Source organism: Neovison vison, chromosome 4, assembly GCF_020171115.1.
Source record: "Neovison vison isolate M4711 chromosome 4, ASM_NN_V1, whole genome shotgun sequence".
In the NCBI taxonomy this organism is placed as follows: domain Eukaryota; kingdom Metazoa; phylum Chordata; class Mammalia; order Carnivora; family Mustelidae; genus Neogale; species Neogale vison.
The window spans coordinates 227,448,698-228,597,433 of NC_058094.1; the positions used below are offsets into that span (position 1 = coordinate 227,448,698).

Genomic DNA, 1,148,736 nt, shown 5'->3' on the forward strand with positions numbered 1-1,148,736 from the left:
GGTAAGATGAGTATAATAATACACGGAGTTGGTACAATGGTGGGTAGATATTCAATATGGAATTCCTTTAATTTTATTGTGTTTGATGTTTTTATAATAAAATATTGGAGGCAAGGATGGAGAACGCCAATGGCTTAGGTGCCCTGATGCACAGCTTTGTAAGACTTTCTCTGGGTCAAATGACCCAGTACCATTCTTTAATAATCCGGTGGGATCACGATACCCAGCACCCCTGAATGCCCTCGAGGTACGGGGTTTCTGCCAGGTGCATGGTGTGTGCAATTATGGGATGAAGACGTTACAGTCTAGTTGTCAGTCAGGACCATTCCCTGCCATTGCATCTCGGACAGAGGGGTGACAGGTACTATGGTAACAGAGCATGGCACTGGGGCCAAACTCACGAGTTTTACTTTTGGGCTGAGGTGTGAAAAAGAAAGAAAGAATTCAACTGGATAGGGAAGCAGACAGGAGATGATTAGGAAAGAAGATTCACTCCAGAGGAATAGCATGTCGGGAAGCAAGTATCATGTAAACGTGCAACAGTGGAATGTGCTGGAATGTAAGATGACTTGGGATGAGTGCTGAGAATGGGATGGGAAGGGTCGGGAATGACCCTGTGGTTAAACGCCTCACAGAAAGACAACGACGTTTGTGTTTCCGGAAGACATTGTTTGGTAGATGTCTGGAAAGATCTCATGGGAACCACCCGTAGCTTGAAGCTTGCCAATATTCGGCATGGTAAGGTGACTGACCTCTTTCTTTGACACACAGGTAAGGAAAAACCTTCGCAATGGGGAGAGAAAAGTTTTTAAAAAGCGTGTGAATCCTTCCCAAACATGAACTTTATTTTCATGAATTTCAAAGAAATGGGTTCATTGTACCACAGGAGTAAGTATGAATCCTTGTTTCAAAGAAAAGAAACATCGGCCTGCAAAATATGAGCAAAGTGAAGCTGTACGTGTGAAGTCTCACAGATTCAAAACTCCCGTTGGAAGGAGACGTATGTGTTGTGTTAGCTCTCCAATCAAGATGTGCTGAGTTGATGGCATGAGGGAAATACAAACCAAATCAAAACCACAGTGAGATCCTACCTCACACCAGTCAGAATGGCTAAGATTTAACAAGTCAGGAAACGACCGGGGTTGGCAAGGATGTGGAGAAAGGGGAGCCTCCTACACTGTTGATGGGAATGCAAGCCGGAGCAGCCACTCTGGAAAACAGCGTGGAGGTTCCTCAAGAAGTTGAAAACAGAGCTGCCCTATGACCCAGCAATTGCACTACTGGGTATTTACCCTAAAGATACAGACGTAGTGATCCGAAGGGGCACGTGCACCCGAATGTTTATAGCAGCAGTGTCCACAATAGCCAAACTATGGAAAGAACCCAGATGTCCATCAACAGACGAATGGATAAAGAAGATGTGATACACACACACACACACACACACACACAGAGACACCACAAACACACAATGGACTACTATGCAGCCATCAAAAGAAATAAAATTTTGTCATTTGCAATGATGTGGTTGGAACTGGAGGGTATTAAGTTAAGTGGAATAAGTCAATCAGAGAAAGACAATGATCATATGATCTCTCTGATGTGAGGAATTTGAGAAACGAGACAGAGGATCGTAGGGAAAAGGAGGGAAAAATGAAACAAGATGAAAACAGAGAGGGAGACAAACCATGAGACTTCATCTCAGGAAACAAACTGAGGGCTGCTGGAGGGGTGGGGGCTGGGAGGGATGGGGTGGCTGGATGGTGGACACTGGGCATGGTGTGTGCTATGTGAGTGCTGTGAATTGTGTACGACTGATGGTTAACAGACCTGTACCCCGAAACAAAATACATTATATGTTAATTAAAAAAAAGAGATCTGCCGAGTTGAGCAATCCAATGCTTTATTTGAATAAACATTCTAAGAATGCAGAGATGATCCATTTTAGAAGCATCAGAGATGAAGGGAAAACATTTACTACTAAGACTATAGGGAAACTTTTTTCCTCCACACATTCTAGTTATGAACATCAAGTTTCATAACCAGGCAAGCTGTGAAATCATGTTTTATTTTTGTTTTGTTTTTGTTGTTGGTACTATGAAGCACTAAACCACAGTAAATAGGCTTCCCTTTGATAGATTGCCCCATAAACTAGAGTTTACTTTATTTGGAAAATATGAATAAAATCACTACAAGTAAGTTTTATGTTGTAGAATTTAAATATCTTTTTAATGCTTCTGAGAAAGAATGAAGTAATTTTAGATACATTCCTCCCCTCCCATTTTACTTCCATAATGCAAGCACAGAAAACATTCTGAAAAATATATGAGCAGTTATGGTTTTCTGCATATTTAAAAGGAAACTGCTCAATCCATCAAGGTAATCGCCTGAAAGGGACAACTCATGTCCTTTGCTTTTGAGAGACAACAGCCTGGTCACATCAGCTCGGTTTGTCACATGAGGAAGCCTCCTGATTCATACTTGTCAACTGATTTTTTTGAAATTAAGTGCAAAATTTTTAATCAGCCCTTATTTTTAAAGTCACTGATGGGTTGAGTCTGCTTTTTTAACCAAGGCATCTCCTTTTAAGTTCTGAGTTTCTCATCCACTATATTATTACTTCAAACACATAAAATTATGGAAACTTCAACTTACACTGGATTTTTGTCTCATAAATATTACACACACATATATTATTCACTATGATATAGTATGCTATATTATAATATTATATGCACATTTTATTATAAACATCACATCCAGATTTTAAAACCAGTTTTGTGGTTGGTTGGAGAAGGCAAGACGGACGCTTACCTTGTCTGCCATTATGTTCATGACGCATGCCGTGACTGACAGCGTTTCCACACACGCGGAGTCATTCGGTACACAACTATGATACTGTGAGAGAAGCATGATAGAATGAGGATGCACTTCGTAGCTGTGTTGGTCTGATACCTGATGGGCCACCTAGGATGTCTCCTGGATAAGGTCCTATATTTGTGCCCACGACAGCGCTAAGACACACGCTGCCCCGGGAGGAACTGCACTCCTGATTGCATAAGAAAGAGCAAACCCCTAACGATGAAAACACCATACTATAGACCAGGTATCTGGAAGGGGCCATGAGGTGGGATCCAAGTTCTCACAGAGGAGAGACAAAAAAATCAAAGTGTAGGGTGGCTAAGGAGCAGTCACTTCTGTCAACATTCCCCCAAGGACAGCTCTCCGCTCCCTAAGATGGTCCAGTTCCTGTCAGTATCACCCGCTGGTTTTCATTTTCCGTTCTGGAGCTCTATTGTGTGTTTAATTCCCATTCCATGTTCAACCTTTAAAGAGAGGAAAACAGGTGGTATTTCGCCCTTTATTTCCTTCTATTTCTTTTCTAGAGGGAGTATCTCCAGATTCTTCAACTCTATCCTATCTGATATGGTTTCTAGACTTTTTTTTTAAAGATTTTATTTATTTATTTGACAGACAGACAGACAGAGATCACAAGTAGGCAGAGAGGCAGGCAGAGAGAGAGGGGGAAGCAGGCTCCCCACCAAGCAGAGAGCCCAAAGTGGGGCTCGATTCCAGGACCCTGAGATCATGACCTGAGCCGAAGGCAGAGGCTTAATCCACTGAGCCACCCAGGTGCCCCTGGTTTCTAGACTTTTAAACTAAACCACTTCACCTCTCAAAACCCTCCAGACACATGCAAAGCTTCTTTTCAAAATGTGGCAGCTGGAAACAAATCTCAAAATTCTGTTTGTATTCTTATGCATAATGTAGTTTCCCAGGACTGAAATATATTTGTATTTCCAGTAATCCTGTCCCACTACTGGGTCAGGTTGAGCTTGTAATCAACCTTCTCTCCATGATCTTTTTCACAGGAATCAAGTCTTCCTCCCCCTTCTTGACTCATGCACTTGAACCTATGAGTTAAAAATTTATCCCTACAAACTGGATTCAGTTGGATCAGTTCTCTATGGGTGTATGACAAATCGTCCCCAAACCTGGTGGCTTAAAACAATAATAAACACTTATTATTATAGCTTCTGTGACACAGAAATCTGGAAGTGGGGGCACCTGGGTGGCTCAGTGGGTTAAAATCTCTGCCTTCGGCTCTGGTCATGATCCCAGGGTCCTGGGGTCGAGCCCCGCATCGGGCTCTCTGCTCAGCAGGGAGCCTGCTTCCTCCTCTCTCTCTCTCTCTCTGCCTACTTGTGATCTCTGTCTGTCAAATAAATAAATAAATAAAATCTTAAAAGACAAAAGAAATTTGGAAGTGACCCAGCTAGTTAGTTACGGCTTAGCATCTTTCATGAAGTCGTGGTTAAGACGTTGCCGGGGGCTGAGGGATCTGAAGTGTGGCTGGGACTGGAGGGTGGGCGTCCACGAGGGTGCCCTCCCACGTCTGGCCAGCTGGGGCGGTCTCCTGGTAGGAGGTGTCCCCTCAGCTCCCCTGTGATGCTTGAGTGTCTGCACGATATGGAAACTAGATTGCTCCAGAGAAAACGTTCTGAGGGAATGAAGGAAAGCCTGCCTGGCCTTGGGAGTCCCGCACTGTTATCGTCGCCGCAGATCCGCCCTGACAGAGGAGCCTGCGCCACAGTGGGAATGAAAGGGAGCAAGGACCGTTGGGGCCATCTTGGAAGATGGCTCCCACGGTAACCAGCTGGGGTCTTGAGTCTATATGCAGCATGACATACACGTGTCACCTTTCGTAGAAGACTGTCCGTCAGTTTGCAAGTAACACAAAATTATATACAACCTCAACCAGTGTCCTCCACATTGTTTACAACGTGCGTCAGAGGCTCTCCACAGGTATCTCTAGAGGGACTTCTGTCCACCATCAGGGAGAGACGCACCCAGGACACAAGCCCCAAACACTAGAGCTTCAACTGAAGTTCTGGCGCCTCTATTCCGCTCATCTCTGAAAGTGTCGTATAAAACCATGTCCCCTGCAAACAGAGACAATGGGACTTCTTTCTCTCTGATCCGGATGCCCAGTACTTCTTCTCTTGCTGAACTATCCCGGCTGGGACGTTCAGTGCTACGTAGACTAGACGTGGCCAGAGGGAGCGTCCTTGTCCTGTTCCTGGTCTCACAGGAAAAGCTTCCGGTTTGTCATCAGTACGGGCTTCTCAGTGTGTTCCGGGGGGGTATTCCTTCTACACATATTTTGTTGAGTGTTTTATCATGAGAAGGTGTTACTTAATTTCCAGCTCTGTTGCTTTTCTGTCTTCACCAATCTCACTCAGTGCAGGCCGAGGGCTGGAACGAGGAGGGTGAGGGCGGGAAGGGCTCAGGGCTGGGCGTGACCGCTTTCTCTTAGGACAGACACCCGTGGCCCTGGACTAGCTCACAGGGCTCCGCCTTGCAGCTTTGTGACTTCGTGGGCAAGAAAACTTGAGAAAAAGAGACTGTCGATGCAAAACACAAAAAAGCCCAACAAACAACAACAACGACGAAACCAAAAAGCCAAAACCAAAAACAAAAAAACAAAACCCCAAACCTTAGTATTTTGCTTCACATATACAGAGTCCAAATCCCCCAGAACCAGCGTCCGCACATGGTTACATGCAATGGCAAATAGACTGTGAAACCCCCACTTCCCTAGTTTTAAAATCGCCCTGAGCCCCAACACTCTGAAAATCCCCACAGGTTTATCTGGCCGGGGGGCTCCTGAGTCTCTCGGCACACACCTGCTGTGCGCTCATCTCCCAGCATCTCTGTGACCAGCGCCATGACTCAGCTGCTCCTGCGGACGGCCCAGCCAGGCGGCTGGAGGTTTCTGTGCCCGAAAGACATCTCAGGAGGCCCCAGAGTCCTTGCGTCTAAGCAGGCAGAGTTCAGCCTGGTTCCTGGTCAAACTAGAAGATTCCTCCTTCCCAACCTGGCCCACAGCTCTCCTGAGCAGTGCTCCCTGGGGACCCGGGTCACTGAGTCTCCTGCACAGGTGCTGGTTCTGTTCCTTTCTCCCACGGAAGGCTGGAAAGTTGGAAGGCCCTGCCGTTCGTTTCCCTTGGGTACACTGTTTCCAGGGCCCTTGTCTCCGGCCTGTCAGCTCTGCCCTGTCCTTCCTCTTACCTTTGCAGAGCATCTGCCGAAGACTCTTCCCCTACCCAAACTGCACCAATCCGCAAACACGCACAAAGCCTCACGCATACCACTTCATGCAGGTGAGTATCTAGAAGGTTCACCTACTCACAGCTGACAAGTGACCTACTTCTGGACCCCAGCACAGACTGAGACATGGGCTTCCCAGAATGTCCCAGCGGGATTTCTGGTTCTCTCCTCTATATGCAAAGCCTGCCTTTTCCCAGCCTAGCTGAAATAGGATGCCTGAAATGCAGTCGTTTGAAGGTCTGAAGGGCCAGCTCAGCCCGAATTCTATGAGAGCCTCAGTGACCAAGAAAAGGAGCTGAAATCCCACCAGAAAATGAAATATCAAGTTAACATTGTTGCTTTTGAAAGCTTCTGATTCACAGTGGCTTTGCTGAGCCCTGGGCACGCCCACACTCTCACCATCCTCGATGCGCACGCCTGGACATCTACTGTGCTTTCCTGAGCTTTTACACTCTTGATTTCAGCTCAGGTCATGATCTTAGGTTTGTAAGACGAAGCCCCGAATCTGCTTGAGGTTCTCTCTCTCCCTCTGCCCCTCCCCCTGCTCTCCGTGTGCACACACACACTCTTTCTTTTTCTCTTTCAAATATATAAATACACCTTTTAAAAAATTTCCTAGTACTCTCAGGAATCCCAAGGAACTGGAGGAGAAAGGGTGAGAAGGTGTGGGTAGTCGCCACTTGCTGTTTTCTGTCTCGTGTTGTCCTGGGCACCAGAGGTTTGAGACTGTTCCTTCTCCCGGCTTCTTCCCACAGCTGTTTTCCGGGGCGGGAGTTAATTGGTAACTAAGATGTAATTCGTTCCAATGGAGGTGCTAATGGCTGGTTAATTGATGCATTACCCTTTCTGGAAAACTGCTGCCTTCACCTGTGACGTTCATGTCTTACATCCAAGAAGGGACTGCTGTCCATTTTAGCGGCTGACACACAGCCTGACCTTTAATTTTCCACTCCCCAGGCATTTGAGAAAGGAACTCTGGTGTCAAGAGATCTTAAAGACGGCCTCCGGTCCACGCCAGGGAGAGCTGGGTTTCATTAAATCAAACCTCATCAATTATTTGTACGGCAGACTGGGCTTTATGCGTTGGTGACATTTCCGTACTTGTGACAGTGTCTCGACAAGTCATGCATTTAAAAGGCAAGTGGTCGGTGTAGGGGATGTTTCTAGGAAGAGCCTCAGAACATGGTTGAGATCAAGTGTGGGATTTTGACAGATGAGCAGAGAAAGAGAAACAGAAAGGATTTAGTTCCGTATCACTTGGAATCGTGGAGCTCGGGGACCCCTCCCTGCCTGCTGGCAGTCACTGCCCTGGAGAGACTACGCCCCCACCAGAGCTCCTTGGGGGTGTGGACACAGGTTTCCAGGCACTGGCTGGGAGGCATTTCAGTGTTCCTCAAACCACGCTATGTCCCCACTTGAACCCAGGGCTGGAAGTTGTTGGAAAGCAAGTGGGCAGGTCAAGAGAGATACCCGTGTCTGACATGTTCGCCCTGTTTAAAGAGCCCCCGAAGAAAGTGAAGGGGAATCTGAAAACCGTGTACAAGATCTACCTCTAGGCCCCGATCCAAACCGGGGGAATGAGGAACTCGATCAAATTCTTACCCAGAAACTTCCCTCCCTATCCCCCAGTGCAGCCGAACTCACAGGCCCATCTTCCGTCAGGAATCTGCTCTGTTCCAGCCCTAAGATGACACGTTAATCCTGTCCCTGAAATGTTAGAATGATCATGGCTTGACGTGTTTATCCTTCCTGCTAGCATTTTTTAAATGTTGTATTTATTTATATTTTAATCCAGTGGTTTCCGTGATTGAGGTCGGGGCTCTCAAACATCAGCTCCAAGATCGCCTGCAAGCCTCACTTACCACGCCACCCCCAGAGTTTCTGGTCCTGGGACGGGTCCAAAAATTTGCATTCCGGCACGTTTTCAGGGGATGCTGGGGCTGTCCGGCCAGCGCCACACTTTTTAAAAATACAACATTTCTTTAAGTCGCGTGAGATCTACAGGCCACGGAAGAACGCAGCATGTGATTATTTTAAGGGGAAATAAGCAAATGTGAGGACTGGGTTCGATCCCTTCATAAAACAACACAACGCTAATTACTGGGCACTTGCTGTCAATTTTCATGCTAAGTGCTGGGCAGCTGACCAAAACCAACACACACACACACACACACACACGGCTTTCCCATAAAAACATCCAGGCGGGAAGCCAGCGACCCTGGCTCCTGCGCTTTCTCCGGATGAGAAAACCGGGGGGCCAAAGGGGCCGTCACCATATTGTGACCCACGCATTCAAGATCTAAGATAAAGATAAAGACTAGAGCAGTGTAGACCGATGAGGTCTTCCTCGACCCGGGAGGAGGTCTTAGAGTGTGTGTGTGAGTGTGTGTGGACGTGTTCATGCGTGTGTGTTCACACGCGGGGCCATCCGCCTGGGCGTGTGCCGGCGTGGTCCTGCTGTACTTGTGAGCTGTGAGGTCTGAGCATCCGGCCCAGACCCTGAACTTGGGGGGCTGGGCTGAAGAGCGCGGGGGTGGTGTTACCAGAGCGCAGAGGATCCACGGGCCTGGGCAGGCCGGGGCCCTCCCACCGGGGCCTCGGGGCTCTGACTGCATTTCCCGCGCTCTGGGCTGATACGTTTGCCGGAGGAGAGTCCCGCTCCCGCCCGTATCTTCATCTTTTTAAAAGCTGATCTTGGCGTCGGGCAGCGGTTCTCGGAGAGGTGGAACCCCTGGGGCCCTCAGGAGGTCTGCGGGACCTACACGGTTTCACAGAAACACTGTGAGGTCAGGAGTCCTGCCCCCCCCCCCGGTCTGGAGAGGACACTGATGAGGGCCCGTTCACAGGACTTCACGCAGCGAACTGCGGCTCACCTCTAAGGGGTTAGCACCTGTCCCTTTTTGGGGTAACATCAAGGGGAAAATATGAACCATTTTCTTAGCGGCTCAGTCCCCTCCTTCCCTCATTTCACATCTGTGCGTGGCCAGGCTTTCTGCAGATTCCTCACCCGAATCAGCGGCTGCAGGAGACTGAACGCCGAAGCAGAATGGGAATCTGGCCATCGCTACGAAGCGGGCTGCTCGAAAATATTTGTAAAAATGTAAAACAATACGGCCCCTTCTCACTATTTTGTTCCGGGAAATAGAATTATTTTCCATAAAATGATTTTTCCTTAAAATGATTTTTATCATTATTAAGTATTTTTACTTATTTTTTTTTCTGAGGTGGGGGAGGGGCAGAGGGCGAGAATCTGTCCCGCTGAGCAGGGAGCTGGACTCCGGGCTCCATCTCATGACCCTGAGATCATGACCTGAGCCGAAATCCGAAGTTGGATGTCCAACCGACTGACCACCCAGGCGTCCCTCTAATGTACATTCTCCTCTATCATACGGCCGTGAGCGGAACCTCTTTATCCCTCGCTCATCTGCATCCTCACAGAGGTGAGAACGACTTCTCCTGCTGGAATTCACAATCACGCAAGGTCGGGGACGATCTTCCTCAGCCCTCTTCGTTTTTGCTTCCGGCAGGACGTGTGAGTGTATGGACCCCCCCCACCACCACCAAACGCACACTAGCCATGAGTCCCTCTTTCTGGCAACACAAAGAGAGGATGCGGTGGTGTCTCCACCACCACGGAGGGCGGGCGGGGTCCCGAGAGCTCTCCTGTCTCATGGCCAAGTACCGGATGCCCGGTTAGATCTGAATCTCACAAACACCAAACACGCTACCTGTTGTCTGTTTAGACATTGCGTGGCCCATACTTACATGGAAGCGTGGTTTGTCATTTTTTCTGAAACACCTTTTCAACTGGTTGTCCTGTATTTCTACTTGCTAAACCTGAAACCCTAGCTGCCTGAGAATAGACATTTCACGACTCAACAAGCAATGTTTGCTTCATTGTTTTCCAAAGTACCGCTTCCATTTAGCCCTTCATGCCTTGTAAGAAAATAGAGAAAACAGCTTAATTTTAAGAGACTGTGAAAAGCAATGCTTTGATAAGCATGTCAAGGAGGAAATTTCTGGAATCTTTTTATTTATCCTAGTACTATTTCTTGTCAGGTGATACGTCCCATATTTTAGTTGTTCTGCCTTTAAATATATGGTTCACATTCTTGCTCACCCTTCTCTCACTTTTATTTTTTGTGAAGTTTCTGCATCCCTTTGGCTTCTATTACGTGAATAGAGAGCACGCATTTTATAACCCATGCATTCATTCAAATCGATTCAACTGGCCTGGAACAGTGTCAAGTCTGCGCCTGGCACTCGGCTGGGGGCCGGAAATGTCGGCGTCCAACTAATGTACAAAACTCTCTCTGAGCGGACGTAACATCCCGGGGTGGGGAGACAGACTGCAGAAATCTCACAGATCAGGTGATGTAAATGCTGCCGAGAAACGTCACGTTGGCTTCGGTCCTTGGCGAGGCAGGGCGTGCACAGAGTTGGTAACTCAAGATATGGTAACTGGGAAGCAGCCCTGCAGGGAGAGGGAACAGCAGGTGCGAGGGCCTCACCCGTGGGCTTGAGAAAGGGCCAGGAGGGTGGCTGGGACGCAGTGAGTAAGGAGGAGGATGGTAGGAAATGCTGGGAGTCGACAGAGAAGGAAGAATGCGGTGTCGGCAGAATTAGCGGTGTCTCTCAGACCAGAGTAAGGACTTGGACATTTGCCGTGAGCCAGACAGGAAACTGAGTGGTCCTGACTTACGCTGCTGGGCGACCACTCTGCGGCCGGGTGGGGGGCGTGCTGTGGCCCTGAGAACCAGGGCAGGGAGGCCAGACCAGCTGGTTTCAACAGGAAACCACCCAGGAGATGAGGAAGTGTGGTCTGGGAGGAAGCAGGGGACGGAGGCGCGGTGCCCCACTGTGGATGGCGCCTGGAATGTGGAGTTGGGTGTGGGAGAAAGGGGGCATCCAACGGGGCTCTGGGGTTTTGGGGTCCGTATCTGAAAGGGTAGAGCTGCTTTTCCCGAGATGGGGAAGCCAAGAGGAGGAGGCTGCTTGGTTTGGGAGTGGAGGGGGTCACGGGCGCAGGTTTATGCATAACGAATCAGAGATGTTGGAGACGCTGGGCCCGGGTGGGGGGACACAAGTCAGGAAAGCAAAGGAGTGTGAGGTTGGAGAGAATGAGGAGGGGCGGCTACAGAAGGAGGAATGACACCAGAAGAAAGGCTGTGTGAGAACCAAGCCCAGAAAGGGTTTCAAGGAAGAGCGAACGAGCACACAACTGCTACGTCGCCGGCTGATGTCCGGCTCAGTAGAAGGAGAACCGAATTAACCACTGGACGAGGCAATGGGAGACCTGGCGTCCTTGACCAGGGCCGTGCTGCGGGGATGGCGGACAGATGGGGGCAAATTCGGGAGAGGATGGAAGGGGAGCAGGCGGGAACCGGGCCTCCAGACGGGTGCTTCGGAATTCCGCTGCCACGGGAGCCCCGGGGCGTTGGGGCCACTGCCCGCATGACCATCAGGCTTCCGTCCTCCTTCTGCCCTCGGGGTCTGTCGGCTCTGCGTGGAGGCCCTCGCCTCTCCTAGCCTCTCTGGCTCCCTCCCTGTTTTTGTATCACGGGGGTCTCCTTGGATAAAATATCAGCACGTTTATTCACATGCCTGCCTCAAGAGGACCCAGACCAGTGGAACCGCTTCTGGTCCGAGGAGGTGAGACCAGATCCGGGATGGGCGCCCCTCCTCGAGGCCGGCGAGCCAGAGGCCGTCCTGGTGTGTGGCTGGGACACGGAGAGCCTCAAGTCAGGGCTGCAAACTGCGTCCTCACTGTGCAGTTGATGGTGACTCAGGAAAAGGCAAAGGCTGCGACAGACACAACCGTGCGGCATCTGAAAACCGTGGGTGGGAGATGGTGCCTACAAAGACAGAGGAGTTGGCTGATTTCCGGTCCTTGTGTTGACCCGCTGTAGAGGGGTTCTTTGGAGACCTGGAGCTGCTACCAAGCAGGTAATGTCCCCATGTAAAGCCAGAGGGCCCCGGGGGGGACTCACCCAGCTGGGATTAGAAGGGGCTGGAAGAGATGGGCTGGGACCACAGTCAAGGCAGGCCTGGCCCTAAAGGGGAAAAGCCAGAATCCAGAGACAAAAGCTTGCTCTGCCAACTAACTAACTAACTAAATAAATAAATAAATAAAATCTTTTAAAAAAATGCTTTAAGGGGCACCTGGGTAGCTCAGTGGGTGAAACTTCTGCCTTCAGCTCAGGTCATGATCCCAAGGTCCTGGGATCGGGCTCTCTGCTCAGCCTGCTACCCCCCTCTCTGTCTGCCTCTCTGCCTACTTGTGATCTCTCTCTCTGTCAAATAAATAAATAAAATCTTAAAAAAAAATGCTTTAAAAGGCCCTGTCTCCAAGCATAACCACATTCTGAAAAACCAGGGGGTTAAGACTGTAACATAGGAACTAGGGGTGAACACAGTTCAGCCCATAACATGATTAGAGCTTGTTTGCCACTGGGCTTTAGAACAAACTAGTAGAATTTGTTTGATTTCATGTGTAAGTATATAACAAAAATGTAATTTTTGAAAACTTTACGATCTGTGCCGTTCTGTCAAGACAGAAGACACTCAGTATTTCCCACGCCGGTGCCGTGCAAGGGCTTGTGATTCATCTGAGCCTAGAAGAGACAGCCACGGACGGCCAGAGTTTGTCAGGAGCCAAGAGTGACTGCAGATCGGGCTCGGAGGGCGGCGTTTCCTGCTGAATCTCACACGAAGGAGCAGCTCCTTGAGAAAGGCCACTTACGAGGAGGACAGGGGACCGGACAGATCCCTCCCATCACATCCCCCAAAGGTGCCGGACTCTTCCTCCGCACGCCCCTCCGTTCCTGGGCCATCGTCTTCAATGTCACAACTACCCTCGTTCCTACGAAAACTTTGATATCCTTAGTTACTAAATCACAAAAACAAACCAAGCAACTACATGTCTTGAGCAACATGGGCCAGTTTTTCCAGAAGGCAGGCCCCCAGCTGAGCATCTCCTCCATTTTCCCCTGCTTGGTGTTTGGCTAAATTCTCTGGAGAGTTCTTCTACCCTCGGACTGTAAGTAGCAGATCTTGTCTCCCAGGGAGGGAAAGCAGGTCCCGATGTCATCAAAGCAGACTTTCCAAGGACAGCTGGGAGGTTGGCTCAGGTCTCTGAGACCACTGCGGCTACGTGCAGGGCTGGCCAGCACCCACTGGCCTGGGCTGTTCCTCATCACGAGGGCGGGCGATCGGGAAAAGCTAAAACACGGCTAAGAGGGTTTCAGAGGCAAACAGGTCAGAAGTCGTTCCAGCCTCCAATGAGGACAATTAAAGCTTGAAATTGTAGCCATTTTTCCTCAAGGGCAAATCCAATTAAACAACAACAACAACAAAAACCCAAACAAATAAAAACCAGCTCTCCAGGCCATTATCAAGGGATTTCTACAAAATGCTGGGTCCATATTGTCTATCATACCATTCAGTATTAGCTGAGCTTCTGACGAGGTATAAACCCAGGGAATCTGCAAAATTCAGGTAATTCCGAGTCTGGCAGAATAAACTAGGTTAAAATGTTGAGCTTCTTTAGATCACAAACGAACGTTACTTTAGATGTAAGATGGGTGTTCAGTATTGAGAGAATTAATTTTTTTCCATGTATCTTCAAGCAATTAAGAGTGGGTTTCAGGCATATAACCTAAATATTACCGTAACATTTGTCACATGTATATGAAAACTGAGAGATGAGTGTGTTCGAGGAACCACAGCTGCAGGGAGGGGGACTGCCCTGGACTATGGACAGCTGCGTACTCGGACTCTGTTCGGTACTTTCCGCAACGCCCCCGCAGGTGCCATACGCAGGTACAAAATTCCTGTCGTTATGACCATTTTAGCTCTGATTTGGGAACACACACACACACACACACACACACAAACAGACACAGACACACATAAAATACAGACACACAGAAACACACCCAGACCCACAGACACAGAGACACCCGTACATCCTATTCTGTATGATAATCTATTTCTAGAACACTCCAGCTAGTAAGTCAATAATGCAAGTGCTTTAGGAGTTCCCGAGGATCTAGGCTGTAGCAAGGGGGTCCTAAAAAGGAGCCTGTTCTCTCCGGATGAGGAGCTGTGACTCTCTGGAATGCCACTGCAGCCAGAATGCTTCTCCGTAGGAAGGTTTGATGGGCCCCGTGCAGATACGGAATCTCCCAGCAGGGAACTGGCTCCCAGCTCCGGTCTCACTGGCTGGTCTGGTCTACTTCATTTAACCTCCATCAGAAAACAGTTAATTGGACAGTCCATAGAGGTCAAGATAAGTTAACATGCGCTGATGGTTTTCGGGTGAGAATCCTCCGGAAAGAAAATCGGAATCCTTTTCATTCGCCCTTGGCCAAAGCCTGAATACAGTGGTTTGGGTTCTGTGATCTGGAAGCAAGTGGGGAGAAGGTCAGACTGGAGAAGTGGAGGAAGAAGGCGGGAGGAGCAGAAACAGAACAAAGAGGATCTTCTTCGCAAGCTGCGCCACGGTCTGCGTCTCCTGAGTGGTAACGAGGGCCTCGGACGACTCCCCAAACCAGACCCCAGTGACGGCCTGTGGTCGGTTCACTTACTTTCCAGTCCGCACAGGTCGCAGAGGGTCAGGAAGGTTTCCGTGAATTAATGCATATCACAGAAGACGATAAAGCCCGCCCCACGAGACCAGACCTAGGTATCCTCTTGGATGAGAGTACGGAGAGTGATAGGAAGACACGCAATCATCTCGCTTGTGTCTAGAAACTTGGGTATTTTCAAAAATACTTTATTTATGTACTTGAGAGAGAGAGCAAGCTAGAGAAAGAGCCTAAGCTGGGGAGGGGGTCGGGGGGGAGCGCAGAGGGAGAGGGAGAAGTGGACTCCGGCTGAATAGGGAGCCCGATGGGGGTCTGGGTCTCAGCACCCCAGGATCATGACCTGAGCTGAAGGCAGACGCTTAGCCAACGGAGCCACCCAGGCGCCCCACAGAAACCTAGGTGTTAACTTCCTTCTCATTTATGAAGGGAACCGTTAATGACATTGGCTTGTGACTTAGGGAGATGCCTGGCTTCTTCGCTTTACTGCTGTACTTCTTGGGCTCCTGGGATTTGTGCGTTCTTACCGAGATGTCCAGGGGCCTCACTATGGAGGGGACTCGGTTTCTCTTGCCCCATGCCCCTCCCACATTAAATCTCCGAGAAACCCTAAGACAACCCTTGTCGAGATGCCAGCAGGAAGGCACTGGACGGCGGGAAGTAGAGTCACCGGTCATTAACACGTGATGGTCCAGTGGCAACCGGACTGTGACGGCAGTAATGGGTCGTTGCGAGGTTCTGCTCCAAGCCAACACTGGGCTGGCCACTTTTCATCCTTCCCATTATGTAGCACTCATGAAAGCCGGCTCGAGGTAGGTCCCATTTTTCTCTGTTTCATGGAGGCGCCTGAGACATAACCAGACACGGAAATAGGAGTTCTCAGTCACACGCTTCAAACCTGCTTCACCAGGGCAATAGCTCTTCATGACAGAGACTTGCCGTCAAGAGCTAAATGAAGGGCGCCTGGGTGGCTCAGTGGGTTAAGCCGCTGCCTTCGGCTCAGGTCATGATCTCAGGGTCCTGGGATCGAGTCCCGCATCGGGCTTTCTGCTCAGCAGGGAGCCTGCTTCCTCCTCTCTCTCTCTGCCTGCTTCTCTGCCTACTTGTGATCTCTCTCTGTCAAATAAATGAATAAAATCTTAAAAAAAAAAAAAGAGCTAAATGAAGCAAATGAATACATTAATGCAACGTCCTTGTCCCACTCAGGACTTCCCTGCTAGAAAACGCACGGTGGGAGCAATGAGCACAGAGACTCACCAGTTCAGAATTCACAGGCAACTAGTATCCGGGAATAATGGATACAGAGTCGACAAATCAGTAGTTCAGTGTTTAGCTATTGGTGTGGATTCTAGAGCTTGGACAGACTTTGTTCTTAATATGCGTTTGGATCCTACCCCAGATCTCTTCCCACACAGCACCAGCCCTGACGCGGAGAGAGCTCAGTGGGAGGAAAAAGCACAACAGAATTTTCCTATAAAACCTGAAACACGGTCCCGCTCCACTGCTCACCCGCCCACTCGGCAAACCGAAGGGAGCTTTTCTGAAATCTCTGCTGGAACAATATTTCTCTCCCCTTTCATTAGAATTGAAAAAGGGAAAGCCAATTTGCAAAGGGAGGTCAGCTCGTCTGATACGGAGGTATAATGCAGGCTTCAGAATAACATGATGACTTTAAGAAGGTCGTGGGAGAGCCGGGCCCTGGACGAGGGTGGTCTGAGAAGTAGGAAGCTTCCACAAATAATTAATCGCATCATTTGCCTACCTTAGGTATGACGAAGTCAAATGACAAAAGAATAACAAATACCAGTGGGGTTCGGCAGTTGCCAGGAGAGGGACCTGAGAATCAGCGGGAATTTAATAGCTATCTGCAAATCTGCATCAGGGACCTGAGAAAATGACTTTGCTTTCCCTCTGGAGCAACAGTCTAGAAACATCACTGATGGCACAGCCCCTCGGTTAGAAACGTTTGAGTCTGCAACCTCCATTCATGTGTGTGCCCTTACTGAAAGAGAGGTGCCCCCTTTATGAGGTGTTATAACATAGATCCCCCCGGAAGAAGGATCCATGTCTGGGTTTCGGTACCAGCTCTGCCACCTATTTGCCATCGACTGTAGTAGTTCATTAATCCCATTGTTGCCTACCCTGTGACACCTATGAGAATGACAATAATAATGGCACTAATATTACATCAGCTGATGCACAGACCTCTCCTTGAGCAGTGCCTGGCACAAAGTGAATGACACAGAATTTTAGCAATTATTATAACTGCATTATATAACTATAACTCTATATTTATATCTATAATAATACAGGCATGTTCCAGTAGAACTTTCCACACGCAGGTATCTACCCAGGTTTGGCCCAAGGGCCACCGTTTTCCCATCCGTGCTGGAGAGGAAAGAACCAAGACAAATGTAGAAGATCACAGGGAATCACATTTCAGCTTGTCGTGAGCAAGAATAAGCCAGCAGTGTCATCTCTCTGGTTAATAAACTTCCCAGTCCTGCAATTATTTAAGTAGAAGCTGGAGGAGCATCTCCGTGGGTCATTTTGTAGGGATTCTGAGTTATACGGGCGAAGCTAGACACAGAGACATTTATAGGCCCTTTGAAAGCCGAGACTAATTGTTTTTATTCGAAGTAATGGTTGCCTTTTCATAGATTCCAAGCATTTAGAGTCAATAATTTTCGGCAAGGGCCCCAAGAATACACAAAGGGTAAAAAGATATTTTTTTCAATAAATGATGCTGGGAAAACTGGGTAATCCACGTGTCAAAGAATAAAGTCGGACCTTATCTGCACAATGCACAAAAATCAACTCAAAGATTAAAGACTTAAATGTAACCTGACACTGTAAGACTCCTAGAAAAAAAAAATAGGGAAAAACCTTCTTGATTTTGGCTGTGGCAATGATATTTTTGAGAAGACACCAAAAGCTCAGGCAACAAAAGCAGAAATAAGCAGGTGGGTCCACCTCACAGGAGAGTGCTTCCGTGCAGGAAAGGACATCAACAATGGTGACTCTTTAGTCGGCGCTCGCTTCTCTGTCTTCCTCGGTGGCCATCTGAGATGAGCAGATATTCACACACTCTATGCAGCCTCAGATTTTTGCTTTTCTTATTAGGAAAAAAAAAAAACCATTATGTTTTCTGGGGCTTCAAAAGCTAGCCTCTTCCTCTTTCTGTGTCCTAAAAACCAGCCTGGAGACTCTGTCCCTTGTGTCAACTTGGGTTCTCTTGCTTTTCCCTTTTCCCTGAGCAGTCCACCCTGGGGACAGGACCTGGGGTTTATCTCGGAAGATGTGACCGTGCTGATGGGACTGGGAGATTCACGCCCCATATCCTCGAGAAGAGATCTGTCCTTTCTCCGTGTCTCAAGGTCTGGGAGTCCGTCCGAGTGGGCTGAAGACACCTGACGCTATCACAGTGCTCTTTGTGACAACGTTTTCTCAACCGTCGATGCTGGTCGATGCTGCGTCCCTTTCAGGCTCCACAGGTCTCCTCTACCCCAGCCTCCACCGCAAATACAACTATTGAGAAATACTGTGTTTAGTTCCCTTGTAGTTTCTAGGTGATGTCTGTGTTATGCACCTTATGTAGGCGAACGCTTCCCTTCTGATGATAACCTTTCTATTACAGAGGCAAAGTAAGAAGACAACATGATGTCCTTTGATAAGTATTAACCACCCCAATTCCCTTTCACCTCCCATGGAAAACATTGGCCATTGATTAATTGTCCAGTGATGGCCAGACATTATTATTTGTCTGCCCCATAATATTTTTTTAAATGTGTTTCAGTCCCTGATTTACTGATGAGGAAGTGGAGGTATAGGAGATGAAGTGATTTCTCCAAGGTGACATGGCCGATAAAGGGCAGAGTGGTGATTTTTACTTTTATGCCTAAAGCGTTAGCATAAAATCTTCAATCCAGAGAGAAGGAAGAAAGAGAAGGCAGGCAGGCGGAGGAAAGCCATCATCTGTGACATAGGCGTAAAGGCATTGTGCTGGGATGTGAGAAAGTCTCTTTCCTCCCTTCTTCACCTAATCCTTTATGTCAAGAGTTGAACGTGATCCCTTACCATGGTAAGCAAATGACAGTATTAGGATCTACTATGTAATGTAAGTCTGACAATTTCAGTCCCAATTTTACCCTTAAGGAAATGGGTTTCTAAAGAGATTAGGCAACTGTTTCAAACTCACCATCCTTGTAAATTACAGAGCCGGGTTAGAAACTGCGTCTATAATCCAGACAGTGGGTTTCAACTCGCTTCATTTGTAACAGTTCTTTAAAGGATTTTATCTGAGTTTGCAGACCTTAAACCCTAAGAAGATTACGACATGTCATCCCGCACCCATGCTAACTCAGATTCAAACACTGCTGAAACAGAGAACCCGATAAAGTTCTGATTTGGCCTTCATTTTCTTGAAACATCAAATATTGAATTATTTTAAATGCTTTTTTCTCCCTTTTTCTGTTTTGCCAGTTCCTTCCATTTCTGTGCAGTCAGCCTCGTCAGAAGCCCACATCTGCCCCGTAGCCCCCAACCTCAGTGCATGATTGCCCCGTGGGGAGATTTGTATATCTCAGGGGCAGGAGAGTGAAACCCACTGCGGGGTGGACTGGAGTCACGCTGACATCTGTTGGTGCGACCACGAGCCACCGCGAGACGCTTCCTGCTCACACCCATCATCCAGTATACGGTGCAAGATCTCGGGAGTAGAGGGCTGCTTTGCTGACTTGTCCTTGTGGTCTTTGCTCCCCTGCCTTTGACCTCTGTCTTCTTTGACTTGTTTGCCCGTTTCTTCTGCCATACCACTATGGGAACTTTAATTCAGGGGGCTGACTCTCCCTACCACTCAGTTTACTTAATTAGCATCTCACCATTTACCATCGACATAACACGGTCCTTCATTTGTCCTCCAGTCTCTTCCGTCACCGCTCCCATTTCGGGAGTGGCTGGTTCCATCCGGGTCTGCCATCCCAGGGCAGCCTCATGGGGCATCCCAGGAAGTTACAGACCTATCAGCTCTGCCCTTCTGCTTCCACAGGGCTGAGCCAAACTTTGATGACCTTTTCCAACACTGGCATTCAGGATCCCAGATCAAACACATTTTTGACTTGTAGGTTTATTTTGTTTCATCGTTTAGAGATCACTCATTATTGACTATGTTTTGGTAGTGGTTGTGGCCCATGGTGTCTATTTGCTGCCACAGGCTGCCCGGCCAGGGAAGCAAATCAGGAACAAAGAGCAGAGAGTTAACGAATTGTCAACGCTGGGAGAAAGTTTAGATGGTTTTATCGAGTTCCCTGTTTTTATAGCTGAGAAAAATGGGATGACTTGTCCAGATGGATAAAACTAAATTTTAGGAAGCTTAACGCCAACACTGACATCCTGAATTTCAGTCTAGCAGAGTTTATGCTAAATAACACAGTCTGTATTTCCTTCGGCAAGATGGTGACACGCGTGTTGTTTGTAGTTGGTGTCCGTCCTTCTTTCTACTTTTGGAAACCCTGACATATTTTTAGCAGCCCGCAGACCCCACTTCTGCCTCTGCAAACAGATATGTTGCCTTTCACACCCCTTTTTCCAACCCTCTCCCTCTGCTAAGACAGAATTAAAATACAGTAATACCGCAGCTTGGATGTGCTTTCAAGGAAAAACTTTGGCCAGCTCCTTTGTTCTCCATTCCAGGAACTCTAGTCTTGACTCTGCTTCGTGGTAGAAACCTCAGTGTGGCCAATCTGTGAAGATGAACTCTTTGTCAGAGAAGCCTTCCAATCACAATCTACAATTGACCATGCCATTAGCATACCCTCATTAACATAGTTAGAACCCATGTGCACAGAGCCCCCATCAGCATCCGGTAACAGCAAATATGCCACATGGACCAATTTAGGGGCAACTGGATGAAACACTCCCCAAACTTCCGTTGTGCCGTCTGGGCACAATCTCACCCTACCGGGAAAGGGAGGGAAAATGTCGTCTCAGTAAGAAAACACAGAACTCCTGTCTTCCCTGTTGCTCCCGCCACAATGACCCCAACATGTGCGTAAAGCTCAGTTTGTAAGTATATCTGATTCCAAGTGACACCAGGGCAATTAGCAGGAAGACCTTGAGAGAAGACTAATTTGCTCTTTATTCAGACTTTTTTTTTTTAAACCCTTTCTTTGAGTTGGACATGATAAAGAGATGAGCAGGGAGGTGTCAGCCTCCATATCTTCTCAGTTTTTACATTAAAATAGAGGGATCTGGGGACCAGTTATTAAATCAGTCTTTGGAGAAAAAGACCATGAATTCTAGAAGCCTCATCTCAGCAACTGGTGTGATTTCACAAAGAAAGGGTTATGCTTCACTAGCTTGTTAAGAATTCTTGAATTTCATTGTCACTTAATCAAAGCAACTGTAATGAAATCACATACGATACAGCACTGGGGCGACCATACTGCTTTCTAACAAGTTTCTCTGTGTCAAATTAAACTTCATTCAAAGGACAGAAGCTTGCGATATTAGCCAACTGCAAGAAATTTTGGATAATGCTGCAAACGGTATGGAATTACAAGACCTAGAAACTCAACTTCCCAAATCTGGAAACACTCTTCAAGATTGGGTCTCTGGGCTTCATGGCTTATAGTCGAAAATTCCAGAAAGTTTCATTCACAGCCTTAGGACACACAGCCAGGACTAGAAATGAAACACTGCCTCGAAGAACTTTTCCTGCCCCTCCCGGATGTGTCTTCCGGCTTCTAAATAAGAGCCCGTTTCCCCAGGTTCTCTAGGAGTCTCAGGCCCCAACGACACTCTGTTGTTTGTATTAATGAGGTGAATAATGATACTGAAAACATTCTTCTTTGGTTGGTCGATTACACTAAGTCGTGTGACCTCAGCAAAGAATGATAACAAGAATGGAAGGGACCCCAGAAGGAGTAACTTCAGGGTAGTAGATGCGATTAGTAAAATTGTGTTTGGAACAATTTGCTACTGAACAAAGAACAAAAATAAAACACAGAAAAAAGAAACTAAGTTGCAGCATACCCAGAAAAAATACTTGCACTAAGAGCTGTCACCCACCTAACCTGTTCTTACCGTAGCATCGAGCAGTTCTGGGAACTGATAATTCTGGACGGTAATTTTACATATGTATTTTATATGTATATATGTAAAACATATACACATCCATTTCATACACATCCATGTACATATATATATATAAAATAGATATTATAAATATCTATTTTATATATAACCTATAAAATATATATTATACATACAAGTTTGTTTTTTTTTTCCCCCAGCCAAGCATTGACTGTTTTCTTCGCCGAGGGTTCTCTGTTAGCGACACCACCACTGAGAGGTCATTTCAAACCCTTTCTGCCTTTGGTTTTCAATCACATTATCTGAGTAAAGACTCTGTGATCAAAGCCCTTACCTGATGGCTGACCACAAAGGCCTCAGCTGGCTGCGACTCGTGCAAGGTGTCCAGGGTGGCTGAGGTGACACGTTCACATGTGACGATGACACGGGTGAACGGACAGGGTAGACTTCTCCGAGAATCACCTGTTGGTCGAGGGCTGGGCTTCTACAAGCAGCTGAGATAAATCCCAGGCTGGCCTCTGGTGGGGAATGCCAGTTACACCAGCAGCGGACCCCTCTGTCCAGCCTTCAATGCCCCCACGCCCGTCCCCGGTCCCTGAAACGCCCAGGGCTAACCGTTACCGTGCCAAACCAAGACCCTCCCGGAGGCGCAGGACATCTCTTCTGAGACCCAGCACAGGGCCCTTCCTACCCCGATGAGCTCTCTTGTACCCCAAACCCCCAGCTGACGGCACTGATTCCCCAGGGCTGCCTCGACCAGTGCCCACACATGGGGGTCTGCTGAGGAAGCTGGACCTTATGGCCTCCCTCTCAGTTCTGGCGGCCGGGAATTAGCAATTAAGGTGCCTCCAGCCTCCTGCTCCCCTGAAGCCTGGAGGGGACGGTCCGCCCGCGTCTTGCTCACATCCGGTGTTTGCCAGCAGTCCCTGGGCCTCCGCCCCTCGCCGGCCGCTGTCTCCGCCATGGGCGCTCGCTGTCTGTCCCTCCTGAGCACCCTGGTCTTTCCAAATCAGGCCACGTTCTGGGGCTCTGGAGGCAAGGACTCGGCCGTGTCTGAGGGGGTGCGGCGGGGTGCGGCTCGGCCACAAAGCTCCATCCCCGTGCACCCTGTGTGTTCACAAAGCGCCCTGCGTACTGGCTCGGCCGGCCCTTCCCCTCCCTCCTGACCGCCCTTTGGCCTTGAGAAGTCCCTCCATGCGCGAAGTGCCGCCTCACGAGGGCAGCGCAGAGAAGGACTGGCCCAGTTTGGGAACCCGAAGTGTGCAAACCCGCAGCTTCTCCAGTGGCTGCCCTTCTGAGAAATTGCTCCGGTCTGCGGCAGTCACGTGACGCAGGCCGCAGGGCAGAAGCTTCTCCGGAGCTACAGTTCTCCCTGCCCATCGTCTGTGCCCTCTGAGCAGCGCGCCCGCCCCGAGCTCCTCTCCCGCGGGCTGCGGGCACCACAGCTCACACTGGCCGGCCACGTGGGCCAGGGCTTGCTGGGGCCGGCACTGAGCAGTGGTCTGACTCTGCCGTTGCCACCAGGGAGCCCTCAGTCTAGAAGAGAACTCACATAAGGGTCTGGAATGGGATACATTGACACGTGCATGCCTATAGCTTCTATAAATAAAGTACTATGGGGCCCCAAACACTGAAAGAGTAATTCTGCATTCAGAATAAGAAAGAAAACTAGGGAAATGCTCAGAGGCAGCAGACGATAGCAGAGGAACGCCCTTTTTGGCCATGATGGGCAAGCCAGTATGTGACCGGACAGAGTAGGTCAAACAGCTCTTTCAGGATGTGGGGCATCCCCCATATGGGCACCAATCCTGATGAGAAAGGAAGCACGGGAAGGGAGCCCCACATTCACTCCAGCTTCCCAGTGTGGAGGAAGAGGGCCTGGCAAGGAAACTGCAGCATCACTGGGTGGAGGAAAATCCATGTCGAGATGATACGGTGGCTGGTTGTGGTGGCAGGGCGCTGGAGAGGGAGTAGGGAAGAGGGAGCGCTAGATGTCTGCAGACGTATCCCACAGGGTCCTTGGTGAGTCCCAAGCTAGGCGCAGATCTGAATAGCAAGGACAGTTACATGGAACCTAAGGGCTGGGCAGAAAGTAAAGGCCACACGAGTGAGGAGAAGTTGGAATTGGTGCCTAGCACAAGAGTAGTGATGTTGGCGAGTTATCAGTGGTGACCCTAAAAAAGCCAATCTATTGTAGAAAGAGAAAAAAAAGCCAAACAAACAGAATTGAACACTCTTTAACTCAGTCTAAAACCAAGCCTTAACAAGAGAAAAGTGTTCTACTTTTAAGGAATTTAACTGCCTTCCCGCATAAAACTCACACTCTTCAGAGGAAGATAACATCATACAGATATGCTACAATATATAACCCACAATCTCCAGCTGACTGCAAAAAAACTCATTTGATGTTACAATACGTCAGAAAAAGTGACTCATGATAAAGATATGAGTTTCTAGAAATAGATCAAGATTTGATAGCTTGCATAGTTTTTATTGATTTGTTAATCTTTCCTTCCATTATTAAGCCCATCCATAAGTCTTTACTTCCAGTATTTTGAAATTTGATTCTAGGTTTTTAAATGTGGTAGTGTTTCCATTTTCTTTTCTTTTATTCTCCCTCCCTGTTCTCCTTTCTTCCTTCCTTCCCTTCTTTTTTTTTTCTTCTTGAAATGTTCCATCTTTTTTGCCTAATTTGACCATTCTTCCATTAAGTTCTTCAACATATTTTAAAAGCTATTACCAGTCCTTGCCTATTAATTCCAAAATCTGAGTGGTTTCTGACTCTCCTTTTATTGCCAAATTTTTATTTTGATTATGGGTCGCATTTTTCTACTTCTTCATGCCACACAATTATTTTTTTCTCTGAGTGCTGGATATTGTGCAAAAAGACAGTAGAAATTGAGGTAGAGAACATTCTCCCCTAGTAAAGCTCACTGTTTGCTCTGTCAGGCAATGGGGGTGAGGCTCTGTTTTCTTCAAGCCAATGAGGAGATGATCTGGGTTGGAGCAAGGTGGTCTCTAATGATTTTTGCTCATCTCTGACATCTTGATAAGGGGCTCAGACATCACACTCCCTCCATAAGCACTTCTCTATGACCACATCATGTGGCCAGGAGTTCTTTCTCAAAGTTCTAATCTAGCTTCCTGCTTCCTGTATTAAGGTTCATTCAGTAAAAATCCTGAGGTGCAGAGTTTTCAGGTCATTGTACTGGCTCTGTGTTGTGGATCCTTCTCCTGCAGGGTCATTAGGAATTCAGCTATTTTCTCCTGAGCCTGCATTACCCCACTGCCTACTTATGCTCCCCCTTGGCTGTGTTTCCAACCTTGGCAAATAGGCCACAGGGATAAAGTGACTACTTAACCGGGGAAGGCTTTGTTCCCATCTGGAAGATAGTTTATTCTGTCTCTTTATATCTGATGCTCTTTTATCTGAAATTTGAAAATTTAACCTATGTTTCTTCAATGTTACAGCAAGACCTGTGACCTTTGCTGAGTGTCTATGTCCTCGCTAGATGCAGTCCTCACTAGATCCCCAAATTCGCCTTCAACTGTCCCCCAGTAGATACAAGGATCATATATGGAAGATGAGCTAAAATTGTATTTTCAGAAATTTTATCCCTCTGTCCTCATACATATGATGAGCAGATTGGCTGAAAACAAGACTAGAAGACATCAGATTTTCTCAGTTCCACATCTGGGCCCTCTGCTGCTTGCTTTACCAGTTAACCGTGGGCCACCGCTGTGTCAAAATCCTTCCCCACCTGCTCATCTTCTAGCGACTGCTCCTAGGGCAGGTTAGTGGCCAGCAAGACCACTTTCTCCTATCACCTCTGGTCCGCTCCCCATGGGCCAGGTGGTTCTGGCACATAAGGTCAGCCCCAGCATGTCTCAAGATGCAGGGTGTCGGTATGGACTTTCTCAGTAGTGCTCAAGTAGAGAGTTATACAGCCTCGAAGCACTTGACAGTGATGGGGAACAAGTAGACACACACCCTCCTGCTCCATCCAAGGACTCTTCCAAAACTGGGTTTTCTGTGAAGCCTTTGACAGACATGCTGGACTGTGGTGTGAAGACACCTGTGAAGTTCCTGGCAGTGACTCTGGGGGCACCTGTCGGCAGGGAGCGGTGGTGTGTCCATGCCTTATTTACATCTCTTCCACTCTTTCTTCCTCACATTCCTTTTCTCTCTCTGGGATCAATTCTCCAAAACAAAGCTTTTCCTGCTAATTATTCCCTTTAGCTCTGGTTTCCAGAGAAGCTAGATTGAGACAACCTGAATCTTACATCTTCAACTCATGGTGGGGAGGGAAGGGAGTAGAAAAACATATCGTGCTCCTTCTGAGGTTGCGGCAAACATCTTGCACAAGTGAGACGCAGTTACCTGCCAAGAATTGTTCCAACCCATTCACGTGGCCAGAGCTCCCCCTGTCTCTAGGGCGGTAAGGAAAACATTCCATCTAGAGACATCGGTATGTTTAAGGTTTAGAATTACAACACATGTGGAAATCCAAACCTGGCATTTGTCAGGAAGTGGAATTTGCTTCTCTTCCTAATTTTTTCTGATCCATTGGTTTTCTGCATGTCTACTTCCATTCATTGAAAAGGTAGCCAAAAAAAGTGGGAGGACACTATCTTAACGACTGACCCCAGAAGAAAGGCTTTTGGTCATGAAACCGCCAAGGAGTGGCTGGATTACTGGGTGGGCACCATACCGGAGCTTTCTGCGCCTCAATTTCCTCATCAGATTCAATCAGGATCGGATGGAACGAGCATGCGGACACACCTACCAGCGCATAGTAGGTACTTAGCAACATCAACCTAATCTGAATCCCTGCGTTTATTTCAAACAAATTACTTTGCTTTATGTAGCTTTCAGAAGGATGTCCTGTTCCACCTCTGAGTACTAATTGCCTTTTCAGATTACGTATCTCATTAAGCTTTGCGCATCTTCGTTTCTAGCGCCGGCAGTAATGGAGTGCTCAGTCATTGTTACATTCACTGTCCTGACAACATTTATTAAAATGAAGCAATTAAGTATTGTCTTAAATGGAGTTTAGAGGTAGGGTTCATTAGACTCAAGCTCATTACAATTAACTTAAATGATAAATGCAAAATTATTTCATCCCGGCTCAACCCTGAAAATTGGTTCAACTGTATTTCTCTGGAGCTGGCTTTCCTTCCTCACGTAAGAGCACAACTAGTCTGAAACATTTCAGTGAAACACAGTATTCATTAGAAGGATATTATTAAAAATGTACAGCTCCAAATTGGCTCACAGGGGTCCCTGCACTGTTAACATCTGAACTCTGGAGTACCTTACTTCGCCGCCTGCCACATAATTGGGCTCGGGGGCTCCCTTGAGTGGTGGTGAAGAAGGAAGCAGGCCTGGCTTTCAACGGCCCCGGTGTTCATTTGCATGTGGCTGCAGAGGCGATGGGTCCCCTTTGCACAGGTAAGGATGACGGGGCAGAAGGACGTCCCTCCTCCTGTCGATGTGCTTCAGGGGTCGGGGCTCCCCACCTTAATCGGGCATCGTAGAGAACTGCTCCCTTGCCAGAGTGCAGGCATTAGGCTGAGGACTTAGACTGTTTTATTCTGTTCAGTTTATTCTGATCAGTTCTTGTGAAAGGAGGTAGTAGAGAAGGCTCCCATCCAAACTCTGTTCCCGAAACTTCTGGAAAGATGTCGTTCCAGGGTGATAGAGTGTGGACTCTAGGGTCAGACAGAACTGTGTGTCATTCCTGGAGGTGCCAGTGTTTTCCTGGGTGACCTTCCAGACATTCACAGCTGCACAAAGCCCCACTTCTGTGGTCTGAAAACACAAATAATGGGCAATCTTTCCAGCTATGGGAACAGATGAGATAATGAGTGAAAACCTTCAGCCCAGTTGGAAGCATATACTACAGCGTGGACAAATGTTACTCTGCCCCTGACTTATATGCATTATACCAACCATTCATTGTGGATTGGAAGATATAATATGAATGTTGTGCATATAGGATGCCATGTGCACTGGATGCCAGACCGTGTGCACTGGCTGCTGTAATGTGTGTCCTGGTTTCTGAACTGTGTGTACTCGATGTTGTATTGTGTGTACTCGATGTTGTACCGTGTGCACTGGATGCCATCGTGTGTGCATTGGGCTCTGTATGTACGTGGTGGCTGCACCAGAGAGCCTGGTCCATGAGTCTTGTGTGTAATATTTTACTGCTGCCCCTCTCGTCCAGATGACTATGTGCCTGGGTTTTTATTCAGATGATAAAGCCTCCCCAGTAAGGTCCCTGAATCTCTCTAATAATCAGATGGCAAATTAAAATATTTTTGCCTCTCAGGGACCATGATTTGATGGTGACCTAAGAAAAAAGAAAAAAACATCAAAGAGAATCTTGCTCGCCAACAACAAAGCTGAGCAGGAGCCAGGCTGAGTGGCCCTGGGGCCCGGGGTGAATGTATCGCCCAACAGGAAACCAACTACGCCACCATTTGAAACCATCAGGCGCGGTGTTTTCTCTCACGTTCAAACCGTCCACCATTTAATAGTACAGGGTTTTGAATGAAGTGGATCAATAAGGCTGTTAGGGTCTTGGGGTCTTTGCAACTTTCTTCTCTGCTGTCATTAACTGTTGTCTTTTATCCTGACGTTTGCTGCCTCATTGTTACAGTGATTGCTGGAGCCCAGGGAATAAGCCTGTGCTTGTCAGACAGGACGGGAAGGTAAGAATAAAACCTTTCTAGCTCCCTGTTTCCTCCACCAAGACTCATGAAGTGGACACTCCCTAAACATCAGAGACAGGGGGCTATTTGGCCATGTGCATGAGACACATGCCCACACTGTGGGACTGTGTAGATCTGGGGATTGGTGGCTCCTGCGCGGTGGCAGGGGCATGTAGCAGGCTTTGCTCAGAGGCCACAGCCCACGGTCACCCAGCCGTGCTCTTTACCTTGCACACTTCATGTCTTTTGCGTTTTGCAACGTGGAGGATCTAGCTGAGGAGAGAACCCGGCTCGGGGAATGGCAGTGAGCAGCCTGGGTTAAATGTCTGCGAGCAGCTGTGATTCAGCGGAGAAAGAGATGAAATGGCTTCCACAAGTGCCTTTGGACGATGGCCCCGAACCCATCAACACCCAACCGAGGGCACCAGGAAAACAAGCCGCTCCTGTAAAGAGAGGGAATATGTCGTCAGAACTGAGGCCCTGGAAGAGAAAGCGCATCCAGAATGCTGGAAAAAGGATCCCTGAGAACCCACGGGCCCATCGAAGAAACAAGAACAGCAGCATAAATTGTCCAAAGAAACATTTGTGAAGCTCTGGACCACCCAAGCTGTGTTCCTCCAAGAGCAATGATGGGCCATCACTCCGTAAGAAGAGTGAGCCCGTGGGTTTAACTTGCACGCTCCCATCCCCTCAGCCAACAGTGAGAAACAGCGCTAAGTGTGGAAAACCAGGAGCCCGGCAAGGAGTCCTTCTCAGAGAAGTGCCGTCCCGTGACCTGACGGGCGGCGCCCTGAGTGTGGCCCCCAAGGACCGGTCTTATCGGACCTGGCTCAGAACCCACTCACTGCCAATGGTGGCGACCTCTGCTGAAATCATTCCAGCGATGTTGACGTTCCCGCTGCTTGTGGCCGTGATCACGGTTAGGACACACACACGGCTGGCTGAAGAACTAAAGGAAGGGCGGGGGGGCAGGACACACAGGCTTTGAAAAGGTCCGACTTGCTCCTGGGGATTGGGAAGGCCCCCCGCACGCCCAAAAAAGGTCTGAGACACTCTGACTTGCAGGGTCTGAGCCAGGAGGAGGCGAGAGCTAAGGCAGGGCTATAGGTGCTGAGTGCGGAAGGCGCTGGAGGCAAAGGTGGAGACACAGGTTGGTTCAGGGCATTCAAGGACATTCTAGCATCGAAGGAAATCTCTGTCCAGTCGTCAGGCCACCACTTCATCAGCCGCACAGACCTTCAGGCCCACACAGGACAAAGAATTCTGATGTCACTGAATTGGTTCAAAAAGTCCCCAAACAATGATGACAAACCCTAGGATGAGGGACATGTGATTTCCAGAGCTAGCACGTCACAGTATGCAAACTGGCTGGCATTGAATAAGAAATCAGGAGAGCAGCGGTGCAGGAGGCACGAGAAGGTATGGCGCACACATAGGACAAGAAGGGGTCATGGAGGGGCTCAACAGTCTGCCCTGTTGGTGGCCATGCAGCTGCTTTAGAAATCTATGTGGCAGCGCCTCCAAATGTCAAAGTCAGAGTCACCATTACCAGGGACGCACCTGTCTTGGCCGCTGTAATGAATGGGCACGTGCTCAGTCACCCCAAGAAATACAGACCTGCTCTCTGTCGGGGCTGGAAGCTGGAAGCCCAGCCCAGGGCCCCGCAGGCTCCCGTCCAATCAGGCTGCCATCAGGGCTGTGCTCTTTCAGGAGGCTCCAGGTAACAGTCTGCGTCCTTGCCTGTTTCCTCCACGTTCCCCGACTCGGGGTGCCTTTCCTTCCCCTTCAGGGCCGGACACAGCAGGTGGTGTCCTTCTCACGTCCTCTCCCTCTGACCTCCTGTTGTCCCTCCCTCTTCCACGGGAAAGGACCTCTGTGGTTATAGTGCCCCTGCGTGGGCCGCCCTGGGCCATTGCTCCGTTTTATAACCAGCTGACGGCAACGTTCATAGCCCTTTACCACGTAGCAAAACAACAGTCCTAGGTCCCAGGGATTAGAATGTGCATGGCTTGGGTGGGAGGCATGGTTCTACCCACCACAACAAGATGATAGAAAACGTATATTCACACAAAAATCTGTTCAAGAATGCTCATAGCAGAATTTTTCATTATGGCCCAAAAGTTGGAAACAACCCAAATGTCCATCAACAACAAATGGGTAAACATGCCTTTGCCTCAGGTCACGATCACAGGGTCCTGGGATCGAGCCCCGTATCAGGCTCCCTGCTCAGCAGGAAGCCTGCTTCTCCCTCTCCCGCTCCCCCTGCTTGTGTTCCCTCTTTTGCTATCAAATAAATAAAATCCTTAAAAAACAAAACAAAACAGATAAACAGAACAGGGACTTCTATCCACGGAAAGGAAGATGCGATAGCACGGACATAATTGGGAATATTACCTAATTAAGGGAGCCAATGACAAAAAGCCACATACTGTATAATTCACTTACACGAGCTGCTCGGCACAGACAAGTCCTCTGGAGGAGAGAGTGTGGTAGGGACGGCCAGGTGACCAGGGGAAAGGCAGCACAGCCGACGAGCATGGGGTTTCTCTCTGGGCTGATGAAATGTTCTGAGATTAGATAGTGGTGATGTTTGCATAACTCAGCAAACACACTAAACACACTAAACGATGCTGAGTACCCGTTACAAGCGTGAGATTTACGGTATGTTACCTGTATCTCAATAAACTCTTATGAAACATATGAAATCTTTGCGAGGACTTGCAGACCAGATGAAACGCCGAGTCCCCCAGACAGATTTTCCCTGAATAACGGGAAACACTCGCTAAGGGTTTGCTTTGCTCGCGTCCGCTGGGACTTGTCACTTGTGACTTGCTTCTGGTGCCCGAGGGGGAGCCACTCTGTCTAGAGTTCACGAGCAAAGGTTCTGTTGTTGCTGTTGCAGTTCTGTGTTTTGTTTGAAGCCGGGCGGGCTGAAGTTCAGATGCCAGCTCAGCGGCTCCTGTCACTAACTCGGGACCTCTGACGAGTCATTTTACTTTGTGTCTTGTCCTCGCTGTGAGACTGAAGTCACGGGAGACCTCCCTCACGAAGCTGCGGTGCGCATTGAGAGAAAGGCCTACGTTCCCAAAGGAGGCGCCGTGTCCCCCAGGGAGGGAAAAGCAGCTCTTGAAAGGACAGAAAATCTCAGCTGTTACGATGGCGCGAGTCCCTCTGAAGCTTAGCCCCCCTGACGAAATCGGGGTCCTCAGCGCCGTCGTAAAGCTGGAAAGGGCGATTCGGGAAATAAATCTCTAAAATGGCTTCGTTGGGGGGAGATTTTATTGGCTCAGCGGAAGCCCTCAGAAATTGTGCCCAATTTCCATCCTAGTGCAGTCTCCCTCCCCACTCTTAGGCTAAAACAAACCATTTCATCCAAGTTATAGGTCAAGAGGCCATCAGGAGAATGCAGAGGCTTCTGCCAGCAGCCCACATGCTGTATTTCCAGGAGCGTGCCATGGGACTTGAAATGCAGAAAAAGAAACAAAGAGAAGAAATCTGTCCAAGGAGTACGCCCCTCCTTCCATTCATTGCATCAGTGAGCCAGTGGTGTCTTCTACTAAAAGGGGGACTCTGTGTGTGTGTTTATTACCCCTAAAGCATGGTGCCCTGACTTCTCCGAGAGCAGACAGGTGCTGGATGATGACATCCTGCTCCTCTTTTCAGCCACATAGGCTGAGCTGCAGTAGGGGCGAGCCTGTGCAGCACCCCTACCCCTGATGCCCTCAGAGGACCGACCCTCTACTACCTTCAGGGTCCTCTCTCCATTCAGGTTCCCTAGGGCTGCCTCTCACACCCCACTCCGCCAGGTTGATCCCGAAGGTTGTAAACTCTAAAGATGGAATGTATGCATCAGACAGAAAGCAAGTTAAAGACTTTCATAGGCGTTGGGTTGCCACACTTAGTAGGCATTCCCTGGTGTAAACCAAAATCTCCCTGGAGATCTTTAGAGTCAAAATCTTCACTACCCATTGGTTCATTCATGTATTTAACAACTTACCTTCAAGAGCACCAGAGATTTGGGTAAAAAACGAATGCAGTGCAAGAAAATGCATCCTTTGATGATGTCACGTTTCCTTTAACAAATGAGTATTGAGTCTTTGCTGCTTGTGGGCGTTGTCCTAGGTGCTGGGGCTACAGAGGTGAGCAGGACAAACATGTCCTTGACTTCATGAGACTTACACTCCTGTGGGGGTGTCACAAATGAGTCACACAAATAACTATCACTAATCATGATGTAGGGATAAACACTGTGAAGAAAATGGAAACTGGTTAAGGAGACAGAAGGACAGAAGACAGCGCGGAGGAAGGGGCATGTTTAAGGAAACGGGGCTCCAAGAAGAGGGAAGTAGGTTTAAAGCCCTGAGATGGGGATATGTGGCTGGTGGGTCAGAAGGGCCTCCTGGAGGTCAGCGTGGGCTCGAGCTCAATGTGTGCACAAAACCTACTCCCCCGCCCCCAAGGACACAGTCATGCCCCCCACGTACTTCCATTCGGCTAAGGTGAAATTATAGTTGACAGCGTTTTGTTTCATGGAATGGAGTCTATTATTTGGATTCTTTTCCACTCTCCAATTCCTTTTTTTTTTTTTTCTCTTTTTTTTTAAGAGAGAGGGAGGGCGGGGGCAGAGGGAGAGGGAGAATCTGAAGCAGGATCCACGCCCATCACAGAGCCTGGTGTGGGGCTTGATCTCATGACCCTGAGATCATGACCTGAGCCGAGATCAAGAGTCGGCCGCTTCAGTGACTGAGCCATCCAGGCTCCCCTCTCTCCGATTCCTTTTCAATGTCCCAGAATAGGGGTTCTCCAGACTGCCGTAGGAACCCTTTTCCCACGTTGGAGACTCTGTGAGGATTCAGTGCACATGACCTCTTTAGCTACCCACTTACAACATCCATACTTACCTACGTTTGAAAATCCTGACTTCGTTTTGGGAAGGAAGCCTCTTTCCCCTTGTTCAATGAGTTGGCCATACAATTTATGATTTCCCCCTAAGTCCCTGAATTCCCCCACCTCATAAAAGATAATCTGGTGTGTAATATGTATTCTCAGCTATGCCCTAGTGACTCTTATCCTTTCAATCAAAGGACGGAATGTTTTCTGGGACAGTAACAACCAGATGTGTCATTTATACTGTATATCAAGTAGCCTTCTGTGAGTTGCTTTAAAATCTGGCCTTTCAGTAATTATCCTAACAACTCAAATCCTATGTATATTTAAACATTATTATTTACATGTTACCATTGCCAAAGGGTTAACTAACTTACCAAGGTCAAGAACCAAGTGGGTGACTGAAATGCCCTGCGTGTTTGGGCATCCTGGGCTTGTGCACTGTCTGAACGTCGGCGTGAAGCCTCTATGGGGGAGGCAGGACGGGAAATGATGATGACCCCATCACAGTGCCACGCGCTTCCCCCACACCAGAGGCTGCACAACCAGAGGCTGCAGGTTCTATCCTGGGCATTTTCTCAACAGTGGAGCAGGACCTGAATCTTTCCAGAAGGAGGGAGCCGAGGCGGGTGTGCTGCGGAGCCCAGGCCCGGGAAGGCCAGATGGTCCTCGCCGCACACTCTCCACTCATCCAGCTACAGAAATAAATTTTCTCCAGCTTTAATTGTACCAGACAGACGGGGACAAATACATTGGCTGTGCGTAGCTGGAGCGCGTCTGAACACAGCGGGAGAAAGGGTTCTCCACCAGGCTGCTGTGAGAGGGAAGTCGGCTTCCCCGCCTCGGTTCCTCTGAGTCTCTGTCTCTCTCTGTCCCGTCTCTCTTTCTATGCGTGTGTATCTTTATATCCTTCATCATCGCTGAGATTAGTCACTTTTTATCATCTTTCCTGTGGTGTAATTAAAATACAACGGGTACTAATTAAATCCAAGATTCCCATGTTCTTTGTCACTGTTTCTGGTCAGTCTCTCTCAGCTCCTGGTAATGACCACTGTCTGCCATCACCATGACTAGTTTCAGCTGGGTCTTAGGCGTCGATGTAAATAGAATCACGCGATTTTGTGTCTGGATTCCTTGGCTCAGTACAACGTTTCTGAGATTCACCCCACTGTTGCCTATGCCAGTGGTTTACTCCTCTTAGTGGCCATGATGCATTTTATTACATAAAGATTCGATGTTAAAAAGATTCAATTTTCCTGTTAATGGACAATTGAGTTGTTTCTGATTTGGGGCTCTTTTGACAAAAACTGCTCTGGGTATTCTACAAGTGGTATTTGAGGACACGTCTTTAACTGATTTATCTAGAAATAATTGCTATAGTAAAAATGCAGTATTTAAGGTGTATAATTAGATCATTTTGGCAAAGAAAACCACCCTCACCACAATCAAAACCATGAACATATCCAACCCCTCAAAACTCCCAATGGCCTTGGTCATCCCAGCTCCCCGCTGTCCCCTTGCCATCCACAGGGAATCACTGAATGACCTTCTGCCATTCTAGATTGGTTTGGACTTCTAGATTATAAAAAGGGAATCACCGATTATCATTTTGTAATTTTCATTAAAGGCGTTTTTGTCAATAACCTTTATAATTATCCATAAGGGTCAAGGCTCTGCCTGCTTCATTCCACATCTGATCATTCTAGAGTGTTAGAATTCTCAAGTAACCTCAGACAGTGGACTTCTTGCCATCAGCTCATGGGTTTCGCTGGGTGCAGACATTGAGATGTTCAATGTTCCATTACAGACTTGTCTCGGAGAGAAAACAAGGAAAGAACACAAATGTTTGTTCTGGCTCTCTTGGTACTTCCTGCCCAGACATTAAGAATGTAAAATGAAATTGCTATTGTCACATTAGTCCCTTGCACGTTACTTACTAAATAGCTTGTAGAAGGAGACAACATTAAGCATTTATCTCCTGGCAACTGATGGAAAATGCTTCCTCTGTCCCCGCTCCGTCCCCTTTCTAGACAAAGGGCCTCTGTCTTTCCACACCACAGAGGTTATGGATCATCCCACAGATACTTCCCAGAGTACAACACGTGTCTTGCCACCACAGGTGGAGGCCAGAGCATGAAGACAGGGACACAGTGCAGAAGGAGGCCACCTCGGATCCCCGAGGTGCTGCTATGTGCTGTGAAAGGGCCCATCTGTCCTCTAGTCTCCCCGTCAATGAGCCTGTGGTCCCCTCCTGATTGTTCAGTTCCCACAAGTTTGTGCACGCTGGAGAGACACAGCAATGGAACTGAAACAAGAGATAATAATTCTCCAGTGGCTTATTGTCAGGCTTCCTGAAGGGGGGCGGACCCACAGGGTCCAGCAGCGGACAGGAACAGGTCCCATCGTGGGAGAGAGAAGTAAAGAGGACACAATGGCAAGATCGTGGTCCTGCATTAAATTGCATGAAATACTAAGAGATCGTAGACCTGCAGGAGACGGACCGACATTAAACAAATCAGAAAGGCGGATGGAGAAAAGTCAGTAACAACTTAGGAGGTCACCATGTGTCACGCACAGATCAGGTTTTGTACTTGGTCAGCCAGTCTGCGTGCGGGACCAGCAGGAACCGCCTTCTGGGCGAGCTGAAGGGAATGGCCCAGGCGGAGACCAACGCTCTGAAGGTTCCAGAGGAGGGTGAGGCTGTCGGCCCTTCGTGTGTGAGCCAGGCGCTCTCTGTCCCGGGCGGCGTGTGGACGGACCCCTGAGTGGCTGCCTTGGGACACGACTTTCTCAAGACTTGCATGACTGATTCCCACATGAATCCAGTTACGAACTTAAGAAACGAATGTCCGTTACAACAGTAACTGCGACAACTGAGAGACTGTATTTCCTGAACATTGATCAATCGGATACTGTTCTAAGTGCTCTGTGTATATTAACTTATTAACTCTCCTAACAATGTAATTCTCCTAACAACCTCGTGGGGAGACTGAGGCACAGAGAAGCACGGTTTCCCCAGTCTGCACAGAGGCTGGGGCTGATCCCCGCACACTGGGTGGCCAGAGCCGAGCCCACGCTCACCCCATATCAAGCTGACTCCAGTTCTGATCTCGGTCTGGAAGCCTCTTCAGGTAACACTGCATTTTCGTAATTGATTGTAAATTGATTTTCTAGATTAGCTCCCAGGAGTGCTTCCCAGCTGCACAGAAGGTGTTTACAGTTGCCTCATAGCGTCCCAGAGCCTGCATGCGGTTTCCATAAAGGGATTCATCTTAAATTCCCTCTAGTGTTATTATGTAACAGACTGTAGCCTTTGGTCCTTCCCCGCTTTTCCAGTTCGCTTCCAGTCTTCTTCTACGGAACAACCAAGGATGTCACTCGTAGATGTCCTCCGCCTGCACAAGATCCCAGGAATATTTCATGAAGGTTCTGAGCCATTGCTGGTCTAAGAAAGCTGGCCTCCCGCAGGACCCAGGAGCGAGGTCAAGTCCACAGAAATGCCGTGCAGAAGGATGACCGATTTTCAGGGAACTAAAAGTCTGTGTGTCTTTGAGGATGATTTTTTTCAGACCCAAACCACTGCCTCGAGAAGTCTGGGAACTTCGCTGGTAGAAAACTGTGCAAGGGTCCAGGCTTATTTTTGAAGGCTGAAAAGTAACTGCAAAAAATCTCATTTAGTTAGGCCTGTCTGCTTTTCAGGGCAGCCCCACTGTTCACGGGGTAAGTCAGTATACAGGGTGGGTGGCCAGATGCGGACGATGGAGGGCGGTGGTGGTAAGATCAGGTCGGGAGAGCAGGGTGGTGCTGTAAAGTTCTGAAAGCCGGAAGGAACAGTCTGGAAGAGCTGGGGCAGCAGCCGAGGCTGCTCCCTCAAGCACCATTTTGTACCATTCCCGCTTCCTGCCTGGGCCCATCACAGCCCGTGGCCAGGGCGACACTCAGCATCTTCAGGAACGACTGGCTCATTTGGGAAGAAAGTGGTTCCCTGTGAAGTGAGCAGGCACATTGTGGCTCAGCTCCGAACTCAGCAGAAATCGGCAGGGCTGCTGGGGAGGGGTCTGAGCTCGGGGGTCCAGTCTCCCCTCCCGGGGCTGGGCACTGTCAGAAAAGAGCGCTCTCCCAAGGAAACTGCTGGATTTTCCATTTTTCACTGGAATCGTGCCCTGGAAATTACTTTTTCCCGTGGACTCCAAATTCCACTACGAGTTTGGTTGCAGCATGTTTAATTAATTGGAATGAACAAACTGTTAATAAGGCTTAGAGCCATATGGTTTTGAATTGAATTAGTGTTGGAGGTTTTTAAAATATAAAAGAATATGAGATACAAAACATAAAAAGCCCATGCATAAAGCACTGAACCCAAGGAAAAGATCTGATTAACAATTAACAATTAACTCCCGGGTCTCTCCCATTGCCCCTCTTTCTCCTTTAAAATTCACCATTACTGTGAATTTTTACAATTTCCTTATTTTTCTTTGCAATTTTACTAAATATGTACGTTTGTTCTCAAAACACATCAGCTTTGTTTGCTTTGGAACTTTTAAAATGATTTCATGCTATATGATGAAATCATATCACTTGCTTTTTAAAAATGTCTCTTAGGTTTCATTTTTCTAAGTAGGCTTCATGCCCAACGTAAGGCTTGGACCCTCGACCCTGAGATCAAAGATAGCAGGCTCTACCGACTGAGCCAGGCAGGCTCCCCACTTGCTTTTGTAAAAAAAAGTTTTTTATTTCAATCCCACCTAGTTAACCTACAGTGTTTCAGACGCAGGATTTAGGGACTCGTCGGTTACGTGTAACGCCCAGTGCTCACTGCATCACGTGCCGTCCTTCACGCCCGTCACCCAGTCACCCCACCCCCCACCCGCCTCCTTGGATTATTCGCCACAACCAAGTGGGTTTTTCCCCTGGGCTGCAGGGGTTCAAGACCCAGAAATCAATCAACACGATACATCACACTAATAAAAGGACAAGAACCATATGATCCTTTCCAAAGATGCAGAGAAAGCATCTGATGAAATACAATATCCTTTCCACCCTGGAGGAACAGAGGGGATTTCCCTCAGCTTTCATAAAAGCCATATACGAAAGACCCACAGAGAATATCATCCTCAATAGGGGAAAAACTGAGCTTTTCCCCTAAGGTCAGGAACACGACGGGGATGCCCACTCTCACCACTGTTGTTCAACATAGCACTGGGAGTCCTCGCCTCAGCAATCAGACAACAGGAAAAGGTAAAAGCCATCCAAATTGGCAAAGAAGCAGATGACATGATATTCCATGTAGAAAGCCCAAAAGACTCCACCACACTAGAACTGATATGGGAATATATAAAATCAATGCACAGAGGTCAGTTGCATTTTTATACACTAACAATGTAGCAGCAGAAAGAGAAATCAAGAAGCCAATCCCATTTACAATTGCACCAAAAGCCATAATATACCTGGGAATAAACCTAACCAGAGAGGTAACACATCTGTGTTTTTTTCCCCAAGAAGAACTTATATGTAAAGGAATCAATCACTCATGTGGATACATGTTGCTCAAACTTACTAATCTTTACTGTTCCATATTATCCTTCTATGTGAATATTAATACACTGTCGTATACTTATTCATTTGATGATTGATGGACACCTAGATTTTTCCAGTTATAGGGTTTCCCCGTTGTGCTTGATTTGTCATTACAACCCATGCTGCTTGTCTCCTGGGTAATGGGAGTGTCCTTCTAGGGCCATAAAACTAAGAACCTCACTGCTCAGGAGAGAACTTGTCGATTCTGTCTTCTCCAGAGAACAGTCTCTTGGGTCTCAGTGTCTGTGGGGAAACTCTGAGAGAAATCACTGAAGACATCCAGCACAAACCATTAAAAACATACTGTAAAAGGTAAAGTATGAGAGTACTGGGATGATGTCATTTGGGAGGTAGCAGGCTGGGGATATGCCCTATCTCACTGGAGTTTTACTCTTACAGATTCATTCCTTTGGATCAAACAGCGCCTTCTCCATTGCTTTTCCTTAAGCCCATCTGAACGGGGACCTCTCCCCAGGAGAGATGTGAGGGCAGGGGGGAGGGAGGAAGAGAAGCACAGGGGAAACCTGCTTCAGCTGGACTTCAAGGAGGAGAAATCTGACACGAAGAGCCTTATCACAGACAGAACCTCGCCCACATACAGACATGAGCCCATTTGAGGCCAGAGAACAAGGGATAGGAAGAGACTCAGTCCTTCCCCAACTGTGACGTGGCTGACGTGGCCTGGGGTCGGGAGGACACGCGGCAGAAAGCACGGCTCTGGGAGGCTGGCAGGCAGGGGACCCGGAGGAGGGGTAAGGAAGGCTGTGGTCTGTGTCACCGTTCACTCGGCATTTCCGACTCTGCAAACTGAAGTCAGATGACCGTCCGTTATGTGTCAAGGCTTCCCTTGTTCTGAGTAAGAACCAAGTACTGTAGATTTCCTGCTCACTCCATGTCTCAGGAACGTCGTTACATTGAGGGACTGTCCCTCTAACCTCTTCCTCTCCAGGTCTGCGTGCGTGTCTCCTTCGCAGCCTTTATGTCACCTCTCCCTGGGGTGTGTCCTCTGAGGGCCCTGTCCCCTGCCCCCTCACTGCCCTGCCCTCCACCCCGCTTGCTCCCTGTGTTGGGTCTGGAATTGCCTTGTTCCGTCACTCGGACTTTGCCCGCGGTCTCTCTCCCGCAAGCGCCCGTCTCTGGCTGTAGGAACGCTACTAGGCTGCTGCCTGTCCTACCTTCAGTCCCTTGCATGTGTTATGTATTCGAGAAAGATGTGCTGAATAAATAAATGTTAGCATTCTTGCTCTTGGGAGACGCACAGATAACAGACCTCAATTTTTAGATGATTGTTGTACCATGTCCTGAGGCAGCAGGCTGTGCCTACTGAATCCAAATTGACCCGTGCGGTTTTGCACAAACATGGAAATTGGATTGCTGAAAACTGGTAGAAAGCGGGTGGCTCCTGTTTTCTGGAGAATGGTACAACTCGTGCTGCGTTTGTATTATTTTTAGCCGAAACTTGACAACATGTAGATAAAGTTGGCCTTGCATCAAAAAAAGAGAACGCTATTCTCTTGCAGTTACTTGGAAAGGATTTCGATACTAATGGGAACGAAAGTCGCTAGCTGGTCCACCAAGCATTCTGCCAAGAGAAGCCCATGCCTCCGACCATTAGCAGCATCATTAAGAAACCTGCTTAAATATTTATGTAGTTTCTTATTTTTAACAGAGGCGAAAGGACTCACAGTAATCCAGACTACTCTCCTTTCTCAATGTAGACAAATTTGTGGGGCTTGTATATTAGAATAACATGCAAAAGCTTTGATATTTATTTCATTCATGCAACTCCTCTGTTCATCCATACTTGTCCTGCTTCTACAAATTATGCTATTGTGTGTGTGATTGAGAAGAGTTGGTTTGGAGAATGCCATTAGCTCTGATTTGGCCCCAACGTACACACAGGGACGGATCTTTCCTGGGGCCTGTCCTACGAGGACACCAAGCAGGCGACTGCCTGTGTTGTCCTCCATGGCCCATGACCCCAGACACCCTTCCGTCAAAAGCGTGTCTTCCTTTAGGTCTTTGAGTTTCCAGCCTGTGACATACGGCAGGTGACATCGTGATAAAATACTTGTATATTTGTTTACAGGGGTGAAGCCAGGGAGGAAGACTGGGACAATACCGGCCGAAACTCGCAAGGTACCTGCTTGTGCAAATGCATCTGAGCCACACTTTGATGGAAACAGAAGTGGTTCCCACACATTGAGCCGAGAACCCTAAGTCTGACCCATCTGTGGGCTGCACCCACCTGCGCTACCACGAAAACAGGGAAAGCATCACCCCGCTGAGATCATTTCCCTTCCCAAAAGCATGGCTGGAGTTCAGAAACTGTGGGAGTTTCTGAACTCTGGCTCTGAGAATAAACTCGGGTAAATGATTTGTTTTTTAGCGTCTTCCCTCTGTATCTTCCTTTGAAGAACTCGACGTGTGGGGACGTGTTGTGTTGTTGTTTTTTATGTGTCAAGGCAGAAGAGGTTTCCTTTCATCTGTCCTACTTGTCTTTAGTGCAGAGTCAGGCTAATTCAAGGCAGAAGGAGAGAATATGGAAATGCGCAGCGATCGTGTAACATCTAGACGCGCCCTTGCCCTTGCGGGGTACTGTTTCTCAGCCCCCACCCCCGGGGCTGTGTGAGGGAATCCGGTGGGCATCACACATCTCAAGCAGCTGGAAAGTTTCTCTTTGTAGGTTTGTAATGCGAGTTGCCCTGTTTTTCCGAGATGGTGAGGTTTTGTGGGTCAAATGGGAAACGATTAGCAAAGTCCTTAGGACAGTGTTGTTTCCTGAAAGTGTGAGATCAAGTAGTCACCGTGGAAGGAGGGGCCTTAATTTAAAGGTTGATGAGAGGAAGGTCCTGGGGCAAATTCACATTAGACCACCTGCCCGCTGTTCACTCAGAGCGGCTGGGCGTTCTCTGGGGGATTCTGCCAGGCAGGACCCCTTTCTGTCATGAAGAGGAGGGAGGCCATGTTAGACCTCTGTCAGGCATTCCGAGAATCCCATGGTGTCTAAACAAACATCCGAACATCGTGTCTGATACACGGACAGAATCTAAACAGGACAAAATTTCCTGGAAGGCTTGTTAAAATAAACACTGCCGGGTCCTACCCCCAGAGTTTTTTGATTCAGTCTGAAATGGCTTCAAGAATTGGGATTTATGACAAGTTCCGAGGTACCACGGACACTGTCTGTCCCAGGCCCACTTGGAAAACCTCTGCTGTGACGTTCATGAGAGAAGAGATCTTTGCCCACAAGCATCGTTCCTAATGTGAGAGGCTGAAGGCTTTCAAGGTTGGAAACAGACAAGGATGTCCCCCGTCCCCATGTGACAGAGAGAGAGAGAGAGAGACAGAAGGGGAGAGGGAGAGAGAGAGAAGGAAAGAGAGAAAGAGAGACAATCTACTCAGAGAATCCCAAGGAATCCACAGGTTATCAGCTGTCGACAATTGGTGCCTTCAACACAGCTTAAGGACACAGGGTACTTCTGCCCATTACCGACAAGCAACTGGAAATTGAAATTTAAAGATAACACCGCTCAAATATTATTTTGATAAAATTACCAACATATGTGCATTTCCTGTACACTAAAAGCTACAGAATGTTGCTGAAATCATAGACAGCCTAAGTAAATTAGACTTACCACATTCATGAAATGAAAACCTCACTATTGTTTAAGATGTTCTTTCTCCCCACGCAGATATATTTATAATCCCAATCAAAACCTCCTCGGGCTTCGCTGAGAAATGGAAACAGTCGAACTGATTACAGAGTGGAAATGAGAATGCAAAGGAACCAGAATGGTCAGAACAATTTTGAAAAAGAGGGAGACGGGGTTGGAGGACTTCTGTTTGTCGATTTTAAGACTTACTGTGTAGTCACAATAAACCCAACGAGGTCGTATTTCCATAACGACAGCCATGTATGTCACGGAACAGAATCAACAGTCCAAAATGTCTTATTCCCATATAATCAATGGATTTTGGGGCAGAAATCCCCAGAGTCATTCAAAGGGGAACGGACTGTCTTTTCAAAAGATTCTGCTGCCAAAAAACGGATACGCTCATATGAATGAAAATGACCCTCCCTATTTATTTGACACCATTCACAAGAATTACCTTGAAATGGATCATAGACCTAAATGTAGGCACTAAAACACAAAACTTCAAAGAGAAATCGGAAACAGATGTCTTACTGAACTTGCATTAGACAGCGACTCTTCAAATAAGATAGAAAAAATCATAGCCATACACCAAGGAAAGGGAAAGGAGGTCTTGCCTGAATGCCGGATACTGGTCCGTCCGGCCTTGGCGCCCACTGAGAGCCCAGCACCCGTCTCAGTCAGTGACGGGGCTTCTGAAGCTGGGGGGTCGTTCTGAAGCTTCCGGAACACTCGTTTGGTGGTGTGCAGAGAGGACAAAGCAGCACCAGGAGCAGAGCATAAGGGCAGGTCGGGGCCAGGCGGGCGGGTCTGTAAGTTCCACGAATTAGTTCTCTGCTCTGGACTTCCGTGCCCCTTGAGTCATTGCAAATCTTTGCTGCTGTTGAGTCCGGGGGAAACTGCTCACAGTCCTGACACAGGGGACACCCTGTGGAACGTCCTCTTTGCACAGAGCCCCAGGGACAGTACCAAGTCCTTGCAGTGCGCGTGTGGCTGTCAGGTTCACGGACTTTTGTCATCGACTTCACGCTGGTGAAAATGGGCTTGTCCCTCACGGGGAGTGTCCGAAGGCCCAGCAGTTTTTAAGCAGCTGTGCCAGGAGAACTGCAGAGGAGAAGGGAGCATTGGAAGTCCGTCCGCACACAAAACCCCCATCGACTGATGTGCAACGCGGAGGCAAAGATACTCCGATGCGGAAGGAAGAGTCGCTAAAAGATGGTGCAGAGACAACTAGATAAGCAACGAAACAGATGAATGTGGGGAAGGAAGAGAGAGAGAAACCAGGAAACTCTTCACTCTAGAGAACACTCTGACGGCGACCAGAGGGGAGAGGTCGGGGATGGATTAAAGGGGTGCCGGGGCTCAAGGAGTGTGCCGGGGAGGAGCACTGGGTATTGCAGGAAGCCACAAATCATTAAATCCTACACCTGGCTGGAATTTAAATAAAAACTTGGGAGGAAAAAAAAAAAGGAATGCAACGATAGAAAACAGAAAGCTGCCAACATTTGGCTAGCGTGCGTGCTGTACAAGAAAACCACACTCCTCCCCTCTGTCCCCCCTGTCTGCCGCAGGATTACCAGCCTCACAGGTTTTTAAAACGACCAGAGTAATTTGGGAAGATTGGTAAAGCGCGTGAAGATGTCATCAATCCCAGCCCTTCGAAGGCAGACTCGCAAGGTCCAAGGTCATGAACCCCGCGTCCAGTCAGAAGGCACTCGGGGAGCCACATAGCGTGTCGGCGAGGAGGCAGAGGCTGGCAGGACCCCGCAAACATCTCCGGTGCCGGTAACTCCCGCATTAACCCCGAGAGAGGATGCAGCCTCCCAAGCCTGACCCCAAGGGCCCACGTGAACTGGGGACGAGGCAGCCGACTTCACAGAAGAGGAGATGCAGGTGGGGAAGCACCGAGGCTATGAACGAAGCTACTTCTGAATTAAATAACTTAAACCTCGGTCGTCTTCGGCTACACCTGGGATCCGTGGGTAAGAGTGAGAACCAGTGACCCCGCGGCAGAGGTGCGAGCCCCACCCCAGCGAAGCTCAGGTGCTCCCAGGATCGGGAAAGCTGGGAGTTTCTGGCGAGGTCTGCTGTCATGCACCTTCCCCACCGCCTGGTTTGTCCAAACCCCATGTGGCCGTCCCTAGCGGCTCATTAGGGCGCGGGCGCCTTCTGCAAGGGCCCCGACTGGGTCACAGTCATCGTTCTGATGACTTCGCGCTGTCCCAGCCCTTCCCAAGCGGGCTCCCTCCTCTCCCCGGCTCCGTACTGTCCAGGTGACCGGAAGCAATCCCAGTGCCATCCTCCACACTGGCGAGCTGCGTGTGGCTTCACTTCTCCTAAACAACCGACGTGGGTTTTGACCCCTTTGGTATCACTTGAAAAGCCTTTGCAGACCTGGCTGACGAGGAGGTGTTAGCCCAACACCAGCCTTCCCTTTGGCCTCCACCTCTTGCCATGCTGACACCATGGTCAGGCTCTGGGTCCCATGGTGGCAGTGGGACTGTCCCATCACTCTTGCCACAGAGGTTCCCACAACACCCACAGCAGGAATTACGTCGACACCCCAAAGAGCCCCTACGGATGTTCCTCGAGCCTCCAACGAAGATGGTAGCTCACCGTGCCTCAAGTATTTCTTCATTAGACCCGCAACACGCTGCGTCCGCATATAATAATTTTGGCATTGTTTCTCAGGAGCGATGTTATTTTTAACTCACAAAATTAAACTTGTAGTGCTGATTAAGATCCCAGGTGAGATTAGCCAGAATTGTTCTTATTTTGGCTCTCTTACTGAAAATGTGCAAAGGTCATGGTAGACCCTTGTTTTCTCATTTGTGAAAAAAAAATGGTAGTATATTTCCATGAAAAAACTTGAAAATTAAGATGATTATGTCTCCTCCATTCTTTGAATACTTGAGAAGAAGGAACACATATAGAACAAAATTGGTGATGTTGCATTTAATGCCCAGAGGGTCAGCAATATTTTTTTGTTGTGTGGATTAATATCCTGCATTAAGCATCACACACTTAGAAACTGCTTTTGTTGTCTCTTATTTGCATGTGTGCACTGTCTTTTGAGTGGTTTTTAATTATATAGAAAAGGTTCGAAGATAATTATCATCAACCAGATGCAATATCTCTTTTCAAATGTTCTCCCTGAATATTAGGAGATGCCTTAAAAACAGAATTCCAACTCACGGTTGACCTATGAGGAAGTTGAATGTAGTGTCACATTTGTATGGAACAAACGGTTGTTCTGTGGGATGTCTGTTTGGAAACGTCATTGTTTAGTAACTTAAATGTGATAATAAAACGATATGACAGGTACTCATCCGGAAGGAGACTGGGCTGGAGAAGGGATTGGGAATCCCTTAAATCAGACCACGGAAGTTCTCACCGGTAATCGTAGCTAATCACCGAGGGGAGAGGGGTACTTTACAGGCACATAATGTGAAGAGATGCTTTTGGATAATATGCAATTTCTTGAAATAGTTTTTAAACTGATCATGAAATAAAATAAACTGGAATCAATTCTGAGCAGTGGACAAAATCTGGTCCAGAACACACGATGGTGTTTTGTCTAAATCAAGCATCTGGGGAGAAAGGGGCAAGTCAGATCTCCTCTAGAGATTTCCTTTCTTCCTTTCATTCTTTCTTTATGATTTTATTTTTTATTTGACACAGAGAGAGAAAGAGATAGTGACGGAGGGAACACACGCAGGCAGAGGGAGAAGGAGCAGCAGGCTCTCCGCTGAGCAGGGAGCCTGATGTGGGGCTCGATCCCAGGACCCTGGGATCATGACCTGAGCCAAAGGCAGATCCTTAACCACTGAACCACCCAGGAGGCCCTCTTCTAGAGATCTTCAAAAAACAACTGTAATAAAAGATACAACTTAATTTGTTTAAAATATGAAGATAACTTGAATACCAAAAAAGAGAGCCCAGAGATTTAAAATAACAACACTAATTTAAAATGCCTTATTAGGAGAGAATACGTAATAGTGTGTTTGAGTTTTCAAGGTTCTTTCACCATCTGAAGTCTGGTACCTTTCTATTAGATATAATATACAGACTAAAAGGCTTTATTCTGAGATATAGTGCATAAACTAAAATTCATTCCTAGATATCCTTCGATCTGGTTAACTGAGGGTATAGAAAGTTACCTAGCCATTTATATTATTTGTGTAAAATTCTGCATCAATCACAATTTATAATTTCTGTTTGGAGTGATTTTAGGATAGTATCACAAGAAATTTGAAAAACATAAACAAAAAATGGTAGACTTGATGAAAAAGACAGACCAGATTTCCTCAAAATTTCACACTATTATTTTTCAAGAGACGATATAACAAAGCTGGAGGGGTGAGCCACAGACTTGGAAAATATTTGCCAAACATGTAACCGATAAAGGACTTGCATCCACAATACATATACACACTTGCAACTCGATAACAAGAAAACAAACAATTTGATTTTTTAAATAGGCAAAAAAAAACTTTGAATAGACACTTTATTTTTTTTTATTTTTTTTTCCAATTTATTTATTTTCAGAAAAACAGTATTCATTATTTTTTTCACCACATCCAGTGCTCCATGCAAGCCGTGCCCTCTATAATACCCACCACCTGGTACCCCAACCTCCCACCCCTCCGCCACTTCAAACCCCTCAGACTGTTTTTCAGAGTCCATAGTCTCTCATGGTTCACCTCACTTTATTAAAAATGTTAAGACTGCCAAAACCACAGGGTGCTCGATATCTTTAGTGGTGAAGGAAAGTTTTGAACTCCAAAGACATACTATCATATAATTACCAGAAAGGCTAAAATTTAGAAAAATAACAAGTTTTGGCGAAGATGCGGAGTAACGAGAACTCTCAGGTACACAGCTGTTTCTGTTCCCGAGGAACACGTTTGGAATACAAAATGATGCAAACCTTTTGATGGTTTCTCAGAAACTTAAACATATACTTATCTTACACCTCAGGAATCCCAATCTTAGGCACTTTCCCCAAAGAAAAGAAAATACATCTACACAAATATTCATACTCAAATGTTCATAACATTTTTATTCATCTTAGCCCCACACTGAACGCAACCCCAAAGACATTAAGCAGTAGAGTAGATAAGATGGTATGATCCTAAAGGGAGATACTACTTGTCCATACAATTAAGCCCACTATTGAGACGTGCAACAATGTGGTTGGATACCTAAAGCACCATAAGAAGCCAGAAACATCCATATATATGAACTGCGTGATGTCATTTATATGAAGTAACAGAAAAGGCAGAACTCTAGGAAAAATGGCCGATCACCGATTACCAAGTGTTAAGGAAAGACTTTTCTGGGGTGACGGGAATGTTCTTGATCAGGATTGTGGTGATGGTCACACGTCTCCATGCATTTATCAAAACTCATCCAACTGAACCCTTAAAATTGCCAAATTGTATTTTATATCTATTTTAACTCAGGAAGTCTGAGTTTAAAAAGTAACGACACGGGTTTGGTTATGCGGTTGATTAAGAAAAACTAATTGTCGATGAGTTTCAGCTCATATGTTACAAGGCCCTTCGCATGTCCCTACAAGGGAAGGAAGGAAGAAATGGGTTCCCAACATGCCTCACAACCCCAGCCCGTGAATCTAGTCAGTCTACAAATTCTAAGCTCCCTGCGGTTTGCTGCCTTCCATCGCCAAGTCATCGTCTGTGGGGTAGTGTGCCAGTGAGGCAGCGCTGCAGGGGTCAGACCTCCTCCCAGAAGAACCTGCCTTTTGGCCCCCAGGTGGTGGCAGCATCTCCAATAGCACCTTCCACAGCAGGTAAACCAGCAGCGCGCACGCCCGGGGCCGGGCAGGGGCTCCAGGGCTGGGCTGTTCCTGCCTTCTCCTTCATGCCTCATCTATGCTCTGAGTCTCCCCATCCAGCTTCTCTGAGACTTTCCAGACCTTTATTATCGTCCGCGTGCCCCGTCGTCCAGTCCTGCTCCCTCACTCCGAGTTCTCACAGCATCACTCCCCAGGTACCCTCCGGCACGCCGCATCCCGGCACCAGTCTGCTTCAGAGCGCCTGACCAGGCGCACTTACAGGATAACACCGCTGCTTTTATTAGGAGGCATTTGGCCTCGTGTGAGCCAGGCTTGGTCCAGAGACTATCCCCGGATATCCGATGTGCTCGTGTTGACGTGGTACCATGCGTGTGTGCGGGTGTGTGCGGGTGTGCGCTCACACCTGTTCACAGGCTGTTGGCCACGTGTGCATCTGGGTCAGAGGACCCCTCCTGGGTTCGTAGATGATACTATATGTCTGGCGCTCAAATGCCTCTCCAGTCAAAGAAGTTCATCATGAGCCATGACCAGGTAGACGCAGAGAACTCCACTGAAGAGAGCAAGAATCAAGGATTCAAGGATTCTGCCCAGAGTCAAGAACCTGCTCCCCAAATCAGCTGCTTCTGAACCAGAAGCAGACCGCACCTGTGCCATGCCGTAGCGAGGGGTGCTGTCGGGCTGTGCTCCCCTCCAGCCGTCGTCTCTCCTGTCAATTAGGTGCTTACGCCCTGGGATGAACCAAGATCCTCTCTCTCCAGCCCAGCCACTTCCTCGTCTCTATCTGGAGAGAAATGGGGGTGAGAAGGGATCCCCAAAGGGCTACAGAGATCCAGCACCAGTTTATGTGGGGGTGCGCGGACATGCAGAAAGGGTGACACACGTGTCAAACCCTTCCTCGGCGCCATGCTGCAAGGCTAACGGCCCCCGAGATTTGCTGAAATCCCGATTCTCCATCTCATGAGACAGGATGGGATTTCTCTGGAAGAAAACTCGTGCTTGATACAAAACGTATGCTTCTGGCAAACCCAATGATATGATCTTAACAGTTTTCTTCAAGTGGGAGGATCCAGCTGGAGCCTGGAGCCATTCCTGGAAGAAAGAAGGAACCAGAAGCAGAAACCTGAATCATGGGAAGTGCCTTCCTTCTCTGCTTGGGAGGCAGTGGGAGCCCGATGGAACGGAGGAGAAAGAACGCAGGGGTTTCCCTTGGAGACCCTGTCATGTGCAGCCCCACGCTGCACCCCAGTCTGCCCTCTGTAGAACGCAGGGGGGCGCTAACGAGAGCCCAAACGCTCATTCCTGTCATGACTGAGGAATTTCCATGGAAGGTGATATAATGCCCAACGCAAGCCAGTTTCCAAAAGTAAGATTTTCTTTTTTTTTTTCTAGAAAACAAGTGAGCGCGACAGTTTCTTAACCTTGAAAGCAAGTGACCTTCACCAATATTGGCGAGGAGTCCTCATTGTCATTTCAGAAAGAGGCAACTTCATCCAAAACCCAGTCCCACGATCGTCCACCCCACGACTCCTTCCCTACACCTTGTCCTCGTGGGTCCGAGAACGACAAGCACCGGGATGTACATAAAGGGTATTTTGCGCCCAAGATGCTTATCACAACATGTAGGGCTATCGTTAATCGCAAACCAGCTAGATCTGTATTTTAAAAGGTTTATACTGTTTGTCATCGATTTCACGGTGCCACTGATTTTTAAGCACTGTTGGAAACTTCTGGGTAGTATTTTATCTGGTTGCACGGTTGATGTGACAAGAACTCTCTAGAATATCCCACTGTTCTTGGCAATAAAAGAAGAGCAAAAACCCAGTTCAGAGTTCCTAACGTGATGGGGCAGGAAAGACAGAAGCTGGTGAGCCGGGGAGGGAGAGCTGGGCTCTGCGCGAGACGGGGCTCCGGTGGGGTGGGGTCCCAGGGGTCCCAGGAGATGGGGCTCCGAGTCAGCGCAGGACTCCCCAGGTGTGGAGCCAGGCCCGGCCCCGGGCTCTCATCCAGCTCTCATCCTCTGCTGAGCAGAGATGAGCGCCCATCCCCGCACACGGGGAAGCAGCTGCGGTCTATCTGGGCTGCAGGGCCGTCACTAACACCGACATCCGTCGCGACCATTAGTGAGAATGGGAATCAACACCCTCCCCATGTACAAGACAACTTGTGGTTTCCCGATGACAAAGCTGTTAGGAATGAATTAATACATCTTTGACCCTAGAGAACAAAAAAATGATTTCTTGGAGGGGGGTGGGGGAGGATGGCTTTCAGGACTGAAGGCCTTTCTGGCACTTCTGGCTTTCCCCTGAGTGATGATGTTAGCATCCTCCATTCAACAGCCTTCGTCTGACTCTGTGTCTCTCTCTCTGCTGTGTGTATGTGCACAACGTAAAGAGACTGCCTCTGACCTCTCCAGGGATGCCATTTGCCCCGCCTCCCCCACACCATACACCCCCCCCACAACACGTGCACACCCCCGCCACCTTCTTGATCCTAGCACCCAAGGTCAGTTGTCCCCACTGCATTCACATGGGGCTGTGACCCCCAGATGGGCCTGTGGTCCCCTCTAAGAGGTTCCTTGTGGGCACCCGGCTCCCAGGTGTGGCAATTTCAGGGATCTCTGGTCGCAAGTTGTCCCCTGTTCTCTCATGGACATGGTGGCCCAGTTACAGAGAATCCAGCCCCTCTGCAAACTACCAGGGTTTCAGCTTTGAGCTGGGAATTTCCACCTTGCAGAGATGATTCAGAAAATGGGTATAATGAGCAAATGGAAAGAGTAGGAGGACCAGGAGCCGGGGGAGCCTGGGATCCTACAGGACATCAGACACACACCTCAGTATCTTCTGTAAAGTTTATTTTCTGCGGTAAAATCAATATATGCTCACCGTGGACAAGCTAGGAAGTCCGGAAAGACAGAGTGAAGAATAAAAGCAAATGCTGATTCCATCCCTGAGAGGCAATTACGATTAATAATATATTTAAAAGACGATTATGATTAATAATACATTTATTTCCTTCTGGTTCTTATCCTGTGCAAAGGTGAGATCGCATCACCCAAAAAACAGGATATGAAGGCGTACGTTTAGTGTATTGCAAGTGATAGGATTCATTCAGAGAGAAAAAGGTATGTTTCCCTCGTTCTGAAGGTGGAGACCTTTCTAGCTCAGTAGCGCCGTGACCTCCTACATAGAAACACAGTATCAGACACTCAACGACTTTCTAGAAGGGCCTGTGCTCTCGGTTTATTACTCCCTACATAAGCCAAAATACGCACAAATGTACTAAAAAACTGCTTCTTTTAAAATACAATGTAGCCCAGGATAATTACCAAGGAAGTGATTCATTTTGAATTTGCAAACCTGGGGATAAAAGGAAAAATTAAACACGAGCTTCTACTGCACTAAGTATTTACATGGTGAAGAGTTCCCGAAGAACCGTGAGAACTTTCTCCTGGGGGCATCTTGGTGACAATCCTTTCAAAAATGGGAATTCCCCGCCGCTCCTTCGTCCATGCCTGACCCGATTCTTCAAAGCGCCTTTCGCCTCACTTTCACAGTCCTCCGTCTCCCGGCGTGTAGGTAACGGCCTGCTCTCTGGCTCCTCGACTAGGAGCATCTCGATTCTTTGCCGATCCTCATCTGTAATCCCAGCACCTGGAAAGGGTCTGGCACACACAAAAAACCCTCAATAAATATTTTGTTGAATGTTGATTGTTAAGATGATTTAACCTCCTTCAAGGTATTGCAGGGGGAACAGGAGAGGAAGATCCTGCTAGATTAGACCTAAGTCAATCTCGTCAAATCTAGTAGTTTGTTGGACCCACTACTCATGGTTGGACCCATGAGTGACTCCTCATGGAAAACACTCCCTCTCTAGATGAGTCAGTCTTTCGGATGGCTCCCCCCACTGTCCCTGGTCTTCCTTGAAACGGCATCTAGATGGATGGCGGGTGTGGGCTGTTCTCTTGCGTTCCCTACCCAGATCCAGTCTTCATTTCTTCCTCAGGTCAGTGTCCCAGGGAGGAGGACCCCACAAACCCCATACTTGGGCCCCCTTGTGCTCTGGCTTCTGGTCAGTTCTGGCCAGTGGAAGGAAATTGGCAGGACTTAACAGGAGGATGATGTGTCTGAATATCTTTCTCCCATCTCTTCCTTGCTTGGCCAACATGGTTCCTCTGGCGGTTCCTTTGTTGGGCAGCCTCTCTTCATGGCTCCAACTCCATCGGTTGGATTGAACAGCAGTTTCCTCCCCTCATCCCGCTGGTCTAGGCTTGGCAACCATTTCCTGCTCTCACTGCCAGGAAAGTGATTCAACGTCTTTTGTTGGATGCCTTAACCCGTCCCATCTTTAAATTCTCTTCAAATCCTGAGCTGTAGCATCTGTTTCCTCCTGGACTCCCTCCTGGACACACGAGGAGCCTATATGTCCTCATGACACAAAGGGGAAGGTGTCCCCAGCCTCCTGTGGTCTCAGAGTGCAAGCACTGTCTGCGGAGTCCTGGGACAGACTGACTGCTGTGCTGATACCTCGGCTGAGGCTGTGGTTGCTGTAGGTCATGGTCTCTAGTTGTGTTAATGAGCCCGGCCCATGGTGGTCTTTCCCGCTGCTCACATAGCCTGGCCCTTCCTCTGAGTGAGGCTGCTTTCCATGCAACCCCATGTGGAGTCAAGCCATCAACCCAGCCCCTCTGAAGGTCACCAAAATCCTTAAGGTCCCCCCACATCAGGCAGAGTCCTATTTTGTTTTGCTTTGTCCCCTCCCTATACCTAAATCCCACAAGTCTGTCTTCTCTTAGGTTCTCAAATGGGGAATGGAGCAAAGGCTCTTGTGCTTTCAAATATTTTTCAACCACTTGAGCACAGCATAAACTTCCAAGTCTTTGGCCTGATCAGTGAAATCTTGCAAACTTTCAGAACTTGCCTTCCTTTTCCTCTCAGGCCTGAAGAGACAGGAGGGATGCTTCCCACTCCTGTCTTGGCAGGGGGGCTCAGTTTTCTGTGCTCCATTCTTTACTCTCTTCCATGTCCAATCAATCTCACCCTCTTTGCTTCAAGGAATTTTCTCACACAATTATGGGAACTGGCATGTTGCCAATCTGTGGGGGCAGGCTGGAGATCTCGGCAAGAGTTGGTGTTGCACTCTGGAGTCTGAAAACCCCAGGGCAGCAGGCTGGAAACTTGGGCAAAGCTTCTTTGATGAAGTCCTGAAGATAATTCCTTTTTAAGGAAAACCTCAATCCTTGCTCTCAAGTCATCTACTGATTGGACATGGCCCACCTTGCAACTGGAGGTAATTGCCTTTCATCAAAATCTGTTGATTTAAATGTTAATCTTTATTCAAAGTTTATTAAAATTTTATTCAAAGTTATACAGCGTTAATTAAAAAAAAATGCCTTCACAGCAACATGTAGACCAAGGTTTGACCACACAACCGAATACCACGTCCAGCCAAGTTGACATTAGCTATCATGCTGGTATGTTAATTTAATGGCTTTAAAAGGAGGCTGTTACCTTCTGTATTAGTTCAAGCGAGCTGAGGAGCAGATACAAAGATGATGTTAGACGTGCAAGAGGCTTCTGGGTGGAAGGTTGCAGGAGGAGGTGAGAACAGGTCCCCTGGGTAAGGGGACAGTGAGGCAGGACGTTTGAGCTCTGGGTCTCTAACGTGGTGAAACTCTGAGAAAAGTCTGGCTAGGCTGAAGAGGCCCCCTCAAGACAAAGACATTTTTGCAAAATGCATCTGTCTTTTTACCCTTCTTACCGATGTTGCCCAGTAATTGTCTGGGAGTGGCCTGTGGGAATCACGGTGTCAGAGCTTCTGTGGGGGAGTTCCTGGGGTAACAGCCTGTGCCATCACTCCACTGTGCCCACACAGCAGGAAAGGATGTGTTTTCAGGACTGTCTCACCTCCGCATCAATACAGTTAACTCCCAAGGATACAGTTGTATCCATGCACCTTCTCAAGACACACACATTCCTGACAGAGGCCTTTGCTCAGTCACCTCACAAAGATCCTGCACCACCTGTCAGCATGAGGCTTCTTTTATTTTTATTTTTTTTAAGATTTTACTTTTTATTTAAAAATTATTTATTTTAGAGAAGGGGGAGGAGTCAAGGGAGAGGGAGGGAGAGAATCTGGGACAGACTCCCTGCTGAGCGTGGAGCCCAACACGGGGCTCGATTCCGTGACCTTGAAATCATGTCCTGAGCTGAAACTGAGAGTTGGACGCTCAACCGACTGAGCTTCCTAGGTACCCCTCAATTTTACTTTTTGAAAATAATCTCTACACCCAATGTGGGCCTTGGACTCCCAACTCTGAGACGAAGAGTCACACGTTCTACCAACTGAGCCAACCAAGCACCCCCAGGAAATGTGCATTTAGAGGAATTCCCTACATAGAAATAGAGGCTGTGGGGCACCTGGGTGGCTCAGTGGGTTAAGCCTCTGCCTTCAGCTCAGGTCATGATCTCGGGGTCCTGGGATCGAGCCCCACATCGGGCTCTCTGCTCAGCAGGGAGCCTGCTTCCCTTCCTCTCTCTGCCTGCCTCTCTGCCTACTTGTGATCTCTCTCTGTCAAATAAATAAATAAAATCTTTAAAAATAAAAGAAATAGAGGACATTTCAGTAGGACTAGAAAAGAGTGACCACATTGGGGCTCCACAGAGACTATCTTGGTTGGGGAGCTGTTTTTTAAATGCTAAAAGAAGAAGAAAAAAATAACTTTCAAATTGATGTTTGTAGATATGGAATTCCTAGCTGTGAAAAGAGATCACAGGGCAAACCAAAAAAGAGATTTTGTACAGTTGGGCTTTATTCTGCATTTTCTTGCTGGTTAGAGTGACGATCCTGAGATACGAAAAGGAGATGAACACGTTCTTTCTCGTGTATGGGCGTGGGTGCCGTCGAAATGCACAGACGAAACGAGATGGAGCTTATTATCACTGAAGAGTGGAAGGATGTGTGTTGATAGACCTCTGGGCTCTGATTTTTCCTTGTAGTTATTGGATCAATATAAGGAAACTGTGCAGCTCGGGTAATGAAATGAATTCATCAGAAAGTATGTTGGGTTTCGGTAAGAAGTAAGTAAATATTCACCAAGAACATGACAGACTTCAGTTTGGTTCCCTGCTGCATCCATTCATTTGTCCACGCTTTCTGGAACATTTATAAAGGCTGTGAAATGATATAAAATATTATTTTGATAAAATTTCTGATGAGCGTTGGAAATGAAAACATAAAACCTGGAGAAGATATTCAAATACTCAGATTCTGACAATCTTACCGAAAGGTAAGAGCCATGTCTTCTGGAGTCGATCCCTCTTTTATCTCTGAACCCTCTGGAGAGATACTCATTCTCAGGGACTGCTGAAGGCCAAACTGTCATATGATGTGTATCAATATTGTGTGTGTGTGTGTGTGTGTGTGTGTGTGCACACGCGTGTGTGTGCCATGGCAGGGATGAGACAGCGAGGGAGGAGCGCAGGAAGGACACACATGACATAGGGCTGGGTATCAGTTCCAATGTAGTCTTCATCAGCACTTTGCTCATTCTTTCGTGGGGACAGCGGATACACTCTCAATCTTAAGTGAAGTCCCAATTATATGGATACATCCAACCTGGGACATTCTAAGGTGACACTGAAGCCAATTCTTTAGAAGAGATCCACCAACCAGCTAGATCTGTGAGATGTGCCCTTGAGATCATGTCACAGCTGAGAGAAGTGTGATCACTGAGCTCAACTTCCCCATCCTCAGTAAAGCATCCGTGCACCAGCCCAGCCAGTCAGCACGGACATGAGCTTGTCACAACGTCACGGTCACAGCGAAAGGCGAACCACCCTGGAGTTGTATGACAACCACGGAAGCAAAGGGGGGAAATGTCCTATCTATGTTGTGCAAGAAATGAATGACCTCGAGGAGCGAACCCCACTTCTCACTTACTTAGTTTCGCTATTTCCGCTGGGAAAATTTATGACCCTACAGCCAAGGGGGCCTCACATGTCCTCATTATGTTTAGATGCACTTCTCCCTCTTCTAGGTGAAAATGTGATTTTCACATAAAATAGAAAAACAGGGAGGATATTAAGTTGTACGCACTCTGTAAGTACAACCAGTATCTCTGGGAAGTGCTTATGGTGCAGTTACATGCCCGTTACCGCAGTGACAGCCCGTGTTTTACTGAATAGATGTGCTACTGTCAGTTTAGGTATTGGAGAAAATCTAAACTGATTTTTAATGAGTTCAGCTGACATTGTAAATTTCCTCTATTAAATAAATAGTTATCATATCCATTTATGCCGCATTGAAGCATGTCTATATTTACGCTGTATTTCCATGCACGCACCTACAGTTTTTCATTAATACTAAAGTTAGCAACAATTTAATGCTAACACTGAATTCTCAAACAATTTGTTTTTCCAGTACTGTTCATGTCAACTCCTTTCCATTCCATATTCCTTCATACTTCCACAGTCCTTACTGCTCTGCCAAAAAAAAATTGAAGTGAGTCACATTTGTCTTGACTTCAAAGTCCATTCTTTTTTTGAACCACTTGAATTCTTTTCCATCCTCCCCAACACCCACCGGAGGCTCCCAGCATCCATTGGCCCCATCTTTCCCGTTCATGATTAAAAATGCTAGTTAACTTCTAGGCTACCTGGTTAACTTACAGGCTACCTCTCCCAGTAACCACCTGTATTCCAAAAGACTGTCAGTCAACAAAAACTGAGCTTGTTATTATTTGATTAAAAGACACTTATTATCAAAAGATACTAAACTCATCTGGGAGACCCTGAGAGGAAGAAATACACAGAGCCCCGTGTAGCATTCTCTCTTTCTGTATTAGATGCAACACAAACAGCTGCTTCTGCAACTCTGCAGGGAAAGGAAAAGAAAGAGCTTTCCAGAGGTGAGAGAGAATGTGGGACCAGCGTATCATTCAAGGAGACCCCCACCCTCAGGACGGTGGCCCATAGCACTGTCCCCGGTATTCCCACACTGCCCAGACCAGTGACTGCTGTGACCCCCTCCTCCACGCACACCCACTCCAGAACCATGAAGAATGCCTGAAGGAGGCAATATTTAACTCAAAATAAAGAATCTGAACATTTCCGACCCTCGGTGACCTGTGCAGAGAGCATCACATTCTGTAATCTCATAACCAGATACTTCACATGAGGCTGGTCGGTACCTCGTGACATTGCCCACGCATCTCCCAAAGAACAGCAAAGGACTTGGAAACTGTCCACAACAGAGTCCCGGAAGGACACTGCTGGGTCAAGAACCTCCCTGAGTAAAGCACAAGTTGTTTGAACAACGAAGGACAGTCACCGTAAGAGATGCCAAAATGAACAAGAGAAGATATGGGGATTGACCCCTGGCGTCGTACTGTTCCTTCTCCCACTGCGCCCCTCCTCCCAGGAGAGAAAGCTGGGTCTCTAACCCAGTGCCCCTTTCTCTTGCATGGTATTGAATAGTTGTGTGTGTGATACCATCCCAGGAAAATCAGGTGAGGTTTTGCATTTCTGGGTTGTTAGTAATTTGTTTTAAGATCCTTCCATATAAGCATGAATACGCATGGGCACAAGTTAGTCCCATTCTACACCCAGAAGGGGTTACTGGGCACCTGACACATGTTCATTTGGGATCAGCTGTGCGGGACTGTGTTCCTCCCAGGGGCTGAGACTGGCTTCGGTGTGCAGTGAGCTCAGCGATCGGATTGTCAGGCTGCCCCTTGAACGTGAAGACACAGAGCTTTGTGACTGCGAATTATTTTCTCTCTCTGCAAAATCTGGCTTTCAAAACAATTTTCTCGCCGTGGACGAAACAAATCGGCTTTGAGACTCCAAAGTCCCATCCTGGATGTCAAAAGCCACACACTATATTTTTCTTTCTCTTTGCATTTTGGCTGTAACAATCCTAAATCTCCATGAGGCAAATGGGTTCCTCTGGCCCAGCAGGGGAGGTCACAAATAAGGAAACACCAAAGAGAAAGCATGCGAAGTGTTTCAAGAAATATTATTCCCACCGCACAGCTGGGGCGTGATCCTTCTTTCCCTTCATAGCCGAGCTTCCTGAGTTCGCTTTTCTGATTTATTGGCACACGGTTATGTCCTTGCCGTTACTCGGAAATGGCTACCGCCACATGTCACTGACAGATTGCTTGCTGCTAAAGCCAGCGGGCACTGCAGGGGTCAGGCTGTGCCCACTTCCGTACAGAAAGTCCTCGCCCTTCCGTGGCTTCAGGCAGCTGAAGGTCTGTCGGCCCAGCGTGGGGTGGGGGTTCCGCTGCACAGTCAGGGACCAGGCACCTCCTAGCTCATGAAGCCACCAGGCTCGCCTTCCAAGGTCACTGCAGCTTGGGGCACAGAGAGTAGGTATGACACCTGGGACAATGACAGGGGTCAGGGGTCTAAGTGGAAAGCATCGCTCCCGCTCAAGGGACATCAGCCGGATGGTCACAGGGCTCCCGTCCACCGCAGTGAGCTGGGAAATGCAGTTTGGCGAGCCCGGGTGGAAGAGCAGCCGTGCACATGTCCGTGAGCAGCCACGGTCACGGCCGGGATCGTCTCAGGTCCTCACACTCCTGGACTTCGTGGCAGATTTTTTTTATTCTGTTGACCTTCTGTTTCTCTTGAAATGTTCACTTCTCTTCGAAGAGACTTGAAGGCTCCATCCAGTCTTGTCTCTCCGGTCTTTGCTGGGTTTACTTCAGCTTCCTCCTGGGGGACCCCTGGCTTGTGGTCTTCTTTCCCCGTCTTGTTCCCTACAGTGCAGACAGGTCCCATCAACCCCTTCGCCCTGAGGATGAAATCCCGCCCACCGATGAGGTCTGTCTGTAGGCTCTGATTCCAACCCTCTGCAGCGGTCTCCTTGTAACCTCCAAGTACACTTGGACCGCAAGATTCTCCTCCAGACCGGGTTGTTCCTGAGGCTGGTGTGCCCAGTGGTCACCTTCCTTCTGCTTTCATTTTCTTTCATTGGTTCCTGTTCATACTTGGGGAGGCTGTCCCTGATCTTCCGGGGATGGTCACGTGCCTCCCCTCCCACCCCGGGTCCTCACAGAGCTTTCCCATCCTCCGGGACATCTCTAAAGACCAGAGTCCTTACAGCTGGTGTGCAGGAGTGCTCAGGAACATTTAGCCGAGTAAATGAACAAACAGTAGCAAGAAAAGAAGGGAGGAAGGGGAGAAGGTAGGAAAGAAAAAGAAGTCAGGTGTCCAATAATCTGGGACACACACAGGTGTAGCAAATCCTCTTTATACTAAAAACCAACATAATACTGAACCACAAATCCTCCAGTAAGTAAACTTACAAATAAATTATGTGTAATTAGCATTAAAGAGCTTTGTAGTATGGTCCTGGGAATGTTCTTAAAGTGTATCTAAGCTCTAAATTCATTATTTCTGGATTATGGGTAAATGAAGAGACCCTCAAAATCCAGGAATAAAGTCCTCTAATAAGAGCTGTACCAAATTGGTATTTAACTCTCCCACTGAAAGCTGTTTTCCTAACACACGATCATCTATTTCATTAGTATTTGAACAGTACCCTTTTTTTAATCACAAGGGTGACTACAGTAAGCAAATGTTATTCTTTTTAGTCCTAAGAAATGATCTAGAATAAAAACAAATTAAAAAGCTCATTTTCTTTTTTTTTTTTTTTTATCAAATGAGCTCAGTAGTGACAATCTTTCTATTGGTATGCCTGCATTACTAAAGAAACACCAACAAAACAGACGGCATTTTAATCACCAACTAACTTCATGAGGGACGGCAGACGGCTTTGAGAATGCTCCATTTTTCCTTCATCGTCAGTGCGTAACTCAGATGGTTTCTGCTGAGTAAAATGCACAGTAGCACCAAATGATGGGGACCGGTTCTTGCTCACAGTCAAGGCGGTGCTGAAACTTGCCCGAGGCGTAGCTAGTATTCGGTGTGCAAAGAGCGGGGGTCCCACAGCAAACCACCTAGGCTGGGATGGGGCCCCCAGGGGAGGCCGGAGGCAAAGACTTGGGATCTGGAGAAGTATACACTATGAGACACATGAGGGAAATATGGAGTCTGGGGTCATGGTGTTGGGTAACAGGATACAGGAGTGTGTGTGTGTGTGTGTGTGTGTGTGTGCTGAAAACAGAGAGGAGAGGGTCAGTTCCTGGAAGTGTGTGCTCCTGTCTTACAACCCACCTGCTGGCTACAAAGGCTCTCCCCCAGCGTGTACGTGTCCCATGCTTCACAGGTGCAAGGCCTTGTCTCATGGAGAATTCGGTTTGACACGATAGTCCTGTCAGTTAAGGACGGTCCTGACTGTCAGCCCATTTCACAGATGAAAACACTTAGAACTAGGAAAGGTAAACGTGACTTACTAACTCGATGAGGTTCACAGTGAAGACAAGACCCCGGAGATTCGAGCGTCTTGCCTGCGGCTTTTTCCGATGTCCCCCACAGAGAATGCTCTCTTCCGTACACGCGCATGAGGTTTCCGCCCAGAGAGACCCAGCGGTCATCTCCGTGGTATACTTTGACAGAGAAAAAAGAACGACTCCAGCACCCACCCGGTAACACCTCCGTCATTTAAGAAACATTGTATCAAGTCCGAAGAAGACCACGGGGTACAGGGGCCAGACTTGTCTTGTGTGTCTCATTAGCCCCTTGTTCCTCTCCAGATTTGAGAATGGAGAAGACAGAAGCCATAAAAGGCTTTTTTATCTTTATCCTTACCCCGAACACAATGACAGGGTAGCCCATGTTCATAAATATACATGCCAAGATGCTATCATCAGATAGGTTAGATAGATAGCCAGATAGAAGACAGACAGACAGACAGGTGTAGATGATGATTTTTCTGGTTCTGTGGTGGGCTGGGTTCTGACCCAGTTGTGTGTGGCTCACCAAGAGGTCACAGGTAGAAGTATGGATGCTTGACTAACAGGTGGCCGGGCATGCGGCGGGACAAGGGCTACATCAGCCATCAGCCACCAGGAACACTGAAAAGATGGTAAGTGGGTATTGAAATGAGTTTACCATATTTATACAGAGCTCCTTCTGTGAAGTTAAAGAGGCTGAATTATCCCTAGATTCTTTTCCTCCAGGAGTCTTCACTTTTTTAAAAAAGATTGTTCATTTATTTATTTGAGAGAGAGAGAGAACATGACCAGAGGGAAGGGGTAGAGGAAGAGGGAGAAGTATAGACTCCCTGCTGAGCAAGGAGTCTGATGTGGGGCTCGATCCCAGGACCCTGAGATCATGGCCTGAGCCAGATGCCGAGGCAGATGCTTCACTGACTGAGCCACCCAGGTGCTCCCAGGAGACTTCATTTTAAACAAGATCTCAAGGTAGCCGGGATGTTATTCTTGTCCACTTGTGGACGGCTCCTGACGAGTTCATGCTCGTTTCCCTACAGTGACATCTGGGAAGCTCGCATTCTGCAGCTCAAAGACATTTTTCTTACTGTTTGTTCCTTCCGATCATCTCATCGGCACACAGCATTTGTTCTGTGTTATGATTCAGTGCTTGATGGCAAAACGTCCGCCTTTCTCATCTAGTTATACCAAGGTGTTTCTTGGGAGCAAAGGCAAAGATAATGACCCTTTTTTTGAGAGGGGGGGCAGTGCCACGAGTCTTTCCAAATCTGTGCTTACGTCAACATGCCAGGATCACTGGACAGTTAATTGTGATGATCACCTAGAAAACTAAGCAAGAAGCTTGGAGAATTGGGAATAAACCTACCCTTGTGAAGTCAGTAGTGGATCTTACCTGGTAAAAGAATAAATAGACTATTTTCACGAATACTAAAATTCTACATAGCTCAGAAGGTATACTAGAGTTTAAGAGATAGCTAGAGAATTCAATGGTTTCAAAATAAATTTCAAAATTCACCTTTTTGGAATTCAGATGCTTCATTATAAAATAATCTAATTTCCAGGCTGCTAAGAATCCAAGATATGCTCTAACTCCTTTTGGTATCTCCATAAATCCAACAGTGAATCAGTCAATGAGCATTTTCCCCTCTGGATGCCATAATGAAAGTATTAAACATGAATCCTGCCGTGAAACGTGGCCCCAGGACAAAAGACTGGGAACCCAGGAGGAGGGAAGGCATAACACAGCACGTGAACATACTGAGGACTGTGAACCGTATGTGGATTCAGCGAACGGAGAAGTTTTTGGGCCTAGAGGCTGCATCGATGGAACCTGACGTGGACTTTGGAAGTTGCACAACATTTGGAAAGGCAGAAAGAAACTGGTGAGGATTTGAGGCATTGTGACCTGCTGGAGTGAGTCACCAAGCAAGAACAAGCAAAGTCAATGGCCAGGGGGCGTCAATGGTGACCCCACATGGGAGGGAGTTCACTCCATAGCTGTCCGGCACACGATCATAATAACTTTTAATCTGAACAGTCAAGTATTGGCGAAAGTATTGATTACTTTAAGACAGGTTCTAAGAGAAGAAGAAGTCCTCGTCTAAATGAATTATGAATGAAATATGAGGGACACCCCTCTGGCCATGAATGGCTTCCCGATTTCAAAGAGCTGCATGTGCTTGGGTTTTTTCCTGTCCTTTCCTTTTATCCTACCCTACGTGCATCTCCCTCTCCAGCCTTACTCAGATGCCACTCTGTTGATACTTGATAATTTCTTGATCCTCAACCATTCCCAGTAGTAGCTGAAATGAAAGATGGGTTGGCATCCTGGAAATTCAGGTGCAGGTCAGAAGATAAAGGGCATGAAAGCTACTTCCCCAGTGTCCGCTGTGCATAGGGAAGTGACAACCTTTCTCAGAGATGACACCCAAGGAAGACAGCCTGAAGCTGCTCTCTCCACACCTCAAATCCTGCCTCCTTTTCTGAACTGGGACGAGCAGCTGCTCCCGCTTTCTTCATGGTGGCCGTCTGCTTCCTGGTGTTCTTTTCCCCGTGAAGACCTTGTATGCTTTTGGTGCGCATGCGTGCTTAACCCGTAAGTGTGGAGACCGGCCTTGCTCTCTCCATCACCGGCCACTAGGAGAGCGTGGGTGAATGAATGGTGGACTGTCACCAACCTCTTGTTGTGCTGAAACTCCGTATCTGTATGTCGTTACATTTTCTGTGTTTTGAAGTTATACAACTAGGTGGACACACATTTTAAGTAGCTGTATCTTCTTAGGGAAGAGGTTCAGCAACATGTAATTAATATCTTTACTTTTAAAATGCCCTTTCCCCCTTAAAGTATATATTCTGTATTAGTAGAGCTTCCCCAATTGTATGTATTATTATTGTATTAGCTTTTCCTAAATAAAAATAAATTAGTGTTTGTCTGACATCTCTCTTCCTATCCTTTGGTTTCAGGTTTTCTGAGTTCTTATGTTTTGTCTCTTTAACTAGAGAGTTTGGGTCAATGCTGTGATCACTGGTACGTGTGAATTCATTTCCTCCACATTGCTTTTTCTTCTCCTTTGTGCTACTTTTTTTTTTTTTTTTAAATCTTTCCTTTTCTCTCCCAATTTTCCTCCTGGGAATGACTGAAGTCTGTTTTTGTTGTTTGTATTTCTTTATTCGATTTCTTCTCTACCAGTTTGGATGTTATTCTTTCTAGATCTTTTGGAAGCCCAAAGAATTTTAGTACGCATATTTACCTTGAAGAAGTTTGAAGGGCAACCAATATATTTGCAAATGAACCCACTTAAGATTCTTTAACTCTGCTTGCCCATAACTTCAACAATCAGCTTCAAAATGCACTGATTGTTCTTTTTAGATTGATGTCTTTGTCTGCCATTTTCTTTCCTCAATTAGTTTTACTTGCCAGACCTTTTCTGAAGGACATTCTTTTCCTTTTAAAGATTGTTTTAATTCATTTGACAGAGAGTAAGAGACAGAAGGGCAGTGGGAGAGGAAGAAGCAGACTCCTGCCAAGCAGGAAGCCCAAGGCGGGGCTTGATCCCAGGACCCTGGAATCATGACCTGAGCAGAAGGCAGACGCTTAATGCCTGAGCCTCCCCAGGCGCCCCTGAAGCACGGTCTTTTCGAACACTGCCGTTCAACGTGTGGTCTGCATGTTAGCACTGGTCTGCAAACGGTCACTTACTGGTCACATCCTGAGAAGGTGCTTGATCCAGAATGCAACCCACTGTGCCATTAGAACTCTGGTTACTGCAGCCGACACGTTCATGCCCCCGGCCAGACTCTTGATGGACGATGCTGGCTGTTGGGCTCCTCCCGTGGCCCTGGACCCACTGGCACTCTGGGTGGCACAGTTCTGGGAGTTCTGTCCGAAAGGGTCTGTTAAGTGTTAAAGTCCTTCAGTTTTCTGTTTATTGTCTGTTACTATGTTACTGTTACAAAGAGTTATGTTTAGAGTTCATTTTGTTTTGGTCTTAAAGAATCATACCAACTAGAATACTCAAGCCCCATGTCCCCTTCGTACCAGGGAATGGGACATGGTTAAGTGCCTAAAAACTCATTTCTAGGGAGGAAAGAGAGAAGGGTATCAGCCAGCAAGAAAGAGATGGGAGGGAAGTAGCAACTGAGTAAGTGAAACACAGGTTTGTCATTCTGCTGTCCCCAAAATGGCTCAGTCAGAAGAAGGACAACCGGACAGACACTTCTTTCCTCCTGTGGCTTCCACAGCTTCCATCGCGGAGCTCCCCAAGCTCCAGGCTGACAGAGCGGCGGCTGCAGCTCCCTCACTCAAGTGCGCTGCGCTTTGCATAGTCTCATGACCTGTTGCTGTGGCTCATTGATAATTCTAAGCCCGTCTCTTCCTGCTGATTTTGACTGCAGAGGTGGAAAAGCACTAAACGGCCATTTGTTCCTTTAATTTTCCTGTGCAAACAAAGCCAGGGAGCAAAGAAAGATGCACAGTGACTGCAAAATATCATTATTATTTTATCAACAATAACAATACAGTACTCCATTAGAACAACCTCTTAGTGACAAATGCACCTAAAAGCAAGATAGTGAAGCAGCGCAGAAGGTAAATTTCCATAAGGCTACATGAATTATTTTGCAAAGGGCCAACGGAGGCCTCCTGCTGCCTAACAGATTCATTGCAAATCTGGCAGTTCTACATCTATCTCCCTGGCCTTAGAATGTGCACCAGCTAGGACCCAACGGAGCGATGTGAACGCAGACCAATTACGGGTGTAAGTAGAATTCCTAGGACACTAGGAATGGCACTAACTATGGCTGGAAATCTCCTGAAAAGGAAGACACGATCTCTCTTACAATTGAGTGGCAGAGTTTAATTTTAATTGTTTTTTCATTTTATTTTACTTCTTGTCAGTGTTTATGGTTTAAAGGGTATCTCTTCTTGATAAAAGTCATGAGCTTAAATTCACTGTAAGGCTAAGGTGACGGAAAGTGAGGTCAACTTTCAGAAAGAAGGAACAGAATGGAGTGTGCTCAAGGAAACTTCACGCTTGAATTTTAAAAGGGCAGAGAGTCCATGAAGGAAGAAGGATGAAAAGTTACACCTCGACCGCCTATAAGCACCACGTGAAATTTAGTTGCTCTTTCCACGGTGAATCTAGGCAGCATCAGTCAACATCCCAACAGCAACACCTCTGGCTCCTTCGCCCCTTGCTGGTGTTTCGTATCACGTTGCAGTTACAGATACCTCCAGGTGTTGTTCAATCTCAGCATGACTTTGACATTACGAGCCACAGCATTTTAATAAAAAAATCATAAGGTACTATGAGAAATTGATTTTTTTTAAGTTTTAATAACAGAAATTTCAATAAAATTCATTGCTTTTGCAACCCTGTGGTTTTCTTTCTTATCCTTTGTCTTTTGCACTTAAAAACTTCCTTCTTAGAATGGTGTACAGACTTCAGCAGATGGCCAGCAGGTCCAAATCTCAAAAAAACAAAAAACAAACAACAAAACAACCCCCCAAATGGTAAGGATCTTGCCTTTAAGGTCAAAGAAGAAGGGAAAAGGCAGAGATTCTGTTGATAAAGTTTCCCAACTTCACAATTTTGCTCTTGGCAAAAAAAGCAGATGTTCCCTTATGAATACACTAATGTACAATTTAAAAATCAATTTCAGGGTAATGAGGGCGAGCACAACTTCCGAACAGAGCCCCTTCTGTGTGGCTGGCCAACGATCAGCCGGACCCTACACCTTAGCGGATGCCAGAGACCTGAAGCCTGGTGCCGGGAAAATCACTTCTCAAAAAGTGATAGAAGAAGCCCATTTCCTAAGCGGGGATGATTATTTTGATTGGTATTGAGGATGCGAAGCAAGCACAAGAATGAAGTGCTGACAAATGAAGACAAGGACACCTCCCCTTACAACCCTTCCTCTTTCCTCCCCAACGAACAAAAGAAGGTAAAGACACCATCTGCTCCTTCCTACCAGCAATCGAAGGGAATCACACTTAGCCCCTGGACGAATGCTGTGCGTTATGAGTTTCTAGGGGTTTCTTTCCGTTTGGGCCAAACTCATGCGTAAACAAACCCAATATGACATTTATCATTTCTGAGCACTCATTTTGTGGCAGACGCAGTGCTGAATACATGAATGAATGTTTATTGAGCATATACTCTGTGCCAGGAGCTTTTCTATCCCGAAGGTCTGCATGCAAGCTTTTTCTCTAAAGGGCTAGAGAGAAAACAGGTTCGATTGTGCAGGCCGTCCTAGTCTCTGTCACAAATGAGTATGGTGAAAACGTGGTCACAGACAATACAGAAACAGAAGACTATGTTCCAGTGAAACCATATTTACAAAAATTGGTGTTGGGCTATATTTGGCCTATGGGCTGTAGTTGGCTGAATTCTGTTCCAGAAATTACAGCAGTGAACAGAAGATACTAGTCCCTCTTTCATGGGCTCTTGTTCTGGCAGAGGGAAATGTACAATAGGCAAGTGAGTGAGTGAGAATATATCTATATATCTCTAGATATAGATATAGATATATATGTATACACACACACACACACACACACACACATATATAAAATATCTATATGCCCTACTGAGGGAGGCCAGCAGAGACAGGACACGGGTGTCAAGAGGGAGACAGCAACAGTCCTCAGGGGTCAGAAAAGGCCTCTTCAAGAAGGCAAGATGATTCCAGCTTCTTGGATCATTGCAACAACCAGGCAGCATATACAATGGTGTCTCTTTGAGGCTTATTTGGAGAAGGTAATTTACTCACCAAATTCAGAGGTCCAGGCCCCTCCAGACCCAGACTCAGCCTCCCTGGGAGCCCCAGAGGCCTTGCTACTTGGCCACACTCTCTAGCTCATTGCAACAGCCGGTCACGAAGGCCAGCGTGCAGGCGGCCAGAATGACCTCTCAGTCACTACATCTCTTTTAAAGAAAACAGACTAAAAAAACAACTATTTTTACATGAAAGACAATAAGAAGCATCAGACATTCTGGTATCTTCTAAAACGTTTATTATTTTAGTCAAGATATTCTGAAAAGCAGGTAACAAGGTGCGTTTGAACATGCAAGAAATCTATCGAGGGAACTCTTTGATGGGCAGGGGTGGGGCCTGGGCAAGGCTGGGCTGGGGGAACCATCAGGCCACAGTGCCCAGGTTGGGGAACGAACAGCCCTAAGATCAAACACGAATGAGTATTACTGCCCATCCCAGGGGGCCCTAAGCGCTTTCTGATGCCTCTGCCCATTGGAACGAGAGCAGGTCCAGACCATGGCTGTGGGCAATGGACGTGAAGACACGCTAACCTGCTTCAGCAATCATTCCACGTCTGCCTGCCACGTCGGCTTATTTACTGGTGTGTGTAAGCCGGCGCTCTTTCCAGGCCCCGGCTGGATCTGGCGGGGCCACACGGCTGAGTGAAGAGGGTACCAGGTAGGGTCCCTTTCCTCGTCCTCTTCACCCCTCTAACGGCGGCACAAATCCTCGCCTCCGTGAAACACAACCCGCAGGGAGTTCAGCCGTGTCCTCGGACTATGACTTTTCTCGAATTTCCACTTCTTTTTTTTTCTAGTTATTCAAAATGTTCCTGAGAAGATGATGAGCTGAAACTCAGGAACTTAAGCACATACTCTCGAATGATGGGATTTTTCTTTCGAGAATCCTGTGGGCTCTGTGGCTCCCACATTTATTTGAATGTCATATAAGCTAGCTCATGAAGGTTGAAGGGCCACTTTCCAGCACGATGCCTGGTTACCAAGAGGTAGAAAGGGAACGGAGTAATCCTACATCCTCTGGGAGATAGCTCTATCTCAAAGGACTACAAACATTGCATTAAGCACTTAGAAATTGATTTTGGACTCCTTGTCATGTGTTTGTGTTTCGGATTATCCCGGTGGATCAGGGTTGCAATGTAAAACTAGAGCTGTCCCCGGCAACACCCACTGGTCATGGAAGCCAGTCCTGAGGACTGTCACTCTCGTCATGATGGGGCATCCCCAGGGAACGGGGACTCCTTCCTTGCTCCCCGACACCTGACTTTCAACAGGTGTTCTCGTGTCTGGGGAAGGAGACAGCTAGCACTTCACCGCGAAAAGCCTGCTCACCTGTAGTTTAACTGTGACATTTCTGGTGTAAATGGTACGGCGGGGACGTGAAGTGGGGGGTCATCAAAGGAGCAGGGAAATTAATTCTCAGGTTTTCAAGCTCAGACTTGGATGGACCCTACTGGCTCTGAATCTGTAGCCACAAATACTCATGAAAATGCCAAGAAAGAAGAACTAGCCAGCGACCCTGCAACGGCAAGTCAAGGTACTTCGTAGCCTGCCTTCCGTCCGGCAGCTGCACGCGTCACTACGCTGGACAGTGAGTGATAATGCACGGTATATCGTCCCAATTATCAGTAACAGCTAATACTACTTGGTGGTTTGCCTCTAAAAAGCATCGACATGTAATTTAGAAAAATAACATAAACCAGAAGTAAAACTTTATCCTATGTATTATCGCCCCACATTACTGATTTCTGCTTAGAACGTTATCATTTTAATATTTGGAACCTTCAGGTTACTTGGCGCCGTGGACTGCCTTGTGTCCCCCCCTCCCCCAGCTTCCTATGTTGAAGCCCTCGCCCCCACAGCCTCGCACTTGTGGACAGGGCCTTGGGGAGGGAGTGCGGGTTAGAGGAGATTCGATGGGATTAGCACGCTCCTAAGGAGCACTGGGTGTGGTGCTAAAATAATGAATACAGTTATGCTGAAAATAAAAAATAAAGTAAAAAAAAGAAGAAGAAGAAGAGACCCCAGAGGGCCGGCTTCCCCTCACCCGCCGCCCCAGATGCGGAGGCAGCGAGAAGGTGCTGGGCAGTAGTCAGCAAGAGGGTCATGGCCAGGGAACTGACTCGGTCAGCACCTTGATCTCGGCCCCCCCGGCCTCCAGAACTCTTGGTGTTGACGCCGCTGACCTCTGGTGTTTTGCTCCAGCAACCCTAGCTGGCTTTACACTTGGAATAAGGAATATCACCCGAGAGTTAGACTATAAAATCCATCTAGAAAGGACCAAAAATACATGAGGAAAGTTGCTGCGGAGAGAGACGAGATCTCAGGTCAGCTCAGGACTGGACGGCCGTCAGGTGAAAGGCGTCAGTGCAGGGCAGGACGGCACAAGCCGGACCTGGGTCCAGACTGCAGAGGGTAACTATGGAACAAGGGACACAAATGCTCTTGCAGGCACCAGGGGACCAGAAGGCCAGCCTTGCCGCTGCATGTACAACGCTAAGCGCGCTGAGCAAGGCACGTGGACGTCAACTGTAGAGCTCAGAGGCTGTAACACAGTCTGTTCCATCCCCGCTGTCCTGCGGTATTTCCATGCTTCGGGAGTCTGAGAACAACCACAGGCACCGCGGGACCTTCGTGTGCAGAGTTCGGGGCCCTGAGCTGTCACCTCTGCTGTCACCTCTGGGCGTGTGGCCCATTCACAAGCTCGCCGGCCCCCATGTCCCCTGAGCACACGCCGCCCAGCGGTGTGACAGCCCACGTCCAGCCGGCTTGCCCACCCACGATGGGCCGAGCGGTGTCGGGGCGCCCTGCCCCCCCCAGGAGCTACAGAACTGTCTTGGGTTTTCCTTTCTATGACGACCGGCGACCGCTCTCAGGTGAGACCGCTGCGGGCCCGGCTCTCACACGATACGGCGCTTCAGTAACTGGAAAACACGCAGGCGTCATTTTACCAAAACACAATTTAAAACAGGTTAAGGCTCTAGCACACCTCGCTCCCACAATTTGCTTTGTTATGATACTACTGCACATCCATAGCGGTTTTTGTTTGTTTGTTTGTTTGTTTGACTATTTTATCTATTTGAGAGGGAGAGAGGGGAACTGAGTGAGAGCACAGGAGCCGGGGGAGGGGGGAGCAGAGGGAGAGGGAGGAGCAGCCCCGGCTGAGCCGGAGGAGGCTGATGCGGGACTCGATCCCAGGAACCCGAGATTGTGACGTGAGCTGATCTTTAACCGACTCAGCCACCCAGACGCCCAAACAGTTGTTTTAATATAAAGGTATTTCAACTTGACTATTAGCTCAGAAGATCCCAGATACTGTTTTATGCAAAGCCTTGCAACCCCAGTGAAACAGGACTGGCAACAACGTAGCAGTCTGGCCTGCACCCCATCAATCAAAAATCTCTACAGTGTGAGGCTCTTCTCGCCTTCCTTCCTCCCCAGGTGCTCAAGCGCATCCGTTGTCGCCGTTCCTCCTGCCGTACCCCGTCTGCCCCAGCACCTGTGCAGACCCTGGCCGGCCCGGCTCCCACACCCTGCAAGCAGCCCGTTTGGCCCCACTGTGTCCGCGTGTGCACACACACCTGCGTGCGCGCACACACACACACACACACACAGGGAATGATGTATTTAAGCCAAACCCCAAATGCAGACTTCAATGTACACAAGGGAGGCCTGGTCAGTTCTTGTCATTCGGTAGAGTCTCCACAAACACGGAATTAGGGGACACTGGGCTGTATTTTTAAGGAAAATACAGACTTAGATTCCCAACGCCTTTGGTCACCACATTTTTCACCAATAAATCAATATATAATCTTGTGTTATGTGAGTTTCTGTTTAGAAACCTTAGTTAATATCTATCATGACTTTGTTAACACCGAACAGCCCTGTCTCAGCCTGAACGAAGCCCCTCCAACACTCGTGTTTTCCCCATAAGGCACATTCCAGCCTTCTCGCATTTAGGAACGCAAGAAAGCACTTCAGCACAACAATTAGGGTCTATTTTAAATGACAAAATCAGCACCAACACGCACAGAAATGCAGAAAACAGGTCACTAAACAGACTGGTGAAAAAAACCATTTGTTTGCAGCCCGAAAGCTGAAGTGGACCTCGGTGGGAAATCACCCTGCCGGCCGCTCGGTGTTCGTGGCTCTCTGCATGTCTGCAAAGGACCGCAAAGGCACAGGCACGCTGACTGGGGAGTTACAGACCCATTCTCACGAGTGGGCGATGTCGCATATAGGGAATCCGTGAATGACCGAGGTCGGCTCTGTGCGAATGTCCTTGTTGGAGATGGCGTGCAGGGCCTGAGAAGTGTGCAGAAGGAAAACCCCATCCACACCTGCTCAAGGGCGTCCTAGGGTAGAGGCAGGGGAACCCCCATCATGAGGCTTCAGTTTTGGCCCGAGCTCTACCGATAATGTGATAATGTTCACTGTGGATCTAGGTCTTCACTTATAAAATACACCTGGACAGGACAGGACAGAACAACTTCTTTCATTTTTTTTTTTTTTTTTTGTCTTAAATGAGACACGCGCTTGTGATGCGCATTCATTTGGGCTTAAGAAAGTGTGGTTCCGGGGCATCTGGGTGGCTCAGTGGGCTAAAGCCTCTGCCTTCAGCTCAGGTCATGTTCCCGGGTTCCTGGGATCGAGCCCCACATCGGGCTCTCTGCTCAGCAGGGAGCCTGCTTCCTCCTCTCTCTCTCTGCCTGCCTCTCCATCTACTTGTGATCTCTATCTGTCAAATAAATAAATAAAATTAAAAAAAAAAAAAAGAAAGAAAGTGTGGTTCCTCCCCCCGTTTGTCAATTTGTGCGATCCCTCAAGTGTGATTTTCCTACAAACGCGGAGCCCCTGGGGGGACCGGATGTGCACAGCAGAAGTGTGGAAACCCGCAGGGAGGGTGGAATGCCCCCAGCCCCCAGCCAGGAGTGGCCTCTTCACGACCAGGAAGTAAACACAGAGCCTGGAGGGAGGGGTCTCTGGGAGGGAAAACTCCAGAAAAACAAAGCAAAAGCGATGTTGATGAGGTCGATGATAAACAAGAGCAGAGAGTTGTTGTTTTGAAAAGTAAGAACAAGAAAACAAAGGAAGGGAAACTCGAAGGTCTGTGTGAGCAAGTCAGTAATGTACGGTGGCATTTCCAGGATGTCATCTCGTCCGCTGGACCCCGGCCGTGAGCAGCTCAGGCCACGACAGCCCAGCAAAGAGATGGACATCGATTCTTGGTACGGACATCTTTTTTTCCTTTTATTTTTTATTTTCTTTGACATGGTTTGAATGATCCTTGCCTACTAATGAATGATCTACTTTTATTTCTATAAGTATGTAGGCACATATTTCTTTATTTTAAAGATTTTATCTATTTATCTGAGAGAAAGAGAGAGCATGAGCAGGGGGAGGAGCCGCAGGAGAGGGAGAAGCAGACTCCCCACCGAGCAGAGAGCCGGACATGAGGCTCCACCCCAGGACCCTGAGATCGTGACCTGAGTCGGAGGCAGACACTTTGCCGACGGAACCATCCAGCTGCCCCTAATTACCTATTTTTTAAATGAAAAGCTGTTTGGCCCGTCATTGTAAAGTGCAGTCACCCAGGCTGCTTCTTTCCACTTTCGAACATGTTATCCTCAAACAGTTGCCTATTATGAGGCCCAGGAAAAGCATCACCAATTGTTAGATGCTAAAGACCAGTGATGTCGTAACTCCGAGGACGAAACGAGCAACTTGCAGACATTCCTTGGCCTTTCCAGTCAGGATGGGAACATCATGGGGTCAGAAGACCCAAATACTGGGTTGTGAACATTAAATGAGCAACACTTTGACGAAGTTTTGTGCTGCGGCATTGGAAGGTGCTCACGGGGCTGAGGAGGGCTCAGAGCAGGCGGCATTTCACACCCTCGCAGATTTCCGACCCCCTGACAGGTGCCTGCGGTCCAGGGAGTCAGGCTCTGTGCGGTCAGAAAAGTGGGATTCTCAAGGCCGCTGCCGGACGCCCCTCCACATGTCCTCGGCTGGACTAAGGACCCCAGTCCTCCCCGGTCCGTTCCGAGGCAGGTAATGAGTTGGGCAAACAATCATTTGCCGAACGTGAGGAATGTGCCAGACGTTCCGCCATGTGCTCCTTGTAGGCTGTCACGTGATAAGTGACACGTGCGCTTCTCGGTTTGGGGAGCTGGTCTGAAACACCCGAACTGTCCTCACAAATACTGGCTGTCGGATGTCGTCTCTAGCACTCCTCCCCCCGAGCTGCTTCACGGCTCCCTGGGAGCCCCCCTTTTCCGCCCACTGCCAGGAGAGTGGGTGACACTTCTTTTCCGTGTTACTTTGTTTCTATATTTTCTATTTGAGAAATGAAATCTGTGATGTCCTTGGAGGTGCAGGCATCATCATAATGGGATATCCTTCCTGGAGAAATGGAAAAAATGTTGCTTTAGATTTTGTCATCTTTCCGATTGCAAAGGAAGACATCTCTAATGGGGAACCAGCAGGCAGAGAGAGAGAGGGAGAGAGAGAGAGGCTCACAGGCAGAGCCCCCCGCCTCCCATCTTCCCTTCTTGGAAGTTTCTGGCACTATCTGCTCACAGTCCTGTATTCTGCTTCATTCAGACCCTGGGGCACTTCCTGCTTCCCACAGATGCCCAGTTCTGGGGCTCCCTGGACCCATCACACGAAAACTCACTGTGCTGGTATCTTAGGTCAGTGAGGGAGAAAATTTATGGACCTGTAATGCTTGATACATGCCTACATTCACCAAGGCTAGTGTTGGCACAACAGCAAGGCTCTTGTGGAAGGAAGAAGGAAGAAGCGCCCATCTTTGCAGGCTATCCTTCTCTCAAAAAAGGGAGAAAGTAGTGGAGATTCCAGGGTCACTAGGACAAGGATGAGGGATAGGGAGGTGAGGTAGTCAATTCTCACACCCCTGGAGGAAAGCCAGAATGAGGACAATAAGACAAAACTTATGGCTTTTATGTGTTCACCATATTGATTCTACACAGTCAATCACCCAAAAGGGAGAAAAGTATTCCTCTAGGTCAATGCTGATAAAAACATTCATTTGGAACGAATCTAATCCTTAATTTAATTTAACCTATATTTAGCAGAACATGTATTATATTATCAATGCATTCCCTATAGCTATTATTCCTTTTCATTATAAAATTTATCTGACACAAATCATGATAGATCTTTCTGTTTGCAAGGTTTTTAAACATCTAATATAGCATGTAATCTCTTATAATGTAAAGAGGATCTATACTAACCTGATTAAAAAGGGTTGACTATTGTTGTAATTCAATGAATTAGGTAAAAAGCATTTTTATTAAATTAAAAAAATTTAGTCTCACTTTTTAAATTCAGATTCACCACCAGAATTATTCCATGTCTTCATTTTCTCTTAAAGCGAAAAAAAAATGCAAGTGATTTTCGTTTCAAAGGCAATGTAAATTTAAGAAAAAATTATGAAACAGAACTCAGTCAAACTGCAATTTAATAAAGGTGTTAGAAAAGAAGTGTCAAGGGCATCCTTGTTTATCATGAAATAATGAGAATGGAACTGGGTGTTGGGGGGCTAGGGCCTAAAGAAGACTATGACCAGAAATTATATGTTTCAGTTCTCACCGTTGGTTTAACATTGCCTAGGTCACAGCAGAAACTCTTCTAGACCTCCGCTCTTCAGTTAGTGCTACTGGGCACCTGCTATATGCCGGGAAATGTGTGAAGAGGGTGCATCCATGACAAACAGTGAGGGGAGCCCACAGCTCTTGCCTTAGCGCTCCTGGTCCCAGATTCCCGGCTCCCTCGTTCTAAAGCACAGCTTGGACGCACTCCCTTGGTCATCTCCCGTCTCACACTTCAAAGCGCTACCCGCGCAAACTACTTCCCATCTCGTATCTCCAGGTGAGTCGCCACCGCCCCCCCCCCCCCGAATCTGGATCTATAAATCCCACTGCTTGGATGGTTCGTGGGCATCTCAGACGTAACCAGACGCCCGATCTTGTAGCCCTAACCGGTTCCTCCCACAAACACCTGGGAGCCCGGCTCCAGGGTTTCCGACAGGACATCCTTCAGCTCAGTGTTAGAAACGCTGTGCCCTTGGGGCGCCTCCGTAGGTTGGGCCTCCAACTCTTGATTTTGGTTCAGGTCCTGGTCTCAGGGTTGTGAGATCGAGGCCTGTGTGGGTCTCTATGTTCTGTGGGGTCGGCTCGAGATTCTTGCTTCCCCTCTGTTCCTCCACATGTGTTCACTCTTTCTTTCTTTCTTAAATAAATAAATAAATAAATAAGTACAATCTTAAAAAGGTCGTATGCCCTCAGAAGCCACTGATTTCTACCCCCCTCCACCACTGTCACCTCAAGGTTTTTCCTGGATTCCTGCAACAGCCTCCTGATAGGTTATAACTCAATGGCCTAAATCTTGGTATAGTTGTATATTATGTTCACATAATGTGTGTGTGTGACAAAAGAGAGACAGAAAAAGAGACACATGGGAAAGCTTAGACTTGCACAAGATTCTAGACACTACATAGTCAACATGAATTTTGAGAACTTGATTTGTACCAGAAAATTTCAGATACTCCGATGATAGAAACAATTACCATTCCAACAGGAGAAATAATTGAACATATCTGTAGCATTCCGTAAGCCTGTTCCTGGGGGGCTGGGACGTCTTATCTCATCTGGAAATGCGTTACTAGGATAGAGTAACGGATGATTATGCCTGTAGGACTCCCCCCGTGCTGGGAACCGAGAGATAACCTGTCTGAATGACCTTGGGCTGGACTTGGCCATTTCAAGTGTTCATTTGGCCACTTGGTCAACAAATACGCCCGACCCTGCTGTGTACTAGACATTCTGACAGGTGTCGAGTATAAAATAACCCCCTCCCTCTGCAAGCTCATCGGGTTAACTCTTGTTAAGGGAAGAAATGGACTGCTGCACGGTGCATGGTGGGTGGGGATGAACCCGTCTATTTGGGCTGGTCAGAGAAGGCCTTTTTCAGGAAGCATCCTTGATGCTTGGACTCAAGTTGAGGAAGGAGCCAACCATGGGGAGGGCATAGAGACATGCCCAAAATAGTGAAAAATTTTAAGCTGTCATCATGCGTGTTAGCAGGTGAGGTCAAGCAAGGCCATGCTCTGCCTCCTCGTTTGAGCTCATGCTGCAACCAGAGCCCTTCCGCACTCCATGTAGTGCATGTGTTTCAAAGTTTTTTGCTTTTTGTTGGAGATTTCACTGCCGAAAACAGCCCCCAGTTGTTGCACGTAGGTACTGTCCAACGTTCTTGCGCTTAGGTGCAAGCAGGATGTTTGTGCCTTCTGGAAAGTCGTGTCAGGCAAGCGTGGCTGAGGCTGAGCTGTGGTGTTGTTGGCCTTAAACTCAAAGCCAGTGAATCAACAATATGCATACTCAATATGGTGTCTTTACACAGAAGTGCACGTAAAAGAAGGTTCTTGATCAGTTAATGAAAATGTTGTGACCAGAGTCTCATAGGAAACTCAGCCTGTAATTGTTCCAGGAGAAGTGGTTCCATGCTCCCTTAACTCAGAGTCTAGAGATGTTATGGACCATCCTACTGTGGGTTATAAGAATCAACTGTAGAAGACTTCGCTTCACTTTATGTCCCCAAGAAGAAGACTATGAGTAGCAGGTGGTGAGGAACAAAGCCACAGAGACAGGAAAAGGCACACATTGAAATACCTTGATACTTACATTTCTGTATCATTTTCCCATATTTCCCAATCATTTGAAATAATCCCTAGATGTGTAGATAAGGCAAAGTTAGAGTCAATGTCTTTTCAGTGGGTTGATGCACGATCACAGTTCTCTGTACACATGTCCTATCCAGCTGCTACATTTTAAGCTAAAATAGGACCTTCTTCAGCAACCAAGCTCATTGAAGAACAGAAAGTAAAAGAGGAACCTCCCCTAGACTTAGGAACGACTGACTCTCCACGGGGCTGATGTGGAAGATTTGAGAGCTCCCACTTTGAATATAATGGTAAGCTTATAGTTTTCTGTGCAGTTGCTTCAAAATATAATTTCTTAGCTAAGACTAGGACCTACTGTATACCTGAAGCCATATTACCACCCTGCCCATTCAACTATATTTACATAAATCAAAACTTCTAATAATGGGCTATAAGACCTGTGATTTAATCACTGCCTTACAACTCTTAATCATAAATTATTTCAAACAAATGGAAGAGTTCAGATGATAGTAGGCATCCTACCAGATATTGATCCAATGTTAATCACATTTTGTCATATTCACTTCAGAGTCTTCTAAGGAGATAACATGGTACAGTAAAACCTGAGCCCATTCTCTTCCTCCATTTGCCCTGCTCCCCCTTCCCACGGACAGGAGCCTCACGCTGGTATGTACACCCTTGACCTAGTTCCATACCCGTACTACTTCTACATGAGATCGCCAAGAATTTGTAGCATCGTTTTGGCATTGATGTCTTTATATACATGGTACATACGGATGTAAATGTTAGCACTTTTGCTGTTTTCCCGCAGGGAAAACCAGCTCTGTTCTTTCTGTTTCCATTTCTGTCTGTTGTGCAGATGGGGTAAAGTCTACTGATGTTTCATCAGGTTCTCGGAGTCTATCCTCTGCCATCTCTGGTCTGTTACTGAGTCCATCCAGGGAGGGTGCAGGGTTTTTTTGGGGGGGGGAGTAATTATATTTTTCAGTTATATATTTTTTATTTTAAAAAATTCTAATGTCTATCTCTTCGCTGAGACTTCAGATCAGCGTTTTGGATGTTGCCTTCAGAGACTGAATCCTATTTCATGTTCCGTTTTGTGAGCAAGCAGTTCCTCAGTTGGGGTGCGTGCGGCACAAGGGCCGAGTGGGTGGGTGTGTTCACTTTCCCTCTGGGCTGGTGATGGGGGGCAAGCAGAGAGTCCATGACCCGTCCCCACCACTTCCTTCCTCCCACTGAAGCAGGTGCAGGCCCAGGGACCGGCTGATGTACTCAGCTGGGCCTCTCTGACTGGGACTCCACGTCTGATGCCCATCTCCTGGGTGGGGTGTGGGACGGAATAGCAGCTTCCTGAGTGGCCCAGCTGAAACCACGGTAAGGGCTGGCTCTGCTGTCTCTTCCACTGGATCCACACAGGCATTGCTACAGAAGATTTATTGCTGGGCCACCTTTCTTCCAGCACCTTTGGCCAGGTGGCCAGGATTTCCTGGGTGCTCTGTTTGTGCTGTTTGGCCACTGCAGGCTGCCGGGGGCGCAGTACCCTGTGTGGAGCCTATGAGGAGGGGGACAAGAACCCAGGGATCGCACAGTCCTGTCCATCCTTCCTCGGTCCCTGGACAGGCCACTTTCTTTGTCCCACCTTTCGGTCCCTGTGCTTGTGTGCTGTGCGTTAGCACTGGGAGCTCTGGGGCAGCTCCATCCTGACGGAACCGTCAACGACATTCCCCGAGATGGGTGTGCACGTCACACAGGCAGCCCGAGTTCTTTCAGTTCAACAATCAGTGATCGTCTGTTCTACGGACACAGGGCTTTTTGTTTGTTTGTTTTTTGGTCTTTTCCCTACTGGTGGATGTTTGCCTCTCATCCCCCCCAATTACTTCCTCTTATGAACACTGACAGAAGCACATGCTAGGAACAGGTGTCCTAAATCCACCCACGGCCTTCTGGGAGTGGCCCAGGGAGAAGAATGACTGATCTGTCTTTTCCCCTTTTACTCTGTCCATCTCTTTACTTGCTGGTCTTGTGACTGCCTCTACTCAGTCCCTGCGGCCCCGAATCCAAGGAAGTTTTATAGCGATGCCCCAATTCCTGCTCTGGGAGGGGGTGTCAGGGATCTTATGTGCCCAGTCACTGGGCCAGGGGGCTGCTGGTCCCAGTTCTGACTTGCAGGCGATGCCAAATCCCGCCGGCTCCCTGCACATGTAAGGAAGCCATGGCAACTTTTTAAAACTCACTCGGTCACTGGAAGGGACGGCCGCCACCGTAGTCCTTGGTGTAAAGCCCTGAGCCTGTGAAGCCCCCACTTGTGACCACACTTCACACAAAGTGAGCTTCCAGCTGCCTTTGCTTCAAGGCCAGCACGATCATACCTTTGGCCTTATTTAAAGCCCGTGTCTCTCGTTTGCTTGGGGTCCACAAAGAGGTGTATTCTGCCTGAAAGTAGCTAGGTCTTTTACAGTTTCTCCATTTATGTTTGATCTATTGTTGCTGTGTAGGAAGGAGAGGGTGGGTTTGAGAACGGAGACTCAAAGCCTGAAGCTCTCCTTCCCCCAAACACCTTCCCCACCCCTCTTGCACGTGATTCTTTTGCTCACGGCATGCTCACAACTCTGTCTACCGGTCAATTCCTGACTGTGCCAAACTTGCATACCCTGAGGTCCTTATCCATACAGTTCCCGGTCTCAGCCTCAATATTAAGTCAGAGATCTTCTCTGAATACCAGTCAGATGAGGGACCTCCCCCTTAGGTTCAGTGTGCGGTCCTTGTTTCTTTCACATCCTCTGTGATACATTGTATCATTTAATCTGTTTACTCGTTGCTGCTCAAATGTCTCTATCCACTATGCCAGGAGCTTCACGGTGGCAGGGGACGTGACTTGCTAGAGCCTTGCGTGCACCTGGCACACAATATGCACTCAAAACATTTTTGTTGCACAAATGCTGAGTGGGCGATAATGGGCCTTTACAAATCCATCACAATATTTCCCTTTAGTCATCATTACTAGTAATTTTGATTGAAATGTGCTCCCCATACCGTGTTATTTATAAATTTGTTCACATGCAAAGTAAAGGCGGAAACGCTAAGAATTAATGCCCCAAACCTGAGAACTTTAGATTGTGAAGACACGAAATTTTATAGAATCTGTTTCTATTCCTTTCCTGTTTTAGGTCTTTCAGATTCTCAATGCCATCAAGGTTCTCTTCCTCTCCCTTTTCCTTCAACAACAACAACAAAATCCATGCTAAAGCTCTCTCAGTTTTCTACACTTGCTTGTGACAGACAGTAAGAGAACTTCTCCCTGGCGGGCGGGCTGGGGGCTGATACTGCTTCTCGGACCACGCGGTGGGACAGGACGCGCAGGCGGGACCACACATGTTCCTAGAAGGGGTGACTCTGGTTCCTGCACCTGGTGAACATGTTTGCCATACCTTGCGGCTCCCACCCGAGCAACTGGACTGCAGACAGGGACAAAGGGACACCGAGGTCCCCCAAATGATAATTATTTTTTTTTCTTTTCTTTAGGACTAGCCAGGGGGGCAAGAAAATAATTGCTTGCTCTCTTAAGACTTCATGATGACCTTAGCAGGTTACTAACAACGCCAGCGTCGAACAGCAAATATTGTATGATGTCACCATCCAACAGACATGCTCTCATTTAGCCCCTTATAAGTTCCAGGAGCTTCTTTTCCACCTGAAGTAAGCACAGGATAATTTAACCGTGATCACTGCCGTCCTCTTCACGTACTTGCGTTAAGATACATGCCTGTTGTCCTGAAAGATGAAGTTCCCTCACATACACTGTATTTAGTGAAGTTGCAACATTATTTTGCAGATCGTCAGGGGCGGTGCTGCTGGAGACCAGGGCCCAGCCCTGCCCCTCAGAGGGACGGCTCTGAGTCTGTCATGGCACAGAGAAAGAGCCTGAGTAGCTTAGAGGACAGGCACCCCCGGCCCTGTTCCATCCATAACGCTTTCTGTCCTGACCAGGGGCTGCAGCCCTGACATCACTCACGGGGACCGTCGTTGCCCTGCCGGCTTTCCCGTGTCCTCCACAGTGAGGGCGCCATCACCCAGGGTATTAGGAAATCACCAGGCGGTTGGTCTCAGAAAACCCAAGGCACAGATGCACAGCCAACCGTCTCCGAGTGCCTGCTGTTGGACTTACAGAACGGGAGAAGATGGTATAGACGCTGACTCTGCAAGTACAAACGGAGAGTGAAATGGGTTCTCCAGAGTCCCAACGGCATGCTCTCCCTCCTGCTATGGACCAATGGCTACGGAACCATTCCTGCCTATTCACTGTGAGATAAAGTCGAGCCGTCCGCCATCCACCCTGCCTTTTCTCCATGTAGTCATTTTTCTAGAATGAGACTGACCTGCCTGGTTGACCAAGACAGGCTGAGAGACGTCTCCAGCCGCCCCCGCCTTCACTCACGGGATGCCCAGGGCTTTAATAACCAGAACCTCTCTCCTTACTCTCAAAATTCTCCTCAATCCTCGAGGGAAAGCCCAAGAGCGCTCCGCCGAGTGACCTTCCCCGGCCCCTACAGCAGGTGCTCAGCTCCCGGTCCCCTGCGTGGACAGCTCAGGGGGTCTGCACGACAACATGACCACAAACACACACACTGATACGTACCCAAAGGGGCAGGACAAAGCAGGAAGAGCCCCAGACGCGCATTTAAGACTCCTGTTCTGGGCGCTCTCACTCATGTCACCGAGACGTGGTTGTTTCCTTCCTGCGCACACAGAAATTACCGTTCCCGACCCTCTGCGATCCGTGAGAGCCACAGGACTCCTTGGGGTCCGTGAACTCCGAGCGGAGTGGAAGAGGCCCCTCTCCCACCCCCTGAGAGGCAGAGCAGCCGAGTGCGGCCCGAGTCTAATGAAGACTCGGAAGGGATTGAAACATCTGTTAGGCTAAACCACTTTCATAGAAAGAATTTGCAACCATGGCCTCAGGTTCTAGTCCCACATGAACCGTTAACAGATACCTTGGACCAGCCTCAGATGGAGAAGTCCCAAATCCCTACAGATGTGAAGCACTGTTTCCTTCTTGCGCAGTATTTCCCATGCCCCCCAAGACGTGCCTTCCCTCCCCTCCCAGGAAAGAGCACACAGATGGCTCCCAGCTTCCCAGCATTACAAGCAAGGCTGTCCCGGGCATCCCTTTGGGCTTGCAAATAACCGTCTTTACCATAAGAAGGACGCGATTTCCCACCAGCGCGATCCCTTCTGGAATGTTTGCTCCATGTTGTGAATGCGAAACACGCCACTGAACAGTACACTTCTAGGTTTTAAAATGGTATATTTTGTATTCTATGTGAGATGACTGATACGCTAAGTTGCTTGACAACAATTTTTTTTCTCTTGAGGAGTTCAGTTTTGTTTGTACTATTGATTTTCTAGGTCAACCCCTTCCTTGCAAAGAACCCAAAGCAAACCCACCCAGGTTTTGCCAAATTAGTAAGGTTCCAACTAATGAAGCTTTAGGATATAATTTGAGAGTCAAGAACTGAACTCAGAGTATAACCAGATTCCACCAATCTCAAAAGAAAGGACCTCACTGACTTTTTAAAAATGAAATAATTCATTTATTTTTCTGAAAAGTATATGTGACGTAGAGCAGCTTTTTAAGCCTCTGCCCTGAACTATCTCAGTTCTTCTAGTGAGTGTGGTGACAATCACCTTTAGATTCTTTAAACCTGAAGTCATGCTTGACCTACATGTATTGACCATCAATATCCTATTTTGGTATAAATTTCTGGAGAATTAACATATTGGAGGCAATGGAACCATCTGTCCTGAGGTCTTGCTGAGGAACAGGGTGTGCATCTGGGTTTTCAAAAACAGGGGGCAGAGGGTGATTGCGAGAATAGATGAAGGAAGCCGGGCCAGATGTGAGAACCAGGATGATGCCTGAGACACAGGGTCGGGGAAAGGGAAGGTGCGTGGAGCAGTCGGGAAGAGCATCGGAGTTGGCATCTGTAAGAGGCAGAGAAAGATGGCAGAGGAAGAAAAATCAGTACAAAGAGATCGACACTACTCAACGTCACTCAGCTGAACTCCACCGGCACGGTTTTGACAGCTCACGAAAACAGTAAGACCTAGTGAATGGACTTTGTCATGTGAATAGTTTATTGGATTTTACAAATAGTAATTTGGTGCACTGAATTAACTATGGACGATCAATTAAAAAGGCACCCATATACTTTCAGGAGTGCCACATAATCGGACCAATACGACTGATCTATGCTGGGGATTTTATTAGTCATGGAAAAAGGCAGTAGGGAGGTACTCACTTAATCACTGCTGCAGGGTTTATGTAAGGCAGGGAAATGGAACGGATCATCGCTTTTCAAAATTTCCTATCATGGCCCCGGTGCAAACGTGAGGACGACTCACACGTGAGCAGCAGCTTCTGAACACAGTTGTGCACAGGTGAGAACACTCTTTCCCCCCATACAGACTCCAGACCCAGGACCCGCACGGGGGGGACTGTCCCCTGCAGCCCTGCCTGCTTGGGATTCGCTTCTGGCTTTGCCAAGATCTGTCCCTGCTGATGTAAGACAGCAGCCGATTCAAAATGTTTTTTTTTTTTTTTAAATCAGTTGTTTGGAATGATTTGGAATGATCCCTTTCACACACACAGCATCAACCCATCCTACTTACGCTACCAACAGTCACCCGAAACCATCTTCCCCTCCCGGCTGTGTGTCGACTGAGAGGAGAACCGGCCGCTCTTCTCCGTCCTGCACCCCTCGGAGGCCTCTCCTACTGGGGTGTGCTGTGATTTTATAATACGATAAATGTAAACTAAGGCCGTGGTTCTCAGGTCATACATCTTGATGAGTCTTGGTCCAAGGCTCCCCATAGAAAAAGACTCATGCTGGAAGAGGATGCTGGGACCACCACGAGGACGTGTCAGTCCCATTTCCGCAGGAAACGGACCCCACGTTGGTGATACACATGAGAGGAAAATACCGCGTGAGGTAAAAATGCAGAAGATGCTTTGGAAGCTACCAGACCACCAGGCAAGTCTGACCCGGGTGACAGAGTGAGGGAGAGAAACTTGGGACCTCAGTGAGGTCCTGTGTCTCTACGAGCAGGCCTTTTATCACCATCCCCGTGGCAGTCCTTACTGGCTGGGAGGCGGAGCGTGAACGGCCACCCAAGGACAAGGTTAGATTCCAAAGCCTGGCTCAGGGGTCAGATAGTGCGGCTCCCTGTAGCCGGAGGTCAACCAGGACTTTCTCACAGCTGCGGCATGAGATATGGAAGAGAAGGATGCGCTCAGCCCGGTCGCCAGTGTGGGCGTGGGGAACTTGCAGACAGGGAAGCCCATGCCCTTCAAAGCTCTCTAATCCTCTGTTGAAGGCTGGGCTATTTACCTGCAGTCCCACTGGTCAGCTGTTTAAGATCCCAGCAGGGGCATGGATTCCACGGCCTATCCACACCACCACACACCCAGTCCCAGCACCGTCCACACGGGAGCTTGCAGGTGGATGGGAGGGCCTGAAATGGCCAACAGGATATGGACAGGGCCCCAACAGAGCCTGCTGCCCTCGCTGCATAGACGTGCCGTTGGAGATCTACCTGGCCTCACTCTGGATCCCTCCCGCAGCATCAAGGCCACTTAGAAGGACCTTCTAAAGACAGAGCACAGTCAGGATTGCTCCGTGCGGCAGTTTTAACAAAGTGAAGATACTGTGCATGTCACACACCCCTAGCCGCTGACTTTTTCAACAAGATACAGACACCTTAGGATAACCCCCTCTCTCAGCAGCGAAGGAGTTGTATTTATCCCGATCAGGGCCCATCATGAGATTTTAATAGCCCTTTTCCCAATTTCTTTATGAAATGCATTGACTGAGAAGACTATTTAAAAGTTAAGATAACAGGGCTAGCCAGCTGGGACATTCAAATCAAAACCATGTTGAGATACCACCTTAAAGCAGTCAGAATGGCCAAAATAACAAGACAGGAAACAACGTGTGTTGGAGAAGATGTGGAGAAAGGGGAAGCCTCTTACGCTGTTGGTGGGAATGCAAGTTGGTGTAGCCACTTTGGAAAATAATGTGGCGATTCCTTAAGAGATTAAAAATAGAGCTTCCCTATGACCCTGCCATTGCACTCCTGGGTATTTACCCCAAAGATACAGATGTCATGAAAAGAAGGGCCATCTGTACCCCAATGTTCATAATAGCAATGTCCACAATAGCCAAACTGGAAAGAGTAGGATGCCCTTCAACAGATGAATGGATAAAGAAGATGTGGTCCATATATACAATGGAGTATGATGCCTCCATCAGAAAGGATGAATCCCCAACTTTTGCATCAACGTAGACGGAAGAGGTTACACGGAATAAGATAAGTCAAGCAGAGAGAATCAATTATCATATAGTTTCACTTACTTGTGGAGTATAAGGAGTAACATGGAGGACATTAAGAGAAGGAAAGGAAAAGTGAATTGTGAGAAATTTGAAGTGGGGGGGATGAACTATGAGAGACTGGGGACTCTGAGAAACAAAATGAGGGTTTTGGGGGGTGGGGGGATGGGTGTGCCCTGTGGTGGGTATTCAGGAGGGCACGGATTGCATGGAGCCCTGGGTGTTGTACCTAAACAGTGAATCTTGGAACACTGCATCAAAACCTAATGATGTATTTTATGGTGACTGACACAAGACAATAAAAATTTTAAAAAAGAAACTTAAAATAAGTAACAGTGCCATCAGTTGGGAAGATCCAACACACCTGGAGTGAGAAAACAAGGTCAGGACAGCTAAGGCTTAAAGAGGAGCAGAGCCAGCATCACAGGAAGCCCAGGGAGCCCCAAGAGCCAGTGTGGGACACACTCCAGGCACGCGTCACGGGATGATGGCAGGAGTCTCCCCCTCAAGAACAGATTCTGGACAGCGGGGTGTTTACAACAGCTTCGAACTGGTAGGCACTGTTTGCCAAAAGCAACTGTGGACGCTTCACAGCTGGCCCAGGGTTATACAATCAGCTGGTTTTTAAGAGATGGCGGATGGCGCCAAAGTGACCAAACAACAGGTGTGGCTGGACGGACCTCCAGGGAGGACGCGGCGTCCATGCAAATGTCTGAGCAGCACACACGGTTCCTAGGGGCACAGAACTTTCAGATGTACCTAGAGGGGCTAGAGATGGTCTTACGACATTATGGAATTTAGGAGTGTTCCAGAACTGCCCTTGATGCGAGGGACAAATGTGCTTGGTAGGAGCGATCTGCAGAAACATCATCTCCACAGAATGCCCACGGATAAGGTCAGCAGGTAAATACTAATGAATGTTAAAACTAAATTAATCATGAAACGGGGGCTGTTCACCATAGGAAATCCTTCAGTACCCTGAATGCATTTCCTTCAGTCCTGCTTCCAGACTGAAGAGAAAGAATGATCTACAGTAAGTTCACTTCACTCTTCCCTCAGACCCAGGGCTGAAGGTGAGATGCTCAGCATTTTAGTCACACATTAAAAATGTCCCTGGCTGGTGTTCCTGCCTTCCTCTGCTATAAAGTCTGTATTGGCATCACATGTGGTTAAACGCAAACTACCCCATTTTTCTGAAAAAGATTATTATAGATATGAATTTTAGTCAATAGAAATACAAGGCACAAAATGTAACTTTTTTGTTGTTCTGTAGCCTTCTTAGTAGGGTGTGAAGAGGGGACAGCTGAAAGACACTGGGCCATCAGGGAACTTTCCATCTTACTATCAGAAATGAGGAATCGCCATTCTCACCTGATAGACCAACTCACAGTGTTGGTCACCCAACAGTGACATTAGAACTTCTTTGGAGCAAGTTAGCAGAAATCGGAGTCTGACTTCCAGATATCCCTTCCTCCCTTAGATACCAACTATCAGCACTTGTATTTTTTTTAAGATTTTTTATTTATTTATTGGACAGAGAGAGAGAGAGAGATCACAAGTAGGCAGAGCAGCAGGCAGAGAGAGAGGGGGAAGCAGGCTCCCCGCTGAGCACCCAGGACCCCGAGATCATGACCTGAGCTGAAGGCAGATGCTTACCCCACTGAGCCACCCAGGTGCCCCAACACCCGTGAGTTTCTATATTTGTAATTGAAGTTATAGAAAGAGCAAAATATACCATTGCTAAGCCACGAAACAGCTGAATGGAGCCCATAATGTGCCGCTGAGTTTAGCTTGGCAAAACCTAGATCATATTTGACTTGCCGATTTCCTCATTCCTGGTAGGAAGGGAGTGGGGAAATATGGCCGAATTGTTCAGCATTTGCTTTGGAGAACTCCTCTATCACACTAATCTGGGTGGTCAGTGGTTGCTGACTTGAGGGCCATTAAGAGACAAGAAGACACTCAGGGCGTGGGGAAGGCAGCTACCACCTGCAGAGCAGCAAGTGCACAGCCAGCAGGGGGGAAGGGAAGAATCAGGAAGCTTCCTCTCGTCTTCCTCTTACTTGCTTCTTGGAGCCTGACACTGTGGGATCTAATGCACAGCATTGTTTGTCCAGGACTGAAAGACGGAGCGCTCAGAAATACTGCCAGATCTGTAAGTTCGGAATTCTGGTGCCAAAAAACGATGCCATATTGGTAAAGCTGACCACGCTACCTTGCATCTCTAGCCTTGATATTAATGATTCAAAAATCATGCTGTGGATTACAGTCGGCTGCTTCTGGAATGCTCCCGAGGATCCCACTGGAAGTGCGATGTGCATTACAAAGTGGCAGAACCCCTTGCGAGAGCACAGGCTGCAGTTAAGCCTGAACAGGAGAGGTTTTCTAATGTTAGCTAATAAGCTCGGTTATTTAGCTAAAGGGATTTCTGAGCCGTGTGGAAGGTGCCACCAGGGTTTTCTTGCTACTCACAGTAAACAGGAGAGAAGAGAGAGAAATTGGGGGAGTGATTATTAAGCAAGAAGGAAACTGGAAAACGTAGACGAAAGAGAAACACACTTTGGGTTTCAGCAGCAGTAAGTAAAGAGCTTCGTAGCCACCGTTCCCAGCCTCCCTGCTTCCCAGCCTCCCCAAAAGAAACACCTGAACACACTGAAAGTCAGTGACGTTTCTTGGAAACACAAAACAGCTGAGGCCCCAGCGCACAGCGCCCTGGGAATCTGTAGAGAAGGATGGCCGCGCGGGCCTGGGGCAGAAGCCCTGCGGTCACTAACAGGGAGGAACAGGTCAGTGGTGGCTTTGATGAACGGCTGGAGGCGGAGAGTGGAGTTGCCTGCAGACGAGAAACGCCCTGGGCCAGGCTCTCAGGATGGCCACACTTTTTTCTACTTGCAGAGAAGATGGAGTGAACAACAGTGTCTGTGAGTTAGTAAGACGACTTTGCGATCTCAGTGTCTTCACCTGGAGTTTGGCCCTACTATGCCTGCCTCAGAGATTTAAAATACATTTAAAATGAATCTTTCCAAAGAATTAGGCCAGGGAGTGCCAAGCCACGATTCGGGCGGCATCTGCTTCACTTCCAGGCTCTGTTCACGGGTCTTCCCATTCCTAGGACAGAAATCCTCAGACGCTCTTGAACTTCTTGGCGGGGGGCAAAAATCATCAAAGAGGATAATGCATTTTACAAAATGTACGTTATTCCTAGTAGGATGTGGGGGTCCAGAAGAAATAGGGCACCATCAGCCTGAGAGTGAAATCTTTTTTCTCTCAAAGGGGGCTTCTGTTAGGAACCCAGCAGGGCGGGAGGAGTAAGGCTCTCACCGGGACCGGGTGGGGGACGCCAACTCCTACCCTCACTTAGTGGATGATGAAACCGAGGCTGTGGGGCGGACAAACACTGAATCGTGCGGCTCGATTTTCCATCCAGACTATTCAAACTGAAACAGCTCTCTCTGGACACATCCAGAAAACAACAACAGAAAAAAGCCAGCAAGATTTGGCTAAATAAGACAGTTGCGTTCTAATGGGCTCCTGGTCCACTATTCAGACTGGAGAGTCTAGAATGTTGCATTGCGGTCTTCATGGAGCAATTGCTCTTCCCTGATTTGTTTTCCTTGGTTCCCAAGGGTCAGTTTTCCACCTCTATCCCAATGCTGCCTAATTAGATCATGACTTCACAGGCGCCAAAGGAAGAGAGAGCGAGAGAGAGACAGGAGACGGAGACGGAGAGAGGACCTTGGCGCGCTGCAAAGACCCGGGCTGCAGAGAGGCGTGCGCGCCCCGGGGCGCCCGCCCCCGACCCGGCCCAGGTGCAGCCGCCCGGGCGGCGCCCGCCGCGCCCGCCCAGGGAGGCTCCGGAGCCGGCGGGGACCGAGCCAGGCGGCCGGGTGCCCGCCCCCTCCGCTCCCGGCCTCCGCCTGAGCAGTGGCGCCTGGCAGAGCCTCGCGTGCCACCTCCCGACCAGCCCGGGAAGACTTGGCGACGGGCGCGGGCGCAGGAGCGCGGGCGGGAGCGGGCGACGGCCCTCGGAGGGGCCGGGCGCGCGGGGCGGGCGGCTGCGGCCGGAGCGCGAAGGCCGCGCGGACGCCAACCCGAGTGGCCCGTTGCCGAGGCTCCGCCCGGGGGGCGTCAGGGCGTGCGACAGCCACGCTCCCGCGGTCCCCCCCCCCTCGCCGGACACGTACCTCCGCACCCCTGCTCAGAGCGCCGTGGGTCCGCTCGGCCTCCTGATCCGGGGTCCTGGACTGCTGCCCGGGGAAAGCTACGCCGGGCGGAGCGCCCCGCAGCCCCCAGCTCCCTCCCGGCTCCCCGCCGCTGCCTCTCCTGTGAGGCTCGGGGCCGCGGGCGTCGGCGTCCCGCGCGCGCATCTCCGAGGACACCTGCGGCCGGAGGACTAGCCGCCTGCGCCCGACGCGGCTGGAGGGCAGGACCCCCGCGCCGCCCGAAGACGCGCCCCGCGCCGCCCTCCGCGCCAGGGAAGTTTTGAAGGTGGAGCTGCGGACCCCCAACTTCCCCCGGACATGAATCAAACAGCGGGAGCCTCCAATAACGTCAGGTGCCCCCCGGGGAAGGGCCACAAGGTAAGGGACCGCGACGGAGGCGCTCCGGAGGGATGGGGAGCGCAGAGCGCGGGCGAGCAGGACCCTCGCGGGTTTTGCGGATTGCGGGCTTGGGGTCCCTCCGCATTCCGGCCGCTGGGGGGAGGGAGAAATGGTCCTTGAGTCCAGGCGGCCGGCGAGGGCTGCGAGAACAGGTGCAGCGTCCTAGACTGGAGTCCACAGTCCGGCTGGCCAGTGCACCTGCCTGGGCTCCCTGGGGCCCGGAGAGCCTTGGGCGCCGGCCCGGGGCTCCGTGGGCTCGCTGGCACATGCGAGATTCCCCCCAGATTGCCGAGTTTTGAGGGGCAGGAAAGCTCAGCGGCGGGGGGCAGGGTCCTGGGAATCAGAGTGGGGACCCTTGGGCTAGAGCTTGCTGAAGAGCCCTTCCCAGGCAGAGCTTTGGGCTCTGCAGGGCGCGCGCTCTCCTAGGTGTCACCGGCACGTGCTTAATTAACTTTAATGGGCCACGCGTGCCTGGAATGATTTCCAGGAAATTACTGATGGTCTGAGAAGGGAGCCCAGGCAGCGGTGAGGGACTGCTGCTGAACCTCCAGGCTAGCCCGGAGTGCGTAGGGACAAGACTTGGGAGACGTGTGCTTGCACAGGCAGACAAACAGACGGTCCCAGAGGGCCCCTGTACCACACGGGTCATATGTGCAGCACAGCCGGCTTGGCCATGGCCAATAGGACCCTTCTTCTCTTCTTCTTCTCCCCCTGGTTGCAGTCAGTTTGCAAGGAAATTCCGTAGGAAAGCCGTGCAGCCGTCCATGGGTTAGTGGACAGCACTTGTAAAATATTTTTGAGTATTTCGAAATAAAACAAACAAACAAAAAACAGCCAAAAGAAGCAAGCACTTTGGATCTTAGATATGATCCTGGGCATCTATGCTCTGGTCTTTTGCGGACACACGTGATTGCCAGCACGTTCGTAGAAGACGGTTGCATTTGTCCAACGTTTTGTGTAGGTGGAGTTGGATTTAGGGATGATACTGGATTCATCTGGTGGAAGGAACCATTGGTCTGTTGAGTTATGTGAGATGAGGCTTTGGACTGAGGCCTTTGTATCAGCTGAGGGATAGTCAGCGCGCTCCCCTCCAGTCAGGTCTGGGTGAAATATTTTCTATTTTTCAATCAGCAGGCTGTATCTCTGATCTCTGCGCTCATTAACTGTGATTCGAGCACTTACACTTTTCACATTTACTTTATTTAATATCCGTAGGAAATGTCTTTTTAATATGTAGTTGCTGATATTATAAGATTTTAAATTAAAAATAATAAAGTTTCACGCATCCGTGAGTATGTGGTAGAAACATCTGTGGAGTTCAGAAGATCATTCAATAATTTCTTTTAGAAAGTGCCTTGGGTTCCAGTGTTAAAGTGGCTTCTTGGCAGAATTGGCCTGCAGGGTATTGACACCAGTAAAACTTTCTGGGAAGTGTTCAACACTGGGAAGGGGGCAACAGTCCAGAAGGTACTAGGGAACCTGTTCGTCGTGAGGATGGACCTAGCAGGTGTTCAACGAATGCATCGTCCATTTAATTACACTGATTCGGTGAAGTCACTCTGTAAACAAACACTGTACATTCTGATTAAATTCCAAGAGCTGAGAACCCAAATATAAACTCAAGAGATTGCCTTCATTCTCTACAACAAGCTCTGTCATACCCACCTCGTGCTTTAACATTTTTGATGGTCTCCGTTGCCTACAGTGAGATAATTACTGTCCCTCGGCTGGAAGGAAGACGTTCCAATCCCCTTCCTTGAAGAAGAGTCCACCGGTGCTGTAGAAAGCCCTGGGAGTCGTCGATGTGTGTGCCTCCTGGTGTGCAGGAGTCGGTGTGGGGGTGTGGGGGTGCCGGAGAGGGAATCCTGGGAGGCGAGCGAGCGAGCGAGCGTGGGGTGAACGAGGCACACACAGCACAGGAGGGCGTGGGCAGCCGACACCGGAAAGTACGACACAACGCGTGAGGCTTAGGTAATGGTGGTTTCTGATGCAACATAGAACTCAGTAATACCGGTTTATTTTATCAGGAGTTTGGAATAAGCCTGTTTCCATTTTACATGGGGGGTTCCCTGTGGGAGACGTTCGGGGAAGAAGGGCCTCCCCCTCTGAGGAGAAGGGTCACTGGCCCCACCTGCATGGTGTCTCTCCCGCTGGGCGACCACGGGGACCGCCGTTGGTATCTGACACATTATGATGATACGTTCTTGGGAAGCATCGACTGTCTTTGTGATTTCCGGTGGCTCCTGGGTGGTTGGGTTTAGCCATCACTGCTGGTGGAGGGGGTGGTCAGGGGCCCACTGGTATGGCTGCCAAGGATCACAGCCGTAGCCACGCCCCAGGGGGCCCCGAGACGGGCAGGAGCAGGTGCTCCCAGAAGGTCATTCCTGAAGCTATGGTCACGTGGGCTTGGGAGAGAAAACCGTCCCTGTGCGATGACGCACTCGTGTCTGCCACGTTGCTCTGGCTTTGGGCGCAGTGACTGCTGTTCCCCAAGGGCTAGTCAAGCTCTGGCCAACGCCTCGGGCTGTTCTGGAAATACCTGAGACCTCGCAGTTGGAATTCACCCGCAGGCCGACGGCGCAGCCCACGTGGAGTAGTTCCCCAGTGGCAGGCTCTGTGTCCAGAGGGCCTTGCTGGCTTTTGCCGATGTTCAGAGTATGATACTTTCTAGAAATGTATGAATTGTCTCCCTTTCTCCCTCCTTCCCCCCTCCCTCCCTTCCCCCCTCCCTTCCTTCCCCCCTCCCTTCCTTCCTGATACAAACTGGCATACAGTTTGTGAAACTAATTATGTAGAAATACGTATCTGAAGGAAAAAGATAGCAAGGAAATCTACCAAACTATTCAATGTGATTAGCTTGGAATAAGGAGAAAGAAAGACTCTCATTTTTACTGTATTTTCCACTGAAGTTTTCTACAGTCGTGGCGTTTTGTGGGTTTTGGTGTTTTTTTTTTTTTTTTTTTTGAGTGCTTAATGGATATATTTTGTGATAATATCACTAAACAAGATGAGTATTTCAAATTCTGGTTTTGAAAAGTTATGTACCATTGTACAGCGATTTATCCAAATCCAATATAACCTTTGTAAAAAGAAGGGCGGCCATTTTATTATTTACACAAAATGTTTGCCTTTCTCTTTTCATATTCTAAAAGATACTAAAGTCTTCCATGGTGAAAAGGTGTTGGTTACTCAGGATTGCAGAATAGACCGTTTAAACTTCAATATGCGGTGGTTCACGTATTCCAGAATTATTCTTGAATCTGTTGTTTTCAAAACACGTTACCATGAAATCTCTTCCTGAGCTGGTAACTTACTGCTTCACCAGCGGGAATACTTTTCTTCATCCCCTTTTGAAGTGTAAAAGTGAGGTGCATAAAAGCCATTGCTACTGCCACAGGGTAAATTACAGCTTTAAGGTCATGCATATTTGGAGGAAAATACACTTTCATATTTAAAACATGTATTTACTGATAAACTATTCCCCATGGTGCGTTTGGGGCTTTCACTTTGATTGTTTCCCTGGAGGCAGGTGAGGGAGGGAGGACGTGACCCCGGGCTGACCCAGAGGCGGCCCCCTCCCCCTAAGCCTGGAATGTTCTTGCTGATTCCTAGGACTAGGTCTTGAGAGAGGATGGTGTCCTTGAGACCCTCAGAGGTCATAGGTGATGCTGCCACCTGGGGGGTTCCGGCGGGAGGGTGTGAGCTGTGGTCTGTGGTGTGAGCCCCCTTGCTCACCTCCCCTGCTCCCCTCACCGGCCACCCTCTGGACTGGCCTTTCTTCCCTCTAGTCTGTTCCCTGTCCTGGGGGCGGGGGGAGGAGGATGGTTTCTGATGACACCCAGGAAGCTCCTAAGATTTCCAACTAACAATAATCAATTATTTTATGTTCTTTTTGATGAATTTGATTTTCCACCCCCACTTACTTCTGCCTCCTCCTGCTAGTGTTTCACTCACTGTGGGGCCGGGGATAGCAGACATTTGGCCTGTGGGCTCGGTTTGGCTTGGGTCTCTGTCATTGTTCCTTTAGGATGTTAAAAAAAAAAAAAAAAAGATTATTACCTGAACCATTTCAGTTCAATAGGAATGCATTTTTTGGTGAAGTCATCCTGGCCAGACCCTCCTGCATTTTCACTCTGCCTTCGTGCTTAAAGGTATGTTTTTCTGGTTCTAGAACGAGTTGATCAGACTTCGGTTTCTTTCTCAGTACCTTCAAGATGGGGTCTCACTGAAGTCCGGTGTTGATTTCTTATCCCCCCCTCCGCGGAGAAGTGAGCTGTCATTTGAGTCATCAGTCCTTGAACGACCCGGGCCACGAGATTTTCCCTTTCTCTTTGGTTTCTGGCGTCGGGGGTTTGGCTGCCTTGACGTGCTGTTCTCCGTGTCAGTCTTGCTGAGGCTTCGTAGACCGTCTTGGATCATTAGATGCACCGCGTTTGGTGACATCAGGTGTCTCTTCTGTCCTGCTCGTAAGCTGTTGGGGAGACAGTGCTGCGCAGTCAGACGCGTTGGTCCTGCGGGTCTGAGACGCTTTTGCTTTCACACTTGTCTTCCCCTGTCTTCCTCGCGCGTCTCATCGCCGTCTCCGTCTCCTCGCGCTCGGCGTCCCTTCCCCTGGCTTCTCCGTCCGACTTCGGGCACAGCCAGATGTTTATTTCCAATGTTGTGTTTTTAATGCTAGAAACTTTACTTTGTCTTTTCTTTTTTTTTTTTTTTTTTAAAGATTTTACTTATTTATTTGACAGAGACAGATCACAGTAGGCAGAGAGGCAGGCAGAGAGAGAAAGAGGAGGAAGCAGGCTCCCTGCTCAGCAGAGAGCCCGATGCGGGACTCGATCCCAGGACCCTGAGATCATGACCCGAGCCGAAGGCAGCGGCTTAACCCACTGAGCCACCCAGGTGCCCTACTTTGTCTTTTCTTAATACTTTCCGTTTTCCCCACTGGGATTATGGTCTTTCCCTTTATTAGAAACACATTTTCCCTGTACGTAACTGGTCTCATGACAATAAATAATTTTTTTAAGATTTTATTTATTTATTTGAGGGAGAATGAATACAATCACAGAGGCAGAGGGGGAAGCAGACTCCCCGCTGAGCAGGGCGCCCAACCTGGAGCTCGATCCCGGGACCCTGGGATCATGACCTGAGCCGAAGGCACTTGCTTCACCCACGGAGCCCCCCAGGCGCGCTGACAGTAGCAGCTTTGAAATCTGTGTCCTCTTGTTCTGGCGTCTGGGTCATCTCCGGACTGGTCTGGGTTGGTTGTGCCTCTTTCTTGAGAGTGGGTCACATTTTTGTCTTTCTTTGTATGTCGACCGATCGTGAATTTTTTTTTTTAAAGATTTTATTTATTTATTTGACAGAGAGAGATCACAAGTAGGCAGAGAGGCAGGCAGAGAGAGAGAGAGAGGAGGAAGCAGGCTCCCTGCTGAGCAGAGAGCCCGATGTGGGACTCGATCCCAGGATCCCGAGATCATGACCTGAGCTGAAGGCAGCGGCTTAACCCACTGAGCCACCCAGGTGCCCCCCGATCGTGAATTTTATCATGGGCATTGCACCTGTTGAATGCAGGGGTTCTGCTGTGTTTCTCTCAAGATTGTTTATTGATGTTGTGTGAGCCGGTGAGGGAGAGGGGCGATTTGCATGTGAGTTTTGTTCTCTTATCCTCGTCTAGGCCTCCTGGAATCTCCCCACACCTTGGGTAACTCAGGAGGGCCCCAGAGACGTGGGCACTGTTTGTACACAGAACGTCAGGCTCTCTTACTGATGTCCTGCTTTCCAAATTCCAGAGTTTGGGGTGGTTGCCTCAAACTCCGTCCTCTCCAGAATCTGCTCGTGCGGGCTGTTCTCCGGTTGTCGGATCGTTCTGTATTCCGCGCAGACATCGACGGGCAGTAGCGCCTCTGGCTCGACCCATCTTCTTCCTCCGTCAGTTCAGTTGCAGCTTCAGATTCGGTGGTTCGGTGTTTCACTCCCTTCGGCCTTAGAACGAAGGACCTCAAGTTCCTAGGATAACACAACAGTCGCTAGACTTACTCCTCACTTCATTTTACTAACTCTTTAGTTCAAAATGTAATGTCCCTCTGTGTTTCGAGACTGACTACATCCAGGAAGCCATGGTCAGCCCAGGTGGGACCTCCCGACCTTGCTTTGACCTTCAACCTCCTTCTCACCAGGACTCTGTGACATCGGTGCGCCTCTCTTTCCCACGATTCCCAGTCTTCCCTTCCCCTGGTGAGCTGTTCTCCCTTCCCCCGGGTGGCACAGTCTCTAAACTTCTGGGTGGCTCAGTGGGTTAAGCCGCTGCCTTCGGCTCAGGTCATGATCTCAGGGTCCTGGGATCGAGCCCCACATCGGGCTCTCTGCTCAGCGGGGAGCCTGCTTCCTCCCCTCTCTCTCTGCCTGCCTCTCTGCCTGCTTGTGATCTCTGTCAAATAAATAAATAAAAAAAAAAAAAACAAAAAACTTCTCCCGTTGTTAAAGCGGTCTGTGAGCTCGGCAGGTTCTCTTCCTTCCGAGGCCTTTTCCATCCCTGCTCCGGGCTGCCTCCCCGTCTTTCCCACACTGCCCTGTCCTCCTGACTGGGACAGCCGAGGCAGTTCCTCCCCTCCCACACTCTTCCTCGGTCGGATCCTCTCTGGAATTAAGCAGCCGCCTCCTCATTTTCACGGGTTAAGGGATTCTCCTCTGGATTTTGGGACGCAGCTTAGTCACCGGCTCCCCTTCTGTGGGAAGCCTTCCCTGGGCGATGAGTTCAGCCACGGCCCCACAAGCTGCTGAGGACATAAGGGTCATGCCTGGTGTGTCCTTCCACGTCCTCCCTCACCCATCAGCGTAGACCCCGCAGACCCCGCAGACCCCCAGCCCCCCGCCGCCAGCCAGGCCGTCACAACTTAAGATTCCGCTCCAGTGGATTTCCATCTTGATTCATGGTTGTCTGACTCACTCCTCAGTTTGTCTTTTTGGGTTGAACCAGCGTCAGACCTTTCCACCCGCTTTCATCCCCGTACCTCCCTGTTCTGAGCCTCTGGCCCTAAACGAATCCCCAACTGCCCTAATCCCGACCATGGACACCTGTGCTCTCCCGTGGCAGCGCCCGGCTCCTGGGACACGTGGTCCTCCGGGCCTCATACGTAATATTTTAAAACAGGATCTAGCTTCAGAGGTTGTTTTGTTCTATCCTTTCATTTCCTGAAAACTGAGCTCCAGCGGAATACGCGAGTTAACGAGACAGCCGGGACACGGACTCTCCTTCCCTGGGTCCCGGTCCTCGGCGTCTCCCTGGGCTCTTTCATGCTCCGACTCCGTCGGACCACAGATTGGGGGTCCCGTCTGCTGTACACGTGCACATCACGCAGGCCAGCGCCTCAGCCGAGAGGGCCCTTCACTAGTATTTAACGTCACTAAGAGCACGTCCTGGTCGCAGCTTGTCTCACTCACCTGGGCCCTTCATGCTCAACAGGGGCTTACTTGTTTGGTTGTCATTTCGGAAAGAAATAGGAAAGGGAACCCATATGAATTTAAAAAAATGTAGATTCTTTTTACTACCCAGAACCTAAATCATTCCAAAGAACTTGAGAATATTTAATGTAATGCGTAAAACACAAATTGCTTTAATGACTTCCAGGATATTAGTGAAAACCTATTTATGTTATTTTGGTTTTACATTCTATTGATTTAAAAAAATATAATTGTCTTCGTTTTTTTCTCAGTAAAATACATAAAACGAATATAAGCTCATGCGTCAGTTAAATTTCCAGGAATAGAGGGCAGTAAATGAGTAAGTAATTGCTTTTCCGGTTTAACTTGCTGGATTACTTCTTTTGAAGTCAAAAGCTGTTCCTCAAATGCTGTGTTTTAATTATCTCACATCTTGTACCTTGTGAAGGAAATAGACAGATTGGAATTTCATAGATCCCCACCCTGATCTTATTTTTAAGTGCCCAGATTATCTGCGTGTGGTCAGCAGAGATGGACAGAAACTCCCCAGCTCCATGTTGGTCCTGTCCCCGCATCCGTAGGGTCTGAGGGGGTCGGCACTGGCTTCATTCCACATGTAATGTGCATGTCCTTTCAGTGTCTCTGTCTGTTTTAGGAACATTGCAAATGCGGTATTAAGAGATCATAAGATGTTTAGGCATTGCTGTCTAATTACAAATTGTATCTGGCATAATGTGGACACAGCAGAACAAGTTCCCATCTTTTATAAAGTAAAAAAGAGGAAGATGTGCTGGGCCTGTGTTAAAATAGTTTAAATATGTGAGTTAAAATGTGGGAAAGCCCATCTGGTGGAGAATTGTTTATTGAGGTAGCAATAGTGTAAGGTCTCAGTAGAGAGGATCTGAGAATTAGCTGAACTGTGCCTTCTGTTTGGGTTGAGTCTCTGGGCCTGCCCCTGCCCCCAACACCCTCCATCCCTCTCTGAAAACTAAGCCTTCAAACCCCCGTCTGCCTCTTCCCTGCTGATGTTCCAACCTGAGAATGAGCCATAGGCAGAGTGAGTGCCATTATGAAGGCGTTCCAGGGCATAGATATCACAACCAATTCTGTAATAAAATGTGCTTAATGTAAACCCTAAGCCAAGGGAGTCCTTCACACTTTAGTATGAAACGGACACATACTGTGCTTATCTGGCATAAACTTTCAACCTGAAGATGGAGGTACTATATGAAATCAGGGGACAATCATCAATTTGTATGCCATTCTCCCCTACTTGCCGTCACTTTTTCATGAATATTATCGTATCTCATGACAGCTGCTGAAGTAGATGGGCATGTTTTTAGTCCTCTTTTTATTTTTTAACTGAAGAAACGGGGCTACGCAACTACATGCAAGTCACTTCCAGTCACTGGGCTAGTAAAACAGAAAAGGTTTTTGAACTGAAAATGTGTCAATAATGAATAGTATTGAATCTTTTATTCAGTAAGCTGCAACCCATGCTGCTTTCAGCCTATCTATTAATTTCCTCAATGCTAAGTGTTATTTATGTATTTTGTAAGCATTGGACTTCTTCCTATGAAGACTTGGATAGACGGGGTCATCACAGATGGGACAGGAAGCCACAGAATGAAACACCCAGGGTGTTAAAGCAGGAATAAAGCCAGATTTGGGACCGTGGTCAGAGAAAAGAGTGGTCAGTTCAGGTTCACTGGGGACTACTTCCCATAGACTCATTCCCTCCTGTTCTCGTTATGTCTCTAAGGTCTAGAAATAGCCTACAAACTAACGGCTTCATGCAACGGAATTTTTCTGCTGCCTCAAGTGATAACCATGATCCTTGCTAACCCAGCAACCCATTGACCTACCATGTAGCATTTGCTATATTTACTTCTGGTGATTTTTTTTTTTAAGATTTTATTCATTTACTTGACAGCGCAAGAGAGGGAACACAAGCAGGGGCAGTGGGAGAGAGAGAAGCAGGCTTCCTGCTGGGCAGGGAGCCTGATGCGGGGCTCCATCCCAGGACCCTGGGATCATGACCTGAGCTGAAGACAGATGTTTAAGGACGGAGCCACCCAGGCATCCCCCACTCCCGGTGACCTCTATTTGTGACCACTGAGAGTAGATTCTAGTGTCTTCCAGTATACGGCCCCTGCAGCTTAGCATGTGTAAGAGAAGCCTGAGAAATCACAAAGATGGACACGACCCGAAAGCAACAGAAATAAAGCAATGCTTGTCTTCTTCCACTCCGGTCCGGCTTTTGGAGTCTGCAACGTTTCTTCCTTAGTTCATTCCTCGGCTGCCAGTTGCACGTCCCTGGAATGGAGATGGTGTTCATTGCCTCACGGGCCATTTCTCTTCTACAAGAAAGGCCCTGCCCACAGCCTTGCCTCTCCTGCTTGGACGCCGGACTCTGCCTCTCCCGGATCCAGCCCATCGGACCAGGGTTAGCCTCGGGCCCGGCGGGAGGAAATCCACAGGCTGAGCTGAGCCAGCCCAACAGTGTCTTTGGAAATTTGAACCAAGAGATGCAGAGATAGTGGTCAGAGGACGGAGGGCACGCTGGCCGCCCTGGATGGTCACAGGAAGCCAGGGTGACCGCGGAGAGAAAGCGAGGGCTGGGAGCAAGCGTGGGTCAGAAATGAGGGGCCCTGAGCACGCTGACTCCCACCTAGACTCTGGGGTTCACTCCACCCCAAGCCCATCTCTGCTTCCTTTTACTTCCTTGCAGCTCCTCCCTGTTCTGAGATGCGCCGTTATGGATAATCGACAGGAAATGAAGAGACGTCCTTAATGACTAGCAAGGTTTCCTGTGTTCCTTCTCGTTTCCCATTTCCACCATAGAAAGCCTTTTCTTTTTCTTTCTTTTTTCTTTTTTGTTTTTTTTTTTTGTTGAACAAACTTTCTGGTAAGCTTCTTTGCATTTGAACTTCATATCCCAAAAGGAATAAGTGAGAATTAAAAAAAAATAAATTAAAAAAAAAATAAAAGTCCCTGAATTGCTTTCTGAGCAGGAGTGGGAGTGATGGCTCCCTTCCAGGTTATTACTGGACAGAGTTCGCCAGAGCTGAATTTATCAGAAAAATGGAGGGTATCTGTGAGGCTTTGTGGCAAGAGATAAAAGGGAACAAGACAAAAAAGATGATGTTGCTGGCGGCCAGGAGATATACTTTGGGGAACAGAATAGAAATGTTGCCGGGTTGTATCTGGCCTTTCAGAGAAGTGTCAATAAAATCTTTTTGGGTTCACTAGTATGTTATTTGGCTGCATCTGGGGTTTTGTGGCCACTGGAATTGGGTAGCGGGATGGAACATTAACTACAGGTTCAAGAGAGGGGCGGGGCAAAACTCCCCCACTCCAGGGGAGCTCCAAAATTCTTACATGCATAATGCCTTTGTTTGTGGTTGTTTTGTTTTGTTAATTTGAGCTACTTTTCTATGGGTTTCCACTCTTCTCCTGCAACCAAATGAGCTCCAAGAAATGTGCTGTATAATATTAAAGCACCTGGAGGTTTCCGTAAGCCTTAGGCGTGAACCCCACTTTCTCCCCAATGAGTTTCTCAGTGTTAGACCAAATACGGTAGACTCACAGGGCCATTGTGAAACACCCTTGTTTTTTCTCCTCCATCTGGGCCTTGGAAAGGAATCTTCAGCTGGGTCGGTTTGTACCCAGATTGTGAGGACATTGTAGCCCATCCCATTCCATTCCGTTACAGACAGTGTGATTTCAGAAGTCAAATGCCGATTGTGGCCTAATCTATTATCGACTCCAAAACCGACTCTCAGACAGGCTTCCCCTCTCTGCCAGCCAGAGCGTGCTTTGGGTCCAGCCCCTGCCTGGGGTTCCCCTCCGTCCTTCTCTGACCCCAGTTCCCCATTTCTCTCTGATCCAAGGTTGGGTTCAGGAGGAGGAGAAATGAGGGTAAAGGCAGAGTACAGCATGGTGGGTGCCCTTGGGATCTGGTGGTAATAGGTCTCCGGGTGTGACCCTTACCCAAGGCTGGTCTGTGCTCACGGGGGGCGTTGAGGGAGTGTCTTCAGACGCCAGCGCACAGGATCTTGAAAGATGACTGTGGCTTTTTCTCCAGCTGTGATGCTGTCCCTCGTCCTCGGGCTTCTTGTGTCACCCTCTGCTCCTAACCTTGCTCTGTCGGGTGGTTGCCTTTCTAACTGGCTCTTGGCTTTTTCATTCCCGTGGTCCGTTTCTGCCACGAGAAACCCGCCTGTTTTCCATCCGCACCATCTGGGACATAGGGGGCTCCTGGGACCACACCACTCTTCACCGTTGACTGCTCCAGAGAAAGTTCTGGTTTCAGCTTCTCCGTGGAAAGTTTGTCCAGGTGGGGTCTTAGTAGATACTGCTTCTGCTTCCAAGACACCCATGTCGAGCCCCCTGAAGAGTTCTGTGAAGTTCTGTGAAGTTCTCATTTGACATGTGCTAAGAGACAACATGGCTCTGCTCGAATTTTCCCTCCTCCCCCACCCAAAAGATGAAGGTGCTGGAGAATCCCACCAGCTTCTGTCCTGGAGGCCTCCTCTCTGGTGAGCGACGGCCACTGTGCAGGAGTGATTTCACACCCTCCGTGGTTTCCCTTACTCATAGTCTAGACACCGCTTTCCGCTGTAGGGGCGCTTGGCTGCCATTTTGGCACATCCAAGTTGGGTGCCTGGGTCGGAACTGATGGGAGGGAGAGACTGTTAGACTTGGTTCTGTCTGCTTGTAGTTATCCGTGTCTCTGAGAAGACTGGCCAGTTGGTGAGGCATGGGAAGAGTGAGCGCCATCTGAGCTCAGTGTCTGGGTGAGAAAAATGTGCTTTGGCTAATGTGATTTGTTTTTATTTAAATTTGGTGAGCCGACATACGGTATATCATTAGCTCCAGATGTAGTGTTCCGTGATTCATCGATGCGTGTAACACCCAGCGCTCACCACACCACGTGCCCTCCTTCCAGCCCATCCCCCCACCCCTACGCCCCACCCCTCCAGCAACGTTCAGTTTGTTTCCTAGAGTTAGGAGTCTCTCGTGGTTCCTCTCCTTCTCTGATGGCTTCCCATTCAGTTTTCTCTCCCTTCCCCTGTGGTCCTCGGCGCTGTTTCATATGTTTCTTATGTTTCATATGAGTCAAAGCATGACTTTCTCTACTTGACTCATTTCACTCAGCACAACCCCCTCCGGTCCCATCCATGTCTATGTAAATGGTGGATGTTCATCGCTTCTGATGGCTGAGTTGTATTCCATTGGCTTATGTGATTTGAAAAGGATCCAGGGCAGAGGTGAGGTTTTAGCGAGGCTGCGGGGGTCACAGTGTTTTACACAAGACTGTGTTTTACCTCGAGAACATGTGTGGTCTCACCAAAGTGGAATGGTTTCGTTTCCTTTACACCTAAAGTATGTTGCGATTGCTTTTGTGATTCATGTGCATCCAAGGAAAGAGGGGACTCCTGGGTAAAGCGTCCCCCTTCTCACTAAGATTCTCCCATTGGGGTGCTTCTCCAATGTTCCCGGGCACACGGGTCACCTGAGAATTCTCGTTAACATGGGGGCTGTGATTCAGTAGCTGTGGCATGGAGCCCGAGATTTGGCAAATCCTAAAAAACTCCCCAAATGCTGCTACTACTTTTCTTCTCACACCACACTTCACACGGAAGGCTCCATTGTTTCATCTGAGTAATACCTACCTTACAACATAATCTGCATTATTATGGAATTGTCACACATCATTGCAAGTCTTTCATTTTGGGAAAATGGTCTAAGTTGTAGTTTGCACCGAATGGTCTCACATGTCTTGGAATTGTGATTAGAAACCTCGGTGCCATTTACTTGAGAAGGGAGGCTTGAAATAGGAAGAAAGGCAGTGGGGCTCCCATTGCCAGCTACAACCTCCACTGGCTTTGGGCCATTACCAAGCAGCTCACATGTCCAGAGTTAGCCATTCTGCTTAAACTTGGTGGTGTTAGGTGGTCTCCAAGGGTCCAGCAAAGACTATAATTATATTTCTAAACACGTTTTATGTTTAGTCAATCTATGTAGCTATATTATTTTTAAAAACCTGGGATCTAAGTCTATATTATTACCTGTATTTTTGTGCACAGAACAGAAGACGGAATCTTGCCGCTAGCCCATGCTCGGTAAATATGCGTGATGATGGTACAGAATTCTGACGGAGGAGGTATGAGAGCAGATCCACAGGGTGAGGAACCCATGAGTTGTTTAAAAGTCTCTTGAGCAAATCTTTGATGCTGGATGATGCTGACTTCCTAAAGTGGGAATAATTAACTTCACAGCAGTCGTGCCTGTTGAGTGGCTCGACCCTGACACGGTCGAGGGCTAGCAGACCCAAGCCTTGCAAGCTCCGACGGGATCCGTGGAGTAAAGGAGTTTAAAGCATTCTCATTATAAGTACAAGAAAGGTTTTTGAAGAAACAGGCAAAGGAAACCTCTGTTTCTTTACCCATGCACTTTACTGATTGTTTATCAATAAAACCTCCTGTTCTCTTTAAGTTAGAGTTCACTAAGATAGTATCTTGTCACTTAATCTTTCTAGATAGGTGCTATATTCTCACGTCATGAAGTATCTATTGGATTCTTCCCACAGTGGAATCCACTTAATAATTTGAAAAATCATAGGAGTTCTCACATTGTAGACTCTACTGGGTTGTGGAGCCATAGTTGCGAGAGTCAAGAAAAAGCTTGACAGAAAAGGCAAAATGACCCAGTCGTAGTTTTCAAATGATGTGTTATTGCAAACAGGGAAATGTCACTGTGACATTTAACTAGCTAGAAAGAAGACAGGGGAGGGCTGGGGAGGGTGACCTCTAGGAAGTCCAGAAATTCCCACTCGATGCAACAGAGCGACACAGTCAGCTGAGTGTTCCCATTTCTCGAGGAGGGCAGATAGATGTTCATTTTCCTCCACCTGGGAAATTATAGCTCTTACCTTAAGGGGTAGATTGAGTAAATTGCTGCACTAAATGTATCTTTGCAGACGGAACTTTCAAGTGTAAGCCTACATCTTATCCAACTTTGAAAATAGCGTGAAAGCTCTCTATCTCTGTATTAGATATTATGGGAAACTCTGAAGGCTTATTCTGGATGAATCTGTCAGCCACTACACAACTTTGGGTTTCCATCACTCTGCATGGCTGTTCCCTTTGCAGCCTTGTTGCCTCGATGGCCCAACAGGCCCTCATTTCTGTAGTGTTTTTATGAAATAGATACCCGGAACAGATGTGTTGCTGAGGTTTGTGAAGGCAGCACCCAGATGGCAAAAAACGTGGGAAGGAGTCAAAATCGAGGCCAAAGTGAACCCCTTGATCATCCCCTAAATGTATTTCAGTGTCGGAAGCAGAAGACTTCAAATTAGGAAACTTGGACATGGGATTCAGGCTGTAGGAGGAAAGAAACTGTGTGCGTCTGGTGTGGTGTCGCAAGAAAGTTGATAGAAGCTCGATAAGGCAATGTCTAGACAACAGCGGCAATGGAGTTAGAAATAAGTAATGCACATTCGCTGTGGGACAGAGTTCTGAACTTCCTTGGGGAAGTGCTGGGAACTGCAGAATGAAAACTTATTCCTTGGAAGGTTTTGGGGAAGAAAGTGATTCCGGGAGAAGGTTTATCTGTGGGTTAATGGGGAGCACTGTGACCAGGACAGTATTTTGTTTTACTTAGCCATAGCTGTGGTCCTAGGAGGTGGTTTTGCAACGAGGACCAGAGATAGTAAGTAAGACAGTAAGGTCCAACATCCTTTGAGAGGCAGATCTGGGCTTCAGACCTGGACTCTGAGCTCACGCTTCATTCCAGCACCACAATGGATAGTAAATGGTGGGAAAGCAATTAGACGGTCAAAACGGTCATTTAGAAATTTGGTCATTAGTTGAGTTGGCCTTTGTCTAAATAAAGTTCTTCTATATTACAGGAAGAGTATCTGTCATGTAGTAGCAGATACCTTTTAGAAATGGTGGCTTTGGTTGATTTGCTGAAAGATCATTTACTTTCAGAAATTAACCTTGTGTCCATTGATCGCAAAACTCTCATTAGTTCTAATAATAGGTTTTGCTGATTCTGTGTGTTTGATCATAGCATGCACAAATAATGACAACTGTGTCTCTTACTTTCCAGACCTGATAATTCCTATTTATTTATCTACTCTTGTGTTCTTGATCGGCTCTCCTGCCCCATTAAGAGTAGGATTCCCACTGAGAACTGCTCAGTATTCCAGCATGATTGGGGTACATAATGGTGTCACTACCGAGGGGGACGTGGGGTCACACATTGTCTTCCCAGTGACTTGCACATGTCTATATAAACACCTCATGCTCTGGGACGAGGTAATTTGAGATTTGGATGTGGGAATCATCAGCTTGGGGGTGTTCATTTGAATTGTGAGATCACCCTCCAGTGTCTGCTCAGGGATGTCAAGGGTAGGAAAGAGTGTCATACCAATCCTTGCAAGAACAGTCAGTCAACATGCAAGTTCATGACTCTTTGCTCCATGAGAGAGATGAAGTTTCAGGACCACCAACTTGACCCAACTGTAGGGAGAGATAGGGGACCACAGGCAAGTTGGAGTGTGAACCCTTGCTTGCCTGAGTCAGGCATTGTCGGACAACAGTAGGAAGAATTCAGCTGGAATAGTTGGTGATTGGTAGAGGTCAAGTGTGGGCTGGTGGGAGGGCACAAAGCCCTGGGAGGCTGCTTCTGTGGGAGGGGAGAGAAGGTTCACATTCTGATGAGTGAGACTCATTTGTATCATGAATAACTCAATGCAGTATGGGATTTGAGCTTGGATCCTGGAGCAGAAAAAGGACAGTAGTGGAAAGCTGGGGAATACAAACACGTTCTTCAGTTAAGAGTCCTGGAGCAACATTAATTTCGTAGCTTTGCTGCTAGTACTATCCTTGTACAGGAGGGAGGATGTAGGAAGCGTGTGTGGGATTCTCCCCTATGTTTGTAGCTATTTTTTAAGTCTGAAACTATTTCAGAATAAAGCCTTTTAAAAACAGGAGCTTGGGTGCCTGGGTGGTTCAGTTGGTTAAGCATCTGCCTTCGGCTCAGGTCTGGATCCCGGGGTCCTGGGATCAAGCCCCTCATTGGGTTCTGTGCTCAGCGGGGTATCTGCCTCTCCCTCTCCCCTCCCCCATGCTTGTGGGCGCTCTCTCTCTCTCTCTCTCTCTCTCTCAAAAATAAATAAATAAATAATGGAACCACCCCACCCTCAAAAAAACAGGAGCTTAAGAATTAAAGGGATGTCCAAAAGAAAGGGTGATACTGGTCATTATTTCAAAAGAGTGCAAGCAGGAAGGAACATTCACAGAAACTGGGAATGAATGTTTAGAGAAGTGGAGCAGTGAATCCAAAGGAAATCATGTCTTGCAAACCCAAACCCCAGCATTTTCAAGACCTGTGGAATCCTCCCATAACATAACTTGATAAAAGCAGGAGCGAGGTCTACCTGGTGCCATCTTTACAAATGCACAGCACATAATACCATGCATTCCTAAGTCCTTATCACACACCTGCCACTGCCCCTTAGATCTTGGGTTCTGAGGACGACACTGGGCAAAGCTTGAATGGACACAATAATGACAAGAGGGAAGTGACTTTGGGGCCAGTGAGAGTGAATAACCCAGAGCGTATGGGGGTCGTCTCTCTACACTGCTAATAGGATGGATGAAGAGAGAGTCTAGATTGGGAGTGAGTCCAAAAAGGTGTATGGTGTGTCCAGAATATGATTTTTTAGGTTGATTAATTCTACCAACTGGTCCTCTGGGTTTCCATTTGGATTTTGATGGAAAGATGTTGACTTTCAAGAAAGATGCTTCCCCCATGGGTTGGATCATAACCTGAGGTCTCCTCATAACCTTGGATTTGGAGGAAAAGAAATAAATACAATTTCTAACTGCTACAATAGGAATAAAAAGGAAAAGAAAATGAAAAGTGATTGCCGTGATGAATTTCCCTGACATATTTATTACGATTCTTTCTTGAAACATTTGTGAGGGAGACATTGATGAAGCTGGGACCATTTTATATACTTCGGCATATTCTCGGAATTGTTTTAGAAGAGAGAGTTTTTAGTGCACACGAATGAATTATCTGTGCAAGTCAGGATAATGAAGCATTATGATTACATCTGGGTCCATTTCTCATCCTGCCTGTGCCGACCGAAGTCTTCCACGGGCCCTGGATTGGCTACCCATCGCATTAGATTCCTGAAGTTTCCATCCGAGATAAGAAATAGCCCAACGACTTACCTAGATCCCTCATTAACTGGGGATCAAAATTCCGGGGCCTCAAGGGACGTGGTTCCTGCAGTGCAGAGGCAGGTGTGGGCAGTAAACCGTTGGGCAGAAAACCGTGAGGACGAGGCTCACGTGCTCTTGGGCTGGGCTGCCTAGAGGAGGGACATGGAGTGCAGCTGCCCTAGGACCTGGCATAGGTCAGTGCACATTGCTCACAAACACTCTGTCCCCTTGAAATAAGTCAGTCCATTTGAGAAAAACCAGACATTGGAGGCTCATTTGCCTCCATGAAGACTTTTCTCCTCTTCCAGAGGTCTCTTAGGGACCAGAGACGGTCAGTGTCTCCCCACATTCTGTGGTCCTCCTGGAAAAGTCACCGTGTGTCCGTCTGTGAGATGTGTGGAGGCAGGCTATGGCTGGAGGGGACAGGAGAGGGTCGTGGGAGGATTCAGGTGACATTCCCCGTGATCTGCCTCAGAGTCCCGCTGGGTCATTCCTCTGCAAAGAAATAGACAACACTTGTCGGCAATACCTTAAACTCGGCCATCTTGAGGATATTTGAATTTTAGCCTAATTTACCAGGTGTTACCAATGTCCTTTCTCGAATGTCGAGATGCCCCATCAGGTGATAAAGCAGTAATTATTAACTACTTGAAAGTCACAAGCTACCGGTAATAATCTGAGGAAAGACATGGGCCGCCCTCTTCCCAGGGGAGTGTATCCATCTCCTGACTCACCCCCGTTTCCCATCGAATACCGACTCTGCAACCTAGAAGGAACAATCAGGATGATTGTGGACATGGGTTTTCTCCTTGAAGTCTCGACCACCTTCTCTTCTTCTTGGGCACTGTGATGTTTGGAGTTTAGTCCCAACCCCCATTTGGAGGTGTTCCATGATTCATCTAAACCGATAAGAATAATATGACCCCTTAACTGCCCCGAAGTGACCAGGTCCTGTGCAGCCCTTAGTGTGTGACGATGGTGGGCATGGCCCGAGATCCGGAATGGCTTGAATCAAAGGCCCAGCTGCTCCCTCCTTTTTGTTCACCGTGGAGGGTGGGTGGGACCCTGAGGATAACCTAGAGTAAGGGGTTCACTTTGTGAGCGCAAAGAAGCTAGCCGCGGCCCCTTGATAATGCAGCTGTCCACCAGGGGTCAAGGCAGACACAACTAAGGACACTACAGGGAAATAAAACCACAGCTTTGAGCAAAACATGAAGACATTGGGCGGTAGGCTGAGATTTCAGTGGTTGCTTATGTGAGCTCAAACTACCTTTAGTGATCAACCGTTGTAAGTTGTGTTCACTGCAGAACCCAAGGGCTGGCATGCCTTCTTCTCACGCTGTCCTGCTTTCAGAGGGTGGCGCTCTCCGCAGGTGGCATGCCGCACACTGCAGACCCACGGAGCGCCAAGCACACGTTCTGGTGTGTCTGACTGATGTGCTTATTTTTCATCCAGTCTATACTGGATGTAAAGATGCGGGGGGTGACGATGCAGGCTGAGCCCCTTTCGCTCCCCAAAGCCTATTAAAGAGTTAAAATGGCATTAGCAACGTACACACTCTGACGCTAGGACTGTAAACCAGAACAGCTGTTATCGGAAACAACCATATTGGAAAGCTGGGCATGACCCTTCCCCCCTCCCATCTGGTAATTTCACACACGTGCACTGAAAGACAGGTGTACAAGAACATTCTTAACAGTGTTGTGAAAAGAGCACCACATTAGAAACAATTTTTATGCTCATCAGAATAGACTGGATAGATACACTGTGGGTTTTTTTTTTAAAGATTTTATTTATTTGAGAGAGAGAGACCGAGAGAGCATGAGTGGGGGTGCAGAGGCAGAGGGGGGAAGCAGGCTCCCCGATAAGCAGAGAGCCCAATGCGGGGCTTGATCCCAGGACCCTGGGATCATGACCTGAGCTGAAGGCAGATGCTTAACCGACTGAGCCACCCAGTTGGCCCCAAATTTAGCTTTTGTCATGCAATAGAATAGTATAAAAAATGTAAAAGAATCAACCACAACTACATGAAGCAATATATATGCATCTCAATGATCATATGGTCATATGTTTCTAAGGAAAAAAAACCATAATTTTTGTGTATGCATGTAGTACAGGGCCTGGAAGACAGTAGTTATTCTATAAATGTTATTTTGTCGTTTCTCTTGAAATTGAAAAGAATATGAGAAGGTGGAATAATGCTTAGTAAGTAAATTCAACAGGTTGTCCTAGTTTTGTCTGTATAGCCAGTGTGGCATATGTAATTAAAGCAAAGCAGCAAACTTAACAAATGTATAATTGGTATTTTGCAAGGAAAATTGGCATCATATAATCTAGCCTGTTTTGCAAATCCTAATTCATCAATCTCAATCTGGAAACAAAAATACGCATTCCCTTTATTTAGTATAAATTTAATTATAGAAGTTGGGGATTCTGAATATAGAATTACATGATAGTAAAAATGACAAAAGATAGTATTTTTTAATTCCCAGGGTTGGCTCTACCTTGTTCATTAATATTTAGCTAGCATTCAGCCTATAATCTTTTATATCATTGAGAAGAATCAAATTGTTTGGAAGGTAGATATTTGATAAACCTGAGTGCTTTAGTTCTTCTTGTTTTTGAGGAGAATTAGTTTGAAATGATATATTGTGATAAAAATGACTTAATTTCACATGAAGATATGCCTTATGACTTCCAGTTTAAATCTTAAACACCCACAGAGTTAAACTGCAGTGAAGCTCATAAAAATCACTGTCTATAATTGATGGGACACTGGAGTTCTAATGATATGCTTTAGGAGTCTGGAAAAATCTAGTGGCCCATTATTAATAGGCCACCCAAAAAAGGTCCGTGGGGTTTTTTTCCTCCCAGAAATGCTCAATTTCATAGGGAACAGGCAGGTAGAGAATGGTGTGGGGTGGGGGGAGTAGAAATAAATTTTATTTGTATTCTCTAGATTTTAATAAAGTAACATCAAGTCAACCCTTGAAATATCAGATCAAAATGGAAGACTGAATAACCATCTTTAATTAGTGAAATATGTTACTGAAAGATAACGTGTTTCGTAGCATGTAACTAATTCGCGGTTATGAGAGTGCTGGGATGAGAAAGAAGTTACAGCCTCCTCTAATCCACAGATGATCCAGAAATCCAAATAACAGATCCACACTCATCAGAAATAGACCTTTCACCACGGTTGCTCTTGTCTTTTGCTCTTTACTCTGTGGGAAATGCCCAGCTGGGAACTGGAGTGACCTTAGATCCTCAGCAGGATGGGAGGGATCTTGGTAAAGAGGAGAGAGCTGGTTCTCGTGGGTCATCACAGACCCAAATCTCTCTACACGTGGGTCTGTCTCTGTTCCTTCTCCGTCCACTAAGCCATTCTAAGGTAATCGGCATTCCGTCTGTCCTTCTCTTCCGTCCGTCCTTCTCTTCCTGGACTCGAATACCCATGAGGGCTGGGCTCACTGCTCATGGGAACATCCTCATTGCCTGGAACAGGTCGGGATTCAATATGTATTTGTTGATTGAGTTAATCATACACAGTTTTAGTACTTTTCCCGTACATTAATCTCATTCAAATGTTTAGACGTGTCTTCTCAGGTTTTTTAAATTTTTTTAAAGATTTTTTTATTCATTCACTTATTTGACAGAGATCACAAGCAGGCAGAGAGGCAGGTAGGGGTGGGGGAAAGCAACCTCCCCACTGAGCAGAGAGCCTGATGCGGGGCTCGATCCCAGGACACTGAGATCATGACCTGAGCTGAAGGCAGAGGCTTAACCCACTGAGCCACCCAGGCACCCAGTTTTATTTATTTATTTATTTATTTATAATTACTGTGCTCTATATTTTTTAATTTTGGAAAAGTTAGTGTCATAGTGATAGTGCCCAGCAAACCAATCTGTAACTTTAATGCAATTCTAATTTTGAGTTCTCTCATTGAGAAATGGGGCTGTATCTCTTCATTTTTAAAAGTGTTTCCTCTGGGGGGAAAAAAAAAGTATTTCTTCTGTCTTTACTGGAACGTAGTTGTTTTCTTCATATAGGAGTAAACCAATATATAGGATTGGTATTGAAGTCTTTGTTGCTATTTCTAGTACAAACTCAAATCTGTGTCATATTCTAACTGAATATATTTGCTAAGACAACATTGACTTTTATACATTTATTTTGTAAATGACCATATTCTGCACTGACTTAGACCATGACGAATCTATTTTCAGTTGGTTTTCTTAATGTTCTAGCTGGATGCTTAATCATTTTTACTTCTTTTTTGCAAAATTTATACTTCACTCTTTTTACATGAACCCATTCTTTAGTAGTAGTAATGGTATATGGCTAGAAATACGAGTTAAAAGTATTAGTCCAGGCATATGAGCAATTATATATCAATACAATATGAGCAGGGAAAGGGTGTAAACAGTGTGAACCAATTCACAAAATAACATTTCTGATGACAAAAACACTATAAAAATGTTCACATCCCTTGTACTTAAAATACATATGAATTCAAATGAGATGACTATTTTGGCCCAACAGCTGGGCAGATGGTTGTTTTCATCCATACCAATGCTCTTCTCAGCAGAGGAAACAAAATGTCACCACCGCTTAGAGAAGTAAAATGTGCAGGAACAGCCTAGATAGGCGTTTGGTACTATCTGCAAAAAAAACTCTGGTGGGGGGAGACATCTTGCCTTTTAGAATGTGTCTTGAAAAAACATTCGGATCAATATAAAAATATGTTTATAAAAAGATGTTCATTATAATAGGCAAAACAGCAAACAATATCCAATTAGCCATAATCCAGAATGTTCTTCATATCTTCTACATGGTCAAATGAGAAAAACATACATTTTCATTGTAAAAATCATACATTAATATGTAAACATTTCATCAGAGAAAGTTGTTTTACCATGGTCGTATTTACCTGTTGAGTTTACGAATAATTTATACTTTTTCTTTTCTTGTGTGTTTATTTGTTCTCATTTTCTGTGTATGATGATGGTCTGAATTCAAAATGTGTTCTTAGGGGACCCTCTCATGTACCCTGGGAGCTAGAGCTGGGCAGGAAGAAATATACTCTTGACATTAAGGGCTCAACACTGGTCTTCCTCAGGCTGGGGTGATTCAAGGGAGCCAGCCCTTCTCTACCCTCATCAGAGTTTCTTCTATGGCAGGAAAAAGATCTTCTAAATGCTTCAAGACTTGGAGAATAATTTCATATTTTCTAGATATTAAATCTGAAAACTCCAAAGGTATAATGCCACATTACAGTTTATGAGTGTGGTTTAAGGGATTTTTTTCCCCCTCTTCTTTCTTATAGTTTGGAACACCCAGCCACTTCTCCGAAAAGCTTGCAACCAAATTCTTTGAAATCCCCTTTAGAATTCTTTTCAACTCTTGAAGCATGGATGCATGGATCCTCTGTCCTTTTTCTACCGTGAACTATACTCTGTAGTTGCCAATTGGATGACCTGTTCAAGATAGCACATAGAGACTTTTCACCCTCCATGGTGGTCTGTGGACTTCCTGGACTGAATTATTTTAAGATCAAAAGTTTTCCTAGAGAAAGAGCCAGGTGAGAATTCCATTAGCTTAGTGGTTTCTCAGCTCCACTGCTCTGTGTATGTGATACCCCATTTCATCGTTTCACATGCTAACATGTCTGAAATCACAAGCACTTTACAGTGATGGCCTCTCATGATCAACGCCGGCCCAACACAGGGGTTATTGCCTGTGCCTCCACGCCCCTTATCGGGGATTCCTGCTGTCATGACTCAGTGCGATGGTCGTTGTAGCTGTTTGTGTTGGATTCAGTTCAGATGGAAAATGCCTTCATGTTTGTTGAATGATAATCTTCAAAGGATACCTTGGGTAAGACCAAGAAAGCATCCGTGTCATTCCTGGTGCTTGGAATAAAATCTGGTTGTCCATCATGGGGCAGCCTTTTAAGGAATACTGTGTCACCAGTGTCGTGATGGTACAGAAGGTGATGCTTTGTTAAAAATCACAAGGAAGGCATTGTGTGATACCTTAGTTGCCATGGTTTTGTTTAGTGTTTTTGTAAATGTCAACATAAAATGATGGTGTGTCTTAGAGTCAGTGCTGTCTTAGATTCAGTCCAATAAGGAACATACTTTGTAACAACCCTTTTACTATCCTGAAATAAAATTCACACATAATAAAGCTATGTACATACATAGTTTTAAAAAAAATCAATATCGGGGCACCTGGGTGGCTCAGTCATTAAGTGTCCGCCTTCAGTTCAGGTCATGATCTCAGGGTCTTGGGATCGAGTCCCGTGTCAGGCTCCCTGCTTGGTGGGAAGCCTGCTTCTCCCTCTCTTCCCCACTCATGCTTTCTCTTGCTATCTCTGTCTATCTTAAATAAGTAAATAAAATCTTAAAAAATCAATATAAGCACCTATGTCCAATATGATAGACAAACAAAAGGATATTAATATGTATTCTCAGTGGAAACAATTTGGCACAACCTTACCTGAATACATAATGAAGTAGTCAGGTGCGTTTTGTCTACCTGTGGTGAATAACACTGGACTTAGGAGAAAGGAGATAATCAGAAACTATTCTTCATAGGAAGTACATGAAAATAAAAGGCACAGGTACAGGGGGATGCTGGAGTAAACAGTGATGCTAGGATGAACAGTAACAAGTGCGGATTATTTGTATCAATAAGACAAAGAAGAAAATTACCTTAATTGAGTGGGTGATTGCACACTTTGGAAAATTATAAACTGTTGAAGTGGAAATAATGCAGAAGCATTTTCACGGATGAGCCGGGACTTCTTTATGATTACAATGTCAACATGATTGCCTTTGTTATGACATGAGGTGGCTAGTGACGATTGTCATTGAAAATATATTCTAGAAGTACAGGTGTGCACTTAGTTCTCGAGACCTTAAAAAGATCTCGGAGACAGTGTACAACAGTTTTTAAAGACTAGCTGGGAAGAAATGGTACTATAGGAGCCTACGGAGGATTTGTGTCTAGACCCCTGTGGCTCTTATCTGAGTGGGATGGGAAAAATAACAGTGAACCCCAAAACAAATAAATAATTTCAGTAGCTAATTTTCAAAAAATAAATTTCTATCACTGTGCCATATCATTTTAAGATGTGTAAGTTGGCAATAATATGAATTATTTTAAAAATGCATTATTAACAAAATTTAATGAGATCCCTGCTTTTCATGTGATTTCATCAATATAATCCTACTTGGCTGTAAGTCCCGCAAAGGGAGTCTCTGATCTTGATTACATCATTGCAGTGGGGTCCGTACGCTTTTGTCCAGCCTTTCCTATTGTACTTTTCTACTAATTATGACATGGGAATTTTGCAATATGCTGAGGTTAGATGTATGGGGTGAATAAATCATTCCACTGCTCAAGACAGTAGCTTTAATCTGTTTAATGACCTCTGTCTGCAGTAGTGTTCCCTCAAATATTTGTACTTCGATGCGACTCCATGTAACAATTCCAAGGTAATTGTGTAGTCGTCTGAGTGTATTCAGGCCGCTGTAACAAGAAGTACCATGGACCGGGGGGTGACTTGTAAACAACAGAAACTTATTTCTCACAATTCTGGAAGCTGGGAAGTTGAAGATCAAGGTACTGGGGGATTTGGTGTCTGGCGAGGGACCACATCTTCGTTCCCAGAAGGTTGTCACTGTGTCCTTGCATGTCAGGGAGAGGGCACCCTGTAGGCTCTCATTTATAGTGGTACTCATCCCATGCGCAGGGCCTCTACCCTCATGACCTAATTGCCTCCTAAAGCCTCCCCCTCCCAACACCATCGCCTTGGAGATTAGGTTTCAATATGTGAATCTGGGGGTACATGATCAATTCAGTCCATAGAAATACTGAAGTATTGACAACATATTATCCGCAGGTAGCTCTTACCTACTGAGGCGTTGGAAATTCACAGGGGGTGTGGGACAATTTCGTTTTGTAGGGTAAGCCCACCAGTTGTAGGCTCGCTAGCATGATTCTCACCCATGTATTGGAAGCTGGTAGCATCCCTAATCAGAAGCATTCTTACAGGTTCTCAGAGCACTCTGATCAGACAGCCAGTGGGGTTGCTAGTCCCGGGGAGCACAGAGTAGGAGGAGAGTAGGAAGTACACTCCCTGAGACCCCAGCCCCCCTCCCCACAGGGTACTGGCTAGAGAAAAGTGGTTTTCCTGGTTGTGACCTCAGCGTATTTCCGTGGGCGAGGGGATTGTGACCCAGATTGTACCTTCCAATTAAATAAGTAACGAAGCTTAGCAGTTTGGAAAACGAAACAAAACTTTCACCTAGGACACTCCTCACTAAAAGTTAGGACCCACTGCTCAGTCGGAGACACAAGACGACCCCAAAGGGCAAGCTGCTGTTCTTAAAAAGTTTGGACAGAAATATTAAGGGACCCATTCCACAACCTTCTCCTTCTATACCCTGAGGAATGTCCCTTGGGACCAGCGGATGAAAGTGACATCTCATTATTCTCATTACATACTTTAACACTTTAATCTGACCTGGACTGCCCAGGAAGACTTTCATGATTTGTTGTGGACAGCAGCACAGCCCAGTATCTGCTAATTCTAATGGGAAATCATGAGCGGGATGGACCCAGGGATAGCCAGTGTCTCCTTAGATAATGTAAGGGGAAAGTATTGTGGAAAGTGTATGGAAACACCCCCACGCACCCATACTCCCCCCACAGGGTGCCCTAAAGATCTACTTTAATCTGTCCAGAAAGAATATAAGTCAAATTAGAAACCTGTGGTAGACAGACATATGCCGGAAAGATGGTAGAGGGCTTGCTTTTTTAAATTCTTATTTTTATTATTTTATGTTAGTCACCATACAGCACGTCATTAGTTTTTTTTTTAATTTTATTTATTTATCTGACAGAGATCACAAGTAGGCAGAGAGGCAGGCAGAGAGAGGGGGGAAGCAGGCTCCCCGCTGAGCAGAGAGCCCAATGTGGGGCTCGATCCCATGATCCTGAGATCATGACCTGAGCCGAAGGCAGAGGCTTCACCCACTGAGCCACCCAGGTGCCCCATGTCATTAGTTTTTGATGCAGTGTTCCATGATTCATTGTTTATGCACCACACCCAGTGCTCCATGCAATCCGTGCCCTCCCTAATACCCACCACCTGGCCCTCCCCTCCCCTCACCCCCTCTGCCCTCTAAAACCCTGTTTGTTTCTCAGCATCCAGAGTCTCTCATGGTTCATCTCCCCCTCCGATTTCCCCCAACTCCCTTCTCCTCTCCATCTCCCCATGTCCTCCGTGTTATTCCTTATGCTCCGCAAGTAACTGAAACCATATGATAACTGACTCTCTCTGCTTGACTTATTTCACTCAGCATAATCTCTTCCAGTCCCGTCCATGTTGATACAAAAGTTGGGTATTCATCCTTTCTGGTGGTTGAGTAACATTCCATTGTATATATGGACCACATCTTCCTTATCCATTCATCTGTTGAGGGGCATCTTGGTTCTTTCCCCAGTTTGGCGACCGTGGCCATTGCTGCTATAAACATTGGGGTACAGATGGCCCTTCTTTTCACGACATCTGTATCTTTGGGGTAAATACCCAGTAGTGCTATTGCAGGGTCATAGGAAAGCTGTATTTTTAATTCTTTGAGGAACTTCCACACTATTTTCCTAAGTTAGAAGCCTTGTTTTTAAGTCATTTTTTATTGGTCTTACCGATCTAACACAGAAATGATTTATTACCAATGTTAAGGCAAAAGCACTGTGTTAAAGCTCCATTTTTTTTTTTAAAACTGAGATAAATTTGAAACACTAGAATTATTAGTACAAAAAACTATAAAATGATGTACACATTTAACTTACCTAATTTAGCTTTGTCGTGTTTAGGAATGCTTCATTTGCTTTAAGCAGAGAAAGCAAGCATTATTCAGCAAGTGAGGCTGGGACAATTAGCTCTCTGGAAGAAAATCCATTTAAAAGCTGTGTACCATATACACAGAATATTAGGTTCCACAGATAACAGGAAAACGTCACACAGAATTATAATAATAATAGTGAATGAAAAATATATCCTAGGCTCGAAAGTCAAGAAAAATGTCTCAAAGAGCACTGAGACCTTTCAATTTATAATTTTTTTTAAATCCACAAAACAGAACCAAAAACAGAGCATGAAAAATACGTAGAGAAATACATCAGAAATTTCCTCAAACTGATGACTAAAGAAATGAGGTTTTAATTGATGCCAGTTTGACCACAATTACTGAAATGAGGACAGTCAGTGCTGGTGGCATTGAGTCTCTGTCTGGCTACAGGAGTATATATACAAGCATAATATTTACTATAAATACTTTACAGCATTTACCTGTATACATATGTACGACAAAATACACAAGTTTGTAAGTGAATGTATATTAGGTGAGCAAAAGTTTGAAATATTATTTATTGTGAGAGATACATAATGCACGTGCCATTTATACACACAACAAAAATTATAAGGAGTATTTTCTCCAACTCTCTTTTCATTCTTCTTGAGGTGTGAAAGACACACAGTACCATCCGCACTCAGCCAGTGGGGGACCGTGTCCCTTGGAGAATGCTGCGGCAGAATTAGCAAGATACACGGACGACCTTTTGCAAAGACATTAGGAATTGCTGCCTCCCTGAGGATGGTCATAAGGACCTTCTTCTGTGTGCGTGTACCTACATCCCTCTGTACAGATCTAGAACCTACGTCCCTTTGTACAGATCTAGAACCTACATCCCTCTGTACAGATCTAGAACCTACGTCCCTCTCCCTCTGTACAGGTCTAGAACCTACATCCCCTCTGTACAGATCTAGAACCTACGTCCCTTTGTACAGATCTAGAACCTACATCCCTCTGTACAGATCTAGAACCTATATCCCTCTGTACAGATCTAGAAATAGACACAGATGTGGACCTATCTTTCTAGTGATTAGAACATCATAAAATCTCTGAAACATTTATCATTATTTCTGAACTTCATTTGATGTCATTTGCTGTATTTGTGCCCAGATCTGATTTTATTTGAGATCTTTTATTAGTTAATGTTTTGAAATCGATTTTTGTATTTTTTATCACTGTAACTCTCCTCAAAGTCCAGAGTCGTGATGTCCATCAAATTATGCTGTGTTCATTCATCATAGCTTTTGGGAGATGACCTTTGCCGTTGCAATGATGGGAGATATTTTCTTACTTTTGCACTGTGTGGGATTCTGTCATGGTAAATTTAATATAGAGTTTTCCAAACTTGAGGTCTGTGGTCTAAGTCCATGGTCTCACGGTCACAAGAAGGTGAAGAGTGAATGATGTTAGGTGAAGGTTTCTGCACAAACACCTTGAGAACCTCAGTAAACCTTAGGCCAACAAGGAGCGCCTGTTAAGCATCCGATTCTTAGTTTTGGCTCAGGTCATGATCTCAGGGTCATGGGCTGGATCACTTCGGTCTGGCTCCCCTCTCAGTGGGAGTCTGCCTTCAAATTCTCTTTCCCTCTCACACTCTGCCCCTCCCCTAATTCGTGTGTGCATGGTCTCTCTCTCTCTCAAATACATAAATAAATCCTTAAAAAAAAAACCTTAGACCAAGAAATGCTTGATGCCTGTGTGCCTGGGCTGGTGTGTGCCAGGTCTGCCCGAGTGTGCGCTGGTGTGGTCTTGGGGAGATGGGCTATAGGGGCAGCAATGAGGGGTTCGCTCAGAAGAACGTGGACCAAGTAGATGCAGGGAGATAGAAAGCGTTACCTTTTCCATGAGTTTCTAGAAAAGGCAGGTACATGAACAAAAAAGTGTGCGTTGAAATTCAGAGGACGCTTGGGTCAGCTTCTGGTCTCAGGCTGCCATGGTTCGTCGAAGGTTCTCCCGACTCCTTTTCTCCAGTATTTTTTTCTCACTTTCTGAAGCTCTCACACATCTGGCGTGTCACCTTCTTTAAAAGAAAGAAAAATCTGTTAGGGGAAGGGCAGGTATTGAGCGCCTCGTCTGTAACGCAGGGGAAAGCCTGGAAAATTGAAGCCACCTGCTGAGGTCACGTAGTTTCGTGGCGGCAGTGCGGAGGTGCTGGCTCGCCCGGAGCCGGGGTTCCGAAGGCTTTGAGCTGTCGCAGGCAGCTTGCTGGGGCCGCCGGAGGCCGGGTTTTGGAGCGGGGCCCGCCAAACCCAAATGCCACCTCTGCACCCCAGCTCACCCACCGCACCTCTCCTTCCTCACCTATGACAGACGGGCGGCAGGAACCCCCACACAGAGGTCCCAGTGATGGGTTAGTGAGGCGAAAAGGAACAATCGGAAGCCCCAGGTCCAAGTTCAGGGCTCCCCAGGGCCTCCTGGCGGGGAATTCTTTGTGCAACGAGTCATCTTGGGCTTTATTGAATGGGTTTCATTGCTGAAATGTCCAACTGGTATTGAGCTCTGATACAGGTAATATTTCCAAGTCAGAATTCTAGTTGTAGTCCAGAAATTTGACAGGAAGGAAGAAAGGAAAGACAAGCAAACAAAAACACTGGCTTCGGGCTGATCTCTGAAATCAGCTCACATCCGGGCCTAGAGCATGACATCGGATTATCCCTCTTCCAGCTCAAGTTATTACAGTGCTTTACTCAATTATTGATGCTGGAAAATGTGCTCAAATGTGCTCTGACGTGTCCTTGCCCGTCCAGGGCACGCGCAGGGAGAGGAAATCCTCACCCCTGTTTCTGAAGATGAAACCAGGTTTTGAAGTCCAAAACTTGTGCTAATCGTTGAATGACTAAGTAATCTGGAAGGAGGTATCTCTACGCGGCAGGAAGCCCCACTGGCTCTCCGTCCGGGACGCTGCGGGTCTGACCTCTCTCATCACGATGATCACTCTTGTCCAGAGTAGAGCCACCAACTCCTGTCACCTTGATCGCGGCGATGGGGCCGTGACTGTCGTCCGCCTTTCTCCCTCTCCCTCTACCACGCTCAGCGTGGCAGGCAGAGCGGTCCTGGCAGAGCAGAGTTTGGGTCTGATTCCATGTCTGCTCCAGATCCTGCAAGGACAGAGGACCGGGTCTCCTGCTCAGGGGAACCCAGTCCCAGCAGCAGCCCATGAGCCTCCCGACCACTTGGCCTTCACCTCTGCCCTCGCCCCACTGGCTTCTTCATCCCAGACACATCAGCTCCGTGACGTTTGCCCTACGAAGCCAGCACACCCCAGCCTAGGATTTCCGTCTGCTCCGTCCCGCCAGAGGAAGGCTCTGGGTCCGGACGTCTGCGCGGTGTCCTGCCTTTGCTCAAAGGCTCCTTCTCAGGGAGGCCTTCTGTCTCTCTCTGTCCCCTTGGCTGGAAACCGCACTCGGAGTTCGCTGGCATTCCTGTCCCCTCTTGTCCAGCTCCCCTTGTCTTCTTTTTCATAATACTACATTTTTTCCCCCCAATTCTAATGCGGAGACTCTGTCCAGAACTGCCTGTCTCGGCAAGTGGAGTCCACCTGAGCCACTTCTGCTGTCAGGGAAATCGGGTGGCGGTGCCGTCATTGCTTTTCCATTGGCAACAAAATTCACAGCAAGGCGGGGAGCGAGAGGTCGGGGGACAGGCAGAATCGGGGGGAGGGGAGGCGCGGGCTTGCAGGGCTGGGCTGGCTGGGCTGCCGGGGCGAAAGGCACAGCCGAGGGGACGCAGTCAGCGGTGTGGTGCGGGCGCTGCGTGGCGGCGGACGGGAGTGTCACGGTGGGGAGCATCATGGGAGGTGGAGACTTGTGCCATCACTACGCCGTCCTCTTGAAGCCCGTGTCCACGTCCCGCACTGACTCTACCTTAACTCAAAATAAAACTTACCGCGAGGACATCAGAAGCTTTTGAGAACATTCCACGGACAATAACGAAACATTCCTGATGGCACCAAGGGTGGTAACTGGGTAGGGATTCAAGTGACATCAGTGCGGTTTGCACTGAAAAGTGACTTAGAAGCATCACTGTCCGATGGGAAGACATGTCAGGAATGCCTGAACCATTCATTTCACTGGCATTTTCCTTTTTGAATCACTGGCAAGAGCAGAAGATAATGTATAAATAAATCTGAAGTATTATTTTAAATACAATGAAGACACAGTGGAAATTCGTGTCTCAGACTCAGATGTCACAATGTGGTTCCTTTCTCAGTATTTTATAAAGTCCTGGTCTGACTCAGTGAGGTTTTAGATGTCATAGAAGGTAGACTTTGCTGATTTTCTTGATTATGATCTATCGGCTCGATCATCGTCCATCAAGAGCCTAGCGTACTAGTAAGCCTCAGGCAAGAAGGGCAGACGGCTACCGTTGCTGTCGGGACCCGGAGGGTGGATGTTCACATCAGACTTCCAGAGAAAGGGGATTCCTGCGTGGGGTTTTGTGAGAGCTGTAGGGTTTATTGGAACGTCCCCACCCCACCTTTCCTTTAGCTCAGGCGAGGGCACGTGTTTGATTCCTTGCAGACGTTTTGACGATGGGACCAAAGATATTCCTGGATGGGGGAGATGGCCCCTCCTTGCCTTTCCTGCTTCCAGTCCAACCCACTAGAATAGGGCGCTGTTCCCAGTGCCGTGCCCACCTGGTTTGCCCTTTGAAGGCCTGTGGACTCTGTGCCCCTCATGTCCAGTGCCACTTCTACCATCAGACTCTCCTAGAAGTGCCCTGGGGAGACCTACCTTCCCTGTCCTCTGAATTCCAGGCTCTTACCCCTGTAACGAAATGGAGATCATTCATTCACTCATTGGTGGTTATCTTCTTTGGCAAGTTATACATTGGGTGCGCTGTTTGGGTCAGGGACTGGTCCAGGTAGTGGGAGGGTAGGGCAAATGAGGCCGAGTGATTGTAGGACTCCCGTTCCAGCTGGGTTCTGGTTTCTCCAAGCTGGGGATGCAGCCTTACATATGCTTTTTTAAATTTTTACATGAATGCCCTCCATACAAGGGAGGCTTGTAAAGGGTGATGGCCTGTGTTTATTCATTACCTCTGTCATCATTTCCCAACTGTAGCGAACATAAAAATCAAAGTGCCTCTAAGTTCTTTTCCTTTTTAGGGTGTTTCGTTTTACTTATTTTTAGAATCCCTTGTACTATCACACATTTTTAAAAAGATTTTATTTGTTTTACTTGAGAGAAAGAGAGCATGCGTGAGTGACAGAGCACAAGCAGGGCAGCAACAGGGGGAAAGGACCCCCCCGAGCCGAGAGCCCGATGCGGGGCTCGATCCCACGACCCTGAGATCATGACCTGAGCCGAAGGCAGCTGCTTAACTGATTGAGCCACCCAGGCGCCCCTCACACGTTGTTTTTTATTACTGAGATGTAATTGACACATTATATCGTATTAGTTTCAGTTGTACAATGTAATGATTCGATATTTGTCCATATTACAAAATGATAATTACTATAAATCTAGCTAATTCTCATAACTACACCTCAATACAATTTTTTTTTTTCTTGTGATGAGGACTTTTAATATCTATTCTCAGCAATTTGCAAACACGCACTGTCCCTGTGCTGGGCGCGACATCCGCAGGACTCCTTGCTCCTACAACTGGGAGCTTGTACCCTCAGACCCCTGTACCCATTCCCCTGCCCCCCACAGCCCATGTCTGGCAACCACTGGTCTGTTCTCCATTTGTGAGCTTTCTTCTTTTTTTTCTGCTTAAATCCTCTTTTCCTCATAAAATCTGCTTTCTACTTCTGGTCGTTTTTGAACTGCCGTGAGTTTTGCTCTCAAGGCCTTTTAGGAATGAAATTGACTATTTTTCTTTATCACAGTGGTATAATGTGGGTGTCGAGTGCCCTAGTTTTGGGGCAGATGTGGGGGAAAGCAAGACTAAAAAATGGATAAAAATGGACAGAGATGAGAGCAAGTTTCCTTTGATTACGAATAAATACCACCATGGAAATATGATTTATCCCAATGTGCCGGGAATTAGACTTGTCCTGATTAAATGTGATTTAGCTGAGAATTCCTATGGGCTTTTTATTTCCATCTTTTATTTTTTTCTCCAAAATCTTCATCCAATTGTGCAATCTTCTTGCTCGTGCCTCAGTAAGTTAGAATTGATGTCACGTGTAACATTCAGGAAATTGAAAGTTCTGTTAGAGATTGGAATGTACCAATATTTCTTATCTTCACAGACAATAGAAGTACAGCTTCAAGGTCTAGAACATGCACGGATACAAGTCATCCCATAAAAAACAAAGTGCCCAACTTCAGTCCTAAATCAGCTTGTTCTCTGGAGACGTGCCACGTTTTCCTCAAAGTGTGAACGAGAGGAAATGTTCCTTATTTGAGGTTTTGGCTGTTTCAGGGCTACTGTCTGCGGTGAATGACTCCGTAAACGCTCCAGGCCAGGGCGGCTCGAGGAGCTGAGCCCCGCTGCTGTGTGCCTGAGCTCACCATTTTCAGCTTCTGGCCACTTTTCATTTCCAAATACCCTTATTGATTCCTTCCTTGACTCAGATCGATCCGGGGCTTGCAAGAAGCCTCTGCCTGGAAGCAGCGGGGGAAGGGGAAGGGCAAGGGAAACATCGGGTAACCAGGCCCGCAGGGAGGTGGCCTGACATGGGGGACAGACTAGCCACCACCTGCGAAACAGAAAAGGTCTTTTTAAGCCCCCCATCTGCCACCTTCTCCTCCCCTCTGAGTTTCAGTTCTCTGCTCTCTGGGGGCTCACGGTGCCCCTTGCCTACCCCACCCACCACCGCCACCACATTTTGGCCTTAAAGTAGCTCTCCCTGATGTCTGGACACCCTTCAGCCTCACGAATGCTGGCATGGGGCAGAGGTTCGCCAATGGATGGCGAGCGACTGGGGCCTACCCTGGAGCAGTGTGCAACCTTGTGAACGCTCAATGTGCTGCTCCTTCTGCTGTGTCCACTTCTGTGCATCTGCCATTGAATCCTGCTGAAGACGTGCAGGCTGTGGTTAGCTTTCCTGCTCGGGGAGTCGCGGCTCCTGAAGACAGAGTGATAAACCTACGTGTAAGGAAGGGCTGTGAGACAGTGAGGGGGCCGGGGGCGGGGGCAGCACCACTGACCTGTGTTCCAGGCTGGGATCTGGGGCCTCCTTGGAGGCCATGAACTTTGCTGAGCAGGGTCACCCCAGGGAGCCACACCTTCTCATCCCCGCCGGCCGCTCTGTGCTTGCTCCCCTCCCCCTAGTTCTCAGGGCTCTTGTAGGGATCAGATGAGTTCAGTGAGGTGAGAGCTTTGATATAAGGCATCTCGGATACAGGTGCTCTTCCCGGGCTGGGGTTTCATCCTGTGCGGGCCCTTCTGTCCCGAGGAACGTGTCTGTGTCTCCGTGGAAGCCTCCAGGGTCTGGGAGGAGCTACCTTAGAGGGCATCCCAGGAGGAGTAGTGGGAGCCGGACTGCTGTCCCCTGAGGGCCCAGGCTCACCCGTTCAGCCGCCTTGTGGCTGACTTGATGCACGACAGGCGCCGGATAGGTGCCACTCTTGGTCCCCTAGACTGTGAGACCCGGCCTGCCTGCTATGCGTCCGCCTAGGACGGACTGAAGTGCCGTCATTGCACACGACATGGGGGCCACCAGCCACACGTGACAGGGACGCCGGGGTGCTGGCGTTGCAAGACCATTCAGGGATGGCAAGACTGCGGCACAGGCAATGGACCAATGCCTCCATGAGCCCCACGAGGCTTAATAAATCACATCTAGACCTGGATGAGTCCATTTTCCTACACATACTTCTATCTCAGCCCCTGAGAATGAGGCCGATACAGGGTAGAGCAGGAGGGGACCAGCCGGGCCAGAGGGACTGTGATGCCGTTGGCGTGAGGGGTGACAGCGAGGAATGTGTGGAAAGTTCTTCGTGCAGGTCCCGGGTGGGGGACGAGCCGGTGGACCAGCGCCTCTTCCAGAAGCAGCGGAAGCGTAAAGGAGCAGTCTGACTTTCCTCACCAGCAGCCTTTCTCCTGTCCTCTCTGAGAATAATCCTGATGTCTCCGTCTCTCCGGGAGGCAGTAGGACGTCTGTCCTGGGCGCATTCTTGGTGTCTCTGACAGGGACAGAGAAGTACTCAGTCCTGATCAACCCTTGTTTTTATTCTATTGAGGGTTTAAATTTAATGTGTCACATCACTAGTGACCATCTAGAACAGTGGGAAGGTGGGCTCGTGGTCAGAGGACAGATCCTGCAAGTGAACGTGCCTGTCGTACCCAGGATGCCCCTCTTTGGAGGAACCGCCCCCCAGAATGTGGTGGGAGCACGGTGGGCCTGGCCCTCACTGGTACGCGCCATCAACACACGGCTCCAGACGGGGTCTCCTTCAACTTGCCCTCAGCTGGGACTCAGGGCCACTCTCTGTCCTCCAGCAAGGATAACCCGCCCGAATAAAAAGAACCCAGGGTGAGCTGCTCCTCCTGGGGAGTCGGGATGTCCAGTTGCGACTCGTCTAGAATGGTGCACAGTTACCCAGAGAAGAAGGCAGATTGCTGGGACCCGAGCTGACCCAGTGACCCTGTGCAAGGCTGAGGGAGAGGGGGGCGTCCACGGTTTTCCTCTCAACATGTGAGATTTCCTTACGAACCATGGCGCTCTGCCCCGCCCCACCCCCGAAGACACCCTGAAGACACCCTCCCAGAGTGAGGAGGGGGCGCGGGTTCCTCCTCCTCGGAAGTGGGGCCACGGGGGCCTGGGATGTCTGAAGTGAGCCCAGAGACACGAGATGAGCCGTTCAAGCCCCCATTTCCCAGGCATAGAGACTAGAGGTCTAGAAACTGCACATTTCAGGCTTTCTGCTGAGCTGGGTGACAGCCACGGCGGTGCCTGTGTCACTGTCCTGTTTGCTGGCTGGTTCTCCAGCCCCTCGGGGACTCCTGCCCCAGGTCCCCAGGGCCAGGTGCTTCGCAACGACTGTGGGGCCTGTGCCTCTTGCAGCCGGTGGTCTGCGGCGCGCGCCGACCGTGGACGTGGCCGGCTCCGGGAGCAGCGGGGGCGCGCAGACCTCCTCCAGCTCCTGGCACACCTGGGGCACCCCTGGGCCTTCCCTGTCCCCTCCTGTGCGCAGCCCCCGCCCAACACCCAGGCTCCTCCCTCTCCTCCTCTTCCTCCCGCTCTCCGCGGACACTGATTTCTCTCCTCTCTGCCCATCTCTTCTCGTCCTCAGCAAAACGCTCGTAAGAGATCAGCCGTGGGATTGATTCTATTTGTCTTCCAGAAGGAAACTGTTTGGTTTCTGCCATCTCCTCTCCTAATTCGATTTGCCTTTCCAGCCAGGTCGATTCTTCCTAGGGCTGGGTTCGCTTCTCAAAAATCGGGCCAGGGAGGGGAGAGGATCTTGAACATGAGCTCCCTGTTTTCGTGTCTGAGGAAGTTCACTCGGGTTTCTGTAGATTCTGTTAGGATGATCTCTGTCCCCGTCCCTGGCCAGCCAACTCAGGATACCCTTGACTTTCAGCAAGGTCGTGGGTGTGTGTGGGAGCCCAAGCGGACCGTAAGCTGACACCAGGTGGGGCTTCGTGACTCACGGGACAGGTCCCCTGGGTGAGTCTTTCCAGTGGGGATTTGGGAAACTGAGGTTTCCAGTCCCAAGCTCTGGAAAGAACCAGAAGAGCCCCTTGAAGATGAGTTTTTTGGATTGAGTGAGTCATGATGGGACTGGGGTTCTTGGCATCCGCACGGCCTCACTCAAAGGGGATGCGGGTTGCATCACCTCCTTCTAGACTGACCGCTCACCCCATGTTACCAGCCTGCGGTGCGTTTCGAGAAAGCCTCATACACGCAGAAATATATAGGATATTGCAAATAAAAGATGTTATAAAAATAGGGGAAAAAAGTCCTCATGTGAATCACTAATGGTAATGAAGGTGAATCGTCGGAGGTTTAAGACGCGAGGATCCTGGACCAGAGCCTAACAAAGGTCTATTTTGAATCAAAACTGTCATGGCTCCTGCTCCAGCCTTTTTGACATAAAAATCCCAGAACACCCCCGTGACACTCAGCAGAGGTGACAGGACATGACTCTCCAGTCAGAACAAGGAAAACATGAGGTCACTTGCAGAACATCCCCAAGGCAGAGGAGACCAGAGGCGAGTCCCAGCTCCCGTTTCGACATCAGCAGAAGGATCATGTGTGCATCGCGCGTGCCCTGTGGTCCACCTGCCGTAGAGCCCGTCACCACTCACGGGACTTCCACATTGTTACTTGTTGTTGGACGTGTTTTACCCAAAGGCATTTGTGGAGGGCAATTAATATATATTAAGAAAACATCACAGATTCTTAGAATAAGAAATGGCCCATTTTTTTTTTCACGGACCTACCTCATTTCTTCAGCATTACTTATTATATGAATTAATTCTCATTACATATCAACCCCCAACCTTCATTCTAGATAGATTTCAGTGGCTCAATGTAAAAATGGAAAATAAGATTATACCATGAAATTAAGAAAAACGGGATAAATAATGACCTGTTTTCTCAATAAAGAACGACATTCTCAGAATAAAAGCAATAAAATGATCATAAGAATAAATAGTCTTAGAATTTTATCTAATAAACATACATTTAAAATGTCTAACAGAAGGAAAACAAAAATCTGGTAAAATGCAAAAAATTCAATGTGATAATATACTTAAAATACAAAGAGATCAGCTACATTCATTAGTAAAGGAGTCAAGATGTTCAAAAATAGAAACAAGTTGGAAATCATTATCAGTTACTGTTGTGTTACTTGAAATACTGAAGAATTGGAAATAACCCTTTCTCCAAAGAATTAGTATTGACAACAGTATGGAAATTACAGCGCATTCACCAAGTATTTACGGTCCTGCTTCAAGAGGGTGGACACAGCTTACATAGTGAAATCCCTTGTCTGCCCCCACAGCTTGGAACAATAGTAAAGAAATACAAAAGGGACCACGTTTATAAGACACTGGGAAAACGAGAGGGGCCGGCAGACACAGATCTTTGAGAATTTCTATGAGATGAAGGAAGGTGGGATCGTATTAGCAAATGTACTTTAGTGAAGGGAGTCGTGGCCGGAGCAGGGGGAAGGAAGGCTTTCAGCAGGCCAGACCCGCTCCTGGGGGAACACGCACTTTTCCCTAACACCCCAATGGCACAGCAGCTGCAGAGAGAAACTGCGTGTGTGCTAAGTGACTGACTTGGATGGTCAACCCCCCTCCCTGGCACCCCCATCTCCCACCTGCAGGGCTGAGGATGTTGTCCCTCGGAGAAGGGAGGGGCAGGGATGGGCGAGCCCCTCAACAAGCGATTGTAAGTGGCCTGAACCAGCGGCTCCCACCAGGACGAGGTCGGCTGCGCGTGTTCCCTCCGTGCTCCTGCGTCCGTGGAGTCCAGGCAAAATTAAAGGGGCGAACACACAAGACAAAACTGAAAGGTTCTGAAAATACATAGACAATGTCTTTACTACCCCATGGGGGACGAGGGGGCTTCATAAGCAAGACACAGCATTACAAACCGCACACATCACAGAAGGTAGACGTCACTGCATTGCACCCAAAGACATCAGTGTGTCCTAAGAAATCATGTTTTTTTTTTAATGTGGGTGGGGCGCAAACTGTGGAAAGAACCAAGATGCCCTTCAACGGATGAATGGATAAGGAAGATGTGGTCCATATACACTATGGAGTATGATGCCTCCATCAGAAAGGACGAATACCCAACTTTTGTAGCAACATGGACGGGACTGGAAGAGATGATGCTGAGTGAAATAAGTCAAGCAGAGAGAATCAATTATCATATAGTTTCACTTATGTGTGGAGCATAACAAATAGCATAGAGGACATGGGGAGATAGAAGGGAGTTGGGGGAAATTGGAAGGGGAGATGAACCATGAGAGACTGTGGACTCTGAGAAACAAACAGGGTTTTAGAGGGGAGGGGGGTAGTGGGATGGGTGACCCTGGTGGTAGGTATTCAGGGGGGTATGGATTGCATGGAGCACTGGGTGCATAAACAATCTTGGAACAATGAAAAAATAAAGTTAAAAATGAAAAAAAAAAGTTGGTGGGGGAAACTGCACCCTGGAGAAGGTACTCAGCGTCCCGATGACAAGGTTTGCCTACCCAGGATATCTGAAATACTTCTGCAGACCAGTCAGTGAAAGATAAACAGCTGAGCATGAAAATGGACAGATGGCCTAAGGTAGCCGCTCAGAGAAAAGCTAAATGGCTAATAAATATATCTGAATGACCTCAAATTGTTTTCACCGTCAGGAAAATAAAAGTTAAATGGCCAACGTGACAGCTTCTGCTCTGGCATGTGACGTGCTGGAGAGAGTGGTGTGGCGGCAGTCACAGGCGACAGGTGCAGAGGGCCGAGCCCTGGCCAAGCCAGTGATGGGACGGCCCCAGAGCAGGTGTCCTGTGGTTCCAGGACCGGGGGATGCCAAAATGGAGATCTGCGGAACAATGTCTATGGCAGCGTTGTTTTGTAAAAGCAAATATTGGGGAGTAATTTGTAAATGCGTTAGTAAAGGAATGGATCCCAGAACTGTGGTAAAATCCGGGGGAAATCTTGAGCGAGAGAGAGAGCTTCATAGATCAATGTGGGGGAGCTCACCAGCACAATATGGGGGGAAAGTCACGTGGCAAGGCTCACACGGCCTGGGGCCCTTTGTAGAGTGAAACGTGAAACAGTGGCACGCACTGACCCAGCTAGATCTAGATTAAAGCTGCTAAAGCGTTTCTCCCCCAGTGTGTGGGTGAAGTAAGCAGGGAGTTTGAATTGTGCTGGGCTCTGCTTGGGGGACGAGCAGAACACTCAGGCGCCCTTGTATGTAATAACTTATTTTTTAATGTGGGTGATGGGCTCAAGGGTCATGTGATCTTTTCTGCTTCTCTGAAATCGTTCATACTTCAAAAAGAAAATGAGAACAGAAGATAAAAGAATAGTCAAAGAAATGAGAGTGTTTCCCGGAGCTAGAAATGACACCTGTTTTGACATTAGAAGGGTCAACGAAATACAAAGAATGAAATAAGATTCATACTGTCTATAATAGTCATATTTAATGTAAAATTATAGAAAAATATCAGGACGTGGTTTTAAAAGCCCAAGGAAGGAGGGAGGGGCGAGGGCCAGGTTGGGGAGAGAATGGGGAGGTGGGGGGGAGTCCTGAGGGGAGAGAAATGTTCCATGAGAAACCAGGTTCTCGCTACAGAAACTAAAAGGTGGTGTTTTGCTCATTAAAAGACTCCAACTAGAAGATAGTGGGTAGATGTGTTCAAGGTTGTGAGGGAAAATCCAGACTTCACAAGTTCAGAGTTAAAACCTAAGCCAACTTCCCATTCCTGGAAAGGGGACATGCACACATTTTCAGCTTTGATCTCACGCGAACGGATTCAAGAAAAAGCAGCTACGGCCCTGCTCTAGCAAAACAACACAGGAGCCTGAGAAGAGAGAGCAAGATTTGGAAAGAGAGTAAACCGGGGGAATACACTTAAAAAAAAAAAATCACCCAGGATGATAACCCAGAGAGACAGATGGGGACCCTAGAAAGGAAATCACAGCTTTTAACGAGACTTAACACGAAGAAACCGCACGCGCGATCTCGGGGCTGATGCCGACACCTATTCCTTCGGTTTCAAAGGATGAGAGGATGCGTTCACTTTGTCAGTTACGCAGCGTTGTGTCTCACTTTACTGTTCCCCAGACTCTGACACACGGTTGGCTGTAAGGCCCACCTTACATTCTGTGTCTGGAAAAACAAAAAAAAAGTGCTGCCAATTATAAGTACGCTTAAATTAATTTTAATTTTATATGTACTCAACGGGCTGATTTGGAATGATGAGTCTTAGAGAAAAAAATCGTAGCTCCGGAGGAGAAGCAGCATCAACAGGAGAATGGAGTGCCCTGGCTGGGTGCTCCAGACCCGTCACGCTCAGGTGACTTGTCATCCTAGAGGGGTTCGCGCTGGGGCTTTCTGCGCAGAGTCCTCTGTGCTGGGAGTAGGAGAGACCGTGCGGTATTAGGGAACGATGCTACATGACTGCCTGTTGGAGAATTTTCCGGATTCTCTCTTTGTCACCCAGAAAGTGTCTGTAGAAAAATTCCCAGGAACGTCCGGTAGCCTAATCCTTCCTGAGCCAGCCGTCTTATGACCTGGCTGAATTCTGGGGAGCTGGGGTTGCAGGGTCGATCCTCCCATTGGCCCAGGGCCTCGTATCAGGGATGTTACAATGTAAAAAAAAAAAGAAGAAGAAGAAGAAAATGCATCTTAAAAATCACCGAAATGAATGTAGTTGGATTCCTGTTGGCTTTGGGAATAATCAGCTTTTTGTTCACTTTTGCTTATTATTTTTGGCACTTCTGTTCTTCCTGTCCCCCCCCCCACTGTTTATATAAAAAGAGGATTCATTGGATCTTAAAGCTGGGAATGTTGTTCTTCGAGTGCTGGGAGTTTGATGATAAAATTCCATCTTCTCTGTGGTTTTAATTGTCCTGCTTGTTACCAGGGAATCAGTCCCATCATCCTAATACCTTAAATGTTTTTAATTGATTTTGAGATTCACGAGTATACCAGAAAAGGTCTATTTGTGATATCAGAGCAGGATGTCATCCGTGTGAGGAGATGCTGGGGGGGTGTGGGGCAGTGGGTTTCGTGCAGTAAATGGAAGCGGGCTCTGCTCCTGTCTCACAGGCGGGTAGTCAAGAGATGCTGCCTAGAATTGACAGGCACACAACATCAGGTGATTCCAGCTGCTGTAGCAAACAAACCCTGAAATCCTCGTCCTTTAACGAAGTACGGTTGCTTTTCCAGCCACTAAGTGTTGAATTATTTATTTAACACGAGGCCTTCGAGAGGAAAAGTCAAGGACCCAGGTCCTCCTGCCTTGTGGATTTGCCATCTCCTAATGTTTTAGAATATTTTAATTCTCACCTTAGAATGGGAAAGGACCAGAGAGTTCTGAGAATGTGCCCCAGGCTGCTCTCCTGGGCCAGGCCCAAGTGTGGCTTCGGCTTCTGCCCTCTTCCAGCTTGAACTGAGCCCCACAGGAAGGGAGGCTGAGAAAGGCCACGTGGCCTTGTGACCAGCAGGTAAAGGAAAATCAGTTTGGTGACTCAAATGTGAGTTTCCTGCAAGATGGATACAAAACCATGATTTGAATTTATTATTAAAATGATAATGATGATTAAAAATAATCGGAAAATATATGAGGGTTGGTGAGAAGAGGGGAAGAGAACCCCTGAGGAGAAGAGGAACTCTCCACCGTCTCCAGCTGGTGGGTGAGAGATTCCGTGTGTCGTGGATACATCTAGAAACGGAGGCACATGTCTGTCCCCAGGCTCAGGGAAGGGGTACTGGGGCACCAGTAGGCACAGGCTCGTCCCCTAGACTCAGGACGAGGACGCCGGGGGCACCATCAGTGATGCGATCAGCAGCAAGTCTCTGTGAGAGCTTGGATGGACGCTCGTGTTGATGCAGGCTTTGGTGGTGATTCTGGTCATGACAGATAGCTTGCCCTTTATTGTTAATTTTCAGTACTTCTTTGAATTTTTATTTGCAGGGACACAGATCACTTTTGTAGTTACATACTTAATCGTAGCAACAGTGGTAAAAATACAATCTAGAAACTTAAAGCCAAGGGCAGAAATCCACTTGAATTATAAGCAACTACAGACAAGGATTAAGAAAGAATTTTTTTTGGGCGCCTGGGTGGCTCAGTGGGTTAAGCCGCTGCCTTCGGCTCAGGTCATGATCTCAGGGTCCTGGGATCGAGTCCCGCATCGGGCTCTCTGCTCAGCGGGGAGCCTGCTTCCCTCTCTTTTTCTCTCTGCCCGCCTCTCTGTCTACTTGTGATCTCGGTCTGTCAAATAAACAAATAAAATCTTTAAAAAAAAAAAAAAAAAAAAAAAGAAAGAATTTTTTTTCATGTCTCTTATTACTACCTTAAGAAATCTTCATAATATTAAGATAGGGACATACAGGATACAAAATTATGGGTAGATATAATCTCTTTTACATAAGTAATATGCGTAGGAAAAACTAGAAGGAAACTGCCATTGTTTTCACGTGTTTATTTATGATAAATTAGCGTCTTGGCCTTTATCTCTATTTTGTCTGTATATCACACATAATTTCGTGTCTAGAAAATTAAAGTGGAGTCTATTTTGTTCTCAAAACATAGATGAGCCTTAAAAGAAACCACACTAATGGAAACGTGGAGCTCTCTGCAGGCTGCTTGGAACTCTAGCTGGCTCAGTCTAAAGACAGAACCATCGTTAGAAAGAGGGGCCCCGATGCAAGGCTAACTAAGTGTGTGACCCTGTGAGCCACTTGAACGGGACTGCAGCTCCCCATTTGGCAGATTGCATTGCCGACGACCTGCACATGTTCACGGAACCACAACACCAGGGCTGCTGGTCAGCGTCAATTGGTCTGAGGACCAGGAAGCCCTGGAAGGGGAAGCAAGCAGCTGTTTCCACCTGCAGTGACAAGGTGCCCACAAGAGGAGACAAGTCCTGCTCTAATGCAGCAGCGGTGGGCTTCCTGCGACTTTGATCCCTCGGTCACGGGTCTACAGCTGGTGGTCCCTGTGAAAGTCACCTCTGTAGGGGGACACTTTGCTGCCCTTGTAGTCTCCAGCTTAAGACCCCAACTCCTTGTCAGATGTCACCCACTTTCTCACCACTCCCCCCAGGCTGGTTTGCGGCCCCGTGAATATAGTCGCTCTATTCCGTATCATTTGTCCCCGGACCCCGTTCTGTGATTTGTGTAGGGAAAGATCATTTTTGTGGTGAAGACATCTCAGCTATAATGTAGTACTCTGTGAGGACTGAATGTGTCTCCCCACGATCCATGTGTTGAAATCCTAGCCCCCAAGGGGTCGGCCTTCGGGAGGGGCTTACTTAGTTCATGAGGCTGGAGGCTCCATGAATGGATTTTTGCTTATAAAAGGGGCCCCAGAGAGCTCATGCAGCCTTTTCCCACCACTTCAGGAAACAGTGAAGAGTGTGTCTCAGAGTCCTCGCTCACCGGGACCCCCCAGTGCTGGGGCCCTGATCTCAGATTCCCGCTCTCTAGAGCTGGGAAATCAACCTGTGTTGTTTTTTTTGTTTGTTTTGTTTTAAAGATTTTAGATTTTATTTACTTGTCAGAGAGAGAGAGAGAGAGAGATCAAAAGCAAGGGGAAAGGCAGGCAGAGGGAGAAACTGACGCCCCACTGAACAGGGAATGGGAACAGGATGTGGGGCTCAATTCCAGGACCCTGGGATCAGGACCTGAGCCCAAGGCAGACACTTAACTGACTGAGCCACCCGGACACCCCTTAACCTATATTGTTACAAGCTACTCCCGGTCTTCAGTATTCTGTCCTCCAGCCTTAATGGGCCACCCAGAACCTTCCCCAAACTGTAGAACTACATGCAGTTCTCCCCGTATTGCTGAGAAGCAGGTGGCACATTGCCTGTAGCCATAGGGCTGGTGTGATTCTTAAACAGTTCACAGTTAGGACGCATTCCAGAAATACAACAGGTATACAGATACCCACAGTGTGATGGGGGTGGTTCAGCCATCTACCGTGGAGGACAGAAAGGAAGATTATTCACTTGTTTGTATCTCTTTAGCCAGTATAACAAAAATAGGTTTGTAAGATCCCAGTCAGAAATATTGCGTAATAATAAAACATAAATTATAGCGTTCCTTTATGGATCACATATTTTTGCCCTCTTAACATTCAGAAAAATTACCTTTTATGTGTATCTTTAATACCAGGCTTTCTGAGGGGCTCCCCAGCATCTTAGCCGGACTGAGTTAAAATGTATGTTCAACACCATATTTTTTCTAGTCCTTAGGAAAGCTTCATTCAAGTGCTTTTTCAAAGGCTTTTGAAACTGAAATCTTCTGAGAGGGCTTCCTGCTTTGCTGTTGAATTTTGAGTAATTCTCAGCGGTAGCCCTGGAGCCCGTCCACTCTGATGCCAGGCTCCTGTCCCCCGTCTATGTCAGAGCTGAGATTGCTTCACGACAAAAGCCTACGCAGACGTGACAACTCAGATTTCAGGGATAGATTTAATTTGGAGACTCTGGGGTCTTTGCTGTGCTCTGTGCAATTCTTGATGAAGGTAAGAAGCCAGACTAGCGGCCTTAAGAAGTCTTGCCCGAAGACTGATTTGCTTCATTTCTCTTCTGCAACTTTCCGAGATTCCAGCTCCCCTAATGCTCCACGGGGGGCGGGGGTTTTCCTTCCAGGTTCCTGGTTGAGTTGAGCCAGTGGAAGGTGGACAGAGAGGTGCGGTCCTGTAGGTGGGGAGGGGGCAGGTCGGGGCACACGGCGGGTGAGGGAGGCAGCCTTCTGCTGCAGCTGGCGGAGGACAAGCCTACAACAGGGTCCCCCAGGCCCCGGCAACCACCGATCTACTTCCTGTTGCTGCAGCTTGTCTTTCGTAGAAGGTCATATGAATGGGATCTGGAGAAATAGAGCCATCGAGGGGTGGGGAAGAGGCTTGGCTGCGAGGGCGGCACACTCTGGGAGCGGTATCTTGAGCGGGGTGGTGCTGGGCGATCACGCACGATCGCGGACACCCCTGAAACCTTGCTCGGGCAGATCTTTCCGTACGTAAGGGACACTTCGACGAGGCCAACTCTGGCATGGTGAGAAGTGACTTAAGTAATAACCATGTGTGTTGTCACTGTAGTAAGTCCCCAGCACAGACAGAATGACTTTGAGGAGCTGCCTCCATGTCCCTGCTCTGTTGTGCAGGTTTGTGACCGTCATTAGCATTTAGAGGTCGAATAACTTCATGCTGTTATTTTTTTTAAAAAATATTTTATTTATTTATTTGATAGACAGAGATCACAAGTAGGCAGAGAGGCAGGCAGAGAGAGAGAGGAGGAAGCAGGCTCCCCGCTGAGCAGAGAGCCCGATGTGGGCTCGATCCCAGGACCCTGGGATCATGACCTAAGCTGAAAACAGAGGCTTTAACCCACTGAGCCACCCAGGCACCCCAATGCCGTTATTTTGATTATGCAAGGAGATAGCGAACAGAATGTGTTCAAGGAGGAGCTGCCACGCCCGTGTGTTCCACGGCATTGTCCAGGCTCCGCGTGGCTTTTCCTTCCTGAGTGTCGTCCTTGCTCGCGTCTGTAGCAGGTGCTGGGACGCACGCCAGCCGCAGGGCGCTCGGGACCACGTTCCTACCCAGGAAGTCTCTGTCCTGAGGCTCAGCCAGCTGAAGGCTTGCGACGTCCTTGGCAATACAGTTCCTCAAAAATACAGACGCCTGATGTCTTTGTTTCCCGTCAGTCCTGTACACTCGTCTCCATCCCCAAAGTTCTGTCTTTATCTTGCGCAGCCTGCCTTATTTCCTTACGTGGCCCTGGCTTTCCCTCGGTCTGTGGCATTTGGCTGAGGACGGTGTCGAACGTTAGTACCTGGAATGAGACCTTTGGTCCAAGTCATGTTAGCCGACAGGACGGCTTTATCAAGCCTTTGTTGTGTGATGCCTTTTGGAACCTCATCTGTCCCCACTGGGTTCAAGACCCAGGTGGCCTTTCCGAACCTCATGGTTTCAAACATCTTGATACTCTTACCTTCTCCTAATGGTATTTGCAAACTCTTTCCTGCACTCATCTACATCCTGTGTTAATTCACAGCGTTTTGCAGTAGAAAAGAGATCCTGCTTTCCCATATCAGAGGGAGCACGCATGTTAGGGTCGGCTCAGGAGCCATGTCAGAAAGCTCTCCTCTGGATGAATGAAGTACTGCCTCCCCCTCCCTTTGGACTCCGCATCCTCTGGGGTCTCCTCTGGCTTCTGCAGGGCCGCTCAGTGAGGCAGGCGGACAGGGTGATTCGCGCGGAATCTGTGCACAGATGCATCACGTCTGCTTGTGACAGGCGGGCTCCTACGATTCTGCCAGACGATGCCCTGAAGAACTCACACATTACCCTCCCCCCCCGCCTTTTGTAATCCCCTGTGACTCATTTGCAGCCGGGACTGTATCAAGCACATAGTCAATGTTTGTTGAATGAAATTGTCTTCATTTTTTTTTTTTAAATACAACTTTGCCTGTGGTGTAAATTGTTAAGCATGCATGGTTAGTATTGCAAAGAAACATGGAATAGCTTTCAAGAGTCTGTCCAAGAAGATGTGTGCACTGAAAGGCAGCAAAGAGAAGACCGTCATACGTCACGTGCTGCGGCATAGGCATTGACTGCCCAGATGAAAACGGTAACATCACTGGGAAAAGGCACTGCGGCGCACCTTCAAGGAAGAACAAAGCCTCAGAACGTGTGTGGGGAACTGGACTTCGAGCATTTCAAGCTAAAGGGGGGAAAAAAAACCAACAGAGAAAAATCAGATTTTCAAACGAGCCTGGCAGTCTGGGGGAGAGTAAAGCAGACTGCCCACCCAATGTGGACAGGCATTTGGGGACAGAATTTAGCTTACCAGAATGGCTCTCCATTTTTCTAGGTATGGAACATGAGGCTGTCCTTTCTATGATTCCTCCTGACCTCCTCACTCCAGCTGAAACTGTGTCTGTTGAGACATGGCCTCCCTATGACCTTGGGCTTCTTTTACTTGCTCAGTTTGGTCTCAGAGTTTTTTTTTTTTTTTTTAATATTTTTTATTTATTTATTTGACAGAGAGAGATCACAAATAGGCAGAGAGGCAGGCAGAGAGAGAGAGGAGGAAGCAGGCTCCCCGCTGAGCAGAGAGCCCGACGCGGGCCTCGATCCCAGGACCCCGAGATCATGACCCGAGCCGAAGGCAGCGGCCCAACCCACTGAGCCACCCAGGTCTCAGAGTTTTTTTAAGAAATTGCAATTTCTTGTTGCTTGTGTACAAATTCTGGAAAACTGCATTGCCATTAAAGATCAGATATAAAACGTTTCTGCTAATATATGTCACCTGCTGTGGAATTCATTTGTTTCTTGGGTTTGTCTAGAAACGGTCTAAGTATTATCACCTTCATTAAAAGTTTATCTAAAAGCTCCTGTGTATCTTTTCTGCATATAAAAACAATTTCCGTTTGCCACATAAAATAGAGAAAATAGGTTAAGAAAGCCAATATGTTAGCTACAGACATACGATTTATGGTTTCTGGTGAGCTTTGTTTAAAAAATTGGATTCAGCATGTATAAGCACATGCTTATAATATATGTACACAAATACTAATATAAAATAGGAATTTTGACATCTATTTGTATGTTAAAGGGAGAAGACAGCTCATCCATTTTTCAAGTGTATAGATTAGAGATATTTGGGAAAATAAATAGAATACTGAAAAAGAATTAAAATGAGCGACTTTTATGATGTTTACTGGGCAATTTGTGACCACCTGGTGCTGAAGGCCTAGTGTTGAGCAGAAACAAAGGAAAACATCATCAAATGACACAACACCATGAGGAAGTCTCTAAGGCAAGGGACAAAATGTAAGTGTGGTGACTTTCCTGTCTGACAGAGAAAAAACCCAGACTTTAAGGTCATGCAGATTTATAATTTTAACAATTCTGAAGAACCTCTAACAGTATGAACATATCCAAAGTCCCAGGAAGAAACACACACACACAACAAAAAGCATCTAAAATTGTGGGTCTCCCTTTTGACTTCTGCTTCTGGAAAGGCGTGGGCATACTTTTCTGGATTCTGCCATGAGGTCCAGCCAGGAATCCTGGACATTTGGGTAAAGCAAGCGTGGAGAGACTGCAAGGAGCAGAGGAGAAGGTGACCAGCTGAGGGCCTGGAGATTGGCGACCAGGAAACAGCAGTGGTTCAACCCAAAATGTCCCCAGCAAAAGCCTGCTGACCTGTTGTCTCTAGTGGAGCCGGCCCTAGAGACCCCAGGGAACAAGGGGCAGCCCAGCTGGGCAGAATACACGTGTGTGTGAGGGCTGCTGTGCTCCAGCGAACACCACACAGACCTGCACCCCACTCCCAACCCCACGAGTAAAGGCCAGGGGGGGGGCGCTTGGCCAGACTGCGGTGAGGCACCCCAAGTCTCACTGCAGGGGTGTCAGAGGAGGCCTGCAGGGGAAACGGGACTTCCCTGCTGCCATGGAGACCACTGCCACCTCTGCCTGGTGAAACGAGGTGCCTCTCGTGCTCCCCATGGGGAAAGGAGAGGCCTTGTGGGGGTGGGCAGGGCTCTCGTCCACGCGGGAATAGGAGGACCCCACCCAAAGTGTTGGGGTGACCATGTGAGGAGCTGGCGGGGTGTTTCAGGCAGGGGTGGTGGACAGCCTGATTCCTCCGTCCCTCCAGCAGCAGTAACACGGTGCCATGGGGCCACACACATGACCTGCGCTCTCCCTGCGGCCGCAGTGACGGGAGAGAGCCACAGCCTCTGCCTCCTAAGGCACAGCGTTGAGTAAGATGCGGAGTCTTGGAGCATCACACCCGGGGGCGAGGGACGGTAGGGAAGGGCCATGACCGTCAAGGCAGAGCGAGAGATGGAGTCGCCCCCATCTTGACCCTGTGGTGGTTACGGGGATCTGCAGGTGGGAGGAAGGGACACAGCCATCCACACACGCACGGTACCAATGTCCGGTCCCTGGGAGAAAGTGACCAAAGGGTACATAGGACCACTCTGGATGACCATTGCGATTTCCTGTGAATCTATAGTTATTTTAAAACAAAAGCTTTTAAGAAGTACTTGCTGTATATACATAGAAAATTTTATAAAACAGAGATGGCATATTTTTATTGTTATTATATCACTGTTGTGATCACACTGTTACTGTATCATTTAATGTGATTAGGGTAAGAATTTCCAGTTAGGAGAAGAATTATATCCAATTGGAGAATATCTTGTACAAAAATGGGATTATATATATATAAGCACATATGCATGCATTGGAAATTTCTAGAAGGATGCACAGAAACTCTGGATATTGGGGCTGATAATTGGGGAGAGGCTGGGAATCTGGGAATCTTTATTTCTGCCTTTCTTTACGAGTTGAAATTTTCCCATGTGAATTGATTACTTTCGTAATTGAAATGTATTACCTAAAGGCTATAAAAGAAGAAATGATCTTGAAAACGTATAATATTTAAAAGACCTGGTTGGAAATAATACTAAAACTAAATTGAATTGAAACCATAGAAATCTACAGTTGGGGATAATTCTAACACGGGTGTATGGAACACTTAAATATATTTATTCCAAAATTTACCCTTCCTTGGATTGTTTTTTTCAAATCCTCCCCAGTGCGTGGTGCACTGAAATAGTTACATTATGGTGTGCATTTACCTTTATCTTTGTTATTTCCATGACCGAGTGATTAGTTCAACAGACATGTGGGACTGTGGGCATGACTGTAAACTGTATTTCACACCTGGGGAGGCAGGAGAACCTCAAAGAAAACGTCGTAAGAACCCGAGCCTCTCCCCGGGCTGTGTTCTGGTGTTTCCATCCATGCAGGCACTTCTCCTGTTTCATTCTCTCTCCTGGATTTCCTCCTTTGATACTTGCTATCTCCAGGTTTCTGTCCCGGTTCATGCTACAACACATTCATTCCACAGAGCCTTTACTGAGTCTCTCCCATGGGATGGTAGTGTTCTGGGCATGGGAAGCATAGCCGTGGGACAAGAGGGTCTCTGTTGGAAGGGGGCGTCATGTCGGTGTGTGAGCTGGACTCTGAGGACCGCCACTCCTGTGTCGCTGTGGCTTCTTCCCACCACCGCAGCCTGGGGTGGAGGGGGAGCCGGAACTGGGCGGATCCAACGTGCTGACCGTTTGCTTGGGCCGTTGCTTCCAGGCAACCCGAAATATCAAGTGGAACCACTTTTTACAGCTTCCAAGAGCGCATAATTAGAATTCCAAGGGCATAAGCAAATCCTCTATCCGTGCAACAGTCCCCAAGAGGGGAGGCCGCGGTTTCACCAAAGAGGGTAATTTCAGCACAGAACTGGTTTGGAACTTGTGCTCCGTTTTATTGTGTGTTTATGGGGAGCTGATATAGAACCAGGGAAACAAGTTGGGGGCTCAGTGATCGCGCGCTTGTCCCCTGGTTACAGCTTTAATCATCTATTAAATTGTATGAATCCTTTTCAATTATATGAATTTAACTTGCCATCAATGGTGATGGATTGATGTCAGGAACTTTTTCAGTTTTAGCTGTTCGCCAAGAGCTCCCGGTGAAGTAAACGACTTAGAAAGAAATATCGGACTCTTCTCTGAGGCGAGCCTGGAAGGATTTCAAAGCTTCGTCGTTGGATTTTTGTTTTTTTACTTCAGCACAACCTGCTACCAGAGTCTCATGCCGCATCCTTCTTCTCTCTTAGGGATCAAATGTGTGGGCGCGACATTCTGTTTGTGACAAAACAGCGAGTGGCGTGAGCTAATCCTGGGCTTTGATGAATGCTCTTGAGAAGTTTACAAGAGCAGTTTGACTCATAAAAGTCCAACCTTTGGTACGCTCTCTGCCCGGCAAGTCTGCCACCGAATTCAGCGAGAGGGCAGCGAAGGTGCAGAAGGAGGACAGAAGTGCAGGGCCGGGGGCTGGCAGGAGCATCCGCTGTCCTCCTGCTGGTTTCCAAGTCGGGCACCATTTGGTGGTTCTTGTGCGTATGCCTGGGCATGGTGGTTTGGGAGATCCGGAATGCGTGGTGTTAAACGTGTCCATCATAGGTAGCATTTTATCTTAGTCCTAAGTTAGCATCCTTACGACTTAAGAGACTGTTTTGCACAAAGATAGAACAATAGCTTCGGATACATTTTGCATGTTTTGGCCAACAAGCTTTAGGCAAAAGAGAAAATATAAGTCATTTCATTAAATACTGACTGTTTTACTTCCTTGGAATGAAGAATTGATTAGCATTTTTTAAGTAAGCTCTTCTGCATTCATTTGATTCACTTAATGTCCATAAATTTAGCTGATGGAGATTTAACATTCTTTCTGCATTTTTGCAAACCCCATTCGAGTAACGGAAAATTTTTATGGAATGCATTAACTTAACCTGGAAATGATCTGGCCACAGAAACATTAACATTGAACAGAAATAAGCTGTGAATGAATGACCCAGAGTGAAGGATTGAATTTGACTAATAAGATGTGGCAGAAATACAGCGTATGTGGGACAAAACGGAGGCTGGAGTGTCCTATATTTAGCAGTGATTTTTTTCCTAATAGACGCATCATCGTTATTCCAAAGATAATATATACTTACATGCATAAATGACTTCATTTCATTCTCCAGTCTTTTTGAATAATTTTTATCTTCTGTTTCCAGGAGATACATATATTGGGGCAAAGGAGTGGGTCACCCTAGAATGGTCACAGTCCCAAAGCCCTTCCTCCGCACGCCCTGCAGCCTCATGGTAGATGTGGGGATGGCATCAGAGGGATGTGTTGGCTTAATTATCAACGGGTCACAGCTTAGGAGCATTTAATGTCCCCTTGCTTTGTATGGAAAGCTTAGAACTCCTCTTCCACCCTTGGCTAAGATATGGGCTATATGGGTTTTCTGGTTGAAGCTTGGCCTCTCTAAAGGAAATATTAAAAAATTGATTTTTTAAAGTATTCCTCTCTCACAAATGCTTTAGTGGAGGGCATCCATACTGCAAAATGGGGCTCACCTGAGTTCACCAGAGCTGTCCATGGCCGTGATCTCCTGATTGGATCCCTGCCTCCAGTCCCTCATCCCAGACCCTGGCATGTCCCACACTACCTAAAAGTTAGCATTCCTTTTGTAGAGGCGTGAGCACAATATTTATGTGTGCTTAAGATTAAACCTGGAATATATCCAAGAGGAAGAGAGGATTCCCACTCTCCAGTCTGGCATTGGAATCCGTACAACAGCCTGGGAGTTTTTTCTGTGCTGTTCGTCTGTCGTGTTAGTAAGTCTGCGGTAAGACCGAAACGCTCACTGACATTCCGCTCACCAGACGATGCCTGCCACAGCGCATCTGATGTCCGGACCCACATGTCTCCCACCGCCTGGACCGTGTCCTTCAAGACCCAGGGGACCTCCTCGGACTCCAGAGACTCCCAAGCCATAAGTTGTCTTTAGATGCCTCCTGTACTCTCACCTTGTGTTTTTAGCTCTGTTTGTTGGTTAGCAATGTATCTCCCATCTCCTCAGAAACAGGAGGAGGATATTGAAGAAGGCGATGGTCGGTTCATTTCCTTCTGGGAGGGCAATGTCAGCAGCGCTCCAGAAACCGAGTTCACAGTCCTGAGCCCGGGTTTCCTGATCACCGTCTCTTGGTACGTTAAATGGCAGTGAGAACACCGCTCTACTCGGTTATCCTGAAGATCAAGTGATTAAATAAAGAGAGTGGCAGCATGTCCCTTAGAGGAGATGTCATCGCCTTTTGGTTAACATAGCGTTTCACAAACCTCATCCTGTGGGATTCTGAAGACACTGTCACAAAGTGGCCAGAACAGGTGTATCCTGCCTGCCTCTGTCCATGGAGTAAACAGAAGGTCAGCAGTGTTAAGGGCTATCTTTAGAGTGACTTGTGAGCTACCGGTATTTACTAGAACTTCAGAAGTTCAGCCACACGCTGGAACCTTTGCCTCGAATAACTTGAATAATTAAACAATGCGGAGCACGGGCAAAAGTGCATCTTTTCTTACAGAGAGAAGATGTGGCAAATAAATCAGGAAACGAAGCGGCAGCATTTTATTGCTGAATTTCAGTTTTGATTATTCAGGTAGGAAAGGTAGAACATCTGTATGTTCATCCTACAAAACCTGTTAGAAATGCTCTACAGAATTCCCTAGCAATCCCATACAGTGCAGCGTCCCTGTTGGGTAACGACTTGGTGATCAAGAGCACTTGGTAAGGACGGGGACTTCCTTCCCTTGGCTAAAGTGAGGTGAAGGCACGCCCCCGCCATCCGTGTTACGTCTGCGGAAACCAGACGGCGAGCAGTTACGATGTTAATGAATCCAGAGGTGAACTCGTGGAAGGAAACCGAATTTATTTCTAACATACCGTTCCTTGTCAGTTTCCTTCCTTTGTAATATAATTTTTAACATAATGCCTGATGAGTAATTTAGTGGGGAGTATGGTTAATGGTGATATGGCTTTTAAGGAGTGGTGGGCAGCACAGGAAACATTGTTTTAAATGTAACAGCTGTCTTCCTGGTGTAATGCAGATACCTAGAAAACTACAAGACTAAGCTTGCCCTCTACTGGAATTCAGAATTACACCACTGGCAGTTTTTTGAGTGTGGGGGAAAGGACCTATATATTTTTGCCTTGCACATTTTGAGTGCAAGCCTCCTTTTACCAGCTTGGTTAATTCACTTTAATACGTATTCGATACATTGATCCAAATATATGAGCCAGACGCTTTCAAGGTAGCATTTCAGTTCCCATGGAAGCAGCCCTGGATAGCATGTGATCAGGTGGCCTGCGAAGTCATCACTGCAAAGGCTTCTGCCCCTTACGCGTTTTGCAAAATTGGAGTAGTCAGCTAACGCACAATTAGGAGTCCTAGTAGTTTTGGATTGGTGTGAGGTGCTTAATAGAACCCCAGGAATATAGTCACACCAGAAAACTCAAACAGCAGCAGACCGTTGCTGTGAGGGTAGCACTGACCATCCAGAAAGGGCGAGGAGTTGTGAGGGGGCAAGATGGTGGCCACTCGCCTTTGGGAGACGCTGCTCTCCCAGTTTGTTGGCTCTGAGCATCCCTGATACAGCCATTGGGAAGGTGGTATTTCCCCGGCACCTGAGGCTGGGCCCCTGCCAGTGAGGGCTGCCGGCTGGGAGACCCCAAGGAGGTAGAGGTCAGCGGTGTGGAGGGGCTCAAGGCGAGGTGCTGGCCCTTGACTGTGGGTGTGGGCCAGCACGCATCTTATACATCCTCTCCTTCCAGCTCAGCACCATCCTGCCCTCCCCTTTCCCTCCGGCAGCCACCAGCTGACGCCCACATTCTGTTGCCCTCTGATCATTTAAGTCTCTACCCTCAGCAGCACACAGATATCGGAAACTGCAAAACAGAGGTCTGCCATGCTGGTGGCTAATCCAAGTCAACAGATCAAAATTTGCATGTATGCTCCTGGCTCAAGGCTATTTCCTATGTATTGCATTTGGCCAAAGGTTTAGAGAGAAAATACGAGCAAGGTTATCAGAGCTTGAGTGTGCTTGGGGGGAGGGGGGTTGAGGAATAGCACCTCCCAGACCTGTACGGCAGCCTGCTGCTTAGACTTCAGGCTCTAAAATAGTAGTTTGCTCTGATTTTAAAGCAACAGAGCAAAGTGGGTTTCGAAGGTACACGCTCCTCCATAAAGGACATTATGTAACTGAGCCTTTTCTGGTTTTCTTTCATAGTAGAAATTGACTCCTAATCTTTATATCAAAGTGTTTTATTGCAAAAAAAAATAGAATAATGGCATCTTTCCCAGTTTCTAACAACACAGGGAATTAAATTCGATAAGTTTTTCAGTTTTTCTTTCAATTCTTTTCCTAAAACTTCAGTGCTCATCCCTACTTGGGTGCGTGTCGGGACTCCCCCCTACGAGAATGTCGCGTATCATAGTCGCAGTGAGGCTGAGTGCAAGCCTCGATCTAGATGTTCTAAGTTTATCAGTGTTTTTTATCCGGTCATGAAATGCCAGAGCTCTGCCGGCTGGACGCATCTTAGAGATCATCTGGATTCTAGTGTGAGTTATTCTCAGGGTTCTAATAGGATGAGAGAAGAAACAGCGTCTGGCTTTTCCTCTGTCTTGGTGCTGGTGGGTCATCTCCGATCCACCAAGAGGTCTAGCCCTGCCCTGCCTCGGTCATGGCCATGGGCAGGCCAGTGCAGCCAGCCAGAGAGCCGGCATGTGGGCCTCGTAGTTATTCCAGACCACCAGGAAAGACTGCTGATACACAGTGGGGTTGAAGACAGGGTTTCTTTTTAGAGCATAATCACTTCTAAACATTGGGAGATTAAACAGGATTCTACCTCACAGAAAATGAGAATGTTTGAGGTATTTTCTTTCCCCAAATATGGAAGCTGTCCATCATAAATAGATGGTGCATAATTTTATACTACAAAGAAGGCTTCTTTTAATCCAGGCATTCACAGTAACTATCAATTGTTGACTGTCAGCTCGGTGGCCTGTGTGTTACAAAGATTAATTTAGTATTGCTACAAACGTGCAAAGTAGATTATTACCTCAAGGTTTATTTTTTGAAAAAGGAGGCTCGGACTCCTTAAGGAGCTTGGCCACATTTACTTGGCCAAAAAAAAAAAAAAAAAAAAAAAAGGAAGATGTGGGATGTGGACTTATGTTTTTCTAATAGCCAGGCTCACATTTGTGCCCTGCTATACCTCCAAGAAATTGATTAATTAAGACCTTTTCTACCCAGAATAAATAAATTCCAACACCAATACAGAACCAGTTTTCTGCTGTCTTATTCAATGTGTAAAAAGCCAATGATAATGTTTCCAAGTAACACGCACCTTTACAGCTCTTTGAAATTCTCATCAGATTCCACTAGCTGCATTCCCGGTGGGTATTAAAGAAGCCAGCTTTGAAAGGGAGTTATGTGGGAGGAGAAAGGCAAGGGTAATCCCGCAGGGTGACACACATAGGATCAGTGTGTGGACCCACAAAAGACCCAGAACAACCAAAGCAGACTGGGAAAAGAACAACAGAACCGGAGGTATCCCCATCGCAGATGAATGAGGACCAGGCATCTCAGTGGGGTTCATCTACGAGACAGACAGACTGCTGAATCGAGCGTCCGAAATCAGAGCTCCCAATCACAGCAGCCAGACGCCAAAACAAGATGTTCGAAAGGGCTTTTCTCCTTTGAGCCCAGCCTGTGAAACCAGAGGCAAAGCTGTGCGCGAGGGCCGGTCCGCGCTGCGTGCTCCGATCCATTGGGGAAATGATGCCCGGGGAGGTTAAAAGCTCTTTTTCTCTAAGACAGGCGAGTCTTGCTCCAGCACCTGCTCGGTGGGCTGTGGCTAGAGCCACAAGGAAGGTAGAAGACGCCTTCAGTATCCGGAAATAAACTACCAGCCCCACCAACCATCAGATCACCGATAAAACCCAGCGTTGTCGTCGGTTTGAGTCCAGCGAGATGGCTTAGTGATGGAGATGACCGGCGCAAGGTGCAAGAGATTTTGGAGAGATGAATTCCCAGTCGTGAAACACTTTGTATGGCATTGCGTATACACGAAGATGCATTATTATTTTGAAAGTCAGGATATCACTTCATTTGTCACTTAATTACATGAGTAACCAGAAAGTTTCACCGTGAAAGCCTCGGTTCGCACGTGACGAAGGGTCTGAATAATTGAGGGGCTCTTCCCGCTTCGAACTCCGTGTCTTGTTGACTGCCCACTTCGCTCTCTCATCCCCGTTCAAAAGCCAAGTTCACGCTGCTCAAACTCATTTTTCTTGTGCCGAATGAGGCATTGAATTAAATTTCCTAAATACGAATTAAAGAGTGTCTCTGTATTACCAGGAAGATTTGTGTCTTGTTAGACCATGTAATGGTTTGAGTCCAGCCAGTTTGCCGGGGCTCCCCAACCCAGATTGGTTTTGCCCATATTTTAAAATCTTTTCACATTTTGCTTATACATTCCACCCAAATGCATAACTCTTAAAGCAACTAGAGTCAGCTGAAAAAAGAAATGTTCTAAGCATTTCCTGTGAATAAAAGATTCTCGAGAAAGTAGGTTGAGGAAGACGGGGGAGAAACTGAAATGACTCGCCGTAGCTGATGAGCTGATTTAACACACTTTGAGAAAGGAGTGGACTAGCAATCACTTGGCCCATGTTTTTTCCTTTCTAGGGAAAATACTTACCTTGCTAAAGAAACTTCCACGTACAAAGTAGCTGTCACTGTATGATTTAACTGTATCTGCTCATGTATGATTCACTGATTTCCTCTGTGCCCGTGTTCTTGCTGGCTTCCCATTGATGGCCCATTGGAGGTGCCCAACAAAGGATGCCGGGCAGAGGCAGTTAACGGGAGACGCAGCCAGGTGAAGACAAGAGCTTAGTGCGTAAGCAGGGGTGTCTGCCTAGTGCACGTCATACACACATCTAAGCCTTTTGGTCGCTACCGCAAATTTGTCCTCTCGAAAGGTTAGTCTGAGAAGCAGTATACAGAAATGCTACTAACCTTGACCCACAGCAAAACAAGTTAGTATGGCTTCAGGGAATATTTTATTAGTGGTTTAATCTGCATTATATTCGTTGTACAGTGTCTGGTTTATGTTTCTTCCTTCCAAATTACCATTCTTATTCTTTGCCAATCATTTTAGTTGAGCTATTTGATCATAATTAATATATCAGCTCTTACAATTTGGTATTTTTATGGTTAATCTTATTGTTTGCCTCTTTTTTTAGTTGAAATACAGAAGTATTTTGAAAAAAATTTGTATTTTCCATTCAGTCTTTTCCTTTGTGGCCTATAGCTTTTTATCATGTTTAGAACTATCTCCCTATTGTAAAATTCTATAAATTCTTACTCTTAATTTTCTTGCAGTCCTTTTATGAGTTCATATTTCACATTTAGATATTTAAATCATCTGGATTGTGCCTGTCGGTACAGAGGGAGGGTACCAGATGATTACCACTTGTCACAAAAGCTTTTGAAGTAATACTTTTCTTGTTTGATTGGAAATCCATGTTAATCATACAGTGAATTATTATTTATGTTTATAGGGCTGTCATTCAGAGATGAGTTTTGGTTCATAAAAAGAAATTTAGTTCCAGATACTGGAAGAAATTTTAGGACACATAGGGTACTCTTGTAGTATTCCAACCTCTCCTAAAATGCCTGACAGAATTTTTGAACCATTAGTTCAACTACTTTCAAGGTTTTCATAGAAAGGGCCTTTTCTTGCATCAAAATTGATGTCCCAACCCCTACAACCCTTCCTTCTCTAAATCAGGGGCCATCAAACTTCTTTTGTGAGTATTTTAGGCTTTGGAGCCACGTCGTCTCGGGGACAAGGACTTATTAACCACTGCTGCCACCAGCTGTGCCTGAATGAATGACACGGTTCTGCCCAACAACCTTTATTGATGGACACTGGAATCTGAAACGTGAATAATTTTCACAAAGGAGAACATATGCTTCTTCTAATTTTTTTTTGCAACAATTTAAAAATGTAAAAAACATTCTTAGCTCGTAAGTCCTACTAAAAAAGGGGGTGGACCAGCTTGGGTTCATGGGGTGTCATCTCCCGAGTTTCGATCTGTGCGAAGGCACCACACAACTTTGGGGACAGTTGTAACGGACTCTCTCCCATTTCTAGCTGACAATATCGTTTTTCAATATAATGCTTTGAATTGGCAGGGGTATCAGTTGGTTGAGGTGACTTACCACACAGCTACATAAGCAACTGAACTATAAATAAGAGCACCTGGGTGGCTCAGTGGGTTAAGGCCTCTGCCTTCAGCTCGGGTCATGATCCCAGGGTCCTGGGATCGAGTCCTGCATTGGGCTCTCTGCTCGGCAGCGAGCCTGCTTCCTCCTCTCTCTCTGCCTGCCTCTCTGTCTACCTGTGATCTCTGTCAAATAAATAAATAAAAATCTTAAAAAAAAAAAAGAATAGAAGTTCATGAGTATGGTAGAACTCAACAAACAATATGTTTGAGTATTTATGTGTAATGTATCATTCCATTCTGGCCCGAAGTTTTCTGTGGTCAAGGTATAAAGAGAAATAGAATAAGGTGTTCAACTCGGTTTTTTTTTTGTTTTTTTGTTTTTTTTTTAATTTAAGTAGGCAATTTATCAGAAGAAAGTTTAGTACCAGGAAAATTATAAGAATTTAGTTTTGACACATGGATTCTTCTGGGGGAGGATGCTTATCAATGTAATAGACAGTGTATTAGGAATTTGTTTATTACACAACTTGTTTTTTTCCTCAAAATATGCTATATTAGAGATCTTATATTAGGAGATCTTTTAGATTAGTCTTCTTTTTAGCTGAAATCCATACTTAAATACAGTATTTTTTCCATTCTTCTTTTGATGAACACATTTTACGTTATGTTATTAAGAGTAAAAGTGAATTCCTTTCACCGTATGTAACTCTCTGTATTGTTAAAAAGGCTCATTGTCTTGGGGTGCCTGGGTGGCTCAGTGGGTTGAAGCCTTTGTTTTCGGCCCAGGTCATGATCCCAGGGTCCTGGGATCGAACCCCGCATCGGGCTCTCTGCTCAGCAGGGAGCCTGCTTCCCTACCTCTCTCTCTGCCTGCTTGTGATCTGTCTGTCAAATGGATGGATGGAATCTTTAAAAAAGAAAAAAGCTTATTGTCTTAATAGCTGTTTTCTCAGTTACTTCACGTACCTACAGATTTCTGATGACCAATGTATTATATAGTGTTTTATTCTATACTTTCAGTCTTTCCATGTGGTTATATTTTAAATATGCCTCTCCTAAACAGAATGAATCAAGATTTTAGTTTTGCGTTTACTCTAACAATTGGTAGCTTTTAGTTTTTGATTCAACAATGGCTGTAATGACTAGTACATTGGAATTCTACTCTTTTCCTGCTTTCCATCTATTTGTCATAGTTGACTAAGCTTTCCTTCTCTTGGCTTGCTTTCTTCTGAATTCAATAAACCAATTTATTTTCTTTCCTCTACTGGTTTGAAAGTAAAATATTCTATTTCTGTTTGTTGGCGGTTATCACATTGTAACAAGTGCATTTAACATAGTAAGTCAAAATTTGATCAATTTCTCAATTCTTATCCCAGACAAACAAGGACTTTTGATTATTTTAACTCTAATCACTGGCACCCTGCCTTTGGTGACTGTACTGCTATTACTGCCCCAGTTTTAATTATATTTTGGCCATTTTAATCAACTTTAATAATTTCAATTAATTACATTATTATCCAATTATTTACTCTTTTCTTTCTCTTGGAGAAATAAGAGTAGAATCCTTGCTCACACAACAGATGCATGTATAACTTTATAATGGTCTATTTAAAAGTTTCCCGGGTGACCTGTCCTTGGGTCTTAACTCCTCCAGCTCAGGGATGTAGGAGAGTTTCAGATGCTTTACATCTTCATCAATGCTTGGCATTGTCAGTTTTGACTTTTGTCATTCCATTGGGTTTTAATTTTTACCCCCTGATAACTTATGTGGAACACCTTCTTTTTATCCTGTGCTTATAGATGTCTCAAAATAGTTCTTCTCTGAAATGTTTGTTAAAAGTCCTTTTACCATTTTACTGGAGTGGTTTATATTTTGCTCTTGATTTATAAGGATTCTTTATATATTCTGGATACTAGTCCTTTGTCAGGTATATGCAAATGTATTCTCTCAGTCAGCCTTTCGTTCTCTTTGTGGTATGTTTTGATGAACCAAAATGGTAAACTATGATGAATTTCAATATAGTCATATTTTTGTGCTTCTTTGTGCTTCTTTATGTGTCTTTTCTGAGAAGTGTATTTAGATCTGTTTTATGATGTAGCATATACCCTACTTCAGTGGAATTTCATGTGCCTCATTCTATCTCTTTTCTCCTTCGAGAACTCCAGTTATGCATGTGTTTTACCATTTGATGTGGTCCCAGAGTTCAACAAGGCTTTGGTCTTCTTTCTACATATTTTTTTCTCTCTCCTTCAGATTGGACAGTTGTTACTGATCTGTCTTCAAGTCCACAGACTATTCTTCCAGCCAATTCCACTCTGGTATGAAGAACGTTCGGCAATTTTTAAAAATCTCAGATTGGGGCGCCTGGGTGGCTCAGTGGGTTAAGCCTCTGCCTTCGGCTCAGGTCATGATCTCAGGGTCCTGGGATCGAGCCCCGCATTGGGCTCTCTGCTCTGTGGGGAGCCTGCTTCCCCCTCTCCCTCTGCCTGCCTCTCTGCCCACTTGTGATCTCTCTCTCTCTGTCAAATAAATAAAATCTTAAAAAAAACTCAGATATTTTTCAGTTTTTGACTTTTCATCTTTTTTTTTAATATACTGCATATTTCTCTCCTGAGATTATTCATCTCTTCACTCCTTAGAACTGTTTTTCCCTTTAAGCCCTTGACCATGTTTGAGACAGCTGGGTTTGATTCATTGCTCATTCTAAGATGTCAGTGACTTCAAGGCATGTTTCTGTTGACTCCTATTCTCTCTTTTTTTTAAAGATTTTATTTATTTATTTGAGAGAGAGAGACAGTGAGAGAGAGCACGAGCCAGGAGAAGGTCAGAGAGCGAAGCAGACTCCCCATGGAGCTGGGAGCCCGATGCGGGACTCGATCCCGGGACTCCAGGATCACGCCCTGAGCCGAAGGCAGTCGTCCAACCAACTGAGCCACCCAGGCGTCCCGACTCCTATTCTCTTGAATATGCGTGATATCTTACTATTGTGTTGTGTGTCTAGTAATTCTGTATTGTATACTAGACATCAGACATGATGCATTTGGATACTGTAGCTGGTCCTGATGATTATTGAATTTTGCTGTAGCAGGCAGTTGCATGCAGGGCTGATTACTTTGAACTTACAGGAGCTTGGTTTATACTTTATTAGGGCAGGACTCTAGGTGTGGACCTTTGGGGATTGCAGGAGATATCCTGAAATGTTTACCAAGCCTCTAATGGGGTAGGAGTGTAAATCTGAATTCTGTTTTCAGGGTGCCTGGGTGGCTCAGTCATTAACCATCTGCTTTCAGCTCAGGCCATGATCTCAGGGTCCTGGGATTGAGCCCTGCCTTGGTCTCCCTGCTCAGTGGGAAGCCTGCTTCTCCCTCTCCCACTCCCCCTGCTTGTGTTCCTTCTCTCGCTGTGTCTCTCTCTGTCAAATAAATAAATAAAATCTCTAAATAAATAAATAAATAAATATTCTGTTTTCCTTCTGGTGGACAATAATAGAAATCTAAATTTAGTTTTTTCAGCCTTCTTTTTTTTAAAATTTTATTTATTTGAGAGAGAGACAGTGAGAGAGAACATGAGTGAGGAGGAGGTCAGAGGAAGAAGCAGACTCCCCATGGAGCTGGGAGCCCGATGTGGGACTTGATCCTGGGACTCCAGGATCATGACCTGAGCTGAAGGCAGTCGTCCAACCAACTGAGCCACCCAGGCGCCCTTTTTCAGCCTTCTTAATGCTGCTTTCTACAGGGTTGTATGGCAGATTTTGCAGACCTCTGTAATTCACAATTCAGTTAATATTTGTGGAGTTTTATATGTAGACTTTTGCCTTTTCCCACGGTGGCTCTTTCATTTGTGACATTTTCCCACCTCAATTTTCAGCTACCCTGGCAGCATCAAACCCTCCACTCTGACACTTAAAGCCAGTAAGCCTGTTTTTCTTTGGTTAGTTGGTTTGTTTTCCTAGTCATGCTGTATCCCATGTATGGAAGAGCATTAGTAGGGGAAAGCTGTATGAACCTTGACTCTAACCTAGTGAAGTTCTTTCCTTCAAGGGTTATCAGCTTATCCCTACTTTTAAGAAGTCTTAAGAACCATGAAATTGTATTTTAAATTTTTCTCAGAGTTAACAAGGTTAGTCTGATATGTTACCTTACCATTATTGGAATCAGAATTACCCACTTTAGTATTTTAGTTCATGAACTCTCTCTTGAGCTGTGTTTCATAGTGTTGTAATATCTATCCTTTAAAGTTCTATTTTTGCTTCTTAAGTTTTTATTCCTATACCTTCTCTTTGGATATTTTTCTAACGTGGCTTTTCAGTTTTGACAGTCATCTTATTCTCTTGTCATGCTTTCAATTATCTATTAAAACACATTAAGCCTACTCATTTCATTTGCTAATTCCATTCTCTTCTATATCTTGGGATCTGATATATAAGGGGAGGGTTGTTTCTTTTTTATTTTAATTTATGGTGACTTATTTATTTATGCTTATTTGAGTTTTTAATCGTAAGTTTTTCCTCCCTTTGGAACTTTTATCTATAGGAATGTTTTGAGCATGGACATCAAAGTGCATTCCTGAAATGAGGAATTTGTTGTCATCTCTCAAAATAGGGGGGCACATCCAAAATTAGATTGCCCTAAGTTTGGGTCTGGCTTGATGTTTGTGGGACACACAGTTAATATGAGTGGAAGCTCTAAACCCGGCAATTGATAGGAATAATTAGTGGAGATACACATTTTTTTCTCTTTTGGAATGAATACTATGAGAGTAAAGATTCTTCCAGAGGTCTGTTCACCAATTTTGCTGGACGTGGGAGCTGTCCTATCAGCTTTCATTTCAAGCATTTGACTGTGATTTGGGGTATGTAAAGGCTCTGACTTCTTTTTCCAGGTGCTTGGAGAGCTGTTCTCATCACCAGTGTGGAACATGCTTCCTTGTGCCCTGTTCTGCTGCTCACTTTGTCTTCTGCTTCGTCTCCTGGCAAAATCGCCTCGCCCTCCTCTCCTTGTTTGCATCTGCTGGGGTCTTCTTCACAGACCTTTATTTTCATCTCTCCTGTACCTGTTAAACTGCCAATTATATTAAGTGAAAAATCAAAGTTAATTTGTTTTCTATTTACAGGAACTCCTCTGTTACTTGATGGGTGAATTTAGACCCATTAGTAATTAGTGGGATTATTAATATTTTGGATACATGCTCCCTCTATTGTTTTGTGTTTCCTCCTTTTAATGCTTTCCAGTTGCTTATTTTTTCCCTCTGTGTTATTATCTCCTGCTGTATAACCATAGAAGCATATTTGGTGGTTAAACAGCACACATTTATCTTCCCAGGTTTTGTGGCTCAGGGGTCCGCACATCTCACTGGTTCCTTTGCTCAGGCTCTCACAAGCCCTCAATGCAGTGGTCTACTGTGGCCGCCGGTCTCATCTGAGGCTCTGCGGGAGAAGGACCCACCCCCAAGCTCACATGGTTCACTGGCAACACTGAGTTCCTGGTGGGGTGTTGGACTGATGGGCCGTTTCTTGCTGGTGGTCAGCCAGAAACCACCTTCCTTCCTGGATGGGCCTCTGCATGTGACAGCCCACAACACGGCAGCTTGCTTCTTCAAAGCCAGAGGGGAGCATGTCTCCGAGGAGGCCTGGCGGTGCCACCTCATGTGATGTAGTCACAGACATGTAATCACATGCATCCCACTGCCTGTAACTCATCCGAGTGTTAGAAGAAAATCCCACTGTCCTCTGCACTCAAGGACAAGGAATCACACAAGGGTATGAACACCAGGAGCCGCCCATCATCATGACCACTGTAACATCTGTCCACCACATTCCCCGGGCCCTTTTTTGGATTGAGATCATTTTCTTTGTCTTTTTTTTTTTAGTACTTTGCATTATTTGTATTATGCATTCCTACTGAGACCCATACTTTCCCAACAGTATCTAGAGTTGATCAGATTATGTATTCTTGTCCCAAAGAAGTCAAGGTTAGTTAATGCATAATATTACATATGAAAAAAATATTAGCGCAGATCTGGGATATTAGGTGTGACCAAGAGATGCACCAGGCTTAACATAATTCTGGTTGAAGAAGAATGACTCTCTGTGGACCCACATCTGATCCTACCCTAGGAGCAACACACTGTACCTTTTATCACTTACTTCTGAGTCCATATATAAACCTACCTGCCCTATGTACCATTCTCAAAGGACCTCTGTTTGCTAATGATTGGAGTAATTGAGGTTCAAGTATTAATGACTAATAATGGCATTCTATATAATCATCCTAACCGCTTTTCAAAATGACTGAGGCCTCTGTGCCTTAAGCCAAGGGAGCAAGTGATGCGAGGCTTATTGACTTCTTGAGAGGATCGATCTGCCACACATAGAAGGTGTTGTGAGCAAGGTAACTGCCCCTAGACACGTCCTGATACATAGCGTTGGATCTTCTTTAGCCAAAAATGCCAATGCACAATTGTCTTCCAAACATCTAACCTATTTTGGACCTTCTATCATCTAAATCGTTGCCTCTTACCATTTACTTTGCAAGGATAGGAAATTGTGATGAAAATTATAACACACGCTCCAAATTAATTCCTTTTCCTTTGCAAGGAAGATTTGTAAAAATGGAAATGATTTGTCTTCTTACAAGATCACGTTTAGGTTACAAACTCCACTGAAGCCATTTTAATTGTTTCTCTTTTCAAACTGGTTAAGCAAAATCCTTAATGTGTAGTTTTTTTGGAAGACATTGTACATAATTCCAATTTATGCTTATTAGTATGTGTGTCCTTAGAACTTAGGAACTCCTTATTTCTTTGCTTGTGTGTGTGTGTGTGTATGTAAAATTGTTGGCACCAGTTGCTATAGTCAATATTTAAAGTGCTAAGCTCAACATAAAATCTAAAATTCTATCAGAAAGGAGCTATTTCTACCACTTGAAAAATGTCCTATCTGCCCAGCCCCTGCTCACAGCTTTCTAGCTGTGGCTTTGGAACAAAGCCATATTCTTCTACCGGAAAATGTTTGGGGATAGACTTTGAATGTTAAGTCATTTGGGATGATTTTTTTTTTCCCAGTGGATGCTAGCATCCACTGTTTGTGCAGTATGAAGACATCAGTTATACTAAAGCAAATGCAAAATAGATATTATATCTAGACTAATGCCGGGGCTTAGCGCATAAGCTCGTCTCTAGAATGCTTCCTTATAAGGTGTGGCTGTGAAGATTTTGCCCATGTTGGGTTTGCCTGCTCTGATTCCCGTCAGATCCGCAGGGGCCTAAAGCCTCCCAAGGACCATACCATGTATGTGCAACCTGGGATCATTTGGATGTGGTCAAGATAGATTGTCCTTTGTGCAAATGGCAACCCGGTTCATGAACTAAATTAATTGTATGAATGTATTCTAAATTGGTTCCCAGTTGAGTCTAGGGTTCTCTCCAGCTCTAAAATTGTGGTGACGTGAATTTTGTTCAAGTGCCTTTTACATACTGATGTGTGTGTCCCTCCTCATTCTAATTAGTCATTTACATACGTCTAGTAAGGACAGCGTGGGAGGTGCTCCACCAGCCTCGCCCCTGCCGTAGGCTTTCCCTTGTTGCCCCTTCTTCCCTTCCCCCTTCTGTCTTCAAAAGCACAAGATCTTTTTTCTCTGTGATCCGTTGTGAGAGAGACTCGTCCGAATCGGGGTGAACCCTTTGCCCGTAGACGTGTGGTCTGGGGGGCTTGGGAGGAAGACAGGGCCCAGGTGACCATCCAGCGACGCCATGCCCGGGAGGTGGTCCTGCCGCAGCCAGGGGTGGGGGACAGTCTGCGTGAGGGGGAGCACAGAGGTGCTGGTGACAGCAAGGATTTCTGCAGGGCAGGGTGGGGGGTGCCCAAGGCCTGACGTGTGCTCTCCGTCTCCTCCTTCCCGCCTTTCTTCTATGATTGCTCCCCCCCCTCCACCGCCTGCAGCTTGCACAAAAGGCTCCAAATGACAGGGTGAGTCATGCGTGGGTATTTCCAAGAACTGTGGGCGGCCCCGAGAGCCCTGTCCCTGAGGACCTTTCCAGCCTGCTGTGTTGAGGACACCAGCCCTCTGCTCCCATTCACAGTAATTCTGCACACGCTGCTTGGAGACCTGGGTCTCTTTCCTCCAGCTTTAAGCAGAGATGTGTACTGCAGACGCAGTTGCGCTCTCCCTTCCCGACGCGGGAGTCGCCGAACACGGGTGGGAAAGAACGTGGCTCGATTCGGTGGCGTTGCCGGGCAGCGTGTGTGATTATCCTCATGTGCGACGATCCAGGCGGCACCCGGCCGTGTGACGGCTCGCCGTGGGGTGCGGTGCTGCGGGGAAGCGATGCTTAAGCTCTGCCATTCGGAATGTCCTGGCTGTGTGTGCGCATTCGGGGTTCAGAGCGAAGGTGGTCAGTGTTTCCCGGGGAGGCTGCGTCTTCACACCGGGAGTGCGGCCCACGGAACGAGAATGAATCCATAGGCTGCATCAGAAGATGGAAAGCGGTGCGGCGGCGGGTGATGTCTCCCCGTGCCGCCGGGCTGGGTGGGAAGAGAGGGGGCAGGCACGCTCAGGAAGGGGACTCCGGCTCTCATGGGCCAAATGTCTGTCCGCTCAGAATTCATCGGTGGAAACCCTGCCCCCAAGGGTGCAGCATTTGGAGGCAAGTAGGGTCAGAGGAGGTCCCCAACGTGGGGACTGTTTGGGGGCTCTGGTGCCCTTCTAACAAGAGACCCGGAGAGCTCGCTGCCTGCCCTGGGAGACACAACAAGGCGGACAAGCCCCAGGTCTGCGGCTGGGAAGCTGGATCCGCGGGATCCTTCTTCTTGGACTTCAGCCTCCAGCGTGACCGTGTCTGTGGTACGGTCAAAGCAGCCCAAGAGGACCAAGACGTGACCTGACCCCTCATCCGGCTCAGACTCGGGACACATCTTCCAGCCTTGACTCCAAGAAGTCAGGGCGGCTACAGCGTCCACGGAAACCGGGTGAGGCCAGTCATCAGATGTCCGTGAACACGGTGAAGCACCAGAGGCTCCAGGACGGGTGGCCTTCTTGGGGGCAGCAGGCAGGAGAGCGAGAGACAGGAGGGCCGAAATTGGCGTCCTAAGCCGCACGGGGTAGAAATTCCAGGACACACATATGCCATGGGGGCTCCGGCTGTGCCATGGACAGGTGATGTCCTTCCAGTTCCCGTCCCCACCGGGGACACACCGGGACTGGCTGATGGGGCTGTTGCTAGGGCTGAGCTGGCTGGGCGAGCGAGCGCGCGGGCCTGTCTCTTCCATCGCTGCCGCGACGCGGGCTTGCCAATGCTGCTGTCATTTTCGTCGTCTGAATCAGCGTTGTGATCTCGCGATGACTGAGGAAGATCGCACCGTTTCCCAGCATATTGGGTCTTGGTCTAAAGGACTGACTCGCGAAAAGTCCAATTTCCAGTCCTTTGGCATTGGGGGGAATGTCCACCACATTGGGGGGATATGGGGCTCTCCAAGGACCCCTTCTTCTGCTCCTGGTGCCTCTTTGCTCTCCTCTGCCCCTCAGTGTCCCGGGAAGCTGACTTGCACGGATGGCATCCTTGCCCTGCAGCTCCTCCCGGGGTTGGGCTAAGGCAGGCGCTGGCAGGAGCAGGAGGGCAGGGGAGCAAGGGCAGAGCGCTTTTCCCGTACCTTCCCCCCACGCCCGGTTCCCTGAAGACCGCGGCTTCTGTTGGTCATCCTTGTCTCCCAGCCTCCCTTTCCGGGATCCGGCGGCCTCTGCTCCCCAGTTACGAGGCCCGGTACAGCACTGTGTTCGGTGGTTTCCCCAAGCTTACCTTCAGCTTTAAGAACCCTCTTTATTAGCCTTCCCTGCAGTCCCCCGTGTGGGTGCGCCTGCTACTCCACGGTAGGTGCTTCCGTGGTTCTTGAAACCACCTCCCGTCATTGTCTCGCTGGCTTCAGAGCCATTAAAGGAGTATTCCAACTCCTCGTCTTTCCTCACCACCTGAGACGGCTGACCATTTAACCTTCAGCATGTGGACACTCAGACACACCCCTAATAGGCAAAGCAGGGGGAGAGAAATTAATGCTCTCTGCCTACGTACCCCTGTTTAATTATGGAGAATATGTCAATGTTTAAAAGCATCACTGAGATGCTTAGTAAAGTAGCAGGTGTTACAGAATTGCATTTTTATTATCCTTCCCCGTATCAGACATGGAAATTATGGTCTCTCCTGCAATTTCACCGCTTGCTAAATGTTCCTCATCGGTTACCACAGATAAATGCTTCTTTTTAAATCATATGTAGACAATTAGAAACTTTTAGGTTAATTAATTTCCTCTATTAGAAGAAAAGACTTTATATAAATTAAAGGCAGTGGGCTTCATGTGATGCCGTGTGATAGGACTACTTTTTTTATTGAATTTTTCAATGTAGACAGATGGCATGACTCAAAGGAAAATTTGGTGGTAACAATTCTTTAGAGAAGAAACCCTAAAAGGAACCATTTTTTTTCCTACACACAGAATAGTTCTAACACCAAATGTAGAGGAGGGGGCATTACCCACAGCAACCGATTCTTCAAATGTCTGGATACCAGCAAGGTGCCCTCCACCTCAAATCAGTCCCGCTACTAACTAGCTGGACTTAGCCCAGACCCCACGCATGAAGGGCTCGGTCCCATGAGACCTTGCCCTCCCTGCAGTATACCAATTGCAAATCCCCAAGCTAGCACTATTTCTCTCCAACTTGACTACAGATTGAGCATCCATGACCCCCTTCTCAAGTTCGTGATTGAATATAATGCCTCAAAGAACTCAGTGTAATATTTTACTTAGATTTATTCATTCCTTATAAAGGATACAGATGGAGGGTTAGATGAAGAGGTACATAGGGCAGGGTATGGGGAAAGGACACCCAGGGTCCCTGCTCCCCCAGGCTGGTCGCTCTCCCTGGACTTCCGTGTGTTCATCAGTCTGGAGGCTCTCCAAACCCGTTTGCTTAGAGTTTTTTAAGGAGTCTAATTATAATGATGGTTATTTTTTAATTGTGGTGTAATTGACATACAGCGTTACGTTTCAGGTGTACAACGTAATGACAAATGTTTGTAGATATTGCGAAGTGATCACCACAGTAAGTTCAGTTAACATCCAGTGCCATATAGAGTTCCAGAATCCTTTTCTTACATTGAGAACTTTAAAGATTGATTCTCTAAGCAACTTCCAATTACACGATTTGGTATTATTAATTATAGCTGCCGTGCTTTGCATTACCTCTCTGGTGCTTAGTTATCACGTACCTGGAAGTTTGCACCTTTTGACTGCCTTCACCCCCTTTGTGCATCTCCGACCCCTGCCTTTGGCAACTCTCCGGTCTGTTCTCTGTATCCTTGATCTTATATTTTTATTTTTATCTTTTTACACTTCCACAGATTCGATCATACGGTATTTGTCTTTCTCTGTCTGGTTGATTTCCATTAGCGACGTCCTCTCAGAATGTCATTCTTTACCCGTTCAGCCGTCAGGGCACGTTGAGGTGTGTCTCTATCTTGGCTGTTGTGAATAACGTCTCAGTGAACATGGGGCTGCAGGTGTCCTTCCAAGTCAGCGTTTCCGCTTTCTTTGGGTGAGTATCCGGAAGCGGAACTGCTGGATCATACGGTAGTTCTGTCTTTAGATCTTTTCATACTATTCTCCGTAGCATCTGGCACCAATTTACATTCCCACCAACATGAGGGTCCCCTTTCCTCCACCTCCTCACAGCACTTGCTACTTCTTATCTTTTCGATAATGTCTTTGTAGCAGGTGTAAGGTAGTATCTCCTTGTGGTTTTGATTTGCATTTCCCTGGCCATTAGGCATGTTGAACATCTTTTCATGTAGCTGCGTACATCCATACGTCTTCTTGGGAACATGTCAATTCAGATCCGCTACCCACTTTTTAAATCAAATTGCTAATTTTTGCTGTTGAGTTGTATGAGTTCTTTACGTATTTTGGATCTACGCCTTAGTCGATATGATTTGCCAATACTGTCTCACATTTAGTCAATTGCCTTTTCCTTTTGTCGATGGTTCCCTTGGCTTTTTAATTTGATGTGCTCCCACCTGTTGTTATCTTTTCTTTTGGTGTCACATCCAAAGCCAGTGATCACCAAGACTGATGGTAAGGAGTTTAACACCTCTGTTTTCTTCTAAGAGCTTTATGGTTTCGGGTCTTTCATCAAGTCTTGAATCCATTTTGACTTAGTGTTTTGTATGGTGTAAGAAAGTGGCCCAGTTTCATTTTTCGCATGTTGCTGTCCAGTTTTCCCAGCATCGTTATTGAACAGACTGTCTTTATTCTATATTCTTGGTTCCTTGGCCGTAATTAATTGACCATATAATCATGGGTTTATTTCTGGGTTTTCTATTCTTCTCTGTTGGTCTGTGTGTCTGTTTTTATGCCCGTACCAAACTGTTCTAAATACTATAGTTTTGTAGTATAGTTTGAAATCAGGGTGTGTGATACCTCCACTTTTGTTTTTTCTCAAGACTGTTTTGGCTAGGACCTTCTGGATAGTTCAGTTTGTTAAACATCTTCCTTTGGCTCAGGTCATGATCCCAGGGTCCTGGGATCGATCCCGTGTCAGGCTCCCTGCTCAGCAGGAAGTCTGCTTCTCCCTCTCCTTCAGCACCCGCCTGCTTCTGCTCTCTCTCTCTCAAATAAATAAATAAGATTGTTTTAAAAAAAAAAGATTGCTTTGGCTATTTGGGTCTTTCGTGGTTCCACAGAAATTTAAAAATTCTTTGTTATCATTCTGTGGAAAAATACCATTGGGATTTTGATAGGGATTGCATGGTGCTTTGGGAAGTATAGACATTTTAAGAATATTAATTCTGTTAGTGGAATCCATGAGTATGGAATAGCTTTCCATTTCTTTGTGTCTTCTTCAATTTCTTCTATCATTGTCATAATTTTCAGTGTGTAACTTTTTTACCTCCTTGGTTAAATTTATTCCTGTTTTATTCTTTCTGATGTGATTATAAATGGGATTATATTTTTCATTTCTCTTTCTGTTAGTTCATTATTGATGTATAGAAATGCAGCAGATTTCTGTATATTAATTTTGCATTGTGCAAATTTAATGATTTAGTTTTTAGTGCTAACAGTTTTTTTGGTGGAATCATTAGGGTTTTATATATATATAGTATGATGTCATCTGCAAATAGAGAGGGTTTTACCTCCTCCTTTTCAATTTGGATGACTTTTATTTCTTTTTCCTGCCTAGTTGCTGAGGCTACAACTTTCAATACTATGCTGAGTAAAAGTGGCAAGAGTGGGCATCTTTGTCTCATTTCTGATCTTATAGGAAAGCTTTCAGTTTTTCACCATTGAGTATGATGTCAGCTCTGGGCTGTCATATATGGTCTTTACTGTGTTGAGGTCCCTCATCTCCATTACTACTTTGTTGAGTCTTCATTTGGACTTGAGAAATAAAGGGGAGGAGAAAGATGAAAAAGAGGGGAAGAAAAATTATTTTAAAAAACAGGAGGGATTTATTATAGATGCAGTTAGAAAATATGGAATAAGATTTTAAAAGACAAAAGAAAGAAGGAAGGAAGGTAGGTTGGTAGGTTGGTTGGTAGGAAGGGCCTTTCCTTTAATAACCCTTGCTGACCTACCAAAGCTGGGAGAACTGTGGTCATTTGCCCACAGCCATTGGCCCATCAACATCAAAGTCAGATCTGATACAGGCTCTACCCTGACATCTCAATTCTAAATTTCTGGTTGTATGTCTGTCATCTTTAACAACAGCTAATGCCATTTTTATTGTCAGCTTCACTTCACTCAGGGCTGACCTCACAAAAGAGACCTAGCTAATTCTCAACTTAGAGTCTGGGGTTTTGTCTTTTGTTTTGGTTTTAGGAGCTCTGCCTAAATAATGCCCAAAATATTTTCTCCTAGAATTTTTGTTTTCCTAAGTGAAATTACGGATATAAACTCAGGCTGTGTTTGCGCTTGCAAAGGGAAACAAGCTAGCTTTGGTGGTCTCAACATTGTTTTTTTATATTTTAGATTTCTTCAAATATCTTAGCAAGTCAAAAGTCAATCTTAATGCATTAAAACTATTTGGAACATATTCATAATACTTGTACAACTAAAGTAGTTTAAAACTAAACAACAAATGAATAACATGCTACTTAAAATACATGTCCTCAAGAGTCAAATTTCATGTGCTAAAAAATACAGCGGTGGGGGGGGATGAGCAAATATTATGAGTAAACAATTTATAGAAAAATACATGTATAAGAACATGGGTTTATCTTAAATGATGATAGTTAAATAAGATATTCTACCTTAAATGTTTTATTTCTACTTAATATAAGGCTTTGTTAGTCTTTTGACACAATTTGCATTTCATATTTTATTATATAGCTGTTCCCATATGCAGTAGCCTTTTATTTCCAATTTTAGTCTCTAAGTTAAAATTTTAAAACCTTTTAAGTGTGGGGCGCCTGGGTGGCTCAGTGGGTTAAAGCCTCTGCCTTCAGCTCAGGTCATGATCCCAGGGTCCTGGGATCGAGCCCCGCATCAGGCTCTCCACTTCTCGGGGAGCCTGCTTCCTCCTCTCTCTCTGCCTTCCTCTCTCTCTGCCTACTTGTGATCTCTGTCTGTCAAATAAATAAATAAAATTTTTTTTAAAAAAATAAAAAAAAAACCTTCTAAGTGCAAAATCCTCTTAGGCTTTTCCTTTTCTTCACTTGTAGTCTTTTTATTTATTTTTATTCATTTTTTTCCCTCATAGTCTTTTAAAAAATAGTTTCAATGAGATGACTTTTCACAAGGAAGCCCACCCTTTTAAAGTGTACAACTCAGTATTTTTTAGCATGTGTACAGAACTGAGCAGCTGTCAATCTTAGAGTGTTTCATCACCCCTAAAAGAATGTCTTTGTATCCTTTTGTGGTCACTTCAGATCTATGGACACCACAACTGCCCCTTCCTATCTTGTCCAGTAACTACCTCTTTCTCTGTGTAGATTTTCCTATTCTGGACATTTCACGTGAATGGAATCATACACTTTGTGGTCTTTTGTGACTGGCTTCTTTCATGTAACATAAAATGTTCATAAGATTCCTTTATGCTGTAGCATGAATCAGTACTTAATTCCTTTTATGTCTGAATAATATCATTGTATAGAAATATTCCATTTAACTTATTATTCATTAGTTGATGGACTTTCGGGGTTTTCCCCCCTTTTGCCTATTGTAAATAATGCTGCTCTAAACATTTGTGTTCTGCTCCATGCACGTCTCCGGACGAGTTTTGGTGATCATATGTTTTCACTTCTCTTGAGTATATACACCTGGGTTGGAACTGCGGGGTCAAATGGTAACTTTATGCCCGACCCTTTGAGGAATGGCCAGATGGTTCTGCACAGCAGTGGTACCATTTTATGCATCCACCAGTAACACACAGAGGTTCAAATTTTCTACATCCTCACCAACACTTATTATCTGACATTTTTATTATAGCAGCTTTAGTGGGTATGAAATGGCAGTTCATTGTGGCTTTGAGTTAATATTATTTTTGTTGAAAAATGAAACAGTCAACCTTCTTTCTAGATGATATGCCTGTGGCAGTTTTAGCAGGAAGGAAATAATTGGTGTTGTGTATATGCTGCAGCTACAGATTCTCAATGGGACTCAAAACTCCAGAACACGTAGGATGGGCTTTTCTTGATTACTGAGACAGGTGTCGGTTTACTGGGTTTTCATTTCTTTTTGGGCACGCATATTCTCGGGCTCAGTGAAAAGAATCCCAGCAGAAGTCAAGAGGTCTCCGTGTTTCCAGCTCTATAAGTGGCTGCAACATCTTACAAGTAAATTAAAATCCCTCTCTGCCTAAATACACTTTCTGTGTCCATTACTTTTGGTTCATAAGTGTTGGGTCATTTCTCTTCTATAAGAGATTCCACAGGAATCCTAAAATATATATATTCTGCTCTACTGGTTCCATGAAATAGATGTTATATAAAGGAATTTCACATCGCTTAAGGATAATGGGATTCTCCTACATTTAGCTGCTTTTATTTTCTAATAATTTGCTCATCTACAAAGCTGCTTTATACAGCTATTCTTAATGTATAAAAGAGCTATCAATAGTTTAAAACTTCTTACCCTTCATAAGGTATTTCATAGCAGCAAGATACCGCGCGGGTCAAGAGGTGTTAACGAACATTGAGTAAGGACTCAGGATTAGCTGAGTGGTTGAAATGGTCGGGATGGGGGGAACCTAGAATGTTGAGAAGTATAGCGTGACCACGGATAGGGAGCCCAGCTTCTCCATCCTCTGTGCTACCAGTCGTCCGTGGCGGGGTATGGGGTAGAGCACAAGCAGTATTGTTCAGAGACAAGTGTGGGGAGAAAAAGACTCTGAACTCAGTATTTTGCTCCATTCAAGTCTATGATCTGACATAGTGGACCACCACGCCTATCTCATGGAAAGGATTGGGTCGGAATTATTCTTTTTTCCCTGAGACGTTGGTGATTTCCATGGATCCAGTAAATTACCCTGCTGGATTAAGGAAGGCCAGAGATAGAGATCAACTCAGATAATTTCCTTGACTCTTGGTCTGTTTTGGCAAAGTGAAACATTGCCAGAGATAAAGGTCTTCTAATCAAATCTGGAGGGTTGTTTATATACATACTTGGGATTTCTCAGATAACTTTTCTGTCAATAGAGCAATATCACCAGGTTTAAAGAAAGAGAGATTTGGGGCACGTGGGTGGCTCAGTGAGTTAAAGCCTCTGCCTTCAGCTCAGGTCATGATCTCAGGGTCCTGGGACCGAGTCCTGCATCGGGCTCTCTGCTCAGCAGGGAGCCTGCTTTCCCCCTCTCTCTCTCTGCCTGCCTCTCTGCCTACTTGTGATCTCTGTCTGTCAGATAAATAAATAAAGTCTTAAAAATAAAATGAATTTTAAAAATGAGATTTATTTAAATATTGTGTGATGTCGGTTCTTCGTTGAGAGTGCCGTGGAAGAGAGACCGTGGTACAGATGTCCCTTCATTCCTCGGGCCATGTGTTCCAGAAACGTGTATTGAACACCTGCTTTTTTTTTCTTATAAGTTTTATTTATTTGAGAGAGAGAGAGAGAAAGTACTCACAAGCGACAGGGAGGGGCAGAGGGAGAGGGGAAGCTGACTCCCCTCCGAGTGGGGAGCTGTTGCGTGTGGGTCAAGGCAGGGCTCCATCTTGTGACCTTGAGATCATGACCTGAGCTGAGATCAAGAGTCAGATGCTCAACTGAGACACCCAGGCACCCCTTGGACAGCTGGTCTCCATCAGTCACAGTTTGAGAGCACAAGGAGGCAAAGAGAAGCGTGGCATTTGATACCCTGAATGTGGTACAGGCAGGCGGCCGTAGATACGAGTGTGTGATGCGTTCTAGGTGCTATTCTCGCTGTAAGCAAGGCCAGAGTTGAAGTGGCCCACATAGCAATTTCATATTCCGTCATCACTGAGCTGATACTAAATGTGGTTTCCACGTCTTGGTCACGTGCCGGTGCACCGCGTGAAGGAACAGGCGGGAGGTATGTCAGGTGCGGGATGCGGTGACCTCGGACTTGGGGTTTTACACGGATGATCCATTTTATAGCGGATGGATCCTCATCCAAACCGCTTGCCACAATGTCCACATCCCTGCTGTTCCTGCTCAAACTTCCTGCAGGATTTCTGCGTCGCCTTGCCACTTACCTTTGTAGGGGACATTTGAGGAGGTTCATGGTGGCTCCGACTCTGTTAGTCTCCAGCTCAGTGCCCGGACCTCGGCACTGCCTTTCCCATAAGTGGTGGCTTACGTGGCCCTCACTGCTGGGTCTCGAAGTGTCTCTCCGCCGCCACCCCCATTATCCACCCCTGCTCCCCTGTATTAGCTTTCCCAGCTACTCGTGGGGTTCGTCTGCCGGTTCTCCCTTCCTTGCCTCCAGGTCCCTGCTGTCTGCCTTTACATGATGACTTTGGGATATATTTCAGCCGTCCCCTCTTGTTTTAGTTTTCTCTGATATTTTCCCAAACATCCACAAGCCGTTATATTCTTGTATCCTCTATGTGTTCTTACTGTTGTTGTTGTCAGTATGGTTAATTTTGGTGTCTCCCACCAGATTCTGTGAAGATATTGAGGACAAGGACTTTTTTCCATAATAAAATCACTGTGCTTGGTATATCATTAGTGTTGCTACATGTCTTCAGTTAATTTAATTCCTAAATGCTTTCTCAAATTCATTGTGACACCTGTATATTTTGTAAAATTAATACTGACAGCTCTCATTTCTTTCCATAATATACCTTCCCGAATATTTAAGGGTAAATCAAGTTATATAGAATGAATAATATTTTTAATGCAGTAAGAAAGCTCATGTTTTAATGAACGTCGGCAATGACTTAATCTGCGAGAAAAAGATTAGCTTGTGATAGGAGTAATCACTCTGTTTCCCCCTGGACTGTGCTGGTTAATTTTTTAAGTCAACCTGACGGGGCCATGGGGTGTCGGGTTTATTGGTCATACGTGTTTCTGGATAAGAATACCATTGGAATCGTAGACTGAGTAAAAACCAATTACATTCCTTGATGTGGGTGGACCTCATCCAATCTGCTGAAGACTTCAGTAGAACAACAAAAGCTTATGAAGTGGGCAGTGCTTTTTCCTGACTGCTTTGAGCTGGGACCTCAGTTTTTTCCTGTCTTTGGACTAAAATGGAAAAGCTCTTCTTCAGTCTTGAGTCTGCTGACTTGTGGACTGGAACTTAAACCATTCCTTCTCCTGGACCTCCAGCTTGCTGACTGTGGATCTTGACATGGATCAATTCATGTGAGTCAGTTTCTTAAGCTAAATTGACATACATGCATGTACACATCCTATTGGTTCTCTTTCTTTCTGGAGAACTCAGACTAATAAAGCCACCACTTTCAGACACTGGGGGTTCACATGATGGGTTTCCTGATGGTAGAATTGACCCGGGTAAAGTCAAACCTCTTGTAAGAAGTAACAAGAAAGGAACACTGACCAAAGGACAGGGCGAATCTACTCTTCTTTTGTAAATCTTACCTGATGTCAGTTGCAAAACTGTGTATTTTGCAAAAGTCTCAGCATAAAGCTACTTTAATCAAAGCAGTCACTAATGAAAAGAAAATTAAGAATGAACCAGAAAGATCGCATAACCCTGTGGCCACACGTAGTGGGTTTGTAAAGAGCCTTCCAGAAGGAAGCAGAGGTCCGTGGATGAGCAGTTAGCCAAGCTGAATGGGATGTGGGCACCATGCAAGGCAGCAGGTCTGTGCGCCGTAACCTAACGGAAACAGACGAGGAAAATGGGATAAACATGCTCGTCTTGCAGACTGGAAAGGAAGCAGGAAATAAATGACAGAGACTGAACCCATGAGCCAATGTTGCGAGAGCGGTTCTGATCCAACAAGGCCATCTTCAGATATGCCTTCATCTAATTTTCTCATAAAATTATTATCTGAAACTAATATGACAGTGGTGAAGCTTCCTATTTTAAACATTTTTTCCCCCTTATACTCTTGGCTTCTTTCCTTCTTCCGGATCTTCTTCTTCTCTTTTTTTTTTTTTAAAGATTTTTATTTATTTATTTGAGACAGAGAGAGAGAGATCACAAGTAGACAGAGAGGCAGGCAGAGAGAGAGAGAGGGGGGAAGCAGGCTCCCTGCTGAGCTGAGAGCCCAGTGCGGGGCTTGATCCGAGGACCCTGAGATCATGACCTGAGCCGAAGGCAGAGGCTTAACCCACTGAACCACCCAGGCGCCCCTGGATCCTTCTTTATCTGTCCAGCTTTCCACCAATCAACAGCTAAAGGCAGAGGAGTTGCAAAGAGTAAAGGGTCCCTACCGGTTGCTCAGAGCTGCTCTTCTCTCAGTCCCAACAGCGTTCCCCCTTTACGCTTGCTTTCAGCGCTGTCATTTCTGTGGGCCTTTCTGCCGAGGCCCTGCGTGGACAGGACACAGATGCCCCACACAAGTGGTTTTGGCTGACAGTTTGGGGGGTTCGGGGAAGACATTCAGTCAGTTAACAGATTTATTATTGATTTAAAGTTTAATCCATGTTATTCTACTTCCCATTTGCAGAGATAATTTAAAGGGAGTTATGACAATGGCAGGTTAAAAATTTGGGGCCCGTCCTCTCGATTTTCCCTCCTTACTCCATCATGTGGTGATGGGAGGGGGGAAAGGCAGGTTCCACAGGGACAGTACCGACTGGCTTGTTCTTGCTGGGAAAGAGGGAAAGAAGTATCAAATGAATTAATACCACTTACATGAAGGGAGAGCACCAACTTAATATTGCTTAAAATCAATTTACATTGGTGATATTTCTTGTCTACAGTGGGCTGGGTTTAGTGTAAAGCTCAGTAGTACAGAGAGGATCTGTGCGGTTGTCATTTCTGGAGAAAGGCTGTCCCTGAGAACCCTAACACAGAAGGTGAGTGCTTATGAAACCCAAAGGCAGGAATGTTCTCCTGCCTTCCATGGTCCCGGCAAATACTAATCCATGTTCTCTAAAAGCTACTTTTCAAGCATTCAGCTTTGGTTCACTAATTTCTTTCACCTAATTCTTAAGCCAAATCATTAGTAACAGGTAGTTTTCACGTGTAAACCAACACTTGCGTGTGCTTATCTAGACATTATGTATAATGTCTAATAAGTGCATGTTTGAAGGCATTGTGGGTAATTTACATACAATTACTGTTGGAATTTCTCTGAATTTTCTGCTTCACTGCGGGTTCTTACTCATTCTTACATGCAATTTTTTTGTTAATGCAAAAAAAAAAAAAAAAAAAAGGAAAAGCTCAGACCCCTCCCAGCCTCTCACTGTTGCCACGGCCCCCCAGGCGAGGGCGCGCGCACGCGCGGGCACACGCGCGCACACACACACCACACACACACACACACACACACGTGTGAGTTCAAGCTTGATGCTTCCCTGTCCCTCGAGGCAGCTCCACATCCGGTTTTTGGAGCGCCCTGGTTGCCCGTGGAGGAATGCCGCGGCGCCGGGAGACATCCTCTGTGGGCTCCTGACAGCGGCCGGGCTTGGTCAGCACTTGAATTTGACCACCCTCTGCGTGCGCGCTCTCGGGAGCGCGCGTCCGCGTGTGTCCAGGGGCGAACCCGAGGCGGTGATTGATTAATCCGAGAAGCGCCCAGGGGTGGGGATCGCGGTACCCAGGGCGCGGTCCGGGTGCAACCTGCCCTTGGGGCGGAGGAATGGGAGCCGGGTTGGGCCCGGGCGAACGGCCCGCCCCAGTAGTTCCCGGGCCAGGCAGACCCAGGGACGCCGGGCCGGGCTGTAGGAAGCCGAGGGACCCGACGCGAAGACACAAAGGCGCCGGAGGGGCCGCGGCTGGGCGGAGGCCCGCGGGGAAGGGAGCGGGGGTGGCCAGGTGCGCCGCGGGAGGGCATCGGTGCCAGGAGCTGCCGCGGCGGCAGAGTCGGATGCAGACCCGGGGCGCAACCATGGCGACGCAACGTGTGTCCCCCAGTAGCTCGCAACAACATTATTTCTAAGCTCCCATCCCCGGCCTGCCCTCCACGTCCCCCTCCGCTCCGCCACACTGGCGGCCGACCGGCTCGGCGCGCCTGGCTCTGCCCGGCCGCTGCCTCCTTCCCGCGGGCGCAGCCGGAGGGAGGCGCAGGCGGCGGCAGCTGCGCCCGCGGACATCACCTTGGTGCACGTTCGTAGAACCGAGCGTGCCGGCGACGCGCGCACACACGCGGCCTCCCGGGGAGGGGGCGTCTCCCCAGGGCCAGTGTGGGTGGAGGGGCTCCCAGCTCTACCCAAATAGCGTGGGTTCGCGTCCTCCTGCTGCCTTCAGAGGCTTCCGGGTCCAGCCCAGTCCTGGCAGAGCCCCCGGTGCGAACGCGCGCGCACGCGCGCGCGCACACACACACACACACACACACACGCACACACATACACACACGCCCGCCCGCCCCTGGCGTCGCCGTCGCCCCGCTGGGCCCCCCGCCCTTAGGGACAAGTGCGGCCACCGGCGCGCCCCGCGCTGCCTGTCGGAGGAGCCCCAGGTCGCCGGCGCCGCCGGGGTCCCCGCGTGCGCCTCTTGGGTCCGCGCCGCTGTGGCTGGCTGAGCGCTGACGGCCACCGCCGGACACGCACGCGGTCGGAGCCGGCCCCCCGCCCGCGCCCGCTCCCGCTCGGCTCGCAGCCGGCCCTCCTCCTGGCCCCCGGCCGCCGGCTTCTGCGGAACGCGCGGCACCCCGCGCGCCCTCCCCTCTGGCTTTCCCTGCCTCTCTCGCGGCGGCCAAAAGAGTTGATCGCTATTGTGATCCGCCGGGCAGAGGCGAGGGCGGGCCGTGGTGGGGACACCGGAGACCGGCAGGAGCTGGGGTTCTTCCAAGCCAACTCCACCTCGCGGTCGCCGGCGCGGTCTCCGCTCGCCGCCGGGACAATGGATTAAGTTACTCTTCCCGGGGCCAGAAGTCGCTGCAGACTTAGGGAGAGATGAAGGAGAAGGCGATGATCAAGACCGCGAAAATGCAGGGCAACGTGATGGTGAGTCCGGCGGGCGAGGCGCGGGGTCCGGGCGCCCGCGGTGCGGAGCGGGGCGGGGTGTCTCCTGTCCCTGCGAGCCGCCGGGCTGACCGCGACCCGCGGCGGCGCGGTCCCCAGTTCCCACCCGAGCCCCGGGGCGGCCTCCAGGGTGCCGAGGGGCGGCCGCCTGTTTGCACATCGCAACTTCGCGGGGTCGCCGTGCCTGTCCTCCGCGCGTGGGGCTCGCGGCCCGGGGTGGGTGTGCGAGGCGAGGAAGGGGCGGCGGCCGCCGGGCGGCCCGAGTTCCAAGCCGACCCCCGGGGCGGCCCTGGGGGCCCCGCGGAGAGACGAGGTGGCGGCGGCGGGGGCAGGGCCCGGGGCCCTGATGCCCGCGCGTCCTCGGGGCTGCTCGTCCCCGGAGCCCGAGACCTGTTGGGGTGAGCGAGCCTCTGGCACACTCGGGGCGGCGCCGCTCGCTCTGCTCCGGCTGCTGCCACCTGGGCAGCTGCCTGTCCGGCGGGGCCCTGCTCCCCCAAAGCGCTGACTGTGCCAGCGAATGTGACAACGGCCAGGCGTCCCCCCAAAATCGCCGTGCGCCGGGAGACCCCCCTCTGGGTGGCGGGAGGCTCAGGGCTCCAGGGCCAGGGGCTGTCTTCCCAGGCACAACTTTGCTAACTCGGGGACCCCGGCGATCCGCCTCCCAGCGCGCCACCCCCTCGCCTGCGCCCTGCGACCCGCCTGGGGCGCTCTGGCCGCCTGGTCCCCGGCGCCCCGGGGTTGTGGGGTCGAGGGGTCAGGGTGCTGGAACCTCCTGGTGAGGACGAGGAGGTTGCCATCTTGTTCTGTGGAAATTGTGTGTGTGCCTGTGCGTGTTTATTTGGGTGGCGTTTAACCCTTTCGGTGTTGGTGCAGGACGATTAGGAGGTGGGTCCCTATTTTTATTTTTATTTATTTATTTATTTATTTATTTATTTATTTATTTATTTATTTTCATGAGATGGGGATTGGCATGCTGGTTTTCCGAGTACAACTGGAAATGCAGGGATGCTTTCAGGCTCTTGGTCTAGAGTTGTTTGGGAGGTGGGTTGGGTCCAGGTCCTGGGAGGAAGGGTCAGGTAGCTGGAGGTGTGTTTGGGATAACCCAGTTGGTGATCCATTTTGAGGTCTTGCTTTAAACAGAAAGAGGCAAGAAATGAAAAATGCATTCTAACTGAACACATATCGGGCTGGGTTAGCCACACCCACGGCAAGGCACCTGTTGCCTGGCTGAGGCCGGAGCTAGCTGCGTTCAGAGCTGGACTTCTGGCCCGAGGTTGTACCGCTCCATTCAGGATCGCTCTGGGAGAGCAGGAACTGCATCCAGGGGATTATTTTGTGGGACCCCTCCCCCAGTCCCCAAAGATAAGCCCCTCACTCAAGGAACTTCATCTGTTTGTGGGTTCTGCGGTTGACTGACCCAATTGCTTGTTTGTGAAAATACATGTTTCCCTAACTCTCCCACTCCCTTTTTAGTCATTGTGCTGTTCAGCTCTTTTTTTTTTTTTTTTTTTTTATAAACAGGGCAGAAACGTGTGTGGAGTAATGTTTTCCAATTAAATTCCCACCTGCGCCCATAATTTCCTTTTTATATTATGCCATCATGTGCTAGTAAAACCTGCATATTTAGGACTGAGGCAGAAGAAAGAATTTGAATTAACTCTATTGGTAATATAATGACACATTATTGATTCATTACCTAAATCTGTTGTCAGACAGGTGTTTCTTCTTATGACTTAGCTGGTACGTGGAGCTCTAGCAACATCTTTATGTTGTATCCAAAAAACTTGTGAAGTCCTCCCTCCCCCTACTCACTCTCTGGGTTTACTTCTGAAAATAAGCATGGAAGGGATTTTGCACTCATAGCCTGAAAAGAGATGTTTCCTCTGCTCCCTGCATCGCCTCCTTGCTGTCTGCTGTCCGTAGGTAGAATTAGGACAAGTTGCACTGTGTCTAGCAAATTCTACAGGAACCAGTCATGGTTTGAGGCTCATGACTGGCCTCAGAGAGAATGAGGTCCAGACTTCATCAGGGTTTCTTCTGTGTTTTGTCAGTCCATGTGTTGGTAATGCTGCCTCTGTGGTCCGGTTTGTACCTTATGTGACGCCAACGAAACCCACGCAGCTTTAATAGCGTGACCTTTTTTTTTTTTTCACTTACATTGTTGTTTGGGTGCTTTTGGATCCTTCGTTCCTCATCAGTCATCCTGGAAGCCTTGTTCAGCACCGCCTGTGTCGGATTGGATGACTGGCAAAGCCTTCCCTCTGGCAACCTGACTGGCGTTCAGGTGCTGGAATCTTCCCGAAGGCTTCATTCCTCCCACCTTCCTTTAGAAGTGTGTCCCCGTGACGGGGGACCAAGGGAAGGCACATGGCTTGGCATACTGCCTAATCCCATTTGGGGTTAATATGTGAGTAAAAGGACTCAGAAAGGTGGAACCAGTTCATAACTTCTGATGAAATTTTTGAGAGGGGTCTATTTCCTAAACTTAATTTCTAACATGGCAAAAAAAAAAAAAAAATCCCAGACTAAGCATGGCACTTTCTGTCTGCAGTTTAATACTCTCGAGAAAGAGATTGAGATTTTCCCTTTTTCCCAGAACAGAATTTAGGTTAAAAAATAACTGGATTTTCACAGAAGCTACATTTGAAAATCCGTGGGGAGGGGTGACTTGTGTGTTATTTTCAGCCCAGCCTCCGTGTTATGAGTATGTTGATACAGCACTTACTTAACCGCTGCTTAAATCGGACTGGGTCTTCTGGAGAACCATATCTTCTTGCGATAGGCTCTAAGAGCAAGAGAACATTTTATTCTCCGAAGGATATTATGTCAACGCTCAGTTCTTCTACTTCACTCACATGAGTTCTTCCCAGACACTGAGTGCTCAGCAGGGACCGAGTAAAGGTTCATTAAAAATAAAAGCCGTGGGGACCCGCCTTAAGCCCTGTGGGATGGTCTCCCCCTTCCTTGGCACGTTGGTGGCTCGTCATGTAGATGGCGGGTTAGGCGGACCCTTGGTGACCAGACTTGTGGAGAGCAGGTTCAGAGACCGGATGCAGAAGGTCGGGGGTCAACAAGCCTCAGGGACACTTTGAGAATCTCCTGGTTGCTTGGTTTGGGTTTTAAGTGCAATCTGCAGCCTGGGGATTGATTCCCTGTATAGGGAAAGCGGATGTTTTCCTGTGGTCCCTGGAACTGAATTTAGGGCTTTGGTCACTGATTGGAGATACCTGTGATATCATGAGCCGAGTACCATTTCCGATCTTGCCGTCCCCTTTTTACGTTGAGTAAAAACCCTGGACCAGAACCTCCTAAAGCAAGAGCTTTCTTTCAGGCCATTTGAATAGTTTGTGGATTGATTAGGTTAAACAGTATGACTGACTTCCCAATGCTGCTGCCCTACTTGTGATAATCCCCGGTGAACAGAGGAAACTATAAGGTTTTTAGATTAATTACAGGGGTTTGTGTGGGACCCCAGCCCCTATTGCTGAGTGCTTTTGGGCCCAGCGATGCACTGTGGTTTGTGATTTCCCAGGGTACAGCCTTTCCTGATGCATAGTTTCCCTCTGTCTCAGGGCGATGGGGAATACCACTCCTGCTTCCTTCTACGGGTTGACACCCTGGGGACATAAAGGCTGTGATCTTGGTTCTAAATGTGAGCACCCTAGTGTGTGTGTTGGGAGGAATTTGCCTTCCTGAAATGGATTCTGAAAATTCTTCAAAGGTCACAAGTTTTGGGGAATTCTCCCCGTGTGTCCCAATATGGCGGTGCCTCTGCCCACATTTCTCTCCTTCCTGGCTGTTGGGCTTCCCTTCACAAAACCGTCAAACCTATGACAGGACTCCTCTCGAAATCTCGGTGATTCCCTGGCGCAGGTAGAACGAGCAGAACGGGAATTCATCTCAAGTGCACCTCTTAGACAACTGAGAGGATTGGGAGGACTTGACACAGTTCAGCTGTCAAACAAAGGGAGCCAGAGTTGATGAAGTTTCCAGGGAGAAGTCTCCAAACCCAACGAGGCATGGTCAGCTCAGGGCGTCTTGGGAAGTACCTAGAGGAAAAGCTGGGAGAGAGGGCTGACCTCCTCTCCCTGCGCAGCTCCTTGCCCCATTGTGCCCTGGGTCTTGACGTTGGGACGTGCAGACACGCTAAGCGGCTGTTCCTCTACCCCAGTCATTTCTCTTTCCTCTGCCCTGGCCTCATGCTAATGACATGACTCAGAACTTGTCCATCCTTTGCCCTCTGATGTCCCTGTGGAATTATTGCCAAGAGGTGGTACATTCCCAAGCAATAGCATCTTCTGTTCGTCTCTGGTCAGTTGCTGTGCACCGTGAGACCCAAGTGGGTGCCTGTCTTCAGTGCACAGACGGGGGCTTGTTTCTATGCCTGGCACAGACTGCTTTTGTGAGAAAGGGCCCTGACTTTTGTCGTACTCTTTTTCTTCTTGGTTTAGGAACTCCTTCAAGTTCTAGTGCATCAGCTAACGCAAGAGAGAATTCCACGCGTGCAGTGTTTCCCCCATACAGCTACGGTAACATGGGAAGCCTGTGCTCTCTTTAGGGTTATTAGGTATGGTCTTTTCAATACCAAAGCTGGATGTCCTGTAATCCAGTTCTGTTCCAGCGCTGCTAGCTGGAGGCAGCGTCCCTTCCCACAGGCTGAGGACTCCGTCCCAGAACACTGAACACTGCCTCCATTTCAGACACCAACTGTAATTAGTTCAGGTCCTTCTGTGTTTCTGACAGATGGGTTCCCAGGACCCCCTCCTCGGCATCCATTACTTCGGTGGGGGTGGTTCATGGAACTCGGGACACCAGCTTATTTACTAGATCCCTGGTTTCTGACAAAGGGTGTGAAAGGCAATGAATGACCAGCCAGATGAAGACACACAGAAGCTGAGGTGTGGAAAGGTCTCAAACATAGGAGTTTCTGTCCCCACGTGGAGTATGGGGTCCCACCGCCTTGGCTGCGTTCTGGTTCCCCATCCTGGAAGTTCTCCATACCCTGGCCTTTGGGTTTTTAGGAACGCCCCATCACATAGGCGTGACTCGTTAGGTCTTTGGTGGTTGGTGTGGATTCCATCTCTAGCTTCTCTCCCCTGCCCAGAGGCTGGGGTTCCAACCCTCTTATCACATGGTTGGCTTCCCTGGCAACTAGTCCCCATCCTTAGGGGACTTCTAAAGACCAAAGCTCCCGTGTGGAACCCTGCCAGACCCTGCCCTCTGTATCTCTTCCCCCGGCTAAGCAGTGGCATCCTTCAGCATCCTTTGTGGGAAACGGGAACAGAAGCTCAGTTGTAGTTGAAAGGGGATGGTTATGAATCATAAGACCCCTGTTTCCCCGTGATGACGCTAAAGACGTACCGGGAGCTAAGGACAGAGGATCAAATACTATGACAAAAGGTGTTCCCCATTGCTCGTATCGCTCTGGACATTCCAGGGGTTTTGGCAGCTGTGAGTCCTGTGCACAGACCAACTCCAGCTGACCCTTGAGCAACTTGGCTTTGAGCTGCACGGTCCGTTTCATACATGGACTTTTTTCCAATAAACACAGCAGAATGCTATGAATCTATTTTCTCTTCCTTATGGTTTTCTTAATAACATATTCTTCAGCTTTCTTTATCATAAACATGCAGTGAATGACGCATATAACATGCAAAATACATGTTAATCAACCACGTCATCGGTAAGGCTCCTGGTTAAAAGTAGGCTCTTAGTAGGTGAGTTTTTGGGGAGTTTAAGGTCATATGTGGACTCTTGACAGTGCAGGCGGCAGGAGCTCGTAACCCCTGTGTTCTTCAAGGGTTAACTGCATAAATTTGTTATAAATCGCAACATCATAGTTAAGTCACTTCTTGGTATCCTTTTTGCGGGAAGGGAAATAAATTTACTCCAGACCTATTTTTTCTTTCTCCTTTCATTCCTTTAAGTACAGCAATGAGGAAGTTTTTGTGATCTCTTTTGGTTATAGAAGCCAATTTTCTTTGATTAATAGGACCGCATTTTAGATCTCAAGGCAGAACATGTCCCAGACTTCATAGGACATGTACATCCTGAGCCGAGAATGTGCACGTGGACGAAAGTGGTCAGCATTCCCATTATGGCTCCCCTGTGGATGGGAGAGGGTCCATTCGAGAGCTGGAAGGTCTGAAAATCCATCTGGGTCCATAGGTCTCAGCATGGGCTGGAGCGTCAGTCCTCAGGGAGGTTCTGAGAAATCCAAGGGCATCAGGCTGTGTCTTGGGTGGGCAGAGGTGAGGATGGTTGTTGGAAGATAGGGCTCTCCACCTTGCATGAGTACACCACCAGGGGAACCCTAGAACTCCTGGGGGGGAGCTTTGGGCTTCCCACACCCCCCACACACGTCTGTGCACGCGCACAGGACCGTCCAATGTCGCTACCGTGCATTGCATCTTGAGTGTTGATACCCTTGACAGTTTGGAGAGCCACTGGACGGGATGGGAAGTTTTAAGACCGACGGTGTCATCAACGTCTAAGGAAGTAATGCTCCCATTCGTAAGATGCCATTTGGGCTCGGGGAAGGGCACAGTAAGTCTGGTTTCTTGGGGAGTTTCATGGGGGGAGCAAAGTGAATGGGAAGACGGCGGAGACCACAAAATAAAGAGAAGATGGGGATGGAGAAGAAAAAACTAGTCACCAGGGGAAAGCCAAGGGAATGTGCTGTGTCTTTGTTTTGCATTTTCACCTGGGGATGGGAACAGCAAGAATACGGAAGACGCTCCCTTCATTTTCACGCGCGAGATAACAGTCCTTTTCCCTGCAAAATACTCTACGATGCGTCTGTGATCCACCTGGAGATGCCTTCCACACCAAACAGAGCAAGTAGAACAAGCAGGGTAGAAGAGAGAACGCAGCTCCTGGACCAGCAGGTGGAATTCTAGAATTTTCCATGAGCTCTCTAAGGGGCCTCTGCAGGTAGCTCCCTGGACCTCTGTGCCCTCCCGAGTAGGAACAGGGAACTGGAGGGGATTGATTATTGCTCAAGTCCCTTTCTACCCTCTCCCTCTGCCCAAGCCAGGGTAGCCTTGTCTGGGCACCACCGACCCGAGGTCGTGCTTGAGAAGTGACCGTCCACACCAGAACGGGTGTGCTGTTGACATCGTAATTTCTTCAGCACTGACTCCTCTGGCGCCTTCCAGCTCAGCTCACCCCGTCCCTCTCGCCGTGTGTCCCTGTTCACAGACGAACGAAATAGACGGCATAGATGTATACCAGCCATGAAACCCGGAATAGTGATCCGCACACCTTGCTCACTCAGGCAGAGCTGCGTGTGTGCCCGTGCGTTTCTTCTGTGCACACGCGCGTGCCCCGCACAGTTCTCAGCTGTGGAGGTCTCGCAGCATCCCAAGGCAGGGCTGCGCCCGTGTTGGATGAGATGCGCTAGGGGAAAGTTGCTTTGATTGCTTGACTCCCAGGCTATTCAGAGAACACGGGCGTCCCGTAATAGAACCGTGGGCCGAGGGTGTTCTGGTTTCCAGTTTTGTTTATTCGTCTGCAGAATGGGAAAGGGAATTGCTGACGAGCCAGGCTGGCCTCTGGACCTGGTTGGCAGGGCACCGGCTGGGGGGGGGGGGAATGGGGGGTCGGGTCTTGCCGTGGGAGGACACGAGGGCTGTTCACGCTTCGTGGAAAGGCATTTGGAAAGTAAGATTTCGCAGAGAGGGAGGTGAACCAGAACAGACCCTGAACACCGGGGAACAAACCGAGGGTCGCTGGAGGGGAGGCGGGGGGAGGACGGGGGCACGGGCGATGGGCACTGAGGAGGCCCCGTGATGTGCTGAGCGCTGGGTCTTCTATGCAACCGATGAGTCACTAAATACGGCCCCTAAAACTAAGAATACACTGTATGTTAGCTAACTCGAATTTAAATAAAAAGTCTTTAAAAAAAAAAAAGAAAAGTAAGATTTTCCCTTCTGTCCCTTTTTGCCCAGCCGACTAGACGGATGCCGCTCATGTTAGGGTGTTCGTTTTGTAACAGCATGTAGTAAAGCCCCTGCTGGTGGGAACCCAGCGATGAACGGGGGTGAATGAGACCAACAGTTGATGATTATAACAGTCGAAGCCTGCGTGGACTTTTTAGGGCACATCCTCAACTCCGTGCACATTCAGCTCCATTTCCTATACCTTCTTCTTCAGTATTCTGGGGAAATGAGAATTAGTGAGCTTCAAGCCAAAAATCTCTCATTTTCACAAAAAAGGATTCAGTTACAGACTCAGTTCTCCATGCTCAGGCACACACACACACACACACACACACAGAACATATTTTATAAAAACTGTAATTATTTATAACAGAAAACCAAGAATTTTTCTGTTTAATTACTAGTTTCCCAGAAATTTCTGTTTATTAGGCCAAATCATATCCTGAGCAAAGTTTTTATAAGAGGATTTTTTTTGCCATTCTTCTTTCTAGGACTCTAAATTGTGCATATGTTTTCAAAACCCCACCCTTCAATTTCAGAACTGATTATAAAGTCAGATTATAAAGTCACTTCACAGGCTCTATTATGTTAGAACAACCCATTGCGCTAGCAGGACAAATATGTCTGTTTCATGGTTGAAAGACCGAAGACAAGGTAAGGTTACTCAACAGAAGGGAACGGGGGCTCAGGGGCTGACCGCTCCCAGCCGTGTTCTTCCGTTCTTCAATACATTTTCCTTCAGAAACCTTCTTCCCCACCACAAATGGTCAGAAATACAGAGTCGGAAGGATGGAGGAGGGTCTGGAGACCACTGAGAACATCGTCTCCTCTCATGCTGTGTTTTGTGGGATTTCCAGCCCTTTCTGGAACACGGCCAGGGACTGGAAACTTCTTCTGCCTTTGTTGATGGGTTCTGTGTGTTTGAACGGTGTTTCTTATGGTCCCACAAAGCCTGCCTTCATGTGACTTCTCGTGGTCCCGGCACTGAGCCTGCGAACTACGTGAAGTAAGACCAGCCGTGCTTCACGCAACAGCCCAAGCTTTCTGAGAAGTTCGCGCGGCTGGCATGGGGTCCCTCCTGGTGTCTTTTCCAGGAAAAATTGCTCTGTTTCCTTCAACTCACTTAAAAGCTTAATTGAAGTCAATGTGCATTTAACAGTTAGAGACACCTTCTTTTTATGCAGCCATTGCTTTTTTTTTTTTTCAATTTTTCAGTTTCCATGTGTTTCTTCCTCTTTTTTATTGTTATTCATCTTTTCCTGTGCAAGAACCCACAAGCAAAGGTTAGAGATTAACTTGTAGAGCAAGTTAACTTATGAGTAAATCCGGGGTATATTCAACACACGCAGACTTCACAGAGTGAAGCGTGATCTGGTGGGAAAGTCTCCAGGGAGGGAAGGCCGAGGCTTCCCGGTGGAAAGCCAGCACGCTCGTGACCGGCTCCGATTTACTGACAGAAAAGGAAAAGATGCGAGCGTTTCCTGCAAAACTGTATAACAGCAGCAAGCCTTTTCATAAAGTGAGTATTCCGTCTGTCTGTCTGCCTGAAGATGTCACCTTCTAGAGACTGTCTCTTTCCGGAGTAGTTCAGCCCCATCTAGAAACAAGAAACTCCAACTCCTTATAATTAACCTTCTTGTGCCCTTGAGAAAAACAGGACAGGCTGAGAGAAGGTTACGTGTCCTGGAACCTTCTTGTGTGGAGGGGAAATGGAACGTGTCCTTTCACAGCAACATCAGGAGACAAAAGCCACCTACAGTTCTTCCCGCCACCCAAGCCACAGGGCAGCCGGGATCCAGCCCCCTGCAGAGCCGGTGCTTTCCCGAGAGCTGGAGAGGAGAGTGGCCCGGTCCTCACCCCAGCCCCAGCCCGATAGGCATCTCCGCTGCTGGGGGCCACGGGGATTGTACAAAAATCCGCCGAGCTCCTCAGATGTATTAGCAGAACCGGAGGAAGGCAAATGAAAAATCCCCATGAGAAAAGACTCCATGAAAAGCCCAACACTTTGTAGAGATTTGCAGCACTCAATTTTGGCAGAGATGTGAAACAGTGAGGGCCCTGTGTGCAGGCTGGGGGAGGGAGGCGCGAGGGAGAGAGATCTCTGCGCTTGCTGGAAAGATCGCAAGCGTTGGGAAACGTTGAGCAAATACAGCACACTATCATTAGGGCTGTGTACTTCGGACTTGCGAGGGCAGCTGGTCCAATTGGAAATCAAATAAAAATTTGTGAATATTAAATGGCCGAGAACTCCACCCCCAAAACCCAAAAACCTTGTAGCTGCTAACATTGTGGAGGGGCCTGTCCGGGGCCCTGTGATCGCACCACTGTGCCCCGAGAAGTAAGTGCTGGGCGGACTGGGGCTTCCGACTGGAGCCCGGTGCAGTCCCCGTCGGCAGTAGGACACGTGAGGACGTCAGCGTGTTTACACAGTGAGGTCCCAGATGGCGGCAGAAGGGGGGCACATCACACTCACGAGCACAGGGACTTTCTCAAACACGCCGCTGGCCCGAGCACAAGAAAGCAGTCCTGAGGGAGCACGGGCCGTATGCTTTACACAAGCTCTAGCTCAGGGCAAGAGGTCCTGGTGAGGGAAACCGAGGGAGGGTCCCTGCTGGACGTGACAACGTGTTTAGGAAAATGAAGGGAACTCTGACCACACAAATCATGGTACCACCATTGTGTGTGTGTGTGTGTGTGTGTGTGTGTGTGAGTGACGGGGGCCGTGATTCCTCCGACTCCTCCACATTTTCTGGAGACTGGGTCTCGGAGGGCAGTGCCTGGGCCAGCAGCGTCGGCGGCAGCAGCACCGGGAAGGGCCGTGCTCACTGCTGGGCGCCCCCCGACCTGCGGCCCTGGATGCCTGGAGGCTGGGACCCGCACGGGACTGTCGCCGGGGGATCTGGGGTGCGCTCACGCGTGGTTCTTGGTATCTCAGGCTGGTCTGGAGAAGGGACATTTGTTTTGTGCTTTTAAATTTCCGTTCCGTCCCAGATCAGCACCTTTGTAAAGTGCAGTGGGAGCGAAAACAATAGTGAACGAAACACAAACCCGAATCTTGCATCGCTGGACCCAGACATGTGAAACTTCTCTGTTCAGGTGGCTAGAAGCCTTCGGAGCCGGCCTCCCTCCGTTTCTGCGGTCACCCGGAGGGGACGGCGGCCCGCGGTCGGCCCACGGGCTCTGGCTGGCGGAGCAGCCTCGCTCCGAAGGCCCTTGGAAGACCTTCCCTCACCGCCCGCCCGGTCTGCTGTCTGGCAAAGCCCCTCGTGGGGAAGCTCGGGGAGAAACAAACTCCCGACCCAGAAAAGCTCACCACAGTCAGAAGAGAAAGAAAGGAGTTGTGTTAGTGAATGAACATTCGCGACGTCACCGCTGTGAGGTCCGGTTTGTGCCGGAGGCTGGATCAGGCCAGGCCCATGTCTCCTCAGGAGACGGGGAGGTGGGGCCTCGCTTCCTCCCTGACGGAGGCTCCTGGGTCCTCGAGGAACCATTTCTGAGAGGAAAGACTGGCCCGAGGCTTACTGAGCCATGAAGGAGATCTCCGTGAAGGAAATGTCCATGCAAACAAGATTTGAAAAGGACAGAAGGAAATTCTGAAGGAAGAGGAGGAAGAGTGTCTCTTGCCTCACGTCCCACGGGGACACTTAATTTGTGTTGTCCTCACACCGCTGCTCCCGTCTTATCTTTCCTTCTGGGCCTCATCCTTGGCTTCGTTTCTGGGAGCGAGCCGGGCTGTGAGTTATGACCACAGGTCATTTTCCTTCCGAGATTCATTCTGAGTTTTGACTCACGACTGAGCGCCCACATGGGTGGAATCAGGGTTAAAGAGCTGGCTTTCGTTGCTGACTTCTGTTATTAAGGAAAAATTGGGTATTTTCCCACTTTGTTCTAAAGTTTATTTTTAGCCATGATTACTTAAAATGATTCAATTTTTTGAGACATCTAGGAAATGTTAATTACTGCAGCTAAGACTGTTCTGAAGCCTACTACAAAGGCTTTTCCCCCCTTCTTCTGCAGTACATATAAAGGAGATAATGTTAAAATGCTCTTATGCAAATTTAAAAATTTGCCTGTTACATTAACAATGCTAATGACGGTTAATGCATTCCCACAGCTTCTGTGGGATCCGAAATATTAATGTGCTTAGAAATGTTTCGGGACCACCCTGCAAATATGTGAGATGTGGAGTTTTTCACGGAGCGTAGTTCCTTGACAGTGGATTCAGTTCGAATTCAAGGGATGAAGGAGAGCTGCAGAGCCAGCGTAGTGTCTTCTAGCGGGTTCTGCGGCAAGGGTTGAAGAGGCTGAAAACCCTCTTTCCCCACATCACAGTCATGGGGGAGCTACAGAATCGGAGACGAGTGGTCTCTGTAGTGAGTTGGGAGGGGAAATCGTCCATCATAAAGGAAAGCAGAGGCAGGCGAGGAAGGGGCTATCCCAGGATGTGAGGAAAGGGCTATCACGAGATGTGAGGAAAAGACGGTCACAGGCAGGCAAAGAAAGGGTTATCATGAATTGTGAGGAAGGGCTATCCCAGGAAGGTGAGGAAAGGGCTATCACTGGATATGAGGGAAAGGGTATCACAGGAAGGTGAAGAAAGGGCTATCCCAGGATGTGAAGAAAGGGCTGTCGCAGGATGTGAGGAAATGGCTCTCACGGGATGAGAGGAAAGGACCCTCACAAGCATAGGTCAGGGCATGACAATGAAGAGCCCTCCTCTTGATGAGATCACCCCACACTCGTGCTGGGATCAGCTGGAATGAGTCTGGGGACGGCATTGTTCTGCTGGGTGATGCTCTTCGACCAGTCGATGGAAGACACACCCTGTGTGTGGGGCCTGACGTAGGGATTCTCCCGCAATGCTGTGTAGAGCAAAGATTCGGACCGTTTGCAGATAGCCTTATGGAGGTTAATTCGGATTGCCACAGGGTCTTAACACAGTGCATCTTATTGTAGAAGCTCTTCTGACTCCTTCAACTAGAGGTCTTCCCTCTTGTCTGCCTCGAGCCCCTCAGCAATCCCCACAAACGAGGAGAGGCGTGCGGAACTTGTACAGCGTAGCCCTAGCCAGAATGCCATCCAGGTGACTTCACATGGGATGTGCTGAAGGAAATATCATTAAAAACAGAGTCTCCCAACCCAGAAATCTTGTCCACAGACACAGTAGAGTAAGAGACCACTTCTGTTACCTGAATAAAGCATCAGACCCGAGTGTGATGTCTGTCCCGGCCGTCTAAGATAGTGCAACGAGAAACCTCACAGCCCTCCCTGCCCAGCGGATACTGCCTGTGTCACACGTGTGTCCTCATCAACGGTAGCTTGTCCTCAAGCCAGACACCTTCACAGCACCGTGTGTCACATGCGGTTCACACTGACCTCGCCTGGTCGCTGGGGTGACCATTTCTGTCCGCTTGGTGGCCAGGCCTGGAGGAAAAGCAGTTTCCCCTCTGTGCCAGAGGTAACTCTGCCTAAAGGAAGGAGCCTTCCAGCAATTACCACGAGGCGCCTGCCCTCCCACAGGAACTGGGAGGCCCGGAGCGCTCTCCCTTGATGTTTGCATCTCAAAAAACTGGCTCCCAGGTTCCTTGGGAAGAGTGTCCTGGGTCATTAAGCAACAAAAGGCCTATCTAGTCCTCAAAAGGATACATTTCAGAGAGATGAAAAAGTGCTTCCAAGGACACGTTTTCCAAGGTGAATCCTGAGAAAAAGGAGAAGAGGCAAGACTTTCCCTTAGAGCTGACCCTCCGGCAGGGACGCAGGTTTGAGCAGCCCAGGCCCGCTTCCTGGCTGAGGGTTTTCTATAAATATCGTGCGGTACCATTGATGGATTCTCTTTCCCTTATGATTTTCTTAATAACGTTTTCTCTAGCTCTGTTGTAAGAATGTATCGTAGCACACGCGCCACACAGAAGATACGCGTTAGTCTACCTGTCCTTGTTACCGGCAAGGCCCCTGGCCAACGCCAGGCTCTGGAGAGTCAGAACTTACACACGGGGTTTCGGCCACGCGGGGCGTCAAGCCAGGGCCCCTCACCCCTGTGGTTCCGGGGTTCATTGTCTTTTCAACTGGGAGAAATAAGCCTCTTATTTTTAATTTGCTTTCGTCCTTAAAGCCAGAACATTGAAATGAGTAGCCTGTACCCCGGCCAGCAAAGCCACAGACACTCATTCAGAGGGACTGGAACCTGTCCCAGGCTCATGGAGGCTGAGTGCTTGAAATGTCAACACGATTTAGGCAAAACCGACGATCAGGAGACTGCCAAGGACACCAGCGCTTGATGGAAAGCTTCCTTCTTCCAAGAACGGAAGAGCAGGAGGTGCGCCCAACAGAATGACCGGCCTGGGGTCTGGAGGCACCGGGGTCCCGCACCCAGTGCGGGGGAGAAGCAGAGGCTGCCTGGGGCTGTGGGGGGGTGGCAAGGAAGCGATTGGTCCCAGCACCCCGTCATTCTGCCAGCAGTACTTCCAAGAGCTTAGCGTGTGGTGGATAATAAGGTAGGCACTTTGCATGGATCAAATGAGGCTCAAAGAAGTTCCATCGGAAAGCTGCCCTGGTCCCCGGGGTAGGAGGGAGAAAGCCACTTGGCATCCGGCTCAGATGTGTCCAGCGAACTCTGCCATCCAAAGAGAAAGGGTCAAGCTGCAGGCTTTCCACGTAAAGGGGACACGTCTCAATATATATAAAAAAGGAATCATTCAGTAAAATATTAATGTCGGGTCTACTGAGGCCACATGAAAGGCACTTGGAAGCTTAGCTAATAATTCAGTTCTGTTGCCTGTAGTGTGACCTTTACTTTCCACCTTATTATCTCAGCGTCTCAGCACACCATCTTTTGGTTACTGTTCGTTCAGGAAGGTTCCACGATGAAGGGATTGTGTTACTGTTGGGGCGTCCAGGAGTTTAAAGTCTCAATGTATCCCAGCACTTCCCCGACTGTGCCCCGGCTACTTCCGTGGGAGAGAACTTCGGGGAGTGGGGCTTTTTGCTGTTTTCAGAAGCTGTCCCAAGGCTGTATCCAGGACACGCACACGGTTTCCTGTGTGAAGAAGCAGGGGGCGCAGGTTTTGTTAAGCAGAGAGCCACATCGAGGTTGATCTTGGAGCCTGGTTCTTCTCCAGCTTTTCTCAGTTCCTCACCCCTGGGGTCATTTGTGTGTTCCTGGTGTTCTCATCAGCGGAGACCCCAGACCAAGGGAGGGGATGGAACTCAACTCCATGCTAGTGATGTCATTAGAAGGCTCGGTGGGTGTCGCAGTGGGACTCGGGGGTGATGGTGACGGTGAGGCTTTGGCTCTCCTGCACCCTGATCATTGCTTGAACGACCGAGGGAGCGAGGGGCACACGCTCACGATCTGCCGAGCGTCTCCTGTGCGGGTGTGGTGCCCAACAGGGGGATCCCTTGGTAAGGAAAATACAATCTGCCTTTCCCTCTTGGGGTTTCCATTCCAGTGGCAAAAAGGGCATAAAACTGATATTGTAATGAATTATTTAAGTACGAGTCCGATAAATCCTGCAAGAAAAAAGTAGATTGAGGTTGCCCGTGTTTGAGCACAGACGTTAGAGTCCCGTGTTGGATGATGGCGCAGGTAAGGGGCTCTGAAGCGAGTAGCGACACGAGCAGTTATGAGAGACGAGAAAGACGTTCTCCTTAATTGTTGATCCGAGGCTAAACGAAAATGTCACAATTAAGACTACGTCTGAACAGGGTTAAATCAGTGTTGGTAACTTGCTTTGACGGGGGAGGTTTGCAGAGCGAGATGTTGAAATGAAATGGGAGTGGGGCTTGCGTGGGTGTCGTCCGGGGGTCTCGGGAGAGCCGCGCGGCCGTTCCCTGGGGGGACGCTCCAGAACTCGCTGGACTTGGTGACCATGTGCCCTTGAGGGCTCGGGAATCAAGGAGCACAGGGGCAGCCGAGAGGGGAAAGGGGGGAGCAGGTTCAGCTCTGCAAAGTGTACACCGAAGCGTGATTTGGTCCTGGGACCAGGTATCGAAGAGCTTAGAAAGGCTAATAGGAGTGAAAGAATAGAAGGGAAAGCAGTAGCCAAGCTTGGGTGGCGGAACGTTATTCATAAAACTGAAAACAAACTAAGAAGATGAAAAGAAGGATAATGCGTGCACTTTTGTGTACAAATGGGATATATTTTAGGAGCACTAAAGCACCCTCCGACCCGACTTGTATGAGGAAATCTGTATCAAGGTACAAGAAAAATACTGTCGGCTTTTCTTAAATTAGTATCGAATCCCATTAGCTGCAACGGAAGCCTGTATCTAATAGCCCGGCATTCCGGCGCGTTTGTGCGAATCAGGTCATGGCTGGAACCTTAGTTTTGGGTCCTCTGGTAAAGAGGAACAGACGAACTGGCCCATGTCCAGAAGAGGGCATCCCCGTCATGAAACATGAGAAATTGTGTCGGCAAAGAAAATAGGAAGTAAATGATGTTTTAACCTGAGTGCAGTGGTTAATTGTGTGTGTCTACTTGACTGGGGTATGATACCCAGATATTTGGTTTCTGTGAAGGTTGTTTTGGATGACGTTAAGATTTAAAGTAGTGGGCCTTGAGTAGAGCATGTTCCTCTTCATAATGTGGGTGGGCCTGGCCTAATCAGTGGAATGCCTGGCTAGACCAGGAGACTCATCATCACCTCTGAGCAAGAGGAGTTTTGCCTCAGATGATCTTCAGGCTTGAATTACAACATTGGCTCCTTCCTGGGTCTTTATATGTACATCTGTATCTCTAGGCATATAGATATATATGTAAAGATACATTTATAGACACAAACATATATATCTATATAGACCTATATATAAAAGTATATTTATCTGATTGGTTCTGTTTCTCTGAAACCCCTGACTAATGCGCTAGGAGAATAGGTACCGAGTGGAGGGCAGGACAGGTGTTCATACATACCTGAAGGCTTTCATGGAAATAGATTCAGACTTATTTTTGTGTGATTTTTTTTTAAGAGGTTCCAATCCCTAGATTGAAATTATAGGCTGTCAGCATTTAGTCTAATAGAAAACAACAAATATGGAGACGTCAATATAAAGTATTTTTAAAAGCGTGAATGGACATGGGAGACAGCAAAATTGAGAACATTTTGCTGTCTCTGTGGCCAGCGGCTAATCAGTGACACAGGCTGCCACAGAACGGACTCCGTGTGTCCATTGGGCATCAGAATTATAAAGCCTTTTGGGAGTTTCTAGTCTATATTTCCCGTAGCATGCATTGTGAATGGCACAGGAGCATCTGTTTCCTGAATTCATAGAGGATGAATCTGCACACTTACCAAAAAGCTGAAGGTATAGTTATGGGCTTTAAATGGAAAAACTCAGACCACCTATATTGTGTGAAATCATTAAACACACAGAGAAGAACCAGACTGTGGGAACAGGGACAGATTCGGTGTCTGGTTGCCTTAATCCTACTTACTTGTGGACGTGGATAGAAAAATGCAGAGAGCAGAGCATCACTGAAGATCTACCTGAAGCACAAAGAAGGTGGTAACGGACACGATTTTTGTGTGACTTTGGTTGCTCAGGAAGGGGCCAGACCTTCTTACAGACCAATCATTTTATGCAGCTCTTTTTCTAAGAACATTGTATTTTTTAAAATAAATTCAGCATATTTCTGATGAACTCAAAATCTGCCCATCTTCAGGGATTTCAGTACAGGACTGCTTCCGAATATAGCCAGGAAATGAACGGATAAGTTGCCCGTGAATGCGGAGGAATGAAGATACCGGAAGAAGGTGGTGGGTGTGTTGGCAAAAAGCATGAAGAAATGCATTATACTTTGTTGTTGTTTTACTTCATTCGGGATGGTATTTGGTACGGATAGTACTTTATTTTTTTCCGCAAGTGTTCTACCTAGAGATCTTAGGTGGTCGTGGGTCTCTAACGGACACGGGGAATCCCTTCTCTGGGTAGGGGGACAAGCGCTCGGGAACCTCTCATAGCTCCTGCAAAAATCAGGCCAGAGGGGGGGCTCAGTGGGTTAAGCATCCGACTTCGGCCCAGGTCATGATCACAGGGTCCTGGAATCAAGCCCCGCACTGGGCTCCCTGCTCAGAGGGAAGCCTTCTCCCCTTCCTTCTGCCTCTGCTCACACTCCTGCTCATGTGCATACGCTCTCTCTCTCGAAATAAGTAAATAAAATCTTTAAAAAAATCAGGCCTGCGTTGGTGCTAGCCACCCCCCCCCCCGCCCCCCGCTCCATAACCGACAGGGGCTCCGCACTGTCCTGGGCAGAGGGCCACGGCGCCTCCCTTCAGGCTGGATTGTCCTCATGGAAGGGACAGATGTGCTCGGACATTTTTCTATCCCACAAAAGCAAACAAATCTAAAATCTCATAAACAACCGGATGCTATGTACCCCTGCAGCCACCAGCCCTTCTCTTGTGCGGCTTAATAGCAAAATGTAGCTATTTCCACTCCCATCCCCTCTTCCCATCTTCTCTGGTTGGGCTGTTGTTCTGGTCCCTCCAGGAAGCTCTTACCTATCAGTGTCAAAACCAGATGCAAAGGTCAGTTCTCACCGCACACAGGCTTTCTGTCCTTGGCTCCGGGGCCGTGGTTCTCTGTGTCTCCGGCTGCTCATTTTCTTATCCTGCTGGGCTTTGCCTCCGGCACAGGGCTCCGGGTCCCAGCTTCTGCCTTTTTGTAGGTGGTCTCGCGCCGTCCACGCGGCTTTAAGCAGAATCTGTGTGCCGCAGGCTCCCAAGTTCATACCCCAGCCTCAGAGCTCCAGACCCTTCTACCACACTCCGTCTTGCATGCCTACTGGGCTTATCAAAGGCGCCATCGCCGAAACCGAACTCTCAGTTCACCAACTTCAAACCTTTCTTACTTCCTGATCTCGGCGGAAGGATGCGGAAGGATGGAACCATCGTACAATCTGATGTTGTTGGAAAGTAGGAGTGAGCCTTGGTTCCCTACTGCCCTTCACACCTCACAGCCAGCACCCCCAGGCCACACACCCACCCCCGCCGGGCAGCCCCCCCAGCCAGGCACCACGGCCCCTGCCGCCAGGCAGCTCAGGCTTCGGGCCACCCCGCATCTGTCCTCCTCCTTGGGGACCTCCGCTTCAGGCTACGTCACCGGCCTCTCACCGGGGCCAAAACCAGTCCCCTCCTTGGTGTCCCTGTCTCCACTTGGGTCAGACACAGGTTATCGTCTTTATAGCCTCCAGAGAGATCTTTTAGACTAAGTCAGATGACATCACTCTCCCCGTACTAGGCTAAAGCCTGTCATCTTCTCCCGACACGCCAGTTTGCTGCAAAGCCCCGTGACCTCTCTTGCTTCCCCTACCCCTCCCCGATTCTGCTCTAACTCTGGCCTCGCCGGGGTCTCTGGAACAATCAGCCTAATTTGGCCTCACTTCCGTTCACCTGCTTCCCTCCTTCCATCCCCACTGAGACTCTCTCCCCCTACACGTTGGCTCCCTTTGTCTGGAATGTTCTTCCACACTAAAATCACCTCCACACTAAAATCGTTCTCACCCGTACTCCCTGGCCCCCATATCATGACTCCTCCCTAGATACTTGCTAACTAGGACCCAATATTTCTCTTAAAATCCTGTCCGTCATTTATCGGTTGGTTTTACATTCCAAAGCTAGAATACAAACTTGATGGGCTCCTGTCCCATTTGCCTTCTGTATTCCCAGGGCCAGCATATAGGAGGGACTCTAGCCAACCTAGAGGGAACAAATAAAGGTGGGCTGGCATTTGTTCAGAATATGGCATTTTTTAAAAGAGATTTTTATTTTTTTATTTGACAGAGAGAGAGACAGTAAGAGAGGGAACACAAGCAGGGAGAGTAGAAGAGGGAGAAGCAGGCTCCCCGCCGAGCAGGGAGCTCGACGCGGGGCTCGATCCCAAGACCCTGGGACCACGACCTGAGCCAAAGGCAGACACCCAACTGAGCCGCCCAGGCACCCCTAGAATATGACATTTTAAAAAAGTATTTGAGGTGTCTCTTTGCTTTTCCTAAATTTGGAATTCCAGGGCGAAGAAAGTAGACATTGGTAAAGCACTGAACTTGATCTTGAGAGCAGTGCTAAGTGTTCGTGAACAACTCCTGCACTGCCTGTCCGGTATGAGCAGAAGGCGGTCTGTGTCAGGCCCTGTTTTGCAGTGGCAACATTGTAACCTGCAGATTTATAAGCTGAGGCCGGAGGAGGTTCTCTCTGCCGGCACAGATCACAGGAAGAGAAATGCCAGGAGACCATCCCTCGTTCACTTTCAATGGTGGTGTGCTTTGACACCTATTTTTAAGTAATTTTGCTGTCATGTCCCCTGTTTGTATCAGGCAGCCCGAGTGTACTGGGTGCAATCAGATCCATTAAACACTGATTAAGGCGATAATGCCAAGCTGGTTGCCGTGAAGCCTATCCTGGGGCAGGGCCAGAAGCACTTATCTGAGAACCTTGGGTTCAATTAGGAAAGCAGAGCTTTCTGGGGTGTAAGAAACTAACTCTGTGCTTTTAGTTTGTATGACTAACACCCTTGAAGGTGTCTGTGGGGCAGCCCTGTAAGCAGACCATTACAGTTCCTGCCAAACAGACAGACAGACTCCGCTAAGCAGAATAAATACAATTACCAGTGGCTTCACATCAGTTCCCATAAGTTTTGCTCCCAACTGAGTTCAAGTCACATTAACATTTTGTTCTCAAATGAGTTTCAGAGAGCTTTATGGATTTTGAAATTGTGGCCTGTATATCCTGTGAACGCTGCAAAGGCAAGACCCGTACACGCTGGACCGGAAGGAATAGACCCCCAAAGCCGGGGGTTGGGGGGAAGTGGGGGGGGGTTGCGGCGTGGCCTCAGCCTTTGCGGGAGTCTGTGGGAACCCATGGAGCCGGCCCTCCTGGAACGAGATGCCCTTGGAGTTGCTCCTCCCTGGAGGACCCCTCTGCAAAAAGCCGAAGCCTCCCCAGCCTGCATGCAAACCCTCTTTCCCGTTACATTTCGGCTGCCAAAATAGCTCTTTGACTCTGGTGCTCAGAAGGATATAGAGACACTAAAAATTGCAGCATTTCCCGCAGAGCTATTTGTTAGAGGAGAGCGGTGGGTAGAGAAGTGGGTTGTTGAAAATAATAGGGTGAACTTGAAAAGGGGAAAAACACAAGGATTAAAATTAGGGCACTCTTCCTCGTATCGAAATTCCTCCCATCCCCAGTTCTCCGAGGCGTCTGACTCTCATTTTTCTTGAGGGGTAGAAAACGGCATTTGGCCGGTAAAATGTGCATGCCCATGTGTATGCGTGTGTGTGTGTGTGTCTGTGTGTGTGTGTGTGTGTGTGTTATTTTGCAGGGAGGAGTAGTGAGCCGGGAGCTCGCCTCCGCACGTGCTCTCAGTGGCCTCCCCATCAAGGCTGTAAGCAGCCCCTTTGCTCCTGTTGTACTGGAGGAAGAAGAGCCCGCCTGTGGAATAGCTTGAGAACGGATGAGGGTAAGCATCTGTAGTCCAGCCTTTTGAGGGTAGCCAGCGGCCAAGGCCTCTGCTCCGACAGGTGTCTGTTGACGGAGGTGTTGTGTATGTGTGCGCGCGCGCGTGTGTGTGCACAGCTGTGTGTGGGAGTCACCATCCAGCTGCTTAATCTCCGGATAACGGGTCTCCTTCAAACCCCGAGGTTCTTCCTAGCTCGTACCATACCAGTTCTTTGATGTGGTCCAGAGTAGATCACAGTCACTTAAAACGAAGATCCATTGCTGTCTCGTGTTTTTAGAAGCTACGCCGCAGAGCCACAGCCCCTCAGAGTGGGGACACGAGCTGGTTCAAGGTTATTTGAGGTTGCTGCCTGTCGATTGTAGAAATACTTTCATTGGCCTTAATTTCTGCGTCCCTGTATCTCCACTCACTGGCCATAGAGCTGGAGTGCGGACGACACACAGCCCGTCTTACATCCCATCACTGCGTATCCGTATTCGGTACCTGGGAAAATTTATCCCATCTCCCTTCAGCATTCTTTCCTCAAGGAAAAGACCAGAAATCCAGTGTTGGAGGGGCACTGTTACATTTTATTTTTTTAGATCTTAGACACATTTTGCAACTTCTCAGGGGAGCCCTTCATTACTGCCTGATTCGGCGGGTGCTGAGCTGCAGAACAGAGTGAATGTTCCACAGACGTCTCTGACTCACGGGGGCAAAGGGCTCCTTCTGCACATTCCTAGCTGCAGAGCCCGCATTTTCCCGTGGGAGAGTTAGGGTCCCGGAATATGGAGTTTCTCAGGAAAGCCAGGAACTGGTGTGTCGCTTATTATCTGAGTCGCCAGAGAGAAGGCCTGGATTTGCTCTTCGCTGAACACCAGCCTCCTTGGCTGAGCCGCCCTCTGAGCCTGGGGCCTCCCCACGGCCCTCCCCTCTGGGCTGCCGCCGGTGCAGGGGAGCCTTTCTGAAGGGGGCTTATCAGAAGGGCCTTCTCCCCACCGCAGGACTTTTTCTAACAGCTCTTCGGAGTTACAGCTTGCTGTGCGGCCCCGTGACTTTAGCATCGGTACAGACCTGTGCCTGCATCCACACAATCTCCTTTAGAACATTTTCCTCACCCTGAAAGGTGACCTCGTCCCCATTCACAGGCTCCTATTCATGTGGATCTTGGAGAAGTCACTCGTTCCCACTCTTTATAAAGGCATCAGGCTTCGGGGACCCCCTTCGTTCCTGCTTTTGCGGGGTCTGTGGGTGCCTCGGTTGAGGAAACGAGGGGCCGCGTCTTGTTCATTATCGCCCGTCCTACAAATGTTATGTCGGTCTCAGGTTATGTTTTCTTGCTGGGGCTCACCAGTGCTTGGGTCTGGGCTCTCGCCGCTGCTGATGAGCATATGTGTTAAATCGTGTTTGAGATCGTTTTGCTAAAATGGCTCATGCTCCGTTTTAGTTTGGTTTCGATGAATAAACAAAATCACTTTAATTCATTTATGAAATTAATTTAGTTATTGAACTGGCGAAGTGATTTAACCATTCAACGGGGGAACCGTGTCTGTCTTACCCACATGTTCTCTTGGAAGAGCAGCACTGGTGTTTATAAAGCCAACCGGTAAACGTGTCAAAAGGAAAGCAGAAAAAGTCAGGCTCAAAGCTCTAGCTGGGACCCCAGATTTTCGGTTCATATCATGCAGCCCCCCCCCCACTATAATAAGAACCTTCAGCGCCTACTAGAAGCGTGTCCTGAGTGACTGCCTGGTAGAAGGGCTGTGGGGGATCAAACTTTGGACCCATTTTCTGGCATCCTTACGGGGTGTCCCAGGCACCCGGGAATGACCCACAGCCCGCATGCCGGATGCTGAATGCAGCTCCCGCCTGTCCACCTGTGAGAGGTCAGGGAGCTCACCTGTCCTGGGGGCTGTTGGGCTCTGTGGGTCCTCGTCTTCAAATTACTGCTTGTTTTCACAAGACATCTTGTCAGAACGGTTTACCCCTTGGTAACACGGACGTTAGACTGGAGGAAACGGAGGGAGAAGCGTGGAGAGGAGACCACCCAGAGAGCGCTGCGGACGGTCCCTCTCGGGGGGTAAGACTCAGGTGTGGGGGGAGGGCAGGCAGAAGGGACCCCGGTACCAGCCTTGTTCTCTCCGGCCCCACCTGCTGATTTCTGCGCTGCGTGGACTGCAGCGTAGGAACACTGTCAGTACTTCCAACAATCAGACAATAGTAGAGTTAGGCATGTGCTTAAAGGATGAATCCTTTAAAATTGGGAAAGCAAAATTAATAAACACAAATAAATCCCTTACCTCAGCCAGCATCTGGAACTCTCAGATAAATGACATCTCTACGATGGTTCCATAGAACGTGTTCTTGGATCAGGAGGGGTCTGGACAGTCTCCCGTGTCTTCTCTTGTATGTTTTGAATACCCGTCAGGGTTAGGAGGCAGCCTTTGGCCCACACCGGCTCTTACTTTCAAAGCTCTAACCATCCTGAACAAATTTAACTTTTGTTTTATGACTGTTATTACTGTTATTTGTGACTGTTATTAAAAATTTAACTTTTGTTTTATGACTGTTATTACTGTGTGTTAAAGACAAAATTTCCGGTGAAATTTCTGTTCTTTAGACCTCTTTTGCTGACTGCGGTGACGTGACTTGACATGATTCTTATCCTTAAAGTAACCCGTGGATAGGACATCACTGGCCTTTGCTGTCACTGTTAAGTCAGAGCGGCTGTGGAATTGCTTTTCAAACTGGAACGCCCCTATGCGTCACCTGGAAATCTTGCAGAAATGTAGGATCTGTTGATTCAGTCCAGGTATAGCCTGGAATTCTGCAGAATCCAGGTGACAGGGAAGCTGCCTCGTAGTTCCCTACTCTAAGTAGCAAGGTCTCCCTGGGGGAAGGCAGACGGTGAGGGAGAAGTTGAGACACACCTGATTAAAGCAGGTTTCCCCAAGACTGCTTTCCTTCCCCTCTGTTGCTGAGGATTAGGGCACTTGGTCATAGAGTTGGAAGGGGGGGAATATATTCTCGGAAGAGAGGCCTGGTTGGAGAAAAGATGTTGTCTTTCCTGTATTTTACCCAATTTTTACATTGATTGAGGTTGCGATTGTAGGTAGAGTAAGAGATGTATGTGACCTTCAGGAAACCTTAAACCCCTGGGTGTTTCACTAATCAGGAGGCTGAGTCAGCCGTGTTGGTGGCCACAGAGCATCTCCTCACTGCTGTCCCGGGGGCACGGAGTGTGTGCACTCCAGTAAGTGTGGACACCGTCTCCCTTCTGGACGTCAGGGTTCTAGGAAGACAGAAATAAAGTACTAAAGTACTTCCGTTTAAAACAAACAAAACAAAACAAAACAAAACGAGTGTATGAAACCTGAAACCTAGCACAGATTCAAATTCCTCCCACGATTTGCAGGGGAAAGTCCTGGCCCGTGGGCCAGGCCTCCTGTTCAAAGGCGGAACTCTTGCTTCGACCTCGAATGTTACCGCCATCTCAAGTTGAATCAGGCTTCCGTCCCAGCAGAAGTTGAACTTACTTTTATCCTTCCATTGATGGGAGAATAAGAGAAAGATCTCGGCGAGCTTTCCGAAATGATTTGATGGCCTTGATTCTAGTACCCTTCATCACATGATTCTGAAAATTGCAGATTTCTACCCCAACAGCTCATCCGATCATTTATAATGTTTTCCGTTGTCCTGGAAGAGCTGTCGAAGCCTGGGTTGCTCGTGATTAAACACGAGAACGAGCTGCATCGGGTGCACTCGGCCTTCATGATCAGAGCAGCTCCGGCACTGCCGTGAAGGGCTTCATTCCCAGAGCTTTGTGGCAGACGTCATTGTCTGGAAATAACAGAATCCTGAACTGGTCTGCCTCAGCCGTCTCTACAGCATGATCCCGGGTGTTTCGGTTGCTGTGGAGACAGACGGGTGACATAGAGGGAAATATCATTTCTAATTGCCCGTTTGCAGCTTTTTTCATTATTTCCGGTTACAAGCTGTGGAAGGAAGTAATGTATCGGTGCAGACTGCTTTCAGCTGAATACCTTTTGCTGTCTTAAAATGATTGATCGTCATCGCTTTGGCCACGTCTGCTAAGGCAACAAGGAGAGGTGATTTAAGAAAGAACATTAGGAAGTGACGTCCCGGGTCACCCAGCAGCAGACACTACAGACCTTTGTCTTCTCCAGCAAGATCTGAGTGGTCGGAACCAGAGCTCCTGTGTGTCACTGGAAAGGTCTCATGCTGGGCCCCACGTGGGACAGCTGCCGAACTCGCAGATTTAAAAGTAACATCTAAACCTCAGACAGGTTTCCTTCATCTTACCACGGACTCTCTGGGGTGGACGAGGAAGCCGGAGGCCTGGCCGGGGAGTGGGTGCCGGGACAACACTGTCCTCCAGAGGCCAGGTGGCCTGGTGTCCCGTCCCTTCGCCGTCAGTGGAGCGATGGGGGAGCGGTTTCTCTTGCAGTCTTCGGGGGACCCCCGACTGTCACTTGCAGGACGCCTGGCTGGGACAAAATATGAGCCCCCGCCGGCTCCCTTGGGAACCCCCGCCTCCTTGTGGCCTCGTTCATGCACATTCTTTTTTTTTTTTTTTTTAAAGATTTTATTTATTTATTAGAGAGAAATCACAAGTAGATAGAGAGGCAGGCAGAGAGAGAGAGAGGGAAGCAGGCTCCCTGCTGAGCAGAGAGCCCGATGCGGGACTCGATCCCAGGACCCTGAGATCATGACCTGAGCCGAAGGCAGCGGCTTAACCACTGAGCCACCCAGGCGCCCCGTTCATGCACATTCTTACCCACCACTTCCTACACGCTGAATCCCTTACCTCTGCCTGAGCTGTATTGTTATCTACTTCGATCAAAAAATGAGCACGGATTGCGTGGAGCACTGGGTGTGGTGCAAAAATAATGAATACTGTTATGCTGAAAATAAATAAAAAATAAATTTAAAAAAATGTGCTTAATAGAAGGTTTCCTGATAGCAGATTTCAAGTGACAATTTTCGGAGGGTCAGAGCAATGAAAGGCACTTCGGTCAAAGAAATACAGTCTCAGGTCATGGTCAGAGGACGCCATCCGTCCACACCCTTCTGTTGGCAAAGGGAACTTCTCGTTCCCAGTGTGTGAGTCAGGGCTCTCCGGAGAAGCAGGACCAACAGCGAGTGTGAACCGGGGCACAGCCGTGTGCGTGAGAGTGAGAGCTATTGTCTCGCGGGTTGTAGGTCAGCGCGAGCAGGAGGAGCTGTCGGCGCTGTCATCGCCTTTCTCTGCGGCCGCCTCGTTGGCACGGGTCGCCCGAAGCCCGGCCGCGGCGTGGAGAGACTTTCCAAGCCCGGGGTACGCCTGTGCGGGTAACACTTCAGCTGACAGACGACCCTGTTCTTCACAGTCACGGTCTGTGGGGGTGACACGATCTCATTAATACATGTTTGCCTCCCGTCTGAGGCCAGAGTTCCTGTAAAGCATCCTGCAGGGGTCACGGCCGCACGTGTCTCCCCGAAGTCAGGGGTCGCGCGAAGAGGAGGAGACGGGCACCCCCGGCGGCCGCCGGCAGCCTTCCTGCTGTCGCTGGTAATTAGCTTCTCGGAAGGAGGTTCAGGAGGGTGAGGACCTGGTGTTCGTGTTTTTTTTTAAGGCTCCTGGAAGCATGTTTGTTCCCGACATGAGGTCTCCTGCGATCGGCCAGGAGAACCGGGGGGGCAGCCAGTGCGCGCCTGTGAGCCCAGGGACCATTCCGGGGCCGTTTGGGAATGTTCCCGTCGTATTTCAGTCGCTGGTAGAACCGACAGAAAAGGAAGAACGGAGGAAGGAGAGCGAGGGTCTGGGGGTCCGAGGGTCTGGGGGTCCGAGGGTCTGGGGGTCCGTGTCCTCTGAGGTGGGGGACAGCCGGCGCTGCGGGTCCTCACCTCGGGCTGCCTCGGCCGTGAGCTCTCGGGGTCGTCGTTAGAGGATGACAGATGGTGTCACCCACGTCGCTGGCACTTCAGAGACTAAGAACCCAAGACCTAGGGGGCTGCGGTGCCGGCGTTCGCCCCGGGGCCTTGGGGCGCCTGTGGTGGGTTGTGCTTGTCTTTCACCGGGACTCAGTTCCTTGCTCTGGGGACGGTGGATTTGGCCGATGCGTCTCGTACCGACCGAGGGAACGTCGGAGAAGGTGATGGGCTTCCCGTGCAGATGGACGTGCCGGGAGCCCGCGCACACCTCTCTGGGCCAGTTCTTCTGTCGGCAGCTCGGCAGGAGCTCTGGACAGTGTCGGCCCCGGGATCGTGGCGGCGCCGTCGCCGACCCAGGGCGGAGCCGACCGTCGCTCCTGTGAGCCTCTGGGATTCCGGAGCCGATGGTCACCACGGCCGAACCCCGCCGATCCTGACCGACAGCGGACCCCTCGGGCACCAACATTGTGGGACCCACACTTGGCGTTTATTTAAGTTTATATCGTCACGTTGTTCCAAACAACGATGAAATGCAACTTACAAAACATAACGCAACTCAGTGGAACGAAAACGTATAAGCCGCGTCACGCTCCCGCACACACACATGCACACACACATGCACACACACACACACACATGCACACACACATGCACACACACATGCACACACACATGCACACACACATGCACACACACGCACACACACGCACACACACATGCACACACACATGCACACACACATACATGCACACACACAGGCACACACACATGCACACACACACATGCACACACACATGCACACACACACAGGCACACACACACATGCACACACACACACAGGCACACACACGGACACTTGAGCAAAAGAAAGGAGGGCAGGAAAACGAGTCCTCACACGCGTGCTGCGTGCTGTCTCCCCACGGTGAGCAGCCTGGGGGCGGGGCTTTCCGGAAGCCACGGCAAAGAGGGGACCGTCGTTCAGGCTCCTGCGACCGATTGTTTCCAGCTCCAGCGAGCGGCTCACGCACCGATCAGAAGTCGGGAGAATGAAAACATTCCACGTGCTTTATTAGTAGCTGAGCCGCTCGTGAGAGCCCCTGGAGTCAAGGACGGGACACGGGCACACCCTTAGGTCTGCAGGCTCTGGAGAGCCTCCTCCCGCCCCCTGTTGCGTCGGAGCCCCTGCCTCTGCCTCTCCGTCCCAGCAGGCCCCCGCCTGCCGCAAGGGGAGGAGGAGAGCGGGGGCCGAGGAGAAGGCTCTGGCCGGGCTTACACACCCAGCTGTGTCTGTGGAGAGGAAACGTGGAAGAGCAAAGTCCCGATGGGCCTCCCCTCGTCTCTGGCTCCATGTGGCGGGAAGCAGGGAGCTCTAGAAGCTGGCGCTGACCGCGTCCTCTTGCAGGCCTGCGGCCCGTGCACTGTTCATCGGGCTCAGTCCATGCCTCGGTCTCCAGTGGGAATCTAGAGCCCTGGGCGATGGGGACAATGGGGACCGCCCCCCACCTCGCACGCCGCAGACCCCCATGGCTTCCGTTCCTGTTGTTGACGATAAAAGCAGCTCGCCCAGCTGCCCGCTGCGGACTTCACACTGTTTCCTCGGGTCTCGGATGCGCATGATTTACAGGTGTTTAGATCTTTCATATTCCTGGTGTATCTTGTAAATAACGGCCTGTCATATTTTAATTGGAAGTAATTTTTCTTTGTAAGGGTCCCATGCCATAACGTTCTCTATTGCGATCAACGATCCCTTAGATCTGGCGAAATAGGGTCAAAGGACCTTTGTCGTGGCAGAAACACCACACTGTGTCAGAGAAGAAAGGATGGTGCCGGGGTGTTGGAGGGGCTTCGTCAAGACCCTGGTGTGCCCCGTTGTGTCTGGCATCCAGCCTTTAGAGTACAACTAGCGATGGAAAGTCCACAGTGGCAACACCAGGAGGGAGGCGAGCCAGACATCTCCAGTCCCTGACCCAGTGATTCTAAATGGTTTCGGATTTTTTTATCATTTTGACCGAATTGGGAGGTCGCTGCTGCTCAGAATGGCCCAAGCCACTTAATTATAGAAGCTGGTGCTGCGGAAGGTCTTTGAGCCCTCAGCAAGCCAGGACAGAACGACTGAGCCAGAAGCTTCCCAGCCAGGGAAGCACGGGCATCCCAGGTGGCAGGGGGGCTTACAGGGATTGAAGACCACCAGGCACAGAGTGCTTAGGGGTCAGCCCGTGGAATCTAGTGTCTATGTTAGAAATCACAGCCTTTGAGAAGGACCAGCTTCCTGGATAAGGAGCAAGGGGAGCGCAACTTCCCATATGTTTTTCCTATCTGTGCGTGTACGTGTATGTGTCTCCCATACGTACACAGACACACACCCTTTTATTCCTCCTTGGAGATCTTACTCAAATGCTCAACTCTCTGGGCTCTTTCCAGGTCCTTTTTTCCTCTTTATAGATCACCACACTGGGCGTATGGCTCTGATTTGAGTCCAGACTTTGAGAAGAAAGAGAACGGCTAGGGCCATGGCTGGTTGGTCTCTGACGCTGATGAATGATGGGCCGAATGCCGGCTGTTTGGCGGTTGGTCTGAGTCACCAAGGGCCAGATCCAAAGAGCAGAGGGCTGCTGGGGCCAGGCGTCCCAAGATACAGCAGGTGCCCGTAGGCCAGGCATGTGGAGAAGGCAGAGCAGCAGGGAGGGCGCTCCAGCGGCTAAGGGAGCGCGCAGGACACCTGTGGAGAAGTCGGCATTCTGGCTGTCCGGGTTTGTGACGGTTGCCACAAGCTTGTGGTGTGGCGATCGAGGAAAAGTCTGGGCTGGAGGACAGTGCCATCATTTCTGCCTGCCGAGCGACACTCCGTTGGTCCCCGACAGTGTGTTTCCGGGGCTCGGATGAAACCTGCGCTGGCCAGGGCTGGTGCTGCAGCCTGGGGAGCCGTGCTGAGCGTGGATGAGAAGGAGTCCATTCCCCAGGACTCCGAGAGAGTGCAGGAGCCCTGAGACGACAAGTTTGAGACCCTGCCGACACCAGGTTCTGGTTTAGGGTGACCCTCCAGCATCCGGAAGCTCTCCCTGGCAGGTGTCTAACGCTTCTGGGTCTCCGTCCGTGCAGATCCTCAAACGCATCCTCATCGGGGGTAACCGAGCACTTACGGAATATTGACATTCACTGCATTGTGTGGGGGCCTGGTGTGTGTCCACCTGCATCGCAGCCGCTCCTTGTGTGATGTGATGCTGCAGGTGGTGGCCGTGGGTCCTTGGTCCACCACTGCCCACAGCAGGTGCCGTCACTGCTTTCCCAGCGCTCAGCCCCCCACGCCCATCGGACAACCCTTGGCTCCCGCACCTGCCGGCTCGCAGCCTCTCCAGGGTCCCCTGGCCACCCGTTCCTTCAGCAGAACGTTACAAGCCCCTGTGGAGCAGGGCCTTCTTCTGGTTTTGATATTCACACTCAGCCTTCACTGCCACGTGATTCCTGCCTAATCTGTTACCTGTCACCGGTCACGGCCGTGTTTCCATCTGCGAGCCTCTTGTGCTTGTTTGTGTGAGCAAATCTCATCGCAACAGAAACTGCGTAATTCATGTGTGAGGTTCTCTTACCAATTGCTTGAAATCACATGTGCATCCTAATAGGAGAGTCAAGAGAGTAAAACCACCTGAAACCCCACTTCTGGGTAAGAAATTGGGTGCGTGAGAGAGACGCCTCCGGCCGGGGGAGGGCGCTGTCCACCCCCCATCTCCCAGTGGGCTGGGGTTTCGGTAACTGAGTGTTCGTGCCGAGTGTTTTCGGTGATGGTGTGTTTTATTTAGGTGGTTCAGATGTCTGGAGAGGGAGGTAGATGGAAGTTGATAGGTAATTGTTTCTTAATCAAAGGTCAAATCAAGTGTGAAACTGTTAGCTACACGGATTTCCTCCTCTATCTTATTCTTAGCTATGATGCCAAAAAAGAAAAACAAAACCAGCAAACAAAAAAGCAACCACCCTGACAATATGTCTTTGTTACCGGAATTGGTTGTTATGTGGACAGGGTTTGGAGAAATAGTTTCTTGTTTAAAATTTCTCCTTGTATCGCATTTAATTCAGTCGACACATAGCTATTCCCGGGTCCGCTGGAAAAATGCAGATTTCAAAAAATAGTATTTGTTGCAAATATGTTTCCCACATGTTTTTATAGGAGAAAAATCATGTATTTTACTTACAGCTTTTGCTGCAAAAAATGAATGCATACACGCGCTCATTGTAGGAAATTCCAAAGTGAATGTGTGACCTTCTGTCCCGAGGGTCACCTTCAGTAAGTATCTCACTAGGCACCTTCTGGTTTGTCTCTGGTGCCGTATACTTGGATAGTATAGGGGTTTGCATATCATGAATGAGATCATAAATTCTACTTCAGTTTCATTCATTCTGACATCTGCTGGGAGGGATGCGTGCCCCAGAGACTGGCAACTAGGTCACCGAGTGTGTGAGCTAAAGCGCATCATGGTAACTTAACAGCGACTGCGCTCTGACACATGTTTATCGTGGACGGAACGGAAAGTACGGAGAAATGGAGGGCGCAGAGAGAAAACGTCAAACCCACCCCCAGGGAAGACTTACATGCACACCGTATTAAGCTTTGTCCCGGGCTTTCTCTCTTACATATAAGAGCCCCACGTAGAAGGTCATGGCTGGGACACCGGCCAGCCTGGTGGGTGAGTGCACAGAGATGGGGCGGCTGGAGAGCCTCGGGCAGTGGAGAGGACCCATCAGGAGGGTGCGATTGTCCTGTGAAGACTGGCTCTTCCTCGGGCGAGGGGGGTGATGAGAAGGTTTCAGTGGGGGTGCGGACACCTGACCTGGGTCTCACAGGATCACACTGTCTGTCGTGTTGGGAAGAGACCACAGGTGGGCCAGGGTGGGAGCCGGGAGGCATTTCAGGAGGCTCTTTCCGTCATTTGGCCAAGACATGATGGGTGGGGGCTCCGCGCAGGGAGAAGGTATTGGGTGTGGCAGCAGGACCTCCGCTCGGCTTGGGGAGGGGGCGGGGATTTGGAGAGGGCCAAGATGACATGGAGATTTGGGCCACAGCCTGGGGGGAGGTTGGGGTTGGGGGAGCTGTGGAGGAGGTGAGCGTGGCCTTGCGATGTTCCGTGAGGTACAGGCTGAGTTGGAGTGGCCGCCAGCCTTCGGGAAGGAGATGCGGCAAGCAGGTGGGGGCCGTCAGGAAGTAGAGGATGTGCACAGCCTTGTAGGAGAGAAGCCGGTGAAGGGAGTGGGTACGGACGGAGAGCAGCCGGGAGAAGACGGTAGGACGGCTGTTAACGATTTTTGCGGAGGGCTGTGGGGAAAGGAGCCACGGTGCTTTTCCGTGGCAACAAGTGGGAACCGTGATGGCCACACCACGCCCTCGTCTGCTGTCTTGATGACTAATTTTTTAAAATCACGGCCAACTGGAATTTTTTTTTTCTGAATTACTGTTTGAACTGTAATTAACTTGATGGTCAGACAATCTGTCATTAGGGGGATTTTTAGAAACATCCTAGCTGTTGGCGTCTACTAAAGTGAATTGTCTGTTCATTTTCCCGAGTTCTGCGTCTAAGAGTTGGTGTTTGATTCTAGCTCGGTGGAAACCGTCGGACGTTGGTAAAGAGCACGGCACGCTGGGGGTGGCTGTTTGGGGACAATGACAGAGTTCCTAGCCCTGCACCGTCTCTTGTAACTGCTCAGTGAGTGACTCAGACTCCAGACCCTCAGTTTCCGCAAGGTTTAGGGGTACTCGTGTGGTGGTTGTTAGTGAACTGTGAGTGAGCCGAGGGTTAACAGAAGGTGGCTCTTGTTGGCCCCAATATGGAGCAACTGGTTGGGGTCATTGGCCCGCCTTGAAGTCAGGACTCCGAGTGTCTGGACAGAGTTCCGTTTCCTTGTTGGCCTTTTCCCCTACAGCCGTCCCCCCTCTCCATTCCCTACCTGACCCCTGCATCTGTCATTCAACAAAGGGGACAGATCCTTCGTGTCCAGCTGATGCTGTATGTTGTGACCGTGGTCAGTCGTGGGTCATCATCTTCACGGAAGATGACGTGGCTTCCATGCTTCTCAACCCCTGCCCCTCCCACGAGGGCCTCCGTAGGATGTGGTCCCAGAAGACTTTTTAAAAGCATGAAGCATTCTGATTCACCTGCTGGCTCTTACTCAGTCCTCTAACACGATTGGCTCAAACCCACTCGGTAGACGGCCCAGGGAGGCCCACTTCAGTGTCTGGAAGTGCCTTCAGAGCCTGAGCCGGGCTCTGGTCTCAGCATGCATTCTCCGGAATGTCTTAGATCTGCAAATACAAAAACTCTGAAAGCCATTCACTGCCAGCAGCTGGGGGAGCTTGACTTGGGGACCTGTTTACTGAAGTCGGCTTCTAGGAAGCTGGCGACGGCTTCTAGGAAGCTGGCGACGGCGGCCATGTACCGCACGCACAGCCTTTCTGGAACAATGTGACTGATTTTCCTGTGTGGTTCAGAAAGCAGTTTTCATATTTTGAATGGTGGCGGCCTTATGAGGATTAGCTGTGTCATTGTGTGGTGACTCTTAGCAGGAAAGGACACTCACCCGGGTGTGCACCTTGGTGGCCTTTAGCCCGCTGCAAGACCAGAGTCACAGTTGTGTACTTAGGGCTTCCCCCCCAAATTAGAAACAACAACTACTTACGGACACTTGTTTTTAAAAATCACCATGGGTAAGGGCGCCTGGGTCGCTCAGTGGGTTAAGCCTCTGCCTTCAGCTCAGGTCATGATCCCAGGGTCCTGGGATCGAGCCCCGCATCGGGCTCTCTGCTCAGCGGGGAGCCTGCTTCCTCCTCTCTCTCTGCCTGCCTCTCTACCTACTTGTGATCTGTCTGTCAAATAAATAAATAAAACCTTAAAAAAAATCACCGTGTTAAGAGTCACATTGAGCGGTGAGATCATGTTACCCACTTTGTAAAAGAAAGTTGAATTCAGCAGTTTAATCAGAAGGGAGATGCTGAAAAGATTTGTCATTTTGAGTAAGAAAAAAGTCTCCCATTCATCAAAGCAGACGCCTAGCACCTCCCGGGCACCGTGACCGTCTTCCCCACGGTGACCGACACCTTGTAGGTGGCATTTTGGGCTCGTGGCTAGAAACGTAACCTTCCCTTCTTCAGGCCAATGTCCTGGGAAGGAAAATTCTATTCTTTGCCGAACAGACTAGTTAAACTATTTCCTGGGGAAAAATCAAAGCCTGATTCAGTTCCTTGTGCCGCTGGCTGTGCCAAGGCCCTCGGAGCCTGTCGGTTCTCCTGCCGCTGAGTCCACAAATTTCTTTTGCAAATGATTCTGCGCCAGGTGATAGTTGACTCTCAATATGTGTCTCTTGACCTGGTGCTGTATTTCCACATCGTGGTCCGTAGCAGGCGTGGGCAGCGAGGACGCCACGCGTCCCGTGGGCCTTGCTCTGCGGTGCCAGGCCAGCGCCATTGGTCGCCGTGTCTTCCCGGGCCACCGGCTGTGGCTCCGTGAGTGGTCCCTCTCACAACAGCTTGCAAGATGCCCTGCCTCCTCGTGCGCCTTCCGAGCAGAACCTTATAAGGAACTCTGGGTCCTTTAGAGGGGAGGTGAACGGGGGCTGGAGAGACCTGAGGAAATCCTCTCTTTTTGTCCATTTTTTTGCTACTTGCCTTGAACTGTTCATTTCGTGTATAGAAAGTACAGGCCACCGGTGTCCACAAAGGGGACATGCCTTCTGACTGATGGGGTTTTCTTTTCTTTCTCATGAGAAAGCTGAGAAAATGGCCATGCTGAAGGGCCACAGGCTGCTTTGCCTTCTCTCCTTGGGGTTGAGAACCTCCCAGATTGAGGATCTGAGATCCGTAATGAAGCATCGTTCGCTAGACTTGCTCTGGAGCTGAGGTAGAGAGGCCCATGTCCCTAAATATACAGCGAGCGGGAGACTGTCATGGTTTAAGGAACCTTGGACAGGATCCCCGAAGCCTGGTTTCTGAACCAAGATTCGCCGTCACTGTCTTTGTCCTGGGATGACTGTCTTCACCTGCGTCAGCTCTCAGCTCCCTCAACTGTGAATGAGATGATGATTATATTTTTGGGGGGCCTGGTGTCTGCAAAATCCCATTCTCTGATTCCAAGAGAACTGCTGCTGAATTTTCTTCCTGGCACGCACAGCTCCTGGCTGTGCTTCTGCCTGGAACAGAGGAGCACCGGGCAGGAACGTTCGCCCAGGAACGGGAGGGTGCTCACTTCTTGCCCTGGCCGGTTCGAATACACCTCCATCCGCGTTGAAAAATCTCATTAAGTTTCTAGTAAGTGGAAACAAAAGCAATACAAGAATATCCTTAGTGTCTTTATCCCCCTAGGAACACTTCGTCCATTTTCAATGAGTTCATATCTTCAGATGTTTCCGAGTTACCTGGCATTGAACCTGGCCTCTCTGTGCACGTTGCTCAGTGGAGAGGAAGTGAGAACGTGAGCCTCAGAGATCATGCGGGAAGCCTTTGTCTCCACCACCCCATGCCTGTCTTTGGCTAAAATATTTGTAATGTCCCACATTCCCATTCTGAGTCTAGAACACACACACACACACACACACACCCCTCCTTGCACACATGTACACACTCGCGGTGAGGGTCTTGAAGGAGAGAATTTCTAGGACCATGCGGATGGTGGTACAGACCCTGCGTGTTGACGAGGAAGTGGGGCACTTCCCTGGTGGCTTCCCGGAGCCGCGGAAGAGAAGCCATCCAGCGGACATCGGTCCTCGGATCAGTGGGGCAAACTCCAGCAGCCCAGGGTGGGACGTGTGGCGGCAGTCCCAGTGTGTCTGGACGCAAATGAAAGTTTTGCCGTCCTGGTGAAGGTGCAGGAGGCCTAGAGGAAGCACCCTGGGCTGTCGGCGGAGGGCAGAGACGGTGGATGGACGTCTGACCGGTGGCCAATCCCATGCTGGTGGGTTGGTGTGGAAAGTCTAAGAAGAGGCTGACTCTGGGGCCAACAGCAGCTGAGTAAACTCATCACTGGCTGGGCTCAGGGGATGAGGGGCAGGGGAGGTGATGGAGAGAAGTTGACGTTCCGGAGAGGAGAGCTGGTCGGGAACAGTGGACCCGGAATCCTCGGCCTGGGGAATGGTCCCACAGGGAAGAGTGGGTTTGCTTGGTAGGAGGAGGAGCAGCAAGAGGAAACCAGAGGTCCCCAGGGGGCAGGCCTGTTGCCATGGCAGGACACAGATCATGGCTGTAATCGTGTGATTCATCAGCCTGGAAGAGACCACAACTTCTGATGTCCATGTTGAGCATCCCGGTGTCACGGCCCTTCCCACAGCGGCCTGACCCCACACAGCCTGCTCTCCCGACTCATGGTTCTGTCCACTCTCACGAAGACCCTGTCCATTCCCAGACGCACATAGTCATGGTCAAGCATCCCGTCATCTTGTTGCATTTCCATGGCGACCCTAGAAGATGTGTGATAGCCGCCTCACTGTGCAAACATGGAAACACTGAGGCCCATGTGCCAAGCCCAGACCGGCCCGGGGACCGCACCTGGCCCGGGGACCGCTGTCCGGCTCCCCTGACCTCCGGCTTCCACTCCGAGGCTGGCCCTACGGAGTGTGTGGAGGACCTAGGCCACCAGCCCGTCCTGCACTGTGCTGGGGCCGGCCATCTGCAGTCGGTCTGGAGCGTGATTACACGGCAGCCTCTGCCGGGAAGGTCTGCTCGCTGCGTCACCCCACGCGGTCCCCTGAGGACCTGGCGCTAAGCTGCGTTCACGGTCACCGACCCACATGCGACAATTGCCTCATGCGTGAGCTGCAATGTTCCTTCGTTTGCATTTATGTCCACGGACTCCAGGCCACAGGAGTCCCTCAGGTGAGGGCTGGGCTCGGTGCAGGTGAGGGAGGGCAAAGCCGTCTGTCCATCCTGGCTTCCCGATTTTCCCAGAAAATACGTCCGTATCACAACTAAGAACAATAGGATACAAGTATCTTCAGAAGCTTCTGACCTACGGAGTGAAGACGACACCCACATACCCAGACGGGCCGGACTGCAAGCAGAGCAGAGGAGTCGCCCAGCCACGCAGGAGACGGTTTGGAGGAGGTCGGGTGACCCGGGTCACGACCGGAGCATCTGTAGGGAGCAGGGCTGGGAGCGGCGGTTGGCAGGCTCAGGGCGGACAACTGGGACCCAACGTTGTGGTGGGGACGGGCTCGTCGCCCGATTGCCTCCAGCCCCTCCCGGGAGCACGGTGGACGGCCGTCTCCCGCCGCAGGCATAGCCCTGGAGCTGAGGGTCTCTGAGGTGGGAGGGGACGTGACGTGAGGCTCTTCCTGCCTCTGGAGTCAGGAGAGGACGTGTTTCTGTCGTCCGGGCTGCCCGCCTGTGGTGCGTGCCCGTGGCCGCCCAGGCTCGTGGTCCGGCCAGAGACAGGGCGATTCCTCAGGAAGAAGGGGCGACCCAGAAACCTGGAGACGGTGGTTGACCTGAGGTTGGCTTTCAGGCTCAGGCCCAGGAGTCACGTGGCGGAGGCCCTCGGGAGTCTAGGTCAGTGAAATCAGCTGTGGGGAGCCATTTTCGTGGGGGAGACACCCCGAAGTCAAAGCATTTGCCTTGAATTCTGGAGCTACTGTCTTAGGGTAGACAGAGGGTCAAGAATGTCCCAAGGGTCCCACGCTACTGGCTACCAGATAGTGAGGAGATGGGGATGTGGGGCTCTCCTAGCTGATGGATGCCTCAAAAGATGGACTTACTACACTGGCACAGCCCTGTCCCCTGTGGAGTTACCACTGCAACGAGGGAGCTGTGCCATCAGCTCTCCTGGGACACCTGCTCCCTTCAGTCTCTCTCCCGTGGTTGCCCCTTTCACTGCTGCCCGGGATACGCGTTTTAGTATGATTTGACCCGGCAGGAGGGTTCCCCAGGAGGTGTGCCCCCGGAGTGGCCCGAGGAGGGTTCCTGAGCTGCTCCCCGGGGCACAGCGTCACGTGACACATGTGCCCCCGCTCCGGCTAGGACCCACGAAATGACACAAGCAAAGCCCCATTCGGCGAAGAGGAAGGGCGACTGGGTTCAAGGGTCATGTGCGGCCCGTCCTGGTTCTTGTGTTGGGACGAGGGGTGATCGGGAGGACGTTTCCAATCGGCTCCCTTCTCTCTGATCTCCCTGGCTGGAGTGGCGAGCGGCCCCCGAAGGCGGCGGTGTGTGCCTTGTGCCGGTGTCTGATCGACCTCCCCGTCTCCCTCCTCTCTTACCTTCATTCTGTTCATGAGTTGGGCTCACGTGAGCAGCTGAGCTTCTTAGATACGAGGCACGGGGACCGTCTGTCCTGTGCTGGGTTGGTCACTGGGTCGGCTAACAACATGCGGAAGGAATGGTGGGATTTATGCCTGGAGCTGAGAGCAGGCGTCCAAACCCTTCGAGGATAAACCAAGTTTCCAGGGTCGAGAACCAGGTCTGTAAGTGTTACCAGAGCAAAGCAAGGAAAAGGACATTCGGGCTCTCAGAAGACCCCAGGAATCGTGGCCTGTAGGTGAAGCATGCTGGAAGAAGCCTAGCAGATGAGTCGAGAAAGGGCAGCGTAAATCAGGATGGGTCATGAGTTCATCCGTGCGTGCACCTGCTTCGCTTTAAAGGGGTATTGATGTGCGAACCCGGGAGACCAATACCGTGACTGCTTAGCGTGGGTTCCCCCACACCCGTCTCTCCTCTGCTGCTGACTCACCCTTTAATGTCTTGTTTTCAAGTCCTGTCCCTTGAATAAGGAAAGCACAGAATGCTGGGAAAATACACACACACACACACACACACACACACACACACCCCAGGTGACTGTTCCCGAGGACGGGGAGTTCTGCGACACCTTCCGAGCTGTCGTGTTGCAGAGGACACAGAATTCCTAACTGAACCTCCTCTTGGTCATGGCAGCTGGACGTGCCCAATCCGCCCCACCAAATCCTTCGATTAAAAATTCTCAGTCCATACACACGAAAGCACTTTTTCTGCCCACATCAGGGCCAACACAAAAGTAGGTTTTAATTCGTTTGCATACTCCTTTATTTCAAAGGTTGTCCCCTCCCTGTTCTTAAATGAAATGCCTTTTTCTGGGCCATCGCTGTAATTCTCTACAATCAGAATAAATTGCTCGGTAAGAGGAACCAGTGACATCATTTTGGGTAAAACGATATTTTTATTTTTCATTGCCTCGGAGAAGGTACACTAAGATCATCGTCCATTAAATTAGAAATGGTACCATTACTCACACGCTTTATATATAGTACAAACTCATTATTATCGGCTAATATTGACTCAGTGCTCAGAATGTTCTAGGTACTACACAGAGTCTATAAAGTACAAGTATTACGTTTCCACTGCGTGTAATTCTCTTCTGACAGCCAAGAATTATTGTCTTATTTATTCAGCAAATATTTATTAAGTGCCGGTCTGTGCCAGAGCTGCGAGCCAAAGAGGTATGGCCCCAGGGCTCGTTGAGTATACAAGTTCACAGTCTAGCCATGAAGGCAGGTGTTCAACAGACGATCACTGGAATTAGGATGAAGTTTAATCGTCGTGGTGGGGACTCCAGGGTGCGTGTGTGGGGTGCTGGGGGGGCAGCAACGAGGGAGGTAGCCCAGGCTGTTGTTGGGGGATCTCCCGACGCGCTGGGTCCCTGAGTGGCTTCCTTCATTGAGTGTTTGTTTGAAAGTACGAAGCCCTGGGCTAGGTTTAGGAGTGAAGGGGATGAGCAGGACCACAGGTTTATTGTGTGGGAGCTCCGCGCCCCGGGAGAAAACTGCTATAAAAGCTCATAGACGCGTAGATGTCCGTGACACCACTTACCAGCCCGCCATGAGAGGTCATGGGCATGTGCTCCTTGTGGAAGGAAGGACAGATTTGGGGTCTCCAAGGACGGGATCTCCAAGGATGAGTCCGTGACAACATGAAGGTTCCTCTTACTACGCTAGAGGAAGGAAACATGACCATCATCCTGTGACAAGGAGCATCATCAGAGATCATCAGAGTAGAGAACTTGACTTACAGAGCTTGACAAAGTAGAAAAGGCTGGTTCGTATTTTGACCTGCTGGTCAGGTGGCCAGGACGAGAATGGCTTCTTCCCAGAAATAAGGTCATGCTAACTATGAGTAAGAACCTCCCTGGGTTCTTCCTACATTTTCGATTCTGCTTAGGAGGAGGAGGCTTAGCCAGTCACTGCCGGTGGAATGTGGGGTGCACACAGAAGGAAACAGGGGACATCCACCCAGCGGAGCCACTGAAAGCCAACAGGGACCCACCTTCCCCGCTAGAGGGTCAGCCTGTGTATTGTAGAGGGCAGGGGACGTGGATTTCCGTAGGCGAACCCTCAGTATTGACTTCAGTGGGATTGACGCAGACGATGTGAGCAGTGACTCCCCCTGTCTGGGTCAAGCAGACCCTTTCTCTGCAGTGACGTGGACTCAGCAGGAGACTAAGAACGTGGTGTGCGTGGCTGTGCACCGAGATAGCCCGTATGGGATTGCATTTGATGACCCAAGAGACACGAAGTGGCTTACTCCATGTTTGGTTACCCCATAATCAAAAGAGGAATGGGACCATGGTCTGCCCCGCCCCCAACTACAGAGTCCGTGTATCCATTTGCTCTTATGCTGCACAGAACGGCCCTTGTGTGCCAACATGGCATGGGTGGTCCCCAGCACTTGACCCTGGAGAAGCGCCTGCCTGGCAGTTGCCACCCGAGCTCCCCATGGAAGCCCACTTCACGTGTGCTGCTCCCCCCACACCTGGAAGACCTAAATAAAAGCCGTGTACTCACTGAGCATATGCTGCTCCAAGACCCATTTTCTAGTGTCTTCTTCCAACCCAGTCACTGCTCCCAAACCTCTCCCAGAGAGAAGTTCTAGAACTTCTGCCGTCCTTGTGGGTCAGGGTTTCTGCCTGTGGGAGAGAGACCCAGGGCTGCTGAGGACAGGTATGGTTTCTCTCCCATGAGTGACCACGTTGCCTGAAGAACTTTCCTATTGTAGACCAGGAAATTAGCCACAGGCAAAATAACCATGCTGCACGGATTTCACGCAGAAGGTTTCGTGCACACTTTGACGTGTGTCCCCTGACCTAGGTCTCTTAGGAGACGGAAGGGAGCTAGTGTGTATTGGGCACATCACACACAGCGGCGGCGGGCACAGGAACGAGTCCTTGAAGCATTAGGGCATGGTGTCCTCCTAAACCGGCTGCTACTCTTGGCACGGGGTCTGGTCCAGTCGCGGACATACCTGTGGCCCGCGGAGGCCGGGCGGACACACCTGGACAGAGTGGTGTTTCTCTAAAGCAAGCACGGAGCCCCATCAGCTCCCCGACTACCCCTGCCAGGCGTGGTCACGAGGGACGGTGGGTTCTGTAACGAAGCAGAGATCGGAGACCGGGTGGTTGAGGTTCTCTCCGTCACCCAGGCCAGAAGGAATCCCAGGCTGGACACGGCTGGGCAGAGAGAGTCCCAAGGAGCGCCGTCCCTTGAGTGACGTTGCCTGCGGGAGAGGGGGGCGGAGGGCACGGCAGCTGACCCGCTTCACCTGCAGTGGCTCCAGCGCGTCCTCGTGACTTGGCTGCCCGCGCACGCAGCCCTGGGCCTTCTCCAGAAACGTGCCTTCCAAGGATAGGGCTGGCAAACTCTGTGGACCGTACAAATGAAGACACATTAGGCGCACAGAACAAGATAAGAAATAAAAGCTTATTCGGAAAAGATACATTTTTGCCGCCGAAGCTTCTGAATGAATAATCCAAGGAGGTTCCAGAATATGTTAAATAAGAATCAGTCTCTTCCTCTCTCTCTGTCTCTCTTTCCTAGTTCTCCCTCACCAGCCTCCCTCCTGTTCTGAGCAAGTTCTGTTTCTTGACACCCAGTGTCTCGTACATGGTGGGGAAAGGAGGAAAGCGTGGCAAAGCCTCGAACCTCTGAAGACTATTTCCCTGGGGACTTACAGTCCTCTCGTGCGAGGACACGGATGCTGCCACAGGTCACGAGTCCATGAAAAGAAAGGGAAGTGTGGCCGGCGACCCATTCCTTCCGGCCTCCTGCTCCCTCTTTACTACATGCCTTTGTGCCGGACACCTCCCCGGGTCGGGGCCGCCCCAGACCTCCGTCCTTCCCAGGCTGGCCTGTGCGTCCTCTCGCTCTGCAGCTTACAAGGATCCTCCCTCAACCCGCACACCTCACCTGCCGGGCGATGCGGAAACCCTAAGAGGTCCTCGGTGTTTTCTTGACGCTGTGTGATGAGACAGAGGATGCCGGCTCCCGGGAGAGCCAGCGAGCATGGCCTCTGACCCTGGAGACCCGTGCCCTCACGGATTCTCTGCTGGGAGCCGCGTGTGCGGAGTGGGCAGAAGAGTGAGTGTAGGGGCGCAGCTGCCTGAGGCCCTGGGAGGGGGAGGGCGGTGGTGGGGCGCAGGGTGAGGCGAGGGATGCGCGTGTGGCCTCCGGAGTCAACGTGGGGGCCAGACCGGCCCTGCTGACAGGTGTGCCTCCTGGTGGGTGTCTGTGGCCTCTCCTGAGGCAGCGTCCCTGGGCTCTCTGGGCACTTGCCCCCGGCTTGGCTCAGGGGGGCCGGCTGCAGTGGCCTGTGAGGCTGCCTCTCCCCTCCCGCTCTCACAGACTCCATCTTTCTGGCCTGCCCAGTAATCCCTAACCCTAACCCTTATGAGCAGTGGGCAGGACTTCCTCAGAGGCAGGCCTGGCCTCCCGCTGGAGGGTGCACTAACCCGGCCAGACTTCAGTGAGGTTTCGCGGCTGGCCCCTCCCCTGCTTCCTCATACTGGCCTTCTGGTTCCCTTTGAGGCTATTCTGGTTTTGTAAGAGCCTGGTCCTTCACTCAACATAGACCTATCCTTAATAAAATTATAGTTAAAAAGGCCTAAAGGTAATTATTTTATGAGTTGTGGAACTGGATACAAAAGCCTGACACTCCAAAGAAATGAATCTCTAATGGCTAATTTGGGGCACTCTACCCGGCAGCGACGGAGATGTTTTGAGGGAAAGGGACCTTCCTTTGTCACTCCAATTCTGTAAACAGACGTCTGCTGATGTTCAAAGGACAACCCATCCAGAAGGAAGAGTGGTCATGGAGAGTTTGGACATTAGGTTGCTTTGGTACCGTGGATGTGTGCCAGGGAGCCCTCGGGGATCCGTGGGCCAGGGTCGCAGCACCTGACGCCGAGGCCCCGAGCGGAGGACAGGGCTGCCGAGCCTGGCGGGGACGGCCTCCCACGCCTCTGGTTTCGGATACTCATTTCCTTTCTAACGACTTCCTCTGTTTTCATTCCTTTCTGGTGTGGATCGGAATTGCAGACACCCCCTGGGAAGCCGTACACGCGTCTCCATTCAGCTCCCGCCGTGGTGTGAATGAGTGAGGAACTCAGAAGTGTTTTTTTGCAGATTATGGCCAGAAAAATGTGTCTGCCAGCCCCTGTGTTTATAAGAAACAATTTTGCTTCCCCATAAGCCAGGCATGTTTATGAAACACGTAATAGGGAGTGTATATTTAATATCTGAACCCCTACGCCCCGCATCTGAGTGATGCTGGGCTGCATTTTTTAAGAAAGGGAATTTAAGAGCGATGAGCTCCGGCGCGGGGCCCGAGACAAAGGCAGTTCCCGTCGAGACGGCAACGGCTCGCCCCTGCCTCTCTCCTCCTCCTCTCCGCAGATGCCAGCCCGTGCTTCTCCATGAGGCAAGTGAGCATCTGCTGTGTACATGGAACGCGGGCCAAGGGAAGTAATAGGAGACACCGCTCCTGGCCTGCGGAAGCGTCCCCCGAATTATCAGCTGAAAGAGCATGGCATAATAAAGCCCTATTCTAACGAGCCTAGCACGGCACTGAATCCAGGACACCCCAGGCTTGGCTGTCTGGCCGTCCGTTTGGGAGCCAGCAGGTGCCCCTGCCCACGGCCGGCCTCTGTGTGCCCGTGCGTGTGCCTGTGTGCGCGTGGGCCCATCAGTAGAGCGGTGGGCAAGGGGACCTGTCCCCTGCCCCCATTCACAGGAGGAGGCGGTGGAGTCCCGAGGGACAGGCAGCTCTGTGAAGGTAGGCAGAGGGAGGAGCCGTGGTGAGAAGGTGTGTGGCCATCTCGGAGGAGCGGAACAAAGGCCAGACTTGCTAGGGATAGGGGGGTCAGCAGTAGACACAGGATAAGGCAGAGGACAGGGGACAGTGGCAGTGTCGACTCAGGGTGGTAGGGATGGCCTGAAGAGGGAGATGTATTGGGGGGGCACCCGGAGGACGCTCCGGGTGGATTGTTGGCGTCCCTCCCAGATTCACGTGTTGAGCCCTCCCCCGCCGCAGTGATGCTCTGGAGACCCGATCTTTGGGAGGTGGTAGGTCATGAGGGTAGAGCCTCAGGCATGGGGTGATGCCTCCCCACGGGAGATCCTGGAGCACTCCCCGGCCCTGCATCGGGTGCGGAATCAGCCAGGAGACAGCGACCTTGCCCCAGGTCTGAGCCTTTGCAGGAACCATCCTCACCATGACCTTGACCTTGACCTTGACCTCCAGGGCCTTGAGAAATAAGTGTCTGCTGTTCATGAGCCGCCGTCTGTGGGGCTTCATGCCGGCAGCCTGCCCCAGCCGGCTCGCAAGCCTGGCTTGGGAGATTTTGGGCTTCTGGAAGCACAGCAATACACAGAAGGGTCTGGAGGTCCGTGTGAGAGCAGGGGGTGCGGGTGGGGGCCGAGGCCCTCGTGGGCATGACCTGGGAGCCCTCCTGGGCTGTCCTGACTTGGGATAACTGCCCGGAGAGGGGCTTTGAGGGTCTCATTGCCGATAAAATCGTCAGAGCAAAGCTGGTCTCTGGGGGTGGTTTGACCAGCCATGAGGGGGAAGGTCACATGCGCATGCTGGGGGGGACAGCTGTTGACGTGGGGCCGGGGGGTTCGGCCACCCGCGACCTCGTGTTGTCTGGGGCCCCTCCATCCTACATGCCCCGTTGACCAAGCACTGAATGTTTTTCAAATCCTTGTTTATCAATAGGTAGAAGTGTTGATTTTCTAGAAGTTCAGTCCCTTCCTAAACGGGGCGCATTAGGATTTGTGGTCTGTCTCCTCCCCAGGGCCCGTGAGCGAGGCCAGACTCCCCCCGCGTGAGCCTGCATCTTCACCAGAGAGATGCCAGACGGGGATGAAATTGCTCAGAGCTGTTGCTAGAACATTCCCAGGCTGCAGCTCAGGCGGGGAGCTGTCCTAAGGCCTCTCACCTGACCACTTTCTAGAAGAGGTAGGAAGTCGAGCCTGGTAGGGTTGGGCACTGCCAGGGAGCCGTGGAGAATTTGGGGCAGAAAAGGGGAGTGTTTGGGGCAAGTTGTAGATGGCAGAGGAGTCAAATTTTTCGGAGGAGAATGCTGATTTCCAGCCAGATGGCGAGCAGACAGCGAGGCCACCTGAGTCCAGCCCAGTCCAGGCTCCACCGTGTCCCTGCCCAAGGTGGGACACTCCGTCCTCGGTGGGGATAATCCACACGGTGTGCGGGAATCTCTTACAAACCAGCCTCTCTCCGCTTCCTGTCAGCCCGAGGGATCCATAAACAGCCGTCGACACGATCCGCTAGAAGTGGCCGTGTGCCCTTTGGCAGGTGACGCCGTTCAGACCGAGATGACCTAGTCTCGGGCTCCCGGGAGGGCTGCTCTAGAAAGTTCCACGAGCCGGGCGTCTTCAGTAACAGAAGCGCCACGTCTTGCAGTATCGGAGGCTGGAGTGGGGAGTGAAGCGGTCGGCGGGGGTGCGCTGGGCCCGACAGGGAGGCTCTGTGCCCGGCCGCCTCCGTGGCTCGGACAGTGGCTGTCTCCACGTTCCCACAGCCTCCTCCCTCCACGTCTGGCTGTGTCCCATCGCCCGGCTGTCTGAGGAGCCTGTCACGGTGGCAAATTGGTCACCCCTGTGAAGACGCCGTCTCCACACCAGGCCACCCTGTGAGCTGCCCCAGGACCTACGGCTGCAGCGTGCGGACGGTTAGGGACACAGATCAACCCACAGAGCTCGCCGTGTTTCTCAGATAAGCTGCTCCCGACCCAAGCGACAGCCGACTTCCGATCCTGGGCCACCCTGTCTTCTGTCACCAGAAGGTGGTCCCTCTGGCGGCCCGGGGTTGACTGAGGAAGTGGACCGAGGCCGTCACACTCTTTCCTCTTATTTGGAGACGGAAGCATCGCTGTGTCGATGTGTGGGCGCGTGTGACTGGGTTGATGGTGCGCAGAGACCGTGGCGCGGATTTTGGACGTGGTGCCAGAAGCCCGGCAAGCCTCCGGCAGTGGTCCTGGGTGAGTCCGGAATCACTGTGCGGGCCGGTTACTAGCTTCATAACTTTGAGAAAACCGCTTTGAACTATGGAGCTTGGTATTGGGGTGGAGAAATGTGGCCTAGAGAGAGCTTATACCCCGTCCCGCCCAGTCTCTCGAGGGGTAAAATACTCACCGTCACGACAGGATACGGAAAATGTGCTTCAAGGTGGAAGGCTCCCCTGGGCAGTCCTCTGTGATGCGGGCCCCTCCCCCGGGGATGGGAACCCCCCGTGGAGAGAGCAGGGGCTTCGTTGTACTCAAGCAGGACCCAAGGCGGTCCCGTGAGACATAAACGGGGCTTGAAGAAGTAGGTGCCGTTAAAGACAACGCGGGCCATGCACGCGGGTGTCTCGAGTCCCACGAGGGCATGTCACTCCATCAAGCAAAGCTGGGAGGGGCTCGGAGGAGGAAGCACGTGGTCTCTACCCTTAAAAAACTCTCCACTAATTTTCCGTGTTTTCAAAGATAACCTGAAAGAGAAGAATATGGGGACGAGTGAGTCCTAAAACAAAGCACGAGCCAAAACCCACGTATGACCTGCTGCAATTCTGACTCTTGGAGATGAGACGGCCTCTGGCGCTTGCTCGCCAGGCCCCTGGGGTGACCCGTGCCCAGCGCACCGGCACCTGGAGCGGGGCGTGCTCAGACCCCCGCGTGCCCCGCACACACACACAGGGATTCTTGGGGACGCAGCGGTTCGGCCCAGCAGCAGAGACAGTCCAACGGCACGGGATCCTTTAGTCCAAGGAGGGGTCCAGGGTGGGGGAGGCAGTGACGCCGCTGCCACCAGGTATAAGCTCTGCGCCCATTTCCCCTGATGCTCCTGCTGTCACAGACCTGAGGGGCCCCAGCCGTCCGTTCCTGGCAGCACAGGCCCACATTGTCCAGGCTCGGGGGGAAACTGTTCGTAGGACGCAGGGAGGGGCGTGTGCGGTCCGTGGTCTCTGTCCTGCCCGAGAAGGTATTTCCTAGGTCCTGCCCTGGTTTTTCCTCCCCCGTGTATAGACCACACCCATCTAGCCGTGTAGACGGCTGCAGGTATGGAGCGGGGAGGAGGGTAGGCTCTGTCAGAGGGAACCCCTGTGTTTCTTCAGGAGTACATGCTGATGCGTCACTCGAGGGAAGCTTAGAGACTCATTCTGTCACGCTGGCCCTAGACTTTGTCTCCCCAAACTGTTCCTTACGAGCCGTACTTTCCTCCAAGCATCTGGAAGAATTCAGTGGAGTCCGGCTCACCGGGGAGGGGGGGAACCAGCCGAGGGCCAAAGGCGGACAGTCCCTCCTGTGCTGGGCTGACACTGTCGCAGCCAGGACGGCGGCAAGGACACCGAGCGCCACGGAAGTGTCTCCATAACCCCCCGGGCTCCAGAGGCCGTGAGCTGGCTCTGAAGGGGGAATTCGGTGCCGGCGTGAGGCTCAGCCGGACCCCCGTCGGCCATCCAGAACCGTCCCTGGCCTACTGCTCCTGGGCCAGGACCGAGGAGCTACTGGTTGCTGAGCACAAAAGCAGACTTGTGGGCCAGCGGGGGCACCGATGGGGAAACGGTCCCAAGGACAAGTGTGTCGATGGCCGTGGGGTAGCAGCGGGGACAGGGCAGAAGGCGCGGGAGCCGTGGGCGGCCCTGGCTGCAGGTGAACATGTGGGATGAGTGGCGGGGCTGAGTCGGACCCGACGCCAGAGCCTGCTTGTGCAGACCGCGCAACGTCGTGCGAAGGAATCTGTGGGGCGCAGGGATCCACGGGGTTCCTCTGAGCGGGGCAGGACCGGGGCGCCGTCTGGTGGCCTGGATGTTGTTGTGGGTGTGGGGCCAGGCCATGGGACATAGAACCAGTGGGGTGGGGGGGAGACGGGGGAGAGATCAAAGGTTTGGGGGCCTGTGCTGCCTCAAGAGGGGCTGTGTGGGGGCAGGTGGGGGGGCAGAGGCCGCCTGGAGACTGTGATTAACTGCTGCAGGCAGAAGCTTGGGCAGGTCGGTCTCTCATTTCCCACTTTGACAGTTGTCTGGGTGCCAGCCGTGTGTCCTGGGCACAGTGAATGGAGACAGGGCAGGGAGCGCGGGGCGGGAAATCTGGACCCACACACGTGAGGCTGAGAAGGGAGGCTGGTGGGCTGGAGAGAGGTCACCCCTGAAGATGCAGCTGGTGCCTGGTGAGGCTGTGCACGTAGCTTTGTGGAGAGCAGCGGGGAGCGACCCGGGACACCCAGAGCCCAGCCAGCATCTGGCAGGTGAAGCAGCAGGGGGACAGGGCCATGGGTGTGACCCAAGTGAAAGTGGCCAAGGGGAAAGTCAGGAGGAAGGAAAGATCCTCAATGCCAGAGGGCGAGGCGGGCTGACGCAGGTACCCATCGTGGTGAGAGCATCCGAGGACAGGGGAGGCCTGAGTCGGCAGGTGGGGACACGCCAACAAACACGGGGAGCCACTCAGCAGGAATGTGGCTGGCCGCAGAAGCAGGGGAAGAACCATCGGGAAGGGGCTGTAAATGCCTGTGGTTGAAGGTGAGTTGCCGTTGGGCAGGAAGCGCTTGGCACGTGGTCGGGTGGGGGGAGGACACGGAGGACACGGAGGACACGGAGGGAGGAAGTGTCCTGATCTCAGGACAGTGGCTTTCTCCTCTACAGGATTTGCCGTCTCTTAGGTGTACCAAGAGGGCCAGCACTCCTAGTTCGGACCAGCCCAGGCTGTAGGGGACTGCCGTCCTCTGCCCACGTCCCTTCCCTTGGTGCTTGTCACCCAAGGACACGCGTGTCCCTTCCCTTGGTGCTCGTCCCCCAAGGATGCACTCTTTTTACTGGATGTGCGTGTCACCCGTCAGCCTTGCCATGAAGGACTTTGCGGTCGGGGTGGCCAGAGACTGATGTTGGCTGACACCCTTTACCCCTTCAGGCACCAAGTGTGAGAAATGTCCAATTGTAGCGCCCCACCCCCCACCCAGGAGCAACATAACAAGGGAAAATTTACCGAGTTTATCCCGCGACCCCCCGGAACAGCTCCACACAGGAGGGGTGTCTGTCTTTGGGATTGTGATGGCAACTTGTTCTCCTAAATGCAAGACCCGTTCACTGTCGTTCTTTGTGTGAGGAGTGATGTTTGAACACGTAGTGGGTGCGCCAACAACGCCAAATTACATTTTCTGCCCCTTGCGTTATTTCTACGGAGCTTCCGTTCACAAGAAACTGGCGTGCATGTTCTGAAATGGCTACGATCATGCCCGCTTTACAGAGCATTAAAGCAAGGCCCAGAAAGGTTAAGCAACTGACTCAAAGTCGTACGGGCAGCTGCCGGTATCCCCGGGTGAACCTTTGTGGGATTTGAATTCAGATTTTAATTTTCCATATTATATGGAAATCAAATCAAAGGTTTATTTTATTTTATTTTTTTCCCTGAGAAGGGCAATTTGTTTTTGCCAAATCCTGGCTTGGTTGTGGCTGGAATTTATTACACCTGCCCACCCCCCGGAAGGACTGGGATGTGGGGAACCAAGCGTCCGTGTGCGTCTCACGGGCATACTGACTCTTTCTAGTGAAGAAAGGACATCTTGAAAGGCATATTTATTCCCTTACTACACTCCATACTTATTTTATTAATAGTTTCTAAGTCAGCTAAATCTCTCCGGCATGATAAATCACATCCTTCACCATGAGAACTTGAAACGAAAATAAGCATTCGGTTATAACAATTTATGGCGAATGCTTAAAATTTGTATACCCTACAATCTTTCAAGGTCTTGTCAAGTACAGAAATCAGTCAGATACAATTTTAAAAGGCTTACCGTAGAAAGCTCTAAATCTTTGCATACTCAAGTATATCTTAATGCAGGAGAAAATTATTTTTGTGAATTTTTCCCTAGAAGAATGTTCATGTTCTCTTTTATACTCTTATAATGCGGCGAGGAGGGGAGAGATAAAAGCCCATGTTTATCTGCAGCCTGCAGCCCCAAAACGTGTTTGTTCAGAAAGCCATTTGTTGAAAAAAACCTCTAAAAAACCCCACGAATATTGCTGTCTTCTTTTTTTTTTTTTTAATTTGGCAGTCTCACCTACTGCTCAAAACATTGGTTCATCTTCCTTTAAATTTCCAGAGTGCTCTCAAATCTATATTTCATTTTATCCTCGAAACCACAAGAATTAAATAAGGGTTTCTGTTATCGCTGCCGCTTTACAGATAAGGAGACCAAAGACAGGAAATTTGGGGGAAGGTCACACAGCTACTGAGAGAGAGAACCAGGGCAATGACACCGATCTCCCCGTGTTTTTTCCCCTAAATAAATGAGGTCTGATCTCTCCCCTATTGATCCTCCAAACACCGTGTGTTTTCACCGAAGCTGGTGCAGGAATTGCTGTGGTTCAGAAGATAAATGAGATAAATGGTGTCTAGGGGATGGGTCTGGAGGAGGGTCCTCGCCGCGCCTCCTCTGCTAACTCACTACGCCATCCAGGCCAGTGGGAGTCCCAGTTCCCGCCCGCGTAAGACCACAGACCTGGGACGGGAGTGGCCACCCGATGGCCTGGATTGAACTCTGGGATTTGAGATTTGTTGTGGTTCTGTTATCAGTCGTGGTTTTCCCAGACAGAGCCGACAGGGGTGTGTGTGTGTGTGTGTGTGTGTGTGTGCGCATACATAGATGAGAAATTTAAATGTTGCTAGTTTTACAATTGATTTTCAAGAAAGGAAGTTCTTGCAAGGAAAGACTTCTTCCAAGGAGCTGGCCCCCACCGTGGTGGGTCTGGCCAGTCTGCTGTCCGCAGGGCAAGCCAGCAGGCTGGGAACTCAGCACTGACCTCTGCTTTAGGGGCTTGAGGCACAATTCTTTTTCTTTCTTTCTTTTTTTTTTTTTTTGGAAACACGAGGTTTTGCTGTTCAGGCCTTTGGTTTATCAGATGAGGCCCACCCACACGACTGAAGGTCATCTCCTTTACTTAAAATCAATCACATCTGCAAATTCCCTTCACAGTAACATCTAGGCAAGTGTTGGAAACACCAGACAGCTGCCGACCGTGGCCTGGACAGGCGGGCGTGCGCCGTTAACCAGCAGGGCTGAGATGCGCGTCTACAACATCTCACCATCACAGCTACGGTGTGTGTCTTTGGACAAAAGCTACATAACTTGCACAGCAAATGGTCCCCAAGGATGCTTGATCCTAAAGAATTTCCTTTCTTGACGAGTTGCAAAACTAACAAAATTTCGATTTCTGACAAATTCAGTGTGTGTCTCTCTTTGTCTGTTCATCCTCGTGTTTTGAACCTGACGGTATCCAAGCCCCTGCTTATAGCACAGAGTTTTCGAGACGGCTGAGCATGTGGACCTGTGGTGAAAATGAGGTCACTGAAAGCCTGGAAACTTGCCGCCTACCAGGGTCAGGCAGGGAAGAAACACAAGAACAGAAGTGGACAGTGACTGGCATTGGGGCGCAGCCTGGGGCCCCGGCGACCTGCAGATCACCAGCCTTCCGAGAAAATTCTAACCAAATGTCACAGAGTGGAGGCTGGGGGCCCCCCAGTGACCAGAACTCCTAATAGTTGAAGATAAGCTGCCATATGGATTATTATGTGAAATTTAAAATTTGTGTTGGCCGTTGATTTTTAAAAATTAAGCTTTATTTGAGCCGCATGCCTTCTGTAGCCTGCGACCCTGGAGGTGACGTCTCTGGGCTTCAGCAGGGCGCGACCCCTTGTTCTGGTGTCACTGCGGATGAGGTGGAAAGCAGCGGGCTGGGAAATAAGGCAGGGGGGTGTGGGTTAACGTAAGAGCCCGTCACAGACCCCCCGTTCTTCATCCTGCTCTAGTGAACGATGGTGTGGGCGGCTTTGGTGAGCAAATAAAATCTGGCCAGAAAAATCATCGCCACGATCGGCTGCACAGACACGGACGGGGACTCACTGCAGTCTGCTTAGTACTTAGCACGTGTTTTCTTATTTAAGGCCATGGCAGTCATTAGGGAAGTGTCATTGCTGTTGTTTAAGAGCAGAGAAAGTGAGGCCCAGACGATGTTAAGGGACTTGGCAAAGGGCACGCCAGCAGTAACTGGGCCAGCAGAATCTGCACCCAGGAAGTGTGATTTCAGATCCTACCCCCTTAACCAGGGTTCACTCTTGGACATGGTCATTAACGCTGAGCATAGCAGGGAAGGGGTGGTGATGGCGTGGATGACAGCGTCAGCCCTTCCTGTCCCCTCGGGATCCCTGTAGCTCAGGTGTGACCTGGTGTGGGAGCCGGGGCCCCGTGGAGGCTGGAGCTGCGTCTCTGGGGAGTAGGGGCAGCCCCGGGCAGGGGGTGCCCTGATGTCCTCCACGGCTCCGCCCTTGCTACAGCTGCTGGTGCAGAACCACTGTTCCGGGAGGCCGTGCTGCCCAGGAGAGACGGCTGCGGAGGGGACCACGGGACGGCAGACGGCAGCCGTGCTCTTGGAGGCAGGCCTGAGTCCCCGGAGCTGCTCGTCCCGACAGGAGAGAACGATCCTCAGGCCTGTCTCAGCTGCCGGGACCCAGACAGCCCCGGTGATGGTCGTCTCCTTCCACGGGCGACCCAAGTCCCAGACGGCTCTCCCCTGTGAACCAGCCGGGCCCAGCCTGGCATGCTGGTCAGCAGCACAGCAGGACGGGCCGACTCTGCCTCTGGGAAGAGCTCTGCACATTCGGCCTGCGGGAGCCCCGTTCCTTGCAAGCACCTCTGTTCCAGCCCAGCCTCCGCCCTGAGGCCCGTCGGTTCCCTCAGCTTCTAGAAGCAGCTGTGTCCTGCAGCACCACGGCTGTCCCTGTGCCCTCTCTCTGCGTCAGGCCCACCCCGTGCCTTGAAGCTGCCAGCGCCGTGAGAGCTTGTTGGGTTTTTATTGTGTTGAAAGGAAACTCAAAGTAAAATAGACGTGATCTGAGTTCTACGTTCTAACAAAGAACGTCCAAGAGAGCGGACTTTGCGCAAGTCTGCTCGCCGTTGGTGCTCAGGCTATTCCTAGGTGGAACAGAATAGCAGGAGGGAAGGGGCTCCAACACGAGCGGCATTTAATCCGAGACACAGTTGAACTGCGCTAGGCCAAGGGTGAGAGGGGAACACGGTAAACGGCACGGAAGCCGTGGCTCTGGTAGGTCAGAGGGTGAGGATCGGGTTGGAGGGCCTCGTGTGCCCCTTGCCCCCTGACTTCTCCCAGACCCCTGGGAAAGCAACAGACCGTCCTCCGGGGAGAGGCCAGCACCGTGGCGCCCTCGTGTGGATGAGCGAGCTCGGGCCTGCGGGGGAGGGAGAGCCTCCTGCAGCCTCCGGGGCCTTCAGCGCCAGTCGCTGCCCCTCAGAGCTGCTGGAAATCCCAAGTTCACCCAGTCCCCGCTTGACCACGCAGACGTGGACGAGATGGAGCGTGGACTCCTGCATTCCCCCCAGCCGACCCTGCAGTCTGCAGGGGAGAGAACGGGACCGAGTCACAGGGCAGGGAAATCCCCAGCTCTAGGGGTTTTCCTCCTACTCTCCGCTCTCTGTGTTTGGGATTTAGAGATAAAAACATTTAAACCACCTAATTTTATTCCCCATTCCTCTCTCACTGGGAGCCGTGTGTTAATTTGCTTTGTCCACACGTTCACATGCTCTTTGGTTAATAACTGTGGACAGGCTCCGTGCCTCCCTGTGCGCCAGGCAGGGGATGGCCGTAGGGCAGAGACCCCCAAATCAATAATGGTTCAAACACAGTAAGCGTCTCCTTCATGCCCTTCTGATAGGCCAGCGGGGAGGCGGGTTGCGGCCTCCACATGGCCTCTGCCTCGCTCATCGCGTTTCTTCTGACGCTGTCCTGACGTGTCGTTCATTCCAGCAGCAAGGGTGGCGCGCTCAGACGCTCCCCGTGGGAGAGTGAGAGGACCCAGGCACGCATCCCCTTGTGAGGGGCAGGATCGGTCCTGACCGTGCCTCGCTGCAAGGCAGGCTGGGAGCTGCCGTTGGGTGCGGAGCGAGGAGGGAGAGAGAGCTCGCCTGTGCCCAGCTCACCTGTGCCCTGGCCTGTGCCCAGGGCCGACCGCAGGCCTATGGCTTTGCAGAACGCTGGGGACATCTTTGTTCTTTGAGCGTAATTCCAGGTTTCTTTCTAAACCCTAGGATGATTGGATGAGGCTTGCCACAGTCTCCTGCCTCCTTCCCAGGCACACGCAGTTCTTCTCCGGCCCCCAGCCCCGTCCCCATCTCTGGGGGGTGGAGGGAGCGGGAGGTCGGCAGGAGCAGGTGCGATGACCAAAGTCAGCTCCCTTGGCCCTGTCCCTGGGAAGGCAGCTCTCCCTGTACATCTGGATTCTTTCCTGGGTGCGTAGGGAGACGCCCTCTGCCCCTTCAGGGCCTCAGCTCAGCATCTGTGCACACGGGCAAATAAAAAAACAAAAACAACAACAACAACAAAAACCCCAAAACAGAAACTGCCTCCCAAGCACTTGGAACGCAGTTTGCTGTGTGTGCACACTCCTGCTCCCGCGCGTGTCCTAACAACATTTACCTGCTTGGCAGAGAGAGCCGTGGAGGGGAGCCATGCGCTCACCCGCTGCAGTGAGTTCAGAGTCTCTAATGAAAGGCATTCGGTGGCAGAAATTAATTATGGCGTATTTCAAAGACAAGCCAAGAACTTGGCCTCCTTTCTGCTCTGCTTGGGGGCTGCTCTGATGCTGGTGGTCACTGAGGGTGAGGAGTGACAGGAACAATAAGTTATGGCTTTTCTTCCTGCTGTAGTATACATAGCGGCTCCTGACCTCAGCTCGACTGCATTTTATTGCGATGTCTTTGTTCCGCAGGCACCCGGCATGCGTGTCGTTACGAGTCCTGTGTGAAGCTGAGGGTCCTGGCGCTCAGTGAGCCGCAAACGCAAACCGCAGAAGCGAGTGTGGGACCGCCTGTTATTGGGGGAGGGGGCGGGATTGTTGCCTTTTTGACACCAGCATCCTGAGGAGACAGACGTGACTTGTCGAGACAGTGAAAGAAACACATCACCTCGGACGCTTCAGGTGGAAAGTCCAATGGTTACCTTTTTTCCTAATCTCTTCCCACTATGAAGGCCTTCTGTGGAGCTTTTCAGCTCTGTTTCCGCGTCAGGGGAGCTGATGGCAATGAGATCCGTGCCAACGTCCGTGACGAGTCACACTTTCTAGATATATATTTATTCCTTCCCTTTCTTTTTTGTTATTTTTTTACAATCCCCTGTTCGACTTCTTTCTCTCTCTTTATGCGTATGTTTAAGGCCTGAAGCTGTGCTCGGTCAACGACCTGGCACTGTGGGTGTTGAATGAGTTATGTAGGTTCCTGGCCCGTTACATAAGTGACGCTGTGGAGGGAATAGATTGGACAGCCCGCAGGGTGGTCTTCTGTCCCCAGGTCCAGTATGCTTGACCACGTGTGCCCTTGACTCTGGGTGTATGTGTGTGTTTTGAGGGGTAGATATGAACAGTGGGCAGATACAAGATATGTTAAATGTAAGTTAAATGTGCTTTAAATTGAAAATGGCAAATCACGTCTCCCAATTTAAAAATTATAATTATTCTTTTATCTTTTGACTCTATTTATTCTAGCTTTTTTTGAGTACCCTTTCCTAGGAGTACACATTAAATGGATGAAAACAAGACAATTATTTGTGTAATGTTATCCCAAGCTCCTCCTAGGTACCTATAATTTTAATTTAAGTATTTAAGAAATCCATGAATGCATTGCCCTAATAATATATTAACACATAAAACACAAGGTGTGAAGTGATTTTCATCATCCCGGTAGCCTTGGTCTCAGGAGTTCCTAGAAGAAATTGCAGCCATTATCTTGGTAGGCAAATTTCTAGCCCATATATATATATATATATATATAGAGAGAGAGAGAGAGAGGGAAAGAATATTAATATACTTAAGTACATATTAGTAAATTAAGTGATACTAACATTTATGTAAGTATTGATATAATAAAAATAATTTTTCTGCATATACATATATGCACATACACACGGGTGTATGCATGTATATGTACATTTGGATACATAGAAGATATATAGGTGTAACTTTGTATATATGTATGACATTTTTACATACATAATATTATACGCAAGTATTTTTTCTCCGCTAAAGTATCACCCAACAACGTGGTGTGGCAGCATCTGTTTGCTGACGTATATTTGAAGGTGCACACACACATCCCTCATTCTTTTTTTTTTTTTTTTTTTCCAATTTATTTATTTTCAGAAAAACACATCCCTCTTTCTTGCAAACTGCTCTGTGGTATTCTAGGATGTGGGGATAGGAGAGCCAGTAAAACCATTCCCTAACTGTTCGGCATGCAGCTGGTTCCTGGGTCTTTGCTTTGATCAGCAACGCCACGCTGATCATCTCTGTGTGTCCTTCCTGTGGATAATGTGTCGTGTTCCTCCTGCAGAGACACTGAGAAACATAGCAGCAGGATTGTAAGTTGCATATACTTGACATTTAAATGGATAATGATGTCCTATTCCAAAGTGGTGGCACCAGCGGATAGTCCCACCAGCGCAGTATGAATTCAGATGCACGTTTTCCCTCACCTTTGCTGGAGGATATTCTTTTTGAAGTCCCTGCTATGTGAAGGCAGAACCTGGGAACACAGATCAGCATTGGTGAAATTTTTTCAGCATTTTCTTTGAGCCCATGTGCATCCCTCTCTCAAGTGCACAGAAGTGAGAGGGTCCCGTAATGAAGCTGACTTTCTTCCTGTCACATTTGCTGTAAATAGTGATTCTCCTGAGAGCGTCTCTCCTTGCTGATGGCAGTCAGTGTATGAACAATATTGTACATGTTTGGAATTCTATGACAGATTCTTTGGAATCTTTTTGGAAAGGGGGGCAGCGGTTGATTCCTGGAAGATAGGTGTTGGGTTTTGAAAACCGTCAAAGCCATTTGGAGCCGAACCTGTCGAATGAGTCGTGTGACGGATGTCTAACCACCGAGGACCCAGTGTCCTGCAGTGATGAGGTTAGTTTCTAGGCCTGCGCACAGTCCGGCCGTGTGAAGACGTGGTTTCCGTGTGTCGAGTCAAGCTGGTCGTATTCTTTAGGGCCACGTGCTGTCTGAGTTGGGCACGGTTCTTTGGGGAAAAGCTGTAGGCATTTGCTTGTCACGTCACTGTAGAAGATCAGTGTTGGTTGGTATGTGGGGGAAAGTGGACACTGGAAAGTGTGAGCCAGACTGAACTTGACTTTGTCAAAGGGGAAAAATGCAGTCTCTTCTTCACTGGGGTGGGTAATAGTTGTTGGTACTTTCTGCAGATTCCCCCACCGTGGCTCACCCCTAGTGGCCCGTCTCCATCTCTAGGCAATGGCGTGCCTCAGCTCAATGGGTACCTCATAGCCAGTGGGGGTCACTGGGTTTATGACTACTTCCGGCGAGTCATGGGGTGATCTGAGAGCATGTCGTGGCCTGAGGACATAGCACTGTTCCCTTTGGTGTGCCTTCCGCAGAAAGACCTGTGTTCTCCCGAATGCCTTCCGAGGGGTGATCACGAAAGCCTCCTTGCTGGGCATGTGCCATATCAATGAGGTAGCGGAAACAGTGCCACGCTCTGAATTTCCGTAGGTGAGGCATCCCTGACATCCCTTTCAGGACGAGTCTTTGAATATCGCTCAGAGCTGTTTTTAACAAGTGTCACTCTAAAAAGAGATTCTCCAAAAAGGATAGGAGGAGACGCACCAGGACTGCTGAGGGCAGTGATGTTTGGGGCTCAGGCAGGCCCTTTGTCCCCACGTTCAGGTTACGAACCCAACCAGCGCGGCAAAATCTGCATCAGGAATCCCAAGGCTGAGTGGAGACCTTGGTCGTGGCTGCTGCTTGCTCCGCCGGGAGCTGGAGGAACCAGACTTTCCGCCTCTCCTCACCGCTCGCACGGAGGCAGAGAGGCTGGGGACACACATAACCTTCGAGCACCACGGAGAAGGCTCCCTTGGGGGACATCCCCTCACTACCGGCTGAGCATATCCATACCTGCCCTGGGCCTCTGGACAGCCCGTGCGTCACATCTCGTGGCTGATTTGCTCTCTGTAATGGTGCAAACCAAACAGAGGGGATGCACATAGCTGGGGAGAGAGAAGTCGGTGTTGGCGCGGCATCTCTAGAGAAGGCTGCGGCCTGGCCTTCTGGACGCAGTTTAGAAGCAGCTCAGATGGGTCTTCATGAAGCTTTCGTTAAAGGAGCCCGGATGGACGACTCTAGGTCTCAGGGGAGAGACCGAAGGGGCAGTGGGTGCGCTGAGGATGAGTGTCTGAAGATCCACATGATGCTAGTCTTGAAGACCAGCCCCGTGCAATGGTGTTTTTTTTTTTTTTAAGATTTTATTTATTTATTCGACAGAGAGAGAGAGAGAGGGAGGGAGAATAAGCAGGGGGAGAGGCAGAGGGAGAAGCAGACTCCCCACTGAGCAGGGAGCCCGATGTAGGACTCGGTCCCAGGACCCTGGGATCATGACCTGAGCCAAAGGCAGTCGCTTAAACAACTGAGCCACCCAAGTGTCCCCAAAGGTTTAAATCCTTGCTCTGCTGGTCTTTCCTGCAGAATCTGAAGCTAATGACCACGTGCTTTGGAGTGTGGCTCTCTCTCCCACCCACTTGACTTCTGCGTCTGGGCATCTCTCTTCCTCTGCCTGAACTTCAAATGCTGGTGTCGCTCCTGCCGGTGCCCCCAGCCTGTTCGTCATCCCACGTCCTCGTGATCTCTGTGGTTTGGCCCACTCCGGGGGTCTCATGGGCCCCGCCCAGCGCGCCGGACGTTCCCTCCAACCCCCCGTGTGACCTTGACGTTGGTGCTGGAACTTCCTAGCACACATTTCCAAGTGGGAGCCCCGGGCAGAGACCTCGCGCTCGGCCTGTCAGAAAGGAAGCCCGTTCTCGGCTCCCCCAGACTTTCTCATTTTCCTGTTTTCTGCCTCGGGGGTCAGTGGCACTCCCATACCCCTGAAAGGAACCATCCGGAAGGATTACCTTCTTTCATACTGAGCGGGCTCTAGTTGAGTTTTCTGGGTTTACACACTTGGCGAGGGCTCACTTCCCCACGGAGGAGAATCATTCCAGAAGGATTTATAATTTGCGGCCCTGGCAGGGACTTACAAGAAAGGGTTGATGTGAGAGGCGCCTCCTGACTCGGTGACAGATCCGAGGTGGAAGCCGTGGGAGAGAGGAACCGAAGAAGCGTCACAGAATCAGCTTCTCTGGTGGTGGCAGCAAGCCCCCCAGCTGCTTGGGGAAAACTTTGTGCCGTGGGGCGATGAGCTTGTAAAACACACACGGGAACAGGTTTCTGATGCAACTACACCCCGCTGTGTTGGTCTGATTCATAGTGGGTGTGTGTGCGGCATTTAGACACAGCACGTTTTCCTTCAGTATTTTTATTTTATTTTGTTTTGTTTTATTCTATTCTATTATTTTATTTATTTTTAAAATTTTATTTATTTTTAAAAGATTTCATTTATTTATTTGACAGACAGAGATCACAAGTAGGCAGAGAGGCAGGCAGAGAGAGGAAGAAGCAGGCTCCCTGCGGAGCAGAGAGCCCGATGCGGGGCTCGATCCCAGGACCCTGGAATCCTGAGCTGGAGGCAGACACCTAACGACTGAGCCACCCAGGTGACCCCCTCAATATTTTTTAGAGGAAACACCCGTCACCCCTGCACAGGACAGGAGGGGGACACAGTTGTGTTGGCTTCTCCGCTGCCTCTCCTGTTCCCTCCCTGTCTCCTTCAGCCTTGCATCTCCCCACACACCACGCTGGCCCTGGGGTCTCCCTGCCCTCCTGTCCCAGTGCAGGAAAGTGATAAAACAGAATATTCCCTCACTGACATCTTAAGGATGTGGGACTTTTGTAAAGTGCAGCGAGGGTCTCCTTTGTCCCCAAGTAAGCTGTCTCGGGGTGAGAAGTCGACCTGAGATATAGCCTTCAGAGGTGAGCGAGGAGAGAGCAAGCTCGGGGTTCCTTGTCCCTGCAGAACTTCAGCCTGTGGTCACCAGGGAGCCGATGGCTTAGGGTTTGTATGTAGCGTCCCAGACCCGAGACAATTCTCCATCCCCAGTAAGCATGACGTCTTGTGTCACTTGGCGCTGAGTTTCCCTTAGGGAGGTGTCAGGCATTTGGAACCTCAGTGGTTTTAGGGGCCTTTGAGGACACTGGGCTGGGGCTCTGACGAGGAGCGGGCGACCTCCGTTGGGCAGGCCAGCAGCCCACAGGGTGCCCCCAAAGTTACCCAGAGCTCCTCTCAGGGTTAGGGTGAGGGATGGGTGCCCCGTCTTCCCGGTGGCAAGGCCATCAGCTGCACCACATGCCCTGATTCCCTGGCTTGCCGAATGTGGCACCGTCCTTCAGCTACGGCCGGGCTCCGGGCAGATCCTTGCTAGGTGCCTCAGTTTCCCCCTGCAGACCATGGGTGCCATGACGTGCTATTGTGGGAGATCGGTGGCGCCGCCTGTGTGCACGTGTGGGGGACATGTGATTCTGTCTTAACAAATGGCCAGTAGACACGAGTCAGGGCTGTTAAAGGTTAGTCATGGAAATCAGGGAAGGAAAAGTTAATTCAGTGCTGGAAATAGAGGGTTGGTGAGAACTTTTCTGTTTGATTTTTAAACACCACATGCCGAGTTCTGACTTAACTCGCATTGATGTGGGGCAAGGCTCCCTTTGTGTCCACGTCACACATCCCCTCTCCGGTCCCCAATGCGATCATTCTCATGTTTTTAACGTGTGTCCTTTTAAGTTGGTTTGTATAAAATGCAGAATGTTATGGGTATACATTTGTTATTGAGATTTAATTCACAGACCATAAATTGTTACTTTTAAAGTCTTCAATTTCATGGGATTTTGGTATATTATGCAACCTGCCGCATGATCGAAGTTTAGAACATTGTCCTCTCAGGGAAGAAGCCTTGTCCCCATTATTGGCCAGTCACCAATCTCCTGCGCCTGGCCCCTGGCAACCATTCGTTTTCTTTTCGTTTCTATGCATTTGCATCTTCTGGACATCGTATATAATTGGAATCACCCATGGGTGGTCTTCTGTGACTGCTGTCTTCTTGGGTTCATCTGTGTTGTCGTAGGAGTCAGAACGTCATTACTTTGTGTGACTGAGGAACGTCCCCGTGTATAGAAATACCACATTTTGTTTATCCATTCATTCGTCGCGGGCACTGGAGTTCTGTCCCCATTGTGGCTATTATGACAAGTGCTTCTGGGGACGTTGTGTACCGGGTTTCGTGTGGACATATGCTTTCATGTCTCTTCGGTGTTCACCCAGCCTGTGGTTGGCCCACAGAGCCACAGGGGGAGGTGTGATAATGGGGCGAGTTCCAGCGACCCAAAGCTCTCCGTCCCTGCCAGCGTCCAGCCGTTGTCATGAATGAACACTGCGCGGATTGTTGCGAGCCTCTGGTTGATTTCCAGAGTTCTGAAACAGTAGATGTTGAGGGTTTCTGCTGGCATCCGTGGCGCCTCCCTCCCTCCCTGGCTCCCTCCGCTGGCTCCGTTCCATGAAGATGCTTGTATGTGGGGGGCAGTGACAGCTCCCAGGTTGTTCTTTGTGTTCATTTTTTTGCTTTTAAGCCCAATTAATTTTACTTCCAGAACTTCACTTCTAACTGGTGCCACTATTCCGGAGACCAATTGTTCAATTATCTCATACTCCCCAACCTGACAGAAAGACACCCTCATGGGGGCCCTTGTCATGATATGGGACTTTTCACTGAAATAGTTTTCCTTCCCCGACAAGCTCATACTCAACTTTTCTTCATTTTCCTTTGTCCGTTTGTTGGGACCTGTCTTTATTAAGGTAAAATTTGCATTCATTAAAATTTCCCAGTTTAAGCAGACAATTTGATGTTTTTGAATAATGTAGAACACAGTCCTGTAAGCACTATCACGATCATGATACAAAATATTTGATCACCAACACCAGTTTCCTCCTGCCCCATTACAGCCAACCTTCCCTCCCAGCCCAGCCCTGGGGAGTCACTGTTCTGCTTCCCATCACAGTCCTTCATTTGGTCTTGAACAGAATTCCATACAAATGGAATCAAGAAGTCCTTTTGCAGATAGCCCCTTTGTTTTAGTAGAACACCCTCGAGTTCCGTCAGTATTGTGTGTATCAGTAGCTCATTCCCTTTTACTATCATGTGGAATTCCACTGTGGCTCATAGAACGGTCTGTTTTTCCCCTCAACAGTAGAAGGGCTTTGGGGTTATTTCCCATTTTTGGCTATTTTTGAATAGAGCTGTGAACGTTCATGGGGAGGTAATTTTGTGGACGTGACTTTCATTTCTTTTGGGGAGATAATCATAGGGGCAGAGCACGTGTAGCTTTAAAAGAAGCTGTCACTCGCGGCTATGACGTTGTTTGGGTTTTGTGAATTCGTTTCCATCTGTAACTTCTCAGCCGAGAGACCTTGCAGATCCTGCTCGGCTGTTATTAGGCTCCTTGCCTTCCTGTTAGCGAATTACAAGATTTCTAAATATGTATTGTTAGTTATTTTCTGCCAATAGTTTTCTCCAGCACCTGGCCTGGCTGGTTTAATTCTCTTAATGGCCCGACGTCTTTTAATTTGGATGAAGCTACTTGATCCATTTTTGCCATTTGTGATTTTGCTTTTCATGCCCTATCGAAGACATCTGGGTTCCCCCAAGGTCACCAAGTGTTTTCCTGTGCTTGTTTCTAGAAATTTGGTAGTTTTCTTACACTTAGTTCTGTAGTGCATTTCACGTTAAATTTCATACATCGTGTGAAGTTCTGCAATCTGCAATAATTGGGAAATGTCCCCAAGTGTGTGCTGAGTGTGTTCAGGACTGTGGATCGGTGCCCTGGGGTCTTCTGCTGGAAGGTGAAGGAACTTGGTTGCTACTCTGTTAACTGGCTTGTTGTAGGAATTTTTTTAGGACTTGTGACATCTCCGATCAACAGTGTTGTAGTAGTCCCATGTGGAAAACGATCTCCTTCTGTTATCTTCCAAAATTTAGCGAAGCTCAAATAAAACTCACTATGTAAAAGCATTTATGAGGAGCGCCTGGGTGGCTCAGTGGGTTAAGCCTCTGCCTTCGGCCCAGGTCATGATCTCAGGGTCCTGGGATCGAGCCCCGCGTCGGGCTCTCTGCTCAGCGGGGAGCCTGCTTCCTCCTCTCTCTCTGCCTGCCTCTCTGCCTGCTTGTCATCTCTCTCTGTCAAATAAATAAATAAAATCTTTAAAAAAAAAAGATTTAAAAGCATTTATGAACTCATGAAAAGGAGGGAAACTATAAACTATAAATCTGTTGAGTGTATTTTGTGTTTTTAAATAAAATAGCGTTCAGTTGATTCTTGGACAACACAGCTTTGAACTGCGTGGGAGCACTTTACATGGAATTTTTCCAATAAATACATTGTGGTACAGAAAATATATTTCTTCTTCCTTAGGAGTTTCTTTTGTTCTTCCTTTTGTTTTTTTTTTTTTTTTTAAGTAGGCTTCATGCATAGTGTGGAGCCCAGTCTGGGGCTTGAACTCGCAACCCTGAGATCCAGATCTGAGCTGAGATCAAGACTCAGATGCCCAACCTACTGAGCCATCCGGTGTCCCTTCCTTAGGATTTTCTTAATACCATTTTCTTTCCACTAGCCTTTCTTGTAAGAATTCAGAATACAACACATATAAAATATGTGGTAATTGGACTGTTTATATTATGGGTATGACATCTACAGTAGGCCCTTTGCAGTTAAATTTTTGGGGAATCAGAAGTTATAGGTGTATTTTCAATTGTGAGGTGGGGTCAGGGCCCCAAGCTGCATGTTGTCCAAGGGTTCAACTGTAATTTATCCCCAAATTGGGCTAGATGTGTTGGTGTCTTCAGAAATTAGGGTGGGCACAGGTTCCAATTTTATTTTTTAAGATTTTATTTATTTGACAGACAGAGATCACAAGTAGACAGAGAGGCAGGCAGAGAAAGAGGAGGAAGCAGGCTCCCTGCTGAGCAGAGAGCCTGATGTGTGGCTTGATCCCAGGACCCTGGGATCATGACCTGGGCTGAAGGCAGAGGCTTAACCCACTGAGCAACCTATGTGCCCCAAGGTTCCAATTTTTTTAGTGAAAAAAACGTAGAGAAAAATAGTGAAAATGCAATGGATGTGTTTTCTGCTTTGCAGTTCCTGCATTTTACTAATGTAATCTTTCTATAGGGCTGGATCTCCCTGGCTTTCATCCCTCACTCCAGTCCACGGCCGTATTAGTCAAGTGCACAGTCAAGCTGTGCAGTGGGATTTTGTGGCGTGGCACGAGATATTTATAGCTCATGGAGATCTTAGAAAGATTAAGCCATTGCTCTGACCTGCAATCCTTTTAAACATTCAATAAAATTGAGCCAAGTAGACATAACTGCAGTGAACTATGTGGGAGTCCCATGGGCACGATTGGGAAGAAATCGGGTACAGCCTTGATGCATTTTCTGCTTCTCATTCTGTTACAGAGAACTGAAGTCAACCGAGAGGTTAAGTAGATCCTGTGACTGACTCCATCCCGAGCCGCGGATTGGGCAGTAAGGGTGGTGGTCTGCTGGGCCATCTGGCACTTGTCCCAATGTAATTATGGTAGCTCCAGGGTCGGGAACCAGAGGGGCCTCGGCAAGTGACATGGGTCACCCGGACGGGTCTCAGGGATGGCTGATGCGTGGTGATGCCTGTGTGTCGATGCATGCATGCACGGTGTGTGTGTGTGCGCACGCGTGTGTGTGTACGTGTGTGTGCACACGCGTGTGTGGCGGTAGGCGGTGTGTTCTCCCGTGTCATTGTACAGATGGACGTGTTGTTCATGTGCCCGGAGGATTCCTGCTGGTGGTTCGCTGACCGAGCAAGGACTGTGGAGCATTTACTGTCTCCGTGAAAAGGAGCAGCTTTAGTTTGGGGCAGTGTCCATTTTACTCTTACGCGCTTTGATGGGGTCACGGTCCGCATTTGGTTCTAGAGGCCAGGACTTTGTAGGCAAAGGCTGGTGTGTCTTCATTTGGGGGGCTTTGGCTGTTTTGCGTGATTAGGCCTTGTCTAGCCGTGAGGCCGGCCAGCGAAGGAGCCGCTGACCGAGAGCTGGAAAGTGATCACCGTTGCTGGTCCAGCGGTCTGGGAAGGATTGGCTCATTGGAGCCCGACTGGCCTGAGGAAGCTTCAGATTGCTGAGACAAGTCAGCTCCCCTCCAGCAAGGCCGTGGGCCGCTTCTGTTCTGGGCCAGGCAGGAGAGCGGAAGGTCAGAGTTTGGACTGGGCATGTCTAGGAAGCCACTTGTACCCGTCACAGGAGGCTTTGTCCTGACAGCGGGTTGATTCAAGGTGTGGCTGGTGCTGGGCGGGGGTCTGCCTTCCGCACTCCTCTGCTGGCCCCTGCCTTGGCTCGCATGGAGGCATGACCCTGGGGAGGACTTTCACACATGCCGTTCCCAGGGGAGGAAGTCGTGGGATCCGCTGGCTTCCTCCTTGGTGATCCCTCCCCACCCCAAAATGAAGGAGAGGGGTTTGGGCGGATGCTTCTAAGAGCCCCATCAGCTTTCAGATACATGTGCTGATTCAGAATCACGAGTGTGTGGGCACGTCTGCGTGTGTGAGAGAAAGGGGGGACCGGAACACACCCATGCACACACGTACACACGCACACACGTGCACACGCGCACACCGTACACCGAGCATTCAAACACACCAAAGCCAGAAAACAGCCCCCACTCCTTTCTCCGAACTGTCCCGCCGGTCGCTAGGGCTCGTCTGCTCCAACTCGCTGCCTGGGGATCAGTCACAAAAAGCCCGAACATCATGTCTTTTGTCTCGCATCCTGTCTCACTTTGGAGGCGTTGGGTGACCCTGAGGTCCAGGACCCCGTGATCAGAGACTCTGGTCTGAAGCTGCCACTGTTCACCGAGCACTCGCTCAGCTCACCGTCAGCAAGAGACGGGCGTGCTGGGGCAGCAGACCGGAGCCGAGCCCTCCCGGGGCTCGCTAACTCGTCCCTCCGGAGGGTTTTTGCTGCTGGAGACGAGGCTAATCCTTCCTAATGCACTGACCCTTCGAGCATGTCCGCACGAGGGGTGACATTTGGATTAATGCTTTCGAATCGTCTTTCAGGGAATTCAATCCAATTAATTCAACGTGCCTCTTTATTTAGCAAATCCTTAATGCCTCCTGTGTATCAGACGTAGAGGGGACCTGTTGGGGGGCACCACAGGGCTCATGATCTAGATCCACGGTGAGAGGCGCACGTCTGCAAGATGGGGACGATGCGGGTGACAGCCGAGTGGAGAGAACGTGGCAGGAGAAATCTCAGGTGGGAAAAAGCAAGGATTCTTAGTTTTACAGAAGAACTCTGTCTCTCATGCAAGGAGCCATCTAGGAGACGATCCTTAGGCACACACAGATCTAGAGAGCAGATCACTGAAAATAGGATCAAAAAAAAAAGAAAAGGGAAAAAAACCCACAGTGTGTCTGGGAACTTCAACCTATAAAGACTTTTCAGACTCTTTCTTAGAGAAATTTTACCAAAAGATTGTCTTTCAGGAAATGGGGGTCATTTTATCCTGAGGCCTTCCGAGTTTCAGAGAAAAGTGTCGTTGTTCTGAGTCTGCAGGGAATTCAGGCAGCTTGAATTAAAACAGAAAATACTTTACACGTTCAAAAAAATACTATGCGGACAGTTCTGTGTCTTTGCTTGGCAAAGTAAGCCGTACCTAACATTTTCCTGTAAGGCCTTGCTCAGAATAGGAGTTTTCTTACCCTTTGGCTCAACATCAAGATCGTAAAACATAAATAGAAGTCCAGATAATAATTTTCTTTAAGTCTTCATCGAATATCCTTTAAAAATGGAGAAAAGCAATCAAAGAGTGGAGGCTTTGGAGTCAAAATGCCTGAAACCCATCAGACGGGTCTCCCACTCAGCGGGTGTGTGACCTGCGGGGTTTACACAGCCTCCTGCCCCGTCCCTTGTCTGCACAGTGGGGAGGAGAAGAGGATCACCTCACGGAGAGGCTGTGCAAATGTGCGAGTTAACGCCTGCAAAGCTCTTGTACAAGGGACTGGGCCTATACAAATAGCATGGAGGACAAGGGGAGATGGAGAGGAGAAGGGAGTTGGGGGAAATTGGAAGGGGAGGTGAACCACGAGAGACTGTGGACTCTGAGAAACAATCTGAGGGGTTGGAAGGGGCGGGGAGTGGGAGGTTGGGGTACCAGGTGGTGGGTATTACAGAGGGCACGGATTGGGTGTGGTGAAAAAAACAAGGAATACTGTTATGCTGAAAATAAATTTTAAAAATAAAAAAATTAAAAAGGTTTTCAGTAAATTTCAGTGATGGTTATTCTTGTTTTTGTCTTGCTTATGAGCACAGCATGCAAGGTGTTGGGGGTTGCTTGGGCCTGGGAACGGGGCCCTGCGTAAGGCGTGACGGGAAGTCAGTGCTTCTGGAAGAAAGACAAGTCGAGGCCCCTGTGCGGGGGAGGACAGAGGAGACAGACGCAGAAGGACTCCGGAGCCTGCAGGGCCTTGGGGCCCCGCTGTGGGGACGTGTCTCTGAGGGACAGCGCTGAAGAGAACTGGCCTGACCCACAGCGTCGAGGACCGGGCCGTGCACTGTGTCCGCAGCCCCGCTCGGCCTCGGCGGGGCCCCAGCTCCCGGGATGCGGACGCACGGGGCTCGGGAAGAGCGCATGTGGCACCGATCACAACCACTAACCTGTTCTGTGAAAAACGGCATGAACCTCACCTTCAGTGGGAAAATATCTCAGGACCAATTTGATAGGAAAAGTGAAAGATCTGACATTTCCGCAGGTCGGGAGCACGAGAAACAATGTTCGTGGCAAATGAGGAAACACCGCGAGCGTTTTCAAAAGCCGAGCCGCTTGGAAGTCGTGATTGGACCTCAGGGACCACCCGCCGGAAGGGGGCGGGTAGCAGGGAGGGCGGTGTCCGGCGGGTGTGCTCTAAGTGTCCTAGGGGGCGGGAGGGACGTCGGGGCTGCCAGCTGGGTCTCCCCAGGCAGACCCTTCTTCGCCCCTACCTCCCAAGCCACTTACTGTCCTGCCCAGCTGCGTTGCTTCTAGTTCTTTCTCATGTCACTCGTGGGCCTTAGAGAAATCTGAGTTTCCTCTCCTTTTTCCTTTCTGTCCCCTGTTCTCCTTATGCCCGAAGCCTCACGGAGCAGCATAGGCTCAAGCGAAACCCTCGGGCCGTATCCCAGAGCGGACCATGGCCACACCTTCATGGGGTGGGGCGGTGAGGCAGGCCAGGGTAAGAGGAGGCGGGCACGGCGGGTGGCAGCCGGCCATCGGTGCCGCCGTGGGACCGCCGGCTCTCGGGTCGCGTGTGCGTCCCGGCTCCCGAGAGCTCGGTCCTGCAGTTATCGGCTCCTTGAGATAAGAGCTGTGACCTGTTTATCTGTGCTTCTCGGGAGCCAGCATCGTTTCTTACGCGAGTCCTTTGATACACGTGTAAGTTTCCAGATGAAATTTGGGGCAGGCATCAGATCTCTGAGTATTATTCACATGGCAAGTTGGCGGCTCGACCAGGAAGGGAAGCTGGGCCTCATAACTCTTAGGACGGAGCCTTTTCTCCTTGCGTCTGCGGTGACGATCTTTTGTGCACAGTAACTCAAGAATGCCAGCAGCCTTTATGATGAGGTGCCAAGGAGAAACTCCCCGTGGGACCACACATCCACGTGACACCAGCAGAAATCGAAGCCAGCGTTGGGACAGATGGGAGCACCGGAGGGGGAGCTGAGCCGGAGCCCTCGTCCTCGCCCTTCAGAGCCTGAGGTCCCGAGAAACCGTCCGATCCTTGAGCCTCATGCTTCCTCCTAACAGGGACACCTGTTGGGGTTGTTCTCATGGTTGTCTTGCAGCCAGACGAACGTTACGGGAATCCAGACTCCCGTCCCCGTGATCTTCACGTTTGCACACCTGGATTCGGAAAGGGCCGGAGAGGCTGAGTGCCACACTGATTCTGCTAGCTGAATCCCTTTCCTTCGTTCTTCCATGAATTCTCCCACAAAGGCTTTGTTTTTTGAAAACTCAAGCTCTCTTAGCAGAAACCTTTTCGATGTAGCTCTGAGTTCTGATCTCGTTTTCGGCTTCTAGACACCCTCCCCTTGAAAGCAAAGCTGTGATGTGTGGCGAGGAAGTCCGCATGGCTGGCCCTGGGGTCTTGGGAGGCGTGAACTCTGGCCCTGGGCACACGCAGTGACCTCGCCTCTTGTGAGGACACTGGAAACCCACATTCAGAGTGCTCTGCGCCTTCCCTCTGTCGTGTAGGTCTCCGGACAGGGAGGGGCTTTGAGAGGGCACAGAGTGGCCCTGAGGCAGGGGAACTGTGGAGCCAGGCCAGCTGTGTCTCTGCTGGAAGGTGGCTTCCTTCCGGCTCTGCCTCCCCTCCCTGACTTGTGAGTCACCTTATGGGGAATGCGGTAGCCGATGGTGTCTGCATGTCACCCTCTCCGTCTCCAGCTCCACACAAGGAGGGTTGCTCTGTCCCACGGGGACCAAAGCCACCGCTTCCTGGGGGCCCGGGCCCAGTGGCTTTGGGGACACCGGTGTCCCCGATCCCAGCTTCACAGCCCTCCACTCACACTCCAGGCCAGAGGGCAGCGATCTCCCCTTTACCGACAGGAGGGGCTGTGGTTTTGTCGCATCGTTTCTTTAGTTCACTTTCGCACTTGAGAGATGGTTTCAATTAGGCACCTGCTGCCTCCAGTGGGAAAGCGAACGTTCCCGATTCTAGTCAAGGTTTGAGCGGGTTAGCAGAGGAAGGAGAAAAGAGAAAACATATCCTCTTGGGGAATGAACAAAATGCCTTTGTCGTGGCATCTGGTGATTTGGGGTGGATGGAAGAATGAACTCATGTCAGTCTGAAGTTGGTATCCTGGGGTTCTTACTGCAAGTCCCGGAAGGAAAGTCCTTCATTTCGAGTCCATAACTGCCCTTCCAGGGAAAATCCTTGTTGGAGAAAAAAATGGAAGACGTTAGCAGGCTGCCTGTAGCTGCCTCCTCTGAGGGATCCCCGGTAAATGCTTGTTTTTCAAAGCGAAACACTCAGTACATTGTTCAGAAACTCTCCAAAGACGGAAAGGGGAGAAGTGCCCCAGCTCACCTGGCCACACAGGTGGTATCCAGCCACCTCCCCTGTTAGTTAATTGATAGATTGATTGATTAATTAATTGATTTTTCTTATGTTCAGTTAGCGAACATACATCATTACTTTCAGACGTGTCCAGCGATTCACTACTTGCAGCTAATGCCCCGTGCTCATCACATCCGGGCCTTCCTTAGTGCCCGTCACCCTGTTACCCGCTCCCTCCGCGCCGCTCCCCTCTGCTACCCTCATTTTGTTTCCTGGAGTCCAGAGTCTCTCGTGGTTCATCTCTTCCGCATTCGGTTTTCTCTCCCTTCCCCTGTGGTCCTCCGTGCTGTTCCTCATGTTCCACATATGGGTGAAACCACATGGTAACTGTCTTTCTCTGCTTGACTTACTTCACTCAGCACAATCCCCTCCAGTCCCGTCCATGTCGATGCAAATGGTGGGTATTCATCCTTTCTGATGGCTGAGTCATCTTCCATTATGTATATGGACCACATCTTCTTGATCCATTCGTCCGTTGAAGGGCATCTCAGCTCCTTCCACAGTTTGGCGACCGTGACCATTGCTGCTAGAACATTGGGGTACAGATGACCCTTCTTTTCACGACATCTGTATCTTTGGGGTAAATACCCAGGAGTGGAATTGCAGGGTCATAGGGAAGCTCTATTTTTAATTTCTTAAGGAATCTCCACACTGTTCTCCAAAGAGGCTGTACCAACTTGCATTCCCACCAACAGTGGAAGAGGGTTCCCCTTTCTCCACATTTCTCCAACACACACTGTTTCCTGTCTTGCTAATTTTGGCCATTCTAACTGGTGTAAGGTGGTATCTCAATGTGGTTTTGATTTGAATCTCCCTGATGGCTAGTGATGACGCACATGTTTTCACGAGTCTGTTGGCCATCTGGATGTCTTCATTGACCCCTTTCCATCCCAGTCCCCATTGGAAACAGAAAATAAACCCATTTGTCATTCTTTAAAGACGTCTTCGTATACAAACTGCTTTTAAACTCATCCCACACAATCATGTTTTCCGCAGCAATTCTCAGTGCCTCTGGTCGGTTTGTCTATCTGGAGAGACAAATTATCTTACAAATTTTTTTTTTTTTTTTTTACTGCTTCTTCCAACTCTTACCAGGATCCGTTCATCTTTCTTCTGTGGGCCCCAAATTGAACTTTGGTCTTTTTAATTAGAATGGGATCCAGCCAGGCATTTGCTTTCATCTTGCAGATCTGAAAATGTTTCCTGAAGAAAAGGTCGGGCAAAGAGAGAGCTTTGACCTCCTTGTGTCAGTCCAAACTTGAAAGGAACCAGACGGTCACCCAGAGCAAGGAGCCGAGAACCACAGTGGTCGCCCCGGGACTGAATGCCGTCTTGGTCAAGATCGAGGAGATGGTAGCAACATTAAATTCAGCTTTTAGCCAGAGTCACGGGGGAACTTTTCTCTCTAAAATCCTGCAAGTTCTTAATTTTTCATGCGTAGATGAACTTCTACTGAAACTTCCATAGCAGATTTAAATTTCAGCAAGAAATAGTTCTTACGAGGAACACCGACCAGGCAGTTCGTACGTTCTGGGGGCGGCTGGCGCTAACACCTCGTATTTCTTTTTATCCTCTAGAACACCCTGCACAGAGATGGGCTCACAGACCTGCTGTTCACAAGCTTTGTTGAATTGTTGAGTTTGAATGAAACTTCAGAAAAAAGAAAAAAAGAGACTGACTATGAGTAATAAATGCATTTCTAGTAAAGTCAGCTTATCCCAGGCTATGGTTTCTTTGGTTTGGATTGATTTGGTTTAATTTTTGGCAGGTCATTTGGAAAAGAAACCTAGGTCTTTTATTTGTTCAGATGTCATCAGACGTTCGGTAACAGTTGTAAGGTATGAAGCTGTCAGATTTCCTACCTTGGAGTTTCACGGCGTCTCCCCTGCTGACCTCGTTCATGATTAGAAATGAAAACTCTCAACGACAAGGGGTAGATTGTAATAAAAATTGTTGTTTTTAAAAGCTTCCCATGAATGCACTGCTCAACTCAAGAAGGCTCCTAGTATAGTCACTACAGCTTAAATGCCTTTTCATTACATTGAATTGCTAGCTATCAGTTCCCCCTTGTGCGCTGAGCAGGTTTAAAAAAGTCATCCCCGAGCAGAGATGTTTCATGGAGTCTTAGAACGAATCTCCTCCTCACCAGGAAGGAGGTGGAGGAAGGGCTCCAATCCCGTCCGCAGAGAAGTGTCTTCTTGGTGATTGCCACATGGAATCGGACAGGGGAAGGATGGAAGTCGGACCATCTTTTTTTTTTTTTCCTGCCCTTGGAGAACTTAACTAATTATCAACCATATTCCGTTTCTGCTGGACTTCCTTGCTTCATCTCCCAAGCCCAGGACCTTGACATGGGTCTGGGAGCAGCGGCGGGTGGAGTGGTACTGGGGTCTGCCCGCGGACCTTCCTTCCTGGGGCTGGGTTGTCCCCGGAATTGGCAGCGATTCCCAGTGCTCTGGGCCTGGGGAGGACAGAAAGGGCTTTCTGCCTCTGCCTCCCCTTGTACCATTGATTTGTTGTCTGATTCAGAGTCCAGTACGGAGGTGTGTGAGTGCAGTATAAATAAAACGGTGTCCTCCTCCAGAGCCAAGGGCCTCCGTCTGGGGAGCCACCGTAACTGATGGGGAGGGAGGCCGTGTGTGGGGTGCGGGCTGCTTTGTCACTGGCCAGTGTGGATCCGGTCAGAGGGTTGAGCCTGGGGGCAGCGGGGGAGGGAAGACAAGGAGGCACGATGGGACCACATTGGGCCACGGGGACCTGAACCTTGAAAGCCAATCCCAGAGCACATCAGGAGCTGCTCAGCCACTGCCCCCTAATTACCCTTTGTCCCTGGAGACCCCCGGAGCGAGGGTGGGATTTTCCCAGTGAACTTCACCTTCAGTGGGTGGCTTTTCCCTGTGGCGGAGGACGGGGAGGGCGTTGGGGGGGGAGCGATGCTTCAAACAGGGTGGCCAGAAGCTGGCAGCCAGGAGGGCGGGCGACACCGGAGCTCCCCGGGTGTCCTGCTGGTGCACTGTGCCGACGGGGATGGCCGCTGTGTCCCTCCTGAAGGCAGCCCATCCGACAGTGGCTAGCACTGTGTCCTGCAGCTTCCCCGGCCTGCCGGTAAGGGAGCAGCTGTGGCTGGGAGTGCTGGGGTGTGTGCCTGAAGGTGGGGGAGGGACAGAAGCCCCTTTATTCCTCTGGGATGAGGATGGAGGCTTGTCCTTGGTTTCAGGCGTTCTAATCTCTGATGTCAGCCAGCCTTTCCTGACTGGACTGTCCCCAGGATTGCTGGGGGAGCCAAGAGGAGAGAAGCCAGGGAGCAGGTCTTTGCCCTCCCCCCAGGCAGGGAGGGGCCCCGGGGTGCTCTCAGTGAGGGAGCCGGGGACCGGGGAGGAGGGTGGGCTGGGACCGCTGTCTGAATGGGCAGGTGCAGAGCGGAGGTGGGGGGACACATGCTTCCCAACATGGGCAGGATATTGGGAAATGAGGAGTTTGGGGACTCCAGCAGACAGGGGAATAGATGAATCCCAGAAATGCGGTCTCCATGAACTCCGAATTGCCTTGGAGACGGCAGGGCTCCCCCAAGCCCAGGGGTGAGGAGGCGGCGGGAGGTGCGGCGGGTGTGATGCACGGACGCGCGAGGCCGGCCGTGGGGTGGGGGGCGGGGGATGGGCAACCCACTCATTACATGGGGATTTCTTGGCCCAGAAAAGCTAAAAGAGCTGAAAATGCTGGGGGGAGAGTTGGGGTGTGTCCTGAGAGGAATCTCCCCTTCCCTTTCACAGAGGTCACCGGCTGGAGGGAAGCATCCCCGCGAGGTGGGGCTGGAAGCGGCCGGGGTGGGGTGAGGGGCTGCCCCACGCCGTGCAGGTGTGTGCCAAGAGCTGGCAAGCACGTCCGTGGGAAGGTGGGGGCGTTGGTGTGCGGGGCACTCCAGAGTGCGGTACGTGGGAGCAAGTGTGAGTAGGCAGGCAGGGGGCGCTCAGGGACAGGAGCCTTCCCCTTGTCTCCCTACGGTAACTGGTGGGAGATGGGGAATGGGGTCCCCTCTCGCCGGGACCGGCTCCAGGTGTGTCACCTGCAGAATGACAGGGCCGAGAGTCTCCGAGCAAAGCAGTCAATCTGAGTGCATTTAGCACATAATTTTATGTACTGATTTGGGGAAGGCTTAATTTTTTCGGCTTTTTTGAGATGTCATTGCCATAGGACATCATGTCAGTGTGGGTGCCCCACGATCATCTGATGTCCTTGCGTTTTCCCACAGGGAGGGTTCACTAAGCCCGCTGTCACCTCCCAGAGTCACTATTTGTTTCTTAACACATAATTTCAAAGCTCACTGACGAACACAGGAGGAAGGAACGATTTCCAAGTGTATTGCGCCTTGGAAAGAGAGTGTCGGAGTCCCATTTTAGGGTGTTTCATTATTTGCCGAAATTTGATTCAAATTTTATGTCTGTTCTGGGTTATTAAGCCCCTGAGGATGTTTTTGGGCACAAAATGTCAGGAAACAGAGCCCACAGAGAATGTGTGACAGTCCCTATCGCTATAGGTAGGGAAAACGCTTCCCTAAATGCTGGAGAAAGAAGGAAAGCCAGCGGCTGACCTGAAGGCAGGGACTGTGGTCAGGTCCGGCCCTGGAACAGATGGAGGCAGGGAGGGAGGCAGCCCACGCAGCGGCTGGAAAGGGAGAGAGCTCACTGCATTTTGAGGAGGGCGTTTTGATAACCCTTATCTGCTTCCTCCATTACAGAATCAGAGACTTAAAAATACTCATATATTTATTTTTGAGTGATCTTTTTGGTGGTGTTTTATTGAAAATAATAAAGAAACCCCCCCTCAAGTTCCTGCTTGTGTTTTTCTAAATTCAATAGTTTACATTCTTACAAGAAATGAAGCACTCAAAGCTATATAAATTCCCTGTCTGTCGTTATTGTTGTCATAAAAATAATTTATTTGTTATGCTCCACAAATAAGTGAAACCATATGATAGTTGACTCTCTCTGCTTGACTGATTTCACTCAGCATAATGAAGGGGTGAGGGGGTGGGAGGTTGGGGAACCAGGTGGTGGGTATTGGAGAGGGCACGGATTGCATGGAGCACTGGGTGTGGTGAAAAAATAATGAATACTGTTTTTCTGAAAATAAATAAATCATTTTAATAAATAAATAAATAACACCATAAAGAAAAAAATAATTTATTTGTAGTTCAAAAAAATGAATGCTAAGCATTTTTTTTAAAAGATCTGATTTTCTTCCATGCGGCTATTTAGTCTTCTTGCCTGCGGCAAACTCAGGTGCCTCTGCAGGGAGCCTGGGCTCCGCTGCACCTGTCCGAGCGCGTGTGTTTCGTCCAACCCCACAGGTGCTCATTCAGCACGGAGGGACCCTTTTAGAGGACATAACCCCCATGAGGTCATGCACGGCCCATGAGACAGAAGTCGGGGATGGACGTGCGGACTCCAGGAGCAGCTCACGCCTGAAAGCTCTCTTAAGTTGGCGGACCCTAGAGCTGCTTCTCCAGCATCCCGTCCTCAGTCCTTCCCCTGGCTTGTCCTCTCTCTCTCTCTCATTTCACGTATGTGTATGAATTCACATAGAAATCAGCGAGCACACATGCACACGCGCACACACACACACCTACAGTAGAAGTTTCCAGAGTGTCGACTCCGTGCGTAGGTGAGGGCATCGGCTGAAACCGTGGCTGTAGCGCCATGGTCGCCCCTGCCACCTTCCAAACACACTTTGAGGCTGCCCTCCTGTGGCGTCCCCTGTGGCGGACACTGAAGCAAACCGCAGGGCCCGTCCCATGGCCCTCGGAAGACCCGTGTGCATGCGCCCGTCTCAGCCCCACGCCCGCCCACAGCGTGTCACGTCTTCCGCAGCGTGTGACGGTCATCGGGCCCCGGAGGCTGAGAAAGCCTCGCGTGCATTGTTCCCGGACCCAGAGAGCCTTCGCAGCCTCATCCGTTCGTCCCTCCGCCGCACTGAACACAGACCACAGCTCACAGCCCGTCTTTCTGAGCCTCCCGGCCCTCGGGGCAGCACTCGGGCCCCAGGTCCAGGCGAGCTCTGCTAAGGCATTCACTGTAAATGTTCTAGGAGCTTCGGGGTAGACGCGACGTCCCATCGGTGTCTTCCGGTCGGGGATTCTCGAAGAGACCATCACAGCTGATGGGTCAGTGACCTGACGTCACAGAATCACGCTGCAGAACGCGAGACCTGAAAGGGGCCTTGGAGAGCCACAGTTCAGTTCTTTCCTCTTCTAGGTGGAGGGAACGAGCTCTTTGGGTTGTGTGATGCGAGTTCGAATCCAGACCCTCACTGACCCCAGCTCGCTGTTTCCTGCCGCCTTGTCCCCAAAGAGACTCAAAGGAACAAAGCTCTAAGGAGGGGATACGAAAGTGTGGTGGGTGTTTGTAGGAAGGCGCCTTCTCTCGAGCCATCCCATGTGCTCCATCCGTTTCAACCAAACGTCAGCTGTAACTGTAGCTGCTAAGGAATAGTGGGGGGGGGGTAGGCTCTGGATTGGAGTTACCTAGGGGCTATTTTTTTAAAAATTTAAAAGTATGATTTATTCAGGTTAATCATATGTGTGCTAACTTAATCTACTTTTCAGAGTCTTTTTAAAAATTTTAAAATTTTTTTATTGTGCTGTGTTAGTCACCATAAAATACGTCATTAGTTTTTGATGCAGCGTTCCAAGGTTCATTGTTTATGCACCACACCCAGTGCTCCGTGCAATCCGTGCCCTCCTTAATACCCACCACCAGGCTCACCCACCCCCCTCCCAGCCCCTCTAAAACCCTAAGTTTGTTTCTCAGAGTCCACAGTCTCTCATGGTTCACCTCCCCTTCCAATTTCCCCCAACTCCCTTCTCCTCTCCATCTCCCCATGTCCTCCATGTTATTCCTTATGCTCCACAAGTAAGTGAAACCATATGATAATTGACTCTCTCTGCTTGACCTATTTCACTCAGCATCATCTCCTCCAGTCCCGTCCATGTTGCTACAAAAGTTGGGTATTCATCCTTTCTGATGGAGGCGTCATACTCCATAGTGTATATGGACCACATCTTCCTTATCCATTCATCCGCTGAAGAGCATCTTGGCTCCTTCCACAGTTTGGCAACTGTAGCCATTGCTGCTATGAACACTGAGGTACAGATGGCCCTTCTTCTTCTACATCTGTATCTTTGGGGCAAATACCCAGTAGTGCAATTGCCCGGTGGTAGGGTAGCTCTATTCTTAATTTTTTGAGGAATCTCCACACTGTTCTCCAGAATGGCTGCACCAACTTGCATTCCCACCAACAGTGGAAGAGGGTTCCCCTTTCTCCACATCCTCTCCAACACTTGCTGTTTCCTGTCTCGTTAATCTTTGCCATTCTGACTGGTGTAAGGTGGCATCTCGATGTGGTTTTGATTTGAATTTTCCTGATGGCTATTGATGATGAGCATTTTTGTGTGTGTCTGTTAGCCATTTGTGGGTCTTCATGGAAGAAGTGTCTGATTTCTAAATCAGTTTTGTATCCAGCATTAACTTTATCGGGAGCTGTGTTAGGTATGTCTGAGATAATGCTTGTGCCCTGGTTGGTGGAGTCTAGGGAGAGCCGTCTCTGATGCAGACAGACAGTGGGTTTAGACCTGTAGGGAAGGCAGGATTGGAGTGATTCGGTTGTATCTGTGATGGTCACAGACATCTGCTAGAAGCCGCCCATAAGTCAGTGATTTAAACGGGTTTTTCTGGTGCTTTTTTCTTTTAATTAAAAGCTCTTCCCTAAAGATCAAGTTTCATGGGCATTCTGATTCGTTGTGGAGTAATTTTTTTTTTTTTTCTAAATGAAATCAAGTCAGAAGTCATATTGACTTCAGGTAGGAATTATGTTTCACTTGTGTAGCGCTTATGGAAGAATAAAATATCCCTGCTCACACTTCCCTTCCCTGTAGAGGCGTCCACTTCACTGATTTTAGAAGAGGCTTGGAGGCCTTGCATTTGCCCTAAGCAGCCTTTTTCACATTCCTCAGATGAATTGGGGTCCAGCATTAGAGGTGGTTACTCTGGGCCTGTGTTTTCCACCTGAGATTTCTAGAAGTTTAGGAAAACACATGGTCCTTTAAACATGTACGTAAATGATGGCAGGCATCAGCCCAAGGGGAGTCTGGGAATCGGAAGACCACAGCGTCAGGGTCGGCACAAGGAATGTGATGTTTCGTAAGCTGCCCCATAGAAGCGGCTGATAGAGCTCTTGGCTTCCTAACAGCCAAGGCTGCAGGGCGGGGCAGGGGGGCGCCTGGATGGGAGCAAGTCCTCGGCTCTCCAGGCACTTCCTGTTGGTGTGACCCAAGGCTGATGGCCCCATGGGGTTCTTTTATGAGGGACTGAAGGCAGAGGCAAGGGGACCCAGTGCTTTCGGGGATGACACACTGGAGTATCATCTCCCTCATAGAAAAGTTTCATACACTTTGCTTACAGCAAGCCTTCAGTCTGTCGCATCCAGCCGTTCACTGTAATTCAGAAAGGAAATAAAAGCACCAGATAAAAGGTGTAGATCCTTCCTGCCCACCTTGTCCCACCTCTCTTCAACACCGAGTTGAAGTGTTATTTCCTCCAGGAAGTCTTCCCGGAGTTCCTCAAGACTGGGAGAGGCTCCTGCTTGCTTTCATCATCTAAGGCATTGGTTTGAAGAGATACATTACATAGGAAGAAAACAATCATGTTCAGTGTTTGGATAGTTTTTTTTTTTTTTAATTATTGTTTCTTAAATGTTTTCATTAGCTCACCAATTCCTCTTGTCTCCGAAGTACATTAGAGGTACAGAAAATGTGAGAATTCCTCTTCATTCTTCAAGAACTGGTGTTTTTCTCAGGAAAGCCTTCCATGGCCATCCCAGTAGGGAAGGACCGGGCCGTCTCCCTCCCCCAGACCCCTCCTGGGCCTCTCTTTTGGATTCAACCACCTAGGATTAATTGGAACAAGCCATGTATCAGTGTGTACATAAATGTTTTATAGCTACAATGTATTATAAATGGTTTGTGGGGGAAAAACAGACTAGAAAAAAATACAAGGCAGAATGTGTATTTTTGCCCTAAGACTTGTTACTTTGGTATCATTTGGGTGATTTCCTTAGGACACTTTTGGATAACATCGAGGCTTTCAAGTATTATGTCCCTCCCAGTGGATAGTGTTTGCGAACAGTCTGCAAACAGCCAAAAGTCATTCAATGCCACAAATACTAAATAAAACATATTGAAAATAGACGGTGTAAGGATGTGAGATTTCGCTTCTCAAGCACAGTCGTGGACTCGGCTGCAGCATCGGCGTGTCCTCTTCATGGCAGTGTCCCTGAAAAACGAGGCCGTGGAACTTTGGGGAGAGTCGTCTTCTCTGAATTAAAGATGTTTAACCACCACCCCCCCACCGCGCTCACGCCTGTCATCACACTGGCGTGTCCCCTTGGCAACACTGGTGACCCTTCGGGACGTCCAAATGTTGCCCTTGTTACCGTAGTAAGTGGAAACACACATGGCGGTGAAGTCCGGCGGCTCCGCCTCCTCTGTCCACCGTTGAACCGAAGAAAAACATGGCAGCCGAGTGAAGTCACTGCACAGAGTGTGGAAACCGCCCCTCCCGAGCGTCACCTTCACCTTGGGACGCCCGCTGATCGCCCTGCCACACCGGGCTACATTTGGGATTGTCGTGTCCTCCTACGGCTCTCCTGCCCTGGGGTGGCTTCAGATGTCCTCACCTAACAGAGCTGAGACCGCGCTGGGAGCCCCGTTACTCTGATTCGTCTGTAAACATTCATGTCCCATCATCTCTGTTTACTGGATGAATGAGTGGACACTGTGCCTCTGTTGCCCAGCGTGGACCATGCCATGGGAGGAGCTCAGCCTGCCCTTGCCTGCAGCCCAGGGCCTGAGCTGCGCTGTCAAGTGTGTGCGGTGACCTTCTCCAGCAGCACCCACGCTTTCCGATCACGGGGGAGAGTGTCCCCTGGGCGTCAGCTCACCGAGCGCACAACTGGGCTACAGGCATTTACACACCTTTGAGGTGTGATCACCCCCTCGGTCTACCTGCCCCGTGTGCACACATGGCTCGGCCTGTGGTCAGTGCGGAACCTGTGACACAGGACAGTGCTCACGTCTCTGGAAACTTGTTTCTGGCATCATCTTCGCTCTTCCTGCCACAGCCTTCTTGTCCTTCTTGTCCTCCACGAAGCTCGTGGGCTTCCGGCTTCTCTAAATCCATGTGGCATTGGCTGTTCCAGCTTCTCAGCGCGTTAGGTATTTCTGGGTGCCTGCCGTGTTCCATGTCGTGGAAATAGCATCACAGTTAAGGGCCTTTTTTGTCACACTCTATCCTATTTAATATCACTCCTTAATTTCAGCTTGGTTAGAGAAACAAGATGAAAATGCATTTTTTGAAAAAACTTCTCAAAGACCGAAAACTTCTCTTCAAATAGTTGGAAGAGCTGTCGAAGGGGAAATCGATCGAAGTGACTTGGCCGTGGAATGTTTACAGATGCATTAGGCCGATGCGGGACTCGATCCCAGGACCTTGAGATCATGACCTGAGCTGAAGGCAGAGGCTTCACCCACTGAGCCACCCAGGTGTCCTATTTTGATATTTTCATTTCAAATCAAGATGTTGGAATCTGGTTCCCCCAAAGAGCTGTGGGACTGAGCGCGGACAACAGCGTGTCGATGTGACTTTGCTACTCGGTTCCTCTCCCGCTGTGAGAACACTGTAAGTCATGGGCATCCAGAGGCTTGAACTCCTGGTCTCCTGGTCTGAAGATGCGGTGACCGACCAAATGTCTTCTGTTCCTGGGACGCAGCACCGACGCAGAGACGGTCTGGGTGGTAGCCCGTGTGCTCGGGTGGGGGAAACGGCCTTCCTGTGTGCGCGGGGCCAGGCCGTGGCCTCTCACGGCACCAGGCAGGCGTGATACTGAGGTTCCGTCTTGCCATCAGAGAAGCGGAGTTTCCTGATCAGGGGAGCTAATTTGGCTTCAGCGTCTCCTTTACTGCGAAGGGTTCGCAGTAAGAGAGGGAAGAGCCCTGGGGCACCTGGATGGCTCAGTGGGTTAAGCCGCTGCCTTCGGCTCAGGTCATGATCTCAGGGTCCTGGGATCGAGCCCCGCATCAGGCTCTCTGCTCGGCAGGGAGTCTGCTTCCCTCTTTCTCTCTCTGCCTGCTTGTGATCTCTGTCTGTCAAATAAATAAATATAATCTTTAAAAAAAAAAAAAAAAGAGAGGGAAGAGCCCCAGGCGCTTCTGTTTCCTCAGCACAGCGACCCGCTTCCCGGGCTCTCCTACGTGTTTTAATTTACTCACTGCAAACGGACGGCTCTGGGACCAGGTACTACGACCTCCCCCTTGTAGATGGGCGCCTCCGTGACCCGTCGTGGTCATGCGGCCCGTGGGTAGGCCAGGCCGGGAGCTCGGGCCCCGGACCACGCAGCCACACTCCACCGGTGCTCTCGCGAGCTCGGCCAGACCCGGGAGCTGACCGAGGACAGGGCGAGAGGGACGGGGACAGGAAGATGACAGCTTGGCAGCCACCACAGTCCCCCCGGGATGCCCAAGAGCCCCGCCCTCCACCTCTCAGCCCTGCCCTACCCCCCACCCACGGCCCTTGCAGATCAGCGGGTCCCGGACGCAGCCCGGGGTCAGATAACCTGCACAGCAACGTGCAGAATCTGAAATCGCGCCGTCTTTACCTTAGAGGCTCCTGTCGGCCTGGATTTGGGGTGCTTGGTGACCTGCTTACAGCTGTCTCCCAGCACACCGGGCATGTAAGCATCTCAGGTCTTTGTAGGCATTGACTCATACGCTGTCACGGACGGTCAGAACTATAGCTCGCTGGCTTCCCGGGGACAGAGTGGGACACAGTGGTGTCAGCTATTAAGACATTTCCTCAGCAAAACCGTCAAAGAAGGTCTGTGGAGAAAAGTAGCCCTGAGACTCTGCCATGGCCGGTGGTGGTACAGACAGAGGTCTGGAACCCCGTCCTCCCTTGCCGCCCAGCCCAGGACATCCCCTGTGCCCCGAGGACCCAGCAGAAGACCACAGTTACAGAGTGTCTGTCAGTCCTTGAGCTGGATGCCCGCCAAGGCCTCTGCCACCTCTAATCGGCGCTACTTTTCTCTGATAACCAAGACTCAGTCACAAGTTGCTAGAGACTGGCCCCTACTTGGAATTCGGTCACAGACCATTCCACGGCCAATGCCTGTATTTGAGATTTTAAGATGCAACAGGGGAAGGGAATCCCTGTGATTTCTTTTACCTCCCCTGGAGTATTAAATGCAGGTGCCGAGGACGTCCCGGTCCCCAGGGGCTGCCTGGGAGGCTTGAAGCCGGCCCCAGCCTGCAGTGTCGCCCGTGGGCACCCACGTGTGTTTGAGCTGCAGGTTTTACGATCTGTACCGTCATCAGACTCTCGTCATTTCCAGATCTGTGTTCTAGAATGTTTCCGAGGTATACGTTTTCCAAGTGGCTTCTGTACCACCTTTTAAAATACCCTTCTAAGTGGATAAAACACTTGAAAAAAGTGCAGTTTAGATATTAAGTGTAGCCGTGCTGCAGAGCAGGGCCAGGCAGAAGGGTCTCATGGAGCCTGCATAGATAACCGGGTTTAGCTGTGGGTGTTCACCCTTCGAATGTCACGACCATTTACAAGTTCCGGGAGGACACGGCCTCAGTTGTGTCTGCCTCCAACGAGCTTTGCTCCTGAGTGTGATGAGGGGCTTCCTGTGTAAGAGAATTTGCAGAACCGTGAGAGCAAGCCTCGCTGCCAAGGATCTCCGTAGAGACCCGCAGCAGGGCTGGAAAGGTCGGCATCGCTCCGCTCTGTGCCTCAAGGCCAAACATTTTCTTCTTTTTCTTTAATATTTTGTTTATTTATTTGACAGAGATCACAAGTAGGCAAAGAGGCAGGCAGACAGAGGGGGAAGTAGGCTCCCCATTGAGCAGAGAACCCGATGCAGGGCTCGATCCCAGAACCCCGAGATCATGACCTGAGCTGAAGGCAGGGGCTTTAACCCACTGAGTCACCGAGGTGCCCCATGGCCAAACATATTCTAAAACGCAGCAATTCCTGGAGGTTTTGGCTGTGTCTTATTCACAATGACACGCCCATCTCTGGCGTGGTGCTGGGATATAACCGGTATCCCGCAGCGTGGATGGCCGCGGGGAGCTCAGTGCGGTGTTTTTTAGGGAGCTGAAATGGGGAGTAGGTATGGATGGATCTGGGTGACTAGAGTGGCTCCTGCAGGGAGGACAGTCACTGGGAGCGGTGTTGAGACGGATGCCGAGGACGGGTGCGCTGGTGTTGGGGGGGGTGGTTGCTGTCCTGGGTGGGTGAGGGGGAGTTCTTTGTCCTCCTGTGTGTGTCCGGCTGCCATCACTGGTTTAGAGTTGGGGGCATGAGCGGGCAGCAGAAGGCAGACGTAAGCCCAAAGAAAGGAGTAGAAGCGGGCGGGTTTGATGGGGGGATCTGGCCACGGACCTTCAATGGGAGAAGTCCTGACGATGAGAAACCTCCACACCCGCTCCTGCCCCAGTTCTGCCGATGTCACTGTCTTTCTGTTCTGCAAGTGTCAGGAGAGCTTTCCTGGTGACATTTCAGAGCCTTGAGTTCAGATTAAAACGGGTCATTTAGAGGGAAAAAAAGAATGAAATATGACTTTTTCTGACAGGTTTTTAAGAAAGAGAAAAGGGCTTTGGTTAATTTTTGAGATCTCCAAAAGGTTGGGTTATAACCAAAGGGAAGGGCGAGGTTGACGCTGACTTTACGGACAGCCCTGCTCTGCGCGTGGACATCTTCGGGGATGCAGGCAAGCCCCAGAACCCCTTGCTAAGCCATCTGACATCCGTGGAGCAGCATCCAAAACGGATCTTCCAGGTCTTCACTGATGTGTGTGTTCCAGATAACAAGATTGGAAGAAAAGAAATTAAATCCACATGGATAGTCTGGGGATAGAAGTTTTAAACAATGAAGAAGGGTTCAGGAGGGAAATCGGTATTGTATTTGTGTAGCCGCACTTGAAATCAGTCATCATTTGACAAAAGCTGGTCTGGTCTGGCACTCTCCTGGCACAAAATGCTTTCACTTTTTGGATTGCATTTGCTGGGTGTATCCATTAGATATTGCTATTTAAGCAACCCCCCCAAACTCCATGAGCTTGACATGCTAGCCATGGACTTAAGGAAAGTCACGTGTCCGGTCTTGGCTGATCTTGGCTGTGCTTTGTCATGTCAGCTTCTCGGCTGGCTTGTTCCTGCTGATGCTGGGGCCTCTGCCCTAGACCGTGTCCACCCAGCCTGTCTTAGCTGAGGCAGCTCTGTGCCACGCACCTCTCCTCTCCCTCCTGGGACCCGGACACATGGTCATTGTTTGGTTGAGGCAGAAATGCAGGAAAGCAAGGAATCCACACACAGGCTCTCTTGAGAAGAGGATCAGGACACACTCTGTTGCTGTCCCTCATGTCCTTGCTCTGAGCGAGTTACCTGGCTAAGGGATGGTTCCACCCCCTTTGCGGAAGGAAGTACAGTGTCCAGTGGACGATAGGGAAAGAAAGCATGAAGAATTGAGATGATCAGTGCGATTAGGCACACTTGGCTCGGTCTTGAGATCTCACTGATGCTATCAACAACCTGTCCAGACCTGGAGTACACCCAGGAAGCCATTAGGATGGTGGTTGTCACAAAGGCATGGGGGCATTGTCGTGACTGATTTGTATCCTCTTTCAGTGCTGTTTTTCGTAGACTTGTTGAGGTTTGGATTCTGGGACTAGTATAAAAATGGAGTTTGGGGACTTTTTTCCTACTAGCCATTAATACATCAACCAACATTTAGCAGGTTGCTGCTAGATGAGAAGCAGCTGTTATGTCTTGGCTCACGGAGATAAAGCAGGAGGAAGACTGACCTATATTGCAGGACCCCCTCAGGTCAGAAGCTGCTGTAGGAACTCTGTCATCTACAATTCAATGCCAGAGGCATTTTAACAGATAGATACTACAGACAGCCCCTGACTTATACAGTGCTTTGACTTACAAATTTTGGGCTTTATGGTCATGCAAAAGTGATGCCATTCAATAGAAACCCACATGGAGTTTTGAATTTGGGTCTCTGCCAGGCTAGTGATGAAAGGTACAGTCCTCCTCCATGATTCTGGGCAGTGGCCGCAGCTCCCAGTAGGCAGGCGATCACTTGGGTCCACCACTGATACACCAGCAACCGTCTGTACCCACACAGCAAGGCCTTACAGGAGATACTCAACACTTTATTATAAAACAGGCTTGTGTTAGATGGTTTTGCCCGGCCGCAGGCTACCGTGAGTGTTCTGAGCACATTCAAGGTGGGCTGGGCTATGCTGTGACGTTCAGTAGGATCGGTGTATGACATGCATTTTGGACTTAATGGTATTTTCAACCTTGGATGGCTTTATTGGGATATAACCCATTATACGTTGAAGGAGATCTGTCCATGCTTTCCTTTATGGTCAGTTCAGTCCTGTGTCCAAAGGATGAAGATTTCTTGGGGCCACTGATGCTGAAGAAAGAGGGCTTGGTTTCTAGGGTACAGGCTTGAATGAAGAATATAAAAATGTGCCCATGGGGGTTTCCTGTGACTCTAGTGGTGGCTACCATTTTAAGAATCAGAAAGCGATGCTAAATGGTAGTCCTCTAAACTCTGAATTGATTTTTAAACTGTTTTTGTGTGTGGGGTTTGATGCCACGAAGACTGCCTTTAGAAAAAGAAAGAGAAACCCTTCCCTCCTCCTCTATCTGAGATTATCTAGAATTTTCCCATCAGCTTTGGAGGGCTTAAGACCGTGGTTTATAGGGAGAACTTACTACGACTTTCTGTTGGTTCAGCCTGTCACAGTTTTGCTTCTTCCTGGGCACACGCACACACACAACTCAAGTGCGAGTAAGCGGCATTTCTCTGGACCTGTGTTCTGCGCATCTGTCCCCTGTGTCCGCACGTCTGTCCCCTATCGCAGCGGTTAATCGTTTTAAAGAGGGTCATTATGGTCTGTTTTGTCAAAAGATGTCATTTCCGTCTGCCTTTTTCCTTAGGATCATGGTTTTCAAAATGAGGGTCCAATCAGACCTGAAAACAAATGGAACTTTACTTCATGACCTACGAAAAGCACGGTTGACGTGATAAAATTCCAGTCTCCAGTATGTGTGTTGGCGAACAGCTGAAAGAAGTGGAGACGGTCTGAAAAGGACGGTTTTCCTGATTCCATCCTGGAGGTCTTTTATCATAGTTCTTACCCTAAGAACATAACTAATTTAATTTGGCTCTGGCGTAGCTCTACTCCGGTCTTGTGGGATAGTCTGTGATGTTGGCCAGTGCCATCTGAGAGGACCTGGCTCTGTCCAGGGGTCCCAGCACTTGGCGTAGGTGTGCACAGGGCCCAGACTAGCCACTGTTACTCTTCTACTGGGAGCGCAGTGGATGAAGGCAAAATATTTGGTGATAAGTCCATGTGGTTAGACCCTCGGATCTGACGACTTCTTCTTCTTCTTCTTCTTCTTTTAAGAGAGACGGAGAGAGGGAAGAGTGGAGGGGAGGGTCAGAGGGAGAGGCAATCCCAAGCAGACTCTTCTCTGAGCATAGAGCCCCACGTGGGGCTAGAACCCATGACCCTGAGATCACAACCTGAACCAAAACCAAGAGTTGGACGTTTAACCAACTGTGCCACCCAGGCGCCCCCTTGAGACCCGACTTCTGGTTCTCCTCAAATGAAAGAGAGTATGTGAAGTCGTTCGCGTTAGTTAATAGCTCACCAAGGGTTCAGTTTGGGGGTTGGGAGGCCCCCAGAGAATGGAAGGGAGGAGAGGAAGCTTAGGGGCCACAGCACGGGGCATCCGGACGGAGTGGCTGATGCCAGGGGGCCGGACCTGGTGGGTTGCTGTCCTGCCAGGCAAGGGTGGGTTCCCGCACCTGGGAAGAGTGGCGGGGACAGTGGGAGGTTTCCCTGGGCTCCCACTGCCCCTGCAGGCTGGCGGGCATTCTAGAGCTGCCCCCCACCCCCGGAACGGGGCAGCCTTCTGCGGTTTACTGCCTGCGTTCAGCCGGTGCTCTGTGGGCTCCGTGCTCCCCCAAGAGGCCGGCTGAGCAGGGAATGTGGCGCTCGGAAGTGGGCGTGTCTGCACTGTCCATGGTCCTGACATAAATAAAGGATTAGCAGCAGGTGTTTTCCCTCGATGCTGGGCAGGGCCCAGAATGTGGGAGTTCAAGGTGTTATTACATCTAGTCCGCCACAACCAGTCCCACCTGTGGGCCTCAGGAGGTTCTTTGTTGTACGGAAAGATGAAAGTAAGGGGCTGGAGGCAGAAATAGTTTCATTCCAGGTTCTGTTACCTGCGTTTCCTTCCAGGTCTTTTCTGAATGCCCACAGGTGTGCTCCAGGGCTAAATTCAGCTCCCTTTGAAATCACAAAAAAGGGCTCAACCAGGGCCGGTCTCTCCCACCGACAAAGCCGAAGATTACATAATTCTGTCTCGGGGGCAGGCTCTGCTCTGCAGCCGCGGGGCCGGAGCTAAAATGCAGTTCCATCAAGAACAGCAGTGGGATGTTGTCCAAGTTAATTAACCTCCCTGAGCTTCAGTCCCTCACCAGGAAACAGAGGCCATAGTGCACCTCGGGCCTCGCCCAACACAGGGTTACCGTGAAAAGGAAGCCCGTGGGGTGCCGAAGAGCGCACGTGGTACCTGGGAAGCCCGCCACAGCTGTTGGCTATGCTGTGTGTCAGGGCCGCCGCACACATGACCGGGTAGGTTGTCTTAGCCTGGTTGGCTTTTCGGGATAGCTGGTGCAGGGAACAGAAGCGTGGAGCGGCTTGGCTTTTCTGGACGGGCGAGGGTCCCCAAACGGGCCTGGGTTTTCATTCTCTCTGCCTCCATCCACCCGAGGAGACACTGGCTTCTTCCTAAGCTGCTGCACGTCAGGGGATGACTCCGGGCAGAGTCCTGTCGTCCCATGTGTCAGGGACTCGGGGCCATCCCCAGGGAACGTGCATGGTACCCAGGGGTGGTGAGGGGAGCCGTGGACGCCAGAGAGAGTTCCACTGGACACTCGTCTGTTCACTCTGCGCCCCTCCCACTGGCACATTTTCACTTGGTCTGCTTACAGGGTGATCCTGATTCACATCGGAGTGTAAGATCGTGTCTCCTCTGCTCCTTTCACTGTTTAGAGTGATTTCATACTTACAGTAGTGGCTTTGGCCACTCGCTGTGTTTCCGGGTTCCCCACAGAGCACTAAAAATGTGCACCTCGGGGACCCAACTTTGAGAAGTGCTCTCACGCATCTTCCAAGGAAATTCAGGCCTCAGATTGCGGCCGAGGATAATAAGCTCTTTTCTCTCCCAACAGTCTTGTGGGAGAGAATTGGACGACGTTGTTGTCCCCATTTTATGGGTGAGGGACCAGCACTCAGAGGAGAGGAGCTGTCTGAGGTCCCGCAGCTAGTGTGCTGCTCTGGGCCGGCGGGGCTCCATTCCGGAGACAGCGCTTCCTAGTCTCAAGGGCTCAGCCCCACGGGGATTTCTGGGGGCTCAGTCACCTGCCCGAGGGGGGCTCCCTGGATGCTCTCCCAGGAGGCTCTCAGTCCTCCTGTCTTCTGTTTGCACCTCCTCCCTCCCCGCTGTGGTCGCACATCTCTGGGTCCTTCACTCCCAGGAGCATGGACAGACGTAGGCTGCGTCGTGCTTCAGCCGTCCAGCGTGAGGGCTATTCTGTGGTCCACGCCCCCCGGTCCCTCGGGCGGGGGCCTCTGGGGTGTTCAGAAGAAAAACCCCAGTCTGGGGATTATGTGCTGTCGTTTCTACCACCACGAATGACCTCCAGGCAATGGAACCTCCTTTATGTGCAACCTCTGCCCTCACTGACATTTTATTTGATCGTGGCCTAGTACAAGTAGGTGGTCATTTCTCTTTACATTTTTTAAGGATGAAAAACTGACATTCAGAGAACTTAGGTGCCTTTCAAAAGGCCAGGGGTCCAAGAAAGGGGGGAGCCGGATGCCCCCACTGGCTTCCCAGCATGAAGTGCAGGGCTGTGGGGTGGATGGCACCTGCCGCCGGGGGACCTGGGGGTAGAGCCGAGCTGGCCCGAAGCCCAGCCTGCTGGCCTGCCTCTCCAGGGCACCGCCCCCCCTGCACGGTCAGAGTGTGCTGTGTGACCACACGGACAGTGGCTTTAGGATTAAGCAGGTCTTCACTGACTGGAGGGAGAAAAGGCAACTTCGTGAGAATTTCCCGGAGGTTTTGCCTTTGCCAAGTCCACATACAGAACTTTTTAACTTCCTTTAAATCTGCTGGTACCTTCCCTGAGGGTCTGTATGTAAAAGCCTCACAGAAGATTCCAGCTTGCCGAGATCAGCAGCTGCAGGGAGTCGGTAATCAGGTGTTTTCATGGTAATAAATGGAAGCTATGCACGAGGGGGCTTTGGCAAGTCAGCTCCCTCCCGGAGAAGACGGCTTCTGTGTCACCCACGTCGCGCTCTCTGCGGCATGTAGCAGGTGATCTCCAAACACCCTCTGTCCGCACTCTCTGTGAGCGGGGGCTATTCTGGAAACCAGTAGCCTGAGGAGGGTTTCTCCGATGAAGTCGCATTTCTCTTCCCTTGAGATGCCGCTCCCTGCGGGCTGTGCTTGTTCGGGTCAAGTCCAGCTGAAGTGGAGCCCAGGCGCCCACGCACACAGGCAGCCACCCCTGCCAGGAACATATGGTCCGAGAGCGGCTCAGCTGCCCAGCCTGCCCAGCCCGCGCAGGCAGGGCTCTGAACCGTGAGCTCATCCTCTGCGGAAGGCAAGCGGGGTTTAGCCAACACTCACCTTGGCCTGGTGACCTTCGAACACAGAGGCTCCGGGAGAAGGCCACAGGCTTCCAGGTGCCACCTGAGTCATCCTGACCCTTAGGTCTGGCTCCCCCGGAGGGTCCGGCCTGGCTCAGCTGGAAAGCGGGGACCCTGAGCCCTCCAGGAGGGTCCTGGGGTTCTTCCCTATTCCCCACCACAGTTCACTCTCCATAGTGACACACTTTCTCAGGAATCCCTTGTACCTTTACAGGTGGAAAAAGCGTGTCTCTGCTGCTCTGCTGGGCCCCGGGTCCACAGCGTGGGGCGGCTGTCCTGCCCCCCACAGAGGGCTGCTTCGCTCTCACCCCACGTGGCCTCTCAGCCATGGAAGGATCCAAGGCTGCGGCTCAGTGGTGTAAGTGACCATGAAAACACACCACGACACCACGCGACACTGGGTCCTCAGACGCTGGGGAAATCTAGAATATCATCGTCGGGCCGTTTTCAGCCGCTCCCCTTTCTTTCTTAAGGGAAGGGGCATCTCCCAGGCCTGAGGTCACGGGGGGAAGTAGAGGCGGACTCCCCCTGAGGCCGGGCGCCTACCCCGGGCTGCTGGGCACAGCGAGGAGGGGCGTGGTGGAGGAGAGAAGCCCTCTCCTTTCCTTCTGGGTGTATTGGGTGTTTGGTTTTTCCTGACCTGAGGCTGCTGGCCTCCGAGTGCCCAGTCCCACTCAGCTTCAGCAACGCTAGGTTTTTTTGTTTTTGGGGGGTGGGGGTTGGCCTTTGGTCTGAGCCTCTAAGTAAAGACGACGGATCAGCTTAACTTCTCCTCCAAGGTCTGGCTTTGCTTTGGACCCCTCTCAGAGACAGAAAGCAGCAAACCTGCCTCGGGGAAGCCTCGTGTGCTTCACCTGGCGCCCAGGAGGGCGTAGAGACCCACCCAGCTGCCGCTCAGAACACCCTGGCTCGCCGCAGCTCCGGAGTCCGGACAGCTCCCTGCCCCACCCCCCATCCCCCATCCCCTGCTCCCCGGATCACAGAGGAACGGAAGTCAGTGCTGAACTCAGCAATTAAACCAGAATCGTTAGTTTATCATAATATCTCCTGCCTGCTGCCTTCGGTGATTTCTCATGAATTAATGAGCCGGTGTACCTGCCTGTCAACATCTCATTTTGTTTCAAATAGAAGGAAAGACGGAGGAGCAGGCGTCCTTCCCCACGTCTGCTCTTCTGTTTCGTCGACGCAGGTAGCCGCGGACGATGGCGCCACCGGAGATTTAAGAATCTCTTAAATTCTTTTTTTAAAGCGGGCGTTAATTTTTCTTGCCGGTACAGGAAGGGCATGTGGCTCGGGGAGATTTAGATCGAGGTCCCTGACGTGGCCCAGAGTTTGGAGATTCCTACAGACCCGCTGTGCGACTGGATTGACACGGCGCCGAGCACGCGCTTCTGTGCCAGACTGGTGCCCGAGTCCATTTGGTCGCTGGCACACGCCCTGGAAGAGTGGTATTTGGTTTTGTTTACTTGGCATTTCAAATGCTGGTACAGCTAGCTGGCTCCCTTCCCGGCCAGAAACAGTCGGAACTAGAGGGAGCCGGAAGTGGTGGCTGGAAGAAGTGACAGAGCCGAGTCACAGGCCCAGCGGCACCTGGACCCCATCCCTGGAGAGCCACGGAGCATGCGTGCGGGGCCCCGCCAACTGTCCCATGGCCTTCTGGTTGGGACGGTGGTCTTCCCTCAGGCCCCAGTGGCCCCTCGCCCCCCCCAGAGCGCATCCCGGCAGTGCCCCTTGGCAGGCGGGGTAACGGCGCGGCTGGCGGCTGTCCCACTTGCCAGCGACGAGGACGGAGTGCCCGGAGCCTCACGTCGGTGCTGACGAGAGCTCCTCTCGTTGGCTGGTGTCTTCATCGGGGGCCCCACTGCTTGATTTGTAGTGTTTTGGACGGACATTCGGAGCGCTGTCTCTGGATCATTCCATTGCGCGGTGGGGGCGGAACTCTGAGCTCCTCTTAGTGGGCAGTGATGAATTGAGTCGTTTTCAAGTCAGCGGCGAGACCAGAAAAAAAAAAAAAAAAAAAAAAAAAAAACCAAAAACCACACACACACAAAAAAACCCTAAACCCAGTTCATGAACTTTAAAAACTCCAAAATGATAAGACTCGTATTTTTCTTTTCATGAAGAAAATTCTGTCTGAGGTAAAAGATGCCGATTTTATGGATTGTTATTTCCACCCGGAGTATTCCCTCTCACTTGAGGCCAATATCTATTTGGAAGCAGCGGTTGGTGTCGGTGGCCAAGCCCAGCCAACAAAAAAGCAGGTGTTTAAAGAAAACAGCATTCCCTGAGTGGGAATCGGAGCAGCTCGCCCAAGTGCGTTCTGAGATCATAACAGACGTCGTGGCGCGGTGATGTCACCATCCCCGCCTGTCATGGGCCAGGAGGTGGACGTTCAGAGGAGCACTCACGCCGGAGAGCCGGAGGGCTGGTGGCCGCACTCCTGGGTGTGACGTTCTCCTGCTAGTGCGTTCAGGCTCTGCCGGGCGATGGGAACAGACACCAACGGGGCAGATGGCGCTGAGCCCACGTTACAGGTGGTTAAACGTGGGCTCGGACACACCGAGTCACCTTCCCAGTGTCACGGAGAAGAGAGTGTGGCTCCCGGCTGTCGTGTGGTGCTTGTCCTATGGGAGACCCAGTGTCTTTGTTTCTTTTCTTCCCATTATATGAGCGTCCTTTCCACCATCTTTAAAACGACACAAAACAGAAACCTTCCTTCCAAATGAGGTGATGGTCTGAAACGTACATGTAAGAGCTAAATCTGTCCACCTCTTGGAAGAAAACAGGCCTGGCTCTCCTGTGAAACAGAGCCACAAGGAAATTCTAGAGCTGAAATGCGTAACAGCCGAAAAGAGGAACAGATCGTGACGGGTGGCATTGGTGTGGGCAACGCTGTCTTAGATGTGGCCCCAAAACACAAATGACAAGGGCGAAAATTATAACTTAACTTAATAAATTGTATAATTTATATTATAATTAACATTTAATAAACAGTTAAAAGCTAGGGCATCATCGTGTACCAACGAACACCATCAAGGAAGTGGAAAGACTGTGCAGAATGGGAGAAAATTCTGGCACATCCTCTATCTGACAAGAGATTTGTATGTAGAATATGTAAAAAAGACTATAATTCAATAATGAAAGATAAATAACCCAGGTACGAAGGGACATGTAGCTTGCAGCCTCTTTATGTAAATCATTGAACAGTTTATAGTCACTGTCAAGGTCTTGCCTAGCTCTTCCGTCCACCACCTGAGTCCCCCTCCTGCCTGCCGTCTTTCGGTCTGTTTTGGTGGAATCACGTTCTCTTGGTTACCGGTCCGGTTCCTGGTCCTCTGGATGTGTAATAACTTCTGACTGAATGCGGCATATGGTGAGTTCCCTGGGGTTGAGAATCTGAGTTTTGAGTCTTTTCTGGGCGACACTTAGTTCCTGCTGCTCAGTTCTGTCTTGTGGAGGTATGTTTTCTGGTGTGGTTGTGGGGGTCAAGGTCAAGAGGGCGGTCACCACAACAGGCCTTCTGGCTGCTGGAGCTGACTCTCCAGCTGCTCATCCCACGGTCTCTCTGTCCCTCTGCTGCGGATGGAACGGTGACCTCTGCAGGGCCTGCCTCGTGCTGCCCCTTCCCTTAAGGGGCCCGGTCTATAATCCAATAGTGGCCAGCTTCAGTTTTGTGTGTTTTGTCCAGTTTTATGATTCCTTCTTGGTGGGAGGCTGAGTCTCATGAGTCCTTTGTGTATGATGACCAGAGCCATTGGTCTCTCCTACCTTCTTCTTAATCGTTCTGTTTTTGATATATTTAAGTGTTGTGCGATGTTTATTTTCTTTTATGGGACGAATCAAGATAGATAATAAAAGTAATAAAACTTTTAGCAAAGAATGTTCCTCAGAGAAGCCTCAGATTTACTTAAATAAATTTAGATCTTTATTTTTTTTTAGAGATTAAAAATTAGGTGACACTAAAGACAGTTAAACAAGGAGATTTATTTGAGTTAAACTCACACCAGGCTACTACATCAGAGGGTGATATTCAAGAAAACTTTGTAAAGCTCATATTTTATAGGTGCAAATAGTTAGATAGACGTCAGCTTCTACTTGTCACAGGGTCGTGCAGAGAAATGACTTAGGGCACACGCCATCATTGTCTTCATCATCTCGTTTCGGGACTGCCACTCCAGATCTGCGTCGCAGTTTCCTGCCTTGATGGGCATGGAGTCCCTATGTTCCCTTGTGCTTTCTTTCTTTCCAAAAATTCACTCAGACCATACAAGGGGCAGAATATAAGTTCCTTCCCAATGCCTTTTCTTATAGCTCCATTGTCTTTGGCTTTTTTTCTTAAAGATTTATTTATTTGAGAGAGCGAGCGAGCGAGCAAGCATGACTGGGGGGGGTGGGTGGAGGGGGCAGAGGGAGAAGCAGGCTCCCCGCTGAGCAGGGAGCTCAGTGTGAGACTCCATCCCAGGATCCCAGGATCGTGACCGAAGACAGATGTCTAACCGACTGAGCCTCCCAGACGCCTGAGCTAAAGCTCATTCTGGTGAGGTGTTCGTGGCTGCAGGTGGTTTGGTGTGTTTTGAAAAGTATTGTGTATAAGGAGAACCTAATCCAGCAGGGGCGTTGGTCACTCTAGAGTCCTCAAATCGAAGAGAACTGTGGGAAGTTCTGAGCTAGTACAAAAGGACTGAGAGGGAGGAGCTCATCTTTTCCCGTGTGTCTCCCTTGCTGTTTATGACAATGTTTTAGTTTTGTGCTAGCTTAAGGACAGCCTGTCTGTGGCTCCCTCTCTGTGCCCTATTTCATGCCCTCATTGTTCTGGTCAAAATAATGCATGAGCTCACTATTCTGGTTCCATTTCCCAGTCTCCATTTCCTCATACTCTACAGCCATCCATGTCCTAAAGATGAAGCCTCCCTTCAAATTTCTCCTGTGTCCCAGTAGATAATGAAGCAACAGTTCTGGTCTTGAAAGAACCAGGATGAAGGGTCATAAATGATCCCATCAAAGGTCAAACCACCTCGTTCATGACCTTGTAACCCCCACATGCTAACGATGGATATTGTAATACTTATTCCATAAGGGGCTCAGAATATGCTTTTGGAATGACCCAGTTTTTTGTTTAGACACTTGAACTTTGATAACCAAAATTTTGGAGAAACTGGTTCCTCATTGACATACTTGCCTTAGTAGAGTGAGAAAGTAAGAGGTACCTGAATTTTGGCTATTCTACTCAAACCCAATGCAATGGGGGCTGCGGACATCACAGTCTTTCCTGTCCTCATCTTATTTTACTTTCTGGTAGAGTTTGACATGGCTGACCTCCATCTTGGAACATTCTCTTGTGATTTTTCTTCTTGCTGCTCTGGCTACTCCTCTTCTATGTCCTTGATTGGGTCCATCTCCTTTGCTTGACCTCTTAATGTTGGAATGCCTTGGAGTTCAAACTCCCCTCCTCTCTTCTGATGGATCTCATTCCTGAGGCGTTCACCCAAGGCCATGGTCGTATAGACTACGTGATGGTGAGTCCTAGTTGTATGTCTCCAGCTTCAGCCTCACATTGAACTCCAAACTCAATTTTCAAATTGCCCATCTGACCACTTGCCATCCTCACTCAGTCAAAGTGAAACTCTTCATCCACACGACTTACCCAAATTGTCCCTCTACCATAGTGTCCCATCTCCATGGCACCGCCAGCCACCAGTTGCTCAAATCAAACACCTTGGAGCTGTACTCATTCCTCTTTCCCCCATGCTCCGTCTAGACTGTTGGTTAAGTCTTGTCAGGCCTGTCTTCCTCAAGTGTCCTCAGTCACTCATACCCTCTTCCACTGCCACCATGCTAGTCCCAGCCACCATCGTCTCTTCCCTGGGTCACTGGATTCATTCCTAAAAGGTCCCCCTCCTTCCCTTCTTTCCTCCCAGAACCCATTTTTCATAAGGACCGGAGTGGTTCTGTTACAGTGTGAGTCTGATCAGACGACGTCCCTACCTTATTTTCCCTCAGCACAACATGAAGTGAGGTTCCCCACCAGGATCTAGAGATGTGCCCCCTACCCCACCCCCTGTTTCTCCGGGCTTGTAAGATCCCTCTTCCCAGCAACCCCCATGCTCCAGCCATATTGGCCCATTTTCTATTCCTCAATTGTCCCAAGTTCATTTCTGCATTTGACTCTTTATCTCTGCTCTTTCTTCTGCCTCAGTAAAGGTCTTCACGTGGCTGCCTCCTTTCTGTCATTCAGACCAACCCAATGTCACCTTCCAGAGAGTCTCACCCACCTCTCTGCATACAGCGTCCTTCACTACCCCTCACACTATGGCCTCGTTCTCTTTTATTTCCTTTCACATGTGTGTCAATAGTAAGACTTTAAACAAAGAAATAGTGAGAGAATCACATTTCACTCTCCCTGGTAGAGTAGGACAGGACCGTGTCCATTGTGTTTTCACTCTACCTCAATGGCTCAATCAATACTTTTGAAGTCCATATCATACAAATTGTAAAAATGTAAACGTTCTGTTTTATACGTGTGTGTTTATCTCAGCGATGCCAAGAAACTGGTGTACCTAGTAATAAAACATCTGGATTAAGAATCACAAGGCTTGAAAACTGGCCAAAGCTTCGACGGGACATCAGGTGACTCCAAACTTCCATTGGCTCCTCTGTGAGATACTCATGTTACCTCCGTTGTCTTCTTCATAGGGTGGGTGGGAAGGTCAGATCAAAGAAAGCATTGGCAAATACACAGCGAATTGTGAAGTATCCCCTAAATGTTAGATTTTTGTTTATTTTACGTGGGAAGAGCCATTTGAAACATTTTCTTTGGTGGTAGCGTAGAAAAAGCAGGGTGAAGTGCACAAGAATGAGATTGTTCAGGAAACACCAATATCTGTGGCCATGGTCTTGCTGTGCATGCCCATGGGGCCAACTGGGCACCTGCAGCTGCAGGTGGTGGCCAGGGGAGGGTGATTTGCAACCCCCATGCCTGTACCCATCAAGGGGTTCTGCCATCAGCATGTTCCCCACCCATCTGTCCCCTGTCCCCGTAGTGATTGCTTCCTGTCGGCGTGGATCGTGAACCTCTGGGTTGTCCAGTGGTCCCCACAGAGCCCAACACGGTGCCTGGCCCCTGCTAGAGGCCCAGTGACTGTGGGTTCAGTAAGGGGGGAACATGAGTGTGATGTAAGAGATGGCACGCAGGCCCTGGAAGGGGTTCAGAGTGGACCCCGGAGCCCCCTCCTCAAGTTGCGCATTGAGTGGTACTTCGCATGTTCTGCAGCTAGTCTCATAATTACAGGTTTATTTTCTTCATGTTTGAGTGAAAACCAGCTCTTTGTCTGGGAACAGGCACCTTCCCCGGTGGCAGGGAAGGAAAGCCCAGTTCACAGGCGTTTGGAGCTCACAGCCTGGCCTGTCTGGGCTTCTCCGGAGGGTGGTTGCCGTGACATTGTATCCTGTCCCTGGAGGAGGACTTTCCAGACAGTTCCCCTGGTGAAGGCACAGGGCGGGTGCGATATTAAAAGAAGTGTTTCTTGCTCATTTTCCTCCGAGGAAATCAAGGTGAACTTAAAGTCATTAAGGCCAGCCGAGCACATTTGCCTGAGGAAAACGTGGGGCCAGGCGGTGCCGCGCACATCGGCTTCTCCCCTGCAGGGGAGCCCCAGAGCCCTTCCTGCCCCACTTGTCCTCAATGAAGAGCGATCCCTTGGGGACAAGAAGGGGTTCCTAAGGGCACTGTGCCCCCGTCTCAGTGCTTCCTCCACGCCTTCCCCACGGAGCGTCCCTCGTGGCCCTTGAAGCAAGTCTGAAGGCGGAAGCCTGGCAAAATGCAAAACAAATACCAGGAAACAATTCCGGAAGATTCTAACACAGACGAGTAACGGCAGCCTCCGCCGTGTGCTTTACAGCGGGTACGAGGGTTTAATGTGAACGAGTCCCGTTTCTTAAGAGTTTGTCTTTTTTATTTTTATTTTTTTTAAAAGATTTTATTTATTTATTTGACAGACATCACAAGCAGGCAGAGACAGGGGGGGAAGCAGGCTCCCCGCCGAGCAGGGAGCCTGTTGCAGGACTAGGTCCCCGGACCCTGGGATCATGACCTGAGCCGAAGACAGAGGCTTTAACCCACTGAGCCACCCAGGCGCCCCAAGAGTATGTCTTTTTTAAATTGGATTTTGCGTATCAGGTGATGTTTAGAAGAGGACAGCGAGGGTCCTGTGTCAAGCTGGTCTTCCCGGTCCCTCCACCTCTGCCCAGTGCCGTCCTGCCTCCGCCATTCTCTGCTGGTCCTTCGTCCTCCTCCCCCTCCCCCGCCCCCTCCTCCCCCCACCCCTTCCCCCTTCTTTTCACTTAGCCGTCCGCCCGGAGACCTCCGCGCCGAGACCGTCTGCACCAAGAACACACGGGGTGACAGATTTCAGGAGCAAATCCTTTGCCTCCACGGAGGTCTTATCACAGGGCAAGGAGGCCGTGCCCAGCAGCCGCGGTGCTCCCGGCCCCTCCTCGGCGAGCGCCCCCCGCTGCAGCACCGCCTGGGGAGGACAGGCTCTCGGCAGAGCGCGGCCCCCGAGTTCCGACGCCGCTTCCTCCGGCCCCAGTGAGAGCGAACGAGTCACGACGCGAAGTCCGGTCTCCGGAGCTCCTGCTCCTTCCCTCATCGTAAAACCTCGACGGAGCAGCTGTTGCCGGTGAGGCGCGTCGGCGCCCGGCACGATCCGCCTCCCTGAGGGCAGTGGGTCTTCCCCGACGTCCCGGAGACTCTCCCGGCGACCTTCTGCAGGGGTCCGGGCGGCCTCCCCTTGCGCTCGCTTCTCCAGGAGCGACGTCCCCCGCGGAGTCTGGGGGCCCCACGGAATCCCACGGCAGCTCGTTCACCGACTCCCGCATCGTCCGTCCGCGTGTCCCTGCGGGTCCCACCGCGGCCGCCACGGGATCCGGATGTCACCGCGTGAGGCTCGCACAGGCTCAGGTGCGCCCGTCCTGCCCTTTCGGACCCCGACTTCGCGTTGTCTACCTTCCGGATTCTACGGGTACGTGGTTCTCGTTCTTCGTAGCGCGTCTAGAAGCACGGAGGGTTGATGAGGACACCGGGCCCGGGGCCAGGGTGCCGGGAGGAGGTGGGGACACAGGGGAGGGAAGCGACGGAGAAGCCGTTCGGGGATGGAGCCCTTATGGGTCTCAGACTCGAGCCCTCCCGGGCGCTCGCGGTTTCCGAGAACATGACAAGACTGGCCTGGAATCGCCGAGCGAGGGCAGAGGCCGAGCCGGGACCAGCTTCTCCGTCTTGACCGAGAGCTGCTCCGCCTCCGGGCCCTCGAGGTCGCGTCCAAGCGTTTCAGCGACGACTCCTTGGGGACCGGCTGTCGTCCGGCGCGGCGCCCGAGCCTCTGCAGGCTGCGGGGTTCCCAGCGTCTGTGGCCTCAGCGAGCCCGAATTCTCGCCATGGGGCTCACGTCCAGCCCATGGCCGGGTCAGAGAACCGCCAGCCGGCCCGCGGGGCAGAGCAGAAGCAGAGAGAGGCACGTGCGAGGGTCCGGCATGTCCGGGGAGGAGCAGGGGGTGCAGACAAGGCTGGAGACAGGGCGTGGCTTACGGGACTCCGTGGCCCAGTGGGACACAGGATGTCTGGAGGGGCTGCTCCTCTCTTCCTTCGGGTGGGCTGGGGAGAGCTCAGGGTGTGCCAGCCCCGTGGGCTCGCTCAGTCCTCTGCAGGGGCGCTTAATCTGCACCCTGACGTCTACAGGGCCGAGCACGGCTGGATTCAGCTCTCCCTGCTGACCCGGGTTAGGCACCTTGAGCCTCTTCCTTCCGTTGATCTCTGCATAAAAATGCAAGCCTTGTACAGTAGTGGTTTTACAGGACCCTTATACTTTTAAGGGAATAATTATAGGGGTGAGTATTTCAGGCAGGGCTTCTGTGGGCTGTTCTGCTCCATGGGTGACCTATAGGACCCCCATGTTCCCTCACCCACTCTGCTGCTTCTGCAGGGATGGCTGGAAGCCAGGCCCACGTGGTCCCCGCCACGCCGGAGCCCCGGGTCCTATGCGTGGAAGGCTCAGGCCCGCCCGTCCCCACCACCCGATGCTGTCTGCCCGTGGTCTCACGTGGGGGCCGCAAGACTTCTTCTGGTCCAGCCTTGGAGGTCCAGGGTGGCCCCGGCTGCATTCTGCTGGTCCAACAAATTGTGAAGCCGGCCCAGATTTCAGGGGAGGGGAAAGAGACCGCACCTACCAAAGGGAGGAATCCCAGAGCCACCAAGGTTTCCCGCCCGGGCTCTCACCACGTGGGGAAGGAGAGAACGAACTTGGAGCACGGTGGGGAAAGGCGGGGAGGTGTGTCGCAGGGGGCGCCGTGATGATGATAGTCCCACTTGTAGTTTTTTTGGTATGGAAACACAAATAATAAATTATTGTAACATTTGCCTCCAGAACTTTTCTTAGGAAGAGAATGTACTTTGTTTAGAAAATTAATGTACAAAGTTGCCTGAACATGGAACCCAAGTAAGACAGGGATGGTGAGGCCACGCTGGGTGGGGAGTGGGGGAGCACTTACGTCGCCTCCGAGAGGGATGGAGGGAGGAGTAGATGGAGGGCAGGGGTGGGCGGTGAGGGCAGCTCCGGCGAGGAACAAAATCCCAGGGACGCGGGGGGAGGGAAGAGCCTCCAGCACTGCCTAGCACGCAATAGGGCCACGTGTATCACATCTCCTGCCCTGAGCCCTCCCTCCTCCGGCGTGAAGCCCAGTCTAGCCGGCCAGCGGTTGCCACGTGAGTGTCGTCTGTGCATGTGCGGGAAGCGTAAGGCTGAGGAGGAAGCTGGACACCAAACCAGACCATGGGCCAGGAGACAGGAGTGGAAAGAGGAGCCACACTCTCCTGGATTCAGAGATGTCTCCGCAAGGATTTTTGGACTTCCACCTGAAAGACAGAGAGGGCAGAGCTGGTCTCCTTCAGACGTCACAGGGTGGGGAGAGCCCAGCCCTCGTTAGGTTTGTGTGTGGTTTGTGCTGGTAACAACTGTCTGCTGCTCAGCTCCGGGCCAGGAGTCAGTCTGGGACCAGTTCCCTTATGCACCCCCCACCCCCCGCCAGGGCAGGAGCATCTTACAGCCGGCATGCCGGAGAACAGTCCTGATTAGGACCCGGGAGTCCCTGTGGCTTCTCTGCACGATGCGCTCATCTGTTTACCCTATGGCTCAGGACCCGTGAGTGGAGCTGGAGAGATGCCAGGTGGTCTAGCGTGGATCTTACCAGTCCTGCCTCGGAGGCAGCAAAGACACACCCTTCCCCTTGGCATCTTCTGAACCTTCATTGGCGGGGCGCACGTGGAGCTGTGGCCCAGCCAGTGACGTGACCGAACGCAAGGAGGGATGATACCCCCCGGGGCAGGTCTGGACACACACGCACGCAGGTACTCTCATGTGCAGACACACACGTACACATGTGCCCGTGCACACGCACACAGGAACACACGTGCAGGTACACGCTGCGCATGTCCGCATCTCACAGACCTCCAGGAACGAGCATGTCATCTCGTTTGCATCACAAGAGCCTACAGGACTCCCCGTGTGGCTCACGGTGGGTGCATTGGACATATCGCCTTTGTGGATTTTTTTTTTAAATTATTAGTAAGTAGGTTCCACACCCAGAGTGGAGCCCAGTGCAGGGCTGAATTCCTGACCCTGCGATCGGGACCTGAGCTGAGATCAGGAGTCGGATGCTTAACGGGCTGAGCCACCCCGGCGGCCCGCCTTTGTATTTTTAAATAAGAAGTTGCGATTATTTCGAAGACTTACGCTCTTCTAACAGTATTTTATATTTTTTTCATCACTGAGAAATGGAGAAAATGATAATAAAAGGTTTGTCTGTCTCTGTTAAAAATATATCCGAACAGGGGCACCTGGCTGGCTCGGTCAGTTAAGTGTCCGACTTTCGGTTTCAGCTCAGGTCATGATCCCAGGGTCGTGGGATCATGGGATCCCAGGTCATCCAGCCCTGTGTGGCTCTGCACTCTGCAGGGAGTCGGCTCTGCATTCTCTCTCTGCCTCCCCCTGTCCCTCCCTTCCTCTGCCCCTCCCTCCCCCACATTCTCTTTCTCTCTCAAAAAAATATTAATAATACATCCAAACAGTTTTTAGAAGTCAGGGCTGTCCAAACATTTTATCTGCACTGATTTTAGGTAGTTCTGCTACTTTTAGTGTTTGCCTGTGACCTTTGACTTCCTGATTGTTCTGGGAGCTTCTTCTGCCTACCTTCCCTCCATCTGCCAAGTGAGGAAGTTATACCACCAGACTGCACAGTTTCCTTCTCAACCGTATGTTGTTTTTATAAAGATGTGGAGGAGAAGGTATAGGGAGAAAATACGGTATTTATCATTTGAATTAAAAGACCAAAGCTGGCAAAGAGTCCCGCTGTCAGTCCACGAATGGGATCTATGGTTGGGGGCCCAGTCCAGAGAATCGGACGGGCTGATGTATTTATATGTAAGCACGCCAAACACCAAAACCACTTTCCTGTGCATTATTTTTCTTGTCACCCACAAATCACGTTGCAAAAAGATGGATGGTAATTGAATAAATTGCCGCGTGCACTTGAAGACCGGGCTGGTTGGAGAGGGAGCAGATTTATTAGAGGATCAATTTCATTTCTTCTTTAATGCCAGGCGCTCGTCGGAACACTTCTTCCCCGACATAGGAAACTAGAAAAAAACAGGCCGAGGTTCCCAGGGATGCTCCGAGAGGTAGTGGGATGTTAGGGAAGACACCCGGCTGGAGATCCGGCTCCTGGTTGGGATTCCATGGTGGACACCTTTGGGTTTAGATAATTTCTAAAATCCCTCTTGGCACGTGCATTTTATGGCTTCATGGTGCAGTTCTAGTTTGGAGGTTTGGCTGACCCTTACTTGTGTCACTGCGCCGTCTTACACACCGAGTCCTGACAGGTGGGCTTCTGTCCCCGTCAGTCTGTGATCTTCTGGATGCTGCCCTTTTCACTCCATCGCTTGCCTGGCCGGACACTGAAGTCTGTACGATGTTCCGCGCTGATATTTGGTAACATCAAGGCTCCGGATTTGTAGTGCTACGGCATGAACTGGGGTCCTTCGGGCTACAGACATCCCTGTAGAGCTCTTTGTAGAGGAGGCCCCAAGCCAGGACTTGGGGATCCTTGCCTTCCCGTATGGTCAAAAACCCCATCACCCACAAGCTTTCCAGACTCCCAAAGTCATGATTTTGGGGAAGGGGTGAACAGTAAAGGAGCATTGGTTCTGGGAAGCCTCTGAAAACGTGGATCCCCTGAGCAGGGACCGTGGTGTTTTCCGTGACATTTTGCGCTAACCACCCGATATTTTCTTCCTTTGTGGTTTCCGTCTGAGAAGGGATATTAGCCAGTCAAAGTCTTGAAGTGAAGAATGAGTGTAGCTCAGAAGCCAAAAAATGGCCATGCTGAGTGTGTGGTCCGGGGGGCTGGGTAGAGGAGCGTGGAACAGGATGGGAGCCGAGGGGTAAGGAGGGCCTCGGGGGAGGAGTCGGGACGGTGCTGGAGCGCGGGGGCCGTCACTGAAACTCAGCCAGTGGGACTGAGCCAGAGTCCCCGTCCATCCTGTAACGCCATTTTGTCTGTCCTTGAGGCAACCCCCAACCCCGTCCCGTTGACTGTCACAGTCAGTGACCCGGCATCCCCACGGTTCCCAGCATGGCCACGCCTTCCTTTAACGCCTGAAACTCTTCAGTTCCCGTGCACTTTCATTTTCTTCATGTGCGCATCATGACACATGTGAAGGCCAGGAAACGTAGTGGGCCAAGACGAGCTCGAAACAATAAAATATAATACTTAGGTTTCCTGTGTTGCTATTTAAATAGATTTCAGTCCCACAAATTGGAGAACTTTCGAGCCTTTTTTTGACCGTGGGTGGAAGAGGGGGTGCCAAACCGCAAGGCCTGATGTGCTCAAACCCTGGCCCTTGGAGCAGTCTGCCCTGTAAGAGCGTTTCTGGGGCTGCCTGCTGCCAGTTGGATCAGAGAAGTTATCCTCACGGAGGGATTCATGGTGACAGCCTGGGTTTGCCCCTGGGGCGTCTTGGTGGCCGAGGTCTGTGGTGCTACCTAACCAACCCTGGACAGCACCGCTTGGGTCAGCTGCCTTAGCCGGCAGTCTGGTTTCTGGGAAAAGTCAGCGTGTCTGGGAGACTTTAGCAGCAAAGGACGCCTGGAAGCTTCCACCTGGTTTCTCCTGGACTCTGCCTCATGTACCTTTTATTTATTTATTTATTTTCTATTTTAATCGTATCCTTTTGCTGCCTTGGTTGTAATTAGGAGTCTCTGTGCTTGTCTGTGTCCTATGACTCCTAGTGAATAACCAGGACTTCGGGTGGCCTTCGGGACCATCTCCCTTCCCACACCTCCACCCCCGATGCAGAGATGGGAACTGAGACCTGGCAAAACTATAGAACTTGCTAGAACCAAGTCTGAGCCTGGAATATGACTAGACCATGGGACATCAGGCTGCAGGGAGGGTCCACGTCCAGTGACTCCTTTTGGGGGGAGGTGGTGGGAAGAAATGGCCCCTAGCCCACATGAATTCAAATCAATATAAAATTCGAATCTGAGGCATAAAAAGAAAGTTTAGCGGCTGCCTACCTCCATTCTCCACGTCGTTGTGGGGCTTGCTCTTCTCTTTCCTTGTTTTGTTTGGGAAAATAATACCAAGAGATTAGTAGTAACAGCTTTGAAATGTAATTATGATGAGGGAGTTCTAAAGGAAATTAAACATGGCGTGATTACTTTTACAAAATAAGAATGTAATGCCGTGTCTTTGCAAATAATCCTTTCCATCCCGCTGGCACTTTTCCCATCAGGAGGTAGAAAAGAATTTTTGAGACCTATTAGTAATAGTAGTGCCTGAATTTTTATGACGCTTCTGCTTTTCCTGCACGTTTTCATATGTCGTTAACTTCTTTTATTTGTCCAGGTCTTACGTGCCATCTCCATCAGTTTCCCGTGATAGTTGGTTTGAGAATTACCGTACCCTTCCCCCAACACACACGGGGTCTTCTGGGAGCCTGGGGTGTTTGTGGGGCTGAGGGGAGGCGAGGGAAGAGACCCCAAATGGCCATGATGTGCTCCCTCCCCCCCCGCGTGGACCCGAGTGGCCCAGATTTTCTGTAAGAACAGTTTGGGCGTCCACTGGTGGGCGAGGGATCCTGGGTTGGACTTCCCAGGACACTCCTGCTCCCAGAGAATCCGTCCTGCTCCTAAAGGCTTTGACTGGTCACCTTCTCGAGACCAGCAGGGACCTTCTTGTCTGCCGGCCATGCTGAGTCCCCTGGGCTTTGATCAGGTGATGTGGCCATTACTGGAGGCTAACTGAGGGAGCCAGGGCGCCCCCCACCATGGTTGTTCACCCGCTCTCTTCTTTCTTGACATAAAACTTGTCAACTCTGAGATTTCCTCCTTTAAATCTACACTCAACACATTTTGCTTTGAGTCTCAATGAGCGTCTCTCAGTCCTGCATTTTTATAGACCTGAATCTAAATATTTGGTCCCACGGGTCTCTTTTTAACCATTTCAGACCTTTTATGTTTTTCTGAAACCCAATGAAATCTCTTTCCCCACATCACCCTTATTGGAAAGGCTCTACTTCTGCGTGATTTTGTGCCTTTGTCATTTTTTCGGAGTACAAACGATTTTACCATATAATCTGTTACCCTCTCAGCCATGCGCCTTTGGATCGGAGGACAGATAAGTTCCGTGTTTCATCTCTTAAGCACAGATCTCTCCCTGGGGACAGTATTTTCCCCTCGCAAGTGTTGGGATCTCAACCCTTTGACCTGGACAGTCAGCATGCTTCCTTTGTCCTACCCCTCTTGCTTCTTGTCTCCAGGTGAAACCTGGTCTCTGTGTTCACTAGACTCCTGTGCAATGCTTCTTGAACCCTGCATTTTGGGGAGGGTCATGCCTGTATCTCAGGTTGAGTTGTACTCTCCCCTTTGCACGGTTATTTGGCCCTTCGAGGGCTGCGGGTGAGGTTGTCCGCTGACCTCTGTGGCTCTGCCTTCTCCTCCTGGGCTCCCAGCCCTCCTCTCCGGGCTTGCTCCCGTGTCCCCTGTATGTAGGCACACACCACATACACACTCACATGCGTGCCCACACCACATATATGGATACACAGGCACACACAGGACACACATGTATGCGGCACACTCATGTATACACACACGCCACCTCTGTCCTCAGCCCTGAGGCCTGAATCTGGGCAGAAATCCTGGGGGTGCACCATTGCGTCCATCCTGACCTAGGGGTTTCACTCTGAAAATCTTCCAAACTGCCATTTTCTAACTCAAATGGAAGTGTGAGACATGACTGTTTTGGTGCGATTCCAGGCCCCTTTCTTTCCTGGGATGGTGCTGTGGAAGGTTGGAAATGGTTTACATCAAAAAATAAGTTTTGTAGGGACGCCTGGGTGGCGCAGTTGGTTGGACGACTGCCTTCGGCTCAGGGCGTGATCCTGGAGTCCCGGGATCGAGTCCCACATCAGGCTCCCGGCTCCACGGGGAGTCTGCTTCGCTCTCTGACCTTCTCCTCGCTCATGCTCTCTCTCACTGTCTCTCTCTCTCAAATAAATAAATAAAATCTTTAAAAAAAAAAAATAAGTTTTGTTCCCAGGCTGATTCTCTGCGTGTGAGCCGTGTTTTTCTGAAATGTTATTGACATCTTCCCAACGGAATCGACCCAGATGTCGGAAAGCGCCGGCTTCCTTCGCTCCATGCACATGGCGCCCGGGGGACGGGGCTGCTGGGGCTGTGGGAACATGCCGTGGCGAGGTGGGACCAGGTCTCACCCACTAAGGTATTTTTGTAAAACGTTCTTCTGGTTTTTCTGAGCTGTCGCTGGCCTACAACACTCCGTAAGACACACAGCTTACTGATGAGACTCAGAAATATCACGAGACGATTCTCGTAGCGAGTTTGGTCAACCCCCCTCATCTCGTAGATACAGTCAGGAACAGGGAGAAGGTTTTGTTCCGTGTGAAAGAACCGCCAGGACCCTTCCCTTCACCCCTCGCCTCTGGACCGAACGGCGGCGTTCAGCACAGTCACCATGTCCCTGGTCCTCCGTCTCGTAACTGGACGTTTGTCCCTTCTAACCCCCTTCAGCTCTTCCCCCAACCAAAGTTTTGGAGAAATGCAGAAAAGCCTTCATGTCGAGTACAGGCTTCTCTGTTCCTAAAGGTCCCGGGTCTTCCTCACCGCGGGGAACCCTTCTCTCAGACATTACACCCAAACCTCTCCTGCCTATCTCAGACCCCACGGCAAGGCTTCTCAATGTGGGATTTCAGGGGATCTCAGATGAGAGAAAAAATTTTACTGGCGTCTAACGGAAACATAGTTTCCCTTCCATATGTCTGTAGGAAGAACACAAAGTGGTTTGTCAGCGACTGTGACCAGTAGAAATCACGGATATTTTCATATCACAAGGACAGTGGGAGATGTCCCGGAATATAGGTCACTCTCACCACTAACTCGGAACTGTGGTCGCCCCGAGTGCCGGGCCTCCTGCTTTGACCGTCTGCACCGGCTCAGATGCGTGGCCAGAGCTGCTCGCTCTCAGGCAATTCTGTTCTTTTTTATTATTATTATTATTATTATTTATTCTAGCATAGTCTATGTTTTCATCAGGAAGATTAATCCCAATGAATAGTAGTAGGTCAGTGACTCGCAGGCCATTCGATGCTCATTGGTCTTTCAACCACAAGAGTGCAGGTCACGTGTTCTCCTTTCAAGGTTAAGCCAAAACCTTTGGAGAATGTGGTGTTTTGGAGACCAGGATGTCTTCTCCTTATGAAGGGAGATATGAGAATGTTCCTTCTGCTTATAATTGTGTATCTTCTCGAAACTGGAGTTGCATTCTTCCCGTGGTCAAAATGAAAAAGTGGGATCTGGATATCCAGCTGGACGGGGAGCTTTCCTTGTCTGGGGCCACCACACCATTGAATGTTACTCATTCAGCTCAGCCAGAAAAGACATGGCACTAATAGAATTTAATAAAAACAACAGTGAGCTTTAACCTTCCATGCTTTTAATGTATTCTATTGTGGGTCACTGACTCATCCGTATAAATTTATTTTTGGTATAGTTACAGTTGTGTTTAAAAATAATGGGTTTTCTTTGTGATCTAGTGGATTTTATTTTCTATATTTCAGTATAAGATCCTGAGGGCAGAAACACAGGCTCTACCAGGTTGTTCTGGGTGTTCAGTTTCTAGAGGGATCCACCCTCTCCTCCACCAGCTGCCTTGTTACGCCGGACGGATTAGATGGTCTGGGCTTATGGGCCCTGCCCCTGTGTCTGAGGCCATCCAGCCAGTAACACGGCCCATCACAGCTAACCCCATGGGTCACCTGTATAGGGAGGCCCTTCCTTACCTGTGTCCTCTCACAAAGGCATTAAGGCGCTTGCCCAGAGCTCTACGAGTGAGGGAGAGAGAATCTGAACCCAGGGCTTCTAGCTCCGGGGCTCGAGGGTCTTACAGGCTGTAGACTCACTCATTGTCCTTCGAAATCAACACACATCTACCTGCCGTCTTTCTGCTTTGTCCCTGGAGTATGCACACGTCTGCAGTTAAAAAGAAAGAGAATGCGTGTTCTCTGTTGTTGTCTCTGTCGCTTTTCCTCTCTCTGTCTTTCTCTTTTTGTCCCTCTGGACGGGGATCTGACTGTGCAGAGAAGCCTCTCACGTCCCCAGCCTGTTCCCTTGTCTTCCTGCGAGGGAGGTCAGATGGAATCATCCCCGAGGCCTTGTCCAGTGCCCAGGTCCCGTTTGACTTCATCATGCGACGGTCTCCTGCCTCACTACCTGGTGTGGGGGGTCGTTCCTTCCACTGACCGCAGGGCTGCCCGTGTCCTGCAGGCTCTGAGTCTGCCCCACGAAGAGACAACCTTGTTCCTACAGCCTCTTCATCTCCACGTGTCTTTGGTGCAGTTATATCGTCACCGTGAGTGATTCTGTCAGCTAAACCCGTGGTTGCCCATATTTCTTGGTTGGTGAATTTTCTAGAAAACAAAGAACACATTCAGGATCATGGTTCTTTTGGAAACCAGCAGGATCTTAAAATGTATCCTATGGACTGGATCCAAGGGCCTCTGTTCACTGATGCCCATTCCTACACAAGTAAGAACAAGCAGTACTTACGACAAATGGCCTCTTTGGTTTATTCTAGTATGACATGGTTTCTAGAGCCTTCTGCCATTAGAATAAATTTGAGGAATTTGAGTTCATGCATGGGCATCAAATAGTACATCTTTATGGGGACACGGTGGCCTGTTTCTGCCGTGAAGAGGCGAGCAGAACGCTTACTGAGCGATCGCCATGGATGACGCGAGCCCCACAGTTGAGCTGTTCCTACTGATGTCTTAGTAAGTGTGGGACCAACCACTTAGGCCACATTTTTCTATGTAGGGGTTGTCGATCTAAGTTTGTTCCTTCCCAGAAACTGAAAATTCTTTATTTTTATCTGAAGACAGAGCTGTACCCGTTCACATCTTTACAGAGCAAGAAAGGGGTTTCTGCTGCTGTTACTCCTTTTCACAGAGCTCACAGCAGGAAGGAACATCAAGTGTCTCGCTGTTCCAACCCTTCAGGTTTGTAGCTGAGCAAACAGACATCCAGGGAAGATGTGAGACTTGTCTGAGGGGATACAGATGAGGGTTTGGGACGGGTTCCAGACCTCACTGTGCCTTTACGCCACCTCTGCCCAATATCGCTATTGTCCTGGGCCCCTTCTTTAGAGACAAGGTCCCCTGAAGCAAATGTAGGTGACTGTCTTCCTTCCTCCCTCCATCCTTCGTGTGTGTGTGTGTGTGTGTGTGTGTGTGTTGAGCTCACTAGTTCCTCTTTAACTTAAGACAGAATTTGTTTTGGGGCCCGACATGCTTAATTCAGCCGTGTAACACAACTCTTACCTTCTCAGTAGTGTGCGTTCTCACTCCATTCTTGCAACAGCCAGATATCTGTCGACAAAACGCCATCTTCCAATGTGTGAGATCGAGAAACCAACGCAGGACAAGCGAGTCCGCCTCACACACGTCTGGGTGTGTGTGAGCCTCCCTTGCCCCTCCTCCTAGCGCTGGACGGCCCCTCTACTTCCACTTTGTTTCCATTCTCCTTGTCCTTCTGTCCTCCACTTACGGAAGCTGCTTTTTGTGTCGTAAAGACTCAACTGATAGAAAACTGAGAGGATCAATCCATCGGTTTATCTGGTCAGTCCTCGTCATTGGTTGAATTCCGAGTCCATCCCCGTCCAATCCAACCTGGGAGAATTGACGTTTTCTGAAGCTAAGACAGATGCCAGTGGCCAACACCCACAGTTTCAGCCTGATCTGCTCCCAGACCTTGGTTTCCCACCCGACCCCTGTGTCTCTGAAGATTTTCAACACCAGGAGTTTTTCGTGGAGTCTGCGTTTTGGGGGTCAAGTCTTCACCGTTTTGGTTGGTTGGAAGGTTGTTTTTTTTTTGTTTGTTTCTCTCTCTCTCTCTCTGTGTGTGTGTGTGTGTGTGTGTAGAAATCCCTCACTGGCTAGTCATTAGCTGTGGTGAATGATGTATTCTCTTGTGCCTTCTCTGAATGAGAGAGTGAAAAGATTCCATTGGGAAAGAATGATGGTATGGTAGAGTACTGGCCTCTACTCAAGTCTCTACTTTGAGACTTGAAAATAAATAAGTGCAGTGAGTAAGATGCCCTCGAGAATTCATCAGCTCTCACATATAGCAATGATACAATAATTACTGAGGTTCTCCATGTGAAATTCCTGAATCGTTTCATTCATTACAGATAATGAACCAGTAACACCAGCCTGAGTGATGTCTCCCCGACACCCCTCATTTACTTTATTTCCTCTCTGCCCCCCCCACCATGAGAGCAAAAAAACCTCTTTCCTTTTTCCTTGCAGGAATCACTTGTGATGATGGTACTAAGATGAGGGACTGAGGTGTGCAGCTTCTGAGGGACAAATTCTGTCCATAAGTACCGATCTTCTGGCAAGATGCTTTTATCCAGAAAGCATTTATCAATTTAAACACACCCAGAAAGGCCATATGGAAGACTTGAAAGCACCAAGAAGCGCAGAATTATAGCAAAGGCACCGAATGAATGTTTTTTCATGTTTTCTCAACCATCAATACCCACAAAGGTGACTTCCATTGACCATCATGGCACCATTTGCCCTTCTCACACCTTCCATGCAATTTATTTGTAAGCCGTTTTGGTAAAAAGAGCAGAGCACCCCTCCTTGTTAGAGTCCTTGGCAAACACGACGTGTTTAAGACATGGAGAGACGGTCATATACATGTGAACCCATTGGCCAAAGGACACTGACGGTGTGGCACTGGGGAGACTGATGAAAAGCCAGTGTGAGTGTGTGTGTGTGTGTGTTAAAACAATCATAAATTTTTTAAGTGCTCTTAACAGTCCTCTGGAGTGAGTGTTAATCTCTAAGTATCCCCAACGAGAAGTGTATTTTGACCTGAGCTTTAGACGTCATGCCTACTGCAACGTTGAGGGCCTGAATTAGGGTTTGCGTTCTGCCACTTGCGAGGTCCTCCAGTTGTGGGCCCCCTTGTTCGTGGGCCCATGAGACATAGAAGGAGCCCCAGCTCGGGTGGTGCACATGCAGATCCTTCTCTGGGCGCTGTTCATACCCTTCTGTGGGAAGTAGGACAAGAAATGGAGAGCAGATGGCTTATCTGTGTCGCAAGGATTCTGCTCACTCAAGCAAGAGATATTTTCCACTAGGAAATAGGATTTTTGAACAGAATTGCCACCTTCGTCATCTCTCGCTGTACTGCAGTGTCCGTGGAAGATCTGTGGTGTGTAGTGAGACGGCATGGTGACGGGGACGTGCCCACCCCCCACCCCCGGGTCTGGTCCACGCACCTGGCTGTTGTCCTGATGCGTTGGTGACGTTCCTTGGCATCTTAGAGACCCAACAGGCACATCTTTGGTGTGTGTGCCTGGTCATCAGCAATGTCAGTACAAATTATATCCCAGGATAGAAGGAAATGATGACCCCGTGTGTTTGAGAATATTCCAAACTGTGTCATACTGTTACGTTGCCCCGTCTTAGCCTTTGCCAGCTCCAGGTTGAGTGAAACCCAAGTCTCGAGGGACGCATTTGGACGTCCCCAGGCTCGCACAGAATCATGTCAGTTGCAAACGCAGTGAGTGAGCTGCGTGGGGCCAGCTTCGAGCTGGCAGGAAGGCAGCCTTCCCAGGAACCCGCAGGGAGAGAGGTGATTGACCAGGACCAACTTTGACCCTGGCAGGTCCCTCGGCAGAAGGATCTCAGTCTGTTGGCCTTCTGTGAATTCATCTTCCCTGCTAGCATTCTCACATGTTCACCGGGACAGAATCAGCATCCAAGCCAACAGTGAATGTCCCCCGGGACCCCACAGCAGGCTTATCCAGGGGCTCTGGCCCCGAGCCACGTGGATTTTTCTGAGCTTCACAGGTGGCCCTTTGAGCAAATATTTACAGAGTTGTTTTGAAAGAATCAATGATGCTGTAATTAAAAACAAGGCTGAGTTTTAAAGCGGCGGCTTACGAGGTGAGTGGATAACTGACTAACCCGTCGAACACCGCTGGTGTGGTCGCTGGCCTCCAGGATCCCACGCAGGGGGACGGACGCTGCTTGGGAGCAGAGAGGCAGACCGCTGGAGGCCGTCCCTCCTTTTAAGGAGCTTGTGCCCTGGGGAGGACAGGCAGGGAGCCTCTCTGGGAAGGGTGTGGTGCCCCCATGGAAGAAAAACACAGTGTGTCCATGTTTTCAAACTTTTCTCGAAAGTCATATACCAGCTTCACAAATAGCATGACCCACTGCTGGATTGTGGCCCACGGTCTCTTTAAAGCTCGGAAGAGCATCGTCACTTCACTGGTGTCCGGCGGCTCCCGGTGGGATCTCCTCCCAGCAGACTCCCCTGCGCTGTCTTCCAGTCCCCACCTCTGACGACTGTTGGAGATAAGCCTGGGGCGAATGAACGTCCCCGTAATGTGAGCACCTACTCTGTCTGCCACGGGGTTCTTTGCCTCCACCTTAGTGAGATGCCTCTCGTGTCGCTAAGGAGCTTTCCACGGGAGAGATGAGACGTGAGCGGCCGCAGGGAATGCTCAGGAAGACGCGCCGCGTGGGTAGATGGGGGACGGCCCGGGCGTGGGGGAGGGGTGCGTGTTGTGGGAAGCTGGTGCTCACAGGTGCTACGAGGAGTCCACAGAAAATCACGGGAGGCGTCGTGGAGGACGTGGCTTGTGAGCCAGGCTTCGAAGGACGGCTATGGCGGTGCCGTCTGGAAATGCAACTGGACGGCTTCCCGGGACGCGCCGTAAGCGTGGGAGCCCCCGAGTGCCGGCAGCAAGTGGGCGGAAGACCGGTGAGCGTGTTCTCAGACGACGTAGCACGCGGCCGCGGGTTGGTGTCCCGGCTCCGGGGCGCCCACACCACAGACCTTCTAGAACCCCTGAGTGCGTGCTGTCCAGAAAACGTGACAAGAAAGCCCTGACCCCCTAAATCGAACCTGTTCTTACTCACCAACAAAACCCTTCATGGATCAAAGGCTGATGACTCAGTCCAGAGCTCACGTGGAGGTGTCCAAGGGACCCACAGACGTCCTCGCGCCCCACATCCTGGGTCCGTTTAGAGAAACACGTGCGTGTTTTAAAATATGACTGAAAATAAGTCGTAAAGCTGCTTTCTCCAAATTAGTGAATAGCTTTATGCAGGCCAGGAAGGCTCGTGCTGACCAGGCCGTCGCGAGGCCCCCGTCCGCCGTCCCTGATTCATTTCGTGCTCCTCAGAGAGGATGTCTGCTGTCAGGGCACAGCCTCTTCTCCCTGGGCTCCTCTTTCTCCTAGAAGGACGAGGGTGGGAGGAAGGGGAGGGTGAGGCGGAATAAGCCAGTCTAGGCCACATAAAGCTCGCTTTAGTCACATCCCCCCTCCCTTCCAGCGGCTCCCCTGCGGGTCCCCCTTTCCATGGCGGCCCGCTCCGTGTCCCGTCCCCGGGGGCGCATTGGGTCAACAAGGCTAACGCTGATCCAGGATCCCTCCTGAACCGCAAAATTCACGGTACACGGAGCCATCCACGGGTCGTGTCTGACCTTCACGGCGGGGAGGGACATTTGGCTCATGGCTGCCCCTCCCCCCGCCCCCAGGAATCGCTGAATCTTCCGTGAATGAGAAGCTACGGTTCATTTGCTGACTGACTGTTTCTGAGAGCAGCGGCCGGCCTTCCCGTGGGAAGCAGAAGTCCCCTAGAGGCCTGCCCCTTCCCGCGGTCGCCGCAGGCAGAGAGGGTGGGACCAGAGGAGGCCGAGCGGATGCTCCCAGGGCGCCCTCCGGGGGCCCCGCAGGCTGTCCGTGTGCGGTCAGCGCCTCCGCGAGGCTCCTCCGTGTCCTTGTGGCTCGCCTTTCTGTTGCTGGCTCTGCTGCTTGGGTGTTGCCCGGGGATTGGATTCATCAAAAGCTCATTGAGAGAAAAAGCTGTAAGTGGCTAGGATTCGCAGCTTGCGCGGAAAGGCCAGGGAGGCCGTCGCGGGGGCACCGTTGGGGTGGTCGGGGCACGGCAAGAAGCAACGAGAAGGACGAGAAGGGAAGAAATCCGGGAGACGGGGAGACACGTGTTAGCCCGTCTTCCTCGTGTTGTTTCCTGCCCCTGGATCAAAGCAAAGAGCAAACACACGCAGGGGCCGAGCGAATCCGCCGCTACAAGAGGTGGGGACAGGCTTCAGGAGCCTGGTTCCCTTCGTTCCTCTCCCAACGCCAAGTCCAGGACGACGCCGTCGGCGGCCTTGCTGGCGCTCGCATCCATCAACAGGCTGCTGACCACGGGGCCGGATTCCCGCTCACCCCGTTTTTGGGGAGCACCTGCCCCCGCCCGCCCCCCGGCGGCAGACACTCAGAGGCGCGGGCCAGCCGGGACATACACGCGTTCTGAGAATTATCCCCTTCCCAGACACTGCGGGTGCGGAGTTCTGTGTCCCTCCGAGACGGAGTGGGTTTGCTCTCGCTCCTACTGCGACGGCGGGGGCCCCGGCCCCGGCCCCCGGCTCCTCGTGTCCGTTCGCCGCCCTCCCCGTCCTCCCCCTGGACCGTGCGGCTCCCAGCGGCTCGCGGAGCGCTGACCCCAGGCCAGCAGCTCTGCCGCCGGGTCGCGGTCGGCTTCTCGGGAGGCAGCCGCGGGCCGCGGGCTCAAGGAGTGTAGGCCCTGAGGAGCGAGAGTTCTAACGTTTCCATGTGGTAAAGGCGTGAGGGTCCCCTCCCTCCCCCTCCTGTTTAAGGACCCAGGCCGCTCCCTGGGGGCGTCGGCGACCTCGCATGGAGCACGTTTCCTCAGGCCACACGGCGAGGCCTCTGAGAGCGGGAGCGGATTTTCCTGCAGACACTCTTGTCCGAGGAAAAGCGGAAAAGTTCATGGAAAGCCCGAGTATTGTCTCTCAGGATCCGGGTCGAGAGCCCGCAGGCGAACCCCGGGGGAAAGCCCAGGGAGGTGTTCTGCGCGCTGTCAGCCATAGGGAGCCACGGTTTTCCTGAAGGTTCGGCAGATGCGAGACGGTAACAGCTTGCTGGAACCCCTCGGGAACCCTGGATGCGCAGCCGATGCGACTGAGTCTCCCCCGCGGAGGGCCACGAGAGGAAGAGGAGGACGAAGAACCCCCGGGGACGCAGCAGCTCCTGACGGGAAGGGGTGAAATCGGGGGTTTCTGTCCGGGGTCGGTTCTGGTCGGCAACCGTGTGTCGTGAGGGTCCTGGTTTGCATCCCTGCGAGCCTTCATCCTTTCCGTCGTGGCCACGAGCCCTCAGGTGCTCCCACAACCGTGTTCGGAGGCAGCAGGCTGGAGGGGGCCGTGCTGGGGGGCGGCGAGGAGGGCCCCTCTTCCCGCCACTCTCCGCTACTCTGAGGAAAAAGTCTTGCCCGTCGCCACCCCGAAGCTGGTCACGTCTCTCTAGCCAAGCAGACACTTGTAGCTGGAAGACAGAAATCCTATATTTTGGGGCCAAAAGAAGGGGCCGAGGCAGAATTCTGGGGGACCAAGGAGGCTCGTTCTGAGTGCGGAATGCACGTGGGTATAGGCTTACAGGGAAAAGCCGTGCGATTCCCTCTGGGAAGGAAAAACGCTTTGGCTTCTTTCAGAACACAAAGTCAGTGAGTAACACCCGGGTCTTCCCCGGCGTACAGCGCGGTGCAGATCGGGGTTGTTGTTATTATTCTTACTTTTTAACTGACGTGTAGTTGACACACGATGGTACACTGGTTTCGGGTGTGCAACACAGAGGCTCCCGAGTGTGTCCAGCGTGCGGTGCTCCCCACGGGCGTAGCTCCCATCTGTCCCCACATGGCCCTGACACACCAGCACTGACCGTCCTCCCGCAGCTGTGCCTTTCATCCCCGTGACGCGTCCGTCCGTACCTGGAAGCCAGACTGTCGCACAACCCTTCACCCACTGCGCCCGTCCCTCCAACCCCTTCCCTCGGGCAGCCGCCGGTGTGTTCTCTGTACTTACGGGTCTGCGTCTGCTTTCTGTTCTTGGTTTTTAGATTCCACCTATGCGTGAGGTCATGTGAGGTCATTGCTCTGTCTGACGTATTGCACTAAGCCTGATACCCTCTGGGACCATTTGTGTTGTCACAAATGACAAGATCTCATTTTTTAGGGCTGAATAATATTCCATCGTAGACATGTATCACACACACAGTAAACACATCACTTCTTTATCTACTGACTCATCTACTGATGGACTCTTGGGCTGCGTCCATGTCTTGGCCGTTGTAAGTAACGCCGCAGTAAACATAGGGTGCATGTGCCTTTTTGAGTGAGTGTTGTCATTTTCTTTGCGTAAATACCCAGTAGTGTGAGCGCTGGGTCATAGAGTCGTGCTCTTTTTAACGTTCTGCGGACCCTCCCTGCTCTCTTCCACAGCGGCTGCCCCGTACGCATCCCCACCAGCGGCGCCCGAGGCTTCCTTGGTCTCCGTCCGCGTCTTTGCCACCCCCCATTGCTTCCTGTGATTTTGACTTTAGCCAGTACACATCTGGAGATCAAGGAGATGCCCTCTTTGTAGAACTCTTTCATCATGCCTTGAGTCGTTAGATCTGACTAGCAAGACGCAGCACAATGCCAAGAAGAGAGACGTCTCAGAAGCTGGGAGGGAGTACTTAGCGCTGGTGAACACGTGAGCTTCTCCAACATCCTTCCTGGCAAAGACTTTGGAAGAAAAAACCCCCACAAAACAGAATGCATTGGTCTTAGCAGTGATTCCCAGATCAGTGGGAGATGGAAGGGTCTGGGGCTCACCGGCTCTGATTCTCTTCCTGCCGCTGTGTCTCCTGACTCCAGGAGGGTACCGTCATTGCGCTCTCATCAGGAACAGAAGCCAAGCGCTGGGCGGGGCTGTTCTCCTGAGGTGCTCTGTGCTCGCTCTCCAGAGGCCATCGTATCAAGAGGCTGTTTTTCACCCGGAGGCTCCGTCTGGGCAGGCTGCCTTCCTGGGGTTCAGTAGCTGTCTGGTACCTCAGGGCCCGACATGCACAGTTGTAGATGGGAAGACTTAATAAAATGCAGATGTAATCAGTGGGTAAAATGCTAGACTAGTACGTACTCCAAGTTTCCGGTTAAGGTGCCCGTCGTGGTACACGTCCACCACTTGAGGGCCTGGGACGTAAGTGGGTCACTTGTTTGAAGCCTTCTATTTTATCTTAGCATACTCATGAGTTTTGTATTCTATCCCGTATTTGGATATAATGACTTTATATCATTTCTCTCTGGGCAAATTAAGTGCTGAAGAAAGGTATCGGAGACCTGGAATTCATTTAGATCTTGAGCAGCCGTTTACATCCCGCTCGGAGTTAAAACCCGACGCGCACAGTCTCAGAGCTCCGAAACTGAGAGAAATAAAGGCGTCCCGAAACACGGTGGACACAGAGCCTTTCCCCGCTGTAAGACGGCTCAGAAATCCTTCAGCCTCCTTTGAAAGCACTCATGTATCCGTCCTTCCTCGCAAAGATTGAAAAGGTTCTGTATAAATGATGTAATTTGGGTATTGTTGGGTTACAAGGGAATGAAATGGCAGTGATTATGGGAACAGTGCAGAGGATGGAGGTAATAGGACCCATCAGAGACTCCGTGCAATCGAGGGCGTAAATGCGGTCTACCTCGCCCTGTTGTAGCAGAGTCAATTTTATTTTTGCTGTGAGTGAGGGAAAAAAACCCGTTCAAATTGCAGGCTTATATGACTAATGGATTTATTTAACCAACGGGCAATTTCTGTTTACCTGTCAGGCAAAATATAAATATAAGTAATTGTTGGGGGAATTGCTTTTTTGAGTTCCAAATTACAATGATTTGAAATGCAATTAGTGGTATAGACAAACCTATTTCCCCCTCTATGAGAAGCAAGCGGTTCAGAAATGGGTAGAAGGCAGTTGATGGAGTTACAGCGCACAGTGGAGTGAATTACCCACACGAAGCAAATGAGTGGCTTCATTTAGGTTTTCTCGCTCCTAATGTAATATGTTTTCATTAATGAGAACCCACGGCTTCTCACGCGGGATACACCCACCCACATGTGGGTGAATCAGGGTTTTGCATCGCTGTCTCTCGCAATCGCCCAAGACAATGCCAACAGAGAGGACAGAGGCTTGGGCTTTGTTTTCTCTCCCACGGTCAAGGGTCACACGTCATAATCTATTTGCACACTGATAGGCATGCACAAACATTAAACTTGTACGTGTGGCTCAAAGAATGTGTTAAAATTCAAGAGACACTTTGAGCCACCTGAAGTAGCATTAGCCCATTTTTTAAATAGGTTTGTGTTCATAAAAATAGGGATGTTCCATGGAATTCTGGAAAAAAAATCTTAAGTGATGATGGGGGAAAAAATGGAGCTTATAACAGACGTTTTAATGTGCCTTAAAGGAGTAGATTTAGGAAATTTAAGTTAATAAAAGTCAGTTTCCAACTTAAATGTGTTTATTAACCTCATTGATTTTTTAATTCAAGACCAAGTTTTTTCTTATTGCATTAAAAAAGCAGTGAGTCTAAAATAGAGGCGCTGAGGACTTTTTAATGAAATCAATTTTTGAAAGTAATGCTCTTTTTTTTTCTTTCTTGCAATTCTGCCTGCTTGTCTGCTGAGTTGCATATATTCTGGCAAGGTGGGAGAGATATTTTGCAAATGTGCAAAATCCAAGCGTCTGTGAGATAAGCCCCAGGGAGGGTGGCACCTTGGCTTGGATTATATCTTCGGTTTCTGCCTTGTCAGTCCCCTCTCGGCCACTACCATCTTCCTGAGATGAGCCCTCAACGCCTCAGTTCAAGGGTGAAACAGCTGAAAATGTCCCGCAAAGGCCCACTCTCCTCCATTCTATTTTGATTTCCAACTGCTCAGATAACCTCTATTTAAATGAGGAAGACGGGCCTTGTGCATTCCCCAAAACTTCTTACCCTCTGGAAAACCCTTGGTGAGTATCTGAATCGGCAAGCCATTTCCCAGGAGAAAGCAGACCTTCAGGGGAGTCTTTGAGGCCACCTTGGTGCCATTTAGAATAAAGGACTCAGGTACATTGTTATTCCAGTCTGACTTTTCAGACTGGAGCGTGTATCAGTCACAGTGACCTGGGCGACTGATTAAAATACAGGTTGTGAGCCTGAGCCCCAGGTTCTTGATTTAGTTTGTTTGGGTTGGTGTACAGATTTCTTATTTTTAACAAATTCCTAGGTGATCCCTGTGCTGCCGGTCTAGAGATAGTTCTTCGAGTGGATTGAAAATGCCACTTAGCACTCGTCCAATAAATAACTAGGGCATTCTTATGAACACATTAGTGATCTAGTACTCTCCAAGAGTCTTTTTCTAATGAAACTAGCAGGACTATAAATGTACCAGAATGAGCAAGAAATTGAGAAAAATGCATTTATTCCCAAAAGGAAGTCATTTTCAATCTGGCCATGTAATTTATAACATGAGTCTTCATTCACTGTAAGGAGTATCGACTCTCATCTGTAGGAAAGCGGAGACTGTGTTCATTTTAGTCCATCACTTCGTCCCTAGCACACAGCACGGTGACTGGCACCTCGCCTGCGTTCGAATATTTACTGAGTAAGTCGGTGAATTGCTTTCAGTAAAGACTGACATTAGCTCTACCATTCTGCGTGCCTGGGTTTGGTTTTTGTTTTAGTGAGCTAATGAGACCTCCAGTGTATGCTGTAACAATTCATTCCGGTTTGACGCTCATGCAACAAGCGTTTGTTCCAAGATCCACGTTTGGCGGATGCACAGCTGGTCAGCTGTGATGGCGCTGATCCGCACGGGCTCGGCTCGGTGGCTCTGCTCTCTGCTCCCTGATTACCGGATGTGGCTTGAAACTGTGGGCTGGGTTCCGGTCTCTCCAAGGGCACTTGTTCTAGAGGCCACGCCAATGTGGCAGCTGCCACTCAGGACGTGTCCTCATATGATTGGGTCACCTGAGTGCAAGAGGTCGGGCAGTTGGGACAAGTGCCTTGAAGCCTCTGCCTGTATCACATCCATTCACAGTCCAGCGGCCAAGGGAAGTCACTCAGGAAGTCTGTGGGGCCGTTTCGGATGCCTTATTTGAAGGGTTAGGGAATAAAAAAATATTTGCCAAACAACATTCCAATCTGTTAGTTTTGAACATGGAAATAATGTTTTCCTTTTTTTTTTTTTTTAATAAAGATTTACTTATTCCTTGAGAGAGAGGGAGAGAGAGAGTGCACGTGCACATGGGCGAGCTGGGGGAGAGGCAGGGGAAGAGAATCTCGAGCAGATTCTGGGCTGAGAGCAGGGCCTGACACGGGCTCGATCCCACGACCCCAAGATCATGAGCTGAGCTGAAAACCAAGAGCTGGGTGCTTCACGGACTGAGTCACCAGGCGCTCCTGGAAATAATGACTTCTTCTCTAGAACCTCGTGGCTGGGAAATGCAGTCCTGCTCTCGGAAGAGGCCGCTTGTACTCAGGGCTGCGCCACCACACGCCTGAAGGAGCGGGTGGTCTTCTTGGTGCTGCCCCCTCTCGGCCACCGCGGACCCTTGTGTTTCTTTTCACTCAGGCCCTGGTTGTTTGCAAATGACTTTTGACGGATGCTTTTCCAGGCGGAGCCTCGACTCAAAGAATGGTCTTACATCTGGTAATTTGGGGCGCGGGGTTAGATGGTGAGGGACGTGATTCTGTGAGAGGTTTCCAGATTCCTGCCAGCGGGGGTCCAGGCGGCAGGTGGCACTTGTCTGGCCCTGGCCTGCCTCACCGGGGCTGCTGGCCTGGACCCTCCGAGGCACCCCACGGGGCCTCCGCGTCTCTCCTCTCGTCCCTCGTTGCATCTTGCCGCCAAACGTGACGCGTGGACCTGGAGGCCCGTTCACTGCTGGCCTGACTTCCTTTTGCCCTTGCTTGCGCACCAGCCCCGTCTTTCTAGGGGGGATTACATCAGGTCGGACTCAGCCTCCCTCAGCTTCAGTCCTCTTGTACGTTCTAGGAGCACCCTGGACCCCTTCCATTTTATAACTGGAACCATTGTTAGTGGAGTCCGATTGTCTTTATTTTTCTGTAACTATTTCCACTGGCCTGCGCGTGGGTATGATCTAAGAGGCAGGATTAAGTAACTCCGTCTCAGCTCTGTGTCCGCTCTCCAGAGAAGCCCCTGCATTGGAATGACCCTGTTTCTTTCTATCCTTTCCTAGTCCAGTTGTTGTTTTCAAGTGAAAGCCTAAAACCCTTCTTGGGTGACACGATGTGAAATAGTAGCAGTAACCATAATAATAAAATAAGTTCCAGAAGCCCCGTGTGAGGGTTGGGGCCCTGAACTTGCTTGCCCGTGTCACATGTCATTCTGAATTCCAGAGTTCGCCGTCGGTCACGCAAGAGCAGGGATAAGAGCTTTGTCTTCCAGAACAGTCATCACCTCTGTTGGCTAAAGCAGGAGGCACTGGATCGCAGGGGCTCGTGAATGTCACTTTACCATTAAAGGGAAACAGATTTAACTTAATTCGGGAGACCGGAGGGGTGCATGGCTGGAAACGGCGAGGAGCTCTGGGGGCATCTCAGAGCCAAAGTCACGTCCCTTTTGATCTAATATTACCTAATGTATGGAAGACATTTCAGATAACGGCATTGTTCTGTTCAAATGATCGCCGGGAACAAACAGAAACAACAGATTCTCTTCCAGATCGCATGCTCTGAAAATCTGAAGAGCCTTGGAAAATGCTTGCATAATGAGGACACGAGAAAAGACGGCGGTTGGTGCCTCCTCCAGGACGGAAAGAGATTGCTTGGATAATTTAGGAGGAGATGTTGGCATTAAAAGCGAGATTTTAGAAGTCCGCAGAGAGCAGCAAGGAATTTGTAGGGAAGAAAAGAACAGAGAGTGTTGACAGTGACCCAGAGCGAGGACAGGAATGAAGGACAAGAAGGGGAAGGAAAGAAAGGAGGAGGAGTGGGAGGAGGGGGTGGGCGGGGGGGCCGGTGTCAGAGGCAAGAGGAGGGGCAGCCCCCCCACCGGGCTGGAGCAGGTGCTTCCTCTAGGCTGACCCCAGCCTTTGAGTTAAGTCTGCGGCTGTTGCAGGGACCCCGCTTGGCCTCCTCTGCGGACTAACCGCCGGTGTGTGAGGCACAGGGAGAGGCAGCCTGGTCGTCCTTAGTAGGTGTGGCACCAAGTACCAACACACAGGTGAACAATGCCCATATTAAAATACAAATAAAAGTGCCACGGGGAGATTCACAGCACACTTTATTAATAAATTATAAAGTAAGACCTTTTGTTGGGTTAAAATAAATGTTTCTCTCTACAACAGTAATTGTTAAGTACCAACTTGAAAAGCTCAAAATGAACTCAACGCCTGCCTTCATTTTGTGTTTTTCAAAAGCCGGGACTAAGCAATCCCTTTTTCTTGTGCTGGACATTTCCTACCTGTAAAATTTGTAAAGAAGTCATGTTGCGCGGGCTTCCTGGTTCACAGGCATCTTGCAAAAAAATTTTTTTTCTTAAAGACAGATAAGTAGAATTCAGTTGGGAAGAGGCTCTGTCTGCATGCTGCTGAGATACTGTTTCATTTCTCCCCTTTGATATGAGTACACGGTGATAATACCCAGAAGACGCAGGCGTCTAGTGGCTTGGGGAAGTCCTTCCCTTAGCTCAGCGTGTGCTGCTGGTCACTTCCTTTCCCCCGTCACAGCATCCAGAAGGAAGCAAATCTCAGATCGGGCTCTGCTCTCCTCCTTTCCCTCACAGAGAAAGAAGACGTGAACTACGGGGTATAATTCTCTGCTAGAAATAAGAAAACCTCTTAGCTAATAAAAGCCATGCTTAGCCTGCGGAACTCGGTATACTTTTGGGTATTTTCACGAGGCTTAGCTTGCACGTGAACCACACAAAGGTCCTTTTATTGTCATTTAAAAAAAATGACTGTCCACCATATTTCGCAGCATTTGCCCAATTCCAAGGACTTGCCATATTTTTTGGTAAATTGGTGCCGGGGAAAATAAACACACGCCTGCACCTTTGTTTAATAAATAGGGGGGAACTGTCCTTTGCAACTCGGTGGAAAAATGGGTCCGTGGACACGGTGTTAAGCAGTATGGAGGGATCAATATCTTGACATGAAATAATCCATGAGATATTTTCAAAAAAAGGAGCTTCCCGTAAGCAGGAGTGGGGTCTGTTTTGATAGAGCGTCTTTACGGTGTTTGGTGATGGGTGAGCCGAGACGGTTATTGACCCGCATCCTGAAACGCACCTGTATTTAAGTGCTCATCCGGAAGTTCTGCTGCTCTTTGGAACCTCTCCCCTATTTAAGGAGGAGGGGAGGCTGAGAAAGCTATCGAAGGCAGTAAGTGAGCTAATCACGTATCATAAACACAAACTGCCGTCGTCACGATTCTCCGCAATTGCATCTCTTCATGCAGCCCAGAGCGCTGACTGGCTCAGCTGTATTTGTGGCTTCTGAGTCCTGGCACTAAAAATATTAAGTATTGGGACGCCTGGGGGGCTCAGTGGGTCAAAGCCTCTGCCTTTGGTTCAGGTCATGATCCCAGAGTCCTGGGATCGAGCCCTGCACCGGGCTCCCTGCTCAGCGGGGACCCTGCTTCCTCCTCTCTCTCTGCCTGCCTCTCTGCCTACTTGTGATCTCTCTCTGTCAAATAAATAAATAAAATCCTTAAAAACATATTAAATATTAGAAATACACTGGCCTTGGTAAAGAGATGCTTCAGACACACGTGAAATGTATGCCATCACGCATGTGTGTATTTGCATTCAGAGTCTAGGACGGTCTTGAGGGAGACTGGTGGAGGACAGTAGCAGACCTTGGGGAGGGAGGGAGCGGGCCCTCCGGCTGGAGGATGCCTGAACAGGGCCTGAAAAGGCTCAGTGCAGGCTGCCTTCCCGCCATGGTTCTGGCGGCCTTCCCACTTGCCTCCGGGCTCCACCTGCTCGGCCCGGAGCCCCTCCTCCCTCCATCCCTGTTTCTCCCGATTAAGCTTTAGGTTTGTTCTCTCTCAGCACAAACGTGCACCTCAGCTCTCGCTTCAGGGGTTCATGAGTCTTTGCGTTTCTTCACTTTACAAATAACTTTAAATAAAAATGGCTTATTATGTTGTCCAAATCATTTAGTTAAGATCCCTGACACTGACCAAATTGTAATTTGAATACCCACACGTTCACTTGAGAATGATTTTTTTTATGATTTTACTTATTTGAGAGAGAGAGAGAGAGAGAGAGCAAGCGTGAGAGGGGGGAAGGTGAGAGGGAGAAGCAGGCTCCCTGCTGACCAGAGAGCCCGGTGCAGGACTTGACCCCAGGACCCTGGGATTAGGACCTGAGCCGAAGGCAGAAGCTTAGCCACCTGAGCCCCCCAGGCGCCCTGAGAATGATTTTTAAAAGCAAGGGCCGCACTTCCATCTCTCCGTTTCAACCCATTATTATTGTGAATGTGCACAGTTCTCTAAAGCATTGGGTATGGTACGTAAGCTATTTCTGTATAAATACTCTATTTTGTATAAAATGTTCGTACAAGGAGTGTCTAATGCCATTTCTTACGCTTCCTGTGAAAACATACCTGCAAATGTCATATGTATGTTATGTAAGTAAGACCCCACCAGCATCTATATTTAGTGACGTGTCAGGGCCAGATGCCGCAGGGAGCAGCAGGAGCTTCCCTTTCAAGTCGGGCAGGGAAAGGCCGCTTCCTCCCATCAAAAGCACAGCTGGGGCAGGGGAGGAGGGATGCCAGCAAGGTTTCCTATTTATCTAAATGTGATGACTTTTAAAGTGTCATTTTGTGGCTCTTGTAATTGCTGCCTCTGTCTTCAAAGTAAAGAGGGGCTGGTGAAGCTCTGTGCACCCCCAGACCTGTAGGCGGGACATCTGCCTGTGCGGGAGGCCTTTTGCTGCTTCAGGGAGCCTCTTAGCTATTGGGAGATTGTTTTTCCTTGTTTTCGTGGTTGCCTAAATGTCTTTAAACCTCTTTAAAATCGCACTTTTCTTCATAGTGGAGGGAAGCCACCGTGCATTGAACAGAGGATGGGTGTGGCAATACATTTTAATTAAAACAAGACTACCTACTGGGCTGAGACTTGGGGAGAGTGTGGAAGGGACTGGAACTTAAGTCCTCCCAGGAGGCTTATGCACCAGCATCCAGTTTCTCCAAGTTAGGGACACTGGTGGGAAGAGGCAATTCTGGACCAGGCAGGGGCTTTCTTGGGGATATCCGGGCTTGGGCAGTGATGCCAGGAGATCGCCTTGGATTCAGACCCAGCAAAGGCTGGTGAGACCGCAGTATGGCCTTCCGAGTGGCCATGGCCTCGCCTTTTTATTTTTTTTAAACCTAAATCAAATAGTCATGGAAACCTAGATGGAGCAGGAGGGGTCCTCCCTGTGTCCGGGAAGAAGGTGAAGTTGAAGATGCCCGCTTTGACCCGGGGTGGGGAAGGAACAGCCTAGTGGGCAGATGCGAGCTTTCCACCTGTCCCCTCCCGGAGTTGCAGGTCCTAGTTTCTGCGGAGAGCAAGTCGGGACACATCTGTCCCGGCCGGAGGGTCCACGAACAAGAGGGAAGGGCTGTGGGTGGGATCCAGAGGAGAAGGAAGCGTCCCCAAGAGCCCTAAGGAAGTCGGAGGATCGGACTGGAGGTGGAGATCGAGGGAGAGGTTCCCGCAGGCCCGAAGGAGCGATGCACCCGGGGACAGGGCGGAGAGAAGGCCGCTTGCGCCGGAGTGGGTGCCGGGCGCCCAGGCATGCCGGTGACCCTCCACACAGGGGCGCTGGAGCACGTCTTACTGCAGCAAGATGCGCGAATGCGCCCCGAGCCCGGCGCCCTGTTTGCTGTGGCTTCTCCGCGCCCCATCCTCTCGGTCGGGGCCGAGGGGCGGAGCCAGCTTTGGAGAAGTTGCGGGCATCCCAGAGGCTCGGCCTCTGCCTCTGTTTACTGAAAACGAGCCGGGAGCCCGCGGCGGCCACAGAAGGGTTGGGATGGGCAGGGAGGAGCGCCGGCGAGGCCTCCGCCGGGCCTTGCCTGCTTGCCTTCCGCGACCTGTGCTTTCCCCTCGTTCTGAGCCCCGGGGAAGGAAAACGAAGCTGTTTTCGGAGCCGCGCTGGCCTGGGGAGCAGGGAGGGCTCCTCAGGAAGCGGGCATCCGAGCCATCTCCGCGCAGCCCGCGGCTGCTCTCCCTCGCCCCACTTAGCTCCCCGAGGCCCGAGGGGTCTTGGCTGTTGTTGCAAGTTAGGCAAGAAAAGCCGGAGGGGCCCGGGGGGGTGGGCGCGGGGAAGGGGGCGAGGCTGCCGCGGCGCGCGGGGCGAGCGTGTGGACGCGGCGCGCCGAGGATGGGCGCCCTCGGGGCTCTGCCCCGCCTCTAGGACCCCCCGAGCTCGCCGCGTGTTCGGCCTGTGCCGCGCTCCCTTCCCGCGCCGCGGGGGGTGCGACCTCCCGCGGGGCCCCGAGCACCCGCCCCCGCCCCGCGCCCCCCCCTCCCGCGCCGCCAGCCCCCCGCCGCCCCGGCGCCATTACCCGGCCGCGCCGAGGGGCCGGTGGGGAGGGGGAGGAGGCGCCGCGCGAGGGGCCGGGGCGGGGAGGGGAGCGCGGAGCGCCGCGCTGGCTCCTCGCCGGTCTCTAGGTGGTGCCAGTCCTGGGGCCTAGGCGTCTTCCCTCCCTTTATGTTTGCGGGGGGTTTCTCCTTCCTCCGGCGCCGTCGCCGAGGCCGTCCGCGGCCGCGCAGAGTTGAAAAGCGCGGAGGGCGCGAGGCGGCGCGCACAGCCCGACCCCCGCTCCGCGAGCGGCCGGGGGAGGGGGCGGAGGAGCCGAGCCCGGCAGCCGCCCGGCGGCGACTTGCGAGTGGCGCGCGCGAGCGGCGCGGCCGCCGGCTTCCCCTTCTCCTGCGGCTTCTTCCCTCTCCCCCGGAGGCGGCGGGGAGCGGGCGCCCGCGAGGGGCAGGCGGAGCCCAGGACGCCCCCCGAGGCGGCGGGCGAGGGCGCGGGCACCGATGGCTTCGCTGTACCAGAGGTTCACGGGCAAGATCAACACCTCGCGCTCCTTCCCGGCGCCCCCGGAGGCCAGCCGCCTGCTGGGCGGCCAGGGGCCGGAGGAGGACGGCGCGGGGCCCAAGCCCCTCGGAGCCCCGGCGCCCGCGGCGGCGGCCCGGGAGCGCGGCGGCGGCGGCGGCGGCGCGGGTGGCCGGCCCCGGGTCCAGTACCAGGCGCGGAGCGACGGTGACGACGAGGACGTAAGAGCATCTTGGTGGGTGGGGGGCGGCGCGGGGCACGGGGCCGAGCGCTCGGGAGACGCGCCCGCTCCGCATCTGAGGGTCGGGATCGCCCTCCCGGCTCCCCTCCCCTCCTCTGCCTCCCCGGAGCGCCGCGGACTCGCTGCTCAGCGCCGATCTCGGTCACCGCTGTCCCGGAGCCGGGCTCGGTCTGCGGGGCCGGGAGTTGGTGCTCCAGAGAGCAGCGTCTGTGGGGTTGCGCTGCTGGGATGTGGGATGGCTGGGGGGTGTCGCTGGGGGTGTGGATGTCTGTGGTTACTGGAAGGTGTGATGCATCCGGAGGGGAGAATTCAGTCTGTGCTTAAAACTTGATTTTCCTCCCTCCCTCCGTTCGTTCCTTCCTTCTTTCCCTCCTTCCTCCTTCTTTCCCTCCCTTCCATCCTTCCTTCATCGCCCCCCCCCAACCCCTCTTTAAGACTGAGGAAGATAAAGTCCCAGGCTTCCCACCTGTCACTGGAATCTAGGCACTGTGCCCTCCAGAACCTACCCTACCCTGTCCCTTTGCTCACATGGCCTGTACTTCTCACCTCTCAGGACACTTTCCCCTCCAGTGCTGATTTCCTTTGGGAAAGGGGTACAAAACACTCACCTTTGAGGCCCAGCTTCCTGTCCCAGGGCCCAGCACAATTTTTGCTGATGGGAGTCAGGCCCTGCCTGTCTCCCACGCCCAGCCGTGGACTAGCAGCTCAACCTTAGACCTGCGTTAGGAGAAAACTTCTTCGTGAGCATGTTTTCTACTCTCCTTGGGCTGGAAGCCTGGGTTTCAAAGGTTGAATTTGCATATCACCTTAGTAACTGATGACTCAGTTAGGACACTGAGATGGATGGGTCCAGCTTTCTCTCTTGATTCCTTCCAGCTATTACAAGGGCCAGGGAGGACCACAGGGAGAAGGAACTGCCTGATGAGCTATCCTCATCCCGAGAAAAGAGAAAAATGCCAGACAAGCTCTCAGACTGGCAGGCAGAGCTGGCCTGGCTGCTATATTGTCCCTAGAGATATGCAGGGTGTGTTGGCTTGTAGAACCCAGTGTGTGTGTGTACCTTTGAGGAGTTTCCTTTCTGGGGGCAGTGGGCACGGGGCCTCATACAAGCCTCTCAGACAGCCGACCTTGACATACCCGGGGGCTTTCCATGTTCCTGCACTGAGCAGGCAGTTGTGGTCATTCAAATATGTCTTGCCCTGGGTCACATTGTTTCACCATTTGGTTTTTCTTTAGTAGTCCAAGGTTGGGGTGGGGGTGTTGAGAGCTTTCACAGGGACGATTCTGGGGGGGAAAAGAAGTCACTGAGGTTTTGTTGTTGTTGCTGGTCATTTTTGTTTTATGAATGGAGGACGTGAAGACTGATGGGGATGACAAAAGTTTGTGTGTGTGCACACATACAGACACGCACACCACAGCCCGTGTCAGGTCTTGCGTGACATTTTCTTCTTTTCTTTTGGATCCTCTCCTGACTCCCCTGGTTACATAGACAGCGGAGAGATGTCCCTCCCTTCAGTGGGTCAGGTCCTGAGGGAAATGCATGCACTCTTCAGACGTTTGGTTCAAGAAACTGGAAGTCTTTGAGGAGGGGTTTTACTGGGGTTGGGGCAAATTCTGGAGGATTAAAATATTGAGAATCTTGGAGAAGACAATTGAACTGCAATGCAGACAGAAATGATGCACTTTTTCCTTAAGTCTGACTTAAAACTGTGGGATTGTGTTATGCTTGGAGAACAATGCAGTTTCCATGTCCTAGGCTCTAGGTGTCGCTAGGAGAAAGGAAAGGCGACTGTTTCTGAATTTTGTTTCTGTTGATCTCCACCCATCTCTCTCTTTTTATCCCCTTCCATCTTAGTTTGGAGCATATACTTCCAATTTCTTCTTTTCGGTTTGATATATGCCTAGAACTGTTTCTCAGATAAGCCGAGGGTTGAACTGAGGAACGAATTAGGGATCTGACATTTGCAAATGATTTCTGCTGATGTGACTCTGACATCAGTGTTTTTTCCTGAAAAAATACAGAACAGTGTGTGTGAGAGAAAGAGAGAGAAAGAGATGTAGGTGTGGGTATAAACATAGTGTACATGCATATGGTGTCCTTATGAAATGCATACAAATACGTATGTATTTAAAAGGTCCAGTGAAATCAATGATGGAGCTAAATGTGCATCAACTTCTTGAAAACTTTTGTGTGCTTTTCTCAGAAATGGCTGTTCAAAATTGGAAAAGTTATGTCTAAAATTTAGAAAAGATAGATGTACATATTAAATCACTTTTCCTTTGGGAACCCTAACTGCCTTCCGTCTAAGATAACGATTTAAAAAGATAGTAGATATAAAAGCTGCTTTTCTGATACCGGCTCTTATCAAGAATAGAGAATTTAGAGCCATCATTTTGCTCCCCAAATGTAAGCCAGAAGGTGTGCAGCTAATTAGAAGTGCATCGCTCATTATTCTTTGCGTGGTGACGCGACCTTTTAAAAAACACTGATCCAGAGTTTGGATTGGCAGGCGGGAGCTGTCCGAGGTGCTGAAACATTCTCCGTGCAGCTCCCCTCTGTCTGTGCATCCCCACCCTGGGGCTGGTGGCTTTACTGCCCTTCTGTGGTTTGTCAGTCCAGGAAAGCTGTTCCATGGTACAGAATCAGCTTTCCTGCCTTGGTCACTGAGACAGTGATAAACAGAATGCCTTTAAAATCCAGTGGGCTTTGTGCCTCCTTCCATCCAAAAAGGGGGGGAATGATACGTAGTTCTTGACCTCTTTATGTGTGAATGCACACATGCCTGAATATGATGGCAAAGAAGTAATTCCCACAAAAATAGAATTTAGTAGTCACGAGATCTAGCAGAGAGAAATAAAATGCTGAGGTTGTACAGTGGGTAATTAACTAGTATTGCATGGCACATCTGCACCAACTACACATGGAAGGGATCTTCCTTCCCCCTTCCCAAAACCCCAGAAAAGCTTGCTTTGGGTGTGTCAGTTCTATGAAGTTCAGCTCTGAAATAGAAATGAAGCTAGAATACCTTTTCTACTGGAGTTTCCTCATCAATCTTTTTTTTTTCCCTTCATCAATCTTAAATTTATTTAAATATAAAGTCAATTACTTGGGCAGCCCTTCTAATGAATCAATAGCTATTTTGATCTTAAACTCATGTGTCGGTTTAAAAATACATTGACTCTTAAAGGAACTATTGCTAGAAGTGACTTTTAATAGAATTTAGTAATTTCCAATGGGAATTAGCTGTGACTGATTTTAAAATACGGGACTTTGTGCCTCTTCTGCTTGAGTGGTTCTGTTTTATTTTTTAAAGGACTTCAGAGCCCTTGGGCAGTAGTCTTATTGAGGTTACATTAGCATGTGCCTGTAGTCCTCCTTTTTAGTGACACATGATTTCCTAACAATACAAATGCGACAAAAACAGGATTTTAAATCAGCAAATTGGCCAGAGCAGGCACTGAGCAATGAGCCCCTGCTTATGATGTCTGCCAGCCCTCCAGGGCCAGTTCCACCGCCCTGTATGGTCAGCATGATGGCTGTTCTCCAGCAGCAAGCCCGTCTTTCTCTCCACCTTGATTTTTCATTGGAATGATGTCAACATCCTGTGAATTTCTTCTTGGTATCTATCAACCTTAATGTTTTAAGTTGCTTGGCTCCACAGATAATTTTGTTTGCCTTATTACTTTCTTCTGCTCCAATTTTAATTTTTTTATATTTAATTTCCCAAATACATGAGAAAAATCCTGAAACTCTCAACTGTCTGCTTGGTCCCATTATTGTCATGACCAATTTGACAATCCTGCACGTCCTCCCCTACAGATATCACAGGGTCATTTGGGGCTTTAACTTGAGGAGAGAGGTGGAACTCCCATCTCATTCCTCATAATGATAGTGCCTATGAAGTAAGTGCTATTACATGCTGAGCAGTGAAATTCATTCAGTTTCAGGGAATATGTTGTTGCATGTACTAATCTATCCCTTAATCTTTCTTTCTCTACTGGTTCTCTCTCCTTCTTTGCCTACAAAGGGAAACAAAGACCATCTTCACTGCTCTGTATTACCAGCTCTGGCTACAGTCCTGTTTTATTTTCTTCTGTTACCATCCACCTTCTCAATCAAGTTGTCTACAACGGATTCCACTAACAAGTCAATTACAGGCCTCTCCTCCTGGTCTAGCTCGGTGGCTTGCTGCAGAAATGCATACAGAATGTCATCGCTATTCTCTATAAGTAACTTGACATAATGCCCTGTGTGATGTCTCTTTAGTCCTTGTTATTATACCTTTGGCTCTTGGGGACCACTACTCTACACTCCCAATGTTTGCATCACAAGTCTTTCATGGTGCTGCTGGAACTCATGCCCTCTTTCTTTCTCAAGTTGGCCTCTGAGGTCTCTGCGACATCACTTCCTCCTATGCTTAATGTGGGAGCCTGGGAGAACCTACACTCCCAAGGTTTGGGTTTCCACTATTCTATTTTTTACCTTTCATACTTTCTAAAGATAAGTTAGATCTCAGATAAATAAGAAAGAAGGTGAAGGGAGCCGAGTATATCTGACAGCATCTTTATTAGAAGGTGACTAACTAGCTTTCTTCTCTAATATGTATCCCCTAGCATTTCTTTTGAAGATATTTTGCTTTTCTCTTTTACAGAATTGTAGACTTGAAAGGACCTTGGTGAGCGCCATCTTGATCTCTCTTCCAGGCTTTTGTTCCACATATCAAACAACTAGATGCTAGACTGTTTTTGTGATGATGACAAGATGGATACATGGAATAAGTCCCTAATGCTTCCCCCCTTTATGTCTGCTTATTCCAAACATCTTTCCTCCTAATCATTTTATGTGTCGTGGTAGTATCGCCATTCCTTCCATCTCGAGCATGGCATACAGGGTGTGAAATCATGTCCAAATAACATTTGCTCAGTATTTGTATTTCTTTTTTGTTCCATTAAATATTTCAGTAGATAAGCTTTGAGGTCCCATTAGGAGTTTAATGCCCTATAAAACGATATCCTAGCACCCTGCTGGATATAGTACTCGTTCTCCTGAAAAGTTGAGTTTTTGCGCTTCGGAACATATTTTAAATGCATTGGAATCGTTGACCATGTAAAATAGTCTCTCTGAAGTGCTTTGGTGAAACCAATCATCACTGAAGTCTTGCAAATATAAGTCTATAAAGAACTCGCTGAAATTATCATACATCTCTAGCAAGATTGTATAAGATTTTGCTTACTCTCTCAGCACAGAGAACGTAGTCGTAATTAGGAGATTGTCTAGATTGAAGGAAGTCATCCTAGTGACATAAGCAAGGTCAGTGCTAGCTGAACGGTGGGTGAAGCCAAACACAGCGTTGTAAACACCGTCCCTCTGCATCCCACCTTGTATTTTTAAACGCCTGTGAGATATACCTTATTCTGTCTCTGTAGTTACCTTGGCTAGGGAAGAAAAGCCCAGCTACCAAAGAGCTCATCTGTTGGCTTGAAAAATTAATAAGCATAAAACTAATTACTTTTCAGCTGGATGAGTCAGGTGTCAACTGTGAATGATAGCAAACAAATATCAGTGTGTTAACAAGCCTTTGGTCTCTAGAGCCAGTCCCGAAAGTATGTGTTTGCTTAAAGCCCAAGTTGTTTGTGGAAAGTGAATATTATGCCTTCTCCATGGGTTTGAGTCCTGAGTAGCAGTAAAATATTTTGAGGTGGACACGGAAGCCTACCTTATATAGTATGCCTTTTTTTTCTCCAGTGTTGCCAGCACACACTTTTAAGTAATTTACTTGTATATGTTACCTGTGGATTTAAGGAGGTCTGAAGCATTAGAATAATACAATATTAATTTATATTTTTGACAATGGAACCAGCCCGTTTATCCCCATGAGATTAATACTCGAATGTCACCGTGTAGACAAGAATTTCTCTAGATGTTGGCTGTGGACGTTTTTTCTTCATAAAATAGAGCTTTTTAATTTTGTACCTAAAGCTCTTTCTTCTGTAGAGTCAGAATGATTAATGAGTTTAATTTTTGCAAGCAACTGGCAGGAGTTGCTGAGTAAGATGTACACGCTGATTGTATATAACCCCGTTCCTTTTAATTACTCTGACGATAACAATGCATTTATCAACCACATGCGGAATGCTTCTCGGCAATATACGATATTGATCCCTTTTGTGAAGTGTTGCCTATAAAATAATGGGTACAGTAATCCCCTCAAAATTAAATTCTGCTTAATAAATTTAGTGTTAAGGGCACTGACTGCCTATGTGCCATGGTATCCTTTGCTTTCCTTTCATGTTAAGCACGTGGGCTTGGTTTTTTGTGTACAAGTCAAAAGGGAAATAAAAGGGGGTTGGTTGGGAGAGAGAAAACCACTCAGACTTTCTGGTTAATGACTTTCGGGACATTTATCTTTAGAATGATTTAGCGTTGTGAAATCATCTGAAATAGAACGTTTTAAAATTTGATAACCTCTAATTTTACAAATGAGAAGACTACAAGTAATTATGTGACTAGTATTTGGCAAATCACTTGTGTTCTCTGGACCCCAGAGGAACTCAGCCTTCCATTCTCCCCTGTGTTCCTCTCAGTATACTCTGCAGCACCCTAATTGAGTGGAGGAATTAACTTAATTATATCACTGAGTTTAAAAAGTACGAACATTATGATATCTAACAGCCTCAATTAATTTGGTTCCAAATGGATGCACTAATTGCCACAGGGAAAAACAATTTGGCCACAGTAGTGTAAGACTTTGCTCTGACTTGGTTTCCCCAATAGTTGTATTTATTCTCCCCCCCCCCCCCGTGTCTTATTTGCTGCTTTTCCAGCAGCAGCCAGATCTATCTGGAGCATAGGACGTGTTTGGTTTTGCCCCATGAGCGAGGAAGAAAGAGATAGAGATGTAAGTCTACAGGAAGAGTAGAAGCCAGGAGGACCTATGAGATGCAGATGGCAGAATTCCAGGTGCTGAAAATGCTGTGTCCCGGAGTCAGAGCACCTTGGGGGGCGGTGATGCTCGCAGCAGGTACTGGGGACGGACGCCTTGCACCAGCACAGCACAGGGGTCAGAACTCCTAGGGATGCCAGGAAGAGGGGCTCCTGTAGCTATAGGTGTAATGTTCTCAGGGCCTAAAATGGGGCCGAACTTGAGAAACGACCAGCTTCCTTTCAGTCATGTCACATACGTACATAAACGGCTTGAAGGCATTAAGATCATTCCAGCAATATGTCACGTAGTAGGGAAACACACACTCACACACACACTTTTTTTTTTTTTAATTCAGAAGGAACTTGGATCTTCTGGGGCATCACAGTCATTGTAAAAACAAAACAAAACAAAACAAACAGTATGTAAACTTCCTAAACGGCTCTGATTTTACTTAATATCAACTTGTACCTTAGATAGTTTTGGGTCAACCTTAATGTGCTTCTGTTAAAAAAAAGGGGGGGAGGGTGGGGACAAGGGGATATATATAGGTGTCTTCCCCAATTTGGAGTTGAGAAGACCAAGTAATTTTTCCTCCCTCCTGTTGCAGGCTGTCTGGGAAGATTCATTTTACAGACAGAACCGCTGGGATTTACTCAGCTGCTTTCATGGAGCATGGGGAAATGCTCCATGTGGTGTGTGCTGTGTCCTTGTGGTGTGGTCCTTGATATGTTTCTATAATTGTGTGTCCACCGTGCTTTATACATTGTATCCCTGATGTACTTAAGTAAGTACACGGCGTTTGGGAGGAACCACAGATAAGGGGCCCCATATAAGGAGAGGAGGGGGTACAGCAGAAATTAAAGGAGGGAAACCTCCAGCGTCCAGTCTCCTTAATCATTTCCCTAGTGCACTCAATTTTCCAAACTTCACTCAAACCTTTCATATGCCTCATGTGAACCCCCCCCCCAAAAATAAAAACCAAAAAATATGAGAAACCGCGATAAAAGTCTTGAGGGGTGAAGTTATCTCATCTGTCTGTGAGACCTGTTAGAGTTGCAGGTGTTCATGGCCCCACAAGGGACCCCACCGCGGTGTGAAGGGCTCCAATGGCTAGAGATGCATTCCTTCCCTCATTGTTTTAATGTGATTCATAAAAAGATGCAGCAAAAGTTAAATGATACAGAAGTTCAAAGTGATACAAAGTATCAATTTCAAAACCACATCTGAGAGTACGTGTATGTATTCTTATGTATATTCCGCTCATAAGAGAGCAAGTGCGTAAGTGGAATTATTCGTGCTGAGGCAGATTGCTGTATGCACTGGCAGCGGAAAGGGTTGGTAAAGGAAAGCAGAGGAACTCTTAAGAATTAGAACCAATGGGTCCATAATCATCTGGCTTTGGCTCAATGTTGTATCTGTGGGAAGAAATGTGCATGATGGTTGGGGCACCTGGGCAGCTCAGTGGTTTAAGCCTCCACCTTCGGCTCAGATCATGGTCTCAAGGTCCTGGGATCAAGTCCTGCATCAGGCTCTCTGCTCAGCAGGGAGCCTGCTTCCCACAACTCCACCCCCGCCCGCCTCTCTGCCTGCTTGTGATCTCAATCTCTCTGTCAAATAAATAAAAAAAAAAGAAAGAAAGAAATGTACATGATGGGAACTCCAGGGATCTTCCAGATCCTTCATCTAAGGTCCTGGTCAACTGTGGCCACAGGTGACAGTCATCTGTATAGGCTCTTCTGTGCACAGTAATTGTTCAAATCTCAGATCTTTGGCAATCGTTAGAGCCTCTGGATCCTTTTGCCCTAATTTCTCAGCTTTAGCCATTACGCAGTCAGTGACAGGAGGGATACACTTGGCAATCAAACAGTCTGTCATCGACTGTCCTGAGGTTTGGGTCAATGGAACAGTTGATAAAGCTGGCATCGGCCAGGCTGTGGTGAGGTGGGCGCGGCTGTGTTATGTTGCAAGAATAAGCAGGAAGGGCATCGAGGGATTTCTCTTCCCTTGATTGCACTGGTAGCTTTCTTTCCTTGGTTTTTGGGTTTTCATCTAACCTTCTCTTTAAGTGTCTGGTCTGAGTCTCAGCATACGCGTTCGCGGTCGGATACTTCCGTGCTTTCCTTTGCTTTCCTGTCTTCACACGGCGCTCTTGTTTCTTCCGGAAATGCCTTTCCCAATCCGGGCTTCCCTGTAGCCTCTGCTCACTGGCCCGCATTACTGTAGCTTCTGAGAAAAGACAGAGCTGCCTTCACATCTCTGCAGTCGACAAAGCCATGTGGTCCCCTGTCCTCCCTTCTCCTTCTGTTCATGCCTCAGCGATGACTTTCCTTTCCACCCACCTTTCCCAGTCTTCCCGGGAATCTCTATGGGGGGATTGCTATAGTTTTCTAGGACGCTCCGGCTGCACTGTAGAACCTTGGGCTGCCTCCCCCGGTGAGCTCTTAGGTCCTCCTCATGCTCTTCCTAGCTTTTCCCATTTGCAAATGTCCCCTTTCCATGGCCAGGCGGGAGGGAAGTATGAACGGATGGATCCCAAGTGACTGTCCCCTGTTGGCCGCACCCCACGTGAGCCCCCTCCCACACCGGGCCATGCCGCCAACCATGACAGCCCCTCAGGAGTATGGGCTCAAACAAAGCTGCTGTGCCGGTAACGGTTTGGTGGAAGGAGGGATAGGAGATGCCCCTGGGCGGGAAGTGGAGGAACGGGGTGGAAAAGTCAGACCCGTGCAGACTTTCTCAAACGGGCCCTGAGGCTAGCTGTTGGAAGGGGGCTGGCTTCTCCCCTAGGTTGGGGGGGGGGTCTTAGGGCAGCTCTGCAGGTACTTCGGGTCTCGTGGCTCCCCTCCTCCCCCCGCCGGGGGGTCGTGCTCCCCTGTGTCCTTCCAGTGCTGTGGGGCTGTACGTGACTTGGGCTGATGAAACGGGAGTGACGGTGTGTGGGCGCTTGGAATCGGAGACCTTGAGAACCGGCCCAGGAGCTGCTGGTCTCTCCTTCCTTCTGCCACAGAGACAAGCAGGATTTCCGGGAGCATCTGTTCAGCAGGGAAGATAGAAACCGCGGTCTGTACAGCGCTGCGATGCTCTCCCTCCCGTGCCACCAAGCTGGAGCCCGCAAGGCCGGCGGGGCGTGTGTTAAAGCAGGTGGTCGCGCTGCGTCGTCTCTAGGCCTCGGTTCCGGCCCCAGCTGTGGCAGAGCCGACTCTTGCTAAACTGGTCTACGAAGTTTCACTCTGCCTTCGTGTTTCTCACCTATGACGTTTTCATCCTCCAAGACACCGAATTGGAAATTCCTTTGGGGCGGACAACAGATGTCGGGGGGCGTGAGTCTGACTTTATTCCGGGGGGGCAAGTGGGACCGGTTCCCTGAAAGACAGGTGCACGTGCTGCTGGTGGGGGGGCGCCGGGCGTGTGGGGCGGGGCCGTAGGAGGGGGCGCGTGTGTCTCTGGACAGCCGTGGCGGAAGCCAGCGTTGGCTTGTCCGATGTTGCTCAGGGCGAGAGTCTCTGAGTCGGGGCTCTGGCCTTCGGTGGGAAACCCTTCAAGTCAGAGAAGTGGCAGCTCGCGTGGGGAGGCTTTGACGGTTCCCGGTGCGGAGAGCAGTCTCGTCCCTGGGTCCGTCCTTGGTGTGTGCCGTGCCCTTGCATCTTCGTGATTCAGGACGAGGTTGTTTGCGAGGGAACTGAAGGGTCTTACCATTGGCATACGAGGAAATGTCAGCCAGAACATCTGGCTTTCGCCTGGTATCAGCATTTCCTCCCCGATCAGCCTCCTGCCGATGACCAGTCTCCGTTTTCTGTGTGGAAACATGTCATGGATTTCTCCTCTTCTTCTTCTTCTTCTTTCTTCTTCTTCTTCTATTTTTTTCTAGATCATTTAGTTCCTCTCAAATTCAGCCCCCAAAGGACAGGTTATCTCTTAAAGGGAGAAGGGGACGCCCTGAGAGACGGGGTGCTGTTTCCATGGAAACGGGAGCTGGCGGTGACAAGCAGGGACGTCTGGCTCCCTTGCTGGGCGGCTGGCCTTACTGGACACGCAGTCAGTGCTGCTCTCCCTCCTTGCTGTGCTGTGGCTCCCACGGGCTCCTGTTCCCGCAGGTGCAAGGACAGCACCGAGCACAGTCCCAGTGCTCCCGCGCCGCCTCCCCGTGCTCTTTCCAGCCAGGCCCCCTCTGCTCCGACAGGTCTGTTTCCCATGGCTGAGGAGGAAGCCGTCTTGGTCTTGAGGTCTTCTACTGCTCTTGGCGTTGACCACAGAGTCTCTAAAGCAGGCGGGGACTTTGCTTGGTCATTTCTGGCCCTCGGGGTCGACCACTTCCTCTCACAGACAGCATTTTCCTACTGTAATGGACCCCCAGGGAAGGCTTCCCATCATCACTGGAGCTCGGCTCCCTCTTGCCCATCCGTTTCGTGGTGGGCAAGCCAAGTCCATTGCCGTGTGCCCTGACCCTCCCTAGGACGGCCGCTCTCAGCATCCCCTGCCCCACGTGATGGCCACCGGCCACTGCTCTGCTGGGAAGCCTTCAAGGGCGCCTTGCTTCTCTCGCAGTACAAGCCACGGTTCCTACAAGGACTGAGGGGCCCACAGCAATGTGCCTCCCTGCTCCCACCCTGTGGCCTCCACGCTGGCCGCTCCGTCTGCTGGAACGTCCCCCCCAACATGTGTCCTTTGAGGCTTTGCCGTGGCATTGCTTTCTCAGTGCCGTCTCCACTGCCCACACTATTTAAACTTGCAGTCCACCCTCCCCTCACTCCTGGGGGTCCCCAGACCCTGCTCAAACAGAAAGTATCTATCACCTTCTGGCATATTGTAGAATTTTCCTTTCTATACCTGTTTTATTTTTGAACCCACCCCCCTGCCATCAGAATGTTGGCTGAACTCGTATAAGGATCTTCGGCTGATTTGTTCTTGATGTGTCCGGGCTCCAGGGGCAACGTCTGGCCCGGCCAGGGTTCTCAGTGACTGTTTTCCCAACAGTGAGTGAAATGAACGGGATCCTAACCTGAAAAGTCTCTCTTTGCTTCTGTCTGAATAATCAGGTTCCTTTGATCCTGCTCCCGGAACTCCTTTTGGAATTGAAAGGTTCTAAAATTAGGGCTCTGAACCTGTACGTGGCTGCATACAGCCAGCTGCAAAGAGGTTCTCCTTTTCAGGACTTCATTCGTTACTTGGCTTCTGACGACACTCTTCCTGGTGGTCCATCCAAGTCTACAGTCGAGAAGGTAAAACAGTTATTAGGGAAACAGGAGGCTTTACCTTGGAGAGACCTGCTCAAAATGTCAGTATTCAGCATTTGTACTATTTTGTCTGAATTTAAGAACAAGTGTGAGTCAAGTATACGTTCTCTATGTATGACTGTTTCTGCTGATTTTTGTTGTGGCTATCAGCAAGAGTAGTAGGACAGAAGGTCCTATTAGAGAAAATATGGATCTTTGAGAAGAGAGCCCTGTAAATATACGAATATGGTAAATTGTGTTTGGTTAGGAATTTGTATTCCCTGGGGTGCCTGGGGGGCTCAGTCAGTTAAATGTCTGCTCAGGTCATGATCCCAGAGTCCCGGGATCAAGCCCCACTTCGGGCTCCCTGCTCAGCTGGGAGCCTGCTTCTCCCTCTCCCGCTCGCCCTGCTCATGCTTCCTCTCTCACACTCTCTGTCAAATAAATAAATAAAAATCTTTAAACAACAAAAAAAGGAATTTGTATTACTGAATTCTCAATTTAAGTGAAAAAAACCCAAAAACATAACTCCACATTCAGAGATGTGACCATCTCTGTTTCTGGCAGCTAGAAAGTCCAATCGGGAGTATTTTGAACTGTGTGCCATTAGAGCGATGCTAAAGTTCCCAGACCAAAATGCTCAGTTTTTGCCAGAACAAGTATTCCTGGATTCTGTAATCTATTGGAAACTGCCTGGGGCTCTTCGCTGCCTACGTACCCATTTTTATGACAATATAATCAGGACTTATCAGGCAACCAGGAGGTGGCCGAGACAGGCGACCAGACCTGTTTGATCCTGACTTAGTGCTGCCCCCCTAGCTGAGTGGCCTGGCTGGGGACACCCCCCTCCAGCTGCCAACCCCAGGCCACAAGGAGACACGTGGATTTGAGTCTCTGTAAATAAACTGCAGGATGAAGATTGGCGATTTCGTGCCTGTCGCCACATGGGGTTGGTGTGCAAGTATGCCGGTGAGTGCTCGCGGATCCTCCCCAAACGGGGCTGAGCTGTTTGACGACAGCGAGGAAGGCACACTACACTGGCCATCCCCTCAGATATGGCCTGTGTCCTGGGCACACTTGGGAGGGGTCACCAGAGACCTGCAGGAGGGCCGCCTCCTTCATCCAAACACAGGCTAATGAGCATGCGTCGTTCTGGAAGCGTCGGGGGAGGCCAAAGTGCACGCAATTAGAGTGAGACGACGCAGCAGGTAATAAGGAGACGCTTGGCCATGCAGGGTCAGTTCTCTGACCGCAGCGTCCAAGTCGTCAAAGTGCCCCCCCAACACTTACGACCACCAGACTCAGAAAAGCCCGTTTTCTGCTATGAGTACTTTAGGAATGGGAGTTAATGCACCGAAGTTCCAAGTTCCACATCCAGTCTGAGTCCAAGGAGAGGGAAGGGTCTGTGCATGCCCCCACCCGGGTCTCCACCCCTGAGAGAGCCCAGTGAGCTCCAGATGCCCGCAGAGCAGCTGGCCACTGGAGAAGCAGCCAGGCCAGTGTTCCCCCCAGGAAGTCCCCCGCCGTCCCTCCCTTTGCGTCTCAGAGGAGTCCAGGTGTGTGATTTCAGGGGCGCTGGGCTGGTCCCGGTGCCACCACACTCAGCCTCTCATACGGGCGCGCCGTCACCTGCCTGCTGATCGTGGGGGACAGGAGAATGGCCCAGGGTGAGGAATAAGGTCACAGGGTCTTCAGCAGGAGTCCAGAGGGGGAACCTCTCAGATAAGACATAAGTCAGCTCGGTACGCAGAACAGGGTAGAGGCGAGCGTGGCGAGCAGAGGGTGTTCCTCTGGGAAGGTCAGGCCTGTCCCTCTAGTGCCGGCAAATTCCCACTGTGACTGGATCCTAGAAGCCAGACCCCGTCTTTGGTTTGGAGATGTGATCTTCCTGGAGTCCTAGGGTTCCTGATAAGGACCACCGGGGAAGGAAGAACAGGGGACAGAGCCAGTGGCCCTTCCTTAAAGCAACCTCCCTTCCGCAGTACGTACTTGTTTATGCAGGTTCACGAGTGCTGGCTAGAGTGACATGAGCTCTCGAGTGACAGCCGGGCGATCCCCGACGCATGGACAGCAGCGATCCCCGACGCACGGATCCCCGACGCACGGACAGCAGCGATCCCCGACGCACGGACAGCAGCTATCTCCCGCTGCACGGACGGCAGCTATCCCCCAACGCACGGACGGCAGCTATCCTCCGACGCACGGACAGCAGCTATCCCCGACGCACGGACAGCAGCTATCTCCCGATGCACGGACAGCAGCTATCTCCCGCTGCACGGACGGCAGCTATCCCCCAACGCACGGACGGCAGCTATCCTCCGACGCACGGACAGCAGCTATCCCCGACGCACGGACAGCAGCTATCTCCCGATGCACGGACAGCAGCAATCCCCAACGTACGGACGGCAGCTATCCCCGACGCACGGACGGCAGCTATCTCCCGATGCACGGACGGCAGCGATCCCCGATGCACGGACGGCTGCTATCCCCCGACGCACGGACAGCAGCTATCCCCGAGGCACGGACAGCAGCGATCCCCGAGGCACGGACAGCAGCGATCCCCGACGCACGGACGGCAGCGATCCCCGACGCACGGACAGCAGCAGGGCTGCGTGCGGAGCTGGTGTGGCCATTCACAAAAACGTTGTGCGTGGAATTCAGTGCAGCACGCGCCGCGCATCCCGTCACACCAGGAGGGCTGCCTGTCCTAGCTCGGTGGCCATGTGCCTAGCTTCCTGGCGGCGTCATCGCAGGCAGGGGACCAGGGCAGGTGGGGCCGCCGCTGGGGACTCCGACTGCCCGAGCCTCCATTCCGACTGTGCCCACCATTTACTCCTTGTTGAACCCCAGTAGGCGAATTCCCTGCTTTTGAACTTCCTTTAATTTATGAAATTGGGCCAAATAATTACAGTGTCTTTCTCACCAGTTTGTTGTGAGGTTCGAGTTCGTACGGGGGACGCACTCAGACGACCACGTGACGTGCCGTGAGTGACGGCAGCGGCACGAGGCTGGTCTTGTGGGACGTCATTGTTCTGGAAAGGGAGGGTGGCTGCTGGCGTGCCTGTAGGGCCAAGCGGAGCGGAGCTGGAGGTGTGGGGGGGACGCGGTGGCTCCCCCACCCAGGATCACACATGCCCTGTGATACTAAGCGTGTACTTGAACCTAACTGGAATCCTGATGGGGGGGTGAATTGAGGGCTCTGGTTACGGCAGCTGAACGGATGGGCCAGTGGAGCCCGAGCGAACCACCCTGTCCCTCTGCGTGGCTCTGCTCTCCCTCAGCCCCGTGCCGCATTCCCGGAGGAAACACGGGAGTTTGAACGAGACGACCTAAGTCAGGCTCCCCACCCAGGAGGACGGGAGATGGGCAAGCCCAGGGCGGCCCCGGGTGTAGCAGCACGGACTTTCGTCCCAACAGAGAACACAGACTCGCTCTCCAGGGCTGCTCACGGACCTCCTCCAGGGCCAGTAACTGCCTTCAGATTCCAGCGGGAAGGGGCACCGGGCTGGCTCAGTCATTAGGCATCCGCTTTCGGCTCAGGTCATGATCCCAGGATCCTGGGACGGAGAGCCGCGTCGGGCTCCCTGCTCAGCGGGTAGCCGGCTTCTCCTTCTGTCTGCCCCTCCCCCTGCTCGTGCTCTCTCTCTATCAAATAAACACATAAAAATCTTTAAAAATACAAGTAGGAAATGTTGAGAGACGTCACTTCCCTTGGAGGCCTTTTTATGAACTACGTTACCTGGTAAGTGCTCAGCACGGCGGCTGGGACGGGTCCGGTGGAAGACGCGGGAGAACCGTTGCTGAGCCAGCTGCAGGCGAAGGAGGTTCTTACGCCGGTGGCCCAGCCTGAGAATCTGTAGCAGGAATCCCTGGTGAGCGTGACTTGGGGACCAGAGTGGGAAAGTGTGGAAAACAGTGGAAAATGGCCAGATACGGATCTGACTACAGCGATCTCGGAAACAACCTTCTGTAAACTGCTTCTAATGGACTTTCTCAAATGCCTCAGTGGGACGCCTCACTTTCGGTGACCTCGCTTTAGCCGTCACGTCGGCCCCGTAATGGTATGAATGTGTTTGCTGAAAATGTTCCGCAAGTCTCCTGGCTCAGGCCGCTGCCCCGTCCCCCAACCCCCTGACGGCCGGCCCGCAGGTGTATCCGCCGCGCCCTCTCTCACAGTGGTGTCCGCAGCTCTCTGAGTTAGGGAAGCCTCTTGAGTTTTGGGAAGTGTCTCCCCAAAAGAGACAAACGGCGAGCATTGCATTCAGGAGTCTTCGGAGAGTTTTCTACAGTTTTCTCCAGACTCCGGGATCTTCAGGATCAAAGTAGCCTGGAACCGGATCATGGGGTCAGTGACATCCGTGGAAAGGTATCTCGTGCCATGATCAGCCCTGTTAGTCATGGTCAACCCTGTTGGCTGGCCCCCCGGGGGTGTTGGCTCGTGTGCACGAGCGCCCCCTGCTGGGCCAGCCGCCTGCGGGGTCACCATTCATGGAGCTGAGGACCCTGAGCGTTCTGGGCAGAGGGCACCTGTCTCAGTGTCTGGGGCCGTGTTCCTCGAGGCCGGTTGCCCTCCGAGCACTGGTGTTCCCAGAGAAGGGCGGCCGCAAGGAGGTGTGCATCGAAAGGCTTCAAGAACGGACGTGCACCTTGGGAAGGACTGCAGGAAACTCTCCGCTTGACCCCGCTCACCTGCAAGGCAAGAAAATTGCAAACTGGAGGGGAGCCCGGCGGCGACGAGAAGGGAAGAATCTGTGTCCGTCTTTGGAAGAGCTCCCAGGAGTTCTGACAGCCTTGATCTGAGGGATGAACGTCGCCCATGTTTCCTTTCATGGCACAAATCTAGCTCAACGTCGGAAGGTCTGAGCGCACCTGGTCGTTCTGAAGCATCGGCCCCTGGCTTGTCTCTGAGTCTCTATGACTCCAGGACTGGCTTCTGCTCACGCTCATGGAGCTCAGACAAACATCTGGTGACTGGTGGGATCTAAAATGTCACTTAAAAATACAATTATGAAGAACCTAATTTAATCTAATTCTTTTAACATCGGTAATATACGTCTGTATTTAACTGTCTACGTTACAGCTCCTTCGAAGTAAGACTGGGTCTTTGTTAACACAGAGCTTAGGGGAAACCATGCATGGGGACTTGCCAGGCTGTCCTTTCAAAAATCTCCTCTTGTGCAGAAACGTGTTTGTGGCTTTAAAAAGTTTGGGAAACACTGACTTTTTAAAGCTCACCTGATTTGTTTTAAAAAATAAGAATGTCACACGGAACAGCAGCACCGGAACTAGATGTGTTTATGGCAGGATTTCTCCCGTGTTTGTGTCTGTCGATGGCAGTGGCTGCATTGTGGGGACAGATCATGGGTCAGGAGGAGGAGCTCTCCATCCCTGGCTCCGGCAGACTCCTCCCCCTGGTGACCTCACCTCATCCCCAGGTTGAGAATTCAGCCTGTCTCCGGCCGTGGTGTGCACGTTCTGTGGCTGTTACAAAACACAGCGTTGTTCTGGGTGTCTCAGAACAACAGGCACACGCGGCCTCGCAGTTCTGGAGGTCCCAAGTCTGGAATCAAGGTGTCGCCTGCTGTGGCCGGTGGCTCGGTCCCTCCGGCCTCTCCCTCTGTCTCACACAACAGCTCTCCCTGTGTCTCTTCCCTTCTTGGAAGGACAGCGGCCCCGGATTTAGGGCCTAGCCTACACCCCTGTGACCTCACCTTAGCTAATCACATTTCCAAATAAGGTCACATTTTGAGATACCAGAGGTTGGGAGGGCGTGTCTTCTCCTTCTTGTCCCACCCCCCTTCTTCTTGCAGAAGGGGATGTTGCACAACTCAACTCGAAACACTGATTTACTGACGTTTGTCTCAAAGCATATAGCTCCTAGATTATTTAAAATATTTGGAGGATCACCACCCATCTTACAGGAATTTTACGGAGCCGTATCTTTGTCACTAAGTTGGACTCATCTGCTCTGAGCAGCGGATCCATTACGAAATCACTCCTGCCATTTTGCAGGTGCTCTCTGTGTTTTGGTGACTTTTCCTTGGGGAAAAGCAGTGGGGGAGAACTGATTTGGGTATAAATAATTAGGACAGCCCCATGGTGAGGTTGTGACGCACTGGGCTTTGGGGGACGTGCCGCCCCGCAGGGACACATGTCGGTTGGACTCAGTGAACAGGAGCGGGGCTGTCCCAGGTTCGTTAGTGCCCACCATGCTTAGGAAACGGCAGTGAGACATTCCAGACCCAGAGGAACCTAGACCATCCTCATTTCTGTGGATGGCTCACTTTGTTCCAACAGGCCCCGTTCTGAGATGCTGCTGTGTTGGTGGCGAACCAGAGCCACAGCTAATCGGGTGACAGCCAAACTCCCGGGCACGTGCACCTGCTTCTCCCGTCCTGCCGTTCAGAGCCCTGGGGCCTGTTGCCGGCAGGGTCCCTGCTGCCGGAGGAGGCGTGGCTTTATTTATATTTCTGATCCTGTCTTCCCACCCCAGAGAGATTGCAAACATGAACAATGGGGACATTTGGAATTAAAGAGGAGAAGGTTTCCAGACCGCAAACAGAAAACCTCCGTGTCTACACCATCATGGCGTGAAAGTGTCCAGGGTGTCATGCTTGAAGGTTTCCAAACAACACCACGTCCAGGCCTGGAACCGGGGCTGGCTCTCCTAGTGGGCAAAGGTGCTGGTCTCATTATTCCTCCCTGGTCCCTAAGGTGTGGGGCATGTGGGAGCCAGCGGGCAGGGCGGGTGCATACTAACCGCTCGCAGGAGGTCCTGGGAAGCCAGCCCTAACCTGCCTGTCCCAAACCTGTTCCCACAGGCGTGGCTGGGTGATGCCAGGTACTGTCCCTCATTTGAACCAGTGGGTGTGAAGCCCGGGAGAACCCCGGCAAGCAGCATGGGGTGGGAGTCCTGGGGCTGCAGGGACGGGCCAGTCCCCTCCCCCTCAGTACCCCCCACGCCTGTCTCCGTAGGCCTGGCCACGTGTTATTTCTGTCCCTGCACTCCCGATCCTGAGCGTCCTGTTGGACACTCGTTGCACGTGTGTGGTTATAGGACTTTCTTTGTTGAGTGACGCTTTGCCCTCTCCCCCTTGCAAATTGGGTTACAGCTTATCCTCTGCTATTCCACTGGGAACTTTTGGGGGAGGGGGCCTCACTTTATGCCGCCTCTTCCTGAAAGCCATCTTGGTCCCTTAATCTGGATTTAACGTCGCTGTGACAGGCTCCTAGAACACCCTGTGCGCACAGCTGTGGGACTGTCTACCACACCTCAAAGAAAATTGCCTGTTTTTTTCTTCCTTTTCCATTGGAATCTGAGCTTCTAGAGAACAAAGCATGGGGCGTGAGCTCTCTGGGGCCAGAGGAGGGCAAGATCGCTACGTGTCCTGTCCACCCCCTGCGCCTCCGGGATCCGGCGCCCTACCTCTTACGGGGTCGTGACTCAGAATTTGTGTCGTCTGCCTCTTCTTGCCATTCTGTTCATTTGTTATTTCCCCCAACGATCGGTCCAGGGTGGAAATGAGGACATAGATGATACAGTCCCAAGGCCAAACATGCCCCCCTCTGAGGGCACCCCCAGAATCACTGGCATTTCTGCATTATTCATTGTCTCCTTCTCAGACACCTCATTTCACGCTGTGACCAATTTAAAAGAAATGAGGTTATTTTTAAGATGTGTCCTTTCAGAAAGCAGCAGCCACCTGTCCCTCGGGGTCTCCGGTTCCTTCCCAGCAGTGGATGAAGTCCGTGTTGGGGCATGAGGAGTACGAGGGAAGAGTTTATCGGGGAAAGAAAGACAAATAAAATGTCACATGCCACAAAAACCAGTGTCGCCTTGCTCTGCCTTTCTTCAGTCAGGTGGACGAGTAACCCTACCGCTCGCTCGGGGGACGTTTCCTGCCACAGATCAGCTCTCCCAAGAGGACCCATTTAGGCTGACGGGTGGGAGTCGTGGCCTGGCTGGTGGGGCAGCCCCTCCATCAAAGCCTCCTTCTGTGGGCCTACATCTCAGCCGCCTGAGCCCCTGGCCACTCCTGCAGCATCCCGTGCTCGGCCTGGCCTCCGTGCCTTGAGACGCACGATTATCCGCTGTCCCCCCGTTCCTTTCCACGACTAGACGGTGCGTACTCTTCCCTGGTGATGGTTGAGCCGTGCAGGTGCCGAGGTCCCCGGGAGGTCAGTTCTGGAGGTCGGGGCTAGGACAGCTCAGCGGTTCCGTCCTCTTTGCTCCGGGCAGTAGGTGTTGGACACCGAGTGTCCTCAGGGGGGTGGTCTCTGCACACGTCTGTCTGCCGTCAGGTCAGAGCTCTTCGACTGCGAGGGCGTGTGGTCTGCGCTTTGGGACCCTTGTGCCTGAACGAGAGCCGTGCTTCGTGACTTGCCGGAGGAGGCACGTTTCTCTGGATCATGTATCAAACGTGTGCACCTCTCTGCTTCTTGAAATCAAAAATCATCAACACCAGGAGAGATGCAGCTAAAACTGACTTCCAGATCGTGGTCTGGCCCAGGAACTGGCAGACGGGTCTAGAAGAGCCAGGTCGTGAACGCGGCTGTTTCTGGGTGGTCTGGTCTGTCCCATCCCCGTCCCTGCGGGGGTGTCCTGGAGAGGCTGGGACAGTGAGCAGGTGTGGCTGCCTTCCAGCAAAGCTGTCGTTGTGAGGTCAGGGGGCGGGGTTAGCACGTGAGACGCGGTTTGCAGACTCTTGCCTGACCTTTGGGTCAACACTGGTGACCCCAACCGTGTAGAATGTCCTACAGGAGGTGTCACAGCCAGACGGTGCTCCGTCCCAGTCCTGGAGGCCCTCACCAGGGCAGCTGCAGAAAGCATGGGGTCAGATCCCGAGGAGGGCAGCACCAGATGCTCACAGGGGACGCTGCGGGCAGTCCTGCTGGGCGGTGCGAAGTGGCTGGTCCAGGGAAGACGCCGGGCTCAGCAGCTAGAGCCAGGGGTTCCCGAGAGAGAGGAAGCGGAGCGCACCGGCAGAGGAGCCTGCTGGGCTCACCCGGCTCTGGGCACAGCGCTGGGCTGTCGGTGCGGGAGGACACGGGGGGGGGGGGGGGGGGGGCGGGGCGACCGCAGTGACTACCGTCCTCCGTACCCCTGAGCTCCACTGGGGGGAAATCACATTTTTGTTCATTTCTGTCCCTGTCATTAGGCGTCACCTGGAAGGGATAGGACGTTTGTCATTTAGAGAAGATTTTTACGAGGACGTATAGATACAGTCTCATAAGGCAATTTTCAAGCCTCTTCAGTTAATGCACCAAAATGCCCTTGTTGGGCGTCCCTAAAAAGCTCCGTGAAGACGCGGAATCCAAGCTCCCCGTGCGTCTCCGGCTTTGGTGGCTCTTTCGCCCATCCTGGCAGCCGCACGCCTTTTCCACCTTCTCTGCTGGGGAGTCCCACCGCCTCTTCGGGGTCAGCCTGGGCCCTGACCCCTCTGGCATTCGGTGCTGGCGTCTGAGGTGCTCATGCGCACGGGGGCCCTGCCCCCCCTCGTCTGCACACCCGCAGCCGTGGCTGGAGGCCGCTGTCCCGTGGTGGCCGCTGTCCCGTGGTGGCCGCTGTCCCGTGGTGGCCGTCCTGTCCCGTGGTGGCCGCTGTCCCGTGGTGGCCGTCCTGTCCCGTGGTGGCCTGGCCCGGCCCAACGGGGCCCATCATCCAGGCTCAGGGACTCCCTCTGGGATCGTCTGAGACTGCTGCCGCCGCTGTCCCAGGTGCGGTCACGGGACGGCCGTCACGTGGTGTCCCGGCGTGGCCACCTCCGGCCCGCGTGGACACTCACTCTCCTTCCTCCCGTTACTGTCGTGCTGGCCTGGCTCCCTGCCTTCCGGTCGTGAGCGACGGACACCTGCCCGCGCCGTTTAGTCGACACAGTCCCAGACGAACAAGCCAGCAGCACGGCGGGGACAGGGCACGGGGGCACTTTTCGGAACTCGGGTCACGACCTCTGCCATACGCGGACTCAGGCGTTCCCAGAGCCGAGAAGCAGGCTCCTCCCCTCTTGGGCCTCGGAAGCCGGGCTGCGGGCGCCTACCGGGGCCGTGACACCGCAGGACCGTCTCCCTCTCCAGGCCGGTATGTGGGATGAGGTCGCGCTGGCAGCATGGCGGGAAAGGCCAGCGAGTAGGACCGAGCCAGCGGGGACGTGGGGGAGCCTGCCTGCCAGCACGGGGCCCCAGGTCCCCTCGGGGGCACATCAGACGGGCGGAGCCTGCGTGGGACCGTTTCTGCTCCGCCGGCAAGAGCCCAGCGGCTGGGGATTCTTTTGAGCCTCCTGCCTCGGAGCTTCTGAGTGGGAGCAGGTTTTGTCCCCAACACAGGCCATCCCCTGGACCCCACCTGCCCTGGGCACCCCACAGTGGCCGTGCTTTAAACGTTGGAAACCTCCGTCTCCCGCTAAGGCTCTTGTCTATCTGTCTGTAGTCACTGGGATAAGTGGGAGCCGTGAGCAGATTCCAGCTCGCTTGCGACCACGCCGGGGCGTGAGCTGGACGCATCCCTGCCGAGCGGAGCCCGCGGCCGGGCTGCTCCAGGGCCGGGCTGCCAGGACTCGGCTCCCGGCGGCGGCACGCGGGGCACACGGAGGGAGATAGAAGCTGGGCTCCCCTCCGGAGGCCTCACGAGAAGGCGTCCTGGAGCAGCGCCCCGGAGGCTGCGGGGTTCGGGCCTGGAGAGCAGGAGCAGCCGCAGAGGAAGGGAGAGATTTTCCGTGTTCTGTCCCCGCGTGATCAACTCGGACCGCCCACCACCTGTGGCCCCTCGGGGCTGATGTCATGGGACACAGAAGTGCTCAACGTGGGAGAGTCGGACGTGCGAGGGAGCCAGGGAGTCGGCCTGTTCTCGGAAGGTCTCAGGCCGCACCGTCCGGAGCTTTCTGTGCTGATAGAAAGATGGTACATCTGCGCTGCCCTTTCCAGCCGCCGGGAGCTACGTGCGGCTGTTGAGCCCTTGGGATGTGCCACTGAGCGTTCAATGGTGGGTAGTCGATAGGGATTTAAATTTCAGGGGCGACCGGTGGCTGGTGGCGACCCTGGGGGGCAGCGCCGGGCGACAGGGTCAGGATGGGAGTCTGTGTTCAAGGAGGGAGAGCCTTGCGGAGCCCTTCACGAGGGCCGGGACTCGGCGGGGCGCTCCGCGAGCACAGCCGCCCTCGGCTGGAGTTTCCTCGTCACCTTGGCTTCTTGTTAGCGGGTGGAGCGCGCAGAGGGCCCGCCGGGAACAGGAGGAGACGCTTACTTCTGTCTCGAGGGAGCGTTTCCTGGGAGACACGCGGACCTCTGAGGACTCTTGACGGATTAATAGATCATCGTGGGAAGGAGGAGAAGGATCATTCAGGCTGAGACAAGGGTCCCTTCAAAGGGACAGCGGGGAAAAGAGCTCAGCGCACTCGGGTGCTTGGGAGGCCTGATGGATGGCGTCTGTGGGGACCGGGCGCAGGGGGGCATCTCAGATTGGCGGGCTCTGGTTGGCCTCTTCCGTGGCATTGTGGCCTGAGACCGTCGTTCCGAGGAGAGGGAAGGTCATTGCCATTTGAAGCAGACATGTGGGCAGGTCTTTGGGTTTTTCAGAAAAAAATCATTCCAAATTCAGCCTGGAGGCCAGAGGACGACGTTGGTTGAGGGGGATGAATTTGGGGGTGGGTAGTCGGAAGGTCTTGTCGACAGGGCAGCAGCTGCGTCCTGACAGAAGTGCGGGGCGGCACGGCCATGGATGGGGTCTCTCTCTCCATACGGTGTCTCCTCTGCTTGTGGCGCTGGTACCTGTTGACTGTTTCCTTCCGGGGTCTTGCATGTGGAAAGGAGGGGAAGAAGGGGGCAAGCACAAGAGGTGTTTCAGAGGCTGAGTAGGACGGACAGGACTTGGAGATCATTTAGGAGAGACGAATGAGGTTGGTCGGTGTTATGGACTGAATTGTGCTGAATTTATGTACTGAAGTCACCTTAACCCCCAACGTGGTGGCAATTGGAGATGGGCCACTGGGAGGTCGTAGGGGTAGATGGGGCTTGGGTGTGGGGCCCTCGTGACGAGAGTAGTAGGGGACACCGTTCTCTCTCTCTCGACCATGTGAGGACACTTGGAGAAGGACGCCATCGGCGAGCCGGGAAGAGTGTCTTCACCAGAACCCAGCCGTGCTGGCAGCCTGATCTTACACGACTCGCTTCCAGGTCTGTGGCACAATAAGTCCAAGCCCCCGATTGCCCTATTTCATTAGAGCAGGCTAAGTAGTCTGGGAGGTCCGGGAAGCGGCGGCCTCGGGCGCCTTCAAGGGTTGACCAGTGATCTGAGTGCAGGGACCAGTGGGAAGAGCCTGCTGGGGGACACAGGAGAAGCCGGAGGGGACGGACCCGGGATGGAGGGGTGTGGGCTTCGGTGTCGTTCCTTTGTTGCTGATATTTGAGTTCCGGGAAGTGAGACACCCCCATGCCCACGTCCAGGAGAAGTGGGTCGTGCCACGGGAAAGGCCGGCTGGAGACAGACTCGGGATGCTGGCAGGTGTTGACCTGTATCGGCCGAGCAGAAGTCCGGGGAGTAGGACGCGGGTGTCACGGACTCCACGGGGAAAGTAGCTGTTTACGTAAGAAGGCGGCTCCACACGGGCAAGTGCCGGAGAGCCGCAGGGGCCCTGAGAGTCGTTGGAGACCCCGGGAGGGAGGAGTCCGGAGCGGAGGCCGCCCCAACGTGGAGGAGAAAGTCGATCCTTGAGCCTGGGGCACGGAGGAGGGCCCTGGGGGGCATGGTGAGCCTTGTCTGTTGACTTGGGTCCTCATTTCCTTCTTTACAGTCTCCGAATTGGGAATTAACCAAAGGGAATTGTCCAATTGCAAAGACTTTTGGTCTCCCCAGCATGGACATGTGCACATGCACAGATACACACACACACACACACACACACACACACCTCTTCTTAGAGACAGGAAAAAAATCAGCTGCAACAAACACGTCAACCCTAAGATCTCAGGGCCGGTCTGAGGCGAGCTGTGCCGTGCGGGCCTCGCGCTCGGGTCCGAAACCAGATCTCAGGATGCGGAAGGGCAAGTGTGTCCGAGCAGTGCTTCCCTATGATCCGGTTCGAGATTATTTCTGTCAGTGAAAATAAGCTCAACTTTTTTCTTTTCTTTTTTTTTTCTTTTTTTTGAATTAGCAGTAAAGCCCAAAGCAGAGAACTCTGAAGAGGACAGCTCACTTGGGGTTTGGTGTTGGGAGGCTTTATCAGGGTTAGTATCTGAGCCCAGTTTGAGAAGAAAGCACATCTTGAAACTGTGCAAATGATATTTATGAAAGCATTTGGCCCATTATCTGCTCATATTTTGGAATTTGTGGAATTCAGTGTTGTCACAGACCACTGGTCATTGTTCTCTTTTACTAATTTACTAATTCTGCATTTCATAATGAAGCCATGTCCCCATGTTCGACAGGATTTGATGGAACAGTAAGTCAGTGTTGACTCTGTTCCTCCTCAAAGAGGCGTTTTCCTTTTGTAGAAAATCAGCTTTGCAAAATGCCTCGTGCTATGGGGGACTCAAAAAGAAACCTGTTGGGGCACCTGGGTGGCTCAGTGGGTTAAAGCCTCTGCCTTTGGCTCAGGTCATGATCTCAGGGTCCTGGGATCGAGCCCCGCATCGGGCTCTCTGCTCAGCGGGGAGCCTGCTTCCTCCTCTCTCTGCCTGCCTCTCTCTCTGCCTACTTGTGATCTCTGTCTGTCAAATAAATAAATAAAATCTTAAAAAAAAAAAAAAAAAGAAACCTGTCTTTCCCGAATATCGTGCTCCTGGAGATTCCGATAGTACTTCAGCTGGGCCAACATGAGGAATTCAGAGGAGGCAGGGAAAAAGAAGGGAAAGTCCCTCCCTCCCCTGGGCCCCACGCTGGGGACAGGCGGTCGCTGTCTTGGTGTGTGTCACACTTAGCACAGGCTGGTGGGGCATGGTGAGGTGGACAGGGCCTCCTGGACAGCCCAGATCCTGGCTCCGCCACGGATTAATGGCAGGGAGGGAAATTGCAAAGCCACAGCTCACTTTCTCCCTTTGTGAAATGAGGCACATGAATCCATTTATCCCTCACGGGACCATAGTGACATGTCTACCCATGTGTGAGAAGCCCCAGGAGACGGGCAGGTGCTGCATGTGACCCCTTACGTGACGTGCTAGTAAGTGGGTGTCTTAGACCTAATGCTCTTGGGGGTCTTGGGGCTCAGTCATTAAGCGCCTGCCTTCGGCTTGGGTCATGGTCTCAGGGTCCTGGGATCAAGCCCCGCATAGGGCTCCCTGCTCTGTGGGGAGTCTGCTTGTCCCTCCTCTTCCTCGTCTTCTCCCCAACTCCGTGCTCTTTCTCTTTCTCTCTCATAAATAAATAAATAAAATCTTTAAAAAAAAAAAAAAAAGATCTGACGTGTTTATTTCCAAATTTCCCTTCAACTTCTGCATTTGCTTGGTTTCATTTTCCCGAATGCCACATGCCGGTCATGCAGAATTCTCACAGAAAATAACCAAGTCTGTTCTCTTTATTAAAATCCATTTGAAACCAGAATGGTTCTCTGTCGCCAGGAAATTAAAATGAGTAGCACAGAGCATTATTGAAATATTTTGGTTAAATCGAGGGTGTGGGGAACCGTATTTGTTCATTCAAACCGCGTCTAATGAAGTAGGTTATCCACGGACCAATCTGTTGAAAATTAGCTAGTGAACTATAGTATATAAAGATAATATCATGGTGTTAGCAGTAGAGAGTCTTTCTTAATGCCTTTAAACCACCCTTTGTGATGAAATGCAGCCTTCAGAAGGATACATGATAGGGAGCAGGAACGCTTTGATACGAAAGCCATCAAGAATAACATAGGACGGACTAGGACCGCGTTTTCCGTGTGCACACATGTGTATTCCACGGATACTGACTCCGTGACCTCATGACAAGTTTCAGTTTGAGAGGCCGAAACAGGGCAAATGGGTTGTGTCACGCGGGGCTCACGAGGGTCATCCCTAATGAGGGAGAGATTTCTCTGGTCGTATTCGCTGACTGGTGTGGGGTGGGCATTGGTCTGGGGTTTGCTAGAAAAGGAGAAAGAAAAGATTTGCCTTTTGCCCACTGTGTGCCAGGCGTTTTAATCCAGTCTGAATTTTTCCCCATAATAACCCAGCGGGATAGTTTGCTGATTCTCATCTTTTCGACGTGGAAAGTGTTGAGTGTCAGAGAGGTTCAGCGACCTGCCCAAGGCGTCCCGGCTGCCAGGAGGAGGCGCGCGATGGGAACACTGAACCCGTGTGTGCTCCGCTCCTGTGACTCCCGCCTCCGAACGTCACACCCTCGCCCTTGGCTCCCGCTGCTCCGTGTTCATCAAACTAAAATGGGGTGACAAGTTTACGGAAACTTCAAGCACACGCGAGAGTAGAGGGAATTACATACTGAACTCGCTCCCGTCCTTGTCCTGCTCTGTCACGCTCAGGCCTCGCTCCGTCCGTCATCCGTTGACTGCCACCGCGGTCCTGAAGCAAATCCCAGGCATCGTGTTGTCTTTTGTCCATGAAAAATATTGTGTCACAGGAATCGCCCCGGTCCTGTGTCTGCCCCCATTTTATGACAAGCCTTCACACAAACTCTGTTCTCCGACGTCTTCCAACGGAGCGCGTACCTCTCATTAACCAAAAAAACAGATTATTGTGGAAAAGGGGACAGGGTTTCCTTCTTTCTTTTGCTCCCTAAGTATTGCAGGGAGAAATCTAGCCAGTGAGATTAGTGTAAAAGTCTCAGTTTCTTGAAAACAGGAAAATCAGTTTGAAAGCAGCAAGTGTCCCCCCCGGGGTAGCTGCGTTCCGACCACAGGCCTGACGCACCTGCCGGCCAGGGGAGGGAAAGCCGGTCCTGCACTTTGCACGTGTGGACAGCAGAGGGCAGAGCGCACTGATCCGCGCTTGCTTCTGGGGTTCCTGCGGGTGCTGTGAGGCTTGAAGAGGAAAAGCCCAGCCTAGGAAGGAGGAGGCCTATGCCGGTGGACGGGAATCAGTATATAGGGGAGAACTGGCCGGACGCAAGGGCCCCATCAGCCTGACGGTCTCCTGCTTGCCCTTAAATTCTGCACATCATTTCAGGATTTTCTCGAGCGACTCCTCTGTGAAGGAGCAGAGGCTCCCTGGGGCGGGGATGTCTGATGTTTTCGGGGTCGACAGAGCCCTGCCCAGAGGCCTGGCCCTTCCGACGTGCTGACAGCAGGCCGAGGGGCGCTCCGCAGAAACCTCCGGGTTCGCTCACACCCAAAGGACAAATTCTGAGTGACAGGCAGGGTTTGATTCCGTCATGTCTGGGAACCATCCCGTAGTGTAGTGGCTTTGATGAAAACCCTCCGTAGTGCTCGAGTCTGCCGTCTGTCAGGCCCACACGGCAGGCTCCACGGGGTCTTTATCCGCAGTGTCCCCCTGTCCAGCAGGACAGGAGGCGTGGGAAGGAGGCGGGGCGCTGCCTGCCCTGCTGGGGTGCTTCCCCGTGGGCTGTTGTGGTTGCTGGTCGTGTACCGAGGGCCACTGCCCTGTCCTGAGGAGGGTGCAGGTAGGGTGGGCCTGTTCCCGCACTTGCTAACTTGGCGAGCTTGTCCACGGGCCGCACACCAGTGCTCCGGGCTGGGCTGCGCGCTCGGTGGGCCGATCGGTGCAGACGGAGGAACAGCCATCCGACGCCAGACCGGCTCCAACTCTGGGCTGCAGGTGACTGAGTGCTGTGCCCCTGGGGACTCCGGGCCTGGAGAGGGAGCTGGGGGACGCCCTGCCAGCGATAGAGGGGCCTGAGGGCAGCTGGGGGAGAGTCCCTTGGCCTCCAGGTCATCCTCCCGCCTCCAGCTGGCCGCCATTGCTGGCTTACATCGGCAGTGTAGACAGCTCTATGTGGCTGCCATCCCTTGGGTCCCTAAATTGGGACCCTTCAGATGTGGCATTGCTCTGTGTGGCAAGCACGTTCTCCCCAACCAGGGCCCTGCTCAACTCATGGGACCATTGCTTGTCAACCGTTCGGCCTCTTGGCCCCGTTCCGGTACCTTCCATGGCCTCCTGCCCCCTGCCTGTGTTTGCCCTCTTCCCTCTGACTGGACTGGCCTTTCTTTGGTGAACCCCTACTGGCCTGCTCCCCGAAATCTGGACCCGGAAGAAGGGATTCTCAGAGCCCCTGCCTCCTGTAACTGTCCATGGTCTCCAGGTTATTCCATAATAACACCTTTTATTTTCTGTGATCAATTATTTGCTTCCGTATCGGGCAAGCCCTTGAGAATCTCACGGGCAATGAGGACAGTTTCCTATTTATCTTTGTACAAAATACACACTCAATGTCAATTGCCAGGCATAATTAGGTTGATTTCAGGGAAGTTTCTAATATGTAAAGGCCGGTATTGGGAATAAGACCTTTAGTTTCTGGCTGCAGAGTTCCCAGCATTCATTAGGTCTCGTTCCTGGAGTTAGGTGAGGGTCTTAAGGAGCAACATGTGTTCCTGGATGGGAAAACCTGCTCTCATGTAATGAACTAAAAAATATGTTGTTATTATTATTATATTTTAAAGAATTTATTTATTTATTTGACAGAGATCACAAGCAGGCAGAGAGGCAGGCAGAGAGAGAGAGGGAAGCAGGCTCCCTGCTGAGCAGAGAGCCTGATGCGGGCCTTGATCCCAGGACCCTGGGATCATGACCTGAGCCTAAGGCAGAGGCTTAACCCACTGAGCCACCCAGGCGCCCCAATATGTTATTATTTTAAAAAGATGCCGGCTCTCTGCCAATTATTTGATAAGTCAAGTTGTCTTAATAAAATTGTTTGCTGGTTTTTTAAAGGAAGTATCAGGAAAATAGGGATTCCCTAGGGGAAGAGAGGCGTGTGTGCCTATAAACAGATAAAAATGCGTGGGTGGCAACCTGGAGACGCACGTAGCCAGCAACCACCAGAGCAAACGTTTGAGGAACCTGGGCAGGGAGAAGGGAGACAGCGTTTTCTGCGATCTGTGCTGTGTGCGTTGTGAATGTTTGCGCCTGCCAGTTCACGGATTAGGAAAGGTGGGGACAAGCAGTGTGGAAGCGTAGGAGTCTAAGACTGGCCGAGACAATCAAGAAGAGCATCTCTGTCCGCCTGGACGCCAACTTACCCTAAGTCCCCAGTGAACTAGTCACTGTAGGCAGAGTGGTGTGGGGCAGACCACGGGGACGGGACAGAAGGGGCCACAATCTCAGTGGGTTAAGCCTCTGCCTTCGGCTCGGGTCATGATTCCAGGGTCCTGGGATCGAGTCCCACGTCGGGCTCTCTGCTCAGCCGGGAGCCTGCTTCCCTCTCTCCCCCTCTCCCTGCCGCTCTGCTTACTTGGGCTCTCTCTAGCTCTCTGTCAAATAAACAAATAAAATATTTTAAAAAAAAAAAAAAAGAAGAAGAAGAAGGGGCCACAATAGCTCAGGGCTCCTACTTCGTGCCAGGTTCTATTTTAAACCATTTTCAGACATAAGCTCACTTAGTCCTTATAACCACGCATGAGTCAGAATTTCTAGCTCCCATTTAATGCTCTAGAAAACTGTGAAAAGAGAGGTAAAAGGCCGGCTGTGAATGACTTATTGGTGTAAGAGAGAAGTGGTGTCAAATTCGATGGGAAAAATATTATTTCATACATATAAATTGTTTATCGATATGGAAGGAAATAAAATTAGTTTCCTTCCTCATGCTATCCTAAAAAACAAGCCAGAGGGATTAAAGACTAAAATTTTTTAAACATTAGGAGAAAATACAGAATACTTTTGCAGAACTGGGCCATGGAAAGGTTTTTTTTTTTTTAAACAATCCTCAAAAAGTACAAATCGTAAAGGGAAAAAATAATGTTTTTCCACACAATAGAAGAGAGTGAAAACGCAAACCACAGAGCAGATGAAAATATAGCTGTACATAGAGTTGATTTAAAATTAGTACCAAGAATATATAAAATCTTTAGAAATCGGTAAATAATGAACAACCTAATAGGAAAACAGGAAAGGTTTCAGATTTGGAAAGCAGAGTGGCCAGTTAACTTAAGGAAAGAGCCCCAACCTCACTGGTAGTCAGGAAAATGGAAATAAAAAGAACAAGGCATAGATTATATTTAAACATGTTAAAGTATCTAAAAGAAAAACAAAGCTGGAGGTATCACAGTTCCAGATTTCAGATTGTATTGCACAACTGTAGTGATCAAACGGTATGATAAGGGCACACAAACAGACCTGTCCATCAGTGGAACAGGATGGAGACCCAGAACAAACCCACAATTACACGGTCAATTACTCTTAGACAAAGGAGACAAGAATGTGCAACGGGAAATAGAGATTCTCTACAACAAATGGTGCTGGGAAACGGCTGCATACCAGGGAATGAAACTGGACCACTTTCTTACACCACACACGCACACACACACATCCCAAATAGATGAAAAGACCTAAATGTGAGACCTGAAACCATAAAAATCCTAGAAGAGACACAGGCAGTAATTTCTCTGACATTGACTGTGGCAACGTTTCTCTAGTCATGTCTCTTAAGGAAAACAAAAGCAAATATAAAGTACTGAGACTACATGAAAACCAAACGCTCCTGCACAGCAAAGATAACAGTCAACAAAAGTAAGAGATAACTTATAGGGGCGCCTGGGGGGCTCAGTGGGTTAAAGCCTCTGCCTTCACTCAGGTCATGATCTCAGGGTCCTGGGATCGAGCCCCACATCGGGCTCCCTGCTCAGCGGGGAGTCTGCTTCTCCATCTCCCGTGCCCCTGCTCCTCTTCTCTCTCTCTCTCAAATCAAGAAATAAAATCTTAAAAACAAAGGAGATAACCTACAGAACTGGAGATGATATTTGCAAAGGACACTGGATAAAGGGTTACTATCCAAAATATATAAAGAACTTAACACCAAAAAATATATATATAATCCCATTAAAATTGTGCAGGAGACATGAACAGGCATTTCTGCAAAGACATCGTCCAGATGGCCACAGACACACGAGAAGATGCTCAATGCCACGGCTCATCAGGGAGATGCAGATCCGTACCACGATGAGATCCCACCTCACGCCTGTCCGATGGCTGGAGTAAAAAACACAAGAAACAATGGGTGTTGACCGGGATGCGGAGAAAGGGGAACCCTCGGGCACCGTGGGTGGGAATGCCAGCTGGTGCAGCCGTTGTGGGAGACAGGATGGAGGGCCCCCAAAAAGTTAGAAAATAGAGCTACCCTGTGACCCAGGAATTCCACTATTGGGTATTTACCCAAAGAAAAGAAAAACACTAATTTGCAAAGCCCCACGCACCCTTACATTAATTACAGCGTTATCTACAATAGCCACGTTATGGAAGCAGCCCGACTGTCCATGCACAGATGAACGGATAAGGAGGATGTGGTTCTCTCTCTCTCTGTCCCAGTGGAATACTACTCAGCCACAGAAAGAATGAAATGTTGCCATTTGCAACAACACGGATGGAGCTAGACAGTATGATTCTAAGTGAAATACGTCAGAGAAAGACAAATACAGTATGATCTCACTCACATGTGTTACATAAGAAACAAAACCAATGGGCAAAGGGAGAAAAGAGAGAGAGAGAGAGAGAGAGAGGCAAACCCAGAAAGCGACTCTTACCTCTAGAGAACACATTGGTGGTCACCGAGGAAGGGGGGGCTGGGGCAGGGGGAGGGGACGAAGAGCTCAGTTGTCACGATGAGCACTGGGTGATATTTGGAATTGCCGAATCACTGCATCGTAGACCTGGAACTACTGTATGCTGATGTTAACTACACTGGGATTGAATTTAAAAACAAAAGACAAATGAAGTACCGTATGCAGCTGTGGTATGTAGGGGTCTCGCCAACCTGACCTTTGAGAGACGCCAGTCACGGGACCCACATGGCGTAGGGTCCCATTTACATGAAATATGCAGATCAGGCCAACCCAAGGACAGAAAATGGACTAATAGTTGCCTAGAGCGGGACGGATGGCGGTGGTGGGGGGGAGTCCCCTAAAAGGCGCTGGGTTTCTTTTTGGGGTAATGGAAATGTCCTAGTATTGGTTGTCTGACAGGGGCACGACCGAGAATATACTAAAGACCACTGAGCTGTATACACTAAATGAATGAACGAATTTGAAGCGTCTAAAACTTTGATAACATGGACAAAAAGAGAGAGATTCACACACACCGTTAGCAGCACGAGAAGTTCGTACCGTTGCTCTTGGAAGCAATTCGCAGGTAGCTCCTGGCGTCGAAGTGGTCGGAGTACAACGGCCAGCAACTGTCCTTGAAGACCTGTTCCCCAGAGTGAACCGTCACGCCCCAGTGAGAAGTAATGCGCGGAAGTGTTCTCTGTAATGACAGGGAACGGAGCAACTTGACGTTTAAATCGACGAATGCTACGTCATGGTAACAGGTTTACAGAACGGCGTACTGGACAGCCGAGGCATGAACGAGCCGGGAGTTCTCGTTACTGAACCTCAAGGTTAATGAACCTCTTTGCGTTACCATAGACTTACGCAAATGGAATGAAACATCCAGCTCAGTCTTCAGTCGTACGAACCGATACTGTTTGTGAAGGTGCGGAGTAAAAACCCGACATGAGAAGATGCACTCGAGTCCCGGGCTGCAGGTTACTGGGGAGGGCGGGGGGCGAGTCCCGGGCTGCAGGTTTCTGGGGGGCGGGTTGGGGGGATGGTTTCAGGTCTGGAGGGGTATTTGGCTTCAATGGTTTTATAAAGTTTTAACTGAAAATATCTATTACTATAAATACAACCAAGGGTTAACACGGTAAATCGTGTGTTTTATATTCTGTGTGTAAAATATAATTTTCTGTTTCATAATTTTAAAAAAGTGAAAATGAGTTCTGAGAGAAATCTCGTGAATTTGGAAATACGGTTCCCGTCAAGCTCCGTGGGTGCCAGTGGGAGGAGGGGAGTGCCCGGCGGGCAGCACGGCGGGCAAGGTCAGGGGACGGGAGGTGACCCGAGGGGGACGCTCTTGGCCATCCGGGGGCCGTTCTGAAGCAGCGTTGGTCCTTGAGGCGCTGATGAGGGCCTGTCCGCTGCCGCCAGCCCTCGTGCGTCACGTCCCTTCTTCAGTCAGTAGGGACAGGCTCGCCGTGTGTCACAGGACCTGTAATGGCGTCTTGTTGGGACACGTCCCGCCGCGGATCCTGGGCAGGCGGGCGGGGAAGGCGGCAGGTATGAGGATGTCAGCAATGAATCGGGTCTCATTCTTCCGTGGGGTGTCACCCGAGGGTCCTCTGCGGTTGTGACACAGACGGGTGTGGGAGGCAGGCTCCCTGGGGTCCCTCCCCCCGCCAAGGTGCCCACCCCAGCTTTGGGGCAGAGAGAGCGGTAGAGACCGTGGGCCTTGCTGCTCAGCAGGGAGGACCCCCCAGACTGGAGAATAAACAGAGAAATTGGGTGATGAAACCCAAGGGCACCCTGTCAGAGAAAGTCTGGAAAACAACAGCCAACTTTCCCCCTTCCCCACCTGGGAATAATTTCGGTATCTAATTTTTCTACAGTAGATTTATCATAATTTTTAAACACAGAGGAAACACCATAAAATCTTTCTGAACAGCCCTTTAAATAAAATTTATGGAGACCTCTGCCTTTCATGATTTTCCATTAAAATAATGTTTGGCGCTAAGGTTGTGAGCGTGTAGCTGAGGCGATTTAGGATCCCTGAGGACTGTCTCTCTGGCGGCGTGGTGACCGGGCCCCCGTGTGGAAAGGGCCCAGTTTCAAGTTGGATATGCCACGATGCGCAAACCGGACAGCACGTCTCGAAAGAGGACCCCAGCTCCTGTCCCCACAGCCAGCTTGTTCGGTCCCCAGGCCCTCAGGTGTCGCCTTGTGCGAACTGTCCGTCCCTACTGAAGGCCACGACCCGTAATGCTGGGGTTCTAGTCCGGGCGCCTGCTGGAAGCTGGGGGAGCCATGCTGACCTCACACGGTGCAGGGCGGTCCACACCGCGGGCCTCACACGGCGCAGGGAGGTCCACACTGTGGGCCTCTCCCTCCACAGCCCGTGGAGCCCCCACTCCCGTGACGGCTGGAAAACACTGTTCTGAACTGCCGCTGCCTTCCTTGGGTATTTCGTTTCCCCCAAGTGTTGTTCTTATTTGTCAACTTTGAGAGGAAAGGCCACGTGGTGTATCTTTCTTAAAAGGAACTCCTGAGCGGGGTCGTGAAGGCGGTAGTTTGCCCATGTAGACGGCCCTAAGTAGACCACACATCTCGTCCCTGATGTTCTCTTATAAAAACCTGGACCCTGTCCACGTCCCCCCTTCGTAACCTCACTGTCTCCGTACCTTACCCCGAGTGCGTTCCCCACGTTACCGCAGACCTCGTCTCTGAATTTACTTTCCAAGCAGGTGTTAAGTGTGCCAAAGGCGGGTGGGGTCGCTTCTCTTGGAACCTTCCGGAATTCTGGCACCACGCGGAGACCGTGAGATGGGCTGGGAAGAAGAACGCGGACCCGAGAACGAACGCCTTCTCCTTGCTGCGTGCGGCGGCTCTCTCCAAGCTCCGCGTGCGTGCCGTGTGACCGCTCCCACGTGTGCACACACAGGACACATTTTAGGCTTCCATTAAACGGACGTGCATCCGACACCCCCAAGACGGAGCAAGACTCTACCATGTCAGAAAATTTTAAAATTCTCGTCGATGTTAGGGAATATGGGGGAAACATGTTAAGCTGCAGAATTCTTCCCCGAAGCCGTTTGGTGACAAAGCCGTGGGTTGGTCAGGCTCGTTCAAGCCGCCGTGCAGGGCTTATTAGCTAAGGGGTTGTAAAAATTAGAGACCTGTGTAGGATATAAATTAAGGCTATCTGGAGGCTAGGAAGATTTGGGGATTTTTGTTGTTGTTGTTGTTAAAATAGCCAGCCAACTCTGGAAAAATAATGAGTGGTTTCCATAGCAACCGTGCTTCCGGAAGACACAGGGAGACCATGAAGCGGATTGGAATCAAAGAAAGCCACCTGGTCGTAGACTTTAATTTGGGAGAAAGAAATTCACCCCCAGTGATTTATGAAACAAACCCTGTTTTATTTTCCTCCAGAATTATTACAGGAAGAAAAAAAGGTTTTCTTCCTTTCTTTCTTTTTCCTCCTTCCTTCCTTTCTTCCTTTCTTTTTAATTCAAAACACTGATGGGAATTCCAGAGGGAACGAAAACCGGGTCTGGACATCTGGACATGTGTCCTGCCACCACCACACACCCACGCGGGCCTGGGCAGCTGGTCACAGAGGCCGGCTTGGGGGGGCTCTCCTTAAATCCCAACCACCGATTTTCGTCGAGCGTCTGTTTTCTGGTCATGGTCCCTTTGAAAGGGCGCGCGTCCTGTGGCCTGGCTGTCAGGGAATTGCTGTCCAGTTGGCTAAAATAAGCAGGCATAGGAGCTCGTGGAGAAGATGTGACTACTCAGCCATGCAGATGGGGCAGGTCGCTGAAGGGAAGGGAGCGTGGCTTCGAGAAGAAGGTCAGAGTGAGGGCCGGGTGGGCCCCGAAGGTTCTGCCAGACGGATGATGGAGACAGTGGGAGGGTCGTTCAGCGGGGGCCCAGGGCAAGGCACGAGCTAGCCTGGGTGGCGTGGGGTCAGGGACGAGCTGGGACAGTGGACAGAGACGAGCAGGTGGGGGTGACTGTGGGAACGTGGTGGTGGCGTCAGGGTCTGGAGTCCGAGACAAAGATCCGCGACAGGAGTGGCCTCTCTGGTGGTGGGGTCAGGTGTCCCGACGCTGTCAACGGGCTCCAGCCGCCCTGGTGCTTCCTTGGGTGTTGCCACTGCGCCCCCCCCCGCTGTCCCTCCAGCCCCGTCCCGGTCTAGTCTTTTTGCTTACACACGTCCACACGCCCGTCACTCCCTGAAGCTTTGTCCCTGGGGACTTAACAGTGATGTGGCCAAAATAGGACTCAGAGGGGCTTCTGGTTGAAGAGAATAGTCCTTGGTGCAGTTCGTCTGTCGGGGACCCCGGGAAGGGCAGGGGGCACCCGGATGAGGATGGTTCCAGGAGAGTTTTAAACAGGTGCCAATTGCCAGGTGGGGAGCAAGGTGCAGAGAAGCCACGGGGCAAGACATGGGGCCCTGTTGCCACGGCAGATGGATGGGACAGGGAAGGACCTGCCGTCGGAAGCCGGAGAATGTTGTGTGGAGCACGGACACGGGGGGTGGGGGCGACCCCAGGACGAGGAAACAGCTTCACTGTGACCTCCTGCCCGCCCGCTGTGCGGCTGACGCACACAGAAGCTGACGCGTGTGCACAGACCGCGTGCCGGGGCGGGGAGCGGCACGGAGCGGGGACTCGCATCCAGGGAGGCCCACGTGGTGAGGACACAGGGCGCCTGCGAGCCCCGGAAAGTCCTTGTGACCGCCTCTCTTTCCCAAAGTCCTGCGGCCAGTGCACGAGAATCCAGGAAGGTGGGAGCCTTTGCAGCAACCCCAGAACAACGCCCAGGGGGAGGGACCCCAGCCGCCCAGGAAAACTAAGTAAATACCTGTCCTGTCTGGTCGATGCGCTAGTGGTCACTATGCCAGGACAACAGGCATACGCTAGTCTGGTCCTAGCAAAATGGGGACGTAGGGTCCCCTTATCCCTGCTCCCCTCCCCTGCAACCACGGTGTCCCTGCCGCGGACGCCAGGAGAGGCTGGAGGGCCCCGTGGTCCTGTGGCTTGGGATGGGCTGGCCAGCGAGGTCTTCTAGAAAAGCTGAGCCTTGGGCCTGATCGGCAGGGGATTCAGTCAGGCAGGAGTGAAAATCAGATTGTGTCAGGGACAAAGGGTTGGATCTAGAGCTCTGAAGAGAAGCAGATCTGCTCCGTACGCCGTTTGGAGACACACCGCATTCAGAAAGGGCCTGTCGGTGCCAAGTGCTAGTTACAGGAGGGAACATGTCTTCCTGCAGTTCCAGCTCTTGACGCTGGCGAACGAGGCTGCGGGGAGTAAACCCTGTAGTCATCTGGTGTGTGTAGTGGAAAATCGATGTTTACTTTGAAGGGCCTTATGGAAGGCCTCCTGGGGTCCCCCTTTCCCTGGACAGGTCTCCCCATTGCTCTGTGTTATAAATCAGCTGGAGGCCTGACCTTTCCCTGAAACGCCTGGAGGCCGCCCTGGACTCTGCGGTCCGCTTGGGCAACTCCGGCCCTTGGGGCACCTGTCCATGGAGCACAAACCTGAACTCTGGGCAGCACCGAAAAGTGTGTGTTTAATTGTCCAGGGCGATGGTGCTGGTCAGAGCTGGGACCGGGTCCCCCTGGAGAGCCGTGTAGCCTTTGAGCCCCAGCCGTCGCTGAACGAATGAACGAGAACGAAACACCGGCCGAGCCTCATGAGGTGCTCGGTCAGCCCCGCTTGGCTTGCGGAACACGGCAGGAGGTTCCTCTGCCTCCTCTCGGTTCACCTTCACTGCGATTTCCCTGCCGGCCTGGTTTTGACACTCACACTACTCGATGTACGGAGGGGAGCGGAATCCCGGGAGGTCTGGGAAGCGGCTCCAGGGTTGAGTCCTCCAGACTCGGAGTGTTGGAGAAAGGACCAGACTCGTGGGTCAGCACAGCCCTTTCAGGGAGGGGTGGGGGGAAGATCCCGGGACTCCAGCAGCCGCCCTCGGGGGCCACAGCTCGGATCCCACCCGGCGACGTTCGGGTGGGAGAGGAGAAGTAGGGGAAGCGCCGGCCCTGGAGGCCCTCCTTTCCGCAGCTGGCGTTCCCCCACCCCGCCCTTGACTGTCATCCACTGACACACACACCCCCAGACCACTGAGGGCTGGTCCAGTCAAGCTCGTGCCCTGTCCTGCCGCTCCCACCCCAGAACTTCCTTGACGAGGTCTGACGTCCACCAACCTTGGGAAGAAAAGCACCGAGACAAAGAACTCAGTTCGTTTTGGGGTTTGCTGTGCGCCTGTTTGCCTGAGGCTGACTGGTCTGGGCAGCTAGGGGTCGGTTGGATTTTGTGCATCTCCCAGGTGTACCTCTGTGCTGGCCTCTGTGCTCATCTGGTTTTGCTGCTCGCCCCACGGGTCAGGGCCAGGGAGGTCCTCCCTGGACAAGAAGTAGGCTGGCCTCTCGGGCGGACAAGTGCTGACAAAGTACACGCAGATTCCTCCCTCTGCCCGTCTCCCTTCAGGTGCCGGGAAATGCAGAGTAGCCTGGGTGAGGCTCTCGAAGGAGAGGCACTTCCCCTGCCCCCTCCCCTGCCCCCTCCCCAGGCTTTGGCTCCTAGAGGCCCTCGCCTCCCCCACCCAATTGGCGTCTCATCATCTTGGTTTTCTAATGGCCCAAACCACAGCTCAGAGTTCTGGGCTCTGCTCGGCTTCAGGGTTGCTAAGCTTTAGTGGGGGATGGCTATGGGGACAGTTATGGGGACGGCTGTGGGAACAGCTCAAGGGATTTAGCTTTGGGAGTTTGACGGGGAGGAGGAAGGACACAGACGCCGCACCTTGTCCCACGCGCCCTGCCAGCCCAAGGCATCTTTCCATCAGTGGCGAGCCAGGCCCCGTGCAGCCCTCCCGCCTTCCTCCCCCGGGCTGGGTGCGTCCTGTCGGCCGGCCAGCACCCACCGAGACCGCCGGGAGCATGTTCCTCCATCAAAGACTTAAGGGGTCGCGGGGCCGCGGCCGAGGTGCAGCCTAACGCACCGTGGGTCTTGGAGCGTGCGGCGTGTTCTCGGGGGTTGAAGTACGTCTTCATTCACACGGGGCTTCCGAGTCCATAATGTGCTTTCTTGGACCCCCGTTCCCTTCCCTGCGAGGCTGGGGAAATCGGGTCTCGCCGCAGAGCTGGAGATCATCCCTGCGGTTGAGATGTTCACTAACCTGGAGGCGCCATGTTGCACGGCTGGAACGTTCTGTGGGTGTTCGTGGAGTGCGCAGACCCGCTGGGACGGCGGGACCTCGCCTTGCGGTGTCTCCGGGTGTGCTGGCGAGGAAGGCGGAGTCCGGGTCCTTGGCTGGACTCGCGTTCTGGGCCAGCCTTGGGACCGCAGCTCTGGGACGGTGGGAAGCCTTTCCCGGCACCGAGCTCGTGCTGGGCCATGGCCCGAGGCGGCACCGGCCGTGCACTTAGCGGTCTCTAGTGACCGCTGTCGCGAGGCCTGTGCTCCCACCTACCAACACCCCCTCCCGCTCCAGGCTGCCTGGTGCCCGGCCGGGGGACCCATCCGACAGCGGCCCAGCCGTGGCTGAGACCCCTTCCCTGTTCCGAGACGGTTCTCGTAGCTGCTGCTTGGCCGACTCCGTCCCTTCCGGGTTGTGGGTTTCAAAGCAGTGTCGCGTGCGGAAGCCGCTTGCCGCTCGCTGCGGTGGCAAGAGAGCGAGGCCAGCCGGATTCGGGCAGCCCCCGTCTGCACACCTCCTCCTTCGTCTGAACCCTTGGGAGCCCCGAGGTTGCTGTCTGGAGAAATGGAGGACGAATGGGAGGGAGGTGACTTTATTGTAAGCACGTCTTGGTGGTTTTCACAGGCTCAGTGCAGGCTGGGTCACCTGGGTGACGAGGACACTGGGAAGCCAATGCGGCGTTGAGTCCGAACCGCTAGAAATGCAGCCGCTGCCGACCGAATCGGGAGCGCTGGGCTCGGGTCTGGGAGACACGTTTCAGAGAAATTTGTACTTTCCTGGGGAACTCTAGGGCTGTGCCGTCTCATATGACCGCCACCAATTTATGTGGACATTTACAGTTTAAGTGATTAAAATTGGATAAAATTTAAAACTCCGTTCCTCTGACAGCGGCCACATTTCCGTGCCCAGTGGCTAGAGAATCAGGTGTCCTAGGCCTTCCTTCTTCTCAGAAAGACCTACTGGGCAGCCCTGCTCTGGGGAACGACCCCGGGTGGCGCAGGGTCTTTAGCCCTTGTTGAGTGAGCGGTGGCTGAAGAAACTAAAGCTGTTTATTCTGGACAATCCAGGGCTGTGCCATGGGGCAGAGATCAGACTTCTCAAGAGTGGCTCAAGAACGTTAAAGGCGGGGCGCCTGGGTGGCTCAGTGGGTTAAGCCGCTGCCTTCGGCTCAGGTCGTGATCTCAGGGTCCTGGGATCGAGTCCCGCGTCGGGCTCTCTGCTCAGCAGGGAGCCTACTTCCCTTCCTCTCTCCGCCTGTCTCTCTGCCTACTTGTGATCTCTGTCTGTCAAATAAATAAATAAAATCTTAAAAAAAGAAAAAACAAAAAGTGGAGCATGCCTTCTCCAGGAACCGTGATTTTCTTTTGTAAGATGCTCCCATAGAGAACAACGCGTAATGATGGGAGACACCGGGGAAGGACACCTGTGCGTGGCGGCCGTGGTGACCTGTCACACAGACCGGGAATGGCAGAACCAGGCCAGTCGGGCCCCAATCCGGGCCTGTCGCTTTCCACCTTCCTGCTCAACTCACTCAACCCCTCAAGCTTCTCCAGGAGAACAACGACCGTTTCATCTCACGGTTCTGTGTGAACACACGTGCAGTGTCCCAGAGCGGGCCCACCGCACAGGGCGGACCCCACCCCGTCATGTGCAGCGTGTCCCTGGGGTCCCGCGCCCACGCCAGTGCCACTGCCTGCAGGAAGTCACATGGAAGAACACGGAAGTGAGAGCCTTGCTCCTGCAGGCATGACCCTTGGTCCCCTCGGATTTATTTTCTAGAGCACGTAGTGGCAGAGGAGACCTGAGTCATCCCTGGTGTGCATCCGTTTCATCCAGGTTGCTTAACTTATGGGCATGGAACCGTTGATAATAACTTCTGATGATTGTTTCTACTTCCTTGGTGTGAGTGGTGATCTCTCCCTTTTCATTCATAATTTTATGAATTTGGGTCCTCTCTCTTTTCTTTTGGATTAGTTTGACCAATGGTTTATCGATCTTACTGATTCTTTCAAAAAAACAGTTTCTACTTTCATTGAAACATTCTACTGTATCTCTGGTTTCTATCTCATTGATCTCTGCTCTAATCTTGATGATTTCCCTTCTTGTGTGTGGGGCTGACAATTTGTTGTTGATTCTCCAGTTCTTTAAGGTGTAGAGACAGCTGGTGTATTCTGGATTTTTCAGTTTTTTTGAGGGAGGCTTGGATTGCTATGTATTTCCCCCTTAGGACCGCCTTTGCCGTATCCCATAGGTTTTGGACCAAAGCGTCTTCATTCTCATTGCTTTCCATGAATTGTTTCAGTTCTTCCTTGATCTCCTGGTTGATCCCAGCATTCTTAAGCAAGGTGGCCTTTAGCTTCCAGGTGTCTGAGTTCCTTCTGAACTTTTCCTTATGGTTAAGCTCCAGTTTCAGAGCATTGTGGTCTGAGAACATGCAGGGAATCATCTCAGTCTTTTGGTGTTGGTTGAGTCCCGATTTGTGACCCAGTATGTGGTCTGTTCTGAGAAGGTTCCATGTGCCCTCGAGAAGAATGAGTATTCTGTTGTTTTAGGGTGGAATGTCCTGTATATATCTATGAGGTCCACTGAACGTGTCATTCAATGCTCTTGTTTCCTTATGGATTTTCTGCTTGGATGATCTGTTACTGAGAGTGGTGTGTTAAGATCTGGTAGCAGATGCCCTAGGGGGTCCCGCCTTGTCACCCAATGCTGTGACCCAGACATGGAGAGCTGCCGGGTCTTCTCCAGCTTGGAGGAACCACAACGCTCCTGGGAAGGGTCAAGTGCACACTTTTTATTGCAGGGACTATAAGGAGGCTGGAAAGTTTTGTTATAGATCTTCCAAGAAAGGCCGCTTCCTCCATTTTCTCCGTTTCCTCCCTTCTATGCCCATGATGAGTCAAGAAACCTTTTAAAGTGGTTCCTTCCTCAGATTCTTCTAGGCCTGGGGTCTTGAACGTGGGGAACGTAGGTGCTCTGTGGCTGGTGGCCACCGGAGAGAGCCCCCTGGGTGGCGTGCAGCTAGGTAGCCCCCCGCTGCCCCGGTTTTCCCTGCCAGCACCCTTGTTGTTGGGGGGAGGGTGTCTGCTCGAGGCTGTGCAATTCGATAGTGTTTATCAAGTCCCTGGGGTCCTGGGGAGCTGAGCCAGCTGGTGGGGGCGGAGTATAAGCAGACCAGAGCGCGTGATCAGCGAGAACGGGGCAGGGAGCCCCTCGCTGCCCTGCTGGGATCCTCCAGAAATGCCTGTGGCTGCGTGGGTAAGCCTCCGTCAGCCGTACCCATTCGACTCCAGGTTGATGCTTGCTTTGGGGCGTCGTCCTTATAACTGATGCCCGACGGTTTAGCTAAACGCACTGGCTGTCACTCTGGTGGAGGAAGACTTTCCGTCTGTCCTCCCTGCAGGAAGAGAGGCTGCTCCCCGACTGTAGGCGGCAGGGAGCCCACTGTGCAGACGGCGTCTGTCGGAGACAGTCCGGAAGCCCCTCCCGGCATCATGACTGGCGTTTTACTCAGAAGGACCATGAAGTGTGCCTCTGGGGGCGGCCCCACCCGGAGGAAGGGGACCTGCAGAGGGCAGGGGGGTGCCCTGAGAGACAGGTAGCGTGCCACCAGAGTGCCCCAACCACATCCCTCGCCGCCGTTCTCCTTCCTCGCTGCGTGGCCTTTGGAGACAGGTCCGAGGTCCTGCTCCGCTCCAGGGCGATCGTCCCTGCAGCAGGTGAATCTGCAAGAGGGGCTGTCGACGTCTGCCCCTCCGTGGTGCAGTTTTAGTGGTGGTCTGAAGCAGCCTTCAGAAACCTCAGGTCAAGTTCCAGCCAGGACACGGAGGCGCCGTGGCTCAGGGATGGAGGGGCTCACCCCTGCTGGTTCTAGGTGACTGTCAGGACACTGGGCTCCCTTCTCCGTGACACAATATCAAGGATAGGAGCCGTGTTTGCGGGGAAGGCTGCCCCCACACGTACAGACAACCACCGCACACACCCACCTTCGTGCGGTAGCTTTTTATTTTGAGAGCATTTCAAGTTTGTAGAACAATTGTGAAAATACTGCAGGGAGTTTTCCGAGGACACCCTTTACCGAAGTTACCAATCGCCTACCCTCGGCTTCACTGACTTTATCACTCTTGCCTGTGCGTGTGCGCGGCTGAAACCTTCTTCCTGAGGGACGTGAGGCTTAGGTGTAGAAAGCACGCCCTCTGACCGTGAGGACATCAGTGTGTATTTTCCGGCGCCAAGGCCACGTCATTAGGAAGGCACAGTCCGTTCCCCGGTCGGGATATTGTCACGGGACGCAGACTCGACGTCCTGATCTCAGCGGTCTCTGCTGTGCCTTTCACGGGCCGAGGGTGTCCCCCACCCCGGGGTGCAGTCCCCGGTTAATGCCGTACTTAGTTGTTACGTGGTCTCTGTCGTCTCCTCTCCGGGAGCATCTCTGTCTTTCCGCAACTTCGATGACCTTTGCAGCTTTGAGGAGTCCCGGCTGTTTCTCTGTACCGTGTCCGTCAGTGTGATTTGTCCGATGTCTCCTCACAATTACAAGTCGGCCAGAATCCCGCGGAAGCAATATCGTGTCCCCTCCGCCCGTCTTATCAGGAGGACACGATGCTGGTTTGTCCTGCGTTGGGGGACAGTTCAGCGGACCGTTCAAGGTCGCGCCTGTGAGGTTTTCTGCCCTGACAGTGCTATTTGTTCTTTGAAATTAAGAAGTTTCCATTTGTGTGGAAATTTTTGGAGACGATATTCACATCTTTTGCTTCATTTAAAGTTCACCTGTAGTTTTAGCATCTGTTGATGGTTCTGGCCCGAGTTGAATAGCATAGTGGTTGCCAAGCAGTCTTCTTCTTCTTCTTCTTCTTTTTTTTTTTTTGCTTCTCTTTTTCTCTTTTTTTTTCTTTTGTTTAATTTTTTCAGTGTTCCAAGATTCATTGTTTACACACCACACCCAGTGCTCTAGGCAATCCGTGCCCTCCTTAATACCCACCACCAGGCTCACCCAACCCCCCACTCCGCTCCCCTCCAAAACCCTAGTTTGTTTCTCAGAGTCCACAGTCTCTCGTGGTTCATCTCCCCCTCCGATTTCCCCAATTCCCTTTTCCCTTCCTTCTCCTAATGTCCTCCATGTTATTCCTTATGCTCCACAAGTAAGTGAAACCATATGATAATTGACTCTCTCTGCTTGACTTATTCACTCAGCATAATCTCTTCCAGTCCCGTCCATGTGGATACAAAAGTTGGGTATTCGTCCTTTCTGATGGAGGCATAATACTCCATAGTGTATATGGAGCACATCTTCCTTATCCATTCGTCCGCTGAAGAATATCTCGGCTCTTCCCCAGTTTGGCGACTGTGGCCATTGCTGCTATGAACACTGGGCTGCATATGGCCCTTCTTTACACTACGTCTGTGTCTTTGGGGTAAATACTGCAGGCATTTTCTGCCTTTTTTCCCTTTCTGTCTGTCATTGGCATTCTGGAAAACTACGGAGCACGTCTGATTTTGCATGTCAGCCTAGTGCAAGCCTTAATGAGCTTACGTTCTCCATGTCTTACCAGTTTTAGTAAATGTAATGTTGTGGCAAGTACCACTCTCGCGTTTGGGTCACACGCACCACACACACACACACATGCGTGCACACATGTGCACATACACTTGCACGCATGCACACCTGTACACGCAGTGCATACATGCACGGACCACACACACACGTGTGAGAATGTGTGCACGTGTACACACATACCCGTGCATGCACACATGTACACACGTGCACACAGATGCATTTGCACGTGTACACATGCACACACACACGAGTGTGCACACACACATGCGCACACCCTCTGCTGGGCCTCGGGCACATCACTGCCAGCCACTCTACGTCCCTGTCCCAACGGATTCCTTTCGTCTGTGCCCTGTAACGCTCTCTTTCAAAGTTAGTAAATGTCAAGTGAGACAGATAGAGAAACTTAGGCACAGACTGAAGTTTTGTCTCCTTATTTTAGTGAGGAAGAAATCATAGCCCAGGTCACTTTCCAGAGTTGACACGGCTGAGTCGTGCGGGACACACACTCCCACCCCCCTGCTAGCTCCTGGCTCAGGTGCCCCCCTGATCCAGAGGGAAGCATCCCTTCTGTCGCTGAAGGCTGTCGCTTTTTACCCCTGTTGGCAGAAAAGAGTAAGTTTTTCCTAGGCAGTTTCGAAGTCTGGAGAGGGAGATCGCAGGGGTGAGACTATGGAAGAAACAGAATGATTGCAAAGAATGTATGTGTGTATTTGTAATATCCTTTATGTGCAGAAGTGCGTGTGTGTTTAAAATCCCCTCTGAGGGTTCCTGCTTGAGGACCAGGCCGTTTGCATCACACCAGATGCCGACTCCTTCTCTGGGTCTGTTATCCTGGGGTGCTCTGGGTTGCAAATCCATGAAGGCTGACGTAAGGGGTGCAGCAGGGTGGTTAGCTGTGCTGGGAGATGTGTCTGCTCCCTGGAGTGTCCTGCTCCCCTGGGAGCCCTCCTGGTCTGCCTTAATAGGCATTTGGCGAGGCCCAGTCCGGTTCTTAGAAAAGCCGTGGTTTTTTGCTCCGTTGTCTGGGAGGGAGGGTTCGGGCTCTATATCATGAGGGATTTTTATGGTGATCACATGGTCGTGGAGCAGGGGGACGGCGGAGAGGAGTTGGAGCTGGAGAAGGTAAATTCTGTCTTTCCTTCTCTGGGAAGCAGCTGTTCCAGGGTCTCCCCTCAAGGTCATCTTCTGGGGCCGGTAGTGTTCCCAAGGGCCTGCCAAGGGGCCAAGGGATGTGTGTCTGCGTGTGACACACACATCCCCCATGCCCCGGGCAGGGAGGTGTCCTGTGAGCGTGATGCAGGCCAGGGAGCCTGGGGCCTTCTTGCTGGCGGCCTCCGTGTTGTGAGAACGTTGGTGGCAGGGACGCCTCTCACACACGCTTTTGGCGGCCCCCCTGCTTCCGTGGGGGGCCCCTTCTCCCTGAAAGAGGGCTCACTCACATGCTCTCACTGTCCTTTTCTGCCTTCACTCCTGCCCTGTCTGTGTCTTCCCGGACTTCAAGGCCAGCTCTCATCCGAATCTGTTCCGTGGGAGGCTCAGTGCTGGTGAGCGTGCGTGGGTGCCCGTGACCTCCCTGCTGGGACTGGTCTCCCAGACAGACTCACTCTGCGTGAGCGAGAGGATTGGCCTTTTTCGCACCAGGCATGGCACTAAACCCGGCGGTGCTCAGTCTCTACAAGTCCACGGGTGAGGAAACCGAGGCCCGGGGCTTAGATCCCACACCCCAGACCAGGATTAGGAATAGTGGGAGGGCTGTCTGGACCCCGGCTGCACGCCTGCAAGCATCTCAGGGGTATGGACGGGCCTCAGATCCTGAGCGTGTGGCAGGAATGCAAGGATGTGTCACCCACTACAAAGGCTTTCCAGTGACAGCTTGGTAGGAGGGACGGCCAAGTGTAGACGGAAGGAACATGTCCTGAGTGAGGGGATTCACCAGCCCGTTGATTTGGGGTTTTCTCCACTTGGAAACACCGGTACCTGTGTAGACCCAAATGATAGAACAACCTCTTTGTCCTTAAGCAGTAACTTCCCCCGACTCAGAATCAATCCTAATTAAGTAACAGAGGAGAAAAGCAGCAGAAAGGGAGCCTTCACCCCTGCGTGTTCACCTGCTCTCCCAAGAAGCCCTCAACTCCCTAAGAGATACTGCTTTGAAGGGAAATAAGACTTCTTCTCAAGGGCCTTTCTGGTTTCCCAACTTTTCCCAGTGGGTGGCCTTCGCATGTCCCCAAGACCCCTCTGAAGAGGCGCTCTCTGGCAACGCCATTTTCCTCGGCCCACGCGTGGGGCCGTCTGAAGGCCTGGCTGCAGGGACGGGCCTGGGTTCAGCAGCGGAGGGGGCTGGAGGGCAGGAGACGAGCTGTCGGAGCAGATCTCCAAGTAACATTGCAGTGCCGACCCAGAATTCACCCCGACCCCCCACGAGCGCATAGGATGAGACCCCAGGGAGTCAGTGAGGAGGGGGCTGACGGGAAGGCCACTTGTAGCTGTGCTCAGTGGCTGTGGCCATGGTTGGACAAACATCGCGGGTGATGGGTAAACCTCTTGAGTGACTTGGATGATGCCCATTAATGAGACAAGAAGGCAGGGAGGTGTGGAAAGAACGTGGGATTTGGGTCAGGCTTCATGGCGCCATTTTGTGTGCACAAACGTTCACGCACCACAACATCAATTCCTGTGTGTATTTTAGTGAAAAGTGGGAAGTAATTTCATATCCTCTTTTAGGGATAAAGAGCATTCGTCTGAGGCATGAGCGAGTTGATAAAGTTCTGCAGTTCTCCAGCCCACTAATTTCAGTTCCAGAAAATGAGAAAAATGGAATACTAACGTAGGCGATTCTGTAAGAACGATTGTGTATCAATTAAACGAGTCGGAAGAATGCAACTATTCATGTGGGCGAGCCTCTACGTGGCAACCCTCTTTGGCTTCTTGGATTATGAAGTAAAATATGGTAGCTTGTGGTACGGTGCTATGTCCATATACTGAAATACTGGGTCATCATTAAAATCATATTTTGGAAGAACTTTTTATTATATAAGAAAATTTCTGTATTACAACCCCAAGTGGAAATGGTGGGAAAATAAAATCTAAAAGTAGATATAAAGTCTAAATATTATAAAAAAATGAATAAAGAATATCAAGAAAAATTAATATAGTCACTGTCCTCTATCGATGGTCTCCGAGGGCCTCTGACTCCAGCATCACTTATAACACGACCACCAAGAACCCACGACAACATGCTTTGGTTGAAAAAGCACACAGGAATTCGTCGTCGTGGTTACGTAGCAAGACTGACATGGAAAAGAGGTCCAGTCGGAGGGCAGAGGGCGATGGCTTCCTTGTGTTTTCACAGGAAGCTGCCCTCCCTGGGTTGAGGCAATGGGATGGGCTGAGTTTATGTTCTGCCGACGCCTCTGGCCTCCGTATCGAATGGCTCACTGAAGGGAACACCCGGCCTTCCCCTGCTGGCTCCTTGGGGTCTTGTCAGTTTTCCTGGTGATGCCGCCCTCTCCTCCCTTCCCTGGGTTGACGCTGGGTCTGCTGGCCCACATGTGCCCACTTCACTTTAGCCTGGGTCCACCTGGGTCCATCCAGTCCTGGCCCTCTGCCGCCAGCTGCTTGGTCTCCTGACAGCCAACCCCCTTCAGCTGCACAGCCCCACATGAGAGAAGGGGTTTGGTTGACAACAACTAGTGCAGCATCAAGAACTACAGTCCCTCCCTGAGAATCTGTGCATGCGGGGCACGACTCTGCTTTCTTCTTGCACTGTCAGTGCACAGCAGGCACAGCCACGTCTCACTCAGCTGGGAAGCTCCAGGGTGCCTGGCGTGATGCTTCAGACATGGGGCACGTCCTCTGAACTTGGACTAATGTGTCAGTCAGTTCCTCTGTAGCCTGGGTGATTGTTAACAGAATCGTTATGCTTTTAAGAAGCACCATTAGTCCTACTTGAGGTTTGAATTGGGTGTCTGTTGGTGAGCACCAAACTACCTCTAAAACTTAGTGCTTTCAGACACCGAACATTCTTACCTCACAGTACTGGGGAGTAGGAATTTGGAAATGGTTTGACTTGGGGGCTCTGGCCCAGCTCTCTCAGGAGCGTAGAGCCGTGATGTTGGCTGGGCAGCATCATCTGAAGGCCCGACTGGGGCAGCAGGGTCCCCTTTTGGACTTAGCCTTGTGGCTGTTGGCGGGAGGCCTCACTTGGGGCCATGTAGGTCCTTTCTCTTCATGGGGCATCTGGCTTCTCCCAGAATAAGTAGACCCAGGAGGGAGACCAAGCAGGTCGGAAGTGTTGTGCTTTGTGCTGCAGAGGAAATGATCGCATTTCCAAAGGTGCGCTGGGTCTCTTCTCTTTATCCATTAAAGGCAAGTCACAGAATCCTGCCCCCACACAAGGTTCCCCCTCTCGAGGGAAGCATACCAGAGAATTAGTGGTCATGCCTAAGAAATAACCACAAAGTTTCTGGAGGTTGACCTAAGTGGACCTGAAGTTGAGGCAGGTAGTGGGAGCCTCTGGACCATGGTGGACAGGTGAGCAGCCTGGCGAGCATGCTGTGTCCTGGAGACAGTCCTTAGGCCCTCCACCTGCCCCTTGCCAGGGCCTCAGCTCCAGAGGGGAATGGCTTAGCTTGCCACAGTGTGAGTTGTCTTCCCTCTTTGTGACAGCTAGAGGGACAGTGGCTGTCTATCGTTCTGTTGTATTTTGTGGTCCAGCTCGAGAAGGAGAGGGACATACCTGTCGTGGGAACCACCGTCCCTGCTTCCTTCAGCAGTGATTCAAGTTCTCTCGCCTTCCCTCAGAGGGACTGTCATGCCACTTGCACTTGTAAACATCCACTTCTCAGCACTTGTGTAAATAGAGCACGCCTCCAGACCCATCCGTGCCCTGTCGAATTCCTGCAGTCTGGAAGTAAATCATGCAGGCCGTTGTGAAGATGGTAACTGCAAACAGCCTTTAGATTCGCTCTGCAAACAGTCACATAGCACTTGTTGTAATGTGCTGATCGTGTTGAAAGATTCCTGACGTGTACGGGAATGGCAAAAGAGAAGCACGTATTTTGCAGAGTGAAAAATGTGACTTCAATGATACAAAGTGGAAGTTCGCATCCCTTAAGCAAGGGGCTCATGTGACTCAGAAGAGAATGAGAGATAATCTCCATTAACCTGGCTTTCTATGAATTACAGTGATATCAATGCATGTCAGGAATAAAGCTGAAAAATAAAACTTCATAAGTAGCTATTGAGTTCCAAATCTGCGCCAGGCTCCTAACGCTGTGTTGACCACATTGGGTATAGCATTGAACAACTAAAATCCTTGCCTTCATTGGGCTTGCATTCTGATGAGTAGGAATAAAAAAATAAATCATCAAATGGTGTTGTGTTATCTGATGGCGAATTCCAAGGGGGGATAATATAGAGGATATTTTTGAGGGTGGAGGGAATATAGCTTAAAGGTATAAAAACGGTGGCCGGTGAGGTCACACTGAGATGTTGCTATCTGCCCGGATAGCTAAATGAAGCAAGAGAGTGAACCAGGGAGCAACTGAGAGAAGAGCATTCTGTGAATAGAGAACAAGTGCAAAGGTCCTGAGGCCATTGAGGCCTAGTCTGTGGAAGGGCATCAGGGAGGTCACTGTGGAACGAGGGAGGTCAGGAGCATGAGGTGGAACCTGATCTGGTCATCCCTTTTGGGGCCATTATTTAGGGAAATTGGCTTTAATCAGAGTGAATTGGGCAGCTGCTGGGGTGTGTGAGGGAAAATGCGTATAATCTGACTGATGTTCATCCTCGTACTGTGTGAGAAGGGGATTTGGTCAGGAAGCTAGTACAAGAGTCTTGGCAAGATGTGATGCTGACGTCAGCAGGGTCTGGCCGTGGACACGCTGCAGAGGAAGTGAGCTTGCCGAGGCTTGCTGACAGACTGGATGTGGGCTGTGAGGGAAGGCAAGAGTCAGGTTTTGGGCTGAGCCCCTGGATGTGTGGAATTGTCATTTTTTGAGATGGGGTCCCCTGTGGGAGGACCAGGCTTGGGGTTGGGTTTGGAATTGGGAAGCTTGAGACACTCCCGCCTATTCCAATGCCTGGCTGAGTCCACACTTCAGGGAGTTTAATTTAGACAAAACTTCCAGGGGTCACTCCAGATGGGTGGCAGAATCGGTGTCACCTTCCCTAGAGTGGTCCCGGTGTCCCTGACAGCCTCATTGCTCCCCACACCCAGCAGTTACCTCCAGAATCCCGAGAAGACAAGCCAGTGCCTCTGTTTCTTCGCTGGTGATCACCCGCTGCTTCTGGAATAGGCTCTCCCTCCCTCCCGTCTCCACTCCGTTTGACCAGATGCCTGCTGAGTCCTCACCACACACTACCGTGACACGGCTTTCATGACCGGCCCGCCTCGCACCCTACCCTCCGTGGACCCGCGAAGGGTCTCTCTAGTGCACCTGCCGCCTCAGAGCCGTCCTTCCTGGAGCTCATGTCGTCTTGCTGTGGCTCCCCATGTTCTTACCTCTTCTCCTGTGCTTGCTTCTACCAGAACACGGGGTCTGGCATGTCCGTGCAGTTTTCTGGGCCGCCGTGGCGGCTCCCCATGAGAATGGGCTGCTTAGTCCTGCGTCAGCCCCTTGCCAGCGCTCAGTGACGATTTTTGATTTTATTCTCTTGTCTTCTTCTCGCTCCTCTCCCCCCCATTGCTTCTTTCTTTCCACACACACACGTGTGTGATCCCAGACAGTAGAAGGGCAAGTGTGCAGCGGAGCAAGGATTTTGGAAGGGAGGTCGTAGGAGCAGAAGGAGGACAGTGTATTGAAGGAGAGAGTGACCAGCAACGGGGAGGGTGTCCGTCCCCAGCAGGGACAAGAAATGCACGGTCAGAAGATCTTGCCATTGTAAGGAGGACTTTGCCCGGGAAGCTGCATGTGGAGAATTAGAACATGCGTGTGCTCGGCTGTCTGGTCGCCCTCTCGTTCATGTCTCCGCTCATTCACTCAGGAGACATTTGCGTGAGGATGTAACTGGCCCTATGGGGGAAATGTTGAGCACGCCAGGGGGTTGAACAGCCTAGGCCTCTGAAAACCCTCCCTGGTCTTCCCCGTGCGGCCTGCCCAGCACCTTGGGCCTTTGGCTCTGCACTGGCACCCACACATCCACGTGGCTGTAGGGTCCAGGGTTGCCTTGCCGTCCTGGCCCCACGCTCCGCATGGAGGAATGGTGTTCCCAGCGGAAGGATGCCTGCCGGGAAAGGCACCCAGCTGGAGGGATGGGGGTGGGGTGCTTTCCTGATGTGTTTTTGGCCAGACCTTGAGAAATTTTGCTTCCTGGACAATTTAGTCATATTTTATGAAGATCATTTGTCAGTGGCTAGAAAATTGGACGCGCGTGATGTATGGCTGGGGAGGACTAATGAGCCCTTCCTTCTACACTCTGTCAAAGTCAGGTGCGGGGCCCAGAGTGGAGCTTGCTTCAGTAACGCTGGCGAATGTGTTCGGATGATTAAGAAGGCGCAGTATTCATATTTTAAATCTCCCATGGCTTCTCAGAACAGCCTGCTGCCATGACCGTCTCCAGCGTCTGGCCGTGGGCCCCTTTGGCTCTCACGTGCCTCTCTGGGTCGGACGGTCCCTGTGACTGCTTCTCTGTGTTGCTCCTACCCTGCGATGATTCCTTCAGACCAGAGGAGCGGGAATGGGGGGAGCAGACACAGTAAGACCTAGTGCTCGCCCATCCTCCCTGACGGATCATCTAGGACGTCAGGGGCACACACACACCAAAGGCCAGGGCAGGCGGGCGGGCGGGGGGAGGGCCGGTGCCGCTCGTCGCCCCCCCGTTGGGTGGCATTGCTGAGGCGGAGGGAGGGCTGGGCCACAAGTTCAAGACGAAAGGTGATCCAGTCCAAGGCGCATCTCACTGGCCAGGCCGTGCGTTGGGGCAGAAACAAGGGCGGGGCGGGGAGCAGCCCTCCACCCCTCTGTGCCTCCCTGGCAGACCCCTTGTCCTGGCCCAGTTTCGGGTCAGCAGAACCTGCCATATCCAGCAGCGAAATTCTTCAGGGCGAATCGGTGCTGCGCGTCACGCCTCAGCGGGCTCTTCCGTGTCTGGCCGCGACGTCCTTCCCGCTTCTACCCCTCCCACCTCCCCAAGTGCGCCTGAAAAACCCAACCATGACCGTTCAACTTGCACAACCCCCTCCCCAAACAAATGATGGAGACATAGAAGAAACAGGTGGAGTGTGTCCGTCGGGTGTGGGGCCTCAGCTGGGTGGCCAGGGAACGGCTCTTCTCTGAAACGGTGGCCCCTGAGCCAAGACCGCAAGGGGACATGGAGCCAGCCTGTCACCCAGGGAGAGGCGAGTGCCTCATCTGCAGGGAAGGGGCTGGGGGTGGGTGTGGCTGGTGGGGTGCGTGCAGGGAGCTGAGGTGGAGGTGGAAGGCTCAGGTCAGGGCCCACAGAGGGGAGAGCATAGCCACGCACAGAAGCAGGGATGCAGAGGTCGGGGCCCTATTAATGGCGCCTGGGGAAGGTGGCCAGTTGTGTCTGTGGCTTTTGGCCTGGCAGTACTGGGCACCGGAGGGAAGACACTCGGGCTCTCGGGCACTGGCTGGGGGCCTGGCACCTTCGGTGTCTGCCCACATCTGAGATGCAGGCCCAGAAGACCCACCGCTGGGCCCATCACGGAAGCGGGCTGAGTGTCCGAGCCCCCCAGAGCTCCTGGTGGGGATTTGATTTCCTCCAAACCTCAGCAGTTTTGAATTGCCTTTGAAATCTCATTCAGTTGAATTTAATAACAAATAAATAATTCATGAGGGCTGGGGAAGGAAAGGAAAATGAAAATAAAGAAATGCGCAGAAAGGGGCACCTTGATGTAGCTCTGCCTCTGTGCGCAGCAGGCCCGCTTGCTTCTGAGCAGATTCACGACGCCAGAGGAGGAGCGTTCCCTCCTTCGGGACACGCAAGCCCTCCCATCACCCGTCCTGCCTGACCCAGATGTCTGCGTCTACACCCCAAGGACGGGACACGCAGGCACTCTAGGGTGTGCTGGCTCAGGAGCCCAGCTTCGCCTGGGAAGACGTGTCGAAGCGTCTAATCTGAACCGAGTCAGACCCTTAGGTCCAGCTTTCAGCTCATAGGAAGTGCAGGACTGAGGTTCTAGTCCATGGGTGCCAGGCGGAGACCACCCAGAAGTCTGGAGCTGGGACATTGCCGGGGACGGCTTTCCCAGTCCTCCCAACAGACTGTGAGGTGGAGTGCGACTACGGGGCCGCTGGGGGTTCGTTGGGGTCGCTTCCTAAGTCGAAGCTCAGGTAACACGGGCAGCCCGTGAGCTCAGTACATCCTTGCAGACGCAGATCAGCACTGCGAGCCATTTCTGAATAACAAAGGGAGTCATCGTAGGACAGGGAGGTGATTCTGGGGGAAATTACATTCATTTGCTAAAAAGCATGAAATGTTTTTGATTTGTTACATAGGCAAATATTCAGAGCTTGCAATTTCTATTCTTTTTTTTTTTTAAGGTTTATTTATTTATTTGGGAGAGAAAGCATGAGCATGGCGGGAGGGACAGAGGGAGAGAGAATCCCAAGCAGACTCCCTGCTGAGCGTAGAGCCCGATGCGGGGCTCAATCCCAGGACCCCGAGGTCACGACCTGAGCTGAAATCAAGAGATGGACATTCAGCCGACTGCCTCACCTCGGCCCTTTCAGTGCTCCATGCCTGAGTTGCCTGGCATTCCAATTGTTTATGAAAGATGCATCCTAAATTGTTTACAGATAAAATGTCTTACTATTTGTATTAAATTGGAAAAGTGTTTAAAGAGGTCAAAAAATTTTTAAAGATTTTATTTATTTTTTTGACAGAGAGAGAGACAGCCAGAGAGGGAACACAAGCAGGGGGAATGGGTGAGGGAGAAGCAGGCTTCCTGCCGACGAGGGAGCCTGATGCGGGGCTCGATCCTAGGACCCTGGCGTCACTCGAGCCAAAGGCAGATGCTTAACAACTTAGCCAGGTGCCCCTAAAAGAGGTCAGATTTTAATGTGGAAAACAAGTAACAATTGTCAAAGTCTGGATGCCGGGTGTATGAAAATTCACCACGATCTACCCTGCTATCTACTCTTCTCAACATTTCAAAATAACATAGTTTGTTTTTTTTTTTTAAGTTGACCACAAAGATTTTATGGTTGATAAGTGCATTTTACCTCTGGTAGGCTATTATTCCTTTTCCTTGGGGAGAGGTGGTAAGAATTAGTTGATTTGATTAACAATCCATTGACCATCCATTGTGACCCTCAGAGGACACCGAGCCCCGGGAGGAACAGCAGCCTTGGAAAGGCATTAAAAAATTTGTTTTAAAAAGATCTTATTTATTTGACAGAGAGCATAAGCAGAGGGAGCTGCACAGGGAGAGGGAGAAGCAGTTTCCCCACCAAGCAGGGAACCCAACATGGGGCTCGATCCCAGGACCCCGGGATCATGACCTGAGCCCAAGGCAGATGCTTCACCGACTGAGCCGCCAGACGCCCTGGAAGGGCATGTTTTGGTGACAGAACAAGGAGAAGAGAGGCTTCCGAGGTCAGCGTCTTCATGAGGGAGGGAGGTCAAGGGTGCAGGGGCCTCGGGTGCTGGAGGACCCACACCGGGTCAGGTGACAGTGAGCTTCTGGAGCCCTGATGGGGAGAGAGGGGCCAGCAAGACACAGAAGTCTGCGCTGACCGGCTGTAGTTACCGATGGCTGTTTTGCTGGTCGCTGTCTGGAGGGTCTCCCATGGCTCTAGAGAGAAGCGTCGGTAGTCATTCGGGTCACGGCGACTTTTCTAGCTGGACACCAGGGTCAGACCGCTGGGGGTCGGGAGAGTGGAGCGGCCTTCAGCAGCCACTTGCCCCTGCCCTGTCTCCGCCTCCTCACGGGAACACAGGGCAGTAACCGTGCCCCTGCGAAGAAAGTCGGAGGCTCAAGTGAGAAAACGTACGTTGAGCTGTTCGGAAAGTGCCTGGCCCGCAAGAAGCCCTCGGCCGGCATTAGCTGTTCTATTGTCCCTGAGGTGTGTACTACGGAGACACCTGTCAGAGGGAAGCGTGATTAACGCCAGGGCCTAATGCAAAATATTTATTTCAGTGACTTTTCTAGTCTGGATCATGCCAGAGGGGATAATAGCAATAAAAACAAACAGGTATTTTTCCCCTTTGTTTGGAAGCATGATTTAGCTGATGAAATTAGATGTCTCTTCTGATCTGTGTTTTCCTTTGTCCCCAGAGTGGGCCGTAAGATCCCATCTAAATATAACCGAGAAAATCTACTTGCCGCGTCTCGACGGGGGAATACGAGTAACCCCCAGACTGCCATTCTGCTGGCGGGCAGGCAGCTTGTGTAATTCAGGATAATTTCTCCACATCCTTAAAATATCTTTAGGCATCAGGAGGGATCCTTTCCCTTGACAGAAAAATGGTGAAACAGACATCTTAAACTTTGAAAAGATGCTTTGTTTAAATCTCATTTCGCTGGGTACCTGGGTGGCTCCGTGGGTCAAGCGTCCGCCTTTGGCTCAGCTCATGATCCCCGGGTCCTGGGATCGAGCCCCACGTCAGGCTTCTCCCTTGGCGGGGAGTCTGCTTCTCTCTCTGCCTCCCTGCCTCCTGCTGTCTCTCTCTCTCTCTCTGACAAATAAATAAATAAAAACCTTTAAATTTCATTAGGCCGGCCTAGGCCGGCCGGCATGGCTCACAGAACCCGTGTTTCCCAGTTCACCGCCTCCTGCCATTCTAAAAACTCTCCGCACCAGCCGAGCTGCGTCGCGAAGCCTAGGGAGATGGACGTCACCCATCATCTCTGAAGCAAATGACTTCAGTGGGCAGTAGGTGTCCTACCAACCATGGTGACAGACCCGTCACCAACACTGACATCACCGTCCCTGTCAGACACCCAGGCAGCTTCCTGTCAGAGCGATCCAGTGCCTGATGAATTTAAACCAAGTGTCGCATCATCAGCACGGGGGCGGGGAGGATGGAGAACTGCAGGACTTTTGTTAAACAAAAAATGGATTCACAGGTGATGAATCGTCTAGATATTGGAAAATGTTGCCTCCAATGTTATCTCCACAGAATACTTCACAAGACTATTTTGCCAAGTTGGGCTCCTGACGGAGGAGCTCAGGTCATTTCTTTCTGTGGACAGTCACGAGGCGGTCTTAGCCCGAGTCCCGTCCAGCGCAGGCTCGGGCATGCCACGAGGCACTGAGCAGATGCCAGACGATGTCCAGGTCAGGGGCAGACGCTCTCTTATCCATGACAGAAGCGTCTTTTTGGGGTTTTCTTGGCCCTGTCATTCCCTAGCTGAATCACCTTGAGCTGGTTACTTAAACTCAGAAAAGTCCCAGCTTTGTTATCTGTAAAATGGGGATGGCATGTCTACACCTCAGGGATATTACAGAGTTCGCATGCGAGTGTGGAAAGCCCTGTAGCCAAGCTACCCGCCTTGAGCCTGACACAATTTAAAAAACAAACAAACAAACTTTCATTTGATTATTGAGGGGAAGGGACGAGGAGGAGCCAGGTCACAGCACAGACGTGATTTCCCCAAGTTCCCCACGAGTTCATCTTCCCAGAAGGAGGGCCTGGGCCGTCTCATGCCCTCATGCAGCGAATGGGCCCCCAAGCCCCCAGGCCCCCAGATTTGGAGAGTGGGGGATAGTGCACCCCTGTCTTTGCCGTAGTCAGTATTTCAGCTCCAGGAAACCACCCCATAGAACCCCACTTTTCTCAGTGTTTCCCCGGGGCCCATTCGCTGCCAGCATGTCTGCCCTGATGCACGCGGGCTTCCTGCAACAGCTTGGGGAGGATCTGAACACAGGCACGCCTGGAGCAGCGGGGGCTGAGCAGGCCTGGCTGCTGGAAAGAGGTGAGAAGTTATTCAGGAGTCGAGGTCCTGGCTGCGGGCGGTGCCCCCTGCCCCCCGCCCAGCTCACAGGCAGGCTGACTTACGTGGTAGGAGGCACAGGGAGATAGGAGGATTCAGGACTTGCCTTTTCCCCCAAGCTTCATGGAGCACAGAGGAGGAGCAGGGCCTGGCTCTCTGGGTCGGAAGGTTCTTGGCCTTGGAGCATGTCTGCTGGGGTCAGGTGTTACTGGAGACGGGGCAGCCAGCATCCCTAACAGCCAACACAGGCAGGAGGAGCCCCCCCACCCCCCGGCCGCCAGCATGTGGAGACAGCTTCCGTCCTCCGTGTGACACAGCCCGTGTAACTCAAGGCACATGCCTTTCTCAGTGCTCATTACGGGGACCCTCAGACGGCCAGTACAGGGACCCGCGGACGGCCAGTACATGGACCCGCGGACGGCCAGTACAGGGACCCGCAGACGGTCAGTGAGACCCTCCCAGCCGTTCGGTGACGAGCTTTGACAAAGCAGCCCCTGGCTTTAGCTGAGAGAATACATTGAATCAAAAACCTTAAAACTCTCCCAGGGTTTAAGCTCTTTATTCTAATGTCCCCATCCGTCGGGGGCGCGGGATGCCTGTGGCTGTCACTCCCGGAGGTGCCGCCGCATGGCGCACCTGCTGTTGTGTCTCGACCGTAGGTGGCGTCTGGGCCTGGGAACGTTCACGGGACCGTGCATTTGGCCATTTGCTCCCGAAGACACCTGCCGGAGTGTGTCGGTCCTGTGGGAAGAGCTGTGGTTTCGGGGTGTGTACAGCCTGGGGAGACGGAGTTCTGAAGGTTAGTTGACTTTGACTCAGCCTAGGCCTTGCCCTTGTAAAGCAAGGACAGTGCAAACCTGGGAGAGGTACTGTGCGTACACAGCCATTCACGCAGTCACATCTGGGTGGGGAGGCGGTTCACTTTCCGAGGGGTTGTAGGCTGCCACTGATGTCACCGTAGACTGATAATCAGAGTGTGACGTGACCCCACACGAGAGTCCAAATTCTGAGAAGAAGAAGAAGAAGAAGAAGGCTTAGGTGGGGAGTCAAATATAAAACCAAGTGTGCTTTGCTGTGACAAACGGTCAAATCCTTACCTTTTCCGGCACATCCCATGACCTTCACGGGACCGTGATGGTCTGGGCATATGTATGTTGGCTAAATAAGACCTGTATCCTTCCGTGAGTCGCGCGAACAGATCATAAGCTTCTTCAGTCTGACTGTCTTCTGCTTCGTGTACATTTTCTCCTTCAAAGAAGAATTAAATGAGAAATGGCTGAATGGATGGGTGGATGGATGGACGGACAGATGGATGGACAGACGGGTGGACGTTTCCCTTCTTTAAAGAAGAAGTCTTTATATCTGGCTTCATTTTGCTTGAGCATAAAGAGCTTCATTCTGATTGGCCTTTAGAAAGCAGGGCCCCCCCCTTTCCCCCTCGTTGAGGAGATAGGAAGCATTTAGCTCTGGCCTCCCCGACTTCGTGGAAGCCCCTCGGTAAATCCGTCCTCGAGCCATTCCGTTGTGGTTGGATTTCTGAATTCTTTCAGAAGTTCGTCGAGCAAGTACACACGCGGTTAACATGTCCTTTCTCCAATAAAACAAAACCGAGCCTTGTTCTTTCACAGAAAGCCCCAGGCTTTCCGTGTCTGCGTTCACACCTGCCCTCCCCTTCACCTCCCTTGAAATGGCCCCCGTCCCAACTTTATAAACCAGTCGTTTCTGCCCGGATGACTTCTGATCTGCCTCTCCTGACCTCTCTTTACGGACTAATCCAGCCCAGTTTTTGTTTATTCAGATACCACAGTTGTTCAAGGCCTGGGAGGGGAACGGAGAGACCAACCCTAAGAAAATAAGATAATACAAATTGAAAAACAAACTCTAAGCTCTGACTGGTTCCAGAGCAGGTAACAGTCTTCATTCATCTCTAGTCCACGTCGGCGTACGGCGTCCTCAGAGCGATGACCTCAAGGCTCCCCAGAGTTCTCGCATCCGAACACTCTCTCTCACCGGCCTCTGCCTTCCGTGGCAACGAGGGGAGCCCATGGGAGTAACACACGCTCACGCAAGGACATACATTGGAGGGACTGCTTGGTTGGACTCACAGACACTTAATCTAGATGCTCATTTCCCAAGCATTTCATGAACTAGACATAGGAAGCCATCCAGTCATTGCATAAAATGTAACAAACTGGTAAACGTGACAGTTTCACATAATGGTCCCAAACTAGCCACTCGAAGTGATTTATGGGAGAGGTATCTGTGTGCAAGATACCCTGCTTTGACCTTTGAGGCACATGTGTTTACCATTCAGGAAATACCTTTCTGCGTCTTCTTAATCAGAGATTGACTCTAAGGAGTGAGTACCACACCCCTTGTCTCTGTACTCTCATATTTAAGAGTGATGCACTCAGTACTCCAGTGGCTTTGTCTCTTCCTTGAGGATCAGGGCACTCTAGGTTTGGGATTTACCTCAATGCTGGTTTGTTTAAAGAATGTTCATTCCTGAAAAATGAGGACAAGTTTCTCCACTCCCTCTCCTCTGGCTTTCCTTGCAAACCTTCCTTTTTCACCATCCAGCATGCCTTGGGACCTACCAGCTCATGATTCTGCAATGTAATGATTTTTGCAAAATGAACATTAAATGCCTTGAGCTTCGGAGAGGTGTATATTAGAGACTGCTGGTTTAATGAACTTACGTTAACTGACATTTGCTGTATCTGCTCAGTGCACAGGGGTGGACGGGAGGAGGCTGGGTGGGAGGCAGGAGAGGCGGGTAGCAGAGTCATGTGCCGTGTTTCTAGGGCAAGAAGGCGGCATGGCCACGTCCTGGGTCTTGGGACCCGGTGTAGGGGTGCCACCCGTGTCTCCAATAGTCTGCTTTCGGGGATCCTGCCTGCTGAGAAGGACGGCAATCCGCATGGGATTGAACGTGCCACAGACAGTGGGACCAAAGAGGAGATGCTTGTGTCTGATGCAGGACTGTTGTATGGAAGCTGCGAGAAAAAACAAACAAACAAGGAAACCTGTGTGGGATTGTAAGACGCAGAGCTGGTGGCACGTGCCTTGCAGACGGACGCTCTGGCGAGTTTAGCCTGGTAACAAGGAGATACGGGTCGATTTCTCAGACAGCCGTAAACGTCTTCTCTCTTCACATCTGAGATGGCATATCACGTGAAATGCCTTCCGCTTCCCATCTGAGATGGCAGGACGGTGACAGCGCATGGACTTTTGGCAGAGAATGGAATGTCTCGAGAGATGCCTTGAGCTCTGGCTGCTGTGGTTCCCAGACGATCACTGGCATTTTTATGAAGAATGAAGCCCTTCCCGGAGGTCCACAGTCTGCAGATAACAGGAAGGGGCAGCAGCCTGTGGAGGTCATGAAGCTTTTTTGGCATTTTAATAAAAGTCATGTGGAAACACAGTGTCGCCTGCAGTGAGGCAGCGGTGAATGCCTGCTCTGGGTGAGCCCTGGCTCCTTGCGGCAGGGTCTATACAAACCAGACAAAACATGGGTGAGTTCGTGGGTGGGGAGTGGGGTCAACAGCCCTAGAGGGGCTTCTGTAAACTCGTAAAGGAGAAACTCTTCCAACCCATGTCCAAGACATGCTTCTCAGAGAAATCCCGTGTTAGGCTAGAAAGCTTTGATGTCACCCCTCCAAGCCAACCTGGGTCTCTGCTTCCGTCCCTCGTCTGACCTTGTAACATCCATCAAAACGTGCGCACACTGATTCTCTATTTCTGATTCCTCTAAAATAAAAACCACTGGTAAAAACTTAGTTTTATATTATCCCAGGGGACATAATATCATGCCCTTTTAACAGATGAAGAGAGGGAAACTCAGAAATATTAGGTAATTTACCTGTGAGAGATTGTTCCTACATTGACCCTTGTTGTTGGAATTTTCCAGAATCTTCTTCCCTTTCTATATGGTTCTGAGGTAGAGTTGGCCAAAAGGAAAGCAGAGAGGGATTTAGAAGGTGAAGTGAGGCAGTGACTTGAGGTGGTGAGAGAGCAGGGAGGCTACCAGAAGGCCCCACATCACCTTTGCCCTTCCCTGACCTGTGTCCAGTTCTCTTCATGGCTGCTGGTCCTGCTGACCACCAGGGGCCGGAGGCTGCAGCTCTCTGGTACAGACCTTTACATGCCCGTCTTTCCCCACAACTGGGGCAGGTCTAATTCCTTTAGCAGATTATTACTCTATCATAGTTGTGCCTTTACTCACCAACCTCAACTCTGGCTGGTGCCCTGCTCTGGCTCTCTAGGCTTTTAGGCTACATGAAGTTTTGCTTTTTACAATAATTACTGATTCTGTTGACTTAAGCGTTCTCTTTTCTTAACTATCCTTCCTATGTTTTATGTGCTCATTTTTTTAAAAGATTTTATTTATTTATTTGACAGACAGAGATCACAAGTAGGCAGAGAGGCAGGCAGAGAAAGAGGAAGGGAAGCAGGCTCCCCACTGAGCAGAGAGCCCGATGCAGGGCTCGATCCCAGGACCCTGAGACCATGACCTGAGCCAAAGGCAGAGGCTTTAACCCACTGAGCTACCCAGGTGCCCCTATGTGCTCATTTTTAAAGAGGTTTTCCTAAAACACAGTCTTGAACTAAAGATTGAAAAGTCAAATGTAATGGTGGAAAGTGGCCATGAGTAGAGAGCCCTGTACTTTATCAGAACAGCTGAAACAGCTACTTATAAGGTAGCTTCCTATGTCGATTAGAATCTGTGTGCATGAGAAACACTGATTTGGTGGGAACTGGAAGGAACCGGTCTTGGAGTGAAAAATTCACTGTGAATAATTTGCCATGGTTGGTCAAGGCACAGGTGTGTCACTTTTGTTGATTTTCAAAGAGCCAACTTTTGCCTTCATTAGTTAATTTACTGGTTTTCTGTTCTTTTTTCTATTTATTTCTGCTCTATTCTGTATGTCCTTCCTTGTGCTCACTTTGGGCTAAGTTTGCAGTTCTTCTGCTAGCTTCTTAAGGCGCAATGTTAGCATATTGACTTGCGATCTTTTTTCTTAATGTAAGTGTTTATAGCTAAGAACCGCCATTGCTGTGTCACCAAAGATTTGGTATATTATCTTTTCATTTTCATTCGGCTCAAAGGATTTTTTCAATTTATGTGGTTTCTTCCTTAATCCATTTGTTATTTATTAGTGCATTATTTAGTTTCTATATATTGGTTTAAATTTTTTCAATTTTCTGTATGTTACTGATTTCTAGATTCATTCCATTGTGATCAAAAAAGATATCTGTATGATTTTAACCTTTGAAATTTATTAAGAATTGTTTTGTGGCCTAACATATGGCCTGTCCTGGACAGAGTGTTCTGTGTGCATTGACGGGCCTGTGTGTTCAGTTCACTGCTCTTGGGTCGGCGCTCATGAAATTTTGTGATAACACGTAACAGACTTGGGTTTCTCACATGGACATCCAGCCAGAACATGTCAGTAGTGTATCAGCTCGGCAGTAGCACAAAAAACCAAATTCTTCTTTTTTTATCTGCAGATGTCAAATGAAACATAAAAATATATTATCTGGACTGCTTGCTATTTAAAAGGACTCATCATCCCAGAGACCATTCAACCAACAGTATTTCTCACAATTCTAGTAATTACTGAAAATCACCACTTACGGCCATTCTCTTCAACTGAAATACCATTTTATCTTATTTCCCATTTAATGCACTTTGAAAATTTGCACATACAGCTAAGGAAGGACACAGCTTCAGAAAATACTGGGCTCACTTATCTTAGGTGTCTGTGTGTGTTGGCTTGAAGTCATTACCTTCTGGGAGCCCAAAGGTATAAAATCATGATTAGAAATGATTATTCCCATCACAGAACCCTTTGCTGCCCCATCCCTGAAGTGCTGAGAGTGGCTCATACATTCTCATGTTTGCGTCCTGATCAGAGGTGGGGCGGCCCAAAGGAGTGTGCATCATGAGGCAACAACATAAGGCATTTCCCATCCTTAGGACCCAGAGCCATTAATGTGCAAATTGGAAAGGAAACTACGCATAATCAATGAAAGTAAGTCAAGAGGTGGCCAACACATGCATGATGTGATCTTGAAATAATTCTCTTAACAAACACCCCTTGCCATCTATTACATAAAATAAATGTAGGTTATTGGAAAGAGATGTAGATTATCTGTCCCTCACTGGCAGAATGACACTGGGCATGTTTCTAGACTCTGTGAGCCTTTGTGTCTCCAAGCGTACAATGAGAGTGATGATAAGACTTGAGCAATTCGCTGTAATCATTAGTAATAATACCTCCAAGTACAATTATGGCGCCTGATATGTGTAATGCGGCTTTAGCCCAAAGTTGTATTTTTACCACTGTTGAAAGTTTTTCTTTTAGGTTATGAGACTGACTCATGACCTTTAGGTCCCGATCATTATACCCTCCTCCCTCTAACCATCAGACTCTCTGCTTTCTGACGATTAGCCATGGAAGGGGTCTTAATGCAAGCAGCCGGGGGCAGTCAGGGACAGATCCTTGGGTGTTCTCTTTCCAAACCACCTGTGCCTGAAGCCTGGATAGACGAGACACACCAGGGTCATTTATAAGAAGGAACAAAGGTGTTTCAAGGGAAGCAAACTACAACATAATATAAATGATAACAGAATAACAAACATATAAAGAATACGAACCCCAGTTGACTGAATTGACTTCAATGATCCCCAAAACCTTCTGCATTTGACCCATGTCAAGTAATTGCGTCGGTGAATAACTGCCTGCCTCGTGTACTGCTGCTCTCCCTGGACCAGAATGGCTTCTTCCTTCAAAGTGAAGTCCAGGGCTTGCTTGGAGGCAGTCCTGTGACATGTCATCATCACCCTAAATTCGGTAGAAGCTCAATCTTTTATTATTTTTATTTATTTGGGAGAGAGAGAGAGAGAGAGAGGCAGGAGAAAGATTGACTCAGGGCTCAATCCCACAACCCTGAGATCATGACCTGAGCAGAAACCAAGAGTAGGATACTCTCCCTACTGAGCCGCCCCAGAGCCCCTCTGGAAACTCAGCCTTACAGTTCTTCCTTAAGCATTTGGGCAACATTTACATGGAAGCATTTGGTCTTAAAATTGTCAGGGATATAGCTCTTTTTTTTTTTTCCCCCAGCAAGAATGAGTGACATTTTGCAGACTAGGTGGTATGATCAGTGTCTTTATCTTCTAAGCGTTGTCTTCTCCCAGATGAGTTCTGTTCTTCCTTGATGGCCCATGGGGCTGGTGAGTGCAGGATGCGTTGGGATTATGTTGATGCACCATGAGGAAGACGTGTGTGTTCCCTGAGCAAACCCTGCTGGATGCCTGCTGTGTGCTGATCCCAGAGCCACCAGGGACCTGGCAGGTGGGCGTGGCGCCCGGCTCGTGGGGTTCACCCTCTCCCTCCTTTGCTTGTTACTTGTTGCTTATTTGTCTCTCTGACTCTTTTCAGGTTTTGGTGTCAGTATGAGGACACACACCCCGTGTTTCGATGGGGAGTGATGAGCTGGGAGAGGGAGTTATGGAAGTCCCCTTGTGGGCTGACACTTGAGTGAGATTGACAGGATGAGAAGGAGCTTGTTTCCTGCTCATGAAGAGGAGAGGAGGTGAGCAAGAACAAGAGGGTCGCACAGTCAAGAGGCGTCTCTGAAGGGTCTGGGAGGGAAGGTGCACGGCTCATTGTGAGACACGTGGGGACAGGGTGGATGCAAGAGAAGGGGTGACCGCGAACAGCGACATAGGAAAAGCAGGATAAGGAGTGAAGTTGTCATTCTCAGTGCTGTCACCGGCCCCTGAAGTATTTGATGCCAATGGCAGCAGTGCAGATAGGAAGGAGAAATGGCTCCACAGTATTCAGAATAAAATTAATATAGAATTTGCTGTTGGGTTTGATTTGCAGGCGAGGCGGTAGATTTGAGAATTCGTGATGGTGTCTGTGCTTCATCTTAAGCTGACTCTAATATTGACTCCATTCTCTGTAATTGAGAAGACTGAGGGAAGGGCAGGTTCCCAGGGGTGAGCGCTCTGCCTGCGGTCCCCTGGAGAGGTCCAGGTAGCAATGTCAAGGCCGTGTCTATGACAGCAGCAAGAGAAGAGGTCTGGGCTAAAAGAAGTCATGGGAGAAGTTGGCATACAGACTATATTCGGAGGCAAGTAATGACCCATCACACCTGGGAAGAAAAGGCTGATAAAAAGAGAGAAGGCCCTTAAGGTTCCCCCAAAGGAGATCCTGGAGGTGAGTCTGCTGGGGTTGGAGGACAGAGGCCAAGGTGAGGACAAAAATGTGCCCATTGGTTAAGCCGCATGGAGGGCTTTAGAGACGCCGAGAGGAACTATTTATTCACTAGGAGTAGTGGGACTCAAAGCCAGGTTAGTGTTCACTGAAGGACGAAAGGGGGCTGAGGAAGTAAGGACAATATTGGGAAGACTCTTAGAGACAGTGCTGTGGAGAGAAGCTAGGAAGGAGGCAGGAGTCTTCACAGGACCAGCCGGAGACCCAAGTTGAACTTTCTGGAGTCCTTTCAAAATTCGACTTGCTTTTCCTTATATACTGCTTCCATCTTAAAATTCTACTATGAAGCAAGAAGTGGGCCTTGAATTCTATCTTAGCTTGCCTTCTATGGAATAAGATATAGTCGTGTCAGAGAAAAACGTAACTGTAAGACTTAACGAGCTGATGTGTAGATGCCCAGGACAACCAGTAGAGAGCTGGGCGCCTTTGTGTAAATGTATTAAACCCTCACACTTGTAGACGCGGTGAGAAGACAGTAAACACCGATGGACAGTCAGTCCACACAGCATGACTTCTTTCAAGGAAGTTATCGTTCTTGGGACACCTGGCTGGTTCAGTCAGTTAAGCAACTCCACTCTTGGTTTCCACTCAGGTCACGATATCAGGGTCATGAGATCGAGCCCCACCATGGGCTCTGCACTCAGTGGGGTGTCTGTTTGAGATTCTTTCTTCCTTCCCTCTGCCCCTCCCCCATTCCCTCCCCCACCCCCCTAAGAAAAAAAAGTTATTCCGACCAGCCATCTATAGGGTTCACACATTGATTATTTTAGCAGTGGACAACAGTGGAACTGCACTGGTACTCACTGTCTTCGGCTGGGCTGGGTGTGATGACTCCCTGGGCTGAGGAATGGTGCCCTGGCTAGAGGCGAGAGTGAAGGCAGCAGGTTCGCGTCACAGAGGTTAAAACTGAAAAGATCTTTGTTTGGTGGGAGAGAGCCTAGAATTAATAGGTCACAAAAAGACCATGTTCTAGACATGCTAGTGCAGCTGTAAATGGTTTCCCTTCATCGTTCATCTCCACTTTTGCCTAAGCGCTCCCTGGTTTTGTGGGGTTTGGTTAGTAGACTCGTTACCACGTGGTTGCCCCAGGAATTCAATGAAACTTTCTGTCTTCAAGAACCAAAATGTGATTTTTATATGGATAGAACTCACACATTCCAATTTTTAATCTCTTCATTAAGTGTTCACTGTAGTACCTCCCTAGAAAACAAAACCAAGAATGTATTAGACAAAGGGTTATTTTTAATATAGATAAATCCTTGATAGGGGTCATTGAACTCAAAGATGAGGCATAAAGTCTATCAGCCAGAGGTTTGCAACTACTTTGAAATGCGTTTTGGTTCAAGGAGAGGTAGCAAAACTATCTAGAAATCGTCATAAGTGTAAACAGAATTTATGTTTGCTTTGGTCGATATGCCACAGGAAAATAGATCTCAGGGGAAATGATGTAAGGGATACTGACCTATAAGTAAGGTGACCATATAAATTAGCATCCAAACAGAGTACATGAAGAGGAGAAGGGGAAGCTATTAATATTCATGTCGCGACAACAGGCAAGAACACGGTTGCCCTGGGACAAGCCAGGATGTGTGTCACCTTGCAGAGGTTTCTCATTTGTCAGAGCATTTTGGTCGCGGTCCTCCCTGACAGGCAAAAGGGGGGGCCAGGAGACTGCTCTCTTGGTAGATCAGTTAAACATGTCCTCACGGGTTTGTCGCCAAGATCAACACGAGTATAAGTTTTCAGTAGCTTGCATCGTGGTCATATACCCAAATTTGAGATGTTCTGCTATTTTCATCTCTCCTGTGGCTGCACGCTCCAATCGCTGCTTGAATTTATACCTGGAGATGTGGTTGCAATGCAGTTGTTGCAGAACTACACCATTTCAAGCCTGGCTACAAAATTTGGAGATACAAAGAAACAATTTGTATGGCAGGAAGAAAGCCCCTTGCTCATGAGCCTAACTGCAGCTTGCCTTCTGAACCTCGTGACTTTGCCAACCGTGAAGACCTCATCATTTGCATTCTTCAAAGTCTCTATTTTGATTCTCTAGTCATACTGATTTTCTTCACTTGTCAACCCCAGACTGTCTTCAGTGACGTTTCCTGATGGGTTCTGTTCTTCTCATCCTTCTCCCACCTCCTTGGAAGATTCCAAGTCTGGGGTCAAGTTAGATTTAAAATAATTACCTTTAGTTGCTTGGATCTCCTGTTCTTATTTTCCTTTGGGATTTCACTACTATTTTTTGTAATGTTTTCTGGATTGCTGAAAAATTACATGTAAAGTTAATTTCAAAATCCTATCAACTAACAGTGATATGGTTTGGGCATTTGATAGGTACTGAGCTGTGCTGTTTAAAGCAATTACACTAATGTCTCAGAGCCAAAAACAAAGATAAAAAATAATCCCAGGGATTGTGGTAGACCCTTTAAGAAAACACTTCCCAAGAGTAAAGGGATATTAAATACAACACTTTATTTTTTTTTTACTGTGACAGAAACAAATCACATTTATTTCAGGTACTGATATAAAACATAATTATAGTCTTTGATGAGGAAGGTGAAGCATGGAAAGGGTTTTACTCATGTTGGAGGAGAAGAGCCGGCATGTTGTTCTTTGAGCCGCTTGCTGGGCATGAGGAGTGGACGCAGGTGACCTGTTTGCCCCTGCCTCCTCTCCTTCTGATTGTGCTGTGGGGTGGGATAGGGGTGAGGGAGGAGGGGGGACAGGGCAGCATCACACAATACAGCTCTTTCTGGGGTCAGGCAGAAATCCTTCCTTCCGTGGGCATAGTCCCCTGAGGGGGGCCAGGTGGGATCTCTTTCTGTCTAAGAACAAAGATAGGCGCGCCCTGGGAAGCTCTTCTTTTTGGTCCATCACTCTCTGAGCGGCTTTCCAGCTCCGACATCCGTGCGTCCTGAGCAGTAAGCTACGTTGTCCCAGTCTTAGGGAAGGGCACCAGTGCACCTCTTCGTAGGAGGAAGCTGAAAAGTCCTCGTCCTATTAACACAAAGATAAGGGGCTCAGAGTGCGCGTCAGAGAGTGAGGGCGGGTCAAGATAATCGGAGTAATGGCACAGAGAGTTCCTCCTCAGAGGGACGCATGGCAGCATGTGGTCAGGGGCCAACAAGATGCTGTGGTTTCCCAGTGGCTCAGCTGCTGTTGAAGCCCTACATGTGATTCTTTGTATCCCTGCCATTTACTTAAGTACATGAATTTTTCCTCCCAGAGGAGGTTCTGGAGCCACATTCTGAGTGATCTGTCCCCTGCATGTGCTGTAGACTGTGGCTCGTGGACTTGACAGTTACAAGTGAGTTGGCACTTCCAACAGCAGCCATGGCTCCAGACATTTAGCCAAAGGCAGCCTTAGTGGGGACCCACATCAGATATTTCTGGTTTGGTCTCCTGGAGCCTGGCAGGTTCAACTGCAGAATCCATCACACACTGTTAAGCAACGTGCCAGGTGATGGTTTTCCAGGCTTTCCTTGAGTAACCCAAGGTGCAGCATGTTCCTTTCTGGGCGGGAGAGCAGGAGGCAGGAGTGGCAGTTGAGCCTCGCTTCTTCTCTACCTCACTGAGGACATCGTATCTTCATCATGAATCCTTAAGATCTGTCATCCCAGTCTCCTTATCCCCCGAAACACCCAGAAGGCTCTTCCTTCCACTGTGTTGTCTTCAGAATTTTTCCCATCTTGGCGAGCGGTGGTCATCAAACTCTGAACACATCTGAGAGAGAGACCATGGATGCTGGAAGGGCTCTTAACCCAAATCTTCTCCACTCCATTCATGGGGATTGGTGTAACTGGGGGCACATTGGAGAAGGCAACCTCCCATGAGAGTGCCTCTGGCTAGCCAGAGCCATGCCACACCTTAGCTAGAGAGCTGTCTGTGCCAAACTACTGAGCTGGTCTAGATAGTGACTCCCTTAGAACCGGGGCTGGTTAGTATCAAGATCATAGACAGGCGTTTTGGTAGTTTTGGTTTGTTTTGATGCTAAAAACCAGGATCTGGAGTTCTTTTTGGAAAGCAAAGCTGTCAAGCCCAAAGTGACAGGTGGCCAAACATCAAACCTCCAGCCTTCCTTCCTTCTCCTTTGTACTTTGACCTGAAGACCTAGACTATTCGGAAAGGTCACCATTTGGATGTCCATTGTAAATAAAATTATAAATATAAGTGTACTCATGGCTTCCCAGTACAAATGGGATAAAGCAAGAATAGACACTATGAGAGGTGGCCAAGACAGCTCTGAACAAATGACCCTGGAAAATCCCTGGGATAGATGTTTTCAGATCTTTTTGGAACACACTGCCTATAGAGATATGACCTTCTTGTCAAGTGTAATGAGAGGCAATGCGAACAGTGGCAAGGCAGCATGCTTTAGTAAATAAATGAGTGATCTAGGAGCCAGTGGGGAGCAGATTCAAAATCAGGATCTAGGGGTCCCAACCCAGGAAAAACAACTCAACTTCCTGGCTCTAATGTTTATGATTCAGGGGGTGGGAGTTGCATGAGATCTTGATCTCCATCACTTCGGCAGGATGGTCAAAGGTGTTATGTGGCGGAAAGGATGACTGAATTAGCTTGAGGATTTCTGGATTCTGCACAGTTAAATTTACTTATTTATCCTAAGACGTAGAGCCCATTTTAATCCAGTGTGAAATACGAAGCTTCCAGAAGGGATTGTGACATGCCGTGTAACCCAAACTTACATGGCCATAATCTCTTCTTTTCAAGGAGTGTATGTTGTGAACGATGGTACCAGAACCCACGTGGTGGAAAACCGAATAAATGATCTCAGAGGCCTTTCTTCTTCTGACATTGCCTGGCTATGACCGCATAGAAAATTAGAGATTCAGGTCAGAGGTCCTCACTGCTAAATCAAGTAGAAACTCAGTATGATTAGTAAGGCCCATTTGGAAATAGGTCATCTCCTTCAGCTGCTTCCTATCTTTTGTTCTGTAATTATAATGTGCATCAGGAAAGTTATCAAAATCCTATTTGGAGAATATTGGATTAGCAGAATGTTTGATTAAATCAATAATTGGAATGGTAGGGGACTTTTCTCGTACTAATTACATCTAAAAGAACTAATGTTGTCTGTGGGGATAAAATGTGAAGCTTTGTTCATTATGTAAATTAAGATAATTTAAGGAAAAAAATATTTTGAGAAGGTGCCTTTTGGATTCTGGCTTAGATATGTGTCATGGAGAGATACTCAAGGAGAAAAGGCTAGAAAGTCTCATGAAACTTCATATAAATTCTGATTGTGATAGAAATGAGTTCAGTTCACTGCTCTGAAAAAAAAAAGTTAGCCTGAAAATATAAAAATAAATTGAAACTTCCATTTTTATACAGACACACTTCTTTGTTACCAGTAAATAAAACATAACATCAGTGAAGGAAAAACATGGCAAGTGAAGTGTCTGGCAAATTAGGATCAGGCCTCTTTTACCTCTTTCTAAATTTAACCTAGGTGGGAGAACTATTTTCATTTCCTATGTGTTGAATTCTAGGGCTTGACATTGTACCTGGTCACGACATTTCCTGAGACAGAAATCACTGAACTTGAACCTCCACCAACTCTCATCATCCAGGAATCTTGGGTCAGAGAGCTGATTTCTGGTTTTACTGCTAGCTCATCATCGATCTAAGTATTCCCCCTGGCTTGCTAAATATATTCTGTATATACCAGACAAGGCTTTCGATGTCCTAAAGGGACATGAGACTGTAGCTATTGTCTGAGAGCCAATTCTCAGCCCAATGCACTGGGGAGTTGTAGTCTCTGTCAATATGGTGGCCACGTCCTCACAGGGCCACAGTCCCCATCTTCCCCCTGCCGTATCTGTCTTCCTCTCACTTTCTCCTCAGCTCCCATGGCTACTCCTTCCATTTCAGCAGTCTCATAAGGGGCCCTCCTACTCCTTTTCTTCAGTGCATTTCATACCTTGTAGCCAAAAGGATGTTTCCTGTCTCGGTGGGTTTCCATCGCCTTAACAACAAAGTCTTCATCGTCACTCAGAAGCGTCCGTCATGTGGCCCCAGACATCTGGCCTCGTCCCTCACCAGGTCACCAGTATAGGCACACATTAACTGTCTGACACAGCTCACTACTCCCAGTAGAGAATGTGGATTTGCAGGTATTTGCACTGTGTTTGGTGGTATTCTCTTCTCCCAGGATGGCTTTCCCACACTTCTCTTCGAGCACCACTGCTAACCACTCAAGTCCTAGCTCATGTTAACTGCTCTGTAACTCTCCTTCTCTGTGTGAAACAATTGCTCCCTCCTCTCTGTCCCGTATCATCTTGTGAATAGCACTTCGTGTTGGACTCCGTCGTGTCTGTCTTCCCTGGTTTATGACCCCTGCACAGAGACAGAGAACATAACCATAGTAGTAATTATGCTCATCATTATATAATATACAAGAAAAGAGGCAGGTGCGGGCTAGGACTCTGCCCTCAAAAGGGCATCTTGTTTCATCTATAAAATACCTTATTTTGTCATGCCTCACAGATAAAAAAACGGGCTCAGGGAAATGAAATACAATGTCCAAGGCCACAGAGCCAGTCAGCTGTAGAGGTGGGATGGATCCCTTCGACTGCTTCTGCTGCCCTACCCTGTCTCATTGTGGGTGTTTTCCCAGAGACGAGTCAATGTACTTAGTGACTTCAGAAATGCTCTTGGGTAGAACTGGAGGGCTTTCTGTCAGGGACAGAGCCCATCGTGAGGTGACGTAAGGATAGTCCAAGGAAGGAGGAAATGGGCTGCCTGTCCCCAGGAGCTCACAAGCCGAAGACAGGAGGTAGGTGAGAACACAGCATGGCTTCAGTCAAGCATGAAGCCTAACAGTGCTGGGAAAACACAGAAACATTATTCTCCTTCAGCTCCCAACTTCATTGTTTTTATATGATTTGAAGTCAATCAAAGCATCGATAAAGCAAAAAAAAAAAAAAAAAAAAAGTGCAGGTCTTCAACAGGAAGATGACAGGGTGGGGCACGTCCGGATCTGAAGTGGCAGGTCTCCCGCTGTATCTGGGACAGAATACGTGATTCTCAGGAGTGGCTTTGAATCTACGGGGCACACTTGATCTCTCACTTCCATAATAAGCTCGGTGACTCATTCCCCCAGCATAGACTTGGCATTATCCCAGGGAGGCAGAGAACCAGCTCGGTGGTAGCCACAGAACCAAGCGAGTCCCCCACAGGCGCCACCGACCTCCCATCGCCTCAGCTAATTAGGTCCACACCTCTGCTCAGCAGCCTGCTAATGTGATGAGACACACCTCATGCTGGAAGAGCTTCCAGACCCAGAGTTTGTGGAAACTCGTGCCTGAAAGTTCAAAAAGCCCAATTCAGTTTCCCACTGGGCAGCATTGCAACTCAGTGCAATCTTTGTGTTTAGAGATATTTCCTCCCTCAGCAGGCAGTTCAGTGGCGAATCAGGGAGATGTGTAGTTTCTAGACATCCCCCAGGGGAAAACCAAGGATGCAACAATACAAGGCTAATTGTCCCTTTGCAGTTTGTCTGCTGGACAGTCTTCTTCTCGGGACTGAGAAGAGTCTTTCTATTGTAGATACCAGGGAGGAATCAGAATTTTAACACTAGAAGCCTCTGGAACTCTGATCTTGCGCTCACTCCCTTGACCCCTTTATGGTATGTTATTGGATTCACACACAGAGAGGTGGAGTGGGGAGAATGTCAGCATGTGGTGCAGAGTTGCTCAGGGAGAAGGAAGCAGATGCTGTGAGGAAATGTCTGATCTCCAGATTTGCTGTTCCTGCTGGCTTCCTTCCTCATGGTTTGATTCCGTTCAATTCCAGGTCACATCCTGGCCCCTCCCTGCTAACAATGTCACATGGTCAGATAGGCACAGAACCCCCGGTGGTGTGTGAATCTGGTGCCATTCCTCTTAACTAGTCTTAGACAATCTGGCCCTGCTGGTATCTCCAACCTCCACTTCCTATGAGCACACACTTTGCGGGTGGGCATCCATTTCCTGTGAGCGCACGCTTTGTGGGTAGACATCCACTTCCTATGAGTTCATGCTTCCTGTGTGGGCATCCACTTTCTGTGAGTACACACTTCTTCCGTGGGCATCCATTTCCTGTGAGCACACTCCTGCTTGGGCATCCACTTCCTGTGAGCACACTCCTGCTTGGGCATCCATTTTCTGTGAACACAACTTCCTGTGTTTGCATCAACTTCCTGTGAGCACACTCACTTCCTGCATGGGCATCCATTTTCTGTGAGCACACACTTCCTGTGTTTGCATCCACTTCCTGTGAGCTCACATTTCCTGCATGGGCATCCATTTCCTGCAAGTTCATGCTTCCTGTGTGGGCATCTATTTTCTGTGAGTGCACACTTCACTGTGGGCATTCATTTCCTGTGAGCGCACACTTCCTGTGTTTGCATCAACTTCCTGTGAGCACACACACTTCCTGCATGGGCATCCATTTCCTGTGAGCACACACTTCCTGTGTGGGCACTTCCTGTGTACATATACCTCCTGTGATTGCCCGCTGAGTACACTTCCCTTGTGCAGGCTTCCAGCGACTGCACACTTGGTGTGTATACCTTTTGTGCTACACACTTCCTGTTGCAGTCTATTAACCTTAAAAATAAAACCACCACTTACTTTGCTGGCAGAATGGGTTTATCTGGGGATAGCAGAGAGTTGCCATCCCACACCAGCAAGCTAAGGCAAAAGCATAGGCAAACCAGGAGAATCAAGGACAGGAGGCTCGTCACAGAAGAAAGGGAGGAATGGGGATGGCTGTTGTAAACTAAAAGTCCACTGGAGTCAACTGGAGTTCCAAGTCTAATGGCCTTCCATTGGCTGAGCTGTGATTGTCCCTCATTGGCTGGGGTGTTTCTGGGGGAGGAGGAAACTCTCCTTCCTCTGGCTGGGATAATAAAATTCAGTCCCCTAGAAGGTACCTGTTTTCCTATTGTGTCTGCAGTTGGCCTGGAGTGCTGGGCCTGAGCGCTCAGAGTTCCTTTTATCCATTTTCACAGCTCCTCCCTGCAGACTCCCTCCAGTGACACTGGTCCTTTTGTTCCCAGGACACACTGGACTCCTCACCACTGGGGACCATGCTGCATTCTTGCATGTGCACCCAGCTTAGTCTCTCCCCCCCACCAAGTTCATCCTCAGATCTCCTTAAATACTGTGGGTCTCCCCGTGTGCCTTCATTAAACCCCATGTGTTTTCCTTTGTGGCACTTATGTTAATGACAGTCCGTCTCCCCCAGCTAGATGACAGGTTCCAGGAGAGCAGAACCCGGCGCAAACATTATTCTTTGCCAGCCGTTCTGGTGCTCATCAAATGTTTCTTAACTGAGTGGATCTTTTACAGCTGGGGTTTCTCTCCTTAGGAGACATCATTAAATTTAAATGTGGGCTTGGGGTATTTTTAGTATGCATTTTTTACAAGTGGAATTTGTATAAACGTGTGCAATGTATCGATTTCTCTGTAGCTGACTTACTTCTGAGGATATTACAGAATCTTTACTCCAGCTTTTGGAAAGGTGGAGAAGAGGTTTCATTTAATTTCCTTTAGCACGTGTAGCAGTGCTTTGTATCCTTTTGTCAATACTTTTCCAGACACACATCACTTGTGAAACTCCTAAAATCCTTTCGAAATGCTCTCATAAGCCCTTAAACACATTGCTTCTCCCTTGTTACTCCCAACACTTCAGACCTGGAGGACTGCTTTTGGAAATCTCGATTCATAGTTCCTCAAAAACTGTTTTCTTGAGAAAGGTAAAGAACAGTAAAATATTATTACTAGGACCTTGGAAACTAGTGAAAGAAGATCCAAGTCAGGTCATTTAGGCAGAGATCTGGAAGACATCAATCTACTACTTATGCCTAATAATGGAAGATTAACAAAAAAGTTTCAAACATAATATTATGAGTGTGGCCCCCAAAAACCCACTCCCTAAAAATTAGAGCTCATTCTGGTTGCAGAACTGGTTGAAGAGCCCAGTGAAAATGCAATTTACCCTTGGACAGAGGTGTTAGAACTGTCCTATCTTATCACAGTATAAACCCACTTGACACACAGAAGGGACCTGGAAGAGAACCCCTGGGGATGTGCCTTTGAACCCCAAGTGCCTCCTTACACCTCTCTGATAGTGCCTTGTAGCCCTCTAAGCTGTCCGCTAGGGTAGAGAAGTGTCTGGAAAACTTCTCCGTTCCTGCTCCCCTGAGGATTGCATGTCCTGCTCCTTTTCACGGCAAACTTCTGAAGTCAGCTTCATCCGTCCGTGGCTCGCCCAGTGTGGGAGCTGCCTCTTCACGTCCCCCAAAGAGCCCTTCCCTGAGTGAAGTCCCTGTTGGAAATCAGCCCTCTTCCCAGTCATCAGCCATCTCTCTCCACGGCTCACTCACCCTTTCCTCTTCAAAATGTATTCGGGCCATCTGAGCTATCGCCCAAAAGCAGAATCATCCCCAAGGGGATAATCTTGGACTATGAAGCGGTCTTGGTGACACCCAACTCCCGTCAGTGCCTCCTCCCCAAACCCCACGCCAGTGAGGAAATACACCATCTGCATTCAGGACCGAATCCCCAGAAGGATGGCATGATGGACAGAAATACATCATCAAACAGGACTGAGCCAGGTGGCCGGTGTCAGGTTCTCTGCCAAGGGTCTGTGGTGCTTCTGACACAGGGAGAATGATGCTGGGGGCACATGAAGCATCTGGGGGAGGTAAGTGGGTAGAATGCAATTATCCTCTAGGAAAGAGCCCAAGCCCCTTGGATTAGCACAGCCCTTCCCTGCTGGAGAAAGTGCCCTGGGAACAATCTTGCCACCGGCTGCCGTGACCTCCATTTCTCCTCTCACAGGGCACTGAGCCAACATACATCACACAGAATGTCACTGGTGATTTACATCAGAAATGACTGTGGTCTGCAGGAGTGCGATCGATGTGGCTTCTTCCTCCAAAAGTAGTGGGCCGTTTTGGCTTCCCTGGCCCAGTGTAGAATGCACTATCGTTTTGGTGTTACCCCTGAGGTCTTCGCTGGGGCATTCTCTTAGCTGATGAGGGATTAGTCTACCCAAGCCCTGGATCTCTTGCAGAGAAAAAAAACAGACCAATATTCAGAAACCGTCAACCTAGCTTCTGCTCCCCTGTCTGTTTCCTCTGAATCCATACCTCTTCTTTGCAGACGAGGTGTTTTTATGAACAGAAAATCCGTGGACTTTACAGCTTCACTTACTCTCTCAGAAGTTCATTAAAAGCTTGCATACACACCAATCAAGGCTTTTTATGAGACACTGCCAAGATGTTTCATGCGTATGGTGCCAATAAACACACTTCTCCAGAAGGAACTGATACTATTTATGTAAAGAAGACACTTAATTCAAGTGAATGGAAATAGCGAATTAGGGACTGCTTGATTATGGCACTGAAGATGCTTTTTGGAATGAAGATGTCATCTGGAAAGCCTCCAGATGCTCGAATCCTGAGCAGAGCCTGGATCAGGCAGGTAAGCGCCTGTAATCGACTCAGATGGGGGCTCCCGTTCCGCACCAGCACGTCTCCCCTAGAGGGTTCCCAGCCACAGGGGGGAGGCCACGCTGACCCCTTCAACGCGTCAACCACTTGTCCACAGTTGTCACTGGAGCTCTTTGTGAGGACGGGCACAGCACATGGATCACCAGGAGACCGCTGTCGCCACGGGCTGGACCTACGGCTGCGTGGATTCAACAATAGCAACAACAACAACAACAAAAATAAAAACGAAAAAACAAAAGCAAAGGCTGGAAAGGAAAAAATGTCCCCGTGAGTTTTGGTAGGGGACGTCGGCTGCCAAATGAGAAGTTGGAGCAATTCGTTTTCTAAATCGATTGTTCAACACGAAGAACATTCAGATCCGTGGTCAAGTGACTGAAGTGAACGGGCAGCATCACATAGCAAACGCCTTATCAACCACTCAGGCCTGATGAGGAAACGTCAGTTATGAGAGATGCCTGAGCCCAAAACCCCTCCTGTCACAGCGGTGCCAGCATGAATGACCTTGGATTCCATTTACCCGATGCCCTCCCTGTGTCCCAGGGGGAGCCCCTCTCTGGGATGATCAGAGGAACGGGGCGTGGCCAGACTCAGGAGCTTTGGGCTGGGAGTTGGGGGAGAAAAGGTGGGAGGGAACCCTACCCTCGGTAGAGATTTCACGCTGAGGAGTTCAGTGGATTGGATGTGACCCACCAACTACCCATTGGCCTGCTGCTTCTCCACTTCATGCCCATCATTCCGAGCGCTGTTCATTCTGGGCCACAACCACGAAGAAGTCCTCTTTGCATCTTCTTATTCCCTTCCACGATACAAGACCTTCCATGCGGCATCCACAGCCTGTTGGCCTGAGGCGAGAAAAAATCTGGCCTTGCCCTTGGGCTAAGGAGAGACAGATAAAGAGGCCTCTTCGTCCTCCTATCTGTATGGCCTGTGAGCCATTGTCTTGTCTCAGTGTGCAAGCCGAACTCATACAAAATTTCCACACTGGTTTCATCCTGCTTCTGGTTCCGGGTGTGCTTACCTACAGATCCTTGATGATGCTCCTGAGCTCTGGGGCGAAGCCCTGGCAGAGCGCCCGGCAGAGCTGGAAGTCTCAAGGAAGAGGCCCTGGGTGGAGGGATACGTGGGTTAGACGTGCTGCGGGCAGCTTCCTACCTTGCCCTCCACACTACTCCTCTGTGATTTTCAACGTGTGCTTGGGGAGCCTGCTCAAAAGCCCACATTGAAGCCCACATTGATGCTTTGTCTGATCCAGTCAGAGATCTCTTCAGTTGTACGTGTTTTCCAGAAAAGGATCATCTCTGCGTAACCAGCCGTGATTCTGTCAGCACACGCCAACCCGCATAGAGTAGGAGAGCCCAGATGTCTCAAGGTAATTAAGCTTATTCACAACGTTTGCTCTGGAGGATGTGATAAGATAATCACATAAACACGGATGACCCTTCCCTATGGAATGCTGCTTCTTGCCCCTTGCCCTGGACGACTGCAAGGAGCTGATTTTAGGAATACTTTGAAGTAGAAGGAGGACACCACTCCTTGGTGTTTCTCCCCAAATCCCAGCCTATACCTAATCGCCTGAATTGTTTACCGAGCAGGAACTAAATCCATGGAGTTTTAGAAACAATGTTTTTCAAAGACTCACTTCTAATAATAGCACAGTGCTTAACCCCTGTGATTGGAGAATTGACTCAAAACCTTGTTGGAGGGGGACGCCTGGGTGGCTCAGTTGGTTGGACGACTGCCTTCGGCTCAGGGCGTGATGCTGGAGTCCCGGGATCGAGTCCCACATCGGGCTCCCAGCTCCATGGGGAGTCTGCTTCGCTCTCTGACCTTCTCCTCGCTCATGCTCTCTCTCACTGTCTCTCTCTCTCAAATAAATAAATAAAATCTTTAAAAAAAAAAAAAAACCTTGTTGGAGGTAGGCAGAGTATAAACAGACCTGCTGAATTGTAAACAAGATGCTTGAAGCTTTGCAGCTTTCTGTTTCTCAGGTTTTTTATATCAAATTAGAGATGAGCCCCACTAAGTTTTCTCTGAAGTCCCTTTGATAGAGAATTCTGCTTTTTCTGTGGACCCTGGGTTCAGCTGGAGGCCATTGGGCTGTTGACTTTGTGGATAATCTTTGGGCAAAGTAGAATCCACTTTGCTGCTGAGTTCGCATCTGGGCACTGGAGGGATGCGGGGTCATTCATAGACTAACGCTCCCATCAGGGAGTGTGGCTGCAGGGCGCGCCATACGGAGACAGTGAGAGGCAATTCTGGAAAGCCGTAATTCCGCCTTCCAGCAAGTAACAAGTCCAGTGACCCGTCCTGGGGAGAAAGTGCAGCTTGTCATAAAGCAGCAAGTGTGTTTCACGATGCTCCTTTCTTCTGTCCTCCAGCACGAGAGCCCTTCATTTCACAGAGAGGGACACTGTTGGGGGAGGGGGGCAGGGGATCTGCCTTGCTTATTTTGAATTTCTGGAAACATCAGACTTTGAACTGTCTTGTTTCGTGACCTCACACTGAGCCCTGGGTACTCCGTAGAGATATTTTCAGCTGATGAATGGATGTGTGGCCACATGCCTACCGTGCCTGCCGTGCCTGGTCCTGAGTTCCTCGGGAGCCGGTGTGTGTTTCCCAACACTTCCACTGCTTCTGCTTCTGCCAGAGGGAACCTCGATCAGCTTGCTGCTGGGGTCCCCCACACGGCCCACGTTGTCCGTGCCGCTGAGAAGCAGTCACATTGGCACCAAAGCAGTGTTTCTGTCTGGGCCCATGTAGAGCAGGTGGCTTGTCTTCGGGTCCAGAAAAGAAACCGTCAGTAAAATAGGCTCAGGGGTCCCAGTAAGAAGACCCACATTCAGGGCAATTGAAGACGGGTGGCTGGAGATCAGCGGGGACTAGAGAAGTTAGTATCGTTCAGCGTGTCAGTGGGCTTGTCTTTCGAAGGGGTTTGGGTATCATTCACTGTCCGGCAGCTAGTACCAATCGCTTGCTTTCAGCGGGGCTCAAAGAGCTAAGCCTGAAGCCGGAAAGGGACAGGGAAAGGCTCTCGCTGAAGTTTATGCAGTTAGGCCTCGACTACTCAGAATAGCCTTACCTGTGGCTTCGAGTTGAAAGATGCCGTACCCCCAAGAAGGGTACAGAGGTTACTGCAGGGTGAATGGATAATAACCTCATCCTGAGTCACCGCACACGTGCTCAGTTACGGCGTTCACGGAAGTGATGGAGCTTGCCATTCAGTTGGAACTGAAGCGAGACTAACACTATGTGCCCAACGCCAGAGGAGATGCCGGAGATGCCGTTGTCGGGTTGCCTTTCAACGACGTCTTTGGTTTGAGATTTGGGGTTTCTCGGCTCGGTATGCAAATCACGGGGCAGATCTGCAGTGAGGCCAATATCAATCAAGGCGGGCGGGGCCTGCTGTCGGAACACATTCCCCAAAATACGTATCCCACAAAATGTCCCACAAAAGGTGAAACGTGACAAGAATGATCGGTCCCTTCCTGTGTTCTGAGATGGGGAAGGGTGGTTCTGAGACCCACGAAGTCGTCAAAATTCTCTCCTTCCGTCTCATCTTGAAGATACAATATCCATCTGTGTATTGATAGTATTTTCACACTGCTGAGTTGGGTCCCTTTGCCCCTCGGAGGGTGCACAGCCGAGTGGCTTCCTGTGGGCTCTCACCGTGTTACATCTCGGCGCCAGGGCCCCTGCGTGTACCCAAGAGACGAGGGGAATTACGTGGGGTCATGCGCTCCTTCTCAGATCTTGAGAATTGCTACTTTCGTATTTGCATTTTTCTACTCATTTTTACAAAAAATATAAATAAGCCAAACATGAAAATAAAAATCATATCAACACTGGGTGGGGGAAAAAAGCCAGAGATGCTGGGAACACTGACCCACTGGAGGGCAGAGACCATCCCAGTGTGTTTGCGGTGAGGGACACAGCGTGGGGCCGGCCACACTTGCCCAGCCTCCCCTCTACTGGCACAGAAGGCTCCCGACAGGGGTTGTTGCAACATCACAGGAACCCTCCAAAACATCCTCATGCTAAGCAGTGGGAGGTCCTGAAGGGCGCGGGGAAGCTGCGGAACGTTGCCTGCGACTTAGCGGGCACCATGGGGGGAGGTCTGCGGGTTGTTAGCGGTCACAGGACGGTCTCGTGCCCACCTCCTGGGCGCTAGCTGTTCCAGGAGGAACAGATGCCAGCACAGTTGTGTCATAGGGTGCCACCCAAGTCTAACTCGACCGACTGATCCCAGTTCTTGGAGGTTCTAAACCGGACTCTCTGGCGTATGTCTTTGAGGGCCACAGAGCGCGATGATGTCATCCGAACTGGGATGCTGGCGGTCGGTGTCCGAGCCTTAGCACAGGCGTGCCTGGGGCATGGAGGCTGAGGTCTCTGGTGAGCTTCGGAGCAGCTTACCGTTTAATTTTTGAGGAAGTGGTCCATGTTCAAGGAAGATAAAACAGAAAAGACAGAGAAACAACCAAGGAAATTAAAAACAAGCCGGAAGAGAAATGCCGACGTGACCCATAATCTCATCCCCTAAAGATCATCACCGCAGTTACTGTGGCAGGATCTGTCCCGCGACCTTCTAGGTGTGTGGCTGTTCAGACCACCTGCGCTGTGCGTGGAAACATCTTCCCCTCACGGGCTGGGGTCCCTCTGTTCTGTCCCGTCCTTGTGCACAGAAATACATCACAGCACATTCTCGTGTCACTCACCCGCCGCCCCTTGTCCTTCTCAGGGGCTGCTTGGCACCGACTCCTCGGGCCACACCCCGATGGGATTCTCAGCGCTTGTGAACAGGTGCCCAGCCGTCTTGTGCACACTCGCTGCACTTTTGTTCAACGGATTTTTTTTGGGGGGGTGTGTGATTTTCAGAAACAGAATTGCTAGATCAGAGTTAGAAGTTTTTTAATCTATTTGATACCTGTTGGAACATTCTCTTTGATAAAAGTCCTATTGGGTGATGTTCTCACCAGCAGCAAATATAAACGTGAAGGAGTCTTATCTCAGGAGACCCCCCTCGACTCACATTCTCAGCGCTTCTGTGGGTGTTGCCCAAGCTGACAGGTGGTGAACCGTTGGCTTGCGCTGTGTTGATCAATCAGTAAGGCTGAATTTCTGCCGTATGTTGACTGCCCATCGTCTTCCCTTGCCTCTTCCGAAAGGTCGCCTTCTCTCCATGGCCTCCGTTGATGGAGAGAGGGAGCCTCGTGTCTTCGTCTTCTTGTAAGGATACTAATGCCATCACAGGGCTCCACACGCATGACCTCATGACCTCGTCTAAACCTGATCACCTCCCAATGGCCCTTCTCTCCAAACACTGTTGCTTGGGGGAGGGGACGAGGGCTTTAACATATGTATTTTGGGGGACATACACATGGAGTCATAACATCCTGCCCACAGTCCCGTCCTTTCGTGGCCACCAGCAGTGACCAAGAGGCCATTCCAGCTTACTGTCCATGTCAGGTGACCTGAGCTGGGGGAGTGGGGCGGGTGGGAAGGCAGCTGTGTCTGGAGGGGGCAGCACAGGAAGGGGGGGCGCCTGACGGAGCAGTGCGGGGGTGGAGCATGGGATTCGGGCCAGGCTCTTTGCCTGCATGGTTTATCCTAAGTCAGTCTTGCCTCACCTTGAAAATGGAGTACGAGGGGCGCCTGGGGGGCTCAGTCATTAAGCGTCTGCCTTCAGCTCAAGTCATGATCCCAGGGTCCTGGGATGGAGTCCTGCGTCGGGCTCCCTGCTCAGTGGGAGGCCTGCGTCTCCCTCTCCCTCTGCTTGCCACTCCCCCGGCTTGTGTGCTCTCTCTCACTCTGTCAGATAAATAAATAGACTCTTTAGGGAAAAAAAAAGGGAAAAAATGGAGTACTGATAGCAGCAAACATAGATGCTAGCAGAATTCAGCCAGGGAAGATGGTGACATCCAGAGCGTCAGGGCTTCCCTGTACCCGTCACGAGGACGGCGAATGCTCCCTCATCACTACAACCACTCTAAGTTTTTGAAGCAAAGGTTTTTAATTTATTTGGAAATTTCAAACGTCATTAAAGGAGACCTGCTATTTTTAGGGCATGGATTGAAACGGCTTCCAAAATACGTTGCCTTCTTCCTCCTTCTTTACAGCATGTCCTAACTGTTCTCGTGGCTTTTGGAAGCCCCCCCCCCCCAAAAACAGCCTCCCCAGCTGCCCCTGGGCGGTGGGCCGCGGACGGGCCTGGAGCCTCCGCCCGGGACCAGTTGCGGGAAGTCAGGGGTGGTTGTGTCTGTGATGCAGCCTGGGGCTGGCACAGTCCTCCCGGTTCTGCACGTACGTCCGTGCGTATCCCACTGCCGCAAGCACGGAGAACCCGAGCACAGGATGGGTGTAGGTAGAACTCAGGGGGCCTGCGGCACAAGTTTGGAAAGTCGTAACAGGAAGGTGGCGTATTCTCTAGCAGGACCCCCAGAGGCAGGTTAATGGCGTGGCTGTCCTCCCCGGCCTCCCCTGGCCGCCAGGCCCTCCCGTGACCATGGCCTGTAGCCTACACCCCCTCACCCTCAGGACAGCTGCTCTCTATCAGCGGAACATCTGCTGGGCCTTCGGTAACAGCAAAGCAACACCGACCTGCTGTCAGGTCTTTCCATAATACCCCCAACCCCGGGGCTGCTGGAGGACCCCGGCACAGGCCCTCCCCACAGCCCTAGGCCCTGCCCCAAGATGCTCTTGCAAGCTCTCCCCTGCCGCCTGGCTGCCAGGCCTGGCAGTGCAGGGAGACGCTCTCCTCCGACCTCATCTGGTGCAACATCTGGAGCTGCGCTTCCAGCCCCCGGTGGGGGGGGGGGATGTGCGTGGAGTAAGAATGAGGGCTCGGAACCGTCCTGTGGGGAAGGGCTGACCTGTTTACAGACACGATTGCAAATCCTGAATAGGTCCAGAGCCTCCAAACCGCTGCTGGTGGGGGGGGTCCCCGCAGAGGGCACAGGGCGTGCAGAGCAGGAAGGGGGGGAAAGGCTTACTGAAGTCTTGATCCCGCTGCAGGCGTTTGGAAAGAAACAGGCGGATGGAGAAACAGACAAGATGATAGAGAAATGGGAAGTGATTTGTTCTCGAGCCGCTGGTCTGGTCCTCCCGAGTATCACGGGGAGGGGAGGTGGAGGGATAGAGAGGAGCGGGCGGGTGACCCCTGCCTGCCGGGGACGTGTGGGGAGTGCAGTGGGGGGAACGGTCCCCACACGGCCCCCACAGCCACGCCAGCTCTGGCCCAGAACTTCCGGGAGCAGACATGCCTGCTTTCCCGGCGAGAACAAAGAACAGCACCTGTGATCGGGCTGTCATTATTAACTAAGCAAAATCGATAAACATTTGAAAAAAAAAGTGTGGGTTTTTTTCCTGGTATCTCCTGAGCCTGTGACAAAATCACCAGAAAGGTTTTGATCAAGGAGTTCTGATTCCTTATTACAACCCAAAGCCCCTGCTAAGGCTCCTGTGTCTGTTGGTGTTTGCTCTCCTGAGGGGGGAAAGGTGCCACCCGGATGTGTAGACCTGTCTTCAGTCTGGGACCTTGTGGAAATACTCAGTTCCTCTACCGAGTGTAGACAGAACTTTGGAGAGCGGCCGTTCTCACTCGACAAGACCCATTGTCCTGCCCCGGTGTGGGGGTGGGGGTGGGGTGGCACCACTCAGCTCAGGTGACGGGAAACGGAACCATGTGGGTGACAAAGGATGCCTGTCAACTGTCCCGGGGTGCACAGGGCTCATCTGCCCGTGGGCCAGCCCCGGGAGCCGATGCCGAGGGAGAGGTGACACAGGGCTTTTTCAGGGGTGGGGGCACCAGAGGAGACAGGAAGTGGGCCATGTGCGGCGTGTGGGTGCCCCCGGCCTGGGGGAGGAAGGCGGTGGGTGCAGAAGCCAGGAGGGTCAGTCAGAGCCCGGGGAACGGCCGCACTCTCTGCCCAGCGCATCCTGCAGTCTGGGCGCCGGGAACAAGACAGGGGTGGTCCCGTCTAACTCAGCACCGGGACTCAGAGCCGCGCCGCTGACATCACGCTGCTGACCTCAAACACGGGCACGTTTGGGCCTCACAGACACATGGAGCAGTCAGAACGTCCAGCCTTCTCCGACACCTCGGGTTTCCCTCCTCGTCAGTATATCCTCCTGCCCCAGGCTGCTCCTGGACCCCACAAAGTCCAAAGTCCCTGGAAAAAGAAGTCTCTCTCTGGTGTCAGGAATGAGCTAAGAGTTTCTTCCTCCGGGAGCCCCTGCATCGTCTGTGTCCTCCCTGTGCTCATGCCGCAGTCCTCCTCCTGATCCACTGGTCCGGGTCGGGTACCCCCAAGCCGCTCACTTTAGTATCTACCTACGTCTGTTCATGCAAAGAACAGAACTCGAGGGCACATTCAGAAACCTCGTGACTGGAACCGGGGGACTCAGCAACATGCTTTCCCTCCGGGTCACCGTCCTCCTTGCCCTCTCCTTGGAGTCGAGGAGAGAAACGAGGCAAGGCGCCCCTCTTCTGCCTTTGCAGCTGCTCTCCAGGTGGCGGCCTCTCTGCTAGGATCCAGCCCGACTAACCCAAACCCTCATTCCCAAGCGCTGACCGTCTCTGCCACCTGCAGCCCCTTCCATGACCCTCTCTCCCATCCGTCTCCAGACCCGATCGCTTTCCCACTGATGCAACATGCGCTAAGAGTCCATCCCGAGCGTCCGTGGAAAGTGCAGAACGCAGAGCAACGGGCTACCCGACAGTCAGCGGGGCGCATCCCATCCCGCGGTCTTACTTCTCCGTCTGGGTCAGATGACACTGTGGAATCATAGAAAGCAAAGTAATGATCTCAACTCCCCGTTGTGTCCACAAGAGGCGAGTTAAGCCCTTGGTCACAGCAGACATCTCACATCCATTGGTAAATACGGGCGACCTTTCAAGGTGGCCTCAGCCAGTGGCTAATGCTTCGCCAGCCCGAGGAGCCCCCCCTCCCTGCAGACCCAGCAGCTCAGAGGCCAAGTGCCTCCAGCTGGGGCCCTGGCCGCACGGACGATTCCTCGAACTCTAAGCTGTTTTCCCTCCGGTGCTGCATCCCCACCCTGGAGGAGGTAGTTCTGCATCTGGAGATGTAAACAGTAAGTGCTCTGGGGAGAGGATCTTTGGGAAGCGGGGACGAGGATCCTACGGCCTCGGCCAGGGGCACAGTCCCCGTGCGGACGCAGGTCAGTATTTTCCTCCGGAGACGTAGCACTCGCCGCAGGGACTGGAAGTGTCACAGTGTGGTCGGATCCCCCACATTTCAAATCGTGTAGGGTCCCGTGCTGCTGCCCCAGCATGGCTGGGCACGTCCGACGAACCCTGAATCGCAGAGTCTGCTCAGGGAACAGAGGCCGTGGCCTTAGACCTTCACACCGGTGCTAGCTAAGCACTGTGTTCATTGAGCATGTTCAGTGTTTGTCATAGAAATCCAGGGACACTGCCCGTCACCCTGGAACCCCACGTGGCCCCAGCTCTGGGCCCGCCCCGCAAGTCCCGCAAGCCCAGCCAGCACCCCACTGCCTGATGTCCCGTGTGGGGTGCACTCTAGCCGTCTGCCCGTGTGCCCGGTGCAGGGCTCAGCCAGATGCCCCAGGGAGCTCTGGGACGTCCACCTGCGGTGTCAGCCTAAGGCCCTCTGGCCATGCAGGCCCCGGTTCCAAGAGGGCAGGCTGCTGAGCTTATCGCTCCTACAGGCCGGCCTGATGTTTCTTTTGCAAGATCCAGAAGATCAGGCTGCCCAAAAAATACAGGCTAAATTTTGGGTGATTCCAATTGCTTATATAAGCATGGGCCCCACAGAAAGTCCTCGACCAGGCCCAGAACAGCACGGGGGTGGCTCCGATCAGGAAAGCATTGATAAACCACCCCCCCCCACCCCGAAACCTTCCTGTCTTTGAGACGGCCCTGGGCTGTCGTGACGAGTCATCCATATGCGGGTGCAGAGCGGGGAGCATGGACCCGGGGGGGCTGACCTCTGTGGGTGCAGCTGGTCATCTTTGGGGGCACCGGGTAAGGAGGGAAAGTGAGGCAGCAGCTGCGTAGTCCTTACGGAAAGTAAATGTCACCTATGCGAACACACGTGCAGTTCACAGGAGACGCACATCCTGTTTCTCCTTGGCTTAATCTCCTTCCTGATCAATGCCGCTTAGGAGGAAGCCGACGGACGACGGCATCATCCACTTTCTTGATCCAATTTAGACCTTGAATGCATAGGGCTGAGACATACAGACAACCCATCGTCTCTGAAAATTCCATCGGCACAAATTTAGCCAGAAGAGACCAGAGCGGTCTAATAACTTTGTTTTTATGAGGAAGAGCTTTTTAAAAACATGGTTGGCTTGTGGGTGGGGGTGTGTGTTGGGGGCGTGCTGCGGGGCGCTGGAGGCAAGAGCAAGTTCTCTCTGCCGTTCTGGGGGAGGATTTCAGGGGCCTGGCCTCACCAGATAATTGTCTTTGCCCGTGTGGCTCTGCGTATCCTTTGGGCAGAGCGAGACTGACGTTCGATTCAAATTGTGATTCTTCTGGACAGTTTTATTCAGTACAACAACGTGGCAATACTTGAGGACGTACGTATTTTCTCATATGTATGGAATGGCCTCATCTATACTTTCTGAGCCAGAAAAAGAAAGAAATTGGGTAACGCCAACTCAGTGAATTAGGTGGCCGCCCATGGCACCCGCCCCGTGTGTTGGAGGAACCCGGGAGGACCCGAAGCCGAGCGGCTCGGAGCACCAGCTCCCCCACCCACTTGCCGTTTCCAGAAAGCCCGAGACGCTGACACCGACCAGACAAGCTGTCTGCGAACGGGGCCTGAGGCTCGGATGGCGTCTGCTCTGCGGCTCGGATGGTGTGTGCTCTGGGCTTGCTCTTCTTTGAACACCATCCTCGGACTTCATCTCTTCCGTAGTAACAGACACAGTCGGTAACGTGGGTAGAAGGACAAACCTCCTGTGCCCGTTCCCCCCCCGCCCGGGTCGTGCTCTTTGGAGGCAAATGTTTTTCATTTTCCTGCTTCCTTTTTTCTTGGCATCTACTTTACGGTTTCTCAGTAATGTAGGTAAGTCTGTACACGTATTTCCTGGGAGGTTGTCTGTTACTTTCCTGAACGACTAGGTGGAGACGAGCTCCTAGGTTTTACTCTCACCCGGTGTCCCCTCCGCCCCAGGGAGGGATCTCACTGTTGGTGAAAGCGTCACGTGATGCGCACGTGGCTGCGGAGCGCAGGCGCTACATGGCCACGTGCCCTGTCTGTGCGCTGCTCCTTGGGGTGGCTAGTGTTCCCGCCGCTCACTGTCCACCTGCGGACCAGCCCCAGGAACCTTCCGTCCTCGGGGTTTGGAAGGACGGGCTCCGTGCGGGGCCGCGTATTTTCCAGCTGGAGACATCGCCCTCCCCACCGGCCGGTGCGGCTCTGCCTTTCTCCCGTGTCCGAAGTAAAATCCAGAATGTTTGTGCGGCAATCCTTGATCTCCCCTGCTTTTTCAGATCAAACAAATAAGGTGAATTAAATCAAAAGGTAATATTTATGAGAGACAAAGACCTGCCCTTTCCTCCAACAAAAGTAAAATCTCTGCTCCTCACTTTACCTCATCTGCTTGACGAACATGAACGTGGTCTGAGGCGCGGGGAGACACTGTGCCCATGAGTAGGGCTCCAGCAAGGGGAGGCGCAGCAGAGAACGGGTGAAACCCTACAAGCTCTGTTTCCTCCGGTCACTGACACTGGCCTCCCCGGCGCGGGGTCCCTCGCTCCTGTCTGGTGGTAAAAGCTATGCGTGGCGAGGCTACGTGGCACCTCGTCCAGAGTGCTCCGGGGACAAACTCTGACCCCAGCTCAGGACTTTCTCGTTCCGGCTCCGGCGTCCGAGCTCCTCCGTCCCGAATCAGCCCCTGAATGAGCGTCCGTGACTGAAGCCACAGTTCCCAAGGACACGTAGTAACTCCTTTTAGGCCATGATCTGTGCGTGTTTCAGGTTCACTGAATTTATTCATGACTTTCCTAGCGAACGTCACAAAATATCAGCATTTCAGAGAGCAGATTTTCAGTTTACTTTTATATTGGTATCAAACCCTTTTTAAAATATTTACCTTATATATGGTTTTTAATTTTTTAAATTTTTTAAAATATTTACTTATTTATTTAACAGAGATTGAGAGAGAGAGAGGCAGAGAGGCAGGCAGGGAGAGAGGAAGGGAAGCAGGCTCCCTGCTGAGCAGAGAGCCCGATGTGGGGCTCGATCCCAGGACCCTGAGCCGAAGGGAGAGGCTTAGCCCACTGAGCCACACAGGCGCCCCTGGTTTTTACTTTTTTAAATCTGAATATAGTGGACACACAGTATTACAGACCTGTAACAAATAATACTAACAATAGTAACGTCTGTATGGAGCCACAAAAGACCCCAAATGGCCATTGTGTGTTATTGAATGCATTATTTTATTGTGCGGAAAAAGGTAGCTCATTTCCGGCACACTTCCCTCTCCCAGGCTTTCTGAACTGAGAATGAAGACCCATTGATTTTTCCCTGACAAACCATCTTTGAAGGCGAGGAGTGCCTCCTAATCCGCGCCATGTACGCTGTCATGGGAAGACCAACAGAAGGGGTGTTCTGGGCCATCCGAGTTTGTCCTGTAGACGCTGCGTCCATTATCTGGTGGGTGGTCGCGGCGGACGGTGATGGAGACTGTGGGGAGATTGAAAAGCTCTTTTCCCAAATGCAGCGTGCACCAAACGGTGTCTACACCGAGCTTTGGCTTGGATGGGGGTGTCGGCGTTTCCAACACAGATGTGAGACTCGTTTCCAGAAGGCAGAGAGAGGACTTGGAGAACAGCTTGCAGGCAGATAATTAATCCTCAGCCTACCTCTCTCTGCCATCTTGGCAATGAAATCAGTATCCTACTACCGTTCTGTAGAGAACTTGCCAATACAGTGGTGGGTCGCAGGAGAGAAATGCCAACACTGACCTCAAGGAGTTGCACTCCTTTGGACAATGATCATATGTGGCGCCTACGATTCTCCGATTGAAGTGCTCATTGCTTTATTTATTTATTTATTTATTTGTTTATTATAGTTTAGAGGTTTTACTTTTTTTTTTCAATTTATTTATTTCCAGAAAAACAGTATTCATTATTTTTTCACCGCACCCAGTGCTCCATGCAAGCCGTGCCCTCTCTAATACCCACCACCTGGTACCCCAACCTCCCACCCCCCGCCACTTCAAACCCCTCAGATTGTTTTTCAGAGTCCATAGTCTCTCATGGTTCACCTCCCCTTCCAATTTACCCCAACTCCCTTCTCCTCTCTAACGCCCCTTGTCCTCCATGCTATTTGTTATGCTCCACAAATAAGTGAAACCATATGATAATTGACTGTCTCTGCTTGACTTATTTCACTCAGCATAATCTCTTCCAGTCCCGTCCATGTTGCTACAAAAGTAGCGATTTCTGATGGAGGCATCATACTCCATAGTGTATATGGACCACATTGCTTTAAACCTAGGGGAGGCATCTCTGTCGAGAACAGTCGGAGCTGCCTAAAAGCGCTGGAGCCCAGTACTGCTCTGACCTCCCTGTTTCCCTTTGTTTCTTCTGCTTTGCCTTTTGGAGACCAGAGCCCCTTGATGACACTTTGGCTCTAGTTTTCCTTTCTGTCCAGGTCTTGGTGTTTTTTGCTCTTCACCTAGTACATGGCCTACGTTTTCCTAGACTCTTGAACCCATGAACCTCACCTTCCCTTTCCGAGACTGTCCCAGATGCCTGGTAATCGGTGTGTCCTTCCTGGAGGAGGAGGCCATCCTGAGATTTACAGAATTTCCACTCCCAGTTCTGTCAGTGAGGATGCAGGGTTGGGTCACAGAGGGTAGGTTCTCAGGGTATGGGAGTCTGAGAAGGGAAACTGAGGTGGCCACGCCCCCCAGCAGAAGAGGAGGTCCCATCCCAGCAGGGCCTCCCTGGGGAGGAGCGGAGGTAATCTGGGCATCACTCAGAGAGTGGTACTTGCTCCCGGCCAGTCTCAGGCTCAGGATGGCTAGAATCTGCCAGCAGGGCTCCAGGGCCCATTTCTGTGATCTCTTTAAAAACAGATAAAACGGTGTAACTGCCCACAGGGAGCTTTCCTAAGAGCACCGAAGGGTGTGTTTGTATGAACCAGAAAGCAGGGCCCATCTGAGAGCGGCTCTGGAAAACCCCCTGCCCAGCCAACACAGGACCATGTGCTCTGAGCGGGAACCTGGTGTGCCGTCTGGACGTCCCCGTCAGCGGCTCCGCAGCGACGGGAACGAGGGTTTTGTGAGCCTCAGACGACGACATCGGTGACACCCGGGCCTGCACTAAGTGAACTTCTCGCCTTCTTTAGTTTTCCTCTGAACGAAATGTTTTTATTAGAACGACATGTTCTAGAAATGGAGAGGAGGGAAACAAAAGCAGGAGACGAAGCCCAGCCCTTGGGTTCATTCTTTGGCTTTGGCGTTGGTCACGAATGTGACACAGGAGTACCGCGCACCTGCAGGGTTCTCGCACCCGTTCAGGTGCATAGGCCCGGCTCTGTGAGTCCGGAAAGAGAACACCTGTCCTCTCGCGCGAGACCTTCAGGGAATGGAGGCTTAGAAGCGCCGAGTCACACATTCTGCTACAGGGAGAGGGAGAGGCTGACACCAGATCTTCAGGCTTCACACTACCTTGTCTGAGAGATGGACATTTTACTCAATTTTCTAGACCAAAGGGCAGAGCCCAAGTTGATATAAACCTTCCCAGAGAAGGCATGTGATGGGACAATGGTCTGTTCCTTCATCACCTCTGAAAACCCAAACAATAGAGCGTTAGAGGGTATTGGTTGGTCCAGGAGTAGAAAGAGAGAACCCAACAGATCTGTCTAGATTCCAGATGAGGTCATCTATCCAGTGACAACGTCTGGAAATGTAAGTTATATAATTTTATCTCTAAACATTTATCCTGGGCATTTGCAGATAGATTCTGGTTATGAATAGATTCTTCAGAAGGCTTCATTTAATGATAAATACATATTTTTTGTTGTTCTCTGCCTTTTCCGAAAATACGTAGGGGTTGTTAAGTCTGCAGGAAGCTCGAGGGTGATGCAGGGAAGGGCAGAGGGCCTGTCTGGGGGGTCAGAGCCCGGCGCTGGGGGGTAGGGCCTCCCTGGTGTAAAGCAGGGGGTTGGTGCAGAACTGAGGTCCTCACATAGGCTCTTTAGTCCGCTGTGGGGGGCAACAGGCTAATCCAAAGATGAACCCCCGCTCATTGGTTCTTTTGGGGCGAACGACCGGCGATCCCATAGATGCGTACTTGCACACACACGTACGGGTCGCCGAGCGAGTTACTGCAGGTGGTTGAGCTCTTGGGCCCACAGACTGCGATGAGCAAACTGCTGCCGTTTACCCAGGGTCCGTTACTGTTCCCGGGGCTGCCCTCCCCCCCCCTGCCACCACCGTGTCTGCGGCGGAACTGAAGCCGGCGGCTGGGAGCCTGTGTCCCCGGGCTGGAGCTGGTCGCGTCTTCTCTTGCACTGCTCCTGCTTCTCTCTTTGTCTCTTTTCCATTTCGATTGGCCTTTTAATGATCTTACCGTTGCCAGTTTCGTCCCCCGCCTGAGCCGAAGAGCCCGCAGGAGCGTGCTAGGGAACACACCTGTTCCAGAAGCTCTTCTCGCCTCAGGTCCTCCTGAAGCGATTTCGTCAGGTTTGTGCGCGTGTCGGATGGGGAGGGCGGGCGTGGCGGGAGCTCGGCGTGCCCTGCAGACGCGCGCTCTCATTCCAGTGGCTTCTTCCCGTGGGGCTGGGGCGGGCGGGCTGTGGACGGGTGCCGTGAGCACGGAGGGCCCCGTCCCGTCTCAGCCCGCACTCCCCCTCGGCCAGGCCTCGCCGTCTTGCTCGCTGTGCTGGGAGACAGGAGTCGTCTTCCCTCGGCTCTGCCAGTGGCTCTTGCTGGCGTCGCGACCCTTGTTCCTCTTGGACCTCCAAGCGGGAGTGCCCCCGAGGTTTCCCGTCACCTTCCCCGTCGCCCGGCCTGGCCTGGCTGCCTCCCGCCTCATATTCCGAGCGGCCGAGCCGAGCGTCTCGCCGGCACCTGTGGCCTGGCCCTGGTCACGGTCCCACCTGACCTGCCGGGGCCCGGAGCAGCCGAGGGGCTCGTTTCCCACTGCGGGTGGCAGCACCTCGCTTTCTGCGGCGTCCTCGGAGTCGAGGCCTTCCGGGGCCCCCTCCCTCCCTGCCTGTCCTGTGCCCTGCTGCTCCGGGGCGAAGCCAGCGGATGCTCCGTCCCCCACCCACGGTGCTTCGAACTGTGCCGGGAAACCAGCACCCGTGAGGGTCTCCCCCGTCCCGGGTAAAGCCTCCTCCTGGTCCCTCAGCGCAGAGCCTTACGTTTGTTTTATGGCTTCACCCTAAATCCACCCTTTTAAAGGGATAATCCAGTGGTTTTTGGCGTATTTACAGAAGGGCCCCGCAATGCCCCTCACCTCCGATTTGGGCCGCCTTCACCGCCCGGACGAGGAACCCTACAGCCACGCGCAGTCCCTTCCCTCCCTCCCTCCCAGCCCCGCAGGACTCCGATCATCTTTGTCGCTGTTTGCCTCTCCTGGCCGTGCCACTTAATGGGACCCTGTAACACGGGGTCTTGCGCAGGTCGCGTCCTCCCGCTGGAGTCCCGTCTCCAGGCCTCGCCCGCGTCGTGGCGTGGATCGGAACGTCACTGCCGCTGTGGCTGGGGAATCGGGGAGCCTCCGTTCTGGACGATGGGAACTGTTCCCGCTCCTGCCTGGGAAGGTTCGGCATCCATGGCTTTACACCTTGGCATGAGCCCCTCCCCCCGACCTGCTGCTGGAGGTCAAAGGTCAGGCCTTGCAGGAGGAGACTATTTCGGGGGTGAGTGCCTGCCCTCCCCCAGCGCATGGTCTTGCTGGGGGAGGGCACAGACCCACTGGACACAGGGCCGCCCGCCAGGCCCGTCAGGACAGCGAGGCCATCCGTGCTGCGGTGACTCGGGAGGGAAAGTGAATCCGGGGCCCCAGGGCTGGAGAGGTCTTGACTATGAGCTGACGCTTCCAGGCACGTCCTCCCAGGGAAGACCCCGGGAGCCACCGTGTGGCTGCGCTGCCCTCCTCCCCCACGGCCACTGCGGTCACTCGCTCACTCAGCAAGCGGCACACTCCGAGGGAGGCTGTGGCCGGACACCGTGTTCGGTCCCAGCCGTCCGCGATCCCTCGGGCGCTCCGCAGCCCGACAGGGACGCACGTGCCCGTGTCCTCACCTTCCTCGTGCCCCCAGCTGTCCTACCTGCCCTCGGCGGCCCAGCACGGAGCCGCGTGTGCATGGTGGGGGACGCGTCCCCCACGCTCGTAAGCACCAGTGTCCGCGGTTGACCTCGATGTCAGCCCCCCTCTGTGTTGGGTCATTAGTGACGACTAGTCATTCTTCCAGGGACCGGGAATGGGTGGGCAGATAAAAAGACGCAGACCTCATCCAAGAAACCGGCCCGCGTCCCAGAGCCTGGCCGCACGGGATCACTTTCGCTCAGCAAGTGGCGTTTTTTGGGACGCGACTCAAAGGAGCCCCAGGCTGGTGCGCGCGGAGACCCAGGGGGCCAGGGGCTCTAAGCTGATGTTGCCCTTTCTTGGCGTGCGCTCACCGGCCTAGATGACGCACTGTGCCCAAGGCGAGGGGTCCTGTGGAAGTGCGTCATCTTTTACACCCGATCCTGGGATTTCAGGAGCCACACTCTGCATGGAAGCATTTTGCCCCTTTCCAGAGCAGCGGTCGTGCTGAGGGTCTCGAGGGGCTGCTCACACCCCGTGTGGCGCAGGGCGGCCCCCCTGGTGGGGTGGGGCCGCCTGCTGCCTGGGAAATGCAGAGCCGGGGGGTAGCCATGTTCAAGGGCCCGAACGGGACCCTCCGACAAGCGCTCTGTGTTGACAGAGCAGGAAGAATCCAGATTTTTCGAGGACTGTCCTGATGTCCTTTTGCTAAACGGGAAGTGCTCAGCACACGCTGAGGTTCAAGTGCGGTAGAACGTTGCTCCCAAAATGCACTCAGAATCCGAAAGCCTGCAGCTAGGAGGGTGCAGACTCCCGCCCGCCGTGCCCGCTCCATCCGCGAAGCCCGCCAACTGGTCCCCCAGGGCACTGTCCCCCCCAGCAAAGGCTGCTGTGCCTCACCCAGGACAGCTGATGGGCTCACACCTGTCGGTCCGCTTTCCTCCCCTTCGCTGTTGGCCAGGCTCCCGTCCCATCTCATTTGGGGCCTGTATCAGCGACTCAATCTGTTTCTTCCCATTAGACTCAGTCAAGGACGAGACAGATGCTGCAGACAGACAGGCGACCTCAGGGAAGGCCAAGGGAGAGCCCCTCGGAGGGAGGGACGGAGCCACAGCAGGGGACGCCTTCACACGGGATCCAGAGATGCTGAGACCATGGCAACCCGGATGGAAGGAGAGCGGAGCGGCCCAGGAGGCCTCATTACTTCTGCTCTGGGTGGATACACGGATCAATACAGTAAATGAGCTGTTTCATCCGGGCTGGCCGACGGACCCGCGGACACAGAGACAGACACATAAACACATTGATCACGCATACAGCCAGCTGGCCGACCTGCCACAGAAAGTGGGGAAGAAGGTAAAGAAAAGGCAGTGTCTGACTTCTGGGTCACACTTCTCCTCCTTCAGCCTGAGGAAGGGCAGTCTGCACTGTGATCTGCCCTTTAAGACCCCAAGCGGAGGCAGCAATTGAAACCGAGGCTGAAGAGTCACCAGCAAACAGCCTATCCCCAGGCTAAGCGTGAGGCTCAAAATGGTTCGATGTGGCCTTTGTACAGGCCTTTAAAGCCAACAGTCTCCTTAAAAAGATTTTTCGATGGGGGCGCCTGGGCGGCTCCGTTGGTTAAGCGGCTGCCTTTGGCTCAGGTCATGGTCTCAGGGTCCTGGGACGGAGCCCCGCATCGGGCTCCCTGCTTCTCCTTCTCCCTCAACTGCTTCCCCCTGATCCCGTTCATGTTCTCTCTCTCTCTCTCTCAAATAAATAAAATGTTTAAAAATTATAAAAAAATAAGACTTTAAAATTTAAGTACAGTTGACGTACAGCATTGTATTATTTCCAGGTGTACGCATAGTAATTTGATAATTCTGTACTTTACTCAGTACTCCCCACAATGAATGTAGTCACGTCTGTCGCTGTGCAGTGTTATCCTGGGATCATCGGCTGTCTTCGCTCTGCTGTACTTTTCCTCCCTGTGATTTGTTTATTTTGTAACTGCAAGTTTGTACCTCTTCATCCCCAGACCTACGAGGGCTACAACAAGCCAGAAGAACAAAGCCTGTCCTTAGCTGAGCGTTCTGTGACAGCTGAGGTCCAAGTAGGGAGGGTTCTGGGACATGGTCAGCATCACTGTCTACCTTTATAATCCCCCAAAGAGTCCAAGACTTCTTGCCGAAACCTGTGCCATCTGAAAAGCCCTGACATTTCCTCATTATTGCCATCCTGCTCCAAGGGGGGGTGTGTGTGTGAGAAAATTGAAACTGTGTTCCCTGATGCCTTACAGGGCAGACCCTCAAGGATGATAGTTTCTGCCTTGAGCGTACCAGACCCTGGAGAACTATTTCCTGTTTACCTTATCAATATCATGAGTGAAACAGGACAAGCGCCATTATTCTCATTTTACCGATGCCCACAGGGGGTGCAGTTATGTGACCCCACGAGAGCCCAAGGTCAAGTCTTCTTTGGCTTCTGTTTCCCATTGGAAAGGAGCCTCTAACTGTGCCCCACCCCAGTGTTTGTAGAAAAACACAGACCTATTCTGTCCCTCCTTCCGATATTTCACAAACACCCGCTGTGTGCCCCGGGTCTGGAGTATTTTGGAAATAATGCAAGGAAAGAGTAAATTAACAAATATTTCAACAAGAAAATATCAAGGAGTGACAAGAGCCCTGAAGAGGTTTTGTAAAGTGAGTAGCAATGACATAGAGAGAGAAGGACTAGGCGAGCCAGTGTCATGTCAGTGTCTGCCCTGCAGAGGGCTGGGTCCGGAACAGTCCAGGCGGACAGCATGGTCCTGGCAGGATCTCGGGGTAGCCATGGGCAGCACAGATCTGCCCGTTGGAATATCTGGCCACCCCCTTCGTGCCTGACCTCCCGGCCTTGGGGAGAGTGTCCCTCTAACTCTTGGGCCACAGTGTTGGGAGTTTGGAAATTAGGACGGACCATGTGACTGGGTCTCCATCAGCCTGGAGACTCTTGTGGTTGGAAGCTTTCACAGAAGACGTTATTTACAAGTGTGTCTTCATCAGGAAATCTATTTTATTCGTTAAAAATCCATAACAGGAAAGGAACTGTAGCAAAGAGTAGGCTATTTTTGCACTGAAGAACACTCGTTAGATGTAAATGGATTTCCTGGTGGGTTGCGTGCAAACAAATCTTAGATCCTAGCCACATTAATTTCTTTCTAGAGGAATTTCGGCAAATGGAGTTTGTTTCTTGACTTCATTGGAGTTCTGGTTAATTTATCACAATAACAATAACGTCATCAGAGTTTTTGTTTATATAACAAAGATGGTTTCTGGGGTGCCTGAATGGTTCAGTGGGTTAAGCCTCTGCCTTTGGCTCAGGTCATGATCTCAGGGTCCTGGGATCGAGCCTCACATCGGGCTCTCTGCCCAGCGGGGAGCCTGCTTCCCCCACTTTCTCTCTGCCTGCCTCTGCCTACTTGTGATCGCTCTCTGTCAAATAAATTTTTAAAATCTTAAAAAAAAAAAAATTGTTTCTGACCGTGTAAGCATGGGTCAAATGAAAGGGCTCCTAACCTGTTTTCAGGAAAGAAGGTTCAGAAGAATGAGTCAGGCAGCTCTAAGCAAAAGAGAGGCACGGGGTTTTTGTTCTTTCTGGGTTTCTAAGAAGCCCCATGGAGGAAAGAGAGCAGTGGAAGGCAGCTCCTGCAACAGGGCATTTGGGCAATGAGGGTGACCCCAGGGATGAAGGGGACACTTTCATGGAAGGACCCTCCCCTCAGCTCGCATCCCTGGCCCCTTTCCCTCCGTTCTCTGCTTCCTGACACCCAGCCCTTCACTGGCCTCTCTGAGCTCACTCTCTCTTCCTTTGGTGGCCTCAGCCTCTCTCACCTTCTCCTCCGTCTCCCGCTACCCTCCCTGCCCACCCCCTTCTGTTGTCTTTGCCACTGACCAGCTAAGAGCTAACAGCTGGCTTCTCTATGCTTCGGTTTGTCTGTCTGTCCTACTGCAAGGGGCAGAAACGGGATCTGCATTTGAGTGAAGCCGGCTTCTCCTGGCCGTGGGGCTCACCAGGAAGGGCTTGGGGTGAGCTTCAGAGCAGCAGAGCTCCACCACCCAGGCTGGTCCCAAACCGCCGTTCCCTGTGCCCTGTGCAGATCTAAATGCCGAAACTCCCAGAGTAAATCCTTTCACGGGATGACCCGTGCTCACTTCTTTGGAGACGTGGGCTATGGCTTCAGCTTCCCAGTTTCCCACACATACCCTTCCCATCATCCTTCTGGTTGTAGATTATTTTTAAAATCTATTTATTTTCCTTTTCCTAGTTCTGGTTTTCCTCGGGTGAGAAAGAGTCATGACCGGGGGACTGGAATCACACTGTTTTGTTTTGAATGCCAGACTTACCACCCATTGGCTGCACTTTCCCCAAGTTTAGATTCCCACTGCAGAATGGGAATCCCATGTGTCCAACCATTCCTGGGTGGGGAGAGATGGATGCAGACCCACCTGCTGTGAGCGCCATAGTTCTTGGTTTGGGTGAAAAACACACAACGTGAAACTACCTTCTCTACCATTTTAAGTGCGCCGTTCAGTAGTGTTGGGTACAGTCTCGTGGTTGTGAAACACCTCCGGTGAGTGGTGCACGCCGTCAGTGAGTGGTGCACGCTTACTATAGAAGGACCCACGTTGGAGATCGGTCTTCAGGGTTGGTATGTGTTAGGAAAGAGTCTGCCATCGCTCGTCATGCAACCAAGACTAGTGCATGTTGGCATCTAAGAGTAAGTTGGCCTATGTTCACAGACCTGGCTGCAAACATTCTATTTTGTTTAGAATTTTCTTTTATCACCACGTCTTCGTTGCTGCCAACCTGGCTCTTTGCCGATAAACCAACATCCCTGAGGTTCCGTGACATATTTTAGTATATTTCACTGGAGATTGGGGGTCCCTGTAATAAAGGCACGTTGTTAATTTCCTACTTCTCAAGTTCTGTGGGTCTCTTCCTGTCTCATCCCCTTTCTCCTTCCCTCCCTTTCCTTCCCCTCCCCACTCCTCTCCTCTCCCTCCCACCGCTGTTGTTAACTCCTTACGACTTCTACCCAATTTCTTTTATGTATTTTTTCTTCTCTCAGGTCCCCTGTCCTCCCGCACCCCTCGAGCCCCTTCTTCATCCTGCTGCTTCTTCGGGTTTAATTCAGCAAGGTTGAAATTGGTGGTGATTTCGCCCATTGCTTAAAGCCTGGTTGTCAGATAGGACCGGTGCTGAGCCGGGGCAGAGCCAAGGGGAAAGCGCAGCGGTGGTAGTTGAAGAGACAGGGAGTTGGTCTTCGTGGTGAAGAGTGCTTTTGCCCACATCACTACATCTCTGAGCGTCCTTTTGGCAAAACTACCAATGGGAATAAATTATTCAAGAAAGTTTCAGAGGATTCTTGCTGGCTTCCAAGCTCTGGAAGTGTAACCCCACATTATGTTCAAGTCATTCATTTGCCTGTGGAAGGACTTCGGGATGAATTGATGTTCAATAGGGCAAAACCGCATTAATTTAATTTTTATTTATTTTTAATATCACATAATATGGAGTTATTTCCCTCTTAAAAGGCCTCATGCTTGAATTATTCTTACTATTGAATACTACCTTGCACACAGAACAGAATATTACGGACGCGCCCCAGCAGGCAGAGTTTTGGCTCCGATGACCTCTGACTCCTCACAGATACATGACAGCAGGTGGAAAAGGCATTTTGCAGTTGCAGTTAAGGTCACTAAGCAGTGGATCTTAAGATCAGGAGGTTGTCTTGGATTATCCGGGCAGGCGCCATGTAATTGCATGATCCCGCCGACCGAATGAGCTCGGGAGCAGGTTCTTTGCAGAAACTCTAAAATGAACGACAGTCCTGCCAACACTGACTGTGCCTGGTCCGGCCCGAACAGAGACTCTCGCTGTGCTGCCCCGGCCTTCAGCTCGTGGACCTGTGTGACGCTAAGTGACTGTGCTTTCAGCGTCTGGCTCGTGCCTGTCGTCAGAGCAGCAACGGCGAGCTCATACGTTCTGCGCTCACTGGCAGACCGGTCACTTTTGGTCAAGGCCGTTCTCTCTCGTGGCAGGTCAGGGTTGTGGTGCTCTCACCACAGATTCTGCCCCAGCCGCGTCCTGCCCACGGACAGGGTCACTCACTGAGGTAAATAGATAGTCTGAGTCCCTGGACTCTTTTGAGGTTAACTGACGTTTTAGAAATAAGTGGTGAGATGCCTTCTTTGAAAGATTTCCTATCCAAGTGAACTGAGGGAAAACCCAGGTTCCCATTCAGTGCTGCTACCCAGGGCCCATCTGGAAACCAAGAGCATTCCGTGGGGGGGTAAGTTAAATGTGGAGAAGTCTGTGGAGAACCCCACATTGACCCAGTCTGAATCCTGGCGGGCGAGGGGAGAGAAGGTGCTGTCCTGATGAACACTCAGCCAAGTCTCTGCCACCAAGATCTGAAAGTTCGTGCTGTGCCCCAGAGCTGTCTGAACGGCTGGGTGAGACCCAGCAGGTCGGGGAGTCAGGGGAGTGAAACCATCTTTAAATATGCAGAAGTGAATAGAAAAGAAAAGATCATGCCAGAATGCCCTGCACCGTGGTAAGGAAGAGATGCTTGGTGAAACTCATTTCTGTGTGCATGCATGTGTGCATGTGTGTGTGTGTGTGTGTGTGTGTGTGCGTGTGTGAGCACAGAGTCACCCTCTAACACAGCGACAGGTCTGAGAAACACTGCTGTCGTCAGATCCCGTGATTCCCAGTCGAGTCTTGGGCCCTCCAGTTGCCTGTGTCTTGTCTACAAATACGTCATGTCTGCTCCCCCCTCCTGCCTGTTAACGGGGCCGCGTTGGGAAGAACATTGCCGGGCGTGAGTGGGGCTTCGACACATCCAGTGGAGGCTCTGAGTCCTTTCACTCAGGAACCCACTAAACATACCCGTGGAAAACACTCCTGTGTTCAGGGGAGGATAAACTTCGTGCATTTTTCCAGAGACACGTACAGGTTAACTGCAGGGGCGCCTGCTGCCGTTGGAGAGACGCGGTTGTCCTCCTTATGGCGTTAGGCTCTCGGTGAATGCAGAACAGTCATGCTGCCTCCGTCACGAACCCTTTCCAAATTAGCTTTACGGTGAGATGGGATCAGAGAAGTGCATATAATGAAAAGGAAGGTGAGATGCTCCCTTCGGTGTAGGTTTCAGGGGAAGACAGCGTATAAACGGCGATGTCTGTGCAGGTAAACGGCGATGTCTGTGCAGGTTTACAGAAAGGAGGTGGTAATCAAATGCAGGAGGAAGGATGAGATGAAGCTGTGGACACGGTGGATCAGAGCTCAGACAGGGTAGAGAGGCTTGCGGCCCCTTTCCAAGGCACCTGCACTCAAGCAAGCGTGGTTTAGATTCACTGGAACATGTTAGGCTGTGCTTTTCTCCAGAAAAAGAACATTTTTGCATGAATCATCTCTGACACCAATACTTCTGATTGGTCTTGACGTGAAAAGCCCTCGCTATACCCAACTTTGCCGGACGTGCCAGGCCATGGTGGTAATAAGCGGGGTCCTCGAGTACCAGATACAATACTCAGAGACTCAGAGTACTTAGTGTTACCGACAGGCGATACCAAAAATACCGTCTTGGCCATTGGGCTGTGGACAAAGTGAGGCCCAGAGAGGCACGGTTGGCGCCCCTCACGTTACCTGTCAGAGCTGAAGCAGAAGCACGGGGGCCCTGCCTCTGGGCCTAGGGTCTCTCCAAGAAACCAAGGAGCCTGTCCCCACGCTGTCCCTCCTCTTCTACAAACCGCAGGTCTTCACAGAGCACCGAGGGGTAAATTCAACGCGGGCCTGGATCCTGAGAGTGAATTTTAAGTCTTGACGGCACTTAATCTCTGCAGAAGATGGAATTTCCACATTTCTGTTCAATGAGCATCGAAGAACAAAAAGTCGTTGCTAATTTGAAGATAGAACCTTTCTATAGACGGCACCTGCAATTACTTAGGGAGGTGAGTTAGCATCTCCCGCGTGATCAGGAAGCTGAGAAGTCTTTGTCGCGCAAGCTCTGAAAGACCCCCGGCCTCCTGGATCACCGTGCCTCTGCCAAAGTGCTTTCAGCGGACCATCCCTGTTACTATTGTTATCGTATTTATTTATTTATTTTGGCTTATGTCTTCAGTCCCTGACCACAAAGCCAAAAGCCACAGGAAGGCAGAAAAGTACAATAAATGGGCCTTCTCTACCCATCGCTGGCAGAAGTATCCTAGTTTTAATAAGCCATAGACATTTACAAAAAGGAACTCTCTGGAAAGCACATAGAGTGAGGTCTCTGCTTTAGTGCCCTGCCGGAGAGCGAGGAGTGGGGAGGCATTCCGTTGATCACAGAGCGCCAGACGCAGATGCCCGTACGCCCCACGTCACCAACCACGGCTTTACCCCAGTGCACACGGCGAATATTTACCTAGAGTTTCACTATTTAACAAGATCCCTGCTCACGGATGATCCCTTCCCATTCTGCAACAGCTCCTTTTAGTGTGCCCGGGGTTCTGGATGAGGAGGAAGAGGTTGGAGAACCTTTGAAAGCAGCGAGAGAGGACATTGTCCCAGACCAGGAAGAGAACAGAAGTTGACACAGCCCTCAGGAGCAGGGGTCCGAGTGCTGCTTTGAGATAAAACCCAAGACAAAAGGCAAGACCACCAGGGGAAGGCTGGATGGTGCCCTCGTGGAGGCTGTTCTGGTCTTCATGACCACCCGTCCCCAGCCCCACTGGATGGTTCTGTGTGTTTAGTCGGCTCAGAAGCACCTGGACTAGACACACCTAAAGGAATGAGGCAGAAGGAAACAGCATCCTGTAACCCTTGACGGGCAATCAGAAGGTCCCCCGTCGACCCCCCCAGGACCTTGGGACCTTCCGGGGGCACTCCCCAGGGCTGGCTGAGACAGAGCCGCCTGCCATCCTGTCAGACAGAACGTTGGAGGCAAATTCTAGTTGCTCGAAAGAAAAGAAGGAAATGGGGTATTTCTGCATGCCTGAATTTGTGGGTTGCATGCAGAACAGTGTGGGCAAAACGAGGGTGCGAGACAGTAGAGCAGGGGGTGAGGAGCGGAGAGCACGTACGCGGCCACAGGAGTCAGGAGCGGAGAGCACGTACGCGGCCACGGGAGTCAGATCAGGACGGGGAAGCTGGAGTCGCTTATTTGCACTGGAAGACCTTCCTATGAATACTGGTATTCTGCAGGCAAATTCTTGACCACCTGAATCTCAGCCCGTATACAGAGAAGTGATTGTGATTCACGAGGGCTGTCTGTGAAAATCAAGTGATAGATGATCTGTAATGTTCTATAACCCAGGGGAGCCTGGGGAGCTTTCGTTAATCCTGACTTCCCTGCTCCCCACCACTGGGGCAGCACCCCGCATGGTGCTACTTCCTTTCCCTTAACTCAAAACTTAAGTTTGGCTGCGAGGCTTATTTTAAGTGTGAGTCATGCTGGGAATCACTAAGGTGCTCTGGGAAGGTGGTTTGATTGGAGATGGCTGTCAACTGTTTGAAGTATAAAATCTAAATGCAGTCTACAGGGTAATTTTCTGTGTCTGTCCTGTGGCATTTTTTTCTACCTTGTGACCACTTTGCGTGTATTCACCTAATACGATTTTAGTAAGGCAGAAATTAAGTGATGTTAGGTTCTTTCATTTATTTAAAAGTCAAGAAATCAATATGCTATTTTTGATAAAACTTAAGCTGAAAATGACTTTCCAACTCTTGGTTTGCCAACAATATCATAAAGATTTGGGATCTCACATGAGGATTCTGACTTAAAACATTGAGAAAACCTTTTTATGTGGATACGTACGGAAGTACAAGGTGCATTTACAAATATGGCTTATCACCAAAGTAGTTGAGTTCATGTCAATTTTTCAAAAACGTGAACAGCTGTCCCTTTGACCCCAAATACCAAGGTCCCTGAATATCCTTATATTTTAGAAGCAGCAGGGACTACAAATGGCCTGGAAGAAATACGACAAGCATGACAGAATCTAATTTTTTAGAAAACATTGCATAATGAATTGTCAGAAACCTACATTTTCTTACCCATATTTTTCAGTGATTAAGAGTTTTTCGGATGCGAGGTTCTCAGAGTCTGTCTCCGGGGTGACAGATTCATCATGCCCACCTTTCCAAAATTACATAAATTCAAGTCCACATTATTTTTATCCACCATCAATTAATTATTAATCAGGTTTTCTTGGTTCTCAGCCCACGAGTCTCCCTCACAAGATTCTAAAGAGGAAACACTAGGAGCCCTGCCAGTTCGGACCCCTTGGCTTGGGATAGTTGTCCAACAGTTCCGATTCCTGTGGCTGCGTGTGTTGTCTAACTTGCGACTTCTCTTAAGTGGCGAGTTGGAGGGACGGAAGAGTATCAGCTTGCTCGTCGCCATATTGACGAGATCGATAGTCTACACAGAGATCTGATGCATTTCGAATCCCAAATACCGGAACACCTCCCTTGAAATCTGCTTCTGAGAGACCAAATTCCAGTAAACCTTTCAGCTCGGAAGATTGTGACCATTTCTTTGTCTTGGCTGTCCATGCAGATAAAATAATGCAGTGTCTTGCTGCATTATTATGTCAGGGAATGCCACTGACCAGACAGTCGGTGACGTGGCCCTACGGGGCTCCGCATGGCCTGGGCTGGTGCCAAGCACATCGTGGTGCTGGTTTCAAGTGAGGCGTCTGCGGGAGGAACGGCCAAGGGAGTGCTAACCTCTCAACAATAGCCTGAAATAAAGACTGGAAGTCTTCTGCCCTGTCCGTTTCTCAGTTGAGGAAGAGCCAAGCTCACCCAATCTAGACTTTGCCTTTACACTGATGGCAGAAAAGGTAAATCTTCCTTTGTGACTATATTTAGCATGTATTTCCTTTGTGCTATAGTACTGGTTTATAAAAACACCCATGTGGACCCCTATGGACTTAAACTGTGCTTTTGGCCATTCTAAAGACACTTTATAATGTTAAAAGTTCATGAACACACGCCTCTTTTTGTTCTTTTTTCCCACCATGACATCACCGATCCCCCACCCCATCTCCCCTCTGGGGACCAGCCGTGTGTTTTCCAGAGTTAAGGGTCTGTTTCTTGGTTTGTCTCTTTTGTTTGTTGGTTTAGTTTGTCTGTTAAATCCACGCAGGAGTAAAATCACATAGTATTTGTCTTTTCCTGGCTTATTTCACTCAGTATTATAGTCTCTAGTTTCATCCATGTTGTTGCAAGTGGCAAGATCTGTTTCTTTTTTTATGGCTGAGTAATAGTCCATCCACTGTAGATCTACACCACGTCTTCTTCATCCACTCATCCGTTGATGGACTCCTGGGCTCTTTCCATCATTTGCTATTGTAATTAATGCTGCAATAAACATAGGGACACATGTGTCCTTTTGAGTTTGTGTTTTTGTCTATTTCTGGTAAATACCCAGTAATGTGATTACTGGATCCTAGGGTAGTTCTAGTTTTCTCTTTTTCAGGAACCTCCATGCTGTCCTCCACAGGTCTGCCCTAGTTTGCATTCCCCCCAATAGCGCAAGAACATATCTTCCTTAACACTTGTCTCCAGCATTGTTGATTTTAGCCATTCCAACGGGTTTAAGGAGATATCTCATTGTGGTTTTGATTTGTATTTCCCTGATGATGAGTGACATTGAGCATCTTTTCATGTGTCTACTGGCCCTCTAGATGTCTTCTTTAGAAGAATGTCTGATCATGTCGTCTTCGATTTTTAATTGGATTATTTGGTTTGTGGATTTTGAGTTGTATCAGTTCTTTGTATTTTTTTGGATACTAACCCTTTACTGGATACGTCACTTGCAAATTTCTTCTCCCATTCAGTAGAGAGCCTTTTGGTTTTGTTGATTATCTCCGTCACTGTGCAAAAACCCAATATTTGGATGTGCCTCCTAATGGCCTCTGTGCTCAGCCACACAGAGGTTCAAGTACGATCCTGGCTAAGTTCAGAAACAGGAACGAACAGAACTGCTCACTGCAAAAGTGGCAAAGTGCCATCACACAACAAACCTTAGAAATGCACTTTGGACTAAGTGTCAACTGCTTCAGGAGAAGACAAACTAAGGAAATAAACTGACAAGTTGTAACAGCCAGGATAGGCTAGGTTATACTCCAGTAATACCTCCAAGAGCTCCGGGCTCGGAGAAGAAAGGGTGATTTCTCACTAATGCCATGTGCCCCTCACTGGGCTCCAGGGGGCTTTGGTGTGGACGGCCTCACCCCGCCCCCATGCCAGAGGGAGAGATCTTGGAGCATTTGCAGTGGTCGGTGCCGATGAGCACGTGAAAGCTGCTTCCTTCCAGAACTCATTGACCCAGAACTGTCCTGTGGCTTCTTCCCGCCACGACGGACCAGCAATGGCCCTGTACCATGGGTCCAGAGGCAGTGAGCCCATAATATTTGGCAATCGGCACTACTTCCAAACTGTGGATAACCATCTGATGGTCATTGGAAAGACAAGTCATTAGCTGCCTTGTAGGAACGCGGCGTCCCTCACGTTCTGGGAGTGCAGAGCGGCTCCGCACGGTGACTCTCAGTGAGCTCTGATTCAGCAGGTCTCCCCAGCCATCAGCACGATTCTGCCGGCCCGGAAAGAAAGCACCTGCAGCCGGCTGCTTAGCGACGACGATGAGAGCCCAGAGCGAGGGGTGGGTGGTCCTCGCGTGGGCTTGCCGTCTGGTCCCCCAGTGTGTGTCCCGCGCCGGCTCTCTGTGCTGCTCCCTCTCTCCCCAGGTCTTCGTGCTCCGCTTCTCTGCCCCACGAGCCCTAGAATGTTTTCCTTTCACTCCAAGATGCTGGTCTTCCTGGCAGTGGCTCTTTGGGAACTAAGAGGCTAGTACAACAGCTACTGAGTTCGTTTCCCGAGCACAGACCCGTACCGCTTGTGTCAGCTTTTTGCGCTCTGCCCACCTGAATCCCCGACCTCGGGAAGGCTCTCCTGGCCCTTACCGCTTTTCTCTTCCGTTCCTCCTTCCTTCCTCACCCCTTTTGGTTGAGTTCAGCTGCTTTTCTCAGCCTCTTCAGTTCCTCCATTTTACTTCTGCCTGTAAACCTCCTTTCATTACTTCGATGATACTAAACTAGCCTGACCAGAAGAACCCCTAAAAGTCCATTCACTGCTTCTGTCTGGCCTCCAGTAGTCCTCCCGGTGCTAACACAGCAGTAGCCCACTACAGCGACAGGCAGGAGGTGTGTCGGTGAGGGGAAGTAAGGCGTTACATAAGGCTCGTCTTGGAAATGGCGTCTGTGCGTTCTCTCAAAGCGCCCATCCTTCCTGCTCAGCCTCTGTCAGGGCAGAATCGTCTTGGAGGACTCCCTCTTCCAGGCTCGTGGTGGGAATACCACCCGTCAGCCTCCTCTGAGAGCTCGCAAGGCTTCCCACACTGAGCTGGGCACAGAGTCAGGCTCTGGGTGGTGAGTTGGTCTGTTCATGGGGAGAACAAAAGATCAGGAAATCACCACGACCACGGGCTGTCAATGTCCCAGGCAACGTGCGGCCTGTCCGGCTCCCACTTCTGTACCCAGAACCTACCACAGTGCCTGGCATAGAGCCGGGGCTCAAAAAAAAACAGGTTTAGGAAGAATCGGTGAACACCAGGGTTGTAGCAGGAGTGAATGTGAGGAACTCCAGGTCTGTCCATCTGCACGTTGCTTTTCTCTGGGAGGGCTCCTGAAGTGTTTCAGGAGGCAGCTGTCAGTGTTGCCCGTGGTGTGCTGAACACGGCTTCATTCTGCTCTGAGATATCTGCCCACCCTCCTAGCATGAGAGCCCGGGGGTAATGGCCAAATCTCTGTGCCTCCGAATAGAGGCCCCCAAACCTAGCCATCAGCATTTACCTTCCATCAGGAATCACATAGAGGATGCCCTGCCCCCAGTATTCCAGACCTGCCCATGCTCTGAATCCCAGACAAGAAGCAGGGGCCAGCTCAGGTCAATGGGGACACTCCGCGTTAGGCAGGCTGACCATTTGGAGCTGAGACAAATGTCGTCATCTGTCTCTCTCGGAGCCGACTGTGACCTTTGGTCTAGCCCATGGGAATAAGAGGCATACTCGGCTGCTTGGAAAAAAACACCCCGTTTTTCACCAGGGAAGCTGCTTGGGAGGCATTCCCCAGGCTGCCCTCGGCCCTATGTGGGTTTGCAGGGGACCCCTCTGCCCCCTTCTGATGCTCCGAGGCTGAGGATGTCTTGTGAAGTGATTGGTTGCTTTGTGCTCAGAGACGAACTCTGTGGTTGTTGGAAAGCGGCAGTAAAAGCTCGGGAGCATCTCAGATTGCAAGTAAGCCCGGACAGCGGCGGGCGGGCAGCCCAGCACCTCGGATCCGCCCGTGGGAGACGCACCGACGTCCTCAACGCGGCCCAGGGTACCCTCCCGACCCGCTGTGGGCAGGGATGAACACTTCCAGGCTGCCCGGAGTCAGCAGATTAAAACAGTTTTGGAGGGTGAGTAAAAGGCCACAAGTCAACTTACTGGGGGAGAAAAAAAAAAAGTTGAATTTCTTAAATAAGAAAAAAAGGGCCTAACTTGCCGTGGGAGGTGTGTGCCATGAGACGGTTGCATTATTTTTACAAAACTCCTGGTGGGAGATTCGACTGTGCATGTTCCCTCTCTTGACAAAGGTTTAGGATTTCATTTTAACTAACCCTCAGCAGATGGGATAAGCAGTTAGAGCACCTTTCGGTGTGGACTCAGAATACGAGTTTGGGGGAAAGCGATCTAGCATTCCAGCCACCGTACGATGGTTAATTATACTTACTGTCTCTCACATGTCAGCCGGTATCTTCTGATCATAGCCTCTGGGAACAGGGCTGAACGTGATAGCCGATAGATGCAATCCCGAAGATCGGGTCTGTGTATATTTGCTTGCAGACTGTGTAATCTGTCAGAAAGCCTCGGTGACCAGAAGCAGAAAAGATAGGAGAATCTCCTGCTTTGTGTGGGGCACTCTGATGGCATTAGAAGGCACTGGGGTGGTGGTAGTCACAAACCACGCAGACGTGGGGTACACACTGTCGACTGTTGGTCGCCATAATCCTCAGGAATGAGAGGATCAGCCCCCCAAGCCAGCCCTCCTAGTGGACGGCTTCTGGATTTTCAGCGTTTGCCTCTCCTCACAGAATGATCAATCATCTCTGGAAATCATTGATAATTTCCAGTTGTCGGAGTCTGGATTCAGAGCAACAAGTAAAGAATTCTTTTCTCAAGTTACATGGGATTCAGGGAGAGGTGTGTTTATGCCACATGTTAGGATCAGAGTCAAAACTTCGTGAGTGTTTAGGACCTAGAAAGGAACAAGTGACGCAGCAATTGATTTTCAATGTCTCCGTAAAATGCCATTCCACGCTGGGGTAAAAGTGTAGATGTGTTTCCGTCTAATGCTGCCGTGATTTGATATTTGTTTGTTTGGTTTTGGTGCTAGTATTAGCACCTGCTCGTTAGAAATGCCATCATTAGATGAATAAATAGCAACCTCTGGTGCATTTCCGACTCTAGGTAAACTGCTTTTCTGTCTGTCTGACGCTCCGAGTCATTTAAGAAGAGCCCGGGGTTAGAGATGTGCTGGGTCAGTTACTTAGTGAGTCATGAGATCTCTTTATTTGAACTTGTAAATGATCAGACAATGTGAGTTTGAAAATAATGTGAGTAATTTTGAAGTTACTTTGTAGGCAAAGTTTTACGTTCAACTGGGTAGAACCCAAAACACCTTCTTCCCAAACGAAAGCGTGTGTGGCGCATAGACATGGGCATGTCCTCTGAGTCAACAGGAACGAGTCAGAGACGCTGGACTGACAAAGCCCCAGGGAGCAGCACATGCGGCTCGCACAGCCCGGGGCTGAAGGTCCGGCCGACAGCAGTGTAGGTCCTGGGATCGGTCTCCCCACCCCCGGGCAGAGCTGCTGCCGCCCTTCCCTTCCCATGTGCAGCAGGAGCGGCTCCTTCTCTGAGATTTCATCTGGGCCCACAGGAAACAGATTACCCTGTGCTCCGGATTCAAATAATCTGTCTAGATGGTGTCTGAAAAAGTCAAACTACAAAAAATCCAAAAGATTGGATTCGATGACGGTCATGGTTTTTAGTTTTCGGAGCGCTCTTGGAACGTCTTCATGATGTCATCCCCATACCTGGCTTCCGGTCTGGGACAAGTTCTTGCTGAGGGACATCAGATGTACGGGTCAGAGTCACAGGTAGATACGTTGTGAACAGTAGGATACTTTGTATCTTCTTGCCACAGATGAAGCTTCACTTTAGCCCTTAACCTCACCACGGATCGGAATACCGGTTACCTACAGCACCCCAGAGCTTCAGATGAACCCCTCTGAGAGAGGAGGTTTTTTCCAAATGTGTGGGGCACACAGACCCCAAAATCACAGCACCCATGTAGGCCCCTTTCGCTGGAAGGAGTCCTCGGAACAAAATAAAAAGACACTGGAGATTTCACTGGCCAACCGCATGGTCCAGATAAGGGAGCACATTCTCAATAATCCAAGGGTTCCTTAATTATTTAGGGGTGAGGAATTTAAATGGGTGATGTAGTTACTCTGTAGTTTCGGCATTGAATTATTCATTGGGCTTTTTTATGGTGGTTTTATGCTAATCACTCCAGACTACTGTTAATAAAACTTTTAAAAATCCGAGATGGATGCAAAAATGGTTTCAAGAAAGGATTTAAAAGCCTCTTAGCAGAGGAGTGGTCTGGAGCCTCTCATGCAGGTGGCCCGGGCCTACGGTGGGGCTTGCTTACCTCCACTCCCTTCCCTCCTGGGGCCGGGCTGTGCGGCTCTGCCGGCAGCTCGAGATAATGGGCATAGAACCTCAAAATCTGGATTTGGAGCCTGGCGTGAGATAAAACTTGATCATACCACTGATTCGTGCTCATTTAAAATAGTGGCAGTCTTCCCATGGTTCTGGTAGCTTGTATTTATATTGTTTTATTGGTGGCAAGTAGAAATAAGAGAGGTTTGCTTTTCTTTTCTTTTCTCTTTTTTTCTTTCCTTCCTTCCTTCCTTTCTTTTTTTTTTTTTTTTTTTCCTTTTCTTCTTTCACAAGCCAGGACGGGTCCCTCTGCAGCGGTCAGCTGAGTTTTGGAATCCGTGCTTAGGGGGTAGCTGCGTCCGTCCAGTAGCCCAATGACTGCTTGGTTACAGCCCAGCCTCGGGACGCCGAGTGATGCCATTGGATTTAACAGATGTTTGACCACAGAAATTTATGGACTAGAGAAGCAGGTCCCAAGTTTACTGCAGGAGGCAAAACGGGTTTTTTTTTTCCACCCTCGGGACTTTGTTTTGTTGATTACAGTGACTTGAAACAACCCAAACCCGACAATTTTCGAACAACCGAGCCTGGAAAGGCAGCGAGAGGTAAGAGGCCTGAGAGCAGGAGGCACGGCGTGGCCCAGGGGTCGCCCGCCCTCCCTTCACGCCGCTGTTCGGCCCTGCTGCCCTGGGGAGACGTGGATCGATCACATCCACTGGCTTTTCTGTCTGGGTTGTATAGCCCCCTCTCGGGAAGCTCTGTTTAGCTGGCCTCGCCCAGCCCGGGGCCTGTCAAGTCAGAGTCGCACGGGGTGGGGCCCACGCGATCAGTACGCTGATGAGGAGCTCCCCAGATTATTCTAGCGGGCAGCTGGCATCACAAACACCTATTCCGTTCGGAGGTCCTTCCTGGCACGGACAGTCCACACACGAGGATTCCAGTGACGACTCCTTACGGGAAAAGCCCCGTGTCGTTTATATCATGGCTGTGATGGTTCTTCTTCCTATTCTGGTCATTTCAAGAGATGAGTCGTCGAAAGTGGTAGAACAAAGGAGACCAAGGACCTAACAACCCCCCTGCCCCGAAGTGGCTTTTCAAGGTAAAGACTTTGATTATCCCTGGTGTGGATGAGTGTCCAGTGGCCATCTGAATTTTTAATTCCCTAAGAATTAAACAGTGAACTCTAATTTCTAAGAACAGTGAACTCTAAGAACAGTGAACTCTAGTTTCAAGGGTATAAACCCAGCGAAAACAGTACTTTGCCCTCAATATAAGCTTGTCCTTGTTGCTGCTGACCTCTGAGCCGGTGTGAGGGACACAGAGATGAGCGAGACCCAATCCTTGCTTTCATCTGTTTACAGTCTAGAGGAGGTGAGAAAAAAAGACAGTGGCCGTGTGGCTTGGGGTTACCTTAATCAGATATTGCTTGGCCGTGCAATTTTCTAGTCTCAGAAGCTTTACTGATGCGTGCAGAACTAGAAAGAGGACTTTCCCCTCACCCCCAATCACTTTCCCATTGAAAGGTGGGTGAACGTTTCATTATGCCGTCCGTGTTTCCCTGGGGCACAGAGATGTCTGAGCAGCACACGCCCTCCTAGACCTACGGCCACGGATGCTCTGAGGGCACCAAGTGTTTATACTGATGTTTCTCTCTCTCTCTCTCTCTCACACACACACACACATCTGTTTCTAAATACACAAAGCTACCTTTACACATGCCAGACAAGAAAGAAATATGGTCGGTGATTTCATAAGTAAGGACGCAAGTTCAAATCCAAAATAAAACACTACTTAAACTTTGCTTCTTTTTTCTGAACCATCCAAGACAGCCTTCACTTCATGATATGGCATCTCTCTGTCCCAGGTTTGCTCAAAATCTAACCCTCAGTTGAGATTCCTGCAGGGCTCGGAGAGCAAATGGTCTGGATGGTTGGGTTCCTGTTGCGGCTTTGCCTCTCTGGAGCTGCACGAAATAGGCAAGCCATTTCCTTCCCGGGAACCTTTGTCTCTTACCTGGGACGGGATGCATTTAGATGGCTTTCCGTAGGCCCCCTCTGCGAGTCCTGTGATAGCACCTGACCATCTTCTCAGCTAGTCAGCAAACAGGAAAGACCTCCGTAAAGCTGTTGATCCCAAGAGGCAGTCGGACAGGGTACTGATTCATTCTTCTCTTTACGAAAAGGACCAGCCTACCAGTGTGGTCTAGTACAAAAGACCTTGGCATTGCAGACGAATGAGAATTTGAATTTGTATTCTCGCACAACCTGTCTGTATCATGTTAAGCCAATCCCAACCTGTCCGGACCCAAATTTCCTCCTCTGGAAGGTGAAGCAGGTGAAACTGCCTTACGGCGTTTTGGGGTGCAGATTCAACTTGAAAATATGCACACTAGAGCCTTGTGAAATATGAGCACACAGTAGGTTCTCTGTCACTGAAGTGCCAGGTTACTGCTCACTTCGAGGGAGGCTACGAGCAGCTCTCGGCAAGATGTTTGCTTCTCCAAGCTGGGCTCTCTGCTTAGTGGCTCTATGATGTAGGAGTGGCCCCAGGGTTGCAGTGGGGCGTTCTGAAGAAAGAAAATACTACAGATTGGCCTCCCAAGATAATGGAGCAAAGGACATCATTAAGTGGGTCGACATCAGCCGGCTAGCGTCCCTTCCCCCCTCCTCCCTGGGAGGCTGTCCTTGTGTTTGAGTCTCCGTCTGTGGTCTGCCTGTTATCTTAGTGCACGTCCTTTCACACAAACCAGGTCAACCACTTTTCAGCTCTTGGAGGGAAACAAAGGAACAAAATATAACGCGTTTGAACAATTGTGCTTTTTCTAAGTCTCTACCGTTCAGATAACCGGGGACATGTCAGGGAGAACCAGCCACGGCTCTTTTTTTGGCCTTGAATGCTGTCCCTTTGGAGAAAGTTTTTAGTTTCTTTTTAAGCAACACTCAAAAATTATTAATTTGGCTCTTTATTCATGAACATTAAAAGCTGGAAGTTAATAAATATTTTATGATCCTAAAGCTCAAATGCATATCAGATTGATGTTGAGGGTTGAAGAATTGAGGGCAGGGAAAAGGCCTCCTCTTTCCAGAATTTGCAAAATCGATGTAAAGTGGTCTTTCACTCACCTATGGAGAGTGTGACTAATGTTGGCTAGGGCAGGGTGGTGGAACAGAGCTTCCTGAAACACTGGCCTTGCCCTGCGAGGCCTCCAGGTCAGCTAGAGATCTTAGCTCTCCCTCAGGTCGAAGCTCACCTTCTCCGGTGAGCACGCCCGTGGGCCCCAGGGTAGGAGGCTAGAGCTGAGAATGGCACCAGCCGTCCACACAGGAGTGCCAAGGCTTCAAAGAAGCATGTAGCAGCTCTTCCTTCTCAGATGGCGACGCGTTCCTGGGCTGGAAGGGGCTTTTGAAAGTCCAATGTCAGTCTTGGAATAAGCAGGTGAGCCCTTCTGTTTTTTCTTCGCCCCAAACATTGACAGGGCTTAAGTACATGCTCACTTCACACTGTGTAATTTTTTCTGCAAATATGTTTAGGGACTGAGCCGCAGTGTTGGTTTTCTTTAAAGATTTTTTTCCCTACCCCTGGTGAAACGGAACAGAGTATTTGGGTTTGCTATCGATTAAACAGGTGGATGGACCTTTCTGATGCGGTGAAAAACCAGAACTAGGATAAATAGGGCCAGTTTTTTCTAAAGGTCTACAAAGTACATGAATTCACCTTGTGTGTTCGTGAGAACTGTTACTTCTTAAAGAAAAAAGAGCACCAAGGTTTTCCATTCGGGTGGTCTTCCAAAAAACTGTTCCTCGCTAACAAAATCTTGAAGAAGACTGCATTTTCTTGTCCTCATGTCGGAACCAAGAAAATTTCTATTAGCAGGAATTTTAAAAGAAAGCGCACTTGGGGTTATGGACATTGGGGAGGGTATGTGCTTTGGTGAGTGCTGTGAAGTGTGTAAACCTGGTGATTCACAGACCTGTACCCCTGGGGATAAAAATATATGTTTATAAAAAAAATTAAAAAAAAAAAGAAAGAAAGAAAGCGCACTGAATATTTTAAGGGGAAACATAAGTTGCAAACTCTCACATGGTAACCAAAGAGCAGCTGGTACGGCCCTAGAGAAGCCCAGTGAACAAACTTACAGCCTCGGGGTCGGCTGATACTTCAGCATGAGCGGAGTGATTGGAGATTCTGTGCTTTGATTGTGGATGCTGTTTCCTGCAAATGTTGCCTGGACCAGGCCCCTGACTTGGAAAAACAAGTATGTGAAATACAAACAGGCTCGTAAGACTTTTAAAACATCGCAAGTGACACATGGTCATTGGCATCTTTGTGAAGAAAAGGTAGATGATTATCCTTGACAGTGAGTATGTAGAGAGCCTCTTTTGCAGGCAGATGGACTTACTTGGGTAATTTGAGTGGCTCTTTAATCACCCTCTCTCAGAGGCCTTATCTGTAAAATAGTGATAAGATTATTATCCTGTGAGATTTTGTGAGAAACAAGTGAGATCACAAATACGATGTTTGCAGGCAGAGGCCTTTCACTCTGCTCTTTCCTTTTTCTGTGCACCCTCGCCCATAATTAATCTTCAGCTACAGCCTGTAGACGATGGGTGTGTGTGCTCAGTCAGTATCTGTTGAATGGAGGAATGGGTGGGTAGGTGGATGGGCAGGTGGATGGATGAGTGAGTGGATGGATGGATGGATGGGTGGGGGGGGTAGATGGGTCCGTGGCAAGTGGATGAATGGGTCGATGGATGAAGCTAGCTTAAATCCAGTTTATTGTACACATTCAAATTGATGACTGAATAGGAATCACTTAGGAATTCATCAAGTCTACTTTTAATCAGTTGCATGTACTTTAGCCTCATTGCTGATATTAACATTACCATATTATCTAAAAACATCCTCTGTTGTTTTTATTCTTGCCTGGCCCTCTTTGGAAATATACGTATTTTTTTTTTCCTTTTTAGGAATACTAACATCATCAGGTAGTTGGGCTGTTAGCTGTTACAGGTGGACATTATATACACACTGCTTGCTCTTCACCCGTGAATCCGAGATAGCCCTTGGATTCAGGAAGCTGAGTAGGTCTGCGCTACAATTTATCAGTAGGAAAAGAAGGCAGAAAAAAACAAAACAAAACAAAACAAGGACTTAACCTAAGCTTTTTAGGGAACAGATGCTGGTAGATTCCTGTCCCTTAATACTTGAGTATCTTCCTCCTGTCTTCAGCGGCAGGAGTGCTGAGAGGGAGGGAAAGAGGATTTCAAGGATCCCTGTGGATCACGAGGTCTTGTCTGCAAAGATTTTGAAAGCCAAGTCTCCAACTGAGTGGGAAGTTATCACTGAATTTCTTTTAAACATTGAATGTCCGCTCTTTTTTCCTGTCATAGAACTTGTTGATGGCATCAACCACTCCTCGCTAAAACTCTGATCTCCTACTTGATGAGCTCGCCAATGAGTAACAAGCTTCTCCCATCTCTAAAGTCCCCTAAATTTAGCCTCTCAAAAGCTAGCTCATACCTTCCTACTATTTAACCGATGTTTTGTTCGCCAGCTGTTTCTCAGTACCAGGCATCATGCAGGCCCTCCAGAACACTCAGACAGAGGCATGAAGAAGACCCTGACTAGACTTGCTCTTGGCACAGGAATGTAGCACAAGAAAGCGGGGTACCATGGGTAGGGTGCCAGATAGAAAGAAGGATAAAGTGCTCTTGAAATACCCAAACAGGACAATTCATATTGGGAGGAAGGCAGGGAGCTTGGAGGAAGATCACCAGGAGGAGATACATCAATCAGATGCTTAAAATAAGTTAAAAAAAAAAAAAATCCTCGTGTGGACCAAATGGAGTCCAAGTAGAAAAAAACGTTGTGATTCAAGGCACCAGAACATGAAATGTTATAGAGTCTTATGCAAACAAGCATATTGCACTCCAGCTAGTGGGGTAGGTGTCTAAGGTGGGGTTTGGGGGTGCCCGGAATGGCCTGAGGCCAGGCAGTGTGCCCGTCCATGTCAGCGAGCAGGAGGAAGCTGGAAGATATTGAGCACCTGAACCATTTCCACTTGTAAACTTGGAAGTTCCTACATATTCCCTGGAGCATTCAGTAAATCCTAACACTTGCAGATAATTATTCCTATATATACATATACTTAGGTGAATGGACTGGAGGTTCTTAAGCATTTTTACCTTCTGTTGCGGCGGAGGAGCTAACCGAAGGTGCCTATGGGCTGTGGGGAGCCCTTGCGCGTGGCTATTTACATGCAAATTTCAATACCAGATTGAAAATGCTGGAATGATTTTGCTATAAATAAAACATACATTATACATTCAGATTCTCTTCAGGGTCTGTCATTGAACGTTACCTGTGTATGTGCAGCCCTGCGTGAGAAATCTCAGGGGAGATGATAGAACCAGGAAAAATGGCATCAATATGTGCAATAAATAGACGCCCATTTTACACACCAGTTCCTATGTATTTCTCATTTGATATTTTATTCTCTTGTATTCTTCCTGGAGAAGCAAGGATTGGGTATTTGTTGGAGCAAAGCTGCTCTAGAGTGGCGAAGCTTGGATTAAAGCCTTAAATGGTGGGTAACATTTTGTTAAACAGAAATTTGGTTGACAGGATAGGAGGCATCAGGTCGAATGGAAGGACACAGCCCAGAGAGCGTATGTCCTGGGGTGGTGTGGCCAAAGCAGAGGCTGCGTGTGATGGACGTGTTGGCAAGATCGGTGACCAAGTGTGAAGTGTGGGGTTGCGAGGTGGCTTTGGGAGGTCTTAAACCCTGTGTCCTCGCTGCTGGTCTCACACATTGGATGTCTCTCACGGGAGACGATCCCCACGGGGGAGGAGTCGTCCATGAGCAGACAAACTGGGATCCGTGAAGGAAGGCGGAGAGAGACGTCACCAGAGTTAACACGCTAAGTTCAAGCAGATATACTAAAGTCAAAGGGAAGCAGACGCTCCACTTCTGCCTCCCAGGCAGGAGAGGACATCCCGGCATTCCAGGCTGCCCCTGCTCAGTGTGTGGGCTCCGCAGAGCTATGGCCGGGCCTCGAGGGCCAAAGAGAAGCTTCCTCAGTCTTCCTGCCTCTGAAGCACACTGGTGTAAATGTATAAAAGAGCAGCTTTCTTTTTTTCCCTGGAGGAAGACCTTGTGCCCAGTTTGAGTCCACTCTGATGTCGTTTGGAAAAAAGGATGCTCACCAGAGAAGCTGCTTCACCCCAGAGGGTATTGCTTATCTTGATAAGGTCTGATATTTTCTTCTTTTTTTTTTTTTAAGATTTTTTTTTTTTATTTATCTATTTGACAGAGAGAGATCACAAGTAGGCAGAGAGTCAGGCAGAGAGAGAGAGAGGAGGAAGCAGGCTCCCTGCCGAGCAGAGAGCCCCCTATGCGGGACTCGATCCCAGGACCCTGAGATCATGACCCGAGCCGAAGGCAGGGGCTTAACCCACTGAGCCACCCAGGCGCCCCTGATATTTTCTTCTTAAATGTTTGTCACTGTGGGACGTAGAAATCCGTCCCATCTTCAGGTGCCGTGGTGCTGGTGTCACATGAACACAAGTGTGCTGCGCAGAACTTTCTACCCTGATGAAGTCCCAGCAGTTCATTCTCGCTTTTGTTTCCCTTGTCTTCGGAGACGTGTCTGGCAAGAAGTTGCTGCAGCTGAGGTCAAAGAGGTTGCTGCCTATGTTCTCCTGTAGGATTTTGAAGGATTCCCGTCTCATATTGAGGTCTTTCATTCATTTAGAATCTATTTTTGTGTGTGGTGTAAGGAAATGGTCTAGTTTTGTTCTTCTGCTTGTGGCTTTCCAATTTTCCCAGCACCATTTGTTGAAGAGACTATCTTTTTTCCATTGGACATTCTTTCCTGCTTTGTAGAAGATTAGCTGACCATAGAGTTGAGGGTCCATTTCTGGGCTCTCTACTCTGTTCCATTGATCTATGTGTCTGTTTTTGTGCCAGAACCATGCTGTCTTGATGATTACAGCTTCATAAGAGCCTGAGGTCCAGAATTGTGATGCCTCCAGCTTTGGTTTTCTTTTCAACATTCCTTTGGCTATTCAGGGTCTTTTCTGGTTCCGTACAAATTTAAAAATTATTTTTTCCAGCTCTCTGAAAAATTCTGTTGGTATTTTGGTAGGGATTGCACTGGATGTGTCGACTGCTCTGGGTAGCATAGACATTTTAACAATATTTGTTCTTCCAAACCATGAGCATGGGATGCTTTCCCATTTCTTTTGTCAGTTTCTTTCTTGCTTTCTTTTTTTCTTTCTCAATTTCTCTCACAAGTGTTCTGTAGCTTTCAGAGGACAGGTTGTTTACCTCTTTGGTTAAATTTATTCCTTTGTATCTTATGGGTTTTGGTGCAATTGTAAGTGGAATCGATTCCTTGACTTCTCTTTCTGCTGCTTCATTATTAGTGTGGTTTGCTGCAATGCACACAGCACTGGTGTGCTGGTTTTATATTTTAAGGAAACAGTCAACAAAGCTAACAGGCAGCCTATGGAATGGGAGAAGATATTTGCAAACAACATGTCTGATAAAAGGCTAATATCCAAAATCTGTAAAGAACTTAAGAAACTTAATACCCAAAATCCAAAAAACATGGTAAAGAAATGGGTAGAAGACATGAGCAGACATTTTCCCAAAGAGGACATCCAGATGGCCAACAGACACATGAAAAAGTGCTCAACATCACTCAGCATCAGGGAAATACAACTCAAAACGACAATGAGATACCACCTCACACCAGTCAGAATGTCTAAAATCAACAAGTCAGGAAACGACAGGTGTTGGCAAGGATGTGGAGAAAGGGGAACCATCCTGCACTGTTGTTGGGAATGCAAGCTGGTGCAACCACTTTGGAAAACAGCATGGAGGTTCCTCAAAAAGTTGAAAATAGAGCTACCCTATGACCCAGCAATTGTACTCCTGGGTAGTTATCCAAAAGAAAGAAATGTAGTGATTCAAAGAGGTACATGTACCCCAATGTTTATAGCAGGAATGTCCACAATAGTCCAAATATGGAAAGAGCCCAGATGTTCATGGATGGATGAATGGATAAAGATATTATATATATATATATATATATATATATATATATATATATATATATGCATATAATATCTTTATATATATACACATACAAATGTGTGTGTGTGTGTGTGTGCGTGTGACTATCTCAAAATATTACTCCACCATCAGAAAAGAATGAAATTGTGCCATTTGCCACGATGTGGCTGGAACTAGAGGGTATTGCACTAAGCAAAATAGTAAGTCAGTCAGAGAAATACAAATACCACATGATTTTACTTACATGTGGAGTTTAAGAAACAAAACAGATGAATATAGGGAAAGGTAAGGAAAAATTAAAAAAAGATAAAAGAGACAAACCATAAGAGACTTAATTCTAGAGAGCAGGATTCCTGGAGGGAGGTGGGTGAGGGATGGGTCCCTGGGGGTGGTGTACAACTGATGAATCACCGAACTGTGCCCCTGAAACCAATGCACTGTATCCTAACTAACTTGAATTTAAATAAAATTTTTAGAAAGATCAGTTTGCTGTTTCCTCCTGATAAAGGCAACTGGTGTGTGTTTGTCAGTTCAGGGCACAGACACATGAAACCAGGGAGTCAGTATGGTACCCCCAGGGGGAGAAATTAAAGGGGAGATTATCAGAAAAATCAAGATTATAAGATATGGATCATATATATAGAATTCTAATTACCTTTGCGAGCAGCTAAATGATGTCTGAGCCAGATAAATGACTTACAGCAAAGTACCCATATTTAAAGTTTACAATTTGATAAGCTTGGGCATATGTTTATATCCCAAAACCAACCCCACAATCGAGACCCTGAATGCATCATGGCCCCTAAAAGTTTGCGCGTGCCCCGCGCTCTGGGCTGGTGATCCTGTCTCCGCCACCCGGGTCCGCGTGGCTCTCCCAGCACTGTGCACACGTGGAACCAGAGTGTGTGTGTTCTGTGACGACCAGAACACTCATTGTCCTCCTAATGAGTGTGTAGAGATACTACCTTACGGTTTTGTTTCCACTTCCCTAATGAAGAATGCAGTTGGAAATCTCGTCATGGACGTATTTGCCACCTGTGCATCTGCTTTGGAGAACTGTCTCTTGAGGTCTCTCGTCCATTCTGTAATTGAGGTTTGGTTTTGTTTTCTTATTACGGCATTTCAAGGATTTCCTTATATATTCTGGGTGCAGGCCTTTTGGCTGGTAGGGGATTGGCAAATATTTTCTCCCAAACCGTACCTTTCCTTTTCACTCCCTTCTGACACAAGGTTTTTATCTTGAAGTCGTCTAGTATACCAGGTACTTCTCTAAGGGATCTTGCTTTTGGTGACGTATCTAAGATGTCTTTGTCTAGTATAAAGTCTTTAAGATTTTCTCCTGTCTTCTAGAAGTCTTACAAGTTTAGGATTTATGTTTAGATTACAGTCATTTGGAGATAGTTTTTGTATGTCATATGAAGTAGGGATGAAAGATCTTTTTAAAAATTTTTTTTGCATATGGATACCCAATGTTCCAACACCATTTCTTAAAACCACTACCCTTTCTCCACAAAATATGGCTATGACGGCAGCCTCCTCGGTATTAAAAACCTCCAGGGTCACACCCCCAGCGTACACCAGGAGGGCTCAGTTACAAGTTCAGTAGTGCCGGGCGCCCGCCTGCTGGAGAGTGGAAACAGTCCCACTGCCAGGAACAACGTCAGAACACACGCCCAGACACTTCTCTGACGCCCTGGGTTTTACTCCTGACCTGGTGAGCCCCACGGTCTGCCTTGGGAAGGCCGTGAAAACATTCGAGTAAACGTAGATGAAGACGGCAATCCGAGATGTGACCACGTGGCATCCCCCCCACCCCCCGTCCCGTGCCGGCTACTTGGGGCTGCAGTGACCTCCCTGCCCCTAACTTCTGTAGCTCATGGTCTGCCCTAGCTGGCATTTCCAGAAAGTAAATTCTACTCTATAACTCCTTTTTTATTGATTAGAAACCTCCAAGTGGTCCCAGTCTTTGGAATTCTGGAGGCCGCCAGCACATCTCTGAGATTCCTACGGGTTTTCACTAGGACCCTGTGCCGCAACCCGGCTTCTCCTCGATGCCTCCAGGGGCCGTGTTCTCTGTGTGGAGCCCTCCCTTGCCTGTTTGGCGGCAGCTCCTCCCTTTCCAGGGCCGTTCCCAGCACTGTCCGTAGCTCTGTCCCGATGCTGTGCCGCCGGCCCGGTTTCCCTGTTGGTCACAGCAGACCCAGCCAGCTGGCCGCCGCTGCAGGGTCCTGACGGGGGCCGTGTACTCTGCCCCCCGCCGGAGCTGGGGGACCGTCCCTCAGAGTGGAACCTCACAGACGATCACGGAGTGAAGGTCGGAAGGGAGTGAGGGAATTGTGTTGCTTCTGCCCATCAGAACTTCTCGGAAGGCCTTTTTCTCTCTGCCGAGTGTTGGTTTTTGGAAGACGATTACTTTTCGTCTGGGGAAAACAGGTTCCTGCCTGTTTTCCAGGAACAGCTGGGCTCCATGGCCAAGAACCAAGTCCCCCCAAAGCCTTGACTTGGATTAATCTGAAAACACGGCTTCCCTCTGGAAGCTTCCGGATGCCTTCACTCTTTCTGGAGAAAGCCAGACTCCTCGGACAGTGCCCTCCCCCCCGTCTCCCTCCCACTTAATCCCCCCTTCCTTTCCGTGCAGTATTTCTCTTCATTAAAATCCAGCTCTCTCCTCAAATAGTCCTGCCGGTTTCTACCTCCATGACTTTTTTGCCTGAGAATTCCCTGGGATTCGAGTAAAATCTGCCTTTTCCTCTTCCATCTTGAAGAAATACGGAAATCCACAGGGAATAAGCAGACCGTAGCTCCCTTTTGGACCAGAAGCATGCGTGGAGCTTTGTGTGCCGCCTCTCCCCACCCCAGGCCCAGGCCCCCACCCCAACCCCAGCTCAGTCTGGAACAGCAGAGACAGGTACAGTGGGAACAAAGGAAGAAAGGGCCTCCTCCTCCCGACTGGTACTCAGGAGGAGCCCTGCCCCCGGAACTCCTGCAGCAGAAGACAGTCCTCACTGAGCTGGTGAAAGCAAGAAGTAGCCCAGCGGGGAGGAAACAAAGCATTCCCTGAAATCTGCCTCTTGCTCTCTACTTCCGGCTCTGTGACATCATGACAAAGGACGGCTGGAGGCAGGACCTGCTGACCCCATTCAATCAGCTTTATCTATGGGCACTGAGGTATTATAACGAAGCTCTTTGGACGTATCAATATTTCTATGCCAAGATGCCCATTTGTTCTGAATAAGAATCAATAATGTTTGATTGCTGTAGATTATGTCAACAAGAAGTTAATTTCGAATGTCACTGCTTTGCATTCACATCCTGACCTGGGCCTAAGAACACTCACATCGGTGCCCCCCGCCCCCAGCAGGACAGAGCAGGGCAGAGAACCTAGTGTCTCCACCTCTCAGACCTAGAACTTCCATCCAACAGAAGCAGCACATCGACGTACCCCCCCCCCCGTCCCCGGAGCACAAGAGAGACAAATCACTCTTCCAGATGACATCACTGGCACCCTGGGTGGGAAGCAAGGCCATTTTACTCAACCGATTCCTCCCACCATTGAGGGCTTGGCATTTGAACCAGACAGGACATCTGGAGGTGATTGAACTTTTGACCCTCTGAGAGCACGGAGCCCCTCTGTGACACTGTCACACTTGTGTGTCCGTAATGCAGGAACGTTCTTTCCAGCTCTTTCCTTTCCTTATACATGGTTGTTTTGTGCCTTAATGTCATCTTTTGCCTGTTCTCTCTCACTCATGAAGAGGATGGGAGAGTGGGTAAATGGGTCCTCAGTGTAATTTTCACTTCTTATATTTTAAAATTACTCCGGCGGTCTAAGCATCATACAGTGGATGGTCTGACATAGAGAAGCCTCCATCCAGATGGTCACAGACCTTACCTAGGTCATCTGCAGGTGTGCAAATGCCTGGTGTGCTCATGCACCGGGGATCTCCAGAGGAATAGCCCTAATACAGGATAGATCCACACAGAGACTGACTTACAGTAAGGATTTGGGTTGTCCTGTCACAGTCCCAAGATCTGATCGGCAGGTGAGTTGGAGGGCTGTGTTGTTCCAGTCCGAGGCTGAAAACCTGAGAACCAGCAGCACAGTGTAAATTCCAGTCCAAAGGTTTGTAGGCTGGAGACCAAGGAAGATCTGATGTTTCCATTCAAGTCCAAAGGTGGGAGGAGACCAATGTCACATCTCAAAGCAGTCAGGCAGGGAGAGTTCCCTCGTATTTGTGGGAGGATCACCCTTTCTGTTCTATGCAGACCTTCAACTGCTTGGGTGAGGCCCACCCACATTGGAACAATCTGATTTACTCAGTTCATTGATTCAAATGTTTATCTCATCCAAAGACACCTTCCAAGAAACCCAGAATAGCGTTTGGCCAAATGTCGGGGCACCTCCTAACATGGTTAAGTTGACACATGATCATCACAGTGCATATGGGCAGCAGAGGGATCTCAAGGCTGTTTTCCGTCACTTTGTTCTGTGACTTGAGCATCATCCTCCAAGCCCAGGAATGAGTCTCAGCATTAGACGTGGGCCTGATAAGCAAGCAAGGTGCTGGTAAGGCCTGATATTTATTTTGTTTTCCTGTCCTGAATCCACAGCATCCTTCCCCAAGTCTTCCTGATAAAGTCCCTGAGGACACAACCTCCTTTTCTACTGGTCATCGTGACGATCCCCCCAAATCCCTGTCGTGCTCCACCACTCCACTGCGCCATTGACTTATGGATGCAATTTGTGTGGGATTTGCCCAAATGTGAGGCGCCCTCTCTGGGAATGCCAGCTGGTCACCACCTGAGGTTTTTGGTGCTGCCGTCGCCTGAGTCAGGACCTCCCCTCCCCTCCCCCACTGAATCTGGAATCTCCTGCAGGAGTGCTTAGAGAGGGCTTGCTCTTTTCTTGTATTGTTTTGTTATTGTATGCGGTCCTTTTAGCCAAAAGGCTGTGCGGGAACAGGTGTGGGTTTATTCTCTCTGTATCTGTATCCCTGCTGTGTTACCCTTGTCTTCGGTCCGTAGGTTTCATCTACTAGGAAAATAGAGATGAATATCTATGTCATCTTGTTAATTTTTTCCCCCAAATACATTTCATTTACTTGTTAACTAGGCAGAGGCAGGACTCTTTTTTTTTTTTTTTTTTTTTATGAACAACTGATTTTAGACAAAGCTAACTGCTAGCAGACTTAGACTTAACATCTTTGCTCCACTTTATACACACCCATTCGCTATTTAGGAACAATTTGGAGGAGTCTAGCGCTGGGTTAAGGATAGAAAAACCGATCTGATGGCCTCTCTGCCCTCAGTGGCTTCTTTAGAGAAACTCCCTTGACTGAGTGGAGCCTCTTCTACAGACACAGGGCCGTCTGCAGGCTGGGGGGCTGGGCTCAGTCCCCTCTGACCCTGCACCCTGGGGCACCAGGCTGGGTCCTTTCACTTGCCTTACCACCCACACACTAGAGAGTCTGGTTTAATCATTCCAGGGTGTGGCCTTGGCTTTGAGAGTTTTGAAAGCCCCCAGTGGTACTGATGGGCAGCCAGAGGGAGAACCCTTGGAGAGGAGGTTGGGGGACACCTGGATTTTCAGTAACCACCTGGGCCACGCAGAGAAATGTCTGAGCGCCCTTTGCTAATACAGACACTAAAGGTCAGTAGCCAAGAGTAGTGAGGCCATTCCAGGGCACTGTTGTTCCAGAAGATTTCAGAAACAGGTACAACCATAGAGATTTCTGTCCAGGGAGAGCTCTTAAGAGAAAGCTATTAGCTCTCATGCATTAGGTTGTGTATATTATATATTCTTTTTCATGAGTTTTCTTGGGAGGAATGGTGAGAGGTTAAAAGAAAACCAAAATGGTGCTATTATTCTTTTAGTAATTGGAAAATGCTAGGTTGAAGTGTTTCACATGTGGAATGTTCTTGTCTTGACAGCCTCTGTGAAGGTCTGCATTTAAAAAATGCTGTCCAAGGAAGCAAAACTTCCTAATCTCATTTGGATGGTCCTCCGTATAAAATACTTGCAGCAATCTTTTTAGAATTGTCCTCCATTTTTTTAAAATGTGTGACTTTCCCTTCCCCCCAAAAAGGGGCACCCCGTTACATTAATGAAAGAAACATGGGGTATGGCTCCCTTGGTCTGGCTGGGTGCTCTGACCTTACTGGACTTTCATAATTGGCAGGAGAAAGAAAAACTTCATTTATAGCAGCCCATGGTAGGGGAAAGGATTTTTGTTTTAAAAATGGATTTTTCCAGGTACTCGGAGTTGGTCGAATCTGATCTAGGCCTCTGCCTACTTAAAACATAATTGCAGTTAGGACTCATCATAGCGTCCGAAGCCCTGCAGGCTCTTTTCTGGGACGCTCATAACTGGGAAGGCACCGAGACGGCAGAGTGAAATGGGGGAAGGCCGTGGCTGGCTCCGTGGAATGACTGTCAATCTTCCGAGTCCTCTCCAGACCGTGTGCAAGACAGGGCTTGAGAAGGACCAACAGGCGAGGAGGACTTCCAAAGAGAAACGAGTAAATCCATGTGCCACGATTCTGTCGAGCTGGAAAAGCATAACCTGCTACGGAACTGGGACCCTCCGCCCTTGAAAAGAGCTCTTGAGAAAAAAAGCTAAATTCACATCCCAGGGCCAGCTCTTAACTTGGGGGCTAAAGCTACTGACTGGCGTCCCCTGCGTCTGTTTTTGTTTCAGGGGTTCGCGTCCTGGTTACATCGTGGAGTTGCCGTGCAGATTAAAGGCAACCCTTTAAGGCAACCCTTTAAACCCTTTAAAGGCAACCCAGTTCAGACACCTGCTAGATAACTTTTTTGTTTGTTTTTTGTTTGTTTGTTTGGATTGGCACCTTGACTTTCGGTGTGTTCGGTATTGCCTGAAAGGGGAGGCCAGGACTAGGTCTCTCGGCCGGGGTTTGGGAGGACGGAACACGCTAAAGGTTGATGGGGTTTGGTGCCAGGTCCACGCACTGCACAGGCGCAGACACCCAGGGAGGGAGCGCGGGCCACAGACACCTGCCGCGCCAGCCCTCCAGAGTTTGCAATCCGTGCGGGGGTCATAATCGGAGATTGAACCAGAGCCCAAGCAAAGCTGATGTCGTGCCCTTGAAAGGTGCTGGGAGAGTAGGTCCTAAATGTCCTGGGGGCCACACAAAGATGAGGGGCCGGTGCTGGCGGGCCGGGGGCGCGCGTTCCGCGGCGTCTGCGCACATCACTCCGGCGCGCGGTGCACCTGCCGCTCACGCAGCGCCCCTGTGGGTCACATCTCAGGGATGCTGGGAAGAGCCTTTCAATGAAGACGTGCTGTGGGGTCGGGGGAAGGAAGGAACCACGTCTCAGTCTTTCCGTGAGCACATCCGCCTGTTTCCGTGGAAATGCAAGCATTTTCACTTGTTCCGGTCCGCCTGCGCTGCCCGACCCCCTCCGCAGGCCCCCTGCGAGCCCGAGCCCAGTGTCTCCGCAGAGCTGTGCTCTGGGTGGGTCCCTCCCAGCACCTCTGGGGCTGAGCCCTGGGACCTGGTCCCTTTCTGGGGGGACTCTCGGGATGCCCCCGCGCCCGCCACTCCCCCAACTGGACTCCCCACTACCACCCCTTCATGGAGCCCTCCTACAGAAGGGCAGGTTTTTTGTTTTGTTTTTAAATGTTGCTTGAAAGCAGGTAGTAGGTCTGATTTTATCCCCATGTCTCAGAGCTTAGCTCAGAACCTGGGCTCTATTAGGCTTTCGATTTTTTCACGAATACCAGCTACTATACACATGCGTGTGCGTGCACACACACACACACACACACACAGGGCAGTCTGTTCCTGCTGGGGACGCAGGTCGGTGTTTCTACTTTGTCAGTAGATCGTACAGACTAAGGATAAGGATATAAAAGGCAGACAAGCCTGGGACCGAGTTCTGATTGTACCATTCACTAGTTGATTGCCTGGACTATATTACTTCATTAAGATTTTTTTTTTCCTTCTTGAAAACAGCGGTACTAATATTTATAATCCTAATAAAACACTCACAGGAGGGCTACTGAGAGCATTAATTCTGGGAATGACGTGAGGTTAGTTCATCGGCAGCCCGTCACGTTTGCAGTTAGCATTTAGGGAGTGGGATTCTGCTGCTGTTTGGATATTAGAGTAGATAGTGGAGTACGGAGGTAATTGTGGGGACGTCACGCCCCAGATCCTGCCGCCGGAGGAGCGGTTTCCGCCACAGCCCATGGGCAGGACCACCATCCGAGGCTGGGGCCGTGTTCAGGTGGTCTGGTGTGGCCTGACCGTCAGGGGTCACTCTCTGGCTTCCTGACCCCTGGTCAGAAGCAAGTGGGGACGCGGGGACCGGGTTATGTGCAGCAGTCACATAGCCGTCCCTGTCCCCTGCTCCTGTCCCCAGCATCTGCAAAGACCACAGCTGGGATGGGGCATGACAAGGGCAGACGCAGCCAGGTGAGAAGCGCAGAGCTGCGGATCGCTCCAGGTAAGTGCGGGCACCGCGTCGCCGTGGGTGGGGGCGGAGCAGGGCCAGCAGGAAATCTCCGGCAGTGAGCGCTAAGGAACCACGAGGCTCTGCACACGGGCCCCTCGGCCCTGGTCTGCAAAGCCAGGTGCTTTGGAGGCAGCGCTGACTTCCTGGGCAGGTGGGCCAGCCTTGGCTCCTGGCCCGTGACCCCGTAGCCCCGTTCTACATCCGCTGTGCCCGGTTTCCCTGTATTAGGTGAAGGGAGGCCGTGGTCGCCGCTGGCAGGGGCGGGTCTCAGGAGGGCGCAATGTGGGCAAGAAGGCTTGGGAAGCCGCTCGGATTACGGTGAGTTCGTGGGTGTTGCAGGAGCTGTTGTTGTGTTCAGGGGACGTGGTCCCTGCCCTTCAGAAGCCTGCATCCCCCAGAATGAGTTCTGGGAGGACGCTCATTGCCCTGAATGACCCCATCTGTCTGTTAACTGTGGAGCGGGGGCTCCCCGTGGGCGCCTTCAGCCATCTGTTCGTGCCACGGGGGGGGGGGGTTGTGGCACCGGGAACCGCGATGGCATCATCAGCGTCTGCATGGGAATTCTTGGGTGCCATCACTCTCCGCAGCCCGATGTGTGGCTCAAGAGCCCCCGGCAAGTGGAACGGAGGTTGCTTTAAATGGGCAAATCGTATCCAGGAAGAAACTGATTCCACGGGGTGTGTGTGTCCTCGGTGGGGCTTGAGGGATGGAGGCCTGGGGCTTCTCACCCTGTTTCTCACCTGAGGGCCTTGCTTCTTTGCCCAGCCCACGACAGAATGGGGGGCATTCAACCCTGCCCAGAGCGACACCGGGAAGGATTGATGACTCAGGGACCTACGGGTGCTTTTAATATAAGGGGAGTTAATTATCCTCATTAGCCTCCCCTCCCTGATGCGAACATATGACAAGCCCTAATGAGTCTTACTGGAAGGAAAGCTGCTTGGCTGTGGGGGCGCTGATTTCCGCGGACAGACGGAAACCACATGGTATTGACCGTCTTGTGTCAGGTCATCATCAAGGTTAAGTGCGGGGAAGCTGTTTCTTTTCTGTGACATGATTTATTTTGTAAGAGGGCTTTGTCTGGGATGGTGACCCAGGATGGTACCGTTCCTTCTGTTGCTAGCTGGTTCGTGACCTTGTGCCTGTGTGCGTCCCTGTGGGCGTGTGCACATGTGTGTTTGTGTGCGTGTGGTGTGTGTACACCATACGCGTGTACGCAGTCATTCCCGGCGCTCTACACGCACACACACCGACTGTGTCGCAGTAACTCTCCTGTGCCGAACCAGTTTTGGGTCCAGCACCAGACAGGCGCTGGATTGGGGCTTCCGTCACATGCCTGTTGTCATAGTTATGTTTTCATAAATGTAGCATTTCGCAGCGTGACCTTGAGACGGCGCCGGGCCTGGAGTAATCCCCTGATACGCTACTCTTCATGTGTTTATTTCCCCCTTTGTTTCTTGTGGGGTCTTTTTGTTGTTGTTTTTTTTTAAGATTTTATTTATTTGACAGACAGAGATCACGAGTAGGCAGAGAGGCAGGCAGAGAGAGAGAGGAGGAAGCAGGCTCCTCAATGAGCAGAGAGCCCGATGTGGGGCTCAATCCCAGTACCCCAGGATCATGACCTGAGCCAAAGGCAGAGGCTTTAACCCACTGAGCCAACCAGATGCCCCTATTTCCCTCTTTGTAAAGAACAAGCTCGGTGTGGTTTTGTCCTCTTCAGGTAACTGAGCTTTGCAATTTGAGATCACTGTGGATCCACGTGCACTTGTACAGAATGAGGCAAAAAGGCTTTCCCATGCTCCCCAGTCCGTTTCCCTGGCGGCAGCATCTGGCAAACCCGTAGCGTCCTGTCAGGAGCAGGACACCTCCATCCCAGAAAGGCCGGCTCCCGCTGCCCCTTGGGAGCCCTGCCCCCCGATGACCCGCTCTCTGTGCTCTCCGACCTGGAGGTCCTCTACTGTATGCAACCCTTGGGGTCTTCTCCACGCAGCACCTTTCTCTGGAGACTATTGATGCGTGCTCACGTGGTTCCATGTTGGAAGACTCCCGAGTCTAGGTTTCCGGGACCTCAGAGCCGTGGGGCACCCCTTCCTGAGTGATGGAGGCACAGAGGTCTTTCGTTGCGGGGCCAGTCCTCACAGCTGAGTACCGGCCTCTTTAGTTTTGCCAAAATTAGAACCAGAGGTGGAGGCGTCGAGATGCCCTCTTAGTGCGCCTCCTGCAGGGCACTCTTGGCCACCCCAACCTTCACGGTCCCCAGAACAGCCGTGGCCTCTGTGCAGTGTCGGGGGGCCTCACCCGCACATCCTGGGACCCCTGCGAACCCTCCCTCGAGCCTCGGAAGCCCAGATGGTCAGGCTTCCCGCCACCCCGCGTCTCCCGCGCGCTCTCTGCGCTACCGCCGAGCTTCTTGTCATGCAAACCCACAGCCCCCGTGGCACGTCCCCCCTCCCCCACCTCTTGTCACTCCTGCCCCCTGCCCAGCAGCGCAGAGCCGTGTGGAGGAGTCGCCAGAGACTGGGAAAGGGAGGAGCCTTTCACGCGCGTCCCTGAACAAAGTCTTGTCCCAGATCCGTTGCTAATCTGGGGTCTTCACAGCTCATGGTGACCACCTCACTCCCTGGAGTGGGAGTTGGACCAGTGGGTTCACTGGAATGGAGGTTTTATAAAGTTGGCCAAGACCTCCGTTCCCTCTCGTCTCGGGCTGCGTTGGAACCCGTGGAAGTGCCCTAGTGGAATGCTCGGGACAGGGCTGGATTCGGAGAGACGGAAAAAGTCTTGTTAATCGATTGAGGTGGTGGTCACCCAACGTTGTGAATGAACTAAATGAGGCTGAGTCGTTCACATCAACCAACATGGTACGTGAATTTCACCTGAACAGATGATCCTTGTAACTGAAGAAGATGTTGTCCCGGAGGTGAGGCTCCGTGTGTCCTCGCAGGCGCGGGCGCGCGTAGAGCATCTTTGGACACATCCAAGCAAAGGCTCAGAAGAACCTTAGAGTGAGGAGGGAAGGGGCCTGGAGAGGCTTTCCTCCTTGTCAGCTCCATGAAATGGCATGCAATTAGAGTCTCAAAGAAGGGAGTTTTGTATACTCAGATTGGAGGAATTTTATGGGGGAAACATCCCGACGAAAATGTGAAGGATGTTGTTGGCAAAGCAACATTAACACACCCACAAGGCGCACATGTAGAAGCTCCCAGTGACTGTCTTGTGCTTCAAGATCCAGGGTGCAATCAAGCCACCCCAGTTAATCATTATAACCATGAAAACCTAATCAGATGCATTTCCTGACATTCTGAATTTGCAAGTGTAATGTCATTTGTTTCTATGGAGTCAGAGGGAGAAGCCTTTGGAGGAGGAACATTTTACTTTTAGATTGTATATAGTATATTTATCAATTTGCATGATTTTGAAAAGACAATACGGAGCATTCACATCAGCTACACGCAGCGGTCTTATTTAATGTCGGGGCTGCTAAATCAAACCTGGTTCCCTGCTTGGTTCTCTGTGGCCTCTTCACAGTTAAATCCAGAGCCCTGAGGATAAAAAGACACGGTCTATTAGGGCTGCATTTATTCTCCGGAGAGCAGGACCTCAAAACTCTGGGTCACGGTCCCTCGGAATTTGCCCCTGATCAGGTGTAGGAAGAACAAAGGTGACTTTCCCCCTAACTGCAAGTTTGTTTTCAAGCACACCTAGAGGCGCATACAGACCCAGAAGCGAACTCCTGGTACCTGTGCTCATCATACAAGTAAAGACACTGAACCCAGAGACTCTGCCTTTGCATGGGAATTGTGAAGAAGATATACTTTTGTAAAAGTAGTGTCTGTTTTTAAGAACGTTTGTGTCCTGATTTGAATTCTTCCAATTACAAATTATTTTTATTCTTTATTCCAGTGGCATGACACACAAAACAGACATGGGGAAGCATTCCTCATTATTTAAAAAAGAGAAACATAAATCATTAACACTCGTAAGTTGGTTACTGACACGTCAAACCAAGCCGCAGTTTTTAGCTTTCGTTTTTAGAGAGGCTTTTCGTACCTGTGGCCTCAGAACCTCAAAAACTTTGACCTCCGGAGCTCTTCATGGCATTTATAGGAAAAACGGGGGCAAAAAGCTTATTATTAGGTAAGAGCTGGCTAGAAAAAGTGAATCATTTTCCTGGGCAAAAATAGAGCTAACTCTCATTACAGTGGCCAACCTCACAGTGCCTTTTTTTTTTTTTTTTTTCCTGTCCATTATTTGAAAAGCCCCAGATATGGAAAGATACCCAGGGCTTTGCTGGATCTGGGCAGCCCAGCCAATCCCCCCACCCCGTCTGGAACCATTCTACCTCTATGCTGCCCAGTGTCATAAGTATGAAGCAAGTGCCGTGTCCTTACATAATTTGCAGAATTGATCGGCTGATTTAAAAGCTTGATTCCCCAACAACAGAAAATGGAGTGCTCTGTGCAAAGGTTAAATGCACAGTTTAATTGGCAATTGTGCGTGAGAAACCTTTTGCAAAATGATGACAGTTTGTGGGGATCCTTCAGAGAGCACACACAGTCAGGGAAGTCAGTTTTTGGTTTTGGCCATGAAAAAGATCAGGTCCTAGAATTAAGTGAAAAAAATGGGCCAGCTTCAGCCCGCAAGGTGATGTTCTTCTTGTACCCCATTTCCTAACTCAGAGTTTAGAGTATGTTAGATAGGCAGATGCTAAGGATTCTTGCCTTGCCTGAAAAATGTATCCAAATCTCCCAGACTGTTACATTTTAGGGAAATACACATGTGCGCTCACACACACGCGCGCGCGCACACACACGCGCGCGCGCACACACACGCGCACGCGCACACACACGCGCGCGCACACACACACACACACACACATAATCTTGATTATGTTGGGTTATTCACCATTTAAATGAAAGGAAATAGAAGTCTGGGGAAGTCTTGTGACGTTAATTTGGACTGAGTAAGAGCACTTTACAGCAGTGATTTCCCGAAACTGTTTAAGAGAATGGGCAGGAAATTACCCTGAGGCCTGTTACATCCCTTCCCTCGGAAGGTGAAGGAAGCATCCCACCCTGGGTTCAGATGAGGATGGTGGTAGGGGCTGATCGTCCTACATCTGCAGTGAGAAGAGGTTGTGGATGATCTTGTCCCCAAAGAGAACTGCAAAGTTTCACAGGCCTGCTCTGCTTCATATAGAATTTGTCCCCCTAGGGCACTTATTCCTCTCCCCGGGGACCGCCCACGAGAACTCGAACCCTCCTCCTCTTTTCACTGAGCATCCAGCATTCACGAAAGCCTGCCCCCGGGTCCTGTCCAAGCACTTCTGATCTGTGGGCTTTCACCTTGGTTGGTGTTCCCCTGTGGGTTTCCTTGGTGCCTCTGATAATCATCTCAGGGTTTATAAAATGGGTGGTGTTGTTTCTAGTGGGAGATTAAAATCCTCTAGTAATTCCAGTTATGTGCGAGCGAGCTGAAGTTGAGACCAGAAAACCGTCCTTCAGCTCTGGTTGAAGAGGATGGAGTGATATAAAGTGTACTTAATCTCCCGTCCTCATAAAACAATCTCATAAGTATAGAGAAGCCCAGCTGCAGCTTTCGTGAATTAGGATCATCATTTCTTACTGTGAGTTCAGAAAGAGCTTTTTGCTTCTTGCCTTCTGTAAAAGCCAGCTCAGGGGCCTGCAGTCCCCATCAGTCATCATTGTGATGCTAATGGTTGCAGTTAGTTCTGCAATGGAAATATTAAAGTTGCATTTCTCATTTCTCTCTTGCCAGAGGGAGGGACCAGACAGTCGGATGGCATTGACCTTTGGCCCTTGATGGAAAACGTTAGCATATGTGCCCTTTGACCTCAGTGCCCACGTCCCCGGTGTGTCAGGGCCCGAGGACGCTGTGGGGGTCCGTCCACAGCAACCTCCAGCTTCAGACTGGACTCTGGTTTAGTTGAAAAAACCTTGTAGCAAGAAATTTCATTCCCGATTTTGAGCCAAATGATGGTGTACAGGAGTTGACTTTTCCTGTAACTTTCTGTCTCCCCAGCTGGTGGAGGAAAGGTCCCTAATGGGGATAGACCTCTAGAAGGGGCGGGGGGACACTCAGGGATGCCTGATGGGCCCTGCCGTCCAGCACAGGTCCTGTGGGTCACGTGGGTGGAACGTGCTGAGCTTCAGGGGTCTTCCTGGGGCACACCTACCTTTGCCAGTGGCCTGCCGTGGCGCCTGAAAGTCTCTCAGCCGTCCCTCTGTTCGTGGAGACCTTGAACTCTGGGGCCTACTGCAGAGTTGGGTTCTGGCTTTACTTTTTAGTAACTAGCGACTTCGAGCCCCGTGCACTCTGATGGACATAAGTCAGCCCCCATCTCAATGGCTTCGGGAGGATGGTGTGAGTTAATGCCTCCGAAGAACGAGCGGTGTGCTGACGTGTCCCGACGTGCCGTAGAGCGTGTTCGTTTCCTGCGTGTCCTCGGCGGGCGCCTGGCCCCTGAGAGCAAGACCCAGCTGGCAGCAGCCAGTTCACTCGTTCCCTGCAGAGCCCGGACTAGCCCCGTGGCTGTGGGCAGGGTAGGGTAAGAGGCCTGAAGACTGGGGCTCCGTCCAGGGAGCCTGGGCTGGGCTGGGGGGGGGGTGACGGAACGGCCTGGAAAGAGCAAGATTGCCTGGGGAGAAGATCACAAGCGCTCAGTGGGAGCTGCCGGCCTGGGTGCCGGGGGCTTTGCCCAGAGCACTCTCCGAAGACCCGTGTTCATATTCGTGGATCTCCTTCCAGACCTCCGTCCAGCGCCGCCCAGCTCGCAGACTGGAGAAGGGATCTCACACAGGTGATCGTCTGAACTCAGCCCCACCTGCACCCACCTCTCAGCCAAGTGCTCCCAGCTGTCCTGGGCGATCGCAAGCACCTCTTCTGGGGGGGCCCCGTCCTGGGGGAAGCAGGGTCCCAGAGAAGCCAGCTGCTCCCTCTCCGCAGCGCCAGGCCCAGCGTCTTTCCCGGGAGGGGAGGACGCACCTGTTGCCGGAACGCCGGGGTCAGCCGACGCGTGAAAACCCTGCCCTTCAAGAACCGGTCATTGGCTTGTGGGACCTTGGCTGACTTCTCCAGAATCTGGGGGAAGAAACATGTCTGTGGTTTTCTCTTAGGCTCTAAGACGGGTAGCTGCGGGGCCTGACATTTGCCCCCATCCCCACCCTCCCAAGCTGGAGGCTTTGTTCCCCTGTAGCCAGGGGCTCCCTCCGTGACCACGGTCACCCAGTCCTCAGTAGCCACAGCCTCCCGTGTCCCCTGGTGTCTGGAGATGCCTGAACTCTGACCCCACCCGCCCGGCCCTCCTCAGGGCCTGCGCCCAGGGTGGAGGCGGCCTTGCCCTGGGGTCTTCATGCTGCAGCAACCGCCCCACTTATGAATCTCTGTGGGGCTCACGGGAAGGGATAAGCTGACTCCCCGTGGGGCCCCACGCTTCCTGTTAACGTAGCGTCCAGCAGGGGCATCTTGCAGACATCAAGACTGGACAGCCCGCCCCCCCCCCGCCCACTGGCTGGTACCGCCCCCCTCTGGTCTGAACAGTCTGGTGACATGGTGCGGTGGGCTGACGGGTGCTTAGGGACTCTGCAAAACAGCGCCATCAGCACCCGATAATGCGGGGTGAAGACAACGTGCACACGGGCAGGGAAAACCAGAGACAGAGGCGGAGGGAGGCATCGGCGCCCCAGGGGCTGGGCCGCATTTTCCGAGGGAAGCAGCCCCCGTCCTTCCTCACAGATAGCACCAGGAGGAGCGAACTGGAAGGTGGTCTCAGAGAGTTGGGGACTTCTTCCTTTCCCCAAAACTAAATCGTGCCTCTACGTGGCAGTTCTCGGCACAGGCAAAGCCCCCAAGGACAGGCGGCTGGAGACACTCAAAGCTTTGCTGGCACTAATGAGGAGCAAAGTCACTCTTTATTCGAAATGGTTGACACAGCCGCAGAAGCTATCAGCACACTTAACACATTTCAAATATGTGTTTAGGTTCTCAGTGACGGGGATTTCAAGACCAAAGGCTGAAAACTCCTGCAGCCCAATTTATCCTCCAAAGCATTAAGTCAGCATCTATTTAACATCAGGCTGTTTGAAATGGAGATTTGAGAAATGTGCTCTGGAAGCAGGACAACCAGAAAAAGACTCCCAGCGCTCGCCTGGGGTTTTCGTGACCCTATGGACTTCTCTGCAGAGGCACCTGGCCCGAGCCCCGTGCCTGGCACCCCACAGGTGCTCCCCGGAGTGCTCCCTGAGGGAAGCGTGAATAATTGAATGAACAAACGGCCCCTCTGATGTGTGGACCGGAGCACGGGCTCCGAGCCAGACACGCCCAGGTTCAGGTGCCGCAGGTCAGATCCTTAACCAATGGCTGAAACTTTGAGTCTCCCTCTCGCTATCTGGGGCCTGGGGATCAAATACGTATCTCACAGTGTTGCTGTAAGACTCACATGAGCCATTTCGTGGTATACAGAAGGAGCTAAATAAAGGCTGGGCCCATCAGTGACCTTTCCGTCTGATGGGGGCAGCATTGAGCAGATATGTAGAAATTAGAGTAGGAATGGGGGTAGAGGCTAGACCAGACAAAGAACACTCACACAGGGCCCCCTTCTCCGAAGCCAGCCGAGGTCCGTTCGTCATGTCAAGGTCTCATCTGCCCGATTGGCTGCTAACAGCTGGAGAGAAATGGCCCGTCCGGAGGCAGGCCTGCCACCCGCACCCTTGTGTCGTCTGAGAGCCTCTTCCCAAAGCAGCATCGCAGCTCCCACCCCAGGCAGGCTGAACCAGAAGCTACATTTTAACGAGATCCCTGATGATTCATTTGCACTTTGAAGGGAAGTGCTGGCCTCCAGCCCCTCAGCCATGGCTGGTTTACTGGGTTCATTGATTGATGAAGCCCCCACAGCTGAGCCAAGTGACGGGAGAGTTTTCCAATATTAGACTGGGGTCTTCAGCCAGCCACCAGACAGCAAAGCACATCCGTCTAATACTACATTCCTACTGCTTTTGGAAAGGGCAGCACGGGGACTAGTCATGGCCCCAGTAAACAGGTGCATTTCCTGGGTCCTCTTCCTATCTCTCCCCCTGGCAGAAACGATAACCGTTTTGAGGTCCTGTGAAGACCTATCCAATTCGTCCCGGACTATTTCTGAGTGTCTCATTGGCAGGAGGAGACAAGGCTGCTTGGCACCAGGGGCCCCCCAGGAGCCGTTCAGGGACCCAGCTAACACCCTAGGGAGGAGAACATGAAATACAAAAGCTCTCAGACGGAAGGGAAAGGGAGAGTCTCTTGGGATTCATCCTCATCAGCCACTAGATCCCGTCTGCCCACAGATCTGGCTGTAGAGTCCCTACAGGATCTCTCTCCAGAAGAGTCATGGCAATGACCCCCATCTGAAAACGAGCGAGGCGCGGAGACTCTTACAGATCCATTTTCACCCAGAAGAGGAAGGAAGGGTTTAAGATGACCCTTTGTTTTCAAATTATAGACCAGCCTGTAGCGGTTCTTTCTCGTCCCCCAGCAAGCCAGTGCCAGACACCCACAAGGTGCCAGCCCCCAGGGGAAGACAGCGTGTCCTCATTCTGGTCTAAGTGCTGCCGTGTCCCGGGCCGCATGGACTCGTGGTGCCTTTGTCGTTTTGACGCAGCTCAGGGGTTTGTGTTACCGCTGCCTCTGCCGCACTACGAGCTTCACGTACGTGCTAGGACTTCACGCTGCAGCTAAATCCAGTCTGACTCCGAGATTTCACCATGGAAGTGAAAATAGACCCAAAAGAGAAAAAAGAAGAAGGTCTAAGGAAACAGTGGAACGGATACAAGATCTCTACTAATTCTTGCTGGATGGCCCATACTCAGGCACTTTCCCTCCCCGCAAACCGGGAAGAAAAGCGCTTACCTGGTCAGGCTCCGTTGTTGGCCCTCAGTAAACGCAAGCCTCCACCTTAAGAAAATATAATTTTATAAAAACCCACAAAACAAAACTAACTCTGAAGTTACCATTTAGAAACTCCTCCACTTAGGTACCTTTGTTTAAAGCCCAGACCAAAAAGGGGGCAGAGGGTGTGGTTGTCTGCAGTACGGCCCCGGGTCTGAGGGTTCGCCCTTTGTAGTTCTTTGACTACATCAGGCTCATTCAGTGAAGACTTCGGGCTCTATAGCTGTGAGCAGCACACTGGAACTTTCCAAATGTTGATTTACATGGAATTGCCAATTATTTGATGGCACTCCTCATCTCCTCCACCCCCAACACACACATACAGAAAAGACGGGATAGGACAGAACAGAAACTCAGATTTAAAGCATTAAGAGATTTTGCCAACTGAAAATCATGTATCTCTGGGCTACTACTGTTTATGTGGGACAATAAGATTCAGTTCATGAGCACTAGAATAATATTCCATTTTTTAAGGAAATTACATAGAGAAAGATGCATTTTTCCTTTTTTTCTTAAAAAAGATTTTATTTTTAAGTAATATCTGCACCGAACATGGACTCATACTCACCACCCCAAGATCCAGAGTCACGTGTTCTGCCAACTGAGCCAGCCAGGTGTCCCCCAAAATTACTGAAATAAAATAAAAGCCCATAAACTGTATTTTTCTGAAATAAAATAAAAGCCCATAAACTGTAAACTGATCCTGTTCTTAGAGATGAGTGCACCTATAGCCAGCTTTTGCTCATCTAGGTTTGTGCAACGTCTGTTAAGGAAACACAAATGTAAGAAATGCTCAAAACTTCCAGGGGCCCGAGTTCCCCCTTTGTCCCTTCCTTCCTGAGATCAGGGTGCCAAGGAAACCTGGTCTTTCTGTTTCCATCTGCCCAGCCAGGGACAGAGAGGCTAAAAAGCACTGTTGTGACCACAAAGGAGGAAGCCAGGAGAGGGGCACAGATGGTCTCCACTCTGCCTCCTGGATCATTGGCCTCACTGTTTAGGGCTGATGGACAGAATTACAGGTGGGTTCAAAGAGAATCCGGAGAGGCGAGGTGGGCGGCAATGTGTTGTGATTCATTATACCCTCACTCTGCTGTAGTTCGCTAGGTAGTAAAGTTTATTTCTCTGGACACTCGGAATCTAACTGACATAAAGAAAGAAATAAAAGAAATCAAGGAATGATGAAGCGCGTCACAGTTAAAATCCATCCAACATGCGTGTTCCTCAAGTAGGAATTGTCTGGGTTCGTATGCGGAGGTTTTGCTTTTGTCCCACCTTTGGGCAGAGGCTGGGTTGGGATCCGGGGGAAGCCAGCCACTTGCTTATCAGAGGGAGAAGAGGAGAAGCAGAGGGTGCCATTATCACAAGGTCCCAGCCCCCTCACTCCCACGCTCTGCCTCTTCCCCACACGCCTCACCAGGCCCAATAGCCTTACCGCCATTACTGCCACCGGAAATTGCCCAGACTGGCACATTACCTTCAGAGGGGCTTGAGACAGCAACTTTGGCTTCCAAGGTAGCTGAAACAGTGTACTGATATTAAATCAGACCATTTGGCTAATTGATCAGTTTTCTTCAGAATTAAGGACACTGCCTACGTGTTCACCTTTGGGTGGCCTAATGCATGGAAATGTGAATTATTCATGGGCTTTCTTTGGGTTGCAGGAAACCCTAATATAGCCTTTGTTTCCTAATGTATTTGATAGGCTCTTTGTGTATGATCACATTATATGGGTATAGCTGGCAGTAAATTTTAAATTATATAGTCTGCAGTTTTGCACTAAGAGATGGTAAGGGGTGATTCATCATTTTCCTTGTCTTCCTGTTTACATGCGGACATATATTTCATGCTCAGAAACCATCTTTCAGCTCAACTGGAAGCGCTCCACTGCACCACCACGGAATCTGTCTCTGCCGATCTGGCATTATAAATCACTTTTCTATTAAACCGTGGGGCTAAAAATGCAAACATACGTACTTTAAATATATGTAGCCATCTCTAATTCCCGGCAGATGAGCCAAAATTAAAGGATTGTCAAAAAAAAAAAAAGTACTGGAATTTAATGAATGAATTTGTTGACTTTAGGGCATCAGAAATTTGCATCTCTATACTCATACAGAAGAGATGTACATATATAGATTTCCCAGATGGGTCTATATTTGAAGAGTGTGTATTTTGCAGAATGTGTGGTTCACTAAATCTTGATTATTCTGAAATTTTACTTACTAAGATGTTTTTCTCAGGCGTGTTATAAGACAGTTGAATGGCAGAAGGAAAAAATGTGAGGCCAACTATCCATCACTTCCTTGACCTTCATCACCAGGCCAGGATAAGGGTCCCCAGGTTTGCTAATGCCCTTCATCTCCAAACAAAGAGAAAACTCCATTCACCAAGTTCACCAAACCCACTTCTGGAAGCTGGTGTGTGATTTAGATATTCCAGAAAGATGTGCACCAGTAACTGTTGCTTGCCCAGCAAATAGATACAATCATGGGACTCTAGCCCCTCAATCTGTGGTACCAGCTAATCTAACTGAGATTGGGGGGAAACACACCTGCTCACATACATACATATACGCACATGAACACTCCATTTATCTGGCTTTCTTCAGGAAGGGGAGCTCCCCAGGTAACTGAAACCAGCTCACTTAAGAGGTATATTGTGCCCTAAATGCCCAGTTCCATTTCCCCACTGACCCTTCTCCACGAATCCACCATGGCACCTACAGTGCTCAGTCTTTTCTCAGACCTACATGCATCTAGACATATTTCCATCTTTAAGCCTTTGCTCCTGACCAATGACCCTTTACTCTCCCGTCCTGCCACAAATGAAGTTTTTTTACATTTCCAAATCACAACTCAAATTCCTGTGCCTCCATGTTCTCCAGCTTGGCATTCCCCTGTGCTTCTCCAGCCCTTAACAGTTGAGCTGGGAATAAAAGACCTGGGCAGTTTGAAACAAACTAAAACAATGTATCATGTCATAGAGATATGTCTTCAGGGAATTTCATTGAGACAGGAAGCTCATCTCTCATCTCTTTCATTTGCCTGAGGAGCACCTACCTCACTTACCTTCAGTCTTTGTATCAGTGCTTCAGGCTGAGGTTGAAGTCATGAGTGCTCAGTTGGGAACATTTTTCTGGTCTGATTGGCAAGAGCTGCAACAACTTAACCCTGTAGGTCACAGGAAGGGTTTGCTTTGTTGTTGTTGTTCATCAGCTAGGACCTTACTACCTCTTCCATAAATGCTGTGGTCTACAATCATTTTTCCAGGGGTAATCCTTGAGGAAACTGGAAACAACCCAGTGAGGCTGGGGAGCCCATGTCTGAAACTGTTTCAATAGGATAGGGTATTAATGAGGAGAGATGCTTGATTTTTGCCCCTACAGGTAAGACATAGTTGCATAAACAAAGTCTGCCCCACAATCTATTACAAATCCTTAGCCCCAGGAGATGCTTCCATTGGTCAACAGGATGAGTGCCTGTGAAGGTCAAGTGGAGGAAATGCAGAGGCACAGACTGGACTACCAGAGGCATAGACCACAAAGGCATGATTCACTGACTGCAGATGAGCAAATGTACTTCCTCCCCATCCGTCTGCTTAGTCATTCCCCATTCATACATTTTACAGGTATTTCCTGAGCATCTGTTGTGTGCTAAGTACCAAGGGGTCAATGGTGAGCATCAGTAGAGCTAATGATACCTGGCTAGAGAGACAGACAAGCAAATGTAGACACATGACTGCCCCCAGTGACTGAAACTGAACAGGTATGAACATGGATAAGGGCCTGTGATGGAGAATGTAAGCCAGACTTCCCTAGGGAGCACATGACAACAGAGATTGGGGGATGAGTGTAGTGGAGAGAGAGAACATTCCAGGCAGAAAGAAGTTGGAGGGGGGGTGTCAGGCTGAGTGTTGCCAGAGTAGAGAGAACAAAGGAGGGGCTGGGAGGTGCCCATGTTCCATGGGCCACACGGTAGAGTTTGATGTCATCCTGGGAGCAGTGGGACCCCATGACAAGGGCTCAGAGGTTGGGTAGGATGGGGATGCTGTCACACCTGCCCTTGAGAGCAGATGAGAGGGGAGTGAGCATGGAGGTGACAGAGTGGCTTGGAGGTCACAGCCATATCAGGACAGTCAAGCAGACTGTTGGACCCTGATGGTGATGGTTGAGATGGAGAGAAACAGAGGATGCCCAGAGACACTATGATATGACATTCATGTGACGAGGTGATGGGGACTTGGCAGAGGGGCATCCAGGATGAACTGCTAATTTCTCTAGCCCAGGTGGCAATATAGGCAAACCTCAACCAAACTGTTTAAATGTTTCTGATTGGTCCCCAGTGGCTCCAGTCAGCCACATGCTTATCTTTCCTAAGATCTGACATTAAATGAAGACATAACTTTTTACATTTGCCATGTACATTGAACAAAATAATGAATAATCTGAAAATGAATATTTCTGGATTCCTTGTTTAGCTGTGACAGCTTGAATAGTTCTTATTCTCAAAGTGGAAATCACAATAGAGTCAGAAAAAGACTTCAATTTACCAAAATTAAGCAACTCCTAGTAACATCCACAGGAAATCAATATCAGCAACACGATTTGATGGCATAGGAGGTCTTTGGCAATGTATGAGCAGTTCCTTATTTTTTAGTGTTTTTGAAAAGACTTTGATTTCATAATATGCATTTCATGAACAAGAAATGACTCAAATCTATCATCCTTTTTTGATTTTTAGAAAAAATGTGTTTTTATATTTAATTTTCTGAAAGTAGTCTACAAAACACTGAGAAAATGAGAGTTTAGGTTCGGAGAATATAGGTATAATGTGTATTACACATATGTATAATAATGGTGTTGTACATATGCAAGGGTATTAGGTGCACAATTCTGAGCAAATCCAATTACCTCTCTGGCCTCCCCTTCTTTCTTAATGGGGTACTTGGATTGTATGTTATCTGAATTCTCTGCAAAGACATGTTTGCACACCCATGATCACAGCAGCAATATTCATGATAACCAAGGTGTGGAAGCATCCAGGTGTCTGTCCGCAGATGAGTGGATAAGGAACAATGTGGTGCATATGAACACCAGGGTATTACTCAGACTTAAAAAAAAAAAAAGAAGAAGGAAAATCTGCCAGGCTAGAACACAGAGGAATCTGGAAGACCTTATGCTGAGTGAAATAAGCCAGTCACAGGACACCATTATTATACATTAGTGTAATACACATTATACTTATGCTGCATGATTCCACTAATATGAGCTATCTTAAATCATCCAGTTCATAGAATCAGGAGATAGAAATGTGGTTGCTGGGGGCTGGGTTGGGGAGGGAAATGGGCAGTTGCTGTTCAACTGGTGTAAAGTCTCAGTGACGCAAGATTAGTATGTTTTAGAAATCTGTACGCCATGGTGCCAACAGCTAAAGCCTGTGCTCTTCACCTAAAAATCTGTTAGGAGGGTAGATCTCGTATTATCTTATTGTAGCCCCATTGGGTGCCTGCACAAGTAGAAAGCACCACTCCAGACGTACCTGGAAGTTGGGCTTCCTGGCCAACCCCCCTTCATCATGCCCCTCTCCCCTGTTGTTCAGCGTCTTCCCCAGCCACACGAGGAGAGGACCGGTCTCAGGGCAGTGGGTCTGGGGATGGTGGTCTGCCCTTGGAACTGCTGAGTCCTCTGTGCCAGATACCATCACTGCCGTCAGAGGTTGGAAAACCCTGTCCTTTACCTCAGTGGACTAGCAAGTACTTGGAATTATTCTCTGTGTGCCTTTTATCCCATGTTTCCTGCTGGGTCTCCCTCACTCTAGTTCTGATGTATTTAACCTGCTTAAAAATTTCAGAAGGAAAATAAGTTTGGGGGGATCAATAATAATATACAGTCTCCCATCCGGAAATAATCATCAGGGATTAGTTTTCCTTATCCTCCTCGCGACGGCACATTCAAAAGATGATATCGTTACGAACTCAGTAGCCCGTGCTCCACAGAATTAATCAAATGGGATCTTCTGATCGATAGTTCTCAAATTGCTCTGTGTAGCCCATTAATTCCCAGTGAATACTTGAGGCTGAATCGGACACTCTATTTTAGAAACAATTCACAGCGACTTCTGGGCCCACGAGAGATGCCAAATTGTTAATTCGGGAGAAATCGACACTGGAGAGACAGTGTACCATCAGCCAATCTGTCCACTCTTTGCCATTCACAGGGGTTCTTGACTCTTAAAACCACCTTCCAGTGCCTATTTAATTTCCACTACAAAGTAGACATGTGAAAAGCAACTGGGTCCTTCACTTTAAGTCAGGAGTGAAACAAGTCGGCAGACTCTGGTTTCAAACAAGTCATTATTTGTTTTTCATAGGTAAATAACAGAGCTGCCTCCCTGGCTTACTCTGTGGGTGGGGAAGACAGGTGGTCTGGACGGCCAAAAAAGGGAAAGAAATGGAAACTGGAAAGGGATCTATTTCTCTCCATTTTCATTAAGACCCTCCAGATGTCAGGTTCACTAGGGACAGAAGGAGAATTTGAATCAACTATTAAAAGTGATTTTTTATTAAAAACAGTATGTATTACTTTTAAATACTGCTTTATGTTTTTTAAAACTAATTTTAGCATTTTAAAGAGATTGGAGAAAAGATCTTTCTGTTTTGGGAATTAAAAGTCATAAGGTCCCCTTTACCCCTCTTGTCTCCCTTTCCGCTCCTCTGCCTCGCTCCCTTTCCTTCCCCTTGCCCACTTGTTTCCCTCCCCTTCCTCTCCAGCTCTGAACCACACATACACACACACACACACACACACACACACACGGATATTAAGCTCATGTCACACACTAAGCACATGAAGAGCTCTGTCGGAAAGCAAGTGGAACAAGGCACAGCCCCCTCCTGAGTTACTGATGACGTTTTGCTTTACAAAGAATGCAAATCAGTGAACTACTTCTCACTGCTTACGAAGAACAGGTAAAATAGGGCATGATTGGATGCAGAGACCTGATCGTACAAGCGGTTTTCTCTGCCTCCCTCCTCTCCACCTGCTGTCCCCTCCTCGTGAGAAGGGATGCCTGCGGGTACTTCCCATTAGGACCTAGTCCTTCAGATTCCAGCAGAGAGTTCTTCCCAAGCTGTGACCTCGGGCCACCACCTGCCAGACTGGACTGTCTTCTGGTCCAGCTGCCTTATTTTACCTTGGAGGGCTGGAGGCACACACTAACTCCCAGTATCCCTCCCTTAGTGTAGGGACCGGGGAGATGGCAGATCCCCCTGGCTCTCCGTCCCTAGCCTCCTCCCTGAGACAAGGACCAGGGGCTGTGGGTTGCCCCAAGAAGGGGTAAGAGCTCCTATAGATTTCCTGATTTGTATCATTTTTGCTACTCAGTATCATTCGTGAGACTTCAGAGTGTGTATTGTTTGTCAAAGGAGCCTAAACTACTGGGTGGTTTCTCATTAAGATATGTGAATTTACTTGGCTTTAGCCAAGCTGTTTTGGCCACTTACAAGCAGTTTACATTCTGTTTAGGGAGTAAATTCAAGGTCTCTATGACTTAAGCTTTGCTTATTTCATATAAATAACAGCTATTTTAATTTATCTAAATAAAATATTTCCTTTTTCTACCCCAAAAAAGTGCCAGGCACGTTGCTCACTTGTAGGATATTATTAAAAAGTGCAGAACCAAAGTAAAACAAATCCGATCGTAACATAAAAATCGCTCTAAATCATTCTATCTGTGAGGGCTTAAAATGAGAATGTGTATATTTGCATTACTGTAAAGGAAAATACTTGATCTCACCTATTCAATTCAGAGCACAATAATTGGCTGTTACTGATTTTTGACATTTGGAAGACATCTTGAGAGGGAATTTGAATACCACATCCAGCCATAGATTTTTCTTGCACTTTTCAATATTTTCTATTCTGCTTCAAACTCGACAATAGACTGAAACCTCGTGACAGGGTCTTGTCACTGACAGGGACTTCTGCGCTCGGGGTCTTAAATCGGTGGGTTCGGTCTCTGATGCGAAGAGAGACAGCCAGTGTGGCCTTATCTGCTGCCTCTGTCCCTCATCCTGGCAACTGAGATTGCCAAGAAACCAGTGGCTGTGAGCTGGAGTCTGGACCGTTCCAGGCTCGGGCCGTGGGCCTGCCCAGCTCCAGCATGCTGGGCACTCCATCACGGTCGTGGCCGGAGGACAGCAGGGGCGCCGTGAAGACCACAGGCCCTCACTTGGGTGCATCAGGCTGGATGATTAAAGTCGAGATGCCAAGTGTCAGGGTAGAGTCAAGCCCAGAGTCAGAAAAAAACACCCCGGCTGGGTCTGTCCAGGCAAAACAGGACAAAGCAGGAGGCGGTCTTGGAGCAGAAGCGCTGGGGGAAAGCAGCATGAAGTCGTCGCCCGAGCTGGAGCTGAGTCCCACCTTCCTAACTAGGGAGCCGGAAGCCGGCGCTGCTGCAGACAGGCAGGCAGCCTGGGAGCTCGGCTGTGGCCCTGGGGAGAGGGAGGCCTGGACCCCTCAGAGCAGGTCCTCAGTCTCAGAAGGTTGGTCCCAGCCCCGTGGTCAGCACGGGGCTCTGACGGGGAGTGATTATCCGCGGAGGGCAAACCCGGTCACCGGTGAGGGTTTGGGGTCAGGGCCGCCATCCCAGGAATGAAGATGAGCGACCTCAGAACTGGCCTTGTGCCCACACGGGACCCGTATTTGGGGTGACTTGATAACCACCCGGGTTGCATTTGTTCTCTTCTGTATGCGCAGCCGGCTGTCTTCCCGCGGCACCCCTGCACCGCCGGGCTCGGGGCTCCGTGTGTTTCTCCGGCTCTGTCTGTGTTTGTGACTCAGTGCTGGCAGGCGGGAGGAAGGCCCTGGAAGCCAGAGTCGGCAGAACCTGGCCGAGGGGAACCACCTCTCGCACGGAGGCCTGCAGACGGACGCGGATAGCGGGAGAGCGTGGGGAAGCCGGGCCCCGCCGAGGGCAGGACTCGGAGAGGAGGCGCCCGGGCGCATCTTGCTATTGATTACCAAGCTTCCTGCTGGCATCGAAAATACATAATTGCTAATTTCTGAGCTCCGAAGAGAAAAACAATGAAAATCATGTCCCTCAGGAGCTCCAGGATGAAACTGTCGAGTACGGGGAGGGAATCTGCAGAGGGGAGGTCCCACCAGGTGCGACCCCGAGCCAGACTCTGTGAGAATCGAAGTCAGAGGCCTGGTTTGAGCAGAGCTGGGCAGGGGGGATGCCGTGTGGCCGGCAAATGCAGCAGGAGGCTACGTGGTGGCCAGTTCTGTGGAGTCGGGGAGGAGGAGACTCCTGCAAGGGTGTATTTGTTTGTTGATTCAGTAAATATTCATTCATCATGCGGGGATACAAATATTTAGATACCATCGCACCTGCGGCTGAGTGCATCTGTGCTAACGCACACTTCATCATGCTTGTTGCTGGCTGGAGGTATCAGCGAAACCCTGTATGTTGAGGTCCTAACCCCCAGAACCTCGGGAGGGGGCCTCATCTGGAAACAGGAGCGTGGCTGCTAGAATTAGCCAAACGAGGTTGTCCTGGAGTGGGGTGGGCCCTAGTCCATTATGACCGATGTCCTCGCACGAAGAGGACATTTGGACACCGACATACGGAGGGAGAAGGTTGTGTGATCACGATGACAGGTCAGTCAACCAAGGGACCCCAAGATGGCCAGCAACCACCAGGCGCTGGCAGAAAGGCCTGGAACAGAGTCTCCCTCTCGGAGGGAGCCAGCCCTGTCCACACCTCGCTTCAGGCCTCCCGGCTCCGGAAAAAGAAGGCAGCTTTCTGCTGGGCAAGGCTCTCTGCGTGGGGTACTTTGGTCTAGCGGGTCTAGTAAATTCATGCCATCCCGGAGAAAAACTCCGAACAGCGTGAAGCGGAACCCGGGGAGGGAAGAGTTATTAGGGTCATCCGAAGTAGAGCAGCGAGATAGTGCATTGGGTTCACTGTGGAAGAGCCTCGTGGAAACATGGAAACGCCGAGCTGCACTGTGCAGGGAGAGTGGGGTTGGCCTGGGAAGGGACGGGAAGGAAAGGGGATGCGTCCTCCGTGACAGCCTGCTGCAGCCGCGGGGACGCCATGGGAGAGGGACGAGCGGCGGGGTCAGACGAGGCAGGGGCTTGGCCTTTCTGGACAGAGGAGCTTTTCTCCTGGAAGCTGCAGAAACCAGGAACCCTCTGCAGGCTGTTCGGGGAAGGGGTCACGCTGGAGATTGGACGCTGGTCCGCTGGGGCTCTGGGGCGGCGTTGGCGGGCACCCGCGGAGGGTAACGGGGTTTCAGTAATGGCCAAACTCTGCCATCATGTAGAAGGGAACAAGCCCAGCTCTGAGCAGGGTGCATCATGGAGCCGCGGAAACCGTCCCCTGTAGGAATGTCTTTGTCTGTTTCCAACGTGCTCAGCACTTCCCCAGGACAGCAGGGATGACGTTCCTTCCGGAGCCCAGCAGCCAGGGCGGGACATTTCGTCCAAGCCTCCCGTTCTGGGTCCCGTTCCCCGCGTCAGGGCTTGCCCTTGACTGTCACCTTCGTTTCCCTATTTCCTAGAGGCTGGAATTATAAACAGTTTATTGAACTTCGGGGGTGGGTGCTGGCATGGCTCCGTCGGTGAAGCGTCCGTCTTCGGCCCAGAGCATGGTCCTGGGTCCTGGGATCGAGCCTCACATCGGGCTCCCTGCTCAGCGTGGAGTCTGCTTCCCCCTCTCCCTCTGCCCATCCCCCGACTCCTGCTCACTCACGCTCCTTAGCAAAAATAAATAAATCTTTTTTAAAAAAGAATTTCAGGGTCATTTCAGAAGCCAGATAGAATCCAATAAAATGATACAGAAAAGGCCTAGAGGAAGCGGTAATTTGGAGCTACAGAGCATTTTGGAGAATATCCAGAATATCTCTGTTGTACAGATGAGCAGTCTGAGGTCCCCACCAGCCAACTGGGGGGGTCATGGGGCCCCGTGGGACAACCAACCAGGCCTGGGTCAGGGAGGGATGTGAAAAAGCCATAGAGCAAAGTGGACAGATGACGACTTTATAAATTTAGAAAAGCCTTGCTTGGAATTCTGTTTCCCAGCTCACGGATGGGAAGATCTTACATACGTCATCGAACGTGTCTGAGCCTCAGTTTCCTGACTTGTGAAGTGAGCCTTGCCGAGTGGCCTTGAGGCCTGGAATCACGTTCTTGGCCGGGTCTGCCTCCAAGGCAGCAGGACGGCCGGGGTCCCCGCGCCAGCTCCCGCCGTGCTGGGGAGGAGGAAGTGGGTTTGTCCGTGGAAACTGCTCAGAGCATTTGCAGAGCTGAGTAGGAGCCGTCGTGTTCGTCAAGGGTCTGCGCTGTGAGTGAGACGCGGCCCGGCCGGGGGGCTCTCGGGCAGGAGCTCGAGGACGCACAAACCCGCATCAGCGCCGGGCACGGGGCGTTCACAGAGCTGTGCGGCCGGCTCCGGGAAAGTGCCAGAGCATTTCCTCGCCCCGCCGACCCAGGTCCCTGTCGTCCTGGCCGGGGCCTTCCTTCCCCAACCCCCCCACAGCCACACTTCTCAGCTTTCTGTTCCTCTGCATTTGCCTGTTCTGGATGCTTCCTCTGCATGGAGTCGCGCTGTCTGTGGCCTTTCTTCCGTGTGTGGCCTCTTACACGTGGCACAGTGCTTCCAGGGTCCGTCTGCGTGGGAGCCTGCGCCAGCATGCCATCCCTTTTTATGGCCAAGTAACCCCATTTTAAGTGTTTTTTTAAAAATTCCCTGACTCCGTGGGGTCAACCAGCAGCCCGCTTGCTCCTGTCCGCTGGGCCCAAAAGCCAGAGAATTCTTCCCTGCTCTCTTTCCCGTTTATTCCCCTAGCGGCCAAGACCAAGTGTGGGCCTGGGTCTGCCAGGCCCTGTGACCCCAGGAAGGTGTGACTCAGCCTCCCCCGTCTGCCCTGTCCCCTCAGCCTGAAGACGGCTGTAATGGAAATGCCAGATTCACGGGGTGAAACCTAAGCCGAGTGATTTAACGAACCATTAAATCACATGAGATGGTCTGGGCTACGTCATGAACACCCTTCATGGTTAAATATTACGTATCATGTTCTGTGTTTTTTTTTTAATATAAATATATTGCATTATGCATTATATCACCACGCAGATACGGACACAACATCTAACACTTCAATTGCCCTAGAAGCCAGGTGGCTAGACAGCTGAAGTAAACAGCTTTCCTTATAATTTTATGCAGCAAAAGTTTATATTTGTACCAAGGATCTTAAAGGAGTTTGAATTCTAGAGTCATTTCTTAGTCCTCAGTAAGATTTGCTTTCTTCTCTGAAACGACCTGCAGAATTCTGGGGGGAGATATAGCCTTTCTCCCTCTCAGGAAGCTGCTACTACGGTGGCAAGCAGGAGGCAAAGAGTGACCCTCGTGCACGGCTGGCCTTCCTTCATGATTCGCGGACGGCCTCCGCGTTACCTGAGAGAGAGAAACATGTGGCCATGGGTGTCCCTGACGTCCACACCAGTGGAGGGCACTGATGAAGCGGATGTCACTGATGCCTTGCTTTCTGTCCTGCGGCATTTTCTCGTGCTCCCACAGAGGCCCAGTGGCACAGAAGAAGTGACCTCAGGCTGGGAAGAAAGGACGGGAACAGGGCACCCCGTCCCCTGAGAGTCCCTGGCGCCTTTACCCGCTGTGGGTTCCCCATGCTCGTCTCCCGACACCGGCCTGGCCCCATCCACTTTCCTCGGCTTCCAACCTGTGCCTATAAATCATCAGACTCATTCCCACTGAGGTTCAAATGCTTAGTTACCACTTAAAATATTACCAGTGGGAAGGACGCGGGGACAGGGTTGTGGACCCTGACACAAGGCTTCCTCTGTGTCTGAAGCGGCGGCAGGAGTTTGGAAAGCAGCCAGGAGCTGGGAAGACAACCCTTCCGACCCAGCCCGTGCGTGGCTGGCTGTCCACGTCCACATCTGAGAGATTTCTAGAACATCTCAAGTGCTTCCTTACTATCCTAGTTGCCTGGAGCAAGCACAGCAGAAGGGAGAAAAGACAGGAGGACCGAGCGCACCACACTAAGGCGGGCCCTGTCAGCACCTCCTAGCGCTCGTTCAGCTCTTGATAGAAAAAGCCCTACACGGCACATTCCAACTGCGGGATCTGTGTCGTCACCGGCGTGGTCTGTCACTCACGAGGGGTTTCCATTCAGCTATAGGAGTGTCTCGGATCGGAAAAGGGCCATGTGAGGGACGGGCAGCTCTGCAGCCTGGGGCCAGGGCACCTCGATTTTATCTGGGACCCGTTGACCGGCCTGCTCTGGGCTCCATGTCTTCTGCTCGATCATGACCGGGGAGTCAGGTCATTTGTATCTGGAAACCCCCATCTTCGTTCTTCCTTTCTCCGCCCTCTTCTTGTGGTTTCATGCCCACGGACCAACCTCTCACTGTATACAGGGGTCAGTCCTGGCCGGTGGCCATCACAGGGCACTGGGTCCCCAGTAGAGAACCCCTCGGTCTGCACTGAAATAAGACTTTGTACAAGAGAAATGTCATCCACGAGTTTAGGATGGCCCTGGGAGCCCCAAGGTTTAGCAAGGGCAGGGAGGTCGACGGGACAAGGAGCCATGGGAGGCCAGTGCAGTGGGCAGGGGACAGAGTGAGGCCTCGCCGAGGGATCGTGGCTTGGGGGTGGGGTTGGGAGGGTCATCAGGAGCAGCCGCCACCCTTTGCAAACTCCCGTCTGAAAAAACCCCAGGGACGTTCCTGGTGGCCTTTGTCTTCCGAGTGGGAGGTAGGACTTCCTGGGGACGGTGCAGATGTCTGAAGGATCCTTTTCCTCAGCAAAGAATGTGTTATTTGGTATTTTTAATAGCACCATCTGTCAGTGAGGGAGAAGCTCCGAGTTGCAATATTGATCTTGTCACTTTTGGGCAGAGTTTGGTATTTAGGTTATAAATAACATTTTCATTTGCTCTGTGGTCGTGTTCAGGCGGTGCTTGACATCGGAGCGCAGGACTGTCGTTTCTTGTCGAATATGAAGACGTGTGCTTTTCCTGAGGTTTGAATCCAGAGTGCGAAGTCATATTGACACGTATGATTGACTCTGAAACCTTCGCCATCCAAAGGAGGTGTAAAATTTTTCTCTGTTTTAATGAAATGGAGGACAGCGTGAGTTGACGATAGCAATCCTGGCTAACATTTATTAAGCCCTGACTTTGGGTCAAGTTAAAGCATCTGATTTAAGGCTTGCCACATCCTAGTGAGGGAAAATCCCCGTTATTACCGTAACCCAGGTCCGCAAACCCAAACGGAGCAAGGTGCCCACTGCCCCCTGGCTATGGGGAGGCAGAGTTGGGATTTGAACCCGGGAAACCTGGCTCCAGAACCCACACTATGAGCCACAGGGGTTGGACTTTCATGGGTATAGACTCTCTTTTTATTATGCTTTCAATATCGGCAATATTTTATTTTATTTTTTTCCTCTCCCTGATCTTTACAAAAATCCTTTAAAGTGCGTGGGATGAAGATTATTACATACATCTTGTAAGTTAAAAACCTGAGGCCTGGAGATATTAAGGGATTTCCCCCCATCCCATATTGTAATTAATAGCACACTTGGACTCGAATATAGATCATCTCACTCAAATTCACTTATTGCTTTGATTTGAGTGACACTCAAATTACTGTTATTGTCGGTAAATTATTACCGCTATTGTCATTATTGAAAGCTAGTATGGTTACATTTAAAAGGTAAGATAGTGGTCTGTTTCCCTGGATAGTTCGGCTGATGAAGAGAGTATGTGCAGAAGTTTTAGCCAGGTCTTTGCTAACAAGTTCTGGAAGAATTTTGTAAATGACTTCTTCCTTCCTTCCTTCTTCTCTCTCCTTCTCTTTCCCTTCTTTTCTTTCTTCCTTCCTTCCTTCCTCCCTTTTTCTTTTCTTCTCTTTCTTTCTTTTGTTGTTTCATTTCCTATACTTATTTTTATCCTTGGATTTTTTAAATGTGAATTCCGTTAGCCAACATAGAGCACATCATTGGTCTCAGATGTACACTGCGCTAATTCATCAGTTGTGCGTGACCCAGGGCTCATCACATCACGCGCCGTCCTTCATGCCCATCACGCAGTCACCCCACCCCCCAGCTACCTCCGCTGCAGCAGCGCTCAGTGTGCTCCCTGGAGTTGAGTCACTCATGGTTTTTCTTCCTGTATGATTTCTTCCCATTCAGTTTTCCCTCCCTTCCCTATGATCCTCTGCCCTGTTTCTTATGTTCCAGAGATGAGTGAAATCTATGATAATTATCTTTCTCTGCTTGACTTATTTCACTCAGCACAATCCTCTCCAGTTCCATCCATGTCAATCCTTTCTGATGGCTGAGTCATCGTCCATTGTGTACATGGACCACATCCACTTGATCCGTTCGTCTGTTGAAGGGCATCTCAGCTCCTTCCACAGTTTGATTATTGTGGACATTGCTGCTCTGAACATTGGGGTACAGATGCCCCCTCAGATCACTACATTTGTATCTTTAGGGTAAATACCTAGTGGTACAATTGCTGGGTCGTAGGGTAGCTCTATTTTCAACTTTTTGAAGAACCTCCGTACTGTTTTCTAGAGTGGCTGTACCAGCTTTCATTCCCATCGACAGTGTAAAAGAGTCTGCCTTCCTTCCTTCCTTTCTTTCTTTCTTTCCACCAGGGTGGGCAATGGTGGACAAATGGAGTCCATTTCTCTATCTGTTTGCAAGAAGGATGCGCAAACTCATCCACTCATGGGATAGAGCTTGAGATAAGTTCCCATAGACCAGTTGTATTCTTCTAGAGGGTATCTGATTTCTGTATAGAATTGAGACCCTGTATTTCCAAGAGAAACAACAAAGCTACCCTCCATCCCCAAGCCTGCCTTCTAGTGCCATAGTTCTTAATTTCTTCTTTATATATGCATTTCGATGTGGCACAGAATATTCCAGAACTCCATTTACATTAGTTTAGTTCATATATTTTAAAAGGAAAAGGATCAACTCTTTGATATTTTCATCTCTGTATTTAACTAAGTTTGTGTCCAATGATGCAATTCTAGTAATATTTGAAGACACTCTCTGTGTAGGTTCTCATTGTTATCATTGACCACACTCTTTGGAAGGCAAGTATTTTGTACATCAGGCAATGGGAATGAAATAATCTACTCTTTCTTTCTTTTTAAAAGATTTTATTTATTTATTTGACAGACAGAGACCACAAGTAAGCAGAGAGGCAGGCAAAGAGAGAGGAGGAAGCAGGCTCCCCGCAGAGTGGAGAGCCCGATGCTGGGCTTGATCCCAGGACCCTGGGATCATGACCTGAGCTGAAGGCAGAGGCTTTAACCCACTGAGCCACCCAGGCGCCCATAATCTACTTTCTTTAATTGGCCCTCCCTGCCCAACTATGCATGATGATTTTATCTGAAAAATCCAGAAGCTTCTACGTCTACATTAAGAGCAAGAACATTCATTCATCATCATTAGCCCTCAAGGAGATTCAAATTAAAACCATATTGAGATACCACCTTACACCAGTTAGAATGGCCAAAAGTAACAAAACAGGAAACAACATGTGTTGGAGAGGATGTGGAGAAAGGGGAACCCTCTTACACTGTTGGTGGGAATGCAAGTTGGTGCAGCCCCCTCTTTGGAGAACAGTGTGGAGATTCCTCAAGAATTAAAAATAGAACTTCCCTATGACCCTGCAATTGCACTCCTAGGTATTTACCCCAAAGATACAGATGTCGTGAAAAGAAGGGCCATCTATACCCCAATGTTTATAGCAGTAATGGCCACGGTCGCCAAACTATGGAAAGAACCAAGATGCCCTTCAACAGATGAATGGATAAGGAAGATGTGGTCCATATACACTATGGAGTATGATGCCTCCATCAGAAAGGATGAATACCCAACATGGACAGGACTGGAAGAGATGATGCTGAGTGAAATAAGTCAAGCAGAGAGAGTCAATTATCATATGGTTTCACTTATTTGTGGAGCATAACAAATACCATGGAGGACAAGGGGTGTTAGAGAGGAGAAGGAGTTGGGGGAAATTGGAAGGGGAGGTGAACCATGAGAAACTATGGACTCTGAAAAAAGGTCTGAGGGGTTTGAAGTGGCGGGAGTGTGGGAGGTTGGGGTACCAGGTGGTGGGTATTATAGAGGGCACGGATTGCATGGAGCACTGGGTGTGGTAAAAAATAATGAATACTGTTTTTCTGAAAATAAATAAATTGAAAAAAAAGAAATGAACATCAGAGAAGGAATAAAAAGAAGGAATATAAAATTAAAAAAATATTTTTTAAAAAAAGAGCAAGAATAGAAAATGACCACTAAGACCTCCATCTCAGGAACCTCTAGCAAGGCAAGATGGCACAGAAGGAAATAATTGTTAGAAGGCTAGAAGCAGCTCTGTCCTGTGAAGTCATCGATGTTGTAGTGCGAATGAGAGATGTTCAGACCCTGTGTCCCTAAGGCTTATTGGTTGATGCTGTTTCCTGAGTAAGTCCCTCCATGTTCCAAGATTCAGGATATGTCTGCGTGAGCAAAGGATCTGAAGTGCTATCCAGACAGTTTTCCCTGAATTTTGGTAGGGACTAACTCAGTTTCATCGAGTCTTACTAGTTTGTATAATGATTATTCTAGTATTTTCTTGTTAGCGAATAAAAAGCAATGGTTGTTTAATTGCTGTCAGTGGGTTTTACGCACGATGGACATGGAGCCTTGACTATTTGATTCATTTGAAAGGGATGATACTTCCAACTTGAAAGGATGTCATGAAAAAAAAAGAAAAAAAAAGAAAGGATGTCATGTGTTTGGTATTTCCATGATGTCATGGGCCTAGAACAGTCCAGCTCTGGGTAAAAGGCTGTGACTTTAAAGAAGTCAACCTAGGGACAATGGGCCAACTCACTTTCAGGTTATCACTTTATTTGTTGTTAAGACACTGGGAAGCTTCACTGATAAAGATCTGAATTTAAACTTCTTACTTTATAAATTAAGCACATACTATTTTGCACCAAGTGTGGGTTGCAAAGAAAAGAGTAAAATTAGAAAGTAATTCAGTGAGCTTGTATATATACAGGTTATCTTTTTGTCCATGGGAGAAAGTAAATGTATTCATGATTATATTTTCTTTTAGGGGTATCTGGAGGGCTCAGGTGGTTGAGTGTCTTCCTTGGGCTCCAGTCATGACCCCAGGGTCCCAGAATCGAAGGACTGTTCCTCTGCCTCTCTCCCCATTCATGCTTTTTATCTTTCTCTCATTCTCTCAAATAAATACACAAGATCTTCAAAAAAAATTATGTTTTTCTTTAAAATGTAGGAGTGCCTTCCTACATTTCCCTATTTTATCCAAATCATTGATATTCCTTTTTTAAAAGACTTTATTTATTTATTTGAGAGAGAGAGATAGAGTGCCCGTGTGCGAGTGTGTTCCCATGCCGGGGAGGGAGGGGAGGGAGAGAGAATCCCCTGAGCGCACAGCCTGTCCTGGGGCTCGATCCCACAACTGCGAGATCATGACCTGAGCCAAAACCAAGAGTTGGACGTTTAACGAACTGAACCACCCAGGTGCCCCCAAATCATCAGTGTTCTAAAAGATCCCACCCCATTCCCATCTCCTCCAGAAAGTCTTCCTCATTCATTCTTATATCTGTTAATTCATTTATCTCCAACATTCTATTACATTTTGAATTAATATGGTACTACCTAGCACTTCATGATTACATATTCTATTTTATTTTACCCAGCAGGAAACGTGTGTTTAACCTGTCTCTCATGTTGGGTTTCTGCTGACTGAAAAGGTCTATCTCAAAACTCAAGAATAGAGTCACTGTTTCCATTTCTCTGTAATGTAACATGTACCCTGCCCCTGCCCCTGCCCCACACACACCCCATGCTATTCACCTTCCGGAATTTACAGAGGACTGAGTTCCTAATAGATGTTTATTAAATTCTTTGTGTGTGATTTAACTTGAAAAATGGAAAGCAATAAATTCAACAATGGAGGCTGTGTTCAGGGGTTCAGAAGTCACTCTTGACTCCTCCACATTTGTGTTTCAATCCTTTGAATCTGCTGCTGCTCTTTCCCTCTTTGGGAAGTTCTCTGAGCCAGCAAAAGGGCTTCTTGTTTCTGCATTTCCCAGACTCAGACTTGCCTAACATCATTGTGTAAGTGCCCGGAGCAGGCGACTTGACTTTCCATGGGCTTTGTGAAATTCCAGACACATCCATGGTGCTCCGGAAATAAGAGTGAAGCAGACAGCAAAGTGGCTACTGACTCTGTAGTTTCTAATCTCGGCTAACACTAGCTTTAAGCGGCAAGTGTGCATGTATCTGTCCACATGGGCCATTGCATAAAACCAACCAGTGAACTTTTCTTCTTTTTATGATAGAGTAACTAATACAAACAGCTATAAGACTGGTAACCTGTGTGAGGCAGCCTTGAGAGAAAGGAGGCTGAGGCGTTATGGCTTGTGACCACCCAGCTCTCTGCCTGTGGCACCTTCCAGAGGGACAGGAAGGGGGATCTCCTGCCAACTATGGCCTCAATGGCCTGAGGTGAAGGAGGAAGAGATTTTAATTCTTGCCTAAGGAGCAAAAAATGTGTAGACCACTAGAATGAGGCCTTGCCATGGGCTAAGTTCATGTCTAACAAAGGAAGTATCAAACCTGATATGATCAAAAAGATCTACTGGTAATTTTCCTGCTGCCAGAACAAAGCTCACTTATAAAAAATACAATACCTAGTGTCACTGAAATATTTTATCCACAGCATCCAGCATAAAAATTTTAAAATAATTTCTAGAGTTGAAGAAAAAAAACAAATATGTGACCCATAATCAAGGAAAATAGCATTTAGTTGAAACAAGCCTTGAGATGACTTTGATGTTGGAATTTTCAGGCAAGGACTTTAAAGAATTATTATGAGTATAGTCAAGGTAGGGCACCTCTCTGGCTCAGTAGGTAGAGCATGTGAATTAAGGGAAAACCTGGCCATAATGAGTGAAAAAAGGAACAATTTAACAGAGAAATTAAAAGCGTAAAAAATTTAGAATTGAAAATATAATATGTAAAATAAAAATTCAGTGGGTGGACTTGGACTTAAAATAGGTCAAGAATGATAGAAGAGAAGCAAGTTAATTTAAAGACAGTTCAATAGTATTATCCAACCTGAGGAACAGATATAAAAAGGGGAAAATATAATAAACTTTGTCTTCATGACCAGTGAGACAGTAGTCAAGTAGTCAAAAATACATGTAATTTGAGCCTCAAAAGGACATAAAAAAAAATTTCAAAATGACTTGTATTTTCAATATTTGGTAAAAAAATTAAAATAATGATTTAAGAAGTTTAAGAAATCCCAAGTAGTATAAAAACAAAGAGAGACATTCCTATACCCACGATGATCAAATTCCTGAAGATCAAAAATGGAGAAGTCTTCAAAGCAATTTGAGGGACAAGACACATTCTATATAGGGAAACAATGATTCAAGTAACAGTTGATTTCTTTCCAGAAGAAGGTAGGATAATATTTTAAGAGTGTGGGAAGAAAGAGAATCCTTAACATTGAATTCTGTCTCAAGCAAAAGTATCCTTCTACACTGAGGGTAAAACAGAGACACTGTCAGATAAGTGAAAATGGAGAGAATTACAAGACCACAGGTCTACACTACATGATAAATCATGGGACCTTTTCAGGTTCGAGGAAAATGAGATAAAAAAAATTATACTTGAAGGATGAAATGAGGAACACCAGAAATAGTAAACATGTGAGCAAATACTAACACTGTGTTTGCTTTGTCTATTGATTTCTTTGAAAGATAACTGATTGCCAAATGTTTGGCAATAATAGCATAAAGGATATGGAATTAAATGGAGTGAAATTGTTAATTTCTTATGTGAATGGCAGAATATTGACTTTATATATGTGATGGTAAGGTTAGGATGCATATGTGATCCACAGAGGATCAAACAAAAAATAACATCAAGAGGTATACCTAAAAAGGCCATAAAGACATTAAAAACAGAATGCTAAAGATATTTTATCACCTCTAAAGAAAGTAGAAAAGAAGAAATAGAGAAGCAAAGAGTAAGCAGGACACATGAATCTACCAGTAAGGTAAACAACAGTAATTACATTAACTACAAGTGGGCTAAACACCCCAATTAAAAGATAGATATTATCATACTGGATTTTAAAGTATCAGGACCAAAATATCCACAAGAGATTCACTTTATTTTTTTAAATTTTTTCAATTTATTTATTTTCAGAAAAACAGTATTCATTATTTTTTCACCACACCCAGTGCTCCATGCAATCCGTGCCCTCTATGATACCCACCACCTGGTTCCCCCAACCTCCCACACCCCCGCCACTTCAAACCCCTCAGATTGTTTTTCAGAGTCCATAGTCTCTCATGATTCACCTCCCCTTCCAATTTACCCCAACTCCCTTCTCCTCTCTAACACCCCTTGTCCTCCATGGTATTTGTTATGCTCCACAAATAAGTGAAACCATATGATAATTGACTCTCTCTGCTTGACTTATTTCACTCAGCATCATCTCTTCCAGTCCCGTCCATGTTGCTACAAAAGTTGGGTATTCGCCTTTCTGATGGAGGCATCATACTCCATAGTGTATATGGACCACATCTTCCTTATCCATTCATCTGTTGAAGGGCATCTTGGTTCTTTCCATAGTTTGGCGACCGTGGCCATTGCTGCTATAAACATTGGGGTACAGATGGCCCTTCTTTTCACGACATCTATATCTTTGGGGTAAATACCCAAGAGTGCAATTGCAGGGTCGATTCACTTTAAATACAAAGACACAAATGGTTGAACAGGAAAGAAAGGAAAAGATACACCATGAAAACATTTAACATAAAAAGTGGCTGTGTCTCTATTACTGTCAGACAAGGTAGACTTTAAGACAGGACATCTGTTGAAGACAAAGACAGATAAGTGATAATAACACAATTGTTAACTTGCTTAATACAAGCTCAGTAAAATTCCAACCAAGAAGTAGGAATTAACACGCTGATTCTAAAACATATGTAGGAATTCCAGGGTCCTAGAAAAGTTAAAATAAACTTGAGGAGGAACTACATATTTTAAGGACTTCCACCATCAGTGTTTAAGATTTACTATGAAGTACAGAAATTGAGTATGATATTAGCGTAAGTGAAGGCAGATAATCAGTGGAACCCATTTGTCCGGAAGCTATTTGTCCAGACACACACACTTAACAACAAGTCAATTCTGGGTGAGTTGGGAAGACCTGAATAAAATCATTGGGAAGCAATGAATTCTGGTACCCTGAAAAGAAATTTTAAAAATAAATTAAAGAAAGAACCGTGAACCCTCCCTCTTGTGTAGACACTAAAGCATTTTAGACAGATGATATTCCTAACTGCAAAAGCAAAAATGATGAAACATTCAGAAGAAAATAAGGGGAAATGCCATAACTTTGTTTTTGGAGAAGACTTCATAGACGGCAGTCAAAACACAGGTACCTGGGTGGCTCAGTGGGTTGAGCCGCTGCCTTCGGCTCGGGTCGTGGTCTCGGGGTCCTGGGATCGAGTCCCGCATCGGGCTCTCTGCTCGGCGGGGAGCCTGCTTCCCTCTCTCTCTGCCTGCCTCTCCGTCTGCTTGTGATTTCTCTCTCTCAGATAAATAAATAAAATCTTTAAAAAAAAAAAAAAAACACAGGTACCGGAAAAATCGATCAGTTAGACTTCCTCAAAGTAAAAATTCTGCTCTTCAAAAGACATTGTTTGAAAACGAATAGTTCAGTAACAGGTTGAAAAAATGGCACTCAGTTTCGTGTATCTGACAGAGAATTTGTACCCATTATGTAAAAATGCCTACAAATCAATCATTTAAAATGAGAAAGAGATTTGAATAGGCCTCTTACAAAAAGCGATATATGTATGAATGGCTGATATGCACATGAAGTGATGCTCAACATCCTCATTAGTCACTAGGAAATGCCAGTTAAAACCATGTTGAGATGCCATCTTCTAACTTGCTAGAATGGCTGTAATTAAAAAGATCGATGACACCACGCAGGTGGGGGATGGGAGAAATAGGTGAAGGAGATGAAGACGGCACTTACGTGATGAGCCTGAGTAATGCATAGAATTATTGAATCATGATGTTGGTACACCTGAAACTAATACAGCACTGGTGTGTTTGTTATACTTCAACTAAAAGAGTAAAATGGGAAGATAATTTTTTTCCTGCATCCTCTGAATCAAGATGGAACCTGGAGTTCATATTGTTTCTATATATATATATGTCTTTTTTTCTTTTAAAGGCTCATTTTTCTCTGGGTAATCTATAAAACACTTTCTTCAGTATTAAAAACTAAAGAAACTATTCTGTATATGTTAACATAGATCGATATCAATAGTTTTTACTGTTCCTGCAATTATGGATGATTAATGCCTTCATTTATTTCTAAAAGTTTACTTCTATAATCTGTTCAGATGCAAAAAATTCTGAAAATTTGTGAAAGGACACAGACGCTCACACATGCTCCGCGGGAGTGAGCAGTGGGTCCGACTTCTTCGGATGATCGCTTGCAAGTTTCTTACAAAGCTAAGTCTGTATTTCCCAACTACAATCGATTGTACTCCTAGGTTCTTACCCAAGAGCAGTGAAAACATAAATCCACAAAAAGACTTGTAGAGGAATGTTCACGGCAACCTGATCCATAATACCCCCAAACTGGGAAAACCCCAAATAACTTTCAACAAAACAATGGAAAAATAAATTGTGGTACATTCATACAGGGAACTCTTTGTGGGAAGTAAAGAAGATGGCACTTTAGTGCCCATGGCATGCAGCGAGAGGCCGTCTCAGACATGAATCTCACATCTGGATGGACGAAGCCAGACCAAAAAAATCCTTTCTCATAATTTAGTGGGTAAGAAGTTCAAGGCCAGTGAGAGAGATCAGAGCAGAGGCTGCCGGCGCTGAGTGGGGGTGCCGTTGGCCTGGAAGGGGAACCACATGAAATGCTGGGGCATGATGAAAGTGTCCTGTATCTTAATTGGGTTATCTGCATACATGCAAATAAGTGTATACAGTTGTCAAAACTCAGTTGTATGCTTAAGACCCATGCATCTTCTGTATCGAAATTAACCTCCCTGGGGGAGACGTGGGCCTGTGTCAATCTGTGCCCCCACTCTCCAGGTGCACCAGTGCCAAGCCGGCGTCCTGCGATCCCAGAGCATAGCTGGGGACAGGGTCGCCCTGCCAGGGGTCATCACCCGTTTTTGCTACTCTCTGAGTCTGACATACAGTGTTGGTGTTCATGCAGGAACGGGCATGAGTGAAGGGTGCGTAGCTGGACGAGAAATGGAGCTTTCTCTCTTGAGACGTGTTAGCAAGAGACCATTTTATGGTTTTGTGTGTCAAAGACAAAGATACCACTCATTTTTGGAAACTGAATCAACTTCTTTAGGGAAGCAGCTTTAATTTGGTGGAGAATGAAAAATATCAATTAACCTATTAATTAACCCAGGGAAACTATTAGCCGGGGAGATCATCAAATCGCTTTCTGAAAGATTACCTGACAACAGCGAACCCACACACATAATTGCCTCAGCAAGAATCCTGTGCTCTTCCTCTCTCTCTGAGATATTGGAAAACATTTAAATAGAAAGAATTCTTGATTCTTGCCTGAATGTTTTCTTCAGCTCGTATTAAGAGTTGTTTGTATTTTAAGGATTTTGTTTTGTAGTGTCTTCGCAGGGTGGGGAAGGGGCTTCTCCGCCATTCCAGGCGCTGGTCTCCTGCTCTAGATCCTTCTGTGGGTCGCTGTTCTTTGAGAACATGAGGACTCCACGGGGCTGTCCATGAGCCCCCTCATGTATGACCATACATGTACACATGGAATTTCGCATATGGTTTTAGAAGGCTTGTGGGACCCCAGAATTGTGACTCCTCTAGGGGACTCCCTGTCGTCTGGGCTGAGAACTTCTCATTTCTCCCGCAGTGACCTCTGGAGAAACACAGGGGTCTGCCTGTGTCGATGTGCGGTGGGGGGAGCGAGGCTGCTGCTGGGGGAGGGTGTGCGGGGCACCGGGCGGCCTCCTCTCGAAGGTCTTTGGAAAAGGCATCATTGGCTTCATTCTCGGCCTGTGAATTCAAGCAGGAGACGCAAGGATTTCTTCCCTCTTTCTGATCCCATGCGGGAACTGCGGAAAAATGGATATTTCTCCCGACTTAGAAAGAAATGCCTTTCCCAAAGATGAGAGCAGTCAGCTCTGTGGAATGGGAAACATGTCTTGTCTGTCTCTAAATGCCTTCTTCCCTGGTGGCTCCTTCCTGGCAGAAAGAAAGATGGGTCTCTTGGCTGAAAGGACTGTGTGTGCAGGCGAAGGAAGGGACACGACTTAACAGAGGTGAAGACAGGAAGAGGCACGGTGGGGGCACTGCAGGCAGGGTCTAAAGCTGGGGCCTTTATAACACCAGGCCTGGGGGCACCGAGGGGTGGTGTAGAACACGCCAGGATCCGGGAAAATCGAGGCTCATGAACTCGGAGGACCTATGGACACCATGTGACCAGCCTGAGCCTCAATTTCTCCACAACAGAGTCGAGCAGCAGAAAGCAGGGGCGCCTGGGTGGCTCCGTCGTTAAGCATCTGTCTTCGGCTCAGGTCATGATCCCAGGGTCCTGGGATCGAGCCCCGCATTGGGCTCCCTCCTTGGCCAAAATCCTGCTTCTCCCTCTCCCATTCCCTGTGCTTGTGTTCTTTCTCTCACTGTGTCTCTTTCTGTCAAATAAATAAAATTGAAGGAAGGAAGGAGGAAAAAAGAAAGAAAGAAAAAAGAAAAATAGAAAGCAGAAAGCATTCCTGGCAAGCAGCAGAAAGGCAGGACCCAGAAAGAGGTGGAAGGCACCTGCCTTACTGTTTATTTCACAGGGAAAGCTCTGGGTGCTTTGGATGCTCTGGGCCAGAAGGTGCTCTGGAAATGATGGGAGAGGGGGCCGTCAGGGAAAGAGCAGAGGTGTGCGCCCATGACAGAGCTGACCAGCTTTCAGGCTAAGGCAACAAGAAGGCTCTGCGGGTTTGGTAGGGATGGGCCATGAGGCAGCGGTCTTGTGGTTGGAGTCAGGTCAGGAATGCTCGTAGAGTGAAATTCCCAGAAGCAGAGGCTGGTGGTGCAGGGTCTCTGCAGAGATGTGTTCTCTGGTGAAAATGGGGATGTTCAGTTCGTGCCTTTGTTGGCTACGGGCTGTCCCAGGGCCAGTACATGTACCTACTTCAGTGAAATGGAAAATCAAGACCTTTGTGCTTGTGTGTTTGTGAGTGTGCTGGAAATGGAGGAAGAATGCTCCTGGTAAAGCGAATCCTTGGTAGAAATCTCTTCCTGTCAGTGGCCAAGGTGGGCTGGGAACAGACGTCAACACAGGCAGGGAGGGGCCCCGGCCCCGCACCTTGCTGAGAACTGTGGGTGTGGGTCCCCCACGAGGCCTGCCTGCGGACCTCCAGACAGAGCTGTCCTGCTTTAACTTCTCCATACGCTGCGCACCTTGTCATTTCCCACACCTGGGCAGGCTTCTCCCCCACGAGCCCCATCTACCTCCCACCGGCATGCAGGTCGCTGTTCCTACCGAGGGCATATGAACAAATTCCATGGAACCACCTCTGATCAATCATTGCTCTCTCCTCCAAGCGGGAGAATTCTTAGTGTCGAAGGGTTGTGGTAGATCAAAAAACCAAAAATCACATGAAGTCAAGACTTACGAGCCTGATGCCCAAGAATGCCCAGTTGGGTCGGTGGTAAGACAAGCCACCCAGAGCCAGGGGGAGTGATCTGGCCCTTGTCACCGTGTCTCATGCAGACCCAGTGGGAATTACTGTCTCAAGTGTCCCAGACCCCGCCTGCCCCCAGACATAATTATAAAAACCTTAATTCCTGGCAAAAGGCACCTGGTAGCTTATTTAGAAGCACCCCCTTTTGTTTAAGAGGATTTTAGTCTGCCGGTTCAAAATAAAATGGAAACAAAATAAAAATTTGGAGTATCTCTGGTAAGAAGCCAGGTTGAAAGGTGATGGAGGGGGACCTGGGGCAGGGTGCGCGGGGGAAGGGGCTGTGTGGGGTGATCAGTAAAATGATCTCCAACCCGCTGTGCGAATAAACCCATGCAGGCCAAGTAAATTTCCAGGAAGAGGGAAGTGAGTACCAAGGTGGTACCAGCATCATTTTCAGAGAGACTGTCTTCTACCAAGAGAAAAAAAAAAAAAAAATGGGCAGAGCCTGTCTTCTCTCTGCAGAGGAGTTGACTGAAGGGAATGGGAAGCAGCAGATCAGGGTCCCCCTGGGGGAGGGTTCCGGGGGGGTGATGTTCACGGCCACCCGCATCTTCAGCCCCACAAATAACCGGACTAGACGGAAATAGGCCAGAGCAGAGGGAGGCGATGGGGCCGAGCAGGAGGGCCGTCGAGAACGTCCGTGAAGGTCACGCAAACTGATTACATCCTGCTTGGTACGGCGCCCATCTGCGACCCTGGGTGTCAACATGTCTTTAAATCTTGCCTTGCACATTGTTTTAAAGGTAGAAATGATTTGATGTTTATCATTATTTGGGAAAATACTTGCAATTTTGTAGGAATATACATGTGTATTGTGTACATACTGTATCATATATAGAGAACTGCAGGCCATACGCCATTAATACAGATGACAATGACGTGGTGACATTGACTTGCTGCCTCCAAGGAATGCTGTTCCCGCTCGATGCATGGAGGGTCTCATCTACTCCGGACGGCAGCCCTTCCCAGCAGCTGTCCCCTGTCCTCCTGCTATAACTGAAGAAATGGGGGCTGGGGAGGTTGACCAGCTGGCCCCGGGTGACGGTGTTTGCCCTTCACCTGTGCCCAGTCTAACCCTTGTGCCCATCGAGCGACATCCGTGCCCCGACCTCTCTAGCTGAGCAAGACTCCTTTCCAGTGGTTGTTTCTTGCATTGTACTGTCGCAAAGCCCCATCTGAAGACTCTCTGCAACTCGGACTATTGTGGGTGTCATTTGAGGAGGGTTTACTTATCTATGGCTGAGATTACAATTTAAAATCTGGAAGTGATGGCAGATGTCACTGCCTGTCATGGATTTGGGTGGAGAGAATGGTGGCTTGTGCTGAGCTTCTAAGAAAAATCTAAACAGGAAGCCCGAGTCCCAAGATTGTGACCGCACAACCTTAATTACCCAAGATGCTTCCCTTGGCCATTTGGGGCAGGGAGGGGATCCAAGGAGAAACACAGGCTTGTGTTAGTCGTGTTAGCAGAAGGGCACAGTTAGAGGACCCAGGAGCACAGAGGACAGGGGAACGGTAATCACATCTCTATGGGTTGGGAATTAAATAGGAATAAGAGCTTCCATGAGGGGAAAAAAAAAACAACCATAAATCACATTTTATTGAGTGCAAGGGTTCGAGTGTGTCTGAGGCAAGGTTCTACAGGAAGATGCAGGATGGGAACAAGAGGGTGTTGAAAGCTAATGAGAGAGGAATTAGTGTAGGAGGAATTCATTATTAAGGAAAAGGAAACGGGTCATTGCAAATCTCAAGAAAAGGAGAGTGACTAAGAGAACCATATGGACCAAAAAATGCAAGGTGTATGAAAATTCCTGATGGTACCAACATGTGAGTAAATTCTCTGCTCACAGTTTGCTGAAGGCAGCCGGTCTGCCGAGGTGGGAGGGAGGATTGTCGGGGCACAGAGCAGGGGGGAGACCAGAGGAAGAGAGATGGGGGCTGCAGCGGGGCCCACGTGAGCTCCTTGGTCCCCCCACCCCCACATTAGAAAAGAAGAGCTGACACTCGTATTCTGGAAACTGAAATCTGTTTTTGTAGGGCCAGTGTGAAACACTCACGGGTTTTACGGTCATGCCAGAGCCCAGAGCAGGTAGTTCGGTAGTTCCAGAACTAGAACTATGTGGAGTTTGGCAAGGCTTAGAGGACTTCCACCCCAAACGTGGGGAGAGAAAGAGCCGGTGAAGGATGAGATTTGGAGAGATGGACACACGCCCCCAGGAGTGCGGGGGGCAGAGAAGGAACAACCCTGAGGGGCAGGCTGAGCGGGGGACCCTCACCTCACAGCCTCTGGCCCCAGGGAAGCACCCCACGCACCCCTTCCCCTGCTTCTTGTCTTCAGCCTCCCTCCCTACTCGTGCGTGGCTGCCTGGTCCCTTCATAGAACAGAAACTAGGTGTTTCCAGAATTTTTATCCCCCAATACCTGAAAATTCTTTGGTTTCATGACATTTTTACACTTAAGATACAACATGATACCATGGACGTTTACGATAATAGCAAAAAAACAGCTTTCGGGGGAATTCTGACACTTGGTTCCTGTTGCCCGTGAACGCTGACGGTGTCATTTTGTTCGCCGTCCTCACTCCGCCTCGTTTGTCCCCCCGCCCCGCCCCACCCCAGAAATCCAAACTGTGTTACCCGCTCTCTTTACCCGTCTTCCCAGGGACCCCTGAGACAAGTATACAAAAACATACCGGAAGAAGATCCCAGTGCTTTACAACCTACATGTTGTTTTGCTGAGGATCAAGAAAGACCGTAATTGTGTCTGACATGTTAAGAGTTGATAAAGCAAAGATCTATTCTGCCGTAGACTCTGACATGATACAATTAAAGTCTGACTACAAGGAGGGAAATCACTTCCTGATGAATTATGAGGCCCGATTTATGGAATAAATTATTGGACTAGTTTTTTAAAAGTCCAGGAGTGGTTATAATTTATCTTGATTAGCAGAAAGGTTTCATAAAGTGTAGCACGCAGCACATGGACCGGCTCAGTGCGCTGTGCGGGGCGCTGTGCGGGAGGCAGACGTCCCCTGCTCTGCGGAGGGGGCTCCGCAGCTTGGCGCATCCCGTCACGGCCGGGGGACCCAGCGAGAGCTGAATGTGATAACGGAAGAACAATCAGGACGGGTGCAGGGCAACAAAGTATTTTGTTGAAAACGCATTTCCTCCCAGGATCTTGAAAGATCTCCGCACTGGAGCTCACCCGCACATCTGTGTTCCCCAAATTATAGAGCAAGTCGTCCCAGATTTCGGGACACCACGAGACTGTTCCCTCATGGTAGCCCCTCTTAGAGGCATCGCTGTGGAAAGAAGAGAAAATCAGAATCTGGATCCTCACTCGGTCGCTCTGGATTAAGCCCCGCCCGCCCCCTGTCCGTCACTGGGTGCGGTCACTCGGCTGTCGGCCTCGGGCCGGGGGCAGCGGCTCGCAAGGGTCCCAGGCGGACCTGGCCTCACGTCAGGGAGGCCAAGTGTATTTCGCCGATGCTGGGCTTAAGGTGGAGGGGACAGAACAGTCCTCTGCTCCTGTAACAGAATAGACCTGAGGACTTTCTTGCCCCTTTTTCTGGCTGAGGTAATTCATTGTGACTTTATTTTATATTTTCTTTACCACAAGGGCAAACATGCACCTTCACACATAATGTTTTGGACATTTGGGGGGGTATATTCTTCCAGTGTTACTGAGGAGTAACTGGCGTAGATCACTGGGTACATTGAAGGCGTACGGCGTGGGGGTTGGATCTGTCGCATGTGAAGTGATTATCACCGTGGGTTCAGCTACCGTCCAACATCTTGCGTAGGTCCGATATACAGCAAAGAAAGAAGAATACAAAATTCTCCTGTGATGAGAACACTTAGAATCTACTCTCTTACCAACTGTCCCGTGTGCCGTCCAGCAGTGTCCGCGACGGTCCCCACGTACCTCGCATCCCTAGTACTCCTGTGTCTTCTCACTGGAAATGGTCACCTCTGCCCACCTTCCCATGCATGTTGGTAGGGGGGCAGTTATGGTGCCCACCTTGCCCTTTCTGATGACCCCTGTGTATTGATGCCTGGCCAGCCCCCCGTCAGCCCCACCCCCGTCCCGCCAGCGCCGTCTCACCTGCCCTGGGGTTCTGTGTCTGCTGGGACGTAGACTCTCTTGGTCCATCTCTGAAGGCTCAGCTCCCATTTACAATACTCAGATCCAACCCCCTGTGCAAATGGAGAAGAAGTCAAATAAGGGACAGGTGGCTATTTCCGGCATCCGCGTAAGACAGTCACACCTGGAGGAGTGGCTCGTATGTGTGAGTGGAGCAACGACACAGCGGTAGTGACCTCCTGTGGCTGCCGCTGGTTAGAAGAGGTCCTTGACGCCTGCCCAATCCATTGTTTTCATGAATTTTAGCTTTTCCTCGCCTTTGTTCCCAGGGACAAAGGGGAAAAGGCAAATCACGTGACGTAATTTCTAGGGGTCATTTCCTAGCGTCGTGGTCTTAAAGGCTGAGGATCCAAGGGTATCACTGACAGTTACACGGATTATTGGGCAGAAATGGTGGTAAGACCACGAACGGCTTGGAAAGGTGTGGAGAGGTGGGAGGACTTGGGATCCAGAGGTGCCCCACGTTGGGCTCCTGTCCGGACGGCTCCTCCACATTCTACGGGAAGGCAGCTCGTGTTTTGGTGAAATACGCTGAAACAGCACATTTGATACCCAGGGGCTTTAACACGGATCTTGTCTTATTCTCCTAACAGTGCGGTTTCTGTCTGTATCGTGCCTGTTTGAGAGGTGGGGAAATGGGGGCTCCGCGAGATCGATGCCACCCCCTTCCCCCAAATCACAGAGCTGTTCGTCGCCGCACTGGACTCGTACTCAAGATCCAGTAGAAAGAGAATATGCCAGGGAAGCAGACTTCATTATGGGACTGTGTGCCTTTCACCACTTTTTCAAGTTTTTTTTTTTTTTTTTTAATCGTGTTTTACAGGAAAGAGCAAAGGCTACAAATGCATCATACAGGACAATGCAAAACGGGCAACTCATAGTTCAGTGAGTTCCGAAGCTCAGTTAGTAAGTGTGCGGTAAAAAGTGATGGTGCCCGTTGCCTCCACGTACGTGAAATGGGGCCCAGAGTTAAGAAATATGCAGAGATGCTGCTGTAACAGAACCTGCGTACTCTTAAAAAGTCCCCACATAATGAAGAATCACACACTAAAAACTGCAGGGTTTATGGGAAAAATGGGGTTATGGACAAAAGACCTAAAGAAAACTCGGGCGCCTCATGGAAATGTTAGCCCAGTTTTATTCACGTTTGGGGGTTCAGAGCCACGTGCGAACTACGATGCGTGTGGCACTCTGCCTCGGACGAGCCCTGGAGTTTGTGTGGAGGTCGAGCGCAGGGAGGGCTGTCGCTTGTGAGGAATCCCGCAGACGCAGGGGGGATTGTCTGAAATCCGATGGGACGTTGACGGACGACGGGTGGGCGTGTCTCAAGATGTGTGTGAGGGTGAGTGTGTGTGTGCGTGTTCCTAAGGCTCCGCTTGGCTGCACACGTTAACATAGGCTCTCCAGCAGACGAGGGCACGCGGGAGCAGACACGGCATTGGTGGTGTCCTTGTATCGTTCCTTGATGTATTGACGGCATTGCAACAAAGTCACATTTTCAAAACAAGCATTTTTACAAAACTGATGGCACCCAGGTCCTCCCTCTGAGGAGTTCACGATCCTGCTCAGAATAAAATGTGCATAAACGAGAAATTAATAAATGCCAGACGGGATGCATGTGCGTCTTGGAAAGAGGGAACAGGGGGTGCGCCCGGGTGGCTCAGTCAGTTCAGCGCCCAACTTCAGCTCGGGTCATGATCCCAGGGTCCTGAGGTCCAGGCTCTGCTGGGGAGCCTGCTTCTCCCTGCCTCTCCCCCAGCTCATGCTAGGGTGTCCTCACGTTCTCTCTGTCTCAAATAAATTTTTAAAAATATTTTAAATAAAAGGAAAGGGAGGGCTCAGTGAGGCAATCAGGGAAGTGTTCTTACAGCAGGTGTGGAACAAGTGCTCTAAGGAGTGGGGGGAAATGTGGGAGGGACGGGGAGCTGGACCCCACAACAAATGGGAAATAAGGCCAAATAAGTGGTTTTGCACAGAAGCTATAGTGGCCTCAGTGACCGGGGAGGGACATCTCCGTATGACAGGTTTTTAGAAGTTTGGGTAGAGCTGCTCTCTTTAACAGGGACTGGGAATAAATATTTACAGAACTCAGGCCACTGTTCCGTCCCTTCCAGTCCACCGTCTTCATTCCTCATTCAGCTGCGTTCACAGAGCTCCTGGAAGCGTTGCTGCCACGACCTGAGGTCCTGCCTGTGACCTTGGGAGGCAAAGTATGGACCCTAAGGAGTTTATGTCCTAGTAGAGGAAGCAGCAACAGAGGAAGGAAATGACAGGATTCCAAGTAGAAATAGGGCTTGGAGTCAACGAAGCGGGGAAGGGGACAGGGAACGAGGGGTTTGTGTGAGAAGCTGGCTCGTCCCAGGAGGGGACGAGATCTCCCCTGTAGGGACTCAACATGTGACTACACATGTGGCTGGTGTTGGGTGGGGAGCAGGTCTAGAAAAGATGGTCCAGGCAGAGGAGCCAGCAAGCGTACAGATGGTGAGCCCTGGGGTGGCCACCCAGAGCGCTGGAGTGGAGCAGCGGGGGAGGGGAGCAGAGGGAGAGGATGTGGGACCAGCAGTGGCCACGCCCTGTAGGGGCCTCAGTCTCTGCTCCGGAGTCTCGGTTCTGCTCTAATTCCCCTGGGACACCCTGGATCCTTTTTTTTTTTTTCCCCCAATTTATTTATTTTTAGAAAAACAGTATTCATTATTTTTTCACCACACCCAGTGCTCCATGCAATCCGTGCCCTCTATAATACCCACCACCTGGTACCCCAACCTCCCACCCCCCCGCCACTTCAAACCCCTCAGATTGTTTTTCAGAGTCCATAGTCTCTCATGGTCCACCTCCCTATCCAATTTACCCCAACTCCCTTCTCCTCTCTAACGCCCCTTGTCCTCCATGCTATTTGTTATGCTCCACAAATAAGTGAAACCATATGATACTTTTGAGTAGAGTGGGTCATGATCTCATTCATCTTTTTTTTTCTTGTATGCAATATTGGCTTTTATTATATCTGACCAATTAGCATGAGCAATGGTATCTTGATTTAAGAAGTTTGGATGGATATCTTCTTCTTTTCATTTTTTTTTTCAATTTATTTATTTTCAGAAAAACATTATTCATTATTTTTTCACCACACCCAGTGCTCCATGCAAGCCGTGCCCTCTATAATACCCACCACCTGTTTTTTTATTTAAAAAGATCGTTTTGTTTGTGTGTGGAACATAGTCTTTATTGGTAAAAAATGGAATCCCAAAGACCAGGTAGGAGTGAGGGGATGGTGGGCTGGGCCAGGGTAGTAGATCAAACAACGGAGACTGGAGTGAGGATGAGAGGAAGGAAGGCAGGAAGGATGGAAGGAAGGAGAAGAGACAGTTGGATCTCACGTACGCTTTGATACTAGAGTCTTCAGACCAAAACCCGAGACTGGATGGGAACTACGACAGTAGAAAGTGAGGGTAACTGAAGGCCCCTCCCCTCCCAGCACCCAAGTCCTGCGATGGGGACTTCCGTGATAAGGGGAGTGTTAGGAGCTCAGTCATGTCCCCTCAGAACTGAACCCTAACCCCAGGACTTCAGGACATGACTTGATTTGGAGTTGGATCCAAGATTTCAAGAGATGATGTAGTTAGGCAAGACCATTTAGGGGCCCTGACCTGATCAGAATGGTGTGCTTATGAGAAGAAATTTGGACACACAATGGGCCAGCATGTCTGCACTCCAGCAGAGGCAAGACCCTGAGGACACAGTCTAGTCTGAGGACAGTGAGGACACATATCCAGGACCTACAGCATTGTTCACTGCACGGTACATCAGTTCTGCAAGATCTCTGTTCCCATTTGGGAAGGAGTTGAGCAAACAGAGACTAGTTTTAGGAAAATAATCACCATGTCAATAACCAACTGAACAGCAAGTCTAGAATAAGAAACATATCCCTTTGCCTTTCTAGCAGGTCCCATCTATTACAGGACAAAGTCACCTGGAAGAATAAAAATGACGGGAAGAACAAAAGGGCAAAGAAGCCACAAAAACTTTAGTGTGACACGCCGAGTCTAGCCGAGGGAGGGGAGGTCAGCTCATGAGTAGATCAATATACATTTCTCTTACCAGCATAAAGTCATCACCTTCAAGGTCAAGATTAGGAAGCTGGTCAGAACAGGTTCCGTTCTTTTTATATATCAGCAGTTTTTAACCCCATAGCTGTTTGGGGTGGGGAATCTGAGTGATCACCACCTCTATGAGAGAAGCTAGGTTAACTTCCCACAGGTTTGCACCTTGAGAAGATTGGATGGAAGGAAATACACATTGCCATGTGAGCTCACGTGGCATTTTGACAAATCGTCTTTCACTCCAAGTGGGCACGTCATTAATTCCTGTCCACACATCTGTTTCTGTACTTCCTCCTACAGAGCCTTCCCATGTCAAATTCAGACCCAGTACTTACAGCTTTCCAAACATACCCCCATTATGTTCTTTTTTTGAAGGTCTGTGGGGACTGGTACGAAGGGGGATACTATAAATACAAAGAAAATAACTCTCACGGCCAGCTAGAGCTCCCAGAAGGCCCTGCTCTTTGACATAATTAAGGCTCATTAAGGTTCTGTTGTGCTGAAAAGTGGCCTTCTCAAGGAGTGTGAGATGTGCATTTTATTTAAATATATTTACACTGAGTTCAACTATTCCCCAGTCTCATTATGCATAATGCATTTACTAATGAAGAAATCAAAACATGGCATGCATAAAATTCATAGCACGGTTTTCAATCTCTGCAATTTTACTTAGTGGTACAGAGACACACCCTTTAGGTCAGAATGCAGAGTTTGTGGGTGTCGCATGGTAGTTAAAAAGTTGTCTTCCAAGTCACAAAGATCTGGGTTTAATCCTCATTCAACTTCTAACTAGCTGTTACTTCAGAAAAGTTATCTCTCTTCCTAAGCCTATTTCCATTAAAAAAATAAGAAATAACAAAATGTATCTGGTAGGATTTTAACAAAGCTTCGCGTGCTGCCTGGCATAGAATGAGGAGGGCCTGGAGTGGTTGCTGTAATGGGGGTGGTGATGATGGGGAACAGGATGAAGAAGATGTTGGTGATGGTGATGATCATGGTGCTGGTAGTGCTGGTGATGATGATTGTCATAATGATGATGAAGATTATGGTGATGGTGGTGATGATGATGGTGGTGATGATGATGATGATGGTGTTGATGATGATGGTGATGATGATGGTGATGATGATGATGGTGATGATGATGATGATGATGGTGATGATGATGGTGTTGATGATGATTAGGTGTTGATGATGGTGATGATGATGGTGTTGATGATGATGATGGTGGTGGTGTTGATGATGATGGTGATGATAATGATAGTGTTGATGATGATAGTGATGATGATTAGGTGTTGATGATGTTGATGATGGCGATGATGATGATGGTAATGGTGATAATGGTGATGATGATGGAGTTGATGATGATGTTTAACTGAACAGATTTTCTCTAAAATGAAATACAGTGCTGTTTTTCAGATCATTAGTCAAAGAAGGCCCCATAGGACATGTCCTAGCTTTAGCCTATGTTACTCAAGTCCTTGGTATGCTTCCTAACAATAAAGGGAACTTACATGAATAGGTTTTTCAGAAATGTACCATTTAATTCTCCCTTACATATTCTAAGCCCAAATTGTCTACAGATGTAGACAATTGTGTTATAACTTCTAGTTAACTTTTTCAATCATAATATTCAGTATTACTATACTATTGATTGTTTGACAAGTATTAAAAATACTGTAAATGAGGGGCACCTGGGTGACTCAGTCAATTGAGCATCTGACTCTTCGTTTTCTCAGGGTCCTGGGGTTGAGCCTGCTCTGAGTGTGGAGCCTGCTTGAGATTCTCTCTCTCCCTCTCCCTCTCCTGCTGTCCCTTCTCCCAGTTATGCTCTCTCTCTCTCTTTCTAAAAAAAAAAATACAACCTGTAAATGATAATGTAACCAACTAACAGACAATAAGCTTAAAATTATTGTTGTGGTCAGGGCACTTTCTTGGATCAGAAAAGGGAGATTAGGAAAATAAAAAAATATTTTATTCTCTTATATTACTTAGGCTAGTTATTTTATTTTATTTTGGTCCTATGTTTAATAAGAGATAAGACAGGATAATGGAGAAAAACAGAGTTCTCTAAAAGTGCACTATTATCTGATGCCAGGTCAAGAGGTAAGCATCTGTAACAGCCAAACCATGAAGGGAAGTTACAGACTTCCCTTCCACACCATGCATGTGGGCAGCAGGCTATCTTTAGGTTATAGGAGAGAGAACACTCTCATTCCTCCCTGAGGTTCTGGCCTGATTTGCTGAATAAGACCTGACCAGGAGCCCCTCAGCAGTGCATGCGGGTTGAGTGAATGAATGTTTAAAAAAAAAAAAAAATGAAGGAATCTCAGGAATGCCTTCCATATGGGGAGATTCTTGAAATCCATCCATCCTTTTGAGGAGCTTGAAAGGTCAAGGTCTTATTCACCAAGGCTCAGGCTCTGGAAGAAGGAACAGGGAAGGTTATTTGTCTCTACTGAACATACTCCTGGTCAGATGTGTCTTCCCCTGAGTCCATGGGTTAACCAACAGCACTTGCTAGGTTTTCTGTTCAGGGCCACTCGCACTGGGAGTCTGGGCAAGTCATTCAGCATGGCGGTTCTCCAAGTTCTCGAAGGCTACCTGTGACATTTTAAGGAGGTCTAGAAAGTCAAAACTACCATCATATAAATCTAATATTTTATTTGCCTTTTTCACTTCTATTCTTTCATGAATGTGAAAAAAATCATTAATTTCAGGGTCTGCATTGCAACTGACCTTGTCAAGTATTGATGCAGTTTCAAAGAAGAGTGTCTGAAATTATCAAAAAGGCAATTAAAATATCCCCCTTTTCCAACTACATATGTGTGTGAGGTCTTATTTACTTCATATACTTAAACTGAAGGAACGTGTTGCAAAGAATTGAAGGCAGAGGTCAGAATCCAACATTCTTTTATTGTTTTAAAGATTTTATTTATTTATTTGGCAGAGAGAGACAGTGAGAGAGGGACTCAAGCAGGGGGAGTGGGAGAGGGAGAAGCAGGCTTCCCGCTGAGCAGGGAGCCTGATGCGGGGCTCAATCCCAGGACCCTGGGATCATGACCTGAGCCAAAGGCAGAGGCTTAACCCACTGAGCCACCCAGGCGCCCTTTAGCATTCTTTTATAAAGGCACATATTACTGAGGTATGCAAAAATTTAAAACAATGCCAATCTACTAACTTATTCTTTTGGAAGATGTAGTTACTTTTCATAAAATATGTTACTTATATTAATACATAACGGGTTCTTTTAAATAAACGAATGCATAGGTGTACTTAAAATGTCTTATTTAATGTTTTATTTATATATATTACATTATAATGTTTATATATACGTGTACACACACACACACACACACACACACATCCCACATAAACTAAAGCTCTTTGAAGTTCTCAGTAACTTCTCAAAGTTGTAAAGAGGTCCTAAGCAGAAATATCTGAAAGTCACTAGATTAGATTATCCACTCAAAAATCCTCTTCAGGCCCGAAACTTTTGGTTCTAAGACGAGCCCAGCCCTCACTACGTTCTGTGAGGACCAGCAGTGAGTGCCTTGCCCTCAGCACCGCCGGGCCCCTGTGGAGAGACGGCCGTCTCCGTGAAGGGTAAATCCAACAGCCCAGCTCCGAGGGCTCCTTGGCAGGGCTCGGAGGAGGGGACTGTGGGCAGTGGGGTTTGGAGAAGGCAGCTTCTCCTTTGACCTCGGTCCTTTTCTCTGCGATGACACACGTGCTCTCAGCAGGACATGTTCCACAAAATGTTTCTGGGCTCTATTAAGAAACTTTTTACTGAAACCAGTTATTTTCCCAATAACCAAATTTTAAACTCTGCGCTAGACCCAGTGATGCAAATTTTAAACTCTGCGCTGGACCCAGTGATGCATGAGAGCTTTTAAAATTGCCCTATTTGTTGATCGTTTTCACACAAGATTTGTCGTGTTGCTATCTGGGCACTCAGTCCGGGGGCAGCTGACTCAACCACTTCTATCTCATGAGAACCTGAGCAAATCCCTTATTATGTGAGTCTTAAAAAAAAAAACAAACCCGTAATATTGAAATGTTAACTGTCACTTTTAAGTCCCCTACCATGGGTCTTGTGCTCTAAAAGATACTCTGTAGGTTATTGATTGAATCCTCAAAGACACTCCCTATGGTGACAATTGCGATCCTCATCCTACAGACAGGGGACTAGGGGTTAGAGGACCAAGTGGTGACCAAACCATGCAGCTGCTACGTAGGGAGCCTGGTACACCCCCCGCTGTCTGAGTCTAAGCCCGTGACTTTTCCCTGAGCTGAATGTTTGGTGATTGGCTTGCAGAGTGTCTGGGATGATGGAAGAAGCAGTTTGCAAAGTGCACGCAGTAGGTACCAGGCACACAGTACGTGCTCAGCTGGTCTGAGTTCGCCCGCTCAGCCCAGCTCCTGGGTCCCGTACTTTGTAGAAACAGTGTGTCGTCAAAGCAGGGTCACCTATGTGGGGCCCAGGAGAGCAAGTCTGTCCTCTGAGGGCTCTTGCTCTTGGCCGTGTTCAGTGGAATTTGCCACTTGGTCTGCTGGTGTGGCATTGGAGTTAAGCATCCCTGTGTTCATGGACAAATCTGTCAGTTTTTCTGGACTTTGATTTTCTTTTCTCTGAAGGAAGGAATATGGACAAAGGTACCTCAAGACCTATACAGTTGTATTCGAATCTCCACGGTACTGTTGCTCGTTGTTTTTTAAACAAACTTAGTAGTTCCAAGAAATAGTTTACGATTTGAATGTTTACCCCAAATCCTGGAGGTTCCGATTGGAAACCTGCATCACAATTCAGGAAATGTGATGTTTAAGAAAAGCGGCACGATATATCTGCCCTTCGCCATAGTTCCTCAGCATCTGGTATAAAACTGATGCTATAAAAAGGACTTTCCTTCTTCCAGGGTTAAATCCTAAGTAATGAGAAATACTGCAAAGGAAATCGCTGTCCTCCTAGCAGGGAGAGAGAGGACTCTCCTCACTGCCGTGTTTGCAACCGGGAATGACCATGAAGACTGGCATTCCGTCTTCTTTTCACGATGAAGCAATTCCCATCTTCCCTTCGGACTAGATTCGGCGCGTTGAAGGAGGGACGGGGCTCTGTTCTCATGTCGTTAGCTTCCCTCATCAGCCGTGTTCTGTAACCCTATTAAGTGTGTTTATCTCGTTGTGAGCGTCAAAGACTGTGGCTCCTCACCCAGTTCTGAGCTACGTGTGTCCCTCCCACAGTGCCCGGGCCCTACGCCGGCATCTTGTCTTACTTACATCAACATAGGAAATCTGATCGTTGCTCTTTATGAAGCGATAATATAGGAAAAACCAATTTGAATAGGAAGAAGGAGACAAATCACTTTCCCTAAGGAAAGCAGAGCAGAGTGTATGTGGGCAATGGAGTAACCGCCGAGAAGCACAGAATCTAGAAGCTGGAGCGGGCGCGGGGTGGGGGGTAGAGCACTGTGCATGGCCGTCCTTCCAAGTACCTGCAGGGGACTGGCTTGTCAGTGGCCCAGCCCCCCAGAGGCACCCAAGCAGGGGCCCTTCGGTCCTTCTGCCCGTGCACGTCCTTGCACCCACAAGACCCCTGGCCCATGCAGACCAACTGTCCTTTTATTGAAAACCTCAGGTTCCAATGGAAAGGAGACTTAGGAAATCAAGTGGAAAAGATCTATTGCCGTGAACTCTGATTAAGGACTGGGTTTGTGTTCGACGCTGTCAGCTCTTTCACGGGGAGATTCCCGGGTCCAAGGGTCTCTGCCTCCGTCTCAGCACACTTCGTGTCCTCACCGAGCAGAGGAAGACAGCTGAGAAGCTGAAGCTCCAGAAACAATCTATGTAAATGGCCTATGCACTTGGTTTCTTTTGAGTTTAAGGATTCAGCAGCACCCCACTTACTTGTCAATCCAGACAGGAACTAGGGCTGCCTCTTTCTGGGGTACCAGCCTAGGAGGGGGCAAGGAGGTGGTTGCACCACTAGTGGGGGAGGGGCCAGCAGAAAAAAACATGTTGAAATTGGAACGAGTAGGTGTGGAATTCTAGCATGATCCAGAATTACTCCACCTACAGAACAAGAGAGAAGAACAAGAAGGGGGTGCAAGGCCCAGCGGTGATCGGGAAGGCTCCAGAGAAGCCCCCGTGGGGCCAGGCCTTGGAATTCAACAGCACACTCCCTCCATCTTTTCTTGGATGCTGGAGGTAAGCCAGACAGGTTTCCTAGTTACAAGAAGTGCACCTGTTCAGCAGGACGAGCAAGCGCCCTGCCCATCACTCAGACAACGTATCTTCCTTTGCAGTAGTAAGAGGTTCGCCGAGAAAGTCAGAGAGTCAGGACTGGGTGCAAGACATCAGGCTGCCTTCCCATAAGACAACACAAAATGTCTCAAACGTTGGGTCTGGGAGTCAAGTCAGCATAGCTGGAGGGAAGAGAAGCCCAGTGAAGCCGGCCAATATGGTTTAATGGGACCCGGGGGTATTTCTCTCTCCAGGATTTCCCACCATATTTTTATTGGCTCTTGAGAAGATGGACTTACTAGGGAGACACTTTGGACAAAGTCTATACCAAAGCCCTCAGGTTATATCAAAGGACTTGCCAGAGCGGGTTTCCTGGTTGAAGTTCAAAGTTCAAAATTCTCGAAATTCCCTTTCCCTCCAGTATCCTGATGTAACTTAACCTCTCCCTGCATAGTTGAGGAGCTCCTTGGGAACAGGACCCAGATCTCTTCACCCGCAAATCCCTGGCTGGCTGGCACCGTGTTTGAACAGAACAGAATGGGTCCGTAAGCGCCCCCTGTCCTCCGCCGAGAGAGGCCCGTGAAGTCCGTCCGTCTTTGCAGGGGCTTTCTCCTGGTATTTACTTTTAATTAAATGGAACGTTCATCAAAGTAAAAAACATGCTGCACTTAGTACATTACCTCAGACTACAGAGAACCCTCCTCTGCTACTTCTTATGGCCCTTTGGGGACAGCTGTGAATTTAGTTCCTTCTACTTTATTAGTGTAATTGAAAAGGACATTAATCCAAAGGGAGGCGTTTTGTACACTGCCTGGCTAAAAATCATACGAATATGGTTTTCTCTGAAGTACGCTGGCCACTTAAATTTCACCCAAGGATTCACCACTAAGCACACAGCCGGCATTATCTTTTCTTCCTTGGAATTTGATTCTAGAAGTTCTGGGATCCCCAGAATTTCACTGAAGTTCATTTCCAAAATCTCACTGTCGGAAAACAGGGCAGGGGGTAGCCAGTGAGAAGTTATTGAGTTGAGGTACACACAGGGGCTTAAAGTCCTTTGAAAGGGGCTTAGGAAAGAACCCCAGAGGGATGAGATGTGGTCATCATGGTGACCGCCCGTCCCCCCACTGATGGTAATGGACCGAGTCGCTGATGGGTGCTTCTCTGGTGTCCCCACACTGCATGCATCCAGCCCTGAAACCCAAACCTCAGGCCTTCGGAGGTTTCAGTGGCATGGGGCTCCCAGAAATCCTGCTGTGCAAGATGACTGTCTCTGAGCCAGGAGCCCAGTGAGAGTCCCTTGCTCTTAAGCAGAAACACCAATTTGTTTAGTTCCCAACAGAGGCTCTTTTACCATTATTCTCACAAAGGACTGAAAACATATTTAACCTAGAGAACCTAGAGGAGCTTCATTGATCTGTGGACACAGTGAGTCTTACATGCTGCTCATCTCACTCTCCCTTTGTCCCCGGGATCTTCGGATCTGTATCGATGTGGGTCTGACCAATTGGAGATTCCCATTACTGGAGGGTCCAGCCTCTGCTCGGCTCTGCTCCCCGCCACTAGCTGTGAGATGTCCAACACCAGAGTGGCAGGAACAGAACAGAGAAAGGGGAGCCCCTGGTGTGTGGGAAAGGGCTCCCCATGGAAGAACAGGGCCAGTGGAGCTGCCCCCCCAAAGGCAATAGAGGTCTGTGCTGGATGCCCAGGAGCTGTTCATTCAGAGGCATTTCTCTCCCCATTATGATGACCATTTGCTTTACAATTTTCAAGTGGCAATTACCCATGTTCGGAGGCAGTGCTTTTTTTAACAAACAAAATAGTCTTGTCCGTGGATAATTATCTCTGTAACAATACACCTTGTTATGTAAGATCACAAGAAGGAAGGAGAGCAGTTGTCTTGACATTCTGTGGACGTTTTGATTATGTCCACTTTTATGACTAAGCATATTTCAAACTCCAGTTCCAAAGTAAAAAAAGACACCTTGGTGTTTTGAGGTTTTTGTTTTTGTTTTTAATGAATGAGAGCTTGAGGGGGAAATGGTTTGTTCCTTGGAATGATTTTCCTTGAGATGTACCCAGGACGTTCCAGTCAGCCTGGCACAAGTAGAAAGACCTAGATCTAGCAGTGCGAACACGGAGGAGGAAAACTGCACCATGTGAAATAGTTCTGGGGTCTGCTGACTGTCCCTGCCGTTCCTGCCCCCCTCCAGAGAGCCAGGAAGCCAGACAGCAAGAGTGTCTGGTTAAGAGTTGGCTGTGCCATGGGGTTGTGGTCAGCGTGGGCTCAGGAGGTGGGGTGACCTCTGCACTTGCTCTCTCCCTGGTTTAGCGAGGACCTCGTCCTCAATGGAAAACACAGAGCTTGGTATTGGCTCATCTCGAGGGACTTTTCAACTGTCGAATTCTACAGCCCCTTCCCCTAGCCAAAACTTCTCAGTGTAAAACGGAAACCTTATTCCAAGTTTGTAAGTTCTAGTGATCATTTTGATGGAGCTCCATGGTTCCTGTCATGACACGATTCTCGGGGCGCCTGAGTGGCTCAGTCGGTTAAGCATCTGAGTCTTGGTTTTTGGCTCAGGTCATGATCTGGGGGCGGTGAGATCAAGCCCCGTGTTGGGCTCCATGCTCAGTACAGAGTCTACCTGTCCCTCCCCTTCTGGTCCTTCCCCCCCCTTTCTCTCTATGTCTCATAAATAAAATCTTAAAAAAATATAGTAACACTGTTCTCAGTTCCTAACATGCCAATAATGCTCTTTCCACCAGTTTCCCCACAGTGGAGTCCCCACGGGGTCCCTGGACTCCCGGCACCCACCAGTGTGACACCCTGAATGTTAGCACTTACTATGTTAGGGTTCTTTCATGCACAGAAGAAAAAGACTTAATTCTTCACTAAGTTAAATTCGGGCATGAAAACGAAGATTTTTTTTTCATGTCCTCAGGAACTAGTTATCAAAATCTGCAAATCTGTCTTGATTTGCACCTTACCTTCTCTAGTAAGCATTTTAGTGCCTACGTGTACATTAGGCACCAAATGGGGCTCTGGGAGATCATGGGAATAATTTTAAATCTGAGTTCTGAACTCACTGCTTTTCTTGTATTTCATCATAAAATTTAGGAATTTTTTTTAAATTAAAACTGAACCTTTTTTTAAAAACCCTCAACCCTCACCTCCATCAGTCCTGCTGCGTTCCAGTCCAACTGCAGGTCCTTGACCTGCATTCTAGCAAACACGGTTGTCCTAGAGCCAGGGTTGGAGACAGCTACAGATGACAGACTTGCTCTGCCCGTGTACCTCAGGGTCACTGGGCTGCCCCGACGCACCTCCCCAGGCAGACTTTCCTCCCAAGTATGGTAGCTGTGTCTCCAGAAATGGAGATCTTAGAGCACAGACTCTACTGTGGTCCTCACACAAATAAATTTCCTGCCTTTTTTTTTTTTTTGGTCTAGAAGGCATCTGATTTGGATCCTTCTGCCCCGAGCCATCTGTTTTAGGAATTGTTACAACTGTAACAAAGTTAATTGCTCACTCATAGTAAGTGTCAAAATTTCTCAAAGACAATCCAGCCAGTAAGGCAGCTCCCGTGTTCCTGCACGTGATTTGGTCCGTGATCGTGGCCACGCTTCCGTGATCGTGGCCACGCTTCCTCCCTCATCTTCCTGCCCTGGTCCAGCCTCTCCACACTTAACAGAGCAGAGTTTGGAATGCAGTTTAGAAACTCGGCTTCCAGGCCCTTTTCCTGTGGCTCTTGTGTTTGGGATTTCGAAGACCTTGCTAGTGCCCAGGAAGTACCTGCTGAACCTGAGAACGGGGTCAGGACGGGAGCGGAGGCCGAGGGTTATCTGGGCTGACCTGGGGGAGATGCTGCAGGTGGTGCCCGTGGTCTTGCCAGAATGGTAACCGCTTTTACTGGCGGCGGGCGGCGTTTCAAACGTATGGGCGCTATCTTGGAAAGACATACTAACATCTCGTCTGTAGTCATTATTCCCACTTTAGAAACAAGGCATCTTTGACTCGGGGATGCTAACTGATCTTTCTCCGGATCACTCGGATAAACGCGGCAAAGCCTGAATTCAGATGTGGCTCTACCTCTTCCTAATGGTCTGTGCGTCTCTCCACAACCAGTGTCCTCTCAAGTCCGAGTGGGGATGGAGTAGGTAGGGCTGAAGAAAGAAGGAAATCTCCCTTTGGATGGTTAGTGTAGTATCAATGAGGAAATCATACTAATGAGGTCAAGAGTGAAATTGGGCATGAGAATATTATTCTGACCTTAGGGGTAACGAAAAGTGGGTACAGTGCGGCCTATAGATAGCTTCACGTGAGGGGGGCCACAGAATAGGGCAGAGCCCTAGAGAGACAGTCATTCTTCCAATTGGGGTGTATTTGTTCTGTAAAGAGTGAGCAAATAATGACCATTGTTCCTAGTGGAAATGTAGGGATAGGCACCGACAGGCCTCTGGTCACAACGTTTTCATCAGCCGATCGATACATAGCCTTCTTTTGTGTTTCTGTTTACAGACGCATTACTGAATGTCCGTTGTACATTCGCTCATGCTGACCTCACTCGGGGTCAACAGCACTGTAAGCGCTGTAAGTCAACATGAACGAGGCTCCTCTAGCACACGTGCTTTCTCCTGAGAGTAGATTACTGCCTTCTTATGCTGGGGAACGCTGGACAGCACTTTGCACAGTGTTTTGGGGCCATTTTAAACAGTGAAATCATCACCACAAGGAAAGATGTGGCATTAACGGTGTCCGTCTTGCAAATTCTCAGAATTCGTGTGAACTGTTAAAAAAACTAGACTGCACATAATAACCATTCGCAGACAGATCCATGGAGTGATCCCTTCGTACAATCCCCTGTTTTTTTAGTTGAGCTAGTAAGAGAGAAAAGGTGGAAGAGCAGAAAGACATCGTCTCTGTCCTCATGCGGTTGTTCTAAATCGTCCTGGTCTGGCCTGTTGCTCTGCTCGCCTTTCCCTGCAGACGTGAAGCAGCGTGGCCGGCATGCGACGCAGCAGCAGACACGCGCTGCTGCTTTAATGAGCAGGAATTTCCTGCGGCTTTGCAGAATGGCAAGTGAGGGAGGGCAGGTGGCTCTCCCCGTTGTGCAGCTTGGGTGACCCTCCGTGTGACCGAAGGAGTGACCACTTGGTTTCACTAAATGGGAGATCCATAGGCAGTTCTCCAGGCAAGGAGTAGGGGGCAGGGACTGTGAGCCGCCTTGACCCGCACTGAAAATGGCAAGATTGGGAGGGGGTCCAGGACGCCATGCATGTGAAGCTCAAGCCCTAAGACATCGGCCTCTTCCCAACTCGCTGACTAAGGAGACAAAATGAGCAGGACACGTTGAGAAAGAGTTTTCACGCTCCAGAAGACGCTAGCTGACTTTCATGCGTGGATTAGATGCCCTCTCTGAAGGATTTGCTTACTGCCTTGTTTTCATCAGCAGCTTGAAGAAAACTCAGACGGGAACAATGGGCTCCATCAGCTCTTGTAACACTGCATCATCCTGATCCAAAGGTATCGTCACAGCCAGTCCTATTTGTCACGGATATAGCACCTGAACGTCTCCTCACATGACAGACACGGACAAGCACAAACACTGGGCTCTCGGGAGATGTGCCTTCTCAGCCGTTATTATAGAAATGACTCACCCAAATATGGGTTTTCACCTTCAGAGGGGTTGCCTATGAAGTAATATACTTTTCTACTAAGGGTCCTGTTGTTCCAAACATACTTGGAAATACTGGGATATCTTCCCATGTTTTAGTATCTTTAATGACATTAAATGACAGTCCTTTAAGGAAAACATGTGTGCCTCTGGGTGTGTGTGTCTGTGTGTATGAGTGTGTGTGTGTGTGTGTTTACATATGTCTGTGTGTATGAGGTATACACTGTGTGTACATGTGTGTACGTGTGTGTGTGTAAAGATCTAATCATTTGAAGGTGGGAATGGAGAATATCATTATTTATCAGATCTATCAATAGTTTTGTGTAGGGTAAAAAATGACATATGTAATTATAGAAATTTCAGTCCTGATTTTCATTTGTGCCCCAAAACGGGCTATGGTTGGGATGTCCTTGAGTTGCCTTCAGTGGCACCATGGTGGGGATAAGAGTCTGGCTTTCTGACGTGATGGTGTGAAGGCCAGCACTGAAGGGGTCGGACGTAATATGAAGGTAACAATATTTAGAATAGCCTGTGATGTGTGTGGATTGGGAAAAGTGTCGTGTTAGCATGGGACTTTCTTACTGTGGTACTGGCGGTGATCCTATTGAAATTACAGCATCTCACTAGTTTGACTTCTGAAATCCAAGATAAACTTTTAGAAAAAGATATTGATATAGGCAGTAAACTTTGAGAATGTGAGTTGTGGATACATAACTGTAAATTCCATTGAGAGTGGAACACATAGACAGTTTAAAGGACTGCTTATTGGCTAGCTTGCTGATAATTCCTACAACTTGGACTAACACTTAAATCATTTGTCCTCAGATAGATTTAGCTTTAAGTGAAGAACCCCACATGCTTAGGGGGTGATCTTGTAAGAAAAAAACAGTTCTAAAAACCTCTGGAGTAGATCATGTTTTTCCTATTGAGATAATAATCATATTAGGCCATTGTCTTGAATAATAATGCTTGTGTACTGTTGAAAGCTTAGAACATTTTATAATTTTAAATAAATGTTAAGAATAGTCAGTAGGATATTTTGAAGGAAGAGTTACACTTAGCGTAGATAAAAGAAAAATGATTGCTCGTCCCCCATAACCGTATTTGAATGGGCCAGCAGCAAGAGAATCGCTCAGAAACCCAGGAAAGTAGAGCAGGCTGTCATTACCATAAGCGACGTGTTTATCCCTCTTCCTGTAATGTTAGCATTAGTGGGTATCTTAAGCTCCCTGTCACAAAGCTCTTGAATACTAGACTAAACGCCAATGTAAATTGTAAACTTTTTCCTTTGAGCTTCACAAAGACTTAAGCCAAGGACTCAAGAAGTCAACCTTTCTGGAGAAGTTTTTCCTAAACACGCAGTCTGCCTCGGAGGCTGAAATCGAGGCCGGGTGGGGGCCGGGGGGTGGCGTGACTGCAGGGAGCCCATGTTTGGGGGATGGGGCCGCAGCTGGTGCTCTGTTCCGCACTTACTCTCTGGCCTTAGACAGGTCGTGTCCCCACCGAGTCTGAGCTCCCTCCTTCCGGGAACAGTGACCTTGGGGACTGGGCAAGATGTGGCCAGAAAAGAGCATGGGCTCAGGTAGCCACTTGGTAAACGGTGGTCATGATGATCCCTATGAATTAATTAGTTACCAACTCAGTTTACATTTGGATTTAATTAATGCTGATAATGAGTGCATTCATTATTACCAACATATTTGCAGGCTGAAAATCATTTCTAGGAAAATCCCGGCATTGGCCTTTTCCTGTACCCTTATTACCTCCTGGTCTTAATGCAGTGTGAAGGTCAATATTAACTGATGCTTTGCTCTGTGTCGAGCCTGTCCTGAGCTGCTTACACTGGAATATGTGATTCTCCCAGCCACCCCATGGAGTAAGCACTATTATATTCCCATTTTTATAGATGAAGAAACTGAGGCAGGTCACTTGGCTGAAGTCATGCAGCTAGGAAGTGGTAGACATGTAATCAGTAATTGACAAGAATATAGTCTTAAGTACCAGGATTTATACTTGTGAATAGGCCAGGCATGTGGTGGACTTTCTCTCTACGGGGACTGCTCCCCACTGTGAACTAGGTCTAAACCCATTCAGGAGTCACTCTTGGGTCTCTTATTTCCCTTGTCACAACTGGTCGATGGACACAACAATTGTTCCTTGTAAATGCACATGACGTGCGACTACTTGGTTAAAAACCAAAATGGCCCAAAGTCCAAAGGGTGATCCCCGCTGACTATCTGCGGAAATGTGCTAGAAGGTCTTATGACGTCATGCTGAGTGGAAATGCATTTTGCCTCTCAGTGTAAGATCTGTGGAATAAGATTGCAGTTTGGTGAGGGCCTGCCTTGCATTGGGCCAGACGGATAGCTTTTAGTCCCAGAACTGATCCGGGTCCATGACACCGTTTCTGTAGTCATACCACATACTGAGGAGTTGAACCTCTCTGGTGTGTGAGACTGCAACCTGCTACCTGAGAAAAATACAAACCTCCTTCCTTGGTTGAAAAAGCTTCTCCCAGATCTTCAGCAGAAAACAATACAGTCTGGGGTTTGGAGTCCCATGCGGGTCTCCGTGACTCTACCCTTCTATTCTTCCATTTCCCATCAGTCAAATGAAGAGTCACCTCACCTAAGAGAGCTTGCATGAGGGATCTCTACTGGGGGAGCCTGGTCCAAGGTCTGGCACATTCTAAACCCATATAATGCTCCTTCATTCCCTCAGAATTCTGTGTGCCCCTGGCTCCGTCCGGTAGGTGTGGACCTGTGGCTGGACTTTGATGGTGGTGCCCTTGCCAACTGATCTTCAGTCCATTGTCCAGCCCAGCAACTGGGCTGTCATTGGAGTTGTTCTCAAGGTTGGCCCCCAATCACATGTACCGTGTGCCCCAGCCATCCATGCAGAAGGCTCTCCCAAGCAGCAGGTGCCTGAGAAGGTGGCGTCAGGTGCCCCTCGGGGGTGGGTTTGCATCTTTTGTGTACATTTTACATCTTCTGGACTTTTCCTTCCCTCTGGGCTCCACACCCTTCAGGAGAGAAACTGCAGGGTCTGAAGAGTGTGCACCTCACCCCAGGCTCAGGTCTCCCTTCAGACTCAAAACTGGGAGTGGGGTGTGCAGCCCAGGGGCCTTGGTGAGGAAGGCTGCTGCTGGTGGTATTTTCTTAGGTGCTTTCCTTGGAGTCATCATCATGCCATGGGCTTATTTGAAAGAAACCACACATAGTGGTTCATTTATGGTAGTTAGGGATTGAAATAAAGGCCATTCTCCTTTCATAATTAAACAAAGCCAACAAACAGCTCTGTTGCTGGTAGGTACAGGGTGGCTTCTGGGGGTTAGAAGCAATTGTAAGTGGTCGACTTACACCAAGATGTTAAACGAGAGCCGGTGACTCTCTGGAGCGACATCTTGCTTGGACCAGCATCAGACTACACCTACATCTTGCTCCGGCCCAGGCGCAAACCCTTGACATACTTGTAGGGTCAGGATCCCTACATCCTCTCTTCAGTTCCCACCCTATGACGAAGCACACAGTGATGTTCAGAGCAGGCTTCTGAATTGGGACCAGGTTTATTCCCTGCACCCCACTGGCCCTACTGACATAACGTGCTCAATGTCTGGATGCTAGAATCCAGCTCACGGTGCCCTAGATCACCCATCTGAGAGGCACACTAGAGTGGATATTCCAAGCATAAACTGTGTGAGCACACGCCTGCTTTGAACCCTAAACTTGACACTGTTGTGTAATTGTGGGCCAGAGGGTTCAGCTGTTGCTTTGTTGATTTACTCCTCTGTAAAATGAGGATGATAATCTACTCCATAGGGTTATGTGAGGAATAATTGAGTTGATACGTAAGAACTACAAGAATGTCTGGGACTTGGTATTTGTTAGTAGAAGCTAGCCATCATCGCCATTGTCACCATTGTCACCATCACCACCATCACCATCATCACCATCATCACCACCATCACCATCATCACCATCATCACCACCATCACCATCATCACTACCATCACCATCATCACCATCATCACCATCATCACCATCATCATCATCATCACCATCATCACCACCATCACCATCATCACCACCATCACCATCATCACTACCATCACCATCATCACCATCATCACCATCATCACCATCATCACCATCATCACCACCATCACCACCATCACCATCATCACCACCATCACCATCATCACCACCATCACCACCATCACCATCATCACCATCATCACCATCATCACCATCATCACCATCATCACCACCATCACCATCATCACCATCATCACCATCATCACCACCATCACCATCATCACCACCATCACCATCATCACCATCATCACCACCATCACCACCATCACCATCATCACCACCATCACCACCATCACCATCATCACCACCATCACCACCATCACCACCATCACCATCATCACCATCATCACCACCATCACCACCATCACCATCATCACCACCATCACCATCATCGCCATCATCGCCATCGTCACCATCGTCATCATCACCATCATCATCATCATCATATCACCAGCAGGAAACCAGTGAGCACCTACCTATAAGGACAAAGCAACACACAAGGTTCTTTGGGATCCATGATGATAAGCAAGACATGGCTCCTTTCTTCAGGGTACTCACTCTCCATTCAAGGCAAAGAATAATATTAATAGACACATTCATAGCCGTTATGCTAGAGCTCATCTAGCACAGGGCACCATAGAAATTCCTTGAACAAGGAGCATCCTTGGGAGGCAGTCCTGTTGAGACAGAACTTGGTCATCCTGGGTGATCCTGGTATCTTGCCAAATAGAAGTTCCTATGGTCACTTAAGACTCAGACTGAGCTCCATGCAACCCCATGTATATGAGAGCATGATGAGCAGACATCCGCCTGCCATCCACATGTAAGGAACTGGATATGGCACTGTCTGGGGGACATGTGTTGCTCGTCGATTATCCTGACACCCTGAGGACAAGGAACCACTGCCTCTGGACCCAAATCATGGCAGTCCTCTTGCAGATGCATGGTACGAAAACAGCTATATTAGGATTCAAAATTAATGGATTAGGCAACGTAACGTGAAAAGCTGCTCATCTTCACTAATCATCAGGGAAATGCTAATCAAAGCCACAGTGAGATATCATCTCACACCAGCCAGAACAGCCAGTGTCAAAAAGGCAAGAAATAACAAGGGTTAGCAAGGATGCAGAAAAAAGGGAACCCTCATGCACTGTTGGTGGAGACGTAAATTGGTGCAACCACTATGGAAATAATATGAAGGTCCCTCAGAAAAAAAAAATGGAAATATCATATGATCTGGCAATTCCACTGTTGGGTATTTACCCAAGGGGAAAAAACCACCAATTCTAAAGATATGCACTGTTTATTGCAGCATTATTTACAGTAACTAAGATATGAAAGCAACTCATGTGTCCATTGATAGATGAATGAATAAATATGTGGTGTACACACACACACACACACACACACACCAGAATGCTACTAAGCCATAAAAAAATAGATTATGCTATGTAGAGCTTTTTTTGTTTCAAAGAGTTTTTCAAACATTGTGTCATTTGATTCTCATGACATGGATTTCAGATAAGCAAGCAAGAATTCTTTCCATGCTTGACAGTTGGGGAAGTTGGGTCACAGTCTCAAGAAGATGTCCCATCATGGTCACTAGAGAAGGACCTTCTGCCTTCTGGGCCAGCTTGTGCTCCATGGGACCATGAGGCATCTGTTGTAGGTAGATCTTTGCTGATTTATAGACCAGTGGAGGAGCTGTTACTCAATTCTACCAGGACACTGAGACTATTTGCAAAGCATAAATTAAGAGTCAAGCAAATTTCAGCCAATTAATTGTATTTCTGAAGTTAAAAACAGCTCAACTAGCCAAAAGAATTGAAAACAGGGACTCAGATACTTACACATCAGTGTTAGTTGCCACATTACTCATCGTAGCCAGAAGATGGAAACAACCCAACTGTCCATCAGCAGATGAATGGGTACCTACTTACGATGGAATATTGCTGAGCTGTAAAATAGGGATGGAGTTCTGTTACATTCTACAATATGGAGAAGCCTTGAAAAAGTTGTACTAAGTGAAATAAGGCAGACAGAAAGGACAAATACTGCATGATTCCACTCATATGAGACATCAAGGATGAGCGGATTCATAGAGAGACAGTTGGGGGGATCACCAGGGCTGGGAGAGGGGAAGTGGGACTTACCACTCAATGGTTGCAGGGTTTCTATCTGGGGGCAACAGTGTGGTGGGCACAGACCATGGTGACCACGGCATGTTCCTCAGCTGTACACCCAGCACTTGCTAAATGGGCTCATTTCATGATAATGAAACTCACATAACCACAATTGAAAAACACAGTTATAGTAACTCTGGTGAGAAAACGGTTTTAAAAAAGTGCGAAGACGGCAACATAAGAATATTATAAATTATGAGAAGGATGATCGGTTCTTACATTTTTCATGAGAAGTTCGGATATTGCAATGCAGAGGTGATCTTAGTTTAATTTTAAGACTGATTATTTATTCCTGCTGTCCTTTTGTGACATATATGTGGGGTGCTGGCATGCTTAGAATACAGAAAAGACTGAGTCTGGAGAGTGATAACAATTTAACTTTTTGCAAGAAGACTCTGGTGTGTTTTTCCTTCTGACGAAGTTGGTGATCACAAAGATGAGGGCTTCCTTTTGCCAACTCGTTCATCCGGATGTCCTCAGGCACCATTTGTCCCGTTTTCCCCATCCTACTGAAATATACCTCAGGGGACACATAGCTAATTCTTCCATACTGTCTTTAAAATACATACACTCTTGATCATGCGTTACATAGATTTATAGTTTCTATGCTGTACCTTGGACAAGAACAGATTCAGTTTTCCAAAGCTGTGGACCCAAGAAGAGCACTTAGGTTCTGCACAACGGGCAGGAAGACAGGGAGACGGGAGACAGTTGCGTCTAGCAACGAGGAGGAGGAAGTGAGCTGGAGGTCCTGGTCCCAGGTCAGCCTCCAGTCTTGTCAGCTTCCCGCTTCATCAGCAGCCTCGGGCAATGTCTCCGTCTTTGTGCACCGCGGTGCAGCCATGAGTAAAACGGTTTGCGATACCGAATCCCCAGGCTGCATGTTTGGGACAGACCCTGAGCCTTGGGGTGCTTGCTTGGAGCCATGCAGGACACAGGTGGTTTGGGCCATCGTGGAACGTTCAGACCAGACGGTACAACAGAATGCTCACTTAGCCAAGGCAGCAGGGTCATTGAGCCATGTGTTGGTCCTGCAAGGAGGTGGCCTTCATCTGTGACTTTTGGAAAGCACATTCCCCTCCAGGCGAGGGGATTACTGAGAAGAGGCTCCCCAGTGGCTGAGGGTTAGTGATAAGTTGGCCCAGACTTCACTGTGGCCTTGGGAACTGTCCAGCCAGTGTCCAGGAAGCAGCTGGTGTCCTGCCCTCCATGGCCTCGTCAAGCCAGTATCCCATTGGCCACACTCCTGCCAGCATTGCTCCTGGGGTTTCTGGGTTTGGGGAAGTGATCGCCATCAGCAAGACAGATCTTGCGAAGGTGGGAGGCCCTGAGGCTTATGCAGAAGGAGGGATGTGTGTTTGGTGAGCGCTGGGTCTCCCCAGCGGGTCCGTCTGTGAAAATGTTGAAAATGGCCGCAGAGGGAGGGAACAGACAATCAAACGTTGCTGCTGTCAGGTGTGGGAGCTCTCAGAACGGATGAGCTTGCACTGCAAGTACAGGGGAGAAGTTCAATCCTCACGGCTGGGGAGATTGTCTTAGACGCACACAAATCCGACTCGGTGCAAAAAAACATCCCTCCAGGTAATCGTCTGCGCCATCTCCTAGAGGCAGACGTCGTGTTGTCAGGCAGACGGACAAGGCTCGCGCGGGCCCATCCTCTGCTGTTTCAGCTCTTTTCCAAGAATTCCGTCCAAAGGAGAAGACGCAAGAAGGGAGGCCAGGAGCTGAGCGGCAGGGCGCCGGGAGCAGGACACGCTGCTTCCCACTGGCCCATCGGCTTGGCCGGCGGAGACGGGCAACGCGGCCACACTGGTGACATCCAGACTCCCCGATGCGCCAGCAGAAGGGCTCTTGTCACCTCCCATGTGCCCTAATGAAACAGCAGCGTTTGACAGAGTCGGGAAAGAGGATCCGCTGTAGCATGGGGAGGACGGTCGGGCGCGGCCTTCTGTGGGCAGGGCTGTCCGGACGCCCCCGCTGTTCATCTGACGGCGGAGCTCCTTGAGTTCCACAGTTTGAACCTTCTGCCTGGAGAGGAGGGAGGGCCAGGAGAGGTGCTGGTCCAGCGGAGACCTTGCAAGTCAACGCAGGGCGAGGGGAAGGGTTTGGAGCAGATGTGAGATCTGGGGATGCCTGCCGCCAGCCCACATGGCGGAGGAAGGCGTGTGGGAGCTGCACAGCGCCCATCAGAGCACCAGCCACCGCTTTCCACGGCGAGGGGAGAGCGCAGCGCCCGGAGGACTCAGGGGAGGACTCAGGGTCGGCCGGTGCCCTGCTGCCGGCTCACCGAGTGCGCTCAGACCGGGACTGCGTCCTGCCCGGCACCGGCCGTCTTCAAGGATTCCTCGCAGCCGGGGAGAGGACTGACGCCCCGACACCGCTCGGGGTGGACAGCAGTGACACCGCACGTAAGGACGTGGGACAGCTGTGTTCTCCGGGGGAGTCACGACATACAGAAGCAGTTCCAGCCCCAGGATGAAGCCCTCCACGGACGGGGTGAGGACTGCAGGCGAGGAAGACCACGCGCAGCGGAGACGCAGATGCGGGGGGAGGAAGGGATGCGTCTGCGGTCACGGTGCTGTCTCCGGGCTCCCCCTCCGAGGCGGACACACTACCCTTGCCGCTCTCCGCCGTTACTTCCGCGGCTACAATGTATCCGGAGCACCGGCCTGTTGGGGAGGGACAGCAGAGTCACGGGAAAGGGCACTTCAGGTGAGAAGGTCATGCTGACCAGAAGCAGGGTGGGGGACACCTGGGGGGGCCCAGTCGGTGCAGCGTCCACCGCGCGGTGTTGGCTCAGGTCGTGATCTCAGGGCTGTGGGATCAAGCCCCGCGTCAGGCGCTGTGCTGGGCATGGAACCTGCTTGAGACTCTTTCTCCCTCTGGGCTCTCTCCCCGCGCTGTCTAATGAATAAACAAAATCTGTCAAAAGAATAAACAGAAGCAGAGGCAAGAGAGCCCGTGGGCCCTGGTGAAGGAAGCCTCTTGCAGAGAGAGCTCGCAGCCAGGAGGCCTTAGGGGATGGGCAAGCACCGCCATCCTCTTCGGGGGGAAAACATCCCGGGGGCTCAAGAAACCGCCGCTCTCTGGCTCCCAGCGCCCCGCAGTAGCGTGAAGAGGCTCGGCGTGGGGCGCCCCGCAGGTGACAGCCACTGAGCCAGCCCAGAGTCCTTCCTATCTGAGCGACGCCTCCAGACCTGGGGCGTGCGGCCACCAGCCTAATTCAGATGGACAGCCGGGAACCTTGGGGCCCCTGAGGTAGTTCAGTCCTCTCGTTTCTTCACCGGCCACAGGCATTCAGGGAGCGCCTGCTGTATGCCGAGCACTAGGGAAGGGGCACGGTGTGGCCGTGAGCGGGGGTAACAGTGTCGCGCCGGGAGGCAGGGCTGACTTGTTCCCCATCGCGGTCCCTGTGCAGATCGGCACCAGCAGCCAAGGAGGTTGAACCTCTCTGTTCAACTCCAGGGACAACCGCCGTCCAAGTTTTAAGTACTTAATGTTTGCCCCACAACAGCCCCATTCCAGGGTCCTGGGAGCACTCACGGTCTCTCTTGTAAGGAAACCGATCCCAACCAGGGGGGATCCGCCCTCGTGCCCTCATCACCTCCCAAAGGCTCTACCTCCTACCACCTTCCCCCTGCAGTTAGAGTTTAACATAGGCCTCTGGAGCGGTACAGAGTCTCGATGTCCTGAACCCTGATCTAGGATTACCCCATGAGCCACACTGATGAGGTTCGTCCAAACAAGGAATCAAGGAGAGCCCTCGGGTTGAAATGTCATAGTTGGAGAAAATAATCAGGCTTGGTGGAATGACCAGATGGAGAGGATGTTGAAAAATAAATGAGGTGTGATCATTGTAATTTATCCCCCTCGTTACGGAGCCGCTCGTTAGGAAGTTCCACATGGGCTCGGTGCAGTGCCAGGGAGAAGTACGGGGGCAAGGTGAAGGTGAGCGCCAGGTGCGGGCGGTGTGGACAGTACCTCCACTACCTGTGGACAATCCCCAGGCCTTCCGGAGGATTCACTGCTGGGGCCGTCACCAGGTTTAGTCAAAGAAAACGGATCCCATCTTGGCTGGTCAACGTGTTCCTTCAAGTCTGCAATTTTAATTTTTGTTTTCTTTTTTACCCTCCCTATCATTTTACTGAGGCACTTGGGAGTTTTGCTTGACTACTCCAGAAACTTCCTAACCTGGTGTCTCCGTCCCCCTTCGGGGCCCACACTCTGAAAAGAAGCCGTGCTAGCCGCCGGTCTGCTCACGGGGTCTGCTGCGTAGTCTCCGCCGTCTGCAGGACGGTTTGTCCCCTTGACGAACAAGGCCTTTCTGCCCCTGCCATCACGCGCGCTCCGTGCCCAGAACCACGGATCCCGGCCCCCACTCAGCACCCTTGCCTCCACGTCCCCCTGGATGTTCTGTTTCTCTGTCTGGCTCCACGAGCCTTAGGTTCCTTCAAAGCCACGGGTTGTGCTGTTTGTTTCCCTGGTGTCTAAATGGGACCTAGGATGTAGTTGATGCTCAATAAATGGGAATTAAATGAGAGGCCACATGAAGAAAAAAGGGTCACCAACCAGGGATCTAGGGATAATCTCCTGCTTTTGAGTGGAGTCAAAACACAGCAAGTGGGGAACAGAGCTGGGCTTGAGAACCTGAACCCATTTGCAATCATCTTCCCAAAAGCCTCTTGGATGAATTCCGCTGCCCCCCAGAATGACCAGGTCACTGGGGTGGAGACTGACCTTGGGACGCTCAGGCCTGGGTGGGGACCCGCCCCTCACTGCCGCCACATGCTGGGTCGCAGACCAGCTAACGCTCCGGCGAAGAGGCCTCTGAGCTTAGAAAATTCCAGAACACAGTCCGGAGCTGCTTTGATGTGGTCCTTGTGACTGCAGAAAATAAAGTCACACTCAAGTCATCGCTGGATGAAATTAATTACTTAAGGATACACGCCTCCCGTGCCAGAAATGGGGTCTAGGGGGCGCCTGAGTGGCTCAGTGGGTTAAGCCTCTGCCTTTGGCTCCGGTCATGGTCTCAGGGTCCTGGGACCCTGCTCAGAGGGCCTGCTTCCTTCCTCTCTCTCTCTGCCTGCTTGTGATCTCTGTCTGTCAAATAAATAGATAGATAGATAGAAAGAAAGAAAGGGGAGCTGGGAGAGCGCCATGAGCCAGGGTCTCCCCAGGGTCCAGCGGCTCCCGCAGTAAGGCCCTGCGTCCTTCCTCCCTGCCTCCAGCCGTCCCCCGCACTCATTCTTCGTGCTCCCTACACGAGCTGGCCGTCCTCGCTGCTTCACGGCGGGTGCCCGGTTACAGCTGGGCCCACCCCTTACCCCCCTTGTCCTCCAGCGTCTTTCTGACCACTCGCCTGCAACAGACTCTGGCTTCTTCTGAGTTCAGGGTGCTGAAAGGGCGATCAGGTTGGCCTGACCCCCTCCCCCTTCTGTGGAAGTCAGTCAGAGATTGGCCGTCTGTTGATGAGGCCGCAGACGCTGGTCCCATCACCGTGATGCGGTGTCCTGCCTGACCCCAAGAGGGACACTCCCAGGGGCCTCCCGCCCAGAATAAACCTAGTGATGGACATTCAGGGGTTCTCACCTAGAACCTAAACTGTCTGCAGAAGGAAAACCTTCCCTGTCCTTACTGCTCCAGTACCAGTGAGCGCTGACCCCATTCGAGAACCCCATTCCTTTCTGGAATGGGGTCAGTAGAATTCCATACACGTCGGAAGACCATACTCCATCTGGAGGGTGAGGTTTCCGGAAGCTGCCAAGGAGGGTAAAGGAAAAGCTAGCCCTGAATCCATAAGTGCCTGTCCTGAATTTCTTCGAGTGAGTCCTTCTGAAGGGCAGGTGTGCTAACGGGATCCGCTGAGAGATTATCCACATGAAGTTCACGTAGTGACGGAGGTCATCTTACGTCAACTGCATCCGTTCCGGTTTTATGAATGATCCCAACCAAAGGATAAAAACACAATTGTGGGGCACCTGGGTGGCTCAGTTGGTTAAGCGACTGCCTTCGGCTCAGGTCATGATCCCGGAGTCCCAGGATCGAGTCCCGCATTGGGCTCCCTGCTCAGCGGGGAGTCTGCTTCTCCCGCTGACCTCTCTCCTCTCATGCTCTCTCTCTCTCAAATAAAAATCTTAAAACAAACAAAAACCATAATTGTGATTCTGAAGCCTTGATGAAGAAAATATATCAAAATTAGATCCTTTGTGGCCCCCACAAATCTTACTGAGTAAATTGTGTTCTTTTCTGTCCCTCCTCCTCCTCGGGTTGGGCTCCGAGACGTCCGCGGGCGTGTTGCAGGGTCAGTCTGGGCTGTGGCCCCAACCGGACGCCCGTCCTGGTGGACCGGGCTCCGTCCGAGGCCCGCCTCCCCTCGCCGGCGCTCATCCCAGCATCTTTGTAAGACACTTGCTCAGTCATAAAAGCGAATTCGTTCGGTGGGGGGGGGGGTTCTTTTATGTTGCGTAAAGATCCTTCGGTTGATTTGGGGTCGTGGCGAGTGGGCGTGTGGCAAACGGGAAATTCCTGAGAGTCGGATCCTGAGGCTGCTGGGAGCTGCTCTAGGGCCGGCCTGCAGAGGCTTCTGGAGCAGCGAGGGCGCCCGGCACCCGCAGAGAGGGAAGCACGTCGGGAGGGAAGGGAACCGCCGTGCGTACAGCCACAGTTTCCGTTTCGACTTTTCACAGAGCTCAGAGCAGCAGTTTCTTCTGTTTCGCAGCTGACCTCACTTGGCCAACGTCTCCTTACAAGAGTTCGCGCTACTTTTGTTTTGGTTTTTAATTTCATTCTACTCCCTAAATGCCGATGGACACAACTGACGATAGATCGAGTTAATTTTATGCTCTAAATCTTGCTTCTTTTCCCTGTGAGGCTGGTCCTTGTCTTCTTTTTGGTTGTTCCTGCTCACCAGCAAGTTTTCTTTCCCGTTTCTTGTGGGGGCTGGTGGCGGTCGGACTTCCATCCTGTCCCGCATCTATGATGCCACGGAGATCTCGTCATTGTTACGATTGCGTAGCCTTAGGAGGTGCGGAAAGGACAGTAAAGTGCCCCCAAACCAAGAAGGCTCTTGGGGACAGGGTAAGGAAGAGGCCATTCCGCAGAGATGACACAGTTCTGTTCAGGCTCAGGTCCTGACGGGGGGGGGGCCCCCGGCAGCTGCAGACCCGCTCCCTGCAGAGTCCAGACCTTAGTCCACAGGTTTACTGGGCGAGGGGACATGCAGAAGGGGGCGGTCGTGAGAGCAGAGGGTTCGCACGCCCCTGACTCCGCCTGTGCGTCAGGAAGGAGGGGAGGACCGCGTTCTCTCTGGCAGATTCCTGGGGGGCTCAAACAAGCCTGCCCCTTCCGGGCCTTCATGGGCATCTCTAAGGTGCGTGTGCTGCCCTCCGGGGGGGCTGGAACACGTGGTCCCAGGTGAGGTTGCCTCGCAGCCGGGAAGGAGATGGAGCCTGGGGGGGTTGTCCTGCCTGTGCTCCCTCCCAGAGGCCGGGCCCTGATTCTGAAGGCCTTTCACTTAGCTCTAATTTTTGGCCAAAGAGGCTCTTGCAACAGACATCTACAGCTCAGGGAACCTTTTGTGCCCACCTGATGAACAGGAGGAATCGACCTCCCTCACGGGTCTCCTCTTCCATTTCTGATGGTCGGGATTTCCTCTCTTCCGTGGTCACTGCTCTGCCTTGCGTCCTTCCTCCTTGAACGGTGGTCATCGGCCAGGTGGGACCCCATGGGCCCCGTGTGTGAAGCGTGGGGCCCTCCATCTGCTCTCACCCAGGAGATGGAGCTGGGGGCGCCTGGCCTGGTGCCAGAATGGGGAGGGGGACGGGCACGGAGCCCCGAGTTCTAGAAGGTTCTGCAGCTCGGGCATCTCAGCGGCACGTGGGAGGATTCCTCCGGCCAGTCCGTCCATCCTGTGTGCCTTCCACGGGTTTGGCCTGTGCACCCGGGGTGGCCCACATGCGTGTCTCCTGTCCCGTGTGTCCCCATGTCAGTCGTGCCCACGGGGCCACAGCACCCTGAGAGCACACTTCCGTGCGCGTCTGCGTCAGTAACGAGCGGCTGACATGAGTGACCAGGCTCTGACCTCTCTCTGGGCACCGTGTGGAGGGAGAGTCTTGTCCTCCTGATTTCAGTCACGCTGACTGGCACCGGGAACGCCAACGGGAGCGGACTTGCCCTTAAGGTGCTCCGGGTCTGGCGAGGAGAGGAAGCGTGTATTGAGGCCGCAGTCGGTGTCCACGGGTTTCAGAGTTGATCCGATTTCATTCAACAGCATTCTACCAGCCATCAACTGTTGTGTCCTTTGAACAGGCGGAATCTTGCACAAAGCCAGCAGATGAATAGACCTGGGGTTTGCAAACCCACGATTTTGCCCCCAAAGCCATTCCGTTAGCTGACGGCAGCACTTGCTCTTGGCCCCGCCCCTGGAGAGACTTGTGGTGGGTCAGGGATGCCGGGGAAGCGGGCAAGGTGTGAGGACAGGGGCGCCTCACGAACCTGGGGCGTCGAGTGTGTGATTGGGAGGACAGTTGGGCAGGGGACCGAGTCCCCGGGGAGGTGGGAGGCGGCATTCAAGCCTGGAGCGTAAGGATGGGATGGGGGGTGCTGCCGGTGCTAGGTTTGGGTCCTGGTTTTTCTGACTCTCCTTTGTTCATGCCCTTGCTTTGAGGATGCCTTCCCAGAGAAGCTACCGTCTGTCTTAGCTTGTCATTGTTCATATCTCTCCAGTTCTGTGTGGCCCTTTGAATGTCATTTACATGTATCCCCAAAGTCAACTCAGACGGGTTTCTGCAAAGCGGGATGATAAGGATTTCATTGACTGATCCTTCTCTGGAAACCATGGGCATGGATCGGCTGATTTATTCATTTGGAGTTGAAAATGAAGCTTGATGGGGTACCTGGGGGGCACAGTCACTTGGGTGACCGACTCTTGGTTTTGGACTCAGTCGTGGTCTCAGGGTCATGAGATTGAGCTCGAATCAGGCTCTGTGCTCAGCATGAAGTCAGTTTGAGATTCTTTCTCTCCCTCTCCCTCTCTCCCTCTGCCTCTGCCTCTACCCCTGTTCACACTTGCTCTCTCTCAAATAAATACATAAATAAACTTTGAAAGGAAGGAAGGAGGGAGGGAGGGAAGAAGCATGAGAACTAAAAGATTGGGTAGGGGTGGAGGACACTTTCCTCCCGACCTCAAATGACCAGCCCCGGGCCAGAAGGCGGGGAGGTGAGCCGAGGTCCAGGGAAAGCGGAGAGGATGTGATTATCCCGGGGCCTCGGCCGGGTGTCTCTGTCCTGAAATACCACTGAGGACAATGTTGCCTGTTCCCCAAACAACGTGAAAGTGTGCTCCTCCACTGGCTCCAGACTAGGGCTGCATTTCAACAGGGGTCATTAGAAACCATAAACAGGGCACCTGTCGAGACTCGGTTGACAAGGCCTTCCTGGTGCAGGAGGTACCCGGGGAGGAGCCAGCCGTGCTGAGCCGTGACCCGCTAGCACGTGGGGCCGACCTGCAGGCTGTGGGAGCACCCTTGCTCTGGGGCCATGTTCAAAGGTGGGTGATGGTTCAGGGCAGACGTGACAGGCAAGACAACCTGAATGAAATTAAGCTACACTGGGATGAAACGTGAAATGTTTAAAGCAAAGTTTCAAAACTGCGAGTTCTTTGTTGAGTTGGGGCTGGCTGCCACCTAAAAGTTGGGTGCAAAAGGAAAAAAGAAACTTGCCATCTTCGAGAAAAACGGAGCCTATGTGTTGAAGGTACTTAGAGAACAACATGATACATAATAAATAAATTATATGCATTTAAATATAAAAAAGGAAATAAACAAAAGCCAGGATGTGAGTATAAAGGGGAGTTGGTTTAAAAGCCCCTTTGCATTATATCCACAAATTTCATTACTAGCCTGGAAACATCTACCTGGACTCACAGTGTAGAACCTTCTGGCTGGCTCGGAACTTTGGGAATACCTCGTTTAGAGAGTGTGGGGCTCCCGCCTGGAGCAGAGGGTTGACTTTGGGGTAGGTTCACCTTCCTCAGACCACAGTCGACGTGACCTTGAACAAGTGGTCTTTCTCTCAGAGCCAGTTTCCTCCTCGGCCAATGAAGAACTAAGGCAGTGGTTCTCCAGCATCCGGGAGGTTTCTAGAAGATGGTACAAGCGGTTGTGTACTCCCATGCACGCTGCTTGGACCTTCTCCAGCTGATTCACAGGTGTGGAATGGAGCCGGGCAGAGCTGGACGTCACGGCACAGGCTCATCCACTGGTCAAGCAAAATCCCACCCCCCCTTCTTCTTCCTTCTTTTCCTTTTCCCTGTGCTTCCTCTCTGCCTTTCTCTCTCCCTTCTTCCCTTTCTTTTCCCTAACTGGGCTTGTCACTTACTCTCTTTTCCCACCCCGCCGTCAGCAAATAGCCTATTTTATTTGATGAATAGCTTTTTAGTTTGTATGTATTTTTGCAAAACACATATTTTGTAGGAATGCATTTTTTATTTGTTAAAGGTTTTTAGTTTCTTTATATATGCATGTATCTGTTTTGTAACATTTATGTAAATATATTCTTACATATATATGTATATATGTGTAAATATGGATATTTCTTATTTTTTTGCCTTAAGCACTGTATTTACCATCCATCCATGCTACCCTGGGTGCCCATTATCTCGCTTCTCATCACTGCTTACCATTGCCTGGCGTGCACCCAGTGCGCTCTGCTAAGCCTCGCGCAAAGTCAGACAACTCCACTCCCCCCGACACCTGTCTCCTTGTACTTCCTAAGGCAGGACCAAAAGACACTTATCTGTTATAAGTTTCCCTCTCCGATGAGACCATGAGACCATGAGAGCAGATGTCCTGATTTACATACAAAGCATCTAGCACATAGTAATTTCTCAGTAAACACAGCCTTTGACTTCCACGGCAGCTGGAGACAGTGACTCTGGCCAAGCATCCTGTGGCCTTAGTCCCCAGGAGGAGTGATGAGCATTACCTCATCTCATAAAGGTTTGTGATCAGCAAGGCAAACATCTTTCAGAGAAAAAAATTGAAAACCACTCAAATATGCTGCATATCTGAATTCCTTTGAATATTCCGCATCGTTAATTTATTCAAACACATGTTTTTGAATGCTTACCCTAAGTGATGGAGGTTGGGCTGTTTGAATGATCTCAGTATCCCCCAAATCCACAGTCAGTTCCTGCTTCTGGGACACTGTGCCCCATCCCGTGAAACTGTCGTGGATTTGGAAAGGATGCTGTAGGATGTGCTCACGGGTGTGGGGGGACAGTGTGCCTCTCCAGTATGGAAGAGGGACTCTGAAGGGCATGGCGGGAGGTGAGCTGAGGCTGATGGTGAATCAGGTTAGACTTCTCTATTATCTTTGGGTTTGGGGGGTTGGGCAGGTGCTCAACTTTGATTTTGGAAGGGTTTTTTTTTTTTTTTTTTCCCTATTGCATTTTGGATTCCGAATGAATGGACATACCTGTATTTGGCATGTAACAGGCACCTCCAGGCCAGGGAGCAGCAAACTGTTTCTGCAGAGGACCAGATAGTAAATATTATACCTACAGGCCACATGGTCACTGTCATGGTGTCGAGTCTGTCACCGTCATGCAGAGCACCTGTTAGATGGTATGTAAGTGAGTTGGGACAGCCGCATTCCAATAAAACTTTATTTAAAATCCAGGAAGTAGATCGGATTTGGCCCATGGGCCGGAGTGTGCGGGCCCTGATTTAGATGCTCACGTGTTTGCTACACCAAGAATGAACATGAATCCCGCAGGTGTAATGCAACAGACCAGCTCCTGCTCCTTCCGCCTTCTATCCGCTTTCGCTGTGGGGGGCGCTCCGTTCAACTCTCAGGAGTAATACAAAGACAAGACAGAAGTGGTTTCTCCACTGTGTTAATGTGAGTTCATAACACCTAACATCACAGTGACTTAGACAAGAGAGAAGTTTATTTTTCTTTCCCGTATATATACTTCAGAGGTAACGATCTGGGGGTACTACGCAAACTCCTCACAAGGTGCTCAGGTCTGAAGGGCCTTCCCAAGGCTGTGTCCCATGAATGGTTTTGGTCTCATGGCTGAAAACGGGGACAAGCATTCCAGGTAGAAAGATGGGGCAGGGAGGGAGGAGAAGGAGAAGAAATTAAGAACACTAAAATGCCACCACCAGTCACTTCTACTTAGAGCCTGTCATCATAATTTTACGTGCCAACTTGGCTGGGCCATTCGACCCAGTTTTTGACCGAACTAGACAGTGCTGTGGAAAGTTGTTGTGGTGGTGGTTTGGGTTTTAGTTTTGATTTCCTGAATGCGATTAACATTTAAAGCAGTAGACTTTGAATAAAGCAGATTACCCTCCTTGATATAGGTGGGGCTCACCCAATCAGTTGAAGTCATTAAGAAAAAGATCTTCCCAGAGAAAGAGGGAAATCTACCCTCAGTTGGCCTTTGAGCCAAGCTGCAACCTCAGCTGTTCCCTGAGTTTCTAGCCTCCTGGTCTGCTCTGCACACTTTAGATTTGCAAGCTCCTATATAATGGAGTGAGCCAAATCCTTAGTATATAAATAATATAGAAACCCAGTCTTCAGGAAACTTATCCACATTCTCCTCCCCCTTGGTAAGGTTCAGTGCTTTCTTTCTATTTATTTATCTTTAAATTGCTTCTTTGGATCTCCGCTTGCCTCTCCAGGCCGCGCCCATTTCTTATTTTCAGGGAGTTGTAAGTTAGTTCCTCTTGCAGGTGGTTGATGCTGAAAAACTCAGAATCTTCATAGATTCCACCAGAAAGACATTCCAGTCTCCCCCTTGCAGCAGCGGGACAGGCCGTGTGCCTGTTTCTGTGGGTGCTTTTGCTGTGCGCACGTGGTAAGGACTCGGTGAAGCCTTGCAGATCGGGTGGGTCTTGAGGCAAAGCTGTTTTAGCTGAAGGGCTTCTGGGGCAAGGCGAGCTGACCTCAGAGGAGTGGGAGACGGCATCGAGCTGCGCACGATGCAGGCCTGTGCCGGTGCCTAGTTGGATGCCTCTGGAGCAGGGAGTGGAGCAAGCGTCCATCAGCACGCCCGCAAGAAACTCATTCCAGATGCACCTGCAAAGGCCCGATCTGCCTCAGGTCCATTCAGTGTGGCTGACGGCAGAGCTGAGAGATTCTAACAGCACCGGCCACAGTGCGGGCGGGAATGGGAGGGAGTAACACGGCAGGACAAGCGGCTGCCCTCTGGCAGGCACACCTGCCTTGTGCTCTGTGAGGCTCCGGCTGCCTGGGCCCTAGTGCCGGGGAGGAACCGGCTTGGTCGGGAATCAGGGCCTGGCCTAGCCCTTGCTCCGAGCGTTTTGCTCCCAGAAGTACTCGGCTACAGAACGAAGGTGCGTCGGCTTGTAGATCCTCCTCTTCTGCCCCCTTGGCCCAGGAGCTCTCGCCTTCCAGAAGCTGGGACGCTGCTTGAACACACGTGTGCTCCATCAAGTGGGACCGTTCCTAGACACGAGAGGGAGGGAGTCACCGGAGTAAAGGCCTGAGCAAGGGCATCTTAGCTGCCAGCGGGGGCGGGGCTCTGCTGGGGTCGGCAAGAGCCTTACTCTCCTTCGGACGGTTTAGGGAGTAGGAGCCTGCCCAGGCCCTCGGCAGGTGTTCAGTGAGGCTCAGGCAGTGTGTGTGTCTGTGTGTGTGAGTGTGTGTGCACGCACGTGTGTGAGTGTGTGCGCGCCTGTGAGTGTGTGTGTGTGTAGCAGGGCTTTGATCACACCAGTGGATCTAAATGCCCACTCTGCCACTTACCACTGACTGTGATTTTGGAGGAACTTCTTCGCCATTTTAAGCCTGCTTTCTTCATAAGTACAAGGGGGCTGACAGTACACGGGAGAACCATGCGCCCCTGTCCGTCTGTTGACCCCTCCCAAATAGGCAGGAGCTCAGAACGGGACTGTATTTGCAGATGAGGTCTTTAAAGAGATGAGGTAAACTGGGGTCACTGGGGGAGGGGGCTTAAGCCAGTCTGGCCGGTGTCCTTAGAAGAGGAGGAGATTTGGACACCGACGCACGCAGAGGGCTGACGAGCGAGGACACGGGCCGAAGGGCCGTCCACAAGCCAAGGAGAGAGGCTTCAGGAGGAACCAGCACCTTGACCTTGGACGGAGCTGTGAGAACAGGTCTCAGCCATGGAGGTCCTCCGTCCGTGGAACCCTGTTGCTGCCTGAGCCAACCAACACCACCGGCATTGAGGAGATTTTAAGGGGGAAGATGATGTGTCTGAGATTCTCAGTGTGTGAAATTCCTGGCACGTGGACTGTGCAAATGCTTTCCGTATTCTACTCTCCAGGCATTCGGTGGCCTCGGGCCTGAATTGCCAGGCTGACATCCTGGTTTGGCTACCTAGTCTCTGGGTAGCCAAGGGGTTCAGATTTAAATTCTCTAAATACCAGTTTCCTTCTGTCACGGGAGGACTAGCGGTGGAGTCTCACGGAGCTGCTGGGGGTCGGGTGTGCAGCTCTTAGCACGACCCCAGGGAGCTGCTCTTCTTGTCATCGTTATGGGGGCAGGTAAGCACGTGCTAATAAATACGTGTGACATCGGGAAGGAATGGGGGGTGTGCCTTTAGGGCACTCCTGTTCCTGCTGGAGTCACCCTGGACTTTTCTGAGTTGTAGTTCCCACAGTCTCTGGAATTTGGAATTTGGAATTTGGAATTTGGAAACCATAGTATTTACAGATGATGCTTTCCAGACCTTTATCTGTAACTTTTTTTGTTTGTTTGTTTACACTGCCATGGGTTGGGGGGGTGGTGGAGAACCAAACCCTGTACCAGCTGGTTGTTGGTCTTTCCTCTGACCGCGGAGTTTGAGACGAGATTGCTGATGCAGGAAAATCGAGTCCTCCATTCCCTGGACATGGGCTCTGGGTTCCAAGGGACGCTCACCACATCGAGCCGGAGGATGACCATCAACACGCTGTTCGGCCTCTGGAGGACGATGATTCATTCTTAAATATTGACAAAAGGCAACCCTTGCTCTCCGTGTTTTTAAATGTTTTCTTGTGGTCAGAACATTTAACACGCAATCTACCCTGGGAACAGACGGAGTGGGCAGCCCGGTGCTGTTCTCTGCAGGTGCCGTGTGGGGAACGCTCCAGAACTTGGCCATGGTCTGGAACAGGCATTTTGTACACAGCACTTCCCTGCTTCCACCTCGGCGCAGGCCAAGCAACCACCGTCCTGCTCTCTGCTTCCAGCCGTTGGACTGTCCTCGGTTCCTCGTCTAAGCGGAACCATGCGGGGCTTCTTCTGTCCGCCGGCCTCACCGTGTTGTTGCGTTTGGCAGGAGAGCCCACCCTTTCTCGCCGAAGCGCTGTAAGGCAAGTACGCAGAAAAGTCAGCCGCCCAGGGACTTGGTGCCGGAAAATTGCACCGAAAGGTTCTGAATGGCATAGTCTGGCTTTGCCCTTGACCAGTGATGTTCCGACTTTTCCACCCCATGGCTCCCAAAACCAGAGGTGACGAATGGGGGTGTGCGGCTGGGAGGGAGCTGCTCAGGCAAGCACTCGGTGATCTCATAATGTGAGGCTAGTGGGAGCCTCCTTTGAAGTACCAGGTACCATCTTGCAGGTGCGGGAGAACTTTACTTACATCGTATTCATCATAGATGTGAAATAATAGGTGAAGTCTTTACTGAGAAATAAAAAAACAGAAGCACGGGGGTGGGGGGGTCCATGTCGTTCCCCAGCACACACCCGAGTACCCCCAGCCTATGACTCACTCTCCCTGGGTTAAACCCCCGGCCCCAGGAACAGAGAGGAGGAGGCAGCCCCTCGATCCCTTCCCTTCTCCTTCTCCTTCTGCAGTCCCTGTCCTTGGATGTCCATGCGGGGTGGTGCTCCTGGCCTCTGGGGTTAGCAGTGGATCCTTTCAGAGATGCTAACAGATGGTGGGTTAAGATTTGACCCCCCGCCCCCCGCCCCCTCTGGAGTTTCATTCAAGTGGAAACTCTGGAGAACAGGCTCTGAGATTCTCAGGAATGAGACTGAAATAGTAAAAAGGTATTTTGCAGCCAAGACCACTGGGTCCAGGTGTGGCCACTCACTTCACTTATCACCAGGTGCCTCCTGCCCCGCCCCCCCACCACTGGGGTCACTGTGGTCCAGGGACGGGTGGGGTGGGCCGGGAATGGCTGCTCAGCCCTTCTAGCTGAGTCTTTGCTGCTGGCATCTGTGGGCAGATTTGCTTGCCTGCCTTATGACACCGCAGTGGCCTCCTGAGGCCAGAGATGTGACCTGGGGTGAAGATCCCCTCCACATAGGAGGCTGTAGCTCTGTGAAGACCTCCCCTGAGAGTCTGCTTGGCTTGGCACACTCCTCGAAGCCAACACAGATGATAACTTGTGCGCAGACCCTGGGTCATGAGGCCACAAAGAGGAGTTAGACAAGGACTGGGAACACCCTGTCCTATAGGGAAGTTGAAACAAAAGCAACAAAACCCCAAGCAAATCCCCAAATCCTTACTGTGTGATCGGAGTTTACACGGGGTTTTCCTTTTTTTTTTTTTTTTCTTTTGGATTCTTAGGCAAACCTTGCACACTGGCAGGTGCCTGTCCTGGTGTCTTAGAATCTTAGACCAGAATCGGGTTCAGGCCGTGGCAGAGGGGACCAGGCAGCTCTGCCATGATCTGGGTTCATCAGTCGCCTCCAAAGAAGGATCTGATGCGGCGGCTTTTGGAAGTGCGTTTGTTTTTGGGAAATGACTGAGGGCCAGGGGTGCCGGGAAGGAACCCAACAAGAAGTCGGCTATTGGACAGCTTTTGCGTGGAAATGTATCTACTTCGTCTTTCCTGGTGGCCACTTTGTTACTGAGGATACTTCCTAGCGCTGAGTGCAGGGGCAGGGATGTTCCCCCAGGCCAGGGAATGCCTGTGGCCTGGGAGGCCTTTGGGAGACGGTAGAAGATCTAGACCAGGACGACTAAGAGGAGTGTTTGCAGAGGGCACTGTTCACGCACAGGGCCAGCAGAAGGCCTCTGGGCGCTGGGTTGGTCTGCCGATCTGTAAGGCCGCGAGACATTCCCACCTGTAATCTCGTGGCCACTTGTGTTTTACCCAGAGCCAGTCAGCCCGGCCCACACGGCATTTCTCCTCTACCAGCCAGCCGGTGTGCCCCCGGGGGTAGGGGCAGGGAGGCCCAGCAGGGCCCATGGGCAGTGCAAAGTGGCCAGGAGACCAGGCAGGGGCCAGGGGACTGGCCTCTCTGTCCTGCTGTCTCCTTGAGCTCCGGACTCCGCAGGGAGCCTGGCTCCTATAAGGTCAGCCCAGATGCTGTTTTCCTTTTTCCTTTTTTTTTTTTTTTCCCCTTTTAACCGACAGACACCCTTGAGGTTCTGGTTGATCTTTCAAAGAGGAACAGGCGATTCTTTGAGTAGAAAGAGGAAGCAGTAAGTTTTCGGAATTTTAAGGGGGAAAAATATGCCGAGAATTCCACATCTAGCATCCCTGCAAAACCCACCGGGCAGGCAGAAGAGATGCCCTTCCTGGGTGCCCCCGACCCGCTGCCCCGGCTGCCTTCGCACGGGGCACTTACTTGGCAGAAGGGAGAAACAAAGACCATCTGCGCGCGTCCCCTGAGCGCCCCCCTCCCGCGTCCGGGTGTGACCCGCGGGCGAGCGCGGCCACGGCTGGGGGCACCGGCTCGGGGCCCCCCAAGCTGGGCAGCCGGGGCGGCGACGGTCCCCCGGCCTGTGGCCGCGCGCCCCCGCCCGGGTCCCCGCCAGGTGCCCTCCGCCGTCCCCTCTCCCAGCCACCCCGGCCCAGCCGCCCCTCTCCGGCCTCCCCACGCCGCTCCTCCCCCGGCACCCCCTCTCCGGCCCCTCCCCCCAGCTCCCTCCTCGCCGCCCCCCCCCGCGCCCCCTCCTCAGCCGAGCCGGCCGGAGCATGCGCCGTGCGCCGCGGGAGGCGGGCGGCGGGCGGCGGGCGGCGGGCGGGAGCGGCGCGCATCGCTCGGGTCCCCTTCCTGCACCGCGCCGCCACTTGCCGGTTGCTAAGCAGTTACCATTGTTTCTGTGGCGATTGCGGAGGCTGTTGCTAATTGGAGAAGCCCCGCCAAGCCGCAGCCTCTCCCCTGTTCGGATCCGCTCTCCGCTCCTCGCATTTGGAGAGAAAACTAGGCTGGTCCACCCACGCTCCCTCCCCCACCCTCCCCGAAATAGCCGTGTGATTTCGGAAGTATGGACTGAATCACACCCCTCCCCGCCGATTGGACTCCGGTGGCTCGGAACTCACCGTCAGACCGCACCTGCCCCCGTGCCGCCGCGCGCCCGGGGCCGGGGACCATGACTACGGCCAAGGAGCCTAATGCTTCGGGGAAATCCGTGCAGCAGCAGGAGCAGGTAACGCTGCTTTCCGGGGGTGCGTGTGCGTGTGCGGGATTGGGGGATGTGTCTCCCGAGCGGTTTTGCATTGGCCGTGACTGCCCTCCCCTGAGCCCCGAAGCTGGAGGAGAACACAGGCGCTGGGCGAGCGCTGCTGGGGTCTGCCTGCCTCCCTCCTGACTTCTATTTCTGCAAGACGCCCCGGCCTCCCTGTCATGCAGGGGCGCGGGGGGGCAAGCATGCGGCGAGGGAAACTTGGTGCGAGGGGACCCTTCCACCAAGGCCTCTCTCCTCCGCACAGCTGTTGTGAAGGTTTCCAACTACTTTGTGATTTGGGGGGCTGGGTAGGGAGGGAGGGCTGGAAGAGGTGGGTAGCCCCGCCCCAAATTTCCCTGTACTTGACCCTCCAACAGGACTTTGATCTGGTTCTAACACAAGTCCAGAGAGGACATAGGAGCTGTGTTTAAAGGACTTTTCTTGTGATACCTGTGTCCCTTTTCCTCCTCTGCTCAAGTATTTCTGCAGGGTGGACAGATTGCTGTTCATCCTGGGCCTCTAGAGAGGGACGACTCTTGGTGCCAGGAAAACTGCACAGCTAGGACCCAGTGAGAGCCCCTTGCCCCAGCTGAGAAGTAGCAGGGCTTTCAGGGCTGGCCAAGGATGGCCAGGAGGGCTCCATCTCTGCTCACCCTGCCACTCAGGCCTGCCATCTGCAGAGGCTGGAAGCCTGAGTCTCAGAAATGAAGGGGAACCAGCAAGCCGGGTTTGAGCACTCCTGTAGATATCCTAATTCCCTTCTCAAAGATTGTGAGGGTTCTTATCTTTTAATCACTGCTTGCTTCTCCTAGAGCAGATCATTAAAATAGATCCTGGGAGACACCAGCAGATTCCCAGAGCAGTTAGTTCAGGCCTGGTAGACCAACAGCAGAAGCTGATTTCCCCGATTTATTTGAGGGGTGCTGTCAGGTCACGCTTGCTAGGATTGGGGCCAAGATTGGGGCCACTCGAGTTCAGGAAAACCAAGAGCCTCTTTGGGGACAGTGTGTGATAGTCTTGTCACCAACTCTGCGGAGACAGTATGAAGACAACTTTGGATCTGTATTTAGTGGGAGGTGCATTTTGGGGGTCATTCCCCCAAAGCCCATTTTTTGATTAAAAAAAGAGAGCCCAGCTTAATAGTAGTATCATTATCATTACCATCATCTGAGGAACTCATATACAATTTTCATTTCTTCTGGGAAGAAGATTTTATAAATAGAGAAGTCTAGAATCCCTCTTCTCGGTGGGAGAGCTCACTGTTGTGTGGACACCAAGAGGTTCACAGCAGGCCAAGTGACCCCTCCTCCTTTGAAAACAATTCTACATATTATTTGTTCAAGAAAGAAACATGTCCACCCTGAATTAGGGTCCTGTGACTAAGTGGGCTTCCTTTTATTACAGTTCTCTGCTCACTAGAAAGCGAATGTGCTCCGGGCTTGCAGGGACTCAGGGAGCATTTCTGACCATGGGACAGTGCTCATAATTACGGAGAAAGCACCTGCTGTTCATAGATCCGAGCCCAAAGGCGGGCACTGAGAAGCCTGATCTCTATTATGTGGAAGAAGGCCCAGGACTCCTGTGTAACTTTACTCTCGTTTCCCTCTGCATGTCAGGAGCATGGAAATAATTAGGGTGTGGGTTTTAGAAGACATGTAGGGTCTTGTTTGATTTTGTACCTTCTGGTCTTTGGAAACCCCCCATCCTTGCCCCTGGGGCCATTGTGACCGATGTGAACGGGCAGAGCGCTGAGGACAGAGGCGGCTGTGGGTGCAGGGAGGAGTCAGGAGGCTGTCTTCCCATTTTCAGGCATCTTCGTGACCCTGAGAAGGACATAGTGGCCCCCCTGTGAAGCAGAACACAGTGAGGGTCAACAGCAGGACCAGGGCAGGAGAAACAATGGGATGGAGCGCGGAGGTCTCATGTCTAAATTTCATGCACCTTTAGGGGACTATTGAAGACTATTTCCTTTTCCTTCGCTGCTTATCAATTTTTAAAGACATTTAAACTCAGCTCCGTGGGCTCAGACAGCAGAGCTCTGAATGAGCCCTCCCATTCTTGATCACATTTCGTCCTTGTTGCTAGTGGAGCTGTGAGCACAGTCCCATCCCCAACTGGGTGGGGGTTTATAGGGAGGCCAGGGCAGAGGGATATGCTCCAGCATTTTGTTTAAGACAGAGAGAGAAGGAGAAAGAGATGCTGGTTTGTGGTTTGGTTTGGTTTTTGGATTAGGGATCATTTCATTATACTGATGGAGTTTGCGACAGTGACACCTTATATCTTACATTGGGAGGTGTTAATCTGAGGATTTGGATTTTCTGTGGCTCAATACTTATGTCCAACACTCTTGAAAATTTACTTGGTTATTGCAATAGACTGACAGTTCTTAGCAAACTAACAGAGGCATGGTACAGTTTCTAACCTACCTTGGGAGTCAGAAGCTGGGTAGCAGCTGGAAATAACGTTTATATGCTGAGGATTACTGCAAATTAACAAAAAACAAATCTAGGAAAACTATAAAACCCAGTGATTTTACCTATTAGTCAGAGATTGCTGATTTTTCCCCATTTTTTTGGTTAAAATATGTACTAAAAATAGGAGAATATATGGATTTTTTAAGATGCTCTATAAACACATTGGACTAAAATGGAGAATGAACTGTTGGAAGACCATTTCCCTTTCCCTTCAGATATGCCAAAACTTATTTTTAAATGAAGTATGAACAGTCCAGGGATGTTTGGAAACAAAATATCCTTTAAGCTGAATGAAGTGAACTCATCCTTTGGCTCTGAGGCCAATCGGATGGTAGAGGCTCCCCACTAAAAAGCAGGTCCACGCTGGCCAAGCCCTTCGTCTCACCATTGTGTCCAGAGTGAAGCTTAGCAGGGGAAGTAGAAAAAGCTGAAGCTGATTTGGTTAAAATTTATTTTATTTTCTCAAATGAACTAAATCCTTCCTTAGAGAACCAAATTAAGGATTTTTTTCCCCTAAGTAAAAGCACAAATTTATTTTAAAATCTACCATCCTCATTTCAAATGACTTAAAATTGAAAAGCAGTGATCAGTAATACTGCTGCGAGTAAGACAAGACAGAAGGACTAATTCTCCATGCTTTCAGTGAGCCAGGATACATTTTTGCTCAAATAGTGTGCAAAATGAGTCTTCAGTGGTAGATTCTGGATCTGTAACGTGTGTGGATGTGTATGCACGAGCATGTGCATGTGTACACACAAGCTGGCCTCTTGCATCACAAAGTCAGACTTGGAAAAGACCTCACAAGTGCACCCCATGACCAGGTCCACCTGTTAGGCTTAGGAATCTCACAGATCATTGAGAACCTGACTTTCCTTCAAAGATCTCCAGAACATCTCCTTTTGTATGGAGATATTCTGTGTTATCTTGGGGAGCTTCTGGACCCTTCCCTGGAAGCTGGTTTTCTGATAGCGCTTTGTGTGTGACAGCTATTTATTGTTTTTCACTCTTCTCCGAGCTGCACAAACCCAGATATGTAGAGTGCTGATGTGTCTATTCTCCTATTAAATCAGGAACCCCAGGATCCAGTGTTGATTGAGAGGCCAAATTATTTATCTGGATCTTTGTGATTATAATGCCATTGCAAAGAGTTTTCTAAAGTGAATGAAAACTCTTATAAACAGCATATTTTGTAAAGTGGACATGAAAATGCAAGGAGCTTGGAATTCTGAGAGAGGACAGACCTTCCCAGGAACAGACAGATGATGATGGCCCAGGAGTGGGACTTCGGATATCTTTTGCCCAGTGCTCTTTGCATTAGATACTGTTGCTTCTCTCATAGTAAAATTAGATACTGAAACAGAGGAACTGGCTTTGACCATCAGGAGAGTTAAATTTTTTATGAAAGAACGTTACAGGGAAAGTCAAACGGTGAAGGTAAATGTGGTATTAAAAAAATAATAGTAGCCAAAGCCAAATAATAGTAGCCAAAGGAAACCAAGAAAAACAAGATTCAGTATTAAGAAGTGCAAACAGGACTTCTTTCTGAGGTGGTCCTTCCTCAACTCAAAAAAGTGACAATGGATGCAGTGTTCGAACCAGTGTATATTAAATTTTGTTCTGCTCATTGTCTAAGTTACTTAAGCCTCTCTGGATAAAAATGAGCCCTGAAGGAACAGGACAAGAGTCAGAACAATAGGTGTTTAAGATTGTGTAGAAGTACACCAAGGACTCTGAAGAAAGAGAAACATTCTGGCTGCCAAATGGGTCCACATATGAAAGGAAGAACTCAGAAGTCGGGCACCCTAGGGAGAGCATGAGCAGAACAAGGTGTGCATGCCTGGAATCTCCAGGTGGGTTCTGGTGAGGAGAGGAAGTGGCCAGGGAGAGGATGGGGGTGCAGGGGTGGGGAGCAGCTGCGTCTTTGTGCAGAAGGAAGAGGGTGGCTGGTGTGGTGCTCTTAGAGGAGGAACACTTAGTCTCATCGCCAGAGAGAACAACATGCAATGAAGCAAGCAGCTGGCTTGGAGCCATAATCTACTGTGCTCTGGTGTCTACAAGTAGTTAACACCTTCTGGGTGCAAGTTATGTGCTCGACTTAAAGAAGTCAATAAACAAGTGTCACTTGGAAGGCTAAGTGAAAACCCAAACAATCCCAGGTTGGCTGTATGCAACCCCCAAACTCAAAACAAATGGAAAGCAGCTGACTTTCCTTTCTGAAAAATGCTTTCTCTGATATAAACCACATTTTATTATGGTTTCCTGATGTTACACTGGACGTAATCCTGCCCCCTCACTTTCAGTACTGGAGCTACCCTGGAAAGCTTGCCCAAGACCTTCAAATGCTCCACAAAGAAAACCTGGGGGACTTTGAGGGTTGGAGGATGCTTCCCATTAACTTTCACCAGCACGCCTGTGGACCATGCAAAAATGCTCTTCATGTACAGTGACAAACAGCCACCATGTTTCTGCCTCATCTGGAATTACAGCATTATTATCCTTTATGGAAATGAGTCACGTCTGTGTTTGGCATTAATTGACTGGATTTTGCAGTGGACATTGTTCACCCACTCACATGGGAAAGGGCTGAACGAGTCTGCTCATCTAGAATTCTGAAAGTTGAGGAAAAGATTCTAATTCGGGGAGGAAGCAGGGCCCTGTAGATCGATGGTTGTTTGAATCCCTTGCTTTAAAAAGATATGGCACGGAGGTTGTGTACTCTCGTTTCAGTTATGGTTTGGAAAACCGAAACGAGCTAAAATGTTTTTATTTCAGGTTCCAGGTTCGGTTACCTGGGAGCCTCAAAGCGTAGGAGTGGGAACCACATCACCGGGATGGAGTAATGTAATTCTGCAAGAGGCTGACATTCTCGTGCCATAAAGTGATCTGATATAGAAAGTTGGTTCTCCGTCCTCCTTTTCCCTCCAGCTGTCGTTCACTTTTTAGGACTTCTTCACGCCTTGTCCGGGTGTGCCTCTTATCGCCGCAAGTCCCTGTAACCGTCCATTACTTAATCAGAATTGAGTCTGCCCAAACCTTCACGTGTACTCCTCTACCTTGACCCATGCTAAATGCCAGAGACTAGCCAAGCCCTACAATACGTTTAAGGTCATCGCTGTAATGCACTGCCCACCTTGAGATCAACCGTAACTTGACCCACAGCTGTTGGTGATGAAACCCAACAGAGCTGTCCATGGTTGGGATTTTGGGTTCAGAGTTATAGCACAGCCAAAAGAAGAAAAAAAATAAGGTATTTATTCAGTCATTAGTGACCAATTAATTGAGGTTATTGTGAAGACGGTCTCTGCACCCTAGAAATCCCCGATATCTTGTGCCTGTCCAGTGAGTACCTCTTATTTCTGCATTCATGGTAGACCCGGACTTGTATCACTCGACTCCCAAATAACAGATACTGTTGCTGCTTTTGGCTTCCAGTTCCGGGAGGATTTTGCAGTAATGGAGTAGAAATTTGCAGCAATCCCTTCTCAGGAAAAATGGCCATGAGCACAGATATTAAGTCAGTGCTGCGGGCCAACCTTGATAGGGAGTCCACTTATTTTTAACAGTGGTGGCTTGGATGGCGCAGGATCCGGAAGGCAGCCCCCCACCAGCGGCGTCACAAAACATGTTAGTGATATACTCAAGTCTTGATACTAGAATTTTCCATGACAGTTTATATATTATCCCCTTACTAGTTTCCGATCAATGTTTTAAGAGATATAACTTCCTCTGCCAGAACTCAGGAAAAACCGCTTTCCTCCATCTGAAAGTGCATGAGAACAGAGGCTTCTAAAAAATGTCCGTGGGCGCGCCTGTGAGTGTGGAGTGGGAGAAGCACCAAAAGACACCAGCATAATCTGCTGAATAAAATGGGGAAACTGGTGACGGGGGCAGAGCTCTTTCAAAACATTTTAAAAATCAAAGTCTGTGTTCTGACTGGCTCAGAGAATTCCTCTTGAATATCATGGGAATTTATGCTCTGGGAAGGGTAGATCTAACCTTTTAAATAGGTTACCCACGGCAAGAGGGACATCACCACCAAGAACTTGAAATGGAGTCCCTTGATTTTCTCTTGAGAAATTAACATGCAGCAGAGCTCCCCTTGAGTGGTGACGTGTGTTTTTAAAATTAACGAAAGAATTTGCTTCTCTATTTTGAAGAGGCGAGTTTTAGTCTCCATGTTAGAATATTTGGGATCGACACAGAGTTTACTCAAGGAATTTGAGAATTACGACCCTCACTACCTCTCCTAAACCTGGTCTCTAAATGGGAGAGGGGAGGAGATATATTTTTAAATGTTAATAGCCTGCCTGGTACCCCATCCGCTTATTAGACAGATGTTGGATCAGAGGAAGGTTTTTATTTTGATGCATACGAGACTCAGAAGAGGAGAAAGGCCGAGTGGGAGAGAAGGGGGCTGATCGGGGTGACACAAGGTTGGAAGAACAGAGCGATTCTGTGGCCTTGCGCCTGGGGGGCCGGCTCGTCTGTCTGCTGCAGGCAGGACTGCATGGGGCATGGAGATGGTTCTGGAAAGCCGGAGATGCTTCCTTGTGAGGGTTTCAGAACATGGTTGCCTGGAAAGTACCACAGTGGAAAACAGCAGAGGGTTAGTGGGATTCTGGAAGAAAGAAAAGAAATCTGAACTTATGACACATTTCTGCTTAAAAGAACAGGATTTGGGGGGAATAAAAGAAACTGGAAGAATGGCTCGGACATAAACACGACAGTTTTGTGAGGGCGATTACCTAATCTTGGCATGTCCTGTGGACTAGAAAGGGTCCTGGAAGCTTCTGGTTTTCAAAGAGCTTAAAAGGGCTTGTGATGCCCCAGATAAAAGTCAAGTTTACTTAGAACCGCAGGTACTTTATGGGACGAAAGTGCACACACATACACCTGTTACACCTGTTACATAGGTGTGCAGCATTTCTCCAAGTAGCTGAGAAATTTCTAAGAAGACTCGAGACAATTAGAACATCTGGCACTGATTTTTGAAAAGCAAAATAAGCACTCTGTCCCCCCAGTTCCACATCATAAGGCACACAGGTAGAGAATGAGCCTAGTAAGAGAACTTTGGTAGGCAAAAACTGATCTGTTGTTAAAAATCATAAGCCTTAATACATCAAACTCTCCTGCATTTTATGGACTTTTTCTGCTCCTTACAAGGATGGGGCAGGCACTTTCCTTTTTCCTGCCAAGAGCCCTCTTTTCTGGAAAGTGGGAAACACCCGCTCTGACCCCGCCTCTTCCCCTGCTAGCTGAGGGGCGCGCGGCAGATCCCCGCTGAGGCCCCAACTGGGGACAAGGCCCATCACACCGGTGCTTGGGAAAAAAACCTTTCAGCACAGAGCCCTGCTCTTAGCATGGAGATTTCAAGCCTCTGTTTAGTAAGTACTTAACAACGTGTTGACATAACAATGATATTTGAATGGGCCTTATTTTCAGCATTTGGTGAGGGCTTATTGGTTCTAAGGTGTGTCCATTCTAAGATGGGTTAGTCTAGAAGAGCAAAGAACATTCAACGTTGAAAGCATTTTATAGGCCATCCTGCCCAGTGATTTTTGGACTTTTGCTTTAGTAACAGAACCCTCTTCCCCAAAGGAAATAAGCCAAGTTCAACAAAATGAAAGCGCTTCCGTAATGGTGTCCAGACAGGCCAGCAGAACACCCCCCTCCAGCAGAGCACAGCTTATGATCTAGATATCTAATTCAGCAGTCTGATTTTACATCGGAAGAAATAAGACTCAGAGAGGTTGAGTAAATTAACCAAATCACACAGCTGGTAAGTTGCAGAAACAGAACACAGCCACTGCCTCTGTCCTCTGTTTTTTTTTTTTTTTTTTTCCTCTAAATCAAGGAACTCCAGGTGAGACATGGTCAAAATGACATATAAAGAAAATTAACACAAAAACTGATACTAACAGAAAACTGCAAAGGTAATAAAGTGAGCAAATTAAGTGCAAATTAAGAAATCCTTGACTGGAGATCAGTTGAGAAAAGGTGTATACTCAAGGCCGTTCTCTAGCTGTGTGCCTTATGGATAGGTATAGCTATTTCTTCTTTTTATTGCACCATCCCTGAAGGCATTAAGGCTTTTGTAGCAATTTTTCATATTTAATTAGTTATTTAATGAGTTCCTTTGGAAACAAGGGAAAAAATGAGGATATAACAAATGTCTTTCTCCTGATTTTAAAAAGTAAGCAGCAATTAATAAATTCTGTCTGCTTTGGAAGAATGCAGTAGGTAATTTCCAATCTCCTCTCACACTTGAATAACTTCAAAGGTAGTGGTTGTGCAACAGGTGTGGAAAGACAGCCTGGAAGAGAGAGGAGACCTAGCGTATCGCCTGTGCGGACCGGGGATGCGGCCCCGCAGGGTCCCGATGTTGGAACATCTGGAAATTGTCTGAGCTCATAAGCTCAAACTGAATCTTAAGTACGTTGATCATTACCCGTAGATTATAGATCCCTTTGGAGGATCTGATGAAAGCCAAGAACCTGCTCGCCAAATCTCATAACCTCTTGATTATGTAAGGCTCACAGACCACGTCTTACGTCTACAAATCCCTCCGTGCCACCTTCCGTTGACTAGCACGGTCTTAAGACACATCAGTAGAAATGTGCTCACCGCTCAACCCTCATACAGATATGAACCAAGTAGCTATCTCCTCAGGGTGCTATACTAGTTACTGTGGAGGCATGGCACCCAGGAAAGAGTGGGGATGAGGTTGGGGGTGAGTGGTCAGGAAGAAACAGGTACGCTGTCCCAACAACGGTGTCGGAGGGAGCTGTGAGCCATGTTGGGTGGTCAGAGTTTAAAGAATCCTGCTACGTGGCTGGGGAAGTAAAATGTGTCTTTAATGTTTAAGGAACTGTTACATATTATTAGAAGAAATGGTATTTTGATTTTTTTATTTCCTGGATTACTCTAAAAGGCAAAAGACCAGGGATGTGTGAATTTCAGTCCCTAGACAGCAGCTTTTGGTGATGTCACTACACCTTCTTCAAGCCGTTGTCAAGGACCTTCAGCCCGGGCTGTGTCCCTGAAAGGGCAGGGCTGGCTAAGGGCCCTTCTATTGGAAGGGGTCAAGGCTTGAATACCTTCCCTGTCACACGACTCTGTCCTGCGTGGGTCGCGCCAATGTCAAGTGCCGTGCCAGCCCTACCCATCTGGTTGCACGATGGGTCTGCCAACGGGTGAATCGCGACCTCCCCGTTGACCCCTCCCAGGGACCGACCCACAAAGTTTAAGAGTCTGTGGTTTCGTTCAGTCACCCAATGAATCAGGTTTTTGGAGCCCTCGAGGAAAATAGGATCCAACTCCTTGAGTGGCCCACGCACCTTGCCTTCCCTGACGACATCATTGCCTGGGACATCATTGCCCATTTCCTTCCCCCAAATCCTGCCCACACCTGCTTTATCTGAAGCTCTTTCTCCACCACAGAAGCCTCAGCCACGTGCCACAGTCCATGTGTCCACATTCAGCCCTGCGGGGACCCCCATCCATGAAGTCAGCAGATATCCTCTCGTTCACGAGGCCCGTGGGTAAGCAAGAAACCCACTGATAAAAAGAGGAGACCTGTCAGGAAGCCGGGCATGCTGCCTCCCCGACGCCCTCTCCCCGTGGCCGAAGCAGAAGCAGCGTGTTGTCCTCCTCCAGGGAAGACATCTGCCTAAATGAGAAGACAGTACGTGGTGCCGCCTTCTCCCAGATGTGGAGAAAGTCAGGGCGGACCCTTTCAAACTCGGGCGAGACAGGCTTTGGGGGAAGAAGGGACCAAGTGCATCAAGAGGAACAGAATGGAAAGATCTGGAACGTTGGCTCTGGTTGGCCTCTGCTGAGTCTGCATTGGCCACATTTGTTGAACTTCCTTATGAGGCAGTATAGGTTCAAGGGTGACTTCTGGGGTGACAGGAGAAAGGAGCCGTGATACGGCGACTTACAGAGCCCGGGCCCCGGGGGCTGCGGTGTGGGCGGAGGGGGACTAGCTCTGGGTTTCGGTGGTCAGCCCGGGCACTGACCAGTTAGGGAGCATCGCGCTGTCGGGGTAAGCTCGGCTCCGTAACGAGCAAGAGCTGCCTCATGGCCCCAGATGTCATCCGTGGATCATTCTGGTTTCATCCCCTGGGCAGAGGGGCGGGCCTGAGGACCTGCTCTGAGCCCGGTCAGCATCCTCACCCTCTCTCTGCCCCCACCCCCCAGTCTGGCTGCCGGAGAGACGCTGCCGAAGCGCCGGCAAGGTTTACTTCACGGAGGGTGTGCTTGCTGCGTTGACTGAAGAGGTTTACTTTTCCTTCACCACTGCCGTGCTTGAAATTGCATAGATAATAAGGCCACTCGAAGCCGTGAGTCTACAGCTCTTGACTCTATTAAGTTCACTTAAGTGCGTGGCTGGCAAGTTACGCGAAGGTGCTTGAGGCCCGGTTGTGGTTGATGAGTCGTCGGAAGTTTCATATTTGCGACGTGGATGGTTATCTAACTTAGCTGGGTGGTGACCTTGACATGAACCCGCAATCGTGGAGCGCCTAATGTGTACGACTTATCATGGGAAGCAGACCCCCTGTTTTAAGTTTATTAAGATCTTAACTGCAGGGCTGAGGTTGAAGATTACCAAGTTTGGTTTCTGAAGGATTTGATCCTGGTAATGAATGGATGTATTAATAGAATTTTTTATTGGTTTATTTCCGTGCTGTACTGTGTCTTTTGAAAATTTCATGTTTATGTAATTGTGTTTTCATGGCTCAGATGAGGAAATTATACTTAAAGTAACAGGCACTAATGGAATCCATGAAAAATGCTGAAGAAAATATAGATTCTTGTGCCCTGAGAGGGGCCTATGCCTTTTGTGATACTCATGGTGCCTTGTAGATGCTCTCATTGCATGAGTACCCAGGAAAAGAAGATCTGAGCTTGTGTGGTTTTTACTCAGATCTTAATTCCACGGAAGAAACTCAAAATATCTTTTAATTCTGCAGCAGCATCTGAATTCTACATTTAGGAATGTACAGAGAACTTAGAAAAACGTCCAATTTTCAATTTTCAAACAGTAAAATGTTATGACCCTTTCCCTGCGGGAGAATCGTCATGTCTAGACTTGCATCACTTTTCCATTAGCGTTGAAATTATTTACCGAGCTTGTGTATTCCACAGGTTTTTAGAAATGTGTGGGAGTTTTTCCCGCTACAGGACTCATTATCTGTCCCTCTTGGGCTCACTCTTCCCATGCTTAGGAAGGTCAATGATTTTTTTCTACGGTACCCGGCAAACAGGGGTAATGACCTCAGTGAGAGCCACCTTGTGGGAAACACTCACAGTCAAGCCACGGCCGTGACACCCCTGTCACCCCCATGATCCTGTACTCTCCCGCTGTCTTCCGCCCCACCCCACACACAAACTACCGGACCAAAAAGCTAGACAGAATCCTTTAACAGCGATTTGTACACTGGTCGAACTTTGTGGAAAGATAAACCCCTTGACGGTGTTTTGTTGAGCAGACCAAAGATTTCCCTACTGCAGCTGATGTGGAAATCCCTGACAGACACAGGTTACGCCAGCCGGGTGGGGATGGAGAGATGCATCCCTGCCCCTTTGTTCATGAGGATGTGTGATTTTCTTTCTTCCTGGGCTCAGTGGGTGGAGCGTAGTAACGATCCGATATTGTTTGTCCCCAGCCGTGTGCATGAGTGTATGTATTTGAGAAAAAAGAAACAGCTTGGGTGTCGTTGACCATTCCAGAGACCCATCGTCTCTTGGGCTCTTTGTTGGCTGTTGAGTCAGTGACGTGGAAGGTGTGTGCGTACACGCACGCACACCTACCCTTCCCACCGCCCTGTCCTCCCCGCCCCTCTGGATCAGGTGGATGTTCCTTTGGTCTGTGCACTGCTCTCCATCTGGCACCCCAGGCCAGCAGCTAAGCAAGAGCCTGTTGTGTCAGGAGAAAGCACTAAGGCATACACACCCGAGGACTGCCTGAATGAGTCTCTCTTGAGCACTTGTCATCATGAATTTCCTCAGCACTCTTCCTGATGCTTTTATTTATTTATTTATTTATTTTAAATCTTTTTTTTTTTTTAAAGATTTTTTATTTATTTATTTGAGAGAGAGAGAGAGACAGTGAGAGAGAGCATGAGCGAGGAGAAGGTCAGAGAGCGAAGCAGACTCCCCATGGAGCTGGGAGCCTGATGTGGGACTCGATCCCGGGACTCCAGGATCACGCCCTGAGCCAAAGGCAGTCGTCCAACCAACTGAGCCACCCAGGCGTCCCTTCCTGATGCTTTTAAAAGCAGAAATTACACTTGATGATTATCTGTGTCATGTAAAAATACAGAGAATGTTTTGATGTAAGGATGGAAATAAAACTATTTTTTGTTTTTATTTTGTTTTGTCCTCAAATCAGTTTTTCTCTAATGCAGGTGAAATTTTTGCTTCCAAAGACAAAGATAAAACTCCTAATATTTCTTTTTTTTATTATTAAATTGATTTATTTATTTTTAGCATAACACTATTCATTATTTTTTCACCACGCCCAGTGCTCCATGCAATCCGTGCCCTCTCTAATACCCACCACCTGGTTCCCCCTACCTCCCCCCACCCTGCCACTTCAGACCCCTCAGATTGTTTTGCAGAGTCCTTAGTCTCTCATGGTTTACCTCCCCTTCCAATTTCCCCCAACTCCCTTCTCCTCTCTAACTCCCCTTGTCCTCCATGCTATTTGTTATGCTCCACAAGTAAGTGAAACCATATAATTGACTCTCTCTGCTTGACTTATTTCACTCAGCATAATCTCCTCCAGTCCCATCCATGTTGATGCAAAAGTTGGGTATTCGTCCTTTCTGATGGAGGCATCATACTCCATAATGTATATGGACCACATCTTCCTTATCCATTCATCCGTTGAAGGGCATCTTGGTTCTTTCCATAGTTTGGCGACCATGGCCATTGCTGCTATAAACATTGGGGTACAGATGGCCCTTCTTTTCACGACATCTGTATCTTTGGAGTAAATACCCAGGAAAACTCCTAATATTTCTGTGTATAATTTTAGCATCTAGAAGAGGGTGATAATACTATTTTATATTTCTGTAACACTCAGCAGTGTTGCTAATAAAATTTTTTAAATTTATTTTTATTTTTTCAACGTAACAGTATTCATTGTTTTTTGCATCACACCCAGTGTTCCATGCAATCCGTGCTCTCCCCAATACCCACCACCTGGTACCCGGACCTCCCACCCCCCGCCCCTTCACCTCCCCTTCCAATTTCCCCCAACTCCCTTCTCCTCTCCATCTCCCCTTGTCCTCCATGCTATTTGTTATGCTCCACAAATAAGTGAAACCATATGATAATTGACTCTCTCTGCTTGACTTATTTCACTCAGTATAATCTCTTCCAGTCCCGTCCATGTTGCTATAAAGGTTGGGTGTTCATCCTAATAAAAATGTAATAATAAATAACATGGAGGACAAGGGGAGATGGGGGAAATTGGAAGGGGAGGTGAATCATGAGAGACTATGGATTCTGAAAAACAATCTGAGGGTTCTGAAGGGCCGGGGGGTGGGAGGTTGGGGGAACCAGGTGGTGGGTACTGGGGAGGGCATGGATTGTGTGGAGCACTGGGTGTGGTGCAAAAATAATGAATACTGTTATGCTGAAAAGAAATAAAAAATAAAAAAAAATACGTTTTGAAGATACATAACATATAAAAAATTTAACACAAGCTACATGTTTTATTTCAATTTTTTCAGTAGCTACATTAAAATGGAAAAGGAATGTATGGAATTAACCTGATAATGTATTTTATTTAACCCAGTCTACCGAAAATCTTATCATTTCAACATGAAACCGACATAAAAGGGTATTTAGGTGATGTAGTGCATTCTTCTTGTCCATACCAGGTCTTTGCAGTTGGGCGTGTGTCTTACTCACGCCCAGGAGCACCTCTCAGTTCGTACTCACTCCCTTTATAGTGCTGCATCTCTGTAGGTGCTTCACGTCTGGCCTTTTGGGTAGCAGTTCTGTGATGTGCTCGGTTTTCACACAAATTGCCTTACGTCCTCTAATATCTTCAGTTCTTTTTTTTTTTTTTTTTTAAATATCAGTTCTACAGTGAAAGGAAGGACTCATCTTCTGGTGAAAGGAATTGTGTCTAGGTCCATGTTTTGAATAGAAACATTTACTGCTCGTGCGTCTATTTGAATTCACGTTGGCAAATGTAGTTATTTCCTAAAGTTTCAGAAAAGGTGGTATTCTTTCGCACAGATACTGAGAACTGAGAAAAAGGTGGTATTCATTCAAAATAAATATTTATGGAGCACTTACTGGGCGTTAAGCATACTTCCTAGCTCAAGGATCCAGAAGGAATATAAAAATATTAAATTCAGCAAATTTTGATTATGTGCTAGGCATTGTTTTCTGCATTGATTGATAGAATTTACACTGGTAGCCTGGATTAGCTTTTACCAAAGGAAATATATTGCAATCTGGCAAAGCCCATTTTCTTATGTCTCTTTCTACTCGCCTTCAGCTGAATACTAGCTGTTACATGGGTAGAAGCCTTGAAAATTGTTCTCCCTTTCCCTGCAGCCATTGCCTGTGGACTTTGGTTTGAATGATACTGGGGTCGGTGGTACGGAATTGCAGAGGGCTGAGAGATCCAGTCTCGGGGAGAGCTACAGCTTCTTCCATAGGCCCTCTTTTCCTTCCTACAGAGAAGCCAGCTGCCAGCAGCTTCCACATCCATACCCCCTAGCTCAGTCCCCACCATCTCCAGCCAGGAAAAGCCCATAGAAGGACTGTGCCTGGCCCACCTGAATCACAAGTCCATCTGTAGACCAGTCGCCTGATTTGGGGAGAGTGGTACCAGGAGCCTACATTCCAAATTATAAAATGTAACCAGGAGGGCTTCAGATGTTCATCCTGTGTTATGACACTGTGCACATTTGTGTTTCTAGAACGAAAAACATTTGAATGAGGAGAAGCAGAACAGCTTGGTTTCCTGTGAGTTCTTTGGGCACCATAAGCACAATCTGACTAAACCTTCATTTCCAAACTTCACGCTCATCATGCTTTGATATTTAGCAGGCAAACTAGATGAGCAGAAGGGTCAGCAACAGAAGCAAGACAGTTTTCATTTGACCCAAAACTTTGTGCCTGGTGATATCCCTTGCCAGGAAGAGAACCATGCTTAATAATTCACTGTTCAGCTGTGTAAAGCAACACGGGGATTCCAAGCAGCATGCAGCTTCCACCTTCAGGGCTTACGTCAGAGCATCAGAGCAGATTCATGAAGCTGGAAGAGTCCAGAATAGAACAGAAAATTTCCTAGACTCTAACAAACTTCTTAATTCCGGGTGTACTTGGGAAGATGGCGGCATTTATTGGATTTCACCATGAAGAGAAAAGCATCAAATCTTGAGATGGGCTTTGTGGGCAGTAAACATTATAGCTCTAGTCTTTAAGATGTTTGAAACATAAAACACACGCACGTTAGCTAGCAGTGCCTACTTCAAATGCCTCTACTTGCGCCACGTGACTGTGAAGTTGTCCACCTGGTTTCAGAAGCCACGCCCCAAATCAGAACTGTTGATGTGTGTGAAAGTTCATCATAAACGGTAGTATGGTAGCAACTGAGATGTTCATACTGTGATCCTTCCTGGTTTATATTTGTTGCAGAACCTGGCCTACTTGCAGAGAAAAATGGGCCCATTAGCCCTGTTTGGGAAAAATGAAGAAATTCAAAACCGAATAAAGTGCCATTCTGTACACATCTCAAAAAAGTTTATAGAGTCACTGAAGTATAAAGGACCATCATAAGTATGACAGTCAACTGTAAGGATATTGTCTCCTTTCCACCAGTTTTCCAAGACAGCCCTAATGAGAAGGTCTTGTTTAGGGTTTAGGTGTCGTTCTTTTAAGTGGCACAGTTGGCCTAAAGCTAACATTCTGTAGGTTGTATTAAAAAGAAAAGAAAGGAAGGAAGTTATTTCGCACAAAAGGCTGCAGGAAATGAAGGCTGAATTGAAAGACCGTTTGCTCGGTTGATCACACGGGTACGGCATCCAGCTGCCATTTGGCATTTGGCCCGTGTTTGGGGCCAGCTCTGGTCTTGGTGACGGATGATTTTGTCAGACTCTACATAGAAGGTACGTGTCTATTTTCATCATCAACTAACTTCTATCAGGCACTTGCTGCTTTTGGTCCCCCAACCGTGAAGTTTTATTGACCCATTTGCCATCTCTTGTATAAGTGGATGGAATCATCTTTCTTGATGGGAGAACTCCAAGAATATTACACTTGTCTCTGACCAGTTTGAGCTTGCCGTGTTTCCAGATTGTAGTGTTAGCACTGTTCTTTTTCTCTGAGCGCTAGGCCATCGGGAGGAGGGTTGGGCATGCTGACATCAATTTCCATAATCGTTGTAAGTTTCCTTTTCAGGTGACATCCATGGATTTGTAATAATTTGATCGGAGCTGGTTAAAGTATTTAATAGATGATTTAATTATTCCAAAGATCTAAAGGGTTGGGTCTGAGTGACAGTTGAGAGGTACAAATGAGATAATTATAGGTGAAAACTTTACAAAACTCTAGTATAACAAGACACACACACTCTCACACACACACACACACACACACACACACACACACGTACACTCATATTTTCCATTCAGTTAGGAGGACTGAGGACATGAGCTGAGTACAATGTGCCATTTCTGCTATAGGGACATAACCTGGAAGGAGGCTCAAATAGGTGGGGTTCCATGGAAGAAAGGGAATATACTCTTTTCTATCTGGAAATATCCTACAGATTGGTTACATTCAGCTTACTATGATAACTCCTCCCTAATATTTCCCATTCATCACTACCTTCCATTTTTATAGTGAGTTTCTTGGGAATATATCTATTCCTAGCCTTAATGTTCCAATCCCCCATTGCTTGGTTTAACTATGTTTCAAATAACTTCTAAAAGTTGTGTTTGCTACTGAATTGTTTTTTTCTTTTTTGCCCCTTCTGTATAAGCATAGCTTAATACTAGCTGTATTTCTATTTGCATTTTGCTTTACTTCTCAATAGTCCGTATCAGAACTGAGATTTGGATAGCTCAGTGTATGCACGTCTCTTGTGGGTCCTAGCACACAAGCCCTTTGTCTCCCTCTGCTCTGCTCAGTCATACCCACTTCTTTGTACCCCTGGCCACCATACTCCTGATCAGTTTCCTGAGTATTTTTGGGCCCCGTGGGTACTTTTTTCATGCAGGTGGGAGTTTGTGCCTTTTATGAATATTCTGAACTTTAACAGGGTGTGAAGACATCATGCTAACTAGTGTTGCATGAAACATTATGGGTTGCTCAGTTCCCACAGGCAGATATTTACTTAATCCTCCAAACTCTGGGGGTGGGATTTCCCATCTCCATTTTCCAATGAGAAAATGAAAGCTCAGTGACAGAATGTGCCAGGACCACGGAGCTGGTAATCAGCAGGGTCCGGGATCAGATGGGTCTCCTCGCCCCAAGCCCACTGCCTCACCAGCCGTTTTGTTTAAAGAGGGACTTGGAGTTTATATATACATGATGTTTTCAGGAAACCTCTTTTTAGCAAAAAAATATTTTTCTTTCCAGAACATTCATGCTTGGCCTTGATAGTCTTGAGCCCCCACTGCTGAACATTGCCTCTAGGACCTGCTTCATATCTTTATTTCAGATACAAACATGGTTCTCATGATTCACTGTTACAGCTGATCTCTTTGTACACTGCCTTAGGAATCACTTTCAAAATCGACAGGAGTTTAGCTCAAGTCTCTCTTCTGGATGGAAATTTCATTTCCAAAGAGAGAGAGCAATATTCTTTAATTAGGTATTTACTCTGATGATCCAGAGAGTCAGTCTATCCTGTTTGCCTTATTTTTATTATAAATGAAATATTTGGATGATGTTTTCATGCACCAAGACTGTCCTTATTCAACAAATAGCATTAATAATCAGAAGAAAAACACTTATATTTTCTGTCATGCACACATCCCTGAATGTTTGGGCCAAGGGCACACTTTTAATGGACTGAAATAACAAATATAAATTGTCTCTCTCTGTTACCTGAATGTCTTACCTGTGTGGAGCTTTTATTGTCAGGAACTGCCAAATAACCAGCATGCATCATTTTAATTGAACCTTAAGCCTGACACTTTTATTGAAAAAAACGGATTTCAAGTTATTTTTCAGACATAAAGGCTGCTAAGTCTACGCTTCATTGGTGAAGGCTATCTCAGGTATGGATGACCTTACCTCCATGCTGCAAGGAAAAAATAAAACCTCACTGTCTCGTATCCTTGAGTTCTGGCAAAAATTGATCAATTAACTCTCCAAAGACATTCAATGAAATGAACACAAGGAATGAAACAAACTGAATTGTGCCCTGTCCAGCTCATCGAAATGTCTGTGACCCCGTGCCAGAGGCATCTGCATGGTCGAGCCTTGGGCCCTGTTCATCATGATGCCACCTTTGTGGGGCGCTAGTCCCTATCCAGAAGCATGATGTGGTCACATCTTCAGTGGTTCCTAATTCGTGTAAGTTAGTCTTCCACATTCTTAAGTCACCCTTGGAGGATAAAAGTCACAGCTCAAAATCTACGTTTTGACAAAGCAGGGATGGAGATATAATCATGATGAACTTGAACCTATGGCCCTAAAGACACGATTTAAAGGATTTGAGAACTCTACCGAACACCATGGATTAGTTGGTATCTCTTATCATCGGAAGAGACTTCATCCAGAAGGGTTCATGTTTGCTCTGTGTTACCTGGTTATAAAGAATGTGTAGTCTGACATCATATTTTATTGTTGACTTTGACCTGTACATGTAGAAACACTTGACGGCATTTTCCTTCTACTATAATCCTCATTGTAGGATGTGCGCAGTTGTCGTATGGAAATAATACTGATTTGTTTTCCCATCATGATTTTCTTTAGGCTCAGCTGCTCAGCACCGAGTCATATATTTCCTCCCAAGATATATGGCCAACAGAACACTCCCTTGATTTCCATAAGGAAGGGATAAAGAAGGGGAGGTATTTTGTGTCTTTGGTCTGCACATGGTATCCAGGGAGTCCTGAGAGGGTGGGCATGGCTAAGGGTACAGAAAAGCATGTGTGTCAGAGCCCCTTCTCCCAAGACTTTCACAGAACTTTCAGAGAGAGAAGAAATAAAGGGATCTAGGTTTCTTTGGTTCAGTATTACTGTGTTGCTTGAGGTCTGTTTACTGCAGGATATTTTTGGGCTCTGTATGATGATAGAGGTTTCTAGGGAAGAAAGTTTCAGGAATCTAGGCAACGTACAGAATTAAGAGCAGAAACTTGGGATGGATATCAGGAGAAAATAGAGAAATCAATTAGTGGGGCGCCTGGGTGGCTCAGTGGGTTAAGCCTCTGCCTTTGGCTCAGGTCATGATCTCAAGGTCCTGGGATCGAGCCCCACATTGGGCTCTCTGCTCAGCGGGGAGCCTGCTTTCCCCCCACCCCCGCCTGCCTCTCTGCCCACTTATGATCTTTCTCTCTCTGTCAAATAAATAAATAAATAATCATTTTTAAAAAGACCAGTGTTAGAATTATGAGGGTAAAAAGGAGTTTCTAGGTTTTTTTAAAAAGTGCTTTCTAGGTAGGTCGACTGCATATCCCCGTTTGCTCAGGATGAACTGTTCTGCTTCCTGCCAGTTGTCCTGGTTTCAGTTTGAATAGCATTTCCTTTTACTCTCACCAGTGTCCCGGTTTGGGCACCAAGCTGTAGGGTCAACACGTGTGTTGGTGATGAATTAGCATCTTAAAATAGCAAGAGACGATCAGTGAAGATTTTGGTGAAATTCAGTTCAAACTTCTCTTCTCCTAAAAACCACAATTTGATAACTGTGTCGATTGCTAGTTTTATTGGAGGAGTGGCATTTGACCTTCTTTCTTTTTTTTTTTCTTTTTATTTATTTATTTTTTTAATTTATTTTTTCAATTTATTTATTTTCTTAGAGGAACAATAACAAAACTTTACTTGAGTGTTGTGAAGTTTTATTTCCAAGGCAGAGCTAGAATTCAGAACTCAAACATATCATTGCATGTGCTAATCCCCAGCCTGTATAGTGGGGGACAAAAAAAGGGCAAAGAAATAATTAGGGATGAACTGTTTGCACCTTTTTCCTCCATGACGAGCGTGTCCCCTAACGATGGCCGTTTACACTGGATACATGATTTGTTTGCTAGGACAGCAAAGAAGGAACACAAATGTTATAAGCCTAGTGACGATTTGCAAAAGAAATCTCATTTGCCCAGACTATTCCATTTCTGTCCTGCCTTCATTGGAAATACCCATTCCTGTGAGTAATGGCCGACACTCTGATGCCTTGAAAATAGGAGTGCTGTTTGGGTTTGTTTCCTGGGGTCCCTCTGATGGAGGCGGTTATTATTCATGTTTGCTGGAACTCTCTTCATGAGGCCCATGAGCTCGGGGAGGTCACGGTCTCAGAACCGTAAAGCGCCAGTTGTCAGAGATTAAAAGGAAGGGGGGAAATTGTTTCCTCAGATATCCATGCCCCTCCGCTCTCCCTTGGAGTGTGATGTGAAGTCGGGGTTGGAAGGCGATCGGAGCTGTGAGACAGTCCCTGAGGGCCACCAAGTTCAAACAAGGGCATGAGAGGCAGGGACAGCACAGTAAGAGGCTCGTGAAGAAGGAGGCTTGGAGCCATCCTCATGTTACATCCCGAAGCGGGAGAAGTAAACTTTCGTGGCAGTGGAGGGCACAGGAGACGTGTCTGTTCCATCGGTGGAACATTCGAGATGAATCTGCCTGATCATGTGCATGTCCGGAGGGATGAGGGGAGAAACAGGGATCGGGGAACAACGAGACCGGCGTGGGTATGGCTTGAAGACGTCCCTGGTAGGTCTGCCTGTATGGTCTACAGTAGCAGGCAGGGGAACCTTGGGAATGCTTTCGATTTCCAGTTAGTACCAAGTATGAAGCAGAAGTCACCACTAATGCCTGAGTAACCATTAAGTTCACTTGAAATGGGAAAAAGTCAATGCATAGAGAGAAAAGGTTTACTTGACTTCCGAGCATATATGCTCATTGGTGGCAGAAACCAGGTTTCTCCCACACCCACCAACTCCTTGACACCTGCTGTTTCCTAGAGGGCCGAAGAGGACCCTGTCGTCACAGTGTGAGAGAGACCCAGTGTGGGCCAGGCCACATCCAGAAACTTGGGAAGGAGACTGTCACTTCAGGGACATTGATAAGGTCTGGATCATCATTAGATTGTTTCTTCCTAATCCTAATCAAAAAGTGTATCTAATCTAACCTTCTGGCTTGGCACAGCCAGCATCGTTGAGAAACACTGAATATAAATATTTTTCCATGTGGACAGCCCACTCATAAGCTCCTGCTTCTTTCTGACACATACGACAATTTCTTTCCTTTAAGAATTTTGAATGAGAAGTCCAAACCCCTGGATTGAATTTCAGGTGTGTCTTAGGAAAGTGTAGATGGTGGGACACGTGGTTTGTTTCTGGGTTTACACCAGTTGTCCCCATGCAGGACTTGGCGTACATACTTGTCTTATTCCTGACTTCAGCAGGACCATGCGTCAGATACAGTGTTTTCTCGATCTGCATGGTCTGGTGGACCTCTGTGTGGCAGTAGGATTCTTCAGGGCCTGGAGTGATCAGTATGGTAGCCGCAGTCCGGCTGTTCTTGGGTTCCCCCGTGTCACTGATGTGATTTTGTAATTTCAGAATTAGAATTCGTAATTTTATTTAGTTTGCTTTCATTGAAAGACTCCTATATGGCTCCTGGCTGTGGTATCATATGTCACAGTTCTAGACAGTGACACGGTGTGGGGGAAAAGATGAGTTATGACCCCTGACTTCCAGACCTTTAAAACCTAGAGTGGAGGGGAAGGGCAGGAGATGGGTGAACCCATCAGGACACTGGTGAGGGATTCGTGTTGCAAGTCAGAACAAGGGCCTGTGGGAGCCCAGAAAAGAGAGCACAGCTTTCCCTTGGGGCGGGTGGGGAGCACCAGGGAGATTTGGACAAAGAGCTGATACCTGAATCTTGGTGAATGAGCTGAGTCTATTCCACATATCAGAAACGAACAGACATCGGGGCTTCTGGGTGGCTCAGTCAGTTAAGCATCTGCCTTTGGCTCAGGTCATGATCCCAGAGTCCTGGAGCCTGAACAGATACAGGAAGGAATTTTCTGCAGTGATGGAATGTGTATAAATTCATAGTGCCATGAGAAAGTGGAGAGTTCTAGACTCTCTGCAATTCTGGGAGATAAATATGTATTTCACGGCACATATATATGGAGAAATCTGTCTATCTGTATAGGGAGATAGATACAGACATATCAGTACACACGCAGATACGTATGTATATGTGTATATGTTTTCCGCCCACGGGGAGGCGAGCTGGCAGATGGCTCAGGTAAAAAAACTACCCTGCACTATTCCCCTGTTATCTGTTGTTCTTCCTTAATGTGCTGTGTACCTTGGACAAATCCGTCTACCACTTAGGCTGTCAGTCTCCTTCCTGGACGTGAGAATTACGACCTGAAGCGTGAAGCAGGGATGGGACAGCTTCATGAGACCCCCCACCCCCGCCATCCTGTAGCCTTTTAGTAGTTATTAGCTTCAGTCCGATTGGCAGCTTCTGTGTACGCGGTGATGGCCTTCCTTCAAGACCGTGAAGACATTCTTGGTGGTGCGTTTGGCAGTGGGTAGTTTTACCCAAGGATTCTTAGAGATCCCCGAGAAGCTGAGCAGATTGCGTTAATGCTGATGGTGGCTCATGGCCTCCAGCTCATGTCACAACTTCGTGCTCTGAATGCCTGCATCATTCCCTTCTCTTTCAGGCCCCAAAGATAAATGGCTTTGTGTGGAGCCTGTATGAGGACTAAATGGTATTAGGAACTGGCAGACAGAGGTATGATTTTGGAGACCCATTCATCTATCATTACCTCAATTGGCAGCACTCGGCACACAGGGCCTATGTGGATTTTGTGAGAAGAATGCAAGGTTTGTTTTTTTCCAGGACCTACCTGCTGGCAAGCTACAAAAGGTCTCTGCCGAGCCCTGAGGGATCCCACTTGAGCTCCACTAATAGGCAGATGGATAACGGGTAGACCAGAAGAGGGTGTGTGTGTGTGTGTGTGTGTGTGTGTGTGTGTAGAGAGAGAAAGAATGAACTCACTTTTGTAAATGAACTTCTCAGGCTTTGACTTTGTGGCGCTTTGATTCTCTGCTCATCTGGGAGGGCCACACTCATCTGTAGGGAAGCTAATTTTAGAAGAAATGAAACGGGAGGGAGTTGGATGAGGAGGATCCAGCTTTGGAAGCTGTCCCCAGGGCGGGGGGTCCTCCACCTGTCGTCCTTGCGAGCTCTCCCAGTCCCAGCGCACTCGCGGCGCTTGGTACCTCTCATCCGTCACGTGGACAGAGTACCGCACTCGATTCGGGCATTCACTCAGCAGGCGTGGCTAAGTATGGAGATGGACGGTGAAATTAATAGCCTGCTGAAGAGCAGAGCCGCGCTCTGAGGGTCTGTGAAAACAACATACTCTGAGTTTTCCAAAATAGGGTTATTGCACATGTGCCTAGCAATATCCAGGATTTTTTTATTATGGTGTGCATATCTAAACACCCACGCTTGCCCAAGGGGTTACTGGGGAATGGGCTAGATATATTCTGCCTTTCATGTTTCCCGCATTTGTATCATGGGGTCTGTTTTCAAGGGTCCTGGGAAGTAACTGATGAGGGGATCAAAAATTGGTTCTTTTTTTTTTTTCAATTTATTTATTTTCAGAAAAACAGTATTCATTATTTTTTCACCACACCCAGTGCTCCATGCAAGCTGTGCCCTCTATAATACCCACCACCTGGTACCCCAACCTCCCACCCCCCCGCCACTTCAAACCCCTCAGACTGTTTTTCAGAGTCCATAGTCTCTCATGGTTCATCTCCCCTTCCAATTTACCCAAAAGCACATACCCTCCCCAATGTCCATAACCCTACCCCCCTCCCCCCAGCAACCCACAGTTTGTTTCGTTAAAATTGGTTCTTAAAAGGGTAACGGGCATTAGGGAGGGCACGTGCAATGGCACTGGGTGTTATGATGGAAGTGATGAGTCCCTAGAGTGTACTCCTATAAACCGCGCTGTACTAGGGACGCCTGGGTGGCTCCGTCGGTTAAGTGCTTGCTTTCAGCTCAGGTCATGATTCTAGGGTCCTGGGTTCGAGCCCCGCATCAGGCTCCCTGCTCCGTGGGGAGCCTGCTTCTCCCTGTGCCTACCATTCCCCCTGCTTGTGTGCTCTCTCTCTGACAAATCAAAACATCTTTAAAAAAAATATTATACTCTATGTTAACTAATTGAATTTAGATAAAATCTTAGAGAAAAACAAGAATAAAATAAATGCATTCTTTGTTATGTCTTGAGTTAGGGCTCTGCAAACTTTGGCACGGCAGGCAAATCACCAGGAGGTTTTTGTCAGAAGGCCAAGTTTGATTCAGCAGGTCCTGAGATTGCGGTGCCGGCCCAGCAGTGAGCTCCTGCCTGTGTGCCCGTACGCTGCGTGTGCCCGCACACTGTGTGCCCATATGCTGCGTGTGCCCGCACTGTGTGCCATGTAAGTGAGTTGTCCACACTCATAGAGGAGCCTCTGCTGTGGGACCAGCAGACTCGGAACCCTCCCGAGGTACCCCATGTCTTACTCCTGGGTGCAGGCTTAGAGAGCGTGCAGACATTTTGGGATTCTGGTTTTTCCAGAAAGATGCAAAAGGAACTGGGGTCAAGTCCTCTGAATCATTTGTTTCTGTCCAGTGCATTTTTGGGGAATGTGCGTTTGGCCTCTCCCCGCTCGCGTCTCCCTCCCGGTGTCTGCCGCAGCATGTTGGCAGCGCCGGCGTGGGGAAGAGTAGCCACCCTGGCCTTGGCCGTGAGATGCTTGTCTGGTCCGGGGTGCTGGCCCGGCACAGCGGTGGCCGGGGGCCGGCAGCACGTCTCGGGAGCAGCTGGCCGGTCCCCGCAGGAGGAGATGCCTGACTTCAGTGGCCCGATGATGGACGTGGTGCCGCCGAGCCCTGTCTCGTTAGAGGGGAGCATGTCACCCTCTGTGTAATCATTGCCAGTGTTCCCCGTTGGCTGTTCTAATAGTTCTGCTGTAAGTGTATTTGTTTTTCCTTATTTTCTAGCCTCTTTGAGGGAAATCTATCTTCTATTACATAATCCCATTTGGAGAGAGAGGACATGTCTGAGTCTGTGAAGAAATATACTTATTTCTCGGTATTTTTTTTTTCCTCTCTCAGTTGAGTGTTGTTGGGCTTTGGTGTTTGATTTGTAGGCAGTCTTTAATGTGTGAGACAAACACATTTATTTTCTATCAATTCCTGGAAAATACTGTCGACTTTGAAGACCCGTAGACTGGTGTTGTCGGTACAGCAACGCAGTGACGGTTTTCCTTCTAAAATTCGAGGGCTGAAATCCTGAGCCGCTGGAGGAGATTAGTGCTTCATCGAGTTTGGAAGCTGAGTCCCAGGCTGCATGGAGATGGTTTACAGCATTGGTTTTCTCTCTGACGAGTCTTCAGATACCGGCTGCCCCCAAATGGGAGAAAGTCAGTCTCCCTCGATAGCCTGTACATTGCTTGCTCTCGAGAATATTGGTGAAACGGAGAGTTTTCCTTTAAGATGTGCCGCAGATAGGAGGAGTGTTTTAAGTCGTGGTGAAATGGCCTCCTTAAACTCAAGAATTTGGGATCTGAAACAACACTCAATTTGACGTTTGTCCATTTATCCCACATCTGACTTACGTCATTGGAACGGCTGGTCCCTGGAACTACACCATATTTTGTAACGATTTCTCTGAAGCCTTTCTTCTGGGCTCACTCTGGCTGACAAACTGTTGCAAAACAGGAAAGGAAGGAAGGAAACTTTAGTATCAGCTGTTGGAGTTAGAAATCCCATTTCTGCAAGCCGTTTCCATAACATATTCCCAAATTGTTTTTATAACGTAACTGACAAGTACGAAGTACTTCTAGCGAGGAGCAGCAATTTCGGCTCTATCATTCCGGTATGCGCAGTGTTGGTTTAAAATACCCTGGTCGCGGGTATGTTTTCAACACCTCATCTTGGGAGAGAATCTTAAATACGGACCAGCTGAGTTTGCAGAGTGTGTGTTTTGTTACTCGTTTAAAAAAGGGAGGGGAGGGACGGAAAGAGAGGAAACCGTTATCGAAGATTCTGTATCGAGCGCTCGCTTTTTCTGGACCTTAGGTATTCTTGCGTGTCTTCCAGGGATGTCTCCCCCTGCCGTACTCCATGGGACGGGAAGTTCCAAGACGGGGAGTGGGAGGCACAGGCAAGAAGATAGGTGGTGTCCGCCCCCGTGATCGTAGCTGTCACCTGCTCCTGTCCGGGGACACTGGGGCAGACACCCCTGAATCCAGATGGCAGCACCACGCAGAGGAAAGGGAGGAGTACGGAGTTAAAGTGCAAGTGGGGTTTGAGGCAAGTCTGGGTTAATGGTGAATGGAAAATGGAGAAAGACCCATTAAAATCACTTATAGATAATTCAGAGTATGGTCAAAATAAGCCCAGACGCAGACCCAATACTGTGTTATTTCACAACAGCAACAAAATTGTGTCCCCACGATCTCACTCCATCTTTTTGCCCATAATTTGGAAGCCACAAAAACGCTGAATGATGGCTTGAGGTCTCTCGTCCTGAGCTTTATTTGTCAGGGGCCTCTGTCGTTTCATTTCTGCAGTTGCTAATAAACTAACCCATGATTTCCACCTCCCTCCTTAGAGCCTGGAGTGAAATATCCCTAGCCCGAGACATATCCTCCGAATCCGGGTCACCGCACCTGCTCTGTGCGTTAGCGGGGGCGTCGTGGGGGGCCGGGGGGGGGACTTTGTATCTTCAAAGGAAGTCCGGTGACATCGACCGGAAGCTGGCTGTGCCGAGAGAGACTTCTATTGACCAGGTGACCGCTGAGACACCGTTGACCAGAATTCTGTTTAGTTGTTGAAGCTGAAGGAATAATCAGGCGTGCGCCCCAAGGGTCACCACGGCGTCATTTCTGTGTGTGAAGAATGTGGGGAAAGGGGCAGCGTTGGGCCCTGTGTTTGAGGGCAGGAGACACGCCGGGTGGGAGGGATCCCGGGCACAGGGAGCCCTCAGCCCGAAGTGACCGTGACGAACCGTGGAACTAGTAGGGGGCGTGTCGGGCAGCTTCATTTTAAATCTTCGATGGGGAGGTGGCCTCGCCCCACGTTTAGGTAACTGAAGTCATGTGACACGCAGGACCTAGAGAAAAGGCCGGAGAGGTAGAGCCGTCTTTGCCAGGCTTGGTCGCTAAGCGTTAATATAAATGGTATTCGGTTTCTCCCGTTGTGTTTTTTACACCTTTGCAAATGCTTTCCGGTGACTCATTATTTGTGAAATGGGGGATGGGACAATCATGCACGAAATTATTTCACAGACTTGCAGAGACCCTCCACGAGATGCTGTTTGCAGGGAGGATTTTACACATTTGCAAACCCCTGTTTGTCGTTGCCGACGTCCACTCTGCCCCAAGGCACACTCGGACCCGCCTCGCCTTGTGCCACGATTCTGTGGGAAACGTGGAGCGGTGGGAATCCGGGAAGGCAGGGGCTGCGGCTGACGTTCCTTAGACGCTCTCCCTGGGCTCTCCCTGGAGCCTGGGATCAGGGACGTGTGCTCCGGTATTTTATAACCTCTATCATAGGCAGGTGGAATTAAGCCCTGCAATTTAGAGGCAAAGAGAACAGCCCCAAGGTCACTTGGCAACCTCCAGAGCAGAGCAGATATTTTCCTCATTTTAAAGACGGTACATCTAAGGAAGTTGACACCCTGAAGGAAAGAAACAAAAAAAGAATTTTCTTTTTTTTTTTTTTAAAGATTTTATTTATTTATTTGACAGAGAGAGATCACAAGTAGGCAGAGAGGCAGGCAGAGAGAGAGAGAGAGAGAGGAGGAAGCAGGCTCCCGGCTGAGCAGAGAGCCCGATGCGGGACTCGATCCCAGGACCCTGAGATCATGACCTGAGCCGAAGACAGCGGCTTAATCCACTGAGCCACCCAGGCACCTGCTGGTCCAGGTGTGTAGGTGGAGGACGCGGTCTGTCAGAACCCATGTCCAGCGTGGTTCAAGCCGTGTCTGAACCCGATGCCTGTGAACCATCCCCAGGGGCTGATCCCGGAGCCGCCCCTGTGCTCCCGGCCCGCGCCCTCCCGCCTGTAGCCGGCTCACCAGGCTGACGGCCCGGCCGGCCCCTGAGTGTGGTCACGGGAGAACCCTGCCAAGCCTGCCCCAGAGCCCGGGGAGCCATTCAGAAGAAAGCCGGTCCGGGCACGTGGGAGGAAGCTTGAATGATGATGTTGCATCAGTTAAACAACGGGGCGGAAACTGGGGAGCACGTGTGCGTTATGGGGAGAGGAAGGAGGGGAGCCTCGTGGAGACGGAGGCTTGGGTCATTCTCCGCTAGGACAGTGGGATCTAGGGGCTCCTATGAGGGTCCAGTGGATGTCAGGGGCACCTCGTTGCAGCTTTTTGGAAGGTGTGTGTTTTAGTCACTAGTGTAATTTGGGTCCCTGAGTCCCACACAGAAATCTTGTGTCTGCTGCCTCGGTATAGATGCCGGCTGGAATCTGGTTGTGGCTTTGGGCAGTGGGTCTGGAGGAACTGCCACAGGGACAGCTGCCATGGCCAGCCACGTTCCACGGAACCACAGACATCATGCTGCGGAGCCCTTCCCCTTGCTCCAAGCTTAGTTCTGCCTCAAAGTGTTTCTGCGAACTTGTATTTGTTACCTCGGCTTTCATACCCTGGTATGTCCTGTTCTTGAGATGGAAATGATTATTTCATTGTTTTCAGTGCTTCACCATAGAAAGTAGCCAAGAACCTGTGATGCAGAAAGGAAGGTAGAGAACTACATGAAGGAGAGGCTGGGGAGAGAAGCTGATGATTTTAGACGCTGGTCGTTTAAAATGGTCACATTTATCGCACTAGTGAGAATGGGTGTTCGTTGTGACACTTCTGCTGTGCCTTTTCCCAGGAAATGCAGGCTAGAAGGCAGACGCTTCTCTTACTTCCCTATACTGCTGATTCAGCAGAACGAGTGAAAGTATTTCTTTAAAAAGAAGAATTTCCCAGTGCCCCGCACCTGCACTGGGAGTACTTATCACTTCCCCGAACAAATATCAATACTTTGCCAATTACGGGTTGTGTAAGTGACCATTAAGATGATTTGTTGGACACCCGCACATTATTAACCTATAAACAATGTGCAGATACTGCCGTGAGCTGTGACACTCAGCATCTGAGCAGGGCCTGGGATGGGAAACGTTCCACGTCTTAACAAACAATTACTGTACTGGACCAAGAATGCAGAATCCGTCCAGGAGGCTAAGGAAATGGAAGTAGAGGCCATAATCCGCGTGCAGTTGACTGGCATTGCAACAGTCCAAGTGCTGTTTGCCGTGCGGCATTCCCGAGACTGTGGGCTGTGCCCCCGGAGTGCAGGTTTCCTGAAAAGCCTTTGTGTTTGGTGTTTTGAATTGGAATTTTACAGGTGTTTGCCAGAAAAGTACCCATCGATATGTTGATGACGTGTATTTAGTTGGCACTGGTGATGGTTTTCAGGAAGGTACCCCGTGGGATAGAAGGAAACGTAACGTGGCTCTGGGGTGTTCTCGGTCCAGACGGGTGTAGGTGCACAGCCATACCTGTGTGCCCTACAGCAGAGCCGGCATTGCGAGCCTCACTAGCAGCACAGGCTTACGGATCTGGAAGGCTCTCAAAATGCTGTCCTTGGTGCAAGTTGGGATTGCATCAGACGATGGGGAGTGTCTTGTCTGGGGTAACAGAATGACAGCACTGGGCTGGGCGCCTTTCCAGTTCTGCTGGGGGGGGGGGGGAGCTTAGCCATGTTGCTTCAGTGACAAGTGTGACATGAGTGGGAAAACAGCAGGTGCCACAGCCATGCTGAGGCAGGAGGGAGCGGCCACGGCTGCCACCACCGCTGCTGCTGTTGACCACAGGGGACCCTGTCGCGTCCCCTACCCCGGGCTGTGGACTGGCCGAGGTCTCCGAGAGCCATTGACCTTGGCGCCCCACTCTACACTTTGCGGAACGATTCTAGGTGGAGGGAGCGTCTGCGATTCACACCGCATGCCAGGATGTGTCCATGTTGTGGGGGGACAGCACCCTGTGGAGGCTGGGAGGGACGGGGGGGTGGGGACCGTGAGTAGAGACGCAGAAAGCAACAGGCGGGGAGGGCAGGGGCAGGCCACCAGCAGAAGGCCGACACCCTGCGCACTCGACCTGATGGGCGCTGAGAGGCCACCTCCACCAGGGAAGTCTCCACTGCAGGTGGCGTCCGAAGGCAGGGAAGACGGCTATTCGGCCCTGGGGGGACGTCCAGGGGGTGCAGAGTGGGATCCAAGTGGGCTCAGGTAGAAAAGAAGCCTTTACATATCAGAGCGCCTCAGATCTCCTTCCAGAATATTCCGGGCATAGAAAAGTGAATCACTCCTACTCCTTGATTCCTCAGGTCTCCTCATTTCAAAGGTGAACCTGATCTTAACTCCTGCAAGGGGCAGAGGAGGGAGAATCGGCTGTGAGCCGCGTCAAACCCCGCAGCCCCGTCACTGGTTCCTCTGTCTCCCGGAAATCGGACCCCGGTTTGCAGGGGTGGCCCAGGCTGGAGAGCCTGCGTTCCCATGCGTCTGCGCAGCATCTCCTTGGTCCTATTCTTTCTGCAAACGTAAAGGTCAGATAAACCCATGGAAGTTTGAGTTGCAAGCCACGGCGTAGTGTTCAGTATCGTAATGAAGTAGGAAGGAAGGAGGAAAGGGAGGGAGGGAGGGTGAGCCGGCTCCTTACTTCAGATGCCCAGGAAACGAGTTTTTAGAAAACGTCTCCTAAGAACTGGCCCTGCCAGCGTGTCGGTGCGGTGCTGTGCCCACGGCATGTGCCTGCCACCGGTTCCGTGGCTCGTCCTGAAGGAGGTCCCGTTGGCGCAGCAGCAGCCCATCGTGTCTGAGTCCTGATAGCTCTCGGGCACACGCCACGCACCTCCTCGGCCTGGCAGGTCTCACCAAGGCCGGTGCTTAGGGAAGGATCCTGTGAAACCTCCCCCAATGCCAGGCTTAAAGGCTGAGGAGGTCCCCCACATCGGCAGTGTTTGCATTTCAGTGGGGACAAAGGCGGATGCTCGGGGAGGAAGCAGATGGGGTAGAATTTTAAGCACCAGCTGTCTGGTGGGTGTGTTTGTTGCCCTGAAGGATTTGTTGTTTGGGGACCGTTGCTGGGTGCCCCTGAGACGGTCCGTCCTGACCGTCCACCTGTCCTGTCCTTGACCCGCAGCGTCTGCCTGGCCAGGGCAGGTGCATCTGGACGGCTGCTCCGGGGCCTCCGCGTCTGACGAGGTGCCCGTCCGTCTTGCCTCTGACGGACAGTTTCCATGCGGCACTGTGCTTATTTTTGTCCTGCCTCCAGGTCATCTCCTTCGGAAGGTGACATTCCTTGCCAAGACGCTACAGACAGAGGTGGGCGACAAATTCCAAGTTGCCCACATTTTCTGAAGGGCTGTAGACGCAGGGCTCTGCTTTGACCAACTCGCACTCCAGTGTGACCCTCCACCCGGCCCGACCGGCCGCCCTCGGGCCATCTCGCTGTCCCCAAGCCCCGTGACGGGACCAGAAGGCACCTCTCTCCAGCAGGTGAGGGCTGCTTTGTCTGAGGGACTTCTCCCTATCCCGAAGAGGTCTGTAGGGGAGTGACGCTTCCAGAAGAAAGAAGTGATCTCTGAAGATCTTAGAAGTCACCCACGATTCAGAGAAATTTAAAATCCACGTGTGCCCCAGGACGTGAACATGGCAGATGCAGGGTCTGAATGATTCCAGCGCAGGGAAGAAACGTAAAGGGGCGAGAAGCAGCCGTGAACTTGCCGGGGTCCGGCCAGCGCGAACGTCCATGCCCGTCCTTCCAGATACCCTTTGGCAGGGGGGATGCTCGGACTTGCTCTGTTGCTTCTTCCTTTACCACCTGAGAGTGGGACCATGGCATCCCCGCGCCATCAACCTCCTTGCGAATGTCGAGGTTCTTTGACAAACAGACCGTCCATTGAACCTAGCGGGTCGGCCACGTTGTGCGCACAATGTCCCCTTTGACACTTCCTCAGCGACGGTGCCTCTCCCCCCTCACACTCGCCTGTTTTTCCTCCTGAACATGACCTGAAAGCAAACACTGGGGGACTCTTGCCACGCCGGGATGGCCCGGCTTCCTCCGCCCACCATTCATCCGTCGCTTTCTCTTCCCGGGCCCGGCCTCACTGTTCTAGGGGGGACCGGTGCCAACCTGTCCCCCCCGCGGTGGTGGAGCATGCAAAGTCACTATTTAAATTCCCGATTTCTAAGCTCGCACCAGACTGGATGGGGACTGGCCTGATGATTTGTTACCTTTTACAAAAAAGTGCTTGGTGGTTGGGCTGTGGGGGGTCAGTCCCGGGTGGTCAGTGCCAAAGCAGTGAACACGCGTAGACTGTACTGAAACGTGATTTAATACAACACTCTGCGGCCTTTCCTTCTTTGAGATGCTGTTCAGAAGCACGTGTTGTGCATTGAAAATGCTGCTAATTCAGAAGCCCGGGGAAAGGAAGGAGCCCGTGAGGACAGGCGGCGTGGGCCGGACGGCAGAGCAGGGGTGCAGCCTGCTTTAGTTTTCATGCCGTCGTTGGGCTGGTGGGGATGCAGAGGGGGGAAGAGGTCACTGCTGGCAGCCTGTCCCAGCGGAGAGGGGGTTTCGAGGTCTCTCAGCACGTATGCAGGGTACCCAGTGGCCATTCATAAAGAGCCCACAGGATAGGTAAACCTCACTTCCCGCAAGTTCCCATTGTCACAGACACGTTCTGCAGAACAGTCCATTGGGATTCAGCAATCATTCCCCAGACAAGTAAACTGAATAAATGATCTCAACTCCAGTTCTCCTTTGATGTGTGCTTGTTTCGACCCAAGAGCTCCTGTTTTCATCTCCGTAGATTAGGAACATAACATGTGGCAAGCTGAAATAGAACCAGCCCGTGTTTTGTGCAAAAGAGGTGTGTTTCAACCTCCGTGGGATGGGCCTGTTACGATCGCCCCGCCGTGATGCCGTCCGCCGCTGAGCGCGGTGGGCCGTGCTGAACACAACGTTGGAGTCTCTTTGGAGCCAGCTTAGTTGTTCAAGATTGATCTGCACCGATCACAATCTGGATGTGGTGGTTCCAAAAGGACATTCTGTAGATTTTAATTTGTTTTAGATAGAGAGCTGCAACAACGTCCTAATGCCTTTAATGGGACAGAAATTAGAACCCTGGAATGGCTATGATGTGTCTTCTGTGAACTACTGTGATGTGTGACCCACTTAGCAACGGGATGAATCAAGAAACCCCAACCCCTGCCAGGCAGCTCAGCCCCAGAGGCCCGTCTGGGGCTGTTCGGTCCTGTCCCTTATTCAGCTTTTGATGGGCCGTCATCAGCTGTCTTGCCAAAACGTCCTTAATTTTCTTGACTTCCCTTCGGGTTGCCTGTTCACCAGCAATGGTGAATAATTTATCCCTCTGGTTTTAATGGGGTATATTTTCTTGTCTTTTTAACTAGTACTCAGACTGCTATCCTATGGCTTCTTGGTTTAAAACCATCTTTTTTTTTTTTAAGATTTTTTTTTTAAATTTATTTGACAGACAGAGATCACAAGTAGGCAGAGATGCAGGCAGAGAGAGAGGAGGAAGCAGGCTCCCTGCTGAGCAGAGAGCCCGATGCAGGGCTTGATCCCAGGACCTGGGATCATGACCTGAGCCGAAGGCAGAGGCTTTAACCCACTGAGCCACCCAGGCGCCCTTAAAACCATCTTTTAAATGACGTTTTCCTTTATTCCCTCGGTGTTGCATGTAGAGGTGTGGGTCACTGCTGACTTGCATTTACCGCGCGGGAGGCGTCGGGTAATTCACGAGGCCTTTTATCTCTCTTTATCTGTAGTATTTCTGTGAATTCGGCAGTCCTCTCTGTTACGGTTAGGGTACCCACCTCCCCACCGAGAGGCGAAGCTCGGCAGTCGGCTGTCTCGCCTGTGGTCTCGTAGGTAGGAAGTGGCAGACGTGGGTCTGAAATCCGGAGTTCAGCCTACGCCCCCTGCAGAAATGGCTTCTGCCCTTGGTGGCGGAGGGTACGTGCTCATGGTTTTTCAGGCAGCACTTTCCTTTCTTTATGGTGTTCGGACTTCTTTCCATTTCTTGTAGTAGAATCCTACAGATTGTATTCTCTAATGGATGAATTCATGGCTGTGAGCAGAGACACCTTTTTTAAGCTCTCTTGTCACTAGTAATAAATCACACTTAAATATTATTCCATTTATTTTTTTTAAGGATTTTATTTATTTACTTGACAGAGATCACAAGTACGCGGAGAGGCAGGCAGAGAGAGAGGGGGAAGCAGGCTCCGTGATGAGCAGAGAGCCTGATATGGGACTCGATCCCAGGACCCTGGGATCATGACCTGAGCTGAAGGCAGAGGCTTTAACCCACTGTGCCATCCAGGTGCCCCATATTATTCCATTTAAATTCTGATAACGCCTCTATCCTCTTCTTGGTATTTAGAAAACACCAAAAATGTGTTAAGTAACGTTTTGAAATAATGCGGTTAGGCAGCAGGAAGGTGTTACAAGGCAGACACGAGTCTGTGCGTGTTTCGCTTTGCGTCAGGTTGCCCACAGCCGCTCAGGGGGAGAATCTCTGGCTCTGGCGTCCTCTCCAAGTTTGGAGACTGAGCCAGAAGGAGGAGGTGGTGACGGAGGAGACCATGGAAATGAGTCACTGTGAGTACCCCATTCATTCAGGTTCCAGAAGTGAAACCCACAATCAGAGGTGCCTTTCTACAACTCTCTTTTCAAAGGCACGATGAAAAAAAGCCTGGGGAGAGTAGTACGGACAGACAGCATGGACCCAGATCACGACAGACTCGTTGTCTTCTCAGCTGCTACCAAACAAAGGGCAGACGTGACGCCTTTCTTTTTTCCTGGAAGCAACAGCATCACGTTGAAGCAGACGCCCCCGTTTCCTACTCAGTTTCCCGTTCCTTATGTTTCATCGTGAGATGCATGTGTCTCATTTTTTCCTCCTAATGGCATTTAATCGCAGTCATTTCCATATTCTAGTCATCTAGGCCTTGCCAAAGCGGCTGGCTCTCCCCGGAGCCTTCTGTGATAGAAATTCCCAAGAACCGTTGCGGAGTTAGAGAGGAAGTCACTTCACTTAAGGGGAACGTTTCGGTGTCGTTGTGGTGTTCGTGCCGCATGCTAGGGAGAAGAAAGGGACTCTGACCCCCCGCGATGGCCCCAGAGGAGGGTCTTTGGGAGCCGTGGGCAGATTCATTCCTTTGGGGACTCCCCTCCTGCAGGCAAACCAGTGGCGATCTGGGAGTTGGTAGGGCAGTCGGTGTTTCTTACCCAGAATCGGATGGGAGCCCTCAGCAGCTCCCGGACCTTCCAGTCTTCAGGAACCGCACGGTGATTGTTCTGATTTAAGGAGCCGTAAATGAGTCGGACCTTGTCTCCCCACCCACGCGTGAGGTGCCCGATGGCGGTACCGTTGCCGTCCGCGTCTCATAACTTGAAGGCAGCACCGCGGCCGGGCCGATGCTGGTGCCGAGAAGGCAGACAGCCCCCGTCGGGTGGGGGGGGTGAGCCAGGCGTTGGAGGGAGCCCCGGGCGGAAGGTGGGCGGAAGGTGGCCGGTCACTCGCCTCGCAGAGAAACTAACATGGGGCCAAGGGCATCAGGGGGCTGGCTTCGAGGTGCTTCAGAGCTCACCCGCGGTTAACGGGGCTGTGACCAGAGTGTCCAGCTTTGTTGAGAAAGACTAGGGTCTCTTTGCTTCAGAGCAGAGGGACCATGAATGGCTCACATGCAACAGCTTTGAACGGCCACGCCGAGCGGAAGGGCACGAGGGCTTCCCACTGCCTGAAGGCCCGATCTTTTGTGTCTCCTGGAGTGATGGTGACAGGGCCGTGCTCTGCTCCGTCCTCGGGCCCATCGCCCCTTCTCCCCGCGCCCCAGGCGTTTACATTAGAGTGACCCCCCCCAGCCCTCGCTGCCCCGCATGTCCCCCATCCCCCGCCCACCTCCCACCTCCTACCTTCCCCCAGTAACGCTTGGGGTTACTGAGATGCAAACGCCCTCAGTTACTTTCCTGCAAGTGGGAGGTGTGAAAATGAGTGCTGCCCCGCTGTCTAGCACGGGGCACAGGGAAAGGACTCAGCTGGGACCCCGGCCTCGTGGTGTAGGAGATGCCCAACCTCACACGGGTGATGCGGCTCCTCTGGGTCTCCCTTCTCTCATCTGGGAAAGATGAGTGATAGCCTCAAAGGGCTGTTGCAGGGATTAAATAAAAGAGGAGGTTTCCGGGGCTTCATCCGTGGCATCTGAAGAAACGTAGAGGAGAAGACTTCCCAGGCAGCCGCTGCGGTTCGGGTGATGCCCCGAGGGGCGCCGGCAGAGGCGGGTCTGGGTCTCCCTGTTCTTAGTGTTGGGAGTTGTCACCCTCGCCCGAGATGCTCGGGCTTCGCTCTTCCTCCTCCTGCCCCACCGACCCACCCGGGCTCGGCTTCCCGTGTCGTCGCCACAGTATGGGCCCGCAGGGGGCGGTGCCGGCGGGCGCTCCTCCATGAGCCCCTCAGGAGGCCCTTAGTCAGGGTCTCCGAGGGTCCTGCCCATGCTTTTCCTGCCGTTCCCAGCGGTTGGGGGAAGAAGGACATTCTGATCACTAGACCAATCCAGACTGTCCACTTTCTCTGTCCCTCATTTCTTTTCATGCAGAACATCTTCTCTTGTCATAGGAAATTTCCATGCATTGAGAGAGACATATTTTTTAAGAGATTTAAAAAAAATTTGATACAGAAAGAGAGAGAGAGTGCATGAACAGAGGGGGAAAGGCAGAGGGAGAGGGAGAAGCAGGCTCTCTGCTGAGCAGGGAGCCCATTGGGGGACTCCATCCCAGGACCCTGGGATCGTGACCTGAGCTGAAGGCAGAGGCTTAACTGACTGAGCCACCCAGGCGCCGCAAGAGACGTACTTTGAATTGCAACAGAAACACTTTGATCTGGGAGCGGGGAGGGCTGCTTCTCTGCATGACACATCTGTGTCACCAAGTTCTCTTCCCCGGGAGGTCAAAAACCTTCCTCCCCATGCCCCGACACATAGGTCAGTTTGCCGCAGATGAGAGTCAGAATTCCCCATACGTTTCCTATTTACCAATTGGTGAAACTAACTGCAAATAGAGTATATCTCACGCTTCCCCCAAGAGTGTCTGACGGTCTCAGGGTAAAGGCAAGACCAGTCGGGGCTTCACACCCTGAGGAGAGACAAAGTGGAGGACTCCCAGTGATGAAGTTCTAGAACCTAGGTGAGGTTCGGTGGGCTGAGGTCCGGAGCCGATGACCAAGAAAGAATTCTTGAGACATCTTTGGTGCAAAATGGTGGTTTATTAAAGCACGGGGACAGGACCCGTGGGCAGGAAGAGCTATTGCCCCGGGTTGTGAGGGTAGGCATGTTATATACCTTGTGGTTGGGGGAAGGTGAGGGGAAGGGAGGTTTCAACGGGAGTTTTCATATGCTAAAGAGGGCCTACAAGGTGCCAGGATATTGGAGGCCTACTGGAGGCCTTGCCCTTGCCGCTTGATCAATGTTGTCTTCAGACCAGCCATTAACATTAAGATAGTTGGGAGACTTTTTGGTGGGATGTCAGAATCCTGCTATCAGTTGTCTTTGTGAGTGAGATTTAGGACATTTGCAAGCCAAGGGAGACTCCTGTCTAGCAGGATTGTGAGCTCTGCAAGTTAACTATTTGCTTATTGTTCCTGGCAGTCAGGGCTGCCGGAGGGATGCTACACTTAGGACTGAGGGGAGGGATGGGGAGGGGGGTGTAAGGTGCCAGCTTTTGCTGTGTCTTCAGCCAGCCCCGTGCTCCCTCATCAGCAGCACTTAATACCTACCTGCAGATGTTCCCTCACTCGCTTCTAACCGGAAACGTCCTGTGTCCTGAGGGTCCCCGAGAGGCATCGCACCTGAGCCGTCCATGTTATCGGTCCTATCACTCAGAGCTCGGAGTTCCCGCCCAGCCATGCTGGAAGGTCACTGTGAAGCCTGCACCTGTGTCACCGTGCCTCATGAGTCATTTATTTTCATGCAAAAGAACAGATGTCTCTTGGGGATACAGGGAAGTGGTGCACCTTAAATGTCGACCCTGGGGTTTCAAGTAACTGAAAACCTGCCTGTCTCAGGGAGGACTGTCACGGTGTCATTTATCCACACCACACAAGCTGTCCTGGGAATGTTACTTGCTGTCGGATTGTTGCCTTTGACCAAACCCAGAGAATTTAAATCATTCTTCCTGTTCAAGCCTGAGTACAGAGGATGCTTTCTGGGGCTGGCGTTGTCCTCCTGGTCTTGGCTGGGGTCGAGTACTCACTCACGGGCTACAAACTTCTGATCTGGGGTTTTAAAAATCTGAATGGTTGTGTATTAAATGAAAAGGATCTGACAGATCATCCCTAGCCTTGGATAAAACTGTTTGTTTAAAGAGAGATGTTGTAGGCAGAAATTAGTTTTCAGAACATTAAAAGATTCCAGCACTCATATTTACAAATCCTTTCATATGCATGAAAAATTAGCAACTAAATCTGGCCATTAAAGCATAATCTTTATTTGACCAAAGCATGATATAAAAATGGAATAAACTGTAATTTATCTGAGCTGACAGCTAATTACCTGCAAGTCTGATTAAAGGGAAAACTAAGTTTACTTAATTAGTGTTTTGGTGTTTAGTCTGTACACACATAAATATGCCCATCTCTTCCTCATGAGCATTGCTGGAAATAAATTACCATTTTTATTTTGTCCTATTCAAATGTTGCCCAACTGAGAGCGACATCCGAAGAATGGTTATTTTACGAACAATGGTAACAGGTGTTTGCGGATTGTGAGCCCAAGAGAGGGGAGAGCCTGATAACACAAGGATGGGGTGTTCGTGGCCGAGCGGATTTCTCTTCCCCGGGGTGGGGGCGTCTTTCGTTCGTCAGCGGGACGAGCCGACTGGCAGAGTGAACCAGCCCACCAGCCGTCCTGGCGCCGTCATGGAAATCACGCGGTGTCTCAGCCCCGGGAGGGGAGGCAGATGGGCCGGAGCGGGCTCTGAGGCTCTTTTGAAAGCCTCTCCCCAGCGCTCGCTGTGGGTGAGGGCTGCGTTCGGGGCCCTTTCCAGCGTCAGGAGAGCTGGCAGTCAGCACAGCGGAAGGCACACCCGGTCCCCCGTCCTCACGCATGGGTTCTGACGCCTCCGCCTTCTCCTGGCAGATGTCATTTAAACAGCTCCCAAGGTCAGGTGGAAAAGTCGTCTTCCTTCTCAGGATGACAAAGGGAAAAGGAAAAGGTGCCTCATGATAAGTGATCTGAAAGGCATAGGACGCTCTTCTGGGCACAGGGAGGTTTTCCTTCCGTAAAACGGCAGGCCTACCAACAGCTCAGCGATACGGGTATACATAACTGGACTAAAATATTGTTTTTAGAAAGCGTCGCAGGTCTTTATCAAAATCCGTAAAGACACGAAAGTCTTAATTAAATCTGAAACTCTGCCCCCCCAGGCCTGAGCTTTGAATGTTATTTTTCATTCTCACTGAACGTCCCGTGTGGTTAAAGTAGAACGTACACCACGAAATAGCCAGTTATTTAAAGCAGAGTGTCGTCGAAACACACCCAAAGCAAATAGAAAATCACCTCGGACTCTGGGGATGTGGCAGACGAAAGAGACGCACGGCCGCGTTCTTCTCTTGAAGACGTGCGAGCCGATCGCCGCGGTTCGCGGGCCTCCCTCTTCTAATGACGCCAGAGAGTTCCGCAAAGGGAAAGGGTGAGGAACAGAACTGTCTGGTTTGTCTAAAAATGGCAGAGCGGAGATATTAAGGGACAGTGTTCTTAATGATGTTCAAGCTTCTGTAGCAGCTTCTGGAACATTCCTTTGCCCACTGCCCCATCATCTTCTGTCCCTCTGCTCCTGCAGCTGGAGCACTCCTGTCCTGCGCTCCGCTTCTTGGTTTATCCCCCCCACCCCACCCTTGACCGGATGGCACTAAGGTCACACAAGGAATGGGATTCTAGTGAGTTAACTTACGGGATCTATTCTTAGGATGCTATTGATGATACAGGGTACCTGCTCTCTGCCATATTTTTCCAGCATTGTAGACAAGTGCCACTGCCTAGTCAGTGACAGGTGACCATGTGCAGTGTGTTCTTTGTGTCAGGGACTCAGCTGGGGACGGAGAGCACACCCCATTAATACCGTGTTCTGAGCAGGCAGAGGATGGGAACATGCCATGTCCGAGCCATTGGTGGAGGCATCTTGGGAAACATACCCCGAGCCCGAGGCCAGCCAGGGAGGAGGACGACGTGGGGTGTGTTCCGGCTCCTACTCGGATGTCAAGTAGAGAGAAGTGGACGTTTCCAGTTCAGCCCCCAAATACTTGATTCACAGGCAAAATTGCCTTAATATGGGCCTGGGATGCTGGGCTGTGGGTTGTCATAACAAAGGTGGAATGTGTTTATGGGCTGTCTGCACAAGACGGATGTGAAAGATACGGTTTTCAGGAAATAATAAGCTCCTCGTAATCTGTTCAGCGTGTGTGACTTACAGCCGCGTCCCTCTGAGTCCGCGCGCTGCTCTCCAGGACGCCCTATGCGGCGTTCACACGAGCCCTCCGCGAGCCTTCCTTCCTCATGACAAGAGCTCAAAACACGCGGTGAAGGCAGAATTAGAGTCTGGGCCATGTATTCTGTCAGTGGAGTAAAAAAAAGTAAGTTTTAAGGCTTATTACGGACCGTCGGAGTCAGGAAGCCAGCGAGAGCTGCGTCCAGGTGCGCTCCGCAGTAGGTGTCGGATCCTGAACCCCAAGTCCTGTGTGGCTCCGAGGCCGCCTCCCTTCCCCACCTCCTTCCCTCGCCTGCTACCCTCACTCCCCTTTACTACCCCCTTCACTCCCCTTCCTTCTCTTTCCACTTCCCTCCCCTCCCTCCCCTTCCCTCCCTCCCCCCACGCTTCTCCCCCCACCCCTTTTCTCACCTCCACCGCCTTCTGGCTCTTACTCCCAGGACTGGGGATGTCTGCTCCAGGCTCTGATCCTGCCTTTTAGGTGGAGAATTAAAGTTATTAGCAAGTCTTGTCGTGGAGAAATGACTTGTCTCAGAGGGGCCTGGCCTTCAGAGTCCTGTTTATTAGTACCTGGGCATGAGGTTTCGTTAGCAGATCCCTGCTAATGGCAGGGTTGAAATAAGAAGGGATGCCTGTCCGCCCAGATGTCAGGCGGCAGCCTGGGGATCTGACCTAGGTGTGACTGCAGATCTGCGTCTGCTCGCTCGTGGGGGCCACAGTCTGTGCTGAAGCCGAGCCCCATTTTTCTCAAGAACAGAGGGTGCCACGGGGTGTCTCTCCGGGGCTCTGGTGGGGTGCCCTGGCGTGGGGCTCTCCAGGCTCTGCCTGCTGGATGTGGGGTTGGGAGTGACGGCACCAGCAGGCAGCCCGCCGACCCCCGCCGCTCTCTGGGCACCCCTGTGCACAGCCCTGGCCTCCGTCCGCACAGAGCCGCCGCCCCAATCTAACCTGCCCAGAGCCAAGTGGGGGAAATCGAACAGAGAGGAAGGCTACCATCTGCCTCCATGAGTTCCTTAAAAATTTGGTTGTCGGTGGGCTGATTTAGAAGGTTAACAGGAAGAGGTGCTTTTGTTTCTTTGTTCTTGTTTCCAGAACCAGAGGGTTCTCGCCTCCACTAATTTCTTCCTTAGAAGTCAAAGCTCCGAACAGTCGTCAGCAGCCCGAGTCCCCAGAGATGTAGAGTAGAGTTGAAGGAAACAGGCTGGATGTATCTCAGCACATGCAGCAAACCTTTTAGGATAGTTTCTTTTCCTTGTCCTGGAAGAGCATTTATTTCCTTATAACACGAGTTGGACCGGATGCGGGCTGAATTTTTGATTGATAGAGAAGGAGAGCTACGCCTGCGTTCCAGTCAACGTGGCCCGTGTGTCAGGAGATGCAGTAATGACCCTGTGGAAAGTGGAAGGGCAGGGGAGGATGAGCACGCCGGGTGTACCTCCGGCATCGAGGAGTCAGCCCATGGCTCTAGTCTGATCAGGACTTCTCCGTGACAGCTGAGTGACGGGAGGGGGAGTATAACATTTTTCCCATGTGTTTCTTCTGGCAAATGGACAGGCCTTTTGATCAGCCCCAGTCTGATTACAGGGTCTTTAATGCAGAAGACAAAATGCACCAGACATCTCACCTGCTCGAATTGAGCTCCAGCCAAATGAAGGATGCTTCCGTGCGGCCCATCCACAATGGGCCTCCTGCACACGGTGGACAGCTCTGTCGTTGATGCTGATTTAGGGGCAGGAAGCCTGCGGTAAAAATTAAGCTGGAGGACTGTGTGCTTTATATGAAAATGACAGGCAAACCTCTGGTTCCCAGAATAGACAGAATATGTTATTGTTGCAAGGCCTTTGCAAAGAAGAACCCATTTTTAGAAAAGAAGTTTCATTGTTAGGTTTTCTCGCCCATTCTGTTTCATCCTTTGGCGTCCAAGGGGAATTTCCATCGAAGCCCATGGGGGATGGGGGATTATTTCACTTACCATGTATTTATGAAGCCCTGGCCATGTGTGCAGCGCTGTGGGAAGCACGGGGAACTCAAGGTAATAGGTAAGCCACAGTCTGGGTCTCTGGACACCAATCCCGGCTCCGTGCGGTCAGTGGAGCAGGACGAAATAAACTGCGCCACGTTCATGCCCGTGGAGGGAGCATCCCCCAGCGACCCTGGCTGGCAGCCGCCGGAACCCTGCCACGTTCATGCCCGTGGAGGGAGCATCCCCCAGCGACCCTGGCTGGCAGCCGCCGGAACCCTGCTAGTGCACCATCCTCCGCGTCCGGGTGCTGACGAAGCTGGCATGTCTGACAAAACGTCTTCCTGCTTCCTTTCCTTGATGTTTGCCCAGTTCCCAGGCCAGTAATCGCCATGGCCAACATTTCTTGTATGTCACGTGACAGGCGCTGCTAGGGGGTTTATGAGCATTGCCGTTGACTTCAGAGCCCTGCGGGCAGGGCACGGTCCTCACCCCCAGACCTCGAGTCCAGCTGCTCATCGTCTGGCCCCGTCTGCTGCGACAGCGGGAGAGCTTTCCTGCCCGCTCCCCTGACCCCCTCCAGCACAGCCTGCACTGGGCCACCGGTGGATATTCCCAGCAGGGCCTTCGCTGCCTGTCCCTTCTTCCCAAAACAATCACCTCTCTGACCTCTCTCACCACACTTTTGTTTTTGCTTGCTTTCGAACTTGATAGAAATGATGTCGTGAGAAACATAGTCTTTGTGTCAAATTGAATTTGCTCAAAATCAGGTCGGAGAGAGTCCTTTCCCAGGTACCCGGAGTCCACTCTTGCATTTCTGTGGGGCATCTCATCCTGTGAACACGGCCCTGTTTATTCCTTCTTCTGTCACCAGATATCCCATGGGCAGATGTTCCTGTTGTTTGCAGACTTGGTTCTGCTGCCCCGTGCATGAACGTCCTTGTACAGTATGTCCATGCACAAACACGTTTGTTTATACTGAGTTTTGCTAGCTCTGGGTGTGAAGTTGCCAGGGATTTCCAAAGTCCTCTTGCTGATTTATACTCCCAACAGCAGGAACACTTTTCCTGACCTCCTCTCCTCTCCAGGGCTGCAGTGGTTCAGGCCGTGTGGTGGTTGTCTTTGACAATCTGGTGAGTGCATAATGGGACTATTATCATTTTGATTTCCATTTCTCTCATGGCTAAGATGCCCCAGAGCCTCTTTATGCACTTGTAGTCAGTTTTGGAGGCCGTCCTTCCTCGAGTGCCTGTGCACATTTTTGCCCATTTTTGTTGCATTGGACTGTCTGACTCTCCCTCCCACTCACTGATTTGTAAAAGCCATTTGTATATTCATGTTATTAGTCGTGTGGTTGTGGACCTCCTCTGCGTCTTCATAGCCTGCCTTCCCACAGAGTGCATTTCAGTGTCTTTTGAAGAACAGAATTTGGAAATTTTGAAGTCTGATTTCCTAAACTTTGCTTTTTTTGTTGAGTGTTTTCTTTCTGTTATTGTTTAAAGAAATACTTGCCTCCTAAAAGCTCAAGAAAATGCTTTCTTGGTTATTGCCTAGGAGTTTTATTATACTCTGTTCAATACCAAGATCCGTGAGGGATCCAGGATGTACTTTTTGAGTGTGCTGTGAGGGTGGGGTCATGGTTCCTGTTATTTCCGTGTAGGTGCTGAGATACTCCAGCACCATGACGTGAGAGCACCGTCATTTCCCTGACAGCAGCACCGTGACGCCATTCTTAAAGCTTAAGAAACACAAGGCTCTGTTTCTGAGATTTCTGTTCTACTGGTTTAAGTGTTTATCATCAGGCTGAAGTTACACTGATTAAATTCCTATACTTTTCACATAAATCTGATTAAATAGTACTTTCAGTGCTTCAGAAATTGTCTTCAAGATTGTATTTACTATTCTTTTCCCTTTACATTTTCATAAAAATTTTAGAATCAAAGTGTCAAATTACACACAGTTGTGCACATGTGTGCATACGCACGCCGTGGTTGGGACATTGGATTGAGATTGCATTCTTCCTATACAAGATGAAACTGATGAGAATTTACATATTTACAATATAAAATTTTCCAATTCATGAATGTGATGTACTTCTCCTCTTATTTATATCTTTAATTTCTCTGAATAACATTTTAAAGTTCTCTGTGTAGAGAATTTGCACATTTTTATGAGGTTGATCCCCAAGGGCTTAGGGGTTGTGACACCAGTATATATATTTTTATTCTTTTCTTTTGGTTTTCTATGTTTTTTCCATTCCATTTCTCTTCTGTTCACTTTCTATTCATTTATGTTAGTGAAATGGAAATACAATAGAGACTAATTTGTATTGACTTTCCATTTTCTTGGTCTGAATTTAAAACTTAATGTTTTGTATGGTTTTGTGATTTTATTTTTCCTGTTGGTAAAAGAACATTTTGGATTTGTTTCCTTATCCCCATAGTACTTAGCCATATAGCGACAAAGTAAATGCTTAACTAGTTGATTTGTCGACTGATGGTTTTTGTAAGAAACCTAAGTCTTTTCTGGTTACGTTAAAAATGAGAACTTACTAGGCCATTTCTTTCAATAGTCAGATCATTCCAGCTAAATCTAAGACATTAAATGTAACTAAATCCCAGGGACTTCTCATTCATTTTGTAAATTATAACTTTTAAAACTAGAAAATAGCCTTCTCTTGCAAAGATATGTGTATATTCCTGAAGGTTTTTGCACCACATCACATCTTGCTGAAGGTCATTTTGGTTGAATTAATGTAAAATTCAGTGTGCATAAATTAAAGAAAACAAATAATTAAAAACCAGAAAGAATGAAAACGGTGAATGCCGCTTAAAAAATTTTGTTGAAATTGGATGCTACACATTAGCACCTTGTATTTTGAGAGGTAAAAAAATAAATAAATAAAAGTTTATTGAGCAAAAGTTTCACTCAAACCTATTAGTTACTGGAGAAGTCATTGTTAAAATGGAAGCGTTCTAATGCGGCCTTCTGTCATCCACACTGTGTATTTTAAATGAACGACAAATAGTGAATGTCAGACCTTAAGGCAGGAGGTTAAAGTAGAAGAAAAAAAATTCATCTAGAATTAAAATTTGAAAGCTACATTCGTTCTCCTTGATCTTATACCAAACAGCGCCTCTTTCATTAATGCGTTATCTTTAGAAAGTGGTCCGGGTTTGTCGGAATTGAAATAAGATTCATTTAATCAGCTATCGTAGTTCATCTGTTAAATTACAGCACTTTGCTCTCCATTTGTAAAATAATTTTCAAACTAATGAAGTAAGGTCAATTGCATGCAGTTTTATTCCAGCCAAATTGCTGTTAATTGCATCAAAGGCTTTGGGAAGGTCAATAAATGTTGCCTTTTTATATCCTCTCTTGAAAATGGCAGAAAATAAACTTCTTTTCTCTGTAATGAATTCAGGCTTGGGGCAACCCATAGCAGTGGAGTATTGGATTTTCACTACCTGATCTGAAAGTGTCTCTCTGAGGAATGGTAGGAGCGACTGGAGTTTCCACGCGAGCTTACGAAGACACGTCCATCCGAGTTCTCTGTGCCAGTCTTTAGTAATGGCACTGTTGTCTCCCAGAGACAGGCTTCTACTGAACAGCTCAGGAACAGTTGTGGGCTTTGACTTCCTTGAACTTAACGGTAATCACTCTGGTCCGCTACAACCCTGCCCCTCCACTCTTTGGTCCGAACAGTAAGCACTTGCAGGTCAGCTCAACTCTACGGATGGCGTGAGGTGTGCAGGCTGGCTGACTCGGTGGGTCCAGAGTCCTGGGCCAGGGTAATGAAGGGCAGGGCACCCCATGGGGGATCCGGATCTTGCAGTGGCCTCATGAATTCTGCAGACTTGCCACAGTGCTTAGGACTTGATCAAATTTTCAGTAACTTTTATCCCACAATGCACCCATTTTTCTCACCGTCTCAGTTTGCAAGCTGTTAATGCCAGATGCGCACGTGTGTGTGCATATTGCTTCTCTAGGAGCCTTGCCTGACCCAGGATCACTATTGTGCCCTCCTCCTCCTCCCCCAGCTCTAGGACCCTCTACCCTGCCTCTTTCTCCAGAGCACTCATTGCCTCTATCTGACACTGTCTCCCCTCACTAGCCCCCTAGCTCCAGGAGGGCTGGTTTTGTCTTTCCTTGTTCCTTTGTTCCCCCAAGGTAGCCCAAGCCCGTGCAGCAACACCTGCCACAGGAAGCTTTCCAGACCGTTTGCTGAGGGAATGAACGAATTCATGAATAAACAAGTTCGTGAACTGTTGATACAGGGTAAGAACAGAACTCTGTGGACTAAAGTTTGACAGGCACCTCCGCTCACGCAGGGGTTGTTAGATGTTAGATGTTAGATTCAAGAGCAGTTTACTAACAATGGTCGTACCAAATCGTTACATACCCGGAATCATGAGAACAGGATGAACGATACTTTCCCTGCGTGGAATTAGTTACCGAGGACTTTGGTTACCTGCATAGTTACGTCCCACATTCTTACAACCCTGGAATAGGTCTTGAGCTCGGCAAACTGTTTTTTTCACATATAGACTCTACTCCTTGGGTTATTGGCTGTAATCGTGGCAGGTAACATTGACTGAGCAACTATTTTTAAGAAATTGTTTGACAAGAGGGTAAACCCAGAGACATTAACCAGTAACTAGTAAGCTGGAAGAGTCTGGACTGACCAGAGGGAAGCCGACTCCAGAGCTTGCGTCCCTAACCCTGACGAGTGACTATGCCTGGTGGACGTCAGGTGGACACACGCCCGTGGCAGCTAAATATGTTGATTAATCAAGGAAGCCTTCCCGGAGAATGTCAACGCTGGTCTTAAACCTAGAACATCCCAAAGCTGCCCGGCGGTGCAGAAGGTAGGCACGTCTGCCGGGGCAGGTGGAGAGGATGGACCGGTGGCTGCAGAAGGGCCGTGTGCAGGGGGACAATGTTCTGGATGCGGCTTGGCTTCAGGATGTAAGATTCAGACCCTGGACTCCTCCTGGTTCATTGTACTGTGCCGGCAGTGATGCTCTCTTCCGCACGTCTTTGAGAACTGAAGCTGGCACACATCTGTGGCAAGACGGCGTTTGAGCAGTCGGAGCGGTGGAGTGCGCTCCCTGGACGTGTTACTGAACTACGGTCTGGGTGCCGGGGAGGACTCTGCACAGCGAGCTCGCCAGGGCGCTTGTCGGCGGGATTCCTGGGGAAGCGGGGCCGTCTCCAGACGCCCGGGTCCAAACTGCTTCATCTCTCACGTCTCTAACTTTGATCCAAAGTCATAAATGACTCCCCTTAGTTTCTTCGTTTTACAGCATCAAATTCAGGCCCGGGTGTAACCCTGTTTCTGAGGCCATCTTGCTCTCAGCCAGGACAAGATGATCTTTTAGAAACCGAGATTCGTAAGAATTGAGAACCAAGAGAGGACGGACCTGAGTCGACGAGGTCACCTGATGCGCTGACCCCTCCGACAACACCTGCGTTTGCTCTTTTCCAGCCGGTTTTTACCTGCCCTGCCTGCGGGTGCAGCTCTAGATTCAGAAGCTGAAAGCCCCATGGACGATTCCTGCCCTGTTGAGAATGAGGGAGCCGCAGCAGGCCGTTGTTTTCTAAGTGACTAGCCTGTGTGACTTATGACTGTATTGCAGAAAAATTAAATGCTATGACATAAACAAGTGGAGTCGGTATGAGACGTGAAACTCACAGTAAGGAGGTAAGGAGCCGTATAATTATCTCGGCTTCCCCCGCTGGGAATCCATCACTGTCGGCCTGGGGTGGCTCTGCCTTCTGCCGTGCGCGGGATGTTCCTGTGTGTGATAGGAGACTCCGCCCGTATGAGATGCTGGACGCTGGGGGCCGAAGGGGTATGAGAACCTTTCGTTGTGCCTCTTGCACCAAGATATCTGGTGGGATGGCCGGGTGCCACCGCAGGATCTAACCCTGATCTGTGACCATGATAGCCAGGCCAGGCACAGGGCGCTGCCGTGCCGCATGCTCTCAGACGTTAAATGAAGTGTATTTTTCCCTGGTTGTTTCTGGAATGGAATGGACGCAAGTACTTTCCAGGTTTCTTCCCCTGTCTTTGCGAGGACATAACAAAACCTATAAAGTCCTGTTGCTTTGTTTGCATTATAATGTGCGTGTGGGGTGGATCTCAAAGTCAACAAGGCCAAACTTCAGCAAGGATGAATTAATCTTTCACGTAGATTTTTTTAAAAGATTTTATTTATTTACTTGACAGAGATCACAAGTAGGCAGAGAGGCAGGCAGAGAGAGAGGAGGAAGCAGGCTCCCCGCTGAGCAGAGAGCCCGATGCGGGGCTCGATCCCAGGACCTCGGTACCATGACCCGAGCTGAAGGCAGAGGCCCAACCTGCTGAGCCACCCAGGCACCCCTCATGTAGAATTTTAAAAAGAAAACTATTTGAAAAACCACCAAGTAGTGAGAGCCCAAGAGTGCGTGCTCATGAAACAGAGGAAGACCTGGGGTCATAGCTGACCTCATGCTTCAAACGTGCCAGTCCTGAGAGACAGCTGCAGAAACTGCCATAAATAGGTGTTTTTCCTGAATTACCTCAGATTAACTAATATGAGGGTAATATTTGCACAGTTTGCTATTATTGAAGTTCTGCTGATTTGTTGCCCATTCTGCACAGGCTCTCAGACGTACACTCACTTGAATTAACTCATTTACTCGACACACTGCACTGTAGGTGCTATTATTAACCTGACTAGTAGATGAGGAAACTGAGTAAAAGAGGGGTCTTGGGTAGCCTGCCCTGTCCTAGAGGTCGCAGTGCCGAGTTCTAAACCTGCTCAGTTCTTCTCCAGGGCTCGAAACCTCTGTGCCATGGTTTCCCACCTTGCTGCACTCTGCAGTGACGGTCCCACATCTGGAATGCTGGGTTTGGTGGGGACCGTTGGCAATCTAGAAGCTCTTGGTCTATGGGTGAGGAGCGTTAAGATTGTGACGGGGTAGGAGCAGCTGAGGGATAAAGAGATGGGTCATGGGACATGGTGGGAGGGTTTTCCAGCAGCGTGAGAACTCACTCAGCATCATCCTTGCCTGGTCCTTCAGGAGGAACAGACATAGATAGCCAGTCCCGGACAGGTGGGCATCCGTCTGAGAGCCAAGGGCTGCACAGACCTCAAAACAGAGTCAAGGTTTGATTCGGGAAGAAGCTAGACAGCGTTTCTCAGGAGCCCTGAGGATGGGCTTTCTGCACTCGCACCCATGCCAGGGGCCCGCAGGAGGGATTTCCGAATGATTTGGTGTAGTTTGGTAATTGATACAAGGAAGGTTCCACTGCCTTCGTGCTGGTCAAAGGGAAGGACAGGTGTGGCCTGAGCCAGCTTCACTCTCCCCTGCAGCAGGGGCTGTCCTGGTGAGACAGCTGGCCAGAGGGGCCTCAGTGGGTTACTCTCAGTGTGTGACCTCCCAACCAGCAGCGCCAGTGTTGGCTGGAGCCTGTTCAGAAGCAGATCAGAGCCCAGACCCCCGGCCCTGCATATTTGCAAGATGTACAAGATGGTTCCTATATACGTGACATTTGGGTACCCTGATCCTTGCAAGGTCATGGTTGTCAATCTTGGCTGCACATTAGCAACACCAGAGAAGCTGTCCAAGGACTGAGACCAGAATCCTTTCTCCTCCTGCACTGCTCTGGTGGGAGCTCAGGCATCAAGGGTTTTCTGAGCTCTCCAGGCGGTTCTAGTGTGCAGCCAAGGTTGAGGAGCTGCCCAGGAACCAGCCCTCTGGAGAGTTGGCTGTGAACTGAGTCTCTGGGCTCTGTTTAGCCTTTTGAACATATTTGAGATCAAGAAGAAGTGCATTTGTTACAGAAGAACTCAATATTAAATGGAAGCTCTGGGTTTCTGGATTAGAAGTTTTTTATGGCAATTATATTCCGGTTGGTGCCATATTCTCCAAGGGAGGGCTGGGTAAGGCGTTTTGTGTTTAGGAGAATTTCTGAAGCAAAAGGCCAATGACTGAACCCTTCACTTAAAAAGAGGTAAAAAAAAATGAGTGTTGGGGTTGGGAGAAACTTCAAGTTGAGGACCTTGGGTACGCTAAGTGGGAGGCTTGCTCATCTCGAGGAAGAGGATGGGGAGCCGTCCTTTTCTGTGGCCCCCTAGATCGATCATATGTTCTTACCATTGAGTTCCTACAAACTATCCTATTTATTCTCTTTATTACACATTTTACATTGTAGCTATCTTGTGCCTTCTTGTAACCATTTTGTTTTGCCTGATTTTAATATTTTTAAATGCTACTAATTTGGTGGTTATGTACTTGGTTTAAAATAGAACTCTGCTTTAACAGTGGGCGAGCAGGGAGGTTGTGCAGAAGAGGGTTGCTGCTGTATCTCCCGAGCCCCGCGCTTGGGAAATGAGCCATCTTTGGATTCCCTGGGCACCTAGTCCTGCTTCAAAGTCACCTTCTCACCTTAAAGACTGATCAGGAAATCTCAATATAACCAATAAACACAAACTCATAGGTGTACACTTTCAGCGAAGTTTATTGTCTTCAACGTTAAGAAACCTGAATGGCCAAAGCATTGTTTGAAGTGGACCACACTCCCATTGATGGTGCTCCCATATCCGCCTTCAGCCTCTTGCTGTGGGTCTCTGAGGGACAGGTGCACACATGCAGAGACACACTTGGGGCACAGGAACCACTGAATGCCCAACCACGGAAACAGTGGTTCAGCCCAAGCCACCTGGGTAGTGACCTACGGGCCCAGGATCATCTCTTTCTTCCTTAATTACGTGATTTATTTATGAGCCCAGGAAGAGCCAGATCTGGAGTCCATGGTCTATTCTCCATAGAACTGTTGGGCACTCACCAGCTGGGCCCACAAACTGAGGGAAAGCAGGATGCGCGTGGGGTGCCCTCCTGGATCTGCCTATCCCTTTCCTGAGCTTGGTCACAGAGGAAGGTCAGCTGTGTCCCCTGTTCTGACAGGATGAAAGAGGTCACAGGACAGGCTTCTTTCTATTATGTTTTCTCCTCAATGTGGTGTCCTCACTCAGAGGCCTCTCCCTGGGTCTACCTGTGTGAGCCCCCCACAAGGACAGAAACGGGGAAGTTCCATCAACGAATTACACTGGCTTTGAACAGCCAAGTAACCGGCTGAACCGGACAGCGTGAGTGACCTGTCATTTGGCCCAGTGTCGGGCTGAGAGAAACCACCTCGACTCGCTGTTGTCTCAGGAAGAGATTAATTTGGGGATTAGTTACACCACAGATTCCTGTCAAAGCACGTGGAATTAAAGGGCAAGCCCCAGGACCAGAGCATTCCAGCCAAGCCACGCACTGAGGCCCCCCCCAAAAGGGAAATAGGAACAAAACAGAAATCAACTATAGTACCCACACCGATGTAAGATAACAGAACCTCGGCACACGGATCTAGCCGAGCGTATAAAATTCGCAGGGCAAAGCAGTGATCTCCACATCCCTTTGATGGAAGCTAAGAAACAAAGAACCCCGAAGAGACCATTGCATTGTGTCTTCCTTTCTGGGGAGAGATGAATCACTTTTCATGTGCAACGAGCTCTAATAAAATGAGAGCACGTTCCTACAGGTTCAAATCAAATTGGAAAAGAGCTTGGCCCAGTTATGCTTGGAGACCGCTCTCTGCCTACTTGTGATCTCTGTCAAATAAATAAATAAAATCTTAAAAAAAAGAAAAGAAAACGCGGGTGCTGGTTCCCACCCAGATTCTTGTTTCATTGGTCTGGGGCAGGATTCGTGTCATTTAAAACCCACCCTTAGGGATTCTGCAGTCAAATGCTCTACCCCTGAGCTATACCCCCTTCCCTTAGGGATTCTGATGGGCAGCCTACGAGACCATGTCTTGGGAAGAATGGCCTCATCAGGCCTTTTTAGGTCAGTAGGTTTCTTGAATGGGAGGTTGAAGAATTGAGTGGGGTAGAACCTGCTAAAATAGTTACTGTGTGGGAAAAGTTAGAAAGTTGGAAGAACTAAAGGCAGATGTGACTTCACAATCAAAAGGATAACTCAGTCTTGCTTGAGTCTTTTTTTTTTTTAAGATTATATTTAGTTATTTGACAGACAGAGATCCCAAGTAGGCAGAGAGGCAGGCAGAGAGAGTGGGGGAAGCAGACTCCCCACTGAGCAGGATGCCCGATGCGGGGCTCGATCTTAGGACCCTGGGACCATGACCTGAGCCAAAGGCAGACACCCAACTGACTGAGCCACCCAGGTGTCACGCCTGAGTCTTAATATAATTCACTCCCAGGGAAGCCTTAAAAACGTCTAAGAACTGTTCTTAGGAACAGAGCAGGACGATGAGACTGTCAGATTATTTTACAGGGAGTTTGAATGTGCGTGGAGATCTTTCTGATGTTATTTTGCCCGAGCCCTCTTCCGTGTGGTAGACCCTCTTCTGTGTCATGTTACCAGAGGCTTCCTCTTTCCTCGATGAGAACATGGCACCTCAAAGCGTGAGGTTTCCCCGAGGTCCGTGGGAGGAATTGAGATCCAGAAAATGACATAATCAAGAACTGTATCACTGGGGCGCCTGGGTGGCTCAGTGGATTAAGCCGCTGCCTTCGGCTCAGGTCATGATCTCGGTGTCCTGGGATTGAGCCCCGCATCGGGCTCTTTGCTTGGCGGGAGCCTGCTTCTCTCTCTCTTTCTCTGCCTGACTCTCCGCCTGCTTGTGATCTCTCTCTCTGTCAAATAAATGAATAAAATCTTAAAAAAAAAAAAAAAAAGAACTGTATCACCCAGTGGACCCCATCTGTGGTTGCCCAGGGTTACTGCCAAGGTGACAGGCAGTGACAGGTGGGGACGCGGGCCTGGGAGCTCCTCCCCGAAAGGGCGCCAGCATCAGCCATGGGATCCACTGGTGGTCAGTCTTCATTGCCACTGAACCATGTTACAATGAAGAGAAAAATATGTTTTGTCCATAGAATTTGTCATTTTTGATGGCCTCATTTACCAGGTTGGAGAGATCCTTTCTGTTGTAAGTCTACTACTTGAGCTCTCTCAGGTGAGTCTGACAGATTCCTTCTGCGTTCACATTTCTGGCATCTCGAACTGCATTGCCTCTAACCAGGTGAAGAGCATGAATTTGTAAAAATAGCACTGGTTGTTGCATGCTTTATAAATATTAATTTCCTTTTGAATCCAAAAGCCACAAGTCTTTTTTTAAATAATATCATTTTGTTTTTTTTACTTTCCCCCAAATTACTGCTAGAATTCCATTCAAAAGGAAGTCAGAGAGGACGGCAATTGAGTAGAAGAGGGAAAAAATTGGAAAATATCGGAGTGCGTAGCAGGAGTATGGGTAGATACTGTGTCCTGAAACCCTGATTCTAATTTTGCACGTACGTAATTGGGCTGTCATGTAATGTTTCCTTTATATTGTAGAACAGGAACAGAAGTTTGAAAGCTCTTGCATGGTAGTGTTGGGTGTGTAATCTCACTGCCCAGACTGTAGGCATCAAGACAGTATGCGCGCTCATATCTGATAAACACAGGAATCGGGAGGCATGAAGAGCCACCTGACTCACTTGTCCCACTCCGTGCTGAGCAGCTAAGCTGTGGTCCTCAAAGTGTGGTCCGCGGCCCGCAGCAGCAGCAGCACTTGGGAACCTGTTGGAAAAGCAGATTCGCAGGGGTCCTATCCCAAATCCACTGAATTAGAAACTCACTAGGCGTGAGGCTCAGCTAACTGTCCTAACAAGTTGCCCAGGTGGTTCTTTCCTGATACGTGGCTGCAGTGGGGACATCTGGCCGGCTAGGTGTGCGGAGGGCCCTTAACCCTATACGGAGGACCCACGTCTACACAAGGCCCCTAAGTGCCATAGTGGTTTACGTCTACAAATTAATCTGTTGGTGGAGCGTTTGGAGTTTTCCTTCTTCTCATTTTTGTAGCTAAACTTGGTCATGTGTTTAGTGTCAACTGTTACTTGAATCCGCCCTCGACAGCATTTGGAGGTCGCAGCTGCTGCGGCAGCTACGACCTCCCATGTCCGCAGCAGCTCCCTGCCCTCGGCCCGGCTCTAGGCCACGAGTCCTGTCTTTTGGAGACACTCCCACCAGACTTTGTGGCCTGATTTCACAGTCCATCCTTCCTAGCTTCCTGGACTGCTCTGGAAAAGGTCCAGCATGTGCTCCTCCGGGTCCCTAACTGTTCTAACCCAGGGCTTCCTGCATTGTCAGATACTAGCGATGTAGCAGGTGTACGCCGTCCAGGAATCTTGAAGGGAAAAAAAATTATAATTTTTTTTTTCCCGGATGGGAAGCTGGTTAGGAGTGCAGAATGGTCTCATGCTTGTCCCAGCAATGCAGGGAGATAATTGCTTTCTCTGGTCCGTCTCAGGCCGGGTCAGATTTTGTGACAAGTTGAGCCCACAGTTGACTCTTGAGTGGTTGACAAATGACGTGCGGGCTCTTTGCTGAATTCCAAGTCTTTGTCCATCTAAATGTGCCTCTGTCTTCTTCCTATATCCCTCATCTCTTTTGGAAAATGTTAATTCAGCAACTTGAGCTGATTAATTAAAATTGGGTGATGGCCCACAAAAAAGCGTTTGACCTTTCTAATGGGACGTGCTTCGAGCTCTTCTGTTTCTCTCTGGAAGTTTTGGGTATAAATTCTGCGGATCCTCTTACGCATGTTCCTGCCGGTGTCTCATCGATGCGCAATGTCAGTCAACACACCCCGCTAGGCGTTGTTCTTTAAGAAATTGAGTGCGAAGATCGGATTACTTCAGCAGGACTGGTTTCTAGTCCCACCCACTGGGGGAACATCTTCTCTACCTGAATAGCGGAGCAGTCCACACACACTCACCTGCACGCTGACCCACTCCCGGAGCACTTCTGGAATGCTCTGCGTGGGGGAGTCCACGTGCTGCCCTGGCTCAGGAGAGGTTTCGACCGGCTGCCAGAGGAAGCCCTCTTTCAGCTGCGCATGAAATGCTGGGAGAAGAAGGGTCCCTTGACTCCTTGTTCTTCTGTCCCTCGGAGGTCATGCGGTGTGAGCATTTCCCTGGTGTCCTGGCTTGTCTCTCCTTCGTTGCTCTGTCCCTAAATCGCACTCCCTGGCTCCCTTCTCAGGGATCCCTGGAGGGACTGTCTCCACGGCCTCCTCTAACCCCCAGGCCTGCCCATCAGGACCGGGGTCAGCGTGCCCCGCCCGGCACAGGTGAGCCCCCCAAAATGTTCAACTGTTCCCACGTTCTCTCTCTGCAGAAGCTGAGCCTCTCCAAATGTGCGGGAACCCCCTCTGACGCTGGTCGACCCTGTTGGTTCACCTAATGCGACATTGGACCAAGATGCCAGGGGGGTCCAAAGGTGCTTTTTAATTAACTGCTTCTCGAGGTAGAAAAAGGAGAGGCCATTGATGCCTTAGAGGAGGTGATCCAACTTTAATTTACAAACAAAAGCCAAAGGAAGTGGATTAATCTAGAAAGGGAGTGGCTAGGACAGGAACAGAGGGCTCTGAATGGGAGATGATTTGCCGACTGGGTCTGTTCCTTAGAAGTGTTGCTGGAAGTCAGGGGCAGGAGAGGCCTGGCCAGCACCAGGGGACGCACCATTCAGAGACCTGTTTCCTGCGCAGTGAAGGCCGCCCTGCTTGCAGAGGTCAGGTGTGCTGGGATCTGTGTGAGGCGCCCTTCCCCCTTCCGCACTGCTCACCCCCAGGAGAGTGCCTGGCCCGGCCCTGTCTCCTGCATTCTGTCCCCTCTGCACGCTCCCAGGATGGCCACAGAGTGACTCCCGGGTGACTAATGACGTTAATGTGAAAGATCCCCCCGGGGCTCCAAGCACCCCGGAATGGACCCCTTCTCAGGAGGAGACCCCCGGACCCAAAAACCGAGCCGAGTCCACTGGTCAGATGCAAACAGCACGAGGTTTATTGAGTAGACACAGGTACCTGCGGGCGGTCAAGTCTTAGGAGGACTCGCGCGCCAGCCCTTTGTTTAGGGTCTTTTTATGGGGTTCGGGGGGAAGCGAGCGCATACGTACAGAAGCAGAAACATAGTTACAAGGTTCTTATTGGCTGGTTTGAATGTAAGGCATACTCGGTGTTTGTAGATTGGCTTTGAAGGACCCCGGCGCGCGAAGAGAAAGGTGGGGAGGGGGAGTGAGGAGGGGGAGTGGACCTTATTACTTAGCAGAGAAACATCCTGCCTACGTGACTAGGCCCACGTACCTAGGCGACCCCCCTTGCCTACATGACTATGCACATAAGGTATCCTGTTTAAACAGGAGACCAGTATCACCCCCTAAAAGCCAAGCGGTTACAGAAAGGCAAGAGAGCGGTTAAACAATTAACTGGGGGAAGGGTCTAACAGGGGAAGGGCGAAGCCAAACGATTACAGAAAAGCCAAGAAGCAGTTAGTTAATCAATGGCTGGGGGGGGGTGTCTATATGCGGAGTCTTTCAAATGACCGTGTTAGCTACACGCTTACAGTCAGGGTCGTTAGGAAACGAGGAGCCAGAACCGGAGGGTACATTGTCTGTGCTTCTTCCTCCCGGTCATTCTTGTAAAAATAACTATTTTGACTTTATGGTCTTCATTTTATCGCTAATTGCTGGTGTGGACCCCCATTTCTTCATACAAAGAGGAGGCCATCACGGCAGCTCCATGAGGCCGTTGTGGGGACCCGGCATGCGATGTGTGTCCCATGCACCCCGTCAACGGCTCCTCGTAGAAGGAGACAGTTGGTGCTGCATTTGGAGCTCTACATAGTTTGTAGGTAGAGCGTAAGTGTTTTCAACCATGTTTTGGTATGTGCTGATTTTTTAAAAATTATTGTAATAAAACATAGATAGCATAACATTTGCCATTTGGCCATGTTTACGTGTACGGGTCAGCAGCATTAAGAACAATCTTGTGCAGCCATCACTGCCATTGCCTCTGGAGCCTTTCCAGCCTATTGGACTGAAACCCCGCCCCCCCACCCAGCCCCTGGCATCCGGCCTTCTGTGTCTCCGGGCGCCTCCTGTGAGGGGAATCACGCAGTGACCGGCTGAACTCAGTGTAAGTCCTCAAGGTTCATCCATGTAGCAGGTTAACAGGATTTCTTTGCTTTTTAAGACTGCGTGTGCTGATTTTTAACTGAATGGCTTATAAATAAAATTCCTGGGAATTAGCCTCCTTTCATGCAGGACATTCTCTGAGCTTCCAGAGATATGACTCGCCCAGTCACGGTCCTCATGGGGGCATGTGAGCAGACCAGGGGTTTTGGAGTCGGATGGACTCTGGTTGGCATCCCGGCCGCACAGCTACCAGCTGCGTGACCTGGAAGAAGTTATTTTACACCTCTTGTCTCATGTTGATAAACTAGGATAAGCCTAAATGCCTGGTCTTACTGCCAGGTGGCCCCAGTGTGCTAAGGTTTGCAGAGCAACAGAGCGGGCAGGTGACAGAGGTTGGCTTACTAAGGACCGGATCTCCTTGTGGGGTGCAGGTGGCTTGGCCAGCTTAGCTCCTGAGTCACTTACAGAAAGAGGTGTGTCTTCCCTATGATTCGATGGCGGTCGCCTTACGAATTTGTTAGCATATGCAGATCACACGGGAGTTTCCCATTCCTTCCTCCAGCTCCTTTAGCTAGCCCTGGGTCTTCCTCCCTCATAATTTGAGAGAAGGGGCCACATTATAATTTTAATTAATTCTCAACAAAGTACTTACTACACACCAGAGACTTTGAAGGCCCCGCGGGCACAGCCGTAAGCTGTAGGGACCTGGCACTAAGTAAAGGTAGGAAGCAGATGGGCTGGTACAGAACAGACCCATCTTCTGGGAGCAGCAGCAGGGTGCTCTGAAGAAAACCAAAATGGGGTTACAGAATCAGGAAGAAGGGAGGGAGGGATTGCATGGGAGTGCAGCCTACACCACTGCCAGGAGGTGACATTTGAGGCCAGATTGGTACGAAAGGAGGGAGCTAATCATGAAGAGTGCAAGGAGGCATTCTGAGCAGAGGTCAGAGCAATTCCAGAAACCAGCCAGGGAGCCGAGCGCAACACAGGGCAGGAAACGGACCACAGGGTCAGCGATGATAAAGCTCTGGGCAGGGTGGAAGGAGTAGAGCCTCAGGCAGGAAGCAGGAAGACTGTAGGGCCACTGGTCTTTCTCAGTGGGCTTTCTTTGCCACACTTAGGGTGCCAGCCTTGGTGTGGACTGAATGTTTGTGTCCCCCCAAAATTCATGATGAAGCTGTAATGCCCAATGTGACGGTGTTTTGTCACAGACCCATGGGGAGGTGATTCGTCCTAGAGGAGGTCTTGAGGATGGGGCCCCATGATGGGATTCCTGTCCTTACAGGGAGAGGAAGAGAGACCAGAGCTGTCTCTCCCCAGGAGCCGTCTGCAAGCCAAGAGGAACTAAATCTGCCAGGGCCCTGTCCTTGGACTCCGGCCCTCCCAGACTGGGAGAGGTCACTGTCTCTTGGCTAAGCCCCCATCCGTGGTATTTGACTATGGCAACCTGAGCTGAGACCAGTCTGGTCTCTAGGCGACGCTGATCCCCTTCCAAGGCAGGCATCTTTTCCCACCCACTTCATCAAGAAATACCTGCCTTTCCGTAAACAAGCACTGTCCTGGAGTGAGGGGGTTTGATGCCCTCGTGCCCACGGTCAGGTACATTCACTGGCCTGCTGACCTTGAGGATTCCAGCCAGGTCAGCCCCGCTGGGGTGGCCCATTCCCTTGCCCTGACCAGAGCTGCCTCAGAACCCAACTTCCTCAGAAGCCACATGCAAGTACACTCAACCATAGAGTCCGTGTTGGACAGCTTTTTTGTTCATATGGTGCTTTTGAAAATCTGCCAGCATCAGGTTATTTGCTGGACACGTGGAAATTGCGGTGTGCGGTGAAGGGCTGGCAGGCCATGGACTTGAGCAGATGGTGGTCACGACTGGTGCCAGCAGGTGACCAGCGACAGCCATGCTCGAAGGCCGAGGCCGTTGGTGGTTCTGTACTTCATCCCTACTTATAAAGTTCTTTTAATGGGAAATAAATGTATGAGGCAACGCTAACATATAAAATGTCAGACTATCCATAAACACTGTTTCACCACCCTGGGTCTTAACAAGTATTTTTAATATTTTGAAATATATAATCTCTCATTAATCATTATGTGTTTAAAACTGAAATGAGTTCTCTTCCCTTTTTCCTGATGCCTCAACACGAAACATTACAGACCTTAAATTTTTGAATTTTAAGGACATTATGGACCTTAAAATTTGCATCTCTGCTAAAATCGCACGTAGCGATGACCATGAATACATAAAGCGTGTAGGAAATGCACTTGCGTCTTATAGAGGAGACTTCGGATTCAGCTCTCTGTGCATACAATGACACCTTGTGGTTAACTGACTTGCAGTGGGTGGTTTCAGATACCCATTTGGTGGCCCGGCGCCAGAGCTGGTCTGCCTGCCCACCGGCCCATAACGCTAATCTCTCCGGTTAATAACTTGCAACATGGGCCTCATTAATTCTAAGAATGTATGCCCGTACAGTAGGCTCTAATCCTCCATATTAGCATGTTGCAATTTGGCTCCTAACTGCAGGATTCCCTCCTCTTATTGTGTGGTACATTTGGAAAAGTGTTGTTTTCCAGCATTTTGCTTTTTGAGAAAGTCAGTAATTCTGCATTCCTCACTCTGGGAAGGACTCCTCAATGTTATGGGAGTCTTACTTTATCTCATGTTGAACACTTTAGGGGACAGAATAGTCAGATTAGTAACAATAGTCATACTCATCATCAAAACAAAACAATTAATAGTCAATGAATATGTATTATGTGCTAAGAAGAATTATAAGCCATTTTGTTACATTAACTGACAGTTCTCATAATAATCCTGTGAGATAGGGATTCTTATTCACATTTTGCATTGGAAGAACTGAGGCCCAGGGTGGTTAAGTTCCGTTCAGTTAGTGACCAAGTTGGGACCGAAATCCAACCAGCTGATTCAGAGTTCAGACTCTGAATCACTATTCTGTCCAACTTCTAGAACATACATTTGAATGAACTCATGGGTAGACCAGAACAATTGAGCACCTGGGAAACCTACATTGCATTTCCAGGTGATTCGGAACAGCTTTGCCCCCACACCCACCTCATTGCTGGTGGTTGTAGAAGGGAGAACATCATCCTAATCCTAGAGTGGAACTTAGGGACTGTACCTTCTGGACACAATAGAAGTGTCTTTTAATTTCATATAACTTCTTCATGTATAGAAATAGGGAATGGCCAAGGTCTTTCTGAGGGTTGAAGCTCTATCTTCTTTTCTCTGTCATCCCCAGGAGCCAGCAAAAGGATGAAGCCACTCAAATATTTTTGAGTGAATGCTAGCCAGTTTTTTCAAAGCTGCAAATTTTTATACATCATTTTCTACCTGTTGCCATTTTCTCTCTATATATTTTATTCAGCATGTTGAAGCAGCCAAGTAGAATAAGCTGTTGTATCATTTTAGAAGGAGAAGTAAGAGTTGGTTTTTAAAAATAGATGATCAGACTGCCAGCAGAAAGTGATAGATGGATTTAAGGTCTCTTGAAAAATGTGTCGTTGCAACACCCTGGCCCCCAGAAGTGCCCCACCAAAGGTCATGGAGACCCCAGAAAAAGAGTCACCTGGCTTGCAACAGTGGGATTTTTAGATCCTAAATTTTGCTTAAAGAATTTACCTAAAAAATATGTGAAGTTTTAAGGGAAAGGGAAGTTCTCTTTTTCAGAAGAATGTTTCCTTAAAAAGGTAGAAAGCATTGTGGATGTAGAAAATCCTGGTTTTTCATTTCCTAGTGTCATATTTGACACTGGCAAAAGTCACTAATGAATTCTAAAATCACTGGGACAGGTTAGTGGGGAATAAGATATTCACAAAATCTTTGAGTAGTATCCTATAGGTTCTTATTAATTAAAAACAAAAAAATTACCTTTCTTTTTTTTAAGATTTTATTTATTTACTTGACAGAGTGAGGGCCAGCAAGAGCAGGAACACAGCAGGGGGAGTGGGAGAGGGAAAGCAGACCCCCCGCCAAACAGGGAGCCTGATGTGGGGCTTGATTCCAGGACCCTAGGATTACGGCCTGAGCCAAAGGCAGCTGCTTAAAGACACCCAGGTGCCCCTAAAATTACCTTTCTAATGGAGAGATCTAATGAACATTGTCTAACCAAGTGGCCAGACTCAAGTTCTGCCAATGTTGGAACAAAATATGTGCTTCCTCATGGGATGTAATGAACAACGCACAGTATTCTTTATGTAATATTATTGCCGAGAAAGGTTAAAGTGAACCTAATCATGAGGAAACGATCAGATGCGTCCAGATTATGGGGTTTCCTAGAAGAAATGGCCTAGTTGATAAAAATAAACTAAAAACGAAAACCAATGTCAGCATGAAAAATGAAGCTATCTGAAGGATGGAAAGGGAGAGGGGGAGGATGTATTAAATTAAATAGATAAAGTAGAAATAACAGCAAATACAAAGCATTAACTGTGGTTGGTTCCTTGATAAGACAAAATAGATATAAAAGACATTTGGGGAAAATTAGAGAATTTCAATGGGGCTGTACGTTAACGTCACCTACTGTAGGTAGTGTAATGTAGGGAAGATGGTCCCGGTTACAGCAGTTGGAGAATGTCCTTACTAGGAAATGTATGCTGAGGTATTTGGAATATTGTTTGCAAGTGATTCTCAAGAGTTTGACAAAAAGAAGTGCGTGTGCATGTATGTGCATGCACATATGTACAGGTATGTGTACCTATATCTATAAAGAGAGAAAGCAAGGGCACTGATCTTTGCTGAAACAGCAGTGGAGGGTACACACTGAATGTGTGGCAAGACTGCAGACCAGCACAGAGGGGACTCCAAGCCGTGCGCAAAGGCAGCCTGTGGGGCGGTCACCAGAGCGCAGGTGTCAGGAGGCACCCTCTGGACCAGGGCGCGATGCTGACCGGCATCCAGGGAACACAACGGCTTCCCTGTGTTTCAAGTTTCTCACTTTTGAAATGAGGGTCACTGACTGGTGGTGGGCTGCGTTCAGCCGGCCCTGGTCGTTATGGAAGCAGCAGCCTCGTTTGGGCTTAACGGTGCGTTGAGGCCGCCTGATGGATTCACCAGTTTTATGGGGATTTTCATCCGCGGGGTTCAAAGATGCGTCCTGTATCTCTTCCAGTTGGTAGGAGGGCAGTGACTGTGGTCCTGATGGTGCTGATGCGGGGACAGCGAGCGCGTCCTCACTGGGAGTTGGCCCGGTGCTCCTGCAGGTTCCCCCTACTCGTGAGTAGGGGGTGCAGCTAGAACAGCTGCTTTCCCCGCATCCTCCCTTCCTGTCCCCCACGTGGTTGGTGACATCTGTTTCTGTGTTCCTCGTGAAAACCCCAAACCCGCCAGACCATAAGGAGGGAGAATTATTAGCTCATCAGATCCAGTATATCCGAATGAACCTGGTGACAGAGCAGAACATAATTCATCAACGACGGCTGTTATTAACATGTGACTGTTTCTGGCAAGGCCCAGAGTGAACAATCAGAAAACGATTAATCCATTCTCAGGCTGAAGTTGAAAAGGGAAATGAGCAAATACTTGGAATCCTTATGTGACTGCCTTGAACTCTTGCCTTGCCTTTGTGAACTGAATACTTAGACCCATAAAATACCCTCGTCTTCTGTCTCTCACTGCGTTTCCTTTGGATTCTCCAGTTAAGGGAAGCGCTCACACTGTAGTTTGTGTCTGTTTTTAAAACATCATTTGGTACTAAAATGTTTCCCGTGGATTGCTTTATAGAGTGTGCCGATCATTCTTAAGTGTCAGACATAATGACTTCTACTCAGTTTTAATATACAAAACTCATGTGCATTACCAATGATTGTATGAGAAGATACAATGGCACTTTCTTGTCTCCGCATGATTTAGGACTTGGCAGTTTAAAAAATGTTAATGGATTATTTAAAATAATACCCATTTCTTATATCTGTGAAAGGATTCTTCAAGCTCCCTGGTGAGAGCCCAGCAACCCCCACTATCAATGGGCGAGGGCTTTCCAGTCATAACCCATCGATGAGCGTTAAGCTGTCATTTCACACCAGACACTGGGCTCAGGACTTTATCCATGTATCTCATTTAATCTTTACGTGTATTGCATAATTGTTTTCATGTTACAGTTGAGGCCACCGAGCTGAATTAGAGCATTGCTATGTGATTCTGGGACTCAAGTTTACATTTTGTAAGGGCAAAGAGTGTGCCCTCCAATGATAGAGATCGTGGTATCCCCTGTCCTTTGGGAAGATCAGACTCTATGTTGGGAGACAAGGCACAAAGACCCGAACAGTCAAGGATAATTTAAAACCTTATAACATCAAATGGCCCAAGTGACAGTTTTGTCTTGGAGGAGGAGGCCACTGGGATCTAGAAGTATTCAGACAATATCTGTTGGAGGAGACTGGCCTTGGGCACACACCTCAGTGCTGGAGGGGATCTGGAAGAGTGGGCAGGAGCCGCCTTCGGAGGTCTGGAGAAAGGAAGGGCAGCGTCGGGAGGAGGCAGTAAGACCAGCCCACAAGGCCGATGAGAACAAGATGAAAAGTCTGCTCAGACTGTCTCACAGCAGCTCCCTCTCCTTCTCTGATGTGTCATCCCCCTCCAGGGAAAACCCCTGAGAATCAGAAGAGCGTGTTCATTGAATTTTGTTTCCGAGCACTGGAAAATGATGGTGACATTTCGAGTCATCGTAATGGCTCATCCCAAGCTGTTACTTTTCTAAGTAGGCACTGTCCATCCCACACTTAGCTCCATGCCTTCTACTTCGAAGACCCTCTCCCCCAACCCCTTCCCAGGGGATGTGTGTTCTAGAGCCACTCTTACAGCCCGTCGGCGTTCCTGAGATCCTGCGGGGGAGGAGGCAGAGCTGATGGGTGTGGACCCGAGACGGATTGTGCCTCCGACTGTGGGTTTGAGAATGTTGTCCAGTTTCTGGGACAGAAACTCTCATCTGTCCATTGTGATGCTCCATATTCAAGTGTGAAGTTTAGATGAGATCCTGGATGGCACAGGCCACCACACACCCAACATTATCATGCTCCCGGCAGGGCTCAGTCCGTAGAGATTAGCTCCCTATTGATGGCACCTGTGTCCGGGTGAGCTTGGTGGAACAGTAATAGAATTTTACATATACACTGCTATCAGTGAGCCTTTATAGAGAAAGCAAAAAGAAGTGGTGTTTGCTTACCCGGAAACCAGGGCCCTGAAGGGCAGGCAGGCAGAAGACGGGTCTCTTCAGCCTTTGAGCACCAGCAGCTTTTATGAGAAGGATGGATGCTTTCGAGTAGGAAGCAGGAAGCACCCCAGAACTACATCTTATATTGTTTTTTAAAGATTTTATTTATTTATTTGAGAGAGAGAGACAGTGAGAGAGAGCATGAGCGAGAAGGTCAGAGAGCGAAGCAGACTCCCCATGGAGCTGGGAGCCCGATGTGGGACTCGATCCCGGGACTCCAGGATCACGCCCTGAGCCGAAGGCAGTCGTCCAACCAACTGAGCCACCCAGGCTTATATTGTTTTCCCTGATAATGCGTTGGTCTTCACGAGATGTTTCTTCCAGAAAGGCCTTTCCTGTAGAGTGACACAGTACATCCAGGAAAGCTGTTGCAAGTTCCAAATTCTTTGTCCTGTTTCTGTGGCCCACCAAGTTATTTTTAAAGTAATGGGCTGGCCTGGCTCACTGAGTCTTGGTTCTTCTATTGATGTCTCTGCTCTGTCCTCCTGGGTGTGACAACCAGGATCACATTACTTAAATCCAAAAAGGGTATCTAGGGCCTTATCTGTATATATGTAGCTTTTCCTTCATTACAGTAACGTAGGATCCTCTGGTGTTTCCAGTGCCCCGTATTGACCAGGAATATCATCATTCAAGAACTTCACGTTCTACTGTCCTTCCCTGTCATGTCTGCGTCTTCTCCGTAGAAACACTTGCCTCTTGGCCCCAGCAGATCTCGATCTCATTGGACGTTGTGACATTACTTCAGCCTTCCTCAGTGAATGCAGAAGTTACATAAATCTCCCATACCAACAGACAACTCTTCTAAAATTCCAGATTTTCACCAGATATCATTCTGTTGCATGCACAGGGTAGGTTAACTCAGGATAAAAAAAATGTAAAAATGTCACCAAATTAGAGAAGGCATTGGAAGTAGAATTGGCTGAAAACATGTGGCATTTGTTGGAGCATCTGTGGAGCTCCTGCAGGACCAGTTGAACCCACCCCTTCTGGAAGAGCAGCAGCCCCTCCTCTGGGGGTGAGCCCTGGGTGCGAGCAGGCAACCAAATACACGAAGACTTCAGGATGGACATTTGGGCAAGCTGCGCAAGCACGTAGGATGGAGAAGCCACAGCGGGGAGGAATAGCCTTGTTAGGTGAGGGGCAGAGAGAGCAAATAAGACACGGGGTGCGATGTGGACCTGGAGGAGAATGCAGTCAGGTGAATGAAGAATGGGGGAGTAAAGAGAAAATGAAACTAAGAGACTTGGAATGCAGTGTCATAGCTCTCGACCTAGGTCATTATTGGTCTCTGAAGCCCCGAAAAATTCTGAAAATGACCTGCCTCTTTCAGGAAGAGACAGAAGAAGGTTGAGAATTGCCGGGTCTCCTGCTCACTCCAGGATCACAGTCTTCCACACACTCCGGGTCCTCAAGACGTTGAGAAACCAAAAGGGAGAGGAATTGTAAAACATCGCAAGATTTGTTGATGCAAGATGAGGGTGGGCTACTTCTAGAGGTTGCTTTCAGACCCAGTGTTGAGAGAGTTAGAGACCACTCCATAGAATTATAAATGTCTAAGCCAAAGTTAAAAGAGGACTGGCGAGTCAGGTGGGCAGGTCAAGGCCCAAGGTGACTCTCTTTGGCTGGTTCCTAGAGGCTGTGGAAACAGCATCCTGGGAGGCTACGTGGCCAACCCAACAGGCATTTCTTATAGTTTGCCTTCAGCATATAGGGTTCTATCACCTATTTTTTCATATGAGTGAGGACCGCTCCCTTGTCAGCCCCCACATTATCATGGCAGAAGGGAAGAGTGTGTTGCTTCCAGTCTTTTCCCTTTGTCCCCAGCACTCACAGAACCCACTGCTCATGGTACTACCTTTGGTATTAGCACACTAAAGGCCACATCAGTGAGCCCCAGGAGCTCATGACTAACAACATACAGCAGTTTTATTTTTGTGCATTGTACATTTCCTGTCTTTCTGTGATACTCATTGTTTCCACCACCCTTATCACCATGTGAAGTTAGGAGTCAATAAAATTGGGGCGCCTGGGTGATGCAGTCTGATTCTTGGTTTTGGCTCAGGTCATGATCTCAGGGTGGTTGGATCGAGCCCCACATAGGGCTCCATGGTCATCGGGGAATCTGCTTGACATCCTTTCTCTCTCCCTCTGCTCCTCTGCCCCACACTCACTTGTACACTCTTTCTCTTTGTCTCTAAAATAGGTAAATAAATCTTAAAAAAAAGAGATTAATAAAATTGAGATGATTTCATCTACCCAGGTTGTGTTATGATTCCTAGAAAATTTTAGTAAAATTCTCATTCGCTGCAGAGATCAGTGTTCCAGCACTTTTATGAAGTAGCCTTTGGTCATTTTGTTGTTTGCATGTGAAACTTAACCCTTTGTGTCTTCTGTCAAACGATAATATATTTGATTGTTTTTATATGATGATTCATTTCAGTGTCTAAACATTTAGGAAACTAGGAAAATGAGGGGTTTTGTTGTTTTCAAATTTATGAGTTAGGTAAGACCTTGACCATGTACGGCAGAGGACATCGATTTTCCTTGCGTTTTGGCATTCCCCAAAATATAATTGGCAAGTTTATTTTTAGACAAAATCCATTTAATTAAAATTCTCATGGTAACTTTCACATGTAGCAATTGAATGTTTCCTGAAAGGATTAAATATCTAAGCTTTGAAGTGGATGGGTGATTATTAACAAAAGCCAGATTAATAGAAGTTGACTTAATTTCTAAACACTAACATTGTAAGAACCTTGTAAGAATAGCTATTATTGCAAATACATATGTTGACAATGCATGATTATAAGATAGTCTGACTTTTTTTTACCTACATACCAGAGGTATACCCAATTGTGTGCCCTTCAAAAGACCTTTATCTAAAAGATTTATTTATTTGAGAGAGAAAGAAAGAGAGCGTGAGCAGTGGGGGAGGGGCAGAGGAAGAGGGAGAAAGAGAATCTCAAGCAGACTGCCGGCTGAGCATGGAGCCTGATGTAGGACTTGATCTCCTAACACTGACTTCATGACCTGAGCTGAAACCAAGAGTCTGACTCTTCACCGAGTGAGCCACCAAGGTACCCCTTCATGAAAGGTTTTGCTGGTAGTCCCATGATGTGACTATGGCAAGAATATAGTCTTTTGTTCATTTACTCATCTGTTTATTAGTTCAGCAGATAATCTATGAGCTTCTACCAGGTAGGTGCCAGGTGCCAGGTACCCTAGAGGCACTTAGATCCAATGTGAAGATGATAATAGACCATGGAATGTATAATGTATCAGGTAGAACTATGAAGTAGTTCTTCCTGAACTACTATAAAGTAGGGCGGTCAATGCATGACATGGTGTGGTGTCCACAATGAGGTTTGGGAATGCTTCTCACCTGCATGAGGGGAAGCTGGCCATGTGGTCACCTCAGGGAGCACCCGAGGCCAGCGTAGGAGTGAGGGCTTCTCTTGAGAGCAGCTGGAAGGCAGTGGAGAATTTCAAGCAGGGAGGCAACAAGATCTGCCTACACTTTAAGTACCGGTCTCCATCAATTGTAAAACTCTAGACAATGTAAGAGGGAATCATGTCCAGCACAGGACCAGGCCTAGGAAGTCATATGAGAAAATACCAGGGTGGGTATGGAACTTTGGAGAAGTATTAACCAAGGACCCTTCCTCTCTGGAAATGCCCACCCTCTCGGAGGCTTTCGTTTTTAGGAGAAACCTACCTCCACGCCTGCATACCTCCGGGTTTTACGTTGTGTGTTCATTACCCTGCAGTAAACCTGGCCTCTGACCCTGCCTCCTTCATTTGCCCTGCCTTGTACTCATTCCCCACAGGACCCAGAGTCTAGAACACACCATCTTGTGTCCCTGAATTACACATGGTCTCAACACCTCCTTACACTGTGGCCTTTAGCGGGTGAACGAACCCTCTTATCCTTGCCTGGAAAGTAGGGGAGATGGGCTTTCTCATCACCACAACCTCATCAGCTTAAATGAGAAGATGCCTTATGGCTTTACAGACCGCTGTTAGCAGGTGCTGACTGTGAAGGGAAGTGTGTTCTGGGAGCGGTGGCTGCTTCTGCTACTCTCCTGTTTTAGATCCTACCTCATGGGTGTGCTTTTGCTTCGTACACTTGGTTCTACCCCATCATAGCCTCCTCAAGAGAAGGAGCTGTGCCTTAGAATTCCCTGTGTTCCCTGCCACGTGGTGGGCAGTGTGGGCCTTCAGTTCCCACGGGATTGTCCACTGATTGTGTTTTGATCATCTCCACCGTGGTCACCACACATCACCACATGTCACCACCGGTCATCATGGCTTTGGGTGTCACCTTAGATTCATGCTTGCCCAACGTATGCCCCAGTTCCAGATGCTTCTAAGCTCAGACTGGGCGTTTCTCACTATCTGCAGACACTTCTCTGGGTGTGTGTCCTCCTAGAGGCACATTCTCTTAATGCTGATTTTTCCTGAAATTCATAGTTCAGGGGACGTGGCCTCCATCGATCTGTCGTTCAGGTGAGAAAGGTCTATAGTTCCACCCCTGCCCTCAGACTTTCACTAGCATTTCCTGCCAGCCCCCGTCTACGCTCCTGCCTCTAGGCACGCACCAGCCCCGTTCACATATCTCAGACAGATCATGTTTATAAGTAAAAATGTCTGTTCTTAAATACGGTGAGGGTGAGTGTGGGTCGTGCTGAAGGCAGGCTGGCGACCAGATGCACAAGACTTACCCTTGCCCTCCCGCACAGAGGCCGCCCGGGCGTGTGTGCCGAGGTCTCCTGACCAGGCTTCCAGAAGGGCCAGCCCTGTCCCTCTTGACAGCGGTCCGACTGCTACTGTTACATTAACAGAAGAGAGCTGACTGGCTGTTGGTTAAAGCCCTTGAGAGTCCCGTCTCAGAAAATAGACGTTCATAGATAGTCCACAGAGGCGTGGACGCATGTGAGTAATTTAACCAGGACAGAGCTGAGCCATAACCTCTGTCAGTCAACCTTTTCCTTCCTCGATTAACTACACTTCTGAGGGAAGCGAGTGACATAAAACAAGTCACGTGATGGGGGTCTCGAACGTTCTCGCCCCCTGTGCAGCTGGCCTTGTGTTGTGCGGGAGGCGGTCTTGGGCCTCGAGGTGGTGAGCTCTTCGGTCCTGTAGGGCAGGTCTTGTATTATTGACTTTACACTCAGGTAAAGGTTAGACCCGTTTGGCCTAAGATTTTCGTTGGAGGGTGAAACTAGGCAGGGTTTCTTGTTAGTCCTCAGTTAATGAGAAAATTAAATTAACCACAACCCTTGTTCCCAGAGCTTTCTGGTTAATTGATGTTTTACTGTATTTGGATTAGAGAAGACCCAGGAGGCACAGGTCGTGATTGTGCAGAACTGGAGAATTGAGGGAAGGAGGCGCAAAGCCACTGCTGGGCAGGAGCAAGGGTGGGCTGGGGCTCAGGAGACCCCGGCTGTGGGTCGGGAGTGTGTGCGCCAGTTCAGGAGATCAAAGTATCCTCTCCCAGTCTTGCTCCGAAGAAAGTAAATCTAAAGGTGAAACCCTACAATCAGAGTAGTTTGTTTCTTTTTTTTTTTTTTAAGATTTTATTCATTTATTTGACAGACAGAGATCACAAGTAGGCAGAGAGGCAGGCAGAGAGAGAAGGGGAAGCAGACTCCCCACTGAGCAGAGAGCCTAATGCGGGACTCGATCCCAGGACCCTGAGATCATGACCTGACCAGAAGGCAGAGGCTTTAACCCACTGAGCCACCCAGGCGCCCCAATCCAAGTCATTCTAATGCTTTTAATTTGCATCTAAAACTGAGACGTTTTTCTTCCCTCATTTTCTGTGATCTCGAAGTATGTGGACTGGACGTGATTACATTATACATTGGTTGCTTTTTGCAAGGTTCTTACAACTTTTGGGTGAAGATATGCTTTCTTGAGCAGTTTGTTTTTTGGGGGGGAGCGGTGTTGGTTGACCTGATTTACCTCTCCAAACAGTCTACATAAAATAATAATGGTTTCGGTGAGGGGCACTTGGGTCGCTCAGTGGGTTAAGCCTCTGCCTTCGGCTCAGGTCATGATCTCAGGGTCCTGAGATCGAGCCCCACATCGGACTCTCTGCTCAGCAGCGAGCCTGCTTCCTCCTCTCTCTCTGCCTGCCTCTGCCTATTTGCGAACCCCTTCTGAGAGGGGTTGTGAGTCCCCCCAACCCCAGCCCTGCGGAAGGGAGTGAGCCTCCCAGAGCTTTAGCGACACTCACGGCAGTGAGCCCGCCGGCCGCCAACCTGGGATTCACGCTCTGTATGTCTAACCCCCAGCCTGCACTTCTGACCGTGGCATTCCAGGGTGGAAAACACCCTTATTCCAGACCATCCAGGGCACTTCTGCTTCTGCGGGACAGAGGGTGGGAGGGAAGGAAAGAGAATGTTCCCCTTCCCTGTGACTTCAGGGAGAACACTTGCGGAGCTGGCACCTTGCTGGGCCTAGAGAAACGCCGTCTGATGCTCGTGTTCCAACAGGTTCGAATGCGGCTGTTTGTGGCGCGTGGTCCTAGCTCAAGGACACAGGTATACCAGAGAGCCGGAACACAGCCTTGCTCTCCTGCGTGTTCTGGGACCCACAGTTTCCATTTGCTGGTGGAGCACATACCAAAAATGCTCATTTGTGCGGAGGCGGGACGTCATAATAAACCAGTGAATGTGCAGAAGCAGGAATGAAAGAGGACCCGCTTTTGGAATCATCTACTTATTTTAGAAAAAAATGAAGCTACTTCATGAGTTTTTTTTCCCCAAGTCTCTCACAGCAAACATCAACCGAACGCTGGCAATTAGAGGGACCCGCCAGAATGATGGGAAATTTGCAGGAAGTTACATTTTAGCTGAAATGTTATGAAAATGGAGGGGACAGTCTCCTGAGGAAGGAATAAAAGAATCGCATTCCAGTTTTCGTTCCTCATCCGTAAGTGTCATCAGAAAAGGAGAGAGAATTCTAGAATCATCCTATTGATGGAAAATGGTCCCCCCCCCGCAAAAGGTAATGTCTTAGTTATGAAGTACCACCTGCATTATTGAGTAAAATATTACCCCTGTTGTGTGCAATGTGATTTCAGTGGAAGAAATTACGAGCGAATGACCCATAATAAATCATATGCCGCCAAGATTAATTCTCGTCTGCTGGGGAGTCTGCAGGGGAAGCTGCTCAAATTCTGATGGAAATGTTGGCATTCCCGGGTTTTGAGTGAGTTCTAATATACTTGTTTATTTTTAAGCACTCCTGAGATGCAGACGAAAAAGCCGGCCAGCAGGTGCATGACACATGGATTTGCCTTGTGCTGCGTGTGGGGTAGGGGAGAGGCAGAAACTCCAGGCTGTCTGGGGACTGGCAGGGGCATCATCTCTAATAAACAGCCCTCTTTCTTCTCAGGCCTGGTCTCCAAATACGTCCGGGTCTTGAAGCCTCTGGGCATCGTAGCCAGTCTTTGAGATAGAACAGATTCCGGGGGACGGTTTATTTCAATGTAGTCTTTCCCTGAACGTACAATTCTTGATTTAGATCCAGCAATTGTGATGCCATCAAGCACATGGTAATTCTGCGCAGAGATGTTAGTAAAAATCGGGGCACTCGCGTGGGTTCCCGTGGTGTGTCAGGTGTGTCCCCGAGGGTGGTAATGACAGCGTATTGGGACGTGTGTTGAACGCCAAGCATTCTGCGTGTGGAAGTTGCCCGTCTCCCCAGCACTGCCACGACATGCTCATTATTACCCTCGTCATTAAGGTTTTTACATTTTAATTCCAGTACAATCCGCATACAGTGTCATATTCGTCTCAGGTGTACAATACCATGAGTCAGCCCTTCTGTACATGACTCCGTGCTCATCACGGTTAAGTGCACCCTTCATTCCCGTCACCGGTTTCCCCCAGCCCCCCACCTGCCTCCCCTCCGGTCCCCACCAGTCTGTTCTCCAGAGTTAAGAGTCTGTTCTTGGTTGGTCTTTCTCTGTGGCTCTGTGTTCGTGTGTTGTAATCTTTTTGAATTCCACATAGGATGAAATCATTCGGTGTTTGTCTTATTCTGACTGACTGACTTCATTTCGCACCATGGTTTGTGGTCCCATCATGTTGTTGGGAACGTCAAGATTTCGTTCTTTGGTGGCGGAGTAAACTTCCACTGTAGACAGATCCGCATCTTTCCCCGTTTATCAGTTGACCCGCATCTGGGCTGCATCCGTATCTTGGCTACTGTGAATAATGCCGCAGCAAACGTGCAGAATGCCTGCGTCCCTTTGAGTTCGAGTTTTTTCATAATTAACCTCATCTTAAAAAGTGAGGAAACTGAGATGCAGATCATTTAAAGAGCTTGCCTGAGATCTTTCCGCTTGCTAGAAACGTAGCCTAGATTCCGTCCCAGGCAAAGCTAACTCCCTAACGGGCACGTGCCCCTTCCCACCCGGAGTTGATCTCATGGGTGCATTCCTAAGTCAGTGCAAGGGTATGATCCCCTTTTTCCATTTGCACTTCAAAGATTTCGTGACCCATCTGAACACCCTCATATTCCGGTATCAAAGTGATCATAGGAAGAAAAGCTTATCTATCATCATTGTGGGTTTTTTTTTCCTTTCTATTTTATGATTATAATTTTCTTTCCATTTCAAGTGAGCAAGGCAACCTTCATTTCTCTCATCCACTCCATGTTCTGGTTAGGCGGTTTTCATTTTGCACGAAGTACCCGCAGCAAGCGGAAAATCAGGTGCCGCAGTGCCTCCACATGGCACTCATCTCCCGGGGTGTCCAATCCTGGTGTCACAGAGGCCCGACTCCCTTGGGGAGAAAATTGTGTTTTGCAGAACGTGTTCTTTGATCACTCCTGTCTTGTAAGTTCCCTTCTTAAGCCCAGCAAGACTCAGGCATGCTGCAGGTCAGTTTTATGTGGCACACTTGATTGCTTTGGAAAACAAATTTTAAAAGCATTTTCTTTAGAAGGAAGGCTTTTGTTACTCCAGCATGAAATAGTTCAACCAAATCCTTGAGAGTTCTTGTCTCTGAACCACGTGCCTTAGTGGGAGCTGCTCTAAGAGGGCTTTGTTAATTGAATAGTATCTGCTTTAATATTTAATAGGGAATGGAAAGTTTAAAACTTCAAGCCAGTGTAGATCCTTCGAGAAGTCTTTTGGGTGAGAACAAAACAATGATCAGAACAAATCTTTGGATTCTGGAAATTCAAGAGAAAACAATACTAGTTATTATTTATCTACTCTCAGCGTCATTAGCCTTTCTCTTTTGGGAGAAGAGGAGGAGGAATCCCAAGGGAAGTTTCCTTCCCAGGCAGCCTGTCGTGGCTTTCCTGGGATCACTAATGTAGCTGAGATGCAGTGGTCACATGTAGAAACAATAGTGTGACAGAGTGTTCTAGAATCCGGGCATGGAGAGGATTTCTCTAATACTTTCCTTCAGTTTTTTGTAGTTATCCTGAAGAAGTCATATAGTTTTACAAGGACCCGTTATCATTTCTGTAAAATGGAGACAATCCTATCTTCTCTGTTAACTTCACAGAATTGTCAGAAAGATGAAAAGAAGCAGTGGGCGTATTAGAACTTGGAGAGACCCAAACTCAGGTGCCAGGTGTTACTTTGTTTATATTTTTGCTGCAGTCAATGAATCCGGATTAATTGAACATTTCTCCTCGGGGCTTACTGTGGGCAAAGAGCTGGGCCCCTCTTGTCGGAGAATCGTTTGCACGCAAGCCACCTGCTAGGATGTTGGGTGCTGCGGGAGGATTGATGCTCTAGGAGACCCCCAGGGACCCCAGCAAGGAAGCCCTCGGGGGCTGACTGCCTTTCGTCCTGCCAAGCTTTGGGGTGTGTGCTTTCAGTGGCTGAAGGAACGTTCTCTCTTCTCCCCAAGTGGAAGGTGGGGCTGCTTCCCAGAGAAGATTGAATTTTAACTTAGCCTTGAGTGAGAGGTATAATTTAATAAGTTATATAAGATATGTATTATGTATAATGATGTATATCTTGAAAAAGCCCTTCAGGGAAGAGAGAAGGCCAAGGGCAATCATGCAGGGAATCGTGGGCGTGTTTGGAGGCGGCTGAGTGGCTCAGCTTGGAGGGCGTGCGGGGCACGGTAGGAGAGCAGTGTCGGGTCTGGCTAGAAAAAGCCATCCAGGCAGAGCTTGCAGAGGGCTGAGGATGTTGTTGAAACTTGAAGGAGGCCAGGGAGTGGTGTGATTTTTGTTCAGGGAGCAGCCCAGGCTGTGCTGTATTGCCCTGGAAAGATCAAATGCCATGTGCCCTCATTGGGGTAAATGCCATCCCAGTCTCCCTGGCCGAGGCAGAGGGAGGTGAGTTTGAGGAAGAGAAGTATCAGATCACAGCCCTGATTGCTTGGAGTCTCCCTGGCGGTGAAGATGAGACCCCTTGGAACGAGTGCCTGGCTCCGGGGTTTTAAGCATAGCCCACGGCAGCCGCATGGGTGGACAGCCGGAGAGCAAATTCAAGCTTCTGGAAGAGTGTTCGGAATGAATGTGGAGTGTGTCTGAGCCAATGATTTTTGTCGTGTAATCACTGAAATTATGAGCCCGCATGAGATCATACTGGAAAAGAATTTTGAAAGAGGAGATGGTCAGGGCCAGCAAACGGGGAGAAAAAGGGAGAGCCAGCTCATTCCCGGGACAGGTGACCCTGTCAACCGTGAGAGGTGGGCACGGGTGAGTAAGAAGGGAAAAGCCTTCTCGAATTTCACAGATAGGAGATTGGGGCTTTGGTTTCACTGAGATGCATTTGCGATGAGATGTGACGTCCAAATTTTAGGTGCAATTTTGATCCATCCAATTTCTCGAGATTGATTTATATCCTCCTCTACGCTCCTGAGCATTTCTTCCTTGCAAAGAGCTCCCTGAACTCACCGCGGCTGCTACATATTGATAGAGCTCTGCTGGAAATAGTTGCCCTCTGAGGGCATGAGCCCCAGGGTCTCCTGCTTCAGAATGGGGGAGGGGATGAGGACTGGGGTCAGGCCGTCCCACCTCGGGCTGCAGCATCTCTGGGCTGCAGGGCAAGGAGCCGTGTCCTCCAGCGGGGCCCCAGCAGGCCCGGTGCAAGGGAAGTTAGTCCAGAGCTGGATAAGTGGTCGAAGCAATGGGGTTTTATATTTCGCGTTTATTGATTTATCTGAGAGGCTTCCATGAATATTCATCTTGTTTCCTGTTGAGTCTGTTTTACAAGAATCAAAGTCGAAAAAAGAAGCTTTTCTAAAGAACTTATTCAGTGCTGACTTGTCTGTGAGTCTTCCAAGAGCACATGACTAAGAGGCTTTCTTACCATAACCAAACTCCAGGGAAGGGCAGGAATGCCTTAATTACGAGTATCTGCAGAAAGCAGGTTTCATCGACTCCTGGGCTCTAGGAGCTGGAAGGGCTTTTAGAAACCATCTGGGGTGCTTGTCTAATTCCAAGATCAGGAAGCACAGCTCAGAGAGGGGAACTGACTGTCAGCTCTGCGTCTACCGTTCACTCAAGACGCAGATGAGGGTAAAATGCCACATGGGTGAAGGAAGGTGCTGAGGGACGGACTTCTCTTGTCTGCCTGAGCCTTAGAGCTCCCAGCTCCTAGCATGGTTGGAATCTTAATTTATGTTTGATAATAATTACCTGTCAACACCCCACGGATTCTATACAAGTAGCCTGTAGTCACTATTTCTGAGGAGCATGCACTGAAGGAATGCAGATTAAACAGGAACGCGGAAGTAATGCAGAACACAACATCAACCACTTACGAGAAAGAAAGAACAGGAGGGAGGGAGATAGAGAAGGTGGAAGGAAGGGAGGAAGCGAGGAAGAAAAGAAGAAGAAAAGAAAAAAGAAAGGAGGAAACCCTAATATTTTGAGACCAGAAATTGGGCTTGGGCCGTTTATGTCCAAATACAGTAAGACATTATCACAACTGGACCTAGTCAGTTTGGTTGAGCACAGCAGCCAGGTGAGTCTGGAGGTCTCCACAAGTCACTGAAACTGTAATTGCCCTTGACGGATGACTTGAAATCTAAAACCTACTCGGTCTTCTGGAGAAGACAGTTCTAAACTGCAAGTCTTTCGTGGGTCAGATTCTGAAAACATTTCCCCCTTGTGTGTGTTAGCTCTTGCTGCCTAACAAATTACCCCAAAGCTTAGTGCTCGGAATGGCAGGCATGTCGTGGTTGCCAGTTTCTGAGGGTCAGGAATTTGGAGACAGTCTGACATTCCCGTGAGGCTGCGGTAAACAGCAGAGTCTCATCGATGGGGTGGGGGCTGGAGGGTCTGCGTCCGGGCTCATTCACGAGGCAGGCTTCCCCCAGAGCAGGGGATCCAAGAGGCAGCACCCAGCTAAGACAGAAACTGCTGTGTCTTCTATGATTTGACCTTGAACTCAGTGTATCACCTCTTGTTGTATCCTGTTGGTCACACAGACTGGGTGCAGCAGGGGGAGACCAGCAAGGGTGTGCACACCAGGAAGTGGGGGAACTCGGACCATCGAGGGACTGCGCACCACACCCCACGTGTGACCACATTACTCTTTATCTTTGGAGCCATCCAAAGAATCATTTCATCCAACGTAAGTCTTCCCTCAGTATAGGATACGGGTTTGGTTTAGAATTAAAACACAACTATCAGCCAGATGGGCAAGCAAGGAATCACACCTACCTACGGAAAATATACCTTTAGCGAGAGATACACAGTTGCAGGTAATTGTTTTGAAATATGTGCATGTATGTTTGCATTCACATACATGTATACATACATGTTCTCACTTAGTTTTCAGAAGCAACCATGTAAACGAGGAACCATTGTTCCCCGTCTTTACAGATGAGGAAAAGGATGTGGAGGGTTTCTTAACGTCTGCAAGTTTGCACCCCCATTAAATTATGTACCTCTTACTCCAAATCCAATGAGAAAGTTCACAGTATTCAGAGGGAGCTTTGCTTTTGGATACATGTGTCCCAAACTCAGTAGACGTTTTCCGTTTTAAGCAACATCTTGTAAAATACATGTCATGTGTTTTTGCTTGTTTTTGTTTTTTCTGTAAATGAAGATAAAGATATTTTCTTTGTCAATATAAAAGTATTTTATATTCCTGTGGGAGATGCTTTTCTGCCTTGTTTACCATGTTTTAAGACATGGGAATGTTTTCTACAGTGCCTGAGAAAGGAATAAATTAAATGCAAATTACAGTTTTTGAGTAAGATGGAGCATGGGAGGTCCGCACTTGGGTTTTTCAGGCTCCGTTTAATCACTCGATGTCTGGGCTGAGCCGGGCAGTCCGAGGGCTCTGAGCAGCGGTGCTCACAGGGTGGTCGGAGAACGGAGCCTGAATAGGCGCAGGAGGCAGGACGAGGGGGACACACCTCGCGACCTTGGGATCTACAAGCTGGCTTTGTGTAACTCAGTCACCTTTCCTGCTTTTCAAAATGAAGATGAAAACATTTTCCCTTTAACTCCCAGATATTTCTGGAAAGTAACGTGAAGATTGATGTATTGTAAGTGGACCCCTGTTCTAGTACACAGAAGAACTCAGTGGTCTAAGAACTTGCGGAAAGGTTATCTGAAATGTGTATAATGTTGGTGACATTTCAGCTGAAGTTAACTTACCTACTGGTACGTTGAGTTTTCTGAGAAATAGGTGCAAATGTATCTTATATTAATACTGGCTAGAGAGAAACCAGGAGGTATGCTATGATGTCACAGCAGAGCCCTTTGAGAAAATTCTTGCTAAATGTCACACATTATTAATCTGGGTTTTCTCACTCTCCTGAAAACGGAAACCATATAAGTTTACCAATCAACCTTCACCTTCGCATTTTGAAAGGGTAGGTCTACAGTGTAGTTTCATGAGATTTTAAAAGCAGTTAAAAAATCTTCTTTTATGAACACCACTTTACACTTGTGTTGTGATTATGAGCCAACGTTTTCTTCCGTTATCTCTCAGTTTTGCAACTCCGAGAGCTGGCCGTCACAGCAGCCTGTGGGGAGTGGGCCCACTCACACTCACAGCTTGGCTTGCCATGGAACACCAGCCAGGCGACGAGATGGTCTTGTGGATCATGATAGATCAGGAGGAGACCTAGGCCGGTGGTTCTCAACGGTGCTCTTCAGCCCAGCACCGGTGGCTTAGTGGGTTGAGCCTCTGCCTTCAGCTCGGGTCATGGTCTCAGAGTCCTGGGATCGAGCCCTGCATCAGGCTCTCTGCTTGGCGGGGGCCTGCTTCCCCTCCCCCTCTGCCTGCCTCTCTGCCTACTTGTGATCTCTCTCTCTCTGTCAAATAAGTAAATAAAATTAAAAAAAAAAAGCGAATTCTCAGGTCTCATGCCAGACCTCTTGGGTCAGACGGGTCATTGTTACTCCTTGGTACCTTTTTGCAACACAGGTGTGTTTGAGCCTCAGCCATCAAAGAGAGAGCAAGACGGATGTAGGATAAGGTGCAGAGAGCACCTGATGTGGTTTCTTCGGGCCGTGAAGGCATGTCTTCCTGGGACGGAGAAAGCATGGGCAAACGTACGGCATCTGCGCCCTTGTCATCAGCCTCCGTGATTATCCACTAACAGCCTGGACAAGCATCACCTTTCTTGCCAGTGCCAAGTCAGTCATTATTCTCCCGGCCTCTCGTGTTTGAGATGAACTCAGATCCTGCATCTTTACCTGGAGTCCTATGTCCCATTAATTTTCTCTGCTCACTCCAGGCAGAGAGCAGACTCGGTACAGCAGGCACATTTCAGGTCTCTAATATTTATAGTCTGGCTGCCAACTCCTCCTCCCACTGGAATTCCTACCCACATTTCAATTTCCAATTTAAGTTAAGACCCCTTGAGAATATTCCTCCCAAGGTTTCCTTTTCTGAATGGCGTATAACTCTTTCTTTCGCTGGCGGCGACTTGGTCCCTCACACTTCATTTTTTGGAAAACCAGCCTGTGCATGATATGTCTTGCTTGCTGCATCCCAAATGGAAATGTTTTGAGAGGAAAACCCAACCCTCAGATTTCTTTGTACATTTTCTGTGTCCAGCCAACACTGAATAATAATAATTTTATGGTATTTATTTTGATGGCTTGGATGGAGATACAACTTTCTCGTACTGAGATTCTTCCAGAATGTGCTTAAATATATTCACTCCTGGTCCATGTCTGCCCTGTGCACCTCCTGGCCTTGCTTCTCCAACAAGATACCACGAGTGATTTTGGTTTGGTGGGTCCACATAGTTGTTTTTCTTCTGAACTCCAATATAAAAGTTGGGAAATTTCATGTACAAAGTAAAACTTATGGCTTTCTTGAAATAAAGATGTAGATCCCACATCTCCATTCCCATAGGAGCTGAGGGATGCAGGGATTCCGGGATGTGACGTTCCCCCTAATTTTCAGACTGTGTCCAGTCTGGACACTGAGCATTGGTAATCATCATGCACTGTTGACTTTCTTATTTTGGAGACAGTTCTCCATGAGGCTGCCCGGCTCCTAGTCTTGGCTCAGCAACTTACTAGGTGTACCTTTCAGTTGCCCTTCTGTGCCCTTGGGGTGGTAATGGTACATAAGTCATATGCTGTGACACGTGTCAAATGCTTCACCCTGGTACACTTTGGGTGTTCAAGAAGTATTTGCCCTTGGGGTTATTATTTTTCCTAGGACTAACCGTGATAGCAGTGGTATCTACCAATAATATCTACCAAGATTTCTTTTCTAAGTAGAAAAGGAAAAGGTAGATTAAGAAAGTCAGGTTCAAGAAAAATGGCACAAAGCAAATTGCTTTTAAAAAGTAGAGAATCTTGGGACATCTGGGTGGCCCTGTTGGTTGAGCATCTCACTCTTGGTTTTGGCTCAGGTCATGATCCCAGGGTTCTGAGATTGAGCCCTGAGTCAGGCTCTGTGCTCAGTGGGGGGTCTGCTTGAGACTCTCTCCCTTCTGCCCCTCCCCATTGTTCTGTCTCACCCTCTAAAATAAAATAAATAAATCTTTTTTTTTAAATAAAGAATTATTTCACTCAACATAATCTCCTCCAGTTCTATCCATGTTGGTACAAAAGTTGGGTATTCATCCTTTCTGATGGCTGAGGAATATTCCATTGTGTATATGGATCACATCTTCTTTATCCATTCATCTGTTGAAGGGCATCTTGGCTCCTTCCACTCTTTGGCTATAGTGGCCTTTGCTGCTATGAACATTGGGGTATTGGGGTGAATATGGTCATTCTTTTCACTACATCTGTATCTTTGGGGTAAATACCCAGTAGTGCAATTGCAGGGTCATAGGGTAGCTCTATTTTTAATTTTTTTGAAGAACCTCCATCCTGTTTTCCAAAGTGGCTGCACCAGCTTGCATTCCCACCAACAGTGTAAGAGAGTTCCCCTTTCTCCACAATCTCTCCGACATTTTGTTGTTTCTTGTCTTGTCAATTTTGGCCATTCTAACTGGTATATGGTAGTATCTCAGTGTGGCTTTGATTCGAATTTCCCTGATGGCTAATGATGATGAACATTTTTTCATGTGTCTGTTAGTCATTTGTATGACTAATATAATAAAATCATTAAAAAAAAATGAAAATAGGGCACCTGGGTGGCTCAGTTGGTTAAGTGACTGCCTTCAGCTCAGGTCATGATCCTGGAGTTCCAGGATTGAGTCCCGCATCGGGCTCCCAGCTCCATGGGGAGTCTGCTTCTCTCTGGCCTTCTCTCCTTTCATGCTTTCTCTCACTCTCTCTCTCAAATAAATAAAAATAAATCTTAAAAAAATAAACAATAAATTAAAAAGTAAAGGATTTTTCTATTCATCTAATGTGCAAACTGAGCATTTCCGTGTCAAAGGAACTATTGGCCAAATCCATCAGCTACTCATTTCGGTATTTGTTAGGTGGTATTTGGAAAACCAGGCTGGTTGTTCACTTCCTGTAGCCTAATCTTAGGTTTGTATGGTTTGGGGCTTGTTTGTTTAATCTTTTAAATCTTCTCTTGTTTTCCCCGAGGGGTGTGGGTGGATAACTGTAGATTCTGAGAAAAGTTGCAGAGACAGTACAGAGAATCCTGGCTACCCCACTCCCAATCTTCACACTCTTAACAGCTTACTTTTCGATGGCACATTAGCCAAAACTAAGACCCTGAGATTAGTAAATTACTGTTAACTAAATTCCGCACTTTACTTGGGTATCACCAGCTTTCCCAATAATGATTACTTCGTGCTCCAGGATCCAGTCCTGAAGACCACATTCGTTCCGTGTCTTCTGGTCCTGTCAATTTCTCAATCTTCCCTTGTTTTTCCAACCTGGAGTCATTTGTTTATATCAGTATTGTTATAGACGGATTCATTCTCCCCAATATGTCGGAGTCCTAACCCCTGCACCTCAGAATGTGACCCTAGTTGGAGGTAGGGTCTTTAAAGAAGTAACTAAATTAAAATGAGGTCATTCGTCCAATATGACTGGTTTCTTTGGAAGAAGAGATCGGGGCACAGACACAGAGGGAAGACCCCGTGAGCGCAGGCAGAAGGATGGCATGCTGAGGGGAGGTTTCAGAAGGTACGAGCCCTGCCCATTCCCCCATCTCCAATTTCTAGTCTATAAACTTGGAGGAAATACTTTTCTGCTCTTCAAGCCACTCAACCTATGGTATTGGTTATGGCAACAAACTCATACATGTCTGAATTTCTGTAAACTGATTTTATCGTTTTTATTAAAATTCAATTCTATGTTGTTTATATTGTTGCTCAGATGGTCCCCCTGGTCACTGGTTGCACTTTTGTGCCCCTCCTGTGTTCCTTTGGCATGTCCACATGCCTTCGGAATTTGAGCACTTCTTTTCTGAGACTACAAGGTCCTATGGGCTCCTTATGCATTTTCCTTACCCCGGCCCTAGAATCAGGCCTTTCTCCAAAGACCACAGTTTCCTTTCATTTGAAAATGACATTTAGAAACAAAGATCTGTAGTCCCAGTTTTAATCCTTTCCCTGGGGTTCTGTAACAATACCAGCCTGGAGGCCCCGCCCACGCCTGATCAACTTCTCTTTGATGGAACCATGGTCGCTCTCCAAGGTCCTGATCATGACAGGCTTTCTTGTGCCAGGGACCGGAGAGGAAACAAAAACTGGAAGAATGTCACGTTTCAGCACAGTTACAGTCATTCCCTATTCACATTCTTGATCCTAATAAAGGAAGAAAAATGTAGCACTTGGGTGAATAAATTCAGAAATCTTAGAATTTAATGACTAGTGCCTGTCTCTTTGCAAATCCATCCCTTGAAGAGGACAAGAGAGCCTCTTTAAAGAGAAACTATGATAAGGCGCTGTCCAGAATGTTATGTGTGAACAAAGATCACAGGATTTCAGATTTGCCTAACACCATGTCTTAGTGACGGCAGTTCAGGAGGAAATGTGTTAAAGCTCTGGCTTGAAGGGTTTAGTTTAGAAATGCGCATTTCGTGACAGGTAAGATTAGAGGAGGCTGTGGAAGCCTGTAATGAGGTTTACAGAACTTCATTCTAACTCTGCTAATAAACAAGAATAAGCTGGTTTAAATGTCTGTTTGGGTTAAGATAATTCAGATTCAATATCCCATTGGCTGTAAATGCTTTTTCATTGATGCAGACAAAATAACAACATTCTTCTGGGGCTTTACACACATGTCCGAGGGTATGTATCTGGGTAACAACTATTGGGATACACTGTACTTTTTTCCTCTATCTTCCTAATATTTTGATCTCTGATGATGCATTAGAAAGAAATGCCAGTTGTAATGAAATAACCAAACATTATCTTCCACGTAAGGACCTTTAATCAACAGATGTTAAGCACAGAGTGGATTCTGCATTTTTATTGTAGTGGATTTTTAATTTTGTGGCTAGTAAGCATCTAAGGCCCATAGCGTGATATATTTTGTTTCTTTCCTTTTAAAAAAAATAAGTTTTGTGTTTTCCCTTAGAGCTTGATTGATTTGCTAGATTAAAAAGCACTTAAAATCATTGTTTAACACATGGTAAAACATGCTGATTGTTGTAATTCTTTTTATGAAGAAATAAGCACACATTTGGTTTCTTGAGAAAATATGAACTCTTACAGTTGACTCTTAGGAATTAGGATGTTTCTTTCCTGAGTGATTTTGAGTTGAGAATGTCTTCTGCCCCAACCCTGTGAAAAATTCCCATAAAATCAGATACCTGCATACATTCCTGAGTGGTCACTGAAGACATCCCTCTCTACCGCCAGTTAAAGCCACTCCTGTATGACCTTTAGAAAGAGGACAGTCACTGAGGTATAGCAGAAATGTCCCAAAGATGAACATGTAAGATCCTTCAATGCACCGTCCAGTTTTTAAAAATTTTCATTGCCATCAGTCCTTCTCTTTAGTCTAAAAAGTATAGTGGAAATCTATACTGATTCACCCCAAGTATCGGTATCACTAATCTGGACCCGCATGAAAACTAGTCCTCCAGAAATTCGGTCACACAAGCCAAAGTCAGCTTTGCACATGGAGGCATTTATGAACTCTGTTTTCCTCCAGGCTGAATTAAACTTCTTATTATTTATGTTTGTTTTATAAGCCACCCTTAACTTTGGAGCATCCAGTTCTTTGCTTGTATAAAAAAATAGTATAAATCATCTGCATTTGAATAATTATAACTCTACAGTTCTGGGGTTAGTAACCCCATTAGCTTGAGTCTGGGAGCACGAGCATCCCTGAGTAGGCTGGCCTCAAGAACTCACCTGCTTCGTCTTTCCCACGTTCAGGAAGCAGGTGTGTTCATCACTTAGGCTGCTTCACAGAATGCTGGAGACTGGGTGGCTTCAACCAGAGGTCTGTTTCCCAGAGTTGTGGAGTCCAGACGTCTAGGATCCAAGTGTGGAGGGTTGGGTTCTGGCATGTCCTCCCTCTCTCCCAGGCTTGCTGATGGTGTCTTCATGCCATGTCCTCACATGGCCTTCTCTTTGTGCACCTGCTCCCTACTGTCTCTCCTCTCTTGTGAGGACACCAGTCAGACTGGATCAGGGTCCCACCCTCGTGACCTCCTCTAACCTTCACCACCTCCTACACGTAGACCTCCCTGTCTCCAAATACAGGCACGCTGGGGTTTGGGCTTCAACGTGGAAATGTGGGGGGACCAAGTCAGTCCACAGCCAGGGCCGTTCAGTCATGTCAGCCGAAGCTTCATCTCGCAATTTCCCACAGCTCCAGAGAAAGAGAATGACACATTTTCTAATTCTGTTTTTTAACATAAGAAATGTCTTGAAGTTTTGCATTTCTGTACTCGGTGCATCTACGGCAGCCCAATCAGCGTGCCTTCATTTACCCACTTGAGAGCTTGACGTCATTCCGTCCCAGCTCCTGTCCTGCCACAGGTGTTTCTCTGCGCAGGGGAGGGTGCCCACGAGGGCAGCCTACTCAGGGCCCCTGCCATGGTTCCTGTCCCTGAACCTTACATGACTTGGTTCGAGGTCTCATGCATCCTCCAAATTCTGAACTCCTTCCTCACTGAATTCTGCAGTTGCCTTTCTAGAATATTCCAAGTAGAGTCGGAGCAACATTGCCTGGGAGTTTATGAGAAAGGCAGACTCTCGGGCCCCATCCCGGGCTTCCCGGGAAAGAACCCATGTTTTCACAATATGCTCAGCTATGAACTGTGAATACGGAGGTTTGAAACACTCTAGACCCATCCTTGATAGAAAGTAAAAAGGGCCAGCCAGTCACTTGTGCTCTCGTGGAATTTTCTCTCGGTCTCTGCTGATTATTTTAAAAAATCTAAAATTATTTAAAATAATCCAACTCACACTGGCTTTTCCTCAAGAGGCTCATTCATGCTATTTTGATTTTTCTAGGGGGAAAAAATAGGGGCCTTATTTGCATCCAGTTACCTGAGGTCACATTTTAAGTATTTTTAGTGATAGACATTTATTTTCTATTCAGTACACACAAGGTTTTATAAATAAGGGCTTCAAATAGAGATCCCTCTTCTGTTCCAATTTTTTTCCTCACTGTTTTTCATTAGACTTTAAGGTGTATGTATAAGGTTAAGGGAGGCAAATGGTTTCTTTGCAATTGCTTTAAAAAATTCAGTAACCAATAATTTAAAATAATTGAAAACTAACCGACAATCAAAATGCGTATAAAGCAAATTTTCTCTTTTTCTCCACCAATAATGCATGCTGGTAAGTCAAACACAAATAATCTTTCTCATGAAAATTAATGCAGGGTTCTCCTAGCACCTACAGATGTCACGAGAACCTACTCTCTCAGCCTTACCATAGTTCAGAACTTTAAAAAGGAGATCAGTGAGAGATGAAGCACTGGTTGTAAGTTGCTTCTTTTTTTGAAGCCGTGGTGTCCATCATTTGGGAGAGGAGAGTGTTCTGCTCCTTCGATCTCTGGTTGCTGGACCGCATGGCGACGTGGCCAGGGAACCGTTTTAAGACTTCGAGCCATGATTTGCCACCAGCTGAATATTGGTTTATTGCTTTTCAAGTGGGCAAACGCAGGCTGTTACGCATGTAGCTTAGGAATGCTAACACTCAGACTAACAGAATTCAGAGGCACCGGGCAAAGGAGAAGGAAGAGCTCTCCTATCGGAAAGCAGCGATTCTCAACTCGAGTTTCCTCTCCCATTTCAGTTAATGTGTTATAATTTAATTAAAAATCAGGGATGCCTGGATATCTCAGTCAGTGAGGTGTCAGACTCTTGATTTCAGCCCAGGTCGTGATCTCAGGGTCATGAGATGGAGCCCCGAGTCGGGCTCGCTGGGTGTGGAGTCTGCTTGAGATTCTCTTTCTCCCTCGGTCTCTCCCTCCCTCCCCTCCCCTCCCCTTCATTGTTCACAGGCTCGCTCTCTCTGCCCCTCCCTCTCCATCCCTCTCAAGAAAAAGGAAACTCTTGCTTTCAAGATATGTATCAATTGTCCCAAAGTCTGTCTTTATTTAAGTTAAACACTGTTATAGACCCTTGAGTGTCTGTCGGTTTCCTTTAAGGTGAAATTGAAATTTCCGGTCTTGATGTTACAACACTTCAAGCGGAACCCCGCCCCCCAGCAGTGCTTCCCCCCCTACGCCCTTTACAAAGGCTCTCGTGCAAGTACCCGGCACCATATCCACCAAGTCTCAGCCTGTCCTTGGAGCCTGCGTTAGTTATCTATTGCTGTAAAACAATCACTTCTCACCCTGGTGGCTTACGAAGACATTAGCCCTGCATTATCTCTCAGTTTCTGGGGGTCAGGAAATTGGGAGTAGCTTGGCTCCTTGGCTCTGACTTGACCTTGACCCATTTCCTGCCCATTCCCTTGGTGGGCAGATCGGTGCCAGCTCTTGGCTGGAGGCCTCCGTTCCCAGAGTTCTTCCATAGGGAATGATTCCAAAGGCCAGAGCACAAGCTGCTATGGCCTTTACGATCAGCCTCAGAACTCAGTCTGTCGTTTCCACCATATTCCGCAGGCTGCACACAGCGCGATTTAAGAATGGGATTTGGGCTGGGAGGGGGAGTGGCACCTGGGTGGCTCCGTGTTTCAGCGTCTGCCTTCCGTGCCGGTCATGATCCCAGCGTCCTGGGATCAAGCCCTGCATTGGGCTCTCTGCTCAGCGGGGATCCTGCTTCCCCCTCTTTTTCTCTGCCTGCCTCTCTGCCTACTTGTGATTTCTGTCTGTCAAATAAATAAATAAAATCTTAAAAAAAAAAAAAGAATGGGATTTGGAAGGAGACCACGTGAAGGACGGAGTAGCAAGAGGCGTGGGTCACGAGGGCCACCATGGCTGCTCGCCGCCACAAAGCCTTTCTCACAGCCACGCTCACCCCGTGCCACTCTCCATTCTGCAAACCTTCCCGACCCACCCGGGATGAAAGGAAACCCCAGTTCCTGCTGTCCATACCGGCCAGGCAGCGTGTGCTGTCTTCGAATGTAGATTCGTCTCTTCAGATGAGTTACGCTCTAAATCACTCAAGGGCAAGGTTCTAGCTCTCAGAATGCCCTTCACGTGGTCGGTATTAATGAAGATTTCTTAATCTTCATTACCCAGAATTAAGAAGGTGAATCTGCTGTATATGATACATTCAAAACCTCCAACACTGTTTATTTTTGGCTAAAGTTAATTTGTATTCCTCATGTGTTCCTAAATTTGGTGTCAGTCATAACTGTGTTGCAACGGGGCCAAGTGTTCTGGGCATCTAGTCTGATGTTGCAGGTTATGTCCGTGGTGAGACCTCAGGCACGCATGTCCGTGGGAAGCCGGTGTCCCGTCAGTGTCCTCTCACAAGGTACAACGGGTCCTTGAGCAATGTCTGTTCCCTTCTGAATCAGTAGAAGATTGCATTAAACTCCATATGGTCTTACTGTTAGGTTTCAGTCTAGTAGTTGGACTCTATTAGAATTATAAATCCATTAGTGGTGCTGCTAGACAGCCCTCTGTCATCTAGAACATTCCCTTCCCCGGCGAGGCCAGAGACTCGTGTTTTCGGTATTGGAGATGCCAAGCGATTTTGCCCATTAGAGATTTTATCTTTTGGATTGAGTTTGACGTCTCCTGCAGAGCATCCAAAAACCACAGTGATTGTGGATTAAGCGAGGCCAAGAATATATTGATGGGCTTGAACGGGAACGTGTTGCTCTCTCCTGCCCTCCCCGCCTCCACTTGGGAGTTTTGAAAGAAACATCGCCATGGTTATTTTGCGGCTAAATTCTAGCCTGTCAACATAGTTAGCCTGTGTTTATAGTGACTAATTCGAGTAAAGAACAGTCAGAATGGAAGACAGAAAGACAGATTCTCTGCTTTCAAGCGCGAGCAGGGACTTGAACGGACCCCAGGAAGCGTTTCCAGATGGAGCCTCGGGGAAGTGTGGTTCTCGTGTGTCTTTCTGCTTGTGGACGGTTCATGCACAGAATGTCTTGAACAGCTCATTTCTCTCCTTAAAATCGTGTTTACGATGTCAGCTCACTTACCAGGGCCTTTCTGGTTTATCCAGATAGGAGCCATTTACGACCCAGGTCCTGTTCTGCTGCGGGACACACCCCTGGGGCCTGATCCCAGTGACCAGTTCCCATCTGTGTCTTCAGAACGTACGGCCTCTTGGAAGGATGTGAATAAACCAAGGCCACGCTGCCCACGCTAGCAGATTTCAGGATAATCTCCTGCCACTTGTCCTCAGTGACACCTAGAAGTCCGTAATTAAAAATTTCTTCTGTCTTTGTGGTTATAATCCTTTCCCAGCTTCCGTCTGCATAGAAGTCACCCAGGGATGCTTTAAAAGCAGAGACTCTGTGTCGGTCGATCTGGTCTGAAGGCCCCGTATGATGCTGGTCCACACCCCACCCAGGAAGGAACTAGAGGCTTCAGCCCCTACAAAACAAATCCTGAACGTCTGCTTGTTGAAAATCACGTCTGCAGCACCCCAACCCTCCCCCAGGGCCGACGCGGGTGAGGACAGCCTGCCCCCCCCACCTGCCCTGAGCTCTGCTTCTGTGGCATCTTCTTATTCTGTGAGCCTTTTCCTTTAGTCCTTCTCGCTGGGTTGTAAATGTTGGATGACAGAGACTATGGTTTATTAATCTCTGTGCCTCCTAATTCAGCCAGCATGGGACCCTGTTTACAGTTGGTGCATATTATGTGTTCAGTCACTTGCCAGGTGTATGAGTGGGTTTCTTGGAGTCTTCGCTCAGGAGCAGAGTTTGTGAAATTGGGCGGGGGAGGTGAAAGGCTGGAATCGTGAGATTGTGGCCAGACGGCTGCGGGGTTGGGGGGGCAGGACGGCTGGCGTCATGTGTGCCGGAGCCCGGCTCTATCCCAAGGGGTCCCGGGTTCCAGAGGGTGCTCGAGAGATAACCGTGACTTCGTAAGAAATCACACCCCTCCTCGCTCCTTGCTTCTCCTTTACCCCTTGGTTATAGGTCTTCCAGCTTTCTACCTCCTTGGGGAAATTTTACGTTAAATGTCATTTTTCTGTAATCTTTAATTACCTTTATACCTGAGCCACAACTCCCCTCAGAAGACGAAATTGAGAATCTGTAAGACAAGAGGCTCTAACTAACAAGACAGGCCCTCCTAGAACCGTGGGGTCTAACTTTGGAGGCCAGCTTCAAACACTTCCACGCAGTAAGGATGACCACGAGAGCCCGTGACCCTAGCCGCACGAAGTCTCCTGTGTCAGAACGTCTGCTGTGGTTCCGGCGTGTTGCTATTGGCCTTGGGAATGACAGCAGCAATGGCAACTGCTAGCAGCGGTGAGCCTTAGTGTAGCTGTGGCAGTGGTGGCCGGGGCGGGACGTGGGAGTTACTGTCTCACAGAATCCTGAGATCTTCCCTCAGGCTTACAGCACCTCCACAGGCTCCTGTCGGGACCATAGCTCAGGAAGGTGACGGAGGTGCGGTGCCCAGTGCGGACCTTGGGCTTGCACACAGCAGGCCCCCGGGAGCATAACCTTTGTAGAATCCCCACTTGTGATTTGTGGGAGAACCACCCAGCGTTGGTGAGGATGAGGAGTGACAGGGTCACGCACTTATTTACAGGGCGCGTATTTTCCTGGGAGCTGTTTCTCACCCGATTCGCCGTCGGTTGGAGTCAGAGCTGAGCTTGCTTCCGGGCGTGTGTGCTGACCCCAGCCACTCCGGCGGCTCCGTGGCAGGCTGACCTTGGGCAAGAGCAGGAGCTGGCAAAGAGCTCATCGAGTTCAGATTTGCACTAATGGCCTCAGCTGGGGGCGGGAGCTGCTGGGGGACCCCCCCAGGACCTCTCCCACCTCCGGTTCTGCTCTTTGCTTCTTCCTCTTGAAGTGGGGAGCGTCTGAAGGAGACGCCTGGGCAGATGCTGTGCTGGTGTCGAGGGAAGAGCCCTGGAATATTCTGGGCATGTTGCGTCGAGACATTTGCAGGCCTGGAGCTGCGCACACCCAGGCTGGACGTCTGGCTCTCCGGGTCTCTGGGCGTGTGACATCAGGCGCTCCCTCCGCAGCCCGCCTGCTCTGATCCCGTGGCGTGAAGGCAGCGCCGGCTGACCGTCAGCAGAGCCTTGGGAAGGGCAGACCCCCGGGCCCTGGCGGCGGCACATCTCCGAACCTCACCCCCATGGTCACATGGCTGCTGGGCTCACGCTGGCCCGCGTATGGACGCTGCGTGGCTTTCCACCAGTCATTTCACGTGCTTGAGCCGTGGTTTCTAGACCTGTAAGAAGAGGGATTTGGACTAAATCATCTTTTCATGGGGGGGGGGTGTCTAAAGCCTTTGCTGTGTACGGGTTGTACACAAATACATGAAACTTGGGTGCCCCAAGTTTGGGGCCCATCCAGCCAGTTCCTCCAAACAGATCATTAGAGGGGACCCGAAGCCAGCCCCGCCGTCACGGGACTGCTGAGCGCCGCGGTGACGGCAGAGGCCCTCGTGCCCAGCGTGTTGCAGGCACTCGGGAAATACTTTGTTTAATGTTTGAAGTAACTGGCTGTTTCGCTCACAGCCCCAGGAAATAGATGGCACTTTCTAATGGGTGTTTGGAGAGAGGTAATGGAGGGACAATTTAGCACGGGCAGGGCTAAGAGAAAGCCATCACAGCAAACGGTGGCGCGTTCTGGGGCTTGAACAGAGGGAGGGAACTAGCACCGCTTGGCCGGGCAGTACCTGACCAGGCCTCTGTGCCTGACTTTCTGGTCTCCTGCGAGAGCCTCCTGCTGGCCAAACCCAAATAAAACCGAGAGGACAAGAAAATAAGGTCGAGGCTGGCCACTGAGGTCAGCCCGAGGAGGGTGTGCCATCCCTGGGGCAAAGGAGAACGTGTGGCAGGCCAGAGAGGGAGCTGCACGGGTTTGTGGGGGCGGCGGGGAAGCTGGAATATTCTGTTTGCTTTAGGACATTTCTTTATAGGCATAAGGAATAAGTGTCTATTTTGATCTAAGAGGTTTATCTATTCCAGCAATGAAGTTGATGGGATTAGGTACTAAAGATAATGACCGGCTTCAAACTCATGTTCACTCATCACTGACGGGTCTTATCCTGATCGGCGGACCTGGGCCGGCTGGCTGGATTGGCTGATGGGGGTGGCGTCCAGGACCAAGGGGGCATGGGAGGTGGCGGGAATGGTTGGGGGTGGCTGCTGGGAGGGTGGGCTTGGGCTGAGCTAGGACCGCTAGCTTCCAGGGCTCAGCAAGACTAGAGAGTCATCGAGGCAGTAACGCTCAGCCCAGGAGGACGACCGGTCCAAGGCAGAATTCCCCACAATGGGCTTGCAGTGAGGAACCAGCTTCTTCACGGTTTGACCCCAAACATTCTGAGTGCTTTGGTTTTCAGTGGCGAAGAGACGTTTAGCTTCTCTGAGCCCAGCATGTCGCGGCGAGGCTCTGTCGGCTGCTGGCGGTCCGCCTGTTGAGAGATCGCCTCCCAAGACTGCAGAGCTGCCGTTAGTCTGTCTGTAGAAAACGTGTGTGCTCCTTGCTGACCGTGTGAAAGATCCACCAAGCCAGGCCCTAGCTCAAGCGGAAAGGGCAGATTTTCATCCATCACAGCCCCTGAGATAGGAGAACAAGGTCAGTGAGACCCACACTCAGCTTGGATCCGTGCAGAGGTGACTGGGAAGGGGAAGGTGGGGAGGGCAGGAGCTGGGCCCTAGCAGAGACAGGGAAGTGAGAGAATCCACGACGGTGGGTCAGTGCAGATGCCATGAGGCCAGCTGTCTGCGAGCCGGAAGCTATCCACACGACAGTCTGGCCCTCCACAGACACGGGGTTGGGGTGGGGGACAAAGGTCCTGCGGGCAGATGTTGGGAAGTACAACAGCATTTAGAGTCTGTGTAGACCAAGGTTGACACCTAGCACAGAAGGGGCGCAGGGGAGTCTGACTGGAGTTTGGGTAAGAAGAGGTATTTGTAGGGTCGCCAGGGGGCTCAGTCGTTAAGTGTTTGCCTTTGGCTCAGGTCATGATCTCAGGGTCCTGGGATCAAGCCCCGCATCGGGCTCGCTGCTCAGCGGGGAGCCTGCTTCCTCCCTCTCTCTCTCTGCCTGCCTCTCTGCCTACTCGTGATCTCTCTCTGTCAAACAGTATATGATGGTAAAATGCTTATCGGCGCACAGAAAACTCTATTAAGAATTAGAGCAGATTCTTGATCTTGTTGCCCCGTGACTACTGTGTGATGTTCAGCTAATCTGACACCTAAGAGCATGTTTTTGTTTGTTTGTTTACCATCCATCTGCTCATTTGTAAAATGAAGCTGAGATCCTCCCTCCTTCAAGAGTCCTCCAAGTCCGGAACGCCCCCTGGGCGAGGTGAAGGGCATGAGGGGCGTTTGCTTTGTCACGGTGGTTGTGTTCATATTGATTTATTATTATCTCGGAAGCCCATAAAGCTTTATGCACACTTAAAGTCAATTATTTCTGTATTGTGTAGTTAAATGTAGATGAATCTCATCTTAAATGATCAGATCGGTAACTTCTTTCTTAAGCTGGTAAACAGACTGACTTGGGAGCCACTTCCTGCTTCCTTTGTTCCTTCCCTCAAACCAGCCATTGTGGCGTCTTGGGGTGGACTCGTGGTCTTACCGAAGGACCAGGTGCAGAGTTTAACAGATTACAGTAGTGCATTGTGGGAGCCTTCCAGAAATGGCTTAAAAAATGTTATTTTTCACATTAACCCCCTTGGGGACAACAGCGAACAGAACTTGGGAAGTCGTCCTGTAGGTGTGAGCTGGTGAAGCGAGCTGGAAGGGCTGGGGCATAACCACGTCAGGGTTCGTGTCTTCTGGACGTAGCTGCTTGGTGCAGCCCTGAGCACCCTCCCTTTCGGGGGCTCAGCTTCTGCCTGCGTTTGGGCTCCGGCCCCATCTTTCATGAGTTGGGCCGCATCAGCTCTGTCCTGGGCTCGCTAGCGGTGGAGGGATCTGGGCGTGCGTTGACCGCAGGGGACTGGGACCTTTTCCTCCCCTTCAGTTGTAGGTCTGTTTGAAAAACCATCCTGCATACCCGTACGCACCAACTGACAGTAAGTTTGAGTGTTACAGAGCTAAAACCAAGAGTGAGATTTCACTCCAAAAACTTAGATGCTGCTTGAGGATTGGACTGAGCCCCGGGGCTTCTGCAAAGCCATGAAAGTGCTGAGCGTATCAGGCTAGAGTTCATGTCCTCTTCCCAAGACAGTGGCTGGGGTGACCCTCTGACTTCAGCTCCTCGTCTGGCACAAAGCCGACCAGCGGGAGAATATACAAGCTGGAAGCTTAGCGTTTTGTATTTCTTTTAGAGTATGGAGTAGAGGATGGAAAATCAACTGATTACAGGACTCCTGGGGCCTACATTCAAAAAAGAAATTTCACAATAAAAACTTGGTTATTTATTCAGTTGAAGGCCTGCGAAGTACAGTTTTGTGGGAATTTGGTGAACTATGGTGATGCCATGACGTGCGAGGACGGCGCCATTCTGCGATGGAGACAGGTAAATGTGGAAAATCCTGTTAGTCTCCCTCTGTGCTGGTCACTGTGCTTTCGACGGAGGCACGCCTCAGCCCTTTGGGAAGGTTGCCGTCAGGATTTATAGTTGGTGGGCTTCTGCGACACGTGGTCCCTGCACAGTCTTCGCTGTCATGGTCCAGAGACCCAGAAAGGAAGCATGTCATAGGGTCAAGGTCATAATGTCCTGGCTCCTCTGCTACAAGAAGAAGGTTTGGAGGGACATATGAGACCACTAAGAGATGACTCTGGAGAAACATCAAGTGGGTTATTTGAAAAGTGGAGCCTTAAATGCACAGAAACAAAGCTTGTGTGAGTAGATCATTGAGCCCAAAATTCCAAGAGAATCATTTCCTGTTCTAGGCAGATTGGTTAAGAGAGTAACGTGGGAGATTGACCAGAAAATCCCCACTTCCTCTAATGATACTCTTAATTCATGGTTCAACACTAGGAGGTTTCTTTTCTTTTCTTTTTTTTTTTTTTTAAAGATTTTATTTATTTATTTGAGAGAGAGAGACAGTGAGAGAGAGCATGAGCGAGGAGAAGGTCAGAGAGCGAAGCAGACTCCCCGTGGAGCTGGGAGCCCCATGTGGGACTCGATCCCGGGACTCCAGGATCACGCCCTGAGCCGAAGGCAGTCGTCCAACCAACTGAGCCACCCAGGCATCCCTAGGAGGTTTATTTTCATCTGAAATTATTTTGGTAAAAGCCTCTATGCACCTAAAGATGGCAACTAAGATCATTACTTTTATAAGAGTATAAAATACTTTGATTTTATAATCTCATTTTCCCTTTGTTTTTTCTTTTTCCCTCTGCCTCCCGCCCTTCAGTGAGTGGTTGCTGAGATACAATGTATCAGTGTCTGTATCATTCACTTTCTCGAGTGAGGGTTAAGGGCTTTCTGTATTTTAGATTTTAAACAATTTTGAAAAGCCTTGAAATTCACATGCTTTTGATAATAGTTTTTGTGTAATAAACTGAAACTTTGTGTCTCCTGTTTCATGGATAGTTGAGATCTTGATGAACACGCATTCTTTTTACTTGGTGGATTTCTTTCTTCCTTCTTCCCTCCCTCCATCCCTCTTTTCCTTCTCTTAGAAATAAAGTCCCTTCTAAGAGTTCAACAAGATCATGCTCAAAGATCCGGCACTCTGAAGGCAACCTCAGCCTTCAGAAGGGGCTAATATTGGGGGGAAAATGTCTAACATTCTAACTGATATTGCATATCAGTCTTGGCAAAAGTATTAGGAACATCTCATATAACGCAAACCTTAGCTGGTTTGTGAGTGGTATAGAAGCACTAAATCCGTTACAGTATCTTTTAGTCTAAATTATGAGCACTTTGTACTTCATGTTACTACTACAGCCGAATCAATTCACTTAAAAGAAACCTAGATAAATGTATAGCTCTGTGTTGCGAAGTTTGAATAAGAGTGAGTTGGCAAATGAAAGAGGCAGTTGAGAATTAGGTGTGACTTCTGTTGAGAGATTTTTGTCGAAAATTGGAGAGTATGAATTCTTCATAGACTTTGACAAAACACTTGCAGTGTTATTGCAGAGAAAATTTGAAGTCAGAAATCAGCTGTGACTCTTGGCCCCTAGAGATAGAAAAATCGGTCTACATTTTTATTTATTCCGAACGTCCCCTTTTGAGCCTGGCACTCCTCAAACAAATTAGACATTTCGCTAATAGAGAGCGAGTGATTGAGCATTCAGAGAAGGATTGCATGTCAAAGCTAGAAATAATTCTCAAGAATATCCAGTCTTATTTTTCTAGATGATGTAGTCAAAATCCGTCTGATTTAGGTCTCAAAGACTCGGTCTCCGTCCCCTTCTGCTGCCTCACATCTGTGTGACCTTAGGTAAGCCACTTAACCTCTCTGAGCTTCAGGGCCCCAGTTGGTAAGACAAGGATGATTTGTGTCACCCTTGTTTCCATCCAATGAAGTGAATTCTGTGAAATCCATTCGAGCTTGTCAGTGGAATTCAAGCATGAGCAGATTACAGCCTTTTTGGAAATTCTAGCAAAACAACTACAGAGCCACCCTGCTGGGCTCTTCAAGGCCCAGGGGCTCCCCACACCTGTACGTATGGAGAAGTTGCAGGGACCCCGGCGCTCAGATGTTTGGGGTTCCCACGGTAGGTGGTTCTGCTCTGGGGCAGCCTTGCCCAGGGACAGCCTGGTAACAGGACTTGCCTCTGTTAGCCGTGCAGGAGACTTTGTGCCACGAAGCAGTGACACACACAGTAGGTCCACCCGCGTGTGGTAACATGGGGACTGTGATGTGAGTTCAATCTTTTCCACTCAGGAAACAAGCACTGAGTGTGCAACAGGTGAAAATAGTGGGGCTCTGGTCCCACAGTGACGGGTCCTGGTGAGGTCACGAGGGGCTCTGGTCCCACAGTGACGGGTCCTGGTGAGGTCCCGTCCCCAACGTGCGTACTCTCCGGAGCCCTCTGGAGGAGAAGGGCCAGTCCTTCAAGATGAGTTGAATCTCCAGGGAAAGTGCGCATCAGCTCCTAGGAGATGTAACAGGGAAGAAAGAACGTGTCCGTCCAGCAGTGGGGATGAGTGGGGCGTGGAGGGGCGGGACAAGTGCCCTGGGCTGTGACGAGTTGGTGGGTTTGACCGTGTGGGGAGAGAAAGGAAGCTGGCCAAGGCTTTCGGGGGGGGGCACGAGCAAAGACCTACGCCCAGGGAAGGATAGTGCTGAGAGAACGGTGCCCAAGGGTGCCGCTGGGAGCCATGGGGCATCAGGTGAGAAATGCCCATATGGACCCCACAGATGCGGTGGTTCGATGGCCTGGGGGAGCGGGAGGGAGCCTGTGTTCCACCAGGGGCTGTTGCAACAAGCCTGGGACCCCCAGCTCCCTGGAGTCTGCAGGAGAAGCCCTGCCTTGCAGAGATCCTTCTAGAACTCTTCAAGGCCTGTGGCTCTGCATTCTCAGATGGTTCCTCTAGTCAACACATAACATCAGGCTCGGTTTTTCTAACTCCTATTACTATTACTACTACTGCTACTACTAGCGCTACTACTACTACTACCACTACTTTATTTATTTATCTATTGTTAAGAGAGAGAGGATGAGCGGGAGGGGCAGAGGCAGAGGGAGAAACTCAAGTCCACCCCGCACTGAGGACAGAGCCTGACACAGGGCTCGATCCCATGACCCTGAGATCACAGCCTGAGCCAAAACCGAGAGATGCTTAACCAACTGCGCCACCCAGACACCCCTAACTTTTTAAATTCAGTTCCTTGTGGTTGATATTTAGGATCTTCCATTTCTCCCAGAACCTGTCCCATGATCCAGGACAGGCTGGAGTTCCCCTTAGCTCTGTGTCCTGACCTCAGTCCCGGCCTAGAAACCAGATCTCCTCTGTTACAGACACTTGTCCTCTTCACCCTCCACTTCCTGGGGAAACGGGGTAATAACTGGCAAGTGTCTCCGTAACGTAGCTTCTGCCGTCAAAGTAATTCAAAGAACGAATCCCGGAAATAATAGTCAAAGTGGTCTCATCTTCTCGGGTTAATGTGCGATGATCGTTAACAAGGCTACTGTTAAGGAGTTAGGTTCTAGTGAGTTCCATGCACCGAGCTGGCTGGTTTTCGGTAACAGGGGCTGTCGGATGATCTCCCTGAAAGTTGCTTTCCCGATGCTGCTGTCGTACGAGAATGCAACATGGTCACAAATGTTCCTGCCTTCGCTCCCGACAGCCACTGCTTATTAGTACGGAGATTGCGGCTGAGTCACCGGCTTGTCGCGTCTCCCCACGCTCCGAGGGCAAAGTGACTCATGGGGGACGATGAGGTCCCCCCAATAAGGATACTCTTCTCTCTTGACATCAACGTAGGGGCTTTGAGAAGAAAATAATTCTGCCCTTTTCAGTCGGGAAGGAAAGGGCTTTTGCTGACGTGCTTTACCCTCTTCGGGTGGACAACCCTTTAGCCGCTACAACAGACTTTGTAACCCACTTGAGTTTTGTGTCGTGCGTTCGTTTCCTCGTCATCCGTCCGCCAGTAGGAGCCGACCTGCCTGACCCCTGTGTGCGCCGAGTGTGGTCTTCACCTTTCGTCCGCTAAACCACGCGAGACCCCGGGGAAGGCACGGGGCGCGGCGGGTTCTCTGGCGATGGCGTTGCTGGTCACGCCGGGGACTTCTGCCGAGGGGGACAGACGCGGAACGTGCGGGCGCTGCTGCTTACGATCCGTGCGCGGATACTGTGGATACATGAAGCCCGTCAAGAGGCAGGGTTTTGGCGCTGGTGCCACTAAGGGATCCAGCCAGAATTCCGTGCGGGCATGTCTCCAAGCCATCCTACAACACGCCAAGGAGTAGAATTTTGCATTTGGAAACCTGCCATCACAAACCCTGATTTTCACGCGATTGTCAAGTGTTGTGGAGAATGTGGATTTGGAACTGGGTTCTCAGTCATCCGTGGACAATCCCACTGATACTTTTAATAGGTAGAAACCATGTGTGCCTCTTAACACTCTCATCTGAGCAGGAAGATCGGCTTTCCTTCGGATCTCTGCAGCCAACAATAACCACCCGGAAAACTCAAGTTTTCCCATCTGCCGGAAGGAAAACTCCAGGCAGGAAGACAGAGTCTCTGAGGAGTTTCAAATAAACGAGCGTCCAGCTTTTAAAGAAGTCACTGAACCCTTGCAACAATGAACACAGACCCAGTGACAGTCTCGAGAAGCACCACATGGGTGACCTTGCATCCCGTGTCATAGACGTACTGTTCATTCTCATCATGCAAGACAGCTGCGGCATAAGCAAGCCTTTCTGGCTGAGCAGTTTAAGTGATCAAAGAAAAGTGCGTTGCAGTCAATCAGTAAAGCAGTTAGTCCTTTAGGATGCATACGAAACACTGTATGTGTCCCTATGGCATGAGGCTCCCCAGAGGGGCATCCTGCTTCCTTAGAAAGGGGCCAAGCTCTGCGGCGGGCGACCTGGGTGTCACCATCTGTAAATGCTGCATCGTCTCCTGTCACGTAGCAAACTTCCCGGATCGTCTGTCCGAGACGTGGCGAGAAACCCAATGCACCTTCAGAGTCAAGAGACACCAGCCCTGAGCTAGGACCCAAGGAGGGGAGCATTCTCTTCGGGTGATGCGGTGGAGGCTGCCGCCTCCAGGCAGACCGGGCAGAGCCAGAGAGTCCCGCGGAGGAACCCTGGGCCCGTGCTCCCCTCCCTCCCAGTGTCTCCTGTGTGCCTTCCATTGGCCAAGCAGAGGCCCGGCAAGGATGTGCAGGAATGGGCTCGTGGGGTCCAGGATGGGAGCCCAGCAGGGAAGAGGCAGGAGGAAGTACAAGGAGGTGCCCCTGACAGGAGACAAAGCGTAGGGGAGGGGCGGGGTGGTCTCCTGGAGACATGGCAGAGGCCTTGGTCGGGGATCCCAGTCGGCCCAGGAATCTGCGTGTTAACATTCCATTGCGTCATTTCAAGAAATACACAGTTAGGTCAAGTACCGTTCTCATCGAATCCCCGGCTTTCTGCTGCCCTAGAGACCAGACAGTTACTATCTCTTTCGTCCGAGAACCTCTGGGTCACTGGGTCACTGCCTGTGGAGACGCGAGCCACTTCCTGCCTGGGCCGCTCTGCTGTGACCAGACTCCTGCCCGTGGCATTCCTCCCTGGGCCCCGTGTTCCTGTCCGCCAGCTCCCACAAGGCCCCCGCCTCTGTCGTCTCACATCCCAAGTCAGACCACTGCCCCCGCTTTTCCTTTCCTGTCCCTGTGTCACGGCTCAGAGGCACGCCTCGGGGTCTGGTAAACTGTGGTCGTGTTTTCTCAGTAAACTTTGCCTGTAGCAATAAAGCTGTCCTTAAGCTCTCTCTGACTGCGGTATTTAAAGTCAGCGGGTCATGAAATCGTAATTTAAAGTGGCCTGGTAAAGGCGAAGTAAAGAACAAACCATCTGAATTTTGTTGGGAATCTGAACTCCCCCATCCCGTTCCTGACGCCTGCACCTGCCAAGTACGTGGGATGGGCCGGCGCCCCTGCGGAAGGGGGGTCGGCGGGACCTAGGTGATGGTGGGCCCCGCGAGCCCCGTAGAGAGGCTCCCGCAGCCTGCACTTCCCCTTTCTTCCTCGAGCAGAGCCGTGACTTCAAGCGTCATGTGGCCTCTCCCAGCGGGGTCCTCCCTCTGTGCCTTTGGGGTCAGGGTGACCTTCTCTCTGGGCCTCCCCTCAAGGCACCCAAGTTCCTTCCCTCCTGTTTCTACTCATCCCGCCTCTGCTCACCTGCGCCGTGCGGGGCCGCGGTTCCCATCGCGAGCATTTTTTAATCCAAGTGCTTTTACTGGTCTGCCGAGCGCGTCTGCAGGGAAACAGGGATTTCCCCCGAGATGGCTGCGTCTCTCCAGCGTTCTCCAGCAAGGCTGGTGCAGACCCTGAGTAGTAGTAGCTCTTGGCTACTCCCCAGAGGAGAGACTTTCATTCACGTCCTGGATTCGGGGCACATCGGGGGCTCAGTCGGTGGGGTGTCTGCTTTCAGCTCAGGTCATGATCCTGGGGTCCTGAGATCGAGTCCCACGGTGGACTGTCTGCTCCGCAGGGGTCTGCTCCTCCCTCTCCCTCTGCTGCTCCCCCTGCTTGTGCTCTCTCTCTCAAATAAATCTTAAATTATAGGTAAATCCTGGAATCCGGGGCTATTAAGAGCTCGTGAGAGAACGTGGTAGAGGGCACTGAGGGACAGAACCCGCTGTCTCTCTAGCGAGGACCGGCCTCGCTGCACCTTCCTCCCCACCCAGGAGAGGCAGGGGCCACGCGGAGTGGAGCTTTCCCCACGGGTCTGCTCTTAGCTTCCTGCGGCCAATTACTATCGTGCTGGTGCGTTTAGCACCTTTATGAAACACTAAGAGCCAGCAATAAGGAAGACTAAGTAAATGATCCAGTAAAACAGGAAGAGGGACGGGCGTCCGAAGGACTGACATGATGAATATCGGTGGCCGTGTGTCAGTTGCTAAATGTTATTTAAAACTTGTTCTTGCCGTCTTCAAGTCCTGTGTTGTCCTCCTGAATATGGAAATGCAATGATTAGAAAGCTGTTTTACCATCCTGAGATCTACGCACCATTGATTTTGTAATTTGTTGCTACCTTCTACTTATAGTAAATGGTCCATAACACATAAAAGAAATTAATGTCCGAGCTTTTCACGGGGAATAAATATTAGAGAGAAAACACATTTAGACAGTAGACTAGAGCAGAGGGATGGGAGATCCCACGCTCAGTTCTTGTAGCTCATTTTCTCCCAATAATTGTCGTACTTGGTATGGGAATATTTTACCTGTTGGGTATTTGATTCCACCTTGCCCTGATAACTGATACATTTTAAGGCTCGGTGGGCCACGGAACTCTTCCTGGTCTTTCTCAGTGCATTTTCCCCGATGTCTGTAAACAAATGAAAAGATTAACGCTTGCCTTCTTCTGGAAGTTATCGGGGGGCTTACGACATCCTTCAGTGACGTCTTGTTGCATCGAGGGCCAAACACAGAAGACACGGCACTGTCTCCGAGGCAGGTTTTAGGGGCGCCCCCCTCCGGGGACACTGCACCAGGTCTCACGCCGGCTTCTCTGTGCTCCCCCTACATGCAAACCGCCTCCCCCAACTATTCACCTGGCTAACTCCTGCACACCCTCCAACTCTCAAAGTAAATCCTGAGAGCCCTTGGTGCCGCTCCCATCGTGACGCCCCCCGGAGCCCCTGACTTGTGTCCTCAGCGCCCAGATATCTCACCATGGCATTGCAGTGGCCTGCCGCCTCTCTCCCTCTCTCTCTGACTGGAGGGAGCGCAGGCAGGTGTCCCTCTCCTTTGCCACTCCTGGCCAGAGCATATGCTGCACGATTGCTGTTCACTGCCCCCGTCAGCCTTTACCGCTGCCACACAGTACAGAACAAAAACTGGATTAACGTGTAAAAACCAGAACCATGAGCTCTCTCGGGGTGGAGAAAGAGTGATCACCAGCGCCTCCAAGCTCCTGCATAGTTTCCCCCTTTTCCCATCACTGCTGCCCTCTGCTTTGAGCTCTGGAATATCCTGGATATTATGGAAATTCCTTTCTTGCTTGTCTTCTTAGACCAAGTATGAAGCCCATCCTTAGAGTGTCGTCTTGCCCCTTGTTCGGTTTTATATAAATGAAGGTGGGTGCTCATCATAGATCCTTTATGTCCGGCCCAGGCCCCTTAAAGTCCTGTCTGTGAGATTCATTCATGTTGTGCTTGTGTGAGATTGGTATTTGTGTCGAGGTGTAGCATTCTGTTATACGGCGTAGAACACCGAGGTAGGCGAAACAATGACAATGGCCTCCCCAAAATGCCTGCATCCCTATCGCCAGAACCTGGGAACGTGTTAGGTCATCTGTCGAAGCGGGGTTCAAGCTGCAGATGGAATCCAGATTGCTAATCAGCTGTATTTCTGTGGCTAATAATTTCCCTGTTGCTACCAATCCTTCCGTTAGACTGAACTATATGAAAATGAGTATCAGTATTAGGCCGTTTTTTTTTTTATTATTATAAAAACAGCTGTCCAGTACGGATCTACTGAATAAATCCCATTCTAGGCCAGCTGTGGTTTAAAAATGCAAGAACTTTCTTTTTGAGTGACTTGGTACCTAAGAGAGTGAATACCTCAAGAAGACCCCATCCTCTTCAAGACTCAGAAATGCAGTTGTACCAACTGTCCTGGCCGGCATTTGCTTCAGCTTGAATTCTCCCCCTCCTGATACAGAGGGGGCCGCCCGCCCGTGCTGGTCTGTCATGGTGGGTGTGGACCACCGAGGGTCTCATGAGGTAACTGCTGTGTTTCACTCAGAGTTTTGCTGGAAGGAGAGCTACATACTGGTGGAAAAAAGGATCTTTTCAAATAAAATGATATGTCAAATCAGCAAGTTCATTATTGTAAAATCATAATCCTGTGAGTCGTTAGAGTTATCACCTGGGTTTTGAGTATAGGTTTGGCCAGAATATGCCACAAAAACTGGGGCATGTGACTTCCTTAGCGAGCGCCCAGTGCCATCTTCAAGATGAAATGCTCTAGGCAGTTTGCTTTGCTGGCCTGGTGTCTTCATGGCCCTGCGTTCAGCTGCTTTGTTCCCAAGCTTCAGAGATGCACTCAAACTAGCTTAAGTAAAATGGAAGATAAAAAATCTCATAAAGAAACAGGAATGTTCTGGGGCGCCTGCATGGCTCAGCGGGTTAAAGCCTCTGCCTTCAGCTCAGGTCATGATCTCAGGGTCCTGGGATCGAGCCCCACATCGGGCTCTCTGCTTAGCAGGGAGCCTGCTTCTCCCTCTCTCTCTGCCTGCCTCTCTGCCTACTTGTGATCTCTGTCTGTCAAATAAATAAATAAAATCTTTAAAAAAAAAAAAAAGAAATGGAAAACCAGGAGGAAGCCTTCTATCTGCCTCTTGTCTGGGTTCCTCTGTCTCTCTAGCTCCTTCTCCCCATTCTGTAAAGCTGCTCTATTTCCCCCTGAACCCACAAGCCATGTGGATATGGGCACTTCCCCTGCCCCTCTCCGTCCTCAGGTTTCAGGTCCGTCATCTCCAGTAAACAGCAGACTCTGATCCCACAGGGAAGCCTGGAGCGGGTTTCTGACCCAGGCCGGGCCATCCCTGTGGCTGCAGAGGGGAGGACCAGGCTCGTGGCGAAGAAATGTGGTGCCGGCACCCACGGGTCGGGGAGGACAGCCGTGGAGACATATTCCAGCCCAGCATTTAATCAAACAATCTGTCTCTCTCTCTCTTTTTTTTTTTAAGATTTTATTTATTCATTTGACAGAGAGAAACACAGCGAGAGAAGGAACACAAGCAGGGGGAGTGGGAGAGGGAGAAGCAGGCTCCCCACTGAGCAAGGAGCCCGATGCTGGGCTCTATCCCGGGACCCTGGGATCATGACCCAAGCCACCCGGGTGCCCCTTCCAACAGCTTCTACGCTGAGCTGGAAGATGGTGTCAGGGTGGCAAGCCCTTTTGAAAAACTGAGCTCAAATTATTTTTGTTGCTGCCGTGAAACTGCTGACAGTTAATGCCTTTTAGGCTTGTTGGTTAGTTACTTAATATTTATGGGGCGCCCAAGGGGGATTTTTGACATCGGGAAGTTGAGCTTGCCAAAATGCTGCCCAGGATAGAAAAATCGGTCTCGAAATTGCCTGTGGGGTTCAGCGCGTCTCTGCAAAGTGGCTGTTGGGAGATCAGAAGGCGGTGTTCTCACCGGCCGCAGTTTGGAAAACACAAATATGCTTGATTGCAAATCCGCGACTCACTTCTGTCGCCACATTCTCACTGAAAGGAATTTCTCTGGAGCCTGAAGTTTGTGAAACTTCTGACTCCGATCAGGACACAGCACCGTTGCTTTGGGTGAGTTATGCAGCACGACACCTTTAAAAGGTTCTGTCAAAACAGATCGGGGCCCACTGAGGTCTGAAGGTCAGAATCACTTCCGTCTGGATCAGTTTCGTAGAGACTCTGTGAGACACCATCGCTTCAACTCAAGAGTCTGCAATAATTTGAGCTCTGGTGTGGAGTCCGAAATAAAAAATAAGAAGTTGTAGGAGGCACATAATGACCATCAGGGGTTTGCCTGTTGGGTTTTGTTTGGAAGCCGCGGCAGGGCTGGTGGAGCAGGAGCTGGCTCTGGGGGAACCGCCCCGCTGGTCCGCGTGGGTTTCAAAGTGCCGTGCCCTCGGGCAGTCACGCCAAGTCCTGTTGTGTGCGATAGTCCGCTCCAGAAGTTTCCACGTTCATGGGAGAGGAGGCGAGTCGCTCTCAGATCCGTCCGTAATAGATGAGCAGAGACTGGTCCGCGGAGAGCCCCCGGGGGCCCGGGTCGTGCGGCAGCGGGGAGGGGGTGCGGGAGGAGACCGAGACAGCCAAGGGGAAGGGGCGGGCCTGAGCGTGGGGCTGACCCGGGGAATGCGCGCTCCCTTCCATGAAGATAACGAAGATAACGGCGACTCTTAACGAACTGACCCTCAGCAGGAGGGCCTGCCGGCCAGATGTAAGCTCCCGTGAGTGAAATCAGCGCAGGGTTTCCCAGGGCGAGACTCGGCTGCCCCCACCAGCGCCGCCCCCCGGCGCACCACAGTGGTGGCTCCCGCGTCTCCGAAATGGCCCCTCAGCCCGCCCACGTGCTGCTGCCCTCGCAGAGTCACCGCGGGGAGTCGGCCTCGGCTGTGTCTGGTGACCACAGGCCCCTCCATTCCTCACAGTCCCAAATAGCAAATGCGCGGCTCGCATCCAGGAGACCCACGACCCGCGGACGCGTCCCAGAGGAGGGGAGGGTCTCGGGACACAGAAGACCCTCCCCGGTGGGAACCCACGGGGCTTCATCGGGGGTGACCTCCGCCCTGCCCCCGCGCACGCTGGCTTGTGTCTCCAGGTCCAGCCGGACGCGTGAGGCCACGCGGGCTGCTGCTTCATGCGTGTCCTCTGGAAAGCTGGCACCAGCCATGAGCTAGACTTGGGTCTGGTGCTCGTCTCGAGAAGGCCTCTCCCAGTCCACGGAGCTGCCCAGCGTCTTCTCCTCTCAATACACTCCGCAAGCCTCCTGGGCGGGGGGCAAATTGACGGGCTCCAAGAAGGACTCGTGTAAGGAACAAAATCGAATTCACTTCCTTCCTCCCTAGGGAGTGGGCCATCTGGTCGACCCCTCTGCCTTTAGCACATGGAAATACAGTGGCCCCGTTGCCAGCTGTCCCCACCAAGGCCAGCACGGCTGGACCTTCGCCGTCCCCGCAGTCCCCGCTTTCCTGCTGCCACCCGATCGCCCCGGCTTCCGCAGCTTCCCGCCGCTGGTCTTCCTCCGTTAGGACGACCCCTCGGTGAGGCCCCTTCTCCCCTCACCCCCGCTGGAAGCGAGACCCCTTTGGTCTCGTTAGCTGTGCAGGACTACATGTACATTCACAGAAAACAAACACGCCATAACCTGTACCCGAAACATTCAGGGTGGGTATTTGCTGCCTGGGGGACGTGTGTGTCACCATGGAGTGAGTGACCTGGCTGTGGCCTCGGTCGTCCTGCTGCAGGGGCCTGACCGAGATGATGATACCCATTTCCCCTTGTGCGAGCTGGGAAGTGGCCAAAAGACATGCAATTCCCTGTGTTTTGGTTCTTTTTAATGTATCAGAAATCTGATGTGCTTTCACGTTCTTCCCATAGTGGTTACCAGATCGTACTGAAGCATTATTTGATAGCAACAGTGATCAATCGTGAAGCAATATCTTATGTTTCTACAAATGTTATCAACTTGATTGTGTTTCCAAGCACACTTGCACTGGGTCCGAACACGCAGGCACTGGGTTCCTTCTTTCCTCCTTCACTTTTTTTGTCCCATCCCTGCAGCCTTCCGTTTCTCTGATTTCTGAATAATCACTTCAGACGTTTCCTGAGAATCTCTACTCCTCATCATAAGGCACAAGGTGTGACGACGTTAGCGGGGCTTGTCTCGTGGGAGGGGGAAGCTCAGGACGGGATAAGGCAGGTTGGGTTTGAGCACGGACGGGAAGGGCCTGGCGGACACGCACGGTGACCCCCACTTAACCCGCTCCCGGGACGCCGCGGGCCTTTCCCTGTTACTGCCATCCGCGTCTTCCGTCTCGGCTGTACCACGGACACACTAACTATCAAGCTCTGTTCACAGATTCCTAAGATAATAACATTCTGAAAATGTGAATTTTATATTTTTAAAACTACCGAACAGCCTAGGAAAAGGGTGAGTTTGTTTCTCATTCGCTTGGTTGGGTTCGTTTTCTCTTTGCCTGAGTTAGGAATAAGTTGAGCAGCAACTGTGTCTCTAGGGACGAGGCAAGTGCCAACGACCGGTGTCACTTTGCATCCCATGTGCTGGGACCGGCTGCGGTCCGTGGCCTCGCCAGCGGAGCCCGGTGCGCGTCCCTGCTCTGCGTTCCGCGTCAATCCACGGTGCTTTTTCTGCCACACACGCCAGCGAGTGACAAAGTTCCTTCTTCTAGAGGCGTCCGTGTGTCCATCCTTCCGTCCTGGAGGACGGGGCCACGGCCCCGGAGCGCGGTGGAGTCTGCAGCTCTGTCTCAGGCTCCGGAACACCGGCACACCCGAGTGGCCCGCGGCCCGGTGGTGACGCAGACATTACATACATAATCTCGTAGTGCGGCCGTGTTCCAGAAAAGCATTTATGAAGTGCGATGGCTGCGTCCCGGTGCAGGGAGCTCAGCCTGTGAAACCAGGCACAGCGTCCCCGACGTGGGAGATGTGCGTCTGGGCCACGAGCTTTGTTTCCCACGGTCCTGGAGACCGGAACCCCCCAGTCACGGTGCCGGCTGCAGTGTCCCGGGCCCTTCCTCCTTAGGTTCCCGGCAGCGCCTTCTTGCTGTGACCTCTCTCCTGGTCTTTCCCGCGTGCGCGTGTGTAGACAGGAGGCAAGCTCTCTGCTGTTTCTTCTCATGAGGGCGCTGATCCCGTCCAAGGGCCCCACCCTCGTGACCTCGTGTAACCCTCATTCCCTCGCCGCGGCGCTCTGCCCACGTGTCATCACACTGTGGCTTCCAGCTTGCACTTGTGTGTGGGAGGGACACAGTTCAGTCCGGAGCAGCCTGACGTCCTTCCTCTCGGCTGTACTTGTTCTTCTAGCTTCTGTTCAAAGGTCATTTCAGTAGAAAGTCTCTGACCTCCTTATGTACAAACAGGCTGCAAGCCCCTCCGTGACCCCCTTGTCCTGCCTTTTTCTTCTCCTAGTGCGTCTATCACTTATTGTTCATGCCCCACCCCTGACCTAGAATACAAGGAAGGAAGTGTGGAAAAGTGAAAACCGTTCAGCTGGCTGAATCGACAGCCATGTGGTCCGTTTTGTTCCCTGCTACGCCCCAGGTTCTCGGGGCAGGACTGGTCATGGAGCCACTAGACAGACGAGTGTTGGACGGACCGGGGGGCGCGCGGGTGGATGGATGGACGGAGAGATGGACAGGTGGACGGATGGATGGCTGGACGGACTGATGGATGGGTGGAAGGTTTGATCACGTCGTCACAGCAAACACTCGGTGGAGACATGCGCTTCCATTTTTACTGGGTCTCCGAGATAAGCCCGTGGTACCAAACAGAGCAGGGAATGTCTTACAGTCTCATTTTCACTGTTGTAGGCAAAAATGTATAATTCTGCCAAGAAATGCACTACTGAAGCTTAGCGTTTCAGGGGATAATTTATTAACTTGTCTTGTCCTTCATGGGAAGCAGGGTCAGCGCTACTCAAATTTTCCATAAGTCAGCTCCTGCACGTTAAGATGAGGAAGTCATTCGAATCTGGGAGCCAAATGAGATGTTCAAGGAAGCACAAATTCATCTGCATTCTAACTCAAGAAGGGTCTCTCTGCTCCAGCTACACCCATGTAGAAATTAAATGTGCATATAGACCATGACTAGAAAGGAAAATGGGGAAAACGGAAAGTTCTGTTTCCTTGGATTAGCAAGATTATACATGATTTGTTTCTTCCCTAACGTGTTTCCTATTAGTATCGTTACAATAGTGTTTGTGTCGGTTAAAAAAGAAATTACCTGTGCTGTGAAAAGTGAAATTTGGCAAATGAAAATGGAATTTAATAAAGAAGATCTGCTTTCATGAGGGTAAAATTGCCTTCCTTCTGGAATGTGTGAGAATGCCACCTGGAGGGCAGTACGGTGCATTTGTCCTTATGAAATGGTGTCGTTGGGGCACCTAGGTGGGCTCAGTAGATTAATCACCTGACTCTCGGTTTCCGCTCCGGGCGTGATCTCGGGGTCGTGAGATGGAGCCCATATCAGGCTCTGTGCTGAGCATTGAGCCCACTCAGAAACCTCTCTCTCTGCCTCCGACCCTCCCCTGTTCCTGTTCTCTCCTGCACCACAAAAAACAGGAGGGGAAGAAGGGAAGGAGGGAGGGAGGGAAGGAGGGTGTCCCTGACCCAGAATAACTTTACTGGAGTGGGCTGTACTGTCATTTCCTGTCTGGCTATCTATCGTACATTCTCCAGCTCAATAATACAGACTGAACTGGTTGTCCGTGCAGAGTACTCTCTTAGTCTAGTGAACGGAGGAAGCAGAGTGGTGCTCCCCTCGCCAGAAGCCCTGGCCTCCTTTCCATTTCCTACCCTTGAGTAACAGCCTCGCAGCTTTGCATCTCTCTCTTCCATCCTCTATGTGTTCATAGAATTTTTACTCTATCGGTCATTATAAGGCATTTATCTCCACCTTCCTTTCTGGAAGGACAAGACTTCCAGGACCCCCATTGTGTGTTCACCAGCCCGTGCAGCTCCTGGCCAAGCAGCTCATTCTATCGTGAGGTGGTACTAATGTTGGGGAATTTTAAAGTTGTACCGAAGCACGATTCTACTTTCTGGAACTGTGCAGAGTAAGTCTCCTCTGTCTTTCACGTGATAGTTCAAGTGGATGAAGACTCTTAAGTATTCGGCTTTTGAGGCTAAACTCTTCCTTGACGTGACACGTTTTGCAAACATCTCCATCTTCCGGTCATCTTGGCAGACACTCTGCGACCATCCAGCCTGGACGTGGACATCACACTGGGGATGTCCTGGGGCTGGTGAGGGGCCCACTGAGTCTCACTGCACTTCTACACGTAAATCGGCTGCACTACTAGCTCGTCAAGAAATTGACACAAAGAGAAAGTCTTGGGCTTCCTCATAAACTCATACACTTTGACCAGTGTCTTTAATAGATGTGTTTGGAACAGATTTTAAAGTTCTAGTTTATTATTAACAGCAAGATTAAAAAGATATCAACTTTTGGAGCTGATGAAGACAGTCCATTCATTTTATTATTCTGGATCTTGAATAAGATTTGGTCTTGACTCTCAAAATATTCTAGTTTGATTGTTACCCTGGGATTTAATATGAGCGGTGTTTGTGAAATGTCCACTAGAGCAGTGACCGGGTGGCTCTGTCAGTTAAGCCTCTGATCCTTGATTTCAGTTTAGGTCACGATCTCAGGGTTGTGAGATTGAGTCCCGTGTCTCCTAGGGCTCCACACTGGGTGTGCAGCTGCTTAAGATTCTCTCTCTCCCTCTCCTTTGCCCCTCCCCTCTCTCATGCACTTGGACCCTCTCTCAAAGAAAGAAAGAAAGAGGAGGAGGGGAGAGGTCAGGAAGGGAGGGAGTGTGGAAGGAAGCAAAGAAGGAAGGAAGGAAGAAAAAGAAAGGAAAAAAAATGTCCACCGGGGTCTGTGAGACATTATGTGTCCTACCCTGTTCATATGAATACCGCTGTTTCAAGGTTTATGCTATTCACAAATTTGGTGAATTTTCGAATTTTTTTTATAAACTTGGGCAGAGTGAAAAGTTGCTGAATCAGCAAAATATGATTACTTCTCCTTGTTATTATAGGCCAGTGATTTTCTTGCCTCGGAAAAATCTATCCATTCAGGAATCAGATCAGTTCAGTATAACTTCTTGTCATTTTTAAGCTTTAAAAACTTAATAGATAAATTCTGCATAGCAAATAAGATTGATAGAAATTTCTAAACAACTATAAAATCCTTTCTTGCTAAGATGGCAGTGGACCTCAGAATTCTCTTAATTTGAAATCTAGATAACCAGTATTGAATATATGCATGTCAATTATTAATTATTTGCCATCCTCCATATAATAGTACCTTTATTTCAATTTGCAGAAATTTGCTGCATTCTAATGAACTTTGAGTTTTGGATGAAGCTGTATTTGGTTCTGGCATCATCTACTTTTTGAGGCCACCTCTATTCTGCTTAATCTTGACTTGGTGTTAATATGAGTTGTAATTATGTCTTGTGATCTGTTTACGGGCTGAAGGAGCAGTGGACTGTTTGCAGTAGGACCATATGTCTTTACTGGCCTTGGGGAGTTAGTTGCTCTTGTATAATTAATGATAATTTTTATCAATATAAACTATTATATTTATTAATTGTTACTTATGAATATTAACCCCTTTGTGTCTCAAAGAATCCCAGCTTGGAATGTAAATTGTATGAGCACCCTAATTTGAAAGGAGTTGAAAGTTGGTTTCAACAGCCAATATGTCTGATTAGCTTCCTAGATCTCTCCAGCTGTTAGCACACCTCAGCAATGTCTCCACATTCTTCACCCCATCCCTAACCCCTGTGACAATGCAAACACAGCTCCTGGGAGGGACTAACATCTAGAATAGGTATAAGTAAATCACCCAGTGAAGAGGTCTGGGCAATCTTGGAGCCTTTCTTGAGGTTCTACAGAAAGAAGGTGCTCAAGATTGTGAGCCGTGGGTCCAGGTTACTTCCACTTGGCACACAGGACGTGCTACAGAAATGGTCAAGTCTGGCACACTGAAATAGAAGTGAGCAGTGTGGATGTGAACGAGAAGGAAGATGAGGGAGGACTTGGAGCTGGCGGTGTTCGTCGTGGCTAGGTTTGACTCAGTGGGGTTGGGAGGCTGTCTGTCATGAAAAGAAAGGCCACAGTTGTCCTATGTTGTGGAACCCAGTGTCCCGAGTGGAGAGCGAGTCAGTTCTCAGCAAAGCTGTAAACATCATAGACTGTGACGTTTGTTCTTGACGTCGGGTTTTGCTGAGGTACGGGGACGAGCGCAGGGGGCAGAAGGGTGGACAGAGGAGCTACTCATAGCTTCAAGGATAAGAATGTGCCTCCTTCACTCTTCGGTGTGGTGGCTCTTGAATCCGAGTATCTTCGTTTGGTTTATCACATTTCTTTACTTCACTCACTGGGTTTCTCTTTCCTCTTGTTGTTTCTAGGAGCTGGTGGGGAGCAACCCCCCCCAAAGAAACTGGAAGGGAATAGCAATTGCTCTCCTCGTGATTCTGGTCATCTGCTCCTTGATCGTCACCTCGGTCATACTGCTGACCCCAGGTACTTACATTTATTCTTGGAAAAGCAGGATGGGAGAAAGTGCCGAGCTGTGCTTTGCAATTTTTTTCTAAGTAACTACCTGTTACATATTTTTCCCAGGTTCTAATTCTCGTTGGGTCATATTGTTAAATGGTTAATATGTTTCAATGAAAAAAATCCATTTTGTATGCTTTGAATTCATTCATATACTTGTTAGCTACATGGAAATGCTTGGCACATGTTAAAATTCGTAATTACTTATTCACACTTGAGCTTAAAGACAGTGGTATCATAAATATAACAAGCATATGGATCTCATGGAATTCATAGCTACTGGATCAAAGACGGATTTTTAAAAATTATTGAAACAACATACATTGAGTGTGAACTAAGAACAGAAGTACTTCATGAAATAACAGAATGTCAGAAAGAACCAGGAATCTCACAGGGAAGAAAAAACACACAAACACCTTCAGCAAAAACCTACAGCAAAAATGTGTACACACCTGTGTCATTGAATGTTTTGAAAATAAGTGCCGTGGGAGCTTGGAGGAGAGAGAGGCCCGTGGTGAGGAAGTTCAGAAGAAGGTGAGATGGGAAGCGGGTTGTGATGGGGTATGAGGTTAAGGAACGAAGGAAGAATTTTCCTGTAAGGTAACCACTGGCAATTACAGGAGACTACGGTGGCCACATTCTCACTGTCACATTACATTCCTAATTGTTTGAACAGAAAAACACAGTTCTAACCCTCAGTAAATGGACTGCACAGGTATAAGGCCTTAAGATGGAAAAAGAAGTAGATACATTGAAATGTATCAATAAGTAAATAAATACATACATACAAGCATACATACATAAATTTTATATTTTTACAAGAAGTACAAGTAAATGATGATGTACATTTAAAAGATCTAAAACTTCAATGGCAAAAAGAGAAATCCATACCTTGAAGCCAAGACTAGGTAGAGGTATCACAGGAAATGCAAACTATAACTGATATCCCTTATGAATATAGATGTCAAATCCTCAACAAAATTCTAGCAAACTGAATCCAGCAACAGATAAAAAGGATTGTACACCTTAACCAAATGTGATTTATCCCAGGAAAGAAAATTTGATTTAATGCATGAGAATCAATATAAAATATATACATATTAATAGAATAAAGGGATGGAAGGAACCCACAGAGCTGACATTTGCAAGGTCCAAAATCTTTTCATAACAAAACACTCAACAAGCTAGTAGAAACTTCCTCAACCTGATAAAGAGCATGTATGAAAAAAAAAACCCATAGCTAATATCACACTTATTGGTGAAAGATTGAAAGCATTTCCCCAAGATCAGGAATAGACCAGGACGCTTAATCTCCGCATTTCTATTTAACATTCTATTAGAGATTCTAGTCAAGGCAATACAAGGGGGAAAAACTACAGGTAAGAAAGAAGTAAACAATCTAATCTATTCATAGATGACATGAACTTGTATATAGAAAATCTTAAGGAACACACACACACATATACACACAAATGCAAGGCTGGATAGTATAACATCAGTATACAGAAGTCATTTATATTCCCATCCATTAACAATGAACAATCTACAAATTTAATTAAGAAATTGATTCTACCTATAACAGTTTTGAAAAGAATAAAGTACTTAGGAATAATTTAACTGAAGGTGTACAAGCGTGTGCACTGAAAAATCAAAAAACGTAATTGAAAGAAATTAAAGAAGATGTACATAAATGAAAGGATAGTCTATATTTATGGGTTAGAAGGTCTAATATTGGTATCATAGCAATACTTTCCAAATACATTTATAGATTCAATCCAATCTTTGTAAAAATCCCAGTTGCCTGCCTTATTGGAGAAATAGACAAGCTGATTCCAAAAGTCATATGAAAATACAAGGGACTCAGAGTAGCCAAAACAACCTTGAAAAAGAATGGTTAAAGTACTTATATTTCCTGATTTTAAAACTTACTCTAAGGTTACAGTAATGATGATACCAGCATAAGTATAGACATATAGTTTAATGGAATAGAACACAGAAATAAACCCATACATCTATGGCCAATTGATTTTTGACAAGGGCGCCAAGATCTTTGGATGGGGGAGGAATTGTCTTTTCAACAAATAGTGCTTGGCCAGCTGAATATCCGCATGCAGAAGAGAAAAGTTGGAGCCTTACCTCAAACCATGTACAAAATCAACTCAATGTGGACCAACAAGCCAATAAAAGAGCTGAAAGGATAAAATTCTTGAAGAAAACTTAGGGGCATATATTTATGACCTTGGGTTAGGCAACCGTTTCTTAGATATGACACCAGAAGCATAAGCAACCAAAGAAAAAATACATCAATTGGATTTCATCTAACTTAACAATGTTTGTGCATCAGTGGACACTATCAAGAGAGGGAAAAGAGAACCCACATAATGTGAGAAAATATTTGCAAGATATATGTTCAGTAAAGGTCTAATGTCCAGATTATATAAAGAATTACTATCACTCAAAACAAAGAGAGAAATAATTCAACTAAAAGCAACCAGAGGATTTTGAAAACATTTATCCAAAGAAATATAAATGGCCAAGAGGCATTAAAAAAAAAAAGATGTTCGCCATCATTCGTCACCGAAGCAATGCAAATCAAACTCACAGTATCCTACTTCATACTCACTAGGATGGCAATAAAAACAAACACAAACACACAAAAAGGAAAAGAACGAGTGTCGGTAAGGATGTGGAAAAATGGGAAGCCTCAGACATTATTAGTAGGAATATAAAGTTGTAGACTCTGTGGAAAACTGTTCAGGAGTTCCTCAAAACTAAACGTAGAATTCATGTATGACTGAGCGATTCCAATCCCATGTATATACCTGAAAAAACTGAAGGCATGTGTTCATACGGAAACTTGCATGTGGATGTCCATAGCACCATTATTCCTAAGAGCCAAAAAGGTAGAAACAGCCCAGTGTCCTTCACCTAGTGAACAGATGAACACAGGTTGGTATATCCGTACGGGGGAATATTATTCAGCTATACAAAAGAATGAATCTCTGATGTGTAATACAACATGGATGAAACTTGAAGATATTATGCTATGTGAAAGAAGTTAGACCCAGAAGGCCACATCCCGTATGATCCCAGAATGGGCAAATCCATAGAGATAGAGGTACATTCGTGGGTGCTAGGGGCTGCAGATGGGGATGGTAAGAAGTAACCGCTTGTAAGTATGAGATTTCTTTTTTTTTAAATTTTTTATTTGACAGAGAGAGGGGAAAGCAGGCTCCCCACCAAGCAGAGAGCCCGATGCAGGGCTCGATCCCGGGACCCTGAGATCATGACCTGAGCTGAAGGCAGAGGGTTTAACCCACTGAGCCACCCAGGCGCCCCTCTTTTTTTTTAAATGACATTATACTTTTAGAGAAACTTTAGATTCACAGAAAAATCGAGAGGAAGTCACAGAGACTTCCCATATGCCGTCTGTCCCCACACAACGTACAGCTTCCCTGGTTACCAACATCCCCACCTGATGGTACCTTTGATCCGGTGGACAAGCCTACATGGCACATCAGAATAAGATTTCTTTTGGCAGTGATGAAAAGATTCTGGAATTTGAGAGTGGTGATAGATTCACAGCTCGGTTAATACACCAAGAACTACTGAGTTGTACATATTAAAAAGTGGAACTTCATAGTACATGAACTTCATCTCACTTGAGCTGTTAGTTTACATGATAGTGGGAACATTATCAAAAACCTGGAGGAGGGGGACTCAGGATTCAATATGGCGCATCTGACTGATGGGGGGTGGGGTGGGGAATGGATTCAGCCATTGAAATCTGAGTAGGGGGAGGGTTAGTAAAGACAAGTACTTGTTCTATTTTGTGATTTGCTGACGATGATTCACCTTAGCTGGAGAGTTCAGCAACCACATACTTTTAAAGTGGAGGGAATCAGGTCTTCCTTGGGATTCATGGAGTACATGTTCCTACCTTTGCTTTTCCTTAAACAGAACGCTGTTTTATACAAGAAAATGATGACTGAACAGTGGATTCTGTGGCTGTCCAGCACTGAAGTGGGGACTTAGAAAGCAACAGTGTTTCAAGTAGTTTGCGGTGGCTGCCGTCCTTCCAAGGCACACAAGTGTCCATGTCACCCAGAGTCCTAGGGCTCCTGCAGTTGTTACTTGAAAGGGAAATAAAAGGGCACCCACCCTGAGCTCCTTTCTCCCCAACAGTCCAGCAGCGAGGCTCGTTGGTAAATGTTCTCTCTGAATAAGTTCCAAACCAGCCCTGGAAGCCTTTCTTCCTTGTGCCCATGCCAACACCCCACAGAGAGCGGTCCTTCAGTCTTCTCCACTGCATAGGGAAGCACATCCCAGCCTCCCAAATGCCGCCGCTAGCCCTGGGAATCATTGACATTCAGCTCCCGGGCAGCAGTGAGCCTTCTGCAAAGAGAATATTGTCTCTGTAACCATTCCCTCTTTGAATGCTGGCGGCCAGTTGTCAGGGGCAACAAGAATGGGCAGGAGGCATCTGCTGGCGACGGGGCTGGAGTGCATCCCTGAATTCCAGAAAAGGCTTTGAAGAGCAGAATTTCTTTCATGCTTCTGTTAAGAGACAAATGTGGCTGAGCCTGGCCTAACCCTTGGGCTCTGTTGGGCTTCAGTAGCTGGTATTTCATTTTACAGGTTGTGCTGCCCAGGGAGCGTGTGTCCTGGGGTTAGAATGATCAGCCACGCCTGTTCAGCAGAAAGGTCCTGCTGTCCCCTCCCACCATGGGCTTTTTGCCTCTGCCGTCCTGGGGTACAGCGCTGGCTTTTGGCAACCAAAATTCAGTCAGGCAGGAGAGAATGTCAAATTGCCCAACCTGCCCCTGGTTCCAGAACTTTCTCGGACCCACAGACCTGCAGAGCATCCTTGAGTCCACCATCAGATGGACAACGGATGTACCCGTTGGTCAAACATTAATGCTCACCTCTTGGGGGCTGAGAGCATCTAGCTTAGTGTTAGATGAAAGGTGAGAAAAAGAGATACAAACGCTCTTCCTGACAGCTTAGTGTCTGGTGATGGGTGTGATGCGTTGCCTGGAGAACTGGGTGTTGTAGGCAAATGATGCATGTGGGAACACTACGTCAAAATCTAATGACATATGGTATGGGGACTAACATAAGATAACAAAAAAAAATGAGTAAGACAAGGAACGTGCATGAGGAGAATTTCACAGACATGAGAAGTGGGAGGTTGGGGTACCAGGTGGTGGGTATTATAGAGGGCACGGATTGCATGGAGCACTGGGTGTGGTGAAAAAATAATGAATACTGTTTTTCTGAAAATAAATAAATTGGAAAAATATATATATAAATAAATAATATAAATAAATAAATAAGGAAAAAAAAAAAAGAAAACAAATGAGAAGTCTAGGCAGGGCTCGGGTAAGGCCGGTTGAGTGGTGCCCATCACTGAGTCACTGACCTAAGGACTGTGAGCCCTACTAAGGGCAGTTGTGGCTTCCACTGGGTGGGGGATGAACAAAGTGCAGCCTTAAGGAGAGGAGAGCCTCAGTGATGATAACACCCTGCAAATCTGTGTGCCACCCTGGGTGCCTTCCCACCTGGCTTTGCCTCCATTTTGGTAGACTTACTTAGAAAATATAGTAGGAGCTTCTTTAAAAATTTAAATTTAGTTAATTAGCATATAGTGTAACATTAGTTTCAGAGGTGGAGGTCAGTGACTCATCAGTCTTCCATAACACCCGGTGCTCATCAGATCACATGCCCTCCTTAATGCCCATCCGCCCAGCTGCCTCCCCTCCAGCAACCCTCAGCTTGTTTCCTATGATTAAGAGTCTTTTATCATTTGTCTCCCTCTCTGGTTTCATCTCACTTTAATTTTTTCTTCTCTTTCCTTATGATCCTCTGTCTTGTTTCTTAAATTCCACATGAGTTAGATCATGTGGTATTTGTCTTTCTCTGACTGATGTATTTGACTTAGCGTAATACCCTCTAGTTCCATCCATGTCATTGCAAATGGCAAGATTTTATTTTTGATGGCTGAGTAGTATTCCATTGTGCATCTTCTTCATCCATTCATCTGTCGTTGGATATCTAGGCTCTTTTTAGTTTGGCTATTGTATATTGGGGTGCACATGCCCGTTTAGATCACTACATTTGTATCTTTGGGGTCAATACCCAGGAGTGCAATTGCTGGATCATAGGGTAGTTCTATTTTCAACTTTTTGAGGAACCTCCACACTGTTTTCCAGAGTGGCTGCACCAGCTTGCATTCCCACTAACAGTGTAGGAGGGCTCCCCTTTCTTCACATCCTCGCCAGCATCTGTCATTTCCTGACTTGTTAATTGTAGCCATTCTGACTGGTGTGAGGTGGTATCTCATTGTGGTTTTGTATTTCCCTGATGTCAAGCGATGTGAGCATTTTTTCAAAATGTGTCTCTTGGATGCCTTCTTTGCAGAAATGTCTGTTTATGTCTTCTGCCCATTTCTTGATTGGATTATTCTTTGGATGTTGACTTTGTTAAGTAGGAGGTACTTTTAATAAAATAATCTTTTTCAAGGACTGCCAGTTTCTAGTCTTATATTCTGGTTTGTTGAAACTCAAATCACAGTACCTGCTTTTTACTTGCCCAGAAAATCCATTTTGAACTCAACTGGGTCTAGCCTTTTGGTAGAAATATTCCCACATTCGTGTGGGTGCCCTTTCCAGCTTGGTAGGAAGAATCACATGGAAGCCCTGTTGGTACCCAGGATCTTAAAGGGCCTTATGGTAACCGTTCTGAACGACAAGTACATTTTTCTGTCGTGCTGTCTAATTACCACCCGTTATGCACAATTTACATTTTAAAGATCAAATTAAAAGTGTTTAAGGCAATCTTACTTCCGAAGGGACTAGCCAAATGAGAATGTGTCCTTTTCAATTTTGTCATTCATTTCTCCCTTGCTAGTCTGTGCTCTTTTCGAAATTTCTCTTTGGCGCAATAGACCCAGAGTTACCTTTTTTAATTTTCAGATATTTAATATGTGCCTACATTAGGTCACATAGAGTCTGTGACTTTTTGGGCAGCTACAGTTCTTGCATTCTGATGAAAAGGACCATTGCCATTCTCCAGTGTCACAGTTAATGTCGTAGGAGCTGAAAAATCCAGCAAAGTCACATTTGCATTAAAACAGCCCGGACGGTTGGCCTTATGGATTTTCACATTAGAGAAGACGGACAATGGTTTCCAATGGAAAATGCCAGAACACGGTGAGGTGGCATGTAACTGTAAAGCCTTCGACATTTGAAGGTCCCAGTGACAGTAGACTCTGGGCTGAGGCCATGTGGAGGTTATGGGAATGTGAGACTCATGAGTCTTTTGGGTGGGGGGAGCACAGAGATGATTTTTATGGAGTTGAAATTTCATCCCTGATTTAGGTCCAATGTCTATAAGTGCTTTGCTAACTCTCAGCTTATCTTTTTTTAATTTTCAATTGGACCCGATAGGCTTTACGGAGAGGGAGTGAAATCCAGCAAATAAGCAGGCATGGCTCATAAATTGGATTCCCCTCCAGGAGAGAGTAGGTGCAAGCAAGTCAGACATTTAATCAAGTGTTCTGAATGTACACCAGACTCAAAATAAGACGAAATGGCTTTGTGTGGAAAAGAGCCATATTAAAATTACATTCGAGAGAATCCCTCCACTTCAGAGGTGTGACTGCTAGTTAACAAAGGAAGTTCTATAATAAACTTTCCATGTTTTTTTTTTAATAGACTATTTTTTTGGCAGGTTTTTTTAGGTAGTTGGATTCACAGCCAGACAGAGAGTCAGGTACAGTTTGCCCAGACACCCTCTGCCCCCAGGCACGCACAGCTTCCCCTGCCGCTTGTCAGTCCCCTCCGGAGTGGCACGTTTTTACAATGGATGAACCTTCACGGGCCTGTCATTATCACTTGAAGTTCATAGTTTCCATTAAGGTGCCCTCTTGGTGGGGTGTCTGTGTGGCTTAGTCACTTCAGCTTCTGACTTTATTTCGGATCAGGTCTGGATCGCAGGGTCGTGAGGTTGGGCCCTGTGTCAGGCTTCATGCTCAACATGGAGTCTGCTTAAGTTTTGCTCTCTCCCCGCCTCTCCCTCCCCTCACTCTCACTCTCTCTAAAATAGATGCCTGGGTTGCTCAGTTGGTTAAGCGGCTGCCTTCAGCTCAGGTCATGATCCCAGCATCCTGGGATCGAGTCCCACATCAGGCTCCTTGCTTGGCGGGGAGCCTGCTTCTCCCTCTGCCTCTAGCCTGCCACTCTGTCTGCCTGTGCTTGTGCTCTGTCTCTCTCTCTCTCTCTAACAAATAAATAAAATCTTAAAAAAATAAAATAAAATAAAATAACAAATCTTTTAAAACTTTTTTTATTTTTTATTATGTTACTCACCATACAGTACATCATTAGTTTTGATGCAGTGTTCCATGATTCATTGTTTGCGTGTAACACCCAGTGCTCCATCCAATCCGTGCCCTCCTTAATACCCAACACCAGGCTCACCCCATCCCCGACCCCCCCTCCAAAACCCTCAGTTTGTTTCTCAGAGTCCACAGTCTCTCATGGTTCATCCCCCCCTCTGATTTCCCCCAACTCCCTTCTCTCCATCTCCCCTTGTCCTCTGTGTTATTCCTTATGCTCCACAAGTAAGTGAAACCGTATAATAATTGACTCTGCTTGACTTATTTCGCTCAGCAGAATCTCCTCCAGTCCTGTCCATGTTGATACAAAAGCTGGGTGTTCATCCTTTCTGATGGCTGAGTAATATTCCATTGTATATACGGACCACGTCTTAAAAAAAAAAAAAGGTGCACTGTTGGTGTGGTGCGTGCCACAGGCTTGGACAAATGTGTGATGCACCCATCCACCATCACAGCGTTCTACAGAAGAGCTCTGCTGCTCCAAGAACCCTCTCTGGTCTGTCTGTTCACCCCTCCCTCCCCCATAACCCCTGGCAATGGTGTTTTTACTGTCCCTGCTGTTGTGCCTTTTCCAGAATGTTATGCAGTTGGAACCATACAATATGGAGACTTCTTTCATTTAAGCAATAGGCTTTTAAGGTTCTTCTATGCCTTTGCATGCTCCACAGCTCATCTCTTTTCAGTGCTGAGTACTATCCCATGGTCTGGGTGGACCACAGTTTGTTTATGCGTCCACCCACCGAGGGACATTTTGGTTGCTTCCAGGTGTTGGCAGTTATGAGCAAAGCTGCTCTAAACATTCACACGAGGGTGTTTATGTAAACGTAATTTTCAGCTTCTTTGGGTAAATACCAAAGAGTGTGTCTCCTGAAATACATGCTACAAGTGTATTTTGTTTTGTAAGAGACTGCCCAGCTGTCTTCCAAACTGGCTGCCCCATTCTGCATCCCCATCAGCAATGAACGAGACTTCCTGTGGCTTCACATCTTCGCCAGCATTTGGTGTTGGCAGTGTTCTGGGTTTGGGCCATTCTGATAGGTGTGTAGTGATACACCATTATTTGAAGCTCATCTTTGAAAAATTCTGGAACAATTGATTTGTGAGCATTTATTTAAAACACACAGATAATGTCATATTGTTAGTGAATTTTCAAAGTGAATAGACTCCTATAGCTGGGACCCACATCAAAACATGGAATTCAGCCAGCATCCCAGAAGCCTCCTATCCTTCTCTCTCATCGTTAATCTTCCCAAAGATCCCCTAATTTCTAATATCATAGAGCAGTTTTGCATGCTTTTAGACTTTCTACATTTACAGCATTAATACAATCATCTAGTATGTATTCTTTACAACTGGTTCTTTTGTTCAATATGTTTGTGATATTTATTTTAGTATTTCAAGTTGTGCTGATGCCCAGTTTTTAATCTCTCTATACTCTATGCATCATCTGTGACAATTGAAAAGTAGCTTAACAGTAATTTAATAACATGTGTATATCATAACAAGTAACATACACCTTACTGTTTTATGGTTTCTTGTAGAAATAGGTGATTTGGCTATGTCTCCCAAGCATTTTCTATGTTTTCTTCCTATATTAAACTCATCCCCCAAATCCGATCTCGTCAGAGTTGATCTGCTGTTTATGACTATGACAAGTGTCCTTTCACAGGACACATCAGGGACTTGATTGGTCTCTGGTGTTGCTCACTTTCCCTCGGACATCTGTAGTTGTGTTTCTAGACTCTTTTGTTCACACCACCTGCCAGCTGGCTGATTGGGTGAACAGTGGCTACTCCGGTCATGAAATAGAGACTTGTTGCTGCTGCCGTTGCTGCTGCCACTCTTGTCATTGTTGTTTCTGATGAAGTTAATCTGTTAATGCTGAGGGAACTAAGTGCTTTGTATAAAGGGTTGGTGCAGATAGTATTCATGGTGACAGACCATGATGTGGGCACGATCGGGGAGGACAGGAAGCATTGGTGGATGGTTTTATGGAAGATGAGGAAGTTGAAAGACAGATGCAGGAGAGATGAAGGAGATCCGAGAGGGCAGGTCACCACAGCCATCAGAATCCTGGCGCGCTAGCCGGACAGAAGCTGCCTGGCCGGGAAGTCACGGAGGGATGTAATTGGTGTCAGGAGTCAAGGCTGGAGGGACGGGGTGGTGACAGGTTGGGAGAGTGTGGAACGCCAGTCGCTGGATTCGAGGTGGCCCTAGTCTAAGGGTTCCGGTCCTTTTTTTTTTGTTTGTTTGTTTTGTTTTTTTCCATATCATTTTATTTATTTATTTATTTTTATTTTCAGAAAACCAGTATTCATTATTTTTGTATCACACCCAGTGCTCCATGCCATCCGTGCCCTCTATAATACCCACCACCTGGTACCCCGACCTCCCACCCCCCGCCCCTTCAAAACCTTCAGATTGTTTTTCAGAGTCCATAGTCTCTCATGATTCACCTCCCCTTCCAATTTCCCCCAACCCCCTTCTCCTCTCCATCTCCCCATGTCCTCCATGATATTTGTTATGCTCCACAAATAAGTGAAACCATATGATAATTGACTCTCTCTGCTTGACTTATTTCACTCAGCATCATCTCTTCCAGTCCCATCCATGTTGCTGCAAAAGTTGGGTATTCATCCTTTCTGATGGAGGCATCATACTCCATAGTATATATGGACCACATCTTCCTTATCCATTCATCCGTTGAACGGCATCTTGGTTCTTTCCATAGTTTGGCGACCATGGCCATTGCTGCTATAAACATTGGGGTACAGATGGCCCTTCTTTTCACGACATCTGTATCTTTGAGGTAAATACCCAGGAGTGCAATGGCAGGGTCATAGGGAAGTTCTATTTTTAATTTCTTGAGGAATCTCCACACTGTTCTCCAAAGAGGCTGCACCAACTTGCATTCCCACCAACAGTGGAAGAGGGTTCCCCTTTCTCCACATCCTCTCCAACACACGTTGTTTCCTGTCTTGCTAATTTTGGCCATTCTAACTGGTGTAAGGTGATATCTCAATGTGGTTTTAATTTGAATCTCCCTGAGGGCTAGTGATGATGAACATTCCTGTCCTTTGTAAAAATTTATAAGTTGTAACAGTTTTTAGAATCTGACAAAACAGTAAGTCATCCGATTATTGGAAAAGGGCACACATGTCCTCATAATCAGCTGGATTCACTTCAGGAGGCTCACACACCTGGTTAGCCTGTCCATGGACCAGGTTAGGGACCAGCTTGAGCATTTATCCAAAACCCAGATGTTATAATAACACAGTACTTCAGTCTCCAACAGAATACCTAACTAAATACCTAACTAAAATAATTCAAACCATAAGTGTTACATTGTTTCATAAGAGAAGTCCAGGGGTGTCTGGGTAGCTCGGTCTGTTAAGTGGGCCACTCTCGATTTCAGCTCAGGTCATGATCTCAGGGTTGTGAGAGCTCATGCTGGCTTCGCATTCAGCGGGGAGTCTGCTTGAGGATTTTCTCTCTCTCTCTCTCCTTTTCTCCTCCCCCACTGTCTACATCTCTCTCAAATAAATTTTTAAAAAATCACACAAAAAAGAGACCCTCTCTTTCCTTCTCTCTGCCCCTCCCCCTGCCTTTAAGGGAAAAAGAAAGAAAGAGAGGAAGAGAAGGAAGAAAAAAAAGAGAAGGAGAAGCCCGGTCATGGCCAGGCCCAGGATGGTTCAGTGGCTCAAAGATCTCTGCTCTTCTCGTCTACGTGCTGGCAAAGTGGCTGCCCTGGCTCCGCACATCACATTTCCTACCCTCACAGGAGAAAAGGGAAAAATCACAGAACTTGCCTGTGTAGTTCTGTCTTTTTCAGAGCCAGCCAGGAGAGAGCTTACTTGCCACAACTATATTATACGGCCTACTATATGTATTATATAATAATATAAGAGCTGGAAGGGGGAGTTGAGAAAGTCAGTATTTGTAAGTGTCAGCCTCTGCAGACTTGGAAGTGTACAGTGGCTCTCAGGGAGGCAAGACCCCCTTTTTATGAAATATTTTATGAAGGCAGTCTTCATTGCTTGAACTTGAACAATGAGTTTGCACCATTCCTTAAACTGAAACATATGTGCAAGGAGGGAGTTCTGACAGATTCTCATAAAAGAGAGAATGAATTTACACTGCTGCTAACCTTATAGTTAGTTGCAAACTTTCAAAGTTCTGAGAAGTGGGTCCCTAGGAGAATCTTAACAGTCTCTACTTTGACTTTCCATCATTAGTTCTAGGATTGCAAGGTGCATCTTGCTTACATATTGAATTCTTACACTAAAGATCCATTTATCTGAAGGATGGGGGTAGATGATCATTGGTGCCGGCTTTGGGAATCTAACCTAAGCAAATGTGCCTACATATTTATCCATAAAGGGCACTTTTCAAAGTATTGCTACATTCTGCATCCTGTTTTTAAGGCATGGTTACATATAAACCATGAAAAGGATAAATCTTCTCCTGGCACTCTGGTTTTCTTCAGTCGGTTGCCTGGTTGGGATGAAAGCCTCTGGGTCAAGTTCAAGTGGGTCTGGGGAGCCTTCAGGACCATCTATTACAAGGAGCTGGCCAGTGTAGTCGCTGATATTTTAGGAAGACTCTGGCCAGTCAGGGACCAAGGGCAGCCATTAGGGAGTCTTAAGTCGAGTTACCAGGTGTGGGTCAGGAACACAGACACAGATGGTCTGATAGGATCCGAGAAGTGGAGAGAAGTCGCCCACAATGAACCAGGTCAGAGCCCCAAGGAGCGTTCGGTTTCATGCTGCAACGGCCCCCACTCCCTACGCGGCAGGACTCTTACCTTGAACCCTGCCGGAACGACCTTTATCTTACCTTGAACCCTGCCGGAACGACCTTTATCACCGCGGCAAAACAGCCCATGTAGCTAGCCACTTGCTCAGGGGGCTGTCGCCTATTCCCCTGTTCTTTTTGTGTGAGGTCTGAAAATGAGCAGAAGCTGGGTTAAGAGAAAGTTTACCGAGCCTCGGATTTATTGATCTTTTTCTCCCTTCCTTTATCCTTACCCAGATTCTTTTCCATCTTTTTAAAAAATTCAGTAAACGTATGATTATCATGTTTTCAGAGGATGCCTTCTAAGGTGGTGGGTTAGTGGGGGATGGAGAAAAGGTCTTGAGGGATCTGCTGGGGGGGAGGATGACTCCCCCGAGGTCCATGTTCTAGTCCCTGGAACCTGGGAACATGGCCTGGGAGTGTCACCAGGGAAGGTCACCTTATGTGGCAAACGGGTCGTTACAGAGATGGAAGGAAGCCTCTGAGATGGGGCAGGGGTTCCCGCTTTATCCGTGAGTCCTAACGGCAGCCACGTGTATCTTTACAAGAGCGAGGCCGAGAGGGACCTGACACAGACGGAGGGGAGAAGGCAACGTGACCAGGGAGGCAGGGATGGTAGTGATGTGGCCCCGAGGCAAGGCGCACCCGGGGCTGCCGCAGAGGCGAAGAGTTGCTCCCCTGCAGCCCTCCCTCGGCTGTTTGCAGGCAGCACATTGGTGATGGATCGTGGCGGCTGCCACGGGAAAGGAAGACAAAGGGAAATCAATGCCTTGCCGGTCCTGCAGTGGCCGTAACTTACAGGCGGGCACTGTGGGCAGTAAGAGCGAGAGCGAGGGGGGTGGGTGCTGCACTCCCCCCCCCACCTGCTCACAGGAGAGGCCAGCCCGGCCTCCCCACCTCTCTGGAGGAGGACGCGCGGCTGCACCATCTGGTCCTTTGTCATCTCTGCCACCGGAGAAGGAACTGCCGGGTAGTCCCGTTAAGGTATCTATTGGGGTGTTTTTAGAATCTGAAGAGGAAAGAATAAGCCCCATCCCCTGCCTTGACAATTTGTTTTTATGATTTTACTTACATGCCTGAGACAGATATAAATGCCTCTTAAAATTCATAGAAAACAAACAGAAAGAGCCAAATCCAATGCAGATCAATCAACAGGGCCAATAAAATTCAAGTAAAAAATAAAAAGTACATTTTGTGTCACAGGCGATGACGATTCCTGAAATGGAATCTCCCTTAAAATGGGCCTGTGCTCCTTGCTACTAGGATGTGGACACTTGGGGCCTAACGAGCCACCCCAGCAGCCCCGCTTTCTCTGTCGGGGGCACCGCACACCTTTGTCCACGTAACAAACCGTGGCATCAGCTGGGAAGGTCAGATTAGCGGACCGTGGTGTTGGGCCTCCTGAAGACACACACCAGTGCAGACACCAGATTCGGGTGTGAGCTTGGGCTACGATCAGAATGTGACTTTACTAAGGATCTCCCAGGGAGTAGGTATAAACAGAAAGAAAAATAGTGAGAAAGCTATGAAATAAACCACCCAAATCCAAATAATAGTAGTACTTTTTTTTGAGGCTACCAGTTCTACAACCCGCCTCTGGGTATCATTCATTACCTCTCACGGATGCTGATGTTAGTTCTGCTGTTTCTTCCCGGGATTCTTGGAGCATGCTTACCTATCAGTATTCACAGACTATTCCCGTCAAACACTTCCTCCCACTTCCTTTCTTCACTCTGTTATGAAATCTTTGATGTTATTTTCAAGTCCTTTATAGATTCCTTTCATAACTTTAAGTGAAAATGTCTTTGTGTCTGTATTTCTGACCTTATGTGCTGCGTCTTGACCCTCCCCGGCTAATCTGGGGAGCACCCCCCCCCCAGACGGCCCAACACCTCCCGTCCTTCCTCACAGCTTTGGATAATATTTGCAGCCTCTTTTCTCACTTGAATAAAATCTCCCACCAAATAATAACAGGTTGATTGAAAAATGGAAAACTCATTTAAAACATTCGCGTTTGTCTTGAGGCACTCGGGCCAGGCGGACTTGCATTTCTTCAAATCCATTAGTAGCTACGATCTAGTTTATTGCTATTTGGACCTTGACTCAAACCTGTTTTCTTAGCAGTCTTAATGGATTATTTCTACTTGAAACGAACACATAACACCGTCCTTATTGAGAACAAAATGAATGCCAATGTAGAATGCGCTCATCAAACACAGGGGTAAGTTCAGAAAGGTTGCAGGACACCAGATCAATATGCAAATACCGTGTTTCATGGACTAGCAACAAAGAGTAGGAATTTGAAATTTTGAAAACACCAGTTGTGTTAGTGGGCTCGGGCGGGCATGATAAAATACCCACACTGAGTGGTTAAACAACAGAAATGTATTTTCTCATCGTTCTCGAGTCTTTACGCCCAAGATCAAATGCCAGCAGGATTGGTTTCCAGCGAGACCTCTTTTTCTGGATTGCAGACGGCTTTTCCTCGCTGTATCTCGCATTGCTTTTTTTCTGCATGCACAGAGAGAGAGTGTCTCTTCCTCTCACCTTACAAGGACACCGGTTCTGTTGCGATAGAGCCCCACCTTTATGATCCCATCTAACTTTAATTACCTCCTTTAGGGCCCTGTCTACAAGTATAGTTGCATTGAGGGTTGGGGCTTCCCCATATGAAAGGGAGAAGTGTGCAGTTCAGTCCACAACACCTGTCCTCAAGGTCACCGTTGGGGGGCGCTGTTCTGCCTACACAGTCTGACCCTCGGTCCTTAAAGGTTCACATGCATCCCACATACACCGTACAGTGTCTCCGTCCTGGTCCCCACAAGTCCTAAGCTATTGCAGCATTAACTCAGCATCCAAAATTTCATCAGCTCAGAAGTCCCAAATACCATCATCGACGCCACCAGAACGACTTGTGGTAAGACTCTGGGGGTGCTCCGTTTCATGACCTGTAAGCACGTTACCCAGCTTAAATTCCATTGTTCCTGAGTTGTTGGCCGTGAAGCAGGACTGACTATTCTTTCCTTATGACAAATAAGACTCTACAGAGGATATACGAGTCTCGTGTACAACAGAGAACGCTGATTGTACGTCTTTAAAAAACAACAGCAGCAGCTCTAACTGGGAAGTATTGATTCCAGCATCCACACAGAGGACTCAGGCCACTAACGTGCTCCGAGGGAAGGGAAACGCTTCCTGTGTTTTCACAGTTTTTTCCCTGGACTCAATGGCTGTCCGTGTTAGGTTCACCCGTAGTGGTTCAAACCGCTGTGATCTGAGGTTAAGCAAAAGCTGTATCACTGGAAGTCATGAATTAACGGTTCAGATTTTTGCAAAATGGACAGTTTCTGTGCTCCTGGGTGGCACAGTCTGTTGAGCGTCCGACTCTTGATTTCAGTCCAGGTCATGATCTCAGGGTTGTGAGATCAAGGCCACGTCAGGCTCCGTGCTCAGCGTGGAGTCTGCGTGAGTTTCTGTCTCCTTCCTCTGCCCTTCCTTCTCATGCTCGCTCTCTCTTCAATCAACCAATCTTTTAAAAAAACAGACAGTTTCTTTGATTTCCATACGTTCCTTTGTTTGCACGGAAGCGAACAAGTATTGCCCGCGTCTATGGAAACAACATACAAAGATGTTCCCCGTGACTTACTCTAAACACCAGAGTGTTTCTGCTCTGAACCTGGACTGGGATCAGCCTCGCTGTGAAACTCGATCCCACCGGCACACCACGTGGTGTCTCCTCGGAGTTTGAAAGTCCTTCTTCTTGACCCCGGCTCCATCACGCGCGGCCGGGTGAACACCGGCTGTGTGCCCCTGCTGTGTGTGTTCCTGGTCGATCTCAGAGGATAACTTTTTCTCATTACAGAAATGTGTCCATAAAAATGTTTTTGAAACCTTTTTTTTTTTGATTTACATAATTTTTTTTTTAACCTGGAGAGCACAGTGTTCTATCGGGACCCTTGTGAGCATTACAGACAGGATATCTTCAGTATTCTGGAATTAAACTAGCATCCCACTTTGGGGAGAGGTTGCACACAAGCTGATTCTGTGGACAGTGCCAATGGCCGATTTCCCTGCGAATGGGGCTAATGCCACCTTGACGGACATCCCACCTGTCTTAGGGAAGCCCTGCACCCCCGCAGTAGCTCAGGCTTGCCTTCCTCCTCGTTCTGATAGGATCGGACGGTAGAACGGTCCGCGTCCTCCAAGATGGCCTGGCATTTCTGGAGTTGTCGCTTCTGCCCGTGGCCAGCACAGGCAGAAGTGATCTGGGTAGGTTTCGTCGTTCCTGAGTGGGGTTTGTCGGGGGCTAACCTCCACCTGCAGGGACGGAAATCCTCGGGAGGTTCTGCTTCACATTAATCCGTCCTCGGGTGGTGGGATTTATTTCTCACTGTAAAAATCACCAGGGAACATTCCAGACCGTTCCCAGTCACTGCACTCCTTAATAACGTGCCTGTGGAACAAGCACCCCGGCAGGGGCGTGAGCAGTCTGCACCGCATCCCGACCTACTCGGGGGAGCCGCCTCGCTCGGGACCCGGACGTGCCTCTGCACGCCCGTGAGCAGACCAGGGTGCCGCGGTGGCGAGCGCTCTGTGCTTATCCCGGTGTCGGGCTGAAGGGCACGCGACCTCGCGGTCGTCTCCGGATTACCTTCAGGATGGAAGGCAAACTGGGAAAACCCCTGGGCACTTCCTGTCCTTCCGCGGGCGGGTTCCCTTCCGGTTCTGGTCGACTTCGGTTCAGGGTGACTTCTGGTTTAAGATGGGCCACGGAGCCCAGAAATCTTTCCCTTCTGATTTCAAGCACGTAGAAGTGAGAGAAAATAAAGAGGAAAAGCATAGCTGCGTTCAGAACCAAGCCGGAGTCTTCTATCTGCGTGGGACAGAATGCTGTCCATGGCAGAAGGGTCAGGTTGAAGCTGACAGCAACAAGTACAGCCAGACTCCTGCCCGCCTCCAGGAGCCCAGACGAGCCAGACCCAACAGGAAGGTCTAGGATCTTGGTGTCCATGAGGGACTGGCGACTGGACAGGTGCCCCCGGCTTTAAAATTGGGTTCATGTTCAGAGGATCTTGAATCCCATCACCGTGTCTGGCAAAAGGCAGCATGAGACCCCGCTTCCAAGTGCCCAGGACGTTGCTCCCGGCCACAGCACCAGGAGTCTCTCATGACCCAGGACACGTGCAGGGAAGACACTTACAGCTAGGAGTCACAAGAACCTGCAGGAACTGTCCCCTAAAAACGAGAACACCAGCTAAATACACATACGCACTTAACTCCAAAGAAATACAAATCAGTAGGGAAAGCAGAAAATGACATTTTAGGTTTTAAAAAATTATCAATGTGATAACGGAGCTTACAGCTATAGGAGTAGATTATCCTGAAAAGGAGTTAATTAGGAGTTTTAGAAATTAAAATATAATTACTTGATAATTTTAAATTCAGTAGCAGGATGAAAGAGCTATCTAGATAATGCTAAAAAATTGATAAAGTGGAAAATCAAACTGAAGAAATTATGCAAATGCCCCCCAAAGATACAAAAATGCGGAAACCATGAGAGGACAAGCCACCCCTGTGGAGCTTGGACCCAGCAGGTCCGCTTGCTCCCTGGAAGCGGGGAGCCAAGTGCAGGACAAGCGGTACTGAAGGAGATCGTTGCTGCAAATGTTCCTGAGATGGGGACTGACAGTGTTACTGGCTGGTAAGCATAATTTTTAAAGAAAAGCCAAACGTGGGCATTGTCTTTGTTTTCTCTTTTTAAAGCAGGCTCCACACCCAGCATGGAGCCCAACTCAGAGCTGGAGCTCACGACCCTGCGTTTAAGAGCTGAGCTGAGGTGGAGAGTCGGACACTGCCCTAAGCCAGCCAGACACCCCCAAGTGGATGTTTCTTAATGAAATTCCAGAACATCCAATATAATGAGAGGCTCTCCCCCATCTCTGGACCTTTCCAAGTCACAGTTTCTCCCACCCCAAAACCAATACTCACAATTTCCTGGGAATGCTGTGTCTGCGGACGCCTTCCTATTCCTGCATTCCTTCTAGCTGGAATGTTCTTCTTGTATCTCTTGTACCTTGGCTAGCAGGACCTTTCCTCGGGGAGTTCTTTCCACGATTCCCCCACTTCTTTCTTCCCAGTCACCACCCGCCCTGCTGCTCTAGGTCCGGACGGACGCTGTTGAACACAATCATGCTTTCCATTTGGCTTCCCCGCTCCCTGAAGACCCTCAAGGGTCTTCAGCTGGATTCTCAGGGCCCAGCACGGTTTCCGGAGCACAGCGGTCACGCATGCTTGTCACCATCTCAAAGGATTTGTGAAACGCATCGCAGTACAAATCAGTGATTTCATTAGATAGCAGTTTAATATGGGAACAAGTCACCGAGGCCCAGAGAGGCCAACGTGAGCATCTTGAGGAGACGGCTGATTATTGACAGCAAGTGTCCTGGCTTGAAGACAGCTCTTTGCAGCTTATAGCATAATGCCTCCACCACATACTGTCCGTACTTGAAAGTCATGTGTTTTTCTAAAATAGTTTTAAAAAACAATGTAATAGTTTTTTTTAAAGACATTTTTACATTACCAGAACAGTTGTTTGTAAAGAGATTTTCAGAAAGTGAATAAATTACCTTTTTCATCTTTTACCCAAAGTTTGTTTAAATGGCAGGTTTACACTCTTTTCTCATTATATGCATGGATACCTCAAGAAGTAAGCTAGAATCTTCCTTGAATAGTGAGGTTTACTCAGATAAAATTTATGTTTTAATAGAACTATTTATTTTCTGATCTTATGCTGCGGAGTGCTCAGAAATGTTTATACTCTGTTCTTGTTTTATTTTATTTACCTTATTTTTTATTGAAATATATTTGACACATGCCATTATGTAAGTTTGAAGTGTGCAACATGCTGATTTCATATATTTATATATATCAGGATCATTGCTTTTGGGGGGTTAGCTGATGCCTTTATCGGGTCACGTAATTCTCATTTCTTTTTTTAGTGGGAATAATTAAGATCTAATCTCTTAGCGAATTTGATGTCTATAATACCGCATTGTTGTCTGTGATCGTTATATTGTGCATTCGCTCTCTAGGACTTAGTTTTCAACTAGTTGCAGATAGATTTCTTAATTACTCGATCACAGTATAACTGCACTACATCGATGTCTAGTTATCTTTCAAATGTTCATTTACTGTGTGTTTTCCACACTGACATGCATCATGTCTGAACTCCATGTGCCTTTTCCTAGGGATGGAAAGCTGCAGGTGGAAAGGTCCCTCCGGGGGAATTGGTTTGGCTGGACAGGTTTTGTGTAGCACCTGGGAGAGCTCCCCCACAGTCAGGTCTAACAAGAAGGTCACTTTGAAAGGTATCATTCTGTAATTTTCAAAAGACTTTTCCACACGTTAATCCTTTTTGATATTCAAGAAGTCAGTCAATGCACACGGTAACACGTGACCCTTCTGACAACGTCAATAGTCGATAACATCCAGAGGGGCCAAAAGAAAGAAACCGTACGGGAGATGTAATCAAATCTGCGCACGGGAATCCTACAGGGAGCTCCCCGAGTGCTTATTTCTGTTATTGTGCCATCCAGCAAACATGCTCGTTGTCTTCCCCAGCTGCCATAGATTTTGAAACAGAAAATTAAAAGAGACAAAGGGTCCTGTGGAGGGCAAGTTCTCTGACAGTCCAAGAACTGGAAGCTCCACAGGCAGACACTGAAAAGAACGGCAGGCCTAACAACCAAACATCAAAATGTAAAAACAACACGGGTCTGAAACCCCGTCACATAGGCGGCACACAGACCTACGCACCTCGATTAGCACCGAGGAGAGCCCCGCCCAGCAGCCCAGCACAGAGCTGATGAAGCGAGGACCCAAGTCTTCAAGAGAGGTGCCCTGACAGCCACTGTCTTCTGTTCTAGAAAGACGACGTGTGTCAGAAATAGTGAATAATGTTATCAGTATATAGTAAAAGTGAGAGCCGTCTGACGTACCACCCTTGCGTGTTTCCTCCGTTAGCTAAAACCCCAGAAACTTCCACCTTGGGAAATAGAACAAACATGGTCAGGTTTCTATAGGCTCCTCCCCCCCCGGAGCCATTAACTAAACATCTCCTCTTCGGATGGTTGTGAGATTGGTACCTTCGAGGCTCACCCCAGGTGCTTACTCCCAGGGGGCTGAAGGAGATGATGCAAGGCGGGAATCTGGTCGTTGGCACACAGACACTTGAGGTGTGATTCTGTTTGAACAGGAACTGATTCCCAGCCTAGAGACAGCCAGGGACAAGTGAGGCATATGGAGAATCGGTACCTACAGGACCTCACTCGCCGTTGCATCCCCAGCATCCGACGTGCTGCGCAGAGCTGGCCTTGACTAAATGCGCCATGAGTGATTGATTACATCACACCACGGGGATCCGTTCTGGACAGCCACTGTGTTTGCTTTCTTGCCCATTTCCACCTTGTTGTTCATAAATCAGTCTTGAAATGTTTACCTCTGTTCCAAAGAAATACACTCATGTATGTGTTCAAGTAGAGGGGGAGAACGGATACCATTTTACTGCGCCATGATCCCTTTACCACCGTTTTTGATATTTTAATTAAAAGCAAAAATCATGGCTTTTGTTCAGCCTTATGTTATGTAGAGGAAGAGTGTACTTCACCATGGGTACCATTTCTGAATGGCGACCCCCGTGTTTTATGGTCCTCTCTTTTACCCCAAAAGAAAAGATTTAACTATTGACCGTGTTCTTTTCTAGCGGAAGATAACAGTCTGTCTCAAAAGAAGAAGGTCACAGTGGAAGATCTCTTCAGCGATGATTTCAAAATTCACGACCCCGAGGCTAAGTGGATAAGTGGTAAGTCCGGAGGCCTGCCTGCGCACGGGAAGCCACTCTTCCGCAGTCTGGGTTTGGCCTTTTGCCTCTCATGTTCTCTCTTCGGCTGTGGAAGTAGATGCCCAGAGCTCTTGCTGCGATCATCACCTTATTATCATTCTAAGAAAATGTGGATCTGGTAAAATGGGGCTGTTCCTTCGTGAGAAATGGGCTCTCAGTGTCTCCTCCCCAAATCATTATTTCTCAGACAGAGATGTGAGCCGTTGCTAAGCAACAGGACCCGGCAGAGACACAGCCGAGCTTCCCTCCCTCTCCCGGCTCTTTCTTCCCTTTTGTACGGCCCTGGCTTTCACTCCCCGCTGCAGAGAGGGGCCGAAAGGACCTCCAAGGCTTCTTCTCAAAAGCCAGCAAATGAATGAAGCTCAAGCCTGGTGCACATTTGAGGATAAAATTATTTTCCTCTTGCCCTTTAGTCTGGATATAATCTACTTTTCTGGTTTGGGGGGATTTTTAAAACAAAAAGCGGGGTTGAAGGCCAAAGGCAGTATGTTCATGATGCATTTTTTTTGGTCTAGGACATAATCCATTTCATCCACTTGTGGTTGAACTAATTCTCGAGTGTGGTCATGGGAGAAAAGGTGTGATTGAATGCATGCCCTCCTCTGCAGGCTTTGGTGCCTCTCCGTTAGGTCGTTCGGCCAGTGCACCTCTCCTGTTATCTCCAGGAATGTGGGATGCCCTTGAAAAGGAATCCCCAGGTCATAGAACCTTTATCGTGGAATGCTGGAGGTCTAGTTCAAATCCTGACTTTCATAATAAATGAGGCCCAGAGAGGTTACATGATTTTTTTTTTTGAGGCCACACGGCTTGCTGGTGGTGCACATGTAGTTGGAAGCCTGTCTGCTGACTTCCCATGTAGTGTCTTCCCACGACTGTCTTGTTGGGTGACTGTGTTTTTGTATTTTCTTGCTTCTGAAATGCTGATATCGAAGAGATTACTGCCTATGTTCTCCTCTAGGATTCTGATGGATTCCTGTCTCACGTTGAGGTCTTTTATCCATTTTGAGTTGATCTTTGTGTGCGGTGTAAGAGAATGGTCGAGTTTCATTCTTCTACATATAGCTGTCCAGTTTTCCCAGCACCATTTATTGAAGAGACTGTCTTTTTTCCACTGTATATTTTTTCCTGTTTTGTCGAAGATTAATTGACCATAGAGTAGAGGGTCCATATCTGGGCTCTCTACTCTGTTCCACTGGTCTATGTGTCTGTTTTTATGCCAGTACCATGCTGTCTTGGTGATCACAGCTTTGTAATAAAGCTTGAAATCAGGTAACGTGATGCCGCCAGCTTTATTTTTGTTTTTCAACATTTCCTTAGCGATTTGGGGTCTCTTCTGATTCCATACAAATTTTAGGACTATTTGCTCCAGCTCTTTGAAGAATGCCGGTGGAATTTTGATTGGAATGGCATTAAAAGTATAGATTGCTCTAGGCAGTATAGACATTTTAACAATGTTTATTCTTCCAATCCAAGAGCATGGAATGGTCTTCCATCTTTTTGTGTCTTCTTCAATTTCTTTCATGAGTGTTCTGTAGTTCCTTGAGTACAGATCCTTTACCTCTTTGGTTAGGTTTATTCCCAGGTATCTTATGGTTCTTGGTGCTATAATAAATGGAATCGATTCTCTAATTTCCCTTTCTATATTTTCATTGTTAGTGTATACGAAAGCCACTGATTTCTGCACATTGACTTTGTATCCTGCCACGTTGCTGAATTGCTGTATGAGTTCTAGTAGTTTGGGGGTGGAGTCTTTTGGGTTTTCCATATAAAGAATCATGTCATCTGCGAAGAGAGAGAGTTTGACTTCTTCATTACCAATTTGGATACCTTTTATTTCTCTCTGTTGTCTGATTGCTGTTGCTAGGACTTCTAATACTATGTTGAACAAGAGTGGTGAAAGTGGGCATCCTTGTCTTGTTCCTGATCTCAACGGGAAGGCTGCAAGCTTTTTCCCATTGAGGATGATATTTGCTGTGGGCCTTTCATAGATAGATTTGATGAGGTTCAGGAATGTTCCCTCTATCCCTATATTTTGAAGTGTTTTAATCAGGAACGGATGCTGGATTGCAGCTCATGCTTCACAAACTCTCAAAAACCAACTAGCAATGACGTTTTGCCATCCGTCTCCTACTAGGGCAGTGGCTTCTCTTTTGTGCTCAACTGCGGCCTCAGTTTTCATTTCTGGTTCTTAGATTCACTTATTTAAAAATGAGAGAAGATGGATCTCCGAGGGAATGTACTTTATACAAAGGAATTAGGGAGAAAAAGGATCCGTGTACTGGGGACAGCTGTTGGGGGGTGGGTGGTGCACAGAAATCCAGGACACGGAGAGAGCCAAGGTCTTTTGTTTGATGGATGAAGTGATGTTACCTTTCGTGTTGAGGGAGACTTAACACCTGCTCTCAGTTTGTGTTAACCCATTGCATAGGCAGGAGGAAAGTACCAGGAGCATACTCTGGGCTCAATCTTGGGAAGGAAAGGTGATTAGCCTCTTCTTAAAGATTGCAAAGTCATATTCTAGAAACAGAGCTAACCATGAGTGACCAGACATTTTGAAGATGCTGTATAAAGCCCAGTCTTTAAGAAGTGCTGGGTGGGGGTGCCTGGGTGGCTCAGTGGGTTAAGCCGCTGCCTTCGGCTCAGGTCATGATCTCGGAGTCCTGGGATCGAGTCCCACATCGGGCTCTCTGCTCAGCAGGGAGCCTGCTTCCCTCTCTCTCTCTCTGCCTGCCTCTCCATCTACTTGTGATTTCTCTCTGTCAAATAAAAAAAAAAAAAAAAAAAAAAAGAAGTGCTGGGTGTACTAAGTAGAGAAAGCAGAGAATAGACCCTTGGGGAATGTAAGGCTAGAATGTTAGTCTGTCTAAACCTTCGTGAAGAAAAGAAAGCAGAGAGAAAAAGAGAGGAGAGAAGGAAGGGGGAGGGGAGGAAACCTGGTCGAGTGGCAGAATCTAGGGATAAAGCAAATTGGAGACAAGGAACACTGAGCCATAGCTATGGGGGTCAGAGCCAGTCCAAGGAAGCCCTGAAAAGACTCCATGAAGTGCTAAAATAACATTTCTATGTCTGTTAGACTGTCCATAGTGGCAGACTGGGTCTAAGTCAGCATTCCATAAGCAAAAAATAAAATGTAAAAAATAGCAGAGATCTGGAGTCACAAAGCACTGGTAAGTTTCTGCCGGAACTGTGTTGGTCGTAAGGAGCTTGGATCTCATGATCGACTTCATGCCACAGAGGAGCGGAGCTGGCTCTCTGGCCGGGGAAACGAGCCCAAATTTCTTTATCCACAAAGCTGGGAGTTAATACGAGCAACTGAGAAATGGCCTCCTGCCCGGTAGAAAATGCCGCGCCTGCCTGTTCGGCAGGTTCATTCTACTCGGGAGGACAACCTGCAATTCTAAACGAAGTAAGGACCTTCGGGGTCGGTGCCCGGGAGCTTTCTAGAAGGACTCTCCCTTTGCAAATGTAGACATCCAGTGTTTGCTACAAAGTAACCCGGTAGTCTAGTCGAGTTTCTCGGAAGACTAGGCTCCACCCCCTGGGGAGGGACGCGGTTGTTTTTCTCCCGGCGCTCCTCGTAGCTGTCCTCTTACTGTTCTCTCCTGCCTTCTTCCTGATCAATCCCTTTCTCTCCCTCAAATGTAAAAGCTTAAAATGGGGGAAGTGGTTTTTCACTGGTTACCTGAGCGCTCGTAAGTGATTGTCCACAAATACCATAATGAGTTCATTCATTTCTTTAATGCCAGTAGTCTAAATGTGGAGATCCAGGGAGAGTTTCCACAGTCTCAGGATTATCGAATGATGGGAAGCTGGCTGTGCTTTAGAAGTTACCAGAGCGTTGCTTAGTGCTGGGCCCAGGGAGCTGTTTCTTACTGGTAGCCTTGGGAGTCACCTCCGTCATGACCATCTACCATCCCTACTATCACCATGACAGTCTCCTTTCTCCTCCTCTTCTTCCTTACTCCTCTGTCTGTTCCTACTCACTGCTTCATCATCATCGTCAATATCATGATCACCATCATGATCATTGCCACCACCATCATCATCTCCATCATCACCATCATCATCACCATCATTACCACCACCATCAACATCACATCACATCATTGTCACATCATATCACATCATCAGTACTGCCATCATCACGACCATCGTCATCATTTACCACCACCACCATCATCACCGTCATCACCACCATCATCACCGTCACCACCATCATCACCATCAATCCCCGTCATCACCGTCATCACCATTATCACCATCACCATCATGATCACCACCACCACCATCATCATCGCCATCACCACCATCATTGTAACCTGCTGGGGGTTTCCTATATCTCTAGGATAAGTCCTTTGTACTTATTAAATAATTTAATTCTCCCCACCACCATTATTCCCATTTTACAGATGAGGAAACTGAGACTTATGCTGTTCAAATAACTTGACCAATATCACAGTTAGTAAGTAGCAAAATTTGGACTTGAACCTACGTCCCTTTGGTCTTTATGAGCTGTGCTACCTTGGATAGAAGCCAGGATTCTGGTATCCAGCCAGTTTCTTTCACAACCTCACTAGCTACGTAGTGTGTTTTACCCAAAACTATAGGTTGTGAATATTTCAGAATTATTGTCATCCCTTAAATTCTCTATTTTAGCTTCCCTTATCCCCATGATGTCAAGCTAATGGAATAGCTAAGTGATAAAGAAAGTGGAGTAATTCCCCATGGAGAAAGAGACATGATTTGGTATCATTATTATTATTATTATTATTATATAATATTACTAATATAAATATTATTTTTAGTGCACATTAACCACTAAAGATACCAAGTGTATCTTCACTTTAATATCGGAGTTAATAGTCTAGAACATGATACACTGTATCAGGAGTAATCTATTGGGCTAAATTTCTCCTCACCCATTCATTCTAATCTAGAGACTTGTTCTAATCTACACTAATCTAATCTTTTCTGAAAATGATTGGTGTAGCAGCCTTCCTACTCTGCCCTCCCAGACTGGTTACAACCAGATGAGGTCTGTACCTTAGGACGATGGACACGCTGAGCACCCCCTACAGAGAAGGAGGTCCACACTCCCTCAAACTGGCCCCAGTGCCGCGTCTCCACACACTCGGTCGGTGGAAGGAATCCTTCCATCTTTCCGGTAACCACACTGCACTTCTCAGCCTCGTGGATCCCTTGAGGTGCTGTGCTGGGATTCCGTGATGTGAGGGGGTCAGGCTCTCACCCCAGTTTCACTGACACACCTCCATGTGGGCATCGCTGACCTCCAGGTAGCTGCCTCTCGCATGGTCACTTCTCCGACCTCGTCTTAATTTACCCGTCAACTGGTTACTCCCTTCACCAGGGTGAAACTTCCCCCTGACCTATAGGTCATTATACTCCCTGGGCTCTATTTCAACATCAGGCGGGAGGGGGGGGTTGTTCTTCTCAGGCTCTCCTACTACTGCTTCCTCTTCTCCTTGACCTTTCAGGGTGGTGGGTCCCAGGGCTCAGCCTCTGGTCCCTCCCACTGAATATCTACGCTTCCTCCCTCAGCGTTTCATTAAGTTTCATGATGTTAAGTATCCTCCATCTACAGACGACTCCTAAATTTGGGTTTCCACACTGCATTTTCCCAGAATTCTTAGCTGTCTCACAGACCTCACAACCTGAGCTTAAAAGCTCCAAATCTGAGCTCTTGATCAACACCCCCCCCCCAACACACACAAACCCAAAACCAAAAGAATAACACCTGCCCTCGCCACTGCTTCTCCCAGTCCCGTTCATGGACGTCCATTCTTCTGGCAGAACAGGCTAGAAAGCTTGGAGGCATCCTTTGCTCTGCTCAGTCTCTTGTCCCTTGTACCTGCTCCATCGCAGATGCCTACAGCCCCTCCCAGCATGCTCAGCGCCTGCCCACCCATCCACACTCGGCCAGACTTCCGGGTTCATGATGCCAGGCCATAGGCGGATGTGGCAGCTGTCCACTAGAAGGATCTGCACCAGAGACAGGCAGGACTGGGAGCAGGATTTTCCAGTGGCTCCTCTGATAAAGGCTCTGGTGCCAGGAGACACCTACGTGACCTGTGAGTCTCTCCAGCTTTCCCTTACTCTGAGCTGACTTGAGCTTCTTTTGATGGATTCAGGGTCCACGTTCTTTCTCTCCTGAGGTGGTTTGTACGTAGGAGGCTCCTTCTGCCCCACAGCCCCCTCCTCTCTGTGTCCCATCGCTCCCACCCCCACCTTAATTTGGCCCATCTTCAGACGCTAGAAGGTTAGTGTGTGAGTAGGAGAGGAGTGGCCCGTATAAAAAGCCGTCATGACTGATGGATGACAGGACGTGCAGCTGAGTAGAAATGGAAGGATGGGGGGAAGGGCAGCCAGGTGGGACATGGAGGCTTGAAGCCTGATTAAGTGGAATGGCCACTGCACTGACGGGGCCTTGGTTTCTATGGTTAGATGACGAGTTCAGAGTAGAAGCCGACTGGAGAAAACTAAGTGGAAATGCTCTTTACATATTGAGGACCCAGCAGGAAGCTGGGTGAGCGGTCAGAGCCGCTTGGAGAAATGTGGAAAGTGTGCATCACTGAGGAGCTGCTGAAATCTCCCAGTGGGTGGGGAGGGGAACCAAAGTCCAGAGGAGGTAGGAGGAGAGCCCAGAGGTGCAGTGTCAGGGAAGGCACAGGGGAAGTGACTTAGGAGAAGCAGCCTACCTGTCATGTGACGTCAGTAGAGAATGCATCAGTGAGAAATTGCCGAGTGGCCACGTACTCCCTCTGCCAGCAGATACCCTCTTACTCACCCTGTTTCGGACTCATGCCAGAGAAAGAGGGTGTACTACTGGCTAGAAGCAGCTTTTGCCCTTCTCTCCCTGCACAAGTAAACACCAGAAACGGTCTTCTCCAGATCCGGGGAGTCGTCCCTCCACACAAGTTGTCCGAGGCCGCACAGACTTGCCATACACAGATTTGCTTTTGCAGGTTTGCCTCTTAGGAAGGCAGTCCGGACGGAAGCTCGCAGATGGTCCGGTGAGCTCATGCCCTGTGCTGTGAGCAAAGCCAAGGCCACCTGCGCCCTTCAGGGAACCCGCTGTTCCCGGCCGCTCTCTTCGGGACACAAGCACGCCCGGGGCGGACGGGCTCCCGTGTCTGCCAGCAGCTCCAGGAGGGGCTGCTCAGCCCACTCTGTCCTCCTCCCTGGGGCCGTTCAGCTTCAGTCGGAATGTGCCAGAAGACCACCGTGGCTGGCCCCGGAGTCTCTGTTTGTTTACGCTCATTTCCATCCACCCAGCCGCGTGCGAGCAGAGAGCCCTCCGCGTCTCCGACGCCATGGTAGAGAGACTATAAAATTGAAGAAAATTGCTTCCTTTGAATGTAGGAAAATATCAGCTGGCTGGCTGATACCAGAAAAGTATATGTTTTAGAAGGTAAAATTTGAGGGAGAGCACAAGGCTCAAAGCAACTTGATTTCCATATTTGCTTTTTCCTTTTCTCCTTTGTTATTTGGAAAACACAGATGGATTTTTTTTTTTTTTTTTTTTTTTTTTTTTTTTTTTTTTTTTTGGGGAAAGCTCATGGGGTTGGATGGATAGAAGAGGAATTCAAGTATAAAATGGTTTGGGTATTTCTGCTTTGTGAAAGCCACTTTTTTTTTCAATCAAAACCAGGAAGTCATCGAATTGTGGGGAGGGAGAAAGGCCCCAAGAAGCCATCGATGTAGGCCGCCCCACCTGGCCAGGAGTAACTTCAGGGAAATGCCCAGGAAGGACAAGTCTCAGAGACCAGAGACGTTCTTCAGCGTCTAGGGGAGGTCGAGATAGCAGAGGCATCATTTGAAGTCATTGCATAAAACACTATCGAAGAACATCTTTCACTGTCTTCAAGTCCGTAAGAAATAGACGAGAGGAAATTCTAGTACGCTTTTCTGTAAGCAGCCAATTCCTTCTCTCTCTTTTGTAGTGGTTTTCAAGATTCCACTTTTCCTCAGGAGAAGAGAACCCCCGTGGTCTGGTATTACGAGGGCAGTTACGTCTCAGATCATTTAAAGGCAATAAAGCCCGTCCGTGCCGTGCCCCCCACAGGCTCTGGCTGAGGCTGTCGGACCCGCCACCTGTCTGGTTGGCTCCGTCCCCTTCTTAATGCGTCTTCCACATTTCTAGTATCGGAGCTGAAACCATTACCTGCTTAAGGTCCCTTGGGTGTTTCCTGTTGGAGTTTTCTGTGGAAAGACGGTAGCATTTAGTGGCAGTGGCCGGAGAAGAAAAGATTGCAGCAGGCTCTTCAGGCCCCTCCGTGTCGCTGGGCTCTGCAGTCCCCGCCCCTCAGTTCATGGCTGGGAGTCACATCCCTGCGGGCTCGGCTGGGCCGCAGCTGCGCCAGCAGAGAGAGGGCCCTCAGCTTGGGCACGTACACGCGTCTCCCAGGAAATTTAAGGACGCCCTTGCCTTTGTGGAACGTGGTGCCGACCCTTGCCAGAAGTGAAATCCATCTCAATTTGTATGTTTGCCTTATGAGAAGACAGGCTCCCCACCCCCATTTTGGGATCTAAGAAATAAGTATGTATTATACACATGTATGCTATATTTTGTTTTCCTGAGAAAGGGATCTCAGGCAAGAGTCACCTGTTTTTCCTCTGTACTGAGTGTGATGGACATTTTTTCTGGATGCCCAATGGTGGTTTCAGGGCTCCTAGGCTTTTAAGGACTTATCCTGAGGATACCCTCTGCCCTTTGCCCCTCTTTGCCTACACGGGGTGCAGAGAAGCAGGGTATGCCTTGAGACTCGGGCAGTGCTGGAGAGGTGTTCTTTCCAGTTTGGATCAAGTACAGGGCGACAGCACTGCCCAGGCGGGCAGCCACAGACCGGAGCCCAGAGTCTTGTTTGCTTTTACTTGAGTTCACGTTCAGGGAGCCTGGAAAGCTACCTCCGTCTCGGTTACTGCCTCTTTTGAGCCCATGGGTGCAAGTCCTCTGCAGGCTCTTTCTAGAACGTTCTTTTTAAAGCAAATCCAGAAGTTCTATTAATTAGAGACTCTGCATCCTTGAGTGCACGGCCCTCACACAGCCCCGACGTTATCATTTATTGTTTCAATTAAATTATCCCACAAAGTCCTTAACCATGTCAGCCTACCAGAGGCTAATTAATTATCATTGACATCTTCTCAAACATGGATCACCTTCTTAATTAATCCAAAATGATTCGCTCGCTCTCTTGCATAACCGAGTCTTGTCCCCGATGGCCCGTCTGTCCCGCGCTTCCGGAGCACCTAACTCTGCGCTCCGCTGTTTGTTTTCTTCTCTTGTCTTGCCCTTGACGGAAGCTTCTTAGGGCCTTCAGGGCACGCAGTGACTGTGCCGTTTCTCTCGTGGACCAGAGTGTCTGGCTTGTGATAAAGTCTCCAGAGATGTCACTCAGCCGAACCAATGACTCTCTGGTTGAGCAAACCGGCTATTTGGGGAAAAGCTCTCGGAGTAGCTGCTTTCCGGTTGACTGAAGACTCGCCAGGTTTATTCGTCATAAATCCTGGCATTTGAAGGAATTACACGTACATTTATAATGATAACGAGGTCTGACTCTGTTCTCCTGCTGTAATTGGGGAGAACCTACCAGATGCTGACAGGAGCCCCCGATTCCAGGCTTGCCCGTCCAGACATCGTGTTCGTACTCACCGTCTACTGCCTCTGTGCCAAGAGCACCAGCACGTCTCCGAGTTCTCCACACCGAGCGCTTCAGCTCATCGCTCAGAGCCACCCGCGGAGGACACGGACGGCGTCCTGTCCGCGTGGCCCAGCGATCCGCAAATCTTCAGTCACGTGGGGTCAACGAAGCCTAAGCACGAGCCCTGCTGTGGAAAGCCCGGGGCCCTCTTCTGTGTTTTGCCTTGTGCTTCTGGATCCCTTCCCGGGCTGACCCCTATCCTCTCGGGGTGGCCCGCCCCGTCCCCAGGTCACGGTTGCCTCTCATCCGCACGCTCTCTGTTCCCTGCGCAGACACGTCCGCTGCTCTGTTCTCCCAGATGCACAGACGCAAAGCTGCTCAATGCGGTCAGCGGCTCTTGTGAAGCGTGAGGGAAGAGAAGTGCAGTGCGCCCCAGAAGAAGAAGGACCTAGAAATGAGCAACACACCAGCTGCTTCTGAAGCTGTAAGAGTGAGGCAGGAGCCTCAGAGACTGTCTGATCAGCTTCCCTTTGTTTCTTGCCAAGGAAGGCTTCCCATGCCCACATGGCCTTGCTTTGCTGCTCTTACTTTGGTCACAGGATCTCTGAGTTCGCATCTACGGCCCCCGGGTGCTGACTGGCCTGGAGCTGAGGCAGAGGGATTGGAAACCAATCAGCATTGCCTTCAAACTTGGCATGCGTCTCCTGCTCACGTCTGAAAGGTTTCGGGGCATGGACACGCCGAGTAACCGGCGTCCTGTGCTCTTTGCGAGCTCAGCATCTTTCAGGAGGAGGCTGTTCCGGGTACTGGGGCAGAGCTTTCTACTGTCTGGTGCCTTACAGTGGTTGATATGAGTTGGTCTTCGTTTGAATCTCATCTCAGGTCTTAGGGAATGAACTAGGAGAAGTTCGTGGGAAAATTCATGTCGGAATCTAGGATTTTTGACCCCAAGCATGTTCTGGGCTTTCGGATCCAAGTCCCTCATAGAGGGGCAAAACTCACCTCTCCTGCTTGTGGCTGGGCGCAGGCTTTCTCTCTGCTGTGGACCCCTACACAGCCCGTCTTCTCTGTGTACTTGGGCCCCCACCCAGGCTCCTCCCTCTAGAGAAGACAGGCAAGAACCCTGCCTGCAGCTTTGTTCTGCAGACGGGCCTCCCTGTGCCCGCCGTCCTCGCTTCCATGCTCCGTCCCACGGGCTAGTTAGACTTTCACAAAAACAACCAAAGAGGCCAGAACTGTTTCCAAAATAAAGACGCATCTGGGGGACCTCTACCCTTTGCCAAGCAAGGAACCAACAATAGAGTTAGGTTTTTAACTTCTCCCCGGCCAAGTGCTTAGATGGGGCTTCCGTCCCCACCAAAAGGAAGGGGGAAATAGAGCAAACCTCGGAAAGTTTAAAAAGCTGAGTCCTTCCTGTGAATACCAGTTTTACCAGAGAAGGGTGGGATCAGAGAGGTTAAGTTATTTGCCTAACGAGTGGCAGAATCCGCTTCTTGAAGAGTTCTGTCTGACCTTCTTCAAAATTACCTTCTGGGGATTTTGAGAACTTACACAAAGTTCAGTGGAAAGTTTACGTTTACTAAATGCAAGGGCCCTGTGGGAGTCACTTGTGAGGTTGAATCCTTTTGGGCCCTGGAAGTCTGGGAGTGTCAGTGAAGGGGACAAGGCGGTGTCCCCTGGGCCGTTTCATCTCCTCTCGCATGCGCTGAGGACCAGCCTGGCTCCTTGTGGAACACGCAGCCCCTGCCCCTTGCTGCTGGTGTCCTACAGGCCTGCCGTCCCCGGGGTCACGGCAAAAATGCCAGGGGCCCGAGGGCGGGTCTGTTGGCAGACGCCGCGGCCTCCTGGGGCTTTGTGGGGCAGCCACCGGGAGCGTGAGCTCGGCTGCTTCTCCCACGTGTCATTTACTTGTTTTTGCCGTTAGCGTCTCAGCTGCGTCTCCGTTGTGAGGTGCAGAAGGCAATCCCGAGGACATAAGCAGTTGAGCCTGAGAAGACGGGTACCGTTATGAAAAGGACTGGGATGAGATTTGGGGCTTGTGTCCGATCTAACACTTTGCTGGTAGACTCACCCTAAACGCACGCTAGCTACCTGGGGGTCGTAAGCTCTAGGTCAGGTGTTCTCACGGGCAAATGCCCATCTGCCGTGCGGTTCTCAGCCTGGCAGCGCCGTGCGGTAGGCAGAGAGGAAGAGTGCTCAGAACTCATGTTCTCTCTCTGCTCTCATTCAGTTGTCTCGGACGCGAGACCCACCTCTGTCTGCAAACCCCTGGGCCGTCTGTGTGTGGACATGCAGGCGGGTCGCGGAGGACAGAGAGGGTGTCTGTGGTCAGGGCTGAGCGCGCATCTTTCTGGCTGAAGCCGGAGGTGTGAATGTGACAATGACATCAGACTTTCCTGGCAGGTTTTCTGTGCCAGCTCCCTGCTTGGTGACTTCTCACATTTAAATACGTTTCAAAAGGTTGATTGTTCATGCTTAAGGCAAATTGTTGGGTTTTTAAAACTTAATTGTGGGTTACAACCTCCAAATAAGTAAAGTTAAAGGGATCGCAAATAAAATCCGCACGCTCATTTGCCTGCTGAAGGGCGTCAGAAAGGATGGCCCTGTTAGCATGTCCCCGTTGTTCTGCTGAAGCTGTTGGAAGCTTCACTCCTCATGGTCCAGATCCCACCCGCAGCCCTCGAAGACGTCCTCTGTTCCCCGGGGAAAAGACCCACATAGCGACAGCTAAAAAGAGGTGTGCACTTCACCTTCCGTCCCAGACAGCCCCGTCTTCTCCTTTACTCCGCCGTGGCCTTCCTTGGCCTTACGGCGTCACGCTGGCCCAGACTCTCTGCCTCCTCCTTTTCTGAGCCAGCGGCACCGTGGGCAGAGTTTAAAAACACAAGAAGCCCTTCGTCTTACCTCATTCCCATCCACTTGCACATGTGCATGAGGAACAGGAGAGAGCGAGTTATACTGGGAAGGGACCTCATTCTCTTGTCTTCTTTGGGAGGTCAGGTTCGAAACTACAGCCACCAGCTGGGACAGCTCTAAGTTTCTGGACGGTTCCGTGGGAACACCCTGGCCAGAAGCCGGGGCTGTAACCTGGGGCCCCAGGGCGGAATGCAGCAAGCTCCTTTTCCCTGCTTACTCATGACCTTAGCACATCTTCTGCTAATGTGTCTTTCCAGGACTTTCCTTCTGGGGCAGGAAATTATCTCTTGAAGCTTTTTCTTTGCCACCGCAGTAGCTCAAGGATTCTATCACCACACGAAACAAGAGTCAGTTCTGCACGGACTGCAGAGCAGAAAACAATGTAAATGGGTAAAGCACGACCTTAGAACATCTTTGCTTTACCTCATGAATGTTATTAAGTGGGTGCCTGGGACTCTGGTTGGTTAGATTACGGTGTGGGGCCATAAGGACGTACAAGACGTGTTTGTAGCTTACATCCAGAACATAAGGCAGGTTGTCAGGGTTAACTTATAAAGCATCAGCGTAGTTTTGTTTGCTCGATTACATGGAGGGCTGTTTCCTTCACCTAGTACAGTGCCAGAAAGTGTTTGCTAAGTGAGTGCATAGAACAACATACATGAATTCACACCATTTTGTTCCAGAAAAGGATTTGGTGCAAGTCAAGGCAGACATTAGGCAGCAACAGAAGATGCTAGGACAGCAAATGGGAGACACACGCCCACAGTGCATGTTGGTTTCACGGGCGTTTTAAAGGAACGAAAATCCTCTGTGGACTGGGACATCCAAAGGAGGCCCCCCCTTGCCTCCACACCGCGGTCTGCCGCCCTCAGCCTCTTCTCTCCCCTCCCCTCCCCCCGTCTCTTCTTCTGCCTAGACACCTGACCTGGTGTTAATTTTACATGAGCGGTCATGGAAGTGCTTCGTGGCCGGTGGTGTTTCCATTTTCCGTGTGAGGAAACCGGCATGAGGCTTCATCTGGAGGTCCCGGTTAGTATCACAAAAGAGAAGTGGCTGTGAGTTTGTCTCTTTCCAAAACTTACGAGGCGGGTTCTTCCCTGTGGGTGGTCCTTTGAGCGGCGTGAAGCTCTTGTTCTCATTTCCCCTTGCCCTTCTGCATCGAGGCTTTGTTCTGAAGATAAGTCAGAAAATCTCACTTAGGGACTGAGACATATTCAAGAGTTGCCCAGCAATGGCCTTGCGCCAGTTAGTTAAAGACCCATGAAGTTTCCGTATCCATCATCTTCATGAAGGCCCAGTGTCCATGGTCTGCAGGCTAACCTGAGATTCCTTTAAGAGGCGGTGCTTCTTACATCACCAGGTTTCAGGGGAGCAGCCTGGAAGTCAGCACAGAGTTCTGTATGGGTCCTTCCGGAGAAGTCCTGGATGGAGGTCAGTGACCCCAAAGATGTTGCCAGGCCTGAGAGACCTCCTCATGTTCTTGAGGCTCAACTTCAGCGGTGTTTCCAAGACCCCTGGGTGTTTTCGGGTCAATTGTGACTTTAGTGAATAAACTGTAGGTTGAGCAAGGGTCACGTACAAGAGGACAGATTGTTGCCATGACTTCTCAGTCTGTGCTTGTGGTATCATGTGAAAACGTAGACCTGGAGCTGTCCATGGTCCTGTGAGCGGACGCCCATTGAAGGCCTCTGGGGGAACTTGTATTTAACTGGATCAAAACGGTTGCAGGATGATGGCCCATAGTTTCATTTCAAGGTGTAGAAGAACGAAAATGCTAAGATTTCTTTTGTTCTAAAATGGATGTCCTTTATCTTCTGAGTGCCTAGAGAGATTAAAATAGTTACAGTATGATGACAGCCGTCTTACGTAAGGAAAACACAATCCCGTGATTTGTAATCTTACTAGTTCTAAGAAGTAAAAATGCCAGAGTAGTCCATTTACACTAACTTTCCCTGCTTTTAGGTTTTTCTTAAACTATGTCATGATTTTTATTTTTTAAAAGCATTCAGAATGAAAAGTCTCATGTTGGATGCCTGGGTGGCTCATTCGGTCAAGTATCTGCCTTCAGCTCAGGTCACGATCAAGTCCTGCATTGGGCTCCTGCTCATCTGGGTGCCTGCTTCTTTCTCTGTCCCTCCCCTACTGCGCTCACTCGCTCGCTCTCTCTCTCTGTCTCAAAAATAAACAAATAAAAATACTTAAAAAAAAAAAAAAAGGCAATCCTAGATCTGGAGCTGCTCGTGGTCATATGTGGTTGACAAGCCTCGCATATAGACACAAGCAATGAGCCTGTTCACATATAAGCAAGATACATCCCCAGTTGGTAAGACCCACCCAGTTTCATAGGTTTTTTCCACCAGGCTAGACTTCCCCAAGGAATCTAGAATGAGAGAAGCCAAGAACCCTGAGCGCCAACCTAGAGAATTCAAATGTTACTCATGTGGAAAGAGGCAACCCACGGAGGCTGATTTACCCGTTTGTTCATCCGGCCTCAGGATTCCCAAGTCTGGGTTTTTCCTTACCATTCTGCCTCCTCCAGATCAGCTGATGTCACCCAATCCTTCATTTACTTATTCATTTGCTCAGTAATTGAAAAAACTCTGTGAAGAAAAATAAGACCTGGTCCTTGCCTCAGACACTTGCCGACTAGAGACAGGGGGAGAGCTTCAGTGGCGTGAGCTGTTGGGGGCACTTGGCCGAGACACAGAGCGGTGAGTGTGCATGGAACCTGCAGCTTAGAGGCAGAGCTCTGGCATCGCCAGAAGAGGACCCCAAAGTCTGTCGAAGTGGGGGACATTCAGACACTGGTAGGAAATGAGGCTGCGGGGTGAGTCGGCTCAGCTTGGGGACATTTCTGCAGCCTCCTTCTCCGAGCAGAGGGACCTGTGCTGTCCGCGGTGAGACCTGCGCTCTTCTGTGTCTCGGGTGACGAGAGCTGCTCCTCGACTAAGCTCGGAATCCAGCTGGAATGGCGAGTCCTATACACCGACAGCTGTATGAGTGCCTGCTTGCAGAAGGGGGAAGGAGGGAAAAACTCACCGAGCCCACAGTGGGCTGAGCAGGGGAGCAGCGGACCTGCTTTCCACACGACCATCTGACCGAGCCTGGACTAACACCCACCAGAGGAGACTGTACCTGCTTTACCATAGTTCAGCAGTAGGGAATTCCCAACCCGGCCCACATATTTGTAGCAGACAGTTTACTGGACAGAGCCTTAGATTTTCCTAAGGAAGATTCTCTTAAGGTTTGGAGACTTGACAGACATTGTATTTCTTAGTTTTTAATGATAGACCCATGATGTGTTTTAAGATTTCCTTCTCTCTGGAACAAACACTGGCAAACTTAATTTATTTCTGGAAAAATGCAAATGTAAGTGGACCTCTCAAATGCACTGAATATAATCCCTTTCTTAGTATCTGAGCCTGCAAATCTCCTACCCAGAAGGAATGAATTAATTTTCGAAAAGCAGAATGAAGATGTTATGAACATGAACACTACAAAAAGTCACTTAATACAATTAACTTGACCCCAAAGGGGGATATGGGAGCCCGGGGATTTAAGGTTTTTACTCTATGAGGAGATCCCATTACCAGGTATCAGGTGTTTATCCCCTAATTTTCAGCACTTTTACCAGAGGGCGGCTGTCAGCAGTCAGTGTCCCCTGAGCACGGAGAATGACTTGCACAATGGAGAGACCCAGCAGGAAAGCCAAGCTCACTTTAGCCCATGGGGTCATGGGCATTGCCTCCTGGAAGCTGGGAGGGAGGCTCCCACCCGTCCTTACCATCCAGGAGAGCTACTGAAGAGACGAGGCCCCACGTCGGCTCTTGTGGTCCTCGGAACGGGGAACGGGCCGGAAGCCTTCCTCAAGGTCACCTCAGAATCCAGAAATGTACACCTGACACCCAGTTTTCTTCACATGGACGGTGGACGTCAACCCTCCTTGGCTATCGCCCGTGACTCAGGCCGTGTTTCCGTCGTTCAGCCTGTACCACCTCAAGAGAGTAAGAAGGGAAACGCACGTCCTCAGAGAAGTCGTGTTCTAGGTCACACATTCGTTTACCCCTTCACTCCCTCAGGCTTGTGCGGGGCCGACTGCGGCCCGAGCTCTGCCGTAGGCCCTGGAGGTGGAGACGTGAAGGCGGACGTGCTCCCTCCGAAGCTTCTGCTGTGGCTCGGGTGAGGGTCTGCTGCAGAGCACGGAGCCTGGGAGGGCGAGGCCTGTGAGCCTGGAGTCCAGCCTCTCCTATCAGGGATATAAAAACGAAAACCTCGAGGGTAGCCTGTCTAGTGGGGGTGCCTCCCGATCTGAACTGTAGCGAGAGGCCTTTTTAAAATATTTTATTTATTTGAGAGAGAGAGAGAGAAAAAGAGCACGAGTCGGGAAGGGCAGAGGGAGAAGCAGGCTCCCCCCTGAGCAGGGAGCCTGATGTGGGACTGGATCACAGGACCCTGAGAACATGACCGGAGCCGAAGGCAGATGCTCAACCGACTGAGCCACCCAGGCGCCCCCCGAGAACCTTTCTAAGCCCAGAGCTGAGACAGAGAGTGAAGAATGGAAATGGACTCTCTTCGTGAGATGATCTCCCACAGAAGGTTCTGTGTTGAGTGACAAATTTTGAAAATAACATAATGTGCCCATTTTTCCTTTTTTAAAAGATTTCATTTATTTATTTATTCTATAGAGAGCGCGCGCATGAGTGAGGAGAGGGGCAGAGGGGGAGGGGGGAGGGAGAGAGGGAATGTGAAGCAGACCCCGCCCTGAGCACAGAGCCCGGCATGGGGCTCCTTCCCACCACCCTGAGGTCATGACCTGAGCCCAAACCAAGTCAGAGGCTCAACCTCCCGAGCCCCCCAGGCGCCCCAGTAGGCCCATTTTTCTTGAAAACAATCTGCATTTCCTATATATATGTAGACAGGAGAATCCGGAAGACGGTAAAATACAGGGAGAGCCGAGTGAATCTCTGGGGTTAGGAATATGCTCCCTCGCTTTCCCTTCGGTCATCCCCGACGGCCGGACTTGCCCGTCTTCCTCATGGCGGAAACCAGTAGTCTTCTCCGCAAGGTCGGGAGAGGTCTTCCCGCTCGGCAGGGTGACGGAGAGCACCCTGTGTGCTCCTGGGTAATAAGGACGGGGATGAGATACTTTCTGGGAGGAGCCGTGCTCAGGGACCGGTGCGAGACAGGCACGGCAGGGAGTAGCACCCGAGGCAAACGTCTGCTCTGGGCGCGTCCATAAAGCGTCCGAATCACATGCCACCTCGCCAAGACTCCTGGTTGCTACCGACCAAGCAGAACCTTCTGAAACTCTAAGGTCGGGAGGAGCCGGAACCCAAGGAAATGAAAGCAGGGGAACCTCCTGGACGGATTTCAGCTGCAGGTAACAGACACCCACGTGAGTGGCTGAACCAACAAGGAAATTAATTTTCCTCACGTATAAGACCCCAGAGATGGACGATTCGTGGCTAGTGTCCTTGGCCCCAAACTGTCCTCAGGAATCCAGGCTTCTTCTGGACCCGACAGTTCTGTGTAGGGGTCGCCCCATGACATCATTCCTGACCTCCACCCCCCAGATGCCAGCAGCAACCCATGGCCCACGTTGTGAAAACCAGAAGCGTCTCCAGACCCTGCCTACATTCCCCTTGGGCTCACGGTCACCCGCAGTGGAGAAGGACTGTTCTGGCTCCCTGCTCAGCCACTTGGAACGTGCAGCTTTTATCTTCAGAGGCTTCGAGAAGGAAAAGCAGGTAGTTCTGCTTGTTGCAAAGTGACTGCTTTGCCAAAGGCCCCGTCGCCTCCCGCTCTGGACTTGGCCGTGAGATGGCCTTGCAGTCTTGCGTGGAAGAGAGGGAGGCACAGCGAGGAAGGGAAGGATTTGTACTGGGACGTGATGAGTCCCTGGACAACGGGGGGTTCTGAGGGTGAAGAAGAGGAGGCAGAATGGACCCTGGGCGGGCAGCTGGCGGTGCCCTCCATGGGCGCCTAGAGGAGGGGCCAACGACGTGCCTCAGCGGTCTCCCTGACAGCGCGTCCCCTGGACACAGAGTGAGTCCTTGTTGTGTCAGACCCACTGGCTAGAGCACCATCTCCCTGCCTTTCGGGCCCGCAGGGCGTCTGTGAGCTGGTCTGCGTGTTTGCAGCGGGGGCAGCCGGAGCGCGTGAGGAACGCGTCGGGTCCGCCGTGCCCACCCCCGGCTGGAGCCCGGCTCTGTGTGGCCAGCGCGGCGGGATCTCCCATCACCCACGACGTCTCCGTTCACTTTTCATCTTACTGAGTTGCGATTTATTTCTAAAACGTCCCATCGGTCCTTTAGAACACCTCAACCTTTCATTTACGTTTACTCTTAATAAAACTTTGGTCCCGTGTGAGATCGGGAACAGGACGACGAAGCCCGAGGTCCCTGTAGCTTCCGCAGCTCACAGGCCGCGGACAGGCCTTGTTTAGGATATAACCTCCCTCCTCGCCAGCTTTGGGGAAAAACGCACTCACCGTATCACTGCAGCTGCAAAGGTCTTGGCACGTGTGCCTGGGGACCCCAAGACTCCGGGGCCTCAGCGCCGAGTGAGAGAGCTGTGACTTCTCACAGCTGAAGGATGGAAGCAAAAGCATCCCAGGGAAAGGCCCCCAGGATGAAAGCCAGTGGAAGGTGGGTGCCAGCCTCCGGAGCCCTCTCCCAGCGGGGTCACACGCCTGAGTCCCATGACGGGCTGTCACAGCCCGGCTGAACCCGTGTCTGTCTGGAATCTCACGAGAGACCGAGCGTCCCCCGCCTTCGGTCGGGGCCGGTCCCACGAGGCACGCAGGCTCGAGCCCTGCAGCAGCCAACATCCTGGGCTGCCTGGGAAGCAGGTGTTCGGCAGGACCCGAAGCTCTTAGACCAGCACAGCGCCATGCGAGAGCCTCCCCAGGGCAACCCTTGTGAACGCGATGTCTGCTTCCTTCTCCCAGGATCCCAGGTGAGGGCCGCCCAGCTGCATCCCGTCGGCCTTTCCAGTATTTTCCTGAGACGCTGACAGGCTTGTCACTCTGGGAACGCTCACCCTATGCCCCCCGCCCCATGCCGTGAAACCAGGCTTCGGAGAAGGGGCGGATTCGTGTGCCCTCGCCTCCCCCGGTTTCCATGCTCGGGTGGCAGCCACATGGGGCTCCGAGATGCTGCTTCCGTCCCCCCTGCACCCCCCCACCGGCCTGGGATTTTGGGGGATTTTTCTTCCAGTGATGAAAACGACACCTATAGCATCCTGAGACTTTTGGATCTCTAAGTTTGAAACGTCTGGAATATTGAAAACAATTTTTTTTTATAAGAAGCAAGCAGAAACTAGTGCCCAGTCCAGTCTGTCCGCATGACATTGCCGTAGGTCCCTTTTCTGGGAACATGTCACAGAGCTTTAATCACATCCCCCCAGGGATAGCTGTGAAACTCATTCTGAAAGTCGTATTTTTAGTTTTCCGAAAACTAAAAATAAACTCAAATGTATTTAAATGATCCAAGCTGCCTGGTAAAAAGCCATCGTCCTGACATGCACACAACTCACAGAGGACCTTCCGTGGGGGGCGCGTGCTTGGCGCGGCGTGGGCTGGTGTGAGCGTCCCGCCCCCCACGGAGCCCCCAGGCCCCCCACGCAGACAGCGAGAGGTAACGCGGGGCCGTGGGGAAGGCTCTCGGAGGGGGACACGTCGGGCTAAGGGACGTCGAGGGACGTTTCCACTCTGGGGGCTGGGGCTTCCCTGACGGGTGAGAGAAGAACGTCCCAGATCACAGGAAGATCTGGAGTGGGGGAGACGACGGTTCTGTCCCCGTGGCCCCCGTGGCCCTTCGGTCCTCTGTGACTCCGTGTGGCGCCGGGTGGAGAAAGGGCAGGGCAGGTGGCGGGCTTGACCCATCGGGGCAGGTTGTGCTCTGACCGTGGTTTTGTGCTCTGACCGTGGAAGCCTCGAGGGCTGCGCTCAGGCGTTTGGCCTTCAGCCTGCGAGCGTTGGCGGTGCTCGGGGCGGCTGAGCGTGGAGCCGCGGATGGAAACTGGGTTTGCGGACTACAGCTCTGCAGCAGGGGAGGAAAAAGGACAGCGCGCAGAGCCAGGGCCCCGGGCTTGCTGACGCGTCATTAGTGTCTCAGCAAGTTTGAGAGTCCTTCAGGCTTGAATGCTCCTAGTGGGGCGGGGGGGACGGGGGCGAGTTCTAAAGGCCTTTAAAGGCCTCTGTCTGGTCAGTAGGCTGTTGCCGTGGATTATTCTGCTCATGTTTGATTCTGGATCCTTGGAGAACGGTTCACTCCTGCTTCCTCTGATTCTTCTCTAAGGGGAGACAGAACCGGTGGCGGATGGTACGTGCTCCGGGGGTACAGCCTCTCACGGTAGCGTTGGCCTCTCTTGACCAAGCAGACCGTGATGCTCATCCTCTTGGGTTTGTTCACTTATCCAGCACACAGTCCCTGAGCACCTTCTGCAGGCGAGGCCGGGGGATGGAGAAGGAAACGGCCTAGAATGATCTGGAGCAAGTGCGCACACGGACGGCACCAGATGAGGTTCCAGGCCTGACCCTTCCACGCGTCAGCCTCTTTATTTCCAAACTGGATCTGGAGCCCTGCTTTTCCCAGGCCACTGTCTGAGGCAACAGGAGACCCCTGGTCTGAGACACACAGCCTGGGCCGTTGTAAAGGTGGTTCGGGAATACGGCTCCTGCTTTGGGACCCGATGTGACCGCTAGACCCCAGCAGCGGTGACTTCCCAGTAAAGGAGCGTTTCGAGCAAACTGTGAGAGCAATAGCCACGACACCGAAGATCAGAATCCTACAGTCTGTGAAGTTACGCCCAAGACATACTAAGGAGGCTGCACAGACGTCTAATTTGCTGGTAAGGAGACAGGCTTGCAGATTTCCAAGACTCGCTGACTTGGGTCCATCAGTCCCCAGGGACTGAAATGAAAACCCAGCACTCCTGAGTGAGGGATTAATAATATGAACAAGAAAACATTCATTTTTTCTGAATGATCTGTGCTTACCAACACGGATGAACTCCGAGAAACGTCTTCCGTCGGCCCACAAAGTACCATTCCTTTTCATTCGTTTTAAAAGCGTCGGTGGAGCCGAGAGCATTTAGGAAACAGTGCCCTCCAGTGGCTACGGGGACAGGTGACAGCTGTTTTGAGGCGAGCCGGAGCCCTGATCCTGAGGCCAGCGTGCAGAGACCGACGGTCCTTTTGCAGGTGGATACGGTCACATGCATGTGGCAAATAAGCTCCAAGACGGACACGGTGTGGCGTGGTGAGAGGGTCTTTGATGTCTGGATCCCTGACCTGTTCGCTCTGTCAAGATGGAACGTTCCCTTGAGCGTCCATCGAGCTGCACGTCCTGAGCAATAGTGTTAGCGCTGGGACGGGGGACTTTCTGAGCAGGAGCACTGCTGCCTGCCAAAGCCAGGAGCCTCAGCCCTTACGTCTTGTTAATGTGGTTGGGTGCGTTCTGGAGGACAGAGTCGTGCGGAAATAGAGGAGTCAGAAGATTCCCCTATGAGACCTCATTCGTAGGGGATCCCACACTTGTCTCCTCCGCCTTCTCTCGTCCGGCCCGTCATTACAACCCCACACTCGGCTAATACCATCCTTCTGAGAGTGAACATTAAAATTAAATACGACCTCGAAAAATATTCTTTTTCCATTGAAAATGTCCAAGTTTTTTTTCTTTTTAAAAATGGATGCAGATTGTGGTTAAGAAGATAAAGCAGTAAATGGAAAACAGACACTATCAAAAATTTTTAAAATATTTTAAAATTTATTTTATTTATTTATTTTTTGCTGGGGAACTCTATTAAAATTAGATGAGTGTTTGAAACTTGTGTCTCACGGTCTGACCTCCTCAGCCGCACGTTGCCTGGGACGTGGGACGTGGGACGTGCGGTCAGAGTTACTGCATTGAAAGAGAATTTGTGGTTTGGGAAACCAATGGCTAGAAGGACTTGGTGAATTGAATGGAGAGAAACTATGCCATTTTGTCACTGCAGAATTAGAACCAGAGCTGGGGCTCCGGGGTGGTGTGGTCCGTTAAGTGTCTGACTCTTGGTTTCAGCTCAGGTCATGATCTCAGGGCCATAAGGTTGAGCCCTCCTTAGGCTCTGTGCTCAGCGCAGTGTCTGCTTAACTTTCTCCTTCTTCCTCTGTCCTTCCCTCCCCCCTCAAATAAATAAATAAATCTAAATAAAATGAAGAAGAATTAGAACCAGAGGACTCTTTCTTACTGATCAGGAGCCTATCCTTTTCACTCCGTTCCGGATCCAAGCATCGGAAAAGTCTGAACGTGGACATGTGATGTGAGACTTCTAACTCAGAGTTCCTGTTACCATCTTCCATGAGGATGGTACATCTGTCACAATTAATCCACTCATACTGATACGTCATTATTAATTACCGTCCGTACTTAATTCAGGTGCCCTTAGCGGTTACCTGACGCCCTTACCTGCTTCCAGCCCCTCAGGTTATCACAGACATTCAAGAATTCTTCCTGTTTGCGCTCCTCTGACCATGGTCATTTCTCAGACATTTCTTGTTTTTCATGACCTTGACAGGGCTCAGAGGCAGGTATTTTGAGAATGTGGTCCGGTCTCTGGTAGATTATTCTTAAATTGCAATCTCTGTTGTGTTTTTCATCGTGAGCCTAGGCTTACAGGGTTTGGGGATGGAGTGAAGCGACCTTCTCATCGCATCGCGTGAAGGACACGTGTGGTCAAGGTGACTTACCATTGCTGATGTCCGCCTGGGTCCCCTGGCTGATGGGGTGCCCGCTGTTTTCTCTGCAGAGTCTCTCTTTCCCCCCACCTTTCTGTACTGTGCTTCCGGCAGGAAGTTACTATGCACGACCCACAGTTAAGGACTGGAAGGTCGTATATCCCCCTTATTGAGAGCAGAAAATCTGTATGAATCATTCAGAATTCTCTGGAGGGGAGATTTGTCTAGTTCCCACCATTTATTTCTTTACTGAATCTTTTATTGACATTAATATCAACTCATAGATTTTTTTTTTTTGTAGTTTGTATCACAATCCAATACTGCCTTTTTTTTCCTTCCTTCTTGAATGCTTCCAGCTTCGTCCCCTGCGTGCCGTGCAGCTGACTCCCCTACCGTTTGATGTGCCCTCATCATCATGGGTTTTCCCTGGGTCTTTTTGGGTTTTTCCCTCCCCACTTCCTTCTCTTTCCTGCCTTTTCCTTGTCCTCCTCCCTCATCCGTCTTTGTTTCATCACCATCTTACTTTTTTTTTTTAATTTTATATATTTATTTGACAGAAATCACAAGTAGGCATAGAGGCAGGCAGAGAGGGAGAGAGGAGGAAGCAGGCTCCCTGCTGAGCAGAGAGCCTGATGCGGGGCTCGATCCCAGGACCCTGAGATCATGACCTGAGCCGAAGGCAGAGGCTTAACCCGCTGAGCCACCCAGGCGCCCCATCATCTTACTTTTTGATGCTACAAGATGCTACAGGCTTATCTTATATTTTCTTTTCCCCAGCCCTAGAATTAGCTATTTCTCCAAGGAGCCTTGGCTCCTTCTATTAGATAATAGTATTAGAAACCAGATCTCATTAGCATTGGGATATCATGGCTTCTAGACCTTCACAGCTGACCAAGCAAGGAAATAGCTGTGTGTACCGACCTGTGTGCATACACATATCTCTGTGTCTACCACCTACCTTCTGTCTGCCTCTCCCTCTCTCTTTCTCTCTCCCTCTCTCCCTCTCTACTTACCTACCTATTATTTAGCTCCACCTGTGTCTTTATAAAGCTAAATGTGAGTTCTTATTGATGTCTCTACCTGGGACAGTCTAGCTGAATAATATGCCATTGTGTGTGTAGACCACATTTTGTTTATCCATTTCCTGTTGGTGGACACGTGGGTTGTTTCTACCTTTGACTTTCATGAATAATGCTGATGGGAGCACTGGTGTACAACTATGTTTGTCTTAGTACATTTTCAAGGAGATAAATCAGTGATTTTTAGTGTATTCATATCTTCTGCAATGAGAAATTCCTTCCCATCTGGCTGCTTTTTATTTCTTTTTCTTAGCTAATTGCCCTGACCTGTACCTCCAGGATAATGCCGAATAGCAGTAGTGAGAGTGACCGTCTCTGGCTCTTCCTTATCTCATGGAGAAAGCTACCAGTCATACACCATTACTTATGATGGGAACTGTGGGTTTTTCATAGGTCCCCTCTATGAGGTTGAGGAAGTTCCCTTTGGATCCAAGTATGTTCAGTGTTTTTATCATATAAAGATGGAGGGTTTTGTTTCCAATGCTACTTCTGCACCAGTTGAAATGATCATGAACTTTTGTCCTTTGTTCTACTAATGTGGTGTATTACATTGATTTTCTATGTTGAACCAACTGTGTATTTTGGGAATAAATTCCCCCTTTGTCTTGGTGTTTAATTCTCTTTATGTTGCTGGATTTGGTTTCCTGATACTTTGTTGAGGATTTTTGCCTCTATATTCATAAGAGGTATTGATCTGTAGTTTCCTTGTGATGATATCTTTGTTTTTTGGATCAAGGTAGTACTGGACTCAGAGAGTAAGCTAAAGAGTTCCCTTCTCTTCTATTTTTTGCTATTATCTCTTCAAATATGATTCCTGCCTTTTCTCTCTCACTTCTCCTTTTAGGCTCCCATTATGTGTATATTGATACACTTGATGATGTCCTGCAGGCCTCTGAAACTATTCATTATTCTTCATTCCTTTCTCTTTCTGTTCCTATTACTGTAGACTCTCAATTATCATCATGCTCACCATGTTCTCTCTTCTGCCAAATCTAATAATTATTTTTCATTTTTTCAGTGAATTTTTTCATTTCATTTCATTGTACTTTTTAACTGCAGAATTTCTATCTGGTTCATTTAAAGTAATTTCTCTTTAATGATATTTTCTATTTGGTGAGACATAGTTTTCATTTTTTGTAGACCTTTAGACATGGTTTCCTTTGGTTCTTTGAACATATCTATAATAACTAACTTAAAGGGTTATTTCTTCCCTAATTTGTCCAATGCCTTAGTTATTGACTGTTCTTCTTTCCTGTGTGTAGAACATACTGTATTGTTTCTTTGTATGTCTCAAGATGTTTGTTAAATACTGGATATTTTAAATAATAGGATATGGCAACACAAAACCAAATTGTCCTTCTCCACACGTCTCGTTATTGTTTCTTGTTGCTGTTAATGGCTTTCCTGAACTAATTCATTAAAGTCTGTATTTTTTCAGATGTGGCCACTGAAGTCTATGTTATGTTAGCTTAAAGGTCAAATAATGATTGGACAGAGATTTCTTTAAATATATCAAACTAGTAAATCTCCCAGGTTTTCCCAACAAGCACTGCGTGCATACATAAGGAAAAAACTTCAATACTCAACCAAGGAGTTTACAGCCTTGCCATAGTCTTCATTTCCTACTTTATCAGAGTCACAAGGTCAGCCAGAGTTGAAAGATTAAGGCATTCTTACATATTTCCTAGGCATGGGTACAGCCCTGCACATGAAAATAGCCTTCTCGATTCCCAGCAGTATGTTCAGATTTTTCAAAGTCCTCATGGAGATCTCATTGCATAGCTTTTCCTTTTAAGGATTTTAGTCAACTTTTCATTTTCCCCAACTGTTATCATCACCTTGGGTAGTGCTATTTTAAACAATTGTCCCTGATTGTTTTTGACAAGTGCCCCAGGGAAAAGGCTTTTTCAGTGAGCAAGCTTTGAGTCAGAACAAATAAAGACAAACTCTGTGAGTTCAGGTTTTTAGTAAACTTCCATACAAGTGAAATAATGGCAGTCCTCTAGGAATGGAGCTTTTGGAGAGCCATGAAGATGTTCCTTCTCCAATATCTTCTAAGCTGATTGTTTTAATAGTTGTCACAGTTGTGAGGTTGTTGGTTTTCAAGACTACCAGGGAACTGGGGGGAGGAAGAGGAGAATAGGGCAAGTTAAAAAGGCCACAATTCTGACCCAGATTGATGCGTTTTTCTTGAGTAAATGGACTTCAGATTATTAGGAGCCATTGGTTAGTTGCAAAAGTTTCCACAATTTTTACAATTTCATTGCATTTATGAAGGAGCAGATTTTCAGAGGTCTTCTCTCTGCCATTCTGAAAGTGGCTTTTTCCTCCATAGGATTTTACATGTAGTTATTTTCTCTCTTTTGTTCAAAATGACCTATTTCTCAACTCTGACACATGTGATATTGGATGATAATCAAAAGGATACTTGTTCTCTGTTAATGTTTTCCGGAATTTTCAGAGAAGACTTACAATGTTCACAATTTTCTGTGCTCCTAGGAGCAGTGTGTTTCTGTGGGGTGAGGGTTGAGAAGATTGAAACTCATGTTTCTGACATTTTTAGTGCTCAGCAGTACAATTATCTGAAAAAAAAATCACATTAACACAATCACTCTGCAGTGCTGAAGTGACTAATATTTTGAGAGGGACTATCCTTTCAATAATAAAATGCATGCTGTCTTGTTTTCTTATTTAATATATTGGAGTAACATGATACTCAGTACTTAGCTAAATTCCTCCAAATAACCTATTTGCAGACAATTTCTCTTTCATTATTTTCAGTATAGAATGCTAAAAGCATTTGGCAGATGATGACCCATAGTACCTGAAAGAGAAAAATATTTCTTGAAATTAAGATCTGTGTTTAGGTTAGAAGAAATAAGGTGCTATCCCCGACTGCTTTCCTCGAAGCTTCTTATTATGGTCATAGTATGATCATGGAGAAGCATTATCAAACATTTCTTTCTGAACTTTCAATTATAATTACTATGTACTCATACATTTTCCCTTTCTAATAGTAATTGATACAGAGACAGGGAGGATTTCTCTGGATTCCTCTAACAGCCCGGAAATTTTATAGTATACATTTCTATGCCTGGGTACTTTGGATTTGCCAAAGTCTCTAGCAGATACGGAAATTGACTTTCAAGTGAACAAAATACATTATCTAATCTCCTAAGGCATATATTTTCTTTGATGACTATTCAGTATATTAAGTACCAACTGTACATCCTTTATAATAAAAAACGATTTAGGTTGAGAGATTGAAAAAGCCCTTGGTACTTATGAAATGATGGGGAAGTTTTTAAAAAGTGATACATGTGTAACTGGAGAATATTTAGAAATTATAATCAAATTAAGAGTTTCAAAAAAAATAACATATTTAGATTCAAAGTGAATATGTCACATACAGAGACGTATTAGTCTTCAAAGCCTTTGTAGAGGAAGCACTTAAGTCAGATCTTAAGGGAAGTATGAGCATATACTAGCAGGGATCTTTAGACCTTCTGAACTAAGACTCTTCTCTGGACATTAGTGAACTGTGTGTGGGGACAGCAAGCAGAAGCAGGACCAGAAGCGGGTTTGATGCCATGTCATCAGCAACCCATCCAATAAAGAAATCTCTCTACAACCCCTGGTCGATATGCTCAAGAAATCAGTGTTGGAACATGTTTACTCCCTATAGTTCAGTACTCTCACTGAAGAAGCTAGCAGTGGTTGTTAGGTAGTTCTTTATAATATTACTCTATAATTTATCCCTAGAATTTTCTATCCATGGGTCTAATTATTTCTTTCGAGGCAACCTAGAATCAATTTCTTTTTTTTTTTTTTTGACAGTTCTTAAAATCTTAAAGAATGTAGTGATTATCTCCCTTCCCTATTCATTTTAATTGAAAGAGCCTCAGGTTAGAAATCTGAGAAGAGAGTTTCTAGCCACTCATCTGATATTTATTATCTTTTTAGGTGAAGGACAGCCAGCCTGTCCAAGCTGCTACTCATGTAGAGTGAGGGCTCATTTGTCTCTTCCCAGGGCTGCCAGGGACTCAGACCTATGAAAACCATCTCGACCTCTTCTTCCCAGTTTGGGACATTTCTCCACAATCACCCCTTTTGTGAATTTCCTGGCTCCTATTTCAGGAACCCAGCTACATCTGCCGTACCCCAATTGTCAGAGATTTCTGCCTAGGCACTTGGACAGATTGGATAGTTTTATTTCTTCCTCATATTGCAGTTAATGTGGATGGAGCTGGCCCTAAGGGTTGCTCCGTGTGGTTCTCCAGGGATTGAGATTCTGTTCTCTACAGGGTGTGTCATCTGTAAGAATTCAGTCTCCTCTGCCAGATACTCTGTGTCTTCTAACAGAGTCGGAAAAAGAATGGAGAGTTTCTCCCAGGAGGTTTTAGAGCTAGCCCTGAAAGAGGCTTGCATCTCTTCTATTGGCCCACAGTGGCATTTGCCATTGGTTTGGAGAGAGTCACATGACCCCATCTAACTGCCAAAAGGGCTGAGAAATTTAGTTGTGTGTCTAGGAGGAAAAAGCTCAAACCTAACAGTGGTGTATAACACTTCTGCCCTAATTTGTGCTAGGGTTCAGGCCCACAGGATCTAGGGAATAGAGCAGAGTTGAAGGCTTGAAGGAAAAGTCAGTAATTATACATTTCAAGCCTGTCAACCTAAGAGGGAGGTGATACTGTCAGTTGTCTGTTACAGGGTAAAATTGCACAAGTAAAATTGCTTAAAATGTGGTAAAGCAGCATAAAAATGAGTGTTAATATCTTTTTAACAAATGATAGTCATGTGCTAAAGAACAAAGTTGGACACTTACCTCCTACTACATATGAAAATTATCTCAAAATGGATCAAAGACCTAAATGTAAGCTCAAACTATTTGACTCAGAAGAAAACAGTGGGGTAGATTTTCATGATATTGGATTTGGCTAAGGACTCTTAAATATGCATGAGCGACAAAAAAAGAAAAATAGACAAATTGGATTTCATCAAACTTAAAAGCTTTTGTGCTTCAAAGGATGCCATCAAGAAGTTGAAAAGGCACCCCATCGAATGGGAGAAAATAGTCTCAATTCATGTATCTGATAAGGCACTTGTTTCCGGAATATATAAGAAGCCTTAAAATTCAGTACCGAAAAGACAGTTAGCCCAGTTTGCAAATGGACAAGGGTTATCAGCAGACATTTCTCTGAGGAAGATCCACAGGTGGCTAATGAACACATGACAAGATGTCATCAGGGGAACGCACACTGGAGGGACAGTGACATACCAGCCCACCCCCACTAGGTGGGCTGGGATTGGAAAGTCAGATCATGGCGAGTGTTGGTGAGAATGCAGAGAAGTCAGAGCTCTCCGTCACTGGTTGGAATGTAAAATGGTGCAACCACTTTGGAAACCAGTTTGGTAGCTTCCCAGACAAGGAAACACAGAGATACCGTTTCCCCAGCAATTCCGCTCCTAAGTGGAAACCCAAGAGAGGAAAGAGCAGTGGGAGAAGGCTAAGGAAGAATGGAGGAGCACCTCGCTACTCAAGGTGGGTTTCCTGAGCTCAGCCTAAAGTACACATATGCCAGGAAACTAAAAATGATCATATTTAAGGCACTGACATCAAATACTTAGCATGCATTGTCTCTTTTAATTATGATAGCCCAGTGGAGAAGGAAATATTATTGTCACCGACCTAGTAACTTATTCAAAGCCACACATTTAGTCAGGCCCAAAGCCATTTTGAGCACATGCCTGGCTCTGGTGGTGGAGCAAAAAGGCCATACTGTGTGTTTGAGACCTCAGAACAGGTGAAGGAGTCCCACGTCTGCATTATTACTATTTTGTGCAGAAGTCAAGTACACTCTTTCTAACCCACATAAATGGACTTGTCAAGGGAATCACAGAACCATTGCACATGGTCCATAAGGACATGTAGGCAATGAGGGAGATGCTGAGAGACTGGGCAAAAGAGAAATCATTATACTGATCGGCAGGGTCGGTTTTGACCAAATTCTTAACTTCCACTTTGGCTTTTATATTTTCAAATGAAATTGATGTATTCAAACAAGAGTGGGTTAAGTAATTTTCCTCATGCTGTAGGTAATCCTTATGGAGTTTGTCAAACCTTTAAATCATTGATACAACACAATCCTCTAGGTATGCTAGACAAATGTTTGCCATGAAGTGTCACACAGTCATTTCCATGACTCTCCAGGAAACTGGAATCCGTTTACCCCATTGGTCCAGTGACTGAGGAGAAGAGTTAAAAGTCATTGAGACTGACAGAAAGCTGGGTTTTCTTCTACAATCATTGCACCCAGTTCCTAAACATTATACGTTTTTCTTCTAAACTGTGTAAACTTTTAAACATAATTGTGTTCTAACTCTGATTGCCCAGTTAATGGGAAAAGCTTTAAGTCTGTGAGACTGATTCTTTATAATAGCATTGTGAAATGAGTGTTGGCTGTCAGCTAATCCTATCACAGAAATGGCTATTTTTTCTCCCTTCCTGGTGAACCAGAATGTTTCCACGTACTTCTATGTAAAATGTTATTTAAAGTACTTTAAAGGATGTTATTTTTCATAATAGAATCGCTGATATTTCTAACAGTAATTTTTCCTTCACACTTGGTAGCTTTCAGGCAGACGGCCGCATTACCAAGGCTTTGCAATGTAAAGTTCCTCACTCCCAGGTGAAGAAAAGACAACGAGAGGCTAAAAGTAAGAGCTTAGTCCTCGTTCCATTGCAATGAGCTATTCCTGTCTGTGGCAGAGGAACATGTTTGTGTAGACAACGGATAGTTCTTTCTGCAGACAGAACACCCCCAGACTTTGAGCGCCCAGTCACTGCCCTACAAGTAAATTACCTCACGTTACACCTTAAAAAACAGGAAGTGTGCGTGACAGGAAGAGAGCGAGATCGTCTTTTTCAATGACACGTTCTTGAGAAGGAATGACTCGGGGTCACAGACGGTTGGCTGAAGAGTCTCTGTGTTGACGGATGGAGTTCCCGAGGGTGCCGTCGGCCACAGGCTTTGGGATGTCGGTCCTCAATGCCGCACAAGGAGACAGACCTCAGGGTCAGTTGTGTGAGACCACAGACCACACGATGAATCCATGACAGGTCGTAACAGGAATGACCCCCCTATGTTCTGCAGCTTGGGGGCGACTGCATGCAAACAGTGAACACAGAATTACAGCATGTTTATTAAAAACGTTTTTGAGCATCCTTCCAGCACTGGGACCGGTGCTGACCCCCACGACTTCATTCACCACTGTCTTCGTCCTTCTCTTTTTTTTCTTCCTTCTCCTGAAGGTCCTAATCCATTCAGTTCTAGAAGTTCTTTGTTTCCTCTCCAGCCATTTGTGCCATAAACAGAATGATTTGCTATCTTCTCTTTGTGCGGTTGAACTTTTGTTAATTTCCCTCTACTGTTCTTTTTTTTTTTTTTTTAAAGATTGTGTTTATTTATTTGACAGACAGACGTTACATGTAGGCAGAGAGGCAGGCAGAGAGAGAGGAGGAAGCAGGCTCCCTACTGAGCAGAGAGCCCGATGCGGGACTTGATCCTAGAACCCTGAGATCATGACCCGAGCCGAAGGCAACGACTTATCCCACTGAACCACCCAGGTGCCCCCCACAGGTCTTTCTTAAATGAGTGTCTTTTCTTTTTGTTTTGTTTTGTTTTGTTTTTGTTTTGTGATCTCCAAAGTCATGAGGTTGGGTCCAAACGAAAGTAAGAAGAGATTAATTCTACAGTTATACACTTTCTCAGACCCTCTCTTTTTCCCTTAGGTTTCCCATCAAACCTGTTTCTGGTCCAGGAATTCGTTTTGCGATTGTAAAATATGTATAATACAAAATTTACCATCTTCATCTTTCTTCAGGGTACATAAAGTGGAGTAGCATTAAGCACAGTACGGTTCCGCAACCATCACCTCCGTCTCCAGAACATCTGCATCTTACAAAACTAAAACGCTGTCCCCATGAAACCCCGATCCCTGTCCCCCTCCCCCAGCCCCTGGCATGCACCCTTCTATTCTCTCTCTGTGGGTTCGACTATTATTTGACTAGAAATCAGAACCATGTGATATTTTTTCCTTTGCCTCTGGTTTATTTTATTTCACTTACATAATGTCCTCAAATTTCGCCCATGTTGTAGCAGGTGTCAGGATTCCTTTCCTTTTAAAAATTGATTAATATTTCGGGGCACCTGGGTGGCTCAGTGGGTTAAGCCGCTGCCTTCGGCTCAGGTCATGATCTCAGGGTCCTGGGATCGAGTCCCGCATTGGGCTCTCTGCTGAGCAGGGAGCCTGCTTCCCTCTCTCTCTCTGCCTGCCTCTCCATCTACTTGTGATTTCTCTCTGTCAAATAAATACATAAAAAAAAAACCTTAAAAAAAAGTTGATTAATATTTCAGTTTCTGTGTCCGTGTATGTGATATTTAGGTTACGCGTCCCTCTGTCAGCAGAAGCTTGGGTTGCTGCAGTGAACACCAGTGTACAGATACGTATGAGTCCCGTTCTCCCTCCTCCTGGGAACATGTCCCAAGGTGGGACCCAAGATCATGTGGCATCCAGTGTTTCCTGTCTTGAGGAATCATCATAGGTTTCTCGGGAGTTCTTAATACTTCCAGAAGTCACTCCAAATACTGGAGGGCCCCAAGAGACAATGTTGTTTCCATGCCATGTGATGCCCCCACCCAGGAAGTTAACCATAAAGAAAAAACTTTGTGTCCTAAAGAACAAAGGGTACATACATCTCTTTCTCCAATTCAGTTGTGGTTGCTTCTGTGGGTTAGTCTTTTACTACCTTGTGCAAAAGTGGCTGCAGAAATTATCTAGTTTCAAGCCTGTTGGGAATGGTTTGACCTAAGGTTTATGGCTGGGGACTCTGGGTGGGCCTTGGAGAGGCTGGCGGTCACCACCTGGAATGCTGGGTTACCAGAAGGTCTGTTCCGCTTCCTCACGGAGCAGCCCTGCCTTGTCTCCTTTCTCTGCTCTACTGACCCCGTCCCCCAGGGAGTGAGGGGCCACGCGGTGGGGCGGCCGGTGGGTCAGGTGTTCTTCCTTCGCCGCGAACAGGCAGCTGCTCTCTCGGTGTTTGAGTTTCTTAATTGAGAGAATACACCAGCGAGCATGGGAAACCGTGGGCACCGCTTCTTCGGGCCCCGGGGTACCCAGAGCCCGTCTCCCCCGACCCTCCCAGCGCCGTGGCCGCAGCCCAGCCAGGGTACCGGGGTGGTCCGAGGCGCCCACCAGGCCTGCTCACGCTTCCGTTTTCTGTCCTCTCCGGATTCAGCCTGGTGAGATTCCAGTGAACTTGGGACCCGTCGGGGGGTCGGGGGAGGGGTCGTTTCCTGATCTCTGTAGTGGCAACGGTTCTGTTTAATTTGACTTCATTAGACGATCGTCTCGTTTCTTTTTTTTTTTTCCCAATTTATTTATTTTCAGAAAAACAGTATTCATTATTTTTTTTCACCACACCCAGTGCTCCATGCAAGCCGTGCCCTCTATAATACCCACCACCTGGTACCCCAACCTCCCACCCCCCCGCCACTTCAAACCCCTCAGACTGTTTTTCAGAGTCCATAGTCTCTCATGGTTCACCTCCCCTTCCAATTTACCCAAATTCCCTACTCCTCTCTAACGCCCCATGTCCTCCATGCTATTTGTTATGCTCCACAAATAAGCGAAACCATATGATAATTTATTCTTTCTGCTTGACTGATTTCACTCAGCATAATCTCTTCCAGTCCCGTCCATGTTGCTACAAAAGTTGGGTATTCATCCTTTCTGATGGAGGCATCATACTCCATAGTGTATATGGACCACATCTTCCTTATCCATTTGTCTGTTGAAGGGCATCTTGGTTCTTGCCACAGTTTGGTGACTGTGGCCATTGCTGCTATAAACATTGGGGTACAGCTTGCACTCCTGGGTATTTACCCCAAAGATACAGATGTCGTGAAAAGATCGTCTCGTTTCTTAAAGAAGGTTTTCCTGCTTTTCTCAGTAGCCACACCTACGTCTTCAGCTCCCGCGGGGCTCGGCTGCGCCTCGTGTCAGAGACTCGCACACATTGCAGGACGCGGGAGCGGGAGAGTGCAGATGAGACGCGGCCCCCAGCCCGGGAAGCACTCGGGGGGCTGCGGCTCAAAGGAGGAAAATGAGCTCGGGCCGCGCCAGGGCAGCGTTCGTGGTCTCCCAGGAGGAGGGCGCTCCGGAAACCGGGCCAGGGAAGCGCGCTTCGGGGCACCGCCGGCCGAGGCGTGAACCCGGGGCTGAGTCCGAGCGGAAGGAGACCCAGCCCGCACGTCTCCGGGGGCCGGGGGGTCATTTATCCGCTTGTGAGGATCCTGGGCTTGGGTGTAGCACATGGAGCGATGCATACGGCCGGGGGCACTGTGAGGCGTGGGAGATGCGTGAAATGTAAAAATAAAAATAAAACTGAGACTTTGATCTGCTCATGCTTAACTGGAGAACGGAACAGAATAGAAACATCGGCCGACATCCGACTGTCAGACCCGCAAAGCTGGCTCTGCTCTGGCGCCGTGACGGGTGACGCTGCTGAGATGACACGGGGCTCTGATGTCCCTTTGCTGTCATTTGTTCTAGCGCGTCGGCGTCTGGGGTGTGACTGTCCGTCTTCGGCTGTTCCGTGGCACCAGAATGTCACACCCGATTTTCTGGTTTGACTCACACACCCCAGGCCATTCTCTATCACAATTTTATCTCTTTCTCTTTTGAAATATTTACCGTGTGTTGGTTGTATGAAAACACCATCAAATCGTCGGTTAACACGGTCTTTCCCCTCAAGGAGTGATGGCCCCGGCGGCAGGCATCACGGACGGAAAACCGTGAACCAGGGGCTCGCAGAGCCCACGTTGAGGTGGGACCCAGGCGATGGCGTTTGCCGTAGCTCCCGGCGCTGGGCGAGCGTGTGGGAGGCACCCGCCCACCCAGCCGTGAGCTATCCGAAGATTCCAGCTAGAATCACAGTGTGGTTCCGTTGAAGGGAGAGGGAACGGAATCAGATCCCACTCCTACAGCTCCGTGTTTCTGGAGTCTGGAGGGAGCGTGTCCCGCCCGGCCGCTGGGGCAGGGCTGAGCCCGTGGCAAGAGGCTCCCAGCGCCCGCGGTGTCGGGCCCAGAGGGGGCCTTGAAAGTCGTTTGTTAGTGGACCGAATTGGATGAGCAAACCCAGAACAGTTTGCTCATAGAATCAGGTACTTCGCACGGGTCAGGGGGTTGTGTGTGTGTGTGCATGTGTGTGTTCAAGCTCACGTGAGAGCTGCTAATGTGGGTCTAGTTGACAGGACTCGACTCTGTAGAATAAACTGGGTGTCACAATATTGTCCGAGGAGGAGCTGCTCCTTCGTAGTTCCGCGGTGTTGCAAGGACGGAGGAGAGCCTGTTTGTGCGAACCTCTCTGATCATCCTAACCATTCCAGAGGACGCGTGTGAATCGCAGCCGCCGTCTGGACTAAAGGCAAATGCGAATGAAACCGCGGAGAAGGAAGGCGAGGGAACTTGAGCATTAAAAAAAAAAATCCATTCTGTAATAGAATAAACACATATTCCACTGCAAGTTATAATTTTCAACATCACTTACCCCGTCCGTGCCTCCACGACTCAGAAAGGCAGCTCTAAGGAATGAGATGCAGTGATGACCTTTATCAGCTCAACTGGTGGTTTAACCTGAGCCGGACCTCCGCAGTCAGCGAGCAGGACAGAACTCACTGCTGACCAAAGCCACCGAAACGGACGCTAGCTCACTCATGAAGACAGTATCTCACCCCGGGAGACCAGAAACACCCTTCATCGATTTTGTGGATAACGACAATAACATCATCTAACGATGAGCTGAGCCTTATTGTGTGTGTTTGTGAAATTACAGTGCAGATCAATTTGTCCTTTTTTGAAAGACTTGATTTGTTGCTTTCTTAAATTACTGTCTTTATCAGCGACATACGCGGAATATAATTGTCAGGTTTGCAGTCCTGACGATTCAGGTTTATTGATCCTCTTGTCTCAAATACTTTAGAAACTTATATCTGTGAGACTAAGTCAAGATTTTTAATTTAAAAAATTTTTAATTTTAAAAATTCTAAAAATTTAATTTAAAAAATTTTTAATTTTAAAAATTTGCCTTATTTTTTAGCGATACCACCTGGGCTGTGCTCGATTGGGGAATAAATGGGGTTCATATATTGAAGCGATGTCCTTTGCTGTGGGATGATTAGTAAAGCACATGTTTCAGTTAGACGGTAATGACACAGTTTTATTAGGAATGTGTGAAACTGCAGCAATCCTTGATATTCAGGGTAGTTCGGTACGAAGCCACAGCCACTCTCCGCGACCGAGACTTGAGCGCTGCTGGCCGGGGCCCTGCTCTTCTGTTTTTGCCCACTTGTGGTTGGTCCTACTTGACCAGCCACCTGGTGTCTGGTGTCCCTTCTGGGACAGTGAAAACGAGGGGCTTTATTATGGAAAATGAAAGACTGAGAGAGAAAGTCACGTGACTCAGCAGAGCAGTGCAACGGGGTCAAACCTGATTCTCCCGACTCCAAATCCAGAGTCAGACTGTGATTGTTAGTCTCTCTTTATTCAGAGTAGAGTCAACTCTGAGCAAGAGGAAAATGAAAGTAATACTGGCTTCAACAGGATAGAAGTCTACTTGTCCAAATTATTTCTCCTTCACATGAGGGTCAGGAAGTAGGACCTCTGCTCTAATTTGCTTTTCTGTTTCATCTTCAGGCTTATGCAAGGGTCCAATATGGCTGCTATAGCTCCAACCATCATAAAGCATCCCTGCTAGCAGGTATGAAAAAGGAGAGGAGGACAGCGTGTTCTGGTCCTGTGAGGACAGGGTTTTCTAAATTTCACTGCCACCTCTGGCATATCCACTCCATGGTAGAGCCTGAAAGACAAGCCGGGTTCCCAGACTCCCAGACTGCACTTTTCCCAAAGGTCTGTAGACTACCACTGGCACTTTTTGCCCAAGTTTTTCTTAAAGGAGCATCCCTGTCAAATTTCTCTTGCTCTGCCCACTCATGAGTCTTTGTCAGCAGAAGGTGATTTTTCTCATGGAAGCATAAATAAAGTAAGGTGGTCACACTTCAGCTAGATCATTTGCTAATTTGTACCAGCATAATCATCAGAGGGAATAATATTGATATAAAAACTGAGTCTACTTTCCACAGTAATCTTCTGCCCTTGCATGATGCCTGCTGACAATCAGGTCATTCAGAAAAGTCTGTCTTCTGTATTTGTACTGGAAAACAGTGACTTCGTAGACCCTCCCCGCCCCCATGATGACGTGTGTCCCTAGTTCAGCATTGACTCAGCTCTTAGCGTTTTGATTAAAATCAAAGCCCAATGATTATGTGATACGGCTTTGTGGCGAGTTACTGATTTACTAAGCTCCGGTATTGGAACGACACACGTAACATCTGTCACTGACCGATGAATTACAGAATTCGCTGATGGTTCAGAAATTTTGAGGAAGAACTGATTTTGATAAAAGTTGGTGGCCTAAAAAACACCATGTTTAACCTTATGTGGCTTCATTTCTCGACAAACTGGTAGCCAACATCACCTTTTACACAGTTTGTGATTTTTTTTCATAGCTTACCCGTGGAATTTTTCCTGTATCTTGCATATGCTGAACTTGAGTTGAAGAAGAATTTTTTAAAAGTAGAAGTCAAGAGGCTCATGGTTTTAAGTTAATGTAAAATAGACATGTGCCAGAGATTTTATTTACTACAGGAATTGAGAGAACTAGGAAGAGATGAAGAGGAAAATTAAAGACCACATATATGTAGGCAATCAGAAATCCTGGAGTGAATTTGGTGTAAAGTTGACTTTTTCTGTGGAAATGCGGTGGGCAGAGGAACCCAAATGCATCTCCGGCAAGCAGGAATTCTTAGCAGCTGTCTGGCAAGAATCCTTTGCATGGCTATCAGTTCTCTCTAACCTCCAGTCCGAAAATAGCTCAAAAACAGTGGTAGTAGTGGACATCTAAAGCAGCAAAGAGCCTGGGGGGGCACCCTACATGATATATGATATTCTACCAGAGGATACTCCGTGGTCTTTTTGCCCATTTCAGTCTTTTAAGATTTTTTGATGCTTTTGATAATACTTGTGATTGATTTGCTCTAAGAGAATTTGACTAAATAAAAGAACCATCATAATATAATCACTTTACAGCCCTTCAAGGAGTGTTGTGTTTTTATAAAACAAATCATAAATATCCTTAAAAACGTGTCATTAGCACAGGACTTTGTAGCTGACCTTTCCTTGTTCCATACCCACCTAAATCTTTTTGTCTTGCAAAGCCTCCTTATCTCTGTATTTCCTTTTACGATAGATTCAGGTGAAAAAAATTGCAAAAAAAACCCCACATCTAATTCTACAAATAAAATTGTTTCTCCCCTTATCCGCATAAGTCTAGGGTTGTCAGTGATAAATACAGAAAGAAGTGCTTTGTTTTTGAGCAGGGTTTCAGTGTCTAAGCTGTTTAAAAGTCTAAACATGACTCTGTTGAAGCACATAAAAATTGTTCCCCATAAGAAGAACGGAAATTTAGAGGATTTTAAAAGCTATCTGGGCAGTCCATTAATCAAAGACAAAATTGGACAATCTCAGATCTTATCATGAAAACTAGTGAAATTCAAATCCCCTAAACATCATCTTTGAACTACAGCTGCTTTTCCAAGTCATTTGCAGGCTGGGATCAGGACGTGTTGGAAGCTACTTGTCCGTGTGATCACCCACGTTGTAAAAGCGGATATCGTCGTGTCATCTGTGATCATGATTCGAAGCCCACAAGTGTAGAACCCGCTGTCTTCCATCTGTGCACCCGCTGCAGCCACGGACAACCCTGCTCACGATCTTTGTGACATAAGCCAGAAAAAAAAAAAAAAGTATAGAACCTTAATTTTTTAATTTTTTAGAATGCTTTGGCTCCCTTGGCCTGAAACCCACATGTTCACTTAAGTGGTTGCAAAGCCTCCAGGCATCTGCCCGGGATCCCAGCGTCTCTGCATCTTGACCCATGTGTTGTGAGGGGCTGCGCGTGGGGCCTTCCGCGTGGGAGTCCGCCCCACTTTATTGTATGCTCCTCAGAATTAGGGGCTGTGCCATTTTATTTTCTGCTTCCATTTTATGAAAAATTTTAAGCTTACAGAAAAGGAGGAAGGACAGTGAAGTGAATGCCTGTACGGAGGAAGGACAGTGAAGTGAATGCCCGTACGGAGGAAGGACAGTGAAGTAAATGCCCATACAAGCACTGATCATTGTAACCCTTTTGCCATTTGGGGGCCTGCTATCAATTTTTCCGGCTGAAAATATTGACATATAAATTGTATCATTTTCTTTCTTCCCCAAATACTACACATGTATCTCCAAAAGTAGACCCTCAACAACCTTATCTTCTCCAACAAACATGGCTGTAATTTTATAAGAGCGGTGAATTCTCCAGTTGTACAAAGGGCTGATATCCAAGATTTATAAAGAACTCCTCAAACTCAACACTCAAAAAACAGATAATCATGTCAAAAAAATAGGCAGAAGACATGAGCAGACACTTCTCTAAAGAAGACACAAAAATGGCTAACAGACACGTGGGAAAACGTTCATTGTCATTAGCCATCTGGGAGATTCAAATCAAAGCCACACTGAGATATCACCTTAGTTAGAATGGCCAAAATTAGCAAGACAGGAAACAACCTGTGTGGACGGGATGTGGAGAAGGGGGAACCCTCTTACACTGTTGGTGGGAATGCAAGTTGGTGCAGCCTCTTTGGAGAACAGTGTGGAGATTCCTCAAGAAATTAAAAATAGAGCTTCCCCATGACCCTGCCATTGCACTACTGGGTATTTACCCCAAAGATACAGATGTAGTGAAAAGAAGGGCCATCTGTACCCCAATGTTCATAGCAGCAATGGCCACAACCACCAAACTGTGGAAGAAGCCAACATGCCCTTCAATGGACAAATGGATAAAGATGTGGTCCATATATACAGTGGAATATTACACCTCCATCAGAAAGGATCAATGCCCGACTTTTGTATCAACATGGACGGGACTAGAAGAGATGATGCTGAGTGAAATAAGTGAAATAAGTCAAGCAGAGAGAGTCAATTATCATATGGTTTCACTTACTTGTGGAGCATAAGGAATAACACGGAGGACATGGGGAGATGGAGAGGAGAAGTGAGCTGGGAGAAGTCTGAGGGGGAGATGAACCATGACAGACTGTGGACTCTGAGAAACAAACTGATGGTTTTGGAGGGGAGGGTGGGGGTTGGGTGAGCCTGGTGGTGGGTATCAAGGAGGGCCCGGATCGCACGGAGCACTGGGGATGGCGCATAAACAATGAATCTTGGAACACTGAAAAAATAAAATTAAATTAAACTAGAAAAAGAAAAAAATAAAAGAATTCCCAAGCCATATTCAGATTTCTTCCATCCTTCTCAAAGTATCTTCTATGGCTTTTTTTTTCCCCTCCCTGCTCAGATCAAATTAAGAATTATAATTATACTTGATTCCGTCTCTTGAGTTTCTGCTAACGTGGAACAGCTCCGAGTTGCTGCCCTGGTTAGTCCTGTCCTGCGGACTCCTCCGCACGCGGGGCTCAGACTGTTTCCTCACAGAATGAGGGAAACGTTGGTCTGCAGCATCTGGCTGTCCCACTGGTGAACCCTCTGAGGTGGATTTATGGGTGACACTGTGGCCCCGGATGCCCCACTGTGAACATGCGTGTTCCCATCGAGACTGGTGTGTTTTCTCTGAGGGAAATATCCCGTCGAGTTTCTTGGAATGAGTCTGGCCTCCGTCGAGGACCGTTCCCTGAATCCAGGGGTTTCGGCGAGAGCTGCGCGAGGTGATTGCCCGCGTCCATCCTGCCTCCCGCACTTAGGAGCCGGCAGTGTCCTGCGAGGAGGGCCGCCCCCTCCGGAGCGGGCTGCGTGTCGCCCCCCCGCACGACTCGAAACGGCAGGACGGCGCTGGAGGATTCGCTTTTATTTTCCTTCCTCCACATTTGTATATATTCCAGCTAGTTAACACACAGATGCTAGTTTCGGGCGTAGAGTTGAGCGACTCCTCGCTTCCGTGCGTCGCCCGCGCTTGCCCCGACAGGTGCCTCCTTCAGCCCCGCCGCCCTCCTCACCCAGCCCCCCGCCGCCCCTCTGGCGACCCTCAATTTGTTCTCAGTCGTGAAGCGTCTGTGTCTTGGTTTGCCTCTTTCCCACCCATATTCATTTCTTTGTTCCTTAAATTTCACCTATTTCGTGAGATCTTGCGGTACTTCTCTTTCTCTGACTTAGGTCACTTAGCATGACACTGTCCTTCCGTCCCGGTCCTTGCAAATGGCAAGATTTCCTTCTTTCTATGGCTGAGTCATGCTCCAGTGTGTGTGTGTGTGTGTGTGTGTGTGTGTGTCCCACGTCTTCTTTTTCCACGCATCAGCTGATGGACACTTGGGCTCTCTCCGTAATTTGGCTATTGTTGGTAACACTGCTGTGAGGACCAGGGCGCGTGTATCCCTTCGAAGCCGTATTCTTGCATCCTTTGGGTAAATACCCAGGAGTACATTTGCTTGATCATAAGGTAGTTCTATTTTTAATTTTTTGAGGAGCCTCCACACTGTTTTCCAGCGCGGCTGCAGGGGTTTGCCTTCCCACCAGCAGCGCACGTCTCTGCCGGCACCTGTTGTTTCCTGGGTTATTGATTTTAGCCATTCTGACAGGTGCGAAATGATCTCTCATTGTAGTTTTGGTTTGTATTTCCCTGACGATGAGTGATACTGAGCATCTTTTCATGTTTCTGTAGCTGTTCTTTGGGAAAATGTCTATTCACACCTCTTTCCCATTTTTTAACTGGATTATTTGGTTTGGGAGGAATTGAGTTTTATAAGCTCTTCATATATTTTGGATACTAGTCCTTTATCTGGTACGTCATTTGTGAATACATTCTCCCATTCCGTAGGTTGACTTTTAGTTTTATTGTTTCCTCTGCTGTGCAGAAGCTTTTTGTGTTGATGTAGCCCCAATAGTTCATTTTTACTTCTGTTCCGTGCCTGTGGAGACGCGTCTAGTAAGAAGCTGATACAGCTGTTGTCAAAGAAGTTGCTGCTTGTGTTTTCCTCCAGGATTTTGATGAATTCCTGTCTCACAATTAGGTCTTTCAACCATTTTGAGTTTATTTGTGTGTGTGGTGCAGGAAATGGTCCAGTTTCACTCTTCCCCATGTGACTGCCACAGTCTTCCCAATGCCGTTTGTTGAAGAGACCGTCTTTTTTTCCATCAGATGTTCTTTTCTGCTTTGTCGAAGATTCATTTACCCTAGGGTTGAGGGTCCATTTCTGGGCTCTCTGTTCTGTTCCGTTGATCTGTGTCTGTTTTTGTGCCGGGACCGTCCTGTCTTGACGATGACAGCTGTGTAATAGAGCTTTAGGTCCAGAATTGTGATGCCACCTGCTCTGGTTTTCTTTTTCAAGGTTGCTTTGGGCTATTCAGGGTCTTTTGTGATTCCACACGAGCTTTAGGATTATTTGTTCCAGCTCCATGAGAAATGCTGTTGGTATTTTATAGGGATTGCGCTGGATGCGTAGACGGCTTTGGGTAGCACAGATGTCTGTGATTACCAGTTTCATGGTAATGGCTCAGTTTCATAGTTACCTCCAACTGTGGAAAAGGAGTTGTTCTTTTTTTTTTTTTCATACTTTTGGGAGTTCCATTATGGATCCATAAACTGTTTGTTTTATAGATTCAGTGTGTTTTGATCACCTATAGCATTTTTCTTCGGATGTTCCAGTTTTATCCACTTGGACCCAAGAGCCCTCCCACTGGTTCTTCTCCGCCCGTCTGTAGCATCACCCGAGTCTTTTTTTACCAATCGACACCCTCAGCCGCACAGAATAAGTGTGTGTCTTTCACACAGCGGCGTGTCAGCCGCTGGTTGGCGAGGACACTCTGCTCACCGGCTGGCTGGTTTCCTCCCGGGGCTGGGTGACCAGCCGGTCCCTGGCTGATCTGGAATGGCCTCTTGGCGGTGACTCGTAACTCAGCTGTGCTCCACGTCTGTTTCTCTTCCTGGGGCCCAAAGCCTGGGCCAGACATGTTGGTCCCACAACCATGGCAGACAAGCCAGACTGTGCAGGTGCTCCCTGGGTGTCTGCTGGCTCCTCTTCCAGTGACCATTCAAGGCACGGATTGGAGCCACCTTCAAGGGGAGGAGCTGGCAAAGCTAGACCAAAGGCAGAGAGCTGGATGGGGTGAAGAATTAGGGCCATCCATAGCCTACCGTTGTCTTATGCTCCGGGTCCCCATCAGGCCCCGAACACTTCCTTGCTCCCTGGCCAAGGAGCTCTTCCAAGGAGCCAATGAGCTCTTTCCTATGTCCTTTGTGTGCCTTGGATCTAGAAATGCCCATTTCCTTAGTGTTCCTGTTCTTTTTCCTGAAGTGCCTAGAAATGGTGCCTAGAAACCCAAATCTGAGTATCTGAGATAATCACGCATGTAGACACCTTCTGTGGACAAAATGAGCACATGGTGGACAAAATAAGCAAACGTGAGTCCATGCTGATATTTCTGCCACTGATTTAACTATACAGGGTTTTCACTTTTAACCGAACATAATGATTTTAAACGTGGACCCATTTTCTCTTATAGATAAAAATCTCACTTTCTTGTAATATTAATAGAATTACTGATGTGCTTGGAATCGTGTCTTACAGCTCAGTGTTGTGGTTAATGTGGAACTTTACGGCAGCCAACATGCCCTAATCTCCGTCCGACCGGTGACTGTGACTGAGCATGTCCTTACATCAGGGCACGTGGCCAGTTCACGGTACTGATCTTGTTTAGTGGGAAATGGTATTTCTGGACGACAGTGTGGGTGTAGGAATCACAGACCAGTTTTCATATTTGATGGCCATGATGGGGACGATGACTTTCTTGGGAAACACGTTGCATGCTCTGTGTTGCCAGACTACATGAATACAAGTAATTTGTATCTGAGAAGAGAATTAAATAAGCAATAAATAGGACAGAACCGTGTTTCATAGAAGTTATTTAAAAGTAAAAGAAAATAAAAAGTCAGATTGACTCTGGTTATTGTGTGACTCTGTTTCTGAAATTAAAGTCCGTTCCCCTGAAGGAGTTCTTTGTGAGACTTACAGAATCAAGGATGCGCTCCGAGGCCAACCGGCACGTACGAGTCCCAGTTGGCAATGAGAATGACATATCTCGAATGACAAGGCATCTATAGCACCATAAAGCCACACATTTTACACTTTTTTCATCATGGAAAAGACCTTTGCTTTAAAGGTTTCTAAAAAATTCACTAGTCAGGCCAAAGCAAGCATCCCATAAAGTCAGCTGCTCTATGATACTCAGAGGAAGTGACTGGGATGTTATTTTTGGAAGAGCAGGAAAAAATCACATGTGACTTTGCTACATATTTTTCTACCACAGTCTGGGAGAAAAAAGAAAATGGAAAGCAATCATCTTTCTTGTGCTAGCCACCAAGGCTGTTTCTTTCCTTCTTTCCTCATTTAGCTTTGAAGAACGAAGTAACACAGAACAATTAGATTCATGATATATTTTGAATGCAGCTTCCTGAGTGCTCAACGTACGAAAAATAAGTCGCAGCAGGTGGTGTGATGCAGGCTTCCTTTGGGAGATCTTCTCCCCAGGACCTCGCCCTCGGTGTCTCTTAGAATCCCCCGTCGAGCCTGCCTTTCGGTTTCCCCTGCCTGTCCTCAGGCATCCACACCGCGGGGGCCTCTCACCGCACTGCAGCGAGGGGAGAAAGCAGCGATCCCAGCATCTCAGGAGGCGCAAAAGGTGTCATTTGTGAAGCCAGCCTCCCCTTGCCTCCCTCCTTTGACCTCGTTGGCCCGGAGCGGCCTCTCTCCTGCGGCGGGTCTGCAGACCGGGTCACGTGCGGCTTTCGTATTTCGGGACTCAGACACGGGATGGTGTTCATCCGGGGAACGCATCGTGCGTTTGGAGTGCCTGGTTTCCTGTCCGTCATTACACTGGGATTTGGAGGTAGAAGGATCAGGAAGCAGGAAGCCTTGCTTCAGGTTCTCTTTGTGGTGGAGACAGAGTTTGAACAGCCAACCAGAGCAGCGGCTGCATGAGCATGGGGTGGGGGCGGGGAGGGAGCGGAGAGGGGCTCATCCTGCCTGGCAGAGGCACGAGAATCTTGGCAAAGGAAGCACCTCTGTGCTAAGCCCACACAGATCTCCCCTGGCAGGAGCTGGAGGAGGGCATCGAGCATTGGCCGGTCAGTGGCTGGGGGCGTTGGGAGGCATGGAGGGCAGGACACAGTTTCAGATGCTTAACGGGGGGTGAAGCAAGTTAAAATAGAAAGAGAAGCCCAGGCCAGAATGTGAAGGGCCTTGAACATTCAGGCTAAGGACTTCAGCCAAAGCAGACTCTGCCAGAGGATGGGGGGGCAGTTTTAAGAGGAGGCATGTCCTCCTGTGCTCGGAGCAAGGAGCCACGGGAGCAGGTCCCATGAGGAGGCCACTGGAGGCGTCCACGGTGAAGGTGGTGGTGGTCAGACCGGGGCACAACACTGAAGGAGAGGGGACGAGGTGATTCGAGAAGCCTTCAAAGGGGGTGTGTGCAGGCGAGGGATGGAGTCATGAAGGCGAGAGACGAAAAGGAGGCTGAGATGGTCCCAAAGCTTCTACTGAGACAAGAGGAACTGCTGACCGTACAGAGAGCCTGCCCTGGGCCAGGTGGGGGCGAGCTCATGTCCAGTACCGTGCCTTATGGCACTGAACGTCCACACGTGCAGTTTAAGGCCTAGACTCTTACTTTGCCTGTTCTGCAAAAGAGAAACGCTTTCTAAAAGCATTACAGCATTATAACAAATCACAAGTCAATAACAAAAAGATGAGAATGTTTTGCATACATTTGCAAATTAGAAGTTCTAAATAACTCCTAGGCTGAAGAAGAAACCGTGACAGAAATGAAAAAGGCATAGAACAAAGCAATAATGAGAAAACTGCCCTTTAAAACTTGTGGACTCCAATAAAGACATAATTAAGGAAATTTATAGCACCCGTTGTGATTATATTAGAAAAATAGAAATGCTGAAATTAAGAAGCTAAGTGTCAGACTTAAAAGTTAAGAAGAGGGGATAATGAGGCAGGGTAGAACAGAGATCAATAAGATGGAAAGCAGAGGCACAGTGCTGTCTGTGACCCGTGAGCCATATTGCTGGGAAGAGAATCACGGGAGTTCAGCTGCGGTAAAATATCTGAATCCAGAGTAAAGCTGGTGTCTGAAGTTGGAGGCCCACACCCAGCAGAGAGAAGTACCTGGTGTAGCCCAGGAAACCACACTCATTAGAGGATATTAACAAAGCCCGGTGCATCCAGTAATTGATGTCCATAATGTCTAGGATATAATGCAAAATTACTCTACTTACAAAGAATAAAAAAAAAAAAAAAGGAACACTCTTTCATCATAAAAGAAAATTAATTGAGTCTGACCCCAAAAGGAAACAGACTTTGGAAGTGATAGATCTTAAAATATATGTTATAATTATGCTTAATGAATTCACGCAAGCGTGTTTCCAGTGAATGCAGATCCCAGCGGGGAAATGAGGGGTCTCCGCAGAAGAGCAGAAGCGTAGAAAGAACAAAATGGAAAATCCTCAACATGAGAACGCTGATGCCGGAATGCCGGAACGCACTGGGTGGCACTCACAGTCAAATAATCATGGCAGAGGAGAGGCCAAGTGGCTTTCATGACAGATCATTAGAAGTCATTCAAAGTGAACAGAGGAACAAAATTTTAATGAACAGATCACCAGAGACGCTTAGATAATATCGAGTTTCCTAGTATCTGTGCCATTGGAGTACTGGGACAGGAGGTTGATAAATAGGAAAAAATATTTGGCAGATGAACAGCAAACGATCTGATGAAGACGTAGATTTGCAGATACAAGAGGCTCATCACGCAGAGTAAACACAAAGAAGCCTGATTGAAAGTGCTTTATGGGGCGCCTGGGTGGCTCAGTGCGTTAAGCCTCTGCCTTCGGCTCAGGTTATGATCCCCGGGTCCTGGGATCAAGCCCGGCATCGGGCTCTCTGCTCATCGGGGAGCCGGCTTCTCCCTATGCCCCTCCCCACCTCATTCTCCCTCCTTCTCTCTCTCTGTCTCAAACAGATACATAAAAATCTGAAAAGAAAAAAAGAAGTAGTTTGTAGTTGAGCTGTTGGAAATCAAAGACCACAAGTCAGTCTTGAAAACAGCAAAAGAAAAAATGCGCAGGAATAGCATGCAGGGAAATAACAGTTCAGTTAATAGCTGACTTCTCCTTAGAAACCATGGTGGCATTAAAAGTATAGATTGCTCTAGGCAGAATAAACATTTTAACAATGTTTATTCTTCCGATCCAAGAGCATGGAATGGTCTTCCATCTTTTTGTGTCTTCTTCAATTTCTTTCATGAGTGTTCTGTAGTTCCTCAAGTACAGATCCTTTACCTCTTTAGTTAGGTTTATTCCCAGGTATCTTATGGTTCTTGGTGCTATAGTAAATAGAATCGATTCTCTAATTTCCCTTTCTGTATTTTCATTGTTAGTGTATAAGAAAGCCACTGATTTCTGCACATTGACTTTGTATCCTGCCACGTTGCTGAATTGCTGTATGAGTTCTAGTAGTTTGGGGGTGGAGTCTTTTGGGTTTTCCATATAAAGAATCATGTCATCTGCGAAGAGAGAGAGTTTGACTTCTTCATTACCAATTTGGATACCTTTTATTTCTCTCTGTTGTCTGATTGCTGTTGCTAGGACTTCTAATACTATGTTGAACAAGAGTGGTGAAAGTGGGCATCCTTGTCTTGTTCCTGATCTCAATGGGAAGGCTGCAAGCTTTTTCCCATTGAGGATGATATTTTCTGTGGGTCTTTCATAGATAGATTTGATGAGGTTCAGGAATGTTCCCTCTATCCCTATACTTTGAAGCGTTTTAATCAGGAACGGATGTTGGATTTTGTCAAATGCTTTTTCTGCATCAATTGAGAGGACCATGTGGTTCTTCTCTCTTCTCCTATTAATTTGTTGTACCACATTGATTGATTTGCGAATGTTGAACCATCCTTGTAGCCCAGGGATGAATCCCACCTGATCATGGTGGATAATCTTTTTAATGTGCTGTTGGATCCTGTTGGCTAGGATCTTGTTGAGAATCTTAGCATCCATATTCGTCAGTGATATTGGTCTGAAATTCTCCTTTTTGGTAGGGTCCTTGCCTGGTTTGGGTATCAGGGTAATGCTGGCTTCATAGAAAGAGTCTGGAAGTTTTCCTTCTGCTTCAATTTTTTGAAACAGCTTCAGGAGAATAGGTGTTATTTCTTCTTTGAAGGTTTGGTAGAATTCCCCAGGGAATCCGTCAGGTCCTGGGCTCTTGTTTTTTGGGAGGTTTTTGATCACTGATTCAATCTATACTTTTAATGCCATTCCGATCAAAATTCCACCGGCATTCTTCAAAGAGCTAGAGCAAATAATCCTAAAATTTGTATGGAATCAGAAGAGACCCCGAATCGCTAAGGAAATGTTGAAAAACAAAAATAAAGCTGGCGGCATCACCTTACCTGATTTCAAGCTTTATTACAAAGCTGTGATCACCAAGACAGCATGGTACTGGCATAAAAACAGACACATAGACCAGTGGAACAGAGTAGAGAGCCCAGATATGGACCCTCTACTCTATGGTCTATTAATCTTTGACAAAACAGGAAAAAATATACGGTGGAAAAAAGACAGTCTCTTCAATAAATGGTGCTGGGAAAACTGGACAGCTATATGTAGAAGAATGAAACTCGACCATTCTCTTACACCGTACACAAAGATCAACTCAAAATGGATAAAAGACCTCAACGTGAGACAGGAATCCATCAAAATCCTAGAGGAGAACATAGGCAGTAATCTCTTTGATATCAGCCACAGCAACTTCTTTCAAGATACGTCTCCAAAGGCAAAGGAAACAAAAGCGAAAATAAACTTCTGGGACTTCATCAAAATCAAAAGCTTCTGCACAGCAAAGGAAACAGTCAAAAAAAACAAAGAGGCAACCCACGGAATGGGAGAAGATATTTGCAAATGACAGTACAGACAAAAGGTTGATATCCAGGATCTATAATGAACTCCTCAAACTCAACCTACACGAAACAGACAAACACATCAAAAAATGGGCAGAAGATATGAACAGACACCTCTCCAATCAAGACATACAAATGGCTATCAGACACATGAAAAAATGCTCATCATCATTAGCCCTCAGGGAGATTCAAATTAAAACCACATTGAGATATCACCTTACACCAGTTAGAATGGCCAAAATTAACAAAACAGGAAACAACATGTGTCGGAGAGGATGTGGAGAAAGGGGGACCCTCTTACACTGTTGGTGGGAATGCGAGTTGGTGCAGCCTCTTTGGAGAACAGTGTGGAGATTCCTCAAGAAATTAAAAATAGAGCTTCCCTATGACCCTGCAATTGCACTCTTGGGTATTTACCCCAAAGACACAGATGTCGTGAAAAGAAGGGCCATCTGTACCCCAATGTTTATAGCAGCAATGGCCACAGTCGCCAAACTATGGAAAGAACCAAGATGCCCTTCAACGGATGAATGGATAAGGAAGATGTGGTCCATATACACTATGGAGTATGATGCCTCCATCAGAAAGGATGAATACCCAACTTTTGTAGCAACATGGACGGGACTGGAAGAGATTATGCTGAGTGAAATAAGTCAAGCAAAGAGAGTCAATTATCATATGGTTTCACTCATTTATGGAGCATAACCAATAGCATGGAGGACAAGGGGCGTTAGAGAGGAGTAGGGAATTTGGGTAAATTGGAAGGGGAGGTGAACCATGAGAGACTATGGACTCTGAAAAAAGGTCTGAGGGGTTTGAAGTGGCGGGGGGGGTGGGAGGTTGGGGTACCAGGTGGTGGGTATTATAGAGGGCACGGCTTGCATGGAGCACTGGGTGTGGTGAAAAAATAATGAATAATGTTTTTCTGAAAATAAATAAATTGGAAAAAAAAAAAAGAAACCATGGTGGCTGGAAGAAAGTGAAACAAAATCTCAAGAGAAAAAAATAACAACTATCAACCTAGACATCTGTATTAAGGGAAAATACCCTTCGGGGCCCCTGGGTGGCTCAGTCAGTTGAGTGACCGACTCAATCCCGGCTCATGTCTTGATGTCAGGGTCATGACTTCAAGCTCCGTGTCAGGCTGCGTGGTGGGTGTGAAGCCTGCTTAAATGGCTAACTGAACACAATAAAAAAATATATATATAATAATAATAATTTCAAATATTTAAATTTTTTTTATTTTAAAAATTTAAAAGGAGAGAAAATATCCTTCAGAAATGAAGGTTAACCAAGACATTTTCAGATAAAACCAAGTTCAAGGACTCGGTTACCAGCAGGTCCATACCACCAAACACCCAAAGCAAGTTCTCAAGGAGTTAGGAACATGATAATGCCCGTTATAAACTCAGGTCCTTGATGAAGCATAAAAACCATCATCAGAAATGCCAAATAATGAACAATTGCAAAAGACATTTTTTTTTCCTTTTTGACTTTTTCTCCTTAATCTCTGTACCAGTGATGCGCTGATACCAACAGTAGGTGTGGCACGTGGCAGAAGGTGGAAGGTATCTAGATGTAATCCACGTGGAAACGGTAGCAGCACAGGACTAGGCGTGGACTGAAAACTTGATAGACTTCTGGATTTCATGAGAAGTGCCACATTATGAAGTCATTGCAGTCTGAAAAGTAGAGTACACGTAGTCTGATCCGTAGGGCAGGCACTAGAAGAAATGCAAAGGAATACAGCTAAAATAGGGAAAGTAAACTTCTGAAAAGTATCTGACAGTGAAATGGAAGCCAGAAATAAGAAAGAGGGAAAGAAGTGGAAAAGTCACGTGGAAACAGGCCCCCCACACACACACACACACTGGACCGCAGCCATATCGATAATTGCATTAAATGGGCATACAGGACATTTACAAGGACAGGCCATATTATGGACCACAAAAATGTCTGAATGAGTTTTAAAAGACTCACATCATGTACAGCACATTCTGTGATCCTGTGAATTTGAATTAAAAACCGACAAAAATAAGAGGGCCAGGACAACTTTATATACCTGCCAATTAAACAACACGTTTCTAAATAATCATTGGGCCAAGCAGACATGCGGGGGGAAATTAGAAATAATTTGAACTGAAGAATAACGTAACTCGGCATATCAAAATTTGTGAGATGTAGGTAACCCCATCCACAGAGGGAAATTTTTAGCTTTGATAGTTTTATTAGAAAGGATGGAAAGTCAAAGCAGCGATCTATGCTTCCACCTTAAACTGGAGAAAGAAGAGAGAATTAAAACCAGAGCAAGTAGCAGAACAGAATAAGAAAGAAAATATGTAATTCCATGAAATAGAATAAAGGGTAGAAATGGTCATATCCTTTGAATTAATGCAGCCGCACCGTGTTCGTTCAGCGACGGACGACTGCATGAGGCGCCCAGACCGTCACACGGGCCCCGCATCACCGCCTTCACTCAGAAAGACAGTATTTCTTCTTCCCCATCGCGCGCCCGCCTCCCCACCGGCGACCCTGTCCTTCAGGAAGTGTCCTGTTCCGTTCCCAGTAGGCGCACACACGCCTCTGTGCCCGCACCCCGACCACCATACTGATCAGAGTGGGTCTTTTACTGACTCCCTAAGGGGCTATTTGAAATCTCGGTTGGTCATTACAGAGGACCACGGTCACCGTCGCTGAGGACGGGATGTACAGATACAAGGATGGGCATGACCAAGTCACGGCCCACTCCTCTGGGGGTCACGGGGAAGGTTGTGGACAAAGTGGAAACCGTTTCGCAGGATACGGATGTCGGTGTGCGCAGGTGCGTGTGTGTACAGATTTCCCCGGGCTCCAGGTACAGGAGATCATTCCCCTTCGTGCCAAGGGTTGCCTGTGGTCTCTGGTAGCAAGTTTCTTCATCCGCTCTGTGGGTCCGCTCGGTGTGTTCTCCTCGAGAAAGCTCGAGAATGTCCTAAAGATTTTATGGACATGTGCCGCGGTGCTTTATAGGTCACTGTGTAGAGTAAGAGAAGAGATTCAGAGAAAAGCTTCACATGAGGTTATGTGGAGAGCAGCTGCAAATACTTTTCCAGATTAGAAGGACCCTTTGATGAAACACAGGATCTATTTTTATCAGAAGTAGTTGATTTCCTTTGGCGAAAGTGTCCGTCAGAAGCCTACTGAGTTCCTTAATGTCTTCTGTTTCCTTTGTATTTCCTCTCTCGTAGATAAAGAATTCATCTACAGAGAACAGAAAGGAAATGTGATACTGCGGAATGTTGAAACAAATATTTCTACAGTGTTAATAGAAGGCAAAAAAATTGTAAGTACTCTCTCTAATGACCGGGATAATTTTAGTTTTCCCTCCTGCAAGTCAATAAAGCAGAAAATGACTTTGGGTTTCAACTTTTAGTAGGCGCCAAGCAGAAGCAATAAACTTGTAATACTACAGCCTGCGCAACTAAAGATAATGTGAAATTGAAACCACGCTAATTTAATAAGATGAAAGCAGCTTCTTCCAGTGCGCGGGACATTTCTCTGCAGGTGTTGGAAACAAGTGTTGCATACCATATATAATTGGAAGATAACGTCCTAAGGCTTTAGACATTTCCAGAACAATTGCAGTAATGCACAGAGACTACTTGAGGAGGCCTTGCTCAGTCTTTTTTATTTGTTTGTTTTTTTGCTTTAAACTCATCTCCGCATGCACAGGGAATGTTAATTTAGACACTGTGCCGCTCTGATGACATTAAGGGATTTTTATGCTTTAAAATGAGAACTGAGTCAATATGACCGCCACTGCTTTGGAATCTGGGAAAACATGGTTTCCCAAAGATTTAGGTGGCGATAAGATTCAGAGTTCATGTGCAGCTGAAGGTATTTATTAAAAACAGCCACTGAGGTTCTGCGCCAAAAATCAACTTCAAGAGAATTCACTTTTTTCTTTCACAGTATTTTTTTTTCATGCTCATTGTTAGAAAGAGTAAACCTACAGCTTCAGGGAATACATTGTTTTGTGGGTTTTTTTGTTTTGTTTTGTTTTTGTTTGTTTGTTTGTTTGTTTTTGTCCAGTACACACAGATTTGGATGCAGAACAATGATTACACACCTTTGGTGTGACTCAAGACACAGGTGTCCTGAAATCCCAGAATCCAGGCATTAGAGGAAAACCACTGGAAAGGTCAGGTGGCTCCCTGGCTTTACAGATGAGGGTCCAGAGCCCAGAGCTGGGGAGGGAGCTTTTCAGGGTCCCACAGTCGGGTGGTGACCCCACCTCCCAGCCCATAGAAATGCTGCTCTACCTCCTTCCCCTCTTTGAGAACATTCAACTTCCTGAATATCTTTATTTCATTTATTTTTGGTGTAAACATACTTTTTTCTTAAAAAAAAAAAAAAACGGTTATTGAGGTTTAGTTTTAAATGGATCCTTCCTTTACCTGACTGCTGGTGTAACGGAGGCCTAGCAAGGTTACGTCATGGTGTAGTTGCCAAAAATGAGAGCTTTATTGAATTAAATCATACTCTGCAAAGTAAGACCCCAAAAGAAGGAATGTGTATGCATTTCTGCATTAAGAAATCATCTTCGGTAGAATTACTCCCCTAAGAACATCTCATTCAACCCACTCAAAATGCCAAAATGGCAGAAACGGGTTTGTAATATTAATCGAGTGGAGAAAATGATCAGACAGTCGCTGAGGGTAAGTGCATTTTAACATCTGCACGTTATCCCGACCTCTGTGAGGACGTCAGCTTAGCCTAAGCCAGGTCCCTTGTGCGCACCTGCACTTGGAACAAAATGCAAGAACAGGAACTGTCTTCTCTTGCTCGGATCAATAGCTTGTGCAGATCACGTGTTTTAACTAAAATGACAAATACTGACCCGACTTCAGAGACCACCTTAGGTAGGGGAAAGGGAAGAGCCCCTCTGAGTGTTGCTAGGCTTATTCCGTACAGGGGAATCTTTTTTCTCTTAGAGATGTCCTTATTGAGTCGTGTCACAAGCACTGATGACGCACCAAACGTGCCAACCCCGACTGCCTAGGTTATTCTTGTCTTGAAGCTCCGTTAAATGCTCCTGTAAAGAAACCTCAAAAAAGGAGGATGAGGGGAGTCCGATCGGGGCCCGCACTATCGTCATCCAGGCTGCGGAAGTCCCGTGTTTGGGTTCTGGGGAGCCCGTCTTTAAAATTCTCGTCCTTCCGTTGTGCCGTCCTTTGTTCCTGCACCTAGAGCACAGGTCTGCCCGGGGATGCACCGTGGACTTTCTCCTCCGTTTCCTTGAGCGCGTACTGAGACAGCTCCGCCCGACGGGGTGAGGGCCAGCTGGCAGGACCGTCTGCACACGGAGGAAGGGAGTGGGCGGCTTCGAGTGGGGACATGGAGCCTCGGCTCTTGGGCGTCCTGTCCTCTTGCCTTTCTGATGACTAACCAGGGGGGTCTCTCTTTATTTGAAACTCAGAAGCGTGGAGATGGTTCACATGATAAACCGATTGGTTTTTGAGGTTGGGCTGAACCTGGTGGGGAAATGGATACGGAGCAGTGCATGGGGTGGTCAGCAGGGACGTGAAAGCGTCCCTGCGGCCTCGACCTCTAACCTCGCTCTTTCCTTCTCCCCCAGCAGACCCTCACACACAAGGTCACGTTAGCGGGTCCAGGCCCAGGGGCCGGCCGCCTCCTCCTGGTCCTTGGCTTCCCGTGACTGGCTCTTTCTCGGGATGGATCCATGGAAGGGGGTGCCGGTGAAGGCCGCCGCTGTGCCCATCCTGCAGAAAAGCTTTTGAGAGAGTTGATGATTACGGAGTGGTGCTCCGCACGCGGCTGTACCACGGGACCACCCCCGCCCCGTGCCCCCTATTGGGACTGCGCTTTGTTCAGTAGCGACAGGACCTCAGGCCAGTTGACTAAGCTCCCTGCACCTCCATGGAGCGTTGTAAGGACGGAGTGACAGGTTACGTGTCATAGGCCCGAATGTCGGCATGAGTCGCACATGGCTCCAGAGCGTTAGGCTGGACCGGAGAGCCGGGGCTCAGGGCTCACGGCTCAGGACTCACGCGGGGGGAGTGTCAGCAGCAGGGGTGGAACCTGCACCCCCTGATATTTTTAGCTCCTTCTCTGTAGGTGTTCAGGCGAGGCTGCTTCCCAGGCAGGGTCCTCGAAGCTACCACTGGTGGTAGGAATGATAGCAAGGGGCACGCTCAGATTTTCAAAACAGGAAATCAAACCTGAACTTTCGCTTGAATTACATATTTGATATCCCAGGAATTCCACAGCATTACACTTTACTCCTATTTTTAAACGTAATTTAAATACCAAATGATGTATTTTGTTTTTATGCTTCTAGAAGATTCTTTTGTCAATAAATCAACAAATTATATAAAGGTCTTTGTTATGATGTATATTCCATTTTCCCCTGAGAAATGAAACACAATGAATATGCCTGGTTCCTGAGGAATCTTAGGACTCTTTTTTCCTTCTTTCTCTTCCTTTGCTATCCATCTATCTGTCCATCCATCCATCTGTCTGTCTGTGTGTCTGTCCACCCATCCATCCATTTATCCATCTATCTGTCCATCCTTCTGTCTGTCCATCTATCTATTCATCTGTCCATCCATCCGTCTATCTGTCCATCTGTCCACCCTCCATCTGTCTGTCTGTGTATCCATCCATCCATCCATTAATCTATCCATCTGTCTATCCATCCATTTGTCTACCTATCCATCTACCTGTCCATCTGTCTGTCTATCTATCTACCTATGTATCCGTCTGTCCACCCATCCATCTCTCTATCCACCTGTCCAGCCATTCGTTGTGTCTGGAAGGCAACTTGACAATGCATTCAAGATGAGTAGAAATATTTAAGTATTTCTGCTCATCCCAGGGAATTTTTCATAAGTAAAGAATCTGAAGAGTGAAAATATTTGAAGCTGGAGAAGCAATTAAATACAAGTAGATGAAATATGTAGCCATGAAAAGAATAGTTACAAAGGTGATCGTACTATGGAAACATGTATGCTGTATGTACGCAAACACGGAAGAATACGATATTACACTAACACGTCAGCCAGCAGCCGTCAGCCTCCTCTGTGCACTGAGAAGGCTGGGAAGCACTCACTGCAGCGTGCAGATGGCTCAGCTGGTTGGGTGGGGAAAACTTAGTATGTTATTTTTCTTGGCGATGATTTCCATAGTTGCTGTTTCAAGGCCGTTTATTCAATAATTTTAATCAGATTTTTAAGAATTCAGCATCACGTTCCAAAGAGATTAGACTTCCTCCAGCAATGAATACGGAGGAACCGCAAACTGGTCTGGAGGTGCTTGGAAAGGGAAACCCGTGCTCCTGAGAAGCGTCCTGTTGCTCTGCTGTATGTCAGGTTTTCTGACTTTTTATATCTTTACTTGTTTAATTACGAATCTACTTGTTTTAATTACTTATTTAAATGACTAAATTAACATTTAAATAAAAAGTCCTTTTGTTCCCTTAATTTATGCTCCCCTTTGATTTTATATAATCACAAGACTGTGGAATTTGAATTTTTATTCGTCTCTAAAAATTAATGAATTCTGACTCCTCGCAGAGCGGGACCTAATTATAAGTATTACTAGACCCACAGCAGAAGCCAGAGGAATAATGGGTTCGTGGTGCTGGGGAGGAACTCCAGAATTTGTTAGAGATCGGAACTGGAGACCACTTGGTTTTTTGTTTTGGGTTTTTTTTTTTCCTTTTTTTCCTTCATCCAGTGGGCTTGACTTTCACAATTATTAGTTTTCACTTCATTCTGTCTCATCTAATTGCCATCAAGGGCTTCGTGTGCCTGTGGTCTCACGTTTGGAGAAGGCGGAAGCCCACCTGCCTGGCTTCTGTCCCCCTCACCCTCGTACAACCCTGCGGACGGCTCAGGACACAGTGCTGCCGCGGTGGGGAGGGGGCCCCAACCCCTGGCTGGTGGACCCACTGCCCCGCGTCACATGTCACCCTCCTGCTCTGGGTGACACCCGCCCCCGCAGCGGATCAGACCATGGCCAGCAGGCATTGCCAACCCAAGGCTGGCGGCTCTTCCCACCATGTCCAAACCAGGAAAGGGAAACAGCCTTGTTATTGTGTATAGTTGAGGAGGCCGAACTTGATGCCCTGAAAGCCCACCAAACTATTTTATTTGACCCACGGAGTGGTTTCGACAAAGTGAAAATCCAGGTTTCTGGCTTTTCTGGAAAAACGGGATTATCTGGCCGCAGCAGGCTTCCTGGTCTTGAAGTTAGCAGACACCGGCTGGTGCAGCAGGCTAGCAGCTGTCCATACCCCCAGACGCTACCCTCACTGCCTTCTAGCCAGACTGGCCTCTCAGTTGCAAACCCCCCGAGTCCCGGAGCAAAGGGATGGCATCCAAAGTCTCCGTCTTTCGCAGGAGCGCCGTCCTGAGCCGTGACGCACACTCTGTTGAGTATCTTCTCTGTGTCTGCTGGGTTCTGTCCATCCTCTGTCCTTCTGCATTTTTTTTTCTTTTTCTCTCTTGCTCTTTCTTTTTGCTCCTCATTTTTTTCTTTTCCCTCTTCCTTTTTTTTCTATTTCTCTTATTAAAAGAGCAGGAGACAAAAATATTTTTCATTATAAGTTTTCATTTTCATTTTAAGTTTTTATTTCTTTTTTTTTTCTTGAAGTGTGTTCTAATTTGCACATTGCTCCCCGTTGCTCATAAATTTGATACAGAATCTAATCTTGAAACTCAGCAAGAGAACATGGCTTTGTTTTTTTTTTATTATTTACTTGGCAGACAGAGATCACAAGTAGGCAGAGTGTGTGTGTTGGGGGTCGGGGGAAGCAGGCTCCCCGCTGAGCAGAGAGCCGGATGCAGGGCTGGATCCCAGGACCCCGGGATCATGACCTGAGCTGAAGGCAGAGGCTTTAACCCACTGAGCCACCCAGGCGCCCCTTAAGTTTTTATTTCATAGGCTACTCTGTTCTTACGTCAATCCATTTATTACGTGAGGAGAATATCTTACACCTGTGCCTTTAAAAGACCCGAAAAACAAAGTAGCAGCTTCATTTTTCTGGCTCCACATCTGCTGTCCTATGCAGGTTAAGGATGGCCTGATGTAGTGCTTCTGTCACTGTCTCTACTCCGTCGTCTGACCGTAAGCAGGTAATCCTTGTCCTCTGAGCAAGGTCCTGGGCTAGACAGGGCGGGCGGCTGGGCGGGGGCAAGGATTAGTGAAACAGGTTGACTCTTAGGGAATTTTCCACCCAGATCTAAAGAAGCACACATTTGCCTGACATCTGTTCAGTGGAGGTTCCTTGGGCGGGAGTCCCAGGTGGGGAGGGGGGAGCGGGGTGGCGGGTGGGAGCAGACACGGCTCGGAGAGGGACGTCCCGCAGCCCCTGGAAGGCAGGCACGACTAGAAGACGTGCGGGAGGTCACACTGTCGCTCAGCGGTGAGCAGGCTGAGCGCTGAGTCAGGGGCGCTAAGTTGCCACCCCGGCGCAGGTGGTCTGGGAGCGGTTGGAAGGCCAGGCGTGGCACGGGGACCCCGAAGAAGACAGGAAGCAGGCCATCGAGCCCCTGACTCAATGCTCCAGTCTTTGCTGCAAACAGAAAGGGATGGGGCTTCTGGGGACAGGCCTGTGTGCTCTGGGAAAATAAAGCTCGACCCACGTGAGGGGGATTGGGAGGAAGGAAGGCTGGCAGGCAGGGAGCCCCCCAGGACCGCTGCGGCCCCAGGAGAGCGGAAGGAGGTCCTGGCGATGGCGTGACGGGAAGACAGGAGGGATGACTCTAAGTCCCGCGACACAAGCACCATTGTGGAGTCCGGGCTGCATTTGTGTGCGGGCAGCTGAGGTCACCGCTACGGGGCTGTGCTGTCTGGGGCGCGGGTCTCACTCGCCCCCCCAGTCGGGAGGTGTGAGGGGCCCTGGAGCGGAAAGCCGGGGCTCCTTTGAGGAAGAGGGCGCAGCAGGTGCACGCGGGGCGCTGACGGTGCAAACCTGCGCTCGTCTTCATATTGCACTGAACTCCCTGAGCAGCTGTTACTTTGTATTCTTCTTACTTTACAGAGGGAAACCGGGTTTAGAGAGGCTAAAATATCTTTTTCTGAGTCACATAGCTAGCTGCCGAGACTCCAGGGCTGACCTTGGCTTTGTCAAGCTCCCAGCAACCTCATTTCTAGGCCGCATGCGGGGTCCGGCCACAGCCAGCGGCTCAGTACCCAGGAGGGTGCCCACAGCCTGGGGTATGTGGCTCCCACCAGGGACTGTGAGCCCACCTTTGCAGGTCCTGGGGGCCACCGCACATGACCACCACCGCACATCGCAAAATACGGAGTCGAGGCGAGAGACTCTGCTTGCCGGCCGGCCCTTCTGCTGTGTGCCAGCTGCATTTTCACTTCTCTGGCTCTTACAACCCATACGGGAGTGCGGCCTGCTCCTGTCTGACGCCACATGCAATGCTTTCGAGGTGCAGGAAGGGCGCGGATGCAGACGGTGGCTGCTGGGCCAAGGGGACTGCCAGGCCCAGCCACGTCCCCCCTTCCTCGTGGGCTGGGCAGGGTGGCTTCCAACCCTCATCTGTCTGAGTCCCGCCCCCCCGGGGTTGCATGCAGGCTCCTCGGGACTTGTTTAATCTTTTCAATATCTGGCTTTGGTTTTATCGTCACTAATCTTGTATATTTTGTCCCCGTTTTCCTTTATGAGGGGATTGGCACAAACTCCCGTGGATAGATTGATGCTCCCCGCTCTTCATTTCCTGCCCATTACGTGGCCATTCAGGGCGTTCTGTCATTCTCTAGCTCCTTCTTTCAGTAGTGGCCTCCTTTCCTTTCCTGCATTTATAATCACGTCCGTGTATCTCTACGACATGGAAACGAGACATCAGCCCTCTAGCTACGTGTCTCACCAGAAACATGCCGACGATTTTAGACACATGGGGGCTGCCCTGTATGTAGACCGATATTTTTAAAAGTCGGGATGATGCTATTAACAGCTGTGTTTGGGATTTGACTAAATAGTCCTAAATAATGCAAAAGGTAAACTATTCAGCAGCCTCCTCGGCGAGTGTAGACACCAACACCGTAGACACAGTATTAGCGGGTCAGGCTCACTCATGGATCAGAATCAGCATCTGCTCCGAGTCATGTACCCATCACAACAGCGTTTAAATATCCAGAATCAATCAACAAAACCCATTACAACCACCAAATAACAGAAAAATCCTTGTGATGAGATCGCAGGACCTTGAAAGCGTATCTGGTTAAAGCTTATGAGCAACGCCTAATAAAATTTCTGGGTGAGGTGAGAATGAAAACCTGCTACAATATGATAAAAAAAAAAATCCATCAGAGGCCAACTGGAAGCGAAACCCATTCTCAGTGGCGAACAGTGAAACCATTTCAGTTATGGTTGGGCCAGAATTCTCACCAGCACCGTTGGCATTTAACGTGTTCTTGAAGATGGCAGGAAGAGCAGTAGACAAGCAAACTTGGAGGTGGGGAGAGGAGTAGAAAATGGAAGAAAATGGACTCTCTTTTCCTGGTAACAGGATTGTATTTCGAAAACCTAAAAGATCTTGATTCTAGTAAGCTGTAATTAATAAGAAAAGATTTCCATATGGCTGGATACAAGAAATAGGTGAATAGATCACTAGCTCTGTCTTCACGAACATCAGTACCTAGAAGCCATAATAGTCCTTTCACTGCATGAACGAAACTATAGGGTCCTACTTTAAATCTAAGAACCACGTAAGACTTAAAGCAAACTCTAAGATCTTTTGGAATATTTCAAAAAAATGTAAGGGTGTAACGTAATCTTAGATAAGAAGACAATGTTAAGTATGTTAAAAGCTCTTAAAATTGATACCAGACTTGAGTCCAATCTTGTTTAGAACGATGGAAGAAGCCTAATGTCAGACACTGGGTGAAATGTCTTAATTGCCATACACGAGGATGAATACCTGAATGGACCCATAAAAATCGTTAAATGTATGGGAACGTGGACTTGCTTGTCTGATATCAAAACTCACGAGGGAGACTCGCTCTCAGCTCAGTAAATTAACACCTAATACATTCCAGTACTTTTAACGCACCAGGCACTGGAATGACTTGATTGAATTTTCACACTCACCACGGGGCCCAGATATTATCTCCATTTTATAGAGGAACAGAGAAGGTAAGAAATTTACTGAATTTCACATTGTAAGTGGTGTAGGCAGTGTGTGCGTCACAGGCTTTTTGAATCTGCGGCAAAAGCTTAAAACCCTCCACATCTGTCTGTGGAGGGCATGGTGAGAGGTATGAGACTACAGAATTCAGACAGACATTCTCGTGTCAGTGAGGATTTGATACACCAGGGGAATCGACGGCATAATTAGGAAACAGTGCCGGGACGCCTGGGTGGCTCAGTCGGTTAAGTATCTTCCTTCTGCTCAGGTTATGTTCCCAGGATCCTGGGATCCAGCCGCACATGGGATTATCTGCTCATCCGGGAGCCTGCTTCTCCCCCTGACCCTCTCCCTCTCATGATCTCTCTCTAGTAAATAAATAAAATCTTAAAAGAAAAGAAAAGAAAACAGCACCAGCATCCCTAATAGTATCTATAAGGAGGTAATGTTGGATTTCACAAATATACAACATTAAGTTCCACTTGGAGTAAAAGTTTAATGTCAGAAAGAAGACTCATTGCTTCGTTTAGCACAAAGGAGAGAAATTTTCCAAAATATGCATTCCAGAGGCTGTAAAAAAAAAAAAAGTGCCCTATTTAACTCCCACAGAAATGTCTTCAATTTAAAAAATTAAAAGGCAAAATCAATAGGCAAATAGCAACAGTATTTCAGTCCCAGGAACCAAGGAAAGGCTAGTGTCCACAGACCACAAAGACTGCTTCCAAACTGACCCAGGAAGGAGAGACAGTCTGGTAGGACGCAGACAGAAATATTGCAGGACTTGACCTCAGGCAGACCAGAAGCCACGGCTTGCTTGACTTGGGGATTCGTTCTGACTCAGACAGTCTGGGAGCAAATGTTCCGGAGCGGCGAGGTGGTTCTGCATCCATTATTCGCACCCGTGAAAGGGTGGACCCACGCCTACCATCCACGGTCGTCGGTAACCCTGGGACCTGGGGCAGTCGCAAGCGCTTGAAGCCACTCCTGGGAATGACCGTGGCGGACTTCTCGAGAGAGCACAGCAGAGTCCTCGCCGCCGCAGTGTGCCACTAGCCGCCGACCCTTCGCCGAGGGACGTGAGCCGCACCGATTTCCAAGCGCAGAAGGCCCTGCTCTTGGCTGGTTTCTGTTGGTGTTACTTTGTATCCGTGACGTCGTGGCCACTCTTATGACACACGTACGCGTGGAGACATCCATTCACATATTCAGTGAACATGTACGGAGCATCCGTTACGTGCCCGTCCCCATTAGGCACTGGGAAGGCAGCGACGACAAAACCAACCACCCTGCTCCACAGCTGGTCCGGCCAGGAGAATGTAAGACGACCCGAGTTCTCCTCCTAAAATAAGCAACTATAAAGCAGGTGTAGGAGAGGGAAACGACAGCTTTCATACTTGGGACCATTGGCAGCTCACAGCTCTGCTCCCTGAGAGAAGGAAAACAAACGAGATGAGCCCAGCCGTCACCTGAGCATTCTGCCTGCGCGTGTTTGCTGGACCTCCCAGGGACGGAAGACTCAAGCCTTCTTTCCTGCTGAGTCAAGCAGACAGGCCAGAGTTTGGGGGCGTAGAAAATGGCTACAGTTTATAGGACAGAGTCCCCGAGACGGGGACGCGAATTAGAGAGTGCTCAGAACACCTGCCCGGGGCCCCCAGTGAGACTTGGATTGATCCTTGTATGTAGAGAGTGAAACACCACAAGTCAGGGTAAGATCGAGTTTCAAGTGAAGAACAATTATCAGATCCTGTAAGACGAAAGAGTCCCAGAGCTCACGTCCTGCCAGCAATCAGTTCAGTCTTTCCCAGCCACGGGGTATGAAGTCCCAGGTAGAGCAAACCCTTAGAGGGAAGGGACAGTTAGCCCTAAAATGATAGCTATTCTAGAACAACCTTTAAGACATCTTAAAAATGAACTCTGAAAGAATGAATTTAATCCCTGCATGATTAACTGCCTGTCACAAAAAGCCCAGCGTTCTTTGAAGAAACACAAAAAATCCAAGACTCAACAAGAGAAAAGTCAAAATATCTCTTGTTCATTTTTTTTTAAAAATTTTATGTCTTTATTTGACAGACAGATCACAAGTAGGCAGAGATGCAGGCAGAGAGAGAGGAGGAGGCAGGCTCCCTGCTGAGCAGAGAGCCCGATACGGGGCTCGATCCCAGGACCCTGAGATCATGACCCGAGCTGAAAGCAGAGGCTTAACCCACTGAGCCACCCAGGCGCCCCTCTTGTTCATTTTTTTAATTACTGTATAAACAAAGAAGCAGGGAAATGTGACCTACAATAAGGAGAAAAAAATTAGTCGATAGAAACCCACAAATAACAGAGATAATAGAATTAGCAGAAAAGCATATTAAAACTGCCATGATCACTGTGTTCCAGATGCTCAAGGATATAAAGAAAACCAAGAGCATGATGGGAATAAAAATTAAAGATTATAGAACACCCTAATAAAATTTCTAATGATTAAAAATGAAGCATCAAAAATTTTTAAAAAATCTCTAGATTAACAACAGACCTGGGCACTATAGGGAAGTGAAAGGAGAAACCCTGAACTTTAACTGAGAGCAACAGAAGGTCTCCAAAAAGGGGGTCTGGATGGCTCAATCGTTAAGCATCTGCCTTCGGCTCAGGTCATGATCCCAGGGTCGTGGGATCGAGCCCCGCATTGGGCTCTCTGCTCAGCGGAGAGCCTGCTTCTCCCTCTGCCCTCACCTCACTTATGCTCTCTCTTTCTCTCTCAAATAAGTAAATAAAATATTTTAAAAAAGAGAAAAGTCTCCAAAGTGAGGAACTGATAGGAGAAAAAATCTTTACTGCACCTTAGTAATCTGGTAGACAACACGAAGTGGGCTAATAGAGATGTTATTAAAGGCCCAGAAAGAGAAGACAAAAGAAAGTTTTAAAGAAATAATGACTGAACTTCTTAAATTTGATATCAGAACTCAATAAATCTCAAGCATAATAAACCTAAATAAAGCACACCAAAGTACGCAATAATCAGGTCACTGAACACTAGTGAGAAGGAGGACATTTTCGTGGCGGCCACGGAAAGAGACCTACTATGTACAGAAAAATAAGGAACAGGACAACACACTCCTTACCAAACATTCTGCAAGTCAGAGCACAGTGGAATGGCAGCCTTAAAGCCCTGGGGAAAAAATAAAAGTGTCAATGTAGAATTCTACATGTAGCAAAAGTATCTTTCAGCTCTCAAGATAAAAGAAAGAAACGAGACCAAATGTGAGAGGTCTGCATGGCCACACAGGAGCACGACGGGAAGCCGGAAGGAAGACCTTTGGAGTAGGATACCAGCTGGAAACTTAGATCTGCATAATGGAAGGAGGAAGGCAGGAACGGTACAGATGGTCAACATGTAACTAAGCTTTTAGCGGAAACTTGAAGAAAATGAATTAACCAGTCCTGAAGACATACATCTGTCTTTTTATAAAAGGGTCCATTAAATTATGTGGTGAAAATGTCCAGCTTAATGTTAACTTATGAAGGCTTTTATGTTAACTTATATGTTAATATAAGGCTTCCGTCTAATTCTTTTCTCCAATCCTACACATTGACTAAAAGACACAAACATTACACATAAAATCTTTGGAATGTGTTAGGATTTTCCTGAGCCGGACACACAGGAACAGGAATCGGATACAATATGGGGTGGGAGGTAACTCCAGTAAAAAGGGCAGGTTTCCTCTATCCTCATGTCCATAGGCTCTGCTTAGTACTCCTAGAGGACTCAGAGGTGAGTTTTAAAAAGCAGGACCCAATTATAAGCCTTCTATGATATATACTTGCAATTCGAAGACATAGGTTAAAATTAAATGGATGTAAAAAGATAATTCTCTGCAAACACCAACCAAAGGAAAGCTGGAATGGTTATATTAATATCAAAGTAGACTACAGAATAGTCCTTATTACCAGAAATAAAAATAAATATTTTATAATGGTAAAGGAGTCGGGTCCTTAAGAAGGCATAAGAATCCTGAAGGCAGGGCACGTGATGTGGTGAGCACGTAACTGATGAATTATTGATGCTTCATCTGAAACTAATGATGCACGGGATGTTGGCTGATTGAATTTAAATTAAAAAATTTAAAAAATTGGAAACAAGAATCCTGAAGGTGTATGCCCCTAGCAATAGCTTAGTAGGTAGGATTTAAAGCAATAATCGGTTGAACCAAAACCCAAAATGGACAAATCCACAATTCGAGCTGGAGATTCCAACGATCCTCTCTGAGAACCTGATCAAATTTAGAAAGAAAGACCAGTACAGAGACCGGAAGCCTTGAAAACTCGGTTACCAACTGACCGGTCTGACGTTCACGCATCACACCACTCAGCAAAGCAAACGACACATTTGTTGTGTGGTACATGGAACACTCGCCAAAACTGACGAAAGTGTGGGCCATTGGACAAGTGTCCACCGATCGCAAATGCTGAAAATTATACAAAGGATCGTCTCTAACAAATACATAATTAAACTGGAAATCAACGGCAGAAAATATCTGGAATGTAGCCTGATGATTAAAAATTAAACAACCTGCTTATAAGTGATAAACCAGCCAAAGGAGAAACCAGATGGAAATTAGATAATATTCTGAAATGAAGGAAAATTAGGATGTATAACATCAAAATTTATGGTGTGCAAGTCGGAAGCACTCACAAGGCAATTTATGGCTTTAGGTGCTCATAGTTTTAGATTTGAGCTTTCACCTTAAGAAACTAGAAGAAAAACGAGAAATTAAATGCAATTACACAGAAGAAAAGCAGTAAGGAGAAGAAATCAATTGTTCGTGGAAGAAAAAACAGTTGGCTCAGGTCATGGTTCAGGGTCCTGGGATCGAGCCCCCCGCATCCGGCTCTCTGCTCAGCGGGGAGCCTGCTTCTCCCTCTCTCCGCTTCCTGCTGCTCTGCCTACTTGTTCTCTCTCTCTGTCAAATAAATAAATAAAATCTTTTTTAAAAATTGAATTAATAGACAAAAAACTCCATATATAGGAATCTCAAGGTGCAGATGGCTTCACTGGTGAATTTAGTGTTTAAGAAAAACATGTCATCAGTTTTGCACTAAGTTACAAAACAAACAGAAGAGGATGAAATACTTCCTAAGTCATTTATTAGGCTAGCACTGCCCCCCAAATAAACAGATGAGGTTATTAGCAGAAAAGAAAACCACAAATTTCCCTCATGAAACGGCACAAAAATCCTCCAAAGAGTAGCAGTTCCCGTCCAGCAATGTATAAAAGGCAAATTCATCGCAGCCAAATAGAGTTTATCCAAGGAATGCAAGTTTGCCTCAGCCTTTGAGCATCAATGAAATGTACCATTTTGACGGACTTAGGAAAAGCGGAACAACGTAATCATCTCAGTAAATACAGAAAAGGCACTTGAGTTAATTCAACACTCATTATAAAACTCAACATCCATTATTAAAATTCTGAGCAAACTGGAAATAGACAGGAAGGCCTTCATTTGATAACAGATGTCTGCTGAGCACCTGCCGCTAGTCCACCAAATAGTGGGGAGTGAATGCCTTCTCCCTAAGATCGGGGGAAAGGCGAGGTGCCCGCCCTCCTGACTTCTACTGGGCATTGTGTTAGCGGCTCTCCGGAGTGTAATTAGGCTATAAAAAGAAGCAAACACTCATCCAGTTAGGAAAGGAAGAAAAAGAACTCTTTAGTCACAGAAAATCTGATTACATAGGAAATTCTAAAGAATCTACCAAAAAACTGTTAGAGCAATTAATGAAATTAAGCAGGGTTGCAGAATAGAAGGTTTGGGGTACCAAAATTACTCTATTTCTGTCTGTTAGCAATAAACAATCGGATATTGAGACATGGATATGTTTTTATGTATATAAAACATCAGTAATACCGAATACTTTGGGGTACACTTAACAAAATATGGGCAAGATCTGTACCCTGGAAACTACAAAGCATTGCTGAGAGAAACTGAAGATTCCTTTTAAAAGTCCTCCTTTCAAGGAGCTTACATTTTAGTGAATGGGGACGGGCACTAGATAAGATAAATAAATTAAATGTACATTCTTGTAATAATGATGAAGCCTAGAAAAATCAGGGAAGAGGGGTAGGAAACATTACAGGTAGACTGTTGGGGTTTCTAGACGTCACGGCCACTCAAGAGAGGCAAGGCCTCACTTAGGAGATTTTCAAGAAGAAAGCTGACAGGTGACCATCCAGGGTGTTTTAGGCAGGAGCAACACCATGACAAGGACCACGAGGCCAGCCTGTGCCCGGCTTGTTCTGGGAACGCGTGGACGGTGGCGTGGGTGGGGGGAGGGGTTCAAGGGACCATACTTGGAGATGGGGACGGAGAGCTGATGGGACCAGGCAGTAGCCCCACTGTTCAGTGGGAACTTTGACTTTCAGTCCACGTGTCCTAGAAGCTGAAGGGGCTGTGAGTGGGGGGCGGGGTGATGATTTCTGTGGTAGAGACGGCTCTGACCCCTGGGGTTAGAATAGACAGCGGGGGGCAAAGTCAGAGCCTGACACGCAGCTGAAAGCTCACTGCAATGGCCCGAGAAGAAGGACCCATGCTTAGACCAGGGTGGGGGCCGGAGGGGGGGAGCTGCTCTGGATAGACTTTGATGGAAGACCCCCAACTGGATAGACTTTGACGGAAGACCCCCAACGGTTTCCACCAGGCTAGAGACAGAAGAGAAAGGAGAGCTGGGGGCCTGGCCAGAGCAGCTGAGTTGGGGGGGGGTGCCATGTCTGAGATGAAGGGGACTGTCCCCGGGGCTGGAGAGAGGGGCATGGGGTGTGAGAGGCTGTTTCATATCCGCTACATTGAGACACCCCCTTGACATTCTGTGGAGACCGGTGGGGGGCAGTGGGGTATACATGCCTGAAGCTCAAAGTCAGGTCCAGAGGGGTTCAGGGGGTCTTGGCCATGTGGCAATTCAAATCTTCAGCAGGTATCTGCTTTTCACAGCCACGAGGCTGGATGGAATCACCTGGGATGTGATTTCTGGTCAAAAAGCAAAGAAACCTGGTAATCAATGTTGGTTACTCCAACATTTAGAGGTGAGAGAAAAGAAGGGAACCGGCCATAGTGCACGAAGAGAAGCATTGAGGAGGAGCTAGCAGAAAGTCAGGGTGCATCCCGGACGCCACGTGGAGACGGGGTTTTGAGGAGGAGAAGGTGATCCGTGTGCCAAGAGGAGAACTGAGACGTCATCACGGCATGAAGCCGGTGGCGTCTGGGAACCTTGAGGAGTTTGTGTGGAATGCGGATGAAAACGTGGTAGGAGGCACGGCAGAGAAGACAGGAGGAAACGCAGAGCGCTAACTCCCCTCAAGGAGATAGGGATGCTCAGTTTTCTAAAGATAGAGTCCATACTTCCCAGAACGTACCCAGTGAGCATGGAAAGTGCCCGCAGCGGGGAAGGATTAACTCAGCTCTCTGTGAGGCCAACAGGGTCCGTGCAGCAGAGGTTCAGACCCAAGAATACAGATCACTGCTCCCTGCTGCCCGAGGAGGGGACGGATGCATTCGTTCATCAGCAGTGAGAGTGTCAATTCCAAAAACATTTCTGAAAACCAATTGTATCTTTTTGCATTTTTCAAAACAACTTGTAAATCACCGATCGCACCCTTAGGTATCTGTCCCATTAAAAAAAAAAAAAAACTGTTCAAAGCTCACACCCACCAGTAAAGAAAGATGAAGGATTTTATTACAGCGACACACAGGACAGCCCGGGCTCACCACTCAAAACTTCTGTGTTTGCAGGCTCGCCCGTGTGCTAAAATGTGTGTGTGACATCTAGCCCCACACTCCTGGAACTTTTGCGGACATTTCCAGGCGTGAGCATGGTGACAAAAACATCGGCGTTTCAGAGTTCACACTGAACGAGTGTGTTTTAGTGGGTGTGGCCTGGGCAGTGCCATGTTTTCCATGTTTTTGTACTTTTTCTTGGAGACCATGCTGTTTGGAATGGCCCCCGGGGAGAGTGCCAAAGCTCGGGGCAGTGATCCGAAATGCAAGAAGGCAGCGCTGTGTCTTGCAGAGAAAACCGTGTTAGATGAGCCGTGTCCAGGCCCGAGTCGCACGCTGTCCCTGTGAGTTCCGTGTTCATGCATCAAAGGCAGATATTAGAAAGACCCTGTAAACAGAAACACGCGTGAGGCGGGCTTCTGCGCCGCTTGGTCGACAAGAGGATTGTGACCAGAGCCGCGCCGAAACCTAGCCCTGCGTTTCCCGGAGGGGCAGTGTGCCTCCGTAGTCTGTGGACACTTTGCAGAACGTAACTACCACGAGTACCAAGAACCTTCTGGAACTACCTTTTAGGAAGGACTGAGCGCGTAAATCAAGGTGTATGCACGGCACAGAGTACCAGGCAGGCTCCGAAGATCGGCAATCCGGGCTGAACGGTTGTCGCAAGGAAAACCCCAGTGACGATGGGTGTGACGCCGTGTCACTTTCCACTGTGGCTACATCTGTATGTTTGCCCCTGGTCGTAGGCTTGTTGGCAGGGTGGCCCGCACCAGGCTGACGGAGAGGGCTCTTCCAAGTGGGCGCGGGGGTCTGCCCAGCAGGGGAGGGCAGCCAAGCGGGGAGGGGGATTAAAGGGAAGCGGCCTTTTTGATGAGGTCATGTATGTAAAAATGCTGGTGTGCCATGAAGACATTTGAAGGAAGAGGTCCGGTTCGTCGTCTGCACCCTGACCAAATTGTGGGTCGGTGTCCATGATGGCTTAAAAACCAGCTGCAAAGGAACGTGTACAGTGTGATTCTCTTTAATGAACCAGTCTGCTTCGTAAGCTTTTAACCTTACAAAGGAACAAGAGAAACCATGTTTAAAGATGCAGGGAGGATGGGAGTCTTGGTGGGGAAGGGATTCCTGGGTTTCATCTTTACTTCCATTGATTTGTTTCCATAGATACCGAAAGTATTGCATTGCTGCAACTGGGGGGGGGGGGGAATGTGAAAAGGTATCAACTCCCTGAATATGATTTCTCAAAGAAAGGATACTGCCTTCTTGCATATACTTTAGCGAGTCGGCTGCAAAGAGATTTTATTAGCAGGTTTTGAAAACGCCGCCAGCAAGCCCGGATTTGCTGCGAGATTCTGAGCTGCGTTATGTATATGTAACGCTGTAAAATCCTTTGTGTTTTTTTTTTTCTTTTAGGAATCATTAAGAGCCATCCGATATGAAATATCGCCAGATAAGGAGTACGCTCTGTTTTCATACAATGTGGAGCCTGTAAGTACCACTTCTGTCTATTAAAAAAAAAAAAATGTTTCTCTCTTTTGAGACCTTATTAAGTATTTTCCCTTGAACCTTCATTCTGAGTGATCTTGGAATCCTGAAAACTGTGGGTGAGTCTTCTTTTTATGCCACACTGCCACCTAGGAGAGGAAGAGAGGTATAAAAATCCCTTTGGCTGGGGAAGAAAAAAAATCACTCCTTTTAGGGGCAATTTCACAGGATTTTCCTGAGGGAGAGGGTGAGACGTTGTCTTTTTATAAAGATTTATCTTACCCTTTCGTGCAGTCATTTTTCTTCCCATTTTCTCAATCATACCATAAATTTTATCCTGAGAACAAAAAAGCAACTGCCAGGTTCTCCCTAAGCTAAAATAAAATGTTAATTATCGCCTAGCCATTGTAGTATTCTAGAGAAGACTTGAAATATCACTTTCATTATATAAATCCCTGTTTTTAGCACTTCATCTGTGAGTCTCCCATAAAACCGCACCAGGGTTTTCCATAAAAATCTCACCCTGGGCTTTAGCGGCAGCTTAAAACTCGCTCTTTTTTTTTTTTTCTTTTTGTCTTATAACAGGCTCATATTTTAAAATTCATCTTGGCTCTTTAATTTTAAATGAGCTAGAAGGTGAAATTTATTTGTGTAAGTGAAGCAGATGTTCAGCTTACAAGAGATTAGCAACTTTAGAAATGTGCATTTCTGGAACTTTAGTCTCCAGCAAGTAAGAGATAGACTTCTCCTGCCTTTCCAGTTCTTCTGAGACCATTCTGTCCAGAGTTTTGTCATGTGTCTGTGAGCTCTCAGGGGACCTGCATCGTCATCCCAGCCTGAATAGCGTCCTGGTGGGTTTGAGAGGCTCTTGTCCCGGCAAGAGGAGGGCAAGCTTGTGGCGTTATGCGCCACGGGGGCAGCCGGCCGGCTGGTTTACGTGGAGATGCGAGTTCAATCCTAGAATTTTTAGACTTTCTTTTAAGAGTTATTTGACGACTGGATTATTTATTGGGAACTTTCTCTCTTTTTTTTCCATTGAAATGTGGATCTTTAAAAGAAAAAAACTCTGCCTCCACTTTTCCATTTTCTAATTTTTTTTTCTTTTTTTTTTTTTCCCAATTTATTTATTTTCAGAAAAACAGTATTCATTATTTTTTCACCACACCCAGTGCTCCATGCAAGCTGTGCCCTCTATAATACCCACCACCTGGTACCCCAACCTCCCACCCCCCCGCCACTTCAAACCCCTCAGACTGTTTTTCAGAGTCCATAGTCTCTCATGGTTCACCTCCCCTTCCAATTTACCCAAATTCCCTACTACTCTCTAACGCCCCTTGTCCTCCATGCTATTGGTTATGCTCCACAAATGAGTGAAACCATATGATAATTGACTCTCTCTGCTTGACTGATTTCACTCAGCATAATCTCTTCCAGTCCCGTCCATGTTGCTACAAAAGTTGGATATTCGTCCTTTCTGATGGAGGCATAATACTCCATAGTGTATATGGACCACATCTTCCTTATCCATTCATCCGTTGAAGGGCATCTTGGTTCTTTCCATAGTTTGGCGACTGTGGCCATTGCTGCTATAAACATTGGGGTACAGATGGCCTTTCTAATTTTTTTTAATGTCCATTATGTAAAAGTTTTCATTGTCCCCACCCACATTCTGTGGAATCGCTGGTCACCTTTATCTGTTGGATGGGGGATGGTTAGTGGGGTGGATATGGTAAAAGGCAACTTTTAGCCTGTGATTCCGCATGTCCTACGCCCAGCCCTAGGACTCGCCTCTTTAAGCTTCAAGTACACGGATTTGTACGTGGATCACTGCGTGCTTCTGGCCCTTTCATGGAAACTACCAAAAATATAATCTCTACCCTTGAATAAGAGGAAAAAAATCAGCAGATCCTTGAAGGACTTTCATGGGGATGAGGTAATGGCTTTGTCCTGGGGTTCTCGGGAAGACACAGCCAACACCCAAGGGAGAAAAGCATAGAAAGACAGATTTCAGGTCCTCTTACTCCAGACCATCTTTTAACAATAGGAACACCCCTGCGATGGGAGCTTCCTGCTTCTGGAAGCCTTCGGAACAATGTTTAGTTATTTGTTCTCCCTGATCGTCCTCTCTACATGCTTCATGGAAGCGTGTGGGCTCATCCACGTTCTGTGGTTCTGCGCGTGGTGGACCTGGCCACTTCTCCTTGTCTTTCCCCCATGCTCCTTCTGCAAGAGCGCCCTGGGCTCCCCTTCCAAGTGCTGGCTGCTTCGGTGAAGAATTCTTTGCTGAATGTGAGCCTCCACCGTACAGAACACACATGGGAAACAAGAACCTTGGAAGAACCCTTTCTCTGCACGCAGCGTCTGTTTGCCTTCAGAGTAGGATTGCGTCATTTCTTTCCTCAACCGAGGAAAAACAAGACATTCAGAGTGGATTTAGTGAGCAACAAAAATAATTCGAGTGTGGAAAATGTGTGCACTACGTTAAAAAAAAAAAAATCTGTGAAAATGGGTACTTGACAGTTGAATCAAAGCAGCACCCTCCCTGGTTTCCACAGAGTGAGCAGTTCCCCTCGTACGATTCAGCCAGGGCTCCGCTCTGCGGGACGCGTTAGCCCTCTAGTAGGGTCTCCGCCAAGGAGACTGGGAGCTGGGTTTTAGGAATCACTTTCTAGCTGGGTAAACCGAGAGGCAGATACTTTTAGAAAAGGGCCCAGGTTTTAAGGGGAGAATCTCGGTCTCTAATAGTGGAGGAGGCAGAACAAAGCAGGACTTCCAACTTCATTTTCAGTGTCAATGTGATTATCCCCTGATGTCCTAAAAAAAAGAAAAGAAAAAAGTCTCATATTCAAATACAGTTAAGAACTCTAGTTTAAGTAAAATTAAATAAGTTTCTTTACTGCAGGATGTTTTGAAATTTTTTCATATTCTCAGGAGGGCTGTACAGTGTTCCCCAAGAGGGTATTACAACAAGGGATTCCCATCTAATGGTAAGGGAACTGGAGTTCTGTCTTTGGGACCGTGTTTATCACGATCTTATTTGTGTGTTTCAAAGGCAGCCAGGATACCTTCTTTCTAGGAACTCATTCAACTCTTCATTGCAAAGACAATCATAAAAAAAATATTTTTTGTAGGAACAAACTGTCTAATTACCAGGCATCTCTCCTTTGATAGAACAATGTTTCACGACAGAATAAGTGTTTCATGTGCAATAAAACATGTGCAGAACATGTGCAAAAATAGAATATTGGGTTACAGCTTCTCCCCCAAAATCCAATCCAATGCAATCCGAATTGCATTCGGAAAATGGTAACCCTCCCGAGCCTGCTTCTCTCTGCTGCCTGCCCACGGTGGACGTGCAGGTGGGGTGTCGCCAGGCTCAAGTGCATATCAGAGCAGACTGCTGCCTCTTTTGAGCCCGGCTTCTTGCCTTAAACGGGGGTCAGTGTGTATCTAGCCATGCTGCCGTGGGGATGGTTGTGATAGCACATGGGGGACACTTAGCTGGCAGACACGGGGGCCCTGACAACAGTGTCCCTCGCCAGGGCTTGGACATGGGGGACACTTAGCTGGCAGACACGGGGGCCCTGACAACAGTGTCCCTCGCCAGGGCTTGGACATGGGGTTCTTTCCTCAGGAAGATTCGAGCTTCTAGCCCATGGTGATGCTTCCAGTTACTTTTTTATCAAAAACAAAAACAGTCACTTAACGTGTGCAGAAAAGATACGTTATTTGCAGCACAGAGCTTGGACCGTAGTTATGGAAGCGTGCAAACCAGGCCACAGAGAACTGCTGAGTTTCCTGAGCATCAGACAAAAGGATTCGGCCTGGTTAGGTAGACCCAGAAAGGCTTCCAGGAGGCATCCAGTCCTCAGCTGGACACGGAGTCCTCGCGGCCTGAAGATGGGTGGTGGAGAAGAGGTACAGAGAACCCAGTGAGGCTAGAAGGAAGATGGGGTCCACCTGTCGGGTTTGGGGCTGCAGGGAGGGTTGCAGAATCTGGAGCTGTTCACGGGTTTGCTTTTGCTACTGAGTTTCAAGGGACTCTGGGATTTTCATAAGAGTTTACAATTTACAAGTTGGTAACCGGAAAGATGGGTGTGAATTTCCAAAGCAGTGTCTGAAATAGAGAAAATCCTCGAAGTAATTAACTTAAAGGCGGAAAATACAACCATGGGCATGACTGGCGTCGCCCACGGGGACCACGGTGGGGAGGGTATGGGAGTGAAGAAGGCTGGAGGCTAGGCCTTGCAGAAATTGGGTACGTTGTAAAGATTATCAAGGATGAATCTTCCAGCGAGTAAGAAGAGAGGCTGAGCGGCAGGAGGAAAAGCAACAAAGCATCTTATCCTGTGTGCAACAGAAAGGAAACGCTCCCAAGGGGAGGGAAAGGCCCTCACTGGGCCATCGGGAGGCTGTGGCAGCTCTGGGCTCAGCCCCCAGGCAGGGCTTCCTTCTCTGCAGGTGACCTCTCTCCTCCTTGCGGCCAGAGGTGCCATCCACAAGACGCCGAAGTCCTCTCGGCCGCAGGATGGGTCACCGTCGTGCTCCGGATGCCCTCGGACCTTCTGTGGAGCCTTGTGCACTTTAGAAGTCTCCTGGGGGCTGCAAGAGGGAGCGTGGTCCCTCAGCCTCTGTCCTCCGTCCCCGAAGGGTGGGCCAACGCAACGGGCGCCAGCAAGCTCGAGGGGACGGGCTGGGTAGGGCAGTCCGCACGCGAAGGGGGCTGGGAGAGAATGAGGAGCAAGGACGGATGGTCCAGAAGTTTGGATACAGGGAGGGAGGCCGTGTCTGGAGGACAAGAAGAGTTGAAGGGCGGATCGTTGAAGGTTAATTTTTCAGAGCAATTGTGTGTGTCTTCCTCTGGTTTTTTCAGACGAATGGCAATGTTGCCGTCATCTCCTACTTGTTTGACATTAACTGGCTTCATTTGCCCATTTTTTTTTTAAGATTCTATGTATTTATTTGACAGACAGAGATCACAAGTAGGCAGAGAGGCAGGCGGGTGGAGGGGGAGAAGCAGGCTCCCTGCTGAGCAGAGAGCCCGATGCGGGGCTCGATCCCGGGATCCTGGGATCATGACCTGAGCCGAAGGCAGCGGCTTAACCCACCGAGCCACCCAGGCGCCCTTATTTGCCCATTTTTGCATTGTCAGCTCCTCAGAGAAAGACAGTTTTTTTGTTTTGGGGTTTTTGGGTTTTTTTAATCTCCCATCTCCCCCCATCGCTGGCTCAAGATCATCTTCATGCGTTTCGTGCTCAGGCCGGCTCCCCACACGCAGGCTGGGGCGTTCAGAGTCATCAGAGCAGCCAACAGGCTGAGCCTGGGGCATCGGGGAGACAGCACGCCCAGCGCCTGTGTCCTGCTGTCCGCCAGGCCTTCCCGATGGCATTCTGTTTGTGAGAAAAATGTCCCTGGGCTCAGCCCTCTCGTGAGGCGAGGGGACTCCGCAGGGAGCGGGTGTGGGCAGTGGGCATCGTTGGGAGCCCTTCAGACGCTGCCTGGCACACCGTGTGTAGGGAAGTACGCTTCCCTTATCTATGGGGGCTCTAGAAGGTCCTGCATCGTGCTAAAGAATGCAGGACACCTGCGGAGAATAATCACCCGCTTTCTTCCCCAGCCCTGAGTGCCGAGAAGTTGGAGAAGCCTGGGGAGGGCTGGGCTGGGGACAGAAACACCAGGCAGTCCTCACTCCTCTGCCAGAGGCTTGCTGATGACTGAGGGGGACCAAACCACTTTAATTTTCATCAGAGAAGCGGGGGTACTGTGTCGCTCATTAGTGACTTGGGGTATTATGGGGACCGATGATGGACTAACCCTCCTGTCTGGGTCACCCTGCAATTAACTGAGTCATGTCAGAAGGCACTGAGCCCAGATCCTGATAGGAGTGGATTCTCCTCTGTGTAATCCCTTTTATTATTTTATTTTTATTCTACTTTCCAGCTCGGTGGCGTAAAGTCACTGCATAAATCCATGGGAACTCTGTGTTACACTGATCCTCTTAGGAACCCGAGTGAAAACTTACTCTTTTTTTATATATACTACCTCCAGAATCTCAAATTTAGCAATAAAATTAGAATGCAGGGAGAAATCATTAGGTCATTAAACATGCACATATTTCTCGTGGTTTCCTGGTACGTATCTTAAAGAGCTTTTACGGGTTTGTGCTGGAAAAGGAAAGCATACAAAGAAATACTGTTATGTTCTTTTGTTCTTCTACGGATTACATATTAGTCGTTAATGATGACACCACTTACTCGTTGGGGAAATTAATCAAGTAATTTGCTATTCTAAATGCAGATGGTGGGCCGTAGAGCCTTCCTGAGCCTCTGACACTGAAAACTTGCAAACCTTCTGCCATCTCTGATTTAACTCAAGAGAAGTGGTAAGAGCCCGTGTCCCAGCACGAAGCCCCCTGAGCTTCCCGGACCCCGTCCCCTGTCGGAGAGAGGGGTCATGTCCAGCTGCTAGCCCCTGCTTCCCTGCACCCAGGTTTATCCAGCTCTGACCTGAGAAAGGGGGAGGTGATGCTGGGCTTTTCAAGGCAGAAGTCTGAAGCAGCTTCCCATTTGATCATTTCGTGGGCTGCTCCTGCCCTTGGGGGGAGGTCCTGTCACCCGCGCCTGCTGCCTGAAGGACTGTGATCTTCTAATTCAGATAAAGCTTGGACTGTCTTGACCAAGCACGTTTGGTGGCGTGACTGTGCCCTGAATCGGCCGTGCACCTGTCAGGTGGGGTCACCCATCACCTACATCTGGGCAGTTTTATAAACACAAGGGATTAGCGGCAAATCGTTGTCCCATATTCAGGGGCTAACTCTGCTGCAGATGAATTTACGTCATTCCGGGAGATGACCTCCTACAGCGAACACAGCCATGGTTGTCACGCGGTCCCGTGGTTGTTAGCACACCCCTTCTCGCTGGGAAGAACCAGTGAAGTCTCTGTCCGGGGTGTCTAAGGGAGACGTGCTTCTTAATTCTCGGGCTTTTGGACTAGATCCTTCCACTTTATCTGAGAGCCTTTTCTGGGCCTGTCTCTGGGAACGCACAGTACGCCCAGCCCTTACCCTCTTTATTCCGTGATCAGATCCACTGTCTCCGTTCCAACCGTCTTTCCTTTAGCAGAATCTGAGCAGGAGATTGCGCACACCGCTGTGTGGGCACCCTGAGAGCGGGCTGGTGACTGCCCAAGGCCCGGTTATCTGCCGGCCGCGTCCTCTATTTGATGACTGAACAGTGTCATTCGGGTTTTGAGCACCTGTTTGCACACAGCACCTCTCGGAGTGCTCGGCACGCGGCTCTGCACACTCGTGGAAGTCCAGCAGAACCCCGTCCCTGCAGAACCAGGGCCAGGCCTCCGTGAGGCAGACAGTGTGGGTCTCCACCTCCCGGGAGCCACCTGTCTGGTGTCACCGACCAGGCATAAGTTCTTCCTCCCCTAGAAGTTCGGTTGTTTTTTTTACTGTTTTGAAATGATAGGCTTTTAGTGTCTTTTAGTTTATTATTTTTTTATAGTTGTAAGGTTTTAACACAAAGCTGGTTCAAAACATACGCACACAGTTTCGGTGTTTTGTCTACGTGCCTTTCTCTTCAGGTTTTGGAGCTAAATTTTTTTTGTAAGATTTTATTTATTTATTTGACACACAGAGATCACAAGTAGGCAGAGAGGCAGGCAGAGAGGGAGGAGGAAGCAGGCTCCCCGCTGAGCAGAGAGCCCAATGTGGGGCTCGATCCCAGGACTCTGAGATCATGACCTGAGCCAAAGGCAGAGGCTTTAACCCACTGAGCCACCCAGGTGCCCCTGGAGCTAAATTTAAAAACATAAAACAACATAGAAATCCGTGGCTCAAACAGCGGTGTTTTTCTCAACCAAATGCAAACATTGTTGAGGTCATTGTGTGTGTGTGTGTGTGTGTGTGTGTGTGTGTGTGAGATGCTCTGGGGGGGGGGGGGGGGGCGGGTCTAGGATCCTTGAAATAGCGCACGGATCAGAAAGTTTGAAGGCGCACACTTGGAGTACAGTCTCCGTGGGGTGCCTGACGTCCTGTTTCGTGGGGTGGAGCTGCAGAAAGAGGCTGCTGCCGCGTCCCCACGGTGGAAGGTCCGCCAGGAACCTGCGAGGAGGCGGGGCCTGCAGCACGGGTGGGTGTGGCCGCCCGTGGCCCGTGGGCTGCGCGTGCCAGGAAACCTCTCCCCTCTCGGCGTGGCAAGCTGACAGCTGCCTTGGTAGCCTCAGTCTCTCTGCCACTCCTCCTCCTCCCTCTCCGGGCTGGTTTCCACAGGCGGCAGATGCTCTTTCTGACTGAAATAAGGTCAGGTCGGTCCCCTGGGCCCGTGGCTTTCGGCACAGACTGGTGGGAGCCTGGTGTCTGCAGAGGCCTGGGGCCTGCGTGTCCTGCTCCACCTGCTCTGTCTGGCCGTAGCGGCCTTCTCTCTATGGCTGTAATGTGCCGGCCCCAGGGCCTTTGAACTCCCTGTGCCCTCTCCAGAACATCGGGCTTCTGGGAAAGGGCCCCTCCATGTGGTTCAGGAAGGAAGGAGGAGGCGACTGAAGACATCTTAGGGTGGTGAAGGATCACTGACTTTGTATTGAGGCATTTCCTTGTTTTCCCTGTAAGTTGTGAGGTAAGGTTACTTGTGACCGTGGCAACAGAGGCGTGGGAGGGTCTGAGGGAGTGTGGCTTGAAGGGAGCTGGGAGTCTCAGGCAGCAGGAAAGCCAGCCGCCCACCCGACCGCTGGTGGATCAACAGGCTCGTTGGGGTCCAGTGTTTGGTACCAGCTGCGGCTGGAAATCCGGCAGGTGAGGGAAGTCGGGAGTTAAACGGTGTTTTGGAAGACGTGATTTTCGGAAGGAACCATGGAGACTCACGGGGTGGGGGAGGGCAGTGGGGCCAGGTGGGGCCCGCGGGGGGCAGAGGGTCGGGAGTCTGCGGTAGTCGGGGGCCGTGAGCACAGGTGGCGGAAGGACAGGGGCAGCTGTGGCAAAACGGGGCCGCACTCCCGGCGGGGACGGAGGACACACGTGGCTGCGAACCGTAGGCAGGCGTTTCAGGGGATGCCACGGCGTGGAAGGTCGGAGAAGCGAGGCAGAGACTCAGACGGGATGGGGAGCAGCTTGGAGGAGATGGCGGTGGCCTCAGTTTCCCCAGGTGAGCAGCAGTCCCTCCTGGAGGCCACCGGCCTGAGCCGGTCTCTGAGTCCTCCCGAGGAATGAGGGAAGTCTGGGTCATTGGTAATAAAGGAAATGAGGAAATGTGCATGGAAATGAGGTTTGCTGAGTGACACGGCGAGCTATTAAATAGAGAATACTTAATTGCTTCTCTTATGAACAGCCATCATTGTAATGTAGTGAGGAGGAAAAATGACTCAAATTCTTGCTGAAAGATCCATTCCTCTGTTCCAGCTTAGCAGTCCATTATCGTGGGCGAGCTCGTTAGCGGCAATTACGCGCGGAGACGCAAAGCTGATTCATGTAGGACGGAGCTGCCAGGGCCTTCGCAACAACAATTAGGGCTCAGAGACATTCCCAGAGATCATCCTCTCTGCTCGGTGGTTGGAGCATTTTTTCTGTTACTAAAAACTGGAAGGAATTCATCATTGGCAGTTCGGGTCATTCTGTCTGTGATCCTGGGTTCCAACTGCTGTCCAGGAAAATGGTTTAGCAAAATGTTCCATGAAGTTGCCATCCAGAGTATTTGCAACGATAGCCTACCCACGGCCGCGTTAGTTCAGCCGTAAATGAGACAGCCCGTTTCGGAAACAGGTCAGGACACGTTTCTGCTTTTCTCAAAGGCAACTGAAGTTACTATGTTTATGAGAACAGACAGACTTCTCAGAATGTAATTTTTGGTTTATGATGTTCTCAGTTTTTTCCTAGTATTCTCCACAATGAGGAAGCCATATAATTTGAAAAACCCCAGGCTACGCTCTGTGATAGAAAGAGTGCCTTGTAGTATCGTATTCTGCTGAATAGTAGGTTTTAATTTCCCAGCGATCTTTTCCCGTTTTACGGGGTTGCTTTGCTCCTGCGCGCTCCTGTAGGACAAAGCCTGAAAATGGGAGAGGAAGTGTTCAGGGTTCACGGTCATGTGATAATGCACACGAACGTCAAGGCCTGGCAAGTTTTACTGACGCATCTGCTACGAGGGGACTTCCAGCCAAGTCCATAACCACAGTTTTTGAATCTGCACAAATTAATGAGCAGAAGTGATGAGTTGCTTGAATGAGCCTTAAATTGGGGGCTGCCCTGGGCCTTTCAGTGTCTCGCCTCTGCTGGACAGTGGAGCCAACGTAACAGACATCGGAGGGCTTGGTTTTGCAGGATTTCCCGTGTGTACTTGGGCATGCATGTGTGCACACGTGTGTGTGTGTGTGTGTGTGTGTGTGGCGCGTGTGAAGGGAGAGTCGATGTCTCCATCAGAGGCGGGGAACAGAGAGCAGGAGTGGGCGGTGTTATTCCTCCAACATCTCCGCAATCTGTTATATAATTAAGAAATTATCAACTGGAAAGATAGTCATCCTTAAGAGTGGAGGGAGCCCCAGCAGGCCTCATTCCAGAACCAAGAAATCCACCTAACCTACTCATTCTGGGCTTTCAGAATTTTTAAATTGTTTTTGGCTGCCACCACAGCTACCAGAGATGATTAATTATCAAAAGAAGGAAAACCTTTTATTTTCTTAACATGGACAGAAATTCGTGAGCGGGTTTGGCGGGCACTTTGATGACGGATGAGAAGAGAGGAGAGAGTCAGTGAAATCGTCCCACAATTTAATCTGCATGATGTCACAATAATCACTTCTTGATTTCCCTGCTCCGAATGAACCAGGAGTTTTGACATGCCCGAGACCACGGGGTGTTCTTAAAAGCCAGGTCAAGGGGTGTTGCTGGCAAACTGCCTTTGAGTCGCCTAGCTTGAGTGTCAGTGAGGCCTCTGCCGGGGGTCACCAGGTGGGGGAGGGAAGGTGGTGGGCCCGGCGTGCCACGAGGAGCAAAGGGGCAGGTGGAAAAGGAGGAGACCGGTCCTCCGTGCCAGTCCATTCCCTCATATGTAAGTGTGTGTTCCCCCTGGACCCCTGAAGAAAGAGGGTCATGGAGTAAAATCCAGGAAGGGTTAGGAGCGTGAGAGCCAGGAGCGAAGTCTGAACCCGGAGTGTCTCCCCGTGCAGGAGGGAGGGAGGGAGGGGGCTGGGAAGCCATGAGGACCAGGAGGAACCCTGCAGAGGTTGCACACCACTGCCAGCCCTGCCCGCCTCCCCAGTGTGTGCTCTATGCGCTCAGCAGCCTCGGGGACCAGGGAGGGAAAGTCAGGCTCCAGTGGACAAGAAGCGAGCGAGGACAGGGGTGCTGAAGGCGGGGTGAGCGCTGCCCAACGGAGTGATTGGGCTTGTTTGATGCCCTGTTATACGTGTCACCTTGTTTTAGTCTCCTGTCTCCCAGAATGTCCCAAGGTGACTGAGAAAGCCACCTGTGCCCTCCCTCTGCCTGCCTTTCGTGCTCTGTCCAGCATTTCTGGGTCTTGCCTTGGTGCCTGCAGGTTTCTGCCAAGAGGCAGGATCAGGAAAGTGAGCCCTGGTCCCCCACTGCTTTGCAGTCCTCAAGGACAGCTGCAGGCTTTGTGTCTTCCTGCTGTGAACAAATGCGGATTTGCAAACGTGTGCTGCTGCCTCCCAAAGACACCATCACCCCCGCTCTGTGCCTGGTCACAACAGCCTTGTCAAGTGCTTGCTTCCAGAAGCAGAGGAGTTGAGTGGGTGCGGGTGTCGCAATGCCTACCTGGCAGAGGGCATTACATGAAAAACCTAAAACCTGTGCTAGTTAGCAGGTCACAGCTGGACACACTTCTGCCGAGTACTGACAGGAACAGAGACAGGTGTACAAGGTTTCTCATGATGGCTCCGTTCATCTGATCCACGGTTTCTAGAATGTTCTGCTATAGTTGTCCCCACCGTAGTCGGGGGGAGACAGAGGGGCATCCCCAACCCTGCCTCACTGCCCCTCCCCCAGTGCTTTCCTCACCCCCTCTGCTGTGCTTCGACCTCTGGGTTCCTGGCCCTGGATCTTCACCGGCCGTCGCCACAGCCCCCACACATTACGTGTCTGCGTCTACTCAGATCTTCCCCATCTCCAAACAGCACAAAGCTGGAATTCTCTCTCTCCGTCCACATCAGCAGGAGCACTACCCAGACAGAGGCTCCCAGGCCACCCCTCTGCTTCATCCCTCCGCACTCACCCCTCCTGTGTGCCTCGCACGGAGCTCAGCTGTCCAGCTCAGCTGTCCCATGCCTTGGGGGCAGGTCCCGCTGGGCTCCCATTCTGCAGGTTGGGAGTGCGGGGGCCGGAGGAGGCTGCCCATTCCGTCTGGGGCTGTGGCTGCCTCGGGGTCTTCTTCTCTGGGAGGCACCTGCTCTGACCCTGCCCTGGTGCCCCCACCCCACGGCGAAGCCCTCCCTGACGGCCTTGGATGTCACAGGCCCTGCGCCAGCACATGCTCGGTTCAAGGCCGGGAGGGCAGCGGCTCTCCTGACCCCTCAGGCCTCACCCAGCCCCTGAGCACCTATGCGGGGGTGGGGGAACCCTGGCCTGTCTTGTCCACACAGCCTGGCGTGGCCACCATGATTTCAGCTTCATGAGTTAAGGTTCCGAAATGCACTTCGGTTAAGCCGAGCATGTGAGGCCTGTGTCCTCTGGAGCAGCTCTTAAAGGCCTTCATCCCGAGGAGGCTTGTAATGTCATCAGTGCTCAAGAAGGTCCTGCAGCTCATCCTTGTCATTAGCCCAGAAATGTCACCTCCGGTGGCCGAGAGAGATGCATGGTCAGCCTCAGCCCCCCTTAGGTGACTTCTCTGATTTTAGTGTAGGAGGATCTTCTATACAATGTGAGGAAAAATGGGATTTTTCTTTCTCTCTCTGTTTTAAATGTTTACAGGGTTTTTTGGCTTGGTCTTGATTTGGTTTTGGTTTTGGTGTACAGTTCTCTGATTTTAGGCCTGTTGTAGGCCTATGGAATTCTCAGCACCCCTCAGGATGCTGAGCTGTGCATTGCCCCAGAAAATCCCGTCCTGCGGCTCTCCACTCCGGCCCCTGGGCGGCCGCTGCTCTGCTCTGTGTCCTGGCAGGCTGGCCTTTTCTAGAATGTCAAATAAATGACAACAAACAGCGTGTGACCTTTTGAAAGATGCTCTAAAGAGGAGAATATTTTTATGACCTGATATGGAGAGAATCTTGGGCTTCTTGGGAACATTACTGCTTTCCCTGTGTGCACACTTAGAGCGTCTTGCTGCAAGAACTTACTTGTCGCTTCGTGGAAATGCAGGACGCCGAGGTAAGCTGTGGACGATGGGGCTGAGCTCTTGACAGTGACGCTGGGACGCCATCGGGCCTTTGCGGACCGTGCCCCTCTGTCTCCAGAAACTCCTGATGACCTTGAGACCGTGACTCTCAAAGAACGAAACAGCCAGGCTGGGTGGGGTAGGCGTCGTGGCCGGGCCTGGGCGTTGGGACCCCAAAGCGGGGACATTTGGGTGGGGTTCTGCGGGAAGCTGGAGTTTTCGGCTGTGGGCAGGAGGAGAGAGCGGACAGAGGAAGCGGTGATCCAGACAGGAGAGCGCTCCTGGGTGAAGGCCGGGAATGGGCGTAAGTCCAGGCACTGGACCTTTGTCACTTGTCATCCCCAGGAATGGCCAGGGTCAAGGAGAAGTGTGTAGGTGAGGTTTGCACGAAGCAGGGGACGGCGGGCTGCATGCTGTGGGGTCATGCCGCGTGCTGCATCTCAGGAAGCTGGGTAATGACCGAGCGGAGGATGCATGAGGAGTCACATGGAGCGTGGTGGAACCCAGCCCCCACCCTGGGGCGCAGGCCTTTTCTCAGAACGGCTGCGGCTCCTTCCCTGCTCGCTGGCATCTGCTTACACACACTTCCCCGGCTCACGTGGCGGCAGGATGCCCGAGTCACGGTGCTGGAGACACAGTGGGGACACCTGAGAAAGCTTGGCTGTCCCCAGTGAGAGCCAGAGTGGCCCTCCCTCTCCCACAGCCCTGACTTCAGCGAAGCTGTGGCACCAGGCATGTGGGCCAAGCATGGACCATGCCCGTGGCAGAGCGAGAGACAGCCCAGGCCCCAGATGGCACCATCAGGCCACGCTGCAGGCCACGTCCTCTGGGCGCCTCGTGCTGGAAAATTCAGGCCTGTCGAAGCCAGTGGCCAAGGGTTTTCTGTTCCTCACAGTTAAATGGGTCCCGGGCCACCGCGTGTGCTCTTCTCTCCGTCTGGATCTCCTTCCCAACCTTGCGCAGCTGGTCTCTTCCGTTGAGAAATGTAGCTTCTTCACGGTGGCTTCTGTGGATGCCCCAGACCTCGCATGGAACTCAGCCAACCCCGTGCCCATCTTCCCATCCCCGAGCACCAGCTCCTGCGGGCAGGAACGGCCAGTGCTTCTCGCCCCCCCAGCAGATCATAAACAAGCAGCAAATACTGGTTGAATGAGTGAAAGAACCTGTGAACGCCGTAGGATCAAGAAAGAGGAAAATGGGAGACAGTTCTCCGAGTTTCTGCTACGCCATGGCCTTATTGGGCCGCGAAGGGCCGTGCAGGAGGGCGAGGGTTGGCAGACCCCTCGCGCCGATGGTCTCCCCTGTGCCTGCTGACTCCCCTTCTGAGAGCGAACCTTCTCCGCCTGGATCCCCCAGTCCCCACATCTCATGCCCGCAGCCGACGGCGTCCCAGAACCACGGGGCTGCAGCGGACCTTCCCAAGATGCAAAGATGAGGAAGGTGATTCCAGACAGGGGAGGTTGACTGCCCACAGTCCTGTGACTCACCGGTGGTAAAGTCAAGGTCAAAACCATCATCGCATGAGCCCGGGGGGCTGTGTTTTGCACTGCGCTTGTGCGTCTCCCCTCCTCACTGTTTTGCGTGGGCCCATCTTGGTGGCCAGCAGATAGGACAGACGTTGCTGCTTGCGTGTGGGCGGGGCTCATCTGTTCGCAGTCCTCTGTGCGAGGAGCCGGCCAGCGGCCTGAAGCAGAGTCCCAGGAGGCGGGATTGCAGACGCCAGCAAGCTTTGCAAACACGCAGCTGCTTGCCCACCCGCTTTCATCCGTCGGCCGGAATGTGAATGCAGGAGGGTCCAGGCTCTGGTCCATGATTTTTTCCAGCCACATCTACGCCCCAAATGATACCGGAGAGCAGCTGCAGACAGATCCGGGCCCAGGGCCACAGAGCAGGAGCCCTTGCTGCCTTTGCTGCTGGCACAGTCCCCTCGTGAGGCGCTGGTGGAGATGTGACGTGCTCTCACCAGGCTCCGTGAGTCACGCCGCCTCGCTCCATCACTGGGTGGCCCCAGGGGTGTCCACAGAGGAGGGAGGGGGCTCCCACTGGCCAAAACGTCTTGCTCTAGAAGATACCGACTATGGGATTGCTGTGAAATCACGGAGAGAAGATTGGATCTCCCGGGTTCCTCTTGGTTTCTACACAGGCATGTGAAGCTGGTTTTAGGATGTCTCCCTTCCGAATATAATACCCGCCTTAGGTCTCCAGCGCCCGCACTCACTGAGACAGGAGAGGTGATGGGTATGCTAGCTGTCTCAGTCCCGAGACTTCCTGGCCGTCCTTAGTAGCTTGTGATGTGTTCTAGGACACCATCCAACAGGTCCTTCTTAACTGTCTACCTCAGAACCTGGACGTCTCTCCAACGCTGAGCTAAATAAAAGAGCGAGCTTTCCTCCTGAGCTCAGGTGTCCATGGGCCTCACCATGTTCATAACGTGTGCATTCCTAGAAACTGTTTTTACAAATGAAATCAGATTTTCTTGTAATTTTAAAATGACCACAAGAACTACATCTGTGTGTTTGCAGCTCATAATCGCCCCGTTTATTGCCGCATGGACACTGGCCCCCACTCAGATACCTGGTAACTCGGAGGACAAATTCCTTCTCCTTCATGAGCAGGAGGCTTGTTAAGCCCCGATGGGCCACTTACTTCTCACAAAGCCGTTGATCCACAGGAAACAGAATCTGGAGGTGTGAGGCTCTGCCTGCGAACCACTCTATCCAAATCTTTCCTTTAGCTGTCGCCAAAACGTGTTGGTTCCTAAGCGTACAGGTTACTTTGTTTAATTTCTGTTAAATTTTCCGTGGCTGGTGGGGTTGGGTGGGAGGTAGACCCCAGCTCTTGTTGTTGTCTATGGAATGTCCTTCAGGAATTTCGATGCATCCCAGCTGTCCTCCCACTTGGGTTATGAGTATTGGGTGAAGCAAGTGAAGCAGTTGTTTCCACCTCTTCCTTCCTCTCCCTTCCTCAACACGAATGCGTCCTTCTTCCCGTGCGACAGTGAACATATTCCATGGTGAGAAGGATCACAGAATTTTGAGACTGGAGAGACAGGGACAGGCATCTGAGTCTCTATGGCATGATTTCCTGGAGAGAACGTTCCCATCTCCTACGACTTAAGTCTATTTTTAGTTCTTTCATTACAAGGTTCTTTGCTTGTGTACCACCCTCTCCCAAGGCTGGATGCTTGTGATTTTTACAAAGTTCTCCGATAGACCGATTTCAGTCTATCTCCTAGACCTTGTGTCTGCTGAACCTTGATCCCCCGGTGATGCAGCAGGGCTGGAAACGTGCTGCGTCTGTGCTGTCCACGATGGTAGCCACTGTCCACACATGGCTACGAGCCTTTGAAACATGGCAGGTGTGATGGAGGAACTCAGTTTTTTATTTTATTTTTTATTTTCTTGTATTATGTTCAGTTAGCCAACACATAGTACATCAGTAGTTTCAGATGTTGTGGTCAGTGGTTCACTAGTTGCACATAACACCCAGCGGTGTGTGCCCTCCTTAATACACCCATCACCCAGTTACCCCATTCCCCCCTCCCTGCTCCCTTCTGTAACCCTCAGTTTGTTTCCTGGAGTCCACAGTCCCTCATGGTTCATCTCCTCCCCATTCAGTTTTCCCTCCCTTCCCCTGTGGTCGTCCATGCTGCTCCTTATGCTCTACATCTGAGTGAAACCATATGATAATTGTCTTTCTCTGCTTGACTTATTTAACTCAGCGTAACCCCCTCCAGTCCTGTCCATGTCGATGGAAATAGTGGGTGTTCATCCTTTCTGATGGCTGGGAATATTCCCTTGTCTCCATGGGACCACATCTTCTTTATCCATTTGTCTGTTGAAGGGCATCTCGTCTCCTTCCACAGTTGAGCTGTTGTGGACATGGCTGCTATGAACATGAATTTTACAGAATTGTAATTAACCTACGTTTAAATGGCCACATGTATCTACTGGCTACCGCGGTAGACAATCCAAACAATACAGTCTTTTCTCCACTGTCACTCAGTGACCCTCAAATATTTGGGGACAGCTCCCATGTATCCTTAACCGTTCCTTTCACAGCCAAACAAATGTTTTAAGATAAGTGTCCAGATTAGTAAGCTCTTGGCCACCGTTGGTTCAGCTGTCAAGTTTCTGAATTAATGAAGTAATTGAGGGACTTGGGGAACTAACAAGTGAATTTTCTTCCTTCATGGAAATCTCCTTCTGTCTAATCCTCTTCTTATATAAACTGAGGTTTGTGTTTTGTGGCCATGGGCAGGGAGGGGGGAGCAGAGGAGAAGACAAGACCAGAAGGGTCATGTTTTGTTCAGCTGTCCCTCCTGCTACCAACCCCAACCAGCAATTGGGAAAAACAGTCTTTTTAGCTCTGAGGGATCATTGACCTACAAAAATAAGACGGCGAAACACAGCAGATGGTCCTGCCGTGAAGGCTGAGAGGGTCACTTGTTTGGCAAACCAGGTGCCGTGGAACAGTGGACTGGCCCCAACCATTCCTCCTTCAAGAAAGTGGAGATGTAGCAAAGCCAGCTTGAAGCGAAACCATCCTGCAGCAAACAGAGTCCAAAGACCAGGAGCCTGGAAATTCTAGGTTTGGTTCTGGTTCTGTGGACCAAAAGTGGCATCCTTGTCACTTTCCAGAGCTTCTGTTTCTGTGCTTCCCCATCTCATGCCCGCTTGAACATCATTTTCTGGTGTCTTTTTAGAACCTGTTGGGATCTCGGCTTTCACATTTATTGTAAACAGAGAGTGTATTCCATGGTGTGTTTTCACTTGAAATGGAAGAGCCAAGCTTGGCAAATAGACTTCATTACTAATGGCGCAGGCCCTATTGTTTTACCCCAACCGAAGCACCCACCTGCTAACAAGTGCTCACTGACCACCTGCTCTGTCCCAGGCCATCGCGTGGCCTCCCCAAGGAGGAAGAGAAGCATGATCCGTGTCGCCCGTTATAGGCCACAGCGGTGGGACTGATGACCCAAGACATGTGCACGTGGAATGTGCTGGGCCTTGGGGACAGCAGTGAGACAGGCTGAGACTCAGAAGTGAGATTAACACGCGGTCAGTGGAGCCTCCGTGAGGCAGCTCGGCACTGGCTGGCATTACAGACCAGACATGACCCCGGCCACGAGAGCACCGGCAAGCGGGGAGCCGTGTCATGGCGGCCAGCCTCCCCTCTGATGCTGACGCACCACCACAGATGCCCGGGGGGTGGGGGACCATTTCAAGCTGCTGGAAGGTATTTGGTTTAGGGAAGGAGCCGCTGCTTGAGAGTACGAGTAAGAGTCGACTCTCCGGTACGGCTGTCGTGACGGCCGTCGTGGTGGTCCTGACTGTGCTGCTGCTGCTGGTGATGGCAACGGCAGCCGGGCTGGTGGTCGTATGATGGTGCTGAAGAAATCAGGAAAAGGACGATGTCGGGCAACGACTCTGCTCGTTGCGATGGTGCCAGGAGCCGAGATCATGGCAGTGGCAACGACGATCACACCAGAGGACTCCCATCGTTGTCTCTTGGTGGCCTCTCTTTGGGAAGAGAGTCAGAAAAAAGGGACCCTCTGGAAGAGGACAGACAAAGGAAAAGCCGTGGAGGGCACGTGCCCCTCACCTGCCGTGTCGTATGCTGGGAGCCAGGCCGTGAGGCCGGGGGCCGCAGTGTTTCAACAGTGTTTCCACTGCCAGCAGAGGATGCCCCAGCTGCCCAGGTCCCTCACCAGCTTCTGGCTCTCACTGGGCTTCTTTAGGGGGAAAAGGCAGGGTGCTGCAATGAACAGATTCCAAAAGGTGGGAGACTGGGCGTTGAATTCTGGTTTGAGGGGGGCTAGCCTTCGTTGTTCTGAGTCACGGAGTGCGTCGGCAGGGAGTCCATGAACATGTGGCTGGTCTTTGCTGGCACACGACAGTCTGGTGAGGGTCACCGACGGTGGAGACTTCATGCAAAGAAAGACTGACTTTCTAGCAGGGAGAGGCACGTGTCCGCTCTCATTCTGGAGGTGCTGAGCCCTGGGACCCCCGAGTTCCCCATGCAGATGGACTCAGAGGCCTGAGAACAGGATCTGCCCATTCACCTTCTGGATCTCTGGGGCCCCATCAGTGGTCCTACGGGAGGAGCCACAGTCAGTGGTGCTCCCCAAACAGCAGTGGCAGCATGGAGCCCCAGGACCCCCCGGCATGTCGGTGCTGTTGAAAACCATGGCTCGTTATGTGTTAGAGCAGGGGAGAATGGAAGGAGCAACGGAAAAAACATTGGTTTAACACACATCACCAAAAGTAGCACAGTGAAAAAGCAGAACAGCCCATTTGATCTACTCGGGGTCCACATCAGCACCCGTTTGCTCACCGAGCCCGATTTCGTTAAGCCTGGACTCTGTACCAGGCGCTTGGAGCACAGTGGACAAAACAGGCCAAGTCACTGCCGCAGTGGGTCTTGCTCTATTGGGAAGAGACCACGAGTCAGTGGGTATGCCAGGCTGTGGTCAGAGCTGGAGAGGAAAGTGCGGCGGGCAGGGCAGGGCACCCAGGGAGGCTCCCCGAGGGAGGAGGACCTGGCGCTTGAGGAAGCCACACAGAGGCAGAGACCAGAGGACGTGGCGATGGGGTTCTGAGGAGGGACGTCCGGACCGCTGCGGCCGGTGCCCAGGACCTGGGAGGGGCAGGAGGCATGTGGTCGCGGGGCTCACGCTCCAGATGGAGTGTCCCGAGGCAGTGCCTGAGCACTTCCCTGTTAAACACACACCCTGAGGCCACACCTGCCCTCCCCCAGCCCATCCGTGTGCCCACGCACCACCCTGCACGTGGACGGCTTCTCGATGCGGGCAGAAAGGAACGGAGGTCACCCGCACGCTGGGGAACGGGGCGTCCTAGTTTCCTAGCCAGTGTCCCCCGCGGCAGGCTGACCAGAGGGACTGAAGTAGGGGAAGAAGCACAGGTCTCTCCTGGCAGAGATGTAACTCAGCCTCCAGTGCTCGGTGGCTGGGGGAGGCCGGCCGAGGGTGGGGGTGAGCTCGGCGGGAGAGAAGAGCTAACGCGAGCCGCCCGGTCCCTGCGGTTAGCGCTGTGATGGGCCGTCAGCGAGGTGGGGTACAGGATCGGGCCACCTGGCGGGGGACGCCTCGTTCCTGTGCCAACAGCTGCACTCCGGTCAGGCACACGTGGGATTTGCCACACTCTGCAAGACCAGATATTAATAGCTCCAGTCCAGCTAGATTCTGACAGGATTGGCAGGAAGAAAGCAGAACGGCCCCATCTTGACTGAATAATGATGCCGTTTGCTTTGTTAATAATTCTTGGTGCACGGATGGTATGTTCCTACGATCACAGAGCATAATTTCTTTTCTATGAATCTTTGAAAAACCAAATATGTAGGATCTTGCTGTTAAACTCGATAGTGCTCATTCGCAGTGCTGTTCGGATTATGAATCGAGCTCACTTAGATGTCGGGCCAGGGACTGTTGCCTCCAGCAGGCCGTCTGTCAGGAATCACGGGGCTGTACTTTAAGGAAAATTGGGCATCCTCTCTAGGACCCTGCGTGCCACTGATGTGTAAAGGGAAAACTAAACACGGGCCCCATGTCCAGGAGAACAGGCTTCTGCCTCTGGGCCCCAGTCTTTTAGCCGGCAGTGGAGCCATGGGGCGCGCCTGGCTGTACCCAAGGACTTGGTCCACTGGAACACCTCGGTGTGTGTTACCCCATTCCGGGCCCCGGGGCAGGGAGTAGCTCAAACAGAGGAAAAGCAAGCCCTCCTGCTGCTTAATCATGGACCCGAGTCCTACACACACGTGACTTAGCTAGTGGGTTCAGCAGTGTTGTTCACAACTACAGCCCATGCCGGAATTGTACTGAGAGCAATTTCATGGTTAATTGTTAATAATCTAATTATACAATTTGGGTGATTGGCCCTGGTAAAGCAGACTCCTTGCGGGCAGAAGAACCAGGAGGGGCTCTGGACGAGAAAACATTTATTTAGGCGCCTAGTGGGACAAGGCAGAAGTGGTGTCCTGTCGCCCCTCCCCCCAAGCTTCCAAATCAGTGGGTTCTGATAGATTCTGAGTCTCTCTTTGGCCAAAGGATTACTCCAGCAGGTGCACAACTGCTGTGGGTTTCCTAGTCTAGGCGACGCTCTGTGGGGGAGATTGTGCATCAGAAGGGGCTCCTCAGTGGGTTATGGCTGTGAAAGCCTTCTACCCAAGCTCAGCCGTTCTGTGGGATGCGCAGCTATTGATGCTGGGGGGGTGTGTGTGTGTGTGTCCCTGTATCTCTTGCTAGATTCAGGCTTCTTGAAGGCAGGCACACACCTTACACATTGTTCCTTGTGCAGGCTCAGTCACGAATGAATGAGTGAAGAATGAATGAATGATGAAGTCATTTTCCCCTTAGGTAGCAGTAATTGACCTTCTCACTGGGTCATCTGTGGCCTATGGTGAGAAGCTGTTTGGGACATTGATTTCCTATCGTGTTTGTGGCCTCTGATTCCTTCGACATGTACACATACCTGCTCTTGTATTTTTAGTTGATGGCCTTGATGTACATATCTGATTCCCAACTCCAAGTATCCTAGAGAAATGTTATTTCTTATCTTGGCTATCCCCTCCCCCGTGCCCGGGGTACCTCCCACAGCACTGAGCATAGAGGAAATGATCTTCATGATAAGCTTCAGACCAATGAAACTGGATGAATGGTTCTGTGGGTTCCAGGTGCAGTTTGACAGCTGACCTAGACCAGGGCCACACTCTGCGTGGACGAGAGATGTCTCCCCATCTTCCTTATCCATTTGTCCGTTGAAGGGCATCTTGGTTCTTTCCACAGTTTGGCGACCATGGCCATTGCTGCTATAAACATTGGGGTACAGATGGCCCTTCTTCTGACTACATCTGTATCTTTGGGGTAAATACCCAGGAGTGCAATTGCAGGGTCATAGGGAAGCTCTATTTTTAATTTCTTGAGGAATCTCCACACTGTTCTCCAAAGAGGCTGCACCAACTTGCAACTCCCAGTGGAAGAGGGTTCCCCTTTCTCCACATCCTCTCCAACACATGTTGTTTCCTGTCTTGCTAATTTTGGCCATTCTAAGTGGTGTAAGGAAGAGATTATGCTGAGTGAAATAAGTCAAGCAGAGAAAGTCAATTATCATATGGTTTCACTTATTTGTGGAGCATAACAAATAGCATGGAGGACATGGGGAGTTAGAGAAGAGAAGGGAGTTGGGGGAAATTGGAAGGGGAGGTGAATCATGAGAGACTATGGACTCTGAAAAACAATCTGAGGGGTTTGAAGGGGTGGGGGGTGGGAGGTCGGGGTACCAGGCGGTGGGTATTATAGAGGGCACGGATTGCATGGAGCACTGGGTGTGGTGAAAAAATAATGAATACTGTTATGCTGAAAATTAAAAAAAAAATGTCTCCCCAGTCTCTGGCTAGGCAACATGAATAAAGACTCTGACCCCCGTTGATGACTTGGACTGGGCTCCCAGACCCAGGCGGAGGGCAGAACGGGCTTGGACGGGCATTGTATTTGTAATCTGATAGACTTTGTGTTTTTTCATCCCCCAGTCATAGAACTGATTTCTTGTGGTGTTGATGGTCAAGTCTTTATTTGATGTTGATGAGTTTTAAAATAGCCATGTAATTTGGAATGTTACCAAAACAGAAACAAAGGAAAGTTCCCTTTCACCCCGTTTGCTGTCGCCTCTCCTGGAAGCTCCCACCCTCCCAATCTTGGCTGTCTCTGTGCTTCCTTTCCCCAGACGCCACCCGTCACCTCCTGTCCTGTCACCTCCTTCCTGGCATCCCCAACCCACCTGTGCTGTAGGGAAATGGTTCTGGACCTCAAATCAGGCCTCCCCCTGCAGTGCCATTGCAGTAACTCTCCCATCAAGGGGGCTAATTCGGTCATTTCTTTGCCCCCCCCATTCTAGGATTATCAACTGTAAACAATGTGAGTATAAATCATGATAGTTGTGGCACTGGCTAAATGTCTTCTTTTCCACTGTTAGAGGGAGCTTACAAAATTCTCTAGCAGGGGGCACTCTCTGCAACATTGCGGAGGAGACGGAGGACAGCCCTGCTCATTCGGTGTGCGGAGCGCTCTGCATGTCCCCAGCGTTCGGTGCGGGGGAAGCAAGGCGGCGGTGGCGGGGCCGGCCACAGCTTCTCTTCCGTGTGACGGCGAACACGTCCTGACATCCGAGTGGAGCGCGCGCATCGGAACATTTTTCTTTGTATATAAAAACCGTCGCCTCACCCTTGGAACGACGCCTGTTCTCGGGATCAGGTATTCATTTGAGTCACGAGACGGGAAAAGGGTGTTGGACCCAAATTACAAAAGCCGCTGAAGCAGGACTGGCCCATTTTCCCTTCGTGCTGTCCGTGACCAATGCCTCGAGCAGCGCGTCCTCGCTGAGTGCCGCACCCGGCGCTCCCCCGAGTGGAGGAGGAGCGGCGCCCGCTCCCTCGTGCGGGGCCTGCCTCTGGCCGGTGGCGCGGAACATGGCCATCGGGGCTGCCACCACGACCACAGCAAAGCACGGCTTTGCGAGACCCTGAAGGTGTCCCCGGTGTCTCGGTAGCCACTGTGTGCGAAGGCATTAAGGACATGGAGAGCTAGGGAAGGCCTGGCGTGAGGTGGATTCATATGGAGGAAAGTTCTAGAAGGAAAGTAGACAGGGAGCAGGCCCAGAAGGGAGCGTGGCGGAGACCGAGCAACAGGGCCTCGTGGGGAATGCAGAGGAGACCACATCGGCGCTGAGCGCTGGCGGCTTTGCAGGGACCGCGGAACGGGGCCGGCCAGTCGGTCTGCCCAGACGGACACGTGAGGCGCAGCCGAACTACATCTGGAAAGCAACAGCATCTGGCTTGATTCAAGATGAAATTTATTTCTCCAGATTTTGGAAACACAAGAAATTATTCCTATGGTAGCCCTGTTTTATTTTGGGGTAATTTAAAACGCTGAGGTAGAAAACAAGGCTAAGGGTAGAGTGTCTGTGAGGCTGTTAGCTACTCACTGGCTAGCGCCGCCACAAGCTGACCAGCTAAGGAGCTGGTCACTCTCAGTACATTCTAGAAGGGGTGACGAGGCAGCCTGAACCTGTCAGGACGTCGAGGCAGAGGGGAGCGTTCGTGGAAGGGCCGGAGGCAGGCGTGCGGGCCTGTGGAAGGTGTGGAGTGCGCCGTCTCCTGAGGGGCCATGCACGCTGGCTGTGCCGGACTCACGGCTCCCACCCTGCGACGTCGGCCCGAGCGGTGCACGCGTGGGCTAGGGCTGCTCCCGAGGCACCACGGACCGGGTGTTGTCTCCCAGTTCAGGAGGCTGGCAGGCCAAGGTCAAGGTGTCCGCAGGGCTTCCCTGGGCAGCGTCTTCCTAGTCTCTGAGCTCTGCTTGCCCTCTTCGGTGTTTTCTGGCTTCTAGAAGCATCACCGTGATCTGCGCCTCCATCTACACAGAGCGATTTCTCTGCGTCCCAAGTTTCTGTGTCCAGATTTCTCCCTTTTTTAAGGACACGAGTCACAGGGGATCATGGCCACCCTAATGACCTCATCTTGATGACATCTGTAAGGTCCTTGTCTCCAGAGAAAGTCACATCATGAGGCACTGGGTTAGGCCCCGGACCTATGTTTTTTTGGAGGAGGGCAGGGGCCCAATTTAACTCATAACACATAAAGAAAAAATGGGAAATTGGGTGATTATGTACTGTTTACACTTCTACTAAAACAGTGAGATGTTTGTTTACCAAATCAGGACCAAATGACCTACATTGTCCATAAATACGTCAGACGCTGCCTTCGTTTCCTAAATACACTGAAGTTTCAAGTCCTGAATCTTATACCAAGAAACGTAAGTCAGTCAACGTTCCATAACTCAAAATCCATCGTATAAGGTTAAAAAAAAAAAAAATGTCCTGGTTGAGCCGTCTGACGTTGAGCTCCCGGATGGGAAACCGCAGAGCAAACGTTCCTGCAGGGGTGTGACCCGTTCTCACCGCCCCAGCCGCGGTGCAGATGCCGCTCACGGCGCGCCGGGCGCCCACGTCCTCGCCTGCTTCCCGCGGCCACCGCGCCCGACCGTCCCGCCGGCGGCCCTGATGTCCGGGGCGTCTCTCGCAGCGCTGGTGCGTGAAATGAAGAAGCGGGATGAGACGGTAGCGGCGCTGAAGACAGAGGCCTGGAGGCCGCCGAGGCCGTTCCGGTGAAGTCGTGCCGAGTCCCTGATTGTCACTCGGGGAAGGTCCCTGTGGCAGGTCGGACGGCCGCCGGCTGTCTTGTGTTCCGGAGCGCGACAGGGCCGTGCTGCCGCTGCGCTGGCATTCACGGGAGAAGGATGCGCGGAGAGCTCCGTGGGGCCTTCGTTGTGTCCCGTGTGTCACGTCCTCGTTAATCTTGATTCTGCCAAGCGTGGTTTGGCTTCTCCGTCGGTCGGAGCCTCACCCTGAAACCGCGGCCTTGGTGCTACGGTGAGTCTCACCGCGGACCCTGAGCAAGGAGCGCGGGGCGCGGCGGCTGTGGGAGCCGGCGGCCGCTGGGCTCCGGAGAGGGGTGCGGTGGTAGGTGTGCGCTCTGCAGGGGGAGGTGAAGGCGGGCACCGTGGGTGCGCAGTGTGGAGACGGCGGCTGACGTCTTCACGGAGCAACGTGTCCTCGCAAGCAGGAAAGACCGAAGTCGAGGGAGGCGCAGCGGGGCCCTGGCAGGGAAGTCCGCCTTCCGTCGAGTGACACCCGGGGCTGGGGTGCAAACATGTGGCGGCCCCATGGGCCGAGGAGCCGCCCTCTTGTCTGAAGGTAGGAAGTGCCGCCCTACCGTTGACCTCTGTTATGTCACGGAAGTCCCACGAGGGTGACAAGGGTGACGATGATGTTCTCACTTTGTGTGTGAGGGAAGTGCGGGTTCTTCTCGATGACGGAATATTGCTGAGCTCAAAAGACACGACTTTCCAGCCATGAAGAGACACAGGGGCCTGGATGTGTCGCTCTCAGAGAAAGCAGGTGCGGAAAGGCTGCCGTCCTGTGATCCCGGCGCTGTGGGGACGGTGGGAGGATCCGCAGATGTCAGAGGCGGGGAGAGGGAGGCGTGGGGGCGCTGTGAGACCACCCCGCGCGACCCTACAGATCCACGACACGGTGCACGCGTCCGAGCCCCCGAACCTTGGACAAGTGCGCCCTGCCAGGGGGCAGGGACCTCTCAGGTCGGCTATGAGCCCTGCCGTGCTGGAGGAAACGCAGGAAGGCGACGCAGAAGAGAGTGTGGCTCGTGGTTAAGTGAACACCAGTGCAGAGCCGAGGCCAGAGCCACCCCCCTCCAGCCAGTCCTACGGCAGGGGCGCCCTCCCGCCTCGGGGCACATGTGTGCATGCACACGCACACACACGTGCACACACATGCGCACGCACACTCACATGCATGTGCACCCACAGTCACAGAGCACGGGGCTCCTCTCTCTCCCTCCCGCTGGCCGGAGCTGCCCTGCCCTGCGGCCGCTCCGGCCCTGCTCCTCCCCGGGGGCCGGTCCTCGTCTTTCCCAACAGTCTCCCCACCCCGTGCTGGCGCCCTGCCCCCTTCCACCAGCTCCTCTGGGACACGGGAGTCGCTCTGAATCCTGGTCCCTCTTCATGAACCTTCCTATCCCGTCCCCAGGACGGTTCCATCAAACACGGAGAGTTGGCTCCGGAGCGCTTACTCTGTTCCAGGCCCCGCGCTGGGGCTGGACAGACATAACTGAACTCGCTCTTGCGAGAAACCCAAGTCGTGGCTCTTACGGTGTGTCCCCTTTGCCACTGGGGAAAACAGCCAGGAAAGCCCCTGAAATGTCCGGGCCACAGGGCTGCTAACTGGGGGAACCAAGCCAGAGTCGGGTCTATCCATTTTCAAAGCTTGTACCTTTGTGGTTTGTTTTTGGAAGGTGATCAAACATTCAGTCTGTTGTTACTGTTTCCTCACGAGATACTTCAGACGTACAGACAAGTACGGAGAGCATTCCTGACCAGCACCGACGTCCAGGACACTCGGGTTCAGCAGATAGGGCCCGTCTGTGCGGTTGTGCCTGACCTCTCGACAAAGATGTTTTCTGATGCAGTTGGTCACCTGCTCGAAGCATGTCAGGTTAAGCTAGTTGGTAGTGTGGTTTAAGTCTTTCACTTAATTACTGTGTTCTGTCTACTTTTCAGGTAATTCCTGAGTGAGGGTATTGAAATCTCCATCTGTACTTGTAGGATTGTCCCGTTCTCTTCTCAAGTATGTCAAGTTTTGCTTAATACATGTTGAAGCTCTCATGAGGCACACGCACATTAGGCTTGTTATGTCTTCGGGAGGAACTGACCCTTTCATCATTACCAAGTTTCCGCTGCCGTATTTCCTCATCTCTGCTAATACTCCTTGTTCTGCGGTCAGTTGTGTTTGATAGAGACATATGTATACGCCCAGTGATGCTTGCTTTTCATTAGTATTTGTGTGCTTTTTTGTCTAACCGCTCCATATCTTCATATGTAAAGCGTATTTTTTATAAATAATATGCAGGTAGGTCATGCTTTTCCGCTTTCTTTTGTTTCTTTGCTTACAATTTGACAGTCTCTGCCTTTTTTTTTTAAAAGATTTTATTTATTTATTTATTTGACAGAGAGAGATCACAAGCAGGCAGAGAGGCAGGCAGAGAGAGGAGGAAGCAGGCTCCCCGCTGAGCAGAGAGCCTGATGTGGGACTCGATCCCAGGACCCTGAGATCATGACCTGAGCCGAAGGCAGATGCTTAACCCGATGAGCCACCCAGGTGCCCTGGTCTCTGCCTTTTAAACAGAATGTTTAGACAAAGGATCACTGCCTGTTGTTGTAAATGAGGCTTTCTTGGAAAACAACCACAGACATTTATTTATGTATCGTCAAAGGCCTTTCTGCATGTCCAGAAGTAGTTTCAACAGAGATGTGCGGTCCCCAAAGCCTAAAGCATTTGATATCTGTCTCTTCAGAGAAAACATGTGTGGGTAGACCTTTCAGTGTGATATAATCATCCACATGAGTCGGTTGAAATCTACCATCTTACTATTTGGGTTTTTTGTTCCACGGTATGTGTTTGCTTATTTGTTTCACATCCTGTCTGATTTTTTGGCTCAATCTTTCCTGTGCACTTTGGGTTACTTGAGTTTATTATCCCATTCTTTCCCTCCATTATTGCATTATTAGCTAAAACGCTTTATCCCGCTTTTCATGGTTGCTGTGAACATCTTCCCCTTATCAGGCTTGTCTCTAGGCAACATGACATCACTTTACCTGCAATGTTTCTGCCTTACAACAGTGTCCTTTCATTCCTGTTAGACCAACCTTTCCAGTATTTTGCCATCCATCTTATTTGTACATCCGTTATAAACTCCACAATGCATTCTTGTTTTCAGTTTAAAGTGTTTTCCAAAATGATTAAGGAAAAATAATTTTAGGTTTACCCACTTTTTTTTTATTAATTCTTAATCTTTTTTATAGATACAGGTTTGCTCTGGCCTCATTTTTTTTTTTGCCCAAATAAGCTTCTTTTAACATTGTAATGCCATGAATTCCTTTAGCTTGAGTTTATCTGAAAAAGGCTTTATATTGCTTTCATTTTTTAAATCTATTTTTTGCTGAATAAAGAATTCCAGGTTGATAGTTTTCTTTTTTCTTTTGGGACGTCCAGCATTTCACAGTCCTCTGGATTGCTCAGGCTCTGGGAACTGTCCTGCCGTTCTTATCTTGTCCCTCTGTGTGCGCATGTTTCTTTTTGCTTTGGCTGTGTTCAAGACTGTATCATTGGCTTTGGCTTTCGGCAGCCTGTACGTGATGTGCATAGAGGGAATTCTCTTCCTATTTAGCCTGCTTGGGGTTCTTTGGGCTTTATGGGTCGAGGTCACTCATGTTTCTTTCACCTTCCCCTCTTTTCACATTTCTACCACCCATTCTATTCATCTTTCTGGGACAGCACTTCCATGTATGTTCGGCCATACGTATTCTTTTTTTTTTTTGAAAAGCACTTGTTAGCATTTAATGAACCTCTCCCCACGGGGCTTCAAGCTACTAGAACACAGGCGCCCCCGACACCCTTGATCTTCTCCTCTGCTCTTCTACTGAAGAATTTGGCCTTCACGATGACAGGCTGTTTTGGGAGTTTCCCCTTTCCCAAAACTTTGTAGTAGCCCGATCGCACCACATCAATGATAGGAGCAGCTCCAGTCTTGTTTTTGGCGGCATTTACTCGTGTCTGCTCACTGACTAAGGTCCACAGTTTATCAAGGTTGACAGTTGGGCAGAAGCTCTGGTTCCTCTTTAAGTGGTAATGTCTCATACCAACTTTTCCAAAGTAACCTGGGTGATATTTGTCGAAGTTGATCCTGTGGTGATGCATGCCACCAGCATTACCCCGGCCTCCTGGGTGCTTCCGGTGCTTGCCGATGCGGCCGTGGCCGTGGCTCACGTGGCCCCGAAGTTTCCGGGTCTTCCTCAGTCTGGAAGGCATGTCGGCAGCCCAGACGGAAAAAGCTTTTTTTTTTTTTTTTTAAGATTTTATTTATTTACTTGATGGAGAGAGATCACAGGTAGGCAGAGGGAGAGAGGAGGAAGCAGGCTCCCTGTGGAGCAGAAAGCCCAAGGCGGGACTCGATCCCAGGACCCTGGGATCATGACCTGAGCCGAAGGCAGAGGCTTTAACCCACTGAGCCACCCAGGCGCCCCTGGCCATACGTATTCTAATGGAGCTCTGGCGGCTCTGGTCTGCTTTTATTTTATCATTTCATGTTTCCTCACAAAAATAATGTTCAAGAGGAGAAGTCAAACACAAAAGAATACATTCCATTTCTGCAACGTTAAACCAAAACCTGCAAACTGATCTGTGGGGATACAAGTCAGGAGGGGAGAGTCATCTTGGGGTTGGACTGGAGTGGTTGGAAGGTGCCCCAGGGCTCATCGTGTCTAGGACAGGTCTGTTTCTCGATTTTTATGCTCATCACACCGAGTGGGTTCACTGCAGACATTCACTGAACTGCCTACGATGTGTGCACTTTCTCTGGATTAAAAATTTATTTTAAAATTAAACATGCCCATGTATCCTCCTTCTAAAAGTCGTAATTTTCATTTATGTGCACAATCTTCTCCAATGTGTCTTGTTTATATTGTGAAGAAAGGCTGTAACTTTATGTTTCTCCTACATGAAGAGTCCAGTTTTCATCACGATTCATTAAACTACTCCATCATTTCCTGGTAGTTTTTGCTTCAGTAATGGTCACCGACCAGCGGTGCGTATGACGGCTCGTCTTTTTGTCTCCGCGTGTCCTTACCACGCGAATCAAGGATCAGCTTTGAAATTGCACTAAAAACCCTATTGGTATGTTATTGAAATCATATTGAATTATTTTGAGACAATGGGTAACTTATAAAATTGAATTAGCCCATCCTGCTGCAGGATATAAAACACAAGTAGATGGGTCTGAGGTTTTTCCAGTACAGTTCTATGGTATTCACCATAAATATCATAAATATTTTAGAATAATTGTGTATAATTTTTAAAGAATATAAATTCTTTCTTTTTTTCTCACACTTTACATTGACTGTTACCAGTGAATAGGACTGCTAATAACTCTTTAATGTGAATCTTGCAATGAAGAATGTTACCGATGTCATTTTTAAGCTCAGCTTGATGGATTTGCTTGGAATCTTCTATAGACATCTGCAAACAATGACAGCGTTGTCTCCTCTTTGCCGTACCTGTTTTCTTTGTTGTTCCTTTGTTTTTTGCCTTCCTGCACTAGCTAGTACTTCCTGCCCAGTGGTAGTCTAGAAACTGCGAGATTCTGATCTCTAGTCCTCTTCCTTACATAAAGGGGATATTTCTGTTTTCTTCATCGGTGTGATTTTCTGTGTGCTTTGACAGCTGCTGTCTAGAAGATTAATAAAGATCCCTTCTAGTCCTAGCCTTAATTTCTTTATTTTTGAATTATTAATCGGTGTTGGATTTTCAAAGGATTTATGATTCTATACATACAAAGGTTATATTTTTCTTTTTGTTTAATCTGTAACTGAATAAAATTCCCAATGTTAAACGAACCATCATTGCATTGCCGAGATGCCTTACTTAGATGTGAAGTGTTTTTTAAATACTCTTTGCTGGTTATTTTGGGAAGCTTTTTTTTTTTTTCTTTTTCATTAGTTACACAAGCAAAAGGGTATTTATTCCATAAGGGCTTGATCCCACTGGGTCTCGACACTGCTATGTCTCATTAATTCCTCTTAAACAATCATTTCCGTTCCTTCGATGGTTACGGTTCTGTTTAGGAATTTTCCTCAGTCATTTCTGAAGTTTATTTAGAAAATAATCAATTACATCTGAATTTTCAAAATCATTACAAAGTTATTCATCTCTTTTCATCTGATACTTTTCTTTTTGTAGATCTATTTATTTTATTATTTTATCTTATTAATTCCAGGATAGTTAACATCCAGTGTCACGTTAGTTTCAGACGGACAATACAGTGATTCCGCAATTCCTTACTCATCCGGTGCTCTCTACAACACAGGCATTCCTTTTCCTAAGGTGGTTCTGTCTTGCGTTTCATTCTAAATATTGTTCGTCTCTTTTCTGTTTTGATTTTGATTGATTTTGACATAACTTTGCATGTTTGCTTTATGTTTAGAGAACTATGCTTTGGTTTTTATTTTTTCTTTCCTCTTTGGTTTTTCTCTCATTAATTTCTACTCTTTTGTGCTGCTTCCTTCTTTCCACTGTCTTTGCACCTACCCTATTTTTAAATTTTTGAGATGCAATCATAGCCCTAATTTTAGTCTTTCCTGAGGGAACGGGTATGAGTCTCCCTTGGTTCTTTTAGCTGCATCCACAAATCTCGAGATGGTGTGTTGGATTTTCATTTAATTCTAAATATTTTATTTTGGGGGACGCCTGGTGGCTCAGTCAGTTAGGTGTCTGCCTTTGGCTCAGGTCATGATCCCAGGGTCATTCTGGGATCGAGCCCATGTCGGGCTCCCTGCTCAGTGGGGAGCCTGCTTCTCCCTCTGCTGATCCTCCTTCCTGTGCTCTCCTGCTCCCTGTCAAATAAATAAATAGAATCTTTTTAAAAAAAAATAAGTATTTCACATTTATATTATAATTTGTTACTGGTGTATTATTTCATCTCCAAATTCATGCTTGCTTTTACCCATGGCTTTTTGTCATCAGTTCCTAATTCATCGCTCTGCGGGGAGGGGGCTCTGTTGGAGATTACAGCATCCGCACATACCGAAGACTCCGTAGGCCCACGGCTTGGTCACGTTCCAGAACAATGATGAGTTTCTAAGCATTGAAGTAGAGTTGCATTCACCAGCTTGATTTCTACAGTTCCTGATAAGTGTTGACTGTTCTAAGATCATATTTTGTTTTGCCTGCATGCCATGCTTTTTGCTTTTCTTGTTCCCTTTATTGAATTTTTTAGGATTGATCCAGTGTTCTCTGTGGCCATTCTGTCTCTGATCGTCCTGCACTCATTTCCTGTGTTCATTTCCGGTGTTTCCCTTCCATCCTCCTTAACCCCCTCCAGGTGGCCCGAGAGTCATTATCGCTTTACATCACCTGCATTCAGCCCTGTCTGTGTTCCCCGTGGGCGATGCCGCTCACTCTTTCCTGGGTTCCAGCCCCTCCGGCCGACATCTCCGTGCACCTCCGTGATGGGTGACCACGCGGTTATTTGCTCGGCCTAGACAAGACCGCAGCTAGAATTCTAGGTTTTCTTTCCCTTTGTGCACGTGATAATCTTTCCTTCTAGCCTCATGGCTGAGTGTGTAATTTTGCATATAATCTGACTTTTGTTCTTTAGTAGAAAATTTTTTTTCCTGGTTGCTTTTACCCAGGTCTTGGATTTTGACTGTGATTTATACACGTCGGGGTTCATTCTTACTTACACTGCTCCTGGCTGGTTGCACTACTTCATGGTCTAAGTCTAAAATCCTTACCAGATTCTCTTCATTCGAAGGAAATACCTTCTTGTGTCCTTTCCTTCTAGAATGGCTTCCAGACAAAAGTACCTTCTTATTTTGTCTTATGTAACCTTTAATGTTTATTTCTATCTCATTATCGCTCAGTGCTATATTGTGCACTCTGTGCTCTAATCTGCATTCCAGTTCATTAATTTCCTTTCAATTATGTTTAATCTGTTGCATAACGGTCCCATTAAGTTTTATTTCCATGGATATATGTTTTGTAATATCTAGGAATACTGTCTGGTTCTTTAAAGACTTTCTGAGCACAGGGTGCAGGTTCTCATCAACTCTGCTCCCCATCAGGGTACTTTAGTTTTTGCGATTGATTATTCCGTATCACGAGCTCATCTTACATGAACGTAGTTTGACTGCGTGGCCCTCCTCACCAAGGTGACCTTGTTAGGCGGTTTGCAGGAGACTTCACTGGTGCTGCAGGGTTTTAACTTGCCTGGGCACTGTTTATGTTCATTTCTCCCTGGAAATTCCCTGACCACCAGACAGTGCAAATGTAGACTCTGTAGATGCAGAAGGCAATGGCTTTTAGTTCCAAATTCTCATAGGAAAATACTCAATCCCACCCACCCCACACAGAGCCCTGGCTTTGCCTGTGTTCAGTGCTGGGAGAATTTTTTAGTCCCATTTTATCTTTTTCTTTTCCTTTTTTTTCTGTTTTCTGGAGGTGGGGGGTGGGACGGGGCAGGGGAAGAAAGAGAATCTCAAGCAGGCTCCATACCCAGCACAGAGCCCAACATGGGGCTCGATCCCCCAACCCCAAGATCATGACCTGAGCCAAAATCAGGAGTGAGACACTTAACCGACTGAGCCACCCAGGTGGCCCTAGTTCCATTTTAAAGGAAGGTTAACTTATGTGTGGGTAATAGCTTTTTTTAAAAAAAAGATCCATTTATTTGAGTGAGAGAAAAAGGGGGGGACGGCAAAGGGAGGATCTTAAGCTAATGCCACGCTGGGCGCGGAGACCGACTTGGGGCTCAATCCCATGACCCTGAGATTATGACCTGAGCCAAAACCAAGCCAGACGCTCAACCGGCTGCACCCCTAGGCACCCTTGCAGGTACCGGATTTTTTAAGGATCTGCAGTTTCAGCTCATGACCCCAGTGGGGCCCAGGGTGCCTGCTCTGCCCCTTTGAGAGCATTAAATCCTCACACCACAACTGTAAGCCAGTATTCAAATCTCACACCCCATTAGCTGCCCAGGGTTAAAATGGAACTTGATAGTCTCATAATGAAGTTTATCTTCGTTTCTGACATCTGGAGATTTGCCTTATTTCAAGCTTTATGTATTTTCGAGGCGTTCCATGATGTGGTGTCTGTGTGAATTCCCTGGGAGGTGCTCCCCGCCCACTTAATCTATCACACTGGGAAAGCCCAGCGGCATCTCTACACTTTGCACTGTCCCTGTAAGGGAACCCGCGTGTGCGACTCCCTGTCCCCTGGTGCCAGCTGACACATTTTGCACAGAGCATTTCCTCAAGAAAGGCATTGGATCTGGGATGCAAGTTTACAAGTCTGATCACCAAGAGAATTCCTTTGTAGCCATGTTTGTTTTGTTCTGAATTCAGGGTTCTTGTGTGTTTACACAAGCAGCTTGGTTTTCTCTCCTGTATGTTCTCCTGGGTTCCCAAGCAGGTCTGGTACACCTTCTGGTGTTCCTGGATCACTCGGCGTGCACACACATTGGCACAGACTCTCATGTGTGCACGCGTGCACACACACACACACACACACACACACACGTCCACACACAGCGCAGCAGGTTGTTCCCAGTCAACACACACCAGACGTCCTTGTCTTACTGACCCGTGCCCACCGCCGCTCCGCTGGTCTGACTCTCCTGCGCGTGTCCCCCCAGGTCCCTCCTGTGTTCCCTGCGGGGTCGGTGTTAGACGATCTGCATTCAGCATCTTGTAGCTTACACACGCCTGTACCGGAATCGGCCTTCACTTCCAGTGGACCCGTCGGTTTCCCGTCCACTCTGGTGTTTTCAGAAACTGCTACTCCTCTTCCCCTTGTCTTTGGAGCACGGAAGTGTCTGTCTTGACCTCTGTCTTCTGCATCACACATCGCCATACACAACTCGAGTCGGCCTGTCCCTTCCTATATTCCTTGGCTTAGCAGTAGGCAGTCACGGAACGGCCGTTCGGTGGCCGTGCTGTGTCAGAGGCTGGATGTGCACAGTGAGCATGACCGTCTCTGTCCCCAGAAGAGAAAGAAAGCAGGTCCCGTCCCTGCGATCACAGCCACACAGTCCAGCAGAATGAATGAGACTCGAGTTCATGCACTGCTGTGCGAGGCGTGTGCCAGCCGTCGCTCATGGGCAGCAGAAGGCGTGTGGTCCCCGTGTAATTCCGCAGGGCCTCCCCCAGCAGACACACTTGAAATTGGATCTTGACGAAAGGGAATGGGTCTGGTCCAAAATTGTAGATGGGAAGGCATTTCGGGGAAGGAGAAGGGAGTGAGCTGATCCTCTACCCAGGGTTCCATGGGGTACGAAGAGAAAGCAGCCTTCGGGGAGGAGGGAGTGTAGAAGCTGGGCCGGAACCCGGGCCCCTGTGACTTGGAGGGACCAGCTTTGGTCCACACATGTGTCATGTCCTGTAGCAGGTGTGTCTGTTCGACTGGAAACCTCTTCTTTGAGTCCTGTGGTGGCACAATGCTCTCTGGCCCGCATTGGAGCTTTGGCATTGACACTCAAGTTGTATAGGGAAGCCCAGATAGATGCTATACTAATTTATGTTGTTACATTGCTTGCCTCTGCGTGGTGTGCGTGTGGGTCCGCACCTCTCCTCCGGGATGTCTGCTAGGCCCTCTTGTCCCAGAGTGCACACTGATTTGTCACTCTTGCCCTCCATCTGAACGTCCTTTTGCACCCCAGCAGCTTGGGTGGAATCGGGCCCTTCTCACCGGGTTGTAACTTCTCACCCTGGTAAGAAATCGATGCGGAATCATCTTCTCTTCAGTTCTCACAAACCCGGATTCTAAATGGCCTTTTAAACCCACGCGGCTGCCAATTAAAGTCATTTACTGCGCGAGAGCCTGTCTACTCCCCTGCCTGAGACAAATTTGTACCCGTTATTACACATTATAGATGGTTTCGTGTGGTTAACTATGCAGAGGGCCTAAGGATACTGTGGTGGCCAAAACTGATTGTTACCTAATGACTTCGGACTCACGTGTGCCTTGTAAATGGTGTTACAGTTAATAGTTCTTCCTCCGCTGGGGCTGGGTAAGGGCGGATCTTGTTGATGATAGACATGGGTTAGCTCAGATACATGATATTGCTTTACACGCGCACACACGCACACACACATACACATACGCACACATCTCTTTTCCTTCCTGCTTGGGAGCTAGATAAAGACAAGAGTCTGGTTATTTCCCTTGTTGAGAGGATCACTTTACACAAATAGGGGCTCCATTGATCTTTGTAGTTCTGCTCCCCACGCCCCCAGAATTACCTCCTGGACCTTTTCAGGCACCCATGAGTGATGCTGTGTTGGTGGGTTCTACAAATCTTTTCTTGCCTCCTTATCTCACATAAGGTCCCAGAGAAGTTCTTTCTCCTTCCTACCACTCAGCTGGCCATTCCTCACAAACGCAAGGTGCCCTTGTTTCTAACAGTGTAGCATCTGCTGAGACCACGAACGCTTGACCTTGCGTGTAATTTTAATTTTTTTAAATCAAACTTCTTATTTGGGGGTAACTGTAGATTCACACGTGGTTATAAGAAACAAGAGAGATCCCGTACATGTTTTGCCCAGTTTTCCCGAATGGCGACATCTTGAAGAACGGTAGTACAGTATCACAGCCAAGACCCTGGACATCGGATGATCACAGATCTCACGCACATTTCCAGAGTGTGTGTGTGTGTGTGTGTGTGTGTGTGTGCGCGCGTGCGTGCATGTGTCTCTGTGCAGTCTTACTACACGTGTAGATTTATGTGATGTCGCCGCGGTGAAGATACAAAACACTTCCACCATGAGGACCCACCTCCCTTCCTCCAGCCTTCCCTGCCCTCTATCAGCTGTCTCTTGTCCATCTCTATAATTCTGTCATTTCCAGAATGTTCTGTAAACAGAAGGACAACGTATGTGATCTTTCAAGATTGATGTTTTCCACTTAATTTCCTGCAGCTCCATGCCTGTTATCACTGTTCGCAGACTGAGGGACCATCAGTGGCTTGTCCCGTCTGCTGAGTAGCTGTCCTTGGTATGGGTCTAGGGCTTTAATCATTTACCCATCAGTGGACGCCTGGCTTTCCAGTTTTGAGCTATTACAAATGAAACTGCTCTGAACATGGCCGTACCGGTTTTTCTGTGGACATAAATTGTCATTTCTCTGGCGTAGATACCCAAGAATTCAGTGACTGGATCCTATAACGATAGGATGTTTCATTTTTGAAAGAAACTGCCCCCGTTTTCCAGTGAGGCTGTACCACGTTAAATTCTCACCAACAATTCAAGAGGGACTCAATTTCTCCACATCCTCGCCAGCATTTGATGTTGTCATTATTTTATATTTTAGCCATTCCGCTAGGTATGTTGTGAAACGTTTTAAGTCGTACTCGAAGGTTTTGTTTTGTGCTGCCCGTAAGCCAGGGAGCGAGGACTGCGGGTGCCGTGGACTTTATGATAGAGGAAGTGAGGGGCTCAAGTGAGCAGACGCGTATTTCGGGCCACGAGGCTAACCAGCGGTCTGTCAAGAACCCTCTGTTCCCGACTCCTTGTTTTATGTGCTTCCCATTAGCCCAGCTTCTAACAGAGAGCGAACTCCGTTATTCCTAAAGTTGTGATGACGGGCAGCCCTGCCCCACACCTTCTATGCTGATGCTAGAACATCGCACACACGCGGAGGCTGCGCCGCTGCCCGTCCGTCGGCAGGAGAGGAGCACTGCCAGGCGCCTGCATCCCGGCTCCGCGTGCAGGGTGCACAGGGAAACCACGGCTGTTCTTTTCACGTCCTTGCCATTAACTGGGCTCTGCAAAGCCACTTCCAGCTGTAGATGCCCTCTCTGCCTCCCTCTTCCTCCTGCCTGGTGTCCCCCTGCCTCTCCCTCCTCTGGGCTCTGCTCCCTTTCTCACTGGCCTCTCCTTTCCGCTGCTCCCATCCCGATCCCCATGTGTCCTTTACTCCCTTCGAACCCCCCCCCTCACCTTTTCTCTTGAAAGATGTAGGGCTGGCAGGGCGCCTGGGGGGCTCCGTGGGTTCAGCCTCTGCCTTCGGCTCAGGTCATGATCCCAGGGTCCTGGGATCGAGTCCCAAGTCAGGCTCTCTGCTCCACTTCTCCTTCTCCCTCTGCTACGCCTCCTGTTCTCGCTCTCTCACTCTCTCTCTATGTCAAATAAATAAATAAAATCTTTAGAAGAAGTAGGGCTGCCACAAGTTAGGTGGGTCCCTTGGCTCCTTGAACTAGTCTTGTTCTCTTTGTTATAATTTTCCTTCTTTCAAGTCGGTTTAGTTACGGGAAGAGTTGGGGTCTGTCTGAACCCGATGGTGCTGGCGTGAACCTGCGGCGTTGGGAGGGAGACCGAGGAAGGTGGTGTCCGTTCGCTGTGGGTTCTTTCTCCTCCAGCAAACGCTGCTGCCGTTTTTCCCAGGCAGAACTCACATGTGAGGGAAACACGTTCACACTCAGTACAGACCCGTGGGCCTTGTTTTAAATGGTTTGTTGGGTTTATGGCTCTGCTCTCTTCTCTCTGCCAAAAATGTCTACCTTTCCTGGAAAAACATGTTATTCTGGACTGTCTGGGCATTCCTTTATTGCATGTGCTTAAAACAGCGTCAGGAGCAAAGCAGTAGAAACTTGAAGTGAAATTGCCCTGGGAGTGAATGCAAAGTGTTAAGATTTCCTTTAATTGAAGCGTTCTGAGATGTTAGCATTAACATCTAGGCCACGTTCATTAGCCAACCAAGCAGAGGGGAGATGAGGGAGGCCTTAGCAGCTCTGGGTCGTTTCTGTTAGATGTTCACTGAGGACCTGCTGCTGATCAAAAATTACAAAATGGGTGAAACGTGTCCGGTTCTGTCTCCCAGCCCCCATATCCACCTGCCGACTTTGCACAAGTCAAGCTCCTGAAGACCCTGTTTCCTCATCCACGACATGAAGACAAGAATTCACTTCTCTTGTGCTTGAGGTTTTCCTGCGCAAATACAGGGAGAGCTACAAGTAGAGGATTTCATGCACAGGGTCCGTCTCGGGCCCCACGGGCAGGCGGAGGTCCCATGTGGATGCAAAATCACTGGTCAGTGGCTGGAGTGTGCATTTTCATGGGGCGTGTTGACTTTTCTGTATAAGAAAATTTGCAGTGAGGCCTACGGGACTGGACATCTGGAGGAATCAGCTCTTGCCCATCTTGGTCATTAATAGATTTCTGGGACCAGACACCAGAGCCAAATAGCTTCCCATTTGTAAAATGAGAACAGTGGGCAGGGAACCCCCTTAACTCTACCATGTTAGCAATTTTACATACTTTGGGAATGATGGTAAGCGTGCCATCACTAACAGCAAAACCAAACAGTAACAACAAAAACTCAAAAAACAAAGAGCACTCTAAAGCTCACCAAAGCACAGTTCATATACCAACTCCTACATTCACAAATCCCCTTTCCTTAGGGTTATTAGTCATTCTGGATTGCATCTCAGTTTCTTTCTAAATGACAATTATTGATTACATAATGAATTTTCAAATATTTAAATCTGTTCTCTTCCTCCAGTTTTTCTTACTGTAGTAAATACATGTATTTATCATTTTACCCCTTTGTGTCAGTCCTGCGGCATTGAGAGCCCTCACAGGGCTGTGTGCCCATCGCTGCGATCTACACCCCAGACTGTTTTGTCGTCCCCCACAGAAACTCTGCACCCACTAAACCAAACCTGCTGTGCCCCACCCCATCCCTGCTAACCTTTTCCTGCTCTCAGCCTCTGTGAATCTGCTGCTTCTAGCGGCTTCGTAGAGACACAGTCATCAACTTCTTGTCCTTCTGCTCCTGGCTGATCTCACTCAGCACCATGTGTCCCCCTCCAGATTTCGGAGAATCTTCTCCCCAAGGAGATTTTGAAAAAGAGAAGTGGGCCACCCCATTCTTGGGTTGCTTTAGGTTCAGCCCTGCACAGCAGCCCTTGAACTGGGTTTCTTGGTGCTGGGCATCCTGTTGGAAAGCCCACCTGTCCCCGTGCCATGGGGAGCCGCCCGTTCCACGGGACGCCAGCTGTTCCTGTCACCGGAGGCCTCAGGGCCTCTCAACAAACCCCTCAGATACTCAGTCTGCCTTGGTATCCATTCAACCAGGAGCTTGTTTTTTCATTTTTATTTATTTTTTTTATAATTTTTTATTTTTTATAAACATATAATATATTTTTATCCCCCGGGGTACAGGTCTGTGAATCACCAGGTTTACACACTTCACAGCACTCACCATAGCACATACCCTCCCCAATGTCCATAACCCCACACCCCTTCCCCAAACCCCCCTCCCCCCAGCAACCCTCAGTTTGTTTTGTGAGATTAAGAGTCACTTATGGTTTGTCTCCCTCCCAATCGCATCTTGTTTCATTCATTCTTCTCCTACCCCCTTAGCCCCCCACGTTGCATCTCCACTTCCTCATATCAGGGAGATCATATGATAGTTGTCTTTCTCCGCTTGACTTATTTCGCTAAGCACGATACCCTCTAGTTCCATCCATGTCGTCGCAAATGGGAAGATTTCATTTCTTTTGATGGCTGCATAGTTTTCCATTGTGTATATATACCACCTCTTTATCCATTCATCTGTTGATGGACATCTAGGTTCTTTCCATAGTTTGGCTATTGTAGACATTGCTGCTATGAACATTCGGGTGCACGTGCCCCTTCGGATCACTACGTTTGTATCTTTAGGGTAAATACCCAGTAGTGCGATTGCTGGGTCATAGGGTAGTTCTATTTTCAACATTTTGAGGAACCTCCATGCTGTTTTCCAGAGTGGCTGCACCAGCTTGCATTCCCACCAACAGTGTAGGAGGGTTCCCCTCTCTCCGCATCCTCGCCAGCATCTGTCATTTCCTGACTTGTTAATTTTAGCCATTCTGACTGGTGTGAGTTATTATCTTTTTTTTATTTATTTTTTAAGATTTTATGTATTTATTTGTCAGAGAAAGAGAACACGCAAGCAGGGGGAGCAGCAGAGGGAGAAGCAGGCTCCCCGCTGAGCAGGGACCCCCCCACACACACCCCCGACATGGGGCCGATCCCAGGACCCTGGGATCATGACCTGAGCCAAAGGCAGAGGCTTACCGACTGAGCCACCCAGGCGCCCTGTCCATCAGGGGCTTTACATGTTTGTGAGCATGAACTACTTCCCAGGTGGTTGGTGTCTACGAAGCCAGTTCTCAGTCCCGCCCTTTAGAGAAGGATTCAGCAGGTCTGGGGTAAGACTTAGGAATCTGGATTTCTAATAACTGAATGGAATGCTCCCGTGTCTTTACACAGTTGAACACCGTCTGCTCCAAGCAGCTCACGGTTGTCCTTGAAACTGTGAGCTTCAGAAAGTTCCGAAACCCCCCTTCATTTTTTTAAAAAAATTCTTAAATGTTTAAAATTCTATTTATTTATTTACTTATTTACTTATTTATTACTGAAGTACAGTTGACATAGGGTCAGATTCGCTCCCGGGCAGGACACAGGGATTTGACAACTCTGCAGACGACGCGGTGCTCCCCGTCTGGCCTCACCGGGGGATTGCGGGATCCTGGCGGCGTTCCCTCCGCTGCCCTTTGCATCTCCGTGACTTAACCCCCTTGCCACCCGGAGTCTGTGCTGCTTAGTCCTCTCTCTCTGTTTGGCTCATCCCCCACCTCTCTTCCCGCTCACAACCACCAGTTTGCTCTCCGTGTTTAAGGCTCTGGGTTTTGTTTGTTCATTTGTTTTGTTTTGGAGACTCCACCTGTGAGTGAGATCTTGTGATATTTGCCTTCCTCTGTCTGACTTACTCAGTAATACTCTCTGGGTCCGTCCTTGTTGCTGGAAATGGCCAAGATACCTTTTTCATGGCTGAGTTGTATTCCCTTGTTCACTCACACACACACACACACACACACACACACACCATCTTTATCCTTTCATCTACGGACGGACACGAGCGTTGCTTCCGTATCTTGGCTACTGTAAATAAAGCTACAGTCAACACTGGGGTGCATGTATCTTTTAAAGTAGGGGTTTTGTTTTCTTTGGATAAATAGCCAATAGTGGAATTACTGGATCATATGGTATTTCTATTCTTAATTTTTTGAGCAACCTTCCTATTTTTAATTTTTTGAGGAAGTATTTCCAGAGCATCTGCACCTGTTTGCATTCCCACCAGCCGGACACAGGTTCCTTTTTCTCCACATCCTCGCCAACACCTGTTATTTCTTGTCTTTCTGATATTGGCCACGCGGACAGGTGTGAGCTGGTGTCTCGCGGTGCTTCTGATCTGCGTGTCCCTGGTGGTGAGTGATGTGGAGCATCTTTTCATGCATCTGCCGGCCAGCTGGGTGTCGTCTTTGGGAAAATGTCTGCTCAGGTCCTCTTCCCATTTTTAAATTCGATTGGGTTTTGGGTTTTTTTGTGGGTATGTGTTGAGTTGTATAAGTTCTTTCTATATTTTGGATACTAACCCTTCATAAGGTATGTCATTTGCAAATATCTTCTCCCATCCCGTAGGTGGCCTTTTTGTTTTGGTGACTGTTTCCTTCGCTGTGCAGAAGCTTTTTATTCCGGTTTAGCCCCAGTAGTTTGTTTTTGCTTTTGTTTCTCTTGCCTCGGGAGACAGACCCATAAATACGTTGCGATCGCCAATGTCCAAGAAATGATGGCCTATGTTTTCTTTTAAGAGTTTTATGGTCTCAGTTCTCAAATTCAGGTTCTTTCATCCATTTTGAGCTTATTTTTGTGTATGATGTATGAAAGCAGTCCAGTTTCATTCTTTTGCATGTTGCTGCCCAGTTTTCTCAACACCATTTGTTGAAGAGACTTTTTCTCATTGCATGTTCTTGCCTCCTTTGTCATGGATTAATTGACCATAAACACACAAGTTGACTTCTGGGCTCTCTGTTCTTTTCCATTGGTCCATATGTCTCTTTTTCTGCCAGTACCATTCTGTGTTGCTTTGTAGTATATCTTGAAATCTTGGATTATGGTATCTCCGGCTTTGCTCTTCTTTTCAAGATTGCTTTGGCCATTCAAGATCCTTTGGGGTTCTACACAAATTTGAGGTTTGTTTGCTCTAGTTCTATGATAAATGCTGTTGGCATTTTGATAGGGATTGCATTGTGTTTGCCAATTGTTTTTGCTGTGTAGATATTTTGAGAGTATTTGTTTTTCTAATCCTTGAGTATGGATTATCTTTCCATTTGTTTGTATCATCTTGTTTCTTTCCTCAGTGTTTTATAGTTTTCCGAATATGGGTCTTTCATGTCCTTGGTCAAATTTATCCCTAGGTATGGTCCATGAAATGGTGAGTTTAAGAAAGTTCCAAACTCCCCTTTATTTTTGAATTGAAAGAAGGGGGGACAAAACAGCCCTAGAGAGAGTCTGAATGCCAACACGCGGAGGTGGATGTTGGGGAGGGAAGGAGATGGTGGAGAGAATCTGCTTGTCTGTGACTCTTACACAAGAGTAAATCCCCCAGGGGACACCCAGAATCCCTCCTTCAAATATAAGTTGGTTCTTTTATCTAGAACCAGGCCCAACTAAGTAAACATAGTAAATATGAACAAAAGAAGAAATTAAGCTTAAACAGATGAAACTCAGTCTCTACCTACTTGAGGTGTGGCCCTGTTCCCCTCAAGATAAGCACACAGCAGAGAACATTCCGGAATGGACTCTAGACTACAAATTCCATCATATTCAAAAGAAGCAAACCCATAAATTCCTTAATTTTATATTCCTAAAAATAGTATTTCAAGTTAAAAATTTTTAATTTTTAGCAAAAAGAAAACACAGCTGCAAGTTGGAGTCCTTGGGACTCTTAGGAAAGTATCCCGTGTACTCGTACATAACCTGTTGTCGTTCCTCTGATAGATTGTGTTCAGTCTGATTTTTAAGGAGGCCACTGACTCAGCCCGTGGCATGAAGCACACCCGTCCCTCACCTGGGGACTTGCACAGAGGACCCAGCACTGTGGTTTTGGAGAGGACAGTCCAGCTGGGAGGGCAGAGGGGGCAGGAGGCAAGCTCTTCACCACCTCTGCATGGATCTTACTCCATCCCGTGGCCCATATCAGAAGTGGAGGCATTTTCTCTGGAAATCCAAAATGCATTCCTGGTGATTGTTGACTTGTGGGGTCAGGGAGCCTGGAACTGTGGTGTCGTTTTCTAATCACAGTACCATCTCCAACTTATGGATGGAAACGAACCTTTAGGCTCGCGCAGTCTGCTTGTGGAAATAACGTTGTATCGGACGGTCAGGAATGTCAGGCCCTCTAAGTCAGGACCTGCTGCCGGGCATGACATCAGCCCTGGGGCTCTGTTTTATTTGCCGGTGTCAGACAGTCCGCGGGCCCCACGCCCCACCACAACACCCGCCTGCTGGGGACTGCTCATGGACGTTGACTGGACGTTGACTGGACGGGTGGGCGGATGTATGTGTCAGCAGTGAGTGAGTCGGGAAGGCCGGTGCTGGTTACTTGAGAATCATTAGTGTGTCAAGTAATGAAGGCCCACAGAACGCGTGAATCGTTCTGGTCAGGAGAGTGAAGAAACAGCCCAGGGTCTGCGCTAGTGGAAGACGGTTTGTGGCAGAAAGAGGGTACGGGTGCTTGCAAATGAGGAAGACAGAAGCTCCTCCGGTGACTGACAAATGGGAGGGAAAATGCGGCCCCTGGGGGCTCATGTGAGGAGGGGCGGTTCAGCGTGAGTGAGCAGAGCTGCAGGCCGGGACTCGGTTTCTCTCTCCCTTTTCTGGGCCTGGGAGTTGCCTGCTTTCTCATGCTTTTTCCCTTGTACAGCTAGAGGGTGGCTGCTGGAAGCTTCCAGACGGCTACTAGAAGCTTCCAAAAGTTCCAGAAGCTTCTGGAACTATATCCCATGGGAAGGGGCACATTTATTTTCCTCACAAGCAAAAAGGCCCCCAGTGGTGTCTTACAGGGCCTTGTGCCCTTTGCCTTGGGGCACTGGGCGGGATTCTTTGGGATGAGAAAAGGCTTTGCTGAGGCTCAGTGGAGATCCTCCGGCGGGTCTCGGGGAGCCCAGCCCCCCTGCAGGGAGTGATCTGTGACTTCGGTGTACTCTGCCCATCTCATCCTTCCCTTTGCCTTACTGTTCCACTGATTCTTCTAGAATTTCGAAATGGTAGCACAGAGAAGAGCCTTGGGCACCATCTAGTTGGGCTCTCAGAATACTCTCGTATGACCCCTACCTACATTTTGCTGATGTGGAAACTGAACTCAGAGTGGCCCCGCAGTCCATCAGAGCAGGACCCTCAGACCCCTTGACGGGAGTTCCCATGGCCGCTCCTTGGGGCCTGAGGCCTGAGCACTCGCCTGCTCCCTAGCGAATGCTTTGTACGCACAATCACATTCTGACTGCACTCCAGTCCCCTCAGCTGAGTTCTCTAATGCTCCCCATTTCACGGATGAGGAAACTGAGACACGGAGCATGTTTGCACGCTGCCCTGGTCGCCCCACCAAGCCTGAGGCAACTGGCAGCTGACTCCTCTCAGCCGCATTCATCCTGACCCAGTTTCCTCACACCCGGGGCAGGTGCCCTCCAGGCTCCCATCCCCAGAGTGTGTCACCCAGCACCTGGTCGTTCGCACCTCGCGTGTCTTCAAGCCATCCTGAGTCTACCTCCGTCCCCTCCCACTGCTTTTTCCTAGGTAGTCACTTCAGTGACATTCAGGTTCGAGGTGCTCCTTCAGTCCCTTGATTACACACGAAAACAGTTCTGCTAGTGAAAAGGATGAAGACTGGGATGTGTGGTTGATGAGGGACCAGCAGAGCAGCTTAGCGTGGTGGATGAAAACTCCTGAACGGCCCCAGCAGCCTTCTGTGATGCCCTTGACAGCAAAGAGCCAACAGCAAGCGAGGTTCAGCCTTTTGGTGTGTGTGTGTGTGTGTGTGTGTGTAGATGTGTGGAGATGCGGCAGCATCCAACGTTGTACTCAGAGTGGGCAGCATGTCCCCGCTGCAAGTTAGAATCACTCACTCGGCAGCAGTCTCAAAAATTAGATTCTCTGGTGGTGGGACCTGAGCATCCGTACTTATTAGAAGGTCCCGCGTAATTCTAAGTGGAGCCGGGTTTGCAAACCTGGTACCTTGGACAGAGGCCCTCAGGTCCTGTGCTCTCCCCAACCCCCCAGCCCCGCCCAGCCCCACCCCGCCCCGTCCCAGAAGCAGGTTCATGTATCTGTGCAGCTTTGTCAAAGCGCAGATTCAAAGCCCCGAGGATTCCGATACGGGGAATCCGGGGAGGACCCAGCAATCTACATTTTTAACAAGCACGCTGGGTGATTCCAAGGCAAGTGCGTGGTCTGTGGACCACCCCTTCGAAAGCTCTATTACAGAGCTCGGCTCTCTGAAAGCCCTGCGTTGCCATCTGGTGAGTCCTCAAGAGTTGTACAGGCTAATCAGCTTCAGTATTTTTAGCTCCGGGAAATGCTATACAAAATTCAGCAACACCGTCCAAATAGGGAAGGATTCTTCCTTAAACGCTCATTAGAGGACCCGAAGCATATGGCAAATGCGTAGTCAGTGGTGACTGATCACTTTGCGATGTCAGCCGCGTCGTAATCACCCGGTGTCGGAGCCTCGTGCATCAAAGTGCCACCTCCCTCTTCTCAGCTCCAGTTTAAAATGTGTATGAAGGCAAAACAGACCGTGATTCCTCCAGTGTTTTTTTGGAATTGTTAAAAGCAGAAGATATATTTAGGACCCTTTTGTGTAGAACACAAGATTTCAGAACACCCAGAATTGCCAGTTGGGATGGGAGGCGCAGCCACAGTCTTAATGACGCAAACAGACTGCACTTTCCCCCCTGCGCCACAGGAATGATCTCAAGGATGCCTTCGCCCTGAACGACTTCTTCTCTTGGCACTGCCTGTAGAATCTTCTCTGGGTGCTGAAAGCAGTAACTATTGTCCGTCCTCAATCAGAGAGCGCACCCCTGTCCCCTTGCTCATACTGAACTCACACCTACGTTTGCAACAGTCCCTGCTGAGGCAGAGCCTGCGGGTAAACAGGGGCAGTCAGGGACCACCAGGGGACTCCCTACATTTCTAGGATGGCTAAATCTGCATACGTGATTTTCATCGCAATCAGTCTTTGTAACGTCTTCTTGATCTGGAATTACCAAATATAACGCCATTGTTACGATATAATCTGCCACCCAGGCAGGCACAGAGAAGGAGCGGTGGCCGATAATCATATCCGGAAAACAGGCACAGACCGTCTTCCCAGACAGAACTGAGCCATGCACCAGACCGTGACGTCCTGGGTGATTTTGGTGAATTCCTTCCCATCCATAATAACAGAGGATGCTTTATTTTTTATTTAAGTTTTAGTTAGCAAACATTCAGTGCAGTATTGGTATCTGGGTAGAATCCAGTGATTTGTCACTCACACACGACACCCAGTGCCTCCTTCGTGCCCATCCCCCCATCGGGCCCATCCCCCCCTCCCCTGCTTCCCTCCATCAGCCTGCAGCATGCTCTCAACCCTTCAGACGACTCTCACTAAATCAAATAAATATCTTGTTAAGATCACCTACACTTTTCCTTGGAACGTCCGAAACTTTGAAATCTTTTGAGACTGGGAAATATCAGGGCACTCATGGAAGAAAATAAAATCTGTTTGGAGAACTGACAAGTGAATGAAAGCCCATCTGTAACCCGCATGTATTAAAAGCCTCAGAGGCTGTTACGAGTCATCACCGTACCCATAACCAGTTGGCCACAGGGCCGTTTCAGTGTGTGCGTTCTAGACCCTGACTTACTTCTTCTGACTTGGTGAAAAATGGCCTCCCCAGCCCTGACGCTCGTATTTCCTCTTCCTGCCCTGTGCTCACCATTTCCTCTCACACCCGGGCCCTCCGCACTCACCTCGAGCAGTCACGGAGCACCTGCCAACAAGCTCTGGCCTGTGGCATCCCCCTGAGGCTTGGGAAGGAGGCGCGAGCCGTGAGGCAAGGACCTGCCTTGTGCAGAGAGGGTGTGTGTCCTCACCAATTCCCGGCTCTTGGATCCCTTCTCAGACTCCCTCCACACGTGGCTTGTTTTGTTTGGTCGTAGATTCATTTACCAGTTCCTTGTTGAATTTCTTCTGCAACAAGGGCCTGGGCTCCCCTAATTAGACCGAGAAAATAATTTATTATTCTGCCAGCCGGGGGGGAGCGCTCACAGAGCATGGTAACAGGGGAGACCGTAGTTCCTGGTGCATCTGGAACACATTGTTCCAGACGAAACCGATGCCTGTTTTCCCACTTAAACATCTCTCCACTTTCTTTGGCATCATATGTGCTAATTCCGGGTCAAGAAGACCTCACAGAGACCGCTTAGGATGATAGTCACATGTGCCAGATTTAGTCCTTCTGGGAATGCAGAGAGGCACCTGGTGGTCCCAGATTGCCCCTATTTCCTGGCATCATTCCCGGTGCTGATGATACGGGTCTTAGCTGATACTCACATGGATTCTTCGAGATAGACGTAGCCAAAGGGTTGAAACACAAAGCTGGAAGCGGAGCAGAAAGACTCCCCCAGACAACCCTTCTCTTCCTACCACGAACGCCCACGCCACTGGTCCGGAGGCTCGGAGAGCTGGTTCTGCTACTGCAATATTCAAGGCCTCTGACATACAAGCAACAGAGGAAGACTGGGAAGGGGGGTTCTTGAGAAACGGAATCCCTGAGGAGACACGCGCCATCTCCAAGGTGGACGATAGAGAGGAAGTGCAAATGTGACCTCCCATAAAACCCAGTGAGATGTGCGTGGGAACCCCAGTAACACGTATGAGAACAGAACCTTCAGGAATGGCCGAGACATTGAGAATATGAGCCTGGGGGAGTTAATAGTGAGGTTTAAGAAGCGTGATCCGAAGTGTGGTGCGTGCTCACAGCGGTTCCCACTAGGGCAGTGCCCCAAGAGGTCACGCCCAGCTGGTGTGTGCTCCTTGGATTCCAGAGTCTTCTCTGGTCACTTTTATCCCTTCTAACTAGTTGTCTGTCTTACAAAGGGATTGGCTGCAAGGGACTCTCGGGATTAAATGTGGAACTAAAATCACTTTGTGTCCAGAATCCTGGATTTCCGATGTAACCAGATGGATTTCAGCTGCTACAAAAAAGCCTCAGCCAGGTGGCCCCAGGAGAACACACTCCTGTGGACCAGTCAGGTTGGTCCCCTGATGCCCCCTCCAAAACCCTCAGTTAGTTCTTCAGAGTCCACAGTCTCTCATGGTTCATCTCCCCCTCCGATTCCCCCAACTCCCTTATCTGCTCCATCTCCCCATGTCCTCCGTGTTATTCCTTATGCTCCACAAGTAAGTGAAACCATATGATAATTGACTCTCTCTGCTTGACTTATTTCACTCAGCATAATCTCTTCCAGTCCCATCCATGTTGCTACAAAAGTTGTTTCTGATGGAGGCATAATACTCCATAGTGTATATGACCACATCTTCCTTGTCCATTCATCCATTGAAGGGCATCTTGGTTCTTTCCACAGTTTGACAACTGTGGTCATTGCCACTATGAACATTGGGGTACAGATGACCCTTCTTTTCACTACATCTGTATCTGGGGTAAATACCCAGGAGTGCAATGGCAGGGTCATAGGGAAGTTCTATTTTTAATTTCTTAAGGAATCTCAACACTGTTCTCCAAAGAGGCTGCACCAACTTGCATTCCCACCAACAGTGGAAGAGGGTTCCCCTTTCTCCACATCCTCTCCAACACACGTTGTTTCCTGTCTTGCTAATTTTGGCCATTCTAACTGGTGTAAGGTGATCTCTCAATGTGGTTTTAATTTGAATCTCCCTGAGGGCTAGTGATGATGAACATTTTTTCATGTGTCTGATAGCCATTTGTATGTCTTCACTGGAGAAGTGTCTGTTCATATCTTCTGCCCATTTTTTCATGTGGTTATCTGTTTTGTGTGTGTTGAGTTTGAGGAGTTCTTTATAGATCCTGGAGATCAGCCCTTTGTACTGTCATTTGCGACTATCTTCTCCCATTCTATGGGTTGCCTCTTTGTTTTGTTGACTGTTTCCTTGGCTGTGCAGAAGGTTTTGATCTTGATGAAGTCCCAAAAGTTCATTTTCACTTTTGTTTCCTTTCGTTTGGAGACGTGTCTTGAAAGAAGTTGTTGTGCCGATGTTGAAGAGGGTACTTCTATGTTCTCGTTTAGGATTCTGATGGATTCCTGCCTCACGTTGAGGTCTTTTATCCATTTTGAATTTATCATTGTGTACAGTGTAAGAGAATGATCAAGTTTCATTCTTCTACACACAGCTGTCCAATTTTCCCAGTACCATTCATTGAAGAGACTGTCTTTTTTCCACTGTATATTTTTTCCTGCTTTGTTGAAGATCATTTGACCATAGAGTTGCAGGTCCGTATCTGGGCTCTCTGCTCTCTTCCACTGGTCTATCTGTCTGTTTTTATGCCAGTGCCATGCTGTCTTGGTGATCACAACTTTGTAGTAAAGCTTGAAGTCAGGCAACATGATGCCCCCAGTTTTGTTATTCTTTTTCAACATTTCCCTACCAATTGGGGGCGTCTCTTCTGGTTCCATACAAATTTTAGGATTGTTTGCTCCAGCTCTTTGAAAAATACTGGTGGAATTTTGATCGGAATGGCATTGAAAGTATAGATGGCTCTAGGCAATAAAGACATTTTAACAATGTTTATTCTTCCAATCCATGAGATCGGAATGCTCTTCCATCTTTTTGTTTCTTTTTCCATTTCTTTCATGAGTATTCTGGAGGATAGAACACTCCTTGGATGTACAGATCCTTTACCTCTTTGGTTGGGTTTATTCCCAGGTATCCTAGGGTTCTTGGTGCTGTAGTAAATGGAGTCAGTTCTCTAGTTTCCCTTCCTGTATTTTCATTGTTAGTGTGTAAGAAAGCCACTGATTTCTGTACATTGATTTTGTATCCATCCACAGTACTGAATTGCTGTAGGTGATGGGACGCTTTCTTTGATTTTTTTTTTTTTGGTCTTTTCTCCCAGCTTTTTCTTTTTAGTAATTTAAAAAATTATTTTAGATTTTATTTATTTATTTGAGAGAGAACAACAACAACGAGAGAGAGAGAGAGTACAGAAGGAGAGAGAGAAGGAGACTAACCCTAGCCCTAATCCTAACTATAATCACTATTATGTACATTAAACCCCCAGAATTTATTCACCTTATAACTGGAGGTTTATACTTTTTGGCCTTAATGTGGTACTTTATATAACAAAAATGTGTGTGTCACCTCGGATCTATCCAGAAGAAGGAGGTATGTTTTGCACACATATATGCGCATGTGCACACATGTCATTCAGGAAAAACAACAACATAAAGCAATTTGGGAAATTCTTTGAGCCCTGATTATATAAATAGCAAATTTTGCCTACCACTTTATTGTTAAGACTATGTGCAGCACTTTATTGAGGTAAAATACAAAGCATAAAATTTACTTATGGCAATTACCTGTTTTAAACTTCATTTAGAAATAACACCCCCCCCCAAAAAAAAAAAGTTTACTTCAAAAAAGATGGACAGAAGAAAGTACTTAGGAGCAGGGCTGGAGAGAAGAGCTGTCAGAATTCGGCTCCCAGCAGTGCCCAGGGTCGCGGGGTCACTCTGGACACTGCTCAGACATGTTACCCCGCTGCTCTGTTCATGGGTGGGAAGGGTGACTGGAGCCCTGGGTAGGAACCCAGATTCCTTGGTCCCGTGACGTTATGTATCAGGGAACCCCAAGCAGAAACCCCAAGCACCCCGTGGGACTCTCCCCATCAGTGCTGTGGTGGGGACACTGGAGAATCTGACAGAAGCAGGCACACGTGTCCAGGCTGAATGTGTCACCAATATTTGACCTTTTAGAGACCGAGTCCACCTCAGTGAATGCAGAAATGGGGCCACCACAGTGAACAGTGAAATCACCAGCCACAGATACCAGGGACACTTGTGTGGACCCATGGCTAGTGGAGAAATAGATAGCAGGACCCAGGAGCAGGTCAGTAGCTTAAAGGTGAAGAGAAGAAGGTAAGTCAGAAGCTGAGCAAGCCGCCTTCAGAGTATCCGTGAATATCACGATCAGGGCAAGAGAAGCAGGAGGAAGGCGGGCATCGGTGCCGCAGAAACCATGATGAACATTTTGTCCTGGACGTGAGCAGGTGTGTGGCCATTGGACCGTAGAGGAAGGCGGTGGGTGGTTGAAGCAGGAGACGGGCTGTGGTGAGCAACGAGGTCATCCGGAGCCACAGGCTCAGAGGAAACAGGGCCACGCCGACCTGTGCAGGTCCTGGGGAGCTCCGGGCTTTCCCTCCCCTCCTGGAGCTCTCGTCCCTGGCCCTGGAAGAGCTTCAGGCAGGAGTGGTGGGAGGGAAAGGGGCTGAGGGGAACGGAGGGATTTCCATGGGAATTGGCAGGCCGATAATTAGGAAACAACAGGACATGTCTGTCATGCGGCTGACCTACAGAAGAAACCAGGTTTTATTTCTACAGTTTTTAGGAAGCTGGATGCTTGGCTTCATATTCTTACCAGTGATGTCCAGAAGGAAAACCATCGCCCAGCTCAGGGCTGATTGCCACTGGAACGGATGCCAGCGGGTCCCTCTCTGGTGCAGACGACGTAGGAAAGGTTTGGTTACTGACAGACCCTCCTACCTAAATGAGAAAATGGAAGGAGGGGAGATTGCATTGCAAGCCTCTGTGGGGGTTGATGAGAGCCCTGGATACGGTTGTGATCCTGCCGCCCATGATGGCACCGCCGTCCACCTGCGGGTGCTTCCGGAGAGAACCGAGAACACGCGGAAGAGCACACCTTCTCCATTCTGTATTTATTTCCTCAAATACAAAAACAAAAAACAAAACAAACAAACAAACAAACACCACAGTTTTTTTAGTAAAAGATCAATGACTAAAAAATGTGGGTTTATCCCATCTGGGACCTGATGTTCGAAGTGCGTTAAGTAGCCCGTGTGGGTGGGCGGCATTAGCGTGACCTCCTCGTACGTAACGGTGTGGCTAGACAGTGTGGCTTTTCGTTAGTTGCTGCTGACCACCACGCATAACATCTCAGAGGCCGTGACTATGTTTTCATGCATCGAGGGAACTGTGTGCAAGGAGCGATGAGCGCGTATAAGCTCTTGGCCTTGAAAGGGAGGTTCTCTGGCATTAGAAGCAGCACAGCCACGCAGAGCACTTGTGGGAACGTAGATTTGGGGTCTGCTCCACGTTCTGCGGTTCAGTAGGAAGATTTGTGTTTCTAACAAGGCCCCGGGCCCTGTCGGTGTGGACGGGGAATCACACCTGGGGTAGAAGGCCCGAGGATGGCGGCGATGTAGAGGAAAAAAACAGACGTCTTCAAACCACAGAGAGTTCTCCCAGCTCTGGCAGCCAGAAGTCTGAAATCAGGTGCGTGCAGGGCCCGGACCCTCTGACACCTGCAAAGGGAAGGCTTCCTCGCTTCTTCCTGCTGCCGGTGGCGGCGGGCAATCCTGCCCCGTATGTGCTGATAAGACTTGTGCAAACATAGGGGCGCCCGGGTGGCTCAGTGGGTTAAGCCTCTGCCTTTGGTTCAGGTCATGGTATCAGGGTCCTGGGATGGAGCCCTGCATCGGGCTCTCTGCTCGGCGGGGAGTCTGCTTCTCCCTCTCCCTGCGTGTGCTCTCCTTCTCTCTCTCTCTCTGTCTCTCAATTGGTTAAATAAAATCTTAAAAACAAAAGACTGTGCAAACAGAATTATAGTAGCAAATGTGGTAAGGAGATGAGAACACTGCAGAATGCGGCTAAGAGAAGCAGGAGAAGGAAAGGAATCTACGATGACGAACGCTTCTCATTTCTGTTGTTGGAAGGAGTCGGTGCACTTGACCTTCAGTGTTGGGAGAGGCCAGGGGTCAGGGTCATGACATGGCTAGGAGAGGCTCTGAAGAGGCCCACGAGTTGCTGTGGGCAGGAGCCTGCCCAGCGCCCAGCAGGGACGGCTCAGCCTGGGTTTGCCGGACGCAAGCATACTTGGTTTGCCCCCATCACCTCATTTTGGTTCTCCCTTCTTCCCATTTTCTCCCCATCCCCAGAACCTACTTAGGATTCTGGGCTCTTCTCTGAGGCCTTGATTTCGATGGCTGACTGCTGGTCCCCTCAGCAGGTTGGCGAAGGCGGCCCTGGGGTTAAACTTCTCGGTCCTTCCTGTCCTGCTACTGTTCTCTTCAGGGTCCATCCCTCAGGAGAACCTTCTGGCTAGTGAAGACACGATGCTCTGCGGTGGGAGACGCTTCCTGAACAGCCTCTTTGAGTGGAAACAACTTTAAGCTAAATGTGAAAAGACACTAGTTTCCCAGTTCTCTTCTTTGGCAGCATGTGACCTGGGACAAATCAGCTTGTCTCTTGGAACCTTTCTTCATCGGAAAGGTGAAGAGAAGCCGCTTTATCCCCAGGAGCAGTTGTTGGGTCCAATGAAAGGGTCTCCAAGAACCTTGTCGATCTCTAAAGACTTCCACAACATAAATTGGATTTCTTTATTTTTGACCTTGGAGAGCCACAAGTCTGGTCCCACAGGCAGTGTGTCTGAGGGGAAAGGGGAGACAGTAGGCAGAGAAAGAAGTAAAGGAGATGTTGTGTTTTCAAGCAAAATCAGTAGTGAGTCAGCGGAAAGGCCTGTCAGAAGACAAAACAGAAAACGGGGTGAAGGAGGACACGGGCTGCCAGGCCCGGGAGGGGGTCAAGCCCCTGTTTCTTGGTGAGTGACCCCAGAGAAGATGCGGGTGTCAGAGGTCGGAAGGACCCCGTGCACGCCGGTGTGCGCCCTGAGAACCAGCGGGGAAGGAGGTTCTCACGCATCGCTTCCTCGGACTCTCGCGGACGGACCAGGACAGGCTTCATTTGTTTCCGGAAGACGAGACTCAGATGCTCCTTGAGTGGAAATGTCTACGAGAGACGGAAGGAAACGATTTTTAGAAAGAAGAATCGTACAGCTCTTTCCGCATGTCGGCGTTGCTCTCGAGATGGGTCTTTGGAAACGTAATTAGACTCACGGCTGGGGTTTCGGCTGTTTGTCTGCGTCTGACGTAGGAGATGCGTGTGTAGATGGAGCGCCCTTTTAACCAGATTCTTTTACACTCGCGTTCTTGCCGTCACTCTCGGCTGCAGAGCGTCCTGTACCGGGAGCACGGGGTGGCAGAAACATCGTCCGTTCATAAGTTAGGTGATGGGGACCAGTCACGACAGAATGACTTAGAGGCAACTGGGAGGGGGCGCGTGCGCACAGCAGAAGCAGACCCTGGAGACAACGCCTTCGAGGGCACAGCACCGTCTCTTCTCTCTTAAATTTAAAAAAGTTTTGTGGAGGAGGAAAAAAGGAGAGATACAAATACTGAATCCTAAGACTTTTTCATTACTTTTAGATTTTGAAACGGACAACTATGTCTCCTGTGTTTTCAGTCTTACCCGGATGGTTACACAGAAGTGTAAGCTCCGTGTTGTGGGGAAGGGAAGGCTGGTCGCCGGGGGGAAAAGCCAGGAACATCTGGTTCCTATTTCCCACTATTTGTCCTCTGCTGTATAAGCTTGGTGTCTTTACTTTTCACTAAACACTTTGATGGTACCTAGTCATTGGTAGTCCTCTAGAAAACATTTTAAAAAAATCATTAGAACAAGGGGTTTGACTTCAGGGAAATGGTATACAGTGAGCTGGTGAGGTGTGCCAGGTGTCCCCATCGGAACATGGGCTGATTGGGACCTTCTGCTTGAGGCAAGAAGCCTTCTGGAAAGACTGGTTTGTGCAGGAAATTCTCCACCGTCACCCACTCCAACATCAAGGCTCGTAATTCACTCGCCGATGTTCACACGAGCGGGAACAGAGACGGGGAGGAAGCTCGATTCTGAGGCAAGATGCCGGGTCTCTGGGGCAAGGCCCGATAAAGTACAGATGAAACGGGAGGGGGGAAGTCAAGCAGAGGCTTATGGGGGGTGTGGCGAGACGGAGGAAATAGGGGGAGAAGAGCCCACTTGCCGTGACGCGCGCCGAGTTACATATGGAACCGCTGAGTCACTGTATCGGACTCTTGAAATGCATACAACACTGTGTGTTAAATATACTGGAATCAAAAGAGAGAGCCACAAAACAGGCAAAAACAGAAAAAAATCCAGCAGAGGCTGACCCTGGCCCGAGACGAGATGTCTGCAGCATCCTGGGAAGGAAGGAGTGTGGACGCTGTGTGCGGGAGGGACAGGTGTGACTCCCCCCGCAGTGAGGACCATGTCAGGCTTGAACTCCCCGGGCTCAGCCAGGCTCGGGCAGCTGCGAGCTGCTCCCAGGTGCCGTGGAATTTAGCCCCAGCCAGAGCAGAGAGAGGGGAGGGCAGGGGAGCAGCAGAGCTGGCTGGGAGCTTGAGGAACTCTCTGGGAGGGAAGGAATCTCACCAGTCACCCAGGCCCGTCTCACTCGGCCCCGCATTCTCCCTGATGCTCTGGCGAACTTGGCTTTCCTACTTTTGCTAACGCAGCTGGTAAGCCTTTTCGGCATTGGATACCTTTGATTACCAAAAGTTAGCATTGTTGGTCCTTATAATATGTACTTGTCAACGTTATGTTTGCCCTTGGAGCAAATGGAAACAGACCTGCTCACGCTTCCTCACGAAGCTCTTTAAAACCGTAACGATAGCCTTCCATCTCCCCCGAGCCTCTCCTCCAGGCAGCCCGCCGGCCTTCACTCCAGACGACTCACACGGAGCAGCTTTCCTCCCCGACTCCAGCCAACCTGGTCATATTCTCATCTTTCTAAAATATTTTGGCTTATTGGTCTTACTCCTTAGGGAAAAAAAGGGACACCTTCAACTGGACTCAATCCTCCCAATTCAAGGGGAAGAATTTCGAGACCAGATACTCTAACTTCTTTCCCGAACGACCATACAGACTGGTTGGCTCTTATCTCAGCCACACTATGAAAAATATGCTCATTTATTTCTTTTTTTAATTCAATGAAGGACCCGGATGGATTTCTCAGGGGAGTCTTTGCCCTGAAAACTGGCTGCTCCGCAGAGCGAATCTTGGAGGGCTTCTTGGAAGCCCCGCAGCTGCCGCCTAGTGGGCAGACTAGGGTAACGGATCAGGGTAATGCATGGGGTTCAGTATAGGAGCCAAGATGGCAGGTTTGCTTGGAAGAATGTATCAAGACCAAGATTTAGGGGTGCCTGGGTGGCTCAGTGGGTTAAGCCGCTGCCTTTGGCTCGGGTCATGATCTCAGGGTCCTGGGATCGAGTCCCGCATCGGGCTCTCTGCTCAGCGGGGAGTCTGCTTCCTCCTCGCTCTCTCTGCCTACTTGTAATCTCTCTCTGTCAAATAAGTGAATGAAATCTTTAAAAAAAAAAAAAAAAGACCAAGATTTAGGAACACACAATGTAAATGCAGAAACTCTTGAAGTATTTTTGAAAAAATGGGGCATGTGCTTCCTCACCCCTCTTCTCCCCATATCAACTCAAAGCAGGGGTGGGGAGGGGCAGTTGGGTTCCGAGTTCCTTGCTTGATCTCCACAGCCTTCTTTAAAGTGACCAGGACACGAGGAGACTGTGGGACGCATTGGGTATGTCTGTTCCCTTGACCGTGAGCCTGATATCTCCGGTGTTCACATATGCTCAAACTCATCAAATTGCACACAGCTGATAGCGCCGTTCTTTCCACGTCAGCGATACCTCCGGAAAGCTGTTTTTAAATGTTCCAAGAGAACAAAAGAACGTTTATAGGATGCTGCCTTCATGAGGCAGCTGTCGTGGTCCACGGGCCCCAGCTTGAAGTTCGTGGGCAGATAGCGTGCTCTCTCCCAGAGGACAGGCTACTGTGGTCGTTGTCGGTCGTCGTTGTGGTCGTCGCCGCGCTAGATGGGACCTAATGAAATTTCCTTCTCTGTTGGTAACAGAACCCCAAAATGGTGAGGAGATAGACCCTCTGGGTAAGCGTTTCATTTTCTCCAAATCTAAAATAAGAAATCTCCCATTTTCCAACTTCCTTTTAGAGCTGCTCTTTTTCTCCTTCAGGTTCTTAGTTTTTGACTCAACATCACTGACCTCACACGCAGATTGTTTTTCTTCTTTTTCTCTTTTTTACCATCCAATTTCCAAATCTCCCTTTCTTTTCCATGCCCAGTCTCTTCCCTGTGTTCGTCTTTCCTGGTTCCCCGTATCTTTAGCCCTCAGCCACTTCTCACCAGATCCTTTTTCTTCAGCCTTGTGTCCCAGCCATGGTGGTCTGGATCCCTGCTGGGGAGGGCCTTGCTCTGAGCTCATCTACACCCTCTGGTATGTTCAGCTCCCTCTATGAATAGAATATAGGATCAAATAAGGAGGTGATAGTAGGGGCCCCCTGGAGTGATCTGCTTGGTAGTCCTCACGCCTGTCCTTGAGCTCCCCAGCAATGGCTGACTAGCCTCTGCTTGAATTCCACCAGTGCTGGGGAGCTCACTACCTCAGGGGACCATGCATCCCATTATTGGGACACTCCAGTGAGTACAGTGCTTGTGCTGACCAGGAGCCCAGTCCACAGGGCAGCAATCTTGACCGTTCTGTGGCCTCTGCCCGCCCTCGGACCGGTCGGCTCCAACTCTGCTACTCACAGTGGGAGTCGCATCGTGGAGGAGAAAGAGGTTCGTGGACTCGGTACAAAGCTAGTGGCTACCTGGTATGGTTCTCTTCAAGATTAAAACAAGAGAGTTCCTTATTCTCCTTTTTTCATGGTTTCTGTTTCCAAAGCAAATACAGCTCTTCCCTCCCTTTACGGAGGAGGGAACTGAGGCTCTGAGAAGCTGTGGACTTTGCCCCGTGAGTGAGTCACAGGCTGAGTGGATCCCGTGTCCCACTCTGAGTCCTTGTGGTCGTAGCTGCACACGGCCGCTGTGTCCCGCCCCCAAACCACCCCCACCCCCACCACTGCTTCCGCCGGGCGCGCTGTCAGGACGAGAACCCCCGTGGCTGCGGGAAGGCAGGAGAGGAAGGCAGTCCGGCAGGCCACCTGCAAGGTCTCCGCGGTTCCTCAGACGCCCGAAACCAGGCCAGTGTTACTGAGGGTAGGAACGTGGTGTGAATTGAAGAGACATTCCAAAGTTGCACAGTCCAGTGAAACATGGAAACCAATGAAACATGGACAGTTTTAAAAAGTAAGGACTAGGAATGGTTGAAGGTCATTTCAGTGTTCTTCTACTGAGAGACCAAGTACGTGGGTACGTATAAGAGAGACCCGTTAGCAGGAGATTGTTTGGTTTTCAAATTGTGGAATTTAGGATAAAAGTTTTGGGTAAAGAAAATATCCACGCTGAGAGGCCCTGGACAAGCTAAAGATAGGAGCCTAGAATTCAGAAGATAGGTCAAGCATGAAAACGCAAATTCAGTGAGAAGCTGCCTAAGAAAGCAGAAGTGAATGGGATCTGCCAGGCCAGAGGTGTAGACCAGCACGCTGAAGAACACGCAGGGGGGGACGCCTGGGTGGCTCAGTTGGTTAAGCAGCTGCCTTCGGCTCAGGTCATGATCCCAGCGTCCTGGGATCGAGTCCCACATCGGGCTCCTTGCTCGGCAGGGAGCCTGCTTCTCCCTCTGCCTCTGTCTGCCTGTGCTCGCTCTCTCTCCCTCTCTGTCTGACAAATAAATAAATAAAATAAAATAAAAAAGCTATCTCTTTAAAAAAAAAAAAAAGAACACGCAGGGGTGGCGGGTGGTGCCTGCATCCCTTACAGGGTCCTGCAGCCGCAGAAGGAAGGACCAGGAGGCCTGGAGGAGGAGGGCGGGAGGACCCGGAGGCCGCGGCCTGTGGTGGGGCGAAGGAAGGAGAGCAGCTGCCATCCCCGCGTCACACGCTGCCAACAGGTACAGCAGCGCGAGTGAGTCCAGTGCCGTCGGGTCTGGCCCTGGGCTGGCCCCTGGAGACGGCAGGTGGAGAATGTTAGGAATGCACTAACGTGTGGCCTTGCAGGGTTTTCTCATGAGATGCGGTGATCGTTAAAAAGGACTCATTCGGGCAGGATGTGACCAGGGATTTTCTGGTTCTGATGTGGCAGCTTTGAGTTCTCTTTTACAAATTTGGGGGAGGTAGTGAGGGACAGGGGCGATGAGACGTGTAAGGCAGGGTCTCGTGCCAAACCTGTAAGGCAAGAGTCATGAGGTTCACCAGGGAGCAGAGGGGAGCGGCGTGGACACCTCCCAGGCTGATCTTGGAAAGGGATCGGGTGGCTTCTTTCTGCAGGAGGGGAAGGCTGCGGGGTCGGGGGAGGTCTGCGGCGGGGCTGTAGGGGTGGAGACTGGAGGGCGGACGGGCGGAGGCTGACGAGGTTAACCCAGTGCCTCTGGAGGATAGATTATGCTGGGGTAGGACGTCCAGGGGGGCGAAGAACGGAGTCCAGGAGACTTCTCTCTAGCTCAGTACACTGAGCGAGGAAACCACCAACTCGGGTAGGAAATGTCAAGGAGGACTAGGATTACTGGGCGCTGACGAGTTAGTTTCGGAGAATATTGAGTCTTGGTGCTTGTGAGGCCTGAGGTAGGGACGTCTAGGTGGAAATCCGGTTTGGAAGTGCAGGAGGGGCTGAGCCCGAGCAGGAAGAAGATACGAGGTGAGTCTGCACGAGTGTGGAATGTGGGACGAGTGTTCGTGACGAGGCTGAGACAGCGAAGACCGTAGATAGAAGTGCGGCTCCGGGGGGACGCTGGAGGGGGAAGGTGGGGTGGGTGGGCGGATGCTTCGGAAATGGAAGAAGCGAACCAGACGTGAACTCACCCCACGACAGCTTTGACTCGTTTATTCCAGTTACTAAACGCCAATAGTATTTGTGATATATTAGATATCATGGTATCTAATGGTATCTAATTTTTTTCGCGATCCACGAGAACATTTGCTAAAATTGCTATCCCGTCTTATGGATGGTGTTTGGGGTATATATAGAAACAAGTTTCTATATATTCATTTTCCAAGGGAAATTTCACAGTGAAGAAGAAGCCAAAGTAACTCAAATCCATGAACTCCTGGGAGTGAACTCTTAGCAGAGCAACTGAACGCAGACTTACTAACTTCCGACTTTCCTCCCTGACCAGAAGTATTCAGAGGCTATTTTAAAGAAAGAAACATAAATACAACAGAGACCAGGGTAGGGGGGTGGGGAGCCTTTATCTTCCTAAGAAACAAATTCTTTCAAGGCGATGTATTTTTTTTTTTAATTCCTATCAAGATAAGGAATTTCTTGCTCTTTAAGGAGTGGTCTCTTTCATGCCGGTGGTCCTTTTGGCTCCTGGTTGAGAGGGTGGGTTGCGGAAGAGAATGCTGTTTGATTGTCCCATCTTGGAGCAAAGAGAAGACTGTCAACGTCACTCCCTCCCGTTGCTGCTTTTTAGAGAGTCGTACATAAATCCTAAGTGCACTTGCCTTTCTGAGGACCCCATTTGCATGAACAGTTCTTTCCAGAAGGTTCTTTCACACACGTCCTTGGCATATCCAGCATCTCAGGCCTGACCTCTTTTTGAGTCTGTCCCATTTCTGTTGGAATCTTTCTGATTAGTGATTCCGTTCCCAACATAGTTCACAACATTTTCCGTCCATACATGTTTTATTTTTTTTCTTTTTGCCCCATAGTACACACACAGAATGATGGGTAGTTCTCCCTTCTTCTTACCATTGCCCTTATAAGATTATTTTAATTCAGTCTTCTTTTTCTCATTGGCTCCTGTCAGAAGGCACTCCCAGGGCTGAATTTCAGAGTCATTCAGTGGTATGTTTAAGGAGTCGTGCAAAGATCAACTTCAAGGTCTCTGGGAATGGCATAACCAGAGGACGAATTGAAAACACTATTTCCAGATGGATTAAAGAAATATTCCTTCAATAGCAAAGTACTGTATCTTTGTTATATCTGTTGGTGTCCTGGATGTTTTGGTTGACAGCAGTCCACTCAGACTTGTAACTCTAGTGAAGCGATACACCCTTTGTTCACACAGTTTCCAATGTAGTGATCGGAGAGATACAGACCTCCGATCAAATCTTGCTTGAGCTTGATTTCAATTCCTTAAGATTCAGTTTTCCTGTGTTCAGAGCGGGATGATCATACCTGGACTGAGTGAGCTCCTGGATACCGAGGAGCCTGCATCCCTCCCTTCGTGGACGCTCGCCCCTCACAGCCTCAGCTTCACTGGCATCACCACTTCCATCTTTGTTCTCTGCCGTCATTTCAAAGACTTCCGCTGTGTGTGGTCCTTGCCAGCACCTTACTTCAGTACTGAAACCGTTTTGATGAGGAATTCTTCTCTGTTTGTTCTAGAAGTGGGTGGGCATTTATGGGGAGGCGCCCAGGAACCTAGAAGTCTGTCCACAGCTGATGTAATAGACGCCTTTTTTCCTCTGGATTCAGACTAGATCTACCATTTACCTATCGCTGTGTAAGAATCTACCCAAAACGTAAGAGCTCAAGACAACCAACACTTCTTACCTTCAAGTTACCGCGGTCAGGGACTCACGGCCGTCCTGTGTCTCTGGCTCGTGGTCTGTCAGAGTGTCGTCTGGGGCTCCGTCATCTGAAGGCTTGACTGGGGTTGAAGACTCCGCAGGTCCGCGCTCCCTCGTGTGACCACAGGCAGGACGCCTCCACCCCTTGGGGCCTGTTGGCAATCTGATGGGGAGGAACCTTGGTCGCTCACGGCATGGACGACCTCTCCTTAGGGCTGCTTGCATGGGTCACGCCGTGGCGGCTGTCTTCCCCCGAGCCACCACACCTTCTCCTACCCAGTCTATACCTGCTATCAGTTGAGTCCTCTGGAATTAGGTGCCACCCCTCCCTCCCTCCCCCTCCTCCCTTTTACACCCCCCACCCCGCCCATTCCTCCACTCCCCTTCCTCACTCCTCTGCCCTTGCCGTAAGTCATGCTCCCATTTTAGCCAACAGAGGCCACTGTTGGCCTGCCCGGGTCCTCCTGAGCCTGGAGTGAGATGACCGGGCGAACAGGTGGCGTTGGAGGAGAGCTCAGATGGGCCGTGGAGCCACACTGTGGGCCCCGACCGCGGGCAGAGGCTCTGTGTCTGCCCGGGTTCTGTGCTTGCATCGGAGGGAGCTGGTCCAGCTCAGGGGCGGTTTAGTCAAAGCGCAGGGTCCTCGGACGGGCGCTGTCTGAGCGGGCGTCTGCTCAGGACCAGCCCTTCCTTCTTCTCCTGGGAAGGCAGTACGAGGCGTCCCTTCCCACGCAGCTGAGTTGGGTTTGTGTCCCCTTCTCGGAAGGCGAGGGCAGGGCCGGAAGTTCATCATTTCGTTGGTTCCTGGCTATTTACTCATAAGGAAAGTGGTATTTGGACAAGTTTCCCATCAGATGCCGTCCCTCCCCCCTCCAGCAGGCCACCCCAGGCCCCGTATTTCTGCTGCAGGAGTCTCGGGACCTTCGGGACTCCGGGCTGCTGATTACTTACTTGCATATCTGGGTTCTCTTTCTCCAGTAACTGTGATGCATCCGATCGTCTCTAAGTTAATCCGGGGCCCCAAGGAAGCAGGGAGTCCGTGAGCTTAGCAGGGCCCTGCCCCTTTTCATTCTCACATTCACTCCATCCTCTGCGCCCCCATGCACACCTCTATCCTCATCCTTCACACTGGACCTCTCTCCCTTGGCCCCACCCATTACCTTCAGGAAGGTGGTGTTAAATGCCGGTCACTGTAATGTGCCCAGACCGGGTGTGGACTCTCAGTCACACGGGTGGGAGAAAGGGAGTGTGGTACGTTCTTGCTTCAACCCTGAAAACAACCCCTCACGTTTCCAGCCCCGGGGAAGGTCTCTATCCAGAAAGCCGGAGGGGAAGGATGCCAAGATTTCTTGAACTGCGTGTTTTCCCCATTTCTAGTCATGGGTTAGGGAACTCTGCCCTAGCTTAAGAGTTGAAAAGAGGCTCCAGGTTGTGGGCTATAGGCGTTTGGAAACACTGTTCGGTTACCTTAGTTTTCAAAGTTGTGCCCCTCTTGGAATGAGCTCTTGGTTTACTGAGCGCTCTCCAAAGCTGAAAGACTCACGCTGCATTGGACAGAAGGACGAGAGTTTGCCCAAGGAAGCCTATCTTGCTTTTTATATTCACTGAGGATGTACAATGGAATTTGCCGTAATTTACAGGGACGCCCACAGTACGTGGGTCTTAGGGTCCTGCTGGGTCCAGCTCGCTGGTGACCTCCTCCTTGGTCCTGGCTACTGTCACTGAGCTGGAAATCTGTGCCCCTGATTTAATCACAAAGCAGCCAGCTCTGGAGTCTGTATCAAGCCTCTGACTGCAGGTAAACAATGTGCAAATGAAGAAAGTAAAATAAACAGGATATGCAAATTAACTTTCTAAGTAAATTAGACTTTGCCTCCAGGTCTCCTGATTAACTACTTTTCCTCCACTGATGTTTTTCTCGGATGCACAGTGATTTAAAAATATCATGGTCACAGCCTTTGTCTCAACGCTTGCTTTTTTTTCTTTTTCTTTTTTTTTTTGTCTTGTCTGTTTCAGATATACCAACACTCCTACACTGGATATTATGTCCTGAGCAAAATTCCTCACGGGTAAGATGATTCTTTCATTTTCTTTGAATGAGAAGTATTCAAAACAAAGAAATGGTAGAACCCTGAGTAGTTGCTTAATTCCTAGAATTAAGGGCAGGAAACGGGGCAGCTTGATTTTGACAGTGAAGGGCCCGGATGTCGTGGGGCCTCCCGAGCTAACTGTATCCAGCGTCTAGGGGTCCTGCCAGTCTGGGTACTTGCCCATTTGTGCAGCCTCCGTTCTAGGACAATGCCACCTCTCTCCTGTTCTGTTGCCGGGGTTTCCCCTAGAGGTCCTGCCGGCCGGGACTGTCTCCCCATGCCCCACCCCGTAATCAGCTGTGGCCCTCCCAGGCACGGGGAATGGCCCGGGACTCCCACGGGGCTCTGGTTATGTACACCATAGAGGGACATCCCTAAGCGCACTGCGTCTCTCAAAAATGTGTGATTTGAGACTCAAATGTGTGTGGGAAGGACAGACATGAGACCAGGCATGATTTTATGAGGTTTTCGGTGCCGGGCAACTAGACCCACTCACGGCACAGGGAGGCATTATCAGGAGCTCCCCTCCGGGTCCAAAGGCAAAAACAGGCACTGGTTAAAGTGCGTCGAAGCAGTTTGTTGCGTTCGATGTGGAGAAACTGCTGCAGAATTAAGAGAGACACAGGTGGCTTCCAGTTCCTCTCCGGTCACCCCTCCCCGGTCACCCCTCCCCTTCTGCCTCCTCCTCTCCCCTCCTGCCCCGGTCGCTTCTTGCTCTGGGTCTCGTGCTCTCCTCCGCCCCCCTGGGGTTCTTTCAGGACCCTTGGGAAAGGTGAGGGGCTTGGGAACCGGTAAGAGAAATTGAGCATTGCCCCCGCCGGTGTCCGTGCTGCCTGTGAACGTGTGAGGGAGGTATCCTCGACTTCCGGAACGTAAACAAGCGACAGAAATTGCTAAAAGGTTTTGTTTTGTGGGAGAGCGTGGTGAACCAGCAACACCGACATTGCCAACTGCCGTCGGCTGCTTTCGACTAAGTTGAAGTAGAGCATGGGCACCTCTTTGGAAAGCAAACATGGAGAAAACAAGTTCATCTGGCCTTCAGAGAACGGGGAGATGTGTGTAGAGGGGCAGCAGCGTGAGATCAACAGCTTCTGCCAGACGAGTAGACAAACCAAGTTCAAAGACCCTGAGGGTGAATCACGGGTAAAAATTAAGCGTCCTTAGGAATTTTTCACTTAAATCCTATTTTAATAGAAACTCAGGGGTTCTCCACTAAGGAGGAATTTTTCCACGGTTTTCTGAAGCAGATCTGCATCTTCAGAGCTCACGGCAGGCAGGAGTAGGATCACACCTTGAGGTTTATGTAGCCGGTGTCGGAAGATTGAACGTATCGTAGATGATGGATCGCTCGTTCCGCCTTCCATCAGTTTGTGAAACTCAGAACTGCAGAAGCGCTTTATGCTGAACACATTGTGTCAACGCACCGCATCCGTCAGAGTTTAGAAGCAGAAGATTTGGACAACCTGACCCAAACCAGCGGCAAAGCGGAGGACGAGACCTGGTTTCCGTGTTGATGGTGATGAGCTCCCCACAGAGAATGTCAACATGTAACAGGCTGCCTTCGGTGTTTTTAAAATCATCACAGTGACGGTAATCGCCATCATTCGGCGATGACTTTCGAGTGCCTTCACCCCAGCACAGCCGCCGCAGGAAAAGCGCTCCCGCCCCCATTCCCAGTGGGAGCTGTAAGGCGGGCCGCCCCACAGCTCCCAGCTCGTGCACAGCCTGGCTGACCCGAGCCCCGTGCCTTCCAGGCATCCCCTTGAGCTACGTTAGAGCTGTAAAGATCAGAGTTTTAGTTGTGCGAATTTATTTCTTTTCTGAGGACTCTTACATGAGCGGAAGACATAGCAGATGACTTGTGTCCTTTACTGGGAAAAAACCCCCAGTGGATGAGAAGGTCCGTGGCCCTCCCACCACCCCGTGAGCTGACACAGGATCTCCAAAGCTGGCATCGCTCAGCCGCCCGACCTCTCCCTCTTTCATGATCGTTTATGGAAAATGAGTCCATTCATTTCATTTGTTGTCAACATCTAATTTGTATTAATGAGCCTTGAAGCCTCATGGTTCTGCAGCTTCTGCGACTTCTCCGGGGGTCACCCGAACGGGTGCTCCTCCTCCACGGAGAGCGGGAGAAGGGCGCGGCCCACCATCCGAGTCTTGTGCTCCACATAGATCTGGGCTGGAGAAGAAGGCGTAACTGTGTTTTTAAAACAAAAATTAATCTGGTTAATTTATCAGGATTTGCATTATTTACCATACAAAAAACAAAGAGCTTCGCTTGGTGCTTCCAAAGACACAGATCTGTACCTTTCTCCCAAGATCTCACTTCTCTGTCCTGACTTCTCCCCCAAAGACTCCACCGTGAGCCCGAGGCCATGCGGTCTGCAGGATGGGATTAGCCCTCATTTATAACAAGAGTTTTGTCTTGGCTTCAGGCTTTCCAGCCAGTCACGGAGAAAGCTCAAATTAATTTTTTAGTGCCCTCTAAATCTGGTTCCCTGCGTTTTTGCCGGTGGCGAGGAAAGGATGCCTTTTTCCCCGTGTGGTTCACAAGCCAGGACAGGAGCCCCCCCGTCCCGCGAGCTCACTCCCTCCTTCAGGGTTTGGCCCTCGGTCTGCGGCGGGAGCTGAGCCCGGTCCTTGTGTGCGCACCGGCTCGGCTCGTAATGAGAATCCCAGGGCAGCAGAGTTGTCATGTGTGCAAAGATCTAAAACTGAAGGCAGAATCTGTTTCACTTCCACATACTAAATGTTCAAGAAGCATATTCTTAAAAGACACGTATCTTTCACACAAATCTGTTTGCTAAGCCAGATTTAAAGCTAGTCATTCTTACCATAAAACATTTCACTGAGTTTTTATATCAGAAATTCAGCAACATAAAACCATCTTCTGTGATAGAGATTATAGCCAGCTAAACATTTTCTATTAAGAACCCATCATGTGTTTTTACAGAACTATTTTTGTATGCTCGGCTGCTTCTGGAGGTTTTCCTGACCTGACATTTTTCTGGAATTAACTTTTTTCTTGGGCTTGAGGGCTTTTAAAAATACATATATATATATATATATATATTTCTGTATGACTACAATTTCTCATCAGGATCATCCTGAAAAGCATATGGACTAGTGAAAATTATTCCTTTTATAACATAAATCAATTTTAAGGAAAACCTGGCATATCTCATAACTGGGTGGCTTTGGCAATATGGGATTTAGCAAACAAAATAATACTAAAACAGACACAAAGAAACAATGGAAGACATTTTTCTTATATCCCAGGGCAACTTTGATAGATATCCTTGCCCTAAATTAGCTAGCTTATTTACTGGTATTTTTCAGTCACCACCCATATTTATACAAAAATTGCACTCCTTTGGGATTCTTATCGACTTATGAAGTTGCGTTCTGTATCTGCAAAAACTGTAAACTGTGACATAGGTCCTTCTGTGCAGAATGACACTCTCACATTAAGGCCGGGGTACAGAGGAACGTTCCATTGATTCAGAAGCTAGACATCTGGGCTGATAACATATGCTTAGCACCCGGCATCTTGCCAACAGCATGAGGCAGGAAGTAAGAACGTCACCTCTGTGGCCACATAGACCCGAATCTGAACTCTCTGTCTGCTGCTGACCTTGACCATTGTGGTACTTCTGCAGACCTCAGTTTCCATATTTTTAAAAAGATGACAATGCTGGCACTCACCTCAGGAGCATCTTATAAAAATGAAGTGGAGTGATATATGCAAAATGCATGGCAGAGAACTTTGCTTCTAGTGAACATTTGGGGATGTTATTTCTTAATATTGTAGGATGTACCCGTATATATTTATAGTCTCATGATTAAATATTATTTGACTTTCTACCAGATGAAATACTTTCTGTTACAGGAAAGGCATGAATTTTATTCTATAAGAATAAAATTCTCAAAGCTAAGGCTTGTTCTACGACACTTGGGTAATTGTAATGCCCATGTGATGTTTTAATGTCTCTCTTAAAAGAAATGTCTGTAGCCTCAAATGTCTATAATTCCCAATGCTCAGTGCCTTCTTTTTTATATCAGTTAAATCAGACCAACCACAATTAATGTTTAAGGTGTTCTTGTTTTGACTCCAGTAGAAGCAAACAAGACGGTATAAATCCAGGAGTTTTTATTGAAATGCTCTATGAGTAATAAAACCATGGTTGCCATCCCTAAGAAGTTCAAAATTCTGTTGAAAAGAAAGGACACAGACTGTCATAATACACAGCAAGTGGCCCAAGTGAGTAACTTAAACACTGAATACAGAAGAGAAGGTTGTGGGCGTCAGGTCTCATAAAGGAGGTCTGGCCGCAGCCGATTCTGGTGAGTTGAACCCATTATTTTTAGTAGATGGAGACAGCGAGCAGATGTCCCAGGTCGAGAGGATCATTAAACAGATTCGACCTTTGCGACGAGCCAGCATCTTCTAGAACCGGTAGGGTTCTACGCCAGGCACAGCACAGGTGTTCACATGGGGTCTGCGTGGGTAGAGACGAGGTTGGGTGGGGGTTAGGATAGGCCTGCAGTGTGGGGAACCTAAACCCTGCTGTAGTGAGTCTTTACAGCAAGAACATGGGGATCCTTTAGTGCAGTTGTGTTGAAAACGGCAGGCCTGAGTGAGTTTCATGTGTGTGTACAGAAGGGAAAGGAGGTTTGGAGCATGGATTCAATTAGGAGGCCTGTTGGGGAGTCATGAAGGCTTGGAATGGGCAGAGCCCACTGCATAGAAACCACACTCAGACTGATTACGGGTAGTTGGCGTCCTCCTGGAAAATGAAGACAGATTTCCCGTATTTATTCCATGTCCCTCTAATTAAATCTGGGAGGCAGCCTGTGTCCTCTTGTGAGCTGAGCCTGGTGCATGAGAAGATTCAAAGTAGTGAGTTCATGAGGGCATTGATGAAAAGTCTCAGCTTACTGAATTTCCTCCCTGGCCTTTTTTCTCAGGGATCCCAGGGGCCCCGCTGCTGACCTTTCCCAGGTAGACACACGCTGACTCTGCCCAGCCAGCTACCTTCACAGCTGCCAGAATTTGCATAAATAGGATTGTTAGTTTAATGTTCTAATGTGAAGCCAAAATGTAGAACAAAGGGATGTCCTTAAAATATCGCTTTGATATTTGGCATCAAAGGGAGAGAATCCCAGTGTTACTGACAGGCGTGCGGTGTCAGAACCATGGACAGCTCCGCGTCTTCCCTTCTTCCTTCCTCTCCAGGATACAATCCTTAGCAAGCATCTTCCAGAGAACATGACTTTAGAGTCAAGCAGATCTGGGAATAAATTCCCAGGCAGCCCCTTGACGTGTGTAATCGTGGGAGAGTTACTTTACTTCTCCAGGCACAACCACTCCATATATATAACGGAAATAAAATGCCTGCCTCATAGGGTTCATGAAGAGGTTATAGGAAATCCTGTAGAATAATGAGGTGGTACTTGAAGTGCCTGCTTCGTGTATGGAAAGCAGTCCAGGCCCTATTTGTGGAGGAACCAAGATCTTCCAGAGTATGGCCGAGTCTCACTAGCCCCCCTTCCCTGCATTTGGACACACAATAAATGTCAGCATCAGTGTCAACTCTGATTAAGCGTAAGGACTTCCTGGAGCTGCGTGTATGTGTAGTCTACAGCTACGCCTGGGCCCCGTGGGATAGAATGTGGGGGTCAGTGCAGCAGCAAGGGGAGGGCAGGGAGAGGTTTGTGATGCCTCGTAGCGACCAGCCCTGTCCCTGAGAACGACCACATCAATGGCACGTGCGATGGCGCTGCCCGTGGGCAGGGTGTGCTCCTGGGCGTCCCCACCCCCGCATGTGTGCCGGAGCCTCCCTGCTCCCTGGGTGGCTGGTGTCCACGTCCTCTGACCCTTCATGGCGGTGGCCACACCCCTCCTCAACATCCTTCCGCAACGACCACACCTCCTGCATGAGCGTCTTCCCATTTCTCACGGCAGACGGCTAGTCCCTGGTTGGCATTATGTATTCTTTTCTGAATGGAATGTTTGGAAATGTTTTCAATGTGCACCTGTTGCCTGACCCGTTCCTCTCCCTCATCCCGAGGCCTCAGAGAGAAGGGTGTCTCTGCAGGGGCTTGACCGCATCTGCACCCAGCGGGGACTGGTGCCCAGGGACAGCATGACCTTGCAGAAGGGGAGCCCACAGACCTCGCTCTCTCCCCTGCGGGGAAGATCTCAAATGCCCTGCTGGGTCAGCCAGCAGAAAAGCCGTCAGCCACAGGCAAAAGGAGCCGGTTTCCACCATGCTTTCCCCCCGAATCATTTGCTGCCCGTGATCCCGTCTGAAGAACCGGTGACAACGCACACGTGCCCCTCCTTCGTCCCGAACTTCACGGGCCCTTCAGTCAGGCCCGTCCTAGGTGGCTTTCCTCGGATCCTGGCTGACAGCTGCAGGAAACTCATTATGCAGTGTTGACTGGGGAGAAGGCACAGGCCAGGCCCGCACCCCAAATCAAGGAAATAAGAGTCTCTGAAGCTGTGATCTCAGTTTGGGTCTGGGGTCCCCTGGGCCCGCCCATCCTTCCCTTGCTGTCATCACCAAGTGTCGTGGGAACTGACAAAAACCCATCTCTGCCTGCAAACAAGTGACTCAAGCTTCCCCAGACTTGGAGAGGGAGCGGTCGGTCTCAGATGAACGGGGGCGGACATTCAGCTGAGGCTCCGCTGTATGGAAACGAGACAGACCCTGCTGTCTGACGTCTGGCTCCTCCCCGGTCTGGGGGCCTGGGGATGGTGGTCCCACCAGCATCCAGGCCGGCCGGCGCAGGAGCTTGCTGTGGGCTCCCCCTAGTGGGGTCAGCGGGGACGCCGCGGGTTTGGATCCGTGGATTTTGTCAGGTCTGAGTCAAGAAGTCAGAGACGTGTTTGTGGCCCCCTTTCCCTGGGGCATGAGAGGCCGTCCCCCAAGGAGCAGGCCACAGCCCTGAGGTCCCCTTCCTGCTCACAGAGTCCCCGAGGAGAAGCGCCCCGGTGCACAGCACAAGCGGCCCTGCAGGGCTGGGTCTGCGGGATGTTGGCCGCGTGTCCTGGGCACCCTCTCCTGCCGCCGAAAGAGCTGCCCACGCTGCGCCAGCCACAGGCCAGGTGGTGGAAAGGCCACGTGGATCCCACGTTGTCTCCTTCCCTTGCTGTCTTTCCTATGTCCCCCTCTGTTGTCTGCGCTCCGTTAGTCCCTACAGGGGTGGACATGGAGCCCCCGCCTGTGTGCACTGGTGACACTGGCTTCAGTGGAGCCTGACGGTGTCCTTGAGCAGGAAGGCAGCCCCGGAGGGCAGCAGGCAGGGCACAGGCTGACGGCAGGTGGACCGGCTCCTGGAGGGACAGTCCTATGTCAGTCACGTGTGTGTCATCCCTGGCTTGCTGCTGCCCAACTTGCCTAGAATAACTCACGGTTCACAGCCTCCGTTTCCAGGAGGTTCTGACTAACAGGAGCACGTCCACCCTGAGACCGAAAACCTTCCGTCGTGCCCCTCCTCCGTCCCCCAGCAACCAGCGACGGGTCGCCATCCCTCTTGTCTCGCCTTCCCTGGAATGTCTTCTCCGTGGAGCCAGATGCACGGCCTCCGTGTGAGCGTGGTCGCTTTCCACGGTCCCCACACTGCCGCCGTGCTGGGCGCCGTACTTCCTGTCCCCGAGAACCGGTCTGCAGCGCGGGCCCACGGTGATTTGTTCACGCATTCACCGCTTGACATTTGAGTTGTTTCCAGCTCGGGGCTTTTTTGGATAAAACGGCTGAATGTTTGCATACAGAATAACATACGGAGATAGGTTTTCATTTCTCATGAGTAAATACCTACAAGTAGAATTGCTGATTCGCACAGGAAATGAATGTTTAGCTCCAGGAAAAGATTGCTGAATTGTTGTGTGAAGTGGCTGGACTGTGTAGCACCCCACCCCTGCCTTGTTAAATTCGCCGCCTGTCCTCACCCCGTCCCTCCACATAACTTGTCAGATTTGCCTGCCTGAGTTCTTGCCCCCGAGCTCTCCCCGCCTGGTTATGGGCACAAGGGCCAGCCGTTCAGCCTGACTGGTGTTTCTGGTCCCCACAGTGCTGTCCTCCGAGCATCCTCCAAATGACAAGTCCATTGGGAAGGACATGGAGGGCGCGGTAGGGAATCAGAGCGGGGAGGCAGAGCACAACCCCTGAAGAGGCTGCTCTTTGTATAACCTTCTGGGCATAAACCTCACGAGCCATAGGACAGCTTCAGCCCCTTGAGATCCCTCCCTTCCTGGACAGATTTCTGGGAAGGGATTTCTTTTCGAGGACTTATATCTTACAGGATGGCCCCTAGAAGGCTGAGATCCAGGTGACTTGGTCCCGTGCTGGGTGTACCTGCCGCCTCCCAGCTTAAAGGTGGGGTCCAGGCCCCTCCACGCCTGGAGAGCCTGGTGTCTGGGCTGCGGACCGGGGCTCCCACCCCGGGCTAGTAAAGGCCGTAAGGTAGCCTCTGGGGGCTTCCTCGGACTCTCCTATCCATTCTGAGGTTACATCTTGACTGCGACACCGTGACGAAGCCAGGCGTGCAGCACTGGCCCTCCCCGGAGTGACTGATGAGCAGCACCACCGACCCAGAGTGTACACAGGACCGGTGGGTATTTCTGGAGCCGTTAGCAGTGCACAGTACAGAGGACGGTACGCTGGGCCACTTCCTCGCTGGGGAGGCCTGATCTCAGGGCCTGGGCCAGAGCCTGACGGCACAAGTAGTCAGTCCGGGGGGACTTTCCAGCTCCCCAGGACTCAGCTCAGCCAGTGGACCCTCGGGAGCAGGTCGACGTACTGCCCCGGGCAGAGTGCCCAGACTGAGAAGAAGCCTTGCAAAGCAAATGCTTTTGCCCGTCTGGACAGGAATTTAATTTAGCCCTAGCTGGTCGTTCTCTGTTTTCTACATGCAACAAGATGGATGAAGAGGCCCAAACCCGAGGGGTTGGCAGGGGAGGACCAGAAGCCTTTAGGGCGCTCACCTTTCTCGTAAACGCAAGTTTGCACACCCCGTCGCAGTTACTTACCTCACCTCGGAGCCTCCTGACTCGGGGCCGTTGTGTCATGGCCCGATGCCTGTCTCTGCCGATGCTGTGGGGTCTCGGAACGGCTTCCGGGCCACGGCTCACAGATGCTCCCCCAGGCCCCCCACATAAACAGGCTACGCGGACTGTAAGGGAGCCTTTTTTTTTTTTTAAAGATTACTTATTTATTTATTTGAAAGAGAGAGAGATCACAAGTAGGCAGAGGCAGGCAGAGAGAGAGGGAAGCAGGCTCCCTGCTGAGCAGAGAGCCCGATGCGGGACCCGATCTCAGGACCCCGAGATCATGACCCGAGCCAAAGGCAGCGGCCCAACCCACTGAGCCACCCAGGCGCCTCTAAGGGAGCCTTTCTTAAAGGATACAAAAATCCAAATCCCCAGCCCGGCATTAGCAGTCGGGGATATGAGAACTAGAGTTTCTCAGCCCAGACTGGAGCTACCTGCGAACGTCCTGCCGGAGGCCCGTGTCTCGCCCCCCACACCCCGCACCGGGCACCTGGGACGTCACCCCCAGCCCCTGCCCGCGAGGGCAGCCCTCCGTGCTCATTCTCCAGGCCTCTTCCTGTTCCAGGGCCATGGTACGTCCCCGCTGCCGGCCACAGAACGTCCAAAGGCCGGCAGCTTCCAGGGCTCCCTCCCCACTGCCCCTGGCCCGTTGCTTCCAGACTGTTCCTCTCAGGACAAGCCCTTGGCTCCAGGGAGAAGCCCTTTATCACACTTCCTGTGTTCTAGTCGTCTGGTGCCGCTTGCTTTATGACTCTGTGCGGGTCGTTACAAAGCCCGTCCCTCGCAGTCCAGCATGGGCCCGAATCGCTTTCTGGTCCCTTGTCCCGTATCTCGCATACATGTCCTGTGTCTCACGTACACATCACATGAATGAGGAAGCGAAGGAACAAACGTGTGTACAAGTGCATAGACACGCGTCAGGGAGCCCTTGTCACACGTGTGATACTGGGATCCGCAGTGTCCTTGGGCTCACAGTGACCGCGGGGTGTAGGTCACGTCCCCACTCTAGAGATGGGAAGACTGAGACCCACAGCTGCAGCAACATGCTCGAGGGCTCGCCGCCAGGGGTCGGCCACAGCCGGCCGTGGCTTCAGCTCAGGTCTCCTGCTCCCGGCGTACGGCTGTCCCTGTGGCCTCGCCTTCCACTGCATTTCAGACTAAGGGTTTCCAGCCAAATTGTGACCGAGGGTCTCCTCCCTGGCTTGATGTGGGCTCTTTCTTCCTCCTGCCCGTGAGGGTGACAGAAGGCTCGGAGCGAGGACGGCATGAGGAGCTGTGAGGCTGGGGTGACCCAGTGGCCGGCGTTATTTGATAAGCCCAAGGGTGACTGCCCAGGGCCACCGCCCCGCGGGGGTGTCTGCGCGTCCTGTCCGAGAACAGCAACATGGGGAAACACGGCCACAGTCAGTCACACAGTCGTGGCTGACACTGGTGGTGGTTTCCTGCTTGGTAGGACAAATGAAAGACATCTGAGGCCAATAATTGACCCTTATCAAACTAAAATTAGGCATCACTACGTATTCCGTACGAGCATTCTGAGAGGCCGACGGGAAAATCCCTAAGGGACCTTGGTGTCGCTGTGGTCTCAGGCGAGCCCTGCTCCAGTCCTCGCGGGCGGTCCCCGCTTGCCGGACCCCACGGCCCGTCGGCTGTGAGACAGCTGCGGGCAGCCTGGGGGAGGGGCTCTCGGTGGTTTGGAAGAAGTGAAGTGCTTGGTAGAAAGTCGCCCCTGAGGGTCTCTGTCCCATGAGAAAGTGCAGAGCTGTTCCCCTCGGTGGAAGTGAACTTGCGGAACCTCGGCGGGAGGTCGCGGCGCTGGGTTCCCCGCCGACCTGTCCCCGCGTGATGACCTCCTCCTCCCTGCTCCTAAGACACGGCTCAGAGCAACCGCTGAAGAGGCTTGTCAGAGTCACCGCGGGGCCGCGGAAGGACGGAGGTCACACAGATACGTTTGCACTTAAATTCAGATCTACATGCGTTGAACACACATAAGGTTAAAAGTAACCATCGTCCATCGCCCCCCAAGAACCCCAAGGGAAAGGGAGAAAGGCTGTCCTTCGAGAGTTCGGAAACGCGGTGCTGCCCGGTGCTCATCGGCCGTCCCAGGGCCGCAGACCCTGACCGTGCCGACCGCTCCGTCCTGAGGATATCGCAGGAAATGGAATCTGGCCAGTTGCGCCGAGCCCTTCTGAAGACAGCCTGGTGCACAGAAAGGCCAGTGCGCAGACAGAGAAGCCCAGAGAGGCAGAAGGACAGACAACGTCCACCCACACCGGCCAGAGGAAACGCGGTCCTCACCGTATGGGGCCACTCCCCGCTGTCCGCCCACCCTGTCCCGCTCCCCGGTTACCGTCTGCTGATGGCCTCACCAGCCCACTCGTTAGCGTGAGCGCTCGGCCAACCGGCCGGTTCCATTTCCCATCAGACATTAACAAACAAGGGGCCCTTGGTGGTGCTGTCGATTGAGTGTCTGACTCTGGTTTCAGCTCAGGTCAGGATCCCAGGGTCGTGGGATCGAGCCCCGCGTCGGGCTCTGCGCTCAGCCGGGAGCTGGTTTTAAGACATGAACACGTCGGGGATCTAAGGCCAGAGCTGGCCGGTGGGCCTCCCCGTAGCAGCTCCTCCAAGAAGGGTGCCCCGGGCGCCCAGCTTTCCTGGACGGCATTGCAGCAGCACCTGTGCCCGGTCTGATTCCCTCTCCGGTTGGCTTAGCTCGGTTTATCTCGGCTGTGTTCGTGAGACACACGGAGCGGTTTGGGTGCAGAGATGGGAAAGGGTGTTCTAGCCTATGATGTGCTTATTAACCAGCCATATGTGTGCATTAGAGAAAGGCCATAAAAATGCATGTGACCAAAGTCAACTAAAAAATATAAAGGCAACATGTCCTTACAGGGGAACCCACCATTGTTCTCCCCGCCCCCACCCTCGGCGATAAGCCGCGTGTGTGGCCCTTGCTGGTGACCATGACGTTGGTGCTGTGGGTAATAGGACACCTGGCTCCCACCTCTGCATCCCAGCGCCTCACGGATGCCAGAAAACGTGGCTTTCGGTCGCAGGAAATGTTCATTTCCAGAGTCAGGTGCCCTTTGCCGTCGACGGCGAGATGCCTGTTTCATCAACAACAGGACACTAACCCAGGCCACCTGGCTCTTGGGCACCCCTGCTGTCTTTGGCTCGGTTTCGGACCCCGGGAGAGAAAGGTCTGTGAAAGCGATCTCATGATTATATTGAGTTCCCAGATGCACTTACCGTCTTCATGCGGACAAGTCCATAACGGGCTCTAGTTCCATCAAATTGTCTCCTGCTGATTTGTTAGCAGCATAATCCCGACCCCGACCCAGCACGAGACTGGAAGAGATCGTGTTTGCCATGAAGCCGAGCACTGGCTCTTGGTAAAAATGTCTGTCTGGTCCACAGAGAAGAGTGACGAGTGTGTGTCTGTGTGCACATGTGTGTGCCTGTGTGTGTTTATTTGGGGGGAAGGAGGAGAATCCTTCTAAAAAGGAAAATTCCTAATTTAAATCTAGGGCTTTCAACCACCCTGCCCACCCCCCGTTAAAGTCAGTCCAAACTGATTTCCAGTCGTATATTTGTCAGGAGAAGCGAGGGCTCCCGGTACGGTGGTCTCTAAGAGAGAAATGGTACGTGAAATATTTTCATAAAGAAAAAAAGTGGCAAAAAGGTTCTTTTCCAGGGGCGCCGGGGTGGCTCAGTCTGCTAAGCATCTGACTCGTGGTTTCAGCTCAGGTCCTGCTCTCCTGTGCCGGGGGTTGGAGGCCCGAATCGGGCTCCAGAGTCTCCTTGGGTTCTGCCTCTCCCGCTACCCCTGCTCGTAAGCACCCTCTCCCTCTCCCTCTCAAATAAAAAGATCTTTAAAAAAAAAAATCATCCTTTCCATCGAACGTAAGGGATGCCCCACTAAATGGAATCAGCTAGAGATGCTGGGACAGATGCTCCAGGGGCCTTGTCCACACCATCTTCCAGGACTTTCTCGGCTCTAACTGATCTCAGCAGGTCTAGGACGGTGACCTGAGCCTAAAGACGGGCTCTTAGATGAGGGAAAGCCTGCGGATTCTTGACGTGAAGATTTGTCCAGATGTTCAGGGTGTTTTTCTGTTTGTCTACCAACAGGCTGTACTATTTAAGGAGCCGTGTTTTAGAAAAGTTATTTTTTGACCCCAGAAATTTTGTTCAATCCCAACCCCAAAATGGCTGTCCCTTATAGAGGTTTCTAGGACAGACACTTGTGAGCTCTTCGCCTGTATCTATCTGCCCTGGGCAGCTGACAGTATGCCTGTGATGTCGAAACTGTCCTAGCCCCCTTGACTGTGAAAAAGCCAGGTGTGGGGAAGGAAGGGTGTCCCCTGGTCATCACCGCGGGGTTGAGGCGCTGCTGCCCTCGGCAGGTGGGTGGCCGCCATCGCCGGCCCTCCCGCGTGCACGTGGCCCCGGAGACCTCCCAGGGAGACTGTCCTCTGCTAAAGAAGGAGGCTCAGTGTTCACGTTCTGAGAAGAGGGCAGGATCGGGGCTGGTGAGACGGAAGTCTGAAGGGGTAAAACCAGGGGCCGGGAGACGGGCTGACGGAAGGAAGGAGGCCGGCGGTGGGTAGCCTCGGGTGCGCGCTCGTTAGCAGACGTCGGAGTCAGTTACGGGAAGCGATCGCAGCCGAGGACGGCTGAGCCATGAGCCTCTCTGTCCCCGGGAGGCCGCGTGTGCTCTGTTCCCGTGTGGTCTCTGTGGACGTGGAAGACATACTTCCCGTACGAGGCCCACAGATACCTGACAAACAGTGCTGTGGGCAGAGATGATGTTGCCATTTTAAATGCCTGCCGGTTTCCAGCATCACTGGGCAAGCACTCGTCAGGATTTTTTTTTTGAGAATTCAAAGGAGGTTTTGCATAATGTAGCAAAGGAAGCAGCAGATCGCTTAGTCTCCAGAAGTAGAATGATCTCGTGGGCACATGCAGAAATCCTGCTTCCCCCTTCCCGAGGGAGGGGGTCGGGAGAGGAGCAGGGACTAGTCCGTGATCGGATCGGTCCTTAATCAGCCAGTGCACGTGTACTCACGGAGTCCCTGGCACTGCGCATGGAGTGCAGGAAGAAGGGAGGGCTGGCCACTTCTCACGCTGCCCGGGTGGTTGGAGAGGCCACACCCGCGGGCAGACCAGAGATCATAGGACAAGCTTTACGAATTCTGTGACCAGATGAGTGTTCTATTTAAAGTAAGAGAAATGGCAAAGAGCCCCATCAACACGGGCACAGCCCCCGTCATCGGGGACCGTTGGGACCTGAAGAAGCAGTGCTTTCGGCCACCCGGGGCTAAAGATGCATTAACATTGAGCATCCCCTGTCCTTAGCATCGCAGAGCGCAGAGCAAATAAGCCTTTGCCTGCAAAAAGCTGCTTCTTTACTTTTGACCACAGATAAATGCAAACAGAACAGGAACACGAGGTCGCAGGTTATAAAACGCCAATGGGGAGGCAGATGCAAATATAAACACAGAAGGTCTCCGAGGCAGAGGTCTCTGCCACCTGTGGGTACAGGGCATGAGGCTAGGAGGCTCCCAGGCACCCTGGGGGGGCAGCAGGGAAGACAGAAAGGACAGGAGGGCGCCTCGTGCACTCTGCACACCTGGTTCTGATCCCAGCTGGCTGAGGGGCGACCATCAGCCACCTGTCCACTCCGCCGTGCATGCAAAGTAAGAAGCGGTCTCGGTGTGAGGCTCAGTCCCCACTGTCCCCTCTCTTCTCTGTAGGGATAGAAGACTGCCCTCCCAACCCTGCCCCTCCACCCACACCCCCTCCAGGATCTCTGCTTTAACCGTGGTTACGCAGCATTTGTATCTCCCCTAGATTGGTGCTTCCCCCAGGAAGCCTTCCCTGACCTTCTCAGATGGGTCAGCTCCCCCCGCTGCAGCCCTCCCGCGGCCGACAGAATGCACAGGGCTGCACCTCTACGCAGCTGGAGATTTCCCGGGGTCACTGCTCACCTTCGAGCCTGTCACAGGCTTGACACTTAGTAAGACTCCACAAGGGATTTTTGGAAGAACAGGCGAGGGTCTCCCGGCAAACACCAGAGAACTAGTTCACTGCCTCCTGGCGCCCCTGGATGCCCGCGATACGACAAGAAGTGGAAAAGGTTACAGTGTAAACCCCCGGAAGCAGAGGAGAGGAGGAGGCAACCCAGTTTGCAGTTGCAACACAGGAAGGGGGTACTGTGCTGCCCCAACATCAGGCGGCCAGTTCCCAGGCCACGCCCACCCTGGCTTCTGAGGACCCCAAGCAGCCCTCGGCTCCCACAGCACTGCTCCACTCGGACCGCCGCCCAGCGCTGTTTGTCCTGGTTGGCTGTGGTTTCCACTCTGATGCATCAGCTCTTTAGAATGTCACCCTGAGGAGAGGTGGGTCCCTCTGGGTGCTTTCGGAAGGGTGTGGAAGAGAAGCAAGAAGGACTATTTTTTAAAACTACGAAGCCATCAGAACCCCAGGTTCTCTTTGATGAGTCCTCGGGTGTTGGGAGGTCTATTTCCTGGGGAGAGTAGAACAGAGGCCTCAGAGAGGGGGATGCAGGGGGCAGTGTAAGGTCCGAGTCAGGGATGGGGGTCGTGTGCAGCAGGCAGCGAGACCCCACTGCCCCTTTCCTCCTTGCAGACGTGTGGCAGCCACACCTTGCCCACCAGGGTCCCCACCCTAGGGATTGTCCCCAGAAGATCCCAATGTCAGGGACGGAATGGGCCAGGAAATGTGTCACACACTCCAGAACGGCCAATCCGCTTCTCAGCCCCAAATCCCTACCTACAGATGCCAGTGAGGAATCCCTAATCGTCCGAAATTCTCCGTGCAAGGAGAAGAAAACACGGGACACAGCCTCCTGCCAGCCTCACGGAGATGATGATCCGTTACTCTCACGAGACCACCCGGAAGAGTACTGTTTACGTTTCGGAACAAAAACCCCTAGAGACTAAAACATATGACAGGAATGAAAACTCAACAGGAGGGCTTAAAAACAAAGGTGAGGCCGCTTTCCAGAAACAGCAATGGAGAGAAGGAGAGAGAGGCCGGGAGAGGGGCAGGGCGCAGACGGGTCAGAGGAGCGGCCCAGACACGTGGATTAGGGATGGGGCTCGCCCTGCACACGACCAGCCGGTCGGGGCCAGACAGGGCAGCGTCCCCGCAGCAGGGTCCTGCCAGGACAGGCCGCCCCCCACCGGGGACGCCGCGGCCAGGCTGCTGAGCGCCTCCCAGGGAGCACCGAGTCTGCGCTCCAAGCCGAGGCCGTAGGACTTGGGCTCAGCCTTCGCAAGTTGCAGGTGGGCGGCCCGGGGAAAGGCTGGAGGGAGCGAGTGGGAGGTGGCCAAAGGCCTCCCCGACTAGCACTAGCCCAGAAGGCTTCCTCCTGCTTCGTTCAGCGCCACCCGCGCGGCCCCAGCCGGCCTGACGGAACCCTTGGAAACACGACTGTGAGTCACAAGACTGTTCCAGGCCGGATTCTGGAAATACGCTTCCGGATTGGGGGAAAATCAGTCTGCAAGTTCTGAGTGGAGCCTTCCAGGGAAAGGGACGACAGAGCGGGCGGAGGGGCAGAGCAGCGGACGGGGAGATGGGTCGATGCGGGGGCAACCCCCAGGATCAGGACTGGGGTCCTACGGGCTTGGACAGCGATGCTGGGAGGGCGTGGGGAGGGGCCGGCGAGGCTGCAGCTCCGCGCCTCTGCCCACGCCCTTCTTTGCTCCTTGGCTGTAGAACCTAAACCGGGTTTGCCCCGAAGACCCTTTTCCTCCAAACCATTCAGTTCTCTCGCTTCCTCCCGTACTGCTTCCCACTCCCGCTCCGGAGCTGTCGGAGCCGTGATGCTGTCCGGCTTCTCCAGGTGGTTCGGGTCAGATTTATCCTTGGGACGTTTGTGCTCTTTTTCGTTCTGCTCTTCATGTTTTATGATCAACATATACAGTTCAATCAGTCTGAGATAATTCCTCAGAGGCCTCATTCGTGTCTGCAGATCCTGGTCCCAGCCTGAGAACCCCACCCCTACCTGCGTCGGGAATGTCGGAGGGACCAGGCCCTCAGGGCTGCACGGCAGGGCCACGGCTGCCCAGCGTTCCCAGGCCTCTTCTGGAGGGGGCACCGGCCAACACGCAGACGCTGGGCAGTCCGCTGTGCCAATTCTCAATCTTTGGTTTATTTTTAAAACATCTGGAGAGCTTCTCAAGATGAGTATTTCTAGGATCCATCCAGAACTGGACATAGTAAGAATGACTTGATCAGCGTTGGGGCGAGGGGGCAGAAAACCCAAAATCACAAGGGCTTTTATAAGTGGAGCTTGCTCTCTGACTCTCGTCCAGGGGGCCCAGGCTGGAGCCCGGAGAGTCAGGGACCCGGCCCAGCCTCCCTGCTTTCCAGCCTGGTGGCTTCCTGCTGACCACTCCGGGTCTGGAGAGCACACCGAATTTTCAGCAAGCAGGAAAGAACAAAGGGGAGAAGAGTATGGCCCCTTTCTCTCTAGGATGCTTCCTAGAAGCTGCGAACACCACGTGTGTGCGACCAAGCTTAGCGCAAGGCCTCCCCCGGTGGCAGGGAGGCTGTGACACGCTGGCCAGCCGGGACCGGCTCCAGGCATGCAGGAGAGATGTTGTTGAGGACAGGGCAGCAAGAAGCCCCTCTCCAGGGACAGCACGCCAGGGGCTGAGACCAGGAGTCTGCCCTCTTATGTGACTCCCTGAGCGGTCCGTGGACCAGCCAAGGAGACGCTGACGGGGTCCCCGGGCACACGCACGACGCATGCCCGCAGGCCAGTCCTGGACCCTGGCGAGCAGAGTGCTGCCGGCACCTTCATGAGTCCCCTTTATCCTTGGAGCCGCCCAAGAGGTAGGGCTGACCGTCCCCACCACGAACGAACCCAGTGACTTCTCCCCAGTCCTGGACCACTCACATAGCGATGACTAATGTGCGAATAGAAAAGGTGAGAACCGGTAACAAGAAGCGTTGAGGGAGAGTGGGATAGAGATAGTACAGGGGAGGAAGGAAGGACAGCAGGAGGTGTCCGTTAAGAGGGGTTGGCCGGCTTGTGGGACTTGCTGGGGACCACAGGGACGGTGGCTTTGCTCTTTCGATAAAGCACAGTGTCTGCACCTCTCTGATGACGCTGTGAAGACCCCTTTGTCCCCGTCTCAAACCACACTGCAGGCAATACTTGCCTCGCGTTTTCTGTGCACAGGACTCATGCTGTATGTTCCAGATACCACAAATTACCCCAAACTGAACGGTTTACCTCGAACAATATTTACTTTGCTCCTGAATCAGCCATTTGCTCGGGGCTCAACAGGGACAGCCCATCCCGGCTTCCCTGGGTGTCCGCCAAGGCAGTGCGAAGGCTCTTGGCCAGACTCGTCAGGAGGCTGGCAGGTGTCGGTGGCTGGCAGCTGAGCCGGCTGGCGCAAACCCCTCTGTGCGGGCCCTCCAGGTGGCTTGGGCGGCCTCACAGCGTGGCTGAGCGGGTGCACTTCCCAAAGAAGGGAAATGGGGAGCAAGCATTATTGCCTTTGTCACTCGTCCCCGGGTCTCCCGCAGAGGAACGGGGCTTCCTTCTGCTCACTGATGCCGTCAGATGGCCTCAGTCAACGGGAGAAAATGAACCCCCTCTTCAGATGGGGGCACCAAGGTTCTGAAAAGGCATTTGGGACCAGGAGTATTGCCATGGCTGTGTTTGGAAAACCCCATTTGCACCGTAGGCCGGAAGGTTTCACTGAGTTTTCTCTCTGCAGTGTATACTTTGAGTGTAATAGGTCTATTAAGTGTGCATTTTTAATTACACCATACACACTTGGTCTGGAAATTCAGACGTATAGAAGGTTGTATACGCAGAGGATTGTCTAAGTTCTCACTGTGCAAAAGGCAATCTTCCTCATCTCAGCTGTCTGCCAGCATAAGGGTAAGGGATATTCCGAGTGCCTCCTTAATGCATGAGACACAGATTTCCGTCCTGTATGTCCTCCGTGTAAGGGGTGCAGCTTTCTACTGCCTAGACCTTTAACGCAAACCTCCAAACTGTCCACCGATACTAGTAAATATCCCGGCTGGGCTCTTCCCAGCTCCTCTAGGGAAAGATGATTGAATAGAAAAATGCATATTGTCTGTGAATGCCTTCAAGACACAGTAGAAACCAATGTTTTAAGTATAGAAAGAGGAAACCAAATATGTGGCTTTCTCCCATGCTCCGTGGTTTTGTTGTTGTTTTAATGCTACCAGAATTTGGCTGTCTGTCAGTCTCCCTGTTGCTTGATTAGTTGCTAAATGTCAGAAACTCGAAGAAATACTGTTCATATGTTTACGAAAGCCATCTTACTCCAAACTTCATAATCCAGCAGACTTCTCGGCAGATCTGACCAGTCGGGGGACATGGGGACCCCTCCCCAGCCCTGCACAGACTTGCCCCCTGCTACTATCTCCTGTGGGATCATTTGGCCCGTGCGGGAGGCGTCAAGTCTTGGCACCAGATCCCTAGGAGCTGACATAGCAGAACAGAAATAACCTTGAACCTGGAGGTGACAGATGAGGCTTCGGCACCTGGGGCAGCCTGCAGCCGCGACCAGCACCCCCTCCCTCACCTCCTTCTCGTTCCGTTTTCCCCTTTTCCTCCTTTTTTTCCTCCTCCTCTCCCCTTCGCTGGCTTTACGGAGACGCGACTCACATACCGTGCAGTTCGTCCGTTTAAACTGCACAGGCCAGTGGTTTTCCGTGTACACCCAGAATCGTGCACCCCTCCCCTCGTTCCATTTTCCAACAGTCCCTCACCCCCCAAATCCGCTCTGTCATTCCCTTAACACCCCAGACCCTGCCCACGCCTCTCTCTTTTCCTTCGTCATCAGAGGTCGCTGAGCACCTGTCTGGACACTGAGGACACGGTAACAAATACGGCACAAGCCCCCCTTTTTCCTTACAAACACTTTCCACATGATTTTGTTTAGTACTCGTACTTGTGATCATAGGGACTAAAGTGTCCCCATGACCTGGACGGGGAGACGTCACTGACATTTCGGACTGAGCAGCCCATCATCCGCCGGCGACTAGAGCAGCTCTGTAGCAGAACTTCTGTATCAGATCTCTCCTGTGGCAGGAGCTTCTGATACACCACAGACACACTGACACTTAAATTGATGGTAGCACATGTCCTCGAATGTTGGCCACTCCAGAAGGATCGATGCCTGTGGCAGTCCCCGCCCTCAAGAATTTTACCTTGTCATTTAAGATGAATGTAGAAACTGATACCACAAATCTTTAAATTCTGCCTGAGTCTCGCTTTATCACTGACTCTAACCAGTCATCAGCAGGTGATTAAATGAGGTCCCTTTTATGCATCCATTTCTCTGTCCATTTACTCATTATTCCGTGATATCTCAGCATCTGATATTAAGATACTGCGAGTGTATCTTACATGTTGGCATTACTCACTGTGCCAAGCACATGGGAATGCTCAGAAAACACATATTATTTGATATTGAAATGCTAGTTTGGGCTGCCTTTAGCCACAAAAGGTTAGGATCCAGAGAAGGAATTTTTAGCTTTACTATTCCAAGTGCTATTTTTGTTGGGAAGTGTTTTGGTCCCCGTAACTAGCTTAGAAAGATCAATGAATATACTTTGCCGTACTCATTTACGCTTCAGAATTCAACATGATCGATGTCCTATTTTGTTTATTGCTCAAATAAGCAAAATCAGGATGGATTACGTGATTATTTTGAGATATGATAAGTCCAGATGATTTCATTCTTCCTTAATCATTTTTTCTACCAGTTCATCTCCTGGGGATGATTTATCGCAGAGCCTGCCTTGGGTTCTTTAAAATAAATGAATAAACTTTTAAAAAGACAGAGAAATTGGGGGGAGGGCACTAACCAACCACAAAATAAATGCAAACATACCTTTATGCATTCCCCCCACACACCCCCCGTAAGAACGGCAGAATAGTCTAGTCCATGAGAGGAAATCATGTGATGGTGGTGACCTTCATGAGAGAGCACGGCTGGCGGTCCTCGGTGTGGGAAGGAGGAATCCAGGACACCTTTGATGGGAGCGTGCCCTCCACAAGGAAGCACCATCGGGGACCAGGCAGGTGTTTCACAGATAAAACCTCCCTGGGGCTGCTTTTGCTTTGGTCTTGGAAGGTCTTTCTGCTTTGTTTCTTAAGTCAGTTGGAGATTTTCTTTCTCCTCCGACCAAAGAAGGAGATTCATCTTCAGACAAGAGGTGATCAACTCTGTGTCCTTGAACCAATCACTTACCCACTTGGGGCCTCAGTTTACCTAAGAAGTGAAGGGTGTATTGGTCTCCTGGGCCTGCAGTAACCAATTCCCACAAGCCAAGTGACTTAGCACAACAGAAGTTCAGTCCCTCACCGTTCCGGAGGCCAGAAATCCAAATGAATGTGTCAACAGCGCCACACCCCCTCGAAACCTGTAGGGAAGGATCCTTCCTCTCTTCGTCTGGCTTCTAGGGGATGTTGTGACCTGGGCTTCTCCCAGTCTGTCTGTTCTGGGTTTTCTCCTCTTCTTTTAAGAGATTAGGACTGGGTTGGGGCCCACCGGAATTGAGAATGGCCTTATTTTCACTCAGTTACATCTGCAAAGAGCTATTGGCAAATAAAGTCCTGTTTCTGGTCCTGGAGTTAGGAAAGCGGGGCAGATTAGAACCACAGTTGAGAAGAGGATGACTAACAAAGACTGGGTGGTGGTGGAGGGAAGGGTTAGTACCCAGCTGACGTCCACTACACCCGGCCTCGTGCTTTCTCTAATAGTTCCCGGGGGCCTAAGTGTTTATATGGGGAGGCAGGTGGAGTGTAAACCCCGGCGGGGCATTTGCTATCCTGGGGCGGAGGAAGGATTATGCAAGGCCAGCTGTTCAGTGGGAGCTTTGAGAAGAGGCTGGGTGACCATCAAGTGAGTCGTGGAAGAAGGGGTCCCCGTACGGGAGGGGACGTGGGAGAGAGCACCCTGAGATCCACTGTAACTAGAAACCAGATGAATCTTACACCATCATATTCCCACACAAAATATAGGTTTATTTCATAGAAATGAGTGAGAACCGGGCTGAGGGCTGAGGTCGCTAAACCAACCCCCACGTAATACAGGAATCAAGGTGTTTCTTTTATCGCTGAGTCTGTAGGAAATTTGTCTCATATCTGACACTTCCTCGACCTTTTGTTAAAGTTACACATCCCTGTGGTCTCGCAACAAGCTGGATTATTTACCAGTTTACCCAGGAATACACCGGCGCTTATTGAGTACTTACTCGGTAAACTCTGTATGGCCTGTCTCATGTACCGTAGATCTTGGAGCCTAACCCTAGAAAGCAGGCATCTTTATTCTCATTTTATACACAAGAAAACCAGCTTAGATTAAGTTTCTCTACTACCCCTTGCCCTCCCGCTAGTTAGTGGCAGAATTCAAAATTACCTTCAGAGCCTCTTAGCGGCGTTGAACTTCCAGAGATTCGAGATCTGGAAAAACAAGAAACGGTTCCTTCTTTAGAGCACGTTAGAGTTTGTAAAGTGACATTTCTTCTCTTGAGTTTCACGACCACTCTTGTGGGGGAAGAGTCACTCTTATCCCTGGTCCTGGCTGAGGCTAGTCTGAGATTGCACCCAGCTTCTGGTCCGTGTGGTATGGGGCTGGAGCTCCGGCTTTCCTGTTAGCATTTGCTGTCTTCTCGCTGTAGAAATGCGTCTCCTGTGCTGGCGATGAGGGGAAGGGGGCGTATGTGGGCCCTCCAGAAGGAGTACGGTGACAAAGGCGGGATGCACGGGCGGTCGTGGTGCTGTAGGCAGGTGCTCGTGAAATCTTCTGGGGCACTTTGTCCCCGTGGAGAGACCATCTCCAGTTAGCATGTGTGGGATTTACGATTGTTAGGTTAGAGAGGCTAGTCTCCTGCTGTTCCCCATTATCCCAGACGCCTCCTGGAAATCATTACCTAACCAAGTGAATGTCCATATTCAGTATGACTGTGGAATTTGAACACTCCTTATTCTGTGGCTCACGCTTGGAAAATTCTGGATAAACCCAGACCAAATGAATCCATTAAATTTGTCTTTAAACCTGCAGAAAGTCCTTTACTTAACCCACCTGTCCTCAGTCATTTGTTTATTCAGATGCATGTACTGTCCATGTCACTCTAAATAGCGAAGACTTTTCTGATTCAATGTCAAGATGACAGTATGTCGGGAGGGAAATTCTCTAACTTTTGTTTCTTTCTATAATATTTTTTTAACCAATGAGATATAAACTATACAAATTTTTTGGAGAATTTTCTTATCTTTTTATTTTAAAGTAATTTTAGACAAAGAAAGGTGGCAGAAACAGTACAGATGATTCTCTCCTAACCCTGTCCCTACTTCTCCTCTACTCCTGAAATAATGTTACTGTTTTGTAGCCACAATGTTACTATCAGCAACAGGAAATCAACATCGGCGCCGCGCTATTGATTCCACTTATTTGAATTTTGCCTATTTTTCTACCAATGTCTCCTCCCTGTCTTGGGATCCCAACTTCCTTTAGAGGTTAGTGCTCCTTAATCCCCTCTGGTCTGTAACATTTCCTCCGTCTTTCCTGGTTGGTCATGACCTTGATTTCAAGGATTATTGGTCAGCTGTTCCGTAAAGTGTGCCTCAGTTTGGGTTTTTCTAGTGTTTTCTCATGGCTGAAGTGAGGTAATGCCTTTCAAATGAAAATACCACATATATGACGCATTTTTTCTAACTTTGTTCTACACTTATTGATTGGGATTCCTCATGAGGAAGAGCTGCTGTACGTATCTGATTACTTACATATATGAGCGTAGACTTATGAATATTGATTTTATTCTATGGGTTAATCTGGAACTATTATTGATGATTTTGTTGCTCAGATGTCTGTAGCTTTAGCCATGAGGAACTCCTTCAGGCTGGCTTTGCATTCTTTGAACTAGTCTCTGTCTTTTTTCAGTGTTTCCTCACTTTCTGGACCCATAAGTTGTTCCAGACCCATCCTGTATTTTCTGTTCCAGCCCAGATACAATTACATCTCCTAGGAGCCCTATTTACTTTTATTGGGTGATGGTGTTTAGAGACCAAGATATGGGCAGTGGGTGCGCTCAATATTACTGGGAGTCGTTGGCTCTAGGCCTCTCTGTGAACACAGCAGGGGCATACATGTATGCACACTGGCCCCTGGATACACATACATCGACATTTTGGATGTATGTGTGTCTGCATTTGAAATCATGAGTTAGTATTGATACCTCTGATTCCAGGCCAACTTCACACAGTTGATTTTAGCCTTCTTCTTTTCCTTGTAATCTGTTTTTCCGACACTAAGAAAACTGGCTCTCATTATCTCCCCTATATTTTTATATTTGCAGAGCAGTTGAATTCCAGCACACACAGAAAGTAGTTTCAGAATCGCTAGCCTATAATCCTCTGAAGTTTTTGTCTTTAGCTTTATGGTAACTGGTCGCAATACTGTTTCCCAAAGCCATTTAGGTCAGTCCTTTCTTCCATGTAATTTTGTGTTTCATTGACAGTAGGGTTTTGCTCTGTTGTGGTGTTGCTATTCCTTTTTGGGTTCCCCCACATACTGATTGTTTTTAATTATTAGTTTTATTTTTGGAACATGAAAAAAGTAAGTGAAACCCTACAATGCTCTAAGACTGGGCGTTATACCCAGAGAAGTGCTTCTCCTTCCTTATCCAGGCTCCTCATGACCAGTCCCTCCTTCTTCCCAACCACCCCCTACACATAACTAACCTCTGGTTTCTAGTTTTTGTTTCCTGTATTTCTTTTTTTCACAAAGGAGGATATATGCATATTTTCTTATCCCCTTTCTTATAGGGTGGGTCACATACTGTAGATAGTCTGCTGAGGTTTGCATACACCATCATGAAAAACACGCCATATCAGTTTATGGAGGTCTTCGTTCTTTTTATAGCTGTGCCATAGTCCCTTGTATGGATGTACCATGGTTCCTTCAACCACACGTTGTTTCCAGTGGTTTGTCATTACACGGCTGCAATGAATATAACCTTCTGCGTGTGTACGTTTGTACTGTGGGAGGCACATCCTCCCAGAAGTCTCCTAGTTTAAGAGTTAAATGTGCCCTGTATGAGGTATTGCCCAGCCTCCCTCTGGAATAATGGCACTAGTTTTCATGCCCACCAGCAAAGTATGAGGAGGCCTTTTTCCTCACAGCCTCACCAGTGCAGTGGGCCATACTTTTCTTTCTTTGGGGGAGGAGAGAAATTTCATAGGTGAAAAATGATAACTCAGTGTAGTTTCAGTCTTGATTTCTATGATTTTGCTTTGTTTGGTCCTTTTTAATACATCCGAGGACCTTTTATATCCTTTTTGTGAATTGCCTGTTCATGTCTTTTTCTCATGTTTCTATTTTTTTCTGTTTTTGTTTCTATTCTATCTTTCATATTTTGTTTCTATTCTTTTTGTTTGTTTGTTTGTTTGTAACCTCAACATTTTAGGGTATTTTTTAATATGTTAGCTATTTGTCCATGGTATATGTTATGAATATTTTGTCCCAGTTTGTCAGTTATCTTTTGCTTGTGATGTTTTTGTTACGTGAAAGATTTAAAAATTTTTACATGGTCAAATGTGTCACTCTTTAATTGCTTCTGGATTTTGAGTCCTCCTTAGAAAGCCTTTCCCTACCCATGGTTAAAGAGGAAATGGCCCACATCATGAAAATACTTTGAAACATTAAAAATGAACACATGGTAGGGTTTGTTAAAATTCACTCCAAACCAGGAAGGTTAAGACCCCTCCCTCACTCTTCTAACTGCCTGGTTGTCAGTCTTCCCAGCTGAATCCACTATCATTGCCATCTGTTACTTAGCACCAAATCACCCCATCTTCAGACTTCCCTGATCTCTTTATACTCAGGGACCCTATTTAAAATGACTCTGGGGTATTGTGTACTCTCTCACCTTCCCCAACACTTTTCACTCTGAAGTGTATTCTGTTTTGTTCTGGTGATTTTAGTAAGCAGTTACTTTAGAATTTTCTAAATTCTAAGCCCAGAATTTTCTAAATTCAAGCCCAGAATCAGTACCAGCACTTTACTTGCCTTCCCTCTTGCCTCAATTCCTTTGTTCAAGCACCTCCTAAAATTTAGCATCTTTTTTTTCCAAAGACCATTCAGGCATAGCCTCTCAGTTGATGAATCAGTGCATTCGTAGCTATGCCTTCTGCATAAGGCCTATCACAGCCAAGAGATAGGGTATGAACCTTACAGAGTCTAGTCCATCCAGCAGAACCCAGATCATATGTCATGTGAAAGAAATATGAAAATGAATCTTTTCCATATGTTGTAGAAAACAGTAGTAACAACAAAATATACTGAAATATTTTATACTTATAAAAGTGTTGGTTTTTTTCAATTCTTCCATTATGACTTCTTCATTATGACATTTATTTAAGTATATAAGATGGATTTTGTTGGAATAGTATTTTGCATGTCAATAAATTAAGAATGCAAAATCTAAATGGTGTTTGAAAGGGAAAAAACCTTTCTCTCAAGCTTCCCCTCTCCCCTTCCCTCTCTTACTCTCTCCCTCCCTTCCTCCTTCCCTCCTTCCCAACACAAACTGAAGTATAGAATCTGTCCTCAGGCTGCTGGTTTGGGAAGGTCAGAATGACCTAGCGTTATGCTTAGGAAAAAAACGATCCACCAGGAAAGCTCACGATGGAGATAGAAATTGTGGTGACTTGTTACTTTATAGCCATGCATTTCCATTTTTAATGTTGACCGGTGTGGATATTTTGATAATCGATCTACAGATGTCTCTTCACGTTGTCTCTTAATAAACGTTTACTATCTGGGCTAAGCAGTGTTGGGCCTGTTGCAGCTTCATGTAAGTCATGTACATCTGAAGGAACCTAATGGAGGCCGAGACAGTATTTAATAACACAAGCTCTTGAAATTCACACAGTGGAAGAGGAGAGTAAGTTAGAGCTGGAGGATAAACACAGAGCATTCTTGTTTCCCACCATGTTGTTTGATGGATTGATTGATTGATTATTTTTCTGTGTATTTGTTTTTTTTCAGGGACCCTCAAAGTCTGGACCCACCAGAAGTGAGCAATGCAAAACTTCAATATGCAGGCTGGGGTCCAAAAGGCCAGCAGCTGGTAAGCCAGTCAAGCTCGGGGACCAGGTTCGAACTTGATGAAGTTTACACATTAGAGGCTGAATCTGTCTCAGGACACCTGATGTCTGGGTTTGTGGGAGTCACGTTTTGGAAAAGGACACCAGAATATTTGCGTGTGTAACATGGTCATTTCTTTTTTTGTTAGAGAAGCATATTGAAATTGGGACAGTGTGCTGTGGTTCCCAGATCTGATACCCTGAAATCCCAATACCCCAACTGTAGCTGTGTGGGGATTGCAGACTCACTGTGAGGTCAGGGGGATAAGCCTGGTCAAAGGGACTGTCGATAGGAATTAGCAGACTCTCGGTATCATTGGGAGTTTCTAGTGCTGAGTGTGGTCCTAACCCTCAGGTGTCAGGCTGCAGCCAACGGCCCCCATGCTGAGTGAAGGGGGAGTAAGACTCTCTCCCAGTGTGTCCCAGCGCCAGCATCGTGGACATCTCCTCCCAGGAGGTTGCAGCGCCCCCTGCAGGAAGCCCCTGCCAACTGCGGTCAGGTGACGTGACCGGGTCCTGCTCACCGAGCCCTCCTGGTGCTGATTCTGTAAAGCTGCATCTCAAAAACTCTTTTCCTAAAATCACACAGAAAATGATTATTTTCAAAAGCTTGGGGTGAGATGGTATTGGACAGTCTATCTTCTGTGTTGGGAATTAAAATGGTCCTATTTTTCCCAGTGGTACGATTATAGTCCCTTGGTTGCACGTTCCATTGCCTTGAAATGGTTTAACAAAACGGAAGGATATGAGCCACAGAGCTGTCCTGGCTGTCACCATGGGCCCCCAGCCCCAGACACGTGGTCATCAGGATCCAGAAAGCTCATCTAGCCAATGGGAGTCAGCCAGTGAGGGGAGGCCGGGAGGCAGAGGACACTGATCCGCCCGTCAGAGCAAGGAGACCAAGCTCGCCTTTCCGCACTGGCTCTACCCCCCACACAGGGGGACCCGGAGCTTCCAGCAGGGAGCCCAGGTGTTAGAGGCTGAGTCTCCAACAGCCGATTTTAAATCCCTCGGAAATCCTGACTGAAGGTGCTTCTGGGAAGCAGATCGTACCCCGTCCATCCAGTCCTTCCGTACAAGGGACGGGGTGCCTCCACAGAGGCCGTCCCTGCTCTCCATGATCCTTGGGCGGCCTCCTGGCCGCAGCCTCGCAGGCTGGCCTCAGGGACCGTTGACTCTATGCTCATGTCACGCTTTCTAGGGGCTGGGGTGGGTCTGAGTGGTTACAGGGGCTCCACACTTGACCTCTTGGAGAGGAATTAGCCGCAAAGCCAACCTTGCATCAGCTTCTCCGAGACAGCCTCCCTGACTCCCCTCCCTGCACCGTTGGGCTCCGCTTCCAGGATTTTGTGTCCCCATATGAGCTCCCATCCCTACAATGTCCTGGTGCCAACGAAGTGTCTCACCTCCATTGGCCACCGTCATCCTGGCATCCAGTCCTGGATGGGGCCTGTAGCAGACGTCTTGGACTTCGCAAGTCCATGGGATCTTGGCCTCAACCACTCCATTTCGCTATGGTAGAAAGAAGCATTTGTAGGTCGTATAAAAGGAGACGGACATTGTTTTGTTCTGATAAAACTGTATTTAGGCCTGAAGGCTGGGGTTGCTGACCAGTGTTTTGGGGGACCGTGTGCTCTCTTGGCTGTCCTCCACTGAGCAGAGCCTGAGCCCGGGGACCAACATCCCCGTGACAGCTGCTCCTGGGGCTCACGGCCATGGCAACGGAGACCTGCAACCCACGAGCAGTCCTTGCAACACTGACAGATCCCTCATTGCCGTTTTACTTCAAAAAGTAAATATTGCTCCCCAAGGACAATCTACTCTAATTATAATGAGTCAGACTGAAGTGAGGAATTCTCCTTTGGGTACAGAGAGCACAGCTGTGGGTCAGGCTCACTAGCGAGCTTTCCGATCATCATCGCCTCCTCGTGGGGACGGATTTCAGCAGCGCGCTTGGCTCGGGGACCCCCTAAGAGAGGGAGATGGCGACCAGCACCAGGAGGAGGCTGATGGCACTTTCCCCCGTGCCTCCCTGTGACCTCCAATCAGTAGCTGTTGGCTGCTCGGATGACTTTGGTTGGACCTTCGGATGACATCAGAGTTAATGAATCCTGCCTGACTGGCCCGTTGTCAGAGGCAAGGAGACGGCAGAGGTGGGGAGGCCTCCGTGGTGCGGGGAAAGTGTCGGGGATGGCGTTGGTCTGTGAGCTCCGTTGTTCCTGACGGATGACCGCGCGCTTTCCAGAACCCGATGTACCCACCGAGCCTGAAACCAGGAAAATGGATTTGGCTAGATTCAACGGGAATCAGGGAAAAAATCACGTGTTGGTGTTGAGGTGTTGAGGAAGTGCCTTCCCCAGCTTCCCCCGCCCCATCTTTTTGTGGTCAGGGTCCATCGCTCTTTGCTCTGAAAACACGAGTTTTCCCCAGACTGTGTCTCTCTTCATCTGTCCCCTGCAGAAAAATCTGTCTCTGGGAGCTCTGAGTTTCTTTCCTCGGTCTTTTCATGAAGCCCAGGCCCTATGTGTGTCTGTCTGTCGATGTAAAGGCTTCTGCCAGCTGATTGGACTAGGATGGCATGTCTGTCTGGAGGCAGCGTTTCGTCCTACGTGTCACCTGCGTGAGGGCGTCTAGTAACCAGAGACGCCCAGGGCAGCTGGGGGACCTGCTGGGCATCTCCGGCACAGCCCTGGAGCTCCGGGCTGACAGACGTGACCAGTCTGTGGCCAGTCAGCTGGAAGGCCGGTCCTCTGTGCGTGCCCGGTTTCGAGAGCCTTCGTTCACTCACTTGTTTGCTGTGTCAGTGAGAGGCCCTGACCCCTCGCCGTGCTCCAGAGCCTGGAGGGGCAGAGGAGCGGTGTGGTTCTTCCCCCCACCCGGTGGACAAAGCGTCTACAGCCGTCAGCGCTGGCAACAGCTTCATGCCACCCTGCCCTCCCCACCGCGACTCCGTGCCCTCGGCGCACACACTCCGGGTCTTGCCCACAGCAAGGCTGCGGGACACGGTCACTGCCCTGCATGGGCGCTGGCCTTGCTTCAGCTAAGACTCGTGGGCCGTCCAGTCTGGGGACAGCGATGTCCCCTCCGCAAGTCCTCCTCCTTGCTCGTTCCCCGCTCGCTTGAGGCTCTTCCCGTCAGAGTCGTTCAGCCTCCCGCAGGAGTCCCTGCCGAGACCTTGAAGTCCTCCTCCAGGGGACTAACAGGGCCCCCGATTTCGCTGCATTCTCTCCAGCCCCACCCGCCTTCAGGCTTTGTCCCACGGCCCTCCCGCACTCAGACCCGTTCTCTGAGGTCCCTGCCTTGGGGACCTTCACAGGAGCCCTGGGCCGTCCCCACCTGCCTGGCTGGGTACACGTCCTCTGGCCTGCTGGGTCACAACTGCGGCTCTCAGTGAGTCTATCCTAAAGCAACCACGCTCTAAAAATCGGCTTCTTGTGAGTGCTTGGGCCTCGGTGTTGCGTTCTGCCCACCCCGCACCGTCTTACTGAAGGTTCTTTCTAACATATCAACAGCGAAAGAGACTGAGGCTCTCACTTCCCCCGTTCACCGTCCCTGACTCCCCAAAAATGCGTTATTCCTCCAGGAGTCAGTGGAGGGTCCAGAAGAATTCGAGCTGAAGGTTTTCGTGCTCACTCTGGGTCATTTCATAGCATTCAGTTTTCTCCTGTAGAGAAAAAATATTGATATATTTGTTTGAGAGAGAGAGAGCTCACAAGCAAAGGGGAGGGGCAGAGGAAGAGCCCAACGCGGGACCCAGTCCTAGGACCCTGGAATCATGACCCAAGCCAAAGGCAGACTCTTAACCAACTGAGCCCCCGAGGAAAAGAATACTTAGAGAAACCCCATTAGCCTTGTAAAAATTCATGCTACCGAAATTTCAGTAATTCAGCTTAAGGTACCAGATGAAGAGATTGTTCTCAAAACACCTAAATGCTCTGTGAGACGGAATGAAGAGCAGAGGGGGGCAGGCGTGAGGGTGAGGTGTGAGGGTGGGCGTCCGCGGAAGCGCTGGCAGCCACAGGGAGGCCACCTGCTTTCGGGGGGATAGCAAAGTGCAGAAGGGACAAGTGGGCACCTCTCTCCCCACCGCCGCGAGCTGCACCCCGGGAATGGGCAGGGGCAGCCAGGACACCGGCTTCTGTGCTGGGAGCAAGAGGACAGGAGCCCAGGAACAATCCAGCTTTGAACCCAGGAACAACCCAGCTTTGAGCCCAGAAACAACCCAGCTTTGAACCCAGGAGCCCTTATCCGAACCCCCACGGTCGCATTTCAACCGTCCATTCCGTCTCAGAATCTAGAGGTCCTGATTTAGAACCTTAAGAGGAAAGGAAAGTCTGTTTAGTTTGTTCTGCTTTTTAAGGGCCACTAAAAACAAAACCTTTAGGATCAAACGGGCCACATTCAGATCTTGATTCTGGCACTTACCAAAGGTACGGTCTTAACATCCTTAATCTCGCCAAGCTTTGCTTTCCTCATCTGTAAAGGCAGGTTCAGATCGCGTATCCTTGAAGGGTCACCGCATAGATTAAGTTAATTTCTTCAAAGTACATGCTGTAGAGAGTAGGATAAAGAAAGCATTTGGGAAACGAGGGCTCTGTTGTCGTTACTAGAATGATTACTTGGCTTAACCAAAATGTGGAGAGTGAGAAAAAATTAAGGATTTCATCCAATGGCTGTTTGGTGTGTGTCTCATGGTGAGTTCGGCTACACGTGGTGAAGCAGGGGGAGGAAGCCCTGGAGGGTTGGACATCCAGTGGGCTCAGTCTCTTCCCTGGCTCTTCTCCAGCTCCTAGGGGGTGAAGGATGCTGTTCAGAAAACCTGCCACCCCTCCCTGTTCCTCCAGGCCTGTAGCTCCTTTAAGCAGTTCCGCATGTGTCTGTCTCCTTAGAGAAGACCACTAGCAGGTGACAGCAGTTGTCCTCCGATGTCACCCCAGAAATTATCCCCCAAACAGAACAGACTAGGTCCTTTATTAAAGAGCTGGGCATTAGAACCCCAGAACGTAGTCCTCTTCCAAGGGCAAGTCTCTCTCCTTGAGGCCGCCGTCCCCGCTTCCTCTCACCCCCAGGCGCTGGTAACCACCATCCTACTCTTGGCATCCATGAGTTCAGACTTTTTAGATTCCACGGGAAATGAGATCATGCAGGATTTGTCTCTCTCTGTCTGACTTAGGAAATGGTAATTATGTGACGAGGAAGGGGTTAGTATTTCAAGAGACTCTCAAATCACCTTAAACTTATACAAGGTTTTGTGCCAATTATATCTCAGAGATGCTGAGGGAGAGCCTGCAGTCCTCCAGTTTCCCCTTCCCAGCCCCTCTGAGCACCAGCCGGCCTGTCCCGGGACCTCAAGCTGGGCAAGGCTTCTCCCACCTCAGACAGCCACCAGACACCTGAGCAGAAGCGGATGAGCTGCTTCCCCAAGGGCATTATTGCTCACCCAGTTCCAGGTCACCAAGGGGGCAAGCAGCGTTTTAGCGACGTTGACAAGTCCAACAAGGGGAGAGAGACTGATCTTTCCAGCAAGAGGAAATTATTTAATGAAATGTTGTAGACATGGGGAGGACCAGACTGAAGTGACATCCCATTAATAACTTATAAAAGCCTCTAATCAGTTTGGGTTAATTTGGTATTCATTGTAGAAACATTCATCATGGGCACTGAAGTCCATGACAGTAGCCAAGAAATTAATATCACCATGATGGAAATTGCCTATGTATCCTCAAATAATGGATGGAGCGGTTTAGTGAGTGATTTACTAGCTCACTGGGGGTACCCTTCAAGTTTAACGCAATATGCCAGCTCTTCGTGTCCCCATGGCACTCAGCCACTTAATGTGTCCTCAAGTACGTATGCTGAGTTTTTGTCACTTAGTCTGAGTGGGGGGCAGCATGACAGAGCTGCCTGACGGTCACAGCTGAGGAGTGAGTGGAATTAGGATGCAGCGGTGGGACTTGTTCCTTCCACCAAAGGACTCTCTGAAGACACGGGGATTTCCAAACACATAAGCAACTCATAACTCTGGGATTTGGGAGGAACTGAGGGAAACAATGTAAATAGTAAACTGGAGTTTAAGAACTCGTTGTCCTGCCGTGTGAGTACAGGGGAGGCACACGGGAGAAAATCCATTCTTAAAACAATACAGAACTACATAGTAAGAGTCACCGAGACACGCCACATGTTAGCACAGAATTCCTTCTACAGAGAGTCCAACAGCGGTACACACAACACACTCAGAGCACTGCTGTCTAGAAATGATAGTTTGTAAAGGCCATCAGTATCCTAAGTGTTTATAGGAGAGTGATTTAGCAAAGCATGGCCATGGACAGGATGAGCTGTTATTAAAAAAGGTAGATAGACTGTATGTGACCTTGGGAAATGGAGCATCTATTAATTAGTGTTAGGACTAAAAATAAGGTGTTTGGTATATGTTTTGTATGCGGGAAAGATAATTATTTTGGTCTGGCTGAACTGGGCCCATTTTTATCCACTTCTCAAAGTTCCCTGATACTGGAAATGTTCCTGGAACGTTATATATATTCATTTAAAATGGGGAAAAGAGAAAAGTCATTGTAAGATCTGAGCTGTGGGAATCCTGGCGGACACACAGTCGGTGGGTGTGTACGCAGCCTCATGCAGGCTGGGGCACAGGCCGTTCTGGGGGTGCCGTCGTGAGGAAGCCAGTCCCCGGCGGTGACCGTGCCCGTGGTTCCGTGGGCTACAAAGCTCTATGCAAATGTGTCCTTTCTCCTGTCTCTCTGGCAAACCCTTAAGACAGTATTTTCCAAGCAAGGCAATTAAGAAGAAGGTGGAAAACCAGGCCTGACCTCATTATGCATGTCGGTCTGGAGCATAAACTTAGTTTCCTCCCTCATCAGAGCTCCCGAATGCAATTGCACTGGAAACCCGTGTATCCATCCTAGGACGAATCTAATTTAGAAGGTGCCTGCATCAACGTGGAACCATGAGGTCAGAGAATTTCAGGATAGTCCATCAAATAGAATTTAAAAGCAGGACCAGAATGGTCTGTGAAGGAAAAGTGCGTTTACTGTTGGCTTCCTTAAATCATCTAAGCAGGCAGTGATAAATTAAAATGACCTTTTTTGACCCACGATGGGATGCCCAGGGTGGAGGCCACAGTCCTATCCGCAGCCCCAGGCAGACGTCCCCCATCACACGGAGAGCAGGCTCTGGCCACGTGAGGATTTGTCCAGGTGCCTAAGAGGAGCTCTGAGCCATTTATGCTGCTAAGTGTTCTTCTTTGTGTCCGTGATGGGCTTTCTAGACCATCTTGTGAACGTCTCCCATTCGAGCGGAGGGAATACCTCTTTATCACGAGCCCTAAAATGTTTTGCAATCAGAAAATGTCAAGAGAACGGTTCCACATCCTTGTCTCCGTAGAATAACCATGATTTCTTCTTCCTCTAAACTGCTATAACTTCATCCATGCCATGGACACTAGCAGACCAACACGGGTCTCTTGATTTTCTTATTCAACTCTTTCAGTTTTGAATAATTATCTCCCAGATCCCATGTAAGCTGCTCAAGGACAAAGGACATTTTCTACTGCATTTTGATCACCAACAGCCCATTGCTCTGTATCTTGCAGAATACAGGTTTTCAACAAATACCTGTTAAATGAATGATATCCAGAAGGGAAACTAAATTAAATGTCAGATTTACAGGCATAAGATCCCAAATTCATAGAAATTGGAAAAAGCCAGTGTCATAAGCTGAAACTCTTAAGATTTAACAACTTGTCTGATATTTACTTGGCTCCACAGATTATGAGACAGTATGAAAGGACTTTGGGATTTGGGGGTCAGACTTTTCTTTTTTTTTTTTTCCCTTGAACAGTTTGTTATACTATTAATCATCTCCAAACAAAGACGTGAGTCTTCACTATTTTTTTTTAAAGATTTTATTCACCTATTTGACAGAGATCACAAGTAGACAGAGAGGCAGGCAGAGAGAGAGGAGGAAGCAGGCTCCCTCCCTGCTGAGCAGAGAGCCCGATGCGGGGCTCGATCCCAAGACCCTGAGAACATGACCTGAGCCGAAGGCAGAGGCTTTAACCCACTGAGCCACCCAGGCGCCCCGTGAGTCTTCACTATTAAAATTTATCAAGAACAGGCAGGCTGACCTAAACCTTCTGACCAAAGAGTTGGAACTTTGGCTTTCCAGAGGAATTTCAGAGACTAAAACCACCTCTGCGCTTACCCCACCAAGACACCTAAGGTGATTTTGTCCTGTTTAACATCAGACTTGCTGATGAGCCTTCCCCGCTTACCCTCCAGTGAGGACGTCTGGACTGGGGAACGACACGAGATACTTAGCGCCCAGCACCAGCAATGTTTAGCGCACTTGAAACTGGATGCTTCCAAGAACCTTGGAGAGATTTTATCAAACCTAAGCCAATTACTTGCAAATGATTCCTTCTGCCTTCTCTTCGAAACAGACTTCACGGGACTCCTTCTTTATAGCATGTTGTTAGCCTTTATTAATTATTGCAAACCAATTACAAATATGAGAAAGGCTCATATAAAGGTTCCTTTATTAAGGAACTTCCCTGACACGCTGTTTTTCCATTCTGCCCTGGCTGTGTTCATTGCCCGTGAGGTTTTCTGTTACCTGACTCCTGGGGAGCGTGGGTCGACTTTAAATTTACATTAAAAAAAAAACTATAATTTTGATGTAAACTTAAGTTGCATTCTAAAAAGAACAATATTACAAGGGAGCACAGATAGCCAAAGAGTCAATTAAGAACACAAGCAAACAAACCAAAACAAAAAACAGATCCCGGGCGTCTGGGTGTCTCAGCCAGTCAAGCATCTGACTCTTGGTTTCAGCTCCTGTCATCATCTCAGGGTTGTCAGAGCGAGCTCCGTGCTGGGCGTGGAGCCTGCTGGAGGTTCTCTCTCGCCCTCTGCCCCTCCCCCCCAAAAAACATATTCGTTTTATTTATTTTGGACTGTGTTTGTTTTTATGTATAACAAGGTTAAAGCCTAGTTCAGCTACTTCCACTTACAAAGAACACATAGCAAATCCGTGCGTTGACCTTTCTGTTTGTTCTTCAGTTGGGAAACCTGACCGTTGATCTGAATGGTTCTAGTTTTTACTATGGTGGCTTCAGTGGCCATTAGTGGCTGGAAGTGTGTTTTCATTTCCTCAGTTGGGTCTGAGTTAATGAGTGTAAATGTGCAGGGGATGAGCCGGGTCCCGGCCCCACTTGTCTGTGGCCTTGCCGCCGAGCTTTGTGCCGGCGGAGCAGGGCCGCGGGGTCTGTTCCCACGAGAGACAGGCCTGCGGTGCGTCCCGCCCTCCACGGCCGCACAGGGCTCTGCTTGGCTGTCACCTGGCCTCACCCGGTTTCTGCCACACCTTCTGTGCATCCTGTGGCCGTACCCGCTACTCAGGCAGAGACACCCTGGTCTCTTCTGCTGCCCAGATCTGAAGGGCACACTCGACTCCCCACCTTCTCTTCCCTGTCTTGATCCGGCAGCAGCCGGTGAGTTCTGCGGTCTTGGCTGAAAGCCGTCCTTGCCCCTCCGTTCCCACCGTCACCTCCCCCCGGGTTCCTGTAACAGCTCTGCCTGCCCGTCTCCCTCCTGGAATCCACTCCTGTTCTAGAATGTCCTCCGGTCTGCAATGGGGTGACCATGCCAGCTTTCCCATGAGAGCCGTTCCATTCTTGCGTGGCCCTGAAGGAGGAGGCCCCAGCCCTGATTCCTTCCTGGGGGTGTCCCCTGCTGCCACCTCCCTCCCTCGCACCCCATGTGCCCCGGCTGAGGACAGCTGCGGTGAACTGCATCCAGCCCCTGGAACTCGACCTGCCGCCGTCAGTGGGACACGCTCCTAATCCCCAGCTCAGCCGGACTCCCCGCCGGCCGAAACCACATTGCCTTCCTGATCTCGGCTCACTCCTGCGTTTGCCCACGTCGTCCGCCTACAGCCAAGACTGGGCTGGAGACCCTCTGCTTCCTCTCCTCCCCGTGCTGTCCTCCGTGTCACCCCGGGCAGCGACGTTCTGCTGCCTTGTTGTCTTCCCTCGCGGACCGCAGGCCCCTTCAGAACAAGCTCCCGCCTGCCCCGGGTTTACAGCCCTGACGCCCGGGGGCTGCGGACCTGTCAGACGCTGAATGAGGAGCTCGGTTCGGGCGTGTTACCCACCAAGGAGCAAGTCAGTCCCCTTCCCAGTAGCAGCAGTCCCCCAGTGTCCCACGTCCTGCTTCGTCGGCTTCCCCCTCTGGTAGACGTTTGCTGACTTCCGTCCTGGGCCATCACCCGTGGCAGACCCCCTTCTCTCCGGACCTTCCCGGCCTCCGTAATCACCGATGGCATCGCCTCTACGCCCCGGCTCAGCCGCATTCCAGTCAACTCCCAGATTTTCAAAGAAATTATAGTAGCATAAACACATATGCATGTCATTAAGCTTACTTTCTCCGTAGCCATAGGCACTCTTGTGTTTTTTAAGTTAACTGAGACGTGTGAATATTTAATGGAACTTGCATGACTGAAATGTCGCCTCAAGTCACAGATTCCTGTAAATCGGATCACCCCAGGACAAGGTTCATGGTGGCTCAGTGAATTCTGTCTTTTAAATTTCCTGTGTTCTGCTTTATAAGATTAGCTGACTCCAAAGTCTTCCTCCCAGAAAGTACAGATTAATTAAAAAAAAAAAATGAATTAACGGGTCTGGGGAAAGCAATCTGTTGTAGACTGAGGTCACCGGCTGCGGCCTCGCTGCGGCCCCTCCCATTAGCTCCTAGCCGCGCAGGTCATCGCCCCGTGTCCCTGGTGGACCGTGTCTGGCTGGAAATCGGTGTCAGAACCCAGCCCGCCACCAGCCGGGGCTGCCTTTTGCCTGCGTCAGCCTGACTGTGGTTTCCCCGTGAAGTGACCGTTGTCAGTCATTTCTCCCAGTAACTCTGAAGTTTATTGGCTGCGAGCCAACTGTCTGCCTGTAGACATTTCGTGGAACAAAAGGGCTTTGGTGCAGATGCTGGTTCAGAGGAACCGCTCTCAGCTGCGCTACAGTAACTCTGGAAGGACCCACATGTGGGCGTCACGCCCAGAGGTTCCCGTGGGTGGAGACCTGGTGGGGCTCAGGCGTCAGGCTGCGGGAGAGCTCCCGGGAGCCTGTCCTACGCAGCCGGATGAGAGCGCCAGGGGCCCAGATGCGGGCAGGAGGGGACTGGGAGGGCTCGTAAACAAGCTGGGAAGCCTCACAGCCACGTTCCAACTTCATGGCAAAACCAAGAATCGGTGAGATTACAGAGGCTGCGTCTTGAACCCCCAGGCCTGTAACAAAGGAGTGTGTTTACATGGACATTGCCGACCACTAGGACATTTCCAGCGAGACTGTCCCTTCCAAGAGGCAGCCGGACCCCATCAGACTGGGAGGTCGCTACCTGCCACACTCCTGGTCCCTCGGTGCCGTGCAAGGTTAACATTAAGACGTCCCCAAACTGTTTTTTCTTTCCCTTCTCACTGTGGGCGAGGGGTCCTTGTCCACATGGATGTAGATGTTCCACACAGTAACCACTTTCTGTGTGATGGTCTCCAATCAGACCTACAAGCAGTAACGTACACTAGAAGGACAGCCTGAAGGAACAGAGGCACTGGGCTGGGGCGGCAGGCTGTCCCCGCGCGGTCGCATCGGCTGGGACACAGGACAGAAGGACACAGCGACCCCTTCCTTAGGGCTTCCAACAGGCCAGGCGAGGACGCCCCTGCCATTTATGAACTTTGAGGGGGGGCTTGCTGTCAGACCCGCTGCTCCAGCTGACCTTGCACCTATCGGCGGAGCCGAAGCGGCCCTCCACCAGGCCACCGTTACAGCAGGACGTTGCGTGGGCTACACAGTGGGTAGTCACATGACTTCTGTACCGCATGTGCCTCGGTGCGCCCAGTCCCCTGAGCATGTTCTGGGGAAATGCCCTGGCGGTCTTTGGCACTTTGTGTGCAAGAGTGTGTGTGTGTGTGTGTGTGTGTGTGTACATGTGCACAAAACACACACACGCAGAATTTAAAATAATAATTCAGTTCTTTTAAGAACACTTTTGGAGAGGGGCATCGGGGGGCTCCGTCAGTTGAGCATCTGACTCCTGATTTCAGCTCAGGTCTTGATCTCAAGGTCGTGGGATCGAGACCCGTGTCAGGCTCTGTGCTCAGCAGGGAGTCTGCTTGGAATTCATTCTCTCTCTCTCTCTCTCAAAATAAAAATAAATGTTTAAAAAAAAAACACTTTTGGATGATTAGTTGGAATTACATTGTTTCTACCCCAGCTGAGAGAGAATTTATAAACTTAAGCTACTGAATTTTCCCATACATGGTAGAGTAACCAATTTTTTGACTTTTTCAAAAAAATGAAAATGTCTCTTACTAGAATTTTATCATTTTCTCCATAAATTGTTTCCACACATCTCACTTAAATGTATTCCTAGGTATTGGATATTTTTGGACCTGTTTTATGTTTTTTCAGATGTGACTTTTTAAATTTATGTTTGCTGGCGAGCAGAACCACAGTTTCACTTTTCTTATTGATTCTGTTCTAACAGCCTCGCCAACCTCCTTTAATTCCAATAATTTATATATGGCTTTTCTCGGATGATGGACTGAGACAACCGTGTCCCCTCCAAATGATCCCCGATTCCAGTGTTCCTCTTTTGCCCTGTGCGGGGCTCCTGTTCCCCGTCGAACGTCTTGCGCTCTCTGGGACAGCCAGGGTCAGTGGGCTAGGAGGGAACTGTGGGGACCCAATCAGCATCTCGTGTCATTCATACGCAAGATGCTTCTGAGGTTCCCTGTTCCCTGTTCAGCGGGACGTGGCTGCAGGCTGTACGGGGCACGGGCTCAGCCGGCTCGAGGAAGGTCGCTTCTGCTTCCAGATTGCACGGAGGTTTCCTTTGCTCCTTTGTTTTCTTTGCTCCTACTGTTGTGTTTTGTGTTCTGATTTTCTCAACGGGAATGGATTTTGAACTCAGTGTGTTTTCCGCTTCGCCCGAGATGATGGTGTGGTTTCGTCTTCTCGTCCGCCAAAGGGAATGTTGTACTGATCAGCAGGAAACCAGCCTGAGGCCACCAGGATTAGTCCCACCAGTGATGGTGCATTTCCTTCTCTACGTGTGTATTTTGCCGCACTTTTAAGACGACTGTTCTGTAGGATTTTGCATCTGTGTTTGTGAATGAAATTGATCCGCTGACGGTACATCCCACTAGTGACCTTGACTTAGAAGACTTGACTGAAGTGGTGCTTCCCCAGGGGCGAACACAAAACTAGGTACGAACTCCTCTAACTTCAACGCCGAATGTCATTTATCACGAACGCCAACAAACCGACACGACCAGCCAGCCGCACGCAGTAGCGTTGGTTTTCGGGGCTGGAGCTGGAACAAAACCGTGCGTGTGGCGGTTGAGAACAGGCTATGGCACAGCCTCACCTGAGCACGGCCTTCATTTTTCAGGCCCGTGTTGCCATCTTGTGACTGCATTTCTGTGATTTTTCTTTCCTTGACCTGCTGAGAAACCATTTTTGGACTAACACAGCCCTGATACTGCCACGTCGCTTGGCAGGAATGTAGCATTTATTGACATTATCAAGTTCGCCCGTGTTCTCTCCTCACCGGCCCACGGTGTCAGAGTGGTAGTGCATAGCAGTGTGCTCGTGAAGACAAACCCAGGGGTTGCACGTGCTGATGGTTCTTGCCTACTAGGCCTTCCGGTGGTTGAGAAGATCTCATAGTAAATGATGAAGAGTTGTGTCAAAATAAACACAGGAAGCTTAAAAGTCCTTGAAAAGAGCCTTTGTCCTCAGACTCCTTGCTTATGGCCACTCAGTTTAAGAAACATGCATCTGGGGGGGACAAGATGGCGGGGTACTAGGAAGAGGCGTCTTTTCAGCTGGTACCCCAAAGTGAGCTGATTACCTACCAAAGAACTCTGATCACCCATGAAATCAGCCTGAGATCAGAATTATACACGTCTGGATCTCTACAGGGGCAGAAGACGCCAGTGAGCAGGTAAAGCGGAATGGGAACAGCGGACTGATATCGGAAGATAAACAAAAGGGGGAGGGAGCCACCAGAGGCGACCGGTGCAAAAGTAATACCCCGATACGAGCGAGAGTGCCCTGCGTCTGGGGACCAGCATTAACTCGGAGACTGGTTGAAAGCACTCCAAAAGAGCAAAGGATCGCGGGGGCAAACTGTGGGAATCGGGGCGGCTAGGGACAGGGGCTTGAGTCCCCGGTCCCAGACGGCCTCCCCGGCGCGGAGGCAGAGAGAGTGCGGCGGAGAAACCGGCTCCTGGTCCCTAAGCCGCCAGCGTGCCCCAGAGCGCGGGGTTCCGGCTCCTGTGAGGGGATGGGAGCCGGTCTGCAGAACGCGCGCTAGCCCTACCACAAAGCTTGAGATGCGCGTGCACGTCGCTCCAGCTCTCCTGGGTTTCTAAGGCCCTGGGGCACTTCTTGACCCGGGCCATTGTTTCAAAGTCTAAGCCTCGCGTCCGCGAAACTCTTCCCCGGACAGAGGCGCGCAAAAGCCCAGCCTGCGGCTTACGGACCAGCGCCCCGTTCTCAGTGCCCCAGACGCGCGCCCGACCCACAGCCGCCTCTGAAAAGAGGTGCGCGCAAGCCGGGCACTCCCAGCCCCGGCCAGCGGCAAAATCTCAGTGTGCGATCGCTGCTTGGAACCTCTCTGGCGGTCAGGAGCTCCCAGACAGCCACCACTGCCTTGGCTTTGGGGACGAGCAAAAGATCCTGCGCCCCCAGGGTCTTTAACTTGGAACCTGCACTGCCAGCATCCAAGGGGGAATTTATTCAGCTTCTGCACCCAGACTGAGGCTTCTCTCTGAGACGGAGATCAGGAAGTGTTCCAGGGTGCACCTTGACTGCACCAGAGTTGATACATCCAGCTACATCTGTTCAGTCTTCTCCCACCAAAATGACTAGGAGGAGGAATGCCCAACAGAAGAAAAATACAGAGGATGGACCTTCCGCAATAGAGCTAATGGCTATCAACATAGACAATATGTCGGAAAGAGAATTCAGGCTAACAATTATCCAGGCAATAGCTAGGTTGGAGAAAGCCATGGATGACCAAACAGAATTGATTAGAGCCGAACTGAAAGCGACCAGACAGGATGTTCACAATGTTAGGGCGGAGCTTAAAGCTACCAGGGAGGAGGTCCACAATGCTCTCAATGAGTTCCAATCCAATCTAAACTCTCTCAAAGCTAGGGTAACTGAGACAGAAGATAGAATTAGTGATCTGGAAGACAAACAGATAGAGAGAAAGGATCAGGAGGAAGCCTGGAACAAACAGCTTAGATCCCACGAAAGCAGAATTAGGGAAATAAGTGATGCCATGAAGCGTTCCAACGTCAGAATTATTGGAATTCCTGAAGGGGAGGAGAAAGAAAGAAGTCTAGAAGATGTCGTGGAACAAGTCCTTCATGAAAACTTTCCGAATCTCGCGAATGAAACCAGCGTTCATGTACTAGAGGCTGAACGGTCTCCACCCAAGATTATACACTCCAAAAAAACATCACGACACCTGATAGTCAAATTGAGAAATTATAATTGTAGGTATAATCTCTTGAAAGCTGCCAGGGCAAAGAGGCTCCTTACTTACAGAGGGAAGCCCATCAGAATAACGTCAGACCTGTCCACAGAGACCTGGCAAGCCAGAAGAGGCTGGCAAGATATATTCAGGGCACTAAATGAGAAGAACATGCAGCCAAGAATACTTTATCCAGCAAGACTGACATTCAAAATGGATGGAGAGATAAAGAGTTTCCAAGACCGGCAAGACTTAAAAGACTATGCAACCACCAAGCCGATACTGCAGGAAATATTAAGGGGGGTTCTATAAAAGAGGAAAAATCCCAAGAATAGCATTGAACAGAAATATAGAGACAGTCTACAGAAAGAAAGACTTCAAAGGTAACTCGATGTCAATAAAAACGTATCTATCAATAATCACTCTCAATGTGAATGGCCTCAATGCACCCATAAAACGGCACAGGGTTGCAGATTGGATAAAACGACAGGACCCATCCATATGCTGTCTACAAGAGACCCATTTTGAACCTAAAGATACACGCAGACTGAAAGTGAAGGGGTGGAGAAGCATCTTTCATGCCAATGGGACTCAAAAGAAGGCTGGGGTAGCGATTCTCATATCAGATAAATTAGACTTCAAACTAAAGACTGTAGTCAGAGATACAGAAGGACACTACATAATCCTTAAAGGGACTATCCACCAAGATGATCTAACAATTGTAAATATCTATGCTCCCAATATGGGAGCAGCCAATTACTTAAGAAAACTGTTAATCAAGATAAAGAGTCATATTGATATGAATACACTAATCGTAGGTGATCTTAACACGCCTCTTTCAGAATTAGACAGATCATCGAAGCAGAAAATCAATAAAGAAACAAGAGCATTGAACGACACATTGGACCAGATGGACCTCATAGATATATACAGAACATTCCACCCTAAAACAGCAGAATACTCATTCTTCTCAAGTGCACACGGAACCTTCTCCAGAATAGACCACATACTGGGTCACAAATCAGGACTCAGCCGATACCAAAAGACTGAGATTATTCCCTGCATATTCTCAGATCACAATGCTTTGAAACTGGAGCTCAATCACAAGGAAAAGTTCCGAAGGAACTCAAACACCTGGAAGCTAAAGACCACCTTGCTTAAGAATGCTTGGATCAACCAGGAGATCAAAGAAGAACTGAAACAATTCATGGAAACCAATGAGAATGAAGACACTTCGGTCCAAAACCTATGGGATACAGCAAAGGCGGTCCTAAGGGGAAAATATATAGCCATCCAAGCCTCGCTCAAAAAAATTGAAAAATCCAGAACACACCAGCTGTCTCTACACCTTAAAGAACTGGAGGATCAACAACAAATCAAACCAACTCCACACATAAGAAGGGAAATCATCAAGATTAGAGCTGAGATCAATGAGGGAGAAACCAGAGATACAGTAGAACGTATCAATGAAACTAGAAGCTGGTTTTTTGAAAGAATCAATAAGATCGATAAGCCACTGGCTACACTAATCCAAAAGAAAAGAGAGAAATCCCAAATTCATAAAATTATGAATGAAAGGGGAGAGATCACAACTAACACCAAGGAAGTAGAAACAATCATCAGAAGTTACTACGAACAGTTATATGCCAATAAGCTTAGCAACCTTGATGAAATGGATGCATTCCTGGAAAAATATAAACTACCAAAATTGAACCAGGAAGAAATCGACAACCTGAATAGACCGATATCTAATAACGAGATTGAAGCAGTGATCAAAAATCTCCCAAAAAACAAGAGCCCAGGACCTGACGGATTCCCTGGGGAATTCTACCAAACCTTCCAAGAAGAAATAACACCTATTCTCCTGAAGCTGTTTCAAAAAATTGAAGCAGAAGGAAAACTTCCAGACTCTTTCTATGAAGCCAGCATTACCCTGATCCCCAAACCAGGCAAGGACCATACCAAAAAGGAGAATTTCAGACCAATATCACTGATGAATATGGATGCTAAGATTCTCAACAAGATCCTAGCCAACAGGATCCAACAACACATTAAAAAGATTATCCACCATGATCAGGTGGGATTCATCCCTGGGCTACAAGGATGGTTCAACATTCGTAAATCAATCAATGTGATACAACAAATTAATAGGAGAAGAGAGAAGAACCACATGGTCCTCTCAATTGATGCAGAAAAAGCATTTGACAAAATCCAACATCCGTTCCTGATTAAAACGCTTCAAAGTATAGGGATAGAGGGAACATTCCTGAACCTCATCAAATCTATCTATGAAAGACCCACAGCAAATATCATCCTCAATGGGAAAAAGCTTGCAGCCTTCCCGTTGAGATCAGGAACAAGACAAGGATGCCCACTTTCACCACTCTTGTTCAACATAGTATTAGAAGTCCTAGCAACAGCAATCAGACAACAGAGAGAAATAAAAGGTATCCAAATTGGTAATGAAGAAGTCAAACTCTCTCTCTTCGCAGATGACATGATTCTTTATATGGAAAACCCAAAAGACTCCACCCCCAAACTACTAGAACTCATACAGCAATTCAGCAGCGTGGCAGGATACAAAGTCAATGTGCAGAAATCAGTGGCTTTCTTATACACTAACAAGGAAAATACAGAAAGGGAAATTAGAGAATCGATTCCATTTACTATAGCACCAAGAACCATAAGATACCTGGGAATAAACCTAACTAAAGAGGTAAAGGATCTATACTTGAGGAACTATAGAACACTCATGAAAGAAATTGAAGAAGACACAAAAAGATGGAAGACCATTCCATGCTCTTGGATCGGAAGAATAAACATCGTTAAAATGTCTATACTGCCTAGAGCAATCTATACTTTTAATGCCATTCCGATCAAAATTCCACCGGCATTCTTCAAAGAGCTGGAGCAAATAATCCAAAAATTTGTATGGAATCAGAAGAGACCCCGAATCGCTAAGGAAACGTTGAAAAACAAAAATAAAGCTGGCGGCATCACCTTACCTGATTTCAAGCTTTATTACAAAGCTGTGATCACCAAGACAGCATGGTACTGGCATAAAAACAGACACATAGACCAGTGGAACAGAGTAGAGAGCCCTGATATGGACCCTCAACTCTATGGTCAATTAATCTTCGACAAAACAGGAAAAAATATACAGTGGAAAAAAGACAGTCTCTTCAATAAATGGTGCTGGGAAAACTGGACAGCTATATGTAGAAGAATGAAACTCGACCATTCTCTTACACCGTACACAAAGATCAACTCAAAATGGATAAAAGACCTCAACGTGAGACAGGAATCTATCAGAATCTTAGAGGAGAACATAGGCAGTAATCTCTTCGATATCAGCCACAGCAACTTCTTTCAAGATACGTCTCCAAAGGCAAAGGAAACAAAAGCGAAAATAGACTTCTGGGACTTCATCAAAATCAAAAGCTTCTGCACAGCAAAGGAAACAGTCAAAAAAACAAAGAGGCAACCCACGGAATGGGAGAAGATATTTGCAAATGACAGTACAGACAAAAGGTTGATATCCAGGATCTATAATGAACTCCTCAAACTCAACCCACACGAAACAGACAAACACATCAAAAAATGGGCAGAAGATATGAACAGACACTTCTCCAATCAAGAAATACAAATGGCTATCAGACACATGAAAAAATGCTCATCATCATTAGCCCTCAGGGAGATTCAAATTAAAACCACATTGAGATATCACCTTACACCAGTTAGAATGGCCAAAATTAACAAAACAGGAAACAACATGTGTTGGAGAGGATGTGGAGAAAGGGGAACCCTCTTACACTGTTGGTGGGAATGCAAGTTGGTGCAGCCTCTTTGGAGAACAGTGTGGAGATTCCTCAAGAAATTAAAAATAGAGCTTCCCTACGACCCTGCAATTGCACTCCTGGGTATTTACCCCAAAGATACAGATGTCGTGAAAAGAAGGGCCATCTGTACCCCAATGTTTATAGCAGCAATGGCCACAGTCGCCAAACTATGGAAAGAACCAAGATGCCCTTCAACGGATGAATGGATAAGGAAGATGTGGTCCATATACACTATGGAGTATTATGCCTCCATCAGAAAGGACGAATATCCAACTTTTGTAGCAACATGGACGGGACTGGAAGAGATTATGCTGAGTGAAATCAGTCAAGCAGAGAGAGTCAATTATCATATGGTTTCACTCATTTGTGGAGCACAACCAATAGCATGGAGGACAAGGGGCGTTAGAGAGTAGTAGGGAATTTGGGTAAATTGGAAGGGGAGGTGAACCATGAGAGACTATGGACTCTGAAAAACAGTCTGAGGGGTTTGAAGTGGCGGGGGGGTGGGAGGTTGGGGTACCAGGTGGTGGGTATTATAGAGGGCACAGCTTGCATGGAGCACTGGGTGTGGTGAAAAAATAATGAATACTGTTTTTCTGAAAATAAATAAATTGGGAAAAAAAAAAAAAAGAAACATGCATCTGGAGTTTACTTGTTCTCAGAAGGAACCCTCCGTGAGCTTTGTCGAGCTGCCTTTTAACAAACATTAGCCTTAGGAACAGTTGATTGTCCTTAGGGACAACAAGTCCATCCATAAAACCACAGTGAGTGGTAAGAAGCATCCTGGAAAAGTCGCTCCTGCCTGGGGGTTCATCCAGGACTTGGTCTAGAGACGTCACCCTCCTCCCATGGGCTCATGATGACTCTTTTCATCATGACCTGAAGGTAACACGGATGGTGTCCATGACCCCACAGAGACCTCACGACACTGGAGCGCTGAGTGTCCGTGGGGAGCCCATGGGAAGTGGGGAAGTGGCCCTACCAGCCGGGCTTTTTTAGGGTCCCATGTGACAAGCAATTTGGAAGTGTTTGGGGTGAGCCTGACACTCTCCTGAGTCTCTGTCTCTCCACATCACCAGGGCAGAGCCCCCTCAGTGTAGACCCATGGCAACACGTGTTCAGTGGAAGGTCTAGAACGTGGTTTTAGGGGTTACATGAGCCCCCCGAAGAGATGGTGGAGGTGGTTAGTAAGGGGAGCGGTCTGTATTCACTTCCCGTCGAGCTCTGCTGGACAGACGAGGCCCCGTGTTCGATAGCTCCTAGTTCCTGCTGACCTCCCTTCCTAACAGAGAGTGCGTGCCTTGGGTCTGGAGCTTTCTGTTATCCTGGATGGAATTAGCAATAATGTTGGCTTTTTTGATGTTTATTTTGTGTTCCCCTCGTCTTCGCTACTAAAAATACGGGTGTTCCTTGCACACTAGGGATACAGAATTTCCTTTATAAATGCAACTTGTTTACGTAAAGAGGAAATTGATTGGAGAAAACAAATTAAAGTAGCAGCGACGCCCCTGCATGGTCCGTCCCGTCAAGGTGCTTGGCGGTTGGCCGGCCTCTGGGAAGCATTCCTGCAGTGGAAGGAACCCAGGGTTACCAGCCTGAGCTGGACTGAAACCCAGCCCTACCCCTCACAGGGTCATATGATGCCCGCGACCCCCCTCAGCCTCCATGTCCACATTCGTAAACAGGGTAGAAAGACCTCGAAGGGGAGTTGTGAAGGTCACAGAAACAACTCGTGGGCAGGCTCACCCAGTGTGTAAGGGTCCGTTCCCTTCCTTGGCCACTGATGTGGAAGGAGAAATCTAATGGTGTCTTGAATCTGGGCCAAAGCTTGAATAAATTTTGCTCAAACAGTGAGAAAATTACAAGACATAAAAAAATAACAAGACGTACAAGACCTTGGAGCCAGACGACCCTATTAGCTTTTCTTGACCTTGAACCTCCAGAGTCAGTTTCCTCACCCACAAATCAAGAATGAGGAAGCTTCCTATTTTGCGTGATCATTGGGAGAATCTGTAGCGTCGTTAAATCACACAGCGGCAAACCCATCACAGACACCGTCGGCTCTCAGCAAACGACGGCGTTTTGTTCCAGTCCGTGTTTGTGGCACCCCTCGCCTGCGTGACACCCGCCGTCCTGTCCCTCGCCTGCGTGACACCCGCCGTCCTGTCCCTCGCCTGCGTGACACCCGCCGTCCTGTCCGTCGCCTGCGTGACACCCGCCGTCCTGTCCCTCGCCTGCGTGACACCCGCCATCCTGTCCCTCGCCTGCGTGACACCCGCCGTCCTGTCCCTCGCCTGTGTGATACCCCCTGTCTTCCCAGGTCCCAACTTCAGGTGCACAAAACTCTGTTGTTTGGGAGGAAATCATCTCATAAATGTGGGGGGGGGTGGTCAAGAGGCACCAAAATGTGTGGGGTCGTTCTCTAGGGCTTTGAGAACTTGGGTTTTCCAATCCTAATTTATGATTCCGGAGTAGCAGTTGAGTCTTAAAGGTTCAGGGGTGGGGGGGCAGCACAGCTACTCACCATCCTTTTCTCCTTGCCGTCGTGTTATTGGAGAATTATTGTCTCTGCTCTTCCTTTTTCTCCTGAGTTACGTTCTACCTCTCAGGGGTCTTTGAGGAAGGGTGGTCCTGAGCGTCCCTAAAAGGAGGTTTCAGAAGCAGAAGCCTCCAGATTTAACACGCGGCATGGTAACGCCGGTCCCTCCCAGCCGCCACCAACGTGCTGGTCCCCAGGAAGGCAACAGGGACCCCCGCCCCGACGCTGTCCCATTAAGCCTCCCCCAAGTCCCATCAGCAGAACACCAAGTCATATTGTGCTGCTGGAATGTCTCCTGATGTTTTAAGGAGTTTGAAACTTTGCTTTCTTAATTAACATTTCCATCTTGCTGAAATTCTGAGTGCACGGATTTTTCAGAAGGGCTAATTACCAGGCTCCCAGCAGAAGGTCAGCTGCATATTAAAATATTTCATCGCATGATCCCTGCTGAGCTCAAAGGTGCCCTCGTTCAGCGGAGCCAGCCTCCCGGACAGCGGGACACCCCTGGCTGGTGCGGCTCCCAGAGTCGGGGGCCTCTGCTGAACCAGGCCCAGCTCTGGGCTCTGGTAGGCGCTGTTACCGGACAGGCTCCCACCTCTTAAGAGCGGTCTGTCCGTACGTGCACAAACCCGACGTGCGCAGTGGGGTAACCGGCACCTCTCCTGGCCACCCCTCCTCCCCGGCTGCAGGCACGGAGCTCCCTGTCATGTGGCCCATCACAGCTGTGCAGCTGCTGTGAGTCTGGAAGGTTCCGGAAGGTTCCGGCTAAACCTGAGCAAAAACAACCCTCCTGAAATACCTCTCCAGCGCCGCTGGGGTAGTTACAGCTGCCACGTATGAAGGCTGGGGTACAGGTGTGTGTGTCTGTACAAGAAGACGGACATGTGGGCTTTATACAGATTCTCAACCTGTCCCAGGAGTTCCCAATCCACGACATGAGTAAGGAGATCAGCTTCTGGTCCCTCAAGGCCCCTGCGCCCTCCCCACTCCGGAGGAGTCACCTAAATCCTGGGTGACCAGCTGTCCCAGGTTTTCTGGGATGGGGGGGGGGTGTCCCAGGCCGTTCAGAGGCCCAGTACTAACACCAGGGGTGTCCCAGCAAACAGGGCTGCCGCTCACGCGGGGACAAGTCTCCAGAGCAGGGAGCCCCGCCCCGCCCCAGCCCAGCGCTCCGGGTGAGCCCGCAGCCCCTCCACCCCTTCCCCCAAGCACACCCACCCACCCCGATCCCCGAGCAGCTGCCTGACCTCACGTGGGAGCCCGTTCGTGGGCTCTTCCCCACCTGCGGCCACGGTGCCTCAGCTCGCCGGGGGTCGCCAGCTCGCACGAGGTCCGGAAGAGCCGCCGCTCCTGTGTCATGGCCCAGAGAGGCTCCGGGTCTGTCTGCGGGGAACGCTGCGTGGGGACGCCACAGAGAGAGCTCGTGTCCGGTGCAGGACGAGGGGAGGACAGCACGAGGCCCCAGGCCACCCGCCCTGCCCCCACCTGCCCCACACACCCCCCACGGGCACACAGCAGGGGGCTGGCGCGGCCAAGGTCAGGAAGGAAGAGCGCAGACAAGTCTAACCAACAGCACCACCGCCCGGGGCACGAAGAGCGGGAAGGACGCCACCGCAGCCTGGAGAAGATCGCTGTTCTGACGGACACCGTCCGTGACGTAACCCGAGAAAGTCGTCACACGGTTTTAGAAACAAGTCTCACCTCCACGTTTTTAAGACACGGGAACGTGCTAAGTGATGGCTACAGGGCAGAGAGCGGACAGTGCCCTCGGCCGCCTGCGAGTGACCTGGTGGTCCCCGAATTTGGAGGTGGGGTGAGGGTCGTTGAGGAGGTTTCCTGCACCGCACAGGGCCATCCTGGGCTCTGCAGAGCTGGACACGGACACGTCACTGTGGACTTAGTCTAGGCTCCCCGGCCCCAGAGCTGCCTCCCCTCGGGAGATTTAAATACCCTGAGACGCGTGACCCAAAACACCTGTTGTGCCTTTGCACTGCCTTCCCTCGGCCTGGGGCTTCCAGGTACAGCCTGTGACTGGTGGCCGAGTCAGGCCGTGTGTGCAGAACACCCACCCCGCGGGCCAAGTCAGGCCATGTGTGCAGAACACCCACCTATGGGCCGAGTCAGGCCGTGTGTGCAGAACACCTATCCCCATGTGGAGAGGAAGGCCAGGGCAGCACCCCACGATCCCCAGGAGTTCCTCCTGCAAGCTGAGGTCATTTTGGGCACAGAACCAGAGGCCCCCAGTTAGGTCTGTTCATCCCCATGGAGCAACCCGCCAGGAGAGCCAGAGGGTTCTCATCTTCTCTGTCCATCTCCAGAATGTTTAGTTGTTTTAATATGAATTGCTGAGTGATACAGGGGCTCATTTTCAAACAGAGGCAATAATGGCAGAAAACAAGGTCAGGCTGGAACAGGGGTAGCATTGAAAGTCAAAAGGCGCCGCCTCCTCCATGCTGGCTTCAGGGACTGGCAGGCTCTGCCTGGCTCTAGCTACACCCACCTTGTGTGGTAAATACTCGTTTCCAGACCTTCTCCCTGAACACACGCCATCCTGTGGGCGTTAGGAGAGTGACCCCTTTGTTCTCTTACCCTGACTCTCGCTCAGTCCCAGGGCCAGGCTCATTTTTGCCTGTTATTAATTATTATTACTTATTGATTTTCCTATTGTAAAAATAACACAGAACTTAGAAAAAATTTCACAAAAAAGGGGAAAAAATCTCCTTATCATAGTATGATACACTCCGTGTCCACAGATAATTACTGTTAATATTTTAGTGTGTCTTCATAATCTTGCTTCCCAGAGTAGATGCCCCCTTATGCAATTATCAGTATTCCAGCCCAACTTCTGTGCCTACTGTCATACAATTAGCACTTTGTATCATCAAATACTCGTACACATAATTTGTTCATAGTTATGCAATATTTCATAGAGTGGATTTATAGAAATGTATATAACCATTCTCTCGCTGGACATCTAGACTGTTGATAATACTCAGTATTAGAATTGATGCAGTAGAGTATTTTGGACCTAAAACGTTCCTGATTCACAATGATGGGGTCAAGAACTCTGAACAGTCTTGGGCTCCGCACATGTAACTATAAGTTGTTTTCCGTGCGCTCCCTCGCCCGTTCTCACGGCATATCCACCAACACCGGGTCTCATCATTTAAGAAAAATATTGGTGATTCTACGATTTAAAACAGTCTTTGCTAATCTAATCCAATGGCATAACTATTTAAGTCAGCGTGTATGTAATTATACTCATGGTTGATTAAATTGGCGTGTATTTAATAGTAAATTGGTAGTTTTCCATAAATTTTCCACAAATTAATACCCATGTTCTCTTTTCCTGTGAATTACCTGGTCTTGGTCCTTTCATCTTTTTGAGATTTTGTTTATTTGTCAGAGCGAGAGAGAACGGGGGGATGGCCTTGGGAGGGCAGACAGAGGGAGGGGGGAAGCAGGATCCCTGTGGAGCAGGGGACCCAGTGCGGGGGTTCGATCCCAGGACCCTGAGACCACGACCCGAGCCGAAGGCCGAGGCTCCACCCGCTGAGCCCCCAGGCGCCCGGCTCCTTCACCTCTTCCTTCCTTCCACCGTGTAAGTACGAGAGGACGGGAGGTCAGTGGCGGAGGGGTACAGGCAGCAGAAACGGGGGTGCGGGCCCCGCCCCACGGCAGCGGTCTCCTGAGCAGGCGTGGCGGGCTTCCTAGTAGGACGCGCTCTTCCTGCCCTGCCCGCCCTCTGGGGAGCCGCCAGTGAGCAGTAACAAGCTCGGGAGGGGCATCGGGGCTTCAGAGACCTCGGGTCATCTACAGACTAGATACGGGGCCCCTCGGTGCGGAGGGACGGGCTGCCTCGCATCGCCGGGAGAAGAAGAAAGTTCCAAGACCGGTGGCCCGGGGACATCAGAGGGACCACGTGTGAGTGGGGCGAGCCGGCCTGTCGGGGAGGGCGTGGGCGGCGGCGTGGCCTCACCCCAGACGTCACTGTCCACGGAGCTCGGGGCTTCCAACCAGCGAGCCCAGAAGAAGGGTCACCAGGAGCCGCTCCAGAGGTCACATGCTGGTGGCCAGAGGTCATTCATGTTTGTCCTGCATGCCGAAAGCTCCCAAAACTTGCCGGGGGGGAAAGAAGGGAATGTTTCCATCACCTCGGGAATATCGTGGGGCACGCACTTCTGCGGAGCAGAAGACTTTTGGCAACCGAGGAAGCTTCTCGTGAAGTACGGTCTGAAAGCGTTGATGGGGCAAGAGAGGGAAGACCCGGTGTCTGCTCCAGTCAGTGAATTCGCTGCTCGTGGGGAGTTTTCCAACATCGGTGTTTCCCGGCAGCCTCTGTAACGACCCGGGGTCAGTCATTCTTCCCGGGAGAGCGCTCAGGATTGTTGGTTCTGACGGTCTGGGAGAGGCTGCGAGGCCCAGCGCAGGGGCTGCTGCATTCCTGAGCGCATCGCCGTCACGGGAAGGCTTGCTAAGTCCCACTGGGTCCCGGGCACAGCCCGAGAGGGAGCATTCCGATGTGTTCCCCAGCATCGTGATGCTGCTGGCCCTGGGCTGTCTTCGGGAGTCACGGGCATAGTGGATCCAGAAACAGGGTGTTCTCCTTCTGCCACTTACCAGCAGCATGACCTTGGCCAGAGCTTACCCGTTCGGAGCCTTTCCAAGGTGTCTGGACAAGGAGAGGCCACAGATCATGGGCTCAGAGTCCTGGTTCTTCAGCCCACATGGTGCACCGACCTCCACATGACAGGTCTGAGTCCTGCTTTCCCTCCCCCCAAAAGGGGGGAAATAATCCACAATCACAGCTGTCTCAGAGGATTAAGAAAATGAGCATTTGAAAGTGCAGAACAATGTCTGGCTGACAGGAAGCCCTCATGAGCATGGAATGAAAATAAATACATACGAAGCATCTGCCCACCCTAGGTGCTGTAGCGAGCCCTCCGCAAACAGCAGTGACCACTGCTGAGATCATGGACGCGATTCCACCAATCAGCAAAGACTTTGCACCAACCAGTCTGCAAGATTCTGATGTGGCCATGAACGGAAACACAGCTCAGGTCTCCGTGTTCTTGGAACTTCCGTTTTGTGCAGATTCCGTGGAGGAGAGTCCAGTATGGGGGAGGGAGGGGTAGGCTGCACGCAAGCTTCAGAGAGCGGGGTCACCGCCGTCGGCTGTCTGCACGGAGCTCGCCACGCAGTGCAGTGGAAGGACACCGTTTCGGGGCGTTCGGACTCAAGCTAAGCCAAGATTCCTGGAGGCCGGAAGGAACACGAGAAGGGCACTCAAGGATTGTGCCGCGGTGACATACGGTGTTCTTGGGCTGACTCAGGCTTCTTCAGAAGTGTTCTTGGATGGACACATCAGGACTTTACCAGTAGATCATGACTTTTTCACCGCTTCTGCTGACTGACCCTCATCTCTACATCTGTGAGCCTTCGAGGTTTGTAGATCTCTGAATAGCATCAGATGCCGCCTTCGGCGAACGGGAGAACAAACTCTCAAAGCTATTCTTCAGAAAATGCAGGCATGAGACATCCTCCCGAATCCAGAATGCTCATGGTTGCACACGGCACACGAGCTGGTGTCCAATTGTCTGCCCTAATTTTGTAAATATAAGCATGGATGAGAATGTGCTTAGACCCGGCAAGGAGCTCCTGGAGGACAAAGACTTGTTATTATCCACAATACCCACACAAGGAAGAGCTTTGCAGAGGAAGAACAGGATTTTTCAGTTATAGGAACAGCATTGCAAGTTAAACTAGAATAAACAAAAAAAGAAAGTCTCTTACCTACCAGGGATACACAGGATTGGCATCAGGCGTAGCTGTATCCAGGTGCTAGGAGCAAATCCTCAGGTGTGCACCTGTCTCTCCCTCAACCTATCTTGCTTTCTTGCTTTCCTTTTTCCTGCCACACTGAATCCTTTAAAGATCAGCAGCAAGCTCTGACACCCACAATGACATGTCGTGAGGCTTGGGGTTCAACCAGTGAGTTGAGGGGCTAAGGGAATGCCAATCCCCTTGGAGCGGAGACTTGAATGCCCGGGGCCCGCATGGCCCTGTCTGGGGGCTGCCGTGGACCACACAGGGTCATGGTGTGGGCTATGGTGCTGCTCAAGATGCAAGAGGAAGGAAGGAGCAGGATCCTGTTCAGGGTTGCCCAAGGTCGTTCAGGGTCACCAGGCTGTTTTCACGGTAAGGATGAGTACTGCTCATCTCCCCCGCAGCCTGAGACACGAATCGCTCCAGACCAAGGGCATGTGGTCCCTTCCACCTGGACTGTCTGTGCCCCTATCTCAGGTGGGATCATGGTTTCCGACCTGAGCTGCTCCACGGATACCCGGTGGACACCAGCCTCCACCCCCTTGAGTGTGAGGAGACGCTCAAACTGCCTCTCCTCTAAGCCGTGTCCAGCCAGTATCACACCCGGGAATTCGCCCGCATGGTGGCATCCCCATGGCTAGCACCCGGCCATCGTCCCTCGTCCCTCGGCAGGAGTGCCCCACTGGGGTCCCTTGACCACTCATTGCGCCCTGCTCCTACACGGCAGCGGGAGGTCGCGGAGAGCACAGGACGCACAGCCCCATGTTTACAGCAGCTGACAACTGCAGAGACCACCGGAGCCCTCCAGGTCCCCTGTCCTTAGAGGAAAGCACAAAGGCATTACTGCAGACGGCAGGATCTGCCTTGGCTCTCCCGGCCCCTTCTTTACCGCACCCTCCACACAGTCGCCTTGACCGCCCGTCTCCTGCATTCCGCCCCGGGTGCCTCCACGTGCCTCTGTCTCCTGCAGGGCTCCGTCCCTCCTCCCCCGGGCCAGCCTCCACCTTCCCTTCCCTCGCCCACTCCCACGCCATCCTCAGGAACCCACCGCCCAGGCCGCCTCGGGTGCCGTGCTCTCTCCCGCCAGCACTTCCCGGCCAGGGGGAGTTTCAGGAAGCCCCCCCAGACCGTCCCGGGTGGTCCCGAGGCCTCGGAGACCCTCGGCCACGAGGGGGCTGTACGCGGTGATCGCACACGTATCCCTGCAGGGAGAATGCTGGCCGCTGCGTCCGGCCGGGCCGCCGCTCCGCGTTCCCAGGTCTGCAAGCCGCATCGCATGCGTTTAGCGAACCGTCAAGTCTTTGCTCCCGTGAGGAGGCCAGCAGCGTCACGGTGGACGCCGAACGTGAGGGGCTGAATAAATGCCCAGGAACGTAATGTGTTTGGAAACCTCTTCCTTGGCTTGGGAAACAGTAGCACATCCGGACTCTCCGGGTTAACGTGTGTGTCCAGCGGCGAGAGGACGCAGGGAGATTTTTCCGGGTGGGTGACCACGAAAGGAAGGGTCTCCCGGAGCGTGAAGGCCGCTGCTGGGGGGTCGTCAGTGTGGCGTTCCCGGCGTCTCCTCTGGGTCTGGGTTGGCGTTTTGAAAGGCTGAGGCAGCGCAAGTCCCTTCTGGTAACAAAGATAGTTTTAGATTATCCGTCAGACTTTTCCTTTCCTGGCACTGGAGTCTGCGCAGGGTTAAAACCTTTTTAACTTGCTGCAGTGGGCGTGGGCTGTGATGGGGGACCCTGAGTTTTGCGGGACCACGTGCGGGAGCGGCTGTGAGGACCCTGCTGGCGGAGGGGTCGTGGCCGTCTGCAGCGACGGTCAGCTGGGCTGGGACGCGTGCTCTGCTCATCACGTGTTCCCTTCAAACCTGCTTTAGGACCTTCAAGGTTTCCTCCCGTGGATCATCTCCCACAGGTGTGGCCGGTGCGGCGGGCTGTATTTCGAGGGTGGGACCGGTTAAGTGGTTTTTGTCGCGACCTGCCGCTGTCTGGGAGAGAACCAGCGTAAGAACCAAGGGCTCCGAGTTTCAGGCTGGTGGAGGTCCTGGAGACGTGAACCGGCCGCCCAGGTAGATGGAGTTGTTGTCGCTGCCCAGACACGATGTGGCCCTGCTCAGCACGGGGCGGGCGCCCAGCCTGGCTCATTGAAGCCGCTGGAGTCAGGGGCTGTGAGCTTGGTGGGGACCTCCCCAAACTGGGCAAGAAAGCCCCGGGATCTTAAAGCCCCTCGTTGCTGAGCAGCCTGGGCCTCCCCTCCACCTGCCCGTTCTCCAGATGCGGTTCTAAACAAGGATCACAGACGGCTCCTTCCTTGCCCGAGTGAGCAGAGGCATAGCCAAATTACAAGGAATAGGAGAGCAAAACAGAGCAAGGAAAGAATTTATTTAATGTCCTGTGATATCAGTCTCTGTTCCCCTCAGAAGAGCACACGACACTCTTAGCCCTATTGGGCAAGCAATGTCTGGGCTTTGATGGTTTGATAAACAACACCGTCCCTCCGTGGTAAGATCTCTTTTCCTTATTCATGAGTACAAACGCTTCTGTATCTTCTCGGTCTTTGTGTGGGTCTTTGATGGACCCGCTCATGTCCTTGACCCGTTCTTTTAGCTGCACAGTGAACATGGTTCATGCTTTCCGCCCAGGAATTTATTCTAGTGACACTGGAGACGCAAGCAGATTCTAGACAAAGATGCAGCCATAGCATTTTTATTGTGGTAAAAACAGAATCGAGTCAAAAATAGGAACGTAATTAACATCTCTGAAGAGATGTGTCCCAGCGATGCTTCGTGAGGTTGAAAAGCATCTTTGACATAAATCTTACATTGGTGTACAGTCATGTATGTTATATGACCTTAGTTTTATTAAAAGCTGGATTTTGTACCCATCCACCAACACACACACACACACACCACACACGCTCACACACAGACACACACAGACACACACATCTGGGAGGGAATAAAATACATCAAAGTCCCTTCCAGTAGTCCTATTCTGTGTGTCCGTGGGGTCTGTAGGATTACCACATCCTTCCTGTTCTCTTCACATGCTGTGATATTGGGGAGTGCCTGCGGCCCGGGGCTGGTGGGTTTGGGGGTCCTCGTAGACAAGCTGACTGTGGGACTTCAGCCAGTCTGCTGTCCAGAGAAACCCAGCGCTGTTTCGCCCGTGTCCTCGCTCAGTGTTGGGGTGTCTCCCTTGTAATTACTCCCTAGTCCGTTCACTCCAGGAAGGACTCGGAGTTCCCGCCGTCCTTGGTTTCTCCCAACACGAGCCCAGGGAGGATGGGATGTGCCTGGAGCCCGCGGGCTGCTCCGAGCCCTGTGGTGGTCTTGTATCGATCCAGCAAGCATTCTGACTTGAACGTCCATGAAAGCCACGCTTGCGTCCGCTTGCCCGGAAGACTAGAGACAAGAACTCGTGCTGAGGGGTGGTGGGTGTCCCTCTCCCGCAGGACTGCATGAAGCAGTGCCCCCACCACCATCAAGCGGCCGAGATCACAGCTCCGGCTTCCACCCAGTATGTATGCTTCCGCCGTCCAGACGCAGGGTGTCAAAGACAGTGTCGCCTCCGTTTAGAATCCTATCTGCCACGCCAGGTGTCCAAGACGACAGAAACAAAGTTAGCCCAAAGTCAGCGTCCATGCCGCCCAGACCAACCCTGAGTTCCAGATGACCTCACAGCAGGGTCTTTCAGTCCTTTAGCCACGGTCGGTCCTTCCAGCTCGCTGTATGGGCCTGTTGTGGGGGGCGTTTGCAGGACTGGATGTGGCATTTATTGCGCATCTAGAAATCAGAGCCATCCGGGAGCACAGGCCTGACCAGGGCAGCCTCCCGGGGACCTACTGGCCACCGCCATCCGCATTTTGCTCTTCACCGGTCTCCTAAAAGATATGTGGCTCAGGCTGCAAGATCCAGACACAAGAACCGTGTTCTGGGGACTTGTGATGTGGGTTAACTGTGTGGAGCACGTCCCGTGGGGTTAGGACGGCCTGCCGCAAAGACGATAGTTCGCTTCAGGAATGACTTCCTTACGAGGGCTTCCAAGCCCGAGCCTGTGCCGAGTGCTAGTCGCTCCCGTGCCCCACCCAGGCGGGGATCAAGTTCCGTAGCATATGTCACGGGGTCTCTCCTCCGTACTGGCTCCGGAAACATTAGCAACGTGTGCTCGCTCAGGACCGGGGACAGCTCGAGACGTCAGGCAAGGGGAAAAGCACCCGTAAGTAATTCCTGCTCTCAGGGCGGCACCTTGAGGTCAGGAAAGTCGGCTGCCCGGGCCAGCCAGAAGCCTGGGGAAACACGGCCGCCGGGGTTTCTCAGCTGCCAGGTGGGGAACCCACGCTCCCCTTCAATGCCAGCATGTGGGGCTCACTGTGCATGTTGAAATCGCTGTGAATGCCGAAAGATGTGGAAGCTGGAGGGAATCCTGGAGACGCAGGACGACCTCCCATCCCATGGTGGAGGAGGTGAGGTTTGGCGAGCGACCCACGTGACGCAGTCCGCCGGCGGTCTCCACCAGAACCGAGGTTTCTACCTTGAGTCCCGTGTACCCCCACCCCCTCATGCCACACCGACCTGTGCTGCTTTTGCCCGTCCCAGAGCAGCTCCGTAGGCATCCCCGTTGGCCTGGATTTTCCAGCAGTGAACGCCGACTTGCACCTGATCGCCGTAATGATCTCGTCCTTGGCTCCTGAGCCGAGTAGCCCCCACTGCAGCGTCCGCGCCTGTGAGCTTTGTCGTAAGCCCCGCGACATGCGGATAAGTGTCTTACCGCCACTTACTCTGAGTCCGTGTTGGAAATACGGAGCGTGTTCGACTAACATTCCGTGGCTGCACTCACACGGGCAGAGCTTGATTTCTTCTGAGTTAGCTGAAGTTTCAGGAGCTTTTGGATTCCAGAACAAGTGGAAGCCTCAATTAGTCAAAACCTAGCTAACGCCTGTATTAAGTATCAGGGTGTGCTGCCCGCGTGGAGGAGATCGCCAGCACACGGAGCCTCGGGGAAACGAGTCTGAGCAGGGACAGCGATTCGGCCCCGTCCGTTCATCTGCGATACAGCGACAGTTCTAGGCCATGAAAATGTGTGTTTCTGGTGACGACCTTAGGCAAGGTGGGGTCCTGACTCAGTAATAACGCCACGCCGCAGACCTCGTTCTAGTCACTAAACCGGGAGAGCAGAAAAACATGGAAATATTTCCCTCAAAGATGGAAACCGCAAAGATCTTTTCTTTACTTCAGGAACTCACCTGGAAAGTCGGTTGAACTGAAGTTCACGGCCCTCCGGAGAATTCCGATTGGTTGAACTTTCCCAGAATTCACTGTAACCATGAGTGTTGAGTCAGGTAACCATGAGCCGTATTGAGTCAAAGGGCTTCTTAAAAAATCAGACTAATAAAAAGGTGAAGTGTTTTGTGAGAAATAGCGGAACTTGTATTTCCAGTCCCGTTGGGTTTGTACTTCCTGACCTCTCTGTTGAAGACCCGGGTGCGGTCGGGGCGAGGGGCAGGCTGACATTGCTGTACGTATGTGGGCTCTCGCCTTCTACTCCAGCGGCGGCAGAAAGAACTAAAACGCCCAGAGGTGAGGGAAGGGATGGGACTCGGTGAGTCAGGATACGGGGAAAGCACACTTGCCGGAGACCTTCGCCTGCCATCTGGCTCACGGGTCCTTAAGGGGGACGGCCATTCTCGTAGTCCTGGTAAGGATGTCGAGCGGGGAAGAGGGGCGTCCCCACTGGCTGGCATCTGAGGGGACCGTGGAGAAGGACGTGCAGGTGCCCAAGGGGTGGCAGCTCTGGATGGCAGCGAAGGCGAAACGCATCAGACCATCAGAAGCCGCCGGCAAAGTCCAAGGGGGGGCGCGCAGGAGCCACATGTCAGGCCCTCAAAGTACAGGAGACGCTCCCACTTCCCACTCCCTCATGTGCCCTGCCTGGACCTTCGTGCTCCCTCACGCCAGAGCCTCTCCTCACGCAGCCGCGTGCGTGTCGTGGAGAGGCAGGCACAGGGAGGTCAGCGGCTGGGCAGACGGAGCCCAGCACAGCCTCCCGGGAGGCCCGGGACGCGGGCAGGCAGCGGGGGAAGCCGTCTCCGGTGAGGGGAGAGAAGGTCCTGAGGAGGGGACACCTGGAAGCCCCAGAAAGGACAGAGCTTCCGGAAGGGGCGTCAGCATCGCAGGGTGCAGGACGCGGGGACTGTCTCCTGACCCCAGCAGGTACCGTGGTGCCCGGAGTCCACATGGGAGGGGAACAGAACGATCTGATTCCTTTGGGGGAACCTGAGCACATGTTTTTTAAAGCTTTCTGGAAGAGAGACTCGAGGCCAAGCTCCGTGCCTGGGATCACAGGGCCTCGGGGTGATGACGCGTGCTGTAGGCTCGGCAGCCTTTCCACGGACGACGCTCGAGCGGCCTCGGGTCCCAGGGCAGCTGTCAAGTGCGGAATCTGGACAGACGCCGCGGGCACGGTCATCCTGAGATAAGGTGGGCGGCCCCTTGACTGAACGGATTCTAGAACCGCAGCTGGTAGGACCTGGGAGCTAGCCAGCGAGGCCCCGCAGTCATGCAGCCCCAGACCCGGCCTCCCTGAGTACAGCCGGGCACGGGGGCCGCCGGTGAGGCTGCTGTGTCAGCCGGAAGATCCTAACGACGGCGACACTGTGACGTCACCCTGGGCGTTTGTGTTCTTCTGCGTGAGAGAGAAGCAGCCAGAGGGACAGCGGGGACTCACGGTGGCTCGGACACCCATCCCTGCTCTCGGGCTTATGGCTGGTTAGAAATCACACCGTTCGCTTATTTAACAAATCGCTATAAAGGGGCGGCGTGCCGTGTCACAGACTGCCTGAGTCCCCGAGTTCCTGCCTCCCCTCGGGGCACGGCGTTTTGCGTCCCCAGGGCCCCTGGCTTGGACCCCGACTGCACCGCCGGCCAGCGAGCTGTAGGTCAAGCTACTCAGCCTCCCTGTGCTCGTGTCTTCCTCCTTGAAACAAGGCCGCGGCGGATCCACAGCGTCGCGTGAAAACGAATGAGCGTTTACCAAGTATATGAAAATGCACGGTCGACATGTGCCAACAAAATAACCCAAAATGGACCAAAGGCCCGAATGTAAGTGCTAAAACTATACGAGCCGAAGAGGAAACCATGGGGGTAAACGTTCATGACCTTGGACTTGGCCGTTCTTAGATGTGACACGAAAAGCACAAGAGGAAAAAGGAAAAAATTCTGTAAATCGGCCTTGAGCAAAATTAGAAGCTAGTCTGGCTCCGGTGTCCCCTCCCCCGAAACCTCTCCTGATCCCTCCCGATGGCACGGGTTTTTATAGTGAAGACAACAGCAGACACACCACCGAGCCGACGCTCGGCTGCACGCGCTTCCCAGCGTCCGCTCACTCGTCACACCCGCCAGCGTCCGCTTCTGCTGCCATCTCCAGTGACGGAAGAATCCGAGCCCGGGTCACGTCCGGCCCGCTCTGTGCCCCCACGGCCTGCGGCGCGGAGCTCTGTGCCCCGAGCCGGTACAGTCTCGACCCCCGTTTGCAGATGTGAGCCCCTGGGTCTGCCTTTCCCCCGGCAGGACCCCTGTGTCGTCGGCTCACCATGACTCCTGCAGGGGAGGGAGAGCGAGGGAGACGGTCGGGCCGGTGTCCTGGAGTCCTGGAAGGCCTTGAACCCTGGACCAGACGTTTAAACTCTGTTCCATGCCCCAGAAAAGCCACTGCAGGTTTCCAGGAACAGTGCTTTAGGAAACAAGATCGGGGCTGGGATGCGTGAGACGCTTCGAGGGAGGGAAGCAGGGGCACCTGCGCTCTATGGTGGGGGACCCTGGGGGATCAGCCCCAGCAGGGTAAGGGAAAGGCCACTGCAGGAGGGGAGCTTAAGTCTTTGCACGTCGGAGGGACGAGGAGCGGACGGGAGCGGCACGGGGAAGGCATCGAGGTGCCCCCAGAGTGCTGGGAACTGCGGTGATGGGCCACGTGCTGACCAGGGCTGGGGAGTGGAGGACTCCGCCGCTGGCCCCAGTCCCTGTCCTGCCCCTGCCAGCGCCTGTCCCCAGGTGCAGAGCTGCGCACAGCCCCCGTCTCCGACCCTGGGAGCTCCACCGGCAGGTCTGGAGGAAAAAGGAAAATGTCTCCCCATCAAAGCACACTCTTCCTTACAACGTGTTTCTTTTCATTTTCCTTCCATTAAAAATAAAACAAGGTGATAAAGGATTTAACATCTCCCGTAGCACATCTTACTCAAAATATTAATTGTCTGTGCTCTGGTTTGATTCAGAAATTTATTATAGGCTTAGAATACATAAAAGAGGTGAAAATTTCGTAATAACGTCTTCCCCTTGGGCAAACTCGCGAGAACAGCCACTGAAGTTAGATCAGGATGTATACGTGTGTCTGGGGTCTCCTAGCTCCTTCCCGGCTGGAGTGAATCCCGGAAGCTCCCCGCGTCCTCCGCAGAAATCCGACGCTTGGCACTTTCAGATCTGCCGTCGGTGAGAGCCATCTGGGGAAACTGCCTTTTTTGCATTTTCAATTAAAAAAAAAAGTTAATATTTCCACCTTTTCCTCTCTCCGTGGTCTCTTAAAAGACACTGACAGTGTTTTTAATAGACTCTTTTAAAAGAAAAACACTTGGTTTGAGTCCTGTGCCTGGTCCACACGGCTGGGACGGCACGGACGTGGCCCCGGACATGGAAGACTGGGGCAGGTGCGGAAACGCGGGGCCCAGCAGGTGTGCACCTCCGAGGGCTCGGACACTCTGCCGGCGCTGACAGAGCTTCAGGGGACATTGGGTTTTCCCTGGGCCATGGGTTTACGCATTTGGCAGCACGCTGGAGTCACATGGGACCCTTCTTTAAAATTCTGATTCCCGGCTCTCGGTCCTCGATACTGATCATGGGGCTGGGCTGGGGACCAGGCAGTGGGGTTTTAAGGGGTCCCCGGATCCTGCTACTGGCCAGCATTGGAGAACCACTGACCAAGACCGTCCTGCCCTCCACGAGCGGGTCACCGCCACCCAGCGGCTCAGGAGCACCTCTGCCTTCACCCAGACCTGGGTTCACTCAGCACGGTCAGCGGCCCCTCCCAGCTGGTGTCCCCAGCACCCCCTTGTGAGATGACCAGGCCAGCCACACGGTCCCCCGCTCATGGCCCTGCTGCCTTCTCATCACGGGAAGACTCACATCGAACTGGGTTGCCCCTGATGCTGGTGGGGTTCCACGAGAGGGGACAGACCCTGCAGGAGCCGGCACCTGCCGTTCCCTGTCCCTCACCTCCTCGCCACCTCCGCGGACACCCCGCGCCCACGCCGGCTCGGCTCTCCTCCTGGGCTGCTGCTTCTGTGCACTGAGCTTCTCGGCCCATCTCCGTCCTACTCTTCCCCGCGCCTTCAGCACGAACAGCACTTTCTTGAAACCCCGTCACCTGGCGCGGCACGGGGGACCCTGGGGGACCTCAGGCTGAGTGAAATAAGCCAGTCTCAGAAGGAGACGTTGCGTGATTCCATTTACACAGGATGCTTCGAGTCATCAGCTTCGTGGAGACCGAAGGCAGACGGGGGCGCCAGGGCTACGGGGGCTGTGAGCATCAGCGTTCGTGGGGACAGTCTCTGCTGGGGATGATGGGAAGGTTCTAATGACGGTGACATGCTGGTGGCACAATCGTGTGAATGTGCGAAGCCACCAGATTATACTCTAAACCGTGGTCATGGTGGCCAGCTTTGTGTCGTGTGTGTTTTTCCACAGTGAGAAAAACTTCCATCGTGTTCTCAGTGAATCGTTGACCTAAGTTAGGGAATCCTGTTATGTGTTCCCGGAGCCCCCCTCTCCCCATCAGAACGTTCTCCTGGTAAAGTTTGACTCCTTTACCGGATTGTAAGTGGAATGAAAGTCCGTTTGTGTCCCACCCCATTAAACACGGCACCTCCGGTGAGGGGCACGGGGGGGTGCCCCTCGTTAACTGTAGTGACTACCGAATGAGTAAATGCCAGGTTTCCGGGGTTTGAGCCCAGCACCGCCAAGAACAGCACAATAGTGGGAACAGACGACGCGGTTTGGTGGGGAAGCCCCTAAAGGAAGAGACCACGGCTTGTCCCGTCCTGGGAGATGAGAGCGTGGGGCGAACCGTGGGAAGCGGGAGACTCTGAGAAACTGGAAACGCGGGGCCCGCAGGTGAGCCCCAGAGGATCCTCGCGCCGCCCTTGTTCTAGCAGAGAAACGCACCAGGCGGAAGCAAAGCACGTCACCGGCTTCCGATTTCTTAAGAACACCCTGTTCACAACCACGTCCTGGGCTAACACTGTGTTTTCTCTCCTCCTGATTAGATATTCATCTTCGAAAACAATATCTACTACTGCGCGCACGTCGGGAAGCAGGCCATCCGAGTGGTGTCGACCGGGAAGGAAGGCGTGATTTACAACGGACTCAGCGACTGGCTCTATGAAGGTGAGCCACGCGCAGGGCCGGACGGGGCTGGGGCCGCTGCCTGACCAGCAGTGCTGGCTGTTTTCTTGGACTTCAGTCCAGTTTAATCTCCAGTTTCTTAAGGTTCTGCTGGTTTCCAAAGATGCTGTTGGCGTTCAGGGAGCATCAGGCCGTCAGTGGAGCCCTCACTTGGTGGCCAGGTGTGCAGAGGTTTCTAGAACCCGAGGTCCTGGGGGAAGGGGCGGCAGGTGCTGTCCTGGGAGGTTTGCACATGCAGAGCTTCCTCGAGCCCCTCCCCAGGAGGTAGGGTGCCTTGTTGTGCTGGGGGTGGAAGCAAGAGCTGGAGAAGAAATGAGGGGCAAAGCTTTCCAAAGAAGCCGGTCCGGGTGATCGGCGGTTGTGAGGACGTCTGCCGTGGTGGGTGTTTTCTCCCGCTGGCTTCCCCCTGGCGCCAGCTCTCCCCCGAAATGCATTATTGAATAACTAAAAATGTGAGCGGGAGGCTCTCTTCTTCAGCATTTACGGTCCGTCTCCGTGCTGATGAGAATCCCGTCGTCACGGCAACACTCCTGACTGGTCACCATCGCCTTCCGGTCACTGTTCCGGGCACTTTCCTACCTGCTGCCCCACTTAGCCGTCCGTCCATCTGAGTCGGCTTGGAAGGGCACTGTAGACGGGGCCTTAAACAAGCCTCTATTCCTCCCGGTTCTGGGGCCGCACGTCCAAGCTCGGGGTGCCGGCCGAGCTGGTGTCTGTCGACCCACCGCTCTGCTCACACACGGGGTCTCCTCACGGTGCCTGCGCGTGGCGGAGGCGGGAGACAGGTCTGGTCTCCTCGTCCCCTCTTCAGGGCACCTGTCCCCCCTCGTGATCTCAACCCCTCCCAAAGACCCCACCCCACTCGGGACTCGGGCTTCAAGGTGAATTCGGGGGTATGCAGACATTCAGCCCACACTGGCCTCACAACAGCGGGGTGACCGCACCCCCACATGGGGCAAGAGAAGTCAGGCGTTTGGCCAAGTCCACACAAAGTTAAGGCACGTGTGCTGGGGCTATCACTGGTCGAGTCCGGGGCAAGTGCTTTCTACAAATGCAGGTGGGGTCAGGATCTTTCTGCACCAGTGCTGGGCCGACAGGCAGCCTGTTCTCCCGAGCCTACCTGCCTGAGGCCACATGGCCGGGGGACGGTTCCCCATGCCAGGCCGGGTCAAGGAACGATCAAGCCCAGAAAATACCGTTTTCCCTCAGTGCTGTGCGTTCCTCAAGCTGGGACCGCACTACGCGGGCCTAAATCAGAGCGACGGGGAAGCTTAGTACCAGTCACCATCCGCATCCCATGGAGGTCTCTGAAGCAGAAAGTTCTCCGACTTGATTTCTTGTGTCCGTTGTACACGATGAAATGCTCCGTCCTCGGGACAGAGTTCGGTATGAGTTGACGGACGTATCTACTCTGCATCCCGAGCACGACGTCGCGCATCCCGCCATCCCAGAAAGCTCCTCTGTGCCCTTCCCGTTCCACCCCCACCCGAGCCTCCTTCCTGAGGCCACGACGTCCTGACGTCGTAGGGCCTGTTTCCCAGCAGACGTGCCAGAACACGGGTGCCCACCAGGGTGGTCCTCTCCGGGCCAGTCTCCCCTCCAGGGGCTTTATCCTAATGTGGGGCTGGCAAGGCTCAGAGCACTTAGGATTCCAGGTTCTGAGTTGATTCCGGGCCCTGGGAGAATCGACCTGAAGATTTTATGGCCCATATTGTCCTGGGCCCCACCTGCGGGTGTCACTGGCATAAAAAGGTAACTGGCCGGTGTCCACTCTGGTCATGCCCACAGCCAGCCCTGTACGTGGTTGGCCCCACGTTCCAGAAAGTTCTGCACAGTAGCAACCCAAAGTCCCCCCAAAAAAGAAAAGATCCTGGAAGCCTGGCTATAAGAGCTTACACAGCTCTGGGACTAATCTCCTTTAAAGAAAAAAAAACAAAACCCATAACCAGAAGATTTAAAATATCTTTTTTAGTATCTTCCTAATAAAATAAAAAGCTCATTGCTCGGCAATTCAAGTTAAGCTTTTGCTTCAGCAAATCCAGTGAAAGGAAATTTTTCTTCCAGGCATTTACACACAATCATGTTGGCCTGATAATGGCCCCAAATATTTCAAATCAGTCACAGCTGCTGTGGCAGCGTCATCTGCTTCGTGGTGTTCCCCAGAAGGTTCTAGACTCCCAGGCTTGGGTTTCTCAAGTGGGGTGCCTGAGAGCCTGGAGGCATCGTGGTTCCTATTTGACTAACAGGTAGACTTCGAAGATGGTCTTCTGACCTGTAACTTAACTGTATCACTTCCAGATGCTTCTTCTAAAAAAAAAAGATTGAGAAAAATATGGGGGCTGGGGGACGCGCTGACAGAGCTTGCAGAGGGCCACTTGGAGAGGTGAGCTCCAGGGAGACCCGAGGCTGGGTCAGGGGAGCCACCCTGCTGTCCATGGGCTCGGAATCGCAAATGCATCACCGATGTGCTTTGTTTCCCCAAAGGGGTCTTCAATGCACGGTACATATCTGAATGCCGACGGCTGAGGGCCAGAAGGGGCGAGAGACTTGGGGGCTGCCGGGACCCTGAGCTCCTTGAACAGAGGTGTGCGCCCACCTGTGGGAGAATCCGTCCAGCTGACCAAAGCTGGAAACTCGGCGCCACGTGCCTCCCCGATTCACGGGAGTCCTTGGCTCGTGGTGGCCACAGACTGATTCTGATAAGTAAAGCGCAACCTCGGTTTCATTATTCTGGGCAAACGTCATGCAGCGACACCGAATTCTGATTGAGTATAAGATTTAAAACTGCTTCTAGTGCCCCACAACTGTGTTAAGGTTTCCTGAGGTTGGATACCCAGAAGGGAAAAGGAAGATGTTCCTGGGTTTTTTGTGGGGTTTTTTGGGGACTCCGATCCAGGGTCAGGGACTCACACGCTGAGGCGGTCGTCTTACTGTCTGTGACGTCTCCGTCTCCCCCCTCGCCGCGGTGCACGCGGGGCGTGCGGGTCCGGCACAGGTTTTCTAGGAGACGTGAAGTTCTCCGGGTTTCAGCCGTGAGATGACCATTTCTCTGCCGTCCCAGCAGTCACGTGCCCCCAGATAAATACCGTTATTCAGGGACATGCCGGTATCATGTGACGGCTTGTACCTCGGGGGGAAGTGGGTGGGGCTAGGGTCACTTGAGAGCCAGGTCTTGCCCCACATCGAGAAGCCCTGATCTCCTCAAGTCCTCTGAGACGCAGGTGGGTGCGTGATGGACAGTGAGCTCGGGGCACAGCCTAGAACCGTCGGGCCGGGATGATGGGCAGAGCCGAGAGAGTGGCCTGAAGGGTATTTACGTAATGCGTGGCTTGGCACAGATGCGATCCCATGGCTGGATTTTAACCTGAATGTGCCCAGAGTTTAAAGGTACTTGGAGGATGTGGCCCGACCCGAGGACCGTGCGTGGCCAGGCAGCCTTGTCCCAGGGGAGTCGGCAGGAACAATACTCAGTAGAGCCCTCAGCTAGCTTCCCCGTGTGCGGGACTCGAGGTGGTTTTACGATCGTCCAGTCGGGCACCCGGATGGCTGTGCCCGTATTACAGGAAAAGTCCATGCAGACCGCGATGGCTTCTGCTGTGCCCATGCCTGGTGCCCACTGTGGCCTCTGTCCTTCCTTTTCCTAGAGCCCCCAGTGCTCCTCCCCGGGGCCACGGCCCTCATGGCACTCCGCCCTCTGTCCACCCACCCGGGACCCCCAGATCCCTGTCTACCAGGCCCTGGGCTGCCTGGGCCCCCGGGAGCTGGTGTGGAGAAGAGGGGCTGGGGCCAGGCTGGCCGGCGAGGCCCCTTGCCCACGGCCGCTGTGGACGGAGATGTGTCAGCACACCCCACGTTCGAGCTCAGAATGTTCCAGAAGCACTGTTCTCCCCGTGGGCAGGCTTGCTGTAGATTTCTGCTAGGCTGGCTTGTCCTGCACAGCCCCACGTACATCAAAGCGTGGTCCCGTGTCCTCATGTGCCGGGCTCAGCCTTCCATCCGGAGCCTGCGACGCCGGGACAAGACTCAGGCCTGTGGTTCTTGACACTGTTTGCGGGAGCATCTTGTCCGGGGTCGGCACGGGTGACCCGGCAGCGTTTTGTCCCAGCGAGATGCTCTGAGAGACATCTGCAACAGGTCGGGGGGCCCAGGTGGATAGACCAGTTACCTCCTGATTCGAGGCTTTGGGGTGACTCCAGGCCTTACCTCTGATCCACCAAAGGATCAGAAAGGGGAAAGGCTTCCGTGGGAAGAGACGTCACTGCGGTGAAGGCCTTTGTGCAGATCCGTGGGTTGACCCGATGCGCCTTCCACGGGGGGGGGGGGGCGGCTCTTCCCTGTTCATCCGCGTCAACGGAACTTTCTCCATCGCCTGAGATCGAGACAAAGCTCTCCAGCCCTATTTTCCGTGGAACACGCTTACTGACTTGAGTTTAAGGTCATGGCTTGTCAAGTACGGGGAGCCGTGTCTGCTTTAACACACGTCGATGTCTGGTGTGTGTGTCCAGCGCCCGCTTGGTCAGGGTCGCAAGCAGACCGAGCCCCCTGGGACTCCGGTGACGGTCCGTCTTCTGGGGCACAGCCCGTGCCTGGCACCATGGGAGGGAGCTGGGGGGTGTATTGCACAACATCATCTCGCCGGTGAGAACGAGCGTCCCACACCTCTGAAGCCGTCCTGGAAACGTCCCAACAGACAGGCAGATGACGAGGGTCTGGGGGCGTGTGGACTCACGCTGGCTGCAGGTCCCCAGCGGCTCCTCTCGCGCTAACCGTGTCTGACGAACCCGGTCAGGCGGTCCAGCTGCTCAGGAACCGCCCTGGGAGTGGGCGGAAGTGAGGGATTCCATCGTCCGTCATTCCGACTGGACGGAGAGTTTGAACCTGCGTGATGTGGCCCGTCGTGGACGGACTTGGAATCGTGTGCACGTCTGCGTGTCACTCAAACCGTAGGTGTGTGGTTCTTTGGACCTCGTGTCGGTTACGTCTCTGATTGGCAGGACGGGAAATCTTCGGTCAGACCAAGAAATCGCGGCCGGCGCGTGGCCAGAGGCTTGGGACGGGCTTGACGGAGCTGTCCCGGGCGGACGGCACAGCTGTGGCCGGACGTGAGCTACACCACGTGGCAGCTCGTGAGCTCGGATGAGGGTTTCAGTCTGCGGGTCTGTTGCCTCGTCAGCAAAACAAGGATGGTCGCAATCCGTGCTCCCTGAGGCCGTGAAGGAAATTATATAAGCTAATGCCATTCTTAGCACTGCTCCTGGCGCAGGGGAGCGCCCCTATTAAACCCCCGTCACTGGACCTGGTAGTTTCTCCAAACCAGAAACACAGCAGAAGTCAAGGCCACGTGCTCACCTAGAATCGTCAGGAGTCGGGAGCACGAATGTGTAGTTCATCCTTCCCCGGCTTCAGTTCTGAGACCCATTAAACTCTATCCACTGACATCATCGCCTGCGGTATCGTTATATAGGAAGCGCATTTTCTGAGTTCTAGATCAGCCTGGAAGGGTATGCGCAGAGGCGTGAACATCTCTTTGGCAACATTCCCTCTGCCTTGAGGTTCACCGAGCTGGAAACCCACCCCTCCCTCCTTCCTGGCACCCGCCACAGAGACAGCTGTGTCCTTGATCAGCACCATGGTCTTGTGACTCAGTAAAAATTAAAAAAAAAAAAATCCCATTTCGTGAGTGCTTGTAGAAATGCAATCCGCATCTGGGAAAGCCACGGGCCTGTGACGCACCGGAGGACAGAGCATTGGCTAAACACAAGGGCAGTCATTCTGAGCAGTAAGCTGAATGCTCTCGGTATTTAATGTAACTAAAATGAGCTTCTTTCCTGCCTCGCCCCGGGGTCCGGCTCCATAAAGAATTAATGACTCTGACTTGGGTAGCATGTAGACGTTCCCTATGGAGACAGAGAACACCTACAGCTGCTCATTCTCATTCAGCTCTGACATCGATACGGGGACACTCCTTCCGTCTACACTGTCCTCACCCACGGAGGGACACCTGCTGGTTTCCAGACTCTGGACAGTGGTCCACGGCAAGGGATGAAGGCGTCAGATGCATGGTTGGGAGACTAAGACGGCCAGTGTGGATGTGACTGGCTGTCAAGGGCGTGCTGGCCACGGGGCTGGTCTAGGTGTGTCTGTGCCCAGTGGCTTCCTGTGCCTCTCAGATCCCACCAGACCGTCCTGCCGGCGTGTCTCCCGCACACGCCGTTCTGATCTGTCCTCGTGGTGCTGCCTCCGCTCCAAACTTAGACCCAGACATTCTAGAAACTGCCCTGAGGAGGTCAGTGTCCCACGGAAGCCAGCTTGGTCTCCCTCCCTTCACTGTCATCAAGGTCTCCGTGGCCACGGTTGTCCAACACATGTAACAACCTCGTTATCAAAAAGCAACAATCACTGTGAACCTCGGTTTGACAACGTTCCACTGTTTATCCCCAAAGATGAAGGAGACGGGCTGACACCGGGGTGCTGGCCACCCTCTGAGCAGGACCTGAAGGCTGCAGGGTTCCCGCCGCCCAGACCCAGACTGCCATCTCGTTAAAGCGAGCCGGGGTTACCCGCTGGAGGAGTGGGACCAGGAACGTCTCCGTGCCACCCACTTGCCTCCTGCACACCCTGCCACACGATCAAACGCCTCGAGTCCTCCACACGCAGCCCTGTGAAGAAAACACGACCCCAGCCTGGGTCGCAGCCATGGAAACTGGCCTTACCCACGGTCAGTGAGTCCTCTGCGGTCACTCAGCTGGTCAGTGGTTCCAGACCCGACCCCCTAACCACCTGCCTCTTGTGGCACTTTCTACACTTCCTTTTTTGCAAATAGGTTCTGAGCAGACCCTCACCGTGGCGTAGCCCGCTCTTGGCAGGGGCCCGTCACACAGCAGGGCTGCCCGTGGCGGCTGAGGTCTCAGACGTGGTGAGCTTTGGACGCCCGGACACCCGGAATGGACGGTGTCTACCACGGTGAGAACAAAGGTGCTTTTGTCATGGAAAGGTCAGACCCACACCCCCCAAAGCACAGCGTCTCCAGAGCCCACAGCAAAACAAGGGGACACCATGGCTGTGCAGCCCCGTTGGGGACTTCTCCCGAGAGACAGGGACATCCTCGCCATGACTTCCCTCTTCTGGTCCCCTTGTTCCCGGAAACAGATTTTCACTTCCCTTCTGATCACTGCAGTGACTGGTCATCTTGAGGTTTAATCAGTGTAATCTCTTAACAGCTTCTGTACCGGGAGCGCACACGCCAGGAGTTACCATCGAAACTACGCAGTGGACGGTTCGGTGGTGGGACTGGGGAGTTATCCAGGTCAATCTTCGGTGATCTTCTGCTTATCTGGCCGAGGTCAAGGTAAAGCAGCAGGACACACTGAAGAGGGAACCGTACTCTGCTGGAGGCCGTGGCATCTGGGAGGGCAGCCAGGGACCCTGCGAGGCAAACACGGCTTTGGTGTGGGGAAACGAGAGATTCGATCCAGAGTCTGTCCTGCAGTCGGGGTAAAGACGGAGCTCACGACTGACGCTGGGCAGCCCAGCATTCCCCTCCCCAAACGTACGTCCCATCTGATGAGGCAGGAAGGAGCCAGGATTAACGTGGTCTCTGCGAAGAGCAAAACACAATCGAAGCAAACCAAACACTAGCTCCATAATTCAAAGCAATAAAGAGGCTCTCTCGCCGTGATCACACGTGCCCCCGAGATCAGGGTCTGAGTGGGGGGGGGCCCTGCTCCCCGTGGGCACCACGGTCCCAGGCTGCTGGGGCTGCCCTCGTCCCAGGCCTGGAAACAACAGCCGCGGGCGCTTCTGTTCACGGTTTATTGTCCATAACTCACGAGCAGGCGGGGAGAACCAGAGAACACGAAGACGTGGCATTTAAAACTCCTCGTCTGGGCTGCGCGCTTGCGAACCGCAGACCTCAGATCCGGAGACCAGAGCAGAAGAGGAATCCCAGGGATGCTGGGATCTCTCGGAATCTGAGAGAAGGTTAGAGGATCAGCTTCAGAAAGCAGCCGGAGGACAGCAGCAGCCAAGGGGATCCCCCGGGCCCAGTCTGGTTAGAGTGGACGCTGGGAGGCGGGGGTGCAGGAGGAGGACAGGACAGGATGCCGGCGCGTTACTAAAAACAGAAATGCCCTGTTCCTCGCCTTGGACCACCCATATTCCACGGAGGCAGGGTGGTCTAAGAAACAGCTAGGATCCACAAGTGTTTACCATGACCCCCCGCACTGCCCGCCGCATGGCTGGTAGCTGAGGGGAACGATCCGAGCCACCGTCTCGTGTGACTGCTTCCGTGGGAAGGTTGACAAGTGTCGCATGCCGCCTCGAGGTCAGCTCCGCTCCTCCTGCTGTCTCTGGGGAGCCCGTAAATCAGGGCACGTGCTCCCTCGTGAGCAGACAGGTTCCCGGGGGCAGCAGCTCGGTCTTCATGTGGGAAGGGAGCAGAGGCTCTGTTTGTGTCCCAGCAAGGCGACTGATGGTTTCAGTCCAACAGGAAGACGTGATCTGGTTGGCTTGTGGAATCCGGAGTAAGAGAAGTCCAAAGGGGACGTTCTCTCCACGTGTGAAGAATTCCCACTGGTCTCGAGAAGTTTTGCTGACAATTAAGGACCTAATCCTGAGGGATTCGGTTCGGTAATTCATGATGTTCTAGGGTTATACTAAGATAAGCCCATCTCCAGCTTTTTGTTCCAGAGGCTTCATGAGATTTGAGTGTTTGTGGCTAAAATCCTTGATGTTCTCTGGAGCTCCCGTTCCTTTTAGTCTTTCTGTGTTCTTACATCACTGGGACATTAAACCATTCACCCTAACATTGAGAGTTTTGTCAACAATTCTATGAAAACTCAAGGTGCCAGTGCTTGGAGGAGGACCAGTCTCTGCCACCTGTACCTGAAACCGCTTCCTCTGAGACCCACTCGCCCCGTCCAAGCCTTCGCATTTAGTCATCAGACCTATTTCCTGACCTATTTGGGCCCGAGTTTCTTTTCCCTTTTGCGAAAACACTGCTGGGATGAACGAGAAAACGCCAAACTCCTCTCCACGGCCAACATTTTCATATTTCAGTATCAGTGCTGTAACACCTAAGATGGCACGGACTCGGTATTCAAGCAGGTGACCTCACGGTGAACGATTTACCTGCCCTCACGTGCACTTTGCAGATGCGCTGCCGCGGCGGTCCCCCGTCGTAAGCAGTGGGGATAGAGCTCAGGGGGCGTCTCCCTCTCCTCCCTCCCACATGCAGGGCACTTGTGCATTAGGCAAATCCTTTCAGGTGATGCTGATGCCCCTTCTCTCTACCCTCTGGTGAAACTATCGGCTTTAAAGTGATGAGCCCGATTTTCTTTCCTTTACCCCCATTTTCCTTGCTTTATATAAAATTTGTATTATTAGTAGAACTTTTCTCTTCGCTCAGAGCTGCCCTTGGACAGGGGCAGGTGCGTGAAATGGTCGCCCAGCTTCTGCACGTCAGGTCAGCCTGAACTTGGAGGCATGGAGAAGACTCCGTCTCGTCACCTGCCTCAGACTGGAGGAGTCAGGTTTCAGGTCGACTCAGGGCCTGCTCATTAGCTCCCCAACCTGGAAGAGGCTGTCCTGGGAAGGCCAAGCAGAGGGAGGTCACTGCTCTTGTGTTGGATTGTCCTAAAGTGCTTCTTGCTTCGGGCAGAGGTCAGACGTGGACGCCTGATGTCTCTAGCGACACAAGCTTGGGACTCTGAGCCCCGAGCACACCCAGAGCCCAGGGACCCAGCAGTCTCCAGGAAGACACAGCACCTGCTCCCTCTGTGCTGTGTGCTCGAGCTAGTGAATCGGAGCACATTCCCAGCAAGGCCGCAGATTGTCCCTTCAGCAGAAGATGGGCACCCGAGCCTGGGGACCCCCGGGTGCTGGCTCCTCCCCAAGAAGGTGTGACCTTTCCGCTCTTAATGAAACAAATCAGTCCAGTGTGTTGTTCTTTTTATAGGAATAAGGGCATCTGGCACTTTATTTATTTATTTTTTAATTTCTTTTCAGCGTAACAGAATTCATTGTTTTTGCTCCGCACCCAGTGCTCCATGCAATCCGTGCCCTCCCCAGTACCCACCACCTGGTTCCCCCAACCTTCCACCCCTCACTCCTTCAGGACCCTCAGATTGTTTTTCAGGGTCCATAGTCTCTCATGGCACTTACTTTATTAAAAGAAAACCCAAGCCCTTGTGTGGACACGAAGCGTGTGAAGTGTTAGGATCCTAAAGAGATGTTCCCGGGAAAGCGCCGCCAGGAGGCTGTCACGTCACTTGCTGGAGGAGGCGGGCTGGGCCTGGCCTGCAGGACACACGGCCAGACTGCTGAAGGTTCGAGATCGACTCTTCCTCCGCTCCACTCCGTCGTTTTCTGGACTCTTTCGTGTCCTGCTCAGGCCGTCTCCGTCACGCGCTGGCCTCCCTTCCTCCCCATCACAAGGCTTCCATCAAGGGCACGGCCAGCCCCTCCCCCTCCTGCAGGGGGTGGGGACGGTGAGGAATTTGCATGAGACAAAGTCCATTCCCGGAGGAAGACATTCAGACTGAGTCACTCTGAGAAGATGGTGCCCAGCACAGCCCTGGCCTTTATGGAGCGGAAGAGAAGGAGGAGATGAGGGGGTACGAGATTCCGACCCTCCCCTCCCACGGTGGAATATGACGGTCGCCTGGGGAGCCGGGACTCCCTCGTGAAACGTGCTTCCTCCTGTCCCCAGGTGTGCGTCCGTGCTCCGACCCTGCCCCAGATCCCCCAGGGTCCTCGCGGCCAACAAAGATGCTCGCTGATCCGGACCCGCCTCCAGGAAGTTTATATAATTCAAGACGGTGTTTAATCAAGTCCTGACGATGTGACACAGGCCTTCAACCCAGATTAGACCGTCTGGGCAGAATGACCTGCTCCGATTTAAGACGACAAAACACAGAAATCAGAGAACAGAGCAGCTACTCAGTGTCTTCGCTCACGAGCTCGTTAAACCTTTTCCCAAATGTCCTTCCATCAAGGTCTTACCCATACGTGGTCTCCAGGCTCTTCTCCCGTTTCTGTCTTTCACCAGATCCTGCAAGATAAGACCCAGCGTCACCTCATCCTACGGGGGAGACTTACAAAGTTGCTAGGGGAGAGGCTGATGATTCGAATGTTTGCTGCTCTCTCCCTACTTGCTCACCTCCCTGAGGACCCAAGAAAGACAGGCAGGGGGTGTCCGGGCTTCCCTGCCCAGCTCTGATGGGCAAAGCCTTCCCTCCCCCGTGGCAGGGCATGGAGGGTAGGTGCCCACGGAGCAGGACCGTCCCGTCGGGCTCTGTGGCTCCCCCCGGCGGACAGCCATTCTGTACCCCTAGGCTGTGGCTTCTCTGCCTGCCTGGGCATCTCGGAAGCCCTGGCAAGGATTTCAGGGACCCCCAAGTGGCTCTGGAACTTAGAGAGAGAGAGAGAGAGAGAGACCAGTGCTTGGCATCTCCTCCCCAAAATCCTCCACATGCCAGAAATTCTCCTTTATCCTAAAGACAAATTAAGATTTCTGGGGACTCTTCAGGGAGCATGACGTGTCCTACCTTGATGACCACGTGCATCAAAACAAAATAAAGCGAGACACGCGACAGAAAGCAGCACGGGTGGTTATGGCCGCAGTCTGGGAATTCGGTTGAGGTGGGGGTTTTCCTAACTGCCACGGTCCGTCCAGCAGCTTCCCTAGCTCCGTGTCCTCTCCAGCGCGGGCGGGCGTGGGCTCTCTCTGTGGGCCAGGGTTTCACGGAACCACTTTCATTTCATTATAGCATTTAACTGAGTCTGGAGAAATCATCATTAAGAGAAAGGAAAGCTGAAAGGGGAATTGAAAACCACATAAAGAGTTTGGGGATCCAGGAAACCACCCCGGCAGCGTAACGGGCCTCCGCTGACTGCGGCCCACGCAGGGCAGGGGCGGGAAAGGGACGGATGCTTTCCGCCCCGACGACGCCCGCAGCAGGCCCGCACCCAGACGGAGGACGTGAGCCACAGCCGCGGCGGAAGCGTGTGTGCGCAGATGTGTGTGTGTGTGTGCACGCGCGTGTGTGAGACAGAAAGCTGGATTCCAAGTAACTGCTTAATTAAACAACTACTTTAACGAAAGCGTGAGGACGTTGAGTTTACTTGCGCCGAGCGTCACCGTCTCCCCGTGGCGTTGCCGGGCTCCTCGAGGGCTGCCCTTCCCACACAGCGTGAGGGAGCCCCCCATCCGGAGGCGGCGTGGCCCGGGCTCGCCCGACTCACCCACACGCATGGGGCCCAGGGCACCGTCGAAGGCCACGGGCGACCCCCCAAAGGCAGCTCCTTGAAAATGTCCTACTTGGTGGACCGCAGCTGCAGAGAGAAGCCGGGGCGTCTCCCTGCCCCAGGACGAACAGAAAGAGAGCGGGAGAAGCCGCATTAGCAGCCAGCGGTTGGGATGAAAATCTGTTCGACCATCCAGCCCGGACCAAAATCAGACCCCGAGGTCACTCCTCCCTCCCTGGGGACAAGGGGGCCGCGCTGCCCTCTGGTGGCGGGCCTGGGCGTAGCGGCCGCCGGTGCCGGAGCAGGCCTTGGGCTGCGGCTGTGCCCCAGGTGGCCGACAGCTCCGGCCACAACGAGATGCTCACGGTGCGTGTCACGCAGGTCCCGCGGCGCCGATTAGCGAGGAGCCCGCCAGCCTCGCGAGGTGAAGGCTCCATTTACCTCCTGGCTCGACGGTCAGGTCTCTCTTTTAAGCCCCGTTCATTCTGCTCCCGGAGCCTTGGATAAAATGTGCAGTGGCAGCAGAGAGGAGGGGGACGCGGGCAGGAAGGAGTAGTTCCCCGTATTTAGAACGAGGCCGTGTATTTCTGAACGCACATCTATCAGGCATGTTATTTATGTCTCTTGCGATTTCCCAGGACCCAGATTCCTCGGGGTGCTTTGTAGTGGGGGTGGAGGGAGCAGGCCCTGACACGCCGTCAGGACCCAGGGCCGCGTCCTTTAGGACCGGCCAGAGTCCCTTCCCAGGGCGCGGCATTGTCGTCTGCGTCTTGCCTCGCGGAGAGACGGCCGCCGGCACTGCTGATGTTCTCCTGGCGGAAGGATTCTCCAGGTGCGGACGCCCAAGCCGCGGCCTGCGAGAGGCCGGGCCGAGGACACCGGCTGTCGCCCCACTCTGCGCTCGGCCAGCCCGGCAGGTGGTGCAGAGCACGGCGGGCCCGGAAGAGAGGCGAAGCCGGGCTGTGCCCCGTCCTGGTATTCTGGGTCCGTGACTCAGCCCTCGAGGCTGCCGTGGAATCAAGCCCCCAGCAAGCTGTCAGCCTCCCCAGGCCTCAGCCGCCTCCCCTGTAACATGGGTGTGAGCCGCCACGGTCCCGGCGGGAGGATCTCGGCCTCTGTGGGCCGTGTGTGTCCAGTCGCGAGTCGGACAGACCACGCCAGGCTGGAGTCCCCGCCCTGCCCATCCCCCTCGATCCGGGGGACGCCCCGGGGACACGGGTCGCCCCAGCACCAAGTTGGGGTGTCGGCTGCTGTGGATACCATCATCCTCACGGAGGGAAGAAGAAACCAAGGGGGAGAAGGACGAGCTCGGGGCCCAGGTGAGTGCAGGCCTGTGAGAGGAAGCAGAGACCGTTGTGCCCGTCGGTGCCGTGGGAACATGCGGGAGGACGTGGCCCCGCCGGTCCTCTCTGCAGGCGAGGGCACCTTCCGTCCGAGCTCCAGCGGCACGACGTAGAAGAACTCTGTCGGCCCAGAGTCCCGCAGGAAGCCCCCAGCCCCCAGGGTTTGGAGCGGGAGGACAAGGCCCGCCGTCTCCGAGAGGGAGAAAGCGGAGTTCTCGCGTTTGCAGTGAGGACGGGGCCTGTGAGCCCAGCCTGAGCCGGCTGGGCACGGGCTCTCGAAGCCCCCCGGTGAGAGCCCCAGGTCGACTGTGCCCTTCTTTGGGAGAAGCTCCATGACACGCACTGGTAAGTGGAAGCTCCTGCCTGCGATTATTTTATCCACACAGTGACTAATAGCCCGGACCCTTCCTGTCCCTTGGCTTTGGGCCACACCCGCCAGAAGGCACGAGGAGAGCACAGAGCATAGGGACGGTTGGCTAGACCGGAGGCTTCTATAAGTCGGTTGGATTTGGCAAAGGGACAGTTCCCTGGGACGGCTGCTCGTCACCATAAAAAGAAGCCAAATTTTTCTGCCAACCGCTGCACAAAACCGAACAGAAGATTCATACCGCTGATCCTATAAAACAAAGCTCAAATACAATCGTTATCTTGGAAAAAGACTCACTGAGAGGATGAGCAACGAACCATCAGATCCTTCCCTCTGTGTTCATAGCCGGTAAGTCCGTGACCGTTGGACGCGGTGACCTCGGAAGGGAAACGCTGCGGGGGGAACAGCAGGAAGGGGACAGGACGCCCTGGCTGGGCCGAACTAACAGGGAGACGCCTCGAGCTCCCTCCAAGGCCGTGCCCTTCGGCACAGTGTCCCGGGCCTGCGCTGCGCTGGAGACAGAAGCCGGTCCCACCTTCCTCTGCACCGAAGGGCTGGGTTTGAGGCGGCCACCCCCATTCCGTCCACATTTCCCTCCCAGCGCAGTCTGCCTCACGGTGCACATGGCCTGTTCCACCGACTGGATCAGAAACCCCGGGCTCTTGGAAGGCGGCGAGCCCATAGTGGCCCAGAAACGGATGCCGAGAGTCCTGTAGGGCTGGTGTCCAGGTCCAGTCAGGCTTTGGAGTCTGGTGGCCTCCACTGCCTCTACCGCTTCGCGGGCGTCTGAGTCCCCGTAGGTCGGGCCCCGGGCAGCCGCCGCCATGTCCCCATCAGTGCCACAGGAGCAGCGGCACAGGATTGACGATCGGGAGAACAGTGCGGCCCCCCGCGGCTCCCCTCGACCCCGGTCCTGTCTTGGGCACTCAGCCGACGGAAGCCACGAGAGCCCCTGGTGTCGCTGTCAGAAAACACCCCGTGTTAGTGAGAACTGGAACAATCTGTGTTTCTTGACACCGCGTGAGGCCAGCCTTCCTCCCGGCTTGTTGGTCCCGGCCCGCAGAACGGGGACACGGCTGTCCTCATAGGCTTGGGACTTCGGGGACAGGGCATCCTCATGGGCCGACGCTGCAGTCCCGTCTGTACAACACACGGGAAGATGATTCGGGAGAAGCGCGGCAGCCGACAAACCGTAGGTATCAGCGACGCTAACGTCCAGTGGCTGCCGCCTCGCGGGTTGTGGCTCCACGTGGGTCCTCGGTCGTCCCAGACATGGATTCACCCTAACGATGAGAATGGATGGACGACAGGGCCCCCCCAAGCGAGTGGTGGAGTCTGGTTTGCTTGGGTACCGGGTCTTGTATGAAGGGGAAGAGCCGGAACTTTCTCCAGGAGGGAGCAGCCCACCTGCCGGGGGGTGGGGTGGAGCCACAGAAAGGATCCTGGTCGGCGCGGCGTGGGGAGACAGGTTAAAGGGAACCCGCTCTCCCTGCCTCGACAGTGTTCCCACCTGTCCCTGCCCACACCGTGCTCCTCGAGGTTGAGAGGACCCCGGAGCTCCCGTCCCCAGCATCCCCAGCCCCGGCAACGTCACAGGACTGTCTTCATAAAAGTTGCCGCTGGAACCATGACCCTATGGCGTGTGGTGCCGTGGGCCCTGCTTGAGCGGGAAGGGGCAGCCCTGTGACCTTGAGGATCCGCAAGGACCTTTCTGCCCTAGGTCTCCCTCCCACGTCTCACACCTTTGCTCCTTCCGTTTCATGGGTGAGGGATGTGAGGGCTTGAAGGCCTTGTCTGGGGCCGTGGGTCCGGGCCGGTGGGATTGTACCGGTTTCTGTGACTCACCGCGGCCGCTCCGGGAGGGGGAGTCCGTAAGAGCAGGTTCGTGGGGCCTGCGCTCACTCTGGATCGCCCGTGGCTACAGACTGCAGGCCGTGACCTGGTCTGCCACCAGCCCGGTGACATCGGACGGTGTCGAAGGGGACGGACGTTTCAGTGGAAGGGGTGATTGGGTGTAGGATGGGAAGCGGGACAGAAGCGGTAAAGATGAGAATGCTGCTGGGCCGGGCGTGTGCGCAGGATGGTGGGTCGTGGTCCAGCCCGGTGGCGGCTGTGGTCACCAGCCCTCAGAGGGTGACAGCGCCCGAGGGTAGGACGGCAAAGGGAAGCTTTTCTGCAGGGAGTGGCCTTCAGGGAGGTGGTCCGTGGGGTTCGGGGCTCCCGCCACAGGGCGTTCTCCAAGGACGGGCAGAGGAGCCACAGCCTGCAGAGGCGTGGGCTGAGGGTCAGATCCCCTCTCAGGCCCCACCGGCTCCCGAGCCCCTCGCTTCTCCGTGGTGGCCAGCCTGACCCAGAGGCTCTGTGGTTCTGAACAGCAGGACGTGCGGGAAGCAAGTGAGGGAGGGGGGTGCGCACATGCTGCTCTGGCGGGGGGGGGGGTGCTGGCCGTGGAGGGGAGGGAACCGGACACCGGCAGGGCTGCCGAGGGGCAGGAGTGTTTCCGGCACCTTCCGAGCCTTCCTCACACCCTGAAACATACTATCATAGACCAATACGCAAAGCTGTGCCCAGGCGGGGGTCCCTCTGCGTCAGCCATTTCCGGGAAACCAGCAGGTGTTTCCGACCCGCGGGCATCCCCCCGGCTTGAACCCCCCAGGCTGTAGGCAGCGGGCACCGCAGCAGCTTTCAGAGGAAGGGGTGTCTGGGCTGTCACTGAATGTGGTCCCTGCCTCTCATTCCTCCTGTCTCTTCTCACGGCCCCCGTCGGGAAAGGGCTGTCTGGCTGCAGCTGTGGTCAGGCGCCCATCTGAAGGGGGTGACCGCACGTCCTTGGTCTAAGGCACAGCCCGGAGCGGCTTCAGTTCGAGCTGTGATAACCATCCCGGCCTGTTCGGGGACAGGGGTGGGCGGCACAGAACGGCTCGGCCGGGCTTGGGGGGGGCCTTGCTCTCTGCCCTCCACCCTCCTCCTCTGCTTCTCCGTCCGCCTCCCAGAAGCAGCCTGGCCCGCCCCTTCCCTGTCGCAGATTCCCGAGCCCTTTCCCCGTGGTCAGGAGGTGTCTGCGTACGTCAGAAGGCAGCCTCTCGTTCTTGGGACGGTAGAACCAAGAGTCTCGAATAACTTGACGTTGCTGGGCTCAGACGCTGTTCTGGGCGCTGTTCATAATTTCCAGTTAATTAACCTTCCTCTTTTAAAGAAAGCAGAAACTTGAGACCTCATTTCCTGTCTCATACGCGTTGTTTTTGATATTGGTTATTTTTAAAATATGTTTTCAATGATATTAAGAAATAATTATGCAGAATATCAGAGACCGATTAAGGGGACTAGGCTCCGTTAGGACTTTGAAAATATGTATAATACTGATCTTTCCTGCAGTGTATCGTCAGGAGATATTATTCTCGTGGCACATCTTTAAAGCAAAGGACAGCGTATAATAGGAACGTTACATATAATTTCAAGGCTCTGATTTTGTATTCGTGGTGAAACATTCTGACTCTCAGAAGAGGACAAAAGAAAGTCAGTACTTTGGAAAAAGAAAAATAAAAACCTTCATAACTGAAAACTGTGGAAGATCCCAGTCCGTGGCTGAGTCGCTGTACAATTAAAATTCCAGTTTCAGAATCTCAATCATTTTCAACTTCCTCGTGAATACGAACAGGGTGACCGGCTCTGGCAAAACGCCAGGAAGAAAACCGTAACTGTCCGAGGAAATTAAAAATCATTGCCGGGCTGGTAATGTATTTCCCTGAGACACTAAACCAATCGCTGTATAGATTATTGAATTAATAGCAAAGCCGGTCAGCGTAGGAGGGCAGAGCACTGTCTCCTTCTCACACAGAGCGCATTCCGGGAGTTGAACTTAAAACAGCGTTTGGCCGGGGCCTGGGGTGCCCGCGCAGCTGTCTCACGCCCTCCTGTGGGAGGCTCGGATCAGGGATGTGAGATCGGCGGGCGCTGTCCCTGGCCGTGTCCGTCTTGGGTCCTGTTCAGTGGGTGCACGGGGTCTGGGACCGCCAGGGCCGCAGGACACCACAGACAGACGTGGACATGTGCCGCGTTTTCCACTGGCTCACGAGTAGCGAACCGTTTAGACTTTTCCCGTTGGGTTTCTTCAGGGCGGGGGGGCGGCCGGGGCCGGAGCAGTACGACCCGAGATGTCCGTGTCGAGGGTTGGGGGAGCCCCTGCTGAAACAGGTGTGGGCGCCTTCGCCTGCGCGGTTTGCCGGGAAGGAGGGAGCAGATCGGCGTTGCCCGGACACACAGTCAGAGCAGGGCTCCCGGCCACGTGCTTTCTGCGCCGGGTGCGGGAGGCGGCAGCCCACAGTGGCCCTGCCTTCCCAGGGCTGATCCGCACCGCCTGGCGTTTATTACAAGTCGGGCGGACTTGGGGTGGGGGCTGCTGGGGCTGTTTCGTGACAGAGGAAACGTCATTTTTGCAGCCGTTTTACAAAGCATGCTGTGAACATCGCCACGACCCTCGGCCCTGGCTGGCCAGCGTGGCCCCGGCAATCTGTCCCAGCGAGGCCGGGACACCAGCTGAGGCCCCGTACGGAAGCTGCTCTTTGGTCGTTCAATCTCCAGGACCCACGAGGGTCTCCTGACCTCGCGGCTGTTCTGTGACCAGATGCCTGGGCTCTCCAGGCCCGAGGCCAGAGGGTCGGTCTGGTTCTAGGCACATGTCCTGCTTACCTTTCTTCTGCCCCCTGTTGGGCTCTACTATCCTATGACGCTGGACGTTAGGCAGCACCGACAGGGCCCAGACACCAGGTACTCACGGGCCTCAGATGCTGTGACTCTTACGACAACGATCCCAAGAGGTAGATGCCATTATCTTCCCCGGTCACAGATAAGGAAACGGGTCACACAGCTGGCAAGAGGCGGGGCCAGACTTTGGATCTCCCAAGGCCAGCTCCAGAGTCGGTCCTTCTGAGCACCGCACACCCAGCCTCTGCGGGGTGGCACGCTGTTCTCCTCCTCGGTCCCTCTCCAGGAAGCCTTCCCGGACGGTCCTTGTCACTGTCCCGGCCACTTTGTGACATTGGATTTGGCCCAGGTGCTCCTCGTGAGCGATTAGGAAAGAACGGAAGAGAGTGGGGTGTGCCTGGATCAGCACTGCCCTTCCCCATCGACCTCCCCTCCCTCCGGGGACCGGACACGGCCTCCGTCCTGCGCTCTGCGTGTGACGGTGCGGCGGGCAGGGATCAGCAGAATGTCCGCCCGAGGCCCCGCCTCCACCCCTGCCCCAGACCTGCACTCACCCTCTTGTCTCCCGACCCCGCCCTTCCTTAGGGTCTCGCATAAACGTATCCAAGGTCACTTTGGAATAAAAGCACCGTCTCACAGGGGCCGCCGTGGAGGACAGAGGAGGGCATTTTTGTTCAAGCTTTTTCTTCCAGATGCGCCGTGAGTCTCTCGCCTCTCCTGGGGGTCCGACCCTCCTGCCAGAAGCCCGTTGTCTCCTCCGTCATCCAGAGCACGCGTCACGGCGCCTGGCCGGCTGGGGGTCAGTGGGGCCGCTGGGATGGGAAATCCTGGACACGCAAAATAGGAATGTGGACACCCACAAGGGGTCCCGGCTCTGCTCACTCACAGCGGGGTGTTTTGGGCCGTGGAGCCTCGTGAAGGAAGCCCCCACTCTGCAGGGAGGGCGGCAGGCAGAGCACGGCCGCCGAGCAGGCCCTGCAGCAGCCCCTGCGTCCGCGTCCTGAGCACGCACCGTGCTCCCCTCGGCCCCCCACTCCCGCCGGCAGCGCCCCGGGCCCAGGCTCACTTTCAGGCTGTGGTAAATGCACACAGTTTTCTAGTCGACGCAGCCACGGTGAAGCCCCACTTGGGGCCGGTGGTTCCTCTTTCGAGACTCGGGACACGGTGGGGCGTTGGGTCTGGCGACCTGCCTTCCGGAACCTGCTCCAAGGACGCCGCGCAGACATCCAGTCAAGGCGCCAAGGAGTCACGGTGATGCCACGTCGGCACGCCCACAAATCCGTGGTCACGCTTGGTTCTACTGGAGCCGAAGACAGCGCTCGTCACGGGACGTTTAAGCATTTGTCGCGTGTGTCATATGCTCTTGTGAATGGAGTACGGGTCCGGTGTCCAGGCATGTGGAGCATTTCAAACTGAATTAAAATGGGATTCCTGCCTTGTCGTTCTGTAAGAAGGGGCACTCTTCGGCTCCAGTAGAACCACGTTCAGAAAGGGGCTGATGCTCTCGCTTCTCTGTTGAGGGAAGGGGGCCCAGAGGCAGAGTCCAGCTCCCCCTGGTAGCGTGTGGGCCCTAGAAGTAGCAGGTGGGAGCCAGGCATTCTCCTGGGCGACAGTATTTTCCTGTGGATTTTTCTCCCACTGCCCCTTCTTTCTCTGCTGGGGCAGCAGAGGCCCCAGTGTGGCGGGCCCTGAGCCGTGAGCTCCTGCAGCCCTCGTAAGCCACGCCGGCCTCAGCCGGGTCTCCACGTCTCCGTGCTCTCCTTTGCAGAACGCAAGAACGCACGCCCTCCAGCTCCGCACTCACCTAACTTTGTCTGCGTTTGATGATCACTCGATGATCTCCGATGAGGACCCTCTCGAACTTTAAATATCTCCTTCACATGGCGCGGTCATGTGGCAGGGCGGAGGGGTTGAGCTTTCTCTGCTGCCGAAACAAGGCAGGCTCCTTTCCAGGAGGGCCTGTCCCTTTGGACCCGCACGAGGAGCAACCCCAGGGCCAGGCCACTGCACCCAGAGACCAGAGGCCCCATGTCACTGCTGCCTTCTGCCACCCGAGCCTGAGGAAACCCGGCTCCTAGTGGGGTCTGCAGGCTTTCCCCCGACTTGTCTGACTCCGTTGCGGCCCACGCAAGAGCCACCTCCTGCGGAGAGAAGCGGGAATTCAGGCTGACGGCGACGTCTGGCTCGAGGAAGGGTTGAATGAGTGGTGGTCCCGGTGCGGACGGCCATGACCGTGGCTGAGTGCCGGTCCGGGCTGAGGTCGTGTGGACAGAGCTTGGTGGTAGACAGCCCATGTCCAGGCGCGGGCAGACCCGGCTTTGTCCTGTGGATAACTAAGTCTACGAACGTTTCGGACGTGAGGCTGCAGGAGGACTGAGGGTGTGTAAAGTACTCGCAACCACATCTGGCACACCACCCCACGACATGAGTATTTGCTGGACGCGAGAGGACGTTCTGACGTCTGACCGGGGTGCGGGAGGGTCCCGCGGCAGCAAGTACCCGGCATGTAGCGGCCTCAGGACTGGGGGGTGAGGAGGGAGGGCATGGGACGTGGCCCAGCACACACCGAGTCAGGCCCGCACACACGTGTGCACACCCAGGAAGCAGGGGCGCCTGCTGTTCAGGTGAGGCCGAGGGGGCAGCACCCCTGCCGGGCCGGTCTGACCCAGAAATCCCGCCCACTGAGTTTCAGGGAAGGATTCGGCCGCCTCGGAGCCCCTCGCTCAGGAGGGCTCTTCCTACAGACATGGAGCTGGGCGCTGGGGACCCGTGTGGGCAGAGCCGGGCATAACCTCGCCCAAGCTTCCGGCGGCCCCCGAAACACAGTGCCGCCCCCGGAGGGCTTTACGCCACAGAACTGTGCGGTCTCAGCTCCACAGGCTGGACGTCGGGAATCAAGGTGTCCCGGGGCCCTTCTCGCTCCGAGACTCCGCACAGAATCCCGCCCGTTCTCTCCCGGCTCCTGCTGGCCGGCAGCCCGCGGCGTCCCTTGCCGTGTAGACACAGCGCCCCGCCTCAGCCTTCCCAGGACATCGTCTTCATCTGTCTCTGGGGCTCTTTTCCTGTCCTCACAAGGACCCCAGTCAGATGGGACCGGAGTCCACCCTCCTCCAGGATGACCTCGTGTAAAGGACACCTGCAGTGACCTTGTTTCCAAACAGGGTCACACTCCCAGGTACCAGGGATCCGGACGCAGCATCTCCCTTCAACCCACCACGCAGCTTGAAGGGGAACCTAGGCGTCTCCTGTTCAACAAGGTATTGCCCTACGGAGGGCCGGGAAGCGTGTGTCACGCGCACGGAGGAAGCCAACAGCTCCAAAGTACGATGCTTGTTTGATCGGACACTGGCGATTTGTCAAATGGGTCATTCTGTATTTTTAAAGATTTTTCTACTTGAGAGGGAGACAGAGAAGGAGCAGGGGAGGGGCGGAGGGAGAGGAAGTGAGACTTTTTTTTTTTTTTTAAGATTTTACTTACTCATTTGAGAGAGAGCGTGAGAGCTGAGAAGGGCAGAGGGAGAAGCAGACGCTCCATGGAACTGGGGGCCCGAGCGGGACTCGATCCCGGGACTCCGAGATCATGACCCGAGCCGAAGGCAGCCACCCAGTGCCCAGGAAGTGAGACTCTCTCAGCAGACCCCCCGCTGAGCACGGAGCCCGGGGGTGTGGAGGAGGGGCGCTCGATCCCAGGACCTGAGATCATGACCTGAGCCAGAACGCTGAACCACGCACCTCCCAGGAACCTCAAGTTGGTCATTCTTAACCAGAATGTACACCAAACGCGCCCCTGGAGCTTTTGCAGAAAAGACACCTGTGCCTGCCCCACCCCCACCCCCGCCCGACCCCAGCCTTGACCCCAGGAAACACAGACTGTTCTGCCCGGAATGGAGCCTGGGTCTGCACTGAAGATGGTGCGCCGCTCCCACGAGCTTTCCTGCCGACAGCCCTGGTGATGCTAGGCCCCCGCCGTGGGGCCACGCGGGGTCCCCTCTCCTGCCGCAGCTGCCAGCCGCTCGGGGACGCGGGAGAAGTCCTCTCTCTTGCTGGGCGGGCCTGTCTCACCTGGAGCCCAGAGAGAGCGTGTCCTTCCGGGTAAACCCTAACGTTGGTTGTCGTGAGTCAGTGACATTCACACAGCGGAGTCGGCTTCCGTAACGACGCGCTGACGAGACGTGAGGGACGTCGGCCCAGATCCCACTGCGAGCCTCGGCGGGTGGATCGAGCCTTCTGCCCTCTGACGGGGCGGGAGTCGGGACTCGTTGATGGCTCCAAATGTATTTTTCTTGTTTGATTCTAAAATGGTCCCTGGACAGGACAGGCAAGGAGAAGGCAACGTCCGAAGTTTGGTTTCGCAAGTGATACGTACGTGCTCGGAGCGGCAAGCTTCCTGTCCTGCTGCAGGACGAGGGCTCCTGCGGTTAATCCAGCTGGAAGGATCCTTGTGTCTTTTCCCCTCTGCAGAACTCTGTCCCGAGGCTGCTTTCGGTTCATGGGATTTAAGCCAACTGCCTCATTAGGCTGGAGATCCTGAAGAAAAGGTTTGCAGAATAGGGACGTTCGTAATTAACCAAAAATGCCCACATTTCATCCGCCTGGTCCTTCTCCCCTTGGTTCCTGTACCTCATTATCTCTTTATTGAGAAACTAACACAGAAAACTAAGAATGCCAAAGAACAGTATGTTAAGGGGCATTCGGGGAAAGTAGGCTGTGGGCCCTGGTCCCGTGGGGCCCCGCCCAGTGCCGTCCATCGTCTCACCACGGAAGGGAATCGGAAGGAGCTAACGCTGGCCGACAACACAGCCCGGTGTCTGCCACCCTGCACTGTGGGGCCTCTGAGCTCCCTCCCCCCAGCACAGGCTGAAGTCTGAAGTGACCCTTGTCTTTTTTGCATCCAGATTCTCTGCACAGTGCATCGAGCTCTGTGGCAGGGCGCTGGCCCTGCTGATGGGGACAGAAGCAGATGACTCTCTCGCTCCCCAGAGCCAGGCCAGGCCTCCCCCCCCCACCCCCGTATTCATTCTGTCTCCTGAGGGCGAGTCTGGAGGCAGGATGCACACAAGGAGGGGGGCAGGGAATGGGAAGCGGCTTCCTCGTGGGCCTGGCCCCCACCCCGGGCTCTCGCACCGGGGCCTGACATGGGCGTGGTGCCAGCCCTCCCTTTTTAGGAGATTGCTCGTGCTGGTTTGTTTTCGTCAAAACCTTCTTCATTTACGAAGGCTGGAGACTCCTGAGCCCGCCGTGAGTCCCCGTGGGCAGAAACTGCTGATCTCCAGACGCTGCTCCCTGCGGGAACCCCTTCAGATCCCCTCCCTCTCTGGGCTTCCCCTCGCGGTGATCGGCCCCTCCCCACAGCCCTGCAGCAGCAGAGCGATTGGGCAGAATCACCCACAAACCACATTGCACACGCCGCCTGCTTTCTCCGGCAGACCGTCTGCGGGGTCCGCTACTCTCGGGGTCCGGTGGTCCCTGTGCCCGCACTTCTGAACCAGCTCATTCCAGACTCGCACCTGAAAGTCACTTTGCCGGCTGCCGGAGACGCTGGCAACTTCCAGAGAGGCGGCCTTCCTCCTTTCTGTTCTTGTTCCCAACCTTAGGAGACCTTCCGGCTCCCATGGGCTCTGGAGAACTCCGGAGCCCTTTCGAGGGCTGCCCCAAGATGGCAGGACACGGGAGGTGGGGCTGTCTGGGCGGCGGCCGTGCCTTCGGGGGACAGAGGCTAGAACCGAGGACTCAGGCCCATCCGCTATTGTCCACGGAGTCCCGCTTTCCAGCCTGGGGTGCATTCGGGGGACGGGAGCGCTGGGTGTTGGGTGAGACTCAGCCCTCCGGTGAGCAACCCAGTAGCAAGCCTGCCTTCCCTGAGTGGGGTCCCCACCGGAGGCTGCTGGCGGCCTGGAGGGGGCACCTGCAAGGCAGGGAGGAGCTGTTTGCAGGGAGGATGGTGCAAACATGGGGGCTCCTTCCCCAAAGAGACCAGGCTGGTGAGCCCAGGCTGGAGGAAGGGCTGTGCCCTTCGGACCCAGGACCAAGGGTTTGCGACCTGCTCACTCGCAGGCCTGGGCTTGGCACTGAACGTCTCCATGGCTGGTGGCAGCAGGATCCCCAGGACATGGCCATGAGCCCCACCGTCCACCCTGTGGCCATCTGATGGCCACCGTGGAGGCGGTACCGCTCCCCCATCGTCCCCACGTGGTCCTCTCCTGCGGCCAGCTGGCCTTGCCTGTGTCCCCACGTACCGTGTTGTCCCTTAGGTCACGTGCACTTAGTTCACTTTGTCACCATGATTTCGGGGCCCTGCACTGCCTGCCACCACGGGCACACGGAGCTGGGTCTGGAACACACCCGAGAGCGACCGGTTCAGTACGAGTCGTGTTATGTGATCCTATAATTGTGTTGACTGAGACTAAAAGCAGATCTGGAGGGAAGTCCATGACAATGTCTACAGACCGTGCACAGACAGTCCCTGCACCTAGGAGCAGGGGTTTTGGGTCCCCAGACTCGGTGCACCTGGGAAAGGAGAGAGTGCCCGGGACCCGTTCTTTCTGGAGTAGACGACAGATCCCACAAAACTCAGCCGTAGCAAAGACTCATTAGCCCCGACGCTTGGCTGCGATGACACAACAGAGTGGGGGGAACCACGACCATGGTCCCGTGTACTTTGCCCCGTTTCTGCCCCAGCCTGGGAAGGTTGTCCATGATGGGGTGGGGGGGTGCACCGACCTTTGAGCTCACTCCCCTTCCGCACGGCTGTTCCCGAGGGAGCGTGTGTGTGGACGTGGGTCCCTGGCGTCCCCTGCGAGCCGACACGGGGTTTTCTGGCTCCAGGACATCATCCCTTCTCCCTTGTAGCGCCCGCGGGGCCTTGCCGCTGTGTGGATTGACTTCCTGTGGTTCTGCTTCCTTAAAGTGTCTTAAGATAATAACTCGCGATGGTGCAGTGACCATTCGATGGAAAAAGCACATGTTGGGTCACGGTTCAAATTCGGGCAAAATAGCAACTACGTTTTGCAGCTCACGAGCTTCTGTTCGGGGGGACCTCGATTCAGCAGGCTTCGCCGTGCTGGGGCTTGTGGTCAGCCGCGGGGACTCCTTGAGCCCCGCGGGGGGGAAGGCGTGTCCAGGCGCCGGGCAGAACGCTCACACGCTGCGGAAGGTCCGTGTCCCCGGGGGGACGCGTGAAGGGCTGGCCACCCCGACGGGCCCCCCAGCCCACGTGTTCTCACCCCACGTGTTGTCTGTCTACATGGCTCTGCTCTCTTTTCCCCTAGAGGAGATTCTGAAGACGCACATCGCGCACTGGTGGTCTCCAGACGGCACGAGGCTGGCCTATGCCACCATCAACGACTCCCGCGTGCCCGTCATGGAGCTTCCAACCTACACCGGCTCCGTGTACCCCACGGTGAAGTCCTACCACTACCCCAAGGTAGGCCAGCCGAAAAGTACAGCGGGCGCCCGGCCCGTCCGTCCGCAGCGCCGATGTGGGGCTGTCTGGGCACACACCTTACGAGCAGTGCTGTCGACGGACGCAAAACGCGTTATTTCCCCTTAACCGTGCATTAAATTCCCGTCTTTGCGGAGTTGCATCTGTTGGCAGGTTTATTCTATTTTAAATAATTGAACCACGGTGAGTCATTGGTCTGAGCTTCATTGGAACCAAAAATAAACACATCGCCTCTACCTGGGATTCCCTGGCAGCAGCAGCTCCCACAGCCTGCTCCCGGGGGCCCCCTGCCCGCAAATCTCTAGTTAGAATTTGGCTTCCAGGAGGTCAGAGGGATCGCTGTCTGCCCTGGTCCCCTGGTCTGGGCTGGGCTGTTTTGTGCTTGGTCCTGTTAGGACCTGGAATCTCTGCTTCCCAGGCTGAGTCATTGGCCCAGAGAACCAGCAGAAGAGCAAGGGTGCGGAGGAGGGGGGAGTGGAGGGGGTACAACGTCTGTCTGAACCTTGTGTTAGTGGATCACAGCGTCCTCGCATGAAGGCAGGACCTGATGCCGAATCTCTGCAGCCCACCCCGCTGGAGGTCTGACAGGGAGGACACGGTGCCCGCTTGCCCCCTGGCTTCACTAGACCACGCCAGGCCCCGGGGCCAGGTGGATGCGAGCCATTCACTGCCTGTGCCCACCTGGTGGCTGGCGCTCACGTCCCGCCTCAGGCTGCCTCGGAAGGAGCCCCCGAGCCTCCCCCAGCGAGCCCCGAGCCCTGGCTCCCGAGCCGCCGGAAGGCTCCGAGAGCTGGTGCAGCCGGCAGACAAGACGCGCCAGCCCGCCGTCTGCAGCGGGACAAGGGAGGCCGGGAGGTGCACGGGCCCCGGGCCAGGAAAGGAAACACGAGCTCCGTAACAGTGGGCATCTGTTTCTCACAGTCCTGGAGACTCAGAGTCCGAGGTCAGGGTGCCAGTAAGGTGGGGCTCTGGGGAGGACTGTCCCTGGCTTGCAGACCCTGCCTGCTCTCTGTGTTCCCACACAGCCGAGAGCGAGGGGGCTTTGGTGTTTCTGTCTCCATGTGAGGCCACGAACCCCATCCTGGGGCTCCCCCCTCGCGATTTCACCGACCCTGATCGCCTCCCCAAGGCCTCGCCTCCAGACACCATCACACGGGGGGTCAGGGCTGCGACAAAGGAATTTTGAATTTGGGGGATGTGGTCACTCAGTCCACAGCACCTGCTAACACTGAGCCTTTCTTCTGGCCCTTTGAGCGGTGTGGCCAGTACCCAGGGACGTCCCAGGCTGGAGGAGCGGGCCTCCTCTGCGAGCACGGTCGTTGTCTGCCATCGTCCCGTCCTGGGAGTATCTAAGATGTCCACACACAGTGCGGGTTTGCCTGTGGACAGAATTCTGTCACTCGGCTCAGCCAGGCGCGGAATGCCGCCTCTCTCCCTTCCCACGGGTGCTGCTGCCCCAGAAGAAGGGGCACGGTGGGGGGAGCAGTGACGCAGAGTGGGACGCACCCGGCTGCTTATCCGGGGATTTCCCTTCCCCGCCTCGCCCCGCTGGGCCACAGCCAACATCCCTCCGCTCCACCCTGTGCCTCTCCCCTCAGCACAGCACCTCTTGGTGTCGCCTTCGGGAATTTCTCTCCTCCTTGTCAGGTCCTTTTCCCCCTCCCATGCTGAGAATCAGGAGGCACTTGGAGGAATGCGGAGGGGGAGGGTCCCTGGGGCAGGAACATCCCTGGTCCCGTTATCTCTTGCCCTTTTAAGGCTCCGTGCACGAGCCATCTGCTCTCAGCCAGGGTCACTCCGGTGTGTGGAGCCCCAGAGTCCTCCCTGGGCATTTCCCAGGGAGGATTTCGCAGCAAGAAGACGCCGCCCCCCGGAGAACTTACTCACATCTCCTCCCCGTTACTTCCCAGGCCGGATGCGAAAACCCCAGCATTTCCCTCCACGTCATCGGCTTAAACGGGCCCACGCACGATCTGGAGATGATGCCGCCCGACGACCCACGGATGAGGTCTGCTTCCTTTCCTGTTAACGTTACCTGAAAACGAGATGAATGTGCATTTCCGGGGTCTCTCCTGACTTATGTTACCACTAATTTAAACGTCCAAGAGGAAGGTAACCCTTCCTAACCCTTCCGTGACTGCTTCATGGTTCAGTTCGCTGCAAAGGAGCCTCGTTCTGACCAGCCCTGCTATTGCTTTCTTTTTTTTTTTTTTTAAAGATTTTATTTATTTGACAGACAGAGATTACAAGTAGGCAGAGAGGCAGGCAGAGAGAAAGGGGGAAGCAGGCTCCCCACCAAGCACAGAGCCTGATGCAGAGCATAGAGCCTAATGCGGGGCTTGATCCCAGGATCCTGGGATCATGACCTGAGCTGAAGGCAGAGGCTTAACCCACTGAGCCACCCAGATGCCCCAATTTTATTTATTTATTTGTCAGACAGAGAGACGGAGAGAGAGCGAGTGAGCACAAGCAGACAGAGAGGCAGGCAGAAGCAGAGGGAGAAGCAGGCTCCCCGCCAATCAAGGAGCCCGATGTGGGACTCGATCCCAGGACGCTGGGATCATGACCTGAGCCGAAGGCAGTGTCTTAACCCACTGAGCCACCCAGGCGTCCCAGCCCTGCTATTTCTAACCCGAGGAGGCAGTGGAACAGATGGGCACAGGTGACCGTCCTGTTACCGCTGACGTCTGGTTTGGGTAGATTTTTTTAAATCACAACAGTGGAGTAGGATCTTATCTAAGTCAAGTGGTCTCGGAAACCCGTTTCATCCTGGTCCCAAGTCTGAACAGCCTGGCGACCAAGGACACTTCCCGAGCCCACGTGTGTCGTCATTCGAGCTCTCTGTGGGGGGAGGGGATTGAGGGGGCACTGAAAACACAGGAGCCCACTGTGTGGGCACCAGGACCCACTCCCTGAGAGATCTCCCTAAGTCTAGGACAGGCCCAGGGATGCCGACAGTGAGGCATTCCGAGACCCGGCAGACCCCACCCCGGGTTTGGGCATAACTCCAGCCCAGGCCTTTACTGTTCAGTTCCAGAACTCCACACTGTGAGAGCTTCTGGAAGCTTCTAGAAGGGCAGGAGCCATGGCTCCCTCCACTCTGGGCCCTGCCCGGGGCTGGAAGCTCGGGCACATGGCACTGCTGGGCCTCTGAGAACGGTGTGGTTTTCTGCCCCCATGACTTCCTGAGTGGAACCTGCCTGCCTGCATCTCGCAAGCCTGGGCCTTGAGGTTCTGCAACCCTCCCTGCTCCATGGAGAGGAGAGCGCGGGGGTCCTCGGGCGGACAGACCAAGCACAGGATTCTGTGCTCCTCGCTGCCTGTCTCCCCGCCCAGGATGGGTCTCCTCTGCGTCCAAGGGTTGCCGTGGCCCCAGAGGCTAATGAGTCTGGCCCCCGAGAGCCAGTCCTCGGGGTCCCAGGGCCTCCCGTGTGGGCCAGCCAGCAGGGAAGGGGGAGGTGTTGGATCAATTCGGTCGCTAAAGCTTTCCCGGGGGTAGAAGAAAAGCTCAGGTTATTGCTTTGTCTTCTCTCCTGAAGATCCAGTATTTCATTGTTCCCCGCTCATCCCTGCCAGGCCTCCCGGGGCCGGGTCCAGCAAACTCACAGAATTAATATGGAAAGTCACCTGGAAAATCTAAGCCATCTGTTTGAGTTAATTGAAAATCTCATTTAGTCAATTTGGTGATGCTGTTTCCGCAGGCTTGATTAGCTCCAAGGACAATGAAGAATTAGCCTCAGTCAGGGCTGGAAGTTCGGGGCTGGTTTCGGGTTTTCTGCGCTGATTTCATAGGGGAAGGGTGACGGTTCCTCACGGGCCGTGTAGGCCTGTCTCGTGGGACAGTCACGCTTTCTCGTGCGCTCTCTGTTGCACAGCCCCGAGATCCTCCGCAAAGGGAGCCCAGGTAGATCAGGAACCACACGATAAACGGGAGCGCGTGTTTATGGACCGTGACTCTGCCGGCTGCGCACGGCGGGGAGCAAAGTGCGGGCGTCTGATATGGGGACGGGGGCTGTGGGGGCGCAGACCGAACAGGCCGTTGCCAGCAGCTGAGTCACCGCGGGCGTGTGCGGGCCGGCCAGGAGCGTGCGGTGGGCACGCTCGTCTGCAGGAAGACGGCGTCCGTCTCGGGCCCCATAACAGGACATTCGGGGCCTGATGATTCTTTGCTGGGGGTGGGGACACTGCAGGGTTCCCAGCGGCCCTGGTCCCGCCCATTGGTTGCCAGGAGCACCCCCCCCCGAGTGGTGACAGTCCCTAGTCTTGACCAGATGTCCCTACCTGCAGAACCAGTGGTTCAGAGCGAAGGTCCTGCGTTCAAATCCTGGGGCCAGTCCTGGGGCCTTGGGGGATGACTCACCAGCCCTGCTTCGGGGTCCTTGTCGGCAGGATGGAGAGAAACGTTACTAATGGGACCGGCTGTGACAGTCAGGTGACCTGGCGCAGTCAGCCCGTCTCGGGGCTGTCCGTGGTCCCTGCAGGCAGGCGGGCAGCCCTCGGCTTCGGAGCCGAGGCTCACCTGTCCTCGCGGTGGCCCGCGTGTCCAGCCAGCCCTCAGCGTCTCCAGGTCACCAAGCTCCAGGCAAAGAAAATGAACACGTGTCGAGGATTTGCTCGAATGCATCAGCCCGCCGGGAGCGCGGGGAGGTGTTGCCGCCGGAGCAGGGGCATCGGTGAAGCCCGTGCGTGTGAGCAGCTTAGCAGAGACAGGTCGGGGTCCGCTGCGTGGTGGGTCCTGCAGGGCCCTCGACGGGCACCGCTGGGGACAGCCGATCCACCGCCAACACCCGTGGACGAGCCTGTGCCGGCGGGGTCCCCGGTGAATCCAGCGCCACGGCCGGGGTCACGCTGGAAGAATGGCCACTGAGCTCGTCGCCTCCTTACGGGTCTCCCACAAACCTGAGAATCTCTGAATGGCCTCGCGGACTGGACAGGGTCCAAACAGACGTGCCGATCTCCTTCCACACCCTGTGGCCTCGGGTCAGAGAGCCTCTGTCCTCCTCTGTGCTCGGGCCTCTGACTTCCCCGTGTGCCCCGTGCAGGATCTCTTCCCTGATGTGGCCCCTTCCCTCCCATCTCCTAGTGACCCCCCTCCCCCCATCCCCGCCCGCCACCCCCAGAAAGCTGTGAATGACATCGGATCACTGGTTCCCTCTCCTGGCCTGCGGGGCGCTGTCTGTTCCTACATTCTTTTGTTCCCTTAAAATCATGAGCTGCTGAGGTCTGCTTTGCCGGGATTTAACCCATCCCGGGCAGATTCTGCGAGAAATGTGCTCTGGCAAGTAGTGGCCGGGCGGGGTGGTGGCGGAAAATGACTCGTCTCATGTGTCACCTTTCTTTCCTTTCTGGGGGACCCCACCCTATCTGCCCACCCCAGAGCCACCCCACCTCTCCGCAGCCCTCCTGAGGGATGCTGGGCTCCTTTTCGGGGGGCTTGCCCTGAGATCCGTCCGCACGGAGACCCTGCTGCATGGCTGAGGGGCAGCACCCACACCTTGGGATCTGGTCAAAGGTGCTCCTTCCTGAGCGCCCCTGCAAGTCACAGCCCTGCGCCCTCCTTTCCTGGCCTCGGTTTCCTTCCTTGCACTCAGCCCAGCAGGAAATTCTGTATACTTTGTTCACCGTGTCCTTTCCCTGCCCGCCAGTTGGATGGAAAGTCCGGGCGTGGGGCTTGGAACTCCGGACAAGCTCGGGAAACCTTCGTGGAATGGGCCAGTGAACCAGACACATAGCCAATAAAGTCTTACCTCGGCAGGATTCTCAAAGACTGGGATTTCTTTGGTTGGTACATTTCTCAGAACCACTGGCGGCCTCCTTCCTTCTCAAATCCGGGATGCTCTAGACAAGGCAGAACTTCCTCTCTGCCCATCTTGGGTTTCCAGAGCAGACTCTTGAATGAAAGGGTAGACTAACAAAAGAAAATCAAATAGTTGAGTCATGCGTATGGAGAACATCCTATGGTGAAGATCTGAAAAGTAACTCAAAGAAGCCATTCAGAGCCCCTGCTCTATGGCACCTTCTAGTGGGAACGAGGAATGTGCAGAGAATTACCCTGACAAGGGGAGCAGTTTTGCAAGGCTGGCAACTCCCAGGGGAAGGCTTGTTTGCAGATTCCCCTGGTGCATCTCTGGGCTAAGAGTCTGTCTCCAGTAAATGGAGAATTTATTTCTGCCTTTAGACAGAAAAGAAGGGAGCTTTTTTCTGGCTTTGCTGCTGCTTAATTGCCTTCAGCTCAAAATAATTTTTATGTCAAAAAGACCTATCTTGGGGCAATATATTCTGGTTTCTTGCAACTAATCATGGAAAGGTGAAGATTGGACACCTACCGCGTGGAGGTTTTGGGGAGGAAGGAGACCTGCGTCAGGCCCCCAAAGATCGCAGGGCAGGGGGAGAGACACAACAAGGAAATATATCATATTTTAAAAATTAAGTACCACAAAATAGCGATCAATTCTTCGAAAACTTTTGCTGAAGGATGGAGCAGTCCCTTCCGGGGAGGAGGGTCAGTAGGTGGGCGGTTTGGAGGCACAGTCCGGATCTGGGATGTTCTAGGATCCAGGGTTAATGAGGAGTGGGGAAGCACAGGGCTGGGGTCCCAGCACCATCCGCTGTGTGTTATGAATTAATTTGTACAAATGTGGCCCCAGACCCATTTCCATTCTTCCCTCCTTCCAAACTGGGCTTCCAGATTTGCTGGCAGGTTTTCGCACTTGGTGCTCCCTCTGCCCATCTCCCTAGGCACAAGGTCGTGGGCTTACATGCTGACAGGACGGTGGCCAAGGTGGGTGGCCCCTAAAGGCTTCCCCCAGCTCTGTCGTTGCTCCGACCACCCCCATCCCCGAACGCAGACAGCGAGGAGTGCAGAGGCTAAGGAAGGTGTCTAAACCCACACCGACTGTGAAAAGGGGCGCTGGGCTTCACACTGGGCAGGCCAGACGGCCCCACCTCCCTGGACAGCCTCCAGAGAGCTGCGGAGAATTCCGGAAGGCCAGTGGCCACTTTCAGCCGGTTAGGAGCCGTCGGGAGGAAGAAACCAAAGCCTTCATCTGTCAGCTGTCCCGTGTGTTGCTGGCGTGCTAACCAGCCTCTCCGAGGGTCCTCAGACACCGCGAGGATTGGGTCTGGGCCTCTGGATCTTTCCACTTGGCAAGTACTCACTGGCCACAGCTTTGTGCCACGGATTGTGTGGGCCCTTGGATGGCCTCTCCCATGTGGTTGCCCACGGTGCAAAAAGACAGCGCGTGGTCCGTGGCCGAAGTAAAGCGTGGTGGGAGCCACAGTGACGGGTGCCAGGACGCCCGCCTCACGGAGCGGCCCTTGGACGCAGGACAACCTGACCCAAACAGGAGGCTTCTGTGGACGGTAACGGGGAATAGCAACCCCACAGAGACGGGGCGAGGGGAAGCGGCGAGCCAAGAGGAGAGTGAGCCTCTCCAGGAGCGAGAACGCAGCCTGTCCCGGGGCTGGAAAAGCCTCCGTGGGGTCAGACGCGCGGCCTGTCCTGAGGTTTGTTCAAGGTCCCCAGAAACCCAGCCACACTGATGACACCAGCACACCCGTGTCCTGCTGGTTTCCTCCGGCCTCTCCAGCGCCGCTGAGCTGGGAGCTGAACTAAGACGTAGCAGATACCGGCAGAGTCATTGTGAAGATGTGTGGCACCGCGCCGATTACGTGTTTTTATTCCCCAAACATCCCGTCCGCACGCAGGAGAGCGGCCGGCCTGGCACCCTTCCTGACCGCACACCTGGGGAGGAGCGGGTCTGGGTCCCTGCCCCCCCCCACTTCTTCCCTTCCCTGGCCTGTAAACGGCCCCCAGGCCTCTCGCTCCCACTTGTATCTTCTTCTCCTTCTACTCGTCCCTTCGCATCTCCAAGAGCAGGACCGTGAGCTGCGTAAGCCACGACGGCCACCGTGGGTGCGAGGCCGCTCTCCCTCCGTTCCTTCTCTCGCCCACCGTCCCTACTCCTTCCTCCCCACCACGTGGGCACCTGTTCCTTTTTTTTTTGGCAGTTTTTGGTTTCTTATTTACTGAAATCATCGGTCCAAATGCATTCTTTTCTTTAAATTGTTTTTCTTCGTTATTGTTTTAAACTTCATTCCAGCCGGGCTGCCGTCCGGCGCCGGCTCCCGGGTACAACACAGAGACTCATCAGGCCTGCGCAGGGCCCGGGGCTCCGGGCTCCGGGCTCAGCTTCGTAAGCGCGTCTCGCCGCCTTCGCCTGCCCCCCGCCCCCCCACCTCCCCTCGGCGACTGTCGGTGTGTTCTGTCCAGTGGAAGGTCTGGGTCTTTTTTTTGTCTCCTCTTTTCTTTGTTCATTTGTTTTGTTTCTTAAACTCCTCACACAAGTGGGATCTTATTGACATTTGTCTTTCTTGGACTCACTTTGCTCAGCATGGTACCCTCTAGCTCCGTCTGTGTTGTTGTAAAGGACAAGATTTCATTCTTTCCGTGCTTGAGTGATATTCCCCTGTATTTATACACACACACCACACCTTCCTTCTCCGCTCATCCGCCGATGGACACTTGGGCTGTTCTGTGTCTTGGCTGCTGTAAACACAGGGATGCTTGGTTCTTGTATTTTCTGGGTAAACGCCCAGGAGTGCAATGGCAGGGTCATGGGGTAGCTCTATTTTTAATTTTCTGAGGAACCTCCATGCTGTTTTCCAGAGTGGCTGCACCAGCTCGTATTCCACCAATGGTGTAGGAGCGTTCGCCTTTCTCCACATCTTCTCCAACACTTGTTTCCTGTGTTTTAATTGGAGCCATTCTGACTGGTGTGAGGGGGCATCTCACTGTGGTTTTGATTTGCATTTCCCTGATGCCGAGTGATGTGGAGCATTTTTTCATGCATCTGTTGGCCATGTGGATGTCTTCTTTGGAGAAATGTCTGTTTACGTCTCCTGCTCATTTTTAAACTGTATTATTTGGGTTTTTTGGAGGATGAGTTTTATTAGTGCTTTATACATTTGGGATACCAGCCCTTTACCGGAGCGGTCATTTGCAAATATCTCCTCCCGTTCCCTAGGTTGACTTATAGTTTTGTTGATTATTTCCTTTGCTGTGCAAAATCTTTTTATTTTGATGATTTTATTTTAATAGTTGATTTTTGCTTTTGTTTCCCTTGCCGCAGGAGATAGATCTAGAAAGATGTTGCCAGGGTTGATATTAGAGAAGTTACTACACACGCACCTAGTTCAATCTACTTGACCCCCTCTCTCCCCATTAATATTGGTAAGGTCTGTGTTGTCGCCTGTATGTGTGCACACTCATTCTGTGTAAGTGGCATTGTGATGTACGTAGGTACAGGTGTATAAACTGGGGTGTGTGTGTGTGTGTGTGTGTGTGTGTAGACCTGTTTCCTTTTTCACTCAGCTGTATGTAAAGACCTCGCACACACATTGCTCTATGCCTTCGAACTGTGCCCACGGTCTAGATTTCTGCAGCTCCCGGGAGCGCACGTCCTCACGCCCTCCTCCCGCCAGCTGCCGCTGCCTTGTCCACCATCCATGATCAGGAAATGCGGTCTTCTTTCTGCTCCTTCTGTACAAAATAGGGACTCGCTGGGAGACTGGGACAGTGAGTGGATCCAGTCCAAGTCTTCACGAAGAAATAAGGGGAGGATAGAGGTCATCAGAGCGATGGAAGCATCACCCAAAAATGGGGTCCTGATGACTAATGGCCTCAGCCTCAGCCCCATCAGCAACTGCACTGCCAGCACCTTATCTCAACCAGCATCACCTACACCGTCACCGCCGTCACCACCCCCGTCACCGCCGTCACCAGCCCCGTCACCAGCCCCATCAACCACCCCCTTCATCTCCCCCATCAACAACGACCACCACTGCCATCACCACCATCACAGTCCCCATCACCATCACCAACCATCACCACCATCACTGTCCCAACCATCGTCACCACCGTGGCCACCACCACTGCCACCACAGCCCCATCACTGCCGTCACCAGCCCCGTCACCAGCAGCCCCATCGTTACCATCGCCGGCGCTACCACCGTCACGGTCACCGTCACACCCTCCTGCCGCCGTCACTTGCCTTTGGGTCTCCTATTCAGTGAATCCCTTCATGTTCAAAGCAGGCAACTGTCGAGCAAGGACTCCACAAGCCCTAAGATCTCCCCCTCTCCCTTCCTCCCCCTCATCCTGACCGTTGGCCCAGCGCTACGGCCGACCCCTAGATGGAAGGGGAAGATAACACGGTCCATCACGCCAGTGAAAGGGAAACTATGGAAATACACATCGAACAGTAATTGGTCTTGAGTCACATCATTTTTACCTTCTGCCAAATGCGGTCTCGGGCGGTTGTGTTCATACAGTTACAAGGCGGCTCCGAGGGCAAGCAGGTGCCCCTGTCCCAGGCGACACTGTTTCAGCGACACTGAACATTGGTTCAATGTGCTCGGCAGAGCCTATCCAAGAACGTCATTTTTTAAAAATTTCTCTCTCAAATATTTTTTCGCTCTGGCTTTATTCAGGGGATGAACGTTGCTGAGAAGACGCCAGAGCCGATTGCAGGCTTCATTTCAGTAGATAAACAGACCTTTTGTCCCCTGGTCCTTTATTGCCACACGACTGTCAGAACCTTTGCCAGAATTTGGAGCACGTTAATCGCTGTGAGAGAGACAAGGCCTTGTTCATGTTATGTGGCAAGCAAATGGACTGATGAAAAATTCATACACTGCTTACCAGGAAGAGTCCGAGTATTTTGATTCAAAGGCACCTTTGGCTGGAGATTCATGGGAACATTGTAATGTTTTCTCAGCAAACGTGTGCCTTCAACACTCACTCCGCACATGTCGTCCTCACAGCAGGGCCGTCCTTTCCCGGCCCTGAAACGAGGGGTGCCTGTCTCCCCACACACGGGATTGGGAGCGTCCCTCCTCCCACGAGGGTTTGGCTCTCTGTGTCACCAGCCCCTGGAACCGTGTCTACACAGCGGCCAGCCCTCCCTGAATGTTCTCTGGGAGAACACATGCTATTCATTGGCAGACAAAGTACTTTAGAATAAAGAGGAAATTGGTAACATTTCTTCCAGGCATCTTTTGCTTCCTACTAATATTTTGGTATCGCGTTCCTTTTAAAATACAATTTTTACAATTCTTAAAATACGATCATCTATTTTCTGGGATTATCAGAATATTTTAGCATCTCCCTTCATCTCAACATTGGGTGAATCCTTGCGTCTTCCGAAGCCCTGCCCCTCCTCACTTCCGTAAATCATTCTGCTTTAGTCCTGTTTTTGCTTTAGTCCTGTTTTCTCCCCTCCTTTTACTGCAGCCAGCCTCTTTGCCTGCTGTTACGTTTATTCCTCCAGAGAACACCTAGTAAGGGCAGAGATGGATGTGGTGACCCATGGCTAAGTGGCCCTTGGAGCCGTTGTCACCAGCGTGTCGCGGGGCTCACTGAGATCGTGGTTCCTAAAGTAGAGCACCGCTAGGACCATCCGGGCCTCGTTTAGTCATGCGCTGCTCAGTGCCACGCACGGAGCGTTGGGTTCAGTGGGTCTGGAGTGGGCCTAAGAATCTGCATTTCCAACTTTCCCGGCGCTGCTGGTCGGGGGACGACACTTGCATGATCAGGCACAGGGACAGAGACCAGCTCTGCCACTGTCTTTGTCCCCTGGGGCGGAGGCCTTGGCTGACCCTGTGTCGTCGTTACTGTCTGCTGGCGGCCCTGCGGGGGAGAGGCCGACCTCCCTGAGCATGGTGGCTGCAGGGGGCGTGTTCTGCAACCCCGACCGGGGGCACACGGGACCGTGGACCTGGGCTTCCCCATATCTGTCCGCTCGTCCTTCCCGGCGGCGGTGCGATGGGCACATTGGGCGCAGCAATGACGTCTGCCCGTGAGAGGCTTCACCTGCTCCACCTGCTCCCACGCAAACAGGCCCCACGGAGAGCCATGGTCACGGGGGCTCAGGGCTCTCGGTAGCCGCATCGGTTACAATTCGTCCACCTGTTAATGCCATCCTGGCTGCTCCCATCATTCCTCTTCTTGCCATCCCTGCTGGGGGCACCGACGGCCCCTACGGTGTGGCCAACTCTGACTATGGTGACTTCATTGATGTTGAGTTTCCTTCCCACTCTAAGTCCCTCTAGGTTCTCCTCGGTCACTGCCTCCCCATGGCCCCTCGAGAGACAGGGTGCGTCAAGCTGTAAGAATTACATCGATTTCTCCTCTAGGTACCCAAGCCAGGGTCCTGCATCAGGACTAGAAAGGGGCATGGCCTTGCTCGTTACCCCAAGGGGTTCCCAGCCTGGTTAACGGTCAAGGGGAATTGTCACTGCCTGATGATTTGAGGGACGGTGGTGCAGATCGCCGGTGCTGGGGACGTTTCGAGGAAGGAGGGGTGTCTGTGACCTCACGGAGAATGCTGCGGGGTCCGGAGAGCCTCGTCCCGCCCGTTTTCAGCATCTGTAGCTGGGACCAGAGAGGCCCATCCGTCCGATCTCATCACTTGGATGTGTAGTTAGACCTTCACTGACGAGGCTAGGTCATTAATTCACGGAGTGTCTGCTGCTGATTTGGCCTCTCCTGTCTGCTTTTCCTGTCGTGTCAACTCATTTCTTCAGGAGCCCAAAAGGAAAATCTCAATCTTGCAAACTCAGTGTGGCCGGAAGCCCCTCTCCCTGAGTTCCTGCGTGTGCTGGTCCACAGACTGCACCTTGTCCACGTCACCAACCTGTTTCTCGACAACTCCACGCGTTGGGTTTTTGTTTTTCTTTTTTTTATGTGTCATGTCAGTCACATACCGTACATCATTAATTTCTGATGCAGGGTTCCATGATTCACTGTGTGTGACACCCAGGGCTCCGTGCGATCCGTGCCCCCCTTAATACCCACCACCGGGCTCACCCATCCCTCACCCCAACCCCTCTGAAACCCTCAGTTTGCTTCTCAGAGTCCACGGTTTCATGGTTCGTCTCCCCCACGACCTCCACCCGCCTTGATTTTTCCCTTCCATGTCCCCATGTCCTCTGTGTTATTCCTTGTGCTCCACAGGTCAGTGAAACCCTATGATAACTGACTTTCTCTGCTTGACGTATTTCACTCAGCAGAATCTCCTCCAGTCCCGTCCATGTTGATGCAAAAGTAAAAAACTAGTAAGTTTGTATTAAGCTCTCACATCCCGGGACAGAACAGTCCCTGTTCCTTCTTTTTGCCTCTGTGGCAACTTCGTCTGCCTTCTGGGAGAGCTCCCCACATCTACCTCAGGATCTCTGAGTCCAATTTCTTTCACCTTCGGATCTGGTTTCCCTGGAACCTTTTATTCCTCCTCTTCGTCTGATCCTGTATTCTTAAGGTTATGTTCTGCTTTTCTTTTTTTTTCTTCAAAGAAAGAGTCTCTTCGTCAGAGAGAGAGAGAGCGAGCACACTCTCACGAGCAGAGGGGGAAGCAGGCCCCCGCTGCTCAAGGAGCCCGATGTGGGGCTCGATCCCAGGACCCTGGGATCGTGACCTAAGCCAAAGGCAGACGCTTCACCGACTGAGCCACCCGGGCGTCCCACTCTGTTCTGCCATTATGCTGTTGGCATAATTGCCCGTTTCCTCCATCCAGGCTGTGTGACAACCTCTGCCGTTCTCAGCTCAGAAAGGAGACAGCCGGAGCCGCCCACGCTGGACACCTGGCGACAGACGGCACAGGAGGGTTATTTTTGACTCTGAACTTTGGGGGCTGCTTGAACCTTCTCCGATGGAATCGGAAGACTGAGTCTCACCCGTATCCATCTGGCGTGCCTCCGCTGGGCAGAGTCGAATGTTTTCTTCTGCCTTCTTTATAATTTTTTGTGGGTTTTTCTTGACATTCTAAGTCAATAGACATCTATGAAAAATCGTGATCTTCTGTAACATGGACGTAGCAAAGGTTTGACTTCCCAGATTTCTGGGTGGTGCAAGGTCAGGGTTCCTGAGGAGGGACGAGACCCCAGGAAGAGAATCCTGTTCTCTCACTTGCCTCGCAGAGTGGGCAGAGGGTGGGCAGTCCGCCAGGTGGCTTCATGCGCTTCTATCTGTGCTGTGGTTGCTGGAGGTTTTCAACACTCTGTTTTAGGGGTATCATCATTTTATGTCTTTTATGTGTGTGGTTTAGAGGCACATCCACACTAAGCTGGTAAAGGCTACCTCAGATTGGCCAACCAGATGCTACTGAGTGCCGGAGACCCTCGTGTGTCCATGTGGTCCAGACTGAAAGGGGACCATGGAACAGATCGTCCCCCTCAGCCACCATCAGCAGCCCGACCGACATGACCTCGGTCCGTGCCACCAGCCCTGTAGCCCGTCTGCGCCGTTTCCCGCATGTAACCATCAAGCTAACAGCTTTGAAATTGGAGAAAATGGGAAATGTGTAAGGAACCTGGAGAACTTTTCTTATCTACGTGTGGATTTCTTCTTAAGGAAACTTTTGGAAATGGGTAAAGGTCGTATTTTCCTTTCCACAAACACAGGGTGGGACTCCAGACCTCCCACCGCGAACGAGCGTCCTTCTTTCTGAGCGTTCCTCCTTCGTGAGGCTCTGGAGTTGGTGGCTCCTTTTCAATCACCCATCCCCGACGGTGCTTTATCTTTGCTTTGACTTGATTTTTTAAATAGCCAGAACGTACTCGGCACGCAGCCCAGTCACCGATGGAATTCATGGGCTGGGGGAACGTTTGTTCGAGACGAGGTGTTGCTGTACAAGGGATGAGGTCGGTGTGACGTCCTGAAGGAGACTCAGGGGAGGCTTTCCAGGGCCTCCACGATGGCAGCATGATTGACGATCCCCACCCGACGGGGAGGCCGTGCACCTACGTGTGCGGAGATATATTAGGTCATCTTTATGGAGTCCTTCATAACTTTTATTGTTTCTAGACTTTTAAAAAGAATTTTTCACTATACTTCCTCGCTGTAAAATCTCTGAGGGTGCCACCAGTTTGTTTGAAATTCATATTACGCAGATGAGGGACTGCGGATTCAAGTTCCGTGTCAAGGTGCGGAAGCAAAGCCCGCAGGCACCCCGGGGGGCGCTGCACCGGCCCTTCACCGGGGCCCCTGCCAGCGTCCACACCAATACGCCAGGTGGGTCCAGGTTTCACTGTCCTGTCGTGCAGTTATTTCCTCCTTTCTACAACATGCCTCAGGTCACAAGTTAGGGGAGTAAAGGAGAGAAAGACTTATATTGGGTCAATATGAAGATTGTGCAGAACAGCACCGTAAGACCTGGAATGACACATAGAGCAGATGAGTGTTGCCAAGGACGGGGTCCTCCCTAACCAGTGTGGGGCCGTGGGAGAAAAACTAATCATTCCAGGAGATCTGACTTTCTCCTCCTCGATTTCATCCAGATGAAGTATGTTTGCTCGTCACTGTGACTTCCCATGCCACACCCCCAATATGATCTTCCGGGTACAACAGGCCCACGGCGCAGGATGACAGGGGTTCCCTCGCATCCGTCCCCGTGGCCCCGCCAGCTAGCGGCCTCTAGTATCTACCGAGCAGGGATCCAAGGGTCGTTTGTGCTGCAATTTAAAAATATGAAGTATTACTCAAGAAGCGGGGGCCGGGCACAAACCCGAGTTACTCTGAAGAGCCGAGATAAAGAAATGTTTCCGTGCCCGCAGATACTCAGGGAGCCCATCGAACCTCACATTAGAAATGGGCTCCAGCCTTCGGACAGGACAGCGTCCGCGAGGACCTGCTGAAAGGCCGTGCTCCTTGTCAGAGCAGGAGCCTGACGCTGTTGGGTAAGAAGGCAGGTCCTGTAGACACACGGACCCAGGTCCCCGAGGCCTGGCGCTTGCTGTGCAGATGGCAGGAGCGGATCCAGCCCTCTTTCAAAAATCACAGCAGTTGAGAAAGTTGAAAATCCTGGATTATGGCCGAGTGACATCATCACCAGCCACATCCCCAGCAGATGGGCCAAGATTGCGAACCAGCGCGGGGAGGGGCGGCCTGAGCCAGCTCTTGACTTCGGTCATTCAGAGTTTTGATGAGCAGGTGGATTTGAAAACAGGGACACAACAATTTAACCCAAGCTTAGTGGAAAGCACCTGGTGATTTAGGCCTTTCTGTTGAAAATAATCACTGGGCACACTCACGGGTCTGTCCGGCCTGCAGGGCATTGTCTAGTGAACGTGCTGCCGTGGTTGGTGATAAAGGATCTTGTAAGACCACAGAGTCATCATTCTGAACAGTAGATCTCATTAGAGATAGATGGGGCAGGTGACGGAACAGGGTTAGCAGGCCTCGGGAACATTCTTGAAGCTCTCCTCAGGATAGTCTTTCTGTACACTTGTTTCTTGGTATTTTCTTCTTCCTCTTAAACATTTTTTTTTCCCCTAAAAATCTTGTGTTCAAAGGGCTCTGGGTGGTTGATTTAATTACCAGAAGTCCCAGGACCCTCCCCATCCCTGCGAGGTACAGGGTAGCCTAGAGCACTGTGATATTTCCAGGTTCGGGGGAAAGCGGGCATGTGACACGTAGGGTATCTGCTGGTGCCCGGAGCCATGCACTGATTTCCCTAATTAGCCGGCGAATGCCGTCCCCTGGGCGTTGTGCCTTCACGGGAGAGGCAAAGGGAGCACGGCGCCTTCCCCTGCTCGCCCCTGTCTGTCCACGGTCTCTCGCAACGCGTGAGGGCCTCTCTCTCCAGCCTCTCCCGGTCTTGCTGTGCGGCCCCTTGTGTGACCTCCAGGGAGGTGTGAGTTTGCCCCGGGTTGGGGCAGGAAAACCAACCAGTAGGTCAGCCGGGCGCAGCCTGACTTATAAAACCCATGGTGCAGCAGGAGACACGGTCGCCCTCTGGGGGGAGGGGCAGCTGGGTGGACAGAACCACACTCCCGTGGGGCTCCTTGCCACCGGTGACCCGGCTTCCCAGCAAAGTTCACCATCAGCGCCCGGGGTCTGGAAGTCCCATTTCAGACCCCCGGTGCCGCGTGCACCCCCCACGCGTGTGCTGCTGGCCCCAGCGTCCCGGGCTGGGAGGCACCGGGCTGCCGGCGGCCGTGGCCAAGACCGCTAACGCGGCGTGCCTGTGTGCCCGCAGGGAGTACTACATCACCATGGTGAAGTGGGCCACCAGCACCAAGGTCGCCGTCAACTGGCTGAGCCGTGCACAGAACGTGTCCATCCTCACCCTCTGCGACGCCACCACTGGGGTCTGCACAAAGGTACGGGGGGTGGGGGGACCAATGGTGGGAACCCTGGAGGTTGCAATGGGGTGGGGGTTGGGCAAGTCACTGGGCACCAACCCTGGTGGGGACCTACCCGCTGGCCTCTGTTTTGCTGCCACCTTGTGGATGAATCGTGCACTGCTGCAAACCTCTGGGCTCCCCGCTCCACGACCCTGGAGTCCCGTCCTGGGACTAGGGCACACTCCGCGGTCTGTGGATGTGTTATTCCCCTTTACCTGTGCCCGTGCCTGTCTCCCCATGAGCATCCCCTCATTTTCCAGTGGACATCAGAGAGGGCAAGGGGTAGCCTGATGCCCCGGGACCCAGGCGGGGCCAGCACTACAGCCTGGCTTCCCCCTGGGGTGGGCTCTGTCCTGCACCCGCCCAGAGCAGGTGCCCCCCTGCGTGGGTCAGCACCCAGGTGGGCCAGCATCTGCCTCTAAGGGCACGGGTGAGGCCAGCAGTGACCCTCGGGGCCTCGGCCTGACTGAATGTGAACTCAGAGAAGGCAAACAAATGTAGGGAAGACAAAGTGGAAAATACGTACAGAAGCAGAGAGAAAGCGTGGAAATCCGAACAGAGGCCTGGCGGCTGGACAGCTCAAAGGAACGGCCCCTCCATTGCCCCGGCCTGCAGCGGGCGTGCCCTCCGCCCCATGGGCTCAGATCCCTGCACTCCAGGGCGAGCCCTAGAGGCTGACCTCCTAGTATTAGGTTTTTTAAAAAATCCATTAAACTCCATTAATCAACCCAGGCATGTCCTTCAGAAGCTCCTTTTAGGACCATACATTTCCATTTCCCAACTGGGGAGGAAAACACCTGCAGAGCCGCTTTGCTTTGCTGTGTTTGGGGGGCGGGGAGCACAGCTCTTTCCACAGCAAGCACAGTGTCAGGGTGAGCTCAGCGATCTGATGGCCCCCAGTAGGTCAGGGATGTGCCTCATTTCTTGATGCGATGGAGATCAGACTCCAGGTTGTACCGATGGGGTCACGGAAGGGAAGGAGGGAAGGAACAGACGCGCGGCCAGGGGCTGGGAATTGCTGGTTCTCTACCCTTCGTCTCATCTGTGCCCCGACCTGTGCGTGTCAGCAATACATCCCCTTCCTGCCGCTGGTCCACGGACAGGACCCCCACCCCCACGCCCAGCAGCTGGAGGTCAGAGCAGCAGGGGGAGCAGGCCTCCCATTGCCAGCCGTCACGCTGGTGTTTTGTTTTGTTTTTGTCTCCCATTGTGCATCTGTCCTCACACCCCAGAGATTTACTTTTCAGTCCCTATGCTGTCCTGGGCGGCCGGGACTGTCATTCAGAGCTGTGAACTGGGTGTGTGAGAAGTGTCCACACACGTGCACATGCGCACCCTGCACCAATGCGGCACCCGAGACCCGGGGCCGCAGTGGTAGGAGAGCACCATCTTCCAGGGGGCTCCTGCCCACCATGAGTACGTGGTCCTCGTTGCTGGGGCGAGTGATGTTTTCCTTGTTCGGGGACACCGGTGTGGGGCTGGGACGCTGCCTCCGGGACGGGCCGAGGCCCTGTCTGTGTTTGCACAACCACCATCGAGGGGACTCGAACTGTTTGCAACCAGCTGGCCACAGGCACAAAACATGCAAAAACAAGACGTCGTTTCTCTGATGCTCCTTGTTCCATTTCAGAAACACGAGGATGAAAGCGAAGCCTGGCTCCACAGGCAGGTAAGTGCCCCCGTCGAAGCTCCCACGGTGTCTGCACCAGCCACCGATCCGCCACCACCGTGCTGGCTTCCCAGGTTTTCACCACCGAACGGCTCCTCCCATTCAAGCCCCCACGGAGCTGTGGAGCTTCGAGCCCCGGTGGGAGGCGTGGGCTGCTCGGCCCATCTCACCCCTGCTCCCCATGGCCTTGAGCGTGACCGGAGAACCCCAGGGCCACGGGAGATGGCCTTGAGCTCTCTGGGTGAGATCTCAGGGCTCAGTCAGAGGGACGGCCTTTTGGAGGCCGTGCGGAGGCCGGAGGAGCGGCCGCAGTCTGCTCTGCTCAGCCAGAGGAAAGGAGACATTTCTCCGCTTTTCTCTCCGCGTGCTCTCAGGGGTCCTGGGTGAGGCGGACTGCGCAGTGGTGTGGCCTGAGCCTTCCTGGGGACCTGGCCGAGAGCCCCCCCGGGTTTCCCATCCTGACGCGGGTCAGAAACGCCCGTTAGACAAGCTCTGGGGGCCTGGGATTCCAGGAGGTTGGAGAGGCCAGCGGGGTCAGCCTCTGCCCCAACAAAAACGGTCAAACTGCCACAAAATAGCGAAGCCCTCAGCACCGGTGTTTTCTGTCACTTTGTCTCACCCGCAACCCGTCAAAGAACAGGAGAGAGTGTTTTAGACGCTTCCTTGCTTCCTGTCCAGCCTCCTGGCGGGAGCACGGCCTGAGCACCGGTGGCAGAAGTCACACCGGGCTGGAGGGTCAGGGATTGTGGCGGAGCGGGCGCCGGCGTCCTTCCTCCCGGACCTGATGAGCCGGGGTTGGGGACCCGCTGCCGGCACCTCCGCTGTGTGGAGGGGACGGTCTGCCCCCACCTCCCGTCACTAATTCCGGGGGGCAGCCTCGCCGGGGGACCCGACTGCTTTTCAGGACTCCTCCTTGCCAGGCTTCCCCAGAAGAGGACGAGCCCGAGAGGCCACTTTTGTTTCCTGCGCGGGCGTCAGGCTGCCAAGCCCAAGCCGAGACGATGCGGAGGGGGAGCGAGGGCTCCAGGGCCCTGCCGCAGGAGCCGGAGCGAGGCCGGCGCCGTGCTGGGAAGTTCCTGAAGGCCGCGGCCCCGCAACGCGAGCACGGATCTCACGCGTGCGTGCCGGTGGTCCGCTTGCATCAGACAAACGTCAGGGAGCGGACGGGAAGAATCAGGAGAGAACGGTTACCTGTCCGGTCGTCTGGTCGAGCCATACTGACGTCAGGTCCTTTTCCTGAGCCCCCCGCTAGCAAGTGCGAGAAGGTTCTTCCTTGTCAGGGCTCCGCGACGCCCGTTGTCTGGAGAGACCACATTTGGTTAAGCCGTCGGGGAGCATTCGGGCCGTCTCTCCCGTTTGGCCGTCTTGAGCAAAGAATGTTCTGCGGAGGGACAGGAGCCGGACAAAAGGACCCCCACTGTGTGACTCCGTGAACGTGAGACGTTGGAATAAATGAGTTCACGGAGCTGTTGCTGGCACCGGCGTGGGGGCAGGGGACAGGGAGGAGCAGCTTCAAGGGCCTGGGCTTGCCTCCGGGGTGATGGGAATGTTCTGGAACCAGAGAGGGGCTGCTTGCCCGACATCCCGAGCGTACTAGTTGCCACTTAACTAGGTACTTTTATTAACGTGTTTTGTTTTATTTTATGTGAATTTGACCCCAGTACCTTTCTTCAAACGAATCTGCGGGACCTGCCGCTCTCGCAGACCCACCGGGCAGAGAAGACGAGAGGCCCACACGAGTCCCGCGCCCGCGTGCGGCCCGCGGAAGTCATCCTGCGACATGTTCAGGAAATGTGTTCCAGGGTTCGCGGTCAGCAGGGCTGGAGCAGGGAGAAGGCAGTGTGACCTGAGAGGACAGCGCTGGGACCCCCAACCTCCTGGAGTCGGAGTGAGGGGAGCCCCTGGCGGAGGCCCAGCGATGTGTTACCCTCTGGGAGTGGGAGCTGCTGGTTACACGGCCGCTTCCCTGACCTCCCACCATCCTGGCTGGTCCTTGGGGTCCACGGTCTGCAGGGCTGAGCGGCTCGGCGGGCCTCTCCCCCCGCTGCAGAGACACCGTCCGTGCTGGGAGGTCTCTGTATTTATCAGCAGCACGTCTTGTCGCCTACCTGCGAACACGATCCACGCTCCAGACAGACAGCCCAGATGGGACTTAGGAAACCAGACCTTCCCCAGCAAAATCAAGTCAGCACTAAAAAAGTAGCATAAGAAATTACAACTTTTAAAATGTGGCCTTGAAAGCATTCACCGAGCAAACCGCTAATGTATTTAAAACAGCCGTTAGAGACTACATGATGCTGTTTTGAGTGGAAGCGAACACGTCCCATAAAGGAATCGCTTCCTCTAAGCTGGTGCTTCCCTGGGTCTGGTCCGGGGAGCATGGGGAGGCCCCGATTTCTACGGTACCACTCCCCCGGCATCAGTAACACAAAGCTCCTCCGGGGGCAGCCGGAAAACCCGGTTTCAACAGCGTCTCGTGACATGCCTTTCAAAGAGATGATTCCTAGAGGATTTGATGGACCCTGCCTTTCACAAAATCATCACAGCAGTTCGAATCCTTCAGGATTGAGTGAGGTCCTGGAGTGTAAGTTAGGAACACCTTCCCGGCTGACGTCCGTGCGCTCACTGCCGCAGGCACAGACTCGACACCAGCTCAAGCAGGACACAGTGTCCCTGGAAAGAGCCAGAATCTGGGACATCCCATCGACCTCTGGAAACCCAGTCTGCTCGGATCAACGGTCTTCTGATCCTTGGCTGCCAGGGAAACGGGGGTGGGCTGGAGCAGACCCGAGCCCCCACTCCCTCTTTTCCTCCCCTGTGCTTTCTGGGGCCAAAACATGGCCCCTGTCGGGCTCCCCATGAGCCAACCAAGAGGAGGCGAGTGTGTTTATGTCCCACAGTTGCAGGTCCACCCAGTTCTCTGTCTCCTAGGAATATTCCAGAAGAACAGGCAGCCTCCTCCCCAACACACATACACACACACACACACACACACTCACTCCCTCACCACCAGCCATGACTTGGCAACGCTGTCCTGATGCAGATCCACGGGGATTTGGGGTAGAGCCCCAGAACCCATCCTCTGGTTGAAGAGTTGGTCCTATGGGCCAACGTCCAACCGTCTTCCAGCTTTTACCAGAATTTTGGTTTTGTGATTTCAGGATCCAGGCTGGGAAATTGGGCAAGGTGAGTGTATCTGAACCGCTCTCTGGGAAGAACTGGCAGACACGATATGGAGAACTCACGAGGAGTCCCCTTCTGCACTGATGTGTTGGGAGGGGCATGGAAAGACGCAGGCTCCCTGTTGCCCAGAGAGACTAGAATGCTTCCCCCAAAGCCCAGGAGAGCCAGAAGCAGGGTTAACGTCGGGATCCCCTCCTCAAAACCCCCTGGGCTTTCTCGCCGAGAACACAGGTACAGCCCGAGAAATGGGGTCTCAGAGAGGCTCGGGCAGAGCGCGCACGCTCCTTCCCCAGTGTAACGTCGACATCAACAGGACGAGGGCCTTCTCGGCGTAATAGCGAAGCATCTGGCCAGTCCTAATTACTACCTTTATTCAGAGAATTTTCCTCTGCCAAAAGGGCAAACGTTTCCCCCAGAAAACTGAGGCAATATTGCAGGATCCGTCCGCCGCTGGCAAATAGAAGCACGTTTAAAAAGCCGGAGTTGCCGCTCACTTTCCCGTTCCCTCTGCTTAAATACCACGCTGCCTGCTCTAAATAGGAAAACAAATATTTGCAGATTGAAGGTTTCGTTTTATTGCAAATATTCATGAAGATTAAATGTCACATTACTCACGTGTTCATTTATTTCTCTGGGGCATCGCATCTGCGCACACGCGTCCCCTCACCACGGGAAGCCCGCGCGGCGCCCGCTGGGGCGTCTTTCCCGTGTGCTCAGCCCGCGGTAGCGTGAAGCTCTTCGCGTCCGAAAACACGCCTCGTAGCCGACTCGCTGCCGTTCACGGGTGGACAGTCCCAGGCCGGAGCCCTGGAGAGGCCCGGCAGCCGCTGGACCAAAATGCCTTTTCCCCATCGAGGCGGCGGCCAGACCCCGGGGCTGCCCGGTGTCATCGGAGGGCCGCGCAGAGATGGGGCCAGCACGCCGCCGGCCTCGGCTTCGAACGCAGCCCGCACCTCCGTCCCCCAGGAGGGCAGCGGATCCCGGCGCACGTGGGTCCCGTCCAGCCCGCGCCTCGAGTCACAGGTCCCTGGGAGAACGGTTCCCTGCCCCCGCGTCTCAGAAGGTGTGAAACGCGTCCTCGTTTGCTGTTTCTCGCCCTCGTCCTTGTCTCCCGGCTGGGCCCTTCAGTGCGAGATGGGTTTTATGAAATAAAAGAACAAAAGTCAGGACCGGATGTGTAGAATTCGTGTTAGGAAAATCAGACGTGGGAGTGTTCAGACCCACGTTCTCCATGGTGGGTGATACATGCCGGCCCCCCCTGCCCCTGCCGTGCCCCGCGCTGGGCTAACGCTGAGCCTCCCGCGCCGCCGGCCGGCCCTGTCCCGTGAACCAGTGCGCACACAAGCCCACCCCGGGGCTGTTCTCTCGCGATGGGCCGTCCTCCTGTCTGTCTCTGCTGATTCCTGAGTCTCCCTCCTGGAAGAGAGAAGGTCTGACTCCCGATTCCCCAGGAGAGGAGAGGCCCCACCCAGCACTGGTCCTTCCCACTGGACCTCTCGTTAGAAATTACAGAGAAAAGGGATCTCAAAATGTTTGTTGCTGTGGTAAACCTCCTCAAAATGAAGCCTTTTTATGGACCGCGTCCTTTGCTTTCGTCCCCAGAACGAGGAGCCGGTGTTCTCCAAGGACGGCCGAAAGTTCTTCTTCGTGCGAGCCATCCCACAGGGGGGACAAGGAAAGTTCTATCACATCACCGTGTCATCATCTCAGGTAATCCTGACAGGTCCCAGAACTTCGCCGCGCGGTGGCAGCCCCTCGTGGTGGCTGCTCTGTGCCCCGTCACCAGCAAGGTCCCTGGAGCAAGCCCCAGGGTCGGGACGTGGAAGGCTCCGGAGTGGGGCCGAATGGGGCTCATGAAGTCCAGGGGTCCTGCTCGGGGCAGCGACTCACGTTGACCCTTCCTGTTATGGCTTAGACCCCTTCTGAGGGGTCACAGCAGACAGTGGGACCCAAGCACCCAGGTCTATGACCTTGAATGACGATCTAGTGTCTTCCTCCCCGTCTGCTGGGCTGTCCCCTTACCCTCTGTCCCAGGCCCGCGGGTCTAGTGCCTTCAGGGCACAGCCTTCCAGGAACGCCACACGCAGTCACCACTCACCTGTGGGGCCGCCCCCTGCCACCCTGCTGCCGTCTGGGGGCTCGGGGCTCCTGTGCAGTGCGTCGTGGAGCAGGAAACCTCAGAGACTGGCGGGTCTAGAACCAGCAGCGGAGGGGGGTGCCCACGGGGGGTGCCCACCTGCAGCACCGAGGTCCTGGGGAACGCTGCCCTTCGGAAGGTGGTGCGGAGAGGGCATGGCGCTTCCGGCACCACGACCCTCATCTCCCGAGCGTGGATCCCATATCTGAAGCAGCTTCAGTCCCGTGGTGCAGGCGAGGCGAATAGCGCTGGGCTTGAAACCGTCGCCGGAAGCCTCCATAGACAGTACGCAGAAGGCCCATGTCACAGGCAGAGCCGAGAGACGGTTTCAGAAGAACAGGGCGAGGACGCCCCATGTGTGGGGCCGCCTGGAGCAGGCGCGGGGAGCAGCTGTGACCGTGGGGGGCCCAGTTTCCGTCCGCGGAAGCCAAGCGGACTCTCTGGCCCCCTTCCCGGGTCGCGCACCGTGGCCTGCTCCCTACAGCCCCGCGTCCTGTCTGCTCAGTTGGGGTCACGCTAGCCAAGTGTCTGTCTCTCAGTCGGCCTCGGCTCTGAATTCATGTGCGTCATCGGCATTTCCTAAGTGCCCAATAAACATTCCTGCAGCAACGGGAGGGTCCCCTACCATCTAGGGGGCACCCCCCCGGATCCCCTCCGGCCCCACAGCCATCCAGACCTCCTGCCCCCCTACAGGCTCTCCCTGCCCCCGAGACCCCCACGGGCCCCACCTGACTTAACCAGCGTCTGATTCCTGCCGCCTCCCCCAGCACCCGCCAACCAGCAGGCCGCGCCTGGGCCTCACACCGGCCCCCCCACACCCCATTCCAGACCCCGGCGTTTTTGCTGAGAGGGTCGTGTGTCCCTCCCTTACGGTTTCTTGTTGTAATTATTCTACTCTGGGAGGGAGCGGGAGTGCAACGCTCCGCACAATGGTTTCAAATCAGCCTCATAAACAGCAACGGCAGGCAGAGGACAGCGGAGGAGCACCCTCCCTCCCCGCTCCCTCCCTCCCTCCCACCTCCCCGCCCATCCCCCTCAGTTTCTCCCCCTCCTTCCTTCCCTGACTCCCTTGCCTCTCTGTTTCCTTGCCAGCCCCCCCACTCCCTTCCCCCTCTCCTTCTCTTTCCTCCCTCCCGTCTATAGCCATGACCCGGGTAATGAGAGCCACACACTGCACCGAGCGGCTTCAGCAGGCTGGGCAACATTCCTGTCTCTCGTGGGACACGGGTGCCGCGGGGGGAGGCATGGCCATCGGGGTCACAGGCGACACTCTCCACGGACACAGACTCTACCGGTCCCTGTGTTGCTGACGTGCAGAGGAGGGGAGAGGGCTGGGGCCCGGGGGTGGTCAGCTGAGGCTTCGTGGACAGGCTCGATCAGGGGAGAGGGGGCAGAAGGCACCTCCTCGCGGTGCAGGGTTAGGAATGAAGCGTGGGTCGGGCTGGCCAGCTCCCCCACATCCTGTCCGGTACTCCAGCCCAACAGTAGCAATGACAACATACAGTCCATCACCTCCGGAGACTGGGACGTGACCAAGATCCTGTCCTACGACGAGAAGCGGAATAAGATGTGAGTATGGCCGGCCTCCAGCCCCGGGCCCTTCCATTCAGTGACACGGGACTCCCTAGGTCCATTGTCTCAAGGGCCCCACTTCCAATATGGCAAGACCCTGAGCTGAGGAAGCCGAGGGGCCAGACCTGTCGTCTGCGAGTTCTAGGCAGTGCACAGAGTGCCCCGTGAGCACCCTCGTCCTGCACCCGCGGCTCCACGGGCTCTGCTTACAGCCTCCTGCCCCGTCCAAAAACAAGTCAGCTGAGACAAAGTGAGGTCAGGTCACTGAGCCCAGCGATTCCATTATTTCTGTGGTGACGGGGGGCTGGGGCTCCGTTCCGATGGCAGAGGCCGGGCCGGGTGCTGCTGGCAGCTGCTCTCCGATCCTGGGACCAGCGTCCAGGCCCCCGCCTGAGCTCCCAGGGCAGGTGAGCAGCACACCTCCACGTCCCTGCCCCAGGCTTTACGAGGTTACCTGGCTGGGGCCTGGCCCTCCAGGAGCCTCACAGTCTTGCAGAGAAATTTCTGCATCTGAGTGCAGGGACCCGCTGACCCCAGCACAGCCCGGCCCACCCCCCGGCTCTCCCCAGCTGCACGCCGCAGGGCTGGGCCTGAGCGGGACAGTAGGTCCTGTCCCCACGCACCCCCAGAAGTCCCAGGGAAGCGCGTGCCGCCGGCGCCTGGCGGCTGGAAGGCTGGCCCACCCCCAGGGCACCCTCTTCACCTGCTGGTCTTTGCAGCTACTTCCTGAGCACGGAGGACCTGCCCCGGAGGAGGCAGCTCTACAGGTACGTGGGCACTGCCCTGGGGGTTCCTGGTTTGGCCGGTGTGCCCTGCGCTGCAGGGGAGAGGGGAGGGGAGGTGCCGGGCAAACCCACCCCAGGGCGTCCCTGCAGCGTCCTGAGAGCACAAGCAGGAACTAGGGAGACCACGGCGGGAGCGTTTGTTTTCTTTTTCTGCTTTTGCCCAACAAGCTCCCCCGACTCGCTTCCTCGTGTTGAAAACTGAGGGTCTCTCCTTCTCACCATCGTTCGAGTCGGATCTGGAGGGTTCGGTCTCACTGGGCTTGATCGGAGGCAGGTCTGGTGGGGTGTGTGCTGGAGGCCGGCTCTGCCGTCTCGGCATCCCACGTCCCACCTGTGGTGACCGGCAGCTCCGTAACCTCAGAGAAGGGGAGGGTGGGGGTGACGTCTGAATCCGGAAAGGAGGTCGTCCTAGGGCGGGTCCCTCTTCAGTGTCGACCCAGTGACTGCTCTGGCCGGAGCAGGTGGTGGACTCTGAGACAGGATCGCCAGAGGCGGAAATGGGGCAACTTTTACCTCCTCGGTGTTTCTCCGACTAGGACGTGACAGCTGGTGGCCCTCATAAACCAGCTGCTCTGTGCGCACCTGAGGGCCCGCGAGGGTGACTCGGTCTGGATGGAGCCGACACCTGGCTCCTCTCCCCGTGGCGGGGACCCTGGAGAAGCCCATCAGGGACCAGTGTGTCCCCTCCCGCCCACCAGGGCATATGCTGACGTGAAAGGCAGGCTCGGCCAAGTCCTTTTGGAAGGAAGAAAACTCTGGCAAAGCCGTGGGGTCCCAGGCTTCTCTGTGCAGCCGGGCATGTCTGTCCAGATAACATAGCTCAGTTTGTCCCCCCGGGGACAGCAGGTGATCAAGGTGCACCGCGTGCCTTTCCCTCTACCTTACACATAGGCCGGAAGGTCGTCTTCTGTCCAGCATGAGGGATCGTCCTGCTGTAGACAGGTTTCCGGTGGGGCCCGGGGTCAGAGTGGACCCCTCCCCTGCAGAATGCTCGCAGGAACTTCCCCTCAGGCGTGTGCCAGGCTCCGCCTGTATCTTCAGGTTGGAAACACATTTCAGGCCTTCCTGACGTGACATTGTGCTCGACGAGCCTGGTCACGGGGTCCCGCTGCCCCGGCCCCACCGAGTGAGGAGCACCAGCTCTCGGGGCCGCCCTGCAGGAAAACCCGCCGGGGCGCAGCCTAAGTTCAGTCCAGCCCGTGTCTCCGGGCCCTGATGCGCCCTACGCCAGCGCCGGGCGCTCGGCTATGGTCCCGAAGTGCGGAAAGCCAACTCCTCTTCTCCGGAGGGCGGGTACACAGTACCGCAGGAGCCCTGCACCCCCACGCCGGGGTCGCACAGGCCTATAAAGGTGCAGGTGACCGAGCGCGCCCCCGGGGAGCGGAAATGCTGTGAGCTCCTCGGAGTTGGGGGCCGCCCCCAGGAAGGGGGACGCAGATCTGAGTGTTGGGGCGATCTCAGGAGATGAACACCAGGGGCCCAGCGCTCAGGTGCGGCACCAGGGACTCTGGGCCGCCGGGGGGTCTGCACCTTGTCCGCGGGGCTCACGGCCCACGGTCTCTGCCCCTCCAGTGCCAGCACGGTGGGCACCTTCAACAGGCAGTGCCTGTCCTGCGACCTGGTGGAGAACTGCACGTACTTCAGCGCGTCCTTCAGCCACAACGCCGACTTCTTCCTGCTCAAGTGCGAAGGTGAGCGGGGCCGCCGGCCAGTGCCCAGATGTGCGGGGCCGGGGGGCCGCGAGTCCCAGAACGGGGGCAGGGTATGTCACGGGTCACGGGTATGGGGGCCCGCCAGCAGGTGAGTGTGGGTCGATGGTGGGAGTGAGTCCCAGAACAGGACAGGTCCTGCCCGGTGGCCGGTATGGGGGACCGCCGGCAGGTCACTGCACCACCTCTCCGTGGGTCTTACACCTTCCCTCGCGGTTTACAGCCCATCCGAGGGTTTGCACGCCGTTAATCCCAGAGCATGGTCCGCAAACGGTCCTGGGAGTGGGCGAGTCAGTGCCTCCCACCTTGATGGACGTAGGCCGTGTACAAAGGGAATAAAGGAATTTCACAGATCAACTTCTCGTGCATATTTAAGGACGGAGGTGATAGAAACAGTCTCCGACAGGAAAAAAAAAAACTATTCTCCGGAGACGTAATTCATGGATAATTTATCCCAGAGCGTTCCTGATCACACAGTCCGCACACACAGAACGGTAGCCTCGTCCCGCGGTGGGCAAACCGGCATTTTGCATCTTGTTCTCATACCCTAGAAGGACAAGGTAGGAACCCACGCAAAGGTAAGTGCCAGTGCACACGGCCGTTACAAATCACGTCTGCAAGAAGCGCCCCCGAGGTCACCTCAGAGCGCGAGACACCGCGGCAGGGGGGACGGACCCGGCCGGGAGCAGCTCCGTCTCGCGCGCCGTGGTGGAGAACATGAGTTTTTGCTGGACTCGGTCTCCGTTCGCCTCTGCCGGCTGCTGGCCGGGGCACGACCTCGCCCTCTTCATGACTCCCGAAGTCTTGAGAGGCCCCACGACAGGACGCCGCCGCCCTGGGCCACCCCCGGCTCACCCCAGACACTCTCCCCAGATAACAGGGTTGGGGCTGGGGGGCCTCTGAAGTGCAACTTCAGCCCCCCTTGACCCCTCCAAGGTTATTACCGAACCCCGCTCTCCCGTGCGTGCTGGGGAGCAGCCGGCCAGTGGCTGAGACCTCGGGAGCCAAAGCAGGAAAGAACCCGAGAGTCCGACGCTTCGACTGTCCACGGGGAGTTGCGTGCGCGGAGCGGAGGCGGAGCCGGACCGAAGCCGCGCGGCAGCCGGCCGGGACCGGGGCTCCAGGGGGAGGAAGGGACTGTGAAGCCCGCGGCGTCCTGACAAAACCCAGAAGGGCCGGATGGAAGGGAACGTAACGCAGAACGTCCCAGACGAGGATCCGGCATCTAGACTCCATTTAAGTATTTAGCGCATCGCCGTATCTCAGCGGCCGCACGAACGAGCCCTCCGGTCTAAAACGTTTCTCCGTAAACATTCTTTTCGCATTAACCTGTTTTCTGGCTCGAGTCACTCAAAGGTCCAAATCAACTTTGGCCTCTGAAACCTAATCAAAACCTCATTTTTAAAAGGGGGTTTTCTAGAAAGTCTTGCGTGGTGCAGCCTAGAAAGGCCCCGGGCGCGGTGAGGGGAGACTTGGCCACCCAGGAACTAATCCGGGTCCTGCCCCCGGTGTCCCCCACCCCTGTTGCCGGTGACCGCCGCGGGGTAAAGTTTCACATGATTACGCTGTCGGAGTCCGATCGCTTGGGGTCGTGTTGGGGACGCAGAAGCCGGGAAAGGCTCCCGTGAAGTGACTCTTCAGATGAAGGTGCGGGTGAGACTCGACTGGGGGGAAGGCGGGGCAGAGCACCAGAGGAGCCCGGGGAGCCCTGAGCGCCCTCGGAGGGTCCCCACGGCCGGGGAGCCCGCGCCGGTCCAGCGGAGGTTTGTCCAATTCACCAACAACACGCCGTGTCAGCCGTTCCACTCCGCCCGCCTTTCCCCGCAGCCATGAGCGCCGACCCGCCTGTCCGGCCCGCGGCAGCGTTTGTTAACTTCGTCCCCCGAGTGTTTCTCCCACACCCCGATGCTACTCTGGAGCCCCTGCAAGTCTCTGAGCAAACAACATCCTCACCCCCGGCCCTGCGGGCTTCCGCCGCCCCCGCAGCGCCGGGCAGACCCACGTGGCCTCGAAGACGCAGCCAGAGTGGCCCCAGCAACACCGAAGCCTCCCCACCTGGGCTGAGGGAAACCGTGAGGACATTAGGGGGTCTGTGGGAAGTGGGGGCGGGAGCTCTGGGGACGCCTCACGTTCAGGGGCTCAGCCGTCGCTCAGGGAGCGTGACCCGCTCCGTCTGGACCGCGGACAGGGCTGTGGCCTGAGGATTTAGAAGCAGGACAGGGCGGACACCAACAGCCAGAACAGGTGCCCAGTCACAGCCGCGGCCGTCCCCACCCTCATTGTCACACCTGCCCTAGGTCTCCTGGTCCGGTGCTGGTTTCTCCACTTCCTTAGCATTCGGTCTGTGCTTCCTCGAGGCCTGTCGTTTCTGTACTTCTGTGTAAGTTTTTTAGGACTCGACAGACGGAGAGAGCGCGTCCACGCAAGTGGACAGGGGAGGGGGAAGCAGGCGCCCCGCGGAGCAGGGAGCCCGATGCGGGCTCCACCTCATGCAAGATCATGACCTGAGCCGAAGGCAGACGCTTCACCGACGGAGCTCCCCGGGCGCCCCTGTGATTCTTAAATTCTTAATTTTAATTATGTAAACATTTTTAAAGGCATATGTTATTTTTATACTTTGGCACACGATAGGTTAAAATAGCACAGGTGAGGAAAGACACTTACCTCCACTCCCGACCGAGCGAAGGCCCCTCCCACCCATGCCAGCGTCTCTGTCGACAAGACGGGGGTTTCAGACGGTCCCCGAGAGCTTGCGTGAGGAACACCTGTAAGCGGGAAGCGGTAGGACCCGGTGGAAATGCACCGCGTGTTTAATGTACAGATGTTTCGATTGTTCTCCAGATCTCTGGGGTCCGGCTGAACACCCAGAATCCGGTGTTATGATGTAACACTTTGTAGCGATTTTCTGGGAAATACTAGTAAGTTCCGGTTTGCTGGTCTTCTCACTGACCCGGTACGATGGCAGGGATAGACGAGCCTTACACGCGTTCAGCTCTTTACGATTTGAAAAGCACACTCCTCATTTTTGGTGTTTATGTCCCCATTTCCGATTCCTTGTGATTTCTCCTCTTACACAGAGATCTTAGAGCGCCCTACACTGAACGTACTGCCCCCCACTTCCGTGCTTTGTCTTTGGTGGCTCAGTGAGGGCTTGTCCCTTGCCCAGAGCTTTCCCCAGGCAAGGGTAGATTCTGATCGGCCCCTTGGAGGAGCTGGCCCAGGCGGCGTGGGCACGGCTGTGGGTTCACCGTCAGACCACCGCGTGCGACGGAATCTGGCGCGCATTCCTCAGCGGCCCCAGGACACCAGCTCAGAAGCCTGGCTGCATGCCCGCAGAGCTGGGACATCACCTTCAAGCCTTCGGCACCTCCTGTGTTCTCTTAAAGGAAAAAAGTAGTCACCATCTGTATACATTTTCTGGGGCTGCCATAGCCCATTACCACAAGCTCAGTGGGCTTAGAGCAACAGAAATGTGTTCTCGCGGTTCTGGGGGCCAGAGGGAGAAAGCTACTTGTCAGCAGGCTTGGCCTTCCTGGAGGCTCCGTGCCTCTCTCCAGCTTCTCGTGCTGCCAGAAATCGGTGGTGCGCCCGCCCCGATCACTGCCTCCAGAGGCACTTCCTCCTGTGTCTCTCAGCCCGCTTCTGTCTCCTTGTAGGGACACCGACCGGGGGTGAGGACCCACCCATCCCGTCAACATCATCTTAACTCGGTTACATGGACAAAGGTCCTATTTCCAGACAAGGGCACGCTCACAGGTACTGGGATTAGGACAGCAACACATCTTTTGGGGGGACACAGCTAACCCACACCTCCCTTGTGTGACCCAAATCACCTTCTTCTGTAAGAAAGAGAGGAGAGAAACTCTGTTACTGTTTTTCTCAGGGACACAAATTTAAGGGCAACCCCATAAGACCTGGTGACAGAGAAATGGCTGCACCGCTTTCTGGAAGGAAGGAGAAGGGCTACTGAGGAAAGCAGTGGGATCCAAACCATGCTTCCAGAAGACAACGCTGGCGTGTTAGCAGAAGTGTACATTTTCTCCAGAAAGTCTTCTTCCACGTTAGAAAGGGAAATGAATACTCAAGCCACACAGAGCTTTGAAAAGTATTTGGAGTTTTATCCTCTCCAGCTGAAGTCAACTGTGAGAGCCACGGAGCCACTGACTCAAAGAGCACCATTTACAAAATCTGAGTTTTACAATCATGGCCTGTGTTTAGAGAATTGGATTTTTCTCTTCAAACTGAATCCCGAAAGCATGATTCATTTTCCTTCGAGTTTGCCCTACAGACACAGTCAGTCCTATTTCTAAGAAATGCCTGAACTCCACCAGGAGAACAGGACCTGTGCATGAAGCATCGTTTGCTATTTCATTTCAGTTTCCTGTTTTAAAATTAATAAGTCACCTTCTTTTTCTTGGAACCCAACATGGTATTCTTGCTTTTCTTCCTGTTCTGAGTGGAGCACGGAGCAACCTGTGTTAGGAATCCTGCGGCGGTTCTGGCCCTCACCTCTCTTCAGTGTGAAGTTGTGATTTAGGAGCAACTTGCCAGTGATTAAGACACTAGGCCATAGACTCAGCAACTTAATTTATCAAGAGAAACGTCTGCATCTGGAAGTCAAATTGAAATAAAATACAATGACATAAGCTTAAAATACAGTGAAGGGCTCTATCTGATTTTCTTCTTACTGTTAAGTGCTCGGGGCTGTTGCTGCCATGGAGAGAGAGAAGTCACAGAAGTGGACAGCAAGGGAGGATGAAATCAGACGGAGCTGGCTAGAAGCTGGGTTCCTCCACTTCTAGTTTTGTACTTGGGCACGTTGGCTAGCCTAGCTAACCCCTCGTTTCCTCATCCTGGAAGCTAGGGTGGCAACAGTACGTATCTCACAAGGTTGTTGTCAGAACAGAGGGAGATCACACACACACAGTGCTTACCATGGCGTCTTCGACAGCAAATGTGTAGTAAGTGACAGCTAATGTTGCAATCATTGTCACCGTTGTCACCATCACCATCACAGGTAAGAGTGTCTTACCTGCCCACCAGCCCCTGCCTCGGCATCTGGAAGGTGCGGCTAATGCTACGGAGGCTTCACCTCTGTGAAATTAACAAAGCGAATCCTTTACTCGGTGTTTCCAAATGCGAGTGGCCGTCTAATGCCTCATCAGGTGGAGCCTGAAGCTCTGGGTCTGCCCTTACACTAGCAGGGTAGAAAGTTCCAGAAGTGACTGTGGTTGACAGAGCCACAGAACCTTGCATCATCCCTCTGTTAGGCACAGAGTGTTAGAACCTGGTGGCTTCCGGAGCGTGTCAGCCGTGGGAGCCCTCCACAACCAGTTCTCGGCAGAACTTATGAAGGAACCAGAGGTTCTTACTTTCTCCAGTACTGGCTAATTTCTCTCTGTGTGCCATTTCCTCTCTCTGCCTTTACTCCCTCAGCTGCCCAGTGCTCACAGCCACCCTGGCCACGTCTGGACCTCAGGGAATATAACGGGAGAATTGTTCACTGATGTGCTATGTTACGTTCTCCCTGAGTTGTAGTCAGAGCAAAGCCATGTGTGGCAGGGACGAGAAATAGGTGTTGACCCAACACCCCATCACTGCAGGTCACTGGCTACAGTGCTGTAGGTAAGAAGCAAGCTTTGGCCAAGTCCAGCTCAGCGAGGAGGAACGTCGTGAGCAATTGATTGGTCATGTCTGCCACACGCAGCAGCGAGGGAAGGAGGTGGTGGCCACGTGCCACGTATCTCTTCCTGGAAGGAATGGGAATGTCTACTGATCCTGACACTGATACAGAAGTTATCCCGGCGAAAGTTTGTTGCCCAGTGTTCGCTGAATGATAGCTGTCGGCCATGCATGAGGAGAAGACAGCTCCGGATCCCTCCAGTGTGGCCCAGAGCTAATGCTGGTTCACACCCAGTCCTTCAGTGCACACCGAAGCAGGTGCACGCTCTCACACTCTGGCCCAATGTAGGCATCAAATATTCTCTTCCACTGACGTTAATTCAAATAATTATAAGTAATAGTGTCAGAGCTGGAAAAATAATAAATAATCTGCATCCTTATGGACAAAACTGTATTATTAGCTTCAAACATATAGGGTGATTTCAATCCCCTGTGACAAGATTTTGAAAGAGAAACACACATGGTTTGCTTCCGCAACCTACCTAATCCTCTAGACATCTCTTCCACCGGGTTTCCAAGGCACTGACCTGGGCTGCCTTTCTAATTTTGAGTCTGTCCACGTGAATGTGGGGAGCCAGGCTGAGGGTTCCTTGCAGCATCACTGCTGTGTCTCTGAGGAAGAACAGCTGTTCAGTGTCACAGTCACTTGGAGCGATGCCCTCTGAGGCTGTGGGTACCAAGAACAAGGAGAGGGATTCTCAGGGCAGGTTAAATTGTTAGTATAATTCACATGAATTCTTTGGAAGATGTTAAACTCAACAGCAGATGCTGTCAGACTCCAAGCAGAACCCTCAATAGGAGCCCTGTTGCTCCTCCTCAGCAACAGCCAAACAAGTATCTCCCTTGGGGGAGAAACATCTCACTTTCCCACCGGACCCCTTCTCCATCACCAGCAAGTGTCTGAGCTGGGCCAGTACCAGGGGACAGGGCACTTCAGACAAAATAAAGTCTTTCCTGAAAACGTGCTCCTTGAAATGTCCATTCAGTGCAGTTGTAACAGCTCCATGACCCGCACAGTCCTTCCACGCCCACTGGCCCGACTCCAGGGAGTTGAGAGCTGCACCCGTCAAGTTTCCTTCACGCTCTCTCTCCAGCCAGCCACCTCGCTCTGGACCACCACGTCACATTTCCTAGAGTGTATTTTTCTTCAGAATGGCTTCCAGAGCACATACATCTCTCTCCTTTCTACAGTAAGTGGTGAAAGACACAGAAAATGAAAAAAATAAATGGCACCACTGGGTTATCAAGAAGGGGGATGCCAGCAGACAAAACATTGAAGAATTTATGGAAAGTAAAAAGAAATAGATCACGTCGAGAGTGAAAGCCAAAGCCTAGGATTCATAGCACAATTCATGAAGGACATGATTACCCAATAAGTAAGTAAATAAATAAACAAATAAATGAATGAAATCAACAAAACTAAAAGACAACCTGCAGAATGGGAGATGTTTGCAAATGACATATGCAATAAAGGGCCAGTATCTAAAATATGTAAAGAACTGCTACAACACCCAAAAAACAAGCAGTTAAAAATGGACAGAAGACATGAACAGACATTTTTCCAAAGAAGACATCCAGGTGGCCAACAGACATATGTGACAGAATGTTCAACATCACTCATCCTCAGGGAAATACAGACAAAACTACAATGAGGCATCCCTTCACACTGTCAGGACGGCTCAAATCAAAGACACAAGAAACAACAAGTGTTGGTGAGGATGAAGAGGAAAAGGAACACTCCTGCTCTGTTGGTGGGAACGCAGACTGATGCAGCCACTAGGAAAACCAGTATGGACGTTCTTCGAAAAGTTAAAAATAGAATTACCATATGATCCAGTAACTCCACTTCTTGGTACTTACCCAGAGCATTCAAAAACACTAATTGGAAAGGATCCATGCACTCCTGTGTTTACTGCAGCATTATCTACAATAGCCGAATTATAGACGCAGTCCAAGGGTCCGTGGACAGAGGTATGGGTAAAGAGCTTGCGGTGGGCACATACGGTGGAGTACTAAAGAGTGAAAAAGAATGAAATCCTGCCATTTGCCACGACGCGGATGGATCTAGAGAGTACTAGGAAATAAGTGAGTCAGAGAAAGACAAATGATGTATGATTTCACATCTATGTGGAATTTAAGAAACAAAACAAATGAACAAAGAGACAAATGAAAGAGACAGAATGAAAATAAAGGCAAAGCAAGAAACTGACCCACAGAGAACACACCGATGGTCATGGGGGGTGGGGAGGAGGGCATGGGGGAAACAGGTGAAGGGAACGATGAGTGACTCGTCTTGATGAGCAGTGAACACTGTAGGGAACCGTGGAACCACCATGTCATGCACATGAAACTCATGCAACACTACGTGTAATCTGCTCCAGAATTACAATTAAAAGCTAAATTAAAAGGGTAAACTGACTCAACAGAATGTTTGCCCTCCCCTAAATCATTTTAGTTTGAAAAACTGAACAGAGGAATCAATCATTATACGCCCTGGTTTTCCAAGGAAGCGCAGATGATGCCTCACAAAGACCCGTGGAGGCCTGATAATCATTTTCAGAGCCTTTCCTTCATTCTCAAAAACATCCTTGTTCGGGCAACATTATGAACAGAATCCCACCAGACAGTAATCTGGACATCCAGCAGCGTCGCCCAGAAGACCACAACTGGACAGAGACAAACACTCAAAGAAATCTTGAGAGCTATGGATAACAGTTCCGAGAAATGCATCTGCTGTGTGGAGGTTCTTGGAGAGACTGGAAAGAATAAAAGGGGGAAAATAAGCCAAGATGTACTAGAAAAAAATCCCGCCAAGCACTGAATCATTGGAGAGGAGAGAAGTATTGGACGTCTTACAAGAATGTGAGGAAGGAGCTGACGTTAATTCCTTTGAGTGAAGCTTGATAATTCAAAGGTTCGAAATTACATAAGGTTACAGGGAGGGGCCCTATGGAGGGTTTTTTCTTTTCTTTTGTCTTTCCTTTTCTCCTTTTATTTTAAACACTTAGGGTAGTATCAGACTTCTCAGCTTCAAAGCAACAGCTGGAAAACAGTGGAAGAAGTTCTGTAAGAGACCGCTGATGGAAAATGGTTTGTTAATTTTGTCCTGAGCTCTTGTTCATAAAATGGGCAGGAAAGAGAACTTGGGGGAAAGCGGCTGCACAGCCAAGGACGCCCTCCACAGAGCAAAGAGGCAGTGCACGTGGGGGGAGGAGGGAATGTTTGCAGACCACACACCTGACCAGGGGTTCATGTCCAAAATGAGTGTGGGCTGTGAGCCATGCCCCCACCCATAGCAGGGCGGCTGGAGAGCTCCGAGGGAGCAGATGTCCCCCGCCCCATCGGTAGGTCCCCAGAGCACACACTTGACGTTCTACCCTGTTTCCTGGATTTCTCTCCTTTATTTTCATCTTTATTTTTACATCGTTCTGCTTTTCCCACCTAATCCTTTTAAGCCAGTTTTATTTTATCTCTGCGTTTATATCTTCTCTGCCTTAAATCCCATTTGCCCCAGACCCAGGGCAGAAAAAGCATCGTCTTGAGAGGGGGACAGCTCACCAAGTGACTGGTAAACGGAACCCCACCCTCCTCGGCCAGCTCCGGAGGCAGCCTACGGTCGGGTCCGAGCACCGCTGACTTGGCTCTGCCCACCCGTTGTCAAGTGCAACGTTAAAGGAACTTCGATAGACAAAACAGATCAAAACAAAGTCTTTTTTACTATAATATTTTTTTTAGTTTGGAAGAATAGCACAGGCTTTCCAGGTCAATCCAAGAACACGGTGAGACCGCTTTGGTGAGTGGTAAATTTGGAAATGAAAATTCGAGAATGCCGGTCATTCTTGCACCCACCGGCTTCTGCGTCCCAAAATTCCAGCCACGTCCCACAGAGCCGCCGCCCCTGCTGCTCTCCTCTTGGAAAGCCACTGCTGGAATAGATGCCTGGGGTGTTCCTAATGTTCGTTCAAAACCCATAAAACTACTTGCCTGCCTCTTCTCAGCCTGTCAGATGTCTACAGTCCCCGGTGTCCAAGCCCATGAACTTTCTCTGACCCCCTCACTTTCTCCTTCTTCTGAGAGCCTTCGTGGCCTCTGTTAGGCTGTTGTGTCTTATACCTTCCCTCCTGGGCACTCAGCTCCCCAAAGTCAGGACCTGTCTCATTGGCGTCTACGCAGCCACGCTATTGTAGACTGGATGGCTGTGGAGTGGATACAGGTGCGCTCCCCGAGCCCAGCCACCACGAGGACGCCACCGTGTGTGCAGGAGCATGGGGGCGGGTGCAAGCCCTCACGGGCTGAAGCCCGTAGAAGTGCCCCACCTCCCCCTCCCTCCCAGCTCATCTCTGCCCGCATCTCCTTCGCCTGTACCAACCCCCTTGGCACTGTCTGTTTCTTACCCTGCCTCAGATTCCCCTTAGCACATCTCCTAAAGGAATGAACAAAAGCCACACCAAAGTGCTACGCTTAGAGGCCAACACAAACTGAGTTTGAAGTCAGAATCATACTCTAGAACTTCCCAGAAAAGAACTCATGTGCCCTTTTTAAAAGTTACGAAAGCTACCCGTCATGATGTGGAAAGCCAAAATATTCTTTATTATTTCCTGCCATCGCTCATGAAAGTACGCCCGCAGGATATGAAAGTGCAAGCACTGATTCCCTTGTTTAGGCAGAAATGTCGGAAACAATGAGGAAGGGCCCCCAGCAGGAAAAATGTGCAGCATGCGATTTTAAATTCTATCTGTAACACACAGCAGATGGGTCTGAACGAATTTTCCAAGTGGAGAGAGACTTTGTTGGGCAGACTTGACATGCTTCTTCAGAGAGAAGCCCTGGGACCCGTGAGGGGGCTTCAGGGAGTTGGGTCGGCACAGAACACAAGGAAAAGCCACGAAGGGTGGTAAGCTCTGTTCTAAGGTTCTAGCTGTATGTGCCTTCCATGTCCACACCATGACGGCGGAAGGTCCTACCAGGAGTTCTCCAGGCGGAAACTAGGTGGCCAGTGACAGAGATGTCCTAGGAGGCTCCCTTGGGGCTCTTGGGGACTCTGTGACGTCCTGTTCTTGCCGTCATAAGCGTGCGGGATTGTTCTTTTCCCAGACTGACGCAGGAGGGAAGTTGGAGGGAACATGCCAGCTGCCAGCACCCAGGCAGACGGGCACCTTCTCCTGACATCAGGTATCTCTGACCACATGTGACGGTGCTTATCTTAACACGAAAGAACTTCACACCCTGAGCGATCCCAAGTACACTGTGAATCCTAGCTCATCTCTGAAGTCAAAATTCAGTATGGGGTCAATTTCATGGAGTTGTCCTTTTTGGAAATGTGGTGATTGTCCGCTAAAGGGATATGACATCTTCGAGACTCATGAGCAGCCAGCGAGTCCCAGGAGGTCACACCGTGGCCGTCCGGGGTAAGCTGGCCTTTGTTGCCTCTGCCTCCCCACCCCTTGGACAGGATGTGACTTCAGCTCTCTGACCGTGTCAGGGTGTCATTTCATGGTCTGGATTTTTTTTTAAAGAAGATCCTCAGACAAAGTCAATTTTATTTTTCCACTATTTGCGAAAAGTTTGTTTTCTAGATGGAGATAAGAAGGCGTTTGCTCCGGACCAAAAGAATCCTTACCTTAAGCCACACTGCTGGCCTGTTTTGACCCCCAGCAAAATATCCATCCCTCTCTCCTACCCAGGTTCCCATAGTAGGTGAGGTTTGGGGTTTAAACCAGGGAACATGACTTGCCTAGCAGAGATGAGTTACAAATATTCGACTGGAAATATGTACCTGGCCCTCAACAAAAGTTTCCATCCTAGATAAGACCTCAAAAGAATCGATTCCAAGCTTAATTATTGATGCTAAGGGAAAAGAAAAGGAGAAGAGATGCTTGTCCAGCCCGAGCTCCTGCTTCTCCCCTTCCTCGCTGCTGGAGAACATGAGCACGCGCAGATGCTTAGGGGCGCAGGGACAGAAAGTCCGTGAGTGAACCCCACGTTGCAGATTATAATGGGGAGTGAGGGCCCTTTAGGGCGCTAGAGAGAACACCCCGGACCGAGAAGAACAGCTCCTCCTCAGCTCCAATCAGTCGCCGCCATTCAGAAGCTGATTTCTGGATCTTACAGTATTTCAACAGAACTTCAAAACCCATATTTTTATACAAAAATCGAAATTCCAAATGTTGGAAACCAACTACAATTTGAAACACATTCCTTTTGGCTGAGCAGAGCACGAGCAGGCCAGAGCTGAGCCACAGGTGACCGGTCCGCGACGTCTGCTCGAAGCAGCACACCAGATTGCCAGGGGGCGTTTCTTACCAGTTCTTGGCCCCAGTTATGAGCTCCCTCTTGGTTATCACTGAATAACAAAGCTTAAATAGCCGGGAGGAGCCATAAGAGAAGTGGGCGTGCTTCTGTCTCAAGGATCCAACCCTGGACACTCATGAGTTCAGGAGACTTTCTAAAACTGATCGGCCAGAATGTTTCAAAGGTCTTGGTACTTATTCCATACTGCCCAGCATGGTTGAATAAGGCAGTTTTCATATTAATAAATTCTTCTCATTACACCATACCATAAAGTGTCTTCAAAACTGTAAGGCTATTTACCACGCATCCTGCTGGCTGTAAATTCATCGTTCTGGACTGCTTCGGGGAGCTCTTTGGCAGCGTCGGTGTCCACCGTCGTTGACTTGAACCATCGGTCCGCGGGAGGAAGAACGTTCTCACAAAACGTAATGCTCCTTGCTCTGTTGTTGAGGGATCCAAGGCACAGAGCTGTTGGTGACTTAGGCAAACCACCCAGCCAGTCAGCAGCAGCAGCGGCAGCAGAACCCACGCCACGTGGCCGCCATGTTGGTGCTTCTGTGGACACTTCTTCCTCCGTGGGTCCCGTGGAACGTAACGGCTGGCAAACCTGGAAGATTTGCTAAGGAAAAAGGTGACAAAGCTCAAAAGTCACATTTTTATTCTTGTAAGTTCTGTCCGTGTCGCGCACACCAGTGCCGTAGCTTCAAACACGGGAAGGCTCACGCTTGTGTGACAATCTCGAGGATGTGGTTTGAGCCACTTGTCCTACTACCACGAGGAGATTGGCAGGCTAGTAAGGAGCCAAGGAGAGACCAACAGTTAGGAGTCGAGCCCACACCCAGCACGTAAATAAATGCACACTTGGTCCAAGAGTGGGAACTACAAATCATCGTGTAACTCGTGGGTGACGCCGACCCCCTATGTGACACACTCAGGACAGTGGGAAATTCAGTACATCAAATGTAGAACAACTGTGGTCTTCTTCAATGTTGTCCAACAACAAAAAAGCCAAAATGGCAGCAGAAGACGGAGCAGGGGCAGAGAGAATTGAAAAATGAATTTGAACAAGCAGAAGTTCTTACAAAGCTCTTTTCAGGAATTGGGGTGCCGAGTAAGTCAGCAACTTTTTTCTCTCCAAGGAGAGAAAGTAGGATCATCTGGTTTTCTTTCTTTCTTTCTTTCTTTCTTTCTTTCTTTCTTTTTTTTTTTTTTTTTGATCATCCAGTTTTCTTAAAATAGTCACATTCAAAGAAAAATGAGCAGAGACACCTGGCTAAATGTTACATCTGCTTTCACTTCCATTAATCTTTTTCCCCAGGAGAGGGTATTAGATCATGTTACACAGCCACTGGCTGAAGATACAGCACTCAAAACACATTTTTAGAAGCCGCCTATTTTATCCTCTGTGGCTGTCAGTCCATACGGGGACATGAAGTTAGGGAACCCATAGACAGAGCAACACCCATCCTGCCTGGTGTCCTTCTCAGCAGACTCATTAAAATGTCAGGGAGAAGCCCCGTTCGCCCCCCGCCTCGTTGCCCTAAGACAGGTTCTGGCTTTCACTTCCCTCCTCCATCCAGTTCAGTTATTGAGCAGCTGCTGTATACCTCTAGATGCTAAGGAATCAAAGAATTGAACAGAGGTCCTGCCTGGAGGGTCTCGCGTTGAGGGAGGAATGTCATTTCGTGCGATTGGTGCTGTTACTGAGCTGTGTGCAGGGGGTTGGGAGAACCAGGGGAAATCCTCTCTGTGCTGGGAATTTTGCTGTGTGTGAATAAGGCATCGCCCTTGACCTCAGGGAAGTCACAGATGCATGGTGACACGCTGCCTAACAAAAATTCGTAGATTCAGGCCCTGGAGGTTGCTCTAAGGGTCCCGGAGCTCACCGTCTCCCTTCACACGAGCAGAACCGCTACCCACTCTTACACATGAGACTGTTAACACACTTTAGACATCTTGCCCAAAGCACATAGATAGGGGCACGGGTAGGGCTAGGATCGGTATTTCCTCCACACCTAAATTCTCCAGGAGCCCGTGGGGACCACTCTTGTGATCTCCTGTGCACAGGGACAAGCGACCATTTGAGCCGACAGCTGCCCTCCCAGTCAGTGCTCCTCCCGCAGACGCATATACTGAGCCCTGGTGAGGCTCGGACACAAGAGGGCGCTGCAGCCCTGCATCTTCGTACCTGCCTTCCCAGGCCCGTGCAGGGTCGGGGCAGAGCGGGCATTTGCCAGTGCCTGCTGCCCCCTCCAGGGTGTAAGCCACACCACCTGCAGGGAATCTGTCCCCCAGCCAGAGGGGTCACAGAGCGGAGCGGTCCAAGCCGAGAGTCTCTCTGATGCTCCCCGTCTGCCAGATACTGAACGCAGGCCAGGCCAGGAGGGGCAAGGATGGGCAAGGCAGAGGCGCTGGCGAGTAGCCCAGAGTCTAGGGACCTCAACCACGTCGTGAAACCCATCAAGGCAACCAGCATGGGAAGGGAGCCTTGGCTGGGATGGGCTACGTCACCCATGTCATGGGTGTGAATGGGTCCCCATGCTCCAGGAGCCCACGGTCAAGGAGACGGACGTCACCACCAAGACAACAACAAGGGGCAGAATGTAGCAAATTATTAGGGAAAGACTCTAAAAGCTGTAGGTGGCCAAGAAAGAGGGAGTTTGGAAACTGGTAAAAATGGGGAGGGAAAATGGCAGGTGGTCCTTCACCAAGGAGGAAGCTACAGCAGTGACTTCCTTGTGTCTTAGCTGTCTTGTCCATAAAACTGAGATAATTATAGTACCTGCCTGGTAGAGTGGTCATAAACCTTAAGTTATTTATTGTTCATAAAGTACTCCTAGTAGGACCTAGTAGCAGTAGTGGCGACCATGTTACTGTTCTTCAGCATGGATGACGTTAGTGGTGATGGTGATTACAGTGGTAGAGGTGACTGTGATGGTGGTGCTGGTGACGTGACTATGGTGATGAGGACACTGTTGCTGATGACGGTGCTGTTGATGGGAATGGTCCTGTTACTCATTGCTAATGGTGTTATTATTGATCATGATGACAGAGCTATTGGTTATGATGATGACAGTGTGTTGATGATGACGGTGTTGGTGATGATGATGATGATGATGATATTACTGTTGTCATTGTCGTTGCGCTAGCTCTGACTCACACCTAAGAGGGGGGGCCTTCAACTATTGTCACCTTTTCCCTATAGTGGGAAGTACTTTCACCTCTTATTTCTGATGACTGGCGATGTGAATTTACATAGAGGTCAGTTACTAATAGTTATTGTTTCTATTTTGTGCAAAAATCAGGCCAAAATGACCAAACTTTATCATGGAATGTATCTTTAGGCAAAGGACTTTTGTTTACTTTCTGAGTATACAAAGAAGTTGGCAGTGGCCTTCATGGTTAGCTGAAGTGGATATTGAAGATCTGGGCCAGGATCTGGACCTTTCTAGATAGTGTGGAAGGTGTCCACATCTTCATGCAGAGGACAAGAGGAAGTCTGTGCTCAGAGCACTCAGCCCAGATAGACCAAACTGAAATGAAATGAAGAAACACACAGACGATGAATCTTACTTTGCCTGGGCAGACAGACCACCACATCCCCAGATCTTAAGCGTAACATCAAACCTCTCTCCCTTGAGTTCCCAGCTGCTACCAAGGGATGTTTACATTACTAATTATTAATAACAGCTTCCATCCATTTCCCGTTCGCATTGGCCAAGAACTGCAAAGAAGGTCAACTTCATTTAGTCCTTACAAACGGCATAGCTGTCCACATTTTATGTGTGAGGAGACCAGATCCCAGAAACCAAGGGCACGTGGTTTTACGTAGGTGAGCTCAGGCAAGATGAAGTTATGCTCTTACCTAAGAAGTAAAGCTTAATGCTTTCTTTGCCAAAATGATCATGATTTGTAGGCCTGGGAACAGAAGAGTCCTTTGAACTTTCACGTGACTTGGAGCCCTTGTCTGTAATCACTGCAGGTTTCTAATGGGAGTGAGCGCGGGATACTTGCCACAGGCACAAGCGCTCAGAGGAAGTCTGTTCTGCTGGTGACCTGCGTCTGTGCTGGACATCTTTGGCTTAGGGGTGTCTCACAGTTTAGCCAAGGACATGTATATGGGAAAGTATCTCTGGGGGAGGGGAAGAAGGGAACGTCTTATGCAAACAGGGTCAGTGTGTACCATATGTGGCTTTGGTGACCACAGAGTAAGACCTACCTCTAGGTTCCTGCCATGGGTTGAATTGTGTCCCCCCGACCCCACTCCCCAAATAATATATTGAAGTCCTAACTCCCAGTGCTTCAGAATGTGACTTTATCTGGAAATAGGATTGCTACATGTGTAATTAATGGAGATGATGTCATTCTGGAATAATGTGGGTCCTTGATCCAATAGCTGGTGTCTTGTAAGAAGAGGGAAAGAGACACGCAGGACAGAAGGTGCCGTGTGACAACAGAGGCAGGTAGACCAAGATGCAGAAGGGACTGCTGGCCACCACCAGAGGTGGAAGGACCCTCCCGGGCAGGTTTCACAGGGGGCCTGGCTGTGCTGACACCTGCCTGTCTCAGACTCCCAGCCTCCAGACCGTAAGGCAGCAAATTCTATTGTCCCAAGCCTGCCAGATGTTGGAATTCCATTATGGCAGCCCTGGAAAACTGACACGGTCCCCAAGAGCAGCTCCTCCAAACCCTCCCTCAACCACTTAAAACCCCACTCCGACTTATGACCTTCGAGCAGTGGTTCTCCAAGAGTAGCACACAGGCTCGGTTACACATGCAGATTCCCAGGCCCCACCACAGCCTATGGAACTGGAGACTCAGGAGATCCCCCCTCTTCCGCCTCCGCCTTTCCAGGTCCTCCCGGCGATCTTGGTACCGCCGGAGTTCGGTAGAGCGTGTACGCAACACCATCTCCTGCCTTCCAAGATAGACTTCTCACACTCTGAGTTTTTTCTGAGATCAGCAGGCATCCTACCATCTCTACGATCTTATTTAAATCCAGGGGTCCATCTTACAGTCCCTGGCGTCTCAGAATCCACCTAATAGTACCCAACATCCATCCACAGCCCCTGCTACTGTCTTGTTGAAGAAGCTACAGCGCAGGTAGAAGTGATCCCTGGTGCTTGTGTCCTGGGCAGCGGGAGGGTGATGAGCACCATGAGACACACCGTGACCTTCGGGAATGCTTCCTGGGGGGCATTTGAAGCCCCCGTTCGTCTGTGATGCTCCAGGACAGCCCGAGCCCCAGCCTCTGGGTGCCCCCGCTACTTAGTTACCGTGAACTTCACGTCCGCCACTTCTGCCGGCCTTTCGGGAGCTCTCGAGGCTGCGCTTCTGAGACGCACCCCTCACTTAGAGAGGGGCCCCGGCCGAGGGAAGGCATGCGTTTGTTGACTCGCTTTCTTCTCTTCTGGAAGTGTTTCCCCATGAAGCATGCCGACTCCAGCTCCCCCGTCCCAGCCCACTCGGGGAACTGAGGCTTCGGATAAAAATAGTGTGCGGTTCGGGGGCTGGCATCGAAGAGAGAACATCTGTTCTGCCACACGTGAACAACACGGCTGCTACAGCAGGAGAAGATTAATTAAAACTGTCGCTCATGCGGCCGTTCCCGTTCCACCCCACGCCTCCTCCGCAGAGCGTTCGTGGACATGCCGTGAAGGATTTTGTTGTGGCGTCCTCCCTCATTGATCCCGTTTAAGTGACTCTGAAGTGCTCAGGGACATGACAAAAATGAGGAAATTGGGGGAAGAGGTTTTCTTTTCATAGAGTTTTTAAAGCGTGAGTTTTAGTAAAACACCGTGGGTTGGTGTGGACGGTACACACTCATACGCACACGTAAGAACATGTGTGCACACATGAGCACACGTGCTGGTGTGTGCACACACACGTACACACGAGGTGCACATGCACATGCACACAAAAGCAGGTGCACTCTCACGCGTACCTGTACCTACAAGCAGATGCACACACGCACACACACATACACATGCATGTGTGCTGGTGCACGCACACTCACACGTGTGTTCACACATGCAGGCTCTTGCACATACATGTACACACGAGCGGATGCACACTCACACACGAGTACACATGCATGTGTGCTGGTGCACGCACACTCACACGTGTGTTCACACATGCAGGTTCTTGCACATACATGTACACACGAGTGGGTACACACATGAGTACACATGCATGTGTGCTGGTGCACACACGCTCACACATGTTCATACGTGCAGGTTCTCGCACATACGTGTCTCCCTGCAGGTGCACACAGGCTTGCACACACGCAGGGACTTGCACACACACAGATGCGCACGCTCGCACGTGCACCCACACGTGCTCACACACACGTGCACAAATTTCCTCTCTTTCTATACAAGTATCACTGCCCTTGCCCTTCTCTCCCCAGTGCTGGTGAGGGTTTCTAGAACAACGCTTACCCACGTGCCGGCATCTGTGTGGGGTTTGCTCCCTTCTTTTCCCACGATTTCCACCCCAAAGCAGAGAGCGACTTTAATATTCACAGGCACGCAAGATCCCCCAAGAAATCTTATCCTTTTTACAAAGTTGTTCATTGATTTTAAAAAACGTTTCGTCAGGGCTCCGTTAACTGGGAGCTCCGTGTGCTGAACTCCCGCCGTCCCTGCGCCCCGGGGCTGGGGTTTAGTTTGCCGAGATGTACGCCTTCGCCAAGACAAGAACTCGAGGAGGAGGCGGTGAGAGAAACACAGTAAAACACTCGTTAAATGGTTCAGAGCACTGAGGGCTCCTGGCCGGAGGGTGTCGGGAGAACTTGCAGAAGCACAGGGCCGCGCGGCAGAAGGACGTTTCAAGAGCCACGAATCCCGGCCTTTCATAACGTGCGGTAAGCCGCGGAGCCCTTTCTTCCAAAGGAAACTCAGGGGGATACGAGCACAGAAGGCGCAGCCCTCAGAGGCGCCCTGGGCTGCCCTTGAAAACCTCTGCTCCCGTTCTGTTGCCGCATCTCCCAGATTAAATGAACGCGGGGGCAAAAAGGTTAAGTTCTAAGAAGCATCCACTGGAAGGAAATCAAGATCAGCTCTAACGAGAGCCTGTGAGCAACAGCGAGGGCCGTGTGTTTGCCTTACTTACAAGGACAATCTGGAGGTATTTCTAGGCAAGACGCTGGCCTGCCACAGATACTGAATAATCGTGAATGTGTTCTGATGAGAGGATCCCGCCTGCAAGCCTCTCAAATGCCCCCAGGAATACGGTCTTGCTGTGGCCGATGCCTAAGAAATCTGCGGCCCTGTCTTTGCTGGGAGGCTCGGCTGCTGACCATCGACGCAGTTGACAAGCTTGCAGTACCTTTGTGACAGAATTTAGCTCTAGATTTTCTCTGGCACTTTCTAGAAACCAAAGCTGGTCTTTCAAACAGGTAACTGGCAACTGTGAGGTAATCAAAAGAACGTGGCACAGACATGGCCCTTCTCCACCCAACTTCGCGGGTCCCCAAGGGACGCATCCCGTCGACGGATTCTGTATCCGCCATTTAACCAGCCGATAGCCACTGGCCACTCACTGTGAGTCAGACACTGAGCATGTCCTGTGTGGGATACAAAGCGGCGTGTAAGAGAGTTTCCGAAGTGCCAAGTAGGCAAGAAGAGATTGGGCATGAGTGTACCGTGTGTGCTCAGATTAGAACGCGATCTGAGGGATGCCTGGAGGGCTCCGTTGGTGGAACATCTGCCTTTGGTTCAGGTCATGGTCCTGGAGTCTTGGGATCGAGCCCCGCATCGGGCTCCTTGCTCAGTGGGGCATCTGCTTCTCCCTCCTTCTCTGCCCCTCCTCCCCGCTCACACACGCACGCTTGCTCACTCTCTCAAATAAAAATCTTTAAAAAAAAAAGATGTGATCTGAGCTTTGGCTGAAATTCATCACAGTACTTCTGGAAACACAGATGACGAGGATGGGCATCGGTGAGGGACATGGCGGTACCCAGACCTGTGGTGGGGATCCGGACACAGCCGTGCTCGGCACAATGCGACAGCCGCTGTACATTGCATCATTTCTCCCGTAGTTTGCCTGATGTGGCAAACAGACGAAGTTGAGCTCCTTCCTTCACACCGTGGACTCTGTGAATTATGCCGAACCTCGCAGACCTGCGCCCCAGCTGATGCCCACGGGGCAGGATGCTGTGTCGTCAGTGCACATAATTCCTGAAACCTAACGCTCAACAGCTCCGAGACACTCGCTGAATTTCAAGCCTTTGTCACCAGCCCTGAGCGTCCCTTAGTTCCTAGAGCAAGAAGTTAAGCGCAACTGTACAAAGTGAATGTGACACTTCTCACCATCGTTGGTGAGCGTGTAAAGCCGTGCACTGACGTCTGTGAACTGCTGAGTGATGGCCCTTAGGCTGCCACGTGGAAGTGGGGTCTCATCCAGGGTCCCTAGACACACAAGGCCGGAGCCACCCCCCACCCACCCCGCCGGCGGCAGAGACCCTCACTCAGTGCTCCCAAGAGCAGGGAGAGGTGAGTCCACTGTGTGCACGGTGTGGGTTTCACCTGCGCGCACGCGGTCTGCCCCACGAATGTCCCCCGAGGAGGAGGAGGAGGAGGAGAGGGAGGAAGCGAGCACGGCTGCTGTGAATTTTGTTGTTGTTGTTTATTCTGATGACTCTTCTTTTTCCGGTTTTGTGTCCTTTGTAATTGCTTCATTTCTGTCTGTAACTGTCCCTCTCCCGCCATCCGGTGAAGCAGGTGTAAATTCACATTCTGACGTGAATGGCGCCAAAAGCCAGAAATGCAGAAACATTTTGATTTTCCATTTTGCAAGGCTGTTGTGTAATTTGGATCTTTTCCTTTTGTGATTTGAATGCCCGGCCCCCGGCGGCAGGGACTTGAAGGTTCAAAACTACCCTCCGTGCTGGTCGTGAATCCACTCGCTTCCCCTCACTTGCGTCCCCTCAGGAACCACATTCGTGTGGAAGTCAGAGATTTAACTTGAGTCAAGAGGTCTCTGGCACTAACCAGGGTTTTTAAGAAGCCCGACGTTGATTTTCCACGGCCGTGTCTTTGGAAGCCAAGGCTGAGCAAACGGCACTAGCTTTCTCTGCCGTGAGCGCGGTTCTGCCCCCGGCTCCGGACACCCGTGCTCTGGGTGCGTCTTCCGAGGGGCCACCGGCCGTGAGACCGGCTTCCCCGCCAAGGACTTCAGACGTGTCAACACAGGACACGGAGAATCACAGTCCGTGTTTGTACACTCTGCGTGGGTGTCCGTGCAGACGCGTACGCGGCATGAGTGGACGAGTGTGTAAGCGTGAGCGTAAGGCAACAGACACGCACGTACGGAGCTGGATGTTTGATGTGAAACCTCCATGCAGGGAGGAGTTTAGGGTGAAACACAACTCGTGCTTTCAGAAGCATGTCCGAGGTCCCAGACGAACCCCCGCGGGCCACACTGCAGAGGGGCTGGTTGAGAAGGAGCAGGGGAGGGATCCTGACTCCTGCCCTCCTTGGCTTCCGCTTCGGGCCGCAGACAGACGCCCCTTCTCGGCACAGGTCTCAGGGCCCCTCTGCCGCGTGTCCCCGTCTGCATTTCAGAGGGAGGCCCAGGGGTACGTTCCCATCTCCAGAATGGGGTGCGCCGGCCTCACGGCACGCTGGGAGGCTGAGGCAGGGTCCCTCCAGCACCCAGCACGGCGCCGGGCAGAGAGAAGGACCCCCAGTGCGCTGGCAGCAGCCTCCCCCCAGAGCAGACCTTGACACCCTCGTATTCTGCACAGGGGACCCAGAGAGGGAAAGTCGCAGGGGGTGACGGGGCGGCGCGGCCGCCAGAGCAGATCCGGCCACGTCCGCCCTTGGGGGAGTCAGTTTGCTGACTTCCCAGCCCACCCCTCTGCCCGCCACGCTCGCTGTGTGGCATCGAAGCCTACGTCTGTGTGTGTCCGTCTTCCCTGCTGGACCCCGAGGCCCCGACAGCGAGTACTTTGTCTGCTCTGGCTGCTTCCCCCGGACCGGGCAGCGTGGCATATCAGCGGCGTCTCTGTATGTTTGTTGACCGGAGTTACAGGCAAAGGAGCAAGAAACCAGGATCAGGAGTCGTCGGAAGAGCAGCAGTGGATCAGAGTCCTGAAAGTTCTGCGGCCCGCGGAGCAGAAAGCCGGGCTTTCCGGATCCCCGTACATCGCTCTGTGCGCGGTCCCAGAGCAGCAGTGCCTTGCAGACTCGGAATAGCAAAGAGCTTCCTACGGTTCAGAGCAACTCTGCTTTGTACGTTAGCTGCTGGGTGTGCATTGGATTTTTTGGAAGAAAAGGAAAAGAAAACCAGCTTAAAATCTCAGTGAAGCCCGTCCAAAGGCTCGTTAGTAAAAGCACTCTTCTTTAAAACGGGCTCAGGGGTCCCCCCTTTACAGACAGGCTCTCGCAGAATGCTGTGCATACGCTCCTGTGTTTGGCACGTCCCTTCTTTTCTTAGAGGCATCTGAGGCGAACCCCAAGCCCGGAATGATCAAAATGTCATGAGGTTTAAATATTCCAAATCAAGAATCTCCTGCATCTTCTCTGAGAAAATTCTTTGTGATTTAGGTGCTTTCCTATGTCCTCCCCAATTTTTAAGAGCCTCACCATCATAGAAACCTGAAAAGCATTTGGGTAATCTTTTTTTTTTTTTTAAGATTTTATTTATTTATTTGACACACAGAGATCACAAGTAGGCAGAGAGGCAGGCAGAGAGAGAGAGGGAAGCAGGCTCCCCGCTGAGCAGAGAGCCCGATGTGGGGCTCGATCCCAGGACCCTGAGATCATGACCTGAGCCGAAGGCAGAGGCTTTAACCTACCGAGCCACCCAGGCGCCCCACCATTTAGGTAATCTTAACACCCACATCGAGCTGTGTTTCTAGACCACCCGGCCAAGGGAGCCAGCATGCAGGCAGCTGGAGGAAGAGAAGTGGCCCCTGGGTCCCAGATGGCCGCCGGGCCAGGGGCACGGGCTCCCAGAAGAGCTGACCTTCGGACGGGATCTGGAATGTTGGATGGGATTCCGTTAGAATCGAGAGGTTTAAATTACACACAGGGGCTGCTTTTTAACTTTTGTGTCCTCTTTACATGTAATTTCTGTCTGTTCCCGTGTCCACTTGGCTGCTCTGTAGCATATTCTGTGCTAAGACACGGTGACTGCGGCGCGGCTGTGATGCTCTGGAGGGAAGGAACACAGTTCGGACCCGGTAGACGGAGACAGCCGTCCTTGGCACCGAGAGAAACAGTGGGGCAGGCGGTGGCAAAGTGTCCGTAGGGACGAGAACCCGCGCTGTAAAACTTGGGGACACGGGATGCTCTCAAGAGATCCTTCCTTAGCCTGATTCAAATTTGCTGCCTTGATAGGTCATGGCCAAGGTTTCTGTTCATCAGCCATGAATCCATCCGCAAACATCTTGTGCACCGCGCGGACTCCCAGATTCCAAATAGGCCCTGGAAGGACGCAGACCGCCTCCCGAGGGCTTCAGAGGGAGGGGGCGTGTGTCTGTCCGTCGACTGTTCACCGGGGTGTGGTGGGAAAGTGGTAGGAGCAGTTGCATGTTTATTTTATTTATTTATTTGAGAGAGCGCGTGAGAGGGAACGGGGAGGCGCAGAGGAGAAGCAGGCTTCCCACCGAGCAGGGAACCGGATGCGGGCCTCGATCCCAGGACCCCAGGATCATGACCTGAGCCGAAGCCAGACGCTTCGCCGGCAGAGCCCTCCAGACGCCCAAGAGCAGTTGCATTTTTAAACTTAAAATTCAGTGTGACAGTTGCTAGCTTTGGTGCTAAGGGCACTTTTCAGAGTGACAATTAGAAAGAACACAGGAGAAGCACCTGCAACAGCGGTCAGAGCTCAATTCTTAAACAGCGTGGGGACAAGCAGCCGTGTGACCGCAGCCGGCAGAGGGTCACAGTACGCACAGTCACACCCACACACACACCATCACACCCAGAGTCACACACCACCACAGCCACACACACACAGTCACACCTCATAGTCACAGCCACACACACACACAGTCACACCCACATACAAACCATCACACCTACACACACAGTCACACCCCATATTCATACCCCATCACACCCATACAAAACCACATAGTCATACCCAGTCGCACACCATCACATCCACACACACAGTCACACAGTCATACAATCACACACAGTCAAGCCCACAGTCATACACATCACACACACTCACACTCCACAGTCACACCGATTTGCACACAATCACACCCACACCCATACAGTCACACCACATGCACACAATGCGGATGTGAAATTAGCATGAAAAGATATCCCACTTCACACAAAATGTGACAAATCTAATTCAAGAAATCCCCACATATAATATCTTCCCGTCAGAGTGGAAAAACAAACATTTCTCAGGTATGATAGATCCCCCCATACACTGTAAGTCAGAAAGCTGCTGGAGGGGGTGGACCACGGTCCCCAGTGTCTCATACACACGCCCATCCCCGGACACCCTCCCCACTGCCACGCGACCCCCAGCGCCCCAGAAGGAGAGCTCCCTCCCATTTGTTGTCCAAAGGCATGAGAGCCAGTGTGACCGACACGCCCAGATGTGTCAGGAGCCCCGTATGTCGCCCTCACATGCCGCGGTGAGCCTGCATGTGCCAGACGAGGGCCGGCCCTCCAGCCTGAGTCCCGGAGCGCAGCCGCCGCATAGGCGCAGACGCAGCAGGACTGCCCCGGACGCATTTACCAGGACGTAACATCAGCAGGAGATAAACTTCCACGGCTCCTAAGCACTGAGTGCAGGGTTTGTGTTTGAAACCTGCTGCTCATCTGGGGAACGCTGACCAGAAGACCTTTCAACAGTGTTGCCTCGCTGGTAACTCACCCACCTGGCAGACAGTTTTCGCTACGGGTGCGAGGGGTATGAGGGTTTCCCGCAGCACCGTTTACAGTAACAAAGAAGAGAAGGTAACAGCCTACATTTCCATCAGTAGGGAAGGCACCGAAGAAATGACCATTTGGCCATACAGGGGCATACGACACATCTGTTAGAAGTGGTTTCCAGGGGCGCCTGGGTGGCTCAGTGGCTTAAGCCTCTGCCTTCGGCTCAGGTCATGATCTCAGGGTCCTGGGATCGAGTCCCGCATCAGGTTCTCTGCTCAGCGGGGAGCCTGCTTCCTCCTCTCTCTCTGCCTGCCTCTGTGCCTGCTTGTGATCTCTGTCTGTCAAATAAAATCATTTAAAAAGAAAAGAAATGGTTCCACAGCTTTTAAAAATTCTTTCTGTAATTGTACATGACAGCATCGACCGTTCCGCACGTTGCGTTTTCAGGCAGCAGTGTGTTTTCCGTTTTGTCCGTGGCGGTAGGTGTGTAATTGCTCGCTCGTGTGCCCTCTCATCTTGTCTGTGTGAATACCCTGCTTGTAAGCCGCCCCACCCCGCTCACGGGAGCCGGGCCACGGTTGCCGCCCAGAACGGTCTAGGGCGAGCCTCCCCATGTGCGTGTGCAGGGACGTGTGCGGGACGGTCCAGCCCTCCGGCTGCCCGGCTGTGCTCGGGTCCCAGAACTGTGCGGACTCGTGCTGCAGACGCCAGCTCCCGCCCGTGTGGCCTCGCCCTCCGGCTCTGTGTCCCACTCTGTGGGGCCTGAGCTGGGGTTATAAACACCCCCGTGAGCCGCAAAGACCTTCTAAGTGTACAGGGGGTGTCAGGTGACCGTTGTCCCTGGGAGGGGAGCGGGCTGTGATCAGGAGAGGAGGACAGCTGCCCTCAAGTCCGTGTTCGATGTTTTATTAAAAAACAAACAAGCGGGGCACCTGGGTGGCTCAGTGGGTTAAAGCCTCTGCCTTCGGCTCAGGTCATGATCTCAGGGTCCTGGGATCAAGCCCCACATCGGGCTCCCTGCTCAGCGGGGAGTCTCCTTCTCCCTCTCTCTCTCTGCCTGCCTCTCTGCCTACTTGTGATCTCTGTCAAATAAATAAATAAAATCTTAAAAAAAAAGACAGTTCATTATTTAAAAAAAACAACAACAAACAAGCAAAACTAAGGCAATAGGATGCAAACTTCAGATTTGATCAAGCTGCCAACTTACATGTCAGTGTTTTTATGTTATTTGACTCTGTTTAGTATATCTGTTCTCGTGTGCGTGTGACCATAGAGGAGCGCCTTTGGGCTTTACAGAAAGAGTCAGGTCACTTCTGGGAAGTGGGGTCAGCAGGGCGTTGCCCTGTCACTCCCTTCTTTAGCGTTTGCGTTCCTTTTAGAAACCTCTATCATGCTCATGAATTTGGAACCCTGAAAAGAAATAAAATAAAATGAAAAAAAAATCGAGGAGAGCTGAGTTTCTGACTATATGGAGGAGATAAAAGGCTTCACATTCTCAGAACCTGTGTTTTCTTGTCTGTAAAATACAGTTAGAAGCTACTTTGTAGGGCTGCTGTGAGGATGATGAATTATTCATGGTCAACCTCCTGCAGAGCGCCTTTACATAGTAGGAGCTAAATAAATAATAGTTGTTTACATTATTAATAAAAGTGTAGGATACGCTCTGTGTGCAAATTGACTCACCCTGAAATGTGCAGAGAAAATAGATGTAGTTTCTTTATTTCTCAATAAGTGATCCGTTCTTCCACATGAGCTCCCCACGGGGAAGGATGGATCTCCGAGCCGGGAAACTTAGTTTGATTCAATAATTTAAATGTGCAGCCAGTGTCTCAGTCCCTCGCCCTAAGTGCTGTCTCTTCAGATTTAAACACCCGCCCCCTGGGGAGACAGCGTCAGATTTAGCAAGTAAAAATGCAGGCCACCCAATTACATTTAATTCCAGGTAAACAACTGTTTTTTTTTGTTTTTTTTTTTTTCTTTTGGTGGTAAGTCTCAAATACTGCATGGGACATATTCATACTAAAACAAAACAAAACACCGTATTGTTTATCTGAAATTCACATGTAACCAGATACGCGGCATTTTCTTTGGGCTGTCCTATGTAGTGGGTGAACGGGGGAGGGGGCCACGCGGTGGGCGGAGATAAGGCCCCGGGCCCCCCGGACTTCGGATGTGCACTGGGCAGGGTCTGGGTCCAGTCCCTGGACTGTGGACAGGCTCTGAGGTCCACGGCTGGTGAGACCCACAGTCTCACCTTAGCCGGGGCCTGGCTGGACCAGCCCCATCTGATGGCTTCTCCGAGGCTAATGCTCTTTGGGCCCCGGAATGGGACCTCCACTCGGTAGCCGCAGTGGGGTCACTAAGCCCTCAGAATAGGAGGATCCGTGGCAGGTCCCTGGCTCTCACTGGAGCCCCTGGTCATGCGGCCCCAGGGAAGCAGGCACGAAGTTACAGTGAGCCCAGGGAAGGTCAACACCAGCCAGTCCTCTCCCCAGACAGTACATGTCCTCCAGCTCAGAGTGTCCCTGAGTCCCCAGCCTGAAACAGAGAGCCAGCAGCGCCCTGGCCACGGTGCCCCCGCCGTGGACCTTCCTCCCTCTGCCTTCCTGCGTCTTGCATCCTCTCTCTGCCTCCACTGTCCCCAGTCCCCCCCGGGCCAAGGGGCAGGGCTCCCCTGCTCCTCCCGGAGGCTCCGTGGCCACTGCCCAGCACACACTCCATGGATATGCAGTCAACACCAGCTCTATCCCGGCCGCTAGCAGGAGCGGCCGTAGGAAAGACAGCGCTTCTCGGTCTGACACCTGGTGCCGGTGAAGACAAGGACAGTGAACAAATACAGAAAATGCCCGTCCTAAGGTCCCAGCTTCACGGAACGGGACAGTGAGGCTCTCCAAAGGGGGAGGAAGTGGGGACGGGTAGGGGCTGGCGGTGTGGTCAAGGAGGCTCCCGTCAGGCAAGTGGAGAAGGCATCTCAGCAGAAACTGGACTGAAGGAAACGAGCAAGCCTGCCAGGGTCTGGGGCAGAGGGGCGGTGGGCGTCCTGCAGGACCTGCCCACGCCCGGCTGGCTGGAACAGAGTGAATTCGCAAAGGGGGCAGAGCAGAGGTCGGAACAATCGCCTGCCTCTAGCATAGTTTCACGATGGTCCAGAAAGTAATTTGGAAAAGCCCCTTTTGCTCCCTGGACTCTCTCCTTGCTCAAGAGACTAAGGACGTTTGACCACGGCCCGAAGCCACAGAGGCCCCTTTGCCCGGAGCCCGCCCTTCCCTCACCCCTCCAGGCTCTGGGCTCCCCAACGGCCTTGGAGTCAGGAAGCCGACGTAAGGTGGGGGGTGGACACACGGCCAGACCTCTGCCCAAGAGCCCTGCTGGCTAGTCAGTGTTTGCGAAGCGTCCCAAGAGGCCAGTGGAGAGGCCGACCTCTCCGGGAGGAACCTGTCCAGGACGCCACTGGGGTGTCCTTCCCTCGCACTCAAGGCCCCGCCTGGGATTGGCGTCGGCACAGGGACCATGGAGCGAGGGGGAAGTGACCCCTGAGATGACTGTGAATATGGGACTTCGAATCGGCTCCCTTGGGATACTGAGGGCACGAAGTCAGGCAGGCAGGTCCCGGGCATGCGCGTGTGCAAGCTGGAAGGGAGGCTGGACGCGCCTGTGTTTCAGATGAACTAACGGCCTTCTTTCTTTTCTTCTCTGGCTTCTCCTGTCCACCCGCTCAGGTCCTGGAGTCCCCACGGTGACAGTGCACAACACGACCGATAAGAGAAGTAAGTGCCTTTTGCTCTTTTCTGGAATCCTCCTGCGCCATGGGAGAAAGAAAGCCCAAGTTCTGGGGCAGAATCCAGCCACGTGCTCCTGTTTGGAGATACAGATGGCGCCGTCCTAGCGGTTCAGAGCGACCCCCCGCAATGGCCAGTGTTGGTCAGTGTGGTGGACGGTCAGAGCCACGAAGCCAAAAGATGAGCTGAGGCCCGGAGGCCACTGCGGCGGTGCATGGCCCCGCCCGCGCCCCAGGCCCTGCAGCCTGGCCCTCCACGGTGGGGTCAAGGCTCCGTGGGCACTTGGAGGTTCATCTACCCTTGTGGGTGGGGGACACCTTCACGGCACAAGGGGTCTTCCCCGGGGGACCTCCCAGCACATTTTTGCTTGAAGGGACCCCAGGCAAGTTGACACGCACACCCTTCTGTTTAGTACTCGTGTAATTCAGGCGCGTCCCGTCCCAGGCCGATCCTCGTAGAGCTGGGAATGAAGAGAACATGCCCTCAGCCCCTCTTTCTTGGTCTTCCTCGACCCTGTCCCCAAGGAACCCCACTGCTTCCTTCCTCCCGGCCCCCGACGCCTTCCCACTCCTTCCCACGGTGGTACCACCGGCCCTGGCAGGACCCTGCTCTGCCTTCTAACGGAAAGTCAGACCTCGGGCTCCAAAGGCAGCAGTCACTCTGCCCTTCCCTTGAATATCAAGGCAGCTGGTGTCCGTGACTCTGATTCCCGGCCGGGGCTCAGGCGTCGGGCGCAGCCAGCGTGCAGGGGTGAGGAGGGTGGAAGGCGGAGTCTCCCGGGATCTATTTAGACGCCGGTGAGAAAGTGGCCGAAGTGTTTCAAAGTAGGTAGAACAGATTGATTTAAAGAGCGCATTTAGAGAATAATCCCAAATGAGGACCGTAGTCCACAAAACTTACCCAGTAATTACCGGGGACTCAAAAGTAGAAGAGAACACCGGAAAGAGATTTTTTAAATCACGTAAAGGGCAAAAGAAGTCCAGAAACGGGCTGCCAGACGGATACGAGACCCACTCAGAACACTCGTGTGGCCGTCAGTGGGGAAGTCACTGCGCCGGCCTGTCTGTTGTCCTCTCGGGGGGTGTGGCGTTCGGGCACCGCCGGGCCCGGCCCTGGGCCTCATCTCCAGCACCACTGGGGAGCCTTCTGGGAGCCTGTGAGGTCTGGGGTCTGCATCCCATGCCCCAGAGGGATGGGATGTGACCCGATTATCAGGGCTACACCCTACCCAGCCACAGGCTGCCCCCTCTTGTGGGCACAGGGGCTTGGAGAGTCCTGGGGAGGCTGCCCGGGGGTTGGGCCGGACGCCCACCTCAAGGCAGGCCTCTGTGGGGTCGACAGACACAGCCGAACATGACAGCCTTGTTTTTAAAAAAGTGTTCGTGCTCGAATCTCTTGAGCGATGATGTTCCACTTTGAAACATGGAGATATTTCAAAAAGCCTCAACTGGAACATCTTTTTGTCTGAAGAGAACGTGTCCTACTCACTTAGAGGACTTGTTAACAAGACAGAGGCCCACAGGGGAAGGGAGGGAAAGATAAAATGAGGTGAAACCAGAGGGGGACACGCCGTGAGAGACTGGGAACTCCAGGGAACAAACCGGGCCGCTGGAGGGGAGGGGGGCGGGGTGGGTCCCTGGGGGAGGGGCATTGAGGGGGCCCGTGACGGAAGGAGCCCTGGGTGTTCCCTGCTACTGAAGAATGACGGAAGTCTACCCGGGAACAAACGCACACACACAAAGTACATAGAAGATTTCCTGATATTTCATGAAGCTTTTCCCTTCTTAAAAGTCTGTGGCCTGATGCGCACCGAACGGGGTGTGTGGTCGGTGTCCTCGCTGGTCGCTGCCCCCGCTGGTCGCTGCCCCCGCTGGTCGCTGCCCCACGCTGCAGAGGGTGTCGCTCTGGGGGCAGGCTGGGTATGGGGTGCGTGGGACGCCAAGCCCTGTTTTTGAAGTGTCCCATGAATTTATGATTCTTTCAAAATAAACAGCCTTTTTTCTTTGTTAAATCTATCGTAAAAACACAAAACTATTTCTAGGTGCTTCCCCCCCCCCTTTTAAGGAAACTAGGTGTGGCTGTTCAGAAAGCCATTCGCTTCAACCCTGACTTGCTTCTTTGGAGGACGCTGTTAGGGATCCGCCCACATCAGGGGTGACGCAGCGCCTGCGTCTGGGGAGGCCTTGGGCCCGGTAGCCACACGCGGGTCTGGCCGCGATCACATGTCCAGGACTGCTGGGGGCCAGGAGCGCGAGCCCGGGGAGCGAGGCCCAGTCCCCGCTTGTCCTCGGGCTCCCGTGGGCCCACACGTGAACGCAGGCCTGCGTCTTAGTGCCTCCACGTAATGACACAGGCTGTTTGTTCTCTTATGAAATGGGGCAGTGTGCGTGCGGGTGTCCGCACCGTGACAGCGTCTGGGAGGAATTCTCCCTGTGCCCGCCAGCGCAGGCAGCAGGGACAGCTCTCGGTCCGAGAGGTCTCCCAGTGCTGCGGGGAAACCAAGCGACCTCCTTCTTGTCACCGTTGGTGGCTGGCTGTGACAAGCCCTCCGCCCGGGCAGCCCCCTGAGTCTGGAGGTTGTACTTGTCGTCCGTATTCTGGGGGGACCCCCGAAAAGAGGTTTTTAGAGAAGCATTTCACTGTTTGGGGTTCAGGGGTCACAGTTGCTGGTGATTCCTGGGATCGGGGGGCACACGGGAAACGGAAGGATTCTGCCCGCGGCCTGCGCCGGCCCGTGCGGGGGCATCGGGGCACCTGCCGCGAAGGTGGCACCGTCATGCCGCCAGCTGAGTGCTGAGTCACGGGAGCCGGACGGCGTCTGGGCCGTGCGGACGTGGGGTCCTCTCCGACCACGTGTCCTCGCAAGCCTGGGCGCCTGGCGTGTGCGGATCCCGGCTTTCTCTCAGCCTGAGCCTCGCTCCGGGGGGAGCTCATCCCGACCGGCCCGTTGCCGCGTCTCTGGTTCTCACTGCAGCCCAGGGTTTTCCGGAACGCGGACGCAGGCCCCCGAGGTGGACACAGAATGACTCTGTGGTTGAGCTGCTGGGGGGGGGGGGTCCGCCCCCCAAGAAGCAGAAGAGGCGTGTCCCTCCCCGTGGGTCAGGACGTCAGGCCCGCACAACGGCTCCTTTTCACGCATGAGAATCTTGGGTGTCCCTGGGATCCGGCAGCTGTCCCAACCGCCCAGCAGTGAGACGGCCCGCACGGCTCCCTGCGTGCGCCCCGTCTGCTGCAGCTCGCCCTCCCCACCCCTGCATGCCTGTCCTCCTGTCCTTTCCGCCCTCGAGCGGCTTTGGGGCCAGACGACAGGACAAGGGTGAAGTAGGGGGTCCCCAGTGACTGTGACAGTGTGGCAGCCTGGCTTCCTGTGTGCACCAGGGTCACAGCCTCTGACTCCCCTTCTTTCTCTTGCCAGTCCCGGCCCTGCCCCGTGCCCCATGCCCCACGTCCTGCTGGTTGCACAGAATGCCACGAAATAACTCTCCTGCCGGCTCCGTGCCCCTCGGGTAAAATCAGGAACCCATGGCTGGTGGGGAGAGCCCTTGGGAGCGCCACCCCCAGAATCCGAGTGCACATCCCCCAGAATCCGAGTGCACATCCCCCAGAATCCGAGTGCACATCCCCCAGAATCCGAGTGTACATCCCCCAGAATCCGAGTGCACATCCCCCAGAATCCGAGTGCACATCCCCCAGAATCCGAGTGCACATCCCCCAGAATCCGAGTGCACATCCCCCAGAATCCGAGTGCACATCCCCCAGAATCCGAGTGTACATCCCCCAGAATCCGAGTGCACATCCCCCAGAATCCGAGTGTACATCCCCCAGAATCCGAGTGCACATCCCCCAGAATCCGAGTGCACATCCCCCAGAATCCGAGTGCACATCCCCCAGAATCCGAGTGCACATCCCCCAGAAACGTGTGCCGTCACAGCCCCGAGGCTGCAGGTTCAAGGTCAGGATGTCGGCGGGTGACTGGTTCCAAGGCTGCGGGAGAGGCGGTCCCCCAGCTCCCGGTGGCGGCCGGCAACCATTCTGGCATTCCTGGGCTAGCACAAGGGTCACCGTTCCTCGTCACATGGCCTCCAAATCTCCCCTTCCTACAAGGACACCAGTAGTCATGCTGGATTAGGACCCTCATGGCCTCAGCCCAACTTGCTTCTGCTGCAAAGACCCTGATTCCAAATACAGCCACCGTCAGAAGTACTGGGGACGAGGACCTCAGCATGTTTGAGGGACACAGTCTGACATACGACCCAGCAGAACGAGGGTTTGTAATCTGCTCCTGTGAAACCCAGGTCATGGGATCCTTGTCGCCCATCACCATCGCCCCCGCTTCTGGCCACGTGGGCAGGAAGAAAGGAAAGAAGGTCGTATGGGATTTGTTGCATCGAGGCCCAGCGGAGGTCGGCGTCATTTCCAGCACCCGGGATTCCCTCACGGGGACCCACTGAGATGCCAGAGAGGCCCCGGAAGGAGGGAGACAGGCCGATGGGTGCTAGCGGCCACTGTCACACGAGGAAGGTCTAGGACACAACAGGCTGCCTTTGCCCGTCCCTGAGAGGGGAGTGACGGGGGTGTACTTACCGGCTGTTTCTGTACAGCTCACTCGTCCTGAGCGAACCCGTCAGATACGTCCCTGTGCTGGCCTATGGAGGTGCCTCTGGCGACCCCAGAGAGCAGACAGGTGTGCCCAGTGCCAGAGGGGTCCCTACGAGGGGGTGGACCCCCCCCCACCAAGGAGGGCTCTCTGACCGCGGCGGGGAGCACCAGCGCCCAGCCTGGGGGTGCGGGAAGGGAGGAGGAGAGGTGCCACAGCGCAGACCCAGCGGAGGGGAGCACGGGGGCAGATGGGGGCTTGGGACCCTCCCCTGCCCTGTGAGCCCAGAGTCTGCAGAGGGCACAGAAGACAGAAATGTCCTAACAGACCCAAACACCCAGGAGAAGCTGTGGAGTCCCGTGTTTAGGACCCAGTGGAAGTGGAGGTAGGAGTTCTGGGTGTTGATCTAACCCGGACTCAAGGTCTCCAAGACCTGAAGGGAGTCGTGAGCCTTCACTTAGGGCTCTGAGAAAACCGGCTGCCGTCCTCCTACTCTGGCAGGGATTGGAGATTTGGGTTATCTTTGTGATTTCTTTTTCAAGTCGTCGTTTCCCCCACTCTGCTGTAGGAATTCCTGGATGACGAGCGGCCTCGCTGTGGAGGGTTGGAAGGACGAGGGCCGAGTGGGGTTTATTGAACTCACTGGGCATGGGGTTGCTGTGCCTACGGGGCTCACCGCAGGAAAGGAGGGAAACCCGTTTCGTTCTGGGAATCTGAGATTCGGGAGTGAACTGATACTAGATGACAATGGACGGAACGGAACGTCTTCATTCCAAGGCTGGAAGGTGCAGGTCGGTCTGGGCACAGCGCCCCCTGGAGGGCCTTCCTCACGCCCTGGGTACAGTGGTCTGGGGAGGCTGTGGGCCGTGGGCCTGCCCACCCCGCAGCCTCTGTGCCCGTCCCTGGGGCTCCCTCTGTCTGGGATCGCTGCTGTCATCTCCGTGCCCCGTGTCCTCAGCAGACGCCAGGCGCACGACCTCGCTGGTCAGATGCGACACGTCACTCCCGAGGGCTGTGGCGGTCGCAGGGACGGACGAAGGGCACATGACGCAGCTCCTACTCCTCACCGACAACCCCGGAGGAGGGCGACCCGGCTCCACGTCTCAGATGAACACTGAGGCTCTCGGATTGCAGAAATAACCAACGGCTAACACACTGTTTCTCCTGGAATTCTGATGCACCAAGAGCAGATCATCTGAATTCTCTCAAAAGAGAGAAAAGAAGAAAGGAAGGAAGGCAGAGAAACAGCAAACCGCAGTGCGCTCCCATTTTTTTTGAAAATAGGGTCAAATGTTCGGATTTTTCAGGTCGGGAAGTCAGTCAGTGAATGTGGACGGAAGCTGGCAGTGCGGGCTTCACACGGATGTTGGGACGTGCAAAGGAATCTGGAGCAGGAGACCCAAACCCCGGCAGCCCCCGGCCCCTGCCCCGTCCCAGAGGGGGACAGCGCAGACAGGTGTGGGTCCTCCGGGGCACACGGCAGAGCCTGCACCGAGAGTTCCAGCCTCTGGTTCTGTTGTGTTGTCGTCATCGTCTAAACCAGATTCTCTGATCACAGCTCCCAAAATCAACCCCGGGTTAGTCTGACTCAGCGCCGAGTCCCTCGCCGCCGTGTTTAAACCTCGTGCGTCGGGAAGGCCGTGCTGCCTGGCTGTGTGGACGGAGACGGGACGTGGGCGCTGGGTGCGCATGGCAGTGACAGTGGGCCCCCCGCTCTCGGGAAGGTGGCTTTGGGGCACGCCGTGGGAAGCCTGGTCTGCCAGCTAGCGTGCGGCCTGTGCTGGTGGCAGCTCCGGGCCCCGAGGACAGAAGCTTCGGGAGCGATGCCGGCCTGCGGGAGAGAGGCCGCCCAGCCGTGCTCTGCCACGTGAAATGCCTGTTTCAGAATTCTTTGTCCTCTCTCGTCCTCCCCGCTGACCCCAGCGCCACCCTGGGGATACGTGACTTCTTTCCCTTCAGAAAATCTGACCTTGCGAGCAGAGCCTGCGGCCGTGTTCACAGATGTGACTCTGAATTATTTAGAAGCGGCTTCCCGAAGAATGTAATTATGGCTGGGACCCAAGTACACTCATGTGGGGCTTGGGCATTCGTACAGCTTAGGTGCCGGGCAGGCAAGCCACAAAGCCACAGTCGCTACGTGGCTGGTCTTGCTGTGAGGGCGGACAGCCCGGCTCCTCGGACGCGCCGTCCAGGCTGCGGCCCGGCTGCGAGAGGCCGGGACACGCCGGCGGGGCAAGGAGACCCCCCCACGGGGGCGTGATCTCCGGGCGCTCGCTCCGGTGCCTCTCCTTCCCGCGGACACAGAAGGGCGGCCACTGCCTTTGTCCCCCGCGGGTCGGCTGCCCGTGGGCTTCTGGCAGATTCTGGTCCCATTTCCCCGAATGCGGCCAAGTGGGGACCCCAGTGCCGTGAGCAGCAAGGTCTGGGGCAGCCCGCGGGCCACGGCGCACCCGTCCGCAGGGGCCCAGCCGGGGTGGGGGCGAGCCGGCCCGCGCCTGCCGTCTCGCTGTGTCCAGATGTGATAATAGCTAATTCCTCCAAATATTAGAGGGGGCTCACATTTAATTAAGGAGTGGCCATTTGTATGCTCCCGACGGGAGGTCCCTGTGGCCGTGAAGTCAAAAGAAGGGTCCTTCGGGAACACGCCAATCTTCTCCTATTTCCTCTGCTGAGCTCCTGCCTTCTTTGAATGCAATTATGGAAACAAATAAAATGGCTTAACTCAACTCCCCCGTGGGCCAGCCAGCTCTCTGCTGATAAAACCAGCTGTGTGGGCAATCATTAAATGAGAAATCTAATATTTAACTAAATTTAATAGTCTGTTGCTTTGGTGCCTCTGTGAAGGGTGGGATTTCGGGGCAGAGGCAAGCTATTCAGACAGAGTCCATGGGGTCTGTGCTCCGTTCGAATATCACGTGCCCCCCCGCTCGAAGCCGGAGCTCCGGGGTCCAGGAGTGGGAGGGCTGTTCCCGCAGCGAGCGTGGGTTCTCTGTAACTCCAGGCAAGCTGAGCTCGGTGGGCAGCAAAAACACACTGCAACCTACGTGTGAAATTTCTCCTTCAGGATCGGCGTTAGAGGTTGCCGAGTGATGTCAGAAGTACCGGATCCAGGGATGCCCGGGGGGCTCAGATGGTTAAGTGTCTGCCTTCGGCTCAGGTCATGATCCCAGCATCCTGGGATCGAGTCCCACATCGGGCTCCTTGCTCTGTAGGGAGCCTGCTTCTCCCTCTGCCACTCTGTCTGCCTGTGCTCGCTCTCTCTCTCTCTCTGACAAATAAATAAAAATCTTTAAAAAAAAAAAAAAAAAAGGAAGGAAGGAATAAATACCGGATCCAAACGCGCACACGGCGAGAGGAGCAGAATAACCCGTGAGAGGCTCTGTAGGTTCTTCTGATTGGAAGCCGGTGGTCCGGGCTGGCCTCGCCACCAGCAGACTTCCCCGGCGGAGACTGTAGCCCGCACCCCAGGAGCGTGCTGCTGCCTCCTGGGAGCTGGGGCCCACCTTTGTTCCCATTAGTGCCGCTAATTGCCCTCGTCCGGCTTGACCGACGTGTATACACTTGGCCTAGAAGGATGGCGGGCTCTTCGATGACCCCGGGAGACCTGAGCACGGGCTCCGCAGTGAGCGCAGGTCTGGGCAGCGTCCGTGAATTGCATCCTGATCCGGGCGTTAACTCAGTATTGACTCCCGCTGGTCACAAGTCCTTCCAGTGCTGCACGCTTTCCAGTCGGTGTAATGAAGTGTGCTTTGGTTCTGTGGCCGGGGGTGGGGGGGCGGGGAAGCCTCCCATGGTGTCAACTCTTACTGCTCGAGAGGCCTGGAACACGCAGGAGGAACCCCTCACCCCACCCAGGCCCTCGCAGCTTCCTGTCCAGCGGATCCTTCTTGGGGCCATGGAAACGGGGCCATGGGGAATCCGGGAGAAGGACTGGGGTGGAAACCCAGACTCGGCTTCAGGGGAGATAACGTCATTTCTGGAGTATGGATGGGATTTCTACATCTACTCGGGTGACTGGAAACTCGTGTGGTTTTTCTCTGGGATGGGACCGAGCACCAATGCCTCGGGTGGTGGAGGTCAGGGAAAGGCAGTCGGGCAAATGACCACCACCCTTACCGTTGTGTTCAGAGCGGGTACCCAAGCTGGGCTTCTATTTGTGGATGTCATGTTTGGCCTGAGGGAGGAGCCAGCAAAGAAAGTTCCAGTCATGGGGCTCAGTGACTGTGCCAAGGTCCTGTGGCAGCAGAGACTTGGGACAATGTGATTGTCCTGCTCTCTGCAGAGCTGCCTTCTAGACTTCTGCCCTACCATTGGGACGAGAACACAAATAAGTAGTTCCCGCCTCACAGACCAGCTCCTCTCCCTTGGCAGTGCCCTCCCCCAACACTGCTAAAGGGCTGAGGGCACTAAATGAGATTTATTTATTTATTATTTTAGAGAGAGAAAGAGAGAGCACAGCGGGGAGGGAGGGGCAGGGAGAGGGAGAGAATCTCCGCCTAGCGCAGAGCCAGATGTGGGGCTCGATCTCACCACCCTGAGATCATGACTTGGGCCAAAACCAAGAATCGAACACTCAAAAAATTGAGCCCCCCTGGGCACCCCACGGAGGAGGGCATTTAGACTCAACAAAAGCGAGTGCTATGCAGGCTCTCTGAGGAGTCCAGGCAGGGGTGTGGGGCAGGCTGAGAGGCACCCCCAACACCCTGGGCCAGCGCCCCTGCCCCAACTTGTGTGCGTGACCCCAAGGTAGAGTGTGCCCTTTCTCAGCCACATCTCCAGGTCTCAGGGTTCAGGTCGTCTGCCTGGGCCTCCCGGTATATCCCTTGCAGACACAGTGTCCAAACCCACTGTCCACAAAGGACCACATCTCTTGCCTGCCACACGATGTTCAAAATCTTCCATGGTTTGGGTCCAGCTTAAGGGTTTTTTTACTTTTAACTCTCTCTATTTGAAAACGAGCATTACCGTTTCCCCCACCCCCCCTTTCATCAAAGCTTAATTTTCAAATACGTGTCCAGCAACTTGTAAAGCATTTTTGGTTTTGTCTGTTTGCTCATCGCTGTTCTGGAACTGTCCCCTGTCCACAGGCGGCTGCGGGACTTTGCCGGCCCCACTCCCAGAGAGGCCCTCAGATCCCTGGTGGCCGTGTGTCCTTCAGAGAAGACCACTCGGTGCCCGAGTCCCCTGATTCTGGGCCATACCGGACCTCCGTGCGCCGTCACGGGGTGACTCAGGGTCTGTCGTTCTGAAAGGGAGTTGTTACGGGAAGCTTCCCCGTTCCCGGGGCACTGCTTGTGGTGTGAGTCCGCTCGGGAAAGTATTCATGAGTGTGTCAGAGCTATTTCAGGAGCCAGAGCTGGAGCTCCTTGACGAAAGGTTTCCGTTTCTGGTGGGCCAGTAGGTGTCCCCATGCGTGGGCTCCACATGAGAAAGGAAAAGAGAGGCTGGGTGGTTTTTGTTACGGAGCAGATGGTGACGGAGGAGGAAGGGCCTCTGCAGCAGGAAATCGGTGACGTGGGCTGACGAGGGGCGTCCGTGCTGCTGGGCAAACACCGCCGGGGCTATAAACATAGCCCAGGCTATGCCGTCTCCTGCTAATTTGGAGGCAAAAGGGCCGGTCCCACTGTGCTGTACCCTGTGGCCCCCGGGGCTTTAGGGCCAGCTGGTAGGGACATCCAGATTAGGGTGTCCTAAACCAGATCACATCATGAGTCGGATAAGAGATATGAATCCACTTTTCCTGCAAAATTTGAATGAAGAGCATACTCCAGCCTCTACCCTCCTTGCCTTCTGTGGTCATCGTGGCCGCTGGGTTTGGAAGGTCATCCGTCCTAATAGATATGTGATGTTGGTTTTCTGAAACCAGGAGTTTGGGGATGAAACAAACCCAGACCAGGACGCCAGGGTGGCTCAGTCGGTAAATCGTCTGCCTTCGGCTCAGGTCATGATCCCCGGGTCCTGGGATCGAGCCCCGCATCGGGCTTCACGCTCAGCAGGGAACCTGATTCTCCCTCTCCCACTCCCCCTGCTTATGCTCTCTCTCTCTTAAATAAATAAAATCTTGAAAAAAAGAAATACCCAGCCCTATACATGTGAGTGAGCAGTGCCATGGGAACCACAACCTGAGACAGGGGAGAGAATCCTCCACCTGCCCAAGCCCCTGACCTGAGGACAGGGCGTCCCCCTTGTCTCAGTTTCCTGGTCTGCACAAAAGAAATAACAACCATCCCCTCCGGGCCTGACGTAGGAAATTGCGGGCTGACCCGCAGGCGAGCCCGCGGCTTCAGTAAGTGATCGCTGAGTCTGAATGTGCCGTTTTTGTTTCTCTCTTAGAAATGTTTGATCTAGAAACAAACGAGCGTGTGCAGAAGGCCGTACGTGACCGACAGATGCCCAAGGTGGAATACAGGAAGGTCGAGGTTGATGATTACAGTAAGTGCCGCGTTGTCCTCCTGCGAGGGGACGCCCGGAGGCCGGCAGGGGACTGCTGTGCCCTGAGGCTCCCCCGCGCCCCACTGTCCGGCCTCCTGGCTGGACATGCATCCTAGCCCGCGCGGGGCGGTTGGGGGGACTTGGGCGGGGCTCATGGGGGAGCACATCCTGCCCTGGGCCTGCTGTGCTCAGAACCAAGACACCCCTGGGGCAACAGACCAAAAAAAGCAGGGGAGCATGGATGTCTGTCCTCAAGAAGCTGACCGTAAATGAGGTCCCAGGCCGAACTTCTCCCCTTCGGGGGAAACAAGTCATGGCACCATCCAGAGGAAACGTCCTTCCTTGGAAATTTCTTTTCTGTTTGTCTGATGTTTTCCTGCTTCATCGTCTAAGCTCCCGGTGATGCTCATGGCCGAGGAGGCGTCCTTGGGACTGGAGAGATGGTCCCACGAAGGGCTGGCATGCCGTCACCCTCGAGAGCACCCAGCACTTGGCCTTTCCTTGTGTCCTCCTTTGTCTCGGGCTGTCCCTTCTCTTCACGAGCACGGACGCTGTGCTGGGTCCCCGGGCCCCTGGCCAGCAGTGGACTCGTGTCTCCCGGAGGGAAGCCGAGTCCTCATAGCCTCGCTCCCCCTCTCGAGATAGGGCCACCGGGGTCAACCCAGCCCACCCTGGCAGCCTCACTGCCTGCCAGATGTTTGCCCTTGGAAACCCCATGTACACAACGCCCCCACACACATCTGTCTTCCCCCCAGAGCTCTGTCCCTGCTTTGGGGGGCAGCCCCCTTCTCTCAAACAAGGTAGGCTGCAACCTTCATTCAGCTCTGTCCACCCATCACCCAGCTTCTCAAATAGCTTTCCTCTCCTGGGCTGACTCGGCCGCACGGACCGTCACTGCTGGAGCTCTTTGTTGAAGGCGAGTAGGTCACCAGGGGTCGACGGAGAGGGTCGAGATGAAGGAGTGATGTCTGAGCTGCAGGGGTGGGGGCAGGGGTCGTTGTGCCCCTGCCTGTGTTGGCCGCCCTAGCCCATCCCTGGAGGCTCCTGCCCTACCGCTCCCTTACAGAGGGGCAGTGGCTCCTCACCTGGGCCACCAGGCCCAGGGCCATTAGTAAGCATCCCCTTGTGAGAAAAAACACAGCGACCTGACAGTCTGTGACCTCCCAAGGTTAGGAGCCCAGGCTCATCCCCATGAAACAGAAGCAGAGTGACCCAGACAGTGTATATGGCAGAGAAATGCCCAGGAGTTCAGGACAGCATGAGTGGACTGGCGTCACCTGAAGGTTCCCAGGAAGGTGGAACTAGGCAGGGTCCTTGGAGCTGCAGGAGGGGAGAGCCCTGCCCGGGAGGGAGCAGCACGTGCCGGCGCTCACTGAGGGGAGAGTCCGGAGCCTGACCTCGACTCACAGCCTGGGGGAGAGTCCCCACGCGTCCGTGGACCCACAGGGAGTGCTCACTCAGAAGCACCTTCAGTCCATCCGTGGGCTGCCGGCCGAAGCACCCTGGTCCTATCCGTGGGCCCTGCGGAGTCTGTGTTAGAGCTTGTCTCCACGGTGATGAGCTGGGGTTACGCACTTACTTCTGAAAATCAAGAAATACAGTGCGTGCCAAATCCTGATCCCTGCCTCTGAGCCCCGAGGCTTTCTCTTTTAAAAGACCCCAAAGGTGATCCTTCTGATGAAGGAGACGATGAAGGAAATGAATGGGGAAGGGCCTGGGGGCAGGAGAAGAAACAAACTGGAAAACCACACATTTGCCCCCACTGGGAGATGTGGTGAGGGCCCTGGGGGTCTCTTGCCGCAGGTCCAAGGGTCACTCCCGCCGCCTCCCTGTCCGCTGAGTTTCTCCTGGGTCTCCACGAGATGCACTCAGATTCCACAGGACCCACTCAGCCCCAAGCCATGGGCAGCTTTGGGTGTCCAGGGAGTGGCAGGCCCAGCCGGGCGGGGGCTCCCAGGCAGCGGTGTGCCCAGCAGGGGGCGCTGAGGCAGCGGCGGGCCCAGCAGGGGGCACTCATGGAAGGGGAAGGCCCGGCAGGGGGTGCCCAGGCAGGCTGATTGGCCAGAGCAGGAAAAGCAGTAAACCAAAGGACGTAGACACGCAGACTACGGTGTGCACAGATGCCACCACTGGGGCTCAGGGGAAACGGCAGAGCTGAAAACGAGGGGGCAAGAAGCTCACAAGACCAGCAGAGCATGAGGACACACAGGAGCCGCGGGAATCCCAGCTCTGGTGGCCATCGGGAGACACAGGGGCATACCAGCAAGAAGCACGGGCGTGTGGCCCGGGGTGACACCAGCTCCTGATGGATTCCCCCGAGTCTCGGCTTGTTTGTCTTAAATCCCACCCCTGTCCCTGCTGCTCCATGAAGAGAGCTACACTGGGCAGATCGGGGGACCCCCATAGGGAGGGCCCCTCAGGGACACCGCCTACCCCAGGAGCAGGTCGGAGGAAACTCTGGGCGGCCCCCACAGAGCGCAGCTGGGCAGGGTCCACACGGACCCTGGCATCCAATTACTCAGAACAGACTCAAATTCATAAGAACCTTAAACTATGTGTTTCTTCTTCTGTAGGGAAGAACCAAAAAGCAGGATGATTTTAAATTGACAGGGGATGGGTGAATGACGGAGGGAGGGAGGGATGGAAGGACAGAAGGACGGCAGGACGGCTGATTACACAGGCAAGCAATTTCCACACTTTGGTTCCGACCCCTGCTACCTCCCAGGCCTATCTACAGACCTCGAGACAGGCTCCACATTTCTAGGCTCCAGTGCAACATGACAGCACGGGGTTCATCGTTCACGCTCATTCCCACTGCACACCACAGGGCCCTTGCACAGGCTGTGCGGCTGGCCTGGAGGCCCTCTGTGGTCAGACTTCAACTTCCTGCCCCACCCCCAACCCCGGCAGTACTTTTTCTGGAACATTCCGCCACATTTTCCCGTGTCCGTTGCTTCCTATCGCAGCCAGTGAGGCCAGATCGTATTTCTTTACAAAACTCTTTATCTCCTGGGCCCGCTGACCTCCTTCTCCACGCCAGTCCACACACGCGATCCCAGCAGTTTCCCAAATCCTAACACCATCCCCTCCGAAAATGCAGACGAAGACCTTTAGAAACAAATCTTCAACTCTCCACCCTTGCCGTTGGAGTTCCTTCCTGTGTGAGGTTTCCGTGCTGGGTGGGTGGGATATGCTCGCAGGTGCTCGGAAAGCAGGCGTGTGCGGAGACTGCCACCGGAACGTCACCCCTCTGGGGTCACAGTCTGCCAGACGTGCTCCTCCCGACCTGTCTGGTTATGTTTTATTTTTTCATTTCATGCCACCGGAGGCTCAGGCTTTCCTTCGGGAAACAGTCCGTCTACAGGAAGGGCTCCCAGCCCCGTACGCAGCCAGTCGCGGCTGAGGTTGCCCGCGGGCTTATCAGCGGCAGAGCGCAGCCCAGACCATGTTTTATGGATGTTGCATGATGAAGTCAGACGCCTGCCTCTGTGCGGGTCCCTGGGCCATTGATCCAATTTGCAAGCCATTAACATTCGGCCAGAATCAGTAATGAGAGCCTGGTCCGAGCCGGCGGCGGAGCCCGCCCCCCAGCCTGGGATGTATCCGTGGTAATCGTGGTGAAAAAGCTACTAATTCCAATTTAATTGCTAATCTGGGCTGTAGTTAACATCAATAAACAATTTCTAACTTGGGCAGGAAGGTGTGTTTGGGGGGAGGGGGCAGAAGAAACTGGTACGGAGCCCCCTCCCTCCCACACCGGGTGCGCGGCTGCCGGGCCAAGATCTGAAGGAGCTCGTGCCACAGCCCGCTCGCCTCCGCTCTCGCTGTCCCCTGGCGGTGGCTTTGCGGGCAGTCAGGGGGCCGGCCCCGACCTGCACACGGCGAGGCCGCCCCGGCTCCCAGCCTTGCCCTCTGGGCTGCCACCCGTGCCCCGCTCTCATCCCGTCCCCATCCCCGTGGCCCCCCCGATGTCCATCCCCACTGAGGTGCGTGTCTCGGCACCGCTGCAGGCAGAGACTCGTGGCGCCCTTGCGATTTCTTTTCTCCGGCCTGGAATCCGGCTGCGGACAAGGGTTTGCGGCCTTCCAGGCTTCTCTGGGTTTCGGCGCCCTGTTTGCAAGCTTGGGTTTAAGCTTCAGCTGGAGAAGCTCAGTGTCCAGGTGGCTGGGCGATTTGCCTGAGGTCACTCGGCAGGCCAGAGTCGCTGCGGTAAAAGTCAGGGCCAGCCCCGGGGTTGTGGGCGACCCCCCAACCAAGTCCCCTCCAGAGTGTCCTTCCTTCTCCCGGGGCCTCCACGGCACTCCGTGGCACGCCGTGGCCAGCGCCCTTCCTTCCTGGGGCACACTGCGCCCTGACGGGCCGCCCTGTGTTCTGTTTGTGCCTAGACTTGCCCGTCCAGATCCTCAAGCCGGCGACCTTCACCGACACCGCCCACTACCCCTTGCTGCTGGTGCTGTGAGTACCGTCGCCGCCGCCTCGGGGTGCTTGCCTGGGGACCCGGTGACACCATGGGGACCCAAGCGGAACTCTTCAGAGAAAGACGAGCATGAGGAAGGAGGCTGGAAAGCAGATCGGGAGGCAGGCCGGGTCACCTGCCGCAGTCAGGGCCCCCGACGACCAAAGACGGGGGGCCCCGTACCCCTCGCCACAGTCCACTCGTGGTCCGAGACCCGAGCAGGTCTTCCCGGGCAGGCGGCGCCACCGTGGCTGTGAACAGGCTCGGCCGGCCGGGGCCGGGGAGGCTGGGCTGGGAGCCCCGAAGGGCGCGGCGCGGAGGCCCCCAAGGGCGCACGTCCCACAGGAGGCGCAGGCGGAGTGCAGAGTCCACGCGGGCACACCGGGCACGCGGAGGGGTTTTTAAGGGCAGACGCCACCCAGATGTGCGGCGCGTCCTGTCTTTACCTCCGTGTGTGCTCTCTCCGGGCGCGGAGCACGTGGGGGGCTGAGCTTGGCCACGGCCTCCCGGGAGCCGCCCCCGCGCACTTAGTGGAAGGTGGCCGGGGCAGAGCCGCGGCAGCCGCGTTGTCACAGGACCGCGGGGACAGCTCGCGCCGGAGTGCGCGTCGCAGCACCGGACTGAGCCTGCTCCTGGGCCTGGGGCTTGGTTCCGTGGCAGCCCACGGAGCCGCCATGGAGCTGCCCCCGGCTTAGACCCCAGGGTCGGTTCCGTCTGGCGTTGACCCGCTCCCCTCACTGTGGGGCAGGCTTAGCCGTGGGCCGACAACCGTCCGCGCGCCTCACACACCCACACACACGCGCCTCACACACCCCTTCACACACACCCCACACCCTTCATACCCCTCACACACATACGTCTCACACACCCCTTCCACACACACCTTTATGCACACCTCACACACCTGTCACACACACGCCTCACACACACACGCACACAAACACCGTTCACACAGACCTCACATACATCCCTGCACACACACCCCTACACACTTCACATACCCTCCCTCACACACCCTCCCACCGCACACCCCTCCCACACCCGTCACACACCCGTCTTGCACACACACCTGCATCCACACTCATCACAGACACCAGCTCTCACCCCTCACACACACCTTGCACACCCATCACACGTAGCTACACGTACTTCACACACGTCTCACACACACAGACATGCCCTCTCGCCCTCACGCCCTCGGTCCCCGGGGAAACCAGGACGGTGGGGGCGGCAGGAGCTGTCACCTCCGAGGCCCGGGCCCGGCCAGCTGGCTCTCGGGGCGGCGGCCGCCCGTCGCTGTTGCCGCGGAGAGGCTGGCGCATCCCTGCTCGTCTCGGTCCCACCAAGAGGGAAAAGACTTCGGGAGCGTCGCCCGCGCCTCAGCGTGGCACCCGGGTCCCCATCCCGGCCGGCGAGTCGCCGGGGACGAGGCGTGGCAGGTGGCCCGTCACCCCTGCGCGGGGACCCGGGGGACACGGGCGTCCGTGGGGCCGGCCGCTCGCCGCAGACCGAGGCCGCGGGCTCTCTTCCAGGGACGGCGCCCCGGGCAGCCAGAGCGTGGCCGAGAAGTTCGCGGTGACCTGGGAGACGGTGCTGGTGAGCAGCCACGGCGCCGTGGTGGTCAAGTGCGACGGCCGGGGCAGCGGCTTCCAGGGGACCAAGCTCCTGCACGAGGTGGGGCGGAGGCTCGGCGCCCTGGAGGAGAAGGACCAGATGGAGGCCGTGCGGTGAGGACCCTCAGGGGCGCCGGCGGGAGGGGTGGGGGGGACCCTGGTCATGGGGCTGCTCGGCGGCGGGGTCCCCCGCAATCTGCTCACGCTCACAGCCCTCCGTGGGCGATTCCAAGGCGGCCTTCGGGGGCTTCTAGTAATGTTCTCCGGAGACTCTTACACTGGTTTCCGCCGAGCCGCCGAGGAGCTCATGTGTGGACGAAATCAAGGTGCCAAGCCTGTGGGTGGGACCAGCTTGGCTCCGCATTGCCGTGGTCGCAGGCGCACACACACGCGTGTGCACGCACACTCACACACACACACACGTCTTCGCCATTCATCACAAGGGAGAGAGCGGGGAGGCAGGGAAGACGGGACAACAGGAGTGGCACAGAGGAAAGGATCCTGGCCCCCCGGGGGGTCGCTCAGAAAAGCCCGCTTGGCCCCAAAGTGTGGCCCGTCCTTGTCTCGCGTCACCGTGCATGCTGGCCGCTGAGCAGGGACCAGCAGAGGACAGGAGGAGGCTGAGCACCAGGGGACAGATGCTCAAAACGAGGGGAGTTTCGTTGTCGTCCTGGAAAAAAGACATCAAGAGCCCGTTCCCGGCCGGCGCCAGCCTTCGCACCCCGCGGGCAGGGAGACTTTTCACGGTCCGCCGGCCCGCGGACTGCGGCGCGGACGTGCCCCAGCCGCCGAGAGATATTGCTGAAACGCTCGGCCGGTCAGCAGGCTTGTGTCTGGGGAACGACGGAGGGGCTGGGGAACCCATGGAACGGGGCCTCTGGTGACGACCGTCGTCTTCCCTGCGAAGAGGGGCGCGGGACGCCGGCCCCCGGGCACGTGGACAGGGGGACACGGTGTGCAGGTGACAAAGGCTTGTGCCCTGGAGGGCTGCGAGGAAGCGTGCTGTCTCGTCCCCGCTCTTGCCGTGTCTCCGTGCTCTGCATGTCGGAAACATTTCACCTTCCTGACTTGTGACATTGTTTCTGAAAAGGTCGGGGGCCCCTGTGTGGGCTGAGTTAGGTCATTGTAAGTGGGGGAAGCGGTGAGTGAGCGGAGGGCGGTCCTCTCTGTTCTAGGCCGTCGTGAGCTGGTTGAGGAGACCCGGCGATGTGCCCAGGGTCCTGTCAGAAAATACAGGGGAGGGGCAGCTTCTGGGAGCTGGTGGTTAGAGAAGGGTATCTGTTAGGGTGCTTTTGCCTGGGAGCTAACACACAGGCAGGCAAAGTCAAACATGTTTTGTTTTGTTTTTTTAAGATTTTATTTATTTATTTGACAGAGATCACAAGGAGGCAGAGAGGCAGGCAGAGAGAGAGAGAGGAGGAAGCAGGCTCCCCGCTGAGCAGAGAACCCAATGCGGGACTCGATCCCAGGACCCTGAGATCATGACCCGAGCTGAAGGCAGAGGCTTTAACCCACTGAGCCACCCAGGTGCCCCAAACATGGTTTTAAAATAAGGAACTATACCGGCTCTGGAAGTCCAGAGCGACGGGAGGCCTCGGGGTTCAGCAGTGCCCCCCAAAACCCGGGCGCTCTCGTCGCTCTGCTCAGCCAGGCTTCTCGGCCTCCCCCAGAGCTGACTCTCCTCCTGCTCGCAGGACGGCTGCCAGGAGCAGCTCAGTCCGTGCTGCTTCATTCACCTCTGGCAGGTTGGGGAGGGAGCCCGTTCCAGAAACTTCCAGAAAAGAAGGTGCTTCCCCAGAAGCACCCACCAAACCTCCCCTTACATGCCCCTGACCAGTCCAGCATCCAGGACCCATGACTGGCCAGAGAGGTGTGGGCTGTCACCCTGAGTCCTAGGGGGTCCCCCCATGTAGCTGGGAACGGGAAGAAAAGTGGACAGTAGGTCTCTAGGGTTCTGTGGGGGAGGGGGAGGACAAGGTGGAGGCCAGGTCGGCAGCCAGCAGCGTCCGCCAAGGAAGGCTTCTTAGGAAAAGGGCAGGGGTCCCGTGGGGGCTTGGATGTGGGGTGGGACTTCCATCAGCGGCTATGGGGCTTGCCCTGCAAGATGGAGGCAAAGCCTTCCTCCCTTGGTGCCCCTCCTCGCCCACCCCCCTCTGACGGGTCCTGTGGAGCATGGGGCACAGAGCGCCTTGCCCCAGAGGCCCGGGCGGAAGGTCGCAGCGTCCTTCAGGCACACCGGCAGCCCGTGCCCCTGCAGGTGCTTGGCTAGGTCTGGTCGCTCCCCTCCGAGCACGGGAACAAGACAGCAAAGGGTTGCTTCACACTCACGGTGTTTTCTAAAAATAAGGAGTTGATCTGGCCATCTGTTCAAAAAACAAGGCAGAACCTGTTCTGGAAAGACAGTAAATAGCATCCATGTTTAGGCCACCGAGGCTTGCAAACACGACACATAAATCGTTGAAAACCTTACAGCCTTTTTAAGACGTGCAGGAAGCTGAGGTCCCGATGTCTCAAGCCACAGAGCACTCGACCAAGCTTTATTTAGGGTCTGGGCCTCTGTGTTTTCATTTCAGAAAGAGATAACCCAGTTTTATCAGAAGTTTAAGAAAACATGCGGCTGGCGGTGGTCCCCAGCCCATTGTGTGACTGTCCCGTCTTCTTCCGCCTCCGTGCCTCTGTCCCGGGGCCCACGGGTCAGCAGCCTCACGGTGCTGTGCCCCCTGCCCCCATCACACAGAGCAGGACAGAAGTACTGGCCGTGTTTCTCCCCTCACCCTCGTTGGCTCCTCTTTCTTGCCAAATCAAGCCTGGGCTATGAGCTTCCCCCACTCTGAGGGTGCCGTGGCCCCTGTGTCAGCTTGGGTCCCCCAAGAAGGGTGCCTGGGTTGGCTCAGCCGGAGGGTTGGGCGGGGGCTGTCTGTGAAGGATGCCAGGGCATGGGTGACACCAGGCTGCAGGGGACTCTGCCATTGTGCAGGGGTGGGGGGGTGGGGGGATGGAGGGCCAGGTGGGAAGGGGGTCTCCCAGGGATAGCCAGGTTCTGAGAGCCTCCACCAGGGTGATGGGGAGCCCGTTGCCAAGAGAGCCAGTGGAGGACCCCACGCCCGGCCACTGCGGCTCGCTGTAGGGCCCTGCTGTGTTCGGTGGCTGGGAGCACGGCTAGGTGGCACAGACACGGTGGAGGTTTCTCTGACCTTGTCCCCCCCGCCTGAAGACGAACAGCCCCGCTCACCCGGACCTTGTGCCGCCGCCCGTGAGATGTTCTCCTGATCTCGGTCTCACCCACGCTGACCAGCTCCTGGCTTCCCCGTGGCCGGCTCAGCGGTGGCCACAGCAGTCAGCGAGCAGGTGTCCCATCACGCCGCGTCCCCATGCTGGCCCCCTTCCGCAGTAGACCGTGCTTCTAGAGGGCTGGAGGCCTGTCCCCCAGGGCCTCTGCAGACCAGCGTGGAACCGATCTCAGGATGTGCTCCGTAAAGATAAGCACATGATGGACTCACTTTGGCTCTTGCTGGCCTCAGACCACCCCAGCAATACCAAGTGCTCCCCGCACATGAAATCGGGCTCTCCTTGATCTTGGGGTTCCACTGTTCACCAGAAGACAAGTCACCACGTGGGAATTGCTTGGTTTGTCGGCGAAAATACAGGTACAAGATGACAAAAGTAGTTGATGTTGGAAAAAACAACCAGCCTTGGAAGATTCCGGAGTACCTTATCAGTGAGGGTCAGTATCGAGATTTCTGGCATTGACGTCAGGAGGTGAGTCGCTCAGTGATCAGAGGAAAGGGTCATTGAAGGCCCACGGTTCCGCGGATTTGGAGGGTGAAGGCTGAGGGTGGAAATCCAAGCCATTTCTCAAGTCGGGATGGAGCCCGTCGTGGTACATGTGCCTCACTCCTCGCTCCGTGGTCCCCACAGACCGTCCCTTGGCTTTGCTCCTTGTCCCTTGGCTTTGCAGACACGTGACTATAATCTTCCTTCTTTATGGCGCTCCTCCTGGGTCTCTGGGTCTGTCCTCTTTCAAGGACATCCGTCACACCGGATCAAGGGCACGGACTTTAACCTCTTCTTAAGTACCTACATCTGGTGGCCTTATTTCCAAACATGGTCTCACTCTGAGGTTTTAGGGGTTGGGACTTGACTGTAATTTTCGGAGTTTAACCCGTAACCACTGTTGAAATCAGCAACAACAGAGTCCCTGGCCCTCCTCCTGCTCCCTCCCGCCAGGCCTGTCCGGCAGAGGCCGCCACGCCCAGCCCTCCGGGCCGGAGCCCAGCTGTCATTGCAGCACGAGGTTAGGGTTAGGGTGAGGACTTCACCGTTCTGCACCCTGACCGTGTCTCGTTACATCAGTATTGGGGGGTGAAGGACCACGGGGGACGCGGCTCACTACGGAGCAGGTCGCTCACCCCGTGCCCCACCATCGTCGGCATCTTTCAGTTCTGGAGGTGTTGCTCTGTCTTTTTCTTGAGACTCTTCCTCTGGACCTACTCGTGGTAGCTCCCACTCGTTCCCGAATCTCGCTCGCGCTCCTGAGAGCACTTTGCTCAAGCACAGAATCTTCTCGTCATCTGCCGATTCCAACCTCCTCCTCTTTCCCGCTTCTGTGGGCCTGGTGGCCTCTAGGCCCAACTTCTGACATTCTTTCCTGACCTTCCCCCATCAGGAGATCTGGGACAGCGTCGCTCCAAGCTGGGGAGGAGGGCTGGTCCTCCACGTGTGGGCTCTGAGGACGTGGTACCCAGAGTGTTAGGCTCAGTTCTGGTCTAGGAGGGCAGTTGTCAGGGACGGCTCCGGCCAACCAGCACAACCCAGAAGACAGAAGCAAGGGGATGGTCAGCAGGTGCAGGAATGGGGGGACGGGGCTGTACGGGGTGGCGGAGGGCACACACAGGAGGGAAGCAACTTGCAGAGACCCAGGAAGCAGCTGGTCATCTGCCGGCAGGCGGCAAGACCCCCACTGCCGAATTAGAGTCCAGAAACCAGAAAGGTTCCTGCCATTTTGTGGGCATACAAGGGATGCCAGAGGGAGTGGTAAGAGGCTGGCAAGGGCAAGGCAGGACCCGGGCAGCTCCGGCAGGGCCATCAAGCTGCTAGCGTCCAAGGCAGGAAGCACAAGGCAGGGGGCCCCTGTGGGAGTTGGGGACAAAGGACACGGCAGGTGCGGGGAGAGCCCGGCGCCTGACTCCAAGCCCCTTAGCACAGAGCCAGGGTCTGCTCTTCAGGCAGATCCCAAAGGACCCTCCTAGAGTGTGGGGCGGTTGGGAGTCCCACGGTCCAAGTGAGGAGCAGATGGTAGCTGAGGACAGGAACCCCACAGCGCCTGGTCTCCGGAACGAGACCTGGGTCGGCAGTCCCGGCTCTGGGTCGGCAAATCGGAGGGACCCAGACCGTTCTCACCCGGGCTCTTTGAGGCCTTCAGTGTGGACTTACTGCCCGTGTCCGTGCGCTAGGAAAGGCCGTAACCCATGGGGTGCGCTCACTACCCCCTCTCTCCTTTGGCCTTGCAGGATGATGCTGAAGGAGCAATACATCGACAAGACGCGCGTGGCTGTGTTTGGGAAGGTGAGCCCGCGCCGAGCTTGGTCGGGGCGCCCCCGTCCCCGCCCCCATCCGAGAGCCCTGCCCAGCCCCCTCACCCAGCCCTGACGGGATTTGTCTGGGAGGTCTCTGGTCTCGTGCCGTGAGAGCGACAGCTCTGCTAAAAGCAAGATGCTGGACGCTGACAGATCCCAGCAAGGGGCCCTCCCTCGACCCGCTCAGGCCTCAGAGTTTCTGTCTCTGGGTGTGCAAGGGAAGAATGAGAAGCCAGACCCCGTGAGAGCACTTGATTAGGTCCCTAACCCCTTTCTTAGGGAAGCCGCGGTGCCTGGTGTGGTACCCCGGGAAGCAAGGGCAGCAGGGGTCTTTATTTCTGTGTATCTCCATGATCAGGACCACATTAATTTACGGGTTTGCCAGCACGGAAGGAGGGATGGAGGCGGTTCCCATTCCGCAGGGCGGCCCAGAGCCACGGGCTGGAGGTCCAGGCTGCAAGGCAGGCCCGTGGGGGCAGCTGGTATCACCCGGGCACACGCCCCTCACCCCCGTTCTTAGCCTGAATCCATGGCCTCTTGATTGCAAGGGAGTGAGGCACAGAGGGACATGCACAGACCCGGCTTCCCTCTGGGAGCGCGGTCAGAGCACAGGTCACCCCACAGTGACCTCATGGCAGGTGGAGGCTTGAAGACGTAACCCAGAGACGACCTCTTAGGTCATTACCCCTGGAGCCTCCATGCCCAGCGTTCTCAGAGGGCAGCATACGTTTGGGACGTGCTGACCCCAGACGGCCTCCGGGGGCCCCTCCGGAGGTGAGGTGGCAGAGGGGAGGGCCCGATGGCTTCTCTCTCGGGCTCAGGGACAGACCAGAGCACGGGCACAGAGTCCTAGAGGCTCTGCCCCGTTGGCGGGGACCACTCAGTGCCTGTGAGGGGCTCAGAGCCACTGGGATCATTCGTAGTGTGACTTTGGGTGTCAGTGTTTGTCACCCCGCTATACCCACACGGGACGGGTGGATGGCCAGGCCAGGCCAAGGCGGGGACCCTCGGCCCGGGCCTGTCTCTGGTCAGTGCTTGCTCCTCCTCAAACGCACACGCAGCCTTTCCAGACCGGCCTCTCTCGCCTGTACCTGAGGTCCCGGGCCTCGTGGCTCCAGCTCTCGTTAGTTCTCAGCACAGTCAAGTGCCAGGAGCAGCGCCTGTGCGGACACTCGGCTGCTCCTGGGTTTGGGCATTTGTGAGTGGAACTGGTGTGACCCTCCAGGCACAGGTTTTGTGTGCGTGTGAGTTTTCAGCTCCTTTGAATACATGCCGAGGAGGGTGGCTGCTGCATCACATGGGAGAGGACGTCCCGCCACACGGTCTTCGACGGGGCTGCCCCATCCTGCGTCCACACCCGCCGGGAGTGAGGGGTCCTGGTGCTCCCCACCCCCGCCGGCGTGTGGGGTCGTCAGTCCACGGTGTTTGGAAACCAGTGGTGGGATGACATGAGGACCTCCCGATTCCGTTGACTGTGAATATCATAAACTAGAAACTAAAAAGATGCTTTTATGGTCATTAAGACAAGATATCCCTGTTCTGTGGCAGGAACGGCATGAAATGGTGATGAACTAGCGCGCAGTCTGAAGGGTCAGCTCTGCAGTGAGGCTGGCGCGGCAGGGCCTGCCCCGTCGTCTCCGTCAGGCCTGTGGCTTCTGCACCCTCGACCCTCCAACCCCAGCAGACACACGTGCACGCGCACACACACACACCCCAGTACACACGCGCACTCCTGTGCATACACTTATGCATACATACTCCCATTACACATATGTACACACACACTCCAGCACACACACATGCACACATACCTGTGAACACACAAATATGCACGTGCGCACACAGTCCCACACACACATGAGCACACACGTGCATATGCACACGCACACCAGTACACACTCCCATGCACACACACAGCCTCTTCAACAGCCCCAGGCCCCCAGGAGAAAACACCTGGTTCCCTTGCGGCTCTGCTCCTGCCCCTTCCCACGTCTGCTCATCACAGCTTCCCATCCGTGTCGGGGGAGGGGACACACCTGAGCCAGGCGGCTTCAGAGGTGCCCATGGCAGATCACTGGTCAGGCTGTGCCCTCTCTGGACGGCCCGGGTGAAGCAGGGGTCTTGCTTGTCTGTCCCGAGCTCAGGGCAGTATAGGACTTGAAGGAGCTGCCGTGTCCCACGGCCGCGTGACGCCTGTCTCCGCACACGCTGACGCGGGCATCCTGGCAGACCGGTGCCCGGGCCCTCTGACGCAGGCTCCTCGTCGACCCTGCCTCAGGATCACTTTGAGGTCTTGGCCGTCATCTGTACATTGCCTGACATGGGACCCCGAGAGGAGAGGCCGTGCGTCCGGTGTATCTAGTTGGGATGGAGTTTGCCTGTCGCGGTCTTCACTCTCTAACAGAAGTGATGCGAGTCGCTGAGCTCCCATCTGCGCGGTTCTCGCGGGCGTCACGGACGGTCCAGCCACTCACCCCCTGTCTCTCTCCCAGGACTACGGCGGGTATCTGAGCACCTACATCCTCCCTGCGAAGGGGGAAAACCAGGCTCCGGTGTTCACCTGTGGCTCTGCTCTCTCTCCAATCACGGACTTCAAGCTCTACGGTAAGGGTCCTGAGACCACCGGCCCGGCCCCGAGCTCCCCTGTCACCACGCTCCCAGCTGCTGCCCCCGCTGCGCACACCCGCGCCAAGGGGAGGCCACCGGGGGCCGGCGGCTAACGAGTGACCCGGAGAGAAGCCGGGGCAGGGGAGGGAGGGCTTCAGGTCACTACTTAGATGGAAGTGGTCAGCCCACCGATGCCTGTGTGTCCCCTTCCCGACACAGGAGACCCGGAGCGAGGCCCTGGCGTGGGGGGCCCTGCTGGGGCAGCAGCCTTGCGGGCGTGCTGGCGGGAAGGTCCTGGCTGCTGTCCCACGGGGGCCTCATCCCCTCGGTCCCCAGAATTGGGGCAGGGGCACTGCTCGGGCTCTGTGTCTGGGGCCTGGGGCCTGTTTGGGCAGGGATTCCCTGAGGAGGGCCGTGGGGGGCTGTGGCTGAGGGAACGGCCACCTGATGGCGACCCGGTGGGGACCTGGCAGCTGGGCTGCACTCAGCCGTCTCCCGGGGTGCAGGTGGCACGCGGCCAGCACCTTGCCTGGCGAACAGGCAGGAGGCAGAGGCCTGGGACGGGGCCTGGGACGGGGCCTGGGATGGCAGACTGGGCGAGCGGACACGGGGCAGGCCCCCGCGTGTGGGAACCGGACCTCTGCCAAGTGCCACCATGGGTCTCTGGGCTCACTTTTGGGGTTCGAGGCTTCTCACACTGTCCTGGTCGGCAGGCCCCTTTTCTCTCCTTGTGGGTGCTTTGCTGACATTTGTGCTTTTTTATTTATTTATTTATTTGTTTTATTTTTTCATGCTTTTTTTAAAAACACGTGGCAGGGTATTCCTTATGGGCTTTGAGCACTGGCTCGCAGGCCGAGGCTGTGGGAGGCCGGGCCGTGAACCCCAGCGACACTGCACAAAGCAGCCCGATTAACGGGATCAGAAATGGAGAGGGTTCCTGGTCGCTGCTCTGCCAAGGGTACCAGGACCCTGGCTATACCCACCCCTGGACCCCAGCTCGGCACCTCGGGCGCCACAGGGTCCAGCGGCCCTAGCCCCCTGCCTCCCGCAGCCAGAACGCTCACAAAGGACGCGCTGATTCTCAGGAAGCGTTCTCATGCAATCCTGCCCTTACAGTCCTGTGAGGCCTCCTCTCGTTCAACCTTTCAGTGATTTAAAATTAATTTTCTCACGGGAAGACATGTAGCCCTTTTTTTTTTTAAGATTTTATTTATATATTTGATAGAGAGAGATCACAAGCAGACAGAGAGAGGGAAAGAGGGAGGAGCAGGCTCCCCGCGGAGCAGAGAGGACCCTGGGATCATGACCTGAGCCGAAGGCAGAGGCTTCACCCACTGAGCCACCCAGGCGCCCCTGCACGGCCTCCTCCCCTTACTCCAGGGTGCAGAAGCCTCTGGAGCTCCTTCCATCCCGACTGTCCTGACTAGGTGGACACCGGCTCCTCACCCAGAACCTGAGCCTGGAGCCAGGGTCTCAGCTAAAATGGGACATGTCTCGTCTTTAAAAAAAGAAAAAACAAAGGCAAATCCGGATGAAAATCTGCTCTTTAGGATTTGTCTTTCCTACACGTTGAAAACAAAGGACAGGTTGGGGGGGCGGAGGGCTCTTACCCTCTTTATTGAGGTTTCAGATGATGGAGATATGGTCTGTTGCTTAAACCCGACCACCAACTCTAGCATGTTCGAACGCTAGCACGGTGCTGTCTGCTTCCCCGGGCAAAAACCCACAGGTTGAGGGGTGACTTAGAAGCAGCATCTGCCCTGCAAGGGGGCGCCCCCGCGTCTGGGGCTCTGCGCAGCCTCACCCCGGGTAACTTGCCTTCCTCTGCCTGTGTCCAGCGTCTGCATTTTCCGAGAGGTACTTGGGTCTGCATGGACTTGACAACAGGGCGTACGAGGTATGTATGGGTGCCCTGGACGCCTGGCAGGAGGGGGAATCGGGTGAGATCGGTCCCATCCCTCTGGCCCCTTGCCCAGCTCTGGGACCCACACTGCCTCCCCAGGCCCACTGTGTCCTCCGTCTCCCCCACCAGACTCACTCTGAGAAGACCCTCCTCCAGGCTATGAGCTGAGGGAACCAGGGCCTCCCCCAGGTCCATGCCATTTCCCTCTCTGGCACCCGAGGGGCGTAGACGGAGTTAGGGAAGTCTTCCAATGGCCAGAGGGTCTGTCCCAGGGTCCACACTCGTTGGGCACAGATGACTGCTGGTCCCCTTCCCCAAGGCTGGCTCCATTTTTGGGAAAAGAAGCCATCGGTTGGGCAACAGAAAGTCCCCTGATGCCACCTGCTCCTCCATGGCCACAGAACGGACTGTGCGGGTGTCACGTGTGGTGCTTCTTAGCGGCGGGTGGTGGCCACACTTCTGCCCCCGGGGATGGGGGGGTGGCCTGGTTTCAGAGCCGGGATCCGTGAGCAGACTGTCCGGCCAGCTGTCCTCCCCCAGTGGCACTGGCGGAAATGAGGGCCCAGAGCCACCCGCAGTGGGTGAAACCGCTCCCATGCCCCCTTCCCTCCCACCCCTTCCTCCTCCATGTGGGTACCCCGAAAGCCCCCAGTCCTCCCGAGACTGGCCCCCAGGCCCCCGGCTACCTTCTCAGTCAGGGGTCCAGGAGGAGCCTCTGGCCAGCAGCAGGGCCCACTAACCCTGTCGCCTTGCCCCCGCGTGTGCAGATGACCAAGGTGGCGCACCGCGTGTCGGCCCTGGAGGGACAGCAGTTTCTGATCATTCACGCAACAGCGGACGGTAAGGGCCAAGGACGCCGCATCTCAGCGTTGCCTTCATGCTGTTAGGGGACTAACCGGCCCTTTCCTCTCTCTCTCTCTTTTTTATTTTTAACAGAGAAAATCCATTTCCAGCACACGGCAGAACTCATTACACAGCTAATTAAGGGGAAGGCTAATTACAGCTTACAGGTACGGTATTTGCACGTCTCCGCTCCGCACTCGGAGAGACACGCTCCTGTGGAAAAGGAACCGGCGGGTACTCATCCTGCAGACACACCCGCAGCACGGCCGTCCTAGGCGGGCAGGGCACGTGGGGCCAGACGGATCAGCGCACGCTTGTCTTCTCTAGTCATTGCTGATGCTGGCTCCATCCTGCCCTGGAGCCCTGTGCAAGGCCGGTTAGAACTGCACTTCCCCTCATCTCTGGGCAATGAGTGAGGCCCAAACGGCCACACCCCACCACAGTGAGGCTGGAGGCGGCCCTGGCAGGTGAGGAGGGGCTGTTGTCCCAGCGCGGATGCGAGCGGCCTCCTGGAGAGCTGGGGGCTTCCCGTGTGCAGGTCCTTCCCATGTGCAGCTTCTCCGCCAGCCCCCTCTGGACAGCAACACACATTTACTGAATTCTGGACGAATGTTCCAGTATCTTCTGTGGCTGAGCAGCCATTAGAGGGCTGCCCTTCCCACGAAACAAACTCACAGGCTTGTTTTCACTGGCATCAAATACTGACCCAGCGGCTCACGTCTGGGCTGCTTCTAGAATCATCTTCCGTTTCCTTCCTGATCATGGGTTCCCTTGGCAAAACACATCTTACCCCGATGGCCTTTTCAGGTCTAGAGGTAAATGGGAAATTTCGCCCACTAGGCAGCCCCTGACACGGACGGCCGCCTGCCTTCGTCCTGAGCCCCTGGCCTTCCCACACTGCTGCTATGGAGGGTCACATGATGGCTGGGCCGGCAAGGGGAGCTTCCTGCAGGGCAGGGTTTGGCCTGAGCGTTGATGAGTGGGGAAAGGAACGTGGTTAGTGTTAGCTTTGAGTTTGCTCCTGGAAGTGTTCAGATCATGGTAAGGTTGAGAGTCACTATAGTATTGTTAAATACGTTCTAGACACATAATAATAGCTGTGGAAGGTTGAAGGGTGAGTCTCCATGTGCTAATGTGGGTCACTCCCCAGGGCATAGACTGAGCTAAGTCAGCAAGGTTTTGAGCAAGACGCATCGTAGACCACACTTGAGACCATAAAAGGGACCCCAGCCCAGGGCCCTGCCTGCAGGCACGGTCATGTCTGCACAGACACGCAGCGAGTTGGTGGCCGTGACCAACTCCAGGGAAGGGCATAGGGCATGGAGACCAAGAGCGGGAGAGATGTACACCCTTTCTTGGGTCCTTTTGTAGTACAGACGTTTTTAAAGTCTGTGTAAGAGCTCCATTCCATCGTTGAGAAGTACTCTCAAATCCTCCGGAGACATGGAGGAAGCCGGATTACAAACGCTGGGGGCAGCCTGGCTTCATGGGAAGCGCGTGGGCTTCCCCATCACTTAGACTTGGCTTTGAGTCCCTGCCAGAACGGGTTCCTTTGTGTGGAAACGCTGCAGCACCCATAGGGGACAGGGGGCGTCATTACATGGGGTCTGTGCGGTCTGGTCTTACTCCAAGCACTGAATCCTCACAAAACTTTATGAGCCGGGTTCTGTGACGATGACCACCTCCACTTGGCACAGCTGCAAACTGAGGCTCAGGAAAGGTCCCTGCCCGAGGCCCCAGGGTGAGCCTCACGCAGGTGACGGTTGCAGAGACAGCCCAGAATTCTTCCCACGTCTCTGGGTAGTCTGGTGCCTGGAGACCTGAGCCAGAGCCCCTGTGGTCCCGGGCTGTGTATCCAACCCGAACCAGCAGATCCAGACGGGGACAGGGTCTGTTGAACAAAACCTGTCCTAATTTAGCCCACGGGTTCCCTGAGAGCCCACCGTGCCCGGCGGAGCCTCCCAGAGAAGGAGGAGCGGCTTGGGAAGTCCGGTTCTCCGGCTGAAACGGAGCCCTGCGCGTGCGGTGTCTGGGCGGTGCTGGGTTCGCATCCCCCGCGTGTCCCCAGGCCCGTGGGGGCCACCGCTGGCATAACGTGTCTCCGCCTTCCCCGCAGATCTACCCGGACGAAAGCCATTACTTCCACAGTGCCTCCCTGCACCAGCACCTGTACCGGTCCGTGGTCGGCTTCTTCGTGGAATGCTTCCGGATTCAGGACAAGCCGCCCGCGGCCACAGCGAAAGAGGAGGAGGAGGAGGACTGACCTGGAGCCAGCCCCGAGCGCCGCGGGCGGGGGGCTCCTCCGGACAGTGCGCAGCCGGGACCCCGCCTCCCTCGCCCGCAGGGGCGGGGCCGGGAGCAAGAAGTGTGACTTCCCACAGCATGTGTGTCTTGCGTCCCGAAGGCAGTTTTGCTCTGGAAACCGGCTCCTTCCCAGGCCGAGACGCATCACCGCTCACGAAGACTCCCCCGCGCCTGGAACCGCAGCCTCGCCTCCTCCGGGCCCCAGAGTGACCGGTGCATCCCACGGCCTCTCCCCAGGGAACGGAGCAAAGGAGGGACAGCAGAGAAGAAACCGGCGCTCTGGTCCCCGCTGAGAAGCAGGAGCGGGCAGACCCGCGCTCGCTCGCTCGCCCGCCGCGCCCCTGTCCGCAGCTCCCCTCCCGCCCCTTGTGACCGCGCCACGGACACACCATAGCACAATTACCGTAACCGTACTTGTCCATAGATTGGCTTTGCTCCTTCCTGTAATTAGGAGACCCGGCATTTTAAGGGGCTGCACACAGTGTTACTGTAGCTAATGCTAGTGGTTAACCTTATGGAATTAATTCGTATTTTTCTATGGTTTATACCTGACACTGTCTCCTGTCCTGGGGTTGTTTTGCTGTGCTTGATTGCTCTCTTGCTTTCTTCCTTTTCCCTTCGTTCTTTCTTGCTTTCTTTTTTCTTTTTTTTTTTCTTTTTTGTCTTGTTTTCTATTTTTTGACTTTGTTTGGCTTTGCGTTCTTCAGTCGATGTGTAGGCTTCGCACTCATTTGGATAAAGAAACAGATCAGAAGTAACTAACTGCTGTCCCCTCGAGACTGTCTTGAGACTTCGTGGAGAAATTTCAAAAAAGAAAAAAACTGAGGGGGAAAAAGACATCCAATACCATTCACTAAAAAAGAAAGAAAGAAAGAAAAGTCGTAAATAAAACTTCTTTCCCGCAAAGCTGCATTAGGATTTGGCTTAGAGTCACCCGATCTCCTTACGTCTTGAAGCCCATCCCCTTCCCCCTTGATGAGTTGTCGAGGCTTTTCAGATGGCCTTTGGTTAAAAGAAGAACAAGAAAAGACAAAGGGTGGACTCCGCCCCTGGGTCTGTCACTTGTGCAGGGGACAGGCGTGTCCTCCAGGGGCGGGGGGGGGGGATACGTGGGTGTGTGTCATCACCTCCTGCCCTGGGGACAGCTCGGTGCCCTCGCCTCCGTGTGCGGACAGCCTGTCGACATGGAGGAGGCCCCCTGACCCAAGGTTCAGCGGCCCGCAGTGTATATCCCGTTTTGTTGTACATAAAGACAGGAACGGCGCTGCCCCTCCACCGGCTCTCACCGTGTCGCCTGCATGCCGATCGGTGGCTGACCGGCGCTCCCCACAAGTGCTAGTTCGAAACCTTATCCATCACTCTGGTTTGCTTCGGAGCCTGTCAACAGCCGGAACGGCAGCACTGACGTCTCCAGCTTCTGGTCCTGCCGGGGGGTCCTCCACATCCGTCAGCAGAGAAGATTGGTCCGTGTGGCTTTTGGTGTTCGGGGGTTTGGGTTTCTGCCACGAGGGTTTTGGATGTCCATTAGGGTGAGCACAGTTGGAAGGTCGCCACCACGGATTTGTCCGGCCGAGACAGCACCGTGTGTGACGAGGACCCAGGCCCGAGCAGCAGGACCCACTGGGAATGCTACGTGCCCCTGCTTCTGCTGTGTCAGTGGGCTTGACCGACTGCAGAGCCCACGAGGTCTGACGGGGGAGGCCAGCTGCGGCTGCGAGACCTGGCAGGGGGAGTGAGAATGTGGCATGGTAGCCTTTGTTCATCCATGGAATAAAACATTATTTTACCACGCGGACAGCTCTTTTCTTGCTTACCCTCCGCCCCTCCTTAGGAAGTGTGTGAAGCTTGACCTTTCTTAAGGTGCTTATGGAGCCCTGCCCAAGACGGACGCCGTCCTCAGGAACCTCCTGGAGTGCAGCAAATGAGAAGGGGATCCCTGGCGCCAGGGTATCTGCAGCAGGAAGGACAGGACTGACCTGACGGATGGCAGTCCCAAGCCAACCAGAGAAAATGAGTTTCAGTTGTGTCTCTTCAGGTTTTAGGGAAAAGACACATATTCCCTAACGCTAAGAGCAAAATGGCTCTCAGTTGAGACTATAATATTGCCCACTAGAAAATTCTAGAAAAACCGCCCTGTACTGGGGACTCCTCTGGGGCATCTCCTAGGACATGGGCTGCCTCCTTCTCAGAGGTGTGCGTGGGGGGGGGGCTCTCTCCCCACTGCCCTGAAACACACCCCTTCCTGCCCCACCTGACCTAGCGGTCCCAGGATGATTTCGTGATGGGTGGACTGCCTTCTGGAAGCCCCTGTTAAAATCCCAGTGTCCCAGAGAGACTAGATGGGCATTTCAGAGACTCCCTTGGCCCTCCTTCATTAGCACACGGTGTGGGATCTTAAGATCATCACCGGAGAGCCCTGGAAGCCTGGTGAGAGCCTGATACGCAGACAGGAACGTCCAGATCATATATAAACACAGGACTCTGGCCCTCGGCCCGCAGCCATCAGCCCCAATTGCCCAGGTGCGATCCGCAACAGCCGGCTGCCCCGGCGTCCCCCACCTCTGACTTGGGGCCAACGGGGAGAGCCAAATCCACTCCCCTGACCAGTCCTGGAGGCTCCTGCTTCCAGTCAGCCGCCCTGAGCATTCCCACGCCCAAGGCCCCCCGCGGGGCTAGGCTGCTCCCCCCACCTCCCCCCGTGAGGCTGCCCTGCCCGCGCCTGCCCCTGCGTCCCCACCAAGCGCACCACAGCGCTGAGCCTCGGCTCCAGCCAGCTCCGAGCCAGCGGCCCCTGCTTGCTCTCTTTTGGGGGTGTCTAATCGGCTCGGGCTTCCAGAACAATGTTCCTACCATAGGCTGCAGCTTCAACAGCAGCAGCTACTCCCAGTTCTGGAGACTGGGAGCCCGGGAAGGAGACGCCGGGCGATCGGCTCCGGTGAGAGCTCCCTTCCCGGTTCATAGACGCTGCCGCCGGCCCTGACCTCACAGGGTGGAGGGGGGAGGGCACGCTCTCTTCTAAGGGCGCTCACCCCGCCCTGCGGGTCCCACTCTCCTGCCCTCATCTAACCCTCCCTGCCTCCTCACCACCCACCTCCAACCACCACCACACCAGGGTACGGTTTCTGTGTTTATTCTCCTGGGTCAGGAAGGAGGAAGGAGGGTCAGGAGGGGAGAGGAATGAGGAAGAGAGAGGAGACAGCGGAGAGGTAGGGGGACAGAGGGAGGGCGCCCCGTCCCAGGGAGATTTCCTCAAGGGCGGCTTCCCAGAGGGTCCGGATGGGCTCTTCGGGAAACCACGGGCAGCAAAACTGCCATTCGCTGTCCCCCTGTCATCAGATGGGGGATCCCCAGGGGAGGCGAGGGCGCCACCCCAAACCCCGGGGAAGGCAGCAGCCGCACCGTGCCCCTCTTTCCCCGCTGGGTTTTCTCGGGAGGATCAGCTCTGAAGGCCCGGCCTCTGGGCCTCAGGGTGCCGCTGGGGCTCTCAGCCTCACAGCTTAGGGGTCCCGAGCCTCAGGCCAACACGGAGCCACACTGGGTGGAAATGGGTGACGATTAGTCTAGGTTCCCGCACACTCCCTCGCACCAAGCACGATTGAAGGCACCTGCTTGCGAATCTGTCACCTGGGACAAACCCCCTCTTTGGCACTTCCCCTTTCCTAAAGCAAAAACCCAAAGCGGACGAACTCCAACAGCCGTGGCCACTGTCTCCAAGCACGGAGCTGTGGACAGAGTGCTCGGCGAGTTAAAGGTGAATCAGGGCACGGTTCACCTCTCTGGCCGCTTCCTTCCTGGCCCGCTGGTCCTCCCCTCTGAGCTTCGGCCTGACGCCAGCGCAGTCCCTCTCCCCCGGGGCAGCGGTGTCTGGCTGGGCTGGGAGACAGGGAGGCTGAGTGCTCTGCTCCATCTGGCCCCATCCTTGCCAGGCCTCCCAACATCTCTGGGTCCCGTTTTCACAGTAAAATAGAGTAAAGGCAGCCATACCAGGCAGCTGCGAAAATTCAGCAAAATGTCCGTGACACACTTTGGAAGGCACGGGGGCCCGTGGAAACGTGCCCCTGTGCCTTCCAAAGAGAAATTCTGGAGACACTGCCCTTGGAATCAGGAGAGGCCAAAGCTCTGGGCCACACCTGCTGCCTGTCCCTCCCTACCTGAGCCCCCCACAGGTCCTGGGGACTGCCACATGCAGACACAGGACACACGGGAGACCAAGCCCTGATGACTCCCTGCTCCTACTCTGCTCCAGCTCCATGGGGTGGGCTGACGCCCCAGCAGGGTCACAATTCCTGGCTTCCAGACAGGACAGGCAGCTTGCAGGCATCTGGACCTAGGGCCTGGGGCCCCATGGGATTCTGGGTCAGGTGGGGCCGGCAGGATCATGGGGAATTCTGGAAGGCCAGACTCTGGAGGACCCTGTCACATAGCACCTTAGTCCCATGACAGAGCAGCTGTTTCTAAAAGACCTGCCTCTGTGGCCTGTCTTGTAGACGATAATCAGAAACGTTTTTCTAACACTCAGGATGCCCTGCATGACCTCGGGTCCTCAGTCCGAACAGCCCCTCCGGTCACCTGAGGCCAGGGGCACGCTGGAGCAGCCAGAGCACCTCCTGACCCACGACGTGCCTGGAATGTGACTTTTGTCATTGGTGGTGGTGGTGGTGCAGATTCCCTCTGTTGAAGTGGTTTCTTCTGGTGATTTGATTCTCACCCCATAAAGCTTTACTTGGAGGAGGGTAGATGGAGGGAGACAGCATCCCGTCCTCCAAGCTGGTGGGTTCAGATTTCTGTAAAGGAAGTCCCCTCTGGTCGTCAGCACTGAGACGACTCGGGCCACATAGCTGGAGACAGCAGGATGTGGAGGCCAGCAGAGGCCCAGCCAAGGGCCAGTGGGAATTGAGGTGCCCCTCCTGGGGACCTCCATCGGGCTAGCTCAGGGCCCGGCTGCCTGAGACGTACTGAGGGGCGAGTGACTGCTGGCTATGTAGAAATGTAGGGTTCATTAACCTGCCCTCACCCGATCTGGCGCCTCCACACTGCCCAGCCCCTGCCTGCCCCCCGCACAGCCACCTCCCAAGCTCCCAAAGTCGAGCTCATTTCGGAGACACGCCCACAGCCCCACTCAGAGACTCAGTGGGAGAGGATGGTCAGTGCGGGTCCCAGGACCTGTCACAGCACTCCGGAGGACCGTCCGTGTGCTGGTCATAGCGAAGGCGTGGTTCTCGTCGCGTCCCCGTGAACACGCAGTAAATGTCTCCTCGTGGGCTTTTCCTTCTGTGAGTCTCTTTCTTTATCGCCACCTGAAGAAGTCCTGGTTTGTCGCAAGGAAGCCATCCTGACCCCCGTCAACTGGGTTTAGCAAGATATCCTGCCACTCGTGGGAAGTCAAATCCCCAGTATGTTCTCAGCGGGCCGCGGGCTCTTCATGGTGCACCATCGCGGGCCCATGCCCCGCAGAAGGCCATGGCCACAGTCACCCACAGCCCCTCTGCCGCCTCCGGGGACTGCAGGACAGATGCAGCTCTCCCGTCAGTGAGCGGGACTGATACTTCTGCCTGGCGTGCTGGGAGCGGCCTCACGCGGGAGCTGGGGTGGCCGCTGGGCCTGGACCGGGGGGCCAGGCACCTGCCCCCCCCCCACCCCGGGGAAAGGACAGCTCCAGTGAGAAGAGGACTGAGAGGTGGGTCTGGTGTGCAGAACACGGCTTGGAGCCCCATGAGCCTGCTACTCTCCAGGTCCCTGCTGCCCTAGATCCTGGAACAAGTGTCCTAACCTCTCAGAGCCTCGCGCCCCTCCTTGGTGGAACACAGTCACTCGGGACAACCATGTGAGCAAGGGGGGGAAATTCTGAAAGTCCTGCTTAGTCCGCAGTAGCCACTCCGTAAAGTGAGCTAATGTTCAGAATGTCCAGGATTTGTTTTTTAAAAAATCTTTAACCAAAACAGCTTGGAAAAGGTCTGACAATTTGCGTTTCACCAGTTGCTTCCGACCACGTCCTGAAGTCTGGGAAACAGCTCGGTTTCCAGGCGCTGGAAGGGCGGCGGCTTTTCCCAGGCGGAAGTTCCGGGGACAGCTCGGTGGCCATGGACAGGCCACGTGAACTTTAGGGCTCCAGTCAGTGGGCGACGAGCGGGCCAGCCGAGGGTCCCTGAGCGGCTCTGGTCACGTAAAACGTGTGCGAGCCCCTCATCGTGCGGGTCCTTCTGCTTCCCGCCGGGCTGGCAGGCGCTGGGCCGCGCCCGACGCACACGCCTGAGAAGGCCCTGGGAAGCCTGTCCCGTGACTGGGGGGCACCGGTGGCAGGGACCTGGGTGGTCCCCGCAGTGGAGGACCGAGCTCTCCCGACCGGCCCCGCCCGCGCCCCGCCTCCTCCGCTCACGGCCACCTCTGCCCGGTGCTCAGCCTCCCGCCCACCCCCGCCCACCCCGGCTGCCCAGCCAGCCCCGCCCCGCGGCCGCCCCCGCCCCCGCCCCCGCCAGCCCCAGGTGCCGGCTCAGGCCCCTCCCCGCCGGCGGGGACCTAGCGGGGACGCGGCCCGCAGAGGGCAGCAGAGGCCGGGCGCGGGGCCGTCCGCCCGCCCGCAGAGCTTCGGTAAGTGGCACGCGGGTGCCGGGCCGGCCGGCGGGGCGGCCGCGGTGGCGGCGTGGGCGCGGGGGTGGGGGACCGGGTGGGGGCCGGGTGGGGGCGGTGACCCTGCCCCGCAGGCGGCCCTGGCACGGCGAGGAAGGGCAGGCTCTCTCGAGCCGGGGCGGCGCCGCGCAGAGGAGGGAGCGACGCGGGACACCGCGGAGCTGCGCCCGGGGCTGCGGGTGCGGGGAGCGCCGGGGCGCGGGGGCCAGAGGGCAGCGCGGGGAACTGCTGCCGGCGGCCCCCTCGCGCCTCCCGAGCCGCGGCCGTGGGCCGCAGCAGCCGCCGGACGCGGGGCGGGGGTCCACGGGGCAGGCGCCCGGCGCGGCCTCGGAAGCGCTCGGGGCGGCAGGTGCGAGGCCGGGCGGGGAGAGGCCCCACCTGGGGACGAGGGCCTGCGGCCGCTGGCGACACAGCAGTGACCACGCACACGTCCTCGGCGCGGGCCCGCGTGGGGTGAGGAAGGCGCCGGGGGTCAGCGGAGGGCAGGTGCGCTCCTCTACCCCCGGCCGCGCGCTCGGCTTCCACGCCCCGCTGGCGAGCGCCCACGGTGCAGACAGCCAGGCTCGCGCGGACAGCGGTGCCCGGGACGCCTGCCCGCCGCGCGGCCGCCACCGTGTAGCCCTTTGGGAAGCGGGTAGCGCGGGCTGCGGCGGCCTGGCCTCGGCCGAGGCGGCTTCCCCGGGGACGGGGCGTGCGGGCCCGAACTGGGCGCTGGGGAGACGGGCCAGCCGCGGCCGTGCCCTCCCGCCGGGTGTCGGGGTGCAGACCAGTCCCTGCAGTCTGGGTCCCTCCTTGCGTGCAGTCCGGTGCTGCCTTCCGGGACGGCTTCTCCTCGGGGACTCTGGCCCGCTGCTCCCCGAGCAGTTCGCCGGCGTCTGCGGACGCGCGCCCTGCGCAACGGCGACGGGACTCCCCCCGCTCCCCCGGGCGCGCCTCCTGCCCCGACTCCTCCAGACGCCGCTGCACCGAGCACGGGCGCAGGTGGTGCTGTTTCCACCGACGGTTACAGGAGCCCGGGCGCTGAGTGATTCCAGGATTTGTCACCGGTTCCTGAGCTCTGGTGTGGTTACATCCAAGCCCAGCAAGGAGCGCCGCTTCTTACCCATTCAGGTGGACGCTTTCGAAAGTTCGGAGGCTTTTCTGGGGAAAACAGAAAAAACCCCGCCTGGGGTGGGGGGTGTGAAGGTGCCCTGTTTGTGATCAACATGCCCGCCTTCTTCTCCAGATAACTTTCCGGGCAAGGAAGAGAAGTCACCAATGCAAAATGAACAAGCCTTTTTAAAATTTTAAAGAGAAGGGAAGAGTCTTATTCCAACCCAAGTTAAGGCGGCTGCGGGGGACACACACACTTCACAGAGACCTCTCTGGGAGAGGGCCGCGTGGTGAGGATGTTATTTATGCTTGTGGTTTTTTCCATAAAGAGTTACAAATCATTGTGACAAAGGAGATTTCAGAAAGTTACAGATTTTTTTTCTTTTTATTTTATGTTTTAGTATGTGCCAGCTGTATGACTAACTCTTATGGAAAACAGGGAGACGTTTTCCACCCTTTTCATGTTTGGAATGCTCCTTTTCCGTTAAATTTTTTTTTTTTTAAACAAAGCAGATGTATGGTGTGTGCACAGAACAGAAATAGAGCCCATGCTTTGAGGTTTTACTGAGTCATTTGAACCCTCGTAAATGTTAAAGTATAGCTTCCGGGGGAGCCCAGGAGCAGGGCCCACAAATGTTAAGAGTTCAATTGTCCCTTATCATTTCCCCCGTTTGATCAGTAATCTTTCCCCGGAGAGCAAGGATGGTCAATCTTATGTTTTCGTGTCCCTTGATGACAGCATGCCGGGCTTGTCTGCTCCAGTGCGAGGAAAGAACATACACATTTTTTCACCCAGAGTTCCTGGGTGGGGGAACTTACTGTGATGTAAATGGTGGGAAGTAAAAGCTGAGAAGTGATACGTGCTCTCTGTCCAGTCCCGTTGATGAGCAAACAGTCTGTGCGCTTGGCTCAGACTATCTGGTTTTGCACTTGGTAAAACCTTTGCTTCAAGGATGCATGGAGAGTAAAAGAATTTTAATAAGTACAAGTTGAAACTGTGATATTGTGATAGACTTAAGCAAGAGAAAAATCCAGAGTCCTTTACATGCACTTTGATAGAAAGTTGGGGAATGTTTGGTTATTCTGGAGAGAAGACGGAGCATGGGGACGGAGTAGACATACTCCTAACGCACATTCCCTGGTACCTGGAGGCAGATACGTAACATCAGGAGGAGACCAAGTTCAGTCCCTGATGTCGGGAGGGTTTCTCGGGACAGGGAGAAGGGGACATGGGTGCGGTCTGAGAAGTATGACCTGGACAGGGTCTTGGGCTTGTCTCCGTTAAGGAATGCTTAGCTGTTCCCAGGCAGGAACCCTGTCAGTGGAACCCTGAGCCCAGGCCACTGCGGAGACAGCTAGTGGACTTTTGGAGCAATCTGAAGGACCCAGTATCCAACTAGGGCAAAACAGTGCTCTCAACAAGAGGCTTTTAATCTTCTGCAAGTTTCAGCCGCATTAGCCCTGTGGGGCGTGGTTTCAGTTCCTCTGTGAGTTATGATTATTCCTCAGTCTTCAGTTGGAATGATGACCACGCTAGCTACTTCCTTATCTCCTTGGGTGAGGTAGGTTTTGGGTAAAGAGCAGTTTTTGTAAACCTTAACTATGACCTACCTCCACGCAGGGCTACCCGGAAGTTTCTAACCTGCAGGCCCTGACAACAAAGGAAATAGAAACAACATGGAGTCAGATGAGCTGAGATTTTTTCCTCTTGGAAATTCATTGTCAGTCCTTTGTTCCATTTCTATGGCACACGGACGGAGGTCTGTCTCCTGTAACTGCTTCAACTGACTTAGGGGGCAGTCGGGACTTCAGAGGGGAAAGATTTGGCCTGCAGGATGTAACTTTTGGCCCCTTGTGCTAACTGAGGGGTATCAGATTTAGTTCCTTATTTGACACCTTAGATGTTTTTCTACCTAGTTTGGTATTACATGACATCCTTAACTTCATCCCCAGCTGCATTCCAAGGAATAGTTAACAGTATAGTCAGAGGTGATACCCTCTAAAGCTGATCTGATCCCCGTGGGTATTCAGGAGAACAGAAGAGTAAACCAGTCCTAGCCACCTTAGAAAAGGGGTGTGTGTGATGGGCAGGGGCCTCTTGTGCCTGTGAGACTTGCTGCCTGATTTTATTTATATGGGCTCTTACTTCCCAGGAGGAGATAATATAGGGGCGGCAAGTGGCGTTAGCCAGGTCTGGACTCTGCCTTGTTGAGCAAGCAATCAGGGAGTCAAGGAGAGGCATTTCGAAGGAGACCAAAGAAAACCACAGGTTGATGGTGGAGCAAATTAACCCAGTGTCGGGGTCCTGAGTGCTTCCAGTGGGGAGCTTTCTACATGTCAGGCTCGAAGTAGCCTCACATGGAGTGGGGGCAGGAAGCAGCCATCGATGGATCTTTCAGGTGTGTGGTTCAAAGGCCTCTGCTGGTCCTTTTGAGGGGCCCATAGAGCAACAGGCCCTGACTGTCTATACCTGAGCTGTTGTGGCTGTAAGGTTCCCACCCCTGCCAGTCCATGAGCATGGGATACCTTTCCATTTGTTTGGATCATTTTCAGTTTCTTTCATCAGTGTCTCATGGTATGCAGAGTACAGGTCTTTCATCTCCCTGGTTAGGTTGATTCCTAGGTATTTTTTTCTTTTTGTGCAATTGTAAGTGGGATTGTTTTTCTTAATTCCCTTTCTGTTACTTCATTGTTAATGTATAGAAATGCAAACAGATGCCTGTGAATGGATTGTGTTATCTCTGAACTTACTGAATTCATTTATCAGTTCCAGTAGCTTTTTGGTGGTCTTTAGGGTTTTCTATATATAGTATCATGTCCTCTGCAAATAGTGAGTTTTACTTCTTCCTTACCAATCTGGCTTTTATTTCTTTTGTTTGTCTGATTGCTATAGCTCCTGATACTCCTAATACTAATGTTGAATACAAGTGGGGAGAGTGGACATCCTTGTCTTGTTCCTGACCTTAGGGGAAAGGCTCTCAGTTTTCCCCATGGATGGTGATGTTGGCTGTGGGATTTTCATTTAAGGCCTTTATCATGTTGAGGTATGTTCCCTCTCGACCTGCTTTTCTGAGGGTTTTCATCATGAAAGGTCATTGTACTTTGTCAGATGATTTTTCTGGATCTATTTAAATTATTGTGTGGATTTTATACTTTCTCTTATTGATGTGGTGTATCACGTTGATTTTAATTTGTTAATACTGAACCCTTGGATCCTAGGACTGAATCCCACTTGTTTGTGGCGAATGATTTTTTTGTTGTATTCTTGGATTTGTTTTGCTAGTATTTTCTTGACGATTTTTGTGTCTATGTTCATCAGAGATATTGTCCTGTAGTTCTGTCTATCTATCTATTTATTTATTTACTGGTGTCTTTATCTGGTTTTGTTATTAGGGTAATGCGGGCCTCATATAATAATTTTGAAGCTTTCCTTCCTCTTCCATCTTTTGGAATAGTTTGAAAAGAATAGATATAAGTCTTCTTTCAATGTTTGGTAGAATTCACATGTGAAGCCATCTGGTCCTGGACTTGTGTTTTTGGGGAGTTTTTGTATTTATTTTTGTGGTGTTAGTGTTACTCCTCCTCTTTCCTTTCTGATTTTGTTTGAGTTCTCTTTCCCTCTCTCTCTCTTTCTCTCTTGATGATTTTGACTGAAAATTTATCAAATCTGTATCTTTCCAAAGAACCAGCTCCTGGTTTCATGGATCTGTCCTATTGTTTCTTTAGTCTGTATTACATTTATTTCTGCTCTTATCTTTATTATTTCTTTCCTTCTACTGGTTTAGGATTTTGTTCTTTTTTCTTCTGGCTTCTTTAGGCATATGGTTAGGTTGTTTGCTTGAGATTTTTCTTGCTTTCTGAGGTAGTCCTATACTGCTATAAACTTCCCTCTTAGAACAGCTTTGGCTGTATCTCGAAGATTTTGGACCACCGTGTTTTTGTTGTCTCCACAGATTTTTTTTTTATCTCCTCTTTGATTTCTTGGTTGACCCATTCACTGATTACTAACAAGTTACTTAACCTCCCTTTATTTGTGGTCTTTCCAGATTTTTTTCTTGTGGTTGATTTCTATTTTCATAGTGTTATGGTAAGAAAGGATGCATGGTATAACTTTGATCTTTTGAATTTGTCAAGACTTGTTTTGCAGCCTAATATGTAAATCATCCTGGAGAATGTTCCATGTGCACTTGAAAAGAATGTGTATTCTGATGTTTTAGAATGGGATGTTCTGAATATATCTGTTAGAGCCGTCTGGTCCATTATGTTATTCAAGGCCAATGTTTCCTTGTTGATTTTCTTTTTGGATCATCTTTCTATTGATGTTTAAGTGGGTTGTTAAAAGTCCCCTACTAATATTACTATTGATTATTTCCTTTATATTTGTTATTACCAACTTTAGGTACCTGGGGGTTCCCATGTTGGGTGCATAAATATTTATATCTTCTTGTTAGATTGTTCTCTTTATGATTATGTAGTGTCCTTGTCTGCCTCTTGTTGGAGTCTTGTTTTAAAATCTGTTTTGTCCATATAAAGTACTACCCCAAGGTTTCTTTTCACTTCTCTTTTCATGGTATGTTACTATCTTTTCACTTTCAATCTGCATGTCTTTAGATCTCAAATGAGTCTCTTGCAGGCAGCATATACCTGGGTCTTGCTTTTTTATCCATTCTGTCACCCTGTGTCTTTTGATTGGAGTGCGTAGTGCATTTACATTCAAAGTAATTGTTGAGAGATATATACTTATTGCCATTTTGTTACTTGCTTTATGGTTGTTTTGTAGTTCTTCTCTGTTCCTTTCTTGCTTTCTTCTTTCATGGTTTATGGGCCTTTAGTGATATACTTGGATTCCTTTCTCTTTATTTTTGCATATCTTTTACCAATTTTTAATTTATGGTTACCATTAGATTTTTATATAACATTTACACATATAGATTCCATATTAAGTTGATGGTTGCTTAAGTTTGAACCCATTCCAGAAGCATGAAATTTTTACTCCTCTTCCCTGCCACACATTTTAGGTGTGGTGTCATACTTCACATTGTTTGGTGAGTTCCTTCATTGAATTTTTGTAGATATACTTAATTTTTCTGCTTTTGTGCTTCCTGTTTTTCTATTCCTGCAATGGTCTTTCCTCTACTCAAAAGAGTTATCTTTAACATTTCTTTTTGAGATTGGTTTAGTGGTCATGAAATCCTTTAATTTGTTTGTATAGGAAATTCTTTATCTCTCCTATTGTGAATGATAGCCTTGTTAATAGAATATTCTTGGCTGCAGACTTTTTCTTTCAGCACTTTGAATATATCATGCCACCCTCTTCTGGACTATGAAGTTTGTGCTGAAAAATCAGCTAAGAGCCTTATGGGGTTTCCCTTGTATGTAACTGGGTTTTGTTTTGTTTTTCTTCTTCTGCTTTTAAAAGTCCCTTTGTCACTACTTTTTGCCATTTTAATGTCTGTGTGTCTTGGTGTGGACGTCCTTGGGTTGATTTTCCCCCTCCTGTGGGGTTTCTGTGCCTCCTCATCTACATTTCTGTTTCTTTCCCCAGATTTGGGGAGTTTTCAGCTATTGTTTCTTCAAATAAAATTTTCTCCCTCCTTTTCTCTCTTCTCCTTCGTGGGCCCCTATAATACAAATGTGGTTATGCATTCCTTTAGTTTATTTTCATCTTTTGTTGTTATTTTTTCTTTCTCCTGTTCAACTTGATTGCTTTCCATTGCTCTGTCCTCCAGGTCACTGATGTGTTCTTCTGCTTCCTCTAGTCTCCTGTTGATTCCATCTAGTGTATTTTAAATTTCAGCTATTGAGTTCTTCCTCTCTGATTGGTTCTATATGTTCTCTTTGTGGAGGGTATCACTGGGATCCTCCATTCTTTTCTCAAGTCCACTGTGGTTCTTTATAATCATTACTTTAAATTCTCTGTCAGGCATATTAATTTTCTGTTTTGCTTAGGTTTCTTGCTGTGATTTTGTTGTGCTCTTTCATTTGGGACAGACTCCTCTGTCTCCTCATTTTATTTAACTCCCTGTGTCTGTTTCCATGTGTTAGGAAAGTCAGCTATGTCTCTTGCATTTGAAAGTAGTGGCCTTTGGAAGAAGTCCTCAGTGCCCTGTGGTGGAGTGTCCCCCATTCACCAGAACCCTTCAGGGATGTCTCTTGTGCATGTTGCATGTGCCCTGCTATTGTGGCTGGGCAGCTTCTTCCCTTAGTCCATCTGTCTGCAATGGCTCACTTTGCCTGTTGTGGACAGATTTGTTCCCTGTGTTGTTAGATGGGCAGTCAGGGGCCACCTTAGGCTTAGGTAGAGTCAGGCACTTTCCCTTTGTTGTCCCCTGAGCAGCTTTTCTTGGTGACCATGCCCTGTAGTGGGACCAGCTGTCTGCCCCCAGCACTGGAGCTGGGGTGACTAGTTATCTTTCCCATTCTCTGTAGCAGGAGTCACTCTCGAGTAGTGCTGGCTCCTGTTGGGCTCCCTGCATGCTGTCAGGCTCATGGTACTGCATGCAATGGGTTCTGGCCAAAAGGGTAGTGGAGAGGGCAGGTTCAGAGGAGACCGTGACAATGGGACACTCAGGGTGCCAGCAGTGTTGCTGGTTCCTAGGAGAAGTACATCAGCCCAGGAAGACTCACTGAGGCAGGGATGGAGGGGTCTGTGCACAGAAGCGTGTGGTGACAGGGCATGGTGTTAGCACTAGGTGGAGAGTTTTAGTGCTCTGCTGGTTCCTGCCGGTGTCTGTGGATCTAGGCTGGGGCAGGGGAGGAAAGTGGACCCACCAACTCTTTTGTTCTTGGGAGAAATCTCCCAAAGATCCCTGCCCCTCCAGCACATGCTCTGAAATTAGAGAATTCTTTAGATTGGGAAATTTATGAGTACATTTTATGTGTTCTAGAAACACATATTTTTTTTCATAGTACATCTTTCAAAAAAGCATAAAACATGTTTATCAGGAGACTCAAGCATTATTAGATTCTCTGTAATAAGCCAAAAGCAGATAAACTTATGCTTAGTAATTGATGTTCCAGTATTTTATCTTTTTTTGGAAAAAACTTAGACATTCAATGAATTCAGTCCGCTTTGTTTAACCTAACAAAACTTCAGAGTTTTAGATTACCAAAGATTTTGGGAGGAATTTGAAAGTTTCTGAACCTTTTCTTTAAAAGTTAACTTAATTGCTCTTAACAATTACCCACAAAAACTTCATGAGACAAAATCAAACATCACAAAGTCAATTTTTTTGCTGATAGTTTACAACAGTGGCAATATGAATTTAATAAATTCAGGTAGGATAAAGGCTGATTTTCCATATTATAATTGATGCTGATAGCGCCAAAATCATGTCTATTTTAATTAAACCAACAACCCTGAATTAGCTTTAATACCGAATACACTGCACCTCTGTCCACTAAAACATTAGTCACTCTGTTCGCCTGTCAGTTTTAACTGAGGCTTCTTGAGTAGAAATCTTGAGTGGGGAAATCTTGAGTAGGTGGTTTGAGTCCTGGGGAGTCCTTGAGCCCTTCATGCTGACGTGGAGGTGCTCCAGTCCGAAGCTCAGGAGGAGGTGGCCTTCTCCTAACAGTTCTGGATGCTGCTTGCTCCCCGGTGGTGGGGGGCGGAAGAGCAGGAGCTGCCGGTGCCGGAGACGCAGAGGATGGTCTCAGTTCCAGCGGTGCGAGCAGCCCCCAGCGACGGCTGTGCAGGAACAGGAGGAGGGGCGCAGAGGCAGATTCAGAGTTGGGACTAACACTTCTCCATTTCCATCTCCCTCTCTCCCTCCTGCAAAACAGGCTTTCTCTCCAGGTGCTTTCCAGCCTGCTGGAGGCAGAGGAGCTGATGGGGGAATGGGGATGGGGTGTCAGCTCTGCTGACTGTGCTTGGGGAGGGGGATTTAGGATTTCCAAAGTCTGCTCATTTTCCTGCTGCTTTTCCTCCTTCTTCTGACTGTTGAGAAAGGGGTTGGGCGTCCTAGATTTCTGTGCATCCTGATCTCTCTGGACCGCCAGTTGGGTTCCTTCACATGAAGCATCTTTGTTATGGAGTAACATCAAAGGCTGAATGTAGGGAATTTCATCCCAGAGCATGTAAACCTGAAAAAACAATTAAGTGTTCATCTTTCTGAGTTTGAGAGAGTTTTATGAGTGTGTGCCTTTAAACCAATTAAATAGAGCTCCTTTACAAATTAATTTTAGCAATGCCATCCCAAGGTAGAGAAAATCTCTCAGTTGCTACACGTGGACACACACATCAGATGCAAATGAAACTTAGCCGTTTTCACTAACGTTTGTGGAGAGGACATTAAAGACCCAATTTCTAAATAGCTCCCTTTTATTAAAACAAATCCAATCCCAGGATAGCATTATAATTTATGGATCCGTTAATTATTTTCCATTTTCTAGTCAGATCAGAGCCGATTCTGTCCAAAGGGACCAAAAGTTGCATCAACAAACCGCGTGAAGGCCAGATTGCTCCTTGAATGCTGCCGGTTCCACCCCAGAAGCTGGGAGCTTCACTGATTGGACCAAATGGCTTCATAGTTTCTGGTTACATAGTCTCACAGCTGGCTTTCTGATTGCTACACAACTCCGACCTGTCAGAGGAACCCCATGTGGGCCATCTGTTTCTCGGGGTATCCCCAGCCGAGTTTTCCCGTGCGCGCCGTCGCCTGCAAGCAGAGTCCAGAGGCGCCGCGCGTAGAGCCCCCCGGAGCTCCTGCCGGTGGCGGCTGGTTTTCCAGGAGCGCTTCAGTTCTTGAAGCATGGCTCCCCGTTCCTTTTAGTTTCAGTTTTGTTTTCAGAGTAAGGCTTGAGTAAGACCTAAGGCTGTGAGGTGTGGTGGACGCAGAGGGTGGTGCTTGTGTCACCTCCCAAGGGCTGTGACCCCCTCTCTGACGTGTCTCAGTTTCTCCCTGCGGGGTCGAGGACTGTCGAGGGCGCTTGGAGCCCAGGACGACCAGTCCCTACCTGTGCACCCGCAGACGAACCAGTGGCTAATGGCCTTATGAGATGGGAAATTCCTGTGGGACCACTACACGTCTCGAGGAATGTCGTCAGACACTTCCCTTAGGCTTGTGGTCACCTGAAAGCACCACGAGACCAGAAGGAGCAAGTGTCCCTTCTCTCTGAAGCTGAATGATTCAGGCTCTCGTATTTTTAGGCAGAAAATGTACTCCATCTTTATATTAAAAACATCATTTATTATAATGCCCAATTAAAACCACCGAGTCCTGTAGATGATCCCCACCTTGAGAACATTACTGACAACCCTCAACAGCTTGAATAAAAGGACGAAACTTGGCGAGGAGGGTGACGATCAGCACTGACCAGTGCACCTGTGGGAAGTCGGAGCGCGTGCCAAGGGCTCGGCCGGTACCGAGCTGAGTTCCAGATGACCCCAGCCATTTTGGGTGAGTTGCTCTGATATCCTGCCGACTACGGCAAGAAATGTTGAGGCAGAAAGTACAAGCCTTTCTTAAAATTTTAAAGAGAAAGGGAGGGGCGCCTGGGTGGCTCAGTGGGTTAAAGCCTCTGCCTTCGGCTCAGGTCATGATCCCAGGGTCCTGGGATCGAGTCCCGCATCGGGCTCTCTGCTCAGCGGGGGGCCTGCTTCCCTCTCTCTCTGCCTGCCTCTCTGCCTACTTGTGATCTCTGTCTGTAAAATAAATAAATAAATTTTAAAGAGAAAGGGAAGTCTTATTTGAGCCCGAGTTAGAGGACAGCGGCCTGGGCTACAGAGTCTTCACAAGGAAGGGCGCTCTGGGGAAGCAACACGGGGTGCGTGCTTGCAGTTGCTTTGGTTCGCTTTGTTCCTAACATAGAGTTAAAAATCATCCTGAGGAAGGACATTCCAGAAGGTCACAGGCTTGTGTCTGTAGTATAAGTAAAGCTGTAGGACTTTAATCTTACGGGAACCAGGGAAGTTTTTTTCCTTTATGTTTGGAATGCTGCTTTTTGGCTATTTATTTATTTATTTATTTATTTTAACCAAGCAGATGTACAATGTGTGCATGGGACAGAAATAGCGCCCATGCTCTGAGGTTTTGCCGAGTCACTTTGACCTCAGAAAATAAATGTTAAAGTATAGCTTCCCTGGGGCCCAGGAGCAAGGCCCACAATTTTCTTTATTTTATGAAAGTATCCCACAGGATCCCAAACCGGGATCGTCTTCATTCTACTGCCCAACAACTCAGATGACGGTAATGACGAACAACAGTCATGCGTAATTCCGATATTGGGCAAACTCTGAAAATAGAAATAAATAGAAATAAAAACCAAGTGTGGTATGTGCACTTGCCAAACTAAGTTTCCAAATGATAAATCCTGCCTGAAAAAGAATCGGGACAACTGGGATTGTAAAAAGATAAGCTCTGGGCGGACGTCACGTGCTCCATTCTGTAACCTCGGTTCTCTGGTGTCAGGTGCTCTCCGTGCCCTGCGAGAAAATACGAAATATCCCTTGGGCAAGTGTGCAGAAGGAAGGGTCCAGACAGTTCTAGAATAAAATCTTAACAGTTGGGGCACCTGGGTGGCTCAGTGGGTTAAGCCTCTGCCTTCAGCTCAGATCATGATCCCAGGGTCCTGGGATCGAGCCCCACATCAGGCTCTCTGCTCAGCGGGGAGCCTGCTTCCTCCTCTCTCTCTGCCTGCCTCTCTGCCTGCTTGTGCTGTCAAATAAATAAATAAAATCCTTAAAAAAAAAAACTTAACAGTTGCAAATTCGTCTCAACATAAACTGCCCCCCCCAGTATGTCCGGCTCCCCTGTATCCGGGCACACCTGGTGGGCGGCTGCCGCATGCCCCTCTGGGGACAGAGACCAGGCAGCGTGTGGTGCGCCCCGGGGCAGATGGTGGCACGTGTTCTGAGCTGGAGGGAGGTGCAGCTGAAGGCCGGAGTCAGGTCCCGAGTCCCCAGGGTCCTGCTCAAGACGCAGGCCGTCTCCTGCAGGGACTGCGTCTCCCCAAAGCCAAGGCACCACAGCTGCTTTCCCCGAGGTGGCCCTGTGAGCCTGCATTAGTGACGTTACGGAGTGTGCCCGGGAGACGCCGTCTTCTCTGGGACCTCACAGGGCAGGACAGTGGCTGGTGTCCTCCCCAACGCTCCCTCCTGGCTCGGCCGTTGCCAGCCCAGCCTTCCCAGCGTCTCCGAGATGGGAGCCGCCGGCACCACGGGGAGACACTCCAGGCTGCAGCCCAGCCTGGGTGCAGTGGCTGGGCGGAGAGGAGGAGCAGGGCGCGAAGGTCGTGTGAAGGTCGTGCGGAGGTCGTGCCTTCTCTGCTTCCCCTCCCCCCCGGACACGGGGGGCGCACAGCATCCCAGCCTGAGGTCCCCTCTTCTCCAGCGGTGTCACTGTCAGAGTGGGGAGTGTTCTGTGCGGCTGGAGCCTCACGGCACCGTTTCAGTCCGCGGACTTAGTGGTAGGAAAGGGACTCGCCGGAGCCCCGAGGCAGGCGGCAGGGGTGCGGGTCTGCGTCCCAGGTTGCCTGCGCCCCCCACCCATCCACGCTGCTGGTCCGGGCGGATCTCGCTCCTGAGTGTGCGCCCTCACGCTCCCCTCCCAGGGGAGGCCGCATCACCGGGCGCCTTGCTTACAGAACCTTCCCACAGGGAGTGTTGCTCCCGCTTCTCACTCAGCGGGGAAGATCCCGTCCTGGACTTCCAGCGCGCTTGCTCCCTCCCGGGAGCCGGGGAAGCAGGAGCTGCAGACCACCACCACTCACTGTGAACTCCAGGGGACCAGCCCCCCACAACCCCAGTGACTGCTCTAACAGAGGACTGGCCCTCAGGGGCTCTGCGGTCCACACGCCGCACTCCTAACCCCTGTGTGTCTGCGCCAGCGTTGCCCATCTTGGGCATCGGGACCCTCTTGACTCCGAGTCCCTGCACCTGCTCCATTCCAGGCGGGGCTTCCTCTCACCACCCGCAGAACCGGGAGGACGAACCGGGAGGATCCCTCCTCCTGTCTGCCCAGCCTTCCTCGCAGCGCAGACCTGGCAGGTCACCCAGCCTGGAAGCCCTGGAGCTTTGAAGCCAGACACCAGAACCTGACGTGGCTCAGTGGCAGGACGGTCCAGGCTCCCATGGTCAGAAAAAGCTGTTTTGACCATTTACATATGTGCTCGCTGCTTTCCTGGAGAGGCAGCTACGCACAGACCCGGATTCTGTCATTCCGGGAGTGCTTCGCGGTCCGCTGGTTTTTGTCTTGTTTTTAACACAGTAAAGCTTTAATCTTTCCCAAGCCAGAGTCTTTTTCAGATGTGGTGGAAGCCACAGGGAGCCGAGCAGACATGTGTACACGCGTCCCCCCACCCACTGATCTGTTCGCTTACGGTGAACTCTCCGAGTGGATCTGGGGTTCTGCCCACTCGCCGAGTGTTTGGTGGACGCCTGTGGAGGACAAGAGGCCGGACTCACGGGCGCCTGGGTGGCTCAGTGGGTTAAGCCGCTGCCTTCGGCTCAGGTCATGATCTCAGGGTCCTGGGATCGAGTCCCGCATCGGGCTCTCTGCTCAGCAGGGGGCCTGCTTCCTCCTCTCTCTCTGCCTGCCTCTCTGCCTACTTGTGATTTCTCTCTGTCAAATAAATAAATAAAATCTTTAAAAAAAAAAAAAAAGATTTAAAAAAAAAAAAAAAAAAGAGGCCGGACTCACGAGAGAGTCCTCGACCTTCAGTCCTCACCGGTGCTCTTCATTTCCTTCTTTTGTTTTTTTTAAATTGTGGCAAAGCACATAGAAGTTGGCCACATCAGTCACCTTTTAGTGAGCGGTGCGGTGCCGCGGGGCAGCGGGCAGTGCTGTATGACCGTCACCACCAGCATCTCTGGAACTTGTCATCGTCCCAGAAGGAGACTCTGTCCCCATCGCACACTCACTCCCACTCCCCTCCTCCTGCCCCGTGGAGTCATACAGTATCAGTCCTTTGTGACTCTCTTGTCCCACTCAGCGTGAAGTCGCCTGGATCCTCCGAGGGACAGCATGTGTCAGGAGACTGAACACCGTTCTGCACACATGCGCTACGTTTTGCTCATCTGTCAGTCGATAGGCACTTGGGTTGCTTCCAACTTTTGGCTGCTACGAATAATGCTGCTTGTGAACGTGAGCGTATCAGTGTCCCACCAAGATCGGCGTTGCGTTTCCTGGGGGATATACCCAGAAGTGGAATTGCTGGGTCATAACATACTTCTGTTCTAAGACTTTGGGAACCTCCACGGTGTTTTCCAGAGTGCCTGCACCGGCTTGCGTTCCCACGGACAGTGCGCGAGGGTTCCGTTTTCTCCACATCTGTTACTTTTTCTTTCGTTGGCTAGGACCCATCCTGTTGGGAGTGAGGTGGTAGCTCATCGTGGTTTTGATCTGCATCTCCCAGATGCCGAGTGATGTTGAGCATCTATTCATGTGCTTCCTGGCCACTCATACGTCGTCATTGGAGAAGCATCTATTCAAGTGTTTGGCCCATTTTAAAATCAGGCAGTTGTTGTGAAGGTTGTAGTTCTTTATACACCCTGGATTTTAGCTCCTTATCGGGTGTAGGATTTGCAAGTATTTTCTCTCATTCAGTGGATTGCTTTTTCAGTATTGGTTGTGTCTTTCCATACACAAAGGGTTTTTAATTTTGATGTGATCCAATTTACCTGTTTTTTCTTTGTTGCTTGTGCAGACAAGTAACTATGTGCCTGTAAGGCATTTTTTATACTGGATTAGAGGCAACGGAAACCTGCCAGAACCAGGAAAGGCTTTCCAGGTCTTAGTAAGCAGGGAAGCTTGCCAGACGGGGCCTGGGAGGATAGTCTGACACGAGGAACAGAGAATTCTGTGCAGCTGCTGGGAATGGGGAGCTGGGTGGGGAGGTCACAGGGCTTTAAGACAGACTTCAAACATGACAACTCAAGGACTTTTTTCTCTTAGCGGGAATTTGACGACAGCGCGGTGGTCAGCGGGGAGAAGAGACTAGAGGCCAGAAGGCATCTCAGAAACCTCGTTGAGATTTGCGAGGGAAGGCTCAGGGGGCACCTGGAGGCAGCCGTTCGCTGTGGGGCATGTTGAGAACCGGGACGGCAGCCATAGGATGCATGGAGGCCGCCGGGACAGGCACACGCGTGGCAGTGCTGACCATCAGGGGCAGGTGTGCGGAGGCACCCAGCTTCCTTAATTTCACACTTTTTGATTCAACAAACATCAGGGATTTGGGAGGACCTCCTGGGACCGCGAGCAGCTGGGTTAGAGGAGTCTGGCCTCCTGCCTCTAGAAGGCTCCAGCAGCCCTGTTTGCTCGCAGGCCACGGTGGTGCGGCCGGTGCTGCTGCCCCAGGCACCAGATACTGACCGGGTTAAAACACATCCAAGTTTCCCTAACAAGAGCAAGGACGCGGTTTCCTCCACTCCCCCTGGACACGCTGCACCCCTCCAGATGAAGGCCACACTGTCTGCCGCCCGTCTGCAGCAGGAATGGGGTTCCAGGGACTCTGCCCAGAGGGGTGATCTTGGAGCTACTAGGACGGCACTCGCGCTTCAGAGAGTGCCCGTGCAGAAGGCTGCAGATGTGACGGCCGCGGCAGGCCACTGAGCACGGAAATGTACCCCATGCAGGTGAGGAGCCAGATTTTTAATCTTATTGAATGGTAATTAATTTTAACTGACACTGATTTCGTTACTGGAAAATACTCATGCTTGGCATAATGGGCATGCGAATTTTTTTAAACCAAGTAGTATGAAATCGAAGTTGGGAGAAAATCTTTCAAAGGGAAGTCTGTCAGAATTGAGACGAGTGCTCGGTGTCAGCAGACAGCAGATCTTAACAACTGCACCGGGAAACCAAGCCAGCGCCACTGTGGCAAGAATTTTGTAAAATAATGACATATAGCTGAAGCAATATTTTAGATGCATGGAGTTCAATAAAATCCTAAGAATCCTAAGAATTTGAAATTTAAAAAGCTTTTTTACTGTGGCTATTAGGAATTTTTACATTGCCATACTTGTCGAACAACCTTGAGCCAGACAAAACAGGATTAAGTGAAAGACTTTCTTTTCTTAGGAGGAAAGTAACTTTTTAAATCAACTTGTGTGAGAAGCATTTGCCTGAAATCTCTCTTCTTCTACAGTCATTCGAAGCTTCCCCTGAGCCACCAAATCCGGGCTCAGCAGCTGGGCCAGCCAGTTGGCAGCAGACAGCTCCTGGAGTGTTTAAGGATTATTTCTTGGCAGCTTTTGGGAAAAAAAAAACAAAAAAAAAACAAAAAAAACCCAACAAACCAAAAAGCACTAATTGAAAGGTTCATCAAATCAGTCACACTTGCATGTTGGTTAAACAAACACCGTCTCACCGGCGACGGAGCAGATGCGTGGCTCCGCGCACAGAAGGCCCGTGTCTTCCATCCGCGCCTTCACCCTCCTGCGAGGCTGCGAGCCACGGGGCGGCGTTCTGAACACCCCGCGATCAGAACTGTGTTCTCAGAATCACGGAACTCTTCTTCCTTCCCAGGCTTTTGCAGAGCCCGAGATATGTCACAGCAACACGAACGCCATCTGTGGCACGTGCAGCCGTCAGTCCACGGGTGTTTCTAAGTCTGCTTCGGTATAAAATGATTAGCTTCAAAACGGACGCATTTTGAGGTACAATTTGTTAAAAATACAAGTAAACGCCAGAATACGTACATCTGAGAGTAAGTGCTCTTAGGGTCAACTTTAAAGAGCTCAAGAGAAGTACTTCTGGCAGCCAATAAAATATGGCACTTCGGGCAGAGTGAGCCTGGAGCTGTGCCCAACGGTAATGGGGCGGCTCACCACGAACTCCCACAGGTCAGGGCTGGACACGGACCCTTTCAACTGTGAAGTGCGGGGAGATTTCCTTCCCTCTTGGTCAAAGAGCTGCACGTGGTCCGCCCGCAGCAGAGCTGGGAGGAACACCTGAAGAAGTGATGTCCTGGGGACAGTGGGGGGGGGGGCAGGCGGCGCTGATCGCGGCGGGTTGGGGGGGCCACAAAGCCCTCCGGGAACAGCGACAGTCCCCGTAACACGGTTCTGTACTCACGTCTTTAGTGCATGTGCGGCTCCTAAACTGTACGCGGGAATCAAACTGAGAGAATGTGCAGTTCAGGAATTACCACGTGGGTCCCAAGGATGAGCAGTGACAGCAGCCCTGACCATCTGGGACCACGGCCTCCGAGTCGATCCAGAAGTTAGTGGCCGAGCACGGGGTCTGGATCGGAGCGGGACGGACGCGGGTCTCCAGGTTCTGACTGTGGGGTGCGCTGCTGCAGCGGCGGCTGGCCCGCTGCTTGGCGTTTATGCCGCTGGCAGAGGATGGCTGCCATCCAGAAATCCTGTTTTGCCTTGAAATTACTTAAAACGTGATCCAATTTGAAGTAAATCATATACATTATGCACAAAGTAAAGGATCACTCAATTCTAAGTTCAAAAGTACATTTATTTAAAATGTGGGCAAGATCTCAATATAAAAGAAAAGAGTATAAGAAAAAAAATAATCAAAGTACAAAACGTTTCAAATCTTTAACTTCCATAATTTAGAGATAGCAAGGTCTTTATTTACACCATTTTATTTATAGCTGAAGTTCTGTTAACAGTGTTGTGAAAACATTTAAAAACCTGGCAAATGAATCATAAAACCTAATGTGGGCTCGTAAATTCATATAATACAAAACATAATTTATGTTTCCTTGGAATAAAATTACACATCTTAATAAGATGCACAATATTTATTATATTTGTTCTCCTGCTTTCAAATGCCTGCGTCCCGCAGCAGCTGGAGAACACGGGCCTCTGCGGGGGAGCGCGGCCGGGTCCGCCCCGCAGCGGGCGCCGCTGGTTGTCGTCCCCCGGCTCCAGTCGTAGTGGCGAGGCCGTCAGTTAAATTTATACGTAGGCGCGTTGAGGAAAAAAACGTGTGAAACACAGTGCGAACTCACACCCCTTCCAGAGTGCCCAGTCTAGGTAAGTGAGCACGTGCTGCCATTTTTCTCTCCGCGCAAACTAGTCCACCTGTGCTCCGCCATGGCAGGACCTGGCACGCGTCTCTGACCCGGTCACGGCCAGTAAGGCACAGACCGTCCCGGAGGCCGCCCCCCGCCCCCCCCGCCCCCGCCAACCCCTGCAGTTCTGATCTCCGTCTCCTCCTGTCTCTAGGTGAGGAAAAGGCCCCTAAGAGGACACCGCCTAACTGTTAAAGTGGCTCTTCTTCCTGAGAGTAAAAGGAGCACAGAACAGGTGTTTACAGGTATTCTTAAAAATCTGGGAAAGTACATATACATATACTTATTTGTACAAAAGTACAAACACACAGAATCCTTACAGCACTGGGTCTGCAAGAATCCCTAAGTCGGGCACGTACGCGGAACACACACGACTCCGCGGGCGGTGGGAGCTGCTTGCCCAAAGGATATGATTCGTAGTCCAGGGTCTGGGTGAGCACGCCCGTCAGCACAAACTCCGCGTTGTGAACGTCTGGAAGGGACGGACGAGCCTCGTGAGCGTGGTCGAGCCGCCGTGCCCACGCGCGCGTCACGGGCAGGCGCGGCCAGACTTACCTATTCCTCTGGCAAAGTATTCTCGACATAAGTGAAGGTCATTTTCACAGGATATTAAAATTATTTCTGACAAACTCTAAGGAAAACAGAAAGTGTATCGGTTACGGACAAGGGCTCGCGCCGGGCACAGCGCGTCAGCGGCCCGCCCGCCCTCTCCCCACCTTGTTCTGCTTGTGCTCCACGAGCTTGCGGAAAGACGGCTGCTTCGACAGCACCCGTCCCCCTGCACACTCCACGATCGCCTTCATGGTGGACAGACTTGGGCAGATTCCTGGGGTGATGTAAAAATATTTTGCCTAAAAATAAAAATATGAGCACGTTTTAACTACTCTGAAACTTTAGGGTATGTAATTTTTCATGATTCTACTGCAATTTTGGACCAAATGTATAATCCCGTTATAGAAGTCCCCGCCCCTGCCGGTCAACCACCTGATGTGGGCCTGGAGCCAGGGTGCCCATCTGAGCTAGCTGGAGCGTCCCGCCAGGGTAGGTCAGGCCTGGGGGGGGGGGGCAAAGGAACTGGACCCCTGTCCTGAGAGACGTGAGGGACTCCATGGGTCAGCGAGAACACTACACCGTCCACCTCCAGGTGCAGGCAAGAGGTGGCCGGGCACCTGCGTGACCCTTGCTCGAGACCATGTGATCTCTGGGCTCCGACGGCTGAGACGTACCTTTCTAACAGCTGTTCTCTGCTCTCAATACTACCGTGTTTTAAACCGCTCGTAAAACATTCAGAAAACTCAAGACTATTTTAGATTAAGATACATCTTAACATTTCCATTCTCATTCCTAAGCTGGTTCCCTGAAATGAGTAAAAACAGATCAATACAAAAAAAACTTTTCAAGCTGTTCTAAGCATCTTATCTAAAAAATATTTTAAAATTTTTGGTCTCATTTAGGCACACGTTCAATTACTCTTTTTCCAAGAATCTTCATTCTCCAGCTGAGTATGGATTTAATGAGAAGAGCATGAAGTACCAAGGATTTGAAAAAGAAAAATCAACCTAAATGTCTCTTGCTGATTCGGTCCTTCATGAGCACAGCATGGGCCACCTGCCTCGTCGTGCGCGTGTCCAGCGGACACACAAAGCGGTGCTCCCGCACCAAGCTGGGCCTCCAGCAGGGCCCCCAGGAACCAGTCCCAGGAGGACGACCAGCCTCCCGGGGCCGGGAGTGTGCGAGCCCCTCTGCCGCTGTGCCCTGTGGGGGGCAACCGCGGGGACGCCTGTGACCACCCTTTACCTTGAAGAGCGGGGAGGCATGCGCCCGTTTCAGGGACTCCTCCAGACTGAAGGAGAACAGCACCTCGGCCTCTGCGTCCCGGAGCACGTAGTTTTGCTCGTCTGGAAAACAGAGCCGCCCACTCAGAACAGTGCAGACTCGCGGGGGACCAGGCACAGGATCCGCCCCCGAGGTCTCCTGGCAGCAGGTCAAGGGCATGTTGCACGCGGCTCACCCCCCCCACCCCAGGAAACCGCTGAATACGGAAATCCCCGCTATTCTGTTTCATTCGCTCTTCCCTGAAAACAGCCAGACAACAGGACAGACAGACTTCCTTCTCCACAGAGTATCTTCGCCTCCGGGGTCATACGCTCCTGAAAACAAATGGACTGACAGCTGGGGACCCTCTTCCACTGCCCACCTGCTCTCCACACCCCTGCCCATTCCACATGGTTTCAGCGAGTTCACAGACCCTGAAGGAGAACTCAGGCCCGGGGAACCAGCTCAGAACCCACATCATATCCAATGTGTATGTGACGACCGCAGGCCTCGTTAGACTCAAGGAGCTGGTAATAAATTGCGCAGATCTAACACACTCCTTCTAAATATATGAAAGTGGACAGCAATTTACAAGGAATAGTTTCACCAAATCTTGAGGACGTAGGAGAACTCTGTCTTTCAGAGTTCTTACGGTAACATTAAGAAACGTCCAATTTACCAAAAGTCAAAGATCATATGTTTCAGGCTTCTTATCCAAGTCCCATGCTCAGGAAAGCATTTCTTCCTCATGTCATAGTAACAACCAGGTCGCATAACACAGCGGGCTCTGATGACAGTCGCCCCAAGTACGGCACAGGGCAGGGGTCGGGGAGCAAGACGACACACGCCAAGACTTGCAGGCTACGTGCGGTTTCTGCCCAAGGTCCTGTTCATAAAGCAATGAGGCTTCACACCTGGAGAAGCCGCGTCCGCTCACCAGCCAGCCGGCTGACCCCGACCAAGAACAGTCCGATCAGCAAAGAGACAAATCAGGAACCGGGAAAGCCGGCTGATCCGCCAGTCAGACGGATGCTCCACTGTCAGGTGGGAGAAGACAGGTCTGGAAACTGGAGACGTCCTAAATGAACAAAGGTGCCGGCACACAGGACACATCAGATGCAAATGTCCAGGGCAACCGGCGAGGCCGCTGTGCCTTCCCAGGACCTGGTGGCAGGTCAGCGGGCAGCAGCCAGCGCCCCCGCCGGGGAACCAACCGGAGAGCAGCGCGGCTCTGAGGGCATGGCCGCAGGAGACGCTACCCTGGCTTCTGCGCTTCAACCTCAAACCTAACCAGACCGACACAGGGCCGCAGAGCGTAATGTGAGCCTAGAACCTCCTTGTGCCAAAAGCCAGCTAGAGTGGCTCTCACTGGACATCAAAGACAGCACGGGAACAGCCCACGGAATAAAATTTAAGAAGGAGTCCACACCAGGAAACAACAAATCAAATGAACAGAAATACCGGCACCGTTTCAACATACTTCTCCGCAAATGACACACCGCACTGAGAAGGCCCGCAGATGGCACCTGCTCCGGGATCACAGGGACCCAGGAGTCACACAGCAGAACAGCACAAGCCCCAGCAGGAGAGCTGCAAGGACCGGCACCGAGTGGGGAGGCCCTGCCCTCAATCGGGGGGAAGCAGCTGGTGTCCCCGACAGAAGGACATTCTATCAAACAACCAACCGAAGCGACAAAGGACACTGAGGAGACATGGTGACCATGTGCACGGTTCCGACCCGGACCCGCTGGATTTGAGGGACACCGCGGGGACAGCCAAGCAGAGCTGAGTGAGTGGCCATGGATTGGACTCAGGGCTATACTGTGGCCACGGGGCACGATGGCCCTCTCCGTGGGTGACACAGGTCAAGGTGCTGGGGAGGACGGTGCAGCGCTCTGGCGGCGTGCCCTTCCATGGGTCAGGAGAAACCAGCAATTTATTCTATACTTGCAGCTGCTTGGGAGCTTAGTGATTATTTCAAGTAAGTAAGATTTTCAAAAATCAAAACCAACTATATTATTTTTCTTAAATCAAAAACCAACTACGTATAAAACATGTTTATAAAGTATGTTTATAAAATGTTAAAAGATGGGTAAAACAAAGAAATGACTCTGAAAGCAAAACTTCAGACTCTACTACTACAAACCATCCAAGTAAGGTCAATATTATTCTTGAGAAATTGAGAAAATAATCCCAAAGTGTCAACTTTTGGCAAAACAAAATATTAAATGTTTATTAAAAATCAATGATTTGGGGCACCTGGGTGGCTCAGTGGGTTAAAGCCTCTGCCTTTGGCTCAGGTCATGATCCCAGGGTCCTGGGACCTAGTCCTGCATTGGGCTCCTTACTCAGCGGGGAGCCTGCTTCTCCCTCTGCCTGCTGCTCCCCCCGCTCATGCTCTGTCTCTCCCTCTCTTGCACGCACACTCTCTCAAATAAAGAAATAAAATCGTTAAGTAAATAACTGATTTGCATATACCAACAAACTGATCCTAAAGCTGATACGGAGGGCAAATGGCCAGAGAAGCCAACTCAGCACTGAAGGACAAGAACAAAGCAGAAGGCTGCCTTCCAAGCTCAGATCGACGCTCACAGAGTCAATACCGCGTAGCACCAGCAAAGAATCAATCAGGAAACCCCAGAAACAGGTCCACATCAACAATATAAACTGGTCTTTAAGAAAGGAAAGGGCAATACGACTGAGCCAAGACCAGTTTTTCAACAACTGGATGTTCACATGCAAGACATCAAAAAAACAAACCTAGGAATCCAGACACAGACTCAACACCCTTCACAAAAATTAAAATGGGTCACAGACCGAAGTATAAAACTATGAAACTCCTGGAACACGGGAGAAAATCTAGATGCCTCTGAGTACGGCAGTGACTTCAGGTACAACACCAAGGGCATGATCTACGGAAGGAATAACGGATCAGCTGGACTCCATGAAAATAAGAAATGTGTGTTGTGGGACAATAATGTCAACAGATTGAGAAGACGAGCCACAGACGGAGACACAACTGACTCCGGACCGCGCTCCAAAACGGACAAAGAACTCCCGCGAGTCAACAGGAAAACAACTCAATTTAAAAAACGGGCAAAACCTCTGGATAGACGTGGCACCAGCGAAGATACAGAGATGGCAGATGCGTATGACAAATGCTCCATGTCTGAGTCCTCACTGCACCGCAAACTGCCACAGAACGAGGTGACCACTGCACAAGGCCTAAAATGGCAGCAACCCCAAACACCGACACCACCAAATGCAAGCAAGGATGTGGAGCGACAGGACGGTCCTTCATCTCCGGCAGGAATGCAAAATGGGGCAGCTGACGTGGAAGATGTCCGGTGGTTTCCTACCAAACTAACCGCACTCTGCCCACGTGACCCAGCCACCACACCCCTTGGTACAGACTCTGAGTCACAGCCCCACAAAACCTATACGAGAATGACGGCGGCCGCTGTATTCGTAATTGTCAAAACTCCTGTCGGCGAACAGATCAACTGTGGTCCACGCTCAGTGCCACAAAGAAACAAGCTACGAAGCCGTGAAGGCACGGGGGGGACACGGAGATGCAGCTCGCTGGGCACAAGAGCCGCTGAGAAACGGCGCGGATGGCAGGCTCCAGCGCAGGACTCCGAGAAGGCCACGGCCGTGACCTGCAGACACTCGGGGGCCGGCCGGGAGATGTACGAAGATTTATTACTGATACGTAGTAAGTGTTTACAAGCGACCGAACCCCTTCGACCCCTCAGAGGTCAACAGTTACGCCAAACAATGAAAGTCAGTTGGCCAGAACTTCGTGAAATGTGGACGGCTGTGAACTTTACGGATAAAAGAATCCTGTTTCACAAACGGGTACAGCTGCTAAATTAAGCAACTCAAACTTCAGCGAAGGAACAGACTGTCACTTCTAAATTTTACGGCTCGTCTACAAAATTGGGAGCTAATATGTGAGTTTATGGGAATTGTTTCTACAGCTTTGTTCTTTGGCCCACACCATTAGGTTTCATATCTCATTAACATCCTTTAAGAACAAAACAATTAATTTCATTTGAAAAACTCTGAGTGTTACTACAGTCATCCTCATTATTTGTGGATTCCGTATTTGTGAATTTGCCTACTTGGTACGAAGTATCTGTAACCTCACGTCAGTGCTCGTGGTGTTTCCACAGCCACGACGACAGGTAGCCCCCAGACGCGCCTGTCCCCAGAAGGCGATGCTCTAGACCGTAAAGAAGTTTCCTTTCTGAGGTCTACTTAGGGTTAATTTGTTCACATTTTCCTGCTTTTTGTTGGTGACTGTAGTTTCTGAGCCCCAGCACAGAGCGTGGCGCTGCGGGCTCCCCAGGGAAGAGACCGTCTTGTCGTTTGGACAAAGCCCGAGATGAACCGGCTCCATTCGGGTTCGGCTACTGCAGGACTGCCCAGGCCGTCGTGGGGAAGGAGCCAAGAACAGCTCGTAACTGCGTCTTTAAACAGGGGCACTCAGCCAACCAGGTTTTACGGAGCCCACGAGGGTAGGTGTTCACCCGCTGATGACAACGTGACCAGGGCTCGCGGGACCCAGCCCCGAGCTTCCTCTGGGAGTGACGGCTCGGTGTTCCCGAATCGGGGGTCTGCGGCTGCGCTGCAGAGCGTAATTACCATGAATAACAAGAATCGGCTACACTCGTATAGTTGAGGATTTATTACTGATCTTCATGTAAAGGATTCGTTCCTTACGACTGACCTGGAGAGAGCATCATGGAATTTAAAGTATGGTTCTCGCTTTGCTATAAACAACAAACCTAAGAGTCTTCAGATAACTTACTCATCTGGAGCCTAATCTCTCACCTATATATCAGACTACCGGAACTTTAAAATATACACACTCTTTACTGTTTTACACTAAAGATTGAACCACGTTTAAACATGGACCGGAAATGCCTCAATGTAACACGAACCAGCACCTGCCCTGCTTGGGACAAATACTGTTAGTTTCATGGGTCTGAACAGCACCAGGCTGGTGGGGAGCAGGAGGGTCTCTGTGGGTCTGGTGGGTCCGTAGCGTCCTACTGCCCCAGGGGTGGCAGCAAAGGGGTGCAGGACCCGGGGCACACGGCTGGCAGGGAAACACGAGTGTGAGAGAGGGAGAGCGAGGGAGAGTGTGCGTGTGTCCCGTAAGCAGAGGCCGGGAAGGAGAGAGAAACACGAGGCCGGGAGTTAAGTCTTAGCGCCACCGCACTTGGGCTTAAAGACCAAAGCAAGCAACTAAACAGATGGTGCTGATGCTTGTCACGGGGCCAAGCTCCCTCTCCTGCTCCAGCGGACGGGTAAGGGGTGAGGATGTGGTTGCAGAGGGCTGGGGAGGCTCACACAGAGGACAATGCCGCTGACGCGAACGAAGGCGCAAATGAACTGCAGCCATAAAGCTTCCTGGAGAAATGGTCTGGAGCTCACACTCGCTCTCTGCGTAGCAAGTTCTAAAACACTTGGATAAGCTAAGAGACAAACCTCTCCCGAGAGCCCAGAAGGAATTCACTCCTGGGGCTCTGAACGACAGGAGGCCGGCGAGGGGAGGCAGAGCCCATCCCTCTGACGGAACCGGCCATCAAACCCGGGCCGGGACCGCCACAGACACCGCTGCCCGCGGGGACTGCCTTCTACTGCCGGTTTCCAAACAAAATACATGGGTCAGCACCCAGCAAAGGGTGGCAGGGAGCTTAGCTTCCCTAGCACTGCCTGAATGACCGAACCTCCTACTTCGTAGCAAGACACAACAGCAGCCACGGACTCGCTGGAACGGGGAAGAAATTCATGAAGTTAATGGTGAGTCGTCCGGAGTAAAATAGTGAACTGGTGTCTGCAGGGACGAAAACGGACAAACACCAGGGCAAAGAAGGTCTGTCTGTAGCAGGACACGCGATAAACCTACCGATAAACTTCTGACACTTGAAGCACTCCTCCAGCCACTCCGGGGTCACGATGTGCCGCACCACGGAGATGGCTGTCAGGAACTTGACCGTGCGCGTCACTTTGCTGGCGATGAGGTGCGTGCACTTCTGCGCCGACTCGGCGACCTCGCCCCCCAGGATGTAGAGCTTCTGAAGGGGGGAGCACAGGCAGCGATGAGTGCGGCCTCAAGCGCCCCGGGACGGCGCGGCACGGACGGCACCCACGGCTGTCGTCGCGGCCACAGACGCCACCTCCCTACCAATCAAGTCCCCGAGCACCAGGCAGCGCATCTCAGACCCGCAGGTGACACGGGTGTGCATGAAGCACGGTCACCTACAGTCTCTGCTTTCGAAGAACCCCAGCAGAGACGTGACTGAGGAGATGCGAGCACGTGGAAAACACGCAATCGTGAACACAAAAAATTAAATTGTACTGAACCTAGAATCCCATCTGTAAGTTTCTTTCCCTTAAAAACAATGAAAAGGAATCCAACAGGACAGTCACGAACTTTTCACTGCACCCCACCCCCATGGCCCAGCAACAGGAAGTGGCTGCTCCAGGACGGGTGTCTGAGGTCGTGTCCCCACTTCCTATCCAAGGACATGACTCCCTGAGCCTCCCCCAGGTGGCCTGCAGCTTCAGCGGGAGACGCTGAGGGGCTAAGCTGAGCCTTTCTAGGACAATGGCCTTTAAGCAGGCTTGCTCTTGTTTCTGCGGCTATAAAAATGGGTCTCGGTCTAATCACCAGAGTCCTACTAAGAAAGCAATTGTCTACGTAAAAAACCAAATGTAGAAAGCACAGAATGAGGTGAAAAAACCCTCAACAATTTAATGACTACTTATTACTATAAAAACTACTACAACTACTTTGTAAGTATATGTTATTAAGACTAATATCCTAATAGTCTTAGGATATTCCTGACTCAATGTTATTTTAATTAACTGCTACCCTAAAACAAATATATACAGAAAGGCACAGGGCTAAATATCCTTACAGAAAGCAGAATATAACTTTACCTTAATATACTGTTGAACCTGGACAGGCTCAAATCCAGTGAAAAGCACAAAAGGGGTCAATTCTGGTGTTAACTTTTTGGTGGGAGGCGGTATATCTTCGATTCTGTAAAATGAATACAGAAAACACAAAGCTGACTTTGTTCACTTGAAACTACTAAAACCCCTTGTCTGCTAAAGATCATTTCTATTTTACCAACTGCGGGGAGCTTTAAGTATGTGGGGATTTGTCCATCCGGGAGAGTGCGAGGCGCCTGTCCTGTCTGTCCCCATCTTCCTCAGTCTCCCCAAAACACTGCACGGTGCCTCCAAGGAAAGTAACCCACTGACACCCCCCCCCCCAATGACAAATGTTCTCAACTCCTGTCTCGATGGTTCTGCCGAGGACCTGGTCTGGGTGTGCGTCAGCCACTGAGGGGCGTCCCGGGAGCTGCAGCCCCTCACAGGACCTCTGCCCTGTCTTACATACATCAGAGGCTCAAAACAAGCTACTGGACTTAAGCACACCTTTTAAATTAAATCACTGGGTCTTTTACTTATCCTTAAAATTTTGGAGTTCCTTTTTTACCCTACATTTGAGACCATCTAAATGAAATAGTTTTTAAGGTTCATTTGGAGGCATTTATATGACCATTTAAAAAATGATCATGGGGCACTGGTAACTCCATTGGTTAAGTACCCAATCCTTGATCTCAGGGCCACGAGATCGAGCCCCGAGCTGGGCTCGGCACCGGGCAAGGAGTCTGCTTGAGATCCTGTCTCCCCCCCCCGTCGGCACCCACGGCCCCATCACTGCTCATGCTCTCGCCCTGTTAGATATGGTCACACAATCAGGACGTTACTGAATCCTTCCGTGACTCACACACTGTGATGTGGGGGTGGAACGGGCAGGATGCAGAGCAGGGGAGAGACTAGGGGAAGCTGGTGACCACAGGGCACAGCCCAAGCAGGTCAACTATGGTTTGCACGTCCAGCTGGGAAATAAGGGCTTTGGAAGACGCCCGGATGAAGCAACAAGCTCCCGGCTCATCCTGTGTCTACTGTGCCTGATGCACCCAGTGACAGCCGGGACGCCACTGCTGCCCGGAGCCGGCCAAGCGGGTCTTTAGCACGGGAGCCCCGAGCCCCGCACACGCCCTCCCAACCCCAGCCCGGCGTGCACGGCCAGCCCAGCCCGCCCCACTGGGCCCCCAGTGCACTCTGCCACAGCAGCTATGTCCCTCAAGCTTCTGATAAGGTTTTGTATAAAAAAACAAAACCAAAAAAAAAACAGCTGTTTTTTTTTAAATTAAAGAAAATACTTGCCTTTCACTTTCACGTTGAGCAACGAGACAGAAACAAACCGCAACAAAGTTGCAAGGCAATAAGCAAATCTCATTTACTGTGGAAACACCCCAAACCCGGCTCCCCAGACGCGCCGAGGGCCGAGCGCGGCAGGCGCAGGGCGGCCGTACCTGGCTCTCTTGGAGGAAGGCTGGGCCGTCACGTCGCTCGCTTTCGGCTTGGGAGGCAGCCGCACGCCCTGCAAGCAAAGGGTCACGTGCTCAGCTCACCGGCCTGTGACCGGGCACCCGGGTGATTCATGTAGGGAAGAGCCAGCGCGCCTGTGACGGCCACGCGCCGCATTGCGGCGACAGCAGCACCCGCCCGGGACCCCGAGAGCCGCTGCCGGCAGCAGGCTCCAGACACTGCTGTGCGGCTCGCCGCCCGCCTTCCAGGCCCCCCAAACCCTCAGGCCCTCGGGGCATCCCCATCCTCCCCTTCCCCCCACTGCACCACGCAGGCCGTCCTCCAGCTTCAATACCGCGTGGCGGTTTTCACTTCACGCATGTGGCCCCGTATCCCAGGGTGGACTGTGGGGAACACGGTCACTGCGGTCACAGCCCCTCGAAGCCGACGGCCCCTCAAGCAGGGCCGCCAGCTGTGCGCGTCGTAGGACGGTCACGGGGCGGCCCGCGGCGCTTCCCGCGGCTACTTCCAGAGACGCGCCGTGGTTTATGGCCCGGAGCCCCTCCTGATCGCTTTCTAACCACTGCTGCCGGGTGTAGACGGCCCCTGCACAAGTCCGCGAGCGTGCAGGCGACGCCAGGGACCCCCGCACCCCGTCAGACTTAGGGCCGGGCTCACGGGCCCTCCCCGGCACCCCGACAAGCGCAGCCCTCGGCTCCCAGCAGGCGGCAGGCGCTGGCAAGTGTCCCCGGCGCCACGGACCCGCAGCGGCAAGGAACACGCAGGGACGCCAGCGGGGTGATCAGGCTGCTGTGACCGCCCGTACGGAGCCACAGGAAGGTGGTGTCTGTGGTGCGGGACATGGACGGGTCGTCCCTGAGGACCAGGTTCCCAGCTTCATCCTCGAGGCCACCATGACCCTCTCATCCAAATGGATCTGGAGAGTATCTGCTTTTGCTCAGGTGTCCGAGCTGGTCAGGTTTCAGTAAAACCACACTTGTGAGTTTAAGCGACAGGAACCACGCCACATGACCACGTCAACACATCGTCAGGATGAAGGAAACACTCTGGACAGTTGTCAGTGGCGTCTAACGACGTTAGACGTGGAAGCGCCACCGCAGATGGTCAGGAAGCAGGGCACAGGCTGAGGCGTTCTCGTAATCCTGAGACGAGCACGCTCCTCGGCCGCTCGTGGGACACCAACCCTCCCTCTAAAGGTCCACGTGACCTGCAAGTCCATCAGCGAAAAAACCCAGCAGAGTGCACACGGTGGCATGCACCTCACCTTGAACCTTTAACTTCACGGCCCCCACCAAGGAAACCACGGCTGTCCTCGCGGTGGCAGCGCGGCAGCAGTGACGGGGACCAGGAACCAGGTTCTACAGCGTGGCATTACTTAGACGTGCCGCGGAAACATAGCCCAAAACACCACTCGTGTCCCACCATCACGTCTGACCGACGGCCCCACCCGGAGGGCAGCCCAGCTTGCCTCCTGGCTGTCACCCGCGTTCCAACTTGAGCCAAGGACAGAATCAGATACCCCCCCCGACGTGGCCAGGCGCCCCCTCCTGTGTCCTCTGCGGCCCAGAGCGCATCGGGGCTGCCGGTGCTGCCGTCAGGGCTCCCAGCCCGTGCATGAGACAGAAACAAGACGTATGTTTGTCCTACTTCCTTCTCGCTCTTTCCAGCAGCCACACGGCTCGTGAAAGCCAACAGTGCTCTTCCACGTAGAAGTACCAAGGACGGAAACCACCACCCGGTAAGGGAGGAAAGGACCCGGGGCTAAAATGTTTTATGACAGGTGGGGAGATACAACCTTCATTTGTTACGTGGACTAATTACTCAAAGAGTTTTTAACTGACAAACACAAATCCTGCACTTTTATAAGACTGTGACAGCCTAAGCGACTTGGCCAAAGCCTGAACCTACCATTAGCAGCTCGGCCGACACTTTCAACGGGACTCTCCAAGCATCTAGAGAGAAAGAGAAGTTACTTTACAACAACACTGCTTACGTGGAAAGCCTGTTGGTGAAAACCTTTTCTGGGGCTGGTAACCTTAGACACGTAGGTGACTTTCAATTTTATCAAGGACACAAAACAGAACTTCGCTTGTGCTAACTTCTCTTCCAGGACGAGGGCAGGCGGGGACAGTGCTCAGGGGTGAACATGCCGTGCCTTCTCTGGGTGAGGAGCACGAGGAAAAACACTGACAGCCCAGCAACAGGTGTGCAGAGTGAAGCTACCCCACAGCCCACTGTGGCGGCCGGCGGCCGGGCGTGGGCACCATCGCCACATGGCCATGGCGTCAGGGAGCCAGCGTGAAGGACCACAGCACATCCCCCACACATCGGCTGGGTTGAACGCTTCAGGGAAGGACGAGGAATCTTTATGATGCTTTCATTTCAGAATGGAAGGAAGACAGGTATGTCTGTCCCAAAGAGAGATCGTGGCTTAAACCGAGGACCTCTCTCGTGATTGAAGGCACCCGGACCTCACGCTGAATGAACTCGACAAGCGAGCACAGTGAAGCAGAGTTTGAATGACCGTCTTCTCGAATGGATGTCCTACAGCACACGCAGCACAGCTGTTGGTGGGGAGGGTGGGCAACAGAGGTCGGTGCCACCCAGGAGCAGCAGCAGGCTGGCCCTCACCTGCCCTCACCTGCCCACGCCTGCCCTCGCTGCCCTCGCCTGCCCTCACTGCCCTCGCCTGCCCACGCCTGCCCACACTGCCCACACCACCCCTGCCATGGCAGGTCAGCCAAGGCCCGACAAGGGCAAGAGGCAGGAGCCAGGTGCTCGTCTACCACTGAGGCAGAGACGGCTGGGCGTGGGTCACGGGGAGGGGGCGCTTCAGAGACGCAGTCACTGGCTGCAGACGAGACGGCAGTGCCCTGGGAGCTCCTCCGTCTGTGAGCGGCCACCAGGACGGCGACTGAGAACACGGAACGAGTGAGGCCTCCCTGCGGGGTGGCCAAAGGGAGTGTGGGAAGGAGACCAGGAATGACAGGGAAGGAACACGACGGGAAGGCTAAGGGCACGGTTATGCCTCCGGTAAATGCAAGGCGGCGGGAGCCCTGTAACCCTTGACGCGCCGGTGAAACCCCACTTACCCAGAAGATTGAAAACCAAGTGCGGAGTCGGGGCGAAGGGCTCCTGCAGATTGAATGCCGTGTAGCGGCCGTAGTGGACCTGCCTCAGCGCCTCGAAGTTCCCCAGGAGGATGTCGCCGAGCCACTGCGCATTCACACACGGTATCCTCCACTCCTTGGCTTTTTCATACTTCAAACCGGTAGGCCTTTTTTTTTTTTTTTTTTGAGGAAAGCACATTTTTTTAAGTGTTAGACTTGCCTACTGTTCAAAAAAACGTTTATTTTCAACACAGTACCATAGAAACATCGGGGGCATCTCAGCAGAGTCACCAGTAACCCCCGGAGGGTGATTCCAGGACGCGTCCCAGCTCACGCTGGGTCACCGGGTTTTCTGCTAGTTTACTAAGTTCACCTTATTCCCAGCACCTAACTTAATCCTAATCTTGTTGATTCCTCTAATTTCATTCCCTTTTATAGGTACTGCTGCTGCTATCAAACAGATCACTGCCGTTCTTCCAACCGACTTGGGTTCTCAAACTCCCACCAGGGAACGAGGAGGACCGGGAGCCCCGCCCTGCACCGGGGTCCCCTGCAGGAGCCCCAAGCCCCCGGGGCCACACTTACTCCTTGCAGATGAGCACCGTGTTGCCGCGGCACAGGTAGCCCGTGTACTTGGCGCCCGCCAGGTAAGCCATCAGCTTCAGGTCATCTCTGTCACTGTCGACAAATCCAGTCACAGAAATAATCTAAGCACAAAGAGAGCAAATAAGGCCAAGACACAGGGACAGTTTGACCCGTGAACACCTGCTCTTTTACCCACGTGTGTTTCCACGCGTCACCCGCGTCCCTGCACACAGGCAGGAACGCCCCTCCTGTGAATGTCCAAACCAGCCTCTTGTCCACGGTCCACCGGTGACATGCGGCGCCACTGGGGAGGTGGGGGGGGGAAGAGGGCAGCGAACACGACAGCAAACACGGGGAAACCTTGCTTGCGTGAACAGGATGCCGTCCGGATCATTTGAACAAAGTTCTCTCACTAAGCACATAAACGTGAACTGGCCAGTTCCTCGTTCTCACTAAACCCCAGCCTGGAGGTTACGTGAGTGAGAGACCCCACAAGTCCGGGTAAGTCCTGCCAGCAGGGCCGCTCCCGGCAGACGAGGCCTGGTTTACTTGAGGGTTTTAAGTAGCGGCAGAAGCTGGAGAGACCCAGTGAAATTCTGCTCCATGCAGGGGACTCTGATGGCTTTAATGAGTGCCAGGACAGGGACTCAGAGGCCCACGTGGGAGACGGGCAGGTGGGGCAGGATCACGACGCCAAGGGATGTCCCTTACGTGCTGAGAGCAGGGCTTTCCGCCCGGGGGGAAGGCCACCGGGAAGTGGAGGGCGCGGTGAGGCGGCACCAGCTTCTTCTTCTTTAGGACCATGTTCAGCCAGTGCGCCGTGACACACCTCTTCCTCTCCCTGATCGCCTGCCAAACAAGATCACAGGTTTGCCGGGCTGGCGTATGTGCGGCTGCGGGAGAGGCACAAAGCGGCCCGGCTGTGTAACTGCAGCAGCACCTGCGTGGGAAGGCCTGTGGGGACCGCAGGGCACCGAGCGCTGGCTTTACCAAAAGGACAAATGACAGAGGCAGGCGGATTCTCACGCAACTAACAATGGGACCACCTACATACAAGCAGCCTGCAACGGGGTACAAAAGCAACACATTTTATAACAACCTTAAAAATAACTTTGATCATGAGTAAGGTTTGTGATCATCAACATGATAATTTCCCTTAAGAACACCAAGGACCCCAAAGAGAACAAGTTTCTTCTGAGAAAATATAACCGCCCACTAAAATTAACCACAGAGTAGAGAAACGAACCCTTACAAGCACTTCTACGTTTTCAGGTGCAGAGTGTTTAAGAGGAGCTTCTGGGCATTCATGACATACCTAACGACCGCGGTCTGTCTACCAACAACACCACCGTTAGAGAAGAAGAGACTGGAGGACAGTCGAGGTGACACCAGGACAAAGCCTGTGCCCCACGGGGCCTTGGAGCCCCTCCTCCAGCCTGCGGACGTACACAGCCCCACAACAGCGGGAAAGCCTGCTTCCGTGCCCGGTCGGTCAGTGCTGCTCTGGCCCGAGTAAAAGGTCAGTGTCCTGTCCCTGACACCACCTGGGCTCACCTTCACTCTCTCCGCGCTCAAAGACATAGAGGCCAGCAGTCCACGAACATATTTATCCCGGCACAGATTGACGAAAATTACTAAAAACATATTCTCTTTCAGAAGTAGACGAAAGTCCTTTCCAAAGACACTAGTCTCTAGAACCCTCGGATGGTCCTTGAAAAGGGACAGACCTCACTGCAATCAGAGCCGGGGCCACTCACCTGCGCGTACGTCCCGCTGACCTGACTCTCGCACAGCAGGTGTGTGCACCGGCTGGAGAACGTGGGGTCCACGGCGCCACCATGCGTCTGGATTATCTAGACACACACAAGACCCGAAGTTGCAATCGACTTCAAGCACTCAGGAAAACAGAGGAGAACGGACTTTCAGGTTAGACTGCTCTCAGAACAGTCCACGACAGGTTTTCACAGCCTACTTCGCCGAAGGGGGTGCGCTGGGTATCGGCCGTGTTTATGGGTGCTTCCGTCCAGCACCACGACGTGAAAACGAGCGTCAGCACTCTCTGAATCTGAATCCCCAGACGGAGATGAGCGAGAAATGGAGCGCCCTCTTCCTGAAGCAGGGCCCTCCCCACCTGGCACCACCACGTGCCAGAGCCGCTGATGCTGCGGGGCAGAGGGCGAGCCCGTGCGGGACGCGGACCACAGCCCTGGAGGCCGACAGGACCGCCCCAGGAACCCCCCAGGTGTGACAATGAAAACCTGCTTCAGACATGACCAAACAGCCCGTGATTAAAAGCCATTACTCATTTCTTTAAAGGGAAAAAAAAAGCAGTGAGAAAGCAGTGAATACCAAAATCTGTTAACTCAGACCCTGAGTGGGGGCGTGGGGCTGCTCTGTGCCACACAGGCATTAGACGGCATTAGACGGCGTTAGACGGCGGGCCGGGGCTCAGAGTCCAAACAACTGCACCGAGAGACTGTCGCTGTCCGCTGAAAAAGACGTGCCCCGCAAAACAATTCTGCTTCACCTCCTTGTTAAGCTTCGCTATTCTAGCCCTTTGCGCACACTGGCGAGGCCTGCCGGAAACAGCCACCTCCCCTGCCACCGCCTCTGGTGCACCTGCTGTGTACCCCCACCTCCAAGGACAGGACAGAGTCCTGGCCACCCCTCCCCCCATCTGGCCACATCACCGTTCGCGCTGGAGTCCGCCTCCGGTCCGTGTCCACTACTGCCCGTGCCCTCCCCAGGCCGGTCCAGAACTGCCCTCCCGCCTCCCTCTTCCCGTCCTGCACACTTTCCCTCTGGCTCCCAAGCCCTTCAGAGAACACCACGGCAGCCAGAACGAGGCCCGCACGTCCCCAATGTGCTTCCCCTTGGATGAGAGCCTGATCCCCTCCGAGGGTACAGGCCAGCCCCAGGGGATAGGGAGGACCATGGGCAGGGCTTCCTCCCTGCTGGGCTGCAGCTCACACGCCCTGGGGGCAAGCCAAGAGGCTCCCGCCCACCAACCCCACCACCCACAGGGAGCCCGAACCCTGCCCCCCACCCTGCAGCACCGCTGCCTGGTGTCCCACCCGAGGAAACGAGCACCGCCCCCACTCACGGCGCCATGGGTGGCCCGTCCCACAGCAGCACATGGCACAACACACGCCTTGCCGATAAGCCCACCAAGCGGCCTGGCAACCCCGCTCTACCCAGTGCCACCCCTGAGACCCCTCTGCGTGCCCCAGCAGAGGCGGGATCCTCCGGCCACTCACCTTCCCATCTGCAGGACATGGCCCCTGCCCTCACCCCACTGACTGTGGAAGGTGAGGACACCGTCCTTGCCACTCTCAGCCGGGGTCACCTGCCTCAGAACTCTGAGCGGCACCTGACCTGGCGTGTCCCCCCCACCCCACCGCGCTGAGCCCTGCCCTTGCCTCCCCTGCTCTCACACTCCTGTTGTTTAAGGCTGGCCCTCCTGGGCTAATCCTTTAATCCAACAAAACAAAAGCAAATTTTTCTCTACCTTTCTTTGAGTTATTCTACTGCTTTTTAGGACAGTCTCTAGGCACGGCCTCCTACCACTTCCGTGATTGTATTCTGAAGAGTTTTCTGCAGCTGTAACTCTCCAACGGGCACCGCCCCCTCCTCCGACCCCTGCCCCAGTACAGGGTCCTGGCATCACTTCCCGGTACTCCCTTCACCCAGCTTTCATGATTTAAAATGTGCATCTCTCCTGTCTCCCTGTCCTCTCATAGCTCTAAGGAGAAGACTCCGGCGTCCACAACATGGCACGTAACGGAGGCGTCAGAAGGGATGCCCCAGCCCAGAGTACGTGCCTTTCCACTGCCCCAGCCGCCCCTGCGCCACCTGTCTACCTGCACTGCTCCATCTGGGAGACCCTCCAACGCCCACTCCCGCTTGTCCTTTAGGACGGACTTCAAGAATCACCTGTTCCCGCAGACCCTCCCAAGGCACAGACCCGCCACCCAAAGGGTGATGTTCTGTCTCACGGCTCGCCTGCACCCACTGTCCTGCCTCGTCAGTCCCGTACGGACAGCTAGTTCGCCAACTGACACACAATCTTCTGTGCCCCGCAATATCCCCCACATCCGAGCAAGCTGGGCAGAGCAGGGTTTACACAACAGGAACGTTCCGAGGGACGCGCGTCCCGGGCGAACCTGAAGCAGACTCACACTCGGATTTCTCTTTTAAATCTGACTCAGTTGGGGATTTGCGGCCCTGAAGGGAAAAGTACCGCCTTCTCTTCTTCAAAGGCCACCAGACAGAACGCCGACTACAGGCACTACAGCTCCACGAGGAGAGACTGTGCCATCCCTTCCCCGCTGGAGGCTCAGGTGCCCCAGCACTGCCTCTGGAGACAGGACTGAGGCACACAGAAGTGCACGGTCCCTGCTCTGGGGCACCGAAACCCTCCTCTTACTGTCACATGCACAGCGACACACAAATAACGCCCGCCCGCAGAATGTAGGGGCTGAAATGCCGGGAAGGGTGAGCACGCGTCACTCTCCCCTCACAGCTGAACCACCCTGCAGCCCAGGAGCGCCTGCCCGAGGTCGCGGGGACCGTGAGTGCAGACGCCGCCATGCGTGCGCGATGGCGCTGTGTGTGTCGGGGCCCGGGGGCGGGTCGCCACTCAGAGCAGAGCGCTGGGGACAGGCTCTTCCTCTGCGAGCACGACTCACCCGCTTCCAGGTGGCCAGCAGCTGCTTGTCAGACATCTGCTCCGGGTAGTCCGCAATCGCAAACACGCATCCCAGTAAGAAGCCTTCTTCCGGAACTGGCACAGAAAGACACAGGAGACGCGAAACCCCGTGAACACAGGAGTCTGCGTGCGCACACACGCTCACTTCGCCGCGTCCCGTCTGGAGGTGTGAAGCGAGCCGCTCCCGGCCAGGACGTGCGGCAGCAGCCGGAGCACTAGCCTGGGGGTGCAGTGGGCGTGTGCCAGCGGGGCTGCGTGCACTCGTGGTCTGACAGCAGGACCAACGGAGCGAAGCCCTGGGCACCCTCGGGGCGACGGTCGTCCTGCGGGACGCCATCCACGGGGAGGGCTACACCATCGCCCTGGGCAGAGGCCGTGCACCTGCTCTTCGCCGGGTGCGAGGCTCGGGGAGGACTCCGCACCCTGCCCCTCCCCGCCCCCGCTCTCCGCGCAGACGTTCGCACGGCTTCTGGGAGAAAGACAGACGCACCCCACGGGACTCACTTTCCACGGCTGGGTCGTGTCCAAAGAGCTGGTGCGGGGGCTGCTGGGACGGCGGGGGCGGCTGCGGCTGGGGCTGGTGCTGCTGCAGGGGCGGGTGCGGGGGCGGGTGCGGGGGCTGCACCGGGGGCTGCGCGGGCGGGGCCGGCTGCTGCTGCAGGCGCTGGAGCTGGAGCTGCTGCTGGAGCTGGTGCAGCTGCTGCTGCTGGAGCTGCTGCTGCTGGAGCTGGTGCAGCTGCTGCTGCAGGACGTGCTGCGGCTGCGGCTGCAGGGGCTGCAGGGGCTGCTGGGGCCGGTGCAGCTGCTGCTGGGGGAAGGGCAGCGGCTGGGGGGGGAAGGGGTGCGGCGGCGGCTGCGGGTACGGCTGCTGGGCGATCTGCGGCTGCGGCTGGAGCTGCAGGAGCTGCTGGGCGGGAAGGTGCAGCACCGGGTGCGGCGGGGGCGGGGGTGGCGGCTGCGGGGGCTGCGGCAGGTGCGGCTCAGAAGCCACCTTCACCGGGCCGAAGAGCACCGCGCTGGCGTTGGCGTGGCCCTGCTGGCTGTGATTCACCTGCTGCTCTAAGGTTTTTGTAGGTGCAGAAAGGGACTGTAAGATCTAGGAAACAAACACGAGGCAAAGTCATTAGCCTTGGTCACTGGAACGTCCTAACGATCCCTCTGGCGACAGAGTATGCGCGTCTCGCACACGGCCTGACCGCTGACCGGAACAGGGAGCCCCGGCAACGGCACGCTTCGAGAACAGTACGGCAGGTCTCTTCTCCACTCATGAAAGCATCGCCAACACCCACAAAGTCAGGGAACCCCATTCTGAGACCAACACTTGAAAATAAGGAAGACTCCTAAATAAGCTCGCCACTCGGAGCGGACACACCTATGACCTCGTACGGCTGATGTGCTTTACGGAGCACAGGGATAGGGCTGCAAAAATGAACAAAACAAAGGCACCACTTGCTCCCGGGGGCTTGAGCACGAGTGTGGGTGCCACCGTGTGACATGCAGCCGCGCACAGCACCCCACCGGGACCCCTTCTCCCTCCACAATGCTCCACGGACTTCTGCTAACCCAGGGATACTCCAGGGAACGTCAGCGGACCCAGCAGCCTCTTAGTCTGAACCCAGCTCCCTTCCTACAACAAAAGCAGCGAGTGAATGTCAACATGAAGACCATCCCCCGAGTGAAGCCACCGACCCAGGCAACAGATAACCCCCCAGAGCCACCGGCCCTCCTCATCTGTGGTCACCCTGCCCGTGCGCTGGCACACTCCGTCAACAGGGAACAGAAAAGACACCAACAGAGGTTTGTTCAAATGACAAGTGTTCTCGCAGATGAGAAATCCTCGGTAGAGCTGGTCCATTAGCCTTCCTCAAAGAGGACTTGGGGCTCTTTACATGGAACTGAAGTGTTCTGATCCACAGAAAAACCCGACTAGCCAGACTGTTTCTGTTCTGGTTCCTTCTGCCGCACAGTGACAGGAGTCAGCACAGCGCTCTGTGCCAGCTCAGGGGTTGGGGCGGATGGAACAGGGAGTCAGGAGATGCCAGAGAACCGGATGTGCAGGTTCTGCACAGCGCCAAGTGACAGAACGTGACACGATGAAGCTCCTTCTGCAATATGCTCCAACAGCGAGAATTAGACCCCATCCCCGGATGGTCAAGAGAACTGCAACAACCAAGGAGATTTTACTAAAAACAAACATGACGTGACCCTACTAAAAGAGCACTTGACATTTAAATAAAACTCTAGAAATTTAACTTTACTGTAAGCCACAGCTACAAAGAGATCTCAAGAAGGACCTTAAAACACATCCTTTACTTAAACGGGCTCCGAAACACGAAGGTCCTACGATCCCCGAGGGGAACGCGATCACCAGGCCTCACGCTGAGCAGCAGCGGCGGCCCGTGCGACTGCGGCACAGGGAGAGCCTGAGCTCCCCAAGTCCTCTGCATATGCAAAGGGTCCTCACTGGAGCTCTACACACAGAAAACAGTTTAATGAATCATAAATAACGGTGATAATCTCATGTCAGTCCTTCAAAGTAGTAAAGAACATCCTGTGCAGTGGCGGGAGACGGGCCCCGGCCCGGGCACGCGCACGCCTCCACCACCAGGGGCCGGGGGCGAACAGCTGCGTGTCCTCACGGGGGGACCACAAGCCGGAAGCACAGAGCAGGGTCGGGAACAGCGGCTGCTTCCGGAGGGAGATGGAGTTAGGGGCAGGAGGGAGTTTATCACTTCACAGCCTTGGATGCCAGTGGAGTTTCTGAAGTCTGTACCTGTATTTTTTTACTCTCAGAGGGAACCAGCAGGTAAACTGGACTGGTAAGAAGGAATAAAGGACCGTCTGCCCCCAGCGAGCGGGGTCCAAGCGGTCATCTGCCTCCCGCTGCCTGCCCCTGCATCCCCACCCCCAGATCAAAGGGAGCTCGGGAGGGCCCCAGGGACCCTCCACGTACACTCCACAGCCAGGAGCCGGAGGCTGTGCTCTCAGCCGGTCTCACAGTGGCCAGCAGGACTCTGCAGGAGGCCAGGAGGGCCGGGGCACCTTCCCTGTGGGGACCACGAGCTGAGAAGCTGGGGGAAGCCAGGCTGTGAGCACAGGGCAGCTGAGAGCCCACGAACGTCGGAGCAAGAGCACCGGCCAGAGCGAGATGGCCTGGCCTGGAAAGCTGGGCACCTGGCACGCCAGCCAGTGAGGGGACCCTCAGGACATCACCAGTGCCCGTCAGACGGCTTCTCACCCTTCTGATCTGCCTCTGGCTCAACACACGTTAACCCCGAGGAATCAAAGAAGGAAGTAACCTTCTTAGCTGCGTGATCCCATACTTCGCCACACTGCAAACAAGTGTTAGCGAACGTCAAGTTGGAATTTTTCGGTCACAGGACACTATCGTCATCTTGAAATCACTTGCATACTGAGTGCCCCGACGCGTGCAGAACTGCAGCACCAACCACACGGCTCCTAAGCGCTGTGAACCTGCAGCCTAGACCGTGACGGTCCGCTACATCCTCCCAACTCCCCATCTGATTTTAAACTAAATCCGTCTTCTATTTGTAACATTTCAAAAATTCATTTTCTCACATCTGGCAGTAAAAATGATCTAACATTGCCGGAGAACTCGGAACACCTCCTCGTGGCAGCTGCTGTCCCCAGAGCCGGCCCAGGCCCTCCGGCTTCCCACCTCGCAGCACAGCGAGGCACAGCCCGCCTCTGACGCCTCTCGTGCAGGCCGCCCCCCAACTCCCGGGTGTGGTCCCTCATCTCCACTTCTCAGATTGTTCCGTATCCAAATACCCATTCAGGGAGCGAGGGACTCAAGCTGACACCAGCGAATCCAGCGGCAAAGGCCACAGCGACGGCCAGCACTCCCTGCGGTGCCGGCAAGCCAAGAGCGGGGAGCACGTCTGTCCTGCTGGAATGGCTGAGCCCGTCCGGACCCCTCCACTCCGGGAGGGCTGGGCGAGCGCTCCCCGGGCCCTGGGCTCCCAGGGCCGCCCGCCGGCTGCGGGCTGAGCATGCCAGCCCCCTGATTCCTCGCATGGCACCTTGTCATCTGCCTGCACGCCCAGCCTCTCCCACCCCTGGGACACCACAGCTCCCTGGTTTCTGACTGCCTCACGCTGTCCCCCTGCGGCTTTCCCCCGCCCGCCCAAGCCCCTGGCTTTCCAGGGCTTTCTGACCATCACCCCTGCTCCTGACAGCCCCCCAGGGCTGGGCCCAGACCTCATGTCTTTGCCAGCCACCCCCAGTCAGAGGTGCCACTGGACTGGTAAGAAGGAATAAAGGACCGTCTGAACGGTAAACGACCGCATTCTGTGATCCGTCTTCTCCCCTCCACTCAGGGGACCCTACGGGAGCGCGGGCATCACCTGGACAAGCCTCGCCTTGCCGTGCTCGGACCACCCCACCTCAGGGACCTTCTCCTCAGCCCCCAGCTCCCTGTCGGCGTCGGACTGTCCTCACGCACTCCTCACCTCCCGGGCCTCGGGAGTCCGAGAGCGTGCGGCGGGGCTGGGAGGTGCGGGCGTGGGGAGCGAGCCCGCCGAAGGCGCCTCTCTGCAACACGGAAACGGCCGCTCGGCCTCCAAGCACTGTCACCGTGTAGACTGCAGGACACGGGCTCACCCACTTCTTGAGAAATGCCAGAGATCCCGTTTTTAATGAAGAATCTCATGATTTTAGCAAAAAAATTCAAAAAACTCTTTGGACCAAAGCGAAGGTGTCACACAAAAGGTGCCGTCAGCTACTGGTGGGCAGCCCTGCTCCGCCCCGTCTGTCGGCCCCGGCCAGTGCGCCTCCGTCAACTACGCCAGGCTCTGCCGGCCTCGGCTCTTCCTCCCGCTCGCCGCGGCCCCTGCCCCCCACCCCCTCCTGACCCGGTCACCATCTTCCTCACTCTTCCTAATTTCCCAAGCTAGACTGCCAACCTAAAACCGGGTCCTAACCAGGTCCAACATAATTGTCTTCCCAGAAGCTCTGTATCAACTATTCCAGATTTTCCACTGTCCTCAAACCCCATTACCTCCCTCTTCCCCTACACACGCTGCCTCACGCCATCTTAATTTCCTTCCTTCTGACACCCAAAGAACGTGTTTTCTTTTCTCCGGACCGTATTCTGGATGTCACCACCTTCCAGCATCTCAGGGGCCACCTACCGTATCGGTCACTCACTGCTGAGTCAAGGGAGGGAGGGGAAGAAAAGAGTATTTTGAACGTGCCATCTCCAATGCAAGACTTTTTAAACCACCCCACAGTCATACCCCAAAGTGACAGTGTCACCTACATGTCTGGTCACCCTTCCTGGAGCCCAGCAACCTGCTCCGAAGGCGGCCTCGCTCCGTCGGCACAACAGTCCAGGCGCCGGGGGCCAGGCCCCCGCAAGTGCCTCCAGCCCTCCCCACTCCCCGTCAAGCCTCACTTTCTTGCTTTCCTCACGACAGGGCAAATTCACTCCCGCCGCCCGGTCTTCACAGCTGCGGCTCCATCGTCTGGAACTCTCGGCCCCAGCCCCTCCCTCAGCCTCGCCGTCGTTTCCACCCCCCCTCTAGGAGGCTGCTCCTGATCACCTCACCCAAACAGCCTTCTGCCCCCAACGGCTCTCCTGTGACCCCTTATTACCATCTTCAAAACACCCAAGACCCACAGAAGCCCTCCTGTTGGCATCCTTCTCCATCTGAAACGAGGCTGGGACATTCGTCTTTCTGATTTGCCCGCAGAAACGTACATGGCCCATGCGCCCTCTTAGTTACGTTCTTTCAGATTTAAACTGAAAGACACCTACTAAAACTTTTAACACCCATGCTGCATCAACAAGCTCCAATCACGAAACTATCATTTAAGATTAAGGCTTCTGGAATGAGTAAGTAATTCTGGTTATGTTATCTGTCTACTGTCGGCGAACGAGGAGCACGGGGTCATCACCGGGCCTCTCTGCTGCCGCTGACCCGGGGTTCGGGCGGAGCGAGAGCCTGCTTCGGGGGCCAGCGGTCTCAGCACTGGTGTCCTGCCGGAGTCGAAGCGACACTGAACTCCACACACACACACACTCACGCAGACGACTGTAAAACACGTTCTCGAGCACATACTGCTGGTAGGTCAACATAATCGTACTATGCTGAACCGGACCATAAAACCCGACTCCCAGATCCCCGCGTTAAGGAGGGACTCACGTGAGCGACATTTGACGGTCGGCTCATCTGCTGGAGGTCGGCGTTGTTAGTGATGTTTCTCAGGGTCCGCACAGCCGGACTCCAAGTAGCGATCATTTCCGATCTGTCCGAACTTTGGAGATTCTGTCCCGGGGCCAGGAGGTTGCCCCGGACCTCGGGAGGTAAGATGTTGCCCGGGACGGGGGGCACGTTGGCGCACAAGTTAATGAGGCCAGGCTCCTTCCCCGAGGGCAGTCTGCGTTTCGCCGCAGCCAGCTGTGGGACCTCAGCGGGCGTCCAGTTTAAATTCCTCTCTTGTTTCTCGGGTGAGGAGTCTGAAGAATCATCAAACATCAACTCCCCTTTAGACTTTTCGGTGTTGGATTTGGGTGAGAACTGCTGGTCCCCTGAAGGAGATCCTTCTTGAGAGCTGGCAGGGCTGGATTTTCCCTCCGAACTACCCTCATTTGGGGACTCCTGCTCCTCATTTTCCACCTCCTCCTCCTCCTCTTCCTCTTCCTCTTCTTCTTCATAAATAATGAGTCGAGGATGATAAAATGCTTCGTCCTTTTTGGTTTTTTCCGATATGCAGTCCAGGACCCAGTCAGGGGTCACGATCTTAATGCCTGCTCTCTTCAACGCACACTCGTACTTCTCCTACAAGCGAAGCACAAACACGCGAAGCTGTAAGTCGGACCAAACACCCCACAAGTGTGCATCTGAACACAGGACTCAGCACAGGAGCGCGGCTGAAGCGTCCAGCCCTACAGTGGTCATCACACGCAGACGAGTGTGAACTCCTTTCCGACGCAGGAGCTGGAACCAACCAGGACCCAGGATCACATGCTGACCTCAGGCCGGCAATAGTCATCGGAACAGATTTCGTTTCAAGTAACTTTTATAAATGGTAACAATTAAGGAAAAAGTACAGCTAGCAATCCCACGGAAAATTCTCTTAAATGAAGTAAGTAATTGCCACCTCGTCTAGCCTTTGACACCTTGAAGGAAGAGCGCCTTCAGGACATCCAACATGGTCATGGAAGGGTGGCCGACTTTTCATGGGGAGGCTTTCCCAGGGAGGTGTCTAGTTTGTTGAGCTCAGTCCACAGAGACACAAAGGACACAACACGCCTCTGACCTAACGGGGTTTACGACTTAGCTTGGGAGAGAAAGTAAATACCCCAAGAACATGACGCAGGAGCCTGGCGGGAATAAGCCCAGAGAGAGGCCCTACGGCGGAAAGCCGCACTGCACGGAGAGGCCTGGCAGGGGCGTCAGTGAGCACAGCATCCACCCCACGGAAAAGGTGCGTCACAGGCAGGGGCTCTCCTCCAGGTGAGGGTGTACAACGGAGCAAATCCCAAAGGAAAAAGAGAGAAATGGGAAATAGGAGGCACGGGGAAGAGGATACCAGAGCTCTGAGATAAAGGAGATGGTAGCTGCGGCCCCCCCCAGGCAACAGAGCCCCACATCCCGCCTGGCAGCCAGGAGGATGGCAGCTCCTGGGCAAGCCCGTCCTTAGGGCCCCACACTGAAGCCCGTTTCCTGTCGAGGGGACCAAAGGTGGCACTTGTGGTCTAGGGTCGGGGCAAGGGGGACAGGCAGCAGGGCCGTCCTGGAGGTGTGGAACAGACAGACGGCCGCCGTCCGTGTGGCACGGCCGAGGGCAGCACCGTTCAGTCCGACCTGCCTCCCAGGAAGGGGGAGACCACCCCCGTGTACAGATTTCACTGCCTGTGGCTTCTGAGGATGTGCCACTTTAACCCTTTCTAAAACACAGGCACACTTGGTCACAGGGGAGCACACACGGGTAACCAGTGAAGCAGAGAAAGACTGAGGACGCGTGGTCGTGACCCCGTGATGAGCAGCCACCGCGGTCCTCAGTGTGACGGCTTCGTTAGCAACATGCGCACGGAGCCTTCACGGCGTGGCCGCACTGAGATCTCACGATCAACCTCCCACGACCACACGTGCCCCCCACCCTGGCGTTCTGGTGACCCTGAGACAAAGCCGAGCGCAGAGAGCTGGGAGACAGATCCCTGCGCCCCCCGCCTCCTGCACGCCTGCCCGGCCCGGCTCCTCAGCGACACGGCGCACGCGCCTCCAACCGACAAGCGCCCCGACCTCCACACTCGCCGCCGCGCCGCCTCACGCCCACGGCCTGTCCACAGGAGCCAGGCTCGCCGCTGTGCTGCGCAGCTGCCAGCCGGCACCCCCGGCTCACGGATCACTGCTGTCACCGCCAGGGCCACTTAGTGGTCCCGGGTGTTCCTACTGCTCAGTGTTCCGCTGCCACGAGAAGCTGCGGTTACAGCTCAACACGCGCAGCCTAAATGGTTATGCACAACGGGCTCCCAGGCTCCAAGGCCTCGTGAGCTGAACCACATCCCCTCCCAGACGGCCAGGCCGCCAACTCCGTGTGACTGTGTCGATTCCCCCCCCAACACCCCCACCCCTCAGGCCTAACTCCTTGAAATGACACTGTGTAGACACCATAACTGAAGTGACATATTCTCTTATTCAGAGACAAGCGTATCTTTAACTTCCCTTAAACTTACATACAGCAGCGTGTGGGGACAGCGAAACGCTTGACTCGGTAAAACTACGGCTTGTACGAGCACAGCATCTTTCACTGGGATAGAAGCGTGCGTGTACCTGCGGGCACACCCCCCGCTCCCCGCGCCGGGTGATGCGCCAGCGCCGACCTCGGGACGGCCCCTGAAACTGACACAGCACCGTGTGCAGACAGCAATTAACAAGAACATTAACAAAACTAAGAAGATGTTTATTCTTTATTCTAAAAATCATTCTGAAATATTCAAGTATGAACTGTTAAATCCACCTTCCCACAGTAAACAGGGATGACAGGTTTTCACGGCAGACCAACTTCACTTCTTGACTACCTGTCCCAAAAGAGCCACAGTGCTGTCTCAGGAAAACATCGAGGCCGGATATACACCAAAGTAGCTATAAAACTACACAAATAATACAGATGCACAAGATGACCAAATAACACATATATCAAATAAACTTTATATATTATTTTCCAAGGTAGAAAGGTGTTGAAATAATATGAAATAAACTTTCTCCCTTCTGTTACCACGTAGCAAGCGTGAGACTCCTGCCATGACGTGCAGCGCTGAGCACTCTGGACCCTAGGGAGAAAACAGCAGGCTCAGCGCCGGGACCCACGGCGGCAGCCTTGGGTTCTTGGTTTGCACAGCGTGTGGGCCCGGCACACATCAGCCGTGACCCACTTCTTGCACAAACGCGTGCACAGCTCTCAACTCAAACGCTATGTAAGTTTATATTTCACTCAGGTTTTCTCTCCCTTCTCACCAAATGCTTTTTGTCACCAGAAGACAGTTACTGCTTAAACCAAGGTGACCCAGGAGCAAAGCAATGTGAACACCCTGGCTGGGGCTAATTTACTAGCTAAGTCGTTCTCATTCCTGAATCACCAAAATCACAAGTCATTAATTTGTGGACTGGGACACCAGCAGTGAGGCCGGCGGGGTCAGGGCCACGGCCGGCGGGGGCAGACGGTGCTGCACCGCCACGTCAGGCGTGCTTACACGCAGAAGCCTGCAGCAGCTGTGAACCAGCCCTTCCCAGTATCGAACAAGCACACCCTGTCCTGTGGATTTTGTTACTAAATCCCTCCATTCTTCTCCACTTAACTGACCATTTTTAAAACTTCCAGAGTATGAAAGGTAGTTTCACTATGCTATTTAAACATTTGCGGTGTTCATTTAAAAAAAAAAAAAAGGACTGGGGCGCCTGGGTGGCTCAGTGGGTAAAGCCGCTGCCTTCGGCTCAGGTCATGATCTTGGGGTCCTGGGATCGAGTCCCGCATCGGGCTCTCTGCTCGGCAGGGAGCCTGCTTCCTCCTCTCTCTTTCTGCCTGCCTCTCTGCCTACTTGTGATCTCTGTCTGTCAAATAAATAAATTTAAAAAAAAAAAGGACTGAAAGAGATGCCACTGATTTTCGTGTGCCATCAGCTGGTCCGCGTGACAAACCCAGCCCCTCCCATACGGTCTCTTCAATTATCATTTAGCTCTCCAGAAGTATTGCTCATCCCTACAAAAGCTATAAAGACTTTGTTTCCGGAGCTCCTGGGTGGCTCAGTCATTAAGTATCTGCCTTCGGCTCAGGTCATGATCCCACAGTCCTAGGATCGAGCCCCGCACTGGGGCTTCCCCACTCAGTGGGAAGCCTGCTTCTCCCTCTCCCTCTGCCCCTGCTTGTGTTCCCTCTCTCTCTCTGTCAAATAAATAAATCTTAAAAAAAAAAAAAAAAAGACTGTTTCCTTTCAAACTAAAATCAAATGATTTACTTTTAGCCATAAATTATAAAATAAAATAGCATAACCAAAGCATACTATATTTCTCTTACTGTTATGCAAAATGTAATCTTTTACTCAAACAGATTTTAAGATTCAAATCTTAAATTTTCACAGAGGATGTGTCTTCCTGGACGGTGTGGCTTACTATGCGACAACCACGCCCGCTGGCCCAAAATCTGTCGTCAGGAACCAGATGGTACAAGGCCCGTGCTGGTGAGTCAGCTCTGCTCGGCATCAAAGCCCCAGGGACAGGTGTCTGCTCGGCAGGACCCCTGTGCACCAAGCCCCGAGTCACCCACTGGGCAGTGGCAGCCCCGGCCACGTACCGCGCACGCATCCCCCCTCCCACACAGTCAGCACACCACACGGAAAGCACAGTGACAGCACGGAGACCGAAGGCCGTAAGGAAACACGGAGGGGATACCAACACGTGGAAAGGTCTCACTATAAATACACTGTGACGCTCAAAGGTACAAGTAACCGTTCAGGGGGGAACCAGGGTTTGGCTTCCAGAGAGCGGTAACTCTCAGATTCTCGGGTGCACCGAGATCACCGAGGGGCGGGGCCTGACACAGATGACGGGGCTCCTCACTCGCCCTTTCTAACAAATCTATAGGACAGGCTGCAGCTGCTGACCTGGGGACCCCACCTGGGGAACCAAAAGTCGGTGGCCCCACCAGTGCGGAGACGGGTCACCCTACAATTATCAGGATAAATGTGCTTTTATATATTCTAGATTAAAGGAAATGGCCTTGAAAACTTCACCAAATATACAAGTTTACAAAGTTATCTTCAGCACAGACTTTTCTAAAGACAAGTGAAGACGACGAAAACTGCCTATTTTCACAAATAAAATAAACTGGTTTTACTGGATCTGAAAGGAAACTCAAGGGGTTCAAAAAACTTTCCCCTTTTCTCCATGAAACAAACCCGCATTTCTCTGCATCTAGAAGTCAGCTCTGGCCCTGCATCGAAACGATCAACCTCCGCCATCCTCTGTGGAAGGAGGCTGAGTCCAAGGCACACAAACTAAGAACCAGCTTGTGTAAAGGGATCTAACAATTAATTCAAAAGAAACTCAAAACATGTGACTGCAGGAGATACGGAGCGGACAACATTCGCGAAGTGCTTACCCCCTTCGGCTCGGGAACGACCAGATGTGTGCATTTCTTGTTGAGCTGCAGCTGGCACCCCCCACCGTAGAAGGTGAGCAGAGCCCACAGGGCACTCCTGTCGTCAGACGACACCTGACAGAGGGAGACACACATTTCAGCCTGGGCAAGGTTATCATTAAAATACACTGCAACATCGTAACAATTCTGCCGGATCTACTTAAATCGAACTTAAGGGTATTAGTGGGAAACACAGATGAGCTTTTAGCTACTTGCTTATTTTAACAAAAACTTTCATTCTTATCATGATAGTTTTATAGACCTCTTTTTTTGCCTCATCACCAAATGAATAAAAAAAGTTATATTCACATGTCAAAAAATGAATGGATTCTTTCAACGGAAGTCATAGGGAAAAAAAGCAGAAGTAACTAATACATCATTCCATCTTAACAACCGTAATGTTTTTAAAATGTTTAAATAAAACGGCAGTATCAAAATCATTAAAGAACTCCTTAATCATTAGTAGATAGGTACTAAATACAAAATGAACAAAATACAAAGATAAAAATATAGGTATCTGTAAGATCAGGGAAAAACATAAGTATTACTTAACCCAAAGGAACTGAGGCAAGCTTAGGAGTAACTGTTACACTTGCGTAACTGATGAAGTCGATTTCAGAGCAAGTGATTCATGTTGGAAGTAGAGGCTTTCACGGGAACAAAGCAGCTACCATTTATTGCCTGCCTACTATGTGCCAGGAACTGTGCCAAGTGCTCATAAACATTCCTAACCCTGGGGACCGCCGTGGGAAGTCAGACTTATTAGATCCACTGTACAGATCAGGAAACAGACTTACAGAAATTAGTGACTCGTCAGAAAAGCTGGCTTTTAAAATCCAGGTCTGTCTAAACCCAGGCCTATCTGCATTTCCCCATTGTTCTATCCTTCTTTAAGGGCAGTTACTACCAAAAATAATTTCTAAAAAATAAAATTTTAGATTCTAGAAGACAGAAGAAACAAAAGGGTGTGTTAATTAATTCTAAGGTAATCATTTAACGAAGTGAATTTTTTTCCTGGATCATTGATTATAAATTGAGGGTTATGGTTGTTAAGAATCCTGAACGCTGTCTCAAGTTAATTGTGAAAACTTTATAAACAGCATGTTTTTGAACCTGCCATTATTCAGCTTGCCAGAGCTCTAACATTTTACATCTACTTTCCTCCACTTTACAAATATTTCTAGAAATTACTCTGCATTCCACACTACTGTGACTACTACTAAGAACACACTGATTTCATAAAATCACCTTGAAAAATCACTACTTTGTATCTCTTTTAGTTAGACACTGTCCTATTTCAGAGACTGGACTAGAAAACCCATTTTACTAGCGGCTTTCACAAAAACACTGATCTCCTGCCACATCTGGAGGGGGGAGATTTAATTACATGATAGTAAGCCTACTCCAAAGAATCGTCGTGTCATCTTTATCAAAAATGAGATGAAAGACATAGAAGCTCGGTATGCCTCCTGTGGTGTGCCGGGGGGGCAGGAGCGACCACAGGCAGTCTAGTCCGTGGCTCTGGCCGGCCTGCGTCACAGGCCTGGGTCTCAACCGGGACAAGGGTGTTGCCGTGGAAAGAACACTGGCTGGGAGAGAGGGAGGCCCGGAACAGATACGCGGCCTCCAAAACTAGCTCCTGTCCACTTGGAAAACTTCCACGAACCAGGTCCCTCCTCGATGCGAGTCTGGGTTAAATGACTTCAAACATCCACGCCAGATCATTTAATGAGTCTGTATCAGCACGATTAATAACTAAGAATGTTCTTTCCACACCACGATGTTAACAGTTATCTAGTGGTGATGGAATTATGGGGATATTTTTGTTTTTGTTTTTATACTTTTCTGTATTTTCCAAATTTTCAAGAGCATTAATTTTATAACTGGGGAAAAGTGTCTTTTTTTTTTTTTTAAAAAAAGAAAGCAATCTTCATAAACTACACATCTCATCATCTTGGCTAGCAGAGCCTGGAAGTGACCTCGATTCCTGAAGGCCGAAGCTGCTTCCATGCCAAGTCAGGCCGACCTGACCTGACCGAGTGGCTGCCGACCCCCTGGGCCCCACCCACACCCCTATCTCCAACCACAGCCACGTGTGCGGGACGGTCTGGCTCCATGCCCTCCCCACCCTGGGCTCCCACTCGGCTCCCACTGCCCCAGCCTCCCCCGCAGAAGCATCTGCAGGCCGCTCAGGCTCCATGAACTGCAGGCTCTCTCCCCAGCCGCTCTCCTCGGAGGTTGGAGCAAAGCACCGTCAGCTCACCCACGCCCCCGCTTACAGCAACGGGAAACACCGGCCCTTCTTGGGAGGTCTCACAGAAGTAGGACACTCGTTGGGTCCAGCAGCCTCCCTGAATCTGTCCTTGTCCCACCGTGATTAGAAACTACAATCCTCCCAATTAAAGTCGGGGATCTAAGAATCATGTCTTAAACTTCTTCGAGATCTCTCACAGTACCTAGTACAGTACAAGGCACATGGGTAGGCAGTCAAGAAATACTTGATTGAGGTGCAGAACAGAAAGGGCTTTTATTTTCAGTCTTCAAGATTTAAATCATGACCCTGGCCAGGCTCTCCATCAGACTCTTGACCTGTCCCCGGAAACCTACCCAGCACATTACAACGGGGCCCCCGCCTGCATCGATACCGGGTCAGGAGAAGGCAGATGGTGTCTGTGCTTCTCAGCTTCTGCTGCCACAAGCTCCCTTCCCTACCTCTCCCTGGGAGAGCTCTGGAAGACTCCAACAAAGAGCTCCAGCTCGTATCAACACCCTGACGGGGAAAAGACAGAAGGTCACCGAGAGCCACCAAGCAAACAGTCCTTTCGTAAAGGCGGGATCCTGCCTGGTGTGCACGTGCGCGCGAGCGAGTGCTCCAGTGTTCTGCTGCCTGGTGCAGGCCAACCACCACCACGGCTCCCTCTTGGCATGATTTCCACACCTCGCACTCCCTTGTACCTTTGTGTGTGCTACGACGTGCGGTTTACTCGCCGTCTGTCTCCCCTTCTAGAATGTACACTTACTGAGGAGCAGACAGCCCCTGTGAATTGACTTGTACCCCTGGGCATCACTCCTGTCACCAAAGATGTACTCGTCAGGTGTCTGCTGCACCCAAGTCCCTCAGCTGCACACCGGGCACATCGTCTGTTACTCGCTCTTAAAACTGACGTTAACACTTTTTAGCAACCACAAAGTATCGGTGTCCCCAGGGCACTTTTCTTAACCAGGGTCTGGTTGATGAAAAACCATCAAGTAAAATCTTGTCCATCCTTATCCGATCAATCCTCATGAACTCAAAAGCGCAGCTTTGTATTACGGGATCCCGTGACTCCCTGGGGATTCCAAGTCACCATTCTAGTGATGAACAGAGTACTAAGTGATCCACAAAGATCATTCAGATGCTGGATTCCAATTTTATTACCTAATGAATTTGCTAAAAGGATACAGACACTGTCAAAGGTCCTCCTAAACTCACTTTTCTCTCTACCACGGACCCATCCACTGCCCACAAGGAGTTCTGCACCTAGATAAAACTCTACATAAAACTAGAGAAAACTAGAGGCCGGGCCACTTTCCAGACCACACGACCAAAGGACGCCCGCTCACCTCCGCCTGTGTGCCCTCTACCACATAGCTGGCGCCTTTTCCACAGGCTGTCCAGTCCCTCTCCCCACTCCTCTGGTGACTACACCTGCGTCTTCTCAGGCCAGAACCCGAGATCCACAGGGACCCCTAAGGCCGCATGACGGCCACCAGAACCATCAACAGTCCCGTGTCCCTGTCCAGCATCCTTGCCCTCCTCCTCTCCCGGGCCACAGGCAGGACCGAGGGGACCAAATAAGGCCACGCACAACTACCTGCCGCAAACTGGTGCTGCACACCTCCGCCCGGGGCGCTGCCCGCCTCCCGTGACAACAACCAGCTGCAGCTGATTTCATCCCTGGTTTCTGAAGACCATATCCTCCTCCCCAGACCACCTCTACCTACGCTCAAGTCTCTTTTCTTCCCAAATCTTCACTGCACACTACCTAAGCTCTCTTCCTGGTTACGTGCCTTTCTGCCTTCTTCTACAAGAAGCTAATTCCCTGCCCTTCATGCCACATGTCCATGGCCCCCCACTTGGGTAGCAGGTCAACACCCCAACTCAATGTGTTCCAAGCCGACGTCACCATCTTCCCTGAGAAGCGCAGAGGAGCACTGCGGGCACCGCCGCCTCCTCCGTCCCGAGAACGCCCACGTCACCAAGGCCCGCTGCTTCCTGTCTGGGCCTCGTGTGCACAGCACCATCCAGGATCCAAACCTCTGCCTCAAGTCCAAGACCGCGCCCCTCCCTCCCGCCCAAACCCCACCCTCTACCGCCTGCCCGTGTCCTGCCACTGCTCCCACAGCAGCTGCCCCTACGGACCGAAAGAATTTTAACTGTTTGCTTTCCTGTGTTTCCTGAACGTCCTAATGCAAATACATGTAATGCAAAATTAAATATGTAAGAAAAAAGGAAAGCAACAGCCTACTGGCTACTTTAGAGAGCTCAAACTCCAACACCTGGTTTCCGCTGCTGTGTTCCCCACCATCGACCCTCCTGCACCGCAAGGACGTGCCTTTGCTCCCTGGCGCCCTCCTCCTCTCTCCTTCCATGTGGCTCTGCCACAAACACCCCTGCCTTCCCCATTCCTGCTCGATTTCCGCCCACTCTTTCAAGCCCCTCAGGTCTGACATTTCCCTTCCCCACAGGCTTCCCCTCCTCTGCCGTCCACACTCAGGCCTGCGCTTGTGAACTCACAGACATCGGGGCCACGGGATTCTGCACAGCACACAACAGGTCGTGTGTACCATAACCTTCATGTTAAGTGTCTAAAATAAGATCTGCTACATTTATTATAACCTTTATTAAATAGAATTTTTTTTTCCCTAAGACTGAAAGTGTTCTCTAATGGTAAACTCAATTAATATTTCATGACGTCTGATTACCAAATTTAAAACCCTGAAATCAGGGCCCCTGGGTGGCTCAGTAGGTTAAGCCTCTGCCTTCGGCTCAGGTCAAGATCCCAGGGTCCTGGGATCGAGCCCTGCATCAGGCTCTCTGCTCAGCGGGGAGCCTGCTTCCTCCTCTCTCTCTCTCTCTGCCTACTTGTGATCTCTGCCAAATAAATAAAATATTTTAAAAAAATAAATAAAACCCTTAAATCATCTTACATTTACATATTTTTACTTTTCTTATTTATTTCCCCAACTCAGGTCTGCTAAATACCATGTCCTGTGATCTCAGTCCCTGAAAAGACCTTGGGACTCCCTGCCCCAGCTTCTTCCTCCTTTCATTCAACTTGAACCCACTGGATAGCGGGCTCCAAATCCCCAAGCCCACAAATCCAATAAGTGAAAATAAAATTAAATGCAAAATTCACATTTTAGCCAAAATACACTGTTTATGCATTAAGGAATAATAATAATGTCTTCATTTAGAAAACTTTCCTGTTATTTATTGTACGTTTGGAACATACAGAGAAGTATAAGGGAACAATGAAACTCACACAGAGCCGCAGCCCTGGTCTTTAAAAGGTTTTCATTTTGGCCAACTTCAAAGACCATTATGGTCATATACATTTATAGCACAGATGTGAAAAACACTGAAAAATACAAATATCGACAAAATTCCTGTTCTTAAAAGAGGAAAAAAAGCCAAGATTTCAAGGATTCCTATTAAACGAACGTAGCAAAAACAGTAAAATTTGTAACTTTAAAGAACATCAGGAATCTACAAGAGATACAAATAACAACAAAGCAGCCCTCCCTGAACCTGGCTACTGCATGGCCAGGGCAAGGCGGAACAGAGACAGGGCGGCCACTGGCACGAGAGGGTCACCTGGCTTCAGGACTCCGCATGGCAGGGACAGGACTCCTAGCTCACCTAACGCCTCTGACAGGTCCTTTCCTCAAGGCTGCCGCAGGGATGGGGCCATGCTGCTCCTCACCAGGGTCACGGTGGGAGCGGGTCTGCAAGGCAGCACTGCCCACACCCCCTCCCTGTTGCCAAACACACTGCCCCGTGCAATTTCCCAGTGAGCTCCAACAGCACCGGCTGGGCTGGTTATGGTGGCTTTTTACAGTTTGAGGGTTTTCCAGCTGGCGGTGCAGGAGACAGAATACAATTTAAAAATACTGAATATTCACTTTCCCGCTTTCAAATTCCCAGTGCTGGCGTTTTGGTCCCTCTTCTAAGATACTTCTCTATTTCACTAGGTTACCAAATAAAACACATACTGTTAATGGCCTTCCCCTCTCCCCCCCACTGAAAGCCTTTCCCTTCTCCTTCTCTATTTCCATAAATCCTAATTCAAACCTGGCTCCGTAGTTAGGCTGCTGTGTAAGTGCACGAAACAGGTTTCTGAGCCATTTCCAAACACAGGATGACCTCATTTTGCCCCCAGGTTCACCCCAGCCTACGTAGCGCTCTGCTGAACACCTTCCCCCATCCATCTGCCCTCATCGCTACCAGTTCAGGACAAAATTCTAAACCTCAGCGACGTGCAGGGGAAAATAACAGGAGTATTTTAGGGCTCCTGATTGAAAAACATCTGTGGAAAACGGCCGCACGGACGTGAACTTGCCCGCAAGGAGGGGAGCCCGTCTGCGGGAATGTGGCCCCGGACGCCGGTCACAAGCTGGAGAGTGGACAGTCTCACCTCGGTGCTAGGAAGATGTTCACGTCGTGGGTAATACAGTGTGTCAAATGTTCTGCCACACTCGTTACTTGTAATTCCTCTTTATAAAAAGTTGTGAGTTCATTTCTCTGCCTTATCTACTGAGGTTTTATTTTTCTTATTGATCTAAATTGAGCCCTTTACTAAAAAAGTTGTTTGCCTTTATGACTGAGCTTTTCTTGTCAACTTAAATAATTTCATTTTTACTAGTTTTTCATATTCAAATTCTGTATCTTTGTAATTCTTTGGATTAGAAAGACCATTTTTACCCATTAAAACTTCGTATCTTAAAGACCAAGCATAAACATTTAAATAACTGTAAGTGGGTCATAAGGTTACACCCAATACGCAGGTTTAGCAAAGAGTTTCTTTAAAACTGGCTCACCAACAGGCCGAAATCAAATCTTACACAAACTCAGGACTGTTACATGGGAATAACACGAGACAGCTTAGCCACACTTACCTGGGAAAGGCAGGCAGTGATTCCAAAAAAAATCTGACAGGACTCTGGAGAAAAACCATTTACTCTGTTTGATAGTTATTAAGATTCCAATGAAATGACGTTAGTGCACACTGCATCTGGCTCAGACGTCCGATCTGCCCCACGCCCACCCTCCCACGCATCCGTGGAGGAGAGAGACTCGGGCTGTCGAAGAGCAAGACAGGCAGAGGAGAAGGAGCGGCTGGGGGACCCGGAGGGGCAGGGCGGCGGAGGGAAGCGGCGTCAGATCTGGCGTCGCCGGCGACACCGTCCATCACGCGGGGACAGCACCCTCGCAGGGAGAACCTCTGCCCTGAGAGCCAGCTCACCCCCCACCACACCAACACACACACGCACACACGCACGCACGCACGCATGCACGCACACACACGCACGCACGCACGCGGCACCGCCACTGGAACTTGCGCGGGATGGCGGAGAAGCGCCCACAAAGGAACCTGAGCTCCCGTCTGAGCACCACCACTAACTTCACGCACTTGGGCCCGGGCAGCTCTGAGCTTCAGTGTTCCCCTTGTGAAAATAAGAGTTAAAAACATCCTTATCCCTCCCGGTTCTACAGCTCTGAGTTTTAAAATTCATTCGCGATTAAAATTCACTCAGAAGAGCTTCCTGCGTGCCAGACGCCGCCCCGGGCCCTGGGTGTCCGCACGCTGCGGTCTACTCAAAGCGCACACGACGACGGAAGAATCTGGAGTGTCTACCATTCGAAATGGGTTAGAGCATTACTTTGTTCTTCCTACAGGAGAAGAGTGTACCCACTGAGATCAGTGAATTAAGAAAAACCGATCAGACTGAAAACTCCGCCCCCGTCTCCTCCACGGTCCTGCGGAGAAGCCGGAGCGGGAGCGGAGCCCGTCTGACCACACTGCGCCCTGCGGCCCCTGACATCGTGCCCTCAGCCCCACTATCCATGATCGCTTCCAACCTCCTACCCTCGCGTCAAGGATTTCCTACTTCCAAAGACTTGGGGGTACACCGACAAAGGCAAATCCAGTGCTGCCCAACGGTCTGCAGGCTTCCCTACTGTCCCTTCCAGCTGCTCTGGAATAGGCCAGTAAGAACTCCGGGGGAATGACAGCTTCTGAAGATCCTGACCCTGACCCAGGATCCAGGGCAGGAAGAACTAACCTCTCATTCAAAATCACCCCTCCCTTTCCCAGGCTTCCCCCAGTCCCCGCCGCCCCCGTGCTTATAAACACTACACCAACTCCCAAGAAACCAGAAGAATAAAAACAGAAATGGATTTCCCTTAACTCTAGGATCCTAGGAATCCTAGAACTTTTGAGCTGGAGATGCTGAAGTCCGGCACATCCCCCATGAACTGCTTACTAAGGGATGTTTCTGCTTATTTGACGTCACCCATAAATATTTAACATAAAAAGATTCCCTCCATCTACGTCAGTTCAGTAAGTAAAAATGCACTCACGGAACTGCCTGGCAGAGCTGCAGAACAGCACCGGGGAAGGCCAGCAGCCCTGCCCGAGTCCGCAATTTTCACATCACAGCGTGCTACCAGGTGCCTCCACCAGCACGTCCTGCCTGCCGGGACTGTCCACGCAGCCCCACGTGGCCAGAGGGCGACAGAAGCCATGTGGCGCAGGACGCGGACAGTAGCCTGATGTCTCCCACAGGCAGGGAGGAAGAGGCTCTGGAGCCGGACTCAAGAAATGAGGCAAGGGGGACACCGGCATGGAGGCAGCTCCTCGAAGGCAGCAATGAGAGCTTCGTGACCTCTCTAGTTTCCGTACCCAGCCCGCAGCAGGTGTCAACACGTGTCTTCAATAAACCTTTTACCCAGTGTCATCAAAAAGAACACCAATCCATGGAACTACAAGTGCTCTGCTATTCTCTTCCCCATCTATCCTCCCAATAACTCATGACCGGGTTCAGGCAGACTCGCACTCTGATCAGTATTCCACCTAACAAGACATCACAAAGACGGTCTGTTCCAGAGACAAGAAAACTGAGGTCCAGAGAAGCGGACTGCCGGAGATCAGAAAGCCCAGTCCCAGAATGAAAGCGCGTGCCCCCACGTTCCAGCCCAAAGATGTTCCCCCGCAGCTGGTGCCCCTCCCTCCAGAGGTGAGGACAAGCACCGGGTACATAAAACCCGATGCAGAACGGAAAACAGGAGGGACAGAGAACGCACACACACCAACTGCCCTAACTAAGGAACCCACCGGGTTACCATGTCAGTCTTAAACCCAGATTCCCTCCTCCCTTCCCCAAAAAGGATACGGCAGAAGAGCTCCACACTGAACGGACAAAATCACCCAAGACGGCTGAAAAAGAAAACATGAACTCAAGTCAAAAAATATTTTCAATTTATCATCAAAATGACATGATTTTCATCAGCACTGCTCCTAGAAATTAAAAGCTGTTATAACAACTATAAAGCACCTAGATCATGAGCATGCCAGTAAAAAATATCAAAGATTAGTCATTAATGCCTGAGGTGAGAATGAAGCACTGCCAGATATTTTAACAATTTTTAGAGAAATTTAAATTCAAGGCGTACACATTTACTACTGCGTAAGTGTCTAGGCCAGCTGGAAACTGCCCTCACAACTGAAGGACAGGGACCTGACCCCACCCCCTCCCCATCCTAGTACATCGGCCGCTCCCCGGTTCCCATCTTCAATCCTAAATCCAAGTGTAAATTCACGAGTGTTTTCAGTAAATTCCTACACATACTACATTTGCAAACCATGAAAAGTCTCTGGTCATTTTTTACAACTTTCAAAATTAGATTATAAAACCTTAGCTTATTACTACCTTTTGGGCTAATTTATATTTTTTTAAAAATTTACCTTACATTTCTACATTTAATTTTAAGTTACATTAAACTACGTGACACCCCATTCAGCCGGCTGAGAAGTCCAGAAACTTCCACCCGCTGAAACGTACGCGCGCATGTTTCCTTCACGCACCCATCTGTTCCCCCAGCTCTCGTCGAGAACCTGCTCTGTGCCGAGCTGGTGCGAGGCGCCGCGGACAGAATCGGGAAGGGAGGCACGTGCTCCCCGCTCTCCTGCACCTCGTGCCCCAGCCTCAGGAGCCCCCCACCACCTTCCAGCCTGGTCATGCAGACTCCAAAGGACGTCAGAGAGCCGGATCCCCGTCCACAGCGTTCCAGCCTCCGTGAGAACAGCGCGCCTTCTGTGGAAGGTGTGGGAAGACTGGGTATTTTAAGAAAGAAAATGAAGACTGACGGCACTTGGGACAGTTCTCGCGTGACGACTGGGGGCTTCGGCTGAGCACACTCGTGTGCGATCAGGTACGCTGCGCTGGAAGCCAGCACTTCACGTTTCTGACCACGCTTCAGGCCAGTGTGTCTTTGCATTTTCTGATAATCCAGGCAAGCTTCAGGGAAGTCGAAGGGGGCTGGCCGGCATCAGGAACCGCTACTGGCTCTGACTCTTGTACGATCAACGTCATGCCGCAGGCCGAGCTTTCTCCTCCGCAGTGATGCCCAGAGCCCCACGGAGACCTTGGCGGCGTGGCGTGGCACCAGGCTGCTTTCCAGAAACCAGCATTTCTACTTATCCCCTCGCCTAGAGTGCAGGGGGAATTTCAGAGCCTGGGGCGAAGCACTGGGATAGGGTTTGGGCAGGTGAAGGTGGGACTTTTCTCGAGGGCCCTGGGAGAGGTGACTTGGAATGGAGGAATGTGACCACAGAAGGAAGCAGACACTCTGGAAAGCCACCCGTTCCGACCACCATGCAGCAGACACCCGGGAAGTGTCCCTTTGCAAACTTGGGAGAGGTGGCAAGTATAAGCCTGTTTAAGGATTCAGGGCTAGTCATGATGTCCACGCACAGCAGACCCGCGCTCAGACCCTCATTCAGGGGGCTCTAGGCAAAATAACCCCAAGTCAGTAGGAAACACCAACAATAACAGAGCAGATATGGACAACTAGAAATGCAGAGTAATGAGGAGTTATTTATCCCAAAGGCCAACAACAATATATGCAAATACACCCACCGTAAATTGCCATAATCAACATGTCCAATGATGCCCTACAGTCACTGAGAAAAATATTTCCATTAAAAAAATTATTCTGTAAGTTCTGGTGCCTGAAGACACAAGTTTTAAACATCTCTATGATTCAAATACGTAAATAACAGGCCATCACCATGCATTAGGCCTTATTTTTAAAACGCATTCGTCAAATTAGTAAGTTAAAGGCCAAGGGATCTGCCTCCATCAGACGAAGAACCTGACGGTCTAGCAGCACCGTCCGGGGGTGCACACAAAATGCCGGGTCAGCTCCGACAAATCCACCCTCCTGGCATGTAGCGCTGTAGGCCCCAGACCGGACAGGCCCTGCCACAAATCCCGAGCAGCCTGGAGCTGGGAGGTGGACGCAAAGAGTGTGCCTGGGGCCTCGTTTCAAGCTACCACAGCCAAAGCCAAAGTGCGGGATGGGGGCCTATGAAGCGAGATTGGCGAAATGGTGATAATTACAGGAGCTGGGTAATAGGCATTTTATGCAGCCTGATTACAGCCTGACTTTTCCCGAAATGCAACATGTGAAGAGAAGAAGGCTGCTGTTTGGGCTCGACCTTCTAGCCAGGGCCGATCACCATTCTGAAATGCCACCTCCCAGCCAGCGACCCCACCGCGAGCTCTGGGGACGGGCCCACATCTGCGGCAGTGACTGTACCTGGGACCGGTCCCAGCAGCTCACCTCCTGGCCCATCTTCCATGGACCTGTGCCCAAGGAGCTACACACTGAAATACACATTATTTATTTCCTTTTGTTTCTCCTTTACATTCCAGTTTGGGAAATTTATACATAACATATACATTCAGGTTTTAAATTATGGAATGTTCTCTCACTTATAAATAAAGCGATACTCTCTGACATATGAAGGAGTTTGACATATAAATAAAAGGATATTACAAAGCGCTTGCTGCAAAAACGAGATTTAAGAACCACTGCTCCAAATGGTCTACAACAGCCACCTGAGCGCGAAGGCTGGATGCTGAGGCTGCCCCTTTTAAGCTCGCTGTCCGACTGCACGATCCAGGTGAAGTCACCGTCATGAGACAAAGGGCTCCAGGCTGCTGAGGGAGTGGAATCCGGTCCCCACAGCTAAGGAAGAATGGAAGCAAACCAGAGACCAAAGCAGGGCCCCAGGGACGGAAGTGCACGTGTCACAAGGCTCCCTCGCGGAGTGGAGTCCGGCGAAGCAGGCAGCAGCCCTGCTGGTGTTCGGGCTGCACGAACGAGCTGGTCGTGGCGAAACAAGGAGTCTGGGGCAGGATGGTGACCACCGCAGGTCACTGCTGCACATTAAGTCACTCTGGATAACACAGCTGTCCCTGGAGAGTGTGGTTTCCGAGAATCTTCTCATGAGACAAATCAGCATTCAGGTTTACTTTCAAAAATCAGGTTCCTAAGCCCGCAAGGCGGTTTCAGACCCTGGGTACTGACGAGCTGCAGACCGCCCAGGGCCAGCCAGCTTCTTGGCACCCCAGCCTAACTTACTGGCTCGCTTCCTAACTCCTAGCCTCTCTTGTTATTAAACCATGATAATTCTCATACTGATTTTTAGGCAGAGTATTTGACAGCATAAAGGAAAAGTGGTAGTGGAACTGAACTGTTTTAAAACAAACATGTTAACACCTAGGATCAGAAAAAACTGAAGGACTAAAACTACAAAATCACATCTCAAAACATGCATTTAACAGCAGTCAACTCAACCATGAGGAGCCACAGAACAGGAGAGTGTGCAGACCAACGAACTCCAAACAAGCCGCCCACCAGCTAAGGCCCCCACTTTCTAGAACAAACCACCCAGAGTCAGCTTGACAGCGGTTCCCATGATGACCACCTGGTGGACAGAGGGACCGACGGTCATCATGACGCTGTCGGAGCGGTTAAACAGCACAGCAAATGGGGGACAGGACTTCCTCCAGCATGTCTAGCTGGACATTCAACCACTTGCCACAGCAGGGATGGAAAGTGGTCCCCGGAGGAGTCATGTCCGGACAGGGAGCACAGTTTCCCGTGGGTCCCCAGTGCCCACCGCTGCAGGCTGACACACCCGTTTCCAGGACGCGTCCCTGGCGTAGAGAGCTCGGGGCAGGAAGGAAGTAGGGCCACACCACAGCAGGTGCTGAGCGGACCGATCAGTCACCTGTGACGGACAGAAACCTGGCCACGGCAGGATCCCACGCAACGGGCCTTATGCTGCCGTAGGTGACCGCCGCGCGGGAAGAGCTCTGTCCATCGGCAGCTTCCTGCACGAAGCGGACTTGGGCAAACGCTCTGAGTCCCAGTGAGACTTTGCATTGACTTCAGGACACATAATGAAGCGTATGAAATTAATGAGACTTACTACTGACCTTAACTACAGGTAAATCAAAGACTTCCCGAGCTTCTCCAACCTCAGGATTGTCCCCGTCTTCCGAAATTATGTGGGAGGCTAGTGCGTTGTAGGACACTTCCTTAGCTTTCCCAGCTTTGAGGAGCTGGATGACCTTCAAAAAACCACACAAATTAAAATGAAAAACACCGCATTTCACTCTTGATTTACACAAACTGTTGTGAACAATGAAAATTCTAACAAACACACCACGTTCACCAACACAGAATTCATAACCATTTCCTCGAGTCACGTGCCATCAGACATCTGATGACAGTACAAAGCAGCAGACCCTGATCTGCTGACCCAGGGAGCCTGCAGGCTGTGAGCCCGGGGCCAGGTAGCGTCTCTGTCTTGAAAACAGAAGGTCTGACAGACAACACTTCAGAGCTGAGACGAGGCATCCAGGGTCAAACTTCAAGGCTTAGGGACAGGTAGTTTCACCACAAACGGGAAGGTTTCCAGAAGAAGAGGTACACGAGCAGAATCTTGACAAACTTAAAAAGTTAGGGAGACCAGAACGCATGCGCTCTTGGAGGGAGAAGACCCTTCACACGCTGGACACGCGCCCCTTCCGACGGTCACGGGCTACGCATGTCTGCAAACTGTCTGCATTTTACTCTCGTACAGAAATGTCTTCTGGAGCGACACAAGGGCTTTTGCTGGGAAACGGCACGACCGGATTTTACCGAAGATTGTGGCCAGTGCAAGAAGAACGGACTGAGTCCGAGACAACTGCAGCCGCCCGGGGGAAAGCAGCAGGCAACTGACCCAAGGACTGTCCCTAGGGAAAGAGGGAAGCGAGAATGCAGGAGACCCGGTGCCTGGGAGGGGCAGGAGCAAGAGACAAAGTGCTGGGGACACCGCAGCAGCATCCACGGAGGAAGAGCTGGTGAGTGCAAGGCGGGAGCAAGAGAACTTCTTCACGGCGAGCACAGCCTTCCAACGCCAGCTGGAAGGTCTAGAAAATGACATCAGTGGGACCTGGAAGCTGTGGGTCCCCACCGGGGGGGAGCCAATGGTGGCCAAAGCTCTGAGAGTGAAGTCCCCAGGTGCAGAGCAGTAAGTGAACTGGAGGCTACTCACCTGCCAGAGACTTCAGGGACAGATGCAGGAGAAGGCAGAGCCGGAGGAGCCCAGGCGTGCGCCACGCATGACGGTGACCTGATGCCCGCTCAGCTCGGTTTAGCCCCAAGTTGGTAAATTTTCTCAGAATACTTTATTGAGCATCCAGAGATGGCAACTAGAGCTACGCTAAGTATTTGTTCAATGAATGAAAACAAAACAAAACAAAAACCAATGGCTGTAGCCACAGGTCACCTGCAGGCACCCTTAGTTTCCGCACCCGCTCAGCCCGACCCACAGAACACGGCACCCTCTCATCTGCTCCAGCTGGCATTTCCGACCCCAGCGCCTGTCCCAGGACTCTCGAGACCTCAGGCTCTCCCCGTCCACGCACGGGCAACGGAGCTCCCGCTGGTCCTCACACGCGCTCACACGCATCCCGGGCCTCCTCTGCTTCCTCTTGCTGACAAACCGCGTGGAGCCACAGACCAAGCTGCCTTCACTTCCTCACGGCCTCCTCACTCTGCACCACCGTCGCCGGCCCCTGCGGCAACTCTACTGCAGTGCGGATTCTTCACGGACAGAAAGATGCCCAAACCGTCTCACACTACTGAGTGTGTCTTACTAGACTCAGCTCCTGTCGGGGCAGCAGCTGGCCTGCTTGTCCTGTTCATCCCCAATACATGAACACCTCCGTTCCTCAGCGCACACGTCCCGCACAAAGGACATGGCCTCACCCTCCTCAGCTTCCACGTCCAGCTCCGTACCACCCCCAAGACGCCTCCTTTCAGAGAGCTCAGTGGTGCCACTTCCTCCGCACGGCAGCGGGCAAGTCTCTCCTCGCTGCACCTGCCACCCTAGGCCACGCCTCCAGGTGGGCTCCCCAGTCCCGGGCAAGGAGGGGGCCTCCAGCAGAGCCATCGCGTTCCGTTCACCTTCCGGTTCCACGGCCACCAAGCCAGCCCCTTAACCACTATGAGATGTTCAATATACGTGAACGCTCAAATCCGTATTTTTAAGATTCAGGGAATCAACGTTCTGACTCTAAATCGTTTAGAAAATATACGGTTTCACATCGAAGTGGTTTGCCAAGGACATTTTAAGCACTTAGATTTGACTCATAGTTGAGCAAATATGGTTCCAATTCAACTTGTTCCAGGTTTTAAGAAACATTTGGTTCAAGTCCCTCCTAAGAGCCAAAGTCCTACAACGACACAGAGAGTGTAGGGAGGAGGGGGGGATGTTAGTGAAAGAGGAAAATGATCAATACTGGAAACACCGGCCGTGATTCCGGCGCGCATCAGGGCCCCACCGGGTGCAGCACCTGCACCTTCAGATCCAAGACTCAGTCTCACCTCATAGCCACAGCAGGAGGAGGATCCACCTTGGGGGTCGCGCATGGGCGCTGGTTAGATTTAGTAAGATCCCCACAGACCAGCCTCTGGAAGGCCAAGACCCTCAGCGCCGGCAACCCGTCCAGACCAGCCCAGACCGCTGGAACCCGCCTGCACTCTGCGGACTGAGGCCCGGTCACCCGGCTCCGCTTCCCTGGTCTCCCCGCTGGGCTCTCAGCGCAGAGACCCCCAGGTAACGGTAACCGCACACCCTCCAGTGAAGGCGGCCCCAAGAGGATCCACCCCAAGACATTCACTGGGATTCGCTTCCGAGCGGCGAGAGCCACGCAGGACGCCCAGCGGGACCGTTACTGCGCTCAGAAGCGCACAACCCCCTGCGGCAGAGCCTGTTCGGTGCTCCCGGGGACGGCGCTCCCGGGGGTCCCGTGACCGCCAAAGCCCGTCAGGAAGATCGAAGACCGGGAGGGCCGGGAGGGAGCACGCGGACGAGGCCGCAACCGCGGGCGGTTCACTGCGCCCCCAGCAGCCCGGACCCGGTTCCTTGTGGAGCTCCAGCCCCTCACCTTGTCCCCTCCGGGAGCCCAGACACTCGGGGGGGCAGCAAGGAGGGCGCTCCCAGTCCGCATCTGCCCCAGAGGCTCGGACTCACCACCGCGCCGGGACGCCGGTCCCCCACCAGGCGGAGGCCGGTGACAACCCACGCTAGGCCCGGGCCCGGCCCCCCACGCCCTCCCTCCTCTCGGGTCACAAAGTAGCCCCTCCACGCCCTCCCGGAGCCCGCGCCCCGGGGGCCGCCCCCGCTGACGGTCCCAGCAGAGCGCGACCCCGATCTCCGTCCCTCCCCTCAAGCTCCCCCTACTCGCGGGTCCTGAAGACCACCTCCCCTCCAGCCCCCGGCCGCGGGTCGCGGAGACCACCCCCACGTCCCCTCCCTCCGCCAGCTGCCCCCGCCCGCAGGTCCCCTGCGTCCCCTCCAGAAGGTCCGGCAGCCCACCCCCAGGCACGCGCCCCAGGTCCCTCCCGAAAGTACCCCAGACCCCTCCCCCTCCCCAGGTCGCCGGCCTCAAGCGCGCCGGGTCCCTCATCCCCCGCCCCCCGTCCCCTCCGGCCACCGGCCTGCTCGGCGCCAGGTGGCCCGGCCTCCGCGCAGCCAGGCCGGCGGGGCGGCGGGGCCCGGACGTTTTGCGCCCGGGCGCGCGCCCGTGGCGGGAGCGGGTACGGGTCGGGGACGCGGAGGGCTGCCGGCCGGCGGGCGGGGGCGGCGCGGTACCTGCGGGTCGATGTCGCCCACCGCGTAGTACTTGACCTCTCGGAACATCTCCTCGGGAACTTTGGGCGCCGGGTCCGACATGGTCGCGGCGGCCGGACGGCTCGGCGGCGGCTCCCGCCCCGCCCGGCGGGGCCCGCTCCCCAACGGCGCGGCCGGGGCCCGGTCCTGCGAGTCGGGCCCGCTCCCCCGCCCTCTGCGCCCCCGCCCGCGCCGAGCGGCCGAAGCGCGGGAGCCGCGCGCGCCCTGCGGGACGCACCATCCCGCCGGCCGCCGAGGGGGAGCGCCGAGGAGCCGGCGGCCAGCCGGCACCGCCCCCCGCTTCCGTCGCGGCTCGCGGCCCCGAGGGCAGGGACAGCGCGCAGCCCGCTCCGCAGACCCGGAGCCCGTGGCCGCCGCCTCCGCGCGAGGGGGACCCCGGGGACGCGGAGAAACGAGCCCCCCCCTCGGTGCGGCCCAAGTGGGCCGGTCCCGGGAAAGAAGGGAACGCGGAGGCCCCTCCCGTCCGCACGCGCAGCCGCTCGAGCTGCGCAGGCGCGCGGCGGAGGGGGCGGGGCTTGCGGCCGGCCGGCGGCGGCGGTGGCGCGAGGCCGCCTCTGGCTCCGGGGGAGCTCACGTCGCCGGCGGCTGCCGGATGGGACTTGAGGTAACTCCTCAGCGCCCGCGGCCGGGACGGGCCGGGTCCCAGCCGCCTGGTCTCCGCTAAGGGGCTGGCGTTGGACTGCGTGCGGGACCGAGAGCTCCCCGGGCTGGCTGGCCGAGGGCCCCAGGCCTCGCCGGCGGGCTTCTCCCGGTCGCACTCGCACCGCGCTCCTGCTGAGGGAGGCCTTGCCGCCCCCCCGGCACAACCCCCGGCGGCGGTCCGCCGTGACGCGCGCCCTCTGACGTCACCGTGCCGGCGCCGCCCAAACGCGTCCTCGCCCTGACGTCACCTGGCGGCGCCGCGGAGCGGTGGGCGCGGTGGGCCGGGGAGTGCGGCAGGGAACCGGAGCCCGAGGACGCCCAGGCCTGCGCGGGCGCCCGCCGCTGCCGCCCACCGCCGAGTGATGGGCGTTCTCAAGTCGGCGCTACGGCAGTCGGTGCTTTAGAGACCCGGGAACGTCCGGAGCCAGCCGGGCTCTGCGGCGACAGGCGCTCGGGCTGGGGAGGACGGCGGACGGGGCAGGACGGAGAGGGCCGGGTGGTGGGACCGTGGCCGGGGAGGAGCGGCCGGGAGGGGAGGGCGCGGTGCGGGCTCGTGGCTCCCGCGCGCGCTGGGCAGCCGACGCCTTCCTCCGGCGGCAGGTGAAAGCACGAGGCCGGCCTGCAGGAGGGGCCGCCGTCCGCCGGGCCGGTCACTGCGACGTTCCCGTTCGAATCCGCGAACCAGCGATGAGTGTCGGCGGCGGCATCAGCGCGTCCTGCGGCTGCCGGACGCAGCTCGCCTCCTCTTCTCGGGCCGGACGCTGAGGAGGACGTGGCGTGGCGGGCGGCGGCCGCGTGGGCACTCCGGCCGGCCGGAGCGGGACCGCCGCGCCCGCGCAGACTTGGTGGCGCAGCAAGCGCTCGGGGCTCCCGTGCGGGTTCGGTCTGCGCTGCGCGGAGGGCCGGCCTGTCGTTCCCGGAGCCGCGCGGGCCGCGGGCAGGCCGGGGTCGCGCGGAGAAACGCTCGAGGCCGCGCTGAACACGCCTTCGCCGGGGACGAGTACAAGCGTGCGGACGAGGTCTCCCGTCGGGGCTGGGCGCGCTGGAGACGGAGCCCCGGGGCGCGCCCCGTCCGCACGCACTGCCGTTGGCGGCTCCTCTCCCTACAGCGAGCTTGAGAGTCATGGAAACGACTTCCGCGAAGGCTCGTTTCTGAAACGGGAGACGTCCGTGCGCAGAGTGACGGGGGAAGAATGCGGCGTGGGGGCTGCTCGGCTTTTTTCGCGAGAGATCTTTCTCACGGCTGTTCTGGCACCTAGAAGACGTCCCGGCGTAGGGCACGACCTGTCGGATCGGCAGCAGCTTTCCACCCCGGCGCCCTGAGCGCCGACACGCCGCGCTTCTCCGAGCCGGGTGCGAAGTGGTCACTTCGTGGCTCACCCGCCTGCGGGGACTAAACGGGCTGCTTGGTGATAATTTGGCAAATAAGGTCCCACGTCTCTCATTTTCTGTTTTGCAAGTTGGATAACCCCGGGCTACGAAGAAGTGAAGTGTGAAGTTGAAAAAGCAGAAGTGCGTTGGGAATACTTAGTTTGTACCTACTGGTGCGAACCCGAGACGTTATCGGAGAAGTTTTTCCGGCCGGCTTTTTACAATACATCCCTGTACTGAATACGACTCTCAGTCTTGTGCTCCTATTTTGTTCGCTCAACTGGTCACACACTCCTTAAAGCTAGATGCTAGCCATGTTGAGTAAACCTTCTGTCGGGGTTGACCGACGACCCCATTCAGCCCTTCTCATGAAAGGGGGTACTTCAGTTCGACGCACAGAGAGCCAGAGTTTTATCGCAGGAGAGCCTGGGATCCTTCAAGGTGTTGTTGATGGGAAAGGTTCATTCAGCTGACACCGCACAATTGCCACCAATAATCATCGAGCTATTCAGTGTATAAACACTAGAAAACAGGGACGCCTGGGTGGCTCAGTCGCTTAAGCATCTGCCTTCAGCTCAGGTTATGATCCTGGAGTTCCAGGATGGAGTCCAGCATTGGGCTCCCAGCTCAGCGGGAAGTCTGCTTCTCCCTCTGACCCTATCCCCTCCCTCCCCTCTAAATAAATAAATAAAATCTTAAAAAAAAAAAAAAAAAAAAGATAGAAAACACAAAGGAAAGAGTGAATTACCCCAAATCCCATCCCCAAAACAACACTTGAACCCCTTCCACACATTGTCCCACATCAATACATTTTCTCCTTAAAAAAATTGTGCCACACATACTCTAAAGTTGCCACTTAAAAGAATTGCCCTTCCATGTGAGTACACAGATGTGCATTATTTAATGCATACACCAGTTTTTTAATATACCAGAATTTAATCAACTCTTGCACATTTGTTGGCAGTGTAACAATTAAAATGCAGTGAAGCGGTCATCATAACATACGCAGTGGCTCTGTTCTCTTGTCATACTGACAAAGATTTTAACACCCCCCTCTAACTTCCTGAGCCCTGCCCTTCTCTTTAGATCTATTTCCATCTCCAAGATCCTGCCAGTGGATCTCACTTCTTTAATAGGATACTCTGAGGATGAGAAACCTGAGGCCCAGAAATGTTCAGTAACTTGCCCAAGATCACAGTTACTAGCAGATCGTGGGTTAAATCCATCTTTTGGGGCCTCCTCTAATCCATTCTTTAGAAGAATTAAAAAGAACAAGTTTAATTTCACATAAATAGAAAAACTATAATCCCTAAAAATAATATGGTAACAATCTGAGGGGTTGGAAGTGGCGGGGGTGTGGGAGGTTGGGGTACCAGGTGGTGGGTATTATAGAGGGCACGGATTGCATGGAGCACTGGGTGTGGTGAAAAAATAATAGTGTTTTTCTGAAAATAAATAAATTTAAAAAAATAATATGGTATGGAAAATTTAGCTTTGTATCAGTTAAAAATAGTCCACTGATGACATATTTTTCTGGCTAAGTCAGTTCTTCCTTTGGAATTGGCTGAAGACGAAGAGATGATCGTTACATCTTAAGTTCAGAACTTCCCAATTTTAATGTCTTGTGTCAGTTTTAATTTTCTGATTTAATTAGTTTCCTAATTAGAAGGGGTTAAATTAATTAACCTCATTATTTACTATATATTTAATGATTTCTCCTCTATTGGGAGTTACTTAATTTTCAGTAATTGGAAAGCTTATGACAAGAGGGAATATTGCCAAGTTTTACACTTACTGCTTGATCAGTGGCAGAAACAGGACAAGCTGAAGGGGATTTTAGGTGAGATATCAGGTACATTCAAAGGCCCTTTCCCCTTTGTTTTGAAACATGGTACATGTGAAAACAGATTGGGATTCCATAATTTCTATCAAATTAGAATTTAGTGGATATATCCTTTGTTTAAAAGATATCCTAGGACATAGGATTTTATAAGAAATAACCCTACCACATCATCTTACTTACAAACAATGAAATATCATGAAGCTTTGACTAATGCTAGATAATTATAATGGAAAGAAGGTGTACTGAAATTATCAGCCATATAAATGACACACTAAAATATTCAGATTTTCCTTGGACTTGCTAACGGTCTACATCAATGGCATTTGGGACAACGCAGTAAAACCATGACCTAATACCCATCTGGCTTGTGAAAACCAAATAGGCCTGTTCTTCCATGCCATGGGGACTGGATGATTAGGGGCTCGGGGGGGGGGGTGTCATAGGAAGAGGAGGAAGACCCCCATTCTGGTGGGGAGCAGCAGCCTCAGCAGAGGCCCAGCCCAGAACCAACATGGTGAGACAGCAACTCTGACTTGAGGAGGAGGCTTTGGGTAGGGCTCTGGAAGGCTCCCAATGAGAAGATTGAAGACCTTCAGGGAAGAGCAGTGTAGGAAGAATAATGATCACCCACAGTTCTCACAGATCAGAATCTGCCGTAGATCGGAGCTAAAACTGAAGACAGTTGAAGCTGGTCTTTCGTTGGATCCCGTTTGGAAAATGTCTACCCTGATCAGTGTAGAGCAGGCAGGCATGGTACCACTAGGAGTTCTATAGTACTTGAGAAGTGCCAGCTGCCCAGTGTTCCCTGCTCCGGCCCACACTTCCGGACCTTCTCACTGCCTGTGGACCAGAGTTCAATCCCATTAGCCTGCCATCAGCGAGCTCCGTGACCTCCTATTACTCTGACATAGGCCCCATCCTTATTCCCCAGAACTGAGCTCTGCAGGCTTACGTCTGCTACTCCCCTTCATTCATGGTCTCTTCCCACCATGCTGGACTATTGGACTTTCTTGAAGCACGGCCAGGACTCCATGGCTTTCTACAGACTGTCGATCTCTCTATCTGGAACGACCCTCTCCACTGAACTCACTGTGCAGACCTTACCTCTTCTTCCTGTGGCCAAGATCAAATGCCCATTTCTTGAAACATCTCTCACGCCTGGGGATAGACTTTTTTCTGGCCCCTTCTACTTATGATTACCAATAAATTATGTAAGCAGACGCTCTTTGGCATGGATCACAGATGGTGAACCCAACCAAGTATGAGAGAGTTTATTTATCTCAGCCCAACGTAATGGCTCGTGAGGTCCACCTGTGAACCATTCCAAGGGCAAGGAGTAGGACAGGGTAGGGAACCTAAAATGTGAGAGCTTGCCTTCATCCCAATACTTAATATTTAAAATACCAAAAAGGCTTGATTTTTAAATACTTCTTCATCTTAACCCCACACCCACCCACCCTCACATAAACCCTCCACTGCTAACTAAAACAAGTCTTATTTCCCTTAGCATGTATTTCCCCCACTGTTTAATGTGGTGCCTGATGTCAAGTGGACAGTGGACACATATTTAAAGAGTAGGTGGATACCTTTTGAATGAATTCTTATCACTGCTAAGGATTCTTCACCCTGGTTTTGAGGCTTCAGGAAAGACAGTCATCATTGTGCAAATTTAAAACCTCACTCTACTCACGATGTTACTACGTTATTGGCTATTGGGTTTTATTTTACAGACGGGGAAATGTTGGGAGAGGTTAGGTCTTGGGTCAGCAGAGTTTTTTGTGTGAGCAGCCAGGTTGAAAAGCTTTCAGGCGTCCTTGTCCCTGGAATCTGTTTTGATTTCTTACCTTGGCTGCTGCGGGGAAAGCAGCCATAGACAACGTGCTTACCCAGGAGTAAGGCTGTGTTCCAATAGAACGTTATTTGCAAAACCAGGCAGTGGGCCAGATATAGCCTTTGGGCCTAGGTTTGCCAACTTGGGGTGGGGGTGGGGGATGGGGGAGTCCAAACTTGAAAGTGGAAGAAACAAAGACTGACACCCAACAGGTGTGAACTAAGCCACCGGCAGCATGGCCTGGGTCGTTGCGCTTTCTGCTTCACTCTGATAGCTCTGCGCTCTCGTGAGGTCTGTCTGAATGCTTGACCATCAGGAAAACAAGGGGATTAGGGCTAATTAATTAGTCCAGACTTTGAAATCCAGAGAGAAAAGGGCCTCATATTAAGTGCAAATCATCACCCTAAGTAATATATTTGTGGCACTTTCATTAAATTTTCTCTCAAATCTTGAAAAATATGTATCTCCTGGATGCCAACATTTTCATCCTAGCATAATTATGAAGCCTCCCCAAATAATCATTTTTCAGTTTGTGATACTCAGTGGGGCACAATGCCAGCTGCTGAGACCTGCCCGAGCTGTTTGAGACTTATTAGCACGGCACAGGTGAAAATGAGTCAAGTCTTAGTGAAATTTGTTCATTGTATATTGAATATAATTGCCTTTTGTGTAGTGATGCTCGTGGAAAAAAAGAAAAGCACGGACATGTAAAAGAAGTTAAAATAATCCAGCGTCTGTCAAGATAAATACAGGGGTTCTAGGAACCCTTTCACAAGATAGTGATAAAAACCATTTTTATTACCAAAAGGAAGCCAGACATTTCAACATGGGATAACTGTTTTTATGAACAACATGTTCACAAAGAGAAAATGGTTGCAAAATTATGTACGTGGCCATTTCCTAACATGAACAAATATTTTGGACCTTAAGCTTAGAACAAATCTAGGGACTATGAATCTAAAAAAGCATCACTCTGTTTATGGACATTCTATTCCTAGTCAATTCTAAAGACACATTTTCTAAGAAATTAAAAGCCCAAATTAAAAACCCAATTACATCGGGACATCTGGGTGGCTCAGTGGGTTAAGCCTCTGCCTTCGGCTCAGGTCATGATCCCAGGGTCCTGGGATCAAGTCCCGCATGGGGCTTTCTGCTCAGCAGGGAGCCTGCTTCCCCCTCTTTCTCTGCCTGCCTCTCTGCCTACTTGTGATCTCTCTGTTAAATAAATGAAAAAATCTTTTAAATAATAAAAAATCAAAACCCAATTACATCAAAGTTCTGTTACTGTCTTCTGTTTCCTGAGTAGGATTTAAAAGGGATACTTAAACTCAGTCTAAATCCATTCATCATGGGGCACCTGAGTGGCTCAGTTATTAACTGTCTGCCTTCAGCTCAGGTCATGGGTCATCCCAGGGTCCCGGGATCGAGCCCCGCCTCAGGCTCCCTGCTTGGCAGGAAGCCTGCTTCTCCCTCTCCTGCTCCCCCTGCTTGTGTTCCCTCTCTTGCTTTGTCTCTCTCTCTCTCTCTGTCAAATAAATAAACAAAATCTTAAATAAACAAACAAACCCATTCATCTTCTGAGGCACCTAGGTGGCTCAGTCGGTTAAGTGTCCAACTCTTGATTTCAGCTCAGGTCGTGATCTCAGGGTTGTGAGATCGAGCCCCTCATTGGGCTCTGTATTCTGTACTAGTCTGCTTCTCTCTCTCTCTCCCTCTGCCCCTCCCCTCCGCTCATTCTCTCTCTCCCTCTCTCTTTGTGTCTCACTCTAAAAAAAAAAAAAAATCAGTTCATCTTCCCCTAAGCACACACTACTCCTTCAAAGACAGACCTCAGGAAGTATCTTACCAGCTGGGAGTATGGAGGCTACAGGACGAATCAGAAGGAAAGTCGAAGGATGAAAATAGCTGGTGTACTTCAACGGTGTGGCACTGACTTTCTGCTATTTCCTAAGAAAACTCACTGGGGTCGGTATTGGGGGTATCCGTACTCATCTTGTTGCCATGTTGCTCCATACCCATAGAGAGAAAAGAAAGCAAACCCATGACAAGCAGAGAGCAACCTCGAAGAACTCTACCCAGGCAAGCAGGTCAATGATCAACTGACTTAGTAGAATCCTGGATAATTCTACCATGTTCTAAGTGAGAGAATTTACTTAATCTATTTGCCTATCTGTAGGAGCTCTGAGAACAATCACAAAAGTATAAAAAATGGTGTTGAGTTCCATGTTCCTTTGCTATAGAAAATTTTCAACATATTGGAGGACATGATGTTTCATCATAACATCATAAACACTGGATTTTTATATCTAAGCTTTGTGACTTGTGTATTTCATTCCATTTATCTACGTGCTCATTAGAATCAGAGAAAGAAGCTTCGTTTACACCTTCTTTAGCGGTGGTACTTACAGGAAGGTTCATCAGAGATCAGCGCTCTTGAAGCTCAATCCATTGATGTTGCCCGTTTGCCGCGAAGTGTTCTTCCAGACAGTCCCTCCTCAGAACCCATCCTAGGAACGGTTGGTTATATCCTGAATCAGATACTTTCAGATATAAAAGTATTTTTTTAAAGATTTGTTTATTTATTTGACAGAGAGAGATACAGCGAGAGAGGGAACACAAGCAGGGGGATTCGGAGAGGGAGAAGCAGGAGCCCCGTGGAGCAGGGAGCTCAATGCAGGGCTGAATCCCAGACCCCGGGATCATGACCTGAGCTGAAGGCAGACACTCAACGACTGAGCTACCCACATGCCCCTCAGATATAAAAGTATTAATTTCAGTCTTCGTGATGCTGAATGAAGATCCAAAAATTCAAATAAAAATGAGAGGCTTTGCCAGGATTTGAGGGTGGGCCACATCAAGATTTTCCTTTCCTCCCTCCTCTGTACTCTCTCCTCGGTTTTCTTCCTTGGTGCTCACTGATCCTCTCTTCTGTCTTGCTTGACTCAGTGTCATGCTTCTTCTGCATTTCTGTCGTGCTCAGACGAGAGGCTTGGAGAAGTTGGGGTTGGTAAGGTAAAACGTGCCAGAGGAAGGTCCCACCCAGGAGGAACAGGACTCCTTTCACCTTGTATCTTGCAATAATAATTGTGTTCATAATAATCAAACATTTGTTCTGATATTCATTCTTACTGACAAAAAGGAAAAAAAAAAAGCTTGCTTATTCATACTGCCTCTTCATGTCCTTGATGGGCTTCTGTTACCACCAGGTTCTCAGAACTGATTTCCTCTTATTCCATCCCATAGTGATTTAGGGACACCTACTGCTGCCTTCCAGCTGGCTTGTCTATCCATGTTTTTACACCTTATGACTCCATATCTACCTGGAGTTCAGGGGACACTTAGTACCCCGTGGCCTGCGGTTAGAGCCAGTGGGGTTCTGTGACAACCAAGACCAGCCCAGGTGCTTTCGAAGGGCAAAGGAATCACAGAACAGAGAGCAGGAGAAGGTAGTTATGAATTCCAGCTGTGGCCATGGGACCAGCTGCAAAACAATAAGGTCCAGTCACTATAATAAATTCCCTGTATATCTCGTGGTTGCTCCGCTTCTCTGAGTAAACCTAGATCCAGGGTATGTAATACATGAATTCACGTGCATAGCCGACTCCTGCCCTCTTCTCAGATTAGAACAGAGAACTGCCTTTCTGACTCTAAAGCTTTAGATTTTATCCCACCTGTTCACACCGTGAGTCATCTAACAACCTCTCTTTCTCTGCCTCTCAGCCTCTCTTTATTGGGTCTCCCAAAAGGCTTTTTGTTGTTGTTGTTGTTGTTGTTAAGATTGATTGATTTATTCGAGAGAGAAAGTGCAAGCGCACACGTCGGGAGGAGCAGAGGGCAAGGGAGAGAATCTCCGAGCCCAGCTCGGGAGCTGGATCTCATGACTGAGATCGTGACCTGAGCCGAAATCAAGAGTTGGCTGCTTAACAGAAGGCACCACCCAGGTGACCCCTAAAACCTTTTAAATAAGCTCGCGCTGGGCCCCTGGGTGGCTGAGTCAGTTAAGTGTCTGCCTTGGACTCAGGTCATGATCCCAGGGTCCTGGGATCGAGTCCTACATTGGGCTCCCTGCTCAGCGGGGAGCCTGCTTCTCCCTCTCCCTCTGCCTGCTGCTCCCCCTGCTTGTGTTCTCTGTGTGTGTGAAATAAATAAATAAAATCTTTTAGATTTTTTTTTCTTTTTAAAATTTTTAAAAAATTAGCTTGTGCTTTTAAACATTACCACTTAATAAAGTCCAACCTTTCTCTTAGCCCAGATCCCTGAGCCACCACAGAAGCAGCTCACAGCAGAACTGGCGTGTGAGTTAGAAAAGGTTGTGGACCATGGGGATTTCAAATGCTGCTGCAGAAGAATCCAGACATAAAATGCAAGACCGGAGGGGCAAGCCTAAAAATGGACAGGCATGAAGTGGGCTCCGAGGAGGCGAGGGGAAGTATGGGACAGGTCCTGCTAGCATCCAGGCCGTCCCCAGGCACTGGGATAAATAAGAGACAACCATCTCCTCCACCCTTGTGCCCTTCTCTCGAGATTCAAAGTCAACAACGGGAGCACCGAATCTGTCAAACCTGTCTTGATGCTTCTCCTCTCTGTACACCACAGCCGCAACAGAGGCCTGGAGTCTTTCAGTACCTCCAATATGGGCCGGTGTCTGGATTTCTTTTTCCTCTAGCAGCTGTCCACGGTGGGGGATGGCGACCACCCTCTGAGACTGAGGTTTTGTCTTAGCAAAAGGAAAACGATCTGTGGCAGCAAATTAGTGAGTCTTTTCTACTTTCTCTACTTACACAGGTAATCAAAACACGGTTGTGAATCTGTCTGCCCCCATTTATTTAAAAAATGTAATTGTAGGACTAATTTCCACTGAGTATGTCTTGGCATGCCTCCAAGTTAATATGGATGCTTCTAACTTAAAAAAAGTTATGTAGTTCCTATCACGGTTCTACCATAATTAATTAAACTAAAACCCGAATGCCCACTTAAACAGATAGCTCTAGTTTTTTGTAACCACAAATAACACAGCAATAAACAGCTTTGAACTACAACTAAGAACTGGTGCTTTCCAGCGAAGGAAACAGTCAACAAAACAAAGAGGCAACCCACAGAATGGGAGAAGATATTCACAAATGACACTGCAGACAAAGGGCTGGTATCCAAGATCTATAAAGAACTCCTCAAACTCAACACCCAAAAAACTGATGAGTCAAAAAATGGGCAGAAGACATGAACAGACACATCTCCAGTGAAGACACACAAACAGCTAACACACACATGAAAAAAATGTTCATCATCATTAGCCATCAGGGAGATTCAAATCAAAACCACATTGAGATACCACCTTACACCAGTTAGAATGGCCAAAATTAGCAAGACAGGAAACAACGCATGTTGGAGAGGATGTGGAGAAAGGGGAACCCTCTTACACTGTTGGTGGGAATCCAAGGTTGGTGCAGCCACTTCAGAAAACAGTGTGGAGATTCCTCAAGAAATTAAAAATAGAGCTTCCCTATGGCCCTGCAATTGCACTACTGGTTATTTACCCCAAAGATACAGATGTCGTGAAAAGAAGGGCCATCTGTACCCCAATGTTCATAGCAGCAATGACCACGGTCACCAAACTGTGGAAAGAACCAAGATGCCCTTCAATGGATGAATGGATAAGGAAGATGTGGTCCATATACACTATGAAGTATTATGCCTCCATCAGAAAGGATCAATACCCAACTTTTGTAGCAACATGGATGGGACTGGAAGAGATGATGCTGAGTGAAATAAGTCAAGCAGAGAGAGTCAATTATCATATGGTTTCACTTACTTATGGACCATGAGGAATAGCATGGAGGACACTAGGAGAAGGAAGGGAAAAGTGAAAGGGGGAATCAGAAAAGGAGATGAACCAAGAAAGGCTGTGGACTCTGAGAAACAATCTGAGGGTTTTGGAGGGGAGGGCGGTGGGGGGCTGGGAGGGCCTGGTGGTGGGTACTAAGGAGGGCACAGATTGCATGGAGCACTGGTTGTGGTTCTTGAACAATGAATCTTGGAACACTGCATCAAAAACTAATGATTGGGAGGGAGACAAACCATAAGTGACTCTTAATCTCACAAAACAAACCGAGGGTTGCTGGGGGGAGGGGGTTTGGGAGAGGGGGGTGAGGTTATGGACATTGGGGAGGGTATGTGCTATGATGAGTGCTGTGAAGTGTGTAAACCTGGGGATTCACAGACCTGTACCCCTGGGGATAAAAATACATTATATGTTTATTAAGAAAAAAACAAACAAACAAAAAAACTAATGGTGTACTGTATGGTGACTAATGTAATACAATAATAATAATAAAAAAAACTGGCACTTTCATTTCCATAAAATTGAACTTTGATTCTTCGATTAGGACTGCTGGGTTGCAGAATATGCACATTGTTAATTTTAATAGGTCTTCCTTCTCTGTTGGGGATTATTTCCTTCCAAAATTGCATTTCCACCAACAATTTTCATTTCTATCAGCAATGGATAGGATAGCTCATTTCCCTACACACTCACCAATTTGGGATGTTCTGCTATTTTTCTCCCACCAAATTAGCAAAATGAAAACACTTTTTAAAAAGTAAACTACAACATTTCCCAATCTGCAAGTAAGATTGGGCACCTTTTTGTCTCTTAATTTGGTTTTAGCACAGCAGCTATGCCCATTTGTAAGTCACAGTCTCTGCCAGGAATGCTTTGCACATTCAACCCTCCTAAAATGTCCTTGGTGGCAAGTGTGTGTTCAAGAGGGTGAAATTTATATACATCTACAAATTCGTACATTTACAGACATCTACACACACGTGTATGGAAGACATGTAGCAAGATAGTTACTTTGGTGAGCCGAGGTTACGGTGTACACATTCTCATTTTATTCTTTCAACTTTCGGAAGCTTAAACATTTTTCAAAATCGACGGTGGGATAAATGTGGCCTCTTCAGTTGGGAGTGTGCTATATTTTGTGTCTCTGGGTTTTCCAAGACTCAGACACTGTGGCCTCCAAAAAAATGCTGCTTACAGAAAGATCTGCTTTTATTTTACCCCCCAAAGACTCCGTAGCTAGTCTTTGGAAGCTGTCATTGCGGCAACCACCTGGAGATGAGCACAGCTTGACGCAGCCAGCGGGGGCAGATCTAGAGCAGGGCAAACAGCTGCGGGCAGCAGGAGTGAAGGCTGGGAACCACAGCAGGCTCTGGTCTAGTCTACTAATTGGCTTAAAGACTCTGCAGCACATAAAGCTTAATCAGCACCGAGAGCTCGGGGTCCCAAGCCATGACGGCACGAGCAATGCCACCTACTGAAAGTTCCACACGACAGGGGTCCTTGGTTCTTAAACACGACACCTTGACTATCAGCGGAGCACAGACGGCATTGAGAAGCACAGTCCCCACGTGTAGGGGCCACACCCCCACCGTCAGCTCCTGGGGAAGGCGCCGTTTGGCCGATCGGCAGGATGAAAGCCGGGTCCGGAACGCCGAACGGTAATGGTCCCCGAGAAGTGAGGCCGCACGGCCGTCCCCTGAAATGCAGAGCTCATTCTGCCAGCACCACTTTGAGGACCATAGAGGTCAAGATTTTGAGAGTTCTAGTATGGAGGAGGGCTAGATTATGGAGTAAAAGGGCAAATCTGTGGTACAAATCTTCTATCACGAGATTTAAGTATCAATTATTAAATAGCAGGAAAAGTCACGGGGCAGAGCTGCAATCATTGTAAGTTTCCCCGCTTAACTGTCATCCCTGACCACTCCTTCCTCCGCTTTCTCTGCTCTACACACTAGAAGGCTTCACACGACATTTCCTAGCTTCTTTCGTAGCAAGCATTCGTCATTTGCGGCCGTGCTGGCCCGTCCACGCTGAGCAGAAGGCTCCCGCGGAGGAAATCTGCACTCCTGGCTCACCCGTACAGGTGCAGAGGGCGAAGGCAGAGCTGAGCAGAACTTTGTTCTCCTTTGCTAACCTTCTCTTTCTTCTGGGAGAAGGACAAGGTGCTGGGATGTGGAGCAGGCAATGCGGAAGCAGGAGGTGGTGAGCCGGCGTGCGGGGCGAGGTGGGGTTCAGACAGAGCTGCGTCCTCGGAGATCTTGCTGTCACTGCTCTAACCCTAGGCTTCCGTGAGGTCATCCCAGTTTGGAACCACTGCTCACGAGGCATTCAGTTACCTGTAGCTAACCACATTCTTGGTTCCCTATGATCATTTTAAAACGACTACAAAATAACACCTAGAGTAGCAGATGGATGATATCGGCACAGACATTACAGTTTTTTTTTTGTTTTTTTTTAAAGATTTTATTTATTTATTTGACAGAGAGAGATTACAAGTAGGCAGAGAGGCAGGCAGAGAGAGAGAGGAGGAAGCAGGCTCCCTGCTGAGCAGAGAGCCCGATGCGGGACTCGATCCCAGGATCCTGAGATCGTGACCTGAGCCGAAGGCAGCGGCTTACTCCACTGAGCCACCCAGGCGCCCCTACAGTTTTAAAATTTTATTATGATCTACCGAAGGAGGGCAAAATTTGATTTTGCTAAGAGGAGTGGAAGCTATGACATTCTCAATATTGTTTTAAATAAGTGCTTTCATACTAATCATGAGTTCTCTGTTCCGCTGAAGGTAGTTGTTGCTGGAGGAGGTAATTAATGTGAAAGGGACTGTTTTAAACTGGAAGGTACTGAGCTGCTCTCTCCATTGAATTTTCTATTAAAGTGTAAGGAAATACGATGCGTAATGTACAGTAACACGCACACGTCCTACATGTACAGCTGGAAGAGTGTCACAAGGTAGGCGCACTTTGTAGCCAACAAGCACCGGAACACGACCCTGTTCTCGTCACTCCCTGCCCCCACCAGCCATAGCTAACGATCCTGATTTCTGATGCCCTCGACTCACTTTCCTGTGGGTCGAATTGTATAAATGGAATTTCACAGTAAGCAGGCCCGTGCACCTGTCGTCCTTTGCTTAAAATTCTGGGCGATCCGTCCTGGCTGTGGTTTTCGTAGGGCAGTCTGCTCGTCTGCGGTGCCGCATGGGACCCCACGGTGAAGGGGCTGGTTTACTCGCGGAACTACCCACGGATAAGGTGATAAAGTGGGGACATTGGTTCAAGAGGGTGTTATGGGGGACTCTGTATCAGAGACTCAGAGCTTCTCTGACTCCTCGGAGAGTCGTGCTGCCAGAGACCCTGCGGGCAGGGAGGACGGACCCGTATGTGCGGCAGTACTGCTGCCCTCCGCGGGTGGCCGGATCCAGCGTGGGTGGGTCTGGGACACTGTCCAGGTGGCTGGTGGGTCCCCTCAGTGGACGGTCCTGATGTGGGGCCCGCACTGGTCTCTGTTTGCAGGCTGGCTCCTGGGCAGTGGCAGTAACTGAATGAGGCTGGGGCGGGGGCGGTCTGTCCTGTTCTACCGCGGCTTCTCCATGCAGCCGTTGGCCTATGCCAGGTGGGCCAGTGACAGAGGATGACTGTCCCCAGCTGGCTGGGACATTCTGCTCAGGATTTCATCCTGCGTGGTTGCCCTCTGGAGCACGTTCATAGTAACTGAAAAAGGGAGAGAGGCGTTCTCATTGGCTGTGTGTTCCCTGGGGTTCCTCCACATGTTGCTTTCGCTGGCCACCTTCTTCCTGTCTCCCACCTTCCTGGCCTTCAGAGCCTGCTCACGAGTCTTCCCATATTCTTACTTCAGACCACTTCTCTTTCCACACCAAATGGATAATGAGGGACACCACCCGGAGCGCCGTGTGGTGGGAGGTACCGTGTTTCAAGGCCACCCGGAGCGAGGCCATGAGCAGCAGCGGTCTTTCCTCTGGCTTGGGCCAACGCCAAGTGACGTGTCTGTGTGACCTTGTCCCAGCCTTTCTCACAGCCCATCAGCGAGTCAGGCAGCCACAGCTTTGAGCTGAGGAGCAGGTGCTCACACGGCAATGACGGGGTCGGGCGGTCTAGGGTACCCGCTTGTGGAGCTTGCTTATGTCTCTAGCTCTGCTCTGGAGCATTTCCATTTTAGACTCTTTTGCTGCCGGGCCCCCCCCCAGTCTTGTGGGTGGGGCTGGAGATTCGGGTCACAGTGGCTCTGTTTGTTCTAGCGCTACTTCACGTCCTGTGCTCGGATGCTCTCTCCCCGCCGAACCACTGGTGCACCATGAGCTGCCGTTCCAATGGCGTAAGGCTTTGTGCAGATGGCCTGACTTCTTATCAGAATGCTAGGAGTTCATACTGCGACTCCTTCCTTGGTGCTCACTACAAAGTCTACACGGAGTCTCTTCCCATCCCGGGTACATCTAGTACCATAAGGCCTGCCAAGTCTCAAGGCCCAAGCCGAAGGGCGATTTTCCCTGCCCCCAGGACCTCTGGTAGATCCCTCTCCTGCTCTCAGCCCCAACCAGAGCAGGCCGCCTCTTCGTGTCACTGGGCGTATGAATCAGAGCCATGTTCTCAAGTGTGGAATGTGGTGCTCGTGGCATCCAAAATGCCTACCATGGGATTCTGCTCCCCTTCCAGTGGACCAGTCCCAGATGCGGCACTTTTTTTTTCCCTTGGGAAGGAGTGTTCTGTCATATCCCCGAGAACTAGACCCCTAACATCTTCCCTGATAGAGCAGCTGCCTGGATCCTGGAAGGGTCTGGCCCTCCCCTCTGCAGCACACACGTTACCAAGGACTAGCAAACGGCCATCCGGCTCTCTCGATACTCTGTGTTAACACAGGGGACCAGTGTGACCTTCTGATGAAGGCACAACAGCACTTCTCAGCGCTGGTCCCAGGGCTCTGTTACATTCTGCAGAATGACTGGGGCTCCCAAAGAGATTTTACTTCCATGAGTTCTACCTGTGTATACTTACTGGAAGATAAATTTAAATGGACATCAAGACTTATTTGTGTATTAATCGGTTAACAATAGTAATTGCTAGTATAGTAATAGCATATAGTATATATACTATATATACCATAGTAATAGTAATAATAATAGTAGTAGTAAACCCATTATGTGTTTACATAAATGCATGTCTTTAGGAAAAATGAGTATTTTAAAAAAGTTTTTGAGAGGCATTGTTCAACATTTTTGCAAATCTTTTCAAGACATCTGGAATTTCCTATCTGTTTCTGCATTCCATCTGTTGTGATACGTTGTTCTGGTTTAAGTTTATGAAGAAAATCTAGCCTCCGAGAAATGTATAGCTGAAAAGTGGGGGAGTATTTTAATAGTCTCTTTAGATAATTATGGATATTTTTCTGTGATGGCATATCCAAGCTCGAAATGTGGTCGTTTCTTAAAGGCTTGTTGTGATGCGGAAGGTGAGACCCGATCATGTACTTTGTGCACTTTGTTAGATTCAAGTCCACTGGTCTGTTTGGCCTTTGGGTTTTGTAGCATCGTGCATTGGTCATTGGCTCACTCTGGAACTATGTAGGCCTTCCAGAGGCTGACACATTTTATTACATAACGTCAAAAACTCACATTTGTTAATATTGCCACCAATCTCATCAGAAAGGTCTTTAAATATTGGGAAGCTGTCAAATTCATATTAGTGGATATGAGTTTTCCAAAATTTTAATTTTCACTTGAAAACTCCCCTTTTATTATGGGCAACAAACTACCAGTTGTTTTGCCCGAAGGGAAGGTTCTCTTCAATCATTTTGAGAAAATATCTGTCTAATACCGAAGACGCCATAATGATAGTTTATTATCTGTCAGTAGTTCTTTCAAGTAAAAATAATGTTTCATTTTTTAAAAAAGCTATGAGTTCAACTCAATCACAGGCGTATTTTCCTTAAGAGAATTGTCTTCTTTCCATACACACTGGAAATGCTGTATGCATAGCTTCGATTGGATCACTGACTTTTAAAAAGACTTGTATTCAAAGGTCGAGATTTAATATAATTAATAGTAATAATTTAATATATTGATATAATAGAATTGCATTATTACAATTACTGTAATTATTATTACAATTACTGTAATTTAATATGATTAATGCTTCCTGAGGACATTCTTAAGTGAAACTGGCGATTTTTCCTTTTGTTTTCTTCCTGCGAGAGCATGGAGCGGGGAATCCCAGTGACCACGCGACAACCTCCCTCCATTGCTTTGACCTGCGCTCGGCTGCCTACAGGTTAGCTCACCATCGTCCTCCCCTCCGCGACAGGACCACCTCCGTGAAAAAAGCAAGCAGTCTCTTACTGTTACTGTGAAAACAGTTTTGACCCTGAAGACCTGCTGCAAGCGATTGAGGGGCTCCTCGGGGTTTATGGAGATGCTGTGAAAACCACTAATCTAGGTGATCCGGGGTCCTTCAGACCGTTTGGACAGAGAGCGGGGGTTAGGGTAGCCCTGAAGCAAGAACGTCCATGTCCGCCACGGACTGTTTCAAGGGAGTTGCACCTGCTTTGATTCTCCTGTGTGATGCGATGGGAACTCGCTGGGGGCCAGCCTAGCGTCCGCAGACCAGTACTGGACACCGTGTTAGTCCCGCCAGCAGATAGGCCAGTTCGGCTGGGTCTGCCCAGGCTACGGAACTGTCTAATAATGCTTGTTTGGTCGATCGCCCTTGCCGGCCAGGACCAGCGGACGTGGTAAGGATTAAGTATTGAATTGCATGTCAATGAGGCAGGGAAGTGATCATCTCTGCCTTTCCCGCTCAGCTATGCTGTTATTGGTTATGGTGGCTGCCCGTTGGGGGCGGAGTTTTGGAGACACCTCTCCTCCTTCCCTATTACAGCAGCTTTTACCCCACAGACCAACCAACCAATGTGGGGTTCCGCCAACTACCGTAAATGCATTCTCACCCTATACTAATTCCCACTGGGAGAGGTCCCCCGACCCAGTGCGCCTGCTCTGATCCGGGCCTGGACCAGGCCTCCACTCGTTGGCTGCCTCCAATCCTTCCCGCTCCCACAAGCCCATAGTGGGACTTCAGATTCTTAAGCTTCAATGTCAGTTCAGACTGTGTCCAGCTGTCCTCAAGAGGTCCTGATAATTTCCTATCCTCCAGGCACGGTGGCCGGGCACTAGAGCTGCCAGTTGTCTGGGGAAGGACTGAGGCGATTTCTCCTGACTACACCTAGTTCTGTGTTGTAGGGCATTTACGAGAGGCACCTGCCTTCCCCTGCAGCTCACGTTCTGGGCCACGAAGTGGTCCCGTGTGACCCCTGGGCAGATTGTGGCTCTTTCCTTGGCACTACCTTCTGGCAGCCTCCTTGCCGGCCATGCTTAGTTTGTGTGGAGGGCGTACCTTAACCAGTACTCTTGCTGGCTAGACATCCGTCTAGGCTTGACGGTCATTGTGCTGCGTTCACAGTCTCCACGACTCACTCTGAACAGGTCCTTCCTGCCCCACCACTCTGCCCTGGCCATTTGTTGCAGTAATTATGGGAGGAGCACCACGTTATCTCAGAGGTGCAACTTCCATACCCATGTCCTGCTCTTACTGTATAAGATTTCTGTAACAACTTAGCATTTATGATTTCCTGACTTCCCCTCCTTCAGAACAATTAAGCTTTCTAAAAAAAGTGATCATAATTTTCATGTTACAGCATTTCTACTCAGAGTGCCTTAATCGTGCCTACATTAAACAGGAAAAAGAGTAGTTACATGGGAGATCTTTTTTTTTTCTGATTTTGTCCTTCGAGCAAATACTTATGGAGCTAATACATTTTAGGCTCTGTTGGGTGTGATAGGAAAACAACCTTAAAGAAACATTGTCTGACTTAAGGAATTAATTACTCAGCCTAATGAATTGCCGATGACTAGTCAACCAGGTCATGTAGTTCATTCAGGAAGACATGGAATTGGGGCCAGTAATTTGTGCTCAAGTGAATGGGTGGAGCAGGTGGTTTACTGCTCTTGTGCCGCTCTGAATGATGACCTGTCACCCTTGCTGCATGCTCTCCCCGACCAAGTCTATGTGTGTCGTCCTCTGCAGAGGGACCCAGAGAATGACCCAGAGTTAGTGGTCTACAAATGAGGTACCATGCACGCAGGTGTGTATAAGGTGATCAGTGGGGGTTCAGGCTAAAAATAACTTAAACTTGTCCCCCTTTATCCTTTGAAAAAGGAAAAAACACACTGTCATATATAATCTAGATTATGACTCGCACATTTCTTCTTCTGGTCACAGGGTCCGTAGGGAGCTTGAGACACCCTGGATGAAACGTAAGATCTCCACCCGCGCCTCATTCTTCAGCTGTCAGGATACTGTGACTTGTGGCCGTTTTCTACTGTTAAGTCAATTAGATGAGGGAAAAAGCCAGACTTTTTATGTATAAACAGGATTAAGCAATTGTGTTAAAAGTGTGGGGACCACTGTCTCTTAAGCTGTAGCCTAGCGTGTGCTAGTCATTCTATCCATGATCCACTTCTGTTTTCTTCTTGACAAAACAGCAAGCCTGGATTTTTGTGGCCGTTATTAAGAATGTGGAGGAGGTAAGCCTTTTCGCCATGCAGAATGGCTCCTGTCATAATTTTTATCTTCTATCACCTTTGGAAATTTGGTTGGAATAACACTGAGCTATAAATTGTTTTGGTCTTTCCCTTACCATTAAGTGGTCTCTTAGGGCTGCTATGGACTGAATTGTAACCTCCCCCCTCTTCCGTATGTTGAAATCCTAATTCCCAGTGTGACTGTGTTTGGAGAGTCTTTAGAAGGTTAAATTAGGTCATGAGGGTGGGGCCCTTATCCAACAGGACTGTGGCCTTAGAAAAGAAAGAGCCCCTTCTTCCTCTCTCTCTCTCTCTCTCTCTCTCTCCCAACTGCCTACAAGCCAGAAAGAGAGCCCTCATCAGAACCTGTCCATGCTGACACTCTGATTTCAGACTTCGAAACTCCAGAACGGTGAGCAGGTCAGTTTCTGTTCTGTAAGCCACAGTCTGTGGTGTTTGGTTATAGCAGCCCAAGCTGATAAAGACTAAGGCTTAGCCTTTGTAGTGAACTGTTGTGAAATCTTCATTATTACACAGTAAAACAGACAGATCAAGAGCACAGATTGGATTACACTCGGGCTCAAATCTCATGTGGTTTTGGGTAACTTCCTTCATCTCCAGGAAACCCATTTCCTCAATTAAAAAGTAGGGATAATAGGGGCACCTGGGTGGCTCAGTCAGTTAGGCATCTGACTCTTGATTTCCACTCAGGTCAAGATCTCAGAGTCATGGGATCAAGCCCCACATCAGGCCAGGTGCTAGGCATGGGATCTGCTCAAGATTCTCTCTCTCTGTCTGCCCCTCCCCCTTCCCATGCTCTCTCCTTCTCTGTCTCAAAAAATGAAATAAAAATAAAATAAAGCAGGGATAAGAATTCCTTAAAATTTGAGGTATGATCATACAGGGATACATATTTGATACCTGGTTTATAATATAGACTTTATACACTAGCAATGAAGTTCTAATCATTTTTTGATCTCATAAAATTGTGGTGGTTTAGATGGGTAGGAAAAATCTTGTCCCTCCAATCCTTGCAAGTGGGGCAGAATAAGATTATATTCTGCACTTCCCCATTTTTTCTCACTTTTAAACTTGGAATTAAGAATCTTCATTTGTAGTTAAACTCCTACTTAAATCAAATAGATGCATACCTTCCCATTATAAAAAATGTGCAGTCATCATTTTTCTATATGCCAATCACATGGCTTAATCACAAGATGTGGGTAACTACAAAAGACACCAGAACTTGCATCTAGTTGTTGCTAGACTGGGCACAAACCACATTTTATAAAGATGTGTTTCAGTAGATGTCTTGTAATTTGTCACCCCACATAGTATATCATCTTGGTTGTATCTTTTGTACGTATCTTTTGTTGAATGTATTTATTTGTGAGAGCTGCCATAACAAAATACCACTCACGGAGTGGCTTAAGAAACAGCAATCCTCCCCCTTTTATTCCACAGTTCTGAAGGCCAGAAGTCCAAGATCAAGGTGTCATCAAGTTTGGCTTCTCCTGAGGCTTCTTCTGTTGGTTCACAAATGACCACCTTTTTGCCGTGTTCCCACTTGGTGTCCTTCTGTGCGCACACATTTCTGGTCTCCCTTTGTGTGTCCAAATTTCCCTTTGCTGTGAGGACACCAGTCTGACTCACCCTAAGAATTTCAGTTTAAATTCATCTTTTTAAAGATCCTATTTCCATATGCAGTCCTGTTTTGAGGTACTGGTGCTTAACACTTCAACACAGGAAGTTTGAGGGAGAAGAGGACACAGTTCAGCCCACAGGAGGTGAAGCAGAAAATTCTACCACTCAAAACTGGCCTTCAGAGGCTCTTTATGGCAGGTAGGAGTTCTATACCTGTTTACTTCTTTTTTTTTTCCCCAAGCTAAAACCATGGCCATGCTCTAAGATAAAGAAACTGAAATGTTGTGATTTCTCTTTGTGTTTCTGTAAGGGACAAACCAGAATTTCTCAAAAACTTTGGTTCTCCTTGAGATGCTCCATTGGATTTCTTCTTTGTGAGAGCATTTGACTGTACTTACCTATGCGACACTCTGATTTTTACAAAATGTCCCCCGTCATCCCCGGCTTGGTGCCTTATTTGATGGCTTCTCACTGAACTCTCAGTGTGGACTGCTAGCTTCAGCACACTGTGCCAGTGGGGAATATTCTTGGAATCCATGGTGGCTTTTGAGATCTGTATCAGGAGATCCCCACACCAAGGCCTGCTGCCTGTGGGATGTGTAGCTCACCCATTATTCCAGATCATGGGCTCTGGAAACTGAATGCAAAATAGTTCAGACCATTTGTTTCAAAGATGAAGATTCATAGTTTACATCTCATCCCAGTTGGTTCTATGGCTTCAAGAAGGTGATGTGCTCTGAATGAGCTCAAGTTTTCCCCTTGACTAGAGCCACATAAGGTAGCCCTGTACACAAGCAGCCACCATCAGCTGTATTTAGGGGGTATTTGGTGAAAGAGCTCTGTGTATAAACTTGTATTTAATGAAGAATATTCTCATCAATATTTCCTAACAGCTTTCTCTCCTCTGGGTCCCAGCGGAGGATTTTCTCTCTTTCCAGGGCCTTCTCTTGGTGCTCATTGCCCTCTGTTAGAAACTGAATCTTGTAACAAAACATATTTCTTATCTTCAAATAACTAAAAAGCTTTTGACCAAACTTTTGGCCAACCACTTGTGAATGTATATGACTTCGTAACACCAATTATATGCACTTTAAAAATGCTTGATGCCATCTCATGTTCTTTTCTGTCATATTGTTCTTCTTATTTTAGTTTATTTTATCTTGCTATATCACATCTCCCTTTGTGAAGTGCTTTCTATCATAACTTCTGGGTAGGAATTTTTATTTTTTCCCAATTACTATGGATGTGTATATGGTCTTGTGTGTATATGGAGGGAAATAATTAAATGCTTCCTCTTTCTTTCTAGTGAGATGGTGTTTTTATAACGACTTGTATCCCATATTGCATTTCAAAGGAAGCAAATCCAATGGGGAGCCCTGGAAGACTGCAGCTTCTCTGTGATTCTGAGGACATAGTTTAAACGGGGTGGTTCCAATACCTCAGCCATTTCTAGGAACAGCAGTAAATGCTCTCTTGCCTTTTCTCCTTAAAGGAAAACTATCCCTTAGGGGAAGCACCAGGTGTTGTGTAGGAAGGACGCAATTGTGTACTGACATCTTCAGAAGAAAAGCCAGTGATACCATCTTAGACCCGCAACGAGGAACTGTGCATGCTTAAGGTAAGCCCCTCCGGAGAGCTGAGAACCCACTCAAGGTATCCAGACCACCCCTGGAAGGATGTGGGTAGGAGGTAGCTCGAGGAATGCTTCCAGGAGAGTTCCTTGGTAAACTTGATCCACTCGGGAAGTGCATTTCGGGAAGCAGGGCCAGTACCACGGACAGCACCAGGACCCCGGCCCGAGGTGGGGGGAGACAGCAGCACCACGGACAGCACCACCGGGAGCGAGCACTGCGCGCTCTGGGCGGAGGGGCGGGGATAGGCGGCCTCATCAGCTGATGCCTTACGTAGGCTGGATCCCCACTTTGAGAAGGCAGGTCTGGAGGGGCGCGCCAGCGTTCCGCCCCAAAGCCGCGGCCCCAGACGGCGTGGGGCTGGGGCTGGGGCGATAGCAGGAGGCAGATCCCAGAAAAACGGCCCCTGCCTGGCTTCCCTGCACGGGCTTGAGGCTGCAGCCTGCTGCCCGGAGAGAGGGGCGAGGAGGGAGGCAACGCGCAGCGAAAGTACTGCTCTGACGCACCAGCACCCCCTCCGGCACCCACAGGCTCCGGGGGCGCCCAGCTGCCCCCCGACTTGGGAGATGCTCAGCTCTGGGTGACCAGACTGCAGTCCGTGCCGGGGGGGAAAGCCTGGGCATGTGACGGCTTCGGAGGGCCCCGGCTGCGCTGCGAGACGCGGTCCAGCAGCCTCCTCTCAGCCACCCCGTCTCCCGCGTCTGCTCGCTGGCAGGAGGTTTCGTAAACAATCCCCAGAAACCCCGCCACCAGCCAGAGGTCGCAAACACCCCGAGTGGCTCCGGGCGCAGGGGCCACGACTGTCTTCCCGAACGCCCCTTCTGCACGCACCCCGGGCCGGTCTCCTGACCCAGCGATGGATTCACCTGTGAACCTAACCTATTTTTTTCTCTCCACCCCCGCCCCTTCGGAGACCAACCGCAGCAGCCTTGACGCCGAAGACCCGCGCCCCAGCCCGCCCCTCCACTCTGTCTTTGGTGTGCTTGTTCTGACCTTGCTGGGCTTTCTGGTAGCTGCGACGTTCTCCTGGAACCTCCTGGTACTGGCGACCATCCTCCGTGTGCGCACCTTCCACCGGGTTCCGCACAACTTAGTAGCGTCCATGGCCATCTCGGACGTGCTCGTGGCGGCTCTGGTCATGCCGCTGAGCCTGGTGCATGAGTTGTCCGGCCGGCGCTGGCAGCTGGGTCGGCGGCTGTGCCAGCTGTGGATCGCGTGCGACGTGCTCTGCTGCACCGCCAGCATCTGGAATGTGACCGCCATCGCGCTGGACCGCTATTGGTCCATCGCGCGTCACCTGGAATACACGCCCCGCGCCCGCAAGCGCATCTCCAATGTTATGATCGTGCTCACCTGGGCACTCTCCGCGGTGATCTCGCTGGCGCCGCTGCTCTTCGGCTGGGGGGAGACGTACTCGGAGCGCAGCGAGGAGTGCCAGGTGAGCCGCGAGCCCTCCTACACCGTGTTCTCCACCGTGGGCGCCTTCTACCTGCCGCTCTGCGTGGTGCTCTTCGTGTACTGGAAGGTCTACAAGGCCGCCAAGCTCCGCGTGGGCTCCAGGAAGACCAACAGCGTCTCACCCTGGCCGGAGGCTGCGGAGGTGGGTGTTACAGAGATCCTTGAAAATACTTTACTTGCATTCGTTCAGGCTTTATCTCCAGCACACGGATGCCAAAGTTTGTAGAAAGTGAGGTTTTCGTTTTTTGGCGGGGGAGGGGAGGGGAGAAGGGGGGAGGACAGATGGTAACATGACTTGGCAGAAAGATTGCTCAACATCAGGCAGAGCAGATTAATGTTTTAGGCCAGTCTGCTTTTTTCTTTGCAAATCAAAGCAACTAATCTTGCAAAAGCAGAGTATCTCCTGGCTTACCACCTGCTGTTCTGCAGTGTCCTTATGAGGCGTTCACCCATTTCAGAGCCTGCTTTTGTTAGACACTTCCACTGCCTCTGTGTTGCCTTCTGGGTCTGTTTCCAGCCCCATCGGGCTGTTTGTGGGCAGCAGAGGGTCACTTGTTGGCCTTCCCAAACAAGCGACAGGAGGAAATTAAAAATCTAAGGCAGACAATTCCCCAGGCCTTTGCAAGTAGCCTTTTCTGTGAGACAGTAGCTACGCAACAGTGAAGTCTCTTATCCTGTCCTCTTCCACCATGCTTTCCTGTTTGGTTGTTAACCCTTACTAATCCAGCCCTGTGACTGCAGATTCAGGAAATGCACGACTGAACCACTGGGTGTGAAGACAGCTCTCCCCGTCCCAGCTCTCACTGCCAAGGTCTTCCCTTGAGCCCAATTCATGTATTTAAGTTAGGTCAGAAGTCTACACAGCCCCAGTTTCTGTTCTTGGCTCTGAAAAAACATAAATTCTATTAAGCATTTTAAACCCACACTGTGTATGGGCTTGGTGCAGGGAGTGAAGAATGATAAAGACATCATCTCTCCCAGGAAGAGCTCCCTCTAGTGAGGGCGATAGACACTCTGGTGAGTGCTGTGATATGGTTGTGTTTTGGGATCAGTAGCTAATTCCAGCAATAACCAGTCAATCAAGCTCAGAGGGACCAGAGGTGTAGGTAAGGGAGAAGAAAGTGCGTCCTTCTAGAAGAGGGAAAAGGGAGTCTGAGGCTACCTGTCCTTTCATCCAGAACAATGGCCTCAAGCAGGGGGGGATTTATCCCCTCCAGGGGCCATTTGGAATGTCTGGAGACGTTAAGATTTGGGGGGAAAACACTGTATAATGCACCAGGCAGTCTCCCCCAACAAAAAATTATTCAGAGCAAAATGACAACGGTGCTAGATTTGGGAAACCCTGTGCTATTAGATTTCAGAACTGAACGAGGAGTGCCAATGGGGCATCAAACTGCCCGGGGCTTCCACACGCGTGACGACCCACCCCAACTCCAGGCCAGGAACAAGAGCACTGGCCACCTTCAAGGGTCTTCCTCCCACAGACCCTCTTCTGCCAGGATGCTTATCCAGGCCAATGGTTTACAACCAATGCCAGACACAGGGTGACAAGGAAAAGCAGTCACAGTTCCGTCTTGTGGAATTTACTGCAAAGTGATGCAGCCTTTCACTGCTCTGCTCTGGAGAGAACATTAGCAAAACATTTTGACATTGTTCTGCTTTTATATGGTTTTTTTTGCACCATTTTATTTCCTCTCTCTCTCTCTCTCTCTGCCACATAACTTAAGAAAATAGGGCCGTTGGTTTGCAAGACCTTCAAATGGTCCAGGGCTCTACTGTTACTGGGAAGGGTGAATTACAAACCAGGTCTCCTGCTTTGTCCCTGGTAGCAGGTGCCAAATTTTCCATATAGAGTCCTACCCCCAACTGGCTGTGTTACCTAGGGAAACACAACACTTTTTCCTTGCTTCTTTGTCTGCTAAGTTTTCTTCAAATACCTACTGAGAGCCTAACCTCTGTCAGACACTGGGATGGGAGCGGGCCACAGGAGAGACGGGCCTTGCCCTTGACAAAGCATGTCATCATGCACCACTACTAAATGTCTGGCATAAAAAGATCATGCTGGATTTACTGCTGACTAGTCTGAGGCAGAGCTCTGCAGGCCAGCCACAGTCTCTAATCTTAAATGGCATTTTTGGGAAGCAGTGGAGATCTAGGGGATGTTGGGGGAGGTGACTTCATCTGCCTGAATCTTTCTTTATTTTTTTATTTTACTTAAATCCAATTCATTAACATAGAGTGTATTATTAGTTTCAGAGGTAGAGGTCAGTGATTCATCAGTTGCATGCAATACCCAGTGCTCAGTGCATCACGTGCCCTCCTTCATGCCGTCACCCGGTCACCCCATCCCCCACCTGCCTCTCCTCCAGCAGGCCTCTGTTTGTCCCCTAGAGTTAAGAATCTTTTATGATTTGTCTCCCTCTCTGATTTCATCTTATTTTATCTTTTCCTTCCTTCCGCTATGATCCTTTGCTTTGTTTCTTAAATCCCACATGTGAGTGAAATTGCATAATTGTCTTTCTCTGATTGACTTATTTCACTTAACATAACATCCTCTAGTTTCAGCCACATCATTGCAAATGCTTAAGGTTTAATTTTTTGATGGCTGAGTAATATTCCATTGTTTATTTTTTTTTATATTTCTTTAAGGTAAATTTTAATTTTTTAATTTTTTAATTTTATTTTTTTCAGTGTTCCAAGATATTCCATTGTTTATATATACACCACATTTTCTTTATCCATTCATTTGTCAATGGACATCTGGACTCTTTCCATAGTTTGGCTATTGTGGACGTTGCTGCTATAAACATTGGGGTGCAGGTGCTCCTTTGAATCACTACATTTGTGCCCTTTGAGTAAATACCTAATAGTGCAATTGCTGGGCCATAGAGTAGCTCTATTTTCAACTTTTTGAGGAACCTCCATATTGTTTTCCAGAGTGGCTGCACCAGCTTGCACTCCCACCAACACTGTAGGAGGCTCCCCTTTCTCCGCATCCTCACCAACACCTGCTATTTCCTGACTTGTTAATTTTAGTCATTCTGACTAGAGTAAGGTGTTATCTCATTGTGGCTTTTTTTTTCTATTTCCCTGATCCTGAGTGATGTTGAGCATTTTTTCATGTGTCTGTTGGCCATCTGGATGTCTTCTTTGGAGAGCTGTCTGTTCATGTGGTCTGCCCATTATTGACTGGATTTGTTTGTTTGTTTGTTTGTTTTTTGGGTGTTGAGTTCTTTATAGATTTTGGATACTAGCTTTTTATCTGATAAGACATTTGCAAATATCTTCTCCCATTCTGTAGGTTGTCTTTTAGTTTGTCGACTGTTTCCTTAGCTGTGCAAAGCTTTTTATTTTGATGAAGTCCCAATAGTTCATCTTTGCTTTTGTTTCTCTTGCCTTTGGACGTGTCTGGCAAGAAGCTGTGATGGCCAAGGTCCTAGAGGTTGCGGCCTGTGTTCTCCTCTGGGATTCTGATGGATTCCTGTCTCACATTTGGGTCTTTCATTCATTTTGAGTTTATTTTTGTGTATGGTGTAAGAAAATGGTCCAGTTTTGTCCTCCTGCATGTAGCTGTCCAATTTTCCCAACACCATTTGTTGAAGAAACTGTATTTTTCCATTGGACATTCTTTCCTGCTTTGTTGAAGATTAGTTGACTATAGAGTTGAGGGTCCATTTCTGGGTTCTCTATTCTGTTCCACTGATCTATGTGTCTTTGTGCCAGTACCATCCTGTCTTGATGACCACAGCTTTGTAACATAGCTTGAAGTCTGGAATTGTGATGCCTCCTGTTTTGGTTTTCTTTTACAGCATTCTTTTTTTTCTACTTAAGGTCTTCTGGTTCCATACAAATTTTAAGATTATTTGTTTCAGTTCTCTGAGAAATGTTGATGGTATTTTGATAGGGATTGTATTGAATGTATAGGTTGCTCTGGGTAGCACAGACATTTTAACAATATTTGTTTTTCTAATCCATGAGCATGGAATGTTTTCCCATTTCTTTGTGTCTTCCTCAATTTCTCTCGTGAGTACCTTATAGTTTTCTGAGTACAGATTATCTCCCTCTTTGGTTAGGATTATTCCTAGGTATCTTATAGTTTGGGGTGCAATTGTTAATGGGATTGACTCCTTAATTTCTCTTTCTTCTGTCTCATTGTTTGTGTATAGAAATGCAACTGAATTCTATGCATTGATTTTATATCCTGTGACTTGGCTGAATTGCTGTGTGAGTTCTAGCAGATTTGGAGTCTTTTTGGGTTTTCAACAAGAGGATCATGTCATCTGTGAAGAGTGAGAGTTTGAGGACTTCTTTCACAATTTGGACACCTTTTCTTTCTTTCTGTTGTCTGATTGCTGAGGCTAGGACTTCCAGGACTATGTTGAACAGCAGTGGTGAGAGTGGACATCCCTGGTCATGTTCCTGACCTTAGGGGAAAAGCTGTCAGTTTTTTCCCTGTGGGTTTTTCATATATGGCTTTTATGACATTGAGGTATGTTCCCTCTACCCCTACACTGCAGAGCTTTAATCAAGAAAGGATGCTGCATTTTGCCAAATGCTTTTTCTGCATCTATTGAGAGGATCATATGGTTCTTATCCTTTCTTTTATTAAGGTGGTGTATCACGTTGATTGATTTGCAGATGTTGAACCACCCCTGGATCCCAGGAATAAATCCCACTTGGTTGTGGTGAATAATCCTTCTAATGTACAGTTGGATCCTATTAGCTAGTATCTTGGTGAGAATTTTTGCATCCATGCTCATCAGGGATATGTTTCTGTAATTCTCCTTTTTGGTGGGGTCTTTGTCTAGTTTTGGGATCAAGGTAATGTCAGCCTCACAGAATGAGTTTAGTTCCATTTCTATTTTTTGGAACAGTTCCAGAAGAATAGGTATTAATTCTTCAAATGTCTAATAGAATTTCCCCTGGGAAGCCATCTATCTCTGGACCTCTTTTTTGTTGGGAGATTTTTGATTACTGACTCTATTTCCTTGTTGGTTATGGGCCTGTTCAGGTTTCTATTTCTTCCTGTTTCAGTTTTGGTCGTTTATACATTTCTGGGGACTTGTGCATTTCTTCCACCTTGCCTAATCTGTTGGCATATAATTGCTCATAATATTCTCTTATAATCATTTGCATTTCTTTGATGTTGGTTGTGATTTCTCCTCTTTGATTCATAATTTTGTTTATTTGGGTCCTTTCTCTTTTCTTTCTGGTAAGTCTGGCCAGGGGTTAAAAGAAGGGCTTCTGAGGGATGCCTGGGTGTCTCAGTTGGTTAAGCAGCAGACTCTTGGTTTTGGATCAGGTCATGATCTCTTGGTTATGGGATTGAGCCCCACGTTGTGCTCTGCATCCAGTACAGAGTCTGCTTTGGATTCTTTCTCCCTCCCTCTCCACCCCTTCATGTTCATGCTCTCTCTCAAAAAAATAAACTAAATTTAAAAGAGAAAGGCCTCTGAAATTACTTTATATAAAGTATTTTATATTTTTAGGTTTTAAATTTTCACAGCTGGATTAGATAGCCCCTCCCATTTCTATCCTTCTACTTGTAAGCATCTGCTTTTCCCCTTCTGAGGGGACTCCAGCGAACTTCACGCTCTGGGTCAGATTTCTGGTCCAGGACAATAAAAACTTCTTTCAATACTCTCATGAAGCTTTAAGTTCTATAACAATTTTTATGTTTCCTTTCTCTCTGAAGTTTAGGAAGAATCTAAGTTTTAACTGTTAACTGAACTGCAGGCCAGGGTTTTAACTGAAAATCTATAGGTTTGACGTCTTACCTGGCACTTATACTGCGTGACTTTGCTTTTTCTGAGATGCCCCTAAAGACAGGGCATTTAGGAGTTCAGGTGAAGCTTAACAGAAACATGCAAGACCTAGGTCTGCCAGGCAGGTGTGTTTGGGGATGTCACAAAACCTTTGAGACTACTTTAGAGTTAGAATTTTGCTTAAGACCTTAACATCCCAATTAAAGAAGCTGTTAACTGTTTAGTATTTCTCTCTCCTCTAAAATGATTTAATTTATTAATTTTGGCTTGGTCAGAAGTCCCTTATGAAGATATTAAAAAGGCATAGAGGGCACGGATTTCATGGAGCACTGGGTGTGGTGCAAAAATAATGAATACTGTTATGCTGAAAATAAATTTTAAAAAAAGGCATTTGTCAAGAAAAGGACAAGAGTTAGGATTATAGGGTAATTTAAAATAGGAAGTCAAAGTTCTTAAAGGGGAAGTTCAAGACCTTGGCTTAGACAAACCATGACACACAAGAAAGAACCTCCAAGAGCCATATGAATAATGTCTCAGGATCCCTGACCAGAGGCTGACAAGGCGCCACACAGTCACCAGCCCAACACTCACTGAGCTGGAATACAAGCGAAACAAGGTGACATTCTTTCCCAAACTGAGACCCAAAGCAAAGCTTGATTCATTGCTTTCCATAAATTGGTCTTGGTTCTAATAGTCCTCAAACCATTACCTTTGGCTCTGACTTGGAATGGATTATCAAGGCAATGCCTTATAGAACAATCCTTTATACACTCAACTGAAAGAAAGACTCTCCAGGAGAAAACATTTAAAAATTACCAGTGAAACAAAGACTTTGCACGTATGGACAAATAACAGCAAAAGCAAAGCAAGTAGCAGGAGAATAAGTACATTAAGGGCATAAAAAATATTTGCTAAATGGTACACCTCCAGGACGAGCGATCTAATGGCCTTATGCAAAGATCTAAGTCAATTACCAAATGGCATACATCTCAATGAAAGGTCTAGTCACTTGATACAAAAACCTAAGCCTGAAGACCTTGAGGGAAGGCACTTTTGGTTACAAGTCCTAGGATAACGAAATGCAGAGAACAAGAAGAGCCAGTGAGACTGGCTCCCTGGCTGCAGCTCCTGAGGGCAACTGGACTTTAGGGCCCAGAAAATACACCTGTGGTCCAAGCATCCTGGGAGCAGCTTCAAAATGGCACACTCTAGAGCTGTCTAAGGGGGATACAAGCACTGAACAGAATCTGAGATGGAAACACAAGCCAAACCTGCTGCTTACCACAGTAAGACAGAGACACATTTGTCAGGTACTGTCTCTAGCGCAGGGCAGAACACCAGCCATCTCTGGGCCTGGGGACAGCATGGAGTTCAGGAACTGGAGGGCAGTCAATGGATATGCCCTTCAAGCGGGGTTACTCGGTGACACTGCCGTTGATTGGCGATCAGAGGAGCGTTTATTGGGGTGAGTCTTACCCTAGTTGGCATGGGTTAGGGTAGGACTCAACCATGGATTGGTTGGTTTACAGGTTTGTATTCACAGAGGTATATGGTCCCTGATCAGCCAGAGATATTTAAACACGTGGCAAGGCTCCTTGTGACCATAGCTACAGAAGAACCATCTTTTCCTAAGTTAGTTGGGAAGTTTGAGGAACGTTTACACTCTTCCCCTTGTGAAGCCGTCACTCAACATGCAAGACCATTTCTTGCGTGAGCATCCTGCCTCATCTGCCTGTCCTCTGTTCTCACAATGGTCTGGTCTAACTTGCAAATCACCCAAAACAACCCTTTTGAGGTAAGGGTGTTCATCCCTGAGCTTCATACCCATTATGGATGGTAATCTATCGATTATTTGTGATATTAATAGGAAAGTGCAGCCAAATGGTAGAGGAAATTAAGGAAACACATTAGAGTTATGATTAACTGGTGAATTATGATTTAGCACACAACCATTTTGGAAAGATGAGAAGTCTAACATGTAAGCCCATGACCCCCAAAGAACGCATATATGTGGAGAGATTAGGCTAATTGTTCACTTAGAGAAATTTCATAAGCGAAGTGATGGGCATTGAGGGCACGTGCTGTGATAAGCACTGGGTGTTACAGCAGCTGGGGAGCTGCTGAACACTAAAAATTAACAAATAAATAAATGATAACAGTGTTATAAAGATAATTAGGAAAAGCCTAATTTGGCTTGAATGTTCACTTTCCTTTACCCTACTACTTCTTTTTCTGTGAATCTTCTAATGAGCATGTTGAGTACTTGGTAGAGTAATTCATAGAATTCAACTCTCCAGACTCGGTTAGGTGCCTGGTTGCTATCATTGATTAGCAAGGAGCAAAGATCTAAGGAGTCCCCAAGTCAGAAAGCCACAGGTGAGCCACCAAGAGACATGAGACAACTAGAAACCGAAAACCTCCCAGACGACAAAGATCCTCCTCCTAGCAGGGCCTCTGCTATCCCAGAAGCACCATTTTAAATCAGTGACCCTCTTTCTTCTGACCAGTGAGTTGGTGTTGAATGCCACACCAGGAGAAGTGTCAGTGCTGATCAACATTTCACACTGAGGTCCTAAAAATGTGCTTTTCTGAGACACATGGAGTTCTAGGACTCACCGATAAACAATTCCTGACTCCAAGCTAACCATAAAAAGAAAGTAACTAGAAAAAATATTTAACTTGAGTTTAGACTAGAACCCTAAGGGGTTCTCATGGAACACGGCAAGAATTGTTGAAACATGACACTTGAATCTTTGTTGGAAGGACCCGTGGATGTGGGCCCCCACCCTGCTGTACTAGTAACTCCGTGAGAAAGGAGTATGAATCTAACACCTGTGAAAGAACATTCTGCTGGGACACCCTATTGACGTGGGAGAAATCATCCTGAAGACAAACTTAGAAACACAATACCTGGAACCTGTTTGAGAACACACTTCACTCACCAGGAGAACCATGACATGGAGGAAAACCCTTGCAGGTCCAATGAATGTATGTTCTATTTGGGAATAGCTCTTCCTCTGTAAGAGCCTGTAATAGGCTGTACCAGAAGAACACGAGGTTTTATAGTATAGTTGCCAAATAGTCTTTGAATCAGGGCTGCACGTAAGGCACTTAACCTCCCTTTACAAGAACCATGACTGAAGCCATGGGCTTCCATGAAACTGTCTTATAATACTTGGGCTCCCTTTCCTGAGACTCATTTTTATAGAAATACTCAAATCCTACACTTAAATGTAAGTCATACACCTGGACGAGCAACCACTGTGGTCCCATCCCTCAGATGAATGATGAGCTACATCCTGACATGGCAGCCCTTTTGGATATAGGACGGGATCTGAGTGTAGGGATCGGCAGGATCTCAAGAGAGGCAGATGCTCTGAGTGTCCATCACTAGGAAAGAAGATGGCTCTCCAGAATGGAAACCTTGCAGCCTCTTCCATTATGCAACAGGAAACTCCTGCAAAATGAATGTGCAACTTTGGGGGTCTACCTCAGCCTTAGAGAAGGTTGGCTTTACATTGGTAGTTTCGTTGTGGAGCTCATTCTGTCTTGTAATGGAAAGTTGAGTATATAAAGGACTGAACGTGGGCTTCTGGAGTCAGTCTGCAAAGGCTAATGACCACAGGGAAGGCAGACATGGAGTCGTGGTGGGAGAGGCTGGTCGGGTCCCAAGAGTGCGCCATATCTCAAAAGCCAGGATATCTGGGTGTGTGTTGCTATGTTTATTTCTACTTTAACAAAAGTCTAGTTTTAGTGTTCTGCCTTCATATCAGCTGTGCTGTAGAGAATTAAGGGTTGGGTGCAAGGGAGTCACAACCCTGAGTGGCCAGTGTTACCACCAAAAAAGTGCTGGGAGGGAGGAGAATGGGGGCGGGGCGTGGTTTAACGGTCAGGACCAGAATTCTCCTTCAGTTGCCATCTTTGGAAAATGGGGGGAAATGTCTTCCCCGATGCCATTTTAGGATTGAGTTTTATTAAAAATTTGGTGGGTTTCCCTGTTTTATGCTGAAAAATGAAACTATACATTGTGTTTGCATTTCCGTAAATGAACTCCCTGCAACGCACTACCAGATATGTGCCAGTAATCTGAGAAAGCTTTCCATTGTGCTATCTCGGGGTGAGGCTGGGCTGTAGAAAGAGAGATTTTCACATCTCATTTCATGTCTGCTGTGAGGGGTGCAGCATGGTGCACTGTTTGTTCCAATAGTGATGATCTTTTCAATTGTGCAAGAAGCAGTGTTTCGTTGTTCAAGGAAATGACAGGAAGGCTATCGTACAAACTTAATAATTCATATGTCAACTAATATCGCTTTAACCATAGTATTCCTACGTACGCCTGATATTTTATATGACAGACAAGCCGATATCTTTTGACTCCAATTTATGGATGTAGTCATGAACCTGGTAGGTGGTTTATGTTGACGAGAATGACCTTCCGACTTGTTCCTTTACTGGAAAGTTTGTGTGCTGCCTGAGAGAGAGCTGCGTAATTCTCCTTTCCAGACGCGCTGGGGTCACAGAATGCTGGTGTTGGGAAGAATAAAATCTAATATCCATGCAGTCTCAGCTACCAGCGAATGCTTGATTAGCCCAGAAAGCCTGCCTGGGCCGGTTAGCTTGCTAGTTTAGTAAATCTACCCACTGTGATGTCTCCGTATTTAGGCTTTTTGTCAGATATTCCTTATTTCAATTCCCCAAAGATGGAAGAAAAGGACTGGAATGGAGGGAAGAGCCCCTTTCCCAGAAATCCCATGTCTCTGGAGAAGGGACTGGAATGTGGACAGCCCAGTTCTGTGGAAACCTGTCCACAGGGGACCTGGGAGCACCCAGCTGGGGAGAACCTAAGAGTCTGGAGTCTGTTTTCCAAGAACGTTGGGGAAAGGCAAGGACACAGAATAAGCCCCGAAGGAGATGTTGTCCTGGTGAGTGAACTGTCCCCAACAGTCATAGGAAGCTGACACCAGAAGAAATTCTAGAAAATTCCTTCAGGGAGGATTCACATGCGCACAGAAAGCTGTTAAAATTTCAGGAAATCAGGCTTTTATTGCCCAAGGGGTTGGTAAGGATTGAGCACGCTTTTGATTACTCACGGACCTTTGTCAGTAAGTTATGTCCCGCGTGACGGATCTATTTCTGTTTTCCTCACTGAATAGACAGCAACAGGGAGTTCATCTTTGCCACATTTGTTAGAGACGCCCCCGTTCTCCTTCCCTTTCTAAGACGTAAGCGCGCGCCGCGGTCCCATCCCCGGTTTCCATAGCTGAGGGTGGGCTCCACAGGCTGCCAGTTTCCCGCGCCCGACCGTCAAGGACTTCCTCTTCCGAGGGATGGGCAGGAGCCCAGCATCAGTGTCCGGTTCAGCTTGCACAGGCCTGATGGGCCCAAGGAGCCCTTCATGGAGCTTCTGCTGATCTTTTCCAGGCAAAGACCCCTGCGCAGCAGCCCCAGATGGTGTTCACCGTCCGCCACACCACTGTCACCTTCCAGACAGAAGGGGACACGTGGAGGGAACAGAAGGAGCAGAAAGCTGCCCTGATGGTGGGCATCCTCATCGGGGTGTTCGCGCTCTGCTGGCTGCCCTTCTTCACCACGGAGCTCATCGGCCCTCTCTGCTCCTACGACATCCCCGCCGTCTGGAAGAGCATCTTCCTTTGGCTCGGCTACTCCAACTCCTTCTTCAACCCGCTCATCTACACAGCGTTCAACAAGAACTATAACAGCGCCTTCAAGAACTTCTTTTCTAGGCAACACTGAGCGTGAGGCCTGGGCAGGAAGGGACAAGATCCTCGAACTCAGTGAAATTTCCAGCTCCGTCTGCTTCCCCGTCCCTACCCATGGACCCCTTCCACATGCAAGAGGCACGTCCTCCAGGCTCTCCTGGGTCATCTGCAGAACTAGCCCTCACTTCCCCACTCCTAGGTAGGAATGTGGTCTTCATAGGCAGTTTGGGTGCCCTTTTTTTTTCTTTTTCTTTTACAATTTTTTTAAAAATTTTATTTATCTGACAGAGATGACAAGCAGGCAGAGAGGGAGGCAGAGAGAGAGGGAAGCAGGCTCCCTGCTGAGCACAGAGCCCGATGCGGGGCTCGATCCCAGGACCCTGAGATCATGACCTGAGCCACCAAGATGCCCCTGGGTGACCTTCTTGATCTAACTTAATCTGTTATTGTTCACTCTGCACCTAACAGCCACAGACTTTGCCCTCAAAATGCCCTTCCCCCTCCCCCCAATCCACTCCAGCCTGGTCGTCGTCCTGGCCCCAGAGAAGTCAAACAAGGTAAAGAGAAGAAGGAAATCAAGCAACGTGGCTAGAAAATGATGGAGAAGAAGTCAGAACGGGGACACCGGAGGGGTAGGAAACCATAATTCCCAGTTTTCTGGTACAGTCCCTAACTTGAAATTTCGTTCTGTGGTCCTGGTAAGTATACCCTAGTACTTATTGTGTACGTCTCAGTGTTTGGCTACAAGATACTGTCTCTAACCCTACTGAAGTACATAGCCACAGCACAGCAGCTGTGAATATTGTGGCAACCATGCACGTGTGCTCTGTGCACACGCGTGCACTCACACACACACAGCTATGGAGGAGGTCAAGGTTCCGCTTGTCTAGTTTATTCTAAAATTCAACCCATCAACTTGGAAAGGAACTAAAAATCAAACACCTCTTTCCATTCTGAAGCAACTGTACAATCTGCTGGTTTTGTAGAATCTGTCGAATTTACTTATTTTCTATGGGTTTTAGTTGTATGGAATTTATTCAGATGTTGCAGGACAAAGACCTCTATCCTTGGATCCTGGGCGTCCAGGAAGCCTCATGACGTGGGTGGTCGATCTCAGCACAGCTTCACAACCGAGGACCGTGAAGGCACGCTCACCAAACACGTCAATTTACAGGGACAGTTGGTTAATTCGCTTTTTATTGGTGTGTGAATCCCACTAGCAACTAGTGAGAAAGGCAGAAGCACACTAAAATGTGGCCTCAGTCCCTTACAAAACGACACCTTTCTCTAAATGAGTCAACAACTAGATGATGATAGAGCAGTTATAGGATCAGAGAAAACCCAGGCCGTCAGTCAAAACTTTGAAAAGGTCTCGGACAATAAAACTGACTGTGGTCCGCTACGCCCCTGATTCTTGGAATGCATGAATTTAAAATTATGTATGATAATCACCTTTGAATTATTATAATAAATATATGTATGCTTTTGTTTATCGTAAATTATATCAATTGAGATTTCAAAAAATAGTCTACGGCCATACCACCCTGAATGCGCCTGATCTCATCTGATCTCGGAAGCTAAGCAGGGTCGGGCCTGGTTAGTACTTGGATGGGAGATTTCAAAAAACAGGAAATTTGTGTTTGCTTGTATGCTTGGTTGGAAGCTTAGTCTTGCCCTTACTGCAAAGTCTTTCTCCAGGAATGTGAGTGAAGGAGAAAGTGTTGTACATCTTTTGTGAGGTTGTGACTGACATCGCTAAGTACAGACCTCAGGTCGAGAAGAATTTACTCAGAAACATTCTCAGATTTCTTTGTCCTTCTGCATTTATCACTTCAAGTGCCAAACCCATAAATATCTCAAAATACAGATTGTTGAGTTCCCTTTCCTGCTATTACCTGCAACGACAGAGGCCACCAAGTCCTATGAGACGCTGGTGTGGTAATAAAGAAGGGCTTCCAGAATTCCGCTAGTGCCCGCAGCGGACGGAGTCACGCACAGACACTGCAGAGAACCTGGAGATGCGCCATCAGAACCAAGGGCAAACGGTTAACGTCTATTCTCTCTGAAAGTGCATGTGAAATTCTTTACTCTATGCCATAATTTCAATGTTTGCCTTCTTGTCTTTAAAGAAAAGGGTTATTTCCTTCGAACTTTTCAGTAAAGTGAGGCTTTCAGAAAACGTGCCACATCAGTCTGGTGGCTTCAGTAACCTCTGGACCCCCCCTCCCAATCAGGGTTCTACACACCTTGTTGGAGAGATACGTTGTCATAATATCCATTTCAATCTCCTACCCAGTTATTACTATCTTGTGAGATGCGTAAGGCACGGGACTGTTCGTAGGTCTCTCACACTTCCCAGACGTCACTTAAGTCACTTAAAGTATTCCCGGTCCGGAACACTCTACAGACCACCCAGAGCTGGGGACACCGTCCGCGAGAAGGACCAAGTGGCAACAAAGGAATCATTTTGCTTCCATTTCAATACCGAAGGCTGCCGACCACTAGGTAGGAAATATTACAAAATGCAAATGGTGGTCGAGGTAGGCGTGTCGGGGGCATTTCGTCCCCTGCGACTCCGTCGGCCGCCCAGCGCTGACCAGCAGTGTCACGCTCAGTTCTGTCCGTTCGCCGGGCTGGGGTCCTCGCCCTCCTGAGCGGCCCCTGAGTGACGGGGGCCAGGTCAGCTCTGAGGACCACATCCTTCGTGGGTGGCCCGCGTCTGGCCACCATGAGGTCACCCAGCCACACACCGGCGTTCTGTCCTGTCCTGCCCTCTGCATTCAGAGCTGCACACTCTTCCTGACTCCTCTCGGGTGCAGAGACATTGTCTCTGGCCATACAGGTGTCTCTGTCGACAGGAATGAAGAGGGTCCCAAGCCCCGACCAGACGGGCACACGCTGCGGGCAGTGGCTTTCCACAGGACAGTGTCTCCAGGCTCCACCGTCTAATTTCTCTGGGGGTGTTGTGGGCTGAGTCGTGTCCCCCCAGAATTCGTATGTGACGCCCTAACCCCCAGCCCTCCGGGCGTAACCGGATGTGGAGGCGATTACGGGAAAGTGAGGTCCCGAGGATGAGTCCTGATCCCCTATGACCAGTGTCCCTTGAAGACAGGAGGACACAGGCACATGGAGGGACAGCCATGAGAGGACATGGGGAGAGGATGGCCTTCCACATGCCAGGGAGTGGCCACAGGAGGGACCCACCAGCTGGCACCATGATCTCGGCCACCCAGCCCCTGCAACGGAGAAAATGAATTTTGTTTGTTTAAATGGCTTGGTCTGCGGTACTTGGCTAAGTCAGCCCAGACACACTAATGCAGGATAGGGCTAGGGATATGGTAGGATTAGGGATAGGGTTAGGGATAGAGATAGGGTAGAGATAGGATAGAAATAGGCTAGAGATAGGGTTAAGGTTAGGGTTAGGGTTAGGAAGCTCTGGGAGCTTCACCCGGTGACCCCACGCCCAGCACAGGAGACTCGGCTGCTGCCGCCCCGTCCCTGACTCCAGCCACAAATGCACAGCGCTGTCGGTCTGTCTGTCCATCTGTCTGATTCTGGCCACGTGTCCCCAGCACCGCACTCTACGCAAGGCCTAGGGTTCGCTGTGCTATCTGGCAGGTTCCCCAGCTTGCTCTCACTGTCCTTCACGGTCAGGGTTGTCCCAATTTTGTCAAACACTATCTTCCAGCTGAAGCCTTACTATCCGCATGCTGAGCTCCCGATAAAGCGTGGTTGGTACTTTAAACTAACGGTGCAAGGAATGAATCCGTATGGCCCTCAGTGACTCGGGGAAGGTTGTCTTCTTTCTGACGCTGAGTCCTCCTGTCCTAGAGCAGGGATGTCCTCGTTCGACTGTCACCCACTCATTCCCTCCCACTCCTTCGCCAGCCAGCCTAGGTTTGCCCCCGGCAGAGTCAGGGCCCTCACGCCCCCCGCGAGGCCATCCCTGGGACAGAGAGTTCCCGCTACAGACACACCCACCCCACGACGCAGCCCGAAGCCAAGGCCCAGGGACCTACGAATGCAACGAGGACCCCACACACCAGGCAGCTTCCTCCGTGCGATGGGAAGACGCCGGATGCCCAATAATTTCACTAGAGAACATGCGCACTGTTGAGTTTCCTTTTGCTGTTGTAACAACCGGTACCCATCTGATGGCTTGAAACCATGCAAGTTGATGATCTCACGGTCTGGGGGTCAGAAGTCCAACACAGCCTCTCTGGCTTCAGATCATGCCGCCCATGGGGCTGTTTCCCTCTGGAGGCACCTGCTTTCTTGGGCTTGTCCTCTCTCCTCTGGCTGCAAAGGCAGTAGCCTTCCTCCCTCTGACCTTCTTCTGTGGCCACACGTCCCTGTGACTCACCTCTGTCCCCCCTCCCTGACGTCGAAGGATCCCTTGATCACACAGGGCCCAGACAGAGAATCTGGGAGGACACCCCTCCCTGCCGACAGAAGCCTCGTGAGCAGCCGCGGGTGCCGGTGTCCACACAAGGCCGCAGGTGTGGATGTGGATTGTGCACTACAGATCGAGGGGGCTCCGGTCGGTGGGGCCGTGGACAAGACACAAGCCCCTTCAAAGTCTTACCAAGGGTGCTTCTGCTCCGGGCCCAGCAAACCTGCCCGAGATGGGAGGCTGAGTCCTGGGCCCACTTCCAAGAAATGCTTGGTGATGGCACCAAAGCCACCACAGTCATTTGCCCAAACAGTCGGAATGTGGGGTCTTACATGCGGCTTCGTGGGCTGATAGGCCGGACTGAACTCCTTTAGAAGCTCACAGGGTCACTCCCGAAGAGGGGAAGCTGGTTGCCGTGTATGCCAGCAGCTGTGCGGGAGGGCTCACTGCCCAGATCCCCCAAAATGGGCCACTGCGCAGCGGCTGTGCAAATCAGCCTTCCCTTGGGTTGTGACCTCTCTGCCTCGATGGGGCCCGGGACGGGGGCCCTGCGGTCGTCCGTCGGGGAGCACAGAGCCGAGGGAGGTAGGGACCTTGTCTTTGGGGCTGGTCGCGAGAGTCTTGAGCATCACGAGGAAGAAGACAGAGGCTGTGGTGCTCAGGGACAACCTCCCAGAAGGGCTGGACTGGGAGCGGGATCCAGGGCTTCACCGGTTTATACACACAGGAAGACGGAGGTCACGCTGTGTCACCCTGAAGTCTGCGGTCCGTGCTTCTAGGGGAGCCGAAGTGAAGCATACATTTAAGAGAAAGTTGTATCTGACCTACGGTCTGATGCCCGCTTTTTCTTGAAGTCCAGGCAGGTATACTGTGAGGACCCTCCAGGCAGTGCCCTCCCCTCTGGCCAGCAGTTAGTCCCAGGACGGGTTTGGTGTGGCCCTTCTGCATGGAAGACCAACGGCCCGGTGCACAGGCTGCCGACTGAGCACGGGGACCCTTACATCAAGCCCACACACTCTCCAGAGGCCTCTGCCTGGCAGGAACTAGGGACCGCTGGGGGCGGGGGCGGGCAGGGGCCCCTCCTCCTCCTTCTCCTCCTCCCCTTCCCAGGGAGCACCACACTGGGAAGCCGCTGGTTTCGTTAAGGCCTCGCAGACACAGATTTGTCCTCAGCTCCCCTCGGCCAAAATCCCCGTGGGGACCTGAGACAGGAGCACTCGGAAAGGTGCACAAGTCCTCTCCGCACATCCAAAATGAAGCCGCTTTCCGACATCAATGACTTGGAAGGGAGCAGCCGGCTGGACTGGCCTTTCTCCCTGGTGTGCACCGACCACGTTAGGAAATAATGAACATGTTTCATTTGCCACCTCCCGTCCTCACGATGCCTCTGTGCTTTCGCGGCGGTGTTAAATCTGCTCTGAAATCGTTATTTCCTTCTTTGGTCCTCGGAAGACTCGGAAGCAGCTTATTAGAAAACCAGACAAAACCATCATTGTGATAAAAGCTGTAGGCGCTTCGGAAGCCTCGGCAGAACGCCTCGGAGGACGATCGCGTTTCTGAAAGTGTGAACGGCGCCACCGTTGCACTTCCTTCCCAGTACACATTCTGGGGAGCTGCTGTGGCCGTTCCGCAGAGAGCCGAGGGGACAGAGCTGGAGGCACTAAAATGTGGGCCCCCCGGGAGGATCCCTCCGTCCGCACGGCCGCGGGTAGCACGGCTTTGCCCCCGTGCACGCAGCGGGGCGCGGCTCTCAGACCGGCCCGCGCCCAGGGACCGGCGCTGGCTGCCCGGGGCTGCCCTGCGCGTTCCTCGCAGCAGCACGGAGGCCGCCTTCAGCCCTGGTGCGGGGAACACGAGCTGCCCCAGCTCCTCGCTGCTGCTGGAGACAAGCCCGTCCGCTTCTCTCCCGCCCCTTGCAGATCCGAGGGCGATAATCAGTGCGTCGTCAAGTGGCTATTTATGCCCAAAGCTCGGGACCTTCAAACACGTCTCCGGGAATGGGGGGCGTAGCTGCTGGCCGAGGTCCCCACAAGAGCGGACGCCGTGGCTGACGGATCTGGTGTGTGAACCGGTGGTCCCGCGCGGAGGCTGAAGGAGCAACGGGACCCCCAGCCGAGCGATCTCTGTGTTAACCATCACGGGTTCGCCCTTTCTGATCCTGTCACATCTGTACGTGGGTTTTTTAAAACAAGATAAACGGACTTATAAAAAACGTTTAGAAAAGCCACACTTAATCTCTGGTATTTCAACAGCAAATTGAAAGCTCCTTTCTGTAGTGATCATGGAGCTGCTTTCAGGGAAGGACAGACTCCGGGTTCCCCAAGTGCACCCCTTTGTCCGTCCCATCTGTACCCGTACCCTCCAGCCGCCGTGACTTTTGCGTCCCGCCCACCAAACTCCTATGCCAGGGCTGCCCCCCGTGGGACAGCGTTTGAAGACGGCGCCTCCGGGAGGGGCTCAGGGTTGGGCGAGGGATGAGGGTGGATCCCCACGATGCCACTCGCATCCCTGCAAGAAGAGACGCCCAGGGCTGGTTCGCGCTCTCCGTGCGCACTCGGGGCTCAGGCAAGCACACAGTTGGAGGCCGGCCACCTGCACACGCGGCCACCGCAGCTGGAACCTTGATCTTGGACCTCCAGCTTCAGAACGACGAGAAGGTCCCTGCCTGTCGAACAAGCTCCAAGTCTGTGCCGTTTTCCCAGCCTGAGCTCATACACCCAGTGTTCACTTACTCAAAATTGAAGTTCTGGTGTAACTGGTAGACTTTTTTGAAGGATACGTTCATGTGCCTTCTTCTCATGCATCTCCAGGCAAACAGACTGCTCCCGGGTCACCAAGGGTGTCCATCTGCCAGGACTGGAGGGTAAGCCCGTCAGGAGAGACGGTGGATTGGTCCACTCAACTTCGAACAGCCACTTTGAAAAGACAATGAGAAAGGAGGATTTTCCACATTCCTCTAATGCCTTTTTGAGTGTTAGAATTAGAAACAAAACCACTGGGGGGGATGTGTGTGTGCGCACACGTGCGTGTGTGGGCTCGTATGGAGAAAGAGAAAGATTTTAAGGAATTAGTTCATGTGATGATGGAAGCCTGCAAATTCAAAATCTGTAGAGGCGTCCAGCAGGCAGGAAAGAGTGCGTGTTACAGTTGGAGCTTAAGGCCACCTGCTGGCAGGAGTCCTCGTTCCTTGGGGGACGTTAGTCTTTTACGAAGGCCATCCACTGATTAGACGAGGCCCACCTGCACCCTGGAGGTTAGTCTGCTTTGCTCAAAGTCCACTGACAGACGTATCAACCACATTTTAAAGATAGCTTCACACCTAGAGTATTGTTTGACTAAGTATCTGGGTACCATGGCCCGGTTGACTCATAAAATTCCCTATTACGGAGGTTAACTCTCCTGCATTCAGGACCTGACTTCCCACCGGGAGGACAAGGGGGTTTCCTGGCTTCATTTCCGGGTGGACACATCCCTTCTTCCCAGGTACAGAGCAGACCTTTCAATGTGTGCATTCGGTCCGTCTTTCATCTCAGGAAGACGCCCCTGAACTAAGTTCTAAACAATCTAGTCCATTGTTTTGTTTTTCTAGTGGCTCCATTTTTTGCACGTTGAACTTCTTTGTGACTTTCAGGAATCTCTGATGGATCTTCTCTTTCCCCTTGGCACCTCCTGCCTCCGTCACGCTCCTCCTCGTGCTTCGGGCTCTTGCTTCCGTCCGCTGCTCACATGCACAATCCAGTTGTCATTTCTTTTTTTTTTTTTTTAAAGATTTTTTATTTATTTATTTGACAGAGAGAGATCACAAGTAGGCAGAGAAAGAGAAGGAAGCAGGCTCCCCGCTGAGCAGAGAGCCCGATGCGGGACTCGATCCCAGGACCCCGAGATCATGACCTGAGCCGAAGGCAGCGGCTTAACCCACTGAGCCACCCAGGTGCCCCCAGTTGTCATTTCTGAACGGACTCTGCCTTCTCCTTCTCTTTCCCGGGATCGAGGAGCCCCACGGCACGCCTTCACAGCTCTGATTCTCTTCTGAGTTTCTGAGTTTCTGAGTTGGAGTTTTGGTCCACGGCAATCTTCTTTTCTTGTTGAATGATACATAACTTACATTAGACTGTCGTGGTTCTCATCTGCCTTTGTTAAATGTCTTACTCATGAGAAACATCTGAATAGAAAACTGAGCTTGAATCCAAGTAAGTGGCTCAAAAAAGTTACACATCACTAATGATTGTAACAAATACATTATGAAAGCAACTATCTTTTCTTTTTAAAGATCTTATTTATTTATTTGACAGACAGAGATCACAAGTAGGCAGAGGCAGGCAGAGAGAGAGGAGGAAGCAGGCTCCCTGCCCATCAGAGAGCCCGATGCAGGACTCGATTCCAGGACTCTGGGATCATGACCTGAGCCGAAGGCAGAGGCTTAACCCACTGAGTCCCCCAGGCTCCCCAACAATCAATCTTTCAATTAAGAAAAAAATCAGCAAGTCTAAGAATTCACACAATGGCCAAAATGAGCCGTCTGCGGTGCTAGAATGGCTAGGAGCACCTCATTCCCAGCAGGTGGGAGTGAAAATTGCCCAATATTTTTGCAGTTCATTCCTCTCTATGTAACAGAAGCTTTGACCATGCGCAGAGCAGAAAAGCTTCAACGTGCTCTTCCTGTCCCACATTAGGGATGGGCCCCCCAGAGCTCAGAAAAGCAGATCTCCATTTAGAAAATCATTTTTGAGAAGGTGACAGTTGTGTTCTATGATGTGGAGAAAAAAGGCAAAAGAAAAAATTGTTATCTCCTTACAGCTTTCAGCCCATTGGCAAGTCCTTGGGACAGGCAGAGTGACCGTCCTCCAGGAAGCCAACTGCCTCCAAATTAATACTTTGCTAGAGGCAAAAGGCAACCTTAGCTTGACATTAGCCCGACCTCCAGGATCCTGTAAAAATCCCTTTAGAGGGCACCTGGGGGGCTCAGTGGGTTAAGCCTCTGCCTTCAGCTTACGTCATGATCTCAGGGTCCTGGGATCGAGCCCCACATCGGGCTTTCTGCTCAGCGGGGAGCCTGCTTCCCCCTTGCCCTCTGCCTGCCTCTCTGCCTACTTGTGATCTCTCTCTCTCTGTCAAATAAATAAAATCTTAAAAAAAAAAAATCCCTTTAGAAACTTCCTTTATCTCTGCGCGCCTCTCATGCAATCATCCTCCAAGCACGCGGGCACCGGCACACATCCGAAGGGTCTCACGACTCTGGTTTTACTGGACAGCAGTAAATGACCCTTTCCTAACAACAGGTAGCCCCTTGGGCCCTCGAAACCTCGCTTCCAACTTCCTAGAGACTTACGCTGTCCCCAAACCCCTCCCAACTTGCACGTGTGTAATTGGCCACTGTCCACAGCCCCAGTGCAGACCTTTGTGCGACGGGTCCTGTCCCGTGCTCTAATAAGACCACGCTTTTTGCACTGAAGATGTCGCAAGAATTCTGTCTTGACCGTTTGCTCCCGAACCCCAACATTTCACATCATTACATACTTTGATCTTAGTTTGCCTGGAATTATTGAAGTTATTTTGGGGGAGCCCTTATTTATTTGTTTTTAATATTGCTGGGGGTAAAGAACGGATTTCACTCTGGGGTGAAGGTGGGATCTTTCCTTTGGAAAGAGTCTTTGGCTGTGCAATGAAAATCCTGTTTTCAAAATCAGCTTGATTTTATTAAGAATCAAAAGGGTCCTTGTCCAATGTCTGTAAAACAGCCCTCATGCCCTATGTCCCTTTTATTTCTAGACAACTAGATTGTGATAAAAATGATTTCTCTCTCTCTTTTTAAAGATTTTACTTATTTATTTGACAGAGAGAGAGACAGCAAGGGAGGGAACACAGCAGGGGGAGGGGCAGAGGGAGAAGCAGTCTCCGCGTTGAGCAGGGAGCCCAAGGCAGGGCTCTATCGCAGGCCCCTGGGATCGTGACCTGAGCCGAAGGCAGATGCCCAACAACTGAGCCACCCAGGCATCCCCAAATTATTTCTCTTCAAGAGGCATTCCATCCTCTGCCTCTGAAGCCACCCACCTTACTCCAGAAGGAAGGGTTAGTCAAGAAATGTGTTCAGATCTGCTTCTCTGTGGCTCGACGTTGCTGTGATGCCGAACGTCATCGGCCGGACAGGAACCAGGTAGACTAGGTTTGTGGGGAGAAGGTGCGCGCGAGAAAGGCAGGAACCACAACCCAGACAGACCAGTGGGTCCTGAACTGAGCAAGCCTGCCAGCTGCCCTGACCTGGGCTCATGGATCCTCGGCAGAGGTGGGCACACAGCACAGCCACTGGACCGCGGGCTGTAGGGGCGGGACCCGTGTTTCTGGGCCCGCTGATGGCTGGCCTCACTCCGTCACTGGACCCCGATGAGACAGCTGCCCGCTGAGCCCTGCGAATGTGGGCTCACGCTCCGAACTCATTCAGGGCAGCAATGGGCAGATCTCCCCGGGGTCTGCAGCTGGAGCGCGGCGTGGGCTGCCATCCGAGAGCCAGGCTCGGGGACGCGCTTTCTTTCCCGGATCCTGGCATGGCTGGGGGGCAGGTAATAGGCGTGAGCACCTCTGGGGAGGCCCCCCGCCATGGCCTAGACCATGGCTCGTCCGGCAACCTCAGCCTGGTGACAGCCTTCACGGCCCTCTCCACACGGAAGCAGAGCCCCTCCGGGCCCCCCGCCTCCCCGCGCACCCACACCTCGGTCCCGGCTGCCTGTTCCCCATCCACCCGCCGGCAGGTGGCCTTCTGCGAGTCAGCTCAGAGCAGACTGGAGGCAGGGGGTCCCGGGTCCCAGGACAGCTCCCCAGGGGCGGTCTGGGGGTGCGCAGGGGGCCGGACTCACGGAAGAAGCCAAGGTAGCCACTGCGGAGATGGGAGCCCCTTCGTGGGCAGAAACAGGGACGGATGGCAGAGCGGCCGCCCTGCTGCTTCGGAACCTGTGCGGTGCCGGGACGTGAAGCCCGAACAGGAACAAACACGTAGTAAGAATAACAGTAACGCGCGCGTCCTTGTCTCCACGGGGCTCTGGCCGCACCCACGCAGAACGAGGGTTGATGTTGAAGCACTTCTGCCTCAGCCGTGTTTGATCAGCATGTATGTTCCACGGACATAGGGTCTGGTTTTGTGCTTTAATGATCCCCATAAGCCGCACGGGCTTTCCTCGGCCTCCCTCTCGACAGTACGTGGCACGTCACTCGTCACCCAAGCAGAACGGGCTCGTGCGTCTGATCGCCAGCAGGTGTTTTCTCTGTGACTGTCCCACGGGTCGTTCCCCATCCCCCACCGATAGTCAGATTCTCCGAGTCTGTCAGCACCACCGAGGGAAGCGACGTTCTTGTGGGCGAGGAAGGGTCTTGTCTGCTTTTTCACACGCGGGGGAAGGTGTGCGAAGGGTGCCGCGTGGTGCTGCCCGGAAGGAGACTCTGGGGTGGGGATGCGGGTGTGGGTGTCCCCGGGGTCCCGAACCCCACCTTGCCGGGGAGCGAGGGAAGCAGGGCTGGACCGAGGGACGGGGACCGCAAGGCAAGCGCCACAGAAGTTTGTCCAAAGTGGCCAAGCCCCAGAGCCGGCAGCTTTACAAAGGCACCACACTTCCCAGGGAGAGCATTTTCCACAGAGGCTACTGAACCGAGCCCGTGCTGGGCCGCCGGGCGGGCCTCGGGGCCTCGGGCTCACGCTTCCTCCCTCCCGCCACCCCGACGGAGGACGGCGCCTTCTCCTCAGAGAACGGCCCGGCTCTTCAGTTTCCGGGGCTGCCACTCCGGAGTTTTAATTGCTCCCTCAGGATTCAGCAGCCGCTCCCAGAAATGTCACCGCGTCCTGAACGGCCAAAGGGGTAACTGAGACTGTCAATTCACCCTCCAGCGGTGAGAGAGGCCCTTTATTCTTTTGCAAAAATAGACTGGTTTCCGAGGGAAAGGGAGCCCGCGGAGGAGGCAGATGACCACGGGATAATGACAGCCGCGGCCCCTCCCTGAACGCGGCACCGGGTTAGGACGTCGGGACTCGGTGCAGAACCCCGTACCCACCACACTGGCACCGAGGCCGGCGGGCAGACCGCCCCGGGCGGTGTTCGTCCCTAGTTGTCGGAGCAGCAGGTGACGCATAGCGAGAGCACGAGGCGGTCAGCGATGGCGCCTCACGGCTGCAAGACGAGACAGGTGGGTCTCTGTCTGCGTGTGGGGGTAGAGCCACTGCCCCAGAAGCGGGGGTACCTGAAGGTACCTACAGGTGCTCGGTGCTGTCCCGCAGGATCCAGAGCCTCCCCAGGGCTCTCCGGTCACCAGGCCGGAGGAACACAGGTTAGAGCCCCACCTAACTCGCTGTCAGAATCCCACTTCTTTCCGGCAAAATGGAACCAACGCTGGCCATGCCTACCTCACTAGTTCTCCTGAAATGAGAGTGTGGACAGGAGCTACAAAGACCAGGTTGGCACCAAAAATGTCCTCATTGTTCAATTCCTTGCGGAATCCAGAACACCAAAAATCTCCTGAGAGGCCAATTCTTTGCTGCTTGGAGCACAGACCCCAAGGGGAACTCACCTGTAGGTAATTGGAGGAAGCCCGTCCGGATGGTCAGGCCCGAGGCTGCACCCAGGGAACAGAGCGACGATGCCACCAGGTGGCCAGGTGGGAGCCCTGGCTTCAGGGTCCATCCAGCATAGCAGGTGTCCAGTAAGTAATAGCCTCTTGGCCAGCAGGAGCCTGGGTCAAACCCAGGCTCAGAAACCCAAAATGTGCTTAGGCTGGAAGCGGAGAGAGCCCCGAAGTCTTCGTAGAGGGTTCCCAAAAGCCTGCCTCCCAGAGAAATGGAGTTTGAATGGGTGGTCTTGAACAGAAGCTGAGCCCAGAACTTTCCCACCCCGGACTAGAGTCGGTCTTCCTCGATGGGGAAGGGCTGGCAAGGCATGGGTGTGGCATGGCGGGGCGCACCGTCGGACCCCTCCAGCGGCGGGGGCGGGCTGGGCTGGCGGTGGGGGGGGGCCAGCGACGCCTTCTTCTGGCTCTATCAGCTCGTCGGGAGCAGCTATGGAAGAACCAACATCCAAGCTGCCGGGACAATGTGATGTCCACGTGCAAAAATGAACCAGCGCCGTCCCCCACGTCACATACACGAACTAGATACAGGTCAGCAGCTCACAAGTAAGACCCGAAGCCGTGCACCCTCGGAGGGAAACACAGGATGCGTCTCCGTGACCTCGGGTGTGGTGATGGATTCTTAGATGCGGTACCAAAAGCGCCGACCTTGAAAGACAAACGGACCCATCAAACGTTATCAAAACTGAAAACGTTTGTGTATCACAGATATGATCAAGAAAGTAAAAAGAACTTAGAGCAGGGGAGGCAGAACGTATCTAGAACGCCTCCACCTCCACTGCAAAAAGGACAAACGACCCAATTCAAAAATGGGCGACATCCAAGAAGACGTACCAACGGCCAACAGGCTCGCAGAAGGGTTCCCAAGCTCCCGAGTCAGTGGGGAGGCGCAAATCAAGCCCCGACAAGACGCCGGTCGGCGCCCGCTCCGTGCCGGGGTGGCTGGGACGGCGACGTCAAAACAGAAAAAACAGAAACCGGACGCGGGCGAAGGTGCGGAGAAAGCGGAGGCTCCGCCCAGTGCTGAAGGGAAGGAACAGTGGTCCGTCCTTGTGCAAACGGTGTGGCCGTTCCGCGAAGAGTTAAACACGAGATTCCAACCCGACCCAGCAATTCCACTCCCGGGAATGTGCCTCCCAGAATCGAAAACAGGGACTTAGCAAATACGTGTCACCCACTGTCCACAGCCACGCTCTCTGTGACGCCCTGAGGAAACGAGCCAGCTGTCTGTGAGCGGACAGACGGACGACCAGCTCCTGCTGGACACGCACACGGTCGCCTCAGCCACCCCTGAAAGGGAATGAAGCGGGGACGAGCTACCGCGGGGGCAGACCCGGAGAACACGACGCTCGGTGAGGAGGGAGACACAGGGTTCCCATCGCAACTGCACGGATAGGAAACGCGCAGAACAGGGAAAACCATACCAGTGGAAAGGAGATCCGTGGCCAGGGTCTGGGGGCGGGAGACGGGGATCATCCACGTGATGGGAGCGGGGGTTCTGCGGGGAGAGGAGATGTTCTGGAGGCAGATGAGGCGCTGGTTGTTCACCATCAAGCGTTACTTTACGTGTCGTGAATTTTAACCTTAACGAAAGGAAACCGCACCCAAGAGCCCCTGAACTCAGACAGAGGAACGGCCGAGCGCCCGTGTTTTTTTCAGAGCCCTCCGGGCAACATGACCTTGTAGCTCGGGCTGAGACGTGCAGATGTCGGAGAGCAGGACCGCGTGTCCCCGGGATGTCACGGGAGGGGGGCATGGAGTCAGGATTCGGTGTCCCACGGACGGGCTGGCTGAGGCCCCCGGGCAGGCTCATTCCCAGTCTGTGTCGCTGGATTCCAGGATCACAGATGCGGCTGGGCCGCTGAAAGAGGATTTGAAACGCACTTAAATGCCCACGTGGCCCCAGCGTCTGTGTGTGGCGTCGGGCGCCTCTGTTGCTGCCTTTGGCAGACGGTTGCTCGGGCCGGTGAGAGCACCGGAAGCTTGTGTGCTCGGCCCCGGAGGCGGGGAGTGGTTTTTAGGGTCCCCTGCTGGCATTCCCACTCTCACGTGCAACCCCACATCCTCAAACCCTTCCTGACCAGCTCCCTTGACTCCCTACGGGTCCACGCACTAAAGAGTCAAATAAGAATGTAACGGCTGCTTATCTAACGTGTTATTTACGGAGGCGGTTAAGGCTCGTGTTTTCATAGTCTTACAGTCGTATTCACCTGCGAGCGGGAACACTTACCAGTTAGCCCCGGCAAGAAGCTTCTTTTCCACACACGGTCAGACGTTCCTAACCTCAGTCATTATTCTCAGCCCGAGACGGGGCCAAACCGTGACACAATGCCACACAAAAGAGGTGTTAAAAATTAGTTCTTGGAGTGCCTGGATGGCTCAGTCGGTTAAATGTCTGCCTTTGGCTCAGGTCATGATCTCGGAGTCTTGGGATCGAGGCCATGTTGGGCTCCCTGCTCAGCCCAAATCCTGCTTCTCCCTCTCCCTCCGCCCCTCTCCCTGCTGGTATGTTCTCTTTCTCTCTCTCTCCCTCTCTCTGACAAACAAATGAAATCTTAAAAAGAAGAAGAAGAAGAAACAACTCCGTGTTCCACGAACAATAAACAGCTTTAGGGTTTTCGGGGTGAAGTGGAGTCCAGTGCTTGGCCTTCCCTAAAGGCTTCAAGGCCTGTCCTCTCTCAAGTGTTTGGAGATGAGCCATCACCGGATGTGAGACTCAGGGAGCGGAGGCACCTCCTTTAGAAAGCTCTGCCTGGCGATCAGTGTCCCAACAGAGGCTTGCCGACACGTGGGAGCCTGGAGGCAAATCCAGGGAAAGGGGAGCCATGCCCCGGGGGGGGGGTCTGCGGGGACAAGAACCCTTTACAGGGCCTGACACGCAACTCGCGTGTTCTGGTCAGGTTAGAGCAGACGCGCCCGTACCCTTCCTTCATGTGTGTGTCCTGCAAGAGGGCGGGGAGGGCTGGGCCGGGCCGGGCCGGGCCGGGGATGTCACATGTCTAGCCCAGCAGTGCTGACCTGTTGGGCCGGATCATGCCTTGTTCCCGGTTGGTCCCCCGCACATGGGATGTTGGCGGCATCCTAGACCCTCCCCAGCGGATGTCAGCCCAACGCCCCCACCCCCAGCAGCCGGCGACCTGTACAAGAACAGCCTCCAGACGTGCCGAATGTCCTCTGGGGGGCATTCCCACAGCGACTCCTGGAGGCTCTCGGTAGAGCGCTTGGGTTCATACTCCTCCTCAGAGCCCTTGACAGGCTGGGTCGCTCTGCCGCCTAGACGGGCTTGGAAGCAGAAGAACGCGTATGTCCACGTTAGGATCTATCAACATTCCTTGGGATTAGGGTTTTATGAAACAGGCTCTTAAGAGGTCTGGCTCAAGAAATCTTGCATGTGTAAGGGTCCTCAGGGGTGGGGGCCGGACGCCGATGACTGGGGCCGCCCGGCGTCCCGTGGGTGGACCCGGCGGACGCGGAGGCGACCAGAGGACGGCGGCACCTGCTCCCGGGCACTCCCGTTCCTTCCGGCCACCCTGCTTCCGGGGGCGCGTTCACGCAGAGACGTGCTCATCGTCTTTCTGGGGTGGAGAACAGGGAGGAAGTGCCTTGTCGAAGCCCGAGTGGGGCCCCCCAGCCACCCCCAACGCCCACACCCAGATGTCTCCAACTGCTCCCCCTTCCCTCTCTCTCCTGGTATCTTAAGGGCCACTTTCCTGCCGCATAGAAGCGTCTTGGGGAGTCTTCCCCACCCTCCGATCCACTAAGGGAGCGGCGGGACCTGTTCTCGAACCCGGGTTTCTCCAGGCAAAACCGCGCGGGGACGGTCACACACGCGTGTCCCGCCTGGGCTCTGTGGGACGTGTCAGAAGATTCTTTCTTCTTCTTGTAGAGCTTGGGTCCGGGCACGACGACGTTTGGGGTTGACAAGGTGTTCTACGCAGTAAACGTACCTTTTCTGCCCTACATCAAGCATCGGGGAAACCAGATGTGTCCCCTTGCATATTTATGGTCTCGCAGCTTCTTCCGTTAATGATTCATCACACGCAGGAGCGTCTCATCAACAGGGCTGTGCAGGGAAGGAGACGCAGCAGAAAATCCTCCTCCTCCCACCAGCCCTGGAAGTCCCTGGACCCGAAGCAGGCAGATGGGAGCCACATGCGCCTTGTGCGGGTCAGCCCCCGCGAAAGATGGTAAAATACGCTTTGTTGGAAGTTCCTCCACAAGCCCTTATTACTGTACGAAGGCATGGGGGGAAATCATCCGGAAAGAGGACGGCTTTTCCAGACAGACTCCTAAGAGGAACATTGGCTTCTTTTGGTCATTATGGGGCAGAAGATCGCTGCTAAGTGGGTCTATTTTAAATACACGGGGACGTGTTCCGCCCCGTGCAAGCGAGCTTGTCCCCAGCTCCACGCCGGCAATTACAAACACCTTTGTGTCTGGTTATAAATGACATTCGCTGCAAGAGTGTCGGAAACGATTTCAGAAGTTAACAGGAAAGTCACACCTGTAATCCCAACACATGGACAGAAGCTCCATTCGCGGCTTGCTTTGTAAGCTTCTAAGGTATATGGACCTACACAAACACAAATAAGTACCTAACAACAGTACGACGCTCTAAGTTCTCAGAAATGTCGTTCCTTAGAAATATCTTGTCTCCCTCATTTCCTGTAACACACACACACGCGCGCGTGCGCACGCAGTATGACGGCTTCACCACCTTTCACGGCACCGATTATTCTGTTTTATCACATTCCCTGGCAAATCTGAACGTTCCTCGACTACTTTCTATGCTCACAAGCGTGCCGCCCTCAGTGCTCTGTGTCGCCGCATCCCGAGACTGACTTGCCTCCCTCCCTCCGTCTGCCCCGGTAGGAGCATGTGCCCGAGGTGACGAGGTCTGCGATCACCGACTGTTGAGACATAGGGACAGAGAGAGAGAGACAGTGGCAGTGGACCCCAGGTTGACCAGGCACAGACCGGCCCCCGCGGCTCCCCTGCTCAAGGGAACAAGGGGAGACCCGCCCCAGAGTGGCCCCGCAGGGAATGCAGAGCCTCTGCGATGGCGTTTTGGAGCGAGGAGCTGAGACCATTGGAGCCTCTCCTGCGAACTTTGGGTTCTGGGAAAATCAGCATTGAGCTTTCCCGAAGATGATGGACCTCCAGACTGCTTTCTGCAGGACGCACAACAAAGCGAGTCAGAGGAGCCAGCGAGAGGGTCGCCCAGGCCCAAGCGAAGCCTGCGTATGCGGATGGCGCGGGGACCGCCGCCACCCCACTCCCCTTCTTCCCGCAGGCGTAAATCGCTTACAAACTTGGTCATAATTGGCTTAAAAACTTCGTAGTCTGCGGGCCTTGACCTTCCGACTCAGGACTCTGCTCAGGACACGCACTGTCCGAACACAGAGCCTGACAGAGACACGTCAGGCGAATGCTGGCTTGCTTCTGTAGTTCAGGGGTTTGATCTCTTCACGACACGGGAGTCTCCGCAGACCCCGTCCTTCTCCCGTTCACCCCTCCCCAGCGCTCAGCCCGAGGGGCTCCCGCGGCGCAGGGAAAGTGTTCCTAAGGAGCAGTTTCCCATCGTCCTCACCTTGAAAACGAGCGTCGCCCGCGGGCCACACCCGCTCGTGGGTCCGCCAGCCGCACGCCGGAAACGGTCGGTTTGTACCCGGGCACGTCTTTCCTTCCTGCTCTTAGGGAACGCTGGTGCTCTGTCCTCGTGCACGCGTAAGAACTCACCTGTGTGTGCGCGTGAGTGCGCGTGCGGTATTCTCGACTACACTGTCTGTTCCACTGCCGGACGTTTACGTGACAGTAAACAACCCGCGTTCTTGGGCTGAAGCGCGCGGTTAGAATTTCCGTGAGTGTTTCTAGCTCCAGCGCCGTAACCGTCCTGCAGAGCACGGGGGCCGCGGATGGGACCCGCCCTCCCTGCTTTCACCAGCGGGGCCAGAGCGAAAGGTGAAAAAGGTCATCTCCAAATAGTTCCATTGGCACTTCTTGCTGTCGGCAAGAGTTTTTTATTTCCTTGGCTGTGAATTCTCCGTGTGCTTTCCTCCTCTCTCCCGTGGAGTCACGCGTCTTTATCTGTACCTGCAAGCAGACGCCCTACCTATTGGGAAAATTAACCCTTTGTCTGGGAAATTACCAGAAAGCATTTTCTCCGATTTTATGTCTCTTTGGACCAAAGAGAAAGAAAGGAATTTCTGGATGGCAAAAGGGCCATATGCATCAGATTTATTCATTTTTGTTTTATGGCTCCTGGGTTTGTGCGTTTCGGCCTTTTCAGCTCCAGGCTGGACGAAACCCGCTGCTGATTCCCCTCTTCCTTGTGGGTTTCATTCCTGCATTTACGTTTTTGTCCTTCTGGAACTTATCCTAGAGTCCGGTGTGAGACGTAAACCCAGCGTCGCTGTTACACAGTCGTCTGCCTACTTTCCCGCTGCCGTTGGTTGAAAGTAGCCCCGTATTTGAAAGGACCCCCCTCCCTTGAAAGGGGCGGCCCCCTGCTCTCCCTGTGGCCGTGGGCCAGACTCAGTGTCTCCCCTCGGACTAGCAGAGAGACACAGAAGGGACGGTCGCAGGGGAGCGCAGCATCTGCCCTGCGTGATTGGGTGCCCCGGCGGGGGCCAGCGCCACGCTGTGCGGACACAGCGTCCCGGGTGGGGAACTGAGGCTTCTGCCCGCTCAGCACGCACTGAGCCGCACTGTCCGAGCACGCACTGCGCCCGCAGGACCTCAGCCCCGTCCCCAGAGCGGGACGGACCCCCCGATGGGAGGCCCCAGAACCACCCGGCATAGTCACTGCGGAATCCCTGACCCACTGACACCCTGAGACCATAATCGCTGCGGCGGTTGTAAGACCCTAATGTGGGGGGTGAGTTCTCACGCGTCACGGGGTAACTCGGGCACAATCTGTTTTTCCCACGAGCCGGAGTGGTCGCTGTTTCTGTGCCACATTCCTGTGGGAACGTGGGTCTGTTCCTGGATTTTCTGTGATGTTCTCTTGATCTCATCATAAAGACTTTATTCCTGGAAGGGTAAACCCTGCCTCCCTTCCTTCGTCAGCCCAGTCTCAACATTAGATCACTCTGACTGTCGGGATGACCTACAGCTTTCCACCCTGGCTTAGGGAGGAGGAGTGGCAGCTTGCGATGCTGTGGGTTCCCGGATGACAGTGTCGAGGGTTTGCTTGCAGAGGGACCACCGGACAGCTCTTTATTTGTCCAAGTGTCATTTGTATCCCTCGGGAGTATCCGAAAGCCTCCTTGTACAGATTCTGTAACTGTCTCGCTACGTTTATTTCTAGATCTCTTTAGTCTGGTGCTGGCGATGGATTTCTTCCGACCCGTTCTTTTCCGTGTTTGGTACGTGAAAGCGACTGACCGTTGCTTGACTATTTTGAACGCTGACACCTTGATGAATTCTTTTAATCACTTGGTCTTGGATTCGGCTTTGGTCTTGGATGACCTGGTTACGCAATCCTACAGCCTACAGACAATAGCAAGTTGTCCGCTCCTCATTTCCTCCGTCCTCGTGGTTCTGCGGCGAACAGCAGGGCCTGACGGTGTGCGAGGGCGCCCTCACGGGTCTCCTCCTCTCATGCCCCCTCAGTGAGAGCCTTGCAGCACCTTACCACTAAGCGCGGTCCCAGTCTGGGGCTGAGATACACCCATTTCGTCACATTAAAGGAATGTCCTTGATGATTTTTTAAAAAGTGAATCCAGAACTCTGCTTTGTTGCTTTCCCAGGTTTACCCCAAACCTTCTCGAAGATGCCCATAAAAGAGCCTTCCCATTCACTGTACCAGTGGTCGTCTTGGGGCAATAAAACACAGGAGCTGCGTACAGTCTGGGGACGAGGTTCACGTCCCGGCCCTGCCACCGATAGGCTAACCGCGGCCGGTCAGTCCCGTATCCCTGCGGTGACTCCGTGTGAAGCCCGGGCAGAGATGCGGAGGGTGGCAGGTGATGCCTGGCAGGAACCCAAGAGTCCTCAGCTGAGGACAAAGCGTGCAGAGGCAGCCAAGCCCAGAGAAGTGTCCTCTAACACAGGAATCACCACGGATCTGTTCTTCGTCCTCAGGGAGCGAGAAGGACCAGCGTTGACTCTCTACGTCCGCAGCACTTCCAGTAGGAAGCTTGGTGCTCGTCCTTGGGCAGCCCTAGGCTTGCAGCCACGAAGCCCCTGGTCCTTCAGGGGCGCAGGGCCATGCCCAGGGACGGCTGTGCCGGTCACTCTGCCAGGCTAGAGGCCCTGCCCCACCCCCATGCCCGGCACAGTGCATGCCCAAGGACAGGGTGTTTATTGAGTGCCTACTGTCCCCCCTCTGCTCTCCAAGGGACACTGCTATTTGCTCCAGGGCCGTTTGGGGATTCAAACAATGGTCAGAGGCGTCTGTTCTGCCCCACCTGCTCTGGTTCCTGGAAGGAAGAGGGCACCAAAGACTGGACACGCCAGAGACACGTCTGTTCCCGCCCAATGACCGTCTGGCTAAGGAGTTTCCCAGTGTTGTCCTTGAAGCCCCTCCGTCTCCCGAATGTGTGGCCCCCACTCTTCCCTGCCTCCTTCCACAGACTTCGCAGTTTAGTTATTTCGTTTTTATTTGTTTAGTGGGGCAGGTACGGAGGGGTAAGCAGGATCCAGGCTCAGCAGCACGGGCCCGGTGCGGGGCTTGATCTCACAACCTTGAGATCAGGACCTGAGCAGAAACCAAGGGTCAGACGTTTAACCGACTGAGTCCCCCAGTGGCCTCCACCTCCCCTGGACATTAGAACACCCTCATCAGGTACACTTCTGTGATTTTGTTTCCCTAGGACTTTAAAATTTCAAACAACTTTTATAACCTAAAATCCTCTAGATTAGTAATTGCTAAGACCATTGAATCCATTTTGATGTCTACATACACAGCTGTGTGTGGCATAAGGTCATGGTGATGCACGCGGCCGGCCAGCTTTCCCGGCGCCTTTCACTGACGAGAATGTCCTTCCCCACTGCGTAATCTTGCGTTCATAAATCCATGGGCCGCATGCGTGCAGGTTTACGTCTGGGCTTCCTGTTCTGTTCCATCGATCTGCGTGTCTGTTCTTCTGACAATGCCGTATGATTTTGGTCGCCGCAGCTCTGTCCTAGAGCTTGAATAGGGGGCGCGATGCCCCCAGCCTCCTTCTTCAAGACTGCTTCGGCTCTCTGGGGTCCTTGGTGGTTTCATACACCTTCTGATTGTTTTTTCTGTTTGTGTGAAAAATGCCACCAGTGTTTTGGTAGGGATTGCTGTGAATGAGGAGGTTCCCTGGGGTAGAAGCACAAGACACTGTGTGCTACCACTCCTATTCGGGTCTGAAAGACTCAAACTCGTAGAAACAGAGCAGAGTGGTGGCGGCCAGGGGCCGGGGTTGGGGGGCTGATGGGAAGTTGGTAAAAGGTACGAACTTTCCGTTACCAGATGCATAAGGTCGGAGGAGCTAACGTACATGGAGACTCGCTCATAACGTCGTCCTGTCTGATTAAACTTTGCCGGAAGAATACAACGTAAGTGTTCGTGCCAAAGGAGAGGAAGGTAAATGTGTGAGGTGATGGGTGTGTTAATTACCCCGACCGCGAATCTTCCGCACCGTGCGTCTATATCAAACCAGCACTTTGTACACCTCTGGCATATTATAATTCCACTTGTCAACTATCCCTCCATAGAGCTGAATAAAGGAAACATAACGGGACGAGCGGTTGACTGGAAACCATTCCCACTGCAAGAATGAATGGTTAATGCAGCTTTCCACGGTCCTGAGACCCGGCTCTGGGACAGAGTGACCGGTCGGGGCCCTCAAGCTGGTTTCGAGCATTCTAGGACCATTGATCTAGAGTTTTAAAAGACCTCTTTGCCACGGGGGAAGAATTTTCTATTGTGCAAGGTGCTGAAACAGACTCCTGCATTTCTAGGAAACAATGGGAGATGGGAGGCTCTGTGGGACGTCAGGGCTCTACAGACTAGTGCCAAGGCCAGGGAGAGCGCACAGGCTCTCCTGCAACGGTCAGAACGCATCAGGGGCGTCCAGAGAGCTACGGGCACGTAGGGGAAGCGGACCCGGCCAAGCAGCTCCCACGGATTGTGGATTTCCCACACGCCCGCCCAGCTCACGCCCCAGCCCAAGGTTCTGGCCGCTGATAACAGCTGGCCGGGAACCCTGTGCTGAAGACAGCATCCCCCTCCCCACAGCACCCCCCTCCCCACAGCAGCCCCCTCCCCACAGCATCCTCCTCCCCACAGCAGCCCCCTCCCCACAGCACCCCCCTCCCCACAGCATCCTCCTCCCCACAGCAGCCCCCTCCCCACAGCAACCCCTCCCCACAGCAGCCCCCTCCCCACAGCAGCCCCCTCCCCACAGCACCCCCCTCCCCACAGCAGCCCCCTCCCCACAGCAGCCCCCTCCCCACAGCAACCCCTCCCCACAGCAGCCCCCTCCCCACAGCAGCCCCCTCCCCACAGCATCCCCCTCCCCACAGCAGCCCCCTCCCCACAGCAGCCCCCTCCCCACAGCACCCCCCTCCCACAGCATCCCCCTCCCCACAGCATCCCCCTCCCCACAGCACCCCCCTCCCACAGCATCCCCCTCCCCACAGCATCCCCCTCCCCACAGCATCCCCTCCCCACAGCATCCCCCTCCCCACAGCATCCCCCTCCCCACAGCACCCCCCTCCCCACAGCATCCCCCTCACCACAGCACCCCCTCCCCACAGCATCCCCCTCACCACAGCACCCCCTCCCCACAGCATCCCCCTCACCACAGCACCCCCTCCCCACAGCATCCCCCTCCCCACAGCATCCCCCCCCACAGCATCCCCCTCCCCACAGCATCCCCCTCACCACAGCACCCCCTCCCCACAGCATCCTCCTCCCCACAGCAGCCCCCTCCCCACAGCATCCCCCTCCCCACAGCAGCCCCCTCACCACAGCAGCCCCCTCCCCACAGCAGCCCCCTCCCCACAGCAGCCCCCTCCCCACAGCATCCCCCTCCCCACAGCATCCCCCTCACCACAGCACCCCCTCCCCACAGCATCCTCCTCCTCACAGCATCCCCCTCCCCACAGCAGCCCCCTCCCCACAGCACCCCCTCCCCACAGCATCCTCCTCCCCACAGCATCCCCCTCCCCACAGCAGCCCCCTCCCCACAGCAGCCCCCTCCCCACAGCATCCCCTCCCCACAGCATCCCCCTCCCCACAGCATCCCCCTCACCACAGCACCCCCTCACCACAGCACCCCCCTCCCACAGCATCCCCCTCCCCACAGCATCCCCCTCCCACAGCAGCCCCTCACCACAGCACCCCCTCCCACAGCATCCCCCTCCCCACAGCATCCTCCTCCCCACAGCACCCCCCTCCCACAGCACCCCCTCACCACAGCATCCCCCTCCCACAGCAGCCCCTCACCACAGCACCCCCTCCCACAGCATCCCCCTCCCCACAGCATCCCCCTCCCCACAGCACCCCCCTCCCACAGCATCCCCCTCCCCACAGCATCCCCCTCCCACAGCAGCCCCTCACCACAGCACCCCCTCCCACAGCATCCCCCTCCCCACAGCATCCTCCTCCCCACAGCACCCCCCTCCCACAGCACCCCCTCACCACAGCATCCCCCTCCCACAGCAGCCCCTCACCACAGCACCCCCTCCCACAGCATCCCCCTCCCCACAGCATCCCCCTCCCCACAGCACCCCCCTCCCACAGCATCCCCCTCCCACAGCATCCCCCTCCCCACAGCACCCCCCTCCCACAGCACCCCCTCACCACAGCATCCCCCTCCCACAGCAGCCCCTCACCACAGCACCCCCTCCCACAGCATCCCCCTCCCCACAGCATCCCCCTCCCCACAGCACCCCCCCTCCCACAGCATCCCCCTCCCCACAGCATCCCCCTCCCCACAGCATCCCCTCCCCACAGCATCCCCCCTCCCCACAGCATCCCCCTCCCCACAGCACCCCCCTCCCCACAGCATCCCCCTCACCACAGCACCCCCTCCCCACAGCATCCCCCCTCACCACAGCACCCCCTCCCCACAGCATCCCCCTCACCACAGCACCCCCTCCCCACAGCATCCCCCTCACCACAGCACCCCCTCCCCACAGCATCCCCCTCCCCACAGCATCCCCCCCCACAGCATCCCCCTCCCCACAGCATCCCCCTCACCACAGCACCCCCTCCCCACAGCACCCCCTCCCCACAGCATCTCCCTCACCACAGCACCCCCCTCCCCACAGCACCCCCCCTCCCCACAGCAGCCCCCTCCCCACAGCACCCCCCTCCCCACAGCATCCCCCTCACCACAGCACCCCCTCCCCACAGCATCCCCCTCACCACAGCACCCCCTCCCCACAGCATCCCCCTCCCCACAGCATCCCCCCCCCACAGCATCCCCCTCCCCACAGCATCCCCCTCACCACAGCACCCCCTCCCCACAGCATCTCCCTCACCACAGCATCCCCCTCCCCACAGCAGCCCCCTCCCCACAGCATCCCCCTCCCCACAGCACCCCCCTCCCCACAGCATCCCCCTTCCACAGCATCCCCCTCCCCACAAGCAAACGGGGGAGGCCAGCTCTCGGGCACGCCATGAGAAAGGAGCTGTGTTGCACGGCCAAGGAGGACGACATCTCCGTGGAGCCTTGTGCCTTGCCTCAAGCAGAGGAACATCCCGCGTGTCAGGTGTCTCGGTCGGCACAAGGTCTTGGAACGTTTCTGAAAACCTACGATGCACCTGTTCCCCGGATAGGCTTCTGGCTTCAGAGAGGAAGGATCGGAAGACTTCAGAGATTCCCGTGAGAGCAGCATCCTCAGTCTCTTTACCTACGTTGACTTCTTCGGACTTGGCACACGCACACACCCTTTCGTGCAGGAAATCGAATTTGATAGCGTTTTCTCTAGTTTGTTCATGGGACACATGACTACGACGAAGGCCTCAGAAACAGGCAGAGAACCCCACGGACAGGCAGTAACCTCGGATATAAATGAGACCGACCGTCTCACTATTCACTTCCTCTCCGCCCGCCGGACACGAAACGCTCAGCCAAAGGGGTTCCCCTCTGACCCTCTTCTTCCTGGTTATGCAAATAACTTTGGCTTTCGGCAGCTGCTCTTCCTGAGGCGGAGACGATGGTTTTGCGAAGGTCGTGGTCCCGCCGCACGAGCTTGAGGCGGCGGTCACGGAAGGACACGTCTTATCACAGCTGACGCCGCACGGATCCGAACACCCGGAGCGGGCTTTCTTTGCCGAACTGATCACCTACGTTGACCGCACTAGTGTCCCATATCAGTTTCTGCTCTACGATTTCTTCTGCAGGGCACGGCAGACACTGGCCGGCTTCCTGCCCGTGCCGGCGGGAAGCATCATCTCCAGGCCCGTCTGCAGACCCACAGCTTTGCTCCGTGTGGTCAGACGGCCCTGTATTCCAGCCCTCGTGGCTCAGAACCCCTGGCCTGCTTTTCCTTCTCACTGAAATAATACAGTTCCCTGTTTATTGCATATCCTATAAAAATCCGATAAAGTTCCTTCAGCTCTAAAACTCTAGGATACTACCATGTAAATGCATTTTCCTCTTTCGGAGGACAGACAGGCTTCCAGGCGCAGTCTCCCCGCGTGTGGAGCGGGTCGCCCCAGGAGCTGAGCACACGTGCGGAGGGACCCGGACGAGGACGTGACAAGTGCGACATCTCGTGTGCGTGTTCCGCTCTACTTCCTGGTCCACCGCGACTAAAGTGAGGCGACTTCCGTCAGCACCCTGGGGTCTGACCAGGGGCGGCCCCCACATCCAGGCCTCAGGTCCCCCAGGGCCGGCCAGGCTGTCCCAGCTCGCAGCCCTCCCAGGCCTCGCCCTCCGCTGGGATTTCTCTTCCAGGCCGCGGACGCTTCTGATGCCGTCCTGGGGCCAAGCCCCTGTGGCCCCTACCCTCTGGGGGTGTTTATTCTGGTGAGCAAAATAGATGTAGAGGGATCACCGTCTCCTTCTCAAAGCACGAAACGACCCACCAGACCTCTTTGTCCCGAGGTGGCTGGGGGGCTGGCACGTGTTCCCACAGGAAGGATGTCACCCAGGCTGTCAAGCAGCTCTGGGTCTTTGGGGCTGTCTCATCTCTCCCTCCCTCGCCCTGATCCAGACGGACCAGACATGTCTGCCCTCGCCTCGCCTTCTCCAAATCAAAAATGACGGCCCCGCGGCTGTGGCTTCCATTGTCCTGGGCAGTGACAGAGGATGCCGCAGTTTCCGAGAAAATTAAGTCATCAGCTCCCGGGCACCCCTGACATCATCAGAAATGTCCTGGCTGGAGAGCCACAGGCCCACAATTTATTGTTGGAAATAATGGGCAAGAAGGACAATGACGTGCTGACACCGGGCTGTGCCCCGGCGCCGAAGGAGGGAGCTGTAACTCCTGCCCGGGGGGCATATCAACATTCGCAACCAGAGCCCAATTTGAAATAACATGCACTAAAAGAATTGATTAGACCAGGTGTCATTCGTGGTGCGTCTCTCTGCACCGCCCACAAACCCCTGCAGGTTATAATCTAATGCACAGTAATTGCACCGACGTCCAGGGGGGCTGGAGAGCGGAGAGGAACAGGTGACAGATGCGTCCAGCCCTGTCTGGACCAGCCCTCCCGCTGCACAGCCTCTCCTCTCCCGTCCTTTCAACGCCGTACACGCAAGCCCCAGCCACCCGCACGGGGAGAGGCCGTCAGTAATTAAGGCCGATGATTACAAGCCGAGGTGCCCGCTGAACCCCCCTAGAGGCATGTCACGGAGGAGACAGGAGAGGTCTGGTTCCTAGGTGCCCACCCCAAAGTCCCAGGCAGGGCCCGGCGGAGCAGACAGCACAGAGAGGGCAGTGGAGAACGAGGCCCTGGGAATCTATCGGGGCTCGGGCCGTTTCGACCCAAAGGGAGAGCGGGCCAGGGTCAGGAAAGAGCCACTGGCTTCCTAGAAGGGCCACTGCGCATCTAAAGCCGCATGCCCTTGGCGGTGGCGGTTGGAGGGGGGGAGCCCTGTGTATATTTCCCGGATTTTCAGGCACGGAGAATGGCCACACGAGCAGGGCGGCCACCCCCCCCGACCTGAACCAAAATCCCCCAGCATTTGCCTTCCCTTGTCCTGGCTGTCCTCCCCACGTGGTCCCACTTGCTCTGTGTTTGGGGTCCAGCCTGGGCCAGAGCCTCCCTGAGGTCCCAAGGCACACAGGCCACCAGGCTGAGCAGACAACAGGAGCCCCCCATGGGACCCATGCCCCCCGGTCTCCCATGTTCACCCCCTGCACCCCTATGTCATTGCCCAGCCCTGCCCACAGGTACCCTAGAACACCTAGACTCCTCCATGTCCCCACTCAGAGTTTCCTTTTCATGTGCTTATTTAAGAAATATTTGCCAAACCCACCATGGCGGCCGCCGCCTTTTCGGGGCCTCTGGCTACACTCCCGGGGCTGCATCTGGTCTGGGATGAAGAGATGATGAACAAGACGGCAAACAAATAGAAATGTCAGTCCCTCACAGGGACTCGGGGACGCGCCACGCGTCAAAGTGGTACCGAGTGCAGGAGCCGGGCGCTGATATGCGCCGCGTGGAAGGAGCCCGCACCAGCCTCCACGGAGGAGCACGTCTGTGGGTCGGGGGCTTGGTTTCTCCTACGTCCTGTCAGCATTGACTGGTCTCCACCTGCTGAAGCATGGCTGAACACGGGGGACCGTGAGTCACTCCCAGGAAAGGCAAACACCACGAGCCAAGGGGAGAAACAGATCAGCACCGGGGGCGGCTCCCCGTGCCGTTAGCCAAAGAGCAGGACAGGTTTTTCTCTAGATGCTAATCCAGTGGAGCACAGGTCCGTGGTCAAGGAAGCCCCACCACTAAAAAAGAAGAAAGAAAATGAAAAAAGGAAAGAAAGAGACTTTAAAAGGTTAAGACATAACCAGCACCACTGGTAGAGCCAAGAGGTCGGCACGCCAGTGACTCAGGTCACTGTTCCAGGGAAGCCTGGACAAGTGTGAAGAAGCGGTCTGAGTGCCAATAAAACTTTATTAACAAAGACCAGAGGACGAGGCCCCCACCAGGCAGCGTGGAGAGGAGACCCCACCGGGAAAATAAGTGGACCAGAGACCAGAGTGGCTCATAGAAGGCGTTTGACATTAACATTTCTCTATGTCCTGGTACATTTTTAGCTTCAAACCTGGAAAATGTATCAATATTTTAAGAAAGAAAAGTAACAAAGTACGATTAGTGATTCTAAAAATGTTGTCTTCACACAACATAATGAGTAGCTGATAAGGAACTAAAGTCTGATTTTAAAGTCTTTCACGGACACCTGGCGAACGCCTGTGTGTCTGTTCACAGCCACGCGGTCTCCGTTGAATCAGTATCACGCTTATCCCCGTAGCACAGCAACGTGGTACTTTGTATTATACAAAGGAGGTAGAAGGAGATCCAGATGCTTTATTCTATAAAGTAGGTTAAAAATTTAAAAACCAAGTTTTGTGAGAAAGAGCAGCTCCGTGCAGAGAGGCCGAGGGGACAGAGCCGGGTCCCCGTGAGGACTCAGGGGGGTGGGGGGGATGCGGGGGCCGACTCCCAGCATTCCACAACTCAGGGGGCCCGGGGGTGGGGGACGGTGAGGAAGGGACAGCAGGTCTGGGAAGCCACGCTTGGGAATTGGACGCCTTCCTGTCCTCTGTCCCCCCCACCTTCCTGAAGTCCAGCCCCCGCTTCATAGGCTCTGACCACTGCCTGCACTGGCCCTCCTGCCCACCAGCCCAAGCCCCCACCCGGTGGGGCTTCGGTCCCAGCGGTCACGCCTCTGCCCCACCTCCAGCCGCCTCCGGGCTCAGGGCCGTCCTTGCTGCCCGCAACGCCGGTTTACTTATTTGAGCCACATGCCGTTTCCGACATTCAACCATCTGACCTGCGAGGTGGCGATTTCGTAAGGTTCACACAAAGAACACAAATATGGCAGTTTTCCAAGTCAGCACATCCCAGACCGTTGCATCCCCAGCTCGAGAGTCCTGGAAAACAGATTCTAGAGGCACGACCTGTGCACACGGGATGCCCCCTGATCCCGCCCCCGGCGGATGCCTGCACCGAGCGGCTCGAAGGACCCCCAGGTGGGCTTCCTCATCCAGACGGTGGCCGGTGGGCTGTGCCATCCCCTTTGCAGGCCAGACCCAGCTCATCCCAGACCAGCCTTGGGGGTTCTCTGTGTCTCGGTGACCGCATGTGCCGAAAAGAGCCCCGAACTAAAGATTCACAAGCAGAAGGGACTCCTGGGTGGCTCAGTGGGTTAAGCAGCTGCGTTCGGCTCAGGTCATGATCCCGGCGTCCTGGGATCGAGTCCCGCATCGGGCTCCTTGCTCGGCAGGGAGCCTGCTTCTCTCTCTGCCTCTGCCTGCCTCTCTGTCTGCCTGTGCTCGCTCTTTCTCCCTCTCTCTCTGACAAATAAATAAATAAAATTAAAAAAAAAAAAAAAGATTCACGAGCAGAGCCTCTGTCCCAACACTGGCCCAGCCCCAGTCGACGGCACAGTCCTAGACGTCTCCGAGCCGACGGCGCCGACACCCGCCTCCGTCCCCGCGCGGGTCTTGCGGGCTCCCCCGCGCCACTCCTCGGAGCCTCCGAGCCCCCACCCTCACAGCCCCAGGGGCCCCCCTGTCCTTTGCCTCCGCGACCGGCAACAACTGGTGTATCACACCCCTTCCTGAGAAGAAAATGAGCCTGCACAGGGGTTGTCGTCACATATGGCCCAAGCTGCAGGAGCCAACAAATGGGAAGATGAGAAACAGAGCGAGACTCCAGGGACTTCGGGACGGCGCCACCCTCCTGGGGCCCGGGCCTCACGTTGTTTCCCAGCGGGCCGGGGAGCCGGAGACAGCCTGGTCCCAGCCCCGGACCACCCCTCCCTCTCTGGGTGACCTTGGTGGAGTTATTTACCCCCAAGACCCGGCTCTTCTCGTGTAAAGTATCAGCCACAGCCGGTTTTCCTCCAGAAGGTGGTTGGGTGGGTCAGTGGGCAAGTGCACACAGCAGGTGCCCAGTAAGTGCTCTGGTCCCTGCGGGCATGCAGCCCCGGGGTCCGTGACCCTTGGAGGGGACTGCACTTGTAATAAGACACTGTGGCACGGGGACAGGCCACAGAGCTGGCTCTGCTTCAGGCCCCTGTGTTCTGGGCTCTCACCCAGCACCGGATCCTGCCAGCAGGAGAGGAGAGTGACCAGGTGTCTCGGGTGGCCGGACTGGGCATGGCCACGCCCCACTGTCCTCTGTGGAGACAGGTGAGCGGGGAGCTACCTGCCACGCTCTGGAAGGGTTGGGGATAGCGACATCAGGGCGACCACCTTGGGAGACCACCTGCCACGCCACAGACACACCCACGGTCACCTCCCGGCAGCAGAGGGGGGGTTACGGCACACGAGAAAGGACAGTGTTTTCGATAAAGGCTGCTGGTCAAATAGCCACGCAGGTAAAACCCCGAGACGAGGCTTGGCACCCACTTTCCACCACACCCACTCGAGGAGCCCATTCTAGAAGGATCAGAGATCCAAAAATGAAGGACAAGAGAAGTGGGTTTTGGAAAAGGCGAGAACAGCTTCTCGTTACTGGAATAGGCAAGCGTTTCTTCAGCGGGACACACCAAGTCCTCCCCAGAGAGGACACGCGACAGTGAGCGCATTCGCACTGCAGCCAAATGCGTGTCGCCCTAAAGACACCTTTAAGGGGAAAAAAGTCATAGACTGAGGGACGTCTTTGCAATGCATCAAGGGTCGATACCGAGTACACACGCGCACACGCAACCTGACCCAAGTCAGTAAGAAAACGACAGACTAACCAACAAAACCGGAAAACAGGAACTCCAAAATAAAGTCTCTCCAAAATCCAAAAGCACAAATGAGAAAGTGCTCAACGAAGCAGGTACACGTCCCAGGACGCTCCTGTGAACGAGTCCAGAGAGCCGGGAGACACTCACCGCGGCTGCGGACGGGAGGGACAGCCCTCCCCTGGCAGGGGTGAGTCCTGGAAGGGGCTGGACGCCCTCTGAGATGCAGGGGTGCCTTTTTGGTTATATGACGCATGGACTTTGTGAAGTTCACTGACCTGTACACTCATGGTTTGCAGGTTTTCCTGTCTGTGTGTCGAACTTCAAGGAAACGCAGTAAAATAAAAGGGCAAGGTTGACATAGAAATATGCTTTCTCACATTTCTCCATTTTCCACGATTAATTACAAATTTGGAGAGAGAAAAGCAGGGAGGTGGGCCCAACAGGAAAGAAAAAGAGAAAAAAAACAGAAATCAGTGTTTTTAGTGAGTATTAAAGCGACCAAAGACACACACGAAGGGGGCAAGTCAACACCCCCGGCTGTTACTGTGATAAGGTTTTTGCACGTAGAATTGGGGATGTCTCGTTCTCGTTATGTTTTCTGTATCGAACACGGAGCCTCCTCTCCAGGACAGCAGACAGGAAGTAAATTGGAATTATTTCTCGTCCCTATAGAGGCTCTAACTTCAAATAACACAAAATGTCAAGTTTAAGGATTCTTCCCACCGTTAAGCTGGAAATCAATTTCTTACCTCATTTATCGAGCCCCCGCCCGGTCGCCAGCAGACACCGTGTCCTCGCAAGAAATCGCGGCTCCCAGCGGCGAGAGCTCGGGGGTCCTACCCAGACGCACCCGTCCTCCTGCAGAGAGGACTGACCGCCTCACGGGAAGGGAAAACCCGTCCCTGGGAACAAATGAGAACGGGACGTGTGAGCGGTCGCGGACTAAAACACTCTCCCAAGAAACCCAGAAGCGGGTCCCCGCCTCGCCCGGGCGGGAAGGTGGACCTCGGCCGCAGAGTCACGGGAGAGAGCTCGGGAGAGCGTCCCTGCGACCTCGAAGGGAGGAAGGACGTCTTCATCGAAATGTCTGAACCCACGCGGTGCGCGCACAGAACGTCCGCTCCATGACGGAGGACCCGGGCTTCTCTCCAACGCGCACCTCGGCCGTGAGCGCCCAGCACGGGCGGGACTGAAGACAGTGTCGTGACGTCTGGGGCTGGCGAGTCCGGACTCTTGCACCAACAGGAAGGCGACAGCCACCACAGGGGACCCGGAGAAGCCTCCAAACAGGCCGTTTGCGGAAAGCAGATGCCAGGAGGCCTCAAGCAAATAAAGCCACGTTCAAGCCACGAGGCATCCCGCAAACACGAAGGACAGCACCGTGTCTCCCTTTACGCTCACGGGCTCGGCAAATGCTACACGTGGGTCCTGGGACACGAGGGGAGCGGGGAGCGGCACAGAGCCCAGCCCGCGGTCCACAGCAGCCCCCCGTACCCGGGGAAGCCGTGCCTGCAGCCTGGGCGGAGGGCAGCTCCCGCCTTGGGGTGTGGACCTCACCTGCTGCTGGCCACCCAGCTTGCCTGTGGGGGGCCCTCCCCCAGGAGGCCTTCCTGGGCCCGGAGCAGAGGACGGAGCTGGGAACGCGCTTGTGTTTTTGAAAGTTCACGGAAGGACGAGGGCCGCGGGGGTCTGGGGCATGGGCAGCGTCCAAGCCCCCAAGAGCGGCAGGGGCAAGCGTGTCCGTGTCCCGGCTGCAAGCAGAGTCTGCCATCCGTACGTGCACTCTCGTTTATCTGGGAGACCAGACCTCTCTTTGGGGAAAATCACTTTAATGGGCTTTTTTTTTTTTCCCTCCTCCAGAAACAAAGATTTGCGGAGGAATCGGAAACAGTGGCATGGAATTAGTCAGGCTTGTGCTGTGGGCTATTCCCACCTTTGCGAGCCTGTTTCCTTTAGGAAACATGCTCATTTCCTGAAGAAAAATGTTTCTTTGTTTTTAAAAAATGGGTTTCTAGTCCATTGTCCCAGAAATTTACTAGTTCTGGGGAGATGTGTGTGTGCACTCAATCTGCGACCCTCGGGGCCTGGGTGGGGGCACCCGGCAGGAGGGTGCAGCACTAGAAAGGAAGACGACCCGTGTGGAGCTGGGGTGCAGAAGTGGACGGCAGGGGTCACAGCAGCTGGGCCTTCGGACAAGACAACCGTCCCCGGTGAAGCAGGGCCTGGCTGCAGGGCATCAGGCAAAGGGGCCTCAGAAGGTGGGATGAGTCGGTGCTGAGCCCAGGGAGGGAAGGCGGGCTCCAGGCTACCCCCCGGCACACAGACCAACCCCCCACCCCCACAACATGGGGAAGGGCCTGAGCTGAGCTGAGGACATGTGGGATCCAGGAGGGCTCCTTGGAGGTGGTGAGCTGACAGCCACGCTGTCTTCTGGTCCCAGGCCCCTGCCCCGTGATCCCTGCTGACCACCCCTCAGGCGAGGCACATCAGCGAGGGGTGGCATTCGGGGGCGGTGGGGAGCGTCCCAGCAGACACGTCGGGCCCCCCGGACAGGCCCCCTGAGCCAGGAAGTGGGTGGTCTGTGGCCGCACCTGGTCAGACGATCGGGAACCGAGACCACCTGTGTGGCTTTCTGAGGCAGCGGAGGGCTCTACGGCTGTGTCCAGCGAGCAGGAGGTTTTGTCACTATTTCAGGATGTCCTCACCCCCGCGGCTGACGGTCCTGCAGCCGTCGCCGCGGGCCTCCCGCATTTACACGTCCGGGTGAAGGGCTGTTACCGATTCAAAATCCTCAAATACGCCTGACAGCGTGGGCGCAAGGGAAGTCCGGCGCTGTGAAGAGGGGCCTCGCGGGCAGACTTGAAAAGGGCGCGGCGGGCGGACGAAGGCCTGGAGGGGGACCACAGAAGGGCGCCGCGGAGCCTGGGCAGCGGCCGGTGGGCAAAGGCCCCGCACGTCTCCTTGGGGAGCACGGCTCTCCCGCTAACCGGCCTGGCGGGGCTGTCAGCTCGGGGCCCTGCTGACGGGGCAGGGGACAGAGCTTCGGGACACGCACCGCGGCCACACAGTCGCGCTCTCTAGGGGTGCGGGGCGAGCACTGCAGGCGAGCAGCGAGGGCCTGGGTCTGCTCACACCGGTGATGGGAATCAGACAATGAAACGAGGAAGCAATTGATTTCTCCTGAGTTTGGGACGTTTCAGCACCTGGTACAGCGCGTGGGCGAGGAAGGGCCCCCCTCCGCTTTCGGGGAGCTCAGGGGAGAGACGGGGTAGGGAGAGAGTGACGGCCACAGCGGCAGCGTCCCTGGGGACGTGGCGGGGGGTGGGGCCCGGGGGCAGGAAGGAGTCACCGGGAGGCGAACTTGAGCTCTCCCCACGGTCAGCACCGGGAAGCTGACTTATAGAAACATGCGGCGGAGCAAAACACAGAGGGGAGCCCCGACGGCCCCCACGGCCCCCACAGCCCCAACGGCCCCAACGGCCTCCATGGCCCCAACAGTCCTGACGGCCCCCACAGCCCCGAATGACGGCAGCTCGGGGCACGGACCCGGGAGGGTGTGGTGCGTGGTTGAGTCTCAAGTCCTGGGTCAGACCTCGGGGTCAGGCCTTGTCTCAGCCCCGCGGAGCCTCACCTTGCCCATCTGGGATGTGGGTTCGGTGCCAACCCGTGACCTCAGCGAGACGGAGAGACAGCACATCACGGCGCCCCAGACCACGCGGTGCCTGACACACGTTAGGCTATCGTGGCCATGACCCTGGTGAGGGGTGAGGGGTTCGGGGCGACGCAGACGCGCGGACGTGGCCTGCTGGGAGCGAGGACTTCCTGTCCTGGGCAGGAGGGCCACCCCGGAGCTCCAGGGATTAAACATGGAGGCTTCCTGCTGAGAAGCCACGGCCAGAGCGCAGGCCTAGCCCCAGGCCAACAAGGACGCTCCCGGCCCAGAGCATTTCAGGGCCCGGACGCCTCCTCCCAGTCGTCCAGGCACAGGGCAGACCGTCCTCGGGTGCCATGAATCCCACACCGCTCCGCCTCCACCTCCCCACTGGAGAATTATACAGACTGAGGACTTGCATTTTCTTTCTGCTTTTTCTACTTTTTCTCTAGGGACTGCTCTCACTTGCACAATTCCCGTTAAGATCGTCAACAGCTGGGACCCGGGACCCTTCTCTGTCCACACCCGGGAGCGAGGCCCACAGGCCCACCTAGAACAAGGAGACGCAACTGCATTTCTTTGGCTGCTAACTAAAAGTGCCCAAGCTCCTGCCCCCTTTTCCAGCTGTAAGTGGGGTCTTTGCAGGGAGAAGCCCCCCCCCGGGCTCTGAGAACCCCCCCAGATGCTCACGCTCCTCCCTGGGCAGCCCTCAGCCCCCACCCTCAGCTGCCGGGAGGGAAACAGCCGGTGTCCCCCGGCCCTCCCCCGCCACCCTGCCTGCCGCTGCCCCAGCTCAGGCCCCTCGTCTGGCCGCCGTAGCGCCTTCCGGCAGGGGCAACACTCAGAAAGGAGGGGGCGGTCGTCCAGTCTGGGAGCAGAAAGTGGGGGCTGCACAGACAGGCTCAAGCAAGCTGCCTCAGGGGTCTGGGGCCTGGGCTAATCCGACCCAGAGAACTTGAGCCCCATGGTCCAACCCTGACTAATGGGGCTGCGGGCGGGCCTGGGTGTTGGAGCGCCGAGGGGGCCTCGGACTCCCCAGCATCTCAGGGAGTCTGCGTGTGACACATGGGCGTGTCTGCCGTCCACACCACCCCTTCCGCCTCTCTCTCGTGGGCATGCACGGTCCAGGGCTGGTGCGGGTTGGGGTCTGGGACAGGGCCCCCCCCCACCTTCCCCGATGAGCCTCCACACAGAGCATGGCCTTCACTCAGCGTCTAGAGGGTCTGGGGGACCCTCGCTCATACACGCCCCCCACACCGGGTGTCCGCCTGGGGAGCCCCGGGAGCTCACCTCTTTCCGTGGATCTCTCGCCCATCGGAGCACGGGGTCCTTCCCTGCCAGGCGTCCCGGTGCCCCGACCTCGTTCCGAAGCCTTGAGAGGACTGGATTTACTTAAGGAGGGTCCGTGCGGAGCCCTGGTGTCCATCCAGGATGGACATTTGCGGAGCAGGGCACCAGGGACGGCGGTGTCCCACGGGGTGTTCATTTACTTCCTCACGGAAAACCCGTCACATACAGTGTTTTCTAGAACAGAGAAATGTGACTTCACCTTACAAGTGCAGTCTCTGGAAAGGATGGAACGGTCAAACCGAGACTCAACCCTCGTCCCCCAGTGCCCTGCCTTCCTCTCCTCTGCCTGCTCCCCCAGCCTCTCCTCTGCCTGCTCCCCCAGCCTGAGCCCACACACCTGACGCCGCTAGACCTTCCGTTGGTGTCGTTTTCGAGTTCAGACTCCAGCTGCCCTCAGCGACTTCGGGATGAAGAGCTGCACCTGTCTTAGGGCGGGCTGTCGGGGGTATGTCGTGTCCCTGGTTTTGAGCAACACATTCACGGGCTTCTGGTCTCACCGATCTGTCCGTGGGCTTGGCTCTCGTGTCTCTGAGAGACAGCATGCGGCCAGCACTGACATGACTATGCTTCTGGGCACGAGGCCCCAGGTCTGACCAGACGGGAACCGTTTCCCAAGGAGCCAGACTCCCCAGGAGGCCCCACGTGGGCTCTGCTGTCCAGACCCTGCAACACTGCGGCCTGAGACGGGGCCACAGCACAGACGTCCCCAGGAATTCCTCACCTGCTTGTCCAGCCACCGCCCAGAGAGCCTCCCCAAGGTAAAGACCCCCCAGGCACGTCAGCTGGGGGATGGGTTTGACTCCAGGGAGCAGTTCACAAGGGTCAGAAAGGCAGGTGGAGGCTCTTGAGGGTGTTGGGGTGGGGTCTAGAGGAGACAGGCTGAGGACGGCCCCCACCCGACCTCGGAGCTCAGCCGGGCCCTCTTCCAGGCCCTGCGTGATCTAGAGAAGCCATAACCCCCGTCACTTAGCTGCAGCATGGGGTAGTGACTGCTCGCATGGACGGACCTGTATCTCTAAAACCTCATTTAAGCCCTAATCCCCCAGTGCAGCTGCATTTGGGGCCTTTAAGGAGGTTGTCAAGGTTAAATGAGGGCCTGGGGGCGGAGGGAGGGCACCTAATCCCATAAACCGGTGTCCTTATAGGAAGCGGGAGAAACACCAGGGCTGGCTTTCTGAACGCCGGTGAGCACATAGCCGGATGGGTCACCCGCCGGCCAGGAAGAGAGGCCCCACGGGGACCAGCCCTGATGGCACCCTGATCTGGTGTGAGAAGGGCACTCCTGTGGGGGAAGCCCCGGGTGCAGGCTGAGATGGCCACCAGCTCTTCTTGGGGTCTCGCAGGCCGATTTCTACAAGCAGGTGCCTGAGGATACAGGACAACCTGGCTAGACCACGAGCCCCACCGTGATCCCGAGATTCAGAGCCGTGATCCCGAGATCCGGAGCTGGGGGGAACACACACGACACCCCACCTTCCCACCCTATGCATCCCTCCTCGTCCCCCAGGAATGTTCCTGGAATGTCAGGCCAGCATCAGACCCCGGCTTCTGCAAGGCCCCAGATCCCTGCAGGTCCCTGCACTACCAGGCGTGGCCACCGGGTGGCAGCCCACAAGCGGTTCAGGCTCCGGGTTTGCAGGTCCAGGCGGGGACCCTGGCCAGCAAGGCTGCCCCGTCCTTCATTCGGATCAATCCAGCTGGAAAGAGGGGGGCGGGTGTAAGCTATTTCTGCTTTGAAATAACTTCGTTGTTCTGGTGCAACTGTATTTCCCTTTAATGGTTGAAAATTTGGCATCTCAATCGAGATGCGCTGTTCACTGTAAAACAGACACCCAATTTTGAAAACTTTGTACCAAAAAATGTAAACTAGTTGTTACTATATGGAGTAGACACTGAGATGATGTTTGGTGACGTCGGATGAAAGAAGACAACGTCGCGTGGACGTCCCCGTTCCTGGTTACTCCGGCTCATTTAAATGACGTATGAGCTCAAACTGCATTTCTGCGGGACCCTGGGCTCTGCCTTCCTCCACCCCGTGGACACGGGGAGGGTGTGGACAGTCTGCATGGGGAGCGCCTGGGGGTCGGGCGGCCCCGGGTGCTGCAGGGAGAAACCGGTCGGGTGGGCTCAGGGCACCGGTCCTGCTAGTCAAGGAAGACGCCACTCACCAAAGCTGCTCCTGCTACAGGTTGGGTCCTTCGTCCGTTCAAGCGGCATTTACTGAGCAGCAACGCGCTGGGCCCCGTGTGGGAGTCGGTGCCAGGCGTGAAAGGCCCTCTGGGTTTCCGGAGCTGAGGGGTGGGCTGCAGAGAGCAGCAGAGGCCTGATCCCCAGCAGGGATTTGAAATTTGGGGTGACAAGCAAACCTGGATGCAGGTCCGTGGCGTCAGAAGCCGTCTGGTCCTATGGCTACAGGAGGGAGCCTTGTGTGGGCTGTGTGTGTATAGGCACAGACACACACACACGTGCACACACATTTACACGCATGCATGTACCCAACACACATGTACACAAATATGTACACGTGCAAGTGTGCACAAATACATGTACCCAACACACGTGTGCAAACATATACGTGTGTGTGCGGTACGTGTGCCTGATACGTGTGTGCATACGTTTATACGAACACACCGCGTTTACACATACACACGTATGCACTCGCATGTATCCAACATGCAGACAGACACGCACATGTGTTGCACACAGACACGTGGGGCTCGTGTGTGCACGTCTATGGTGAGACTGCTGAGCCCACAGCATGCGGTGTTCCTCGGCGGGACCCGCCCGCGTTCCTGACTCCCGACGCTGTTTGAAGAAACACTTCCCCCTCCTGTCTCCAGCAGACTCTTCTCGCCCACCAGCGGTTTATTCCTCTTGAATTTGAGGACACGCGTCGGGTCCCCTCTCTGACGCGCTGTGTGGTCCTGGGCGCCTCTCCTCACGGGCGTCATCTCTCTGGATGAAAATGACCCGGTTGTCCTCCTTCCTCCTCAGCACGTGCCCGTCCAGCAGGTAACGCTTCCCCGGGGACACCGAGTCCGAATTTCCCAGAGGAGAACTTCGAGCGCATCTCAGGGATCAGCTTTCCCTGTGGATTCACCGAACGCCTGAGCCCACCTACCGGCGCCTACAGACCTCGCAAGTCAGGAGGAGGACTCCGGCGGATCCCGAGGGAACACATCACACGTTTGTAGAATGGATTAGCCTGCGACCCAGGAAGAGGGCAAAGCTGGTTCCAGGAGCAGCAGAGGGCAGAGTGCTCCGTGGTGAGGCCAGGAAGGCGCGTTCGAGTGTCTTCTGAGGGATCGGCAAGTGATCACTGCCCTACGGGGAAACAGACCCCGTTCTCAACCCCCGACCGTGGGCGCTGTTCTAAGTGTCCAGGGACCCTCAAACACACGGTGCAAGGAACAAGCTGTAAGCCCAGAGGACAGAGTAACAAGCACTTATGATCACATGCTTGGGGGGAATCTTTCCTTTTGATATATAAATTTTATTAATTTCTGGAGAAGGGCATGGAAGAAGAGGCTGTGCTGAGCCGAGCCCAGAGGAGAGCCTCCAGTGGAACAAGAACGGACTCGTAAGGGTGATGTCTGGAGCCCCAGCAGCCCACGGGGAGCCGGAGCAGCGGGAGCGCATCGCCTCACCCCTGCTCACTCCCCGGGCTCCTGCCTCCCGCGTGGCCCAGGGGGCTTGGCTGCTCCGCTGCAGAACGCAGAGCTCCCCGTGACCCCATGTCAACCACGTCAACCACGCCATCCGCGCCATCCTTGGCTCGTAAAGAATCCGGTCATGGGAAAACCGGTTAGGGTGTGCCACACGTCGAGAGGTGGGACCTGGCAGCCACAGGACATCTTTTTCACGCGCCTCCTCTGACTCACTCGTCGAAGGAGGAAGGTCTCCCCGCGGCCACGCTCTCCGGGGTCGGACCAAGATCCCCCTACGACCATGCTCTCCGGGGTGGGACCGCACTGGGGGGGCTCACCCTAGGCCACCGAGCTGAGCGTCCGCCTGCCCCCAGCGCGCGGGCTGCAAGTCCAGCGGGCTGCCGCGGGCCTGGGAGGAGGCTGGACCGCAGCCGCGCACCCCCAGATGCTCGGCAGGGCCGTCTCCATGTTTTCCGGGGAAAACTTGGCTTCCGAGTCCATTCAGCCCCATTCCGGGCCGAGGACAGCCCTGGCGCGCGGGGCCGAGTTCACAGCCAGCGTCTCCCCTCAGCCCGCGGCCCTCGCTTCTCCTCCGGCGGGTCTGCGCCGGCGAGGCCAGGCCGGGCTGCAGAGGCAGCGACTTGAACTTCACAAGATGTTTGACGCGTCCCCAAGGCCTGGTGGGACGCGTGGACACTCGGGGCGTCGTAGTAACGTTCAGGACCCCCGGAGGTGTGGGACGGGACGGCACCCACGTTCCCCCGCGGCTGCTCCACGGCAGAGCCCGGCGCTCGGAGCCGGCGTTGTTCGGGGCCAAAGCAGGGTGACCGTGTCCCTGTGGGACGTGGGGCCCCGTCAGGACACAGGTGGGGCTGTCACGGCGGAGGGTGGCACCCGGGAGCCAGCGAATGTGCGAGTGCACGTGGGGCCCCAAGTGTCTGTGGGGTCGAGGCTGAGGAAGCGGGCGGCGGCGCCTCACCCGCTCCGGACGTGCTTCTCCACACGCCCCGCGGGAGCAGACCCTGTCGTCCTGCTCACTGACACGGTCACCCCGGGCCACACACTTCCTGAGACTCAGTGACGGGAGTGACCGGGCAGGGCGGGCTCGTCGCGACCCGAGTGGGAGCCGGGAGCGGAGGTCGGGGACGGCCGTCCGCCCGGAGGAAGCTTCTGCGGCCGGAGCTGCCGGGCCCGGGAGGGGCCGGAGTCGCGTCGATGACCTGGACGCAGACGGGGAGCAAAGCTGACGACATCCTCAAGCTGAACAAATCCTGGAAAGACCCTAAAATCTGGCGAAGGCCAGCAAGGTGGCCCCTGAGAGGGACGACCGGGACGTGGCATGTTTGGGGCAGAGCAGCCGGCCTGCCTGGACGAGGCTCGCAGGGCAGACTGCTGCCTCCTCCTCCCTCGGGAAACTCGAGGTGGTGGGAAGGCGGCTGAGAGTCACGGCCGGGGCCGAGCCCACGCAGCAGAACCTTCTGGCTCCGGCCCGGCCCTTTGCAGCTCGTTTTTGCTCGTGGTACTTCCTCTGACCGAACCTCTAATCTGTGCGGGGCGGGGGGCGGGGGGCAGGGATGTCACTGGACCCACATCATCGATGGGGCTCAGAGAGGCCACATGACTTTCAGGGTTTCAAAGAGCTGGGTTTGGAAACCGGGTGGTTTATTCCGAATCCCACATTCTTCTCGACATGCGCGGCCCCAGGGGACCCGAGCGGGACAGCTGAGGGAGTGCCCCCAGGACTGCGAGCCCCGCAGAGGTCAGATGTGGTGGGGGGGGAGCCCTTAGGCATCCGGACCAGACAGAGGAAGGAACCAGACGTCATCGCTTCACCAGCAGAGTCGCGGGACGGAGGGTTCTCCACCCAGAGCGCCCCGTGCATGGATAAAGGAAACGGATCGCTTGAAAGTGAGGGGCTGCAGGGGGAATTTTCCACGTGACTCTTTCTTAGGGAATGCGCTAGGGGATGAGCTGTGATCAACCCGAGATAACTGGGAAATCCGGGACAAAGGGTCAGCAGCAAGCGTGTTGGAGCGAACCAGCCGGGAGCTAGAGGGGGTGTGAGCGAGAGGACAGAACGCGAATGCCTTCTGCCCCGACAATGAAGCGCCCGAGGAGCCACTGTCAAGGGGAGGCACGTCCACTAATATGACTAAAATGACTCTGATTTTTCATCAGAACCGCTAGGAGACGAGCGATGACCTTTGGGCACAGAAGCAGCCGTAACAACTCAGAAGTAGTCGGTACTGAGAAGAGTAGCTTTTGATTAAAGCCGGAGGAGCAGGAAGGAAAGAAAGAGCAGCGGGAGGGGGAGGGGAGAGAAGCCGCGTCGTCGTCGCTCTCACTAGGGAACCCATGGACCCTGCTGAGGACAGAGGGACGCACAGCCCTGTAAGGAGGCTCGGTGATAAAGGACACGACTGGAGCACAAGCAGAACCTTAAATCTCACAATAGTTAACATTCAAGACGTGTGCAGGACCAGACCCCACAGAAGATTGTTTGAATACACGTGTGCCTGAGAAAACTGCTCCACATCCATCCACACCAACACGCGCACACACATAATATATACATACACGTGTCAGGAATCGAGAGAGCGAGAGAGAGAGAGAGGTAGACACAGACATAGTCATGTACTCTGTATCTACATGCACGGGCAGATACGTCCAGATGTCACAGCACAAAGTAATTAGCATAAACACATTCGTCATACAGTGAATGTAAAAGAAATTAACTACTAAAATAAAATAAACAAGGTTCTCAAATTGGATTATTGCATTAAACATCTACTGCTGTGTAACCAGTCACCCACAAATTTAGCGGCTGAAAAAACAGTCACTCCGTATTGTGTCTCACGGTTCTGGTGGCTCAGGTGTTGGTGGGGGGACTGGTGGATGCCGGTCTGCTCAGGGTGCCTGCTGGGGGCGTGGGCTCATCCGAAGGCTCAGCTGGGCCAGGAGACTCCACGACCAAGACGGCTCCTTCCACGGCTGGCCAGATGGGCTCTCTCCACGTGAGCCTATCCAGCGCTCGACTCCGGTCTCCTCGCCGACAGGGCATCTCACTTCTCAGAACGAGCAACGCCGAGCCCAGAGCAGGAGCTGCGCTGACTTTTATAGCCTAGAGTCGGGAGTCACACAGCGCCATCCCCCCCGTCTTCTGTTGGTCACGCAGACCAGCTCCGGTTAATGAGCCGGGGGCCCACCCGAGGGGCAGAAGACCAAGAGATGAGACTCTCCGGGTGCCCTCTTGGAGCCTGGCTGCTACTCTAGTTCTGCGGCTACCTTCAAGAGAGTCACCCAAGGCCGTTATTTAAAAAGGTTAAAAAATCAAATATAAACAAAGACATACCAAAAAAGAAAGTCAGTCCCCAGTTTTAATAAAAGACTGCTGTTTTTTCCATCAAAAAACATTAAGTGAGATAAAACAAAGGCCCTTTGAATCCTTGAGCATTATGGTTTATGATCAAGAGGTCATGGTCATAAATATTGATGTGCTAAATATTATAAAAGAAATTTTCAAAAAGCAGAAATGACAGAGAATACAGGAAAATCAGCAGACGCCTGTGATTTATAGGAGCTTCTGTCTGTCCTGTCTGGTTGTATTACCCTGTTCCCCGGAACATATTTTTAGCATCCCATTTTAAACAATCTCTTGGCTTTCTGGCTGTATCTTTTTTAGTTATTCTGTCACCAGTTTTCTGGGGTTATGACCAACTTACCTAACATCTTGCAGTCCATTTAGAGGGGATCCTTGGCTCTTTCAAGAGCACTGGAGAAGCCTTCCTGTCACACCGTCCCATACCCCGTACTGCTCATGTCATCGTGGTCGTATTGACTAAGTCCACATCAACACTACACCCAGAAAACGCTAGAATATTTGCTCTCGACAGTCACATGCATTTCCCAGAAGTGCAGAGGAGCAAAGGAGCGCATCACCTTTACGCGAGGACCTCCTGTTTCCGTTGCTCTAACACCATTCACGGGAACCGGCCAAGTTATAAATCAGGAAACACCCACGTTCGTTTCAAAAAGGAGAAATAACATAGAAAACATTTTCTAACCATAGTGTAGCAAAACTAGAGGGTGCCACAATCACAAAACCAAACACAGCCCGAGAAACTTTACAATTCCTTACTGATCAATTTTTGAGTCAGAGGGACATTTAAAGCAAAATTACAGAATTTCGGGGAAATCATCATACCTGAGATACTAGACAGCGTCTGTGCGATCCGAACAAAGCACACTCAGAGACGTGACTATTTGTATCAGTAAAAAAGAAAGAAACGAAATGAGTTCACCATCTTGTTCAGAAAGTTGGGGAAAGCGTGCTGTGAACCATCCCACAGAGGAGAGCAAAGACTCAGTACGACAACAGAGAAAATGTTCTGAAATAGGATAACAGCTGAACTTATGAATAAACCAAGCGGCTGGTTAATTTCTAATCAAAGAATAAGTGAGGAAAATGTAAAGCACAAAGCAAGGAAGGCAGGTGACACACACCCCAGGTCCGGGATAATGTGTCCCACTCGCCCGCGCATGGAACAGAACGCCCAGAGCTGTCACTGGTGTCACTATTTTTGGCCCCAGTTGACCCGTGAGGCAATGAGGCCCCAAAAGGTACTATGACCCCTGTGCGTCTCCCAAGTCCCCCAACGGTGGACCCACAGCCAAGCCCAAGGCCGAGAGGCAGTGAAGCCCTTTCCGTCTGGGGTTGGCCTTATCTGTCAGTGAGGTCAGCTCGGCGTTTCCCGATCCCTGGGACCAGGATGGCCTCAGTTTGAACGCGTTTATGAGCACCCCATGAAGATGGAGCATGACCCCTCCCTGACCGCCAGGCCAAGGGCACGGCCTGCTTGTGTCTCCTGCAGCCACGGACTTGCAACAGGGAGGCTGGGAAGGAGGTCACCATCTGTCCTGGTTTTAGCCGATCGCCTGGTTGTTCAGGTAGCCGATGAAGACAGAGAAGTGGTCTGCAAGAAAAGGAAATACGTGGACGCCCTTTGACTTTCGTTGCTGGAGGCCAGGCAAGATGACGACAGGCCATTTGGTAACGGGAAATAAAGCAGCTGCGCCACACCATGCCTCCAAATCCATTTTCAGATGGGTTTAAGCTCAACACAAAATATAAAACGTGAAGGTTAAAATCCTAGAGAGGAAAAGACACTAGCGTCTTGGAGAAAGGATAAATATGTAGTAAGTATTTACAAATTAGTAAACGACCCCAAAGAAACATGGACAAAACATCTGAACAGGCAATTTCCAGAAGGTGGTAATGAAATCTTTGTCCGATACTTTCCAGAAAACCTGCTCAACCCTGCTAAGGACCGCCGAGTGCCGGTTATCTCAGTAAAGGTTTCCAAGTGCTGCTGGCGGGGAAGCCTGGGGGGGCAGTGCCCTGGCCTTGGGGAGGGCAGCCGTGCCAGCCTCCTAGGGCTGCTGTGATGCGTGCCACAGTGTCTCATGCTCTGGAGCCGGAAGTCCGAGCTCAAGATGTGGCAACCGCGGCTCCTACTGAAGGTTCTGGGAAGGTGTCCTCCCTCCGCACCCCACCCCCCGCTTCTGGTGTCTGGCAGCGGTGTTCTCCCTGTGCATCTCTGTATCTCTGTGTGTCTCCGTCCCCGTAGAAGAACAGCAGTCATTGGACTTAGGGCCTACCCTAACCCAGCGTGACCTCATTGTAACTTGGTTACATCTGCAAAAACCCCATTTCCAAATAAGGTCACGTTCAGGGGCCTCGGGTGGATGTGAATTTTGAGTGGACTCTGGTGAGCCCAGTACAGCAACTTAGCAACACCTCTCTATTTTACATATTCCTGTTCTTGTCCTACAATCTTCCTGTAGATATGTCTGTGTCCTGCAGACACTCTGGGCTGCCTGTCTGACCAAGGCTATAGGAACAGGCTCGCCGCAGCCTCTGAGAGCACCGTCCTTGGACCAGAGCGCAGCGGCAAGCCCAGGAGCCGCTGGGCTCTCTCCTCTGTCTTCCGAGCTCTACCTCCGAGGGCACCAGGACCCTCTCACCGACTAACTTCCCGCCCAGGCCGCATGCCTACACGTCTACCACAGTCTGCAGCTACATCTTCCTCCCTGGCCTCCGGCTTCCCGAAGGTTCCCACAAACAGATGACTGTGTTTCTTCATGAGAATCAGATGACATCAGGCCAAGCCTGAAAACCTTCTTTGACTTCTGTGATGGGCCAAATATACGTGTCCCCCTAAAATTTCTCTGTTGAAGCCCAAATCCCTGGTGTGGCTGTTTTTGGAACAAAGAAGTAATTAGGGTTACGGGAGGCCTCAGGTGGGCTGATAGGGTAGGATTAATGTCCCTATTGAAGACACAGCAGAGAGCCTGCTCCCTCCCTGCACATGCACCCAGGAGAGGCCATGGGGGCCCCCGCTGGGAGGGCAGCCACCTGGCTGGGAGGAGTCCCCACAGACCCTAACCAGCAGGCACCTTGACCCGGGACTGCCCACACTGAGAACCAGCCTCAGACGGGAGCATCTCTGGGCTGCGGCCCCAGGCCGTGGTATCGGGTCCTGCACTCCAAGCCAACCAAAGCAGCTCTGTCTCCCGTGAGATAACACCCCGAGGCTTTGCCCTGGTTGCCTCCCAGCTGAGTGGTCTGGTCCCCACACAGCCCCGGTCCCTGGTCCCTGGTCCCCATGCAGCCCCGGTCCCCATGCAGCCCTGGTCCCCAGTCCTGACGCAGCCCAGCACCACACAGCCCCAGTCCCCACGCAGCCCCGGTCCCTACGCAGCCCTGGGCCCCACGCAGCCCTGGGCCCCACACAGCCCGGGTCCCCGGTCCCCATGTGGGCCAGGTTTGCTCCTGCCCCAGGCATGCAGTCTGGGCTCTGCCCTCCCCGCCAGGCTCCTCCCCACGGACGCTGCACCAGCAGACCTTCCTTGGACACTGAGTCTAAAGTAAGAGCGCACAGCCCTCAATTTCTATTTATCTGCCGGTATTTCTCCCCTACGGGATTCATCACCACCTAAAATTAGCTCTCTGTTCCCTTCATGGGCCTGTTTTGTGAGTGGCCCCCACCAGGGGGACGCTCAGGGGACAGGCCCTGGCCTCCCTTGCAATGCCCCCCGCGCCGCGGGGCCCGGGACGTCGTTGGAGCTCAGAAACAGGGATCAGGCATGTTCATCGAGAGACGCAAATACTACAAACAGAAGCTTTTACTCAACATGTGTGACACCCTTCTGTGGAAAACAGCCGTCACAGTGAGGTCCAGGGCCCTGGGGGGCTTCGAGGCCCTGCTAGGGGGCTGTGAGCTTGAAGCTGATTTTCTAACAGGAGCACAGTGTTTGCCGTTTTCTGCCTCATTTCCAGCGGCTACAGGATATTGGCAGAGAGAAGGCAGAGCGGACCCGAGAACCCGGCTGTCCGAGACAGGGTGAAACGCTGATCTTCTCCACAATAGCTTTCGTTCTGGCATAGTTATTTTCGTATGAACATATTACACATACTAACATGTAGCGGGGTTATTTTTCTTTTAAAATGTGTTTATTTTAATTTCCCAGTTTCCATTTCCAGTACGGCAGGTGTCAGCGGACGTAATCCACGTCAGCGAAAGTCTTCGGGGTCATCAGTGATGATTTTAAGAGTGTGCGAAGGGTGCTCGCTTCGGCAGCACACATACTGGAGAGTGTGAGGGGGTCCCAAGACCACAAACTGTGAGAGCGGCAGCCACACACCCCCTCCAGCCATGGACGAGGCCCCGGGGTCTGCTGCACCCACGTTCCCTCGTCACGTTAAACAGACACGCTACGGACCGGCGTGTACAGCTCGACCCTCCCGTGTGAAGTCAGAGAAACGGTAATAATCATTTGTTTAGCCGCAACCCTGCGCATGCAGGGGTCCTCACAGCCCACGGGCCAGGGCTTATGGGGGGACATCCGGGAGGGGAGTGGACAGGAGGTCGGGGGGAGGACCTACTTCTTCCTGTGTGCATTTTTATACAATGGGATGTATTCCTTTATTACCCAGACTCTTCTTTTAATTTTAATTTTTATTAATGTAAGTCGGAGGCCGGCGTGGAGCTTGGACTCAGGACCCTGAGATCAAGACCTGCGCCGTGATCAAGAGTCAGACACTCAACAGGGTCACCCAGGCACCCCCAGACTCCTTTCCGAAGAAGGTGGGGACGTGAAAGCCCGAGGAGGCCGGGCTGGCTGGCTGGGGGCTCTCGGGAGACGGAGGCCCCGCGCGGCGGCAGGAGGGGGCTGCCGGGGCCTTGGAAGCCCTGGAGGGTGTGCGAGGGTGTGAACGGTGCCGACCGGGTGAGCCGGGCTGCGTGCTGCAGATCCAGGTTCCATAGGTCGCGGGCCCTGCGTCTGCACTTGGCAGCTCCAGGGGCCTCTGCTGGACACACACGTCCGAGAGCTCAGAGCTTGGCAGGGGACTCGGGAGGGGACCTGGTCGTGGAGGAATCAGAAATGAGGCTGGGATGGCCCATGGGGAAAGCCCCCTTCCGCCAGGACGACAGGAGGCACCGTGGTTCCCTCCGCACAAGCCTCGGACACTGTCGCGGCTCCTGGAGGTTGCTCTGGGGCAGGTGGCACTGTCCCCAGCGGACCAACGCACGGCTGTGGTTGGGGAATGTGCGGCACTTACAGCTGGAAACCTGCAACCATCCGTGACCTTGAGAGAGCACCTTCCTGGGGTCAGGTTCCCGCGGTGTCCCCTGCCGGTGGGGGTGGGGGAGGCTGGTGGATCCACGCCCAGGGGCACAGGTAGACGGGGGGAGGGCAAGCCCTGCAAAAGCCCGCCTCTTCCCCAACCACGGTGGGGGAGATCACGGATGAACTGACACTTTCATTTTGAGTTTCTTTCCCCTGGGCGTCTTTTCTTAAGCCCCCACACTTCTGCCGCTTGTCTTTCTGAGCAGACATCAGTGTCACTTTGGTCCCCGCTGACGCTGGTTCCCTGTAGCTGAGCAGCTGGTGGGGGGCGGGGACACGCAACAGAGTCTCGGGCCCCCAGCGCACAGGGCCACCATGAGAACCACAGGTGTGGAGGTCAGGAACAGTGCTTTGCACAGTGCCCAACGCTTGCAACCAGCGGCGGCCGACAGGACCAGGCCGGCAGGTCGGCTGCGATCCTGTCTCCTCTCAGGGAACGCTCCGCTGAAAGCCGAAGCACTTAGGGTCCCGGTTTGCTCTGAGCGGCTCACGCAGTTTCCAAACTCTGAGTCAGGCTTGATGCTGGTGGTTTCCCGGCAATGTGCCCCTTGTTACCGGCACTCAGCCTCGGCGCCTCTAGAGACCTCCGGTCACCACGTCTTCCCGTTTCGCGCCCCACTTCTGACGGAGGCACCGGGAATCTCCAGACAAAGAGCTTGCAGGGCACACAACCCCAACTTCAACTTCAGGCCGTACTGTTCCTTGAGGTAAATATTGATTTGGTATTTAAGTTGCATCAATATTTACCTCTTAAGTCAATAAAGCTTGATGTGCTTCTCCATTGACATGGGTATCTGCTTGGACTTTCTTCCACTTCCAGCCCGTATGCAAGCAGCCTGGGGAAGAGTACGGCTCTCGCGGGCAGGAAGGGCTCCTGGGTCCCGCATGGTTCCCAGGTCCGACACCGATGTCGGACGGCTACTCGTCCGCGTAGTTGGAAGCTGGCGCGGGTCTGTTGGCTCCGGCTGGTGAACGGCATCGTAAGGAGAATGAAACATGGTTTCTGCCTTTGGACGGACGAAACATAGTTACACTGATCTCTGCTGGTACTGCTCGGGAGCAAAATTTCTGGGGAGAGTGATGAAAACCATCAGATGGCCTTAAAACTGGGACCAAGGAGATGAGGGGCTCTGGTTTCCATAGGTGAGGCCCTGCAGGGAGAATGGGGGGGCCCCTGCCATGCCTCACAGCCCGAAGGAGCCCATGCGTCTCTCATACCCAAACCTGCACATGCCCCGCCCTGGGGGGCCAGCACCAACGCCACCTGCTGCAACCGGACCCTGGGAGGTGTTCTAGGGTCGCATCATGGGAAGGGAGAGCCGGGAGGTCAGGGGGCTGAGCCTCTCCACCTACAGAGCACAGAGATGGGGCTGGGACGGGCTCTCCTGCTTCCCAGGGTGGCAGCCCTTCCTCAACACTGGCTTAACCAGCCAGTAGGAGCTCTGCACACTCTGCGGTCAAGGGACAGACTTAGACAGCCTGTACGGGGTATGGTGGTCAAGTTCTTGAGCCAACGTACCCGAGCCTCAGGTGCCCAGACATTGGGTCTGACAGCACTCTGGGTGTCCTCAGTGAGGGTGTTTCTGGATGGGATTGGCGTTTGAATGTGCGCACTGAGAAGAGCTGATTGTCCTCCCCAACCGGGACGTCGGTCGTCGGCTGCCCCCACTGGCTTCCTGGCTCTCCAGCTTGCACGTGGCCGCGTGTGGGACCTGCCAGCCCCCGTAGTCACTTGAGCCCACCCTTCACATGCGCGCGTGTATGTGTCTACATCTCCCACAGCCTCCGTTTCTCTGGAGCTCATCCCGGTGTGAGCTGTGCCGCCCTCATGAATCTGAAGCCTGGGGCTTCCCCGGCCTCTGACCCTGTGTCAGCACAGATGCGACCGTGACCTCTCTTGGCCACCGAGGGCCTGATCGGGGTGATCCCCTGGGATCGCTGGACTGCGTCTGGGGTCAGGGAACAGGTCTGCAGAGCGTGTGGGCTTCGCCACGAGCGCCGTCTGTCTACACAGGACTCCAAGCGGCAGGGAGGACAGCCTGGGTCGGCACGCACGGTGAGTCTGGTGTGGGGGCGGCCACCGCTGTCCCTGGGCCATCTGGGAGACCTGGTCAGGGGCGCAGGTCTGCGGTCAGGCTGTGTGGGGTGAAAGGCTCCCGAGACCCCAGGGGGCCCCACAAGCTCCTTCCTGCCCCGCCACATGTGTGTGAACAGCACGAGTTTCTTCATCTTCTTCAACGGAAACATGTCCCAGCAGAAGAGTGGCCGAAGCGGGCAGGAAAGCCCAGCATCTTCAGCTCAGCCGGTCAGCGAAGGGATTTACAGAAACATAAAGACGGCCGTTTGCCCTGAAATACGTATGTTAAAATATAACAGATTTATCCTCGCTATTTCTAAAGGAATTAACAAATACGGTGAAGTGTTTTTGGTTTTGTTTTCCAATACAGAGCGTTTCTCATCGGTAACTGCTGACGCCGCAGATATCCGCAGGTGTGACTCGGGAACAACGGCTCCGTGCGTCCTCCCAAGCCCCGAGAGGGTGGCGGGGTCCAGGCGAGCCCCGGATCGCAGCTCTGTCCCGGCCCCCACGACAAACCAGCCCCTTCCGTTCCTCCGCACCTGCCTGCGAGCCTCTCCAGTGGGGCAGAGAACAGCAAACACACCTGGCTTTCCGCTTCCCAGGCTCTGTTCTAAGCCGTTTGCAAATATTAAGTCAGTTGACCTCCATGTAATGCCGTGAGGTGAGCATTATTTATTACCTCCCATTGACGGGGGAAGCCCAGAGAGGTTACGGCACTTGCCGCTGGTCACACAGCTGGGAAGGGACGGAGCCAGGACCCACAGGCAGCCAGGCGCCAGGCCCTTCATCCCTGGGCTGTGCTGTCTCCCCTGCCAAATTACGAGTTACTGACGCTCCCGGTCCGCGTGCTCTCAAACCACACTTGCGTTTTAATAGCCAACTTTGATGTCCTCACTCTGGGTTCACAGTCACAGGTGGTGCGGCCTCCCGGGGCGGAGACGTGTGGGTTTGTGCTGCGTGTATCCTACTCGGCTGAGGTTCCCCCACAAATATGCAGCCCGCGGGGTGAACAGCAGAATCGTACCTCCTCCCAGTCTGCAGTCTGGAAGCCTGAGATCGGGGCGCCGGCAGGGTGGGCTCGTCCCGACGCCTGGCTGACGTGTGCCTCCACACCTGCCCGGCACGTCGCTCGCCAGGCCTCGGTTAGGGCCACCCAAAGCCACTGTGCCTCCTCACAACTCCTTGCCTGCCAAGATCCTGAGTCCAGATGAAGTCACGATCGGAGGCATGGCGGGGCAAGGGCGTCCACGAGCAAACGCAGGTGCCTAATCCAGGCCCCGACACTACCTCCCACCACAGCTGTGCGCCCGACGCTTCTGCAACCCGAGCGCCGCTGCGGGTGTGGGACCACGGACAGCCTAGGGAAGGGGGACAAGCCCCAGATGGGGGCCGGATCAAGGGGGTGCTCCGAGCCGAGTCAGTCCTGGGTTTGATCTGTGTTTCTCTCTCTTCTCGCTCCTCTCCCCCGGCTGGCAGTCGGACGGGACGCAAAGACTCTGCTTCTGTGGGGAGTCCTCGCGCTGCGCACCTGGACCCAGGGGCAGTGACCTTCCTGCTGCAAACCCGGTTTCTCCAGGCAGCCCCGCAGGCCAGGCGCTGCGGGGGGAGGCCCGTCTTTCACCAAGTACCCTAGAGTTGTTGTGGTAAGCAGTGCTCCTATCGCACTCACCGGAGATAAACTGAGGCAACGTGCCGGGACTCAGCAGAGGCCCCATCCCAGTCTCCCGGGAAGGCAGCTTCTGCACTCACGGCCCACACACAGCAGGGTCACTGCCTTCCACAAAAGCTGTTTTGCAAAATTAAGATAAAGGAACGTGCAGATTTACAGAAGTGAGAGGCTGGGGGTTGATTATCGGCTAATCAAAAGGCCTCCCCGAGAGGTTCATGTTTGGCAGGAGGGCGCCCCGGGAGTGCCAGGGGCCAGCCGGCCCGCCCTTACCCTGCTCCCGAACACGCCTCCAGTCACGTTTGTCCCCCACACTTATCACACTGTGCAACTTGATTAAACAGGTCAGCTGTGGCCACCGGAGCTCTGTTTCTACGCAAACAGAGTCCAGCGACTTTGGGAAGGCTCCATAATGAGTTTGCCTTAAGAGTTGCCATTGTATTAGCTGTGGACAAAACACTTAGAGAAAATAGAAAATAGGGAAAACTGGGCCGCCTGGGTGGCTCAGTGGGTTAAAGCCTCTGGCTTCGGTTCAAGTCATGATCTCAGGATCCTGGGGTCAAGCCCTGCATAGGGCCCCCTGCTCAATGGGAAGCTGCTTCCTCCTCTCTCTGCCCCTCCCCCTGCTTGTGCGTGCACTCTCTCTCTCTCAAATAAATAAATAAAATCTTTTTTAAAAAAACTTCAAAAAGAAAATAGAGAAAATCATAAAAATGCACAACTCTACGCTAAGGTCACATTCTCTTTAGTTCTCAATCCATCTTATTTTTAAAACTTTCTTATCGAGGTAAAAAAAATCCATAAACTAATCTTATTTGTACAGCTTGTGTAACTACCATGTGATTTAGGCTTGTCTTGCTACTCCATTCCAGAGTTATCTCCAGTCCACTTGTTCAGTGCACAGCACACTCTACAAGCCTTGTCCCCACAGCGCACACAGCACAAGGCATCTTGTGATGCTTCTCCACATGAATTCTGGGGCTTGACTAGATGGAGTCACCAAGGCCAGTGACACCCTTAATTCTGCACATAGTAGGTCGTCAGTGATAAGTGTTGGTCCGTGAGGAGCCCACTTGGCACTTGTTTCTAATTTTGGGGAGTCAGCACAGATGTGGGCAACTGGACCCGCTCCTTCTCCCCCCATGCACACTGAACACCCCCCGCCGGCACTGAGTTCCTGAGGTCATGGGGCAAAAAGGCCATGAATCCTTTGAGGGCAGGACTGTGTCTTTTCAGCTCTGGGTCCCCAGACACCAGGAATCAAAGGGTGGCGTCAGCCTCGTCTGTCTCTATCAGAAGTTGATGTTCAGGATCGTGAGCCCAGAGACCAGCCTGGTGGCTGGAACCGTGCCCCGCCCCCTCCCTCGCAAAGCTATGTCCAAGTCCCCAAAACCTGCGAACATGACCTTATTTGAAAATGGGCTCTTCGCAGATGTGACCAAGTGACGGGTGTGGATGAAGGTGGGCCCCAGCCCCACAGCTGGTGTCCTCACCGGAGAGAGGAGGGACCTGGGCCACAGAGAGGAGCAGGCCCCGTGAAGAAGGCAGAGGGGGCCATTGCGAGCCGTGCCGCCAAGCGCCACGGACGGAAGCGTAGCGGGAGCCAGCAGCGAGGCCTGGAGCCCCACGAGTCTCCGTGCAGCCTCTGGGAGGAGCCTGATGCTCTGAGCCTCCCAGCGGGTCTCTTACGGGTGGCTTGAGGAGGACCGGAGTCCCAGCCCCGCACCCCGCTGCAGAACCCCGTCAGAGGCCCACTGCCCGGGGCCGCGGTGGCTTCTTCTTGTTGCCTTGTGCTCATTCCACACAACGGGCCAGCTCTGGGGGAAAATGCCCGCGACCCTCGTCCCTCCTCTCTGCTCCTCGGTAACCCAGCTTTGCCAGCTGCTGTTTGCCCGTGGTGGGGTGACAGGGGCCCGGTGGGGGAGTCCACCCGCCCACGGCTGCCCGAGGCCTGTCAGGAGATGCCTGGGCCCAGAGCCCATCATCCCGCGTGAGGGTGTGGATGGCCAAGCTGCGTCTCAGGATGGCCCCAGCAGGGGTGAACCAGAATAATGGAATTAAATCTGGTTTCTTTTCCCAATGTACCCGTATTTCACTCAGAGCTACGCATCTTCAACCCAGAAGATTCCCTAAGTGTCTATAAGGCTGATTCTTTTGCAAAGCCCTTCCTCGCCGTGACCTGCTCGCAGCCTGAGGTCAGCGAGCTGGTGCCTTTAAGCCTTTCGGACAGCTGAGGAGCCTCGGTGGCCCAGGGTGGCAGGGCCAGGTGCCATGCTCAGGGGCTCCCAGAGTCCCCCGACACCCAGTCCTGGGAGATCAGAGGCAGCTTTTAGACCAGCCACCCCCAGCCTCATCCTCTGCCCAAGTCAGGCCCCAGAGCTCCCTCCGCTCTGTGAAGCTGCCAGGCGCAGACGCTTCCGCACATTTCTGGGGTGTGACATCCCGCTGGGCTGCCGGGCTGAGGTCTGCCGTGGCTCACATGTCAGCATGCCCGAGGGCTAGGATGCTTTCCAGAGCTTGTGGGTTCGAAGCCTGGGGGGCTGGGAGATGATGACACCATCTACCTGGATCCTGAGGTTACTGGAGAAGGTGCCTACGTGACAGGCGACATGAGCTCAGCTCGGGGAAATGGCAAAGAAACAAAGAAAACCATTTCAGGCCTGACGTAGCATACAGTCTGCTTGCAGCGCTGAAATGTGTACAAACGAAGCCTCGGAAACACGTTCCCCGGGGACCTGTCCGCCGGCGCAAAACGACGTTCGGCTGCCTGCCGGAGCACTGACAGAAACGCGGGACTCGCCTGAAGGGGAGGAGAGTCATCCTGGAGGCCTTCCTGTAGGAGAGGAGGAGTCTCAAGTCAGGTTTTACAGGCCAGTGACTGGCGACCAGAACGTTCCAAAACAAGAAGCACTAGCCAATACTCAGAAGCCCTTTATTCAGAAGTTTTGAGAGAAAACACTGAGAGCCAAGGTGAGGGCCAAGGTGAGGACGAGGAAGGAGGGAGACAGAAACAGAGACGGCAGAGATGGACGGAGCCTTCGCATTCTGCCGGGAACCAAGCACTCTGGGACACTGGCATCTTTTCAGGAACTGTGCTTCCTCCTTTCTTTCCGCTTCTCCCCGAGTAAATGGTCTAAAACCTGCTGTCATGAGGCTTGCGTAGCTCCCGTGGCTCAGGTCAGCTTATTTAATTAGAGAGAGGATTTCGGCCTGCCAGCCGGAGCCGCGAGACCTCAGCCCTGCCGCCCTCCGACCCGGCATGGGGCGGGACTCGCTCACCCTCCGACCCTGGAAGCTATTTTTATCCGCTTGATCTCAGGGTGATTAGCAAAGGCAATTAAGCAGCCAGATCGAAGCTCAGGGCCAGCTGCCTGTCCCACCGTCTCTAACAACCTGGAAGGGTTTACAGAAATGTGCCTGGAAGGAATCCAGCCTGGCCATGAATAACGCCACCTGAAAACGTTAGGACAACCTGATTCCATCTCTGAAAGAATGTTCTGGAAACCAGGCCCAGGCAGAGGGCCCTGGACACCCTGCCCTGGTATTTTGTTATGGCCCTGTTTTTTTTTTTTTTTTTTTTTAATAAGAGAGTGTTATGTATTTTTTTTTTTTTTTTTTGGAGTTTCTGAAACAAAAGGAGCCGCCAATACTTAGAGACTACAAAACGAATCAGAGTAATGTTATCTGGGGCGGGTTGATAAAGGGGTTTCAGAATTGACCACGGCTTCCCGCAGCAGGCTGTGCCTCCTGGCCTGGCATTCTGGGCACTGCCTGGAAGACCGTGGGAGGGGGTGGGGGGCTCCGGCCTGAGGACCCCGTGCTGGACAGTCACCACGTAGCAGGTAATAGCCAAGCAGGGGGAGCAGGTCTACAGGGCTCGGAGGGAGTCAGAGACACAGAGGAGAGCAGAGACAGAGAGACACAGAAATAGGAGACAAAGGAAGAGACGCAGAGAGACGGAGACAAGGCTTCACGCCCTCCGTTCCTAGGGAGTTCCTTTCCTTAAGCCCAACTACCTCTTGCGCCACCCAGGGAGAGTGTCGGTTCTCTTCAACCAAAGGACTTCGATTAAACCCTCCAGTAGAGCTGAGGAAAGTGACCGGTGATGTGGAGTCAGGGCGGGGGTCCCCGGGGCACCCCTGTGTGGTGGGAAGCCTGGGCACTCCGCGGGGGCACGTGGGGTATGTCCTGAAGAGCGAGTATGGTGGTTGACACACCTCCAGCTACGGGAACCTAATCACAGAGCCCCGGGCCACACTCCGGAGCCGCTGCACCCCGCCGGGCTGGTCCGGGCGTCTGTCCTGCTTTCAGCCGGCCACTGAGCACAGAGGGACCCTGAGGAGGGATGCGTGGAGGCCTCAGAAAGTTCGAAGATAAAGCTCCCAGTTAGAAGACAAGTCCTGGGGACGGCGGAACAGCACACGGGCCCGTCAGCAACACTGCACACCCGAGGGGGAGGAGAACAGCTCTGGGACGAGCACGGGGACCAACGTTCACTCATTGCGGTGATCACTTTCCAAAAGATACGCGATCCCTTCATTATGTGGTACGTCTAAATCTAATACGGGGCTATGTGTCAACTATGTCTCCATTTCAACCGTTAAAACAAAGCGCTGGTCCTACCACTGGAGAGCAGGGAGACGGGGGCCCCCCCAGTGGACAGCTGACCCCCCCCACCAGGCGGCCCCGAGGCTCTGATCCTGTCCTGACAAGAAATCAAGAAGAGCCTGTCCCTCTGACCTCTCCTGGAAGTGCGCCCCCCCACCCCCCAGGTCAAACCGTCCGACCGCAGCTCTCCGTCCCCACAGCCTCCTCCCCAGGAGTCAGGTGTCCCGACACCCCGTCCCTTGTCCTCCTCCCCTGAGTAAGTCTCACGGTGACGGGACCCGGGCATGTCGTCCAGCCACCAGACCGCGTGTCTGGCCAGCCGCCACACGCTGTCTTATCACTCTCTCAGGGAGGGATCCTTGGTCAAGGTCAGCGTCATTGATCTTCATAAAAGCAGTGAAATTCCAGTTATCCCGGCAATGCTCCCCTGACCTACATCGTGAACAGCATCAGCCCAGACCGGCTCATGCACAGCATGAAAGGTACCGCACGTTGGGTAACTCAGGACAGCCTCCTCCGGACCGTCACGTCCCCGTGTTGGCCACCAAAGAGCCTTGCTCGAGGACAATATGTAGTTCTACCCAAAGACCCCACAGGAGGGAGGAGCTCGGGTCGAGTCTGGCACGTTCACACGACGGCGTGCCGCATGCACGTTATGAATTACATTGAAGACAGGTTTTTCTTGACATGGGAAGGCCCAGGCCACTTTCCCTTCAGTGGAAAGGTTAGAAAACATCGTGTCTACAAGCAGAAGAACACACGGGGACTCCGTAGGGTGCTGGGCCGGAGGAGGACGCCTTGCGCGTGGGCAGCTCCCTCAGGGCGCCGAGGACAGCTAACGCACCCCCAAACCCTTGGTGTGAACACCACCCGGAGGCCTCACTGTTTACCCCACAGCTTTGTTCCCAAACTGGTTCTTTACGAGCTTTAGCCTGAGGCCAGGGACGGGGAGACGCCATCGTCACGCCGGGTCCACGTTGCGGCAGGAGAGGACGTGACCACGTGTCCAGAGCCCCCTTTTGAAGGAGCTGTACCCACACGGCTCCCGTGTTGCACGGGCTGGGGTGGGAAGCACGCATTCCCGGGCTCAGATGCTAATGCCTGAGCACACAGGCCGCCGGACGCGCTGGAGGATGTCCCGGGGCACCCCCGTGCGTTTCTGCCCCTGGAGTCGGTCTCCAGGCCTTGGGTCTCAGTCACTGACACTGGGGCCACAGGCTCAGACGATAAACTGGCTTTGTCTCCCGCAAAGCACGGGATTCCCAGAGGGTGAACAACAGGGGACTCGCTGGGGACATTTCCAGAGCCAGGAATTTGACGCTTGGCCAGGGAGACCCGCAGGCCGCCGTGCCTGGCTGGCCACTGGGGCGGCCTCCACAAGGCCACGGGATGCTCCTGTCTTAGCAGAAACCCAAGCGGCCTCCCCCAAGGCTGCTCCCGGGATCGGCACAGTAACAGCCTCCCCAGTCACCACATCCTGATTCCCAGAACCTGTCACTATCTTGGGTTCCGTGTTAAAGGGGAATCAGTGACGCAGATGGGCGAAGGTTGCCAGTCAGGGGCTCTCGAGCAGGGACAAGCGTCCTGAAACGCGGAAGAGCCAAAGGAAGACCAGCTGACAGCGGCGGGTGGGGAGGGGCCTGGGCGAGCCTGGGGGAGTGGGCGCGGGAAAGCCAGGGAACAGAGCCCCCCTAGGCCCCCCGGAGGAGCCAGCCCCCCAACGGCTTGACTGCGGCTGGGTGAGGCCCGCCCGGGGGTTCTGACCTGCAGGACACCCATTTGGGTTGTGTGAGGGCATGAGGCGCGTGGGAGAACCCCGCTGCCCCCCACCTCCCCCCGCAGGTGCCCGGCCTTGGGCAGGCGACTGAGCAGAGGGACGTGTCTGTGAAGGGTGGGGGCCGCCCGCAGCGGGTTTCCTCTTCCTTCCCGCAGACCATTCGGGTGTTTCCGCTTTATTCCGACCCCAGCAGACTGTTCCTTTCCTGACGGTTTTACATCAACTCAGCAGGATAAACACCAGTAATCCCGCTGATGGCAGAAATTAGGAATGTCCTTCCATGCACCCCTCCCCCCAGCGGACAAACAATTCATGCTGGGGGCGGAGTTGGCCGCACCTTTGTGCCATTCAGTCCTGAGAAGTGTGTGAAGGGAGTCCCCCTTCCCCCCACACCTGACAGGTGCGTCAACGGCCCCAGGTGCTTGAGAGCCCCCCCCCCCCCGCCCCAGGCTCTCAGGCTTCCTCCCTTTCACAATTAACATCTCACTTCCAACACGTAACCTCCTTTCAAGGACTGGAAAACACATTATCTGCCGCATAATTCAGGTAGTCGCCTGGCAAATCTGCCGTCTCAGAGAGTGGTTAAGTCAGCGGCGGCTGGACGGGCACCGAGCGATCACAGATTCTGAGTCGGGTCCCGCGTCACGACGTGCACCTGTAAGGAGCATCCCAGACGGGTGACCCGGCTGCGTGTCTGGGAGGGTCTGGGCCCGAGGGCGCGGCTGCTGTCAGGTGCTCTGTTACCTACTGCAGTTTCTCAGCCCGTCAGCCAAACGCTTTCCTGACATTTGATCAAACGGCAAACAAGAAAAGCGTTCCTCAGGCAGCCTTCAACGCTGCACCGGAGAGATCCTCTGCCGCTCGGACGGGCGCGGGACTGCCGCGGCCGCTCACACGCGGTGACCGAACGGCCAGCCATGGCCATGCTCTGCCCATGACCGCGGAACGGCAGAGCTGACCAGGGGCGCCGCCGGGGCAGGCGAGCAGGCGGGTGTCGAGCCAAGTTCACAGAGCAGCAGCCCTGCCTGGGCCCCGAGATGTGGGCCGGTGCGCCCCGGATGGGCTTCCGCGTCGAGTCTGGGCGGGGCGGGCCGGGATAATTAGAGGGCATGTCGCACCCGGTCACGAGGCCGGGAAAGGCAGGTGTCGGCGGACTGGTTCCCCAGCCGCCCCGACCTTCGGGCCTGTTATTTCCCTGCAGTAAAAGGCCCCGACCTGCGCCAGGTGCTCAGCCTCTTACTCATCAGAGAGACGCACCTGAAACCCAACAGCGGCCCCGGACACACCCACCTGGAGGCCCATGAAAGAAACCTCACACGGGCGAGCACACCATGATCACGGGGGCTGAGTCCTCGGCGGGGACGGCCGGACCCCGCCGAGTCCCTGCGTGGTTCCCAGCCCGGCTGTCCCTCTCCACGACGGCTCCCCACAGGGCGTCTCCAGCTCCGAGGGCCTCGGCGGCAGTGCTCCTGGACTCCAACCTCGATCTTTCCGGCAACGCCGCTGTGCGGAGAACACACTAGAAGTGGCAGGAAACAGCAGTTCTCTCCCTGAACTGCCGGACTTCACTTCTTGTCATAAAATACTCGTGTGATCTCTAGTGATGTCTGTCCCCCGCCCCAGACGCGGCCCTGGAACACCGCTTCTCAAACATATTGTCGCTCTGCTTCAAAGGCAACATCCCAGGGGCACCTGCGTGCCTCAGCCTGTGAAGCGACCGCTCTTGGCCTCGGCTCAGGTCACGGTCCCGTGGTCGGGGGATCCAGCCCTGCGTTGGGTTCTGCTCTCAGAGTGGAGTCTGCCTAAAACCCTCTCTCTCCTTCTGCCGCTCCCCCTGCTGTGCGCCCTCTGTCTCCGATAAACAGATAAAATCCTAAAATAAGTAAATAAATAAAATGCAACATCCCGGACCCAGCGCAGAAATTCTGTCTGAGATGCAGCCCAGAAATGTGTGTTTTCAGAGACTCCCAGGCACCTCAGATGCAGCGGCCACCGTGCACCCCAGGATGATTTGGGGAGTGAAGGCACATGATTAAGGAGTAAGCCAGAAGCCGCCGATGCAGGGGACTGACACGGCCGAGCAGAGACGTCAGGCCACCCTGTGGCGCACCTCGCTGCTGGACACGTCTGGGAGCAGCGTCAGCGGAGCCCCCGTGTCTGACTCACACCCGTCGTAAACAGCAGGAGGGCTGACGGCGGGCTGGGGATTAAGACGCAGAGACCAGACATCAGTGCGCCGTCCACTCGCCGTCCTCTCTCCCACACACAGGATTGTCGCCGGGATGTGAGCTCCTCCGACGGCCTCCCTCTCCGAAGGGTCCAGCTCCGTCCCCGGATGCGGTCACGACCATCAGGCGTCCTTCGTCCCCGGAAGCGGGTGCTCTTCCAGGCTCTCCTGCCGGCAGCGACGTCTACTATCCATTCTGCCTGTCTTCCTCCGTAAAGGGAGGCCTGGTGTGGCCCACCTGGAGTAAAGACCCCCTCCTAGCCTGTCTCGCGGCGAATCGTGGCTCTGTCCAAGTTCGGGTCAAGGCGATGAAGGCAGAATTCCTGTGCACCTGCCAGGAGACGTTGTTCAAGGCACGGCCTCCTCGGAGCTGGAACGGGAACCACAGAACTGACGCTCTAGGAACCCTTGTGACCTTGGGCGTGAAGTGACCTTGGGCCATGCCTGGTGAACAGTGGGCTACGAAGGAATTGAGCTCCATGAGCCGAGAGGTGCCATTTCTCCGTGGACGTGATGCTTGCAGGCTTCTTGACGCTGAGAGAGAACCGTGCTGTGAAGAGTCCGAGCTCGTGTGCTGCGGGCAAGTTAATTCTAACCAACTGAGACGTGTGCCTTCTCCCTCTTCGCAGATGACATGATGCTTTACATGGAGTACCCAAAAGACTCCACCCCCAAACTAGTAAAACTCGTACAGCAATTCAGTAATGTGGCAGGATACAAAGTCAATGTGCAGAAATCAGTGGCTTTCTTATACACTGACAATGAAAATATAGAAAGGGAAATTAGAGAATCAATTCCATTTACTATAGCACCAAGAACCATAAGATACCTGGGAATAAACCTAACCAAAGAGGTAAAGGATCTGTACTTGAGGAACTACAGAACACTCATGAAAGAAATTGAAGAAGACACAAAAAGATGGAAGACCATTCCATGCTCATGGATCGGAAGAATAAACATTGTTAAAATGTCTATACTGCCTAGAGCAATCTATACTTTTAATGCCATTCCGATAAAAATTCCACCAGTATTTTCAAAGAGCTGGAGCAAATAATCCTACCATTTGTATGGAATCAGAAGAGACCCTGAATTGCTAAGGAAATGTTGAAAAAGAAAAACAAAACTGGGGGCATCATGTTACCTGATTTCAAGTTTTACTACAAAGCTGTGATCACCAAGACAGCATGGTACTGGCATAAAAACAGACACATAGACCAGTGGAACAGAGTAGAGATCCCAGATATGGACCCTCAACTCTATGGCCAGATAATCTTCAACAAAACAGGAAAAAATATACAGTGGGAAAAAGACAGTCTCTTCAATAAATGGTGCTGGGAAAACTGGACAGCTATATGTAGAAGAATGAAACTCGACCATTCTCTTACACCGCACACAAAGATAAACTTGAAATGGATAAAAGACCTCAACGTGAGACAGGAATCCATCAGAATCCTGGAGGAGAACATAGCAGTAATCTCTTCGATATCAGCCACAGCAACTTCTTTCAAGATACGTCTCCAAAGGCAAAGGAAACAAAAGCGAAAATGAACTTTTGGGACTTCATCAAGATCAAAAGATTCTGCAAAGCAAAGGAAACAGTCAACAAAACAAAGAGGCAACCCACAGAATGGGAGAAGATACTCGCAAATGACAGTACAGACAAAAGGTTGATATCCAGAATCTGTAAAAAACTCCTCAAACTCAACACACACAAAACAGATAATCACGTCAAAAAATGGGCAGAAGACATGAACAGACACATCTCCAGTGAAGACATATAAATGGCTATCAGACACATGAATAAATGTTCATCATCACTAGCCATCATGGAGATTCAAATTAAAACCACATTGAGATATCACCTTAACACCAGTTAGAATGGCCAAAATAAGCAAGACAGGAAATAGCGTGTGTTGGAGAGGATGTGGAGAAAGGGGAACCCTCTTCCACTGTTGGTGGGAATGCAAGTTGGTGCAGCCACTTTGGAGAACAGTGTGGAGATTCCTTAAGAAATTAAAAATAGAGCTTCCCTACGACCCTGCCATTGCACTCCTGGGTATTTATCCCAAAGACACAGATGTCGTGAAAAGAAGGGCCATCTGTACCCCAATGTTTATAGCAGCAATGGCCACGGTTGCCAAACTGTGGAAAGAACCAAAATGCCCTTCAACGGACGAATGGATAAGGAAGATGTGGTCCATATACACTATGGAGTATGATGCCATCATCAGAAAGGATGAATACCCAACTTTTGTAGCAACATGGACGGGACTGGAAGAGATTATGCTGAGTGAAATAAGTCAAGCAGAAAGAGTCAATTATCATATGGTTTTACTTATTTGTGGAGCATAACAAATAGCATGGAGGACATGGGGAGATGGAGAGGAGAAGGGAGTTGAGGGAAATTGGAAGGGGAGGTGAACCATGAGCGACTATGGACTCTGAAAAATAACCTGAGGGTTGTGAAGGGGCGGGGGGTGGGAGGTTGGGGGAACCAGGTGGTGGGTGTTATGGAGGGCACGGACTGCATGGAGCACTGGGTGTGGTGCAAAAACAAAGAATACTGTTACACTGAAAAGAAATTAAAAAAAAAAAAAGAAGTTGCCTTCTCCCTCCTCTGTCAGCCAACGCTGGGGAGAGGGACAGAAAACCGGGAGTGGTCAGAGGGGCAGATTGGGGGAGGCCCCTCGGAGTGGGGAGCACTTCCAGAAGCAGGAATCAGCAACCTGAGGAGGAGGCAGGGAGGGAGGCCATGGTGGGGCATTGGGAGGGCACAGGGCAGGGGCTCAGGGCAGGACAGCACGGCATCTGATCTGTGCTTCCAAAGCCCACCCTGCCTGCTTTGTGTAAAACGCAGGGTCAAGGCGAGCTGAGGGGGGCTGACAGTGACCAGGGGAATGTGGAAGAAAGCTGCCTTGCTGGCCGGTTAGACGGGCAGTGTGAGGGAAAGGGTGACGCCGGTCTCCAGGTGAGCCACCGGGCGGGAGGGCACCCGTGACGCGGGTGTGAAAGCCCAGAGAGGGTGTGGATTTGAGGAGACCTCCAGCACCGCACTTGGGGTGTGACACCCGGCCCAGGGAGGGGAAGCTGGAGTCCAGGCCAGGTGGGGGGTGACACAATGGGGCCAGGGGTGAGCAGACCCTGCGCAGGGAAGGAGCGCGGTGGGGACAGTGGTCCGGCTGGCGAGGGCGCACAGCCGGGTGCTGGGGCAAAGGGTGCAGGCGCTGGCTCGAGTCAGGCCACAGGAAAGACGAGGCGTTCCAGGGGTTGGGAAGCGGCCCACATGGAGAGGCAGGGGGGACCCTCCCTGGTCCAGTGAGGCCCGCGGAGCAAAGCCAGAGAGACTGAGGCAGTCGGGGCTGAGGTCCCCGCTGCGCTGAGTCCTTGCCGCTGAGTCTCTAAGTGACCGTAGAAGATGGTGGCTTTGTTGCCTTCTTATTCAAAGACCCCTGCTCCGACGCGGCCTCCTGAAGGACTCGCGACAACGGGCACAGACACGCAGACACGCACACCCCGGAGCTCCGGCCCGCGATCTGGGGAGCTCCTCACGCACGCCCCGCGCCCCAAGCTGGGGCGACAGCCGGAGCCCGGCTCTGGGCTTGGAGCTCCCACGGCTGGTCCCAGCTCTGTCACGGGATGCCGGCCCGTCTCTCACCCACTCTGGGCCTCAGAGCCTCCTCCGTGGATGGGAAACGGGGCGTACACCCCACGCCGAGACTGAGTGAGAGGCCCACAGAGACTGCAACAGGCGGTCCGGAGTGTAGCCGGGGACTCAGTCTAGCGATGCCCGTGACCCTGTGGAATGACCTCTTTCCTAACCAGTGATCTACGTTCTCCCTTCGGTCCGCTTCTCACCGCCGGCACACCTCCATGGGTGGCAGCCACATTCTGCAAGGAACCACAGCCAGGTGTCTCCCCTGTTCCAGAGGACGGGCCACATCCCTGCGCGCCTCCCCCACCCCCTGCAGGAGTCCAGGGACCCCACACGGGCAGCCTGGGCGAGACCAACTAGGCCGGGTATCCCTCGGCATCCAGCGGGGGCCTCCCGTCCACGCACGCCCCCAGGACGGGAAAGCCCTTGCCTTCCTCATCCTCAGAGCCCGATCCCCGAGAACCAGTCCGTTTCTGGGCAGAACAAGGACAATGGCAGGAAAAGGGAACAAGCCGCCCTGCCACGGCAGCCAGCTCCCGCTCGCGCCGCACGGGCTCCCGTCCCTCGCCAGCCCGGCTCTCTCTGTCGCTGCCGTCCACACGGCATGAGGACTCCGTGTGGTTCTCGGGCCGGAAGGGTCTGTGTCCTCTCCGCAGTACTTCGTAGGGACAAGCTCGCCGCCGCTGCAAAGGTCCTGCTCTCACGCAGGACGCGTCCCTCTGTGCCGAGTCCACTTGAACCAGCCGCTATAATGAAGATTTCAGCGACCTCGGGGCTCTGCAAAGTCCAGCACAGACCGCCAGGGACTTAATTTCCCCAGAGACGGTGCGGAAACAGAAGAGTCCTCCCAGCCCTGTCCCTCCCGCTGGCTTCCGAGTCCTGGGCTCTCTCTGCCTCCCTCCTCAACTCAAGATGGAAAATGACGTTTCCTCCTGGGATCCTGCGTCCATCCTAGCCAGACTGGGACCAGCCTCCCCTGAGCAGATGTGCCCCCACTGACTGGAACACTTCCTCCCAACCAAGGCCAAGCACATCCCGTGTCCTCTGGGCTCTGGGCTTTCCAGCCAGAGGGACAAGCCCAGGTGGGCAGTGAGCAGGAAGGCCTGGCTTCTGTCCCTGCGCATTCAACGCCGTTTCTGCCCTCTGGCCTATCTCCACATCTGCAAAGTGCCTCTTCCAAATGGTGTGTTCTGGGCTATCGCACATCAGACCCTAGGAGAGGCTGGTGGGGACAGTCCCTGCGGCCCAGCGATGACTCGGGTGGACACTGAGGTCAGTAGCTCCGTGTCCATCCTAGCCTCCCTCCTCTCTTTCACCAGCGATGACATTTAGGGGACTGACCCCATGTGTAGGGCTGAGTCCCTTCTTTTGCACTCACGGTGGGTCAGGGATTCCAGACCGGCTTCTCCCTGGGCCGCCCTCGCCGGCATGTGGACAGCTGGCCCCCTGCGTCTCCGTGTCCCGACCGCCTCTTCTTAGAAGGACCCCTGTCAGACTGAACAAGGACGCATGCTCCTGACCTCCTTTTACCTTCCCCACGTCCTGAAGGGCTGTCCCGACACTGTCACATTCTGAGGTCCTCAGTTCAGTAGGACGTCCACATGTTCACTTTTCGAGGGACAGATTCCGGCCCAGAGCAAGAACCGTATCATTGTCACCTGCCCGGAAACCCTGCAGAAACTTCAAGTTGGACTCCCCAGGGTTCAAAGGGGGTGCAGCTGGCCCAAATTCTCACAGCCAGGAGTGGCCAAGCAGGGATTCCCAGACACACCTTTTCCCTCCAAGGCCAGAGCTGCCGAAGGCCACGTCCCGGGAGAACCCCAAAGCCCACTGGGTAAACCGCTCTGGGAGTTCCATGGGCTCCACACCTCGCAAGGCGTGAAGGAAAATACAGTGAAACCCGGGAATGGCCCCTTTCGCTCAGGACGCTCACAGCGTTGTTGGGGAGTGGATCTAACAGTCCGGGAATCGCAGAAGCATTCTTGGCCCTGTCCTGAAGGACACGCCTCTTCTTTGGGAAATAGTCCAACTTTTTGGCTCAAGACAGCTCACGGCGCCCCAATCCACCTCAGATGAGAGCTGCTTGGCCAGAGCTGGACGTCTGTCCCAACCCCCAGCAGCTGCCCCTCACCCGCTGGGAGTGAGTCCCTGGCCTGGAGTTGGCCTGACACCAGCAGGACCCAAGGGAGCCCTTCCCCAGCACCGGAGCCTTTCCCCCACGTGAAAACTCATCATGCCAAAGCCAGTCTGGACTCCTCCCTTGTGGCAAAGTAGGGAGGTGGGAGGGGCTGGGGCAGCCGTGGCCTCCTTTCCTGCCACCGTGTAGAGAAGGCAGTCTGAGCCAGGCCGAGCACAGGGGGAGGCGTAGACGCGGTGGGGAGAGACGTCCTGCCATCCTAGACTTTATTCCTATTGTCCCTGAAGACAAGTGTCCCCTACCTTTCTTAGAGTTGCATTTCCACGAACCCATCGAAGGTGCAGACCCCAATGACGATGACGTTCTGAGCAGATGAACAGGGGTTTGTTCCAGGCTACCTGCTGGGCTGGGCTGTGAGCAGTCACGGAGAGAAGCGGTGGGGATCTTGGTACCGGTGTCTTTCTCCGGGTATTGTCTCTGCTCCTGTTTAAGGGTTAGACTCTGTCCCTCTGCCCCTGCTCCCAAATGTGTATGTCAAAGTCCAAACTCCCAGAACCTCAGAGTGTGACCTGATTTGGAAATGGGCCCTTGAAGATGTCTTTAGTCACCATGAGGTCGTACCAGAGTAGGGGGGCTTCCTAAAGCCAAGGGACTCGTTGCTTCTGAAAAGAATGTCGAATGGAGAGGAAGGGTCCACACGGAGGAAGGCCCTGCGGAGGCAGGGAGAACACCGTCTACACCAGGAGCGCCGGGAGCTGGGAGCAAGGCCGGCCGCACCTGCTCGCCAGCATCCGGATTCCACAACCAGAAGACCGCCATTTACGGCGTTTGAGCTGCTCTGCTTGTGGCAGTTTGTTCAGGTGCCCCGGCAGACGGACGGTGCCCGTGCCCAGCCTCCGAGGCTTGGGGTCTGGGGTGTCGCACGCAACAGGGTCTAAGAGGCTGGGGAGAAGCCCTCCCCACTGCTGCACCGGGCGTCTGGAGGGAAAGGGCCCTGGACAGAGAGGTCTGGGCGGAGCAGGTGGGATGCTCACAGGAAAGGAGGGAGGGTATCGACCCAGGTGGGATGTCACCAGCGGAGGACAGAGGCTCCGACTCCGTAGGGGAAGGACAGCAGAAGTCGTGGAAAGTACGGAAGAGGACAGAGAGAGGGAGTCCAGGGGTCTCGGCCAGCTCCGGACCTGTCTCATTCTCTTCCCTCCCATGGCCTTGTGGCAGCGCCAAGGTAAAGCTTTCAAGTTCACAGCCAACGGTCGCAAGAAGGCCCCCCAGCAGCCCGATGCCCCCTGCCCCCACTGCCGACTCCCACGGCAGGGAGAGCAGAGCCGACAGTTCCTCCTCTCAGGGTCAGCCAAGTCTCACGACAAAAGGTGGTGTGACTTATCAGGCTTTCCAGAATGGCACAACCTTCCAGAGGGGGTGTTCCCGCTGTGTACTGGGTAACCGCCACGTTTCCAAAAACATTCTGTTTCCACACTTGGCGCACCAGAGTGGGGAGCATTGCACAATGGAAGCAGATAAGAACAAGCCCGTCTCTCTGAGCACAGGGGCCGCTGTGTGCAAACGAGGACTGCAAGAGGGCAGTACCTAGACAGGGGGGCCCTGGGCATGCTCTGAAACTACCCGCAGGTGTCCAGTGTCCCGAGGACAGACGCCCACATCTCCCCAGCCTTGCAGAACCCGCCTCCTGCTTCGTGAGCAGAGTCACGAGAAGGGGCACTTGCTGGGGAAGAATGATTCACGGGGCTGGCCCTGCAAACAGCATTTGGAAAACAGGAAGGCTGAGACTCAGGACACACAAGGCCACGCACCTGCCGGGCTGGGATTTGCCTTCAGGGGGCTTCGCTGGGAGACAGCGGAAGACGGAGAAACGCCCACAGCGGGAAGAAAAGGGGGCTTTGCAATATGGTCTGAAAAGGGTGCACTCTCCGATAAATGCCTGCTCTCTACACCGGCCCTGAAGAGGAAAGCTGCCTCTGTGCTCCGGTCGCCAGCCTTGACCCTGAAGGTCATGTGTCAATTTGCAGCAGGTGCCAGAAGTCGCCGGCCGTATCAGCGAGGAACGGGCATTAACAAAGCTGTCACAGTAAACCCAGAAGCAGTGGCAGAATTAATTTTTCCTTCATTAATAATATCCTAATTTGCATGATTAATATGTCATGGTCGATAAACACAGGCAGCTACGAATAAAATCACTGAACAGAAATGCCACCCGCTGAGCCCAAAGAATAAGACAAATGCATGAGTCGACACAGCTAAGTGAGCGGGCGACGCTGTGGTTCCCCCAGAACAATGCTCGCAACGCTTGGGATGTCACCACGATTGGGAGAACTGGTTGAGGAACACAGAGACAATCATTCTGGACGCTTCCGTGGAAGGATGAGCTCCAGGCTATTCTTGACTCTGGCAGGTCGCCACGGGACAAGGCTGACTCCTGCCAGCTCCTTCCCCACCTTGCCCTGCTTCCTGTGCCAGGCTCAGGCCATAGGGCAGAACATTCCAGGCCAAAGTGGTGCCACCATCAGCCCGATCCACGTCTTCCTCCAGCGGCAAGCCTCAGCAAGTTTTGGCCGGAACTGGGGAGCAGGGCTGTTGTCAAGGGCTGGAGTGGCTGCAGGGAGGGAAAGGCAACCTGACCGAAATGACCCTCAAGGGCCTCAGACGCACTGGCCAGACCCTCCGTGGACACCGGCCTGGTGCCGGGCGCCATCCTGGGAGCTCGGGAGAAACTCCTCCGTGGGTCCCGGGTGCAGACGGCGGTCCGAGAGCCTGGGAGGTGGAGTGGCCAGAGCGGGCAGCAGCCTGTGCGGCAGAACCTCCTGCAGTGAGGGGAATGTTCTAGATCTGCAGTGTCCCGCCACGGGCCAGCGCACAGGGCCTGCGCACCCGAACGGTGGTCGGTGATTCAGGACCCTTGCGGACTGGACCGTCCCTTTCCTTCCCTTTTAATGAAGGCAGATCCGGACAGTCGCGTGTCGTGGTGGCCGCCATTCCCCACGGGGCCAGAAGGACACTCCAGCACAGGAAGGCAGGCGGCCCAGGTCCCACAGCCCTTTCCCGGCCACGACCTTGAGAGATGCGGTTCACCTCTGGCCTTCTCCGTCTGTGGCACAAGGGGCGGGGCTTCGCCGGCGCTGGGGACCGGGGTGCTGCCTCTTCACCTGAACAGCTGACGGACGGCTCTGCGCATGATTTGGCGTCACTCAAAACCTTGGAGAGGCCCCCGCGACTTACCAAACACGCACCCCTTTGGATGTGGGGTCTTCATAGCCTGCCCCTCGTTCCCCCCGCACCCCCTGTGTTCGCCAGAGATGCTGGCCACACCAGTGCCCCCTGCCCCACTGCTCCGTGTCACCCCCCGGTCCTGCTGGGAGACCTGCCTAGAGTTGGAGCCCATGGCTTCCTCTAACCCAGCGTGGGCCTCGCTCAGCCTCTGGGCACAGCCCGGGACCCTGGCTTATCGATCCCCGATACTCTGTATACACAGTTGTATTACCGCAGCACCGCGGCAGCGAGATAGCACAGTAGGGCCACAGGCAGCGAGGAGAGGCAGAGGCAGGGGCCCCCGACCTCCCTGCCAAGTACATGTGGGGCCTCAGGCAGCTCCTGGACCTCTTCAGCTCTGGGCTCCTCATCTGAACACGGGGGGAGCAACACCTTCCCCTTGGGATTCATGGGAGCCCAACCCAAGCCAGGGCGGGAGCTCGCATGGCCCGGGGCGCAGCAGATCCGCAAGCCCCAGGGGTCTCTGGCTCACCGCCCCCCCCGCGGACAGTCGCATTCCTCTGCGCTCCACAGCTCAAGGCAGGTGCTGAAAACTGTGGCCACTTACGGGCACGGGAACCCACAAGACATGGTACCACAAATGGTCTTTATCTTAGCCTTATTGAGTGAATGGAAACCGGGCTCTGTGTTGAAGGACCTCTGCCGACCCTCCTTTGCTTTTGTCAGCCTCCTCCTCAGGGGAGAACTCGGAGGAGGAGGAGGAGGAGGCGCACGGCGGGGTGAGGGGTGCAGGAACCGCGCACCCAGGCCCACCGGACGGCGATGGGGCGAGGGCGGTCCCCAGTCCCGTCCCCCACCCCCGCTCCACAGCAGGGTGTCAAGACTTCCGCATCTGTCATGTGCGTCGGCCCCCGCCGGGGTCAGACACCGGGCACGGGGGTCCGACCCTCTGTAGCATCAGCGTGCGCCCCACAGCGGTCCCGTCCCACTTGGGGCTCTTTTCCTTCGTCTCTGGGATCTGATGTGCAGGCGCGTCCGCGGGCGACTCGGGAGAGGAGTCCTCCCCAGAAGGACCGCACGTCCGTCCCGGTGCGCCTCCCCACGGCGCGTGTCTCACTGTCGCGCTGTCTGCCCCGTCTGGCGCAGCTCCGCGCCCCCCGCGCCTGCCATCTGGAGTCCGCAATGCTGCCCGAGAGCTCCACGCGCCCTGAGAAACCGGGGGGGGGGCGCAGGGGGGAGGCAAGGCAGGGCCCGGGCGGCCGTGTCTCTGCCTAAAGCTACATTCGAACACCCAAAGGCCAGAAGCAAAACATAACATAGACAAAATTCTTGTGTTTTCTTTATACCCGTCAAAGGCTACGTTTACTTCTCACTGACAGCGGCTTCTCTGTCTTCACGATTTGGCCATGGGCTTGGTGCCCCGGCCACAGGGACGCCCACGGCCCGCCCCAGCCCCATCCCAGCCCCGTCTCCCCCCTCCCCTGCCTCTTCCTTTTCCCAGCTCCGTCCCATAGAAACACGTCTGCAGCCACACGTATGAGCTTCTGTCCTCTCACAGAAATGTGTCCCAAGGTTTTTTAAGAAATAAGTGAAGTCAACAGCAATGTTCTGTGTTATTTAACCCTGTGTACTCCAAAACAGCATCGTCTCAACAGATACTAAGAAATCAAGTATTTGGGTTACTTACAGATAGTTCCCATTATTTTTCCAGGCCAAGTTTCTGAGGTTCCACGCGCTCTGGGCTCTTCAGCACGTCTGGACCGGGCGGGCCCCATCTCAAGGGCCCCAAAGCCGTGGGGGCTCTTGGAGGCGATATTGGACCCACAGCTCTAGTCCATCCGACTTGTTGTTCTGGACTGAACGTTCGTGTCCCCCAGCCAAACTCGTTTGCTGACGCCCTAACCCCAGTGGGATGCTATCAGGAGGTGGGGCCGTTGGGAGGCTGCGGGGTTTAGGTGGGTCGTGAAGGCGGGGCTCCCAGGATGGCATCAGTGTCCTTACAACAAGAGCCACCAGGGCGCCCTCCCACTCTGCCCCTCGCCCCCTCTCCCTCTCTCTTCCACACGAGGACACAGCGAGAAGGCGGCTGTCTGCAAGCCAGGAGCGAGCCCTCACCAGAACCCCCAATGAGTAGCACCCCAATCTCGGGCCTCCCGCCTCCAGAACCGGGAGGAACAAATGTCTGTCCTGTGAGCAGCCCCATCTGTGGTGTTCTGGGAGGGCAGCCTGAGCTGACCGCGACGCGGCATTGGCAGGACCAGAGCCCCCAGTCCGGAGATGATGAGCAAAACAGAGCTCTCCACAGGGGCCGAGCCAAGAGCAGCAAAAACGCGGATCACGGGGACCACAGGGACCACAGAGACCACGGAGACCACAGGGGACCATGGGGACCACAGGGGACCTCAGAGACCACGGGGACACACCACCCATCACCACATCCCACAGTTCTCCTGAGTGATTTCCTGCATGTACAACACTGTGGGCAGAGAACAACTTTTCTGGTTTCTGTCATGCCTGAGGCTCACCGTTTGTGGAGGGAGATGGATGGTAAGTCTCCTTCACATCCTGCTTTACTGGTTTACCCCCTGTGGTTTGGTGAAAAGTGGCCAGAGGTCCACCACGGACCCTGTGAGTCACAGAGACGGCCGCGGGCACTGGGGATCCCAATGGAAATGGAATGATCCAGGGACCCGGCTGAAGGAGCCCTGTGCTTCTCTCCCCCACTGTCGGTGACCTAGGAGGTCGCATGTGGCTATGGCCTTTGGAAGGGTTTCCCGACACACCCAAGACATGTGCATGGTCACAGGTCATTCCCGGTGTCTGACGCTGCCTGACTGCTGACCTACACCACTGTTCCAGGCTGTCCCCGAGCCACAGAAAAATCCTCCCCTGTGTCTCCCGGTACCATGCCCCCTCCCAAAATAAAACATAAAATAATTAAAGAAAACAATAAAGACGCAAGGCCCTGCAACCATCAAGAATTTAATTGCTCAGTTTTGACCTATGAGACAGAAAAGTCCCAAACTTCCTCAAGGTCAGGATTTTCAGTGTGAATAGGAAACCTGGAGAATTTAGAAAACATTTGCCTTCAATTATTATCAACAGTCATCACAGCAGGGGGCCCTACAGACCAGGTCGAGTCATGTCAAGGGACTCCCATGCTTTTGGAGTCATAAAAATATAAGAAAATGATTAACCAAAATAATTAGAAATGCCTGGCAAGGTCAAGGCATCAGGAAAAGTCCTTGAGTAAAAAAACAGGACCCTGGGATTCATCTGAACAGAATCCGAAATACCTGGTATCCCGTGTCCATGTTTTTGTTGGCGGGCACGACAGAGGCCAGAACCCGCACCCCCAGGGAGCGGCAGCGGAGTGACACGGAGCACAGCCCGCCTAACCCCTAACACCCTGACGGGACTGGAAGGCATTCCTGACGCGGCCGAGAAGCAGCCTAAGCCAGTCTGAGCACCGACACAAGCGTAAGTTGAGAGGAGGAATAATATCATGAAGTGTGCAAAAGGTCACCTGGAGACTCAGCCAAATACGGGGGAGGAATGGGGCTGTGCACGTGAAACCAGCCGGGAGCACCGGCCAAGAGGCGGAGCGCGGAGAACTGATCCGGCAGGGGCCGGGAGGCTGCGAGGACAAGCCGGGGTGTCCAGGGACGGCACAGTCCCAGAAAATGCCAGCTGTGCTGTCCACGCCAAGCCCCGGCCACCTTTCCCGCACGTCCCCAGCAACAGCCCACGCAGACAGCCTGCGGGGCTCTGGGGTCCCGCTCCAGGGCCCGGCTGGTGGCCGAGGGGCGGGCCACCTGCTTGTGGGTGGCGGGGATCATGTCCTGTGTTGTGCCCCCTTGCTGCCCAAGGACTGTGCCCATCAGGTGCGTTCCTGCCTGTCCCCCGGCGGATCCTCACACCTTCCACCTGCCTGTCCCCGCTGGCCCGCGGTGCACCCCTGCGCAGACGTCTTCCCACGGACTGGTCTGTGCCCCAGCCCCCGGCCTCCCTGGGAGCTGCCCTCCAGGCCGGCAACCGCTTCGCTTTCCCATAGGATCATTTAGAGACGTGGAGCCTTAATCCAGACCTTGGCCCTCACTGCAAAAATCTTGTTCATGCTTATTTTTAGTCCTACTCTGTACAGTTGACGCAGCGTCCCACTGGTGTAATTCAGCAATTGCATCTGCTCCGCGGTGCTCGAGACCCACGTCCTCTCGATACCGATCACACACGGAAACTGTTCTAAAAGACACGGTTTCCTGGGCTCCTGGGGGGCTCCGTCATTAAGTGTCTGCCTTCAGCTCGGGCCATGATCTCAGAGTCCTAGGGTTGAGTCCCGCATGGGGCTCCCTGCTCAGCAGGAAGCCTGCTGCTCCCTCTCCCTCTCTCTCTCCCCCTCCCCCTGCTTGTGTTCCCTCTATCTCTGTCTCTCTTTGTCAAATAAATAAAATCTTTTAAAAAAAAAAAAAGCCATGGGTTCCTGGGGCTCCTGTGAGTCACAGCGTAAGGAGGGCCCTGCAGACACAGCAGTCGGAGGAAGGGGGTGTTCGGGCCAAGAAACGCTCCCCCTCGACTGTAGGAATAGTTTGTCTTAAGCTTTTATTTATGCCATAATTATTTTTTTCTGATCAAAAAGTAATGCAACCGTGTTGTGAAGAATTGAAACACCTGTTACATAAAGTTTCACCTGTTACATAAAGTTTTTGTCCAGGTGTGCTTAAAATTCACGCCTGAGAAATGCTGCACACGGTCACGTTAACACTCTGCTAGAATTTCCGTGTGCATGGTTGTGCACGTTCGCATACACACACACACATCGAGAGAGAGACGGTCTACACACAAGTTCTAAAAGGAAACTATCCCAAGGCCCAATCTTCTCGGTTGCGGTTTGGTTTTCCCTCTGTGCGTCGATGCTAATAGAGGGCATCACACCTGGGGCAGAGGTGGGGGACAGACGGGGACAGGGAGAGACAGATGTCCTATGGCCCAGGGGCCCAGGGCCCAGCAGGTGCTGGAGAGGTCAGTCCGGCGGTGAAACATGGGGGCCTGTGTCTTATGGGAACAGTAACTCCCTTTCTCGGGATGTGTGGCCTCTGCTCCTGGGCCGTTAATCTCATTCAAGGGGGCGGGCTCAACCAGCACCTGTCAGGCTGGGAAGGGAGGCCCTGCAGCCTCTGTCCACCCAGAACCTTGGTTTCCTTGTGCCAAAAGCATCTCCCCAAGTTTGAATACATACTCATGGGCTCGGGAGTTTTCCGTAAAGACTTCCTGGTCACACGGACCCTTCTTAGATCTAACGGACATGGCACTAAGTTGTGTTTAGGGTCAGTGGGACCCCCAGGGACCATGTCCACACCCATTCCCAGTCCCCTGTATCCTCGTTCTCGTGCTTCCTGCTCCAGCCCCTGCACTCCGGGGTACAGCGGGGCAAGCCTCATGGGGGGAAGCCGCTGACCGCCGACTATCTCCACCAAGTTCACGGGAGCGTCTGAGTCATTCTACTGAATGTGAATGTGGGGAGTGTGAATCTGGGGGACCTTGGGGGGCACAGCGGTGAAGCGTCCAACTCTTGATTTCAGGTCAGGTCATGATCTCGGGGTGTGGGATGGAGCCCTGCTTTGGGCTCTGGGCTCAGTGGGGAGTCTTCTCTTTCTCTCTCCCTCTCTGTCCCTCCCCCCTCTAACAAAAGAAAAGAGTCAATCTGGCAGAGATGGCCACCTTCGAGGATGGCACAAATGCCAACGCAGGGGGTTGGCGTTTACTCTGTTTTGGCTCAGGAACCATCGTGTATTCTAGGACCAGCAACAGGGAGGCATCAGGGTCCGCTCCCACTTTCTGCTGGGTGCGCACAGGACACGGGGCACTGAGGGGGCAGACCAACGGCCTGGGACGAGGCTGGGGTGCCGGGGCCAGAGTCCCCCTTTCTCCCTGGCCTGGGCGCACCCCAGACATGGTCACCAGAGGCAGAAGGGCCACCACACTCAGGATGGCTGTCTGTCCGTTGTCCCTCCGCCCCCCCCACCCCCGTCCTAAATCTCAAAGGTGTGTCTGCAGAAGATAAACCACAAGGACAGTGCCCTCTCTGCCAGATGCGACTGCCATCTTTGTTTGGATGTGAAGGATCAGAAGTCCTTGTGATGGGACCTTGCTTTCCTAGCTTCCTTCTCACCAAGTGAGCGTCTCTGGACAGGTGCCTACACACCTTCCTCGCAGGTCAGGGACCTCAGCGTGTTCCTTGTAGAACATGCTGGTGCCGAGCGCTCTCTGCTGCTCCCGGCCCAGGACAGACGAAGCTCCCGGATATCAGGTCAGACAAAGCGTGACTTTGCACCTGCTCATGTGCATTGGACCCAAACCCGGTGTTTGGTTCTGGACCCACCAGGAGCAGTGTGTGAGCTCACACAGCGGACAGCAGGGGGGGACAAAGGGATGGCTCGCGGCGCCGTCTGGCGGGACCCACGCGTTCAGAGCAGCATCGCTGGGCTCAGACGGTGCCGATGCCTGACGGACCCTCTTCCAACACACCCGCTAGGCCAGCAAGGGCTGGTCATGGTCCCATCTGTTGGACGACACTCTAAACGTGGGGTCTCAGAACCGGGATGCCTCACTTCTGGGACTCCATAGGCAGGAGACAGGCTACGAACCCAGAGGGCTCCAAGGACAGCCCGGAAGGCGCAGGGGACAGAGAGTGGAGCCTCAGCCCTTCTTTGCTGAAGCCTCCTGGAATGTGCCCCATGGTTTCAGACTTGCTTAGGACCTGTGCCCACTCCGCTTCCTCACCTTCTCCCTTCTAGAATGAAGCTGTGTCTCCCAGGCCCGTCCACCGTTGTAGTTTGGAAGCAGAGAACCTGTTTTCCACAGGGAGAGGAGAACATCCTGGGAACACGCACACATGGGGACCCGGCCTGACGGGGCAGAGCGTGAGGGGGCTGCTGCTGGCCGGGGAGAGCCCGGAGCCCTGGAAAGATGGCACAGACCCTGCCTCTGCACCCACTAGACCAGACCTTCGAGGGGATACGTTTCTGTTGTCCTAAACTGCGAGGTCTGTGCAGTTTGTCCCCAAAGCCATCGAAGATGGACGCCCACCAGGGGAATGTGTGCGGGACAGCTCTTCACGGCACAGAGCTTCCCTTCACCAGTGCACGGCCATGGGGAAGCCACTGGGGAGGGCCTCACCAGACCCCTGCTCTGCTTAGACCGTCCCCCGGCTGCAAACTTGGTGTCACTTCCAGGAACACAGAGAAAACCGCTCATTCCTGACCTGCCCACCCCATACTTAAAACCCTATTCAGTGCCTGGGAAATCCCCCGACTCGGGAGACCACCCCCAAATGCAGCCACAGGAGGCAAGGGTGCTCCCCACTCCCTCCCCAGCCCCCCGTGCCAACAGGACACACAGCACCAACCAAACATAGGGCCCTCCCACCGGAAAGCCAGCCACTGCCAGGAGTGGTTCAAAAACAAGAGGAAAGTGCTTCTCTCTAAAAACACAGCAGCTGTGGAAGCCGCAAAGCCTGTAAAATGATGACATCCGTGACTAGGGCAGGTGCAGCTCCAAGCAGCAGAGCACTGACTACGGGAACCGAGGGAGCCCCCCACCCCGCCCACTCCCGGCTCGTGGATCCTGAGGAGTCATCCGAGAACCTGTGTGCACCTGCGGGTCACCCCAAACTTCTGGGGTCGACACCGTGGAGGGCAACTAAGCTCTCCCAGAGCTCTGCTCGGCATCACGG

At 51.1% G+C, this 1,148,736-nt stretch overlaps 5 protein-coding genes and 1 pseudogene across 9 annotated transcripts; 2 read left to right on the top strand and 4 right to left on the bottom strand.

The window, feature by feature from the left end:
- Positions 1-172,623: 172,623 nt before the first annotated feature.
- DPP6 (dipeptidyl peptidase like 6) lies at positions 172,624-963,624 on the top strand. 4 transcript variants are annotated; one of them, XM_044246903.1, is made up of 26 exons: positions 172,624-172,675; positions 624,980-625,094; positions 647,081-647,179; positions 699,951-700,045; positions 718,028-718,102; positions 783,050-783,102; positions 810,262-810,343; positions 848,429-848,549; positions 874,496-874,650; positions 876,579-876,676; positions 891,702-891,825; positions 893,480-893,518; positions 898,304-898,411; positions 900,316-900,407; positions 901,130-901,177; positions 902,768-902,886; positions 931,445-931,492; positions 942,435-942,533; positions 946,919-946,988; positions 948,522-948,716; positions 954,113-954,167; positions 956,671-956,782; positions 958,624-958,682; positions 959,456-959,528; positions 959,625-959,698; positions 961,648-963,624. In XM_044246903.1, the coding sequence occupies exons 1-26, from the start codon at positions 172,625-172,627 to the stop codon at positions 961,792-961,794; spliced, it is 2,406 nt and encodes an 801-aa protein (XP_044102838.1). In that variant the 5' UTR covers position 172,624; the 3' UTR covers positions 961,795-963,624. The 4 variants fall into 4 exon arrangements, with proteins under 4 accessions (XP_044102838.1, XP_044102836.1, XP_044102837.1 ...); XM_044246901.1 differs by lacking the exon at positions 172,624-172,675 and adding an exon at positions 300,758-300,997; XM_044246902.1 differs by lacking the exon at positions 172,624-172,675 and adding an exon at positions 512,021-512,406.
- On the bottom strand, positions 309,304-310,158 carry LOC122905278 (annotated as a pseudogene).
- Positions 747,379-747,897, bottom strand: LOC122905228 (60S ribosomal protein L27a). Its single transcript, XM_044246905.1, has one exon. It carries the CDS (start codon positions 747,879-747,881, stop codon positions 747,435-747,437), a length of 447 nt encoding a protein of 148 aa, XP_044102840.1. The 5' UTR covers positions 747,882-747,897; the 3' UTR covers positions 747,379-747,434.
- A 4,727-nt stretch (positions 963,625-968,351) lies between the features above and the next one.
- LOC122905480 (translation initiation factor IF-2-like) lies at positions 968,352-969,568 on the bottom strand. Its single transcript, XM_044247042.1, has 2 exons — positions 969,533-969,568; positions 968,352-969,449 (listed from the first exon to the last, which is right to left on the bottom strand). Exons 1-2 carry the CDS (start codon positions 969,566-969,568, stop codon positions 968,352-968,354), a joined length of 1,134 nt encoding a protein of 377 aa, XP_044102977.1.
- A 16,393-nt stretch (positions 969,569-985,961) lies between these two features.
- On the bottom strand, positions 985,962-1,034,237 carry PAXIP1 (PAX interacting protein 1). 2 transcript variants are annotated; one of them, XM_044246906.1, is made up of 21 exons: positions 1,034,093-1,034,237; positions 1,030,383-1,030,517; positions 1,026,267-1,026,310; positions 1,023,990-1,024,053; positions 1,016,793-1,016,906; positions 1,011,335-1,011,970; positions 1,005,672-1,006,263; positions 1,005,148-1,005,242; positions 1,002,217-1,002,312; positions 1,001,171-1,001,308; positions 1,000,460-1,000,581; positions 999,857-1,000,041; positions 998,673-998,716; positions 996,749-996,816; positions 995,298-995,400; positions 994,261-994,429; positions 988,326-988,426; positions 987,245-987,379; positions 987,084-987,159; positions 986,940-987,000; positions 985,962-986,418 (listed from the first exon to the last, which is right to left on the bottom strand). In XM_044246906.1, the coding sequence occupies exons 1-21, from the start codon at positions 1,034,171-1,034,173 to the stop codon at positions 986,403-986,405; spliced, it is 3,075 nt and encodes a 1,024-aa protein (XP_044102841.1). In that variant the 5' UTR covers positions 1,034,174-1,034,237; the 3' UTR covers positions 985,962-986,402. The 2 variants fall into 2 exon arrangements, with proteins under 2 accessions (XP_044102841.1, XP_044102842.1); XM_044246907.1 differs by lacking the exons at positions 1,023,990-1,024,053; positions 1,026,267-1,026,310; positions 1,030,383-1,030,517; positions 1,034,093-1,034,237 and adding an exon at positions 1,019,439-1,019,601.
- Positions 1,034,238-1,058,312: 24,075 nt separating this feature from the next.
- Positions 1,058,313-1,070,728, top strand: HTR5A (5-hydroxytryptamine receptor 5A). The gene is made up of 2 exons (XM_044244660.1): positions 1,058,313-1,059,116; positions 1,070,161-1,070,728. Exons 1-2 carry the CDS (start codon positions 1,058,373-1,058,375, stop codon positions 1,070,491-1,070,493), a joined length of 1,077 nt encoding a protein of 358 aa, XP_044100595.1. The 5' UTR covers positions 1,058,313-1,058,372; the 3' UTR covers positions 1,070,494-1,070,728.
- The last annotated feature ends 78,008 nt before the right edge of the window (positions 1,070,729-1,148,736 follow it).

What these genes read in the sequence shown, in the direction of transcription:
- LOC122905228 (XM_044246905.1), bottom strand. Translation starts at nt 747,881, where the DNA reads ATGCCTTCCAGACTGAGGAAGACCCGGAAACTTCGGGGCCACGTGAGC.
- PAXIP1 (XM_044246906.1), bottom strand. Translation starts at nt 1,034,173, where the DNA reads ATGTCGGACCCGGCGCCCAAAGTTCCCGAGGAGATGTTCCGAGAGGTC. An exon ending in TTGATTTACCTGTAGTTAAG is followed by an intron (nt 1,026,311 to 1,030,382) that starts GTCAGTAGTAAG and finishes TTTCTTTTTCAG; the next exon opens with CCGTCTTGGGTGATTTTGTC. An exon ending in TGGAGCACAAGCAGAACAAG is followed by an intron (nt 987,160 to 987,244) that starts GTGGGGAGAGGG and finishes TGTTTTCCTTAG; the next exon opens with AGTTTGTCAGAAATAATTTT.
- LOC122905480 (XM_044247042.1), bottom strand. Translation starts at nt 969,568, where the DNA reads ATGGGTAAGAAGCGGCGCTCCTTGCTGGGCTTGGAT. An exon ending in GCTCCTTGCTGGGCTTGGAT is followed by an intron (nt 969,450 to 969,532) that starts GTAACCACACCA and finishes CGGTGGAAACAG; the next exon opens with CACCACCTGCGCCCGTGCTC.
- DPP6 (XM_044246901.1), top strand. Translation starts at nt 300,758, where the DNA reads ATGGCTTCGCTGTACCAGAGGTTCACGGGCAAGATCAACACCTCGCGC. An exon ending in CTGAGCAAAATTCCTCACGG is followed by an intron (nt 783,103 to 810,261) that starts GTAAGATGATTC and finishes GTTTTTTTTCAG; the next exon opens with GGACCCTCAAAGTCTGGACC. An exon ending in CCCGACGACCCACGGATGAG is followed by an intron (nt 876,677 to 891,701) that starts GTCTGCTTCCTT and finishes GTGTGCCCGCAG; the next exon opens with GGAGTACTACATCACCATGG.
- HTR5A (XM_044244660.1), top strand. Translation starts at nt 1,058,373, where the DNA reads ATGGATTCACCTGTGAACCTAACCTATTTTTTTCTCTCCACCCCCGCC. An exon ending in CCTGGCCGGAGGCTGCGGAG is followed by an intron (nt 1,059,117 to 1,070,160) that starts GTGGGTGTTACA and finishes GATCTTTTCCAG; the next exon opens with GCAAAGACCCCTGCGCAGCA.